Genomic DNA, 1,153,433 nt, shown 5'->3' with positions numbered 1-1,153,433 from the left:
CAAAACCCATCCATTGTCAAGAATAGATCATTTATAGTCACTTATGCCTAAAAAAGCCTTATTACTCGGTTTAAATGCCTTTATAATCCCATTATTGAATTTATTTTCAATTTTTTTTACATTTTTTGATTAAAACATATTGTAATTGTTTGCTTGCCTCGGGAAACATGGAGCAAAACCCATCCATTGTCAAGAATAGATCATTTATAGTCACTTATGCCTAAAAAAGCCTTATTACTCGGTTTAAATGCCTTTATATTCCCATTATTGAATTTATTTTGAATTTTTTTTACATTTTTTGATTAAAACATATTGTAATTGATTGTTTGCCTCGGGAAACATGGAGCGAAAGCCATCCATTATCAAGAAAAGATCATTTATAGCCACTCATGCCTAGAAAAGCTTTATTACTCGGTTTAAATGCATTTATAATCCCATTATTGAATTTATTTTGAATTGTTTTTACATTTTTTGATTAAAACAGATTGTAATTGATTGTTTGCCTCGGGAAACATGGAGCGAAAGCCATCCATTGTCAAGAAAAGATCATTTATAGTCACTCATGCCTAGAAAAGCCTTATTACTCGGTTTAAATGCCTTTATAATCTCATTATTGAATTTATTTTGAATTTTTTTTACATTTTTTGATTAAAACATATTGTAATTGATTGTTTGCCTCGGGAAACATGGAGCAAAACCCATCCATTGTCAAGAATAGATCATTTATAGTCACTTATGCCTAGAAAAGCCTTATTACTCGGTTTAAATGCTTTTATAATCCCATTATTGAATTTTATTTTGAATTGTTTTTACATTTTTTGATTAAAACAGATCTTAATTGATTGTTTGGCTCGGGAAACATGGAGCGAAAGCCATCCATTGTCAAGAAAAGATCATTTATAGTCACTCATGCCTAGAAAAGCCTTATTACTCGGTTTAAATATCTTTATAATCCCATTATTGAATTTATTTTGAATTGTTTTTATATTTTTTGATTAAAACAGATTGTAATTGATTGTTTGCCTCGGGAAACATGGAGCGAAAGCCATCCATAGTCAAGAAAAGTTCATTTATAGTCACTTATGCCTAGCAAAGCCTTATTACTCGGTTTAAATGCCTTTATAATCCCATTATTGAATTTATTTTGAATTGTTTTTACATTTTTTGATTAAAACAGATTGTAATTGATTGTTTGCCTCGGGAAACATGGAGCGAAACCCATCCATTTTCAAGAAAAGATCATTTATAGTCACTCATGCCTAGAAAAGCCTCATTTCTCGGTTTAAATGCCTTTATAATCCCATTATTGAATTTATTTTCAATTTTTTTTACAGTTTTTGATTAAAACATATTGTAATTGTTTGTTTGCCTCGGGAAACATGGAGCAAAACCCATCCATTGTCAAGAATAGATCATTTATAGTCACTTATGCCTAAAAAAGCCTTATTACTCGGTTTAAATGCCTTTATAATCCCATTATTGAATTTATTTTGAATTTTTTTTACATTTTTTGATTAAAACATATTGTAATTGATTGTTTGCCTCGGGAAACATGGAGCGAAAGCCATCCATTGTCAAGAAAAGATCATTTATAGCCACTCATGCCTAGAAAAGCCTTATTACTCGGTTTAAATGCCTTTATAATCCCATTATTGAATTTATTTTGAATTGTTTTTATATTTTTTGATTAAAACAGATTGTAATTGATTGTTTGCCATGGGAAACATGGAGCGAAAGCCATCCATTGTCAAGAAAAGATCATTTATAGTCACTCATGCCTAGAAAAGCCTTATTACTCGGTTTAAATGCCTTTATAATCCCATTATTGAATTTATTTTGAATTTTTTTTACATTTTTGATTAAAACAGATTGTAATTGATTGCTTACCTTGGGAAACATGGAGCGAAAGCCATCCATAGTCAAGAAAAGTTCATTTATAGTCACTTATGCCTAGCAAAGCCTTATTACTCGGTTTAAATGCCTTTATAATCCCATTATTGAATTTATTTTGAATTTTTTTTACATTTTTTGATTAAAACAGATTGTAATTGATTGTTTGCCTCGGGAAACATGGAGCGAAATCCATCCATTGTCAAGAAAAGATCATTTATAGCCACTCATGCCTAGAAAAGGCTTATTACTTGGTTTAAATGCCTTTATAATCCCATTATTGAATTTATTTTGAATTGTTTTTACATTTTTTGATTAAAACAGATTGTAATTAATTGTTTGCCTCGGGAAACATGGAGCGAAAGCCATCCATAGTGAAGAAAAGTTCATTTATAGTCACTTATGCCTAGCAAAGCCTTATTACTCGGTTTAAATGCCTTTATAATCCCATTATTGAATTTATTTTGAATTTTTTTTACATTTTTTGATTAAAACAGATTGTAATTGATTGTTTGTCGTGGGAAACATGGAGCGAAAGCCATCCATTGTCAAGAAAAGATCATTTATAGTCACTCATGCCTTGAAAAGCCTTATTACTCGGTTTAAATGCCTTTATAATCCCATTATTGAATTTATTTTGAATTTTTTTTACATTTTTTGATTAAAACAGAGTGTAATTGATTGTTTACCTCGGGAAATATGGAGCGAAAGCCATCCATTGCCAAGAAAAGATCATTTATAGTCACTCATGCCTAGAAAAGCCTTATTACTCGGTTTAAATGCCTTTATAATCCCATTATTGAATTTATTTTGAATTGTTTTTACATTTTTTGATTAAAACAGATTGTAATTGATTATTTGCCTCGGGAAACATGGAGCGAAAGCCATCCATTGTCAAGAAAAGATCATTTATAGCCACTCATGCCTAGAAAAGCCTTATTACTCGGTTTAAATGCCTTTATAATCCCATTATTGAATTTATTTTGAATTGTTTTTATATTTTTTGATTAAAACAGATTGTAATTGATTGTTTGCCGTGGGAAACATGGAGCGAAAGCCATCCATTGTCAAGAAAAGATCATTTATAGTCACTCATGCCTAGAAAAGCCTTATTACTCGGTTTAAATGCCTTTATAATCCCATTATTGAATTTATTTTGAATTTTTTTTACATTTTTGATTAAAACAGATTGTAATTGATTGCTTACCTTGGGAAACATGGAGCGAAAGCCATCCATAGTCAAGAAAAGTTCATTTATAGTCACTTATGCCTAGCAAAGCCTTATTACTCGGTTTAAATGCCTTTATAATCCCATTATTGAATTTATTTTGAATTTTTTTTACATTTTTTGATTAAAACAGATTGTAATTGATTGTTTGCCTCGGGAAACATGGAGCGAAATCCATCCATTGTCAAGAAAAGATCATTTATAGCCACTCATGCCTAGAAAAGGCTTATTACTTGGTTTAAATGCCTTTATAATCCCATTATTGAATTTATTTTGAATTGTTTTTACATTTTTTGATTAAAACAGATTGTAATTAATTGTTTGCCTCGGGAAACATGGAGCGAAAGCCATCCATAGTGAAGAAAAGTTCATTTATAGTCACTTATGCCTAGCAAAGCCTTATTACTCGGTTTAAATGCCTTTATAATCCCATTATTGAATTTATTTTGAATTTTTTTTACATTTTTTGATTAAAACAGATTGTAATTGATTGTTTGCCTCGGGAAACATGGAGCGAAAGCCATCCATTGTCAAGAAAAGATCATTTATAGCCACTCATGCCTAGAAAAGCCTTATTACTCGGTTTAAATGCCTTTATAATCCCATTATTGAATTTATTTTGAATTGTTTTTATATTTTTTGGTTAAAACATATTGTAATTGATTGTTTGCCGTGGGAAACATGGAGCGAAAGCCATCCATTGTCAAGAAAAGATCATTTATAGTCACTCATGCCTAGAAAAGCCTTATTACTCGGTTTAAATGCCTTTATAATCCCATTATTGAATTTATTTTGAATTTTTTTTACATTTTTGATTAAAACAGATTGTAATTGATTGTTTACCTTTGGAAACATGGAGCGAAAGCCATCCGTAGTCAAGAAAAGTTCATTTATAGTCACTTATGCCTAGCAAAGCCTTATTACTCGGTTTAAATGCCTTTATAATCCCATTATTGAATTTATTTTGAATTTTTTTTACATTTTTTGATTAAAACATATTGTAATTGATTGTTTGCCTCGGGAAACATGGAGCAAAACCCATCCATTGTCAAGAATAAATCATTTATAGTCACTCATGCCTAGAAAAGACTTATTACTCGGTTTAAATGCTTTTATAATCCCATTATTGAATTTATTTTGAATTTTTTTTACATTTTTTGATTAAAACAGATTGTAATTGATTGTTTGCCTCGGGAAACATGGAGCGAAAGCCATCCATAGTCAAGAAAAGTTCATTTATAGTCACTTATACCTAGCAAAGCCTTATTACTCGATTTAAATGCCTTTATAATCCCATTATTGAATTTATTTTGAATTGTTTTTACATTTTTTGATTAAAACAGATTGTAATTGATTGTTTGCCTCGGGAAACATGGAGCGAAATCCATCCATTGTCAAGAAAAGATCATTTATAGCCACTCATGCCTAGAAAAGCCTTATTACTCGATTTAAATGCCTTTATAATCCCATTATTGAATTTATTTTGAATTGTTTTTACATTTTTTGATTAAAACAGATTGTAATTGATTGTTTGCCTCGGGAAACATGGAGCGAAAGCCATCCATAGCGAAGAAAAGTTCATTTATAGTCACTTATGCCTAGCAAAGCCTTATTACTCGGTTTAAATGCCTTTATAATCCCATTATGGAATTTATTTTGAATTGTTTTTACATTTTTTGATTAAAACAGATTGTAATTGATTGTTTGCCTCGGGAAACATGGAGTGAAAGCCATCCATTGTCAAGAAAAGATCATTTATAGTCACTCATGCCTAGAAAAGCCTTATTACTCGGTTTAAATGCCTTTATAATCCCATTATTGAATTTATTTTGAATTGTTTTTACATTTTTTGATTAAAACAGATTGTAATTGATTGTTTGCCTCGGGAAACATGGAGCGAAAGCCATCCATTTTCAAGAAAAGATCATTTATAGTCACTCATGCCTAGAAAAGCCTCATTTTTCGGTTTAAATGCCTTTATAATCCCATTATTGAATTTATTTTCAATTTTTTTTACATTTTTTGATTAAAACATATTGTAATTGTTTGTTTGCCTCGGGAAACATGGAGCAAAACCCATCCATTGTCAAGAATAGATCATTTATAGTCACTTATGCCTAAAAAAGCCTTATTACTCGGTTTAAATGCCTTTATAATCCCATTATTGAATTTATTTTCAATTTTTTTTACATTTTTTGATTAAAACATATTGTAATTGTTTGCTTGCCTCGGGAAACATGGAGCAAAACCCATCCATTGTCAAGAATAGATCATTTATAGTCACTTATGCCTAAAAAAGCCTTATTACTCGGTTTAAATGCCTTTATAATCCCATTATTGAATTTATTTTGAATTTTTTTTACATTTTTTGATTAAAACATATTGTAATTGATTGTTTGCCTCGGGAAACATGGAGCGAAAGCCATCCATTATCAAGAAAAGATCATTTATAGCCACTCATGCCTAGAAAAGCTTTATTACTCGGTTTAAATGCATTTATAATCCCATTATTGAATTTATTTTGAATTGTTTTTACATTTTTTGATTAAAACAGATTGTAATTGATTGTTTGCCTCGGGAAACATGGAGCGAAAGCCATCCATTGTCAAGAAAAGATCATTTATAGTCACTCATGCCTAGAAAAGCCTTATTACTCGGTTTAAATGCCTTTATAATCTCATTATTGAATTTATTTTGAATTTTTTTTACATTTTTTGATTAAAATATATTGTAATTGATTGTTTGCCTCGGGAAACATGGAGCAAAACCCATCCATTGTCAAGAATAGATCATTTATAGTCACTTATGCCTAGAAAAGCCTTATTACTCGGTTTAAATGCTTTTATAATCCCATTATTGAATTTTATTTTGAATTGTTTTTACATTTTTTGATTAAAATAGATCTTAATTGATTGTTTGCCTCGGGAAACATGGAGCGAAAGCCATCCATTGTCAAGAAAAGATCATTTATAGTCACTCATGCCTAGAAAAGCCTTATTACTCGGTTTAAATCTCTTTATAATCCCATTATTGAATTTATTTTGAATTGTTTTTATATTTTTTGATTAAAACAGATTGTAATTGATTGTTTGCCTCGGGAAACATGGAGCGAAAGCCATCCATAGTCAAGAAAAGTTCATTTATAGTCACTTATGCCTAGCAAAGCCTTATTACTCGGTTTAAATGCCTTTATAATCCCATTATTGAATTTATTTTGAATTGTTTTTACATTTTTTGATTAAAACAGATTGTAATTGATTGTTTGCCTCGGGAAACATGGAGCGAAACCCATCCATTTTCAAGAAAAGATCATTTATAGTCACTCATGCCTAGAAAAGCCTCATTTCTCGGTTTAAATGCCTTTATAATCCCATTATTGAATTTATTTTCAATTTTTTTTACAGTTTTTGATTAAAACATATTGTAATTGTTTGTTTGCCTCGGGAAACATGGAGCAAAACCCATCCATTGTCAAGAATAGATCATTTATAGTCACTTATGCCTAAAAAAGCCTTATTACTCGGTTTAAATGCCTTTATAATCCCATTATTGAATTTATTTTGAATTTTTTTTACATTTTTTGATTAAAACATATTGTAATTGATTGTTTGCCTCGGGAAACATGGAGCGAAAGCCATCCATTGTCAAGAAAAGATCATTTATAGCCACTCATGCCTAGAAAAGCCTTATTACTCGGTTTAAATGCCTTTATAATCCCATTATTGAATTTATTTTGAATTGTTTTTATATTTTTTGATTAAAACAGATTGTAATTGATTGTTTGCCGTGGGAAACATGGAGCGAAAGCCATCCATTGTCAAGAAAAGATCATTTATAGTCACTCATGCCTAGAAAAGCCTTATTACTCGGTTTAAATGCCTTTATAATCCCATTATTGAATTTATTTTGAATTTTTTTTACATTTTTGATTAAAACAGATTGTAATTGATTGCTTACCTTGGGAAACATGGAGCGAAAGCCATCCATAGTCAAGAAAAGTTCATTTATAGTCACTTATGCCTAGCAAAGCCTTATTACTCGGTTTAAATGCCTTTATAATCCCATTATTGAATTTATTTTGAATTTTTTTTACATTTTTTGATTAAAACAGATTGTAATTGATTGTTTGCCTCGGGAAACATGGAGCGAAATCCATCCATTGTCAAGAAAATATCATTTATAGCCACTCATGCCTAGAAAAGGCTTATTACTTGGTTTAAATGCCTTTATAATCCCATTATTGAATTTATTTTGAATTGTTTTTACATTTTTTGATTAAAACAGATTGTAATTAATTGTTTGCCTCGGGAAACATGGAGTGAAAGCCATCCATTGTCAAGAAAAGATCATTTATAGCCACTCATGCCTAGAAAAGCCTTATTACTCGGTTTAAATGCCTTTATAATCCCATTATTGAATTTATTTTGAATTGTTTTTATATTTTTTGATTAAAACAGATTGTAATTGATTGTTTGCCTCGGGAAACATGGAGCGAAAGCCATCCATAGCGAAGAAAAGTTCATTTATAGTCACTTATGCCTAGCAAAGCCTTATTACTCGGTTTAAATGCCTTTATAATCCCATTATGGAATTTATTTTGAATTGTTTTTACATTTTTTGATTAAAACAGATTGTAATTGATTGTTTGCCTCGGGAAACATGGAGTGAAAGCCATCCATTGTCAAGAAAAGATCATTTATAGTCACTCATGCCTAGAAAAGCCTTATTACTCGGTTTAAATGCCTTTATAATCCCATTATTGAATTTATTTTGAATTGTTTTTACATTTTTTGATTAAAACAGATTGTAATTGATTGTTTGCCTCGGGAAACATGGAGCGAAAGCCATCCATTTTCAAGAAAAGATCATTTATAGTCACTCATGCCTAGAAAAGCCTCATTTTTCGGTTTAAATGCCTTTATAATCCCATTATTGAATTTATTTTGAATTTTTTTTACATTTTTTGATTAAAACATATTGTAATTGTTTGTTTGCCTCGGGAAACATGGAGCAAAACCCATCCATTGTCAAGAATAGATCATTTATAGTCACTTATGCCTAAAAAAGCCTTATTACTCGGTTTAAATGCCTTTATAATCCCATTATTGAATTTATTTTCAATTTTTTTTACATTTTTTGATTAAAACATATTGTAATTGTTTGCTTGCCTCGGGAAACATGGAGCAAAACCCATCCATTGTCAAGAATAGATCATTTATAGTCACTTATGCCTAAAAAAGCCTTATTACTCGGTTTAAATGCCTTTATAATCCCATTATTGAATTTATTTTGAATTTTTTTTACATTTTTTGATTAAAACATATTGTAATTGATTGTTTGCCTCGGGAAACATGGAGCGAAAGCCATCCATTATCAAGAAAAGATCATTTATAGCCACTCATGCCTAGAAAAGCTTTATTACTCGGTTTAAATGCATTTATAATCCCATTATTGAATTTATTTTGAATTGTTTTTACATTTTTTGATTAAAACAGATTGTAATTGATTGTTTGCCTCGGGAAACATGGAGCGAAAGCCATCCATTGTCAAGAAAAGATCATTTATAGTCACTCATGCCTAGAAAAGCCTTATTACTCGGTTTAAATGCCTTTATAATCTCATTATTGAATTTATTTTGAATTTTTTTTACATTTTTTGATTAAAATATATTGTAATTGATTGTTTGCCTCGGGAAACATGGAGCAAAACCCATCCATTGTCAAGAATAGATCATTTATAGTCACTTATGCCTAGAAAAGCCTTATTACTCGGTTTAAATGCTTTTATAATCCCATTATTGAATTTTATTTTGAATTGTTTTTACATTTTTTGATTAAAATAGATCTTAATTGATTGTTTGCCTCGGGAAACATGGAGCGAAAGCCATCCATTGTCAAGAAAAGATCATTTATAGTCACTCATGCCTAGAAAAGCCTTATTACTCGGTTTAAATCTCTTTATAATCCCATTATTGAATTTATTTTGAATTGTTTTTATATTTTTTGATTAAAACAGATTGTAATTGATTGTTTGCCTCGGGAAACATGGAGCGAAAGCCATCCATAGTCAAGAAAAGTTCATTTATAGTCACTTATGCCTAGCAAAGCCTTATTACTCGGTTTAAATGCCTTTATAATCCCATTATTGAATTTATTTTGAATTGTTTTTACATTTTTTGATTAAAACAGATTGTAATTGATTGTTTGCCTCGGGAAACATGGAGCGAAACCCATCCATTTTCAAGAAAAGATCATTTATAGTCACTCATGCCTAGAAAAGCCTCATTTCTCGGTTTAAATGCCTTTATAATCCCATTATTGAATTTATTTTCAATTTTTTTTACAGTTTTTGATTAAAACATATTGTAATTGTTTGTTTGCCTCGGGAAACATGGAGCAAAACCCATCCATTGTCAAGAATAGATCATTTATAGTCACTTATGCCTAAAAAAGCCTTATTACTCGGTTTAAATGCCTTTATAATCCCATTATTGAATTTATTTTGAATTTTTTTTTCATTTTTTGATTAAAACATATTGTAATTGATTGTTTGCCTCGGGAAACATGGAGCGAAAGCCATCCATTGTCAAGAAAAGATCATTTATAGCCACTCATGCCTAGAAAAGCCTTATTACTCGGTTTAAATGCCTTTATAATCCCATTATTGAATTTATTTTGAATTGTTTTTATATTTTTTGATTAAAACAGATTGTAATTGATTGTTTGCCGTGGGAAACATGGAGCGAAAGCCATCCATTGTCAAGAAAAGATCATTTATAGTCACTCATGCCTAGAAAAGCCTTATTACTCGGTTTAAATGCCTTTATAATCCCATTATTGAATTTATTTTGAATTTTTTTTACATTTTTGATTAAAACAGATTGTAATTGATTGCTTACCTTGGGAAACATGGAGCGAAAGCCATCCATAGTCAAGAAAAGTTCATTTATAGTCACTTATGCCTAGCAAAGCCTTATTACTCGGTTTAAATGCCTTTATAATCCCATTATTGAATTTATTTTGAATTTTTTTTACATTTTTTGATTAAAACAGATTGTAATTGATTGTTTGCCTCGGGAAACATGGAGCGAAATCCATCCATTGTCAAGAAAATATCATTTATAGCCACTCATGCCTAGAAAAGGCTTATTACTTGGTTTAAATGCCTTTATAATCCCATTATTGAATTTATTTTGAATTGTTTTTACATTTTTTGATTAAAACAGATTGTAATTAATTGTTTGCCTCGGGAAACATGGAGCGAAAGCCATCCATAGTGAAGAAAAGTTCATTTATAGTCACTTATGCCTAGCAAAGCCTTATTACTCGGTTTAAATGCCTTTATAATCCCATTATTGAATTTATTTTGTATTTTTTTTACATTTTTTGATTAAAACAGATTGTAATTGATTGTTTGTCGTGGGAAACATGGAGCGAAAGCCATCCATTGTCAAGAAAAGATCATTTATAGTCACTCATGCCTAGAAAAGCCTTATTACTCGGTTTAAATGCCTTTATAATCCCATTATTGAATTTATTTTGAATTTTTTTTACATTTTTTGATTAAAACAGAGTGTAATTGATTGTTTACCTCGGGAAATATGGAGCGAAAGCCATCCATTGCCAAGAAAAGATCATTTATAGTCACTCATGCCTAGAAAAGCCTTATTACTCGGTTTAAATGCCTTTATAATCCCATTATTGAATTTATTTTGAATTGTTTTTACATTTTTTGATTAAAACAGATTGTAATTGATTATTTGCCTCGCGAAACATGGAGCGAAAGCCATCCATTGTCAAGAAAAGATCATTTATAGCCACTCATGCCTAGAAAAGCCTTATTACTCGGTTTAAATGCCTTTATAATCCCATTATTGAATTTATTTTGAATTGTTTTTATATTTTTTGATTAAAACAGATTGTAATTGATTGTTTGCCGTGGGAAACATGGAGCGAAAGCCATCCATTGTCAAGAAAAGATCATTTATAGTCACTCATGCCTAGAAAAGCCTTATTACTCGGTTTAAATGCCTTTATAATCCCATTATTGAATTTATTTTGAATTTTTTTTACATTTTTGATTAAAACAGATTGTAATTGATTGCTTACCTTGGGAAACATGGAGCGAAAGCCATCCATAGTCAAGAAAAGTTCATTTATAGTCACTTATGCCTAGCAAAGCCTTATTACTCGGTTTAAATGCCTTTATAATCCCATTATTGAATTTATTTTGAATTTTTTTTACATTTTTTGATTAAAACAGATTGTAATTGATTGTTTGTCGTGGGAAACATGGAGCGAAAGCCATCCATTGTCAAGAAAAGATCATTTATAGTCACTCATGCCTAGAAAAGCCTTATTACTCGGTTTAAATGCCTTTATAATCCCATTATTGAATTTATTTTGAATTGTTTTTACATTTTTTGATTAAAACAGATTGTAATTGATTATTTGCCTCGGGAAACATGGAGTGAAAGCCATCCATTGTCAAGAAAAGATCATTTATAGCCACTCATGCCTAGAAAAGCCTTATTACTCGGTTTAAATGCCTTTATAATCCCATTATTGAATTTATTTTGAATTGTTTTTATATTTTTTGATTAAAACAGATTGTAATTGATTGTTTGCCGTGGGAAACATGGAGCGAAAGCCATCCATTGTCAAGAAAAGATCATTTATAGTCACTCATGCCTAGAAAAGCCTTATTACTCGGTTTAAATGCCTTTATAATCCCATTATTGAATTTATTTTGAATTTTTTTTACATTTTTGATTAAAACAGATTGTAATTGATTGCTTACCTTGGGAAACATGGAGCGAAAGCCATCCATAGTCAAGAAAAGTTCATTTATAGTCACTTATGCCTAGCAAAGCCTTATTACTCGGTTTAAATGCCTTTATAATCCCATTATTGAATTTATTTTGAATTTTTTTTACATTTTTTGATTAAAACATATTGTAATTGATTGTTTGCCTCGGGAAACATGGAGCAAAACCCATCCATTGTCAAGAATAAATCATTTATAGTCACTCATGCCTAGAAAAGACTTATTACTCGGTTTAAATGCTTTTATAATCCCATTATTGAATTTATTTTGAATTTTTTTTACATTTTTTGATTAAAACAGATTGTAATTGATTGTTTGCCTCGGGAAACATGGAGCGAAAGCCATCCATAGTCAAGAAAAGTTCATTTATAGTCACTTATACCTAGCAAAGCCTTATTACTCGATTTAAATGCCTTTATAATCCCATTATTGAATTTATTTTGAATTGTTTTTACATTTTTTGATTAAAACAGATTGTAATTGATTGTTTGCCTCGGGAAACATGGAGCGAAATCCATCCATTGTCAAGAAAAGATCATTTATAGCCACTCATGCCTAGAAAAGCCTTATTACTCGGTTTAAATGCCTTTATAATCCCATTATTGAATTTATTTTGAATTGTTTTTACATTTTTTGATTAAAACAGATTGTAATTGATTGTTTGCCTCGGGAAACATGGAGCGAAAGCCATCCATAGCGAAGAAAAGTTCATTTATAGTCACTTATGCCTAGCAAAGCCTTATTACTCGGTTTAAATGCCTTTATAATCCCATTATGGAATTTATTTTGAATTGTTTTTACATTTTTTGATTAAAACAGATTGTAATTGATTGTTTGCCTCGGGAAACATGGAGTGAAAGCCATCCATTGTCAAGAAAAGATCATTTATAGTCACTCATGCCTAGAAAAGCCTTATTACTCGGTTTAAATGCCTTTATAATCCCATTATTGAATTTATTTTGAATTGTTTTTACATTTTTTGATTAAAATAGATTGTAATTGATTGTTTGCCTCGGGAAACATGGAGCGAAAGCCATCCATTTTCAAGAAAAGATCATTTATAGTCACTCATGCCTAGAAAAGCCTCATTTTTCGGTTTAAATGCCTTTATAATCCCATTATTGAATTTATTTTCAATTTTTTTTACATTTTTTGATTAAAACATATTGTAATTGTTTGTTTGCCTCGGGAAACATGGAGCAAAACCCATCCATTGTCAAGAATAGATCATTTATAGTCACTTATGCCTAAAAAAGCCTTATTACTCGGTTTAAATGCCTTTATAATCCCATTATTGAATTTATTTTCAATTTTTTTTACATTTTTTGATTAAAACATATTGTAATTGTTTGCTTGCCTCGGGAAACATGGAGCAAAACCCATCCATTGTCAAGAATAGATCATTTATAGTCACTTATGCCTAAAAAAGCCTTATTACTCGGTTTAAATGCCTTTATAATCCCATTATTGAATTTATTTTGAATTTTTTTTACATTTTTTGATTAAAACATATTGTAATTGATTGTTTGCCTCGGGAAACATGGAGCGAAAGCCATCCATTATCAAGAAAAGATCATTTATAGCCACTCATGCCTAGAAAAGCTTTATTACTCGGTTTAAATGCATTTATAATCCCATTATTGAATTTATTTTGAATTGTTTTTACATTTTTTGATTAAAACAGATTGTAATTGATTGTTTGCCTCGGGAAACATGGAGCGAAAGCCATCCATTGTCAAGAAAAGATCATTTATAGTCACTCATGCCTAGAAAAGCCTTATTACTCGGTTTAAATGCCTTTATAATCTCATTATTGAATTTATTTTGAATTTTTTTTACATTTTTTGATTAAAACATATTGTAATTGATTGTTTGCCTCGGGAAACATGGAGCAAAACCCATCCATTGTCAAGAATAGATCATTTATAGTCACTTATGCCTAGAAAAGCCTTATTACTCGGTTTAAATGCTTTTATAATCCCATTATTGAATTTTATTTTGAATTGTTTTTACATTTTTTGATTAAAACAGATCTTAATTGATTGTTTGCCTCGGGAAACATGGAGCGAAAGCCATCCATTGTCAAGAAAAGATCATTTATAGTCACTCATGCCTAGAAAAGCCTTATTACTCGGTTTAAATCTCTTTATAATCCCATTATTGAATTTATTTTGAATTGTTTTTATATTTTTTGATTAAAACAGATTGTAATTGATTGTTTGCCTCGGGAAACATGGAGCGAAAGCCATCCATAGTCAAGAAAAGTTCATTTATAGTCACTTATGCCTAGCAAAGCCTTATTACTCGGTTTAAATGCCTTTATAATCCCATTATTGAATTTATTTTGAATTGTTTTTACATTTTTTGATTAAAACAGATTGTAATTGATTGTTTGCCTCGGGAAACATGGAGCGAAACCCATCCATTTTCAAGAAAAGATCATTTATAGTCACTCATGCCTAGAAAAGCCTCATTTCTCGGTTTAAATGCCTTTATAATCCCATTATTGAATTTATTTTCAATTTTTTTTACAGTTTTTGATTAAAACAGATTGTAATTGATTGTTTGCCTCGGGAAACATGGAGCGAAAGCCATCCATAGTCAAGAAAAGTTCATTTATAGTCACTTATACCTAGCAAAGCCTTATTACTCGATTTAAATGCCTTTATAATCCCATTATTGAATTTATTTTGAATTGTTTTTACATTTTTTGATTAAAACAGATTGTAATTGATTGTTTGCCTCGGGAAACATGGAGCGAAATCCATCCATTGTCAAGAAAAGATCATTTATAGCCACTCATGCCTAGAAAAGCCTTATTACTCGGTTTAAATGCCTTTATAATCCCATTATTGAATTTATTTTGAATTGTTTTTACATTTTTTGATTAAAACAGATTGTAATTGATTGTTTGCCTCGGGAAACATGGAGCGAAAGCCATCCATAGCGAAGAAAAGTTCATTTATAGTCACTTATGCCTAGCAAAGCCTTATTACTCGGTTTAAATGCCTTTATAATCCCATTATGGAATTTATTTTGAATTGTTTTTACATTTTTTGATTAAAACAGATTGTAATTGATTGTTTGCCTCGGGAAACATGGAGTGAAAGCCATCCATTGTCAAGAAAAGATCATTTATAGTCACTCATGCCTAGAAAAGCCTTATTACTCGGTTTAAATGCCTTTATAATCCCATTATTGAATTTATTTTGAATTGTTTTTACATTTTTTGATTAAAACAGATTGTAATTGATTGTTTGCCTCGGGAAACATGGAGCGAAAGCCATCCATTTTCAAGAAAAGATCATTTATAGTCACTCATGCCTAGAAAAGCCTCATTTTTCGGTTTAAATGCCTTTATAATCCCATTATTGAATTTATTTTGAATTTTTTTTACATTTTTTGATTAAAACATATTGTAATTGTTTGTTTGCCTCGGGAAACATGGAGCAAAACCCATCCATTGTCAAGAATAGATCATTTATAGTCACTTATGCCTAAAAAAGCCTTATTACTCGGTTTAAATGCCTTTATAATCCCATTATTGAATTTATTTTCAATTTTTTTTACATTTTTTGATTAAAACATATTGTAATTGTTTGCTTGCCTCGGGAAACATGGAGCAAAACCCATCCATTGTCAAGAATAGATCATTTATAGTCACTTATGCCTAAAAAAGCCTTATTACTCGGTTTAAATGCCTTTATAATCCCATTATTGAATTTATTTTGAATTTTTTTTACATTTTTTGATTAAAACATATTGTAATTGATTGTTTGCCTCGGGAAACATGGAGCGAAAGCCATCCATTATCAAGAAAAGATCATTTATAGCCACTCATGCCTAGAAAAGCTTTATTACTCGGTTTAAATGCATTTATAATCCCATTATTGAATTTATTTTGAATTGTTTTTACATTTTTTGATTAAAACAGATTGTAATTGATTGTTTGCCTCGGGAAACATGGAGCGAAAGCCATCCATTGTCAAGAAAAGATCATTTATAGTCACTCATGCCTAGAAAAGCCTTATTACTCGGTTTAAATGCCTTTATAATCTCATTATTGAATTTATTGTGAATTTTTTTTACATTTTTTGATTAAAACATATTGTAATTGATTGTTTGCCTCGGGAAACATGGAGCAAAACCCATCCATTGTCAAGAATAGATCATTTATAGTCACTTATGCCTAGAAAAGCCTTATTACTCGGTTTAAATGCTTTTATAATCCCATTATTGAATTTTATTTTGAATTGTTTTTACATTTTTTGATTAAAATAGATCTTAATTGATTGTTTGCCTCGGGAAACATGGAGCGAAAGCCATCCATTGTCAAGAAAAGATCATTTATAGTCACTCATGCCTAGAAAAGCCTTATTACTCGGTTTAAATCTCTTTATAATCCCATTATTGAATTTATTTTGAATTGTTTTTATATTTTTTGATTAAAACAGATTGTAATTGATTGTTTGCCTCGGGAAACATGGAGCGAAAGCCATCCATAGTCAAGAAAAGTTCATTTATAGTCACTTATGCCTAGCAAAGCCTTATTACTCGGTTTAAATGCCTTTATAATCCCATTATTGAATTTATTTTGAATTGTTTTTACATTTTTTGATTAAAACAGATTGTAATTGATTGTTTGCCTCGGGAAACATGGAGCGAAACCCATCCATTTTCAAGAAAAGATCATTTATAGTCACTCATGCCTAGAAAAGCCTCATTTCTCGGTTTAAATGCCTTTATAATCCCATTATTGAATTTATTTTCAATTTTTTTTACAGTTTTTGATTAAAACATATTGTAATTGTTTGTTTGCCTCGGGAAACATGGAGCAAAACCCATCCATTGTCAAGAATAGATCATTTATAGTCACTTATGCCTAAAAAAGCCTTATTACTCGGTTTAAATGCCTTTATAATCCCATTATTGAATTTATTTTGAATTTTTTTTACATTTTTTGATTAAAACATATTGTAATTGATTGTTTGCCTCGGGAAACATGGAGCGAAAGCCATCCATTGTCAAGAAAAGATCATTTATAGCCACTCATGCCTAGAAAAGCCTTATTACTCGGTTTAAATGCCTTTATAATCCCATTATTGAATTTATTTTGAATTGTTTTTATATTTTTTGATTAAAACAGATTGTAATTGATTGTTTGCCGTGGGAAACATGGAGCGAAAGCCATCCATTGTCAAGAAAAGATCATTTATAGTCACTCATGCCTAGAAAAGCCTTATTACTCGGTTTAAATGCCTTTATAATCCCATTATTGAATTTATTTTGAATTTTTTTTACATTTTTGATTAAAACAGATTGTAATTGATTGCTTACCTTGGGAAACATGGAGCGAAAGCCATCCATAGTCAAGAAAAGTTCATTTATAGTCACTTATGCCTAGCAAAGCCTTATTACTCGGTTTAAATGCCTTTATAATCCCATTATTGAATTTATTTTGAATTTTTTTTACATTTTTTGATTAAAACAGATTGTAATTGATTGTTTGCCTCGGGAAACATGCAGCGAAATCCATCCATTGTCAAGAAAAGATCATTTATAGCCACTCATGCCTAGAAAAGGCTTATTACTTGGTTTAAATGCCTTTATAATCCTATTATTGAATTTATTTTGAATTGTTTTTACATTTTTTGATTAAAACAGATTGTAATTAATTGTTTGCCTCGGGAAACATGGAGCGAAAGCCATCCATAGTGAAGAAAAGTTCATTTATAGTCACTTATGCCTAGCAAAGCCTTATTACTCGGTTTAAATGCCTTTATAATCCCATTATTGAATTTATTTTGTATTTTTTTTACATTTTTTGATTAAAACAGATTGTAATTGATTGTTTGTCGTGGGAAACATGGAGCGAAAGCCATCCATTGTCAAGAAAAGATCATTTATAGTCACTCATGCCTAGAAAAGCCTTATTACTCGGTTTAAATGCCTTTATAATCCCATTATTGAATTTATTTTGAATTTTTTTTACATTTTTTGATTAAAACAGAGTGTAATTGATTGTTTACCTCGGGAAATATGGAGCGAAAGCCATCCATTGCCAAGAAAAGATCATTTATAGTCACTCATGCCTAGAAAAGCCTTATTACTCGGTTTAAATGCCTTTATAATCCCATTATTGAATTTATTTTGAATTGTTTTTACATTTTTTGATTAAAACAGATTGTAATTGATTATTTGCCTCGGGAAACATGGAGCGAAAGCCATCCATTGTCAAGAAAAGATCATTTATAGCCACTCATGCCTAGAAAAGCCTTATTACTCGGTTTAAATGCCTTTATAATCCCATTATTGAATTTATTTTGAATTGTTTTTATATTTTTTGATTAAAACAGATTGTAATTGATTGTTTGCCGTGGGAAACATGGAGCGAAAGCCATCCATTGTCAAGAAAAGATCATTTATAGTCACTCATGCCTAGAAAAGCCTTATTACTCGGTTTAAATGCCTTTATAATCCCATTATTGAATTTATTTTGAATTTTTTTTACATTTTTGATTAAAACAGATTGTAATTGATTGCTTACCTTGGGAAACATGGAGCGAAAGCCATCCATAGTCAAGAAAAGTTCATTTATAGTCACTTATGCCTAGCAAAGCCTTATTACTCGGTTTAAATGCCTTTATAATCCCATTATTGAATTTATTTTGAATTTTTTTTACATTTTTTGATTAAAACAGATTGTAATTGATTGTTTGTCGTGGGAAACATGGAGCGAAAGCCATCCATTGTCAAGAAAAGATCATTTATAGTCACTCATGCCTAGAAAAGCCTTATTACTCGGTTTAAATGCCTTTATAATCCCATTATTGAATTTATTTTGAATTGTTTTTACATTTTTTGATTAAAACAGATTGTAATTGATTATTTGCCTCGGGAAACATGGAGCGAAAGCCATCCATTGTCAAGAAAAGATCATTTATAGCCACTCATGCCTAGAAAAGCCTTATTACTCGGTTTAAATGCCTTTATAATCCCATTATTGAATTTATTTTGAATTGTTTTTATATTTTTTGATTAAAACAGATTGTAATTGATTGTTTGCCGTGGGAAACATGGAGCGAAAGCCATCCATTGTCAAGAAAAGATCATTTATAGTCACTCATGCCTAGAAAAGCCTTATTACTCGGTTTAAATGCCTTTATAATCCCATTATTGAATTTATTTTGAATTTTTTTTACATTTTTGATTAAAACAGATTGTAATTGATTGCTTACCTTGGGAAACATGGAGCGAAAGCCATCCATAGTCAAGAAAAGTTCATTTATAGTCACTTATGCCTAGCAAAGCCTTATTACTCGGTTTAAATGCCTTTATAATCCCATTATTGAATTTATTTTGAATTTTTTTTACATTTTTTGATTAAAACATATTGTAATTGATTGTTTGCCTCGGGAAACATGGAGCAAAACCCATCCATTGTCAAGAATAAATCATTTATAGTCACTCATGCCTAGAAAAGACTTATTACTCGGTTTAAATGCTTTTATAATCCCATTATTGAATTTATTTTGAATTTTTTTTACATTTTTTGATTAAAACAGATTGTAATTGATTGTTTGCCTCGGGAAACATGGAGCGAAAGCCATCCATAGTCAAGAAAAGTTCATTTATAGTCACTTATACCTAGCAAAGCCTTATTACTCGATTTAAATGCCTTTATAATCCCATTATTGAATTTATTTTGAATTGTTTTTACATTTTTTGATTAAAACAGATTGTAATTGATTGTTTGCCTCGGGAAACATGGAGCGAAATCCATCCATTGTCAAGAAAAGATCATTTATAGCCACTCATGCCTAGAAAAGCCTTATTACTCGGTTTAAATGCCTTTATAATCCCATTATTGAATTTATTTTGAATTGTTTTTACATTTTTTGATTAAAACAGATTGTAATTGATTGTTTGCCTCGGGAAACATGGAGCGAAAGCCATCCATAGCGAAGAAATGTTCATTTATAGTCACTTATGCCTAGCAAAGCCTTATTACTCGGTTTAAATGCCTTTATAATCCCATTATTGAATTTATTGTGAATTGTTTTTATATTTTTTGATTAAAACAGATTGTAATTGATTGTTTGCCGTGGGAAACATGGAGCGAAAGCCATCCATTGTCAAGAAAAGATCATTTATAGTCACTCATGCCTAGAAAAGCCTTATTACTCGGTTTAAATGCCTTTATAATCCCATTATTGAATTTATTTTGAATTTTTTTTACATTTTTGATTAAAACAGATTGTAATTGATTGCTTACCTTGGGAAACATGGAGCGAAAGCCATCCATAGTCAAGAAAAGTTCATTTATAGTCACTTATGCCTAGCAAAGCCTTATTACTCGGTTTAAATGCCTTTATAATCCCATTATTGAATTTATTTTGAATTTTTTTTACATTTTTTGATTAAAACATATTGTAATTGATTGTTTGCCTCGGGAAACATGGAGCAAAACCCATCCATTGTCAAGAATAAATCATTTATAGTCACTCATGCCTAGAAAAGACTTATTACTCGGTTTAAATGCTTTTATAATCCCATTATTGAATTTATTTTGAATTTTTTTTACATTTTTTGATTAAAACAGATTGTAATTGATTGTTTGCCTCGGGAAACATGGAGCGAAAGCCATCCATAGTCAAGAAAAGTTCATTTATAGTCACTTATACCTAGCAAAGCCTTATTACTCGATTTAAATGCCTTTATAATCCCATTATTGAATTTATTTTGAATTGTTTTTACATTTTTTGATTAAAACAGATTGTAATTGATTGTTTGCCTCGGGAAACATGGAGCGAAATCCATCCATTGTCAAGAAAAGATCATTTATAGCCACTCATGCCTAGAAAAGCCTTATTACTCGGTTTAAATGCCTTTATAATCCCATTATTGAATTTATTTTGAATTGTTTTTACATTTTTTGATTAAAACAGATTGTAATTGATTGTTTGCCTCGGGAAACATGGAGCGAAAGCCATCCATAGCGAAGAAAAGTTCATTTATAGTCACTCATGCCTAGCAAAGCCTTATTACTCGGTTTAAATGCCTTTATAATCCCATTATTGAATTTATTTTGAATTTTTTTTACATTTTTTGATTAAAACAGATTGTAATTGATTGTTTGCCTCGGGAAACATGGAGCGAAACCCATCCATTTTCAAGAAAAGATCATTTATAGTCACTCATGCCTAGAAAAGCCTCATTTCTCGGTTTAAATGCCTTTATAATCCCATTATTGAATTTATTTTCAATTTTTTTTACAGTTTTTGATTAAAACATATTGTAATTGTTTGTTTGCCTCGGGAAACATGGAGCAAAACCCATCCATTGTCAAGAATAGATCATTTATAGTCACTTATGCCAAAAAAAGCCTTATTACTCGGTTTAAATGCCTTTATAATCCCATTATTGAATTTATTTTGAATTTTTTTTACATTTTTTGATTAAAACATATTGTAATTGATTGTTTGCCTCGGGAAACCATGAGCGAAAGCCATCCATTGTCAAGAAAAGATCATTTATAGCCACTCATGCCTAGAAAAGCCTTTTTACTCGGTTTAAATGCCTTTATAATCCCATTATTGAATTTATTTTGAATTGTTTTTATATTTTTTGATTAAAACAGATTGTAATTGATTGTTTGCCGTGGGAAACATGGAGCGAAAGCCATCCATTGTCAAGAAAAGATCATTTATAGTCACTCATGCCTAGAAAAGCCTTATTACTCGGTTTAAATGCCTTTATAATCCCATTATTGAATTTATTTTGAATTTTTTTTACATTTTTGATTAAAACAGATTGTAATTGATTGCTTACCTTGGGAAACATGGAGCGAAAGCCATCCATAGTCAAGAAAAGTTCATTTATAGTCACTTATGCCTAGCAAAGCCTTATTACTCGGTTTAAATGCCTTTATAATCCCATTATTGAATTTATTTTGAATTTTTTTTACATTTTTTGATTAAAACAGATTGTAATTGATTGTTTGCCTCGGGAAACATGGAGCGAAATCCATCCATTGTCAAGAAAAGATCATTTATAGCCACTCATGCCTAGAAAAGGCTTATTACTTGGTTTAAATGCCTTTATAATCCCATTATTGAATTTATTTTGAATTGTTTTTACATTTTTTGATTAAAACAGATTGTAATTAATTGTTTGCCTCGGGAAACATGGAGCGAAAGCCATCCATAGTGAAGAAAAGTTCATTTATAGTCACTTATGCCTAGCAAAGCCTTATTACTCGGTTTAAATGCCTTTATAATCCCATTATTGAATTTATTTTGAATTTTTTTTACATTTTTTGATTAAAACAGATTGTAATTGATTGTTTGCCTCGGGAAACATGGAGCGAAAGCCATCCATTGTCAAGAAAAGATCATTTATAGCCACTCATGCCTAGAAAAGCCTTATTACTCGGTTTAAATGCCTTTATAATCCCATTATTGAATTTATTTTGAATTGTTTTTATATTTTTTGGTTAAAACATATTGTAATTGATTGTTTGCCGTGGGAAACATGGAGCGAAAGCCATCCATTGTCAAGAAAAGATCATTTATAGTCACTCATGCCTAGAAAAGCCTTATTACTCGGTTTAAATGCCTTTATAATCCCATTATTGAATTTATTTTGAATTTTTTTTACATTTTTGATTAAAACAGATTGTAATTGATTGTTTACCTTGGGAAACATGGAGCGAAGGCCATCCATAGTCAAGAAAAGTTCATTTATAGTCACTTATGCCTAGCAAAGCCTTATTACTCGGTTTAAATGCCTTTATAATCCCATTATTGAATTTATTTTGAATTTTTTTTACATTTTTTGATTAAAACATATTGTAATTGATTGTTTGCCTCGGGAAACATGGAGCAAAACCCATCCATTGTCAAGAATAGATCATTTATAGTCACTCATGCCTAGAAAAGACTTATTACTCGGTTTAAATGCTTTTATAATCCCATTATTGAATTTATTTTGAATTTTTTTTACATTTTTTGATTAAAACAGATTGTAATTGATTGTTTGCCTCGGGAAACATGGAGCGAAAGCCATCCATAGTCAAGAAAAGTTCATTTATAGTCACTTATACCTAGCAAAGCCTTATTACTCGATTTAAATGCCTTTATAATCCCATTATTGAATTTATTTTGAATTGTTTTTACATTTTTTGATTAAAACAGATTGTAATTGATTGTTTGCCTCGGGAAACATGGAGCGAAATCCATCCATTGTCAAGAAAAGATCATTTATAGCCACTCATGCCTAGAAAAGCCTTGTTACTCGGTTTAAATGCCTTTATAATCCCATTATTGAATTTATTTTGAATTGTTTTTACATTTTTTGATTAAAACAGATTGTAATTGATTGTTTGCCTCGGGAAACATGGAGCGAAAGCCATCCATTTTCAAGAAAAGATCATTTATAGTCACTCATGCCTAGAAAAGCCTCATTTTTCGGTTTAAATGCCTTTATAATCCCATTATTGAATTTATTTTCAATTTTTTTTACATTTTTTGATTAAAACATATTGTAATTGTTTGTTTGCCTCGGGAAACATGGAGCAAAACCCATCCATTGTCAAGAATAGATCATTTATAGTCACTTATGCCTAAAAAAGCCTTATTACTCGGTTTAAATGCCTTTATAATCCCATTATTGAATTTATTTTGAATTTTTTTTACATTTTTTGATTAAAACATATTGTAATTGTTTGCTTGCCTTGGGAAACATGGAGCAAAACCCATCCATTGTCAAGAATAGATCATTTATAGTCACTTATGCCTAAAGAAGCCTTATTACTCGGTTTAAATGCCTTTATAATCCCATTATTGAATTTATTTTGAATTTTTTTTACATTTTTTGATTAAAACATATTGTAATTGATTGTTTGCCTCGGGAAACATGGAGCGAAAGCCATCCATTGTCAAGAAAAGATCATTTATAGCCACTCATGCCTAGAAAAGCTTTATTACTCGGTTTAAATGCATTTATAATCCCATTATTGAATTTATTTTGAATTGTTTTTACATTTTTTGATTAAAACAGATTGTAATTGATTGTTTGCCTCGGGAAACATGGAGCGAAAGCCATCCATTGTCAAGAAAAGATCATTTATAGTCACTCATGCCTAGAAAAGCCTTATTACTCGGTTTAAATGCCTTTATAATCTCATTATTGAATTTATTTTGAATTTTTTTTACATTTTTTGATTAAAACATATTGTAATTGATTGTTTGCCTCGGGAAACATGGAGCAAAACCCATCCATTGTCAAGAATAGATCATTTATAGTCACTTATGCCTAGAAAAGCCTTATTACTTGGTTTAAATGCTTTTATAATCCCATTATTGAATTTTATTTTGAATTGTTTTTACATTTTTTGATTAAAACAGATCTTAATTGATTTTTTGCCTCGGGAAACATGGAGCGAAAGCCATCCATTGTCAAGAAAAGATCATTTATAGTCACTCATGCCTAGAAAAGCCTTATTACTCGGTTTAAATCTCTTTATAATCCCATTATTGAATTTATTTTGAATTGTTTTTACATTTTTTGATTAAAACAGATCTTAATTGATTTTTTGCCTCGGGAAACATGGAGCGAAAGCCATCCATTGTCAAGAAAAGATCATTTATAGTCACTCATGCCTAGAAAAGCCTTATTACTCGGTTTAAATCTCTTTATAATCCCATTATTGAATTTATTTTGAATTGTTTTTATATTTTTTGATTAAAACAGATTGTAATTGATTGTTTGCCTCGGGAAACCTGGAGCGAAAGCCATCCATAGTCAAGAAAAGTTCATTTATAGTCACTTATGCCTAGCAAAGCCTTATTACTCGGTTTAAATGCCTTTATAATCCCATTATTGAATTTATTTTGAATTGTTTTTACATTTTTTGATTAAAACAGATTGTAATTGATTGTTTGCCTCGGGAAACATGGAGCGAAACCCATCCATTTTCAAGAAAAGATCATTTATAGTCACTCATGCCTAGAAAAGCCTTATTACTCGGTTTAAATGCCTTTATAATCCCATTATTGAATTTATTTTGAATTCTTTTTACATTTTTTGATTAAAACATATTGTAATTGATTGTTTGCCTCGGGAAACATGGAGCGAAAGCCATCCATTGTCAAGAAAAGATCATTTATAGTCACTCATGCCTAGAAAAGCCTTATTACTCGGTTTAAATGCCTTTATAATCCCATTATTGAATTTATTTTGAATTTTTTTTACATTTTTTGATTAAAACAGATTGTAATTGATTGTTTGCCTCGGGAAACATGGAGCGAAACCCATCCATTGTCAAGAAAAGTTCATTTATAGTCACTTATGCCTAGCAAAGCCTTATTACTCGGTTTAAATGCCTTTATAATCCCATTATTGAATTTATTTTGAATTGTTTTTACATTTTTTGATTAAAACATATTGTAATTGATTGTTTGCCTCGGGAAACATGGAGCGAAACCCATCCATTGTCAAGAAAAGTTCATTTATAGTCACTTATGCCTAGCAAAGCCTTATTACTCGGTTTAAATGCCTTTATAATCCCATTATTGAATTTATTTTGAATTGTTTTTACATTTTTTGATTAAAACAGATTGTAATTGATTGTTTGCCTCGGGAAACATGGAGCGAAACCCATCCATTTTCAAGAAAAGATCATTTATAGTCACTCATGCCTAGAAAAGCCTCATTTCTCGGTTTAAATGCCTTTATAATCCCATTATTGAATTTATTTTCAATTTTTTTTACAGTTTTTGATTAAAACATATTGTAATTGTTTGTTTGCCTCGGGAAACATGGAGCAAAACCCATCCATTGTCAAGAATAGATCATTTATAGTCACTTATGCCTAAAAAAGGCTTATTACTCGGTTTAAATGCCTTTATAATCCCATTATTGAATTTATTTTGAATTTTTTTTACATTTTTTGATTAAAACATATTGTAATTGATTGTTTGCCTCGGGAAACATGGAGCGAAAGCCATCCATTGTCAAGAAAAGATCATTTATAGTCACTCATGCCTAGAAAAGCCTTATTACTCGGTTTAAATGCCTTTATAATCCCATTATTGAATTTATTTTGAATTTTTTTTACATTTTTTGATTAAAACAGATTGTAATTGATTGTTTGCCTCGGGAAACATGGAGCGAAAGCCATCCATAGTGAAGAAAAGATCATTTATAGTCACTTATGCCTAAAAAAGGCTTATTACTCGGTTTAAATGCCTTTATAATCCCATTATTGAATTTATTTTCAATTTTTTTTACAGTTTTTGATTAAAACATATTGTAATTGTTTGTTTGCCTCGGGAAACATGGAGCAAAACCCATCCATTGTCAAGAATAGATCATTTATAGTCACTTATGCCTAAAAAAGGCTTATTACTCGGTTTAAATGCCTTTATAATCCCATTATTGAATTTATTTTGAATTGTTTTTACATTTTTTGATTAAAACAGATTGTAATTGATATTTGCCTCGGGAAACATGGAGCGAAAGCAATCCATTGTCAAGAAAAGATCATTTATAGTCACTCATGCCTAGAAAAGCCTTATTACTCGGTTTAAATGCCTTTATAATCCCATTATTGAATTTATTTTGAATTGTTTTTATATTTTTTGATTAAAACAGATTGTAATTGATTGTTTGCCGTGGGAAACATGGAGCGAAAGCCATCCATTGTCAAGAAAAGATCATTTATAGTCACTCATCCCTAGAAAAGCCTTATTACTCGGTTTAAATGCCTTTATAATCCCATTATTGAATTTATTTTGAATTTTTTTTACATTTTTTGATTAAAACAGATTGTAATTGATTGTTTACCTCGGGAAATATGGAGCGAAAGCCATCCATTGCCAAGAAAAGATCATTTATAGTCACTCATGCCTAGAAAAGCCTTATTACTCGGTTTAAATGCCTTTATAATCCCATTATTGAATTTATTTTGAATTGTTTTTACATTTTTTGATTAAAACAGATTGTAATTGATTGTTTGCCTCGGGAAACATGGAGCGAAAGCCATCCATTGTCAAGAAAAGATCATTTATAGCCACTCATGCCTAGAAAACCCTATTACTCGGTTTAAATGCCTTTATAATCCCATTATTGAATTTATTTTGAATTGTTTTTATATTTTTTGATTAAAACATATTGTAATTGATTGTTTGCCGTGGGAAACATGGAGCGAAAGCCATCCATTGTCAAGAAAAGATCATTTATAGTCACTCATGCCTAGAAAAGCCTTATTACTCGGTTTAAATGCCTTTATAATCCCATTATTGAATTTATTTTGAATTTTTTTTACATTTTTTGATTAAAACAGATTGTATGTGATTGTTTACCTCGGGAAACATGGAGCGAAAGCCATCCATAGTCAAGAAAAGTTCATTTATAGTCACTTATGCCTAGCAAAGCCTTATTACTCGGTTTAAATGCCTTTATAATCCCATTATTGAATTTATTTTGAATTGTTTTTACATTTTTTGATTAAAACAGATTGTAATTGATTGTTTGCCTCGGGAAACATGGAGCGAAACCCATCCATTTTCAAGAAAAGATCATTTATAGTCACTCATGCCTAGAAAAGCCTTATTACTCGGTTTAAATGCCTTTATAATCCCATTATTGAATTTATTTTGAATTCTTTTTACATTTTTTGATTAAAACATATTGTAATTGATTGTTTGCCTCGGGAAACATGGAGCGAAAGCCATCCATTGTCAAGAAAAGATCATTTATAGTCACTCATGCCTAGAAAAGCCTTATTACTCGGTTTAAATGCCTTTATAATCCCATTATTGAATTTATTTTGAATTTTTTTTACATTTTTTGATTAAAACAGATTGTAATTGATTGTTTGCCTCGGGAAACATGGAGCGAAACCCATCCATTGTCAAGAAAAGTTCATTTATAGTCACTTATGCCTAGCAAAGCCTTATTACTCGGTTTAAATGCCTTTATAATCCCATTATTGAATTTATTTTGAATTGTTTTTACATTTTTTGATTAAAACATATTGTAATTGATTGTTTGCCTCGGGAAACATGGAGCGAAACCCATCCATTGTCAAGAAAAGTTCATTTATAGTCACTTATGCCTAGCAAAGCCTTATTACTCGGTTTAAATGCCTTTATAATCCCATTATTGAATTTATTTTGAATTGTTTTTACATTTTTTGATTAAAACAGATTGTAATTGATTGTTTGCCTCGGGAAACATGGAGCGAAACCCATCCATTTTCAAGAAAAGATCATTTATAGTCACTCATGCCTAGAAAAGCCTCATTTCTCGGTTTAAATGCCTTTATAATCCCATTATTGAATTTATTTTCAATTTTTTTTACAGTTTTTGATTAAAACATATTGTAATTGTTTGTTTGCCTCGGGAAACATGGAGCAAAACCCATCCATTGTCAAGAATAGATCATTTATAGTCACTTATGCCTAAAAAAGGCTTATTACTCGGTTTAAATGCCTTTATAATCCCATTATTGAATTTATTTTGAATTTTTTTTACATTTTTTGATTAAAACATATTGTAATTGATTGTTTGCCTCGGGAAACATGGAGCGAAAGCCATCCATTGTCAAGAAAAGATCATTTATAGTCACTCATGCCTAGAAAAGCCTTATTACTCGGTTTAAATGCCTTTATAATCCCATTATTGAATTTATTTTGAATTTTTTTTACATTTTTTGATTAAAACAGATTGTAATTGATTGTTTGCCTCGGGAAACATGGAGCGAAAGCCATCCATAGTGAAGAAAAGATCATTTATAGTCACTTATGCCTAAAAAAGGCTTATTACTCGGTTTAAATGCCTTTATAATCCCATTATTGAATTTATTTTCAATTTTTTTTACAGTTTTTGATTAAAACATATTGTAATTGTTTGTTTGCCTCGGGAAACATGGAGCAAAACCCATCCATTGTCAAGAATAGATCATTTATAGTCACTTATGCCTAAAAAAGGCTTATTACTCGGTTTAAATGCCTTTATAATCCCATTATTGAATTTATTTTGAATTGTTTTTACATTTTTTGATTAAAACAGATTGTAATTGATATTTGCCTCGGGAAACATGGAGCGAAAGCAATCCATTGTCAAGAAAAGATCATTTATAGTCACTCATGCCTAGAAAAGCCTTATTACTCGGTTTAAATGCCTTTATAATCCCATTATTGAATTTATTTTGAATTGTTTTTATATTTTTTGATTAAAACAGATTGTAATTGATTGTTTGCCGTGGGAAACATGGAGCGAAAGCCATCCATTGTCAAGAAAAGATCATTTATAGTCACTCATCCCTAGAAAAGCCTTATTACTCGGTTTAAATGCCTTTATAATCCCATTATTGAATTTATTTTGAATTTTTTTTACATTTTTTGATTAAAACAGATTGTAATTGATTGTTTACCTCGGGAAATATGGAGCGAAAGCCATCCATTGCCAAGAAAAGATCATTTATAGTCACTCATGCCTAGAAAAGCCTTATTACTCGGTTTAAATGCCTTTATAATCCCATTATTGAATTTATTTTGAATTGTTTTTACATTTTTTGATTAAAACAGATTGTAATTGATTGTTTGCCTCGGGAAACATGGAGCGAAAGCCATCCATTGTCAAGAAAAGATCATTTATAGCCACTCATGCCTAGAAAACCCTATTACTCGGTTTAAATGCCTTTATAATCCCATTATTGAATTTATTTTGAATTGTTTTTATATTTTTTGATTAAAACATATTGTAATTGATTGTTTGCCGTGGGAAACATGGAGCGAAAGCCATCCATTGTCAAGAAAAGATCATTTATAGTCACTCATGCCTAGAAAAGCCTTATTACTCGGTTTAAATGCCTTTATAATCCCATTATTGAATTTATTTTGAATTTTTTTTACATTTTTTGATTAAAACAGATTGTATGTGATTGTTTACCTCGGGAAACATGGAGCGAAAGCCATCCATAGTCAAGAAAAGTTCATTTATAGTCACTTATGCCTAGCAAAGCCTTATTACTCGGTTTAAATGCCTTTATAATCCCATTATTGATTTTATTTTGAATTTTTTTTACATTTTTTGATTAAAACATATTGTAATTGATTGTTTGCCTCGGGAAACATGGAGCAAAACCCATCCATTGTCAAGAATAGATCATTTATAGTCACTCATGCCTAGAAAAGCCTTATTACTCGGTTTAAATGCTTTTATAATCCCATTATTGAATTTATTTTGAATTTTTTTTACATTTGTTGATTAAAACAGATTGTAATTGATTGTTTGCCTCGGGAAACATGGAGCGAAAGCCATCCATAGTTAAGAAAAGTTCATTTATAGTCACTTATACCTAGCAAAGCCTTATTACTCGATTTAAATGCCTTTATAATCCCATTATTGAATTTATTTTGAATTGTTTTTACATTTTTTGATTAAAACAGATTGTAATTGATTGTTTGCCTCGGGAAACATGGAGCAAAATCCATCCATTGTCAAGAAAAGATCATTTATAGCCACTCATGCCTAGAAAAGCCTTATTACTCGGTTTAAATGCCTTTATAATCCCATTATTGAATTTATTTTGAATTGTTTTTACATTTTTTGATTAAAACAGATTGTAATTGATTGTTTGCCTCGGGAAACATGGAGCGAAAGCCATCCATAGTCAAGAAAAGTTCATTTATAGTCACTTATGCCTAGCAAAGCCTTATTACTCGATTTAAATGCCTTTATAATCCCATTATTGAATTTATTTTGAATTTTTTTTACATTTTTTGATTAAAACAGATTCTAATTGATTGTTTGCCTCGGGAAACATGGAGCGAAAGCCATCCATAGTCAAGAAAAGTTCATTTATAGTCACTTATGCCTAGCAAAGCCTTATTACTCGGTTTAAATGCCTTTATAATCCCATTATTGAATTTGTTTTGAATTGTTTTGACATTTTTTGATTAAAACAGATTGTAATTCGTTGTTTGCCTCGGGAAACATGGAGCGAAAGCCATCCATTGTCAAGAAAAGATCATTTATAGCCACTCATGCCTAGAAAAGCCTTATTACTCGGTTTAAATGCCTTTATAATCCCATTATTGAATTTATTTTGAATTGTTTTTATATTTTTTGATTAAAACAGATTGTAATTGATTGTTTGGAGTGGGAAACATGGAGCGAAAGCCATCCATTGTCAAGAAAAGATCATTTATAGTCACCCATGCCTAGAAAAGCCTTATTACTCGGTTTAAATGCCTTTATAATCCCATTATTGAATTTATTTTGAATTTTTTTTACATTTTTTGATTAAAACATATTGTAATTGTTTGTTTGCCTCGGGAAACATGGAGCAAAACCCATCCATTGTCAAGAATAGATCATTTATAGTCACTTATGCCTAAAAAAGCCTTATTACTCGGTTTAAATGCCTCTATAATCCCATTATTGAATTTATTTTGAATTTTTTTTACATTTTTTGATTAAAACAGATTGTAATTGATTGTTTGCCTCGGGAAACATGGAGCGAAAGCCATCCATTTTCAAGAAAAGATCATTTATAGTCACTCATGCCTAGAAAAGCCTCATTTCTCAGTTTAAATGCCTTTATAATCCCATTATTGAATTTATTTTCAATTTTTTTTACATTTTTTGATTAAAACATATTGTAATTGTTTGTTTGCCTCGGGAAACATGGAGCAAAACCCATCCATTGTCAAGAAAAGATCATTTATAGTCACTCATGCCTAGAAAAGCCTTATTACTCGGTTTAAATGCCTTTATAATCCCATTATTGAATTTATTTTGAATTTTTTTTACATTTTTTGATTAAAACAGATTGTAATTGATTGTTTACCTCGGGAAACATGGAGCGAAAGCCATCCATAGTCAAGAAAAGTTCATTTATAGTCACTTATGCCTAGCAAAGCCTTATTACTCGGTTTAAATGCAATTATAGTCCCATTATTGAATTTATTTTGAATTTTTTTTACATTTTTTGATTAAAACATATTGTAATTGATTGTTTGCCTCGGGAAACATGGAGGTAAACCCATCCATTGTCAAGAATAGATCATTTATAGTCACTCATGCCTAGAAAAGCCTTATTACTCGGTTTAAATGCTTTTATAATCCCATTATTGAATTTATTTTGAATTTTTTTTACATTTTTTGATTAAAACAGATTGTAATTGATTGTTTGCCTCGGGAAACATGGAGCGAAAGCCATCCATACTCAAGAAAAGTTCATTTATAGTCAGTTATACCTTGCAAAGCCTTATTACTCGATTTAAATGCCTTTATAATCCCATTATTGAATTTATTTTGAATTGTTTTTACATTTTTTGATTAAAACAGATTGTAATTGATTGTTTGCCTCGGGAAACATGGAGCGAAATCCATCCATTGTCAAGAAAAGATCATTTATAGCCACTCATGCCTAGAAAAGCCTTATTACTCGGTTTAAATGCCTTTATAATCCCATTATTGAATTTATTTTGAATTGTTTTTTCATTTTTTGATTAAAACATATTGTAATTGATTGTTTGCCTCGGGAAACATGGAGCGAAAGCCATCCATAGTCAAGAAAAGTTCATTTATAGTCACTTATGCCTAGCAAAGCCTTATTACTCGGTTTAAATGCCTTTATAATCCCATTATTGAATTTATTTTGAATTGTTTTTACATTTTTTGATTAAAAAAGATTGTAATTTGTTGTTTGCCTCGGGAAAATGGAGCGAAAGCCATCCATTGTCAAGAAAAGATCATTTATAGCCACTTATGCCTAGAAAAGCCTTATTACTCGGTTTAAATGCCTTTATAATCCCATTATTGAATTTATTTTGAATTGTTTTTATATTTTTTGATTAAAACAGATTGTAATTGATTGTTTGCCGTGGGAAACAAGGAGCGAAAGCCATCCATTGTCAAGAAAAGATCATTTATAGTCACTCATGCCTAGAAAAGCCTTATTACTCGGTTTAAATGCCTTTATAATCCAGTTATTGAATTTATTTTGAATTGTTTTTACATTTTTTGATTAAAACAGATTGTAATTGATTGTTTGCCGTGGGAAACATGGAGCGAAAGCCATCCATTGTCAAGAAAAGATCATTTATAGTCACTCATGCCTAGAAAAGCCTTATTACTCGGTTTAAATGCCTTTATAATCCCATTATTGAATTTATGTTGAATTTTTTTTACATTTTTTGATTAAAACAGATTGTAATTGATTGTTTACCTCGGGAAACATGGAGCGAAAGCCATCCATAGTCAAGAAAAGTTCATTTATAGTCACTTATGCCTAGCAAAGCCTTATTACTCGGTTTAAATGCCTTTATAATCCCAGTATTGAATTTATTTTGAATTTTTTTTACATTTTTTGATTAAAACATATTGTAATTGATTGTTTGCCTCGGGAAACATGGAGCAAAACCCATCCATTGTCAAGAATAGATCATTTATAGTCACTCATGCCTAGAAAAGCCTTATTACTCGGTTTAAATGCTTTTATAATCCCATTATTGAATTTATTTTGAATTTTTTTTACATTTTTTGATTAAAACAGATTGTAATTGATTGTTTGCCTCGGGAAACATGGAGCGAAAGCCATCCATAGTCAAGAAAAGTTCATTTATAGTCACTTATACCTAGCAAAGCCTTATTACTCGATTTAAATGCCTTTATAATCCCATTATTGAATTTATTTTGAATTGTTTTTACATTTTTTGATTAAAACAGATTGTAATTGATTGTTTGCCTCGGGAAACATGGAGCGAAATCCATCCACTGTCAAGAAAAGATCATTTATAGCCACTCCTGCCTAGAAAAGCCTTATTACTCGGTTTAAATGCCTTTATAATCCCATTATTGAATTTATTTTGAATTGTTTTTAAATTTTTTGATTAAAACAGATTGTAATTGATTGTTTGCCTCGGGAAACATGGAGCGAAAGCCATCCATAGTCAAGAAAAGTTCATTTATAGTCACTTATGCCTAGCAAAGCCTTATTACTCGGTTTAAATGCCTTTATAATCCCATTATTGAATTTATTTTGAATTTTTTTTACATTTTTTGATTAAAACAGATTGTAATTGATTGTTTGCCTCGGGAAACATGGAGCGAAAGCCATCCATAGTCAAGAAAAGTTCATTTATAGTCACTTATGCCTAGCAAAGCCTTATTACTCGGTTTAAATGCCTTTATAATCCCATTATTGATTTTATTTTGAATTGTTTTTACATTTTTTGATTAAAAGAGATTGTAATTTGTTGTTTGCCTAGGGAAACATGGAGCGAAAGCCATCCATTGTCAAGAAAAGATCATTTATAGCCACTCATGCCTAGAAAAGCCTTATTACTCGGTTTAAATGCCTTTATAATACCATTATTGAATTTATTTTGAATTGTTTTTATATTTTTTGATTAAAACAGATTGTAATTGATTGTTTGCCGTGGGAAACATGGAGCGAAAGCCATCCATTGTCAAGAAAAGATCATTTATAGTCACTCATGCCTAGAAAAGCCTTATTACTCGGTTTAAATGCCTTTATAATCCCATTATTGAATTTATTTTGAATTTTTTTTACATTTTTTGATTAAAACAGATTGTAATTGATTGTTTACCTCGGGAAACATGGAGCGAAAGCCATCCATAGTCAAGAAAAGTTCATTTATAGTCACTTATGCCTAGCAAAGCCTTATTACTCGGTTTAAATGCCATTATAGTCCCATTATTGAATTTATTTTGAATTTTTTTTACATTTTTTGATTAAAACATATTGTAATTGATTGTTTGCCTCGGGAAACATGGAGGTAAACCCATCCATTGTCAAGAATAGATCATTTATAGTCACTCATGCCTAGAAAAGCCTTATTACTCGGTTTAAATGCTTTTATAATCCCATTATTGAATTTATTTTGAATTTTTTTTACATTTGTTGATTAAAACAGATTGTAATTGATTGTTTGCCTCGGGAAACATGGAGCGAAAGCCATCCATAGTTAAGAAAAGTTCATTTATAGTCACTTATACCTAGCAAAGCCTTATTACTCGATTTAAATGCCTTTATAATCCCATTATTGAATTTATTTTGAATTGTTTTTACATTTTTTGATTAAAACAGATTGTAATTGATTGTTTGCCTCGGGAAACATGGAGCAAAATCCATCCATTGTCAAGAAAAGATCATTTATAGCCACTCATGCCTAGAAAAGCCTTATTACTCGGTTTAAATGCCTTTATAATCCCATTATTGAATTTATTTTGAATTGTTTTTACATTTTTTGATTAAAACAGATTGTAATTGATTGTTTGCCTCGGGAAACATGGAGCGAAAGCCATCCATAGTCAAGAAAAGTTCATTTATAGTCACTTATGCCTAGCAAAGCCTTATTACTCGATTTAAATGCCTTTATAATCCCATTATTGAATTTATTTTGAATTTTTTTTACATTTTTTGATTAAAACAGATTCTAATTGATTGTTTGCCTCGGGAAACATGGAGCGAAAGCCATCCATAGTCAAGAAAAGTTCATTTATAGTCACTTATGCCTAGCAAAGCCTTATTACTCGGTTTAAATGCCTTTATAATCCCATTATTGAATTTGTTTTGAATTGTTTTGACATTTTTTGATTAAAACAGATTGTAATTCGTTGTTTGCCTCGGGAAACATGGAGCGAAAGCCATCCATTGTCAAGAAAAGATCATTTATAGCCACTCATGCCTAGAAAAGCCTTATTACTCGGTTTAAATGCCTTTATAATCCCATTATTGAATTTATTTTGAATTGTTTTTATATTTTTTGATTAAAACAGATTGTAATTGATTGTTTGGAGTGGGAAACATGGAGCGAAAGCCATCCATTGTCAAGAAAAGATCATTTATAGTCACCCATGCCTAGAAAAGCCTTATTACTCGGTTTAAATGCCTTTATAATCCCATTATTGAATTTATTTTGAATTTTTTTTACATTTTTTGATTAAAACATATTGTAATTGTTTGTTTGCCTCGGGAAACATGGAGCAAAACCCATCCATTGTCAAGAATAGATCATTTATAGTCACTTATGCCTAAAAAAGCCTTATTACTCGGTTTAAATGCCTCTATAATCCCATTATTGAATTTATTTTGAATTTTTTTTACATTTTTTGATTAAAACAGATTGTAATTGATTGTTTGCCTCGGGAAACATGGAGCGAAAGCCATCCATTTTCAAGAAAAGATCATTTATAGTCACTCATGCCTAGAAAAGCCTCATTTCTCAGTTTAAATGCCTTTATAATCCCATTATTGAATTTATTTTCAATTTTTTTTACATTTTTTGATTAAAACATATTGTAATTGTTTGTTTGCCTCGGGAAACATGGAGCAAAACCCATCCATTGTCAAGAAAAGATCATTTATAGTCACTCATGCCTAGAAAAGCCTTATTACTCGGTTTAAATGCCTTTATAATCCCATTATTGAATTTATTTTGAATTTTTTTTACATTTTTTGATTAAAACAGATTGTAATTGATTGTTTACCTCGGGAAACATGGAGCGAAAGCCATCCATAGTCAAGAAAAGTTCATTTATAGTCACTTATGCCTAGCAAAGCCTTATTACTCGGTTTAAATGCAATTATAGTCCCATTATTGAATTTATTTTGAATTTTTTTTACATTTTTTGATTAAAACATATTGTAATTGATTGTTTGCCTCGGGAAACATGGAGGTAAACCCATCCATTGTCAAGAATAGATCATTTATAGTCACTCATGCCTAGAAAAGCCTTATTACTCGGTTTAAATGCTTTTATAATCCCATTATTGAATTTATTTTGAATTTTTTTTACATTTTTTGATTAAAACAGATTGTAATTGATTGTTTGCCTCGGGAAACATGGAGCGAAAGCCATCCATACTCAAGAAAAGTTCATTTATAGTCAGTTATACCTTGCAAAGCCTTATTACTCGATTTAAATGCCTTTATAATCCCATTATTGAATTTATTTTGAATTGTTTTTACATTTTTTGATTAAAACAGATTGTAATTGATTGTTTGCCTCGGGAAACATGGAGCGAAATCCATCCATTGTCAAGAAAAGATCATTTATAGCCACTCATGCCTAGAAAAGCCTTATTACTCGGTTTAAATGCCTTTATAATCCCATTATTGAATTTATTTTGAATTGTTTTTTCATTTTTTGATTAAAACATATTGTAATTGATTGTTTGCCTCGGGAAACATGGAGCGAAAGCCATCCATAGTCAAGAAAAGTTCATTTATAGTCACTTATGCCTAGCAAAGCCTTATTACTCGGTTTAAATGCCTTTATAATCCCATTATTGAATTTATTTTGAATTGTTTTTACATTTTTTGATTAAAAAAGATTGTAATTTGTTGTTTGCCTCGGGAAAATGGAGCGAAAGCCATCCATTGTCAAGAAAAGATCATTTATAGCCACTTATGCCTAGAAAAGCCTTATTACTCGGTTTAAATGCCTTTATAATCCCATTATTGAATTTATTTTGAATTGTTTTTATATTTTTTGATTAAAACAGATTGTAATTGATTGTTTGCCGTGGGAAACAAGGAGCGAAAGCCATCCATTGTCAAGAAAAGATCATTTATAGTCACTCATGCCTAGAAAAGCCTTATTACTCGGTTTAAATGCCTTTATAATCCAGTTATTGAATTTATTTTGAATTGTTTTTACATTTTTTGATTAAAACAGATTGTAATTGATTGTTTGCCGTGGGAAACATGGAGCGAAAGCCATCCATTGTCAAGAAAAGATCATTTATAGTCACTCATGCCTAGAAAAGCCTTATTACTCGGTTTAAATGCCTTTATAATCCCATTATTGAATTTATGTTGAATTTTTTTTACATTTTTTGATTAAAACAGATTGTAATTGATTGTTTACCTCGGGAAACATGGAGCGAAAGCCATCCATAGTCAAGAAAAGTTCATTTATAGTCACTTATGCCTAGCAAAGCCTTATTACTCGGTTTAAATGCCTTTATAATCCCAGTATTGAATTTATTTTGAATTTTTTTTACATTTTTTGATTAAAACATATTGTAATTGATTGTTTGCCTCGGGAAACATGGAGCAAAACCCATCCATTGTCAAGAATAGATCATTTATAGTCACTCATGCCTAGAAAAGCCTTATTACTCGGTTTAAATGCTTTTATAATCCCATTATTGAATTTATTTTGAATTTTTTTTACATTTTTTGATTAAAACAGATTGTAATTGATTGTTTGCCTCGGGAAACATGGAGCGAAAGCCATCCATAGTCAAGAAAAGTTCATTTATAGTCACTTATACCTAGCAAAGCCTTATTACTCGATTTAAATGCCTTTATAATCCCATTATTGAATTTATTTTGAATTGTTTTTACATTTTTTGATTAAAACAGATTGTAATTGATTGTTTGCCTCGGGAAACATGGAGCGAAATCCATCCATTGTCAAGAAAAGATCATTTATAGCCACTCCTGCCTAGAAAAGCCTTATTACTCGGTTTAAATGCCTTTATAATCCCATTATTGAATTTATTTTGAATTGTTTTTAAATTTTTTGATTAAAACAGATTGTAATTGATTGTTTGCCTCGGGAAACATGGAGCGAAAGCCATCCATAGTCAAGAAAAGTTCATTTATAGTCACTTATGCCTAGCAAAGCCTTATTACTCGGTTTAAATGCCTTTATAATCCCATTATTGAATTTATTTTGAATTTTTTTTACATTTTTTGATTAAAACAGATTGTAATTGATTGTTTGCCTCGGGAAACATGGAGCGAAAGCCATCCATAGTCAAGAAAAGTTCATTTATAGTCACTTATGCCTAGCAAAGCCTTATTACTCGGTTTAAATGCCTTTATAATCCCATTATTGATTTTATTTTGAATTGTTTTTACATTTTTTGATTAAAAGAGATTGTAATTTGTTGTTTGCCTAGGGAAACATGGAGCGAAAGCCATCCATTGTCAAGAAAAGATCATTTATAGCCACTCATGCCTAGAAAAGCCTTATTACTCGGTTTAAATGCCTTTATAATACCATTATTGAATTTATTTTGAATTGTTTTTATATTTTTTGATTAAAACAGATTGTAATTGATTGTTTGCCGTGGGAAACATGGAGCGAAAGCCATCCATTGTCAAGAAAAGATCATTTATAGTCACTCATGCCTAGAAAAGCCTTATTACTCGGTTTAAATGCCTTTATAATCCCATTATTGAATTTATTTTGAATTTTTTTTACATTTTTTGATTAAAACAGATTGTAATTGATTGTTTACCTCGGGAAACATGGAGCGAAAGCCATCCATAGTCAAGAAAAGTTCATTTATAGTCACTTATGCCTAGCAAAGCCTTATTACTCGGTTTAAATGCCATTATAGTCCCATTATTGAATTTATTTTGAATTTTTTTTACATTTTTTGATTAAAACATATTGTAATTGATTGTTTGCCTCGGGAAACATGGAGGTAAACCCATCCATTGTCAAGAATAGATCATTTATAGTCACTCATGCCTAGAAAAGCCTTATTACTCGGTTTAAATGCTTTTATAATCCCATTATTGAATTTATTTTGAATTTTTTTTACATTTTTTGATTAAAACAGATTGTAATTGATTGTTTGCCTCGGGAAACATGGATCGAAAGCCATCCATAGTCAAGAAAAGTTCATTTATAGTCAGTTATACCTTGCAAAGCCTTATTACTCGATTTAAATGCCTTTATAATCCCATTATTGAATTTATTTTGAATTGTTTTTACATTTTTTGATTAAAACAGATTGTAATTGATTGTTTGCCTCGGGAAACATGGAGCGAAATCCATCCATTGTCAAGAAAAGATCATTTATAGCCACTCATGCCTAGAAAAGCCTTATTACTCGGTTTAAATGCCTTTATAATCCCATTATTGAATTTATTTTGAATTGTTTTTTCATTTTTTGATTAAAACATATTGTAATTGATTGTTTGCCTCGGGAAACATGGAGCGAAAGCCATCCATAGTCAAGAAAAGTTCATTTATAGTCACTTATGCCTAGCAAAGCCTTATTACTCGGTTTAAATGCCTTTATAATCCCATTATTGAATTTATTTTGAATTGTTTTTACATTTTTTGATTAAAAAAGATTGTAATTTGTTGTTTGCCTCGGGAAAATGGAGCGAAAGCCATCCATTGTCAAGAAAAGATCATTTATAGCCACTTATGCCTAGAAAAGCCTTATTACTCGGTTTAAATGCCTTTATAATCCCATTATTGAATTTATTTTGAATTGTTTTTATATTTTTTGATTAAAACAGATTGTAATTGATTGTTTGCCGTGGGAAACAAGGAGCGAAAGCCATCCATTGTCAAGAAAAGATCATTTATAGTCACTCATGCCTAGAAAAGCCTTATTACTCGGTTTAAATGCCTTTATAATCCAGTTATTGAATTTATTTTGAATTGTTTTTACATTTTTTGATTAAAACAGATTGTAATTGATTGTTTGCCGTGGGAAACATGGAGCGAAAGCCATCCATTGTCAAGAAAAGATCATTTATAGTCACTCATGCCTAGAAAAGCCTTATTACTCGGTTTAAATGCCTTTATAATCCCATTATTGAATTTATGTTGAATTTTTTTTACATTTTTTGATTAAAACAGATTGTAATTGATTGTTTACCTCGGGAAACATGGAGCGAAAGCCATCCATAGTCAAGAAAAGTTCATTTATAGTCACTTATGCCTAGCAAAGCCTTATTACTCGGTTTAAATGCCTTTATAATCCCAGTATTGAATTTATTTTGAATTTTTTTTACATTTTTTGATTAAAACATATTGTAATTGATTGTTTGCCTCGGGAAACATGGAGCAAAACCCATCCATTGTCAAGAATAGATCATTTATAGTCACTCATGCCTAGAAAAGCCTTATTACTCGGTTTAAATGCTTTTATAATCCCATTATTGAATTTATTTTGAATTTTTTTTACATTTTTTTATTAAAACAGATTGTAATTGATTGTTTGCCTCGGGAAACATGGAGCGAAAGCCATCCATAGTCAAGAAAAGTTCATTTATAGTCACTTATACCTAGCAAAGCCTTATTACTCGATTTAAATGCCTTTATAATCCCATTATTGAATTTATTTTGAATTGTTTTTACATTTTTTGATTAAAACAGATTGTAATTGATTGTTTGCCTCGGGAAACATGGAGCGTAATCCATCCATTGTCAAGAAAAGATCATTTATAGCCACTCCTGCCTAGAAAAGCCTTATTACTCGGTTTAAATGCCTTTATAATCCCATTATTGAATTTATTTTGAATTGTTTTTAAATTTTTTGATTAAAACAGATTGTAATTGATTGTTTGCCTCGGGAAACATGGAGCGAAAGCCATCCATAGTCAAGAAAAGTTCATTTATAGTCACTTATGCCTAGCAAAGCCTTATTACTCGGTTTAAATGCCTTTATAATCCCATTATTGAATTTATTTTGAATTTTTTTTACATTTTTTGATTAAAACAGATTGTAATTGATTGTTTGCCTCGGGAAACATGGAGCGAAAGCCATCCATAGTCAAGAAAAGTTCATTTATAGTCACTTATGCCTAGCAAAGCCTTATTACTCGGTTTAAATGCCTTTATAATCCCATTATTGATTTTATTTTGAATTGTTTTTACATTTTTTGATTAAAAGAGATTGTAATTTGTTGTTTGCCTAGGGAAACATGGAGCGAAAGCCATCCATTGTCAAGAAAAGATCATTTATAGCCACTCATGCCTAGAAAAGCCTTATTACTCGGTTTAAATGCCTTTATAATCCCATTATTGAATTTATTTTGAATTGTTTTTATATTTTTTGATTAAAACAGATTGTAATTGATTGTTTGCCGTGGGAAACATGGAGCGAAAGCCATCCATTGTCAAGAAAAGATCATTTATAGTCACTCATGCCTAGAAAAGCCTTATTACTCGGTTTAAATGCCTTTATAATCCCATTATTGAATTTATTTTCAATTTTTTTTACATTTTTTGATTAAAACATATTGTAATTGTTTGTTTGCCTCGGGAAACATGGAGCAAAACCCATCCATTGTCAAGAATAGATCATTTATAGTCACTTATGCCTGAAAAAGCCTTATTACTCGGTTTAAATGCCTTTATAATCCCATTATTGAATTTATTTTGAATTCTTTTTACATTTTTTGATTAAAACAGATTGTAATTGATTGTTTGCCTCGGGAAACATGGAGCGAAAGCCATCCATTTTCAAGAAAAGATCATTTATAGTCATTCATGCCTAGAAAAGCCTCATTTCTCGGTTTAAATGCCTTTATAATCCCATTATTGAATTTATTTTCAAATTTTTTTAAATTTTTTGATTAAAACATATTGTAATTGTTTGTTTGCCTCGGGAAACATGGAGCAAAACCCATCCATTGTCAAGAATAGATCATTTATAGTCACTTATGCCTGAAAAAGCCTTATTACTCGGTTTAAATGCCTTTATAATCCCATTATTGAATTTATTTTGAATTTTTTTTACATTTTTTAATTAAAACAGATTGTAATTGATTGTTTGCCTCGGGAAACATGGAGTGAAAGCCATCCATTTTCAAGAAAAGATCATTTATAGTCACTCATGCCTAGAAAAGCCTCATTTCTCGGTTTAAATGCCTTTATAATCCCATTATTGAATTTATTTTCAATTTTTTTTACATTTTTTGATTAAAACATATTGTAATTGTTTGTTTGCCTCGGGAAACATGGAGCAAAACCCATCCATTGTCAAGAATAGATCATTTATAGTCACTTATGCCTAAAAAAGCCTTATTACTCGGTTTAAATGCCTTTATAATCCCATTATTGAATTTATTTTGAATTTTTTTTACATTTTTTGATTAAAACAGATTGTAATTGATTGTTTGCCTCGGGAAACATGGAGCGAAAGCCATCCATTTTCAAGAAAAGATCATTTATAGTCACTCATGCCTAGAAAAGCCTCATTTCTCGGTTTAAATGCCTTTATAATCCCATTATTGAATTTATTTTCAATTTTTTTTACATTTTTTGATTAAAACATATTGTAATTGATTGTTTGCCTCGGGAAACATGGAGCAAAACCCATCCATTGTCAAGAATAGATCATTTATAGTCACTCATGCCTAGAAAAGCCTTATTACTCGGTTTAAATGCTTTTATAATCCCATTATTGAATTTATTTTGAATTGTTTTTACATTTTTTGATTAAAACAGATCTTAATTGATTGTTTGCTTCGGGAAACATGGAGCGAAAGCCATCCATTGTCAAGAAAAGATCATTTATAGTCACTCATGCCTCGAAAAGCCTTATTACTTAGTTTAAATGCCTTTATAATCCCATTATTGAATTTATTTTGAATTGTTTTTACATTTTTTGATTAAAACAGATTGTAATTGATTGTATGCCTCGGGAAATATGGAGCGAAAGCCATCCATTGTCATGAAAAGATCATTTATAGTCACTCATGCCTAGAAAAGCCTTATTACTCGGTTTAAATGCCTTTATAATCCCATTATTGAATTTATTTTGAATTGTTTTTATATTTTTTGATTAAAACATATGGTAATTGATTGTTTGCCGTGGGAAACATGGAGCGAAAGCCATCCATTGTCAAGAAAAGATCATTTATAGTCACTCATGCCTAGAAAAGCCTTATTACTCGGTTTAAATGCCTTTATAATCCCATTATTGAATTTATTTTGAATTTTTTTTACATTTTTTGATTAAAACATATTGTAATTGATTGTTTGCCTCGGGAAACATGGAGCGAAAGCCGTCCATTGTCAAGAAAAGATCATTTATAGTCACTCATGCCTAGAAAAGCCTTATTACTCGGTTTAAATGCTTTGATAATCCCATTATTGAATTTATTTTGAATTTTTTTTACATTTTTTGATTAAAACATATTGTAATTGATTGTTTGCCTCGGGAAACAAGGAGCGAAAGCCATCCATAGTCAAGAAAAGTTCATTTATAGTCACTTATACCTAGCAAAGCCTTATTACTCGATTTAAATGCCTTTATAATCCCATTATTGAATTTATTTTGAATTGTTTTTACATTTTTTGATTAAAACATATTGTAATTGATTGTTTGCCTCGGGAAACATGGAGCGAAATCCATCCATTGTCAAGAAAAGATCATTTATAGTCACTCATGCCTAGAAAAGCCCCATTTCTCGGTTTAAATGCCTTTATAATCCCATTATTGAATTTATTTTCAATTTTTTTTACATTTTTTGATTAAAACATATTGTAATTGTTTGTTTGCCTCGGGAAACATGGAGCAAAACCCATCCATTGTCAAGAATAGATCATTTATAGTCACTTATGCCTAAAAAAGCCTTATTACTCGGTTTAAATGCCGTTATAATCACATTATTGAATTTATTTTGAATTGTTTTTACATTTTTTGATTAAAACAGATTGTAATTTGTTGTTTGCCTCGGGAAACACGGAGCGAAAGCCATCCATTGTCAAGAAAAGATCATTTATAGTCACTCATGCCCAGAAAAGCCTTATTACTCGGTTTAAATGCCTTTATAATCCCATTATTAAATTTATTTTGAATTTTTTTTACATTTTTTGATTAAAACAGATTGTAATTGATTGTTTACCTCGGGAAACATGGAGCGAAAGCCATCCATAGTCAAGAAAAGTTCATTTATAGTCACTTATGCCAAGCAAAGCCTTATTACTCGGTTTAAATGCCTTTATAATCCCATTATTGAATTTATTTTGAATTTTTTTTACATTTTTTGATTAAAACAGATTGTAATTGATTGTTTGCCTCGGGAAACATGGAGCAAAACCCATCCATTGTCAAGAATAGATCATTTATAGTCACTCATGCCTAGAAAAGCCTTATTACTCGGTTTAAATGCTTTTATAATCCCATTATTGAATTTATTTTGAATTGTTTTTAAATTTTATGATTAAAACAGATTGTAATTGATTGTTTGCCTAGGGAAACATGGAGCTAAAGCCATCCATTGTCAAGAAAAGATCATTTATAGTCACTCATGCCTAGAAGAGCCTTATTACTTAGTTTAAATGCCTTTATAATCCCATTATTGAATTTATTTTGAATTGTTTTTACATTTTTGATTAAAACAGATTGTAATTGATTGTTTTCCTCGGGAAATATGGAGCGAAAGCCATCCATTGTCAAGAAAAGATCATTTATAGGCACTCATGCCTAGAAAAGCCTTATTTCTCGGTTTAATGGCCTTCATAATCCCATTATTGAATTTATTTTGAATTGTTTTTACATTTTTTGATTAAAACAGATTGTAATTGATTGTTTGCCTCGAGAAACATGGAGCGAAAGCCATCCATTGTCAAGAAAAGATCATTTATAGCCACTCATGCCTAGAAAAGCGTTATTACTCGGTTTAAATGCCTTTATAATCCCATTATTGAATTTATTTTGAATTGTTTTTATATTTTTTGATTAAAACAGATTGTAATTGATTGTTTGCCGTGGGAAACATGGAGCGAAAGCCATCCATTGTCAAGAAAAGATCATTTATAGCCACTCATGCCTAGAAAAGCCTTATTACTCGGTTTAAATGCCTTTATAATCCCATTATTGAATTTATTTTGAATTGTTTTTATATTTTTTGATTAAAACAGATTGTAATTGATTGTTTGCCGTGGGAAACATGGAGCGAAAGCCATCCATTGTCAAGAAAAGATCATTTATAGCCACTCATGCCTAGAAAAGCCTTATTACTCGGTTTAAATGCCTTTATAATCCCATTATTGAATTTATTTTCAATTTTTTTTACATTTTTTGATTAAAACATATTGTAATTGTTTGTTTGCCTCGGGAAACATGGAGCGAAACCCATCCATTGTCAAGAATAGATCATTTATAGTCACTTATGCCTAAAAAAGCCTTATTACTCGGTTTAAATGCCTTTATAATCCCATTATTGAATTTATTTTGAATTTTTTTTACATTTTTTGATTAAAACATATTGTAATTGATTGTTTACCTCGGGAAACATGGAGCGAAAGCCATCCATTTTCAAGAAAAGATCATTTATAGTCACTCATGCCTAGAAAAGCCCCATTTCTCGGTTTAAATGCCTTTATAATCCCATTATTGAATTTATTTTCAATTTTTTTTACATTTTTTGATTAAAACATATTGTAATTGTTTGTTTGCCTCGGGAAACATGGAGCGAAACCCATCCATTGTCAAGAATAGATCATTTATAGTCACTTATGCCTAAAAAAGCCTTATTACTCGGTTTAAATGCCTTTATAATCCCATTATTGAATTTATTTTGAATTATTTTTACATTTTTTGATTAAAACATATTGTAATTGATTGTTTGCCTCGGGAAACATGGAGCGAAAGCCATCCATTGTCAAGAAAAGATCATTTATAGCCACTCACGCCTAGAAAAGCGTTATTACTCGGTTTAAATGCATTTATAATCCCATTATTGAATTTATTTTGCATTGTTTTTACATTTTTTGATTAAAACAGATTGTAATTGATTGTTTGCCTCGGGAAACATGGAGCGAAAGCCATCCATTGTCAAGAAAAGATCATTTATAGTCACTCATGCCTAGAAAAGCCTTATTACTCGGTTTAAATGCCTTTATAATCTCATTATTGAATTTATTTTGAATTTTTTTTACTTTTTTTGATTAAAACATATTGTAATTGATTGTTTGCCTCGGGAAATATGGAGCAAAACCCATCCATTGTCAAGAATAGATCATTTATAGTCACTTATGCCTAGAAAAGCCTTATTACTCGGTTTAAATGCTTTTATAATCCCATTATTGAATTTATTTTGAATTGTTTTTAAATTTTATGATTAAAACAGATTGTAATTGATTGTTTGCCCAGGGAAACATGGAGCTAAAGCCATCCATTGTCAAGAAAAGATCATTTATAGTCACTCATGCCTAGAAAAGCCTTATTACTTAGTTTAAATGCCTTTATAATCCCATTATTGAATTTATTTTGAATTGTTTTTATATTTTTTGATTAAAACAGATTGTAATTGATTGTTTGCCGTGGGAAACATGGAGCGAAAGCCATCCATTGTCAAGAAAACATCATTTATAGCCACTCATGCCTAGAAAAGCCTTATTACTCGGTTTAAATGCTTTTATAATCCCATTATTGAATTTATTTTCAATTTTTTTTACATTTTTTGATTAAAACATATTGTAATTGATTGTTTGCCTCGGGAAATATGGAGCAAAACCCATCCATTGTCAAGAATAGATCATTTATAGTCACTTATGCCTAGAAAAGCCTTATTACTCGATTTAAATGCTTTTATAATCCCATTATTGAATTTATTTTGAATTGTTTTTACATTTTTTGATTAAAACAGATCTTAATTGATTGTTTGCCTCGGGAAACATGGAGCGAAAGCCATCCATTGTCAAGAAAAGATCATTTATAGTCACTCATGCCTCGAAAAGCCTTATTACTTAGTTTAAATGCCTTTATAATCCCATTATTGAATTTATTTTGAATTGTTTTTATATTTTTTGATTAAAACAGATTGTAATTGATTGTTTGCCGTGGGAAACATGGAGCGAAAGCCATCCATTGTCAAGAAAAGATCATTTATAGCCACTCATGCCTAGAAAAGCCTTATTACTCGGTTTAAATGCCTTTATAATCCCATTATTGAATTCATTTTCAATTTTTTTTACATTTTTTGATTAAAACATATTGTAATTGTTTGTTTGCCTCGGGAAACATGGAGCAACACCCATCCATTGTCAAGAATAGATCATTTATAGTCACTTATGCCTAAAAAAGCCTTATTACTCGGTTTAAATGCCTTTATAATCCCATTATTGAATTTATTTTGAATTTTTTTTACATTTTTTGATTAAAACATATTGTAATTGATTGTTTACCTCGGGAAACATGGAGCGAAAGCCATCCATTTTCAAGAAAAGATCATTTATAGTCACTCATGCCTAGAAAAGCCCCATTTCTCGGTTTAAATGCCTTTATAATCCCATTATTGAATTTATTTTCAATTTTTTTTACATTTTTTGATTAAAACATATTGTAATTGTTTGTTTGCCTCGGGAAACATGGAGCAAAACCCATCCATTGTCAAGAATAGATCATTTATAGTCACTTATGCCTAAAAAAGCCTTATTACTCGGTTTAAATGCCTTTATAATCCCATTATTGAATTTATTTTGAATTTTTTTTACATTTTTTGATTAAAACATATTGTAATTGATTGTTTGCCTCGGGAAACATGGAGCGAAAGCCATCCATTGTCAAGAAAAGATCATTTATAGCCACTCACGCCTAGAAAAGCGTTATTACTCGGTTTAAATGCATTTATAATCCCATTATTGTATTTATTTTGAATTGTTTTTACATTTTTTGATTAAAACAGATTGTAATTGATTGTTTGCCTCGGGAAATATGGAGCAAAACCCATCCATTGTCAAGAATAGATCATTTATAGTCACTTATGCCTAGAAAAGCCTTATTACTCGGTTTAAATGCTTTTATAATCCCATTATTGAATTTATTTTGAATTGTTTTTACATTTTTTGATTAAAACAGATCTTAATTGATTGTTTGCCTCGGGAAACATGGAGCGAAAGCCATCCATTGTCAAGAAAAGATCATTTATAGTCACTCATGCCTCGAAAAGCCTTATTACTTAGTTTAAATGCCTTTATAATCCCATTATTGAATTTATTTTGAATTGTTTTTACATTTTTTGATTAAAACATATTGTAATTGATTGTTTGCCTCGGGAAATATGGAGCAAAACCCATCCATTGTCAAGAATAGATCATTTATAGTCACTTATGCCTAGAAAAGCCTTATTACTCGATTTAAATGCTTTTATAATCCCATTATTGAATTTATTTTGAATTGTTTTTACATTTTTTGATTAAAACAGATCTTAATTGATTGTTTGCCTCGGGAAACATGGAGCGAAAGCCATCCATTGTCAAGAAAAGATCATTTATAGTCACTCATGCCTCGAAAAGCCTTATTACTATGTTTAAATGCCTTTATAATCCCATTATTGAATTTATTTTGAATTGTTTTTATATTTTTTGATTAAAACAGATTGTAATTGATTGTTTGCCGTGGGAAACATGGAGCGAAAGCCATCCATTGTCAAGAAAAGATCATTTATAGCCACTCACGCCTAGAAAAGCGTTATTACTCGGTTTAAATGCATTTATAATCCCATTATTGTATTTATTTTGAATTGTTTTTACATTTTTTGATTAAAACAGATTGTAATTGATTGTTTGCCTCGGGAAACATGGAGCGAAAGCCATCCATTGTCAAGAAAAGATCATTTATAGTCACTCATGCCTAGAAAAGCCTTATTACTCGGTTTAAATGCCTTTATAATCTCATTATTGAATTTATTTTGAATTTTTTTTACATTTTTTGATTAAAACATATTGTAATTGATTGTTTGCCTCGGGAAATATGGAGCAAAACCCATCCATTGTCAAGAATAGATCATTTATAGTCACTTATGCCTAGAAAAGCCTTATTACTCGGTTTAAATGCTTTTATAATCCCATTATTGAATTTATTTTGAATTGTTTTTACATTTTTTGATTAAAACAGATCTTAATTGATTGTTTGCCTCGGGAAACATGGAGCGAAAGCCATCCATTGTCAAGAAAAGATCATTTATAGTCACTCATGCCTCGAAAAGCCTTATTACTTAGTTTAAATGCCTTTATAATCCCATTATTGAATTTATTTTGAATTGTTTTTATATTTTTTGATTAAAACAGATTGTAATTGATTGTTTGCCGTGGGAAACATGGAGCGAAAGCCATCCATTGTCAAGAAAAGATCATTTATAGCCACTCATGCCTAGAAAAGCCTTATTACTCGGTTTAAATGCCTTTATAATCCCATTATTGAATTTATTTTCAATTTTTTTTACATTTTTTGATTAAAACATATTGTAATTGTTTGTTTGCCTCGGGAAACATGGAGCAAAACCCATCCATTGTCAAGAATAGATCATTTATAGTCACTGATGCCTAAAAAAGCCTTATTACTCGGTTTAAATGCCTTTATAATCCCATTATTGAATTTATTTTGAATTTTTTTTACATTTTTTGATTAAAACATATTGTAATTGATTGTTTGCCTCGGGAAATATGGAGCAAAACCCATCCATTGTCAAGAATAGATCATTTATAGTCACTTATGCCTAGAAAAGCCTTATTACTCGATTTAAATGCTTTTATAATCCCATTATTGAATTTATTTTGAATTGTTTTTACATTTTTTGATTAAAACAGATCTTAATTGATTGTTTGCCTCGGGAAACATGGAGCGAAAGCCATCCATTGTCAAGAAAAGATCATTTATAGTCACTCATGCCTCGAAAAGCCTTATTACTATGTTTAAATGCCTTTATAATCCCATTATTGAATTTATTTTGAATTGTTTTTATATTTTTTGATTAAAACAGATTGTAATTGATTGTTTGCCGTGGGAAACATGGAGCGAAAGCCATCCATTGTCAAGAAAAGATCATTTATAGCCACTCATGCCTAGAAAAGCCTTATTACTCGGTTTAAATGCCTTTATAATCCCATTATTGAATTTATTTTCAATTTTTTTTACATTTTTTGATTAAAACATATTGTAATTGTTTGTTTGCCTCGGGAAACATGGAGCAAAACCCATCCATTGTCAAGAATAGATCATTTATAGTCACTGATGCCTAAAAAAGCCTTATTACTCGGTTTAAATGCCTTTATAATCCCATTATTGAATTTATTTTGAATTTTTTTTACATTTTTTGATTAAAACATATTGTAATTGATTGTTTACCGCGGGAAACATGGAGCGAAAGCCATCCATTTCCAAGAAAAGATCATTTACAGTCACTCATGCCTAGAAAAGCCCCATTTCTCGGTTTAAATGCCTTTATAATCCCATTATTGAATTTATTTTCAATTTTTTTTACATTTTTTGATTAAAACATATTGTAATTGTTTGTTTGCCTCGGGAAACATGGAGCAAAACCCATCCATTGTCAAGAATAGATCATTTATAGTCACTTATGCCTAGAAAAGCCTTATTACTCTGTTTAAATGCTTTTATAATCCCATTATTGAATTTATTTTGAATTGTTTTTACATTTTTTGATTAAAACAGATCTTAATTGATTGTTTGCCTCGGGAAACATGGAGCGAAAGCCATCCATTGTCAAGAAAAGATCATTTATAGTCACTCATGCCTCGAAAAGCCTTATTACTTAGTTTAAATGCCTTTATAATCCCATTATTGAATTTATTTTGAATTGTTTTTACATTTTTTGATTAAAACAGATCTTAATTGATTGTTTGCCTCGGGAAACATGGAGCGAAAGCCATCCATTGTCAAGAAAAGATCATTTATAGTCACTCATGCCTCGAAAAGCCTTATTACTTAATTTAAATGCCTTTATAATCCCATTATTGAATTTATTTTGAATTGTTTTTACATTTTTTGATTAAAACAGATTGTAATTGATTGTTTGCCTCGGGAAACATGGAGCGAAAGCCATCCATTGTCAAGAAAAGATCAATTATAGTCACTCATACCTAGCAAAGCCTTATTACTCGGTTTAAATGCCTTTATAATCCCATTATTGAATTTATTTTGAATTGTTTTTACATTTTTTGATTAAAACAGATTGTAATTGATTGTTTGCCTCGGGAAACATGGAGCGAAAGCCATCCATTGTCAAGAAAAGATCATTTATAGCCACTCATGCCTAGAAAAGCCTTATTACTCGGTTTAAATGCCTTTATAATCCCATTATTGAATTTATTTTGAATTGTTTTTATATTTTTTGATTAAAACAGATTGTAATTGATTGTTTGCCGTGGGAAACATGGAGCAAAAGCCATCCATTGTCAAGAAAACATCATTTATAGCCACTCATGCCTAGAAAAGCCTTATTACTCGGTTTAAATGCCTTTATAATCCCATTATTGAATTTATTTTGAATTTTTTTTACATTTTTTGATTAAAACATATTGTAATTGATTGTTTGCCTCAGGAAATATGGAGCAAAAGCCATCCATTGTCAAGAATAGATCATTTATAGTCACTCATGCCTAGAAAAGCCTTATTACTCGGTTTAAATGCTTTTATAATCCCATTATTGAATTTATTTTGAATTGTTATTACATTTTTTGATTAAAACAGATTGTAATTGATTGTTTGCCTCGGGAAACATGGAGCGAAAGCCATCCATTGTCAAGAAAAGTTCATTTATAGTCACTCATGCCTAGAAAAGCCTTATTACTCGGTTTAAATGCCTTTATAATCCCATTATTGAAGTTATTTTGAATTGTTTTTATATTTTTTGATTAAAACAGATCTTAATTGATTGTTTGCCTCGGGAAACATGGAGCAAAAGCCATCCATTGTCAAGAAAAGATCATTTATAGTCACTCATGCCTCGAAAAGCCTTATTACTTAGTTTAAATGCCTTTATAATCCCATTATTGAATTTATTTTGAATTGTTTTTACATTTTTTGATTAAAACAGATTGTAATTGATTGTTTGCCTCGGGAAACATGGAGCGAAAGCCATCCATTGTCAAGAAAAGATCATTTATAGTCACTCATGCCTAGAAAAGCCTTATTACTCGGTTTAAATGCCTTTATAATCTCATTATTGAATTTATTTTGAATTTTTTTTACATTTTTTGATTAAAACATATTGTAATTGATTGTTTGCCTCGGGAAACATGGAGCAAAACCCATCCATTGTCAAGAATAGATCATTTATAGTCACTTATGCCTAGAAAAGCCTTATTACTCTGTTTAAATGCTTTTATAATCCCATTATTGAATTTATTTTGAATTGTTTTTACATTTTTTGATTAAAACAGATCTTAATTGATTGTTTGCCTCGGGAAACATGGAGCGAAAGCCATCCATTGTCAAGAAAAGATCATTTATAGTCACTCATGCCTCGAAAAGCCTTATTACTTAGTTTAAATGCCTTTATAATCCCATTATTGAATTTATTTTGAATTGTTTTTACATTTTTTGATTAAAACAGATTGAAATTGATTGTTTGCCTCGGGAAATATGGAGCGAAAGCCATCCATTGTCAAGAAAAGATCATTTATAGTCACTCATGCCTAGAAAAGCCTTATTACTCGGTTTAAATGCCTTTATAATCCCATTATTGAATTTATTTTGAATTGTTTTTACATTTTTTGATTAAAACAGATTGTAATTGATTGTTTGCCTCGGGAAACATGGAGCGAAAGCCATCCATTGTCAAGAAAAGATCATTTATAGTCACTCATGCCTAGAAAAGCCTTATTACTCGGTTTAAATGCCTTTCTAATCCCATTATTGAATTTATTTTGAATTCTTTTTACATTTTTTGATTAAAACATATTGTAATTGATTGTTTGCCTCGGGAAACATGGAGCAAAACCCATCCATTGTCAGGAATAGATCATTTATAGTCACTTATGCGTAGAAAAGCCTTATTACTCGGTTTAAAAGCTTTTATAATCCCATTATTGAATTTATTTTGAAATGTTTTTAAATTTTATGATTAAAACAGATTGTAATTGATTGTTTGCCTCAGGAAACATGGAGCTAAAGCCATCCATTGTCAAGAAAAGATCATTTATAGTCACTCATGCCTCGAAAAGCCTTATTACTTAGTTTAAATGCCTTTATAATCCCATTATTGAATTTATTTTGAATTGTTTTTACATTTTTTGATTAAAACAGATTGTAATTGATTGTTTGCCTCGGGAAACATGGAGCGAAAGCCATCCATTGTCAAGAAAAGATCATTTATAGTCACTCATGCCTAGAAAAGCCTTATTACTCGGTTTAAATGCCTTTATAATCTCATTATTGAATTTATTTTGAATTTTTTTTACATTTTTTGATTAAAACATATTGTAATTGATTGTTTGCCTCGGGAAACATGGAGCAAAACCCATCCATTGTCAAGAATAGATCATTTATTGTCACTTATGCCTAGAAAAGCCTTATTACTCTGTTTAAATGCTTTTATAATCCCATTATTGAATTTATTTTGAATTGTTTTTACATTTTTTGATTAAAACAGATCTTAATTGATTGTTTGCCTCGGGAAACATGGAGCGAAAGCCATCCATTGTCAAGAAAAGATCATTTATAGTCACTCATGCCTAGAAAAGCCTTATTACTCGGTTTAAATGCCTTTATAATCCCATTATTGAATTTATTTTGAATTCTTTTTACATTTTTTGATTAAAACATATTGTAATTGATTGTTTGCCTCGGGAAACATGGAGCGAAAGCCATCCATTGTCAAGAAAAGATCATTTATAGTCACTCATGCCTAGAAAAGCCTTATTACTCGGTTTAAATGCCTTTATAATCTCATTATTGAATTTATTTTGAATTTTTTTTACATTTTTTGATTAAAACATACTGTAATTGATTGTTTGCCTCGGGAAACATGGAGCAAAACCCATCCATTGTCAAGAATAGATCATTTATAGTCACTTATGCCTAGAAAAGCCTTATTACTCTGTTTAAATGCTTTTATAATCCCATTATTGAATTTATTTTGAATTGTTTTTACATTTTTTGATTAAAACAGATCTTAATTGATTGTTTGCCTCGGGAAACATTGAGCGAAAGCCATCCATTGTCAAGAAAAGATCATTTATAGTCACTCATGCCTCGAAAAGCCTTATTACTTAGTTTAAATGCCTTTATAATCCCATTATTGAATTTATTTTGAATTGTTTTTACATTTTTTGATTAAAACAGATTGAAATTGATTGTTTGCCTCGGGAAATATGGAGCGAAAGCCATCCATTGTCAAGAAAAGATCATTTATAGTTACTCATGCCTAGAAAAGCCTTATTACTCGGTTTAAATGCCTTTATAATCCCATTATTGAATTTATTTTGAATTGTTTTTACATTTTTTGATTAAAACAGATTGTAATTGATTGTTTGCCTCGGGAAACATGGAGCGAAAGCCATCCATTGTCAAGAAAATATCATTTATAGTCACTCATGCCTAGAAAAGCCTTATTACTCGGTTTAAATGCCTTTATAATCTCATTATTGAATTTATTTTGAATTTTTTTTACATTTTTTGATTAAAACATATTGTAATTGATTGTTTGCCTCGGGAAACATGGAGCGAAAGCCATCCATTGTCAAGAAAAGATCATTTATAGTCACTCATGCATAGAAAAGCCTTATTACTCGGTTTAAATGCCTTTATAATCTCATTATTGAATTTATTTTGAATTTTTTTTTACATTTTTTGATTAAAACATATTGTAATTGATTGTTTGCCTCGGGAAATATGGAGCAAAACCCATCCATTGTCAAGAATAGATCATTTATAGTCACTTATGCCTAGAAAAGCCTTATTACTCGGTTTAAATGCTTTTATAATCCCATTATTGAGTTTATTTTGAATTGTTTTTACATTTTTTGATTAAAACAGATCTTAATTGATTGTTTGCCTCGGGAAAAATGGAGCGAAAGCCATCCATTGTCAAGAAAAGATCATTTATAGTCACTCATGCCTCGAAAAGCCTTATTACTTAGTTTAAATGCCTTTATAATCCCATTATTGAATTTATTTTGAATTGTTTTTACATTTTTTGATTAAAACAGATTGTAATTGATTGTTTGCCTCGGGAAACATGGAGCGAAAGCCATCCATTGTCAAGAAAAGATCATTTATAGTCACTCATGCCTAGAAAAGCCTTATTACTCGGTTTAAATGCCTTTATAATCTCATTATTGAATTTATTTTGAATTTTTTTTACATTTTTTGATTAAAACATATTGTAATTGATTGTTTGCCTCGGGAAATATGGAGCAAAACCCATCCATTGTCAAGAATAGATCATTTATAGTCACTTATGCGTAGAAAAGCCTTATTACTCGGTTTAAATGCTTTTATAATCCCATTATTGAATTTATTTTGAATTGTTTTTACATTTTTTGATTAAAACAGATCTTAATTGATTGTTTGCCTCGGGAAACATGGAGCGAAAGCCATCCATTGTCAAGAAAAGATCATTTATAGTCACTCATGCCTCGAAAAGCCTTATTACTTAGTTTAAATGCCTTTATAATCCCATTATTGAATTTATTTTGAATTGTTTTTATATTTTTTGATTAAAACAGATTGTAATTGATTGTTTGCCTCGGGAAACATGGAGCGAAAGCCATCCATTGTCAAGAAAAGATCATTTATAGCCACTCATGCCTAGAAAAGCCTTATTACTCGGTTTAAATGCCTTTATAATCCCATTATTGAATTTATTTTCAATTTTTTTTACATTTTTTGATTAAAACATATTGTATTTGTTTGTTTGCCTCGGGAAACATGGAGCAAAACCCATCCATTGTCAAGAATAGATCATTTATAGTCACTGATGCCTAAAAAAGCCTTATTACTCGGTTTAAATGCCTTTATAATCCCATTATTGAATTTATTTTGAATTTTTTTTACATTTTTTGATTAAAACATATTGTAATTGATTGTTTACCGCGGGAAACATGGAGCGAAAGCCATCCATTTCCAAGAAAAGATCATTTACAGTCACTCATGCCTAGAAAAGCCCCATTTCTCGGTTTAAATGCCTTTATAATCCCATTATTGAATTTATTTTCAATTTTTTTTACATTTTTTGATTAAAACATATTGTAATTGTTTGTTTGCCTCGGGAAACATGGAGCAAAACCCATCCATTGTCAAGAATAGATCATTTATAGTCACTTATGCCTAGAAAAGCCTTATTACTCTGTTTAAATGCTTTTATAATCCCATTATTGAATTTATTTTGAATTGTTTTTACATTTTTTGATTAAAACAGATCTTAATTGATTGTTTGCCTCGGGAAACATGGTGCGAAAGCCATCCATTGTCAAGAAAAGATCATTTATAGTCACTCATGCCTCGAAAAGCCTTATTACTTAGTTTAAATGCCTTTATAATCCCATTATTGAATTTATTTTGAATTGTTTTTACATTTTTTGATTAAAACAGATTGAAATTGATTGTTTGCCTCGGGAAATATGGAGCGAAAGCCATCCATTGTCAAGAAAAGATCATTTATAGTCACTCATGCCTAGAAAAGCCTTATTACTCGGTTTAAATGCCTTTATAATCCCATTATTGAAGTTATTTTGAATTGTTTTTATATTTTTTGATTAAAACAGATCTTAATTGATTGTTTTCCTCGGGAAACATGGAGCGAAAGCCATCCATTGTCAAGAAAAGATCATTTATAGTCACTCATGCCTCGAAAAGCCTTATTACTTAGTTTAAATGCCTTTATAATCCCATTATTGAATTTATTTTGAATTGTTTTTACATTTTTTGATTAAAACAGATTGTAATTGATTGTTTGCCTCGGGAAACATGGAGCGAAAGCCATCCATTGTCAAGAAAAGATCATTTATAGTCACTCATACCTAGCAAAGCCTTATTACTCGGTTTAAATGCCTTTATAATCCCATTATTGAATTTATTTTGAATTGTTTTTACATTTTTTGATTAAAACAGATTGTAATTGATTGTTTGCCTCGGGAAACATGGAGCGAAAGCCATCCATTGTCAAGAAAAGATCATTTATAGCCACTCATGCCTAGAAAAGCCTTATTACTCGGTTTAAATGCCTTTATAATCCCATTATTGAATTTATTTTGAATTGTTTTTATATTTTTTGATTAAAACAGATTGTAATTGATTGTTTGCCGTGGGAAACATGGAGCAAAAGCCATCCATTGTCAAGAAAACATCATTTATAGCCACTCATGCCTAGAAAAGCCTTATTACTCGGTTTAAATGCCTTTATAATCCCATTATTGAATTTATTTTGAATTTTTTTTACATTTTTTGATTAAAACATATTGTTATTGATTGTTTGCCTCAGGAAATATGGAGCAAAAGCCATCCATTGTCAAGAATAGATCATTTATAGTCACTCATGGCTAGAAAAGCCTTATTACTCGGTTTAAATGCTTTTATAATCCCATTATTGAATTTATTTTGAATTGTTATTACATTTTTTGATTAAAACAGATTGTAATTGATTGTTTGCCTCGGGAAACATGGAGCGAAAGCCATCCATTGTCAAGAAAAGTTCATTTATAGTCACTCATGCCTAGAAAAGCCTTATTACTCGGTTTAAATGCCTTTATAATCCCATTATTGAAGTTATTTTGAATTGTTTTTATATTTTTTGATTAAAACAGATCTTAATTGATTGTTTGCCTCGGGAAACATGGAGCAAAAGCCATCCATTGTCAAGAAAAGATCATTTATAGTCACTCATGCCTCGAAAAGCCTTATTACTTAGTTTAAATGCCTTTATAATCCCATTATTGAATTTATTTTGAATTGTTTTTACATTTTTTGATTAAAACAGATTGTAATTGATTGTTTGCCTCGGGAAACATGGAGCGAAAGCCATCCATTGTCAAGAAAAGATCATTTATAGTCACTCATGCCTAGAAAAGCCTTATTACTCGGTTTAAATGCCTTTATAATCTCATTATTGAATTTATTTTGAATTGTTTTTACATTTTTTGATTAAAACAGATTGTAATTGATTGTTTGCCTCGGGAAACATGGAGCGAAAGCCATCCATTGTCAAGAAAAGATCATTTATAGTCACTCATGCCTAGAAAAGCCTTATTACTCGGTTTAAATGCCTTTATAATCCCATTATTGAATTTATTTTGAATTCTTTTTACATTTTTTGATTAAAACATATTGTAATTGATTGTTTGCCTCGGGAAACATGGAGCAAAACCCATCCATTGTCAGGAATAGATCATTTATAGTCACTTATGCGTAGAAAAGCCTTATTACTCGGTTTAAAAGCTTTTATAATCCCATTATTGAATTTATTTTGAATTGTTTTTAAATTTTATGATTAAAACAGATTGTAATTGATTGTTTGCCTCAGGAAACATGGAGCTAAAGCCATCCATTGTCAAGAAAAGATCATTTATAGTCACTCATGCCTCGAAAAGCCTTATTACTTAGTTTAAATGCCTTTATAATCCCATTATTGAATTTATTTTGAATTGTTTTTACATTTTTTGATTAAAACAGATTGTAATTGATTGTTTGCCTCGGGAAACATGGAGCGAAAGCCATCCATTGTCAAGAAAAGATCATTTATAGTCACTCATGCCTAGAAAAGCCTTATTACTCGGTTTAAATGCCTTTATAATCTCATTATTGAATTTTTTTTGAATTTTTTTTACATTTTTTGATTAAAACATATTGTAATTGATTGTTTGCCTCGGGAAACATGGAGCAAAACCCATCCATTGTCAAGAATAGATCATTTATAGTCACTTATGCCTAGAAAAGCCTTATTACTCTGTTTAAATGCTTTTATAATCCCATTATTGAATTTATTTTGAATTGTTTTTACATTTTTTGATTAAAACAGATCTTAATTGATTGTTTGCCTCGGGAAACATGGAGCGAAAGCCATCCATTGTCAAGAAAAGATCATTTATAGTCACTCATGCCTCGAAAAGCCTTATTACTTAGTTTAAATGCCTTTATAATCCCATTATTGAATTTATTTTGAATTGTTTTTACATTTTTTGATTAAAACAGATTGAAATTGATTGTTTGCCTCGGGAAATATGGAGCGAAAGCCATCCATTGTCAAGAAAAGATCATTTATAGTTACTCATGCCTAGAAAAGCCTTATTACTCGGTTTAAATGCCTTTATAATCCCATTATTGAATTTATTTTGAATTGTTTTTACATTTTTTGATTAAAACAGATTGTAATTGATTGTTTGCCTCGGGAAACATGGAGCGAAAGCCATCCATTGTCAAGAAAAGATCATTTATAGTCACTCATGCCTAGAAAAGCCTTATTACTCGGTTTAAATGCCTTTATAATCCCATTATTGAATTTATTTTGAATTCTTTTTACATTTTTTGATTAAAACATATTGTAATTGATTGTTTGCCTCGGGAAACATGGAGCAAAACCCATCCATTGTCAGGAATAGATCATTTATAGTCACTTATGCGTAGAAAAGCCTTATTACTCGGTTTAAAAGCTTTTATAATCCCATTATTGAATTTATTTTGAATTGTTTTTAAATTTTATGATTAAAACAGATTGTAATTGATTGTTTGCCTCAGGAAACATGGAGCTAAAGCCATCCATTGTCAAGAAAAGATCATTTATAGTCACTCATGCCTCGAAAAGCCTTATTACTTAGTTTAAATGCCTTTATAATCCCATTATTGAATTTATTTTGAATTGTTTTTACATTTTTTGATTAAAACAGATTGTAATTGATTGTTTGCCTCGGGAAACATGGAGCGAAAGCCATCCATTGTCAAGAAAAGATCATTTATAGTCACTCATGCCTAGAAAAGCCTTATTACTCGGTTTAAATGCCTTTATAATCTCATTATTGAATTTATTTTGAATTTTTTTTACATTTTTTGATTAAAACATATTGTAATTGATTGTTTGCCTCGGGAAACATGGAGCGAAAGCCATCCATTGTCAAGAAAAGATCATTTATAGTCACTCATGCATAGAAAAGCCTTATTACTCGGTTTAAATGCCTTTATAATCTCATTATTGAATTTATTTTGAATTTTTTTTTACATTTTTTGATTAAAACATATTGTAATTGATTGTTTGCCTCGGGAAATATGGAGCAAAACCCATCCATTGTCAAGAATAGATCATTTATAGTCACTTATGCCTAGAAAAGCCTTATTACTCGGTTTAAATGCTTTTATAATCCCATTATTGAATTTATTTTGAATTGTTTTTACATTTTTTGATTAAAACAGATCTTAATTGATTGTTTGCCTCGGGAAAAATGGAGCGAAAGCCATCCATTGTCAAGAAAAGATCATTTATAGTCACTCATGCCTCGAAAAGCCTTATTACTTAGTTTAAATGCCTTTATAATCCCATTATTGAATTTATTTTGAATTGTTTTTACATTTTTTGATTAAAACAGATTGTAATTGATTGTTTGCCTCGGGAAACATGGAGCGAAAGCCATCCATTGTCAAGAAAAGATCATTTATAGTCACTCATGCCTAGAAAAGCCTTATTACTCGGTTTAAATGCCTTTATAATCTCATTATTGAATTTATTTTGAATTTTTTTTACATTTTTTGATTAAAACATATTGTAATTGATTGTTTGCCTCGGGAAACATGGAGCAAAACCCATCCATTGTCAAGAATAGATCATTTATAGTCACTTATGCATAGAAAAGCCTTATTACTCTGTTTAAATGCTTTTATAATCCCATTATTGAATTTATTTTGAATTGTTTTTACATTTTTTGATTAAAACAGATCTTAATTGATTGTTTGCCTTGGGAAACATGGAGCGAAAGCCATCCATTGTCAAGAAAAGATCATTTATAGTCACTCATGCCTCGAAAAGCCTTATTACTTAGTTTAAATGCCTTTATAATCCCATTATTGAATTTATTTTGAATTGTTTTTACATTTTTTGATTAAAACAGATTGAAATTGATTGTTTGCCTCGGGAAATATGGAGCGAAAGCCATCCATTGTCAAGAAAAGATCATTTATAGTCACTCATGCCTAGAAAAGCCTTATTACTCGGTTTAAATGCCTTTATAATCCCATTATTGAATTTATTTTGAATTGTTTTTCCATTTTTTGATTAAAACAGATTGTAATTGATTGTTTGCCTCGGGAAACATGGAGCGAAAGCCATCCATTGTCAAGAAAAGATCATTTATAGTCACTCATGCCTAGAAAAGCCTTATTACTCGGTTTAAATGCCTTTATAATCCCATTATTGAATTTATTTTGAATTCTTTTTACATTTTTTGATTAAAACATATTGTAATTGATTGTTTGCCTCGGGAAACATGGAGCAAAACCCATCCATTGTCAGGAATAGATCATTTATAGTCACTTATGCGTAGAAAAACCTTATTACTCGGTTTAACAGCTTTTATAATCCCATTATTGAATTTATTTTGAATTGTTTTTAAATTTTATGATTAAAACAGATTGTAATTGATTGTTTGCCTCAGGAAACATGGAGCTAAAGCCATCCATTGTCAAGAAAAGATCATTTATAGTCACTCATGCCTCGAAAAGCCTTATTACTTAGTTTAAATGCCTTTATAATCCCATTATTGAATTTATTTTGAATTGTTTTTACATTTTTTGATTAAAACAGATTGTAATTGATTGTTTGCCTCGGGAAACATGGAGCGAAAGCCATCCATTGTCAAGAAAAGATCATTTATAGTCACTCATGCCTAGAAAAGCCTTATTACTCGGTTTAAATGCCTTTATAATCTCATTATTGAATTTATTTTGAATTTTTTTTACATTTTTTGATTAAAACAGATTGTAATTGATTGTTTACCTCGGGAAACATGGAGCGAAAGCCATCCATAGTCAAGAAAAGTTCATTTATAGTCACTTATGCCTAGCAAAGCCTTATTACTCGGTTTAAATGCCTTTATAATCCCTTTATTGAATTTATTTTGAATTGTTTTTACATTTTTTGATTAAAACAGATTGTAATTGATTGTTTGCCTCGGGAAACATGGAGCGAAAGCCATCCATTTTCAAGAAAAGATCATTTATAGTCACTCATGCCTAGAAAAGCCTCATTTCTCGGTTTAAATGCCTTTATAATCCCATTATTGAATTTATTTTTAATTTTTTTTACATTTTTTGATTAAAACATATTGTAATTGTTTGTTTGCCTCGGGAAACATGGAGCAAAACCCATCCATTGTCAAGAATAGATCATTTATAGTCACTTATGCCTAAAAAAGCCTTATTACTCGGTTTAAATGCCTTTATAATCCCATTATTGAATTTATTTTGAATTTTTTTTACATTTTTTGATTAAAACATATTGTAATTGATTGTTTGCCTCGGGAAACATGGAACGAAAGCCATCCATTGTCAAGAAAAGATCATTTATAGTCACTCATGCCTAGAAAAGCCTTATTACTCGGTTTAAATGCCTTTATAATCCCATTATTGAATTTATTTTGAATTTTTTTTACATTTTTTGATTAAAACAGATTGTAATTGATTGTTTGCCTCGGGAAACATGGAGCGAAAGCCATCCATAGTGAAGAAAAGTTCATTTATAGTCACTCATGCCTAGCAAAGCCTTATTACTCGGTTTAAATGCCTTTATAATCCCATTATTGAATTTATTTTGAATTGTTTTTACATTTTTTGATTAAAACAGATTGTAATTGATTGTTTGCCTCGGGAAACATGGAGCGAAAGCCATCCATTGTCAAGAAAAGATCATTTATAGTCACTCATGCCTAGAAAAGCCTTATTACTCGGTTTAAATGCCTTTATAATCCCATTATTGAATTTATTTTGAATTGTTTTTATATTTTTTGATTAAAACAGATTGTAATTGATTGTTTGCCGTGGGAAACATGGAGCGAAAGCCATCCATTGTCAAGAAAAGATCATTTATAGTCACTCATGCCTAGAAAAGCCTTATTACTCGGTTTAAATGCCTTTATAATCCCATTATTGAATTTATTTTGAATTTTTTTTACATTTTTTGATTAAAACATATTGTAATTGATTGTTTGCCTCGGGAAACATGGAGCAAAACCCATCCATTGTCAAGAATAGATCATTTATAGTCACTTATGCCTAGAAAAGCCTTATTACTCTGTTTAAATGCTTTTATAATCCCATTATTGAATTTATTTTGAATTGTTTTTACATTTTTTGATTAAAACAGATCTTAATTGATTGTTTGCCTCGGGAAACATGGAGCGAAAGCCATCCATTGTCAAGAAAAGATCATTTATAGTCACTCATGCCTCGAAAAGCCTTATTACTTAGTTTAAATGCCTTTATAATCCCATTATTGAATTTATTTTGAATTCTTTTACATTTTTTGATTAAAACATATTGTAATTGATTGTTTGCCTCGGGAAACATGGAGCAAAACCCATCCATTGTCAGGAATAGATCATTTATAGTCACTTATGCGTAGAAAAGGCTTATTACTCGGTTTAAAAGCTTTTATAATCCCATTATTGAATTTATTTTGAATTGTTTTTAAATTTTATGATTAAAACAGATTGTAATTGATTGTTTGCCTCAGGAAACATGGAGCTAAAGCCATCCATTGTCAAGAAAAGATCATTTATAGTCACTCATGCCTCGAAAAGCCTTATTACTTAGTTTAAATGCCTTTATAATCCCATTATTGAATTTATTTTGAATTGTTTTTACATTTTTTGATTAAAACAGATTGTAATTGATTGTTTGCCTCGGGAAACATGGAGCGAAAGCCATCCATTGTCAAGAAAAGATCATTTATAGTCACTCATGCCTAGAAAAGCCTTATTACTCGGTTTAAATGCCTTTATAATCTCATTATTGAATTTATTTTGAATTTTTTTTACATTTTTTGATTAAAACATATTGTAATTGATTGTTTGCCTCGGGAAACATGGAGCAAAACCCATCCATTGTCAAGAATAGATCATTTATAGTCACTTATGCCTAGAAAAGCCTTATTACTCTGTTTAAATGCTTTTATAATCCCATTATTGAATTTATTTTGAATTGTTTTTACATTTTTTGATTAAAACAGATCTTAATTGATTGTTTGCCTCGGGAAACATGGAGCGAAAGCTATCCATTGTCAAGAAAAGATCATTTATAGTCACTCATGCCTCGAAAAGCCTTATTACTTAGTTTAAATGCCTTTATAATCCCATTATTGAATTTATTTTGAATTCTTTTTACATTTTTTGATTAAAACATATTGTAATTGATTGTTTGCCTCGGGAAACATGGAGCAAAACCCATCCATTGTCAGGAATAGATCATTTATAGTCACTTATGCGTAGAAAAGCCTTATTACTCGGTTTAAAAGCTTTTATAATCCCATTATTGAATTTATTTTGAATTGTTTTTAAATTTTATGATTAAAACAGATTGTAATTGATTGTTTGCCTCAGGAAACATGGAGCTAAAGCCATCCATTGTCAAGAAAAGATCATTTATAGTCACTCATGCCTCGAAAAGCCTTATTACTTAGTTTAAATGCCTTTATAATCCCATTATTGAATTTATTTTGAATTGTTTTTACATTTTTTGATTAAAACAGATTGTAATTGATTGTTTGCCTAGGGAAACATGGAGCGAAAGCCATCCATTGTCAAGAAAAGATCATTTATAGTCACTCATGCCTAGAAAAGCCTTATTACTCGGTTTAAATGCCTTTATAATCTCATTATTGAATTTATTTTGAATTTTTTTTACATTTTTTGATTAAAACATATTGTAATTGATTGTTTGCCTCAGGAAACATGGAGCAAAACCCATCCATTGTCAAGAATAGATCATTTATAGTCACTTATGCCTAGAAAAGCCTTATTACTCTGTTTAAATGCTTTTATAATCCCATTATTGAATTTATTTTGAATTGTTTTTACATTTTTTGATTAAAACAGATTGTAATTGATTGTTTGCCTCGGGAAACATGGAGCGAAAGCCATCCATTGTCAAGAAAAGATCATTTATAGTCACTCATACCTAGCAAAGCCTTATTACTCGGTTTAAATGCCTTTATAATCCCTTTATTGAATTTATTTTGAATTGTTTTTACATTTTTTGATTAAAACAGATTGTAATTGATTGTTTGCCTCGGGAAACATGGAGCGAAAGCCATCCATTGTCAAGAAAAGATCATTTATAGTCACTCATGCCTAGAAAAGCCTTATTACTCGGTTTAAATGCCTTTATAATCCCATTATTGAATTTATTTTGAATTGTTTTTATATTTTTTGATTAAAACAGATTGTAATTGATTGTTTGCCGTGGGAAACATGGAGCGAAAGCCATCCATTGTAAAGAAAAGATCATTTATAGTCACTCATGCCTAGAAAAGCCTTATTACTTAGTTTAAATGCCTTTATAATCCCATTATTGAATTTATTTTGAATTGTTTTTACATTTTTGAGTAAAACAGATTGTAATTGATTGTTTGCCTCGGGAAATATGGAGCGAAAGCCATCCATTGTCAAGAAAAGATCATTTATAGGCACTCATGCTTAGAAAAGCCTTATTTCTCGGTTTAATGGCCTTTGTAATCCCATTATTGAATTTATTTTGAATTGTTTTTACATTTTTTGATTAAAACAGATTGTAATTGATTGTTTGCCTCGGGAAACATGGAGCGAAAGCCATCCATTGTCAAGAAAAGATCATTTATAGCCACTCATGCCTAGAAAAGCCTTATTACTCGGTTTAAATGCCTTTATAATCCCATTATTGAATTTATTTTGAATTGTTTTTATATTTTTTGATTAAAACAGATTGTAATTGATTGTTTGCCGTGGGAAACATGGAGCAAAAGCCATCCATTGTCAAGAAAACAACATTTATAGCCACTCATGACTAGAAAAGCCTTATTACTCGGTTTAAATGCCTTTATAATCCCATTATTGAATTTATTTTGAATTTTTTTTACATTTTTTGATTAAAACATATTGTAATTGATTGTTTGCCTCAGGAAACATGGAGCAAAAGCCATCCATTGTCAAGAATAGATCATTTATAGTCACTCATGCCTAGAAAAGCCTTATTACTCGGTTTAAATGCTTTTATAATCCCATTATTGAATTTATTTTGAATTGTTATTACATTTTTTGATTAAAACAGATTGTAATTGATTGTTTGCCTCGGGAAACATGGAGCGAAAGCCATCCATTGTCAAGAAAAGTTCATTTATAGTCACTCATGCCTAGAAATGCCTTATTACTCGGTTTAAATGCCTTTATAATCCCATTATTGAAGTTATTTTGAATTGTTTTTATATTTTTTGATTAAAACAGATCTTAATTGATTGTTTGCCTCGGGAAACATGGAGCGAAAGCCATCCATTGTCAAGAAAAGATCATTTATAGTCACTCATGCCTCGAAAAGCCTTATTACTTAGTTTAAATGCCTTTATAATCCCATTATTGAATTTATTTTGAATTGTTTTTACATTTTTTGATTAAAACAGATTGTAATTGATTGTTTGCCTCGGGAAACATGGAGCGAAAGCCATCCATTGTCAAGAAAAGTTCATTTATAGTCACTCATGCCTAGAAAAGCCTTATTACTCGGTTTAAATGCCTTTATAATCCCATTATTGAAGTTATTTTGAATTGTTTTTATATTTTTTGATTAAAACAGATCTTAATTGATTGTTTGCCTCGGGAAACATGGAGCGAAAGCCATCCATTGTCAAGAAAAGATCATTTATAGTCACTCATGCCTCGAAAAGCCTTATTACTTAGTTTAAATGCCTTTATAATCCCATTATTGAATTTATTTTGAATTGTTTTTACATTTTTTGATTAAAACAGATTGTAATTGATTGTTTGCCTCGGGAAACATGGAGCGAAAGCCATCCATTGTCAAGAAAAGTTCATTTATAGTCACTCATGCCTAGAAATGCCTTATTACTCGGTTTAAATGCCTTTATAATCCCATTATTGAAGTTATTTTGAATTGTTTTTATATTTTTTGATTAAAACAGATCTTAATTGATTGTTTGCCTCGGGAAACATGGAGCGAAAGCCATCCATTGTCAAGAAAAGATCATTTATAGTCACTCATGCCTCGAAAAGCCTTATTACTTAGTTTAAATGCCTTTATAATCCCATTATTGAATTTATTTTGAATTGTTTTTACATTTTTTGATTAAAACAGATTGTAATTGATTGTTTGCCTCGGGAAACATGGAGCGAAAGCCATCCATTGTCAAGAAAAGTTCATTTATAGTCACTCATGCCTAGAAAAGCCTTATTACTCGGTTTAAATGCCTTTATAATCCCATTATTGAAGTTATTTTGAATTGTTTTTATATTTTTTGATTAAAACAGATCTTAATTGATTGTTTGCCTCGGGAAACATGGAGCGAAAGCCATCCATTGTCAAGAAAAGATCATTTATAGTCACTCATGCCTCGAAAAGCCTTATTACTTAGTTTAAATGCCTTTATAATCCCATTATTGAATTTATTTTGAATTGTTTTTACATTTTTTGATTAAAACAGATTGTAATTGATTGTTTGCCTCAGGAAACATGGAGCGAAAGCCATCCATTGTCAAGAAAAGATCATTTATAGTCACTCATGCCTAGAAAAGCCTTATTACTCGGTTTAAATGCCTTTATAATCCCATTATTGAATTTATTTTGAATTGTTTTTATATTTTTTGATTAAAACAGATTGTAATTGATTGTTTGCCGTGGGAAACATGGAGCGAAAGCCATCCATTGTCAAGAAAAGATCATTTATAGTCACTTATGCCTAGAAAAGCCTTATTACTCTGTTTAAATGCTTTTATAATCCCATTATTGAATTTATTTTGAATTTTTTTTACAATTTTTGATTAAAACATATTGTAATTGATTGTTTGCCTCGGGAAACATGGAGCAAAACCCATCCATTGTCAAGAATAGATCATTTATAGTCACTTATGCCTAGAAAAGCCTTATTACTCTGTTTAAATGCCTTTATAATCTCATTATTGAATTTATTTTGAATTGTTTTTACATTTTTTGATTAAAACAGATTGTAATTGATTGTTTGCCTCGGGAAACATGGAGCGAAAGCCATCCATTGTCAAGAAAAGATCATTTATAGTCACTCATGCCTAGAAAAGCCTTATTACTCGGTTTAAATGCCTTTATAATCCCATTATTGAATTTATTTTGAATTCTTTTTACATTTTTTGATTAAAACATATTGTAATTGATTGTTTGCCTCGGGAAACATGGAGCAAAACCCATCCATTGTCAGGAATAGATCATTTATAGTCACTTATGCGTAGAAAAGGCTTATTACTCGGTTTAAAAGCTTTTATAATCCCATTATTGAATTTATTTTGAATTGTTTTTAAATTTTATGATTAAAACAGATTGTAATTGATTGTTTGCCTCAGGAAACATGGAGCTAAAGCCATCCATTGTCAAGAAAAGATCATTTATAGTCACTCATGCCTCGAAAAGCCTTATTACTTAGTTTAAATGCCTTTATAATCCCATTATTGAATTTATTTTGAATTGTTTTTACATTTTTTGATTAAAACAGATTGTAATTGATTCTTTGCCTCGGGAAACATGGAGCGAAAGCCATCCATTGTCAAGAAAAGATCATTTATAGTCACTCATGCCTAGAAAAGCCTTATTACTCGGTTTAAATGCCTTTATAATCTCATTATTGAATTTATTTTGAATTTTTTTTACATTTTTTGATTAAAACATATTGTAATTGATTGTTTGCCTCAGGAAACATGGAGCAAAAGCCATCCATTGTCAAGAATAGATCATTTATAGTCACTCATGCCTAGAAAAGCCTTATTACTCGGTTTAAATGCTTTTATAATCCCATTATTGAATTTATTTTGAATTGTTATTACATTTTTTGATTAAAACAGATTGTAATTGATTGTTTACCTCGGGAAACATGGAGCGAAAGCCATCCATTGTCAAGAAAAGTTCATTTATAGTCACTCATGCCTAGAAAAGCCTTATTACTCGGTTTAAATGCCTTTATAATCCCATTATTGAATTTATTTTGAAATTTTTTTACATTTTTTGATTAAAACATATTGTAATTGATTGTTTGCCTCGGGAAACATGGAGCAAAACCCATCCATTGTCAAGAATAGATCATTTATAGTCACTTATGCCTAGAAAAGCCTTATTACTCTAATTAAATGCTTTTATAATCCCATTATTGAATTTATTTTGAATTGTTTTTACATTTTTTGATTAAAACAGATCTTAATTGATTGTTTGCCTCGGGAAACATGGAGCGAAAGCCATCCATTGTCAAGAAAAGATCATTTATAGTCACTCATGCCTCGAAAAGCCTTATTACTTAGTTTAAATGCCTTTATAATCCCATTATTGAATTTATTTTGAATTCTTTTACATTTTTTGATTAAAACATATTGTAATTGATTGTTTGCCTCGGGAAACATGGAGCAAAACCCATCCATTGTCAGGAATAGATCATTTATAGTCACTTATGCGTAGAAAAGGCTTATTACTCGGTTTAAAAGCTTTTATAATCCCATTATTGAATTTATTTTGAATTGTTTTTAAATTTTATGATTAAAACAGATTGTAATTGATTGTTTGCCTCAGGAAACATGGAGCTAAAGCCATCCATTGTCAAGAAAAGATCATTTATAGTCACTCATGCCTCGAAAAGCCTTATTACTTAGTTTAAATGCCTTTATAATCCCATTATTGAATTTATTTTGAATTGTTTTTACATTTTTTGATTAAAACAGATTGTAATTGATTGTTTGCCTCGGGAAACATGGAGCGAAAGCCATCCATTGTCAAGAAAAGATCATTTATAGTCACTCATGCCTAGAAAAGCCTTATTACTCGGTTTAAATGCCTTTATAATCTCATTATTGAATTTATTTTGAATTTTTTTTACATTTTTTGATTAAAACATATTGTAATTGATTGTTTGCCTCAGGAAACATGGAGCAAAACCCATCCATTGTCAAGAATAGATCATTTATAGTCACTCATGCCTAGAAAAGCCTTATTACTCGGTTTAAATGCTTTTATAATCCCATTATTGAATTTATTTTGAATTGTTATTACATTTTTTGATTAAAACAGATTGTAATTGATTGTTTGCCTTGGGAAACATGGAGCGAAAGCCATCCATTGTCAAGAAAAGTTCATTTATAGTCACTCATGCCTAGAAAAGCCTTATTACTCGGTTTAAATGCCTTTATAATCCCATTATTGAAGTTATTTTGAATTGTTTTTATATTTTTTGATTAAAACAGATCTTAATTGATTGTTTGCCTCGGGAAACATGGAGCGAAAGCCATCCATTGTCAAGAAAAGATCATTTATAGTCACTCATGCCTCGAAAAGCCTTATTACTTAGTTTAAATGCCTTTATAATCCCATTATTGAATTTATTTTGAATTGTTTTTACATTTTTTGATTAAAACAGATTGTAATTGATTGTTTGCCTCGGGAAACATGGAGCGAAAGCCATCCATTGTCAAGAAAAGATCATTTATAGTCACTCATGCCTAGAAAAGCCTTATTACTCGGTTTAAATGCCTTTATAATCCCATTATTGAATTTATTTTGAATTGTTTTTTTATTTTTTGATTAAAACAGATTGTAATTGATTGTTTGCCGTGGGAAACATGGAGCGAAAGCCATCCATTGTCAAGAAAAGATCATTTATAGTCACTCATGCCTAGAAAAGCCTTATTACTCGGTTTAAATGCCTTTATAATCCCATTATTGAATTTATTTTGAATTTTTTTTACATTTTTTGATTAAAACATATTGTAATTGATTCTTTGCCTCGGGAAACATGGAGCAAAACCCATCCATTGTCAAGAATAGATCATTTATAGTCACTTATGCCTAGAAAAGCCTTATTACTCTGTTTAAATGCTTTTATAATCCCATTATTGAATTTATTTTGAATTGTTTTTACATTTTTTGATTAAAACAGATCTTAATTGATTGTTTGCCTCGGGAAACATGGAGCGAAAGCCATCCATTGTCAAGAAAAGATCATTTATAGTCACTCATGCCTCGAAAAGCCTTATTACTTAGTTTAAATGCCTTTATAATCCCATTATTGAATTTATTTTGAATTCTTTTACATTTTTTGATTAAAACATATTGTAATTGATTGTTTGCCTCGGGAAACATGGAGCAAAACCCATCCATTGTCAGGAATAGATCATTTATAGTCACTTATGCGTAGAAAAGGCTTATTACTCGGTTTAAAAGCTTTTATAATCGCATTATTGAATTTATTTTGAATTGTTTTTAAATTTTATGATTAAAACAGATTGTAATTGATAGTTTGCCTCAGGAAACATGGAGCTAAAGCCATCCATTGTCAAGAAAAGATCATTTATAGTCACTCATGCCTCGAAAAGCCTTATTATTTAGTTTAAATGCCTTTATAATCCCATTATTGAATTTATTTTGAATTGTTTTTACATTTTTTGATTAAAACATATTGTAATTGATTGTTTGCCTCGGGAAACATGGAGCGAAAGCCATCCATTGTCAAGAAAAGATCATTTATAGTCACTCATGCCTAGAAAAGCCTTATTACTCGGTTTAAATGCCTTTATAATCTCATTATTGAATTTATTTTGAATTTTTTTTACATTTTTTGATTAAAACATATTGTAATTGATTGTTTGCCTCGGGAAACATGGAGCAAAACCCATCCATTGTCAAGAATAGATCATTTATAGTCACTTATGCCTAGAAAAGCCTTATTACTCTGTTTAAATGCTTTTATAATCCCATTATTGAATTTATTTTGAATTGTTTTTACATTTTTTGATTAAAACAGATCTTAATTGATTGTTTGCCTCGGGAAACATGGAGCGAAAGCTATCCATTGTCAAGAAAAGATCATTTATAGTCACTCAAGCCTCGAAAAGCCTTATTACTTAGTTTAAATGCCTTTATAATCCCATTATTGAATTTATTTTGAATTCTTTTTACATTTTTTGATTAAAACATATTGTAATTGATTGTTTGCCTCGGGAAACATGGAGCAAAACCCATCCATTGTCAGGAATAGATCATTTATAGTCACTTATGCGTAGAAAAGCCTTATTACTCGGTTTAAAAGCTTTTATAATCCCATTATTGAATTTATTTTGAATTGTTTTTAAATTTTATGATTAAAACAGATTGTAATTGATTGTTTGCCTCAGGAAACATGGAGCTAAAGCCATCCATTGTCAAGAAAAGATCATTTATAGTCACTCATGCCTCGAAAAGCCTTATTACTTAGTTTAAATGCCTTTATAATCCCATTATTGAATTTATTTTGAATTGTTTGTACATTTTTTGATTAAAACAGATTGTAATTGATTGTTTGCCTCGGGAAACATGGAGCGAAAGCCATCCATTGTCAAGAAAAGATCATTTATAGTCACTCATGCCTAGAAAAGCCTTATTACTCGGTTTAAATGCCTTTATAATCTCATTATTGAATTTATTTTGAATTTTTTTTACATTTTTTGATTAAAACATATTGTAATTGATTGTTTGCCTCAGGAAACATGGAGCAAAACCCATCCATTGTCAAGAATAGATCATTTATAGTCACTTATGCCTAGAAAAGCCTTATTACTCTGTTTAAATGCTTTTATAATCCCATTATTGAATTTATTTTGAATTGTTTTTACATTTTTTGATTAAAACAGATTGTAATTGATTGTTTGCCTCGGGAAACATGGAGCGAAAGCCATCCATTGTCAAGAAAAGATCATTTATAGTCACTCATACCTAGCAAAGCCTTATTACTCGGTTTAAATGCCTTTATAATCCCTTTATTGAATTTATTTTGAATTGTTTTTACATTTTTTGATTAAAACAGATTGTAATTGATTGTTTGCCTCGGGAAACATGGAGCGAAAGCCATCCATTGTCAAGAAAAGATCATTTATAGTCACTCATGCCTAGAAAAGCCTTATTACTCGGTTTAAATGCCTTTATAATCCCATTATTGAATTTATTTTGAATTGTTTTTATATTTTTTGATTAAAACAGATTGTAATTGATTGTTTGCCGTGGGAAACATGGAGCGAAAGCCATCCATTGTCAAGAAAAGATCATTTATAGTCACTCATGCCTAGAAAAGCCTTATTACTTAGTTTAAATGCCTTTATAATCCCATTATTGAATTTATTTTGAATTGTTTTTACATTTTTGAGTAAAACAGATTGTAATTGATTGTTTGCCTCGGGAAATATGGAGCGAAAGCCATCCATTGTCAAGAAAAGATCATTTATAGGCACTCATGCCTAGAAAAGCCTTATTTCTCGGTTTAATGGCCTTTGTAATCCCATTATTGAATTTATTTTGAATTGTTTTTACATTTTTTGATTAAAACAGATTGTAATTGATTGTTTGCCTCGGGAAACATGGAGCGAAAGCCATCCATTGTCAAGAAAAGATCATTTATAGCCACTCATGCCTAGAAAAGCCTTATTACTCGGTTTAAATGCCTTTATAATCCCATTATTGAATTTATTTTGAATTGTTTTTACATTTTTTGATTAAAACAGATTGTAATTGATTGTTTGCCGTGGGAAACATGGAGCAAAAGCCATCCATTGTCAAGAAAACATCATTTATAGCCACTCATGACTAGAAAAGCCTTATTACTCGGTTTAAATGCCTTTATAATCCCATTATTGAATTTATTTTGAATTTTTTTTACATTTTTTGATTAAAACATATTGTAATTGATTGTTTGCCTCAGGAAACATGGAGCAAAAGCCATCCATTGTCAAGAAAAGATCATTTATAGTCACTCATGCCTAGAAAAGCCTTATTACTCGGTTTAAATGCTTTTATAATCCCATTATTGAATTTATTTTGAATTGTTATTACATTTTTTGATTAAAACAGATTGTAATTGATTGTTTGCCTCGGGAAACATGGAGCGAAAGCCATCCATTGTCAAGAAAAGTTCATTTATAGTCACTCATGCCTAGAAAAGCCTTATTACTCGGTTTAAATGCCTTTATAATCCCATTATTGAAGTTATTTTGAATTGTTTTTATATTTTTTGATTAAAACAGATCTTAATTGATTGTTTGCCTCGGGAAACATGGAGCGAAAGCCATCCATTGTCAAGAAAAGATCATTTATAGTCACTCATGCCTCGAAAAGCCTTATTACTTAGTTTAAATGCCTTTATAATCCCATTATTGAATTTATTTTGAATTGTTTTTACATTTTTTGATTAAAACAGATTGTAATTGATTGTTTGCCTCGGGAAACATGGAGCGAAAGCCATCCATTGTCAAGAAAAGATCATTTATAGTCACTCATGCCTAGAAAAGCCTTATTACTCGGTTTAAATGCCTTTATAATCTCATTATTGAATTTATTTTGAATTTTTTTTACATTTTTTGATTAAAACATATTGTAATTGATTGTTTGCCTCGGGAAATATGGAGGAAAACCCATCCATTGTCAAGAATAGATCATTTATAGTCACTTATGCCTAGAAAAGCCTTATTACTCGGTTTAAATGCTTTTATAATCCCATTATTGAATTTATTTTGAATTGTTTTTACATTTTTTGATTAAAACAGATCTTAATTGATTGTTTGCCTCGGGAAACATGGAGCGAAAGCCATCCATTGTCAAGAAAAGATCATTTATAGTCACTCATGCCTCGAAAAGCCTTATTACTTAGTTTAAATGCCTTTATAATCCCATTATTGAATTTATTTTGAATTGTTTTTATATTTTTTGATTAAAACAGATTGTAATTGATTGTTTGCCGTGGGAAACATGGAGCGAAAGCCATCCATTGTCAAGAAAAGATCATTTATAGCCACTCATGCCTAGAAAAGCCTTATTACTCGGTTTAAATGCCTTTATAATCCCATTATTGAATTTATTTTCAATTTTTTTTACATTTTTTGATTAAAACATATTGTAATTGTTTGTTTGCCTCGGGAAACATGGAGCAAAACCCATCCATTGTCAAGAATAGATCATTTATAGTCACTGATGCCTAAAAAAGCCTTATTAGTCGGTTTAAATGCCTTTATAATCCCATTATTGAATTTATTTTGAATTTTTTTTACATTTTTTGATTAAAACATATTGTAATTGATTGTTTACCGCGGGAAACATGGAGCGAAAGCCATCCATTTCCAAGAAAAGATCATTTACAGTCACTCATGCCTAGAAAAGCCCCATTTCTCGGTTTAAATGCCTTTATAATCCCATTATTGAATTTATTTTCAATTTTTTTTACATTTTTTGATTAAAACATATTGTAATTGTTTGTTTGCCTCGGGAAACATGGAGCAAAACCCATCCATTGTCAAGAATAGATCATTTATAGTCACTTATGCCTAGAAAAGCCTTATTACTCTGTTTAAATGCTTTTATAATCCCATTATTGAATTTATTTTGAATTGTTTTTACATTTTTTGATTAAAACAGATCTTAATTGATTGTTTGCCTCGGGAAACATGGAGCGAAAGCCATCCATTGTCAAGAAAAGATCATTTATAGTCACTCATGCCTCGAAAAGCCTTATTACTTAGTTTAAATGCCTTTATAATCCCATTATTGAATTTATTTTGAATTGTTTTTACATTTTTTGATTAAAACAGATTGAAATTGATTGTTTGCCTCGGGAAATATGGAGCGAAAGCCATCCATTGTCAAGAAAAGATCATTTATAGTCACTCATGCCTAGAAAAGCCTTATTACTCGGTTTAAATGCCTTTATAATCCCATTATTGAATTTATTTTGAATTGTTTTTACATTTTTTGATTAAAACAGATTGTAATTGATTGTTTGCCTCGGGAAACATGGAGCGAAAGCCATCCATTGTCAAGAAAAGATCATTTATAGTCACTCATGCCTAGAAAAGCCTTATTACTCGGTTTAAATGCCTTTATAATCCCATTATTGAATTTATTTTGAATTCTTTTTACATTTTTTGATTAAAACATATTGTAATTGATTGTTTGCCTCGGGAAACATGGAGCAAAACCCATCCATTGTCAGGAATAGATCATTTATAGTCACTTATGCGTAGAAAAGCCTTATTACTCGGTTTAAAAGCTTTTATAATCCAATTATTGAATTTATTTTGAATTGTTTTTAAATTTTATGATTAAAACAGATTGTAATTGATTGTTTGCCTCAGGAAACATAGAGCTAAAGCCATCCATTGTCAAGAAAAGATCATTTATAGTCACTCATGCCTAGAAAAGCCTTATTACTCGGTTTAAATGCCTTTATAATCTCATTATTGAATTTATTTTGAATTTTTTTTACATTTTTTGATTAAAACATATTGTAATTGATTGTTTGCCTCGGGAAACATGGAGCAAAACCCATCCATTGTCAAGAATAGATCATTTATAGTCACTTATGCCTAGAAAAGCCTTATTACTCTGTTTAAATGCTTTTATAATCCCATTATTGAATTTATTTTGAATTGTTTTTACATTTTTTGATTAAAACAGATCTTAATTGATTGTTTGCCTCGGGAAACATGGAGCGAAAGCCATCCATTGTCAAGAAAAGATCATTTATAGTCACTCATGCCTCAAAAAGCCTTATTACTTAGTTTAAATGCCTTTATAATCCCATTATTGAATTTATTTTGAATTGTTTTTACATTTTTTGATTAAAACAGATTGAAATTGATTGTTTGCCTCGGGACATATGGAGCGAAAGCCATCCATTGTCAAGAAAAGATCATTTATAGTCACTCATGCCTAGAAAAGCCTTATTACTCGGTTTAAATGCCTTTATAATCCCATTATTGAAGTTATTTTGAATTGTTTTTATATTTTTTGATTAAAACAGATCTTAATTGATTGTTTGCCTTGGGAAACATGGAGCGAAAGCCATCCATTGTCAAGAAAAGATCATTTATAGTCACTCATGCCTCGAAAAGCCTTATTACTTAGTTTAAATGCCTTTATAATCCCATTATTGAATTTATTTTGAATTGTTTTTAAATTTTTTGATTAAAACAGATTGTAATTGATTGTTTGCCTCGGGAAACATGGAGCGAAAGCCATCCATTGTCAAGAAAAGGTCATTTATAGTCACTCATACCTAGCAAAGCCTTATTACTCGGTTTAAATGCCTTTATAATCCCTTTATTGAATTTATTTTGAATTGTTTTTACATTTTTTGATTAAAACATATTGTAATTGATTGTTTGCCTCGGGAAACATGGAGCGAAAGCCATCCATTGTCAAGAAAAGATCATTTATAGTCACTCATGCCTAGAAAAGCCTTATTACTCGGTTTAAATGCCTTTATACTCCCATTATTGAATTTATTTTGAATTGTTTTTATATTTTTTGATTAAAACAGATTGTAATTGATTGTTTGCCGTGGGAAACATGGAGCGAAAGCCATCCATTGTCAAGAAAAGATCATTTATAGTCACTCATGCCTAGAAAAGCCTTATTACTTAGTTTAAATGCCTTTATAATCCCATTATTGAATTTATTTTGAATTGTTTTTACATTTTTGAGTAAAAAAGATTGTAATTGATTGTTTGCCTCGGGAAATATGGAGCGAAAGCCATCCATTGTCAAGAAAAGATCATTTATAGGCACTCATGCCTAGAAAAGCCTTATTTCTCGGTTTAATGGCCTTTGTAATCCCATTATTGAATTTATTTTGAATTGTTTTTACATTTTTTGATTAAAACAGATTGTAATTGATTGTTTGCCTCGGGAAACATGGAGCGAAAGCCATCCATTGTCAAGAAAAGATCATTTATAGCCACTCATGCCTAGAAAAGCCTTATTACTCGGTTTAAATGCCTTTATAATCCCATTATTGAATTTATTTTGAATTGTTTTTATATTTTTTGATTAAAACAGATTGTAATTGATTGTTTGCCGTGGGAAACATGGAGCAAAACCCATCCATTGTCAAGAAAACATCATTTATAGCCACTCATGCCTAGAAAAGCCTTATTACTCGGTTTAAATGCCTTTATAATCCCATTATTGAATTTATTTTGAATTTTTTTTACATTTTTTGATTAAAACATATTGTAATTGATTGTTTGCCTCAGGAAACATGGAGCAAAAGCCATCCATTGTCAAGAATAGATCATTTATAGTCACTCATGCCTAGAAAAGCCTTATTACTCGGTTTAAATGCTTTTATAATCCCATTATTGAATTTATTTTGAATTGTTATTACATTTTTTGATTAAAACAGATTGTAATTGATTGTTTGCCTCGGGAAACATGGAGCGAAAGCCATCCATTGTCAAGAAAAGTTCATTTATAGTCACTCATGCCTAGAAAAGCCTTATTACTCGGTTTAAATGCCTTTATAATCCCATTATTGAAGTTATTTTGAATTGTTTTTATATTTTTTGATTAAAACAGATCTTAATTGATTGTTTGCCTCGGGAAACATGGAGCGAAAGCCATCCATTGTCAAGAAAAGATCATTTATAGTCACTCATGCCTCGAAAAGCCTTATTACTTAGTTTAAATGCCTTTATAATCCCATTATTGAATTTATTTTGAATTGTTTTTACATTTTTTGATTAAAACAGATTGTAATTGATTGTTTGCCTCGGGAAACATGGAGCGAAAGCCATCCATTGTCAAGAAAAGATCATTTATAGTCACTCATGCCTAGAAAAGCCTTATTACTCGGTTTAAATGCCTTTATAATCTCATTATTGAATTTATTTTGAATTTTTTTTACATTTTTTGATTAAAACATATTGTAATTGATTGTTTGCCTCGGGAAACATGGAGCAAAACCCATCCATTGTCAAGAATAGATCATTTATAGTCACTTATGCCTAGAAAAGCCTTATTACTCTGTTTAAATGCTTTTATAATCCCATTATTGAATTTATTTTGAATTGTTTTTACATTTTTTGATTAAAACAGATCTTAATTGATTGTTTGCCTCGGGAAACATGGAGCGAAAGCCATCCATTGTCAAGAAAAGATCATTTATAGTCACTCATGCCTCGAAAAGCCTTATTACTTAGTTTAAATGCCTTTATAATCCCATTATTGAATTTATTTTGAATTGTTTTTACATTTTTTGATTAAAACAGATTGAAATTGATTGTTTGCCTCGGGAAATATGGAGCGAAAGCCATCCATTGTCAAGAAAAGATCATTTATAGTCACTCATGCCTAGAAAAGCCTTATTACTCGGTTTAAATGCCTTTATAATCCCATTATTGAATTTATTTTGAATTGTTTTTACATTTTTTGATTAAAACAGATTGTAATTGATTGTTTGCCTCGGGAAACATGGAGCGAAAGCCATCCATTGTCAAGAAAAGATCATTTATAGTCACTCATGCCTAGAAAAGCCTTTTTACTCGGTTTAAATGCCTTTATAATCCCATTATTGAATTTATTTTGAATTCTTTTTACATTTTTTGATTAAAACATATTGTAATTGATTGTTTGCCTCGGGAAACATGGAGCAAAACTCATCCATTTTCAGGAATAGATCATTTATAGTCACTTATGCGTAAAAAAGCCTTATTACTCGGTTTAAAAGCTTTTATAATCCAATTATTGAATTTATTTTGAATTGTTTTTAAATTTTATGATTAAAACAGATTGTAATTGATTGTTTGCCTCAGGAAACATGGAGCTAAAGCCATCCATTGTCAAGAAAAGATCATTTATAGTCACTCATGCCTAGAAAAGCCTTATTACTCGGTTTAAATGCCTTTATAATCTCATTATTGAATTTATTTTGAATTTTTTTTACATTTTTTGATTAAAACATATTGTAATTGATTGTTTGCCTCGGGAAACATGGAGCAAAACCCATCCATTGTCAAGAATAGATCATTTATAGTCACTTATGCCTAGAAAAGCCTTATTACTCTGTTTAAATGCTTTTATAATCCCATTATTGAATTTCTTTTGAATTGTTTTTACATTTTTTGATTAAAACAGATCTTAATTGATTGTTTGCCTCGGGAAACATGGAGCGAAAGCCATCCATTGTCAAGAAAAGATCATTTATAGTCACTCATGCCTCGAAAAGCCTTATTACTTAGTTTAAATGCCTTTATAATCCCATTATTGAATTTATTTTGAATTGTTTTTACATTTTTTGATTAAAACAGATTGAAATTGATTGTTTGCCTCGGGAAATATGGAGCGAAAGCCATCCATTGTCAAGAAAAGATCATTTATAGTCACTCATGCCTAGAAAAGCCTTATTACTCGGTTTAAATGCCTTTATAATCCCATTATTGAATTTATTTTGAATTGTTTTTACATTTTTTGATTAAAACAGATTGTAATTGATTGTTTGCCTCGGGAAACATGGAGCGAAAGCCATCCATTGTCAAGAAAAGATCATTTATAGTCACTCATGCCTAGAAAAGCCTTATTACTCGGTTTAAATGCCTTTATAATCCCATTATTGAATTTATTTTGAATTCTTTTTACATTTTTTGATTAAAACATATTGTAATTGATTGTTTGCCTCGGGAAACATGGAGCAAAACTCATCCATTGTCAGGAATAGATCATTTATAGTCACTTATGCGTAAAAAAGCCTTATTACTCGGTTTAAAAGCTTTTATAATCCAATTATTGAATTTATTTTGAATTGTTTTTAAATTTTATGATTAAAACAGATTGTAATTGATTGTTTGCCTCAGGAAACATGGAGCTAAAGCCATCCATTGTCAAGAAAAGATCATTTATAGTCACTCATGCCTAGAAAAGCCTTATTACTCGGTTTAAATGCCTTTATAATCTCATTATTGAATTTATTTTGAATTTTTTTTACATTTTTTGATTAAAACATATTGTAATTGATTGTTTGCCTCGGGAAACATGGAGCAAAACCCATCCATTGTCAAGAATAGATCATTTATAGTCACTTATGCCTAGAAAAGCCTTATTACTCTGTTTAAATGCTTTTATAATCCCATTATTGAATTTCTTTTGAATTGTTTTTACATTTTTTGATTAAAACAGATCTTAATTGATTGTTTGCCTCGGGAAACATGGAGCGAAAGCCATCCATTGTCAAGAAAAGATCATTTATAGTCACTCATGCCTCGAAAAGCCTTATTACTTAGTTTAAATGCCTTTATAATCCCATTATTGAATTTATTTTGAATTGTTTTTACATTTTTTGATTAAAACAGATTGAAATTGATTGTTTGCCTCGGGAAATATGGAGCGAAAGCCATCCATTGTCAAGAAAAGATCATTTATAGTCACTCATGCCTAGAAAAGCCTTATTACTCGGTTTAAATGCCTTTATAATCCCATTATTGAATTTATTTTGAATTGTTTTTACATTTTTTGATTAAAACAGATTGTAATTGATTGTTTGCCTCGGGAAACATGGAGCGAAAGCCATCCATTGTCAAGAAAAGATCATTTATAGTCACTCATGCCTAGAAAAGCCTTTTTACTCGGTTTAAATGCCTTTATAATCCCATTATTGAATTTATTTTGAATTCTTTTTACATTTTTTGATTAAAACATATTGTAATTGATTGTTTGCCTCGGGAAACATGGAGCAAAACTCATCCATTTTCAGGAATAGATCATTTATAGTCACTTATGCGTAAAAAAGCCTTATTACTCGGTTTAAAAGCTTTTATAATCCAATTATTGAATTTATTTTGAATTGTTTTTAAATTTTATGATTAAAACAGATTGTAATTGATTGTTTGCCTCAGGAAACATGGAGCTAAAGCCATCCATTGTCAAGAAAAGATCATTTATAGTCACTCATGCCTAGAAAAGCCTTATTACTCGGTTTAAATGCCTTTATAATCTCATTATTGAATTTATTTTGAATTTTTTTTACATTTTTTGATTAAAACATATTGTAATTGATTGTTTGCCTCGGGAAACATGGAGCAAAACCCATCCATTGTCAAGAATAGATCATTTATAGTCACTTATGCCTAGAAAAGCCTTATTACTCTGTTTAAATGCTTTTATAATCCCATTATTGAATTTCTTTTGAATTGTTTTTACATTTTTTGATTAAAACAGATCTTAATTGATTGTTTGCCTCGGGAAACATGGAGCGAAAGCCATCCATTGTCAAGAAAAGATCATTTATAGTCACTCATGCCTCGAAAAGCCTTATTACTTAGTTTAAATGCCTTTATAATCCCATTATTGAATTTATTTTGAATTGTTTTTACATTTTTTGATTAAAACAGATTGAAATTGATTGTTTGCCTCGGGAAATATGGAGCGAAAGCCATCCATTGTCAAGAAAAGATCATTTATAGTCACTCATGCCTAGAAAAGCCTTATTACTCGGTTTAAATGCCTTTATAATCCCATTATTGAATTTATTTTGAATTGTTTTTACATTTTTTGATTAAAACAGATTGTAATTGATTGTTTGCCTCGGGAAACATGGAGCGAAAGCCATCCATTGTCAAGAAAAGATCATTTATAGTCACTCATGCCTAGAAAAGCCTTATTACTCGGTTTAAATGCCTTTATAATCCCATTATTGAATTTATTTTGAATTCTTTTTACATTTTTTGATTAAAACATATTGTAATTGATTGTTTGCCTCGGGAAACATGGAGCAAAACTCATCCATTGTCAGGAATAGATCATTTATAGTCACTTATGCGTAAAAAAGCCTTATTACTCGGTTTAAAAGCTTTTATAATCCAATTATTGAATTTATTTTGAATTGTTTTTAAATTTTATGATTAAAACAGATTGTAATTGATTGTTTGCCTCAGGAAACATGGAGCTAAAGCCATCCATTGTCAAGAAAAGATCATTTATAGTCACTCATGCCTAGAAAAGCCTTATTACTCGGTTTAAATGCCTTTATAATCTCATTATTGAATTTATTTTGAATTTTTTTTACATTTTTTGATTAAAACATATTGTAATTGATTGTTTGCCTCGGGAAACATGGAGCAAAACCCATCCATTGTCAAGAATAGATCATTTATAGTCACTTATGCCTAGAAAAGCCTTATTACTCTGTTTAAATGCTTTTATAATCCCATTATTGAATTTCTTTTGAATTGTTTTTACATTTTTTGATTAAAACAGATCTTAATTGATTGTTTGCCTCGGGAAACATGGAGCGAAAGCCATCCATTGTCAAGAAAAGATCATTTATAGACACTCATGCCTCGAAAAGCCTTATTACTTAGTTTAAATGCCTTTATAATCCCATTATTGAATTTATTTTGAATTGTTTTTACATTTTTTGATTAAAACAGATTGAAATTGATTGTTTGCCTCGGGAAATATGGAGCGAAAGCCATCCATTGTCAAGAAAAGATCATTTATAGTCACTCATGCCTAGAAAAGCCTTATTACTCGGTTTAAATGCCTTTATAATCCCATTATTGAATTTATTTTGAATTGTTTTTACATTTTTTGATTAAAACAGATTGTAATTGATTGTTTGCCTCGGGAAACATGGAGCGAAAGCCATCCATTGTCAAGAAAAGATCATTTATAGTCACTCATGCCTAGAAAAGCCTTATTACTCGGTTTAAATGCCTTTATAATCCCATTATTGAATTTATTTTGAATTCTTTTTACATTTTTTGATTAAAACATATTGTAATTGATTGTTTGCCTCGGGAAACATGGAGCAAAACTCATCCATTGTCAGGAATAGATCATTTATAGTCACTTATGCGTAAAAAAGCCTTATTACTCGGTTTAAAAGCTTTTATAATCCAATTATTGAATTTATTTTGAATTGTTTTTAAATTTTATGATTAAAACAGATTGTAATTGATTGTTTGCCTCAGGAAACATGGAGCTAAAGCCATCCATTGTCAAGAAAAGATCATTTATAGTCACTCATGCCTAGAAAAGCCTTATTACTCGGTTTAAATGCCTTTATAATCTCATTATTGAATTTATTTTGAATTTTTTTTACATTTTTTGATTAAAACATAATGTAATTGATTGTTTGCCTCGGGAAACATGGAGCAAAACCCATCCATTGTCAAGAATAGATCATTTATAGTCACTTATGCCTAGAAAAGCCTTATTACTCTGTTTAAATGCTTTTATAATCCCATTATTGAATTTCTTTTGAATTGTTTTTACATTTTTTGATTAAAACAGATCTTAATTGATTGTTTGCCTCGGGAAACATGGAGCGAAAGCCATCCATTGTCAAGAAAAGATCATTTATAGTCACTCATGCCTCGAAAAGCCTTATTACTTAGTTTAAATGCCTTTATAATCCCATTATTGAATTTATTTTGAATTGTTTTTACATTTTTTGATTAAAACAGATTGAAATTGATTGTTTGCCTCGGGAAATATGGAGCGAAAGCCATCCATTGTCAAGAAAAGATCATTTATAGTCACTCATGCCTAGAAAAGCCTTATTACTCGGTTTAAATGCCTTTATAATCCCATTATTGAATTTATTTTGAATTGTTTTTACATTTTTTGATTAAAACAGATTGTAATTGATTATTTGCCTCGGGAAACATGGAGCGAAAGCCATCCATTGTCAAGAAAAGATCATTTATAGTCACTCATGCCTAGAAAAGCCTTATTACTCGGTTTAAATGCCTTTATAATCCCATTATTGAATTTATTTTGAATTCTTTTTACATTTTTTGATTAAAACATATTGTAATTGATTGTTTGCCTCGGGAAACATGGAGCAAAACCCATCCATTGTCATGAATAGATCATTTATAGTCACTTATGCGTAGAAAAGCCTTATTACTCGGTTTAAAAGCTTTTATAATCCAATTATTGAATTTACTTTGAATTGTTTTTAAATTTTATGAATAAAACAGATTGTAATTGATTGTTTGCCTCAGGAAACATGGAGCTAAAGCCATCCATTGTCAAGAAAAGATCATTTATAGTCACTCATGCCTAGAAAAGCCTTATTACTTAGTTTAAATGCCTTTATAATCCCATTATTGAATTTATTTTGAATTGTTTTTACATTTTTGATTAAAACAGATTGTAATTGATTGTTTGTCTCGGGAAATATGGAGCGAAAGCCATCCATTGTCAAGAAAAGATCATTTATAGGCACTCATGCCTATAAAAGCCTTATTTCTCGGTTTAATGGCCTTTATAATCCCATTATTGAATTTATTTTGAATTGTTTTTATATTTTTTGATTAAAACAGATTGTAATTGATTGTTTGCCGTGGGAAACATGGAGCGAAAGCCATCCATTGTCAAGAAAAGATCATTTATAGTCACTCATGCCTAGAAAAGCCTTATTACTCGGTTTAAATGCCTTTATAATCCCATTATTGAATTTATTTTGAATTTTTTTTACATTTTTTGATTAAAACAGATTGTAATTGATTGTTTACCTCGGGAAACATGGAGCGAAAGCCATCCATAGTCAAGAAAAGTTCATTTATAGTCACTTATGCCTAGCAAAGCCTTATTACTCGGTTTAAATGCCTTTATAATCCCTTTATTGAATTTATTTTGAATTGTTTTTACATTTTTTGATTAAAACAGATTGTAATTGATTGTTTGCCTCGGGAAACATGGAGCGAAAGCCATCCATTTTCAAGAAAAGATCATTTATAGTCACTCATGCCTAGAAAAGCCTCATTTCTCGGTTTAAATGCCTTTATAATCCCATTATTGAATTTATTTTTAATTTTTTTTACATTTTTTGATTAAAACATATTGTAATTGTTTGTTTGCCTCGGGAAACATGGAGCAAAACCCATCCATTGTCAAGAATAGATCATTTATAGTCACTTATGCCTAAAAAAGCCTTATTACTCGGTTTAAATGCCTTTATAATCCTATTATTGAATTTATTTTGAATTTTTTTTACATTTTTTGATTAAAACATATTGTAATTGATTGTTTGCCTCGGGAAACATGGAGCGAAAGCCATCCATTGTCAAGAAAAGATCATTTATAGTCACTCATGCCTAGAAAAGCCTTATTACTCGGTTTAAATGCCTTTATAATCCCATTATTGAATTTATTTTGAATTGTTTTTATATTTTTTGATTAAAACAGATTGTAATTGATTGTTTGCCGTGGGAAACATGGAGCGAAAGCCATCCATTGTCAAGAAAAGATCATTTATAGTCACTCATGCCTAGAAAAGCCTTATTACTCGGTTTAAATGCCTTTATAATCCCATTATTGAATTTATTTTGAATTTTTTTTACATTTTTTGATTAAAACAGATTGTAATTGATTGTTTACCTCGGGAAACATGGAGCGAAAGCCATCCATTGTCAAGAAAAGATCATTTATAGTCACTCATGCCTAGAAAAGCCTTATTACTCGGTTTAAATGCCTTTATAATCCCATTATTGAATTTATTTTGAATTTGTTTTACATTTTTTGATTAAAACATATTGTAATTGATTGTTTGCCTCGGGAAACATGGAGCAAAACCCATCCATTGTCAAGAATAGATCATTTATAGTCACTCATGCCTAGAAAAGCCTTATTACTCGGTTTAAATGCCTTTATAATCCCATTATTGAATTTATTTTGAATTGTTTTTATATTTTTTGATTAAAACATATTGTAATTGATTGTTTGCCGTGGGAAACATGGAGCGAAAGCCATCCATTGTCAAGAAAAGATCATTTATAGTCACTCATGCCTACAAAAGCCTTATTACTCGGTTTAAATGCCTTTATAATCCCATTATTGAATTTATTTTGAATTTTTTTTACATTTTTTGATTAAAACAGATTGTAATTGATTGTTTACCTCGGGAAACATGGAGCGAAAGCCATCCATAGTCAAGAAAAGTTCATTTATAGTCACTTATGCCTAGCAAAGCCTTATTACTCGGTTTAAATGCCTTTATAATCCAATTATTGAATTTATTTTGAATTTTTTTTACATTTTTTGATTAAAACATATTGTAATTGATTGTTTGCCTCGGGAAACATGGAGCAAAACCCATCCATTGTCAAGAATAGATCATTTATAGTCACTCATGCCTAGAAAAGCCTTATTACTCGGTTTAAATGCTTTTATAATCCCATTATTGAATTTATTTTGAATTGTTATTACATTTTTTGATTAAAACAGATTGTAATTGATTGTTTGCCTCGGGAAACATGGAGCGAAAGCCATCCATTGTCAAGAAAAGTTCATTTATAGTCACTCATGCCTAGAAAAGCCTTATTACTCGGTTTAAATGCCTTTATAATCCCATTATTGAAGTTATTTTGAATTGTTTTTATATTTTTTGATTAAAACAGATCTTAATTGATTGTTTGCCTCGGGAAACATGGAGCGAAAGCCATCCATTGTCAAGAAAAGATCATTTATAGTCACTCATGCCTCGAAAAGCCTTATTACTTAGTTTAAATGCCTTTATAATCCCATTATTGAATTTATTTTGAATTGTTTTTACATTTTTTGATTAAAACAGATTGTAATTGATTGTTTGCCTCGGGAAACATGGAGCGAAAGCCATCCATTGTCAAGAAAAGATCATTTATAGTCACTCATGCCTAGAAAAGCCTTATTACTCGGTTTAAATGCCTTTATAATCTCATTATTGAATTTATTTTGAATTTTTTTTACATTTTTTGATTAAAACATATTGTAATTGATTGTTTGCCTCGGGAAACATGGAGCAAAACCCATCCATTGTCAAGAATAGATCATTTATAGTCACTTATGCCTAGAAAAGCCTTATTACTCTGTTTAAATGCTTTTATAATCCCATTATTGAATTTATTTTGAATTGTTTTTACATTTTTTGATTAAAACAGATCTTAATTGATTGTTTGCCTCGGGAAACATGGAGCGAAAGCCATCCATTGTCAAGAAAAGATCATTTATAGTCACTCATGCCTCGAAAAGCCTTATTACTTAGTTTAAATGCCTTTATAATCCCATTATTGAATTTATTTTGAATTGTTTTTACATTTTTTGATTAAAACAGATTGAAATTGATTGTTTGCCTCGGGAAATATGGAGCGAAAGCCATCCATTGTCAAGAAAAGATCATTTATAGTCACTCATGCCTAGAAAAGCCTTATTACTCGGTTTAAATGCCTTTATAATCCTATTATTGAATTTATTTTGAATTGTTTTTACATTTTTTGATTAAAACAGATTGTAATTGATTGTTTGCCTCGGGAAACATGGAGCGAAAGCCATCCATTGTCAAGAAAAGATCATTTATAGTCACTCATGCCTAGAAAAGCCTTTTTACTCGGTTTAAATGCCTTTATAATCCCATTATTGAATTTATTTTGAATTCTTTTTACATTTTTTGATTAAAACATATTGTAATTGATTGTTTGCCTCGGGAAACATGGAGCAAAACTCATCCATTGTCAGGAATAGATCATTTATAGTCACTTATGCGTAAAAAAGCCTTATTACTCGGTTTAAAAGCTTTTATAATCCAATTATTGAATTTATTTTGAATTGTTTTTAAATTTTATGATTAAAACAGATTGTAATTGATTGTTTGCCTCAGGAAACATGGAGCTAAAGCCATCCATTGTCAAGAAAAGATCATTTATAGTCACTCATGCCTAGAAAAGCCTTATTACTCGGTTTAAATGCCTTTATAATCTCATTATTGAATTTATTTTCAATTTTTTTTACATTTTTTGATTAAAACATATTGTAATTGATTGTTTGCCTCGGGAAACATGGAGCAAAACCCATCCATTGTCAAGAATAGATCATTTATAGTCACTTATGCCTAGAAAAGCCTTATTACTCTGTTTAAATGCTTTTATAATCCCATTATTGAATTTCTTTTGAATTGTTTTTACATTTTTTGATTAAAACAGATCTTAATTGATTGTTTGCCTCGGGAAACATGGAGCGAAAGCCATCCATTGTCAAGAAAAGATCATTTATAGTCACTCATGCCTCGAAAAGCCTTATTACTTAGTTTAAATGCCTTTATAATCCCATTATTGAATTTATTTTGAATTGTTTTTACATTTTTTGATTAAAACAGATTGAAATTGATTGTTTGCCTCGGGAAATATGGAGCGAAAGCCATCCATTGTCAAGAAAAGATCATTTATAGTCACTCATGCCTAGAAAAGCCTTATTACTCGGTTTAAATGCCTTTATAATCCCATTATTGAATTTATTTTGAATTGTTTTTACATTTTTTGATTAAAACAGATTGTAATTGATTGTTTGCCTCGGGAAACATGGAGCGAAAGCCATCCATTGTCAAGAAAAGATCATTTATAGTCACTCATGCCTAGAAAAGCCTTATTACTCGGTTTAAATGCCTTTATAATCCCATTATTGAATTTATTTTGAATTCTTTTTACATTTTTTGATTAAAACATATTGTAATTGATTGTTTGCCTCGGGAAACATGGAGCAAAACTCATCCATTGTCAGGAATAGATCATTTATAGTCACTTATGCGTAAAAAAGCCTTATTACTCGGTTTAAAAGCTTTTATAATCCAATTATTGAATTTATTTTGAATTGTTTTTAAATTTTATGATTAAAACAGATTGTAATTGATTGTTTGCCTCAGGAAACATGGAGCTAAAGCCATCCATTGTCAAGAAAAGATCATTTATAGTCACTCATGCCTAGAAAAGCCTTATTACTCGGTTTAAATGCCTTTATAATCTCATTATTGAATTTATTTTGAATTTTTTTTACATTTTTTGATTAAAACATATTGTAATTGATTGTTTGCCTCGGGAAACATGGAGCAAAACCCATCCATTGTCAAGAATAGATCATTTATAGTCACTTATGCCTAGAAAAGCCTTATTACTCTGTTTAAATGCTTTTATAATCCCATTATTGAATTTCTTTTGAATTGTTTTTACATTTTTTGATTAAAACAGATCTTAATTGATTGTTTGCCTCGGGAAACATGGAGCGAAAGCCATCCATTGTCAAGAAAAGATCATTTATAGTCACTCATGCCTCGAAAAGCCTTATTACTTAGTTTAAATGCCTTTATAATCCCATTATTGAATTTATTTTGAATTGTTTTTACATTTTTTGATTAAAACAGATTGAAATTGATTGTTTGCCTCGGGAAATATGGAGCGAAAGCCATCCATTGTCAAGAAAAGATCATTTATAGTCACTCATGCCTAGAAAAGCCTTATTACTCGGTTTAAATGCCTTTATAATCCCATTATTGAATTTATTTTGAATTGTTTTTACATTTTTTGATTAAAACAGATTGTAATTGATTGTTTGCCTCGGGAAACATGGAGCGAAAGCCATCCATTGTCAAGAAAAGATCATTTATAGTCACTCATGCCTAGAAAAGCCTTATTACTCGGTTTAAATGCCTTTATAATCCCATTATTGAATTTATTTTGAATTCTTTTTACATTTTTTGATTAAAACATATTGTAATTGATTGTTTGCCTCGGGAAACATGGAGCAAAACCCATCCATTGTCATGAATAGATCATTTATAGTCACTTATGCGTAGAAAAGCCTTATTACTCGGTTTAAAAGCTTTTATAATCCAATTATTGAATTTACTTTGAATTGTTTTTAAATTTTATGAATAAAACAGATTGTAATTGATTGTTTGCCTCAGGAAACATGGAGCTAAAGCCATCCATTGTCAAGAAAAGATCATTTATAGTCACTCATGCCTAGAAAAGCCTTATTACTTAGTTTAAATGCCTTTATAATCCCATTATTGAATTTATTTTGAATTGTTTTTACATTTTTGATTAAAACAGATTGTAATTGATTGTTTGTCTCGGGAAATATGGAGCGAAAGCCATCCATTGTCAAGAAAAGATCATTTATAGGCACTCATGCCTATAAAAGCCTTATTTCTCGGTTTAATGGCCTTTATAATCCCATTATTGAATTTATTTTGAATTGTTTTTATATTTTTTGATTAAAACAGATTGTAATTGATTGTTTTCCGTGGGAAACATGGAGCGAAAGCCATCCATTGTCAAGAAAAGATCATTTATAGTCACTCATGCCTAGAAAAGCCTTATTACTCGGTTTAAATGCCTTTATAATCCCATTATTGAATTTATTTTGAATTTTTTTTACATTTTTTGATTAAAACAGATTGTAATTGATTGTTTACCTCGGGAAACATGGAGCGAAAGCCATCCATAGTCAAGAAAAGTTCATTTATAGTCACTTATGCCTAGCAAAGCCTTATTACTCGGTTTAAATGCCTTTATAATCCCTTTATTGAATTTATTTTGAATTGTTTTTACATTTTTTGATTAAAACAGATTGTAATTGATTGTTTGCCTCGGGAAACATGGAGCGAAAGCCATCCATTTTCAAGAAAAGATCATTTATAGTCACTCATGCCTAGAAAAGCCTCATTTCTCGGTTTAAATGCCTTTATAATCGCATTATTGAATTTATTTTTAATTTTTTTTACATTTTTTGATTAAAACATATTGTAATTGTTTGTTTGCCTCGGGAAACATGGAGCAAAACCCATCCATTGTCAAGAATAGATCATTTATAGTCACTTATGCCTAAAAAAGCCTTATTACTCGGTTTAAATGCCTTTATAATCCTATTATTGAATTTATTTTGAATTTTTTTTACATTTTTTGATTAAAACATATTGTAATTGATTGTTTGCCTCGGGAAACATGGAGCGAAAGCCATCCATTGTCAAGAAAAGATCATTTATAGTCACTCATGCCTAGAAAAGCCTTATTACTCGGTTTAAATGCCTTTATAATCCCATTATTGAATTTATTTTGAATTGTTTTTATATTTTTTGATTAAAACAGATTGTAATTGATTGTTTGCCGTGGGAAACATGGAGCGAAAGCCATCCATTGTCAAGAAAAGATCATTTACAGTCACTCATGCCTAGAAAAGCCTTATTACTCGGTTTAAATGCCTTTATAATCCCATTATTGAATTTATTTTGAATTTTTTTTACATTTTTTGATTAAAACAGATTGTAATTTATTGTTTACCTCGGGAAACATGGAGCGAAAGCCATCCATTGTCAAGAAAAGATCATTTATAGTCACTCATGCCTAGAAAAGCCTTATTACTCGGTTTAAATGCCTTTATAATCCCATTATTGAATTTATTTTGAATTTGTTTTACATTTTTTGATTAAAACATATTGTAATTGATTGTTTGCCTCGGGAAACATGGAGCAAAACCCATCCATTGTCAAGAATAGATCATTTATAGTCACTCATGCCTAGAAAAGCCTTATTACTCGGTTTAAATGCCTTTATAATCCCATTATTGAATTTATTTTGAATTGTTTTTATATTTTTTGATTAAAACAGATTGTAATTGATTGTTTGCCGTGGGAAACATGGAGCGAAAGCCATCCATTGTCAAGAAAAGATCATTTATAGTCACTCATGCCTACAAAAGCCTTATTACTCGGTTTAAATGCCTTTATAATCCCATTATTGAATTTATTTTGAATTTTTTTTACATTTTTTGATTAAAACAGATTGTAATTGATTGTTTACCTCGGGAAACATGGAGCGAAAGCCATCCATAGTCAAGAAAAGTTCATTTATAGTCACTTATGCCTAGCAAAGCCTTATTACTCGGTTTAAATGCCTTTATAATCCAATTATTGAATTTATTTTGAATTTTTTTTACATTTTTTGATTAAAACATATTGTAATTGATTGTTTGCCTCGGGAAACATGGAGCAAAACCCATCCATTGTCAAGAATAGATCATTTATAGTCACTCATGCCTAGAAAAGCCTTATTACTCGGTTTAAATGCTTTTATAATCCCATTATTGAATTTATTTTGAATTTTTTTTACATTTTTTGATTAAAACAGATTGTAATTGATTGTTTGCCTCGGGAAACATGGAGCGGAAGCCATCCATAGTCAAGAAAAGTTCATTTATAGTCACTTATACCTAGCAAAGCCTTATTACTCGATTTAAATGCCTTTATAATCCCTTTATTGAATTTATTTTGAATTGTTTTTACATTTTTTGATTAAAACAGATTGTAATTGATTGTTTGCCTCGGGAAACATGGAGCGAAAGCCATCCATTGTCAAGAAAAGATCATTTATAGTCACTCATGCCTAGAAAAGCCTTATTACTCGGTTTAAATGCCTTTATAATCCCATTATTGAATTTATTTTGAATTGTTTTTATATTTTTTGATTAAAACAGATTGTAATTGATTGTTTGCCGTGGGAAACATGGAGCGAAAGCCATCCATTGTCAAGAAAAGATCATTTATAGTCACTCATGCCTAGAAAAGCCTTATTACTTAGTTTAAATGCCTTTATAATCCCATTATTGAATTTATTTTGAATTTGTTTTACATTTTTTGATTAAAACATATTGTAATTGATTGTTTGCCTCGGGAAACATGGAGCAAAACCCATCCATTGTCAAGAATAGATCATTTATAGTCACTCATGCCTAGAAAAGCCTTATTACTCGGTTTAAATGCCTTTATAATCCCATTATTGAATTTATTTTGAATTTTTTTTACATTTTTTGATTAAAACAGATTGTAATTGATTGTTTACCTCGGGAAACATGGAGCGAAAGCCATCCATTGTCAAGAAAAGATCATTTATAGTCACTCATGCCTAGAAAAGCCTTATTACTCGGTTTAAATGCCTTTATAATCCCATTATTGAATTTATTTTGAATTTTTTTTACATTTTTTGATTAAAACAGATTGTAATTGATTGTTTACCTCGGGAAACATGGAGCGAAAGCCATCCATTGTCAAGAAAAGATCATTTATAGTCACTCATGCCTAGAAAAGCCTTATTACTCGGTTTAAATGCCTTTATAATCCCATTATTGAATTTATTTTGAATTTGTTTTACATTTTTTGATTAAAACATATTGTAATTGATTGTTTGCCTCGGGAAACATGGAGCAAAACCCATCCATTGTCAAGAATAGATCATTTATAGTCACTCATGCCTAGAAAAGCCTTATTACTCGGTTTAAATGCCTTTATAATCCCATTATTGAATTTATTTTGAATTGTTTTTATATTTTTTGATTAAAACATATTGTAATTGATTGTTTGCCGTGGGAAACATGGAGCGAAAGCCATCCATTGTCAAGAAAAGATCATTTTTAGTCACTCATGCCTACAAAAGCCTTATTACTCGGTTTAAATGCCTTTATAATCCCATTATTGAATTTATTTTGAATTTTTTTTACATTTTTTGATTAAAACAGATTGTAATTGATTGTTTACCTCGGGAAACATGGAGCGAAAGCCATCCATAGTCAAGAAAAGTTCATTTATAGTCACTTATGCCTAGCAAAGCCTTATTACTCGGTTTAAATGCCTTTATAATCCAATTATTGAATTTATTTTGAATTTTTTTTACATTTTTTGATTAAAACATATTGTAATTGATTGTTTGCCTCGGGAAACATGGAGCAAAACCCATCCATTGTCAAGAATAGATCATTTATAGTCACTCATGCCTAGAAAAGCCTTATTACTCGGTTTAAATGCTTTTATAATCCCATTATTGAATTTATTTTGAATTGTTATTACATTTTTTGATTAAAACAGATTGTAATTGATTGTTTGCCTCGGGAAACATGGAGCGAAAGCCATCCATTGTCAAGAAAAGTTCATTTATAGTCACTCATGCCTAGAAAAGCCTTATTACTCGGTTTAAATGCCTTTATAATCCCATTATTGAAGTTATTTTGAATTGTTTTTATATTTTTTGATTAAAACAGATCTTAATTGATTGTTTGCCTCGGGAAACATGGAGCGAAAGCCATCCATTGTCAAGAAAAGATCATTTATAGTCACTCATGCCTCGAAAAGCCTTATTACTTAGTTTAAATGCCTTTATAATCCCATTATTGAATTTATTTTGAATTGTTTTTACATTTTTTGATTAAAACAGATTGTAATTGATTGTTTGCCTCGGGAAACATGGAGCGAAAGCCATCCATTGTCAAGAAAAGATCATTTATAGTCACTCATGCCTAGAAAAGCCTTATTACTCGGTTTAAATGCCTTTATAATCTCATTATTGAATTTATTTTGAATTTTTTTTACATTTTTTGATTAAAACATATTGTAATTGATTGTTTGCCTCGGGAAACATGGAGCAAAACCCATCCATTGTCAAGAATAGATCATTTATAGTCACTTATGCCTAGAAAAGCCTTATTACTCTGTTTAAATGCTTTTATAATCCCATTATTGAATTTCTTTTGAATTGTTTTTACATTTTTTGATTAAAACAGATCTTAATTGATTGTTTGCCTCGGGAAACATGGAGCGAAAGCCATCCATTGTCAAGAAAAGATCATTTATAGTCACTCATGCCTCGAAAAGCCTTATTACTTAGTTTAAATGCCTTTATAATCCCATTATTGAATTTATTTTGAATTGTTTTTACATTTTTTGATTAAAACAGATTGAAATTGATTGTTTGCCTCGGGAAATATGGAGCGAAAGCCATCCATTGTCAAGAAAAGATCATTTATAGTCACTCATGCCTAGAAAAGCCTTATTACTCGGTTTAAATGCCTTTATAATCCCATTATTGAATTTATTTTGAATTGTTTTTACATTTTTTGATTAAAACAGATTGTAATTGATTGTTTGCCTCGGGAAACATGGAGCGAAAGCCATCCATTGTCAAGAAAAGATCATTTATAGTCACTCATGCCTAGAAAAGCCTTTTTACTCGGTTTAAATGCCTTTATAATCCCATTATTGAATTTATTTTGAATTCTTTTTACATTTTTTGATTAAAACATATTGTAATTGATTGTTTGCCTCGGGAAACATGGAGCAAAACTCATCCATTGTCAGGAATAGATCATTTATAGTCACTTATGCGTAAAAAAGCCTTATTACTCGGTTTAAAAGCTTTTATAATCCAATTATTGAATTTATTTTGAATTGTTTTTAAATTTTATGATTAAAACAGATTGTAATTGATTGTTTGCCTCAGGAAACATGGAGCTAAAGCCATCCATTGTCAAGAAAAGATCATTTATAGTCACTCATGCCTAGAAAAGCCTTATTACTCGGTTTAAATGCCTTTATAATCTCATTATTGAATTTATTTTGAATTTTTTTTACATTTTTTGATTAAAACATATTGTAATTGATTGTTTGCCTCGGGAAACATGGAGCAAAACCCATCCATTGTCAAGAATAGATCATTTATAGTCACTTATGCCTAGAAAAGCCTTATTACTCTGTTTAAATGCTTTTATAATCCCATTATTGAATTTCTTTTGAATTGTTTTTACATTTTTTGATTAAAACAGATCTTAATTGATTGTTTGCCTCGGGAAACATGGAGCGAAAGCCATCCATTGTCAAGAAAAGATCATTTATAGTCACTCATGCCTAGAAAAGCCTTATTACTCGGTTTAAATGCCTTTATAATCCCATTATTGAATTTATTTTGAATTTTTTTTACATTTTTTGATTAAAACAGATTGTAATTGATTGTTTACCTCGGGAAACATGGAGCGAAAGCCATCCATTGTCAAGAAAAGATCATTTATAGTCACTCATGCCTAGAAAAGCCTTATTACTCGGTTTAAATGCCTTTATAATCCCATTATTGAATTTATTTTGAATTTGTTTTACATTTTTTGATTAAAACATATTGTAATTGATTGTTTGCCTCGGGAAACATGGAGCAAAACCCATCCATTGTCAAGAATAGATCATTTATAGTCACTCATGCCTAGAAAAGCCTTATTACTCGGTTTAAATGCCTTTATAATCCCATTATTGAATTTATTTTGAATTGTTTTTATATTTTTTGATTAAAACATATTGTAATTGATTGTTTGCCGTGGGAAACATGGAGCGAAAGCCATCCATTGTCAAGAAAAGATCATTTATAGTCACTCATGCCTACAAAAGCCTTATTACTCGGTTTAAATGCCTTTATAATCCCATTATTGAATTTATTTTGAATTTTTTTTACATTTTTTGATTAAAACAGATTGTAATTGATTGTTTACCTCGGGAAACATGGAGCGAAAGCCATCCATAGTCAAGAAAAGTTCATTTATAGTCACTTATGCCTAGCAAAGCCTTATTACTCGGTTTAAATGCCTTTATAATCCAATTATTGAATTTATTTTGAATTTTTTTTACATTTTTTGATTAAAACATATTGTAATTGATTGTTTGCCTCGGGAAACATGGAGCAAAACCCATCCATTGTCAAGAATAGATCATTTATAGTCACTCATGCCTAGAAAAGCCTTATTACTCGGTTTAAATGCTTTTATAATCCCATTATTGAATTTATTTTGAATTGTTATTACATTTTTTGATTAAAACAGATTGTAATTGATTGTTTGCCTCGGGAAATATGGAGCGAAAGCCATCCATTGTCAAGAAAAGTTCATTTATAGTCACTCATGCCTAGAAAAGCCTTATTACTCGGTTTAAATGCCTTTATAATCCCATTATTGAAGTTATTTTGAATTGTTTTTATATTTTTTGATTAAAACAGATCTTAATTGATTGTTTGCCTCGGGAAACATGGAGCGAAAGCCATCCATTGTCAAGAAAAGATCATTTATAGTCACTCATGCCTCGAAAAGCCTTATTACTTAGTTTAAATGCCTTTATAATCCCATTATTGAATTTATTTTGAATTGTTTTTACATTTTTTGATTAAAACAGATTGTAATTGATTGTTTGCCTCGGGAAACATGGAGCGAAAGCCATCCATTGTCAAGAAAAGATCATTTATAGTCACTCATGCCTAGAAAAGCCTTATTACTCGGTTTAAATGCCTTTATAATCTCATTATTGAATTTATTTTGAATTTTTTTTACATTTTTTGATTAAAACATATTGTAATTGATTGTTTGCCTCGGGAAACATGGAGCAAAACCCATCCATTGTCAAGAATAGATCATTTATAGTCACTTATGCCTAGAAAAGCCTTATTACTCTGTTTAAATGCTTTTATAATCCCATTATTGAATTTATTTTGAATTGTTTTTACATTTTTTGATTAAAACAGATCTTAATTGATTGTTTGCCTCGGGAAACATGGAGCGAAAGCCATCCATTGTCAAGAAAAGATCATTTATAGTCACTCATGCCTCGAAAAGCCTTATTACTTAGTTTAAATGCCTTTATAATCCCATTATTGAATTTATTTTGAATTGTTTTTACATTTTTTGATTAAAACAGATTGAAATTGATTGTTTGCCTCGGGAAATATGGAGCGAAAGCCATCCATTGTCAAGAAAAGATCATTTATAGTCACTCATGCCTAGAAAAGCCTTATTACTCGGTTTAAATGCCTTTATAATCCCATTATTGAATTTATTTTGAATTGTTTTTACATTTTTTGATTAAAACAGATTGTAATTGATTGTTTGCCTCGGGAAACATGGAGCGAAAGCCATCCATTGTCAAGAAAAGATCATTTATAGTCACTCATGCCTAGAAAAGCCTTTTTACTCGGTTTAAATGCCTTTATAATCCCATTATTGAATTTATTTTGAATTCTTTTTACATTTTTTGATTAAAACATATTGTAATTGATTGTTTGCCTCGGGAAACATGGAGCAAAACTCATCCATTGTCAGGAATAGATCATTTATAGTCACTTATGCGTAAAAAAGCCTTATTACTCGGTTTAAAAGCTTTTATAATCCAATTATTGAATTTATTTTGAATTGTTTTTAAATTTTATGATTAAAACAGATTGTAATTGATTGTTTGCCTCAGGAAACATGGAGCTAAAGCCATCCATTGTCAAGAAAAGATCATTTATAGTCACTCATGCCTAGAAAAGCCTTATTACTCGGTTTAAATGCCTTTATAATCTCATTATTGAATTTATTTTGAATTTTTTTTACATTTTTTGATTAAAACATATTGTAATTGATTGTTTGCCTCGGGAAACATGGAGCAAAACCCATCCATTGTCAAGAATAGATCATTTATAGTCACTTATGCCTAGAAAAGCCTTATTACTCTGTTTAAATGCTTTTATAATCCCATTATTGAATTTCTTTTGAATTGTTTTTACATTTTTTGATTAAAACAGATCTTAATTGATTGTTTGCCTCGGGAAACATGGAGCGAAAGCCATCCATTGTCAAGAAAAGATCATTTATAGTCACTCATGCCTCGAAAAGCCTTATTACTTAGTTTAAATGCCTTTATAATCCCATTATTGAATTTATTTTGAATTGTTTTTACATTTTTTGATTAAAACAGATTGAAATTGATTGTTTGCCTCGGGAAATATGGAGCGAAAGCCATCCATTGTCAAGAAAAGATCATTTATAGTCACTCATGCCTAGAAAAGCCTTATTACTCGGTTTAAATGCCTTTATAATCCCATTATTGAATTTATTTTGAATTGTTTTTACATTTTTTGATTAAAACAGATTGTAATTGATTGTTTGCCTCGGGAAACATGGAGCGAAAGCCATCCATTGTCAAGAAAAGATCATTTATAGTCACTCATGCCTAGAAAAGCCTTATTACTCGGTTTAAATGCCTTTATAATCCCATTATTGAATTTATTTTGAATTCTTTTTACATTTTTTGATTAAAACATATTGTAATTGATTGTTTGCCTCGGGAAACATGGAGCAAAACTCATCCATTGTCAGGAATAGATCATTTATAGTCACTTATGCGTAAAAAAGCCTTATTACTCGGTTTAAAAGCTTTTATAATCCAATTATTGAATTTATTTTGAATTGTTTTTAAATTTTATGATTAAAACAGATTGTAATTGATTGTTTGCCTCAGGAAACATGGAGCTAAAGCCATCCATTGTCAAGAAAAGATCATTTATAGTCACTCATGCCTAGAAAAGCCTTATTACTCGGTTTAAATGCCTTTATAATCTCATTATTGAATTTATTTTGAATTTTTTTTACATTTTTTGATTAAAACATATTGTAATTGATTGTTTGCCTCGGGAAACATGGAGCAAAACCCATCCATTGTCAAGAATAGATCATTTATAGTCACTTATGCCTAGAAAAGCCTTATTACTCTGTTTAAATGCTTTTATAATCCCATTATTGAATTTCTTTTGAATTGTTTTTACATTTTTTGATTAAAACAGATCTTAATTGATTGTTTGCCTCGGGAAACATGGAGCGAAAGCCATCCATTGTCAAGAAAAGATCATTTATAGTCACTCATGCCTCGAAAAGCCTTATTACTTAGTTTAAATGCCTTTATAATCCCATTATTGAATTTATTTTGAATTGTTTTTACATTTTTTGATTAAAACAGATTGAAATTGATTGTTTGCCTCGGGAAATATGGAGCGAAAGCCATCCATTGTCAAGAAAAGATCATTTATAGTCACTCATGCCTAGAAAAGCCTTATTACTCGGTTTAAATGCCTTTATAATCCCATTATTGAATTTATTTTGAATTGTTTTTACATTTTTTGATTAAAACAGATTGTAATTGATTGTTTGCCTCGGGAAACATGGAGCGAAAGCCATCCATTGTCAAGAAAAGATCATTTATAGTCACTCATGCCTAGAAAAGCCTTATTACTCGGTTTAAATGCCTTTATAATCCCATTATTGAATTTATTTTGAATTCTTTTTACATTTTTTGATTAAAACATATTGTAATTGATTGTTTGCCTCGGGAAACATGGAGCAAAACCCATCCATTGTCATGAATAGATCATTTATAGTCACTTATGCGTAGAAAAGCCTTATTACTCGGTTTAAAAGCTTTTATAATCCAATTATTGAATTTACTTTGAATTGTTTTTAAATTTTATGAATAAAACAGATTGTAATTGATTGTTTGCCTCAGGAAACATGGAGCTAAAGCCATCCATTGTCAAGAAAAGATCATTTATAGTCACTCATGCCTAGAAAAGCCTTATTACTTAGTTTAAATGCCTTTATAATCCCATTATTGAATTTATTTTGAATTGTTTTTACATTTTTGATTAAAACAGATTGTAATTGATTGTTTGTCTCGGGAAATATGGAGCGAAAGCCATCCATTGTCAAGAAAAGATCATTTATAGGCACTCATGCCTATAAAAGCCTTATTTCTCGGTTTAATGGCCTTTATAATCCCATTATTGAATTTATTTTGAATTGTTTTTATATTTTTTGATTAAAACAGATTGTAATTGATTGTTTTCCGTGGGAAACATGGAGCGAAAGCCATCCATTGTCAAGAAAAGATCATTTATAGTCACTCATGCCTAGAAAAGCCTTATTACTCGGTTTAAATGCCTTTATAATCCCATTATTGAATTTATTTTGAATTTTTTTTACATTTTTTGATTAAAACAGATTGTAATTGATTGTTTACCTCGGGAAACATGGAGCGAAAGCCATCCATAGTCAAGAAAAGTTCATTTATAGTCACTTATGCCTAGCAAAGCCTTATTACTCGGTTTAAATGCCTTTATAATCCCTTTATTGAATTTATTTTGAATTGTTTTTACATTTTTTGATTAAAACAGATTGTAATTGATTGTTTGCCTCGGGAAACATGGAGCGAAAGCCATCCATTTTCAAGAAAAGATCATTTATAGTCACTCATGCCTAGAAAAGCCTCATTTCTCGGTTTAAATGCCTTTATAATCCCATTATTGAATTTATTTTTAATTTTTTTTACATTTTTTGATTAAAACATATTGTAATTGTTTGTTTGCCTCGGGAAACATGGAGCAAAACCCATCCATTGTCAAGAATAGATCATTTATAGTCACTTATGCCTAAAAAAGCCTTATTACTCGGTTTAAATGCCTTTATAATCCTATTATTGAATTTATTTTGAATTTTTTTTACATTTTTTGATTAAAACATATTGTAATTGATTGTTTGCCTCGGGAAACATGGAGCGAAAGCCATCCATTGTCAAGAAAAGATCATTTATAGTCACTCATGCCTAGAAAAGCCTTATTACTCGGTTTAAATGCCTTTATAATCCCATTATTGAATTTATTTTGAATTGTTTTTATATTTTTTGATTAAAACAGATTGTAATTGATTGTTTGCCGTGGGAAACATGGAGCGAAAGCCATCCATTGTCAAGAAAAGATCATTTATAGTCACTCATGCCTAGAAAAGCCTTATTACTCGGTTTAAATGCCTTTATAATCCCATTATTGAATTTATTTTGAATTTTTTTTACATTTTTTGATTAAAACAGATTGTAATTGATTGTTTACCTCGGGAAACATGGAGCGAAAGCCATCCATTGTCAAGAAAAGATCATTTATAGTCACTCATGCCTAGAAAAGCCTTATTACTCGGTTTAAATGCCTTTATAATCCCATTATTGAATTTATTTTGAATTTGTTTTACATTTTTTGATTAAAACATATTGTAATTGATTGTTTGCCTCGGGAAACATGGAGCAAAACCCATCCATTGTCAAGAATAGATCATTTATAGTCACTCATGCCTAGAAAAGCCTTATTACTCGGTTTAAATGCCTTTATAATCCCATTATTGAATTTATTTTGAATTGTTTTTATATTTTTTGATTAAAACAGATTGTAATTGATTGTTTGCCGTGGGAAACATGGAGCGAAAGCCATCCATTGTCAAGAAAAGATCATTTATAGTCACTCATGCCTACAAAAGCCTTATTACTCGGTTTAAATGCCTTTATAATCCCATTATTGAATTTATTTTGAATTTTTTTTACATTTTTTGATTAAAACAGATTGTAATTGATTGTTTACCTCGGGAAACATGGAGCGAAAGCCATCCATAGTCAAGAAAAGTTCATTTATAGTCACTTATGCCTAGCAAAGCCTTATTACTCGGTTTAAATGCCTTTATAATCCAATTATTGAATTTATTTTGAATTTTTTTTACATTTTTTGATTAAAACATATTGTAATTGATTGTTTGCCTCGGGAAACATGGAGCAAAACCCATCCATTGTCAAGAATAGATCATTTATAGTCACTCATGCCTAGAAAAGCCTTATTACTCGGTTTAAATGCTTTTATAATCCCATTATTGAATTTATTTTGAATTTTTTTTACATTTTTTGATTAAAACAGATTGTAATTGATTGTTTACCTCGGGAAACATGGAGCGGAAGCCATCCATAGTCAAGAAAAGTTCATTTATAGTCACTTATACCTAGCAAAGCCTTATTACTCGATTTAAATGCCTTTATAATCCCTTTATTGAATTTATTTTGAATTGTTTTTACATTTTTTGATTAAAACAGATTGTAATTGATTGTTTGCCTCGGGAAACATGGAGCGAAAGCCATCCATTGTCAAGAAAAGATCATTTATAGTCACTCATGCCTAGAAAAGCCTTATTACTCGGTTTAAATGCCTTTATAATCCCATTATTGAATTTATTTTGAATTGTTTTTATATTTTTTGATTAAAACAGATTGTAATTGATTGTTTGCCGTGGGAAACATGGAGCGAAAGCCATCCATTGTCAAGAAAAGATCATTTATAGTCACTCATGCCTAGAAAAGCCTTATTACTTAGTTTAAATGCCTTTATAATCCCATTATTGAATTTATTTTGAATTGTTTTTACATTTTTGAGTAAAACAGATTGTAATTGATTGTTTGCCTCGGGAAATATGGAGCGAAAGCCATCCATTGTCAAGAAAAGATCATTTATAGGCACTCATGCCTAGAAAAGCCTTCTTTCTCGGTTTAATGGCCTTTATAATCCCATTATTGAATTTATTTTGAATTGTTTTTACATTTTTTGATTAAAACAGATTGTAATTGATTGTTTGCCTCGGGAAACATGGAGCGAAAGCCATCCATTGTCAAGAAAAGATCATTTATAGCCACTCATGCCTAGAAAAGCCTTATTACTCGGTTTAAATGCCTTTATAATCCCATTATTGAATTTATTTTGAATTGTTTTTATATTTTTTGATTAAAACAGATTGTAATTGATTGTTTGCCGTGGGAAACATGGAGCAAAAGCCATCCATTGTCAAGAAAACATCATTTATAGCCACTCATGCCTAGAAAAGCCTTATTACTCGGTTTAAATGCCTTTATAATCCCATTATTGAATTTATTTTGAATTTTTTTTACATTTTTTGATTAAAACATATTGTAATTGATTGTTTGCCTCAGGAAACATGGAGCAAAAGCCATCCATTGTCAAGAATAGATCATTTATAGTCACTCATGCCTAGAAAAGCCTTATTACTCGGTTTAAATGCTTTTATAATCCCATTATTGAATTTATTTTGAATTGTTATTACATTTTTTGATTAAAACAGATTGTAATTGATTGTTTGCCTCGGGAAACATGGAGCGAAAGCCATCCATTGTCAAGAAAAGTTCATTTATAGTCACTCATGCCTAGAAAAGCCTTATTACTCGGTTTAAATGCCTTTATAATCCCATTATTGAAGTTATTTTGAATTGTTTTTATATTTTTTGATTAAAACAGATTGTAATTGATTGTTTGCCTTGGGAAACATGGAGCGAAAGCCATCCATCGTCAAGAAAAGTTCATTTATAGTCTCTCATACCTAGAAAAGCCTTAATACTCGTTTTAAATACTTTTATAATCCCATAATTGAATTTAATTTTAATCTTTTTACATTTTTTGATTAAAACAGATTCTAATTGATTGTTTGCCTCGGGAAACGTGGAGTGAAAGCAATCCATTGTCAAGAAAAGATCATTTATAGTCACTCATGCCTAGAAAAGCCTTATTACTCGGTTTAAATGCCTTTATAATCCCATTATTGAATTTATTTTGAATTTTTTTTACATTTTTTGATTAAAACAGATTGTAATTGATTGTTTGCCTCGGGAAACATGGAGCGAAAGCCATCCATAGTGAAGAAAAGTTCATTTATAGTCACTTATGCCTAGCAAAGCCTTATTACTCGGTTTAAATGCCTTTATAATCCCATTATTGAAGTTATTTTGAATTGTTTTTATATTTTTTGATTAAAACAGATTGTAATTGATTGTTTGCCTTGGGAAACATGGAGCGAAAGCCATCCATCGTCAAGAAAAGTTCATTTATAGTCTCTCATACCTAGAAAAGCCTTATTACTCGGTTTAAATGCCTTTATAATCCCATTATTGAAGTTATTTTGAATTGTTTTTATATTTTTTGATTAAAACAGATTGTAATTGATTGTTTGCCTTGGGAAACATGGAGCGAAAGCCATCCATCGTCAAGAAAAGTTCATTTATAGTCTCTCATACCTAGAAAAGCCTTAATACTCGTTTTAAATACTTTTATAATCCCATAATTGAATTTAATTTTAATCTTTTTACATTTTTTGATTAAAACAGATTCTAATTGATTGTTTGCCTCGGGAAACGTGGAGTGAAAGCAATCCATTGTCAAGAAAAGATCATTTATAGTCACTCATGCCTAGAAAAGCCTTATTACTCGGTTTAAATGCCTTTATAATCCCATTATTGAATTTATTTTGAATTTTTTTTACATTTTTTGATTAAAACAGATCTTAATTGATTGTTTGCCTCAGGAAACATGGAGCGAAAGCCATCCATTGTCAAGAAAAGATCATTTATAGTCACTCATGCCTCGAAAAGCCTTATTACTTAGTTTAAATGCCTTTATAATCCCATTATTGAATTTATTTTGAATTGTTTTTACATTTTTTGATTAAAACAGATTGTAATTGATTGTTTGCCTCGTGAAACATGGAGCGAAAGCCATCCATTGTCAAGAAAAGATCATTTATAGTCACTCATGCCTAGAAAAGCCTTATTACTCGGTTTAAATGCCTTTATAATCCCATTATTGAATTTATTTTGAATTGTTTTTATATTTTTTGATTAAAACAGATTGTAATTGATTGTTTGCCGTGGGAAACATGGAGCGAAAGCCATCCATTGTCAAGAAAAGATCATTTATAGCCACTCATGCCTGGAAAAGCCTTATTACTCGGTTTAAATGCCTTTATAATCCCATTATTGAATTTATTTTGAATTTTTTTTACATTTTTTGATTAAAACAGATTGTAATTGATTGTTTACCTCGGGAAATATGGAGCGAAAGCCATCCATTGCCAAGAAAAGATCATTTATAGTCACTCATGCCTAGAAAAGCCTTATTACTCGGTTTAAATGCCTTTATAATCCCATTATTGAATTTATTTTGAATTGTTTTTACATTTTTTGATTAAAACAAATTGTAATTGATTGTTTGCCTCGGGAAACATGGAGCGAAAGCCATCCATTGTCAAGAAAAGATCATTTATAGCCACTTATGCCTAGAAAAGCCTTATTACTCGATTTAAATGCCTTTATAATCCCGTTATTGAATTTATTTTGAATTGTTTTTATATTTTTTTATTAAAACAGATTGTAATTGATTTTTTGCCGCGGGAAACATGGAGCGAAAGCCATCCATTGTCAAGAAAAGATCATTTATAGTCACTCATGCCTAGAAAAGCCTTATTACTCGGTTTAAATGCCTTTATAATCCCACTATTGAATTTATTTTGAATTTTTTTTACATTTTTTGATTAAAACAGATTGTAATTGATTGTTTGCCTCGAGAAACATGGAGCGAAAGCCATCCATTGTCAAGAAAAGATCATTTATAGCCACTCATGCCTAGAAAAGGCTTATTACTCGGTTTAAATGCCTTTATAATCCCATTATTGAATTTATTTTGAATTGTTTTTATATTTTTTTGATTAAAACAGATTGTAATTGATTGTTTGCCGTGGGAAACATGGAGCGAAAGCCATCCATTGTCAAGAAAAGATCATTTATAGCCACTCATGCCTAAAAAAGCCTTATTACTCGGTTTAAATGCCTTTATAATCCCATTATTGAATTTATTTTGAATTTTTTTTACATTTTTTGATTAAAACAGATTGTAATTGATTGTTTACCTCGGCAAATATGGAGCGAAAGCCATCCATTGCCAAGAAAAGATCATTTATAGTCACTCATGCCTAGAAAAGCCTTATTACTCGGTTTAAATGCCTTTATAATCCCATTATTGAATTTATTTTGAATTGTTTTTATATTTTTTGATTAAAACAGATTGTAATTGATTGTTTGCCGTGGGAAACATGGAGCGAAAGCCATCCATTGTCAAGAAAAGATCATATATAGTCACTCATGCCTAGAAAAGCCTTATTACTCGGTTTAAATGCCTTTATAGTCCCATTATTGAATTTATTTTGAATTTTTTTTACATTTTTTGATTAAAACAGATTGTAATTGATTGTTTGCCTCGAGAAACATGGAGCGAAAGCCATCCATTGTCAAGAAAAGATCATTTATAGCCACTCATGCCTAGAAAAGCCTTATTACTCGGTTTAAATGCCTTTATAATCCCATTATTGAATTTATTTTGAATTTTTTTTACATTTTTTGATTAAAACAGATTGTAATTGATTGTTTGCCTCGGGAAACATGGAGCGGAAGCCATCCATAGTCAAGAAAAGTTCATTTATAGTCACTTATACCTAGCAAAGCCTTATTACTCGATTTAAATGCCTTTATAATCCCTTTATTGAATTTATTTTGAATTGTTTTTACATTTTTTGATTAAAACAGATTGTAATTGATTGTTTGCCTCGGGAAACATGGAGCGAAAGCCATCCATTGTCAAGAAAAGATCATTTATAGTCACTCATGCCTAGAAAAGCCTTATTACTCGGTTTAAATGCCTTTATAATCCCATTATTGAATTTATTTTGAATTGTTTTTATATTTTTTGATTAAAACAGATTGTAATTGATTGTTTGCCGTGGGAAACATGGAGCGAAAGCCATCCATTGTCAAGAAAAGATCATTTATAGTCACTCATGCCTAGAAAAGCCTTATTACTTAGTTTAAATGCCTTTATAATCCAATTATTGAATTTATTTTGAATTGTTTTTACATTTTTGAGTAAAACAGATTGTAATTGATTGTTTGCCTCGGGAAATATGGAGCGAAAGCCATCCATTGTCAAGAAAAGATCATTTATAGGCACTCATGCCTAGAAAAGCCTTCTTTCTCGGTTTAATGGCCTTTATAATCCCATTATTGAATTTATTTTGAATTGTTTTTACATTTTTTGATTAAAACAGATTGTAATTGATTGTTTGCCTCGGGAAACATGGAGCGAAAGCCATCCATTGTCAAGAAAAGATCATTTATAGCCACTCATGCCTAGAAAAGCCTTATTACTCGGTTTAAATGCCTTTATAATCCCATTATTGAATTTATTTTGAATTGTTTTTATATTTTTTGATTAAAACAGATTGTAATTGATTGTTTGCCGTGGGAAACATGGAGCAAAAGCCATCCATTGTCAAGAAAATATCATTTATAGCCACTCATGCCTAGAAAAGCCTTATTACTCGGTTTAAATGCCTTTATAATCCCATTATTGAATTTATTTTGAATTTTTTTTACATTTTTTGATTAAAACATATTGTAATTGATTGTTTGCCTCAGGAAACATGGAGCAAAAGCCATCCATTGTCAAGAATAGATCATTTATAGTCACTCATGCCTAGAAAAGCCTTATTACTCGGTTTAAATGCTTTTATAATCCCATTATTGAATTTATTTTGAATTGTTATTACATTTTTTGATTAAAACAGATTGTAATTGATTGTTTGCCTCGGGAAACATGGAGCGAAAGCCATCCATTGTCAAGAAAAGTTCATTTATAGTCACTCATGCCTAGAAAAGCCTTATTACTCGGTTTAAATGCCTTTATAATCCCATTATTGAAGTTATTTTGAATTGTTTTTATATTTTTTGATTAAAACAGATTGTAATTGATTGTTTGCCTTGGGAAACATGGAGCGAAAGCCATCCATCGTCAAGAAAAGTTCATTTATAGTCTCTCATGCCTAGAAAAGCCTTAATACTCGTTTTAAATACTTTTATAATCCCATAATTGAATTTAATTTTAATCTTTTTACATTTTTTGATTAAAACAGATTCTAATTGATTGTTTGCCTCGGGAAACGTGGAGTGAAAGCAATCCATTGTCAAGAAAAGATCATTTATAGTCACTCATGCCTAGAAAAGCCTTATTACTCGGTTTAAATGCCTTTATAATCCCATTATTGAATTTATTTTGAATTTTTTTTACATTTTTTGATTAAAACAGATTGTAATTGATTGTTTGCCTCGGGAAACATGGAGCGAAAGCCATCCATAGTGAAGAAAAGTTCATTTATAGTCACTTATGCCTAGCAAAGCCTTATTACTCGGTTTAAATGCCTTTATAATCCCATTATTGAATTTATTTTGAATTGTTTTTACATTTTTTGATTAAAACAGATTGTAATTGATTGTTTGCCTCGTGAAACATGGAGCGAAAGCCATCCATTGTCAAGAAAAGATCATTTATAGTCACTCATGCCTAGAAAAGCCTTATTACTCGGTTTAAATGCCTTTATAATCCCATTATTGAATTTATTTTGAATTGTTTTTATATTTTTTGATTAAAACAGATTGTAATTGATTGTTTGCCGTGGGAAACATGGAGCGAAAGCCATCCATTGTCAAGAAAAGATCATTTATAGCCACTCATGCCTAGAAAAGCCTTATTACTCGGTTTAAATGCCTTTATAATCCCATTATTGAATTTATTTTGAATTTTTTTTACATTTTTTGATTAAAACAGATTGTAATTGATTGTTTACCTCGGGAAATATGGAGCGAAAGCCATCCATTGCCAAGAAAAGATCATTTATAGTCACTCATGCCTAGAAAAGCCTTATTACTCGGTTTAAATGCCTTTATAATCCCATTATTGAATTTATTTTGAATTGTTTTTACATTTTTTGATTAAAACAAATTGTAATTGATTGTTTGCCTCGGGAAACATGGAGCGAAAGCCATCCATTGTCAAGAAAAGATCATTTATAGCCACTTATGCCTAGAAAAGCCTTATTACTCGATTTAAATGCCTTTATAATCCCGTTATTGAATTTATTTTGAATTGTTTTTATATTTTTTTATTAAAACAGATTGTAATTGATTTTTTGCCGCGGGAAACATGGAGCGAAAGCCATCCATTGTCAAGAAAAGATCATTTATAGTCACTCATGCCTAGAAAAGCCTTATTACTCGGTTTAAATGCCTTTATAATCCCACTATTGAATTTATTTTGAATTTTTTTTACATTTTTTTATTAAAACAGATTGTAATTGATTGTTTGCCTCGAGAAACATGGAGCGAAAGCCATCCATTGTCAAGAAAAGATCATTTATAGCCACTCATGCCTAGAAAAGCCTTATTACTCGGTTTAAATGCCTTTATAATCCCATTATTGAATTTATTTTGAATTGTTTTTATATTTTTTGATTAAAACAGATTGTAATTGATTGTTTGCCGTGGGATACATGGAGCGAAAGCCATCCATTGTCAAGAAAAGATCATTTATAGCCACTCATGCCTAAAAAAGCCTTATTACTCGGTTTAAATGCCTTTATAATCCCATTATTGAATTTATTTTGAATTTTTCTTACATTTTTTGATTAAAACAGATTGTAATTGATTGTTTACCTCGGCAAATATGGAGCGAAAGCCATCCATTGCCAAGAAAAGATCATTTATAGTCACTCATGCCTAGAAAAGCCTTATTACTCGGTTTAAATGCCTTTATAATCCCATTATTGAATTTATTTTGAATTGTTTTTACATTTTTTGATTAAAACAGATTGTAATTGATTGTTTGCCGTGGGAAACATGGAGCGAAAGCCATCCATTGTCAAGAAAAGATCATTTATAGTCACTCATGCCTAGAAAAGCCTTATTACTCGGTTTAAATGCCTTTATAATCCCATTATTGAATTTATTTTGAATTTTTTTTACATTTTTTGATTAAAACAGATTGTAATTGATTGTTTGCCTCGAGAAACATGGAGCGAAAGCCATCCATTGTCAAGAAAAGATCATTTATAGCCACTCATGCCTAGAAAAGCATTATTACTCGGTTTAAATGCCTTTATAATCCCATTATTGAATTTATTTTGAATTTTTTTTTACATTTTTTGATTAAAACAGATTGTAATTGATTGTTTGCCGTGGGAAACATGGAGCGAAAGCCATCCATTGTCAAGAAAAGATCATTTATAGTCACTCATGCCTAGAAAAGCCTTATTACTCGGTTTAAATGCCTTTATAATCCCATTATTGAATTTATTTTGAATTGTTTTTATATTTTTTGATTAAAACAGATTGTAATTGATTGTTTGCCGTGGGAAAAATGGAGCAAAAGCCATCCATTGTCAAGAAAACATCATTTATAGCCACTCATGCCTAGAAAAGCCTTATTACTCGGTTTAAATGCCTTTATAATCCCATTATTGAATTTATTTTGAATTTTTTTTACATTTTTTGATTAAAACATATTGTAATTGATTGTTTGCCTCAGGAAACATGGAGCAAAAGCCATCCATTGTCAAGAATAGATCATTTATAGTCACTCATGCCTAGAAAAGCCTTATTACTCGGTTTAAATGCTTTTATAATCCCATTATTGAATTTATTTTGAATTGTTATTACATTTTTTGATTAAAACAGATTGTAATTGATTGTTTGCCTCGGGAAACATGGAGCGAAAGCCATCCATTGTCAAGAAAAGTTCATTTATAGTCACTCATGCCTAGAAAAGCCTTATTACTCGGTTTAAATGCCTTTATAATCCCATTATTGAAGTTATTTTGAATTGTTTTTATATTTTTTGATTAAAACAGATTGTAATTGATTGTTTGCCTTGGGAAACATGGAGCGAAAGCCATCCATCGTCAAGAAAAGTTCATTTATAGTCTCTCAGGCCTAGAAAAGCCTTAATACTCGTTTTAAATACTTTTATAATCCCATAATTGAATTTAATTTTAATCTTTTTACATTTTTTGATTAAAACAGATTCTAATTGATTGTTTGCCTCGGGAAACGTGGAGTGAAAGCAATCCATTGTCAAGAAAAGATCATTTATAGTCACTCATGCCTAGAAAAGCCTTATTACTCGGTTTAAATGCCTTTATAATCCCATTATTGAATTTATTTTGAATTTTTTTTTCATTTTTTGATTAAAACAGATTGTAATTGATTGTTTGCCTCGGGAAACATGGAGCGAAAGCCATCCATAGTGAAGAAAAGTTCATTTATAGTCACTTATGCCTAGCAAAGCCTTATTACTCGGTTTAAATGCCTTTATAATCCCATTATTGAATTTATTTTGAATTGTTTTTACATTTTTTGATTAAAACATATTGTAATTGATTGTTTGCCTCGGGAAACATGGAGCGAAAGCCATCCATTGTCAAGAAAAGATCATTTATAGTCACTCATGCCTAGAAAAGCCTTATTACTCGGTTTAAATGCCTTTATAATCCCATTATTGAATTTATTTTGAATTGTTTTTATATTTTTTGATTAAAACAGATTGTAATTGATTGTTTGCCGTGGGAAACATGGAGCGAAAGCCATCCATTGTCAAGAAAAGATCATTTATAGCCACTCATGCCTAGAAAAGCCTTATTACTCGGTTTAAATGCCTTTATAATCCCATTATTGAATTTATTTTGAATTTTTTTTACATTTTTTGATTAAAACAGATTGTAATTGATTGTTTACCTCGGGAAATATGGAGCGAAAGCCATCCATTGCCAAGAAAAGATCATTTATAGTCACTCATGCCTAGAAAAGCCTTATTACTCGGTTTAAATGCCTTTATAATCCCATTATTGAATTTATTTTGAATTGTTTTTACATTTTTTGATTAAAACAAATTGTAATTGATTGTTTGCCTCGGGAAACATGGAGCGAAAGCCATCCATTGCCAAGAAAAGATCATTTATAGCCACGTATGCCTAGAAAAGCCTTATTACTCGATTTAAATGCCTTTATAATCCCGTTATTGACTTTATTTTGAATTGTTTTTATATTTTTTTATTAAAACAGATTGTAATTGATTTTTTGCCGCGGGAAACATGGAGCGAAAGCCATCCATTGTCAAGAAAAGATCATTTATAGTCACTCATGCCTAGAAAAGCCTTATTACTCGGTTTAAATGCCTTTATAATCCCACTATTGAATTTATTTTGAATTTTTTTTACATTTTTTAATTAAAACAGATTGTAATTGATTGTTTGCCTCGAGAAACATGGAGCGAAAGCCATCCATTGTCAAGAAAAGATCATTTATAGCCACTCATGCCTAGAAAAGCCTTATTACTCGGTTTAAATGCCTTTATAATCCCATTATTGAATTTATTTTGAATTGTTTTTATATTTTTTGATTAAAACAGATTGTAATTGATTGTTTGCCGTGGGAAACATGGAGCGAAAGCCATCCATTGTCAAGAAAAGATCATTTATAGCCACTCATGCCTAAAAAAGCCTTATTACTCGGTTTAAATGCCTTTATAATCCCATTATTGAATTTATTTTGAATTTTTTTTACATTTTTTGATTAAAACAGATTGTAATTGATTGTTTACCTCGGCAAATATGGAGCGAAAGCCATCCATTGCCAAGAAAAGATCATTTATAGTCACTCATGCCTAGAAAAGCCTTATTACTCGGTTTAAATGCCTTTATAATCCCATTATTGAATTTATTTTGAATTGTTTTTACATTTTTTGATTAAAACAGATTGTAATTGATTGTTTGCCTCGAGAAACATGGAGCGAAAGCCATCCATTGTCAAGAAAAGATCATTTATAGTCACTCATGCCTAGAAAAGCCTTATTACTCGGTTTAAATGCCTTTATAATCCCATTATTGAATTTATTTTGAATTGTTTTTATATTTTTTGATTAAAACAGATTGTAAATGATTGTTTGCCGTGGGAAACATGGAGCGAAAGCCATCCATTGTCAAGAAAAGATCATTTATAGCCACTCATGCCTAGAAAAGCCTTATTACTCGGTTTAAATGCCTTTATAATCCCATTATTGAATTTATTTTGAATTTTTTTTACATTTTTTGATTAAAACAGATTGTAATTGATTGTTTGCCGTGGGAAACATGGAGCGAAAGCCATCCATTGTCAAGAAAAGATCATTTATAGTCACTCATGCCTAGAAAAGCCTTATTACTCGGTTTAAATGCCTTTATAATCCCATTATTGAATTTATTTTGAATTTTTTTTACATTTTTTGATTAAAACAGATTGTAATTGATTGTTTGCCTCGAGAAACATGGAGCGAAAGCCATCCATTGTCAAGAAAAGATCATTTATAGCCACTCATGCCTAGAAAAGCCTTATTACTCGGTTTAAATGCCTTTATAATCCCATTATTGAATTTATTTTGAATTTTTTTTTACATTTTTTGATTAAAACAGATTGTAATTGATTGTTTGCCGTGGGAAACATGGAGCGAAAGCCATCCATTGTCAAGAAAAGATCATTTATAGTCACTCATGCCTAGAAAAGCCTTATTACTCGGTTTAAATGCCTTTATAATCCCATTATTGAATTTATTTTGAATTTTTTTTACATTTTTTGATTAAAACAGATTGTAATTGATTGTTTGCCTCGAGAAACATGGAGTGAAAGCCATCCATTGTCAAGAAAAGATCATTTATAGCCACTCATGCCTAGAAAAGCCTTATTACTCGGTTTAAATGCCTTTATAATCCCATTATTGAATTTATTTTGAATTATTTTTATATTTTTTGATTAAAACAGATTGTAATTGATTGTTTGCCGTGGGAAACATGGAGCGAAAGCCATCCATTGTCAAGAAAAGATCATTTATAGCCACTCATGCCTAGAAAAGCCTTATTACTCGGTTTAAATGCCTTTATAATCCCATTATTGAATTTATTTTGAATTTTTTTTACATTTTTTGATTAAAACAGATCGTAATTGATTGTTTACCTCGGCAAATATGGAGCGAAAGCCATCCATTGCCAAGAAAAGATCATTTATAGTCACTCATGCCTAGAAAAGCCTTATTACTCGGTTTAAATGCCTTTATAATCCCATTATTGAATTTATTTTGAATTGTTTTTACATTTTTTGATTAAAACAGATTGTAATTGATTGTTTGCCTCGAGAAACATGGAGCGAAAGCCATCCATTGTCAAGAAAAGATCATTTATAGTCACTCATGCCTAGAAAAGCCTTATTACTCGGTTTAAATGCCTTTATAATCCCATTATTGAATTTATTTTGAATTGTTTTTATATTTTTTGATTAAAACAGATTGTAATTGATTGTTTTCCGTGGGAAACATGGAGCGAAAGCCATCCATTGTCAAGAAAAGATCATTTATAGCCACTCATGCCTAGAAAAGCCTTATTACTCGGTTTAAATGCCTTTATAATCCCATTATTGAATTTATTTTGAATTTTTTTTACATTTTTTGATTAAAACAGATTGTAATTGATTGTTTACCTCGGCAAATATGGAGCGAAAGCCATCCATTGCCAAGAAAAGATCATTTATAGTCACTCATGCCTAGAAAAGCCTTATTACTCGGTTTAAATGCCTTTATAATCCCATTATTGAATTTATTTTGAATTGTTTTTACATTTTTTGATTAAAACAAATTGTAATTGATTGTTTGCCTCGGGAAACATGGAGCGAAAGCCATCCATTGTCAAGAAAAGATCATTTATAGCCACTCATGCCTAGAAAAGCCTTATTACTCGGTTTAAATGCCTTTATAATCCCGCTATTGAATTTATTTTGAATTGTTTTTATATTTTTTGATTAAAACAGATTGTAATTGATTGTTTGCCGTGGGAAACATGGAGCGAAAGCCATCCATTGTCAAGAAAAGATCATTTATATTCACTCATGCCTAGAAAAGCCTTATTACTCGGTTTAAATGCCTTTATAATCCCATTATTGAATTTATTTTGAATTTTTTTTACATTTTTTGATTAAAACAGATTGTAATTGATTGTTTGCCTCGAGAAACATGGAGCGAAAGCCATCCATTGTCAAGAAAAGATCATTTATAGCCACTCATGCCTAGAAAAGCCTTATTACTCGGTTTAAATGCCTTTATAATCCCATTATTGAATTTATTTTGAATTGTTTTTATATTTTTTGATTAAAACAGATTGTAATTGATTGTTTGCCGTGGGAAACATGGAGCGAAAGCCATCCATTGTCAAGAAAAGATCATTTATAGCCACTCATGCCTAGAAAAGCCTTATTACTCGGTTTAAATGCCTTTATAATCCCATTATTGAATTTATTTTGAATTGTTTTTATATTTTTTGATTAAAACAGATTGTAATTGATTGTTTGCCGTGGGAAACATGGAGCGAAAGCCATCCATTGTCAAGAAAAGATCATTTATAGCCACTCATGCCTAGAAAAGCCTTATTACTCGGTTTAAATGCCTTTATAATCCCATTATTGAATTTATTTTGAATTTTTTTTACATTTTTTGATTAAAACAGATTGTAATTGATTGTTTGCCTCGAGAAACATGGAGCGAAAGCCATCCATTGTCAAGAAAAGATCATTTATAGCCACTCATGCCTAGAAAAGCCTTATTACTCGGTTTAAATGCCTTTATAATCCCATTATTGAATTTATTTTGAATTGTTTTTATATTTTTTGATTAAAACAGATTGTAATTGATTGTTTGCCGTGGGAAACATGGAGCGAAAGCCATCCATTGTCAAGAAAAGATCATTTATAGCCACTCATGCCTAGAAAAGCCTTATTACTCGGTTTAAATGCCTTTATAATCCCATTATTGAATTTATTTTGAATTTTTTTTACATTTTTTGATTAAAACAGATTGTAATTGATTGTTTACCTCGGCAAATATGGAGCGAAAGCCATCCATTGCCAAGAAAAGATCATTTATAGTCACTCATGCCTAGAAAAGCCTTATTACTCGGTTTAAAAGCCTTTATAATCCCATTATTGAATTTATTTTGAATTGTTTTTACATTTTTTGATTAAAACAGATTGTAATTGATTTTTTGCCTCGAGAAACATGGAGCGAAAGCCATCCATTGTCAAGAAAAGATCATTTATAGTCACTCATGCCTAGAAAAGCCTTATTACTCGGTTTAAATGCCTTTATAATCCCATTATTGAATTTATTTTGAATTGTTTTTATATTTTTTGATTAAAACAGATTGTAATTGATTGTTTGCCGTGGGAAACATGGAGCGAAAGCCATCCATTGTCAAGAAAAGATCATTTATAGCCACTCATGCCTAGAAAAGCCTTATTACTCGGTTTAAATGCCTTTATAATCCCATTATTGAATTTATTTTGAATTTTTTTTACATTTTTTGATTAAAACAGATTGTAATTGATTGTTTGCCGTGGGAAACATGGAGCGAAAGCCATCCATTGTCAAGAAAAGATCATATATAGTCACTCATGCCTAGAAAAGCCTTATTACTCGGTTTAAATGCCTTTATAGTCCCATTATTGAATTTATTTTGAATTTTTTTTACATTTTTTGATTAAAACAGATTGTAATTGATTGTTTGCCTCGAGAAACATGGAGCGAAAGCCATCCATTGTCAAGAAAAGATCATTTATAGCCACTCATGCCTAGAAAAGCCTTATTACTCGGTTTAAATGCCTTTATAATCCCATTATTGAATTTATTTTTAATTTTTTTTACATTTTTTGATTAAAACAGATTGTAATTGATTGTTTGCCTTGGGAAACATGGAGCGAAAGCCATCCATTGCCAAGAAAAGATCATTTATAGCCACTCATGCCTAGAAAAGCCTTATTACTCGGTTTAAATGCCTTTATAATCCCATTATTGAATTTATTTTGAATTTTTTTTACATTTTTTGATTAAAACAGATTGTAATTGATTGTTTGCCTCGAGAAACATGGAGCGAAAGCCATCCATTGTCAAGAAAAGATCATTTATAGCCACTCATGCCTAGAAAAGCCTTATTACTCGGTTTAAATGCCTTTATAATCCCATTATTGAATTTATTTTGAATTGTTTTTATATTTTTTGATTAAAACAGATTGTAATTGATTGTTTGCCGTGGGAAACATGGAGCGAAAGCCATCCATTGTCAAGAAAAGATCATTTATAGCCACTCATGCCTAGAAAAGCCTTATTACTCGGTTTAAATGCCTTTATAATCCCATTATTGAATTTATTTTGAATTTTTTTTACATTTTTTGATTAAAACAGATTGTAATTGATTGTTTACCTCGGCAAATATGGAGCGAAAGCCATCCATTGCCAAGAAAAGATCATTTGTAGTCACTCATGCCTAGAAAAGCCTTATTACTCGGTTTAAATGCCTTTATAATCCCATTATTGAATTTATTTTGAATTGTTTTTATATTTTTTGATTAAAACAGATTGTAATTGATTGTTTGCCGTGGGAAACATGGAGCGAAAGCCATCCATTGTCAAGAAAAGATCATTTATAGCCACTCATGCCTAGAAAAGCCTTATTACTCGGTTTAAATGCCTTTATAATCCCATTATTGAATTTATTTTGAATTTTTTTTACATTTTTTGATTAAAACAGATTGTAATTGATTGTTTGCCATGGGAAACATGGAGCGAAAGCCATCCATTGTCAAGAAAAGATCATATATAGTCACTCATGCCTAGAAAAGCCTTATTACTCGGTTTAAATGCCTTTATAGTCCCATTATTGAATTTATTTTGAATTTTTTTTACATTTTTTGATTAAAACAGATTGTAATTGATTGTTTGCCTCGAGAAACATGGAGCGAAAGCCATCCATTGTCAAGAAAAGATCATTTATAGCCACTCATGCCTAGAAAAGCCTTATTACTCGGTTTAAATGCCTTTATAATCCCATTATTGAATTTATTTTTAATTTTTTTTACATTTTTTGATTAAAACAGATTGTAATTGATTGTTTGCCGTGGGAAACATGGAGCGAAAGCCATCCATTGTCAAGAAAAGATCATTTATAGTCACTCATGCCTAGAAAAGCCTTATTACTCGGTTTAAATGCCTTTATAATCCCATTATTGAATTTATTTTGAATTTTTTTTACATTTTTTGATTAAAACAGATTGTAATTGATTGTTTGCCTCGAGAAACATGGAGCGAAAGCCATCCATTGTCAAGAAAAGATCATTTATAGCCACTCATGCCTAGAAAAGCCTTATTACTCGGTTTAAATGCCTTTATAATCCCATTATTGAATTTATTTTGAATTGTTTTTATATTTTTTGATTAAAACAGATTGTAATTGATTGTTTGCCGTGGGAAACATGGAGCGAAAGCCATCCATTGTCAAGAAAAGATCATTTATAGCCACTCATGCCTAGAAAAGCCTTATTACTCGGTTTAAATGCCTTTATAATCCCATTATTGAATTTATTTTGAATTTTTTTTACATTTTTTGATTAAAACAGATTGTAATTGATTGTTTACCTCGGCAAATATGGAGCGAAAGCCATCCATTGCCAAGAAAAGATCATTTGTAGTCACTCATGCCTAGAAAAGCCTTATTACTCGGTTTAAATGCCTTTATAATCCCATTATTGAATTTATTTTGAATTGTTTTTATATTTTTTGATTAAAACAGATTGTAATTGATTGTTTGCCGTGGGAAACATGGAGCGAAAGCCATCCATTGTCAAGAAAAGATCATTTATAGCCACTCATGCCTAGAAAAGCCTTATTACTCGGTTTAAATGCCTTTATAATCCCATTATTGAATTTATTTTGAAATTTTTTTACATTTTTTGATTAAAACAGATTGTAATTGATTGTTTGCCGTGGGAAACATGGAGCGAAAGCCATCCATTGTCAAGAAAAGATCATATATAGTCACTCATGCCTAGAAAAGCCTTATTACTCGGTTTAAATGCCTTTATAGTCCCATTATTGAATTTATTTTGAATTTTTTTTACATTTTTTGATTAAAACAGATTGTAATTGATTCTTTGCCTCGAGAAACATGGAGCGAAAGCCATCCATTGTCAAGAAAAGATCATTTATAGCCACTCATGCCTAGAAAAGCCTTATTACTCGGTTTAAATGCCTTTATAATCCCATTATTGAATTTATTTTTAATTTTTTTTACATTTTTTGATTAAAACAGATTGTAATTGATTGTTTGCCGTGGGAAACATGGAGCGAAAGCCATCCATTGTCAAGAAAAGATCATTTATAGTCACTCATGCCTAGAAAAGCCTTATTACTCGGTTTAAATGCCTTTATAATCCCATTATTGAATTTATTTTTAATTTTTTTTACATTTTTTGATTAAAACAGATTGTAATTTATTGTTTGCCTCGAGAAACATGGAGCGAAAGCCATCCATTGTCAAGAAAAGATCATTTATAGCCACTCATGCCTAGAAAAGCCTTATTACTCGGTTTAAATGCCTTTATAATCCCATTATTGAATTTATTTTGAATTGTTTTTATATTTTTTGATTAAAACAGATTGTAATTGATTGTTTGCCGTGGGAAACATGGAGCAAAAGCCATCCATTGTCAAGAAAAGATCATTTATAGCCACTCATGCCTAGAAAAGCCTTATTACTCGGTTTAAATGCCTTTATAATCCCATTATTGAATTTATTTTGAATTTTTTTTACATTTTTTGATTAAAACAGATTGTAATTGATTGTTTACCTCGGCAAATATGGAGCGAAAGCCATCCATTGCCAAGAAAAGATCATTTGTAGTCACTCATGCCTAGAAAAGCCTTATTACTCGGTTTAAATGCCTTTATAATCCCATTATTGAATTTATTTTGAATTGTTTTTACATTTTTTGATTAAAACAGATTGTAATTGATTGTTTGCCTCGAGAAACATGGAGCGAAAGCCATCCATTGTCAAGACAAGATCATTTATAGTCACTCATGCCTAGAAAAGCCTTATTACTCGGTTTAAATGCCTTTATAATCCCATTATTGAATTTATTTTGAATTGTTTTTATATTTTTTGATTAAAACAGATTGTAATTGATTGTTTGCCGTGGGAAACATGGAGCGAAAGCCATCCATTGTCAAGAAAAGATCATTTATAGCCACTCATGCCTAGAAAAGCCTTATTACTCGGTTTAAATGCCTTTATAATCCCATTATTGAATTCATTTTGAATTTTTTTTACATTTTTTGATTAAAGCATATTGTAATTGATTGTTTACCTCGGGAACTATGGAGCGAAAGCCATCCATTGCCAAGAAAAGATCATTTATAGTCACTCATGCCTAGAAAAGCCTTATTACTCGGTTTAAATGCCTTTATAATCCCATTATTGAATTTATTTTGAATTGTTTTTACATTTTTTGTTTAAAACAAATTGTAATTGATTGTTTGCCTTGGGAAACATGGAGCGAAAGCCATCCATTGTCAAGAAAAGATCATTTATAGCCACTCATGCCTAGAAAAGCCTTATTACTCGGTTTAAATGCCTTTATAATCCCGTTATTGAATTTATTTTGAATTATTTTTATATTTTTTGGTTAAAACATATTGTAATTGATTGTTTGCCGTGGGAAACATGGAGCGAAAGCCATCCATTGTCAAGAAAAGATCATTTATAGTCACTCATGCCTAGAAAAGCCTTATTACTCGGTTTAAATGCCTTTATAATCCCATTATTGAATTTATTTTGAATTTTTTTTACATTTTTTGATTAAAACAGATTGTAATTGATTGTTTGCCTCGAGAAACATGGAGCGAAAGCCATCCATTGTCAAGAAAAGATCATTTATAGCCACTCATGCCTAGAAAAGCCTTATTACTCGGTTTAAATGCCTTTATAATCCCATTATTGAATTTATTTTGAATTGTTTTTATTTTTTTGATTAAAACAGATTGTAATTGATTGTTTGCCGTGGGAAACATGGAGCGAAAGCCATCCATTGTCAAGAAAAGATCATTTATAGCCACTCATGCCTAGAAAAGCCTTATTACTCGGTTTAAATGCCTTTATAATCCCATCATTGAATTTATTTTGAATTTTTTTTACATTTTTTGATTAAAACAGATTGTAATTGATTGTTTACCTCGGCAAATATGGAGCGAAAGCCATCCATTGCCAAGAAAAGATCATTTATAGTCACTCATGCCTAGAAAAGCCTTATTACTCGGTTTAAAAGCCTTTATAATCCCATTATTGAATTTATTTTGAATTGTTTTTACATTTTTTGATTAAAACAGATTGTAATTGATTTTTTGCCTCGAGAAACATGGAGCGAAAGCCATCCATTGTCAAGAAAAGATCATTTATAGTCACTCATGCCTAGAAAAGCCTTATTACTCGGTTTAAATGCCTTTATAATCCCATTATTGAATTTATTTTGAATTGTTTTTATATTTTTTGATTAAAACAGATTGTAATTGATTGTTTGCCGTGGGAAACATGGAGCGAAAGCCATCCATTGTCAAGAAAAGATCATTTATAGCCACTCATGCCTAGAAAAGCCTTATTACTCGGTTTAAATGCCTTTATAATCCCATTATTGAATTTATTTTGAATTTTTTTTACATTTTTTGATTAAAACAGATTGTAATTGATTGTTTGCCGTGGGAAACATGGAGCGAAAGCCATCCATTGTCAAGAAAAGATCATATATAGTCACTCATGCCTAGAAAAGCCTTATTACTCGGTTTAAATGCCTTTATAGTCCCATTATTGAATTTATTTTGAATTTTTTTTACATTTTTTGATTAAAACAGATTGTAATTGATTGTTTGCCTCGAGAAACATGGAGCGAAAGCCATCCATTGTCAAGAAAAGATCATTTATAGCCACTCATGCCTAGAAAAGCCTTATTACTCGGTTTAAATGCCTTTATAATCCCATTATTGAATTTATTTTTAATTTTTTTTACATTTTTTGATTAAAACAGATTGTAATTGATTGTTTGCCTTGGGAAACATGGAGCGAAAGCCATCCATTGCCAAGAAAAGATCATTTATAGCCACTCATGCCTAGAAAAGCCTTATTACTCGGTTTAAATGCCTTTATAATCCCATTATTGAATTTATTTTGAATTTTTTTTACATTTTTTGATTAAAACAGATTGTAATTGATTGTTTGCCTCGAGAAACATGGAGCGAAAGCCATCCATTGTCAAGAAAAGATCATTTATAGCCACTCATGCCTAGAAAAGCCTTATTACTCGGTTTAAATGCCTTTATAATCCCATTATTGAATTTATTTTGAATTGTTTTTATATTTTTTGATTAAAACAGATTGTAATTGATTGTTTGCCGTGGGAAACATGGAGCGAAAGCCATCCATTGTCAAGAAAAGATCATTTATAGCCACTCATGCCTAGAAAAGCCTTATTACTCGGTTTAAATGCCTTTATAATCCCATTATTGAATTTATTTTGAATTTTTTTTACATTTTTTGATTAAAACAGATTGTAATTGATTGTTTACCTCGGCAAATATGGAGCGAAAGCCATCCATTGCCAAGAAAAGATCATTTGTAGTCACTCATGCCTAGAAAAGCCTTATTACTCGGTTTAAATGCCTTTATAATCCCATTATTGAATTTATTTTGAATTGTTTTTATATTTTTTGATTAAAACAGATTGTAATTGATTGTTTGCCGTGGGAAACATGGAGCGAAAGCCATCCATTGTCAAGAAAAGATCATTTATAGCCACTCATGCCTAGAAAAGCCTTATTACTCGGTTTAAATGCCTTTATAATCCCATTATTGAATTTATTTTGAATTTTTTTTACATTTTTTGATTAAAACAGATTGTAATTGATTGTTTGCCGTGGGAAACATGGAGCGAAAGCCATCCATTGTCAAGAAAAGATCATATATAGTCACTCATGCCTAGAAAAGCCTTATTACTCGGTTTAAATGCCTTTATAGTCCCATTATTGAATTTATTTTGAATTTTTTTTACATTTTTTGATTAAAACAGATTGTAATTGATTCTTTGCCTCGAGAAACATGGAGCGAAAGCCATCCATTGTCAAGAAAAGATCATTTATAGCCACTCATGCCTAGAAAAGCCTTATTACTCGGTTTAAATGCCTTTATAATCCCATTATTGAATTTATTTTTAATTTTTTTTACATTTTTTGATTAAAACAGATTGTAATTGATTGTTTGCCGTGGGAAACATGGAGCGAAAGCCATCCATTGTCAAGAAAAGATCATTTATAGTCACTCATGCCTAGAAAAGCCTTATTACTCGGTTTAAATGCCTTTATAATCCCATTATTGAATTTATTTTGAATTTTTTTTACATTTTTTGATTAAAACAGATTGTAATTGATTGTTTGCCTCGAGAAACATGGAGCGAAAGCCATCCATTGTCAAGAAAAGATCATTTATAGCCACTCATGCCTAGAAAAGCCTTATTACTCGGTTTAAATGCCTTTATAATCCCATTATTGAATTTATTTTGAATTGTTTTTATATTTTTTGATTAAAACAGATTGTAATTGATTGTTTGCCGTGGGAAACATGGAGCGAAAGCCATCCATTGTCAAGAAAAGATCATTTATAGCCACTCATGCCTAGAAAAGCCTTATTACTCGGTTTAAATGCCTTTATAATCCCATTATTGAATTTATTTTGAATTTTTTTTACATTTTTTGATTAAAACAGATTGTAATTGATTGTTTACCTCGGCAAATATGGAGCGAAAGTCATCCATTGCCAAGAAAAGATCATTTGTAGTCACTCATGCCTAGAAAAGCCTTATTACTCGGTTTAAATGCCTTTATAATCCCATTATTGAATTTATTTTGAATTGTTTTTATATTTTTTGATTAAAACAGATTGTAATTGATTGTTTGCCGTGGGAAACATGGAGCGAAAGCCATCCATTGTCAAGAAAAGATCATTTATAGCCACTCATGCCTAGAAAAGCCTTATTACTCGGTTTAAATGCCTTTATAATCCCATTATTGAATTTATTTTGATTTTTTTTTACATTTTTTGATTAAAACAGATTGTAATTGATTGTTTGCCATGGGAAACATGGAGCGAAAGCCATCCATTGTCAAGAAAAGATCATATATAGTCACTCATGCCTAGAAAAGCCTTATTACTCGGTTTAAATGCCTTTATAGTCCCATTATTGAATTTATTTTGAATTTTTTTTACATTTTTTGATTAAAACAGATTGTAATTGATTGTTTGCCTCGAGAAACATGGAGCGAAAGCCATCCATTGTCAAGAAAAGATCATTTATAGCCACTCATGCCTAGAAAAGCCTTATTACTCGGTTTAAATGCCTTTATAATCCCATTATTGAATTTATTTTTAATTTTTTTTACATTTTTTGATTAAAACAGATTGTAATTGATTGTTTGCCGTGGGAAACATGGAGCGAAAGCCATCCATTGTCAAGAAAAGATCATTTATAGTCACTCATGCCTAGAAAAGCCTTATTACTCGGTTTAAATGCCTTTATAATCCCATTATTGAATTTATTTTGAATTTTTTTTACATTTTTTGATTAAAACAGATTGTAATTTATTGTTTGCCTCGAGAAACATGGAGCGAAAGCCATCCATTGTCAAGAAAAGATCATTTATAGCCACTCATGCCTAGAAAAGCCTTATTACTCGGTTTAAATGCCTTTATAATCCCATTATTGAATTTATTTTGAATTGTTTTTATATTTTTTGATTAAAACAGATTGTAATTGATTGTTTGCCGTGGGAAACATGGAGCGAAAGCCATCCATTGTCAAGAAAAGATCATTTATAGCCACTCATCCCTAGAAAAGCCTTATTACTCGGTTTAAATGCCTTTATAATCCCATTATTGAATTTATTTTGAATTTTTTTTACATTTTTTGATTAAAACAGATTGTAATTGATTGTTTACCTCGGCAAATATGGAGCGAAAGCCATCCATTGCCAAGAAAAGATCATTTGTAGTCACTCATGCCTAGAAAAGCCTTATTACTCGGTTTAAATGCCTTTATAATCCCATTATTGAATTTATTTTGAATTGTTTTTACATTTTTTGATGAAAACAGATTGTAATTGATTGTTTGCCTCGAGAAACATGGAGCGAAAGCCATCCATTGTCAAGACAAGATCATTTATAGTCACTCATGCCTAGAAAAGCCTTATTACTCGGTTTAAATGCCTTTATAATCCCATTATTGAATTTATTTTGAATTGTTTTTATATTTTTTGATTAAAACAGATTGTAATTGATTGTTTGCCATGGGAAACATGGAGTGAAAGCCATCCATAGTCAAGAAAAGTTCATTTATAGTCACTTATGCCTAGCAAAGCCTTATTACTCGGTTTAAATGCCTTTATAATCCCATTATTGAATTTATTTTGAATTGTTTTTATATTTTTTGATTAAAACAGATTGTAATTGATTGTTTGCCGTGGGAAACATGGAGCGAAAGCCATCCATTGTCAAGAAAAGATCATTTATAGCCACTCATGCCTAGAAAAGCCTTATTACTCGGTTTAAATGCCTTTATAATCCCATTATTGAATTTATTTTGAATTTTTTTTACATTTTTTGATTAAAACATATTGTAATTGATTGTTTACCTCGGGAAATATGGAGCGAAAGCCATCCATTGCCAAGAAAAGATCATTTATAGTCACTCATGCCTAGAAAAGCCTTATTACTCGGTTTAAATGCCTTTATAATCCCATTATTGAATTTATTTTGAATTGTTTTTACATTTTTTGATTAAAACAGATTGTAATTGATTGTTTGCCTCGAGAAACATGGAGCGAAAGCCATCCATTGTCAAGAAAAGATCATTTATAGCCACTCATGCCTAGAAAAGCCTTATTACTCGGTTTAAATGCCTTTATAATCCCATTATTGAATTTATTTTGAATTGTTTTTATATTTTTTGATTAAAAAAGATTGTAATTGATTGTTTGCCATGGGAAACATGGAGCGAAAGCCATCCATTGTCAAGAAAAGATCGTTTATAGTCACTCATGCCTAGAAAAGCCTTATTACTCGGTTTAAATGCCTTTATAATCCCGTTATTGAATTTATTTTGAATTGTTTTTATATTTTTTGATTAAAACAGATTGTAATTGATTGTTTGCCATGGGAAACATGGAGTGAAAGCCATCCATAGTCAAGAAAAGTTCATTTATAGTCACTTATGCCTAGCAAAGCCTTATTACTCGGTTTAAATGCCTTTATAATCCCATTATTGAATTTATTTTGAATTGTTTTTATATTTTTTGATTAAAACAGATTGTAATTGATTGTTTGCCGTGGGAAACATGGAGCGAAAGCCATCCATTGTCAAGAAAAGATCATTTATAGCCACTCATGCCTAGAAAAGCCTTATTACTCGGTTTAAATGCCTTTATAATCCCATTATTGAATTTATTTTGAATTTTTTTTACATTTTTTGATTAAAACAGATTGTAATTGATTGTTTGCCGTGGGAAACATGGAGCGAAAGCCATCCATTGTCAAGAAAAGATCATATATAGTCACTCATGCCTAGAAAAGCCTTATTACTCGGTTTAAATGCCTTTATAATCCCATTATTGAATTTATTTTGAATTTTTTTTACATTTTTTGATTAAAACAGATTGTAATTGATTGTTTGCCTCGAGAAACATGGAGCGAAAGCCATCCATTGTCAAGAAAAGATCATTTATAGCCACTCATGCCTAGAAAAGCCTTATTACTTGGTTTAAATGCCTTTATAATCCCATTATTGAATTTATTTTTAATTTTTTTTACATTTTTTGATTAAAACAGATTGTAATTGATTGTTTGCCGTGGGAAACATGGAGCGAAAGCCATCCATTGTCAAGAAAAGATCATTTATAGTCACTCATGCCTAGAAAAGCCTTATTACTCGGTTTAAATGCCTTTATAATCCCATTATTGAATTTATTTTGAATTTTTTTTACATTTTTTGATTAAAACAGATTGTAATTGATTGTTTGCCTCGAGAAACATGGAGCGAAAGCCATCCATTGTCAAGAAAAGATCATTTATAGCCACTCATGCCTAGAAAAGCCTTATTACTCGGTTTAAATGCCTTTATAATCCCATTATTGAATTTATTTTGAATTGTTTTTATATTTTTTGATTAAAACAGATTGTAATTGATTGTTTGCCGTGGGAAACATGGAGCGAAAGCCATCCATTGTCAAGAAAAGATCATTTATAGCCACTCATGCCTAGAAAAGCCTTATTACTCGGTTTAAATGCCTTTATAATCCCATTATTGAATTTATTTTGAATTTTTTTTACATTTTTTGATTAAAACAGATTGTAATTGATTGTTTACCTCGGCAAATATGGAGCGAAAGCCATCCATTGCCAAGAAAAGATCATTTGTAGTCACTCATGCCTAGAAAAGCCTTATTACTCGGTTTAAATGCCTTTATAATCCCATTATTGAATTTATTTTGAATTGTTTTTACATTTTTTGATTAAAACAGATTGTAATTGATTGTTTGCCTCGAGAAACATGGAGCGAAAGCCATCCATTGTCAAGAAAAGATCATTTATAGTCACTCATGCCTAGAAAAGCCTTATTAATCGGTTTAAATGCCTTTATAATCCCATTATTGAATTTATTTTGAATTGTTTTTATATTTTTTGATTAAAACAGTTTGTAATTGATTGTTTGCCGTGGGAAACATGGAGCGAAAGCCATCCATTGTCAAGAAAAGATCATTTATAGCCACTCATGCCTAGAAAAGCCTTATTACTCGGTTTAAATGCCTTTATAATCCCATTATTGAATTTATTTTGAATTTTTTTTACATTTTTTGATTAAAACAGATTGTAATTGATTGTTTACCTCGGGAAATATGGAGCGAAAGCCATCCATTGCCAAGAAAAGATCATTTATAGTCACTCATGCCTAGAAAAGCCTTATTACTCGGTTTAAATGCCTTTATAATCCCATTATTGAATTTATTTTGAATTGTTTTTACATTTTTTGATTAAAACAAATTGTAATTGATTGTTTGCCTCGGGAAACATGGAGCGAAAGCCATCCATTGTCAAGAAAAGATCATTTATAGCCACTCATGCCTAGAAAAGCCTTATTACTCGGTTTAAATGCCTTTATAATCCCGTTATTGAATTTATTTTGAATTATTTTTATATTTTTTGGTTAAAACAGATTGTAATTGATTGTTTGCCGTGGGAAACATGGAGCGAAAGCCATCCATTGTCAAGAAAAGATCATTTATAGTCACTCATGCCTAGAAAAGCCTTATTACTCGGTTAAAATGCCTTTATAATCCCATTATTGAATTTATTTTGAATTTTTTTTACATTTTTTGATTAAAACAGATTGTAATTGATTGTTTGCCTCGAGAAACATGGAGCGAAAGCCATCCATTGTCAAGAAAAGATCATTTATAGCCACTCATGCCTAGAAAAGCCTTATTACTCGGTTTAAATGCCTTTATAATCCCATTATTGAATTTATTTTGAATTGTTTTTATATTTTTTGATTAAAACAGATTGTAATTGATTGTTTGCCGTGGGAAACATGGAGCGAAAGCCACCCATTGTCAAGAAAAGATCATTTATAGCCACTCATGCCTAGAAAAGCCTTATTACTCGGTTTAAATGCCTTTATAATCCCATTATTGAATTTATTTTGAATTTTTTTTACATTTTTGATTAAAACAGATTGTAATTGATTGTTTACCTCGGGAAAGATGGAGCGAAAGCCATCCATTGCCAAGAAAAGATCATTTATAGTCACTCATGCCTAGAAAAGCCTTATTACTCGGTTTAAATGCCTTTATAATCCCATTATTGAATTTATTTTGAATTGTTTTTACATTTTTTGATTAAAACAGATTGTAATTGATTGTTTGCCTCGAGAAACATGGAGCGAAAGCCATCCATTGTCAAGAAAAGATCATTTATAGCCACTCATGCCTACAAAAGCCTTATTACTCGGTTTAAATGCCTTTATAATCCCATTATTGAATTTATTTTGAATTGTTTTTATATTTTTTGATTAAAACAGATTGTAATTGATTGTTTGCCATGGGAAACATGGAGCGAAAGCCATCCATTGTCAAGAAAAGATCATTTATAGTCACTCATGCCTAGAAAAGCCTTATTACTCGGTTTAAATGCCTTTATAATCCCATTATTGAATTTATTTTCAATTTTTTTTACATTTTTTGATTAAAACAGATTGTAATTGATTGTTTACCTCGGGAAACATGGAGCGAAATCCATCCATAGTCAAGAAAAGTTCATTTATAGTCACTTATGCCTAGCAAAGCCTTATTACTCGGTTTAAATGCCTTTATAATCCCATTATTGAATTTATTTTGAATTTTTTTTACATTTTTTGATTAAAACATATTGTAATTGATTGTTTGCCTCGGGAAACATGGAGCGAAATCCATCCATTGTCAAGAAAAGATCATTTATAGCCACTCATGCCTAGAAAAGCTTTATTACTCGGTTTAAATGCTTTTATAATCCCATTATTGAATTTATTTTGAATTGTTTTTACATTTTTTGATTAAAACAGATTGTAATTGATTGTTTGCCTCGGGAAACATGGAGCGAAAGCCATCCATAGTCAAGAAAAGTTCATTTATAGTCACTTATGCCTAGCAAAGCCTTATTACTCGGTTTAAATGCCTTTATAATCCCATTATTGAATTTATTTTGAATTTTTTTTACATTTTTTGATTAAAACAAATTGTAATTGATTGTTTGCCTTGGGAAACATGGAGCGAAAGCCATCCATTGTCAAGAAAAGATCATTTATAGCCACTCATGCCTAGAAAAGCCTTATTACTCGATTTAAATGCCTTTATAATCCCATTATTGAATTTATTTTGAATTGTTTTTACATTTTTTGATTAAAACAGATTGTAATTAATTGTTTGCCTCGGGAAACATGGAGCGAAAACCATCCATTGTCAAGAAAAGATCATTTATAGTCACTCATGCCTAGAAAAGCCTTATTACACGGTTTAAATTCTTTTATAATCCCATTATTGAATTTATTTTGAATTTTTTTTACATTTTTTGATTAAAACAGATTGTAATTGATTGTTTACCTCGGGAAACATGGAGCGAAAGCCATCCATAGTCAAGAAAAGTTCATTTATAGTCACTTATGCCTAGCAAAGCCTTATTACTCGGTTTAAATGCCTTTATAATCCCATTATTGAAATTATTTTGAATTGTTTTTATATTTTTTGATTAAAACAGATTGTAATTGATTGTTTGCCATGGGAAACATGGAGCGAAAGCCATCCATTGTCAAGAAAAGTTCATTTATAGTCACTTATGCCTAGAAAAGCCTTATTACTCGGTTTAAATGCCTTTATAATCCCATTATTGAAGTTATTTTGAATTGTTTTTATATTTTTTGATTAAAACAGATTGTAATTGATTGTTTGCCTTGGGAAACATGGAGCGAAAGCCATCCATCGTCAAGAAAAGTTCATTTATAGTCACTCATGCCTACAAAAGCCTTAATACTCGTTTTAAATGCTTTTATAACCCCATAATTGAATTTAAGTTGAATCTTTTTACATTTTTTGATTAAAACAGATTCTAATTGATTGTTTGACTCGGGAAACGTGGAGTGAAAGCCATCCATTGTCAAGAAAAGATCATTTATAGTCACTCATGCCTAGAAAAGCCTTATTACTCGGTTTAAATGCCTTTATAATCGCATTATTGAATTTATTTTGAATTTTTTTTACATTTTTCGATTAAAACAGATTGTAATTGATTGTTTGCCTCGGGAAACATGGAGCGAAAGCCATCCATAGTCAAGAAAAGTTCATTTATAGTCACTTATGCCTAGCAAAGCCTTATTACTCGGTTTAAATGCCTTTATAATCCCATTATTGAATTTATTTTGAATTGTTTTTACATTTTTTGATTAAAACAGATTGTAATTGATTGTTTGCCTCAGGAAACATGGAGTGAAAGCCATCCATTGGCAAGAAAAGATCATTAATAGCCACTCATGCCTAGAAAAGCCTTATTACTCGGTTTAAATGCCTTTATAATCCCATTATTGAATTTATTTTGAATTGTTTTTACATTTTTTATTAAAACAGATTGTAATTGATTGTTTGCCTCGGGAAAAATGGAGCGAAAACCATCCATTGTCAAGAAAAGATCATTTATAGTCACTCATGCCTAGAAAAGCCTTATTACTCGGTTTAAAAGCCTTTATAATCCCATTATTGATTTTATTTTGAATTTTTTTTACATTTTTTTATTAAAACAGATTGTAATTGATTGTTTACCTCGGGAAACATGGAGCGAAAGCCATCCATAGTCAAGAAAAGTTCATTTACAGTCACTTATACCTAGCAAAGCCTTATTACTCGGTTTAAATGCCTTTATAATCCCATTATTGAATTTATTTTGAATTTTTTTTACATTTTTTGATTAAAACATATTGTAATTGATTGTTTGCCTCGGGAAACATGGAGCAAAACCCATCCATTGTCAAGAATAGATCATTTATAGTCACTCATGCCTAGAAAAGCCTTATTACTCGGTTTAAATGCTTTTATAATCCCATTATTGAATTTATTTTGAATTGTTTTTACATTTTTTGATTAAAACAGATTGTAATTGATTGTTTGCCTCGGGAAACATGGAGCCAAACCCATCCATTGTCAAGAATAGATCATTTATAGTCACTTATGCCTAGAAAAGCCTTATTACTCGGTTTAAATGCTTTTATAATCCCATTATTGAATTTATTTTGAATTGTTTTTACATTTTTTGATTAAAACAGATCTTAATTGATTGTTTGCCTCGGGAAACATGGAGCGAAAGCCATCCATTGTCAAGAAAAGATCATTTATAGTCACTCATGCCTCGAAAAGCCTTATTACTTAGTTTAAATGCCTTTATAATCCCATTATTGAATTTATTTTGAATTGTTTTTACATTTTTTGATTAAAACAGATTGTAATTGATTGTTTGCCTCGGGAAATATGGAGCGAAAGCCATCCATTGTCAAGAAAAGATCATTTATAGTCACTCATGCCTAGAAAAGCCTTATTACTCGGTTTAAATGCCTTTATAATCCCATTATTGAATTTATTTTCAATTTTTTTTACATTTTTTGATTAAAACATATTGTAATTGTTTGTTTGCCTCGGGAAACGTGGAGCAAAACCCATCCATTGTCAAGAATAGATCATTTATAGTCACTGATGCCTAAAAAAGCCTTATTACTCGGTTTAAATGCCTTTATAATCCCATTATTGAATTTATTTTGAATTTTTTTTACATTTTTTGATTAAAACAGATTGTAATTGATTGTTTGCCTCGGGAAACATGGAGCGAAAGCCATCCATTTTCAAGAAAAGATCATTTATAGTCACTCATGCCTAGAAAAGCCTCATTTCTCGGTTTAAATGCCTTTATAATCCCATTATTGAATTTATTTTCAATTTTTTTTACATTTTTTGATTAAAACATATTGTAATTGTTTGTTTGCCTCAGGAAACATGGAGCAAAACCCATCCATTGTCAAGAATAGATCATTTATAGTCACTTATGCCTAAAAAAGCCTTATTACTCGGTTTAAATGCCTTTATAATCTCATTATTGAATTTTTTTTACATTTTTTGTTTAAAACATATTGTAATTGATTGTTTGCCTTGGGAAACATGGAGCAAATCCCATCCATTGTCAAGAATAGATCATTTATAGTCACTTATGCCTAGAAAAGCCTTATTACTCGGTTTAAAGGCTTTTATAATCCCATTATTGAATTTATTTTGAATTGTTTTTACATTTTTTGATTAAAACAGATCTTAATTGATTGTTTGCCTCGGGAAACATGGAGCTAAAGCCATCCATTGTCAAGAAAAGATCATTTATAGCCACTCATGCCTAGAAAAGCCTTATTACTCGGTTTAAATGCCTTTATAATCCCATTATTTAATTTATTTTGAATTGTTTTTATATTTTTTGATTAAAACAGGTTGTAATTTATTGTTTGCCGTGGGAAACATGGAGCGAAAGCCATCCATTGTCAAGAAAAGATCATTTATAGTCACTCATGCCTAGAAAAGCCTTATTACTCGGTTTAAATGCCTTTATAATCCCATTATTGAATTTATTTTGAATTTTTTTTAAATTTTTTGATTAAAACAGATTGTAATTGATTGTTTACCTCGGGAAACATGGAGCGAAAGCCATCCATAGTCAAGAAAAGTTCATTTATAGTCACTTATGCCTAGCAAAGCCTTATTACTCGGTTTAAATGCCTTTATAATCCCATTATTGAATTTATTTTGAATTTTTTTTACATTTTTTGATTAAAACATATTGTAATTGATTGTTTGCCTCGGGAAACATGGAGCAAAACCCATCCATTGTCAAGAATAGATCATTTATAGTCACTCATGCCTAGAAAAGCCTTATTACTCGGTTTAAATGCTTTTATAATCCCATTATTGAATTTATTTTGAATTTTTTTTACATTTTTTGATTAAAACAGATTGTAATTGATTGTTTGCCTCGGGAAACATGGAGCGAAAGCCATCCATAGTCAAGAAAAGTTCATTTATAGTCACTTATACCTAGCAAAGCCTTATTACTCGATTTACATGCCTTTATAATCCCATTATTGAATTTATTTTGAATTGTTTTTACATTTATTTATTAAAACAGATTGTAATTGATTGTTTGCCTCGGGAAACATGGAGCGAAAGCCATCCATTGTCAAGAAAAGATCATTTATAGTCACTCATGCCTAGAAAAGCCTCATTTCTCGGTTTAAATGCCTTTATAATCCCATTATTGAATTTATTTTCAATTTTTTTTACATTTTTTGATTAAAACATATTGTAATTGTTTGTTTGCCTCGGGAAACATGGAGCAAAACCCATCCATTGTCAAGAATAGATCATTTATAGTCACTTATGCCTAAAAAAGCCTTATTACTCGGTTTAAATGCCTTTATAATCCCATTATTGAATTTATTTTGAATTTGTTTTACATTTTCTGATTAAAACATATTGTAATTGATTGTTTGCATCGGGAAACATGAAGCGAAAGCCATCCATTGTCAAGAAAAGATCATTTATAGTCACTCATGCCTAGAAAAGCCTTATTACTCGGTTTAAATGCCTTTATAATCCCATTATTGAATTTATTTTGAATTTTTTTTACATTTTTTGATTAAAACAGATTGTAATTGATTGTTTGCCTTGGGAAACATGGAGCGAAAGCCATCCATAGTGAAGAAAAGTTCATTTATATTCACTTATGCCTAGCAAAGCCTTATTACTCGGTTTAAATGCCTTTATAATCCCATTATTGAATTTATTTTCAATTGTTTTTACATTTTTTGATTAAAACAGATTGTAATTGATTGTTTGCCTTAGGAAACATGGAGCGAAAGCCATCCATTGTCAAGAAAAGATCATTTATAGTCACTCATGCCTAGAAAAGCCTTATTACTCGGTTTAAATGCCTTTATAATCCCATTACTGAATTTATTTTGAATTGTTTTTATATTTTTTGATTAAAACAGATTGTAATTGATTGTTTGCCGTGGGAAACATCGAGCGAAAGCCATCCATTGTCAAGAAAAGATCATTTATAGTCACTCATGCCTAGAAAAGCCTTATTACTCGGTTTAAATGCCTTTATAATCCCATTATTGAATTTATTTTGAATTTTTTTTACATTTTTTGATTAAAACAGATTGTAATTGATTGTTTACCTCGGGAAATATGGAGCGAAAGCCATCCATTGTCAAGAAAAGATCATTTATAGTCACTCATGCCTAGAAAAGCCTTATTACTAGGTTTAAATGCCTTTATAATCCCATTATTGAATTTATTTTGAATTTTTTTTACATTTTTTGATTAAAACAGATTGTAATTGATTGTTGGCCTCGGGAAACATGGAGCGAAAGCCATCCATTGTCAAGAAAAGATCATTTATAGCCACTCATGCCTAGAAAAGCCTTATTACTCGGTTTAAATGCCTTTATAATCCCATTATTGAATTTATTTTGAATTGTTTTTATATTTTTTGATTAAAACAGATTGTAATTGATTGTTTGCCGTGGGCAACATGGAGCGAAAGCCATCCATTGTCAAGAAAAGATCATTTATAGTCACTCATGCCTAGAAAAGCCTTATTACTCGGTTTAAATGCCTTTATAATCTCATTATTGAATTTATTTTGAATTTTTTTTACATTTTTTGTTTAAAACATATTGTAATTGATTGTTTGCCTTGGGAAACATGGAGCAAATCCCATCCATTGTCAAGAATAGATCATTTATAGTCACTTATGCCTAGAAAAGCCTTATTACTCGGTTTAAATGCTTTTATAATCCCATTATTGAATTTATTTTGAATTGTTTTTACATTTTTTGATTAAAACAGATCTTAATTGATTGTTTGCCTCGGGAAACATGGAGCTAAAGCCATCCATTGTCAAGAAAAGATCATTTATAGCCACTCATGCCTAGAAAAGCCTTATTACTCGGTTTAAATGCCTTTATAATCCCATTATTTAATTTATTTTGAATTGTTTTTATATTTTTTGATTAAAACAGGTTGTAATTTATTGTTTGCCGTGGGAAACATGGAGCGAAAGCCATCCATTGTCAAGAAAAGATCATTTATAGTCACTCATGCCTAGAAAAGCCTTATTACTCGGTTTAAATGCCTTTATAATCCCATTATTGAATTTATTTTGAATTTTTTTTAAATTTTTTGATTAAAACAGATTGTAATTGATTGTTTACCTCGGGAAACATGGAGCGAAAGCCATCCATAGTCAAGAAAAGTTCATTTATAGTCACTTATGCCTAGCAAAGCCTTATTACTCGGTTTAAATGCCTTTATAATCCCATTATTGAATTTATTTTGAATTTTTTTTACATTTTTTGATTAAAACATATTGTAATTGATTGTTTGCCTCGGGAAACATGGAGCAAAACCCATCCATTGTCAAGAATAGATCATTTATAGTCACTCATGCCTAGAAAAGCCTTATTACTCGGTTTAAATGCTTTTATAATCCCATTATTGAATTTATTTTGAATTTTTTTTACATTTTTTGATTAAAACAGATTGTAATTGATTGTTTGCCTCGGGAAACATGGAGCGAAAGCCATCCATAGTCAAGAAAAGTTCATTTATAGTCACTTATACCTAGCAAAGCCTTATTACTCGATTTACATGCCTTTATAATCCCATTATTGAATTTATTTTGAATTGTTTTTACATTTATTTATTAAAACAGATTGTAATTGATTGTTTGCCTCGGGAAACATGGAGCGAAAGCCATCCATTGTCAAGAAAAGATCATTTATAGTCACTCATGCCTAGAAAAGCCTCATTTCTCGGTTTAAATGCCTTTATAATCCCATTATTGAATTTATTTTCAATTTTTTTTACATTTTTTGATTAAAACATATTGTAATTGTTTGTTTGCCTCGGGAAACATGGAGCAAAACCCATCCATTGTCAAGAATAGATCATTTATAGTCACTTATGCCTAAAAAAGCCTTATTACTCGGTTTAAATGCCTTTATAATCCCATTATTGAATTTATTTTGAATTTGTTTTACATTTTTTGATTAAAACATATTGTAATTGATTGTTTGCATCGGGAAACATGAAGCGAAAGCCATCCATTGTCAAGAAAAGATCATTTATAGTCACTCATGCCTAGAAAAGCCTTATTACTCGGTTTAAATGCCTTTATAATCCCATTATTGAATTTATTTTGAATTTTTTTTACATTTTTTGATTAAAACAGATTGTAATTGATTGTTTGCCTTGGGAAACATGGAGCGAAAGCCATCCATAGTGAAGAAAAGTTCATTTATATTCACTTATGCCTAGCAAAGCCTTATTACTCGGTTTAAATGCCTTTATAATCCCATTATTGAATTTATTTTGAATTGTTTTTACATTTTTTGATTAAAACAGATTGTAATTGATTGTTTGCCTCAGGAAACATGGAGCGAAAGCCATCCATTGTCAAGAAAAGATCATTTATAGTCACTCATGCCTAGAAAAGCCTTATTACTCGGTTTAAATGCCTTTATAATCCCATTACTGAATTTATTTTGAATTGTTTTTATATTTTTTGATTAAAACAGATTGTAATTGATTGTTTGCCGTGGGAAACATCGAGCGAAAGCCATCCATTGTCAAGAAAAGATCATTTATAGTCACTCATGCCTAGAAAAGCCTTATTACTCGGTTTAAGTGCCTTTATAATCCCATTATTGAATTTATTTTGAATTTTTTTTACATTTTTTGATTAAAACAGATTGTAATTGATTGTTTACCTCGGGAAATATGGAGCGAAAGCCATCCATTGTCAAGAAAAGATCATTTATAGTCACTCATGCCTAGAAAAGCCTTATTACTAGGTTTAAATGCCTTTATAATCCCATTATTGAATTTATTTTGAATTTTTTTTACATTTTTTGATTAAAACAGATTGTAATTAATTGTTGGCCTCGGGAAACATGGAGCGAAAGCCATCCATTGTCAAGAAAAGATCATTTATAGCCACTCATGCCTAGAAAAGCCTTATTACTCGGTTTAAATGCCTTTATAATCCCATTATTGAATTTATTTTGAATTGTTTTTATATTTTTTGATTAAAACAGATTGTAATTGATTGTTTGCCGTGGGCAACATGGAGCGAAAGCCATCCATTGTCAAGAAAAGATCATTTATAGTCACTCATGCCTAGAAAAGCCTTATTACTCGGTTTAAATGCCTTTATAATCTCATTATTGAATTTATTTTGAATTTTTTTTACATTTTTTGTTTAAAACATATTGTAATTGATTGTTTGCCTTGGGAAACATGGAGCAAATCCCATCCATTGTCAAGAATAGATCATTTATAGTCACTTATGCCTAGAAAAGCCTTATTACTCGGTTTAAATGCTTTTATAATCCCATTATTGAATTTATTTTGAATTGTTTTTACATTTTTTGATTAAAACAGATCTTAATTGATTGTTTGCCTCGGGAAACATGGAGCTAAATCCATCCATTGTCAAGAAAAGATCATTTATAGCCACTCATGCCTAGAAAAGCCTTATTACTCGGTTTAAATGCCTTTATAATCCCATTATTTAATTTATTTTGAATTGTTTTTATATTTTTTGATTAAAACAGGTTGTAATTTATTGTTTGTCGTGGGAAACATGGAGCGAAAGCCATCCATTGTCAAGAAAAGATCATTTATAGTCACTCATGCCTAGAAAAGCCTTATTACTCGGTTTAAATGCCTTTATAATCCCATTATTGAATTTATTTTGAATTTTTTTTAAATTTTTTGATTAAAACAGATTGTAATTGATTGTTTACCTCGGGAAACATGGAGCGAAAGCCATCCATAGTCAAGAAAAGTTCATTTATAGTCACTTATGCCTAGCAAAGCCTTATTACTCGGTTTAAATGCCTTTATAATCCCATTATTGAATTTATTTTGAATTTTTTTTACATTTTTTGATTAAAACATATTGTAATTGATTGTTTGCCTCGGGAAAGATGGAGCAAAACCCATCCATTGTCAAGAATAGATCATTTATAGTCACTCATGCCTAGAAAAGCCTTATTACTCGGTTTAAATGCTTTTATAATCCCATTATTGAATTTATTTTGAATTTTTTTTACATTTTTTGATTAAAACAGATTGTAATTGATTGTTTGCCTCGGGAAACATGGAGCGAAAGCCATCCATAGTCAAGAAAAGTTCATTTATAGTCACTTATACCTAGCAAAGCCTTATTACTCGATTTACATGCCTTTATAATCCCATTATTGAATTTATTTTGAATTGTTTTTACATTTTTTGATTAAAACAGATTGTAATTGATTGTTTGCCTTGGGAAACATGGAGCGAAATCCATCCATTGTCAAGAAAAGATCATTTATAGCCACTCATGCCTAGAAAAGCCTTATTACTCGGTTTAAATGCCTTTATAATCCCATTATTGAATTTATTTTGAATTGTTTTTACATTTATTTATTAAAACAGATTGTAATTGATTGTTTGCCTCGGGAAACATGGAGCGAAAGCCATCCATTGTCAAGAAAAGATCATTTATAGTCACTCATGCCTAGAAAAGCCTCATTTCTCGGTTTAAATGCCTTTATAATCCCATTATTGAATTTATTTTCAATTTTTTTTACATTTTTTGATTAAAACATATTGTAATTGTTTGTTTGCCTCGGGAAACATGGAGCAAAACCCATCCATTGTCAAGAATAGATCATTTATAGTCACTTATGCCTAAAAAAGCCTTATTACTCGGTTTAAATGCCTTTATAATCCCATTATTGAATTTATTTTGAATTGTTTTTACATTTTTTGATTAAAACAGATCTTAATTGATTGTTTGCCTCGGGAAACATGGAGCTAAAGCCATCCATTGTCAAGAAAAGATCATTTATAGCCACTCATGCCTAGAAAAGCCTTATTACTCGGTTTAAATGCCTTTATAATCCCATTATTTAATTTATTTTGAATTGTTTTTATATTTTTTGATTAAAACAGGTTGTAATTTATTGTTTGCCGTGGGAAACATGGAGCGAAAGCCATCCATTGTCAAGAAAAGATCATTTATAGTCACTCATGCCTAGAAAAGCCTTATTACTCGGTTTAAATGCCTTTATAATCCCATTATTGAATTTATTTTGAATTTTTTTTAAATTTTTTGATTAAAACAGATTGTAATTGATTGTTTACCTCGGGAAACATGGAGCGAAAGCCATCCATAGTCAAGAAAAGTTCATTTATAGTCACTTATGCCTAGCAAAGCCTTATTACTCGGTTTAAATGCCTTTATAATCCCATTATTGAATTTATTTTGAATTTTTTTTACATTTTTTGATTAAAACATATTGTAATTGATTGTTTGCCTCGGGAAACATGGAGCAAAACCCATCCATTGTCAAGAATAGATCATTTATAGTCACTCATGCCTAGAAAAGCCTTATTACTCGGTTTAAATGCTTTTATAATCCCATTATTGAATTTATTTTGAATTTTTTTTACATTTTTTGATTAAAACAGATTGTAATTGATTGTTTGCCTCGGGAAACATGGAGCGAAAGCCATCCATAGTCAAGAAAAGTTCATTTATAGTCACTTATACCTAGCAAAGCCTTATTACTCGATTTACATGCCTTTATAATCCCATTATTGAATTTATTTTGAATTGTTTTTACATTTATTTATTAAAACAGATTGTAATTGATTGTTTGCCTCGGGAAACATGGAGCGAAAGCCATCCATTGTCAAGAAAAGATCATTTATAGTCACTCATGCCTAGAAAAGCCTCATTTCTCGGTTTAAATGCCTTTATAATCCCATTATTGAATTTATTTTCAATTTTTTTTACATTTTTTGATTAAAACATATTGTAATTGTTTGTTTGCCTCGGGAAACATGGAGCAAAACCCATCCATTGTCAAGAATAGATCATTTATAGTCACTTATGCCTAAAAAAGCCTTATTACTCGGTTTAAATGCCTTTATAATCCCATTATTGAATTTATTTTGAATTTGTTTTACATTTTTTGATTAAAACATATTGTAATTGATTGTTTGCATCGGGAAACATGAAGCGAAAGCCATCCATTGTCAAGAAAAGATCATTTATAGTCACTCATGCCTAGAAAAGCCTTATTACTCGGTTTAAATGCCTTTATAATCCCATTATTGAATTTATTTTGAATTTTTTTTACATTTTTTGATTAAAACAGATTGTAATTGATTGTTTGCCTTGGGAAACATGGAGCGAAAGCCATCCATAGTGAAGAAAAGTTCATTTATATTCACTTATGCCTAGCAAAGCCTTATTACTCGGTTTAAATGCCTTTATAATCCCATTATTGAATTTATTTTGAATTGTTTTTACATTTTTTGATTAAAACAGATTGTAATTGATTGTTTGCCTCAGGAAACATGGAGCGAAAGCCATCCATTGTCAAGAAAAGATCATTTATAGTCACTCATGCCTAGAAAAGCCTTATTACTCGGTTTAAATGCCTTTATAATCCCATTACTGAATTTATTTTGAATTGTTTTTATATTTTTTGATTAAAACAGATTGTAATTGATTGTTTGCCGTGGGAAACATCGAGCGAAAGCCATCCATTGTCAAGAAAAGATCATTTATAGTCACTCATGCCTAGAAAAGCCTTATTACTCGGTTTAAATGCCTTTATAATCCCATTATTGAATTTATTTTGAATTTTTTTTACATTTTTTGATTAAAACAGATTGTAATTGATTGTTTACCTCGGGAAATATGGAGCGAAAGCCATCCATTGTCAAGAAAAGATCATTTATAGTCACTCATGCCTAGAAAAGCCTTATTACTAGGTTTAAATGCCTTTATAATCCCATTATTGAATTTATTTTGAATTTTTTTTACATTTTTTGATTAAAACAGATTGTAATTAATTGTTGGCCTCGGGAAACATGGAGCGAAAGCCATCCATTGTCAAGAAAAGATCATTTATAGCCACTCATGCCTAGAAAAGCCTTATTACTCGGTTTAAATGCCTTTATAATCCCATTATTGAATTTATTTTGAATTGTTTTTATATTTTTTGATTAAAACAGATTGTAATTGATTGTTTGCCGTGGGCAACATGGAGCGAAAGCCATCCATTGTCAAGAAAAGATCATTTATAGTCACTCATGCCTAGAAAAGCCTTATTACTCGGTTTAAATGCCTTTATAATCTCATTATTGAATTTATTTTGAATTTTTTTTACATTTTTTGTTTAAAACATATTGTAATTGATTGTTTGCCTTGGGAAACATGGAGCAAATCCCATCCATTGTCAAGAATAGATCATTTATAGTCACTTATGCCTAGAAAAGCCTTATTACTCGGTTTAAATGCTTTTATAATCCCATTATTGAATTTATTTTGAATTGTTTTTACATTTTTTGATTAAAACAGATCTTAATTGATTGTTTGCCTCGGGAAACATGGAGCTAAAGCCATCCATTGTCAAGAAAAGATCATTTATAGCCACTCATGCCTAGAAAAGCCTTATTACTCGGTTTAAATGCCTTTATAATCCCATTATTTAATTTATTTTGAATTGTTTTTATATTTTTTGATTAAAACAGGTTGTAATTTATTGTTTGCCGTGGGAAACATGGAGCGAAAGCCATCCATTGTCAAGAAAAGATCATTTATAGTCACTCATGCCTAGAAAAGCCTTATTACTCGGTTTAAATGCCTTTATAATCCCATTATTGAATTTATTTTGAATTTTTTTTAAATTTTTTGATTAAAACAGATTGTAATTGATTGTTTACCTCGGGAAACATGGAGCGAAAGCCATCCATAGTCAAGAAAAGTTCATTTATAGTCACTTATGCCTAGCAAAGCCTTATTACTCGGTTTAAATGCCTTTATAATCCCATTATTGAATTTATTTTGAATTTTTTTTACATTTTTTGATTAAAACATATTGTAATTGATTGTTTGCCTCGGGAAAGATGGAGCAAAACCCATCCATTGTCAAGAATAGATCATTTATAGTCACTCATGCCTAGAAAAGCCTTATTACTCGGTTTAAATGCTTTTATAATCCCATTATTGAATTTATTTTGAATTTTTTTTACATTTTTTGATTAAAACAGATTGTAATTGATTGTTTGCCTCGGGAAACATGGAGCGAAAGCCATCCATAGTCAAGAAAAGTTCATTTATAGTCACTTATACCTAGCAAAGCCTTATTACTCGATTTACATGCCTTTATAATCCCATTATTGAATTTATTTTGAATTGTTTTTACATTTTTTGATTAAAACAGATTGTAATTGATTGTTTGCCTTGGGAAACATGGAGCGAAATCCATCCATTGTCAAGAAAAGATCATTTATAGCCACTCATGCCTAGAAAAGCCTTATTACTCGGTTTAAATGCCTTTATAATCCCATTATTGAATTTATTTTGAATTGTTTTTACATTTATTTATTAAAACAGATTGTAATTGATTGTTTGCCTCGGGAAACATGGAGCGAAAGCCATCCATTGTCAAGAAAAGATCATTTATAGTCACTCATGCCTAGAAAAGCCTCATTTCTCGGTTTAAATGCCTTTATAATCCCATTATTGAATTTATTTTCAATTTTTTTTACATTTTTTGATTAAAACATATTGTAATTGTTTGTTTGCCTCGGGAAACATGGAGCAAAACCCATCCATTGTCAAGAATAGATCATTTATAGTCACTTATGCCTAAAAAAGCCTTATTACTCGGTTTAAATGCCTTTATAATCCCATTATTGAATTTATTTTGAATTTGTTTTACATTTTTTGATTAAAACATATTGTAATTGATTGTTTGCATCGGGAAACATGAAGCGAAAGCCATCCATTGTCAAGAAAAGATCATTTATAGTCACTCATGCCTAGAAAAGCCTTATTACTCGGTTTAAATGCCTTTATAATCCCATTATTGAATTTATTTTGAATTTTTTTTACATTTTTTGATTAAAACAGATTGTAATTGATTGTTTGCCTTGGGAAACATGGAGCGAAAGCCATCCATAGTGAAGAAAAGTTCATTTGTAGTCACTTATGCCTAGCAAAGCCTTATTGCTCGGTTTAAATGCCTTTATAATCCCATTATTGAATTTATTTTGAATTGTTTTTACATTTTTTGATTAAAACAGATTGTAATTGATTGTTTGCCTCAGGAAACATGGAGCGAAAGCCATCCATTGTCAAGAAAAGATCATTTATAGTCACTCATGCCTAGAAAAGCCTTATTACTCGGTTTAAATGCCTTTATAATCCCATTACTGAATTTATTTTGAATTGTTTTTATATTTTTTGATTAAAACAGATTGTAATTGATTGTTTGCTGTGGGAAACATCGAGCGAAAGCCATCCATTGTCAAGAAAAGATCATTTATAGTCACTCATGCCTAGAAAAGCCTTATTACTAGGTTTAAATGCCTTTATAATCCCATTATTGAATTTATTTTGAATTTTTTTTACATTTTTTGATTAAAACAGATTGTAATTGATTGTTTACCTCGGGAAATATGGAGCGAAAGCCATCCATTGTCAAGAAAAGATCATTTATAGTCACTCATGCCTAGAAAAGCCTTATTACTAGGTTTAAATGCCTTTATAATCCCATTATTGAATTTATTTTGAATTGTTTTTACATTTTTTGATTAAAACAGATTGTAATTGATTGTTGGCCTCGGGAAACATGGAGCGAAAGCCATCCATTGTCAAGAAAAGATCATTTATAGCCACTCATGCCTAGAAAAGCCTTATTACTCGGTTTAAATGCCTTTATAATCCCATTATTGAATTTATTTTGAATTGTTTTTACATTTTTTGATTAAAACAGATTGTAATTGATTGTTGGCCTCGGGAAACATGGAGCGAAAGCCATCCATTGTCAAGAAAAGATCATTTATAGCCACTCATGCCTAGAAAAGCCTTATTACTCGGTTTAAATGCCTTTATAATCCCAGTATTGAATTTATTTTGAATTGTTTTTATATTTTTTGATTAAAACAGATTGTAATTGATTGTTTGCCGTGGGCAACATGGAGCGAAAGCCATCCATTGTCAAGAAAAGTTCATTTATAGTCACTCATGCCTAGAAAAGCCTTATTACTCGGTTTAAATGCCTTTATAATCCCATTATTGAATTTATTTTGAATTTTTTTTACATTTTTTGATTAAAACAGATTGTAATTGATTGTTTGCCTCAGGAAATATGGAGCGAAAGCCATCCATTGTCAAGAAAAGATCATTTATAGTCACTCATGCCTAGAAAAGCCTTATTACTAGGTTTAAATGCCTTTATAATCCCATTATTGAATTTATTTTGAATTGTTTTTACATTTTTTGATTAAAACAGATTGTAATTGATTGTTGGCCTCGGGAAACATGGAGCGAAAGCCATCCATTGTCAAGAAAAGATCATTTATAGCCACTCATGCCTAGAAAAGCCTTATTACTCGGTTTAAATGCCTTTATAATCCCATTATTGAATTTATTTTGAATTGTTTTTACATTTTTTGATTAAAACAGATTGTAATTGATTGTTGGCCTCGGGAAACATGGTGCGAAAGCCATCCATTGTCAAGAAAAGATCATTTATAGCCACTCATGCCTAGAAAAGCCTTATTACTCGGTTTAAATGCCTTTATAATCCCATTATTGAATTTATTTTGAATTGTTTTTATATTTTTTGATTAAAACAGATTGTAATTGATTGTTTGCCGTGGGCAACATGGAGCGAAAGCCATCCATTGTCAAGAAAAGATCATTTATAGTCACTCATGCCTAGAAAAGCCTTATTACTCGGTTTAAAGGCCTTTATAATCCCATTATTGAATTTATTTTGAATTTTTTTTACATTTTTTGCTTAAAACAGATTGTAATTGATTGTTTACCTCGGGAAACATGGAGCGAAAGCCATCCATAGTCAAGAAAAGTTCATATATAGTCACTTATGCCTAGCAAAGCCTTATTACTCGGTTTAAATGCCTTTATAATCCCATTATTGAATTTATTTTGAATTTTTTTTACATTTTTTGATTAAAACATATTCTAATTGATTGTTTGCCTCGGGAAACATGGAGCAAAACCCATCCATTGTCAAGAATAGATCATTTATAGTCACTCATGCCTAGAAAAGCCTTATTAGTCGGTTTAAATGCTTTTATAATCCCATTATTGAATTTATTTTGAATTGTTTTTACATTTTTTGATTAAAACAGATTGTAATTGATTGTTTGCCTCGGGAAACATGGAGCGAAAGCCATCCATAGTCAAGAAAAGTTCATTTATAGTCACTTATACCTAGCAAAGCCTTATTACTCGATTTAAATGCCTTTATAATCCCATTATTGAATTTATTTTGAATTGTTTTTACATATTTTGATTAAAACAGATTGTAATTGATTGTTTGCCTCGGGAAACATGGAGCGAAATCCATCCATTGTCAAGAAAAGATCATTTAGAGCCACTCATGCCTAGAAAAGCCTTATTACTCGGTTTAAATGCCTTTATAATCCCATTATTGAATTTCTTTTGAATTGTTTTTACATTTTTTGATTAAAACGGATTGTAATTGATTGTTTGCCTCGTGAAACATGGAGCGAAAGCCATCCATAGTCAAGAAAAGTTCATTTATAGTCACTTATGCCTAGCAAAGCCTTATTACTCGGTTTAAATGCCTTTATAATCCCATTATTGAATTTATTTTGAATTTTTTTTACATTTTTTGATTAAAACAGATTGTAATTGATTGTTTGGCTCGGGAAACATGGAGCGAAAGCCATCCATAGTCAAGAAAAGTTCATTTATAGTCACTTATGCCTAGCAAAGCCTTATTACTCGGTTTAAATGCCTTTATAATCCCATTATTGAATTTATTTTGAATTGTTTTTATATTTTTTGATTAAAACAGATTGTAATTGATTGTTTGCCGTGGGAAACATGGAGCGAAAGCCATCCATTGTCAAGAAAACATCATTTATAGCCACTCATGCCTAGAAAAGCCTTATTACTTGGTTTAAATGCCTTTATAATCCCATTATTGAATTTATTTTGAATTTTTTTTACATTTTTTGATTAAAACATATTGTAATTGATTGTTTGCCTTGCGAAACATGGAGCAAAAGCCATCCATTGTCAAGAATAGATCATTTATAGTCACTCATGCCTAGAAAAACCTTATTACTCGGTTTAAATGCTTTTATAATCCCATTAGTGAATTTATTTAGAATTGTTATTACATTTTTTGATTAAAACAGATTGTAATTGATTGTTTGCCTCGGGAAACATGGAGCGAAAGCCATCCATTGTCAAGAAAAGTTCATTTATAGTCACTCATGCCTAGAAAAGCCTTATTACTCGGTTTAAATGCCTTTATAATCCCATTATTGAAGTTATTTTGAATTGTTTTTATATTTTTTGATTAAAACAGATTGTAATTGATTGTTTGCCTTGGGAAACATGGAGCGAAAGCCATCCATCGTCAAGAAAAGTTCATTTATAGTCTCTCATGCCTAGAAAAGCCTTAATACTCGTTTTAAATGCTTTTATAATCCCATAATTGAATTTAATTTTAATCTTTTTACATTTTTTGATTAAAACAGATTCTAATTGATTGTTTGACTCGGGAAACGTGGAGTGAAAGCCATCCATTGTCAAGAAAAGATCATTTATAGTCACTCATGCCTAGAAAAGCCTTATTACTCGGTTTAAATGCCTTTATAATCCCATTATTGAATTTATTTTGAATTTTTTTTACATTTTTTGATTAAAACATATTGTAATTGTTTGTTTGCCTCGGGAAACATGGAGCGAAAGCCATCCATTGTCAAGAAAAGATCATTTATAGCCACTCATGCCTAGAAAAGCCTTATTACTCGGTTTAAATGCCTTTATAATCCCATTATTGAATTTATTTTGAATTTTTTTTATATTTTTTGATTAAAACAGATTGTAATTGATTGTTTGCCGTGGGAAACATGGAGCGAAAGCCATCCATTGTCAAGAAAAGATCATTTGTAGTCACTCATGCCTAGAAAAGCCTTATTACTCGGTTTAAATGCCTTTATAATCCCATTATTGAATTTATTTTGAATTGTTTTTACATTTTTTGATTAAAACAGGTTGTAATTGATTGTTTGCCTCGGGAAACATGGAGCGAAAGCCACCATTTTCAAGAAAAGATCATTTATAGTCACTCATGCCTAGAAAAGCCTCATTTCTCGGTTTAAATGCCTTTATAATCCCATTATTGAATTTATTTTCAATTTTTTTTACATTTTTTGATTAAAACATGTTGTAATTGTTTGTTTGCCTTGGGAAACATGGAGCAAAACCCATCCATTGTCAAGAATAGATCATTTATAGTCACTTATGCCTAAAAAAGCCTTATTACTCGGTTTAAATGCCTTTATAATCCCATTATTGAATTTATTTTGAATTTTTTTTACATTTTTTGATTAAAACATATTGTAATTGATTGTTTGCCTCGAGAAACATGGAGCGAAAGCCATCCATTGTCAAGAAAAGATCATTTGTAGTCACTCATGCCTAGAAAAGCCTTATTACTCGGTTTAAATGCCTTTATAATCCCATTATTGAATTTATTTTGAATTGTTTTTACATTTTTTGATTAAAACATATTGTAATTGATTGTTTGCCTCGGGAAACATGGAGCGAAAGCCATCCATTGTCAAGAAAAGATCATTTATAGTAACTCATGCCTAGAAAAGCCTTATTACTCGGTTTAAATGCCTTTATAATCTCATTATTGAATTTATTTTGAATTTTTTTTACATTTTTTGATTAAAACATATTGTAATTGATTGTTTGCCTCGGGAAACATGGAGCAAAACCCATCCATTGTCAAGAATAGATCATTTATAGTCACTCATGCCTAGAAAAGCCTTATTACTCGGTTTAAATGCCTTTATAATCCCATTATTGAATTTATTTTGAATTGTTTTTAAATTTTATGATTAAAACAGATTGTAATTGATTGTTTGCCTCGGGAAACATGGAGCTAAAGCCATCCATTGTCAAGAAAAGATCATTTATAGTCACTCATGCCTAGAAAAGCCTTATTACTCGGTTTAAATGCTTTTATAATCCCATTATTGAATTTATTTTGAATTGTTTTTAAATTTTATGATTAAAACAGATTGTAATTGATTGTTTGCCTCGGGAAACATGGAGCTAAAGCCATCCATTGTCAAGAAAAGATCATTTATAGTCACTCATGCCTAGAAAAGCCTTATTACTTAGTTTAAATGCCTTTATAATCCCATTATTGAATTTATTTTGAATTGTTTTTACTTTTTGAGTAAAACAGAATGTAATTGATTGTTTGCCTCGGGAAATATGGAGCGAAAGCCACCCATTGTCAAGAAAAGATCATTTATAGGCACTCATGCATAGAAAAGCCTTATTTCTCGGTTTAATGGCCTTTATAATCCCATTATTGAATTTATTTTGAATTTTTTTTACATTTTTTGATTAAAACAGATTGTAATTGATTGTTTGCCTCGGGAAACATGGAGCGAAAGCCATCCATTGTCAAGAAAAGATCATTTGTAGCCACTCATGCCTAGAAAAGCCTTATTACTCGGTTTAAATGCATTTATAATCCCATTATTGAATTTATTTTGAATTGTTTTTATATTTTTTGATTAAAACAGATTGTAATTGATTGTTTGCCGTCGGAAACATGGAGCGAAAGCCATCCATTGTCAAGAAAAGATCATTTATAGTCACTCATGGCTAGAAAAGCCTTATTACTCGGTTTAAATGCCTTTATAATCCCATTATTGAATTTATGTTGAATTTTTTTAAAATTTTTTGATTAAAACAGATTATAATTTATTGTTTACCACGGGAAATATGGAGCGAAAGCCATCCATGGTCAAGAAAAGTTCATTTATAGTCACTTATGCCTAGCAAAGCCTTATTACTCGGTTTAAATGCCTTTATAATCCCATTATTGAATTTATTTTGAATTGTTTTTATATTTTTTGATTAAAACAGATTGTAATTGATTGTTTGCCGTGGGAAACATGGAGCGAAAGCCATCCAATTTCAAGAAAACATCATTTATAGCCACTCATGCCTAGAAAAGCCTTATTACTCGGTTTAAATGCCTTTATAATCCCATTATTGAATTTATTTTGAATTTTTTTTACATTTTTTGATTAAAACATATTGTAATTGATTGTTTGCCTCGGGAAACATGGAGCAAAAGCCATCCATTGTCAAGAAAAGATCATTTATAGTCACTCACGCCTAGAAAAGCCTTATTACTCGGTTTAAATGCTTTTATAATCCCATTATTGAATTTATTTAGAATTGTTATTACATTTTTTGATTAAAACAGATTGTAATTGATTGTTTGCCTCGGGAAACATGGAGCGAAAGCCATCCATTGTCAAGAAAAGTTCATTTATAGTCACTCATGCCTAGAAAAGCCTTATTACTCGGTTTAAATGCCTTTATAATCCCATTATTGAAGTTATTTCGAATTGTTTTTATATTTTTTTGATTAAAACAGATTGTAATTGCTTGTTTGCCTTGGGAAACATGGAGCGAAAGCCATCCATCGTCAAGAAAAGTTCATTTATAGTCTCTCATGCCTAGAAAAGCCTTAATACTCGTTTTAAATGCTTTTATAATCCCATAATTGAATTTAATTTTAATCTTTTTACATTTTTTGATTAAAACAGATTCTAATTGATTGTTTGACTCGGGAAACGTGGAGTGAAAGCCATCCATTGTCAAGAAAAGATCATTTATAGTCACTCATGCCTAGAAAAGCCTTATTACTCGATTTAAATGCCTTTGTAATCCCATTATTGAATTTATTTTCAATTTTTTTTACATTTTTTGATTAAAACATATTGTAATTGATTGTTTGCCTCGGGAAATATGGAGCGAAAGCCATCCATTGTCAAGAAAAGATCATATATAGTCACTCATGCCTAGAAAAGCCTTATTACTCGGTTTAAATGCCTTTATAATCCCATTATTGAATTTATTTTGAATTGTTTTTATATTTTTTGATTAAAACATATTGTAATTGATTGTTTGCCTCGGGAAACATGGAGCAAAAGCCATCCATTGTCAAGAAAAGATCATTTATAGTCACTCATGCCTAGAAAAGCCTTATTACTCGGTTTAAATGCTTTTATAATCCCATTATTGAATTTATTTTGAATTGTTTTTAAATTTTATGATTAAAACAGATTGTAATTGATTGTTTGCCTCGGGAAACATGGAGCTAAAGCCATCCATTGTCAAGAAAAGATCATTTATAGTCACTCATGCCTAGAAAAGCCTTATTACTTAGTTTAAATGCCTTTATAATCCCATTATTGAATTTATTTTGAATTGTTTTTACATTTTTGAGTAAAACAGATTGTAATTGATTGTTTGCCTCGGGAAATATGGAGCGAAAGCCACCCATTGTCAAGAAAAGATCATTTATAGGCACTCATGCCTAGAAAAGCCTTATTTCTCGGTTTAATGGCCTTTATAATCCCATTATTGAATTTATTTTGAATTGTTTTTACATTTTTTGATTAAAACAGATTGTAATTGATTGTTTGCCTCGGGAAACATGGAGCGAAAGCCATCCATTGTCAAGAAAAGATCATTTGTAGCCACTCATGCCTAGAAAAGCCTTATTACTCGGTTTAAATGCATTTATAATCCCATTATTGAATTTATTTTGAGATGTTTTTATATTTTTTGATTAAAACAGATTGTAATTGATTGTTTGCCGTGGGAAACATGGAGCGAAAGCCATCCATTGTTAAGAAAAGATCATTTATAGTCACTCATGCCTAGAAAAGCCTTATTACTCGGATTAAATGCCTTTATAATCCCATTATTGAATTTATGTTGAATTTTTTTTAAATTTTTTGATTAAAACAGATTATAATTTATTGTTTACCTCGGGAAATATGGAGCGAAAGCCATCCATAGTCAAGAAAAGTTCATTTATAGTCACTTATGCCTAGCAAAGCCTTATTACTCGGTTTAAATGCCTTTATAATCCCATTATTGAATTTATTTTGAATTGTTTTTATATTTTTTGATTAAAACAGATTGTAATTGATTGTTTGCCGTGGGAAACATGGAGCGAAAGCCATCCATTGTCAAGAAAACATCATTTATAGCCACTCATGCCTAGAAAAGCCTTATTACTAGGTTTAAATGCCTTTATAATCCCATTATTGAATTTATTTTGAATTTTTTTTTCATTTTTTGATTAAAACATATTGTAATTGATTGTTTGCCTCGGGAAACATGGAGCAAAACCCATCCATTGTCAAGAATAGATCATTTATAGTCACTCATGCCTAGAAAAGCCTTATTACTCGGTTTAAATGCTTTTATAATCCCATTATTAAATTTATTTTGAATTGTTATTCATTTTTTGATTAAAACAGATTGTAATTGATTGTTTGCCTCGGGAAACATGGAGCGAAAGCCATCCATTGTCAAGAAAAGATCATTTATAGTCACTTATGCCTAGCAAAGCCTTATTACTCGGTTTAAATGACTTTATAATCCCATTATTGAATTTATTTTGAATTGTTTTTACATTTTTTGATTAAAACAGATTGTAATTGATTGTTTGCCTCGGGAAATATGGAGCGAAAGCCATCCATTGTCAAGAAAAGATCATATATAGTCCCTCATGCCTAGAAAAGCCTTATTACTCGGTTTAAATGCCTTTATAATCCCATTATTGAATTTATTTTGAATTGTTTTTATATTTTTTGATTAAAACATATTGTAATTGATTGTTTGCCTCGGGAAACATGGAGCAAAAGCCATCCATTGTCAAGAATAGATCATTTATAGTCACTCATGCCTAGAAAAGCCTTATTACTCGGTTTAAACGCTTTTATAATCCCATTATTAAATTTATTTTGAATTGTTATTCATTTTTTGATTAAAACAGATTGTAATTGATTGTTTGCCTCGGGAAACATGGAGCGAAAGCCATCCATTGTCAAGAAAAGATCATTTATAGTCACTTATGCCTAGCAATGCCTTATTACTCGGTTTAAATGCCTTTATAATCCCATTATTGAATTTATTTTGAATTGTTTTTACATTTTTTGATTAAAACAGATTGTAATTGATTGTTTGCCTCGGGAAATATGGAGCGAAAGCCATCCATTGTCAAGAAAAGATCATATATAGTCACTCATGCCTAGAAAAGCCTTATTACTCGGTTTAAATGCCTTTATAATCCCATTATTGAATTTATTTTGAATTTTTTTTACATTTTTTGATTAAAACAGATTGTAATTGATTTTTTACCTCGGGAAATATGGAGCGAAAGCCATCCATTGCCAAGAAAAGATCATTTATAGTCACTCATGCCTAGAAAAGCCTTATTACTCGGTTTAAATGCCTTTATAATCCCATTATTGAATTTATTTTGAATTGTTTTTATATTTTTTGATTAAAACATATTGTAATTGATTGTTTGCCGTGGGAAACATAGAGCGAAAGGCATCCATTGTCAAGAAAAGATCATTTATAGCCACTCATGTCTAGAAAAGCCTTATTACTCGGTTTAAATGCCTTTATAATCCCATTATTGAATTTATTTTGAATTTTTTTTACATTTTTTGATTAAAACAGATTGTAATTGATTGTTTACCTCGGGAAATATGGAGCGAAAGCCATCCATTGTCAAGAAAAGATCATTTATAGTCACTCATGCCTAGAAAAGCCTTATTACTCGGTTTAAATGCCTTTATAATCCCATTATTGAATTTATTTTGAATTGTTTTTATATTTTTTGATTAAAACAGATTGTAATTGATTGTTTGCCGTGGGAAACATGGAGCGAAAGGCATCCATTGTCAAGAAAAGATCATTTATAGCCACTCATGCCTAGAAAAGCCTTATTACTCGGTTTAAATGCCTTTATAATCCCATTATTGAATTTATTTTGAATTTTTTTTACATTTTTTGATTAAAACAGATTGTAATTGATTGTTTACCTCGGGAAATATGGAGCGAAAGCCATCCATTGCCAAGAAAAGATCATTTATAGTCACTCATGCCTAGAAAAGCCTTATTACTCGGTTTAAATGCCTTTATAATCCCATTATTGAATTTATTTTGAATTGTTTTTACATTTTTTGATTAAAACAGATTGTAATTGATTGTTTGCCTCGGGAAACATGGAGCGAAATCCATCCATTGTCAAGAAAAGATCATTTATAGCCACTCATGCCTAGAAAAGCCTTATTACTCGGTTTAAATGCCTTTATAATCCCATTATTGAATTTATTTTGAATTTTTTTTACATTTTTTGATTAAAACAGATTGTAATTGATTGTTTGCCTCGGGAAACATGGAGCGAAAGCCATCCATAGTCAAGAAAAGTTCATTTATAGTCACTTATACCTAGCAAAGCCTTATTACTCGATTTAAATGCCTTTATAATCCCATTATTAAATTTATTTTGAATTGTTTATACATTTTTTGATTAAAACAGATTGTAATTGATTGTTTGCCTCGGGAAACATGGAGCGAAATCCATCCATTGTCAAGAAAAGATCATTTATAGCCACTCATGCCTAGAAAAGCCTTATTACTCGGTTTAAATGCCTTTATAATCCCATTATTGAATTTATTTTGAATTGTTTTTACATTTTTTGATTAAAACAGATTGTAATTGATTGTTTGCCTCGGGAAACATGGAGCGAAAGCCATCCATAGTCAAGAAAAGTTCATTTATAGTCACTTATGCCTAGCAAAGCCTTATTACTCGGTTTAAATGCCTTTATAATCCCATTATTGAATTTATTTTGAATTTTTTTTACATTTTTTGATTAAAACAGATTGTAATTGATTGTTTGCCTCGGGAAACATGGAGCGAAAGCCATCCATAGTCAAGAAAAGTTCATTTATAGTCACTTATGCCTAGCAAAGCCTTATTACTCATTTTAAATGCCTTTATAATCCCATTATTGAATTTATTTTGAATTGTTTTTACATTTTTGATTAAAACAGATTGTAATTGATTGTTTGCATCGGCAAACATGGAGCGAAAGCCATCCATTGTCAAGAAAAGATCATTTATAGCCACTCATGCGTAGAAAAGCCTTATTACTCGGTTTAAATGCCTTTATAATCCCATTATTGAATTTATTTTGAATTGCTTTTACATTTTTTGATTAAAACATATTGTAATTGATTGTTTGCCTCGGGAAACATGGAGCGAAAACCATCCATTGTCAAGAAAAGATCATTTATAGTCACTCATGCCTAGAAAAGCCTTATTACTCGGTTTAAATGCTTTTATAATCCCATTATTGAATTTATTTTGAATTGTTTTTACATTTTTTGATTAAAACAGATTGTAATTGATTGTTTGCCTCGGGAAACATGGAGTGAAAGCCATCCATTGTCAAGAAAAGTTCATTTATAGTCACTTATGCCTAGCAAAGCCTTATTACTCGGTTTAAATGCCTTTATAATCCCATTATTGAATTTATTTTGAATTGTTTTTACATTTTTTGATTAAAACAGATTGTAATTGATTGTTTGCCTCGGGAAAGAGGGAGCAAAATCCATCCATTGTCAAGAAAAGATCATTTATAGCCACTCATGCCTAGAAAAGCCTTATTACTCGGTTTAAATGCCTTTATAATCCCATTATTGAATTTATTTTGAATTCTTTTTACATTTTTTGATTAAAACAGATTGTAATTGATTGTTTGCCTCGAGAAACATGGAGCGAAAACCATCCATTGTCAAGAAAAGATCATTTATAGTCACTCATGCCTAGAAAAGCCTTATTACTCGGTTTAAATGTTTTTATAATCCCATTATTGAATTTATTTTGAATTTTTTTTACTTTTTTTGATTAAAACAGATTGTAATTGATTGTTTGCCATGGGAAACATGGAGCGAAAGCCATCCATTGTCAAGAAAAGATCATTTATAGCCACTCATACCTAGAAAAGCCTTATTACTCGGTTTAAATGCCTTTATAATCCCATTATTGAAGTTATTTTGAATTGTTTTTATATTTTTTGATTAAAACAGATTGTAATTGATTGTTTGCCTTGGGAAACATGGAGCGAAAGCCATCCATCGTCAAGAAAAGTTCATTTATAGTCACTCATGCCTACAAAAGCCTTAATACTCGTTTTAAATGCTTTTATAATCCCATAATTGAATTTACGTTGAATCTTTTTACATTTTTTGATTAAAACAGATTCTAATTGATTGTTTACCTCGGGAAACGTGGAGTGAAAACCATCCATTGTCAAGAAAAGATCATTTATAGTCACTCATGCCAAGAAAAGCCTTATTACTCGGTTTAAATGCCTTTATAATCGCATTATTGAATTTATTTTGAATTTTTTTTACACTTTTTGATTAAAACAGATTGTAATTGATTGTTTGCCTCGGGAAACATGGAGCGAAAGCCATCCATAGTCAAGAAAAGTTCATTTATAGTCACTTATGCCTAGCAAAGCCTTATTACTCGGTTTAAATGCCTTTATAATCCCATTATTGAATTTATTTTGAATTGTTTTTACATTTTTTTATTAAAACAGATTGTAATTGATTGTTTGCCTCGGGAAACATGGAGCGAAAACCATCCATTGTCAAGAAAAGATCATTTATAGTCACTCATGCCTAGAAAAGCCTTATTACTCGGTTTAAATGCCTTTATAATCCCATTATTGAATTTATTTTGAATTTTTTTTACATTTTTTGATTAAAACAGATTGTAATTGATTGTTTACCTCGGGAAACATAGAGCGAAAGCCATCCATAGTCAAGAAAAGTTCATTTACAGTCACTTATGCCTAGCAAAGCCTTATTACTCGGTTTAAATGCCTTTATAATCCCATTATTGAATTTATTTTGAATTTTTTTTACATTTTTTGATTAAAACATATTGTAAATGATTGTTTGTTTCGGGAAACGTGGACCAAAACCCATCCATTGTCAAGAATAGATCATTTATAGTCACTCATGCCTAGAAAAGCCTTATTAGTCAGTTTAAATGCTTTTATAATCCCATTATTGAATTTATTTTGAATTGTTTTTACATTTTTTGATTAAAACAGATTGTAATTGATTGTTTGCCTCGGGAAACATGGAGCGAAAGCCATCCATTGTCAAGAAAAGTTCATTTATAGTCAATCATGCCTAGAAAAGCCTTATTACTCGGTTTAAATGCCTTTATAATCCCATTATTGAAGTTATTTTGAATTGTTTTTATATTTTTTGATTAAAACAGATTGTAATTGATTGTTTGCATTGGGAAACATGGAGCGAAAGCCATCCATCATCAAGAAAAGTTCATTTATAGTCACTCATGCCTACAAAAGCCTTAATACTCGTTTTAAATGCTTTTATAATCCCATAATTGAATTTAATTTGAATCTTTTTACATTTTTTGATTAAAACAGATTCTAATTGATTGTTTGCCTCGGGAAACGTGGAGTGAAAGCCATCCATTGTCAAGAAAAGATCATTTATAGTCACTCATGCCTAGAAAAGCCTTATTACTCGGTTTAAATGCCTTTATAATCCCATTATTGAATTTATTTTGATTTTTTTTAAAATTTTTTGATTAAAACAGATTGTAATTGATTGTTTGCCTCCGGAAACATGGAGCGAAAGCAATCCATTGTCAAGAAAAGATCATTTATAGCCACTCATGCCTAGAAAAGCCTTATTACTCTGTTTAAATGCCTTTATAATCCCATTATTGAAGTTATTTTGAATTGTTTTTATATTTTTTGATTAAAACAGATTGTAATTGATTGTTTGCCATGGGAAACATGGAGCGAAAGCCATCCATTGTCAAGAAAAGTGCATTTATAGTCACTCATGCCTAGAAAAGCCTTATTACTCGGTTTAAATGCCTTTATAATCCCATTATTGAAGTTATTTTGAATTGTTTTTATATTTTTTGATTAAAACAGATTGTAATTGATTGTTTGCCTTGGGAAACATGGAGCGAAAGCCATCCATCGTCAAGAAAAGTTCATTTATAGTTACTCATGCCTACAAAAGCCTTAATACTCGTTTTAAATGCTTTTATAATCCCATAATTGAATTTCAGTTGAATCTTTTTACATTTTTTGATTAAAACAGATTGTAATTGATTGTTTGCCTCGGGAAACGTGGAGTGAAAGCCATCCATTGTCAAGAAAAGATCATTTATAGTCACTCATGCCTAGAAAAGCCTTATTACTCGGTTTAAATGCCTTTATAATCCCATTATTGAATTTATTTTGAATTGTTTTTATATTTTTTGATTAAAACAGATTGTAATTGATTGTTTGCCGTGGGAAACATGGAGCGAAAGGCATCCATTGTCAAGAAAAGATCATTTATAGCCACTCATGCCTAGAAAAGCCTTATTACTCGGTTTAAATGCCTTTATAATCCCATTATTGAATTTATTTTGAATTTTTTTTACATTTTTTGATTAAAACAGATTGTAATTGATTGTTTACCTCGGGAAATATGGAGCGAAAGCCATCCATTGCCAAGAAAAGATCATTTATAGTCACTCATGCCTAGAAAAGCCTTATTACTCGGTTTAAATGCCTTTATAATCCCATTATTGAATTTATTTTGAATTGTTTTTACATTTTTTGATTAAAACAGATTGTAATTGATTGTTTGCCTCGGGAAACATGGAGCGAAATCCATCCATTGTCAAGAAAAGATCATTTATAGCCACTCATGCCTAGAAAAGCCTTATTACTCGGTTTAAATGCCTTTATAATCCCATTATTGAATTTATTTTGAATTTTTTTTACATTTTTTGATTAAAACAGATTGTAATTGATTGTTTGCCTCGGGAAACATGGAGCGAAAGCCATCCATAGTCAAGAAAAGTTCATTTATAGTCACTTATACCTAGCAAAGCCTTATTACTCGATTTAAATGCCTTTATAATCCCATTATTAAATTTATTTTGAATTGTTTATACATTTTTTGATTAAAACAGATTGTAATTGATTGTTTGCCTCGGGAAACATGGAGCGAAATCCATCCATTGTCAAGAAAAGATCATTTATAGCCACTCATGCCTAGAAAAGCCTTATTACTCGGTTTAAATGCCTTTATAATCCCATTATTGAATTTATTTTGAATTGTTTTTACATTTTTTGATTAAAACAGATTGTAATTGATTGTTTGCCTCGGGAAACATGGAGCGAAAGCCATCCATAGTCAAGAAAAGTTCATTTATAGTCACTTATGCCTAGCAAAGCCTTATTACTCGGTTTAAATGCCTTTATAATCCCATTATTGAATTTATTTTGAATTTTTTTTACATTTTTTGATTAAAACAGATTGTAATTGATTGTTTGCCTCGGGAAACATGGAGCGAAAGCCATCCATAGTCAAGAAAAGTTCATTTATAGTCACTTATGCCTAGCAAAGCCTTATTACTCATTTTAAATGCCTTTATAATCCCATTATTGAATTTATTTTGAATTGTTTTTACATTTTTGATTAAAACAGATTGTAATTGATTGTTTGCATCGGCAAACATGGAGCGAAAGCCATCCATTGTCAAGAAAAGATCATTTATAGCCACTCATGCGTAGAAAAGCCTTATTACTTGGTTTAAATGCCTTTATAATCCCATTATTGAATTTATTTTGAATTGCTTTTACATTTTTTGATTAAAACAGATTGTAATTGATTGTTTGCCTCGGGAAACATGAAGCGAAAACCATCCATTGTCAAGAAAAGATCATTTATAGTCACTCATGCCTAGAAAAGCCTTATTACTCGGTTTAAATGCTTTTATAATCCCATTATTGAATTTATTTTGAATTGTTTTTACATTTTTTGATTAAAACAGATTGTAATTGATTGTTTGCCTCGGGAAACATGGAGTGAAAGCCATCCATTGTCAAGAAAAGTTCATTTATAGTCACTTATGCCTAGCAAAGCCTTATTACTCGGTTTAAATGCCTTTATAATCCCATTATTGAATTTATTTTGAATTGTTTTTACATTTTTTGATTAAAACAGATTGTAATTGATTGTTTGCCTCGGGAAAGAGGGAGCAAAATCCATCCATTGTCAAGAAAAGATCATTTATAGCCACTCATGCCTAGAAAAGCCTTATTACTCGGTTTAAATGCCTTTATAATCCCATTATTCAATTTATTTTGAATTCTTTTTACATTTTTTGATTAAAACAGATTGTAATTGATTGTTTGCCTCGAGAAACAAGGAGCGAAAACCATCCATTGTCAAGAAAAGATCATTTATAGTCACTCATGCCTAGAAAAGCCTTATTACTCGGTTTAAATGTTTTTATAATCCCATTATTGAATTTATTTTGAATTTTTTTTACTTTTTTTGATTAAAACAGATTGTAATTGATTGTTTGCCATGGGAAACATGGAGCGAAAGCCATCCATTGTCAAGAAAAGATCATTTATAGCCACTCATGCCTAGAAAAGCCTTATTACTCGGTTTAAATGCCTTTATAATCCCATTATTGAAGTTATTTTGAATTGTTTTTATATTTTTTGATTAAAACAGATTGTAATTGATTGTTTGCCTTGGGAAACATGGAGCGAAAGCCATCCATCGTCAAGAAAAGTTCATTTATAGTCACTCATGCCTACAAAAGCCTTAATACTCGTTTTAAATGCTTTTATAATCCCATAATTGAATTTACGTTGAATCTTTTTACATTTTTTGATTAAAACAGATTCTAATTGATTGTTTACCTCGGGAAACGTGGAGTGAAAGCCATCCATTGTCAAGAAAAGATCATTTATAGTCACTCATGCCAAGAAAAGCCTTATTACTCGGTTTAAATGCCTTTATAATCGCATTATTGAATTTATTTTGAATTTTTTTTACACTTTTTGATTAAAACAGATTGTAATTGATTGTTTGCCTCGGGAAACATGGAGCGAAAGCCATCCATAGTCAAGAAAAGTTCATTTATAGTCACTTATGCCTAGCAAAGCCTTATTACTCGGTTTAAATGCCTTTATAATCCCATTATTGAATTTATTTTGAATTGTTTTTACATTTTTTTATTAAAACAGATTGTAATTGATTGTTTACCTCGGGAAACATGGAGCGAAAACCATCCATTGTCAAGAAAAGATCATTTATAGTCACTCATGCCTAGAAAAGCCTTATTACTCGGTTTAAATGCCTTTATAATCCCATTATTGAATTTATTTTGAATTTTTTTTACATTTTTTGATTAAAACAGATTGTAATTGATTGTTTACCTCGGGAAACATAGAGCGAAAGCCATCCATAGTCAAGAAAAGTTCATTTACAGTCACTTATGCCTAGCAAAGCCTTATTACTCGGTTTAAATGCCTTTATAATCCCATTATTGAATTTATTTTGAATTTTTTTTACATTTTTTGATTAAAACATATTGTAAATGATTGTTTGTTTCGGGAAACATGGACCAAAACCCATCCATTGTCAAGAATAGATCATTTATAGTCACTCATGCCTAGAAAAGCCTTATTAGTCAGTTTAAATGCTTTTATAATCCCATTATTGAATTTATTTTGAATTGTTTTTACATTTTTTGATTAAAACAGATTGTAATTGATTGTTTGCCTCGGGAAACATGGAGCGAAAGCCATCCATTGTCAAGAAAAGTTCATTTATAGTCAATCATGCCTAGAAAAGCCTTATTACTCGGTTTAAATGCCTTTATAATCCCATTATTGAAGTTATTTTGAATTGTTTTTATATTTTTTGATTAAAACAGATTGTAATTGATTGTTTGCATTGGGAAACATGGAGCGAAAGCCATCCATCATCAAGAAAAGTTCATTTATAGTCACTCATGCCTACAAAAGCCTTAATACTCGTTTTAAATGCTTTTACAATCCCATAATTGAATTTAATTTGAATCTTTTTACATTTTTTGATTAAAACAGATTCTAATTGATTGTTTGCCTCGGGAAACGTGGAGTGAAAGCCATCCATTGTCAAGAAAAGATCATTTATAGTCACTCATGCCTAGAAAAGCCTTATTACTCGGTTTAAATGCCTTTATAATCCCATTATTGAATTTATTTTGATTTTTTTTAAAATTTTTTGATTAAAACAGATTGTAATTGATTGTTTGCCTCCGGAAACATGGAGCGAAAGCAATCCATTGTCAAGAAAAGATCATTTATAGCCACTCATGCCTAGAAAAGCCTTATTACTCTGTTTAAATGCCTTTATAATCCCATTATTGAAGTTATTTTGAATTGTTTTTATATTTTTTGATTAAAACAGATTGTAATTGATTGTTTGCCATGGGAAACATGGAGCGAAAGCCATCCATTCTCAAGAAAAGTGCATTTATAGTCACTCATGCCTAGAAAAGCCTTATTACTCGGTTTAAATGCCTTTATAATCCCATTATTGAAGTTATTTTGAATTGTTTTTATATTTTTTGATTAAAACAGATTGTAATTGATTGTTTGCCTTGGGAAACATGGAGCGAAAGCCATCCATCGTCAAGAAAAGTTCATTTATAGTTACTCATGCCTACAAAAGCCTTAATACTCGTTTTAAATGCTTTTATAATCCCATAATTGAATTTCAGTTGAATCTTTTTACATTTTTTGATTAAAACAGATTCTAATTGATTGTTTGCCTCGGGAAACGTGGAGTGAAAGCCATCCATTGTCAAGAAAAGATCATTTATAGTCACTCATGCCTAGAAAAGCCTTATTACTCGGTTTAAATGCCTTTATAATCCCATTATTAAATTTATTTTGAATTGTTTATACATTTTTTGATTAAAACAGATTGTAATTGATTGTTTGCCTCGGGAAACATGGAGCGAAATCCATCCATTGTCAAGAAAAGATCATTTATAGCCACTCATGCCTAGAAAAGCCTTATTACTCGGTTTAAATGCCTTTATAATCCCATTATTGAATTTATTTTGAATTGTTTTTACATTTTTTGATTAAAACAGATTGTAATTGATTGTTTGCCTCGGGAAACATGGAGCGAAAGCCATCCATAGTCAAGAAAAGTTCATTTATAGTCACTTATGCCTAGCAAAGCCTTATTACTCGGTTTAAATGCCTTTATAATCCCATTATTGAATTTATTTTGAATTTTTTTTACATTTTTTGATTAAAACAGATTGTAATTGATTGTTTGCCTCGGGAAACATGGAGCGAAAGCCATCCATAGTCAAGAAAAGTTCATTTATAGTCACTTATGCCTAGCAAAGCCTTATTACTCATTTTAAATGCCTTTATAATCCCATTATTGAATTTATTTTGAATTGTTTTTACATTTTTGATTAAAACAGATTGTAATTGATTGTTTGCATCGGCAAACATGGAGCGAAAGCCATCCATTGTCAAGAAAAGATCATTTATAGCCACTCATGCGTAGAAAAGCCTTATTACTCGGTTTAAATGCCTTTATAATCCCATTATTGAATTTATTTTGAATTGCTTTTACATTTTTTGATTAAAACATATTGTAATTGATTGTTTGCCTCGGGAAACATGGAGCGAAAACCATCCATTGTCAAGAAAAGATCATTTATAGTCACTCATGCCTAGAAAAGCCTTATTACTCGGTTTAAATGCTTTTATAATCCCATTATTGAATTTATTTTGAATTGTTTTTACATTTTTTGATTAAAACAGATTGTAATTGATTGTTTGCCTCGGGAAACATGGAGTGAAAGCCATCCATTGTCAAGAAAAGTTCATTTATAGTCACTTATGCCTAGCAAAGCCTTATTACTCGGTTTAAATGCCTTTATAATCCCATTATTGAATTTATTTTGAATTGTTTTTACATTTTTTGATTAAAACAGATTGTAATTGATTGTTTGCCTCGGGAAAGAGGGAGCAAAATCCATCCATTGTCAAGAAAAGATCATTTATAGCCACTCATGCCTAGAAAAGCCTTATTACTCGGTTTAAATGCCTTTATAATCCCATTATTGAATTTATTTTGAATTCTTTTTACATTTTTTGATTAAAACAGATTGTAATTGATTGTTTGCCTCGAGAAACATGGAGCGAAAACCATCCATTGTCAAGAAAAGATCATTTATAGTCACTCATGCCTAGAAAAGCCTTATTACTCGGTTTAAATGTTTTTATAATCCCATTATTGAATTTATTTTGAATTTTTTTTACTTTTTTTGATTAAAACAGATTGTAATTGATTGTTTGCCATGGGAAACATGGAGCGAAAGCCATCCATTGTCAAGAAAAGATCATTTATAGCCACTCATACCTAGAAAAGCCTTATTACTCGGTTTAAATGCCTTTATAATCCCATTATTGAAGTTATTTTGAATTGTTTTTATATTTTTTGATTAAAACAGATTGTAATTGATTGTTTGCCTTGGGAAACATGGAGCGAAAGCCATCCATCGTCAAGAAAAGTTCATTTATAGTCACTCATGCCTACAAAAGCCTTAATACTCGTTTTAAATGCTTTTATAATCCCATAATTGAATTTACGTTGAATCTTTTTACATTTTTTGATTAAAACAGATTCTAATTGATTGTTTACCTCGGGAAACGTGGAGTGAAAACCATCCATTGTCAAGAAAAGATCATTTATAGTCACTCATGCCAAGAAAAGCCTTATTACTCGGTTTAAATGCCTTTATAATCGCATTATTGAATTTATTTTGAATTTTTTTTACACTTTTTGATTAAAACAGATTGTAATTGATTGTTTGCCTCGGGAAACATGGAGCGAAAGCCATCCATAGTCAAGAAAAGTTCATTTATAGTCACTTATGCCTAGCAAAGCCTTATTACTCGGTTTAAATGCCTTTATAATCCCATTATTGAATTTATTTTGAATTGTTTTTACATTTTTTTATTAAAACAGATTGTAATTGATTGTTTGCCTCGGGAAACATGGAGCGAAAACCATCCATTGTCAAGAAAAGATCATTTATAGTCACTCATGCCTAGAAAAGCCTTATTACTCGGTTTAAATGCCTTTATAATCCCATTATTGAATTTATTTTGAATTTTTTTTACATTTTTTGATTAAAACAGATTGTAATTGATTGTTTACCTCGGGAAACATAGAGCGAAAGCCATCCATAGTCAAGAAAAGTTCATTTACAGTCACTTATGCCTAGCAAAGCCTTATTACTCGGTTTAAATGCCTTTATAATCCCATTATTGAATTTATTTTGAATTTTTTTTACATTTTTTGATTAAAACATATTGTAAATGATTGTTTGTTTCGGGAAACGTGGACCAAAACCCATCCATTGTCAAGAATAGATCATTTATAGTCACTCATGCCTAGAAAAGCCTTATTAGTCAGTTTAAATGCTTTTATAATCCCATTATTGAATTTATTTTGAATTGTTTTTACATTTTTTGATTAAAACAGATTGTAATTGATTGTTTGCCTCGGGAAACATGGAGCGAAAGCCATCCATTGTCAAGAAAAGTTCATTTATAGTCAATCATGCCTAGAAAAGCCTTATTACTCGGTTTAAATGCCTTTATAATCCCATTATTGAAGTTATTTTGAATTGTTTTTATATTTTTTGATTAAAACAGATTGTAATTGATTGTTTGCATTGGGAAACATGGAGCGAAAGCCATCCATCATCAAGAAAAGTTCATTTATAGTCACTCATGCCTACAAAAGCCTTAATACTCGTTTTAAATGCTTTTATAATCCCATAATTGAATTTAATTTGAATCTTTTTACATTTTTTGATTAAAACAGATTCTAATTGATTGTTTGCCTCGGGAAACGTGGAGTGAAAGCCATCCATTGTCAAGAAAAGATCATTTATAGTCACTCATGCCTAGAAAAGCCTTATTACTCGGTTTAAATGCCTTTATAATCCCATTATTGAATTTATTTTGATTTTTTTTAAAATTTTTTGATTAAAACAGATTGTAATTGATTGTTTGCCTCCGGAAACATGGAGCGAAAGCAATCCATTGTCAAGAAAAGATCATTTATAGCCACTCATGCCTAGAAAAGCCTTATTACTCTGTTTAAATGCCTTTATAATCCCATTATTGAAGTTATTTTGAATTGTTTTTATATTTTTTGATTAAAACAGATTGTAATTGATTGTTTGCCATGGGAAACATGGAGCGAAAGCCATCCATTGTCAAGAAAAGTGCATTTATAGTCACTCATGCCTAGAAAAGCCTTATTACTCGGTTTAAATGCCTTTATAATCCCATTATTGAAGTTATTTTGAATTGTTTTTATATTTTTTGATTAAAACAGATTGTAATTGATTGTTTGCCTTGGGAAACATGGAGCGAAAGCCATCCATCGTCAAGAAAAGTTCATTTATAGTTACTCATGCCTACAAAAGCCTTAATACTCGTTTTAAATGCTTTTATAATCCCATAATTGAATTTCAGTTGAATCTTTTTACATTTTTTGATTAAAACAGATTGTAATTGATTGTTTGCCTCGGGAAACGTGGAGTGAAAGCCATCCATTGTCAAGAAAAGATCATTTATAGTCACTCATGCCTAGAAAAGCCTTATTACTCGGTTTAAATGCCTTTATAATCCCATTATTGAATTTATTTTGAATTGTTTTTATATTTTTTGATTAAAACAGATTGTAATTGATTGTTTGCCGTGGGAAACATGGAGCGAAAGGCATCCATTGTCAAGAAAAGATCATTTATAGCCACTCATGCCTAGAAAAGCCTTATTACTCGGTTTAAATGCCTTTATAATCCCATTATTGAATTTATTTTGAATTTTTTTTACATTTTTTGATTAAAACAGATTGTAATTGATTGTTTACCTCGGGAAATATGGAGCGAAAGCCATCCATTGCCAAGAAAAGATCATTTATAGTCACTCATGCCTAGAAAAGCCTTATTACTCGGTTTAAATGCCTTTATAATCCCATTATTGAATTTATTTTGAATTGTTTTTACATTTTTTGATTAAAACAGATTGTAATTGATTGTTTGCCTCGGGAAACATGGAGCGAAATCCATCCATTGTCAAGAAAAGATCATTTATAGCCACTCATGCCTAGAAAAGCCTTATTACTCGGTTTAAATGCCTTTATAATCCCATTATTGAATTTATTTTGAATTTTTTTTACATTTTTTGATTAAAACAGATTGTAATTGATTGTTTGCCTCGGGAAACATGGAGCGAAAGCCATCCATAGTCAAGAAAAGTTCATTTATAGTCACTTATACCTAGCAAAGCCTTATTACTCGATTTAAATGCCTTTATAATCCCATTATTAAATTTATTTTGAATTGTTTATACATTTTTTGATTAAAACAGATTGTAATTGATTGTTTGCCTCGGGAAACATGGAGCGAAATCCATCCATTGTCAAGAAAAGATCATTTATAGCCACTCATGCCTAGAAAAGCCTTATTACTCGGTTTAAATGCCTTTATAATCCCATTATTGAATTTATTTTGAATTGTTTTTACATTTTTTGATTAAAACAGATTGTAATTGATTGTTTGCCTCGGGAAACATGGAGCGAAAGCCATCCATAGTCAAGAAAAGTTCATTTATAGTCACTTATGCCTAGCAAAGCCTTATTACTCGGTTTAAATGCCTTTATAATCCCATTATTGAATTTATTTTGAATTTTTTTTACATTTTTTGATTAAAACAGATTGTAATTGATTGTTTGCCTCGGGAAACATGGAGCGAAAGCCATCCATAGTCAAGAAAAGTTCATTTATAGTCACTTATGCCTAGCAAAGCCTTATTACTCATTTTAAATGCCTTTATAATCCCATTATTGAATTTATTTTGAATTGTTTTTACATTTTTGATTAAAACAGATTGTAATTGATTGTTTGCATCGGCAAACATGGAGCGAAAGCCATCCATTGTCAAGAAAAGATCATTTATAGCCACTCATGCGTAGAAAAGCCTTATTACTTGGTTTAAATGCCTTTATAATCCCATTATTGAATTTATTTTGAATTGCTTTTACATTTTTTGATTAAAACAGATTGTAATTGATTGTTTGCCTCGGGAAACATGAAGCGAAAACCATCCATTGTCAAGAAAAGATCATTTATAGTCACTCATGCCTAGAAAAGCCTTATTACTCGGTTTAAATGCTTTTATAATCCCATTATTGAATTTATTTTGAATTGTTTTTACATTTTTTGATTAAAACAGATTGTAATTGATTGTTTGCCTCGGGAAACATGGAGTGAAAGCCATCCATTGTCAAGAAAAGTTCATTTATAGTCACTTATGCCTAGCAAAGCCTTATTACTCGGTTTAAATGCCTTTATAATCCCATTATTGAATTTATTTTGAATTGTTTTTACATTTTTTGATTAAAACAGATTGTAATTGATTGTTTGCCTCGGGAAAGAGGGAGCAAAATCCATCCATTGTCAAGAAAAGATCATTTATAGCCACTCATGCCTAGAAAAGCCTTATTACTCGGTTTAAATGCCTTTATAATCCCATTATTCAATTTATTTTGAATTCTTTTTACATTTTTTGATTAAAACAGATTGTAATTGATTGTTTGCCTCGAGAAACAAGGAGCGAAAACCATCCATTGTCAAGAAAAGATCATTTATAGTCACTCATGCCTAGAAAAGCCTTATTACTCGGTTTAAATGTTTTTATAATCCCATTATTGAATTTATTTTGAATTTTTTTTACTTTTTTTGATTAAAACAGATTGTAATTGATTGTTTGCCATGGGAAACATGGAGCGAAAGCCATCCATTGTCAAGAAAAGATCATTTATAGCCACTCATGCCTAGAAAAGCCTTATTACTCGGTTTAAATGCCTTTATAATCCCATTATTGAAGTTATTTTGAATTGTTTTTATATTTTTTGATTAAAACAGATTGTAATTGATTGTTTGCCTTGGGAAACATGGAGCGAAAGCCATCCATCGTCAAGAAAAGTTCATTTATAGTCACTCATGCCTACAAAAGCCTTAATACTCGTTTTAAATGCTTTTATAATCCCATAATTGAATTTACGTTGAATCTTTTTACATTTTTTGATTAAAACAGATTCTAATTGATTGTTTACCTCGGGAAACGTGGAGTGAAAGCCATCCATTGTCAAGAAAAGATCATTTATAGTCACTCATGCCAAGAAAAGCCTTATTACTCGGTTTAAATGCCTTTATAATCGCATTATTGAATTTATTTTGAATTTTTTTTACACTTTTTGATTAAAACAGATTGTAATTGATTGTTTGCCTCGGGAAACATGGAGCGAAAGCCATCCATAGTCAAGAAAAGTTCATTTATAGTCACTTATGCCTAGCAAAGCCTTATTACTCGGTTTAAATGCCTTTATAATCCCATTATTGAATTTATTTTGAATTGTTTTTACATTTTTTTATTAAAACAGATTGTAATTGATTGTTTACCTCGGGAAACATGGAGCGAAAACCATCCATTGTCAAGAAAAGATCATTTATAGTCACTCATGCCTAGAAAAGCCTTATTACTCGGTTTAAATGCCTTTATAATCCCATTATTGAATTTATTTTGAATTTTTTTTACATTTTTTGATTAAAACAGATTGTAATTGATTGTTTACCTCGGGAAACATAGAGCGAAAGCCATCCATAGTCAAGAAAAGTTCATTTACAGTCACTTATGCCTAGCAAAGCCTTATTACTCGGTTTAAATGCCTTTATAATCCCATTATTGAATTTATTTTGAATTTTTTTTACATTTTTTGATTAAAACATATTGTAAATGATTGTTTGTTTCGGGAAACATGGACCAAAACCCATCCATTGTCAAGAATAGATCATTTATAGTCACTCATGCCTAGAAAAGCCTTATTAGTCAGTTTAAATGCTTTTATAATCCCATTATTGAATTTATTTTGAATTGTTTTTACATTTTTTGATTAAAACAGATTGTAATTGATTGTTTGCCTCGGGAAACATGGAGCGAAAGCCATCCATTGTCAAGAAAAGTTCATTTATAGTCAATCATGCCTAGAAAAGCCTTATTACTCGGTTTAAATGCCTTTATAATCCCATTATTGAAGTTATTTTGAATTGTTTTTATATTTTTTGATTAAAACAGATTGTAATTGATTGTTTGCATTGGGAAACATGGAGCGAAAGCCATCCATCATCAAGAAAAGTTCATTTATAGTCACTCATGCCTACAAAAGCCTTAATACTCGTTTTAAATGCTTTTACAATCCCATAATTGAATTTAATTTGAATCTTTTTACATTTTTTGATTAAAACAGATTCTAATTGATTGTTTGCCTCGGGAAACGTGGAGTGAAAGCCATCCATTGTCAAGAAAAGATCATTTATAGTCACTCATGCCTAGAAAAGCCTTATTACTCGGTTTAAATGCCTTTATAATCCCATTATTGAATTTATTTTGATTTTTTTTAAAATTTTTTGATTAAAACAGATTGTAATTGATTGTTTGCCTCCGGAAACATGGAGCGAAAGCAATCCATTGTCAAGAAAAGATCATTTATAGCCACTCATGCCTAGAAAAGCCTTATTACTCTGTTTAAATGCCTTTATAATCCCATTATTGAAGTTATTTTGAATTGTTTTTATATTTTTTGATTAAAACAGATTGTAATTGATTGTTTGCCATGGGAAACATGGAGCGAAAGCCATCCATTCTCAAGAAAAGTGCATTTATAGTCACTCATGCCTAGAAAAGCCTTATTACTCGGTTTAAATGCCTTTATAATCCCATTATTGAAGTTATTTTGAATTGTTTTTATATTTTTTGATTAAAACAGATTGTAATTGATTGTTTGCCTTGGGAAACATGGAGCGAAAGCCATCCATCGTCAAGAAAAGTTCATTTATAGTTACTCATGCCTACAAAAGCCTTAATACTCGTTTTAAATGCTTTTATAATCCCATAATTGAATTTCAGTTGAATCTTTTTACATTTTTTGATTAAAACAGATTCTAATTGATTGTTTGCCTCGGGAAACGTGGAGTGAAAGCCATCCATTGTCAAGAAAAGATCATTTATAGTCACTCATGCCTAGAAAAGCCTTATTACTCGGTTTAAATGCCTTTATAATCGCATTATTGAATTTATTTTGAATTTTTTTTACATTTTTTGATTAAAACAGATTGTAATTGATTGTTTGCCTCGGCAAACATGGAGCGAAAGCCATCCATAGTCAAGAAAAGTTCATTTATAGTCACTTATGCCTAGCAAAGCCTTATTACTCGGTTTAAATGCCTTTATAATCCCATTATTGAATTTATTTTGAATTGTTTTTACATTTTTTGATTAAAACAGATTGTAATTGATTGTTTGCCTCGGGAAACATGGAGCGAAAGCCATCCATTGTCAAGAAAAGATCATTAATAGCCACTCATGCGTATAAAAGGCTTATTACTCGGTTTAAATGCCTTTATAATCCCATTATTGAATTTATTTTGAATTGTTTTTACATTTTTTTATTAAAACAGATTGTAATTGATTGTTTTCCTCGGGAAACATGGAGCGAAAACCATCCATTGTCAAGAAAAGATCATTTATAGTCACTCATGCCTAGAAAAGCCTTATTACTCGGTTTAAATGCCTTTATAATCCCATTATTGAATTTATTTCGAATTTTTTTTACATTTTTTGATTAAAACAGATTGTAATTGATTGTTTACCTCGGGAAACATGGAGCGAAAGCCATCCATAGTCAAGAAAAGTTCATTTACAGTCACTTATGCCTAGCAAAGCCTTATTACTCAGTTTAAATGCCTTTATAATCCCATTATTGAATTTATTCTGAATTTTTTTTACATTTTTTGATTAAAACATATTGTAAATGATTGTTTGCCTCGGGAAACATGGAGCAAAACCCATCCATTGTCAAGAATAGATCATTTATAGTCACTCATGCCTAGAAAAGCCTTATTACTCGGTTTATATGCTTTTATAATCCCATTATTGAATTTATTTTGAATTGTTTTTACATTTTTTGATTAAAACAGATTGTAATTGATTGTTTCCCTCGGGAAACATGGAGCGAAAGCCATCCATTGTAAAGAAAAGTTCATTTATAGTCACTCATGCCTAGAAAAAGCTTATTACTCGGTTTAAATGCCTTTATAATCCCATTATTGAAGTTATTTTGAATTGTTTTTATTTTTTTTGATTAAAACAGATTGTAATTGATTGTTTGCCTTGGGAAACATGGAGCGAAAGCCATCCATCGTCAAGAAAAGTTCATTTATAGTCACTCATGCCTAGAAAAGCTTTAATACTCGTTTTAAATGCTTTTATAATCCCATAATTGAATTTAATTTGAATCTTTTTACATTTTTTGATTAAAACAGATTCTAATTGATCTTTTGCCTCGGGAAACGTGGAGTGAAAGCCATCCATTGTCAAGAAAAGATCATTTATAGTCACTCATGCCTAGAAAAGCCTTATTACTCGGTTTAAATGCCTTTATAATCCCATTATTGAATTTATTTTGATTTTTTTTTACATTTTTTGATTAAAACAGATTGTAATTGATTGTTTGCCTCGGGAAACATGGAGCGAAAGCCATCCATTGTCAAGAAAAGATCATTTATAGCCACTCATGCCTAGAAAAGCCTTATTACTCTGTTTAAATGCCTTTATAATCCCATTATTGAATTTATTTTGAATTGTTTTTACATTTTTTGATTAAAACAGATTGTAATTGATTGTTTGCCTCGGGAAACATGGAGCGAAAATCATCCATTGTCAAGAAAAGATCATTTATAGTCACTCATGCCTAGAAAAGCCTTATTACTTGGTTTAAATGCCTTTATAATCCGATTATTGAATTTATTTTGAATTTTTTTTACATTTTTTGATTAAAACAGATTGTAATTGATTGTTTACCTCGGGAAACATGGAGCGAAAGCCATCCATAGTCAAGAAAAGTTCATTTATAGTCACTTATGCCTAGCAAAGCCTTATTACTCGGTTTAAATGCCTTTATAATCCCATTATTGAATTTATTTTGAATTGTTTTTATATTTTTTGATTAAAACAGATTGTAATTGACTGTTTGCCGTGGGAAACATGGAGCGAAAGCCATCCATTGTCAAGAAAAGATCATTTATAGTCACTCATGCCTAGAAAAGCCTTATTACTTGGTTTAAATGCCTTTATAATCCCATTATTGAAGTTATTCTGAATTGTTGTTATATTTTTTGATTAAAACAGATTGTAATTGATTGTTTGCCTTGGGAAACATGGAGCGAAGGCCATCCATCGTGAAGAAAAGTACATTTATAGTCACTCATGCCTACAAAAGCCTTAATACTCGTTTTAAATGCTTTTATAATCCCATAATTGAATTTAAGTTGAATCTTTTTACATTTTTTGATTAAAACAGATTCTAATTGATTGTTTGCCCCGGGAAACGTGGAGTGAAAGCCATCCATTGTCAAGAAAATATCATTTATAGTCACTCATGCCTAGAAAAGCCTTATTACTCGGTTTAAATGCCTTTATAATCGCATTATTGAATTTATTTTGAATTTTTTTTACATTTTTTGATTAAAACATATTGTAATTGATTGTTTGCCTCGGGAAACATGGAGCGAAAGCCATCCATAGTCCAGAAAAGTTCATTTATTGTCACTTATGCCTAGCAAAGCCTTATTACTCGGTTTAAATGCCTTTATAATCCCATTATTGAATTTATTTTGAATTGTTTTTACATTTTTTGATTAAAACAGATTATAATTGATTGTTTGCCTCGGGAAACATGGAGCGAAAGCCATCCATAGTCCAGAAAAGTTCATTTATAGTCACTTATGCCTAGCAAAGCCTTATTACTCGGTTTAAATGCCTTTATAATCGCATTATTGAATTTATTTTGAATTTTTTTTACATTTTTTGATTAAAACAGATTGTAATTGATTGTTTGCCTCGGGAAACATGGAGCGAAAGCCATCCATAGTCCAGAAAAGTTCATTTATAGTCACTTATGCCTAGCAAAGCCTTATTACTCGATTTAAATGCCTTTATAATCCCATTATTGAATTTATTTTGAATTTTTTTTACATTTTTTGATTAAAACAGATTGTAATTGATTGTTTACCTCGGGAAACATGGAGCGAAAGCCATCCATAGTCAAGAAAAGTTCATTTATAGTCACTTATGCCTAGCAAAGCCTTATTACTCGGTTTAAATGCCTTTATAATCCCATTATTGAATTTATTTTGAATTGTTTTTATATTTTTTGATTAAAACATATTGTAATTGATTGTTTGCCATGGGAAACATGGAGCGAAAGCCATCCATTGTCAAGAAAAGTGCATTTATAGTCACTCATGCCTAGAAAAGCCTTATTACTCGGTTTAAATGCCTTTATAATCCCATTATTGAAGTTATTTTGAATTGTTTTTATATTTTTTGATTAAAACAGATTGTAATTGATTGTTTGCCTTGGGAAACATGGAGCGAAAGCCATCCATCGTCAAGAAAAGTTCATTTATAGTCACTCATGCCTACAAAAGCCTTAATACTCGTTTTAAATGCTTTTATAATCCCATAATTGAATTTCAGTTGAATCTTTTTACATTTTTTGATTAAAACAGATTCTAATTGATTGTTTGCCTCGGGAAACGTGGAGTGAAAGCCATCCATTGTCAAGAAAAGATCATTAATAGCCACTCATGCCTAGAAAAGCCTTATTACTCGGTTTAAATGCCTTTATAATCCCATTATTGAATTTATTTTGAATTGTTTTTACATTTTTTTATTAAAACAGATTGTAACTGATTGTTTGCCTCGGGAAACATGGAGCGAAAACCATCCATTGTCAAGAAAAGATCATTTATAGTCACTCATGCCTAGAAAAGCCTTATTACTCGGTTTAAATGCCTTTATAATCCCATTATTGAATTTATTTTGAACTTTTTTTACATTTTTTGATTAAAACAGATTGTAATTGGTTGTTTGCCTCGGCAAACATGGAGCGAAAGCCATCCATAGTCAAGAAAAGTTCATTTATAGTCACTTATGCCTAGCAAAGCCTTATTACTCGGTTTAAATGCCTTTATAATCCCATTATTGAATTTATTTTGAATTGTTTTTACATTTTTTGATTAAAACAGATTGTAATTGATTGTTTGACTCGGGAAACATGGAGCGAAAGCCATCCATTGTCAAGAAAAGATCATTTATAGCCACTCATGCCTAGAAAAGCCTTATTACTCGGTTTAAATGCCTTTATAATCCCATTATTGAATTTATTTTGAATTGTTTTTACATTTTTTTATTAAAACAGATTGTAATTGATTGTTTGCCTCGGGAAACATGGAGCGAAAACCATCCATTGTCAAGAAAAGATCATTTATAGTCACTCATGCCTAGAAAAGCCTTATTACTCGGTTTAAATGCCTTTATAATCCCATTATTGAATTTATTTTGAATTTTTTTTACATTTTTTGATTAAAACAGATTGTAATTGATTGTTTACCTCGGGAAACATAGAGCGAAAGCCATCCATAGTCAAGAAAAGTTCATTTACAGTCACTTATGCCTAGCAAAGCCTTATTACTCGGTTTAAATGCCTTTATAATCCCATTATTGAATTTATTTTGAATTTTTTTTACATTTTTTGATTAAAACATATTGTAAATGATTGTTTGTTTTGGGAAACATGGACCAAAACCCATCCATTGTCAAGAATAGATCATTTATAGTCACTCATGCCTAGAAAAGCCTTATTAGTCGGTTTAAATGCTTTTATAATCCCATTATTGAATTTATTTTGAATTGTTTTTACATTTTTTGATTAAAACAGATTGTAATTGATTGTTTGCCTCGGGAAACATGGAGCGAAAGCCATCCATTGTCAAGAAAAGTTCATTTATAGTCAATCATGCCTAGAAAAGCCTTATTACTCGGTTTAAATGCCTTTATAATCCCATTATTGAAGTTATTTTGAATTGTTTTTATATTTTTTGATTAAAACAGATTGTAATTGATTGTTTGCATTGGGAAACATGGAGCGAAAGCCATCCATCGTCAAGAAAAGTTCATTTATAGTCACTCATGCCTACAAAAGCCTTAATACTCGTTTTAAATGCTTTTATAATCCCATAATTGAATTTAATTTGAATCTTTTTACATTTTTTGAATAAAACAGATTCTAATTGATTGTTTGCCTCGGGAAACGTGGAGTGAAAGCCATCCATTGTCAAGAAAAGATCATTTATAGTCACTCATGCCTAGAAAAGCCTTATTACTCGGTTTAAATGCCTTTATAATCGCATTATTGAATTTATTTTGAAATTTTTTTACATTTTTTGACTGAAACAGATTGTAATTGATTGTTTGCCTCGGGAAACATGGAGCAAAAGCCATCCATAGTCAAGAAGAGTTCATTTATAGTCACTTATGCCTAGCAAAGCCTTATTACTCGGTTTAAATGCCTTTATAATCCCATTATTGAAGTTATTTTGAATTGTTTTTATATTTTTTGATTAAAACAGATTGTAATTGATGGTTTGCCTTGGGAAACATGGAGCGAAAGCCATCCATCGTGAAGAAAAGTTCATTTATAGTCACTCATGCCTAGAAAAGCCTTAATACTCGTTTTAAATGCTTTTATAATCCCATAATTGAATTTAATTTGAATCTTTTTACATTTTTTGATTAAAACAGATTCTAATTGATTGTTTGCCTCGGGAAACGTGGAGTGAAAGCCATCCATTGTCAAGAAAAGATCATTTATAGTCACTCATGCCTAGAAAAGCCTTATTACTCGGTTTAAATGCCTTTATAATCCCATTATTGAATTTATTTTGATTTTTTTTTAAATTTTTTGATTAAAACAGATTGTAATTGATTGTTTGCCTCCGGAAACATGGAGCGAAAGCCATCCATTGTCAAGAAAAGATCATTTATAGCCACTCATGCCTAGAAAAGCCTTATTACTCTGTTTAAATGCCTTTATAATCCCATTATTGAAGTTATTTTGAATTGTTTTTATATTTTTTGATGAAAACAGATTGTAATTGATTGTTTGCCATGGGAAACATGGAGCGAAAGCCATCCATTGTCAAGAAAAGTGCATTTATAGTCACTCATGCCTAGAAAAGCCTTATTACTCGGTTTAAATGCCTTTATAATCCCATTATTGAAGTTATTTTGAATTGTTTTTATATTTTTTGATTAAAACAGATTGTAATTGATTGTTTGCCTTGGGAAACATGGAGCGAAAGCCATCCATCGTCAAGAAAAGTTCATTTATAGTTACTCATGCCTACAAAAGCCTTAATACTCGTTTTAAATGCTTTTATAATCCCATAATTGAATTTCAGTTGAATCTTTTTACATTTTTTGATTAAAACAGATTCTAATTGATTGTTTGCCTCGGGAAACGTAGAGTGAAAGCCATCCATTGTCAAGAAAAGATCATTTATAGTCACTCATGCCTAGAAAAGCCTTATTACTCGGTTTAAATGCCTTTATAATCGCATTATTGAATTTATTTTGAATTTTTTTTACATTTTTTGATTAAAACAGATTGTAATTGATTGTTTGCCTCGGCAAACATGGAGCGAAAGCCATCCATAGTCAAGAAAAGTTCATTTATAGTCACTTATGCCTAGCAAAGCCTTATTACTCGGTTTAAATGCCTTTATAATCCCATTATTGAATTTATTTTGAATTGTTTTTACATTTTTTGATTAAAACAGATTGTAATTGATTGTTTGCCTCAGGAAACATGGAGCGAAAGCCATCCATTGTCAAGAAAAGATCATTAATAGCCACTCATGCCTAGAAAAGCCTTATTACTCGGTTTAAATGCCTTTATAATCCCATTATTGAATTTATTTTGAATTGTTTTTACATTTTTTTATTAAAACAGATTGTAATTGATTGTTTGCCTCGGGAAACATGGAGCGAAAACCATCCATTGTCAAGAAAAGATCATTTATAGTCACTCATGCCTAGAAAAGCCTTATTACTCGGTTTAAATGCCTTTATAATCCCATTATTGAATTTATTTCGAATTTTTTTTACTTTTTTTGATTAAAACAGATTGTAATTGATTGTTTCCCTCGGGAAACATGGAGCGAAAGCCATCCATTGTCAAGAAAAGTTCATTTATAGTCACTCATGCCTAGAAAAAGCTTATTACTCGGTTTAAATGCCTTTATAATCCCATTATTGAAGTTATTTTAAATTGTTTTTATATTTTTTGATTAAAACAGATTGTAATTGATTGTTTGCCTTGGGAAACATGGAGCAAAAGCCATCCATCGTCAAGAAAAGTTCATTTAGAGTCACTCATGCCTAGAAAAGCTTTAATACTCGTTTTAAAGGCTTTTATAATCCCATAATTGAATTTAATTTGAATCTTTTTACATTTTTTGATTAAAATAGATTCTAATTGATCTTTTGCCTCGGGAAACGTGGAGTGAAAGCCATCCATTGTCAAGAAAAGATCATTTATAGTCACTCATGCCTAGAAAAGCCTTATTACTCGGTTTAAATGCCTTTATAATCCCATTATTGAATTTATTTTGAATTGTTTTTACATTTTTTGATTAAAACAGATTGTAATTGATTGTTTGCCTCGGGAAACATGGAGCAAAAACCATCCATTGTCAAGAAAAGATCATTTATAGTCACTCATGCCTAGAAAAGCCTTATTACTTGGTTTAAATGCCTTTATAATCCGATTATTGAATTTATTTTGAATTTTTTTTACATTTTTTGATTAAAACAGATTGTAATTGATTGTTTACCTTGGGAAACATGGAGCGAAAGCCATCCATAGTCAAGAGAAGTTCATTTATAGTCACTTATGCCTAGCAAAGCCTTATTACTCGGTTTAAATGCCTTTATAATCCCATTATTGAATTTATTTTGAATTGTTTTTATATTTTTTGATTAAAACAGATTGTAATTGACTGTTTGCCGTGGGAAACATGGAGCGAAAGCCATCCATTGTCAAGAAAAGATCATTTATAGTCACTCATGCCTAGAAAAGCCTTATTACTTGGTTTAAATGCCTTTATAATCCCATTATTGAAGTTATTCTGAATTGTTGTTATATTTTTTGATTAAAACAGATTGTAATTGATTGTTTGCCTTGGGAAACATGGAGCGAAGGCCATCCATCGTCAAGAAAAGTTCATTTATAGTCACTCATGCCTACAAAAGCCTTAATACTCGTTTTAAATGCTTTTATAATCCCATAATTGAATTTAAGTTGAATCTTTTTACATTTTTTGATTAAAACAGATTCTAATTGATTGTTTGCCCCGGGAAACGTGGAGTGAAAGCCATCCATTGTCAAGAAAATATCATTTATAGTCACTCATGCCTAGAAAAGCCTTATTACTCGGTTTAAATGCCTTTATAATCGCATTATTGAATTTATTTTGAATTTTTTTTACATTTTTTGATTAAAACAGAATGTAATTGATTGTTTGCCTCGGGAAACATGGAGCGAAAGCCATCCATAGTCCAGAAAAGTTCATTTATTGTCACTTATGCCTAGCAAAGCCTTAATACTCGGTTTAAATACCTTTATAATCCCATTATTGAATTTATTTTGAATTGTTTTTACATTTTTTGATTAAAACAGATTGTAATTGATTGTTTGCCTCGGGAAACATGGAGCGAAAGCCATCCATAGTCCAGAAAAGTTCATTTATAGTCACTTATGCCTAGCAAAGCCTTATTACTCGGTTTAAATGCCTTTATAATCGCATTATTGAATTTATTTTGAATTTTTTTTACATTTTTTGATTAAAACAGATTGTAATTGATTGTTTGCCTCGGGAAACATGGAGCGAAAGCCATCCATAGTCCAGAAAAGTTCATTTATAGTCACTTATGCCTAGCAAAGCCTTATTACTCGATTTAAATGCCTTTATAATCCCATTATTGAATTTATTTTGAATTTTTTTTACATTTTTTGATTAAAACAGATTGTAATTGATTGTTTACCTCGGGAAACATGGAGCGAAAGCCATCCATAGTCAAGAAAAGTTCATTTATAGTCACTTATGCCTAGCAAAGCCTTATTACTCGGTTTAAATGCCTTTATAATCCCATTATTGAATTTATTTTGAATTGTTTTTATATTTTTTGATTAAAACAGATTGTATTTGATTGTTTGCCATGGGAAACATGGAGCGAAAGCCATCCATTGTCAAGAAAAGTGCATTTATAGTCACTCATGCCTAGAAAAGCCTTATTACTCGGTTTAAATGCCTTTATAATCCCATTATTGAAGTTATTTTGAATTGGTTTTATATTTTTTGATTAAAACAGATTGTAATTGATTGTTTGCCTTGGGAAACGTGGAGCGAAAGCCATCCATCGTCAAGAAAAGTTCATTTATAGTCACTCATGCCTACAAAAGCCTTAATACTCGTTTTAAATGCTTTTATAATCCCATAATTGAATTTCAGTTGAATCTTTTTCCATTTTTTGATTAAAACAGATTCTAATTGATTGTTTGCCTCGGGAAACGTGGAGTGAAAGCCATCCATTGTCAAGAAAATATCATTTATAGTCACTCATGCCTAGAAAAGCCTTATTACTCGGTTTAAATGCCTTTATAATCGCATTATTGAATTTATTTTGAATTTTTTTTACATTTTTTGATTAAAACAGATTGTAATTGATTGTTTGCCTCGGCAAACATGGAGCGAAAGCCATCCATAGTCAAGAAAAGTTCATTTATAGTCACTTATGCCTAGCAAAGCCTTATTACTCGGTTTAAATGCCTTTATAATCCCATTATTGAATTTATTTTGAATTGTTTTTACATTTTTTGATTAAAACAGATTGTAATTGATTGTTTGCCTCGGGAAACATGGAGCGAAAGCCATCCATTGTCAAGAAAAGATCATTAATAGCCACTCATGCCTAGAAAAGCCTTATTACTCGGTTTAAATGCCTTTATAATCCCATTATTGAATTTATTTTGAATTGTTTTTACATTTTTTTATTAAAACAGATTGTAATTGATTGTTTGCCTCGGGAAACATGGAGCGAAAACCATCCATTGTCAAGAAAAGATCATTTATAGTCACTCATGCCTAGAAAAGCCTTATTACTCGGTTTAAATGCCTTTATAATCCCATTATTGAATTTATTTTGAATTTTTTTTTACATTTTTTGATTAAAACAGAATGTAATTGATTGTTTACCTCGGGAAACATGGAGCGAAAGCCATCCATAGTCAAGAAAAGTTCATTTACAGTCACTTATGCCTAGCAAAGCCTTATTATTCGGTTTAAATGCCTTTATAATCCCATTATTGAATTTATTTTGAATTTTTTTTACATTTTTTGATTAAAACAGATTGTAATTGATTGTTTGCCTCGGGAAACATGGAGCGAAAGCCATCCATAGTCAAGAAAAGTTCATTTACAGTCACTTATGCCTAGCAAAGCCTTATTACTCTGTTTAAATGTCTTTATAATCCCATAATTGAATTTATTTTGAATTTTTTTTACATTTTTTGATTAAAACATATTGTAATTGATTGTTTGCCTCGGGAAACATGGAGCGAAAGCCATCCATAGTCAAGAAAAGTTCATTTACAGTCACTTATGCCTAGCAAAGCCTTATTACTCGGTTTAAATGCCTTTATAATCCCATTATTGAATTTATTTTGAATTTTTTTTACATTTTTTGATTAAAACAGATTGTAATTGATTGTTTGCCTCGGGAAACATGGAGCGAAAGCCATCCATAGTCAAGAAAAGTTCATTTACAGTCACTTATGCCTAGCAAAGCCTTATTACTCTGTTTAAATGTCTTTATAATCCCATTATTGAATTTATTTTGAATTTTTTTTACATTTTTTGATTAAAACATATTGTAATTGATTGTTTGCCTCGGGAAACGTGGAGTGAAAGCCATCCATTGTCAAGAAAAGATCATTTATAGTCACTCATGCCTAGAAAAGCCTTATTACTCGGTTTAAATGCCTTTATAATCCCATTATTGAATTTATTTTGATTTTTTTTTACATTTTTTGATTAAAACAGATTGTAATTGATTGTTTGCCTCGGGAAACGTGGAGCGAAAGCCATCCATTGTCAAGAAAAGATCATTTATAGCCACTCATGCCTAGAAAAGCCTTATTACTCGGTTTAAATGCCTTTATAATCCCATTATTGAATTTATTTTGAATTGTTTTTACATTTTTTGATTAAAACAGATTGTAATTGATTGTTTGGCTCGGGAAACATGGAGCGAAAACCATCCATTGTCAAGAAAAGATCATTTATAGTCACTCATGCCTAGAAAAGCCTTATTACTTGGTTTAAATGCCTTTATAATCCGATTATTGAATTTATTTTGAATTTTTTTTACATTTTTTGATTAAAACAGATTGTAATTGATTGTTTACCTCGGGAAACATGGAGCGAAAGCCATCCATAGTCAAGAAAAGTTCATTTATAGTCACTTATGCCTAGCAAAGCCTTATTACTCGGTTTAAATGCCTTTATAATCCCATTATTGAATTTATTTTGAATTGTTTTTATATTTTTTGATTAAAACAGATTGTAATTGACTGTTTGCCGTGGGAAACATGGAGCGAAAGCCATCCATTGTCAAGAAAAGATCATTTATAGTCACTCATGCCTAGAAAAGCCTTATTACTTGGTTTAAATGCCTTTATAATCCCATTATTGAAGTTATTCTGAATTGTTGTTATATTTTTTGATTAAAACAGATTGTAATTGATTGTTTGCCTTGGGAAACATGGAGCGAAGGCCATCCATCGTCAAGAAAAGTTCATTTATAGTCACTCATGCCTACAAAAGCCTTAATACTCGTTTTAAATGCTTTTATAATCCCATAATTGAATTTAAGTTGAATCTTTTTACATTTTTTGATTAAAACAGATTCTAATTGATTGTTTGCCCCGGGAAACGTGGAGTGAAAGCCATCCATTGTCAAGAAAATATCATTTATAGTCACTCATGCCTAGAAAAGCCTTATTACTCGGTTTAAATGCCTTTATAATCGCATTATTGAATTTATTTTGAATTTTTTTTACATTTTTTGATTAAAACAGATTGTAATTGATTGTTTGCCTCGGGAAACATGGAGCGAAAGCCATCCATAGTCCAGAAAAGTTCATTTATTGTCACTTATGCCTAGCAAAGCCTTATTACTCGGTTTAAATGCCTTTATAATCCCATTATTGAATTTATTTTGAATTGTTTTTACATTTTTTGATTAAAACAGATTGTAATTGATTGTTTGCCTCGGGAAACATGGAGCGAAAGCCATCCATAGTCCAGAAAAGTTCATTTATAGTCACTTATGCCTAGCAAAGCCTTATTACTCGGTTTAAATGCCTTTATAATCGCATTATTGAATTTATTTTTTTTACATTTTTTGATTAAAACAGATTGTAATTGATTGTTTGCCTCGGGAAACATGGAGCGAAAGCCATCCATAGTCCAGAAAAGTTCATTTATAGTCACTTATGCCTAGCAAAGCCTTATTACTCGATTTAAATGCCTTTATAATCCCATTATTGAATTTCTTTTGAATTTTTTTTACATTTTTTGATTAAAACAGATTGTAATTGATTGTTTACCTCGGGAAACATGGAGAGAAAGCCATCCATAGTCAAGAAAAGTTCATTTATAGTCACTTATGCCTAGCAAAGCCTTATTACTCGGTTTAAACGCCTTTATAATCCCATTATTGAATTTATTTTGAATTGTTTTTACATTTTTTGATTAAAACAGATTGTAATTGATTGTTTGCCTCGGGAAATATGGAGCGAAAGCTATCTATTGTCAAGAAAAGATCATTTATAGCCACTCATGCCTAGAAAAGCCTTATTACTCGGTTTAAATGCCTTTATAATCCCATTATTGAATTTATTTTGAATTTTTTTTACATTTTTTGATTAAAACAGATTGTAATTGATTGTTTGCCTCGGGAAACATGGAGCGAAAGCCATCCATAGTCCAGAAAAGTTCATTTATAGTCACTTATGCCTAGCAAAGCCTTATTACTCGGTTTAAATGCCTTTATAATCCCATTATTGAATTTATTTTGAATTGTTTTTACATTTTTTGATTAAAACAGATTGTAATTGATTGTTTGCCTCGGGAAACATGGAGCGAAAGCCATCCATTGTCAAGAAAAGATCATTTATAGCCACTCATGCCTAGAAAAGCCTTATTACTCGGTTTAAATGCCTTTATAATCCCATTATTGAATTTATTTTGAATTGTTTTTACATTTTTTTATTAAAACAGATTGTAATTGATTGTTTGCCTCGGGAAACATGGAGCGAAAGCCATCCATAGTCCAGAAAAGTTCATTTATAGTCACTTATGCCTAGCAAAGCCTTATTACTCGGTTTAAATGCCTTTATAATCGCATTATTGAATTTATTTTTTTTACATTTTTTGATTAAAACAGATTGTAATTGATTGTTTGCCTCGGGAAACATGGAGCGAAAGCCATCCATAGTCCAGAAAAGTTCATTTATAGTCACTTATGCCTAGCAAAGCCTTATTACTCGATTTAAATGCCTTTATAATCCCATTATTGAATTTCTTTTGAATTTTTTTTACATTTTTTGATTAAAACAGATTGTAATTGATTGTTTACCTCGGGAAACATGGAGAGAAAGCCATCCATAGTCAAGAAAAGTTCATTTATAGTCACTTATGCCTAGCAAAGCCTTATTACTCGGTTTAAACGCCTTTATAATCCCATTATTGAATTTATTTTGAATTGTTTTTACATTTTTTGATTAAAACAGATTGTAATTGATTGTTTGCCTCGGGAAATATGGAGCGAAAGCTATCTATTGTCAAGAAAAGATCATTTATAGCCACTCATGCCTAGAAAAGCCTTATTACTCGGTTTAAATGCTTTTATAATCCCATTATTGAATTTATTTTGAATTGTTTTTACATTTTTTGATTAAAACAGATTGTAATTGATTGTTTGCCTCGGGAAACATGGAGCGAAAGCCATCCATTGTCAAGAAAAGTTCATTTATAGTCACTTATGCCTAGCAAAGCCTTATTACTCGGTTTAAATGCCTGTATAATCCCATTATTGAATTTATTTTGAATTGTTTTTACATTTTTTGATTAAAACAGATTGTAATTGATTGTTTGCCTCGGGAAACATGGAGCGAAACCCATCCATTGTCAAGAATAGATCATTTATAGTCACTCATGCCTAGAAAAGCCTTATTACTCGGTTTAAATGCTTTTATAATCCCATTATTGAATTTATTTTGAATTTTTTTTACATTTTTTTAATAAAACAGATTGTAATTGATTGTTTGCCTCGGGAAACATGGAGCGAAAGCCATCCATAGTCAAGAAAAGTTCATTTACAGTCACTTATGCCTAGCAAAGCCTTATTACTCTGTTTAAATGTCTTTATAATCCCATTATTGAATTTATTTTGAATTTTTTTTACATTTTTTGATTAAAACATATTGTAATTGATTGTTTGCCTCGGGAAACATGGAGCGAAAGCCATCCATAGTCAAGAAAAGTTCATTTACAGTCACTTATGCCTAGCAAAGCCTTATTACTCGGTTTAAATGCCTTTATAATCCCATTATTGAATTTATTTTGAATTTTTTTTACATTTTTTGATTAAAACAGATTGTAATTGATTGTTTGCCTCGGGAAACATGGAGCGAAAGCCATCCATAGTCAAGAAAAGTTCATTTACAGTCACTTATGCCTAGCAAAGCCTTATTACTCTGTTTAAATGCCTTTATAATCCCATTATTGAATTTATTTTGAATTTTTTTAACATTTTTTGATTAAAACATATTGTAATTGATTGTTTGCCTCGGGAAACATGGAGCAAAACCCATCCATTGTCAAGAATAGATCATTTATAGTCACTCATGCCTAGAAAAGCCTTATTACTCGGTTTAAATGCTTTTATAATCCCATTATTGAATTTATTTTGAATTGTTTTTACATTTTTTGATTAAAACAGATTGTAATTGATTGTTTGCCTCGGGAAACATGGAGCGAAAGCCATCCATTGTCAAGAAAAGATCATTTATAGCCACTCATGCCTAGAAAAGCCTTATTACTCGGTTTAAATGCCTTTATAATCCCATTATTGAATTTATTTTGAATTGTTTTTACATTTTTTTATTAAAACAGATTGTAATTGATTGTTTGCCTCGGGAAACATGGAGCGAAAGCCATCCATTGTCAAGAATAGATCATTTATAGTCACTCATGCCTAGAAAAGCCTTATTAGTCGGTTTAAATGCTTTTATAATCCCATTATTGAATTTATTTTGAATTGTTTTTACATTTTTTGATTAAAACAGATTGTAATTGATTGTTTGCCTCGGGAAACATGGAGCGAAAGCCATCCATTGTCAAGAAAAGTTCATTTATAGTCACTTATGCCTAGCAAAGCCTTATTACTCGGTTTAAATGCCTTTATAATCCCATTATTGAATTTATTTTGAATTGTTTTTACATTTTTTGATTAAAACAGATTGTAATTGATTGTTTGCCTCGGGAAACATGGAGCGAAACCCATCCATTGTCAAGAATAGATCATTTATAGTCACTCATGCCTAGAAAAGCCTTATTACTCGGTTTAAATGCTTTTATAATCCCATTATTGAATTTATTTTGAATTTTTTTTACATTTTTTTAATAAAACAGATTGTAATTGATTGTTTGCCTCGGGAAACATGGAGCGAAAGCCATCCATAGTCAAGAAAAGTTCATTTACAGTCACTTATGCCTAGCAAAGCCTTATTACTCGGTTTAAATGCCTTTATAATCCCATTATTGAATTTATTTTGAATTTTTTTTACATTTTTTGATTAAAACAGATTGTAATTGATTGTTTGCCTCGGGAAACATGGAGCGAAAGCCATCCATAGTCAAGAAAAGTTCATTTACAGTCACTTATGCCTAGCAAAGCCTTATTACTCTGTTTAAATGTCTTTATAATCCCATTATTGAATTTATTTTGAATTTTTTTTACATTTTTTGATTAAAACATATTGTAATTGATTGTTTGCCTCGGGAAACATGGAGCGAAAGCCATCCATAGTCAAGAAAAGTTCATTTACAGTCACTTATGCCTAGCAAAGCCTTATTACTCGGTTTAAATGCCTTTATAATCCCATTATTGAATTTATTTTGAATTTTTTTTACATTTTTTGATTAAAACAGATTGTAATTGATTGTTTGCCTCGGGAAACATGGAGCGAAAGCCATCCATAGTCAAGAAAAGTTCATTTACAGTCACTTATGCCTAGCAAAGCCTTATTACTCTGTTTAAATGCCTTTATAATCCCATTATTGAATTTATTTTGAATTTTTTTAACATTTTTTGATTAAAACATATTGTAATTGATTGTTTGCCTCGGGAAACATGGAGCAAAACCCATCCATTGTCAAGAATAGATCATTTATAGTCACTCATGCCTAGAAAAGCCTTATTACTCGGTTTAAATGCTTTTATAATCCCATTATTGAATTTATTTTGAATTGTTTTTACAGTTTTTGATTAAAACAGATTGTAATTGATTGTTTGCCTCGGGAAACATGGAGCGAAAGCCATCCATTGTCAAGAAAAGTTCATTTATAGTCACTCATGCCTAGAAAAGCCTTATTACTCGGTTTAAATGCCTTTATAATCCCATTATTGAAGTTATTTTGAATTGTTTTTATATTTTTTGATTAAAACAGATTGTAATTGATGGTTTGCCTTGGGAAACATGGAGCGAAAGCCATCCATCGTGAAGAAAAGTTCATTTATAGTCACTCATGCCTAGAAAAGCCTTAATACTCGTTTTAAATGCTTTTATAATCCCATAATTGAATTTAATTTGAATCTTTTTACATTTTTTGATTAAAACAGATTCTAATTGATTGGTTGCCTCGGGAAACGTGGAGTGAAAGCCATCCATTGTCAAGAAAAGATCATTTATCGTCACTCATGCCTAGAAAAGCCTTAGTACTCGGTTTAAATGCCTTTATAATCCCATTATTGAATTTATTTTGAATTTTTTTTACATTTTTTGATTAAAACAGATTGTAATTGATTGTTTGCCTCGGGAAACATGGAGCGAAAGCCATCCATTGTCAAGAAAAGATCATTTATAGCCACTCATGCCTAGAAAAGCCTTATTACTCTGTTTAAATGCCTTTATAATCCCATTATTGAATTTATTTTGAATTGTTTTTACATTTTTTTAATTAAAACAGATTGTAATTGATTGTTTGCCTCGGGAAACATGGAGCGAAAACCATCCATTGTTAAGAAAAGATCATTTATAGTCACCCATGCCTAGAAAAGCCTTATTACTCGGTTTAAATGCCTTTATAATCCCATTATTGAATTTATTTTGAATTTTTTTTAGATTTTTTGATTAAAATAGATTGTAATTGATTGTTTACCTCGGGAAACATGGAGCGAAAGCCATCCATAGTCAAGAAAAGTTCATTTATAGTCACTTATGCCTAGCAAAGCCTTATTACTCGGTTTAAATGCCTTTATAATCCCATTATTGAATTTATTTTGAATTGTTTTTATATTTTTTGATTAAAACAGATTGTAATTGACTGTTTGCCGTGGGAAACATGGACCGAAAGCCATCCATTGTTAAGAAAAGTTCATTTATAGTCACTCATGCCTAGAAAAGCCTTATTACTCGGTTTAAATGCCTTTATAATCCCATTATTGAAGTTATTTTGAATTGTTGTTATATTTTTTGATTAAAACAGATTGTAATTGATTGTTTGCCTTGGGAAACATGGAGCGAAAGCCATCCATCGTCAAGAAAAGTTCATTTATAGTCACTCATGCCTACAAAAGCCTTAATACTCGTTTTAAATGCTTTTATAATCCCATAATTGAATTTAAGTTGAATCTTTTTCCATTTTTTGATTAAAACAGATTCTAATTGATTGTTTACCTCGGGAAACGTGGAGTGAAAGCCATCCATTGTCAAGAAAAGATCATTTATAGTCACTCATGCCTAGAAAAGCCTTATTACTCGGTTTAAATGCCTTTATAATCGCATTATTGAATTTATTTTGAAATTTTTTTACATTTTTTGACTGAAACAGATTGTAATTGATTGTTTGCCTCGGGAAACATGGAGCGAAAGCCATCCATAGTCAAGAAAAGTTCATTTACAGTCACTTATGCCTAGCAAAGCCTTATTACTCTGTTTAAATGCCTTTATAATCCCATTATTGAATTTATTTTGAATTTTTTTTACATTTTTTGATTAAAACATATTGTAATTGATTGTTTGCCTCGGGAAACATGGAGCGAAAGCCATCCATAGTCAAGAAAAGTTCATTTACAGTCACTTATGCCTAGCAAAGCCTTATTACTCGGTTTAAATGCCTTTATAATCCCATTATTGAATTTATTTTGAATTTTTTTTACATTTTTTGATTAAAACAGATTGTAATTGATTGTTTGCCTCGGGAAACATGGAGCGAAAGCCATCCATAGTCAAGAAAAGTTCATTTACAGTCACTTATGCCTAGCAAAGCTTTATTACTCTGTTTAAATGCCTTTATAATCCCATTATTGAATTTATTTTGAATTTTTTTTACATTTTTTGATTAAAACATATTGTAATTGATTGTTTGCCTCGGGAAACATGGAGCAAAACCCATCCATTGTCAAGAATAGATCATTTATAGTCACTCATGCCTAGAAAAGCCTTATTACTCGGTTTAAATGCTTTTATAATCCCATTATTGAATTTATTTTGAATTGTTTTTACATTTTTTGATTAAAACAGATTGTAATTGATTGTTTGCCTCGGGAAACATGGAGCGAAAGCCATCCATTGTCAAGAAAAGTTCATTTATAGTCACTCAAGCCTAGAAAAGCCTTATTACTCGGTTTAAATGCCTTTATAATCCCATTATTGAAGTTATTTTGAATTGTTTTTATATTTTTTGATTAAAACAGATTGTAATTGATGGTTTGCCTTGGGAAACATGGAGCGAAAGCCATCCATCGTGAAGAAAAGTTCATTTATAGTCACTCATGCCTAGAAAAGCCTTAATACTCGTTTTAAATGCTTTTATAATCCCATAATTGAATTTCATTTGAATCTTTTTACATTTTTTGATTAAAACAGATTCTAATTGATTGGTTGCCTCGGGAAACATGGAGTGAAAGCCATCCATTGTCAAGAAAAGATCATTTATAGTCACTCATGCCTAGAAAAGCCTTAGTACTCGGTTTAAATGCCTTTATAATCCCATTATTGAATTTATTTTGAATTTTTTTTACATTTTTTGATTAAAACAGATTGTAATTGATTGTTTGTCTCGGGAAACATGGAGCGAAAGCCATCCATTGTCAAGAAAAGATCATTTATAGCCACTCATGCCTAGAAAAGCCTTATTACTCTGTTTAAATGCCTTTATAATCCCATTATTGAATTTATTTTGAATTGTTTTTACATTTTTTTAATTAAAACATATTGTAATTGATTGTTTGCCTCGGGAAACATGGAGCGAAAACCATCCATTGTTAAGAAAAGATCATTTATAGTCACCCATGCCTAGAAAAGCCTTATTACTCGGTTTAAATGCCTTGATAATCCCATTATTGAATTTATTTTGAATTTTTTTTAGATTTTTTGATTAAAACAGATTGTAATTGATTGTTTACCTCGGGAAACATGGAGCGAAAGCCATCCATAGTCAAGAAAAGTTCATTTATAGTCACTTATGCCTAGCAAAGCCTTATTACTCGGTTTAAATGCCTTTATAATCCCATTATTGAATTTATTTTGAATTGTTTTTATATTTTTTGATTAAAACAGATTGTAATTGACTGTTTGCCGTGGGAAACATGGACCGAAAGCCATCCATTGTCAAGAAAAGTTCATTTATAGTCACTCATGCCTAGAAAAGCCTTATTACTCGGTTTAAATGCCTTTATAATCCCATTATTGAAGTTATTTTGAATTGTTGTTATATTTTTTAATTAAAACAGATTGTAATTGATTGTTTGCCTTGGGAAACATGGAGCGAAAGCCATCCATCGTCAAGAAAAGTTCATTTATAGTCACTCATGCCTACAAAAGCCTTAATACTCGTTTTAAATGCTTTTATAATCCCATAATTGAATTTAAGTTGAATCTTTTTACATTTTTTGATTAAAACAGATTCTAATTGATTGTTTGCCTCGGGAAACGTGGAGTGAAAGCCATCCATTGTCAAGAAAAGATCATTTATAGTCACTCATGCCTAGAAAAGCCTTATTACTCGGTTTAAATGCCTTTATAATCGCATTATTGAATTTATTTTGAAATTTTTTTACATTTTTTGACTGAAACAGATTGTAATTGATTGTTTGCCTCGGGAAACATGGAGCGAAAGCCATCCATAGTCAAGAAGAGTTCATTTATAGTCACTTATGCCTAGCAAAGCCTTATTACTCGGTTTAAATGCCTTTATAATCCCATTATTGAATTTATTTTGATTTGTTTTTATATTTTTTGATTAAAACAGATTGTAATTGACTGTTTGCCTCGGGAAACATGGAGCGAAAGCCATCCATTGTCAAGAAAAGATCATTTATAGCCACTCATGCCTAGAAAAGCCTTATTACTCGGTTTAAATGCCTTTATAATCCCGTTTTTGAATTTATTTTGAATTGTTTTTACATTTTTTGATTAAAACAGATTGTAATTGATTGTTTGCCTCGGGAAACATGGAGCGAAAACCATCCATTGTCAAGAAAAGATCATTTATAGTCACTCATGCCTAGAAAAGCCTTATTACTCGGTTTAAATGCCTTTATAATCCCATTATTGAATTTATTTTGAATTTTTTTTACATTTTTTGATTAAAACAGATTGCAATTGATTGTCTACCTCGGGAAACATGGAGCGAAAGCCATCCATAGTCAAGAAAACTTCATTTACAGTCACTTATGCCTAGCAAAGCCTTATTACTCGGTTTAAATGCCTTTATAATCCCATTATTGAATTTATTTTGAATTTTTTTTACATTTTTTGATTAAAACATATTGTAATTGATTGTTTGCCTCGGGAAACATGGAGCAAAACCCATCCATTGTCAAGAATAGATCATTTATAGTCACTCATGCCTAGAAAAGCCTTATCACTCGGTTTAAATGCTTTTATAATCCCATTATTGAATTTATTTTGAATTTTTTTTACATTTTTTTAATAAAACAGACTGTAATTGATTGTTTGCCTCGGGAAACATGGAGCGAAAGCCATCCATAGTCAAGAAAAGTTCATTTATAGTCACTTATGCCTAGCAAAGCCTTATTACTCGGTTTAAATGCCTTTATAATCCCATTATTGAATTTATTTTGAATTGTTTTTACATTTTTTGATTAAAACAGATTGTAATTGATTGTTTGCCTCGGGAAACATGGAGCGAAAGCCATCCATTGTCAAGAAAAGATCATTTATAGCCACTCATGCCTAGAAAAGCCTTATTACTCGGTTTAAATGCCTTTATAATCCCATTATTGAATTTATTTTGAATTGTTTTTACATTTTTTGATTAAAACAGATTGTAATTGATTGTTTGCCTCTGGAAACATGGAGCGAAAACCATCCATTGTCAAGAAAAGATCATTTATAGTCACTCATGCCTAGAAAAGCCTTATTACACGGTTTAAATGCCTTTATAATCCCATTATTGAATTAATCTTGAATTTTTTTTACATTTTTTGATTAAAACAGATTGTAATTGATTGTTTACCTCGGGAAACATGGAGCGAAAGCCATCCATAGTCAAGAAAAGTTCATTTATAGTCACTTATGCCTAGCAAAGCCTTATTACTCGGTTTAAATGCCTTTATAATCCCATTATTGAATTTATTTTGAATTGTTTTTACATTTTTTGATTAAAACAGATTGTAATTGATTGTTTGCCTCGGCAAACATGGAGCGAAAGCCATCCATAGTCAAGAAAAGTTCATTTATAGTCACTTATGCCTAGCAAAGCCTTATTACTCGGTTTAAATGCTTTTATAATCCCATTATTGAATTTATTTTGAATTGTTTTTATATTTTTTGATTAAAACAGATTGTAATTGACTGTTTGCCGTGGGAAACATGGACCGAAAGCCATCCATTGTCAAGAAAAGATCATTTATAGTCACTCATGCCTAGAAAAGCCTTATTACTCGGTTTAAATGCCTTTATAATCCCATTATTGAAGTTATTTTGAATTGTTTTTATATTTTTTGATTAAAACATATTGTAATTGATTGTTTGCCTTGGGAAACATGGAGCGAAAGCCATCCATCGTCAAGAAAAGTTCATTTATAGTTACTCATGCCTACAAAAGCCTTAATACTCGTTTTAAATGCTTTTATAATCCCATAATTGAATTTCACTTGAATCTTTTTACATTTTTTGATTAAAACAGATTCTAATTGATTGTTTGCCTCGGGAAACGTGGAGTGAAAGCCATCCATTGTCAAGAAAAGATCATTTATAGTCACTCATGCCTAGAAAAGCCTTATTACTCGGTTTAAATGCCTTTATAATCGCATTATTGAATTTATTTTAAATTTTTTTTACATTTTTTGATAAAAACAGATTGTAATTGATTGTTTGCCTCGGCAAACATGGAGCGAAAGCCATCCATAGTCAAGAAAAGTTCATTTATAGTCACTTATGCCTAGCAAAGCCTTATTACTCGGTTTAAATGCCTTTATAATCCCATTATTGAATTTATTTTGAATTGTTTTTACATTTTTTGATTAAAACAGATTGTAATTGATTGTTTGCCTCGGGAAACATGGAGCGAAAGCCATCCATTGTCAAGAAAAGATCATTAATAGCCACTCATGCCTAGAAAAGCCTTATTACTCGGTTTAAATGCCTTTATAATCCCATTATTGAATTTATTTTGAATTGTTTTTACATTTTTTTATTAAAACAGATTGTAATTGATTGTTTGCCTCGGGAAACATGGAGCGAAAACCATCCATTGTCAAGAAAAGATCATTTATAGTCACTCATGCCTAGAAAAGCCTTATTACTCGGTTTAAATGCCTTTATAATCCCATTATTGAATTTATTTTGAATTTTTTTTACATTTTTTGATTAAAACAGATTGCAATTGATTGTCTACCTCGGGAAACATGGAGCGAAAGCCATCCATAGTCAAGAAAACTTCATTTACAGTCACTTATGCCTAGCAAAGCCTTATTACTCGGTTTAAATGCCTTTATAATCCCATTATTGAATTTATTTTGAATTTTTTTTATATTTTTTGATTAAAACATATTGTAATTGATTGTTTGCCTCGGGAAACATGGAGCAAAACCCATCCATTGTCAAGAATAGATCATTTATAGTCACTCATGCCTAGAAAAGCCTTATCACTCGGTTTAAATGCTTTTATAATCCCATTATTGAATTTATTTTGAATTTTTTTTACATTTTTTTAATAAAACAGACTGTAATTGATTGTTTGCCTCGGGAAACATGGAGCGAAAGCCATCCATAGTCAAGAAAAGTTCATTTATAGTCACTTATGCCTAGCAAAGCCTTATTACTCGGTTTAAATGCCTTTATAATCCCATTATTGAATTTATTTTGAATTGTTTTTACATTTTTTGATTAAAACAGATTGTAATTGATTGTTTGCCTCGGGAAACATGGAGCGAAAGCCATCCATTGTCAAGAAAAGATCATTTATAGCCACTCATGCCTAGAAAAGCCTTATTACTCGGTTTAAATGCCTTTATAATCCCATTATTGAATTTATTTTGAATTGTTTTTACATTTTTTGATTAAAACAGATTGTAATTGATTGTTTGCCTCTGGAAACATGGAGCGAAAACCATCCATTGTCAAGAAAAGATCATTTATAGTCACTCATGCCTAGAAAAGCCTTATTACACGGTTTAAATGCCTTTATAATCCCATTATTGAATTTATCTTGAATTTTTTTTACATTTTTTGATTAAAACAGATTGTAATTGATTGTTTACCTCGGGAAACATGGAGCGAAAGCCATCCATAGTCAAGAAAAGTTCATTTATAGTCACTTATGCCTAGCAAAGCCTTATTACTCGGTTTAAATGCCTTTATAATCCCATTATTGAATTTATTTTGAATTGTTTTTACATTTTTTGATTAAAACAGATTGTAATTGATTGTTTGCCTCGGCAAACATGGAGCGAAAGCCATCCATAGTCAAGAAAAGTTCATTTATAGTCACTTATGCCTAGCAAAGCCTTATTACTCGGTTTAAATGCTTTTATAATCCCATTATTGAATTTATTTTGAATTGTTTTTATATTTTTTGATTAAAACAGATTGTAATTGACTGTTTGCCGTGGGAAACATGGACCGAAAGCCATCCATTGTCAAGAAAAGATCATTTATAGTCACTCATGCCTAGAAAAGCCTTATTACTCGGTTTAAATGCCTTTATAATCCCATTATTGAAGTTATTTTGAATTGTTTTTATATTTTTTGATTAAAACATATTGTAATTGATTGTTTGCCTCGGGAAACATGGAGCGAAAGCCATCCATTGTCAAGAAAAGATCATTTATAGCCACTCATGCCTAGAAAAGCCTTATTACTCGGTTTAAATGCCTTTATAATCCCATTATTGAATTTATTTTGAATTGTTTTTACATTTTTTGATTAAAACAGATTCTAATTGATTGTTTGCCTCGGGAAACGTGGAGTGAAAGCCATCCATTGTCAAGAAAAGATCATTTATAGTCACTCATGCCTAGAAAAGCCTTATTACTCGGTTTAAATGCCTTTATAATCGCATTATTGAATTTATTTTAAATTTTTTTTACATTTTTTGATAAAAACAGATTGTAATTGATTGTTTGCCTCGGCAAACATGGAGCGAAAGCCATCCATAGTCAAGAAAAGTTCATTTATAGTCACTTATGCCTAGCAAAGCCTTATTACTCGGTTTAAATGCCTTTATAATCCCATTATTGAATTTATTTTGAATTGTTTTTACATTTTTTGATTAAAACAGATTGTAATTGATTGTTTGCCTCGGGAAACATGGAGCGAAAGCCATCCATTGTCAAGAAAAGATCATTAATAGCCACTCATGCCTAGCAAAGCCTTATTACTCGGTTTAAATGCCTTTATAATCCCATTATTGAATTTATTTTGAATTGTTTTTACATTTTTTTATTAAAACAGATTGTAATTGATTGTTTGCCTCGGGAAACATGGAGCGAAAACCATCCATTGTCAAGAAAAGATCATTTATAGTCACTCATGCCTAGAAAAGCCTTATTACTCGGTTTAAATGCCTTTATAATCCCATTATTGAATTTATTTTGAATTTTTTTTACATTTTTTGATTAAAACAGATTGTAATTGATTGTTTACCTCGGGAAACATGGAGCGAAAGCCATCCATAGTCAAGAAAAGTTCATTTACAGTCACTTATGCCTAGCAAAGCCTTATTACTCGGTTTAAATGCCTTTATAATCCCATTATTGAATTTATTTTGAATTTTTTTTACATTTTTTGATTAAAACATATTGTAAATGATTGTTTGCCTTGGGAAACATGGAGCAAAACCCATCCATTGTCAAGAATAGATCATTTATAGTCACTCATGCCTAGAAAAGCCTTATTACTCGGTTTAAATGCTTTTATAATCCCATTATTGAATTTATTTTGAATTGTTTTTACATTTTTTGATTAAAACAGATTGTAATTGATTGTTTGCCTCGGGAAACATGGAGCGAAAGCCATCCATTGTCAAGAAAAGTTCATTTATAGTCACTCATGCCTAGAAAAGCCTTATTACTCGGTTTAAATGCCTTTATAATCCCATTATTGAAGTTATTTTGAATTGTTTTTATATTTTTTGATTAAAACAGATTGTAATTGATTGTTTGCCTTCGGAAACATGGAGCGAAAGCCATCCATCGTCAAGAAAAGTTCATTTATAGTCACTCATGCCTAGAAAAGCCTTAATACTCGTTTTAAATGCTTTTATAATCCCATAATTGAATTTAATTTGAATCTTTTTACATTTTTTGATTAAAACAGATTCTAATTGATTGTTTGCCTCGGGAAACGTGGAGTGAAAGCCATCCATTGTCAAGAAAAGATCATTTATAGTCACTCATGCCTAGAAAAGCCTTATTACTCGGTTTAAATGCCTTTATAATCCCATTATTGAATTTATTTTGATTTTTTTTTACATTTTTTGATTAAAACAGATTGTAATTGATTGTTTGCCTCGGGAAACATGGAGCGAAAGCCATCCATTGTCAAGAAAAGATCATTTATAGCCACTCATGCCTAGAAAAGCCTTATTACTCTGTTTAAATGCCTTTATAATCCCATTATTGAATTTATTTTGAATTGTTTTTACAATTTTTGATTAAAACAGATTGTAATTGATTGTTTGCCTCGGGAAACATGGAGCGAAAACCATCCATTGTCAAGAAAAGATCATTTATAGTCACTCATGCCTAGAAAAGCCTTATTACTCGGATTAAATGCTTTTATAATCCCATTATTGAATTTATTTTGAATTGTTTTTAAATTTTTTGATTAAAACAGATTGTAATTGATTGTTTGCCTCGGGAAACATGGAGCGAAAGCCATCCATTGTCAAGAAAAGTTCATTTATAGTCACTTATGCCTAGCAAAGCCTTATTACTCGGTTTAAATGCCTTTATAATCCCATTATTGAATTTATTTTGAATTGTTTTTACATTTTTTGATTAAAACAGATTGTAATTGATTGTTTGCCTCGGGAAACATGGAGCGAAATCCATCCATTGTCAAGAAAAGATCATTTATAGCCACTCATGCCTAGAAAAGCCTTATTACTCGGTTCAAATGCCTTTATAATCCCATTATTGAATTTATTTTGAATTGTTTTTACATTTTTTGATTAAAACAGATTGTAATTGATTGTTTGCCTCGAAAAACATGGAGCGAAAACTATCCATTGTCAAGAAAAGATCATTTATAGTCACTCATGCCTAGAAAAGCCTTATTACTCGGTTTAAATGTTTTTATAATCCCATTATTGAATTTATTTTGAATTTTTTTTACTTTTTTTGATTAAAACAGATTGTAATTGATTGTTTACCTCGGGAAACATGGAGCGAAAGCCATCCAAAGTCAAGAAAAGTTCATTTATAGTCACTTATGCCTAGCAAAGCCTTATTACTCGGTTTAAATGCCTTTATAATCCCATTATTGAATTTATTTTGAATTTTTTTTACATTTTTTGATTAAAACATATTGTAATTGATTGTTTGCCTCGGGAAACATGGAGCAAAACCCATCCATTGTCAAGAATAGATCATTTATAGTCACTCATGCCTAGAAAAGCCTTATTACTCGGTTTAAATGCTTTTATAATCCCATTATTGAATTTATTTTGAATTGTTTTTAAATTTTTGATTAAAACAGATTGTAATTGATTGTTTGCCTCGGGAAACATGGAGCGAAAGCCATCCATTGTCAAGAAAAGATCATTTATAGTCACTCATGCCTAGAAAAGCCTTATTACTCGGTTTAAATGCCTTTATAATCCCATTATTGAAGTTATTTTGAATTGTTTTTATATTTTTTGATTAAAACAGATTGTAATTGATTGTTTGCCTTGGGAAACATGGAGCGAAAGCCATCCATCGTCAAGAAAAGTTCATTTATAGTTACTCATGCCTACAAAAGCCTTAATACTCGTTTTAAATGCTTTTATAATCCCATAATTGAATTTCAGTTGAATCTTTTTACATTTTTTGATTAAAACAGATTCTAATTGATTGTTTGCCTCGGGAAACGTGGAGTGAAAGCCATCCATTGTCAAGAAAAGATCATTTATAGTCACTCATGCCTAGAAAAGCCTTATTACTCGGTTTAAATGCCTTTATAATCGCATTATTGAATTTATTTTAAATTTTTTTTACATTTTTTGATAAAAACAGATTGTAATTGATTGTTTGCCTCGGCAAACATGGAGCGAAAGCCATCCATAGTCAAGAAAAGTTCATTTATAGTCACTTATGCCTAGCAAAGCCTTATTACTCGGTTTAAATGCCTTTATAATCCCATTATTGAATTTATTTTGAATTGTTTTTACATTTTTTGATTAAAACAGATTGTAATTGATTGTTTGCCTCGGGAAACATGGAGCGAAAGCCATCCATTGTCAAGAAAAGATCATTAATAGCCACTCATGCCTAGAAAAGCCTTATTACTCGGTTTAAATGCCTTTATAATCCCATTATTGAATTTATTTTGAATTGTTTTTACATTTTTTTATTAAAACAGATTGTAATTGATTGTTTGCCTCGGGAAACATGGAGCGAAAACCATCCATTGTCAAGAAAAGATCATTTATAGTCACTCATGCCTAGAAAAGCCTTATTACTCGGTTTAAATGCCTTTATAATCCCATTATTGAATTTATTTTGAATTTTTTTTACATTTTTTGATTAAAACAGATTGTAATTGATTGTTTACCTCGGGAAACATGGAGCGAAAGCCATCCATAGTCAAGAAAAGTTCATTTACAGTCACTTATGCCTAGCAAAGCCTTATTACTCGGTTTAAATGCCTTTATAATCCCATTATTGAATTTATTTTGAATTTTTTTTACATTTTTTGATTAAAACATATTGTAAATGATTGTTTGCCTTGGGAAACATGGAGCAAAACCCATCCATTGTCAAGAATAGATCATTTATAGTCACTCATGCCTAGAAAAGCCTTATTACTCGGTTTAAATGCTTTTATAATCCCATTATTGAATTTATTTTGAATTGTTTTTACATTTTTTGATTAAAACAGATTGTAATTGATTGTTTGCCTCGGGAAACATGGAGCGAAAGCCATCCATTGTCAAGAAAAGTTCATTTATAGTCACTCATGCCTAGAAAAGCCTTATTACTCGGTTTAAATGCCTTTATAATCCCATTATTGAAGTTATTTTGAATTGTTTTTATATTTTTTGATTAAAACAGATTGTAATTGATTGTTTGCCTTCGGAAACATGGAGCGAAAGCCATCCATCGTCAAGAAAAGTTCATTTATAGTCACTCATGCCTAGAAAAGCCTTAATACTCGTTTTAAATGCTTTTATAATCCCATAATTGAATTTAATTTGAATCTTTTTACATTTTTTGATTAAAACAGATTCTAATTGATTGTTTGCCTCGGGAAACGTGGAGTGAAAGCCATCCATTGTCAAGAAAAGATCATTTATAGTCACTCATGCCTAGAAAAGCCTTATTACTCGGTTTAAATGCCTTTATAATCCCATTATTGAATTTATTTTGATTTTTTTTTACATTTTTTGATTAAAACAGATTGTAATTGATTGTTTGCCTCGGGAAACATGGAGCGAAAGCCATCCATTGTCAAGAAAAGATCATTTATAGCCACTCATGCCTAGAAAAGCCTTATTACTCTGTTTAAATGCCTTTATAATCCCATTATTGAATTTATTTTGAATTGTTTTTACAATTTTTGATTAAAACAGATTGTAATTGATTGTTTGCCTCGGGAAACATGGAGCGAAAACCATCCATTGTCAAGAAAAGATCATTTATAGTCACTCATGCCTAGAAAAGCCTTATTACTCGGATTAAATGCTTTTATAATCCCATTATTGAATTTATTTTGAATTGTTTTTAAATTTTTTGATTAAAACAGATTGTAATTGATTGTTTGCCTCGGGAAACATGGAGCGAAAGCCATCCATTGTCAAGAAAAGTTCATTTATAGTCACTTATGCCTAGCAAAGCCTTATTACTCGGTTTAAATGCCTTTATAATCCCATTATTGAATTTATTTTGAATTGTTTTTACATTTTTTGATTAAAACAGATTGTAATTGATTGTTTGCCTCGGGAAACATGGAGCGAAATCCATCCATTGTCAAGAAAAGATCATTTATAGCCACTCATGCCTAGAAAAGCCTTATTACTCGGTTCAAATGCCTTTATAATCCCATTATTGAATTTATTTTGAATTGTTTTTACATTTTTTGATTAAAACAGATTGTAATTGATTGTTTGCCTCGAAAAACATGGAGCGAAAACTATCCATTGTCAAGAAAAGATCATTTATAGTCACTCATGCCTAGAAAAGCCTTATTACTCGGTTTAAATGTTTTTATAATCCCATTATTGAATTTATTTTGAATTTTTTTTACTTTTTTTGATTAAAACAGATTGTAATTGATTGTTTACCTCGGGAAACATGGAGCGAAAGCCATCCAAAGTCAAGAAAAGTTCATTTATAGTCACTTATGCCTAGCAAAGCCTTATTACTCGGTTTAAATGCCTTTATAATCCCATTATTGAATTTATTTTGAATTTTTTTTACATTTTTTGATTAAAACATATTGTAATTGATTGTTTGCCTCGGGAAACATGGAGCAAAACCCATCCATTGTCAAGAATAGATCATTTATAGTCACTCATGCCTAGAAAAGCCTTATTACTCGGTTTAAATGCTTTTATAATCCCATTATTGAATTTATTTTGAATTGTTTTTAAATTTTTGATTAAAACAGATTGTAATTGATTGTTTGCCTCGGGAAACATGGAGCGAAAGCCATCCATTGTCAAGAAAAGATCATTTATAGTCACTCATGCCTAGAAAAGCCTTATTACTCGGTTTAAATGCCTTTATAATCCCATTATTGAAGTTATTTTGAATTGTTTTTATATTTTTTGATTAAAACAGATTGTAATTGATTGTTTGCCTTGGGAAACATGGAGCGAAAGCCATCCATCGTCAAGAAAAGTTCATTTATAGTTACTCATGCCTACAAAAGCCTTAATACTCGTTTTAAATGCTTTTATAATCCCATAATTGAATTTCAGTTGAATCTTTTTACATTTTTTGATTAAAACAGATTCTAATTGATTGTTTGCCTCGGGAAACGTGGAGTGAAAGCCATCCATTGTCAAGAAAAGATCATTTATAGTCACTCATGCCTAGAAAAGCCTTATTACTCGGTTTAAATGCCTTTATAATCGCATTATTGAATTTATTTTAAATTTTTTTTACATTTTTTGATAAAAACAGATTGTAATTGATTGTTTGCCTCGGCAAACATGGAGCGAAAGCCATCCATAGTCAAGAAAAGTTCATTTATAGTCACTTATGCCTAGCAAAGCCTTATTACTCGGTTTAAATGCCTTTATAATCCCATTATTGAATTTATTTTGAATTGTTTTTACATTTTTTGATTAAAACAGATTGTAATTGATTGTTTGCCTCGGGAAACATGGAGCGAAAGCCATCCATTGTCAAGAAAAGATCATTAATAGCCACTCATGCCTAGAAAAGCCTTATTACTCGGTTTAAATGCCTTTATAATCCCATTATTGAATTTATTTTGAATTGTTTTTACATTTTTTTATTAAAACAGATTGTAATTGATTGTTTGCCTCGGGAAACATGGAGCGAAAACCATCCATTGTCAAGAAAAGATCATTTATAGTCACTCATGCCTAGAAAAGCCTTATTACTCGGTTTAAATGCCTTTATAATCCCATTATTGAATTTATTTTGAATTTTTTTTACATTTTTTGATTAAAACAGATTGTAATTGATTGTTTACCTCGGGAAACATGGAGCGAAAGCCATCCATAGTCAAGAAAAGTTCATTTACAGTCACTTATGCCTAGCAAAGCCTTATTACTCGGTTTAAATGCCTTTATAATCCCATTATTGAATTTATTTTGAATTTTTTTTACATTTTTTGATTAAAACATATTGTAAATGATTGTTTGCCTCGGGAAACATGGAGCAAAACCCATCCATTGTCAAGAATAGATCATTTATAGTCACTCATGCCTAGAAAAGCCTTATTACTCGGTTTAAATGCTTTTATAATCCCATTATTGAATTTATTTTGAATTGTTTTTACATTTTTTGATTAAAACAGATTGTAATTGATTGTTTGCCTCGGGAAACATGGAGCGAAAGCCATCCATTGTCAAGAAAAGTTCATTTATAGTCACTCATGCCTAGAAAAGCCTTATTACTCGGTTTAAATGCCTTTATAATCCCATTATTGAAGTTATTTTGAATTGTTTTTATATTTTTTGATTAAAACAGATTGTACTTGATTGTTTGCCTTCGGAAACATGGAGCGAAAGCCATCCATCGTCAAGAAAAGTTCATTTATAGTCACTCATGCCTAGAAAAGCCTTAATACTCGTTTTAAATGCTTTTATAATCCCATAATTGAATTTAATTTGAATCTTTTTACATTTTTTGATTAAAACAGATTCTAATTGATTGTTTGCCTCGGGAAACGTGGAGTGAAAGCCATCCATTGTCAAGAAAAGATCATTTATAGTCACTCATGCCTAGAAAAGCCTTATTACTCGGTTTAAATGCCTTTATAATCCCATTATTGAATTTATTTTGATTTTTTTTTACATTTTTTGATTAAAACAGATTGTAATTGATTGTTTGCCTCGGGAAACATGGAGCGAAAGCCATCCATTGTCAAGAAAAGATCATTTATAGCCACTCATGCCTAGAAAAGCCTTATTACTCTGTTTAAATGCCTTTATAATCCCATTATTGAATTTATTTTGAATTGTTTTTACAATTTTTGATTAAAACAGATTGTAATTGATTGTTTGCCTCGGGAAACATGGAGCGAAAACCATCCATTGTCAAGAAAAGATCATTTATAGTCACTCATGCCTAGAAAAGCCTTATTACTCGGATTAAATGCTTTTATAATCCCATTATTGAATTTATTTTGAATTGTTTTTACATTTTTTGATTAAAACAGATTGTAATTGATTGTTTGCCTCGGGAAACATGGAGCGAAAGCCATCCATTGTCAAGAAAAGTTCATTTATAGTCACTTATGCCTAGCAAAGCCTTATTACTCGGTTTAAATGCCTTTATAATCCCATTATTGAATTTATTTTGAATTGTTTTTACATTTTTTGATTAAAACAGATTGTAATTGATTGTTTGCCTCGGGAAACATGGAGCGAAATCCATCCATTGTCAAGAAAAGATCATTTATAGCCACTCATGCCTAGAAAAGCCTTATTACTCGGTTCAAATGCCTTTATAATCCCATTATTGAATTTATTTTGAATTGTTTTTACATTTTTTGATTAAAACAGATTGTAATTGATTGTTTGCCTCGAAAAACATGGAGCGAAAACTATCCATTGTCAAGAAAAGATCATTTATAGTCACTCATGCCTAGAAAAGCCTTATTACTCGGTTTAAATGTTTTTATAATCCCATTATTGAATTTATTTTGAATTTTTTTTACTTTTTTTGATTAAAACAGATTGTAATTGATTGTTTACCTCGGGAAACATGGAGCGAAAGCCATCCAAAGTCAAGAAAAGTTCATTTATAGTCACTTATGCCTAGCAAAGCCTTATTACTCGGTTTAAATGCCTTTATAATCCCATTATTGAATTTATTTTGAATTTTTTTTACATTTTTTGATTAAAACATATTGTAATTGATTGTTTGCCTCGGGAAACATGGAGCAAAACCCATCCATTGTCAAGAATAGATCATTTATAGTCACTCATGCCTAGAAAAGCCTTATTACTCGGTTTAAATGCTTTTATAATCCCAATATTGAATTTATTTTGAATTTTTTTTACATTTTTTTAATAAAACAGATTGTAATTGATTGTTTGCCTCGGGAAACATGGATCGAAAGCCATCCATAGTCAAGAAAAGTTCATTTACAGTCACTTATGCCTAGCAAAGCCTTATTACTCGGTTTAAATGCCTTTATAATCCCATTATTGAATTTATTTTGAATTTTTTTTACATTTTTAGATTAAAACAGATTGCAATTGATTGTTTACCTCGGGAAACATGGAGCGAAAGCCATCCATAGTCAAGAAAAGTTCATTTACAGTCACTTATGCCTAGCAAAGCCTTATTACTCGGTTTAAATGCCTTTATAATCCCATTATTGAATTTATTTTGAATTTTTTTTACATTTTTTGATTAAAACATATTGTAATTGATTGTTTGCCTCGGGAAACATGGAGCAAAACCCATCCATTGTCAAGAATAGATCATTTATAGTCACTCATGCCTAGAAAAGCCTTATCACTCGGTTTAAATGCTTTTATAATCCCATTATTGAATTTATTTTGAATTTTTTTTACATTTTTTTAATAAAACAGACTGTAATTGATTGTTTGCCTCAGGAAACATGGAGCGAAAGCCATCCATAGTCAAGAAAAGTTCATTTATAGTCACTTATGCCTAGCAAAGCCTTATAACTCGGTTTAAATGCCTTTATAATCCCATTATTGAATTTATTTTGAATTGTTTTTACATTTTTTGATTAAAACAGATTGTAATTGATTGTTTGCCTCGGGAAACATGGAGCGAAAGCCATCCATTGTCAAGAAAAGATCATTTATAGCCACTCATGCCTAGAAAAGCCTTATTACTCGGTTTAAATGCCTTTATAATCCCATTATTGAATTTATTTTGAATTGTTTTTACATTTTTTGATTAAAACAGATTGTAATTGATTGTTTGCCTCTGGAAACATGGAGCGAAAACCATCCATTGTCAAGAAAATATCATTTATAGTCACTCATGCCTAGAAAAGCCTTATTACACGGTTTAAATGCCTTTATAATCCCATTATTGAATTTATCTTGAATTGTTTTTACATTTTTTGATTAAAACAGATTGTAATTGATTGTTTACCTCGGGAAACATGGAGCGAAAGCCATCCATAGTCAAGAAAAGTTCATTTATAGTCACTTATGCCTAGCAAAGCCTTATTACTCGGTTTAAATGCCTTTATAATCCCATTATTGAATTTATTTTGAATTGTTTTTACATTTTTTGATTAAAACAGATTGTAATTGATTGTTTGCCTCGGCAAACATGGAGCGAAAGCCATCCATAGTCAAGAAAAGTTCATTTATAGTCACTTATGCCTAGCAAAGCCTTATTACTCGGTTTAAATGCTTTTATAATCCCATTATTGAATTTATTTTGAATTGTTTTTATATTTTTTGATTAAAACAGATTGTAATTGACTGTTTGCCATGGGAAACATGGACCGAAAGCCATCCATTGTCAAGAAAAGATCATTTATAGTCACTCATGCCTAGAAAAGCCTTATTACTCGGTTTAAATGCCTTTATAATCCCATTATTGAAGTTATTTTGAATTGTTTTTATATTTTTTGATTAAAACAGATTGTAATTTATTGTTTGCCTTGGGAAACATGGAGCGAAAGCCATCCATCGTCAAGAAAAGTTCATTTATAGTTACTCATGCCTACAAAAGCCTTAATACTCGTTTTAAATGCTTTTATAATCCCATAATTGAATTTCAGTTGAATCTTTTTACATTTTTTGATTAAAACAGATTGTAATTGATTGTTTGCCTCTGGAAACATGGAGCGAAAACCATCCATTGTCAAGAAAATATCATTTATAGTCACTCATGCCTAGAAAAGCCTTATTACACGGTTTAAATGCCTTTATAATCCCATTATTGAATTTATTTTGAATTGTTTTTACATTTTTTGATTAAAACAGATTGTAATTGATTGTTTGCCTCGGGAAACATGGAGCGAAAGCCATCCATTGTCAAGAAAAGATCATTAATAGCCACTCATGCCTAGAAAAGCCTTATTACTCGGTTTAAATGCCTTTATAATCCCATTATTGAATTTATTTTGAATTGTTTTTACATTTTTTTATTAAAACAGATTGTAATTGATTGTTTGCCTCGGGAAACATGGAGCGAAAACCATCCATTGTCAAGAAAAGATCATTTATAGTCACTCATGCCTAGAAAAGCCTTATTACTCGGTTTAAATGCCTTTATAATCCCATTATTGAATTTATTTTGAATTTTTTTTACATTTTTTGATTAAAACAGATTGTAATTGATTGTTTACCTCGGGAAACATGGAGCGAAAGCCATCCATAGTCAAGAAAAGTTCATTTACAGTCACTTATGCCTAGCAAAGCCTTATTACTCGGTTTAAATGCCTTTATAATCCCATTATTGAATTTATTTTGAATTTTTTTTACATTTTTTGATTAAAACATATTGTAAATGATTGTTTGCCTCGGGAAACATGGAGCAAAACCCATCCATTGTCAAGAATAGATCATTTATAGTCACTCATGCCTAGAAAAGCCTTATTACTCGGTTTAAATGCTTTTATAATCCCATTATTGAATTTATTTTGAATTGTTTTTACATTTTTTGATTAAAACAGATTGTAATTGATTGTTTGCCTCGGGAAACATGGAGCGAAAGCCATCCATTGTCAAGAAAAGTTCATTTATAGTCACTCATGCCTAGAAAAGCCTTATTACTCGGTTTAAATGCCTTTATAATCCCATTATTGAAGTTATTTTGAATTGTTTTTATATTTTTTGATTAAAACAGATTGTACTTGATTGTTTGCCTTCGGAAACATGGAGCGAAAGCCATCCATCGTCAAGAAAAGTTCATTTATAGTCACTCATGCCTAGAAAAGCCTTAATACTCGTTTTAAATGCTTTTATAATCCCATAATTGAATTTAATTTGAATCTTTTTACATTTTTTGATTAAAACAGATTCTAATTGATTGTTTGCCTCGGGAAACGTGGAGTGAAAGCCATCCATTGTCAAGAAAAGATCATTTATAGTCACTCATGCCTAGAAAAGCCTTATTACTCGGTTTAAATGCCTTTATAATCCCATTATTGAATTTATTTTGATTTTTTTTTACATTTTTTGATTAAAACAGATTGTAATTGATTGTTTGCCTCGGGAAACATGGAGCGAAAGCCATCCATTGTCAAGAAAAGATCATTTATAGCCACTCATGCCTAGAAAAGCCTTATTACTCTGTTTAAATGCCTTTATAATCCCATTATTGAATTTATTTTGAATTGTTTTTACAATTTTTGATTAAAACAGATTGTAATTGATTGTTTGCCTCGGGAAACATGGAGCGAAAACCATCCATTGTCAAGAAAAGATCATTTATAGTCACTCATGCCTAGAAAAGCCTTATTACTCGGATTAAATGCTTTTATAATCCCATTATTGAATTTATTTTGAATTGTTTTTACATTTTTTGATTAAAACAGATTGTAATTGATTGTTTGCCTCGGGAAACATGGAGCGAAAGCCATCCATTGTCAAGAAAAGTTCATTTATAGTCACTTATGCCTAGCAAAGCCTTATTACTCGGTTTAAATGCCTTTATAATCCCATTATTGAATTTATTTTGAATTGTTTTTACATTTTTTGATTAAAACAGATTGTAATTGATTGTTTGCCTCGGGAAACATGGAGCGAAATCCATCCATTGTCAAGAAAAGATCATTTATAGCCACTCATGCCTAGAAAAGCCTTATTACTCGGTTCAAATGCCTTTATAATCCCATTATTGAATTTATTTTGAATTGTTTTTACATTTTTTGATTAAAACAGATTGTAATTGATTGTTTGCCTCGAAAAACATGGAGCGAAAACTATCCATTGTCAAGAAAAGATCATTTATAGTCACTCATGCCTAGAAAAGCCTTATTACTCGGTTTAAATGTTTTTATAATCCCATTATTGAATTTATTTTGAATTTTTTTTACTTTTTTTGATTAAAACAGATTGTAATTGATTGTTTACCTCGGGAAACATGGAGCGAAAGCCATCCAAAGTCACGAAAAGTTCATTTATAGTCACTTATGCCTAGCAAAGCCTTATTACTCGGTTTAAATGCCTTTATAATCCCATTATTGAATTTATTTTGAATTTTTTTTACATTTTTTGATTAAAACATATTGTAATTGATTGTTTGCCTCGGGAAACATGGAGCAAAACCCATCCATTGTCAAGAATAGATCATTTATAGTCACTCATGCCTAGAAAAGCCTTATTACTCGGTTTAAATGCTTTTATAATCCCAATATTGAATTTATTTTGAATTTTTTTTACATTTTTTTAATAAAACAGATTGTAATTGATTGTTTGCCTCGGGAAACATGGATCGAAAGCCATCCATAGTCAAGAAAAGTTCATTTACAGTCACTTATGCCTAGCAAAGCCTTATTACTCGGTTTAAATGCCTTTATAATCCCATTATTGAATTTATTTTGAATTTTTTTTACATTTTTAGATTAAAACAGATTGCAATTGATTGTTTACCTCGGGAAACATGGAGCGAAAGCCATCCATAGTCAAGAAAAGTTCATTTACAGTCACTTATGCCTAGCAAAGCCTTATTACTCGGTTTAAATGCCTTTATAATCCCATTATTGAATTTATTTTGAATTTTTTTTACATTTTTTGATTAAAACATATTGTAATTGATTGTTTGCCTCGGGAAACATGGAGCAAAACCCATCCATTGTCAAGAATAGATCATTTATAGTCACTCATGCCTAGAAAAGCCTTATCACTCGGTTTAAATGCTTTTATAATCCCATTATTGAATTTATTTTGAATTTTTTTACATTTTTTTAATAAAACAGACTGTAATTGATTGTTTGCCTCAGGAAACATGGAGCGAAAGCCATCCATAGTCAAGAAAAGTTCATTTATAGTCACTTATGCCTAGCAAAGCCTTATAACTCGGTTTAAATGCCTTTATAATCCCATTATTGAATTTATTTTGAATTGTTTTTACATTTTTTGATTAAAACAGATTGTAATTGATTGTTTGCCTCGAGAAACATGGAGCGAAAGCCATCCATTGTCAAGAAAAGATCATTTATAGCCACTCATGCCTAGAAAAGCCTTATTACTCGGTTTAAATGCCTTTATAATCCCATTATTGAATTTATTTTGAATTGTTTTTACATTTTTTGATTAAAACAGATTGTAATTGATTGTTTGCCTCTGGAAACATGGAGCGAAAACCATCCATTGTCAAGAAAATATCATTTATAGTCACTCATGCCTAGAAAAGCCTTATTACACGGTTTAAATGCCTTTATAATCCCATTATTGAATTTATCTTGAATTGTTTTTACATTTTTTGATTAAAACAGATTGTAATTGATTGTTTACCTCGGGAAACATGGAGCGAAAGCCATCCATAGTCAAGAAAAGTTCATTTATAGTCACTTATGCCTAGCAAAGCCTTATTACTCGGTTTAAATGCCTTTATAATCCCATTATTGAATTTATTTTGAATTGTTTTTACATTTTTTGATTAAAACAGATTGTAATTGATTGTTTGCCTCGGCAAACATGGAGCGAAAGCCATCCATAGTCAAGAAAAGTTCATTTATAGTCACTTATGCCTAGCAAAGCCTTATTACTCGGTTTAAATGCTTTTATAATCCCATTATTGAATTTATTTTGAATTGTTTTTATATTTTTTGATTAAAACAGATTGTAATTGACTGTTTGCCGTGGGAAACATGGACCGAAAGCCATCCATTGTCAAGAAAAGATCATTTATAGTCACTCATGCCTAGAAAAGCCTTATTACTCGGTTTAAATGCCTTTATAATCCCATTATTGAAGTTATTTTGAATTGTTTTTATATTTTTTGATTAAAACAGATTGTAATTTATTGTTTGCCTTGGGAAACATGGAGCGAAAGCCATCCATCGTCAAGAAAAGTTCATTTATAGTTACTCATGCCTACAAAAGCCTTAATACTCGTTTTAAATGCTTTTATAATCCCATAATTGAATTTCAGTTGAATCTTTTTACATTTTTTGATTAAAACAGATTCTAATTGATTGTTTGCCTCGGGAAACGTGGAGTGAAAGCCATCCATTGTCAAGAAAAGATCATTTATAGTCACTCATGCCTAGAAAAGCCTTATTACTCGGTTTAAATGCCTTTATAATCGCATTATTGAATTTATTTTAAATTTTTTTTACATTTTTTGATTAAAACAGATTGTAATTGATTGTTTGCCTCGGCAAACATGGAGCGAAAGCCATCCATAGTCAAGAAAAGTTCATTTATAGTCACTTATGCCTAGCAAAGCCTTATTACTCGGTTTAAATGCCTTTATAATCCCATTATTGAATTTATTTTGAATTGTTTTTACATTTTTTGATTAAAACAGATTGTAATTGATTGTTTGCCTCGGGAAACATGGAGCGAAAGCCATCCATTGTCAAGAAAAGATCATTAATAGCCACTCATGCCTAGAAAAGCCTTATTACTCGGTTTAAATGCCTTTATAATCCCATTATTGAATTTATTTTGAATTGTTTTTACATTTTTTGATTAAAACATATTGTAAATGATTGTTTGCCTCGGGAAACATGGAGCAAAACCCATCCATTGTCAAGAATAGATCATTTATAGTCACTCATGCCTAGAAAAGCCTTATTACTCGGTTTAAATGCTTTTATAATCCCATTATTGAATTTATTTTGAATTGTTCTTACATTTTTTGATTAAAACAGATTGTAATTGATTGTTTGCCTCGGGAAACATGGAGCGAAAGCCATCCATTGTCAAGAAAAGTTCATTTATAGTCACTCATGCCTAGAAAAGCCTTATTACTCGGTTTAAATGCCTTTATAATCCCATTATTGAAGTTATTTTGAATTGTTTTTATATTTTTTGATTAAAACAGATTGTAATTGATTGTTTGCCTTGGGAAACATGGAGCGAAAGCCATCCATCGTCAAGAAAAGTTCATTTGTAGTCACTCATGCCTAGAAAAGCCTTAATACTCGTTTTAAATGCTTTTATAATCCCATAATTGAATTTAATTTGAATCTTTTTACATTTTTTGATTAAAACAGATTCTAATTGATTGTTTGCCTCGGGAAACGTGGAGTGAAAGCCATCCATTGTCAAGAAAAGATCATTTATAGTCACTCATGCCTAGAAAAGCCTTATTACTCGGTGTAAATGCCTTTATAATCCCATTATTGAATTTATTTTGATTTTTTTTACATTTTTTGATTAAAACAGATTGTAATTGATTGTTTGCCTCGGGAAACATGGAGCGAAAGCCATCCATTGTCAAGAAAAGATCATTTATAGCCACTCATGCCTAGAAAAGCCTTATTACTCGGTTTAAATGCCTTTATAATCCCATTATTGAATTTATTTTGAATTGTTTTTACATTTTTTGATTAAAACAGATTGTAATTGATTGTTTGCCTCGGGAAACATGGAGCGAAAACCATCCATTGTCAAGAAAAGATCATTTATAGTCACTCATGCCTAGAAAAGCCTTATTACTCGGATTAAATGCTTTTATAATCCCATTATTGAATTTATTTTGAATTGTTTTTACATTTTTTGATTAAAACAGACTGTAATTGATTGTTTGCCTCGGGAAACATGGAGCGAAAGCCATCCATTGTCAAGAAAAGTTCATTTATAGTCACTTATGCCTAGCAAAGCCTTATTACTCGGTTTAAATGCCTTTATAATCCCATTATTGAATTTATTTTGAATTGTTTTTACATTTTTTGATTAAAACAGATTGTAATTGATTGTTTGCCTCGGGAAACATGGAGCGAAATCCGTCCATTGTCAAGAAAAGATCATTTATAGCCACTCATGCCTAGAAAAGCCTTATTACTCGGTTCAAATGCCTTTATAATCCCATTATTGAATTTATTTTGAATTGTTTTTACATTTTTTGATTAAAACAGATTGTAATTGATTGTTTGCCTCGAAAAACATGGAGCGAAAACTATCCATTGTCAAGAAAAGATCATTTATAGTCACTCATGCCTAGAAAAGCCTTATTACTCGGTTTAAATGTTTTTATAATCCCATTATTGAATTTATTTTGAAATTTTTTTACTTTTTTTGATTAAAACAGATTGTAATTGATTGTTTACCTCGGGAAACATGGAGCGAAAGCCATCCATAGTCAAGAAAAGTTCATTTATAGTCACTTATGCCTAGCAAAGCCTTATTACTCGGTTTAAATGCCTTTATAATCCCATTATTGAATTTATTTTGAATTTTTTTTACATTTTTTGAGTAAAACATATTGTAATTGATTGTTTGCCTCGGGAAACATGGAGCAAAACCCATCCATTGTCAAGAATAGATCATTTATAGTCACTCATGCCTAGAAAAGCCTTATTACTCGGTTTAAATGCTTTTATAATCCCATTATTGAATTTATTTTGAATTTTTTTTACATTTTTTTAATAAAACAGATTGTAATTGATTGTTTGCCTCGGGAAACATGGAGCGAAAGCCATCCATAGTCAAGAAAAGTTCATTTACAGTCACTTATGCCTAGCAAAGCCTTATTACTCGGTTTAAATGCCTTTATAATCCCATTATTGAATTTATTTTGAATTGTTTTTACATTTTTTGATTAAAACAGATTGTAATTGATTGTTTGCCTCGGGAAACATGGAGCGAAAGCTATCCATTGCCAAGAAAAGATCATTTATAGCCACTCATGCTTAGAAAAGCCTTATTACTCGGTTTAAATGCCTTTATAATCCCATTATTGAATTTATTTTGAGTTTTTTTTACATTTTTTGATTAAAACAGATTGTAATTGATTGTTTGCCTCGGGAAACATGGAGCGAAAGCCATCCATAGTCAAGAAAAGTTCATTTACAGTCACTTATGCCTAGCAAAGCCTTATTACTCGGTTTAAATGCCTTTATAATCCCATTATTGAATTTATTTTGAATTTTTTTTACATTTTTTGATTAAAACAGATTGTAATTGATTGTTTGCCTCAGGAAACATGGAGCGAAAGCCATCCATAGTCAAGAAAAGTTCATTTACAGTCACTTATGCCTAGCAAAGCCTTATTACTCTGTTTAAATGCCTTTATAATCCCATTATTGAATTTATTTTGAATTTTTTTTACATTTTTTGATTAAAACATATTGTAATTGATTGTTTGCCTCGGGAAACATGGAGCAAAACCCATCCATTGTCAAGAATAGATCATTTATAGTCACTCATGCCTAGAAAAGCCTTATTACTCGGATTAAATGCTTTTATAATCCCATTATTGAATTTATTTTGAATTGTTTTTACATTTTTTGATTAAAACAGACTGTAATTGATTGTTTGCCTCGGGAAACATGGAGCGAAAGCCATCCATTGTCAAGAAAAGTTCATTTATAGTCACTTATGCCTAGCAAAGCCTTATTACTCGGTTTAAATGCCTTTATAATCCCATTATTGAATTTATTTTGAATTGTTTTTACATTTTTTGATTAAAACAGATTGTAATTGATTGTTTGCCTCGGGAAACATGGAGCGAAATCCATCCATTCTCAAGAAAAGATCATTTATAGCCACTCATGCCTAGAAAAGCCTTATTACTCGGTTCAAATGCCTTTATAATCCCATTATTGAATTTATTTTGAATTGTTTTTACATTTTTTGATTAAAACAGATTGTAATTGATTGTTTGCCTCGGGAAACATGGAGCGAAAGCCATCCATTGTCAAGAAAAGATCATTTATAGTCACTCATGCCTAGAAAAGCCTTATTACTCGGTTTAAATGCCTTTATAATCCCATTATTGAAGTTATTTTGAATTATTTTTATATTTTTTGATTAAAACAGATTGTAATTGATTGTTTGCCTTGGGAAACATGGAGCGAAAGCCATCCATCGTCAAGAAAAGTTCATTTATAGTTACTCATGCCTACAAAAGCCTTAATACTCGTTTTAAATGCTTTTATAATCCCATAATTGAATTTCAGTTGAATCTTTTTACATTTTTTGATTAAAACAGATTCTAATTGATTGTTTGCCTCGGGAAACGTGGAGTGAAAGCCATCCATTGTCAAGAAAAGTTCATTTATAGTCACTCATGCCTAGAAAAGCCTTATTACTCGGTTTAAATGCCTTTATAATCCCATTATTGAAGTTATTTTGAATTGTTTTTATATTTTTTGATTAAAACAGATTGTAATTGATTGTTTGCCTTGGGAAACATGGAGCGAAAGCCATCCATCGTCAAGAAAAGTTCATTTATAGTCACTCATGCCTAGAAAAGCCTTAATACTCGTTTTAAATGCTTTTATAATCCCATAATTGAATTTAATTTGAATCTTTTTACATTTTTTGATTAAAACAGATTCTAATTGATTGTTTGCCTCGGGAAACGTGGAGTGAAAGCCATCCATTGTCAAGAAAAGATCATTTATAGTCACTCATGCCTAGAAAAGCCTTATTACTCGGTTTAAATGCCTTTATAATCCCATTATTGAATTTATTTTGATTTTTTTTTGCATTTTTTGATTAAAACAGATTGTAATTGATTGTTTGCCTCGGGAAACATGGAGCGAAAGCCATCCATTGTCAAGAAAAGATCATTTATAGCCACACATGCCTAGAAAAGCCTTATTACTCGGTTTAAATGCCTTTATAATCCCATTATTGAATTTATTTTGAATTGTTTTTACATTTTTTGATTAAAACAGATTGTAATTGATTGTTTGCCTCGGGAAACATGGAGCGAAAACCATCCATTGTCAAGAAAAGATCATTTATAGTCACTCATGCCTAGAAAAGCCTTATTACTCGGATTAAATGCTTTTATAATCCCATTATTGAATTTATTTTGAATTGTTTTTACATTTTTTGATTAAAACAGATTGTAATTGATTGTTTGCCTCGGGAAACATGGAGCGAAAGCCATCCATTGTCAAGAAAAGTTCATTTATAGTCACTTATGCCTAGCAAAGCCTTATTACTCGGTTTAAATGCCTTTATAATCCCATTATTGAATTTATTTTGAATTGTTTTTACATTTTTTGATTAAAACAGATTGTAATTGATTGTTTGCCTCGGGAAACATGGAGCGAAATCCATCCATTGTCAAGAAAAGATCATTTATAGCCACTCATGCCTAGAAAAGCCTTATTACTCGGTTCAAATGCCTTTATAATCCCATTATTGAATTTATTTTGAATTGTTTTTACATTTTTTGATTAAAACAAAATGTAATTGATTGTTTGCCTCGAAAAACATGGAGCGAAAACTATCCATTGTCAAGAAAAGATCATTTATAGTCACTCATGCCTAGAAAAGCCTTATTACTCGGTTTAAATGTTTTTATAATCCCATTATTGAATTTATTTTGAATTTTTTTTACTTTTTTTGATTAAAACAGATTGTAATTGATTGTTTACCTCGGGAAACATGGAGCGAAAGCCATCCATAGTCAAGAAAAGTTCATTTATAGTCACTTATGCCTAGCAAAGCCTTATTACTCGGTTTAAATGCCTTTATAATCCCATTATTGAATTTATTTTAAATTTTTTTTACATTTTTTGATTAAAACATATTGTAATTGATTGTTTGCCTCGGGAAACATGGAGCAAAACCCATCCATTGTCAAGAATAGATCATTTATAGTCACTCATGCCTAGAAAAGCCTTATTACTCGGTTTAAATGCTTTTATAATCCCATTATTGAATTTATTTTGAATTTTTTTTACATTTTTTTAATAAAACAGATTGTAATTGATTGTTTGCCTCGGGAAACATGGAGCGAAAGCCATCCATAGTCAAGAAAAGTTCATTTACAGTCACTTATGCCTAGCAAAGCCTTATTACTCGGTTTAAATGCCTTTATAATCCCATTATTGAATTTATTTTGAATTGTTTTTACATTTTTTGATTAAAACAGATTGTAATTGATTGTTTGCCTCGGGAAACATGGAGCGAAAGCTATCCATTGTCAAGAAAAGATCATTTATAGCCACTCATGCCTAGAAAAGCCTTATTACTCGGTTTAAATGCCTTTATAATCCCATTATTGAATTTATTTTGAATTTTTTTTACATTTTTTGATTAAAACAGATTGTAATTGATTGTTTGCCTCGGGAAACATGGAGCGAAAGCCATCCATAGTCAAGAAAAGTTCATTTACAGTCACTTATGCCTAGCAAAGCCTTATTACTCGGTTTAAATGCCTTTATAATCCCATTATTGAATTTATTTTGAATTTTTTTTACATTTTTTGATTAAAACAGATTGTAATTGATTGTTTGCCTCAGGAAACATGGAGCGAAAGCCATCCATAGTCAAGAAAAGTTCATTTACAGTCACTTATGCCTAGCAAAGCCTTATTACTCTGTTTAAATGCCTTTATAATCCCATTATTGAATTTATTTTGAATTTTTTTTACATTTTTTGATTAAAACATATTGTAATTGATTGTTTGCCTCGGGAAACATGGAGCAAAACCCATCCATTGTCAAGAATAGATCATTTATAGTCACTCATGCCTAGAAAAGCCTTATTACTCGGTTTAAATGCTTTTATAATCCCATTATTGAATTTATTTTGAATTGTTTTTACATTTTTTGATTAAAACAGATTGTAATTGATTGTTTGCCTCGGGAAACATGGAGCGAAAGCCATCCATTGTCAAGAAAAGATCATTTATAGTCACTCATGCCTAGAAAAGCCTTATTACTCGGTTTAAATGCCTTTATAATCCCATTATTGAAGTTATTTTGAATTGTTTTCATATTTTTTGATTAAAACAGATTGTAATTGATTGTTTGCCTTGGGAAACATGGAGCGAAAGCCATCCATCGTCAAGAAAAGTTCATTTATAGTTACTCATGCCTACAAAAGCCTTAATACTCGTTTTAAATGCTTTTATAATCCCACAATTGAATTTCAGATGAATCTTTTTACATTTTTTGATTAAAACAGATTCTAATTGATTGTTTGCCTCGGGAAACGTGGAGTGAAAGCCATCCATTGTCAAGAAAAGATCATTTATAGTCACTCATGCCTAGAAAAGCCTTATTACTCGGTTTAAATGCCTTTATAATCGCATTATTGAATTTATTTTAAATTTTTTTTACATTTTTTGATTAAAACATATTGTAACTGATTGTTTGCCTCGGGAAACATGGAGCGAAAGCCATCCATTGTCAAGAAAAGATCATTTATAGCCACTCATGCCTAGAAAAGCCTTATTACTCGGATTAAATGCTTTTATAATCCCATTATTGAATTTATTTTGAATTGTTTTTACATTTTTTGATTAAAACAGATTGTAATTGATTGTTTGCCTCGGGAAACATGGAGCGAAAGCCATCCATTGTCAAGAAAAGTTCATTTATAGTCACTTATGCCTAGCAAAGCCTTATTACTCGGTTTAAATGCCTTTATAATCCCATTATTGAATTTATTTTGAATTGTTTTTACATTTTTTGATTAAAACAGATTGTAATTGATTGTTTGCCTCGGGAAACATGGAGCGAAATCCATCCATTGTCAAGAAAAGATCATTTATAGCCACTCATGCCTAGAAAAGCCTTATTACTCGGTTCAAATGCCTTTATAATCCCATTATTGAATTTATTTTGAATTGTTTTTACATTTTTTGATTAAAACAGATTGTAATTGATTGTTTGCCTCGAAAAACATGGAGCGAAAACTATCCATTGTCAAGAAAAGATCATTTATAGTCACTCATGCCTAGAAAAGCCTTATTACTTGGTTTAAATGTTTTTATAATCCCATTATTGAATTTATTTTGAATTTTTTTTACTTTTTTTGATTAAAACATATTGTAATTGATTGTTTACCTCGGGAAACATGGAGCGAAAGCCATCCATAGTCAAGAAAAGTTCATTTATAGTCACTTATGCCTAGCAAAGCCTTATTACTCGGTTTAAATGCCTTTATAATCCCATTATTGAATTTATTTTGAATTTTTTTTACATTTTTTGATTAAAACATATTGTAATTGATTGTTTGCCTCGGGAAACATGGAGCAAAACCCATCCATTGTCAAGAATAGATCATTTATAGTCACTCATGCCTAGAAAAGCCTTATTACTCGGTTTAAATGCTTTTATAATCCCATTATTGAATTTATTTTGAATTTTTTTTTACATTTTTATAATAAAACAGATTGTAATTGATTGTTTGCCTCGGGAAACATGGAGCGAAAGCCATCCATAGTCAAGAAAAGTTCATTTACAGTCACTTATGCCTAGCAAAGCCTTATTACTCGGTTTAAATGCCTTTATAATCCCATTATTGAATTTATTTTGAATTGTTTTTACATTTTTTGATTAAAACAGATTGTAATTGATTGTTTGCCTCGGGAAACATGGAGCGAAAGCTATCCATTGTCAAGAAAAGATCATTTATAGCCACTCATGCCTAGAAAAGCCTTATTACTCGGTTTAAATGCCTTTATAATCCCATTATTGAATTTATTTTGAATTTTTTTTACATTTTTTGATTAAAACATATTGTAATTGATTGTTTGCCTCGGGAAACATGGAGCGAAAGCCATCCATAGTCAAGAAAAGTTCATTTACAGTCACTTATGCCTAGCAAAGCCTTATTACTCGGTTTAAATGCATTTATAATCCCATTATTGAATTTATTTTGAATTTTTTTTACATTTTTTGATTAAAACAGATTGTAATTGATTGTTTGCCTCGGGAAACATGGAGCGAAAGCCATCCATAGTCAAGAAAAGTTCATTTACAGTCACTTATGCCTAGCAAAGCCTTATTACTCGGTTTAAATGCCTTTATAATCCCATTATTGAATTTATTTTGAATTTTTTTTACATTTTTTGATTAAAACATATTGTAATTGATTGTTTACCTCGGGAAACATGGAGCGAAAGCCATCCATTGTCAAGAAAAGATCATTAATAGCCACTCATGCCTAGAAAAGCCTTATTACTCGGTTTAAATGCCTTGATAATCCCATTATTGAATTTATTTTGAATTGTTTTTACATTTTTTTATTAAAACAGATTGGAATTGATTGTTTGCCTCGGGAAACATGGAGCGAAAACCATCCATTGTCAAGAAAAGATCATTTATAGTCACTCATGCCTAGAAAAGCCTTATTACTCGGTTTAAATGCCTTTATAATCCCATTATTGAATTTATTTTGAATTTTTTTTACATTTTTTAATTAAAACAGATTGTAATTGATTGTTTACCTCGGGAAACATGGAGCGAAAGCCATCCATAGTCAAGAAAAGTTCATTTACAGTCACTTATGCCTAGCAAAGCCTTATTACTCGGTTTAAATGCCTTTATAATCCCATTATTGAATTTATTTTGAATTTTTTTTACATTTTTTGATTAAAACATATTGTAAATGATTGTTTGCCTCGGGAAACATGGAGCAAAACCCATCCATTGTCAAGAATAGATCATTTATAGTCACTCATGCCTAGAAAAGCCTTATTACTCGGTTTAAATGCTTTTATAATCCCATTATTGAATTTATTTTGAATTGTTTTTACATTTTTTGATTAAAACAGATTGTAATTGATTGTTTGCCTCGGGAAACATGGAGCGAAAGCCATCCATTGTCAAGAAAAGTTCATTTATAGTCACTCATGCCTAGAAAAGCCTTATTACTCGGTTTAAATGCCTTTATAATCCCATTATTGAAGTTATTTTGAATTGTTTTTATATTTTTTGATTAAAACAGATTGTAATTGATGGTTTGCCTTGGGAAACATGGAGCGAAAGCCATCCATCGTGAAGAAAAGTTCATTTATAGTCACTCATGCCTAGAAAAGCCTTAATACTCGTTTTAAATGCTTTTATAATCCCATAATTGAATTTAATTTGAATCTTTTTACATTTTTTGATTAAAAGAGATTCTAATTGATTGGTTGCCTCGGGAAACGTGGAGTGAAAGCCATCCATTGTCAAGAAAAGATCATTTATAGTCACTCATGCCTAGAAAAGCCTTAGTACTCGGTTTAAATGCCTTTATAATCCCATTATTGAATTTATTTTGAATTTTTTTTACATTTTTTGATTAAAACAGATTGTAATTGATTGTTTGCCTCGGGAAACATGGAGCGAAAGCCATCCATTGTCAAGAAAAGATCATTTATAGCCACTCATGCCTAGAAAAGCCTTATTACTCTGTTTAAATGCCTTTATAATCCCATTATTGAATTTATTTTGAATTGTTTTTACATTTTTTTAATTAAAACAGATTGTAATTGATTGTTTGCCTCGGGAAACATGGAGCGAAAACCATCCATTGTTAAGAAAAGATCATTTATAGTCACCCATGCCTAGAAAAGCCTTATTACTCGGTTTAAATGCCTTTATAATCCCATTATTGAATTTATTTTGAATTTTTTTTAGATTTTTTGATTAAAACAGATTGTAATTGATTGTTTACCTCGGGAAACATGGAGCGAAAGCCATCCATAGTCAAGAAAAGTTCATTTATAGTCACTTATGCCTAGCAAAGCCTTATTACTCGGTTTAAATGCCTTTATAATCCCATTATTGAATTTATTTTGAATTGTTTTTATATTTTTTGATTAAAACAGATTGTAATTGACTGTTTGCCGTGGGAAACATGGACCGAAAGCCATCCATTGTCCAGAAAAGTTCATTTACAGTCACTCATGCCTAGAAAAGCCTTATTACTCGGTTTAAATGCCTTTATAAACCCATTATTGAAGTTATTTTGAATTGTTGTTATATTTTTTGATTAAAACAGATTGTAATTGATTGTTTGCCTTGGGAAACATGGAGCGAAAGCCATCCATCGTCAAGAAAAGTTCATTTATAGTCACTCATGCCTACAAAAGCCTTAATACTCGTTTTAAATGCTTTTATAATCCCATAATTGAATTTAAGTTGAATCTTTTTCCATTTTTTGATTAAAACAGATTCTAATTGATTGTTTGCCTCGGGACACGTGGAGTGAAAGCCATCCATTGTCAAGAAAAGATCATTTATAGTCACTCATGCCTAGAAAAGCCTTATTACTCGGTTTAAATGCCTTTATAATCGCATTATTGAATTTATTTTGAAATTTTTTTACATTTTTTGACTGAAACAGATTGTAATTGATTGTTTGCCTCGGGAAACATGGAGCGAAAGCCATCCATAGTCAAGAAGAGTTCATTTATAGTCACTTATGCCTAGCAAAGCCTTATTACTCGGTTTAAATGCCTTTATAATCCCATTATTGAATTTATTTTGAATTGTTTTTATATTTTTTGATTAAAACAGATTGTAATTGACTGTTTGCCTCGGGAAACATGGAGCGAAAGCCATCCATTGTCAAGAAAAGATCATTTATAGCCACTCATGCCTAGAAAAGCCTTATTACTCGGTTTAAATGCCTTTATAATCCCGTTTTTGAATTTATTTTGAATTGTTTTTACATTTTTTGATTAAAACAGATTGTAATTGATTGTTTGACTCGGGAAACATGGAGCGAAAACCATCCATTGTCAAGAAAAGATCATTTATAGTCACTCATGCCTAGAAAAGCCTTATTACTCGGTTTAAATGCCTTTATAATCCCATTATTGAATTTATTTTGAATTTTTTTTACATTTTTTGATTAAAACAGATTGCAATTGATTGTTTACCTCGGGAAACATGGAGCGAAAGCCATCCATAGTCAAGAAAAGTTCATTTACAGTCACTTATGCCTAGCAAAGCCTTATTACTCGGTTTAAATGCCTTTATAATCCCATTATTGAATTTATTTTGAATTTTTTTTACATTTTTTGATTAAAACAGATTGTAATTGATTGTTTGCCTCGGGAAACATGGAGCGAAAGCCATCCATAGTCAAGAAAAGTTCATTTATAGTCACTTATGCCTAGCAAAGCCTTATTACTCGGTTTAAATGCCTTTATAATCCCATTATTGAATTTATTTTGAATTGTTTTTACATTTTTTGATTAAAACAGATTGTAATTGATTGTTTGCCTCGGGAAACATGGAGCGAAATCCATCCATTGTCAAGAAAAGATCATTTATAGCCACTCATGCCTAGAAAAGCCTTATTACTCGGTTCAAATGCCTTTATAATCCCATTATTGAATTTATTTTGAATTGTTTTTACATTTTTTGATTAAAACAGATTGTAATTGATTGTTTGCCTCGAAAAACATGGAGCGAAAACTATCCATTGTCAAGAAAAGATCATTTATAGTCACTCATGCCTAGAAAAGCCTTATTACTCGGTTTAAATGTTTTTATAATCCCATTATTGAATTTATTTTGAATTTTTTTTACTTTTTTTGATTAAAACATATTGTAATTGATTGTTTACCTCGGGAAACATGGAGCGAAAGCCATCCATAGTCAAGAAAAGTTCATTTATAGTCACTTATGCCTAGCAAAGCCTTATTACTCGGTTTAAATGCCTTTATAATCCCATTATTGAATTTATTTTGAATTTTTTTTACATTTTTTGATTAAAACATATTGTAATTGATTGTTTGCCTCGGGAAACATGGAGCAAAACCCATCCATTGTCAAGAATATATCATTTATAGTCACTCATGCCTAGAAAAGCCTTATTACTCGGTTTAAATGCTTTTATAATCCCATTATTGAATTTATTTTGAATTTTTTTTACATTTTTTTAATAAAACAGATTGTAATTGATTGTTTGCCTCGGGAAACATGGAGCGAAAGCCATCCATAGTCAAGAAAAGTTCATTTACAGTCACTTATGTCTAGCAAAGCCTTATTACTCGGTTTAAATGCCTTTATAATCCCATTATTGAATTTATTTTGAATTGTTTTTACATTTTTTGATTAAAACAGATTGTAATTGATTGTTTGCCTCGGGAAACATGGAGCGAAAGCTATCCATTGTCAAGAAAAGATCATTTATAGCCACTCATGCCTAGAAAAGCCTTATTACTCGGTTTAAATGCCTTTATAATCCCATTATTGAATTTATTTTGAATTGTTTTTACATTTTTTTAATTAAAACAGATTGTAATTGATTGTTTGCCTCGGGAAACATGGAGCGAAAACCATCCATTGTTAAGAAAAGATCATTTATAGTCACCCATGCCTAGAAAAGCCTTATTACTCGGTTTAAATGCCTTTATAATCCCATTATTGAATTTATTTTGAATTTTTTTTAGATTTTTTGATTAAAACAGATTGTAATTGATTGTTTACCTCGGGAAACATGGAGCGAAAGCCATCCATAGTCAAGAAAAGTTCATTTATAGTCACTTATGCCTAGCAAAGCCTTATTACTCGGTTTAAATGCCTTTATAATCCCATTATTGAATTTATTTTGAATTGTTTTTATATTTTTTGATTAAAACAGATTGTAATTGACTGTTTGCCGTGGGAAACATGGACCGAAAGCCATCCATTGTCAAGAAAAGTTCATTTATAGTCACTCATGCCTAGAAAAGCCTTATTACTCGGTTTAAATGCCTTTATAATCCCATTATTGAAGTTATTTTGAATTGTTGTTATATTTTTTGATTAAAACAGATTGTAATTGATTGTTTGCCTTGGGAAACATGGAGCGAAAGCCATCCATCGTCAAGAAAAGTTCATTTATAGTCACTCATGCCTACAAAAGCCTTAATACTCGTTTTAAATGCTTTTATAATCCCATAATTGAATTTAAGTTGAATCTTTTTCCATTTTTTGATTAAAACAGATTCTAATTAATTGTTTGCCTCGGGAAACGTGGAGTGAAAGCCATCCATTGTCAAGAAAAGATCATTTATAATCACTCATGCCTAGAAAAGCCTTATTACTCGGTTTAAATGCCTTTATCATCGCATTATTGAATTTATTTTGAAATTTTTTTACATTTTTTGACTGAAACAGATTGTAATTGATTGTTTGCCTCGGGAAACATGGAGCGAAAGCCATCCATAGTCAAGAAGAGTTCATTTATAGTCACTTATGCCTAGCAAAGCCTTATTACTCGGTTTAAATGCCTTTATAATCCCATTATTGAATTTATTTTGAATTCTTTTTATATTTTTTGATTAAAACAGATTGTAATTGACTGTTTGCCTCGGGAAACATGGAGCGAAAGCCATCCATTGTCAAGAAAAGATCATTTATAGCCACTCATGCCTAGAAAAGCCTTATTACTCGGTTTAAATGCCTTTATAATCCCGTTTTTGAATTTATTTTGAATTGTTTTTACATTTTTTGATTAAAACAGATTGTAATTGATTGTTTGCCTCGGGAAACATGGAGCGAAAACCATCCATTGTCAAGAAAAGATCATTTATAGTCACTCATGCCTAGAAAAGCCTTATTACTCGGTTTAAATGCCTTTATAATCCCATTATTGAATTTATTTTGAATTTTTTTTACATTTTTTGATTAAAACAGATTGCAATTGATTGTTTACCTCGGGAAACATGGAGCGAAAGCCATCCATAGTCAAGAAAAGTTCATTTACAGTCACTTATGCCTAGCAAAGCCTTATTACTCGGTTTAAATGCCTTTATAATCCCATTATTGAATTTATTTTGAATTTTTTTTACATTTTTTGATTAAAACAGATTGTAATTGATTGTTTGCCTCGGGAAACATGGAGCGAAAGCCATCCATAGTCAAGAAAAGTTCATTTATAGTCACTTATGCCTAGCAAAGCCTTATTGCTCGGTTTAAATGCCTTTATAATCCCATTATTGAATTTATTTTGAATTGTTTTTACATTTTTTGATTAAAACAGATTGTAATTGATTGTTTGCCTCGGGAAACATGGAGCGAAATCCATCCATTGTCAAGAAAAGATCATTTATAGCCACTCATGCCTAGAAAAGCCTTATTACTCGGTTCAAATGCCTTTATAATCCCATTATTGAATTTATTTTGAATTGTTTTTACATTTTTTGATTAAAACAGATTGTAATTGATTGTTTGCCTCGAAAAACATGGAGCGAAAACTATCCATTGTCAAGAAAAGATCATTTATAGTCACTCATGCCTAGAAAAGCCTTATTACTCGGTTTAAATGTTTTTATAATCCCATTATTGAATTTATTTTGAATTTTTTTTACTTTTTTTGATTAAAACAGATTGTAATTGATTGTTTACCTCGGGAAACATGGAGCGAAAGCCATCCATAGTCAACAAAAGTTCATTTATAGTCACTTATGCCTAGCAAAGCCTTATTACTCGGTTTAAATGCCTTTATAATCCCATTATTGAATTTATTTTGAATTTTTTTTACATTTTTTGATTAAAACATATTGTAATTGATTGTTTGCCTCGGGAAACATGGAGCAAAACCCATCCATTGTCAAGAATAGATCATTTATAGTCACTCATGCCTAGAAAAGCCTTATTACTCGGTTTAAATGCTTTTATAATCCCATTATTGAATTTATTTTGAATTTTTTTTACATTTTTTTAATAAAACAGATTGTAATTGATTGTTTGCCTCGGGAAACATGGAGCGAAAGCCATCCATAGTCAAGAAAAGTTCATTTACAGTCACTTATGCCTAGCAAAGCCTTATTACTCGGTTTAAATGCCTTTATAATCCCATTATTGAATTTATTTTGAATTGTTTTTACATTTTTTGATTAAAACAGATTGTAATTGATTGTTTGCCTCGGGAAACATGGAGCGAAAGCTATCCATTGTCAAGAAAAGATCATTTATAGCCACTCATGCCTAGAAAAGCCTTATTACTCGGTTTAAATGCCTTTATAATCCCATTATTGAATTTATTTTGAATTTTTTTTACATTTTTTGATTAAAACAGATTGTAATTGATTGTTTGCCTCGGGAAACATGGAGCGAAAGCCATCCATAGTCAAGAAAAGTTCATTTACAGTCACTTATGCCTAGCAAAGCCTTATTACTCGGTTTAAATGCCTTTATAATCCCATTATTGAATTTATTTTGAATTTTTTTTACATTTTTTGATTAAAACAGATTGTAATTGATTGTTTGCCTCAGGAAACATGGAGCGAAAGCCATCCATAGTCAAGAAAAGTTCATTTACAGTCACTTATGCCTAGCAAAGCCTTATTACTCTGTTTAAATGCCTTTATAATCCCATTATTGAATTTATTTTGAATTTTTTTTACATTTTTTGATTAAAACATATTGTAATTGATTGTTTGCCTCGGGAAACATGGAGAAAAACCCATCCATTGTCAAGAATAGATCATTTATAGTCACTCATGCCTAGAAAAGCCTTATTACTCGGTTTAAATGCTTTTATAATCCCATTATTGAATTTATTTTGAATTGTTTTTACATTTTTTGATTAAAACAGATTGTAATTGATTGTTTGCCTCGGGAAACAAGGAGCGAAAGCCATCCATTGTCAAGAAAAATTCATTTATAGTCACTCATGCCTAGAAAAGCCTTATTACTCGGTTTAAATGCCTTTATAATCCCATTATTGAAGTTATTTTGAATTGTTTTTATATTTTTTGATTAAAACAGATTGTAATTGATTGTTTGCCTTGGGAAACATGGAGCGAAAGCCATCCATCGTCAAGAAAAGTTCATTTATAGTTACTCATGCCTACAAAAGCCTTAATACTCGTTTTAAATGCTTTTATAATCCCATAATTGAATTTCAGTTGAATCTTTTTACATTTTTTGAATAAAACAGATTCTAATTGATTGTTTGCCTCGGGAAACGTGGAGTGAAAGCCATCCATTGTCAAGAAAAGATCATTTATAGTCACTCATGCCTAGAAAAGCCTTATTACTCGGTTTAAATGCCTTTATAATCGCATTATTGAATTTATTTTAAATTTTTTTTACATTTTTTGATTAAAACAGATTGTAATTGATTGTTTGCCTCGGCAAACATGGAGCGAAAGCCATCCATAGTCAAGAAAAGTTCATTTATAGTCACTTATGCCTAGCAAAGCCTTATTACTCGGTTTAAATGCTTTTATAATCCCATTATTGAATTTATTTTGAATTGTTTTTACATTTTTTGATTAAAACAGATTGTAATTGATTGTTTACCTCGGGAAACATGGAGCGAAAGCCATCCATTGTCAAGAAAAGATCATTAATAGCCACTCATGCCTAGAAAAGCCTTATTACTCGGTTTAAATGCCTTGATAATCCCATTATTGAATTTATTTTGAATTGTTTTTACATTTTTTTATTAAAACAGATTGGAATTGATTGTTTGCCTCGGGAAACATGGAGCGAAAACCATCCATTGTCAAGAAAAGATCATTTATAGTCACTCATGCCTAGAAAAGCCTTATTACTCGGTTTAAATGCCTTTATAATCCCATTATTGAATTTATTTTGAATTTTTTTTACATTTTTTAATTAAAACAGATTGTAATTGATTGTTTACCTCGGGAAACATGGAGCGAAAGCCATCCATAGTCAAGAAAAGTTCATTTACAGTCACTTATGCCTAGCAAAGCCTTATTACTCGGTTTAAATGCCTTTATAATCCCATTATTGAATTTATTTTGAATTTTTTTTACATTTTTTGATTAAAACATATTGTAAATGATTGTTTGCCTCGGGAAACATGGAGCAAAACCCATCCATTGTCAAGAATAGATCATTTATAGTCACTCATGCCTAGAAAAGCCTTATTACTCGGTTTAAATGCTTTTATAATCCCATTATTGAATTTATTTTGAATTGTTTTTACATTTTTTGATTAAAACAGATTGTAATTGATTGTTTGCCTCGGGAAACATGGAGCGAAAGCCATCCATTGTCAAGAAAAGTTCATTTATAGTCACTCATGCCTAGAAAAGCCTTATTACTCGGTTTAAATGCCTTTATAATCCCATTATTGAAGTTATTTTGAATTGTTTTTATATTTTTTGATTAAAACAGATTGTAATTGATGGTTTGCCTTGGGAAACATGGAGCGAAAGCCATCCATCGTGAAGAAAAGTTCATTTATAGTCACTCATGCCTAGAAAAGCCTTAATACTCGTTTTAAATGCTTTTATAATCCCATAATTGAATTTAATTTGAATCTTTTTACATTTTTTGATTAAAAGAGATTCTAATTGATTGGTTGCCTCGGGAAACGTGGAGTGAAAGCCATCCATTGTCAAGAAAAGATCATTTATAGTCACTCATGCCTAGAAAAGCCTTAGTACTCGGTTTAAATGCCTTTATAATCCCATTATTGAATTTATTTTGAATTTTTTTTACATTTTTTGATTAAAACAGATTGTAATTGATTGTTTGCCTCGGGAAACATGGAGCGAAAGCCATCCATTGTCAAGAAAAGATCATTTATAGCCACTCATGCCTAGAAAAGCCTTATTACTCTGTTTAAATGCCTTTATAATCCCATTATTGAATTTATTTTGAATTGTTTTTACATTTTTTTAATTAAAACAGATTGTAAATGATTGTTTGCCTCGGGAAACATGGAGCGAAAACCATCCATTGTTAAGAAAAGATCATTTATAGTCACCCATGCCTAGAAAAGCCTTATTACTCGGTTTAAATGCCTTTATAATCCCATTATTGAATTTATTTTGAATTTTTTTTAGATTTTTTGATTAAAACAGATTGTAATTGATTGTTTACCTCGGGAAACATGGAGCGAAAGCCATCCATAGTCAAGAAAAGTTCATTTATAGTCACTTATGCCTAGCAAAGCCTTATTACTCGGTTTAAATGCCTTTATAATCCCATTATTGAATTTATTTTGAATTGTTTTTATATTTTTTGATTAAAACAGATTGTAATTGACTGTTTGCCGTGGGAAACATGGACCGAAAGCCATCCATTGTCCAGAAAAGTTCATTTACAGTCACTCATGCCTAGAAAAGCCTTATTACTCGGTTTAAATGCCTTTATAAACCCATTATTGAAGTTATTTTGAATTGTTGTTATATTTTTTGATTAAAACAGATTGTAATTGATTGTTTGCCTTGGGAAACATGGAGCGAAAGCCATCCATCGTCAAGAAAAGTTCATTTATAGTCACTCATGCCTACAAAAGCCTTAATACTCGTTTTAAATGCTTTTATAATCCCATAATTGAATTTAAGTTGAATCTTTTTCCATTTTTTGATTAAAACAGATTCTAATTGATTGTTTGCCTCGGGACACGTGGAGTGAAAGCCATCCATTGTCAAGAAAAGATCATTTATAGTCACTCATGCCTAGAAAAGCCTTATTACTCGGTTTAAATGCCTTTATAATCGCATTATTGAAATTATTTTGAAATTTTTTTACATTTTTTGACTGAAACAGATTGTAATTGATTGTTTGCCTCGGGAAACATGGAGCGAAAGCCATCCATAGTCAAGAAGAGTTCATTTATAGTCACTTATGCCTAGCAAAGCCTTATTACTCGGTTTAAATGCCTTTATAATCCCATTATTGAATTTATTTTGAATTGTTTTTATATTTTTTGATTAAAACAGATTGTAATTGACTGTTTGCCTCGGGAAACATGGAGCGAAAGCCATCCATTGTCAAGAAAAGATCATTTATAGCCACTCATGCCTAGAAAAGCCTTATTACTCGGTTTAAATGCCTTTATAATCCCGTTTTTGAATTTATTTTGAATTGTTTTTACATTTTTTGATTAAAACAGATTGTAATTGATTGTTTGACTCGGGAAACATGGAGCGAAAACCATCCATTGTCAAGAAAAGATCATTTATAGTCACTCATGCCTAGAAAAGCCTTATTACTCGGTTTAAATGCCTTTATAATCCCATTATTGAATTTATTTTGAATTTTTTTTACATTTTTTGATTAAAACAGATTGCAATTGATTGTTTACCTCGGGAAACATGGAGCGAAAGCCATCCATAGTCAAGAAAAGTTCATTTACAGTCACTTATGCCTAGCAAAGCCTTATTACTCGGTTTAAATGCCTTTATAATCCCATTATTGAATTTATTTTGAATTTTTTTTACATTTTTTGATTAAAACAGATTGTAATTGATTGTTTGCCTCGGGAAACATGGAGCGAAAGCCATCCATAGTCAAGAAAAGTTCATTTATAGTCACTTATGCCTAGCAAAGCCTTATTACTCGGTTTAAATGCCTTTATAATCCCATTATTGAATTTATTTTGAATTGTTTTTACATTTTTTGATTAAAACAGATTGTAATTGATTGTTTGCCTCGGGAAACATGGAGCGAAATCCATCCATTGTCAAGAAAAGATCATTTATAGCCACTCATGCCTAGAAAAGCCTTATTACTCGGTTCAAATGCCTTTATAATCCCATTATTGAATTTATTTTGAATTGTTTTTACATTTTTTGATTAAAACAGATTGTAATTGATTGTTTGCCTCGAAAAACATGGAGCGAAAACTATCCATTGTCAAGAAAAGATCATTTATAGTCACTCATGCCTAGAAAAGCCTTATTACTCGGTTTAAATGTTTTTATAATCCCATTATTGAATTTATTTTGAATTTTTTTTACTTTTTTTGATTAAAACATATTGTAATTGATTGTTTACCTCGGGAAACATGGAGCGAAAGCCATCCATAGTCAAGAAAAGTTCATTTATAGTCACTTATGCCTAGCAAAGCCTTATTACTCGGTTTAAATGCCTTTATAATCCCATTATTGAATTTATTTTGAATTTTTTTTACATTTTTTGATTAAAACATATTGTAATTGATTGTTTGCCTCGGGAAACATGGAGCAAAACCCATCCATTGTCAAGAATATATCATTTATAGTCACTCATGCCTAGAAAAGCCTTATTACTTGGTTTAAATGCTTTTATAATCCCATTATTGAATTTATTTTGAATTTTTTTTACATTTTTTTAATAAAACAGATTGTAATTGATTGTTTGCCTCGGGAAACATGGAGCGAAAGCCATCCATAGTCAAGAAAAGTTCATTTACAGTCACTTATGCCTAGCAAAGCCTTATTACTCGGTTTAAATGCCTTTATAATCCCATTATTGAATTTATTTTGAATTGTTTTTACATTTTTTGATTAAAACAGATTGTAATTGATTGTTTGCCTCGGGAAACATGGAGCGAAAGCTATCCATTGTCAAGAAAAGATCATTTATAGCCACTCATGCCTAGAAAAGCCTTATTACTCGGTTTAAATGCCTTTATAATCCCATTATTGAATTTATTTTGAATTGTTTTTACATTTTTTTAATTAAAACATATTGTAATTGATTGTTTGCCTCGGGAAACATGGAGCGAAAACCATCCATTGTTAAGAAAAGATCATTTATAGTCACCCATGCCTAGAAAAGCCTTATTACTCGGTTTAAATGCCTTTATAATCCCATTATTGAATTTATTTTGAATTTTTTTTAGATTTTTTGATTAAAACAGATTGTAATTGATTGTTTACCTCGGGAAACATGGAGCGAAAGCCATCCATAGTCAAGAAAAGTTCATTTATAGTCACTTATGCCTAGCAAAGCCTTATTACTCGGTTTAAATGCCTTTATAATCCCATTATTGAATTTATTTTGAATTGTTTTTATATTTTTTGATTAAAACAGATTGTAATTGACTGTTTGCCGTGGGAAACATGGACCGAAAGCCATCCATTGTCAAGAAAAGTTCATTTATAGTCACTCATGCCTAGAAAAGCCTTATTACTCGGTTTAAATGCCTTTATAATCCCATTATTGAAGTTATTTTGAATTGTTGTTATATTTTTTGATTAAAACAGATTGTAATTGATTGTTTGCCTTGGGAAACATGGAGCGAAAGCCATCCATCGTCAAGAAAAGTTCATTTATAGTCACTCATGCCTACAAAAGCCTTAATACTCGTTTTAAATGCTTTTATAATCCCATAATTGAATTTAAGTTGAATCTTTTTCCATTTTTTGATTAAAACAGATTCTAATTAATTGTTTGCCTCGGGAAACGTGGAGTGAAAGCCATCCATTGTCAAGAAAAGATCATTTATAATCACTCATGCCTAGAAAAGCCTTATTACTCGGTTTAAATGCCTTTATCATCGCATTATTGAATTTATTTTGAAATTTTTTTACATTTTTTGACTGAAACAGATTGTAATTGATTGTTTGCCTCGGGAAACATGGAGCGAAAGCCATCCATAGTCAAGAAGAGTTCATTTATAGTCACTTATGCCTAGCGAAGCCTTATTACTCGGTTTAAATGCCTTTATAATCCCATTATTGAATTTATTTTGAATTCTTTTTATATTTTTTGATTAAAACAGATTGTAATTGACTGTTTGCCTCGGGAAACATGGAGCGAAAGCCATCCATTGTCAAGAAAAGATCATTTATAGCCACTCATGCCTAGAAAAGCCTTATTACTCGGTTTAAATGCCTTTATAATCCCGTTTTTGAATTTATTTTGAATTGTTTTTACATTTTTTGATTAAAACAGATTGTAATTGATTGTTTGCCTCGGGAAACATGGAGCGAAAACCATCCATTGTCAAGAAAAGATCATTTATAGTCACTCATGCCTAGAAAAGCCTTATTACTCGGTTTAAATGCCTTTATAATCCCATTATTGAATTTATTTTGAATTTTTTTTACATTTTTTGATTAAAACAGATTGCAATTGATTGTTTACCTCGGGAAACATGGAGCGAAAGCCATCCATAGTCAAGAAAAGTTCATTTACAGTCACTTATGCCTAGCAAAGCCTTATTACTCGGTTTAAATGCCTTTATAATCCCATTATTGAATTTATTTTGAATTTTTTTTACATTTTTTGATTAAAACAGATTGTAATTGATTGTTTGCCTCGGGAAACATGGAGCGAAAGCCATCCATAGTCAAGAAAAGTTCATTTATAGTCACTTATGCCTAGCAAAGCCTTATTACTCGGTTTAAATGCCTTTATAATCCCATTATTGAATTTATTTTGAATTGTTTTTACATTTTTTGATTAAAACAGATTGTAATTGATTGTTTGCCTCGGGAAACATGGAGCGAAATCCATCCATTGTCAAGAAAAGATCATTTATAGCCACTCATGCCTAGAAAAGCCTTATTACTCGGTTCAAATGCCTTTATAATCCCATTATTGAATTTATTTTGAATTGTTTTTACATTTTTTGATTAAAACAGATTGTAATTTATTGTTTGCCTCGAAAAACATGGAGCGAAAACTATCCATTGTCAAGAAAAGATCATTTATAGTCACTCATGCCTAGAAAAGCCTTATTACTCGGTTTAAATGTTTTTATAATCCCATTATTGAATTTATTTTGAATTTTTTTTACTTTTTTTGATTAAAACAGATTGTAATTGATTGTTTACCTCGGGAAACATGGAGCGAAAGCCATCCATAGTCAACAAAAGTTCATTTATAGTCACTTATGCCTAGCAAAGCCTTATTACTCGGTTTAAATGCCTTTATAATCCCATTATTGAATTTATTTTGAATTTTTTTTACATTTTTTGATTAAAACATATTGTAATTGATTGTTTGCCTCGGGAAACATGGAGCAAAACCCATCCATTGTCAAGAATATATCATTTATAGTCACTCATGCCTAGAAAAGCCTTATTACTCGGTTTAAATGCTTTTATAATCCCATTATTGAATTTATTTTGAATTTTTTTTACATTTTTTTAATAAAACAGATTGTAATTGATTGTTTGCCTCGGGAAACATGGAGCGAAAGCCATCCATAGTCAAGAAAAGTTCATTTACAGTCACTTATGCCTAGAAAAGCCTTATTACTCGGTTTAAATGCCTTTATAATCCCATTATTGAATTTATTTTGAATTGTTTTTACATTTTTTGATTAAAACAGATTGTAATTGATTGTTTGCCTCGGGAAACATGGAGCGAAAGCTATCCATTGTCAAGAAAAGATCATTTATAGCCACTCATGCCTAGAAAAGCCTTATTACTCGGTTTAAATGCCTTTATAATCCCATTATTGAATTTATTTTGAATTGTTTTTACATTTTTTTAATTAAAACATATTGTAATTGATTGTTTGCCTCGGGAAACATGGAGCGAAAACCATCCATTGTTAAGAAAAGATCATTTATAGTCACCCATGCCTAGAAAAGCCTTATTACTCGGTTTAAATGCCTTTATAATCCCATTATTGAATTTATTTTGAATTTTTTTTAGATTTTTTGATTAAAACAGATTGTAATTGATTGTTTACCTCGGGAAACATGGAGCGAAAGCCATCCATAGTCAAGAAAAGTTCATTTATAGTCACTTATGCCTAGCAAAGCCTTATTACTCGGTTTAAATGCCTTTATAATCCCATTATTGAATTTATTTTGAATTGTTTTTATATTTTTTGATTAAAACAGATTGTAATTGACTGTTTGCCGTGGGAAACATGGACCGAAAGCCATCCATTGTCAAGAAAAGTTCATTTATAGTCACTCATGCCTAGAAAAGCCTTATTACTCGGTTTAAATGCCTTTATAATCCCATTATTGAAGTTATTTTGAATTGTTGTTATATTTTTTGATTAAAACAGATTGTAATTGATTGTTTGCCTTGGGAAACATGGAGCGAAAGCCATCCATCGTCAAGAAAAGTTCATTTATAGTCACTCATGCCTACAAAAGCCTTAATACTCGTTTTAAATGCTTTTATAATCCCATAATTGAATTTAAGTTGAATCTTTTTCCATTTTTTGATTAAAACAGATTCTAATTAATTGTTTGCCTCGGGAAACGTGGAGTGAAAGCCATCCATTGTCAAGAAAAGATCATTTATAATCACTCATGCCTAGAAAAGCCTTATTACTCGGTTTAAATGCCTTTATCATCGCATTATTGAATTTATTTTGAAATTTTTTTACATTTTTTGACTGAAACAGATTGTAATTGATTGTTTGCCTCGGGAAACATGGAGCGAAAGCCATCCATAGTCAAGAAGAGTTCATTTATAGTCACTTATGCCTAGCAAAGCCTTATTACTCGGTTTAAATGCCTTTATAATCCCATTATTGAATTTATTTTGAATTCTTTTTATATTTTTTGATTAAAACAGATTGTAATTGACTGTTTGCCTCGGGAAACATGGAGCGAAAGCCATCCATTGTCAAGAAAAGATCATTTATAGCCACTCATGCCTAGAAAAGCCTTATTACTCGGTTTAAATGCCTTTATAATCCCGTTTTTGAATTTATTTTGAATTGTTTTTACATTTTTTGATTAAAACAGATTGTAATTGATTGTTTGCCTCGGGAAACATGGAGCGAAAACCATCCATTGTCAAGAAAAGATCATTTATAGTCACTCATGCCTAGAAAAGCCTTATTACTCGGTTTAAATGCCTTTATAATCCCATTATTGAATTTATTTTGAATTTTTTTTACATTTTTTGATTAAAACAGATTGCAATTGATTGTTTACCTCGGGAAACATGGAGCGAAAGCCATCCATAGTCAAGAAAAGTTCATTTACAGTCACTTATGCCTAGCAAAGCCTTATTACTCGGTTTAAATGCCTTTATAATCCCATTATTGAATTTATTTTGAATTTTTTTTACATTTTTTGATTAAAACAGATTGTAATTGATTGTTTGCCTCGGGAAACATGGAGCGAAAGCCATCCATAGTCAAGAAAAGTTCATTTATAGTCACTTATGCCTAGCAAAGCCTTATTACTCGGTTTAAATGCCTTTATAATCCCATTATTGAATTTATTTTGAATTGTTTTTACATTTTTTGATTAAAACAGATTGTAATTGATTGTTTGCCTCGGGAAACATGGAGCGAAATCCATCCATTGTCAAGAAAAGATCATTTATAGCCACTCATGCCTAGAAAAGCCTTATTACTCGGTTCAAATGCCTTTATAATCCCATTATTGAATTTATTTTGAATTGTTTTTACATTTTTTGATTAAAACAGATTGTAATTGATTGTTTGCCTCGAAAAACATGGAGCGAAAACTATCCATTGTCAAGAAAAGATCATTTATAGTCACTCATGCCTAGAAAAGCCTTATTACTCGGTTTAAATGTTTTTATAATCCCATTATTGAATTTATTTTGAATTTTTTTTACTTTTTTTGATTAAAACAGATTGTAATTGATTGTTTACCTCGGGAAACATGGAGCGAAAGCCATCCATAGTCAACAAAAGTTCATTTATAGTCACTTATGCCTAGCAAAGCCTTATTACTCGGTTTAAATGCCTTTATAATCCCATTATTGAATTTATTTTGAATTTTTTTTACATTTTTTGATTAAAACATATTGTAATTGATTGTTTGCCTCGGGAAACATGGAGCAAAACCCATCCATTGTCAAGAATAGATCATTTATAGTCACTCATGCCTAGAAAAGCCTTATTACTCGGTTTAAATGCTTTTATAATCCCATTATTGAATTTATTTTGAATTTTTTTTACATTTTTTTAATAAAACAGATTGTAATTGATTGTTTGCCTCGGGAAACATGGAGCGAAAGCCATCCATAGTCAAGAAAAGTTCATTTACAGTCACTTATGCCTAGCAAAGCCTTATTACTCGGTTTAAATGCCTTTATAATCCCATTATTGAATTTATTTTGAATTGTTTTTACATTTTTTGATTAAAACAGATTGTAATTGATTGTTTGCCTCGGGAAACATGGAGCGAAAGCTATCCATTGTCAAGAAAAGATCATTTATAGCCACTCATGCCTAGAAAAGCCTTATTACTCGGTTTAAATGCCTTTATAATCCCATTATTGAATTTATTTTGAATTTTTTTTACATTTTTTGATTAAAACAGATTGTAATTGATTGTTTGCCTCGGGAAACATGGAGCGAAAGCCATCCATAGTCAAGAAAAGTTCATTTACAGTCACTTATGCCTAGCAAAGCCTTATTACTCGGTTTAAATGCCTTTATAATCCCATTATTGAATTTATTTTGAATTTTTTTTACATTTTTTGATTAAAACAGATTGTAATTGATTGTTTGCCTCAGGAAACATGGAGCGAAAGCCATCCATAGTCAAGAAAAGTTCATTTACAGTCACTTATGCCTAGCAAAGCCTTATTACTCTGTTTAAATGCCTTTATAATCCCATTATTGAATTTATTTTGAATTTTTTTTACATTTTTTGATTAAAACATATTGTAATTGATTTTTTGCCTCGGGAAACATGGAGCAAAACCCATCCATTGTCAAGAATAGATCATTTATAGTCACTCATGCCTAGAAAAGCCTTATTACTCGGTTTAAATGCTTTTATAATCCCATTATTGAATTTATTTTGAATTGTTTTTACATTTTTTGATTAAAACAGATTGTAATTGATTGTTTGCCTCGGGAAACATGGAGCGAAAGCCATCCATTGTCAAGAAAAGATCATTTATAGTCACTCATGCCTAGAAAAGCCTTATTACTCGGTTTAAATGCCTTTATAATCCCATTATTGAAGTTATTTTGAATTGTTTTTATATTTTTTGATTAAAACAGATTGTAATTGATTGTTTGCCTTGGGAAACATGGAGCGAAAGCCATCCATCGTCAAGAAAAGTTCATTTATAGTTACTCATGCCTACAAAAGCCTTAATACTCGTTTTAAATGCTTTTATAATCCCATAATTGAATTTCAGTTGAATCTTTTTACATTTTTTTATTAAAACAGATTCTAATTGATTGTTTGCCTCGGGAAACGTGGAGTGAAAGCCATCCATTGTCAAGAAAAGATCATTTATAGTCACTCATGCCTAGAAAAGCCTTATTACTCGGTTTAAATGCCTTTATAATCGCATTATTGAATTTATTTTAAATTTTTTTTACATTTTTTGATTAAAACAGATTGTAATTGATTGTTTGCCTCGGCAAACATGGAGCGAAAGCCATCCATAGTCAAGAAAAGTTCATTTATAGTCACTTATGCCTAGCAAAGCCTTATTACTCGGTTTAAATGCCTTTATAATCCCATTATTGAATTTATTTTGAATTGTTTTTACATTTTTTGATTAAAACAGATTGTAATTGATTGTTTGCCTTGGGAAACATGGAGCGAAAGCCATCCATCGTCAAGAAAAGTTCATTTATAGTCACTCATGCCTAGAAAAGCCTTAATACTCGTTTTAAATGCTTTTATAATCCCATAATTGAATTTAATTTGAATCTTTTTACATTTTTTGATTAAAACAGATTCTAATTGATTGTTTGCCTCGGGAAACGTGGAGTGAAAGCCATCCATTGTCAAGAAAAGATCATTTATAGTCACTCATGCCTAGAAAAGCCTTATTACTCGGTTTAAATGCCTTTATAATCCCATTATTGAATTTATTTTGATTTTTTTTTACATTTTTTGATTAAAACAGATTGTAATTGATTGTTTGCCTAGGGAAACATGGAGCGAAAGCCATCCATTGTCAAGAAAAGATCATTTATAGCCACTCATGCCTAGAAAAGCCTTATTACTCGGTTTAAATGCCTTTATAATCCCATTATTGAATTTATTTTGAATTGTTTTTACATTTTTTGATTAAAACAGATTGTAATTGATTGTTTGCCTCGGGAAACATGGAGCGAAAACCATCCATTGTCAAGAAAAGATCATTTATAGTCACTCATGCCTAGAAAAGCCTTATTACTCGGATTAAATGCTTTTATAATCCCATTATTGAATTTATTTTGAATTGTTTTTACATTTTTTGATTAAAACAGATTGTAATTGATTGTTTGCCTCGGGAAACATGGAGCGAAAGCCATCCATTGTCAAGAAAAGTTCATTTATAGTCACTTATGCCTAGCAAAGCCTTATTACTCGGTTTAAATGCCTTTATAATCCCATTATTGAATTTATTTTGAATTGTTTTTACATTTTTTGATTAAAACAGATTGTAATTGATTGTTTGCCTCGGGAAACATGGAGCGAAAGCCATCCATTGTCAAGAAAAGATCATTAATAGCCACTCATGCCTAGAAAAGCCTTATTACTCGGTTTAAATGCCTTTATAATCCCATTATTGAATTTATTTTGAATTGTTTTTACATTTTTTTATTAAAACAGATTGTAATTGATTGTTTGCCTCGGGAAACATGGAGCGAAAACCATCCATTGTCAAGAAAAGATCATTTATAGTCACTCATGCCTAGAAAAGCCTTATTACTCGGTTTAAATGCCTTTATAATCCCATTATTGAATTTATTTTGAATTTTTTTTACATTTTTTGATTAAAACATATTGTAATTGATTGTTTACCTCGGGAAACATGGAGCGAAAGCCATCCATAGTCAAGAAAAGTTCATTTACAGTCACTTATGCCTAGCAAAGCCTTATTACTCGGTTTAAATGCCTTTATAATCCCATTATTGAATTTATTTTGAATTTTTTTTACATTTTTTGATTAAAACATATTGTAAATGATTGTTTGCCTCGGGAAACATGGAGCAAAACCCATCCATTGTCAAGAATAGATCATTTATAGTCACTCATGCCTAGAAAAGCCTTATTACTCGGTTTAAATGCTTTTATAATCCCATTATTGAATTTATTTTGAATTGTTTTTACATTTTTTGATTAAAACAGATTGTAATTGATTGTTTGCCTCGGGAAACATGGAGCGAAAGCCATCCATTGTCAAGAAAAGTTCATTTATAGTCACTCATGCCTAGAAAAGCCTTATTACTCGGTTTAAATGCCTTTATAATCCCATTATTGAAGTTATTTTGAATTGTTTTTATATTTTTTGATTAAAACAGATTGTAATTGATTGTTTGCCTTGGGAAACATGGAGCGAAAGCCATCCATCGTCAAGAAAAGTTCATTTATAGTCACTCATGCCTAGAAAAGCCTTAATACTCGTTTTAAATGCTTTTATAATCCCATAATTGAATTTAATTTGAATCTTTTTACATTTTTTGATTAAAACAGATTCTAATTGATTGTTTGCCTCGGGAAACGTGGAGTGAAAGCCATCCATTGTCAAGAAAAGATCATTTATAGTCACTCATGCCTAGAAAAGCCTTATTACTCGGTTTAAATGCCTTTATAATCCCATTATTGAATTTATTTTGATTTTTTTTTACATTTTTTGATTAAAACAGATTGTAATTGATTGTTTGCCTCGGGAAACATGGAGCGAAAGCCATCCATTGTCAAGAAAAGATCATTTATAGCCACTCATGCCTAGAAAAGCCTTATTACTCGGTTTAAATGCCTTTATAATCGCATTATTGAATTTATTTTAAATTTTTTTTACATTTTTTGATTAAAACAGATTGTAATTGATTGTCACTTATGCCTAGCAAAGCCTTATTACTCGGTTTAAATGCCTTTATAATCCCATTATTGAATTTATTTTGAATTGTTTTTACATTTTTTGATTAAAACAGATTGTAATTGATTGTTTGCCTCGGGAAACATGGAGCGAAAGCCATCCATTGTCAAGAAAAGATCATTAATAGCCACTCATGCCTAGAAAAGCCTTATTACTCGGTTTAAATGCCTTTATAATCCCATTATTGAATTTATTTTGAATTTTTTTACATTTTTTTATTAAAACAGATTGTAATTGATTGTTTGCCTCGGGAAACATGGAGCGAAAACCATCCATTGTCAAGAAAAGATCATTTATAGTCACTCATGCCTAGAAAAGCCTTATTACTCGGTTTAAATGCCTTTATAATCCCATTATTGAATTTATTTTGAATTTTTTTTACATTTTTTGATTAAAACAGATTGTAATTGATTGTTTACCTCGGGAAACATGGAGCGAAAGCCATCCATAGTCAAGAAAAGTTCATTTACAGTCACTTATGCCTAGCAAAGCCTTATTACTCGGTTTAAATGCCTTTATAATCCCATTATTGAATTTATTTTGAATTTTTTTTACATTTTTTGATTAAAACATATTGTAAATGATTGTTTGCCTCGGGAAACATGGAGCAAAACCCATCCATTGTCAAGAATAGATCATTTATAGTCACTCATGCCTAGAAAAGCCTTATTACTCGTTTTAAATGCTTTTATAATCCCATTATTGAATTTATTTTGAATTGTTTTTACATTTTTTGATTAAAACAGATTGTAATTGATTGTTTGCCTCGGGAAACATGGAGCGAAAGCCATCCATTGTCAAGAAAAGTTCATTTATAGTCACTCATGCCTAGAAAAGCCTTATTACTCGGTTTAAATGCCTTTATAATCCCATTATTGAAGTTATTTTGAATTGTTTTTATATTTTTTGATTAAAACAGATTGTAATTGATTGTTTGCCTTGGGAAACATGGAGCGAAAGCCATCCATCGTCAAGAAAAGTTCATTTATAGTCACTCATGCCTAGAAAAGCCTTAATACTCGTTTTAAATGCTTTTATAATCCCACAATAGAATTTAATTTGAATCTTTTTACATTTTTTGATTAAAACAGATTGTAATTGATTGTTTGCCTCGGGAAACGTGGAGTGAAAGCCATCCATTGTCAAGAAAAGATCATTTATAGTCACTCATGCCTAGAAAAGCCTTATTACTCGGTTTAAATGCCTTTATAATCCCATTATTGAATTTATTTTGATTTTTTTTTACATTTTTTGATTAAAACAGATTGTAATTGATTGTTTGCCTCGGGAAACATGGAGCGAAAGCCATCCATTGTCAAGAAAAGATCATTTATAGCCACTCATGCCTAGAAAAGCCTTATTACTCGGTTTAAATGCCTTTATAATCCCATTATTGAATTTATTTTGAATTGTTTTTACATTTTTTGATTAAAACAGATTGTAATTGATTGTTTGCCTCGGGAAACATGGAGCGAAAACCATCCATTGTCAAGAAAAGATCATTTATAGTCACTCATGCCTAGAAAAGCCTTATTACTCGGATTAAATGCTTTTATAATCCCATTATTGAATTTATTTTGAATTGTTTTTACATTTTTTGATTAAAACAGATTGTAATTGATTGTTTGCCTCGGGAAACATGGAGCGAAAGCCATCCATTGTCAAGAAAAGTTCATTTACAGTCACTTATGCCTAGCAAAGCCTTATTACTCGGTTTAAATGCCTTTATAATCCCATTATTGAATTTATTTTGAATTGTTTTTACATTTTTTGATTAAAACAGATTGTAATTGATTGTTTGCCTCGGGAAACATGGAGCGAAATCCATCCATTGTCAAGAAAAGATCATTTATAGCCACTCATGCCTAGAAAAGCCTTATTACTCGGTTCAAATGCCTTTATAATCCCATTATTGAATTTATTTTGAATTGTTTTTACATTTTTTGATTAAAACAGATTGTAATTGATTGTTTGCCTCGAAAAACATGGAGCGAAAACTATCCATTGTCAAGAAAAGATCATTTATAGTCACTCATGCCTAGAAAAGCCTTATTACTCGGTTTAAATGTTTTTATAATCCCATTATTGAATTTATTTTGAATTTTTTTTACTTTTTTTGATTAAAACAGATTGTAATTGATTGTTTACCTCGGGAAACATGGAGCGAAAGCCATCGATAGTCTAGAAAAGTTCATTTATAGTCACTTATGCCTAGCAAAGCCTTATTACTCGGTTTAAATGCCTTTATAATCCCATTATTGAATTTATTTTGAATTTTTTTTACATTTTTTGATTAAAACATATTGTAATTGATTGTTTGCCTCGGGAAACATGGAGCAAAACCCATCCATTGTCAAGAATAGATCATTTATAGTCACTCATGCCTAGAAAAGCCTTATTACTCGGTTTAAATGCTTTTATAATCCCATTATTGAAGTTATTTTGAATTGTTTTTATATTTTTTGATTAAAACAGATTGTAATTGATTGTTTGCCTTGGGAAACATGGAGCGAAAGCCATCCATCGTCAAGAAAAGTTCATTTATAGTCACTCATGCCTAGAAAAGCCTTAATACTCGTTTTAAATGCTTTTATAATCCCATAATTGAATTTAATTTGAATCTTTTTACATTTTTTGATTAAAACAGATTCTAATTGATTGTTTGCCTCGGGAAACGTGGAGTGAAAGCCATCCATTGTCAAGAAAAGATCATTTATAGTCACTCATGCCTAGAAAAGCCTTATTACTCGGTTTAAATGCCTTTATAATCCCATTATTGAATTTATTTTGATTTTTTTTTACATTTTTTGATTAAAACAGATTGTAATTGATTGTTTGCCTCGGGAAACATGGAGCGAATGCCATCCATTGTCAAGAAAAGTTCATTTACAGTCACTTATGCCTAGCAAAGCCTTATTACTCTGTTTAAATGTCTTTATAATCCCATTATTGAATTTATTTTGAATTTTTTTTACATTTTTTGATTAAAACATATTGTAATTGATTGTTTGCCTCGGGAAACATGGAGCGAAAGCCATCCATAGTCAAGAAAAGTTCATTTACAGTCACTTATGCCTAGCAAAGCCTTATTACTCGGTTTAAATGCCTTTATAATCCCATTATTGAATTTATTTTGAATTTTTTTTACATTTTTTGATTAAAACAGATTGTAATTGATTGTTTGCCTCGGGAAACATGGAGCGAAAGCCATCCATAGTCAAGAAAAGTTCATTTACAGTCACTTATGCCTAGCAAAGCCTTATTACTCTGTTTAAATGCCTTTACAATCCCATTATTGAATTTATTTTGAATTTTTTTTACATTTTTTGATTAAAACATATTGTAATTGATTGTTTGCCTCGGGAAACATGGAGCAAAACCCATCCATTGTCAAGAATAGATCATTTATAGTCACTCATGCCTAGAAAAGCCTTATTACTCGGTTTAAATGCTTTTATAATCCCATTATTGAATTTATTTTGAATTGTTTTTACATTTTTTGATTAAAACAGATTGTAATTGATTGTTTTCCTTGGGAAACATGGAGCGAAAGCCATCCATTGTCAAGAAAAGTTCATTTATAGTCACTCATGCCTAGAAAAGCCTTATTACTCGGTTTAAATGCCTTTATAATCCCATTATTGAAGTTATTTTGAATTGTTTTTATATTTTTTGATTAAAACAGATTGTAATTGATGGTTTGCCTTGGGAAACATGGAGCGAAAGCCATCCATCGTGAAGAAAAGTTCATTTATAGTCACTCATGCCTAGAAAAGCCTTAATACTCGTTTTAAATGCTTTTATAATCCCATAATTGAATTTAATTTGAATCTTTTTACATTTTTTGATTAAAACAGATTCTAATTGATTGGTTGCCTAGGGAAACGTGGAGTGAAAGCCATCCATTGTCAAGAAAAGATCATTTATAGTCACTCATGCCTAGAAAAGCCTTAGTACTCGGTTTAAATGCCTTTATAATCCCATTATTGAATTTATTTTGAATTTTTTTTACATTTTTTGATTAAAACAGATTGTAATTGATTGTTTGCCTCGGGAAACATGGAGCGAAAGCCATCCATTGTCAAGAAAAGATCATTTATAGCCACTCATGCCTAGAAAAGCCTTATTACTCTGTTTAAATGCCTTTATAATCCCATTATTGAATTTATTTTGAATTGTTTTTACATTTTTTTAATTAAAACAGATTGTAATTGATTGTTTGCCTCGGGAAACATGGAGCGAAAACCATCCATTGTTAAGAAAAGATCATTTATAGTCACCCATGCCTAGAAAAGCCTTATTACTCGGTTTAAATGCCTTTATAATCCCATTATTGAATTTATTTTGAATTTTTTTTAGATTTTTTGATTAAAACAGATTGTAATTGGTTGTTTCCCTCGGGAAACATGGAGCGAAAGCCATCCATAGTCAAGAAAAGTTCATTTATAGTCACTTATGCCTAGCAAAGCCTTATTACTCGGTTTAAATGCCTTTATAATCCCATTATTGAATTTATTTTGAATTGTTTTTATATTTTTTGATTAAAACAGATTGTAATTGACTGTTTGCCGTGGGAAACATGGACCGAAAGCCATCCATTGTCAAGAAAAGTTCATTTATAGTCACTCATGCCTAGAAAAGCCTTATTACTCGGTTTAAATGCCTTTATAATCCCGTTATTGAAGTTATTTTGAATTGTTGTTATATTTTTTGATTAAAACATATTGTAATTAATTGTTTGCCTTGGGAAACATGGAGCGAAAGCCATCCATCGTCAAGAAAAGATCATTTATAGTCACTCATGCCTAGAAAAGCCTTATTACTCGGTTTAAAAGCCTTTATAATCGCATTATTGAATTTATTTTGAAATTTTTTTACATTTTTTGACTGAAACAGATTGTAATTGATTGTTTGCCTCGGGAAACATGGAGCGAAAGCCATCCATAGTCAAGAAGAGTTCATTTATAGTCACTTATGCCTAGCAAAGCCTTATTACTCGGTTTAAATGCCTTTATAATCCCATTATTGAATTTATTTTGAATTGTTTTTATATTTTTTGATTAAAACAGATTGTAATTGACTGTTTGCCTCGGGAAACATGGAGCGAAAGCCATCCATTGTCAAGAAAAGATCATTTATAGCCACTCATGCCTAGAAAAGCCTTATTACTCGGTTTAAATGCCTTTATAATCCCGTTTTTGAATTTATTTTGAATTGTTTTTACATTTTTTGATTAAAACAGATTGTAATTGATTGTTTGCCTCGGGAAACATGGAGCGAAAGCCATCCATTGTCAAGAAAAGTTCATTTATAGTCACTCATGCCTAGAAAAGCCTTATTACTCGGTTTAAATGCCTTTATAATCCCATTATTGAAGTTATTTTGAATTGTTTTTATATTTTTTGATTAAAACAGATTGTAATTGATTGTTTGCCTTGGGAAACATGGAGCGAAAGCCATCCATCGTCAAGAAAAGTTCATTTATAGTCACTCATGCCTAGAAAAGCCTTAATACTCGTTTTAAATGCTTTTATAATCCCATAATTGAATTTAATTTGAATCTTTTTACATTTTTTGATTAAAACAGATTCTAATTGATTGTTTGCCTCGGGAAACGTGGAGTGAAAGCCATCCATTGTCAAGAAAAGATCATTTATAGTCACTCATGCCTAGAAAAGCCTTATTACTCGGTTTAAATGCCTTTATAATCCCATTATTGAATTTATTTTGATTTTTTTTTACATTTTTTGATTAAAACAGATTGTAATTGATTGTTTGCCTCGGGAAACATGGAGCGAAAGCCATCCATTGTCAAGAAAAGATCATTTATAGCCACTCATGCCTAGAAAAGCCTTATTACTCGGTTTAAATGCCTTTATAATCGCATTATTGAATTTATTTTAAATTTTTTTTACATTTTTTGATTAAAACAGATTGTAATTGATTGTCACTTATGCCTAGCAAAGCCTTATTACTCGGTTTAAATGCCTTTATAATCCCATTATTGAATTTATTTTGAATTGTTTTTACATTTTTTGATTAAAACAGATTGTAATTGATTGTTTGCCTCGGGAAACATGGAGCGAAAGCCATCCATTGTCAAGAAAAGATCATTAATAGCCACTCATGCCTAGAAAAGCCTTATTACTCGGTTTAAATGCCTTTATAATCCCATTATTGAATTTATTTTGAATTTTTTTACATTTTTTTATTAAAACAGATTGTAATTGATTGTTTGCCTCGGGAAACATGGAGCGAAAACCATCCATTGTCAAGAAAAGATCATTTATAGTCACTCATGCCTAGAAAAGCCTTATTACTCGGTTTAAATGCCTTTATAATCCCATTATTGAATTTATTTTGAATTTTTTTTACATTTTTTGATTAAAACAGATTGTAATTGATTGTTTACCTCGGGAAACATGGAGCGAAAGCCATCCATAGTCAAGAAAAGTTCATTTACAGTCACTTATGCCTAGCAAAGCCTTATTACTCGGTTTAAATGCCTTTATAATCCCATTATTGAATTTATTTTGAATTTTTTTTACATTTTTTGATTAAAACATATTGTAAATGATTGTTTGCCTCGGGAAACATGGAGCAAAACCCATCCATTGTCAAGAATAGATCATTTATAGTCACTCATGCCTAGAAAAGCCTTATTACTCGTTTTAAATGCTTTTATAATCCCATTATTGAATTTATTTTGAATTGTTTTTACATTTTTTGATTAAAACAGATTGTAATTGATTGTTTGCCTCGGGAAACATGGAGCGAAAGCCATCCATTGTCAAGAAAAGTTCATTTATAGTCACTCATGCCTAGAAAAGCCTTATTACTCGGTTTAAATGCCTTTATAATCCCATTATTGAAGTTATTTTGAATTGTTTTTATATTTTTTGATTAAAACAGATTGTAATTGATTGTTTGCCTTGGGAAACATGGAGCGAAAGCCATCCATCGTCAAGAAAAGTTCATTTATAGTCACTCATGCCTAGAAAAGCCTTAATACTCGTTTTAAATGCTTTTATAATCCCACAATAGAATTTAATTTGAATCTTTTTACATTTTTTGATTAAAACAGATTGTAATTGATTGTTTACCTCGGGAAACGTGGAGTGAAAGCCATCCATTGTCAAGAAAAGATCATTTATAGTCACTCATGCCTAGAAAAGCCTTATTACTCGGTTTAAATGCCTTTATAATCCCATTATTGAATTTATTTTGATTTTTTTTTACATTTTTTGATTAAAACAGATTGTAATTGATTGTTTGCCTCGGGAAACATGGAGCGAAAGCCATCCATTGTCAAGAAAAGATCATTTATAGCCACTCATGCCTAGAAAAGCCTTATTACTCGGTTTAAATGCCTTTATAATCCCATTATTGAATTTATTTTGAATTGTTTTTACATTTTTTGATTAAAACAGATTGTAATTGATTGTTTGCCTCGGGAAACATGGAGCGAAAACCATCCATTGTCAAGAAAAGATCATTTATAGTCACTCATGCCTAGAAAAGCCTTATTACTCGGATTAAATGCTTTTATAATCCCATTATTGAATTTATTTTGAATTGTTTTTACATTTTTTGATTAAAACAGATTGTAATTGATTGTTTGCCTCGGGAAACATGGAGCGAAAGCCATCCATTGTCAAGAAAAGTTCATTTACAGTCACTTATGCCTAGCAAAGCCTTATTACTCGGTTTAAATGCCTTTATAATCCCATTATTGAATTTATTTTGAATTGTTTTTACATTTTTTGATTAAAACAGATTGTAATTGATTGTTTGCCTCGGGAAACATGGAGCGAAATCCATCCATTGTCAAGAAAAGATCATTTATAGCCACTCATGCCTAGAAAAGCCTTATTACTCGGTTCAAATGCCTTTATAATCCCATTATTGAATTTATTTTGAATTGTTTTTACATTTTTTGATTAAAACAGATTGTAATTGATTGTTTGCCTCGAAAAACATGGAGCGAAAACTATCCATTGTCAAGAAAAGATCATTTATAGTCACTCATGCCTAGAAAAGCCTTATTACTCGGTTTAAATGTTTTTATAATCCCATTATTGAATTTATTTTGAATTTTTTTTACTTTTTTTGATTAAAACAGATTGTAATTGATTGTTTACCTCGGGAAACATGGAGCGAAAGCCATCGATAGTCTAGAAAAGTTCATTTATAGTCACTTATGCCTAGCAAAGCCTTATTACTCGGTTTAAATGCCTTTATAATCCCATTATTGAATTTATTTTGAATTTTTTTTACATTTTTTGATTAAAACATATTGTAATTGATTGTTTGCCTCGGGAAACATGGAGCAAAACCCATCCATTGTCAAGAATAGATCATTTATAGTCACTCATGCCTAGAAAAGCCTTATTACTCGGTTTAAATGCTTTTATAATCCCATTATTGAAGTTATTTTGAATTGTTTTTATATTTTTTGATTAAAACATATTGTAATTGATTGTTTGCCTTGGGAAACATGGAGCGAAAGCCATCCATCGTCAAGAAAAGTTCATTTATAGTCACTCATGCCTAGAAAAGCCTTAATACTCGTTTTAAATGCTTTTATAATCCCATAATTGAATTTAATTTGAATCTTTTTACATTTTTTGATTAAAACAGATTCTAATTGATTGTTTGCCTCGGGAAACGTGGAGTGAAAGCCATCCATTGTCAAGAAAAGATCATTTATAGTCACTCATGCCTAGAAAAGCCTTATTACTCGGTTTAAATGCCTTTATAATCCCATTATTGAATTTATTTTGATTTTTTTTTACATTTTTTGATTAAAACAAATTGTAATTGATTGTTTGCCTCGGGAAACATGGAGCGAATGCCATCCATTGTCAAGAAAAGTTCATTTACAGTCACTTATGCCTAGCAAAGCCTTATTACTCTGTTTAAATGTCTTTATAATCCCATTATTGAATTTATTTTGAATTTTTTTTACATTTTTTGATTAAAACATATTGTAATTGATTGTTTGCCTCGGGAAACATGGAGCGAAAGCCATCCATAGTCAAGAAAAGTTCATTTACAGTCACTTATGCCTAGCAAAGCCTTATTACTCGGTTTAAATGCCTTTATAATCCCATTATTGAATTTATTTTGAATTTTTTTTACATTTTTTGATTAAAACAGATTGTAATTGATTGTTTGCCTCGGGAAACATGGAGCGAAAGCCATCCATAGTCAAGAAAAGTTCATTTACAGTCACTTATGCCTAGCAAAGCCTTATTACTCTGTTTAAATGCCTTTACAATCCCATTATTGAATTTATTTTGAATTTTTTTTACATTTTTTGATTAAAACATATTGTAATTGATTGTTTGCCTCGGGAAACATGGAGCAAAACCCATCCATTGTCAAGAATAGATCATTTATAGTCACTCATGCCTAGAAAAGCCTTATTACTCGGTTTAAATGCTTTTATAATCCCATTATTGAATTTATTTTGAATTGTTTTTACATTTTTTGATTAAAACAGATTGTAATTGATTGTTTTCCTTGGGAAACATGGAGCGAAAGCCATCCATTGTCAAGAAAAGTTCATTTATAGTCACTCATGCCTAGAAAAGCCTTATTACTCGGTTTAAATGCCTTTATAATCCCATTATTGAAGTTATTTTGAATTGTTTTTATATTTTTTGATTAAAACAGATTGTAATTGATGGTTTGCCTTGGGAAACATGGAGCGAAAGCCATCCATCGTGAAGAAAAGTTCATTTATAGTCACTCATGCCTAGAAAAGCCTTAATACTCGTTTTAAATGCTTTTATAATCCCATAATTGAATTTAATTTGAATCTTTTTACATTTTTTGATTAAAACAGATTCTAATTGATTGGTTGCCTAGGGAAACGTGGAGTGAAAGCCATCCATTGTCAAGAAAAGATCATTTATAGTCACTCATGCCTAGAAAAGCCTTAGTACTCGGTTTAAATGCCTTTATAATCCCATTATTGAATTTATTTTGAATTTTTTTTACATTTTTTGATTAAAACAGATTGTAATTGATTGTTTGCCTCGGGAAACATGGAGCGAAAGCCATCCATTGTCAAGAAAAGATCATTTATAGCCACTCATGCCTAGAAAAGCCTTATTACTCTGTTTAAATGCCTTTATAATCCCATTATTGAATTTATTTTGAATTGTTTTTACATTTTTTTAATTAAAACAGATTGTAATTGATTGTTTGCCTCGGGAAACATGGAGCGAAAACCATCCATTGTTAAGAAAAGATCATTTATAGTCACCCATGCCTAGAAAAGCCTTATTACTCGGTTTAAATGCCTTTATAATCCCATTATTGAATTTATTTTGAATTTTTTTTAGATTTTTTGATTAAAACAGATTGTAATTGGTTGTTTCCCTCGGGAAACATGGAGCGAAAGCCATCCATAGTCAAGAAAAGTTCATTTATAGTCACTTATGCCTAGCAAAGCCTTATTACTCGGTTTAAATGCCTTTATAATCCCATTATTGAATTTATTTTGAATTGTTTTTATATTTTTTGATTAAAACAGATTGTAATTGACTGTTTGCCGTGGGAAACATGGACCGAAAGCCATCCATTGTCAAGAAAAGTTCATTTATAGTCACTCATGCCTAGAAAAGCCTTATTACTCGGTTTAAATGCCTTTATAATCCCGTTATTGAAGTTATTTTGAATTGTTGTTATATTTTTTGATTAAAACATATTGTAATTAATTGTTTGCCTTGGGAAACATGGAGCGAAAGCCATCCATCGTCAAGAAAAGATCATTTATAGTCACTCATGCCTAGAAAAGCCTTATTACTCGATTTAAAAGCCTTTATAATCGCATTATTGAATTTATTTTGAAATTTTTTTACATTTTTTGACTGAAACAGATTGTAATTGATTGTTTGCCTCGGGAAACATGGAGCGAAAGCCATCCATAGTCAAGAAGAGTTCATTTATAGTCACTTATGCCTAGCAAAGCCTTATTACTCGGTTTAAATGCCTTTATAATCCCATTATTGAATTTATTTTGAATTGTTTTTATATTTTTTGATTAAAACAGATTGTAATTGACTGTTTGCCTCGGGAAACATGGAGCGAAAGCCATCCATTGTCAAGAAAAGATCATTTATAGCCACTCATGCCTAGAAAAGCCTTATTACTCGGTTTAAATGCCTTTATAATCCCGTTTTTGAATTTATTTTGAATTGTTTTTACATTTTTTGATTAAAACAGATTGTAATTGATTGTTTGCCTCGGGAAACATGGAGCGAAAACCATCCATTGTCAAGAAAAGATCATTTATAGTCACTCATGCCTAGAAAAGCCTTATTACTCGGTTTAAATGCCTTTATAATCCCATTATTGAATTTATTTTGAATTTTTTTTACATTTTTTGATTAAAACAGATTGCAATTGATTGTTGACCTCGGGAAACATGGAGCGAAAGCCATCCATAGTCAAGAAAAGTTCATTTACAGTCACTTATGCCTAGCAAAGCCTTATTACTCGATTTAAATGCCTTTATAATCCCATTATTGAATTTATTTTGAATTTTTTTTACATTTTTTGATTAAAACATATTGTAATTGATTGTTTGCCTCGGGAAACATGGAGCAAAACCCATCCATTGTCAAGAATAGATCATTTATAGTCACTCATGCCTAGAAAAGCCTTATCACTCGGTTTAAATGCTTTTATAATCCCATTATTGAATTTATTTTGAATTTTTTTTACATTTTTTTAATAAAACAGACTGTAATTGATTGTTTGCCTCGGGAAACATGGAGCGAAAGCCATCCATAGTCAAGAAAAGTTCATTTATAGTCACTTATGCCTAGCAAAGCCTTATTACTCGGTTTAAATGCCTTTATAATCCCATTATTGAATTTATTTTGAATTGTTTTTACATTTTTTGATTAAAACAGATTGTAATTGATTGTTTGCCTCGGGAAACATGGAGCGAAAGCCATCCATTGTTAAGAAAAGATCATTTATAGCCACTCATGCCTAGAAAAGCCTTATTACTCGGTTTAAATGCCTTTATAATCCCATTATTGAATTTATTTTGAATTGTTTTTACATTTTTTGATTAAAACAGATTGTAATTGATTGTTTGCCTCTGGGAACATGGAGCGAAAACCATCCATTGTCAAGAAAAGATCATTTATAGTCACTCATGCCTAGAAAAGCCTTATTACACGGTTTAAATGCCTTTATAATCCCATTATTGAATTTATCTTGAATTTTTTTTACATTTTTTGATTAAAACAGATTGTAATTGATTGTTTACCTCGGGAAACATGGAGCGAAAGCCATCCATAGTCAAGAAAAGTTCATTTATAGTCACTTATGCCTAGCAAAGCCTTATTACTCGGTTTAAATGCCTTTATAATCCCATTATTGAATTTATTTTGAATTGTTTTTACATTTTTTGATTAAAACAGATTGTAATTGATTGTTTGCCTCGGCAAACATGGAGCGAAAGCCATCCATAGTCAAGAAAAGTTCATTTATAGTCACTTATGCCTAGCAAAGCCTTATTACTCGGTTTAAATGCTTTTATAATCCCATTATTGAATTTATTTTAAATTGTTTTTATATTTTTTGATTAAAACATATTGTAATTGACTGTTTGCCATGGGAAACATGGACCGAAAGCCATCCATTGTCAAGAAAAGATCATTTATAGTCACTCATGCCTAGAAAAGCCTTATTACTCGGTTTAAATGCCTTTATAATCCCATTATTGAAGTTATTTTGAATTGTTTTTATATTTTTTGATTAAAACAGATTGTAATTGATTGTTTGCCTTGGGAAACATGGAGCGAAAGCCATCCATCGTCAAGAAAAGTTCATTTATAGTTACTCATGCCTACAAAAGCCTTAATACTCGTTTTAAATGCTTTTATAATCCCATAATTGAATTTCAGTTGAATCTTTTTACATTTTTTGATTAAAACAGATTCTAATTGATTGTTTGCCTCGGGAAACGTGGAGTGAAAGCCATCCATTGTCAAGAAAAGATCATTTATAGTCACTCATGCCTAGAAAAGCCTTATTACTCGGTTTAAATGCCTTTATAATCGCATTATTGAATTTATTTTAAATTTTTTTTACATTTTTTGATTAAAACAGATTGTAATTGATTGTTTTTCTCGGCAAACATGGAGCGAAAGCCATCCATAGTCAAGAAAAGTTCATTTATAGTCACTTATGCCTAGCAAAGCCTTATTACTCGGTTTAAATGCCTTTATAATCCCATTATTGAATTTATTTTGAATTGTTTTTACATTTTTTGATTAAAACAGATTGTAATTGATTGTTTGCCTCGGGAAACATGGAGCGAAAGCCATCCATTGTCAAGAAAAGATCATTAATAGCCACTCATGCCTAGAAAAGCCTTGTTACTCGGTTTAAATGCCTTTATAATCCCATTATTGAATTTATTTTGAATTGTTTTTACATTTTTTTATTAAAACAGATTGTAATTGATTGTTTGCCTCGGGAAACATGGAGCGAAAACCATCCATTGTCAAGAAAAGATCATTTATAGTCACTCATGCCTAGAAAAGCCTTATTACTCGGTTTAAATGCCTTTATAATCCCATTATTGAATTTATTTTGAATTTTTTTTACATTTTTTGATTAAAACAGATTGTAATTTATTGTTTACCTCGGGAAACATGGAGCGAAAGCCATCCATAGTCAAGAAAAGTTCATTTACAGTCACTTATGCCTAGCAAAGCCTTATTACTCGGTTTAAATGCCTTTATAATCCCATTATTGAATTTATTTTGAATTTTTTTTACATTTTTTGATTAAAACATATTGTAAATGATTGTTTGCCTCGGGAAACATGGAGCAAAACCCATCCATTGTCAAGAATAGATCATTTATAGTCACTCATGCCTAGAAAAGCCTTATTACTCGGTTTAAATGCTTTTATAATCCCATTATTGAATTTATTTTGAATTGTTTTTACATTTTTTGATTAAAACAGATTGTAATTGATTGTTTGCCTCGGGAAACATGGAGCGAAAGCCATCCATTGTCAAGAAAAGTTCATTTATAGTCACTCATGCCTAGAAAAGCCTTATTACTCGGTTTAAATGCCTTTATAATCCCATTATTGAAGTTATTTTGAATTGTTTTTATATTTTTTGATTAAAACAGATTGTAATTGATTGTTTGCCTTGGGAAACATGGAGCGAAAGCCATCCATCGTCAAGAAAAGTTCATTTATAGTCACTCATGCCTAGAAAAGCCTTAATACTCGTTTTAAATGCTTTTATAATCCCATAATTGAATTTAATTTGAATCTTTTTACATTTTTTGATTAAAACAGATTCTAATTGATTGTTTGCCTCGGAAAACGTGGAGTGAAAGCCATCCATTGTCAAGAAAAGATCATTTATAGTCACTCATGCCTAGAAAAGCCTTATTACTCGATTTAAATGCCTTTATAATCCCATTATTGAATTTATTTTGATTTTTTTTTACATTTTTTGATTAAAACAGATTGTAATTGATTGTTTGCCTCGGGAAACATGGAGCGAAAGCCATCCATTGTCAAGAAAAGATCATTTATAGCCACTCATGCCTAGAAAAGCCTTATTACTCGGTTTAATGCCTTTATAATCCTATTATTGAATTTATTTTGAATTGTTTTTACATTTTTTGATTAAAACAGATTGTAATTGATTGTTTGCCTTGGGAAACATGGAGCGAAAACCATCCATTGTCAAGAAAAGATCATTTATAGTCACTCATGCCTAGAAAAGCCTTATTACTCGGATTAAATGCTTTTATAATCCCATTATTGAATTTATTTTGAATTGTTTTTACATTTTTTGATTAAAACAGATTGTAATTGATTGTTTGCCTCGGGAAACATGGAGCGAAAGCCATCCATTGTCAAGAAAAGTTCATTTATAGTCACTTATGCCTAGCAAAGCCTTATTACTCGGTTTAAATGCCTTTATAATCCCATTATTGAATTTATTTTGAATTGTTTTTACATTTTTTGATTAAAACAGATTGTAATTGATTGTTTGCCTCGGCAAACATGGAGCGAAAGCCATCCATAGTCAAGAAAAGTTCATTTATAGTCACTTATGCCTAGCAAAGCCTTATTACTCGGTTTAAATGCTTTTATAATCCCATTATTGAATTTATTTTGAATTGTTTTTATATTTTTTGATTAAAACATATTGTAATTGACTGTTTGCCATGGGAAACATGGACCGAAAGCCATCCATTGTCAAGAAAAGATCATTTATAGTCACTCATGCCTAGAAAAGCCTTATTACTCGGTTTAAATGCCTTTATAATCCCATTATTGAAGTTATTTTGAATTGTTTTTATATTTTTTGATTAAAACAGATTGTAATTGATTGTTTGCCTTGGGAAACATGGAGCGAAAGCCATCCATCGTCAAGAAAAGTTCATTTATAGTTACTCATGCCTACAAAAGCCTTAATACTCGTTTTAAATGCTTTTATAATCCCATAATTGAATTTCAGTTGAATCTTTTTACATTTTTTGATTAAAACAGATTCTAATTGATTGTTTGCCTCGGGAAACGTGGAGTGAAAGCCATCCATTGTCAAGAAAAGATCATTTATAGTCACTCATGCCTAGAAAAGCCTTATTACTCGGTTTAAATGCCTTTATAATCGCATTATTGAATTTATTTTAAATTTTTTTTACATTTTTTGATTAAAACAGATTGTAATTGATTGTTTTTCTCGGCAAACATGGAGCGAAAGCCATCCATAGTCAAGAAAAGTTCATTTATAGTCACTTATGCCTAGCAAAGCCTTATTACTCGGTTTAAATGCCTTTATAATCCCATTATTGAATTTATTTTGAATTGTTTTTACATTTTTTGATTAAAACAGATTGTAATTGATTGTTTGCCTCGGGAAACATGGAGCGAAAGCCATCCATTGTCAAGAAAAGATCATTAATAGCCACTCATGCCTAGAAAAGCCTTGTTACTCGGTTTAAATGCCTTTATAATCCCATTATTGAATTTATTTTGAATTGTTTTTACATTTTTTTATTAAAACAGATTGTAATTGATTGTTTGCCTCGGGAAACATGGAGCGAAAACCATCCATTGTCAAGAAAAGATCATTTATAGTCACTCATGCCTAGAAAAGCCTTATTACTCGGTTTAAATGCCTTTATAATCCCATTATTGAATTTATTTTGAATTTTTTTTACATTTTTTGATTAAAACAGATTGTAATTTATTGTTTACCTCGGGAAACATGGAGCGAAAGCCATCCATAGTCAAGAAAAGTTCATTTACAGTCACTTATGCCTAGCAAAGCCTTATTACTCGGTTTAAATGCCTTTATAATCCCATTATTGAATTTATTTTGAATTTTTTTTACATTTTTTGATTAAAACATATTGTAAATGATTGTTTGCCTCGGGAAACATGGAGCAAAACCCATCCATTGTCAAGAATAGATCATTTATAGTCACTCATGCCTAGAAAAGCCTTATTACTCGGTTTAAATGCTTTTATAATCCCATTATTGAATTTATTTTGAATTGTTTTTACATTTTTTGATTAAAACAGATTGTAATTGATTGTTTGCCTCGGGAAACATGGAGCGAAAGCCATCCATTGTCAAGAAAAGTTCATTTATAGTCACTCATGCCTAGAAAAGCCTTATTACTCGGTTTAAATGCCTTTATAATCCCATTATTGAAGTTATTTTGAATTGTTTTTATATTTTTTGATTAAAACAGATTGTAATTGATTGTTTGCCTTGGGAAACATGGAGCGAAAGCCATCCATCGTCAAGAAAAGTTCATTTATAGTCACTCATGCCTAGAAAAGCCTTAATACTCGTTTTAAATGCTTTTATAATCCCATAATTGAATTTAATTTGAATCTTTTTACATTTTTTGATTAAAACAGATTCTAATTGATTGTTTGCCTCGGAAAACGTGGAGTGAAAGCCATCCATTGTCAAGAAAAGATCATTTATAGTCACTCATGCCTAGAAAAGCCTTATTACTCGATTTAAATGCCTTTATAATCCCATTATTGAATTTATTTTGATTTTTTTTTACATTTTTTGATTAAAACAGATTGTAATTGATTGTTTGCCTTGGCAAACATGGAGCGAAAGCCATCCATAGTCAAGAAAAGTTCATTTATAGTCACTTATGCCTAGCAAAGCCTTATTACTCGGTTTAAATGCCTTTATAATCCCATTATTGAATTTATTTTGAATTGTTTTTACATTTTTTGATTAAAACAGATTGTAATTGATTGTTTGCCTCGGGAAACATGGAGCGAAAGCCATCCATTGTCAAGAAAAGATCATTAATAGCCACTCATGCCTAGAAAAGCCTTGTTACTCGGTTTAAATGCCTTTATAATCCCATTATTGAATTTATTTTGAATTGTTTTTACATTTTTTTATTAAAACAGATTGTAATTGATTGTTTGCCTCGGGAAACATGGAGCGAAAACCATCCATTGTCAAGAAAAGATCATTTATAGTCACTCATGCCTAGAAAAGCCTTATTACTCGGTTTAAATGCCTTTATAATCCCATTATTGAATTTATTTTGAATTTTTTTTACATTTTTTGATTAAAACAGATTGTAATTTATTGTTTACCTCGGGAAACATGGAGCGAAAGCCATCCATAGTCAAGAAAAGTTCATTTACAGTCACTTATGCCTAGCAAAGCCTTATTACTCGGTTTAAATGCCTTTATAATCCCATTATTGAATTTATTTTGAATTTTTTTTACATTTTTTGATTAAAACATATTGTAAATGATTGTTTGCCTCGGGAAACATGGAGCAAAACCCATCCATTGTCAAGAATAGATCATTTATAGTCACTCATGCCTAGAAAAGCCTTATTACTCGGTTTAAATGCTTTTATAATCCCATTATTGAATTTATTTTGAATTGTTTTTACATTTTTTGATTAAAACAGATTGTAATTGATTGTTTGCCTCGGGAAACATGGAGCGAAAGCCATCCATTGTCAAGAAAAGTTCATTTATAGTCACTCATGCCTAGAAAAGCCTTATTACTCGGTTTAAATGCCTTTATAATCCCATTATTGAAGTTATTTTGAATTGTTTTTATATTTTTTGATTAAAACAGATTGTAATTGATTGTTTGCCTTGGGAAACATGGAGCGAAAGCCATCCATCGTCAAGAAAAGTTCATTTATAGTCACTCATGCCTAGAAAAGCCTTAATACTCGTTTTAAATGCTTTTATAATCCCATAATTGAATTTAATTTGAATCTTTTTACATTTTTTGATTAAAACAGATTCTAATTGATTGTTTGCCTCGGAAAACGTGGAGTGAAAGCCATCCATTGTCAAGAAAAGATCATTTATAGTCACTCATGCCTAGAAAAGCCTTATTACTCGATTTAAATGCCTTTATAATCCCATTATTGAATTTATTTTGATTTTTTTTTACATTTTTTGATTAAAACAGATTGTAATTGATTGTTTGCCTCGGGAAACATGGAGCGAAAGCCATCCATTGTCAAGAAAAGATCATTTATAGCCACTCATGCCTAGAAAAGCCTTACTACTCGGTTTAAATGCCTTTATAATCCCATTATTGAATTTATTTTGAATTTTTTTTACATTTTTTGATTAAAACAGATTGTAATTGATTGTTTGCCTTGGGAAGCATGGAGCGAAAGCCATCCATCGTCAAGAAAAGTTCATTTATAGTTACTCATGCCTACAAAAGCCTTAATACTCGTTTTAAATGCTTTTATAATCCCATAATTGAATTTCAGTTGAATCTTTTTACATTTTTTGATTAAAACAGATTCTAATTGATTGTTTGCCTCGGGAAACGTGGAGTGAAAGCCATCCATTGTCAAGAAAAGATCATTTATAGTCACTCATGCCTAGAAAAGCCTTATTACTCGGTTTAAATGCCTTTATATTCGCATTATTGAATTTATTTTAAATTTTTTTTACATTTTTTGATTAAAACAGATTGTAATTGATTGTTTGCCTTGGCAAACATGGAGCGAAAGCCATCCATAGTCAAGAAAAGTTCATTTATAGTCACTTATGCCTAGCAAAGCCTTATTACTCGGTTTAAATGCCTTTATAATCCCATTATTGAATTTATTTTGAATTGTTTTTACATTTTTTGATTAAAACAGATTGTAATTGATTGTTTGCCTCGGGAAACATGGAGCGAAAGCCATCCATTGTCAAGAAAAGATCATTTATAGCCACTCATGCCTAGAAAAGCCTTATTACTCGGTTTAATGCCTTTATAATCCCATTATTGAATTTATTTTGAATTGTTTTTACATTTTTTGATTAAAACAGATTGTAATTGATTGTTTGCCTTGGGAAACATGGAGCGAAAACCATCCATTGTCAAGAAAAGATCATTTATAGTCACTCATGCCTAGAAAAGCCTTATTACTCGGATTAAATGCTTTTATAATCCCATTATTGAATTTATTTTGAATTGTTTTTACATTTTTTGATTAAAACAGATTGTAATTGATTGTTTGCCTCGGGAAACATGGAGCGAAAGCCATCCATTGTCAAGAAAAGTTCATTTATAGTCACTTATGCCTAGCAAAGCCTTATTACTCGGTTTAAATGCCTTTATAATCCCATTATTGAATTTATTTTGAATTGTTTTTACATTTTTTGATTAAAACAGATTGTAATTGATTGTTTGCCTCGGGAAACATGGAGCGAAATCCATCCATTGTCAAGAAAAGATCATTTATAGCCACTCATGCCTAGAAAAGCCTTATTACTCGGTTCAAATGCCTTTATAATCCCATTATTGAATTTATTTTGAATTGTTTTTACATTTTTTGATTAAAACAGATTGTAATTGATTGTTTGCCTCGAAAAACATGGAGCGAAAACTATCCATTGTCAAGAAAAGATCATTTATAGTCACTCATGCCTAGAAAAGCCTTATTACTCGGTTTAAATGTTTTTATAATCCCATTATTGAATTTATTTTGAATTTTTTTTACTTTTTTTGATTAAAACAGATTGTAATTGATTGTTTACCTCGGGAAACATGGAGCGAAAGCCATCCATAGTCAAGAAAAGTTCATTTATAGTCACTTATGCCTAGCAAAGCCTTATTACTCGGTTTAAATGCCTTTATAATCCCATTATTGAATTTATTTTGAATTTTTTTTACATTTTTTGATTAAAACATATTGTAATTGATTGTTTGCCTCGGGAAACATGGAGCAAAAGCCATCCATAGTCAAGAAAAGTTCATTTACAGTCACTTATGCCTAGGAAAGCCTTATTACTCGGTTTAAATGCCTTTATAATCCCATTATTGAATTTATTTTGAATTGTTTTTACATTTTTTGATTAAAACAGATTGTAATTGATTGTTTGCCTCGGGAAACATGGAGCGAAAGCTATCCATTGTCAAGAAAAGATCATTTATAGCCACTCATGCCTAGAAAAGCCTTATTACTCGGTTTAAATGCCTTTATAATCCCATTATTGAATTTATTTTGAATTTTTTTTACATTTTTTGATTAAAACAGATTGTAATTGATTGTTTGCCTCGGGAAACATGGGGCGAAAGCCATCCATAGTCAAGTAAAGTTCATTTACAGTCACTTATGCCTAGCAAAGCCTTATTACTCGGTTTAAATGCCTTTATAATCCCATTATTGAATTTATTTTGAATTTTTTTTACATTTTTTGATTAAAACAGATTGTAATTGATTGTTTGCCTCGGGAAACATGGAGCGAAAGCCATCCATAGTCAAGAAAAGTTCATTTACAGTCACTTATGCCTAGCAAAGCCTTATTACTCTGTTTAAATGCCTTTATATTCCCATTATTGAATTTATTTTGAATTTTTTTTACATTTTTTGATTAAAACATATTGTAATTGATTGTTTGCCTCGGGAAACATGGAGCAAAACCCATCCATTGTCAAGAATAGATCATTTATAGTCACTCATGCCTAGAAAAGCCTTATTACTCGGTTTAAATGCTTTTATAATCCCATTATTGAATTTATTTTGAATTGTTTTTACATTTTTTGATTAAAACAGATTGTAATTGATTATTTGCCTCGGGAAACATGGAGCGAAAGCCATCCATTGTCAAGAAAAGATCATTTATAGTCACTCATGCCTAGAAAAGCCTTATTACTCGGTTTAAATGCCTTTATAATCCCATTATTGAAGTTATTTTGAATTGTTTTTATATTTTTTGATTAAAACAGATTGTAATTGATTGTTTGCCTTGGGAAGCATGGAGCGAAAGCCATCCATCGTCAAGAAAAGTTCATTTATAGTTACTCATGCCTACAAAAGCCTTAATACTCGTTTTAAATGCTTTTATAATCCCATAATTGAATTTCAGTTGAATCTTTTTACATTTTTTGATTAAAACAGATTCTAATTGATTGTTTGCCTCGGGAAACGTGGAGTGAAAGCCATCCATTGTCAAGAAAAGATCATTTATAGTCACTCATGCCTAGAAAAGCCTTATTACTCGGTTTAAATGCCTTTATAATCGCATTATTGAATTTATTTTAAATTTTTTTTACATTTTTTGATTAAAACAGATTGTAATTGATTGTTTGCCTCGGCAAACATGGAGCGAAAGCCATCCATAGTCAAGAAAAGTTCATTTATAGTCACTTATGCCTAGCAAAGCCTTATTACTCGGTTTAAATGCCTTTATAATCCCATTATTGAATTTATTTTGAATTGTTTTTACATTTTTTGATTAAAACAGATTGTAATTGATTGTTTGCCTCGGGAAACATGAAGCGAAAGCCATCCATTGTCAAGAAAAGATCATTAATAGCCACTCATGCCTAGAAAAGCCTTATTACTCGGTTTAAATGCCTTTATAATCCCATTATTGAATTTATTTTGAATTGTTTTTACATTTTTTTATTAAAACAGATTGTAATTGATTGTTTGCCTCGGGAAACATGGAGCGAAAACCATCCATTGTCAAGAAAAGATCATTTATAGTCACTCATGCCTAGAAAAGCCTTATTACTCGGTTTAAATGCCTTTATAATCGCATTATTGAATTTATTTTGAATTTTTTTTACATTTTTTGATTAAAACAGATTGTAATTGATTGTTTGCCTCGGCAAACATGGAGCGAAAGCCATCCATAGTCAAGAAAAGTTCATTTATAGTCACTTATGCCTAGCAAAGCCTTATTACTCGGTTTAAATGCCTTTATAATCCCATTATTGAATTTATTTTGAATTGTTTTTACATTTTTTGATTAAAACAGATTGTAATTGATTGTTTGCCTCGGGAAACATGAAGCGAAAGCCATCCATTGTCAAGAAAGATCATTAATAGCCACTCATGCCTAGAAAAGCCTTATTACTCGGTTTAAATGCCTTTATAATCCCATTATTGAATTTATTTTGAATTGTTTTTACATTTTTTTATTAAAACATATTGTAATTGATTGTTTGCCTCGGGAAACATGGAGCGAAAACCATCCATTGTCAAGAAAAGATCATTTATAGTCACTCATGCCTAGAAAAGCCTTATTACTCGGTTTAAATGCCTTTATAATCCCATTATTGAATTTATTTTGAATTTTTTTTACATTTTTTGATTAAAACAGATTGTAATTGATTGTTTACCTCGGGAAACATGGAGCGAAAGCCATCCATAGTCAAGAAAAGTTCATTTACAGTCACTTATGCCTAGCAAAGCCTTATTACTCGGTTTAAATGCCTTTATAATCCCATTATTGAATTTATTTTGAATTTTTTTTACATTTTTTGATTAAAACATATTGTAAATGATTGTTTGCCTCGGGAAACATGGAGCAAAACCCATCCATTGTCAAGAATAGATCATTTATAGTCACCCATGCCTAGAAAAGCCTTATTACTCGGTTTAAATGCTTTTATAATCCCATTATTGAATTTATTTTGAATTGTTTTTACATTTTTTGATTAAAACAGATTGTAATTGATTGTTTGCCTCGGGAAACATGGAGCGAAAGCCATCCATTGTCAAGAAAAGTTCATTTATAGTCACTCATGCCTAGAAAAGCCTTATTACTCGGTTTAAATGCCTTTATAATCCCATTATTGAAGTTATTTTGAATTGTTTTTATATTTTTTGATTAAAACAGATTGTAATTGATTGTTTGCCTTGGGAAACATGGAGCGAAAGCCATCCATCGTCAAGAAAAGTTCATTTATAGTCACTCATGCCTAGAAAAGCCTTAATACTCGTTTTAAATGCTTTTATAATCCCATAATTGAATTTAATTTGAATCTTTTTACATTTTTTGATTAAAACAGATTCTAATTGATTGTTTGCCTCGGGAAATGTGGAGTGAAAGCCATCCATAGTCAAGAAAAGTTCATTTACAGTCACTTATGCCTAGCAAAGCCTTATTACTCGGTTTAAATGCCTTTATAATCCCATTATTGAATTTATTTTGAATTGTTTTTACATTTTTTGATTAAAACAGATTGTAATTGATTGTTTGCCTCGGCAAACATGGAGCGAAAGCCATCCATAGTCAAGAAAAGTTCATTTATAGTCACTTATGCCTAGCAAAGCCTTATTACTCGGTTTAAATGCTTTTATAATCCCATTATTGAATTTATTTTGAATTGTTTTTATATTTTTTGATTAAAACATATTGTAATTGACTGTTTGCCATGGGAAACATGGACCGAAAGCCATCCATTGTCAAGAAAAGATCATTTATAGTCACTCATGCCTAGAAAAGCCTTATTACTCGGTTTAAATGCCTTTATAATCCCATTATTGAAGTTATTTTGAATTGTTTTTATATTTTTTGATTAAAACAGATTGTAATTGATTGTTTGCCTTGGGAAACATGGAGCGAAAGCCATCCATCGTCAAGAAAAGTTCATTTATAGTTACTCATGCCTACAAAAGCCTTAATACTCGTTTTAAATGCTTTTATAATCCCATAATTGAATTTCAGTTGAATCTTTTTACATTTTTTGATTAAAACAGATTCTAATTGATTGTTTGCCTCGGGAAACGTGGAGTGAAAGCCATCCATTGTCAAGAAAAGATCATTTATAGTCACTCATGCCTAGAAAAGCCTTATTACTCGGTTTAAATGCCTTTATAATCGCATTATTGAATTTATTTTAAATTTTTTTTACATTTTTTGATTAAAACAGATTGTAATTGATTGTTTTTCTCGGCAAACATGGAGCGAAAGCCATCCATAGTCAAGAAAAGTTCATTTATAGTCACTTATGCCTAGCAAAGCCTTATTACTCGGTTTAAATGCCTTTATAATCCCATTATTGAATTTATTTTGAATTGTTTTTACATTTTTTGATTAAAACAGATTGTAATTGATTGTTTGCCTCGGGAAACATGGAGCGAAAGCCATCCATTGTCAAGAAAAGATCATTAATAGCCACTCATGCCTAGAAAAGCCTTGTTACTCGGTTTAAATGCCTTTATAATCCCATTATTGAATTTATTTTGAATTGTTTTTACATTTTTTTATTAAAACAGATTGTAATTGATTGTTTGCCTCGGGAAACATGGAGCGAAAACCATCCATTGTCAAGAAAAGATCATTTATAGTCACTCATGCCTAGAAAAGCCTTATTACTCGGTTTAAATGCCTTTATAATCCCATTATTGAATTTATTTTGAATTTTTTTTACATTTTTTGATTAAAACAGATTGTAATTTATTGTTTACCTCGGGAAACATGGAGCGAAAGCCATCCATAGTCAAGAAAAGTTCATTTACAGTCACTTATGCCTAGCAAAGCCTTATTACTCGGTTTAAATGCCTTTATAATCCCATTATTGAATTTATTTTGAATTTTTTTTACATTTTTTGATTAAAACATATTGTAAATGATTGTTTGCCTCGGGAAACATGGAGCAAAACCCATCCATTGTCAAGAATAGATCATTTATAGTCACTCATGCCTAGAAAAGCCTTATTACTCGGTTTAAATGCTTTTATAATCCCATTATTGAATTTATTTTGAATTGTTTTTACATTTTTTGATTAAAACAGATTGTAATTGATTGTTTGCCTCGGGAAACATGGAGCGAAAGCCATCCATTGTCAAGAAAAGTTCATTTATAGTCACTCATGCCTAGAAAAGCCTTATTACTCGGTTTAAATGCCTTTATAATCCCATTATTGAAGTTATTTTGAATTGTTTTTATATTTTTTGATTAAAACAGATTGTAATTGATTGTTTGCCTTGGGAAACATGGAGCGAAAGCCATCCATCGTCAAGAAAAGTTCATTTATAGTCACTCATGCCTAGAAAAGCCTTAATACTCGTTTTAGATGCTTTTATAATCCCATAATTGAATTTAATTTGAATCTTTTTACATTTTTTGATTAAAACAGATTCTAATTGATTGTTTGCCTCGGAAAACGTGGAGTGAAAGCCATCCATTGTCAAGAAAAGATCATTTATAGTCACTCATGCCTAGAAAAGCCTTATTACTCGATTTAAATGCCTTTATAATCCCATTATTGAATTTATTTTGATTTTTTTTTACATTTTTTGATTAAAACAGATTGTAATTGATTGTTTGCCTCGGGAAACATGGAGCGAAAGCCATCCATTGTCAAGAAAAGATCATTTATAGCCACTCATGCCTAGAAAAGCCTTATTACTCGGTTTAATGCCTTTATAATCCCATTATTGAATTTATTTTGAATTGTTTTTACATTTTTTGATTAAAACAGATTGTAATTGATTGTTTGCCTTGGGAAACATGGAGCGAAAACCATCCATTGTCAAGAAAAGATCATTTATAGTCACTCATGCCTAGAAAAGCCTTATTACTCGGATTAAATGCTTTTATAATCCCATTATTGAATTTATTTTGAATTGTTTTTACATTTTTTGATTAAAACAGATTGTAATTGATTGTTTGCCTCGGGAAACATGGAGCGAAATCCATCCATTGTCAAGAAAAGATCATTTATAGCCACTCATGCCTAGAAAAGCCTTATTACTCGGTTCAAATGCCTTTATAATCCCATTATTGAATTTATTTTGAATTGTTTTTACATTTTTTGATTAAAACAGATTGTAATTGATTGTTTGCCTCGAAAAACATGGAGCGAAAACTATCCATTGTCAAGAAAAGATCATTTATAGTCACTCATGCCTAGAAAAGCCTTATTACTCGGTTTAAATGTTTTTATAATCCCATTATTGAATTTATTTTGAATTTTTTTTACTTTTTTTGATTAAAACAGATTGTAATTGATTGTTTACCTCGGGAAACATGGAGCGAAAGCCATCCATAGTCAAGAAAAGTTCATTTATAGTCACTTATGCCTAGCAAAGCCTTATTACTCGGTTTAAATGCCTTTATAATCCCATTATTGAATTTATTTTGAATTTTTTTTACATTTTTTGATTAAAACATATTGTAATTGATTGTTTGCCTCGGGAAACATGGAGCAAAAGCCATCCATAGTCAAGAAAAGTTCATTTACAGTCACTTATGCCTAGGAAAGCCTTATTACTCGGTTTAAATGCCTTTATAATCCCATTATTGAATTTATTTTGAATTGTTTTTACATTTTTTGATTAAAACAGATTGTAATTGATTGTTTGCCTCGGAAAACGTGGAGTGAAAGCCATCCATTGTCAAGAAAAGATCATTTATAGTCACTCATGCCTAGAAAAGCCTTATTACTCGATTTAAATGCCTTTATAATCCCATTATTGAATTTATTTTGATTTTTTTTTACATTTTTTGATTAAAACAGATTGTAATTGATTGTTTGCCTCGGGAAACATGGAGCGAAAGCCATCCATTGTCAAGAAAAGATCATTTATAGCCACTCATGCCTAGAAAAGCCTTATTACTCGGTTTAATGCCTTTATAATCCCATTATTGAATTTATTTTGAATTGTTTTTACATTTTTTGATTAAAACAGATTGTAATTGATTGTTTGCCTCGGGAAACATGGAGCGAAATCCATCCATTGTCAAGAAAAGATCATTTATAGCCACTCATGCCTAGAAAAGCCTTATTACTCGGTTCAAATGCCTTTATAATCCCATTATTGAATTTATTTTGAATTGTTTTTACATTTTTTGATTAAAACAGATTGTAATTGATTGTTTGCCTCGAAAAACATGGAGCGAAAACTATCCATTGTCAAGAAAAGATCATTTATAGTCACTCATGCCTAGAAAAGCCTTATTACTCGGTTTAAATGTTTTTATAATCCCATTATTGAATTTATTTTGAATTTTTTTTACTTTTTTTGATTAAAACAGATTGTAATTGATTGTTTACCTCGGGAAACATGGAGCGAAAGCCATCCATAGTCAAGAAAAGTTCATTTATAGTCACTTATGCCTAGCAAAGCCTTATTACTCGGTTTAAATGCCTTTATAATCCCATTATTGAATTTATTTTGAATTTTTTTTACATTTTTTGATTAAAACATATTGTAATTGATTGTTTGCCTCGGGAAACATGGAGCAAAAGCCATCCATAGTCAAGAAAAGTTCATTTACAGTCACTTATGCCTAGGAAAGCCTTATTACTCGGTTTAAATGCCTTTATAATCCCATTATTGAATTTATTTTGAATTGTTTTTACATTTTTTGATTAAAACAGATTGTAATTGATTGTTTGCCTCGGGAAACATGGAGCGAAAGCTATCCATTGTCAAGAAAAGATCATTTATAGCCACTCATGCCTAGAAAAGCCTTATTACTCGGTTTAAATGCCTTTATAATCCCATTATTGAATTTATTTTGAATTTTTTTTACATTTTTTGATTAAAACAGATTGTAATTGATTGTTTGCCTCGGGAAACATGGGGCGAAAGCCATCCATAGTAAAGTAAAGTTCATTTACAGTCACTTATGCCTAGCAAAGCCTTATTACTCGGTTTAAATGCCTTTATAATCCCATTATTGAATTTATTTTGAATTTTTTTTACATTTTTTGATTAAAACAGATTGTAATTGATTGTTTGCCTCGGGAAACATGGAGCGAAAGCCATCCATAGTCAAGAAAAGTTCATTTACAGTCACTTATGCCTAGCAAAGCCTTATTACTCTGTTTAAATGCCTTTATATTCCCATTATTGAATTTATTTTGAATTTTTTTTACATTTTTTGATTAAAACATATTGTAATTGATTGTTTGCCTCGGGAAACATGGAGCAAAACCCATCCATTGTCAAGAATAGATCATTTATAGTCACTCATGCCTAGAAAAGCCTTATTACTCGGTTTAAATGCTTTTATAATCCCATTATTGAATTTATTTTGAATTGTTTTTACATTTTTTGATTAAAACAGATTGTAATTGATTATTTGCCTCGGGAAACATGGAGCGAAAGCCATCCATTGTCAAGAAAAGATCATTTATAGTCACTCATGCCTAGAAAAGCCTTATTACTCGGTTTAAATGCCTTTATAATCCCATTATTGAAGTTATTTTGAATTGTTTTTATATTTTTTGATTAAAACAGATTGTAATTGATTGTTTGCCTTGGGAAGCATGGAGCGAAAGCCATCCATCGTCAAGAAAAGTTCATTTATAGTTACTCATGCCTACAAAAGCCTTAATACTCGTTTTAAATGCTTTTATAATCCCATAATTGAATTTCAGTTGAATCTTTTTACATTTTTTGATTAAAACAGATTCTAATTGATTGTTTGCCTCGGGAAACGTGGAGTGAAAGCCATCCATTGTCAAGAAAAGATCATTTATAGTCACTCATGCCTAGAAAAGCCTTATTACTCGGTTTAAATGCCTTTATATTCGCATTATTGAATTTATTTTAAATTTTTTTTACATTTTTTGATTAAAACAGATTGTAATTGATTGTTTGCCTCGGCAAACATGGAGCGAAAGCCATCCATAGTCAAGAAAAGTTCATTTATAGTCACTTATGCCTAGCAAAGCCTTATTACTCGGTTTAAATGCCTTTATAATCCCATTATTGAATTTATTTTGAATTGTTTTTACATTTTTTGATTAAAACAGATTGTAATTGATTGTTTGCCTCGGGAAACATGAAGCGAAAGCCATCCATTGTCAAGAAAAGATCATTAATAGCCACTCATGCCTAGAAAAGCCTTATTACTCGGTTTAAATGCCTTTATAATCCCATTATTGAATTTATTTTGAATTGTTTTTACATTTTTTTATTAAAACAGATTGTAATTGATTGTTTGCCTCGGGAAACATGGAGCGAAAACCATCCATTGTCAAGAAAAGATCATTTATAGTCACTCATGCCTAGAAAAGCCTTATTACTCGGTTTAAATGCCTTTATAATCCCATTATTGAATTTATTTTGAATTTTTTTTACATTTTTTGATTAAAACAGATTGTAATTGATTGTTTACCTCGGGAAACATGGAGCGAAAGCCATCCATAGTCAAGAAAAGTTCATTTACAGTCACTTATGCCTAGCAAAGCCTTATTACTCGGTTTAAATGCCTTTATAATCCCATTATTGAATTTATTTTGAATTTTTTTTACATTTTTTGATTAAAACATATTGTAAATGATTGTTTGCCTCGGGAAACATGGAGCAAAACCCATCCATTGTCAAGAATAGATCATTTATAGTCACTCATGCCTAGAAAAGCCTTATTACTCGGTTTAAATGCTTTTATAATCCCATTATTGAATTTATTTTGAATTGTTTTTACATTTTTTGATTAAAACAGATTGTAATTGATTGTTTGCCTCGGGAAACATGGAGCGAAAGCCATCCATTGTCAAGAAAAGTTCATTTATAGTCACTCATGCCTAGAAAAGCCTTATTACTCGGTTTAAATGCCTTTATAATCCCATTATTGAAGTTATTTTGAATTGTTTTTATATTTTTTGATTAAAACAGATTGTAATTGATTGTTTGCCTTGGGAAACATGGAGCGAAAGCCATCCATCGTCAAGAAAAGTTCATTTATAGTCACTCATGCCTAGAAAAGCCTTAATACTCGTTTTAAATGCTTTTATAATCCCATAATTGAATTTAATTTGAATCTTTTTACATTTTTTGATTAAAACAGATTCTAATTGATTGTTTGCCTCGGGAAATGTGGAGTGAAAGCCATCCATAGTCAAGAAAAGTTCATTTACAGTCACTTATGCCTAGCAAAGCCTTATTACTCTGTTTAAATGCCTTTATAATCCCATTATTGAATTTATTTTGAATTTTTTTTACATTTTTTGATTAAAACATATTGTAAATGATTGTTTGCCTCGGGAAACATGGAGCAAAACCCATCCATTGTCAAGAATAGATCATTTATAGTCACTCATGCCTAGAAAAGCCTTATTACTCGGTTTAAATGCTTTTATAATCCCATTATTGAATTTATTTTGATTTGTTTTTACATTTTTTGATTAAAACAGATTGTAATTGATTGTTTGCCTCGGGAAACATGGAGCGAAAGCCATCCATTGTCAAGAAAAGTTCATTTATAGTCACTCATGCCTAGAAAAGCCTTATTACTCGGTTTAAATGCCTTTATAATCCCATTATTGAAGTTATTTTGAATTGTTTTTATATTTTTTGATTAAAACAGATTGTAATTGATTGTTTGCCTTGGGAAACATGGAGCGAAAGCCATCCATCGTCAAGAAAAGTTCATTTATAGTCACTCATACCTAGAAAAGCCTTAATACTCGTTTTAAATGCTTTTATAATCCCATAATTGAATTTAATTTGAATCTTTTTACATTTTTTGATTAAAACAGATTCTAATTGATTGTTTGCCTCGGGAAATGTTGAGTGAAAGCCATCCATTGTCAAGAAAAGATCATTTATAGTCACTCATGCCTAGAAAAGCCTTATTACTCGGTTTAAATGCCTTTATAATCCCATTATTGAATTTATTTTGATTTTTTTTTACATTTTTTGATTAAAACAGATTGTAATTGATTGTTTGCCTCGGGAAACATGGAGCGAAAGCCATCCATTGTCAAGAAAAGATCATTTATAGCCACTCATGCCTAGAAAAGCCTTATTACTCGGTTTAAATGCCTTTATAATCCCATTATTGAATTTATTTTGAATTGTTTTTACATTTTTTGATTAAAACAGATTGTAATTGATTGTTTGCCTCGGGAAACATGGAGCGAAAACCATCCATTGTCAAGAAAAGATCATTTATAGTCACTCATGCCTAGAAAAGCCTTATTACTCGGATTAAATGCTTTTATAATCCCATTATTGAATTTATTTTGAATTGTTTTTACATTTTTTGATTAAAACAGATTGTAATTGATTGTTTGCCTCGGGAAACATGGAGCGAAAGCCATCCATTGTCAAGAAAAGTTCATTTAGAGTCACTTATGCCTAGCAAAGCCTTATTACTCGGTTTAAATGCCTTTATAATCCCATTATTGAATTTATTTTGAATTGTTTTTACATTTTTTGATTAAAACAGATTGAAATTGATTGTTTGCCTCGGGAAACATGGAGCGAAATCCATCCATTGTCAAGAAAAGATCATTTATAGCCACTCATGCCTAGAAAAGCCTTATTACTCGGTTTAAATGCTTTTATAATCCCATTATTGAATTTATTTTGATTTGTTTTTACATTTTTTGATTAAAACAGATTGTAATTGATTGTTTGCCTCGGGAAACATGGAGCGAAAGCCATCCATTGTCAAGAAAAGTTCATTTATAGTCACTCATGCCTAGAAAAGCCTTATTACTCGGTTTAAATGCCTTTATAATCCCATTATTGAAGTTATTTTGAATTGTTTTTATATTTTTTGATTAAAACAGATTGTAATTGATTGTTTGCCTTGGGAAACATGGAGCGAAAGCCATCCATCGTCAAGAAAAGTTCATTTATAGTCACTCATACCTAGAAAAGCCTTAATACTCGTTTTAAATGCTTTTATAATCCCATAATTGAATTTAATTTGAATCTTTTTACATTTTTTGATTAAAACAGATTCTAATTGATTGTTTGCCTCGGGAAATGTGGAGTGAAAGCCATCCATTGTCAAGAAAAGATCATTTATAGTCACTCATGCCTAGAAAAGCCTTATTACTCGGTTTAAATGCCTTTATAATCCCATTATTGAATTTATTTTGATTTTTTTTTACATTTTTTGATTAAAACAGATTGTAATTGATTGTTTGCCTCGGGAAACATGGAGCGAAAGCCATCCATTGTCAAGAAAAGATCATTTATAGCCACTCATGCCTAGAAAAGCCTTATTACTCGGTTTAAATGCCTTTATAATCCCATTATTGAATTTATTTTGAATTGTTTTTACATTTTTTGATTAAAACAGATTGTAATTGATTGTTTGCCTCGGGAAACATGGAGCGAAAACCATCCATTGTCAAGAAAAGATCATTTATAGTCACTCATGCCTAGAAAAGCCTTATTACTCGGATTAAATGCTTTTATAATCCCATTATTGAATTTATTTTGAATTGTTTTTACATTTTTTGATTAAAACAGATTGTAATTGATTGTTTGCCTCGGGAAACATGGAGCGAAAGCCATCCATTGTCAAGAAAAGTTCATTTATAGTCACTTATGCCTAGCAAAGCCTTATTACTCGGTTTAAATGCCTTTATAATCCCATTATTGAATTTATTTTGAATTGTTTTTACATTTTTTGATTAAAACAGATTGAAATTGATTGTTTGCCTCGGGAAACATGGAGCGAAATCCATCCATTGTCAAGAAAAGATCATTTATAGCCACTCATGCCTAGAAAAGCCTTATTACTCGGTTCAAATGCCTTTATAATCCCATTATTGAATTTATTTTGAATTGTTTTTACATTTTTTGATTAAAACAGATTGTAATTGATTGTTTGCCTCGAAAAACATGGAGCGAAAACTATCCATTGTCAAGAAAAGATCATTTATAGTCACTCATGCCTAGAAAAGCCTTATTACTCGGTTTAAATGTTTTTATAATCCCATTATTGAATTTATTTTGAATTTTTTTTACTTTTTTTGATTAAAACAGATTGTAATTGATTGTTTACCTCGGGAAACATGGAGCGAAAGCCATCCATAGTCAAGAAAAGTTCATTTATAGTCACTTATGCCTAGCAAAGCCTTATTACTCGGTTTAAATGCCTTTATAATCCCATTATTGAATTTATTTTGAATTTTTTTTACATTTTTTGATTAAAACATATTGTAATTGATTGTTTGCCTCGGGAAACATGGAGCAAAACCCATCCATTGTCAAGAATAGAGCATTTATAGTCACTCATGCCTAGAAAAGCCTTATTACTCGGTTTAAATGGTTTTATAATCCCATTATTGAATTTATTTTGAATTTTTTTTACATTTTTTTAATAAAACAGATTGTAATTGATTGTTTGCCTCGGGAAACATGGAGCGAAAGCCATCCATAGTCAAGGAAAGTTCATTTACAGTCACTTATGCCTAGCAAAGCCTTATTACTCGGTTTAAATGCCTTTATAATCCCATTATTGAATTTATTTTGAATTGTTTTTACATTTTTTGATTAAAACAGATTGTAATTGATTGTTTGCCTCGGGAAACATGGAGCGAAAGCTATCCATTGTCAAGAAAAGATCATTTATAGCCACTCATGCCTAGAAAAGCCTTATTACTCGGTTTAAATGCCTTTATAATCCCATTATTGAATTTATTTTGAATTTTTTTTACATTTTTTGATTAAAACAGATTGTAATTGATTGTTTGCCCCGGGAAACATGGAGCGAAAGCCATCCATAGTCAAGAAAAGTTCATTTACAGTCACTTATGCCTAGCAAAGCCTTATTACTTGGTTTAAAAGCCTTTATAATCCCATTATTGAATTTATTTTGAATTTTTTTTACATTTTTTGATTAAAACAGATTGTAATTGATTGTTTGCCTCGGGAAACATGGAGCGAAAGCCATCCATAGTCAAGAAAAGTTCATTTACAGTCACTTATGCCTAGCAAAGCCTTATTACTCTGTTTAAATGCCTTTATAATCCCATTATTGAATTTATTTTGAATTTTTTTTACATTTTTTGATTAAAACAGATTGTAATTGATTGTTTGCCTCGGGAAACATGGAGCGAAAGCCATCCATAGTCAAGAAAAGTTCATTTACAGTCACTTATGCCTAGAAAAGCCTTATTACTCTGTTTAAATGCCTTTATAATCCCATTATTGAATTTATTTTGAATTTTTTTTACATTTTTTGATTAAAACATATTGTAATTGATTGTTTGCCTCGGGAAACATGGAGCAAAACCCATCCATTGTCAAGAATAGATCATTTATAGTCACTCATGCCTAGAAAAGCCTTATTACTCGGTTTAAATGGTTTTATAATCCCATTATTGAATTTATTTTGAATTTTTTTTACATTTTTTTAATAAAACAGATTGTAATTGATTGTTTGCCTCGGGAAACATGGAGCGAAAGCCATCCATAGTCAAGAAAAGTTCATTTACAGTCACTTATGCCTAGCAAAGCCTTATTACTCGGTTTAAATGCCTTTATAATCCCATTATTGAATTTATTTTGAATTGTTTTTACATTTTTTGATTAAAACAGATTGTAATTGATTGTTTGCCTCGGGAAACATGGAGCGAAAGCTATCCATTGTCAAGAAAAGATCATTTATAGCCACTCATGCCTAGAAAAGCCTTATTACTCGGTTTAAATGCCTTTATAATCCCATTATTGAATTTATTTTGAATTTTTTTTACATTTTTTGATTAAAACAGATTGTAATTGATTGTTTGCCTCGGGAAACATGGAGCGAAAGCCATCCATAGTCAAGAAAAGTTCATTTACAGTCACTTATGCCTAGCAAAGCCTTATTACTTGGTTTAAATGCCTTTATAATCCCATTATTGAATTTATTTTGAATTTTTTTTACATTTTTTGATTAAAACAGATTGTAATTGATTGTTTGCCTCGGGAAACATGGAGCGAAAGCCATCCATAGTCAAGAAAAGTTCATTTACAGTCACTTATGCCTAGCAAAGCCTTATTACTCTGTTTAAATGCCTTTATAATCCCATTATTGAATTTATTTTGAATTTTTTTTACATTTTTTGATTAAAACATATTGTAATTGATTGTTTGCCTCGGGAAACATGGAGCAAAACCCATCCATTGTCAAGAATAGATCATTTATAGTCACTCATGCCTAGAAAAGCCTTATTACTCGGTTTAAATGCTTTTATAATCCCATTATTGAATTTATTTTGAATTGTTTTTACATTTTTTGATGAAAACAGATTGTAATTGATTGTTTGCCTCGGGAAACATGGAGCGAAAGCCATCCATTGTCAAGAAAAGTTCATTTATAGTCACTCATGCCTAGAAAAGCCTTATTACTCGGTTTAAATGCCTTTATAATCCCATTATTGAAGTTATTTTGAATTGTTTTTATATTTTTTGATTAAAACAGATTGTAATTGATGGTTTGCCTTGGGAAACATGGAGCGAAAGCCATCCATCGTGAAGAAAAGTTCATTTATAGTCACTCATGCCTAGAAAAGCCTTAATACTCGTTTTAAATGCTTTTATAATCCCATAATTGAATTTAATTTGAATCTTTTTACATTTTTTGATTAAAACAGATTCTAATTGATTGGTTGCCTCGGGAAACGTGGAGTGAAAGCCATCCATTGTCAAGAAAAGATCATTTATAGTCACTCATGCCTAGAAAAGCCTTAGTACTCGGTTTAAATGCCTTTATAATCCCATTATTGAATTTATTTTGATTTTTTTTTACATTTTTTGATTAAAACAGATTGTAATTGATTGTTTGCCTCGGGAAAGATGGAGCGAAAGCCATCCATTGTCAAGAAAAGATCATTTATAGCCACTCATGCCTAGAAAAGCCTTATTACTCGGTTTAAATGCCTTTATAATCCCATTATTTAATTTATTTTGAATTGTTTTTACATTTTTTGATTAAAACAGATTGTAATTGATTGTTTGCCTCGGGAAACATGGAGCGAAAACCATCCATTGTCAAGAAAAGATCATTTATAGTCACTCATGCCTAGAAAAGCCTTATTACTCGGATTAAATGCTTTTATAATCCCATTATTGAATTTATTTTGAATTGTTTTTACATTTTTTGATTAAAACAGATTGTAATTGATTGTTTGCCTCGGGAAACATGGAGCGAAAGCCATCCATTGTCAAGAAAAGTTCATTTATAGTCACTTATGCCTAGCAAAGCCTTATTACTCGGTTTAAATGCCTTTATAATCCCATTATTGAATTTATTTTGAATTGTTTTTACATTTTTTGATTAAAACAGATTGTAATTGATTGTTTGCCTCGGGAAACATGGAGCGAAAGCCATCCATTGTGAAGAAAAGTTCATTTATAGTCACTTATGCCTAGCAAAGCCTTATTACTCGGTTTAAATGCCTTTATAATCCCATTATTGAATTTATTTTGAATTTTTTTTACATTTTTTGATTAAAACAGATTGTAATTGATTGTTTGCCTCGGGAAACATGGAGCGAAAGCCATCCATTGTCAAGAAAAGTTCATTTATAGTCACTTATGCCTAGCAAAGCCTTATTACTCGGTTTAAATGCCTTTATAATCCCATTATTGAATTTATTTTGAATTTTTTTTACATTTTTTGATTAAAACATATTGTAATTGATTGTTTGCCTCGGGAAACATGGAGCAAAACCCATCCATTGTCAAGAATAGATCATTTATAGTCACTCATGCCTAGAAAAGCCTTATTACTCGGTTTAAATGCTTTTATAATCCCATTATTGAATTTATTTAGAATTTTTTTTACATTTTTTTAATAAAACAGATTGTAATTGATTGTTTGCCTCGGGAAACATGGAGCGAAAGCCATCCATAGTCAAGAAAAGTTCATTTACAGTCACTTATGCCTAGCAAAGCCTTATTACTCGGTTTAAATGCCTTTATAATCCCATTATTGAATTTATTTTGAATTGTTTTTACATTTTTTGATTAAAACAGATTGTAATTGATTGTTTGCCTCGGGAAACATGGAGCGAAAGCTATCCATTGTCAAGAAAAGATCATTTATAGCCACTCATGCCTAGAAAAGCCTTATTACTCGGTTTAAATGCCTTTATAATCCCATTATTGAATTTATTTTGAATTTTTTTTACATTTTTTGATTAAAACAGATTGTAATTGATTGTTTGCCTCGGGAAAAATGGAGCGAAAGCCATCCATAGTCAAGAAAAGTTCATTTACGGTCACTTATGCCTAGCAAAGCCTTATTACTCGGTTTAAATGCCTTTATAATCCCATTATTGAATTTATTTTGAATTTTTTTTACATTTTTTGATTAAAACAGATTGTAATTGATTGTTTGCCTCGGGAAACATGGAGCGAAAGCCATCCATAGTCAAGAAAAGTTCATTTACAGTCACTTATGCCTAGCAAAGCCTTATTACTCTGTTTAAATGCCTTTATAATCCCATTATTGAATTTATTTTGAATTTTTTTTACATTTTTTGATTAAAACATATTGTAATTGATTGTTTGCCTCGGGAAACATGGAGCAAAACCCATCCATTTTGAAGAATAGATCATTTATAGTCACTCATGCCTAGAAAAGCCTTATTACTCGGTTTAAATGCTTTTATAATCCCATTATTGAATTTATTTTGAATTGTTTTTACATTTTTTGATTAAAACAGATTGTAATTGATTGTTTGCCTCGGGAAACATGGAGCGAAAGCCATCCATTGTCAAGAAAAGTTCATTTATAGTCACTCATGCTTAGAAAAGCCTTATTACTCGGTTTAAATGCCTTTATAATCCCATTATTGAAGTTATTTTGAATTGTTTTTATATTTTTTGATTAAAACAGATTGTAATTGATGGTTTGCCTTGGGAAACATGGAGCGAAAGCCATCCATCGTGAAGAAAAGTTCATTTATAGTCACTCATGCCTAGAAAAGCCTTAATACTCGTTTTACATGCTTTTATAATCCCATAATTGAATTTAACTTGAATCTTTTTGCATTTTTTGATTAAAACAGATTCTAATTGATTGGTTGCCTCGGGAAACGTGGAGTGAAAGCCATCCATTGTCAAGAAAAGATCATTTATAGTCACTCATGCCTAGAAAAGCCTTAGTACTCGGTTTAAATGCCTTTATAATCCCATTATTGAATTTATTTTGAATTTTTTTTACATTTTTTGCTTAAAACAGATTGTAATTGATTGTTTACCTCGGGAAACATGCAGCGAAAGCCATCCATTGCCAAGAAAAGATCATTTATAGCCACTCATGCCTAGAAAAGCCTTATTACTCTGTTTAAATGCCTTTATAATCCCATTATTGAATTTATTTTGAATTGTTTTTACATTTTTTTAATTAAAACAGATTGTAATTGATTGTTTGCCTCGGAAAACATGGAGCGAAAACCATCCATTGTCAAGAAAAGATCATTTATAGTCACTCATGCCTAGAAAAGCCTTATTACTCGGTTTAAATGCCTTTATAATCCCATTATTGAATTTATTTTGAATTTTTTTTACATTTTTTGATTAAAACAGATTGTAATTGATTGTTTACCTCGGGAAACATGGAGCGAAAGCCATCCATAGTCAAGAAAAGTTCATTTATTGTCACTTATGCCTAGCAAAGCCTTATTACTCGGTTTAAATGCCTTTATAATCCCATTATTGAATTTATTTTGAATTGTTTTTATATTTTTTGATTAAAACAGATTGTAATTGACTGTTTGCCGTGGGAAACATGGACCGAAAGCCATCCATTGTCAAGAAAATATCATTTATAGTCACTCATGCCTAGAAAAGCCTTATTACTCGGTTTAAATGCCTTTATAATCCCATTATTGAAGTTATTTTGAATTGTTGTTATATTTTTTGATTAAAACAGATTGTAATTGATTGTTTGCCTTGGGAAACATGGAGCGAAAGCCATCCATCGTCAAGAAAAGTTCATTTATAGTCACTCATGCCTACAAAAGCCTTAATACTCGTTTTAAATGCTTTTATAATCCCATAATTGAATTTAAGTTGAATCTTTTTACATTTTTTGATTAAAACAGATTCTAATTGATTGTTTGCCTCGGGAAACGTGGAGTGAAAGCCATCCATTGTCAAGAAAAGATCATTTATAGTCACTCATGCCTAGAAAAGCCTTATTACTCGGTTTAAATGCCTTTATAATCGCATTATTGAATTTATTTTGAAATTTTTTTACATTTTTTGATTGAAACAGATTGTAATTGATTGTTTGCCTCGGGAAACATGGAGCGAAAGCCATCCATAGTCAAGAAGAGTTCATTTAAAGTCACTCATGCCTAGAAAAGCCTTATTACTCGGTTTAAATGCCTTTATAATCCCATTATTGAATTTATTTTGAATTTTTTTTACATTTTTTGATTAAAACAGATTGTAATTGATTGTTTACCTCGGGAAACATGGAGCGAAAGCCATCCATAGTCAAGAAAAGTTCATTTACAGTCACTTATGCCTAGCAAAGCCTTATTACCCGGTTTAAATGCCTTTATAATCCCATTATTGAATTTATTTTGAATTTTTTTTACATTTTTTGATTAAAACATATTGTAATTGATTGTTTGCCTCAGGAAACATGGAGCAAAACCCATCCATTGTCAAGAATAGATCATTTACAGTCACTCATGCCTAGAAAAGCCTTATCACTCGGTTTAAATGCTTTTATAATTCCATTATTGAATTTATTTTGAATTTTTTTTACATTTTTTTAATAAAACAGATTGTAATTGATTGTTTGCCTCGGGAAACATGGAGCGAAAGCCATCCATAGTCAAGAAAAGTTCATTTATAGTCACTTATGCCTAGCAAAGCCTTATTACTCGGTTTAAATGCCTTTATAATCCCATTATTGAATTTATTTTGAATTGTTTTTACATTTTTTGATTAAAACAGATTGTACTTGATTGTTTGCCTCGGGAAACATGGAGCGAAAGCCATCCATTGTCAAGAAAAGATCATTTATAGCAACTCATGCCTAGAAAAGCCTTATTACTCGGTTTAAATGCCTTTATAATCCCATTATTGAATTTATTTTGAATTGTTTTTACATTTTTTGATTAAAACAGATTGTAATTGATTGTTTGCCTCGGGAAACATGGAGCGAAAGCCATCCACTGTCAAGAAAAGATCATTTATAGCAACTCATGCCTAGAAAAGCCTTATTACTCGGTTTAAATGCCTTTATAATCCCATTATTGAATTTATTTTGAATTGTTTTTACATTTTTTGATTAAAACAGATTGTAATAGATTGTTTGCCTCTGGAAACATGGAGCGAAAACCATCCATTGTCAAGAAAAGATCATTTATAGTCACTCATGCCTAGAAAAGACTTATTACACGGTTTAAATGCCTTTATAATCCCATTATTGAATTTATCTTGAATTTTTTTTACATTTTTTGATTAAAACATATTGTAATTGATTGTTTGCCTCGGGAAACATGGAGCGAAAGCCATCCATAGTCCAGAAAAGTTCATTTATAGTCACTTATGCCTAGCAAAGCCTTATTACTCTGTTTAAATGCCTTTATAATCCCATTATTGAATTTATTTTGAATTGTTTTTACATTTTTTGATTAAAACAGATTGTAATTGATTGTTTGCCTCGGGAAACATGGAGCGAAAGCCATCCATTGTCAAGAAAAGATCATTTATAGCCACTCATGCCTAGAAAAGCCTTATTACTCGGTTTAAATGCCTTTATAATCCCATTATTGAATTTATTTTGAATTGTTTTTACATTTTTTTATTAAAACATATTGTAATTGATTGTTTGCCTCGGGAAACATGGAGCGAAAACCATCCATTGTCAACAAAAGATCATTTATAGTCACTCATGCCTAGAAAAGCCTTATTACTCGGTTTAAATGCCTTTATAATCCCATTATTGAATTTATTTTGAAATTTTTTTAGATTTTTTGATTAAAACAGATTGTAATTGATTGTTTGCCTCAGGAAACATGGAGCGAAAGCCATCCATTGTCAAGAAAAGATCATTTATAGCCACTCATGCCTAGAAAAGCCTTATTACTCGGTTTAAATGCCTTTATAATCCCATTATTGAATTTATTTTGAATTTTTTTTACATTTTTTGATTAAAACAGATTGTAATTGATTGTTTACCTCGGGAAACATGGAGCGAAAGCCATCCATAGTCAAGAAAAGTTCATTTACAGTCACTTATGCCTAGCAAAGCCTTATTACTCGGTTTAAATGCCTTTATAATCCCATTATTGAATTTATTTTGAATTTTTTTTACATTTTTTGATTAAAACATATTGTAATTGATTGTTTGCCTCAGGAAACATGGAGCAAAACCCATCCATTGTCAAGAATAGATCATTTACAGTCACTCATGCCTAGAAAAGCCTTATCACTCGGTTTAAATGCTTTTATAATTCCATTATTGAATTTATTTTGAATTTTTTTTACATTTTTTTAATAAAACAGATTGTAATTGATTGTTTGCCTCGGGAAACATGGAGCGAAAGCCATCCATAGTCAAGAAAAGTTCATTTATAGTCACTTATGCCTAGCAAAGCCTTATTACTCGGTTTAAATGCCTTTATAATCCCATTATTGAATTTATTTTGAATTGTTTTTACATTTTTTGATTAAAACAGATTGTAATTGATTGTTTGCCTCGGGAAACATGGAGCGAAAGCCATCCATTGTCAAGAAAAGATCATTTATAGCAACTCATGCCTAGAAAAGCCTTATTACTCGGTTTAAATGCCTTTATAATCCCATTATTGAATTTATTTTGAATTGTTTTTACATTTTTTGATTAAAACAGATTGTAATTGATTGTTTGCCTCGGGAAACATGGAGCGAAAGCCATCCACTGTCAAGAAAAGATCATTTATAGCAACTCATGCCTAGAAAAGCCTTATTACTCGGTTTAAATGCCTTTATAATCCCATTATTGAATTTATTTTGAATTGTTTTTACATTTTTTGATTAAAACAGATTGTAATTGATTGTTTGCCTCTGGAAACATGGAGCGAAAACCATCCATTGTCAAGAAAAGATCATTTATAGTCACTCATGCCTAGAAAAGCCTTATTACACGGTTTAAATGCCTTTATAATCCCATTATTGAATTTATCTTGAATTTTTTTTACATTTTTTGATTAAAACAGATTGTAATTGATTGTTTGCCTCGGGAAACATGGAGCGAAAGCCATCCATAGTCCAGAAAAGTTCATTTATAGTCACTTATGCCTAGCAAAGCCTTATTACTCTGTTTAAATGCCTTTATAATCCCATTATTGAATTTATTTTGAATTGTTTTTACATTTTTTGATTAAAACAGATTGTAATTGATTGTTTGCCTCGGGAAACATGGAGCGAAAGCCATCCATTGTCAAGAAAAGATCATTTATAGCCACTCATGCCTAGAAAAGCCTTATTACTCGGTTTAAATGCCTTTATAATCCCATTATTGAATTTATTTTGAATTGTTTTTACATTTTTTTATTAAAACATATTGTAATTGATTGTTTGCCTCGGGAAACATGGAGCGAAAACCATCCATTGTCAACAAAAGATCATTTATAGTCACTCATGCCTAGAAAAGCCTTATTACTCGGTTTAAATGCCTTTATAATCCCATTATTGAATTTATTTTGAAATTTTTTTAGATTTTTTGATTAAAACAGATTGTAATTGATTGTTTGCCTCGGGAAACATGGAGCGAAAGCCATCCATTGTCAAGAAAAGATCATTTATAGCCACTCATGCCTAGAAAAGCCTTATTACTCGGTTTAAATGCCTTTATAATCCCATTATTGAATTTATTTTGAATTGTTTTTACATTTTTTGATTAAAACAGATTGTAACTGATTGTTTGCCTCGGGAAACATGGAGCGAAAACCATCCATTGTCAAGAAAAGATCATTTATAATCACTCATGCCTAGAAAAGCCTTATTACTCGGATTAAATGCTTTTATAATCCCATTATTGAATTTATTTTGAATTGTTTTTACATTTTTTGATTAAAACAGATTGTAATTGATTGTTTGCCTCGGGAAACATGGAGCGAAAGCCATCCATTGTCAAGAAAAGTTCATTTATAGTCACTCATGCCTAGAAAAGCCTTATTACTCGGTTTAAATGCCTTTATAATCCCATTATTGAAGTTATTTTGAATTGTTTTTATATTTTTTGATTAAAACAGATTGTAATTGATTGTTTGCCTTGGGAAACATGGAGCGAAAGCCATGCATCGTCAAGAAAAGTTCATTTATAGTCACTCATGCCTAGAAAAGCCTTAATACTCGTTTTAAATGCTTTTATAATCCCATAATTGAATTTAATTTGAATCTTTTTACATTTTTTGATTAAAACAGATTCTAATTGATTGTTTGCCTCGGGAAATGTGGAGTGAAAGCCATCCATAGTCAAGAAAAGTTCATTTACAGTCACTTATGCCTAGCAAAGCCTTATTACTCGGTTTAAATGCCTTTATAATCCCATTATTGAATTTATTTTGAATTTTTTTTACATTTTTTGATTAAAACATATTGTAAATGATTGTTTGCCTCGGGAAACATGGAGCAAAACCCATCCATTGTCAAGAATAGATCATTTATAGTCACTCATGCCTAGAAAAGCCTTATTACTCGGTTTAAATGCTTTTATAATCCCATTATTGAATTTATTTTGATTTGTTTTTACATTTTTTGATTAAAACAGATTGTAATTGATTGTTTGCCTCGGGAAACATGGAGCGAAAGCCATCCATTGTCAAGAAAAGTTCATTTATAGTCACTCATGCCTAGAAAAGCCTTATTACTCGGTTTAAATGCCTTTATAATCCCATTATTGAAGTTATTTTGAATTGTTTTTATATTTTTTGATTAAAACAGATTGTAATTGATTGTTTGCCTTGGGAAACATGGAGCGAAAGCCATCCATCGTCAAGAAAAGTTCATTTATAGTCACTCATACCTAGAAAAGCCTTAATACTCGTTTTAAATGCTTTTATAATCCCATAATTGAATTTAATTTGAATCTTTTTACATTTTTTGATTAAAACAGATTCTAATTGATTGTTTGCCTCGGGAAATGTGGAGTGAAAGCCATCCATTGTCAAGAAAAGATCATTTATAGTCACTCATGCCTAGAAAAGCCTTATTACTCGGTTTAAATGCCTTTATAATCCCATTATTGAATTTATTTTGATTTTTTTTTACATTTTTTGATTAAAACAGATTGTAATTGATTGTTTGCCTCGGGAAACATGGAGCGAAAGCCATCCATTGTCAAGAAAAGATCATTTATAGCCACTCATGCCTAGAAAAGCCTTATTACTCGGTTTAAATGCCTTTATAATCCCATTATTGAATTTATTTTGAATTGTTTTTACATTTTTTGATTAAAACAGATTGTAATTGATTGTTTGCCTCGGGAAACATGGAGCGAAAACCATCCATTGTCAAGAAAAGATCATTTATAGTCACTCATGCCTAGAAAAGCCTTATTACTCGGATTAAATGCTTTTATAATCCCATTATTGAATTTATTTTGAATTGTTTTTACATTTTTTGATTAAAACAGATTGTAATTGATTGTTTGCCTCGGGAAACATGGAGCGAAAGCCATCCATTGTCAAGAAAAGTTCATTTATAGTCACTTATGCCTAGCAAAGCCTTATTACTCGGTTTAAATGCCTTTATAATCCCATTATTGAATTTATTTTGAATTGTTTTTACATTTTTTGATTAAAACAGATTGAAATTGATTGTTTGCCTCGGGAAACATGGAGCGAAATCCATCCATTGTCAAGAAAATATCATTTATAGCCACTCATGCCTAGAAAAGCCTTATTACTCGGTTCAAATGCCTTTATAATCCCATTATTGAATTTATTTTGAATTGTTTTTACATTTTTTGATTAAAACAGATTGTAATTGATTGTTTGCCTCGAAAAACATGGAGCGAAAACTATCCATTGTCAAGAAAAGATCATTTATAGTCACTCATGCCTAGAAAAGCCTTATTACTCGGTTTAAATGTTTTTATAATCCCATTATTGAATTTATTTTGAATTTTTTTTACTTTTTTTGATTAAAACAGATTGTAATTGATTGTTTACCTCGGGAAACATGGAGCGAAAGCCATCCATAGTCAAGAAAAGTTCATTTATAGTCACTTATGCCTAGCAAAGCCTTATTACTCGGTTTAAATGCCTTTATAATCCCATTATTGAATTTATTTTGAATTTTTTTTACATTTTTTGATTAAAACATATTGTAATTGATTGTTTGCCTCGGGAAACATGGAGCAAAACCCATCCATTGTCAAGAATAGATCATTTATAGTCACTCATGCCTAGAAAAGCCTTATTACTCGGTTTAAATGGTTTTATAATCCCATTATTGAATTTATTTTGAATTTTTTTTACATTTTTTTAATAAAACAGATTGTAATTGATTGTTTGCCTCGGGAAACATGGAGCGAAAGCCATCCATAGTCAAGAAAAGTTCATTTACAGTCACTTATGCCTAGCAAAGCCTTATTACTCGGTTTAAATGCCTTTATAATCCCATTATTGAATTTATTTTGAATTGTTTTTACATTTTTTGATTAAAACAGATTGTAATTGATTGTTTGCCTCGGGAAACATGGAGCGAAAGCTATCCATTGTCAAGAAAAGATCATTTATAGCCACTCATGCCTAGAAAAGCCTTATTACTCGGTTTAAATGCCTTTATAATCCCATTATTGAATTTATTTTGAATTTTTTTTACATTTTTTGATTAAAACAGATTGTAATTGATTGTTTGCCCCGGGAAACATGGAGCGAAAGCCATCCATAGTCAAGAAAAGTTCATTTACAGTCACTTATGCCTAGCAAAGCCTTATTACTTGGTTTAAATGCCTTTATAATCCCATTATTGAATTTATTTTGAATTTTTTTTACATTTTTTGATTAAAACAGATTGTAATTGATTGTTTGCCTCGGGAAACATGGAGCGAAAGCCATCCATAGTCAAGAAAAGTTCATTTACAGTTACTTATGCCTAGCAAAGCCTTATTACTCTGTTTAAATGCCTTTATAATCCCATTATTGAATTTATTTTGAATTTTTTTTACATTTTTTGATTAAAACAGATTGTAATTGATTGTTTGCCTCGGGAAACATGGAGCGAAAGCCATCCATAGTCAAGAAAAGTTCATTTACAGTCACTTATGCCTAGAAAAGCCTTATTACTCTGTTTAAATGCCTTTATAATCCCATTATTGAATTTATTTTGAATTTTTTTTAGATTTTTTGATTAAAACATATTGTAATTGATTGTTTGCCTCGGGAAACATGGAGCAAAACCCATCCATTGTCAAGAATAGATCATTTATAGTCACTCATGCCTAGAAAAGCCTTATTACTCGGTTTAAATGGTTTTATAATCCCATTATTGAATTTATTTTGAATTTTTTTTACATTTTTTTAATAAAACAGATTGTAATTGATTGTTTGCCTCGGGAAACATGGAGCGAAAGCCATCCATAGTCAAGAAAAGTTCATTTACAGTCACTTATGCCTAGCAAAGCCTTATTACTCGGTTTAAATGCCTTTATAATCCCATTATTGAATTTATTTTGAATTGTTTTTACATTTTTTGATTAAAACAGATTGTAATTGATTGTTTGCCTCAGGAAACATGGAGCGAAAGCTATCCATTGTCAAGAAAAGATCATTTATAGCCACTCATGCCTAGAAAAGCCTTATTACTCGGTTTAAATGCCTTTATAATCCCATTATTGAATTTATTTTGAATTTTTTTTACATTTTTTGATTAAAACAGATTGTAATTGATTGTTTGCCTCGGGAAACATGGAGCGAAAGCCATCCATAGTCAAGAAAAGTTCATTTACAGTCACTTATGCCTAGCAAAGCCTTATTACTGGGTTTAAATGCCTTTATAATCCCATTATTGAATTTATTTTGAATTTTTTTTACATTTTTTGATTAAAACAGATTGTAATTGATTGTTTGCCTCGGGAAACATGGAGCGAAGGCCATCCATAGTCAAGAAAAGTTCATTTACAGTCACTTATGCCTAGCAAAGCCTTATTACTCTGTTTAAATGCCTTTATAATCCCATTATTGAATTTATTTTGAATTTTTTTTACATTTTTTGATTAAAACATATTGTAATTGATTGTTTGCCTCGGGAAACATGGAGCAAAACCCATCCATTGTCAAGAATAGATCATTTATAGTCACTCATGCCTAGAAAAGCCTTATTACTCGGTTTAAATGCTTTTATAATCCCATTATTGAATTTATTTTGAATTGTTTTTACATTTTTTGATGAAAACAGATTGTAATTGATTGTTTGCCTCGGGAAACATGGAGCGAAAGCCATCCATAGTCAAGAAAAGTTCATTTATAGCCACTCATGCCTAGAAAAGCCTTATTACTCGGTTTAAATGCCTTTATAATCCCATTATTTAATTTATTTTGAATTGTTTTTACATTTTTTGATTAAAACAGATTGTAATTGATTGTTTGCCTCGGGAAACATGGAGCGAAAACCATCCATTGTCAAGAAAAGATCATTTATAGTCACTCATGCCTAGAAAAGCCTTATTACTCGGATTAAATGCTTTTATAATCCCATTATTGAATTTATTTTGAATTGTTTTTACATTTTTTGATTAAAACAGATTGTAATTGATTGTTTGCCTCGGGAAACATGGAGCGAAAGCCATCCATTGTCAAGAAAAGTTCATTTATAGTCACTTATGCCTAGCAAAGCCTTATTACTCGGTTTAAATGCCTTTATAATCCCATTATTGAATTTATTTTGAATTGTTTTTACATTTTTTGATTAAAACAGATTGTAATTGATTGTTTGCCTCGGGAAACATGGAGCGAAAGCCATCCATTGTGAAGAAAAGTTCATTTATAGTCACTTATGCCTAGCAAAGCCTTATTACTCGGTTTAAATGCCTTTATAATCCCATTATTGAATTTATTTTGAATTTTTTTTACATTTTTTGATTAAAACAGATTGTAATTGATTGTTTGCCTCGGGAAACATGGAGCGAAAGCCATCCATTGTCAAGAAAAGTTCATTTATAGTCACTTATGCCTAGCAAAGCCTTATTACTCGGTTTAAATGCCTTTATAATCCCATTATTGAATTTATTTTGAATTTTTTTTACGTTTTTTGATTAAAACATATTGTAATTGATTGTTTGCCTCGGGAAACATGGAGCAAAACCCATCCATTGTCAAGAATAGATCATTTATAGTCACTCATGCCTAGAAAAGCCTTATTACTCGGTTTAAATGCTTTTATAATCCCATTATTGAATTTATTTAGAATTTTTTTTACATTTTTTTAATAAAACAGATTGTAATTGATTGTTTGCCTCGGGAAACATGGAGCGAAAGCCATCCATAGTCAAGAAAAGTTCATTGACAGTCACTTATGCCTAGCAAAGCCTTATTACTCGGTTTAAATGCCTTTATAATCCCATTATTGAATTTATTTTGAATTGTTTTTACATTTTTTGATTAAAACAGATTGTAATTGATTGTTTGCCTCGGGAAACATGGAGCGAAAGCTATCCATTGTCAAGAAAAGATCATTTATAGCCACTCATGCCTAGAAAAGCCTTAATACTCGTTTTAAAAGCTTTTATAATCCCATAATTGAATTTAATTTGAATCTTTTTACATTTTTTGATTAAAACAGATTCTAATTGATTGGTTGCCTCGGGAAACGTGGAGTGAAAGCCATCCATTGTCAAGAAAAGATCATTTATAGTCACTCATGCCTAGAAAAGCCTTAGTACTCGGTTTAAATGCCTTTATAATCCCATTATTGAATTTATTTTGATTTTTTTTTACATTTTTTGATTAAAACAGATTGTAATTGATTGTTTGCCTCGGGAAAGATGGAGCGAAAGCCATCCATTGTCAAGAAAAGATCATTTATAGCCACTCATGCCTAGAAAAGCCTTATTACTCGGTTTAAATGCCTTTATAATCCCATTATTTAATTTATTTTGAATTGTTTTTACATTTTTTGATTAAAACAGATTGTAATTGATTGTTTGCCTCGGGAAACATGGAGCGAAAACCATCCATTGTCAAGAAAAGATCATTTATAGTCACTCATGCCTAGAAAAGCCTTATTACTCGGATTAAATGCTTTTATAATCCCATTATTGAATTTATTTTGAATTGTTTTTACATTTTTTGATTAAAACAGATTGTAATTGATTGTTTGCCTCGGGAAACATGGAGCGAAAGCCATCCATTGTCAAGAAAAGTTCATTTATAGTCACTTATGCCTAGCAAAGCCTTATTACTCGGTTTAAATGCCTTTATAATCCCATTATTGAATTTATTTTGAATTGTTTTTACATTTTTTGATTAAAACAGATTGTAATTGATTGTTTGCCTCGGGAAACATGGAGCGAAAGCCATCCATTGTGAAGAAAAGTTCATTTATAGTCACTTATGCCTAGCAAAGCCTTATTACTCGGTTTAAATGCCTTTATAATCCCATTATTGAATTTATTTTGAATTTTTTTTACATTTTTTGATTAAAACAGATTGTAATTGATTGTTTGCCTCGGGAAACATGGAGCGAAAGCCATCCATTGTCAAGAAAAGTTCATTTATAGTCACTTATGCCTAGCAAAGCCTTATTACTCGGTTTAAATGCCTTTATAATCCCATTATTGAATTTATTTTGAATTTTTTTTACGTTTTTTGATTAAAACATATTGTAATTGATTGTTTGCCTCGGGAAACATGGAGCAAAACCCATCCATTGTCAAGAATAGATCATTTATAGTCACTCATGCCTAGAAAAGCCTTATTACTCGGTTTAAATGCTTTTATAATCCCATTATTGAATTTATTTAGAATTTTTTTTACATTTTTTTAATAAAACAGATTGTAATTGATTGTTTGCCTCGGGAAACATGGAGCGAAAGCCATCCATAGTCAAGAAAAGTTCATTGACAGTCACTTATGCCTAGCAAAGCCTTATTACTCGGTTTAAATGCCTTTATAATCCCATTATTGAATTTATTTTGAATTGTTTTTACATTTTTTGATTAAAACAGATTGTAATTGATTGTTTGCCTCGGGAAACATGGAGCGAAAGCTATCCATTGTCAAGAAAAGATCATTTATAGCCACTCATGCCTAGAAAAGCCTTAATACTCGTTTTAAAAGCTTTTATAATCCCATAATTGAATTTAATTTGAATCTTTTTACATTTTTTGATTAAAACAGATTCTAATTGATTGGTTGCCTCGGGAAACGTGGAGTGAAAGCCATCCATTGTCAAGAAAAGATCATTTATAGTCACTCATGCCTAGAAAAGCCTTAGTACTCGGTTTAAATGCCTTTATAATCCCATTATTGAATTTATTTTGATTTTTTTTTACATTTTTTGATTAAAACAGATTGTAATTGATTGTTTGCCTCGGGAAAGATGGAGCGAAAGCCATCCATTGTCAAGAAAAGATCATTTATAGCCACTCATGCCTAGAAAAGCCTTATTACTCGGTTTAAATGCCTTTATAATCCCATTATTTAATTTATTTTGAATTGTTTTTACATTTTTTGATTAAAACAGATTGTAATTGATTGTTTGCCTCGGGAAACATGGAGCGAAAACCATCCATTGTCAAGAAAAGATCATTTATAGTCACTCATGCCTAGAAAAGCCTTATTACTCGGATTAAATGCTTTTATAATCCCATTATTGAATTTATTTTGAATTGTTTTTACATTTTTTGATTAAAACAGATTGTAATTGATTGTTTGCCTCGGGAAACATGGAGCGAAAGCCATCCATTGTCAAGAAAAGTTCATTTATAGTCACTTATGCCTAGCAAAGCCTTATTACTCGGTTTAAATGCCTTTATAATCCCATTATTGAATTTATTTTGAATTGTTTTTACATTTTTTGATTAAAACAGATTGTAATTGATTGTTTGCCTCGGGAAACATGGAGCGAAAGCCATCCATTGTGAAGAAAAGTTCATTTATAGTCACTTATGCCTAGCAAAGCCTTATTACTCGGTTTAAATGCCTTTATAATCCCATTATTGAATTTATTTTGAATTTTTTTTACATTTTTTGATTAAAACAGATTGTAATTGATTGTTTGCCTCGGGAAACATGGAGCGAAAGCCATCCATTGTCAAGAAAAGTTCATTTATAGTCACTTATGCCTAGCAAAGCCTTATTACTCGGTTTAAATGCCTTTATAATCCCATTATTGAATTTATTTTGAATTTTTTTTACGTTTTTTGATTAAAACATATTGTAATTGATTGTTTGCCTCGGGAAACATGGAGCAAAACCCATCCATTGTCAAGAATAGATCATTTATAGTCACTCATGCCTAGAAAAGCCTTATTACTCGGTTTAAATGCTTTTATAATCCCATTATTGAATTTATTTAGAATTTTTTTTACATTTTTTTAATAAAACAGATTGTAATTGATTGTTTGCCTCGGGAAACATGGAGCGAAAGCCATCCATAGTCAAGAAAAGTTCATTTACAGTCACTTATGCCTAGCAAAGCCTTATTACTCGGTTTAAATGCCTTTATAATCCCATTGTTGAATTTATTTTGAATTGTTTTTACATTTTTTGATTAAAACAGATTGTAATTGATTGTTTGCCTCGGGAAACATGGAGCGAAAGCTATCCATTGTCAAGAAAAGATCATTTATAGCCACTCATGCCTAGAAAAGCCTTATTACTCGGTTTAAATGCCTTTATAATCCCATTATTGAATTTATTTTGAATTTTTTTTACATTTTTTGATTAAAACAGATTGTAATTGATTGTTTGCCTCGCGAAAAATGGAGCGAAAGCCATCCATAGTCAAGAAAAGTTCATTTACGGTCACTTATGCCTAGCAAAGCCTTATTACTCGGTTTAAATGCCTTTATAATCCCATTATTGAATTTATTTTGAATTTTTTTTACATTTTTTGATTAAAACAGATTGTAATTGATTGTTTGCCTCGGGAAACATGGAGCGAAAGCCATCCATAGTCAAGAAAAGTTCATTTACAGTCACTTATGCCTAGCAAAGCCTTATTACTCTGTTTAAATGCCTTTATAATCCCATTATTGAATTTATTTTGAATTTTTTTTACATTTTTTGATTAAAACATATTGTAATTGATTGTTTGCCTCGGGAAACATGGAGCAAAACCCATCCATTGTCAAGAATAGATCATTTATAGTCACTCATGCCTAGAAAAGCCTTATTACTCGGTTTAAATGCTTTTATAATCCCATTATTGAATTTATTTTGAATTGTTTTTACATTTTTTGATTAAAACAGATTGTAATTGATTGTTTGCCTCGGGAAACATGGAGCGAAAGCCATCCATTGTCAAGAAAAGTTCATTTATAGTCACTCATGCCTAGAAAAGCCTTATTACTCGGTTTAAATGCCTTTATAATCCCATTATTGAAGTTATTTTGAATTGTTTTTATATTTTTTGATTAAAACAGATTGTAATTGATGGTTTGCCTTGGGAAACATGGAGCGAAAGCCATCAATCGTGAAGAAAAGTTCATTTATAGTCACTCATGCCTAGAAAAGCCTTAATACTCGTTTTACATGCTTTTATAATCCCATAATTGAATTTAACTTGAATCTTTTTACATTTTTTGATTAAAACAGATTCTAATTGATTGGTTGCCTCGGGAAACGTGGAGTGAAAGCCATCCATTGTCAAGAAAAGATCATTTATAGTCACTCATTCCTAGAAAAGCCTTAGTACTCGGTTTAAATGCCTTTATAATCCCATTATTGAATTTATTTTGAATTTTTTTTACATTTTTTGATTAAAACAGATTGTAATTGATTGTTTACCTCGGGAAACATGGAGCGAAAGCCATCCATTGCCAAGAAAAGATCATTTATAGCCACTCATGCCTAGAAAAGCCTTATTACTCTGTTTAAATGCCTTTATAATCCCATTATTGAATTTATTTTGAATTGTTTTTACATTTTTTTAATTAAAACAGATTGTAATTGATTGTTTGCCTCGGAAAACATGGAGCGAAAACCATCCATTGTCAAGAAAAGATCATTTATAGTCACTCATGCCTAGAAAAGCCTTATTACTCGGTTTAAATGCCTTTATAATCCCATTATTGAATTTATTTTGAATTTTTTTTACATTTTTTGATTAAAACAGATTGTAATTGATTGTTTACCTCGGGAAACATGGAGCGAAAGCCATCCATAGTCAAGAAAAGTTCATTTATTGTCACTTATGCCTAGCAAAGCCTTATTACTCGGTTTAAATGCCTTTATAATCCCATTATTGAATTTATTTTGAATTGTTTTTATATTTTTTGATTAAAACAGATTGTAATTGACTGTTTGCCGTGGGAAACATGGACCGAAAGCCATCCATTGTCAAGAAAAGATCATTTATAGTCACTCATGCCTAGAAAAGCCTTATTACTCGGTTTAAATGCCTTTATAATCCCATTATTGAAGTTATTTTGAATTGTTGTTATATTTTTTGATTAAAACAGATTGTAATTGATTGTTTGCCTTGGGAAACATGGAGCGAAAGCCATCCATCGTCAAGAAAAGTTCATTTATAGTCACTCATGCCTACAAAAGCCTTAATACTCGTTTTAAATGCTTTTATAATCCCATAATTGAATTTAAGTTGAATCTTTTTACATTTTTTGATTAAAACAGATTCTAATTGATTGTTTGCCTCGGGAAACGTGGAGTGAAAGCCATCCATTGTCAAGAAAAGATCATTTATAGTCACTCATGCCTAGAAAAGCCTTATTACTCGGTTTAAATGCCTTTATAATCGCATTATTGAATTTATTTTGAAATTTTTTTACATTTTTTGATTGAAACAGATTGTAATTGATTGTTTGCCTCGGGAAACATGGAGCGAAAGCCATCCATAGTCAAGAAGAGTTCATTTAAAGTCACTCATGCCTAGAAAAGCCTTATTACTCGGTTTAAATGCCTTTATAATCCCATTATTGAATTTATTTTGAATTTTTTTTACATTTTTTGATTAAAACAGATTGTAATTGATTGTTTACCTCGGGAAACATGGAGCGAAAGCCATCCATAGTCAAGAAAAGTTCATTTACAGTCACTTATGCCTAGCAAAGCCTTATTACCCGGTTTAAATGCCTTTATAATCCCATTATTGAATTTATTTTGAATTTTTTTTACATTTTTTGATTAAAACATATTGTAATTGATTGTTTGCCTCAGGAAACATGGAGCAAAACCCATCCATTGTCAAGAATAGATCATTTACAGTCACTCATGCCTAGAAAAGCCTTATCACTCGGTTTAAATGCTTTTATAATTCCATTATTGAATTTATTTTGAATTTTTTTTACATTTTTTTAATAAAACAGATTGTAATTGATTGTTTGCCTCGGGAAACATGGAGCGAAAGCCATCCATAGTCAAGAAAAGTTCATTTATAGTCACTTATGCCTAGCAAAGCCTTATTACTCGGTTTAAATGCCTTTATAATCCCATTATTGAATTTATTTTGAATTGTTTTTACATTTTTTGATTAAAACAGATTGTAATTGATTGTTTGCCTCGGGAAACATGGAGCGAAAGCCATCCATTGTCAAGAAAAGATCATTTATAGCAACTCATGCCTAGAAAAGCCTTATTACTCGGTTTAAATGCCTTTATAATCCCATTATTGAATTTATTTTGAATTGTTTTTACATTTTTTGATTAAAACAGATTGTAATTGATTGTTTGCCTCGGGAAACATGGAGCGAAAGCCATCCACTGTCAAGAAAAGATCATTTATAGCAACTCATGCCTAGAAAAGCCTTATTACTCGGTTTAAATGCCTTTATAATCCCATTATTGAATTTATTTTGAATTGTTTTTACATTTTTTGATTAAAACAGATTGTAATTGATTGTTTGCCTCTGGAAACATGGAGCGAAAACCATCCATTGTCAAGAAAAGATCATTTATAGTCACTCATGCCTAGAAAAGACTTATTACACGGTTTAAATGCCTTTATAATCCCATTATTGAATTTATCTTGAATTTTTTTTACATTTTTTGATTAAAACAGATTGTAATTGATTGTTTGCCTCGGGAAACATGGAGCGAAAGCCATCCATAGTCCAGAAAAGTTCATTTATAGTCACTTATGCCTAGCAAAGCCTTATTACTCTGTTTAAATGCCTTTATAATCCCATTATTGAATTTATTTTGAATTGTTTTTACATTTTTTGATTAAAACAGATTGTAATTGATTGTTTGCCTCGGGAAACATGGAGCGAAAGCCATCCATTGTCAAGAAAAGATCATTTATAGCCACTCATGCCTAGAAAAGCCTTATTACTCGGTTTAAATGCCTTTATAATCCCATTATTGAATTTATTTTGAATTGTTTTTACATTTTTTTATTAAAACATATTGTAATTGATTGTTTGCCTCGGGAAACATGGAGCGAAAACCATCCATTGTCAACAAAAGATCATTTATAGTCACTCATGCCTAGAAAAGCCTTATTACTCGGTTTAAATGCCTTTATAATCCCATTATTGAATTTATTTTGAAATTTTTTTAGATTTTTTGATTAAAACAGATTGTAATTGATTGTTTGCCTCGGGAAACATGGAGCGAAAGCCATCCATTGTCAAGAAAAGATCATTTATAGCCACTCATGCCTAGAAAAGCCTTATTACTCGGTTTAAATGCCTTTATAATCCCATTATTGAATTTATTTTGAATTGTTTTTACATTTTTTGATTAAAACAGATTGTAATTGATTGTTTGCCTCGGGAAACATGGAGCGAAAACCATCCATTGTCAAGAAAAGATCATTTATAATCACTCATGCCTAGAAAAGCCTTATTACTCGGATTAAATGCTTTTATAATCCCATTATTGAATTTATTTTGAATTGTTTTTACATTTTTTGATTAAAACAGATTGTAATTGATTGTTTGCCTCGAAAAACATGGAGCGAAAGCCATCCATTGTCAAGAAAAGTTCATTTATAGTCACTTATGCCTAGCAAAGCCTTATTACTCGGTTTAAATGCCTTTATAATCCCATTATTGAATTTATTTTGAATTGTTTTTACATTTTTTGATTAAAACAGATTGTAATTGATTGTTTGCCTCGGGAAACATGGAGCGAAATCCATCCATTGTCAAGAAAAGATCATTTATAGCCACTCATGCCTAGAAAAGCCTTATTACTCGGTTTAAATGCCTTTATAATCCCATTATTGAATTTATTTTGAATTGTTTTTACATTTTTTGATTAAAACAGATTGTAATTGATTGTTTGCCTCGAGAAACATGGAGCGAAAACTATCCATTGTCAAGAAAAGATCATTTATAGTCACTCATGCCTAGAAAAGCCTTATTACTCGGTTTAAATGTTTTTATAATCCCATTATTGAATTTATTTTGAATTTTTTTTACTTTTTTTGATTAAAACAGATTGTAATTGATTGTTTACCTCGGGAAACATGGAGCGAAAGCCATCCATAGTCAAGAAAAGTTCATTTAAAGTCACTTATGCCTAGCAAAGCCTTATTACTCGGTTTACATGCCTTTATAATCCCATTATTGAATTTATTTTGAATTTTTTTTACATTTTTTGATTAAAACATATTGTAATTGATTGTTTGCCTCGGGAAACATGGAGCAAAACCCATCCATTGTCAAGAATAGATCATTTATAGTCACTTATGCCTAGAAAAGCCTTATTACTCCGTTTAAATGCCTTTATAATCCCATTATTGAATTTATTTTGAATTTTTTTTACATTTTTTGATTAAAACAGATTGTAATTGATTGTTTGCCTCGGGAAACATGGAGCGAAAGCCAACCATTGTCAAGAAAAGTTCATTTATAGTCACTCATGCCTAGAAAAGCCTTATTACTCGGTTTAAATGCCTTTATAATCCCATTATTGAAGTTATTTTGAATTGTTTTTATATTTTTTGATTAAAACAGATTGTAATTGATGGTTTGCCATGGGAAACATGGAGCGAAAGCCATCCATCGTCAAGAAAAGTTCATTTATAGCCACTCATGCCTAGAAAAGCCTTATTACTCGGTTTAAATGCCTTTATAATCCCATTATTGAAGTTATTTTGAATTGTTGTTATATTTTTTGATTAAAACAGATTGTAATTGATTGTTTGCCTTGGGAAACATGGAGCGAAAGCCATCCATCGTCAAGAAAAGTTCATTTATAGTCACTCATGCCTACAAAAGCCTTAATACTCGTTTTAAATGCTTTTATAATCCCATAATTGAATTTAAGTTGAATCTTTTTACATTTTTTGATTAAAACAGATTCTAATTGATTGTTTGCCTCGGGAAACGTGGAGTGAAAGCCATCCATTGTCAACAAAAGATCATTTATAGTCACTCATGCCTAGAAAAGCCTTATTACTCGGTTTAAATGCCTTTATAATCCCATTATTGAATTTATTTTGAATTGTTTTTATATTTTTTGATTAAAACAGATTGTAATTGATTGTTTGCCGTGGGAAACATGGAGCGAAAGCCATCCATTGTCAAGAAAAGTTCATTTATAGTCACTCATGCCTAGAAAAGCCTCATTACTCGGTTTAAATGCCTTTATAATCCCATTATTGAAGTTATTTTGAATTGTTTTTATATTTTTTGATTAAAACAGATTGTAATTGATTGTTTGCCGTGGGAATCATGGAGCGAAAGCCATCCATTGTCAAGAAAAGTTCATTTATAGTCACTCATGCCTAGAAAAGCCTTATTACTCGGTTTAAATGCCTTTATAATCCCATTACTGAAGTTATTTTGAATTGTTTTTATATTTTTTGATTAAAACAGATTGTAATTGATTGTTTGCCGTGGGAAACATGGAGCGAAAGCCATCCATAGTCAAGAAAAGTTCATTTATAGTCACTTATGCCTAGCAAAGCCTTATTACTCGGTTTAAATGCCTTTATAATCCCATTATTGAATTTATCTTGAATTTTTTTTACATTTTTTGATTAAAACAGATTGTAATTGATTGTTTACCTCGGGAAACATGGAGCGAAAGCCATCCATAGTCAAGAAAAGTTCATTTATAGTCACTTATGCCTAGCAAAGCCTTATTACTCGGTTTAAATGCCTTTATAATCCCATTATTGAATTTATTTTGAATTGTTTTTATATTTTTTGATTAAAACAGATTGTAATTGATTGTTTGCCGTGGGAAACATGGAGCGAAAGCCATCCATTGTCAAGAAAAGTTCATTTATAGTCACTCATGCCTAGAAAAGCCTTATTACTCGGTTTAAATGCCTTTATAATCCCATTATTGAATTTATCTTGAATTTTTTTTACATTTTTTAATTAAAACAGATTGTAATTGATTGTTTACCTCGGGAAACATGGAGCGAAAGCCATCCATAGTCAAGAAAAGTTCATTTATAGTCACTTATGCCTAGCAAAGCCTTATTATTCGGTTTAAATGCCTTTATAATCCCATTATTGAATTTATTTTGAATTGTTTTTATATTTTTTGATTAAAACAGATTGTAATTGATTGTTTGCCTCGGGAAACATGGAGCGAAAGCCATCCATTGTCAAGAAAAGATCATTTATAGCCACTCATGCCTAGAAAAGCCTTATTACTCGGTTTAAATGCCTTTATAGTCCCATTATTGAATTTATTTTGAATTTTTTTTACATTTTTTGATTAAAACATATTGTAATTGATTGTTTGCCTCAGGAAACATGGAGCAAAACCCATCCATTGTCAAGAATAGATCATTTATAGTCACTCATGCCTAGAAAAGCCTTATCACTCGGTTTAAATGCTTTTATAATTCCATTATTGAATTTATTTTGAATTTTTTTTACATTTTTTTAATAAAACAGATTGTAATTGATTGTTTGCCTCGGGAAACATGGAGCGAAAGCCATCCATAGTCAAGAAAAGTTCATTTATAGTCACTTATGCCTAGCAAAGCCTTATTACTCGGTTTAAATGCCTTTATAATCCCATTATTGAATTTATTTTGAATTGTTTTTACAATTTTTGAATAAAACAGATTGTAATTGATTGTTTGCCTCGGGAAACATGGAGCGAAAGCCATCCACTTTCAAGAAAAGATCATTTATAGCAACTCATGCCTAGAAAAGCCTTATTACTCGGTTTAAATGCCTTTATAATCCCATTATTGAATTTATTTTGAATTGTTTTTACATTTTTTGATTAAAACAGATTGTAATTGATTGTTTGCCTCTGGAAACATGGAGCGAAAACCATCCATTGTCAAGAAAAGATCATTTATAGTCACTCATGCCTAGAAAAGCCTTATTACACGGTTTAAATGCCTTTATAATCCCATTATTGAATTTATCTTGAATTTTTTTTACATTTTTTGATTAAAACAGATTGTAATTGATTGTTTGCCTCGGGAAACATGGAGCGAAAGCCATCCATAGTCCAGAAAAGTTCATTTATAGTCACTTATGCCTAGCAAAGCCTTATTACTCTGTTTAAATGCCTTTATAATCGCATTATTGAATTTATTTTGAATTGTTTTTACATTTTTTGATTAAAACAGATTGTAATTGATTGTTTGCCTCGGGAAACATGGAGCGAAAGCCATCCATTGTCAAGAAAAGATCATTTATAGCCACTCATGCCTAGAAAAGCCTTATTACTCGGTTTAAATGCCTTTATAATCCCATTATTGAATTTATTTTGAATTGTTTTTACATTTTTTTATTAAAACAGATTGTAATTGATTGTTTGCCTCGGGAAACATGGAGCGAAAACCATCCATTGTCAACAAAAGATCATTTATAGTCACTCATGCCTAGAAAAGCCTTATTACTCGGTTTAAATGCCTTTATAATCCCATTATTGAATTTATTTTGAAATTTTTTTAGATTTTTTGATTAAAACAGATTGTAATTGATTGTTTGCCTCGGGAAACATGGAGCGAAAGCCATCCATTGTCAAGAAAAGATCATTTATAGCCACTCATGCCTAGAAAAGCCTTATTACTCGGTTTAAATGCCTTTATAATCCCATTATTGAATTTATTTTGAATTGTTTTTACATTTTTTGATTAAAACAGATTGTAATTGATTGTTTGCCTCGGGAAACATGGAGCGAAAACCATCCATTGTCAAGAAAAGATCATTTATAGTCACTCATGCCTAGAAAAGCCTTATTACTCGGATTAAATGCTTTTATAATCCCATTATTGAATTTATTTTGAATTGTTTTTACATTTTTTGATTAAAACAGATTGTAATTGATTGTTTGCCTCGGGAAACATGGAGCGAAAGCCATCCATTGTCAAGAAAAGTTCATTTATAGTCACTTATGCCTAGCAAAGCCTTATTACTCGGTTTAAATGCCTTTATAATCCCATTATTGAATTTATTTTGAATTGTTTTTACATTTTTTGATTAAAACAGATTGTAATTGATTGTTTGCCTCGGGAAACATGGAGCGAAATCCATCCATTGTCAAGAAAAGATCATTTATAGCCACTCATGCCTAGAAAAGCCTTATTACTCGGTTTAAATGCCTTTATAATCCCATTATTGAATTTATTTTGAATTGTTTTTACATTTTTTGATTAAAACAGATTGTAATTGATTGTTTGCCTCGAGAAACATGGAGCGAAAACTATCCATTGTCAAGAAAAGATCATTTATAGTCACTCATGCCTAGAAAAGCCTTATTACTCGGTTTAAATGTTTTTATAATCCCATTATTGAATTTATTTTGAATTTTTTTTACTTTTTTTGATTAAAACAGATTGTAATTGATTGTTTACCTCGGGAAACATGGAGCGAAAGCCATCCATAGTCAAGAAAAGTTCATTTAAAGTCACTTATGCCTAGCAAAGCCTTATTACTCGGTTTACATGCCTTTACAATCCCATTATTGAATTTATTTTGAATTTTTTTTACATTTTTTGATTAAAACATATTGTAATTGATTGTTTGCCTCGGGAAACATGGAGCAAAACCCATCCATTGTCAAGAATAGATCATTTATAGTCACTTATGCCTAGAAAAGCCTTATTACTCCGTTTAAATGCCTTTATAATCCCATTATTGAATTTATTTTGAATTTTTTTTAGATTTTTTGATTAAAACAGATTGTAATTGATTGTTTGCCTCGGGAAACATGGAGCGAAAGCCAACCATTGTCAAGAAAAGTTCATTTATAGTCACTCATGCCTAGAAAAGCCTTATTACTCGGTTTAAATGCCTTTATAATCCCATTATTGAAGTTATTTTGAATTGTTTTTATATTTTTTGATTAAAACAGATTGTAATTGATGGTTTGCCATGGGAAACATGGAGCGAAAGCCATCCATCGTCAAGAAAAGTTCATTTATAGCCACTCATGCCTAGAAAAGCCTTATTACTCGGTTTAAATGCCTTTATAATCCCATTATTGAAGTTATTTTGAATTGTTGTTATATTTTTTGATTAAAACAGATTGTAATTGATTGTTTGCCTTGGGAAACATGGAGCGAAAGCCATCCATCGTCAAGAAAAGTTCATTTATAGTCACTTATGCCTAGCAAAGCCTTATTATTCGGTTTAAATGCCTTTATAATCCCATTATTGAATTTATTTTGAATTGTTTTTATATTTTTTGATTAAAACAGATTGTAATTGATTGTTTGCCTCGGGAAACATGGAGCGAAAGCCATCCATTGTCAAGAAAAGATCATTTATAGCCACTCATGCCTAGAAAAGCCTTATTACTCGGTTTAAATGCCTTTATAGTCCCATTATTGAATTTATTTTGAATTTTTTTTACATTTTTTGATTAAAACATATTGTAATTGATTGTTTGCCTCAGGAAACATGGAGCAAAACCCATCCATTGTCAAGAATAGATCATTTATAGTCACTCATGCCTAGAAAAGCCTTATCACTCGGTTTAAATGCTTTTATAATTCCATTATTGAATTTATTTTGAATTTTTTTTACATTTTTTTAATAAAACAGATTGTAATTGATTGTTTGCCTCGGGAAACATGGAGCGAAAGCCATCCATAGTCAAGAAAAGTTCATTTATAGTCACTTATGCCTAGCAAAGCCTTATTACTCGGTTTAAATGCCTTTATAATCCCATTATTGAATTTATTTTGAATTGTTTTTACAATTTTTGAATAAAACAGATTGTAATTGATTGTTTGCCTCGGGAAACATGGAGCGAAAGCCATCCACTGTCAAGAAAAGATCATTTATAGCAACTCATGCCTAGAAAAGCCTTATTACTCGGTTTAAATGCCTTTATAATCCCATTATTGAATTTATTTTGAATTGTTTTTACATTTTTTGATTAAAACAGATTGTAATTGATTGTTTGCCTCTGGAAACATGGAGCGAAAACCATCCATTGTCAAGAAAAGATCATTTATAGTCACTCATGCCTAGAAAAGCCTTATTACACGGTTTAAATGCCTTTATAATCCCATTATTGAATTTATCTTGAATTTTTTTTACATTTTTTGATTAAAACAGATTGTAATTGATTGTTTGCCTCGGGAAACATGGAGCGAAAGCCATCCATAGTCAAGAAAAGTTCATTTATAGTCACTTATGCCTAGCAAAGCCTTATTACTCGGTTTAAATGCCTTTATAATCCCATTATTGAATTTATTTTGAATTGTTTTTATATTTTTTGATTAAAACAGATTGTAATTGATTGTTTGCCGTGGGAAACATGGAGCGAAAGCCATCCATTGTCAAGAAAAGTTCATTTATAGTCACTCATGCCTAGAAAAGCCTTATTACTCGGTTTAAATGCCTTTATAATCCCATTATTGAATTTATCTTGAATTTTTTTTCCATTTTTTGATTAAAACAGATTGTAATTGATTGTTTACCTCGGGAAACATGGAGCGAAAGCCATCCATAGTCAAGAAAAGTTCATTTATAGTCACTTATGCCTAGCAAAGCCTTATTATTCGGTTTAAATGCCTTTATAATCCCATTATTGAATTTATTTTGAATTGTTTTTATATTTTTTGATTAAAACAGATTGTAATTGATTGTTTGCCTCGGGAAACATGGAGCGAAAGCCATCCATTGTCAAGAAAAGATCATTTATAGCCACTCATGCCTAGAAAAGCCTTATCACTCGGTTTAAATGCTTTTATAATTCCATTATTGAATTTATTTTGAATTTTTTTTACATTTTTTTAATAAAACAGATTGTAATTGATTGTTTGCCTCGGGAAACATGGAGCGAAAGCCATCCATGGAAACATGGAGCGAAAGCCATCCATCGTCAATAAAAGTTCATTTATAGTCACTCATGCCTAGAAAAGCCTTAATACTCATTTTAAATGCTTTTATAATCCCATAATTGAATTTAATTTGAATCTTTTTTACATTTTTTGATTAAAACAGATTGTACTTGATTGTTTACCTCGGGAAACATGGGGCGAAAGCCATCCATAGTCAAGAAAAGTTCATTTATAGTCACTCATGCCTAGAAAAGCCTTATTACTCGGTTTAAATGCCTTTATAATCCCATTAGTGAAGTTATTTTGAATTGTTTTTATATTTTTTGATTAAAACAGATTGTAATTGATTGTTTGCCTTGGGAAACATGGAGCGAAAGCCATCCATAGTCAAGAAAAGTTCATTTATAGTCACTCATGCCTAGAAAAGCCTTATTACTCGGTTTAAATGCCTTTATAATCCCATTATTGAATTTATTTTGAATTGTTTTTATATTTTTTGATTAAAACAGATTGTAATTGATTGTTTGCCGTGGGAAACATGGAGCGAAAGCCATCCATTGTCAAGAAAAGATCATTTATAGTCACTCATGCCTAGAAAAGCCTTATTACTCGGTTTAAATGCCTTTATAATCCCATTATTGAATTTATTTTGAATTTTTTTTACATTTTTTGATTAAATTAGATTGTAATTGATTGTTTGCCTCGGGAAATATGGAGCGAAAGCCATCCATTGTCAAGAAAAGATCATTTATAGTCACTCATGCCTAGAAAAGGCTTATTACTCGGTTTAAATGCCTTTATAATCCCTTTATTGAATTTATTTTGAATTGTTTTTATATTTTTTGATTAAAACAGATTGTAATTGATTGTTTGCCTTGGGAAACATGGAGCGAAAGCCATCCATCGTCAAGAAAAGTTCATTTATAGTCACTCATGCCTAGAAAAGCCTTAATACTCGTTTTAAATGCTTTTATAATCCCATAATTGAATTTAATTTGAATCTTTTTACATTTTTTCATTAAAACAGATTCTAATTGATTGTTTGGCTCGGGAAACGTGGATTGAAAGCCATCCATTGTCAAGAAAAGATCATTTATAGTCACTCATGCCTAGAAAAGCCTTATTACTCGGTTTAAATGCCTTTATAATCCCATTATTGAAGTTATTTTGAATAGTTTTTATATTTTTTGATTAAAACAGATTGTAATTGATTGTTTGCCTTGGGAAACATGGAGCGAAAGCCATCCATCGTCAAGAAAAGTTCATTTATAGTCACTCATGCCTAGAAAAGCCTTAATACTCGTTTTAAATGCTTTTATAATCCCATTATTGAATTTATTTTGAATTTTTTTTACATTTTTTGATTAAAACAGATTGTAATTGATTGTTTACCTCGGGAAACATGGAGCGAAAGCCATCCATAGTCAAGAAAAGTTCATTTATAGTCACTCATGCCAAGAAAAGCCTTATTACTCGGTTTAAATGCCTTTATAATCCCATTAGTGAAGTTATTTTGAATTGTTTTTATATTTTTTGATTAAAACAGATTGTAATTGATTGTTTGCCTTGGGAAACATGGAGCGAAAGCCATCCATCGTCAAGAAAAGTTCATTTATAGTCACTCATGCCTAGAAAAGCCTTAATACTCGTTTTAAATGCTTTTATAATCCCATAATTGAATTTAATTTGAATCTTTTTACATTTTTTCATTAAAACAGATTCTAATTGATTGTTTGGCTCGGGAAACGTGGAGTGAAAGCCATCCATTGTCAAGAAAAGATCATTTATAGTCACTCATGCCTAGAAAAGCCTTATTACTCGGTTTAAATGCCTTTATAATCCCATTATTGAATTTATTTTGAATTTTTTTTACATTTTTTGATTAAAACATATTGTAATTGACTGTTTGCCTCGGGAAACTTGGAGCGAAAGCCATCCATAGTCAAGAAAAGTTCATTTATAGTCACTTATGCCTAGCAAAGCCTTATTACTCGGTTTAAATGCCTTTATAATCCCATTATTGAATTTATTTTGAATTGTTTTTACATTTTTTGATTATAACAGATTGTAATTGATTGTTTGCCTCGGGAAACATGGAGCGAAAGCCATCCATTATCAAGAAAAGATCATTTATAGCCACTCATGCCTAGAAAAGCCTTATTACTCGGTTTAAACGCCTTTATAATCCCATTATTGAATTTATTTTGAATTATTTTTACATTTTTTGATTAAAACAGATTGTAATTGATTGTTTGCCTCGGGAAACATGAAGCCAAAACCATCCATTGTCAAGAAAAGATCATTTATAGTCACTCATGCCTAGAAAAGCCTTATTACTCGGTTTAAATGCCTTTATAATCCCATTATTGAATTTATTTTGAATTTTTTTTACATTTTTTGATTAAAACAGACTGTAATTGATTGTTTTCCTCGGGAAACATGGAGCGAAAGCCATCCATAGTCAAGAAAAGATCATTTATAGTCACTCATGCCTAGAAAAGCCTTATTACTCGGTTAAAATGCCTTTATAATCCCATTATTGAATTTATTTTGAATTTTTTTTTACATTTTTGATTAAAACAGATTGTAATTGATTGTTTACCTCGGGAAATATGGAGCGAAAACTATCCATTGTCAAGAAAAGATCATTTATAGACACTCATGCCTAGAAAAGCCTTATTACTCGGTTTAAATGCCTTTATAATCCCATTATTGAATTTATTTTGATTTTTTTTTACATTTTTTGATTAAAACAGATTGTAATTGATTGTTTACCTCGGGAAACATGGAGCGAAAGCCATCCATTGTCAAGAAAAGTTCATTTATAGTCACTCATGCCTAGAAAAGCCTTATTACTCGGTTTAAATGCCTTTATAATCCCATTATTGAAGTTATTTTGAATTGTTTTTATATTTTTTGATTAAAACAGATTGTAATTGATTGTTTGCCACGGGAAACATGGAGAGAAAGCCATCCATTGTCAAGAAAAGATCATTTATAGCCACTCATGCCTAGAAAAGCCTTATTACTCGGTTTAAATGCCTTTATAATCCCATTATTGAATTTATTTTGAATTGTTTTTACATTTTTTGATTAAAACAGGTTGTAATTGATTGTTTGCCTCGGGAAACATGGAGCGAAAACCATCCATTGTCAAGAAAAGATCATTTATAGTCACTCATGCCTAGAAAAGCCTTATTACTCGGTTTAAATGCCTTTATAATCCCATTATTGAATTTATTTTGATTTTTTTTTACATTTTTTGATTAAAACAGATTGTAATTGATTGTTTACCTCGGGAAACATGGAGCGAAAGCCATCCATTGTCAAGAAAAGTTCATTTATAGTCACTCATGCCTAGAAAAGCCTTATTACTCGGTTTAAATGCCTTTATAATCCCATTATTGAAGTTATTTTGAATTGTTTTTATATTTTTTGATTAAAACAGAATGTAATTGATTGTTTGCCTTGGGAAACATGGAGCGAAAGCCATCCATCGTCAAGAAAAGTTCATTTATAGTCACTCATGCCTAGAAAAGCCTTAATACTCGTTTTAAATGCTTTTATAATCCCATTATTGAATTTATTTTAAATTTTTTTACATTTTTTGATTAAAACAGATTGTAATTGATTGTTTGCCTCGGGAAACATGGAGCGAAAGCCATCCATTGTCAAAAAAAGTTCAATTATAGTCACTCATGCCTAGAAAAGCCTTATTACTCGGTTTAAATGCCTTTATAATCCCATTATTGAATTTCTTTTGAATTTTTTTTACATTTTTTGATTAAAACAGATTGTAATTGATTGTTTGCCTCGAGAAACATGGAGCGAAAACCATCCATTGTCAAGAAAAGATCATTTATAGTCACTCATGCCTAGAAAAGCCTTATTACTCGGTTTAAATGCCTTTATAATCCCATTATTGAATTTATTTTAAATTTTTTTACATTTTTTGATTAAAACAGATTGTAATTGATTGTTTCCCTCGGGGAACATGGAGCGAAAGCCATCCATTGTCAAAAAAAGTTCAATTATAGTCACTCATGCCTAGAAAAGCCTTATTACTCGGTTTAAATGCCTTTATAATCCCATTATTGAATTTATTTTGAATTTTTTTTACATTTTTTTATTAAAACAGATTGTAATTGATTGTTTACCTCGGGAAACATGGAGCGAAAGCCATCCATAGTCAAGAAAAGATCATTTATAGTCACTCATGCCTAGAAAAGCCTTATTACTCGGTTTAAATGCCTTTATAATCCCATTATTGAATTTATTTTGAATTTTTTTTTACATTTTTGATTAAAACAGTTTGTAATTGATTGTTTACCTCGGGAAACTTGGAGCGAAAACCATCCATTGTCAAGAAAAGATCATTTATAGACACTCATGCCTAGAAAAGCCTTGTTACTCGGTTTAAATGCCTTTATAATCCCATTATTGAATTTCTTTTGAATTTTTTTAACATTTTTTGATTAAAACAGATTGTAATTGATTGTTTGCCACGGGAAACATGGAGAGAAAGCCATCCATTGTCAAGAAAAGATCATTTATAGCCACTCATGCCTAGAAAAGCCTTATTACTCGGTTTAAATGCCTTTATAATCCCATTATTGAATTTATTTTGAATTGTTTTTACATTTTTTGATCAAAACAGGTTGTAATTCATTGTTTGCCTCGGGAAACATGGAGCGAAAACCATCCATTGTCAAGAAAAGATCATTTATAGTCACTCATGCCTAGAAAAGCCTTATTACTCGGTTTAAATGCCTTTATAATCCCATTATTGAATTTATTTTGAATTTTTTTTGCATTTTTTGATTAAAACAGATTGTAATTGATTGTTTACCTCGGGAAACATGGAGCGAAAGCCATCCATTGTCAAGAAAAGTTCATTTATAGTCACTCATGCCTAGAAAAGCCTTATTACTCGGTTTAAATGCCTTTATAATCCCATTATTGAAGTTTTTTTGAATTGTTTTTATATTTTTTGATTAAAACAGATTGTAATTGATTGTTTGCCTTGGTAAACATGGAGCGAAAGCCATCCATCGTCAAGAAAAGTTCATTTATAGTCACTCATGCCTAGAAAAGCTTTAATACTCGTTTTAAATGCTTTTATAATCCCATAATTGAATTTATTTTGAATTTTTTTTACATTTTTTGATTAAAACAGATTGTAATTGATCTTTTACCTCGGGAAACATGGAGCTAAAGCCATCCATAGTCAAGAAAAGTTCATTTATAGTCACTCATGCCTAGAAAAGCCTTATTACTCGGTTTAAATGCCTTTATAATCCCATTATTGAAGTTATTTTGAATTGTTTTTATATTTTTTGATTAAAACAGATTGTAATTGATTGTTTGCCTTGGGAAACATGGAGCGAAAGCCATCCATCGTCAAGAAAAGTTCATTGATAGTCACTCATGCCTAGAAAAGCCTTAATACTCGTTTTAAATGCTTTTATAATCCCATAATTGAATTTAATTTGAATCTTTTTACATTTTTTCATTAAAACAGATTCTAATTGATTGTTTGGCTCGGGAAACGTGGAGTGAATGCCATCCATTGTCAAGAAAAGATCATTTATAGTCACTCATGCCTAGAAAAGCCTTATTACTCAGTTTAAATGCCTTTATAATCCCATTATTGAATTTATTTTAATTTTTTTTTACATTTTTTGATTAAAACAGATTGTAATTGATTGTTTGCCTCGGGAAACATGGAGCGAAAGCCATCCATTGTCAAGAAAAGATCATTTATAGCCACTCATGCCTAGAAAAGCCTTATTACTCGGTTTAAATGCCTTTATAATCCCATTATTGAATTTATTTTGAATTGTTTTTACATTTTTTGATTAAAACAGATTGTTATTGATTGTTTGCCTCGGGAAACATGGAGCGAAAACCATCCATTGTCAAGAAAAGATCATTTATAGTCACTCATGCCTAGAAAAGCCTTATTACTCGGTTTAAATGCCTTTATAATCCCATTATTGAATTTATTTTAAATTTTTTTACATTTTTTGATTAAAACAGATTGTAATTGATTGTTTGCCTCGGGAAACATGAAGCGAAAGCCATCCATTGTCAAGAAAAGATCATTTATAGCCACTCATGCCTAGAAAAACCTTATTACTCGGTTTAAATGCCTTTATAATCCCATTATTGAATTTATTTTGATTTGTTTTTACATTTTTTGATTAAAACAGATTGAAATTGATTGTTTGCCTCGGGAAACATGGAGCGAAAGCCATCCATTGTCAAGAAAAGATCATTTATAGTCACTCATGCCTAGAGAAGCCTTATTTCTCGGTTTAAATGCCTTTATAATCCCATTATTGAATTTATTTTGAATTTTTTTTACATTTTTTGACTAAAACAGATTGTAATTGATTGTTTACCTCGGGAAACATGGAGCGAAAGCCATCCATAGTCAAGAAAAGTTCATTTATAGTTACTTATGCCTAGCAAAGCCTTATTACTCGGTTTAAATGCCTTTATAATCCCATTATTGAATTTATTTTGAATTGTTTTTATATTTTTTTATTAAAACAGATTGTAATTGATTGTTTGCCGTGGGAAACATGGAGCGAAAGCCATCCATTGTCAAGAAAAGATCATTTATAGCAACTCATGCCTACAAAAGCCTTATTACTCGGTTTAAATGCCTTTATAATCCCATTATTGAATTTATTTTGAATTGTTTTTATATTTTTTGATTAAAACAGATTGTAATTGATTGTTTGCCGTGGGAAACATGGAGCGAAAGCCATCCATTGTCAAGAAAAGATCATTTATAGTCACTCATGAGTAGAAAAGCCTTATTACTCGGTTTAAATGCCTTTATAATCCCATTATTGAATTTATTTTGAATTTTTTTTACATTTTTTGATTAAAACAGATTGTAATTGATTGTTTGCCTCGGGAAATATGGAGCGAAAGCCATCCATTGTCAAGAAAAGATCATTTATAGTCACTCATGCCTAGAAAAGCTTTATTACTCGGTTTAAATGCCTTTATAATCCCATTATTGAATTTATTTTGAATTTTTTTTTACATTTTTGATTAAAACAGATTGTAATTGATTGTTTACCTCGGGAAACATGGAGCGAAAACCATCCATTGTCAAGAAAAGATCATTTATAGCCACTCATGCCTAGAAAAGCCTTATTACTCGGTTTAAATGCCTTTATAATCCAATTATTGAATTTATTTTGAATTGTTTTTACATTTTTTGATTAAAACAGATTGTAATTGATTGTTTGCCTCGGGAAACATGAAGCGAAAACCATCCATTGTCAAGAAAAGATCATTTATAGTCACTCATGCCTAGAAAAGCCTTATTACTCGGTTTAAATGCCTTTATAATCCCATTATTGAATTTATTTTGAATTGTTTTTACATTTTTTGATTAAAACAGATTGTAATTGATTGTTTGCCTCAGGAAACATGGAGCGAAAGCCATCCATTGTCAAGAAAAGATCATTTATAGTCACTCATGCCTAGAAAAGCCTTATTACTCGGTTTAAATGCCTTTATAATCCCATTATTGAATTTATTTTGAATTTTTTTTACATTTTTTGATTAAAACAGATTGTAATTGATTGTTTACCTCAGGAAACATGGAGCGAAAGCCATCCATAGTCAAGAAAAGATCATTTATAGTCACTCATGCCTAGAAAAGCCTTATTACGCGGTTCAAATGCCTTTATAATCCCATTATTGAATTTATTTTGAATTTTTTTTACATTTTTTGATTAAAACAGATTGTAATTGATTGTTTGCCACGGGAAACATGGAGAGAAAGCCATCCATTGTCAAGAAAAGATCATTTATAGCCACTCATGCCTAGAAAAGCCTTATTACTCGGTTCAAATGCCTTTATAATCCCATTATTGAATTTATTTTGAATTGTTTTTACATTTTTTGATTAAAACAGGTTGTAATTGATTGTTTGCCTCGGGAAACATGGAGCGAAAACCATCAATTGTCAAGAAAAGATCATTTATAGTCACTCATGCCTAGAAAAGCCTTATTACTCGTTTTAAATGCCTTTATAATCCCATTATTGAATTTATTTTGAATTTTTTTTACATTTCTTGATTAAAACAGATTGTAATTGATTGTTTACCTCGGGAAACATGGAGCGAAAGCCATCCATTGTCAAGAAAAGTTCATTTATAGTCACTCATGCCTAGAAAAGCCTTATTACTCGGTTTAAATGCCTTTATAATCCCATTATTGAAGTTATTTTGAATTGTTTTTATATTTTTTGATTAAAACAGATTGTAATTGATTGTTTGCCTTGGTAAACATGGAGCGAAAGCCATCCATCGTCAAGAAAAGTTCATTTATAGTCACTCATGCCTAGAAAAGCCTTAATACTCGTTTTAAATGCTTTTATAATCCCATAATTGAATTTTTTTTGAATTTTTTTTACATTTTTTTATTAAAACAGATTGTAATTGATATTTTACCTCGGGAAACATGGAGCGAAAGCCATCCATAGTCAAGAAAAGTTCATTTATAGTCACTCATGCCTAGAAAAGCCTTATTACTCGGTTTAAATGCCTTTATAATCCCATTATTGAAGTTATTTTGAATTGTTTTTATATTTTTTGATTAAAACAGATTGTAATTGATTGTTTGCCTTGGGAAACATGGAGCGAAAGCCATCCATCGTCAAGAAAAGTTCATTTATAGTCACTCATGCCTAGAAAAGCCTTAATACTCGTTTTAAATGCTTTTATAATCCCATAATTTAATTTAATTTGAATCTTTTTACATTTTTTCATTAAAACAGATTCTAATTGATTGTTTGGCTCGGGAAACATGGAGTGAAAGCCATCCATTGTCAAGAAAAGATCATTTATAGTCACTCATGCCTAGAAAAGCCTTATTACTCGGTTTAAATGCCTTTATAACCCCATTATTGAATTTATTTTGAATTTTTTTACATTTTTTGATTAAAACAGATTGTAATTGATTGTTTGCCTCGGGAAACATGGAGCGAAAGCCATCCATTGTCAAGAAAAGATCATTTATAGCCACTCATGCCTAGAAAAGCCTTATTACTCGGTTTAAATGCCTTTATAATCCCATTATTGAATTTATTTTGAATTGTTTTTACATTTTTTGATTAAAACAGATTGTAATTGATTGTTTGCCTCGGGAAACATGGAGCGAAAACCATCCATTGTCAAGAAAAGATCATTTATAGTCACTCATGCCTAGAAAAGCCTTATTACTCGGTTTAAATGCCTTTATAATCCCATTATTGAATTTATTTTAAATTTTTTTACATTTTTTGATTAAAACAGATTGTAATTGATTGTTTGCCTCGGGAAACATGAAGCGAAAGCCATCCATTGTCAAGAAAAGATCATTTATAGCCACTCATGCCTAGAAAAGCCTTATTACTCGGTTTAAATGCCTTTATAATCCCATTATTGAATTTATTTTGAATTGTTTTTACATTTCTTGATTAAAACAGATTGTAATTGATTGTTTGCCTCGGGAAACATGGAGCGAAAGCCATCCATTGTCAAGAAAAGATCATTTATAGTCACTCATGCCTAGAAAAGACTTATTACTCGGTTTAAATGCCTTTATAATCCCATTATTGAATTTATTTTGAATTGTTTTTACATTTTTTGATTAAAACAGATTGTAATTGATTGTTTGCCTTCGGAAACACGGAGCGAAAGCCGTCCATTGTCAAGAAAAGATCATTTATAGTCACTCATGCCTAGAAAAGCCTTATTACTCGGTTTAAATGCCTTTATAATCCCATTATTGAATTTATTTTGAATTTTTTTTACATTTTTTGACTAAAACAGATTGTAATTGATTGTTTACCTCGGGAAACATGGAGCGAAAGCCATCCATAGTCAAGAAAAGTTCATTTATAGTTACTTATGCCTAGAAAAGCCTTATTACGCGGTTCAAATGCCTTTATAATCCCATTATTGAATTTATTTTGAATTTTTTTTACATTTTTTGATTAAAACAGATTGTAATTGATTGTTTGCCACGGGAAACATGGAGCGAAAGCCATCCATTGTCAAGAAAAGATCATTTATAGCCACTCATGCCTAGAAAAGCCTTATTACTCGGTTCAAATGCCTTTATAATCCCATTATTGAATTTATTTTGAATTGTTTTTACATTTTTTGATTAAAACAGGTTGTAATTGATTGTTTGCCTCGGGAAACATGGAGCGAAAACCATCAATTGTCAAGAAAAGATCATTTATAGTCACTCATGCCTAGAAAAGCCTTATTACTCGTTTTAAATGCCTTTATAATCCCATTATTGAATTTATTTTGAATTTTTTTTACATTTCTTGATTAAAACAGATTGTAATTGATTGTTTACCTCGGGAAACATGGAGCGAAAGCCATCCATTGTCAAGAAAAGTTCATTTATAGTCACTCATGCCTAGAAAAGCCTTATTACTCGGTTTAAATGCCTTTATAATCCCATTATTGAAGTTATTTTGAATTGTTTTTATATTTTTTGATTAAAACAGATTGTAATTGATTGTTTGCCTTGGTAAACATGGAGCGAAAGCCATCCATCGTCAAGAAAAGTTCATTTATAGTCACTCATGCCTAGAAAAGCCTTAATACTCGTTTTAAATGCTTTTATAATCCCATAATTGAATTTTTTTTGAATTTTTTTTACATTTTTTTATTAAAACAGATTGTAATTGATATTTTACCTCGGGAAACATGGAGCGAAAGCCATCCATAGTCAAGAAAAGTTCATTTATAGTCACTCATGCCTAGAAAAGCCTTATTACTCGGTTTAAATGCCTTTATAATCCCATTATTGAAGTTATTTTGAATTGTTTTTATATTTTTTGATTAAAACAGATTGTAATTGATTGTTTGCCTTGGGAAACATGGAGCGAAAGCCATCCATCGTCAAGAAAAGTTCATTTATAGTCACTCATGCCTAGAAAAGCCTTAATACTCGTTTTAAATGCTTTTATAATCCCATAATTTAATTTAATTTGAATCTTTTTACATTTTTTCATTAAAACAGATTCTAATTGATTGTTTGGCTCGGGAAACATGGAGTGAAAGCCATCCATTGTCAAGAAAAGATCATTTATAGTCACTCATGCCTAGAAAAGCCTTATTACTCGGTTTAAATGCCTTTATAACCCCATTATTGAATTTATTTTGAATTTTTTTACATTTTTTGATTAAAACAGATTGTAATTGATTGTTTGCCTCGGGAAACATGGAGCGAAAGCCATCCATTGTCAAGAAAAGATCATTTATAGCCACTCATGCCTAGAAAAGCCTTATTACTCGGTTTAAATGCCTTTATAATCCCATTATTGAATTTATTTTGAATTGTTTTTACATTTTTTGATTAAAACAGATTGTAATTGATTGTTTGCCTCGGGAAACATGGAGCGAAAACCATCCATTGTCAAGAAAAGATCATTTATAGTCACTCATGCCTAGAAAAGCCTTATTACTCGGTTTAAATGCCTTTATAATCCCATTATTGAATTTATTTTAAATTTTTTTACATTTTTTGATTAAAACAGATTGTAATTGATTGTTTGCCTCGGGAAACATGAAGCGAAAGCCATCCATTGTCAAGAAAAGATCATTTATAGCCACTCATGCCTAGAAAAGCCTTATTACTCGGTTTAAATGCCTTTATAATCCCATTATTGAATTTATTTTGAATTGTTTTTACATTTCTTGATTAAAACAGATTGTAATTGATTGTTTGCCTCGGGAAACATGGAGCGAAAGCCATCCATTGTCAAGAAAAGATCATTTATAGTCACTCATGCCTAGAAAAGACTTATTACTCGGTTTAAATGCCTTTATAATCCCATTATTGAATTTATTTTGAATTGTTTTTACATTTTTTGATTAAAACAGATTGTAATTGATTGTTTGCCTTCGGAAACACGGAGCGAAAGCCGTCCATTGTCAAGAAAAGATCATTTATAGTCACTCATGCCTAGAAAAGCCTTATTACTCGGTTTAAATGCCTTTATAATCCCATTATTGAATTTATTTTGAATTTTTTTTACATTTTTTGACTAAAACAGATTGTAATTGATTGTTTACCTCGGGAAACATGGAGCGAAAGCCATCCATAGTCAAGAAAAGTTCATTTATAGTTACTTATGCCTAGCAAAGCCTTATTACTCGGTTTAAATGCCTTTATAATCCCATTATTGAATTTATTTTGAATTGTTTTTATATTTTTTGATTAAAACAGATTGTAATTGATTGTTTGCCTCGGGAAACATGGAGCGAAAGCCATCCATTGTCAAGAAAAGATCATTTACAGCCACTCATGCCTAGAAAAGCCTTATTACTCGGTTTAAATGCCTTTATAATCCCATTATTGAATTTATTTTGAATTGTTTTTTCATTTTTTGATTAAAACAGATTGTAATTGATTGTTTGCCTCAGGAAACATGGAGCGAAAGCCATCCATTGTCAAGAAAAGATCATTTGTAGCCACTCATGCCTAGAAAAGCCTTATTACTAGGGTTTAAATGCCTTTATAATCCCATTATTGAATTTATTTTGAATTGTTTTTATATTTTTTGATTAAAACAGATTGTAATTGATTGTTTGCCGTGGGAAACATGGAGCGAAAGCCATCCATTGTCAAGAAAAGATCATTTATAGTCACTCATGCCTAGAAAAGCCTTATTACTCGGTTTAAATGCCTTTATAATCCCATTATTGAAGTTATTTTGAATTGTTTTTACATTTTTTGATTAAAACAGATTGTAATTGATTGTTTGCCTCGGGAAACATGGAGCGAAAGCCATCCATTGTCAAGAAAAAGTTCATTTATAGTCAATCATGCCTAGAAAAGCCTTATTACTCGGTTTAAATGCCTTTATAATCCCATTATTGAATTTATTTTGAATTGTTTTTACATTTTTTGATTAAAACAGACTGTAATTGATTGTTTGCCTCGGGAAACATGGAGCGAAAACTATCCATTGTCAAGAAAAGATCATTTATAGTCACTCATGCCTAGAAAAGCCTTATTACTCGGTTTAAATGCCTTTATAATCCCATTATTGAATTTATTTTGAATTGTTTTTACATTTTTTGATTAAAACAGATTGTAATTGATTGTTTGCCTCGGGAAACATGGAGCGAAAGCCATCCATTGTCAAGAAAAGGTCATTTATAGCCACTCATGCCTAGAAAAGCCTTATTACTAGGGTTTAAATGCCTTTATAATCCCATTATTGAATTTATTTTGAATTGTTTTTATATTTTTTGATTAAAACAGATTGTAATTGATTGTTTGTCGTGGGAAACATGGAGCGAAAGCCATCCATTGTCAAGAAAAGATCATTTATAGTCACTCATGCCTAGAAAAGCCTTATTACTCGGTTTAAATGCCTTTATAATCCCATTATTGAAGTTATTTTGAATTGTTTTTATATTTTTTGATTAAAACAGATTGTAATTGATTGTTTGCCTCGGGAAACATGGAGCGAAAGCCATCCATTGTCAAGAAAAGATCATTTATAGTCACTCATGCCTAGAAAAGCCTTATTACTCGGTTTAAATGTCTTTATAATCCCATTATTGAATTTATTTTGAATTGTTTTTACATTTTTTGATTAAAACATATTGTAATTGATTGTTTGCCTCGGGAAACATGGAGCGAAAGCCATCCATTGTCAAGAAAAGATCATTTATAGCCACTCATGCCTAGAAAAGCCTTATTACTAGGGTTTAAATGCCTTTATAATCCCATTATTGAATTTATTTTGAATTGTTTTTATATTTTTTGATTAAAACATATTGTAATTGATTGTTTGCCGTGGGAAACATGGAGCGAAAGCCATCCATTGTCAAGAAAAGATCATTTATAGTCACTCATGCCTAGAAAAGCCTTATTACTCGGTTTAAATGCCTTTATAATCCCATTATTTAAGTTATTTTGAATTTTTTTTATATTTTTTGATTAAAACAGATTGTAATTGATTGTTTGCCTCGGAAAACATGGAGCGAAAGCCATCCATTGTCAAGAAAAGATCATTTATAGCCACTCATGCCTAGAAAAGCCTTATTACTCGGTTTAAATGCCTTTATAATCCCATTATTGAAGTTATTTTGAATTGTTTTTATATTTTTTGATTAAAACAGATTGTAATTGATTGTTTGCCTCGGGAAATATGGAGCGAAAGCCATCCATTGTCAAGAAAAGATCATTTATAGTCACTCATGCCTAGAAAAGCCTTATTACTCGGTTTAAATGCCTTTATAATCCCATTATTCAATTTATTTTGAATTGTTTTTACATTTTATGATTAAAGCAGATTGTAATTGATTGTTTGCCTCGGGAAACATGGAGCGAAAGCCATCCATTGTCAAGAAAAGATCATTTATAGTCACTCATGCCTAGAAAAGCCTTATTACTTAATTTAAATGCCTTTATAATCCCATTATTGAATTTATTTTGAATTGTTTTTACATTTTTGATTAAAACAGATTATAATTGATTGTTTGCCTCGTGAAATATGGAGCGAAAGCCATCCATTGTCAAGAAAAGATCATTTATAGTCCCGCATGCCTAGAAAAGCCTTATTACTCGGTTTAAATGCCTTTATAATCCCATTATTGAATTTATTTTGAATTTTTTTTACATTTTTTGATTAAAACAGATTGTAATTGATTGTTTACCTCGGGAAACATGGAGCGAAAGCCATCCATAGTCAAGAAAAGTTCATTTATAGTCACTTATGCCTAGCAAAGCCTTATTACTCGGTTTAAATGCCTTTATAATCCCATTATTGAGTTTATTTTGAATTTTTTTTACATTTTTTGATTAAAACATAGTTTAATTGATTGTTTGCCTCGGGAAATATGGAGCAAAACCCATCCATTGTGAAGAATAGATCATTTATAGTCACTCATGCCTAGAAAAGCCTTATTACTAGGTTTAAAAGCTTTTATAATCCCATTATTGAAGTTATTTTGAATTGTTTTTACATTTTATGATTAAAGCAGATTGTAATTGATTGTTTGCCTCGGGAAACATGGAGCGAAAGCCATCCATTGTCAAGAAAAGATCATTTATAGTCACTCATGCCTAGAAAAGCCTTATTACTTAATTTAAATGCCTTTATAATCCCATTATTGAATTTATTTTGAATTGTTTTTACATTTTTGATTAAAACAGATTATAATTGATTGTTTGCCTCGTGAAATATGGAGCGAAAGCCATCCATTGTCAAGAAAAGATCATTTATAGTCCCGCATGCCTAGAAAAGCCTTATTACTCGGTTTAAATGCCTTTATAATCCCATTATTGAATTTTTTTTGAATTTTTTTTACATTTTTTGATTAAAACAGATTGTAATTGATTGTTTACCTCGGGAAACATGGAGCGAAAGCCATCCATAGTCAAGAAAAGATCATTTACAGTCACTCATGCCTAGAAAAGCCTTATTACTCGGTTTAAATGCCTTTATAATCCCATTATTGAATTTGTTTTGAATTTTTTTTACATTTTTTGATTAAAACATAGTTTAATTGATTGTTTGCCTCGGGAAACATGGAGCAAAACCCATCCATTGTGAAGAATAGATCATTTATAGTCACTCATGCCTAGAAAAGCCTTATTACTAGGTTTAAAAGCTTTTATAATCCCATTATTGAAGTTATTTTGAATTGTTTTTACATTTTATGATTAAAGCAGATTGTAATTGATTGTTTGTCTCGGGAAACATGGAGCGAAAGCCATCCATTGTCAAGAAAAGATCATTTATAGTCACTCATGCCTAGAAAAGCCTTATTACTTAATTTAAATGCCTTTATAATCCCATTATTGAATTTATTTTGAGTTGTTTTTACATTTTTGATTAAAACAGATTATAATTGATTGTTTGCCTCGTGAAATATGGAGCGAAAGCCATCCATTGTCAAGAAAAGATCATTTATAGTCCCGCATGCGTAGAAAAGCCTTATTACTCGGTTTAAATGCCTTTATAATCTCATTATTGAATTTATTTTGAATTGTTTTTACATTTTTTGATTAAAACAGATTGTAATTGATTGTTTGCCTCGGGAAACATGGAGCGAAAGCCATCCATTGTCAAGAAAAGATCATTTATAGCCACTCATGCCTAGAAAAGCCTTATTACTCGGTTTAAATGCCTTTATAATCCCATTATTGAATTTATTTTGAATTGTTTTTACATTTTTTGATTAAAACAGATTGTAATTGATTGTTTGCCTCGGGAAACATGGAGCGAAAGCCATCCATTGTCAAGAAAAGATCATTTATAGCCACTCATGCCTAGAAAAGCCTTATTACTAGGGTTTAAATGCCTTTATAATCCCATTATTGAATTTATTTTGAATTGTTTTTACATTTTTGATTAAAACAGATTATAATTGATTGTTTGCCTCGTGAAATATGGAGCGAAAGCCATCCATTGTCAAGAAAAGATCATTTATAGTCCCGCATGCCTAGAAAAGCCTTATTACTCGGTTTAAATGCCTTTATAATCCCATTATTGAATTTTTTTTGAATTTTTTTTACATTTTTTGATTAAAACAGATTGTATTTGATTGTTTACCTCGGGAAACATGGAGCGAAAGCCATCCATAGTCAAGAAAAGATCATTTACAGTCACTCATGCCTAGAAAAGCCTTATTACTCGGTTTAAATGCCTTTATAATCCCATTATTGAATTTGTTTTGAATTTTTTTTACATTTTTTGATTAAAACATAGTTTAATTGATTGTTTGCCTCGGGAAACATGGAGCAAAACCCATCCATTGTGAAGAATAGATCATTTATAGTCACTCATGCCTAGAAAAGCCTTATTACTAGGTTTAAAAGCTTTTATAATCCCATTATTGAAGTTATTTTGAATTGTTTTTACATTTTATGATTAAAGCAGATTGTAATTGATTGTTTGTCTCGGGAAACATGGAGCGAAAGCCATCCATTGTCAAGAAAAGATCATTTATAGTCACTCATGCCTAGAAAAGCCTTATTACTTAATTTAAATGCCTTTATAATCCCATTATTGAATTTATTTTGAGTTGTTTTTACATTTTTGATTAAAACAGATTATAATTGATTGTTTGCCTCGTGAAATATGGAGCGAAAGCCATCCATTGTCAAGAAAAGATCATTTATAGTCCCGCATGCGTAGAAAAGCCTTATTACTCGGTTTAAATGCCTTTATAATCTCATTATTGAATTTATTTTGAATTGTTTTTACATTTTTTGATTAAAACAGATTGTAATTGATTGTTTGCCTCGGGAAACATGGAGCGAAAGCCATCCATTGTCAAGAAAAGATCATTTATAGTCACTCATGCCTAGAAAAGCCTTATTACTCGGTTTAAATGCCTTTATATTCCCATTATTGAATTTATTTTGAATTTTTTTTACATTTTTTGATTAAAACATATTGTAATTGATTGTTTACCTCGGGAAACATGGAGCGAAAGCCATCCATAGTCAAGAAAAGTTCATTTATAGTCACTTACGCCTAGCAAAGCCTTATTACTCGGTTTAAATGCCTTTATAATCCCATTATTGAATTTATTTTGAATTGTTTTTACTTTTTTGATTAAAACAGATTATAATTGATTGTTTGCCTCGTGAAATATGGAGCGAAAGCCATCCATTGTCAAGAAAAGATCATTTATAGTCCCGCATGCGTAGAAAAGCCTTATTACTCGGTTTAAATGCCTTTATAATCTCATTATTGAATTTATTTTGAATTGTTTTTACATTTTTTGATTAAAACAGATTGTAATTGATTGTTTGCCTCGGGAAACATGGAGCGAAAGCCATCCATTGTCAAGAAAATATCATTTATAGCCACTCATGCCTAGAAAAGCCTTATTACTCGGTTTAAATGCCTTTATAATCCCATTATTGAATTTATTTTGAATTGTTTTTACATTTTTTTATTAAAACATATTGTAATTGATTGTTTGCCTCGGGAAACATGGAGCGAAAGCCATCCATTGTCAAGAAAAGATCATTTATAGCCACTCATGCCTAGAAAAGCCTTATTACTAGGGTTTAAATGCCTTTATAATCCCATTATTGAATTTATTTTGAATTGTTTTTATATTTTTTGATTAAAACAGATTGTAATTGATTGTTTGCCGTGGGAAACATGGAGCGAAAGCCATCCATTGTCAAGAAAAGATCATTTATAGTCACTCATGCCTAGAAAAGCCTTATTACTCGGTTTAAATGCCTTTATAATCCCATTATTGAATTTATTTTGAATTTTTTTTACATTTTTTGATTAAAACAGATTGTAATTGATTGTTTACCTCGGGAAACATGGATCGAAAGCCATCCATAGTCAAGAAAAGTTCATTTATAGTCACTTATGCCTAGCAAAGCCTTATTACTCGGTTTAAATGCCTTTATAATCCCATTATTGAATTTATTTTGAATTGTTTTTACATTTTTGATTAAAACAGATTATAATTGATTGTTTGCCTCGTGAAATATGGAGCGAAAGCCATCCATTGTCAAGAAAAGATCATTTATAGTCCCGCATGCCTAGAAAAGCCTTATTACTCGGTTTAAATGCCTTTATAATCTCATTATTGAATTTATTTTGAATTGTTTTTACATTTTTTGATTAAAACAGATTGTAATTGATTGTTTGCCTCGGGAAACATGGAGCGAAAGCCATCCATTGTCAAGAAAAGATCATTTATAGCCACTCATGCCTAGAAAAGCCTTATTACTCGGTTTAAATGCCTTTATAATCCCATTATTGAATTTATTTTGAATTGTTTTTACATTTTTTGATTAAAACAGATTGTAATTGATTGTTTGCCTCGGGAAACATGGAGCGAAAACCATCCATTATCAAGAAAAGATTATTTATAGTCACTCATGCCTAGAAAAGCCTTATTACTCGGTTTAAATGCCTTTATAATCCCATTATTGAATATATTTTGAATTCTTTTTACATTTTTTGATTAAAACAGATTGTAATTGATTGTTTGCCTCGGGAAACATGGAGCGAAAGCCATCCATTGTCAAGAAAAAGTTCATTTATAGTCACTCATGCCTAGAAAAGCCTTATTACTCGGTTTAAATGCCTTTATAATCCCATTATTGAATTTGTTTTGAATTTTTTTTACATTTTTTGATTAAAGCATAGTTTAATTGATTGTTTGCCTCGGGAAACATGGAGCGAAAGCCATCCATTGTCAAGAAAAGATCATTTATAGCCACTCATGCCTAGAAAAGCCTTATTACTCGGTTTAAATGCCTTTATAATCTCATTATTGAATTTATTTTGAATTGTTTTTACATTTTTTGATTAAAACAGATTGTAATTGATTGTTTGCCTCGGGAAACGTGGAGCGAAAACCATCCATTGCCAAGAAAAGATCATTTATAGTCACTCATGCCTAGAAAAGCCTTATTACTCGGTTTAAATGCCTTTATAATCCCATTATTGAACTTATTTTGAATTCTTTTTACATTTTTTGATTAAAACATATTGTAATTGATTGTTTACCTCGGGAAACATGGAGCGAAAGCCATCCATTGTCAAGAAAAGATCATTTATAGCCACTCATGCCTAGAAAAGCCTTATTACTAGGGTTTAAATGCCTTTATAATCCCATTATTGAATTTATTTTGAATTGTTTTTACATTTTTTGATTAAAACAGATTGTGATTGATTGTTTGCCTCGGGAAACATGGAGCGAAAACAATCCATTGTCAAGAAAAGATCATTTATAGTCACTCATGCCTAGAAAAGCCTTATTACTCGGTTTAAATGCCTTTATAATCCCATTATTGAATTTATTTTGAATTGTTTTTACATTTTTTGATTAAAACAGATTGTAATTGATTGTTTGCCTCAGGAAACATGGAGCGAAAGCCATCCATTGTCAAGAAAAGATCATTTATAGCCACTCATGCCTAGAAAAGCCTTATTACTAGGGTTTAAATGCCTTTATAATCCCATTATTGAATTTATTTTGAATTGTTTTTACATTTTTTGATTAAAACAGATTGTGATTGATTGTTTGCCTCGGGAAACATGGAGCGAAAACAATCCATTGTCAAGAAAAGATCATTTATAGTCACTCATGCCTAGAAAAGCCTTATTACTCGGTTTAAATGCCTTTATAATCCCATTATTGAATTTATTTTGAATTGTTTTTACATTTTTTGATTAAAACAGATTGTAATTGATTGTTTGCCTCAGGAAACATGGAGCGAAAGCCATCCATTGTCAAGAAAAGATCATTTATAGTCACTGATGCCTAGAAAAGCCTTATTACTCGGTTTAAATGCCTTTATAATCCCATTATTGAATTTATTTTGAATTGTTTTTACATTTTTTGATTAAAACAGATTGTAATTGATTGTTTGCCTCGGGAAACATGGAGCGAAAGCCATCCATTGTCAAGAAAAGATCATTTATAGTCACTCATGCCTAGAAAAGCCTTATTACTCGATTTAAAAGCCTTTATAATCCCATTATTGAAGTTATTTTGAATTGTTTTTATATTTTTTGATTAAAACAGATTGTAATTGATTGATTTCCTTGGGAAACATGGAGCGAAAGCCATCCATCGTAAAGAAAAGTTCATTTATAGTCACTCATGCCTAGAAAAGCCTTAATACTCGTTTTAAATGCTTTTATAATCCCATAATTGAATTTAATTTGAATCTTTTTACATTTTTTGATTAAAACAGATTCTAATTGATTGTTTGCCTCGGGAAACGTGGAGTGAAAGCCATCCATTGTCAAGAAATGATCATTTATAGTCACTCATGCCTAGAAAAGCCTTATTACTCGGTTTAAATGCCTTTATAATCCCATTATTGAATTTGTTTTGAATTTTTTTTACATTTTTTGATTAAAACATAGTTTAATCGATTGTTTGCCTCAGGAAACATGGAGAAAAACCCATCCATTGTCAAGAATAGATCATTTATAGTCACTTATGCCTAGAAAAGCCTTATTACTAGGTTTACAAGCTTTTATAATCCCATTATTGAAGTTATTTTGAATTGTTTTTACATTTTATGATTAATACAGATTGTAATTGATTGTTTGCCTCGGGAAACATGGAGCGAAAGCCATCCATTGTCAAGAAAAGATCATTTATAGCCACTCATGCCTAGAAAAGCCTTATTACTAGGGTTTAAATGCCTTTATAATCCCATTATTGAATTTATTTTGAATTGTTTTTATATTTTTTGATTAAAACAGATTGTAATTGATTGTTTGCCTCGGGAAACATGGAGCGAAAGCCATCCATTGTCAAGAAAAGATCATTTATAGCCACTCATGCCTAGAAAAGCCTTATTACTCGGTTTAAATGCCTTTAAAATCCCATTATTGAATTTATTTTGAATTGTTTTTACATTTTTTGATTAAAACAGATTGTAATTGATTGTTTGCCTCGGGAAACATGGAGCGAAAACCATCCATTGTCAAGAAAAGATCATTTATAGTCACTCATGCCTAGAAAAGCCTTATTACTCGGTTTAAATGCCTTTATAATCCCATTATTGAATTTATTTTGAATTGTTTTTACATTTTTTGATTACAACAGATTGTAATTGATTGTTTGCCTCGGGAAACATGGAGCGAAAGCCATCCATTGTCAAGAAAAGATCATTTATAGCCACTCATGCCTAGAAAAGCCTTATTACTAGGGTTTAAATGCCTTTATAATCCCATTATTGAATTTATTTTGAACTGTTTTTATATTTTTTGATTAAAACAGATTGTAATTGATTGTTTGCCTCGGGAAACATGGAGCGATAGCCATCCATTGTCAAGAAAAGATCATTTATAGCCACTCATGCCTAGAAAAGCCTTATTACTCGGTTTAAATGCCTTTATAATCCCATTTTTGAATTTATTTTGAATTGTTTTTACATTTTTTGATTAAAACAGATTGTAATTGATTGTTTGCCTCGGGAAACATGGAGCGAAAACCATCCATTGTCAAGAAAAGATCATTTATAGTCACTCATGCCTAGAAAAGCCTTATTACTCGGTTTAAATGCCTTTATAATCCCATTATTGAATTTATTTTGAATTTTTTTTACATTTTTTGATTAAAACAGATTGTAATTGATTGTTTGCCTCGGGAAATATGGAGCGAAAGCCATCCATTGTCAAGAAAAGATCATTTATAGTCACTCATGCCTAGAAAAGCCTTATTACTCGGTTTAAATGCCTTTATAATCCCATTATTCAATTTATTTTGAATTGTTTTTACATTTTTTGGTTAAAACATATTGTAATTGATTGTTTGCCTCGGGAAACATGGAGCGAAAGCCATCCATTGTCAAGAAAAGATCATTTACAGTCACCCATGCCTAGAAAAGCCTTATTACTCGGTTTAAATGCCTTTATAATCCCATTATTGAATTTGTTTTGAATTTTTTTTACATTTTTTGATTAAAACATAGTTTAATTGATTGTTTGCCTCGGGAAACATGGAGCAAAACCCATCCATTGTGAAGAATAGATCATTTATAGTCACTCATGCCTAGAAAAGTCTTATTACTAGGTTTAATAGCTTTTATAATCCCATTATTGAAGTTATTTTGAATTGTTTTTACATTTTATGATTAAAGCAGATTGTAATTGATTGTTTGCCTCGGGAAACATGGTGCGAAAGCCATCCATTGTCAAGAAAAGATCATTTATAGTCACTCATGCCGAGAAAAGCCTTATTACTTAATTTAAATGCCTTTATAATCCCATTATTGAATTTATTTTGAATTCTTTTTACATTTTTTGATTAAAACAGATTGTAATTGATTGTTTACCTCGGGAAACATGGAGCGAAAGCCATCCATTGTCAAGAAAAGATCATTTATAGCCACTCATGCCTAGAAAAGCCTTATTACTAGGGTTTAAATGCCTTTATAATCCCATTATTGAATTTATTTTGAATTGTTTTTACATTTTTTGATTAAAACAGATTGTGATTGATTGTTTGCCTCGGGAAACATGGAGCGAAAACAATCCATTGTCAAGAAAAGATCATTTATAGTCACTCATGCCTAGAAAAGCCTTATTACTCGGTTTAAATGCCTTTATAATCCCATTATTGAATTTATTTTGAATTGTTTTTACATTTTTTGATTAAAACAGATTGTAATTGATTGTTTGCCTCAGGAAACATGGAGCGAAAGCCATCCATTGTCAAGAAAAGATCATTTATAGCCACTCATGCCTAGAAAAGCCTTATTACTAGGGTTTAAATGCCTTTATAATCCCATTATTGAATTTATTTTGAATTGTTTTTACATTTTTTGATTAAAACAGATTGTGATTGATTGTTTGCCTCGGGAAACATGGAGCGAAAACAATCCATTGTCAAGAAAAGATCATTTATAGTCACTCATGCCTAGAAAAGCCTTATTACTCGGTTTAAATGCCTTTATAATCCCATTATTGAATTTATTTTGAATTTTTTTTACATTTTTTGATTAAAACAGATTGTAATTGATTGTTTACCTCGGGAAACATGGAGCGAAAGCCATCCATAGTCAAGAAAAGTTCATTTATAGTCACTTATGCCTAGCAAAGCCTTATTACTCGGTTTAAATGCCTTTATAATCCCATTATTGAGTTTATTTTGAATTTTTTTTACATTTTTTGATTAAAACATAGTTTAATTGATTGTTTGCCTCGGGAAATATGGAGCAAAACCCATCCATTGTGAAGAATAGATCATTTATAGTCACTCATGCCTAGAAAAGCCTTATTACTAGGTTTAAAAGCTTTTATAATCCCATTATTGAAGTTATTTTGAATTGTTTTTACATTTTATGATTAAAGCAGATTGTAATTGATTGTTTGCCTCGGGAAACATGGAGCGAAAGCCATCCATTGTCAAGAAAAGATCATTTATAGTCACTCATGCCTAGAAAAGCCTTATTACTTAATTTAAATGCCTTTATAATCCCATTATTGAATTTATTTTGAATTGTTTTTACATTTTTGATTAAAACAGATTATAATTGATTGTTTGCCTCGTGAAATATGGAGCGAAAGCCATCCATTGTCAAGAAAAGATCATTTATAGTCCCGCATGCCTAGAAAAGCCTTATTACTCGGTTTAAATGCCTTTATAATCCCATTATTGAATTTTTTTTGAATTTTTTTTACATTTTTTGATTAAAACAGATTGTAATTGATTGTTTACCTCGGGAAACATGGAGCGAAAGCCATCCATAGTCAAGAAAAGATCATTTACAGTCACTCATGCCTAGAAAAGCCTTATTACTCGGTTTAAATGCCTTTATAATCCCATTATTGAATTTGTTTTGAATTTTTTTTACATTTTTTGATTAAAACATAGTTTAATTGATTGTTTGCCTCGGGAAACATGGAGCAAAACCCATCCATTGTGAAGAATAGATCATTTATAGTCACTCATGCCTAGAAAAGCCTTATTACTAGGTTTAAAAGCTTTTATAATCCCATTATTGAAGTTATTTTGAATTGTTTTTACATTTTATGATTAAAGCAGATTGTAATTGATTGTTTGTCTCGGGAAACATGGAGCGAAAGCCATCCATTGTCAAGAAAAGATCATTTATAGTCACTCATGCCTAGAAAAGCCTTATTACTTAATTTAAATGCCTTTATAATCCCATTATTGAATTTATTTTGAGTTGTTTTTACATTTTTGATTAAAACAGATTATAATTGATTGTTTGCCTCGTGAAATATGGAGCGAAAGCCATCCATTGTCAAGAAAAGATCATTTATAGTCCCGCATGCGTAGAAAAGCCTTATTACTCGGTTTAAATGCCTTTATAATCTCATTATTGAATTTATTTTGAATTGTTTTTACATTTTTTGATTAAAACAGATTGTAATTGATTGTTTGCCTCGGGAAACATGGAGCGAAAGCCATCCATTGTCAAGAAAAGATCATTTATAGCCACTCATGCCTAGAAAAGCCTTATTACTCGGTTTAAATGCCTTTATAATCCCATTATTGAATTTATTTTGAATTGTTTTTACATTTTTTGATTAAAACAGATTGTAATTGATTGTTTGCCTCGGGAAACATGGAGCGAAAGCCATCCATTGTCAAGAAAAGATCATTTATAGCCACTCATGCCTAGAAAAGCCTTATTACTAGGGTTTAAATGCCTTTATAATCCCATTATTGAATTTATTTTGAATTGTTTTTACATTTTTGATTAAAACAGATTATAATTGATTGTTTGCCTCGTGAAATATGGAGCGAAAGCCATCCATTGTCAAGAAAAGATCATTTATAGTCCCGCATGCCTAGAAAAGCCTTATTACTCGGTTTAAATGCCTTTATAATCCCATTATTGAATTTTTTTTGAATTTTTTTTACATTTTTTGATTAAAACAGATTGTATTTGATTGTTTACCTCGGGAAACATGGAGCGAAAGCCATCCATAGTCAAGAAAAGATCATTTACAGTCACTCATGCCTAGAAAAGCCTTATTACTCGGTTTAAATGCCTTTATAATCCCATTATTGAATTTGTTTTGAATTTTTTTTACATTTTTTGATTAAAACATAGTTTAATTGATTGTTTGCCTCGGGAAACATGGAGCAAAACCCATCCATTGTGAAGAATAGATCATTTATAGTCACTCATGCCTAGAAAAGCCTTATTACTAGGTTTAAAAGCTTTTATAATCCCATTATTGAAGTTATTTTGAATTGTTTTTACATTTTATGATTAAAGCAGATTGTAATTGATTGTTTGTCTCGGGAAACATGGAGCGAAAGCCATCCATTGTCAAGAAAAGATCATTTATAGTCACTCATGCCTAGAAAAGCCTTATTACTTAATTTAAATGCCTTTATAATCCCATTATTGAATTTATTTTGAGTTGTTTTTACATTTTTGATTAAAACAGATTATAATTGATTGTTTGCCTCGTGAAATATGGAGCGAAAGCCATCCATTGTCAAGAAAAGATCATTTATAGTCCCGCATGCGTAGAAAAGCCTTATTACTCGGTTTAAATGCCTTTATAATCTCATTATTGAATTTATTTTGAATTGTTTTTACATTTTTTGATTAAAACAGATTGTAATTGATTGTTTGCCTCGGGAAACATGGAGCGAAAGCCATCCATTGTCAAGAAAAGATCATTTATAGTCACTCATGCCTAGAAAAGCCTTATTACTCGGTTTAAATGCCTTTATATTCCCATTATTGAATTTATTTTGAATTTTTTTTACATTTTTTGATTAAAACAGATTGTAATTGATTGTTTACCTCGGGAAACATGGAGCGAAAGCCATCCATAGTCAAGAAAAGTTCATTTATAGTCACTTACGCCTAGCAAAGCCTTATTACTCGGTTTAAATGCCTTTATAATCCCATTATTGAATTTATTTTGAATTGTTTTTACTTTTTTGATTAAAACAGATTATAATTGATTGTTTGCCTCGTGAAATATGGAGCGAAAGCCATCCATTGTCAAGAAAAGATCATTTATAGTCCCGCATGCGTAGAAAAGCCTTATTACTCGGTTTAAATGCCTTTATAATCTCATTATTGAATTTATTTTGAATTGTTTTTACATTTTTTGATTAAAACAGATTGTAATTGATTGTTTGCCTCGGGAAACATGGAGCGAAAGCCATCCATTGTCAAGAAAATATCATTTATAGCCACTCATGCCTAGAAAAGCCTTATTACTCGGTTTAAATGCCTTTATAATCCCATTATTGAATTTATTTTGAATTGTTTTTACATTTTTTTATTAAAACATATTGTAATTGATTGTTTGCCTCGGGAAACATGGAGCGAAAGCCATCCATTGTCAAGAAAAGATCATTTATAGCCACTCATGCCTAGAAAAGCCTTATTACTAGGGTTTAAATGCCTTTATAATCCCATTATTGAATTTATTTTGAATTGTTTTTATATTTTTTGATTAAAACAGATTGTAATTGATTGTTTGCCGTGGGAAACATGGAGCGAAAGCCATCCATTGTCAAGAAAAGATCATTTATAGTCACTCATGCCTAGAAAAGCCTTATTACTCGGTTTAAATGCCTTTATAATCCCATTATTGAATTTATTTTGAATTTTTTTTACATTTTTTGATTAAAACAGATTGTAATTGATTGTTTACCTCGGGAAACATGGATCGAAAGCCATCCATAGTTAAGAAAAGTTCATTTATAGTCACTTATGCCTAGCAAAGCCTTATTACTCGGTTTAAATGCCTTTATAATCCCATTATTGAATTTATTTTGAATTGTTTTTACATTTTTGATTAAAACAGATTATAATTGATTGTTTGCCTCGTGAAATATGGAGCGAAAGCCATCCATTGTCAAGAAAAGATCATTTATAGTCCCGCATGCCTAGAAAAGCCTTATTACTCGGTTTAAATGCCTTTATAATCTCATTATTGAATTTATTTTGAATTGTTTTTACATTTTTTGATTAAAACAGATTGTAATTGATTGTTTGCCTCGGGAAACATGGAGCGAAAGCCATCCATTGTCAAGAAAAGATCATTTATAGCCACTCATGCCTAGAAAAGCCTTATTACTCGGTTTAAATGCCTTTATAATCCCATTATTGAATTTATTTTGAATTGTTTTTACATTTTTTGATTAAAACAGATTGTAATTGATTGTTTGCCTCGGGAAACATGGAGCGAAAACCATCCATTATCAAGAAAAGATTATTTATAGTCACTCATGCCTAGAAAAGCCTTATTACTCGGTTTAAATGCCTTTATAATCCCATTATTGAATATATTTTGAATTCTTTTTACATTTTTTGATTAAAACAGATTGTAATTGATTGTTTGCCTCGGGAAACATGGAGCGAAAGCCATCCATTGTCAAGAAAAAGTTCATTTATAGTCACTCATGCCTAGAAAAGCCTTATTACTCGGTTTAAATGCCTTTATAATCCCATTATTGAATTTGTTTTGAATTTTTTTTACATTTTTTGATTAAAGCATAGTTTAATTGATTGTTTGCCTCGGGAAACATGGAGCGAAAGCCATCCATTGTCAAGAAAAGATCATTTATAGCCACTCATGCCTAGAAAAGCCTTATTACTCGGTTTAAATGCCTTTATAATCTCATTATTGAATTTATTTTGAATTGTTTTTACATTTTTTGATTAAAACAGATTGTAATTGATTGTTTGCCTCGGGAAACGTGGAGCGAAAACCATCCATTGCCAAGAAAAGATCATTTATAGTCACTCATGCCTAGAAAAGCCTTATTACTCGGTTTAAATGCCTTTATAATCCCATTATTGAACTTATTTTGAATTCTTTTTACATTTTTTGATTAAAACAGATTGTAATTGATTGTTTACCTCGGGAAACATGGAGCGAAAGCCATCCATTGTCAAGAAAAGATCATTTATAGCCACTCATGCCTAGAAAAGCCTTATTACTAGGGTTTAAATGCCTTTATAATCCCATTATTGAATTTATTTTGAATTGTTTTTACATTTTTTGATTAAAACAGATTGTGATTGATTGTTTGCCTCGGGAAACATGGAGCGAAAACAATCCATTGTCAAGAAAAGATCATTTATAGTCACTCATGCCTAGAAAAGCCTTATTACTCGGTTTAAATGCCTTTATAATCCCATTATTGAATTTATTTTGAATTGTTTTTACATTTTTTGATTAAAACAGATTGTAATTGATTGTTTGCCTCAGGAAACATGGAGCGAAAGCCATCCATTGTCAAGAAAAGATCATTTATAGCCACTCATGCCTAGAAAAGCCTTATTACTAGGGTTTAAATGCCTTTATAATCCCATTATTGAATTTATTTTGAATTGTTTTTACATTTTTTGATTAAAACAGATTGTGATTGATTGTTTGCCTCGGGAAACATGGAGCGAAAACAATCCATTGTCAAGAAAAGATCATTTATAGTCACTCATGCCTAGAAAAGCCTTATTACTCGGTTTAAATGCCTTTATAATCCCATTATTGAATTTATTTTGAATTGTTTTTACATTTTTTGATTAAAACAGATTGTAATTGATTGTTTGCCTCAGGAAACATGGAGCGAAAGCCATCCATTGTCAAGAAAAGATCATTTATAGTCACTGATGCCTAGAAAAGCCTTATTACTCGGTTTAAATGCCTTTATAATCCCATTATTGAATTTATTTTGAATTGTTTTTACATTTTTTGATTAAAACAGATTGTAATTGATTGTTTGCCTCGGGAAACATGGAGCGAAAGCCATCCATTGTCAAGAAAAGATCATTTATAGTCACTCATGCCTAGAAAAGCCTTATTACTCGATTTAAAAGCCTTTATAATCCCATTATTGAAGTTATTTTGAATTGTTTTTATATTTTTTGATTAAAACAGATTGTAATTGATTGATTTCCTTGGGAAACATGGAGCGAAAGCCATCCATCGTAAAGAAAAGTTCATTTATAGTCACTCATGCCTAGAAAAGCCTTAATACTCGTTTTAAATGCTTTTATAATCCCATAATTGAATTTAATTTGAATCTTTTTACATTTTTTGATTAAAACAGATTCTAATTGATTGTTTGCCTCGGGAAACGTGGAGTGAAAGCCATCCATTGTCAAGAAATGATCATTTATAGTCACTCATGCCTAGAAAAGCCTTATTACTCGGTTTAAATGCCTTTATAATCCCATTATTGAATTTGTTTTGAATTTTTTTTACATTTTTTGATTAAAACATAGTTTAATCGATTGTTTGCCTCAGGAAACATGGAGAAAAACCCATCCATTGTCAAGAATAGATCATTTATAGTCACTTATGCCTAGAAAAGCCTTATTACTAGGTTTACAAGCTTTTATAATCCCATTATTGAAGTTATTTTGAATTGTTTTTACATTTTATGATTAATACAGATTGTAATTGATTGTTTGCCTCGGGAAACATGGAGCGAAAGCCATCCATTGTCAAGAAAAGATCATTTATAGCCACTCATGCCTAGAAAAGCCTTATTACTAGGGTTTAAATGCCTTTATAATCCCATTATTGAATTTATTTTGAATTGTTTTTATATTTTTTGATTAAAACAGATTGTAATTGATTGTTTGCCTCGGGAAACATGGAGCGAAAGCCATCCATTGTCAAGAAAAGATCATTTATAGCCACTCATGCCTAGAAAAGCCTTATTACTCGGTTTAAATGCCTTTAAAATCCCATTATTGAATTTATTTTGAATTGTTTTTACATTTTTTGATTAAAACAGATTGTAATTGATTGTTTGCCTCGGGAAACATGGAGCGAAAACCATCCATTGTCAAGAAAAGATCATTTATAGTCACTCATGCCTAGAAAAGCCTTATTACTCGGTTTAAATGCCTTTATAATCCCATTATTGAATTTATTTTGAATTGTTTTTACATTTTTTGATTACAACAGATTGTAATTGATTGTTTGCCTCGGGAAACATGGAGCGAAAGCCATCCATTGTCAAGAAAAGATCATTTATAGCCACTCATGCCTAGAAAAGCCTTATTACTAGGGTTTAAATGCCTTTATAATCCCATTATTGAATTTATTTTGAACTGTTTTTAAATTTTTTGATTAAAACAGATTGTAATTGATTGTTTGCCTCGGGAAACATGGAGCGATAGCCATCCATTGTCAAGAAAAGATCATTTATAGCCACTCATGCCTAGAAAAGCCTTATTACTCGGTTTAAATGCCTTTATAATCCCATTTTTGAATTTATTTTGAATTGTTTTTACATTTTTTGATTAAAACAGATTGTAATTGATTGTTTGCCTCGGGAAACATGGAGCGAAAACCATCCATTGTCAAGAAAAGATCATTTATAGTCACTCATGCCTAGAAAAGCCTTATTACTCGGTTTAAATGCCTTTATAATCCCATTATTGAATTTATTTTGAATTTTTTTTACATTTTTTGATTAAAACAGATTGTAATTGATTGTTTGCCTCGGGAAATATGGAGCGAAAGCCATCCATTGTCAAGAAAAGATCATTTATAGTCACTCATGCCTAGAAAAGCCTTATTACTCGGTTTAAATGCCTTTATAATCCCATTATTCAATTTATTTTGAATTGTTTTTACATTTTTTGGTTAAAACATATTGTAATTGATTGTTTGCCTCGGGAAACATGGAGCGAAAGCCATCCATTGTCAAGAAAAGATCATTTACAGTCACCCATGCCTAGAAAAGCCTTATTACTCGGTTTAAATGCCTTTATAATCCCATTATTGAATTTGTTTTGAATTTTTTTTACATTTTTTGATTAAAACATAGTTTAATTGATTGTTTGCCTCGGGAAACATGGAGCAAAACCCATCCATTGTGAAGAATAGATCATTTATAGTCACTCATGCCTAGAAAAGTCTTATTACTAGGTTTAATAGCTTTTATAATCCCATTATTGAAGTTATTTTGAATTGTTTTTACATTTTATGATTAAAGCAGATTGTAATTGATTGTTTGCCTCGGGAAACATGGTGCGAAAGCCATCCATTGTCAAGAAAAGATCATTTATAGTCACTCATGCCGAGAAAAGCCTTATTACTTAATTTAAATGCCTTTATAATCCCATTATTGAATTTATTTTGAATTCTTTTTACATTTTTTGATTAAAACAGATTGTAATTGATTGTTTACCTCGGGAAACATGGAGCGAAAGCCATCCATTGTCAAGAAAAGATCATTTATAGCCACTCATGCCTAGAAAAGCCTTATTACTAGGGTTTAAATGCCTTTATAATCCCATTATTGAATTTATTTTGAATTGTTTTTACATTTTTTGATTAAAACAGATTGTGATTGATTGTTTGCCTCGGGAAACATGGAGCGAAAACAATCCATTGTCAAGAAAAGATCATTTATAGTCACTCATGCCTAGAAAAGCCTTATTACTCGGTTTAAATGCCTTTATAATCCCATTATTGAATTTATTTTGAATTGTTTTTACATTTTTTGATTAAAACAGATTGTAATTGATTGTTTGCCTCAGGAAACATGGAGCGAAAGCCATCCATTGTCAAGAAAAGATCATTTATAGCCACTCATGCCTAGAAAAGCGTTATTACTAGGGTTTAAATGCCTTTATAATCCCATTATTGAATTTATTTTGAATTGTTTTTACATTTTTTGATTAAAACAGATTGTGATTGATTGTTTGCCTCGGGAAACATGGAGCGAAAACAATCCATTGTCAAGAAAAGATCATTTATAGTCACTCATGCCTAGAAAAGCCTTATTACTCGGTTTAAATGCCTTTATAATCCCATTATTGAATTTATTTTGAATTGTTTTTACATTTTTTGATTAAAACAGATTGTAATTGATTGTTTGCCTCAGGAAACATGGAGCGAAAGCCATCCATTGTCAAGAAAAGATCATTTATAGTCACTGATGCCTAGAAAAGCCTTATTACTCGGTTTAAATGCCTTTATAATCCCATTATTGAATTTATTTTGAATTGTTTTTACATTTTTTGATTAAAACAGATTGTAATTGATTGTTTGCCTCGGGAAACATGGAGCGAAAGCCATCCATTGTCAAGAAAAGATCATTTATAGTCACTCATGCCTAGAAAAGCCTTATTACTCGATTTAAAAGCCTTTATAATCCCATTATTGAAGTTATTTTGAATTGTTTTTATATTTTTTGATTAAAACAGATTGTAATTGATTGATTTCCTTGGGAAACATGGAGCGAAAGCCATCCATCGTAAAGAAAAGTTCATTTATAGTCACTCATGCCTAGAAAAGCCTTAATACTCGTTTTAAATGCTTTTATAATCCCATAATTGAATTTAATTTGAATCTTTTTACATTTTTTGATTAAAACAGATTCTAATTGATTGTTTGCCTCGGGAAACGTGGAGTGAAAGCCATCCATTGTCAAGAAATGATCATTTATAGTCACTCATGCCTAGAAAAGCCTTATTACTCGGTTTAAATGCCTTTATAATCCCATTATTGAATTTGTTTTGAATTTTTTTTACATTTTTTGATTAAAACATAGTTTAATCGATTGTTTGCCTCAGGAAACATGGAGAAAAACCCATCCATTGTCAAGAATAGATCATTTATAGTCACTTATGCCTAGAAAAGCCTTATTACTAGGTTTACAAGCTTTTATAATCCCATTATTGAAGTTATTTTGAATTGTTTTTACATTTTATGATTAATACAGATTGTAATTGATTGTTTGCCTCGGGAAACATGGAGCGAAAGCCATCCATTGTCAAGAAAAGATCATTTATAGCCACTCATGCCTAGAAAAGCCTTATTACTAGGGTTTAAATGCCTTTATAATCCCATTATTGAATTTATTTTGAATTGTTTTTATATTTTTTGATTAAAACAGATTGTAATTGATTGTTTGCCTCGGGAAACATGGAGCGAAAGCCATCCATTGTCAAGAAAAGATCATTTATAGCCACTCATGCCTAGAAAAGCCTTATTACTCGGTTTAAATGCCTTTAAAATCCCATTATTGAATTTATTTTGAATTGTTTTTACATTTTTTGATTAAAACAGATTGTAATTGATTGTTTGCCTCGGGAAACATGGAGCGAAAACCATCCATTGTCAAGAAAAGATCATTTATAGTCACTCATGCCTAGAAAAGCCTTATTACTCGGTTTAAATGCCTTTATAATCCCATTATTGAATTTATTTTGAATTGTTTTTACATTTTTTGATTACAACAGATTGTAATTGATTGTTTGCCTCGGGAAACATGGAGCGAAAGCCATCCATTGTCAAGAAAAGATCATTTATAGCCACTCATGCCTAGAAAAGCCTTATTACTAGGGTTTAAATGCCTTTATAATCCCATTATTGAATTTATTTTGAACTGTTTTTATATTTTTTGATTAAAACAGATTGTAATTGATTGTTTGCCTCGGGAAACATGGAGCGATAGCCATCCATTGTCAAGAAAAGATCATTTATAGCCACTCATGCCTAGAAAAGCCTTATTACTCGGTTTAAATGCCTTTATAATCCCATTTTTGAATTTATTTTGAATTGTTTTTACATTTTTTGATTAAAACAGATTGTAATTGATTGTTTGCCTCGGGAAACATGGAGCGAAAACCATCCATTGTCAAGAAAAGATCATTTATAGTCACTCATGCCTAGAAAAGCCTTATTACTCGGTTTAAATGCCTTTATAATCCCATTATTGAATTTATTTTGAATTTTTTTTACATTTTTTGATTAAAACAGATTGTAATTGATTGTTTGCCTCGGGAAATATGGAGCGAAAGCCATCCATTGTCAAGAAAAGATCATTTATAGTCACTCATGCCTAGAAAAGCCTTATTACTCGGTTTAAATGCCTTTATAATCCCATTATTCAATTTATTTTGAATCGTTTTTACATTTTTTGGTTAAAACATATTGTAATTGATTGTTTGCCTCGGGAAACATGGAGCGAAAGCCATCCATTGTCAAGAAAAGATCATTTACAGTCACCCATGCCTAGAAAAGCCTTATTACTCGGTTTAAATGCCTTTATAATCCCATTATTGAATTTGTTTTGAATTTTTTTTACATTTTTTGATTAAAACATAGTTTAATTGATTGTTTGCCTCGGGAAACATGGAGCAAAACCCATCCATTGTGAAGAATAGATCATTTATAGTCACTCATGCCTAGAAAAGTCTTATTACTAGGTTTAATAGCTTTTATAATCCCATTATTGAAGTTATTTTGAATTGTTTTTACATTTTATGATTAAAGCAGATTGTAATTGATTGTTTGCCTCGGGAAACATGGTGCGAAAGCCATCCATTGTCAAGAAAAGATCATTTATAGTCACTCATGCCGAGAAAAGCCTTATTACTTAATTTAAATGCCTTTATAATCCCATTATTGAATTTATTTTGAATTGTTTTTACATTTTTGATTAAAACAGATTATAATTGATTGTTTGCCTCGTGAAATATGGAGCGAAAGCCATCCATTGTCAAGAAAAGATCATTTATAGTCCCGCATGCCTAGAAAAGCCTTATTACTCTGTTTAAATGCCTTTATAATCGCATTATTGAATTTATTTTGAATTGTTTTTACATTTTTTGATTAAAACAGATTGTAATTGATTGTTTGCCTCGGGAAACATGGAGCGAAAGCCATCCATTGTCAAGAAAAGATCATTTATAGCCACTCATGCCTAGAAAAGCCTTATTACTCGGTTTAAATGCCTTTATAATCCCATTATTGAATTTTTTTTGAATTGTTTTTACATTTTTTGATTAAAACAGATTGTAATTGATTGTTTGCCTCGGGAAACATGGAGCGAAAGCCATCCATTGTCAAGAAAAGATCATTTATAGCCACTCATGTCTAGAAAAGCCTTATTACTAGGGTTTAAATGCCTTTATAATCCCATTATTGAATTTATTTTGAATTGTTTTTATATTTTTTGATTAAAACAGATTGTAATTGATTGTTTGCCGTGGGAAACATGGAGCGAAAGCCATCCATTGTCAAGAAAAGATCATTTATAGTCACTCATGCCTAGAAAAGCCTTATTACTCGGTTTAAATGCCTTTATAATCCCATTATTTAATTTATTTTGAATTTTTTTTACATTTTTTGATTAAAACAGATTGTAATTGATTGTTTACCTCGGGAAACATGGAGCGAAAGCCATCCATAGTCAAGAAAAGTTCATTTATAGTCACTTATGCCTAGCAAAGCCTTATTACTCGGTTTAAATGCCTTTATAATCCCATTATTGAATTTATTTTGAATTGTTTTTACATTTTTGATTAAAACAGATTATAATTGATTGTTTGCCTCGTGAAATATGGAGCGAAAGCCATCCATTGTCAAGAAAAGATCATTTATAGTCCCGCATGCCTAGAAAAGCCTTATTACTCGGTTTAAATGCCTTTATAATCTCATTATTGAATTTATTTTGAATTGTTTTTACATTTTTTGATTAGAACAGATTGTAATTGATTGTTTGCCTCGGGAAACATGGAGCGAAAGCCATCCATTGTCAAGAAAAGATCATTTATAGCCACTCATGCCTAGAAAAGCGTTATTACTCGGTTTAAATGCCTTTATAATCCCATTATTGAATTTATTTTGAATTGTTTTTACATTTTTTGATTAAAACAGATTGTAATTGATTGTTTGCCTCGGGAAACATGGAGCGAAAACCATCCATTGTCAAGAAAAGATTATTTATAGTCACTCATGCCTAGAAAAGCCTTATTACTCGGTTTAAATGCCTTTATAATCCCATTACTGAATATATTTTGAATTCTTTTTACATTTTTTGATTAAAACAGATTGTAATTGATTGTTTGCCTCGGGAAACATGGAGCGAAAGCCATCCATTGTCAAGAAAAGATCATTTATAGCCATTCATGCCTAGAAAAACCTTATTACTCGGTTTAAATGCCTTTATAATCCCAGTATTGAATTTATTTTGAATTGTTTTTATATTTTTTGATTAAAACAGATTGTAATTGATTGTTTGCCGTCGGAAACATGGAGCGAAAGCCATCAATTGTCAAGAAAAGATCATTTATACTCACTCATGCCTAGAAAAGCCTTATTACTCGGTTTAAATGCCTTTATAATCCCATTATTGAAGTTATTTTGAATTGTTTTTATATTTTTTGATTAAAACAGATTGTAATTGATTGTTTGCCTTGGGAAACATGGAGCGAAAGCCATCCATCGTCAAGAAAAGTTCATTTATAGTCACTCATGCCTAGAAAAGCCTTAATACTCGTTTTAAATGCTTATATAATCCCATAATTGAATTTAATTTGAATCTTTTTACATTTTTTGATTAAAACAGATTCTAATTGATTGTTTGCCTCGGGAAACGTGGAGTGAAAGCCATCCATTGTCAAGAAAAGATCATTTATAGTCACTCATGCCTAGAAAAGCCTTATTACTCGGTTTAAATGCGTTTATAATCCCATTATTGAATTTATTTTGAATTGTTTTTACTTTTTTTGATTAAACCAGATTGTAATTGATTGTTTGCCTCGGGAAACATGGAGCAAAAGCCATCCATTGTCAAGAAAAGATCATTTATAGTCACTCATGCCTAGAAAAGCCTTATTACTCGGTTTAAATGCCTTTATAATCCCATTATTGAATTTGTTTTGAATTTTTTTTACATTTTTTGATTAAAACATAGTTTAATTGATTGTTTGCCTCGGGAAACATGGAGCAAAACCCATCCATTGTCAAGAATAGATCATTTATAGTCACTCATGCCTAGAAAAGCCTTATTACTAGGTTTAAAAGCTTTTATAATCCCATTATTGAAGTTATTTTGAATTGTTTTTAAATTTTATGATTAAAGCAGATTGTAAATGATTGTTTGCCTCGGGACACATGGAGCGAAAGCCATCCATTGTCAAGAAAAGATCATTTATAGTCACTCATGCCTAGAAAAGCCTTATTACTTAGTTTAAATGCCTTTATAATCCCATTATTGAATTTATTTTGAATTGTTTTTATATTTTTGATTAAAACAGATTATAATTGATTGTTTGCCTCGTGAAATATGGAGCGAAAGCCATCCATTGTTAAGAAAAGATCATTTATAGTCCCTCATGCCTAGAAAAGCCTTATTACTCGGTTTAAATGCCTTTATAATCTCATTATTGAATTTCTTTTGAATTGTTTTTACATTTTTTTATTAAAACATATTGTAAATGATTGTTTGCCTCAGGAAACATGGAGCGAAAGCCATCCATTGTCAAGAAAAGATCATTTATAGCCACTCATGCCTAGAAAAGCCTTATTACTCGGTTTAAATGCCTTTATAATCCCATTATTGAATTTATTTTGAATTGTTTTTACATTTTTTGATTAAAACAGATTGTAATTGATTGTTTGCCTCGGGAAACATGGAGCGAAAACCATCCATTGTCAAGAAAAGATCATTTATAGTCACTCATGCCTAGAAAAGCCTTATTACTCGGTTTAAATGCCTTTATAATCCCATTATTGAATTTATTTTGAATTGTTTTTACATTTTTTGATTAAAACAGATTGTAATTGATTGTTTGCCTCGGGAAACATGGAGCGAAAGCCATCCATTGTCAAGAAAAGATCATTTATAGCCACTCATACCTAGAAAAGCCTTATTACTAGGGTTTAAATGCCTTTATAATCCCATTATTGAATTTATTTTGAATTTTTTTTACATTTTTTGATTAAAACATAGTTTAATCGATTGTTTGCCTCGGGAAACATGGAGAAAAACCCATCCATTGTCAAGAATAGATCATTTATAGTCACTTATGCCTAGAAAAGCCTTATTACTAGGTTTAAAAGCTTTTATAATCCCATTATTGAAGTTATTTTGAATTGTTTTTACATTTTATGATTAAAGCAGATTGTAATTGATTGTTTGCCTCGGGAAACATGGAGCGAAAGCCATCCATTGTCAAGAAAAGATCATTTATAGCCTCTCATGCCTAGAAAAACCTTATTACTCGGTTTAAATGCCTTTATAATCCCGTTATTGAATTTATTTTGAATTTTTTTTACTTTTTTTGATTAAAACATATTGTAATTAATTGTTTGCCTAGGGAAACATGGAGCAAAACCCATCCATTGTCAAGAATAGATCATTTATAGTCACTCATGCCTAGAAAAGCCTTATTACTCGGTTTAAATGCTTTTATAATCCCATTATTGAGTTTATTTTGAATTGTTTTTACATTTTTTGATTAAAACAGATTGTAATTGATTGTTTGCCTCGGGAAACATGGAGCGAAAGCCATCCATTGTCAAGAAAAAGTTCATTTATAGTCACTCAAGCCTAGAAAAGCCTTATTACTCGGTTTAAATGCCTTTATAATCCCATTATTGAATTTGTTTTGAATTTTTTTTACATTTTTTGATTAAAGCATAGTTTAATTGATTGTTTGCCTCGGGAAACATGGAGCGAAAGCCATCCATTGTCAAGAAAAGATCATTTATAGCCACTCATGCCTAGAAAAGCCTTATTACTCGGTTTAAATGCCTTTATAATCTCATTATTGAATTTATTTTGAATTGTTTTTACATTTTTTCATTAAAACAGATTGTAATTGATTGTTTGCCTCGGGAAACATGGAGCGAAAACCATCCATTGTCGAGAAAAGATCATTTATAGTCACTCATGCCTAGAAAAGCCTTATTACTCGGTTTAAATGCCTTTATAATCCCATTATTGAATTTATTTTGAATTCTTTTTACATTTTTTGATTAAAACAGATTGTAATTGATTGTTTGCCTCGGGAAACATGGAGCGAAAGCCATCCATTGTCAAGAAAAGATCATTTATAGCCACTCATGCCTAGAAAAGCCTTATTACTCGGTTTAAATGCCTTTATAATCCCATTATTGAAGTTATTTTGAATTGTTTTTACATTTTTTGATTAAAACAGATTGTAATTGATTGTTTGCCTCGGGAAACATGGAGCAAAAGCCATCCATTGTCAAGAAAAGATCATTTATAGTCACTCATGCCTAGAAAAGCCTTATTACTCGGTTTAAATGCCTTTATAATCCCATTATTGAATTTGTTTTGAATTTTTTTTACATTTTTTGATTAAAACATAGTTTAATTGATTGTTTGCCTCGGGAAACATGGAGCAAAACCCATCCATTGTCAAGAATAGATCATTTATAGTCACTCATGCCTAGAAAAGCCTTATTACTAGGTTTAAAAGCTTTTATAATCCCATTATTGAAGTTATTTTGAATTGTTTTTAAATTTTATGATTAAAGCAGATTGTAAATGATTGTTTGCCTCGGGAAACATGGAGCGAAAGCCATCCATTGTCAAGAAAAGATCATTTATAGTCACTCATGCCTAGAAAAGCCTTATTACTTAGTTTAAATGCCTTTATAATCCCATTATTGAATTTATTTTGAATTGTTTTTACATTTTTGATTAAAACAGATTATAATTGATTGTTTGCCTCGTGAAATATGGAGCGAAAGCCATCCATTGTTAAGAAAAGATCATTTATAGTCCCTCATGCCTAGAAAAGCCTTATTACTCGGTTTAAATGCCTTTATAATCTCATTATTGAATTTCTTTTGAATTGTTTTTACATTTTTTGATTAAAACATATTGTAAATGATTGTTTGCCTCAGGAAACATGGAGCGAAAGCCATCCATTGTCAAGAAAAGATCATTTATAGCCACTCATGCCTAGAAAAGCCTTATTACTCGGTTTAAATGCCTTTATAATCCCATTATTGAATTTATTTTGAATTGTTTTTACATTTTTTGATTAAAACAGATTGTAATTGATTGTTTGCCTCGGGAAACATGGAGCGAAAACCATCCATTGTCAAGAAAAGATCATTTATAGTCACTCATGCCTAGAAAAGCCTTATTACTCGGTTTAAATGCCTTTATAATCCCATTATTGAATTTATTTTGAATTGTTTTTACATTTTTTGATTAAAACAGATTGTAATTGTTTGTTTGCCTCGGGAAACATGGAGCGAAAGCCATCCATTGTCAAGAAAAGATCATTTATAGCCACTCATACCTAGAAAAGCCTTATTACTAGGGTTTAAATGCCTTTATAATCCCATTATTGAATTTATTTTGAATTTTTTTTACATTTTTTGATTAAAACATAGTTTAATCGATTGTTTGCCTCGGGAAACATGGAGAAAAACCCATCCATTGTCAAGAATAGATCATTTATAGTCACTTATGCCTAGAAAAGCCTTATTACTAGGTTTAAAAGCTTTTATAATCCCATTATTGAAGTTATTTTGAATTGTTTTTACATTTTATGATTAAAGCAGATTGTAATTGATTGTTTGCCTCGGGAAACATGGAGCGAAAGCCATCCATTGTCAAGAAAAGATCATTTATAGCCTCTCATGCCTAGAAAAACCTTATTACTCGGTTTAAATGCCTTTATAATCCCGTTATTGAATTTATTTTGAATTTTTTTTACTTTTTTTGATTAAAACATATTGTAATTAATTGTTTGCCTAGGGAAACATGGAGCAAAACCCATCCATTGTCAAGAATAGATCATTTATAGTCACTCATGCCTAGAAAAGCCTTATTACTCGGTTTAAATGCTTTTATAATCCCATTATTGAGTTTATTTTGAATTGTTTTTACATTTTTTGATTAAAACAGATTGTAATTGATTGTTTGCCTCGGGAAACATGGAGCGAAAGCCATCCATTGTCAAGAAAAAGTTCATTTATAGTCACTCATGCCTAGAAAAGCCTTATTACTCGGTTTAAATGCCTTTATAATCCCATTATTGAATTTGTTTTGAATTTTTTTTATATTTTTTGATTAAAACAGATTGTAATTGATTGTTTGCCGTGGGAAACATGGAGCGAAAGCCATCCATTGTCAAGAAAAAGTTCATTTATAGTCACTCATGCCTAGAAAAGCCTTATTACTCGGTTTAAATGCCTTTATAATCCCATTATTGAATTTATTTTGAATTGTTTTTATATTTTTTGATTAAAACAGATTGTAATTGATTGTTTGCCGTGGGAAACATGGAGCGAAAGCCATCCATTGTCAAGAAAAGATCATTTATAGTCACTCATGCCTAGAAAAGCCTTATTACTCGGTTTAAATGCCTTTATAATCCCATTATTGAATTTATTTTGAATTGTTTTTACATTTTTTGATTAAAACAGATTGTAATTGATTGTTTGCCTCGGGAAACATGGAGCGAAAGCCATCCATTGTCAAGAAAAGATCATTTATAGTCACTCATGCCTAGAAAAGCCTTATTACTCGATTTAAATGTATTTATAATCCCATTATTGAAGTTATTTTGAATTGTTTTTATATTTTTTGATTAAAACAGATTGTAATTGATTGATTTCCTTGGGAAACATGGAGCGAAAGCCATCCATCGTCAAGAAAAGTTCATTTATAGTCACTCATGCCTAGAAAAGCCTTAATACTCGTTTTAAATGCTTTTATAATCCCATAATTGAATTTATTTTGAATCTTTTTACATTTTTTGATTAAAACAGATTCTAATTGATTGTTTGCCTCGGGAAACGTGGAGTGAAAGTGTGAGACCCTGTCAAGGTCGATTAAAAGACGGTATTGTATCGAGTGGTACAACTAAGTTAAATCGAGCCTTGAACTAGTTCAAATAGAAATTCTAAGAGGAATTTGAAAATTTTAAAACCAACAGAATGTCTTAGAATAGTGATTTGGAGTTCAAGGTCCAGTTTGGAGTCCATCAGAAAATTGACCGATTAGGGACAAAACGGTCATTTTACCATTTGATGATAAAATGGAGATTTTTAGCCAAGATTTGATCACATTTGACCAAGAATAATTATATGAAATATAATTATGATTATTGGAGTATAAAATGATGTTTAGTAGTGAAAAATTTTGATTCTCGGTATTTATAGAGCACAAGGGCAAAATGGTAATTTTGCCACTAGTGGACTAAACGAAAATTTTTTTAAACAATTTTTGCCCCATTTAGTTAATATTGATCAATATTAGTGTTATTTTAGGTTGAAAAGTAGAAATAATGAGATTCCGGTACATTTCGGAGTATAAGGGCAAAATCGTAATTTTTTTGTCCCGGGGGCAAATCAGTAAAATTTTCGGCCCAGCACTTGTCAAGACCAAGGGATTTTAATTGTGGTAGGATTGGATAAATACCAGAATATTTGTGGTGGAAAATTAAGAAGAAAAAGTCAAAAAGTTAAAAATTTGGCCAATAAGCATGTGACACATGGCATGCTTGATTATTTTATTATTTTCTATAGAAATCAGCCCATTAAATCCCCAATTCCCTCACCATATTCGGCCTAGACATCCAGCAACCAGAAAAAAAGGAAGAACAAAAGGAAAAACAAGAAAACCTAGGTGGAAATTCAAAGAAAAAGTGAAGAAATCAAGGAAACAAGCTAGGTAAGTTAAAATTTCTTTAATTCTCCTTGATACCTAGCTTACCCATGCTTTTGTTCTTGATTTCCATGGTTGAATATTGAGTTATCATGATGAATTCAATTCTGAAAAATGGGTATGGAAGAGGAATTGTTGTTGGAATAATTTGATTTTAGACTATGTTAGTGTTTAGGGATAGTTAAGCATGGTTATGAACAAAAACACAAAAGAAATATTCAATTTCTCTAGGGTTCCTTGTTGGCTGAACCATGAGGGCTGAATATCAATGGGGTATTGTTTTTATTTCAAGGAAAATGGCATGGAAAATGATGAAGTAAGGTGAAACGGTTATGTAGAAAAAGATTCGATGCTAGTACACCAAATGACCAAATTTTTTTCTATAAGGAATTGTGAGGGTTCTAATGCTGAATTTGGCTTTATTTAAATGTATGTGGTAAATTAAGGTATTAGAGGAGAAATGAATTAATTTGGAGGTGATTTGGACACAATCGCCGATTAATCGGGTGATCGGTCAAATTTAATCGATATCGTGATTAAGTGGTAATCGGGTATATTTGTGCATTTACATATCAAGCATTAATAGTTTAAATTAATTTATATCAATTTAGGGACAATATAGTAAATTCCTCAACTTTGTTATTTGTCAAGGTGGTGAGACATCCGGAAAAGGCAAAGGAATTGCGCCTGAGGACTATTAGTCAGAGTTCACCCGAAATCCGGATTTTTCGATACCTGTGAGTGGACTGCCTATCAAAATTGTTTTGGGAATATGACTATTTTGAACAAAGTGTTTGAATGATTTTATGAAATTTTTCATGAAAATGAATGCCTTGGGAACAAGCTTTTGAGAAAAGGTTTATGTTATGAAATGTGGTTATTATGGATTTCTATGTGGCTGCATTATGTTGATATACATATATGCTTGAATATAATGTTGTGTAATTATGTTGACTCGGCTATGTGCGAGTAGGGAGTGTGCATAAGCCGAGGATGACCCGGTTATGTGCGAGTAGGGAGTGCGCATAATCCGGTGATGACCCAGCCATGTGCGAGTAGGGAGTGCGCATGAGCTGGTGATGATGATGATGATGAGCTGGTGATGATGATGATGGGTTGATGAGATGATGATGATGGGTATATACGTATATATATATATACATATGTAAATGTGTGTGATATAGCAAATTGATGGACAATGATTTATGGTTGTAATGTACGTAAAATTTGACACATTATACTTTGAGAATTTTCATGAATGTTAGGTTGATTTTATTAGTTTAGCAGGATGGCTATTGTTGAGTGAGGAAAAATGTTTCTCTTGTTGCTTTGTTTTCACTGCATCGAAATTCATGCTCGCTGTAGCGAAAAACTCTGGGGTTTGGAGGGGTTTTAAATAGGAATGAACTAAATTGCATTGTTTGAAACAAGTGCATCATGATTTTAAATTTTTCCTAATTGTTGCTTGTTCCCTTCCTTGTTCACTCACTGGGTTTATACTCACCATTTTCAAATTCATGTTTTCAGATCACGAGGTAGCCGATAATTAGGACGAGGTGTCCTTGTAGATCTGTGTACATCTTCTGGTAGGTGTCTCGGCATTCGGTAGCTGTATATCCATCCGAGTCACTCCGCTGGAGGTCGAGTATTATTTTGTTATGTATAGATGAACTTAAATGTAAATTTTAAAAGAGTAATGCCAGTACGAGTTGGCAATGTGTATCACTATTTTGACTCAAAGTCATGAAATACGACTTAGTGATAATAAATAGAATCATAAGTAAAATAAATAATAGGCTTGCTTGGGTTTAGTGGATTACGTCCATTGGACCCATGCGCCGGTCATGACCCGGAATTTGGGTCGTGACAGTATTGGTATCAGAGCCCTAGGTTTGTCTAGGTCCTAGAACTTCCTTTTGTTAGTCCAGCGGAGAGTCGGGTCTTTATGTGGGAACTTCAGTTGTAAAGTGTGAACCGCGGCACATTTTACAACCAAATGACCGCATAGATTCCCTATCTTAGAAATCACCTGTTGCTTTAAGTATGATTATAATATGTGTTTAATAACAGGCGTTTGCTTTTGTCTAGGTAAGAATGCCGCCTAAGACACGAGCCGCCTCAAGACGGGCAGGGGAGCAAGATGTTCCCATTGAGATGGCAGATAGACCACGGGCATCCACCCAGAGAGGCCGAGGTAGACGTGGCAGGGTCACTAGGCCGGTGGGGTTGGATACGCCTGTGAGTAGGCAAGAAGAGGGACAGTCCTCAGGTGATGTAGATAGACACCCAGCTAGGGGTATTACTATTGAGGATTTGGCGGCAGGCCTACAGGGAGTTAACCGGGTTGTAGAGATGATGGCGACCCGCATGGAAGATATACAAAGGGTGGTAGAGGGGAGACCTACAGTACAAGAATCCCCTAGCTCCCAAGGACAGGCCGATCACCAACATCATGAGGAGGAGAGGGGACATCTAGATATTTCTCTTCCTGACTTTCTCAAGCTTAAGCCTCCAACATTTTCAGGGTCTGATGCATCGGAGAAACCCCAGGTTTTCTTGGATAAGATGGAGAAAATTTGTAAAGCCTTGGGATGTTCTAGTGTTCGGTCAGTTGAGCTAGCCGCCTTCCAATTAGAGGATGTGGCGCAGGAATGGTATAGCTCTTTATGTAGAGGCAGACCGACTAATGCAACACCGTTGGCCTGGAGTGAGTTTAGTGTAGCCTTCTTAGATCGATTCTTACCACTCAGTGTGCGTAATGCTAGAGCTAGAGAGTTTGAGACTTTGGTACAGACTTCAAGCATGACGGTGTCTGAGTATGACATCAAGTTCACGCAGCTAGCTCGTTATGCGCCCTATCTCGTTTCTACTGAGGAGATGAAGATTCAGAGGTTTGTGGATGGGTTAGTGGAGCCATTATTTAGGGCTGTGGCATCCCGAGATTTCACTACCTATTCTGCAGCAGTGGATCGTGCTCAACGCATCGAGATGAGGACCAGTGAGAGTAGGGCTGCGAGAGATAGAGCAAAAAGGGGCAAGACAGAGGGTTATCAGGGCCGTAGAGATTTCAGCAGTGGTGGTTCATCTTCTAGCCGTCAAGGTCCACAGAGGGACTCACGGTTACCTCAGCAGGGGAGTGACGCACCTGGTGCTAATATTAGGGTGGGACAGAGAACCTTCAGTTCTAGGAGGCAGCAAGATTCTAGACAGAGTAGTCAAGTCATTCGCTCTTGTGATACTTGTGGGAGACGACATAGTGGACGGTGCTTCCTTACTACAAAAACTTGTTACGGGTGCGGTCAACCTGGGCATATTAGGAGGGATTGTCCGATGGCACATCAATCACCAGATTCTGCTCGTGGTTCCACCCAGCCATCTTCATCTGCTCCGTCAGTTGCCGTCTCATCTGGCCGGGAGGTTAGTGGATCGAGAGGTAGAGGTGCGGGTACTTCCTCTCAAGGCAGACCATCTGGGTCCGGACATCAAAGTTCTATTGGTAGAGGCCAAGCGAGGGTGTTTGCTTTAACACAGCAGGAGGCTCAAACATCCAATGCCGTGGTCTCAGGTATTCTCTCCGTTTGTAATATGAATGCTCGAGTACTATTTGATCCTGGTGCTACCCATTCTTTTATCTCTCCATGTTTTGCATCTCGGTTGGGTAGAGGTCGTGTTAGGAGAGAGGAACAATTAGTGGTGTCTACTCCTTTAAAGGAGATATTTGTGGCCGAGTGGGAATATGAGTCTTGTGTAGTGCGAGTCAAGGACAAAGACACTTCGGTGAATCTAGTGGTGCTAGACACCTTAGACTTTGATGTAATCTTGGGGATGAATTGGTTATCACCCTGTCATGCTAGTGTGGACTGCTATCATAAATTGGTTAGATTTGATTTCCCCGGTGAACCATCATTTAGTATTCAGGGGGATAGGAGTAATGCTCCAACCAATTTGATATCGGTCATATCTGCCAGAAGATTATTACGACAGGGTTGTATAGGTTACTTGGCTGTTGTAAAGGATAGTCAGGCAAAGATTAGAGATGTAACTCAAGTGTCGGTGGTGAAGGAGTTCGTGGATGTATTTCCTGAGGAGCTACCAGGTTTGCCTCCTGAACGGGAGGTTGAGTTTTGCATAGATTTGATTCCCGACACTAGACCTATATCCATACCCCCATATAGAATGGCACCTGCAGAGCTTAAAGAGCTTAAGGATCAGTTGGAGGATTTGTTGGATAAAGGCTTCATACGACCTAGTGTATCCCCATGGGGAGCACCAGTGTTATTTGTGAAGAAGAAAGATGGGTCACTTAGGCTGTGCATTGATTATCGACAGCTTAATAAAGTGACGGTGAAGAATAAATATCCTCTCCCAAGGATAGATGATTTATTTGATCAACTACAAGGAGCACAATGTTTTTCTAAGATAGATCTGCGATCTGGGTACCATCAGTTGAGAATCCGGAACGAAGATATACCCAAGACCGCATTTCGAACAAGATATGGGCACTATGAGTTCTTAGTGATGTCATTTGGGCTCACGAATGCTCCTGCAGCCTTTATGGATTTGATGAACCGAGTGTTCAAACCTTATTTGGATAAGTTTGTAGTGGTGTTTATTGATGATATTTTGATATATTCAAAGAGTCGAGAGGAGCATGAGCAGCATCTTAAGATAGTGCTCCAAATTTTGAGAGAACATCGATTGTATGCTAAGTTCTCCAAGTGTGAGTTTTGGCTCGAAAGTGTTGCATTCTTGGGGCATGTGGTATCTAAGGAAGGGATACGAGTTGATACAAAGAAAATTGAAGCAGTGGAAAAATGGCCAAGGCCAACATCAGTTACGGAGATTAGAAGCTTTGTGGGTTTAGCTGGCTATTATCGTCGCTTTGTGAAAGACTTCTCCAAAATAGTTGCCCCTTTGACTAAGCTGACACGTAAAGATACAAAATTTGAGTGGTCTGATGCTTGTGAGAATAGTTTTGAGAAGCTTAAGGCATGTCTCACCACAGCTCCAGTGTTAAGCCTGCCGCAAGGCACAGGGGGTTACACGGTGTTTTGTGATGCATCGGGGGTTGGTTTAGGATGTGTATTGATGCAACATGGGAAGGTGATTGCGTATGCATCTAGGCAACTTAAAAGGCATGAGCAAAATTACCCCATACACGATTTGGAAATGGCAGCAATCGTGTTTGCCTTAAAGATTTGGAGACATTACTTGTATGGTGAGACTTGCGAGATATACACGGACCACAAAAGTCTGAAGTATATATTTCAGCAGAGGGATCTTAACTTACGGCAACGTAGATGGATGGAGTTGCTAAAGGATTATGATTGTACTATTCTTTATCATCCCGGTAAGGCCAATGTAGTGGCGGATGCTTTGAGTCGAAAATCAATGGGAAGCTTGGCACATATTTCCATTGGTAGGAGATCTTTGGTTAGAGAGATCCATAGCTTGGGAGACATAGGTGTGCGTTTGGAAGTTGCGGAGACAAATGCTTTGCTAGCACACTTTAGAGTGAGGCCTATCTTAATGGACAGGATTAAAGAAGCACAAAGTAAAGATGAGTTTGTGATTAAGGCCTTAGAGGATCCTCAGGGTAGGAAAGGAAAAATGTTTACTAAAGGCACAGATGGAGTGTTAAGGTATGGAACCAGACTTTATGTGCCTGATGGTGACGGGTTGAGGAGAGAAATATTGGAGGAAGCTCACATGGCAGCTTATGTGATACATCCAGGGGCTACAAAGATGTATCAAGATTTGAAAGAGGTGTATTGGTGGGAAGGACTTAAGAGAGATGTAGCTGAGTTTGTCTCCAAGTGCCTGGTTTGTCAGCAGGTTAAGGCCGAGCATCAAAAGCCTGCAGGGCTACTACAGCCATTACCAGTACCCGAGTGGAAGTGGGAACATATTGCTATGGACTTTGTAACGGGTTTGCCTCGAACCAGTGGGGGATATGATTCAATTTGGATAGTAGTGGACCGGTTAACAAAGTCAGCTCATTTTCTTTCGGTTAAGACTACTTATGGGGCTGCCCAATATGCTCGAGTTTATGTGGATGAGATAGTGCGACTACATGGTATTCCCATTTCTATAGTATCTGACAGAGGAGCTCAGTTTACTAGTAGGTTTTGGGGAAAGTTGCAAGAAGCATTGGGCACTAAGTTGGATTTTAGCACAGCTTTCCACCCTCAGACTGATGGACAATCTGAACGGACCATACAGACATTGGAGGATATGTTGAGGGCTTGTGTGATAGACCTTGGTGTCAGGTGGGAACAATATCTACCCTTAGTGGAATTTGCCTACAACAACAGTTTCCAAACTAGCATCCAAATGGCACCATATGAGGCCTTATATGGACGAAGATGTAGGTCACCCATTGGATGGCTAGAGGTGGGAGAAAGGAAACTTTTGGGGCCTGAATTGGTGCAGGATGCAACCGAGAAAATACACATGATCCGTCAAAGGATGTTAACAGCACAAAGTAGACAGAAATCATATGCTGATAACCGACGGAGAGACTTGGAGTTCCAAGTAGGAGATCATGTATTTTTGAAAGTTTCACCAACTAAAGGGGTAATGAGGTTTGGCAAGAAAGGGAAGTTAAGTCCTCGGTATATAGGGCCATTTGAGATCTTAGAAAAGATTGGAGCGGTGGCTTATCGTTTGGCATTACCGCCAGACCTTTCTAATATTCATCCCGTGTTTCATGTGTCCATGCTTAGGAAGTACAACCCAGATCCATCACATGTAATACGGTATGAAACTATTCAGTTGCAAGATGATCTAACCTATGAGGAACAACCGGTAGCTATCCTTGATAGGCAAGTTAAAAAGCTCCGTTCAAAGGATGTAGCCTCAGTGAAAGTGTTGTGGCGGAATCACACTAGCGAGGAGGTAACGTGGGAAGCTGAGGATGAGATGCGGACAAAGCATCCACACCTTTTCGATATGTAAAGGTAAGCCACTCTACATTGAATTTAAATTCGGGGACCGAATTTTTATTAGTGGGGGAGAATGTGAGACCCTGTCAAGGTCGATTAAAAGACGGTATTGTATCGAGTGGTACAACTAAGTTAAATCGAGCCTTGAACTAGTTCAAATAGAAATTCTAAGAGGAATTTGAAAATTTTAAAACCAACAGAATGTCTTAGAATAGTGATTTGGAGTTCAAGGTCCAGTTTGGAGTCCATCAGAAAATTTACCGATTAGGGACAAAACGGTCATTTTACCATTTGATGATAAAATGGAGATTTTTAGCCAAGATTTGATCACATTTGACCAAGAATAATTATATGAAATATAATTATGATTATTGGAGTATAAAATGATGTTTAGTAGTGAAAAATTTTGATTCTCGGTATTTATAGAGCACAAGGGCAAAATGGTAATTTTGCCACTAGTGGACTAAACGAAAATTTTTTTAAACAATTTTTGCCCCATTTAGTTAATATTGATCAATATTAGTGTTATTTTAGGTTGAAAAGTAGAAATAATGAGATTCCGGTACATTTCGGAGTATAAGGGCAAAATCGTAATTTTTTTGTCCCGGGGGCAAATCAGTAAAATTTTCGGCCCAGCACTTGTCAAGACCAAGGGATTTTAATTGTGGTAGGATTGGATAAATACCAGAATATTTGTGGTGGAAAATTAAGAAGAAAAAGTCAAAAAGTTAAAAATTTGGCCAATAAGCATGTGACACATGGCATGCTTGATTATTTTATTATTTTCTATAGAAATCAGCCCATTAAATCCCCAATTCCCTCACCATATTCGGCCTAGACATCCAGCAACCAGAAAAAAAGGAAGAACAAAAGGAAAAACAAGAAAACCTAGGTGGAAATTCAAAGAAAAAGTGAAGAAATCAAGGAAACAAGCTAGGTAAGTTAAAATTTCTTTAATTCTCCTTGATACCTAGCTTACCCATGCTTTTGTTCTTGATTTCCATGGTTGAATATTGAGTTATCATGATGAATTCAATTCTGAAAAATGGGTATGGAAGAGGAATTGTTGTTGGAATAATTTGATTTTAGACTATGTTAGTGTTTAGGGATAGTTAAGCATGGTTATGAACAAAAACACAAAAGAAATATTCAATTTCTCTAGGGTTCCTTGTTGGCTGAACCATGAGGGCTGAATATCAATGGGGTATTGTTTTTATTTCAAGGAAAATGGCATGGAAAATGATGAAGTAAGGTGAAACGGTTATGTAGAAAAAGATTCGATGCTAGTACACCAAATGACCAAATTTTTTTCTATAAGGAATTGTGAGGGTTCTAATGCTGAATTTGGCTTTATTTAAATGTATGTGGTAAATTAAGGTATTAGAGGAGAAATGAATTAATTTGGAGGTGATTTGGACACAATCGCCGATTAATCGGGTGATCGGTCAAATTTAATCGATATCGTGATTAAGTGGTAATCGGGTATATTTGTGCATTTACATATCAAGCATTAATAGTTTAAATTAATTTATATCAATTTAGGGACAATATAGTAAATTCCTCAACTTTGTTATTTGTCAAGGTGGTGAGACATCCGGAAAAGGCAAAGGAATTGCGCCTGAGGACTATTAGTCAGAGTTCACCCGAAATCCGGATTTTTCGATACCTGTGAGTGGACTGCCTATCAAAATTGTTTTGGGAATATGACTATTTTGAACAAAGTGTTTGAATGATTTTATGAAATTTTTCATGAAAATGAATGCCTTGGGAACAAGCTTTTGAGAAAAGGTTTATGTTATGAAATGTGGTTATTATGGATTTCTATGTGGCTGCATTATGTTGATATACATATATGCTTGAATATAATGTTGTGTAATTATGTTGACTCGGCTATGTGCGAGTAGGGAGTGTGCATAAGCCGAGGATGACCCGGTTATGTGCGAGTAGGGAGTGCGCATAATCCGGTGATGACCCAGCCATGTGCGAGTAGGGAGTGCGCATGAGCTGGTGATGATGATGATGATGAGCTGGTGATGATGATGATGGGTTGATGAGATGATGATGATGGGTATATACGTATATATATATATACATATGTAAATGTGTGTGATATAGCAAATTGATGGACAATGATTTATGGTTGTAATGTACGTAAAATTTGACACATTATACTTTGAGAATTTTCATGAATGTTAGGTTGATTTTATTAGTTTAGCAGGATGGCTATTGTTGAGTGAGGAAAAATGTTTCTCTTGTTGCTTTGTTTTCACTGCATCGAAATTCATGCTCGCTGTAGCGAAAAACTCTGGGGTTTGGAGGGGTTTTAAATAGGAATGAACTAAATTGCATTGTTTGAAACAAGTGCATCATGATTTTAAATTTTTCCTAATTGTTGCTTGTTCCCTTCCTTGTTCACTCACTGGGTTTATACTCACCATTTTCAAATTCATGTTTTCAGATCACGAGGTAGCCGATAATTAGGACGAGGTGTCCTTGTAGATCTGTGTACATCTTCTGGTAGGTGTCTCGGCATTCGGTAGCTGTATATCCATCCGAGTCACTCCGCTGGAGGTCGAGTATTATTTTGTTATGTATAGATGAACTTAAATGTAAATTTTAAAAGAGTAATGCCAGTACGAGTTGGCAATGTGTATCACTATTTTGACTCAAAGTCATGAAATACGACTTAGTGATAATAAATAGAATCATAAGTAAAATAAATAATAGGCTTGCTTGGGTTTAGTGGATTACGTCCATTGGACCCATGCGCCGGTCATGACCCGGAATTTGGGTCGTGACAGAAAGCCATCCATTGTCAAGAAAAGATCATTTATAGTCACTCATGCCTAGAAAAGCCTTATTACTCGGTTTAAATGCCTTTATAATCCCATTATTGAATTTGTTTTGAATTTTTTTTACATTTTTTGATTAAAACATAGTTTAATCGATTGTTTGCCTCGGGAAACATGGAGAAAAACCCATCCATTGTCAAGAATAGATCATTTATAGTCACTTATGCCTAGAAAAGCCTTATTACTAGGTTTACAAGCTTTTATAATCCCATTATTGAAGTTATTTTGAATTGTTTTTACATTTTATGATTAAAACAGATTGTAATTGATTGTTTGCCTCGGGAAACATGGAGCGAAAGCCAGCCATTGTCAAGAAAAGATCATTTATAGTCACTCATGCCTAGAAAAGCCTTATTACTTAGTTTAAATGCCTTTATAATCCCATTATTGAATTTATTTTGAATTGTTTTTACATTTTTGATTAAAACAGATTATAATTGATTGTTTACCTCGTGAAATATGGAGCGAAAGCCATCCATTGTCAAGAAAAGATCATTTATAGTCCCTCATGCCTAGAAAAGCCTTATTACTCGGTTTAAATGCCTTTATAATCTCATTATTGAATTTATTTTGAATTGTTTTTACATTTTTTGACTAAAACAGATTGTAATTGATTGTTTGCCTCGGGAAACATGGAGCGAAAGCCATCCATTGTCAAGAAAAGATCATTTATAGCCACTCATGCCTAGAAAAGCCTTATTACTCGGTTTAAATGCCTTTATAATCCCATTATTGAATTTATTTTGAATTGTTTTTATATTTTTTGATTAAAACAGATTGTAATTGATTGTTTGCCGTGGGAAACATGGAGCGAAAGCCATCCATTGTCAAGAAAAGATCATTTATAGTCACTCATGCCTAGAAAAGCCGTATTACTCGGTTTAAATGCCTTTATAATCCCATTATTGAATTTATTTTGAATTGTTTTTACATTTTTTGATTAAAACAGATTGTAATTGATTGTTTGCCTCGGGAAACATGGAGCGAAAGCCATCCATTGTCAAGAAAAGATCATTTATAGCCACTCATGCCTAGAAAAGCCTTATTACTCGGTTTAAATGCCTTTATAATCCCATTATTGAATTTATTTTGAATTGTTTTTATATTTTTTGATTAAAACAGATTGTAATTGATTGTTTGCCGTGGGAAACATGGAGTGGAAGCCATCCATTGTCAAGAAAAGATCATTTATCGTCACTCATGCCGAGAAAAGCCTTATTACTCGGTTTAAATGCCTTTATAATCCCATTATTGAATTTATTTTGAATTTTTTTTACATTTTTTGATTAAAACAGATTGTAATTGATTGTTTACCTCGGGAAACATGGAGCGAAAGCCATCCATAGTCAAGAGAAGTTCATTTATAGTCACTTATGCCTAGCAAAGCCTTATTACTCGGTTTAAATGCCTTTATAATCCCATTATTGAATTTATTTTGAATTTTTTTTACATTTTTTGATTAAAACATATTGTAATTGATTGTTTGCCTAGGGAAACATGGAGCAAAACCCATCCATTGTCAAGAATAGATCATTTATAGTCACTAGTGCCTAGAAAAGCCTTATTACTCGGTTTAAATGCTTTTATAATCCCATTATTGAATATATTTTGAATTGTTTTTACATTTTTTGATTAAAACAGGTTGTAACTGATTGTTTGCCTCGGGAAACATGGAGCGAAAGCCATCCATTGTCAGAATAGTTCATTTATAGTCACTCATGCCTAGAAAAGCCTTATTACTCGGTTTAAATGCCTTTATAATCCCATTATTGAAGTTATTTTGAATTGTTTTTATATTTTTTGATTAAAACAGATTGTAATTGATTGTTTTCCTTGGGAAACATGGAGCGAAAGCCATCCATTGTCAAGAAAAGTTCATTTATAGTCACTCATGCCTAGAAAAGCCTTAATACTCGTTTTAAATGCTTTTATAATCCCATAATTGAATTTAATTTGAATCTTTTTTACATTTTTTGATTAAAACAGATTCTAATTGATTGTTTGCCTCGGGAAACGTGGAGTGAAAGCCATCCATTGTCAAGAAAAGATCATTTATAGTCACTCATGCCTAGAAAAGCCTTATTACTCGGTTTAAATGCCTTTATAATCCCATTATTGAATTATTTTTGAATTTTTTTAACATTTTTTGATTAAAACATAGTTTAATTGATTGTTTGCCTCGGGAAACATGGAGCAAAACCCATCCATTGTCAAGAATAGATCATTTATAGTCACTCATGCCTAGAAAAGCCTTATTACTAGGTTTAAAAGCTTTTATAATCCCATTATTGAAGTTATTTTGAATTGTTTTTACATTTTATGATGAAAGCAGATTGTAATTGATTGTTTGCCTCGGGAAACATGGAGCGAAAGCCATCCATTGTCAAGAAAAGATCTTTTATAGTCACTCATGCCTAGAAAAGCCTTATTACTTAGTTTAAATGCCTTTATAATCCCATTATTGAATTTATTTTGAATTGTTTTTACATTTTTGATTAAAACAGATTATAATTGATTGTTTGCCTCGTGAAATATGGAGCGAAAGCCATCCATTGTCAAGAAAAGATCATTTATAGTCCCTCATGCCTAGAAAAGCCTTATTACTCGGTTTAAATGCCTTTATAATCTCATTATTGAATTTATTCTGAATTGTTTTTACATTTTTTGATTAAAACAGATTGTAATATATTGTTTGCCTCGGGAAACATGGAGCGAAAGCCATCCATTGTCAAGAAAAGATCATTTATAGCCACTCATGCCTAGAAAAGCCTTATTACTCGGTTTAAATGCCTTTATAATCCCATTATTGAATTTATTTTGAATTGTTTTTACATTTTTTGATTAAAACATATTGTAATTGATTGTTTGCCTCGGGAAACATGGAGCGAAAACCATCCATTGTCAAGAAAAGATCATTTATAGTCACTCATGCCTAGAAAAGCCTTATTACTCGGTTTAAATGCCTTTATAATCCCATTATTGAATTTATTTTGAATTCTTTTTACATTTTTTGATTAAAACAGATTGTAATTGATTGTTTGCCTCGGGAAACATGGAGCAAAACCCATCCATTGTCAAGAATAGATCATTTATAGTCACTAGTGCCTAGAAAAGCCTTATTACTCGGTTTAAATGCTTTTATAATCCCATTATTGAATTTATTTTGAATTGTTTTTACATTTTTTGATTAAAACAGGTTGTAACTGATTGTTTGCCTCGGGAAACATGGAGCGAAAGCCATCCATTGTCAGAATAGTTCATTTATAGTCACTCATGCCTAGAAAAGCCTTATTACTCGGTTTAAATGCCTTTATAATCCCATTATTGAATTTATTTTGAATTGTTTTTATATTTTTTGATTAAAACAGATTGTAATTGATTGTTTGCCGTGGGAAACATGGAGTGGAAGCCATCCATTGTCAAGAAAAGATCATTTATCGTCACTCATGCCGAGAAAAGCCTTATTACTCGGTTTAAATGCCTTTATAATCCCATTATTGAATTTATTTTGAATTTTTTTTACATTTTTTGATTAAAACATATTGTAATTGATTGTTTACCTCGGGAAACATGGAGCGAAAGCCATCCATAGTCAAGAGAAGTTCATTTATAGTCACTTATGCCTAGCAAAGCCTTATTACTCGGTTTAAATGCCTTTATAATCCCATTATTGAATTTATTTTGAATTTTTTTTACATTTTTTGATTAAAACATATTGTAATTGATTGTTTGCCTAGGGAAACATGGAGCAAAACCCATCCATTGTCAAGAATAGATCATTTATAGTCACTAGTGCCTAGAAAAGCCTTATTACTCGGTTTAAATGCTTTTATAATCCCATTATTGAATTTATTTTGAATTGTTTTTACATTTTTTGATTAAAACAGGTTGTAACTGATTGTTTGCCTCGGGAAACATGGAGCGAAAGCCATCCATTGTCAGAATAGTTCATTTATAGTCACTCATGCCTAGAAAAGCCTTATTACTCGGTTTAAATGCCTTTATAATCCCATTATTGAAGTTATTTTGAATTGTTTTTATATTTTTTGATTAAAACAGAATGTAATTGATTGTTTTCCTTGGGAAACATGGAGCGAAAGCCATCCATTTTCAAGAAAAGTTCATTTATAGTCACTCATACCTAGAAAAGCCTTAATACTCGTTTTAAATGCTTTTATAATCCCATAATTGAATTTAATTTGAATCTTTTTACATTTTTTGATTAAAACAGATTCTAATTGATTGTTTGCCTCGGGAAACGTGGAGTGAAAGCCATCCATTGTCAAGAAAAGATCATTTATAGTCACTCATGCCTAGAAAAGCCTTATTACTCGGTTTAAATGCCTTTATAATCCCATTATTGAATTATTTTTGAATTTTTTTAACATTTTTTCATTAAAACATAGTTTAATTGATTGTTTGCCTCGGGAAACATGGAGCAAAACCCATCCATTGTCAAGAATAGATCATTTATAGTCACTCATGCCTAGAAAAGCCTTATTACTAGGTTTAAAAGCTTTTATAATCCCATTATTGAAGTTATTTTGAATTGTTTTTACATTTTATGATTAAAGCAGATTGTAATTGATTGTTTGCCTCGGGAAACATGGAGCGAAAGCCATCCATTGTCAAGAAAAGATCTTTTATAGTCACTCATGCCTAGAAAAGCCTTATTACTTAGTTTAAATGCCTTTATAATCCCATTATTGAATTTATTTTGAATTGTTTTTACATTTTTGATTAAAACAGATTATAATTGATTGTTTGCCTTGTGAAATATGGAGCGAAAGCCATCCATTGTCAAGAAAAGATCATTTATAGTCCCTCATGCCGAGAAAAGCCTTATTACTCGGTTTAAATGCCTTTATAATCTCATTATTGAATTTATTCTGAATTGTTTTTACATTTTTTGATTAAAACAGATTGTAATATATTGTTTGCCTCGGGAAACATGGAGCGAAAGCCATCCATTGTCAAGAAAAGATCATTTATAGCCACTCATGCCTAGAAAAGCCTTATTACTCGGTTTAAATGCCTTTATAATCCCATTATTGAATTTATTTTGAATTGTTTTTACATTTTTTGATTAAAACATATTGTAATTGATTGTTTGCCTCGGGAAACATGGAGCGAAAACCATCCATTGTCAAGAAAAGATCATTTATAGTCACCCATGCCTAGAAAAGCCTTATTACTCGGTTTAAATGCCTTTATAATCCCATTATTGAATTTATTTTGAATTCTTTTTACATTTTTTGATTAAAACAGATTGTAATTGATTGTTTGCCTCGGGAAACATGGAGCGAAAGCCATCCATTGTCAGGAAAAGATCATTTATAGCCACTCATGCCTAGAAAAACCTTATTACTCGGTTTAAATGCCTTTATAATCCCATTATTGAAGTTATTTTGAATTGTTTTTATATTTTTTGATTAATACATATTGTAATTGATTGTTTGCCTTGGGCAACATGGAGGGAAAGCCATCCATCGTCAAGAAAAGTTCATTTATAGTCACTCATGCCTAGAAAAGCCTTAATACTCGTTTTAAATGCCTTTATAATCCCATAATTGAATTTAATTTGAATCTTTTTACATTTTTTGATTAAAACAGATTCTAATTGATTGTTTGCCTCGGGAAACGTGGAGTGAAAGCCATCCATTGTCAAGAAAAGATCATTTATAGTCACTCATGCCTAGAAAAGCCTTATTACTCGGTTTAAATGCCTTTATAATCCCATTATTGAATTATTTTTGAATTTTTTTAACATTTTTTCATTAAAACATAGTTTAATTGATTGTTTGCCTCGGGAAACATGGAGCAAAACCCATCCATTGTCAAGAATAGATCATTTATAGTCACTCATGCCTAGAAAAGCCTTATTACTAGGTTTAAAAGCTTTTATAATCCCATTATTGAAGTTATTTTGAATTGTTTTTACATTTTATGATTAAAGCAGATTGTAATTGATTGTTTGCCTCGGGAAACATGGAGCGAAAGCCATCCATTGTCAAGAAAAGATCTTTTATAGTCACTCATGCCTAGAAAAGCCTTATTACTTAGTTTAAATGCCTTTATAATCCCATTATTGAATTTATTTTGAATTGTTTTTACATTTTTGATTAAAACAGATTATAATTGATTGTTTGCCTTGTGAAATATGGAGCGAAAGCCATCCATTGTCAAGAAAAGATCATTTATAGTCCCTCATGCCGAGAAAAGCCTTATTACTCGGTTTAAATGCCTTTATAATCTCATTATTGAATTTATTCTGAATTGTTTTTACATTTTTTGATTAAAACAGATTGTAATATATTGTTTGCCTCGGGAAACATGGAGCGAAAGCCATCCATTGTCAAGAAAAGATCATTTATAGCCACTCATGCCTAGAAAAGCCTTATTACTCGGTTTAAATGCCTTTATAATCCCATTATTGAATTTATTTTGAATTGTTTTTACATTTTTTGATTAAAACATATTGTAATTGATTGTTTGCCTCGGGAAACATGGAGCGAAAACCATCCATTGTCAAGAAAAGATCATTTATAGTCACTCATGCCTAGAAAAGCCTTATTACTCGGTTTAAATGCCTTTATAATCCCATTATTGAATTTATTTTGAATTCTTTTTACATTTTTTGATTAAAACAGATTGTAATTGATTGTTTGCCTCGGGAAACATGGAGCGAAAGCCATCCATTGTCAAGAAAAGATCATTTATAGCCACTCATGCCTAGAAAAACCTTATTACTCGGTTTAAATGCCTTTATAATCCCATTATTGAAGTTATTTTGAATTGTTTTTATATTTTTTGATTAATACATATTGTAATTGATTGTTTGCCTTGGGCAACATGGAGGGAAAGCCATCCATCGTCAAGAAAAGTTCATTTATAGTCACTCATGCCTAGAAAAGCCTTAATACTCGTTTTAAATGCCTTTATAATCCCATAATTGAATTTAATTTGAATCTTTTTACATTTTTTGATTAAAACAGATTCTAATTGATTGTTTGCCTCGGGAAACGTGGAGTGAAAGCCATCCGTTGTCAAGAAAAGATCATTTATAGTCACTCATGCCTAGAAAAGCCTTAATACTCGTTTTAAATGCTTTTATAATCCCATAATTGAATTTAATTTGAATCTTTTGACATTTTTTGATTAAAACAGATTCTAATTGATTGTTTGCCTCGGGAAACGTGGAGTGAAAGCCATCCATTGTCAAGAAAAGATCATTTATAGTCACTCATGCCTAGAAAAGCCTTATTACTCGGTTTAAATGCCTTTATAATCCCATTATTGAATTTGTTTTGAATTTTTTTTACATTTTTTGATTAAAACATAGTTTAATCGATTGTTTGCCTCGGGAAACATGGAGAAAAACCCATCCATTCTCAATAATAGATCATTTATAGTCACTTATGCCTAGAAAAGCCTTATTACTAGGTTTAAAACCTTTTATAATCCCATTATTGAAGTTATTTTGAATTGTTTTTACATTTTATGATTAAAGCAGATTGTAATTGATTGTTTGCCTCGGGAAACATGGAGCGAAAGCCATCCATTGTCAAGAAAAGATCATTTATAGTCACTCATGCCTAGAAAAGCCTTATTACTTAGTTTAAATGCCTTTATAATCCCATTATTGAATTTATTTTGAATTGTTTTTACATTTTTGATTAAAACAGATTATAATTGATTGTTTGCCTCGTGAAATATGGAGCGAAAGCCATCCATTGTAAAGAAAAGATCATTTATAGTCCCTCATGCCTAGAAAACCCTTATTACTCGGTTTAAATGCCTTTATAATCTCATTATTAAATTTATTCAGAATTGTTTTTACATTTTTTGATTAAAACAGATAGTAATTGATTGTTTGCCTCGGGAAACATGGAGCGAAAGCCATCCATTGTCAAGAAAAGATCATTTATAGCCACTCAAGCCTAGAAAAGCCTTAATACTCGTTTTAAATGCCTTTATAATCCCATTATTGAATTTATTTTGAATTGTTTTTACATTTTTTGATTAAAACAGATTGTAATTGATTGTTTGCCTCGGGAAACATGGAGCGAAAACCATCCATTGTCAAGAAAAGATCATTTATAGTCACTCATGCCTAGAAAAGCCGTATTACTCGGTTTAAATGCCTTTATAATCCCATTATTGAATTTATTTTGAATTGTTTTTACATTTTTTAATTAAAACATATTGTAATTGATTGTTTGCCTCGGGAAACATGGAGCGAAAGCCATCCATTGTCAAGAAAAGATCATTTATAGCCACTCATGCCTAGAAAAACCTTATTACTCGGTTTAAATGCCTTTATAATCCCATTATTGAATTTATTTTGAGTTGTTTTTATATTTTTTGATTAAAACAGATTATAATTGATTGTTTGCCTCGGGAAACATGGAGCGAAAACCATCCATTGTCAAGAAAAGATCATTTGTAGTCACTCATGCCTAGAAAAGCCGTATTACTCGGTTTAAATGCCTTTATAATCCCATTATTGAATTTATTTTGAGTTGTTTTTACATTTTTTGATTAAAACAGATTGTAATTGATTGTTTGCCTCAGGAAACATGGAGCGAAAGCCATCCATTGTCAAGAAAAGATCATTTATCGTCACTCATGCCGAGAAAAGCCTTATTACTCGGTTTAAATGCTTTTATAATCCCATTATTGAATTTATTTTCAATTTTTTTTACATTTTTTGATTAAAACAGATTGTAATTGATTGTTTACCTCGGGAAACATGGAGCGAAAGCCATCCATAGTCAAGAGAAGTTCATTTATAGTCACTTATGCGTAGCAAAGCCTTATCACTCGGTTTAACTGCCTTTATAATCCCATTATTGAATTTATTTTGAATTTTTTTTACATTTTTTGATTAAGACATATTGTAATTGATTGTTTGCCTAGGGAAACATGGAGCAAAACCCATCCATTGTCAAGAATAGATCATTTATAGTCACTCATGCCAAGAAAAGCCTTATTACTCGGTTTAAATGCTTTTATAATCCCATTATTGAATTTATTTTGAATTGTTTTTACATTTTTTGATAAAAACAGATTGTAACTGATTGTTTGCCTCGGGAAACATGGAGCGAAAGCCATCCATTGTCAAGAATAGTTCCTTTATAGTCACTCATGCCTAGAAAAGCCTTATTAATCGGTTTAAATGCTTTTATAATCCCATTATTGAAGTTATTTTGAATTGTTTTTATCTTTTTTGATTAAAACAGATTGTAATTGACTGTTTTCCTTGGGAAACATGGAGCGAAAACCATCCATTGTCAAGAAAAGATCATTTATAGTCACTCATGCCTAGAAAAGCCTTATTACTCGGTTTAAATGCCTTTATAATCCCATTATTGAATTTATTTTGAATTCTTTTTACATTTTTTGATTAAAACAGATTGTAATTGATTTTTTGCCTCGGGAAACATTGAGCGAAAGCCATCCATTGTCAAGAAAATATCATTTATAGCCACTCATGCCTAGAAAAACCTTATTACTCGGTTTAAATGCCTTTATAATCCCATTATTAAAGTTATTTTGAATTGTTTTTATATTTTTTGATTAAAACAGATTGTAATTGAATGATTTCCTTGGGAAACATGGAGCGAAAGCCATCCATCGTCAAGAAAAGTTCATTTATAGTCACTCATGCCTAGAAAAGCCTTAATACTCGTTTTAAATGCTTTTATAATCCCATAATTGAATTTAATTTGAATCTTTTTAAATTTTTTGATAAAAACAGATTCTAATTGATTGTTTGCCTCGGGAAACGTGGAGTGAAAGCCATCCATTGTCAAGAACAGATCATTTATAGTCACTCATGCCTAGAAAAGCCTTATTACTCGGTTTAAATGCCTTTATAATCCCATTATTGAATTTGTTTTGAATTTTTTTTACATTTTTTGATTAAAACATAGTTTAATCGATTGTTTGCCTCGGGAAACATGGAGAAAAACCCATCCATTGTCAAGAATAGATTATTTATAGTCACTTATGCCTAGAAAAGCCTTATTACTTAGTTTAAATGCCTTTATAATCCCATTATTGAATTTATTTTGAATTGTTTTTACATTTTTGATTAAAACAGATTATAATTGATTGTTTGCCTCGTGAAATATGGAGCGAAAGCCATCCATTGTCAAGAACAGATCATTTATAGTCCCTCATGCCTAGAAAAGCCTTATTACTCGGTTTAAATGCCTTTATAATCTCATTATTGAATTTATTTTGAATTGTTTTTACATTTTTTGATTAAAACAGATTGTAATTGATTGTTTGCCTCGGGAAACATGGAGCGAAAGCCATCCATTGTCAAGAAAAGATCATTTATAGCCACTCATGCCTAGAAAAGCCTTATTACTCGGTTTAAATGCCTTTATAATCCCATTATTGAATTTATTTTGAATTGTTTTTACATTTTTTGATTAAAACAGATTGTAATTGATTGTTTGCCTCGGGAAACATGGAGCGAAAGCCATCCATTGTCAAGAAAAGATCATTTATAGCCACTCATGCCTAGAAAAGCCTTATTACTCGGTTTAAATGCCTTTATAATCCCATTATTGAATTTATTTTGAATTGTTTTTATATTTTTTGATTAAAACAGATTGTAATTGATTGTTTGCCGTGGGAAACATGGAGCGAAAGCCATCAATTGTCAAGAAAAGATCATTTATCGTCACTCATGCCGAGAAAAGCCTTATTACTCGGTTTAAATGCCTTTATAATCCCATTATTGAATATATTTTGAATTTTTTTTACATTTTTTGATTAAAACAGATTGTAATTGATTGTTTACCTCGGGAAACATGGAGCGAAAGCCAGCCATAGTCAAGAGAAGTTCATTTATAGTCACTTATGCCTAGCAAAGCCTTATCACTCGGTTTAAATGCCTTTATAATCCCATTATTGAATTTATTTTGAATTTTTTTTACATTTTTTGATTAAAACATATTGTAATTGATTGTTTGCCTAGGGAAACATGGAGCAAAACCCATCCATTGTCAAGAATAGATCATTTATAGTCACTAATGCCTAGAAAAGCCTTATTACTCGGTTTAAATGCTTTTATAATCCCATTATTGAATTTATTTTGAATTGTTTTTACATTTTTTGATTAAAACAGGTTGTAACTGATTGTTTGCCTCGGGAAACATGGAGCGAAAGCCATCCATTGTCAGAATAGTTCATTTATAGTCACTCATGCCTAGAAAAGCCTTATTACTCGGTTTAAATGCCTTTATAATCCCATTATTGAAGTTATTTTGAATTGTTTTTATATTTTTTGATTAAAACAGATTGTAATTGATTGTTTTCCTTGGGAAACATGGAGCGAAAGCCATCCATTGTCAAGAAAAGTTCATTTATAGTCACTCATGCCTAGAAAAGCCTTAATACTCGTTTTAAATGCTTTTATAATCCCATAATTGAATTTAATTTGAATCTTTTTACATTTTTTGATTAAAACAGATTCTAATTGATTGTTTGCCTCGGGAAACGTGGAGTGAAAGCCATCCATTGTCAAGAAAAGATCATTTATAGTCACTCATGCCTAGAAAAGCCTTATTACTCGGTTTAAATGCCTTTATAATCCCATTATTGAATTATTTTTGAATTTTTTTTACATTTTTTGATTAAAACATAGTTTAATTGATTGTTTGCCTCGGGAAACATGGAGCAAAACCCATCCATTGTCAAGAATAGATCATTTATAGTCACTCATGCCTAGAAAAGCCTTATTACTAGGTTTAAAAGCTTTTATAATCCCATTATTGAAGTTATTTTGAATTGTTTTTACATTTTATGATTAAAGCAGATTGTAATTGATTGTTTGCCTCGGGAAACAATGAGCAAAAGCCATCCATTGTCAAGAAAAGATCTTTTATAGTCACTCATGCCTAGAAAAGCCTTATTACTTAGTTTAAATGCCTTTATAATCCCATTATTGAATTTATTTTGAATTGTTTTTACATTTTTGATTAAAACAGATTATAATTGATTGTTTGCCTCGTGAAATATGGAGCGAAAGCCATCCATTGTCAAGAAAAGATCATTTATAGTCACTCATGCCTAGAAAAGCCGTATTACTCGGTTTAAATGCCTTTATAATCCCATTATTGAATTTATTTTGAATTGTTTTTACATTTTTTGACTAAAACAGATTGTAATTGATTGTTTGCCTCGGGAAACATGGAGCGAAAGCCATCCATTGTCAAGAAAAGATCATTTATAGCCACTCATGCCTAGAAAAGCCGTATTACTCGGTTTAAATGCCTTTATAATCCCATTATTGAATTTATTTTGAATTGTTTTTACATTTTTTGATTAAAACAGATTGTAATTGATTGTTTGCCTCGGGAAACATGGAGCGAAAGCCATCCATTGTCAAGAAAAGATCATTTATCGTCACTCATGCCGAGAAAAGCCTTATTTCTCGGTTTAAATGCTTTTATAATCCCATTATTGAATTTATTTTCAATTTTTTTTACATTTTTTGATTAAAACAGATTGTAATTGATTGTTTACCTCGGGAAACATGGAGCGAAAGCCATCCATAGTCAAGAGAAGTTCATTTATAGTCACTTATGCCTAGCAAAGCCTTATCACTCGGTTTAAATGCCTTTATAATCCCATTATTGAATTTATTTTGAATTTTTTTTACATTTTTTGATTAAGACATATTGTAATTGATTGTTTGCCTAGGGAAACATGGAGCAAAACCCATCCATTGTCAAGAAAAGATCATTTATAGTCACTCATGCCTAGAAAAGCCTTATTACTCGGTTTAAATGCCTTTATAATCCCATTATTGAATTTATTTTGAATTCTTTTTACATTTTTTGATTAAAACAGATTGTAATTGATTGTTTGCCTCGGGAAACATGGAGCGAAAGCCATCCATTGTCAAGAAAAGATCATTTATAGCCACTCATGCCTAGAAAAACCTTATTACTCGGTTTAAATGCCTTTATAATCCCATTATTGAAGTTATTTTGAATTGTTTTTATATTTTTTGATTCAAACAGATTGAAATTGATTGTTTGCCTTGGGCAACATGGAGAGAAAGCCATCCATCGTCAAGAAAAGTTCATTTATAGTCACTCATGCCTAGAAAAGCCTTAATAGTCGTTTTAAATGCTTTTATAATCCCATAATTAAATTTAATTTGAATCTTTTTACATTTTTTGATTAAAACAGATTCTAATTGATTGTTTGCCTCGGGAAACGTGGAGTGAAAGCCATCCATTGTCAAGAAAGATCATTTATAGTCACTCATGCCTAGAAAAGCCTTAATACTCGTTTTAAATGCTTTTATAATCCCATAATTGAATTTAATTTGAATCTTTTTACATTTTTTGATTAAAACAGATTCTAATTGATTGTTTGCCTCGGGAAACGTGGAGTGAAAGCCATCCATTGTCAAGAAAAGATCATTTATAGTCACTCATGCCTAGAAAAGCCTTATTACTCGGTTTAAATGCCTTTATAATCCCATTATTGAATTTGTTTTGAATTTTTTTTACATTTTTTGATTAAAACATAGTTTAATCGATTGTTTGCCTCGGGAAACATGGAGAAAAACCCATCCATTCTCAATAATAGATCATTTATAGTCACTTATGCCTAGAAAAGCCTTATTACTAGGTTTAAAACCTTTTATAATCCCATTATTGAAGTTATTTTGAATTGTTTTTACATTTTATGATTAAAGCAGATTGTAATTGATTGTTTGCCTCGGGAAACATGGAGCGAAAGCCATCCATTGTCAAGAAAAGATCATTTATAGTCACCATGCCTAGAAAAGCCTTATTACTTAGTTTAAATGCCTTTATAATCCCATTATTGAATTTATTTTGAATTGTTTTTACATTTTTGATTAAAACAGATTATAATTGATTGTTTGCCTCGTGAAATATGGAGCGAAAGCCATCCATTGTCAAGAAAAGATCATTTATAGTCACTCATGCCTAGAAAAGCCTTATTACCCGGTTTAAATGCCTTTATAATCCCATTATCAAATTTATTTTGAATTTTTTTTACATTTTTTGATTAAAACAGATTGTAATTGATTGTTTGCCTCGTGAAATATGGAGCGAAAGCCATCCATTGTCAAGAAAAGATCATTTATAGTCCCTCATGCCTAGAAAAGCCTTATTACTCGGTTTAAATGCCTTTATAATCTCATTATTGAATTTATTTTGAATTGTTTTTACATTTTTTGATTAAAACATATTGTAATTGATTGTTTGCCTTGGGAAACATAGAGCGAAAGCCATCCATTGTCAAGAAAAGATCATTTATAGCCACTCATGCCTAGAAAAGCCTTATCACTCGGTTTAACTGCCTTTATAATCCCATTATTGAATTTATTTTGAATTTTTTTTACATTTTTTGATTAAAACATATTGTAATTGATTGTTTGCCTAGGGAAACATGGAGCGAAAGCCATCCATTGTCAAGAAAAGATCATTTATAGTCACTCATGCCTAGAAACGCCTTATTACTCGGTTTAAATGCTTTTATAATCCCATTATTGAATTTATTTTGAATTGTTTTTACATTTTTTTGATAAAAACAGATTGTAACTGATTGTTTGCCTCGGGAAACATGGAGCGAAAGCCATCCATTGTCAAGAATAGTTCATTTATAGTCACTCATGCCTAGAAAAGCCTTATTACTCGGTTTAAATGCCTTTATAATCCCATTATTGAAGTTATTTTGAATTGTTTTTATCTTTTTTGATTAAAACAGATTGTAATTGATGGTTTTCCTTGGGAAACATGGAGCGAAAGCCATCCATTGTCAAGAAAAGTTCATTTATAGTCACTCATGCCTAGAAAAGCCTTAATACTCGTTTTAAATGCTTTTATAATCCCATAATTGAATTTAATTTGAATCTTTTTACATTTTTTGATTAAAACAGATTCTAATTGATTGTTTGCCTCGGGAAACGTGGAGTGAAAGCCATCCACTGTCAAGAAAAGATCATTTATAGTCACTCATGCCTAGAAAAGCCTTATTACTCGGTTTAAATGCCTTTATAATCCCATTATTGAATTTATTTTGAATTTTTTTTACATTTTTTGATTAAAACATACTGTAATTGATTGTTTGCCTTGGGAAACATGAGCAAAAGACATCCATTGTCAAGAATAGATCATTTATAGTCACTTATGCCTAGAAAAGCCTTATTACTCGGTTTAAATGCTTTTATAATCCCATTATTGAATTTATTTTGAATTGTTTTTACATTTTTTGATTAAAATAGATTGTAATTGATTGTTTGCCTCGGGAAACATGGAGCGAAAGCCTTCCATTGTCAAGAAAAGATCATTTATAGTCACTCATGCCTAGAAAAGCCTTATTACTTAGTTTAAATGCCTTTATAATCCCATTATTTAATTTATTTTGAATTGTTTTTACATTTTTTGATTAAAACAGATTGTAATTGATTGTTTGCCTCGGGAAATATGGAGCGAAACCCATCCATTGTCAAGAAAAGATCATTTATAGTCACTCATGCCTAGAAAAGCCTTATTACTCGGTTTAAATGCCTTTATAATCCCATTATTGAATTTAATTTGAATTGTTTTTACATTTCTTGATTAAAACAGATTGTAATTGATTGTTTGCCTCGGGAAACATGGAGCGAAAGCCATCCATTGTCAATAAAAGATCATTTATAGTCACTCATGCCTAGAAAAGCCTTATTACTCGGTTTAAATGCCTTTATAATCCCATTATTGAATTTGTTTTGAATTTTTTTTACATTTTTTGATTAAAACATAGTTTAATCGATTGTTTGCCTCGGGAAACATGGAGAAAAACCCATCCATTCTCAATAATAGATCATTTATAGTCACTTATGCCTAGAAAAGCCTTATTACTAGGTTTAAAACCTTTTATAATCCCATTATTGAAGTTATTTTGAATTGTTTTTACATTTTATGATTAAAGCAGATTGTAATTGATTGTTTGCCTCGGGAAACATGGAGCGAAAGCCATCCATTGTCAAGAAAAGATCTTTTATAGTCACTCATGCCTAGAAAAGCCTTATTACTTAGTTTAAATGCCTTTATAATCCCATTATTGAATTTATTTTGAATTGTTTTTACATTTTTGATTAAAACAGATTATAATTGATTGTTTGCCTCGTGAAATATGGAGCGAAAGCCATCCATTGTAAAGAAAAGATCATTTATAGTCACTCATGCCTAGAAAAGCCTTATTACCCGGTTTAAATGCCTTTATAATCCCATTATCAAATTTATTTTGATTTTTTTTTACATTTTTTGATTAAAACAGATTGTAATTGATTGTTTGCCTCGTGAAATATGGAGCGAAAGCCATCCATTGTCAAGAAAAGATCATTTATAGTCCCTCATGCCTAGAAAAGCCTTATTACTCGGTTTAAATGCCTTTATAATCTCATTATTGAATTTATTTTGAATTGTTTTTACATTTTTTGATTAAAACATATTGTAATTGATTGTTTGCCTCGGGAAACATAGAGCGAAAGCCATCCATTGTCAAGAAAAGATCATTTATAGCCACTCATGCCTAGAAAAGCCTTATTACTCGGTTTAAATGCCTTTATAATCCCATTATTGAATTTATTTTGAATTGTTTTTACATTTTTTGATTAAAACAGATTGTAATTGATTGTTTGCCTCGGGAAACATGGAGCGAAAACCATCCATTGTCAAGAAAAGATCATTTATAGTCACTTATGCCTAGAAAAGCCGTATTACTCGGTTTAAATGCCTTTATAATCCCATTATTGAATTTATTTTGAATTGTTTTTACATTTTTTGATTAAAACAGATTCTAATTGATTGTTTGCCTCGGGAAACGTGGAGTGAAAGCCATCCATTGTCAAGAAAGATCATTTATAGTCACTCATGCCTAGAAAAGCCTTAATACTCGTTTTAAATGCTTTTATAATCCCATAATTGAATTTAATTTGAATCTTTTTACATTTTTTGATTAAAACAGATTCTAATTGATTGTTTGCCTCGGGAAACGTGGAGTGAAAGCCATCCATTGTCAAGAAAAGATCATTTATAGTCACTCATGCCTAGAAAAGCCTTATTACTCGGTTTAAATGCCTTTATAATCCCATTATTGAATTTGTTTTGAATTTTTTTTACATTTTTTGATTAAAACATAGTTTAATCGATTGTTTGCCTCGGGAAACATGGAGAAAAACCCATCCATTCTCAATAATAGATCATTTATAGTCACTTATGCCTAGAAAAGCCTTATTACTAGGTTTAAAACCTTTTATAATCCCATTATTGAAGTTATTTTGAATTGTTTTTACATTTTATGATTAAAGCAGATTGTAATTGATTGTTTGCCTCGGGAAACATGGAGCGAAAGCCATCCATTGTCAAGAAAAGATCATTTATAGTCACTCATGCCTAGAAAAGCCTTATTACTTAGTTTAAATGCCTTTATAATCCCATTATTGAATTTATTTTGAATTGTTTTTACATTTTTGATTAAAACAGATTATAATTGATTGTTTGCCTCGTGAAATATGGAGCGAAAGCCATCCATTGTCAAGAAAAGATCATTTATAGTCACTCATGCCTAGAAAAGCCTTATTACCCGGTTTAAATGCCTTTATAATCCCATTATCAAATTTATTTTGAATTTTTTTTACATTTTTTGATTAAAACAGATTGTAATTGATTGTTTGCCTCGTGAAATATGGAGCGAAAGCCATCCATTGTCAAGAAAAGATCATTTATAGTCCCTCATGCCTAGAAAAGCCTTATTACTCGGTTTAAATGCCTTTATAATCTCATTATTGAATTTATTTTGAATTGTTTTTACATTTTTTGATTAAAACATATTGTAATTGATTGTTTGCCTCGGGAAACATAGAGCGAAAGCCATCCATTGTCAAGAAAAGATCATTTATAGCCACTCATGCCTAGAAAAGCCTTATTACTCGGTTTAAATGCCTTTATAATCCCATTATTGAATTTATTTTGAATTGTTTTTACATTTTTTGATTAAAACAGATTGTAATTGATTGTTTGCCTCGGGAAACATGGAGCGAAAACCATCCATTGTCAAGAAAAGATCATTTATAGTCACTCATGCCTAGAAAAGCCGTATTACTCGGTTTAAATGCCTTTATAATCCCATTATTGAATTTATTTTGAATTGTTTTTACATTTTTTGATTAAAACAGATTCTAATTGATTGTTTGCCTCGGGAAACATGGAGCGAAAGCCATCCATTGTCAAGAAAAGATCATTTATAGCCACTCATGCCTAGAAAAGCCTTATTACTCGGTTTAAATGCCTTTATAATCCCATTATTGAATTTATTTTGAATTGTTTTTATATTTTTTGATTAAAACAGATTGTAATTGATTGTTTGCCGTGGGAAACATGGAGCGAAAGCCATCCATTGTCAAGAAAAGATCATTTATCGTCACTCATGCCGAGAAAAGCCATATTACTCGGTTTAAATGCCTTTATAATCCCATTATTGAATTTATTTTCAATTTTTTTTTACATTTTTTGATTAAAACAGATTGTAATTGATTGTTTGCCTCGGGAAACATGGAGCGAAAGCCATCCATAGTCAAGAGAAGTTCATTTATAGTCACTTATGCCTAGCAAAGCCTTATCACTCGGTTTAACTGCCTTTATAATCCCATTATTGAATTTATTTTGAATTTTTTTTACATTTTTTGATTAAAACATATTGTAATTGATTGTTTGCCTAGGGAAACATGGAGCGAAAGCCATCCATTGTCAAGAATAGTTCATTTATAGTCACTCATGCCTAGAAAAGCCTTATTACTCGGTTTAAATGCCTTTATAATCCCATTATTGAAGTTATTTTGAATTGTTTTTATCTTTTTTGATTAAAACAGATTGTAATTGATTGTTTTCCTTGGGAAACATGGAGCGAAAGCCATCCATTGTCAAGAAAAGTTCATTTATAGTCACTCATGCCTAGAAAAGCCTTAATACTCGTTTTAAATGCTTTTATAATCCCATAATTGAATTTAATTTGAATCTTTTTACATTTTTTGATTAAAACAGATTCTAATTGATTGTTTGCCTCGGGAAACGTGGAGTGAAAGCCATCCACTGTCAAGAAAAGATCATTTATAGTCACTCATGCCTAGAAAAGCCTTATTACTCGGTTTAAATGCCTTTATAATCCCATTATTGAATTTATTTTGAATTTTTTTTACATTTTTTGATTAAAACATACTGTAATTGATTGTTTGCCTTGGGAAACATGAGCAAAAGACATCCATTGTCAAGAATAGATCATTTATAGTCACTTACGCCTAGAAAAGCCTTATTACTCGGTTTAAATGCTTTTATAATCCCATTATTGAATTTATTTTGAATTGTTTTTACATTTTTTGATTAAAATAGATTGTAATTGATTGTTTGCCTCGGGAAACATGGAGCGAAAGCCTTCCATTGTCAAGAAAAGATCATTTATAGTCACTCATGCCTAGAAAAGCCTTATTACTTAGTTTAAATGCCTTTATAATCCCATTATTTAATTTATTTTGAATTGTTTTTACATTTTTTGATTAAAACAGATTGTAATTGATTGTTTGCCTCGGGAAATATGGAGCGAAACCCATCCATTGTCAAGAAAAGATCATTTATAGTCACTGATGCCTAGAAAAGCCTTATTACTCGGTTTAAATGCCTTTATAATCCCATTATTGAATTTAATTTGAATTGTTTTTACATTTCTTGATTAAAACAGATTGTAATTGATTGTTTGCCTCGGGAAACATGGAGCGAAAGCCATCCATTGTCAATAAAAGATCATTTATAGTCACTCATGCCTAGAAAAGCCTTATTACTCGGTTTAAATGCCTTTATAATCCCATTATTGAATTTGTTTTGAATTTTTTTTACATTTTTTGATTAAAACATAGTTTAATCGATTGTTTGCCTCGGGAAACATGGAGAAAAACCCATCCATTCTCAATAATAGATCATTTATAGTCACTTATGCCTAGAAAAGCCTTATTACTAGGTTTAAAACCTTTTATAATCCCATTATTGAAGTTATTTTGAATTGTTTTTACATTTTATGATTAAAGCAGATTGTAATTGATTGTTTGCCTCGGGAAACATGGAGCGAAAGCCATCCATTGTCAAGAAAAGATCATTTATAGTCACTCATGCCTAGAAAAGCCTTATTACTTAGTTTAAATGCCTTTATAATCCCATTATTGAATTTATTTTGAATTGTTTTTACATTTTTGATTAAAACAGATTATAATTGATTGTTTGCCTCGTGAAATATGGAGCGAAAGCCATCCATTGTCAAGAAAAGATCATTTATAGTCACTCATGCCTAGAAAAGCCTTATTACCCGGTTTAAATGCCTTTATAATCCCATTTTCAAATTTATTTTGAATTTTTTTTACATTTTTTGATTAAAACAGATTGTAATTGATTGTTTGCCTCGTGAAATATGGAGCGAAAGCCATCCATTGTCAAGAAAAGATCATTTATAGTCCCTCATGCCTAGAAAAGCCTTATTACTCGGTTTAAATGCCTTTATAATCTCATTATTGAATTTATTTTGAATTGTTTTTACATTTTTTGATTAAAACATATTGTAATTGATTGTTTGCCTCGGGAAACATAGAGCGAAAGCCATCCATTGTCAAGAAAAGATCATTTATAGCCACTCATGCCTAGAAAAGCCTTATTACTCGGTTTAAATGCCTTTATAATCCCATTATTGAATTTATTTTGAATTGTTTTTACATTTTTTGATTAAAACAGATTGTAATTGATTGTTTGCCTCGGGAAACATGGAGCGAAAACCATCCATTGTCAAGAAAAGATCATTTATAGTCACTCATGCCTAGAAAAGCCGTATTACTCGGTTTAAATGCCTTTATAATCCCATTATTGAATTTATTTTGAATTGTTTTTACATTTTTTGATTAAAACAGATTCTAATTGATTGTTTGCCTCGGGAAACATGGAGCGAAAGCCATCCATTGTCAAGAAAAGATCATTTATAGCCACTCATGCCTAGAAAAGCCTTATTACTCGGTTTAAATGCCTTTATAATCCCATTATTGAATTTATTTTGAATTGTTTTTATATTTTTTGATTAAAACAGATTGTAATTGATTGTTTGCCGTGGGAAACATGGAGCGAAAGCCATCCATTGTCAAGAAAAGATCATTTATCGTCACTCATGCCGAGAAAAGCCTTATTACTCGGTTTAAATGCCTTTATAATCCCATTATTGAATTTATTTTCAATTTTTTTTTACATTTTTTGATTAAAACAGATTGTAATTGATTGTTTGCCTCGGGAAACATGGAGCGAAAGCCATCCATAGTCAAGAGAAGTTCATTTATAGTCACTTATGCCTAGCAAAGCCTTATCACTCGGTTTAACTGCCTTTATAATCCCATTATTGAATTTATTTTGAATTTTTTTTACATTTTTTGATTAAAACATATTGTAATTGATTGTTTGCCTAGGGAAACATGGAGCGAAACCCATCCATTGTCAAGAATAGATCATTTATAGTCACTCATGCCTAGAAACGCCTTATTACTCGGTTTAAATGCTTTTATAATCCCATTATTGAATTTATTTTGAATTGTTTTTACATTTTTTGATAAAAACAGATTGTAACTGATTGTTTGCCTCGGGAAACATGGAGCGAAAGCCATCCATTGTCAAGAATAGTTCATTTATAGTCACTCATGCCTAGAAAAGCCTTATTACTCGGTTTAAATGCCTTTATAATCCCATTATTGAAGTTATTTTGAATTGTTTTTATCTTTTTTGATTAAAACAGATTGTAATTGATTGTTTTCCTTGGGAAACATGGAGCGAAAGCCATCCATTGTCAAGAAAAGTTCATTTATAGTCACTCATGCCTAGAAAAGCCTTAATACTCGTTTTAAATGCTTTTATAATCCCATAATTGAATTTAATTTGAATCTTTTTACATTTTTTGATTAAAACAGATTCTAATTGATTGTTTGCCTCGGGAAACGTGGAGTGAAAGCCATCCACTGTCAAGAAAAGATCATTTATAGTCACTCATGCCTAGAAAAGCCTTATTACTCGGTTTAAATGCCTTTATAATCCCATTATTGAATTTATTTTGAATTTTTTTTACATTTTTTGATTAAAACATACTGTAATTGATTGTTTGCCTTGGGAAACATGAGCAAAAGACATCCATTGTCAAGAATAGATCATTTATAGTCACTTATGCCTAGAAAAGCCTTATTACTCGGTTTAAATGCTTTTATAATCCCATTATTGAATTTATTTTGAATTGTTTTTACATTTTTTGATTAAAATAGATTGTAATTGATTGTTTGCCTCGGGAAACATGGAGCGAAAGCCTTCCATTGTCAAGAAAAGATCATTTATAGTCACTCATGCTTAGAAAAGCCTTATTACTTAGTTTAAATGCCTTTATAATCCCATTATTTAATTTATTTTGAATTGTTTTTACATTTTTTGATTAAAACAGATTGTAATTGATTGTTTGCCTCGGGAAATATGGAGCGAAACCCATCCATTGTCAAGAAAAGATCATTTACAGTCACTCATGCCTAGAAAAGCCTTATTACTCGGTTTAAATGCCTTTATAATCCCATTATTGAATTTAATTTGAATTGTTTTTACATTTCTTGATTAAAACAGATTGTAATTGATTGTTTGCCTCGGGAAACATGGAGCGAAAGCCATCCATTGTCAATAAAAGATCATTTATAGTCACTCATGCCTAGAAAAGCCTTAATTCTCGCTTTAAATGCTTTTATAATCTCATAATTGAATTTAATTTGAATCTTTTTAAATTTTTTGATTAAAATAGATTCTAATTGATTGTTTGCCTCGAGAAACGTGGAGTGAAAGCCATCCATTGTCAAGAAAAGATCATTTATAGTCACTCATGCCTAGAAAAGCCTTATTACTAGGTTTAAATGCCTTTATAATCCCATTATCAAATTTATTTTGAATTTTTTTTACAATTTTCGATTAAAACAGATTGTAATTGATTGTTTGCCTCGGGAAACATGGAGCGAAAGCCATCCATTGTCAAGAAAAGATCATTTATAGCCACTCATGCCTAGAAAAGCCTTATTACTCGGTTTAAATGCCTTTATAATCCCATTATTGAATTTATTTTGAATTGTTTTTACATTTTTTGATTAAAACAGATTGTAATTGATTGTTTGCCTCGGGAAACATGGAGCGAAAACCATCCATTGTCAAGAAAAGATCATTTATAGTCACTCATGCCTAGAAAAGCCGTATTACTCGGTTTAAATGCCTTTATAATCCCATTATTGAATTTATTTTGAATTGTTTTTACATTTTTTGATTAAAATAGATTCTAATTGATTGTTTGCCTCGGGAAACGTGGAGGGAAAGCCAACCATTGTCAAGAAAAGATCATTTACAGTCACTCATGCCTAGAAAAGCCTTATTACTCGGTTTAAATGCTTTTATAATCCCATTATTGAATTTATTTTGAATTTTTTTTACATTTTTTGATTAAAACAGATTGTAATTGATTGTTTGCCGTGGGAAATATGGAGCGAAAGCCATCCATTGTCAAGAAAAGATCATTTATAGTCACTCATGCCTAGAAAAGCCTTATTACTCGGTTTAAATGCCTTTATAATCCCATTATTGAATTTATTTTGAATTGTTTTTACATTTCTTGTTTAAAACAGATTGTAATTGATTGTTTGCCTCGGAAAACATGGAGCGAAAGCCATCCATTGTCAAGAAAAGATCATTTATAGTCACTCATGCCTAGAAAAGCCTTATTACTCGGTTTAAATGCCCTTATAATCTCATTATTGAATTTATTTTGAATTTTTTTTACATTTTTTGATTAAAACAGATTGTAATTGATTGTTTGCCTCGGGAAATATGGAGCGAAAGCCATCCATTATCAAGAAAAGATCATTTATAGTCACTCATGCCTAGAAAAGCCTTATTACTCGGTTTAAATGCCTTTATAATCCCATTATCAAATTTATTTTGAATTTTTTTTACACTTTTTGATTAAAACAGATTCTAATTGATTGTTTGCCTCGGGAAACGTGGAGTGAAAGCCATCCATTGTCAAGAAAAGATCATTTATAGTCACTCATGCCTAGAAAAGCCTTATTACTCGGTTTAAATGCTTTTATAATCCCATTATTGAATTTATTTTGAATTTATTTTACATTTTTTGATTAAAACAGATTGTAATTGATTGTTTGCCTCGGGAAACATGGAGCGAAAGCCATCCATTGTCAAGAAAAGATCATTTATAGTCACTCATGCCTAAAAAAGCCTCATTACTCGGTTTAAATGCCTTTATAATCCCATTATTGAAGTTATTTTAAATTGTTTTTATATTTTTTGATTAAAACAGATTGTAATTGATTGTTTGCCTCGGGAAACATGGAGCGAAAGCCATCCATTGTCAAGAAAAGATCATTTATAGTCACTCATGCCTAGAAAAGCCTTATTACTCGGTTTAAATGCCTTTATAATCCCATTATTGAATTTATTTTGAATTGTTTTTACATTTTTTGATTAAAACATATTGTAATTGATTGTTTGCCTCAGGAAACATAGAGCGAAAGCCATCCATTGTCAAGAAAAGATCATTTATAGTCACTCATGCCTTGAAAAGCCTTTTTACTCGGTTTAAATGCCTTTATAATCCCATTATCGAATTTATTTTAAATTGTTTTTACATTTTTTGATTAAAACATATAGTAATTGATTGTTTGCGTCGGAAAACATGGAGCCAAACCCATCCATTGTCAAGAATAGATCATTTATAGTCACTTATGCATAGAAAAGCCTTATTACTCGGTTTAAATGCTTTTATAATCCCATTACTGAATTTATTTTGAATTGTTTTTACATTTTTTGATTAAAACAGATTGTAATTGATTGTTTGCCTCGGGAAACATGGAGCGAAAACCATCCATTGTCAAGAAAAGATCATTTATAGTCACTCATGCCTAGAAAAGCCGTATTACTCTGTTTAAATGCCTTTATAATCCCATTATTGAATTTATTTTGAATTGTTTTTACATTTTTTGATTAAAATAGATTCTAATTGATTGTTTGCCTCGGGAAACGTGGAGGGAAAGCCAACCATTGTCAAGAAAAGATCATTTACAGTCACTCATGCCTAGAAAAGCCTTATTACTCGGTTTAAATGCTTTTATAATCCCATTATTGAATTTATTTTGAATTTTTTTTACATTTTTTGATTAAAACAGATTGTAATTGATTGTTTGCCGTGGGAAATATGGAGCGAAAGCCATCCATTGTCAAGAAAAGATCATTTATAGTCACTCATGCCTAGAAAAGCCTTATTACTCGGTTTAAATGCCTTTATAATCCCATTATTGAATTTATTTTGAATTGTTTTTACATTTCTTGTTTAAAACAGATTGTAATTGATTGTTTGCCTCGGAAAACATGGAGCGAAAGCCATCCATTGTCAAGAAAAGATCATTTATAGTCACTCATGCCTAGAAAAGCCTTATTACTCGGTTTAAATGCCTTTATAATCTCATTATTGAATTTATTTTGAATTTTTTTTACATTTTTTGATTAAAACAGATTGTAATTGATTGTTTGCCTCGGGAAATATGGAGCGAAAGCCATCCATTATCAAGAAAAGATCATTTATAGTCACTCATGCCTAGAAAAGCCTTATTACTCGGTTTAAATGCCTTTATAATCCCATTATCAAATTTATTTTGAATTTTTTTTACACTTTTTGATTAAAACAGATTCTAATTGATTGTTTGCCTCGGGAAACGTGGAGTGAAAGCCATCCATTGTCAAGAAAAGATCATTTATAGTCACTCATGCCTAGAAAAGCCTTATTACTCGGTTTAAATGCTTTTATAATCCCATTATTGAATTTATTTTGAATTTTTTTTACATTTTTTGATTAAAACAGATTGTAATTGATTGTTTGCCTCGGGAAACATGGAGCGAATGCCATCCATTGTCAAGAAAAGATCATTTATAGTCACTCATGCCTAAAAAAGCCTCATTACTCGGTTTAAATGCCTTTATAATCCCATTATTGAAGTTATTTTAAATTGTTTTTATATTTTTTGATTAAAACAGATTGTAATTGATTGTTTGCCTCGGGAAACATGGAGCGAAAGCCATCCATTGTCAAGAAAAGATCATTTATAGTCACTCATGCCTAGAAAAGCCTTATTACTCGGTTTAAATGCCTTTATAATCCCATTATTGAATTTATTTTGAATTGTTTTTACATTTTTTGATTAAAACATATTGTAATTGATTGTTTGCCTCAGGAAACATGGAGCGAAAGCCATCCATTGTCAAGAAAAGATCATTTATAGTCACTCATGCCTTGAAAAGCCTTTTTACTCGGTTTAAATGCCTTTATAATCCCATTATCGAATTTATTTTAAATTGTTTTTACATTTTTTGATTAAAACATATAGTAATTGATTGTTTGCGTCGGAAAACATGGAGCCAAACCCATCCATTGTCAAGAATAGATTATTTATAGTCACTTATGCCTAGAAAAGCCTTATTACTCGGTTTAAATGCTTTTATAATCCCATTACTGAATTTATTTTGAATTGTTTTTACATTTTTTTGATTAAAACATATTGTAATTGATTGTTTGCCTCTGGAAATATGGAGGGAAAGCCATCCATTGTCAAGAAAAGATCATTTATAGTCACTCATGCCTAGAAAAGCCTTATTACTCGGTTTAAATGCCTTTATAATCCCATTATTGAATTTGTTTTGAATTTTTTTTTAAATTTTTTGATTAAAACATATTGTAATTGATTGTTTGCCTCGGGAAACATGGAGCAAAACCCATCCATTGTCAAGAATAGATCATTTATAGTCACTTATGCCTAGAAAAGCCTTATTACTCAATTAAATGCTTTTATAATCCCATTATTGAAGTTATTTTGAATTGTTTTTACATTTTATGATTAAAAGAGATTGTAATTGATTGTTTGCCTCGGGAAATATGGGGCGAAAGCCATCCATTGTCAAGAAAAGATCATTTATATTCACTCATGCCTAGAAAAGCCTTATTACTCGGTTTAAATGCCTTTATAATCCCATTATTGAATTTCTTTTGAATTGTTTTTACATTTTTTGATTAAAACAGATTGTAATTGATTGTTTGCCTCGGGAAACATGGAGCGAAAGCCATCCATTGTCAAGAAAAGATCATTTATAGTCACTCATGCCTAGAAAAGCCTTATTACTCGGTTTAAATGCCTTTATAATCCCATTATTGAATTTGTTTTGAATTTTTTTTACATTTTTTGATTAAAACAGATTGTAATTGATTGTTTGCCTCGGGAAACATGGAGCGAAAGCCATCCATTGTCAAGAAAAGATCATTTATAGTCACTCATGCCTAGAAAAGCCTTATTACTCGGTTTAAATGCCTTTATAATCCCATTATTGAATTTGTTTTGAATTTTTTTTTAAATTTTTTGATTAAAACATATTGTAATTGATTGTTTGCCTCGGGAAACATGGAGCAAAACCCATCCATTGTCAAGAATAGATCATTTATAGTCACTTATGCCTAGAAAAGCCTTATTTCTCGGTTTAAATGCTTTTATAATCCCATTATTGAAGTTATTATGAATTGTTTTTACATTTTATGATTAAAACAGATTGTAATTGATTGTTTGCCTCGGGAAACATGGAGCGAAAGCCATCAATTGTCAAGAAAAGATCATTTATAGTCACTCATGCCTAGAAAAGCCTTATTACTTAGTTTAAATGCGTTTATAATCCCATTATTGAATTTATTTTGAATTGTTTTTACATTTTATGATTAAAACAGATTGTAATTGATTGTTTGCCTCGGGAAATATGGGGCGAAAGCCATCCATTGTCAAGAAAAGATCATTTATAGTCACTCATGCCTAGAAAAGCCTTATTACTCGGTTTAAATGCCTTTATAATCCCATTATTGAATTTATTTTGAATTGTTTTTACATTTTTTTGATTAAAACATATTGTAATTGATTGTTTGCCTCCGGAAATATGGAGGGAAAGCCATCCATTGTCAAGAAAAGATCATTTATAGTCACTCATGCCTAGAAAAGCCTTATTACTCGGTTTAAATGCCTTTATAATCCCATTATTGAATTTATTTTGAATTGTTTTTACATTTTTTGATTAAAACAGATTGTAATTGATTGTTTGCCTCGGGAAACATGGAGCGAAAGCCATCCATTGTCAAGAAAAGATCATTTATAGTCACTCATGCCTAGAAAAGCCTTATTACTCGGTTTAAATGCCTTTATAATCCCATTATTGAATTTGTTTTGAATTTTTTTTTAAATTTTTTGATTAAAACATATTGTAATTGATTGTTTGCCTCGGGAAATATGGAGCAAAACCCATCCATTGTCAATAATAGATCATTTATAGTCACTTATGCCTAGAAAAGCCTTATTACTCGGTTTAAATGCTTTTATAATCCCATTATTGAAGTTATTTTGAATTGTTTTTACATTTTATGATTAAAACAGATTGTAATTGATTGTTTGCCTCGGGAAACATGGAGATAAAGCCATTCATTATCAAGAAAAGATCATTTATAGTCACTCATGCCTAGAAAAGCCTTATTACTTAGTTTAAATGCGTTTATAATCCCATTATTGAATTTATTTTGAATTGTTTTTACATTTTTTGATTAAAACAGATTGTAATTGATTGTTTGCCTCTTGAAACATGGAGCGAAAGCCATCCATTGTCAAGAAAAGATCATTTATAGTCACTCATGCCTAGAAAAGCCTTATTACTCGGTTTAAATGCCTTTATAATCCCATTATTGAATTTGTTTTGAATTTTTTTTTAAATTTTTTGATTAAAACATATTGTAATTGATTGTTTGCTCGGGAAACATGGAGCGAAAGCCATCCATTGTCAAGAAAAGATCATTTACAGTCACTCATGCCTAGAAAAGCCTTATTACTCGGTTTAAATGCCTTTATAATCCCATTATTGAATTTGTTTTGAATTTTTTTTTAAATTTTTTGATTAAAACATATTGTAATTGACTGTTTGCCTCGGGAAATATGGGGCGAAAGCCATCCATTGTCAAAAAAAGATCATTTATAGTCACTCATGCCTAGAAAAGCCTTATTACTCGGTTTAAATCCCTTTATAATCCCATTATTGAATTTATTTTGAAATTTTTTTACATTTTTTGATTAAAACATATTGTAATTGATTGTTTGCCTCGGGAAATATGGGGCGAAAGCCATCCATTGTCAAGAAAAGATCATTTATAGTCACTCATGCCTAGAAAAGCCTTATTACTCGGTTTAAATGCCTTTATAATTCCATTATTGAATTTATTTTGAATTTTTTTTACATTTTTTGATTAAAACATATTGTAATTGATCGTTTACCTCGGGAAACATGGAGCGAAAGCCATCCATTGTCAAGAAAAGATTATTTATAGTCACTCATGCCTAGAAAAGCCGTATTACTCGGTTTAAATGCCTTTATAATCCCATTATTGAATTTGTTTAGAATTTTTTTTACATTTTTTGATTAAAACATATTGTAATTGTTTGTTTGCCTTGGGAAACATGGAGCAAACCCCATCCATTGTCAAGAATAGATCATTTATAGTCACTTATGCCTAAAAAAGCCTTATTACTCGGTTTAAATGCCTTTATAATTCCATTATTGAATTTATTTTGAATTTTTTTTACATTTTTTGATTAAAACATTTTGTAATTGATTGTTTGCCTTCGGAAATATGGGGCGAAGGCCATCCATTGTGAAGAAAAGATCATTTATAGTCACTCATGCCTAGAAAAGCCTTATTACTCGGTTTAAATGCCTTTATAATCCCATTATTGAATTTATTTTGAATTGTTTTTACATTTTTTTGTTAAAACAGATTATAATTGATTGTTTACCTCGGGAAACATGGAGCGAAAGCCATCCATTGTCAAGAAAAGGTCATTTATAGTCACTCATGCCTAGAAAAGCCTTATTACTCGGTTTAAATGCCTTTATAATCCCATTATTGAATTTGTTTTGAATTTTTTTTACATTTTTAGATTAAAACATATTGTAATTGTTTGTTTGCCTCGGGAAACATAGAGCAAACCCCATCCATTGTCAAGAATAGATCATTTATAGTCACTTATGCCTAAAAAAGCCTTATTACTCGGTTTAAATGCCTTTATAATTCCATTATTGAATTTATTTTGAATTTTTTTTACATTTTTTGATTAAAACATATTGTAATTCATTGTTTGCCTCGGGAAATATGGGGCGAAAGCCATCCATTGTCAAGAAAAGATCATTTATAGTCACTCATGCCTAGAAAAGCCTTATTACTCGGTTTAAATGCCTTTATAATCCCATTATTGAATTTATTTTGAATTGTTTTTACATTTTTTCATTAAAACAGATTGTAATTGATTGTTTGCCTCGGGAAACATGGAGCTAAAGCCATCCATTGTCAAGAAAAGATCATTTATAGTCACTCATGCCTAGAAAAGCCTTATTACTCAGTTTAAATGACTTTATAATCCCATTATTGAATTTATTTTGAATTGTTTTTACATTTTTTGATTAAAACATATTGTAATTGATTGTTTGCCTCAGGAAACATGGAGCAAAAGCCATCCATTGTCAAGAAAAGATCATTTATAGTCACTCATGCCTAGAAAAGCCTTATTACTCGGTTTAAATGCCTTTATAATCCCATTATCGAATTTATTTTAAATTGTTTTTACATTTTTTCATTAAAACATATTGTAATTGATTGTTTGCCTCGGGAAACATGGAGCCAAACCCATCCATTGTCAAGAATAGATCATTTATAGTAACTTATGCCTAGAAAAGCCTTATTACTCGGTTTAAATGCTTTTATAATCCCATTACTGAATTTATTTTGAATTGTTTTTACATTTTTTGATTAAAACAGATTGTAATTGATTGTTTGCCTCGGGAAACATGGAGCGAAAGCCATCCATTGTCAAGAAAAGATTATTTATAGTCACTCATGCCTAGAAAAGCCTTATTACTTAGTTTAAATGCCATTATAATCCCATTATTGAATTTATTTTGAATTGTTTTTACATTTTTTGATTCAAACAGATTGTAATTGATTGTTTGCCTCGGGAAACATGGAGCGAAAGCCATCCATTGTCAAGAAAAGATCATTTATAGTCACTCATGGCTAGAAAAGCCTTATTACTCGGTTTAAATGCATTTATAATCCCATTATTGAATTTATTTTGAATTGTTTTTACATTTTTTTGATTAAAACATATTGGAATTGATTGTTTGCCTCCGGAAATATGGAGGGAAAGCCATCCATTGTCAAGAAAAGATCATTTATAGTCACTCATGCCTAGAAAAGCCTTATTACTCGGTTTAAATGCCTTTATAATCCCATTATTGAATTTCTTTTGAATTGTTTTTACATTTTTTGATTAAAACAGATTGTAATTGATTGTTTGCCTCGGGAAACATGGAGCGAAAGCCATCCATTGTCAAGAAAAGATCATTTATAGTCACTCATGCCTAGAAAAGCCTTATTACTCGGTTTAAATGCCTTTATAATCCCATTATTGAATTTGTTTTGAATTTTTTTTTAAATTTTTTGATTAAAACATATTGTAATTGATTGTTTGCCTCGGGAAACATGGAGCAAAACCCATCCATTGTCAAGAATAGATCATTTATAGTCACTTATGCCTAGAAAAGCCTTATTACTCGGTTTAAATGCTTTTATAATCCCATTATTGAAGTAATTTTGAATTGATTTTACATTTTATGATTAAAAAAGATTGTAATTGATTGTTTGCCTCGGGAAATATGGGGCGAAAGCCATCCATTGTCAAGAAAAGATCATTTATATTCACTCATGCCTAGAAAAACCTTATTACTCGGTTTAAATGCCTTTATAATCCCATTATTGAATTTCTTTTGAATTGTTTTTACATTTTTTGATTAAAACAGATTGTAATTGATTGTTTGCCTCGGGAAAGATGGAGCGAAAGCCATCCATTGTCAAGAAAAGATCATTTATAGTCACTCATGCCTAGAAAAGCCTTATTACTCGGTTTAAATGCCTTTATAATCCCATTATTGAATTTGTTTTGATTTTTTTTTAAATTTTTTGATTAAAACATATTGTAATTGATTGTTTGCCTCGGGAAACATGGAGCAAAACCCATCCATTGTCTAGAATTGATCATTTATAGTCACTTATGCCTAGAAAAGCCTTATTACTCGGTTTAAATGCTTTTATAATCCCATTACTGAATTTATTTTGAATTGTTTTTACATTTTTTGATTAAAACAGATTGTAATTGATTGTTTGCCTCGGGAAACATGGAGCGAAAGCCATCCATTGTCAAGAAAAGATTATTTATAGTCACTCATGCCTAGAAAAGCCTTATTACTTAGTTTAAATGCCTTTATAATCCCATTATTGAATTTATTTTGAATTGTTTTTACATTTTTTGATTAAAACAGATTGTAATTGATTGTTTGCCTCGGGAAACATGGAGCGAAAGCCATCCATTGTCAAGAAAAGATCATTTATAGTCACTCATGGCTAGAAAAGCCTTATTACTCGGTTTAAATGCATTTATAATCCCATTATTGAATTTATTTTGAATTGTTTTTACATTTTTTTGATTAAAACATATTGGAATTGATTGTTTGCCTCCGGAAATATGGAGGGAAAGCCATCCATTGTCAAGAAAAGATCATTTATAGTCACTCATGCCTAGAAAAGCCTTATTACTCGGTTTAAATGCCTTTATAATCCCATTATTGAATTTATTTTGAATTGTTTTTACATTTTTTGATTAAAACAGATTGTAATTGATTGTTTGCCTCGGGAAACATGGAGCGAAAGCCATCCATTGTCAAGAAAAGATCATTTATAGTCACTCATGCCTAGAAAAGCCTTATTACTCGGTTTAAATGCCTTTATAATCCCATTATTGAATTTGTTTTGAATTTTTTTTTAAATTTTTTCATTAAAACATATTGTAATTGATTGTTTGCCTCGGGAAACATGGAGCAAAACCCATCCATTGTCAAGAATAGATCATTTATAGTCACTTATGCCTAGAAAAGCCTTATTACTCGGTTTAAATGCTTTTATAATCCCATTATTGAAGTTATTTTGAATTGATTTTACATTTTATGATTAAAAAAGATTGTAATTGATTGTTTGCCTCGGGAAATATGGGGCGAAAGCCATCCATTGTCAAGAAAAGATCATTTATATTCACTCATGCCTAGAAAAGCCTTATTACTCGGTTTAAATGCCTTTATAATCCCATTATTGAATTTCTTTTGAATTCTTTTTACATTTTTTGATTAAAACAGATTGTAATTGATTGTTTCCCTCGGGAAACATGGAGCGAAAGCCATCCATTGTCAAGAAAAGATCATTTATAGTCACTCATGCCTAGAAAAGCCTTATTACTCGGTTTAAATGCCTTTATAATCCCATTATTGAATTTGTTTTGATTTTTTTTTAAATTTTTTGATTAAAACATATTGTAATTGATTGTTTGCCTCGGGAAACATGGAGCAAAACCCATCCATTGTCAAGAATTGATCATTTATAGTCACTTATGCCTAGAAAAGCCTTATTACTCGGTTTAAATGCTTTTATAATCCCATTATTGAAGTTATTTTGAATTGTTTTTACATTTTATGATTAAAACAGATTGTAATTGATTGTTTGCCTCGGGAAACATGGAGAGAAAGCCATTCATTATCAAGAAAAGATCATTTATAGTCACTCATGCCTAGAAAAGCCTTATTACTTAGTTTAAATGCGTTTATAATCCGATTATTGAATTTATTTTGAATTGTTTTTACATTTTATGATTAAAAAAGATTGTAATTGATTGTTTGCCTCGGGAAATATGGGGCGAAAGCCATCCATTGTCAAGAAAAGATCATTTATAGTCACTCATGCCTAGAAAAGCCTTATTACTCGGTTTAAATGCCTTTATAATCCCATTATTGAATTTATTTTGAATTGTTTTTACATTTTTTGATTAAAACATATTGTAATTGATTGTTTGGCTCCGGAAATATGGAGGGAAAGCCATCCATTGTCAAGAAAAGATCATTTATAGTCACTCATGCCTAGAAAAGCCTTATTACTCGGTTTAAATGCCTTTATAATCCCATTATTGAATTTATTTTGAATTGTTTTTACATTTTTTGATTAAAACATACTGTAATTGATTGTTTGCCTCCGAAAATATGGAGGGAAAGCCATCCATTGTCAAGAAAAGATCATTTATAGTCACTCATGCCCCCCCCCCCCCCCCCCCCCCCCCCCCCCCCCCCCCCCCCCCTAGAAAACCCCCCCCCCCCCCCCCCCCCCCCCCCCCCCCCCCCCCCCCCCCCCCCCCCCCCCCCCCCCCCCCCCCCCCCCCCCCCCCCCCCCCCCCCCCCCCCCCCCCCCCCCCCACCCCCCCCCCCCCCCCCCCCCCCCCCCCACCCCCCCCCCCCCCCCCCCCCCCCCACCCCCCCACCCCCCTCCCACCCCCCCCCCCCCCTCACCCCCACCCCCCCCCCCCCCCCCCCCCCCCCCCCCCACCTCCCCCCCCCCCCCCCCCCCCCCTCCCCCCCCCCCCCCCCCCCCCCCCCCCCCCCCCCCCCCCCCCCCCCCCCCCCCCCCCCCCCCCCCCCCCCCCCCCCCCCCCCCCCCCCCCCCCCCCCCCCCCCCCCCCCCCCCCCCCCCCCCCCCCCCCCCCCCCCCCCCCCCCCCCCCCCCCCCCCCCCCCCCCCCCCCCCCCCCCCCCCCCCCCCCCCCCCCCCCCCCCCCCCCCCCCCCCCCCCCCCCCCCCCCCCCCCCCCCCCCCCCCCCCCCCCCCCCCCCCCCCCCCCCCCCCCCCCCCCCCCCCCCCCCCCCTAGCCTTATTACTCGGTTTAAATGCCTTTATAATCCCATTATTGAATTTATTTTGAATTGTTTTTACATTTTTTGATTAAAACAGATTGTAATTGATTGTTTGCCTCGGGAAACATGAAGCGAAAGCCATCCATTGTCAAGAAAAGATCATTTATAGTCACTCATGCCTAGAAAAGCCTTATTACTCGGTTTAAATGCCTTTATAATCCCATTATTGAATTTGTTTTGAATTTTTTTTTAAATTTTTTGATTAAAACATATTGTAATTGATTGTTTGCCTCGGGAAACATGGAGCAAAACCCATCCATTGTCAAGAATAGATCATTTATAGTCACTTATGCCTAGAAAAGCCTTATTACTCGGTTTAAATGCTTTTATAATCCCATTATTGAAGTTATTTTGAATTGTTTTTACATTTTATGATTAAAACAGATTGTAATTGATTGTTTGCCTCGGGAAACATGGAGAGAAAGCCATTCATTATCATGAAAAGATCATTTATAGTCACTCATGCCTAGAAAAGCCTTATTACTTAGTTTAAATGCGTTTATAATCCCATTATTGAATTTATTTTGAATTGTTTTTACATTTTTTGATTAAAACAGATTGTAATTGATTGTTTGCCTCGGGAAACATGGAGCGAAAGCCATCCATTGTCAAGAAAAGATCATTTATAGTCACTCATGCCTAGAAAAGCCTTATTACTCGGTTTAAATGCCTTTATAATCCCATTATTGAATTTATTATGAATTTTTTTTACATTTTTTGATTAAAACAGATTGTAATTGTTTGTGTGCCTCGGGAAACATGGAGCAAAACCCATCCATTGTCAAGAATAGATCATTTGTAGTCACTTATGCCTAAAAAAGCCTTATTACTCGGTTTAAATCCCTTTATAATCCCATTATTGAATTTATTTTGAATTTTTTTTACATTTTTTGATTAAAACATATTGTAATTGATTGTTTGCCTCGGGAAATATGGAGCGAAAGCCATCCATTGTCAAGAAAAGATCATTTATAGTCACTCATGCCTAGAAAAGCCTTATTACTCGGTTTAAATGCCTTTATAATCCCATTATTGAATTTATTTTGAATTGTTTTTACATTTTTTGATTAAAATAGATTGTAATTGATTGTTTGCCTCGGGAAACATGGAGCGAAAGCCATCCATTGTCAAGAAAAGATCATTTATAGTCACTCATGCCTAGAAAAGCCTTATTACTCGGTTTAAATGCATTTATAATCCCATTATTGAATTTATTTTGAATTGTTTTTACATTTTTTTGATTAAAACATATTGGAATTGATTGTTTGCCTCCGAAAATATGGAGGGAAAGCCATCCATTGTCAAGAAAAGATCATTTATAGTCACTCATGCCTAGAAAAGCCTTATTACTCGGTTTAAATGCCTTTATAATCCCATTATCGAATTTATTTTAAATTGTTTTTACATTTTTTGATTAAAACATATTGTAATTGATTGTTTGCCTCGGGAAACATGGAGCCAAACCCATCCATTGTCAAGAATAGATCATTTATAGTAACTTATGCCTAGAAAAGCCTTATTACTCGGTTTAAATGCTTTTATAATCCCATTACTGAATTTATTTTGAATTGTTTTTACATTTTTTGATTAAAACAGATTGTAATTGATTGTTTGCCTCGGGAAACATGGAGCGAAAGCCATCCATTGTCAAGAAAAGATCATTTATAGTCACTCATGCCTAGAAAAGCCTTATTACTCGGTTTAAATGCCTTTATAATCCCATTATTGAATTTGTTTAGAATTTTTTTTACATTTTTTGATTAAAACAGATTGTAATTGTTTGTTTGCCTCGGGAAACATGGAGCAAACCCCATCCATTGTCAAGAATAGATCATTTATAGTCACTTATGCCTAAAAAAGCCTTATTACTCGGTTTAAATGCCTTTATAATTCCATTATTGAATTTATTTTGAATTTTTTTTACATTTTTTGATTAAAACATATTGTAATTGATTGTTTGCCTTCGGAAATATGGGGCGAAGGCCATCCATTGTCAAGAAAAGATCATTTATAGTCACTCATGCCTAGAAAAGCCTTATTACTCGGTTTAAATGCCTTTATAATCCCATTATTGAATTTATTTTGAATTGTTTTTACATTTTTTGGTTAAAACAGATTATAATTGATTGTTTACCTCGGGAAACATGGAGCGAAAGCCATCCATTGTCAAGAAAAGGTCATTTATAGTCACTCATGCCTAGAAAAGCCTTATTACTCGGTTTAAATGCCTTTATAATCCCATTATTGAATTTGTTTTGAATTTTTTTTACATTTTTTGATTAAAACATATTGTAATTGTTTGTTTGCCTCGGGAAACATAGAGCAAACCCCATCCATTGTCAAGAATAGATCATTTATAGTCACTTATGCCTAAAAAAGCCTTATTACTCGGTTTAAATGCCTTTATAATTCCATTATTGAATTTATTTTGAATTTTTTTTACATTTTTTGATTAAAACATATTGTAATTCATTGTTTGCCTCGGGAAATATGGGGCGAAAGCCATCCATTGTCAAGAAAAGATCATTTATAGTCACTCATGCCTAGAAAAGCCTTATTACTCGGTTTAAATGCCTTTATAATCCCATTATTGAATTTATTTTGAATTGTTTTTACATTTTTTCATTAAAACAGATTGTAATTGATTGTTTGCCTCGGGAAACATGGAGCTAAAGCCATCCATTGTCAAGAAAAGATCATTTATAGTCACTCATGCCTAGAAAAGCCTTATTACTCAGTTTAAATGACTTTATAATCCCATTATTGAATTTATTTTGAATTGTTTTTACATTTTTTGATTAAAACATATTGTAATTGATTGTTTGCCTCAGGAAACATGGAGCAAAAGCCATCCATTGTCAAGAAAAGATCATTTATAGTCACTCATGCCTAGAAAAGCCTTATTACTCGGTTTAAATGCCTTTATAATCCCATTATCGAATTTATTTTAAATTGTTTTTACATTTTTTCATTAAAACATATTGTAATTGATTGTTTGCCTCGGGAAACATGGAGCCAAACCCATCCATTGTCAAGAATAGATCATTTATAGTAACTTATGCCTAGAAAAGCCTTATTACTCGGTTTAAATGCTTTTATAATCCCATTACTGAATTTATTTTGAATTGTTTTTACATTTTTTGATTAAAACAGATTGTAATTGATTGTTTGCCTCGGGAAACATGGAGCGAAAGCCATCCATTGTCAAGAAAAGATTATTTATAGTCACTCATGCCTAGAAAAGCCTTATTACTTAGTTTAAATGCCTTTATAATCCCATTATTGAATTTATTTTGAATTGTTTTTACATTTTTTGATTAAAACAGATTGTAATTGATTGTTTGCCTCGGGAAACATGGAGCGAAAGCCATCCATTGTCAAGAAAAGATCATTTATAGTCACTCATGGCTAGAAAAGCCTTATTACTCGGTTTAAATGCATTTATAATCCCATTATTGAATTTATTTTGAATTGTTTTTACATTTTTTTGATTAAAACATATTGGAATTGATTGTTTGCCTCCGGAAATATGGAGGGAAAGCCATCCATTGTCAAGAAAAGATCATTTATAGTCACTCATGCCTAGAAAAGCCTTATTACTCGGTTTAAATGCCTTTATAATCCCTTTATTGAATTTCTTTTGAATTGTTTTTACATTTTTTGATTAAAACAGATTGTAATTGATTGTTTGCCTCGGGAAACATGGAGCGAAAGCCATCCATTGTCAAGAAAAGATCATTTATAGTCACTCATGGCTAGAAAAGCCTTATTACTCGGTTTAAATGCATTTATAATCCCATTATTGAATTTATTTTGAATTGTTTTTACATTTTTTTGATTAAAACATATTGGAATTGATTGTTTGCCTCCGGAAATATGGAGGGAAAGCCATCCATTGTCAAGAAAAGATCATTTATAGTCACTCATGCCTAGAAAAGCCTTATTACTCGGTTTAAATGCCTTTATAATCCCATTATTGAATTTATTTTGAATTGTTTTTACATTTTTTGATTAAAACAGATTGTAATTGATTGTTTGCCTCGGGAAACATGGAGCGAAAGCCATCCATTGTCAAGAAAAGATCATTTATAGTCACTCATGCCTAGAAAAGCCTTATTACTCGGTTTAAATGCCTTTATAATCCCATTATTGAATTTGTTTTGAATTTTTTTTTAAATTTTTTGATTAAAACATATTGTAATTGATTGTTTGCCTCGGGAAACATGGAGCAAAACCCATCCATTGTCAAGAATAGATCATTTATAGTCACTTATGCCTAGAAAAGCCTTATTACTCGGTTTAAATGCTTTTATAATCCCATTATTGAAGTTATTTTGAATTGATTTTACATTTTATGATTAAAAAAGATTGTAATTGATTGTTTGCCTCGGGAAATATGGGGCGAAAGCCATCCATTGTCAAGAAAAGATCATTTATATTCACTCATGCCTAGAAAAGCCTTATTACTCGGTTTAAATGCCTTTATAATCCCATTATTGAATTTCTTTTGAATTGTTTTTACATTTTTTGATTAAAACAGATTGTAATTGATTGTTTGCCTCGGGAAACATGGAGCGAAAGCCATCCATTGTCAAGAAAAGATCATTTATAGTCACTCATGGCTAGAAAAGCCTTATTACTCGGTTTAAATGCATTTATAATCCCATTATTGAATTTATTTTGAATTGTTTTTACATTTTTTTGATTAAAACATATTGGAATTGATTGTTTGCCTCCGGAAATATGGAGGGAAAGCCATCCATTGTCAAGAAAAGATCATTTATAGTCACTCATGCCTAGAAAAGCCTTATTACTCGGTTTAAATGCCTTTATAATCCCATTATTGAATTTATTTTGAATTGTTTTTACATTTTTTGATTAAAACAGATTGTAATTGATTGTTTGCCTCGGGAAACATGGAGCGAAAGCCATCCATTGTCAAGAAAAGATCATTTATAGTCACTCATGCCTAGAAAAGCCTTATTACTCGGTTTAAATGCCTTTATAATCCCATTATTGAATTTGTTTTGAATTTTTTTTTAAATTTTTTGATTAAAACATATTGTAATTGATTGTTTGCCTCGGGAAACATGGAGCAAAACCCATCCATTGTCAAGAATAGATCATTTATAGTCACTTATGCCTAGAAAAGCCTTATTACTCGGTTTAAATGCTTTTATAATCCCATTATTGAAGTTATTTTGAATTGATTTTACATTTTATGATTAAAAAAGATTGTAATTGATTGTTTGCCTCGGGAAATATGGGGCGAAAGCCATCCATTGTCAAGAAAAGATCATTTATATTCACTCATGCCTAGAAAAGCCTTATTACTCGGTTTAAATGCCTTTATAATCCCATTATTGAATTTCTTTTGAATTCTTTTTACATTTTTTGATTAAAACAGATTGTAATTGATTGTTTCCCTCGGGAAACATGGAGCGAAAGCCATCCATTGTCAAGAAAAGATCATTTATAGTCACTCATGCCTAGAAAAGCCTTATTACTCGGTTTAAATGCCTTTATAATCCCATTATTGAATTTGTTTTGATTTTTTTTTAAATTTTTTGATTAAAACATATTGTAATTGATTGTTTGCCTCGGGAAACATGGAGCAAAACCCATCCATTGTCAAGAATTGATCATTTATAGTCACTTATGCCTAGAAAAGCCTTATTACTCGGTTTAAATGCTTTTATAATCCCATTATTGAAGTTATTTTGAATTGTTTTTACATTTTATGATTAAAACAGATTGTAATTGATTGTTTGCCTCGGGAAACATGGAGAGAAAGCCATTCATTATCAAGAAAAGATCATTTATAGTCACTCATGCCTAGAAAAGCCTTATTACTTAGTTTAAATGCGTTTATAATCCGATTATTGAATTTATTTTGAATTGTTTTTACATTTTATGATTAAAAAAGATTGTAATTGATTGTTTGCCTCGGGAAATATGGGGCGAAAGCCATCCATTGTCAAGAAAAGATCATTTATAGTCACTCATGCCTAGAAAAGCCTTATTACTCGGTTTAAATGCCTTTATAATCCCATTATTGAATTTATTTTGAATTGTTTTTACATTTTTTGATTAAAACATATTGTAATTGATTGTTTGCCTCCGGAAATATGGAGGGAAAGCCATCCATTGTCAAGAAAAGATCATTTATAGTCACTCATGCCTAGAAAAGCCTTATTACTCGGTTTAAATGCCTTTATAATCCCATTATTGAATTTATTTTGAATTGTTTTTACATTTTTTGATTAAAACAGATTGTAATTGATTGTTTGCCCCGGGAAACATGGAGCGAAAGCCATCCATTGTCAAGAAAAGATCATTTATAGTCACTCATGCCTAGAAAAGCCTTATTACTCGGTTTAAATGCCTTTATAATCCCATTATTGAATTTGTTTTGAATTTTTTTTTAAATTTTTTGATTAAAACATATTGTAATTGATTGTTTGCCTCGGGAAACATGGAGCAAAACCCATCCATTGTCAAGAATAGATCATTTATAGTCACTTATGCCTAGAAAAGCCTTATTACTCGGTTTAAATGCTTTTATAATCCCATTATTGAAGTTATTTTGAATTGTTTTTACATTTTATGATTAAAACAGATTGTAATTGATTGTTTGCCTCGGGAAACATGGAGAGAAAGCCATTCATTATCATGAAAAGATCATTTATAGTCACTCATGCCTAGAAAAGCCTTATTACTTAGTTTAAATGCGTTTATAATCCCATTATTGAATTTATTTTGAATTGTTTTTACATTTTTTGATTAAAACAGATTGTAATTGATTGTTTGCCTCGGGAAACATGGAGCGAAAGCCATCCATTGTCAAGAAAAGATCATTTATAGTCACTCATGCCTAGAAAAGCCTTATTACTCGGTTTAAATGCCTTTATAATCCCATTATTGAATTTATTATGAATTTTTTTTACATTTTTTGATTAAAACAGATTGTAATTGTTTGTGTGCCTCGGGAAACATGGAGCAAAACCCATCCATTGTCAAGAATAGATCATTTGTAGTCACTTATGCCTAAAAAAGCCTTATTACTCGGTTTAAATCCCTTTATAATCCCATTATTGAATTTATTTTGAATTTTTTTTACATTTTTTGATTAAAACATATTGTAATTGATTGTTTGCCTCGGGAAATATGGAGCGAAAGCCATCCATTGTCAAGAAAAGATCATTTATAGTCACTCATGCCTAGAAAAGCCTTATTACTCGGTTTAAATGCATTTATAATCCCATTATTGAATTTATTTTGAATTGTTTTTACATTTTTTTGATTAAAACATATTGGAATTGATTGTTTGCCTCCGGAAATATGGAGGGAAAGCCATCCATTGTCAAGAAAAGATCATTTATAGTCACTCATGCCTAGAAAAGCCTTATTACTCGGTTTAAATGCCTTTATAATCCCATTATCGAATTTATTTTAAATTGTTTTTACATTTTTTGATTAAAACATATTGTAATTGATTGTTTGCCTCGGGAAACATGGAGCCAAACCCATCCATTGTCAAGAATAGATCATTTATAGTAACTTATGCCTAGAAAAGCCTTATTACTCGGTTTAAATGCTTTTATAATCCCATTACTGAATTTATTTTGAATTGTTTTTACATTTTTTGATTAAAACAGATTGTAATTGATTGTTTGCCTTGGGAAACATGGAGCGAAAGCCATCCATTGTCAAGAAAAGATCATTTATAGTCACTCATGCCTAGAAAAGCCTTATTACTCGGTTTAAATGCCTTTATAATCCCATTATTGAATTTGTTTAGAATTTTTTTTACATTTTTTGATTAAAACAGATTGTAATTGTTTGTTTGCCTCGGGAAACATGGAGCAAACCCCATCCATTGTCAAGAATAGATCATTTATAGTCACTTATGCCTAAAAAAGCCTTATTACTCGGTTTAAATGCCTTTATAATTCCATTATTGAATTTATTTTGAATTTTTTTTACATTTTTTGATTAAAACATATTGTAATTGATTGTTTGCCTTCGGAAATATGGGGCGAAGGCCATCCATTGTCAAGAAAAGATCATTTATAGTCACTCATGCCTAGAAAAGCCTTATTACTCGGTTTAAATGCCTTTATAATCCCATTATTGAATTTATTTTGAATTGTTTTTACATTTTTTGGTTAAAACAGATTATAATTGATTGTTTACCTCGGGAAACATGGAGCGAAAGCCATCCATTGTCAAGAAAAGGTCATTTATAGTCACTCATTCCTAGAAAAGCCTTATTACTCGGTTTAAATGCCTTTATAATCCCATTATTGAATTTGTTTTGAATTTTTTTTACATTTTTTGATTAAAACATATTGTAATTGATTGTTTGCCTCGGGAAACATGGAGCAAAACCCATCCATTGTCAAGAATTGATCATTTATAGTCACTTATGCCTAGAAAAGCCTTATTACTCGGTTTAAATGCTTTTATAATCCCATTATTGAAGTTATTTTGAATTGTTTTTACATTTTATGATTAAAACAGATTGTAATTGATTGTTTGCCTCGGGAAACATGGAGAGAAAGCCATTCATTATCAAGAAAAGATCATTTATAGTCACTCATGCCTAGAAAAGCCTTATTACTTAGTTTAAATGCGTTTATAATCCGATTATTGAATTTATTTTGAATTGTTTTTACATTTTATGATTAAAAAAGATTGTAATTGATTGTTTGCCTCGGGAAATATGGGGCGAAAGCCATCCATTGTCAAGAAAAGATCATTTATAGTCACTCATGCCTAGAAAAGCCTTATTACTCGGTTTAAATGCCTTTATAATCCCATTATTGAATTTATTTTGAATTGTTTTTACATTTTTTGATTAAAACATATTGTAATTGATTGTTTGCCTCCGGAAATATGGAGGGAAAGCCATCCATTGTCAAGAAAAGATCATTTATAGTCACTCATGCCTAGAAAAGCCTTATTACTCGGTTTAAATGCCTTTATAATCCCATTATTGAATTTATTTTGAATTTTTTTTACATTTTTTGATTAAAACAGATTGTAATTGTTTGTTTGCCTCGGGAAACATGGAGCAAACCCCATCCATTGTCAAGAATAGATCATTTATAGTCACTTATGCCTAAAAAAGCCTTATTACTCGGTGTAAATGCCTTTATAATTCCATTATTGAATTTATTTTGAATTTTTTTTACATTTTTTGATTAAAACATATTGTAATTGATTGTTTGCCTCCGGAAATATGGAGGGAAAGCCATCCATTGTCAAGAAAAGATCATTTATAGTCACTCATGCCTAGAAAACCCTTATTACTCGGTTTAAATGCCTTTATAATCCCATTATTGAATTTGTTTTGAATTTTTTTTACATTTTTTGATTAAAACAGATTGTAATTGTTTGTTTGCCTCGGGAAACATGGAGCAAACCCCATCCATTGTCAAGAATAGATCATTTATAGTCACTTATGCCTAAAAAAGCCTTATTACTCGGTGTAAATGCCTTTATAATCCCATTATTGAATTTGTTTTGAATTTTTTTTTAAATTTTTTGATTAAAACATATTGTAATTGATTGTTTGCCTCGGGAAACATGGAGCAAAACCCATCCATTGTCAAGAATAGATCATTTATAGTCACTTATGCCTAGAAAAGCCTTATTACTCGGTTTAAATGCTTTTATAATCCCATTATTGAAGTAATTTTGAATTGATTTTACATTTTATGATTAAAAAAGATTGTAATTGATTGTTTGCCTCGGGAAATATGGGGCGAAAGCCATCCATTGTCAAGAAAAGATCATTTATATTCACTCATGCCTAGAAAAGCCTTATTACTCGGTTTAAATGCCTTTATAATCCCATTATTGAATTTCTTTTGAATTGTTTTTACATTTTTTGATTAAAACAGATTGTAATTGATTGTTTGCCTCGGGAAAGATGGAGCGAAAGCCATCCATTGTCAAGAAAAGATCATTTATAGTCACTCATGCCTAGAAAAGCCTTATTACTCGGTTTAAATGCCTTTATAATCCCATTATTGAATTTGTTTTGATTTTTTTTTAAATTTTTTGATTAAAACATATTGTAATTGATTGTTTGCCTCGGGAAACATGGAGCTAAAGCCATCCATTGTCAAGAAAAGATCATTTATAGTCACTCATGCCTAGAAAAGCCTTATTACTCGGTTTAAATGCCTTTATAATCCCATTATTGAATTTCTTTTGAATTGTTTTTACATTTTTTGATTAAAACAGATTGTAATTGATTGTTTGCCTCGGGAAACATGGAGCGAAAGCCATCCATTGTCAAGAAAAGATCATTTATAGTCACTCATGCCTAGAAAAGCCTTATTACTCGGTTTAAATGCCTTTATAATCCCATTATTGAATTTGTTTTGAATTTTTTTTTAAATTTTTTGATTAAAACATATTGTAATTGATTGTTTGCCTCGGGAAACATGGAGCAAAAGCCATCCATTGTCAAGAAAAGATCATTTATAGTCACTCATGGCTAGAAAAGCCTTATTACTCGGTTTAAATGCATTTATAATCCCATTATTGAATTTATTTTGAATTGTTTTTACATTTTTTTGATTAAAACATATTGGAATTGATTGTTTGCCTCCGGAAATATGGAGGGAAAGCCATGCATTGTCAAGAAAAGATCATTTATAGTCACTCATGCCTAGAAAAGCCTTATTACTCGGTTTAAATGCCTTTATAATCCCATTATTGAATTTATTTTGAATTGTTTTTACATTTTTTGATTAAAACAGATTGTAATTGATTGTTTGCCTCGGGAAACATGGAGCGAAAGCCATCCATTGTCAAGAAAAGATCATTTATAGTCACTCATGGCTAGAAAAGCCTTATTACTCGGTTTAAATGCATTTATAATCCCATTATTGAATTTATTTTGAATTGTTTTTACATTTTTTTGATTAAAACATATTGGAATTGATTGTTTGCCTCCGGAAATATGGAGGGAAAGCCATCCATTGTCAAGAAAAGATCATTTATAGTCACTCATGCCTAGAAAAGCCTTATTGCTCGGTTTAAATGCCTTTATAATCCCATTATTGAATTTCTTTTGAATTGTTTTTACATTTTTTGATTAAAACAGATTGTAATTGATTGTTTGCCTCGGGAAACATGGCGCGAAAGCCATCCATTGTCAAGAAAAGATCATTTATAGTCACTCATGCCTAGAAAAGCCTTATTACTCGGTTTAAATGCCTTTATAATCCCATTATTGAATTTGTTTTGAATTTTTTTTTAAATTTTTTGATTAAAACATATTGTAATTGATTGTTTGCCTCGGGAAACATGGAGCAAAACCCATCCATTGTCAAGAATAGATCATTTATAGTCACTTATGCCTAGAAAAGCCTTATTACTCGGTTTAAATGCTTTTATAATCCCATTATTGAAGTAATTTTGAATTGATTTTACATTTTATGATTAAAAAAGATTGTAATTGATTGTTTGCCTCGGGAAACATGGAGCTAAAGCCATCCATTGTCAAGAAAAGATCATTTATAGTCACTCATGCCTAGAAAAGCCTTATTACTCAGTTTAAATGACTTTATAATCCCATTATTGAATTTATTTTGAATTGTTTTTACATTTTTTGATTAAAACATATTGTAATTGATTGTTTGCCTCAGGAAACATGGAGCAAAAGCCATCCATTGTCAAGAAAAGATCATTTATAGTCACTCATGCCTAGAAAAGCCTTATTACTCGGTTTAAATGCCTTTATAATCCCATTATCGAATTTATTTTAAATTGTTTTTACATTTTTTCATTAAAACATATTGTAATTAATTGTTTGCCTCGGGAAACATGGAGCCAAACCCATCCATTGTCAAGAATAGATCATTTATAGTAACTTATGCCTAGAAAAGCTTTATTACTCGGTTTAAATGCTTTTATAATCCCATTACTGAATTTATTTTGAATTGTTTTTACATTTTTTGATTAAAACAGATTGTAATTGATTGTTTGCCTCGGGAAACATGGAGCGAAAGCCATCCATTGTCAAGAAAAGATTATTTATAGTCACTCATGCCTAGAAAAGCCTTATTACTTAGTTTAAATGCCTTTATAATCCCATTATTGAATTTATTTTGAATTGTTTTTACAGTTTTTGATTAAAACAGATTGTAATTGATTGTTTGCCTCGGGAAACATGGAGCGAAAGCCATCCATTGTCAAGAAAAGATCATTTATAGTCACTCATGGCTAGAAAAGCCTTATTACTCGGTTTAAATGCATTTATAATCCCATTATTGAATTTATTTTGAATTGTTTTTACATTTTTTTGATTAAAACATATTGGAATTGATTGTTTGCCTCCGGAAATATGGAGGGAAAGCCATCCATTGTCAAGAAAAGATCATTTATAGTCACTCATGCCTAGAAAAGCCTTATTACTCGGTTTAAATGCCTTTATAATCCCATTATTGAATTTCTTTTGAATTGTTTTTACATTTTTTGATTAAAACAGATTGTAATTGATTGTTTGCCTCGGGAAACATGGAGCGAAAGCCATCCATTGTCAAGAAAAGATCATTTATAGTCACTCATGGCTAGAAAAGCCTTATTACTCGGTTTAAATGCATTTATAATCCCATTATTGAATTTATTTTGAATTGTTTTTACATTTTTTTGATTAAAACATATTGTAATTGATTGTTTGCCTCCGGAAATATGGAGGGAAAGCCATCCATTGTCAAGAAAAGATCATTTATAGTCACTCATGCCTAGAAAACCCTTATTACTCGGTTTAAATGCCTTTATAATCCCATTATTGAATTTGTTTTGAATTTTTTTTACATTTTTTGATTAAAACAGATTGTAATTGTTTGTTTGCCTCGGGAAACATGGAGCAAACCCCATCCATTGTCAAGAATAGATCATTTATAGTCACTTATGCCTAAAAAAGCCTTATTACTCGGTGTAAATGCCTTTATAATCCCATTATTGAATTTGTTTTGAATTTTTTTTTAAATTTTTTGATTAAAACATATTGTAATTGATTGTTTGCCTCGGGAAACATGGAGCAAAACCCATCCATTGTCAAGAATAGATCATTTATAGTCACTTATGCCTAGAAAAGCCTTATTACTCGGTTTAAATGCTTTTATAATCCCATTATTGAAGTAATTTTGAATTGATTTTACATTTTATGATTAAAAAAGATTGTAATTGATTGTTTGCCTCGGGAAATATGGGGCGAAAGCCATCCATTGTCAAGAAAAGATCATTTATATTCACTCATGCCTAGAAAAGCCTTATTACTCGGTTTAAATGCCTTTATAATCCCATTATTGAATTTCTTTTGAATTGTTTTTACATTTTTTGATTAAAACAGATTGTAATTGATTGTTTGCCTCGGGAAAGATGGAGCGAAAGCCATCCATTGTCAAGAAAAGATCATTTATAGTCACTCATGCCTAGAAAAGCCTTATTACTCGGTTTAAATGCCTTTATAATCCCATTATTGAATTTGTTTTGATTTTTTTTTAAATTTTTTGATTAAAACATATTGTAATTGATTGTTTGCCTCGGGAAACATGGAGCAAAACCCATCCATTGTCAAGAATAGATCATTTATAGTCACTTATGCCTAGAAAAGCCTTATTACTCGGTTTAAATGCTTTTATAATCCCATTACTGAATTTATTTTGAATTGTTTTTACATTTTTTGATTAAAACAGATTGTAATTGATTGTTTGCCTCGGGAAACATGGAGCGAAAGCCATCCATTGTCAAGAAAAGATTATTTATAGTCACTCATGCCTAGAAAAGCCTTATTACTTAGTTTAAATGCCTTTATAATCCCATTATTGAATTTATTTTGAATTGTTTTTACATTTTTTGATTAAAACAGATTGTAATTGATTGTTTGCCTCGGGAAACATGGAGCGAAAGCCATCCATTGTCAAGAAAAGATCATTTATAGTCACTCATGCCTAGAAAAGCCTTATTACTCGGTTTAAATGCATTTATAATCCCATTATTGAATTTATTTTGAATTGTTTTTACATTTTTTTGATTAAAACATATTGGAATTGATTGTTTGCCTCCGGAAATATGGAGGGAAAGCCATCCATTGTCAAGAAAAGATCATTTATAGTCACTCATGCCTAGAAAAGCCTTATTACTCGGTTTAAATGCCTTTATAATCCCATTATTGAATTTATTTTGAATTGTTTTTACATTTTTTGATTAAAACAGATTGTAATTGATTGTTTGCCTCGGGAAACATGGAGCGAAAGCCATCCATTGTCAAGAAAAGATCATTTATAGTCACTCATGCCTAGAAAAGCCTTATTACTCGGTTTAAATGCCTTTATAATCCCATTATTGAATTTGTTTTGAATTTTTTTTTAAATTTTTTGATTAAAACAGATTGTAATTGATTGTTTGCCTCGGGAAACATGGAGCAAAACCCATCCATTGTCAAGAATAGATCATTTATAGTCACTTATGCCTAGAAAAGCCTTATTACTCGGTTTAAATGCTTTTATAATCCCATTATTGAAGTTATTTTGAATTGATTTTACATTTTATGATTAAAAAAGATTGTAATTGATTGTTTGCCTCGGGAAATATGGGGCGAAAGCCATCCATTGTCAAGAAAAGATCATTTATATTCACTCATGCCTAGAAAAGCCTTATTACTCGGTTTAAATGCCTTTATAATCCCATTATTGAATTTCTTTTGAATTGTTTTTACATTTTTTGATTAAAACAGATTGTAATTGATTGTTTCCCTCGGGAAAGATGGAGCGAAAGCCATCCATTGTCAAGAAAAGATCATTTATAGTCACTCATGCCTAGAAAAGCCTTATTACTCGGTTTAAATGCCTTTATAATCCCATTATTGAATTTGTTTTGATTTTTTTTTAAATTTTTTGATTAAAACATATTGTAATTGATTGTTTGCCTCGGGAAACATGGAGCAAAACCCATCCATTGTCAAGAATTGATCATTTATAGTCACTTATGCCTAGAAAAGCCTTATTACTCGGTTTAAATGCTTTTATAATCCCATTATTGAAGTTATTTTGAATTGTTTTTACATTTTATGATTAAAACAGATTGTAATTGATTGTTTGCCTCGGGAAACATGGAGAGAAAGCCATTCATTATCAAGAAAAGATCATTTATAGTCACTCATGCCTAGAAAAGCCTTATTACTTAGTTTAAATGCGTTTATAATCCGATTATTGAATTTATTTTGAATTGTTTTTACATTTTATGATTAAAAAAGATTGTAATTGATTGTTTGCCTCGGGAAATATGGGGCGAAAGCCATCCATTGTCAAGAAAAGATCATTTATAGTCACTCATGCCTAGAAAAGCCTTATTACTCGGTTTAAATGCCTTTATAATCCCATTATTGAATTTATTTTGAATTGTTTTTACATTTTTTGATTAAAACATATTGTAATTGATTGTTTGCCTCCGGAAATATGGAGGGAAAGCCATCCATTGTCAAGAAAAGATCATTTATAGTCACTCATGCCTAGAAAAGCCTTATTACTCGGTTTAAATGCCTTTATAATCCCATTATTGAATTTATTTTGAATTGTTTTTACATTTTTTGATTAAAACATATTGTAATTGATTGTTTGCCCCGGGAAACATGGAGCGAAAGCCATCCATTGTCAAGAAAAGATCATTTATAGTCACTCATGCCTAGAAAAGCCTTATTACTCGGTTTAAATGCCTTTATAATCCCATTATTGAATTTATTTTGAATTGTTTTTACATTTTTTGATTAAAACAGATTGTAATTGATTGTTTGCCTCGGCAAACATGGAGCGAAAGCCATCCATTGTCAAGAAAAGATCATTTATAGTCACTCATGCCTAGAAAAGCCTTATTACTCGGTTTAAATGCCTTTATAATCCCATTATTGAATTTGTTTTGAATTTTTTTTTAAATTTTTTGATTAAAACATATTGTAATTGATTGTTTGCCTCGGGAAACATGGAGCAAAACCCATCCATTGTCAAGAATAGATCATTTATAGTCACTTATGCCTAGAAAAGCCTTATTACTCGGTTTAAATGCTTTTATAATCCCATTATTGAAGTTATTTTGAATTGTTTTTACATTTTATGATTAAAACAGATTGTAATTGATTGTTTGCCTCGGGAAACATGGAGAGAAAGCCATTCATTATCATGAAAAGATCATTTATAGTCACTCATGCCTAGAAAAGCCTTATTACTTAGTTTAAATGCGTTTATAATCCCATTATTGAATTTATTTTGAATTGTTTTTACATTTTTTGATTAAAACAGATTGTAATTGATTGTTTGCCTCGGGAAACATGGAGCGAAAGCCATCCATTGTCAAGAAAAGATCATTTATAGTCACTCATGCCTAGAAAAGCCTTATTACTCGGTTTAAATGCCTTTATAATCCCATTATTGAATTTATTATGAATTTTTTTTACATTTTTTGATTAAAACAGATTGTAATTGTTTGTGTGCCTCGGGAAACATGGAGCAAAACCCATCCATTGTCAAGAATAGATCATTTGTAGTCACTTATGCCTAAAAAAGCCTTATTACTCGGTTTAAATCCCTTTATAATCCCATTATTGAATTTATTTTGAATTTTTTTTACATTTTTTGATTAAAACATATTGTAATTGATTGTTTGCCTCGGGAAATATGGAGCGAAAGCCATCCATTGTCAAGAAAAGATCATTTATAGTCACTCATGCCTAGAAAAGCCTTATTACTCGGTTTAAATGCCTTTATAATCCCATTATTGAATTTATTTTGAATTGTTTTTACATTTTTTGATTAAAATAGATTGTAATTGATTGTTTGCCTCGGGAAACATGGAGCGAAAGCCATCCATTGTCAAGAAAAGATCATTTATAGTCACTCATGCCTAGAAAAGCCTTATTACTCGGTTTAAATGCATTTATAATCCCATTATTGAATTTATTTTGAATTGTTTTTACATTTTTTTGATTAAAACATATTGGAATTGATTGTTTGCCTCCGGAAATATGGAGGGAAAGCCATCCATTGTCAAGAAAAGATCATTTATAGTCACTCATGCCTAGAAAAGCCTTATTACTCTGTTTAAATGCCTTTATAATCCCATTATCGAATTTATTTTAAATTGTTTTTACATTTTTTAATTAAAACATATTGTAATTGATTGTTTGCCTCGGGAAACATGGAGCCAAACCCATCCATTGTCAAGAATAGATCATTTATAGTAACTTATGCCTAGAAAAGCCTTATTACTCGGTTTAAATGCTTTTATAATCCCATTACTGAATTTATTTTGAATTGTTTTTACATTTTTTGATTAAAACAGATTGTAATTGATTGTTTGCCTCGGGAAACATGGAGCGAAAGCCATCCATTGTCAAGAAAAGATCATTTATAGTCACTCATGGCTAGAAAAGCCTTATTACTCGGTTTAAATGCATTTATAATCCCATTATTGAATTTATTTTGAATTGTTTTTACATTTTTTTGATTAAAACATATTGGAATTGATTGTTTGCCTCCGGAAATATGGAGGGAAAGCCATCCATTGTCAAGAAAAGATCATTTATAGTCACTCATGCCTAGAAAAGCCTTATTACTCGGTTTAAATGCCTTTATAATCCCATTATTGAATTTATTTTGAATTGTTTTTACATTTTTGATTAAAACAGATTGTAATTGATTGTTTGCCTCGGGAAACATGGAGCGAAAGCCATCCATTGTCAAGAAAAGATCATTTATAGTCACTCATGCCTAGAAAAGCCTTATTACTCGGTTTAAATGCCTTTATAATCCCATTATTGAATTTGTTTTGAATTTTTTTTAAAATTTTTTGATTAAAACAGATTGTAATTGATTGTTTGCCTCGGGAAACATGGAGCAAAACCCATCCATTGTCAAGAATAGATCATTTATAGTCACTTATGCCTAGAAAAGCCTTATTACTCGGTTTAAATGCTTTTATAATCCCATTATTGAAGTTATTTTGAATTGATTTTACATTTTATGATTAAAAAAGATTGTAATTGATTGTTTGCCTCGGGAAATATGGGGCGAAAGCCATCCATTGTCAAGAAAAGATCATTTATATTCACTCATGCCTAGAAAAGCCTTATTACTCGGTTTAAATGCCTTTATAATCCCATTATTGAATTTCTTTTGAATTGTTTTTACATTTTTTGATTAAAACAGATTGTAATTGATTGTTTCCCTCGGGAAAGATGGAGCGAAAGCCATCCATTGTCAAGAAAAGATCATTTATAGTCACTCATACCTAGAAAAGCCTTATTACTCGGTTTAAATGCCTTTATAATCCCATTATTGAATTTGTTTTGATTTTTTTTTAAATTTTTTGATTAAAACATATTGTAATTGATTGTTTGCCTCGGGAAACATGGAGCAAAACCCATCCATTGTCAAGAATTGATCATTTATAGTCACTTATGCCTAGAAAAGCCTTATTACTCGGTTTAAATGCTTTTATAATCCCATTATTGAAGTTATTTTGAATTGTTTTTACATTTTATGATTAAAACAGATTGTAATTGATTGTTTGCCTCGGGAAACATGGAGAGAAAGCCATTCATTATCAAGAAAAGATCATTTATAGTCACTCATGCCTAGAAAAGCCTTATTACTTAGTTTAAATGCGTTTATAATCCGATTATTGAATTTATTTTGAATTGTTTTTACATTTTATGATTAAAAAAGATTGTAATTGATTGTTTGCCTCGGGAAATATGGGGCGAAAGCCATCCATTGTCAAGAAAAGATCATTTATAGTCACTCATGCCTAGAAAAGCCTTATTACTCGGTTTAAATGCCTTTATAATCCCATTATTGAATTTATTTTGAATTGTTTTTACATTTTTTGATTAAAACATATTGTAATTGATTGTTTGCCTCCGGAAATATGGAGGGAAAGCCATCCATTGTCAAGAAAAGATCATTTATAGTCACTCATGCCTAGAAAAGCCTTATTACTCGGTTTAAATGCCTTTATAATCCCATTATTGAATTTATTTTGAATTTTTTTTACATTTTTTGATTAAAACAGATTGTAATTGTTTGTTTGCCTCGGGAAACATGGAGCAAACCCCATCCATTGTCAAGAATAGATCATTTATAGTCACTTATGCCTAAAAAAGCCTTATTACTCGGTGTAAATGCCTTTATAATTCCATTATTGAATTTATTTTGAATTTTTTTTACATTTTTTGATTAAAACATATTGTAATTGATTGTTTGCCTCCGGAAATATGGAGGGAAAGCCATCCATTGTCAAGAAAAGATCATTTATAGTCACTCATGCCTAGAAAACCCTTATTACTCGGTTTAAATGCCTTTATAATCCCATTATTGAATTTGTTTTGAATTTTTTTTACATTTTTTGATTAAAACAGATTGTAATTGTTTGTTTGCCTCGGGAAACATGGAGCAAACCCCATCCATTGTCAAGAATAGATCATTTATAGTCACTTATGCCTAAAAAAGCCTTATTACTCGGTGTAAATGCCTTTATAATTCCATTATTGAATTTATTTTGAATTTTTTTTACATTTTTTGATTAAAACATATTGTAATTGATTGTTTGCCTCCGGAAATATGGAGGGAAAGCCATCCATTGTCAAGAAAAGATCATTTATAGTCACTCATGCCTAGAAAACCCTTATTACTCGGTTTAAATGCCTTTATAATTCCATTATTGAATTTATTTTGAATTTTTTTTACATTTTTTGATTAAAACATATTGTAATTGATTGTTTGCCTCGGGGAACATGGAGCGAAAGCCATCCATGGTCAAGAAAAGTTCATTTATAGCCACTCATGCCTAGAAAAGTCTTATTACTCGGTTTAAATGCGTTTATAATCCCATTATCAAATTTATTTTGAATTTTTTTTACATTTTTTGATTAAAACAGATTGTAATTGATTGTTTGCCTCGGGAAACATGGAGCGAAAGCCATCCATTGTCAAGAAAAGATCATTTATTGTCACTCATGCCTAGAAAAGCCTTATTACTCGGTTTAAATGCCTTTATAATCCCATTATTGAATTTGTTTTGAATTTTTTTTACATTTTTTGATTAAAACAGATTGTAATTGTTTGTTTGCCTCGGGAAACATGGAGCAAACCCCATCCATTGTCAAGAATAGATCATTTATAGTCACTTATGCCTAAAAAAGCCTTATTACTCGGTTTAAATGCCTTTATAATTCCATTATTGAATTTATTTTGAATTTTTTTTACATTTTTTGATTAAAACATATTGTAATTGATTGTTTGCCTTCGGAAATATGGGGCGAAAGCCATCCATTGTCAAGAAAAGATCATTTATAGTCACTCATGCCTAGAAAAGCCTTATTACTAGGTTTAAATGCCTTTATAATCCCATTATTGAATTTATTTTGAATTGTTTTTACATTTTTTGATTAAAACAGATTGTAATTGATTGTTTGCCTCGGGAAACATGGAGCGAAAGCCATCCATTGTCAAGAAAAGATCATTTATAGTCACTCATGCCTAGAAAAGCCTTATTACTCGGTTTAAATGCCTTTATAATCCCATTATTGAATTTGTTTTGAATTTTTTTTACATTTTTTGATTAAAACAGATTGTAATTGTTTGTTTGCCTCGGGAAACATGGAGCAAACCCCATCCATTGTCAAGAATAGATCATTTATAGTCACTTATGCCTAAAAAAGCCTTATTACTCGGTTTAAATGCCTTTATAATTCCATTATTGAATTTATTTTGAATTTTTTTTACATTTTTTGATTAAAACATATTGTAATTGATTGTTTGCCTCCGGAAATATGGGGCGAAAGCCATCCATTGTCAAGAAAAGATCATTTATAGTCACTCATGCCTAGAAAAGCCTTATTACTCGGTTTAAATGCCTTTATAATCCCATTATTGAATTTATTTTGAATTGTTTTTACATTTTTTGGTTAAAACAGATTGTAATTGATTGTTTGCCTCGGGAAACATGGAGCGAAAGCCATCCATTGTCAAGAAAAGATCATTTATAGTCACTCATGCCAAGAAAAGCCTTATTACTCTGTTTAAATGCCTTTATAATCCTATTATTGAATTTGTTTTGAATTTTTTTTACATTTTTTGATTAAAATAGATTGTAATTGATTGTTTGCCTCGGGAAACATGGAGCGAAAGCCATCCATTGTCAAGAAAAGATCATTTATAGTCACTCATGCCTAGAAAAGCCTTATTACTCGGTTTAAATGCCTTTATAATCCCATTATTGAATTTGTTTTGAATTTTTTTTACATTTTTTGATTAAAACAGATTGTAATTGTTTGTTTGCCTCGGGAAACATGGAGCAAACCCCATCCATTGTCAAGAATAGATCATTTATAGTCACTTATGCCTAAAAAAGCCTTATTACTCGGTGTAAATGCCTTTATAATTCCATTATTGAATTTATTTTGAATTTTTTTTACATTTTTTGATTAAAACATATTGTAATTGATTGTTTGCCTCGGGGAACATGGAGCGAAAGCCATCCATGGTCAAGAAAAGTTCATTTATAGCCACTCATGCCTAGAAAAGTCTTATTACTCGGTTTAAATGCGTTTATAATCCCATTATCAAATTTATTTTGAATTTTTTTTACATTTTTTGATTAAAACAGATTGTAATTGATTGTTTGCCTCGGGAAACATGGAGCGAAAGCCATCCATTGTCAAGAAAAGATCATTTATTGTCACTCATGCCTAGAAAAGCCTTATTACTCGGTTTAAATGCCTTTATAATCCCATTATTGAATTTGTTTTGAATTTTTTTTACATTTTTTGATTAAAACAGATTGTAATTGTTTGTTTGCCTCGGGAAACATGGAGCAAACCCCATCCATTGTCAAGAATAGATCATTTATAGTCACTTATGCCTAAAAAAGCCTTATTACTCGGTTTAAATGCCTTTATAATTCCATTATTGAATTTATTTTGAATTTTTTTTACATTTTTTGATTAAAACATATTGTAATTGATTGTTTGCCTTCGGAAATATGGGGCGAAAGCCATCCATTGTCAAGAAAAGATCATTTATAGTCACTCATGCCTAGAAAAGCCTTATTACTAGGTTTAAATGCCTTTATAATCCCATTATTGAATTTATTTTGAATTGTTTTTACATTTTTTGATTAAAACAGATTGTAATTGATTGTTTGCCTCGGGAAACATGGAGCGAAAGCCATCCATTGTCAAGAAAAGATCATTTATAGTCACTCATGCCTAGAAAAGCCTTATTACTCGGTTTAAATGCCTTTATAATCCCATTATTGAATTTGTTTTGATTTTTTTTTACATTTTTTGATTAAAACAGATTGTAATTGTTTGTTTGCCTCGGGAAACATGGAGCAAACCCCATCCATTGTCAAGAATAGATCATTTATAGTCACTTATGCCTAAAAAAGCCTTATTACTCGGTTTAAATGCCTTTATAATTCCATTATTGAATTTATTTTGAATTTTTTTTACATTTTTTGATTAAAACATATTGTAATTGATTGTTTGCCTCCGGAAATATGGGGCGAAAGCCATCCATTGTCAAGAAAAGATCATTTATAGTCACTCATGCCTAGAAAAGCCTTATTACTCGGTTTAAATGCCTTTATAATCCCATTATTGAATTTATTTTGAATTGTTTTTACATTTTTTGGTTAAAACAGATTGTAATTGATTGTTTGCCTCGGGAAACATGGAGCGAAAGCCATCCATTGTCAAGAAAAGATCATTTATAGTCACTCATGCCAAGAAAAGCCTTATTACTCTGTTTAAATGCCTTTATAATCCTATTATTGAATTTGTTTTGAATTTTTTTTACATTTTTTGATTAAAACAGATTGTAATTGATTGTTTGCCTCGGGAAATACGGGGCGAAAGCCATCCATTGTCAAGAAAAGATCATTTATAGTCACTCATGCCTAGAAAAGCCTTATTACTCGGTTTAAATCCCTTTATAATCCCATTATTGAATTTATTTTGAAATTTTTTTACATTTTTTGATTAAAACATATTGTAATTGATTGTTTGCCTCGGGAAATATGGGGCGAAAGCCATCCATTGTCAAGAAAAGATCATTTATAGTCACTCATGCCTAGAAAAGCCTTATTACTCGGTTTAAATGCCTTTATAATCCCATTATCGAATTTATTTTAAATTGTTTTTACATTTTTTGATTAAAACATATTGTAATTGATTGTTTGCCTCGAGAAACATGGAGCCAAACCCATCCATTGTCAAGAATAGATCATTTATAGTAACTTATGCCTAGAAAAGCCTTATTACTCGATTTAAATGCTTTTATAATCCCATTACTGAATTTATTTTGAATTGTTTTTACATTTTTTGATTAAAACAGATTGTAATTGATTGTTTGCCTCGGGAAACATGGAGCGAAAGCCATCCATTGTCAAGAAAAGATTATTTATAGTCACTCATGCCTAGAAAAGGCTTATTACTTAGTTTAAATGCGTTTATAATCCCATTATTGAATTTATTTTGAATTGTTTTTACATTTTTGATTAAAACATATTGTAATTGATTGTTTGCCTCGGGAAATATGGGGCGAAAGCCATCCATTGTCAAGAAAAGATCATTTATAGTCACTCATGCCTAGAAAAGCCTTATTACTCGTTTTAATTCCCTTTATAATCCCATTATTGAATTTATTTTGAATTGTTTTTACATTTTTTGATTAAAACATATTGTAATTGATTGTTTGCCTCCGGAAATATGGAGGGAAAGCCATCCATTGTCAAGAAAAGATCATTTATAGTCACTCATGCCTAGAAAAGCCTTATTACTCGGTTTAAATGCCTTTATAATCCCATTATTGAATTTATTTTGAATTGTTTTTACATTTTTTGATTAAAACAGATTGTAATTGATTGTTTGCCTCGGGAAACATGGAGCGAAAGCCATCCATTGTCAAGAAAAGATCATTTATAGTCACTCATGCCTAGAAAAGCCTTATTACTCGGTTTAAATGCCTTTATAATCCCATTATTGAATTTGTTTTGAATTTTTTTTTTAATTTTTTGATTAAAACATATTGTAATTGATTGTTTGCCTCGGGAAACATGGAGCAAAACCCATCCATTGTCAAGAATAGATCATTTATAGTCACTTATGCCTAGAAAAGCCTTATTACTCGGTTTAAATGCTTTTATAATCCCATTATTGAAGTTATTTTGAATTGTTTTTACATTTTATGATTAAAACAGATTGTAATTGATTGTTTGCCTCGGGAAACATGGAGAGAAAGCCATTCATTATCAAGAAAAGATCATTTATAGTCACTCATGCCTAGAAAAGCCTTATTACTTAGTTTAAATGCGTTTATAATCCGATTATTGAATTTATTTTGAATTGTTTTTACATTTTTTGATTAAAACAGATTGTAATTGATTGTTTGCCTCGGGAAATATGGGGCGAAAGCCATCCATTGTCAAGAAAAGATCATTTATAGTCACTCATGCCTAGAAAAGCCTTATTACTCGGTTTAAATGCCTTTATAATCCCATTATTGAATTTATTTTGAATTGTTTTTACATTTTTTCATTAAAACATATTGTAATTGATTGTTTGCCTCCGGAAATATGGAGGGAAAGCCATCCATTGTCAAGAAAAGATCATTTATAGTCACTCATGCCTAGAAAAGCCTTATTACTCGGTTTAAATGCCTTTATAATCCCATTATTGAATTTATTTTGAATTGTTTTTACATTTTTTGATTAAAACAGATTGTAATTGATTGTTTGCCTCGGCAAACATGGAGCGAAAGCCATCCATTGTCAAGAAAAGATCATTTATAGTCACTCATGCCTAGAAAAGCCTTATTACTCGGTTTAAATGCCTTTATAATCCCATTATTGAATTTGTTTTGAATTTTTTTTTAAATTTTTTGATTAAAACATATTGTAATTGATTGTTTGCCTCGGGAAACATGGAGCAAAACCCATCCATTGTCAAGAATAGATCATTTATAGTCACTTATGCCTAGAAAAGCCTTATTACTCGGTTTAAATGCTTTTATAATCCCATTATTGAAGTTATTTTGAATTGTTTTTACATTTTATGATTAAAACAGATTGTAATTGATTGTTTGCCTCGGGAAACATGGAGAGAAAGCCATTCATTATCAAGAAAAGATCATTTATAGTCACTCATGCCTAGAAAAGCCTTATTACTTAGTTTAAATGCGTTTATAATCCCATTATTGAATTTATTTTGAATTGTTTTTACATTTTTGATTAAAACAGATTGTAATTGATTGTTTGCCTCGGGAAATATGGGGCGAAAGCCATCCATTGTCAAGAAAAGATCATTTATAGTCACTCATGCCTAGAAAAGCCTTATTACTCGGTTTAAATGCCTTTATAATCCCATTATTGAATTTATTTTGAATTGTTTTTACATTTTTTGATTAAAACATACTGTAATTGATTGTTTGCCTCCGAAAATATGGAGGGAAAGCCATCCATTGTCAAGAAAAGATCATTTATAGTCACTCATGCCTAGAAAAGCCTTATTACTCGGTTTAAATGCCTTTATAATCCCATTATTGAATTTATTTTGAATTGTTTTTACATTTTTTGATTAAAACAGATTGTAATTGATTGTTTGCCTCGGGAAACATGGAGCGAAAGCCATCCATTGTCAAGAAAAGATCATTTATAGTCACTCATGCCTAGAAAAGCCTTATTACTCGGTTTAAATGCCTTTATAATCCCATTATTGAATTTGTTTTGAATTTTTTTTTAAATTTTTTGATTAAAACATATTGTAATTGATTGTTTGCCTCGGGAAACATGGAGCAAAACCCATCCATTGTCAAGAATAGATCATTTATAGTCACTTATGCCTAGAAAAGCCTTATTACTCGGTTTAAATGCTTTTATAATCCCATTATTGAAGTTATTTTGAATTGTTTTTACATTTTATGATTAAAACAGATTGTAATTGATTGTTTGCCTCGGGAAACATGGAGAGAAAGCCATTCATTATCAAGAAAAGATCATTTATAGTCACTCATGCCTAGAAAAGCCTTATTACTTAGTTTAAATGCGTTTATAATCCCATTATTGAATTTATTTTGAATTGTTTTTACATTTTTTGATTAAAACAGATTGTAATTGTTTGTTTGCCTCGGGAAATATGGGGCGAAAGCCATCCATTGTCAAGAAAAGATCATTTATAGTCCATCATGCCTAGAAAAGCCTTATTACTCGGTTTAAATGCCTTTATAATCCCATTATTGAATTTATTATGAATTTTTTTTACATTTTTTGATTAAAACAGATTGTAATTGTTTGTGTGCCTCGGGAAACATGGAGCAAAACCCATCCATTGTCAAGAATAGATCATTTGTAGTCACTTATGCCTAAAAAAGCCTTATTTCTCGGTTTAAATCCCTTTATAATCCCATTATTGAATTTATTTTGAATTTTTTTTACATTTTTTGATTAAAACATATTGTAATTGATTGTTTGCCTCGGGAAATATGGAGCGAAAGCCATCCATTGTCAAGAAAAGATCATTTATAGTCACTCATGCCTAGAAAAGCCTTATTACTCGGTTTAAATGCCTTTATAATCCCATTATTGAATTTATTTTGAATTGTTTTTACATTTTTTGATTAAAACAGATTGTAATTGATTGTTTGCCTCGGGAAACATGGAGCGAAAGCCATCCATTGTCAAGAAAAGATCATTTATAGTCACTCATGCCTAGAAAAGCCTTATTACTCGGTTTAAATGCCTTTATAATCCCATTATCGAATTTATTTTGAATTTTTTTTACATTTTTTGATTAAAACATATTGTAATTGATTGTTTGCCTTGGGAAATATGGGGCGAAAGCCATCCATTGTCAAGAAAAGATCATTTATAGTCACTCATGCCTAGAAAAGCCTTATTACTCGGTTTAAATCCCTTTATAATCCCATTATTGAATTTATTTTGAATTTTTTTTACATTTTTTGATTAAAACATATTGTAATTGATTGTTTGCCTTGGGAAATATGGGGCGAAAGCCATCCATTGTCAAGAAAAGATCATTTATAGTCACTCATGCCTAGAAAAGCCTTATTACTCGGTTTAAATGCTTTTATAATCCCATTATCGAATTTATTTTAAATTGTTTTTACATTTTTTTATTAAAACATATTGTAATTGATTGTTTGCCTCGGGAAACATGGAGCCAAACCCATCCATTGTCAAGAATAGATCATTTATAGTAACTTATGCCTAGAAAAGCCTTATTACTCGGTTTAAATGCTTTTATAATCCCATTACTGAATTTATTTTGAATTGTTTTTACATTTTTTGATTAAAACAGATTGTAATTGATTGTTTGCCTCGGGAAACATGGAGCGAAAGCCATCCATTGTCAAGAAAAGATTATTTATAGTCACTCATGCCTAGAAAAGGCTTATTACTTAGTTTAAATGCGTTTATAATCCCATTATTGAATTTATTTTGAATTGTTTTTACATTTTTGATTAAAACAGATTGTAATTGATTGTTTGCCTCGGGAAATATGGGGCGAAAGCCATCCATTGTCAAGAAAAGATCATTTATAGTCACTCATGCCTAGAAAAGCCTTATTACTCGGTTTAAATGCCTTTATAATCCCATTATTGAATTTATTTTGAATTGTTTTTACATTTTTTCATTAAAACATATTGTAATTGATTGTTTGCCTCCGGAAATATGGAGGGAAAGCCATCCATTGTCAAGAAAAGATCATTTATAGTCACTCATGCCTAGAAAAGCCTTATTACTCGGTTTAAATGCCTTTATAATCCCATTATTGAATTTATTTTGAATTGTTTTTACATTTTTTGATTAAAACAGATTGTAATTGATTGTTTGCCTCGGGAAACATGGAGCGAAAGCCATCCATTGTCAAGAAAAGATCATTTATAGTCACTCATGCCTAGAAAAGCCTTATTACTCGGTTTAAATGCCTTTATAATCCCATTATTGAATTTGTTTTGAATTTTTTTTTAAATTTTTTGATTAAAACATATTGTAATTGATTGTTTGCCTCGGGAAACATGGAGCAAAACCCATCCATTGTCAAGAATAGATCATTTATAGTCACTTATGCCTAGAAAAGCCTTATTACTCGGTTTAAATGCTTTTATAATCCCATTATTGAAGTTATTTTGAATTGTTTTTACATTTTATGATTAAAACAGATTGTAATTGATTGTTTGCCTCGGGAAACATGGAGAGAAAGCCATTCATTATCAAGAAAAGATCATTTATAGTCACTCATGCCTAGAAAAGCCTTATTACTTAGTTTAAATGCGTTTATAATCCCATTATTGAATTTATTTTGAATTGTTTTTACATTTTTTGATTAAAACAGATTGTAATTGATTGTTTGCCTCGGGAAACATGGAGCGAAAGCCATCCATTGTCAAGAAAAGATCATTTATAGTCACTCATGCCTAGAAAAGCCTTATTACTCGGTTTAAATGCCTTTATAATCCCATTATCGAATTTATTTTGAATTTTTTTTACATTTTTTGATTAAAACATATTGTAATTGATTGTTTGCCTTGGGAAATATGGGGCGAAAGCCATCCATTGTCAAGAAAAGATCATTTATAGTCACTCATGCCTAGAAAAGCCTTATTACTCGGTTTAAATCCCTTTATAATCCCATTATTGAATTTTTTTTGAATTTTTTTTACATTTTTTGATTAAAACATATTGTAATTGATTGTTTGCCTCGGGAAATATGGGGCGAAAGCCATCCATTGTCAAGAAAAGATCATTTATAGTCACTCATGCCTAGAAAAGCCTTATTACTCGGTTTAAATGCCTTTATAATCCCATTATTGAATTTATTTTGAATTGTTTTTACATTTTTTGATTAAAACATATTGTAATTGATTGTTTGCCTCCGGAAATATGGAGGGAAAGCCATCCATTGTCAAGAAAAGATCATTTATAGTCACTCATGCCTAGAAAAGCCTTATTACTCGGTTTAAATGCCTTTATAATCCCATTATTGAATTTATTTTGAATTGTTTTTACATTTTTTGATTAAAACAGATTGTAATTGATTGTTTGCCTCGGCAAACATGGAGCGAAAGCCATCCATTGTCAAGAAAAGATCATTTATAGTCACTCATGCCTAGAAAAGCCTTATTACTCGGTTTAAATGCCTTTATAATCCAATTATTGAATTTGTTTTGAATTTTTTTTTAAATTTTTTGATTAAAACATATTGTAATTGATTGTTTGCCTCGGGAAACATGGAGCAAAACCCATCCATTGTCAAGAATAGATCATTTATAGTCACTTATGCCTAGAAAAGCCTTATTACTCGGTTTAAATGCTTTTATAATCCCATTATTGAAGTTATTTTGAATTGTTTTTACATTTTATGATTAAAACAGATTGTAATTGATTGTTTGCCTCGGGAAACATGGAGAGAAAGCCATTCATTATCAAGAAAAGATCATTTATAGTCACTCATGCCTAGAAAAGCCTTATTACTTAGTTTAAATGCGTTTATAATCCCATTATTGAATTTATTTTGAATTGTTTTTACATTTTTTGATTAAAACAGATTGTAATTGATTGTTTGCCTCGGGAAACATGGAGCGAAAGCCATCCATTGTCAAGAAAAGATCATTTATAGTCACTCATGCCTAGAAAAGCCTTATTACTCGGTTTAAATGCCTTTATAATCCCATTATCGAATTTATTTTGAATTTTTTTTACATTTTTTGATTAAAACATATTGTAATTGATTGTTTGCCTTGGGAAATATGGGGCGAAAGCCATCCATTGTCAAGAAAAGATCATTTATAGTCACTCATGCCTAGAAAAGCCTTATTACTCGGTTTAAATCCCTTTATAATCCCATTATTGAATTTTTTTTGAATTTTTTTTACATTTTTTGATTAAAACATATTGTAATTGATTGTTTGCCTCGGGAAATATGGGGCGAAAGCCATCCATTGTCAAGAAAAGATCATTTATAGTCACTCATGCCTAGAAAAGCCTTATTACTCGGTTTAAATGCCTTTATAATCCCATTATTGAATTTATTTTGAATTGTTTTTACATTTTTTGATTAAAACATATTGTAATTGATTGTTTGCCTCCGGAAATATGGAGGGAAAGCCATCCATTGTCAAGAAAAGATCATTTATAGTCACTCATGCCTAGAAAAGCCTTATTACTCGGTTTAAATGCCTTTATAATCCCATTATTGAATTTATTTTGAATTGTTTTTACATTTTTTGATTAAAACAGATTGTAATTGATTGTTTGCCTCGGCAAACATGGAGCGAAAGCCATCCATTGTCAAGAAAAGATCATTTATAGTCACTCATGCCTAGAAAAGCCTTATTACTTAGTTTAAATGCGTTTATAATCCCATTATCGAATTTATTTTGAATTTTTTTTACATTTTTTGATTAAAACAGATTGTAATTGTTTGTGTGCCTCGGGAAACATGGAGCAAAACCCATCCATTGTCAAGAATAGATCATTTGTAGTCACTTATGCCTAAAAAAGCCTTATTTCTCGGTTTAAATCCCTTTATAATCCCATTATTGAATTTATTTTGAATTTTTTTTACATTTTTTGATTAAAACATATTGTAATTGATTGTTTGCCTCGGGAAATATGGAGCGAAAGCCATCCATTGTCAAGAAAAGATCATTTATAGTCACTCATGCCTAGAAAAGCCTTATTACTCGGTTTAAATGCCTTTATAATCCCATTATTGAATTTATTTTGAATTGTTTTTACATTTTTTGATTAAAACAGATTGTAATTGATTGTTTGCCTCGGGAAACATGGAGCGAAAGCCATCCATTGTCAAGAAAAGATCATTTATAGTCACTCATGCCTAGAAAAGCCTTATTACTCGGTTTAAATGCCTTTATAATCCCATTATCGAATTTATTTTGAATTTTTTTTACATTTTTTGATTAAAACATATTGTAATTGATTGTTTGCCTTGGGAAATATGGGGCGAAAGCCATCCATTGTCAAGAAAAGATCATTTATAGTCACTCATGCCTAGAAAAGCCTTATTACTCGGTTTAAATCCCTTTATAATCCCATTATTGAATTTATTTTGAATTTTTTTTACATTTTTTGATTAAAACATATTGTAATTGATTGTTTGCCTTGGGAAATATGGGGCGAAAGCCATCCATTGTCAAGAAAAGATCATTTATAGTCACTCATGCCTAGAAAAGCCTTATTACTCGGTTTAAATGCTTTTATAATCCCATTATCGAATTTATTTTAAATTGTTTTTACATTTTTTTATTAAAACATATTGTAATTGATTGTTTGCCTCGGGAAACATGGAGCCAAACCCATCCATTGTCAAGAATAGATCATTTATAGTAACTTATGCCTAGAAAAGCCTTATTACTCGGTTTAAATGCTTTTATAATCCCATTACTGAATTTATTTTGAATTGTTTTTACATTTTTTGATTAAAACAGATTGTAATTGATTGTTTGCCTCGGGAAACATGGAGCGAAAGCCATCCATTGTCAAGAAAAGATTATTTATAGTCACTCATGCCTAGAAAAGGCTTATTACTTAGTTTAAATGCGTTTATAATCCCATTATTGAATTTATTTTGAATTGTTTTTACATTTTTGATTAAAACAGATTGTAATTGATTGTTTGCCTCGGGAAATATGGGGCGAAAGCCATCCATTGTCAAGAAAAGATCATTTATAGTCACTCATGCCTAGAAAAGCCTTATTACTCGGTTTAAATGCCTTTATAATCCCATTATTGAATTTATTTTGAATTGTTTTTACATTTTTTCATTAAAACATATTGTAATTGATTGTTTGCCTCCGGAAATATGGAGGGAAAGCCATCCATTGTCAAGAAAAGATCATTTATAGTCACTCATGCCTAGAAAAGCCTTATTACTCGGTTTAAATGCCTTTATAATCCCATTATTGAATTTATTTTGAATTGTTTTTACATTTTTTGATTAAAACAGATTGTAATTGATTGTTTGCCTCGGGAAACATGGAGCGAAAGCCATCCATTGTCAAGAAAAGATCATTTATAGTCACTCATGCCTAGAAAAGCCTTATTACTCGGTTTAAATGCCTTTATAATCCCATTATTGAATTTGTTTTGAATTTTTTTTTAAATTTTTTGATTAAAACATATTGTAATTGATTGTTTGCCTCGGGAAACATGGAGCAAAACCCATCCATTGTCAAGAATAGATCATTTATAGTCACTTATGCCTAGAAAAGCCTTATTACTCGGTTTAAATGCTTTTATAATCCCATTATTGAAGTTATTTTGAATTGTTTTTACATTTTATGATTAAAACAGATTGTAATTGATTGTTTGCCTCGGGAAACATGGAGAGAAAGCCATTCATTATCAAGAAAAGATCATTTATAGTCACTCATGCCTAGAAAAGCCTTATTACTTAGTTTAAATGCGTTTATAATCCCATTATTGAATTTATTTTGAATTGTTTTTACATTTTTTGATTAAAACAGATTGTAATTGATTGTTTGCCTCGGGAAACATGGAGCGAAAGCCATCCATTGTCAAGAAAAGATCATTTATAGTCACTCATGCCTAGAAAAGCCTTATTACTCGGTTTAAATGCCTTTATAATCCCATTATCGAATTTATTTTGAATTTTTTTTACATTTTTTGATTAAAACATATTGTAATTGATTGTTTGCCTTGGGAAATATGGGGCGAAAGCCATCCATTGTCAAGAAAAGATCATTTATAGTCACTCATGCCTAGAAAAGCCTTATTACTCGGTTTAAATCCCTTTATAATCCCATTATTGAATTTTTTTTGAATTTTTTTTACATTTTTTGATTAAAACATATTGTAATTGATTGTTTGCCTCGGGAAATATGGGGCGAAAGCCATCCATTGTCAAGAAAAGATCATTTATAGTCACTCATGCCTAGAAAAGCCTTATTACTCGGTTTAAATGCCTTTATAATCCCATTATTGAATTTATTTTGAATTGTTTTTACATTTTTTGATTAAAACATATTGTAATTGATTGTTTGCCTCCGGAAATATGGAGGGAAAGCCATCCATTGTCAAGAAAAGATCATTTATAGTCACTCATGCCTAGAAAAGCCTTATTACTCGGTTTAAATGCCTTTATAATCCCATTATTGAATTTATTTTGAATTGTTTTTACATTTTTTGATTAAAACAGATTGTAATTGATTGTTTGCCTCGGCAAACATGGAGCGAAAGCCATCCATTGTCAAGAAAAGATCATTTATAGTCACTCATGCCTAGAAAAGCCTTATTACTCGGTTTAAATGCCTTTATAATCCAATTATTGAATTTGTTTTGAATTTTTTTTTAAATTTTTTGATTAAAACATATTGTAATTGATTGTTTGCCTCGGGAAACATGGAGCAAAACCCATCCATTGTCAAGAATAGATCATTTATAGTCACTTATGCCTAGAAAAGCCTTATTACTCGGTTTAAATGCTTTTATAATCCCATTATTGAAGTTATTTTGAATTGTTTTTACATTTTATGATTAAAACAGATTGTAATTGATTGTTTGCCTCGGGAAACATGGAGAGAAAGCCATTCATTATCAAGAAAAGATCATTTATAGTCACTCATGCCTAGAAAAGCCTTATTACTTAGTTTAAATGCGTTTATAATCCCATTATTGAATTTATTTTGAATTGTTTTTACATTTTTGATTAAAACAGATTGTAATTGATTGTTTGCCTCGGGAAATATGGGGCGAAAGCCATCCATTGTCAAGAAAAGATCATTTATAGTCACTCATGCCTAGAAAAGCCTTATTACTCGGTTTAAATGCCTTTATAATCCCATTATTGAATTTATTTTGAATTGTTTTTACATTTTTTGATTAAAACATACTGTAATTGATTGTTTGCCTCCGGAAATATGGAGGGAAAGCCATCCATTGTCAAGAAAAGATCATTTATAGTCACTCATGCCTAGAAAAGCCTTATTACTCGGTTTAAATGCCTTTATAATCCCATTATTGAATTTATTTTGAATTGTTTTTATATTTTTTGATTAAAACAGATTGTAATTGATTGTTTGCCTCGGGAAACATGGAGCGAAAGCCATCCATTGTCAAGAAAAGATCATTTATAGTCACTCATGCCTAGAAAAGCCTTATTACTCGGTTTAAATGCCTTTATAATCCCATTATTGAATTTGTTTTGAATTTTTTTTTAAATTTTTTGATTAAAACATATTGTAATTGATTGTTTGCCTCGGGAAACATGGAGCAAAACCCATCCATTGTCAAGAATAGATCATTTATAGTCACTTATGCCTAGAAAAGCCTTATTACTCGGTTTAAATGCTTTTATAATCCCATTATTGAAGTTATTTTGAATTGTTTTTACATTTTATGATTAAAACAGATTGTAATTGACTGTTTGCCTCGGGAAACATGGAGAGAAAGCCATTCATTATCAAGAAAAGATCATTTATAGTCACTCATGCCTAGAAAAGCCTTATTACTTAGTTTAAATGCGTTTATAATCCCATTATTGAATTTATTTTGAATTGTTTTTACATTTTTTGATTAAAACAGATTGTAATTGATTGTTTGCCTCGGGAAACATGGAGCAAAAGCCATCCATTGTCAAGAAAAGATCATTTATAGTCCATCATGCCTAGAAAAGCCTTATTACTCGGTTTAAATGCCTTTATAATCCCATTATTGAATTTATTATGAATTTTTTTTACATTTTTTGATTAAAACAGATTGTAATTGTTTGTGTGCCTCGGGAAACATGGAGCAAAACCCATCCATTGTCAAGAATAGATCATTTGTAGTCACTTATGCCTAAAAAAGCCTTATTTCTCGGTTTAAATCCCTTTATAATCCCATTATTGAATTTATTTTGAATTTTTTTTACATTTTTTGATTAAAACATATTGTAATTGATTATTTGCCTCGGGAAATATGGAGCGAAAGCCATCCATTGTCAAGAAAAGATCATTTATAGTCACTCATGCCTAGAAAAGCCTTATTACTCGGTTTAAATGCCTTTATAATCCCATTATTGAATTTATTTTGAATTGTTTTTACATTTTTTGATTAAAACAGATTGTAATTGATTGTTTGCCTCGGGAAACATGGAGCGAAAGCCATCCATTGTCAAGAAAAGATCATTTATAGTCACTCATGCCTAGAAAAGCCTTATTACTCGGTTTAAATGCCTTTATAATCCCATTATCGAATTTATTTTGAATTTTTTTTACATTTTTTGATTAAAACATATTGTAATTGATTGTTTGCCTTGGGAAATATGGGGCGACAGCCATCCATTGTCAAGAAAAGATCATTTATAGTCACTCATGCCTAGAAAAGCCTTATTACTCGGTTTAAATCCCTTTATAATCCCATTATTGAATTTATTTTGAATTTTTTTTACATTTTTTGATTAAAACATATTGTAATTGATTGTTTGCATCGGGAAATATGGGGCGAAAGCCATCCATTGTCAAGAAAAGATCATTTATAGTCACTCATGCCTAGAAAAGCCTTATTACTCGGTTTAAATGCTTTTATAATCCCATTATCGAATTTATTTTAAATTGTTTGTACATTTTTTTATTAAAACATATTGTAATTGATTGTTTGCCTCGGGAAACATGGAGCCAAACCCATCCATTGTCAAGAATAGATCATTTATAGTAACTTATGCCTAGAAAAGCCTTATTACTCGGTTTAAATGCTTTTATAATCCCATTACTGAATTTATTTTGAATTGTTTTTACATTTTTTGATTAAAACAGATTGTAATTGATTGTTTGCCTCGGGAAACATGGAGCGAAAGCCATCCATTGTCAAGAAAAGATTATTTATAGTCACTCATGCCTAGAAAAGGCTTATTACTTAGTTTAAATGCGTTTATAATCCCATTATTGAATTTATTTTGAATTGTTTTTACATTTTTGATTAAAACAGATTGTAATTGATTGTTTGCCTCGGGAAATATGGGGCGAAAGCCATCCATTGTCAAGAAAAGATCATTTATAGTCACTCATGCCTAGAAAAGCCTTATTACTCGGTTTAAATGCCTTTATAATCCCATTATTGAATTTATTTTGAATTGTTTTTACATTTTTTCATTAAAACATATTGTAATTGATTGTTTGCCTCCGGAAATATGGAGGGAAAGCCATCCATTGTCAAGAAAAGATCATTTATAGTCACTCATGCCTAGAAAAGCCTTATTACTCGGTTTAAATGCCTTTATAATCCCATTATTGAATTTATTTTGAATTGTTTTTACATTTTTTGATTAAAACAGATTGTAATTGATTGTTTGCCTCGGGAAACATGGAGCGAAAGCCATCCATTGTCAAGAAAAGATCATTTATAGTCACTCATGCCTAGAAAAGCCTTATTACTCGGTTTAAATGCCTTTATAATCCCATTATTGAATTTGTTTTGAATTTTTTTTTAAATTTTTTGATTAAAACATATTGTATTTGATTGTTTGCCTCGGGAAACATGGAGCAAAACCCATCCATTGTCAAGAATAGATCATTTATAGTCACTTATGCCTAGAAAAGCCTTATTACTCGGTTTAAATGCTTTTATAATCCCATTATTGAAGTTATTTTGAATTGTTTTTACATTTTATGATTAAAACAGATTGTAATTGATTGTTTGCCTCGGGAAACATGGAGAGAAAGCCATTCATTATCAAGAAAAGATCATTTATAGTCACTCATGCCTAGAAAAGCCTTATTACTTAGTTTAAATGCGTTTATAATCCCATTATTGAATTTATTTTGAATTATTTTTACATTTTTTGATTAAAACATATTGTAATTGATTGTTTGCCTCGAGAAACATGGAGCGAAAGCTATCCATTGTCAAGAAAAGATCATTTATAGTCACTCATGCCTAGAAAAGCCTTATTACTCGGTTTAAATGCCTTTATAATCCAATTATTGAATTTGTTTTGAATTTTTTTTACATTTTTTGATTAAAACAGATTGTAATTGTTTGTTTGCCTCGGGAAACATGGAGCAAACCCCATCCATTGTCAAGAATAGATCATTTATAGTCACTTATGCCTAAAAAAGCCTTATTACTCGGTTTAAATGCCTTTATAATTCCATTATTGAATTTTTTTTGAATTTTTTTTACATTTTTTGATTAAAACATATTGTAATTGATTGTTTGCCTTCGGAAATATGGGGCGAAAGCCATCCATTGTCAAGAAAAGATCATTTATAGTCACTCATGCCTAGAAAAGCCTTATTACTCGGTTTAAATGCCTTTATAATCCCATTATTGAATTTATTTGGAATTGTTTTTACATTTTTTGATTAAAACAGATTGTAATTGATTGTTTGCCTCGGGAAACATGAAGCGAAAGCCATCCATTGTCAAGAAAAGATCATTTATAGTCACTCATGCCTAGAAAAGCCTTATTACTCGGTTTAAATGCCTTTATAATCCCATTATTGAATTTGTTTTGAATTTTTTTTACATTTTTTGATTAAAACAGATTGTAATTGTTTGTTTGCCTCGGGAAACATGGAGCAAACCCCATCCATTGTCAAGAATAGATCATTTATAGTCACTTATGCCTAAAAAAGCCTTATTACTCGGTTTAAATGCCTTTATAATTCCATTATTGAATTTATTTTGAATTGTTTTTACATTTTTTCGTTAAAACATATTGTAATTGATTGTTTGCCTCGGGAAACATGGAGAGAAAGCCATTCATTATCAAGAAAAGATCATTTATAGTCACTCATGCCTAGAAAAGCCTTATTACTTAGTTTAAATGCGTTTATAATCCGATTATTGAATTTATTTTGAATTGTTTTTACATTTTTTGATTAAAACAGATTGTAATTGATTGTTTGCCTCGGGAAATATGGGGCGAAAGCCATCCATTGTCAAGAAAAGATCATTTATAGTCACTCATGCCTAGAAAAGCCTTATTACTCGGTTTAAATGCCTTTATAATCCCATTATTGAATTTATTTTGAATTGTTTTTACATTTTTTGATTAAAACATATTGTAATTGATTGTTTGCCTCCGGAAATATGGAGGGAAAGCCATCCATTGTCAAGAAAAGATCATTTATAGTCACTCATGCCTAGAAAAGCCTTATTACTCGGTTTAAATGCCTTTATAATCCCATTATTGAATTTATTTTGAATTGTTTTTACATTTTTTGATTAAAACAGATTGTAATTGATTGTTTGCCTCAGGAAACATGGAGCGAAAGCCATCCATTGTCAAGAAAAGATCATTTATAGTCACTCATGCCTAGAAAAGCCTTATTACTCGGTTTAAATGCCTTTATAATCCCATTATTGAATTTGTTTTGAATTTTTTTTTAAATTTTTTGATTAAAACATATTGTAATTGATTGTTTGCCTCGGGAAACATGGAGCAAAACCCATCCATTGTCAAGAATAGATCATTTATAGCCACTTATGCCTAGAAAAGCCTTATTACTCGGTTTAAATGCTTTTATAATCCCATTATTGAAGTTATTTTGAATTGTTTTTACATTTTATGATTAAAACAGATTGTAATTGATTGTTTGCCTCGGGAAACATGGAGAGAAAGCCATTCATTATCAAGAAAAGATCATTTATAGTCACTCATGCCTAGAAAAGCCTTATTACTTAGTTTAAATGCGTTTATAATCCCATTATTGAATTTATTTTGAATGGTTTTTATATTTTTGATTAAAACAGATTGTAATTGATTGTTTGCCTCGGGAAATATGGGGCGAAAGCCATCCATTGTCAAGAAAAGATCATTTATAGTCACTCATGCCTAGAAAAGCCTTATTACTCGGTTTAAATGCCTTTATAATCCCATTATTGAATTTATTTTGATTTGTTTTTACATTTTTTGATTAAAACATATTGTAATTGATTGTTTGCCTCCGGAAATATGGAGGGAAAGCCATCCATTGTCAAGAAAAGATCATTTATAGTCACTCATGCCTAGAAAAGCCTTATTACTCGGTTTAAATGCCTTTATAATCCCATTATTGAATTTATTTTGAATTGTTTTTACATTTTTTGATTAAAACAGATTGTATTTGATTGTTTGCCTCGGGAAACATGGAGCGAAAGCCATCCATTGTCAAGAAAAGATCATTTATAGTCACTCATGCCTAGAAAAGCCTTATTACTCGGTTTAAATGCCTTTATAATCCCATTATTGAATTTGTTTTGAATTTTTTTTTAAATTTTTTGATTAAAACATATTGTAATTGATTGTTTGCCTCGGGAAACATGGAGCAAAACCCATCCATTGTCAAGAATAGATCATTTGTAGTCACTTATGCCTAAAAAAGCCTTATTACTCGGTTTAAATCCCTTTATAATCCCATTATTGAATTTATTTTGAATTTTTTTTACATTTTTTGATTAAAACATATTGTAATTGATTGTTTGCCTCGGGAAATATGGAGCGAAAGCCATCCATTGTCAAGAAAAGATCATTTATAGTCACTCATGCCTAGAAAAGCCTTATTACTCGGTTTAAATGCCTTTATAATCCCATTATTGAATTTATTTTGAATTGTTTTTACATTTTTTGATTAAAACAGATTGTAATTGATTGTTTGCCTCGGGAAACATGGAGCGAAAGCCATCCATTGTCAAGAAAAGATCATTTATAGTCACTCATGCCTAGAAAAGCCTTATTACTCGGTTTAAATGCCTTTATAATCCCATTATCGAATTTATTTTGAATTTTTTTTACATTTTTTGATTAAAACATATTGTAATTGATTGTTTGCCTTGGGAAATATGGGGCGAAAGCCATCCATTGTCAAGAAAAGATCATTTATAGTCACTCATGCCTAGAAAAGCCTTATTACTCGGTTTAAATCCCTTTATAATCCCATTATTGAATTTATTTTGAATTTTTTTTACATTTTTTGATTAAAACATATTGTAATTGATTGTTTGCCTCGGGAAATATGGGGCGAAAGCCATCCATTGTCAAGAAAAGATCATTTATAGTCACTCATGCCTAGAAAAGCCTTATTACTCGGTTTAAATGCTTTTATAATCCCATTATCGAATTTATTTTAAATTGTTTTTACATTTTTTTATTAAAACATATTGTAATTGATTGTTTGCCTCGGGAAACATGGAGCCAAACCCATCCATTGTCAAGAATAGATCATTTATAGTAACTTATGCCTAGAAAAGCCTTATTACTCGGTTTAAATGCTTTTATAATCCCATTACTGAATTTATTTTGAATTGTTTTTACATTTTTTGATTAAAACAGATTGTAATTGATTGTTTGCCTCGGGAAACATGGAGCGAAAGCCATCCATTGTCAAGAAAAGATTATTTATAGTCACTCATGCCTAGAAAAGGCTTATTACTTAGTTTAAATGCGTTTATAATCCCATTATTGAATTTATTTTGAATTGTTTTTACATTTTTGATTAAAACAGATTGTAATTGATTGTTTGCCTCGGGAAATATGGGGCGAAAGCCATCCATTGTCAAGAAAAGATCATTTATAGTCACTCATGCCTAGAAAAGGCTTATTACTCGGTTTAAATGCCTTTATAATCCCATTATTGAATTTATTTTGAATTGTTTTTACATTTTTTCATTAAAACATATTGTAATTGATTGTTTGCCTCCGGAAATATGGAGGGAAAGCCATCCATTGTCAAGAAAAGATCATTTATAGTCACTCATGCCTAGAAAAGCCTTATTACTCGGTTTAAATGCCTTTATAATCCCATTATTGAATTTATTTTGAATTGTTTTTACATTTTTTGATTAAAACAGATTGTAATTGATTGTTTGCCTCGGGAAACATGGAGCGAAAGCCATCCATTGTCAAGAAAAGATCATTTATAGTCACTCATGCCTAGAAAAGCCTTATTACTCGGTTTAAATGCCTTTATAATCCCATTATTGAATTTGTTTTGAATTTTTTTTTAAATTTTTTGATTAAAACATATTGTAATTGATTGTTTGCCTCGGGAAACATGGAGCAAAACCCATCCATTGTCAAGAATAGATCATTTATAGTCACTTATGCCTAGAAAAGCCTTATTACTCGGTTTAAATGCTTTTATAATCCCATTATTGAAGTTATTTTGAATTGTTTCTCCATTTTATGATTAAAACAGATTGTAATTGATTGTTTGCCTCGGGAAACATGGAGAGAAAGCCATTCATTATCAAGAAAAGATCATTTATAGTCACTCATGCCTAGAAAAGCCTTATTACTTAGTTTAAATGCGTTTATAATCCCATTATTGAATTTATTTTGAATTGTTTTTACATTTTTTGATTAAAACAGATTGTAATTGATTGTTTGCCTCGGGAAACATGGAGCGAAAGCCATCCATTGTCAAGAAAAGATCATTTATAGTCACTCATGCCTAGAAAAGCCTTATTACTCGGTTTAAATGCCTTTATAATCCCATTATTGAATTTGTTTTGAATTTTTTTTACATTTTTTGATTAAAACAGATTGTAATTGTTTGTTTGCCTCGGGAAACATGGAGCAAACCCCATCCATTGTCAAGAATAGATCATTTATAGTCACTTATGCCTAAAAAAGCCTTATTACTCGGTTTAAATGCCTTTATAATTCCATTATTGAATTTTTTTTGAATTTTTTTTACATTTTTTGATTAAAACATATTGTAATTGATTGTTTGCCTTCGGAAATATGGGGCGAAAGCCATCCATTGTCAAGAAAAGATCATTTATAGTCACTCATGCCTAGAAAAGCCTTATTACTCGGTTTAAATGCCTTTATAATCCCATTATTGAATTTATTTTGAATTGTTTTTACATTTTTTGATTAAAACAGATTGTAATTGATTGTTTGCCTCGGGAAACATGAAGCGAAAGCCATCCATTGTCAAGAAAAGATCATTTATAGTCACTCATGCCTAGAAAAGCCTTATTACTCGGTTTAAATGCCTTTATAATCCCATTATCGAATTTGTTTTGAATTTTTTTTACATTTTTTGATTAAAACAGATTGTAATTGTTTGTTTGCCTCGGGAAACATGGAGCAAACCCCATCCATTGTCAAGAATAGATCATTTATAGTCACTTATGCCTAAAAAAGCCTTATTACTCGGTTTAAATGCCTTTATAATTCCATTATTGAATTTATTTTGAATTGTTTTTACATTTTTTCGTTAAAACATATTGTAATTGATTGTTTGCCTCGGGAAACATGGAGAGAAAGCCATTCATTATCAAGAAAAGATCATTTATAGTCACTCATGCCTAGAAAAGCCTTATTACTTAGTTTAAATGCGTTTATAATCCGATTATTGAATTTATTTTGAATTGTTTTTACATTTTTTGATTAAAACAGATTGTAATTGATTGTTTGCCTCGGGAAATATGGGGCGAAAGCCATCCATTGTCAAGAAAAGATCATTTATAGTCACTCATGCCTAGAAAAGCCTTATTACTCGGTTTAAATGCCTTTATAATCCCATTATTGAATTTATTTTGAATTGTTTTTACATTTTTTGATTAAAACATATTGTAATTGATTGTTTGCCTCGGGAAACATGGAGCAAAACCCATCCATTGTCAAGAATAGATCATTTATAGCCACTTATGCCTAGAAAAGCCTTATTACTCGGTTTAAATGCTTTTATAATCCCATTATTGAAGTTATTTTGAATTGTTTTTACATTTTATGATTAAAACAGATTGTAATTGATTGTTTGCCTCGGGAAACATGGAGAGAAAGCCATTCATTATCAAGAAAAGATCATTTATAGTCACTCATGCCTAGAAAAGCCTTATTACTTAGTTTAAATGCGTTTATAATCCCATTATTGAATTTATTTTGAATGGTTTTTATATTTTTGATTAAAACAGATTGTAATTGATTGTTTGCCTCGGGAAATATGGGGCGAAAGCCATCCATTGTCAAGAAAAGATCATTTATAGTCACTCATGCCTAGAAAAGCCTTATTACTCGGTTTAAATGCCTTTATAATCCCATTATTGAATTTATTTTGATTTGTTTTTACATTTTTTGATTAAAACATATTGTAATTGATTGTTTGCCTCCGGAAATATGGAGGGAAAGCCATCCATTGTCAAGAAAAGATCATTTATAGTCACTCATGCCTAGAAAAGCCTTATTACTCGGTTTAAATGCCTTTATAATCCCATTATTGAATTTATTTTGAATTGTTTTTACATTTTTTGATTAAAACAGATTGTAATTGATTGTTTGCCTCGGGAAACATGGAGCGAAAGCCATCCATTGTCAAGAAAAGATCATTTATAGTCACTCATGCCTAGAAAAGCCTTATTACTCGGTTTAAATGCCTTTATAATCCCATTATTGAATTTGTTTTGAATTTTTTTTTAAATTTTTTGATTAAAACATATTGTAATTGATTGTTTGCCTCGGGAAACATGGAGCAAAACCCATCCATTGTCAAGAATAGATCATTTATAGTCACTTATGCCTAGAAAAGCCTTATTACTCGGTTTAAATGCTTTTATAATCCCATTATTGAAGTTATTTTGAATTGTTTTTACATTTTATGATTAAAACAGATTGTAATTGATTGTTTGCCTCGGGAAACATGGAGAGAAAGCCATTCATTATCAAGAAAAGATCATTTATAGTCACTCATGCCTAGAAAAGCCTTATTACTTAGTTTAAATGCGTTTATAATCCCATTATTGAATTTATTTTGAATTGTTTTTACATTTTTTGATTAAAACAGATTGTAAGTGATTGTTTGCCTCAGGAAACATGGAGCGAAAGCCATCCATTGTCAAGAAAAGATCATTTATAGTCACTCATGCCTAGAAAAGCCTTATTACTCGGTTTAAATGCCTTTATAATCCCATTATTGAATTTATTATGAATTTTTTTTACATTTTTTGATTAAAACAGATTGTAATTGTTTGTGTGCCTCGGGAAACATGGAGCAAAACCCCTCCATTGTCAAGAATAGATCATTTGTAGTCACTTATGCCTAAAAAAGCCTTATTACTCGGTTTAAATCCCTTTATAATCCCATTATTGAATTTATTTTAAATTTTTTTTACATTTTTTGATTAAAACATATTGTAATTGATTGTTTGCCTCGGGAAATATGGAGCGAAAGCCATCCATTGTCAAGAAAAGATCATTTATAGTCACTCATGCCTAGAAAAGCCTTATTACTCGGTTTAAATGCCTTTATAATCCCATTATTGAATTTATTTTGAATTGTTTTTACATTTTTTGATTAAAACATATTGTAATTGATTGTTTGCCTCGGGAAACATGGAGCGAAAGCCATCCATTGTCAAGAAAAGATCATTTATAGTCACTCATGCCTAGAAAAGCCTTATTACTCGGTTTAATTGCCTTTATAATCCCATTATTGAATTTGTTTTGAATTTTTTTTACATTTTTTGATTAAAACAGATTGTAATTGTTTGTTTGCCTCGGGAAACATGGAGCAAACCCCATCCATTGTCAAGAATAGATCATTTATAGTCACTTATGCCTAAAAAAGCCTTATTACTCGGTTTAAATGCCTTTATAATTCCATTATTCAATTTATTTTGAATTTTTTTTACATTTTTTGATTAAAACATATTGTAATTGATTGTTTGCCTCGGGAAATATTGGGCGAAAGCCATCCATTGTCAAGAAAATATCATATATAGTCACTCATGCCTAGAAAAGCCTTCTTACTCGGTTTAAATGCCTTTATAATCCCATTATTGAATTTATTTTGAATTGTTTTTACATTTTTTGATTAAAACAGATTGTAATTGATTGTTTGCCTCGGGAAACATGGAGCGAAAGCCATCCATTGTCAAGAAAAGATCATTTATAGTCACTCATTCCTAGAAAAGCCTTATTACTCGGTTTAAATGCCTTTATAATCCCATTATTGAATTTGTTTTGAATTTTTTTTACATTTTTTGATTAAAACAGATTGTAATTGTTTGTTTGCCTCGGGAAACATGGAGCAAACCCCATCCATTGTCAAGAATAGATCATTTATAGTCACTTATGCCTAAAAAAACCTTATTACTCGGTTTAAATGCCTTTATAATTCCATTATTGAATTTATTTTGAATTTTTTTTACATTTTTTGATTAAAACATATTGTAATTGATTGTTTGCCTTCGGAAATTTGGGGCGAAAGCCATCCATTGTCAAGAAAAGATCATTTATAGTCACTCATGCCTAGAAAAGCCTTATTACTCGGTTTAAATGCCTTTATAATCCCATTATTGAATTTATTTTGAATTGTTTTTACATTTTTTGGTTAAAACAGATTGTAATTGATTGTTTGCCTCGGGAAACATGGAGCGAAAGCCATCCATTGTCAAGAAAAGATCATTTATAGTCACTCATGCCTAGAAAAGCCTTATTACTCGGTTTAAATGCCTTTATAATCCCATTATTGAATTTGTTTTGAATTTTTTTTACATTTTTTGATTAAAACAGATTGTAATTGATTGTTTGCCTCGGGAAACATGGAGCAAAACCCATCCATTGTCGAGTATAGATCATTTATAGTTACTTATGCCTAGAAAAGCCTTCTTACTCGGTTTAAATGCTTTTATAATCCCATTATTGAATTTATTTTGAATTGTTTTTACATTTTTTGATTAAAACAGATTGTAATTGATTGTTTGCCTCGGGAAACATGGAGCGAAAGCCATCCATTGTCAAGAAAAGATTATTTATAGTCACTCATGCCTAGAAAAACCTTATTACTTAGTTTAAATGCTTTTATAATCCCATTATTGAATTTATTTTGAATTCTTTTTACATTTTTTGATTAAAACAGATTGTAATTGATTGTTTGCCTCGGGAAACATGAAGCGAAAGCCATCCATCGTCAAGAAAAGCTCATTTATAGTCACTCATACCTAGAAAATCCTTAATACTCGTTTTAAATGCTTTTATAATCCCATAATTGAATTTAATTTGAATCTTTTTAAATTTTTTGATTAAAACAGATTCTAATTGATTGTTTGCCTCGGGAAACGTGGAGTGATAGCCATCCATTGTCAAGAAAAGATCATTTATAGTCACTCATGCCTAGAAAAGCCTTATTACTCGGTTTAAATGCCTTTATAATCCCATTATTGAATTTATTTTGAAATGTTTTTACATTTTTTGATTAAAACAGATTGTAATTGATTGTTTGCCTCGGGAAACATGGAGCGAAAGCCATCCATTGTCAAGAATAGATCATTTATAGTCAGTTATGCCTAGAAAAGCCTTATTACTCGGTTTAAATGCTTTTATAATCCCATTATTGAATTTATTTTGAATTGTTTTTACATTTTTTGATTAAAATAGATTGTAATTGATTGTTTGCCTCATGAAATATGGAGCGAAAGCCATCCATTGTCAAGAAAAGATCATTTATAGTCCCTCATGCCTAGAAAAGCCTTATTACTCGGTTTAAATGCCTTTATAATCCCATTATTGAATTTATTTTGAATTGTTTTTACATTTTTTGATTAAAACAGATTGTAATTGATTGTTTGCCTCGGGAAACATGGAGCGAAAGCCATCCATTGTCAAGAAAAGATCATTTATAGCCACTCATGCCTAGAAAAGCCTTATTACTCGGTTTAAATGCCTTTATAATCCCATTATTGAAAGTATTTTGAATTGTTTTTAGATTTTTTGATTAAAACAGATTGTAATTGATTGTTTGCCTCGGGAAACATGGAGTGAAAACCATCCATTGTCAAGAAAAGATCATTTATAGTCACTCATGCCTAGAAAAGCCTTATTACTCGGTTTAAATGCCTTTATAATCCCATTATTGAATTTATTTTGAATTGTTTTTACATTTTTTGATTAAAACATATTGTAATTGATTGTTTGCCTCCGGAAATATGGAGCGAAAGCCATCCATTGTCAAGAAAAGATCATTTATAGTCACTCATGCATAGAAAAGCCTTATTACTCGGTTTAAATGCATTTATAATCCCATTATTGAATTTATTTTGAATTGTTTTTACATTTTTTGATTAAAACAGATTGTAATTGATTGTTTGCCTCGGGAAACATGGAGCGAAAGCCATCCATTGTCAAGAAAAGATCATTTATAGTCACTCATGCCTAGAAAAGCCTTATTACTTAGTTTAAATGCCTTTATAATCCCATTATTGAATTTATTTTAAATTGTTTTTACATTTTTTGATTAAAACAGATTGTAATTGATTGTTTGCCTCGGGAAGCATGGAGCGAAAGCCAGCCATTGTCAAGAAAAGATCATTTATAGTCACTCATGCCTAGAAAAGCCTTATTACTCGGTTTGAATGCCTTTATAATCCCATTATTGAATTTATTTTGAATTGTTTTTACATTTTTTTGATTAAAACATATTGTAATTGATTGTTTGCCTCCGGAAATATGGATGGAAAGCCATCCATTGTCAAGAAAAGATCATTTATAGTCACTCATGCCTAGAAAAGCCTTATTACTCGGTTTAAATGCCTTTATAATCCCATTATTGAATTTATTTTGAATTGTTTTTACATTTTTTGATTAAAACAGATTGTAATTGATACTTTGCCTCGGGAAACATGGAGCGAAAGCCATCCATTGTCAAGAAAAGATCATTTATAGTCACTCATGCCTAGAAAAGCCTTATTACTCGGTTTAAATGCCTTTATAATCCCATTATTGAATTTGTTTTGAATTTTTTTTTAAATTTTTTGATTAAAACATATTGTAATTGATTGTTTGCCTCGGGAAACATGGAGCGAAAGCCATCCATTGTCAAGAAAAGATCATTTATAGTCACTCATGCCTAGAAAAGCCTTATTACTCGGTTTAAATGCCTTTATAATCCCATTATTGAATTTGTTTTGAATTTTTTTTTAAATTTTTTGATTAAAACATATTGTAATTGATTGTTTGCCTCGGGAAACATGGAGCAAAACCCATCCATTGTCAAAAATAGATCATTTATAGTCACTTATGCCTAGAAAAGCATTATTACTCGGTTTAAATGCTTTTATAATCCCATTATTGAAGTTAATTTGAATTGTTTTTACATTTTATGATTAAAACAGATTGTAATTGATTGTTTGCCTCGGGAAACATGGAGCCAAAGCCATCCATTGTCAAGAAAAGATCATTTATAGTCACTCATGCCTAGAAAAGCCTTATTACTCGGTTTCAATGCCTTTATAATCCCATTATTGAATTTATTTTGAATTGTTTTTACATTTTTTGATTAAAACATATTGTAATTGATTGTTTGCCTCAGGAAACATGGAGTGAAAGCCATCCATTGTCATGAAAAGATCATGTATAGTCACTCATGCCTAGAAAAGCCTTATTACTCGGTTTAAATGCCTTTATAATCCAATTATCGAATTTATATTAAATTGTTTTTACATTTTTTGATTAAAATATATTGTAATTGATTGTTTGCCTCGGGAAACATGGAGCCAAACCCATCCATTGTCAAGAATAGATCATTTATAGTCACTTATGCCTAGAAAAGCCTTATTACTCGGTTTAAATGCTTTTATAATCCCATTATTGAATTTATTTTCAATTTTTTTTACATTTTATGATTAAAACAGATTGTAATTGATTGTTTGCCTCGGGAAATATGGGGCGAAAGCCATCCATTGTCAAGAAAAGATCATTTATAGTCACTCATGCCTAGAAAAGCCTTATTACTCGGTTTAAATGCCTTTATAATCCCATTATTGAATTTATTTTGAATTGTTTTTACATTTTTTGATTAAAACAGATTGTAATTGATTGTTTGCCTCCGGAAACATGGAGCGAAAGCCATCCATTGTCAAGAAAAGATCATTTATAGTCACTCATGCCTAGAAAAGCCTTATTACTCGGTTTAAATGCCTTTATAATCCCATTATTCAATTTGTTTTGAATTTTTTTTAAATTTTTTGATTAAAACATATTGTAATTGATTGTTTGCCTCGGGAAACATGGAGCAAAACCCATCCATGTCAAGAATAGATCATTTATAGTCACTTATGCCTAGAAAAGCCTTATTACTCGGTTTAAATGCTTTTATAATCCCATTATTGAAGTTATTTTGAATTGTTTTTACATTTTACGATTAAAACAGATTGTAATTGATTGTTGACCTCGGGAAACATGGAGCGAAAGCCATCCATAGTCAAGAAAAGTTCATTGATAGTCACTTATGCCTAGCAAAGCCTTATTACTCGGTTTAAATGCCTTTATAATCCCATTATTGAATTTATTTTGAATTGTTTTTACATTTTTTGATTAAAACAGATTGTAATTGATTGTTTTCCTCGGGAAATATGGAGCGAAAGCCATCCATTGTCAAGAAAAGATCATTTATAGTCACTCATGCCTAGAAAAGCCTTATTACTCGGTTTAAATGCCTTTATAATCCCATTATTGAATTTATTTTGAATTGTTTTTACATTTTTTGATTAAAACATATTGTAATTGATTGTTTGCCTCAGGAAACATGGAGTGAAAGCCATCCATTGTCAAGAAAAGATCATTTATAGTCACTCATGCCTAGAAAAGTCTTATTACTCGGTTTAAATGCCTTTATAATCCCATTATCGAATTTATATTAAATTGTTTTTACATTTTTTGATTAAAACATATTGTAATTGATTGTTTGCCTCGGGAAACATGGAGCCAAACCCATCCATTGTCAAGAATAGATCATTTATAGTCACTTATGCCTAGAAAAGCCTTATTACTCGGTTTAAATGCTTTTATAATGCCATTACTGAATTTATTTTGAATTGTTTTTACATTTTTTTGATTAAAACATATTGTAATTGATTGTTTGCCTCCGGAAATATGGAGGGAAAGCCATCCATTGTCAAGAAAAGATCATTTATAGTCACTCATGCCTAGAAAAGCCTTATTACTCGGTTTAAATGCCTTTATAAATCCATTATTGAATTTATTTTGAATTGTTTTTACATTTTTTGATTAAAACAGATTGTAATTGATTGTTTGCCTCGGGAAACATGGAGCGAAAGCCATCCATTGTCATGAAAAGATCATTTATAGTCACTCATTCCAAGAAAAGCCTTATTACTCGGTTTAAATACCTTTATAATCCCATTATTGAATTTGTTTTGAATTTTTTTTTAAATTTTTTGATTAAAACATATTGTAATTGATTTTTTTCCTCGGGAAACATGGAGCAAAACCCATCCATTGTCAAGAATAGATCATTTATAGTCACTTATGCCTAGAAAAGCCTTATTACTCGGTTTAAATGCTTTTATAATCCCATTATTGAAGTTATTTTGAATTGTTTTTACATTTTATGATTAAAACAGATTGTAATTGATTGTTTGCCTCGGGAAACATGGAGAGAAAGCCATTCATTATCAAGAAAAGATCATTTATAGTCACTCATGCCAAGAAAAGCCTTATTACTCGGTTTAAATGCCTTTATAATCCCATTATTGAATTTATTATGAATTTTTTTTACATTTTTTGATTAAAACAGATTGTAATTGTTTGTGTGCCTCGGGAAACATGGAGCAAAACCCATCCATTGTCAAGAATAGATCATTTGTAGTCACTTATGCCTAGAAAAGCCTTATTACTCGGTTTAAATGCCTTTCTAATCCCATTATTGAATTTATTATGAATTTTTTTTACATTTTTTGATTAAAACAGATTGTAATTGTTTGTGTGCCTCGGGAAACATGGAGCAAAACCCATCCATTGTCAAGAATAGATCATTTGTAGTCACTTATGCCTAAAAAAGCCTTATTACTCGGTTTAAATCCCTTTATAATCCCATTATTGAATTTATTTTGAATTTTTTTTACATTTTTTGATTAAAACATATTGTAATTGATTGTTTGCCTCGGGAAATATGGAGCGAAAGCCATCCATTGTCAAGAAAAGATCATTTATAGTCACTCATGCCTAGAAAAGCCTTATTACTCGATTTAAATGCCTTTATAATCCCATTATTGAATTTATTTTGAATTGTTTTTACATTTTTTGATTAAAACAGATTGTAATTGATTGTTTGCCTCGGGAAACATGGAGCGAAAGCCATCCATTGTCAAGAAAAGATCATTTATAGTCACTCATGCCTAGAAAAGCCTTATTACTCGGTTTAAATGCCTTTATAATCCCATTATTGAATTTGTTTTGAATTTTTTTTACATTTTTTGATTAAAACAGATTGTAATTGTTTGTTTGCCTCGGGAAACATGGAGCAAACCCCATCCATTGTCAAGAATAGATCATTTATAGTCACTTATGCCTAAAAAAGCCTTATTACTCGGTTTAAATGCCTTTATAATTCCATTATTGAATTTATTTAGAATTTTTTTTACATTTTTTGATTAAAACATATTGTAATTGATTGTTTGCCTCGGGAAATATGGGGCGAAAGCCATCCATTGTCAAGAAAAGATCATTTATAGTCACTCATGCCTAGAAAAGCCTTATTACTCGGTTTAAATGCCTTTATAATCCCATTATTGAATTTATTTTGAATTGTTTTTACATTTTTTGATTAAAACAGATTGTAATTGATTGTTTGCCTCGGGAAACATGGAACGAAAGCCATCCATTGTCAAGAAAAGATCATTTATAGTCACTCATGCCTAGAAAAGCCTTATTACTCGGTTTAAATGCCTTTATAATCCCATTATTGAATTTGTTTTGAATTTTTTTTGCATTTTTTGATTAAAACAGATTGTAATTGTTTGTTTGCCTCGGGAAACATGGAGCAAACCCCATCCATTGTCAAGAATAGATCATTTATAGTCACTTATGCCTAAAAAAGCCTTATTACTCGGTTTAAATGCCTTTATAATTCCATTATTGAATTTATTTTGAATTTTTTTTACATTTTTTGATTAAAACATATTGTAATTGATTGTTTGCCTCCGGAAATATGGGGCGAAAGCCATCCATTGTCAAGAAAAGATCATTTATAGTCACTCATGCCTAGAAAAGCCTTATTACTCAGTTTAAATGCCTTTATAATCCCATTATTGAATTTATTTTGAATTGTTTTTACATTTTTTGGTTAAAACAGATTGTAAATGATTGTTAGCCTCGGGAAACATGGAGCGAAAGCCATCCATTGTCAAGAAAAGATCATTTATAGTCACTCATGCCTAGAAAAGCCTTATTACTCGGTTTAAATGCCTTTATAATCCCATTATTGAATTTGTTTTGAATTTTTTTTACATTTTTTGATTAAAACATATTATAATTGTTTGTTTGCCTCGGGAAACATGGAGCAAACCCCATCCATTGTCAAGAATAGATCATTTATAGTCACTTATGCCTAAAAAAGCCTTATTACTCGGTTTAAATGCCTTTATAATTCCATTATTGAATTTATTTTGAATTTTTTTTACATTTTTTGATTAAAACATATTGTAATTGATTGTTTGCCTCGGGAAATATGGGGCGAAAGCCATCCATTGTCAAGAAAAGATCATTTATAGTCACTCATGCCTAGAAAAGCCTTATTACTCGGTTTAAATGCCTTTATAATCCCATTATTGAATTTATTTTGAATTGTTTTTACATTTTTTTGATTAAAACATATTGTAATTGATTGTTTGCCTCCGGAAATATGGAGGGAAAGCCATCCATTGTCAAGAAAAGATCATTTATAGTCACTCATGCCTAGAAAAGCCTTATTACTCGGTTTAAATGCCTTTATAATCCCATTATTGAATTTATTTTGAATTGTTTTTACATTTTTTGATTAAAACAGATTGTAATTGATTGTTTGCCTCGGGAAACATGGAGCGAAAGCCATCCATTGTCAAGAAAAGATCATTTATAGTCACTCATGCCTAGAAAAGCCTTATTACTCGGTTTAAATGCTTTTATAATCCCATTATTGAATTTATTTTGAATTGTTTTTACATTTTTTGATTAAAACATATTGTAATTGATTGTTTGCCTCGGGAAACATGGAGCGAAAGCCATCCATTGTCAAGAAAAGATTATTTATAGTCACTCATGCCTAGAAAAGCCTTATTACTTAGTTTAAATGCTTTTATAATCCCATTATTGAATTTATTTTGAATTTTTTTTACATTTTTTGATTAAAACAGATTGTAATTGATTGTTTGCCTCGGGAAACATGGAGCGAAAGCCATCCATCGTCATGAAAAGTTAATTTATAGTCACTCATGCCTAGAAAATCCTTAATATTCGTTTTAAATGCTTTTATAATCCCATAATTGAATTTAATTTGAATCTTTTTAAATTTTTTGATTAAAACAGATTCTAATTGATTGTTTGCCTCGGGAAACGTGGAGTGATAGCCATCCATTGTCAAGAAAAGATCATTTATAGTCACTCATGCCTAGAAAAGCCTTATTACTCGGTTTAAATGCCTTTATAATCCCATTATTGAATTTATTTTGAATTGTTTTTAGATTTTTTGATTAAAACAGATTGTAATTGATTGTTTTCCTCGGGAAACATGGAGCGAAAGCCATCCATTGTCAAGAAAAGATCATTTATAGTCACTCATGCCTAGAAAAGCCTAATTACTCGGTTTAAATGCCTTTATAATCCCATTATTGAATTTATTTTGAATTGTTTTTACATTTTTTGATTAAAACATATTGTAATTGATTGTTTGCCTCGGGAAACATGGAGTGAAAACCATCCATTGTCAAGAAAAGATCATTTATAGTCACTCATGCGTAGAAAAGCCTTATTACTCGGTTTAAATGCCTTTATAATCCCATTATTGAATTTATTTTGAATTTTTTTTACATTTTTTGATTAAAACATATTGTAATTGATTGTTTGCCTCTGGAAATATGGAGCGAAAGCCATCCATTGTCAAGAAAAGATCATTTATAGTCACTCATGCCTAGAAAGCCTTATTACTCGGTTTAAATGCTTTTATAATCCCATTATTGAATTTATTTTGAATTGTTTTTACATTTTTTGATTAAAACAGATTGTAATTGATTGTTTGCCTCGGGAAACATGGAGCGAAAGCCATCCATTGTCAAGAAAACATCATTTATAGTCACTCATGCCTAGAAAAGCCTTATTACTCGGTTTAAATGCCTTTATAATCCCATTATTGAATTTGTTTTGAATTTTTTTTAAATTTTTTGATTAAAACATATTGTAATTGATTGTTTGCCTCGGGAAACATGGAGCAAAACCCATCCATGTCAAGAATAGATCATTTATAGTCACTGATGCCTAGAAAAGCCTTATTACTCGGTTTAAATGCCTTTATAATCCCATTATTGAATGTATTTTGAATTGTTTTTAGATTTTTTAATTAAAACAGATTGTAATTGATTGTTTGCCTCGGGAAACATGGAGTGAAAACCATCCATTGTCAAGAAAAGATCATTTATAGTCACTCATGCCTAGAAAAGCCTTATTACTCGGTTTAAATGCCTTTATAATCCCATTATTGAATTTATTTTGAATTTTTTTTACATTTTTTGATTAAAACATATTGTAATTGATTGTTTGCCTCCGGAAATATGGAGCGAAAGCCATCCATTGTCAAGAAAAGATCATTTATAGTCACTCATGCCTAGAAAAGCCTTATTACTCGGTTTAAATGCTTTTATAATCCCATTATTGAATTTATTTTGAATTGTTTTTACATTTTTTGATTAAAACAGATTGTAATTGATTGTTTGCCTCGGGAAACATGGAGCGAAAGCCATCCATTGTCAAGAAAAGATCATTTATAGTCACTCATGCCTAGAAAAGCCTTATTACTCGGTTTAAATGCCTTTATAATCCCATTATTGAATTTGTTTTGAATTTTTTTTAAATTTTTTGATTAAAACATATTGTAATTGATTGTTTGCCTCGGGAAACATGGAGCAAAACCCATCCATGTCAAGAATAGATCATTTATAGTCACTTATGCCTAGAAAAGCCTTATTACTCGGTTTAAATGCTTTTATAATCCCATTATTGAAGTTATTTTGAATTGTTTTTACATTTTACGATTAAAACAGATTGTAATTGATTGTTGACCTCGGGAAACATGGAGCGAAAGCCATCCATAGTCAAGAAAAGTTCATTGATAGTCACTTATGCCTAGCAAAGCCTTATTACTCGGTTTAAATGCCTTTATAATCCCATTATTGAATTTATTTTGAATTGTTTTTACATTTTTTGATTAAAACAGATTGTAATTGATTGTTTTCCTCGGGAAACACGGAGCGAAAGCCATCCATTGTCAAGAAAAGATCATTTATAGTCACTCATGCCTAGAAAAGCCTTATTACTCGGTTTAAATGCCTTTATAATCCCATTATTGAATTTGTTTTGAATTTTTTTTAAATTTTTTGTTTAAAACATATTGTAATTGATTGTTTGCCTCGGAAAACATGGAGCAAAACCCATCCATTGTCAAGAATAGATCATTTATAGTCACTTATGCCTAGAAAAGCCTTATTACTCGGTTTAAATGCTTTTATAATCCCATTATTGAAGTTATTTTGAATTGTTTTTACATTTTATGATTAAAACAGATTGTAATTGATTGTTTGCCTCGAGAAACATGGAGTGAAAGCAATTCATTGTCAAGAAAAGATCTTTTATAGTCTCTCATGCCTAGAAAAGCCTTATTACTTAATTTAAATGCTTTTATAATCCCATTATTGAATTTATTTTGAATTGTTTTTACATTTTTGATTAAAACAGATTGTAATTGATTGTTTGCCTCGTGAAAAATGGAGCGAAAGCCATCCATTGTCAAGAAAAGATCATTTATAGTCCCTCATGCCTAGAAAAGCCTTATTACTCGGTTTAAATGCCTTTATAATCCCATTATTGAATTTATTTTGAATTGTTTTTAAATTTTTTGATTAAAACAGATTGTAATTGATTGTTTGCCTCGGGAAACATGGAGCGAAAGCCATCCATTGTCAAGAAAAGATCATTTATAGCCACTCATGCCTAGAAAAGCCTTATTACTCGGTTTAAATGCCTTTATAATCCCATTATTGAATGTATTTTGAATTGTTTTTACATTTTTTGATTAAAACAGATTGTAATTGATTGTTTGCCTCGGGAAACATGTAGCGAAAACCATCCATTGTCAAGAAAAGATCATTTATAGTCACTCATGCCTAGAAAAGCCTTATTACTCGGTTTAAATGCCTTTATAATCCCATTATTGAATTTTTTTTGAATTTTTTTTACATTTTTTGATTAAAACAGATTGTAATTGATTGTTTACCTCGGGAAACATGGAGCGAAAGCCATCCATAGTCAAGAAAAGTTCATTTATAGTCACTTATGCCTAGCAAAGCCTTAATACTCGGTTTAAATGCCTTTATAATCCCATTATTGAATTTATTTTGAATTTTTTTTACATTTTTTGATTAAAACATAATGTTATTGATTGTTTGCCTCGGGAAACTTGGAGCGAAAGCCACCCATTGTCAAGAAAAGTTCATTTATAGTCACTTATGCCTAGCAAAGCCTTATTACTCGGTTTAAATGCCTTTATAATCCCATTATTGAATTTATTTTGAATTCTTTTTACATTTTTTCATTAAAACAGATTCTAAATGATTGTTTGCCTTGGGAAACTTGGAGCGAAAGCCCTCCATTGTCAAGAAAAGATCATTTATAGTCACTCATGCTGAGAAAAGCCTTATTACTCGGTTTAAATGCCTTTATAATCCCATTATTGAATTTATTTTGAATTGTTTTTACATTTTTTGATTAAAACAGATTGTAATTGATTGTTTGCCTCGGAAACATGGAGCGAAAACCATCCATTGTCAAGAAAAGATCATTTATAGTCACTCATGCCTAGCAAAGCCTTATTACTCGGTTTAAATGCCTTTATAATCCCATTATTGAAGTTATTTTGAATTGTTTTTACATTTTATGATTAAAACAGATTGTAATTGATTGTTTACCTCGGGAAACATGGAGCGAAAGCCATCCATAGTGAAGAAAAGTTCATTTATAGTCACTTATGCCTAGCAAAGCCTTATTACTCGGTTTAAATGCCTTTATAATCCCATTATTGAATTTATTTTGAATTGTTTTTACATTTTTTGATTAAAACAGATTGTAATTGATTGTTTGCCTTGGGAATCATGGAGCGAAAGCCATCCATAGTGAAGAAAAGTTCATTTATAGTCACTTACGCCTAGGAAAGCCTTATTACTCGGTTTAAATGCCTTTATAATCCCATTATTGAATTTATTTTGAATTGTTTTTACATTTTTTGATTAAAACAGATTGTAATTGATTGTTTGCCTCGGGAAACATGGAGCGAAAGCCATCCATTGTGAAGAAAAGATCATTTATAGTCACTTATGCCTAGCAAAGCCTTATTACTCGGTTTAAATGCCTTTATAATCCCATTATTGAATTTATTTTGAATTTTTTTTACATTTTTTGATTAAAACAGATTGTAATTGATTGTTTGCCTCGGGAAACATGGAGCGAAAGCCATCCATTGTCAAGAAAAGATCATTTATAGTCACTCATGCCTAGAAAAGCCTTATTACTCGGTTTAAATGCTTTTTAAATCCCATTATTGAATTTATTTTGAATTGTTTTTAGATTTTTTGATTAAAACAGATTGTAATTGATTGTTTGCCTCGGGAAACATGGAGCGAAAGCCATCCATTGTCAAGAAAGGATCATTTACAGTCACTCATGCCTAGAAAAGCCTTATTACATAGTTTAAATGCCTTTATAATCCCATTATTGAGTTTATTTTGAATTGTTTTTACATTTTTTGTTTAAAACAGATTGTAATTGATTGTTTGCCTCGGGAAATATGGAGCGAAAGCCATCCATTGTCAAGAAAAGATCATTTATAGTCACTCATGCCTAGATAAGCCTTATTACTCGGTTTAAATGCCTTTATAATCCCATTATTGAAGTTATTTTGAATTGTTTTTACATTTTATGATTAAAACAGATTGTAATTGATTGTTTGCCTCAGGAAATATGGAGCGAAAGCCATCCATTGTCAAGAAAAGATCATTTATAGTCACTCATGCCTAGAAAAGCCTTATTACTTAGTTTAAATGCCTTTATAATCCCATTATTGAATTTATTTTGAATTCTTTTTACATTTTTGATTAAAACAGATTGTAATTGATTGTTTGCCTTGTGAAATATGGAGCGAAAGCCATCCATTGTCAAGAAAAGATCATTTATAGTCCCTCATGCCTAGAAAAGCCTTATTACTCGGTTTAAATGCCTTTATAATCCCATTATTGAATTTATTTTGAATTGTTTTTACATTTTTTGATTAAAACAAATTGTAATTGATTGTTTGCCTCGGGAAACATGGAGCGAAAGCCATCCATTGTCAAGAAAAGATCATTTATAGTCACTTATGCCTAGCAAAGCCTTATTACTCGGTTTAAATGCCTTTATAATCCCATTATTGAATTTATTTTGAATTTTTTTTACATTTTTTGATTAAAACAGATTGTAATTGATTGTTTGCCTCGGGAAACATGGAGCGAAAGCCATCCATTGTCAAGAAAAGATCATTTATAGTCACTCATGCCTAGAAAAGCCTTATTACTCGGTTTAAATGCCTTTATAATCCCATTATTGAAGTTATTTTGAATTGTTCTTATATTTTTTGATTAAAACAGATTGTAATTGATTGTTTGCCTTAGGAAACTTGGAGCGAAAGCCATCCATCGTCAAGAAAAGTTCATTTATAGTCACTTATGCCTAGCAAAGCCTTATTACTCGGTTTAAATGCCTTTATAATCCCATTATTGAATTTATTTTGAATTTTTTTTACATTTTTTGATTAAAACAGATTGTAATTGATTGTTTGCCTTGGGAATCATGGAGCGAAAGCCATCCATAGTGAAGAAAAGTTCATTTATAGTCACTTACGCCTAGCAAAGCCTTATTACTCGGTTTAAATGCCTTTATAATCCCATTATTGAATTTATTTTGAATTGTTTTTACATTTTTTGATTAAAACAGATTGTAATTGATTGTTTGCCTCGGGAAACATGGAGCGAAAGCCATCCATTGTCAAGAAAAGATCATTTATAGTCACTTATGCCTAGCAAAGCCTTATTACTCGGTTTAAATGCCTTTATAATCCCATTATTGAATTTATTTTGAATTTTTTTTACATTTTTTGATTAAAACAAATTGTAATTGATTGTTTGCCTCGGGAAACATGGAGCGAAAGCCATCCATTGTCAAGAAAAGATCATTTATAGTCACTTATGCCTAGCAAAGCCTTATTACTCGGTTTAAATGCCTTTATAATCCCATTATTGAATTTATTTTGAATTTTTTTTACATTTTTTGATTAAAACAGATTGTAATTGATTGTTTGCCTCGGGAAACATGGAGCGAAAGCCATCCATTGTCAAGAAAAGATCATTTATAGTCACTCATGCCTAGAAAAGCCTTATTACTCGGTTTAAATGCCTTTATAATCCCATTATTGAAGTTATTTTGAATTGTTCTTATATTTTTTGATTAAAACAGATTGTAATTGATTGTTTGCCTTAGGAAACTTGGAGCGAAAGCCATCCATCGTCAAGAAAAGTTCATTTATAGTCACTTATGCCTAGCAAAGCCTTATTACTCGGTTTAAATGCCTTTATAATCCCATTATTGAATTTATTTTGAATTTTTTTTACATTTTTTGATTAAAACAGATTGTAATTGATTGTTTGCCTTGGGAATCATGGAGCGAAAGCCATCCATAGTGAAGAAAAGTTCATTTATAGTCACTTACGCCTAGCAAAGCCTTATTACTCGGTTTAAATGCCTTTATAATCCCATTATTGAATTTATTTTGAATTGTTTTTACATTTTTTGATTAAAACAGATTGTAATTGATTGTTTGCCTCGGGAAACATGGAGCGAAAGCCATCCATTGTCAAGAAAAGATCATTTATAGTCACTTATGCCTAGCAAAGCCTTATTACTCGGTTTAAATGCCTTTATAATCCCATTATTGAATTTATTTTGAATTTTTTTTACATTTTTTGATTAAAACAGATTGTAATTGATTGTTTGCCTCGGGAAACATGGAGCGAAAGCCATCCATTGTCAAGAAAAGATCATTTATAGTCACTCATGCCTAGAAAAGCCTTATTACTCGGTTTAAATGCTTTTTAAATCCCATTATTGAATTTATTTTGAATTGTTTTTAGATTTTTTGATTAAAACAGATTGTAATTGATTGTTTACCTCGGGAAACATGGAGCGAAATCCATCCATTGTCAAGAAAGGATCATTTACAGTCACTCATGCCTAGAAAAGCCTTTTTACATAGTTTAAATGCCTTTATAATCCCATTATTGAATTTATTTTGAATTGTTTTTACATTTTTTGATTAAAACAGATTGTAATTGATTGTTTGCCTCGGGAAACATGGAGCGAAAGCCATCCATTGTCAAGAAAAGATCATTTATAGTCACTTATGCCTAGCAAAGCCTTATTACTCGGTTTAAATGCCTTTATAATCCCATTATTGAATTTATTTTGAATTTTTTTTACATTTTTTGATTAAAACAAATTGTAATTGATTGTTTGCCTCGGGAAACATGGAGCGAAAGCCATCCATTGTCAAGAAAAGATCATTTATAGTCACTTATGCCTAGCAAAGCCTTATTACTCGGTTTAAATGCCTTTATAATCCCATTATTGAATTTGTTTTGAATTTTTTTTAAATTTTTTGTTTAAAACATATTGTAATTGATTGTTTGCCTCGGAAAACATGGAGCAAAACCCATCCATTGTCAAGAATAGATCATTTATAGTCACTTATGCCTAGAAAAGCCTTATTACTCGGTTTAAATGCTTTTATAATCCCATTATTGAAGTTATTTTGAATTGTTTTTACATTTTATGATTAAAACAGATTGTAATTGATTGTTTGCCTCGAGAAACATGGAGTGAAAGCAATTCATTGTCAAGAAAAGATCTTTTATAGTCTCTCATGCCTAGAAAAGCCTTATTACTTAATTTAAATGCTTTTATAATCCCATTATTGAATTTATTTTGAATTGTTTTTACATTTTTGATTAAAACAGATTGTAATTGATTGTTTGCCTCGTGAAAAATGGAGCGAAAGCCATCCATTGTCAAGAAAAGATCATTTATAGTCCCTCATGCCTAGAAAAGCCTTATTACTCGGTTTAAATGCCTTTATAATCCCATTATTGAATTTATTTTGAATTGTTTTTAAATTTTTTGATTAAAACAGATTGTAATTGATTGTTTGCCTCGGGAAACATGGAGCGAAAGCCATCCATTGTCAAGAAAAGATCATTTATAGCCACTCATGCCTAGAAAAGCCTTATTACTCGGTTTAAATGCCTTTATAATCCCATTATTGAATGTATTTTGAATTGTTTTTACATTTTTTGATTAAAACAGATTGTAATTGATTGTTTGCCTCGGGAAACATGTAGCGAAAACCATCCATTGTCAAGAAAAGATCATTTATAGTCACTCATGCCTAGAAAAGCCTTATTACTCGGTTTAAATGCCTTTATAATCCCATTATTGAATTTTTTTTGAATTTTTTTTACATTTTTTGATTAAAACAGATTGTAATTGATTGTTTACCTCGGGAAACATGGAGCGAAAGCCATCCATAGTCAAGAAAAGTTCATTTATAGTCACTTATGCCTAGCAAAGCCTTAATACTCGGTTTAAATGCCTTTATAATCCCATTATTGAATTTATTTTGAATTTTTTTTACATTTTTTGATTAAAACATAATGTTATTGATTGTTTGCCTCGGGAAACTTGGAGCGAAAGCCACCCATTGTCAAGAAAAGTTCATTTATAGTCACTTATGCCTAGCAAAGCCTTATTACTCGGTTTAAATGCCTTTATAATCCCATTATTGAATTTATTTTGAATTCTTTTTACATTTTTTCATTAAAACAGATTCTAAATGATTGTTTGCCTTGGGAAACTTGGAGCGAAAGCCCTCCATTGTCAAGAAAAGATCATTTATAGTCACTCATGCTGAGAAAAGCCTTATTACTCGGTTTAAATGCCTTTATAATCCCATTATTGAATTTATTTTGAATTGTTTTTACATTTTTTGATTAAAACAGATTGTAATTGATTGTTTGCCTCGGAAACATGGAGCGAAAACCATCCATTGTCAAGAAAAGATCATTTATAGTCACTCATGCCTAGCAAAGCCTTATTACTCGGTTTAAATGCCTTTATAATCCCATTATTGAAGTTATTTTGAATTGTTTTTACATTTTATGATTAAAACAGATTGTAATTGATTGTTTACCTCGGGAAACATGGAGCGAAAGCCATCCATAGTGAAGAAAAGTTCATTTATAGTCACTTATGCCTAGCAAAGCCTTATTACTCGGTTTAAATGCCTTTATAATCCCATTATTGAATTTATTTTGAATTGTTTTTACATTTTTTGATTAAAACAGATTGTAATTGATTGTTTGCCTTGGGAATCATGGAGCGAAAGCCATCCATAGTGAAGAAAAGTTCATTTATAGTCACTTACGCCTAGGAAAGCCTTATTACTCGGTTTAAATGCCTTTATAATCCCATTATTGAATTTATTTTGAATTGTTTTTACATTTTTTGATTAAAACATATTGTAATTGATTGTTTGCCTCGGGAAACATGGAGCGAAAGCCATCCATTGTGAAGAAAAGATCATTTATAGTCACTTATGCCTAGCAAAGCCTTATTACTCGGTTTAAATGCCTTTATAATCCCATTATTGAATTTATTTTGAATTTTTTTTACATTTTTTGATTAAAACAGATTGTAATTGATTGTTTGCCTCGGGAAACATGGAGCGAAAGCCATCCATTGTCAAGAAAAGATCATTTATAGTCACTCATGCCTAGAAAAGCCTTATTACTCGGTTTAAATGCTTTTTAAATCCCATTATTGAATTTATTTTGAATTGTTTTTAGATTTTTTGATTAAAACAGATTGTAATTGATTGTTTGCCTCGGGAAACATGGAGCGAAAGCCATCCATTGTCAAGAAAGGATCATTTACAGTCACTCATGCCTAGAAAAGCCTTATTACATAGTTTAAATGCCTTTATAATCCCATTATTGAGTTTATTTTGAATTGTTTTTACATTTTTTGTTTAAAACAGATTGTAATTGATTGTTTGCCTCGGGAAATATGGAGCGAAAGCCATCCATTGTCAAGAAAAGATCATTTATAGTCACTCATGCCTAGATAAGCCTTATTACTCGGTTTAAATGCTTTTTAAATCCCATTATTGAATTTATTTTGAATTGTTTTTAGATTTTTTGATTAAAACAGATTGTAATTGATTGTTTGCCTCGGGAAACATAGAGCGAAAGCCATCCATTGTCAAGAAAGGATCATTTACAGTCACTCATGCCTAGAAAAGCCTTATTACATAGTTTAAATGCCTTTATAATCCCATTATTGAGTTTATTTTGAATTGTTTTTACATTTTTTGTTTAAAACAGATTGTAATTGATTGTTTGCCTCGGGAAATATGGAGCGAAAGCCATCCATTGTCAAGAAAAGATCATTTATAGTCACTCATGCCTAGATAAGCCTTATTACTCGGTTTAAATGCCTTTATAATCCCATTATTGAAGTTATTTTGAATTGTTTTTACATTTTATGATTAAAACATATTGTAATTGATTGTTTGCCTCAGGAAACATGGAGCGAAAGCCATCCATTGTCAAGAAAAGATCATTTATAGTCACTCATGCCTAGAAAAGCCTTATTACTTAGTTTAAATGCCTTTATAATCCCATTATTGAATTTATTTTGAATTCTTTTTACATTTTTGATTAAAACAGATTGTAATTGATTGTTTGCCTTGTGAAATATGGAGCGAAAGCCATCCATTGTCAAGAAAAGATCATTTATAGTCCCTCATGCCTAGAAAAGCCTTATTACTCGGTTTAAATGCCTTTATAATCCCATTATTGAATTTATTTTGAATTGTTTTTACATTTTTTGATTAAAACAAATTGTAATTGATTGTTTGCCTCGGGAAACATGGAGCGAAAGCCATCCATTGTCAAGAAAAGATCATTTATAGTCACTTATGCCTAGCAAAGCCTTATTACTCGGTTTAAATGCCTTTATAATCCCATTATTGAATTTATTTTGAATTTTTTTTACATTTTTTGATTAAACCAGATTGTAATTGATTGTTTGCCTCGGGAAACATGGAGCGAAAGCCATCCATTGTCAAGAAAAGATCATTTATAGTCACTCATGCCTAGAAAAGCCTTATTACTCGGTTTAAATGCCTTTATAATCCCATTATTGAAGTTATTTTGAATTGTTCTTATATTTTTTGATTAAAACAGATTGTAATTGATTGTTTGCCTTAGGAAACTTGGAGCGAAAGCCATCCATCGTCAAGAAAAGTTCATTTATAGTCACTTATGCCTAGCAAAGCCTTATTACTCGGTTTAAATGCCTTTATAATCCCATTATTGAATTTATTTTGAATTTTTTTTACATTTTTTGATTAAAACAGATTGTAATTGATTGTTTGCCTTGGGAATCATGGAGCGAAAGCCATCCATAGTGAAGAAAAGTTCATTTATAGTCACTTACGCCTAGCAAAGCCTTATTACTCGGTTTAAATGCCTTTATAATCCCATTATTGAATTTATTTTGAATTGTTTTTACATTTTTTGATTAAAACAGATTGTAATTGATTGTTTGCCTCGGGAAACATGGAGCGAAAGCCATCCATTGTCAAGAAAAGATCATTTATAGTCACTTATGCCTAGCAAAGCCTTATTACTCGGTTTAAATGCCTTTATAATCCCATTATTGAATTTATTTTGAATTTTTTTTACATTTTTTGATTAAAACAAATTGTAATTGATTGTTTGCCTCGGGAAACATGGAGCGAAAGCCATCCATTGTCAAGAAAAGATCATTTATAGTCACTTATGCCTAGCAAAGCCTTATTACTCGGTTTAAATGCCTTTATAATCCCATTATTGAATTTATTTTGAATTTTTTTTACATTTTTTGATTAAAACAGATTGTAATTGATTGTTTGCCTCGGGAAACATGGAGCGAAAGCCATCCATTGTCAAGAAAAGATCATTTATAGTCACTCATGCCTAGAAAAGCCTTATTACTCGGTTTAAATGCCTTTATAATCCCATTATTGAAGTTATTTTGAATTGTTCTTATATTTTTTGATTAAAACAGATTGTAATTGATTGTTTGCCTTAGGAAACTTGGAGCGAAAGCCATCCATCGTCAAGAAAAGTTCATTTATAGTCACTTATGTCTAGCAAAGCCTTATTACTCGGTTTAAATGCCTTTATAATCCCATTATTGAATTTATTTTGAATTTTTTTTACATTTTTTGATTAAAACAGATTGTAATTGATTGTTTGCCTTGGGAATCATGGAGCGAAAGCCATCCATAGTGAAGAAAAGTTCATTTATAGTCACTTACGCCTAGCAAAGCCTTATTACTCGGTTTAAATGCCTTTATAATCCCATTATTGAATTTATTTTGAATTGTTTTTACATTTTTTGATTAAAACAGATTGTAATTGATTGTTTGCCTCGGGAAACATGGAGCGAAAGCCATCCATTGTCAAGAAAAGATCATTTATAGTCACTTATGCCTAGCAAAGCCTTATTACTCGGTTTAAATGCCTTTATAATCCCATTATTGAATTTATTTTGAATTTTTTTTACATTTTTTGATTAAAACAGATTGTAATTGATTGTTTGCCTCGGGAAACATGGAGCGAAAGCCATCCATTGTCAAGAAAAGATCATTTATAGTCACTCATGCCTAGAAAAGCCTTATTACTCGGTTTAAATGCTTTTTAAATCCCATTATTGAATTTATTTTGAATTGTTTTTAGATTTTTTGATTAAAACAGATTGTAATTGATTGTTTACCTCGGGAAACATGGAGCGAAATCCATCCATTGTCAAGAAAGGATCATTTACAGTCACTCATGCCTAGAAAAGCCTTTTTACATAGTTTAAATGCCTTTATAATCCCATTATTGAATTTATTTTGAATTGTTTTTACATTTTTTGATTAAAACAGATTGTAATTGATTGTTTGCCTCGGGAAACATGGAGCGAAAGCCATCCATTGTCAAGAAAAGATCATTTATAGTCACTTATGCCTAGCAAAGCCTTATTACTCGGTTTAAATGCCTTTATAATCCCATTATTGAATTTATTTTGAATTTTTTTTACATTTTTTGATTAAAACAAATTGTAATTGATTGTTTGCCTCGGGAAACATGGAGCGAAAGCCATCCATTGTCAAGAAAAGATCATTTATAGTCACTTATGCCTAGCAAAGCCTTATTACTCGGTTTAAATGCCTTTATAATCCCATTATTGAATTTATTTTGAATTTTTTTTACATTTTTTGATTAAAACAGATTGTAATTGATTGTTTGCCTCGGGAAACATGGAGCGAAAGCCATCCATTGTCAAGAAAAGATCATTTATAGTCACTCATGCCTAGAAAAGCCTTATTACTCGGTTTAAATGCCTTTATAATCCCATTATTGAAGTTATTTTGAATTGTTCTTATATTTTTTGATTAAAACAGATTGTAATTGATTGTTTGCCTTAGGAAACTTGGAGCGAAAGCCATCCATCGTCAAGAAAAGTTCATTTATAGTCACTTATGCCTAGCAAAGCCTTATTACTCGGTTTAAATGCCTTTATAATCCCATTATTGAATTTATTTTGAATTTTTTTTACATTTTTTGATTAAAACAGATTGTAATTGATTGTTTGCCTTGGGAATCATGGAGCGAAAGCCATCCATAGTGAAGAAAAGTTCATTTATAGTCACTTACGCCTAGCAAAGCCTTATTACTCGGTTTAAATGCCTTTATAATCCCATTATTGAATTTATTTTGAATTGTTTTTACATTTTTTGATTAAAACAGATTGTAATTGATTGTTTGCCTCGGGAAATATGGAGCGAATGCCATCCATTGTCAAGAAAAGATCATTTATAGTCACTCATGCCTAGATAAGCCTTATTACTCGGTTTAAATGCCTTTATAATCCCATTATTGAAGTTATTTTGAATTGTTTTTACATTTTATGATTAAAACAGATTGTAATTGATTGTTTGCCTCAGGAAACATGGAGCGAAAGCCATCCATTGTCAAGAAAAGATCATTTATAGTCACTCATGCCTAGAAAAGCCTTATTACTTAATTTAAATGCCTTTATAATCCCATTATTGAATTTATTTTGAATTCTTTTTACATTTTTGATTAAAACATATTGTAATTGATTGTTTGCCTTGTGAAATATGGAGCGAAAGCCATCCATTGTCAAGAAAAGATCATTTATAGTCCCTCATGCCTAGAAAAGCCTTATTACTCGGTTTAAATGCCTCTATAATCCCATTATTGAATTTATTTTGAATTTTTTTTACATTTTTTGATTAAAACAGATTGTAATTGATTGTTTTCCTTGGGAAATATGGAGCGAAAGCCATCCATTGTCAAGAAAAGATCATTTATAGTCACTCATGCCTAGATAAGCCTTATTACTCGGTTTAAATGCCTTTATAATCCCATTATTGAATTTATTTTGAATTGTTTTTACATTTTTTGATTAAAACAGATTGTAATTGATTGTTTGCCTCGGGAAACATGGAGCGAAAGCCATCCATTGTCAAGAAAAGATCATTTATAGCCACTCATGCCTAGAAAAGCCTTATTACTCGGTTTAAATGCCTTTATAATCCCATTATTGAATTTATTTTGAATTGTTTTTACATTTTTTGATTAAAACAGATTGTAATTAATTGTTTGCCTCGGGAAACATGGAGCGAAAACCATCCATTGTCAATAAAAGATCATTTATAGTCACTCATGCCTAGCAAAGCCTTATTACTCGGTTTAAATGCCTTTATAATCCCATTATTGAATTTATTTTGATTTTTTTTTACATTTTTTGATTAAAACAGATTGTAATTGATTGTTTACCTCGGGAAACATGGAGCGAAAGCCATCCATAGTCAAGAAAAGTTCATTTATAGTCACTTATGCCTAGCAAAGCCTTATTACTCGGTTGAAATGCCTTTATAATCCCATTATTGAATTTATTTTGAATTTTTATTACATTTTTTTATTAAAACATATTTTAGTTGATTGTTTGCCTCGGGAAACATGGAGCAAAACCCATCCATTGTCAAGAATAGATCATTTATAGTCACTCATGCCTAGAAAAGCCTTATTAGTCGGTTTAAATGCTTTTATAATCCCATTATCGAATTTATTTTGAATTGTTTTTACATTTTTTGATTAAAATAGATTGTAATTGATTGTTTGCCTCGGGAAACATGGAGCGAAAGCCATCCATTGTCAAGAAAAGATCATTTATAGTCACTCATGCCTAGAAAAGCCTTATTACTCGGTTTAAATGCCTTTATAATCCCATTATTGAAGTTATTTTGAATTGTTCTTATATTTTTTGATTAAAACAGATTGTAATTGATTGTTTGCCTTAGGAAACTTGGAGCGAAAGCCATCCATCGTCAAGAAAAGTTCATTTATAGTCACTCATGCCTAGAAAAGCCTTAATACTCGCTTTAAATGCTTTTATAATCCCATAATTGAATTTAATTTGAATCTTTTTACATTTTTTGATTAAAACAGATTCTAATTGATTGTTTGCCTCGGGAAACGTGGAGTGAAAGCCGTCCATTGTCAAGAACAGATCATTTATAGTCACTCATGCCTAGAAAAGCCTTATTACTCGGTTTAAATGCCTTTATAATCCCATTATCAAATTTATTTTGAATTGTTTTTACATTTTCTGATTAAAACAGATTGTAATTGATTGTTTGCCTTGGGAAACTTGGAGCTAAAGCCATCCATTATCAAGAAAAGATCGTTTATAGTCACTCATGCCTAGAAAACCTTATTACTCGGTTTAAATGCCTTTATAATCCCATTATCAAATTTATTTTGAATTTTTTTACATTTTTTGATTAAAACATATTGTAATTGATTGTTTGCCTCGGGAAACTTGGAGCGAAAACCACCCATTGTCAAGAAAAGTTCATTTATAGTCACTTATGCCTAGCAAAGCCTTATTACTCGGTTTAAATGCCTTTATAATCCCATTATTGAATTTATTTTGAATTGTTTTTACATTTTTTGATTAAAACAGATTGTAATTGATTGTTTGCCTCGGGAAACATGGAGCGAAAGCCATCCATTGTCAAGAAAAGATCATTTATAGTCACTCATGCCTAGAAAAGCCTTATTACTTAGTTTAAATGCCTTTATAATCCCATTATTGAATTTATTTTGAATTGTTTTTACATTTTTTGATTAAAACAGATTGTAATTGATTGTTTGGCTCGGGAAATATGGAGCGAAAGCCATCCATTGTGAAGAAAAAATCATTTGTAGTCACTCATGCCTAGAAAAGCCTTATTACTCGGTTTAAATGCCTTTATAATCCCATTATTGAATTTATTTTGAATTGTTTTTACATTTTTTGATTAAAACAGATTGTAATTGATTGTTTGCCTCGGGAAACATGGAGCGAAACCCATCCATTGTCAAGAAAAGATCATTTATAGTAACTCATGCCTAGAAAAGCCTTATTACTCGGTTTAAATGCCTTTATAATCCCATTATTGAATTTATTTTGAATTTTTTTTACATTTTTTGATTAAAACAGATTGTAATTGGTTGTTTGCCTCGGGAAACATGGAGCGAAAGCCACCCATTGTCAAGAAAAGTTCATTTATAGTCACTTATGCCTAGCAAAGCCTTATTACTCGGTTTAAATGCCTTTATAATCCCATTATTGAATTTATTTTGAATTTTTTTTACATTTTTTGATTAAAACAGATTGTAATTGATTGTTTGCCTCGGGAAACATGGAGCGAAACCCATCCATTGTCAAGAAAAGATCATTTATAGTAACTCATGCCTAGAAAAGCCTTATTACTCGGTTTAAATGCCTTTATAATCCCATTATTGAATTTATTTTGAATTTTTTTTACATTTTTTGATTAAAACAGATTGTAATTGGTTGTTTGCCTCGGGAAACATGGAGCGAAAGCCACCCATTGTCAAGAAAAGTTCATTTATAGTCACTTATGCCTAGCAAAGCCTTATTACTCGGTTTAAATGCCTTTATAATCCCATTATTGAATTTATTTTGAATTTTTTTTACATTTTTTGATTAAAACATATTGTAATTGATTGTTTCCCTCGGTAAACATGGAGCAAAACCCATCCATTGTCAAGAATAGATCATTTATAGTCACTTATGCCTAAAAAAGCCTTATTACTCGGTTTAAATGCTTTTTAAATCCAATTATTGAATTTATTTTGAATTGTTTTTACATTTTTTGATTAAAACAGATTGTAATTGATTGCTTGCCTCGGGAAACATGGAGCGAAAGCCATCCATTGTCAAGAAAAGATCATTTACAGTCACTCATGCCTAGAAAAGCCTTATTACTTAGTTTAAATGCCTTTATAATCCCATTATTGAGTTTATTTTGAATTGTTTTTACATTTTTTGATTAAAACAGATTGTAATTGATTGTTTGCCTCGGGAAATATGGAGCGAAAGCCATCCATAGTCAAGAAAAGTTCATTTATAGTCACTCATGCCTAGAAAAGCCTTATTACTCGGTTTAAATGCCTTTATAATCCCATTATTGAATTTATTTTGAATTTTTTTTACATTTTTTGATTAAAACAGATTGTAATTGATTGTTTACCTCGGGAAACATGGAACGAAAGCCATCCATAGTCAAGAAAAGTTCATTTATAGTCACTTATGCCTAGCAAAGCCTTATTACTCGGTTTAAATGCCTTTATAATCCCGTTATTGAATTTATTTTGAATTGTTTTTATATTTTTTGATTAAAACAGATTGTAATTGATTGTTTGCCGTGGGAAACATGGAGCGAAAGCCATCCATTGTCAAGAAAAGATCATTTATAGTCACTCATGCCTAGAAAAGCCTTATTACTCGGTTTAAATGCCTTTATAATCCGATTGTTGAAGTTATTTTGAATTGTTGTTATATTTTTTGATTAAAACAGATTGTAATTGATTGTTTGCCTTGGGAAACATGGAGCGAAAGCCATCCATCGTCAAGAAAAGTTCATTTATAGTCACTCATGCCTAGAAAAGCCTTAATACTCGTTTTAAATGCTTTTATAATCCCATAATTGAATTTAATTTGAATCTTTTTACATTTTTTGATTAAAACAGATTCTAATTGATTGTTTGCCTCGGGAAACGTGGAGTGAAAGCCATCCATTGTCAAGAAAAGATCATTTATAGTCAGTCATGCCTAGAAAAGCCTTATTACTCGGTTTAAATGCCTTTATAATCCCATTATTGAATTTATTTTGAAATTTTTTTACATTTTTTGATTAAAACAGATTGTAATTGGTTGTTTGCCTCGGGAAACAGGGAGTGAAAGCCATCCATAGTCAAGAAAAGTTCATTTATAGTCACTTATGCCTAGCAAAGCCTTATTACTCGGTTTAAATGCCTTTATAATCCCGTTATTGAATTTATTTTGAATTGTTTTTATATTTTTTGATTAAAACAGATTGTAATTGATTGTTTGCCGTGGGAAACATGGAGCGAAAGCCATCCATTGTCAAGAAAAGATCATTTATAGTCACTCATGCCTAGAAAAGCCTTATTACTCGGTTTAAATGCCTTTATAATCCCATTATTGAAGTTATTTTGAATTGTTCTTATATTTTTTGATTAAAACAGATTGTAATTGATTGTTTGCCTTGGGAAACATGGAGCGAAAGCCATCCATCGTCAAGAAAAGTTCATTTATAGTCACTCATGCCTAGAAAAGCCTTAATACTCGCTTTAAATGCTTTTATAATCCCATAATTGAATTTAATTTGAATCTTTTTACATTTTTTGATTAAAACAGATTCTAATTGATTGTTTGCCTCGGGAAACGTGGAGTGAAAGCCGTCCATTGTCAGGAACAGATCATTTATAGTCACTCATGCCTAGAAAAGCCTTATTACTCGGTTTAAATGCCTTTATAATCCCATTATCAAATTTATTTTGAATTGTTTTTACATTTTCTGATTAAAACAGATTGTAATTGATTGTTTGCCTTGGGAAACTTGGAGCTAAAGCCATCCATTGTCAAGAAAAGATCGTTTATAGTCACTCATGCCTAGAAAACCTTATTACTCGGTTTAAATGCCTTTATAATCCCATTATCAAATTTATTTTGAATTTTTTTACATTTTTTGATTAAAACATATTGTAATTGATTGTTTGCCTCGGGAAACTTGGAGCGAAAGCCACCCATTGTCAAGAAAAGTTCATTTATAGTCACTTATGCCTAGCAAAGCCTTATTACTCGGTTTAAATGCCTTTATAATCCCATTATTGAATGTATTTTGAATTGTTTTTAGATTTTTTAATTAAAACAGATTGTAATTGATTGTTTGCCTCGGGAAACATGGAGTGAAAACCATCCATTGTCCAGAAAAGATCATTTATAGTCACTCATGCCTAGAAAAGCCTTATTACTCGGTTTAAATGCCTTTATAATCCCATTATTGAATTTATTTTGAATTGTTTTTACATTTTTTGATTAAAACAGATTGTAATTGATTGTTTGCCTCGGGAAACATGGAGCGAAAGCCATCCATTGTCAAGAAAAGATCATTTATAGTCACTCATGCCTAGAAAAGCCTTATTACTTACTTTAAATGCCTTTATAATCCCATTATTGAATTTATTTTGAATTGTTTTTACATTTTTTGATTAAAACAGATTGTAATTGATTGTTTGCCTCGGGAAATATGGAGCGAAAGCCATCCATAGTGAAGAAAAAATCATTTGTAGTCACTCATGCTTAGAAAAGCATTATTACTCGGTTTAAATGCCTTTATAAACCCATTATTGAATTTATTTTGAATTATTTTTACATTTTTTGATTAAAACAGATTGTAATTGATTGTTTGCCTCGGGAAACATGGAGCGAAAACCATCCATTGTCAAGAAAAGATCATTTATAGTCACTCATGCCTAGAAAAGCCTTATTACTCGGTTTAAATGCCTTTATAATCCCATTATTGAATTTATTTTGAATTGTTTTTACATTTTTTGATTAAAACAGATTGTAATTGATTGTTTGCCTCGGGAAATATGGAGCGAAAGCCATCCATTGTCAAGAAAAGATCATTTATAGTCACTCATGCCTAGATAAGCCTTATTACTCGGTTTAAATGCCTTTATAATCCCATTATTGAATTTATTTTGAATTGTTTTTACATTTTTTGATTAAAACAGATTGTAATTGACTGTTTGCCTCGGGAAATATGGAGCGAAAGCCATCCATTGTCAAGAAAAGATCATTTATAGTCACTCATGCCTAGATAAGCCTTATTACTCGGTTTAAATGCCTTTATAATCCCATTATTGAATTTATTTTGAATTGTTTTTACATTTTTTGATTAAAACAGATTGTAATTGATTGTTTGCCTCGGGAAACATGGAGCGAAAACCATCCATTGTCAAGAAAAGATCATTTATAGTCACTCATGCCTAGAAAAGCCTTATTACTCGGTTTAAATGCCTTTATAATCCCATTATTGAATTTATTTTGAATTTTTTTTACATTTTTTGATTACAACAGATTGTAATTGATTGTTTGCCTCGGGAAACATGGAGCGAAAGCCATCCATTGTCAAGAAAAGATCATTTATAGCCACTCATGCCTAGAAAAGCCTTATTACTCGGTTTAAATGCCTTTATAATCCCATTATTGAATTTATTTTGAATTGTTTTTACATTTTTTGATTAAAACAGATTGTAATTGATTGTTTGCCTCGGGAAACATGGAGCGAAAACCATCCATTGTCAAGAAAAGATCATTTATAGTCACTCATGCCTAGAAAAGCCTTATTACTCGGTTTAAATGTTTTTATAATCCCATTATTGAATTTATTTTGAAATTTTTTTACCTTTTTTGATTAAAACAGAGTGTAATTGATTGTTTACCTCGGGAAACATGGAGCGAAAGCCATCCATAGTCAAGAAAAGTTCATTTATAGTCACTTATGCCTAGCAAAGCCTTATTACTCGGTTTAAATGCCTTTATAATCCCATTATTGAATTTATTTTGAATTTTTTTTTACATTTTTTGATTAAAACATATTGTAATTGATTGTTTGCCTCGGGAAACATGGAGCAAAACCCATCCATTGTCAAGAATAGATCATTTATAGTCACTCATGCCTAGAAAAGCCTTATTACTCGGTTTAAATGCTTTTATAATCCCATTATTGAATTTATTTTGAATTTTTTTTACATTTTTTGATTAAAACAGATTGTAATTGATTGTTTGCCTCGGGAAACATGGAGCGAAAGCCATCCATAGTCAAGAAAAGATCATTTATAGTCACTCATGCCTAGAAAAGCCTTATTACTCGGTTTAAATGCTTTTATAATCCCATTATTGAATTTATTTTGAATTTTTTTTACATTTTTTGATTAAAACAGATTGTAATTGATTGTTTGCCTCGGGAAACATGGAGCGAAAGCCATCCATTGTCAAGAAAAGATCATCTATAGTCACTCATGCCTAGAAAAGCCTTATTACTTAGTTTAAATGCCTTTATAATCCCATTATTGAATTTATTTTGAATTGTTTTTACATTTTTTGATTAAAACAGATTGTAATTGATTGTTTGCCTCGGGAAATATGGAGCGAAAGCCATCCATAGTGAAGAAAAAATCATTTGTAGTCACTCATGCTTAGAAAAGCCTTATTACTCGGTTTAAATGCCTTTATAATCCCATTATTGAATTTATTTTGAATTGTTTTTACATTTTTTGATTAAAACAGATTGTAATTGATTGTTTGCCTCGGGAAACATGGAGCGAAAACCATCCATTGTCAAGAAAAGATCATTTATAGTCACTCATGCCTAGAAAAGCCTTATTACTCGGTTTAAATGCCTTTATAATCCCATTATTGAATTTATTTTGAATTGTTTTTACATTTTTTGATTAAAACAGATTGTAATTCATTGTTTGCCTCGGGAAATATGGAGCGAAAGCCATCCATTGTCAAGAAAAGATCATTTATAGTCACTCATGCCTAGATAAGCCTTATTACTCGGTTTAAATGCCTTTATAATCCCATTATTGAATTTATTTTGAATTGTTTTTACATTTTTTGATTAAAACAGATTGTAATTGATTGTTTGCCTCGGGAAATATGGAGCGAAAGCCATCCATTGTCAAGAAAAGATCATTTATAGTCACTCATGCCTAGATAAGCCTTATTACTCGGTTTAAATGCCTTTATAATCCCATTATTGAATTTATTTTGAATTGTTTTTACATTTTTTGATTAAAACAGATTGTAATTGATTGTTTGCCTCGGGAAACATGGAGCGAAAACCATCCATTGTCAAGAAAAGATCATTTATAGTCACTCATGCCTAGAAAAGCCTTATTACTCGGTTTAAATGCCTTTATAATCCCATTATTGAATTTATTTTGAATTTTTTTTACATTTTTTGATTACAACAGATTGTAATTGATTGTTTGCCTCGGGAAACATGGAGCGAAAGCCATCCATTGTCAAGAAAAGATCATTTATAGCCACTCATGCCTAGAAAAGCCTTATTACTCGGTTTAAATGCCTTTATAATCCCATTATTGAATTTATTTTGAATTATTTTTACATTTTTTGATTAAAACAGATTGTAATTGATTGTTTGCCTCGGGAAACATGGAGCGAAAACCATCCATTGTCAAGAAAAGATCATTTATAGTCACTCATGCCTAGAAAAGCCTTATTACTCGGTTTAAATGTTTTTATAATCCCATTATTGAATTTATTTTGAAATTTTTTTACTTTTTTTGATTAAAACAGATTGTAATTGATTGTTTACCTCGGGAAACATGGAGCAAAAGCCATCCATAGTCAAGAAAAGTTCATTTATAGTCACTTATGCCTAGGAAAGCCTTATTACTCGGTTTAAATGCCTTTATAATCCCATTATTGAATTTATTTTGAATTTTTTTTACATTTTTTGATTAAAACATATTGTAATTGATTGTTTGCCTCGGGAAACATGGAGCAAAACCTATCCATTGTCAAGAATAGATCATTTATAGTCACTCATGCCTAGAAAAGCCTTATTACTCGGTTTAAATGCTTTTATAATCCCATTATTGAATTTATTTTGAATTTTTTTTACATTTTTTGATTAAAACAGATTGTAATTGATTGTTTGCCTCGGGAAATATGGAGCGAAAGCCATCCATTGTCAAGAAAAGATCATTTATAGTCACTCATGCCTAGATAAGCCTTATTACTCGGTTTAAATGCCTTGATAATCCCATTATTGAATTTATTTTGAATTGTTTTTACATTTTTTGATTAAAACAGATTGTAATTGATTGTTTGCCTCGGGAAACATGGAGCGAAAACCATCCATTGTCAAGAAAAGATCATTTATAGTCACTCATGCCTAGAAAAGCCTCATTACTCGGTTTAAATGCCTTTATAATCTCATTGTTGAATTTATTTTGAATTTTTTTTACATTTTTTGATTACAACAGATTGTAATTGATTGTTTGCCTCGGGAAACATGGAGCGAAAGCCATCCATTGTCAAGAAAAGATCATTTATAGCCACTCATGCCTAGAAAAGCCTTATTACTCGGTTTAAATGCCTTTATAATCCCATTATTGAATTTATTTTGAATTGTTTTTACATTTTTTGATTAAAACAGATTGTAATTGATTGTTTGCCTCGGGAAACATGGAGCGAAAACCATCCTTTGTCAAGAAAAGATCATTTATAGTCACTCATGCCTAGAAAAGGCTTATTACTCGGTTTAAATGTTTTTATAATCCCATTATTGAATTTATTTTGAAATTTTTTTACTTTTTTTGATTAAAACAGATTGTAATTGATTGTTTACCTCGGGAAACATGGAGCGAAAGCCATCCATAGTCAAGTAAAGTTCATTTATAGTCACTTATGCCTAGCAAAGCCTTATTACTCGGTTTAAATGCCTTTATAATCCCATTATTGAATTTATTTTGATTTTTTTTTTACATTTTTTGATTAAAACATATTGTAATTGATTGTTTGCCTCGGGAAACATGGAGCAAAACCCATCCATTGTCAAGAATAGATCATTTATAGTCACTCATGCCTAGAAAAGCCTTATTACTCGGTTTAAATGCTTTTATAATCCCATTATTGAATTTATTTTGAATTTTTTTTACATTTTTTGATTAAAACAGATTGTAATTGATTGTTTGCCTCGGGAAACATGGAGCAAAACCCATCCATTGTCAATAATAGATCATTTATAGTCACTTATGCCTAAAAAAGCCTTATTACTCGGTTTAAATGCTTTTTAAATCCCATTATTGAATTTATTTTGAATTGTTTTTACATTTTTTGATTAAAACAGATTGTAATTGATTGTTTGCCTCGGGAAACATGGAGCGAAAGCCATCCATTGTCAAGAAAAGATCATTTACAGTCACTCATGCCTAGAAAAGCCTTATTACTTAGTTTAAATGCCTTTATAATCCCATTATTGAGTTTATTTTGAATTGTTTTTACATTTTTTGATTAAAACAGATTGTAATTGATTGTTTGCCTCGGGAAATATGGAGCGAAAGCCATCCATTGTCAAGAAAAGATCATTTATAGTCACTCATGCCTAGATAAGCCTTATTACTCGGTTTAAATGCCTTTATAATCCCATTATTGAATTTATTTTGAATTGTTTTTACATTTTTTTATTAAAACAGATTGTATTTGATTGTTTGCCTCGGGAAACATGGAGCGAAAGCCATCCATTGTCAAGAAAAGATCATTCATAGTCACTCATGCCTAGAAAAGCCTTATTACTCTGTTGAAATGCCTTTATAATCCCATTATTGAATTTATTTTGAATTGTTTTTATATTTTTTGATTAAAACAGATTGTAATTGATTGTTTGCCGTGGGAAAGATGGAGCGAAAGCCATCCATTGTCAAGAAAAGATCATTTATAGTCACTCATGCCTAGAAAAGCCTTATTTCTCGGTTTAAATGCCTTTATAATCCCATTATTGAATTTATTTTGAATTTTTTTTACATTTTTTGATTAAAACATATTGTAATTGTTTGTTTGCCTCGGGAAACATGGAGCAAAACCCATCCATTGTCAATAATAGATCATTTATAGTCACTTATGCCTAAAAAAGCCTTATTACTCGGTTTAAATGCTTTTTAAATCCCATTATTGAATTTATTTTGAATTGTTTTTACATTTTTTGATTAAAACAGATTGTAATTGATTGTTTGCCTCGGGAAACATGGAGCGAAAGCCATCCATTGTCAAGAAAAGATCATTTACAGTCACTCATGCCTAGAAAAGCCTTATTACTTAGTTTAAATGCCTTTATAATCCCATTATTGAGTTTATTTTGAATTGTTTTTACATTTTTTGATTAAAACAGATTGTAATTGATTGTTTGCCTCGGGAAATATGGAGCGAAAGCCATCCATTGTCAAGAAAAGATCATTTATAGTCACTCATGCCTAGATAAGCCTTATTACTCGGTTTAAATGCCTTTATAATCCCATTATTGAATTTATTTTGAATTGTTTTTACATTTTTTGATTAAAACAGATTGTAATTGATTGTGTGCCTCGGGAAACATGGAGCGAAAGCCATCCATTTTCAAGAAAAGATCATTTATAGTCACTCATGCCTAGAAAAAGACTTATTTCTCGGTTTAAATGCCTTTATAATCCCATTATTGAATTTATTTTGAATTGTTTTTACATTTTTTGATTAAAACATATTGTAATTGATTGTTTGCCTCAGGAAACATGGAGGGAAAGCCATCCATTGTCAAGAAAAGATCATTTATAGTCACTCATGCCTAGAAAAGCCTTATTACTCGGTTTAAATGCCTTTATAATCCCATTATTGAATTTATTTTGAATTGTTTTTATATTTTTTGATTAAAAGAGATTGTAATTGATTGTTTACCGTGGGAAACATGGAGCGAAAGCCATCCATTGTCAAGAAAAGATCATATATAGTCACTCTTGCCTAGAAAAGCCTTATTACTCGGTTTAAATGCCTTTATAATCCCATTATTGAATTTATTTTGAAATTTTTATACATTTTTTGACTAAAACAGATTGTAATTTATTGTTTACCTCAGGAAACATGGAGCGAAAACCATCCATAGTCAAGAAAAGTTCATTTATAGTCACTTATGCCTAGCAAAGCCTTATTACTCGGTTTAAATCCCTTTATAATCCCATTATTGAATTTATTTTGAATTGTTTTTATATTTTTTGATTAAAACAGATTGTAATTGATTGTTTGCCGTGGGAAACATGGAGCGAAAGCCATCCATTGTCAAGAAAAGATCATTTATAGCCACTCATGCCTAGAAAAGCCTTATTACTCGGTTTAAATGCCTTTATAATCCCATTATTGAATTTATTTTGAATTTTGTTAACATTTTTTGATTAAAACATATTGTAATTGATTGTTTGCCTCGGTAAACATGGAGCAAAACCCATCCATTGTCAAGAATAGATCATTTATAGTCACTTATGCCTAAAAAAGCCTTATTACTCGATTTAAATGCTTTTTAAATCCCATTATTGAATTTATTTTGAATTGTTTTTACATTTTTTGATTAAAACAGATTGTAATTGATTGTTTGCCTCGGGAAACACGGAGCGAAAGCCATCGACTGTCAGGAAAAGATCATTTACAGTCACTCATGCCTAGAAAAGCCTTATTACTTAGTTTAAATGCCTTTATAATCCCATTATTGAGTTTATTTTGAATTGTTTTTACATTTTTTGATTAAAACAGATTGTAATTGATTGTTTGCCTCGGGCAATATGGAGCGAAAGCCATCCATTGTCAAGAAAAGATCATTTATAGTCACTCATGCCTAGATAAGCCTTATTACTCGATTTAAATGCCTTTATAATCCCATTATTGAATTTATTTTGAATTGTTTTTAAATTTTTTGATTAAAACAGATTGTTTCCCTTGGGAAACATGGAGCGAAAGCCATCCATTGTCAAGAAAAGATCATTTATAGTCACTCATGCCTAGAAAAGCCTTATTACTCGGTTTAAATGCCTTTATAATCCCATTATTGAATTTATTTTGAATTTTTTTTACATTTTTTGATTAAAACATATTGTAATTGATTGTTTCCCTCGGTAAACATGGAGCAAAACCCATCCATTGTCAAGAATAGATCATTTATAGTCACTTATGCCTAAAAAAGCCTTATTACTCGGTTTAAATGCTTTTTAAATCCCATTATTGAATTTATTTTGAATTGTTTTTACATTTTTTGATTAAAACAGATTGTAATTGATTGTTTGCCTCGGGAAACATGGAGCGAAAGCCATCCATTGTCAAGAAAAGATCATTTACAGTCACTCATGCCTTGAAAAGCCTTATTACTTAGTTTAAATGCCTTTATAATCCCATTATTGAGTTTATTTTGAATTGTTTTTACATTTTTTGATTAAAACAGATTGTAATTGATTGTTTGCCTCGGGAAATATGGAGCGAAAGCCATCCATTGTCAAGAAAAGATCATTTATAGTCACTCATGCCTAGATAAGCCTTATTACTCGGTTTAAATGCCTTTATAATCCCATTATTGAATTTATTTTGAATTGTTTTTACATTTTTTGATTAAAACAGATTGTAATTGATTGTTTGCCTCGGGAAACATGGAGCGAAAGCCATCCATTGTCAAGAAAAGATCATTTACAGTCACTCATGCCTAGAAAAGCCTTATTACTTAGTTTAAATGCCTTTATAATCCCATTATTGAGTTTATTTTGAATTGTTTTTACATTTTTTGATTAAAACAGATTGTAATTGATTGTTTTCCTTGGGAAATATGGAGCGAAAGCCATCCATTGTCAAGAAAAGATCATTTATAGTCACTCATGCCTAGATAAGCCTTATTACTCGGTTTAAATGCCTTTATAATCCCATTATTGAATTTATTTTAAATTGTTTTTACATTTTTTGATTAAAACAGATTGTAATTGATTGTTTGCCTCGGGAAACATGGAGCGAAAGCCATCCATTTTCAAGAAAAGATCATTTATAGTCACTCATGCCTAGAAAAGCCTTATTTCTCGGTTTAAATGCCTTTATAATCCCATTATTGAATTTATTTTGAATTTTTTTTACATTTTTTGATTAAAACATATTGTAATTGTTTGTTTGCCTCGGGAAACATGGAGCAAAACCCATCCATTGTCAATAATAGATCATTTATAGTCACTTATGCCTAAAAAAGCCTTATTACTCGGTTTAAATGCTTTTTAAATCCCATTATTGAATTTATTTTGAATTGTTTTTACATTTTTTGATTAAAACAGATTGTAATTGATTGTTTGCCTCGGGAAACATGGAGCGAAAGCCATCCATTGTCAAGAAAAGATCATTTACAGTCACTCATGCCTAGAAAAGCCTTATTACTTAGTTTAAATGCCTTTATAATCCCATTATTGAGTTTATTTTGAATTGTTTTTACATTTTTTGATTAAAACAGATTGTAATTGATTGTTTGCCTCGGGAAATATGGAGCGAAAGCCATCCATTGTCAAGAAAAGATCATTTATAGTCACTCATGCCTAGATAAGCCTTATTACTCGGTTTAAATGCCTTTATAATCCCATTATTGAATTTATTTTGAATTGTTTTTACATTTTTTGATTAAAACAGATTGTAATTGATTGTGTGCCTCGGGAAACATGGAGCGAAAGCCATCCATTTTCAAGAAAAGATCATTTATAGTCACTCATGCCTAGAAAAAGACTTATTTCTCGGTTTAAATGCCTTTATAATCCCATTATTGAATTTATTTTGAATTGTTTTTACATTTTTTGATTAAAACATATTGTAATTGATTGTTTGCCTCAGGAAACATGGAGGGAAAGCCATCCATTGTCAAGAAAAGATCATTTATAGTCACTCATGCCTAGAAAAGCCTTATTACTCGGTTTAAATGCCTTTATAATCCCATTATTGAATTTATTTTGAATTGTTTTTATATTTTTTGATTAAAAGAGATTGTAATTGATTGTTTACCGTGGGAAACATGGAGCGAAAGCCATCCATTGTCAAGAAAAGATCATATATAGTCACTCTTGCCTAGAAAAGCCTTATTACTCGGTTTAAATGCCTTTATAATCCCATTATTGAATTTATTTTGAAATTTTTATACATTTTTTGACTAAAACAGATTGTAATTTATTGTTTACCTCAGGAAACATGGAGCGAAAACCATCCATAGTCAAGAAAAGTTCATTTATAGTCACTTATGCCTAGCAAAGCCTTATTACTCGGTTTAAATCCCTTTATAATCCCATTATTGAATTTATTTTGAATTGTTTTTATATTTTTTGATTAAAACAGATTGTAATTGATTGTTTGCCGTGGGAAACATGGAGCGAAAGCCATCCATTGTCAAGAAAAGATCATTTATAGCCACTCATGCCTAGAAAAGCCTTATTACTCGGTTTAAATGCCTTTATAATCCCATTATTGAATTTATTTTGAATTTTGTTAACATTTTTTGATTAAAACATATTGTAATTGATTGTTTGCCTCGGTAAACATGGAGCAAAACCCATCCATTGTCAAGAATAGATCATTTATAGTCACTTATGCCTAAAAAAGCCTTATTACTCGATTTAAATGCTTTTTAAATCCCATTATTGAATTTATTTTGAATTGTTTTTACATTTTTTGATTAAAACAGATTGTAATTGATTGTTTGCCTCGGGAAACACGGAGCGAAAGCCATCGACTGTCAGGAAAAGATCATTTACAGTCACTCATGCCTAGAAAAGCCTTATTACTTAGTTTAAATGCCTTTATAATCCCATTATTGAGTTTATTTTGAATTGTTTTTACATTTTTTGATTAAAACAGATTGTAATTGATTGTTTGCCTCGGGCAATATGGAGCGAAAGCCATCCATTGTCAAGAAAAGATCATTTATAGTCACTCATGCCTAGATAAGCCTTATTACTCGATTTAAATGCCTTTATAATCCCATTATTGAATTTATTTTGAATTGTTTTTAAATTTTTTGATTAAAACAGATTGTTTCCCTTGGGAAACATGGAGCGAAAGCCATCCATTGTCAAGAAAAGATCATTTATAGTCACTCATGCCTAGAAAAGCCTTATTACTCGGTTTAAATGCCTTTATAATCCCATTATTGAATTTATTTTGAATTTTTTTTACATTTTTTGATTAAAACATATTGTAATTGATTGTTTCCCTCGGTAAACATGGAGCAAAACCCATCCATTGTCAAGAATAGATCATTTATAGTCACTTATGCCTAAAAAAGCCTTATTACTCGGTTTAAATGCTTTTTAAATCCCATTATTGAATTTATTTTGAATTGTTTTTACATTTTTTGATTAAAACAGATTGTAATTGATTGTTTGCCTCGGGAAACATGGAGCGAAAGCCATCCATTGTCAAGAAAAGATCATTTACAGTCACTCATGCCTTGAAAAGCCTTATTACTTAGTTTAAATGCCTTTATAATCCCATTATTGAGTTTATTTTGAATTGTTTTTACATTTTTTGATTAAAACAGATTGTAATTGATTGTTTGCCTCGGGAAATATGGAGCGAAAGCCATCCATTGTCAAGAAAAGATCATTTATAGTCACTCATGCCTAGATAAGCCTTATTACTCGGTTTAAATGCCTTTATAATCCCATTATTGAATTTATTTTGAATTGTTTTTACATTTTTTGATTAAAACAGATTGTAATTGATTGTTTGCCTCGGGAAACATGGAGCGAAAGCCATCCATTGTCAAGAAAAGATCATTTACAGTCACTCATGCCTAGAAAAGCCTTATTACTTAGTTTAAATGCCTTTATAATCCCATTATTGAGTTTATTTTGAATTGTTTTTACATTTTTTGATTAAAACAGATTGTAATTGATTGTTTTCCTTGGGAAATATGGAGCGAAAGCCATCCATTGTCAAGAAAAGATCATTTATAGTCACTCATGCCTAGATAAGCCTTATTACTCGGTTTAAATGCCTTTATAATCCCATTATTGAATTTATTTTAAATTGTTTTTACATTTTTTGATTAAAACAGATTGTAATTGATTGTTTGCCTCGGGAAACATGGAGCGAAAGCCATCCATTTTCAAGAAAAGATCATTTATAGTCACTCATGCCTAGAAAAGCCTTATTTCTCGGTTTAAATGCCTTTATAATCCCATTATTGAATTTATTTTGAATTTTTTTTACATTTTTTGATTAAAACATATTGTAATTGTTTGTTTGCCTCGGGAAACATGGAGCAAAACCCATCCATTGTCAATAATAGATCATTTATAGTCACTTATGCCTAAAAAAGCCTTATTACTCGGTTTAAATGCTTTTTAAATCCCATTATTGAATTTATTTTGAATTGTTTTTACATTTTTTGATTAAAACAGATTGTAATTGATTGTTTGCCTCGGGAAACATGGAGCGAAAGCCATCCATTGTCAAGAAAAGATCATTTACAGTCACTCATGCCTAGAAAAGCCTTATTACTTAGTTTAAATGCCTTTATAATCCCATTATTGAGTTTATTTTGAATTGTTTTTACATTTTTTGATTAAAACAGATTGTAATTGATTGTTTGCCTCGGGAAATATGGAGCGAAAGCCATCCATTGTCAAGAAAAGATCATTTATAGTCACTCATGCCTAGATAAGCCTTATTACTCGGTTTAAATGCCTTTATAATCCCATTATTGAATTTATTTTGAATTGTTTTTACATTTTTTGATTAAAACAGATTGTAATTGATTGTGTGCCTCGGGAAACATGGAGCGAAAGCCATCCATTTTCAAGAAAAGATCATTTATAGTCACTCATGCCTAGAAAAAGACTTATTTCTCGGTTTAAATGCCTTTATAATCCCATTATTGAATTTATTTTGAATTGTTTTTACATTTTTTGATTAAAACATATTGTAATTGATTGTTTGCCTCAGGAAACATGGAGGGAAAGCCATCCATTGTCAAGAAAAGATCATTTATAGTCACTCATGCCTAGAAAAGCCTTATTACTCGGTTTAAATGCCTTTATAATCCCATTATTGAATTTATTTTGAATTGTTTTTATATTTTTTGATTAAAAGAGATTGTAATTGATTGTTTACCGTGGGAAACATGGAGCGAAAGCCATCCATTGTCAAGAAAAGATCATATATAGTCACTCTTGCCTAGAAAAGCCTTATTACTCGGTTTAAATGCCTTTATAATCCCATTATTGAATTTATTTTGAAATTTTTATACATTTTTTGACTAAAACAGATTGTAATTTATTGTTTACCTCAGGAAACATGGAGCGAAAACCATCCATAGTCAAGAAAAGTTCATTTATAGTCACTTATGCCTAGCAAAGCCTTATTACTCGGTTTAAATCCCTTTATAATCCCATTATTGAATTTATTTTGAATTGTTTTTATATTTTTTGATTAAAACAGATTGTAATTGATTGTTTGCCGTGGGAAACATGGAGCGAAAGCCATCCATTGTCAAGAAAAGATCATTTATAGCCACTCATGCCTAGAAAAGCCTTATTACTCGGTTTAAATGCCTTTATAATCCCATTATTGAATTTATTTTGAATTTTGTTAACATTTTTTGATTAAAACATATTGTAATTGATTGTTTGCCTCGGTAAACATGGAGCAAAACCCATCCATTGTCAAGAATAGATCATTTATAGTCACTTATGCCTAAAAAAGCCTTATTACTCGATTTAAATGCTTTTTAAATCCCATTATTGAATTTATTTTGAATTGTTTTTACATTTTTTGATTAAAACAGATTGTAATTGATTGTTTGCCTCGGGAAACACGGAGCGAAAGCCATCGACTGTCAGGAAAAGATCATTTACAGTCACTCATGCCTAGAAAAGCCTTATTACTTAGTTTAAATGCCTTTATAATCCCATTATTGAGTTTATTTTGAATTGTTTTTACATTTTTTGATTAAAACAGATTGTAATTGATTGTTTGCCTCGGGCAATATGGAGCGAAAGCCATCCATTGTCAAGAAAAGATCATTTATAGTCACTCATGCCTAGATAAGCCTTATTACTCGATTTAAATGCCTTTATAATCCCATTATTGAATTTATTTTGAATTGTTTTTAAATTTTTTGATTAAAACAGATTGTTTCCCTTGGGAAACATGGAGCGAAAGCCATCCATTGTCAAGAAAAGATCATTTATAGTCACTCATGCCTAGAAAAGCCTTATTACTCGGTTTAAATGCCTTTATAATCCCATTATTGAATTTATTTTGAATTTTTTTTACATTTTTTGATTAAAACATATTGTAATTGATTGTTTCCCTCGGTAAACATGGAGCAAAACCCATCCATTGTCAAGAATAGATCATTTATAGTCACTTATGCCTAAAAAAGCCTTATTACTCGGTTTAAATGCTTTTTAAATCCCATTATTGAATTTATTTTGAATTGTTTTTACATTTTTTGATTAAAACAGATTGTAATTGATTGTTTGCCTCGGGAAACATGGAGCGAAAGCCATCCATTGTCAAGAAAAGATCATTTACAGTCACTCATGCCTTGAAAAGCCTTATTACTTAGTTTAAATGCCTTTATAATCCCATTATTGAGTTTATTTTGAATTGTTTTTACATTTTTTGATTAAAACAGATTGTAATTGATTGTTTGCCTCGGGAAATATGGAGCGAAAGCCATCCATTGTCAAGAAAAGATCATTTATAGTCACTCATGCCTAGATAAGCCTTATTACTCGGTTTAAATGCCTTTATAATCCCATTATTGAATTTATTTTGAATTGTTTTTACATTTTTTGATTAAAACAGATTGTAATTGATTGTTTGCCTCGGGAAACATGGAGCGAAAGCCATCCATTGTCAAGAAAAGATCATTTACAGTCACTCATGCCTAGAAAAGCCTTATTACTTAGTTTAAATGCCTTTATAATCCCATTATTGAGTTTATTTTGAATTGTTTTTACATTTTTTGATTAAAACAGATTGTAATTGATTGTTTTCCTTGGGAAATATGGAGCGAAAGCCATCCATTGTCAAGAAAAGATCATTTATAGTCACTCATGCCTAGATAAGCCTTATTACTCGGTTTAAATGCCTTTATAATCCCATTATTGAATTTATTTTAAATTGTTTTTACATTTTTTGATTAAAACAGATTGTAATTGATTGTTTGCCTCGGGAAACATGGAGCGAAAGCCATCCATTTTCAAGAAAAGATCATTTATAGTCACTCATGCCTAGAAAAGCCTTATTTCTCGGTTTAAATGCCTTTATAATCCCATTATTGAATTTATTTTGAATTTTTTTTACATTTTTTGATTAAAACATATTGTAATTGTTTGTTTGCCTCGGGAAACATGGAGCAAAACCCATCCATTGTCAATAATAGATCATTTATAGTCACTTATGCCTAAAAAAGCCTTATTACTCGGTTTAAATGCTTTTTAAATCCCATTATTGAATTTATTTTGAATTGTTTTTACATTTTTTGATTAAAACAGATTGTAATTGATTGTTTGCCTCGGGAAACATGGAGCGAAAGCCATCCATTGTCAAGAAAAGATCATTTACAGTCACTCATGCCTAGAAAAGCCTTATTACTTAGTTTAAATGCCTTTATAATCCCATTATTGAGTTTATTTTGAATTGTTTTTACATTTTTTGATTAAAACAGATTGTAATTGATTGTTTGCCTCGGGAAATATGGAGCGAAAGCCATCCATTGTCAAGAAAAGATCATTTATAGTCACTCATGCCTAGATAAGCCTTATTACTCGGTTTAAATGCCTTTATAATCCCATTATTGAATTTATTTTGAATTGTTTTTACATTTTTTGATTAAAACAGATTGTAATTGATTGTGTGCCTCGGGAAACATGGAGCGAAAGCCATCCATTTTCAAGAAAAGATCATTTATAGTCACTCATGCCTAGAAAAAGACTTATTTCTCGGTTTAAATGCCTTTATAATCCCATTATTGAATTTATTTTGAATTGTTTTTACATTTTTTGATTAAAACATATTGTAATTGATTGTTTGCCTCAGGAAACATGGAGGGAAAGCCATCCATTGTCAAGAAAAGATCATTTATAGTCACTCATGCCTAGAAAAGCCTTATTACTCGGTTTAAATGCCTTTATAATCCCATTATTGAATTTATTTTGAATTGTTTTTATATTTTTTGATTAAAAGAGATTGTAATTGATTGTTTACCGTGGGAAACATGGAGCGAAAGCCATCCATTGTCAAGAAAAGATCATATATAGTCACTCTTGCCTAGAAAAGCCTTATTACTCGGTTTAAATGCCTTTATAATCCCATTATTGAATTTATTTTGAAATTTTTATACATTTTTTGACTAAAACAGATTGTAATTTATTGTTTACCTCAGGAAACATGGAGCGAAAACCATCCATAGTCAAGAAAAGTTCATTTATAGTCACTTATGCCTAGCAAAGCCTTATTACTCGGTTTAAATCCCTTTATAATCCCATTATTGAATTTATTTTGAATTGTTTTTATATTTTTTGATTAAAACAGATTGTAATTGATTGTTTGCCGTGGGAAACATGGAGCGAAAGCCATCCATTGTCAAGAAAAGATCATTTATAGCCACTCATGCCTAGAAAAGCCTTATTACTCGGTTTAAATGCCTTTATAATCCCATTATTGAATTTATTTTGAATTTTGTTAACATTTTTTGATTAAAACATATTGTAATTGATTGTTTGCCTCGGTAAACATGGAGCAAAACCCATCCATTGTCAAGAATAGATCATTTATAGTCACTTATGCCTAAAAAAGCCTTATTACTCGATTTAAATGCTTTTTAAATCCCATTATTGAATTTATTTTGAATTGTTTTTACATTTTTTGATTAAAACAGATTGTAATTGATTGTTTGCCTCGGGAAACACGGAGCGAAAGCCATCGACTGTCAGGAAAAGATCATTTACAGTCACTCATGCCTAGAAAAGCCTTATTACTTAGTTTAAATGCCTTTATAATCCCATTATTGAGTTTATTTTGAATTGTTTTTACATTTTTTGATTAAAACAGATTGTAATTGATTGTTTGCCTCGGGCAATATGGAGCGAAAGCCATCCATTGTCAAGAAAAGATCATTTATAGTCACTCATGCCTAGATAAGCCTTATTACTCGATTTAAATGCCTTTATAATCCCATTATTGAATTTATTTTGAATTGTTTTTAAATTTTTTGATTAAAACAGATTGTTTCCCTTGGGAAACATGGAGCGAAAGCCATCCATTGTCAAGAAAAGATCATTTATAGTCACTCATGCCTAGAAAAGCCTTATTACTCGGTTTAAATGCCTTTATAATCCCATTATTGAATTTATTTTGAATTTTTTTTACATTTTTTGATTAAAACATATTGTAATTGATTGTTTCCCTCGGTAAACATGGAGCAAAACCCATCCATTGTCAAGAATAGATCATTTATAGTCACTTATGCCTAAAAAAGCCTTATTACTCGGTTTAAATGCTTTTTAAATCCCATTATTGAATTTATTTTGAATTGTTTTTACATTTTTTGATTAAAACAGATTGTAATTGATTGTTTGCCTCGGGAAACATGGAGCGAAAGCCATCCATTGTCAAGAAAAGATCATTTACAGTCACTCATGCCTTGAAAAGCCTTATTACTTAGTTTAAATGCCTTTATAATCCCATTATTGAGTTTATTTTGAATTGTTTTTACATTTTTTGATTAAAACAGATTGTAATTGATTGTTTGCCTCGGGAAATATGGAGCGAAAGCCATCCATTGTCAAGAAAAGATCATTTATAGTCACTCATGCCTAGATAAGCCTTATTACTCGGTTTAAATGCCTTTATAATCCCATTATTGAATTTATTTTGAATTGTTTTTACATTTTTTGATTAAAACAGATTGTAATTGATTGTTTGCCTCGGGAAACATGGAGCGAAAGCCATCCATTGTCAAGAAAAGATCATTTACAGTCACTCATGCCTAGAAAAGCCTTATTACTTAGTTTAAATGCCTTTATAATCCCATTATTGAGTTTATTTTGAATTGTTTTTACATTTTTTGATTAAAACAGATTGTAATTGATTGTTTTCCTTGGGAAATATGGAGCGAAAGCCATCCATTGTCAAGAAAAGATCATTTATAGTCACTCATGCCTAGATAAGCCTTATTACTCGGTTTAAATGCCTTTATAATCCCATTATTGAATTTATTTTAAATTGTTTTTACATTTTTTGATTAAAACAGATTGTAATTGATTGTTTGCCTCGGGAAACATGGAGCGAAAGCCATCCATTTTCAAGAAAAGATCATTTATAGTCACTCATGCCTAGAAAAGCCTTATTTCTCGGTTTAAATGCCTTTATAATCCCATTATTGAATTTATTTTGAATTTTTTTTACATTTTTTGATTAAAACATATTGTAATTGTTTGTTTGCCTCGGGAAACATGGAGCAAAACCCATCCATTGTCAATAATAGATCATTTATAGTCACTTATGCCTAAAAAAGCCTTATTACTCGGTTTAAATGCTTTTTAAATCCCATTATTGAATTTATTTTGAATTGTTTTTACATTTTTTGATTAAAACAGATTGTAATTGATTGTTTGCCTCGGGAAACATGGAGCGAAAGCCATCCATTGTCAAGAAAAGATCATTTACAGTCACTCATGCCTAGAAAAGCCTTATTACTTAGTTTAAATGCCTTTATAATCCCATTATTGAGTTTATTTTGAATTGTTTTTACATTTTTTGATTAAAACAGATTGTAATTGATTGTTTGCCTCGGGAAATATGGAGCGAAAGCCATCCATTGTCAAGAAAAGATCATTTATAGTCACTCATGCCTAGATAAGCCTTATTACTCGGTTTAAATGCCTTTATAATCCCATTATTGAATTTATTTTGAATTGTTTTTACATTTTTTGATTAAAACAGATTGTAATTGATTGTGTGCCTCGGGAAACATGGAGCGAAAGCCATCCATTTTCAAGAAAAGATCATTTATAGTCACTCATGCCTAGAAAAAGACTTATTTCTCGGTTTAAATGCCTTTATAATCCCATTATTGAATTTATTTTAATTGTTTTTACATTTTTTGATTAAAATAGATTGTAATTGATTGTTTGCCTCGGGAAATATGGAGCGAAAGCCATCCATTGTCAAGAAAAGATCATTTATAGTCACTCATGCCTAGATAAGCCTTATTACTCGGTTTAAATGCCTTTATAATCCCATTATTGAATTTATTTTGAATTGTTTTTACATTTTTTGATTAAAACAGATTGTAATTGATTGTGTGCCTCGGGAAACATGGAGCGAAAGCCATCCATTTTCAAGAAAAGATCATTTATAGTCACTCATGCCTAGAAAAAGACTTATTTCTCGGTTTAAATGCCTTTATAATCCCATTATTGAATTTATTTTGAATTGTTTTTACATTTTTTGATTAAAACATATTGTAATTGATTGTTTGCCTCAGGAAACATGGAGGGAAAGCCATCCATTGTCAAGAAAATATCATTTATAGTCACTCATGCCTAGAAAAGCCTTATTACTCGGTTTAAATGCCTTTATAATCCCATTATTGAATTTATTTTGAATTGTTTTTATATTTTTTGATTAAAAGAGATTGTAATTGATTGTTTACCGTGGGAAACATGGAGCGAAAGCCATCCATTGTCAAGAAAAGATCATATATAGTCACTCTTGCCTAGAAAAGCCTTATTACTCGGTTTAAATGCCTTTATAATCCCATTATTGAATTTATTTTGAAATTTTTATACATTTTTTGACTAAAACAGATTGTAATTTATTGTTTACCTCAGGAAACATGGAGCGAAAACCATCCATAGTCAAGAAAAGTTCATTTATAGTCACTTATGCCTAGCAAAGCCTTATTACTCGGTTTAAATCCCTTTATAATCCCATTATTGAATTTATTTTGAATTGTTTTTATATTTTTTGTTTAAAACAGATTGTAATTGATTGTTTGCCGTGGGAAACATGGAGCGAAAGCCATCCATTGTCAAGAAAAGATCATTTATAGCCACTCATGCCTAGAAAAGCCTTATTACTCGGTTTAAATGCCTTTATAATCCCATTATTGAATTTATTTTGAATTTTGTTAACATTTTTTGATTAAAACATATTGTAATTGATTGTTTGCCTCGGTAAACATGGAGCAAAACCCATCCATTGTCAAGAATAGATCATTTATAGTCACTTATGCCTAAAAAAGCCTTATTACTCGATTTAAATGCTTTTTAAATCCCATTATTGAATTTATTTTGAATTGTTTTTACATTTTTTGATTAAAACAGATTGTAATTGATTGTTTGCCTCGGGAAACACGGAGCGAAAGCCATCGACTGTCAGGAAAAGATCATTTACAGTCACTCATGCCTAGAAAAGCCTTATTACTTAGTTTAAATGCCTTTATAATCCCATTATTGAGTTTATTTTGAATTGTTTTTACATTTTTTGATTAAAACAGATTGTAATTGATTGTTCGCCTCGGGCAATATGGAGCGAAAGCCATCCATTGTCAAGAAAAGATCATTTATAGTCACTCATGCCTAGATAAGCCTTATTACTCGATTTAAATGCCTTTATAATCCCATTATTGAATTTATTTTGAATTGTTTTTAAATTTTTTGATTAAAACAGATTGTTTCCCTTGGGAAACATGGAGCGAAAGCCATCCATTGTCAAGAAAAGATCATTTATAGTCACTCATGCCTAGAAAAGCCTTATTACTCGGTTTAAATGCCTTTATAATCCCATTATTGAATTTATTTTGAATTTTTTTTACATTTTTTGATTAAAACATATTGTAATTGATTGTTTCCCTCGGTAAACATGGAGCAAAACCCATCCATTGTCAAGAATAGATCATTTATAGTCACTTATGCCTAAAAAAGCCTTATTACTCGGTTTAAATGCTTTTTAAATCCCATTATTGAATTTATTTTGAATTGTTTTTACATTTTTTGATTAAAACAGATTGTAATTGATTGTTTGCCTCGGGAAACATGGAGCGAAAGCCATCCATTGTCAAGAAAAGATCATTTACAGTCACTCATGCCTTGAAAAGCCTTATTACTTAGTTTAAATGCCTTTATAATCCCATTATTGAGTTTATTTTGAATTGTTTTTACATTTTTTGATTAAAACATATTGTAATTGATTGTTTGCCTCGGGAAATATGGAGCGAAAGCCATCCATTGTCAAGAAAAGATCATTTATAGTCACTCATGCCTAGATAAGCCTTATTACTCGGTTTAAATGCCTTTATAATCCCATTATTGAATTTATTTTGAATTGTTTTTACATTTTTTGATTAAAACAGATTGTAATTGATTGTTTGCCTCGGGAAACATGGAGCGAAAGCCATCCATTGTCAAGAAAAGATCATTTACAGTCACTCATGCCTAGAAAAGCCTTATTACTTAGTTTAAATGCCTTTATAATCCCATTATTGAGTTTATTTTGAATTGTTTTTAAATTTTTTGATTAAAACAGATTTTAATTGATTGTTTTCCTCGGGAAATATGGAGCGAAAGCCATCCATTGTCAAGAAAAGATCATTTATAGTCACTCATGCCTAGATAAGCCTTATTACTCGGTTTAAATGCCTTTATAATCCCATTATTGAATTTATTTTAAATTGTTTTTACATTTTTTGATTAAAACAGATTGTAATTGATTGTTTGCCTCGGGAAACATGGAGCGAAAGCCATCCATTTTCAAGAAAAGATCATTTATAGTCACTCATGCCTAGACAAGCCTTATTTCTCGGTTTAAATGCCTTTATAATCCCATTATTGAATTTATTTTGAATTTTTTTTACATTTTTTGATTAAAACATAATGTAATTGTTTGTTTGCCTCAGGAAACATGGAGCAAAACCCATCCATTGTCAATAATAGATCATTTATAGTCACTTATGCCTAAAAAAGCCTTATTACTCGGTTTAAATGCTTTTTAAATCCCATTATTGAATTTATTTTGAATTGTTTTTACATTTTTTGATTAAAACAGATTGTAATTGATTGTTTGCCTCGGGAAACATGGAGCGAAAGCCATCCATTGTCAAGAAAAGATCATTTACAGTCACTCATGCCTAGAAAAGCCTTATTACTTAGTTTAAATGCCTTTATAATCCCATTATTGAGTTTATTTTGAATTGTTTTTACATTTTTTGATTAAAACAGATTGTAATTGATTGTTTGCCTCGGGAAATATGGAGCGAAAGCCATCCATTGTCAAGAAAAGATCATTTATAGTCACTCATGCCTAGATAAGCCTTATTACTCGGTTTAAATGCCTTTATAATCCCATTATTGAATTTATTTTGAATTGTTTTTACATTTTTTGATTAAAACAGATTGTAATTGATTGTGTGCCTCGGGAAACATGGAGCGAAAGCCATCCATTTTCAAGAAAAGATCATTTATAGTCACTCATGCCTAGAAAAAGACTTATTTCTCGGTTTAAATGCCTTTATAATCCCATTATTGAATTTATTTTGAATTGTTTTTACATTTTTTGATTAAAACATATTGTAATTGATTGTTTGCCTCAGGAAACATGGAGGGAAAGCCATCCATTGTCAAGAAAAGATCATTTATAGTCACTCATGCCTAGAAAAGCCTTATTACTCGGTTTAAATGCCTTTATAATCTCAATATTGAATTTATTTTGAATTTTTTTCACATTTTTTGATTAAAACATATTGTAATTGATTGTTTGCCTCGGGAAACATGGAGCAAAACCCATCCATTGTCAAGAATAGATCATTTATAGTCACTTATGCCTACAAAAGCCTTATTACTCGGTTTAAATGCTTTTATAATCCCATTATTGAATTTATTTTGAATTGTTTTTACATTTTTTGATTAAAACAGATCTTAATTGATTGTTTGCCTCGGGGAACATGGAGCGAAAGCCATCCATTGTCAAGAAAAGATCATTTATAGTCACTCATGCCTCGAAAAGCCTTATTACTTAGTTTAAATGCCTTTATAATCCCATTATTGAATTTATTTTGAATTATTTTTACATTTTTTTATTAAAACAGATTGTAATTGATTGTTTGCCTCGGGAAACATGGAGCGAAAGCCATCCATTGTCAAGAAAAGATCATTTACAGTCACTCATGCCTAGAAAAGCCTTATTACTTAGTTTAAATGCCTTTATAATCCCATTATTGAGTTTATTTTGAATTGTTTTTACATTTTTTGATTAAAACAGATTGTAATTGATTGTTTGCCTCGGGAAATATGGAGCGAAAGCCATCCATTGTCAAGAAAAGATCATTTATAGTCACTCATGCCTAGATAAGCCTTATTACTCGGTTTAAATGCCTTTATGATCCCATTATTGAATTTATTTTGAATTGTTTTTACATTTTTTGATTAAAAAAGATTGTAATTGATTGTTTGCCTCGGGAAACATGGAGCGAAAGCCATCCATTTTCAAGAAAAGATCATTTATAGTCACTCATGCCTAGAAAAGCCTTATTTCTCGGTTTAAATGCCTTTATCATCCCATTATTGAATTTGTTTTGAATTTTTTTTACATTTTTTGATTAAAACATATTGTAATTGTTTGCTTGCCTCGGGAAACATGGAGTAAAACCCATCCATTGTCAAGAATAGATCATTTATAGTCACTTATGCCTAAAAAAGCCTTATTACTCGGTTTCAATGCCTTTATAATCCCATTATTGAATTTATTTTGAATTCTTTTTACATTTTTTGATTAAAACATATTGTAATTGATTGTTTGCCTCGGGAAACATGGAGCGAAAGCCATCCATTGTCAAGAAAAGATCATTTATAGTCACTCATGCCTAGAAAAGCCTTATTACTCGGTTTAAATGCCTTGATAATCCCATTATTGAATTTATTTTGAATTGTTTTTACATTTATTGATTAAAACAGATTGTAATAGATTGTTTGCCTCGGGAAATATGGAGCGAAAGCAATCCATTGTCAAGAAAAGATCATTTACAGTCACTCATGCCTAGAAAAGCCTTATTACTTAGTTTAAATGCCTTTATAATCCCATTATTGAGTTTATTTTGAATTGTTTTTACATTTTTTGATTAAAACAGATTGTAATTGATTGTTTGCCTCGGGAAATATGGAGCGAAAGCCATCCATTGTCAAGAAAAGATCATTTATAGTCACTCATGCCTAGATAAGCCTTATTACTCGGTTTAAATGCCTTTATAATCCCATTATTGAATTTATTCTGAATTGTTTTTACATTTTTTGATTAAAACATATTGTAATTGATTGTTTGCCTCGGGAAACATGGAGCGAAAGCCATCCATTTTCAAGAAAAGATCATTTATAGTCACTCATGCCTAGAAAAGCCTTATTACTCGGTTTAAAAGCCTTTATAATCCCATTATTGAATTTATTTTGAATTTTTTTTACATTTTTTGATTAAAACTTATTGTAATTGATTGTTTGCCTTGGGAAACATGGAGCAAAACCAATCCATTGTCAAGAATAGATCATTTATAGTCACTTATGCCTAGAAAAGCCTTATTACTCGGTTTAAATGCTTTTATAATCCCATTATTGAATTTATTTTCAATTGTTTTTACATTTTTTTATTAAAACAGATTGTAATTGATTGTTTGCCTCAGGAAACATGGAGCGAAAGCCATCCATTGTCAAGAAAAGATCATTTATAGTCACTCATGCCTAGAAAAGCCTTATTACTTAGTTTAAATGCCTTTATAATCCCATTATTGAATTTATTTTGAATTGTTTTTACATTTTTGATTAAAACAGATTGTAATTGATTGTTTGGCTAGGGAAATATGGAGCGAAAGCCATCCATTGTCAAGAAAAGATCATTTATAGTCACTCATGCCTAGAAAAGCCTTATTACTCGGTTTAAATGCCTTTATAATCCCATTATTGAATTTATTTTGAATTGTTTTTACATTTTTTGATTAAAACATATTGTAATTGATTGTTTGCCTCGGGAAACATGGAGCGAAAGCCATCCATTGTCAAGAAAAGATCATTTATAGTCACTTATGCCTAGCAAAGCCTTATTACTCGGTTTAAATGCCTTTATAATCCCATTATTGAATTTATTTTGAATTTTTTTTACATTTTTTGATTAAAACAGATTGTAATTGATTGTTTGCCTTGGGAATCATGGAGCGAAAGCCATCCATAGTGAAGAAAGGTTCATTTATAGTCACTTACGCCTAGCAAAGCCTTATTACTCGGTTTAAATGCCTTTATAATCCCATTATTGAATTTATTTTGAATTGTTTTTACATTTTTTGATTAAAACAAATTGTAATTGATTGTTTGCCTCGGGAAACATGGAGCGAAAGCCATCCATTGTCAAGAAAATATCATTTATAGTCACTTATGCCTAGCAAAGCCTTATTACTCGGTTTAAATGCCTTTATAATCCCATTATTGAATTTATTTTGAATTTTTTTTACATTTTTTGATTAAAACAGATTGTAATTGATTGTTTGCCTCGGGAAACATGGAGCGAAAGCCATCCATTGTCAAGAAAAGATCATTTATAGTCACTCATGCCTAGAAAAGCCTTATTACTCGGTTTAAATGCCTTTATAATCCCATTATTGAAGTTATTTTGAATTGTTCTTATATTTTTTGATTAAAACAGATTGTAATTGATTGTTTGCCTTAGGAAACTTGGAGCGAAAGCCATCCATCGTCAAGAAAAGTTCATTTATAGTCACTTATGCCTAGCAAAGCCTTATTACTCGGTTTAAATGCCTTTATAATCCCATTATTGAATTTATTTTGAATTTTTTTTACATTTTTTGATTAAAACATATTGTAATTGATTGTTTGCCTTGGGAATCATGGAGCGAAAGCCATCCATAGTGAAGAAAAGTTCATTTATAGTCACTTACGCCTAGCAAAGCCTTATTACTCGGTTTAAATGCCTTTATAATCCCATTATTGAATTTATTTTGAATTGTTTTTACATTTTTTGATTAAAACAGATTGTAATTGATTGTTTGCCTCGGGAAACATGGAGCGAAAGCCATCCATTGTCAAGAAAAGATCATTTATAGTCACTTATGCCTAGCAAAGCCTTATTACTCGGTTTAAATGCCTTTATAATCCCATTATTGAATTTATTTTGAATTTTTTTTACATTTTTTGATTAAAACAGATTGTAATTGATTGTTTGCCTCGGGAAACATGGAGCGAAAGCCATCCATTGTCAAGAAAAGATCATTTATAGTCACTCATGCCTAGAAAAGCCTTATTACTCGGTTTAAATGCTTTTTAAATCCCATTATTGAATTTATTTTGAATTGTTTTTAGATTTCTTGATTAAAACAGATTGTAATTGATTGTTTGCCTCGGGAAACATGGAGCGAAATCCATCCATTGTCAAGAAAGGATCATTTACAGTCACTCATGCCTAGAAAAGCCTTTTTACATAGTTTAAATGCCTTTATAATCCCATTATTGAGTTTATTTTGAATTGTTTTTACATTTTTTGATTAAAACAGATTGTAATTGATTGTTTGCCTCGGGAAATATGGAGCGAAAGCCATCCATTGTCAAGAAAAGATCATTTATAGTCACTCATGCCTAGATAAGCCTTATTACTCGGTTTAAATGCCTTTATAATCCCATTATTGAAGTTATTTTGAATTGTTTTTACATTTTATGATTAAAACAGATTGTAATTGATTGTTTGCCTCAGGAAACATGGAGCGAAAGCCATCCATTGTCAAGAAAAGATCATTTATAGTCACTCATGCCTAGAAAAGCCTTATTACTTAGTTTAAATGCCTTTATAATCCCATTATTGAATTTATTTTGAATTCTTTTTACATTTTTGATTAAAACAGATTGTAATTGATTGTTTGCCTTGTGAAATATGGAGCGAAAGCCATCCATTGTCAAGAAAAGATCATTTATAGTCCCTCATGCCTAGAAAAGCGTTATTACTCGGTTTAAATGCCTCTATAATCCCATTATTGAATTTATTTTGAATTTTTTTTACATTTTTTGATTAAAACAGATTGTAATTGATTGTTTGCCTCGGGAAACATGGAGCGAAAGCCATCCATTGTCAAGAAAAGATCATTTATAGCCACTCATGCCTAGAAAAGCCTTATTACTCGGTTTAAATGCCTTTATAATCCCATTATTGAATTTATTTTGAATTGTTTTTACATTTTTTGATTAAAACAGATTGTAATTAATTGTTTGCCTCGGGAAACATGGAGCGAAAACCATCCATTGTCAATAAAAGATCATTTATAGTCACTCATGCCTAGCAAAGCCTTATTACTCGGTTTAAATGCCTTTATAATCCCATTATTGAATTTATTTTGATTTTTTTTTACATTTTTTGATTAAAACAGATTGTAATTGATTGTTTACCTCGGGAAACATGGAGCGAAAGCCATCCATAGTCAAGAAAAGTTCATTTATAGTCACTTATGCCTAGCAAAGCCTTATTACTCGGTTGAAATGCCTTTATAATCCCATTATTGAATTTATTTTGAATTTTTATTACATTTTTTTATTAAAACATATTTTAGTTGATTGTTTGCCTCGGGAAACATGGAGCAAAACCCATCCATTGTCAAGAATAGATCATTTATAGTCACTCATGCCTAGAAAAGCCTTATTAGTCGGTTTAAATGCTTTTATAATCCCATTATCGAATTTATTTTGAATTGTTTTTACATTTTTTGATTAAAATAGATTGTAATTGATTGTTTGCCTCGGGAAACATGGAGCGAAAGCCATCCATTGTCAAGAAAAGATCATTTATAGTCACTCATGCCTAGAAAAGCCTTATTACTCGGTTTAAATGCCTTTATAATCCCATTATCAAATTTATTTTGAATTGTTTTTACATTTTCTGATTAAAACAGATTGTAATTGATTGTTTGCCTTGGGAAACTTGGAGCTAAAGCCATCCATTGTCAAGAAAAGATCGTTTATAGCCACTCATGCCTAGAAAACCTTATTACTCGGTTTAAATGCCTTTATAATCCCATTATCAAATTTATTTTGAATTTTTTTACATTTTTTGATTAAAACATATTGTAATTGATTGTTTGCCTCGGGAAACTTGGAGCGAAAGCCACCCATTGTCAAGAAAAGTTCATTTATAGTCACTTATGCCTAGCAAAGCCTTATTACTTAGTTTAAATGCCTTTATAATCCCATTATTGAATTTATTTTGAATTGTTTTTACATTTTTGATTAAAACAGATTGTAATTGATTGTTTGGCTAGGGAAATATGGAGCGAAAGCCATCCATTGTCAAGAAAAGATCATTTATAGTCACTCATGCCTAGAAAAGCCTTATTACTCGGTTTAAATGCCTTTATAATCCCATTATTGAATTTATTTTGAATTTTTTTACATTTTTTGATTAAAACATATTGTAATTGATTGTTTGCCTCGGGAAACATGGAGCGAAAGCCATCCATTGTCAAGAAAAGATCATTTATAGTCACTTATGCCTAGCAAAGCCTTATTACTCGGTTTAAATGCCTTTATAATCCCATTATTGAATTTATTTTGAATTTTTTTTACATTTTTTGATTAAAACAGATTGTAATTGATTGTTTGCCTTGGGAATCATGGAGCGAAAGCCATCCATAGTGAAGAAAGGTTCATTTATAGTCACTTACGCCTAGCAAAGCCTTATTACTCGGTTTAAATGCCTTTATAATCCCATTATTGAATTTATTTTGAATTGTTTTTACATTTTTTGATTAAAACAAATTGTAATTGATTGTTTGCCTCGGGAAACATGGAGCGAAAGCCATCCATTGTCAAGAAAAGATCATTTATAGTCACTTATGCCTAGCAAAGCCTTATTACTCGGTTTAAATGCCTTTATAATCCCATTATTGAATTTATTTTGAATTTTTTTTATATTTTTTGATTAAAACAGATTGTAATTGATTGTTTGCCTCGGGAAACATGGAGCGAAAGCCATCCATTGTCAAGAAAAGTTCATTTATAGTCACTCATGCCTAGAAAAGCCTTATTACTCGGTTTAAATGCCTTTATAATCCCATTATTGAATTTATTTTGAATTGTTTTTACATTTTTTGATTAAAACATATTGTAATTGATTGTTTGCCTCGGGAAATATGGAGCGAAAGCCATCCATTGTCAAGAAAAGATCATTTATAGTCACTCATGCCTAGATAAGCCTTATTACTCGGTTTAAATGCCTTTATAATCCCATTATTGAATTTATTTTGAATTTTTTTACATTTTTTGATTAAAACATATTGTAATTGATTGTTTGCCTCGGGAAACTTGGAGCGAAAGCCACCCATTGTCAAGAAAAGTTCATTTATAGTCACTTATGCCTAGCAAAGCCTTATTACTCGGTTTAAATGCCTTTATAATCCCATTATTGAATTTATTTTGAATTGTTTTTACATTTTTTGATTAAAACATATTGTAATTGATTGTTTGCCTCGGGAAATATGGAGCGAAAGCCATCCATTGTGAAGAAAAAATCATTTGTAGTCACTCATGCCTAGAAAAGCCTTATTACTCGGTTTAAATGCCTTTATAATCCCATTATTGAATTTATTTTGAATTGTTTTTACATTTTTTGATTAAAACAGATTGTAATTGATTGTTTGCCTCGGGAAACATGGAGCGAAAACCATCCATTGTCAATAAAAGATCATTTATAGTCACTCATGCCTAGCAAAGCCTTATTACTCGGTTTAAATGCCTTTATAATCCCATTATTGAATTTATTTTGATTTTTTTTTACATTTTTTGATTAAAACAGATTGTAATTGATTGTTTACCTCGGGAAACATGGAGCGAAAGCCATCCATAGTCAAGAAAAGTTCATTTATAGTCACTTATGCCTAGCAAAGCCTTATTACTCGGTTGAAATGCCTTTATAATCCCATTATTGAATTTATTTTGAATTTTTATTACATTTTTTTATTAAAACATATTTTAGTTGATTGTTTGCCTCGGGAAACATGGAGCAAAACCCATCCATTGTCAAGAATAGATCATTTATAGTCACTCATGCCTAGAAAAGCCTTATTAGTCGGTTTAAATGCTTTTATAATCCCATTATCGAATTTATTTTGAATTGTTTTTACATTTTTTGATTAAAATAGATTGTAATTGATTGTTTGCCTCGGGAAACATGGAGCGAAAGCCATCCATTGTCAAGAAAAGATCATTTATAGTCACTCATGCCTAGAAAAGCCTTATTACTCGGTTTAAATGCCTTTATAATCCCATTATCAAATTTATTTTGAATTGTTTTTACATTTTCTGATTAAAACAGATTGTAATTGATTGTTTGCCTTGGGAAACTTGGAGCTAAAGCCATCCATTGTCAAGAAAAGATCGTTTATAGCCACTCATGCCTAGAAAACCTTATTACTCGGTTTAAATGCCTTTATAATCCCATTATCAAATTTATTTTGAATTTTTTTACATTTTTTGATTAAAACATATTGTAATTGATTGTTTGCCTCGGGAAACTTGGAGCGAAAGCCACCCATTGTCAAGAAAAGTTCATTTATAGTCACTTATGCCTAGCAAAGCCTTATTACTTAGTTTAAATGCCTTTATAATCCCATTATTGAATTTATTTTGAATTGTTTTTACATTTTTGATTAAAACAGATTGTAATTGATTGTTTGGCTAGGGAAATATGGAGCGAAAGCCATCCATTGTCAAGAAAAGATCATTTATAGTCACTCATGCCTAGAAAAGCCTTATTACTCGGTTTAAATGCCTTTATAATCCCATTATTGAATTTATTTTGAATTTTTTTACATTTTTTGATTAAAACATATTGTAATTGATTGTTTGCCTCGGGAAACATGGAGCGAAAGCCATCCATTGTCAAGAAAAGATCATTTATAGTCACTTATGCCTAGCAAAGCCTTATTACTCGGTTTAAATGCCTTTATAATCCCATTATTGAATTTATTTTGAATTTTTTTTACATTTTTTGATTAAAACAGATTGTAATTGATTGTTTGCCTTGGGAATCATGGAGCGAAAGCCATCCATAGTGAAGAAAGGTTCATTTATAGTCACTTACGCCTAGCAAAGCCTTATTACTCGGTTTAAATGCCTTTATAATCCCATTATTGAATTTATTTTGAATTGTTTTTACATTTTTTGATTAAAACAAATTGTAATTGATTGTTTGCCTCGGGAAACATGGAGCGAAAGCCATCCATTGTCAAGAAAAGATCATTTATAGTCACTTATGCCTAGCAAAGCCTTATTACTCGGTTTAAATGCCTTTATAATCCCATTATTGAATTTATTTTGAATTTTTTTTATATTTTTTGATTAAAACAGATTGTAATTGATTGTTTGCCTCGGGAAACATGGAGCGAAAGCCATCCATTGTCAAGAAAAGTTCATTTATAGTCACTCATGCCTAGAAAAGCCTTATTACTCGGTTTAAATGCCTTTATAATCCCATTATTGAATTTATTTTGAATTGTTTTTACATTTTTTGATTAAAACATATTGTAATTGATTGTTTGCCTCGGGAAATATGGAGCGAAAGCCATCCATTGTCAAGAAAAGATCATTTATAGTCACTCATGCCTAGATAAGCCTTATTACTCGGTTTAAATGCCTTTATAATCCCATTATTGAATTTATTTTGAATTTTTTTACATTTTTTGATTAAAACATATTGTAATTGATTGTTTGCCTCGGGAAACTTGGAGCGAAAGCCACCCATTGTCAAGAAAAGTTCATTTATAGTCACTTATGCCTAGCAAAGCCTTATTACTCGGTTTAAATGCCTTTATAATCCCATTATTGAATTTATTTTGAATTGTTTTTACATTTTTTGATTAAAACATATTGTAATTGATTGTTTGCCTCGGGAAATATGGAGCGAAAGCCATCCATTGTGAAGAAAAAATCATTTGTAGTCACTCATGCCTAGAAAAGCCTTATTACTCGGTTTAAATGCCTTTATAATCCCATTATTGAATTTATTTTGAATTGTTTTTACATTTTTTGATTAAAACAGATTGTAATTGATTGTTTGCCTCGGGAAACATGGAGCGAAAACCATCCATTGTCAATAAAAGATCATTTATAGTCACTCATGCCTAGCAAAGCCTTATTACTCGGTTTAAATGCCTTTATAATCCCATTATTGAATTTATTTTGATTTTTTTTTACATTTTTTGATTAAAACAGATTGTAATTGATTGTTTACCTCGGGAAACATGGAGCGAAAGCCATCCATAGTCAAGAAAAGTTCATTTATAGTCACTTATGCCTAGCAAAGCCTTATTACTCGGTTGAAATGCCTTTATAATCCCATTATTGAATTTATTTTGAATTTTTATTACATTTTTTTATTAAAACATATTTTAGTTGATTGTTTGCCTCGGGAAACATGGAGCAAAACCCATCCATTGTCAAGAATAGATCATTTATAGTCACTCATGCCTAGAAAAGCCTTATTAGTCGGTTTAAATGCTTTTATAATCCCATTATCGAATTTATTTTGAATTGTTTTTACATTTTTTGATTAAAATAGATTGTAATTGATTGTTTGCCTCGGGAAACATGGAGCGAAAGCCATCCATTGTCAAGAAAAGATCATTTATAGTCACTCATGCCTAGAAAAGCCTTATTACTCGGTTTAAATGCCTTTATAATCCCATTATCAAATTTATTTTGAATTGTTTTTACATTTTCTGATTAAAACAGATTGTAATTGATTGTTTGCCTTGGGAAACTTGGAGCTAAAGCCATCCATTGTCAAGAAAAGATCGTTTATAGCCACTCATGCCTAGAAAACCTTATTACTCGGTTTAAATGCCTTTATAATCCCATTATCAAATTTATTTTGAATTTTTTTACATTTTTTGATTAAAACATATTGTAATTGATTGTTTGCCTCGGGAAACTTGGAGCGAAAGCCACCCATTGTCAAGAAAAGTTCATTTATAGTCACTTATGCCTAGCAAAGCCTTATTACTTAGTTTAAATGCCTTTATAATCCCATTATTGAATTTATTTTGAATTGTTTTTACATTTTTGATTAAAACAGATTGTAATTGATTGTTTGGCTAGGGAAATATGGAGCGAAAGCCATCCATTGTCAAGAAAAGATCATTTATAGTCACTCATGCCTAGAAAAGCCTTATTACTCGGTTTAAATGCCTTTATAATCCCATTATTGAATTTATTTTGAATTTTTTTACATTTTTTGATTAAAACATATTGTAATTGATTGTTTGCCTCGGGAAACATGGAGCGAAAGCCATCCATTGTCAAGAAAAGATCATTTATAGTCACTTATGCCTAGCAAAGCCTTATTACTCGGTTTAAATGCCTTTATAATCCCATTATTGAATTTATTTTGAATTTTTTTTACATTTTTTGATTAAAACAGATTGTAATTGATTGTTTGCCTTGGGAATCATGGAGCGAAAGCCATCCATAGTGAAGAAAGGTTCATTTATAGTCACTTACGCCTAGCAAAGCCTTATTACTCGGTTTAAATGCCTTTATAATCCCATTATTGAATTTATTTTGAATTGTTTTTACATTTTTTGATTAAAACAAATTGTAATTGATTGTTTGCCTCGGGAAACATGGAGCGAAAGCCATCCATTGTCAAGAAAAGATCATTTATAGTCACTTATGCCTAGCAAAGCCTTATTACTCGGTTTAAATGCCTTTATAATCCCATTATTGAATTTATTTTGAATTTTTTTTATATTTTTTGATTAAAACAGATTGTAATTGATTGTTTGCCTCGGGAAACATGGAGCGAAAGCCATCCATTGTCAAGAAAAGTTCATTTATAGTCACTCATGCCTAGAAAAGCCTTATTACTCGGTTTAAATGCCTTTATAATCCCATTATTGAATTTATTTTGAATTGTTTTTACATTTTTTGATTAAAACATATTGTAATTGATTGTTTGCCTCGGGAAATATGGAGCGAAAGCCATCCATTGTCAAGAAAAGATCATTTATAGTCACTCATGCCTAGATAAGCCTTATTACTCGGTTTAAATGCCTTTATAATCCCATTATTGAATTTATTTTGAATTTTTTTACATTTTTTGATTAAAACATATTGTAATTGATTGTTTGCCTCGGGAAACTTGGAGCGAAAGCCACCCATTGTCAAGAAAAGTTCATTTATAGTCACTTATGCCTAGCAAAGCCTTATTACTCGGTTTAAATGCCTTTATAATCCCATTATTGAATTTATTTTGAATTGTTTTTACATTTTTTGATTAAAACATATTGTAATTGATTGTTTGCCTCGGGAAATATGGAGCGAAAGCCATCCATTGTGAAGAAAAAATCATTTGTAGTCACTCATGCCTAGAAAAGCCTTATTACTCGGTTTAAATGCCTTTATAATCCCATTATTGAATTTATTTTGAATTGTTTTTACATTTTTTGATTAAAACAGATTGTAATTGATTGTTTGCCTCGGGAAACATGGAGCGAAACCCATCCATTGTCAAGAAAAAATCATTTATAGTAACTCATGCCTAGAAAAGCCTTATTACTCGGTTTAAATGCCTTTATAATCCCATTATTGAATTTATTTTGAATTTTTTTTACATTTTTTGATTAAAACAGATTGTAATTGGTTGTTTGCCTCGGGAAACATGGAGCGAAAGCCACCCATTGTCAAGAAAAGTTCATTTATAGTCACTTATGCCTAGCAAAGCCTTATTACTCGGTTTAAATGCCTTTATAATCCCATTATTGAATTTATTTTGAATTTTTTTTACATTTTTTGATTAAAACAGATTGTAATTGATTGTTTGCCTCGGGAAACATGGAGCGAAAGCCATCCATTGTCAAGAAAAGTTCATTTATAGTAACTCATGCCTAGAAAAGCCTTATTACTCGGTTTAAATGCCTTTATAATCCCATTATTGAATTTATTTTGAATTTTTTTTACATTTTTTGATTAAAACATAATGTAATTGATTGTTTCCCTCGGTAAACATGGAGCAAAACCCATCCATTGTCAAGAATAGATCATTTATAGTCACTTATGCCTAAAAAAGCCTTATTACTCGGTTTAAATGCTTTTTAAATCCAATTATTGAATTTATTTTGAATTGTTTTTACATTTTTTGATTAAAACAGATTGTAATTGATTGCTTGCCTCGGGAAACATGGAGCGAAAGCCATCCATTGTTAAGAAAAGATCATTTACAGTCACTCATGCCTAGGAAAGCCTTATTACTTAGTTTAAATGCCTTTATAATCCCATTATTGAGTTTATTTTGAATTGTTTTTACATTTTTTGATTAAAACAGATTGTAATTGACTGTTTGCCTCGGGAAATATGGAGCGAAAGCCATCCATTGTCAAGAAAAGATCATTTATAGTCACTCATGCCTAGATAAGCCTTATTACTCGGTTTAAATGCCTTTATAATCCCATTATTGAATTTATTTTGAATTGTTTTTACATTTTTTGATTAAAACAGATTGTAATTGATTGTTTGCCTCGGGAAACATGGAGCGAAAACCATCCATTGTGAAGAAAAGATCATTTATAGTCACTCATGCCTAGAAAAGCCTTATTACTCGGTTTAAATGCCTTTATAATCCCATTATTGAATTTATTTTGAATTTTTTTTACACTTTCTGATTAAAACAGATTGTAATTGATTGTTTGCCTCGGGAAACATGGAGCGAAAGCCATCCATTGTCAAGAAAAGATCATTTATAGCCACTCATGACTAGAAAAGCCTTATTACTCGGTTTAAATGCCTTTATAATCCCATTATTGAATTTATTTTGAATTGTTTTTACATTTTTTGATTAAAACAGATTGTAATTGATTGTTTGCCTCAGGAAACATGGAGCGAAAACCATCCATTGTCAAGAAAAGATCATTTATAGTCACTCATGCCTAGAAAAGCCTTATTACTCGGTTTAAATGCCTTTATAATCCCATTATTGAATTTATTTTGAATTTTTTTTACATTTTTTGATTAAAACAGATTGTAATTGATTGTTTACCTCGGGAAACATGGAGCGAAAGCCATCCATAGTCAAGAAAAGATCATTTATAGTCACTCATGCCTAGAAAAGCCTTATTACTCGGTTTAAATACCTTTATAATCCCATTGTTGAAGTTATTTTGAATTGTTGTTATATTTTTTGATTAAAACAGATTGTAATTGATTGTTTGCCTTGGGAAACATGGAGCGAAAGCCATCCATCGTCAAGAAAAGTTCATTTATAGTCACTCATGCCTAGAAAAGCCTTAATACTCGTTTTAAATGCTTTTATAATCCCATAATTGAATTTAATTTGAATCTTTTTACATTTTTTGATTAAAACAGATTCTAATTGATTGTTTGCCTCGGGAAACGTGGAGTGAAAGCTATCCATTGTCAAGAAAAGATCATTTATAGTCACTCATGCCTAGAAAAGCCTTATTACTCGGTTTAAATGCCTTTATAATCCCATTATTGAATTTATTTTGAAATTTTTTTACATTTTTTGATTAAAACAGATTGTAATTGGTTGTTTGCCTCGGGAAACATGGAGCGAAAGCCACCCATTGTCAAGAAAAGTTCATTTATAGTCACTTATGCCTAGCAAAGCCTTATTACTCAGTTTAAATGCCTTTATAATCCCATTATTGAATTTATTTTGAATTGTTTTTACATTTTTTGATTAAAACAGATTGTAATTGATTGTTTGCCTCGGGAAACATGGAGCAAAAGCCATCCATTGTCAAGAAAAGATCATTTATAGCCACTCATGCCTAGAAAAGCCTTATTACTCGGTTTAAATGCCTTTATAATCCCATTATTGAATTTATTTTGAATTGTTTTTACATTTTTTGATTAAAACAGATTGTAATTGATTGTTTGCCTCGGGAAACAATGAGCGAAAACCATCCATTGTCAAGAAAAGATCATTTATAGTCACTCATGCCTAGAAAAGCCTTAGTACTCGGTTTAAATGCCTTTATAATCCCATTATTGAATTTATTTTGAATTTTTTTTTACATTTTTTGATTAAAACAGATTGTAATTGATTGTTTACCTCGGGAAACATGGAGCGAAAGCCATCCATAGTCAAGAAAAGTTCATTTATAGTCACTTATGCCTAGGAAAGCCTTATTACTCGATTTAAATGCCTTTATAATCCCATTATTGAATTTATTTTGAATTGTTTTTATATTTTTTGATTAAAACAGATTGTAATTGATTGTTTGCCGTGGGAAACATGGAGCGAAAGCCATCCATTGTCAAGAAAAGATCATTTATAGTAACTCATGCCTAGAAAAGCCTTATTACTCGGTTTAAATGCCTTTATAATCCCATTATTGAATTTATTTTGAATTGTTTTTACATTTTTTGATTAAAACATAATGTAATTGATTGTTTCCCTCGGTAAACATGGAGCAAAACCCATCCATTGTCAAGAATAGATCATTTATAGTCACTTATGCCTAAAAAAGCCTTATTACTCGGTTTAAATGCTTTTTAAATCCAATTATTGAATTTATTTTGAATTGTTTTTACATTTTTTGATTAAAACAGATTGTAATTGATTGCTTGCCTCGGGAAACATGGAGCGAAAGCCATCCATTGTCAAGAAAAGATCATTTACAGTCACTCATGCCTAGAAAAGCGTTATTACTTAGTTTAAATGCCTTTATAATCCCATTATTGAGTTTATTTTGAATTGTTTTTACATTTTTTGATTAAAACAGATTGTAATTGATTGTTTGCCTCGGGAAATATGGAGCGAAAGCCATCCATTGTCAAGAAAAGATCATTTATAGTCACTCATGCCTAGATAAGCCTTATTACTCGGTTTAAATGCCTTTATAATCCCATTATTGAATTTATTTTGAATTGTTTTTACATTTTTTGATTAAAACAGATTGTAATTGATTGTTTGCCTCGGGAAACATGGAGCGAAAACCATCCATTGTGAAGAAAAGATCATTTATAGTCACTCATGCCTAGAAAAGCCTTATTACTCGGTTTAAATGCCTTTATAATCCCATTATTGAATTTATTTTGAATTTTTTTTACACTTTTTGATTAAAACAGATTGTAATTGATTGTTTGCCTCGGGAAACATGGAGCGAAAACCATCCATTGTGAAGAAAAGATCATTTATAGTCACTCATGCCTAGAAAAGCCTTATTACTCGGTTTAAATGCCTTTATAATCCCATTATTGAATTTATTTTGAATTTTTTTTACACTTTTTGATTAAAACAGATTGTAATTGCTTGTTTGCCTCGGGAAACATGGAGCGAAAGCCATCCATTGTCAAGAAAAGATCATTTATAGCCACTCATGCCTAGAAAAGCCTTATTACTCGGTTTAAATGCCTTTATAATCCCATTATTGAATTTATTTTGAATTGTTTTTACATTTTTTGATTAAAACAGATTGTAATTGATTGTTTGCCTCGGGAAACATGGAGCGAAAACCATCCATTGTGAAGAAAAGATCATTTATAGTCACTCATGCCTAGAAAAGCCTTATTACTCGGTTTAAATGCCTTTATAATCCCATTATTGAATTTATTTTGAATTTTTTTTACACTTTTTGATTAAAACAGATTGTAATTGATTGTTTACCTCGGGAAACATGGAGCGAAAGCCATCCATTGTCAGGAAAAGATCATTTATAGCCACTCATGCCTAGAAAAGCCTTATTACTCGGTTTAAATGCCTTTATAATCCCATTATTGAATTTATTTTGAATTGTTTTTACATTTTTTGATTAAAACAGATTGTAATTGATTATTTGCCTCAGGAAACATGGAGCGAAAACCATCCATTGTCAAGAAAAGATCATTTATAGTCACTCATGCCTAGAAAAGCCTTATTACTCGGTTTAAATGCCTTTATAATCCCATTATTGAATTTATTTTGAATTTTTTTTACATTTTTTGATTAAAACAGATTGTAATTGATTGTTTACCTCGGGAAACATGGAACGAAAGCCATCCATAGTCAAGAAAAGTTCATTTATAGTCACTTATGCCTAGCAAAGCCTTATTACTCGGTTTAAATGCCTTTATAATCCCGTTATTGAATTTATTTTGAATTGTTTTTATATTTTTTGATTAAAACAGATTGTAATTGATTGTTTGCCGTGGGAAACATGGAGCGAAAGCCATCCATTGTCAAGAAAAGATCATTTATAGTCACTCATGCCTAGAAAAGCCTTATTACTCGGTTTAAATGCCTTTATAATCCGATTGTTGAAGTTATTTTGAATTGTTGTTATATTTTTTGATTAAAACAGATTGTAATTGATTGTTTGCCTTGGGAAACATGGAGCGAAAGCCATCCATCGTCAAGAAAACTTCATTTATAGTCACTCATGCCTAGAAAAGCCTTAATACTCGTTTTAAATGCTTTTATAATCCCATAATTGAATTTAATTTGAATCTTTTTACATTTTTTGATTAAAGCAGATTCTAATAGATTGTTTACCTCGGGAAACGTGGAGTGAAAGCCATCCATTGTCAAGAAAAGATCATTTATAGTCAGTCATGCCTAGAAAAGCCTTATTACTCGGTTTAAATGCCTTTATAATCCCATTATTGAATTTATTTTGAAATTTTTTTACATTTTTTGATTAAAACAGATTGTAATTGGTTGTTTGCCTCGGGAAACATGGAGCGAAAGCCACCCATTGTCAAGAAAAGTTCATTTATAGTCACTTATGCCTAGCAAAGCCTTATTACTCGGTTTAAATGCCTTTATAATCCCATTATTGAATGTATTTTGAATTGTTTTTAGATTTTTTAATTAAAACAGATTGTAATTGATTGTTTGCCTCGGGAAACATGGAGTGAAAACCATCCATTGTCAAGAAAAGATCATTTATAGTCACTCATGCCTAGAAAAGCCTTATTACTCGGTTTGAATGCCTTTATAATCCCATTATTGAATTTATTTTGAATTGTTTTTACATTTTTTGATTAAAACAGATTGTAATTGATTGTTTGCCTCGGGAAACATGGAGCGAAAGCCATCCATTGTCAAGAAAAGATCATTTATAGTCACTCATGCCTAGAAAAGCCTTATTACTTAGTTTAAATGCCTTTATAATCCCACTATTGAATTTATTTTGAATTGTTTTTACATTTTTTGATTAAAACAGATTGTAATTGATTCTTTGCCTCGGGAAATATGGAGCGAAAGCCATCCATAGTGAAGAAAAAATCATTTGTAGTCACTCATGCTTAGAAAAGCCTTATTACTCGGTTTAAATGCCTTTATAAACCCATTATTGAATTTATTTTGAATTGTTTTTACATTTTTTGATTAAAACAGATTGTAATTGATTGTTTGCCTCGGGAAACATGGAGCGAAAACCATCCATTGTCAAGAAAAGATCATTTATAGTCACTCATGCCTAGAAAAGCCTTATTACTCGGTTTAAATGCCTTTATAATCCCATTATTGAATTTATTTTGAATTGTTTTTACATTTTTTGATTAAAACAGATTGTAATTGATTGTTTGCCTCGGGAAATATGGAGCGAAAGCCATCCATTGTCAAGAAAAGATCATTTATAGTCACTCATGCCTAGATAAGCCTTATTACTCGGTTTAAATGCCTTTATAATCCCATTATTGAATTTATTTTGAATTGTTTTTACCTTTTTTGATTAAAACAGATTGTAATTGATTGTTTGCCTCGGGAAATATGGAGCGAAAGCCATCCATTGTCAAGAAAAGATCATTTATAGTCACTCATGCCTAGATAAGCCTTATTACTCGGTTTAAATGCCTTTATAATCCCATTATTGAATTTATTTTGAATTGTTTTTACATTTTTTGATTAAAACAGATTGTAATTGATTGTTTGCCTCGGGAAACATGGAGCAAAAACCATCCATTGTCAAGAAAAGATCATTTATAGTCACTCATGCCTAGAAAAGCCTTATTACTCGGTTTAAATGCCTTTATAATCCCATTATTGAATTTATTTTGAATTTTTTTTACATTTTTTGATTACAACAGATTGTAATTGATTGTTTGCCTCGGGAAACATGGAGCGAAAGCCATCCATTGTCAAGAAAAGATCATTTATAGCCACTCATGCCTAGAAAAGCCTTATTACTCGGTTTAAATGCCTTTATAATCCCATTATTGAATTTATTTTGAATTGTTTTTACATTTTTTGATTAAAACAGATTGTAATTGATTGTTTGCCTCGGGAAACATGGAGCGAAAACCATCCATTGTCAAGAAAAGATCATTTATAGTCACTCATGCCTAGAAAAGCCTTATTACTCGGTTTAAATGTTTTTATAATCCCATTATTGAATTTATTTTGAAATTTTTTTACTTTTTTTGATTAAAACAGATTGTAATTGATTGTTTACCTCGGGAAACATGGAGCGAAAGCCATCCATAGTCAAGAAAAGTTCATTTATAGTCACTTATGCCTAGCAAAGCCTTATTACTCGGTTTAAATGCCTTTATAATCCCATTATTGAATGTATTTTGAATTGTTTTTAGATTTTTTAATTAAAACATATTGTAATTGATTGTTTGCCTCGGGAAATATGGAGCGAAAGCCATCGATAGTGAAGAAAAAATCATTTGTAGTCACTCATGCTTAGAAAAGCCTTATTACTCGGTTTAAATGCCTTTATAATCCCATTATTGAATTTATTTTGAATTGTTTTTACATTTTTTGATTAAAACATATTGTAATTGATTGTTTGCCTCGGGAAACATGGAGCGAAAACCATCCATTGTCAAGAAAAGATCATTTATAGTCACTCATGCCTAGAAAAGCCTTATTACTCGGTTTAAATGCCTTTATAATCCCATTATTGAATTTATTTTGAATTGTTTTTACATTTTTTGATTAAAACAGATTGTAATTGATTGTTTGCCTCGGGAAATATGGAGCGAAAGCCATCCATTGTCAAGAAAAGATCATTTATAGTCACTCATGCCTAGATAAGCCTTATTACTCGGTTTAAATGCCTTTATAATCCCATTATTGAATTTATTTTGAATTGTTTTTACATTTTTTGATTAAAACAGATTGTAATTGATTGTTTGCCTCGGGAAATATGGAGCGAAAGCCATCCATTGTCAAGAGAAGATCATTTATAGTCACTCATGCCTAGATAAGCCTTATTACTCGGTTTAAATGCCTTTATAATCCCATTATTGAATTTATTTTGAATTGTTTTTACATTTTTTGATTAAAACAGATTGTAATTGATTGTTTGCCTCGGGAAACATGGAGCAAAAACCATCCATTGTCAAGAAAAGATCATTTATAGTCACTCATGCCTAGAAAAGCCTTATTACTCGGTTTAAATGCCTTTATAATCCGATTGTTGAAGTTATTTTGAATTGTTGTTATATTTTTTGATTAAAACAGATTGTAATTGATTGTTTGCCTTGGGAAACATGGAGCGAAAGCCATCCATCGTCAAGAAAACTTCATTTATAGTCACTCATGCCTAGAAAAGCCTTAATACTCGTTTTAAATGCTTTTATAATCCCATAATTGAATTTAATTTGAATCTTTTTACATTTTTTGATTAAAACAGATTCTAATTGATTGTTTGCCTCGGGAAACGTGGAGTGAAAGCCATCCATTGTCAAGAAAAGATCATTTATAGTCAGTCATGCCTAGAAAAGCCTTATTACTCGGTTTAAATGCCTTTATAATCCCATTATTGAATTTATTTTGAAATTTTTTTACATTTTTTGATTAAAACAGATTGTAATTGGTTGTTTGCCTCGGGAAACATGGAGCGAAAGCCACCCATTGTCAAGAAAAGTTCATTTATAGTCACTTATGCCTAGCAAAGCCTTATTACTCGGTTTAAATGCCTTTATAATCCCATTATTGAATTTATTTTGAATTGTTTTTACATTTTTTGATTAAAACAGATTGTAATTGATTGTTTGCCTCGGGAAACATGGAGCGAAAGCCATCCATTGTCAAGAAAAGATCATTTATAGTCACTCATGCCTAGAAAAGCCTTATTACTTAGTTTAAATGCCTTTATAATCCCATTATTGAATTTATTTTGAATTGTTTTTACATTTTTTGATTAAAACAGATTGTAATTGATTGTTTGCCTCGGGAAATATGGAGCGAAAGCCATCCATAGTGAAGAAAAAATCATTTGTAGTCACTCATGCTTAGAAAAGCCTTATTACTCGGTTTAAATGCCTTTATAAACCCATTATTGAATTTATTTTGAATTGTTTTTACATTTTTTGATTAAAACAGATTGTAATTGATTGTTTGCCTCGGGAAACATGGAGCGAAAACCATCCATTGTCAAGAAAAGATCATTTATAGTCACTCATGCCTAGAAAAGCCTTATTACTCGGTTTAAATGCCTTTATAATCCCATTATTGAATTTATTTTGAATTGTTTTTACATTTTTTGATTAAAACAGATTGTAATTGATTGTTTGCCTCGGGAAATATGGAGCGAAAGCCATCCATTGTGAAGAAAAGATCATTTATAGTCACTCATGCCTAGATAAGCCTTATTACTCGGTTTAAATGCCTTTATAATCCCATTATTGAATTTATTTTGAATTGTTTTTACATTTTTTGATTAAAACAGATTGTAATTGATTGTTTGCCTCGGGAAATATTTAGCGAAAGCCATCCATTGTCAAGAAAAGATCATTTATAGTCACTCATGCCTAGATAAGCCTTATTACTCGGTTTAAATGCCTTTATAATCCCATTATTGAATTTATTTTGAATTGTTTTTACATTTTTTGATTAAAACAGATTGTAATTGATTGTTTGCCTCGGGAAACATGGAGCCAAAACCATCCATTGTCAAGAAAAGATCATTTATAGTCACTCATGCCTAAAAAAGCCTTATTACTCGGTTTAAATGCCTTTATAATCCCATTATTGAATTTATTTTGAATTTTTTTTACATTTTTTGATTACAACAGATTGTAATTGATTGTTTGCCTCGGGAAACATGGAGCGAAAGCCATCCATTGTCAAGAAAAGATCATTTATAGCCACTCATGCCTAGAAAAGCCTTATTACTCGGTTTAAATGCCTTTATAATCCCATTATTGAATTTATTTTGAATTGTTTTTACATTTTTTGATTAAAACAGATTGTAATTGATTGTTTGCCTCGGGAAACATGGAGCGAAAACCATCCATTGTCAAGAAAAGATCATTTATAGTCACTCGTGCCTAGAAAAGCCTTATTACTCGGTTTAAATTTTTTTATAATCCCATTATTGAATTTATTTTGAAATTTTTTTACTTTTTTTGATTAAAACAGATTGTAATTGATTGTTTACCTCGGGAAACATGGAGCGAAAGCCATCCATAGTCAAGAAAAGTTCATTTATAGTCACTTATGCCTAGCAAAGCCTTATTACTCGGTTTAAATGCCTTTATAATCCCATTATTGAATGTATTTTGAATTGTTTTTAGATTTTTTAATTAAAACAGATTGTAATTGATTGTTTGCCTCGGGAAATATGGAGCGAAAGCCATCGATAGTGAAGAAAAAATCATTTGTAGTCACTCATGCTTAGAAAAGCCTTATTACTCGGTTTAAATGCCTTTATAATCCCATTATTTAATTTATTTTGAATTGTTTTTACATTTTTTGATTAAAACATATTGTAATTGATTGTTTGCCTCGGGAAACATGGAGCGAAAACCATCCATTGTCAAGAAAAGATCATTTATAGTCACTCATGCCTAGAAAAGCCTTATTACTCGGTTTAAATGCCTTTATAATCCCATTATTGAATTTATTTTGAATTGTTTTTACATTTTTTGATTAAAACAGATTGTAATTGATTGTTTGCCTCGGGAAATATGGAGCGAAAGCCATCCATTGTCAAGAAAAGATCATTTATAGTCACTCATGCCTAGATAAGCCTTATTACTCGGTTTAAATGCCTTTATAATCCCATTATTGAATTTATTTTGAATTGTTTTTACATTTTTTGATTAAAACAGATTGTAATTGATTGTTTGCCTCGGGAAACATGGAGCGAAAGCCATCCATTGTCAAGAAAAGATCATTTATAGTCACTCATGCCTAGAAAAGCCTTATTACTTAGTTTAAATGCCTTTATAATCCCACTATTGAATTTATTTTGAATTGTTTTTACATTTTTTGATTAAAACAGATTGTAATTGATTCTTTGCCTCGGGAAATATGGAGCGAAAGCCATCCATAGTGAAGAAAAAATCATTTGTAGTCACTCATGCTTAGAAAAGCCTTATTACTCGGTTTAAATGCCTTTATAAACCCATTATTGAATTTATTTTGAATTGTTTTTACATTTTTTGATTAAAACAGATTGTAATTGATTGTTTGCCTCGGGAAACATGGAGCGAAAACCATCCATTGTCAAGAAAAGATCATTTATAGTCACTCATGCCTAGAAAAGCCTTATTACTCGGTTTAAATGCCTTTATAATCCCATTATTGAATTTATTTTGAATTGTTTTTACATTTTTTGATTAAAACAGATTGTAATTGATTGTTTGCCTCGGGAAATATGGAGCGAAAGCCATCCATTGTCAAGAAAAGATCATTTATAGTCACTCATGCCTAGATAAGCCTTATTACTCGGTTTAAATGCCTTTATAATCCCATTATTGAATTTATTTTGAATTGTTTTTACCTTTTTTGATTAAAACAGATTGTAATTGATTGTTTGCCTCGGGAAATATGGAGCGAAAGCCATCCATTGTCAAGAAAAGATCATTTATAGTCACTCATGCCTAGATAAGCCTTATTACTCGGTTTAAATGCCTTTATAATCCCATTATTGAATTTATTTTGAATTGTTTTTACATTTTTTGATTAAAACAGATTGTAATTGATTGTTTGCCTCGGGAAACATGGAGCAAAAACCATCCATTGTCAAGAAAAGATCATTTATAGTCACTCATGCCTAGAAAAGCCTTATTACTCGGTTTAAATGCCTTTATAATCCCATTATTGAATTTATTTTGAATTTTTTTTACATTTTTTGATTACAACAGATTGTAATTGATTGTTTGCCTCGGGAAACATGGAGCGAAAGCCATCCATTGTCAAGAAAAGATCATTTATAGCCACTCATGCCTAGAAAAGCCTTATTACTCGGTTTAAATGCCTTTATAATCCCATTATTGAATTTATTTTGAATTGTTTTTACATTTTTTGATTAAAACAGATTGTAATTGATTGTTTGCCTCGGGAAACATGGAGCGAAAACCATCCATTGTCAAGAAAAGATCATTTATAGTCACTCATGCCTAGAAAAGCCTTATTACTCGGTTTAAATGTTTTTATAATCCCATTATTGAATTTATTTTGAAATTTTTTTACTTTTTTTGATTAAAACAGATTGTAATTGATTGTTTACCTCGGGAAACATGGAGCGAAAGCCATCCATAGTCAAGAAAAGTTCATTTATAGTCACTTATGCCTAGCAAAGCCTTATTACTCGGTTTAAATGCCTTTATAATCCCATTATTGAATGTATTTTGAATTGTTTTTAGATTTTTTAATTAAAACATATTGTAATTGATTGTTTGCCTCGGGAAATATGGAGCGAAAGCCATCGATAGTGAAGAAAAAATCATTTGTAGTCACTCATGCTTAGAAAAGCCTTATTACTCGGTTTAAATGCCTTTATAATCCCATTATTGAATTTATTTTGAATTGTTTTTACATTTTTTGATTAAAACATATTGTAATTGATTGTTTGCCTCGGGAAACATGGAGCGAAAACCATCCATTGTCAAGAAAAGATCATTTATAGTCACTCATGCCTAGAAAAGCCTTATTACTCGGTTTAAATGCCTTTATAATCCCATTATTGAATTTATTTTGAATTGTTTTTACATTTTTTGATTAAAACAGATTGTAATTGATTGTTTGCCTCGGGAAATATGGAGCGAAAGCCATCCATTGTCAAGAAAAGATCATTTATAGTCACTCATGCCTAGATAAGCCTTATTACTCGGTTTAAATGCCTTTATAATCCCATTATTGAATTTATTTTGAATTGTTTTTAAATTTTTTGATTAAAACAGATTGTAATTGATTGTTTGCCTCGGGAAATATGGAGCGAAAGCCATCCATTGTCAAGAGAAGATCATTTATAGTCACTCATGCCTAGATAAGCCTTATTACTCGGTTTAAATGCCTTTATAATCCCATTATTGAATTTATTTTGAATTGTTTTTACATTTTTTGATTAAAACAGATTGTAATTGATTGTTTGCCTCGGGAAACATGGAGCAAAAACCATCCATTGTCAAGAAAAGATCATTTATAGTCACTCATGCCTAGAAAAGCCTTATTACTCGGTTTAAATGCCTTTATAATCCGATTGTTGAAGTTATTTTGAATTGTTGTTATATTTTTTGATTAAAACAGATTGTAATTGATTGTTTGCCTTGGGAAACATGGAGCGAAAGCCATCCATCGTCAAGAAAACTTCATTTATAGTCACTCATGCCTAGAAAAGCCTTAATACTCGTTTTAAATGCTTTTATAATCCCATAATTGAATTTAATTTGAATCTTTTTACATTTTTTGATTAAAACAGATTCTAATTGATTGTTTGCCTCGGGAAACGTGGAGTGAAAGCCATCCATTGTCAAGAAAAGATCATTTATAGTCAGTCATGCCTAGAAAAGCCTTATTACTCGGTTTAAATGCCTTTATAATCCCATTATTGAATTTATTTTGAAATTTTTTTACATTTTTTGATTAAAACAGATTGTAATTGGTTGTTTGCCTCGGGAAACATGGAGCGAAAGCCACCCATTGTCAAGAAAAGTTCATTTATAGTCACTTATGCCTAGCAAAGCCTTATTACTCGGTTTAAATGCCTTTATAATCCCATTATTGAATTTATTTTGAATTGTTTTTACATTTTTTGATTAAAACAGATTGTAATTGATTGTTTGCCTCGGGAAACATGGAGCGAAAGCCATCCATTGTCAAGAAAAGATCATTTATAGTCACTCATGCCTAGAAAAGCCTTATTACTTAGTTTAAATGCCTTTATAATCCCATTATTGAATTTATTTTGAATTGTTTTTACATTTTTTGATTAAAACAGATTGTAATTGATTGTTTGCCTCGGGAAATATGGAGCGAAAGCCATCCATAGTGAAGAAAAAATCATTTGTAGTCACTCATGCTTAGAAAAGCCTTATTACTCGGTTTAAATGCCTTTATAAACCCATTATTGAATTTATTTTGAATTGTTTTTACATTTTTTGATTAAAACAGATTGTAATTGATTGTTTGCCTCGGGAAACATGGAGCGAAAACCATCCATTGTCAAGAAAAGATCATTTATAGTCACTCATGCCTAGAAAAGCCTTATTACTCGGTTTAAATGCCTTTATAATCCCATTATTGAATTTATTTTGAATTGTTTTTACATTTTTTGATTAAAACAGATTGTAATTGATTGTTTGCCTCGGGAAATATGGAGCGAAAGCCATCCATTGTGAAGAAAAGATCATTTATAGTCACTCATGCCTAGATAAGCCTTATTACTCGGTTTAAATGCCTTTATAATCCCATTATTGAATTTATTTTGAATTGTTTTTACATTTTTTGATTAAAACAGATTGTAATTGATTGTTTGCCTCGGGAAATATTTAGCGAAAGCCATCCATTGTCAAGAAAAGATCATTTATAGTCACTCATGCCTAGATAAGCCTTATTACTCGGTTTAAATGCCTTTATAATCCCATTATTGAATTTATTTTGAATTGTTTTTACATTTTTTGATTAAAACAGATTGTAATTGATTGTTTGCCTCGGGAAACATGGAGCCAAAACCATCCATTGTCAAGAAAAGATCATTTATAGTCACTCATGCCTAAAAAAGCCTTATTACTCGGTTTAAATGCCTTTATAATCCCATTATTGAATTTATTTTGAATTTTTTTTACATTTTTTGATTACAACAGATTGTAATTGATTGTTTGCCTCGGGAAACATGGAGCGAAAGCCATCCATTGTCAAGAAAAGATCATTTATAGCCACTCATGCCTAGAAAAGCCTTATTACTCGGTTTAAATGCCTTTATAATCCCATTATTGAATTTATTTTGAATTGTTTTTACATTTTTTGATTAAAACAGATTGTAATTGATTGTTTGCCTCGGGAAACATGGAGCGAAAACCATCCATTGTCAAGAAAAGATCATTTATAGTCACTCGTGCCTAGAAAAGCCTTATTACTCGGTTTAAATTTTTTTATAATCCCATTATTGAATTTATTTTGAAATTTTTTTACTTTTTTTGATTAAAACAGATTGTAATTGATTGTTTACCTCGGGAAACATGGAGCGAAAGCCATCCATAGTCAAGAAAAGTTCATTTATAGTCACTTATGCCTAGCAAAGCCTTATTACTCGGTTTAAATGCCTTTATAATCCCATTATTGAATGTATTTTGAATTGTTTTTAGATTTTTTAATTAAAACAGATTGTAATTGATTGTTTGCCTCGGGAAATATGGAGCGAAAGCCATCGATAGTGAAGAAAAAATCATTTGTAGTCACTCATGCTTAGAAAAGCCTTATTACTCGGTTTAAATGCCTTTATAATCCCATTATTTAATTTATTTTGAATTGTTTTTACATTTTTTGATTAAAACATATTGTAATTGATTGTTTGCCTCGGGAAACATGGAGCGAAAACCATCCATTGTCAAGAAAAGATCATTTATAGTCACTCATGCCTAGAAAAGCCTTATTACTCGGTTTAAATGCCTTTATAATCCCATTATTGAATTTATTTTGAATTGTTTTTACATTTTTTGATTAAAACAGATTGTAATTGATTGTTTGCCTCGGGAAATATGGAGCGAAAGCCATCCATTGTCAAGAAAAGATCATTTATAGTCACTCATGCCTAGATAAGCCTTATTACTCGGTTTAAATGCCTTTATAATCCCATTATTGAATTTATTTTGAATTGTTTTTACATTTTTTGATTAAAACAGATTGTAATTGATTGTTTGCCTCGGGAAATATGGAGCGAAAGCCATCCATTGTCAAGAAAAGATCATTTATAGTCACTCATGCCTAGATAAGCCTTATTACTCGGTTTAAATGCCTTTATAATCCCATTATTGAATTTATTTTGAATTGTTTTTACATTTTTTGATTAAAACAGATTGTAATTGATTGTTTGCCTCGGGAAACATGGAGCAAAAACCATCCATTGTCAAGAAAAGATCATTTATAGTCACTCATGCCTAGAAAAGCCTTATTACTCGGTTTAAATGCCTTTATAATCCGATTGTTGAAGTTATTTTGAATTGTTGTTATATTTTTTGATTAAAACAGATTGTAATTGATTGTTTGCCTTGGGAAACATGGAGCGAAAGCCATCCATCGTCAAGAAAACTTCATTTATAGTCACTCATGCCTAGAAAAGCCTTAATACTCGTTTTAAATGCTTTTATAATCCCATAATTGAATTTAATTTGAATCTTTTTACATTTTTTGATTAAAACAGATTCTAATTGATTGTTTGCCTCGGGAAACGTGGAGTGAAAGCCATCCATTGTCAAGAAAAGATCATTTATAGTCAGTCATGCCTAGAAAAGCCTTATTACTCGGTTTAAATGCCTTTATAATCCCATTATTGAATTTATTTTGAAATTTTTTTACATTTTTTGATTAAAACAGTTTGTAATTGGTTGTTTGCCTCGGGAAACATGGAGCGAAAGCCACCCATTGTCAAGAAAAGTTCATTTATAGTCACTTATGCCTAGCAAAGCCTTATTACTCGGTTTAAATGCCTTTATAATCCCATTATTGAATTTATTTTGAATTGTTTTTACATTTTTTGATTAAAACAGATTGTAATTGATTGTTTGCCTCGAGAAACATGGAGCGAAAGCCATCCATTGTCAAGAAAAGATCATTTATAGTCACTCATGCCTAGAAAAGCCTTATTACTTAGTTTAAATGCCTTTATAATCCCATTATTGAATTTATTTTGAATTGTTTTTACATTTTTTGATTAAAACAGATTGTAATTGATTGTTTGCCTCGGGAAATATGGAGCGAAAGCCATCCATAGTGAAGAAAAAATCATTTGTAGTCACTCATGCTTAGAAAAGCCTTATTACTCGGTTTAAATGCCTTTATAAACCCATTATTGAATTTATTTTGAATTGTTTTTACATTTTTTGATTAAAACAGATTGTAATTGATTGTTTGCCTCGGGAAACATGGAGCGAAAACCATCCATTGTCAAGAAAAGATCATTTATAGTCACTCATGCCTAGAAAAGCCTTATTACTCGGTTTAAATGCCTTTATAATCCCATTATTGAATTTATTTTGAATTGTTTTTACATTTTTTGATTAAAACAGATTGTAATTGATTGTTTGCCTCAGGAAATATGGAGCGAAAGCCATCCATTGTGAAGAAAAGATCATTTATAGTCACTCATGCCTAGATAAGCCTTATTACTCGGTTTAAATGCCTTTATAATCCCATTATTGAATTTATTTTGAATTGTTTTTACATTTTTTGATTAAAACAGATTGTAATTGATTGTTTGCCTCGGGAAATATGGAGCGAAAGCCATCCATTGTCAAGAAAAGATCATTTATAGTCACTCATGCCTAGATAAGCCTTATTACTCGGTTTAAATGCCTTTATAATCCCATTATTGAATTTATTTTGAATTGTTTTTACATTTTTTGATTAAAACAGATTGTAATTGATTGTTTGCCTCGGGAAACATGGAGCAAAAACCATCCATTGTCAAGAAAAGATCATTTATAGTCACTCATGCCTAGAAAAGCCTTATTACTCGGTTTAAATGCCTTTATAATCCCATTATTGAATTTATTTTGAATTTTTTTTACATTTTTTGATTACAACAGATTGTAATTGATTGTTTGCCTCGGGAAACATGGAGCGAAAGCCATCCATTGTCAAGAAAAGATCATTTATAGCCACTCATGCCTAGAAAAGCCTTATTACTCGGTTTAAATGCCTTTATAATCCCATTATTGAATTTATTTTGAATTGTTTTTACATTTTTTGATTAAAACAGATTGTAATTGATTGTTTGCCTCGGGAAACATGGAGCGAAAACCATCCATTGTCAAGAAAAGATCATTTATAGTCACTCGTGCCTAGAAAAGCCTTATTACTCGGTTTAAATTTTTTTATAATCCCATTATTGAATTTATTTTGAAATTTTTTTACTTTTTTTGATTAAAACAGATTGTAATTGATTGTTTACCTCGGGAAACATGGAGCGAAAGCCATCCATAGTCAAGAAAAGTTCATTTATAGTCACTTATGCCTAGCAAAGCCTTATTACTCGGTTTAAATGCCTTTATAATCCCATTATTGAATTTATTTTGAATTTTTTTTACATTTTTTGATTAAAACATATTGTAATTGATTGTTTGCCTCGGGAAACATGGAGCAAAACCCATCCATTGTCAAGAAAAGATCATTTATAGTCAGTCATGCCTAGAAAAGCCTTATTACTCGGTTTAAATGCCTTTATAATCCCATTATTGAATTTATTTTGAAATTTTTTTACATTTTTTGATTAAAACAGATTGTAATTGGTTGTTTGCCTCGGGAAACATGGAGCGAAAGCCACCCATTGTCAAGAAAAGTTCATTTATAGTCACTTATGCCTAGCAAAGCCTTATTACTCGGTTTAAATGCCTTTATAATCCCATTATTGAATTTATTTTGAATTGTTTTTACATTTTTTGATTAAAACAGATTGTAATTGATTGTTTGCCTCGGGAAACATGGAGCGAAAGCCATCCATTGTCAAGAAAAGATCATTTATAGTCACTCATGCCTAGAAAAGCCTTATTACTTAGTTTAAATGCCTTTATAATCCCATTATTGAATTTATTTTGAATTGTTTTTACATTTTTTGATTAAAACAGATTGTAATTGATTGTTTGCCTCGGGAAATATGGAGCGAAAGCCATCCATAGTGAAGAAAAAATCATTTGTAGTCACTCATGCTTAGAAAAGCCTTATTACTCGGTTTAAATGCCTTTATAAACCCATTATTGAATTTATTTTGAATTGTTTTTACATTTTTTGATTAAAACAGATTGTAATTGATTGTTTGCCTCGGGAAACATGGAGCGAAAACCATCCATTGTCAAGAAAAGATCATTTATAGTCACTCATGCCTAGAAAAGCCTTATTACTCGGTTTAAATGCCTTTATAATCCCATTATTGAATTTATTTTGAATTGTTTTTACATTTTTTGATTAAAACAGATTGTAATTGATTGTTTGCCTCAGGAAATATGGAGCGAAAGCCATCCATTGTGAAGAAAAGATCATTTATAGTCACTCATGCCTAGATAAGCCTTATTACTCGGTTTAAATGCCTTTATAATCCCATTATTGAATTTATTTTGAATTGTTTTTACATTTTTTGATTAAAACAGATTGTAATTGATTGTTTGCCTCGGGAAATATGGAGCGAAAGCCATCCATTGTCAAGAAAAGATCATTTATAGTCACTCATGCCTAGATAAGCCTTATTACTCGGTTTAAATGCCTTTATAATCCCATTATTGAATTTATTTTGAATTGTTTTTACATTTTTTGATTAAAACAGATTGTAATTGATTGTTTGCCTCGGGAAATATGGAGCGAAAGCCATCCATAGTGAAGAAAAAATCATTTGTAGTCACTCATGCTTAGAAAAGCCTTATTACTCGGTTTAAATGCCTTTATAAACCCATTATTGAATTTATTTTGAATTGTTTTTACATTTTTTGATTAAAACAGATTGTAATTGATTGTTTGCCTCGGGAAACATGGAGCGAAAACCATCCATTGTCAAGAAAAGATCATTTATAGTCACTCATGCCTAGAAAAGCCTTATTACTCGGTTTAAATGCCTTTATAATCCCATTATTGAATTTATTTTGAATTGTTTTTACATTTTTTGATTAAAACAGATTGTAATTGATTGTTTGCCTCGGGAAATATGGAGCGAAAGCCATCCATTGTGAAGAAAAGATCATTTATAGTCACTCATGCCTAGATAAGCCTTATTACTCGGTTTAAATGCCTTTATAATCCCATTATTGAATTTATTTTGAATTGTTTTTACATTTTTTGATTAAAACAGATTGTAATTGATTGTTTGCCTCGGGAAATATGGAGCGAAAGCCATCCATTGTCAAGAAAAGATCATTTATAGTCACTCATGCCTAGATAAGCCTTATTACTCGGTTTAAATGCCTTTATAATCCCATTATTGAATTTATTTTGAATTGTTTTTACATTTTTTGATTAAAACAGATTGTAATTGATTGTTTGCCTCGGGAAACATGGAGCAAAAACCATCCATTGTCAAGAAAAGATCATTTATAGTCACTCATGCCTAGAAAAGCCTTATTACTCGGTTTAAATGCCTTTATAATCCCATTATTGAATTTATTTTGAATTTTTTTTACATTTTTTGATTACAACAGATTGTAATTGATTGTTTGCCTCGGGAAACATGGAGCGAAAGCCATCCATTGTCAAGAAAAGATCATTTATAGCCACTCATGCCTAGAAAAGCCTTATTACTCGGTTTAAATGCCTTTATAATCCCATTATTGAATTTATTTTGAATTGTTTTTACATTTTTTGATTAAAACAGATTGTAATTGATTGTTTGCCTCGGGAAACATGGAGCGAAAATCATCCATTGTCAAGAAAAGATCATTTATAGTCACTCGTGCCTAGAAAAGCCTTATTACTCGGTTTAAATTTTTTTATAATCCCATTATTGAATTTATTTTGAAATTTTTTTACTTTTTTTGATTAAAACAGATTGTAATTGATTGTTTACCTCGGGAAACATGGAGCGAAAGCCATCCATAGTCTAGAAAAGTTCATTTATAGTCACTTATGCCTAGCAAAGCCTTATTACTCGGTTTAAATGCCTTTATAATCCCATTATTGAATTTATTTTGAATTTTTTTTTACATTTTTTGATTAAAACATATTGTAATTGATTGTTTGCCTCGGGAAACATGGAGCAAAACCCATCCATTGTCAAGAATAGATCATTTATAGTCACTCATGCCTAGAAAAGCCTTATTACTCGGTTTAAATGCTTTTATAATCCCATTATTGAATTTATTTTGAATTTTTTTTACATTTTTTGATTAAAACAGATTGTAATTGATTGTTTCCCTCGGGAAACATGGAGCGAAAGCCATCCATAGTCAAGAAAAGATCATTTATAGTCACTCATGCCTAGAAAAGCCTTATTACTCGGTTTAAATGCTTTTATAATCCCATTATTGAATTTATTTTGAATTTTTTTTACATTTTTTGATTAAAACAGATTGTAATTGATTGTTTGCCTCGGGAAACATGGAGCGAAAGCCATCCATTGTCAAGAAAAGATCATCTATAGTCACTCATGCCTAGAAAAGCCTTATTACTCAGTTTAAATGCCTTTATAATCCCATTATTGAATTTATTTTGAATTGTTTTTACATTTTTTGATTAAAACAGATTGTAATTGATTGTTTGCCTCGGGAAATATGGAGCGAAAGCCATCCATAGTGAAGAAAAAATCATTTGTAGTCACTCATGCTTAGAAAAGCCTTATTACTCGGTTTAAATGCCTTTATAATCCCATTATTGAATTTATTTTGAATTGTTTTTACATTTTTTGATTAAAACATATTGTAATTGATTGTTTCCCTCGGGAAACATGGAGCGAAAACCATCCATTGTCAAGAAAAGATCATTTATAGTCACTCATGCCTAGAAAAGCCTTATTACTCGGTTTAAATGCCTTTATAATCCCATTATTGAATTTATTTTGAATTGTTTTTACATTTTTTGATTAAAACAGATTGTAATTGATTGTTTGCCTCGGGAAATATGGAGCGAAACCCATCCATTGTCAAGAAAAGATCATTTATAGTCACTCATGCCTAGATAAGCCTTATTACTCGGTTTAAATGCCTTTATAATCCCATTATTGAATTTATTTTGAATTGTTTTTACATTTTTTGATTAAAACAGATTGTAATTGATTGTTTGCCTCGGGAAATATGGAGAGAAAGCCATCCATTGTCAAGAAAAGATCATTTATAGTCACTCATGCCTAGATAAGCCTTATTACTCGGTTTAAATGCCTTTATAATCCCATTATTGAATTTATTTTGAATTGTTTTTACATTTTTTGATTAAAACAGATTGTAATTGATTGTTTGCCTCGGGAAACATGGAGCAAAAACCATCCATTGTCAAGAAAAGATCATTTATAGTCACTCATGCCTAGAAAAGCCTTATTACTCGGTTTAAATGCCTTTATAATCCCATTATTGAATTTATTTTGAATTTTTTTTACATTTTTTGATTACAACAGATTGTAATTGATTGTTTGCCTCGGGAAACATGGAGCGAAAGCCATCCATTGTCAAGAAAAGATCATTTATAGCCACTCATGCCTAGAAAAGCCTTATTACTCGGTTTAAATGCCATTATAATCCCATTATTGAATTTATTTTGAATTGTTTTTACATTTTTTGATTAAAACAGATTGTAATTGATTGTTTGCCTCGGGAAACATGGAGCGAAAACCATCCATTGTCAAGAAAAGATCATTTATAGTCACTCATGCCTAGAAAAGCCTTATTACTCGGTTTAAATGTTTTTATAATCCCATTATTGAATTTATTTTGAAATTTTTTTACTTTTTTTGATTAAAACAGATTGTAATTGATTGTTTACCTCGGGAAACATGGAGCGAAAGCCATCCATAGTCAAGAAAAGTTCATTTATAGTCACTTATGCCTAGCAAAGCCTTATTACTCGGTTTAAATGCCTTTATAATCCCATTATTGAATTTATTTTGAATTTTTTTTACATTTTTTGATTAAAACATATTGTAATTGATTGTTTGCCTCGGGAAACATGGAGCAAAACCCATCCATTGTCAAGAATAGATCATTTATAGTCACTCATGCCTAGAAAAGCCTTATTACTCGGTTTAAATGCTTTTATAATCCCATTATTGAATTTATTTTGAATTTTTTTTACATTTTTTGATTAAAACAGATTGTAATTGATTGTTTGCCTCGGGAAATATGGAGCGAAAGCCATCCATTGTCAAGAAAAGATCATTTATAGTCACTCATGCCTAGATAAGCCTTATTACTCGGTTTAAATGCCTTGATAATCCCATTATTGAATTTATTTTGAATTGTTTTTACATTTTTTGATTAAAACATATTGTAATTGATTGTTTGCCTCGGGAAACATGGAGCGAAAACCATCCATTGTCAAGAAAAGATCATTTATAGTCACTCATGCCTAGAAAAGCCTTATTACTCGGTTTAAATGCCTTTATAATCCCATTATTGAATTTATTTTGAATTTTTTTTACATTTTTTGATTACAACAGATTGTAATTGATTGTTTGCCTCGGGAAACATGGAGCGAAAGCCATCCATTGTCAAGAAAAGATCATTTATAGCCACTCATGCCTAGAAAAGCCTTATTACTCGGTTTAAATGCCTTTATAATCCCATTATTGAATTTATTTTGAATTGTTTTTACATTTTTTGATTAAAACATATTGTAATTGATTGTTTGCCTCGGGAAACATGGAGCGAAAACCATCCATTGTCATGAAAAGATCATTTATAGTCACTCATGCCTAGAAAAGCCTTATTACTCGGTTTAAATGTTTTTATAATCCCATTATTGAATTTATTTTGAAATTTTTTTACTTTTTTTGATTAAAACAGATTGTAATTGATTGTTTACCTCGGGAAACATGGAGCGAAAGCCATCCATAGTCAAGTAAAGTTCATTTATAGTCACTTATGCCTAGCAAAGCCTTATTACTCGGTTTAAATGCCTTTATAATCCCATTATTGAATTTATTTTGAATTTTTTTTTACATTTTTTGATTAAAACATATTGTAATTGATTGTTTGCCTCGGGAAACATGGAGCAAAACCCATCCATTGTCAAGAATAGATCATTTATAGTCACTCATGCCTAGAAAAGCCTTATTACTCGGTTTAAATGCTTTTATAATCCCATTATTGAATTTATTTTGAATTTTTTTTACATTTTTTGATTAAAACAGATTGTAATTGATTGTTTGCCTCGGGAAACATGGAGTGAAAGCCATCCATAGTCAAGAAAAGTTCATTTATAGTCACTTATGCCTAGCAAAGCCTTATTACTCGGTTTAAATGCCTTTATAATCCCATTATTGAATTTATTTTGAATTGTTTTTACATTTTTTGATTAAAACAGATTGTAATTGATTGTTTGCCTCGGGAAACATGGAGCGAAAGCCATCCATTGTCAAGAAAAGATCATTTATAGCCACTCATGCCTAGAAAAGCCTTATTACTCGGTTTAAATGCCTTTATTATCCCATTATTGAATTTATTTTGAATTGTTTTTGCATTTTCTGATTAAAACAGATTGTAATTGATTGTTTGCCTCGGGAAACATGGAGCGAAAACCATCCATTGTCAAGAAAAGATCATTTATAGTCACTCATGCCTAGAAAAGCCTTATTACTCGGTTTAAATGCCTTTATAATCCCATTATTGAATTTATTTTGAATTTTTTTTACATTTTTTGATTAAAACAGATTGTAATTGATTGTTTACCTCGGGAAACATGGAGCGAAAGCCATCCATAGTCAAGAAAAGCTCATTTATAGTCACTTATGCCTAGCAAAGCCTTATTACTCGGTTTAAATGCCTTTATAATCCCATTATTGAATTTATTTTGAATTGTTTTTATATTTTTTGATTAAAACAGATTGTAATTGATTGTTTGCCGTGGGAAACATGGAGCGAAAGCCATCCATTGTCAAGAAAAGATCATTTATAGTCACTCATGCCTAGAAAAGCCTTATTACTCGGTTTAAATGCCTTTATAATCCCATTATTGAAGTTATTTTGAATTGTTGTTATATTTTTTGATTAAAACAGATTGTAATTGATTGTTTGCCTTGGGAAACATGGAGCGAAAGCCATCCATCGTCAAGAAAAGTTCATTTATAGTCACTCATGCCTAGAAAAGCCTTAATACTCGTTTTAAATGCTTTTATAATCCCATAATTGAATTTAATTTGAATCTTTTTACATTTTTTGATTAAAACAGATTCTAATTGATTGTTTGCCGCGGGAAACGTGGAGGGAAAGCCATCCATTGTCAAGAAAAGATCATTTATAGTCACTCATGCCTAGAAAAGCCTTATTACTCGGTTTAAATGCCTTTATAATCCCATTATTGAATTTATTTTGAATTTTTTTTACATTTTTTGATTAAAACAGATTGTAATTGGTTGTTTACCTCGGGAAACATGGAGCGAAAGCCATCCATTGTCAAGAAAAGATCATTTATAGTTACTCATGCCTAGAAAAGCCTTATTAAATGCCTTTATAATCCCATTATTGAATTTATTTTGAATTTTTTTTACATTTTTTGATTAAAACATATTGTAATTGATTGTTTCCCTCGGTAAACATGGAGCAAAACCCATCCATTGTCAAGAATAGATCATTTATAGTCACTTATGCCTAAAAAAGCCTTATTACTCGGTTTAAATGCTTTTTAAATCCTATTATTGAATTTATTTTGAATTGTTTTTACATTTTTTTATTAAAACAGATTGTAATTGATTGTTTGCCTCGGGAAACATGGAGCGAAAGGCATCCATTGTCAAGAAAAGATCATTTACAGTCACTCATGCCTAGAAAAGCCTTATTACTTAGTTTAAATGCCTTTATAATCCCATTATTGAATTTATTTTGAATTGTTTTTACATTTTTTGATTAAAACAGATTGTAATTGATTGTTTGCCTCGGGAAATATGGAGCGAAAGCCATCCATTGTCAAGAAAAGATCATTTATAGTCACTCATGCCTAGATAAGCCTTATTACTCGGTTTAAATGCCTTTATAATCCCATTATTGAATTTATTTTGAATTGTTTTTACATTTTTTGATTAAAACATATTGTATTTGATTGTTTCCCTCGGTAAACATGGAGAAAAACCCATCCATTGTCAAGAATAGATCATTTATAGTCACCTATGCCTGAAAAAGCCTTATTACTCGGTTTAAATGCTTTTTAAATCCAATTATTGAATTTATTTTGAATTGTTTTTACATTTTTTGATTAAAACAGATTGTAATTGATTGTTTGCCTCGGGAAACATGGAGCGAAAGCCATCCATTGTCAAGAAACGATCATTTACAGTCACTCATGCCTAGAAAAGCCTTATTACTTAGTTTAAATGCCTTTATAATCCCATTATTGAGTTTATTTTGAATTGTTTTTACATTTTTTGATTAAAACAGATTGTAATTGATTGTTTGCCTCTAGAAATATGGAGCGAAAGCCATCCATTGTCAAGAAAAGATCATTTATAGCCACTCATGCCTAGATAAGCCTTATTACTCGGTTTAAATGCCTTTATAATCCCATTATTGAATTTATTTTGAATTGTTTTTACATTTTTTGATTAAAACAGATTGTAATTGATTGTTTGCCTTGGGAAACATGGAGCGAAAGCCATCCATTGTCAAGAAAAGATCATTTATAGTCACTCATGCCTAGAAAAGCCTTATTACTCGGTTTAAATGCCTTTATAATACCATTATTGAATTTATTTTGAATTTTTTTTACATTTTTTGATTAAAACATATTGTAATTGATTGTTTCCCTCGGTAAACATGGAGCAAAACCCATCCATTGTCAAGAATAGATCATTTATAGCCACTCATGCCTAGAAAAGCCTTATTACTCGGTTTAAATGCCTTTATAATCCCATTATTGAATTTATTTTGAATTATTTTTATATTTTTTGATTAAAAGGGATTGTAATTGATTGTTTACCGTGGGAAACATGGAGCGAAAGCCATCCATTGTCAAGAAAAGATCATATATAGTCACTCTTGCCTAGAAAAGCCTTATTACTCGGTTTAAATGCCTTTATAATCCCATTATTGAATTTATTTTGAAATTTTTATACATTTTTTGACTAAAACAGATTGTAATTTATTGTTTACCTCAGGAAACATGGAGCGAAAACCATCCATAGTCAAGAAAAGTTCATTTATTGTCACTTATGCCTAGCAAAGCCTTATTACTCGGTTTAAATCCCTTTATAATCCCATTATTGAATTTATTTTGAATTGTTTTCATATTTTTTGATTAAAACAGATTGTAATTGATTGTTTGCCGTGGGAAACATGGAGCGAAAGCCATCCATTGTCAAGAAAAGATCATTTATAGCCACTCATGCCTAGAAAAGCCTTATTACTCGGTTTAAATGCCTTTATAATCCCATTATTGAATTTATTTTGAATTTTTTTTACATTTTTTAATTAAAACATATTGTAATTGATTGTTTGCCTCGGTAAACATGGAGCAAAACCCATCCATTGTCAAGAATAGATCATTTATAGTCACTTATGCCTAAAAAAGCCTTATTACTCGATTTAAATGCTTTTTAAATCCCATTATTGAATTTATTTTGAATTGTTTTTACATTTTTTGATTAAAACAGATTGTAATTGATTGTTTGCCTCGGGAAACACGAAGCGAAAGCCATCGACTGTCAGGAAAAGATCATTTACAGTCACTCATGCCTAGAAAAGCCTTATTACTTAGTTTAAATGCCTTTATAATCCCATTATTGAGTTTATTTTGAATTGTTTTTACATTTTTTGATTAAAACAGATTGTAATTGATTGTTTGCCTCGGGCAATATGGAGCGAAAGCCATCCATTGTCAAGAAAAGATCATTTATAGTCACTCATGCCCAGATAAGCCTTATTACTCGATTTAAATGCCTTTATAATCCCATTATTGAATTTATTTTGAATTGTTTTTAAATTTTTTGATTAAAACAGATTGTTTCCCTTGGGAAACATGGAGCGAAAGCCATCCATTGTCAAGAAAAGATCATTTATAGTCACTCATGCCTAGAAAAGCCTTATTACTCGGTTTAAATGCCTTTATAATCCCATTATTGAATTTATTTTGAATTTTTTTTACATTTTTTGATTAAAACATATTGTAATTGATTGTTTCCCTCGGTAAACATGGAGCAAAACCCATCCATTGTCAAGAATAGATCATTTATAGTCACTTATGCCTAAAAAAGCCTTATTACTCGGTTTAAATGCTTTTTAAATCCCATTATTGAATTTATTTTGAATTGTTTTTACATTTTTTGATTAAAACAGATTGTAATTGATTGTTTGCCTCGGGAAACATGGAGCGAAAGCCATCCATTGTCAAGAAAAGATCATTTACAGTCACTCATGCCTTGAAAAGCCTTATTACTTAGTTTAAATGCCTTTATAATCCCATTATTGAGTTTATTTTGAATTTTTTTTACATTTTTTGATTAAAACAGATTGTAATTGATTGTTTGCCTCGGGAAATATGGAGCGAAAGCCATCCATTGTCAAGAAAAGATCATTTATAGTCACTCATGCCTAGATAAGCCTTATTACTCGGTTTAAATGCCTTTATAATCCCATTATTGAATTTATTTTGAATTGTTTTTACATTTTTTGATTAAAACAGATTGTAATTGATTGTTTGCCTCGGGAAACATGGAGCGAAAGCCATCCATTGTCAAGAAAAGATCATTTACAGTCACTCATGCCTAGAAAAGCCTTATTACTTAGTTTAAATGCCTTTATAATCCCATTATTGAGTTTATTTTGAATTGTTTTTACATTTTTTGATTAAAACAGATTGTAATTGATTGTTTTCCTCGGGAAATATGGAGCGAAAGCCATCCATTGTCAAGAAAAGATCATTTATAGTCACTCATGCCTAGAAAAGGCTTATTACTCGGTTTAAATGCCTTTATAATCCCATTATTGAATTTATTTTAAATTGTTTTTACATTTTTTGATTAAAACAGATTGTAATTGATTGTTTGCCTCGGGAAACATGGAGCGAAAGCCATCCATTTTCAAGAAAAGATCATTTATAGTCACTCATGCCTAGAAAAGCCTTATTTCTCGGTTTAAATGCCTTTATAATCCCATTATTGACTTTATTTTGAATTTTTTTTACATTTTTTGATTAAAACATATTGTAATTGTTTGTTTGCCTCGGGAAACATGGAGCAAAACCCATCCATTGTCAATAATAGATCATTTATAGTCACTTATGCCTAAAAAAGCCTTATTACTCGGTTTAAATGCTTTTTAAATCCCATTATTGAATTTATTTTGAATTGTTTTTACATTTTTTGATTAAAACAGATTGTAATTGATTGTTTGCCTCGGGAAACATGGAGCGAAAGCCATCCATTGTCAAGAAAAGATCATTTACAGTCACTCATGCCTAGAAAAGCCTTATTACTTAGTTTAAATGCCTTTATAATCCCATTATTGAGTTTATTTTGAATTGTTTTTACATTTTTTGATTAAAACAGATTGTAATTGATTGTTTGCCTCGGGAAATATGGAGCGAAAGCCATCCATTGTCAAGAAAAGATCATTTATAGTCACTCATGCCTAGATAAGCCTTATTACTCGGTTTAAATGCCTTTATAATCCCATTATTGAATTTATTTTGAATTGTTTTTACATTTTTTGATTAAAACATATTGTAATTGATTGTGTGCCTCGGGAAACATGGAGCGAAAGCCATCTATTTTCAAGAAAAGATCATTTATAGTCACTCATGCCTAGAAAAAGACTTATTTCTCGGTTTAAATGCCTTTATAATCCCATTATTGAATTTATTTTGAATTGTTTTTACATTTTTTGATTAAAACATATTGTAATTGATTGTTTGCCTCAGGAAACATGGAGGGAAAGCCATCCATTGTCAAGAAAAGATCATTTATAGTCACTCATGCCTAGAAAAGCCTTATTACTCGGTTTAAATGCCTTTATAATCTCAATATTGAATTTATTTTGAATTTTTTTTACATTTTTTGATTAAAACATATTGTAATTGATTGTTTGCCTCGGGAAACATGGAGCAAAACCCATCCATTGTCAAGAATAGATCATTTATAGTCACTTATGCCTACAAAAGCCTTATTACTCGGTTTAAATGCTTTTATAATCCCATTATTGAATTTATTTTGAATTGTTTTTACATTTTTTGATTAAAACAGATCTTAATTGATTGTTTGCCTCGGGAAACATGGAACGAAAGCCATCCATTGTGAAGAAAAGATCATTTATAGTCACTCATGCCTCGAAAAGCCTTATTACTTAGTTTAAATGCCTTTATAATCCCATTATTGAATTTATTTTGAATTATTTTTACATTTTTTGATTAAAACAGATTGTAATTGATTGTTTGCCTCGGGAAACATGGAGCGAAAGCCATCCATTGTCAAGAAAAGATCATTTACAGTCACTCATGCCTAGAAAAGCCTTATTACTTAGTTTAAATGCCTTTATAATCCCATTATTGAGTTTATTTTGAATTGTTTTTACATTTTTTGATTAAAACAGATTGTAATTGATTGTTTGCCTCGGGAAATATGGAGCGAAAGCCATCCATTGTCAAGAAAAGATCATTTATAGTCACTCATGCCTAGATAAGCCTTATTACTCGGTTTAAATGCCTTTATGATCCCATTATTGAATTTATTTTGAATTGTTTTTACATTTTTTGATTAAAACAGATTGTAATTGATTGTTTGCCTCGGGAAACATGGAGCGAAAGCCATCCATTTTCAAGAAAAGATCATTTATAGTCAGTCATGCCTAGAAAAGCCTTATTTCTCGGTTTAAATGCCTTTATCATCCCATTATTGAATTTGTTTTGAATTTTTTTTACATTTTTTGATTAAAACATATTGTAATTGTTTGCTTGCCTCGGGAAACATGGAGTAAAACCCATCCATTGTCCAGAATAGATCATTTATAGTCACTTATACCTAAAAAAGCCTTATTACTCGGTTTCAATGCCTTTATAATCCCATTATTGAATTTATTTTGAAATCTTTTTACATTTTTTGATTAAAACATATTGTAATTGATTGTTTGCCTCGGGAAACATGGAGCGAAAGCCATCCATTGTCAAGAAAAGATCATTTATAGTCACTCATGCCTAGAAAAGCCTTATTACTCGGTTTAAATGCCTTGATAATCCCATTATTGAATTTATTTTGAATTGTTTTTACATTTATTGATTAAAACAGATTGTAATTGATTGTTTGCCTCGGGAAATATGGAGCGAAAGTAATCCATTGTCAAGAAAAGATCATTTACAGTCACTCATGCCTAGAAAAGCCTTATTACTTAGTTTAAATGCCTTTATAATCCCATTATTGAGTTTATTTTGAATTGTTTTTACATTTTTTGATTAAAACAGATTGTAATTGATTGTTTGCCTCGGGAAATATGGAGCGAAAGCCATCCATTGTCAAGAAAAGATCATTTATAGTCACTCATGCCTAGATAAGCCTTATTACTCGGTTTAAATGCCTTTATAATCCCATTATTGAATTTATTCTGAATTGTTTTTACATTTTTTGATTAAAACATATTGTAATTGATTGTTTGCCTCGGGAAACATGGAGCGAAAGCCATCCATTTTCAAGAAAAGATCATTTATAGTCACTCATGCCTAGAAAAGCCTTATTACTCGGTTTAAAAGCCTTTATAATCCCATTATTGAATTTATTTTGAATTTTTTTTACATTTTTTGATTAAAACTTATTGTAATTGATTGTTTGCCTTGGGAAACATGGAGCAAAACCAATCCATTGTCAAGAATAGATCATTTATAGTCACTTATGCCTAGAAAAGCCTTATTACTCGGTTTAAATGCTTTTATAATCCCATTATTGAATTTATTTTGAATTGTTTTTACATTTTTTTATTAAAACAGATTGTAATTGATTGTTTGCCTCAGGAAACATGGAGCGAAAGCCATCCATTGTCAAGAAAAGATCATTTATAGTCACTCATGCCTAGAAAAGCCTTATTACTTAGTTTAAATGCCTTTATAATCCCATTATTGAATTTATTTTGAATTGTTTTTACATTTTTGATTAAAACAGATTGTAATTGATTGTTTGGCTAGGGAAATATGGAGCGAAAGCCATCCATTGTCAAGAAAAGATCATTTATAGTCACTCATGCCTAGAAAAGCCTTATTACTCGGTTTAAATGCCTTTATAATCCCATTATTGAATTTATTTTGAATTGTTTTTACATTTTTTGATTAAAATAGATTGTAATTGATTGTTTGCCTCGGGAAACATGGAGCGAAAACCATCCATTGTCAAGAAAAGATCATTTATAGTCACTCATGCCTAGAAAAGCCTTATTACTTAGTTTAAATGCCTTTATAATCCCATTATTGAATTTATTTTGAATTGTTTTTACATTTTTGATTAAAACAGATTGTAATTGATTGTTTGGCTCGGGAAATATGGAGCGAAAGCCATCCATTGTCAAGAAAAGATCATTTATAGTCACTCATGCCTAGAAAAGCCTTGTTACTCTGTTTAAATGCCTTTATAATCCCATTATTGAATTTATTTTGAATTGTTTTTACATTTTTTGATTAAAACAGATTGTAATTGATTGTTTGCCTCAGGAAACATGGAGCGAAAGCCATCCATTGTCAAGAAAAGATCATTTATAGTCACTCATGCCTAGAAAAGCCTTATTACTTAGTTTAAATGCCTTTATAATCCCATTATTGAATTTATTTTCAATTGTTTTTACATTTTTGATTAAAACAGATTGTAATTGATTGTTTGGCTCGGGAAATATGGAGCGAAAGCCATCCATTGTCAAGAAAAGATCATTTATAGTCACTCATGCCTACAAAAGCCTTATTACTCGGTTTAAATGCCTTTATAATCCCATTATTGAATTTATTTTGAATTGTTTTTACATTTTTTGATTAAAACAGATTGTAATTGATTGTTTGCCTCGGGAAACATGGAGCGAAAACCATCCATTGTCAAGAAAAGATCATTTATAGTCACTCATGCCTAGAAAAGCCTTATTACTCGGTTTAAATGCCTTTATAATCCCATTATTGAATTTATTTTGAATTGTTTTTACATTTTTTGATTAAAACAGATTGTAATTGATTGTTTGCCTCGGGAAACATGGAGCGAAAGCCATCCATTGTCAAGAAAAGATCATTTATAGTCACTCATGCCTAGAAAAGCCTTATTACTCGGTTTAAATGCCTTTATAATCCCATTATTGAATTTATTTTGAATTTTTTTTTCATTTTTTGATTAAAACAGATTGTAATTGATTGTTTACCTCGGGAAACATGGAGCGAAAGCCATCCATAGTCAAGAAAAGTTCATTTATAGTCACTTATGCCTAGCAAAGCCTTATTACTCGGTTTAAATGCCTTTATAATCCCATTATTGAATTTATTTTGAATTTTTTTTACATTTTTTGATTAAAACATATTGTAATTGATTGTTTGCCTCGGGAAACATGGAGCGAAAGCCATCCATTGTCAAGAAAAGATCATTTATAGTCACTCATGCCTAGAAAAGCCTTATTACTCGGTTTAAATGCCTTTATAATCTCATTATTGCATTTATTTTGAATTTTTTTTACATTTTTTGATTAAAACATATTGTAATTGATTGTTTGCCTCGGGAAACATGGAGCAAAACCCATCCATTGTCAAGAATAGATCATTTATAGTCACTTATGCCTAAAAAAGCCTTATTACTCGGTTTAAATGCTTTTATAATCCCATTATTGAATTTATTTTGAATTGTTTTTACATTTTTTGATTAAAACAGATTGTAATTGATTGTTTGCCTCGGGAAACATGGAGCGAAAACCATCCATTGTCAAGAAAAGATCATTTATAGTCACTCATGCCTAGAAAAGCCTTATTACTCGGTTTAAATGCCTTTATAATCCCATTATTGAATTTATTTTGAATTGTTTTTACATTTTTTGGTTAAAACAGATTGTAATTGATTGTTTGCCTCGGGAAACATGGAGCGAAAACCATCCATTGTCAAGAAAAGATCATTTATAGTCACTCATGCCTAGAAAAGCCTTATTACTCGGTTTAAATGCCTTTATAATCCCATTATTGAATTTATTTTGAATTGTTTTTACATTTTTTGATTAAAACAGATTGTAATTGATTGTTTGCCTCGGGAAACATGGAGCGAAAGCCATCCATTGTCAAGAAAAGATCATTTATAGTCACTCATGCCTAGAAAAGCCTTATTACTCGGTTTAAATGCCTTTATAATCCCATTATTGAATTTATTTTGAATTTTTTTTACATTTTTTGATTAAAACAGATTGTAATTGATTGTTTACCTCGGGAAACATGGAGCGAAAGCCATCCATAGTCAAGAAAAGTTCATTTATAGTCACTTATGCCTAGCAAAGCCTTACTACTCGGTTTAAATGCCTTTATAATCCCATTATTGAATTTATTTTGAATTTTTTTTACATTTTTTGATTAAAACATATTGTAATTGATTGTTTGCCTCGGGAAACTTGGAGCGAAAGCCACCCATTGTCAAGAAAAGTTCATTTATAGTCACTTATGCCTAGCAAAGCCTTATTACTCGGTTTAAATGCCTTTATAATCCCATTATTGAATTTATTTTTAATTGTTTTTATATTTTTTGATTAAAACAGATTGTAATTGATTGTTTGCCGTGGGAAACATGGAGCGAAAGCCATCCATTGTCAAGAAAAGATCATTTATAGCCACTCATGCCTAGAAAAGCCTTATTACTCGGTTTAAATGCCTTTATAATCCCATTATTGAATTTATTTTGAATTTTTTTTACATTTTTTGATTAAAACATATTGTAATTGATTGTTTGCCTCGGGAACATGGAGCAAAACCCATCCATTGTCAAGAATAGATCATTTATAGTCACTTATGCCTAGCAAAGCCTTATTACTCGGTTTAAATGCCTTTATAATTCCATTATTGAATTTATTTTGAATTTTTTTTACATTTTTTTATTAAAACATATTGTAATTGATTGTTTGCCTCCGGAAACTTGGAGCGAAAGCCATCCATAGTCAAGAAAAGTTCATTTATAGTCACTTATGCCTAGCAAAGCCTTATTACTCGGTTTAAATGCCTTTATAATCCCATTATTGAATTTATTTTGAATTTTTTTTACATTTTTTGATTAAAACATATTGTAATTGATTGTTTGCCTCGGGAAACATGGAGCGAAAGCCATCCATTGTCAAGAAAAGATCATTTATAGTCACTCATGCCTAGAAAAGCCTTATTACTCGGTTTAAATGCCTTTATAATCCCATTATTGAATTTATTTTGAATTTTTTTTACATTTTTTGATTAAAACAGATTGTAATTGATTGTTTACCTCGGGAAACATGGAGCGAAAGCCATCCATAGTCAAGAAAAGTTCATTTATAGTCACTTATGCCTAGCAAAGCCTTACTACTCGGTTTAAATGCCTTTATAATCCCATTATTGAATTTATTTTGAATTTTTTTTACATTTTTTGATTAAAACATATTGTAATTGATTGTTTGCCTCGGGAAACTTGGAGCGAAAGCCACCCATTGTCAAGAAAAGTTCATTTATAGTCACTTATGCCTAGCAAAGCCTTATTACTCGGTTTAAATGCCTTTATAATCCCATTATTGAATTTATTTTTAATTGTTTTTATATTTTTTGATTAAAACAGATTGTAATTGATTGTTTGCCGTGGGAAACATGGAGCGAAAGCCATCCATTGTCAAGAAAAGATCATTTATAGCCACTCATGCCTAGAAAAGCCTTATTACTCGGTTTAAATGCCTTTATAATCCCATTATTGAATTTATTTTGAATTTTTTTTACATTTTTTGATTAAAACATATTGTAATTGATTGTTTGCCTCGGGAACATGGAGCAAAACCCATCCATTGTCAAGAATAGATCATTTATAGTCACTTATGCCTAGCAAAGCCTTATTACTCGGTTTAAATGCCTTTATAATTCCATTATTGAATTTATTTTGAATTTTTTTTACATTTTTTTATTAAAACATATTGTAATTGATTGTTTGCCTCCGGAAACTTGGAGCGAAAGCCATCCATAGTCAAGAAAAGTTCATTTATAGTCACTTATGCCTAGCAAAGCCTTACTACTCGGTTTAAATGCCTTTATAATCCCATTATTGAATTTATTTTGAATTGTTTTTATATTTTTTGATTAAAACAGATTGTAATTGATTGTTTGCCGTGGGAAACATGGAGCGAAAGCCATCCATTGTCAAGAAAAGATCATTTATAGCCACTCATGCCTAGAAAAGCCTTATTACTCGGTTTAAATGCCTTTATAATCCCATTATTGAATTTATTTTGAATTTTTTTTACATTTTTTGATTAAAACATATTGTAATTGATTGTTTGCCTCGGGAAACATGGAGCAAAACCCATCCATTGTCAAGAATAGATCATTTATAGTCACTTATGCCTAAAAAAGCCTTATTACTCGGTTTAAATGCTTTTATAATCCCATTATTGAATTTATTTTGAATTGTTTTTACATTTTTTGATTAAAACAGATCTTAATTGATTGTTTGCCTCGGGAAACATGGAGCGAAAGCCATCCATTGTCAAGAAAAGATCATTTATAGTCACTCATGCCTCGAAAAGCCTTATTACTTAGTTTAAATGCCTTTGTAATCCCATTATTGAATTTATTTTGAATTGTTTTTACATTTTTTGATTAAAACAGATTGTAATTGATTGGTTGCCTCGGGAAACATGGAGCGAAAGCCATCCATTGTCAAGAAAAGATCATTTACAGTCACTCATGGCTAGAAAAGCCTTATTACTTAGTTTAAATGCCTTTATAATCACATTATTGAGTTTATTTTAAATTGTTTTTACATTTTTTGATTAAAACAGATTGTAATTGATTGTTTGCCTCGGGAAATATGGAGCGAAAGCCATCCATTGTCAAGAAAAGATCATTTATAGTCACTCATGCCTAGATAAGCCTTATTACTCGGTTTAAATGCCTTTATAATCCCATTATTGAATTTATTTTGAATTGTTTTTACATTTTTTGATTAAAACAGATTGTAATTGATTGTTTGCCTCGTGAAACATGGAGCGAAAGCCATCCATTTTCAAGAAAAGATCATTTATAGTCACTCATGCCTAGAAAAGCCTTATTTCATGGTTTAAATGCCTTTATCATCCCATTATTGAATTTGTTTTGAATTTTTTTTACATTTTTTGATTAAAACATATTGTAATTGTTTGCTTGCCTCGGGAAACGTGGAGCAAAACCCATCCATTGTCAAGAATAGATCATTTATAGTCACTTGTGCCTAAAAAAGCCTTATTACTCGGTTTAAATGCCTTTATACTCCCATTATTGAATTTATTTTGAATTTTTTTTACATTTTTTGATTAAAACATATTGTAATTGATTGTTTGCCTCGGGAAACATGGAGCGAAAGCCATCCATTGTCAAGAAAAGGTCATTTATAGTCACTCATGCCTAGAAAAGCCTTATTACTCGGTTTAAATGCCTTTATAATCCCATTATTGAATTTATTTTGAATTGTTTTTACATTTTTTGATTAAAACAGATTGTAATTGATTGTTTGCCTTCGGAAACACGGAGCGAAAGCCATCCATTGTCAAGAAAAGATCATTTATAGTCACTCATGCCTAGAAAAGCCTTACTACTCGGTTTAAATGCCTTTATAATCCCATTATTGAATTTATTTTGAATTGTTTTTACATTTTTTGATTAAAACATATTGTAATTGATTGTTTGCCTCGGGAAACATGGAGTGAAAGCCATCCATTGTCAAGAAAAGATCATTTATAGTCACTCATGCCTAGAAAAGCCTTATTACTCGGTTTAAATGCCTTTATAATCTCATTATTGAATTTATTTTGAATTTTTTTTACATTTTTTGATTAAAACATATTGTAATTGATTGTTTGCCTCGGGAAACATGGAGCAAAACCCATCCATTGTAAAGAATAGATCATTTACAGTCACTTATGCCTAGAAAAGCCTTATTACTCGGTTTAAAGGCATTTATAATCCCATTATTGAATTTATTTTGATTTGTTTTTACATTTTTTGATTAAAACAGATCTTAATTGATTGTTTGCCTCGGGAAACATAGAGCGAAAGCCATCCATTGTCAAGAAAAGATCATTTATAGTCACTCATGCCTCGAAAAGCCTTATTACTTAGTTTAAATGCCTTTGTAATCCCATTATTGAATTTATTTTGAATTGTTTTTACATTTTTTGATTAAAACAGATTGTAATTGATTGTTTGCCTCGGGAAACATGGAGCGAAAGCCATCCATTGTCAAGAAAAGATCATTTACAGTCACTCATGCCTAGAAAAGCCTTATTACTTAGTTTAAATGCCTTTATAATCCCATTATTGAGTTTATTTTGAATTGTTTTTACATTTTTTGATTAAAACAGATTGTAATTGATTGTTTGCCTCGGGAAATATGGAGCGAAAGCCATCCATTGTCAAGAAAAGATCATTTATAGTCACTCATGCCTAGATAAGCCTTATTACTCGGTTTAAATGCCTTTATAATCCCATTATTGAATTTATTTTGAATTGTTTTTACATTTTTTGATTAAAACAGATTGTAATTGATTGTTTGCCTCGGGAAACATGGAGCGAAAGCCATCCATTTTAAAGAAAAGATCATTTATAGTCACTCATGCCTAGAAAAGCCTTATTTCATGGTTTAAATGCCTTTATCATCCCATTATTGAATTTGTTTTGAATTTTTTTTACATTTTTTGAATAAAACATATTGTAATTGTTTGCTTGCCTCGGGAAACGTGGAGCAAAACCCATCCATTGTCAAGAATAGATCATTTATAGTCACTTGTGCCTAAAAAAGCCTTATTACTCGGTTTAAATGCCTTTATAATTCCATTATTGAATTTATTTTGAATTTTTTTTTACATTTTTTGATTAAAACATATTGTAATTGATTGTTTGCCTCGGGAAACATGGAGCGAAAGCCATCCATTGTCAAGAAAAGATCATTTATAGTCACTCATGCCTAGAAAAGCCTTATTACTCGGTTTAAATGCCTTTATAATCCCATTATTGAATTTATTTTGAATTGTTTTTACATTTTTTGATTAAAACAGATTGTAATTGATTGTTTGCCTCGGGAAACATGGAGCGAAAGCCAGCCATTGTCAAGAAAAGATCATTTATAGTCACTCATGCCTAGAAAAGCCTTATTACTCGGTTTAAATGCCTTTATAATCTCATTATTGAATTTATTTTGAATTTTTTTTACATTTTTTGATTAAAACATATTGTAATTGATTGTTTGCCTCGGGAAACATGCAGCAAAACCCATCCATTGTCAAGAATAGATCATTTATAGTCACTTATGCCTAGAAAAGCCTTATTACTCGGTTTAAATGCTTTTATAATCCCATTATTGAATTTATTTTGAATTGTTTTTACATTTTTTGATTAAAACAGATCTTAATTGATTGTTTGCCTCTGGAAACATGGAGCGAAAGCCATCCATTGTCAAGAAATGATCGTTTATAGTCACTCATGCCTCGAAAAGCCTTATTACTTAATTTAAATGCCTTTATAATCCCATTATTGAATTTATTTTGAATTGTTTTTACATTTTTTGATTAAAACAGATTGTAATTGATTGTTTGCTTCGGGAAATATGGAGCGAAAGCCATCCATTGTCAAGAAAAGATCATTTATAGTCACTCATGCCTAGAAAAGCCTTATTACTCGGTTTAAATGCCTTTATAATCCCATTATTGAATTTATTTTGAATTGTTTTTACATTTTTTGATTAAAACAGATTGTAATTGATTGTTTGCCTCGGGAAACACGGAGCGAAAGCCATCCATTGTCAAGAAAAGATCATTTATAGTCACTCATGCCTAGAAAAGCTTTATTACTCAGTTTAAATGCCTTTATAATCCCATTATTGAATTTATTTTGAATTTTTTTTACATTTTTTGATCAAAACATATTGTGATTGATTGTTTGCCTCGGGAAACATGGAGCGAAAACCATCCATTGTGAAGAAAATATAATTTATAGTCACTCATGCCTAGAAAAGCCTTATTACTTAGTTTAAATGCCTTTATAATCGCATTATTGAATTTATTTTGAATTGTTTTTACATTTTTGATTAAAACATATTGTAATTGATTGTTTGCCTCGGGAAATATGGAGCGAAAGCCATCCATTGTCAAGAAAAGATCATTTATAGCCACTCATGCCTAGAAAAGCCTTATTACTCGGTTTAAATGCCTTTATAATCCCATTATTGAATTTATTTTGAATTATTTTTACATTTTTTGATTAAAACAGATTGTAATTGATTGTTTGCCTCGGGAAACATGGAGCGAAAACCATCGATTGTCAAGAAAAGATCATTTATAGTCACTCATGCCTAGAAAAGCCTTATTACTCGGTTTAAATGCCTTTATAATCCCATTATTGAATTTATTTTGAATTGTTTTTACATTTTTTGATTAAAACAGATTGTAATTGATTGTTTGCCTCGGGAAACATGGAGCGAAAACCATCCATTGTCAAGAAAAGATCATTTATAGTCACTCATGCCTAGAAAAGCCTTATTACTCGGTTTAAATGCCTTTATAATCCCATTATTGAATTTATTTTGAATTGTTTTTACATTTTTTGATTAAAACAGATTGTAATTGATTGTTTGCCTCGGGAAACATGGAGCGAAAGCCATCCATTGTCAAGAAAAGATCATTTATAGTCACTCATGCCTAGAAAAGCCTTATTACTCGGTTTAAATGCCTTTATAATCCCATTATTGAATTTATTTTGAATTGTTTTTACATTTTTTGATTAAAACAGATTGTAATTGATTGTTTGCCTCGGGAAACATGGAGCGAAAGCCATCCATTGTCAAGAAAAGATCATTTATAGTCACTCATGCCTAGAAAAGCCTTATTACTCGGTTTAAATGCCTTTATAATCTCATTATTGAATTTATTTTGATTTTTTTTTACATTTTTTGATTAAAACATATTGTAATTGATTGTTTGCCTCGGGAAACATGGAGCAAAACCCATCCATTGTCAAGAATAGATCATTTATAGTCACTTATGCCTAGAAAAGCCTTATTACTAGGTTTAAATGCTTTTATAATCCCATTATTGAATTTATTTTGAATTGTTTTTACATTTTTTGATTAAAACAGATTGTAATTGATTGTTTGCCGCGAGAAACATGGAGCGAAAGTCATCCATTGTCAAGAAAAGATCATTTATAGTCACTCATGCCTAGAAAAGCCTTATTACTCGGTTTAAATGCCTTTATAATCCCATTATTGAATTTATTTTGAATTGTTTTTACATTTTTTGATTAAAACAGATTGTAATTGATTGTTTGCCTCGGGAAACATGGAGCAAAAGTCATCCATTTTCAAGAAAAGATCATTTATAGTCACTCATGCCTAGAAAAGCCTTATTTCTCGGTTTAAATGCCTTTATAATCCCATTATTGAATTTATTTAGAATTTTTTTTACATTTTTTGATTAAAACATATTGTAATTGTTTGTTTGCCTCGGGAAACATGGAGCAAAACCCATCCATTGTCAAGAATAGATCATTTATAGTCACTTATGCCTAAAAAAGCCTTACTACTCGGTTTAAATGCCTTTATAATCCCATTATTGAATTTATTTTGAATTTTTTTACATTTTTTGATTAAAACATATTGTAATTGATTCTTTGCCTCGGGAAACATGGAGCGAAAGCCATCCATTGTCAAGAAAAGATCATTTATAGTCACTCATGCCTAGAAAAGCCTTATTACTAGGTTTAAATGCCTTTATAATCTCATTATTGAATTTATTTTGAATTTTTTTTACATTTTTTGATTAAAACATATTGTAATTGATTGTTTGCCTCGGGAAACATGGAGCAAAACCCATCCATTGTCAAGAAAAGATCATTTATAGTCACTCATGCCTCGAAAAGCCTTATTACTTAGTTTAAATGCCTTTGTAATCCCATTATTGAATTTATTTTGAATTGTTTTTACATTTTTTGATTAAAACAGATTGTAATTGATTGTTTGCCTCGGGAAACATGGAGCGAAAGCCATCCATTGTCAAGAAAAGATCATTTACAGTCACTCATGCCTAGAAAAGCCTTATTACTTAGTTTAAATGCCTTTATAATCCCATTATTGAATTTATTTTGAATTGTTTTTACATTTTATGATTAAAACAGATTGTAATAGATTGTTTGCCTCGGGAAACATGGAGCGAAAGCCATCCATTGTCAAGAAAAGATCATTTATAGTCACTCATGCCTAGAAAAGCCTTATTACTTAGTTTAAATGCCTTTATAATCCCATTATTGAATTTATTTTGAATTGTTTTTACATTTTTGATTAAAACAGATTGTAATTGATTGTTTGCCTCGGGAAATATGGAGCGAAAGCCATCCATTGTCAAGAAAAGATCATTTATAGGCACTCATGCATAGAAAAGCCTTATTTCTCGGTTTAATGGCCTTTATAATCCCTTTATTGAATTTATTTTGAATTGTTTTTACATTTTTTGATTAAAACAGATTGTAATTGATTGTTTGCCTCGGGAAACATGGAGCGAAAGCCATCCATTGTCAAGAAAAGATCATTTATAGCCACTCATGCCTAGAAAAGTCTTATTACTCGGTTTAAATGCCTTTATAATCCCATTATTGAATTTATTTTGAATTGTTTTTATATTTATTGATTAAAAGAGATTGTAATTGATTGTTTGCCGTGGGAAACATGGAGCGAAAGCCATCCATTGTCAAGAAAAGATCATTTATAGTCACTCATGCCTAGAAAAGCCTTATTACTCGGTTTAAATGCCTTTATAATCCCATTATTGAATTTATTTTGAAATTTTTATACATTTTTTGATTAAAACAGATTGTAATTTATTGTTTACCTCGGGAAACATGGAGCGAAAGCCATCCATAGTCAAGAAAAGTTCATTTATAGTCACCTATGCCTAGCAAAGCCTTATTACTCGGTTTAAATGCCTTTATAATCCCATTATTGAATTTCTTTTGAATTTTTTTTATATTTTTTGATTAAAACAGATTGTAATTGATTGTTTGCCGTGGGAAACATGGAGCGAAAGCCATCCATTGTCAAGAAAAGATCATTTATAGCCACTCATGCCTAGAAAAGCCTTATTACTCGGTTTAAATGCCTTTATAATCCCATTATTGAATTTATTTTGAATTTTTTTTACATTTTTTGATTAAAACATATTGTAATTGATTGTTTGCCTCGGTAAACATGGAGCAAAACCCATCCATTGTCAAGAATAGATCATTTATAGTCACTTATGCCTAAAAAAGCCTTATTACTCGATTTAAATGCTTTTTAAATCCCATTATTGAATTTATTTTGAATTGTTTTTACATTTTTTGATTAAAACAGATTGTAATTGATTGTTTGCCTCGGGAAACATGGAGCGAAAGCCATCCACTGTCAGGAAAAGATCATTTACAGTCACTCATGCCTAGAAAAGCCTTATTACTTAGTTTAAATGCCTTTATAATCCCATTATTGAGTTTATTTTCAATTGTTTTTACATTTTTTGATTAAAACAGATTGTAATTGATTGTTTGCCTCGGGAAATATGGAGCGAAAGCCATCCATTGTCAAGAAAAGATCATTTATAGTCACTCATGCCTAGATAAGCCTTATTACTCGGTTTAAATGCCTTTATAATCCCTTTATTGAATTTATTTTGAATTGTTTTTAAATTTTTTGATTAAAACAGATTGTAATTGATTGTTTGCCTCGGGAAACATGGAGCGAAAGCCATCCATTGTCAAGAAAAGATCATTTATAGTCACTCATGCCTAGAAAAGCCTTATTACTCGGTTTAAATGCCTTTATAATCCCATTATTGAATTTATTTTGAATTTTTTTTACATTTTTTGATTAAAACATATTGTAATTGATTGTTTCCCTCGGTAAACATGGAGCAAAACCCATCCATTGTCAAGAATAGATCATTTATAGTCACTTATGGAAAAAAAAGACTTATTACTCGGTTTTAATGCTTTTTAAATCCCATTATTGAATTTATTTTGAATTGTTTTTACATTTTTTGATTAAAACAGATCTTAATTGATTGTTTGCCTCGGGAAACATGGAGCGAAAGCCATCCATTGTCAAGAAAAGATCATTTACAGTCACTCATGCCTAGAAAAGCCTTGTTACTTAGTTTAAATGCCTTTATAATCCCATTATTGAGTTTATTTTGAATTGTTTTTACATTTTTTGATTAAAACAGATTGTAATTGATTGTTTGCCTCGGGAAATATGGAGCGAAAGCCATCCATTGTCAAGAAAAGATCATTTATAGTCACTCATGCCTAGATAAGCCTTATTACTCGGTTTAAATGCCTTTATAATCCCATTATTGAATTTATTTTGAATTGTTTTTACATTTTTTGATTAAAACAGATTGTAATTGATTGTTTGCCTCGGGAAACATGGAGCGAAAGCCATCCATTGTCAAGAAAAGATCATTTACAGTCACTCATGCCTAGAAAAGCCTTATTACTTAGTTTAAATGCCTTTATAATCCCATTATTGAGTTTATTTTGAATTGTTTTTACATTTTTTGATTAAAACATATTGTAATTGATTGTTTGCCTCGGGAAACACGGAGCGAAAGCCATCCATTGTCAAGAAAAGATCATTTATAGTCACTCATGCCTAGAAAAGCCTTATTACTCGGTTTAAATGCCTTTATAATCCCATTATTGAATTTATTTTGAATTTTTTTTACATTTTTTGATTAAAACATATTGTAATTGATTGTTTGCCTCGGGAAACATGGAGCAAAACCCATCCATTGTCAAGAATAGATCATTTATAGTCACTTATGCCTAGACAAGCCTTATTACTCGGTTTAAATGCTTTTATAATCCCATTATTGAATTTATTTTGAATTGTTTTTACATTTTTTGATTAAAACATATTGTAATTGATTGTTTGCCTCGGGAAACATGGAGCGAAAGCCATCCATTTTCAAGAAAAGATCATTTATAGTCACTCATGCCTAGAAAAGCCTTATTTCTCGGTTTAAATGCCTTTATAATCCCATTATTGAATTTATTTTGAATTTTTTTTACATTTTTTGATTAAAAGATATTGTAATTGTTTGTTTGCCTCGGGAAACATGGAGCAAAACCCATCCATTGTCAAGAATAGATCATTTATAGTCACTTATGCCTAAAAAAGCCTTATTACTCGGTTTAAACGCTTTTTAAATCCCATTATTGAATTTATTTTGAATTGTTTTTACATTTTTTGATTAAAACAGATTGTAATTGATTGTATGCCTCGGGAAACATGGAGCGAAAGCCATCCATTGTCAAGAAAAGATCATTTATAGTCACTCATGCCTAGAAAAGCCTTATTACTCGATTTAAATGCCTTTATAATCCCATTATTGAATTTATTTTGAATTGTTTTTACATTTTTTGATTAAAACAGATTGTAATTAATTGTTTGCCTCGGGAAATATGGAGCGAAAGCCATCCATTGTCAAGAAAAGATCATTTATAGCCACTCATGCCTAGAAAAGCCTTATTACTCGGTTTAAATGCCTTTATAATCCCATTATTGAATTTATTTTGAATTGTTTTTACATTTTTTGATTAAAACATATTGTAATTGATTGTTTGCCTCGGGAAACACGGAGCGAAAGCCATCCATTGTCAAGAAAAGATCATTTATAGTCACTCATGCCTAGAAAAGCCTTATTACTCGGTTTAAATGCCTTTATAATCCCATTATTGAATTTATTTTGAATTTTTTTTACATTTTTTGATTAAAACATATTGTAATTGATTGTTTGCCTCGGGAAACATGGAGCAAAACCCATCCATTGTCAAGAATAGATCATTTATAGTCACTTATGCCTAGACAAGCCTTATTACTCGGTTTAAATGCTTTTATAATCCCATTATTGAATTTATTTTGTATTGTTTTTACATTTTTTGATTAAAACAGATTGTAATTGATTGTTTGCCTCAGGAAACATGGAGCGAAAGCCATCCATTGTCAAGAAAAGATCATTTATAGTCACTCATGCCTAGAAAAGCCTTATTACTCGGTTTAAATGCCTTTATAATCCCATTATTGAATTTATTTTGAATTGTTTTTACATTTTTTGATTAAAACAGATTGTAATTGATTGTTTGCCTCGGGAAACATGGAGCGAAAGCCATCCATTTTCAAGAAAAGATCATTTATAGTCACTCATGCCTAGAAAAGCCTTATTACTCGGTTTAAATGCCTTTATAATCCCATTATTGAATTTATTGTGAATTGTTTTTACATTTTTTGATTAAAACATATTGTAATTGATTGTTTCCCTCGGTAAACATGGAGCAAAACCCATCCATTGTCAAGAATAGATCATTTATAGTCACTTATGCCTAAAAAAGACTTATTACTCGGTTTTAATGCTTTTTAAATCCCATTATTGAATTTATTTTGAATTGTTTTTACATTTTTTGATTAAAACAGATCTTAATTGATTGTTTGCCTCGGGAAACATGGAGCGAAAGCCATCCATTGTCAAGAAAAGATCATTTACAGTCACTCATGCCTAGAAAAGCCTTATTACTTAGTTTAAATGCCTTTATAATCCCATTATTGAGTTTATTTTGAATTGTTTTTACATTTTTTGATTAAAACAGATTGTAATTGATTGTTTGCCTCGGGAAATATGGAGCGAAAGCCATCCATTGTCAAGAAAAGATCATTTATAGTCACTCATGCCTAGATAGGCCTTATTACTCGGTTTAAATGCCTTTATAATCCCATTATTGAATTTATTTTGAATTGTTTTTACATTTTTTGATTAAAACAGATTGTAATTGATTGTTTGCCTCGGGAAACATGGAGCGAAAGCCATCCATTTTCAAGAAAAGATCATTTATAGTCACTCATGCCTAGAAAAGCCTTATTACTCGGTTTAAATGCCTTTATAATCCCATTATTGAATTTATTGTGAATTGTTTTTACATTTTTTGATTAAAACATATTGTAATTGATTGTTTCCCTCGGTAAACATGGAGCAAAACCCATCCATTGTCAAGAATAGATCATTTATAGTCACTTATGCCTAAAAAAGACTTATTACTCGGTTTTAATGCTTTTTAAATCCCATTATTGAATTTATTTTGAATTGTTTTTACATTTTTTGATTAAAACAGATCTTAATTGATTGTTTGCCTCGGGAAACATGGAGCGAAAGCCATCCATTGTCAAGAAAAGATCATTTACAGTCACTCATGCCTAGAAAAGCCTTATTACTTAGTTTAAATGCCTTTATAATCCCATTATTGAGTTTATTTTGAATTGTTTTTACATTTTTTGATTAAAACAGATTGTAATTGATTGTTTGCCTCGGGAAATATGGAGCGAAAGCCATCCATTGTCAAGAAAAGATCATTTATAGTCACTCATGCCTAGATAAGCCTTATTACTCGGTTTAAATGCCTTTATAATCCCATTATTGAATTTATTTTGAATTGTTTTTACATTTTTTGATTAAAACAGATTGTAATTGATTGTTTGCCTCGGGAAACATGGAGCGAAAGCCATCCATTTTCAAGAAAAGATCATTTATAGTCACTCATGCCTAGAAAAGCCTTATTACTCGGTTTAAATGCCTTTATAATCCCATTATTGAATTTATTGTGAATTGTTTTTACATTTTTTGATTAAAACATATTGTAATTGATTGTTTCCCTCGGTAAACATGGAGCAAAACCCATCCATTGTCAAGAATAGATCATTTATAGTCACTTATGCCTAAAAAAGACTTATTACTCGGTTTTAATGCTTTTTAAATCCCATTATTGAATTTATTTTGAATTGTTTTTACATTTTTTGATTAAAACAGATCTTAATTGATTGTTTGCCTCGGGAAACATGGAGCGAAAGCCATCCATTGTCAAGAAAAGATCATTTACAGTCACTCATGCCTAGAAAAGCCTTATTACTTAGTTTAAATGCCTTTATAATCCCATTATTGAGTTTATTTTGAATTGTTTTTACATTTTTTGATTAAAACAGATTGTAATTGATTGTTTGCCTCGGGAAATATGGAGCGAAAGCCATCCATTGTCAAGAAAAGATCATTTATAGTCACTCATGCCTAGATAAGCCTTATTACTCGGTTTAAATGCCTTTATAATCCCATTATTGAATTTATTTTGAATTGTTTTTACATTTTTTGATTAAAACAGATTGTAATTGATTGTTTGCCTCGGGAAACATGGAGCGAAAGCCATCCATTGTCAACAAAAGATCATTTACAGTCACTCATGCCTAGAAAAGCCTTATTACTTAGTTTAAATGCCTTTATAATCCCATTATTGAGTTTATTTTGAATTGTTTTTACATTTTTTGATTAAAACAGATTGTAATTGATTGTTTGCCTCGGGAAATATGGAGCAAAAGCCATCCATTGTCAAGAAAAGATCATTTATAGTCACTCATGCCTAGATAGGCCTTATTACTCGGTTTAAATGCCTTTATAATCCCGTTATTGAATTTATTTTGAATTGTTTTTACATTTTTTGATTAAAACAGATTGTAATTGATTGTTTGCCTCGGGAAACATGGAGCGAAAGCCATCCATTTTCAAGAAAAGATCATTTATAGTCACTCATGCCTAGAAAAGCCTTATTTCTCGGTTTAAATGCCTTTATAATCCCATTATTGAATTTATTTTGAATTTTTTTTACATTTTTTGATTAAAACATATTGTAATTGTTTGTTTGCCTCGGGAAACATGGAGCAAAACCCATCCATTGTCAAGAATAGATCATTTATAGTCACTTATGCCTAAAAAAGCCTTATTACTCGGTTTAAATGCTTTTTAAATCCCATTATTGAATTTATTTTGAATTGTTTTTACATTTTTTGATTAAAACAGATTGTAATTGATTGTATGCCTCGGGAAACATGGAGCGAAAGCCATCCATTGTCAAGAAAAGATCATTTATAGTCACTCATGCCTAGAAAAGCCTTATTACTTAGTTTAAATGCCTTTATAATCCCATTATTGAATTTATTTTGAATTGTTTTTACATTTTTTGATTAAAACAGATTGTAATTGATTCTTTGCCTCGGGAAATATGGAGCGAAAGCCATCCATAGTGAAGAAAAAATCATTTGTAGTCACTCATGCTTAGAAAAGCCTTATTACTCGGTTTAAATGCCTTAATAAACCCATTATTGAATTTATTTTGAATTGTTTTTACATTTTTTGATTAAAACAGATTGTAATTGATTGTTTGCCTCGGGAAACATGGAGCGAAAGCCATCCATTGTCAAGAAAAGATCATTTATAGCCACTCATGCCTAGAAAAGTCTTATTACTCGGTTTAAATGCCTTTATAATCCCATTATTGAATTTATTTTGAATTGTTTTTATATTTATTGATTAAAAGAGATTGTAATTGATTGTTTGCCGTGGGAAACATGGAGCGAAAGCCATCCATTGTCAAGAAAAGATCATTTATAGTCACTCATGCCTAGAAAAGCCTTATTACTCGGTTTAAATGCCTTTATAATCCCATTATTGAATTTATTTTGAAATTTTTATACATTTTTTGATTAAAACAGATTGTAATTTATTGTTTACCTCGGGAAACATGGAGCGAAAGCCATCCATAGTCAAGAAAAGTTCATTTATAGTCACCTATGCCTAGCAAAGCCTTATTACTCGGTTTAAATGCCTTTATAATCCCATTATTGAATTTCTTTTGAATTTTTTTTATATTTTTTGATTAAAACAGATTGTAATTGATTGTTTGCCGTGGGAAACATGGAGCGAAAGCCATCCATTGTCAAGAAAAGATCATTTATAGCCACTCATGCCTAGAAAAGCCTTATTACTCGGTTTAAATGCCTTTATAATCCCATTATTGAATTTATTTTGAATTTTTTTTACATTTTTTGATTAAAACATATTGTAATTGATTGTTTGCCTCGGTAAACATGGAGCAAAACCCATCCATTGTCAAGAATAGATCATTTATAGTCACTTATGCCTAAAAAAGCCTTATTACTCGATTTAAATGCTTTTTAAATCCCATTATTGAATTTATTTTGAATTGTTTTTACATTTTTTGATTAAAACAGATTGTAATTGATTGTTTGCCTCGGGAAACATGGAGCGAAAGCCATCCACTGTCAGGAAAAGATCATTTACAGTCACTCATGCCTAGAGAAGCCTTATTACTTAGTTTAAATGCCTTTATAATCCCATTATTGAGTTTATTTTCAATTGTTTTTACATTTTTTGATTAAAACAGATTGTAATTGATTGTTTGCCTCGGGAAATATGGAGCGAAAGCCATCCATTGTCAAGAAAAGATCATTTATAGTCACTCATGCCTAGATAAGCCTTATTACTCGGTTTAAATGCCTTTATAATCCCTTTATTGAATTTATTTTGAATTGTTTTTAAATTTTTTGATTAAAACAGATTGTAATTGATTGTTTGCCTCGGGAAACATGGAGCGAAAGCCATCCATTGTCAAGAAAAGATCATTTATAGTCACTCATGCCTAGAAAAGCCTTATTACTCGGTTTAAATGCCTTTATAACCCCATTATTGAATTTATTTTGAATTTTTTTTACATTTTTTGATTAAAACATATTGTAATTGATTGTTTCCCTCGGTAAACATGGAGCAAAACCCATCCATTGTCAAGAATAGATCATTTATAGTCACTTATGCCTAAAAAAGACTTATTACTCGGTTTTAATGCTTTTTAAATCCCATTATTGAATTTATTTTGAATTGTTTTTACATTTTTTGATTAAAACAGATCTTAATTGATTGTTTGCCTCGGGAAACATGGAGCGAAAGCCATCCATTGTCAAGAAAAGATCATTTACAGTCACTCATGCCTAGAAAAGCCTTATTACTTAGTTTAAATGCCTTTATAATCCCCTTATTGAGTTTATTTTGAATTGTTTTTACATTTTTTGATTAAAACAGATTGTAATTGATTGTTTGCCTCGGGAAATATGGAGCGAAAGCCATCCATTGTCAAGAAAAGATCATTTATAGTCACTCATGCCTAGATAAGCCTTATTACTCGGTTTAAATGCCTTTATAATCCCATTATTGAATTTATTTTGAATTGTTTTTACATTTTTTGATTAAAACAGATTGTAATTGATTGTTTGCCTCGGGAAACATGGAGCGAAAGCCATCCATTGTCAAGAAAAGATCATTTACAGTCACTCATGCCTAGAAAAGCCTTATTACTTAGTTTAAATGCCTTTATAATCCCATTATTGAGTTTATTTTGAATTGTTTTTACATTTTTTGATTAAAACATATTGTAATTGATTGTTTGCCTCGGGAAATATGGAGCGAAAGCCATCCATTGTCAAGAAAAGATCATTTATAGTCACTCATGCCTAGATAGGCCTTATTACTCGGTTTAAATGCCTTTATAATCCCATTATTGAATTTATTTTGAATTGTTTTTACATTTTTTGATTAAAACAGATTGTAATTGATTGTTTGCCTCGGGAAACATGGAGCGAAAGCCATCCATTTTCAAGAAAAGATCATTTATAGTCACTCATGCCTAGAAAAGCCTTATTTCTCGTTTTAAATGCCTTTATAATCCCATTATTGAATTTATTTTGAATTTTTTTTACATTTTTTGATTAAAACATATTGTAATTGTTTGTTTGCCTCGGGAAACATGGAGCAAAACCCATCCATTGTCAAGAATAGATCATTTATAGTCACTTATGCCTAAAAAAGCCTTATTACTCGGTTTAAACGCTTTTTAAATCCCATTATTGAATTTATTTTGAATTGTTTTTACATTTTTTGATTAAAACAGATTGTAATTGATTGTATGCCTCGGGAAACATGGAGCGAAAGCCATCCATTGTCAAGAAAAGATCATTTATAGTCACTCATGCCTAGAAAAGCCTTATTACTCGATTTAAATGCCTTTATAATCCCATTATTGAATTTATTTTGAATTGTTTTTACATTTTTTGATTAAAACAGATTGTAATTAATTGTTTGGCTCGGGAAATATGGAGCGAAAGCCATCCATTGTCAAGAAAAGATCATTTATAGTCACTCATGCCTAGAAAAGCCTTATTACTTAGTTTAAATGGCTTTATAATCCCATTATTGAATTTATTTTGAATTGTTTTTACATTTTTTGATTAAAACATATTGTAATTGATTGTTTGCCTCGGGAAACACGGAGCGAAAGCCATCCATTGTCAAGAAAAGATCATTTATAGTCACTCATGCCTAGAAAAGCCTTATTACTCGGTTTAAATGCCTTTATAATCCCATTATTGAATTTATTTTGAATTTTTTTTACATTTTTTGATTAAAACATATTGTAATTGATTGTTTGCCTCGGGAAACATGGAGCAAAACCCATCCATTGTCAAGAATAGATCATTTATAGTCACTTATGCCTAGACAAGCCTTATTACTCGGTTTAAATGCTTTTATAATCCCATTATTGAATTTATTTTGAATTGTTTTTACATTTTTTGATTAAAACAGATTGTAATTGATTGTTTGCCTCAGGAAACATGGAGCGAAAGCCATCCATTGTCAAGAAAAGATCATTTATAGTCACTCATGCCTAGAAAAGCCTTATTACTCGGTTTAAATGCCTTTATAATCCCATTATTGAATTTATTTTGAATTGTTTTTACATTTTTTGATTAAAACAGATTGTAATTGATTGTTTGCCTCGGGAAACATGGAGCGAAAACCATCCATTGTCAAGAAAAGATCATTTATAGTCACTCATGCCTAGAAAAGCCTTATTACTTAGTTTAAATGCCTTTATAATCCCATTATTGAATTTATTTTGAATTGTTTTTACATTTTTGATTAAAACAGATTGTAATTGATTGTTTGCCTCGGGAAATATGGAGCGAAAGCCATCCATTGTCAAGAAAAGATCATTTATAGTCACTCATGCCTAGATAGGCCTTATTACTCGGTTTAAATGCCTTTATAATCCCATTATTGAATTTATTTTGAATTGTTTTTACATTTTTTGATTAAAACAGATTGTAATTGATTGTTTGCCTCGGGAAACATGGAGCGAAAGCCATCCATTTTCAAGAAAAGATCATTTATAGTCACTCATGCCTAGAAAAGCCTTATTACTCGGTTTAAATGCCTTTATAATCCCATTATTGAATTTATTTTGAATTGTTTTTACATTTTTTGATTAAAACATATTGTAATTGATTGTTTCCCTCGGTAAACATGGAGCAAAACCCATCCATTGTCAAGAATAGATCATTTATAGTCACTTATGCCTAAAAAAGACTTATTACTCGGTTTTAATGCTTTTTAAATCCCATTACTGAATTTATTTTGAATTGTTTTTACATTTTTTGATTAAAACAGATCTTAATTGATTGTTTGCCTCGGGAAACATGGAGCGAAAGCCATCCATTGTCAAGAAAAGATCATTTATAGTCACTCATGCCTAGAAAAGCCTTATTACTTAGTTTAAATGCCTTTATAATCCCATTATTGAGTTTATTTTGAATTGTTTTTACATTTTTTGATTAAAACAGATTGTAATTGATTGTTTGCCTCGGGAAATATGGAGCGAAAGCCATCCATTGTCAAGAAAAGATCATTTATAGTCACTCATGCCTAGATAAGCCTTATTACTCGGTTTAAATGCCTTTATAATCCCATTATTGAATTTATTTTGAATTGTTTTTACATTTTTTGATTAAAACAGATTGTAATTGATTGTTTGCCTCGGGAAACATGGAGCGAAAGCCATCCATTGTCAACAAAAGATCATTTACAGTCACTCATGCCTAGAAAAGCCTTATTACTTAGTTTAAATGCCTTTATAATCCCATTATTGAGTTTATTTTGTATTGTTTTTACATTTTTTGATTAAAACAGATTGTAATTGATTGTTTGCCTCGGGAAATATGGAGCGAAAGCCATCCATTGTCAAGAAAAGATCATTTATAGTCACTCATGCCTAGATAGGCCTTATTACTCGGTTTAAATGCCTTTATAATCCCATTATTGAATTTATTTTGAATTGTTTTTACATTTTTTGATTAAAACAGATTGTAATTGATTGTTTGCCTCGGGAAACATGGAGCGAAAGCCATCCATTTTCAAGAAAAGATCATTTATAGTCACTCATGCCTAGAAAAGCCTTATTTCTCGGTTTAAATGCCTTTATAATCCCATTATTGAATTTATTTTGAATTTTTTTTACATTTTTTGATTAAAACATATTGTAATTGTTTGTTTGCCTCGGGAAACATGGAGCAAAACCCATCCATTGTCAAGAATAGATCATTTATAGTCACTTATGCCTAAAAAAGCCTTATTACTCGGTTTAAATGCTTTTTAAATCCCATTATTGAATTTATTTTGAATTGTTTTTACATTTTTTGATTAAAACAGATTGTAATTGATTGTATGCCTCGGGAAACATGGAGCGAAAGCCATCCATTGTCAAGAAAAGATCATTTATAGTCACTCATGCCTAGAAAAGCCTTATTACTCGATTTAAATGCCTTTATAATCCCATTATTGAATTTATTTTGAATTGTTTTTACATTTTTTGATTAAAACAGATTGTAATTAATTGTTTGGCTCGGGAAATATGGAGCGAAAGCCATCCATTGTCAAGAAAAGATCATTTATAGTCACTCATGCCTAGAAAAGCCTTATTACTTAGTTTAAATGGCTTTATAATCCCATTATTGAATTTATTTTGAATTGTTTTTACATTTTTTGATTAAAACATATTGTAATTGATTGTTTGCCTCGGGAAACACGGAGCGAAAGCCATCCATTGTCAAGAAAAGATCATTTATAGTCACTCATGCCTAGAAAAGCCTTATTACTCGGTTTAAATGCCTTTATAATCCCATTATTGAATTTATTTTGAATTTTTTTTACATTTTTTGATTAAAACATATTGTAATTGATTGTTTGCCTCGGGAAACATGGAGCGAAAACCATCCATTGTCAAGAAAAGATCATTTATAGTCACTCATGCCTAGAAAAGCCTTATTACTTAGTTTAAATGCCTTTATAATCCCATTATTGAATTTATTTTGAATTGTTTTTACATTTTTGATTAAAACAGATTGTAATTGATTGTTTGCCTCGGGAAATATGGAGCGAAAGCCATCCATTGTCAAGAAAAGATAATTTATAGTCACTCATGCCTAGAAAAGCCTTATTACTCGGTTTAAATGCCTTTATAATCCCATTATTGAATTTATTTTGAATTGTTTTTACATTTTTTGATTAAAACAGATTGTAATTGATTGTTAGCCTCGGGAAACATGGAGCGAAAGCCATCCATTGTCAAGAAAAGATCATTTATAGTCACTCATGCCTAGAAAAGCCTTATTACTTAGTTTAAATGCCTTTATAATCCCATTATTGAATTTATTTTGAATTGTTTTTACATTTTTGATTAAAACAGATTGTAATTAATTGTTTGGCTCGGGAAATATGGAGCGAAAGCCATCCATTGTCAAGAAAAGATCATTTATAGACACTCATGCCTAGAAAAGCCTTATTACTCGGTTTAAATGCCTTTATAATCCCATTATTGAATTTATTTTGAATTGTTTTTACATTTTTTGATTAAAACAGATTGTAATTGATTGTTTGCCTCGGGAAACATGGAGCGAAAACCATCCATTGTCAAGAAAAGATCATTTATAGTCACTCATGCCTAGAAAAGCCTTATTACTCGGTTTAAATGCCTTTATAATCCCATTATTGAATTTATTTTGTATTGTTTTTACATTTTTTGATTAAAACAGATTGTAATTGATTGTTTGCCTCGGGAAACATGGAGCGAAAACCATCCATTGTCAAGAAAAGATCATTTATAGTCACTCATGCCTAGAAAAGCCTTATTACTCGGTTTAAATGCCTTTATAATCCCATTATTGAATTTATTTTGAATTGTTTTTACATTTTTTGATTAAAACAGATTGTAATTGATTGTTTGCCTCGGGAAACATGGAGCGAAAGCCATCCATTGTCAAGAAAAGATCATTTATAGTCACTCATGCCTAGAAAAGCCTTATTACTCGGTTTAAATGCCTTTATAATCCCATTATTGAATTTATTTTGAATTTTTTTTACATTTTTTGATTAAAACAGATTGTAATTGATTGTTTACCTCGGGAAACATGGAGCGAAAGCCATCCATAGTCAAGAAAAGTTCATTTATAGTCACTTGTGCCTAGCAAAGCCTTATTACTCGGTTTAAATGCCTTTATAATCCCATTATTGAATTTATTTTGAATTTTTTTTACATTTTTTGATTAAAACATATTGTAATTGATTGTTTGCCTCGGGAAACTTGGAGCGAAAGCCACCCATTGTCAAGAAAAGTTCATTTATAGTCACTTATGCCTAGCAAAGCCTTATTACTCGGTTTAAATGCCTTTATAATCCCATTATTGAATTTATTTTGAATTGTTTTTATATTTTTTGATTAAAACAGATTGTAATTGATTGTTTTCCATGGGAAACATGGAGCGAAAGCCATCCATTGTCAAGAAAAGATCATTTATAGCCACTCATGCCTAGAAAAGCCTTATTACTCGGTTTAAATGCCTTTATAATCCCATTATTGAATTTATTTTGAATTTTTTTTACATTTTTTGATTAAAACATATTGTAATTGATTGTTTGCCTCGGGAAACATGGAGCAAAACCCATCCATTGTCAAGAATAGATCATTTATAGTCACTTATGCCTAGCAAAGCCTTATTACTAGGTTTAAATGCCTTTATAATTCCATTATTGAATTTATTTTGAATTATTTTTACATTTTTTGATTAAAACAGATTGTAATTGATTGTTTGCCTCGGGAAATATGGAGCGAAAGCCATCCATTGTCAAGAAAAGATCATTTATAGTCACTCATGCCTAGATAAGCCTTATTACTCGGTTTAAATGCCTTTATAATCCCATTATTGAATTTATTTTGAATTTTTTTTACATTTTTTGATTAAAACAGATTGTAATTGATTGCTTACCTCGGGAAACATGGAGCGAAAGCCATCCATAGTCAAGAAAAGTTCATTTATAGTCACTTATGCCTAGCAAAGCCTTACAACTCGGTTTAAATGCCTTTATAATTCCATTATTGAATTTATTTTGAATTTTTTTTACATTTTTTGATTAAAACATATTGTAATTGATTGTTTGCCTCGGGAAACTTGGAGCGAAAGCCATCCATAGTCAAGAAAAGTTCATTTATAGTCACTTATGCCTAGCAAAGCCTTATTACTCGGTTTAAATGCCTTTATAATCCCATTATTGAATTTATTTTGAATTTTTTTTACATTTTTTGATTAAAACATATTGTAATTGATTGTTTGCCTCGGGAAACTTGGAGCGAAAGCCACCCATTGTCAAGAAAAGTTCATTTATAGTCACTTATGCCTAGCAAAGCCTTATTACTCGGTTTAAATGCCTTTATAATCCCATTATTGAATTTATTTTGAATTGTTTTTATATTTTTTGATTAAAACAGATTGTAATTGATTGTTTGCCGTGGAAAACATGGAGCGAAAGCCATCCATTGTCAAGAAAAGATCATTTATAGCCACTCATGCCTAGAAAAGCCTTATTACTCGGTTTAAATGCCTTTATAATCCCATTATTGAATTTATTTTGAATTTTTTTGACATTTTTTGATTAAAACATATTGTAATTGATTGTTTGCCTCGGGAAACATGGAGCAAAACCCATCCATTGTCAAGAATAGATCATTTATAGTCACTTATGCCTAGCAAAGCCTTATTACTAGGTTTAAATGCCTTTATAATTCCATTATTGAATTTATTTTGAATTGTTTTTACATTTTTTGATTAAAACAGATTGTAATTGATTGTTTGCCTCGGGAAATATGGAGCGAAAGCCATCCATTGTCAAGAAAAGATCATTTATAGTCACTCATGCCTAGATAAGCCTTATTACTCGGTTTAAATGCCTTTATAATCCCATTATTGAATTTATTTTGAATTGTTTTTAAATTTTTTGATTAAAACAGATTGTAATTGTTTGTTTGCCTCGGGAAACATGGAGCAAAACCCATCCATTGTCAAGAATAGATCATTTATTGTCACTTATGCCTAAAAAAGCCTTATTACTCGGTTTAAATGCCTTTATAATCCCATTATTGAATTTATTTTGAATTTTTTTACATTTTTTGATTAAAACATATTGTAATTGATTGTTTGCCTCGGGAAACATGGAGCGAAAGCCATCCATTGTCAAGAAAATATCATTTATAGTCACTCATGCCTAGAAAAGCCTTATTACTCGGTTTAAATGCCTTTATAATCTCATTATTGAATTTATTTTGAATTTTTTTTACATTTTTTGATTAAAACATATTGTAATTGATTGTTTGCCTCGGGAAACATGGAGCAAAACCCATCCATTGTCAAGAATAGATCATTTATAGTCACTTATGCCTAGAAAAGCCTTATTACTCGGTTTAAATGCTTTTATAATCCCATTATTGAATTTATTTTGAATTGTTTTTACATTTTTTGATTAAAACAGATTGTAATTGATTGTTTGCCTCGCGAAACATGGAGCGAAAGCCATCCATTGTCAAGAAAAGATCATTTACAGTCACTCATGCCTAGAAAAGCCTTATTACTTAGTTTAAATGCCTTTATAATCCCATTATTGAGTTTATTTTGAATTGTTTTTACATTTTTTGATTAAAACAGATTGTAATTGATTGTTTGCCTCGGGAAACATGGAGCGAAAGCTATCCATTGTCAAGAAAAGATCATTTACAGTCACTCATGCCTAGAAAAGCCTTATTACTTAGTTTAAATGCCTCTATAATCCCATTATTGAGTTAATTTTGAATTGTTTTTACATTTTTTGATTAAAACAGATTGTAATTGATTGTTTGCCTCGGGAAATATGGAGCGAAAGCCATCCATTGTCAAGAAAAGATCATTTATAGTCACTCATGCCTAGATAAGCCTTATTACTCGGTTTAAATGCCTTTATAATCCCATTGTTGAATTTATTTTGAATTGTTTTTACATTTTTTGATTAAAACATATTGTAATTGATTGTTTGCCTCGGGAAACATGGAGCTAAAGCCATCCATTGTCAAGAAAAGATCATTTATAGTCACTTATGCCTAGCAAAGCCTTATTACTCGATATAAATGCCTTTATAATTCCATTATTGAATTTATTTTGAATTTTTTTTACATTTTTTGATTAAAACAGATTGTAATTGATTGTTTACCTCGGGAAACATGGAGCGAAAGCCATCCATAGTCAAGAAAAGTTCATTTACAGTCACTTATGCCAACCAAAGCCTTATTACTCGGTTTAAATGCCTTTATAATTCCATTATTGAATTTATTTTGAATTTTTTTTACATTTTTTGATTAAAACATATTGTAATTGATTGTTTGCCTCGGGAAACTTGAAGCGAAAGCCATCCATAGTCAAGAAAAGTTCATTTATAGTCACTTATGCCTAGCAAAGCCTTATTACTCGGTTTAAATGCCTTTATAATTCCATTATTGAATTTATTTTGAATTTTTTTTACATTTTTTGATTAAAACAGATTGTAATTGATTGTTTACCTCGGGAAACATGGAGCGAAAGCCATCCATAGTCAAGAAAAGTTCATTTATAGTCACTTATGCCTAGCAAAGCCTTATTACTCGGTTTAAATGCCTTTATAATCCCATTATTGAATTTATTTTGAATTTTTTTTACATTTTTTGATTAAAACATATTGTAATTGATTGTTTGCCTCGGGAAACTTGGAGCGAAAGCCACCCATTGTCAAGAAAAGTTCATTTATAGTCACTTATGCCTAGCAAAGCCTTATTACTCGGTTTAAATGCCTTTATAATCCCATTATTGAATTTATTTTGAATTGTTTTTATATTTTTTGATTAAAACAGATTGTAATTGATTGTTTTCCATGGGAAACATGGAGCGAAAGCCATCCATTGTCAAGAAAAGATCATTTATAGCCACTCATGCCTAGAAAAGCCTTATTACTCGGTTTAAATGCCTTTATAATTCCATTATTGAATTTATTTTGAATTTTTTTTACATTTTTTGATTAAAACAGATTGTAATTGATTGTTTACCTCGGGAAACATGGAGCGAAAGCCATCCATAGTCAAGAAAAGTTCATTTATAGTCACTTATGCCTAGCAAAGCCTTATTACTCGGTTTAAATGCCTTTATAATTCCATTATTGAATTTATTTTGAATTTTTTTTACATTTTTTGATTAAAACATATTGTAATTGATTGTTTGCCTCGGGAAACTTGGAGCGAAAGCCATCCATAGTCAAGAAAAGTTCATTTATAGTCACTTATGCCTAGCAAAGCCTTATTACTCGGTTTAAATGCCTTTATAATCCCATTATTGAATTTATTTTAAATTTTTTTTACATTTTTTGATTAAAACATATTGTAATTGATTGTTTGCCTCGGGAAACTTGGAGCGAAAGCCACCCATTGTCAAGAAAAGTTCATTTATAGTCACTTATGCCTAGCAAAGCCTTATTACTCGGTTTAATTGCCTTTATAATCCCATTATTGAATTTATTTTGAATTGTTTTTATATTTTTTGATTAAAACAGATTGTAATTGATCGTTTGCCGTGGAAAACATGGAGCGAAAGCCATCCATTGTCAAGAAAAGATCATTTATAGCCACTCATGCCTAGAAAAGCCTTATTACTCGGTTTAAATGCCTTTATAATCCCATTATTGAATTTATTTTGAATTGTTTTTACATTTTTTGATTAAAACAGATTGTAATTGATTGTTTGCCTTGGGAAACATGGAGCAAAAGCCATCCATTGTCAAGAAAAGATCATTTATAGCCACTCATGCCTAGAAAAGCCTTATTACTCGGTTTAAATGCCTTTATAATCCCATTATTGAATTTATTTTGAATTGTTTTTACATTTTTTGATTAAAACAGATTGTAATTGATTGTTTGCCTCGGGAAACTTGAAGCGAAAGCCATCCATAGTCAAGAAAAGTTCATTTATAGTCACTTATGCCTAGCAAAGCCTTATTACTCGGTTTAAATGCCTTTATAATTCCATTATTGAATTTATTTTGAATTTTTTTTACATTTTTTGATTAAAACATATTGTAATTGATTGTTTACCTCGGGAAACATGGAGCGAAAGCCATCCATAGTCAAGAAAAGTTCATTTATAGTCACTTATGCCTAGCAAAGCCTTATTACTCGGTTTAAATGCCTTTATAATCCCATTATTGAATTTATTTTGAATTTTTTTTACATTTTTTGATTAAAACATATTGTAATTGATTGTTTGCCTCGGGAAACTTGGAGCGAAAGCCATCCATAGTCAAGAAAAGTTCATTTATAGTCACTTATGCCTAGCAAAGCCTTATTACTCGGTTTAAATGCCTTTATAATTCCATTATTGAATTTATTTTGAATTTTTTTTACATTTTTTGATTAAAACAGATTGTAGTTGATTGTTTGCCTCGGGAAACATGGAGCGAAAGCCATCCATTGTCAAGAAAAGATCATTTACAGTCACTCATGCCTAGAAAAGCCTTATTACTCGGTTTAAATGCCTTTATAATCCCATTATTGAATTTATTTTGAATTTTTTTACATTTTTTGATTAAAACATATTGTAATTGATTGTTTGCCTCGGGAAACATGGAGCGAAAGCCATCCATTGTCAAGAAAAGATCACTTATAGTCACTCATGCCTAGAAAAGCCTTATTACTCGGTTTAAATGCTTTTATAATCCCATTATTGAATTTATTTTGAATTTTTTTACATTTTTTGATTAAAACATATTGTAATTGATTGTTTGCCTCGGGAAACATGGAGCGAAAGCCATCCATTGTCAAGAAAAGATCACTTATAGTCACTCATGCCTAGAAAAGCCTTATTACTCGGTTTAAATGCCTTTATAATCTCATTATTGAATTTATTTTGAATTTTTTTTACATTTTTTGATTAAAACATATTGTAATTGATTGTTTGCCTCGGGAAACATGGAGCAAAACCTATCCATTGTCAAGAATAGATCATTTATAGCCACTCATGCCTAGAAAAGCCTTATTACTCGGTTTAAATGCCTTTATAATCCCATTATTGAATTTATTTTGAATTGTTTTTACATTTTTTGATTAAAACAGATTGTAATTGATTGTTTGCCTTGGGAAACATGGAGCAAAAGCCATCCATTTTCAAGAAAAGATCATTTATAGTCACTCATGCCTAGAAAAGCCTTATTTCTCGGTTTAAATGCCTTTATAATCCCATTATTGAATTTATTTTGAATTGTTTTTATATTTTTTGATTAAAACAGATTGTAATTGATTGTTTTCCATGGGAAACATGGAGCGAAAGCCATCCATTGTCAAGAAAAGATCATTTATAGCCACTCATGCCTAGAAAAGCCTTATTACTCGGTTTAAATGCCTTTATAATTCCATTATTGAATTTATTTTGAATTTTTTTTACATTTTTTGATTAAAACATATTGTAATTGATTGTTTGCCTCGGGAAACTTGGAGCGAAAGCCATCCATAGTCAAGAAAAGTTCATTTATAGTCACTTATGCCTAGCAAAGCCTTATTACTCGGTTTAAATGCCTTTATAATCCCATTATTGAATTTATTTTAAATTTTTTTTACATTTTTTGATTAAAACATATTGTAATTGATTGTTTGCCTCGGGAAACTTGGAGCGAAAGCCACCCATTGTCAAGAAAAGTTCATTTATAGTCACTTATGCCTAGCAAAGCCTTATTACTCGGTTTAATTGCCTTTATAATCCCATTATTGAATTTATTTTGAATTGTTTTTATATTTTTTGATTAAAACAGATTGTAATTGATCGTTTGCCGTGGAAAACATGGAGCGAAAGCCATCCATTGTCAAGAAAAGATCATTTATAGCCACTCATGCCTAGAAAAGCCTTATTACTCGGTTTAAATGCCTTTATAATCCCATTATTGAATTTATTTTGAATTGTTTTTACATTTTTTGATTAAAACAGATTGTAATTGATTGTTTGCCTCGGGAAACTTGAAGCGAAAGCCATCCATAGTCAAGAAAAGTTCATTTATAGTCACTTATGCCTAGCAAAGCCTTATTACTCGGTTTAAATGCCTTTATAATTCCATTATTGAATTTATTTTGAATTTTTTTTACATTTTTTGATTAAAACATATTGTAATTGATTGTTTACCTCGGGAAACATGGAGCGAAAGCCATCCATAGTCAAGAAAAGTTCATTTATAGTCACTTATGCCTAGCAAAGCCTTATTACTCGGTTTAAATGCCTTTATAATCCCATTATTGAATTTATTTTGAATTTTTTTTACATTTTTTGATTAAAACATATTGTAATTGATTGTTTGCCTCGGGAAACTTGGAGCGAAAGCCATCCATAGTCAAGAAAAGTTCATTTATAGTCACTTATGCCTAGCAAAGCCTTATTACTCGGTTTAAATGCCTTTATAATTCCATTATTGAATTTATTTTGAATTTTTTTTACATTTTTTGATTAAAACAGATTGTAGTTGATTGTTTGCCTCGGGAAACATGGAGCGAAAGCCATCCATTGTCAAGAAAAGATCATTTACAGTCACTCATGCCTAGAAAAGCCTTATTACTTAGTTTAAATGCCTTTATAATCCCATTATTGAGTTTATTTTGAATTGTTTTTACATTTTTTGATTAAAACAGATTGTAATTGATTGTTTGCCTCGGGAAATATGGAGCGAAAGCCATCCATTGTCAAGAAAAGATCATTTATAGTCACTCATGCCTAGATAAGCCTTATTACTCGGTTTAAATGCCTTTATAATCCCATTATTGAATTTATTTTGAATTGTTTTTACATTTTTTGATTAAAACATATTGTAATTGATTGTTTGCCTTGGGAAACATGGAGCAAAAGCCATCCATTTTCAAGAAAAGATCATTTATAGTCACTCATGCCTAGAAAAGCCTTATTTCTCGGTTTAAATGCCTTTATAATCCCATTATTGAATTTATTTTGAATTTTTTTTACATTTTTTGATTAAAACATATTGTAATAGTTTGTTTGCCTCGGGAAACATGGAGCAAAACCCATCCATTGTCAAGAATAGATCATTTATTGTCACTTATGCCTAAAAAAGCCTTATTACTCGGTTTAAATGCCTTTATAATCCCATTATTGAATTTATTTTGAATTTTTTTACATTTTTTGATTAAAACATATTGTAATTGATTGTTTACCTCGGGAAACATGGAGCGAAAGCCATCCATTGTCAAGAAAAGATCACTTATAGTCACTCATGCCTAGAAAAGCCTTATTACTCGGTTTAAATGCCTTTATAATCTCATTATTGAATTTATTTTGAATTTTTTTTACATTTTTTGATTAAAACATATTGTAATTGATTGTTTGCCTCGGGAAACATGGAGCAAAACCTATCCATTGTCAAGAATAGATCATTTATAGTCACTTATGCCTAGAAAAGCCTTATTACTCGGTTTAAATGCTTTTATAATCCCATTATTGAATTTATTTTGAATTGTTTTTACATTTTTTGATTAAAACAGATCTTAATTGATTGTTTGCCTCGGGAAACATGGAGCGAAAGCCATCCATTGTCAAGAAAAGATCATTTATAGTCACTCATGCCTCGAAAAGCCTTATTACTTAGTTTAAATGCCTTCGTAATCGCATTATTGAATTTATTTTGAATTGTTTTTACATTTTTTGATTAAAACAGATTGTAATTGATTGTTTGCCTCGGGAAACATGGAGCGAAAGCCATCCATTGTCAAGAAAAGATCATTTACAGTCACTCATGCCTAGAAAAGCCTTATTACTTAGTTTAAATGCCTTTATAATCCCATTATTGAGTTTATTTTGAATTGTTTTTACATTTTTTGATTAAAACAGATTGTAATTGATTGTTTGCCTCGGGAAATATGGAGCGAAAGCCATCCATAGTCAAGAAAAGTTCATTTATAGTCACTTATGCCTAGCAAAGACTTATTACTCGGTTTAAATGCCTTTATAATCCCATTATTGAATTTATTTTGAATTTTTTTTACATTTTTTGATTAAAACATATTGTAATTGATTGTTTACCTCGGGAAACATGGAGCGAAAGCCATCCATAGTCAAGAAAAGTTCATTTATAGTCACTTATGCCTAGCAAAGCCTTATTACTCGGTTTAAATGCCTTTATAATTCCATTATTGAATTTATTTTGAATTTTTTTTACATTTTTTGATTAAAACATATTGTAATTGATTTTTTGCCTCGGGAAACTTGAAGCGAAAGCCATCCATAGTCAAGAAAAGTTCATTTATAGTCACTTATGCCTAGCAAAGCCTTATTACTCGGTTTAAATGCCTTTATAATTCCATTATTGAATTTATTTTGAATTTTTTTTACATTTTTTGATTAAAACATATTGTAATTGATTGTTTACCTCGGGAAACATGGAGCGAAAGCCATCCATAGTCAAGAAAAGTTCATTTATAGTCACTTATGCCTAGCAAAGACTTATTACTCGGTTTAAATGCCTTTATAATCCTATTATTGAATTTATTTTGAATTTTTTTTACATTTTTTGATTAAAACATATTGTAATTGATTGTTTGCCTCGGGAAACTTGGAGCGAAAGCCACCCATGTCAAGAAAAGTTCATTTATAGTCACTTATGCCTAGCAAAGCCTTATTACTCGGTTTAAATGCCTTTATAATCCCATTATTGAATTTATTTTGAATTGTTTTTATATTTTTTGATTAAAACAGATTGTAATTGATTGTTTTCCATGGGAAACATGGAGCGAAAGCCATCCATTGTCAAGAAAAGATCATTTATAGCCACTCATGCCTAGAAAAGCCTTATTACTCGGTTTAAATGCCTTTATAATCCCATTATTGAATTTATTTTGAATTTTTTTTACATTTTTTGATTAAAACATATTGTACTTGATTGTTTGCCTCGGGAAACATGGAGCAAAACCCATCCATTGTCAAGAATAGATCATTTATAGTCACTTATGCCTAGAAAAGCGTTATTACTCGGTTTAAATGCTTTTATAATCCCATTATTGAATTTATTTTGAATTGTTTTTTCATTTTTTGATTAAAACAGATTGTAATTGATTGTTTGCCTCGGGAAACATGGAGCGAAAGCCATCCATTGTCAAGAAAAGATCATTTATAGTCACTTATGCCTAGGAAAGCGTTATTACTCGGTTTAAATGCCTTTATAATTCCATTATTGAATTTATTTTGAATTGTTTTTACATTTTTTGATTAAAACAGATTGTAATTGATTGTTTGCCTCGGGAAATATGGAGCGAAAGCCATCCATTGTCAAGAAAAGATCATTTATAGTCACTCATGCCTAGATAAGCCTTATTATTCGGTTTAAATGCCTTTATAATCCCATTATTGAATTTATTTTGAATTGTTTTTAAATTTTTTGATTAAAACAGATTGTAATTGATTGTTTGCCTCGGGAAACATGGAGCGAAAGTCATCCATTGTCAAGAAAAGATCATTTATAGTCACTCATGCCTAGAAAAGCCTTATTACTGGGTTTAAATGCCTTTATAATCCCATTATTGAATTTATTTTGAATTTTTTTTACATTTTTTGATTAAAACATATTGTAATTGATTGTTTGCCTCGGGAAACATGGAGCAAAACCCATCCATTGTCAAGAATAGATCATTTATAGTCACTTATGCCTAGAAAAGCCTTATTACTCAGTCTAAATGCTTTTATAATCCTATTATTGAATTTATTTTGAATTGTTTTTACATTTTTTGACTAAAACAGATCTTAATTGATTGTTTGCCTCGGGAAACATGGAGCGAAAGTCATCCATTGTCAAGAAAAGATCATTTATAGTCACTCATGCATAGAAAAGCCTTATTACTTAGCTTAAATGCCTTTGTAATCCCATTATTGAATTTATTTTGAATTGTTTTTACATTTTTTGATTAAAACAGATTGTAATTGATTGTTTGCCTCGGGAAACATGGAGCGAAAGCCATCCATTGTCAAGAAAAGATCATTTACAGTCACTCATGCCTAGAAAAGCCTTATTACTTAGTTTAAATGCCTTTATAATCCCATTATTGAGTTTATTTTGAATTGTTTTTACATTTTTTGATTAAAACAGATTGTAATTGATTGTTTGCCTCGGGAAATATGGAGCGAAAGCCATCCATTCTCAAGAAAAGATCATTTATAGTCACTCATGCCTAGATAAGCCTTATTACTCGGTTTAAATGCCTTTATAATCCCATTATTGAATTTATTTTGAATTGTTTTTAAATTTTTTGATTAAAACAGATTGTAATTGATTGTTTGCCTCGGGAAACATGGAGCGAAAGTCATCCATTGTCAAGAAAAGATCATTTATAGTCACTCATGCATAGAAAAGCCTTATTACTCGGTTTAAATGCCTTTATAATTCCATTATTGAATTTATTTTGAATTTTTTTTACATTTTTTGATTAAAACAGATTGTAATTGATTGTTTACCTCGGGAAACATGGAGCGAAAGCCATCCATAGTCAAGAAAAGTTCATTTATAGTCACTTATGCCTAGCAAAGCCTTATTACTCGGTTTAAATGCCTTTATAATTCCATTATTGAATTTATTTTGAATTTTTTTTACATTTTTTGATTAAAACATATTGTAATTGATTGTTTGCCTCGGCAAACTTGGAGCGAAAGCCATCCATAGTCAAGAAAAGTTCATTTATAGTCACTTATGCCTAGCAAAGCCTTATTACTCGGTTTAAATGCCTTTATAATCCCATTATTGAATTTATTTTGAATTTTTTTTACATTTTTTGATTAAAACATATTGTAATTGATTGTTTGCCTCGGGAAACTTGGAGCGAAAGCCACCCATTGTCAAGAAAAGTTCATTTATAGTCACTTATGCCTAGCAAAGCCTTATTACTCGGTTTAAATGCCTTTATAATCCCATTATTGAATTTATTTTGAATTGTTTTTATATTTTTTGATTAAAACAGATTGTAATTGATTGTTTTCCGTGGGAAACATGGAGCGAAAGCCATCCATTGTCAAGAAAAGATCATTTATAGCCACTCATGCCTAGAAAAGCCTTATTACTCGGTTTAAATGCCTTTATAATCCCATTATTGAATTTATTTTGAATTTTTTTTACATTTTTTGATTAAAACATATTGTAATTGATTGTTTGCCTCGGGAAACATGGAGCAAAACCCATCCATTGTCAAGAATAGATCATTTATAGTCACCTATGCCTAGAAAAGCCTTATTACTCGGTTTAAATGCTTTTATAATCCCATTATTGAATTTATTTTGAATTGTTTTTTCATTTTTTGATTAAAACAGATTGTAATTGATTGTTTGCCTCGGGAAACATGGAGCTAAAGCCATCCATTGTCAAGAAAAGATCATTTATAGTCACTTATGCCTAGCAAAGCCTTATTACTCGGTTTAAATGCCTTTATAATTCCATTATTGAATTTATTTTGAATTTTTTTTACATTTTTTGATTAAAACATATTGTAATTGATTGTTTACCTCGGGAAACATGGAGCGAAAGCCATCCATAGTCAATAAAAGTTCATTTATAGTCACTTATGCCTAGCAAAGCCTTATTACTCGGTTTAAATGCCTTTATAATTCCATTATTGAATTTATTTTGAATTTTTTTTACATTTTTTGATTAAAACATATTGTAATTGATTGTTTGCCTCGGGAAACTTGGAGCGAAAGCCATCCATAGTCAAGAAAAGTTCATTTATAGTCACTTATGCCAAGCAAAGCCTTATTACTCGGTTTAAATGCCTTTATAATCCCATTATTGAATTTATTTTGAATTTTTTTTACATTTTTTGATTAAAACATATTGTAATTGATTGTTTGCCTCGGGAAACTTGGAGCGAAAGCCACCCATTGTCAAGAAAAGTTCATTTATAGTCACTTATGCCTAGCAAAGCCTTATTACTCGGTTGAAATGCCTTTATAATCCCATTATTGAATTTATTTTGAATTGTTTTTATATTTTTTGATTAAAACAGATTGTAATTGATTGTTTGCCGTGGGAAACATGGAGCGAAAGCCATCCATTGTCAAGAAAAGATCATTTATAGCCACTCATGCCTAGAAAAGCCTTATTACTGGGTTTAAATGCCTTTATAATCCCATTATTGAATTTATTTTGAATTTTTTTTACATTTTTTGATTAAAACATATTGTAATTGATTGTTTGCCTCGGGAAATATGGAGCGAAAGCCATCCATTGTCAAGAAAAGATCATTTATAGTCACTCATGCCTAGATAAGCCTTATTACTCGGTTTAAATGCCTTTATAATCCCATTATTGAATTTATTTTGAATTGTTTTTAAATTTTTTGATTAAAACAGATTGTAATTGATTGTTTGCCTCGGGAAACATGGAGCGAAAGTCATCCATTGTCAAGAAACGATCATTTATAGTCACTCATGCATAGAAAAGCCTTATTACTCGGTTTAAATGCCTTTATAATCCCATTATTGAATTTATTTTGAATTTTTTTTACATTTTTTGATTAAAACATATTGTAATTGATTGTTTCCCTCGGTAAACATGGAGCAAAACCCATCCATTGTCAAGAATAGATCATTTATAGTCACTTATGCTTAAAAAAGCCTTATTACTCGGTTTAAATGCTTTTTAAATCCCATTATTGAATTTATTTTGAATTGTTTTTACATTTTTTGATTAAAACAGATTGTAATTGATTGTTTGCCTCGGGAAACTTGGAGCGAAAGCCACCCATTGTCAAGAAAAGTTCATTTATAGTCACTTATGCCTAGCAAAGCCTTATTACTCGGTTGAAATGCCTTTATAATCCCATTATTGAATTTATTTTGAATTGTTTTTATATTTTTTGATTAAAACAGATTGTAATTGATTGTTTGCCGTGGGAAACATGGAGCGAAAGCCATCCATTGTCAAGAAAAGATCATTTATAGCCACTCATGCCTAGAAAAGCCTTATTACTGGGTTTAAATGCCTTTATAATCCCATTATTGAATTTATTTTGAATTTTTTTTACATTTTTTGATTAAAACATATTGTAATTGATTGTTTGCCTCGGGAAACATGGAGCAAAACCCATCCATTGTCAAGAATAGATCATTTATAGTCACTTATGCCTAGGAAAGCCTTATTACTCGGTTTAAATGCCTTTATAATTCCATTATTGAATTTATTTTGAATTGTTTTTACATTTTTTGATTAAAACAGATTGTAATTGATTGTTTGCCTCGGGAAATATGGAGCGAAAGCCATCCATTGTCAAGAAAAGATCATTTAGAGTCACTCATGCCTAGATAAGCCTTATTACTCGGTTTAAATGCCTTTATAATCCCATTATTGAATTTATTTTGAATTGTTTTTAAATTTTTTGATTAAAACAGATTGTAATTGATTGTTTGCCTCGGGAAACATGGAGCGAAAGTCATCCATTGTCAAGAAAAGATCATTTATAGTCACTCATGCATAGAAAAGCCTTATTACTCGGTTTAAATGCCTTTATAATCCCATTATTGAATTTATTTTGAATTTTTTTTACATTTTTTGATTAAAACATATTGTAATTGATTGTTTCCCTCGGTAAACATGGAGCAAAACCCATCCATTGTCAAGAATAGATCATTTATAGTCACTTATGCTTAAAAAAGCCTTATTACTCGGTTTAAATGCTTTTTAAATCCCATTATTGAATTTATTTTGAATTGTTTTTACATTTTTTGATTAAAACAGATTGTAATTGATTGTTTGCCTCGGGAAATTTGGAGCGAAAGCCATCCATTGTCAAGAAAATATCATTTATAGTCACTCATGCCTAGATAAGCCTTATTACTCGGTTTAAATGCCTTTATAATCCCATTATTGAATTTATTTTGAATTGTTTTTACATTTTTTGATTAAAACAGATTGTAATTGATTGTTTGCCTCGGGAAACATGGAGCAAAAGCCATCCATTTTCAAGAAAAGATCATTTATAGTCACTCATGCCTAGAAAAGCCTTATTTCTCGGTTTAAATGCCTTTATAATCCCATTATTGAATTTATTTTGAATTTTTTTTACATTTTTTGATTAAAACATATTGTAATTGATTGTTTGCCTCGGGAAACATGGAGCAAAACCCATCCATTGTCAAGAATAGATCATTTATAGTCACTTATGCCTAGAAAAGCCTTATTACTCGGTTTAAATGCTTTTATAATCCCATTATTGAATTTATTTTGAATTGTTTTTACATTTTTTGATTAAAACAGATCTTAACTGATTGTTTGCCTCGGGAAACATGGAGCGAAAGCCATCCATTGTCAAGAAAAGATCATTTATAGTCACTCATGCCTCGAAAAGCCTTATTACTTAGTTTAAATGCCTTTGTAATCCCATTATTGAGTTTATTTTGAATTGTTTTTAAATTTTTTGATTTAAACAGATTGTAATTGATTGTTTGCCTCGGGAAATATGGAGCGAAAGCCATCCATTGTCAAGAAAAGATCATTTACAGTCACTCATGCCTAGAAAAGCCTTATTACTTAGTTTAAATGCCTTTATAATCCCATTATTGAGTTTATTTTGAATTGTTTTTGCATTTTTTGATTAAAACAGATTGTAATTGATTGTTTGCCTCGAGAAACACGGAGCGAAAGCCATCCATTGTCAAGAAAAGATCATTTATAGTCACTCATGCCTAGATAAGCCTTATTACTCGAATTAAATGCCTTTATAATCCCATTATTGAATTTATTTTGAATTGTTTTTACATTTTTTGATTAAAACAGATTGTAATTGATTGTTTGCCTCGGGAAACATGGAGCGAAAGCCATCCATTTTCAAGAAAAGATCATTTATAGTCACTCATGCCTAGAAAAGCCTTATTTCTTGGTTTAAATGCCTTTATCATCCCATTATTGAATTTGTTTTGAATTTTTTTTACATTTTTTGATTAAAACATATTGTAATTGATTGTTTGCCTCGGGAAACATGGAGCAAAACCCATCCATTGTCAAGAATAGATCATTTATAGTCACTTATGCCTAGAAAAGCCTTATTACTCGGTTTAAATGCTTTTATAATCCCATTATTGAATTTATTTTGAATTGTTTTTTCATTTTTTGATTAAAACAGATCTTAATTGATTGTTTGCCTCGGGAAACATGGAGCGAAAGCCATCCATTGTCAAGAAAAGATCATTTATAGTCACTCAGGCCTCGAAAAGCCTTATTACTTAGTTTAAATGCCTTTGTAATCCCATTATTGAATTTATTTTGAATTGTTTTTACATTTTTTGATTAAAACAGATTGTAATTGATTGTTTGCCGTGGGAAATATGGAGCGAAAGCCATCCATTGTCAAGAAAAGATCATTTACAGTCACTCATGCCTAGAAAAGCCTTATTATTTAGTTTAAATGCCTTTATAATCCCATTATTGAGTTTAGTTTGAATTGTTTTTACATTTTTTGATTAAAACAGATTGTAATTGATTGTTTGCCTCGGGAAACATGGAGCGAAAGCCATCCATTGTCAAGAAAAGATCATTTATAGTCACTCATGCCTAGATAAGCCTTATTACTCGGTTTAAATGCCTTTATAATCCCATTATTGAATTTATTTTGAATTGTTTTTACATTTTTTGATTAAAACAGATTGTAATTGATTGTTTGCCTCGGGAAACAGGGAGCTAAAGCCATCCATTGTCAAGAAAATATCATTTATAGTCACTTATGCCTAGCAAAGCCTTATTACTCGATATAAATGCCTTTATAATTCCATTATTGAATTTATTTTGAATTTTTTTTACATTTTTTGATTAAAACAGATTGTAATTGATTGTTTACCTCGGGAAACATGGAGCGAAAGCCATCCATAGTCAAGAAAAGTTCATTTATAGTCACTTATGCCTAGCAAAGCCTTATTACTCGGTTTAAATGCCTTTATAATTCCATTATTGAATTTATTTTGAATTTTTTTTTACATTTTTTGATTAAAACATATTGTAATTGATTGTTTGCCTCGGGAAACTTGGAGCGAAAGCCATCCATAGTCAAGAAAAGTTCATTTATAGTCACTTATGCCTAGCAAAGCCTTATTACTCGGTTTAAATGCCTTTATAATCCCATTATTGAATTTATTTTGAATTTTTTTTACATTTTTTGATTAAAACATATTGTAATTGATTGTTTGCCTCGGGAAACATGGAGCGAAAGCCACCCATTGTCAAGAAAAGTTCATTTATAGTCACTTATGCCTAGCAAAGCCTTATTACTCGGTTTAAATGCCTTTATAATCCCATTATTGAATTTATTTTGAATTGTTTTTATATTTTTTGATTAAAACAGATTGTAATTGATTGTTTTCCGTGGGAAACATGGAGCGACAGCCATCCATTGTCAAGAAAAGATCATTTATAGCCACTCATGCCTAGAAAAGCCTTATTACTCGGTTTAAATGCCTTTATAATCCCATTATTGAATTTATTTTGAATTTTTTTTACATTTTTTGATTAAAACATATTGTAATTGATTGTTTGCCTCGGGAAACATGGAGCAAAACCCATCCATTGTCAAGAATAGATCATTTATAGTCACTTATGCCTAGAAAAGCCTTATTACTCGGTTTAAATGCTTTTATAATCCCATTATTGAATTTATTTTGAATTGTTTTTTCATTTTTTGATTAAAACAGATTGTAATTGATTGTTTGCCTCGGGTAACATGGAGCTAAAGCCATCCATTGTCAAGAAAAGATCATTTATAGTCACTTATGCCTAGCAAAGCCTTATTACTCGGTTTAAATGCCTTTATAATTCCATTATTGAATTTATTTTGAATTTTTTTTACATTTGTTGATTAAAACAGATTGTAATTGATTGTTTGCCTCGGGAAACTTGGAGCGAAAGCCATCCATAGTCAAGAAAAGTTCATTTATAGTCACTTATGCCAAGCAAAGCCTTATTACTCGGTTTAAATGCCTTTATAATCCCATTATTGAATTTATTTTGAATTTTTTTTACATTTTTTGATTAAAACATATTGTAATTGATTGTTTGCCTCGGGAAACTTGGAGCGAAAGCCACCCATTGTCAAGAAAAGTTCATTTATAGTCACTTATGCCTAGCAAAGCCTTATTACTCGGTTGAAATGCCTTTATAATCCCATTATTGAATTTATTTTGAATTGTTTTTATATTTTTTGATTAAAACAGATTGTAATTGATTGTTTGCCGTGGGAAACATGGAGCGAAAGCCATCCATTGTCAAGAAAAGATCATTTATAGCCACTCATGCCTAGAAAAGCCTTATTACTGGGTTTAAATGCCTTTATAATCCCATTATTGAATTTATTTTGAATTTTTTTTACATTTTTTGATTAAAACATATTGTAATTGATTGTTTGCCTCGGGAAACATGGAGCAAAACCCATCCATTGTCAAGAATAGATCATTTATAGTCACTTATGCCTAGGAAAGCCTTACTACTCGGTTTAAATGCCTTTATAATTCCATTATTGAATTTATTTTGAATTGTTTTTACATTTTTTGATTAAAACAGATTGTAATTGATTGTTTGCCTCGGGAAATATGGAGCAAAACCCATCCATTGTCAAGAATAGATCATTTATAGTCACTTATGCCTAGAAAAGCCTTATTACTCGGTTTAAATGCTTTTATAATCCCATTATTGAATTTATTTTGAATTGTTTTTTCATTTTTTGATTAAAACAGATTGTAATTGATTGTTTGCCTCGGGTAACATGGAGCTAAAGCCATCCATTGTCAAGAAAAGATCATTTATAGTCACTTATGCCTAGCAAAGCCTTATTACTCGGTTTAAATGCCTTTATAATTCCATTATTGAATTTATTTTGAATTTTTTTTACATTTGTTGATTAAAACAGATTGTAATTGATTGTTTGCCTCGGGAAACTTGGAGCGAAAGCCATCCATAGTCAAGAAAAGTTCATTTATAGTCACTTATGCCAAGCAAAGCCTTATTACTCGGTTTAAATGCCTTTATAATCCCATTATTGAATTTATTTTGAATTTTTTTTACATTTTTTGATTAAAACATATTGTAATTGATTGTTTGCCTCGGGAAACTTGGAGCGAAAGCCACCCATTGTCAAGAAAAGTTCATTTATAGTCACTTATGCCTAGCAAAGCCTTATTACTCGGTTGAAATGCCTTTATAATCCCATTATTGAATTTATTTTGAATTGTTTTTATATTTTTTGATTAAAACAGATTGTAATTGATTGTTTGCCGTGGGAAACATGGAGCGAAAGCCATCCATTGTCAAGAAAAGATCATTTATAGCCACTCATGCCTAGAAAAGCCTTATTACTGGGTTTAAATGCCTTTATAATCCCATTATTGAATTTATTTTGAATTTTTTTTACATTTTTTGATTAAAACATATTGTAATTGATTGTTTGCCTCGGGAAACATGGAGCAAAACCCATCCATTGTCAAGAATAGATCATTTATAGTCACTTATGCCTAGGAAAGCCTTACTACTCGGTTTAAATGCCTTTATAATTCCATTATTGAATTTATTTTGAATTGTTTTTACATTTTTTGATTAAAACAGATTGTAATTGATTGTTTGCCTCGGGAAATATGGAGCGAAAGCCATCCATTGTCAAGAAAAGATCATTTATAGTCACTCATGCCTAGATAAGCCTTATTACTCGGTTTAAATGCCTTTATAATCCCATTATTGAATTTATTTTGAATTGTTTTTAAATTTTTTGATTAAAACAGATTGTAATTGATTGTTTGCCTCGGGAAACATGGAGCGAAAGTCATCCATTGTCAAGAAAAGATCATTTATAGTCACTCATGCATAGAAAAGCCTTATTACTCGGTTTAAATGCCTTTATAATCCCATTATTGAATTTATTTTGAATTTTTTTTACATTTTTTGATTAAAACATATTGTAATTGATTGTTTCCCTCGGTAAACATGGAGCAAAACCCATCCATTGTCAAGAATAGATCATTTATAGTCACTTATGCTTAAAAAAGCCTTATTACTCGGTTTAAATGCTTTTTAAATCCCATTATTGAATTTATTTTGAATTGTTTTTATATTTTTTGATTAAAACAGATTGTAATTGATTGTTTGCCTCGGGAAATTTGGAGCGAAAGCCATCCATTGTCAAGAAAATATCATTTATAGTCACTCATGCCTAGATAAGCCTTATTACTCGGTTTAAATGCCTTTATAATCCCATTATTGAATTTATTTTGAATTGTTTTTACATTTTTTGATTAAAACAGATTGTAATTGATTGTTTGCCTCGGGAAACATGGAGCAAAAGCCATCCATTTTCAAGAAAAGATCATTTATAGTCACTCATGCCTAGAAAAGCCTTATTTCTCGGTTTAAATGCCTTTATAATCCCATTATTGAATTTATTTTGAATTTTTTTTACATTTTTTGATTAAAACATATTGTAATTGATTGTTTGCCTCGGGAAACATGGAGCAAAACCCATCCATTGTCAAGAATAGATCATTTATAGTCACTTATGCCTAGAAAAGCCTTATTACTCGGTTTAAATGCTTTTATAATCCCATTATTGAATTTATTTTGAATTGTTTTTACATTTTTTGATTAAAACAGATCTTAACTGATTGTTTGCCTCGGGAAACATGGAGCGAAAGCCATCCATTGTCAAGAAAAGATCATTTATAGTCACTCATGCCTCGAAAAGCCTTATTACTTAGTTTAAATGCCTTTGTAATCCCATTATTGAGTTTATTTTGAATTGTTTTTAAATTTTTTGATTTAAACAGATTGTAATTGATTGTTTGCCTCGGGAAATATGGAGCGAAAGCCATCCATTGTCAAGAAAAGATCATTTACAGTCACTCATGCCTAGAAAAGCCTTATTACTTAGTTTAAATGCCTTTATAATCCCATTATTGAGTTTATTTTGAATTGTTTTTGCATTTTTTGATTAAAACAGATAGTAATTGATTGTTTGCCTCGAGAAACACGGAGCGAAAGCCATCCATTGTCAAGAAAAGATCATTTATAGTCACTCATGCCTAGATAAGCCTTATTACTCGAATTAAATGCCTTTATAATCCCATTATTGAATTTATTTTGAATTGTTTTTACATTTTTTGATTAAAACAGATTGTAATTGATTGTTTGCCTCGGGAAACATGGAGCGAAAGCCATCCATTTTCAAGAAAAGATCATTTATAGTCACTCATGCCTAGAAAAGCCTTATTTCTTGGTTTAAATGCCTTTATCATCCCATTATTGAATTTGTTTTGAATTTTTTTTACATTTTTTGATTAAAACATATTGTAATTGATTGTTTGCCTCGGGAAACATGGAGCAAAACCCATCCATTGTCAAGAATAGATCATTTATAGTCACTTATGCCTAGAAAAGCCTTATTACTCGGTTTAAATGCTTTTATAATCCCATTATTGAATTTATTTTGAATTGTTTTTTCATTTTTTGATTAAAACAGATCTTAATTGATTGTTTGCCTCGGGAAACATGGAGCGAAAGCCATCCATTGTCAAGAAAAGATCATTTATAGTCACTCAGGCCTCGAAAAGCCTTATTACTTAGTTTAAATGCCTTTGTAATCCCATTATTGAATTTATTTTGAATTGTTTTTACATTTTTTGATTAAAACAGATTGTAATTGATTGTTTGCCGTGGGAAACATGGAGCGAAAGCCATCCATTGTCAAGAAAAGATCATTTACAGTCACTCATGCCTAGAAAAGCCTTATTATTTAGTTTAAATGCCTTTATAATCCCATTATTGAGTTTAGTTTGAATTGTTTTTACATTTTTTGATTAAAACAGATTGTAATTGATTGTTTGCCTCGGGAAACATGGAGCGAAAGCCATCCATTGTCAAGAAAAGATCATTTATAGTCACTCATGCCTAGATAAGCCTTATTACTCGGTTTAAATGCCTTTATAATCCCATTATTGAATTTATTTTGAATTGTTTTTACATTTTTTGATTAAAACAGATTGTAATTGATTGTTTGCCTCGGGAAACAGGGAGCTAAAGCCATCCATTGTCAAGAAAATATCATTTATAGTCACTTATGCCTAGCAAAGCCTTATTACTCGATATAAATGCCTTTATAATTCCATTATTGAATTTATTTTGAATTTTTTTTACATTTTTTGATTAAAACAGATTGTAATTGATTGTTTACCTCGGGAAACATGGAGCGAAAGCCATCCATAGTCAAGAAAAGTTCATTTATAGTCACTTATGCCTAGCAAAGCCTTATTACTCGGTTTAAATGCCTTTATAATTCCATTATTGAATTTATTTTGAATTTTTTTTTACATTTTTTGATTAAAACATATTGTAATTGATTGTTTGCCTCGGGAAACTTGGAGCGAAAGCCATCCATAGTCAAGAAAAGTTCATTTATAGTCACTTATGCCTAGCAAAGCCTTATTACTCGGTTTAAATGCCTTTATAATCCCATTATTGAATTTATTTTGAATTTTTTTTACATTTTTTGATTAAAACATATTGTAATTGATTGTTTGCCTCGGGAAACATGGAGCGAAAGCCACCCATTGTCAAGAAAAGTTCATTTATAGTCACTTATGCCTAGCAAAGCCTTATTACTCGGTTTAAATGCCTTTATAATCCCATTATTGAATTTATTTTGAATTGTTTTTATATTTTTTGATTAAAACAGATTGTAATTTATTGTTTTCCGTGGGAAACATGGAGCGACAGCCATCCATTGTCAAGAAAAGATCATTTATAGCCACTCATGCCTAGAAAAGCCTTATTACTCGGTTTAAATGCCTTTATAATCCCATTATTGAATTTATTTTGAATTTTTTTTACATTTTTTGATTAAAACATATTGTAATTGATTGTTTGCCTCGGGAAACATGGAGCAAAACCCATCCATTGTCAAGAATAGATCATTTATAGTCACTTATGCCTAGAAAAGCCTTATTACTCGGTTTAAATGCTTTTATAATCCCATTATTGAATTTATTTTGAATTGTTTTTTCATTTTTTGATTAAAACAGATTGTAATTGATTGTTTGCCTCGGGTAACATGGAGCTAAAGCCATCCATTGTCAAGAAAAGATCATTTATAGTCACTTATGCCTAGCAAAGCCTTATTACTCGGTTTAAATGCCTTTATAATTCCATTATTGAATTTATTTTGAATTTTTTTTACATTTGTTGATTAAAACAGATTGTAATTGATTGTTTACCTCGGGAAACATGGAGCGAAAGCCATCCATAGTCAAGAAAAGTTCATTTATAGTCACTTATGCCTAGCAAAGCCTTATTACTCGGTTTAAATGCCTTTATAATTCCATTATTGAATTTATTTTGAATTTTTTTTACATTTTTGGATTAAAACATATTGTAATTGATTGTTTGCCTCGGGAAACTTGGAGCGAAAGCCATCCATAGTCAAGAAAAGTCCATTTATAGTCACTTATGCCTAGCAAAGCCTTATTACTCGGTTTAAATGCCTTTATAATCCCATTATTGAATTTATTTTGAATTTTTTTTACATTTTTTGATTAAAACATATTGTAATTGATTGTTTGCCTCGGGAAACATGGAGCGAAAGCCACCCATTGTCAAGAAAAGTTCATTTATAGTCACTTATGCCTAGCAAAGCCTTATTACTCGGTTTAAATGCCTTTATAATCCCATTATTGAATTTATTTTGAATTGTTTTTATATTTTTTGATTAAAACAGATTGTAATTGATTGTTTGCCGTGGGAAACATGGAGCGAAAGCCATCCATTGTCAAGAAAAGATCATTTATAGCCACTCATGCCTAGAAAAGCCTTATTACTCGGTTTAAATGCCTTTATAATCCCATTATTGAATTTATTTTGAATTTTTTTTACATTTTTTGATTAAAACATATCGTAATTGATTGTTTGCCTCGGGAAACATGGAGCAAAACCCATCCATTGTCAAGAATAGATCATTTATAGTAACTTATGCCTAGCAAAGCCTTATTACTCGGTTTAAATACCTTTATAATTCCATTATTGAATTTATTTTGAATTGTTTTTACATTTTTTGATTAAAACAGATTGTAATTGATTGTTTGCCTCGGGAAATATGGAGCGAAAGCTATCCATTGTCAAGAAAAGATCATTTATAGTCACTCATGCCTAGATAAGCCTTATTACTCGGTTTAAATGCCTTTATAATCCCATTATTGAATTTATTTTGAATTGTTTTTAAATTTTTTGATTAAAACAGATTGTAATTGATTGTTTGCCTCGGGAAACATGGAGCGAAAGTCATCCATTGTCAAGAAAAGATCATTTATAGTCACTCATGCCTAGAAAAGCCTTATTACTGGGTTTAAATGCCTTTATAATCCCATTATTGAATTTATTTTGAATTGTTTTTACATTTTTTGATTAAAACAGATTGTAATTGATTGTTTGCCTCGGGAAATATGGAGCGAAAGCCATCCATTGTCAAGAAAAGATCATTTATAGTCACTCATGCCTAGAAAAGCCTTATTACTCGGTTTAAATGCCTTTATAATCCCATTATTGAATTTATTTTGAATTGTTTTTACATTTTTTGATTAAAACAGATTGTAATTGATTGTTTGCCTCGGGAAACACGGAGCGAAAGCCATCCATTGTCAAGAAAAGATCATTTATAGTCACTCATGCCTAGAAAAGCCTTATTACTCGGTTAAAATGCCTTTATAATCCCGTTATTGAATTTATTTTGAATTTTTTTTACATTTTTTGATCAAAACATATTGTAATTGATTGTTTGCCTAGGGAAACATGGAGCGAAAACCATCCATTGTCAAGAAAAGATCATTTATAGTCACTCATGCCTAGAAAAGCCTTATTACTTAGTTTAAATGCCTTTATAATCCCATTATTGAATTTATTTTGAATTGTTTTTACATTTTTGATTAAAACAGATTGTAATTGATTGTTTGCCTCGGGAAATATGGAGCGAAAGCCATCCATTGTCAAGAAAAGATCATTTATAGTAACTCATGCCTAGAAAAGCCTTATTACTCGGTTTAAATGCCTTTATAATCCCATTATTGAATTTATTTTGAATTGTTTTTACATTTTTTCATTAAAACATATTGTAATTGATTGTTTGCCTCGGGAAACATGGAGCGAAAACCATCCATTGTCAAGAAAAGATCATTTATAGTCACTCATGCCTAGAAAAGCCTTATTACTCGGTTTTAATGCCTTTATAATCCCATTATTGAATTTATTTTGAATTTTTTTTACATTTTTTGATTAAAACATATTGTAATTGATTGTTTGCCTTGGGAAACTTGGAGCGAAAGCCACCCATTGTCAACAAAAGTTCATTTGTAGTCACTTATGCCTAGCAAAGCCTTATTACTCGGTTTAAATGCCTTTATAATCCCATTATTGAATTTATTTTGAATTGTTTTTATATTTTTTGATTACAACAGATTGTAATTTATTGTTTGCCGTGGGAAACATGGAGCGAAAGCCATCCATTGTCAAGAAAAGATCATTTATAGCCACTCATGCCTAGAAAAGCCTTATTACTCGGTTTAAATGCGTTAATAATACCATAATTGAATTTATTTTGAATTTTTTTTACATTTTTTGATTAAAACATATTGTAATTGATTGTTTGCCTCGGGAAACATGGAGCAAAAGCCATCCATTGTCAAGAATAGATCATTTATAGTCACTTATGCCTAGCAAAGCCTTATTACTCGGTTTAAATGCCTTTATAATTCCATTATTGAATTTATTTTGAATTTTTTTTACATTTTTTGATTAAAACATATTGTAATTGATTGTTTGCCTCGGGAAACATGGAGCGAAAACCATCCATTGTCAAGAAAAGATCATTTATAGTCACTCATGCCTAGAAAAGCCTTATTACTCGGTTTAAATGCCTTTATAATCCCATTATTGAATTTATTTTGAATTTTTTTTTAACATTTTTTGATTAAAACAGATTGTAATTGATTGTTTACCTCGGGAAACATGGAGCGAAAGCCATCCATAGTCAAGAAAAGTTCATTTATAGTCACTTATGCCTAGCAAAGCCTAATTACTCGGTTTAAATGCCTTTATAATTCCATTATTGAATTTATTTTGAATTTTTTTTACATTTTTTGATGAAAACATATTGTAATTGATTGTTTGCCTCGGGAAACTTGGAGCGAAAGCCATCCATAGTCAAGAAAAGTTCATTTATAGTCACTTATGCCTAGCAAAGCCTTATTACTCGGTTTAAATGCCTTTATAATCCCATTATTGAATTTATTTTGAATTTTTTTTGCATTTTTTGATTAAAACATATTGTAATTGATTGTTTGCCTCGGGAAACTTGGAGCGAAAGCCACCCATTGTCAACAAAAGTTCATTTGTAGTCACTTATGCCTAGCAAAGCCTTATTACTCGGTTTAAATGCCTTTATAATCCCATTATTGAATTTATTTTGAATTGTTTTTAAATTTTTTGATTAAAACAGATTGTAATTGATTGTTTGCCTCGGGAAACATGGAGCGAAAGCCATCCATTGTCAAGAAAAGATCATTTATTGTCACTCATGCCTAGAAAAGCCTTATTACTCGGTTTAAATGCCTTTATAATCCCATTATTGAATTTATTTTGAATTTTTTTTACATTTTTTGATTAAAACATATTGTAATTGACTGTTTCCCTCGGTAAACATGGAGCAAAACCCATCCATTGTCAAGAATAGATCATTTATAGTCACTTATGCCTAAAAAAGCCTTATTGCTCGGTTTAAATGCTTTTTAAATCCCATTATTCAATTTATTTTGAATTGTTTTTACATTTTTTGATCAAAACAGATTGTAATTGATTGTTTGCCTAGGGAACCATGGAGCGAAAGCCATCCATTGTCAAGAAATGATCATTTACAGTCACTCATGCCTAGAAAAGCCTTATTACTTAGTTTAAATGCCTTTATAATCCCATTATTGAGTTTATTTTGAATTGTTTTTACATTTTTTGATTAAAACAGATTGTAATTGATTGTTTGCCTCGGGAAATATGGAGCGAAAGCCATCCATTGTCAAGAAAAGATCATTTATAGTCACTCATGCTTAGATAAGCCTTATTACTTAGTTTAAATGCCTTTATAATCCCATTATTGAGTTTATTTTGAATTGTTTTTACATTTTTTGATTAAAACAGATTGTAATTGATTGTTTGCCTCGGGAAATATGGAGCGAAAGCCATCCATTGTCAAGAAAAGATCATTTCTAGTCACTCATGCCTAGATAAGCGTTATTACTCGGTTTAAATGCCTTTATAATCCCATTATTGAATTTATTTTGAATTGTTTTTACATTTTTTGATTAAAACAGATTGTAATTGATTGTTTGCCTCGGGAAACATGGAGCGGAAGCCATCCATTTTCAAGAAAAGATCATTTATAGTCACTCATGCCTAGAAAAGCCTTATTACTCGGTTTAAATGCTTTTATAATCCCATTATTGAATTTATTTGGAATTGTTTTTACATTTTTTGATTAAAACAGATCTTAATTGATTGTTTGCCTCGGGAAACATGGAGCGAAAGCCATCCATTGTCAAGAAAAGATCATTTATAGTCACTCATGCCTCGAAAAGTCTTATTACTTAGTTTAAATGCCTTTATAATCCCATTATTGAATTTATTTTGAATTGTTTTTACATTGTTTGATTAAAACAGATTGTAATTGATTGTTTGCCTCGGGAAATATGGAGCGAAAGCCATCCATTGTCAAGAAAAGATCATTTATAGTCACTCATGCCTAGAAAAGCCTTATTACTCGGTTTAAATGCCTTTATAATCCCATTATTGAATTTATTTTGAATTGTTTTTACATTTTTTGATTAAAACAGATTGTAATTGATTGTTTGCCTCGGGAAACATGGAGCGGAAGCCATCCATTTTCAAGAAAAGATCATTTATAGTCACTCATGCCTAGAAAAGCCTTATTACTCGGTTTAAATGCTTTTATAATCCCATTATTGAATTTATTTGGAATTGTTTTTACATTTTTTGATTAAAACAGATCTTAATTGATTGTTTGCCTCGGGAAACATGGAGCGAAAGCCATCCATTGTCAAGAAAAGATCATTTATAGTCACTCATGCCTCGAAAAGTCTTATTACTTAGTTTAAATGCCTTTATAATCCCATTATTGAATTTATTTTGAATTGTTTTTACATTGTTTGATTAAAACAGATTGTAATTGATTGTTTGCCTCGGGAAATATGGAGCGAAAGCCATCCATTGTCAAGAAAAGATCATTTATAGTCACTCATGCCTAGAAAAGCCTTATTACTCGGTTTAAATGCCTTTATAATCCCATTATTGAATTTATTTTGAATTGTTTTTACATTTTTTGATTAAAACAGATTGTAATTGATTGTTTGCCTCGGGAAACATGGAGCGGAAGCCATCCATTTTCAAGAAAAGATCATTTATAGTCACTCATGCCTAGAAAAGCCTTATTACTCGGTTTAAATGCTTTTATAATCCCATTATTGAATTTATTTGGAATTGTTTTTACATTTTTTGATTAAAACAGATCTTAATTGATTGTTTGCCTCGGGAAACATGGAGCGAAAGCCATCCATTGTCAAGAAAAGATCATTTATAGTCACTCATGCCTCGAAAAGTCTTATTACTTAGTTTAAATGCCTTTATAATCCCATTATTGAATTTATTTTGAATTGTTTTTACATTGTTTGATTAAAACAGATTGTAATTGATTGTTTGCCTCGGGAAATATGGAGCGAAAGCCATCCATTGTCAAGAAAAGATCATTTATAGTCACTCATGCCTAGATAAGCCTTATTACTCGGTTTAATGGCCTTTATAATCCCATTATTGAATTTATTTTGAATTGTTTTTACATTTTTTTATTAAAACAGATTGTAATTGATTGTTTGCCTCGGGAAACATGGAGCGAAAGCCATCCATTTTCAAGAAAAGATCATTTATAGTCACTCATGCCTAGATAAGCCTTATTACTCGGTTTAATGGCCTTTATAATCCCATTATTGAATTTATTTTGAATTGTTTTTACATTTTTTGATTAAAACAGATTGTAATTGATTGTTTGCCTCGGGAAACATGGAGCGAAAGCCATCCATTTTCAAGAAAAGATCATTTATAGTCACTCATGCCTAGAAAAGCCTTATTTCTCGGTTTAAATGCCTTTATAATCCCATTATTGAATTTATTTTGAATTTTTTTTACATTTTTTGATTAAAACATATTGTAATTGTTTGTTTGCCTCGGGAAACATGGAGCAAAACCCATCCATCGTCAAGAAAAGATCATTTATAGTCACTCATGCCTAGATAAGCCTTATTACTCGGTTTAATGGCCTTTATAATCCCATTATTGAATTTATTTTGAATTGTTTTTACATTTTTTTATTAAAACAGATTGTAATTGATTGTTTGCCTCGGGAAACATGGAGCGAAAGCCATCCATTTTCAAGAAAAGATCATTTATAGGCACTCATGCCTAGAAAAGCCTTATTTCTAGGTTTAATGGCCTTCATAATCCCATTATTGAATTTATTTTGAATTGTTTTTATATTTTTTGATTAAAACAAATTGTAATTGATTGTTTGCTGTAGGAAAAATGGAGCGAAAGCCATCCATTGTCAAGAAAAGATCATTTATAGTCACTCATGCCTAGAAAAGCCTTATTACTCGGTTTAAATGCCTTTATAATCCCATTATTGAATTTATTTTGAATTGTTTTTACATTTTTTGATTAAAACATATTGTAATTGATTGTTTGCCTCGGGAAACATGGAGCGAAAGCCATCCATTTTCAAGAAAAGATCATTTATAGTCACTCATGCCTAGAAAAGCCTCATTTCTCGGTTTAAATGCCTTTATAATCCCAATATTGAATTTATTTTCAATTTTTTTTACATTTTTTGACTAAAACAAATTGTAATTGTTTGTTTGCTTCGGGAAACATGGAGCAAAACCCATCCATTGTCAAGAATAGATCATTTATAGTCACTTATGCCTAAAAAAGCCTTATTACTCGGTTTAAATGCCTTTATAATCCCATTGTTGAATTTATTTTGAATTTTTTTTACATTTTTTGATTAAAACATATTGTAATTGATTGTTTGCCTTGGGAAACTTGGAGCGAAAGCCACCCATTGTCAACAAAAGTTCATTTGTACTCACTTATGCCTAGCAAAGCCTTATTACTCGGTTTAAATGCCTTTATAATCCCATTATTGAATTTATTTTGAATTTTTTTTACATTTTTTGGTTAAAACATATTGTAATTGATTGTTTGCCTCGGGAAACATGGAACGAAAGCCATCCATTATCAAGAAAAGATCATTTATAGTCACTCATGCCTAGAAAAGCCTCATTTCTCGGTTTAAATGCCTTTATAATCCCATTATTGAATTTATTTTGAATTTTTTTTACATTTTTTGATTAAAACATATTGTAATTGATTGTTTGCCTCGGGAAACATGGAGCAAAACCCATCCATTGTCAAGAATAGATCATTTATAGTCACTTATGCCTAGAAAAGCCTTATTACTCGGTTTAAATGCATTTATAATCCCATTATTGAATTTATTTGGAATTGTTTTTACATTTTTTGATTAAAACAGATCGTAATTGATTGTTTGCCTCGGGAAACATGGAGCGAAAGCCATCCATTGTCAAGAAAAGATCATTTATAGTCACTCATGCCTCGAAAAGCCTTATTACTTAGTTTAAATGCCTTTATAATCCCATTATTGAATTTATTTTGAATTGTTTTTACATTTTTTGATTAAAACAGATTGTAATTGATTGTTTGCCTCGGGAAATATGGAGCGAAAGCCATCCATTGTCAAGAAAAGATCATTTATAGTCACTCATGCCTAGAAAAGCCTTATTACTCGGTTTAAATGCCTTTATAATCCCATTATTGAATTTATTTTGAATTGTTTTTACATTTTTGATTAAAACAGATTGTAATTGATTGTTTGCCTCGGGAAACATGGAGCGAAAGCCATCCATTGTCAAGAAAAGATCATTTATAGTCACTCATGCCTAGAAAAGCCTTATTACTCGGTTTAAATGCCTTTATAATCCCATTATTGAATTTATTTTGAATTTTTTTTACATTTTTTGAATAAAACATATTGTAATTGGTTGTTTGCCTCGGGAAACATGGAGCAAAACCCATCCATTGTCAAGAAATGATCATTTACAGTCACTCATGCCTAGAAAAGCCTTATTACTTAGTTTAAATGCCTTTATAATCCCATTATTGAGTTTATTTTGAATTGTTTTTACATTTTTTGATTAAAACAGATTGTAATTGATTGTTTGCCTTGGGAAACTTGGAGCGAAAGCCACCCATTGTCAACAAAAGTTCATTTGTAGTCACTTATGCCTAGCAAAGCCTTATTACTCAGTTTAAATGCCTTTATAATCCCATTATTGAATTTATTTTGAATTGTTTTTACATTTTTTGATTAAAACAGATTGTAATTGATTGTTTGCCTCGGGAAACATGGAGCGAAAGCCATCCATTGTCAAGAAAAGATCATTTATAGTCACTCATGCCTAGAAAAGCCTTATTACTCGGTTTAAATGCCTTTATAATCCCATTATTGAATTTATTTTGAATTTTTTTTACATTTTTTGGTTAAAACATGTTGTAATTGATTGTTTGCCTCGGGAAACATGGAACGAAAGCCATCCATTGTCAAGAAAAGATCATTTCTAGTCACTCATGCCTAGAAAAGCCTCATTTCTCGGTTTAAATGCCTTTATAATCCCATTATTGAATTTATTTTGAATTGTTTTTACATTTTTTGATTAAAACATATTGTAATTGATTGTTTGCCTCGGGAAACATGGAACGAAAGCCATCCATTGTCAAGAAAAGATCATTTATAGTCACTCATGCCTAGAAAAGCCTCATTTCTCGGTGTAAATGCCTTTATAATCCCATTATTGAATTTATTTTGAATTTTTTTTACATTTTTTGATTAAAACATATTGTAATTGATTGTTTGCCTCGGGAAACATGGAGCAAAACCCATCCATTGTCAAGAATAGATCATTTATAGTCACTTATGCCTAGAAAAGCCTTATTACTCGGTTTAAATGCATTTATAATCCCATTATTGAATCTATTTGGAATTGTTTTTACATTTTTTGATTAAAACAGATCTTAATTGATTGTTTGCCTCGGGAAACATGGAGCGAAAGCCATCCATTGTCAAGAAAACATCATTTATAGTCACTCATGCCTCGAAAAGCCTTATTACTTAGTTTAAATGCCTTTATAATCCCATTATTGAAATTATTTTGAATTGTTTTTACATTTTTTGATTAAAACAGATTGTAATTGATTGTTTGCCTCGGGAAATATGGAGCGAAAGCCATCCATTGTCAAGAAAAGATCATTTATAGTCACTCATGCCTAGAAAAGCCTTATTACTCGGTTTAAATGCCTTTATAATCCAATTATTGAATTTATTTTGAATTGTTTTTACATTGTTGATTAAAACAGATTGTAATTGATTGTTTGCCTCGGGAAACATGGAGCGAAAGCCATCCATTGTCAAGAAAAGATCATTTATAGTCACTCATGCCTAGAAAAGCCTTATTACTCGGTTTAAATGCCTTTATAATCCCATTATTGAATTTATTTTGAATTTTTTTTACATTTTTTGAATAAAACATATTGTAATTGGTTGTTTGCCTCGGGAAACATGGAGCAAAACCCATCCATTGTCAAGAAATGATCATTTACAGTCACTCATGCCTAGAAAAGCCTTATTACTTAGTTTAAATGCCTTTATAATCCCATTATTGAGTTTATTTTGAATTGTTTTTACATTTTTTGATTAAAACAGATTGTAATTGATTGTTTGCCTTGGGAAACTTGGAGCGAAAGCCACCCATTGTCAACAAAAGTTCATTTGTAGTCACTTATGCCTAGCAAAGCCTTATTACTCGGTTTAAATGCCTTTATAATCCCATTATTGAATTTATTTTGAATTGTTTTTACATTTTTTGATTAAAACAGATTGTAATTGATTGTTTGCCTCGGGAAACATGGAGCGAAAGCCATCCATTGTCAAGAAAAGATCATTTATAGTCACTCATGCCTAGAAAAGCCTTATTACTCGGTTGAAATGCCTTTATAATCCCATTATTGAATTTATTTTGAATTTTTTTTACATTTTTTGGTTAAAACATATTGTAATTGATTGTTTGCCTCGGGAAACATGGAACGAATGCCATCCATTGTCAAGAAAAGATCATTTCTAGTCACTCATGCCTAGAAAAGCCTCATTTCTCGGTTTAAATGCCTTTATAATCCCATTATTGAATTTATTTTGAAATTTTTTTACATTTTTTGATTAAAACATATTGTAATTGATTGTTCGCCTCGGGAAACATAGAGCAAAACCCATCCATTGTCAAGAAAAGATCATTTATAGGCACTCATGCCTAGAAAAGCCTTATTTCTAGGTTTAATGGCCTTCATAATCCCATTATTGAATTTATTTTGAATTGTTTTTATATTTTTTGATTAAAACAAATTGTAATTGATTGTTTGCTGTAGGAAAAATGGAGCGAAAGCCATCCATTGTCAAGAAAAGATCATTTATAGTCACTCATGCCTAGAAAAGCCTTATTACTCGGTTTAAATGCCTTTATAATCCCATTATTGAATTTATTTTGAATTGTTTTTACATTTTTTGATTAAAACATATTGTAATTGATTGTTTGCCTCGGGAAACATGGAGCGAAAGCCATCCATTTTCAAGAAAAGATCATTTATAGTCACTCATGCCTAGAAAAGCCTCATTTCTCGGTTTAAATGCCTTTATAATCCCAATATTGAATTTATTTTCAATTTTTTTTACATTTTTTGACTAAAACAAATTGTAATTGTTTGTTTGCTTCGGGAAACATGGAGCAAAACCCATCCATTGTCAAGAATAGATCATTTATAGTCACTTATGCCTAAAAAAGCCTTATTACTCGGTTTAAATGCCTTTATAATCCCATTGTTGAATTTATTTTGAATTTTTTTTACATTTTTTGATTAAAACATATTGTAATTGATTGTTTGCCTTGGGAAACTTGGAGCGAAAGCCACCCATTGTCAACAAAAGTTCATTTGTACTCACTTATGCCTAGCAAAGCCTTATTACTCGGTTTAAATGCCTTTATAATCCCATTATTGAATTTATTTTGAATTTTTTTTACATTTTTTGGTTAAAACATATTGTAATTGATTGTTTGCCTCGGGAAACATGGAACGAAAGCCATCCATTATCAAGAAAAGATCATTTATAGTCACTCATGCCTAGAAAAGCCTCATTTCTCGGTTTAAATGCCTTTATAATCCCATTATTGAATTTATTTTGAATTTTTTTTACATTTTTTGATTAAAACATATTGTAATTGATTGTTTGCCTCGGGAAACATGGAGCAAAACCCATCCATTGTCAAGAATAGATCATTTATAGTCACTTATGCCTAGAAAAGCCTTATTACTCGGTTTAAATGCATTTATAATCCCATTATTGAATTTATTTGGAATTGTTTTTACATTTTTTGATTAAAACAGATCGTAATTGATTGTTTGCCTCGGGAAACATGGAGCGAAAGCCATCCATTGTCAAGAAAAGATCATTTATAGTCACTCATGCCTCGAAAAGCCTTATTACTTAGTTTAAATGCCTTTATAATCCCATTATTGAATTTATTTTGAATTGTTTTTACATTTTTTGATTAAAACAGATTGTAATTGATTGTTTGCCTCGGGAAATATGGAGCGAAAGCCATCCATTGTCAAGAAAAGATCATTTATAGTCACTCATGCCTAGAAAAGCCTTATTACTCGGTTTAAATGCCTTTATAATCCCATTATTGAATTTATTTTGAATTGTTTTTACATTTTTGATTAAAACAGATTGTAATTGATTGTTTGCCTCGGGAAACATGGAGCGAAAGCCATCCATTGTCAAGAAAAGATCATTTATAGTCACTCATGCCTAGAAAAGCCTTATTACTCGGTTTAAATGCCTTTATAATCCCATTATTGAATTTATTTTGAATTTTTTTTACATTTTTTGAATAAAACATATTGTAATTGGTTGTTTGCCTCGGGAAACATGGAGCAAAACCCATCCATTGTCAAGAAATGATCATTTACAGTCACTCATGCCTAGAAAAGCCTTATTACTTAGTTTAAATGCCTTTATAATCCCATTATTGAGTTTATTTTGAATTGTTTTTACATTTTTTGATTAAAACAGATTGTAATTGATTGTTTGCCTTGGGAAACTTGGAGCGAAAGCCACCCATTGTCAACAAAAGTTCATTTGTAGTCACTTATGCCTAGCAAAGCCTTATTACTCAGTTTAAATGCCTTTATAATCCCATTATTGAATTTATTTTGAATTGTTTTTACATTTTTTGATTAAAACAGATTGTAATTGATTGTTTGCCTCGGGAAACATGGAGCGAAAGCCATCCATTGTCAAGAAAAGATCATTTATAGTCACTCATGCCTAGAAAAGCCTTATTACTCGGTTTAAATGCCTTTATAATCCCATTATTGAATTTATTTTGAATTTTTTTTACATTTTTTGGTTAAAACATGTTGTAATTGATTGTTTGCCTCGGGAAACATGGAACGAAAGCCATCCATTGTCAAGAAAAGATCATTTCTAGTCACTCATGCCTAGAAAAGCCTCATTTCTCGGTTTAAATGCCTTTATAATCCCATTATTGAATTTATTTTGAATTGTTTTTACATTTTTTGATTAAAACATATTGTAATTGATTGTTTGCCTCGGGAAACATGGAACGAAAGCCATCCATTGTCAAGAAAAGATCATTTATAGTCACTCATGCCTAGAAAAGCCTCATTTCTCGGTGTAAATGCCTTTATAATCCCATTATTGAATTTATTTTGAATTTTTTTTACATTTTTTGATTAAAACATATTGTAATTGATTGTTTGCCTCGGGAAACATGGAGCAAAACCCATCCATTGTCAAGAATAGATCATTTATAGTCACTTATGCCTAGAAAAGCCTTATTACTCGGTTTAAATGCATTTATAATCCCATTATTGAATCTATTTGGAATTGTTTTTACATTTTTTGATTAAAACAGATCTTAATTGATTGTTTGCCTCGGGAAACATGGAGCGAAAGCCATCCATTGTCAAGAAAACATCATTTATAGTCACTCATGCCTCGAAAAGCCTTATTACTTAGTTTAAATGCCTTTATAATCCCATTATTGAAATTATTTTGAATTGTTTTTACATTTTTTGATTAAAACAGATTGTAATTGATTGTTTGCCTCGGGAAATATGGAGCGAAAGCCATCCATTGTCAAGAAAAGATCATTTATAGTCACTCATGCCTAGAAAAGCCTTATTACTCGGTTTAAATGCCTTTATAATCCAATTATTGAATTTATTTTGAATTGTTTTTACATTGTTGATTAAAACAGATTGTAATTGATTGTTTGCCTCGGGAAACATGGAGCGAAAGCCATCCATTGTCAAGAAAAGATCATTTATAGTCACTCATGCCTAGAAAAGCCTTATTACTCGGTTTAAATGCCTTTATAATCCCATTATTGAATTTATTTTGAATTTTTTTTACATTTTTTGAATAAAACATATTGTAATTGGTTGTTTGCCTCGGGAAACATGGAGCAAAACCCATCCATTGTCAAGAAATGATCATTTACAGTCACTCATGCCTAGAAAAGCCTTATTACTTAGTTTAAATGCCTTTATAATCCCATTATTGAGTTTATTTTGAATTGTTTTTACATTTTTTGATTAAAACAGATTGTAATTGATTGTTTGCCTTGGGAAACTTGGAGCGAAAGCCACCCATTGTCAACAAAAGTTCATTTGTAGTCACTTATGCCTAGCAAAGCCTTATTACTCGGTTTAAATGCCTTTATAATCCCATTATTGAATTTATTTTGAATTGTTTTTACATTTTTTGATTAAAACAGATTGTAATTGATTGTTTGCCTCGGGAAACATGGAGCGAAAGCCATCCATTGTCAAGAAAAGATCATTTATAGTCACTCATGCCTAGAAAAGCCTTATTACTCGGTTGAAATGCCTTTATAATCCCATTATTGAATTTATTTTGAATTTTTTTTACATTTTTTGGTTAAAACATATTGTAATTGATTGTTTGCCTCGGGAAACATGGAACAAAAGCCATCCATTGTCAAGAAAAGATCATTTCTAGTCACTCATGCCTAGAAAAGCCTCATTTCTCGGTTTAAATGCCTTTATAATCCCATTATTGAATTTATTTTGAATTTTTTTTACATTTTTTGATTAAAACATATTGTAATTGATTGTTCGCCTCGGGAAACATAGAGCAAAACCCATCCATTGTCAAGAATAGATCATTTATAGTCACTTATGCCTAGAAAAGCCTTATTACTCGGTTTAAATGCTTTTATAATCCCATTATTGAATTTATTTGGAATTGTTTTTACATTTTTTGATTAAAACAGATCTTAATTGATTGTTTGCCTCGGGAAACATGGAGCGAAAGCCATCCATTGTCAAGAAAAGATCATTTATAGTCACTCATGCCTCGAAAAGCCTTATTACTTAGTTTAAATGCCTTTATAATCCCATTATTGAATTTATTTTGAATTGTTTTTACATTTTTTGATTAAAACAGATTGTAATTGATTGTTTGCCTCGGGAAATATGGAGCGAAAGCCATCCATTGTCAAGAAAAGATCATTTATAGTCACTCATGCCTAGAAAAGCCTTATTACTCGGTTTAAATGCCTTTATAATCCCATTATTGAATTTATTTTGAATTGTTTTTACATTTTTGATTAAAACAGATTGTAATTGATTGTTTGCCTCGGGAAACATGGAGCGAAAGCCATCCATTGTCAAGAAAAGATCATTTATAGTCACTCATGCCTAGAAAAGCCTTATTACTCGGTTTAAATGCCTTTATAATCCCATTATTGAATTTATTTTGAATTTTTTTTACATTTTTTGAATAAAACATATTGTAATTGGTTGTTTGCCTCGGGAAACATGGAGCAAAACCCATCCATTGTCAAGAAATGATCATTTACAGTCACTCATGCCTAGAAAAGCCTTATTACTTAGTTTAAATGCCTTTATAATCCCATTATTGAGTTTATTTTGAATTGTTTTTACATTTTTTGATTAAAACAGATTGTAATTGATTGTTTGCCTCGGGAAATATGGAGCGAAAGCCATCCATTGTCAAGAAAAGATCATTTATAGTCACTCATGCCTAGATAAGCGTTATTACTCGGTTTAAATGCCTTTATAATCCCATTATTGAATTTATTTTGAATTGTTTTTACATTTTTTGATTAAAACAGATTGTAATTGATTGTTTGCCTCTGGAAACATGGAGCGAAAGCCATCCATTTTCAAGAAAAGATCATTTATAGTCACTCATGCCTAGAAAAGCCTTATTTCTCGGTTTAATGGCCTTTATAATCCCATTATTGAATTTATTTTGAATTGTTTTTACATTTTTTGATTAAAACAGATTGTAATTGATTGTTTGCCTCGGGAAACATGGAGCGAAAGCCATCCATTGTCAAGAAAAGATCATTTATAGTCACTCATGCCTAGAAAAGCCTTATTACTTAGTTTAAATGCCTTTATAATCCCATTATTGAATTTATTTTGAATTGTTTTTACACTTTTGATTAAAACAGATTGTAATTGATTGTTTGCCTCGGGAAATACGGAGCGAAAGCCATCCATTATTAAGAAAAGATCATTTATAGGCACTCATGCCTAGAAAAGCCTTATTACTCGGTTTAAATGCTTTTATAATCCCATTATTGAATTTATTTGGAATTGTTTTTACATTTTTTGATTAAAACAGATCTTAATTGATTGTTTGCCTCAGGAAACATGGAGCGAAAGCCATCCATTGTCAAGAAAAGATCATTTATAGTCACTCATGCCTCGAAAAGCCTTATTACTTAGTTTAAATGCCTTTATAATCCCATTATTGAATTTATTTTGAATTGTTTTTACATTTTTTGATTAAAACAGATTGTAATTGATTGTTTGCCTCGGGAAATATAGAGCGAAAGCCATCCATTGTCAAGAAAAGATCATTTATAGTCACTCATGCCTAGAAAAGCCTTATTACTCGGTTTAAATGCCTTTATAATCCCATTATTGAATTTATTTTGAATTGTTTTTCCATTTTTTGATTAAAACATATTGTAATTGATTGTTTGCCTCGGGAAACATGGAGCGAAAGCCATCCATTGTCAAGAAAAGATCATTTATAGTCACTCATGCCTAGAAAAGCCTTATTACTCGGTTTAAATGCCTTTATAATCCCATTATTGAATTTATTTTGATTTGTTTTTACATTTTTGATTAAAACAGATTGTAATTGATTGTTTGCCTCGGGAAACATGGAGCGAAAGCCATCCATTGTCAAGAAAAGATCATTTATAGTCACTCATGCCTAGAAAAGCCTTATTACTCGGTTTAAATGCCTTTATAATCCCATTATTGAATTTATTTTGAATTTTTTTTACATTTTTTGAATAAAACATATTGTAATTGGTTGTTTGCCTCGGGAAACATGGAGCAAAACCCATCCATTGTCAAGAAATGATCATTTACAGTCACTCATGCCTAGAAAAGCCTTATTACTTAGTTTAAATGCCTTTATAATCCCATTATTGAGTTTATTTTGAATTGTTTTTACATTTTTTGATTAAAACAGATTGTAATTGATTGTTTGCCTTGGGAAACTTGGAGCGAAAGCCACCCATTGTCAACAAAAGTTCATTTGTAGTCACTTATGCCTAGCAAAGCCTTATTACTCGGTTTAAATGCCTTTATAATCCCATTATTGAATTTATTTTGAATTGTTTTTACATTTTTTGATTAAAACAGATTGTAATTGATTGTTTGCCTCGGGAAACATGGAGCGAAAGCCATCCATTGTCAAGAAAAGATCATTTATAGTCACTCATGCCTAGAAAAGCCTTATTACTCGGTTGAAATGCCTTTATAATCCCATTATTGAATTTATTTTGAATTTTTTTTACATTTTTTGGTTAAAACATATTGTAATTGATTGTTTGCCTCGGGAAACATGGAACGAAAGCCATCCATTGTCAAGAAAAGATCATTTCTAGTCACTCATGCCTAGAAAAGCCTCATTTCTCGGTTTAAATGCCTTTATAATCCCATTATTGAATTTATTTTGAAATTTTTTTACATTTTTTGATTAAAACATATTGTAATTGATTGTTCGCCTCGGGAAACATAGAGCAAAACCCATCCATTGTCAAGAATAGATCATTTATAGTCACTTATGCCTAGAAAAGCCTTATTACTCGGTTTAAATGCTTTTATAATCCCATTATTGAATTTATTTGGAATTGTTTTTACATTTTTTGATTAAAACAGATCTTAATTGATTGTTTGCCTCGGGAAACATGGAGCGAAAGCCATCCATTGTCAAGAAAAGATCATTTATAGTCACTCATGCCTCGAAAAGCCTTATTACTTAGTTTAAATGCCTTTATAATCCCATTATTGAATTTATTTTGAATTGTTTTTACATTTTTTGATTAAAACAGATTGTAATTGATTGTTTGCCTCGGGAAATATGGAGCGAAAGCCATCCATTGTCAAGAAAAGATCATTTATAGTCACTCATGCCTAGAAAAGCCTTATTACTCGGTTTAAATGCCTTTATAATCCCATTATTGAATTTATTTTGAATTGTTTTTACATTTTTGATTTAAACAGATTGTAATTGATTGTTTGCCTCGGGAAACATGGAGCGAAAGCCATCCATTGTCAAGAAAAGATCATTTATAGTCACTCATGCCTAGAAAAGCCTTATTACTCGGTTTAAATGCCTTTATAATCCCATTATTGAATTTATTTTGAATTTTTTTTACATTTTTTGAATAAAACATATTGTAATTGGTTGTTTGCCTCGGGAAACATGGAGCAAAACCCATCCATTGTCAAGAAATGATCATTTACAGTCACTCATGCCTAGAAAAGCCTTATTACTTAGTTTAAATGCCTTTATAATCCCATTATTGAGTTTATTTTGAATTGTTTTTACATTTTTTGATTAAAACAGATTGTAATTGATTGTTTGCCTTGGGAAACTTGGAGCGAAAGCCACCCATTGTCAACAAAAGTTCATTTGTAGTCACTTATGCCTAGCAAAGCCTTATTACTCAGTTTAAATGCCTTTATAATCCCATTATTGAATTTATTTTGAATTGTTTTTACATTTTTTGATTAAAACAGATTGTAATTGATTGTTTGCCTCGGGAAACATGGAGCGAAAGCCATCCATTGTCAAGAAAAGATCATTTATAGTCACTCATGCCTAGAAAAGCCTTATTACTCGGTTTAAATGCCTTTATAATCCCATTATTGAATTTATTTTGAATTTTTTTTACATTTTTTGGTTAAAACATGTTGTAATTGATTGTTTGCCTCGGGAAACATGGAACGAAAGCCATCCATTGTCAAGAAAAGATCATTTCTAGTCACTCATGCCTAGAAAAGCCTCATTTCTCGGTTTAAATGCCTTTATAATCCCATTATTGAATTTATTTTGAATTGTTTTTACATTTTTTGATTAAAACATATTGTAATTGATTGTTTGCCTCGGGAAACATGGAACGAAAGCCATCCATTGTCAAGAAAAGATCATTTATAGTCACTCATGCCTAGAAAAGCCTCATTTCTCGGTGTAAATGCCTTTATAATCCCATTATTGAATTTATTTTGAATTTTTTTTACATTTTTTGATTAAAACATATTGTAATTGATTGTTTGCCTCGGGAAACATGGAGCAAAACCCATCCATTGTCAAGAATAGATCATTTATAGTCACTTATGCCTAGAAAAGCCTTATTACTCGGTTTAAATGCATTTATAATCCCATTATTGAATTTATTTGGAATTGTTTTTACATTTTTTGATTAAAACAGATCTTAATTGATTGTTTGCCTCGGGAAACATGGAGCGAAAGCCATCCATTGTCAAGAAAACATCATTTATAGTCACTCATGCCTCGAAAAGCCTTATTACTTAGTTTAAATGCCTTTATAATCCCATTATTGAATTTATTTTGAATTGTTTTTACATTTTTTGATTAAAACAGATTGTAATTGATTGTTTGCCTCGGGAAATATGGAGCGAAAGCCATCCATTGTCAAGAAAAGATCATTTATAGTCACTCATGCCTAGAAAAGCCTTATTACTCGGTTTAAATGCCTTTATAATCCCATTATTGAATTTATTTTGAATTGTTTTTACATTGTTGATTAAAACAGATTGTAATTGATTGTTTGCCTCGGGAAACATGGAGCGAAAGCCATCCATTGTCAAGAAAAGATCATTTATAGTCACTCATGCCTAGAAAAGCCTTATTACTCGGTTTAAATGCCTTTATAATCCCATTATTGAATTTATTTTGAATTTTTTTTACATTTTTTGAATAAAACATATTGTAATTGGTTGTTTGCCTCGGGAAACATGGAGCAAAACCCATCCATTGTCAAGAAATGATCATTTACAGTCACTCATGCCTAGAAAAGCCTTATTACTTAGTTTAAATGCCTTTATAATCCCATTATTGAGTTTATTTTGAATTGTTTTTACATTTTTTGATTAAAACAGATTGTAATTGATTGTTTGCCTTGGGAAACTTGGAGCGAAAGCCACCCATTGTCAACAAAAGTTCATTTGTAGTCACTTATGCCTAGCAAAGCCTTATTACTCGGTTTAAATGCCTTTATAATCCCATTATTGAATTTATTTTGAATTGTTTTTACATTTTTTGATTAAAACAGATTGTAATTGATTGTTTGCCTCGGGAAACATGGAGCGAAAGCCATCCATTGTCAAGAAAAGATCATTTATAGTCACTCATGCCTAGAAAAGCCTTATTACTCGGTTGAAATGCCTTTATAATCCCATTATTGAATTTATTTTGAATTTTTTTTACATTTTTTGGTTAAAACATATTGTAATTGATTGTTTGCCTCGGGAAACATGGAACGAATGCCATCCATTGTCAAGAAAAGATCATTTCTAGTCACTCATGCCTAGAAAAGCCTCATTTCTCGGTTTAAATGCCTTTATAATCCCATTATTGAATTTATTTTGAATTTTTTTTACATTTTTTGATTAAAACATATTGTAATTGATTGTTCGCCTCGGGAAACATAGAGCAAAACCCATCCATTGTCAAGAATAGATCATTTATAGTCACTTATGCCTAGAAAAGCCTTATTACTCGGTTTAAATGCTTTTATAATCCCATTATTGAATTTATTTGGAATTGTTTTTACATTTTTTGATTAAAACAGATCTTAATTGATTGTTTGCCTCGGGAAACATGGAGCGAAAGCCATCCATTGTCAAGAAAAGATCATTTATAGTCACTCATGCCTCGAAAAGCCTTATTACTTAGTTTAAATGCCTTTATAATCCCATTATTGAATTTATTTTGAATTGTTTTTACATTTTTTGATTAAAACAGATTGTAATTGATTGTTTGCCTCGGGAAATATGGAGCGAAAGCCATCCATTGTCAAGAAAAGATCATTTATAGTCACTCATGCCTAGAAAAGCCTTATTACTCGGTTTAAATGCCTTTATAATCCCATTAATGAATTTATTTTGAATTGTTTTTACATTTTTGATTAAAACAGATTGTAATTGATTGATTGCCTCGGGAAACATGGAGCGAAAGCCATCCATTGTCAAGAAAAGATCATTTATAGTCACTCATGCCTAGAAAAGCCTTATTACTCGGTTTAAATGCCTTTATAATCCCATTATTGAATTTATTTTGAATTTTTTTTACATTTTTTGAATAAAACATATTGTAATTGGTTGTTTGCCTCGGGAAACATGGAGCAAAACCCATCCATTGTCAAGAAAAGATCATTTATAGTCACTCATGCCTAGATAAGCCTTATTACTCGGTTTAAATGCCTTTATAATCCCATTGTTGAATTTATTTTGAATTGTTTTTAAATTTTTTGATTAAAACAGATTGTAATTGATTGTTTGCCTCGGGAAACATGGAGCGAAAGCCATCCATTGTCAAGAAAAGATCATTTATAGTCACTCATGCCTAGAAAAGCCTTATTACTCGGTTTAAATGCCTTTATAATCCCATTATTGAATTTATTTTGAATTTTTTTTACATTTTTTGGTTAAAACATATTGTAATTGATTGTTTGCCTCGGGAAACATGGAACGAAAGCCATCCATTGTAAAGAATAGATCATTTATAGTCACTTATGCCTAGAAAAGCCTTATTACTCGGTTTAAATGCTTTTATAATCCCATTATTGAATTTATTTGGAATTGTTTTTACATTTTTTGATTAAAACAGATCTTAATTGATTGTTTGCCTCGGGAAACATGGAGCGAAAGCCATCCATTGTCAAGAAAAGATCATTTATAGTCACCCATGCCTCGAAAAGCCTTATTACTTAGTTTAAATGCCTTTATAATCCCATTATTGAATTTATTTTGAATTGTTTTTACATTTTTTGATTAAAACAGATTGTAATTGATTGTTTGCCTCGGGAAATATGGAGCGAAAGCCATCCATTGTCAAGAAAAGATCATTTATAGTCACTCATGCCTAGAAAAGCCTTATTACTCGGTTTAAATGCCTTTATAATCCCATTATTGAATTTATTTTGAATTGTTTTTACATTTTTGATTAAAACAGATTGTAATTGATTGTTTGCCTCGGGAAATACGGAGCGAAAGCCATCCATTGTCAAGAAAAGATCATTTATAGGCACTCATGCCTAGAAAAGCCTTATTTCTCGGTTTAAATGCTTTTATAATCCCATTATTGAATTTATTTTGAATTGTTTTTACATTTTTTGATTAAAACAGATTGTAATTGATTGTTTGCCTCGGAAAACATGGAGCGAAAGCCATCCATTGCCAAGAAAAGATCATTTATAGCCACTCATGCCTAGAAAAGCCTTATTACTCGGTTTAAATGCCTTTATAATCCCATTATTGAATTTATTTTGAATTGTTTTTATATTTTTTGATTAAAACAGATTGTAATTGATTGTTTGCCGTGGGAAACATGGAGCGAAAGCCATCCATTGTCAAGAAAAGATCATTTATAGTCACTCATGCCTAGAAAAGCCTTATTACTCGGTTTAAATGCCTTTATAATCCCATTATTGAATTTATTTTGAATTGTTTTTAAATTTTTTGATTAAAACAGATTGTAATTGATTGTTTGCCTCGGGAAACATGGAGCGAAAGCCATCCATTGTCAAGAAAAGATCATTTATAGTCACTCATGCCTAGAAAAGCCTTATTACTCGGTTTAAATGCCTTTATAATCCCATTATTGAATTTATTTTGAATTTTTTTTACATTTTTTGATTAGAACATATTGTAATTGATTGTTTGCCTTGGGAAACTTGGAGCGAAAGCCACCCATTGTCAACAAAAGTTCATTTGTAGTCACTTATGCCTAGCAAAGCCTTATTACTCGGTTTAAATGCCTTTATAATCCCATTATTGAATTTATTTTGAATTGTTTTTACATTTTTTGATTAAAACAGATTGTAATTGATTGTTTGCCTCGGGAAACATGGAGCGAAAGCCATCCATTGTCAAGAAAAGATCATTTATAGTCACTCATGCCTAGAAAAGCCTTATTACTCGGTTGAAATGCCTTTATAATCCCATTATTGAATTTATTTTGAATTTTTTTTACATTTTTTGGTTAAAACATATTGTAATTGATTGTTTGCCTCGGGAAACATGGAACGAAAGCCATCCATTGTCAAGAAAAGATCATTTCTAGTCACTCATGCGTAGAAAAGCCTCATTTCTCGGTTTAAATGCCTTCATAATCCCATTATTGATTTTATTTTGAATTTTTTTTACATTTTTTGATTAAAACATATTGTAATTGATTGTTTGCCTCGGGAAACATAGAGCAAAACCCATCCATTGTCAAGAATAGATCATTTATAGTCACTTATGCCTAGAAAAGCCTTATTACTCGGTTTAAATGCTTTTATAATCCCATTATTGAATTTATTTGGAATTGTTTTTACATTTTTTGATTAAAACAGATCTTAATTGATTGTTTGCCTCGGGAAACATGGAGCGAAAGCCATCCATTGTCAAGAAAAGATCATTTATAGTCACTCATGCCTCGAAAAGCCTTATTACTTAGTTTAAATGCCTTTATAATCCCATTATTGAATTTATTTTGAATTGTTTTTACATTTTTTTATTAAAACAGATTGTAATTGATTGTTTGCCTCGGGAAATATGGAGCGAAAGCCATCCATTGTCAAGAAAAGATCATTTATAGTCACTCATGCCTAGAAAAGCCTTATTACTCGATTTAAATGCCTTTATAATCCCATTATTGAATTTATTTTGAATTGTTTTTACATTTTTGATAAAAACAGATTGTAATTGATTGTTTGCCTCGGAAAACATGGAGCGAAAGCCATCCATTGTCAAGAAAAGATCATTTATAGTCACTCATGCCTAGAAAAGCCTTATTACTCGGTTTAAATGCCTTTATAATCCCATTATTGAATTTATTTTGAATTGTTTTTACATTTTTGATTAAAACAGATTGTAATTGATTGTTTGCCTCGGGACATACGGAGCGAAAGCCATCCATTGTCAAGAAAAGATCATTTATAGGCACTCATGCCTAGAAAAGCCTTATTTCTCGGTTTAAATGCTTTTATAATCCCATTATTGAATTTATTTTGAATTGTTTTTACATTTTTTGATTAAAACAGATTGTAATTGATTGTTTGCCTCGGGAAACATGGAGCGAAAGCCATCCATTGTCAAGAAAAGATCATTTATAGCCACTCATGCCTAGAAAAGCCTTATTACTCGGTTTAAATGCCTTTATAATCCCATTATTGAATTTATTTTGAATTGTTTTTATATTTTTTGATTAAAACAGATTGTAATTGATTGTTTGCCGTGGGAAACATGGAGCGAAAGCCATCCATTGTCAAGAAAAGATCATTTATAGTCACTCATGCCTAGATAAGCCTTATTACTCGGTTTAAATGCCTTTATAATCCCATTATTGAATTTATTTTGAATTGTTTTTAAATTTTTTGATTAAAACAGATTGTAATTGATTGTTTGCCTTGGGAAACATGGAGCGAAAGCCATCCATTGTCAAGAAAAGATCATTTATAGTCACTCATGCCTAGAAAAGCCTCATTTCTCGGTTTAAATGCCTTTATAATCCCATTATTGAATTTATTTTGAATTTTTTTTACATTTTTTGATTAAAACATATTGTAATTGATTGTTTGCCTTGGGAAACATGGAGCAAAACCCATCCATTGTCAAGAATAGATCATTTATAGTCACTTATGCCTAGAAAAGCCTTATTACTCGGTTTAAATGCTTCTATAATCCCATTATTGAATTTATTTGGAATTGTTTTTACATTTTTTGATTAAAACAGATCTTAATTGATTGTTTGCCTCGGGAAACATGGAGCGAAAGCCATCCATTGTCAAGAAAAGATCATTTATAGTCACTCATGCCTCGAAAAGCCTTATTACTTAGTTTAAATGCCTTTATAATCCCATTATTGAATTTATTTTGAATTGTTTTTACATTTTTTGATTAAAACAGATTGTAATTGATTGTTTGCCCCGGGAAATATGGAGCGAAAGCCATCCATTGTCAAGAAAAGATCATTTATAGTCACTCATGCCTAGAAAAGCCTTATTACTCGGTTTAAATGCCTTTATAATCCCATTATTGAATTTATTTTGAATTGTTTTTACAATTTTGATTAAAACAGATTGTAATTGATTGTTTGCCTCGGGAAACATGGAGCGAAAGCCATCCATTGTCAAGAAAAGATCATTTATAATCACTCATGCCTAGAAAAGCCTTATTACTCGGTTTAAATGCCTTTATAATCCCATTATTGAATTTATTTTGAATTTTTTTTACATTTTTTGAATAAAACATATTGTAATTGGTTGTTTGCCTCGGGAAACATGGAGCAAAACCCATCCATTGTCAAGAATAGATCATTTATAGTCACTTATGCCTAGAAAAGCCTTATTACTCGGTTTAAATGCTTTTATAATCCCATTATTGAATTTATTTTGAATTGTTTTTCAATTTTATGTATAAAACAAATTGTAATTGATTGTTTGCCTCGGGAAACATGGAGCTAAAGCCATCCATTGTCAAGAAAAGATCATTTATAGTCACTCATGCCTAGAAAAGCCTGATTACTTAGTTTAAATGCCTTTATAATCCCATTATTGAATTTATTTTGAATTGTTTTTACATTTTTGATTAAAACAGATTGTAATTGATTGTTTGCCTCGGGAAATACGGAGCGAAAGCCATCCATTGTCAAGAAAAGATCATTTATAGGCACTCATGCCTAGAAAAGCCTTATTTCTCGGTTTAAATGCTTTTATAATCCCATTATTTAATTTATTTTGAATTGTTTTTACATTTTTTGATTAAAACAGATTGTAATTGATTGTTTGCCTCGGGAAACATGGAGCGAAAGCCATCCATTGTCAAGAAAAGATCATTTATAGCCACTCATGCCTAGAAAAGCCTTATTACTCGGTTTAAATGCCTTTATAATCCCATTATTGAATTTATTTTGAATTGTTTTTATATTTTTTGATTAAAACAGATTGTAATTGATTGTTTGCCGTGGGAAACATGGAGCGAAAGCCATCCATTGTCAAGAAAAGATCATTTATAGTCACTCATGCCTAGATAAGCCTTATTACTCGGTTTAAATGCCTTTATAATCCCATTATTGAATTTATTTTGTATTGTTTTTAAATTTTTTGATTAAAACAGATTGTAATTGATTGTTTGCCTCGGGAAACATGGAGCGAAAGCCATCCATTGTCAAGAAAAGATCATTTATAGTCACTCATGCCTAGAAAAGCCTTATTACTCGGTTTTAATGCCTTTATAATCCCATTATTGAATTTATTTTGAATTTTTTTTACATTTTTTGATTAAAACATATTGTAATTGATTGTTTGCCTTGGGAAACTTGGAGCGAAAGCCACCCATTGTCAACAAAAGTTCATTTGTAGTCACTTATGCCTAGCAAAGCCTTATTACTCGGTTTAAATGCCTTTATAATCCCATTATTGAATTTATTTTGAATTGTTTTTAAATTTTTTGATTAAAACAGATTGTAATTGATTGTTTGCCTCGGGAAACATGGAGCAAAAGCCATCCATTGTCAAGAAAAGATCATTTATAGTCACTCATGCCTAGAAAAGCCTTATTACTCGGTTTAAATGCCTTTATAATCCCATTATTGAATTTATTTTGAATTTTTTTTACATTTTTTGGTTAAAACATATTGTAATTGATTGTTTCCCTCGGTAAACATGGAGCAAAACCCATCCATTGTCAAGAATAGATCATTTATAGTCACTTATGCCTAAAAAAGCCTTATTACTCGGTTTAAATGCTTTTTAAATCCCATTATTCAATTTATTTTGAATTGTTTTTATATTTTTTGATTAAAACAGATTGTAATTGATTGTTTGCCTCGGGAAACATGGAGCGAAAGCCATCCATTGTCAAGAAATGATCATTTACAGTCACTCATGCCTAGAAAAGCCTTATTACTTAGTTTAAATGCCTTTATAATCCCATTATTGAGTTTATTTTGAATTGTTTTTACATTTTTTGATTAAAACAGATTGTAATTGATTGTTTGCCTCGGGAAATATGGAGCGAAAGCCATCCATTGTCAAGAAAAGATCATTTATAGTCACTCATGCCTAGATAAGCGTTATTACTCGGTTTAAATGCCTTTATAATCCCATTATTGAATTTATTTTGAATTGTTTTTACATTTTTTGATTAAAACAGATTGTAATTGATTGTTTGCCTCTGGAAACATGGAGCGAAAGCCATCCATTTTCAAGAAAAGATCATTTATAGTCACTCATGCCTAGAAAAGCCTTATTTCTCGGTTTAATGGCCTTTATAATCCCATTATTGAATTTATTTTGAATTGTTTTTATATTTTTTGATTAAAACAGATTGTAATTGATTGTTTGCCTCGGGAAACATGGAGCGAAAGCCATCCATTGTCAAGAAAAGATCATTTATAGTCACTCATGCCTAGAAAAGCCTTATTACTTAGTTTAAATGCCTTTATAATCCCATTATTGAATTTATTTTGAATTGTTTTTACACTTTTGATTAAAACAGATTGTAATTGATTGTATGCCTCGGGAAATACGGAGCGAAAGCCATCCATTGTTAAGAAAAGATCATTTATAGGCACTCATGCCTAGAAAAGCCTTATTACTCGGTTTAAATGCTTTTATAATCCCATTATTGAATTTATTTGGAATTGTTTTTACATTTTTTGATTAAAACAGATCTTAATTGATTGTTTGCCTCAGGAAACATGGAGCGAAAGCCATCCATTGTCAAGAAAAGATCATTTATAGTCACTCATGCCTCGAAAAGCCTTATTACTTAGTTTAAATGCCTTTATAATCCCATTATTGAATTTATTTTGAATTGTTTTTACATTTTTTGATTAAAACAGATTGTAATTGATTGTTTGCCTCGGGAAATATAGAGCGAAAGCCATCCATTGTCAAGAAAAGATCATTTATAGTCACTCATGCCTAGAAAAGCCTTATTACTCGGTTTAAATGCCTTTATAATCCCATTATTGAATTTATTTTGAATTGTTTTTCCATTTTTTGATTAAAACATATTGTAATTGATTGTTTGCCTCGGGAAACATGGAGCGAAAGCCATCCATTGTCAAGAAAAGATCATTTATAGTCACTCATGCCTAGAAAAGCCTTATTACTCGGTTTAAATGCCTTTATAATCCCATTATTGAATTTATTTTGATTTGTTTTTACATTTTTGATTAAAACAGATTGTAATTGATTGTTTGCCTCGGGAAACATGGAGCGAAAGCCATCCATTGTCAAGAAAAGATCATTTATAGTCACTCATGCCTAGAAAAGCCTTATTACTCGGTTTAAATGCCTTTATAATCCCATTATTGAATTTATTTTGAATTTTTTTTACATTTTTTGAATAAAACATATTGTAATTGGTTGTTTGCCTCGGGAAACATGGAGCAAAACCCATCCATTGTCAAGAATAGATCATTTATAGTCACTTATGCCTAGAAAAGCCTTATTACTCGGTTTAAATGCTTTTATAATCCCATTATTGAATTTATTTGGAATTGTTTTTACATTTTTTGATTAAAACAGATCTTAATTGATTGTTTGCCTCAGGAAACATGGAGCGAAAGCCATCCATTGTCAAGAAAAGATCATTTATAGTCACTCATGCCTCGAAAAGCCTTATTACTTAGTTTAAATGCCTTTATAATCCCATTATTGAATTTATTTTGAATTGTTTTTACATTTTTTGATTAAAACAGATTGTAATTGATTGTTTGCCTCGGGAAATATAGAGCGAAAGCCATCCATTGTCAAGAAAAGATCATTTATAGTCACTCATTCCTAGAAAAGCCTTATTACTCGGTTTAAATGCCTTTATAATCCCATTATTGAATTTATTTTGAATTGTTTTTCCATTTTTTGATTAAAACATATTGTAATTGATTGTTTGCCTCGGGAAACATGGAGCGAAAGCCATCCATTGTCAAGAAAAGATCATTTATAGTCACTCATGCCTAGAAAAGCCTTATTACTCGGTTTAAATGCCTTTATAATCCCATTATTGAATTTATTTTGAATTGTTTTTACATTTTTGATTAAAACAGATTGTAATTGATTGTTTGCCTCGAGAAACATGGAGCGAAAGCCATCCATTGTCAAGAAAAGATCATTTATAGTCACTCATGCCTAGAAAAGCCTTATTACTCGGTTTAAATGCCTTTATAATCCCATTATTGAATTTATTTTGAATTTTTTTTACATTTTTTGAATAAAACATATTGTAATTGGTTGTTTGCCCCGGGAAACATGGAGCAAAACCCATCCATTGTCAAGAATAGATCATTTATAGTCACTTATGCCTAGAAAAGCCTTATTACTCGGTTTAAATGCTTTTATAATCCCATTATTGAATTTATTTTGAATTGTTTTTCAATTTTATGATTAAAACAAATTGTAATTGATTGTTTGCCTCGGGAAACATGGAGCTAAAGGCATCCATTGTCAAGAAAAGATCATTTACAGTCACTCATGCCTAGAAAAGCCTTATTACTTAGTTTAAATGCCTTTATAATCCCATTATTGAATTTATTTTGAATTGTTTTTACATTTTTGATTAAAACAGATTGTAATTGATTGTTTGCCTCGGGAAATACGGAGCGAAAGCCATCCATTGTTAAGAAAAGATCATTTATAGGCACTCATGCCTAGAAAAGCCTTATTTCTCGGTTTAAATGCTTTTATAATCCCATTATTGAATTTATTTTGAATTGTTTTTACATTTTTTGATTAAAACATATTGTAATTGATTGTTTGCCTCGGGAAACATGGAGCGAAAGCCATCCATTGTCAAGAAAAGATCATTTATAGTCACTCATGCCTAGAAAAGCCTTATTACTCGGTTTAAATGCCTTTATAATCCCATTATTGAATTTATTTTGAATTTTGTTTACATTTTTTGATTAAAACATATTGTAATTGATTGTTTCCCTCGGTAAACATGGAGCAAAACCCATCCATTGTCAAGAATAGATCATTTATAGTCACTTATGCCTAGAAAAGCCTTATTACTCGGTTTAAATGCTTTTATAATCCCATTATTGAATTTATTTGGAATTGTTTTTACATTTTTTGATTAAAACAGATCTTAATTGATTGTTTGCCTCAGGAAACATGGAGCGAAAGCCATCCATTGTCAAGAAAAGATCATTTATAGTCACTCATGCCTCGAAAAGCCTTATTACTTAGTTTAAATGCCTTTATAATCCCATTATTGAATTTATTTTGAATTGTTTTTACATTTTTTGATTAAAACAGATTGTAATTGATTGTTTGCCTCGGGAAATATAGAGCGAAAGCCATCCATTGTCAAGAAAAGATCATTTATAGTCACTCATGCCTAGAAAAGCCTTATTACTCGGTTTAAATGCCTTTATAATCCCATTATTGAATTTATTTTGAATTGTTTTTCCATTTTTTGATTAAAACATATTGTAATTGATTGTTTGCCTCGGGAAATATGGAGCGAAAGCCATCCATTGTCAAGAAAAGATCATTTATAGCCACTCATGCCTAGAAAAGCCTTATTTCTCGGTTTAAATGCTTTTATAATCCCATTATTGAATTTATTTTGAATTGTTTTTACAGTTTTTGATTAAAACAGATTGTATTTGATTGTTTGCCTCGGGAAACATGGAGCGAAAGCCATCCATTGTCAAGAAAAGATCATTTATAGTCACTTATGCCTAGAAAAGCCTTATTACTCGGTTTAAATGCTTTTATAATCCCATTATTGAATTTATTTGGAATTGTTTTTACATTTTTTGATTAAAACAGATCCTAATTGATTGTTTGCCTCGGTAAACATGGAGCGAAAGCCATCCATTGTCAAGAAAAGATCATTTATAGTCACTCATGCCTCGAAAAGCCTTATTACTTAGTTTAAATGCCTTTATAATCCCATTATTGAATTTATTTTGAATTGTTTTTACATTTTTTGATTAAAACAGATTGTAATTGATTGTTTGCCTCGGGAAATATGGAGCGAAAGCCATCCATTGTCAAGAAAAGATCATTTATAGTCACTCATGCCTAGAAAAGCCTTATTACTCGGTTTAAATGCCTTTATAATCCCATTATTGAATTTATTTTGAATTGTTTTCACATTTTTGATTAAAACAGATTGTAATTGATTGTTTGCCTCGGGAAACATGGAGCGAAAGCCATCCATTGTCAAGAAAAGATCATTTATAGCCAGTCATGCCTAGAAAAGCCTTATTACTCGGTTTAAATGCCTTTATAATCCCATTATTGAATTTATTTTGAATTGTTTTTATATTTTTTGATTAAAACAGATTGTAATTGATTGTTTGCCGTGGGAAACATGGAGCGAAAGCCATCCATTGTCAAGAAAAGATCATTTATAGTCACTCATGCCTAGATAAGCCTTATTACTTAGTTTAAATGCCTTTATAATCCCATTATTGAATTTATTTTGAATTGTTTTTACATTTTTGATTAAAACAGATTGTAATTGATTGTTTGCCTCGGGAAATATGGAGCGAAAGCCATCCATTGTCAAGAAAAGATCATTTATAGCCACTCATGCCTAGAAAAGCCTTATTTCTCGGTTTAAATGCTTTTATAATCCCATTATTGAATTTATTTTGAATTGTTTTTACAGTTTTTGATTAAAACAGATTGTAATTGATTGTTTGCCTCGGGAAACATGGAGCGAAAGCCATCCATTGTCAAGAAAAGATCATTTATAGCCACTCATGCCTAGAAAAGCCTTATTACTCGGTTTAAATGCCTTTATAATCCCATTATTGAATTTATTTTGAATTGTTTTTATATTTTTTGATTAAAACAGATTGTAATTGATTGTTTGCCATGGGAAACATGGAGCGAAAGCCATCCATTGTCAAGAAAAGATCATTTATAGTCACTCATGCCTAGAAAAGCCTTATTACTAGGTTTAAATGCCTTTATAATCCCATTATTGAATTTATTTTGAATTGTTTTTACATTTTTTGATTAAAACATATTGTAATTGATTGTTTGCCTCGGGAAACATGGAGCGAAAGCCATCCATTTTCAAGAAAAGATCATTTATAGTCACTCATGCCTAGAAAAGACTCATTTCTCAGTTTAAATGCCTTTATAATCCCATTATTGAATTTATTTTGAATTTTGTTTACATTTTTTGATTAAAACATATTGTAATTGTTTGTTTGCCTCGGGAAACATGGAGCAAAACCCATCCATTGTCAAGAATAGATCATTTGTAGTCACTTATGCCTAAAAAAGCCTTATTACTCGTTTTAAATGCCTTTATAATCCCATTATTGAATTTATTTTGAATTTTTTTTACATTTTTTGATTAAAACATATTGTAATTGATTGTTTGCCTCGGGAAACATGGAGCGAAAGCCATCCATTGTCAAGAAAAGATCATTTATAGTCACTCATGCCTAGAAAAGCCTTATTACTCGGTTTAAATGCCTTTATAATCCCATTATTGAATTTATTTTGAATAGTTTTTACATTTTTTGATTAAAACAGATTGTAATTGATTGTTTGCCTCGGGAAACATGGAGCGAAAGCCATCCATTGTCAAGAAAAGATCATTTATAGTCACTCATGCCTAGAAAAGCCTTATTACTCGGTTTAAATGCCTTTATAATCTCATTATTGAATTTATTTTGAATTTTTTTACATTTTTTGATTAAAACATATTGTAATTGATTGTTTGCCTCGGGAAACATGGAGCAAAACCCATCCATTGTCAAGAATAGATCATTTATAGTCACTTATGCCTAGAAAAGCCTTATTACTCGGTTTAAATGCTTTTATAATCCCATTATTGAATTTATTTGGAATTGTTTTTACATTTTTTGATTAAAACAGATCCTAATTGATTGTTTGCCTCGGGAAACATGGAGCGAAAGCCATCCATTGTCAAGAAAAGATCATTTATAGTCACTCATGCCTCGAAAAGCCTTATTACTTAGTTTAAATGCCTTTATAATCCCATTATTGAATTTATTTTGAATTGTTTTTACATTTTTTGATTAAAACAGATTGTAATTGATTGTTTGCCTCGGGAAACACGGAGCAAAACCCATCCATTGTCAAGAATAGATCATTTATAGTCACTTATGCCTAGAAAAGCCTTAATACTCGGTTTAAATGCTTTTATAATCCCATTATTGAATTTATTTTGAATTGTTTTTCAATTTTATGATTAAAACAAATTGTAATTGATTGTTTGCCTCGGGAAACATGGAGCTAAAGGCATCCATTGTCAAGAAAAGATCATTTATAGTCACTGATGCCTAGAAAAGCCTTATTACTTAGTTTAAATGCCTTTATAATCCCATTATTGAATTTATTTTGAATTGTTTTTACATTTTTGATTAAAACAGATTGTAATTGATTGTTTGCCTCGGGAAATACGGAGCGAAAGCCATCCATTGTTAAGAAAAGATCATTTATAGGCACTCATGCCTAGAAAAGCCTTATTTCTCGGTTTAAATGCTTTTATAATCCCATTATTGAATTTATTTTGAATTGTTTTTACATTTTTTGATTAAAACATATTGTAATTGATTGTTTGCCTCGGGAAACATGGAGCGAAAGCCATCCATTGTCAAGAAAAGATCATTTATAGTCACTCATGCCTAGAAAAGCCTTATTACTCGGTTTAAATGCCTTTATAATCCCATTATTGAATTTATTTTGAATTTTGTTTACATTTTTTGATTAAAACATATTGTAATTGATTGTTTCCCTCGGTAAACATGGAGCAAAACCCATCCATTGTCAAGAATAGATCATTTATAGTCACTTATGCCTAGAAAAGCCTTATTACTCGGTTTAAATGCTTTTATAATCCCATTATTGAATTTATTTGGAATTGTTTTTACATTTTTTGATTAAAACAGATCTTAATTGATTGTTTGCCTCAGGAAACATGGAGCGAAAGCCATCCATTGTGAAGAAAAGATCATTTATAGTCACTCATGCCTAGAAAAGCCTTATTACTCGGTTTAAATGCCTTTATAATCTCATTATTGAATTTATTTTGAATTGTTTTTACATTTTTTGATTAAAACATATTGTAATTGATTGTTTGCCTCGGGAAACATGGAGCAAAACCCATCCATTGTCAAGAATAGATCATTTACAGTCACTCATGCCTAGAAAAGCCTTATTACTTAGTTTAAATGCCTTTATAATCCCATTATTGAGTTTATTTTGAATTGTTTTTACATTTTTTGATTAAAACAGATTGTAATTGATTGTTTGCCTCGGGAAATATGGAGCGAAAGCCATCCATTGTCAAGAAAAGATCATTTATAGTCACTCATGCCTAGATAAGCCTTATTACTCGGTTTAAATGCCTTTATATCCCATTATTGAATTTATTTTGTATTGTTTTTAAATTTTTTGATTAAAACAGATTGTAATTGATTGTTTGCCTCGGGAAACATGGAGCGAAAGCCATCCATTGTCAAGAAAAGATCATTTATAGTCACTCATGCCTAGAAAAGCCTTATTACTCGGTTTAAATGCCTTTATAATCCCATTATTGAATTTAATTTGAATTTTGTTTACATTTTTTGATTAAAACATATTGTAATTGATTGTTTCCCTCGGTAAACATGGAGCAAAACCCATCCATTGTCAAGAATAGATCATTTATAGTCACTTATGCCTAGAAAAGCCTTATTACTCGGTTTAAATGCTTTTATAATCCCATTATTGAATTTATTTGGAATTGTTTTTACATTTTTTGATTAAAACAGATCTTAATTGATTGTTTGCCTCAGGAAACATGGAGCGAAAGCCATCCATTGTCAAGAAAAGATCATTTATAGTCACTCATGCCTCGAAAAGCCTTATTACTTAGTTTAAATGCCTTTATAATCCCATTATTGAATTTATTTTGAATTGTTTTTACATTTTTTGATTAAAACAGATTGTAATTGATTGTTTGCCTCGGGAAACATGGAGCGAAAGCCATCCATTTTCAAGAAAAGATCATTTATAGCCAGTCATGCCTAGAAAAGCCTTATTACTCGGTTTAAATGCCTTTATAATCCCATTATTGAATTTATTTTGAATTGTTTTTATATTTTTTGATTAAAACATATTGTAATTGATTGTTTGCCGTGGGAAACATGGAGCGAAAGCCATCCATTGTCAAGAAAAGATCATTTATAGTCACTCATGCCTAGATAAGCCTTATTACTCGGTTTAAATGCCTTTATAATCCCATTATTGAATTTATTTTGAATTGTTTTTAAATTTTTTGATTAAAACAGATTGTAATTGATTGTTTGCCTTGGGAAACATGGAGCGAAAGCCATCCATTGTCAAGAAAAGATCATTTATAGTCACTCATGCCTAGAAAAGCCTTATTACTCGGTTTAAATGCCTTTATAATCCCATTATTGAATTTATTTTGAATTTTTTTTACATTTTTTGATTAAAACATATTGTAATTGTTTGTTTGCCTTGGGAAACATGGAGCAAAACCCATCCATTGTCAAGAATAGATCATTTATAGTCACTCATGCCTAGAAAAGCATTATTACTCGGTTTAAATGCCTTTATAATCCCATTATTGAATTTATTTTGAATTTTTTTTACATTTTTTGATTAAAACATATTGTAATTGATTGTTTGCCTCGGGAAACATGGAGCGAAAGCCATCCATTTTCAAGAAAAGATCATTTATAGTCACTCATGCCTAGAAAAGCCTCATTTCTCAGTTTAAATGCCTTTATAATCCCATTATTGAATTTATTTTCAATTTTTTTTACATTTTTTGATTAAAACATATTGTAATTGTTTGTTTGCCTCGGGAAACATGGAGCAAAACCCATCCATTGTCAAGAATAGATCATTTATAGTCACTTATGCCTAAAAAAGCCTTATTACTCGGTTTAAATGCCTTTATAATCCCATTATTGAATTTATTTTGAATTTTTTTTACATTTTTTGATTAAAACATATTGTAATTGATTGTTTGCCACGGGAAACATGGAGCGAAAGCCATCCATTGTCAAGAAAAGATCATTTATAGTCACTCATGCCGAGAAAAGCTTTATTACTCGGTTTAAATGCCTTTATAATCCCATTATTGAATTTATTTTGAATTGTTTTTACATTTTTTGATTAAAACAGATTGTAATTGATTGTTTGCCTCGGGAAACATGGAGCGAAAGCCATCCATTGTCAAGAAAAGATCATTTATAGTCACTCATGCCTAGAAAAGCCTTATTACTCGGTTTAAATGCCTTTATAATCTCATTATTGAATTTATTTTGAATTTTTTTACATTTTTTGATTAAAACATATTGTAATTGATTGTTTGCCTCGGGAAACATGGAGCAAAACCCATCCATTGTCAAGAATAGATCATTTATAGTCACTTATGCCTAGAAAAGCCTTATTTCTCGGTTTAAATGCTTTTATAATCCCATTATTGAATTTATTTGGAATTGTTTTTACATTTTTTGATTAAAACAGATCCTAATTGATTGTTTGCCTCGGGAAACATGGAGCGAAAGCCATCCATTGTCAAGAAAAGATCATTTATAGTCACTCATGCCTCGAAAAGCCTTATTACTTAGTTTAAATGCCTTTATAATCCCATTATTGAATTTATTTTGAATTGTTTTTACATTTTTTGATTAAAACAGATTGTAATTGATTGTTTGCCTCGGGAAATATGGAGCGAAAGCCATCCATTGTCAAGAAAAGATCATTTATAGTCACTCATGCCTAGAAAAGCCTTATTACTCGGTTTAAATGCCTTTATAATCCCATTATTGAATTTATTTTGAATTGTTTTTGCATTTTTGATTAAAACAGATTGTAATTGATTGTTTGCCTCGGGAAACATGGAGCGAAAGCCATCCATTGTCAAGAAAAGATCATTTATAGCCAGTCATGCCTAGAAAAGCCTTATTACTCGGTTTAAATGCCTTTATAATCCCATTATTGAATTTATTTTGAATTGTTTTTATATTTTTTGATTAAAACAGATTGTAATTGATTGTTTGCCGTGGGAAACATGGAGCGAAAGCCATCCATTGTCAAGAAAAGATCATTTATAGTCACTCATGCCTAGATAAGCCTTATTACTCGGTTTAAATGCCTTTATAATCCCATTATTGAATTTATTTTGAATTGTTTTTAAATTTTTTGATTAAAACAGATTGTAATTGATTGTTTGCCTTGGGAAACATGGAGCGAAAGCCATCCATTGTCAAGAAAAGATCATTTATAGTCACTCATGCCTAGAAAAGCCTTATTACTCGGTTTAAATGCCTTTATAATCCCATTATTGAATTTATTTTGAATTTTTTTTACATTTTTTGATTAAAACATATTGTAATTGTTTGTTTGCCTCGGGAAATATGGAGCAAAACCCATCCATTGTCAAGAATAGATCATTTATAGTCACTTATGCCTAAAAAAGCCTTATTACTCGGTTTAAATGCCTTTATAATCCCATTATTGAATTTATTTTGAATTTTTTTTTACATTTTTTGATTAAAACATATTGTAATTGATTGTTTGCCTCGGGAAACATGGAGCGAAAGCCATCCATTGTCAAGAAAAGATCATTTATAGTCACTCATGCCTAGAAAAGCCTTATTACTCGGTTTAAATGCCTTTATAATCTCATTATTGAATTTATTTTGAATTTTTTTTACATTTTTTGATTAAAACATATTGTAATTGATTGTTTGCCTCGGGAAACATGGAGCAAAACCCATCCATTGTCAAGAATAGATCATTTACAGTCACTCATGCCTAGAAAAGCCTTATTACTTAGTTTAAATGCCTTTATAATCCCATTATTGAGTTTATTTTGAATTGTTTTTACATTTTTTGATTAAAACAGATTGTAATTGATTGTTTGCCTCGGGAAATATGGAGCGAAAGCCATCCATTGTCAAGAAAAGATCATTTATAGTCACTCATGCCTAGATAAGCCTTATTACTCGGTTTAAATGCCTTTATATCCCATTATTGAATTTATTTTGTATTGTTTTTAAATTTTTTGATTAAAACAGATTGTAATTGATTGTTTGCCTCGGGAAACATGGAGCGAAAGCCATCCATTGTCAAGAAAAGATCATTTATAGTCACTCATGCCTAGAAAAGCCTTATTACTCGGTTTAAATGCCTTTATAATCCCATTATTGAATTTAATTTGAATTTTGTTTACATTTTTTGATTAAAACATATTGTAATTGATTGTTTCCCTCGGTAAACATGGAGCAAAACCCATCCATTGTCAAGAATAGATCATTTATAGTCACTTATGCCTAGAAAAGCCTTATTACTCGGTTTAAATGCTTTTATAATCCCATTATTGAATTTATTTGGAATTGTTTTTACATTTTTTGATTAAAACAGATCTTAATTGATTGTTTGCCTCAGGAAACATGGAGCGAAAGCCATCCATTGTCAAGACAAGATCATTTATAGTCACTCATGCCTCGAAAAGCCTTATTACTTAGTTTAAATGCCTTTATAATCCCATTATTGAATTTATTTTGAATTGTTTTTACATTTTTTGATTAAAACGGATTGTAATTGATTGTTTGCCTCGGGAAATATGGAGCGAAAGCCATCCGTTGTCAAGAAAAGATCATTTATAGTCACTCATGCCTACAAAAGCCTTATTACTCGGTTTAAATGCCTTTATAATCCCATTATTGAATTTATTTTGAATTGTTTTTCCATTTTTTGATTAAAACATATTGTAATTGATTGTTTGCCTCGGGAAACATGGAGCGAAAGCCATCCATTGTCAAGAAAAGATCATTTATAGTCACTCATGCCTAGAAAAGCCTTATTACTCGGTTTAAATGCCTTTATAATCCCATTATTGAATTTATTTTGAATTTTTTTTAAATTTTTTGAATAAAACATATTGTAATTGATTGTTTGCCTCGGGAAACATGGAGCAAAACCCATCCATTGTCAAGAATAGATCATTTATAGTCACTTATGCCTAGAAAAGCCTTATTACTCGGTTTAAATGCTTTTATAATCCCATTATTGAAATTATTTTGAATTGTTTTTCAATTTTATGATTAAAACAAAATGTAATTGATTGTTTGCCTCGGGAAACATGGAGCAAAAGCCATCCATTGTCAAGAAAAGATCATTTATAGTCACTCATGCCTAGAAAAGCCTTATTACTTAGTTTAAATGCCTTTATAATCCCATTATTGAATTTATTTTGAATTGTTTTTACATTTTTGATTAAAACAGATTGTAATTGATTGTTTGCCTCGGGAAATATGGAGCGAAAGCCATCCATTGTCAAGAAAAGATCATTTATAGGCACTCATGCCTAGAAAAGCCTTATTTCTCGGTTTAAATGCTTTTATAATCCCATTATTGAATTTATTTTGAATTGTTTTTACAGTTTTTGATTAAAACAGATTGTAATTGATTGTTTGCCTCGGGAAACATGGAGCGAAAGCCATCCATTGTCAAGAAAAGATCATTTATAGCCACTCATGCCTAGAAAAGCCTTATTACTCGGTTTAAATGCCTTTATAATCCCATTATTGAATTTATTTTGAATTGTTTTTATATTTTTTGATTAAAACAGATTGTAATTGATTGTTTGCCGTGGGAAACATGGAGCGAAAGCCATCCATTGTCAAGAAAAGATCATTTATAGTCACTCATGCCTAGAAAAGCCTTATTACTCGGTTTAAATGCCTTTATAATCCCATTATTGAATTTATTTTGAATTGTTTTTACATTTTTTGATTAAAACATATTGTAATTGATTGTTTGCCTCGGGAAACATGGAGCGAAAGCCATCCATTTTCAAGAAAAGATCATTTATAGTCACTCATGCCTAGAAAAGACTCATTTCTCAGTTTAAATGCCTTTATAATCCCATTATTGAATTTATTTTCAATTTTTTTTACATTTTTTGATTAAAACATATTGTAATTGTTTGTTTGCCTCGGGAAACATGGAGCAAAACCCATCCATTGTCAAGAATAGATCATTTGTAGTCACTTATGCCTAAAAAAGCCTTATTACTCGTTTTAAATGCCTTTATAATCCCATTATTGAATTTATTTTGAATTTTTTTTACATTTTTTGATTAAAACATATTGTAATTGATTGTTTGCCTCGGGAAACATGGAGCGAAAGCCATCCATTGTCAAGAAAAGATCATTTATAGTCACTCATGCCTAGAAAAGCCTTATTACTCGGTTTAAATGCCTTTATAATCCCATTATTGAATTTATTTTGAATTGTTTTTACATTTTTTGATTAAAACAGATTGTAATTGATTGTTTGCCTCGGGAAACATGGAGCGAAAGCCATCCATTGTCAAGAAAAGATCATTTATAGTCACTCATGCCTAGAAAAGCCTTATTACTCGGTTTAAATGCCTTTATAATCTCATTATTGAATTTATTTTGAATTTTTTTACATTTTTTGATTAAAACATATTGTAATTGATTGTTTGCCTCGGGAAACATGGAGCAAAACCCATCCATTGTCAAGAATAGATCATTTATAGTCACTTATGCCTAGAAAAGCCTTATTACTCGGTTTAAATGCTTTTATAATCCCTTTATTGAATTTATTTGGAATTGTTTTTACATTTTTTGATTAAAACAGATCCTAATTGATTGTTTGCCTCGGGAAACATGGAGCGAAAGCCATCCATTGTCAAGAAAAGATCATTTATAGTCACTCATGCCTCGAAAAGCCTTATTACTTAGTTTAAATGCCTTTATAATCCCATTATTGAATTTATTTTGAATTGTTTTTACATTTTTTGATTAAAACAGATTGTAATTGATTGTTTGCCTCGGGAAATATGGAGCGAAAGCCATCCATTGTCAAGAAAAGATCATTTATAGTCACTCATGCCTAGAAAAGCCTTATTACTCGGTTTAAATGCCTTTATAATCCCATTATTGAATTTATTTTGAATTGTTTTTACATTTTTGATTAAAACAGATTGTAATTGATTGTTTGCCTCGGGAAACATGGAGCGAAAGCCATCCATTGTCAAGAAAAGATCATTTATAGCCAGTCATGCCTAGAAAAGCCTTATTACTCGGTTTAAATGCCTTTATAATCCCATTATTGAATTTATTTTGAATTGTTTTTATATTTTTTGATTAAAAGATATTGTAATTGATTGTTTGCCGTGGGAAACATGGAGCGAAAGCCATCCATTGTCAAGAAAAGATCATTTATAGTCACTCATGCCTAGATAAGCCTTATTACTCGGTTTAAATGCCTTTATAATCCCATTATTGAATTTATTTTGAATTGTTTTTAAATTTTTTGATTAAAACAGATTGTAATTGATTGTTTGCCTCGGGAAACATGGAGCGAAAGCCATCCATTGTCAAGAAAAGATCATTTATAGTCACTCATGCCTAGAAAAGCCTTATTACTCGGTTTAAATGCCTTTATAATCCCATTATTGAATTTATTTTGAATTTTTTTTACATTTTTTGATTAAAACATATCGTAATTGATTGTTTCCCTCGGTAAACATGGAGCAAAACCCATCCATTGTCAAGAATAGATCATTTATAGTCACTTATGCCTAAAAAAGCCTTATTACTCGGTTTAAATGCTTTTTAAATCCCATTATTCAATTTATTTTGAATTGTTTTTACATTTTTTGATTAAAACAGATTGTAATTGATTGTTTGCCTCGGGAAACATGGAGCGAAAGCCACCCATTGTCAAGAAATGATCATTTACAGTCACTCATGCCTAGAAAAGCCTTATTACTTAGTTTAAATGCCTTTATAATCCCATTATTGAGTTTATTTTGAATTGTTTTTACATTTTTTGATTAAAACAGATTGTAATTGATTGTTTGCCTCGGGAAATATGGAGCGAAATCCATCCATTGTCAAGAAAAGATCATTTAGAGTCACTCATGCCTAGATAAGCCTTATTACTTAGTTTAAATGCCTTTATAATCCCATTATTGAGTTTATTTTGAATTGTTTTTACATTTTTTGATTAAAACAGATTGTAACTGATTGTTTGCCTCGGGAAATATGGAGCGAAAGCCATGCATTGTCAAGAAAAGATCATTTATAGTCACTCATGCCTAGATAAGCGTTATTACTCGGTTTAAATGCCTTTATAATCCCATTATTGAATTTATTTTGAATTGTTTTTACATTTTTTGATTAAAACATATTGTAATTGGTTGTTTGCCTCGGGAAACATGGAGCGAAAGCCATCCATTTTCAAGAAAAGATCATTTATAGTCACTCATGCCTAGAAAAGCCTTATTTCTCGGTTTAAATGCCTTTATCATCCCAATATTGAATTTGTTTTGAATTTTTTTTACATTTTTTGATTAAAACATATTGTAATTGTTTGTTTGCCTCGGGAAACATGGAGCAAAACCCATCCATTGTCAAGAATAGATCATTTATAGTCACTTATGCCTAAAAAAGCCTTATTACTCGGTTTAAATGCCTTTATAATCCCATTATTGAATTTATTTTGAATTTTTTTTACATTTTTTGATTAAAACATATTGTAATTGATTGTTTGCCTCGGGAAACATGGAGCGAAAGCCATCCATTGTCAAGAAAAGATCATTTATAGTCACTCATGCCTAGAAAAGCCTTATTACTCGGTTTAAATGCCTTTATAATCTCATTATTGAATTTATTTTCAATTTTTTTTACATTTTTTGAATAAAACAAATTGTAATTGATTGTTTGCCTCGGGAAACATGGAGCCAAAGCCATCCATTGTCAAGAATAGATCATTTACAGTCACTCATGCCTAGAAAAGCCTTATTACTTAGTTTAAATGCCTTTATAATCCCATTATTGAGTTTATTTTGAATTGTTTTTACATTTTTTGATTAAAACAGATTGTAATTGATTGTTTGCCTCGGGAAATATGGAGCGAAAGCCATCCATTGTCAAGAAAAGATCATTTATAGTCACTCATGCCTAGATAAGCCTTATTACTCGGTTTAAATGCCTTTATATCCCATTACTGAATTTATTTTGTATTGTTTTTAAATTTTTTGATTAAAACAGATTGTAATTGATTGTTTGCCTCGGGAAACATGGAGCGAAAGCCATCCATTGTCAAGAAAAGATCATTTATAGTCACTCATGCCTAGAAAAGCCTTATTACTCGGTTTAAATGCCTTTATAATCCCATTATTGAATTTATTTTGAATTTTGTTTACATTTTTTGATTAAAACATATTGTAATTGATTGTTTCCCTCGGTAAACATGGAGCAAAACCCATCCATTGTCAAGAATAGATCATTTATAGTCACTTATGCCTGGAAAAGCCTTATTAGTCGGTTTAAATGCTTTTATAATCCCTTTATTGAATTTATTTGGAATTGTTTTTACATTTTTTGATTAAAACAGATCTTAATTGATTGTTTGCCTCAGGAAACATGGAGCGAAAGCCATCCATTGTCAAGAAAAGGTCATTTATAGTCACTCATGCCTCGAAAAGCCTTATTACTTAGTTTAAATGCCTTTATAATCCCATTATTGAATTTATTTTGAATTGTTTTTACATTTTTTGATTAAAACAGATTGTAATTGATTGTTTGCCTCGGGAAATATGGAGCGAAAGCCATCCATTGTCAAGAAAAGATCATTTATAGTCACTCATGCCTAGAAAAGCCTTATTACTCGGTTTAAATGCCTTTATAATCCCATTATTGAATTTATTTTGAATTGTTTTTACATTTTTTGATTAAAACATATTGTAATTGATTGTTTGCCTCGGGAAACATGGAGCGAAAGCCATCCATTGTCAAGAAAAGATCATTTATAGTCACTCATGCCTAGAAAAGCCTTATTACTCGGTTTAAATGCCTTTATAATCCCATTATTGAATTTATTTTGAATTTTTTTTTACATTTTTTGAATAAAACATATTGTAATTGATTGTTTGCCTCGGGAAACATGGAGCAAAACCAATCCATTGTCAAGAATAGATCATTTATAGTCACTTATGCCTAGATAAGCCTTATTACTCGGTTTAAATGCCTTTATAATCCCATTATTGAATTTATTTTGAATTGTTTTTAAATTTTTTGATTAAAACAGATTGTAATTGATTGTTTGCCTCGGGAAACATGGAGCGAAAGCCATCCATTGTCAAGAAAAGATCATTTATAGTCACTCATGCCTAGAAAAGCCTTATTACTCGGTTTAAATGCCTTTATAATCCCATTATTGAATTTATTTTGAATTTTTTTTACATTTTTTGATTAAAACATATTGTAATTGATTGTTTCCCTCGGTAAACATGGAGCAAAACCCATCCATTGTCAAGAATAGATCATTTATAGTCACTTATGCCTAAAAAAGCCTTATTACTCGGTTTAAATGCTTTTTAAATCCCATTATTCAATTTATTTTGAATTGTTTTTACATTTTTTGATTAAAACAGATTGTAATTGATTGTTTGCCTCGGGAAACATGGAGCGAAAGCCATCCATTGTCAAGAAATGATCATTTACAGTCACTCATGCCTAGAAAAGCCTTATTACTTAGTTTAAATGCCTTTATAATCCCATTATTGAGTTTATTTTGAATTGTTTTTACATTTTTTGATTAAAACAGATTGTAATTGATTGTTTGCCTCGGGAAATATGGAGCGAAAGCCATCCATTGTCAAGAAAAGATCATTTATAGTCACTCATGCCTAGATAAGCCTTATTACTTAGTTTAAATGCCTTTATAATCCCATTATTGAGTTTATTTTGAATTGTTTTTACATTTTTTGATTAAAACAGACTGTAATTGATTGTTTGCCTCGGGAAATATGGAGCGAAAGCCATCCATTGTCAAGAAAAGATCATTTATAGTCACTCATGCCTAGATAAGCGTTATTACTCGGTTTAAATGCCTTTATAATCCCATTATTGAATTTATTTTGAATTGTTTTTACATTTTTTGTTTAAAACAGATTGTAATTGATTGTTTGCCTCGGGAAACATGGAGCGAAAGCCATCCATTTTCAAGAAAAGATCATTTATAGTCACTCATGCCTAGAAAAGCCTTATTTCTCGATTTAAATGCCTTTATCATCCCAATATTGAATTTGTTTTGAATTTTTTTTACATTTTTTGATTAAAACATATTGTAATTGTTTGTTTGCCTCGGGAAACATGGAGCAAAACCCATCCATTTTCAAGAATAGATCATTTATAGTCACTTATGCCTAAAAAACCCTTATTACTCGGTTTAAATGCCTTTATAATCCCATTATTGAATTTATTTTGAATTTTTTTTACATTTTTTGATTAAAACATATTGTAATTGATTGTTTGCCTCGGGAAACATGGAGCGAAAGCCATCCATTGTCAAGAAAAGATCATTTATAGTCACTCATTCCTAGAAAAGCCTTATTACTCGGTTTAAATGCCTTTATAATCTCATTATTGAATTTATTTTGAATTTTTTTTACATTTTTTGATTAAAACATATTGTAATTGATTGTTTGCCTCGGGAAACATGGAGCAAAACCCATCCATTGTCAAGAATAGATCATTTACAGTCACTCATGCCTAGAAAAGCCTTATTACTTAGTTTAAATGCCTTTATAATCCAATTATTGAGTTTATTTTGAATTGTTTTTACATTTTTTGATTAAAACAGATTGTAATTGATTGTTTGCCTCGGGAAATATGGAGCGAAAGCCATCCATTGTCAAGAAAAGATCATTTATAGTCACTCATGCCTAGATAAGCCTTATTACTCGGTTTAAATGCCTTTATATCCCATTATTGAATTTATTTTGTATTGTTTTTAAATTTTTTGATTAAAACAGATTGTAATTGATTGTTTGCCTCGGGAAACATGGAGCGAAAGCCATCCATTGTCAAGAAAAGATCATTTATAGTCACTCATGCCTAGAAAAGCCTTATTACTCGGTTTAAATGCCTTTATAATCCCATTATTGAATTTATTTTGAATTTTGTTTACATTTTTTGATTAAAACATATTGTAATTGATTGTTTCCCTCGGTAAACATGGAGCAAAACCCATCCATTGTCAAGAATAGATCATTTATAGTCACTTATGCCTAAAAAAGCCTTATTACTCGGTTTAAATGCTTTTTAAATCCCATGATTGAATTTATTTTTAATTGTTTTTACATTTTTTGATTAAAACAGATTGTAATTGATTGTTTGCCTCGGGAAACATGGAGCGAAAGCCATCCATTGTCAAGAAAAGATCATTTACAGTCACTCATGCCTAGAAACGCCTTATTACTTAGTTTAAATGCCTTTATAATCCCATTATTGAGTTTATTTTGAATTGTTTTTACATTTTTTGATTAAAATAGATTGTAATTGATTGTTTGCCTCGGGAAATATGGAGCGAAAGCCATCCATTGTCAAGAAAAGATCATTTATAGTCACTCATGCCTAGATAAGCCTTATTACTCGGTTTAAATGCCTTTATACTCCCATTATTTAATTTATTTTGAATTGTTTTTACATTTTTTGATTAAAACAGATTGTAATTGATTGTTTGCCTCGGGAAACATGGAGCGAAAGCCATCCATTTTCAAGAAAAGATCATTTGTAGTCACTCATGCCTAGAAAAGCCTTATTTCTCGGTTTAAATGCCTTTATAATCCCATTATTGAATTTATTTTGAATTTTTTTTACATTTTTTGATTAAAACATATTGTAATTGTTTGTTTGCCTCGGGAAACATGGAGCAAAAACCATCCATTGTCAAGAAAAGATCATTTATAGTCACTCATGCCTAGATAAGCCTTATTACTCGGTTTAATGGCCTTTATAATCCCATTATTGAATTTATTTTGAATTGTTTTTACATTTTTTGATTAAAACAGATTGTAATTGATTGTTTGCCTCGGGAAACATGGAGCGAAAGCCATCCATTTTTAAGAAAAGATCATTTATAGGCACTCATGCCTAGAAAAGCCTTATTTTTCGGTTTAATGGCCTTTATAATCCCATTATTGAATTTATTTTGAATTGTTTTTACATTTTTTGATTAAAACAGATTGTAATTGATTGTTTGCCTTGGGAAACATGGAGCGAAAGCCATCCATTTTCAAGAAAAGATCATTTATAGTCACTCATGCCTAGAAAAGCCTTATTTCTCGATTTAAATGCCTTTATCATCCCAATATTGAATTTGTTTTGAATTTTTTTTACATTTTTTGATTAAAACATATTGTAATTGTTTGTTTGCCTCGGGAAACGTGGAGCAAAACCCATCCATTGTCAAGAATAGATCATTTATAGTCACTTATGCCTAAAAAACCCTTATTACTCGGTTTAAATGCCTTTATAATCCCATTATTGAATTTATTTTGAATTTTTTTTACATTTTTTGATTAAAACATATTGTAATTGATTGTTTGCCTCGGGAAACATGGAGCGAAAGCCATCCATTGTCAAGAAAAGATCATTTATAGTCACTCATGCCTAGAAAAGCCTTATTACTCGGTTTAAATGCCTTTATAATCTCATTATTGAATTTATTTTGAATTTTTTTTACATTTTTTGATTAAAACATATTGTAATTGATTGTTTGCCTCGGGAAACATGGAGCAAAACCCATCCATTGTCAAGAATAGATCATTTACAGTCACTCATGCCTAGAAAAGCCTTATTACTTAGTTTAAATGCCTTTATAATCCAATTATTGAGTTTATTTTGAATTGTTTTTACATTTTTTGATTAAAACAGATTGTAATTGATTGTTTGCCTCGGGAAATATGGAGCGAAAGCCATCCATTGTCAAGAAAAGATCATTTATAGTCACTCATGCCTAGATAAGCCTTATTACTCGGTTTAAATGCCTTTATATCCCATTATTGAATTTATTTTGTATTGTTTTTAAATTTTTTTATTAAAACAGATTGTAATTGATTGTTTGCCTCGGGAAACATGGAGCGAAAGCCATCCATTGTCAAGAAAAGATCATTTATAGTCACTCATGCCTAGAAAAGCCTTATTACTCGGTTTAAATGCCTTTATAATCCCATTATTGAATTTATTTTGAATTTTGTTTACATTTTTTGATTAAAACATATTGTAATTGATTGTTTCCCTCGGTAAACATGGAGCAAAACCCATCCATTGTCAAGAATAGATCATTTATAGTCACTTATGCCTAAAAAAGCCTTATTACTCGATTTAAATGCTTTTTAAATCCCATAATTGAATTTATTTTGAATTGTTTTTACATTTTTTGATTAAAACAGATTGTAATTGATTGTTTGCCTCGGGAAACATGGAGCGAAAGCCATCCATTGTCAAGAAAAGATCATTTACAGTCACTCATGCCTAGAAACGCCTTATTACTTAGTTTAAATGCCTTTATAATCCCATTATTGAGTTTATTTTGAATTGTTTTTACATTTTTTGATTAAAATAGATTGTAATTGATTGTTTGCCTCGGGAAATATGGAGCGAAAGCCATCCATTGTCAAGAAAAGATCATTTATAGTCACTCATGCCTAGATAAGCCTTATTACTCGGTTTAAATGCCTTTATAATCCCATTATTTAATTTATTTTGAATTGTTTTTACATTTTTTGATTAAAACAGATTGTAATTGATTGTTTGCCTCGGGAAACATGGAGCGAAAGCCATCCATTTTTAAGAAAAGATCATTTATAGGCACTCATGCCTAGAAAAGCCTTATTTTTCGGTTTAATGGCCTTTATAATCCCATTATTGAATTTATTTTGAATTGTTTTTACATTTTTTGATTAAAACAGATTGTAATTGATTGTTTGCCTCGGGAAACATGGAGCGAAAGCCATCCATTGTCAAGAAAAGATCATTTATAGCCACTCATGCCTAGAAAAGCCTTATTACTCGGTTTAAATGCCTTTATAATCCCATTATTGAATTTATTTTGAATTGTTTTTATATTTTTTGATTAAAACAGATTGTAATTGATTGTTTGCCGTGGGAAACATGGAGCGAAAGCCATCCATTGTCAAGAAAAGATCATTTATAGTCACTCATGCCTAGAAAAGCCTTATTACTCAGTTTAAATGCCTTTATAATCCCATTATTGAATTTACCTTGAATTTTTTTTAAATTTTTTGATTAAAACAGATTGTAATTTATTATTTACCTCGGGAAACATGGAGCGAAAGCCATCCATAGTCAAGAAAAGTTCATTTATTGTCACTTACGCCTAGCAAAGCCTTATTACTCGGTTTAAAGGCCTTTATAATCCCATTATTGAATTTATTTTGAATTGTTTTTATATTTTTATATTAAAACAGATTGTAATTGATTGTTTGCCATGGGAAACATGGAGCGAAAGCCATCCATTGTCAATAAAACATCATTTATAGCCACTCATGCCTAGAAAAGCGTTATTACTCGGTTTAAATGCCTTTATAACCCCATTATTGAATTTATTTTGAATTTTTTTTACATTTTTTGATTAAAACATATTGTAATTGATTGTTTGCCTCGGGAAACGTGGAGCAAAAGCCATCCATTGTCAAGAATAGATCATTTATAGTCACTCATACCTAGAAAAGCCTTATTACTCGGTTTAAATGCTTTTATAATCCCATTATTGAATTTATTTTGAATTGTTACTACATTTTTTGATTAAAACAGATTGTAATTGATTGTTTGCCTCGGGAAACAAGGAGCGAAAGCCATCCATTGTCAAGAAAAGTTCATTTATGGTCACTCATGCCTAGAAAAGCCTTATTACTCGGTTTAAATGCCTTTATAATCCCATTAATGAAGTTATTTTGAATTGTTTTTATATTTTTTGATTAAAACTGATTGTAATTGATTGTTTACCTTGGGAAACATGGAGCGAAAGCCATCCATCGTCAAGAAAAGTTCATTTATAGTCTCTCATGCCTAGAAAAGCCTTAATACTCGTTTTAAATGCTTTTATAATCCCATAATTGAATTTAATTTTAATATTTTTACATTTTTTGATTAAAACAGATTCTAATTGATTGTTTGTATCGGGAAACGTTGAGTGAAAGCCGTCCATTGTCAAGAAAAGATCATTTATAGTCACTCATGCCTAGAAAAGCCTTATTACTCGGTTTAAATGCCTTTATAATCCCATTATTGAATTTATTTTGAATTTTTTTTACATTTTTTGAGTAAAACGGATTGTAATTGATTGTTTGCCTCGGGAAACATGGAGCGAAAGCCATCCATAGTGAAGAAAAGTTCATTTATAGTCACTTATGCCTAGCAAAGCCTTATTACTCGGTTTAAATGCCTTTACAATCCCATTATTGAATTTATTTTGAATTGTTTTTACATTTTTTGATTAAAACAGATTGTAATTGATTGTTTGCCTCGGGAAACATGGAGCGAAACCCATCCATTGTCAAGAAAAGATCATTTATAGTCACTCATGCCTAGAAAAGCCTTATTACTCGGTTTAAATGCCTTTATAATCCCATTATTGAATTTATTTTGAATTGTTTTTATATTTTTTGATTAGAACAGATTGTAATTGATTGTTTGCCTCGGGAAACATGGAGCGAAAGCCATCCATAGTCAAGAAAAGTTCATTTATAGTAACTCATGCCTAGCAAAGCCTTATTACTCGGTTTAAATGCCTTTATAATCCCATTATTGAATTTATTTTGAATTTTTTTTACATTTTTTGATTAAAACATATTGTAATTGATTGTTTGCCTCGGGAAACATGGAGCGAAAGCCATCCATTGTCAAGAAAAGATCATTTATAGCCACTCATGCCTAGAAAAGCCTTATTACTCGGTTTAAATGCCTTTATAATCCCATTATTGAATTTATTTTGAATTTTTTTTACATTTTTTGAGTAAAACAGATTGTAATTGATTGTTTGCCTCGGGAAACATGGAGCGAAAGCCATCCATAGTGAAGAAAAGTTCATTTATAGTCACTTATGCCTAGCAAAGCCTTATTACTCGGTTTAAATGCCTTTACAATCCCATTATTGAATTTATTTTGAATTGTTTTTACATTTTTTGATTAAAACAGATTGTAATTGATTGTTTGCCTCGGGAAACATGGAGCGAAAGCCATCCATAGTGAAGAAAAGTTCATTTATAGTCACTTATGCCTAGCAAAGCCTTATTACTCGGTTTAAATGCCTTTATAATCCCATTATTGAATTTATTTTGAATTGTTTTTATATTTTTTGATTAAAACAGATTGTAATTGATTGTTTGCCGTGGGAAACATGGAGCGAAAGCCATCCATTGTCAAGAAAAGATCAATTATAGTCACTCATGCCTAGAAAAGCCTTATTACTCGGTTTAAATGCCTTTATAATCCCATTATTGAATTTATTTTGAATTTTTTTTACATTTTTTGATTAAAACATATTGTAATTGATTGTTTGCCTCGGGAAACATGGAGCGAAACCCTTCCATTTTCAAGAAAAGATCATTTATAGTCACTCATACCTAGAAAAGCCTCATTTCTCGGTTTAAATGCCTTTATAATCCCATTATTGAATTTATTTTCAATTTTTTTTTCATTTTTTGATTAAAACACATTGTAATTGTTTGTTTGCCTCGGGAAACATGGAGCAAAACCCATCCATTGTCAAGAATAGATCCTTTATAGTCACTTATGCCTAAAAAAGCCTTATTACTCGGTTTAAATGCCTTTATAATCCCATTATTGAATTTATTTTGAATTTTTTTTACATTTTTTGATTAAAACATATTGTAATTGATTGTTTGCCTCGGGAAACATGGAGCGAAAGCCATCCATTGTCAAGAAAAGATCATTTATAGTCACTCATGCCTAGAAAAGCCTTATTACTCGGTTTAAATGCCTTTATAATCCCATTATTGAATTTATTTTGAATTATTTTTACATTTTTTGATTACAACAGTTTGTAATTGATTGTTTGCCTCGGGAAACATGGAGCGAAAGCCATCCATTGTCAAGAAAAGATCATTTATAGTCACTCATGCCTAGAAAAGCCTTATTACTCGGTTTAAATGCCTTTATAATCTCATTATTGAATTTATTTTGAATTGTTTTTACATTTTTTGATTAAAACAGATTGTAATTGATTGTTTGCCTCGGGAAACATGGAGCGAAAGCCATCCATTGTCAAGAAAAGATCATTTACAGTCACTCATGCCTAGAAACGCCTTATTACTTAGTTTAAATGCCTTTATAATCCCATTATTGAGTTTATTTTGAATTGTTTTTACATTTTTTGATTAAAATAGATTGTAATTGATTGTTTGCCTCGGGAAATATGGAGCGAAAGCCATCCATTGTCAAGAAAAGATCATTTATAGTCACTCATGCCTCGAAAAGCCTTATTACTTAGTTTAAATGCCTTTATAATCCCATTATTGAATTTATTTTGAATTGTTTTTACATTTTTTGATTAAAACAGATTGTAATTGATTGTTTGCCTCGGGAAACATGGAGCGAAAGCCATCCATTTTCAAGAAAAGATCATTTGTAGTCACTCATGCCTAGAAAAGCCTTATTTCTCGGTTTAAATGCCTTTATAATCCCATTATTGAATTTATTTTGAATTTTTTTTACATTTTTTGATTAAAACATATTGTAATTGTTTGTTTGCCTCGGGAAACATGGAGCAAAAACCATCCATTGTCAAGAAAAGATCATTTATAGTCACTCATGCCTAGATAAGCCTTATTACTCGGTTTAATGGCCTTTATAATCCCATTATTGAATTTATTTTGAATTGTTTTTACATTTTTTGATTAAAACAGATTGTAATTGATTGTTTGCCTCGGGAAACATGGAGCGAAAGCCATCCATTTTTAAGAAAAGATCATTTATAGGCACTCATGCCTAGAAAAGCCTTATTTTTCGGTTTAATGGCCTTTATAATCCCATTATTGAATTTATTTTGAATTGTTTTTATATTTTTTGATTAAAACATATTGTAATTGTTTGTTTGCCTCGGGAAACATGGAGCAAAACCCATCCATTGTCAAGAATAGATCATTTATAGTCACTTATGCCTAAAAAAGCCTTATTACTCGGTTTAAATGCCTTTATAATCCCATTATTGAATTTATTTTGAATTGTTTTTATATTTTTTGATTAAAACAGATTGTAATTGATTGTTTGCCGTGGGAAACATGGAGCGAAAGCCATCCATTGTCAAGAAAAGATCATTTATAGTCACTCATGCCTAGAAAAGCCTTATTACTCAGTTTAAATGCCTTTATAATCCCATTATTGAATTTATGTTGAATTTTTTTTAAATTTTTTGATTAAAACAGATTGTAATTTATTATTTACCTCGGGAAACATGGAGCGAAAGCCATCCATAGTCAAGAAAAGTTCATTTATTGTCACTTACGCCTAGCAAAGCCTTATTACTCGGTTTAAAGGCCTTTATAATCCCATTATTGAATTTATTTTGAATTGTTTTTATATTTTTATATTAAAACAGATTGTAATTGATTGTTTGCCATGGGAAACATGGAGCGAAAGCCATCCATTGTCAATAAAACATCATTTATAGCCACTCATGCCTAGAAAAGCGTTATTACTCGGTTTAAATGCCTTTATAACCCCATTATTGAATTTATTTTGAATTTTTTTTACATTTTTTGATTAAAACATATTGTAATTGATTGTTTGCCTCGGGAAACGTGGAGCAAAAGCCATCCATTGTCAAGAATAGATCATTTATAGTCACTCATACCTAGAAAAGCCTTATTACTCGGTTTAAATGCTTTTATAATCCCATTATTGAATTTATTTTGAATTGTTACTACATTTTTTGATTAAAACAGATTGTAATTGATTGTTTGCCTCGGGAAACAAGGAGCGAAAGCCATCCATTGTCAAGAAAAGTTCATTTATGGTCACTCATGCCTAGAAAAGCCTTATTACTCGGTTTAAATGCCTTTATAATCCCATTAATGAAGTTATTTTGAATTGTTTTTATATTTTTTGATTAAAACTGATTGTAATTGATTGTTTGCCTTGGGAAACATGGAGCGAAAGCCATCCATCGTCAAGAAAAGTTCATTTATAGTCTCTCATGCCTAGAAAAGCCTTAATACTCGTTTTAAATGCTTTTATAATCCCATAATTGAATTTAATTTTAATATTTTTACATTTTTTGATTAAAACAGATTCTAATTGATTGTTTGTATCGGGAAACGTTGAGTGAAAGCCGTCCATTGTCAAGAAAAGATCATTTATAGTCACTCATGCCTAGAAAAGCCTTATTACTCGGTTTAAATGCCTTTATAATCCCATTATTGAATTTATTTTGAATTTTTTTTACATTTTTTGAGTAAAACGGATTGTAATTGATTGTTTGCCTCGGGAAACATGGAGCGAAAGCCATCCATAGTGAAGAAAAGTTCATTTATAGTCACTTATGCCTAGCAAAGCCTTATTACTCGGTTTAAATGCCTTTACAATCCCATTATTGAATTTATTTTGAATTGTTTTTACATTTTTTGATTAAAACAGATTGTAATTGATTGTTTGCCTCGGGAAACATGGAGCGAAACCCATCCATTGTCAAGAAAAGATCATTTATAGTCACTCATGCCTAGAAAAGCCTTATTACTCGGTTTAAATGCCTTTATAATCCCATTATTGAATTTATTTTGAATTGTTTTTATATTTTTTGATTAGAACAGATTGTAATTGATTGTTTGCCTCGGGAAACATGGAGCGAAAGCCATCCATAGTCAAGAAAAGTTCATTTATAGTAACTCATGCCTAGCAAAGCCTTATTACTCGGTTTAAATGCCTTTATAATCCCATTATTGAATTTATTTTGAATTTTTTTTACATTTTTTGATTAAAACATATTGTAATTGATTGTTTGCCTCGGGAAACATGGAGCGAAAGCCATCCATTGTCAAGAAAAGATCATTTATAGCCACTCATGCCTAGAAAAGCCTTATTACTCGGTTTAAATGCCTTTATAATCCCATTATTGAATTTATTTTGAATTTTTTTTACATTTTTTGAGTAAAACAGATTGTAATTGATTGTTTGCCTCGGGAAACATGGAGCGAAAGCCATCCATAGTGAAGAAAAGTTCATTTATAGTCACTTATGCCTAGCAAAGCCTTATTACTCGGTTTAAATGCCTTTACAATCCCATTATTGAATTTATTTTGAATTGTTTTTACATTTTTTGATTAAAACAGATTGTAATTGATTGTTTGCCTCGGGAAACATGGAGCGAAAGCCATCCATAGTGAAGAAAAGTTCATTTATAGTCACTTATGCCTAGCAAAGCCTTATTACTCGGTTTAAATGCCTTTATAATCCCATTATTGAATTTATTTTGAATTGTTTTTATATTTTTTGATTAAAACAGATTGTAATTGATTGTTTGCCGTGGGAAACATGGAGCGAAAGCCATCCATTGTCAAGAAAAGATCAATTATAGTCACTCATGCCTAGAAAAGCCTTATTACTCGGTTTAAATGCCTTTATAATCCCATTATTGAATTTATTTTGAATTGTTTTTACATTTTTTGATTAAAACATATTGTAATTGATTGTTTGCCTCGGGAAACATGGAGCGAAACCCTTCCATTTTCAAGAAAAGATCATTTATAGTCACTCATACCTAGAAAAGCCTCATTTCTCGGTTTAAATGCCTTTATAATCCCATTATTGAATTTATTTTCAATTTTTTTTTCATTTTTTGATTAAAACACATTGTAATTGTTTGTTTGCCTCGGGAAACATGGAGCAAAACCCATCCATTGTCAAGAATAGATCCTTTATAGTCACTTATGCCTAAAAAAGCCTTATTACTCGGTTTAAATGCCTTTATAATCCCATTATTGAATTTATTTTGAATTTTTTTTACATTTTTTGATTAAAACATATTGTAATTGATTGTTTGCCTCGGGAAACATGGAGCGAAAGCCATCCATTGTCAAGAAAAGATCATTTATAGTCACTCATGCCTAGAAAAGCCTTATTACTCGGTTTAAATGCCTTTATAATCCCATTATTGAATTTATTTTGAATTATTTTTACATTTTTTGATTACAACAGTTTGTAATTGATTGTTTGCCTCGGGAAACATGGAGCGAAAGCCATCCATTGTCAAGAAAAGATCATTTATAGTCACTCATGCCTAGAAAAGCCTTATTACTCGGTTTAAATGCCTTTATAATCTCATTATTGAATTTATTTTGAATTGTTTTTACATTTTTTGATTAAAACAGATTGTAATTGATTGTTTGCCTCGGGAAACATGGAGCGAAAGCCATCCATTGTCAAGAAAAGATCATTTACAGTCACTCATGCCTAGAAACGCCTTATTACTTAGTTTAAATGCCTTTATAATCCAATTATTGAGTTTATTTTGAATTGTTTTTACATTTTTTGATTAAAATAGATTGTAATTGATTGTTTGCCTCGGGAAATATGGAGCGAAAGCCATCCATTGTCAAGAAAAGATCATTTATAGTCACTCATGCCTAGATAAGCCTTATTACTCGGTTTAAATGCCTTTATAATCCCATTATTTAATTTATTTTGAATTGTTTTTACATTTTTTGATTAAAACAGATTGTAATTGATTGTTTGCCTCGGGAAACATGGAGCGAAAGCCATCCATTTTTAAGAAAAGATCATTTATAGGCACTCATGCCTAGAAAAGCCTTATTTTTCGGTTTAATGGCCTTTATAATCCCATTATTGAATTTATTTTGAATTGTTTTTACATTTTTTGATTAAAACAGATTGTAATTGATTGTTTGCCTCGGGAAACATGGAGCGAAAGCCATCCATTGTCAAGAAAAGATCATTTATAGCCACTCATGCCTAGAAAAGCCTTATTACTCGGTTTAAATGCCTTTATAATCCCATTATTGAATTTATTTTGAATTGTTTTTATATTTTTTGATTAAAACAGATTGTAATTGATTGTTTGCCGTGGGAAACATGGAGCGAAAGCCATCCATTGTCAAGAAAAGATCATTTATAGTCACTCATGCCTAGAAAAGCCTTATTACTCAGTTTAAATGCCTTTATAATCCCATTATTGAATTTATGTTGAATTTTTTTTAAATTTTTTGATTAAAACAGATTGTAATTTATTATTTACCTCGGGAAACATGGAGCGAAAGCCATCCATAGTCAAGAAAAGTTCATTTATTGTCACTTACGCCTAGCAAAGCCTTATTACTCGGTTTAAAGGCCTTTATAATCCCATTATTGAATTTATTTTGAATTGTTTTTATATTTTTATATTAAAACAGATTGTAATTGATTGTTTGCCATGGGAAACATGGAGCGAAAGCCATCCATTGTCAATAAAACATCATTTATAGCCACTCATGCCTAGAAAAGCGTTATTACTCGGTTTAAATGCCTTTATAACCCCATTATTGAATTTATTTTGAATTTTTTTTACATTTTTTGATTAAAACATATTGTAATTGATTGTTTGCCTCGGGAAACGTGGAGCAAAAGCCATCCATTGTCAAGAATAGATCATTTATAGTCACTCATACCTAGAAAAGCCTTATTACTCGGTTTAAATGCTTTTATAATCCCATTATTGAATTTATTTTGAATTGTTACTACATTTTTTGATTAAAACAGATTGTAATTGATTGTTTGCCTCGGGAAACAAGGAGCGAAAGCCATCCATTGTCAAGAAAAGTTCATTTATAGTCACTCATGCCTAGAAAAGCCTTATTACTCGGTTTAAATGCCTTTATAATCCCATTAATGAAGTTATTTTGAATTGTTTTTATATTTTTTGATTAAAACTGATTGTAATTGATTGTTTGCCTTGGGAAACATGGAGCGAAAGCCATCCATCGTCAAGAAAAGTTCATTTATAGTCTCTCATGCCTAGAAAAGCCTTAATACTCGTTTTAAATGCTTTTATAATCCCATAATTGAATTTAATTTTAATATTTTTACATTTTTTGATTAAAACAGATTCTAATTGATTGTTTGTATCGGGAAACGTGGAGTGAAAGCCGTCCATTGTCAAGAAAAGATCATTTATAGTCACTCATGCCTAGAAAAGCCTTATTACTCGGTTTAAATGCCTTTATAATCCCATTATTGAATTTATTTTGAATTTTTTTTACATTTTTTGAGTAAAACAGATTGTAATTGATTGTTTGCCTCGGGAAACATGGAGCGAAAGCCATCCATAGTGAAGAAAAGTTCATTTATAGTCACTTATGCCTAGCAAAGCCTTATTACTCGGTTTAAATGCCTTTACAATCCCATTATTGAATTTATTTTGAATTGTTTTTACATTTTTTGATTAAAACAGATTGTAATTGATTGTTTGCCTCGGGAAACATGGAGCGAAACCCATCCATTGTCAAGAAAAGATCATTTATAGTCACTCATGCCTAGAAAAGCCTTATTACTCGGTTTAAATGCCTTTATAATCCCATTATTGAATTTATTTTGAATTGTTTTTATATTTTTTGATTAGAACAGATTGTAATTGATTGTTTGCCTCGGGAAACATGGAGCGAAAGCCATCCATAGTCAAGAAAAGTTCATTTATAGTAACTCATGCCTAGCAAAGCCTTATTACTCGGTTTAAATGCCTTTATAATCCCATTATTGAATTTATTTTGAATTTTTTTTACATTTTTTGATTAAAACATATTGTAATTGATTGTTTGCCTCGGGAAACATGGAGCGAAAGCCATCCATTGTCAAGAAAAGATCATTTATAGCCACTCATGCCTAGAAAAGCCTTATTACTCGGTTTAAATGCCTTTATAATCCCATTATTGAATTTATTTTGAATTTTTTTTACATTTTTTGAGTAAAACAGATTGTAATTGATTGTTTGCCTCGGGAAACATGGAGCGAAAGCCATCCATAGTGAAGAAAAGTTCATTTATAGTCACTTATGCCTAGCAAAGCCTTATTACTCGGTTTAAATGCCTTTACAATCCCATTATTGAATTTATTTTGAATTGTTTTTACATTTTTTGATTAAAACAGATTGTAATTGATTGTTTGCCTCGGGAAACATGGAGCGAAAGCCATCCATAGTGAAGAAAAGTTCATTTATAGTCACTTATGCCTAGCAAAGCCTTATTACTCGGTTTAAATGCCTTTATAATCCCATTATTGAATTTATTTTGAATTGTTTTTATATTTTTTGATTAAAACAGATTGTAATTGATTGTTTGCCGTGGGAAACATGGAGCGAAAGCCATCCATTGTCAAGAAAAGATCAATTATAGTCACTCATGCCTAGAAAAGCCTTATTACTCGGTTTAAATGCCTTTATAATCCCATTATTGAATTTATTTTGAATTGTTTTTACATTTTTTGATTAAAACATATTGTAATTGATTGTTTGCCTCGGGAAACATGGAGCGAAACCCTTCCATTTTCAAGAAAAGATCATTTATAGTCACTCATACCTAGAAAAGCCTCATTTCTCGGTTTAAATGCCTTTATAATCCCATTATTGAATTTATTTTCAATTTTTTTTCATTTTTTGATTAAAACACATTGTAATTGTTTGTTTGCCTCGGGAAACATGGAGCAAAACCCATCCATTGTCAAGAATAGATCCTTTATAGTCACTTATGCCTAAAAAAGCCTTATTACTCGGTTTAAATGCCTTTATAATCCCATTATTGAATTTATTTTGAATTTTTTTTACATTTTTTGATTAAAACATATTGTAATTGATTGTTTGCCTCGGGAAACATGGAGCGAAAGCCATCCATTGTCAAGAAAAGATCATTTATAGTCACTCATGCCTAGAAAAGCCTTATTACTCGGTTTAAATGCCTTTATAATCCCATTATTGAATTTATTTTGAATTATTTTTACATTTTTTGATTACAACAGTTTGTAATTGATTGTTTGCCTCGGGAAACATGGAGCGAAAGCCATCCATTGTCAAGAAAAGATCATTTATAGTCACTCATGCCTAGAAAAGCCTTATTACTCGGTTTAAATGCTTTTTAAATCCCATGATTGAATTTATTTTGAATTGTTTTTACATTTTTTGATTAAAACAGATTGTAATTGATTGTTTGCCTCGGGAAACATGGAGCGAAAGCCATCCATTGTCAAGAAAAGATCATTTACAGTCACTCATGCCTAGAAACGCCTTATTACTTAGTTTAAATGCCTTTATAATCCCATTATTGAGTTTATTTTGAATTGTTTTTACATTTTTTGATTAAAATAGATTGTAATTGATTGTTTGCCTCGGGAAATATGGAGCGAAAGCCATCCATTGTCAAGAAAAGATCATTTATAGTCACTCATGCCTAGATAAGCCTTATTACTCGGTTTAAATGCCTTTATAATCCCATTATTTAATTTATTTTGAATTGTTTTTACATTTTTTGATTAAAACAGATTGTAATTGATTGTTTGCCTCGGGAAACATGGAGCGAAAGCCATCCATTTTCAAGAAAAGATCATTTGTAGTCACTCATGCCTAGAAAAGCCTTATTTCTCGGTTTAAATGCCTTTATAATCCCATTATTGAATTTATTTTGAATTTTTTTTACATTTTTTGATTAAAACATATTGTAATTGTTTGTTTGCCTCGGGAAACATGGAGCAAAAACCATCCATTGTCAAGAAAAGATCATTTATAGTCACTCATGCCTAGATAAGCCTTATTACTCGGTTTAATGGCCTTTATAATCCCATTATTGAATTTATTTTGAATTGTTTTTACATTTTTTGATTAAAACAGATTGTAATTGATTGTTTGCCTCGGGAAACATGGAGCGAAAGCCATCCATTTTTAAGAAAAGATCATTTATAGGCACTCATGCCTAGAAAAGCCTTATTTTTCGGTTTAATGGCCTTTATAATCCCATTATTGAATTTATTTTGAATTGTTTTTACATTTTTTGATTAAAACAGATTGTAATTGATTGTTTGCCTCGGGAAACATGGAGCGAAAGCCATCCATTGCCAAGAAAAGATCATTTATAGCCACTCATGCCTAGAAAAGCCTTATTACTCGGTTTAAATGCCTTTATAATCCCATTATTGAATTTATTTTGAATTGTTTTTATATTTTTTGATTAAAACAGATTGTAATTGATTGTTTGCCGTGGGAAACATGGAGCGAAAGCCATCCATTGTCAAGAAAAGATCATTTATAGTCACTCATGCCTAGAAAAGCCTTATTACTCAGTTTAAATGCCTTTATAATCCCATTATTGAATTTATGTTGAATTTTTTTTAAATTTTTTGATTAAAACAGATTGTAATTTATTATTTACCTCGGGAAACATGGAGCGAAAGCCATCCATAGTCAAGAAAAGTTCATTTATTGTCACTTACGCCTAGCAAAGCCTTATTACTCGGTTTAAAGGCCTTTATAATCCCATTATTGAATTTATTTTGAATTGTTTTTATATTTTTATATTAAAACAGATTGTAATTGATTGTTTGCCATGGGAAACATGGAGCGAAAGCCATCCATTGTCAATAAAACATCATTTATAGCCACTCATGCCTAGAAAAGCGTTATTACTCGGTTTAAATGCCTTTATAACCCCATTATTGAATTTATTTTGAATTTTTTTTACATTTTTTGATTAAAACATATTGTAATTGATTGTTTGCCTCGGGAAACGTGGAGCAAAAGCCATCCATTGTCAAGAATAGATCATTTATAGTCACTCATACCTAGAAAAGCCTTATTACTCGGTTTAAATGCTTTTATAATCCCATTATTGAATTTATTTTGAATTGTTACTACATTTTTTGATTAAAACAGATTGTAATTGATTGTTTGCCTCGGGAAACAAGGAGCGAAAGCCATCCATTGTCAAGAAAAGTTCATTTATAGTCACTCATGCCTAGAAAAGCCTTATTACTCGGTTTAAATGCCTTTATAATCCCATTAATGAAGTTATTTTGAATTGTTTTTATATTTTTTGATTAAAACTGATTGTAATTGATTGTTTGCCTTGGGAAACATGGAGCGAAAGCCATCCATCGTCAAGAAAAGTTCATTTATAGTCTCTCATGCCTAGAAAAGCCTTAATACTCGTTTTAAATGCTTTTATAATCCCATAATTGAATTTAATTTTAATATTTTTACATTTTTTGATTAAAACAGATTCTAATTGATTGTTTGTATCGGGAAACGTGGAGTGAAAGCCGTCCATTGTCAAGAAAAGATCATTTATAGTCACTCATGCCTAGAAAAGCCTTATTACTCGGTTTAAATGCCTTTATAATCCCATTATTGAATTTATTTTGAATTTTTTTTACATTTTTTGAGTAAAACAGATTGTAATTGATTGTTTGCCTCGGGAAACATGGAGCGAAAGCCATCCATAGTGAAGAAAAGTTCATTTATAGTCACTTATGCCTAGCAAAGCCTTATTACTCGGTTTAAATGCCTTTATAATCCCATTATTGAATTTATTTTGAATTGTTTTTATATTTTTTGATTAAAACAGATTGTAATTGATTGTTTGCCGTGGGAAACATGGAGCGAAAGCCATCCATTGTCAAGAAAAGATCAATTATAGTCACTCATGCCTAGAAAAGCCTTATTACTCGGTTTAAATGCCTTTATAATCCCATTATTGAATTTATTTTGAATTGTTTTTACATTTTTTGATTAAAACATATTGTAATTGATTGTTTGCCTCGGGAAACATGGAGCGAAACCCTTCCATTTTCAAGAAAAGATCATTTATAGTCACTCATACCTAGAAAAGCCTCATTTCTCGGTTTAAATGCCTTTATAATCCCATTATTGAATTTATTTTCAATTTTTTTTTCATTTTTTGATTAAAACACATTGTAATTGTTTGTTTGCCTCGGGAAACATGGAGCAAAACCCATCCATTGTCAAGAATAGATCCTTTATAGTCACTTATGCCTAAAAAAGCCTTATTACTCGGTTTAAATGCCTTTATAATCCCATTATTGAATTTATTTTGAATTTTTTTTACATTTTTTGATTAAAACATATTGTAATTGATTGTTTGCCTCGGGAAACATGGAGCGAAAGCCATCCATTGTCAAGAAAAGATCATTTATAGTCACTCATGCCTAGAAAAGCCTTATTACTCGGTTTAAATGCCTTTATAATCCCATTATTGAATTTATTTTGAATTATTTTTACATTTTTTGATTACAACAGTTTGTAATTGATTGTTTGTATCGGGAAACGTGGAGTGAAAGCCGTCCATTGTCAAGAAAAGATCATTTATAGTCACTCATGCCTAGAAAAGCCTTATTACTCGGTTTAAATGCCTTTATAATCCCATTATTGAATTTATTTTGAATTTTTTTTACATTTTTTGAGTAAAACAGATTGTAATTGATTGTTTGCCTCGGGAAACATGGAGCGAAAGCCATCCATAGTGAAGAAAAGTTCATTTATAGTCACTTATGCCTAGCAAAGCCTTATTACTCGGTTTAAATGCCTTTACAATCCCATTATTGAATTTATTTTGAATTGTTTTTACATTTTTTGATTAAAACAGATTGTAATTGATTGTTTGCCTCGGGAAACATGGAGCGAAACCCATCCATTGTCAAGAAAAGATCATTTATAGTCACTCATGCCTAGAAAAGCCTTATTACTCGGTTTAAATGCCTTTATAATCCCATTATTGAATTTATTTTGAATTGTTTTTATATTTTTTGATTAGAACAGATTGTAATTGATTGTTTGCCTCGGGAAACATGGAGCGAAAGCCATCCATAGTCAAGAAAAGTTCATTTATAGTAACTCATGCCTAGCAAAGCCTTATTACTCGGTTTAAATGCCTTTATAATCCCATTATTGAATTTATTTTGAATTGTTTTTACATTTTTTGATTAAAACAGATTGTAATTGATTGTTTGCCTCGGGAAACATGGAGCGAAACCCATCCATTGTCAAGAAAAGATCATTTATAGTCACTCATGCCTAGAAAAGCCTTATTACTCGGTTTAAATGCCTTTATAATCCCATTATTGAATTTATTTTGAATTTTTTTTACATTTTTTGAGTAAAACAGATTGTAATTGATTGTTTGCCTCGGGAAACATGGAGCGAAAGCCATCCATAGTGAAGAAAAGTTCATTTATAGTCACTTATGCCTAGCAAAGCCTTATTACTCGGTTTAAATGCCTTTACAATCCCATTATTGAATTTATTTTGAATTGTTTTTACATTTTTTGATTAAAACAGATTGTAATTGATTGTTTGCCTCGGGAAACATGGAGCGAAAGCCATCCATAGTGAAGAAAAGTTCATTTATAGTCACTTATGCCTAGCAAAGCCTTATTACTCGGTTTAAATGCCTTTATAATCCCATTATTGAATTTATTTTGAATTGTTTTTATATTTTTTGATTAAAACAGATTGTAATTGATTGTTTGCCGTGGGAAACATGGAGCGAAAGCCATCCATTGTCAAGAAAAGATCAATTATAGTCACTCATGCCTAGAAAAGCCTTATTACTCGGTTTAAATGCCTTTATAATCCCATTATTGAATTTATTTTGAATTGTTTTTACATTTTTTGATTAAAACATATTGTAATTGATTGTTTGCCTCGGGAAACATGGAGCGAAACCCTTCCATTTTCAAGAAAAGATCATTTATAGTCACTCATACCTAGAAAAGCCTCATTTCTCGGTTTAAATGCCTTTATAATCCTATTATTGAATTTATTTTCAATTTTTTTTTCATTTTTTGATTAAAACACATTGTAATTGTTTGTTTGCCTCGGGAAACATGGAGCAAAACCCATCCATTGTCAAGAATAGATCCTTTATAGTCACTTATGCCTAAAAAAGCCTTATTACTCGGTTTAAATGCCTTTATAATCCCATTATTGAATTTATTTTGAATTTTTTTTACATTTTTTGATTAAAACATATTGTAATTGATTGTTTGCCTCGGGAAACATGGAGCGAAAGCCATCCATTGTCAAGAAAAGATCATTTATAGTCACTCATGCCTAGAAAAGCCTTATTACTCGGTTTAAATGCCTTTATAATCCCATTATTGAATTTATTTTGAATTATTTTTACATTTTTTGATTACAACAGTTTGTAATTGATTGTTTGCCTCGGGAAACATGGAGCGAAAGCCATCCATTGTCAAGAAAAGATCATTTATAGTCACTCATGCCTAGAAAAGCCTTATTACTCGGTTTAAATGCCTTTATAATCTCATTATTGAATTTATTTTGAATTTTTTTACATTTTTTGATTAAAACATATTGTAATTGATTGTTTGCCTCGGGAAACATGGAGCAAAAGCCATCCATTGTCAAGAAAAGATCATTTATAGTCACTCATGCCTAGAAAAGCCTTACTACTTAGATTAAATGCTTTATAATCCCATTATTGAATTTATTTTGAATTGTTTTTACATTTTTGATTAAAACAGATTGTAATTGATTGTTTGCCTCGGGAAACATTGAGCGAAAGCCATCCATTGTCAAGAAAAGATCATTTATAGTCACTCATGCCTAGAAAAGCCTTATTACTCGGTTTAAATGCCTTTATAATCTCATTATTGAATTTATTTTGAATTTTTTTACATTTTTTGATTAAAACATATTGTAATTGATTGTTTGCCTCGGGAAACATGGAGCAAAAGCCATCCATTGTCAAGAAAAGATCATTTATAGTCACTCATGCCTAGAAAAGCCTTACTACTTAGATTAAATGCTTTATAATCCCATTATTGAATTTATTTTGAATTGTTTTTACATTTTTGATTAAAACAGATTGTAATTGATTGTTTGCCTCGGGAAACATTGAGCGAAAGCCATCCATTGTCAAGAAAAGATCATTTATAGTCACTCATGCCTAGAAAAGCCTTATTACTCGGTTTAAATGCCTTTATAATCCCATTATTGAATTTATTTTGAATTTTTTTTACATTTTTTGAATAAAACATATTGTAATTGATTGTTTGCCTCGGGAAACATGGAGCAAAACCCATCCATTGTCAAGAATAGATCATTTATAGTCACTTATGCCTAAAAAAGCCTTATTACTCGGTTTAAATGCTTTTATAATCCCATCATTGAATTTATTTTGAATTGTTTTTCAATTTTATGATTAAAACAAATTGTAATTGATTGTTTGCCTCAGGAAATATGGAGCTAAAGCCATCCATTGTCAAGAAAAGATCATTTATAGTCACTCATGCCTAGAAAAGCCTTATTACTTAGTTTAAATGCCTTTATAATCCCATTATTGAATTTATTTTGAATTTTTTTTACATTTTTTGAATAAAACATATTGTAATTGATTGTTTGCCTCGGGAAACATGGAGCAAAACCCATCCATTGTCAAGAATAGATCATTTATAGTCACTTATGCCTAAAAAAGCCTTATTACTCGGTTTAAATGCTTTTATAATCCCATCATTGAATTTATTTTGAATTGTTTTTCAATTTTATGATTAAAACAAATTGTAATTGATTGTTTGCCTCGGGAAACATGGAGCTAAAGCCATCCATTGTCAAGAAAAGATCATTTATAGTCACTCATGCCTAGAAAAGCCTTATTACTTAGTTTAAATGCTTTATAATCCCATTATTGAATTTATTTTGAATTGTTTTTACATTTTTGATTAAAACAGATTGTAATTGATTGTTTGCCTCGGGAAACATGGAGCGAAAGCCATCCATTGTCAAGAAAAGATCATTTATAGTCACTCATGCCTAGAAAAGCCTTATTACTCGGTTTAAATGCCTTTATAATCCCATTATTGAATTTATTTTGAATTTTTTTTACATTTTTTGAATAAAACATATTGTAATTGATTGTTTGCCTCGGGAAACATGGAGCGAAAGCCATCCATTGTCAAGAAAAGATCATTTATAGTCACTCATGCCTAGAAAAGCCTTATTACTCGGTTTAAATGCCTTTATAATCCCATTATTGAATTTATTTTGAATTATTTTTACATTTTTTGATTACAACAGTTTGTAATTGATTGTTTGCCTCGGGAAACATGGAGCGAAAGCCATCCATTGTCAAGAAAAGATCATTTATAGTCACTCATGCCTAGAAAAGCCTTATTACTCGGTTTAAATGCCTTTATAATCTCATTATTGAATTTATTTTGAATTGTTTTTACATTTTTTGATTAAAACAGATTGTAATTGATTGTTTGCCTCGGGAAACATGGAGCGAAAGCCATCCATTGTCAAGAAAAGATCATTTACAGTCACTCATGCCTAGAAACGCCTTATTACTTAGTTTAAATGCCTTTATAATCCCATTATTGAGTTTATTTTGAATTGTTTTTACATTTTTTGATTAAAATAGATTGTAATTGATTGTTTGCCTCGGGAAATATGGAGCGAAAGCCATCCATTGTCAAGAAAAGATCATTTATAGTCACTCATGCCTAGATAAGCCTTATTACTCGGTTTAAATGCCTTTATAATCCCATTATTTAATTTATTTTGAATTGTTTTTACATTTTTTGATTAAAACAGATTGTAATTGATTGTTTGCCTCGGGAAACATGGAGCGAAAGCCATCCATTTTCAAGAAAAGATCATTTGTAGTCACTCATGCCTAGAAAAGCCTTATTTCTCGGTTTAAATGCCTTTATAATCCCATTATTGAATTTATTTTGAATTTTTTTTACATTTTTTGATTAAAACATATTGTAATTGTTTGTTTGCCTCGGGAAACATGGAGCAAAAACCATCCATTGTCAAGAAAAGATCATTTATAGTCACTCATGCCTAGATAAGCCTTATTACTCGGTTTAATGGCCTTTATAATCCCATTATTGAATTTATTTTGAATTGTTTTTACATTTTTTGATTAAAACAGATTGTAATTGATTGTTTGCCTCGGGAAACATGGAGCGAAAGCCATCCATTTTTAAGAAAAGATCATTTATAGGCACTCATGCCTAGAAAAGCCTTATTTTTCGGTTTAATGGCCTTTATAATCCCATTATTGAATTTATTTTGAATTGTTTTTACATTTTTTGATTAAAACAGATTGTAATTGATTGTTTGCCTCGGGAAACATGGAGCGAAAGCCATCCATTGTCAAGAAAAGATCATTTATAGCCACTCATGCCTAGAAAAGCCTTATTACTCGGTTTAAATGCCTTTATAATCCCATTATTGAATTTATTTTGAATTGTTTTTATATTTTTTGATTAAAACAGATTGTAATTGATTGTTTGCCGTGGGAAACATGGAGCGAAAGCCATCCATTGTCAAGAAAAGATCATTTATAGTCACTCATGCCTAGAAAAGCCTTATTACTCAGTTTAAATGCCTTTATAATCCCATTATTGAATTTATGTTGAATTTTTTTTAAATTTTTTGATTAAAACAGATTGTAATTTATTATTTACCTCGGGAAACATGGAGCGAAAGCCATCCATAGTCAAGAAAAGTTCATTTATTGTCACTTACGCCTAGCAAAGCCTTATTACTCGGTTTAAAGGCCTTTATAATCCCATTATTGAATTTATTTTGAATTGTTTTTATATTTTTATATTAAAACAGATTGTAATTGATTGTTTGCCATGGGAAACATGGAGCGAAAGCCATCCATTGTCAATAAAACATCATTTATAGCCACTCATGCCTAGAAAAGCGTTATTACTCGGTTTAAATGCCTTTATAACCCCATTATTGAATTTATTTTGAATTTTTTTTACATTTTTTGATTAAAACATATTGTAATTGATTGTTTGCCTCGGGAAACGTGGAGCAAAAGCCATCCATTGTCAAGAATAGATCATTTATAGTCACTCATACCTAGAAAAGCCTTATTACTCGGTTTAAATGCTTTTATAATCCCATTATTGAATTTATTTTGAATTGTTACTACATTTTTTGATTAAAACAGATTGTAATTGATTGTTTGCCTCGGGAAACAAGGAGCGAAAGCCATCCATTGTCAAGAAAAGTTCATTTATAGTCACTCATGCCTAGAAAAGCCTTATTACTCGGTTTAAATGCCTTTATAATCCCATTAATGAAGTTATTTTGAATTGTTTTTATATTTTTTGATTAAAACTGATTGTAATTGATTGTTTGCCTTGGGAAACATGGAGCGAAAGCCATCCATCGTCAAGAAAAGTTCATTTATAGTCTCTCATGCCTAGAAAAGCCTTAATACTCGTTTTAAATGCTTTTATAATCCCATAATTGAATTTAATTTTAATATTTTTACATTTTTTGATTAAAACAGATTCTAATTGATTGTTTGTATCGGGAAACGTGGAGTGAAAGCCGTCCATTGTCAAGAAAAGATCATTTATAGTCACTCATGCCTAGAAAAGCCTTATTACTCGGTTTAAATGCCTTTATAATCCCATTATTGAATTTATTTTGAATTTTTTTTACATTTTTTGAGTAAAACAGATTGTAATTGATTGTTTGCCTCGGGAAACATGGAGCGAAAGCCATCCATAGTGAAGAAAAGTTCATTTATAGTCACTTATGCCTAGCAAAGCCTTATTACTCGGTTTAAATGCCTTTACAATCCCATTATTGAATTTATTTTGAATTGTTTTTACATTTTTTGATTAAAACAGATTGTAATTGATTGTTTGCCTCGGGAAACATGGAGCGAAACCCATCCATTGTCAAGAAAAGATCATTTATAGTCACTCATGCCTAGAAAAGCCTTATTACTCGGTTTAAATGCCTTTATAATCCCATTATTGAATTTATTTTGAATTGTTTTTATATTTTTTGATTAGAACAGATTGTAATTGATTGTTTGCCTCGGGAAACATGGAGCGAAAGCCATCCATAGTCAAGAAAAGTTCATTTATAGTAACTCATGCCTAGCAAAGCCTTATTACTCGGTTTAAATGCCTTTATAATCCCATTATTGAATTTATTTTGAATTTTTTTTACATTTTTTGATTAAAACATATTGTAATTGATTGTTTGCCTCGGGAAACATGGAGCGAAAGCCATCCATTGTCAAGAAAAGATCATTTATAGCCACTCATGCCTAGAAAAGCCTTATTACTCGGTTTAAATGCCTTTATAATCCCATTATTGAATTTATTTTGAATTTTTTTTACATTTTTTGAGTAAAACAGATTGTAATTGATTGTTTGCCTCGGGAAACATGGAGCGAAAGCCATCCATAGTGAAGAAAAGTTCATTTATAGTCACTTATGCCTAGCAAAGCCTTATTACTCGGTTTAAATGCCTTTACAATCCCATTATTGAATTTATTTTGAATTGTTTTTACATTTTTTGATTAAAACAGATTGTAATTGATTGTTTGCCTCGGGAAACATGGAGCGAAAGCCATCCATAGTGAAGAAAAGTTCATTTATAGTCACTTATGCCTAGCAAAGCCTTATTACTCGGTTTAAATGCCTTTATAATCCCATTATTGAATTTATTTTGAATTGTTTTTATATTTTTTGATTAAAACAGATTGTAATTGATTGTTTGCCGTGGGAAACATGGAGCGAAAGCCATCCATTGTCAAGAAAAGATCAATTATAGTCACTCATGCCTAGAAAAGCCTTATTACTCGGTTTAAATGCCTTTATAATCCCATTATTGAATTTATTTTGAATTGTTTTTACATTTTTTGATTAAAACATATTGTAATTGATTGTTTGCCTCGGGAAACATGGAGCGAAACCCTTCCATTTTCAAGAAAAGATCATTTATAGTCACTCATACCTAGAAAAGCCTCATTTCTCGGTTTAAATGCCTTTATAATCCCATTATTGAATTTATTTTCAATTTTTTTTCATTTTTTGATTAAAACACATTGTAATTGTTTGTTTGCCTCGGGAAACATGGAGCAAAACCCATCCATTGTCAAGAATAGATCCTTTATAGTCACTTATGCCTAAAAAAGCCTTATTACTCGGTTTAAATGCCTTTATAATCCCATTATTGAATTTATTTTGAATTTTTTTTACATTTTTTGATTAAAACATATTGTAATTGATTGTTTGCCTCGGGAAACATGGAGCGAAAGCCATCCATTGTCAAGAAAAGATCATTTATAGTCACTCATGCCTAGAAAAGCCTTATTACTCGGTTTAAATGCCTTTATAATCCCATTATTGAATTTATTTTGAATTATTTTTACATTTTTTGATTACAACAGTTTGTAATTGATTGTTTGCCTCGGGAAACATGGAGCGAAAGCCATCCATTGTCAAGAAAAGATCATTTATAGTCACTCATGCCTAGAAAAGCCTTATTACTCGGTTTAAATGCTTTTTAAATCCCATGATTGAATTTATTTTGAATTGTTTTTACATTTTTTGATTAAAACAGATTGTAATTGATTGTTTGCCTCGGGAAACATGGAGCGAAAGCCATCCATTGTCAAGAAAAGATCATTTACAGTCACTCATGCCTAGAAACGCCTTATTACTTAGTTTAAATGCCTTTATAATCCCATTATTGAGTTTATTTTGAATTGTTTTTACATTTTTTGATTAAAATAGATTGTAATTGATTGTTTGCCTCGGGAAATATGGAGCGAAAGCCATCCATTGTCAAGAAAAGATCATTTATAGTCACTCATGCCTAGATAAGCCTTATTACTCGGTTTAAATGCCTTTATAATCCCATTATTTAATTTATTTTGAATTGTTTTTACATTTTTTGATTAAAACAGATTGTAATTGATTGTTTGCCTCGGGAAACATGGAGCGAAAGCCATCCATTTTCAAGAAAAGATCATTTGTAGTCACTCATGCCTAGAAAAGCCTTATTTCTCGGTTTAAATGCCTTTATAATCCCATTATTGAATTTATTTTGAATTTTTTTTACATTTTTTGATTAAAACATATTGTAATTGTTTGTTTGCCTCGGGAAACATGGAGCAAAAACCATCCATTGTCAAGAAAAGATCATTTATAGTCACTCATGCCTAGATAAGCCTTATTACTCGGTTTAATGGCCTTTATAATCCCATTATTGAATTTATTTTGAATTGTTTTTACATTTTTTGATTAAAACAGATTGTAATTGATTGTTTGCCTCGGGAAACATGGAGCGAAAGCCATCCATTTTTAAGAAAAGATCATTTATAGGCACTCATGCCTAGAAAAGCCTTATTTTTCGGTTTAATGGCCTTTATAATCCCATTATTGAATTTATTTTGAATTGTTTTTACATTTTTTGATTAAAACAGATTGTAATTGATTGTTTGCCTCGGGAAACATGGAGCGAAAGCCATCCATTGCCAAGAAAAGATCATTTATAGCCACTCATGCCTAGAAAAGCCTTATTACTCGGTTTAAATGCCTTTATAATCCCATTATTGAATTTATTTTGAATTGTTTTTATATTTTTTGATTAAAACAGATTGTAATTGATTGTTTGCCGTGGGAAACATGGAGCGAAAGCCATCCATTGTCAAGAAAAGATCATTTATAGTCACTCATGCCTAGAAAAGCCTTATTACTCAGTTTAAATGCCTTTATAATCCCATTATTGAATTTATGTTGAATTTTTTTTAAATTTTTTGATTAAAACAGATTGTAATTTATTATTTACCTCGGGAAACATGGAGCGAAAGCCATCCATAGTCAAGAAAAGTTCATTTATTGTCACTTACGCCTAGCAAAGCCTTATTACTCGGTTTAAAGGCCTTTATAATCCCATTATTGAATTTATTTTGAATTGTTTTTATATTTTTATATTAAAACAGATTGTAATTGATTGTTTGCCATGGGAAACATGGAGCGAAAGCCATCCATTGTCAATAAAACATCATTTATAGCCACTCATGCCTAGAAAAGCGTTATTACTCGGTTTAAATGCCTTTATAACCCCATTATTGAATTTATTTTGAATTTTTTTTACATTTTTTGATTAAAACATATTGTAATTGATTGTTTGCCTCGGGAAACGTGGAGCAAAAGCCATCCATTGTCAAGAATAGATCATTTATAGTCACTCATACCTAGAAAAGCCTTATTACTCGGTTTAAATGCTTTTATAATCCCATTATTGAATTTATTTTGAATTGTTACTACATTTTTTGATTAAAACAGATTGTAATTGATTGTTTGCCTCGGGAAACAAGGAGCGAAAGCCATCCATTGTCAAGAAAAGTTCATTTATAGTCACTCATGCCTAGAAAAGCCTTATTACTCGGTTTAAATGCCTTTATAATCCCATTAATGAAGTTATTTTGAATTGTTTTTATATTTTTTGATTAAAACTGATTGTAATTGATTGTTTGCCTTGGGAAACATGGAGCGAAAGCCATCCATCGTCAAGAAAAGTTCATTTATAGTCTCTCATGCCTAGAAAAGCCTTAATACTCGTTTTAAATGCTTTTATAATCCCATAATTGAATTTAATTTTAATATTTTTACATTTTTTGATTAAAACAGATTCTAATTGATTGTTTGTATCGGGAAACGTGGAGTGAAAGCCGTCCATTGTCAAGAAAAGATCATTTATAGTCACTCATGCCTAGAAAAGCCTTATTACTCGGTTTAAATGCCTTTATAATCCCATTATTGAATTTATTTTGAATTTTTTTTACATTTTTTGAGTAAAACAGATTGTAATTGATTGTTTGCCTCGGGAAACATGGAGCGAAAGCCATCCATAGTGAAGAAAAGTTCATTTATAGTCACTTATGCCTAGCAAAGCCTTATTACTCGGTTTAAATGCCTTTATAATCCCATTATTGAATTTATTTTGAATTGTTTTTATATTTTTTGATTAAAACAGATTGTAATTGATTGTTTGCCGTGGGAAACATGGAGCGAAAGCCATCCATTGTCAAGAAAAGATCAATTATAGTCACTCATGCCTAGAAAAGCCTTATTACTCGGTTTAAATGCCTTTATAATCCCATTATTGAATTTATTTTGAATTGTTTTTACATTTTTTGATTAAAACATATTGTAATTGATTGTTTGCCTCGGGAAACATGGAGCGAAACCCTTCCATTTTCAAGAAAAGATCATTTATAGTCACTCATACCTAGAAAAGCCTCATTTCTCGATTTAAATGCCTTTATAATCCCATTATTGAATTTATTTTCAATTTTTTTTTCATTTTTTGATTAAAACACATTGTAATTGTTTGTTTGCCTCGGGAAACATGGAGCAAAACCCATCCATTGTCAAGAATAGATCCTTTATAGTCACTTATGCCTAAAAAAGCCTTATTACTCGGTTTAAATGCCTTTATAATCCCATTATTGAATTTATTTTGAATTTTTTTTACATTTTTTGATTAAAACATATTGTAATTGATTGTTTGCCTCGGGAAACATGGAGCGAAAGCCATCCATTGTCAAGAAAAGATCATTTATAGTCACTCATGCCTAGAAAAGCCTTATTACTCGGTTTAAATGCCTTTATAATCCCATTATTGAATTTATTTTGAATTATTTTTACATTTTTTGATTACAACAGTTTGTAATTGATTGTTTGTATCGGGAAACGTGGAGTGAAAGCCGTCCATTGTCAAGAAAAGATCATTTATAGTCACTCATGCCTAGAAAAGCCTTATTACTCGGTTTAAATGCCTTTATAATCCCATTATTGAATTTATTTTGAATTTTTTTTACATTTTTTGAGTAAAACAGATTGTAATTGATTGTTTGCCTCGGGAAACATGGAGCGAAAGCCATCCATAGTGAAGAAAAGTTCATTTATAGTCACTTATGCCTAGCAAAGCCTTATTACTCGGTTTAAATGCCTTTACAATCCCATTATTGAATTTATTTTGAATTGTTTTTACATTTTTTGATTAAAACAGATTGTAATTGATTGTTTGCCTCGGGAAACATGGAGCGAAACCCATCCATTGTCAAGAAAAGATCATTTATAGTCACTCATGCCTAGAAAAGCCTTATTACTCGGTTTAAATGCCTTTATAATCCCATTATTGAATTTATTTTGAATTGTTTTTATATTTTTTGATTAGAACAGATTGTAATTGATTGTTTGCCTCGGGAAACATGGAGCGAAAGCCATCCATAGTCAAGAAAAGTTCATTTATAGTAACTCATGCCTAGCAAAGCCTTATTACTCGGTTTAAATGCCTTTATAATCCCATTATTGAATTTATTTTGAATTGTTTTTACATTTTTTGATTAAAACAGATTGTAATTGATTGTTTGCCTCGGGAAACATGGAGCGAAACCCATCCATTGTCAAGAAAAGATCATTTATAGTCACTCATGCCTAGAAAAGCCTTATTACTCGGTTTAAATGCCTTTATAATCCCATTATTGAATTTATTTTGAATTTTTTTTACATTTTTTGAGTAAAACAGATTGTAATTGATTGTTTGCCTCGGGAAACATGGAGCGAAAGCCATCCATAGTGAAGAAAAGTTCATTTATAGTCACTTATGCCTAGCAAAGCCTTATTACTCGGTTTAAATGCCTTTACAATCCCATTATTGAATTTATTTTGAATTGTTTTTACATTTTTTGATTAAAACAGATTGTAATTGATTGTTTGCCTCGGGAAACATGGAGCGAAAGCCATCCATAGTGAAGAAAAGTTCATTTATAGTCACTTATGCCTAGCAAAGCCTTATTACTCGGTTTAAATGCCTTTATAATCCCATTATTGAATTTATTTTGAATTGTTTTTATATTTTTTGATTAAAACAGATTGTAATTGATTGTTTGCCGTGGGAAACATGGAGCGAAAGCCATCCATTGTCAAGAAAAGATCAATTATAGTCACTCATGCCTAGAAAAGCCTTATTACTCGGTTTAAATGCCTTTATAATCCCATTATTGAATTTATTTTGAATTGTTTTTACATTTTTTGATTAAAACATATTGTAATTGATTGTTTGCCTCGGGAAACATGGAGCGAAACCCTTCCATTTTCAAGAAAAGATCATTTATAGTCACTCATACCTAGAAAAGCCTCATTTCTCGGTTTAAATGCCTTTATAATCCTATTATTGAATTTATTTTCAATTTTTTTTTCATTTTTTGATTAAAACACATTGTAATTGTTTGTTTGCCTCGGGAAACATGGAGCAAAACCCATCCATTGTCAAGAATAGATCCTTTATAGTCACTTATGCCTAAAAAAGCCTTATTACTCGGTTTAAATGCCTTTATAATCCCATTATTGAATTTATTTTGAATTTTTTTTACATTTTTTGATTAAAACATATTGTAATTGATTGTTTGCCTCGGGAAACATGGAGCGAAAGCCATCCATTGTCAAGAAAAGATCATTTATAGTCACTCATGCCTAGAAAAGCCTTATTACTCGGTTTAAATGCCTTTATAATCCCATTATTGAATTTATTTTGAATTATTTTTACATTTTTTGATTACAACAGTTTGTAATTGATTGTTTGCCTCGGGAAACATGGAGCGAAAGCCATCCATTGTCAAGAAAAGATCATTTATAGTCACTCATGCCTAGAAAAGCCTTATTACTCGGTTTAAATGCCTTTATAATCTCATTATTGAATTTATTTTGAATTTTTTTACATTTTTTGATTAAAACATATTGTAATTGATTGTTTGCCTCGGGAAACATGGAGCAAAAGCCATCCATTGTCAAGAAAAGATCATTTATAGTCACTCATGCCTAGAAAAGCCTTACTACTTAGATTAAATGCTTTATAATCCCATTATTGAATTTATTTTGAATTGTTTTTACATTTTTGATTAAAACAGATTGTAATTGATTGTTTGCCTCGGGAAACATTGAGCGAAAGCCATCCATTGTCAAGAAAAGATCATTTATAGTCACTCATGCCTAGAAAAGCCTTATTACTCGGTTTAAATGCCTTTATAATCCCATTATTGAATTTATTTTGAATTTTTTTTACATTTTTTGAATAAAACATATTGTAATTGATTGTTTGCCTCGGGAAACATGGAGCAAAACCCATCCATTGTCAAGAATAGATCATTTATAGTCACTTATGCCTAAAAAAGCCTTATTACTCGGTTTAAATGCTTTTATAATCCCATCATTGAATTTATTTTGAATTGTTTTTCAATTTTATGATTAAAACAAATTGTAATTGATTGTTTGCCTCAGGAAATATGGAGCTAAAGCCATCCATTGTCAAGAAAAGATCATTTATAGTCACTCATGCCTAGAAAAGCCTTATTACTTAGTTTAAATGCCTTTATAATCCCATTATTGAATTTATTTTGAATTTTTTTTACATTTTTTGAATAAAACATATTGTAATTGATTGTTTGCCTCGGGAAACATGGAGCAAAACCCATCCATTGTCAAGAATAGATCATTTATAGTCACTTATGCCTAAAAAAGCCTTATTACTCGGTTTAAATGCTTTTATAATCCCATCATTGAATTTATTTTGAATTGTTTTTCAATTTTATGATTAAAACAAATTGTAATTGATTGTTTGCCTCGGGAAACATGGAGCTAAAGCCATCCATTGTCAAGAAAAGATCATTTATAGTCACTCATGCCTAGAAAAGCCTTATTACTTAGTTTAAATGCTTTATAATCCCATTATTGAATTTATTTTGAATTGTTTTTACATTTTTGATTAAAACAGATTGTAATTGATTGTTTGCCTCGGGAAACATGGAGCGAAAGCCATCAATTGTCAAGAAAAGATCATTTATAGTCACTCATGCCTAGAAAAGCCTTATTACTCGGTTTAAATGCCTTTATAATCCCATTATTGAATTTATTTTGAATTTTTTTTACATTTTTTGAATAAAACATATTGTAATTGATTGTTTGCCTCGGGAAACATGGAGCAAAACCCATCCATTGTCAAGAATAGATCATTTATAGTCACTTATGCCTAAAAAAGCCTTATTACTCGGTTTAAATGCTTTTATAATCCCATCATTGAATTTATTTTGAATTGTTTTTCAATTTTATGATTAAAACAAATTGTAATTGATTGTTTGCCTCGGGAAACATGGAGCTAAAGCCATCCATTGTCAAGAAAAGATCATTTATAGTCACTCATGCCTAGAAAAGCCTTATTACTTAGTTTAAATGCCTTTATAATCCCATTATTGAATTTATTTTGAATTGTTTTTACATTTTTTATTAAAACAGATTGTAATTGATTGTTTGCCTCGGGAAATATGGAGCGAAAGCCATCCATTGTCAAGAAAAGATCATTTATAGGCACTCATTCCTAGAAAAGCCTTATTTCTCGGTTTAAATGCTTTTATAATCCCATTATTGAATTTATTTTGAATTGTTTTTACATTTTTTGATTAAAACAGATTGTAATTGATTGTTTGCCTCGGGAAACATGGAGCGAAAGCCATCCATTGTCAAGAAAAGATCATTTATAGCCACTCATGCCTAGAAAAGCCTTATTACTCGGTTTAAATGCCTTTATAATCCCATTATTGAATTTATTTTGAATTGTTTTTATATTTTTTGATTAAAACAGATTGTAATTGATTGTTTGCCGTGGGAAACATGGAGCGAAAGCCATCCATTGTCAAGAAAAGATCATTTATAGTCACTCATGCCTAGAAAAGCCTTATTACTCAGTTTAAATGCCTTTATAATCCCATTATTGAATTTATGTTGAATTTTTTTTAAATTTTTTGATTAAAACAGATTGTAATTTATTATTTACCTCGGGAAACATGGAGCGAAAGCCATCCATAGTCAAGAAAAGTTCATTTATTGTCACTTACGCCTAGCAAAGCCTTATTACTCGGTTTAAAGGCCTTTATAATCCCATTATTGAATTTATTTTGAATTGTTTTTATATTTTTATATTAAAACAGATTGTAATTGATTGTTTGCCATGGGAAACATGGAGCGAAAGCCATCCATTGTCAATAAAACATCATTTATAGCCACTCATGCCTAGAAAAGCGTTATTACTCGGTTTAAATGCCTTTATAACCCCATTATTGAATTTATTTTGAATTTTTTTTACATTTTTTGATTAAAACATATTGTAATTGATTGTTTGCCTCGGGAAACGTGGAGCAAAAGCCATCCATTGTCAAGAATAGATCATTTATAGTCACTCATACCTAGAAAAGCCTTATTACTCGGTTTAAATGCTTTTATAATCCCATTATTGAATTTATTTTGAATTGTTACTACATTTTTTGATTAAAACAGATTGTAATTGATTGTTTGCCTCGGGAAACAAGGAGCGAAAGCCATCCATTGTCAAGAAAAGTTCATTTATAGTCACTCATGCCTAGAAAAGCCTTATTACTCGGTTTAAATGCCTTTATAATCCCATTAATGAAGTTATTTTGAATTGTTTTTATATTTTTTGATTAAAACTGATTGTAATTGATTGTTTGCCTTGGGAAACATGGAGCGAAAGCCATCCATCGTCAAGAAAAGTTCATTTATAGTCTCTCATGCCTAGAAAAGCCTTAATACTCGTTTTAAATGCTTTTATAATCCCATAATTGAATTTAATTTTAATATTTTTACATTTTTTGATTAAAACAGATTCTAATTGATTGTTTGTATCGGGAAACGTGGAGTGAAAGCCGTCCATTGTCAAGAAAAGATCATTTATAGTCACTCATGCCTAGAAAAGCCTTATTACTCGGTTTAAATGCCTTTATAATCCCATTATTGAATTTATTTTGAATTTTTTTTACATTTTTTGAGTAAAACAGATTGTAATTGATTGTTTGCCTCGGGAAACATGGAGCGAAAGCCATCCATAGTGAAGAAAAGTTCATTTATAGTCACTTATGCCTAGCAAAGCCTTATTACTCGGTTTAAATGCCTTTACAATCCCATTATTGAATTTATTTTGAATTGTTTTTACATTTTTTGATTAAAACAGATTGTAATTGATTGTTTGCCTCGGGAAACATGGAGCGAAACCCATCCATTGTCAAGAAAAGATCATTTATAGTCACTCATGCCTAGAAAAGCCTTATTACTCGGTTTAAATGCCTTTATAATCCCATTATTGAATTTATTTTGAATTGTTTTTATATTTTTTGATTAGAACAGATTGTAATTGATTGTTTGCCTCGGGAAACATGGAGCGAAAGCCATCCATAGTCAAGAAAAGTTCATTTATAGTAACTCATGCCTAGCAAAGCCTTATTACTCGGTTTAAATGCCTTTATAATCCCATTATTGAATTTATTTTGAATTTTTTTTACATTTTTTGATTAAAACATATTGTAATTGATTGTTTGCCTCGGGAAACATGGAGCGAAAGCCATCCATTGTCAAGAAAAGATCATTTATAGCCACTCATGCCTAGAAAAGCCTTATTACTCGGTTTAAATGCCTTTATAATCCCATTATTGAATTTATTTTGAATTTTTTTTACATTTTTTGAGTAAAACAGATTGTAATTGATTGTTTGCCTCGGGAAACATGGAGCGAAAGCCATCCATAGTGAAGAAAAGTTCATTTATAGTCACTTATGCCTAGCAAAGCCTTATTACTCGGTTTAAATGCCTTTACAATCCCATTATTGAATTTATTTTGAATTGTTTTTACATTTTTTGATTAAAACAGATTGTAATTGATTGTTTGCCTCGGGAAACATGGAGCGAAAGCCATCCATAGTGAAGAAAAGTTCATTTATAGTCACTTATGCCTAGCAAAGCCTTATTACTCGGTTTAAATGCCTTTATAATCCCATTATTGAATTTATTTTGAATTGTTTTTACATTTTTTGATTAAAACAGATTGTAATTGATTGTTTGCCTAGGGAAACATGGAGCGAAAGCCATCCATTGTCAAGAAAAGATCATTTATAGTCACTCATGCCTAGAAAAGCCTTATTACTCGGTTTAAATGCCTTTATAATCCCATTATTGAATTTATTTTGAATTGTTTTTATATTTTTTGATTAGAACAGATTGTAATTGATTGTTTGCCTCGGGAAACATGGAGCGAAAGCCATCCATAGTGAAGAAAAGTTCATTTATAGTCACTTATGCCTAGCAAAGCCTTATTACTCGGTTTAAATGCCTTTATAATCCCATTATTGAATTTATTTTGAATTGTTTTTACATTTTTTGATTAAAACAGATTGTAATTGATTGTTTGCCTCGGGAAACATGGAGCGAAAGCCATCCATTTTCAAGAAAAGATCATTTATAGTCACTCATTCCTAGAAAAGCCTCATTTCTCGGTTTTAATGCCGTTATAATCCCATTATTGAATTTATTTTCAATTTTTTTTACATTTTTTGATTAAAACAGATTGTAATTGATTGTTTGCCTCGGGAAACATGGAGCGAAAGCCATCCATAGTGAAGAAAAGTTCATATATAGTCACTTATGCCTAGCAAAGCTTTATTACTCGGTTTAAATGCCTTTATAATCCCATTATTGAATTTATTTTGAATTGTTTTTACATTTTTTGATTAAAACAGATTGTAATTGATTGTTTGCCTCGGGAAACATGGAGCGAAAGCCATCCATTGTCAAGAAAAGATCATTTATAGTCACTCATGCCTAGAAAAGCCTTATTACTCGGTTTAAATGCCTTTATAATCCCATTATTGAATTTATTTTGAATTGTTTTTATATTTTTTGATTAGAACAGATTGTAATTGATTGTTTGCCTCGGGAAACATGGAGCGAAAGCCATCCATAGTCAAGAAAAGTTCATTTATAGTAACTCATGCCTAGCAAAGCCTTATTACTCGGTTTAAATGCCTTTATAATCCCATTATTGAATTTATTTTGAATTTTTTTTACATTTTTTGATTAAAACAGATTGTAATTGATTGTTTGCCTCGGGAAACATGGAGCGAAAGCCATCCATAGTGAAGAAAAGTTCATTTATAGTCACTTATGCCTAGCAAAGCCTTATTACTCGGTTTAAATGCCTTTATAATCCCATTATTGAATTTATTTTGAATTGTTTTTACATTTTTTGATTAAAACAGATTGTAATTGATTGTTTGCCTCGGGAAACATGGAGCGAAAGCCATCCATTTTCAAGAAAAGATCATTTATAGTCACTCATGCCTAGAAAAGCCTCATTTCTCGGTTTTAATGCCTTTATAATCCCATTATTGAATTTATTTTCATTTTTTTTTACATTTTTTGATTAAAACAGATTGTAATTGATTGTTTGCCTCGGGAAACATGGAGCGAAAGCCATCCATAGTGAAGAAAAGTTCATTTATAGTCACTTATGCCTAGCAAAGCCTTATTACTCGGTTTAAATGCCTTTATAATCCCATTATTGAATTTATTTTGAATTGTTTTTACATTTTTTGATTAAAACAGATTGTAATTGATTGTTTGCCTCGGGAAACATGGAGCGAAAGCCATCCATTTTCAAGAAAAGATCATGTATAGTCACTCATGCCTAGAAAAGCCTCATTTCTCGGTTTTAATGCCTTTATAATCCCATTATTGAATTTATTTTCATTTTTTTTTACATTTTTTGATTAAAACAGATTGTAATTGATTGTTTGCCTCGGGAAACATGGAGCGAAAGCCATCCATAGTGAAGAAAAGTTCATTTATAGTCACTTATGCCTAGCAAAGCCTTATTACTCGGTTTAAATGCCTTTATAATCCCATTATTGAATTTATTTTGAATTGTTTTTACATTTTTTGATTAAAACAGATTGTAATTGATTGTTTGCCTCGGGAAACATGGAGCGAAAGCCATCCATTTTCAAGAAAAGATCATGTATAGTCACTTATGCCTAGAAAAGCCTCATTTCTCGGTTTTAATGCCTTTATAATCCCATTATTGAATTTATTTTCAATTTTTTTTACATTTTTTGATTAAAACATATTGTAATTGTTCGTTTGCCTCGGGAAACATGGAGCAAAACCCATCCATTGTCAAGAATAGATCATTTATAGTCACTTATGCCTAAAAAAGCCTTATTACTCGGTTTAAATGCCTTTATAATCCCATTATTGAATTTATTTTGAATTTTTTTTACATTTTTTGATTAAAACATATTGTAATTGATTGTTTGCCTCGGGAAACATGGAGCGAAAGCCATCCATTGTCAAGAAAAGATCATTTATAGTCACTCATGCCTAGAAAAGCCTTATTACTCGGTTTAAATGCCTTTATAATCCCATTATTGAATTTATTTTGAATTGTTTTTACATTTTTTGATTAAAACAGATTGTAATTGATTGTTTGCCGTGGGAAACATGGAGCGAAAGCCATCCATTGTCAAGAAAAGATCATTTATAGTCACTCATGCCTAGCAAAGCCTTATTACTCGGTTTAAATGCCTTTATAATCCCATTATTGAATTTATTTTGAATTTTTTTTACATTTTTTGATTAAAAAAGATTGTAATTGATTGTTTACCTCGGGAAATATGGAGCGAAAGCCATCCATTGCCAAGAAAAGATCATTTATAGTCACTCATGCCTAGAAAAGCCTTATTACTCGGTTTAAATGCCTTTATAATCCCATTATTGAATTTATTTTGAATTGTTTTTATATTTTTTGATTAGAACAGATTGTAATTGATTGTTTGCCTCGGGAAACATGGAGCGAAAGCCATCCATAGTCAAGAAAAGTTCATTTATAGTCACTAATGCCTAGCAAAGCCTTATTACTCGGTTTAAATGCCTTTATAATCCCATTATTGAATTTATTTTGAATTGTTTTTATATTTTTTGATTAAAACAGATTGTAATTGATTGTTTGCCGTGGGAAAGATGGAGCGAAAGCCATCCATTGTCAAGAAAAGATCATTTATAGTCACTCATGCCTAGAAAAGCCTTATTACTCGGTTTAAATGCCTTTATAATCCCATTATTGAATTTATTTTGAATTGTTTTTACATTTTTTGATTAAAACAGATTGTAATTGATTGTTTGCCTCGGGAAACATGGAGCGAAAGCCATCCATTTTCAAGAAAAGATCATTTATAGTAACTCATGCCTAGAAAAGCCTCATTTCTCGGTTTTAATGCCTTTATAATCCCATTATTGAATTTATTTTCAATTTTTTTTACATTTTTTGATTAAAACATATTGTAATTGTTTGTTTGCCTCGGGAAACATGGAGCAAAACCCATCCATTGTCAAGAATAGATCATTTATAGTCACTTATGCCTAAAAAAGCCTTATTACTCGGTTTAAATGCCTTTATAATCCCATTATTGAATTTATTTTGAATTTTTTTTACATTTTTTGATTAAAACATATTGTAATTGATTGTTTGCCTTGGGAAACATGGAGCGAAAGCCATCCATTGTCAAGAAAAGATCATTTATAGTCACTCATTCCTAGAAAAGCCTTATTACTCGGTTTAAATGCCTTTATAATCCCATTATTGAATTTATTTTGAATTTTTTTTACATTTTTTGATTAAAACAGATTGTAATTGATTGTTTGCCTCGGGAAACATGGAGCGATAGCCATCCATAGTGAAGAAAAGTTCATTTATAGTCACTTATGCCTAGCAAAGCCTTATTACTCGGTTTAAATGCCTTTATAATCCCATTATTGAATTTATTTTGAATTGTTTTTACATTTTTTGATTAAAACAGATTGTAATTGATTGTTTGCCTCGGGAAACATGGAGCGAAAGCCATCCATTGTCAAGAAAAGATCATTTATAGTCACTCATGCCTAGAAAAGCCTTATTACTCGGTTTAAATGCCTTTATAATCCCATTATTGAATTCATTTTGAATTGTTTTTATATTTTTTGATTAGAACAGATTGTAATTGATTGTTTGCCTCGGGAAACATGGAGCGAAAGCCATCCATAGTCAAGAAAAGTTCATTTATAGTAACTCATGCCTAGCAAAGCCTTATTACTCGGTTTAAATGCCTTTATAATCCCATTATTGAATTTATTTTGAATTGTTTTTATATTTTTTGATTAAAACAGATTGTAATTGATTGTTTGCCGTGGGAAAGATGGAGCGAAAGCCATCCATTGTCAAGAAAAGATCATTTATAGTCACTCATGCCTAGAAAAGCCTTATTACTCGGTTTAAATGCCTTTATAATCCCATTATTGAATTTATTTTGAATTGTTTTTATATTTTTTGATTAAAACAGATTGCAATTGATTGTTTGCCGTGGGAAACATGGAGCGAAAGCCATCCATTGTCAAGAAAAGATCATTTATAGTCACTCATGCCTAGAAAAGCCTTATTACTCGGTTTAAATGCCTTTATAATCCCATTATTGAATTTATTTTGAATTTTTTTTACATTTTTTGATTAAAAAAGATTGTAATTGATTGTTTACCTCGGGAAATATGGAGCGAAAGCCATCCATTGCCAAGAAAAGATCATTTATAGTCACTCATGCCTAGAAAAGCCTTATTACTCGGTTTAAATGCCTTTATAATCCCATTATTGAATTTATTTTGAATTGTTTTTATATTTTTTGATTAGAACAGATTGTAATTGATTGTTTGCCTCGGGAAACATGGAGCGAAAGCCATCCATTGTCAAGAAAAGATCATTTATAGCCACTCATGCCTAGAAAAGCTTTATTACTCGGTTTAAATGCCTTTATAATCCCATTATTGAATTTATTTTGAATTGTTTTTATATTTTTTGATTAAAACAGATTGCAATTGATTGTTTGCCGTGGGAAACATGGAGCGAAAGCCATCCATTGTCAAGAAAAGATCATTTATAGTCACTCATGCCTAGAAAAGCCTTATTACTCGGTTTAAATGCCTTTATAATCCCATTATTGAATTTTTTTTGAATTGTTTTTACATTTTTTGGTTAAAACAGATTGTAATTGATTGTTTTCCTCGGGAAACATGGAGCGAAAGCCATCCATAGTCAAAAAAGGTTCATTTATAGTCACTTATGCCTAGCAAAGCCTTATTACTCGGTTTAAATGCCTTTATAATCCCATTATTGAATTTATTTTGAATTTTTTTTACATTTTTTGATTAAAACATATTGTAATTGATTGTTTGCCTTGGGAAACATGGAGCGAAAGCCATCCATTGTCAAGAAAAGATCATTTATAGTCACTCATGCCTAGAAAAGCCTTATTACTCGGTTTAAATGCCTTTATAATCCCATTATTGAATTTATTTTGAATTTTTTTTACATTTTTTGATTAAAACAGATTGTAATTGATTGTTTGCCTCGGGAAACATGGAGCGATAGCCATCCATAGTGAAGAAAAGTTCATTTATAGTCACTTATGCCTAGCAAAGCCTTATTACTCGGTTTAAATGCCTTTATAATCCCATTATTGAATTTATTTTGAATTGTTTTTACATTTTTTGATTAAAACAGATTGTAATTGATTGTTTGCCTCGTGAAACATGGAGCGAAAGCCATCCATTGTCAAGAAAAGATCATTTATAGTCACTCATGCCTAGAAAAGCCTTATTACTCGGTTTAAATGCCTTTATAATCCCATTATTGAATTCATTTTGAATTGTTTTTATATTTTTTGATTAGAACAGATTGTAATTGATTGTTTGCCTCGGGAAACATGGAGCGAAAGCCATCCATAGTCAAGAAAAGTTCATTTATAGTAACTCATGCCTAGCAAAGCCTTATTACTCGGTTTAAATGCCTTTATAATCCCATTATTGAATTTATTTTGAATTGTTTTTATATTTTTTGATTAAAACAGATTGTAATTGATTGTTTGCCGTGGGAAAGATGGAGCGAAAGCCATCCATTGTCAAGAAAAGATCATTTATAGTCACTCATGCCTAGAAAAGCCTTATTACTCGGTTTAAATGCCTTTATAATCCCATTATTGAATTTATTTTGAATTTTTTTTACATTTTTTGATTAAAAAAGATTGTAATTGATTGTTTACCTCGGGAAATATAGAGCGAAAGCCATCCATTGCCAAGAAAAGATCATTTATAGTCACTCATGCCTAGAAAAGCCTTATTACTCGGTTTAAATGCCTTTATAATCCCATTATTGAATTTATTTTGAATTTTTTTTACATTTTTTGATTAAAACATATTGTAATTGATTGTTTGCCTCGGGAAACATGGAGCAAAACCCATCCATTGTCAAGAATAGATCATTTATAGTCACTCATGCCTAGAAAAGCCTTATTACTCGGTTTAAATGCTTTTATAATCCCTTTATTGAATTTATTTTGAATTTTTTTTACATTTTTTGATTAAAACAGATTGTAATTGATTGTTTGCCTCGGGAAACATGGAGCGAAAGCCATCCATAGTCAAGAAAAGTTCATTTATAGTCACTTATACCTAGCAAAGCCTTATTACTCGATTTAAATGCCTTTATAATCCCATTATTGAATTTATTTTGAATTGTTTTTACATTTTTTGATTAAAACAGATTGTAATTGATTGTTTGCCTCGGGAAACATGGAGCGAAAGCCATCCATAGTCAAGAAAAGTTCATTTATAGTCACTTATACCTAGCAAAGCCTTATTACTCGATTTAAATGCCTTTATAATCCCATTATTGAATTTATTTTGAATTGTTTTTACATTTTTTGATTAAAACAGATTGTAATTGATTGTTTTCCTCGGGAAACATGGAGCGAAAGCCATCCATAGTCAAAAAAGGTTCATTTATAGTCACTTATGCCTAGCAAAGCCTTATTACTCGGTTTAAATGCCTTTATAATCCCATTATTGAATTTATTTTGAATTTTTTTTACATTTTTTGATTAAAACATATTGTAATTGATTGTTTGCCTCGGGAAACATGGAGCAAAACCCATCCATTGTCAAGAATAGATCATTTATAGTCACTCATGCCTAGAAAAGCCTTATTACTCGGTTAAAATGCTTTTATAATCCCATTATTGAATTTATTTTGAATTTTTTTTACATTTTTTGATTAAAACAGATTGTAATTGATTGTTTGCCTCGGGAAACATGGAGCGAAAGCCATCCATAGTCAAGAAAAGTTCATTTATAGTCACTTATACCTGGCAAAGCCTTATTACTCGATTTAAATGCCTTTATAATCCCATTATTGAATTTATTTTGAATTGTTTTTACATTTTTTGATTAAAACAGATTGTAATTGATTGTTTGCCTCGGGAAACATGGAGCGAAATCCATCCATTGTCAAGAAAAGATCATTTATAGCCACTCATGCGTAGAAAAGCCTTATTACTCGGTTTAAATGCCTTTATAATCCCATTATTGAATTTATTTTGAATTGTTTTTACATTTTTTGATTAAAACAGATTGTAATTGATTGTTTGCCGTGGGAAACATGGAGCGAAAGCCATCCATTGTCAAGAAAAGATCATTTATAGTCACTCATGCCTAGAAAAGCCTTATTACTCGGTTTAAATGCCTTTATAATCCCATTATTGAATTTATTTTGAATTGTTTTTACATTTTTTGATTAAAACAGATTGTAATTGATTGTTTGCCTCGGGAAACATGGAGCGAAAGCCATCCATTTTCAAGAAAAGATCATTTATAGTCACTCATGCCTAGAAAAGCGTCATTTCTCGGTTTAAATGCCTTTATAATCCCATTATTGAATTTATTTTGAATTTTTTTTACATTTTTTGATTAAAACATGTTGTAATTGATTGTTTGCCTCGGGAAACATGGAGCAAAACCCATCCATTGTCAAGAATAGATCATTTATAGTCACTCATGCCTAGAAAAGCCTTATTACTCGGTTTAAATTCTTTTATAATCCCATTATTGAATTTATTTTGAATTTTTTTTACATTTTTTGATTAAAACAGATTGTAATTGATTGTTTGCCTCGGGAAACATGGAGCGAAAGCCATCCATAGTCAAGAAAAGTTCAGTTATAGTCACTTATACCTAGCAAAGCCTTATTACTCGATTTAAATTCCTTTATAATCCCATTATTGAATTTATTTTGAATTGTTTTTACATTTTTTGATTAAAACAGATTGTAATTGATTGTTTGCCTCGGGAAACATGGAGCGAAATCCATCCATTGTCAAGAAAAGATCATTTATAGCCACTCATGCCTAGAAAAGCCTTATTACTCGGTTTAAATGCCTTTATAATCCCATTATTGAATTTATTTTGAATTGTTTTTACATTTTTTGATTAAAACAGATTGTAATTGATTGTTTGCCGTGGGAAACATGGAGCGAAAGCCATCCATTGTCAAGAAAAGATCATTTATAGTCACTCATGCCTAGAAAAGCCTTATTACTCGGTTTAAATGCCTTTATAATCCCATTATTGAATTTATTTTGAATTGTTTTTACATTTTTTGATTAAAACAGATTGTAATTGATTGTTTGCCTCGGGAAACATGGAGCGAAAACCATCCATTGTCAAGAAAAGATCATTTATAGTCACTTATGCCTAAAAAAGCCTTATTACTCGGTTTAAATGCCTTTATAATCCCATTATTGAATTTATTTTGAATTTTTTTTACATTTTTTGATTAAAACAGATTGTAATTGATTGTTTGCCTCGGGAAACATGGAGCGAAAGCCATCCATTGTCAAGAAAAGATCATTTATAGTCACTCATGCCTAGAAAAGCCTTATTACTCGGTTTAAATGCCTTTATAATCCCATTATTGAATTTATTTTGAATTGTTTTTATATTTTTTGATTAAAACAGATTGTAATTGATTGTTTGCCGTGGGAAACATGGAGCGAAAGCCATCCATTGTCAAGAAAAGATCATTTATAGTCACTCATGCCTAGAAAAGCCTTATTACTCGGTTTAAATGCCTTTATAATCCCATTATTGAATTTATTTTGGATTTTTTTTACATTTTTTGATTAAAACAGATTGTAATTGATTGTTTACCTCGGGAAACATGGAGCGAAAGCCATCCATAGTCAAAAAAGGTTCATTTATAGTCACTCATGCCTAGAAAAGCCTTATTACTCGGTTTAAATGCCTTTATAATCCCATTATTGAATTTATTTTGAATTGTTTTTACATTTTTTGATTAAAACAGATTGTAATTGATTGTTTGCCTCGAGAAACATGGAGCGAAAGCCATCCATTGTCAAGAAAAGATCATTTATAGCCACTCATGCCTAGAAAAGCCTTATTACTAGGGTTTAAATGCCTTTATAATCCCATTATTGAATTTATTTTGAATTGTTTTTATATTTTTTGATTAAAACAGATTGTAATTGATTGTTTACCTCGGGAAACATGGAGCGAAATCCATCCATTGTCAAGAAAAGATCATTTATAGCCACTCATGCGTAGAAAAGCCTTATTACTCGGTTTAAATGGCTTTATAATCCCATTATTGAATTTATTTTGAATTGTTTTTACATTTTTTGATTAAAACAGATTGTAATTGATTGTTTGCCGTGGGAAACATGGAGCGAAAGCCATCCATTGTCAAGAAAAGATCATTTATAGTCACTCATGCCTAGAAAAGCCTTATTACTCGGTTTAAATGCCTTTATAATCCCATTATTGAATTTATTTTGAATTGTTTTTACATTTTTTGATTAAAACAGATTGTAATTGATTGTTTGCCTCGGGAAACATGGAGCGAAAGCCATCCATTTTCAAGAAAAGATCATTTATAGTAACTCATGCCTAGAAAAGCCTCATTTCTCGGTTTTAATGCCTTTATAATCCCATTATTGAATTTATTTTCAATTTTTTTTACATTTTTTGATTAAAACATATTGTAATTGTTTGTTTGCCTCGGGAAACATGGAGCAAAACCCATCCATTGTCAAGAAAAGATCATTTATAGTCACTTATGCCTAAAAAAGCCTTCTTACTCGGTTTAAATGCCTTTATAATCCCATTATTGAATTTATTTTGAATTTTTTTTACATTTTTTGATTAAAACATATTGTAATTGATTGTTTGCCTTGGGAAACATGGAGCGAAAGCCATCCATTGTCAAGAAAAGATCATTTATAGTAACTCATGCCTAGAAAAGCCTTATTACTCGGTTTAAATGCCTTTATAATCCCATTATTGAATTTATTTTGAATTGTTTTTATATTTTTTGATTAAAACAGATTGTAATTGATTGTTTGCCGTGGGAAACATGGAGCGAAAGCCATCCATTGTCAAGAAAAGATCATTTATAGTCACTCATGCCTAGAAAAGCCTTATTACTCGGTTTAAATGCCTTTATAATCCCATTATAGAATTTATTTTGAATTTTTTTTACATTTTTTGATTAAAACAGATTGTAATTGATTGTTTACCTCGGGAAACATGGAGCGAAAGCCATCCATAGTCAAAAAAGGTTCATTTATAGTCACTCATGCCTAGAAAAGCCTTATTACTCGGTTTAAATGCCTTTATAATCCCATTATTGAATTTATTTTGAATTGTTTTTACATTTTTTGATTAAAACAGTTTGTAATTGATTGTTTGCCTCGGGAAACATGGAGCGAAAACCATCCATTGTCAAGAAAAGATCATTTATAGTCACTTATGCCTAAAAAAGCCTTATTACTCGGTTTAAATGCCTTTATAATCCCATTATTGAATTTATTTTGAATTGTTTTTACATTTTTTGATTAAAACAGATTGTAATTGATTGTTTACCTCGGGAAACATGGAGCGAAATCCATCCATTGTCAAGAAAAGATCATTTATAGCCACTCATGCGTAGAAAAGCCTTATTACTCGGTTTAAATGGCTTTATAATCCCATTATTGAATTTATTTTGAATTGTTTTTACATTTTTTGATTAAAACAGATTGTAATTGATTGTTTGCCGTGGGAAACATGGAGCGAAAGCCATCCATTGTCAAGAAAAGATCATTTATAGTCACTCATGCCTAGAAAAGCCTTATTACTCGGTTTAAATGCCTTTATAATCCCATTATTGAATTTATTTTGAATTGTTTTTACATTTTTTGATTAAAACAGATTGTAATTGATTGTTTGCCTCGGGAAACATGGAGCGAAAGCCATCCATTTTCAAGAAAAGATCATTTATAGTAACTCATGCCTAGAAAAGCCTCATTTCTCGGTTTTAATGCCTTTATAATCCCATTATTGAATTTATTTTGAATTGTTTTTACATTTTTTGATTAAAACAGATTGTAATTGATTGTTTGCCTCGGGAAACATGGAGCGATATCCATCCATTGTCAAGAAAAGATCATTTATAGCCACTCATGCCTAGAAAAGCCTTATTACTCGGTTTAAATGCCTTTATAATCCCATTATTGAATTTATTTTGAATTGTTTTTACATTTTTTGATTAAAACAGATTGTAATTGATTGTTTGCCGTGGGAAACATGGAGCGAAAGCCATCCATTGTCAAGAAAAGATCATTTATAGTCACTCATGCCTAGAAAAGCCTTATTACTCGGTTTAAATGCCTTTATAATCCCATTATTGAATTTATTTTGAATTGTTTTTACATTTTTTGATTAAAACAGATTGTAATTGATTGTTTGCCTCGGGAAACATGGAGCGAAAACCATCCATTGTCAAGAAAAGATCATTTATAGTCACTTATGCCTAAAAAAGCCTTATTACTCGGTTTAAATGCCTTTATAATCCCATTATTGAATTTATTTTGAATTTTTTTTACATTTTTTGATTAAAACAGATTGTAATTGATTGTTTGCCTCGGGAAACATGGAGCGAAAGCCATCCATTGTCAAGAAAAGATCATTTATAGTCACTCATGCCTAGAAAAGCCTTATTACTCGGTTTAAATGCCTTTATAATCCCATTATTGAATTTATTTTGAATTGTTTTTATATTTTTTGATTAAAACAGATTGTAATTGATTGTTTGCCGTGGGAAACATGGAGCGAAAGCCATCCATTGTCAAGAAAAGATCATTTATAGTCACTCATGCCTAGAAAAGCCTTATTACTCGGTTTAAATGCCTTTATAATCCCATTATTGAATTTATTTTGGATTTTTTTTACATTTTTTGATTAAAACAGATTGTAATTGATTGTTTACCTCGGGAAACATGGAGCGAAAGCCATCCATAGTCAAAAAAGGTTCATTTATAGTCACTCATGCCTAGAAAAGCCTTATTACTCGGTTTAAATGCCTTTATAATCCCATTATTGAATTTATTTTGAATTGTTTTTACATTTTTTGATTAAAACAGATTGTAATTGATTGTTTGCCTCGAGAAACATGGAGCGAAAGCCATCCATTGTCAAGAAAAGATCATTTATAGCCACTCATGCCTAGAAAAGCCTTATTACTAGGGTTTAAATGCCTTTATAATCCCATTATTGAATTTATTTTGAATTGTTTTTATATTTTTTGATTAAAACAGATTGTAATTGATTGTTTACCTCGGGAAACATGGAGCGAAATCCATCCATTGTCAAGAAAAGATCATTTATAGCCACTCATGCGTAGAAAAGCCTTATTACTCGGTTTAAATGGCTTTATAATCCCATTATTGAATTTATTTTGAATTGTTTTTACATTTTTTGATTAAAACAGATTGTAATTGATTGTTTGCCGTGGGAAACATGGAGCGAAAGCCATCCATTGTCAAGAAAAGATCATTTATAGTCACTCATGCCTAGAAAAGCCTTATTACTCGGTTTAAATGCCTTTATAATCCCATTATTGAATTTATTTTGAATTGTTTTTACATTTTTTGATTAAAACAGATTGTAATTGATTGTTTGCCTCGGGAAACATGGAGCGAAAGCCATCCATTTTCAAGAAAAGATCATTTATAGTAACTCATGCCTAGAAAAGCCTCATTTCTCGGTTTTAATGCCTTTATAATCCCATTATTGAATTTATTTTCAATTTTTTTTACATTTTTTGATTAAAACATATTGTAATTGTTTGTTTGCCTCGGGAAACATGGAGCAAAACCCATCCATTGTCAAGAAAAGATCATTTATAGTCACTTATGCCTAAAAAAGCCTTCTTACTCGGTTTAAATGCCTTTATAATCCCATTATTGAATTTATTTTGAATTTTTTTTACATTTTTTGATTAAAACATATTGTAATTGATTGTTTGCCTTGGGAAACATGGAGCGAAAGCCATCCATTGTCAAGAAAAGATCATTTATAGTAACTCATGCCTAGAAAAGCCTTATTACTCGGTTTAAATGCCTTTATAATCCCATTATTGAATTTATTTTGAATTGTTTTTATATTTTTTGATTAAAACAGATTGTAATTGATTGTTTGCCGTGGGAAACATGGAGCGAAAGCCATCCATTGTCAAGAAAAGATCATTTATAGTCACTCATGCCTAGAAAAGCCTTATTACTCGGTTTAAATGCCTTTATAATCCCATTATAGAATTTATTTTGAATTTTTTTTACATTTTTTGATTAAAACAGATTGTAATTGATTGTTTACCTCGGGAAACATGGAGCGAAAGCCATCCATAGTCAAAAAAGGTTCATTTATAGTCACTCATGCCTAGAAAAGCCTTATTACTCGGTTTAAATGCCTTTATAATCCCATTATTGAATTTATTTTGAATTGTTTTTACATTTTTTGATTAAAACAGTTTGTAATTGATTGTTTGCCTCGGGAAACATGGAGCGAAAACCATCCATTGTCAAGAAAAGATCATTTATAGTCACTTATGCCTAAAAAAGCCTTATTACTCGGTTTAAATGCCTTTATAATCCCATTATTGAATTTATTTTGAATTGTTTTTACATTTTTTGATTAAAACAGATTGTAATTGATTGTTTACCTCGGGAAACATGGAGCGAAATCCATCCATTGTCAAGAAAAGATCATTTATAGCCACTCATGCGTAGAAAAGCCTTATTACTCGGTTTAAATGGCTTTATAATCCCATTATTGAATTTATTTTGAATTGTTTTTACATTTTTTGATTAAAACAGATTGTAATTGATTGTTTGCCGTGGGAAACATGGAGCGAAAGCCATCCATTGTCAAGAAAAGATCATTTATAGTCACTCATGCCTAGAAAAGCCTTATTACTCGGTTTAAATGCCTTTATAATCCCATTATTGAATTTATTTTGAATTGTTTTTACATTTTTTGATTAAAACAGATTGTAATTGATTGTTTGCCTCGGGAAACATGGAGCGAAAGCCATCCATTTTCAAGAAAAGATCATTTATAGTAACTCATGCCTAGAAAAGCCTCATTTCTCGGTTTTAATGCCTTTATAATCCCATTATTGAATTTATTTTCAATTTTTTTTACATTTTTTGATTAAAACATATTGTAATTGTTTGTTTGCCTCGGGAAACATGGAGCAAAACCCATCCATTGTCAAGAAAAGATCATTTATAGCCACTCATGCGTAGAAAAGCCTTATTACTCGGTTTAAATGGCTTTATAATCCCATTATTGAATTTATTTTGAATTGTTTTTACATTTTTTGATTAAAACAGATTGTAATTGATTGTTTGCCGTGGGAAACATGGAGCGAAAGCCATCCATTGTCAAGAAAAGATCATTTATAGTCACTCATGCCTAGAAAAGCCTTATTACTCGGTTTAAATGCCTTTATAATCCCATTATTGAATTTATTTTGAATTGTTTTTATATTTTTTGATTAAAACAGATTGTAATTGATTGTTTACCTCGGGAAATATTGTGCGAAAGCCATCCATTGCCAAGAAAAGATCATTTATAGTCACTCATGCCTAGAAAAGCCTTATTACTCGGTTTAAATGCCTTTATAATCCCATTATTGAATTTATTTTGAATTTTTTTTACATTTTTTGATTAAAACAGATTGTAATTGATTGTTTGCCTCGGGAAACATGGAGCGATAGCCATCCATAGTGAAGAAAAGTTCATTTATAGTCACTTATGCCTAGCAAAGCCTTATTACTCGGTTTAAATGCCTTTATAATCCCATTATTGAATTTTTTTTGAATTGTTTTTACATTTTTTGGTTAAAACAGATTGTAATTGATTGTTTTCCTCGGGAAACATGGAGCGAAAGCCATCCATAGTCAAAAAAGGTTCATTTATAGTCACTTATGCCTAGCAAAGCCTTATTACTCGGTTTAAATGCCTTTATAATCCCATTATTGAATTTATTTTGAATTTTTTTTACATTTTTTGATTAAAACATATTGTAATTGATTGTTTGCCTTGGGAAACATGGAGCGAAAGCCATCCATTGTCAAGAAAAGATCATTTATAGTCACTCATGCCTAGAAAAGCCTTATTACTCGGTTTAAATGCCTTTATAATCCCATTATTGAATTTATTTTGAATTTTTTTTACATTTTTTGATTAAAACAGATTGTAATTGATTGTTTGCCTCGGGAAACATGGAGCGATAGCCATCCATAGTGAAGAAAAGTTCATTTATAGTCACTTATGCCTAGCAAAGCCTTATTACTCGGTTTAAATGCCTTTATAATCCCATTATTGAATTTATTTTGAATTGTTTTTACATTTTTTGATTAAAACAGATTGTAATTGATTGTTTGCCTCGTGAAACATGGAGCGAAAGCCATCCATTGTCAAGAAAAGATCATTTATAGTCACTCATGCCTAGAAAAGCCTTATTACTCGGTTTAAATGCCTTTATAATCCCATTATTGAATTCATTTTGAATTGTTTTTATATTTTTTGATTAGAACAGATTGTAATTGATTGTTTGCCTCGGGAAACATGGAGCGAAAGCCATCCATAGTCAAGAAAAGTTCATTTATAGTAACTCATGCCTAGCAAAGCCTTATTACTCGGTTTAAATGCCTTTATAATCCCATTATTGAATTTATTTTGAATTGTTTTTATATTTTTTGATTAAAACAGATTGTAATTGATTGTTTGCCGTGGGAAAGATGGAGCGAAAGCCATCCATTGTCAAGAAAAGATCATTTATAGTCACTCATGCCTAGAAAAGCCTTATTACTCGGTTTAAATGCCTTTATAATCCCATTATTGAATTTATTTTGAATTTTTTTTACATTTTTTGATTAAAAAAGATTGTAATTGATTGTTTACCTCGGGAAATATAGAGCGAAAGCCATCCATTGCCAAGAAAAGATCATTTATAGTCACTCATGCCTAGAAAAGCCTTATTACTCGGTTTAAATGCCTTTATAATCCCATTATTGAATTTATTTTGAATTTTTTTTACATTTTTTGATTAAAACATATTGTAATTGATTGTTTGCCTCGGGAAACATGGAGCAAAACCCATCCATTGTCAAGAATAGATCATTTATAGTCACTCATGCCTAGAAAAGCCTTATTACTCGGTTTAAATGCTTTTATAATCCCTTTATTGAATTTATTTTGAATTTTTTTTACATTTTTTGATTAAAACAGATTGTAATTGATTGTTTGCCTCGGGAAACATGGAGCGAAAGCCATCCATAGTCAAGAAAAGTTCATTTATAGTCACTTATACCTAGCAAAGCCTTATTACTCGATTTAAATGCCTTTATAATCCCATTATTGAATTTATTTTGAATTGTTTTTACATTTTTTGATTAAAACAGATTGTAATTGATTGTTTGCCTCGGGAAACATGGAGCGAAAGCCATCCATAGTCAAGAAAAGTTCATTTATAGTCACTTATACCTAGCAAAGCCTTATTACTCGATTTAAATGCCTTTATAATCCCATTATTGAATTTATTTTGAATTGTTTTTACATTTTTTGATTAAAACAGATTGTAATTGATTGTTTTCCTCGGGAAACATGGAGCGAAAGCCATCCATAGTCAAAAAAGGTTCATTTATAGTCACTTATGCCTAGCAAAGCCTTATTACTCGGTTTAAATGCCTTTATAATCCCATTATTGAATTTATTTTGAATTTTTTTTACATTTTTTGATTAAAACATATTGTAATTGATTGTTTGCCTCGGGAAACATGGAGCAAAACCCATCCATTGTCAAGAATAGATCATTTATAGTCACTCATGCCTAGAAAAGCCTTATTACTCGGTTAAAATGCTTTTATAATCCCATTATTGAATTTATTTTGAATTTTTTTTACATTTTTTGATTAAAACAGATTGTAATTGATTGTTTGCCTCGGGAAACATGGAGCGAAAGCCATCCATAGTCAAGAAAAGTTCATTTATAGTCACTTATACCTGGCAAAGCCTTATTACTCGATTTAAATGCCTTTATAATCCCATTATTGAATTTATTTTGAATTGTTTTTACATTTTTTGATTAAAACAGATTGTAATTGATTGTTTGCCTCGGGAAACATGGAGCGAAATCCATCCATTGTCAAGAAAAGATCATTTATAGCCACTCATGCGTAGAAAAGCCTTATTACTCGGTTTAAATGCCTTTATAATCCCATTATTGAATTTATTTTGAATTGTTTTTACATTTTTTGATTAAAACAGATTGTAATTGATTGTTTGCCGTGGGAAACATGGAGCGAAAGCCATCCATTGTCAAGAAAAGATCATTTATAGTCACTCATGCCTAGAAAAGCCTTATTACTCGGTTTAAATGCCTTTATAATCCCATTATTGAATTTATTTTGAATTGTTTTTACATTTTTTGATTAAAACAGATTGTAATTGATTGTTTGCCTCGGGAAACATGGAGCGAAAGCCATCCATTTTCAAGAAAAGATCATTTATAGTCACTCATGCCTAGAAAAGCGTCATTTCTCGGTTTAAATGCCTTTATAATCCCATTATTGAATTTATTTTGAATTTTTTTTACATTTTTTGATTAAAACATGTTGTAATTGATTGTTTGCCTCGGGAAACATGGAGCAAAACCCATCCATTGTCAAGAATAGATCATTTATAGTCACTCATGCCTAGAAAAGCCTTATTACTCGGTTTAAATTCTTTTATAATCCCATTATTGAATTTATTTTGAATTTTTTTTACATTTTTTGATTAAAACAGATTGTAATTGATTGTTTGCCTCGGGAAACATGGAGCGAAAGCCATCCATAGTCAAGAAAAGTTCAGTTATAGTCACTTATACCTAGCAAAGCCTTATTACTCGATTTAAATTCCTTTATAATCCCATTATTGAATTTATTTTGAATTGTTTTTACATTTTTTGATTAAAACAGATTGTAATTGATTGTTTGCCTCGGGAAACATGGAGCGAAATCCATCCATTGTCAAGAAAAGATCATTTATAGCCACTCATGCCTAGAAAAGCCTTATTACTCGGTTTAAATGCCTTTATAATCCCATTATTGAATTTATTTTGAATTGTTTTTACATTTTTTGATTAAAACAGATTGTAATTGATTGTTTGCCGTGGGAAACATGGAGCGAAAGCCATCCATTGTCAAGAAAAGATCATTTATAGTCACTCATGCCTAGAAAAGCCTTATTACTCGGTTTAAATGCCTTTATAATCCCATTATTGAATTTATTTTGAATTGTTTTTACATTTTTTGATTAAAACAGATTGTAATTGATTGTTTGCCTCGGGAAACATGGAGCGAAAACCATCCATTGTCAAGAAAAGATCATTTATAGTCACTTATGCCTAAAAAAGCCTTATTACTCGGTTTAAATGCCTTTATAATCCCATTATTGAATTTATTTTGAATTTTTTTTACATTTTTTGATTAAAACAGATTGTAATTGATTGTTTGCCTCGGGAAACATGGAGCGAAAGCCATCCATTGTCAAGAAAAGATCATTTATAGTCACTCATGCCTAGAAAAGCCTTATTACTCGGTTTAAATGCCTTTATAATCCCATTATTGAATTTATTTTGAATTGTTTTTATATTTTTTGATTAAAACAGATTGTAATTGATTGTTTGCCGTGGGAAACATGGAGCGAAAGCCATCCATTGTCAAGAAAAGATCATTTATAGTCACTCATGCCTAGAAAAGCCTTATTACTCGGTTTAAATGCCTTTATAATCCCATTATTGAATTTATTTTGGATTTTTTTTACATTTTTTGATTAAAACAGATTGTAATTGATTGTTTACCTCGGGAAACATGGAGCGAAAGCCATCCATAGTCAAAAAAGGTTCATTTATAGTCACTCATGCCTAGAAAAGCCTTATTACTCGGTTTAAATGCCTTTATAATCCCATTATTGAATTTATTTTGAATTGTTTTTACATTTTTTGATTAAAACAGATTGTAATTGATTGTTTGCCTCGAGAAACATGGAGCGAAAGCCATCCATTGTCAAGAAAAGATCATTTATAGCCACTCATGCCTAGAAAAGCCTTATTACTAGGGTTTAAATGCCTTTATAATCCCATTATTGAATTTATTTTGAATTGTTTTTATATTTTTTGATTAAAACAGATTGTAATTGATTGTTTACCTCGGGAAACATGGAGCGAAATCCATCCATTGTCAAGAAAAGATCATTTATAGCCACTCATGCGTAGAAAAGCCTTATTACTCGGTTTAAATGGCTTTATAATCCCATTATTGAATTTATTTTGAATTGTTTTTACATTTTTTGATTAAAACAGATTGTAATTGATTGTTTGCCGTGGGAAACATGGAGCGAAAGCCATCCATTGTCAAGAAAAGATCATTTATAGTCACTCATGCCTAGAAAAGCCTTATTACTCGGTTTAAATGCCTTTATAATCCCATTATTGAATTTATTTTGAATTGTTTTTACATTTTTTGATTAAAACAGATTGTAATTGATTGTTTGCCTCGGGAAACATGGAGCGAAAGCCATCCATTTTCAAGAAAAGATCATTTATAGTAACTCATGCCTAGAAAAGCCTCATTTCTCGGTTTTAATGCCTTTATAATCCCATTATTGAATTTATTTTCAATTTTTTTTACATTTTTTGATTAAAACATATTGTAATTGTTTGTTTGCCTCGGGAAACATGGAGCAAAACCCATCCATTGTCAAGAAAAGATCATTTATAGTCACTTATGCCTAAAAAAGCCTTCTTACTCGGTTTAAATGCCTTTATAATCCCATTATTGAATTTATTTTGAATTTTTTTTACATTTTTTGATTAAAACATATTGTAATTGATTGTTTGCCTTGGGAAACATGGAGCGAAAGCCATCCATTGTCAAGAAAAGATCATTTATAGTAACTCATGCCTAGAAAAGCCTTATTACTCGGTTTAAATGCCTTTATAATCCCATTATTGAATTTATTTTGAATTGTTTTTATATTTTTTGATTAAAACAGATTGTAATTGATTGTTTGCCGTGGGAAACATGGAGCGAAAGCCATCCATTGTCAAGAAAAGATCATTTATAGTCACTCATGCCTAGAAAAGCCTTATTACTCGGTTTAAATGCCTTTATAATCCCATTATAGAATTTATTTTGAATTTTTTTTACATTTTTTGATTAAAACAGATTGTAATTGATTGTTTACCTCGGGAAACATGGAGCGAAAGCCATCCATAGTCAAAAAAGGTTCATTTATAGTCACTCATGCCTAGAAAAGCCTTATTACTCGGTTTAAATGCCTTTATAATCCCATTATTGAATTTATTTTGAATTGTTTTTACATTTTTTGATTAAAACAGTTTGTAATTGATTGTTTGCCTCGGGAAACATGGAGCGAAAACCATCCATTGTCAAGAAAAGATCATTTATAGTCACTTATGCCTAAAAAAGCCTTATTACTCGGTTTAAATGCCTTTATAATCCCATTATTGAATTTATTTTGAATTGTTTTTACATTTTTTGATTAAAACAGATTGTAATTGATTGTTTACCTCGGGAAACATGGAGCGAAATCCATCCATTGTCAAGAAAAGATCATTTATAGCCACTCATGCGTAGAAAAGCCTTATTACTCGGTTTAAATGGCTTTATAATCCCATTATTGAATTTATTTTGAATTGTTTTTACATTTTTTGATTAAAACAGATTGTAATTGATTGTTTGCCGTGGGAAACATGGAGCGAAAGCCATCCATTGTCAAGAAAAGATCATTTATAGTCACTCATGCCTAGAAAAGCCTTATTACTCGGTTTAAATGCCTTTATAATCCCATTATTGAATTTATTTTGAATTGTTTTTACATTTTTTGATTAAAACAGATTGTAATTGATTGTTTGCCTCGGGAAACATGGAGCGAAAGCCATCCATTTTCAAGAAAAGATCATTTATAGTAACTCATGCCTAGAAAAGCCTCATTTCTCGGTTTTAATGCCTTTATAATCCCATTATTGAATTTATTTTCAATTTTTTTTACATTTTTTGATTAAAACATATTGTAATTGTTTGTTTGCCTCGGGAAACATGGAGCAAAACCCATCCATTGTCAAGAAAAGATCATTTATAGTCACTTATGCCTAAAAAAGCCTTCTTACTCGGTTTAAATGCCTTTATAATCCCATTATTGAATTTATTTTGAATTTTTTTTACATTTTTTGATTAAAACATATTGTAATTGATTGTTTGCCTTGGGAAACATGGAGCGAAAGCCATCCATTGTCAAGAAAAGATCATTTATAGTCACTCATGCCTAGAAAAGCCTTATTACTCGGTTTAAATGCCTTTATAATCCCATTATTGAATTTATTTTGAATTTTTTTTACATTTTTTGATTAAAACATATTGTAATTGATTGTTTGCCTCGGGAAACATGGAGCGAAAGCCATCCATAGTCAAGAAAAGTTCATTTATAGTAACTCATGCCTAGCAAAGCCTTATTACTCGGTTTAAATGCCTTTATAATCCCATTATTGAATTTATTTTGAATTGTTTTTATATTTTTTGATTAAAACAGATTGTAATTGATTGTTTGCCGTGGGAAAGATGGAGCGAAAGCCATCCATTGTCAAGAAAAGATCATTTATAGTCACTCATGCCTAGAAAAGCCTTATTACTCGGTTTAAATGCCTTTATAATCCCATTATTGAATTTATTTTGAATTGTTTTTACATTTTTTGATTAAAACAGATTGTAATTGATTGTTTGCCTCGGGAAACATGGAGCGAAAGCCATCCATTTTCAAGAAAAGATCATTTATAGTAACTCATGCCTAGAAAAGCCTCATTTCTCGGTTTTAATGCCTTTATAATCCCATTATTGAATTTATTTTCAATTTTTTTTACATTTTTTGATTAAAACATATTGTAATTGATTGTTTGCCTCGGGAAACATGGAGCGAAAGCCATCCATAGTCAAAAAAGGTTCATTTATAGTCACTTATGCCTAGCAAAGCCTTATTACTCGGTTTAAATGCCTTTATAATCCCATTATTGAATTTATTTTGAATTTTTTTTACATTTTTTGATTAAAACATATTGTAATTGATTGTTTGCCTCGGGAAACATGGAGCGAAAGCCATCCATTGTCAAGAAAAGATCATTTATAGTCACTCATGCCTAGAAAAGCCTTATTACTCGGTTTAAATGCCTTTATAATCCCATTATTGAATTTATTTTGAATTTTTTTTACATTTTTTGATTAAAACAGATTGTAATTGATTGTTTGCCTGGGGAAACATGGAGCGAAAGCTATCCATTTTCAAGAAAAGATCATTTACAGTCACTCATGCCTAGAAAAGCCTCAATTCTCGGTTTAAATGCCTTTATAATCCCATTATTGAAATTATTTTCAATTTTTTTTTACATTTTTTGATTAAAACATATTGTAATTGTTTGTTTGCCTCGGGAAATATGGAGCAAAACCCATCCATTGTCAAGAATAGATCATTTATAGTCACTTATGCCTAAAAAAGCCTTATTACTCGGTTTAAATGCCTTTATAATCCCATTATTGAATTTATTTTGAATTTTTTTTACATTTTTTGATTAAAACATATTGTAATTGATTGTTTGCCTCGGGAAACATGGAGCGAAAGCCATCCATTGTCAAGTAAAGATCATTTATAGTCACTCATGCCTAGAAAAGCCTTATTACTCGGTTTAAATGCCTTTATAATCCCATTATTGAATTTATTTTGAATTTTTTTTACATTTTTTGTTTAAAACAGATTGTAATTGATTGTTTACCTCGGGAAACATGGAGCGAAAGCCATCCATAGTCAAAAAAGGTTCATTTATAGTCACTTATGCCTAGCAAAGCCTTATTACTCGGTTTAAATGCCTTTATAATCCCATTATTGAATTTATTTTGAATTTTTTTTACATTTTTTGATTAAAACATATTGTAATTGATTGTTTGCCTCGGGAAACATGGAGCAAAACCCATCCATTGTCAAGAATAGATCATTTATAGTCACTCATGCCTAGAAAAGCCTTGTTACTCGGTTTAAATGCTTTTATAATCCCATTATTGAATTTATTTTGAATTGTTTTTACATTTTTTGATTAAAACAGATTGTAATTGATTGTTTGCCGTGGGAAACATGGAGCGACAGCCATCCATTGTCAAGAAAAGATCATTTATAGTCACTCATGCCTAGAAAAGCCTTATTACTCGGTTTAAATGCCTTTATAATCCCATTATTGAATTTATTTTGAATTGTTTTTACATTTTTTGATTAAAACAGATTGTAATTGATTGTTTGCCTCGGGAAACATGGAGCGAAAACCATCCATTGTCAAGAAAAGATCATTTATAGTCACTTATGCCTAAAAAAGCCTTATTACTCGGTTTAAATGCCTTTATAATCCCATTATTGAATTTATTTTGAATTTTTTTTACATTTTTTGATTAAAACAGATTGTAATTGATTGTTTACCTCGGGAAACATGGAGCGAAAGCCATCCATAGTCAAAAAAGGTTCATTTATAGTCACTTATGCCTAGCAAAGCCTTATTACTCGGTTTAAATGCCTTTATAATCCCATTATTGAATTTATTTTGAATTGTTTTTACATTTTTTGATTAAAACAGATTGTAATTGATTGTTTGCCGTGGGAAACATGGAGCGAAAGCCATCCATTGTCAAGAAAAGATCATTTATAGTCACTCATGCCTAGAAAAGCCTTATTACTCGGTTTAAATGCCTTTATAATCCCATTATTGAATTTATTTTGAATTTTTTTTATATTTTTTGATTAAAACAGATTGTAATTGATTGTTTGCCTCGGGAAACATGGAGCGAAATCCATCCATTGTCAAGAAAAGATCATTTATAGCCACCCATGCCTAGAAAAGCCTTATTACTCGGTTTAAATGCCTTTATAATCCCATTATTGAATTTATTTTGAATTGTTTTTACATTTTTTGATTAAAACAGATTGTAATTGATTGTTTGCCTCGGGAAACATGGAGCGAAATCCATCCATTGTCAAGAAAAGATCATTTATAGCCACTCATGCCTAGAAAAGCCTTATTACTCGGTTTAAATGCCTTTATAATCCCATTATTGAATTTATTTTGAATTGTTTTTACATTTTTTGATTAAAACAGATTGTAATTGATTGTTTGCCGTGGGAAACATGGAGCGAAAGCCATCCATTGTCAAGAAAAGATCATTTATAGTCACTCATGCCTAGAAAAGCCTTATTACTCGGTTTAAATGCCTTTATAATCCCATTATTGAATTTATTTTGAATTTTTTTTACATTTTTTGATTAAAACAGATTGTAATTGATTGTTTACCTCGGGAAACATGGAGCGAAAGCCATCCATAGTCAAAAAAGGTTCATTTATAGTCACTTATGCCTAGCAAAGCCTTATTACTCGGTTTAAATGCCTTTATAATCCCATTATTGAATTTATTTTGAATTTTTTTTACATTTTTTGATTAAAACATATTGTAATTGATTGTTTGCCTCGGGAAACATGGAGCGAAAGCCATCCATTGTCAAGAAAAGATCATTTATAGTCACTCATGCCTAGAAAAGCCTTATTACTCGGTTTAAATGCCTTTATAATCCCATTATTGAATTTATTTTGAATTTTTTTTACATTTTTTGATTAAAACAGATTGTAATTGATTGTTTGCCTCGGGAAACATGGAGCGAAAGCCATCCATAGTCAAGAAAAGTTCATTTATAGTCACTTATACCTAGCAAAGCCTTATTACTCGATTTAAATGCCTTTATAATCCCATTATTGAATTTATTTTGAATTGTTTTTACATTTTTTGATTAAAACAGATTGTAATTGATTGTTTGCCTCGGGAAACATGGAGCGAAATCCATCCATTGTCAAGAAAAGATCATTTATAGCCACTCATGCCTAGAAAAGCCTTATTACTCGGTTTAAATGCCTTTATAATCCCATTATTGAATTTATTTTGAATTGTTTTTACATTTTTTGATTAAAACAGATTGTAATTGATTGTTTGCCGTGGGAAACATGGAGCGAAAGCCATCCATTGTCATGAAAATATCATTTATAGTCACTCATGCCTAGAAAAGCCTTATTACTCGGTTTAAATGCCTTTATAATCCCATTATTGAATTTATTTTGAATTGTTTTTACATTTTTTGATTAAAACAGATTGTAATTGATTGTTTGCCTCGGGAAACATGGAGCGAAAGCCATCCATTTTCAAGAAAAGATCATTTATAGTCACTCATGCCTAGAAAAGCCTCATTTCTCGGTTTAAATGCCTTTATAATCCCATTATTGAATTTATTTTCAATTTTTTTTAAATTTTTTGATTAAAACATATTGTAATTGTTTGTTTGCCTCGGGAAACATGGAACAAACCCATCCATTGTCAAGAATAGATCATTTATAGTCACTTATGCCTAAAAAAGCCTTATTACTCGGTTTAAATGCCTTTATAATCCCATTATTGAATTTATTTTGAATTTTTTTTACATTTTTTGATTAAAACATATTGTAATTGATTGTTTGCCTCGGGAAACATGGAGCGAAAGCCATCCATTGTCAAGAAAAGATCATTTATAGTCACTCATGCCTAGAAAAGCCTTATTACTCGGTTTAAATGCCTTTATAATCCCATTATTGAATTTATTTTGAATTTTTTTTACATTTTTTGATTAAAACATATTGTAATTGATTGTGTGCCTCGGGAAACATGGAGCGAAAGCCATCCGTAGTGAAGAAAAGTTCATTTATAGTCACTTATGCCTAGCAAAGCCTTATTACTCGGTTTAAATCCCTTTATAATCCCATTATTGAATTTATTTTGAACTATTTTTATATTTTTTGATTAAAACAGATTGTAATTGATTGTTTGCCTCGGGAAACATGGAGCGAAAGCCATCCGTAGTGAAGAAAAGTTCATTTATAGTCACTTATGCCTAGCAAAGCCTTATTACTCGGTTTAAATCCCTTTATAATCCCATTATTGAATTTATTTTGAACTATTTTTATATTTTTTGATTAAAACAGATTGTAATTGATTGTTTGCCTCGGGAAACATGGAGCGAAAGCCATCCGTAGTCAAGAAAAGTTCATTTATAGTCACTTATGCCTAGCAAAGCCTTATTACTCGGTTTAAATGCCTTTATAATCCCATTATTGAATTTATTTTGAATTATTTTTACATTTTTTGATTAAAACAGATTGTAATTGATTGTTTGCCTCGGGAAACATGGAGCGAAAGCCATCCATAGTCAAGAAAAGTTCATTTATAGTCACTTATGCCTAGCAAAGCCTTATTACTCGGTTTAAATGCCTTTATAATCCCATTATTGAATTTATTTTGAATTTTTTTTACATTTTTTGATTAAAACAGATTGTAATTGATTGTTTGCCTCGGGAAACATGGAGCGAAAGCCATCCATTGTCAAGAAAAGATCATTTATAGCCACTCATGCCTAGAAAAGCTTTATTACTCGGTTTAAATGCCTTTATAATCCCATTATTGAATTTATTTTGAATTGTTTTTATATTTTTTGATTAAAACAGATTGCAATTGATTGTTTGCCGTGGGAAACATGGAGCGAAAGCCATCCATTGTCAAGAAAAGATCATTTATAGTCACTCATGCCTAGAAAAGCCTTATTACTCGGTTTAAATGCCTTTATAATCCCATTATTGAAATTATTTTCAATTTTTTTTTACATTTTTTGATTAAAACATATTGTAATTGTTTGTTTGCCTCGGGAAATATGGAGCAAAACCCATCCATTGTCAAGAATAGATCATTTATAGTCACTTATGCCTAAAAAAGCCTTATTACTCGGTTTAAATGCCTTTATAATCCCATTATTGAATTTATTTTGAATTGTTTTTACATTTTTTGATTAAAACATATTGTAATTGATTGTTTGCCTCGGGAAACATGGAGCAAAACCCATCCATTGTCAAGAATAGATCATTTATAGTCACTCATGCCTAGAAAAGCCTTATTACTCGGTTTAAATGCTTTTATAATCCCATTATTGAATTTATTTTGAATTGTTTTTACATTTTTTGATTAAAACAGATTGTAATTGATTGTTTGCCTCGGGAAACATGGAGCGAAAGCCATCCATAGTCAAGAAAAGTTCATTTATAGTCACTTATGCCTAGCAAAGCCTTATTACTCGGTTTAAATGCCTTTATAATCCCATTATTGAATTTATTTTGAATTGTTTTTACATTTTTTGATTAAAACAGATTGTAATTGATTGTTTTCCTCGGGAAACATGGAGCGAAAGCCATCCATAGTGAAGAAAAGTTCATTTATAGTCACTTATGCCTAGCAAAGCCTTATTACTCGGTTTAAATGCCTTTATAATCCCATTATTGAATTTATTTTGAATTGTTTTTACATTTTTTGATTAAAACAGATTGTAATTGATTGTTTGCCTCCGGAAACATGGAGTGAAAGCCATCCATAGTGAAGAAAAGTTCATTTATAGTCACTTATGCCTAGCAAAGCCTTATTACTCGGTTTAAATGCCTTTATAATCCCATTATTGAATTTATTTTGAATTGTTTTTATATTTTTTGATTAAAACAGATTGTAATTGATTGTTTGCCTCGGGAAACATGGAGCGAAAGCCATCCATTGTCAAGAAAAGATCATTTATAGTCACTCATGCCTAGAAAAGCCTTATTACTCGGTTTAAATGCCTTTATAATCCCATTATTGAATTTATTTTGAATTTTTTTTACATTTTTTGATTAAAACAGATTGTAATTGATTGTTTGCCTCGGGAAACATGGAGCGAAAGCCATCCATAGTGAAGAAAAGTTCATTTATAGTCACTTATGCCTAGCATAGCCTTATTACTCGGTTTAAATGCCTTTATAATCGCATTATTGAAATTATTTTGAATTGTTTTTACATTTTTTGATTAAAACAGATTGTAATTGATTGTTTGCCTCGGGAAACATGGAGCGAAAGCCATCCATTGTCAAGAAAAGATCATTTATAGTCACTCATGCCTAGAAAAGCCTTATTACTCGGTTTAAATGCCTTTATAATCCCATTATTGAATTTATTTTGAATTGTTTTTATATTTTTTGATTAAAACAGATTGTAATTGATTGTTTACCGTGGGAAACATGGAGCGAAAGCCATCCATTGTCAAGAAAAGATCATTTATAGTCACTCATGCCTAGAAAAGCCTTATTACTCGGTTTAAATGCCTTTATAATCCCATTATTGAATTTATTTTGAATTTTTTTTTACATTTTTTGATTAAAACAGATTGTAATTGATTGTTTACCTCGGGAAATATGGTGCGAAAGCCATCCATTGCCAAGAAAAGATCATTTATAGTCACTCATGCCTAGAAAAGCCTTATTACTCGGTTTAAATCCCTTTATAATCCCATTATTGAATTTATTTTGAACTGTTTTTATATTTTTTTATTAAAACAGATTGTAATTGATTGTTTGCCTCGGGAAACATGGAGCAAAAGCCATCTATAGTCAAGAAAAGTTCATTTATAGTCACTTATGCCTAGCAAAGCCTTATTACTCGGTTTAAATGCCTTTATAATCCCATTATTGAATTTGTTTTGAATTATTTTTACATTTTTTGATTAAAACAGATTGTAATTGATTGTTTGCCTCGGGAAACATGGAGCGAAAGCCATCCATTGTCAAGAAAAGATCATTTATAGCCACTCATGCCTAGAAAAGCTTTATTACTCGGTTTAAATGCCTTTATAATCCCATTATTGAATTTATTTTGAATTATTTTTACATTTTTTGATTAAAACATATTGTAATTGTTTGTTTGCCTCGGGAAACATGGAGCAAAACCCATCCATTGTCAAGAATAGATCATTTATAGCACTTATGCCTAAAAAAGCCTTATTACTCGGTTTAAATGCCTTTATAATCCCATTATTGAATTTATTTTGAATTTTTTTTACATTTTTTGATTAAAACATATTGTAATTGATTGTTTGCCTCGGGAAACATGGAGCGAAAGCCATCCATTATCAAGAAAAGATCATTTATAGTCACTTATGCCTAGCAAAGCCTTATTACTCGGTTTAAATGCCTTTATAATCCCATTATTGAATTTATTTTGAATTTTTTTTACATTTTTTGATTAAAACAGATTGTAATTGATTGTTTGCCTCGGGAAACATGGAGCGAAAGCCATCCATTGTCAAGAAAGGATCATTTATAGTCACTTATGCCTAGCAAAGCCTTATTACTCGGTTTAAATGCCTTTATAATCCCATTATTGAATTTATTTTGAATTTTTTTTACATTTTTTGATTAAAACATATTGTAATTGATTGTTTGCCTCGGGAAACATGGAGCGAAAGCCATCCATTGTCAAGAAAAGATCATTTATAGCCACTCATGCCTAGAAAAGCCTTATTACTCGGTTTAAATGCCTTTATAATCCCATTATTGAATTTATTTTGAATTTTTTTTACATTTTTTGATTAAAACAGATTGTAATTTATTGTTTACCTCGGGAAACATGGAGCGAAAGCCATCCATAGTCAAGAAAAGTTCATTTATAGTCACTTATGCCTAGCTAAGATTTATTACTCGGTTTAAATGCCTTTATAATCCCATTATTTAATTTATTTTCAATTTTTTTTACATTTTTTTATTAAAACATATTGTAATTGTTTGTTTGCCTCGGGAAACATGGAGCAAAACCCATCCATTGTCAAGAATAGATCATTTATAGCACTTATGCCTAAAAAAGCCTTATTACTCGGTTTAAATGCCTTTATAATCCCATTATTGAATTTATTTTGAATTTTTTTTACATTTTTTGATTAAAACATATTGTAATTGATTGTTTGCCTCGGGAAACATGGAGCGAAAGCCATCCATTGTCAAGAAAAGATCATTTATAGTCACTCATGCCTAGAAAAGCCTTATTACTCGGTTTAAATGCCTTTATAATCCCATTATTGAATTTATTTTGAATTTTTTTTACATTTTTTGATTAAAACATATTGTAATTGATTGTGTGCCTCGGGAAACATGGAGCGAAAGCCATCCGTAGTGAAGAAAAGTTCATTTATAGTCACTTATGCCAAGCTAAGATTTATTACTCGGTTTAAATGCCTTTATAATCCCATTATTTAATTTATTTTCAATTTTTTTTACATTTTTTTATTAAAACATATTGTAATTGTTTGTTTGCCTCGGGAAACATGGAGCAAAACCCATCCATTGTCAAGAATAGATCATTTATAGCACTTATGCCTAAAAAAGCCTTATTACTCGGTTTAAATGCCTTTATAATCCCATTATTGAATTTATTTTGAATTTTTTTTACATTTTTTGATTAAAACATATTGTAATTGATTGTTTGCCTCGGGAAACATGGAGCAAAACCCATCCATTGTCAAGAATAGATCATTTATAGTCACTCATGCCTAGAAAAGCCTTATTACTCGGTTTAAATGCCTTTTTAATCCCATTATTGAATTTATTTTGAATTTTTTTTACATTTTTTGATTAAAACAGATTGTAATTGATTGTTTACCTCGGGAAACATGGAGCGAAAGCCATCCATAGTCAAGAAAAGTTCATTTATAGTCACTTATGCCTAGCAAAGATTTATTACTCGGTTTAAATGCCTTTATAATCCCATTATTTAATTTATTTTGAATTTTTTTTACATTTTTTGATTAAAACAGATTGTAATTGATTGTTTACCTCGGGAAACATGGAGCGAAAGCCATCCATTGTCAAGAAAAGATCATTTATAGTCACTCATGCCTAGAAAAGCCTTATTACTCGGTTTAAATGCCTTTATAATCCCATTATTGAATTTATTTTGAATTCTTTTTACATTTTTTGATTAAAACAGATTGTAATTGATTGTTTGCCTCGGGAAACATGGAGCGAAAGCCATCCATTTTCAAGAAAAGATCATTTATAGTCACTCATGCCTAGAAAAGCCTCATTTCTCGGTTTAAATGCCTTTATAATCCCATTATTGAATTTATTTTCATTTTTTTTTACATTTTTTTATTAAAACATATTGTAATTGTTTGTTTGCCTCGGGAAACATGGAGCAAAACCCATCCATTGTCAAGAATAGATCATTTATAGCACTTATGCCTAAAAAAGCCTTATTACTCGGTTTAAATGCCTTTATAATCCCATTATTGAATTTATTTTGAATTTTTTTTACATTTTTTGATTAAAACAGATTGTAATTGATTGTTTACCTCGGGAAACATGGAGCGAAAGCCATCCATTGTCAAGAAAAGATCATTTATAGTCACTCATGCCTAGAAAAGCCTTATTACTCGGTTTAAATGCCTTTATAATCCCATTATTGAATTTATTTTGAATTCTTTTTACATTTTTTGATTAAAACAGATTGTAATTGATTGTTTGCCTCGGGAAACATGGAGCGAAAGCCATCCATTTTCAAGAAAAGATCATTTATAGTCACTCATGCCTAGAAAAGCCTCATTTCTCGGTTTAAATGCCTTTATAATCCCATTATTGAATTTATTTTCAATTTTTTTTACATTTTTTTATTAAAACATATTGTAATTGTTTGTTTGCCTCGGGAAACATGGAGCAAAACCCATCCATTGTCAAGAATAGATCATTTATAGCACTTATGCCTAAAAAAGCCTTATTACTCGGTTTAAATGCCTTTATAATCCCATTATTGAATTTATTTTGAATTTTTTTTACATTTTTTGATTAAAACATATTGTAATTGATTGTTTGCCTCGGGAAACATGGAGCGAAAGCCATCCATTGTCAAGAAAAGATCATTTATAGTCACTCATGCCTAGAAAAGCCTTATTACTCGGTTTAAATGCCTTTATAATCCCATTATTGAATTTATTTTGAATTTTTTTTACATTTTTTGATTAAAACATATTGTAATTGATTGTGTGCCTCGGGAAACATGGAGCGAAAGCCATCCGTAGTGAAGAAAAGTTCATTTATAGTCACTTATGCCTAGCTAAGATTTATTACTCGGTTTAAATGCCTTTATAATCCCATTATTTAATTTATTTTCAATTTTTTTTACATTTTTTTATTAAAACATATTGTAATTGTTTGTTTGCCTCGGGAAACATGGAGCAAAACCCATCCATTGTCAAGAATAGATCATTTATAGCACTTATGCCTAAAAAAGCCTTATTACTCGGTTTAAATGCCTTTATAATCCCATTATTGAATTTATTTTGAATTTTTTTTACATTTTTTGATTAAAACATATTGTAATTGATTGTTTGCCTCGGGAAACATGGAGCAAAACCCATCCATTGTCAAGAATAGATCATTTATAGTCACTCATGCCTAGAAAAGCCTTATTACTCGGTTTAAATGCCTTTTTAATCCCATTATTGAATTTATTTTGAATTTTTTTTACATTTTTTGATTAAAACAGATTGTAATTGATTGTTTACCTCGGGAAACATGGAGCGAAAGCCATCCATAGTCAAGAAAAGTTCATTTATAGTCACTTATGCCTAGCAAAGATTTATTACTCGGTTTAAATGCCTTTATAATCCCATTATTTAATTTATTTTGAATTTTTTTTACATTTTTTGATTAAAACAGATTGTAATTGATTGTTTACCTCGGGAAACATGGAGCGAAAGCCATCCATTGTCAAGAAAAGATCATTTATAGTCACTCATGCCTAGAAAAGCCTTATTACTCGGTTTAAATGCCTTTATAATCCCATTATTGAATTTATTTTGAATTCTTTTTACATTTTTTGATTAAAACAGATTGTAATTGATTGTTTGCCTCGGGAAACATGGAGCGAAAGCCATCCATTTTCAAGAAAAGATCATTTATAGTCACTCATGCCTAGAAAAGCCTCATTTCTCGGTTTAAATGCCTTTATAATCCCATTATTGAATTTATTTTCAATTTTTTTTACATTTTTTTATTAAAACATATTGTAATTGTTTGTTTGCCTCGGGAAACATGGAGCAAAACCCATCCATTGTCAAGAATAGATCATTTATAGCACTTATGCCTAAAAAAGCCTTATTACTCGGTTTAAATGCCTTTATAATCCCATTATTGAATTTATTTTGAATTTTTTTTACATTTTTTGATTAAAACATATTGTAATTGATTGTTTGCCTCGGGAAACATGGAGCGAAAGCCATCCATTGTCAAGAAAAGATCATTTATAGTCACTCATGCCTAGAAAAGCCTTATTACTCGGTTTAAATGCCTTTATAATCCCATTATTGAATTTATTTTGAATTTTTTTTACATTTTTTGATTAAAACATATTGTAATTGATTGTGTGCCTCGGGAAACATGGAGCGAAAGCCATCCGTAGTGAAGAAAAGTTCATTTATAGTCACTTATGCCTAGCTAAGATTTATTACTCGGTTTAAATGCCTTTATAATCCCATTATTTAATTTATTTTCAATTTTTTTTACATTTTTTTATTAAAACATATTGTAATTGTTTGTTTGCCTCGGGAAACATGGAGCAAAACCCATCCATTGTCAAGAATAGATCATTTATAGCACTTATGCCTAAAAAAGCCTTATTACTCGGTTTAAATGCCTTTATAATCCCATTATTGAATTTATTTTGAATTTTTTTTACATTTTTTGATTAAAACATATTGTAATTGATTGTGTGCCTCGGGAAACATGGAGCGAAAGCCATCCGTAGTGAAGAAAAGTTCATTTATAGTCACTTATGCCTAGCTAAGATTTATTACTCGGTTTAAATGCCTTTATAATCCCATTATTTAATTTATTTTCAATTTTTTTTACATTTTTTTATTAAAACATATTGTAATTGTTTGTTTGCCTCGGGAAACATGGAGCAAAACCCATCCATTGTCAAGAATAGATCATTTATAGCACTTATGCCTAAAAAAGCCTTATTACTCGGTTTAAATGCCTTTATAATCCCATTATTGAATTTATTTTGAATTTTTTTTACATTTTTTGATTAAAACAGATTGTAATTGATTGTTTGCCTCGGGAAACATGGAGCGAAAGCCATCCATAGTGAAGAAAAGTTCATTTATAGTCACTTATGCCTAGCATAGCCTTATTACTCGGTTTAAATGCCTTTATAATCGCATTATTGAAATTATTTTGAATTGTTTTTACATTTTTTGATTAAAACAGATTGTAATTGATTGTTTGCCTCGGGAAACATGGAGCGAAAGCCATCCATTGTCAAGAAAAGATCATTTATAGTCACTCATGCCTAGAAAAGCCTTATTACTCGGTTTAAATGCCTTTATAATCCCATTATTGAATTTATTTTGAATTGTTTTTATATTTTTTGATTAAAACAGATTGTAATTGATTGTTTACCGTGGGAAACATGGAGCGAAAGCCATCCATTGTCAAGAAAAGATCATTTATAGTCACTCATGCCTAGAAAAGCCTTATTACTCGGTTTAAATGCCTTTATAATCCCATTATTGAATTTATTTTGAATTTTTTTTTACATTTTTTGATTAAAACAGATTGTAATTGATTGTTTACCTCGGGAAATATTGTGCGAAAGCCATCCATTGCCAAGAAAAGATCATTTATAGTCACTCATGCCTAGAAAAGCCTTATTACTCGGTTTAAATCCCTTTATAATCCCATTATTGAATTTATTTTGAACTGTTTTTATATTTTTTTATTAAAACAGATTGTAATTGATTGTTTGCCTCGGGAAACATGGAGCAAAAGCCATCTATAGTCAAGAAAAGTTCATTTATAGTCACTTATGCCTAGCAAAGCCTTATTACTCGGTTTAAATGCCTTTATAATCCCATTATTGAATTTGTTTTGAATTATTTTTACATTTTTTGATTAAAACAGATTGTAATTGATTGTTTGCCTCGGGAAACATGGAGCGAAAGCCATCCATTGTCAAGAAAAGATCATTTATAGCCACTCATGCCTAGAAAAGCTTTATTACTCGGTTTAAATGCCTTTATAATCCCATTATTGAATTTATTTTGAATTATTTTTACATTTTTTGATTAAAACATATTGTAATTGTTTGTTTGCCTCGGGAAACATGGAGCAAAACCCATCCATTGTCAAGAATAGATCATTTATAGCACTTATGCCTAAAAAAGCCTTATTACTCGGTTTAAATGCCTTTATAATCCCATTATTGAATTTATTTTGAATTTTTTTTACATTTTTTGATTAAAACATATTGTAATTGATTGTTTGCCTCGGGAAACATGGAGCGAAAGCCATCCATTATCAAGAAAAGATCATTTATAGTCACTTATGCCTAGCAAAGCCTTATTACTCGGTTTAAATGCCTTTATAATCCCATTATTGAATTTATTTTGAATTTTTTTTACATTTTTTGATTAAAACAGATTGTAATTGATTGTTTGCCTCGGGAAACATGGAGCGAAAGCCATCCATTGTCAAGAAAGGATCATTTATAGTCACTTATGCCTAGCAAAGCCTTATTACTCGGTTTAAATGCCTTTATAATCCCATTATTGAATTTATTTTGAATTTTTTTTACATTTTTTGATTAAAACATATTGTAATTGATTGTTTGCCTCGGGAAACATGGAGCGAAAGCCATCCATTGTCAAGAAAAGATCATTTATAGCCACTCATGCCTAGAAAAGCCTTATTACTCGGTTTAAATGCCTTTATAATCCCATTATTGAATTTATTTTGAATTTTTTTTACATTTTTTGATTAAAACAGATTGTAATTTATTGTTTACCTCGGGAAACATGGAGCGAAAGCCATCCATAGTCAAGAAAAGTTCATTTATAGTCACTTATGCCTAGCTAAGATTTATTACTCGGTTTAAATGCCTTTATAATCCCATTATTTAATTTATTTTCAATTTTTTTTACATTTTTTTATTAAAACATATTGTAATTGTTTGTTTGCCTCGGGAAACATGGAGCAAAACCCATCCATTGTCAAGAATAGATCATTTATAGCACTTATGCCTAAAAAAGCCTTATTACTCGGTTTAAATGCCTTTATAATCCCATTATTGAATTTATTTTGAATTTTTTTTACATTTTTTGATTAAAACATATTGTAATTGATTGTTTGCCTCGGGAAACATGGAGCGAAAGCCATCCATTGTCAAGAAAAGATCATTTATAGTCACTCATGCCTAGAAAAGCCTTATTACTCGGTTTAAATGCCTTTATAATCCCATTATTGAATTTATTTTGAATTTTTTTTACATTTTTTGATTAAAACATATTGTAATTGATTGTGTGCCTCGGGAAACATGGAGCGAAAGCCATCCGTAGTGAAGAAAAGTTCATTTATAGTCACTTATGCCTAGCTAAGATTTATTACTCGGTTTAAATGCCTTTATAATCCCATTATTTAATTTATTTTCAATTTTTTTTACATTTTTTTATTAAAACATATTGTAATTGTTTGTTTGCCTCGGGAAACATGGAGCAAAACCCATCCATTGTCAAGAATAGATCATTTATAGCACTTATGCCTAAAAAAGCCTTATTACTCGGTTTAAATGCCTTTATAATCCCATTATTGAATTTATTTTGAATTTTTTTTACATTTTTTGATTAAAACATATTGTAATTGATTGTTTGCCTCGGGAAACATGGAGCAAAACCCATCCATTGTCAAGAATAGATCATTTATAGTCACTCATGCCTAGAAAAGCCTTATTACTCGGTTTAAATGCCTTTTTAATCCCATTATTGAATTTATTTTGAATTTTTTTTACATTTTTTGATTAAAACAGATTGTAATTGATTGTTTACCTCGGGAAACATGGAGCGAAAGCCATCCATAGTCAAGAAAAGTTCATTTATAGTCACTTATGCCTAGCAAAGATTTATTACTCGGTTTAAATGCCTTTATAATCCCATTATTTAATTTATTTTGAATTTTTTTTACATTTTTTGATTAAAACAGATTGTAATTGATTGTTTACCTCGGGAAACATGGAGCGAAAGCCATCCATTGTCAAGAAAAGATCATTTATAGTCACTCATGCCTAGAAAAGCCTTATTACTCGGTTTAAATGCCTTTATAATCCCATTATTGAATTTATTTTGAATTCTTTTTACATTTTTTGATTAAAACAGATTGTAATTGATTGTTTGCCTCGGGAAACATGGAGCGAAAGCCATCCATTTTCAAGAAAAGATCATTTATAGTCACTCATGCCTAGAAAAGCCTCATTTCTCGGTTTAAATGCCTTTATAATCCCATTATTGAATTTATTTTCAATTTTTTTTACATTTTTTTATTAAAACATATTGTAATTGTTTGTTTGCCTCGGGAAACATGGAGCAAAACCCATCCATTGTCAAGAATAGATCATTTATAGCACTTATGCCTAAAAAAGCCTTATTACTCGGTTTAAATGCCTTTATAATCCCATTATTGAATTTATTTTGAATTTTTTTTACATTTTTTGATTAAAACATATTGTAATTGATTGTTTGCCTCGGGAAACATGGAGCGAAAGCCATCCATTGTCAAGAAAAGATCATTTATAGTCACTCATGCCTAGAAAAGCCTTATTACTCGGTTTAAATGCCTTTATAATCCCATTATTGAATTTATTTTGAATTTTTTTTACATTTTTTGATTAAAACATATTGTAATTGATTGTGTGCCTCGGGAAACATGGAGCGAAAGCCATCCGTAGTGAAGAAAAGTTCATTTATAGTCACTTATGCCTAGCTAAGATTTATTACTCGGTTTAAATGCCTTTATAATCCCATTATTTAATTTATTTTCAATTTTTTTTACATTTTTTTATTAAAACATATTGTAATTGTTTGTTTGCCTCGGGAAACATGGAGCAAAACCCATCCATTGTCAAGAATAGATCATTTATAGCACTTATGCCTAAAAAAGCCTTATTACTCGGTTTAAATGCCTTTATAATCCCATTATTGAATTTATTTTGAATTTTTTTTACATTTTTTGATTAAAACATATTGTAATTGATTGTTTGCCTCGGGAAACATGGAGCAAAACCCATCCATTGTCAAGAATAGATCATTTATAGTCACTCATGCCTAGAAAAGCCTTATTACTCGGTTTAAATGCCTTTTTAATCCCATTATTGAATTTATTTTGAATTTTTTTTACATTTTTTGATTAAAACAGATTGTAATTGATTGTTTACCTCGGGAAACATGGAGCGAAAGCCATCCATAGTCAAGAAAAGTTCATTTATAGTCACTTATGCCTAGCAAAGATTTATTACTCGGTTTAAATGCCTTTATAATCCCATTATTTAATTTATTTTGAATTTTTTTTACATTTTTTGATTAAAACAGATTGTAATTGATTGTTTACCTCGGGAAACATGGAGCGAAAGCCATCCATTGTCAAGAAAAGATCATTTATAGTCACTCATGCCTAGAAAAGCCTTATTACTCGGTTTAAATGCCTTTATAATCCCATTATTGAATTTATTTTGAATTCTTTTTACATTTTTTGATTAAAACAGATTGTAATTGATTGTTTGCCTCGGGAAACATGGAGCGAAAGCCATCCATTTTCAAGAAAAGATCATTTATAGTCACTCATGCCTAGAAAAGCCTCATTTCTCGGTTTAAATGCCTTTATAATCCCATTATTGAATTTATTTTCAATTTTTTTTACATTTTTTTATTAAAACATATTGTAATTGTTTGTTTGCCTCGGGAAACATGGAGCAAAACCCATCCATTGTCAAGAATAGATCATTTATAGCACTTATGCCTAAAAAAGCCTTATTACTCGGTTTAAATGCCTTTATAATCCCATTATTGAATTTATTTTGAATTTTTTTTACATTTTTTGATTAAAACATATTGTAATTGATTGTTTGCCTCGGGAAACATGGAGCGAAAGCCATCCATTGTCAAGAAAAGATCATTTATAGTCACTCATGCCTAGAAAAGCCTTATTACTCGGTTTAAATGCCTTTATAATCCCATTATTGAATTTATTTTGAATTATTTTTACATTTTTTGATTAAAACAGATTGTAATTGATTGTTTGCCTCGGGAAACATGGAGCAAAAGCCATCCATTGTCAAGAAAAGATCATTTATAGCCACTCATGCCTAGAAAAGCCTTATTACTCGGTTTAAATGCCTTTATAATCCCATTATTGAATTTATTTTGAATTGTTTTTATATTTTTTTATTAAAACAGATTGTAATTGATTGTTTACCTCGAAAAACATGGAGCGAAAGCCATCCATAGTCAAAAAAGGTTCATTTATAGTCACTTATGCCTAGCAAAGCCTTATTACTCGGTTTAAATGCCTTTATAATCCCATTATTGAATTTATTTTGAATTTTTTTTACATTTTTTGATTAAAACATATTGTAATTGATTGTTTGCCTCGGGAAACAAGGAGCAAAACCCATCCATTGTCAAGAATAGATCATTTATAGTCACTCATGCCTAGAAAAGCCTTATTACTCGGTTTAAATGCTTTTATAATCCCATTATTGAATTTATTTTGAATTTTTTTTACATTTTTTGATTAAAACAGATTGTAATTGATTGTTTGCCTTGGGAAACATGGAGTGAAAGCCATCCATAGTCAAGAAAAGTTCATTTATAGTCACTTATACCTAGCAAAGCCTTATTACTCGATTTAAATGCCTTTATAATCCCATTATTGACTTTATTTTGAATTGTTTTTACATTTTTTGATTAAAACTTATTGTAATTGATTGTTTGCCTCGGGAAATATGGAGCGAAAGCCATCCATTGTCAAGAAAAGATCATTTATAGGCACTCATGCCTAGAAAAGCCTTATTTCTCGGTTTAAATGCCTTTATAATCCCATTATTGAATTTATTTTGAATTTTTTTTACATTTTTTGATTAAAACAGATTGTAATTGATTGTTTGCCTCGGGAAACATGGAGCGAAAGCCATCCATAGCGAAAAAAAGTTCATTTATAGTCACTTATGCCTAGCAAAGCCTTATTACTCGGTTTAAATGCCTTTATAATCCCATTATTGAATTTATTTTGAATTGTTTTTACATTTTTTGATTAAAACATATTGTAATTGATTGTTTGCCTCGGGAAACATGGAGCGAAAGCCATCCATTGTCAAGAAAAGATCATTTATAGTCACTCATGCCTAGAAAAGCCTTATTACTCGGTTTAAATGCCTTTATAATCCCATTATTGAATTTATTTTGAATTTTTTTTTACATTTTTTGATTAAAACATATTGTAATTGATTGTTTGCCTCGGGAAACATGGAGCGAAAGCCATCCATTTTCAAGAAAAGATCATTTATAGTCACTCATGCCTAGAAAAGCCTCATTTCTCGGTTTAAATGCCTTTATAATCCCATTATTGAAATTATTTTCAATTTTTTTTTACATTTTTTGATTAAAACATATTGTAATTGTTTGTTTGCCTCGGGAAGCATGGAGCAAAACCCATCCATTGTCAAGAATAGATCATTTATAGTCACTTATGCCTAAAAAAGCCTTATTACTCGGTTTAAATGCCTTTATAATCCCATTATTGAATTTATTTTGAATTTTTTTTACATTTTTTGATTAAAACATATTGTAATTGATTGTTTGCCTCGGGAAACATGGAGCGAAAGCCATCCATTGTCAAGAAAAGATCATTTATAGTCACTCATGCCTAGAAAAGCCTTATTACTCGGTTTAAATGCCTTTATAATCCCATTATTGAATTTATTTTGAATTTTTTTTACATTTTTTGATTAAAACATATTGTAATTGATTGTTTTCCTCGGGAAACATGGAGCGAAAGCCATCCATTGTCAAGAAAAGATCATTTATAGTCACTCATGCCTAGAAAAGCCTTATTACTCGGTTTAAATGCCTTTATAATCCCATTATTGAATTTATTTTGAATTTTTTTTACATTTTTTGATTAAAACATATTGTAATTGATTGTTTGCCTCGGGAAACATGGAGCGAAAGCCATCCATTGTCAAGAAAAGATCATTTATAATCACTTATGCCTAGCAAAGCCTTATTACTCGGTTTAAATGCCTTTATAATCCCATTATTGAATTTATTTTGAATTTTTTTTACATTTTTTGATTAAAACATATTGTAATTGATTGTTTGCCTCGGGAAACATGGAGCAAAACCCATCCATTGTCAAGAATAGATCATTTATAGTCACTTATGCCTAGAAAAGCCTTATTACTCGGTTTAAATGCTTTTATAATCCCATTATTGAATTTATTTTGAATTGTTTTTAAATTTTATGATTGAAACAAATTGTAATTGATTGTTTGCCTCAGGAAACATGGAGCTAAAGCGATCCATTGTCAAGAAAAGATCATTTATAGTCACTCATGCCTAGAAAAGCCTTATTACTCGGTTTAAATGCCTTTATAATCCCATTATTGAATTTATTTTGAATTGTTTTTATATTTTTTGATTAAAACAGATTGTAATTGATTGTTTGCCGTGGGAAACATGGAGCGAAAGCCATCCATTGTCAAGAAAAGATCATTTATAGTCACTCATGCCTAGAAAAGCCTTATTGCTCGGTTTAAATGCCTTTATAATCCCATTATTGAATTTATTTTGAATTTTTTTTACATTTTTTGATTAAAACAGATTGTAATTGATTGTTTACCTCGGGAAATATGGAGCGAAAGCCATCCATTGCAAAGAGCAGATCATTTATAGTCACTCATGCCTAGAAAAGCCTTATTACTCGGTTTAAATGCCTTTATAATCCCATTATTGAATTTATTTTGAATTTTTTTTACATTTTTTGATTAAAACAGATTGTAATTGATTGTTTGCCTCGGGAAACATGGAGCGAAAGCCATCCATAGCGAAGAAAAGTTCATTGATAGTCACTTATGCCTAGCAAAGCCTTATTACTCGGTTTAAATGCCTTTATAATCCCATTATTGAATTTATTTTGAATTGTTTTTACATTTTTTGATTAAAACAGATTGTAATTGATTGTTTGCCTCGGGAAACATGGAGCGAAAGCCATCCATTGTCAAGAAAAGATCATTTATAGTCAGTCATGCCTAGAAAAGCCTTATTACTCGGTTTAAATGCCTTTATAATCCCATTATTGAATTTATTTTGAATTGTTTTTATTTTTTTTGATTAAAACAGATTGTAATTGATTGTTTGCCGTGGGAAACATGGAGCGAAAGCCATCCATTGTCAAGAAAAGATCATTTATAGTCACTCATGCCTAGAAAAGCCTTATTGCTCGGTTTAAATGCCTTTATAATCCCATTATTGAATTTATTTTGAATTTTTTTTACATTTTTTGATTAAAACAGATTGTAATTGATTGTTTACCTCGGGAAATATGGAGCGAAAGCCATCCATTGCCAAGAGCAGATCATTTATAGTCACTCATGCCTAGAAAAGCCTTATTACTCGGTTTAAATGCCTTTATAATCCCATTATTGAATTTATTTTGAATTGTTTTTACATTTTTTGACTAAAACAGACTGTAATTGATTGTTTGCCTCGGGAAACATGGAGCGAAAGCCATCCTTTGTCAAGAAAAGATCATTTATAGCCACTCATGCCTAGAAAAGCCTTATTACTCGGTTTAAATGCCTTTATAATCCCATTATTGAATTTATTTTGAATTGTTTTTATATTTTTTGATTAAAACAGATTGTAATTGATTGTTTGCCTCGGGAAACATGGAGCGAAAGCCATCCATAGTCAAGAAAAGTTCATTTATAGTCACTCATGCCTAGAAAAGCCTTATTACTCGGTTTAAATGCCTTTATAATCCCATTATTGAATTTATTTTGAATTATTTTTACATTTTTTGATTAAAACATATTGTAATTGATTGTTTGCCTCGGGAAACATGGAGCGAAAGCCATCCATAGTCAAGAAAAGTTCATTTATAGTCACTTATGCCTAGCAAAGCCTTATTACTCGGTTTAAATGCCTTTATAATCCCATTATTGAATTTATTTTGAATTGTTTTTACATTTTTTGATTAAAACAGATTGTAATTGATTGTTTGCCTCGGGAAACATGGAGCGAAAGCCATCCATTGTCAAGAAAAGATCATTTATAGGCACTCATGCCTAGAAAAGCCTTATTTCTCGGTTTAATGGCCTTTATAATCCCATTATTGAATTTATTTTGATTTTTTTTTACATTTTTTGATTAAAACAGATTGTAATTGATTGTTTACCTCGGGAAACATGGAGCGAAAGCCATCCATAGTCAAGAAAAGTTCATTTATAGTCACTTATGCCTAGCAAAGATTTATTACTCGGTTTAAATGCCTTTATAATCCCATTATTTAATTTATTTTGAATTGTTTTTACATTTTTTGATTAAAACAGATTGTAATTGATTGTTTGCCTCGGGAAACATGGAGCGAAAGCCATCCATTTTCAAGTAAAGATCATTTATAGTCACTCATGCCTAGAAAAGCCTCATTTCTCGGTTTAAATGCCTTTATAATCCCATTATTGAAATTATTTTTAATTTTTTTTTACATTTTTTGATTAAAACATATTGTAATTGTTTGTTTGCCTCGGGAAACATGGAGCAAAACCCATCCATTGTCAAGAATAGATCATTTATAGTCACTTATGCCTAAAAAAGCCTTATTACTCGGTTTAAATGCCTTTATAATCCCATTATTGAATTTATTTTGAATTTTTTTTACATTTTTTGATTAAAAGATATTGTAATTGATTGTTTACCTCGGGAAATATGGAGCGAAAGCCATCCATTGCCAAGAGCAGATCATTTATAGTCACTCATGCCTAGAAAAGCCTTATTACTCGGTTTAAATGCCTTTATAATCCCATTATTGAATTTATTTTGAATTGTTTTTACATTTTTTGACTAAAACAGACTGTAATTGATTGTTTGCCTCGGGAAACATGGAGCGAAAGCCATCCATTGTCAAGAAAAGATCATTTATAGCCACTCATGCCTAGAAAAGCCTTATTACTCGGTTTAAATGCCTTTATAATCCCATTATTGAATTTATTTTGAATTGTTTTTATATTTTTTGATTAAAACAGATTGTAATTGATTGTTTGCCTCGGGAAACATGGAGCGAAAGCCATCCATAGTCAAGAAAAGTTCATTTATAGTCACTCATGCCTAGAAAAGCCTTATTACTCGGTTTAAATGCCTTTATAATCCCATTATTGAATTTATTTTGAATTATTTTTACATTTTTTGATTAAAACAGATTGTAATTGATTGTTTGCCTCGGGAAACATGGAGCGAAAGCCATCCATAGTCAAGAAAAGTTCATTTATAGTCACTTATGCCTAGCAAAGCCTTATTACTCGGTTTAAATGCCTTTATAATCCCATTATTGAATTTATTTTGAATTGTTTTTACATTTTTTGATTAAAACAGATTGTAATTGATTGTTTGCCTCGGGAAACATGGAGCGAAAGCCATCCATTTTCAAGAAAAGATCATTTATAGTCACTCATGCCTAGAAAAGCCTCATTTCTCGGTTTAAATGCCTTTATAATCCCATTATTGAATTTATTTTCAATTTTTTTTACATTTTTTGATTAAAACATATTCTAATTGTTTGTTTGCCTCGGGAAACATGGAGCAAAACCCATCCATTGTCAAGAATAGATCATTTATAGTCACTTATGCCTAAAAAAGCCTTATTACTCGGTTTAAATGCCTTTATAATCCCATTATTGAATTTATTTTGAATTTTTTTTACATTTTTTGATTAAAACATATTGTAATTGATTGTTTGCCTCGGGAAACATGGAGCGAAAGCCATCCATTGTCAAGAAAAGATCATTTATAGTCACTCATGCCTAGAAAAGCCTTATTACTCGGTTTAAATGCCTTTATAATCCCATTATTGAATTTATTTTGAATTTTTTTTACATTTTTTGATTAAAACAGATTGTAATTGATTGTTTACCTCGGGAAACATGGAGCGAAAGCCATCTATAGTCAAGAAAAGTTCATTTATAGTCACTTATGCCTAGCAAAGCCTTATTACTCGGTTTAAATGCCTTTATAATCCCATTATTGAATTTATTTTGAATTTTTTTTACATTTTTTGATTAAAACATATTGTAATTGATTGTTTGCCTCGGGAAACATGGAGCAAAACCCATCCATTGTCAAGAACAGATCATTTATAGTCACTCATGCCTAGAAAAGCCTTATTACTCGGTTTAAATGCTTTTATAATCCCATTATTGAATTTATTTTGAATTTTTTTTACATTTTTTGATTAAAACAGATTGTAATTGATTGTTTGCCTCGGGAAACATGGAGCGAAAGCCATCCATAGTCAAGAAAAGTTCATTTATAGTCACTTATACCTAGCAAAGCCTTATTACTCGATTTAAATGCCTTTATAATCCCATTATTGAATTTATTTTGAATTGTTTTTACATTTTCTGATTAAAACAGATTGTAATTGATTGTTTGCCTCGGGAAACATGGAGCGAAATCCATCCATTGTCAAGAAAAGATCATTTATAGCCACTCATGCCTAGAAAAGCCTTATTACTCGGTTTAAATGCCTTTATAATCCCATTATTGAATTTATTTTGAATTGTTTTTACATTTTTTGATTAAAACAGATTGTAATTGATTGTTTGCCTCGGGAAACATGGAGCGAAAGCCATCCATAGTCAAGAAAAGTTCATTTATAGTCACTTATGCCTAGCAAAGCCTTATTACTCGGTTTAAATGCCTTTATAATCCCATTATTGAATTTATTTTGAATTTTTTTTACATTTTTTGATTAAAACAGATTGTAATTGATTGTTTGCCTCGGGAAACATGGAGCGAAAGCCATCCATAGTCAAGAAAAGTTCATTTATAGTCACTTATGCCTAGCAAAGCCTTATTACTCGGTTTAAATGCCTTTATAATCCCATTATTGAATTTATTTTGAATTGTTTTTACATTTTTTGATTAAAACATATTGTAATTTGTTGTTTGCCTCGGGAAACATGGAGCGAAAGCCATCCATTGTCAAGAAAAGATCATTTATAGCCACTCATGCCTAGAAAAGCCTTATTACTCGGTTTAAATGCCTTTATAATCCCATTATTGAATTTATTTTGAATTGTTTTTATATTTTTTGATTAAAACAGATTGTAATTGATTGTTTGCCGTGGGAAACATGGAGCGAAAGCCATCCATTGTTAAGAAAAGATCATTTATAGTCACTCATGCCTAGAAAAGCCTTATTACTCGGTTTAAATGCCTTTATAATCCCATTATTGAATTTATTTTGAATTGTTTTTACATTTTTTGATTAAAACAGATTGTAATTGATTGTTTGCCTCGGGAAACATGGAGCGAAAGCCATCCATAGTCAAGAATAGTTCATTTATAGTCACTTATGCCTAGCAAAGCCTAATTACTCGGTTTAAATGCCTTTATAATCCCATTATTGAATTTATTTTGAATTGTTTTTACATTTTTTGATTAAAACAGATTGTAATTGATTGTTTGCCTTGGGAAACATGGAGCAAAAGCCATCCATTTTCAAGAAAAGATCATTTATAGTCACTCATGCCTAGAAAAGCCTCATTTCTCGGTTTAAATGCCTTTATAATCCCATTATTGAATTTATTTTCAATTTTTTTTACATTTTTTCATTAAAACATATTCTAATTGTTTGTTTGCCTCGGGAAACATGGAGCAAAACCCATCCATTGTCAAGAATAGATCATTTATAGTCACTTATGCCTAAAAAAGCCTTATTACTCGGTTTAAATGCCTTTATAATTCCATTATTGTATTTATTTTGAATTTTTTTTACATTTTTTTATTAAAACATATTGTAATTGATTGTTTGCCTCGGGAAACATGGAGCGAAAGCCATCCATTGTCAAGAAAAGATCATTTATAGTCACTCATGCCTAGAAAAGCCTTATTACTCGGTTTAAATGCCTTTATAATCCCATTATTGAATTTATTTTGAATTTTTTTTACATTTTTTGATTAAAACAGATTGTAATTGATTGTTTACCTCGGGAAACATGGAGCGAAAGCCATCCATAGTCAAGAAAAGTTCATTTATAGTCACTTATGCCTAGCAAAGCCTTATTACTCGGTTTAAATGCCTTTATAATCCCATTATTGAATTTATTTTGAATTTTTTTTACATTTTTTGATTAAAACATATTGTAATTGATTGTTTGCCTCGGGAAACATGGAGCAAAACCCATCCATTGTCAAGAATAGATCATTTATAGTCACTCATGCCTAGAAAAGCCTTATTACTCGGTTTAAATGCTTTTATAATCCCATTATTGAATTTATTTTGAATTTTTTTTACATTTTTTGATTAAAACAGGTAGTAATTGATTGTTTGCCTCGGGAAACATGGAGCGAAAGCCATCCATAGTCAAGAAAAGTTCATTTATAGTCACTTATACCTAGCAAAGCCTTATTACTCGATTTAAATGCCTTTATAATCCCATTATTGAATTTATTTTGAATTGTTTTTACATTTTCGGATTAAAACAGATTGTAATTGATTGTTTGCCTCGGGAAACATGGAGCAAAATCCATCCATTGTCAAGAAAAGATCATTTATAGCCACTCATGCCTAGAAAACCCTTATTACTCGGTTTAAATGCCTTTATAATCCCATTATTGAATTTATTTTGAATTGTTTTTACATTTTTTGATTAAAACAGATTGTAATTGATTGTTTGCCTCGGGAAACATGGAGCGTAAGCCATCCATAGTCAAGAAAAGTTCATTTATAGTCACTTATGCCTAGCAAAGCCTTATTACTCGGTTTAAATGCCTTTATAATCCCATTATTGAATTTATTTTGAATTGTTTTTACATTTTCTGATTAAAACAGATTGTAATTGATTGTTTGCCTCGGGAAACACGGAGCGAAATCCATCCATTGTCAAGAAAAGATCATTTATAGCCACTCATGCCTAGAAAAGCCTTATTACTCGGTTTAAAAGCCTTTATAATCCCATTATTGAATTTATTTTGAACTGTTTTTACATTTTTTGATTAAAACAGATTGTAATTGATTGTTTGCCTCGGGAAACATGGAGCGAAAGCCATCCATAGTCAAGAAAAGTTCATTTATAGTCACTTATGCCTAGCAAAGCCTTATTACTCGGTTTAAATGCCTTTATAATCCCATTATTGAATTTATTTTGAATTGTTTTTACATTTTCTGATTAAAACAGATTGTAATTGATTGTTTGCCTCGGGAAACACGGAGCGAAATCCATCCATTGTCAAGAAAAGATCATTTATAGCCACTCATGCCTAGAAAAGCCTTATTACTCGGTTTAAATGCCTTTATAATCCCATTATTGAATTTATTTTGAATTGTTTTTACATTTTTTGATTAAAACAGATTGTAATTGATTGTTTGCCTCGGGAAACATGGAGCGAAAGCCATCCATAGTCAAGAAAAGTTCATTTATAGTCACTTATGCCTAGCAAAGCCTTATTACTCGGTTTAAATGCCTTTATAATCCCATTATTGAATTTATTTTGAATTGTTTTTACATTTTTTGATTAAAACAGATTGTAATTGATTGTTTGCCTCGGGAAACATGGAGCGAAAGCCATCCATTTTCAAGAAAAGATCATTTATAGTCACTCATGCCTAGAAAAGCCTCATTTCTCGGTTTAAATGCCTTTATAATCCCATTATTGAATTTATTTTCAATTTTTTTTACATTTTTTGATTAAAACATATTGTAATTGATTGTTTGCCTCGGGAAACATGGAGCAAAACCCATCCATTGTCAAGAATAGATCATTTATAGTCACTCATGCCTAGAAAAGCCTTATTACTCGGTTTAAATGCTTTTATAATCCCATTATTGAATTTATTTTGAATTTTTTTTACATTTTTTAATTAAAACATATTGTAATTGATTGTTTGCCTCGGGAAACATAGAGCGAAAGCCATCCATAGTCAAGAAAAGTTCATTTATAGTCACTTATACCTAGCAAAGCCTTATTACTCGATTTAAATGCCTTTATAATCCCATTATTGAATTTATTTTGAATTGTTTTTACATTTTCTGATTAAAACAGATTGTAATTGATTGTTTGCCTCGGGAAACACGGAGCGAAATCCATCCATTGTCAAGAAAAGATCATTTATAGCCACTCATGCCTAGAAAAGCCTTATTACTCGGTTTAAAAGCCTTTATAATCCCATTATTGAATTTATTTTGAACTGTTTTTACATTTTTTGATTAAAACAGATTGTAATTGATTGTTTGCCTCGGGAAACATGGAGCGAAAGCCATCCATAGTCAAGAAAAGTTCATTTATAGTCACTTATGCCTAGCAAAGCCTTATTACTCGGTTTAAATGCCTTTATAATCCCATTATTGAATTTATTTTGAATTGTTTTTACATTTTCTGATTAAAACAGATTGTAATTGATTGTTTGCCTCGGGAAACACGGAGCGAAATCCATCCATTGTCAAGAAAAGATCATTTATAGCCACTCATGCCTAGAAAAGCCTTATTACTCGGTTTAAATGCCTTTATAATCCCATTATTGAATTTATTTTGAATTGTTTTTACATTTTTTGATTAAAACAGATTGTAATTGATTGTTTGCCTCGGGAAACATGGAGCGAAAGCCATCCATAGTCAAGAAAAGTTCATTTATAGTCACTTATGCCTAGCAAAGCCTTATTACTCGGTTTAAATGCCTTTATAATCCCATTATTGAATTTATTTTGAATTGTTTTTACATTTTTTGATTAAAACAGATTGTAATTGATTGTTTGCCTCGGGAAACATGGAGCGAAAGCCATCCATTTTCAAGAAAAGATCATTTATAGTCACTCATGCCTAGAAAAGCCTCATTTCTCGGTTTAAATGCCTTTATAATCCCATTATTGAATTTATTTTCAATTTTTTTTACATTTTTTGATTAAAACATATTGTAATTGATTGTTTGCCTCGGGAAACATGGAGCAAAACCCATCCATTGTCAAGAATAGATCATTTATAGTCACTCATGCCTAGAAAAGCCTTATTACTCGGTTTAAATGCTTTTATAATCCCATTATTGAATTTATTTTGAATTTTTTTTACATTTTTTAATTAAAACATATTGTAATTGATTGTTTGCCTCGGGAAACATAGAGCGAAAGCCATCCATAGTCAAGAAAAGTTCATTTATAGTCACTTATACCTAGCAAAGCCTTATTACTCGATTTAAATGCCTTTATAATCCCATTATTGAATTTATTTTGAATTGTTTTTACATTTTCTGATTAAAACAGATTGTAATTGATTGTTTGCCTCGGGAAACACGGAGCGAAATCCATCCATTGTCAAGAAAAGATCATTTATAGCCACTCATGCCTAGAAAAGCCTTATTACTCGGTTTAAAAGCCTTTATAATCCCATTATTGAATTTATTTTGAACTGTTTTTACTTTTTTTGATTAAAACAGATTGTAATTGATTGTTTGCCTCGGGAAACATGGAGCGAAAGCCATCCATAGTCAAGAAAAGTTCATTTATAGTCACTTATGCCTAGCAAAGCCTTATTACTCGGTTTAAATGCCTTTATAATCCCATTATTGAATTTATTTTGAATTGTTTTTACATTTTCTGATTAAAACAGATTGTAATTGATTGTTTGCCTCGGGAAACACGGAGCGAAATCCATCCATTGTCAAGAAAAGATCATTTATAGCCACTCATGCCTAGAAAAGCCTTATTACTCGGTTTAAATGCCTTTATAATCCCATTATTGAATTTATTTTGAATTGTTTTTACATTTTTTGATTAAAACAGATTGTAATTGATTGTTTGCCTCGGGAAACATGGAGCGAAAGCCATCCATAGTCAAGAAAAGTTCATTTATAGTCACTTATGCCTAGCAAAGCCTTATTACTCGGTTTAAATGCCTTTATAATCCCATTATTGAATTTATTTTGAATTGTTTTTACATTTTTTGATTAAAACAGATTGTAATTGATTGTTTGCCTCGGGAAACATGGAGCGAAAGCCATCCATTTTCAAGAAAAGATCATTTATAGTCACTCATGCCTAGAAAAGCCTCATTTCTCGGTTTAAATGCCTTTATAATCCCATTATTGAATTTATTTTCAATTTTTTTTACATTTTTTGATTAAAACATATTGTAATTGATTGTTTGCCTCGGGAAACATGGAGCAAAACCCATCCATTGTCAAGAATAGATCATTTATAGTCACTCATGCCTAGAAAAGCCTTATTACTCGGTTTAAATGCTTTTATAATCCCATTATTGAATTTATTTTGAATTTTTTTTACATTTTTTAATTAAAACATATTGTAATTGATTGTTTGCCTCGGGAAACATAGAGCGAAAGCCATCCATAGTCAAGAAAAGTTCATTTATAGTCACTTATACCTAGCAAAGCCTTATTACTCGATTTAAATGCCTTTATAATCCCATTATTGAATTTATTTTGAATTGTTTTTACATTTTCTGATTAAAACAGATTGTAATTGATTGTTTGCCTCGGGAAACACGGAGCGAAATCCATCCATTGTCAAGAAAAGATCATTTATAGCCACTCATGCCTAGAAAAGCCTTATTACTCGGTTTAAAAGCCTTTATAATCCCATTATTGAATTTATTTTGAACTGTTTTTACATTTTTTGATTAAAACAGATTGTAATTGATTGTTTGCCTCGGGAAACATGGAGCGAAAGCCATCCATAGTCAAGAAAAGTTCATTTATAGTCACTTATGCCTAGCAAAGCCTTATTACTCGGTTTAAATGCCTTTATAATCCCATTATTGAATTTATTTTGAATTGTTTTTACATTTTCTGATTAAAACAGATTGTAATTGATTGTTTGCCTCGGGAAACACGGAGCGAAATCCATCCATTGTCAAGAAAAGATCATTTATAGCCACTCATGCCTAGAAAAGCCTTATTACTCGGTTTAAATGCCTTTATAATCCCATTATTGAATTTATTTTGAATTGTTTTTACATTTTTTGATTAAAACAGATTGTAATTGATTGTTTGCCTCGGGAAACATGGAGCGAAAGCCATCCATAGTCAAGAAAAGTTCATTTATAGTCACTTATGCCTAGCAAAGCCTTATTACTCGGTTTAAATGCCTTTATAATCCCATTATTGAATTTATTTTGAATTGTTTTTACATTTTTTGATTAAAACAGATTGTAATTGATTGTTTGCCTCGGGAAACATGGAGCGAAAGCCATCCATTTTCAAGAAAAGATCATTTATAGTCACTCATGCCTAGAAAAGCCTCATTTCTCGGTTTAAATGCCTTTATAATCCCATTATTGAATTTATTTTCAATTTTTTTTACATTTTTTGATTAAAACATATTGTAATTGATTGTTTGCCTCGGGAAACATGGAGCAAAACCCATCCATTGTCAAGAATAGATCATTTATAGTCACTCATGCCTAGAAAAGCCTTATTACTCGGTTTAAATGCTTTTATAATCCCATTATTGAATTTATTTTGAATTTTTTTTACATTTTTTAATTAAAACATATTGTAATTGATTGTTTGCCTCGGGAAACATAGAGCGAAAGCCATCCATAGTCAAGAAAAGTTCATTTATAGTCACTTATACCTAGCAAAGCCTTATTACTCGATTTAAATGCCTTTATAATCCCATTATTGAATTTATTTTGAATTGTTTTTACATTTTCTGATTAAAACAGATTGTAATTGATTGTTTGCCTCGGGAAACACGGAGCGAAATCCATCCATTGTCAAGAAAAGATCATTTATAGCCACTCATGCCTAGAAAAGCCTTATTACTCGGTTTAAAAGCCTTTATAATCCCATTATTGAATTTATTTTGAACTGTTTTTACATTTTTTGATTAAAACAGATTGTAATTGATTGTTTGCCTCGGGAAACATGGAGCGAAAGCCATCCATAGTCAAGAAAAGTTCATTTATAGTCACTTATGCCTAGCAAAGCCTTATTACTCGGTTTAAATGCCTTTATAATCCCATTATTGAATTTATTTTGAATTGTTTTTACATTTTCTGATTAAAACAGATTGTAATTGATTGTTTGCCTCGGGAAACACGGAGCGAAATCCATCCATTGTCAAGAAAAGATCATTTATAGCCACTCATGCCTAGAAAAGCCTTATTACTCGGTTTAAATGCCTTTATAATCCCATTATTGAATTTATTTTGAATTGTTTTTACATTTTTTGATTAAAACAGATTGTAATTGATTGTTTGCCTCGGGAAACATGGAGCGAAAGCCATCCATAGTCAAGAAAAGTTCATTTATAGTCACTTATGCCTAGCAAAGCCTTATTACTCGGTTTAAATGCCTTTATAATCCCATTATTGAATTTATTTTGAATTGTTTTTACATTTTTTGATTAAAACAGATTGTAATTGATTGTTTGCCTCGGGAAACATGGAGCGAAAGCCATCCATTTTCAAGAAAAGATCATTTATAGTCACTCATGCCTAGAAAAGCCTCATTTCTCGGTTTAAATGCCTTTATAATCCCATTATTGAATTTATTTTCAATTTTTTTTACATTTTTTGATTAAAACATATTGTAATTGATTGTTTGCCTCGGGAAACATGGAGCAAAACCCATCCATTGTCAAGAATAGATCATTTATAGTCACTCATGCCTAGAAAAGCCTTATTACTCGGTTTAAATGCTTTTATAATCCCATTATTGAATTTATTTTGAATTTTTTTTACATTTTTTAATTAAAACATATTGTAATTGATTGTTTGCCTCGGGAAACATAGAGCGAAAGCCATCCATAGTCAAGAAAAGTTCATTTATAGTCACTTATACCTAGCAAAGCCTTATTACTCGATTTAAATGCCTTTATAATCCCATTATTGAATTTATTTTGAATTGTTTTTACATTTTCTGATTAAAACAGATTGTAATTGATTGTTTGCCTCGGGAAACACGGAGCGAAATCCATCCATTGTCAAGAAAAGATCATTTATAGCCACTCATGCCTAGAAAAGCCTTATTACTCGGTTTAAATGCCTTTATAATCCCATTATTGAATTTATTTTGAACTGTTTTTACATTTTTTGATTAAAACAGATTGTAATTGATTGTTTGCCTCGGGAAACATGGAGCGAAAGCCATCCATAGTCAAGAAAAGTTCATTTATAGTCACTTATGCCTAGCAAAGCCTTATTACTCGGTTTAAATGCCTTTATAATCCCATTATTGAATTTATTTTGAATTGTTTTTACATTTTCTGATTAAAACAGATTGTAATTGATTGTTTGCCTCGGGAAACACGGAGCGAAATCCATCCATTGTCAAGAAAAGATCATTTATAGCCACTCATGCCTAGAAAAGCCTTATTACTCGGTTTAAATGCCTTTATAATCCCATTATTGAATTTATTTTGAACTGTTTTTACATTTTTTGATTAAAACAGATTGTAATTGATTGTTTGCCTCGGGAAACATGGAGCGAAAGCCATCCATAGTCAAGAAAAGTTCATTTATAGTCACTTATGCCTAGCAAAGCCTTATTACTCGGTTTAAATGCCTTTATAATCCCATTATTGAATTTATTTTGAATTGTTTTTACATTTTTTGATTAAAACAGATTGTAATTGATTGTTTGCCTCGGGAAACATGGAGCGAAAGCCATCCATTTTCAAGAAAAGATCATTTATAGTCACTCATGCCTAGAAAAGCCTCATTTCTCGGTTTAAATGCCTTTATAATCCCATTATTGAATTTATTTTCAATTTTTTTTACATTTTTTGATTAAAACATATTGTAATTGATTGTTTGCCTCGGGAAACATGGAGCAAAACCCATCCATTGTCAAGAATAGATCATTTATAGTCACTCATGCCTAGAAAAGCCTTATTACTCGGTTTAAATGCTTTTATAATCCCATTATTGAATTTATTTTCAATTTTTTTTACATTTTTTGATTAAAACATATTGTAATTGATTGTTTGCCTCGGGAAACATGGAGCAAAACCCATCCATTGTCAAGAATAGATCATTTATAGTCACTCATGCCTAGAAAAGCCTTATTACTCGGTTTAAATGCTTTTATAATCCCATTATTGAATTTATTTTGAATTGTTTTTACATTTTTTGATTAAAACAGATTGTAATTGATTGTTTGCCTTGGGAAACATGGAGCAAAAGCCATCCATTTTCAAGAAAAGATCATTTATAGTCACTCATGCCTAGAAAAGCCTCATTTCTCGGTTTAAATGCCTTTATAATCCCATTATTGAATTTATTTTCAATTTTTTTTACATTTTTTCATTAAAACATATTCTAATTGTTTGTTTGCCTCGGGAAACATGGAGCAAAACCCATCCATTGTCAAGAATAGATCATTTATAGTCACTTATGCCTAAAAAAGCCTTATTACTCGGTTTAAATGCCTTTATAATTCCATTATTGTATTTATTTTGAATTTTTTTTACATTTTTTTATTAAAACATATTGTAATTGATTGTTTGCCTCGGGAAACATGGAGCGAAAGCCATCCATTGTCAAGAAAAGATCATTTATAGTCACTCATGCCTAGAAAAGCCTTATTACTCGGTTTAAATGCCTTTATAATCCCATTATTGAATTTATTTTGAATTTTTTTTACATTTTTTGATTAAAACAGATTGTAATTGATTGTTTACCTCGGGAAACATGGAGCGAAAGCCATCCATAGTCAAGAAAAGTTCATTTATAGTCACTTATGCCTAGCAAAGCCTTATTACTCGGTTTAAATGCCTTTATAATCCCATTATTGAATTTATTTTGAATTTTTTTTACATTTTTTGATTAAAACATATTGTAATTGATTGTTTGCCTCGGGAAACATGGAGCAAAACCCATCCATTGTCAAGAATAGATCATTTATAGTCACTCATGCCTAGAAAAGCCTTATTACTCGGTTTAAATGCTTTTATAATCCCATTATTGAATTTATTTTGAATTTTTTTTACATTTTTTGATTAAAACAGGTAGTAATTGATTGTTTGCCTCGGGAAACATGGAGCGAAAGCCATCCATAGTCAAGAAAAGTTCATTTATAGTCACTTATACCTAGCAAAGCCTTATTACTCGATTTAAATGCCTTTATAATCCCATTATTGAATTTATTTTGAATTGTTTTTACATTTTCGGATTAAAACAGATTGTAATTGATTGTTTGCCTCGGGAAACATGGAGCAAAATCCATCCATTGTCAAGAAAAGATCATTTATAGCCACTCATGCCTAGAAAACCCTTATTACTCGGTTTAAATGCCTTTATAATCCCATTATTGAATTTATTTTGAATTGTTTTTACATTTTTTGATTAAAACAGATTGTAATTGATTGTTTGCCTCGGGAAACATGGAGCGTAAGCCATCCATAGTCAAGAAAAGTTCATTTATAGTCACTTATGCCTAGCAAAGCCTTATTACTCGGTTTAAATGCCTTTATAATCCCATTATTGAATTTATTTTGAATTGTTTTTACATTTTCTGATTAAAACAGATTGTAATTGATTGTTTGCCTCGGGAAACACGGAGCGAAATCCATCCATTGTCAAGAAAAGATCATTTATAGCCACTCATGCCTAGAAAAGCCTTATTACTCGGTTTAAAAGCCTTTATAATCCCATTATTGAATTTATTTTGAACTGTTTTTACATTTTTTGATTAAAACAGATTGTAATTGATTGTTTGCCTCGGGAAACATGGAGCGAAAGCCATCCATAGTCAAGAAAAGTTCATTTATAGTCACTTATGCCTAGCAAAGCCTTATTACTCGGTTTAAATGCCTTTATAATCCCATTATTGAATTTATTTTGAATTGTTTTTACATTTTCTGATTAAAACAGATTGTAATTGATTGTTTGCCTCGGGAAACACGGAGCGAAATCCATCCATTGTCAAGAAAAGATCATTTATAGCCACTCATGCCTAGAAAAGCCTTATTACTCGGTTTAAATGCCTTTATAATCCCATTATTGAATTTATTTTGAATTGTTTTTACATTTTTTGATTAAAACAGATTGTAATTGATTGTTTGCCTCGGGAAACATGGAGCGAAAGCCATCCATAGTCAAGAAAAGTTCATTTATAGTCACTTATGCCTAGCAAAGCCTTATTACTCGGTTTAAATGCCTTTATAATCCCATTATTGAATTTATTTTGAATTGTTTTTACATTTTTTGATTAAAACAGATTGTAATTGATTGTTTGCCTCGGGAAACATGGAGCGAAAGCCATCCATTTTCAAGAAAAGATCATTTATAGTCACTCATGCCTAGAAAAGCCTCATTTCTCGGTTTAAATGCCTTTATAATCCCATTATTGAATTTATTTTCAATTTTTTTTACATTTTTTGATTAAAACATATTGTAATTGATTGTTTGCCTCGGGAAACATGGAGCAAAACCCATCCATTGTCAAGAATAGATCATTTATAGTCACTCATGCCTAGAAAAGCCTTATTACTCGGTTTAAATGCTTTTATAATCCCATTATTGAATTTATTTTGAATTTTTTTTACATTTTTTAATTAAAACATATTGTAATTGATTGTTTGCCTCGGGAAACATAGAGCGAAAGCCATCCATAGTCAAGAAAAGTTCATTTATAGTCACTTATACCTAGCAAAGCCTTATTACTCGATTTAAATGCCTTTATAATCCCATTATTGAATTTATTTTGAATTGTTTTTACATTTTCTGATTAAAACAGATTGTAATTGATTGTTTGCCTCGGGAAACACGGAGCGAAATCCATCCATTGTCAAGAAAAGATCATTTATAGCCACTCATGCCTAGAAAAGCCTTATTACTCGGTTTAAAAGCCTTTATAATCCCATTATTGAATTTATTTTGAACTGTTTTTACATTTTTTGATTAAAACAGATTGTAATTGATTGTTTGCCTCGGGAAACATGGAGCGAAAGCCATCCATAGTCAAGAAAAGTTCATTTATAGTCACTTATGCCTAGCAAAGCCTTATTACTCGGTTTAAATGCCTTTATAATCCCATTATTGAATTTATTTTGAATTGTTTTTACATTTTCTGATTAAAACAGATTGTAATTGATTGTTTGCCTCGGGAAACACGGAGCGAAATCCATCCATTGTCAAGAAAAGATCATTTATAGCCACTCATGCCTAGAAAAGCCTTATTACTCGGTTTAAATGCCTTTATAATCCCATTATTGAATTTATTTTGAATTGTTTTTACATTTTTTGATTAAAACAGATTGTAATTGATTGTTTGCCTCGGGAAACATGGAGCGAAAGCCATCCATAGTCAAGAAAAGTTCATTTATAGTCACTTATGCCTAGCAAAGCCTTATTACTCGGTTTAAATGCCTTTATAATCCCATTATTGAATTTATTTTGAATTGTTTTTACATTTTTTGATTAAAACAGATTGTAATTGATTGTTTGCCTCGGGAAACATGGAGCGAAAGCCATCCATTTTCAAGAAAAGATCATTTATAGTCACTCATGCCTAGAAAAGCCTCATTTCTCGGTTTAAATGCCTTTATAATCCCATTATTGAATTTATTTTCAATTTTTTTTACATTTTTTGATTAAAACATATTGTAATTGATTGTTTGCCTCGGGAAACATGGAGCAAAACCCATCCATTGTCAAGAATAGATCATTTATAGTCACTCATGCCTAGAAAAGCCTTATTACTCGGTTTAAATGCTTTTATAATCCCATTATTGAATTTATTTTGAATTTTTTTTACATTTTTTAATTAAAACATATTGTAATTGATTGTTTGCCTCGGGAAACATAGAGCGAAAGCCATCCATAGTCAAGAAAAGTTCATTTATAGTCACTTATACCTAGCAAAGCCTTATTACTCGATTTAAATGCCTTTATAATCCCATTATTGAATTTATTTTGAATTGTTTTTACATTTTCTGATTAAAACAGATTGTAATTGATTGTTTGCCTCGGGAAACACGGAGCGAAATCCATCCATTGTCAAGAAAAGATCATTTATAGCCACTCATGCCTAGAAAAGCCTTATTACTCGGTTTAAAAGCCTTTATAATCCCATTATTGAATTTATTTTGAACTGTTTTTACTTTTTTTGATTAAAACAGATTGTAATTGATTGTTTGCCTCGGGAAACATGGAGCGAAAGCCATCCATAGTCAAGAAAAGTTCATTTATAGTCACTTATGCCTAGCAAAGCCTTATTACTCGGTTTAAATGCCTTTATAATCCCATTATTGAATTTATTTTGAATTGTTTTTACATTTTCTGATTAAAACAGATTGTAATTGATTGTTTGCCTCGGGAAACACGGAGCGAAATCCATCCATTGTCAAGAAAAGATCATTTATAGCCACTCATGCCTAGAAAAGCCTTATTACTCGGTTTAAATGCCTTTATAATCCCATTATTGAATTTATTTTGAATTGTTTTTACATTTTTTGATTAAAACAGATTGTAATTGATTGTTTGCCTCGGGAAACATGGAGCGAAAGCCATCCATAGTCAAGAAAAGTTCATTTATAGTCACTTATGCCTAGCAAAGCCTTATTACTCGGTTTAAATGCCTTTATAATCCCATTATTGAATTTATTTTGAATTGTTTTTACATTTTTTGATTAAAACAGATTGTAATTGATTGTTTGCCTCGGGAAACATGGAGCGAAAGCCATCCATTTTCAAGAAAAGATCATTTATAGTCACTCATGCCTAGAAAAGCCTCATTTCTCGGTTTAAATGCCTTTATAATCCCATTATTGAATTTATTTTCAATTTTTTTTACATTTTTTGATTAAAACATATTGTAATTGATTGTTTGCCTCGGGAAACATGGAGCAAAACCCATCCATTGTCAAGAATAGATCATTTATAGTCACTCATGCCTAGAAAAGCCTTATTACTCGGTTTAAATGCTTTTATAATCCCATTATTGAATTTATTTTGAATTTTTTTTACATTTTTTAATTAAAACATATTGTAATTGATTGTTTGCCTCGGGAAACATAGAGCGAAAGCCATCCATAGTCAAGAAAAGTTCATTTATAGTCACTTATACCTAGCAAAGCCTTATTACTCGATTTAAATGCCTTTATAATCCCATTATTGAATTTATTTTGAATTGTTTTTACATTTTCTGATTAAAACAGATTGTAATTGATTGTTTGCCTCGGGAAACACGGAGCGAAATCCATCCATTGTCAAGAAAAGATCATTTATAGCCACTCATGCCTAGAAAAGCCTTATTACTCGGTTTAAATGCCTTTATAATCCCATTATTGAATTTATTTTGAACTGTTTTTACATTTTTTGATTAAAACAGATTGTAATTGATTGTTTGCCTCGGGAAACATGGAGCGAAAGCCATCCATAGTCAAGAAAAGTTCATTTATAGTCACTTATGCCTAGCAAAGCCTTATTACTCGGTTTAAATGCCTTTATAATCCCATTATTGAATTTATTTTGAATTGTTTTTACATTTTCTGATTAAAACAGATTGTAATTGATTGTTTGCCTCGGGAAACACGGAGCGAAATCCATCCATTGTCAAGAAAAGATCATTTATAGCCACTCATGCCTAGAAAAGCCTTATTACTCGGTTTAAATGCCTTTATAATCCCATTATTGAATTTATTTTGAACTGTTTTTACATTTTTTGATTAAAACAGATTGTAATTGATTGTTTGCCTCGGGAAACATGGAGCGAAAGCCATCCATAGTCAAGAAAAGTTCATTTATAGTCACTTATGCCTAGCAAAGCCTTATTACTCGGTTTAAATGCCTTTATAATCCCATTATTGAATTTATTTTGAATTTTTTTTACATTTTTTGATTAAAACAGATTGTAATTGATTGTTTGCCTCGGGAAACATGGAGCGAAAGCCATCCATAGTCAAGAAAAGTTCATTTATAGTCACTTATGCCTAGCAAAGCCTTATTACTCGGTTTAAATGCCTTTATAATCCCATTATTGAATTTATTTTGAATTTTTTTTACATTTTTTGATTAAAACATATTGTAATTGATTGTTTGCCTCGGGAAACATGGAGCGAAAGCCATCCATTGTCAAGAAAAGATCATTTATAGTCACTCTTGCCTAGAAAAGCCTTATTACTCGGTTTAAATGCCTTTATATTCCCATTATTGAATTTATTTTGAATTTTTTTTACATTTTTTGATTAAAACAGATTGTAATTGATTGTTTACCTAGGGAAACATGGAGCGAAAGCCATCCATAGTCAAGAAAAGTTCATTTATAGTCACTTATGCCTAGCAAAGCCTTATTACTCGGTTTAAATGCCTTTATAATCCCATTATTGAATTTATTTTGAATTTTTTTTACATTTTTTGATTAGAAAATATTGTAATTGATTGTTTGCCTCGGAAAACATGGAGCAAAACCCATCCATTGTCAAGAATAGATCATTTATAGTCACTCATGCCTAGAAAAGCCTTATTACTCGGTTTAAATGCTTTTATAATCCCATTATTGAATTTATTTTGAATTTTTTCTACATTTTTTGATTAAAACATATTGTAATTGTTTGTTTGCCTCGGGAAACATGGAGCAAAACCCATCCATTGTCAAGAATAGATCATTTATAGTCACTTATGCCTAAAAAAGCTTTATTACTCGGTTTAAATGCCTTTATAATCCCATTATTGAATTTATTTTGAATTTTTTTTACATTTTTTGATTAAAACATATTGTAATTGATTGTTTGCCTCGGGAAACATGGAGCGAAAGCCATCCATTGTCAAGAAAAGATCATTTATAGTCACTCATGCCTAGAAAAGCCTTTTTACTCGGTTTAAATGCCTTTATAATCCCATTATTGAATTTATTTTGAATTTTTTTTACATTTTTTGATTAAAACAGATTGTAATTGATTGTTTGCCTCGGGAAACATGGAGCGAAAGCCATCCATAGTGAAGAAAAGTTCATTTATAGTCACTTATGCCTAGCAAAGCCTTATTACTCGGTTTAAATGCCTTTATAATTCCATTATTGAATTTATTTTGAATTGTTTTTACATTTTTTGATTAAAACATATTGTAATTGATTGTTTGCCTCGGGAAACATGGAGCGAAAGCCGTCCATTGTCAAGAAAAGATCATTTATAGTCACTCATGCCTAGAAAAGCCTTATTACTCGGTTTAAATGCTTTTATAATCCCATTATTGAATTTATTTTGAATTGTTTTTAAATTTTATGATTAAAACAGATTGTAATTGATTGTTTGCCTCGGGAAACATGGAGCTAAAGCCATCCATTGTCAAGAAAAGATCATTTATAGTCACTCATGCCTAGAAAAGCCTTATTACTTAGTTTAAATGCCTTTATAATCCCATTATTGAATTTATTTTGAATTGTTTTTACATTTTTGATTAAAACAGATTGTAATTGATTGTTTGCCTCGGGAAATATGGAGCGAAAGCCATCCATTGTCAAGAAAAGATCATTTATAGGCACTCATGCCTAGAAAAGCCTTATTTCTCGGTTTAATGGCCTTTATAATCCCATTATTGAATTTATTTTGAATTGTTTTTACATTTTTTGATTAAAACAGATTGTAATTGATTGTTTGCCTCGGGAAACATGGAGCGAAAGCCATCCATTGTCAAGAAAAGATCATTTATAGCCACTCATGCCTAGAAAAGCCTTATTACTCGGTTTAAATGCCTTTATAATCCCATTATTGAATTTATTTTGAATTGTTTTTATATTTTTTGATTAAAACAGATTGTAATTGATTGTTTGCCGTGGGAAACATGGAGCGAAAGCCATCCATTGTTAAGAAAAGATCATTTATAGTCACTCATGCCTAGAAAAGCCTTATTACTCGGTTTAAATGCCTTTATAATCCCATTATTGAATTTATTTTGAATTTTTTTTACATTTTTTGATTAAAACAGATTGTAATTGATTGTTTACCTTGGGAAACATGGAGCGAAAGCCATCCATAGTCAAGAATAGATCATTTATAGTCACTCATGCCTAGAAAAGCCTTATTACTCGGTTTAAATGCTTTTATAATCCCATTATTGAATTTATTTTGAATTTTTTTTACATTTTTTGATTAAAACATATTGTAATTGATTGTTTGCCTCGGGAAACATGGAGCGAAAGCCATCCATAGTCAAGAAAAGTTCATTTATAGTCACTTATACCTAGCAAAGCCTTATTACTCGATTTAAATGCCTTTATAATCCCATTATAGAATTTATTTTGAATTGTTTTTACATTTTTTGATTAAAACAGATTGTAATTGATTGTTTGCCTCGGGAAACATGGAGCGGAAGCCATCCATAGTCAAGAAAAGTTCATTTATAGTCACTTATGCCTAGCAAAGCCTTATTACTCGGTTTAAATGCATTTATAATCCCATTATTGAATTTATTTTGAATTTTTTTTACATTTTTTGATTAAAACATATTGTAATTGATTGTTTGCCTCGGGAAACATGGAGCGAAAGCCATCCATTATCAAGAAAAGATCATTTATAGTCACTCATGCCTAGAAAAGCCTTATTACTCGGTTTAAATGCCTTTATAATCCCATTATTGAATTTATTTTGAATTTTTTTTACATTTTTTTATTAAAACAGATTGTAATTGATTGTTTGCCTCGGGAAACATGGAGCGAAAGCCATCCATAGTCAAGAAAAGTTCATTTATAGTCACTTATGCCTAGCAAAGCCTTATTACTCGGTTTAAATGCCTTTATAATCCCATTATTGAATTTATTTTGAATTGTTTTTACATTTTTTGATTAAAATAGATTGTAATTGATTGTTTACCTCGGGAAACATGGAGCGAAAGCCATCCATTTTCAAGAAAAGATCATTTATAGTCACTCATGCCTAGAAAAGCCTCATTTCTCGGTTTAAATGCCTTTATAATCCCATTATTGAATTTATTTTCAATTTTTTTTACAGTTTTTGATTAAAACATATTGTAATTGTTCGTTTGCCTCGGGAAACATGGAGGAAAACCCATCCATTGTCAAGAATAGATCATTTATAGTCACTTATGCCTAAAAAAGCTTTATTACTCGGTTTAAATGCCTTTATAATCCCATTATTGAATTTATTTTGAATTTTTTTTACATTTTTTGATTAAAACATATTGTAATTGATTGTTTGCCTCGGGAAACATGGAGCGAAAGCCATCCATTGTCAAGAAAATATCATTTATAGTCACTCATGCCTAGAAAAGCCTTATTACTCGGTTTAAATGCCTTTATAATCCCATTATTGAATTTATTTTGAATTTTTTTTACATTTTTTGATTAAAACATATTGTAATTGATTGTTTGCCTCGGGAAACATGGAGCGAAAGCCATCCATAGTGAAGAAAAGTTCATTTATAGTCACTTATGCCTAGCAAAGCCTTATTACTCGGTTTAAATGCCTTTATAATACCATTATTGAATTTATTTTGAATTGTTTTTACATTTTTTTATTGAAACATATTGTAATTGATTGTTTGCCTCGGGAAACGTGGAGCGAAAGCCGTCCATTGTCAAGAAAAGATCATTTATAGTCACTCATGCCTAGAAAAGCCTTATTACTCGGTTTAAATGCCTTTATAATCCCATTATTGAATTTATTTTGAATTGTTTTTATATTTTTTGATTAAAACAGATTGTAATTGATTGTTTGCCGTGGGAAACATGGAGCGAAAGCCATCCATTGTCAAGAAAAGATCATTTATAGTCACTCATGCCTAGAAAAGCCTTATTACTCGGTTTAAATGCCTTTATAATCCCATTATTGAATTTATTTTGAATTTTTTTTACATTTTTTGATTAAAACAGATTGTAATTGATTGTTTACCTCGGGAAATATGGAGCGAAAGCCATCCATTGCCAAGAAAAGATCATTTATAGTCTTTCATGCCTAGAAAAGCCTTATTACTCGGTTTAAATGCCTTTATAATCCCATTATTGAATTTATTTTGAATTGTTTTTATATTTTTTGATTCAAACAGATTGTAATTGATTGTTTGCCTCGGGAAACATGGAGCGAAAGACATCCATTGTCAAGAAAAGATCATTTATAGCCACTCATGCCTAGAAAAGCCTTATTACTCGGTTTAAATGCCTTTATAATCCCATTATTGAATTTATTTTGAATTGTTTTTATATTTTTTGATTAAAACAGATTGTAATTGATTGTTTGCCGTGGGAAACATGGAGCGAAAGCCATCCATTGTTAAGAAAAGATCATTTATAGTCACTCATGCCTAGAAAAGCCTTATTACTCGGTTTAAATGCCTTTATAATCCCATTATTGAATTTATTTTGAATTTTTTTTATATTTTTTGATTAAAACAGATTGTAATTGATTGTTTACCTTGGGAAACATGGAGCGAAAGCCATCCATAGTCAAGAAAAGTTCATTTATAGTCACTTATGCCTAGCAAAGCCTTATTACTCGGTTTAAATGCCTTTATAATCCTATTATTGAATTTATTTTGAATTTTTTTTACATTTTTTGATTAAAATATATTGTAATTGATTGTTTGCCTCGGGAAACATGGAGCAAAACCCATCCATTGTCAAGAATAGATCATTTATAGTCACTCATGCCTAGAAAAGCCTTATTACTCGGTTTAAATGCTTTTATAATCCCATTATTGAATTTATTTTGAATTTTTTTTACATTTTTTGATTAAAACATATTGTAATTGATTGTTTGCCTCGGGAAACATGGAGCGAAAGCCATCCATAGTCAAGAAAAGTTCATTTATAGTCGCTTATACCTAGCAAAGCCTTATTACTCGATTTAAATGCCTTTATAATCCCATTATTTAATTTATTTTGAATTGTTTTTACATTTTTTGATTAAAACAGATTGTAATTGATTGTTTGCCTCGGGAAACATGGAGCGAAATCCATCCATTGTCAAGAAAAGATCATTTATAGCCACTTATACCTAGCAAAGCCTTATTACTCGGTTTAAATGCCTTTATAATCCCATTACTGAATTTATTTTGAATTAATTTTACATTTTTTGATTAAAACAGATTGTAATTGATTGTTTGCCTCGGGAAACATGGAGCGAAAGCCATCCATAGTGAAGAAAAGTTCATTTATAGTCACTTATGCCTAGCAAAGCCTTATTACTCGGTTTAAATGCCTTTATAATCCCATTATTGAATTTATTTTGAATTTTTTTTACATTTTTTGATTAAAACAGATTGTAATTGATTGTTTGCCTCGGGAAACATGGAGCGAAAGCCATCCATAGTCAAGAAAAGTTCATTTATAGTCACTTATGCCTAGCAAAGCCTTATTACTCGGTTTAAATGCCTTTATAATCCCATTATTGAATTTATTTTGAATTGTTTTTATATTTTTTGATTAAAACAGATTGTAATTGATTGTTTGCCGTGGGAAACATGGAGCGAAAGCCATCCATTGTTAAGAAAAGATCATTTATAGTCACTCATGCCTAGAAAAGCCTTATTACTCGGTTTAAATGCCTTTATAATCCCATTATTGAATTTATTTTGAATTTTTTTTATATTTTTTGATTAAAACAGATTGTAATTGATTGTTTGCCTCGGGAAACATGGAGCAAAAGCCATCCATTGTCAAGAAAAGATCATTTATAGTCACTCATGCCTAGAAAAGCCTTATTACTCGGTTTAAATGCCTTTATAATTCCATTATTGAATTTATTTTCAATTTTTTTTACATTTTCTGATTAAAACATATTGTAATTGTTTGTTTGCCTCGGGAAACATGGAGCAAAACCCATCCATTGTCAAGAATAGATCATTTATAGTCACTTATGCCTAAAAAAGCCTTATTACTCGGTTTAAATGCCTTTATAATCCCATTTTTGAATTTATTTTGATTTTTTTTTCATTTTTTGATTAAAACAGATTGTAATTGATTGTTTGCCTCGGGAAACATGGAGCGAAAGCCATCCATTTTCAAGAAAAGATCATTTATAGTCACTCATGCCTAGAAAAGCCTCATTTCTCGGTTTAAATGCCTTTATAATCCCATTATTGAATTTATTTTTAATTTTTTTTGCATTTTTTGATTAAAACATATTGTAATTGTTTGTTTGCCTCGGGAAACATGGAGCAAAACCCATCCATTGTCAAGAATAGATCATTTATAGTCACTTATGCCTAAAAAAGCCTTATTACTCGGTTTAAATGCCTTTATAATCCCATTATTGAATTTATTTTGAATTTTGTTTACATTTTTTGATTAAAACAGATTGTAATTGATTGTTTGCCTCGGGAAACATGGAGCGAAAGCCATCCATTTTCAACAAAATATCACTTATAGTCACTCATGCCCAGAAAAGCCTCATTTCTCGGTTTAAATGCCTTTATAATCCCATTATTGACTTTATTTTCAATTTTTTTTACATTTTTTGATTAAAACATATTGTAATTGTTTGTTTGCCTCGGGAAACATGGAGCAAAACCCATCCATTCTCAAGAATAGATCATTTATAATCACTTATGCCAAAAAAAGCCTTATTACTCGGTTTTTATGCCTTTATAATCCCATTATTGAATTTATTTTGAATTTTTTTTACATTTTTTGATTAAAACATACTATAATTGATTGTTTGCCTCGGGAAACATGGAGCGAAAGCCATCCATTGTCAAGAAAAGATCATTTATAGCCACTCATGCCTAGAAAAGCCTTATTACTCGGTTTAAATGCATTTATAATCCCATTATTGAATTTATTTTGATTTTTTTTTTCATTTTTTGATTAAAACAGATTGTAATTGATTGTTTGCCTCGAGAAACATGGAGCGAAAGCCATCCATTTTCAAGAAAAGATCATTTATAGTCACTCATGCCTAGAAAAGCCTCATTTCTCGGTTTAAATGTCTTTATAATCCCATTATTGAATTTATTTTCAATTTTTTTTACAGTTTTTGATTAAAACATATTGTAATTGTTTGTTTGCCTCGGGAAACATGGAGCGAAAGCCATCCATTGTCAAGAAAAGATCATTTATAGTCACTCATGCCTCGAAAAGCCTTATTACTTAGTTTAAATGCCTTTATAATCCCATTATTGAATTTATTTTGAATTGTTTTTACATTTTTTGATTAAAACAGATTGTAATTGATTGTTTGCCTCGGGAAACATGGAGCGAAAGCCATCCACTGTCAAGAAAAGATCATTTATAGTCACTCATGCCTAGAAAAGCCTTTTTACTCGGTTTAAATGCCTTTATAATCTCATTATTGAATTTATTTTGAATTTTTTTTACATTTTTTGATTAAAACATATTGTAATTGATTGTTTGCCTAGGGAAACATGGAGCAAAACCCATCCATTGTCAAGAATAGATCATTTATAGTCACTCATGCCTAGAAAAGCCTTATTACTCGGTTTAAATGCTTTTATAATCCCATTATTGAATTTATTTTGAATTTTTTTTACATTTTTTGATTAAAACATATTGTAATTGATTGTTTGCCTCGGGAAACATGGAGCGAAAGCCATCCATAGTCAAGAAAAGTTCATTTATAGTCACTTATACCTAGCAAAGCCTTATTACTCGATTTAAATGCCTTTATAATCCCATTATTTAATTTATTTTGAATTGTTTTTACATTTTTTGATTAAAACAGATTGTAATTGATTGTTTGCCTCGGGAAACATGGAGCGAAATCCATCCATTGTCAAGAAAAGATCATTTATAGCCACTTATACCTAGCAAAGCCTTATTACTCGGTTTAAATACCTTTATAATCCCATTACTGAATTTATTTTGAATTAATTTTACATTTTTTGATTAAAACAGATTGTAATTGATTGTTTGCCTCGGGAAACATGGAGCGAAAGCCATCCATAGTGAAGAAAAGTTCATTTATAGTCACTTATGCCTAGCAAAGCCTTATTGCTCGGTTTAAATGCCTTTATAATCCCATTATTGAATTTATTTTGAATTGTTTTTACATTTTTTGATTAAAACATATTGTAATTGATTGTTTGCCTCGGGAAACATGGAGCGAAAGCCATCCATAGTCAAGAAAAGTTCATTTATAGTCACTTATGCCTAGCAAAGCCTTATTACTCGGTTTAAATGCCTTTATAATCCCATTATTGAATTTATTTTGAATTGTTTTTACATTTTTTGATTAAAACAGATTGTAATTGATTGTTTGCCTCGGGAAACATGGAGCGAAAGCCATCCATTGTCAAGAAAAGATCATTTATAGCCACTCATGCCTAGAAAAGCCTTATTACTCGGTTTAAATGCCTTTATAATCCCATTATTGAATTTATTTTGAATTGTTTTTATATTTGTTGATTAAAACATATTGTAATTGATTGTTTGCCGTGGGAAACATGGAGCGAAAGCCATCCATTGTCAAGAAAAGATCATTTATAGTCACTCATGCCTAGAAAAGCCTTATTACTCGGTTTAAATGCCTTTATAATTCCATTATTGAATTTATTTTCAATTTTTTTTACATTTTCTGATTAAAACATATTGTAATTGTTTGTTTGCCTCGGGAAACATGGAGCAAAACCCATCCATTGTCAAGAATAGATCATTTATAGTCACTTATGCCTAAAAAAGCCTTATTACTCGGTTTAAATGCCTTTACAATCCCATTATTGAATTTATTTTGATTTTTTTTTTCATTTTTTGATTAAAACAGATTGTAATTGATTGTTTGCCTCGGGAAACATGGAGCGAAAGCCATCCATTTTCAAGAAAAGATCATTTATAGTCACTCATGCCTAGAAAAGCCTCATTTCTCGGTTTAAATGCCTTTATAATCCCATTATTGAATTTATTTTTAATTTTTTTTGCATTTTTTGATTAAAACATATTGTAATTGTTTGTTTGCCTCGGGAAACATGGAGCAAAACCCATCCATTGTCAAGAATAGATCATTTATAGTCACTTATGCCTAAAAAAGCCTTATTACTCGGTTTAAATGCCTTTATAATCCCATTATTGAATTTATTTTGAATTTTTTTTACATTTTTTGATGAAAACAGATTGTAATTGATTATTTGCCTCGGGAAACATGGATCGAAAGCCATCCATTTTCAAGAAAATATCATTTATAGTCACTCATGCCCAGAAAAGCCTCATTTCTCGGTTTAAATGCCTTTATAATCCCATTATTGAATTTATTTTCAATTTTTTTTACATTTTTTGATTAAAACATATTGTAATTGTTTGTTTGCCTCGGGAAACATGGAGCAAAACCCATCCATTGTCAAGAATAGATCATTTATAATCACTTATGCCAAAAATAGCCTTATTACTCGGTTTTAATGCCTTTATAATCCCATTATTGAATTTATTTTGAATTGTTTTTACATTTTTTGATTAAAACAGATTGTAATTGATTGTTTTCCTCGGGAAACATGGAGCGAAAGCCATCCACTGTCAAGAAAAGATCATTTATACTCACTCATGCCTAGAAAAGCCTTATTACTCGGTTTAAATGCCTTTATAATCTCATTATTGAATTTATTTTGAATTTTTTTTACATTTTTTTGATTAAAACAGATTGTAATTGATTGTTTGCCTCGGGAAATATGGAGCGAAAGCCATCCATTGTCAAGAAAAGATCATTTATAGTCACTCATGCCTAGAAAAGCCTTATTACTCGGTTTAAATGCCTTTATAATCCCATTATTGAATTTATTTTGAATTGTTTTTACATTTTTTGATTAAAACAGATTGTAATTGATTGTTTGCCTCGGGAAACATGGAGCGAAAGCCATCCATTTTCAAGAAAAGATCATTTATAGTCACTAATGCCTAGAAAAGCCTCATTTCTCGGTTTAAATGCCTTTATAATCCCATTATTGAATTTATTTTCAATTTTTTTTACATTTTTTGATTAAAACATATTGTAATTGTTTGTTTGCCTCGGGAAACATGGAGCAAAACCCATCCATTGTCAAGAATAGATCATTTATAGTCACTTATGCCAAAAAAAGCCTTATTACTCGGTTTTAATGCCTTTATAATCCCATTATTGAATTTATTTTGAATTTTTTTTACATTTTTTGATTAAAACATATTATAATTGATTGTTTGCCTCGGGAAACATGGAGCGAAAGCCATCCATTGTCAAGAAAAGATCATTTATAGCCACTCATGCCTAGAAAAGCCTTATTACTCGGTTTAAATGCCTTAATAATCTCATTATTGAATTTATTTTGAATTTTTTTTACATTTTTTGATTAAAACATATTGTAATTGATTGTTTGCCTCGGGAAACATGGAGCAAAACCCATCCATTGTCAAGAATAGATCATTTATAGTCACTTATGCCTAGAAAAGCCTTATTACTCGGTTTAAATGCTTTTATAATCCCATTATTGAATTTATTTTGATTTTTTTTTTCATTTTTTGATTAAAACAGATTGTAATTGATTGTTTGCCTCGGGAAACATGGAGCGAAAGCCATCCATTTTCAAGAAAAGATCATTTATAGTCACTCATGCCTAGAAAAGCCTCATTTCTCGGTTTAAATGCCTTTATAATCCCATTATTGAATTTATTTTCAATTTTTTTTACAGTTTTTGATTAAAACATATTGTAATTGTTTGTTTGCCTCGGGAAACATGGAGCGAGAGCCATCCATTGTCAAGAAAAGATCATTTATAGTCACTCATGCCTCGAAAAGCCTTATTACTTAGTTTAAATGCCTTTATAATCCCATTATTGAATTTATTTTGAATTGTTTTTACATTTTTTGATTAAAACAGATTGTAATTGATTGTTTGCCTCGGGAAACATGGAGCGAAAGCCATCCATTGTCAAGAAAAGATCATTTATAGTCACTCATGCCTAGAAAAGCCTTATTACTCGGTTTAAATGCCTTTATAATCTCATTATTGAATTTATTTTGAATTGTTTTTACATTTTTTGATTAAAACATATTGTAATTGATTGTGTGCCTCGGGAAACATGGAGCAAAACCCATCCATTGTCAAGAATAGATCATTTATAGTCACTTATGCCTAGAAAAGCCTTATTACTCGGTTTAAATGCTTTTATAATCCCATTATTGAATTTATTTTGAATTGTTTTTACATTTTTTGATTAAAACAGATCTTAATTGATTGTTTGCCTCGGGAAACATGGAGCGAAAGCCATCCATTGTCAAGAAAAGATCATTTATAGTCACTCATGCCTCGAAAAGCCTTATTACTTAGTTTAAATGCCTTTATAATCCCATTATTGAATTTATTTTGAATTGTTTTTACGTTTTTTGATTAAAACAGATTGTAATTGATTGTTTGCCTCGGGAAATATGGAGCGAAAGCCATCCATTGTCAAGAAAAGATCATTTATAGTCACTCATGCCTAGAAAAGCCTTATTACTCGGTTTAAATGCCTTTATAATCCCATTATTGAATTTATGTTGAATTGTTTTTACATTTTTTGATTAAAACAGATTGTAATTGATTGTTTGCCTCGGGAAACATGGAGCGAAAGCCATCCATTTTCAAGAAAAGATCATTTATAGCCACTCATGCCTAGAAAAGCCTTATTACTCGGTTTAAATGCATTTATAATCCCATTATTGAATTTATTTTGATTTTTTTTTTCATTTTTTGATTAAAACAGATTGTAATTGATTGTTTGCCTCGGGAAACATGGAGCGAAAGCCATCCATTTTCAAGAAAAGATCATTTATAGTCACTCATGCCTAGAAAAGCCTCATTTCTCGGTTTAAATGCCTTTATAATCCCATTATTGAATTTATTTTCAATTTTTTTTATAGTTTTTGATTAAAACATATTGTAATTGTTTTTTTGCCTCGGGAAACATGGAGCGAAAGCCATCCATTGTCAAGAAAAGATCATTTATAGTCACTCATGCCTCGAAAAGCCTTATTACTTAGTTTAAATGCCTTTATAATCCCATTATTGAATTTATTTTGAATTGTTTTTACATTTTTTGATTAAAACAGATTGTAATTGATTGTTTGCCTCGGGAAACATGGAGCGAAAGCCATCCATTGTCAAGAAAAGATCATTTATAGTCACTCATGCCTAGAAAAGCCTTATTACTCGGTTTAAATGCGTTTATAATCTCATTATTGAATTTATTTTGAATTTTTTTTACATTTTTTGATTAAAACATATTGTAATTGATTGTGTGCCTCGGGAAACATGGAGCAAAACCCATCCATTGTCAAGAATAGATCATTTATAGTCACTTATGCCTAGAAAAGCCTTATTACTCGGTTTAAATGCTTTTATAATCCCATTATTGAATTTATTTTGAATTGTTTTTACATTTTTTGATTAAAACAGATCTTAATTGATTGTTTGCCTCGGGAAACATGGAGCGAAAGCCATCCATTGTCAAGAAAAGATCATTTATAGTCACTCATGCCTCAAAAAGCCTTATTACTTAGTTTAAATGCCTTTATAATCCCATTATTGAATTTATTTTGAATTGTTTTTACATTTTTTGATTAAAACAGATTGTAATTGATTGTTTGCCTCGGGAAACATGGAGCGAAAGCCATCCATTTTCAAGAAAAGATCATTTATAGTCACTAATGCCTAGAAAAGCCTCATTTCTCGGTTTAAATGCCTTTATAATCCCATTATTGAATTTATTTTCAATTTTTTTTACATTTTTTGATTAAAACATATTGTAATTGTTTGTTTGCCTCGGGAAACATGGAGCAAAACCCATCCATTGTCAAGAATAGATCATTTATAGTCACTTATGCCAAAAAAAGCCTTATTACTCGGTTTTAATGCCTTTATAATCCCATTATTGAATTTATTTTGAATTTTTTTTACATTTTTTGATTAAAACATATTATAATTGATTGTTTGCCTCGGGAAACATGGAGCGAAAGCCATCCATTGTCAAGAAAAGATCATTTATAGCCACTCATGCCTAGAAAAGCCTTATTACTCGGTTTAAATGCATTTATAATCCCATTATTGAATTTATTTTGAATTGTTTTTACATTTTTTGATTAAAACATATTGTAATTGATTGTTTGCCTCGGGAAACATGGAGCGAAAGACATCCATTGTCAAGAAAAGATCATTTATAGTCACTCATGCCTAGAAAAGCCTTATTACTCGGTTTAAATGCCTTAATAATCTCATTATTGAATTTATTTTGAATTTTTTTTACATTTTTTGATTAAAACATATTGTAATTGATTGTTTGCCTCGGGAAACATGGAGCAAAACCCATCCATTGTCAAGAATAGATCATTTATAGTCACTTATGCCTAGAAAAGCCTTATTACTCGGTTTAAATGCTTTTATAATCCCATTATTGAATTTATTTTGATTTTTTTTTTCATTTTTTGATTAAAACAGATTGTAATTGATTGTTTGCCTCGGGAAACATGGAGCGAAAGCCATCCATTTTCAAGAAAAGATCATTTATAGTCACTCATGCCTAGAAAAGCCTCATTTCTCGGTTTAAATGCCTTTATAATCCCATTATTGAATTTATTTTCAATTTTTTTTACAGTTTTTGATTAAAACATATTGTAATTGTTTGTTTGCCTCGGGAAACATGGAGCGAGAGCCATCCATTGTCAAGAAAAGATCATTTATAGTCACTCATGCCTCGAAAAGCCTTATTACTTAGTTTAAATGCCTTTATAATCCCATTATTGAATTTATTTTGAATTGTTTTTACATTTTTTGATTAAAACAGATTGTAATTGATTGTTTGCCTCGGGAAACATGGAGCGAAAGCCATCCATTGTCAAGAAAAGATCATTTATAGTCACTCATGCCTAGAAAAGCCTTATTACTCGGTTTAAATGCCTTTATAATCTCATTATTGAATTTATTTTGAATTGTTTTTACATTTTTTGATTAAAACATATTGTAATTGATTGTGTGCCTCGGGAAACATGGAGCAAAACCCATCCATTGTCAAGAATAGATCATTTATAGTCACTTATGCCTAGAAAAGCCTTATTACTCGGTTTAAATGCTTTTATAATCCCATTATTGAATTTATTTTGAATTGTTTTTACATTTTTTGATTAAAACAGATCTTAATTGATTGTTTGCCTCGGGAAACATGGAGCGAAAGCCATCCATTGTCAAGAAAAGATCATTTATAGTCACTCATGCCTCGAAAAGCCTTATTACTTAGTTTAAATGCCTTTATAATCCCATTATTGAATTTATTTTGAATTGTTTTTACGTTTTTTGATTAAAACAGATTGTAATTGATTGTTTGCCTCGGGAAATATGGAGCGAAAGCCATCCATTGTCAAGAAAAGATCATTTATAGTCACTCATGCCTAGAAAAGCCTTATTACTCGGTTTAAATGCCTTTATAATCCCATTATTGAATTTATGTTGAATTGTTTTTACATTTTTTGATTAAAACAGATTGTAATTGATTGTTTGCCTCGGGAAACATGGAGCGAAAGCCATCCATTTTCAAGAAAAGATCATTTATAGCCACTCATGCCTAGAAAAGCCTTATTACTCGGTTTAAATGCATTTATAATCCCATTATTGAATTTATTTTGATTTTTTTTTTCATTTTTTGATTAAAACAGATTGTAATTGATTGTTTGCCTCGGGAAACATGGAGCGAAAGCCATCCATTTTCAAGAAAAGATCATTTATAGCCACTCATGCCTAGAAAAGCCTCATTTCTCGGTTTAAATGCCTTTATAATCCCATTATTGAATTTATTTTCAATTTTTTTTATAGTTTTTGATTAAAACATATTGTAATTGTTTTTTTGCCTCGGGAAACATGGAGCGAAAGCCATCCATTGTCAAGAAAAGATCATTTATAGTCACTCATGCCTCGAAAAGCCTTATTACTTAGTTTAAATGCCTTTATAATCCCATTATTGAATTTATTTTGAATTGTTTTTACATTTTTTGATTAAAACAGATTGTAATTGATTGTTTGCCTCGGGAAACATGGAGCGAAAGCCATCCATTGTCAAGAAAAGATCATTTATAGTCACTCATGCCTAGAAAAGCCTTATTACTCGGTTTAAATGCGTTTATAATCTCATTATTGAATTTATTTTGAATTTTTTTTACATTTTTTGATTAAAACATATTGTAATTGATTGTGTGCCTCGGGAAACATGGAGCAAAACCCATCCATTGTCAAGAATAGATCATTTATAGTCACTTATGCCTAGAAAAGCCTTATTACTCGGTTTAAATGTTTTTATAATCCCATTATTGAATTTATTTTGAATTGTTTTTACATTTTTTGATTAAAACAGATCTTAATTGATTGTTTGCCTCGGGAAACATGGAGCGAAAGCCATCCATTGTCAAGAAAAGATCATTTATAGTCACTCATGCCTCAAAAAGCCTTATTACTTAGTTTAAATGCCTTTATAATCTCATTATTGAATTTATTTTGAATTGTTTTTACATTTTTTGATTAAAACAGATTGTAATTGATTGTTTGCCTCGGGAAACATGGAGCGAAAGCCATCCATTTTCAAGAAAAGATCATTTATAGTCACTCATGCCTAGAAAAGCCTCATTTCTCGGTTTAAATGCCTTTATAATCCCATTATTGAATTTATTTTCAATTTTTTTTATAGTTTTTGATTAAAACATATTGTAATTGTTTTTTTGCCTCGGGAAACATGGAGCGAAAGCCATCCATTGTCAAGAAAAGATCATTTATAGTCACTCATGCCTCGAAAAGCCTTATTACTTAGTTTAAATGCCTTTATAATCCCATTATTGAATTTATTTTGAATTGTTTTTACATTTTTTGATTAAAACAGATTGTAATTGATTGTTTGCCTCGGGAAACATGGAGCGAAAGCCATCCATTGTCAAGAAAAGATCATTTATAGTCACTCATGCCTAGAAAAGCCTTATTACTCGGTTTAAATGCGTTTATAATCTCATTATTGAATTTATTTTGAATTTTTTTTACATTTTTTGATTAAAACATATTGTAATTGATTGTGTGCCTCGGGAAACATGGAGCAAAACCCATCCATTGTCAAGAATAGATCATTTATAGTCACTTATGCCTAGAAAAGCCTTATTACTCGGTTTAAATGCTTTTATAATCCCATTATTGAATTTATTTTGAATTGTTTTTACATTTTTTGATTAAAACAGATCTTAATTGATTGTTTGCCTCGGGAAACATGGAGCGAAAGCCATCCATTGTCAAGAAAAGATCATTTATAGTCACTCATGCCTCAAAAAGCCTTATTACTTAGTTTAAATGCCTTTATAATCCCATTATTGAATTTATTTTGAATTGTTTTTACATTTTTTGATTAAAACAGATTGTAATTGATTGTTTGCCTCGGGAAATATGGAGCGAAAGCCATCCATTGTCAAGAAAAGATCATTTATAGTCACTCATGCCTAGAAAAGCCTTATTACTCGGTTTAAATGCCTTTATAATCCCATTATTGAATTTATTTTGAATTGTTTTTACATTTTTTGATTAAAACAGATTGTAATTGATTGTTTGCCTCGGGAAACATGGAGCGAAAGCCATCCATTTTCAAGAAAAGATCATTTATAGTCACTCATGCCTAGAAAAGCCTCATTTCTCGGTTTAAATGCCTTTATAATCCCATTATTGAATTTATTTTCAATTTTTTTTACATTTTTTGATTAAAACATATTGTAATTGTTTGTTTGCCTCGGGAAACATGGAGCAAAACCCATCCATTGTCAAGAATAGATCATTTATAGTCACTTATGCCAAAAAAAGCCTTATTACTCGGTTTTAATGCCTTTATAATCCCATTATTGAATTTATTTTGAATTTTTTTTACATTTTTTGATTAAAACATATTATAATTGATTGTTTGCCTCGGGAAACATGGAGCGAAAGCCATCCATTGTCAAGAAAAGATCATTTATAGCCACTCATGCCTAGAAAAGCCTTATTACTCGGTTTAAATGCATTTATAATCCCATTATTGAATTTATTTTGAATTGTTTTTACATTTTTTGATTAAAACAGATTGTAATTGATTGTTTGCCTCGGGAAACATGGAGCGAAAGGCATCCATTGTCAAGAAAAGATCATTTATAGTCACTCATGCCTAGAAAAGCCTTATTACTCGGTTTAAATGCCTTTATAATCTCATTATTGAATTTATTTTGAATTTTTTTTACATTTTTTGATTAAAACATATTGTAATTGATTGTTTGCCTCGGGAAACATGGAGCAAAACCCTTCCATTGTCAAGAATAGATCATTTATAGTCACTTATGCCTAGAAAAGCCCTATTACTCGGTTTAAATGCTTTTATAATCCCATTATTGAATTTATTTTGAATTGTTTTTACATTTTTTGATTCAAACAGATCTTAATTGATTGTTTGCCTCGGGAAACATGGAGCGAAACCCATCCATTGTCAAGAAAAGTTCATTTATAGTCACTCATGCCTCGAAAAGCCTTATTACTTAGTTTAAATGCCTTTATAATCCCATTATTGAATTTATTTTGAATTGTTTTTACATTTTTTGATTAAAACCGATTGTAATTGATTGTTTGCCTCGGGAAATATGGAGCGAAAGCCATCCATTGTCAAGAAAAGATCATTTATAGTCACTCATGCCTAGAAAAGCCTTATTACTCGGTTTAAATGCCTTTATAATCCCATTATTGAATTTATTTTCAATTTTTTTTACATTTTTTGATTAAAACACATTGTAATTGTTTGTTTGCCTCGGGAAACATGGAGCGAAACCCATCCATTGTCAAGAATAGATCATTTATAGTCACTTATGCCTAAAAAAGCTTTATTACTCGGTTTAAATGCCTTTATAATCCCATTATTGAATTTATTTTGAATTTTTTTTACATTTTTTGATTAAAACATTTTGTAATTGATTGTTTGCCTCGGGAAACATGGAGCGAAAGCCATCCATTGTCAAGAAAATATCATTTATAGTCACTCATGCCTAGAAAAGCCTTATTACTCGGTTTAAATGCCTTTATAATCCCATTATTGAATTTATTTTGAATTTTTTTTACATTTTTTGATTAAAACAGATTGTAATTGATTGTTTGCCTCGGGAAACGTGGAGCGAAAGCCATCCATAGTGAAGAAAAGTTCATTTATAGTCACTTATTCCTAGCAAAGCCTTATTACTCGGTTTAAATGCCTTTATAATCCCATTATTGAATTTATTTTGAATTGTTTTTACATTTTTTGATTAAAACAGATTGTAATTGATTGTTTGCCTCGGGAAACATGGAGCGAAAGCCATCCATTGTCAAGAAAAGATCATTTATAGTCACTCATGCCTAGAAAAGCCTTATTACTCGGTTTAAATGCCTTTATAATCCCATTATTGAATTTATTTTGAATTGTTTTTATATTTTTTGATTAAAACAGATTGTAATTGATTGTTTGCCGTGGGAAACATGGAGCGAAAGCCATCCATTGTCAAGAAAAGATCATTTATAGTCACTCATGCCTAGAAAAGCCTTATTACTCGGTTTAAATGCCTTTATAATCCCATTATTGAATTTATTTTGAATTTTTTTTACATTTTTTGATTAAAACAGAGTGTAATTGATTGTTTACCTCGGGAAATATGGAGCGAAAGCCATCCATTGCCAAGAAAAGATCATTTATAGTCACTCATGCCTAGAAAAGCCTTATTACTCGGTTTAAATGCCTTTATAATCCCATTATTGAATTTATTTTGAATTTTTTTTACATTTTTGATTAAAACAGATTGTAATTGATTGCTTACCTTGGGAAACATGGAGCGAAAGCCATCCATAGTCAAGAAAAGTTCATTTATAGTCACTTATGCCTAGCAAAGCCTTATTACTCGGTTTAAATGCCTTTATAATCCCATTATTGAATTTATTTTGAATTTTTTTTACATTTTTTGATTAAAACAGATTGTAATTGATTGTTTGCCTCGGGAAACATGGAGCGAAATCCATCCATTGTCAAGAAAAGATCATTTATAGCCACTCATGCCTAGAAAAGGCTTATTACTTGGTTTAAATGCCTTTATAATCCCATTATTGAATTTATTTTGAATTGTTTTTACATTTTTTGATTAAAACAGATTGTAATTAATTGTTTGCCTCGGGAAACATGGAGCGAAAGCCATCCATAGTGAAGAAAAGTTCATTTATAGTCACTTATGCCTCGCAAAGCCTTATTACTCGGTTTAAATGCCTTTATAATCCCATTATTGAATTTATTTTGAATTTTTTTTACATTTTTGATTAAAACAGATTGTAATTGATTGCTTACCTTGGGAAACATGGAGCGAAAGCCATCCATAGTCAAGAAAAGTTCATTTATAGTCACTTATGCCTAGCAAAGCCTTATTACTCGGTTTAAATGCCTTTATAATCCCATTATTGAATTTATTTTGAATTTTTTTTACATTTTTTGATTAAAACAGATTGTAATTGATTGTTTGCCTCGGGAAACATGGAGCGAAATCCATCCATTGTCAAGAAAAGATCATTTATAGCCACTCATGCCTAGAAAAGGCTTATTACTTGGTTTAAATGCCTTTATAATCCCATTATTGAATTTATTTTGAATTGTTTTTACATTTTTTGATTAAAACAGATTGTAATTAATTGTTTGCCTCGGGAAACATGGAGCGAAAGCCATCCATAGTGAAGAAAAGTTCATTTATAGTCACTTATGCCTCGCAAAGCCTTATTACTCGGTTTAAATGCCTTTATAATCCCATTATTGAATTTATTTTGAATTTTTTTTACATTTTTTGATTAAAACAGATTGTAATTGATTGTTTGCCTCGGGAAACATGGAGCGAAAGCCATCCATTGTCAAGAAAAGATCATTTATAGCCACTCATGCCTAGAAAAGCCTTATTACTCGGTTTAAATGCGTTTATAATCCCATTATTGAATTTATTTTGAATTGTTTTTATATTTTTTGGTTAAAACATATTGTAATTGATTGTTTGCCGTGGGAAACATGGAGCGAAAGCCATCCATTGTCAAGAAAAGATCATTTATAGTCACTCATGCCTAGAAAAGCCTTATTACTCGGTTTAAATGCCTTTATAATCCCATTATTGAATTTATTTTGAATTTTTTTTACATTTTTGATTAAATCAGATTGTAATTGATTGTTTACCTTGGGAAACATGGAGCGAAAGCCATCAATAGTCAAGAAAAGTTCATTTATAGTCACTTATGCCTAGCAAAGCCTTATTACTCGGTTTAAATGCCTTTATAATCCCATTATTGAATTTATTTTGAATTTTTTTTACATTTTTTGATTAAAACATATTGAAATTGATTGTTTGCCTCGGGAAACATGGAGCAAAACCCATCCATTGTCAAGAATAAATCATTTATAGTCACTCATGCCTAGAAAAGACTTATTACTCGGTTTAAATGCTTTTATAATCCCATTATTGAATTTATTTTTAATTTTGTTTACATTTTTTGATTAAAACAGATTGTAATTGATTGTTTGCCTCGGGAAACATGGAGCGAAAGCCATCCATAGTCAAGAAAAGTTCATTTATAGTCACTTATACCTAGCAAAGCCTTATTACTCGATTTAAATGCCTTTATAATCCCATTATTGAATTTATTTTGAATTGTTTTTACATTTTTTGATTAAAACAGATTGTAATTGATTGTTTGCCTCGGGAAACATGGAGCGAAATCCATCCATTGTCAAGAAAAGATCATTTATAGCCACTCATGCCTAGAAAAGCCTTATTACTCGGTTTAAATGCCTTTATAATCCCATTATTGAATTTATTTTGAATTGTTTTTACATTTTTTGATTAAAACAGATTGTAATTAATTGTTTGCCTCGGGAAACATGGAGCGAAAGCCATCCATAGTGAAGAAAAGTTCATTTATAGTCACTTATGCCTAGCAAAGCCTTATTACTCGGTTTAAATGCCTTTATAATCCCATTATTGAATTTATTTTGAATTTTTTTTACATTTTTTGATTAAAACAGATTGTAATTGATTGTTTGCCTCGGGAAACATGGAGCGAAAGCCATCCATTGTCAAGAAAAGATCATTTATAGCCACTCATGCCTAGAAAAGCCTTATTACTCGGTTTAAATGCCTTTATAATCCCATTATTGAATTTATTTTGAATTGTTTTTATATTTTTTGGTTAAAACATATTGTAATTGATTGTTTGCCGTGGGAAACATGGAGCGAAAGCCATCCATTGTCAAGAAAAGATCATTTATAGTCACTCATGCCTAGAAAAGCCTTATTACTCGGTTTAAATGCCTTTATAATCCCATTATTGAATTTATTTTGAATTTTTTTTACATTTTTGATTAAAACAGATTGTAATTGATTGTTTACCTTGGGAAACATGGAGCGAAAGCCATCCATAGTCAAGAAAAGTTCATTTATAGTCACTTATGCCTAGCAAAGCCTTATTACTCGGTTTAAATGCCTTTATAATCCCATTATTGAATTTATTTTGAATTTTTTTTACATTTTTTGATTAAAACATATTGTAATTGATTGTTTGCCTCGGGAAACATGGAGCAAAACCCATCCATTGTCAAGAATAAATCATTTATAGTCACTCATGCCTAGAAAAGACTTATTACTCGGTTTAAATGCTTTTATAATCCCATTATTGAATTTATTTTGAATTTTTTTTACATTTTTTGATTAAAACAGATTGTAATTGATTGTTTGCCTCGGGAAACATGGAGCGAAAGCCATCCATAGTCAAGAAAAGTTCATTTATAGTCACTTATACCTAGCAAAGCCTTATTACTCGATTTAAATGCCTTTATAATCCCATTATTGAATTTATTTTGAATTGTTTTTACATTTTTTGATTAAAACAGATTGTAATTGATTGTTTGCCTCGGGAAACATGGAGCGAAATCCATCCATTGTCAAGAAAAGATCATTTATAGCCACTCATGCCTAGAAAAGCCTTATTACTCGGTTTAAATGCCTTTATAATCCCATTATTGAATTTATTTTGAATTGTTTTTACATTTTTTGATTAAAACAGATTGTAATTGATTGTTTGCCTCGGGAAACATGGAGCGAAAGCCATCCATAGCGAAGAAAAGTTCATTTATAGTCACTTATGCCTAGCAAAGCCTTATTACTCGGTTTAAATGCCTTTATAATCCCATTATGGAATTTATTTTGAATTGTTTTTACATTTTTTGATTAAAACAGATTGTAATTGATTGTTTGCCTCGGGAAACATGGAGTGAAAGCCATCCATTGTCAAGAAAAGATCATTTATAGTCACTCATGCCTAGAAAAGCCTTATTACTCGGTTTAAATGCCTTTATAATCCCATTATTGAATTTATTTTGAATTTTTTTTACATTTTTTGATTAAAACATATTGTAATTGATTGTTTGCCTCGGGAAACATGGAGCGAAAGCCATCCATTGTCAAGAAAAGATCATTTATAGCCACTCATGCCTAGAAAAGCTTTATTACTCGGTTTAAATGCATTTATAATCCCATTATTGAATTTATTTTGAATTGTTTTTACATTTTTTGATTAAAACAGATTGTAATTGATTGTTTGCCTCGGGAAACATGGAGCGAAAGCCATCCATTGTCAAGAAAAGATCATTTATAGTCACTCATGCCTAGAAAAGCCTTATTACTCGGTTTAAATGCCTTTATAATCTCATTATTGAATTTATTTTGAATTTTTTTTACATTTTTTGATTAAAACATATTGTAATTGATTGTTTGCCTCGGGAAACATGGAGCAAAACCCATCCATTGTCAAGAATAGATCATTTATAGTCACTTATGCCTAGAAAAGCCTTATTACTCGGTTTAAATGGTTTTATAATCCCATTATTGAATTTTATTTTGAATTGTTTTTACATTTTTTGATTAAAACAGATCTTAATTGATTTTTTGCCTCGGGAAACATGGAGCGAAAGCCATCCATTGTCAAGAAAAGATCATTTATAGTCACTCATGCCTAGAAAAGCCTTATTACTCGGTTTAAATCTCTTTATAATCCCATTATTGAATTTATTTTGAATTGTTTTTATATTTTTTGATTAAAACAGATTGTAATTGATTGTTTGCCTCGGGAAACATGGAGCGAAAGCCATCCATAGTCAAGAAAAGTTCATTTATAGTCACTTATGCCTAGCAAAGCCTTATTACTCGGTTTAAATGCCTTTATAATCCCATTATTGAATTTATTTTGAATTGTTTTTACATTTTTTGATTAAAACAGATTGTAATTGATTGTTTGCCTCGGGAAACATGGAGCGAAACCCATCCATTTTCAAGAAAAGATCATTTATAGTCACTCATGCCTAGAAAAGCCTTATTACTCGGTTTAAATGCCTTTATAATCCCATTATTGAATTTATTTTGAATTCTTTTTACATTTTTTGATTAAAACATATTGTAATTGATTGTTTGCCTCGGGAAACATGGAGCGAAAGCCATCCATTGTCAAGAAAAGATCATTTATAGTCACTCATGCCTAGAAAAGCCTTATTACTCGGTTTAAATGCCTTTATAATCCCATTATTGAATTTATTTTGAATTTTTTTTACATTTTTTGATTAAAACAGATTGTAATTGATTGTGTGCCTCGGGAAACATGGAGCGAAACCCATCCATTGTCAAGAAAAGTTCATTTATAGTCACTTATGCCTAGCAAAGCCTTATTACTCGGTTTAAATGCCTTTATAATCCCATTATTGAATTTATTTTGAATTGTTTTTACATTTTTTGATTAAAACAGATTGTAATTGATTGTTTGCCTCGGGAAACATGGAGCGAAACCCATCCATTGTCAAGAAAAGTTCATTTATAGTCACTTATGCCTAGCAAAGCCTTATTACTCGGTTTAAATGCCTTTATAATCCCATTATTGAATTTATTTTGAATTGTTTTTACATTTTTTGATTAAAACAGATTGTAATTGATTGTTTGCCTCGGGAAACATGGAGCGAAACCCATCCATTTTCAAGAAAAGATCATTTATAGTCACTCATGCCTAGAAAAGCCTCATTTCTCGGTTTAAATGCCTTTATAATCCCATTATTGAATTTATTTTCAATTTTTTTTACTGTTTTTGATTAAAACATATTGTAATTGTTTGTTTGCCTCGGGAAACATGGAGCAAAACCCATCCATTGTCAAGAATAGATCATTTATAGTCACTTATGCCTAAAAAAGGCTTATTACTCGGTTTAAATGCCTTTATAATCCCATTATTGAATTTATTTTGAATTTTTTTTACATTTTTTGATTAAAACATATTGTAATTGATTGTTTGCCTCGGGAAACATGGAGCGAAAGCCATCCATTGTCAAGAAAAGATCATTTATAGTCACTCATGCCTAGAAAAGCCTTATTACTCGGTTTAAATGCCTTTATAATCCCATTATTGAATTTATTTTGAATTTTTTTTACATTTTTTGATTAAAACAGATTGTAATTGATTGTTTGCCTCGGGAAACATGGAGCGAAAGCCATCCATAGTGAAGAAAAGATCATTTATAGTCACTTATGCCTAAAAAAGGCTTATTACTCGGTTTAAATGCCTTTATAATCCCATTATTGAATTTATTTTCAATTTTTTTTACAGTTTTGATTAAAACATATTGTAATTGTTTGTTTGCCTCGGGAAACATGGAGCAAAACCCATCCATTGTCAAGAATAGATCATTTATAGTCACTTATGCCTAAAAAAGGCTTATTACTCGGTTTAAATGCCTTTATAATCCCATTATTGAATTTATTTTGAATTGTTTTTACATTTTTTGATTAAAACAGATTGTAATTGATATTTGCCTCGGGAAACATGGAGCGAAAGCAATCCATTGTCAAGAAAAGATCATTTATAGTCACTCATGCCTAGAAAAGCCTTATTACTCGGTTTAAATGCCTTTATAATCCCATTATTGAATTTATTTTGAATTGTTTTTATATTTTTTGATTAAAACAGATTGTAATTGATTGTTTGCCGTGGGAAACATGGAGCGAAAGCCATCCATTGTCAAGAAAAGATCATTTATAGTCACTCATCCCTAGAAAAGCCTTATTACTCGGTTTAAATGCCTTTATAATCCCATTATTGAATTTATTTTGAATTTTTTTTACATTTTTTGATTAAAACAGATTGTAATTGATTGTTTACCTCGGGAAATATGGAGCGAAAGCCATCCATTGCCAAGAAAAGATCATTTATAGTCACTCATGCCTAGAAAAGCCTTATTACTCGGTTTAAATGCCTTTATAATCCCATTATTGAATTTATTTTGAATTGTTTTTACATTTTTTGATTAAAACAGATTGTAATTGATTGTTTGCCTCGGGAAACATGGAGCGAAAGCCATCCATTGTCAAGAAAAGATCATTTATAGCCACTCATGCCTAGAAAACCCTTATTACTCGGTTTAAATGCCTTTATAATCCCATTATTGAATTTATTTTGAATTGTTTTTATATTTTTTGATTAAAACAGATTGTAATTGATTGTTTGCCGTGGGAAACATGGAGCGAAAGCCATCCATTGTCAAGAAAAGATCATTTATAGTCACTCATGCCTAGAAAAGCCTTATTACTCGGTTTAAATGCCTTTATAATCCCATTATTGAATTTATTTTGAATTTTTTTTACATTTTTTGATTAAAACAGATTGTATGTGATTGTTTACCTCGGGAAACATGGAGCGAAAGCCATCCATAGTCAAGAAAAGTTCATTTATAGTCACTTATGCCTAGCAAAGCCTTATTACTCGGTTTAAATGCCTTTATAATCCCATTATTGATTTTATTTTGAATTTTTTTTACATTTTTTCATTAAAACATATTGTAATTGATTGTTTGCCTCGGGAAACATGGAGCAAAACCCATCCATTGTCAAGAATAGATCATTTATAGTCACTCATGCCTAGAAAAGCCTTATTACTTAGTTTAAATGCCTTTATAATCCCATTATTGAATTTATTTTGAATTGTTTTTATATTTTTTGATTAAAACAGATTGTAATTGATTGTTTGCCGTGGGAAACATGGAGCGAAAGCCATCCATTGTCAAGAAAAGATCATTTATAGTCACTCATGCCTAGAAAAGCCTTATTACTCGGTTTAAATGCCTTTATAATCCCATTATTGAATTTATTTTGAATTGTTTTTATATTTTTTGATTAAAACAGATTGTAATTGATTGTTTGCCTCGGGAAACATGGAGCGAAAGCCATCCATAGTCAAGAAAAGTTCATTTATAGTCACTTATGCCTAGCAAAGCCTTATTACTCGATTTAAATGCCTTTATAATCCCATTATTGAATTTATTTTGAATTTTTTTTACATTTTTTGATTAAAACAGATTCTAATTGATTGTTTGCCTCGGGAAACATGGAGCGAAAGCCATCCATAGTCAAGAAAAGTTCATTTATAGTCACTTATGCCTAGCAAAGCCTTATTACTCGGTTTAAATGCCTTTATAATCCCATTATTGAATTTGTTTTGAATTGTTTTGACATTTTTTGATTAAAACAGATTGTAATTCGTTGTTTGCCTCGGGAAACATGGAGCGAAAGCCATCCATTGTCAAGAAAAGATCATTTATAGCCACTCATGCCTAGAAAAGCCTTATTACTCGGTTTAAATGCCTTTATAATCCCATTATTGAATTTATTTTGAATTGTTTTTATATTTTTTGATTAAAACAGATTGTAATTGATTGTATGGAGTGGGAAACATGGAGCGAAAGCCATCCATTGTCAAGAAAAGATCATTTATAGTCACCCATGCCTAGAAAAGCCTTATTACTCGGTTTAAATGCCTTTATAATCCCATTATTGAATTTATTTTGAATTTTTTTTACATTTTTTGATTAAAACATATTGTAATTGTTTGTTTGCCTCGGGAAACATGGAGCAAAACCCATCCATTGTCAAGAATAGATCATTTATAGTCACTTATGCCTAAAAAAGCCTTATTACTCGGTTTAAATGCCTCTATAATCCCATTATTGAATTTATTTTGAATTTTTTTTACATTTTTTGATTAAAACAGATTGTAATTGATTGTTTGCCTCGGGAAACATGGAGCGAAAGCCATCCATTTTCAAGAAAAGATCATTTATAGTCACTCATGCCTAGAAAAGCCTCATTTCTCAGTTTAAATGCCTTTATAATCCCATTATTGAATTTATTTTCAATTTTTTTTACATTTTTTGATTAAAACATATTGTAATTGTTTGTTTGCCTCGGGAAACATGGAGCAAAACCCATCCATTGTCAAGAAAAGATCATTTATAGTCACTCATGCCTAGAAAAGCCTTATTACTCGGTTTAAATGCCTTTATAATCCCATTATTGAATTTTTTTTGAATTTTTTTTACATTTTTTGATTAAAACAGATTGTAATTGATTGTTTACCTCGGGAAACATGGAGCGAAAGCCATCCATAGTCAAGAAAAGTTCATTTATAGTCACTTATGCCTAGCAAAGCCTTATTACTCGGTTTAAATGCCATTATAGTCCCATTATTGAATTTATTTTGAATTTTTTTTACATTTTTTGATTAAAACATATTGTAATTGATTGTTTGCCTCGGGAAACATGGAGGTAAACCCATCCATTGTCAAGAATAGATCATTTATAGTCACTCATGCCTAGAAAAGCCTTATTACTCGGTTTAAATGCTTTTATAATCCCATTATTGAATTTATTTTGAATTTTTTTTACATTTTTTGATTAAAACAGATTGTAATTGATTGTTTGCCTCGGGAAACATGGAGCGAAAGCCATCCATACTCAAGAAAAGTTCATTTATAGTCAGTTATACCTTGCAAAGCCTTATTACTCGATTTAAATGCCTTTATAATCCCATTATTGAATTTATTTTGAATTGTTTTTACATTTTTTGATTAAAACAGATTGTAATTGATTGTTTGCCTCGGGAAACATGGAGCGAAATCCATCCATTGTCAAGAAAAGATCATTTATAGCCACTCATGCCTAGAAAAGCCTTATTACTCGGTTTAAATGCCTTTATAATCCCATTATTGAATTTATTTTGAATTGTTTTTTCATTTTTTGATTAAAACATATTGTAATTGATTGTTTGCCTCGGGAAACATGGAGCGAAAGCCATCCATAGTCAAGAAAAGTTCATTTATAGTCACTTATGCCTAGCAAAGCCTTATTACTCGGTTTAAATGCCTTTATAATCCCATTATTGAATTTATTTTGAATTGTTTTTACATTTTTTGATTAAAAAAGATTGTAATTTGTTGTTTGCCTCGGGAAAATGGAGCGAAAGCCATCCATTGTCAAGAAAAGATCATTTATAGCCACTTATGCCTAGAAAAGCCTTATTACTCGGTTTAAATGCCTTTATAATCCCATTATTGAATTTATTTTGAATTGTTTTTATATTTTTTGATTAAAACAGATTGTAATTGATTGTTTGCCGTGGGAAACAAGGAGCGAAAGCCATCCATTGTCAAGAAAAGATCATTTATAGTCACTCATGCCTAGAAAAGCCTTATTACTCGGTTTAAATGCCTTTATAATCCAGTTATTGAATTTATTTTGAATTGTTTTTACATTTTTTGATTAAAACAGATTGTAATTGATTGTTTGCCGTGGGAAACATGGAGCGAAAGCCATCCATTGTCAAGAAAAGATCATTTATACTCACTCATGCCTAGAAAAGCCTTATTACTCGGTTTAAATGCCTTTATAATCCCATTATTGAATTTATGTTGAATTTTTTTTACATTTTTTGATTAAAACAGATTGTAATTGATTGTTTACCTCGGGAAACATGGAGCGAAAGCCATCCATAGTCAAGAAAAGTTCATTTATAGTCACTTATGCCTAGCAAAGCCTTATTACTCGGTTTAAATGCCTTTATAATCCCAGTATTGAATTTATTTTGAATTTTTTTTACATTTTTTGATTAAAACATATTGTAATTGATTGTTTGCCTCGGGAAACATGGAGCAAAACCCATCCATTGTCAAGAATAGATCATTTATAGTCACTCATGCCTAGAAAAGCCTTATTACTCGGTTTAAATGCTTTTATAATCCCATTATTGAATTTATTTTGAATTTTTTTTACATTTTTTGATTAAAACATATTGTAATTGATTGTTTGCCTCGGGAAACATGGAGCGAAAGCCATCCATAGTCAAGAAAAGTTCATTTATAGTCACTTATACCTAGCAAAGCCTTATTACTCGATTTAAATGCCTTTATAATCCCATTATTGAATTTATTTTGAATTGTTTTTACATTTTTTGATTAAAACAGATTGTAATTGATTGTTTGCCTCGGGAAACATGGAGCGAAATCCATCCATTGTCAAGAAAAGATCATTTATAGCCACTCCTGCCTAGAAAAGCCTTATTACTCGGTTTAAATGCCTTTATAATCCCATTATTGAATTTATTTTGAATTGTTTTTAAATTTTTTGATTAAAACAGATTGTAATTGATTGTTTGCCTCGGGAAACATGGAGCGAAAGCCATCCATAGTCAAGAAAAGTTCATTTATAGTCACTTATGCCTAGCAAAGCCTTATTACTCGGTTTAAATGCCTTTATAATCCCATTATTGAATTTATTTTGAATTTTTTTTACATTTTTTGATTAAAACAGATTGTAATTGATTGTTTGCCTCGGGAAACATGGAGCGAAAGCCATCCATAGTCAAGAAAAGTTCATTTATAGTCACTTATGCCTAGCAAAGCCTTATTACTCGGTTTAAATGCCTTTATAATCCCATTATTGAATTTATTTTGAATTTTTTTTACATTTTTTGATTAAAACAGATTGTAATTGATTGTTTACCTCGGGAAATATGGAGCGAAAGCCATCCATTGCCAAGAAAAGATCATTTATAGTCACTCATGCCTAGAAAAGCCTTATTACTCGGTTTAAATGCCTTTATAATCCCATTATTGAATTTATTTTGAATTGTTTTTACATTTTTTGATTAAAACAGATTGTAATTGATTGTTTGCCTCGGGAAACATGGAGCGAAAGCCATCCATTGTCAAGAAAAGATCATTTATAGCCACTCATGCCTAGAAAACCCTTATTACTCGGTTTAAATGCCTTTATAATCCCATTATTGAATTTATTTTGAATTGTTTTTATATTTTTTGATTAAAACAGATTGTAATTGATTGTTTGCCGTGGGAAACATGGAGCGAAAGCCATCCATTGTCAAGAAAAGATCATTTATACTCACTCATGCCTAGAAAAGCCTTATTACTCGGTTTAAATGCCTTTATAATCCCATTATTGAATTTATTTTGAATTTTTTTTACATTTTTTGATTAAAACAGATTGTATGTGATTGTTTACCTCGGGAAACATGGAGCGAAAGCCATCCATAGTCAAGAAAAGTTCATTTATAGTCACTTATGCCTAGCAAAGCCTTATTACTCGGTTTAAATGCCTTTATAATCCCATTATTGATTTTATTTTGAATTTTTTTTACATTTTTTGATTAAAACATATTGTAATTGATTGTTTGCCTCGGGAAACATGGAGCAAAACCCATCCATTGTCAAGAATAGATCATTTATAGTCACTCATGCCTAGAAAAGCCTTATTACTTAGTTTAAATGCCTTTATAATCCCATTATTGAATTTATTTTGAATTGTTTTTATATTTTTTGATTAAAACAGATTGTAATTGATTGTTTGCCGTGGGAAACATGGAGCGAAAGCCATCCATTGTCAAGAAAAGATCATTTATAGTCACTCATGCCTAGAAAAGCCTTATTACTCGGTTTAAATGCCTTTATAATCCCATTATTGAATTTATTTTGAATTGTTTTTACATTTTTTGATTAAAACAGATTGTAATTGATATTTGCCTCGGGAAACATGGAGCGAAAGCAATCCATTGTCAAGAAAAGATCATTTATAGTCACTCATGCCTAGAAAAGCCTTATTACTCGGTTTAAATGCCTTTATAATCCCATTATTGAATTTATTTTGAATTGTTTTTATATTTTTTGATTAAAACAGATTGTAATTGATTGTTTGCCGTGGGAAACATGGAGCGAAAGCCATCCATAGTCAAGAAAAGTTCATTTATAGTCACTTATGCCTAGAAAAGCCTTATTACTCGGTTTAAATGCCTTTATAATCCCATTATTGAATTTATTTTGAATTTTTTTTACATTTTTTGATTAAAACAGATTGTAATTGATTGTTTACCTCGGGAAATATGGAGCGAAAGCCATCCATTGCCAAGAAAAGATCATTTATAGTCACTCATGCCTAGAAAAGCCTTATTACTCGGTTTAAATGCCTTTATAATCCCATTATTGAATTTATTTTGAATTGTTTTTACATTTTTTGATTAAAACAGATTGTAATTGATTGTTTGCCTCGGGAAACATGGAGCGAAAGCCATCCATTGTCAAGAAAAGATCATTTATAGCCACTCATGCCTAGAAAACCCTTATTACTCGGTTTAAATGCCTTTATAATCCCATTATTGAATTTATTTTGAATTGTTTTTATATTTTTTGATTAAAACAGATTGTAATTGATTGTTTGCCGTGGGAAACATGGAGCGAAAGCCATCCATTGTCAAGAAAAGATCATTTATAGTCACTCATGCCTAGAAAAGCCTTATTACTCGGTTTAAATGCCTTTATAATCCCATTATTGAATTTATTTTGAATTTTTTTTACATTTTTTGATTAAAACAGATTGTATGTGATTGTTTACCTCGGGAAACATGGAGCGAAAGCCATCCATAGTCAAGAAAAGTTCATTTATAGTCACTTATGCCTAGCAAAGCCTTATTACTCGGTTTAAATGCCTTTATAATCCCATTATTGATTTTATTTTGAATTTTTTTTACATTTTTTGATTAAAACATATTGTAATTGATTGTTTGCCTCGGGAAACATGGAGCAAAACCCATCCATTGTCAAGAATAGATCATTTATAGTCACTCATGCCTAGAAAAGCCTTATTACTTAGTTTAAATGCCTTTATAATCCCATTATTGAATTTATTTTGAATTGTTTTTATATTTTTTGATTAAAACCGATTGTAATTGATTGTTTGCCGTGGGAAACATGGAGCGAAAGCCATCCATTGTCAAGAAAAGATCATTTATAGTCACTCATGCCTAGAAAAGCCTTATTACTCGGTTTAAATGCCTTTATAATCCCATTATTGAATTTATTTTGAATTGTTTTTACATTTTTTGATTAAAACAGATTGTAATTGATTGTTTGCCTCGGGAAACATGGAGCGAAAGCCATCCATAGTCAAGAAAAGTTCATTTATAGTCACTTATGCCTAGCAAAGCCTTATTACTCGATTTAAATGCCTTTATAATCCCATTATTGAATTTATTTTGAATTTTTTTTACATTTTTTGATTAAAACAGATTCTAATTGATTGTTTGCCTCGGGAAACATGGAGCGAAAGCCATCCATAGTCAAGAAAAGTTCATTTATAGTCACTTATGCCTAGCAAAGCCTTATTACTCGGTTTAAATGCCTTTATAATCCCATTATTGAATTTGTTTTGAATTGTTTTGACATTTTTTGATTAAAACAGATTGTAATTCGTTGTTTGCCTCGGGAAACATGGAGCGAAAGCCATCCATTGTCAAGAAAAGATCATTTATAGCCACTCATGCCTAGAAAAGCCTTATTACTCGGTTTAAATGCCTTTATAATCCCATTATTGAATTTATTTTGAATTGTTTTTATATTTTTTGATTAAAACAGATTGTAATTGATTGTTTGGAGTGGGAAACATGGAGCGAAAGCCATCCATTGTCAAGAAAAGATCATTTATAGTCACCCATGCCTAGAAAAGCCTTATTACTCGGTTTAAATGCCTTTATAATCCCATTATTGAATTTATTTTGAATTTTTTTTACATTTTTTGATTAAAACATATTGTAATTGTTTGTTTGCCTCGGGAAACATGGAGCAAAACCCATCCATTGTCAAGAATAGATCATTTATAGTCACTTATGCCTAAAAAAGCCTTATTACTCGGTTTAAATGCCTCTATAATCCCATTATTGAATTTATTTTGAATTTTTTTTACATTTTTTGATTAAAACAGATTGTAATTGATTGTTTGCCTCGGGAAACATGGAGCGAAAGCCATCCATTTTCAAGAAAAGATCATTTATAGTCACTCATGCCTAGAAAAGCCTCATTTCTCAGTTTAAATGCCTTTATAATCCCATTATTGAATTTATTTTCAATTTTTTTTACATTTTTTGATTAAAACATATTGTAATTGTTTGTTTGCCTCGGGAAACATGGAGCAAAACCCATCCATTGTCAAGAAAAGATCATTTATAGTCACTCATGCCTAGAAAAGCCTTATTACTCGGTTTAAATGCCTTTATAATCCCATTATTGAATTTATTTTGAATTTTTTTTACATTTTTTGATTAAAACAGATTGTAATTGATTGTTTACCTCGGGAAACATGGAGCGAAAGCCATCCATAGTCAAGAAAAGTTCATTTATAGTCACTTATGCCTAGCAAAGCCTTATTACTCGGTTTAAATGCCATTATAGTCCCATTATTGAATTTATTTTGAATTTTTTTTACATTTTTTGATTAAAACATATTGTAATTGATTGTTTGCCTCGGGAAACATGGAGGTAAACCCATCCATTGTCAAGAATAGATCATTTATAGTCACTCATGCCTAGAAAAGCCTTATTACTCGGTTTAAATGCTTTTATAATCCCATTATTGAATTTATTTTGAATTTTTTTTACATTTTTTGATTAAAACAGATTGTAATTGATTGTTTGCCTCGGGAAACATGGAGCGAAAGCCATCCATACTCAAGAAAAGTTCATTTATAGTCAGTTATACCTTGCAAAGCCTTATTACTCGATTTAAATGCCTTTATAATCCCATTATTGAATTTATTTTGAATTGTTTTTACATTTTTTGATTAAAACAGATTGTAATTGATTGTTTGCCTCGGGAAACATGGAGCGAAATCCATCCATTGTCAAGAAAAGATCATTTATAGCCACTCATGCCTAGAAAAGCCTTATTACTCGGTTTAAATGCCTTTATAATCCCATTATTGAATTTATTTTGAATTGTTTTTTCATTTTTTGATTAAAACATATTGTAATTGATTGTTTGCCTCGGGAAACATGGAGCGAAAGCCATCCATAGTCAAGAAAAGTTCATTTATAGTCACTTATGCCTAGCAAAGCCTTATTACTCGGTTTAAATGCCTTTATAATCCCATTATTGAATTTATTTTGAATTGTTTTTACATTTTTTGATTAAAACAGATTGTAATTGATTGTTTGCCTCGGGAAACATGGAGCGAAAGCCATCCATTGTCAAGAAAAGATCATTTATAGCCACTCATGCCTAGAAAACCCTTATTACTCGGTTTAAATGCCTTTATAATCCCATTATTGAATTTATTTTGAATTGTTTTTATATTTTTTGATTAAAACAGATTGTAATTGATTGTTTGCCGTGGGAAACATGGAGCGAAAGCCATCCATTGTCAAGAAAAGATCATTTATAGTCACTCATGCCTAGAAAAGCCTTATTACTCGGTTTAAATGCCTTTATAATCCCATTATTGAATTTATTTTGAATTTTTTTTACATTTTTTGATTAAAACAGATTGTATGTGATTGTTTACCTCGGGAAACATGGAGCGAAAGCCATCCATAGTCAAGAAAAGTTCATTTATAGTCACTTATGCCTAGCAAAGCCTTATTACTCGGTTTAAATGCCTTTATAATCCCATTATTGATTTTATTTTGAATTTTTTTTACATTTTTTGATTAAAACATATTGTAATTGATTGTTTGCCTCGGGAAACATGGAGCAAAACCCATCCATTGTCAAGAATAGATCATTTATAGTCACTCATGCCTAGAAAAGCCTTATTACTTAGTTTAAATGCCTTTATAATCCCATTATTGAATTTATTTTGAATTGTTTTTATATTTTTTGATTAAAACCGATTGTAATTGATTGTTTGCCGTGGGAAACATGGAGCGAAAGCCATCCATTGTCAAGAAAAGATCATTTATAGTCACTCATGCCTAGAAAAGCCTTATTACTCGGTTTAAATGCCTTTATAATCCCATTATTGAATTTATTTTGAATTGTTTTTACATTTTTTGATTAAAACAGATTGTAATTGATTGTTTGCCTCGGGAAACATGGAGCGAAAGCCATCCATAGTCAAGAAAAGTTCATTTATAGTCACTTATGCCTAGCAAAGCCTTATTACTCGATTTAAATGCCTTTATAATCCCAGTATTGAATTTATTTTGAATTTTTTTTACATTTTTTGATTAAAACATATTGTAATTGATTGTTTGCCTCGGGAAACATGGAGCAAAACCCATCCATTGTCAAGAATAGATCATTTATAGTCACTCATGCCTAGAAAAGCCTTATTACTCGGTTTAAATGCTTTTATAATCCCATTATTGAATTTATTTTGAATTTTTTTTACATTTTTTGATTAAAACAGATTGTAATTGATTGTTTGCCTCGGGAAACATGGAGCGAAAGCCATCCATAGTCAAGAAAAGTTCATTTATAGTCACTTATACCTAGCAAAGCCTTATTACTCGATTTAAATGCCTTTATAATCCCATTATTGAATTTATTTTGAATTGTTTTTACATTTTTTGATTAAAACAGATTGTAATTGATTGTTTGCCTCGGGAAACATGGAGCGAAATCCATCCATTGTCAAGAAAAGATCATTTATAGCCACTCCTGCCTAGAAAAGCCTTATTACTCGGTTTAAATGCCTTTATAATCCCATTATTGAATTTATTTTGAATTGTTTTTAAATTTTTTGATTAAAACAGATTGTAATTGATTGTTTGCCTCGGGAAACATGGAGCGAAAGCCATCCATAGTCAAGAAAAGTTCATTTATAGTCACTTATGCCTAGCAAAGCCTTATTACTCGGTTTAAATGCCTTTATAATCCCATTATTGAATTTATTTTGAATTTTTTTTACATTTTTTGATTAAAACAGATTGTAATTGATTGTTTGCCTCGGGAAACATGGAGCGAAAGCCATCCATAGTCAAGAAAAGTTCATTTATAGTCACTTATGCCTAGCAAAGCCTTATTACTCGGTTTAAATGCCTTTATAATCCCATTATTGAATTTATTTTGAATTTTTTTTACATTTTTTGATTAAAACAGATTGTAATTGATTGTTTACCTCGGGAAATATGGAGCGAAAGCCATCCATTGCCAAGAAAAGATCATTTATAGTCACTCATGCCTAGAAAAGCCTTATTACTCGGTTTAAATGCCTTTATAATCCCATTATTGAATTTATTTTGAATTGTTTTTACATTTTTTGATTAAAACAGATTGTAATTGATTGTTTGCCTCGGGAAACATGGAGCGAAAGCCATCCATTGTCAAGAAAAGATCATTTATAGCCACTCATGCCTAGAAAACCCTTATTACTCGGTTTAAATGCCTTTATAATCCCATTATTGAATTTATTTTGAATTGTTTTTATATTTTTTGATTAAAACAGATTGTAATTGATTGTTTGCCGTGGGAAACATGGAGCGAAAGCCATCCATTGTCAAGAAAAGATCATTTATAGTCACTCATGCCTAGAAAAGCCTTATTACTCGGTTTAAATGCCTTTATAATCCCATTATTGAATTTATTTTGAATTTTTTTTACATTTTTTGATTAAAACAGATTGTATGTGATTGTTTACCTCGGGAAACATGGAGCGAAAGCCATCCATAGTCAAGAAAAGTTCATTTATAGTCACTTATGCCTAGCAAAGCCTTATTACTCGGTTTAAATGCCTTTATAATCCCATTATTGATTTTATTTTGAATTTTTTTTACATTTTTTGATTAAAACATATTGTAATTGATTGTTTGCCTCGGGAAACATGGAGCAAAACCCATCCATTGTCAAGAATAGATCATTTATAGTCACTCATGCCTAGAAAAGCCTTATTACTTAGTTTAAATGCCTTTATAATCCCATTATTGAATTTATTTTGAATTGTTTTTATATTTTTTGATTAAAACAGATTGTAATTGATTGTTTGCCGTGGGAAACATGGAGCGAAAGCCATCCATTGTCAAGAAAAGATCATTTATAGTCACTCATGCCTAGAAAAGCCTTATTACTCGGTTTAAATGCCTTTATAATCCCATTATTGAATTTATTTTGAATTGTTTTTACATTTTTTGATTAAAACAGATTGTAATTGATATTTGCCTCGGGAAACATGGAGCGAAAGCAATCCATTGTCAAGAAAAGATCATTTATAGTCACTCATGCCTAGAAAAGCCTTATTACTCGGTTTAAATGCCTTTATAATCCCATTATTGAATTTATTTTGAATTGTTTTTATATTTTTTGATTAAAACAGATTGTAATTGATTGTTTGCCGTGGGAAACATGGAGCGAAAGCCATCCATAGTCAAGAAAAGTTCATTTATAGTCACTTATGCCTAGAAAAGCCTTATTACTCGGTTTAAATGCCTTTATAATCCCATTATTGAATTTATTTTGAATTTTTTTTACATTTTTTGATTAAAACAGATTGTAATTGATTGTTTACCTCGGGAAATATGGAGCGAAAGCCATCCATTGCCAAGAAAAGATCATTTATAGTCACTCATGCCTAGAAAAGCCTTATTACTCGGTTTAAATGCCTTTATAATCCCATTATTGAATTTATTTTGAATTGTTTTTACATTTTTTGATTAAAACAGATTGTAATTGATTGTTTGCCTCGGGAAACATGGAGCGAAAGCCATCCATTGTCAAGAAAAGATCATTTATAGCCACTCATGCCTAGAAAACCCTTATTACTCGGTTTAAATGCATTTATAATCCCATTATTGAATTTATTTTGAATTGTTTTTATATTTTTTGATTAAAACAGATTGTAATTGATTGTTTGCCGTGGGAAACATGGAGCGAAAGCCATCCATTGTCAAGAAAAGATCATTTATAGTCACTCATGCCTAGAAAAGCCTTATTACTCGGTTTAAATGCCTTTATAATCCCATTATTGAATTTATTTTGAATTTTTTTTACATTTTTTGATTAAAACAGATTGTATGTGATTGTTTACCTCGGGAAACATGGAGCGAAAGCCATCCATAGTCAAGAAAAGTTCATTTATAGTCACTTATGCCTAGCAAAGCCTTATTACTCGGTTTAAATGCCTTTATAATCCCATTATTGAATTTATTTTGAATTTTTTTTACATTTTTTGATTAAAACAGATTGTATGTGATTGTTTACCTCGGGAAACATGGAGCGAAAGCCATCCATAGTCAAGAAAAGTTCATTTATAGTCACTTATGCCTAGCAAAGCCTTATTACTCGGTTTAAATGCCTTTATAATCCCATTATTGATTTTATTTTGAATTTTTTTTACATTTTTTGATTAAAACAGATTGTAATTGATTGTTTGCCTCGGGAAACATGGAGCGAAATCCATCCATTGTCAAGAAAAGATCATTTATAGCCACTCCTGCCTAGAAAAGCCTTATTACTCGGTTTAAATGCCTTTATAATCCCATTATTGAATTTATTTTGAATTGTTTTTAAATTTTTTGATTAAAACAGATTGTAATTGATTGTTTGCCTCGGGAAACATGGAGCGAAAGCCATCCATAGTCAAGAAAAGTTCATTTATAGTCACTTATGCCTAGCAAAGCCTTATTACTCGGTTTAAATGCCTTTATAATCCCATTATTGAATTTATTTTGAATTTTTTTTACATTTTTTGATTAAAACAGATTGTAATTGATTGTTTGCCTCGGGAAACATGGAGCGAAAGCCATCCATAGTCAAGAAAAGTTCATTTATAGTCACTTATGCCTAGCAAAGCCTTATTACTCGGTTTAAATGCCTTTATAATCCCATTATTGAATTTATTTTGAATTTTTTTTACATTTTTTGATTAAAACAGATTGTAATTGATTGTTTACCTCGGGAAATATGGAGCGAAAGCCATCCATTGCCAAGAAAAGATCATTTATAGTCACTCATGCCTAGAAAAGCCTTATTACTCGGTTTAAATGCCTTTATAATCCCATTATTGAATTTATTTTGAATTGTTTTTACATTTTTTGATTAAAACAGATTGTAATTGATTGTTTGCCTCGGGAAACATGGAGCGAAAGCCATCCATTGTCAAGAAAAGATCATTTATAGCCACTCATGCCTAGAAAACCCTTATTACTCGGTTTAAATGCCTTTATAATCCCATTATTGAATTTATTTTGAATTGTTTTTATATTTTTTGATTAAAACAGATTGTAATTGATTGTTTGCCGTGGGAAACATGGAGCGAAAGCCATCCATTGTCAAGAAAAGATCATTTATAGTCACTCATGCCTAGAAAAGCCTTATTACTCGGTTTAAATGCCTTTATAATCCCATTATTGAATTTATTTTGAATTTTTTTTACATTTTTTGATTAAAACAGATTGTATGTGATTGTTTACCTCGGGAAACATGGAGCGAAAGCCATCCATAGTCAAGAAAAGTTCATTTATAGTCACTTATGCCTAGCAAAGCCTTATTACTCGGTTTAAATGCCTTTATAATCCCATTATTGATTTTATTTTGAATTTTTTTTACATTTTTTGATTAAAACATATTGTAATTGATTGTTTGCCTCGGGAAACATGGAGCAAAACCCATCCATTGTCAAGAATAGATCATTTATAGTCACTCATGCCTAGAAAAGCCTTATTACTTAGTTTAAATGCCTTTATAATCCCATTATTGAATTTATTTTGAATTGTTTTTATATTTTTTGATTAAAACCGATTGTAATTGATTGTTTGCCGTGGGAAACATGGAGCGAAAGCCATCCATTGTCAAGAAAAGATCATTTATAGTCACTCATGCCTAGAAAAGCCTTATTACTCGGTTTAAATGCCTTTATAATCCCATTATTGAATTTATTTTGAATTGTTTTTACATTTTTTGATTAAAACAGATTGTAATTGATTGTTTGCCTCGGGAAACATGGAGCGAAAGCCATCCATAGTCAAGAAAAGTTCATTTATAGTCACTTATGCCTAGCAAAGCCTTATTACTCGATTTAAATGCCTTTATAATCCCATTATTGAATTTATTTTGAATTTTTTTTACATTTTTTGATTAAAACAGATTCTAATTGATTGTTTGCCTCGGGAAACATGGAGCGAAAGCCATCCATAGTCAAGAAAAGTTCATTTATAGTCACTTATGCCTAGCAAAGCCTTATTACTCGGTTTAAATGCCTTTATAATCCCATTATTGAATTTGTTTTGAATTGTTTTGACATTTTTTGATTAAAACAGATTGTAATTCGTTGTTTGCCTCGGGAAACATGGAGCGAAAGCCATCCATTGTCAAGAAAAGATCATTTATAGCCACTCATGCCTAGAAAAGCCTTATTACTCGGTTTAAATGCCTTTATAATCCCATTATTGAATTTATTTTGAATTGTTTTTATATTTTTTGATTAAAACAGATTGTAATTGATTGTTTGGAGTGGGAAACATGGAGCGAAAGCCATCCATTGTCAAGAAAAGATCATTTATAGTCACCCATGCCTAGAAAAGCCTTATTACTCGGTTTAAATGCCTTTATAATCCCATTATTGAATTTATTTTGAATTTTTTTTACATTTTTTGATTAAAACATATTGTAATTGTTTGTTTGCCTCGGGAAACATGGAGCAAAACCCATCCATTGTCAAGAATAGATCATTTATAGTCACTTATGCCTAAAAAAGCCTTATTACTCGGTTTAAATGCCTCTATAATCCCATTATTGAATTTATTTTGAATTTTTTTTACATTTTTTGATTAAAACAGATTGTAATTGATTGTTTGCCTCGGGAAACATGGAGCGAAAGCCATCCATTTTCAAGAAAAGATCATTTATAGTCACTCATGCCTAGAAAAGCCTCATTTCTCAGTTTAAATGCCTTTATAATCCCATTATTGAATTTATTTTCAATTTTTTTTACATTTTTTGATTAAAACATATTGTAATTGTTTGTTTGCCTCGGGAAACATGGAGCAAAACCCATCCATTGTCAAGAAAAGATCATTTATAGTCACTCATGCCTAGAAAAGCCTTATTACTCGGTTTAAATGCCTTTATAATCCCATTATTGAATTTATTTTGAATTTTTTTTACATTTTTTGATTAAAACAGATTGTAATTGATTGTTTACCTCGGGAAACATGGAGCGAAAGCCATCCATAGTCAAGAAAAGTTCATTTATAGTCACTTATGCCTAGCAAAGCCTTATTACTCGGTTTAAATGCCATTATAGTCCCATTATTGAATTTATTTTGAATTTTTTTTACATTTTTTGATTAAAACATATTGTAATTGATTGTTTGCCTCGGGAAACATGGAGGTAAACCCATCCATTGTCAAGAATAGATCATTTATAGTCACTCATGCCTAGAAAAGCCTTATTACTCGGTTTAAATGCTTTTATAATCCCATTATTGAATTTATTTTGAATTTTTTTTACATTTTTTGATTAAAACAGATTGTAATTGATTGTTTGCCTCGGGAAACATGGAGCGAAAGCCATCCATACTCAAGAAAAGTTCATTTATAGTCAGTTATACCTTGCAAAGCCTTATTACTCGATTTAAATGCCTTTATAATCCCATTATTGAATTTATTTTGAATTGTTTTTACATTTTTTGATTAAAACAGATTGTAATTGATTGTTTGCCTCGGGAAACATGGAGCGAAATCCATCCATTGTCAAGAAAAGATCATTTATAGCCACTCATGCCTAGAAAAGCCTTATTACTCGGTTTAAATGCCTTTATAATCCCATTATTGAATTTATTTTGAATTGTTTTTTCATTTTTTGATTAAAACATATTGTAATTGATTGTTTGCCTCGGGAAACATGGAGCGAAAGCCATCCATAGTCAAGAAAAGTTCATTTATAGTCACTTATGCCTAGCAAAGCCTTATTACTCGGTTTAAATGCCTTTATAATCCCATTATTGAATTTATTTTGAATTGTTTTTACATTTTTTGATTAAAACAGATTGTAATTGATTGTTTGCCTCGGGAAACATGGAGCGAAAGCCATCCATTGTCAAGAAAAGATCATTTATAGCCACTCATGCCTAGAAAACCCTTATTACTCGGTTTAAATGCCTTTATAATCCCATTATTGAATTTATTTTGAATTGTTTTTATATTTTTTGATTAAAACAGATTGTAATTGATTGTTTGGAGTGGGAAACATGGAGCGAAAGCCATCCATTGTCAAGAAAAGATCATTTATAGTCACCCATGCCTAGAAAAGCCTTATTACTCGGTTTAAATGCCTTTATAATCCCATTATTGAATTTATTTTGAATTTTTTTTACATTTTTTGATTAAAACATATTGTAATTGTTTGTTTGCCTCGGGAAACATGGAGCAAAACCCATCCATTGTCAAGAATAGATCATTTATAGTCACTTATGCCTAAAAAAGCCTTATTACTCGGTTTAAATGCCTTTATAATCCCATTATTGAATTTATTTTGAATTGTTTTTATATTTTTTGATTAAAACAGATTGTAATTGATTGTTTGCCGTGGGAAACAAGGAGCGAAAGCCATCCATTGTCAAGAAAAGATCATTTATAGTCACTCATGCCTAGAAAAGCCTTATTACTCGGTTTAAATGCCTTTATAATCCAGTTATTGAATTTATTTTGAATTGTTTTTACATTTTTTGATTAAAACAGATTGTAATTGATTGTTTGCCGTGGGAAACATGGAGCGAAAGCCATCCATTGTCAAGAAAAGATCATTTATAGTCACTCATGCCTAGAAAAGCCTTATTACTCGGTTTAAATGCCTTTATAATCCCATTATTGAATTTATGTTGAATTTTTTTTACATTTTTTGATTAAAACAGATTGTAATTGATTGTTTACCTCGGGAAACATGGAGCGAAAGCCATCCATAGTCAAGAAAAGTTCATTTATAGTCACTTATGCCTAGCAAAGCCTTATTACTCGGTTTAAATGCCTTTATAATCCCAGTATTGAATTTATTTTGAATTTTTTTTACATTTTTTGATTAAAACATATTGTAATTGATTGTTTGCCTCGGGAAACATGGAGCAAAACCCATCCATTGTCAAGAATAGATCATTTATAGTCACTCATGCCTAGAAAAGCCTTATTACTCGGTTTAAATGCTTTTATAATACCATTATTGAATTTATTTTGAATTGTTTTTATATTTTTTGATTAAAACAGATTGTAATTGATTGTTTACCTCGGGAAACATGGAGCGAAAGCCATCCATAGTCAAGAAAAGTTCATTTATAGTCACTTATGCCTAGCAAAGCCTTATTACTCGGTTTAAATGCCTTTATAATCCCATTATTGATTTTATTTTGAATTGTTTTTACATTTTTTGATTAAAAGAGATTGTAATTTGTTGTTTGCCTAGGGAAACATGGAGCGAAAGCCATCCATTGTCAAGAAAAGATCATTTATAGCCACTCATGCCTAGAAAAGCCTTATTACTCGGTTTAAATGCCTTTATAATCCCATTATTGAATTTATTTTGAATTGTTTTTATATTTTTTGATTAAAACAGATTGTAATTGATTGTTTGCCGTGGGAAACATGGAGCGAAAGCCATCCATTGTCAAGAAAAGATCATTTATAGTCACTCATGCCTAGAAAAGCCTTATTACTCGGTTTAAATGCCTTTATAATCCCATTATTGAATTTATGTTGAATTTTTTTTACATTTTTTGATTAAAACAGATTGTAATTGATTGTTTACCTCGGGAAACATGGAGCGAAAGCCATCCATAGTCAAGAAAAGTTCATTTATAGTCACTTATGCCTAGCAAAGCCTTATTACTCGGTTTAAATGCCTTTATAATCCCAGTATTGAATTTATTTTGAATTTTTTTTACATTTTTTGATTAAAACATATTGTAATTGATTGTTTGCCTCGGGAAACATGGAGCAAAACCCATCCATTGTCAAGAATAGATCATTTATAGTCACTCATGCCTAGAAAAGCCTTATTACTCGGTTTAAATGCTTTTATAATACCATTATTGAATTTATTTTGAATTGTTTTTATATTTTTTGATTAAAACAGATTGTAATTGATTGTTTACCTCGGGAAACATGGAGCGAAAGCCATCCATAGTCAAGAAAAGTTCATTTATAGTCACTTATGCCTAGCAAAGCCTTATTACTCGGTTTAAATGCCTTTATAATCCCATTATTGATTTTATTTTGAATTGTTTTTACATTTTTTGATTAAAAGAGATTGTAATTTGTTGTTTGCCTAGGGAAACATGGAGCGAAAGCCATCCATTGTCAAGAAAAGATCATTTATAGCCACTCATGCCTAGAAAAGCCTTATTACTCGGTTTAAATGCCTTTATAATCCCATTATTGAATTTATTTTGAATTGTTTTTATATTTTTTGATTAAAACAGATTGTAATTGATTGTTTGCCGTGGGAAACATGGAGCGAAAGCCATCCATTGTCAAGAAAAGATCATTTATAGTCACTCATGCCTAGAAAAGCCTTATTACTCGGTTTAAATGCCTTTATAATCCCATTATTGAATTTATTTTGAATTTTTTTTACATTTTTTGATTAAAACAGATTGTAATTGATTGTTTACCTCGGGAAACATGGAGCGAAAGCCATCCATAGTCAAGAAAAGTTCATTTATAGTCACTTATGCCTAGCAAAGCCTTATTACTCGGTTTAAATGCCATTATAGTCCCATTATTGAATTTATTTTGAATTTTTTTTACATTTTTTGATTAAAACATATTGTAATTGATTGTTTGCCTCGGGAAACATGGAGGTAAACCCATCCATTGTCAAGAATAGATCATTTATAGTCACTCATGCCTAGAAAAGCCTTATTACTCGGTTTAAATGCTTTTATAATCCCATTATTGAATTTATTTTGAATTTTTTTTACATTTTTTGATTAAAACAGATTGTAATTGATTGTTTGCCTCGGGAAACATGGAGCGAAAGCCATCCATAGTCAAGAAAAGTTCATTTATAGTCAGTTATACCTTGCAAAGCCTTATTACTCGATTTAAATGCCTTTATAATCCCATTATTGAATTTATTTTGAATTGTTTTTACATTTTTTGATTAAAACAGATTGTAATTGATTGTTTGCCTCGGGAAACATGGAGCGAAATCCATCCATTGTCAAGAAAAGATCATTTATAGCCACTCATGCCTAGAAAAGCCTTATTACTCGGTTTAAATGCCTTTATAATCCCATTATTGAATTTATTTTGAATTGTTTTTTCATTTTTTGATTAAAACATATTGTAATTGATTGTTTGCCTCGGGAAACATGGAGCGAAAGCCATCCATAGTCAAGAAAAGTTCATTTATAGTCACTTATGCCTAGCAAAGCCTTATTACTCGGTTTAAATGCCTTTATAATCCCATTATTGAATTTATTTTGAATTGTTTTTACATTTTTTGATTAAAAAAGATTGTAATTTGTTGTTTGCCTCGGGAAAATGGAGCGAAAGCCATCCATTGTCAAGAAAAGATCATTTATAGCCACTCATGCCTAGAAAAGCCTTATTACTCGGTTTAAATGCCTTTATAATCCCATTATTGAATTTATTTTGAATTGTTTTTATATTTTTTGATTAAAACAGATTGTAATTGATTGTTTGCCGTGGGAAACATGGAGCAAAACCCATCCATTGTCAAGAATAGATCATTTATAGTCACTTATGCCTGAAAAAGCCTTATTACTCGGTTTAAATGCCTTTATAATCCCATTATTGAATTTATTTTGAATTTTTTTTACATTTTTTAATTAAAACAGATTGTAATTGATTGTTTGCCTCGGGAAACATGGAGCGAAAGCCATCCATAGTTAAGAAAAGTTCATTTATAGTCACTTATACCTAGCAAAGCCTTATTACTCGATTTAAATGCCTTTATAATCCCATTATTGAATTTATTTTGAATTTTTTTTACATTTTTTGATTAAAACAGATTGTATGTGATTGTTTACCTCGGGAAACATGGAGCGAAAGCCATCCATAGTCAAGAAAAGTTCATTTATAGTCACTTATGCCTAGCAAAGCCTTATTACTCGGTTTAAATGCCTTTATAATCCCATTATTGATTTTATTTTGAATTTTTTTTACATTTTTTGATTAAAACAGATTGTAATTGATTGTTTGCCTCGGGAAACATGGAGCGAAAGCCATCCATAGTCAAGAAAAGTTCATTTATAGTCACTTATGCCTAGCAAAGCCTTATTACTCGGTTTAAATGCCTTTATAATCCCATTATTGATTTTATTTTGAATTGTTTTTACATTTTTTGATTAAAAGAGATTGTAATTTGTTGTTTGCCTAGGGAAACATGGAGCGAAAGCCATCCATTGTCAAGAAAAGATCATTTATAGCCACTCATGCCTAGAAAAGCCTTATTACTCGGTTTAAATGCCTTTATAATCCCATTATTGAATTTATTTTGAATTGTTTTTACATTTTTTGATTAAAACAGATTGTAATTGATTGTTTGCCTCGGGAAACATGGAGCGAAAGCCATCCATAGTCAAGAAAAGTTCATTTATAGTCACTTATGCCTAGCAAAGCCTTATTACTCGATTTAAATGCCTTTATAATCCCATTATTGAATTTATTTTGAATTTTTTTTACATTTTTTGATTAAAACAGATTGTAATTGATTGTTTGCCTCGGGAAACATGGAGCGAAAGCCATCCATAGTCAAGAAAAGTTCATTTATAGTCACTTATGCCTAGCAAAGCCTTATTACTCGGTTTAAATGCCTTTATAATCCCATTATTGATTTTATTTTGAATTGTTTTTACATTTTTTGATTAAAAGAGATTGTAATTTGTTGTTTGCCTAGGGAAACATGGAGCGAAAGCCATCCATTGTCAAGAAAAGATCATTTATAGCCACTCATGCCTAGAAAAGCCTTATTACTCGGTTTAAATGCCTTTATAATCCCATTATTGAATTTATTTTGAATTGTTTTTATATTTTTTGATTAAAACAGATTGTAATTGATTGTTTGCCGTGGGAAACATGGAGCAAAACCCATCCATTGTCAAGAATAGATCATTTATAGTCACTTATGCCTGAAAAAGCCTTATTACTCGGTTTAAATGCCTTTATAATCCCATTATTGAATTTATTTTGAATTTTTTTTACATTTTTTAATTAAAACAGATTGTAATTGATTGTTTGCCTCGGGAAACATGGAGCGAAAGCCATCCATAGTTAAGAAAAGTTCATTTATAGTCACTTATACCTAGCAAAGCCTTATTACTCGATTTAAATGCCTTTATAATCCCATTATTGAATTTATTTTGAATTTTTTTTACATTTTTTGATTAAAACAGATTGTATGTGATTGTTTACCTCGGGAAACATGGAGCGAAAGCCATCCATAGTCAAGAAAAGTTCATTTATAGTCACTTATGCCTAGCAAAGCCTTATTACTCGGTTTAAATGCCTTTATAATCCCATTATTGATTTTATTTTGAATTTTTTTTACATTTTTTGATTAAAACATATTGTAATTGATTGTTTGCCTCGGGAAACATGGAGCAAAACCCATCCATTGTCAAGAATAGATCATTTATAGTCACTCATGCCTAGAAAAGCCTTATTACTCGGTTTAAATGCTTTTATAATCCCATTATTGAATTTATTTTGAATTTTTTTTACATTTTTTGATTAAAACAGATTGTAATTGATTGTTTGCCTCGGGAAACATGGAGCGAAAGCCATCCATAGTTAAGAAAAGTTCATTTATAGTCACTTATACCTAGCAAAGCCTTATTACTCGATTTAAATGCCTTTATAATCCCATTATTGAATTTATTTTGAATTGTTTTTACATTTTTTGATTAAAACAGATTGTAATTGATTGTTTGCCTCGGGAAACATGGAGCGAAATCCATCCATTGTCAAGAGAAGATCATTTATAGCCACTCATGCCTAGAAAAGCCTTATTACTCGGTTTAAATGCCTTTATAATCCCATTATTGAATTTATTTTGAATTGTTTTTACATTTTTTGATTAAAACAGATTGTAATTGATTGTTTGCCTCGGGAAACATGGAGCGAAAGCCATCCATAGTCAAGAAAAGTTCATTTATAGTCACTTATGCCTAGCAAAGCCTTATTACTCGATTTAAATGTCTTTATAATCCCATTATTGAATTTATTTTGAATTTTTTTTACATTTTTTGATTAAAACAGATTCTAATTGATTGTTTGCCTCGGGAAACATGGAGCGAAAGCCATCCATAGTCAAGAAAAGTTCATTTATAGTCACTTATGCCTAGCAAAGCCTTATTACTCGGTTTAAATGCCTTTATAATCCCATTATTGAATTTGTTTTGAATTGTTTTGACATTTTTTGATTAAAACATATTGTAATTCGTTGTTTGCCTCGGGAAACATGGAGCGAAAGCCATCCATTGTCAAGAAAAGATCATTTATAGCCACTCATGCCTAGAAAAGCCTTATTACTCGGTTTAAATGCCTTTATAATCCCATTATTGAATTTATTTTGAATTATTTTTATATTTTTTGATTAAAACAGATTGTAATTGATTGTTTGGAGTGGGAAACATGGAGCGAAAGCCATCCATTGTCAAGAAAAGATCATTTATAGTCACCCATGCCTAGAAAAGCCTTATTACTCGGTTTAAATGCCTTTATAATCCCATTATTGAATTTATTTTGAATTTTTTTTACATTTTTTGATTAAAACATATTGTAATTGTTTGTTTGCCTCGGGAAACATGGAGCAAAACCCATCCATTGTCAAGAATAGATCATTTATAGTCACTTATGCCTAAAAAAGCCTTATTACTCGGTTTAAATGCCTCTATAATCCCATTATTGAATTTATTTTGAATTTTTTTTACATTTTTTGATTAAAACAGATTGTAATTGATTGTTTGCCTCGGGAAACATGGAGCGAAAGCCATCCATTTTCAAGAAAAGATCATTTATAGTCACTCATGCCTAGAAAAGCCTCATTTCTCAATTTAAATGCCTTTATAATCCCATTATTGAATTTATTTTCAATTTTTTTTACATTTTTTGATTAAAACATATTGTAATTGTTTGTTTGCCTCGGGAAACATGGAGCAAAACCCATCCATTGTCAAGAAAAGATCATTTATAGTCACTCATGCCTAGAAAAGCCTTATTACTCGGTTTAAATGCCTTTATAATCCCATTATTGAATTTATTTTGAATTTTTTTTACATTTTTTGATTAAAACAGATTGTAATTGATTGTTTACCTCGGGAAACATGGAGCGAAAGCCATCCATAGTCAAGAAAAGTTCATTTATAGTCACTTATGCCTAGCAAAGCCTTATTACTCGGTTTAAATGCCATTATAGTCCCATTATTGAATTTATTTTGAATTTTTTTTACATTTTTTGATTAAAACATATTGTAATTGATTGTTTGCCTCGGGAAACATGGAGGTAAACCCATCCATTGTCAAGAATAGATCATTTATAGTCACTCATGCCTAGAAAAGCCTTATTACTCGGTTTAAATGCTTTTATAATCCCATTATTGAATTTATTTTGAATTTTTTTTACATTTTTTGATTAAAACAGATTGTAATTGATTGTTTGCCTCGGGAAACATGGAGCGAAAGCCATCCATACTCAAGAAAAGTTCATTTATAGTCAGTTATACCTTGCAAAGCCTTATTACTCGATTTAAATGCCTTTATAATCCCATTATTGAATTTATTTTGAATTGTTTTTACATTTTTTGATTAAAACAGATTGTAATTGATTGTTTGCCTCGGGAAACATGGAGCGAAATCCATCCATTGTCAAGAAAAGATCATTTATAGCCACTCATGCCTAGAAAAGCCTTATTACTCGGTTTAAATGCCTTTATAATCCCATTATTGAATTTATTTTGAATTGTTTTTTCATTTTTTGATTAAAACATATTGTAATTGATTGTTTGCCTCGGGAAACATGGAGCGAAAGCCATCCATAGTCAAGAAAAGTTCATTTATAGTCACTTATAACTAGCAAAGCCTTATTACTCGGTTTAAATGCCTTTATAATCCCATTATTGAATTTATTTTGAATTGTTTTTACATTTTTTGATTAAAAAAGATTGTAATTTGTTGTTTGCCTCGGGAAAATGGAGCGAAAGCCATCCATTGTCAAGAAAAGATCATTTATAGCCACTTATGCCTAGAAAAGCCTTATTACTCGGTTTAAATGCCTTTATAATCCCATTATTGAATTTATTTTGAATTGTTTTTATATTTTTTGATTAAAACAGATTGTAATTGATTGTTTGCCGTGGGAAACAAGGAGCGAAAGCCATCCATTGTCAAGAAAAGATCATTTATAGTCACTCATGCCTAGAAAAGCCTTATTACTCGGTTTAAATGCCTTTATAATCCAGTTATTGAATTTATTTTGAATTGTTTTTACATTTTTTGATTAAAACAGATTGTAATTGATTGTTTTCCGTGGGAAACATGGAGCGAAAGCCATCCATTGTCAAGAAAAGATCATTTATAGTCACTCATGCCTAGAAAAGCCTTATTACTCGGTTTAAATGCCTTTATAATCCCATTATTGAATTTATGTTGAATTTTTTTTACATTTTTTGATTAAAACAGATTGTAATTGATTGTTTACCTCGGGAAACATGGAGCGAAAGCCATCCATAGTCAAGAAAAGTTCATTTATAGTCACTTATGCCTAGCAAAGCCTTATTACTCGGTTTAAATGCCTTTATAATCCCAGTATTGAATTTATTTTGAATTTTTTTTACATTTTTTGATTAAAACATATTGTAATTGATTGTTTGCCTCGGGAAACATGGAGCAAAACCCATCCATTGTCAAGAATAGATCATTTATAGTCACTCATGCCTAGAAAAGCCTTATTACTCGGTTTAAATGCTTTTATAATCCCATTATTGAATTTATTTTGAATTTTTTTTACATTTTTTGATTAAAACAGATTGTAATTGATTGTTTGCCTCGGGAAACATGGAGCGAAAGCCATCCATAGTCAAGAAAAGTTCATTTATAGTCACTTATACCTAGCAAAGCCTTATTACTCGATTTAAATGCCTTTATAATCCCATTATTGAATTTATTTTGAATTGTTTTTACATTTTTTGATTAAAACAGATTGTAATTGATTGTTTGAATCGGGAAACATGGAGCGAAATCCATCCATTGTCAAGAAAAGATCATTTATAGCCACTCCTGCCTAGAAAAGCCTTATTACTCGGTTTAAATGCCTTTATAATCCCATTATTGAATTTATTTTGAATTGTTTTTAAATTTTTTGATTAAAACAGATTGTAATTGATTGTTTGCCTCGGGAAACATGGAGCGAAAGCCATCCATAGTCAAGAAAAGTTCATTTATAGTCACTTATGCCTAGCAAAGCCTTATTACTCGGTTTAAATGCCTTTATAATCCCATTATTGAATTTATTTTGAATTTTTTTTACATTTTTTGATTAAAACAGATTCTAATTGATTGTTTGCCTCGGGAAACATGGAGCGAAAGCCATCCATAGTCAAGAAAAGTTCATTTATAGTCACTTATGCCTAGCAAAGCCTTATTACTCGGTTTAAATGCCTTTATAATCCCATTATTGATTTTATTTTGAATTGTTTTTACATTTTTTGATTAAAAGAGATTGTAATTTGTTGTTTGCCTAGGGAAACATGGAGCGAAAGCCATCCATTGTCAAGAAAAGATCATTTATAGCCACTCATGCCTAGAAAAGCCTTATTACTCGGTTTAAATGCCTTTATAATCCCATTATTGAATTTATTTTGAATTGTTTTTATATTTTTTGATTAAAACAGATTGTAATTGATTGTTTGCCGTGGGAAACATGGAGCGAAAGCCATCCATTGTCAAGAAAAGATCATTTATAGTAACTCATGCCTAGAAAAGCCTTATTACTCGGTTTAAATGCCTTTATAATCCCATTATTGAATTTATTTTGAATTTTTTTTACATTTTTTGATTAAAACAGATTGTAATTGATTGTTTACCTCGGGAAATATGGAGCGAAAGCCATCCATAGTCAAGAAAAGTTCATTTATAGTCACTTATGCCTAGCAAAGCCTTATTACTCGGTTTAAATGCCATTATAGTCCCATTATTGAATTTATTTTGAATTTTTTTTACATTTTTTGATTAAAACATATTGTAATTGATTGTTTGCCTCGGGAAACATGGAGGTAAACCCATCCATTGTCAAGAATAGATCATTTATAGTCACTCATGCCTAGAAAAGCCTTATTACTCGGTTTAAATGCTTTTATAATCCCATTATTGAATTTATTTTGAATTTTTTTTACATTTTTTGATTAAAACAGATTGTAATTGATTGTTTGCCTCGGGAAACATGGAGCGAAAGCCATCCATAGTCAAGAAAAGTTCATTTATAGTCAGTTATACCTTGCAAAGCCTTATTACTCGATTTAAATGCCTTTATAATCCCATTATTGAATTTATTTTGAATTGTTTTTACATTTTTTGATTAAAACAGATTGTAATTGATTGTTTGCCTCGGGAAACATGGAGCGAAATCCATCCATTGTCAAGAAAAGATCATTTATAGCCACTCATGCCTAGAAAAGCCTTATTACTCGGTTTAAATGCCTTTATAATCCCATTATTGAATTTATTTTGAATTGTTTTTTCATTTTTTGATTAAAACATATTGTAATTGATTGTTTGCCTCGGGAAACATGGAGCGAAAGCCATCCATAGTCAAGAAAAGTTCATTTATAGTCACTTATGCCTAGCAAAGCCTTATTACTCGGTTTAAATGCCTTTATAATCCCATTATTGAATTTATTTTGAATTGTTTTTACATTTTTTGATTAAAAAAGATTGTAATTTGTTGTTTGCCTCGGGAAAATGGAGCGAAAGCCATCCATTGTCAAGAAAAGATCATTTATAGCCACTTATGCCTAGAAAAGCCTTATTACTCGGTTTAAATGCCTTTATAATCCCATTATTGAATTTATTTTGAATTGTTTTTATATTTTTTGATTAAAACAGATTGTAATTGATTGTTTGCCGTGGGAAACAAGGAGCGAAAGCCATCCATTGTCAAGAAAAGATCATTTATAGTCACTCATGCCTAGAAAAGCCTTATTACTCGGTTTAAATGCCTTTATAATCCAGTTATTGAATTTATTTTGAATTGTTTTTACATTTTTTGATTAAAACAGATTGTAATTGATTGTTTGCCGTGGGAAACATGGAGCGAAAGCCATCCATTGTCAAGAAAAGATCATTTATAGTCACTCATGCCTAGAAAAGCCTTATTACTCGGTTTAAATGCCTTTATAATCCCATTATTGAATTTATGTTGAATTTTTTTTACATTTTTTGATTAAAACAGATTGTAATTGATTGTTTACCTCGGGAAACATGGAGCGAAAGCCATCCATAGTCAAGAAAAGTTCATTTATAGTCACTTATGCCTAGCAAAGCCTTATTACTCGGTTTAAATGCCTTTATAATCCCAGTATTGAATTTATTTTGAATTTCTTTTACATTTTTTGATTAAAACATATTGTAATTGATTGTTTGCCTCGGGAAACATAGAGCAAAACCCATCCATTGTCAAGAATAGATCATTTATAGTCACTCATGCCTAGAAAAGCCTTATTACTCGGTTTAAATGCTTTTATAATCCCATTATTGAATTTATTTTGAATTTTTTTTACATTTTTTGATTAAAACAGATTGTAATTGATTGTTTGCCTCGGGAAACATGGAGCGAAAGCCATCCATAGTCAAGAAAAGTTCATGTATAGTCACTTATACCTAGCAAAGCCTTATTACTCGATTTAAATGCCTTTATAATCCCATTATTGAATTTATTTTGAATTGTTTTTACATTTTTTGATTAAAACAGATTGTAATTGATTGTTTGCCTCGGGAAACATGGAGCGAAATCCATCCATTGTCAAGAAAAGATCATTTATAGCCACTCCTGCCTAGAAAAGCCTTATTACTCGGTTTAAATGCCTTTATAATCCCATTATTGAATTTATTTTGAATTGTTTTTAAATTTTTTGATTAAAACAGATTGTAATTGATTGTTTGCCTCGGGAAACATGGAGCGAAAGCCATCCATAGTCAAGAAAAGTTCATTTATAGTCACTTATGCCTAGCAAAGCCTTATTACTCGGTTTAAATGCCTTTATAATCCCATTATTGAATTTATTTTGAATTTTTTTTACATTTTTTGATTAAAACAGATTGTAATTGATTGTTTGCCTCGGGAAACATGGAGCGAAAGCCATCCATAGTCAAGAAAAGTTCATTTATAGTCACTTATGCCTAGCAAAGCCTTATTACTCGGTTTAAATGCCTTTATAATCCCATTATTGATTTTATTTTGAATTGTTTTTACATTTTTTGATTAAAAGAGATTGTAATTTGTTGTTTGCCTAGGGAAACATGGAGCGAAAGCCATCCATTGTCAAGAAAAGATCATTTATAGCCACTCATGCCTAGAAAAGCCTTATTACTCGGTTTAAATGCCTTTATAATCCCATTATTGAATTTATTTTGAATTGTTTTTATATTTTTTGATTAAAACAGATTGTAATTGATTGTTTGCCGTGGGAAACATGGAGCGAAAGCCATCCATTGTCAAGAAAAGATCATTTATAGTCACTCATGCCTAGAAAAGCCTTATTACTCGGTTTAAATGCCTTTATAATCCCATTATTGAATTTATTTTCAATTTTTTTTACATTTTTTGATTAAAACATATTGTAATTGTTTGTTTGCCTCGGGAAACATGGAGCAAAACCCATCCATTGTCAAGAATAGATCATTTATAGTCACTTATGCCTGAAAAAGCCTTATTACTCGGTTTAAATGCCTTTATAATCCCATTATTGAATTTATTTTGAATTCTTTTTACATTTTTTGATTAAAACAGATTGTAATTGATTGTTTGCCTCGGGAAACATGGAGCGAAAGCCATCCATTTTCAAGAAAAGATCATTTATAGTCACTCATGCCTAGAAAAGCCTCATTTCTCGGTTTAAATGCCTTTATAATCCCATTATTGAATTTATTTTCAAATTTTTTTACATTTTTTGATTAAAACATATTGTAATTGTTTGTTTGCCTCGGGAAACATGGAGCAAAACCCATCCATTGTCAAGAATAGATCATTTATAGTCACTTATGCCTGAAAAAGCCTTATTACCCGGTTTAAATGCCTTTATAATCCCATTATTGAATTTATTTTGAATTTTTTTTACATTTTTTAATTAAAACAGATTGTAATTGATTGTTTGCCTCGGGAAACATGGAGTGAAAGCCATCCATTTTCAAGAAAAGATCATTTATAGTCACTCATGCCTAGAAAAGCCTCATTTCTCGGTTTAAATGCCTTTATAATCCCATTATTGAATTTATTTTCAATTTTTTTTACATTTTTTGATTAAAACATATTGTAATTGATTGTTTGCCTCGGGAAACATGGAGCAAAACCCATCCATTGTCAAGAATAGATCATTTATAGTCACTCATGCCTAGAAAAGCCTTATTACTCGGTTTAAATGCTTTTATAATCCCATTATTGAATTTATTTTGAATTGTTTTTACATTTTTTGATTAAAACAGATCTTAATTGATTGTTTGCCTCGGGAAACATGGAGCGAAAGCCATCCATTGTCAAGAAAAGATCATTTATAGTCACTCATGCCTCGAAAAGCCTTATTACTTAGTTTAAATGCCTTTATAATCCCATTATTGAATTTATTTTGAATTGTTTTTACATTTTTTGATTAAAACAGATTGTAATTGATTGTATGCCTCGGGAAATATGGAGCGAAAGCCATCCATTGTCATGAAAAGATCATTTATAGTCACTCATGCCTAGAAAAGCCTTATTACTCGGTTTAAATGCCTTTATAATCCCATTATTGAATTTATTTTGAATTGTTTTTATATTTTTTGATTAAAACATATGGTAATTGATTGTTTGCCGTGGGAAACATGGAGCGAAAGCCATCCATTGTCAAGAAAAGATCATTTATAGTCACTCATGCCTAGAAAAGCCTTATTACTCGGTTTAAATGCCTTTATAATCCCATTATTGAATTTATTTTGAATTTTTTTTACATTTTTTGATTAAAACATATTGTAATTGATTGTTTGCCTCGGGAAACATGGAGCGAAAGCCGTCCATTGTCAAGAAAAGATCATTTATAGTCACTCATGCCTAGAAAAGCCTTATTACTCGGTTTAAATGCTTTGATAATCCCATTATTGAATTTATTTTGAATTTTTTTTACATTTTTTGATTAAAACATATTGTAATTGATTGTTTGCCTCGGGAAACAAGGAGCGAAAGCCATCCATAGTCAAGAAAAGTTCATTTATAGTCACTTATACCTAGCAAAGCCTTATTACTCGATTTAAATGCCTTTATAATCCCATTATTGAATTTATTTTGAATTGTTTTTACATTTTTTGATTAAAACATATTGTAATTGATTGTTTGCCTCGGGAAACATGGAGCGAAATCCATCCATTGTCAAGAAAAGATCATTTATAGTCACTCATGCCTAGAAAAGCCCCATTTCTCGGTTTAAATGCCTTTATAATCCCATTATTGAATTTATTTTCAATTTTTTTTACATTTTTTGATTAAAACATATTGTAATTGTTTGTTTGCCTCGGGAAACATGGAGCAAAACCCATCCATTGTCAAGAATAGATCATTTATAGTCACTTATGCCTAAAAAAGCCTTATTACTCGGTTTAAATGCCGTTATAATCACATTATTGAATCTATTTTGAATTGTTTTTACATTTTTTGATTAAAACAGATTGTAATTTGTTGTTTGCCTCGGGAAACACGGAGCGAAAGCCATCCATTGTCAAGAAAAGATCATTTATAGTCACTCATGCCCAGAAAAGCCTTATTACTCGGTTTAAATGCCTTTATAATCCCATTATTAAATTTATTTTGAATTTTTTTTACATTTTTTGATTAAAACAGATTGTAATTGATTGTTTACCTCGGGAAACATGGAGCGAAAGCCATCCATAGTCAAGAAAAGTTCATTTATAGTCACTTATGCCTAGCAAAGCCTTATTACTCGGTTTAAATGCCTTTATAATCCCATTATTGAATTTATTTTGAATTTTTTTTACATTTTTTGATTAAAACAGATTGTAATTGATTGTTTGCCTCGGGAAACATGGAGCAAAACCCATCCATTGTCAAGAATAGATCATTTATAGTCACTCATGCCTAGAAAAGCCTTATTACTCGGTTCAAATGCTTTTATAATCCCATTATTGAATTTATTTTGAATTGTTTTTAAATTTTATGATTAAAACAGATTGTAATTGATTGTTTGCCTAGGAAAACATGGAGCTAAAGCCATCCATTGTCAAGAAAAGATCATTTATAGTCACTCATGCCTAGAAGAGCCTTATTACTTAGTTTAAATGCCTTTATAATCCCATTATTGAATTTATTTTGAATTGTTTTTACATTTTTGATTAAAACAGATTGTAATTGATTGTTTTCCTCGGGAAATATGGAGCGAAAGCCATCCATTGTCAAGAAAAGATCATTTATAGGCACTCATGCCTAGAAAAGCCTTATTTCTCGGTTTAATGGCCTTCATAATCCCATTATTGAATTTATTTTGAATTGTTTTTACATTTTTTGATTAAAACAGATTGTAATTGATTGTTTGCCTCGGGAAACATGGAGCGAAATCCATCCATTGTCAAGAAAAGATCATTTATAGCCACTCATGCCTAGAAAAGCCTTATTACTCGGTTTAAATGCCTTTATAATCCCATTATTGAATTTATTTTGAATTGTTTTTATATTTTTTGATTAAAACAGATTGTAATTGATTGTTTGCCGTGGGAAACATGGAGCGAAAGCCATCCATTGTCAAGAAAAGATCATTTATAGTAACTCATGCCTAGAAAAGCCTTATTACTCGGTTTAAATGCCTTTATAATCCCATTATTGAATTTATTTTGAATTTTTTTTACATTTTTTGATTAAAACAGATTGTAATTGATTGTTTACCTCGGGAAATATGGAGCGAAAGCCATCCATAGTCAAGAAAAGTTCATTTATAGTCACTTATGCCTAGCAAAGCCTTATTACTCGGTTTAAATGCCATTATAGTCCCATTATTGAATTTATTTTGAATTTTTTTTACATTTTTTGATTAAAACATATTGTAATTGATTGTTTGCCTCGGGAAACATGGAGGTAAACCCATCCATTGTCAAGAATAGATCATTTATAGTCACTCATGCCTAGAAAAGCCTTATTACTCGGTTTAAATGCTTTTATAATCCCATTATTGAATTTATTTTGAATTTTTTTTACATTTTTTGATTAAAACAGATTGTAATTGATTGTTTGCCTCGGGAAACATGGAGCGAAAGCCATCCATAGTCAAGAAAAGTTCATTTATAGTCAGTTATACCTTGCAAAGCCTTATTACTCGATTTAAATGCCTTTATAATCCCATTATTGAATTTATTTTGAATTGTTTTTACATTTTTTGATTAAAACAGATTGTAATTGATTGTTTGCCTCGGGAAACATGGAGCGAAATCCATCCATTGTCAAGAAAAGATCATTTATAGCCACTCATGCCTAGAAAAGCCTTATTACTCGGTTTAAATGCCTTTATAATCCCATTATTGAATTTATTTTGAATTGTTTTTTCATTTTTTGATTAAAACATATTGTAATTGATTGTTTGCCTCGGGAAACATGGAGCGAAAGCCATCCATAGTCAAGAAAAGTTCATTTATAGTCACTTATGCCTAGCAAAGCCTTATTACTCGGTTTAAATGCCTTTATAATCCCATTATTGAATTTATTTTGAATTGTTTTTACATTTTTTGATTAAAAAAGATTGTAATTTGTTGTTTGCCTCGGGAAAATGGAGCGAAAGCCATCCATTGTCAAGAAAAGATCATTTATAGCCACTTATGCCTAGAAAAGCCTTATTACTCGGTTTAAATGCCTTTATAATCCCATTATTGAATTTATTTTGAATTGTTTTTATATTTTTTGATTAAAACAGATTGTAATTGATTGTTTGCCGTGGGAAACAAGGAGCGAAAGCCATCCATTGTCAAGAAAAGATCATTTATAGTCACTCATGCCTAGAAAAGCCTTATTACTCGGTTTAAATGCCTTTATAATCCAGTTATTGAATTTATTTTGAATTGTTTTTACATTTTTTGATTAAAACAGATTGTAATTGATTGTTTGCCGTGGGAAACATGGAGCGAAAGCCATCCATTGTCAAGAAAAGATCATTTATAGTCACTCATGCCTAGAAAAGCCTTATTACTCGGTTTAAATGCCTTTATAATCCCATTATTGAATTTATGTTGAATTTTTTTTACATTTTTTGATTAAAACAGATTGTAATTGATTGTTTACCTCGGGAAACATGGAGCGAAAGCCATCCATAGTCAAGAAAAGTTCATTTATAGTCACTTATGCCTAGCAAAGCCTTATTACTCGGTTTAAATGCCTTTATAATCCCAGTATTGAATTTATTTTGAATTTCTTTTACATTTTTTGATTAAAACATATTGTAATTGATTGTTTGCCTCGGGAAACATAGAGCAAAACCCATCCATTGTCAAGAATAGATCATTTATAGTCACTCATGCCTAGAAAAGCCTTATTACTCGGTTTAAATGCTTTTATAATCCCATTATTGAATTTATTTTGAATTTTTTTTACATTTTTTGATTAAAACAGATTGTAATTGATTGTTTGCCTCGGGAAACATGGAGCGAAAGCCATCCATAGTCAAGAAAAGTTCATGTATAGTCACTTATACCTAGCAAAGCCTTATTACTCGATTTAAATGCCTTTATAATCCCATTATTGAATTTATTTTGAATTGTTTTTACATTTTTTGATTAAAACAGATTGTAATTGATTGTTTGCCTCGGGAAACATGGAGCGAAATCCATCCATTGTCAAGAAAAGATCATTTATAGCCACTCCTGCCTAGAAAAGCCTTATTACTCGGTTTAAATGCCTTTATAATCCCATTATTGAATTTATTTTGAATTGTTTTTAAATTTTTTGATTAAAACAGATTGTAATTGATTGTTTGCCTCGGGAAACATGGAGCGAAAGCCATCCATAGTCAAGAAAAGTTCATTTATAGTCACTTATGCCTAGCAAAGCCTTATTACTCGGTTTAAATGCCTTTATAATCCCATTATTGAATTTATTTTGAATTTTTTTTACATTTTTTGATTAAAACAGATTGTAATTGATTGTTTGCCTCGGGAAACATGGAGCGAAAGCCATCCATAGTCAAGAAAAGTTCATTTATAGTCACTTATGCCTAGCAAAGCCTTATTACTCGGTTTAAATGCCTTTATAATCCCATTATTGATTTTATTTTGAATTGTTTTTACATTTTTTGATTAAAAGAGATTGTAATTTGTTGTTTGCCTAGGGAAACATGGAGCGAAAGCCATCCATTGTCAAGAAAAGATCATTTATAGCCACTCATGCCTAGAAAAGCCTTATTACTCGGTTTAAATGCCTTTATAATCCCATTATTGAATTTATTTTGAATTGTTTTTATATTTTTTGATTAAAACAGATTGTAATTGATTGTTTGCCGTGGGAAACATGGAGCGAAAGCCATCCATTGTCAAGAAAAGATCATTTATAGTCACTCATGCCTAGAAAAGCCTTATTACTCGGTTTAAATGCCTTTATAATCCCATTATTGAATTTATTTTCAATTTTTTTTACATTTTTTGATTAAAACATATTGTAATTGTTTGTTTGCCTCGGGAAACATGGAGCAAAACCCATCCATTGTCAAGAATAGATCATTTATAGTCACTTATGCCTGAAAAAGCCTTATTACTCGGTTTAAATGCCTTTATAATCCCATTATTGAATTTATTTTGAATTCTTTTTACATTTTTTGATTAAAACAGATTGTAATTGATTGTTTGCCTCGGGAAACATGGAGCGAAAGCCATCCATTTTCAAGAAAAGATCATTTATAGTCACTCATGCCTAGAAAAGCCTCATTTCTCGGTTTAAATGCCTTTATAATCCCATTATTGAATTTATTTTCAAATTTTTTTACATTTTTTGATTAAAACATATTGTAATTGTTTGTTTGCCTCGGGAAACATGGAGCAAAACCCATCCATTGTCAAGAATAGATCATTTATAGTCACTTATGCCTGAAAAAGCCTTATTACTCGGTTTAAATGCCTTTATAATCCCATTATTGAATTTATTTTGAATTTTTTTTACATTTTTTAATTAAAACAGATTGTAATTGATTGTTTGCCTCGGGAAACATGGAGTGAAAGCCATCCATTTTCAAGAAAAGATCATTTATAGTCACTCATGCCTAGAAAAGCCTCATTTCTCGGTTTAAATGCCTTTATAATCCCATTATTGAATTTATTTTCAATTTTTTTTACATTTTTTGATTAAAACATATTGTAATTGATTGTTTGCCTCGGGAAACATGGAGCAAAACCCATCCATTGTCAAGAATAGATCATTTATAGTCACTCATGCCTAGAAAAGCCTTATTACTCGGTTTAAATGCTTTTATAATCCCATTATTGAATTTATTTTGAATTGTTTTTACATTTTTTGATTAAAACAGATCTTAATTGATTGTTTGCCTCGGGAAACATGGAGCGAAAGCCATCCATTGTCAAGAAAAGATCATTTATAGTCACTCATGCCTCGAAAAGCCTTATTACTTAGTTTAAATGCCTTTATAATCCCATTATTGAATTTATTTTGAATTGTTTTTACATTTTTTGATTAAAACAGATTGTAATTGATTGTATGCCTCGGGAAATATGGAGCGAAAGCCATCCATTGTCATGAAAAGATCATTTATAGTCACTCATGCCTAGAAAAGCCTTATTACTCGGTTTAAATGCCTTTATAATCCCATTATTGAATTTATTTTGAATTGTTTTTATATTTTTTGATTAAAACATATGGTAATTGATTGTTTGCCGTGGGAAACATGGAGCGAAAGCCATCCATTGTCAAGAAAAGATCATTTATAGTCACTCATGCCTAGAAAAGCCTTATTACTCGGTTTAAATGCCTTTATAATCCCATTATTGAATTTATTTTGAATTTTTTTTACATTTTTTGATTAAAACATATTGTAATTGATTGTTTGCCTCGGGAAACATGGAGCGAAAGCCGTCCATTGTCAAGAAAAGATCATTTATAGTCACTCATGCCTAGAAAAGCCTTATTACTCGGTTTAAATGCTTTGATAATCCCATTATTGAATTTATTTTGAATTTTTTTTACATTTTTTGATTAAAACATATTGTAATTGATTGTTTGCCTCGGGAAACAAGGAGCGAAAGCCATCCATAGTCAAGAAAAGTTCATTTATAGTCACTTATACCTAGCAAAGCCTTATTACTCGATTTAAATGCCTTTATAATCCCATTATTGAATTTATTTTGAATTGTTTTTACATTTTTTGATTAAAACATATTGTAATTGATTGTTTGCCTCGGGAAACATGGAGCGAAATCCATCCATTGTCAAGAAAAGATCATTTATAGTCACTCATGCCTAGAAAAGCCCCATTTCTCGGTTTAAATGCCTTTATAATCCCATTATTGAATTTATTTTCAATTTTTTTTACATTTTTTGATTAAAACATATTGTAATTGTTTGTTTGCCTCGGGAAACATGGAGCAAAACCCATCCATTGTCAAGAATAGATCATTTATAGTCACTTATGCCTAAAAAAGCCTTATTACTCGGTTTAAATGCCGTTATAATCACATTATTGAATTTATTTTGAATTGTTTTTACATTTTTTGATTAAAACAGATTGTAATTTGTTGTTTGCCTCGGGAAACACGGAGCGAAAGCCATCCATTGTCAAGAAAAGATCATTTATAGTCACTCATGCCCAGAAAAGCCTTATTACTCGGTTTAAATGCCTTTATAATCCCATTATTAAATTTATTTTGAATTTTTTTTACATTTTTTGATTAAAACAGATTGTAATTGATTGTTTACCTCGGGAAACATGGAGCGAAAGCCATCCATAGTCAAGAAAAGTTCATTTATAGTCACTTATGCCTAGCAAAGCCTTATTACTCGGTTTAAATGCCTTTATAATCCCATTATTGAATTTATTTTGAATTTTTTTTACATTTTTTGATTAAAACAGATTGTAATTGATTGTTTGCCTCGGGAAACATGGAGCAAAACCCATCCATTGTCAAGAATAGATCATTTATAGTCACTCATGCCTAGAAAAGCCTTATTACTCGGTTCAAATGCTTTTATAATCCCATTATTGAATTTATTTTGAATTGTTTTTAAATTTTATGATTAAAACAGATTGTAATTGATTGTTTGCCTAGGAAAACATGGAGCTAAAGCCATCCATTGTCAAGAAAAGATCATTTATAGTCACTCATGCCTAGAAGAGCCTTATTACTTAGTTTAAATGCCTTTATAATCCCATTATTGAATTTATTTTGAATTGTTTTTACATTTTTGATTAAAACAGATTGTAATTGATTGTTTTCCTCGGGAAATATGGAGCGAAAGCCATCCATTGTCAAGAAAAGATCATTTATAGCCACTCATGCCTAGAAAAGCGTTATTACTCGGTTTAAATGCCTTTATAATCCCATTATTGAATTTATTTTGAATTGTTTTTATATTTTTTGATTAAAACAGATTGTAATTGATTTTTTGCCGTGGGAAACATGGAGCGAAAGCCATCCATTGTCAAGAAAAGATCATTTATAGCCACTCATGCCTAGAAAAGCCTTATTACTCGGTTTAAATGCCTTTATAATCCCATTATTGAATTTATTTTGAATTGTTTTTATATTTTTTGATTAAAACAGATTGTAATTGATTGTTTGCCGTGGGAAACATGGAGCGAAAGCCATCCATTGTCAAGAAAAGATCATTTATAGCCACTCATGCCTAGAAAAGCCTTATTACTTGGTTTAAATGCCTTTATAATCCCATTATTGAATTTATTTTCAATTTTTTTTACATTTTTTGATTAAAACATATTGTAATTGTTTGTTTGCCTCGGGAAACATGGAGCGAAACCCATCCATTGTCAAGAATAGATCATTTATAGTCACTTATGCCTAAAAAAGCCTTATTACTCGGTTTAAATGCCTTTATAATCCCATTATTGAATTTATTTTGAATTATTTTTACATTTTTTGATTAAAACATATTGTAATTGATTGTTTGCCTCGGGAAACATGGAGCGAAAGCCATCCATTGTCAAGAAAAGATCATTTATAGCCACTCACGCCTAGAAAAGCGTTATTACTCGGTTTAAATGCATTTATAATCCCATTATTGAATTTATTTTGCATTGTTTTTACATTTTTTGATTAAAACAGATTGTAATTGATTGTTTGCCTCGGGAAACATGGAGCGAAAGCCATCCATTGTCAAGAAAAGATCATTTATAGTCACTCATGCCTAGAAAAGCCTTATTACTCGGTTTAAATGCCTTTATAATCTCATTATTGAATTTATTTTGAATTTTTTTTACATTTTTTGATTAAAACATATTGTAATTGATTGTTTGCCTCGGGAAATATGGAGCAAAACCCATCCATTGTCAAGAATAGATCATTTATAGTCACTTATGCCTAGAAAAGCCTTATTACTCGGTTTAAATGCTTTTATAATCCCATTATTGAATTTATTTTGAATTGTTTTTAAATTTTATGATTAAAACAGATTGTAATTGATTGTTTGCCCAGGGAAACATGGAGCTAAAGCCATCCATTGTCAAGAAAAGATCATTTATAGTCACTCATGCCTAGAAAAGCCTTATTACTTAGTTTAAATGCCTTTATAATCCCATTATTGAATTTATTTTGAATTGTTTTTATATTTTTTGATTAAAACAGATTGTAATTGATTGTTTGTCGTGGGAAACATGGAGCGAAAGCCATCCATTGTCAAGAAAAGATCATTTATAGCCACTCATGCCTAGAAAAGCCTTATTACTCGGTTTAAATGCTTTTATAATCCCATTATTGAATTTATTTTCAATTTTTTTTACATTTTTTGATTAAAACATATTGTAATTGATTGTTTGCCTCGGGAAATATGGAGCAAAACCCATCCATTGTCAAGAATAGATCATTTATAGTCACTTATGCCTAGAAAAGCCTTATTACTCGATTTAAATGCTTTTATAATCCCATTATTGAATTTATTTTGAATAGTTTTTACATTTTTTGATTAAAACAGATCTTAATTGATTGTTTGCCTCGGGAAACATGGAGCGAAAGCCATCCATTGTCAAGAAAAGATCATTTATAGTCACTCATGCCTCGAAAAGCCTTATTACTTAGTTTAAATGCCTTTATAATCCCATTATTGAATTTATTTTGAATTGTTTTTATATTTTTTGATTAAAACATATTGTAATTGATTGTTTGCCGTGGGAAACATGGAGCGAAAGCCATCCATTGTCAAGAAAAGATCATTTATAGCCACTCATGCCTAGAAAAGCCTTATTACTCGGTTTAAATGCCTTTATAATCCCATTATTGAATTTATTTTCAATTTTTTTTACATTTTTTGATTAAAACATATTGTAATTGTTTGTTTGCCTCGGGAAACATGGAGCAACACCCATCCATTGTCAAGAATAGATCATTTATAGTCACTTATGCCTAAAAAAGCCTTATTACTCGGTTTAAATGCCTTTATAATCCCATTATTGAATTTATTTTGAATTTTTTTTACATTTTTTGATTAAAACATATTGTAATTGATTGTTTACCTCGGGAAACATGGAGCGAAAGCCATCCATTTTCAAGAAAAGATCATTTATAGTCACTCATGCCTAGAAAAGCCCCATTTCTCGGTTTAAATGCCTTTATAATCCCATTATTGAATTTATTTTCAATTTTTTTTACATTTTTTGATTAAAACATATTGTAATTGTTTGTTTGCCTCGGGAAACATGGAGCAAAACCCATCCATTGTCAAGAATAGATCATTTATAGTCACTTATGCCTAAAAAAGCCTTATTACTCGGTTTAAATGCCTTTATAATCCCATTATTGAATTTATTTTGAATTTTTTTTACATTTTTTGATTAAAACATATTGTAATTGATTGTTTGCCTCGGGAAACATGGAGCGAAAGCCATCCATTGTCAAGAAAAGATCATTTATAGCCACTCATGCCTAGAAAAGCGTTATTACTCGGTTTAAATGCATTTATAATCCCATTATTGTATTTATTTTGAATTGTTTTTACATTTTTTGATTAAAACAGATTGTAATTGATTGTTTGCCTCGGGAAACATGGAGCGAAAGCCATCCATTGTCAAGAAAAGATCATTTATAGTCACTCATGCCTAGAAAAGCCTTATTACTCGGTTTAAATGCCTTTATAATCTCATTATTGAATTTATTTTGAATTTTTTTTACATTTTTTGATTAAAACATATTGTAATTGATTGTTTGCCTCAGGAAATATGGAGCAAAACCCATCCATTGTCAAGAATAGATCATTTATAGTCACTTATGCCTAGAAAAGCCTTATTACTCGGTTTAAATGCTTTTATAATCCCATTATTGAATTTATTTTGAATTGTTTTTACATTTTTTGATTAAAACAGATCTTAATTGATTGTTTGCCTCGGGAAACATGGAGCGAAAGCCATCCATTGTCAAGAAAAGATCATTTATAGTCACTCATGCCTCGAAAAGCCTTATTACTTAGTTTAAATGCCTTTATAATCCCATTATTGAATTTATTTTGAATTGTTTTTATATTTTTTGATTAAAACAGATTGTAATTGATTGTTTGCCGTGGGAAACATGGAGCGAAAGCCATCCATTGTCAAGAAAAGATCATTTATAGCCACTCATGCCTAGAAAAGCCTTATTACTCGGTTTAAATGCCTTTATAATCCCATTATTGAATTTATTTTCAATTTTTTTTACATTTTTTGATTAAAACATATTGTAATTGTTTGTTTGCCTCGGGAAACATGGAGCAAAACCCATCCATTGTCAAGAATAGATCATTTATAGTCACTGATGCCTAAAAAAGCCTTATTACTCGGTTTAAATGCCTTTATAATCCCATTATTGAATTTATTTTGAATTTTTTTTACATTTTTTGATTAAAACATATTGTAATTGATTGTTTGCCTCGGGAAATATGGAGCAAAACCCATCCATTGTCAAGAATAGATCATTTATAGTCACTTATGCCTAGAAAAGCCTTATTACTCGATTTAAATGCTTTTATAATCCCATTATTGAATTTATTTTAAAATGTTTTTACATTTTTTGATTAAAACAGATCTTAATTGATTGTTTGCCTCGGGAAACATGGAGCGAAAGCCATCCATTGTCAAGAAAAGATCATTTATAGTCACTCATGCCTCGAAAAGCCTTATTACTATGTTTAAATGCCTTTATAATCCCATTATTGAATTTATTTTGAATTGTTTTTATATTTTTTGATTAAAACAGATTGTAATTGATTGTTTGCCGTGGGAAACATGGAGCGAAAGCCATCCATTGTCAAGAAAAGATCATTTATAGCCACTCATGCCTAGAAAAGCCTTATTACTCGGTTTAAATGCCTTTATAATCCCATTATTGAATTTATTTTCAATTTTTTTTACATTTTTTGATTAAAACATATTGTAATTGTTTGTTTGCCTCGGGAAACATGGAGCAAAACCCATCCATTGTCAAGAATAGATCATTTATAGTCACTGATGCCTAAAAAAGCCTTATTACTCGGTTTAAATGCCTTTATAATCCCATTATTGAATTTATTTTGAATTTTTTTTACATTTTTTGATTAAAACATATTGTAATTGATTGTTTACCGCGGGAAACATGGAGCGAAAGCCATCCATTTCCAAGAAAAGATCATTTACAGTCACTCATGCCTAGAAAAGCCCCATTTCTCGGTTTAAATGCCTTTATAATCCCATTATTGAATTTATTTTCAATTTTTTTTACATTTTTTGATTAAAACATATTGTAATTGTTTGTTTGCCTCGGGAAACATGGAGCAAAACCCATCCATTGTCAAGAATAGATCATTTATAGTCACTTATGCCTAGAAAAGCCTTATTACTCTGTTTAAATGCTTTTATAATCCCATTATTGAATTTATTTTGAATTGTTTTTACATTTTTTGATTAAAACAGATCTTAATTGATTGTTTGCCTCGGGAAACATGGAGCGAAAGCCATCCATTGTCAAGAAAAGATCATTTATAGTCACTCATGCCTCGAAAAGCCTTATTACTTAGTTTAAATGCCTTTATAATCCCATTATTGAATTTATTTTGAATTGTTTTTACATTTTTTGATTAAAACAGATTGAAATTGATTGTTTGCCTCGGGAAATATGGAGCGAAAGCCATCCATTGTCAAGAAAAGATCATTTATAGTCACTCATGCCTAGAAAAGCCTTATTACTCGGTTTAAATGCCTTTATAATCCCATTATTGAAGTTATTTTGAATTGTTTTTATATTTTTTGATTAAAACAGATCTTAATTGATTGTTTGCCTCGGGAAACATGGAGCGAAAGCCATCCATTGTCAAGAAAAGATCATTTATAGTCACTCATGCCTCAAAAAGCCTTATTACTTAGTTTAAATGCCTTTATAATCCCATTATTGAATTTATTTTGAATTGTTTTTACATTTTTTGATTAAAACAGATTGTAATTGATTGTTTGCCTCGGGAAACATGGAGCGAAAGCCATCCATTGTCAAGAAAAGATCATTTATAGTCACTTATACCTAGCAAAGCCTTATTACTCGGTTTAAATGCCTTTATAATCCCATTATTGAATTTATTTTGAATTGTTTTTACATTTTTTGATTAAAACAGATTGTAATTGATTGTTTGCCTCGGGAAACATGGAGCGAAAGCCATCCATTGTCAAGAAAAGATCATTTATAGCCACTCATGCCTAGAAAAGCCTTATTACTCGGTTTAAATGCCTTTATAATCCCATTATTGAATTTATTTTGAATTGTTTTTATATTTTTTGATTAAAACAGATTGTAATTGATTGTTTGCCGTGGGAAACATGGAGCAAAAGCCATCCATTGTCAAGAAAACATCATTTATAGCCACTCATGCCTAGAAAAGCCTTATTACTCGGTTTAAATGCCTTTATAATCCCATTATTGAATTTATTTTGAATTTTTTTTACATTTTTTGATTAAAACATATTGTAATTGATTGTTTGCCTCAGGAAATATGGAGCAAAAGCCATCCATTGTCAAGAATAGATCATTTATAGTCACTCATGCCTAGAAAAGCCTTATTACTCGGTTTAAATGCTTTTATAATCCCATTATTGAATTTATTTTGAATTGTTATTACATTTTTTGATTAAAACAGATTGTAATTGATTGTTTGCCTCGGGAAACATGGAGCGAAAGCCATCCATTGTCAAGAAAAGTTCATTTATAGTCACTCATGCCTAGAAAAGCCTTATTACTCGGTTTAAATGCCTTTATAATCCCATTATTGAAGTTATTTTGAATTGTTTTTATATTTTTTGATTAAAACAGATCTTAATTGATTGTTTGCCTCGGGAAACATGGAGCAAAAGCCATCCATTGTCAAGAAAAGATCATTTATAGTCACTCATGCCTCGAAAAGCCTTATTACTTAGTTTAAATGCCTTTATAATCCCATTATTGAATTTATTTTGAATTGTTTTTACATTTTTTGATTAAAACAGATTGTAATTGATTGTTTGCCTCGGGAAACATGGAGCGAAAGCCATCCATTGTCAAGAAAAGATCATTTATAGTCACTCATGCCTCGAAAAGCCTTATTACTTAGTTTAAATGCCTTTATAATCCCATTATTGAATTTATTTTGAATTGTTTTTACATTTTTTGATTAAAACAGATTGTAATTGATTGTTTGCCTCGGGAAACATGGAGCGAAAGCCATCCATTGTCAAGAAAAGATCATTTATAGTCACTCATACCTAGCAAAGCCTTATTACTCGGTTTAAATGCCTTTATAATCCCATTATTGAATTTATTTTGAATTGTTTTTACATTTTTTGATTAAAACAGATCTTAATTGATTGTTTGCCTCGGGAAACATGGAGCGAAAGCCATCCATTGTCAAGAAAAGATCATTTATAGTCACTCATGCCTCGAAAAGCCTTATTACTTAGTTTAAATGCCTTTATAATCCCATTATTGAATTTATTTTGAATTGTTTTTACATTTTTTGATTAAAACAGATTGAAATTGATTGTTTGCCTCGGGAAATATGGAGCGAAAGCCATCCATTGTCAAGAAAAGATCATTTATAGTTACTCATGCCTAGAAAAGCCTTATTACTCGGTTTAAATGCCTTTATAATCCCATTATTGAATTTATTTTGAATTGTTTTTACATTTTTTGATTAAAACAGATTGAAATTGATTGTTTGCCTCGGGAAATATGGAGCGAAAGCCATCCATTGTCAAGAAAAGATCATTTATAGTTACTCATGCCTAGAAAAGCCTTATTACTCGGTTTAAATGCCTTTATAATCCCATTATTGAATTTATTTTGAATTGTTTTTACATTTTTTGATTAAAACAGATTGTAATTGATTGTTTGCCTCGGGAAACATGGAGCGAAAGCCATCCATTGTCAAGAAAAGATCATTTATAGTCACTCATGCCTAGAAAAGCCTTATTACTCGGTTTAAATGCCTTTCTAATCCCATTATTGAATTTATTTTGAATTCTTTTTACATTTTTTGATTAAAACATATTGTAATTGATTGTTTGCCTCGGGAAACATGGAGCAAAACCCATCCATTGTCAGGAATAGATCATTTATAGTCACTTATGCGTAGAAAAGCCTTATTACTCGGTTTAAAAGCTTTTATAATCCCATTATTGAATTTATTTTGAAATGTTTTTAAATTTTATGATTAAAACAGATTGTAATTGATTGTTTGCCTCAGGAAACATGGAGCTAAAGCCATCCATTGTCAAGAAAAGATCATTTATAGTCACTCATGCCTCGAAAAGCCTTATTACTTAGTTTAAATGCCTTTATAATCCCATTATTGAATTTATTTTGAATTGTTTTTACATTTTTTGATTAAAACAGATTGTAATTGATTGTTTGCCTCGGGAAACATGGAGCGAAAGCCATCCATTGTCAAGAAAAGATCATTTATAGTCACTCATGCCTAGAAAAGCCTTATTACTCGGTTTAAATGCCTTTATAATCTCATTATTGAATTTATTTTGAATTTTTTTTACATTTTTTGATTAAAACATATTGTAATTGATTGTTTGCCTCGGGAAACATGGAGCAAAACCCATCCATTGTCAAGAATAGATCATTTATAGTCACTTATGCCTAGAAAAGCCTTATTACTCTGTTTAAATGCTTTTATAATCCCATTATTGAATTTATTTTGAATTGTTTTTACATTTTTTGATTAAAACAGATCTTAATTGATTGTTTGCCTCGGGAAACATGGAGCGAAAGCCATCCATTGTCAAGAAAAGATCATTTATAGTCACTCATGCCTCGAAAAGCCTTATTACTTAGTTTAAATGCCTTTATAATCCCATTATTGAATTTATTTTGAATTGTTTTTACATTTTTTGATTAAAACAGATTGAAATTGATTGTTTGCCTCGGGAAATATGGAGCGAAAGCCATCCATTGTCAAGAAAAGATCATTTATAGTTACTCATGCCTAGAAAAGCCTTATTACTCGGTTTAAATGCCTTTATAATCCCATTATTGAATTTATTTTGAATTGTTTTTACATTTTTTGATTAAAACAGATTGTAATTGATTGTTTGCCTCGGGAAACATGGAGCGAAAGCCATCCATTGTCAAGAAAAGATCATTTATAGTCACTCATGCCTAGAAAAGCCTTATTACTCGGTTTAAATGCCTTTATAATCCCATTATTGAATTTATTTTGAATTCTTTTTACATTTTTTGATTAAAACATATTGTAATTGATTGTTTGCCTCGGGAAACATGGAGCGAAAGCCATCCATTGTCAAGAAAAGATCATTTATAGTCACTCATGCCTAGAAAAGCCTTATTACTCGGTTTAAATGCCTTTATAATCTCATTATTGAATTTATTTTGAATTTTTTTTACATTTTTTGATTAAAACATATTGTAATTGATTGTTTGCCTCGGGAAACATGGAGCAAAACCCATCCATTGTCAAGAATAGATCATTTATAGTCACTTATGCCTAGAAAAGCCTTATTACTCTGTTTAAATGCTTTTATAATCCCATTATTGAATTTATTTTGAATTGTTTTTACATTTTTTGATTAAAACAGATCTTAATTGATTGTTTGCCTCGGGAAACATTGAGCGAAAGCCATCCATTGTCAAGAAAAGATCATTTATAGTCACTCATGCCTCGAAAAGCCTTATTACTTAGTTTAAATGCCTTTATAATCCCATTATTGAATTTATTTTGAATTGTTTTTACATTTTTTGATTAAAACAGATTGAAATTGATTGTTTGCCTCGGGAAATATGGAGCGAAAGCCATCCATTGTCAAGAAAAGATCATTTATAGTTACTCATGCCTAGAAAAGCCTTATTACTCGGTTTAAATGCCTTTATAATCCCATTATTGAATTTATTTTGATTTGTTTTTACATTTTTTGATTAAAACAGATTGTAATTGATTGTTTGCCTCGGGAAACATGGAGCGAAAGCCATCCATTGTCAAGAAAAGATCATTTATAGTCACTCATGCCTAGAAAAGCCTTATTACTCGGTTTAAATGCCTTTATAATCTCATTATTGAATTTATTTTGAATTTTTTTTACATTTTTTGATTAAAACATATTGTAATTGATTGTTTGCCTCGGGAAACATGGAGCGAAAGCCATTCATTGTCAAGAAAAGATCATTTATAGTCACTCATGCATAGAAAAGCCTTATTACTCGGTTTAAATGCCTTTATAATCTCATTATTGAATTTATTTTGAATTTTTTTTTACATTTTTTGATTAAAACATATTGTAATTGATTGTTTGCCTCGGGAAATATGGAGCAAAACCCATCCATTGTCAAGAATAGATCATTTATAGTCACTTATGCCTAGAAAAGCCTTATTACTCGGTTTAAATGCTTTTATAATCCCATTATTGAATTTATTTTGAATTGTTTTTACATTTTTTGATTAAAACAGATCTTAATTGACTGTTTGCCTCGGGAAAAATGGAGCGAAAGCCATCCATTGTCAAGAAAAGATCATTTATAGTCACTCATGACTCGAAAAGCCTTATTACTTAGTTTAAATGCCTTTATAATCCCATTATTGAATTTATTTTGAATTGTTTTTACATTTTTTGATTAAAACAGATTGTAATTGATTGTTTGCCTCGGGAAACATGGAGCGAAAGCCATCCATTGTCAAGAAAAGATCATTTATAGTCACTCATGCCTAGAAAAGCCTTATTACTCGGTTTAAATGCCTTTATAATCTCATTATTGAATTTATTTTGAATTTTTTTTACATTTTTTGATTAAAACATATTGTAATTGATTGTTTGCCTCGGGAAATATGGAGCAAAACCCATCCATTGTCAAGAATAGATCATTTATAGTCACTTATGCCTAGAAAAGCCTTATTACTCGGTTTAAATGCTTTTATAATCCCATTATTGAATTTATTTTGAATTGTTTTTACATTTTTTGATTAAAACAGATCTTAATTGATTGTTTGCCTCGGGAAACATGGAGCGAAAGCCATCCATTGTCAAGAAAAGATCATTTATAGTCACTCATGCCTCGAAAAGCCTTATTACTTAGTTTAAATGCCTTTATAATCCCATTATTGAATTTATTTTGAATTGTTTTTATATTTTTTGATTAAAACAGATTGTAATGGATTGTTTGCCGTGGGAAACATGGAGCGAAAGCCATCCATTGTCAAGAAAAGATCATTTATAGCCACTCATGCCTAGAAAAGCCTTATTACTCGGTTTAAATGCCTTTATAATCCCATTATTGAATTTATTTTCAATTTTTTTTACATTTTTTGATTAAAACATATTGTATTTGTTTGTTTGCCTCGGGAAACATGGAGCAAAACCCATCCATTGTCAAGAATAGATCATTTATAGTCACTGATGCCTAAAAAAGCCTTATTACTCGGTTTAAATGCCTTTATAATCCCATTATTGAATTTATTTTGAATTTTTTTTACATTTTTTGATTAAAACATATTGTAATTGATTGTTTACCGCGGGAAACATGGAGCGAAAGCCATCCATTTCCAAGAAAAGATCATTTACAGTCACTCATGCCTAGAAAAGCCCCATTTCTCGGTTTAAATGCCTTTATAATCCCATTATTGAATTTATTTTCAATTTTTTTTACATTTTTTGATTAAAACATATTGTAATTGTTTGTTTGCCTCGGGAAACATGGAGCAAAACCCATCCATTGTCAAGAATAGATCATATATAGTCACTTATGCCTAGAAAAGCCTTATTACTCTGTTTAAATGCTTTTATAATCCCATTATTGAATTTATTTTGAATTGTTTTTACATTTTTTGATTAAAACAGATCTTAATTGATTGTTTGCCTCGGGAAACATGGTGCGAAAGCCATCCATTGTGAAGAAAAGATCATTTATAGTCACTCATGCCTCGAAAAGCCTTATTACTTAGTTTAAATGCCTTTATAATCCCATTATTGAATTTATTTTGAATTGTTTTTACATTTTTTGATTAAAACAGATTGAAATTGATTGTTTGCCTCGGGAAATATGGAGCGAAAGCCATCCATTGTCAAGAAAAGATCATTTATAGTCACTCATGCCTAGAAAAGCCTTATTACTCGGTTTAAATGCCTTTATAATCCCATTATTGAAGTTATTTTGAATTGTTTTTATATTTTTTGATTAAAACAGATCTTAATTGATTGTTTTCCTCGGGAAACATGGAGCGAAAGCCATCCATTGTCAAGAAAAGATCATTTATAGTCACTCATGCCTCGAAAAGCCTTATTACTTAGTTTAAATGCCTTTATAATCCCATTATTGAATTTATTTTGAATTGTTTTTACATTTTTTGATTAAAACAGATTGTAATTGATTGTTTGCCTCGGGAAACATGGAGCGAAAGCCATCCATTGTCAAGAAAAGATCATTTATAGTCACTCATACCTAGCAAAGCCTTATTACTCGGTTTAAATGCCTTTATAATCCCATTATTGAATTTATTTTGAATTGTTTTTACATTTTTTGATTAAAACAGATTGTAATTGATTGTTTGCCTCGGGAAACATGGAGCGAAAGCCATCCATTGTCAAGAAAAGATCATTTATAGCCACTCATGCCTAGAAAAGCCTTATTACTCGGTTTAAATGCCTTTATAATCCCATTATTGAATTTATTTTGAATTGTTTTTATATTTTTTGATTAAAACAGATTGTAATTGATTGTTTGCCGTGGGAAACATGGAGCAAAAGCCATCCATTGTCAAGAAAACATCATTTATAGCCACTCATGCCTAGAAAAGCCTTATTACTCGGTTTAAATGCCTTTATAATCCCATTATTGAATTTATTTTGAATTTTTTTTACATTTTTTGATTAAAACATATTGTTATTGATTGTTTGCCTCAGGAAATATGGAGCAAAAGCCATCCATTGTCAAGAATAGATCATTTATAGTCACTCATGGCTAGAAAAGCCTTATTACTCGGTTTAAATGCTTTTATAATCCCATTATTGAATTTATTTTGAATTGTTATTACATTTTTTGATTAAAACAGATTGTAATTGATTGTTTGCCTCGGGAAACATGGAGCGAAAGCCATCCATTGTCAAGAAAAGTTCATTTATAGTCACTCATGCCTAGAAAAGCCTTATTACTCGGTTTAAATGCCTTTATAATCCCATTATTGAAGTTATTTTGAATTGTTTTTATATTTTTTGATTAAAACAGATCTTAATTGATTGTTTGCCTCGGGAAACATGGAGCAAAAGCCATCCATTGTCAAGAAAAGATCATTTATAGTCACTCATGCCTCGAAAAGCCTTATTACTTAGTTTAAATGCCTTTATAATCCCATTATTGAATTTATTTTGAATTGTTTTTACATTTTTTGATTAAAACAGATTGTAATTGATTGTTTGCCTCGGGAAACATGGAGCGAAAGCCATCCATTGTCAAGAAAAGATCATTTATAGTCACTCATGCCTAGAAAAGCCTTATTACTCGGTTTAAATGCCTTTATAATCTCATTATTGAATTTATTTTGAATTTTTTTTACATTTTTTGATTAAAACATATTGTAATTGATTGTTTGCCTCGGGAAACATGGAGCAAAACCCATCCATTGTCAGGAATAGATCATTTATAGTCACTTATGCCTAGAAAAGCCTTATTACTCGGTTTAAAAGCTTTTATAATCCCATTATTGAATTTATTTTGAATTGTTTTTAAATTTTATGATTAAAACAGATTGTAATTGATTGTTTGCCTCAGGAAACATGGAGCTAAAGCCATCCATTGTCAAGAAAAGATCATTTATAGTCACTCATGCCTCGAAAAGCCTTATTACTTAGTTTAAATGCCTTTATAATCCCATTATTGAATTTATTTTGAATTGTTTTTACATTTTTTGATTAAAACAGATTGTAATTGATTGTTTGCCTCGGGAAACGTGGAGCGAAAGCCATCCATTGTCAAGAAAAGATCATTTATAGTCACTCATGCCTAGAAAAGCCTTATTACTCGGTTTAAATGCCTTTATAATCACATTATTGAATTTATTTTGAATTTTTTTTACATTTTTTGATTAAAACATATTGTAATTGATTGTTTGCCTCGGGAAACATGGAGCGAAAGCCATCCATTGTCAAGAAAAGATCATTTATAGTCACTCATGCCTCGAAAAGCCTTATTACTTAGTTTAAATGCCTTTATAATCCCATTATTGAATTTATTTTGAATTGTTTTTACATTTTTTGATTAAAACATATTGTAATTGATTGTTTGCCGTGGGAAACATGGAGCGAAAGCCATCCATTGTCAAGAAAAGATCATTTATAGTCACTCATGCCTAGAAAAGCCTTATTACTCGGTTTAAATGCCTTTATAATCCCATTATTGAATTTATTTTGAATTTTTTTTACATTTTTTGATTAAAACATATTGTAATTGATTGTTTGCCTCGGGAAACATGGAGCGAAAGCCATCCATTGTCAAGAAAAGATCATTTATAGTCACTCATGCCTAGAAAAGCCTTATTACTTAGTTTAAATGCCTTTATAATCCCATTATTGAATTTATTTTGAATTCTTTTTACATTTTTTGATTAAAACATATTGTAATTGATTGTTTGCCGTGGGAAACATGGAGCAAAAGCCATCCATTGTCAAGAAAACATCATTTATAGCCACTCATGACTAGAAAAGCCTTATTACTCGGTTTAAATGCCTTTATAATCCCATTATTGAATTTATTTTGAATTTTTTTTACATTTTTTGATTAAAACATATTGTAATTGATTGTTTGCCTCAGGAAACATGGAGCAAAAGCCATCCATTGTCAAGAATAGATCATTTATAGTCACTCATGCCTAGAAAAGCCTTATTACTCGGTTTAAATGCCTTTATAATCCCATTATTGAAGTTATTTTGAATTGTTTTTATATTTTTTGATTAAAACAGATCTTAATTGATTGTTTTCCTCGGGAAACATGGAGCGAAAGCCATCCATTGTCAAGAAAAGATCATTTATAGTCACTCATGCCTCGAAAAGCCTTATTACTTAGTTTAAATGCCTTTATAATCCCATTATTGAATTTATTTTGAATTGTTTTTACATTTTTTGATTAAAACAGATTGTAATTGATTGTTTGCCTCAGGAAACATGGAGCGAAAGCCATCCATTGTCAAGAAAAGATCATTTATAGTCACTCATGCCTAGAAAAGCCTTATTACTCGGTTTAAATGCCTTTATAATCCCATTATTGAATTTATTTTGAATTGTTTTTATATTTTTTGATTAAAACAGATTGTAATTGATTGTTTGCCGTGGGAAACATGGAGCGAAAGCCATCCATTGTCAAGAAAAGATCATTTATAGTCACTCATGCCTAGAAAAGCCTTATTACTCGGTTTAAATGCCTTTATAATCCCATTATTGAATTTATTTTGAAATTTTTTTACATTTTTTGATTAAAACATATTGTAATTGATTGTTTGCCTCGGGAAACATGGAGCAAAACCCATCCATTGTCAGGAATAGATCATTTATAGTCACTTATGCGTAGAAAAGCCTTATTACTCGGTTTAAAAGCTTTTATAATCCCATTATTGAATTTATTTTGAATTGTTTTTAAATTTTATGATTAAAACAGATTGTAATTGATTGTTTGCCTCAGGAAACATGGAGCTAAAGCCATCCATTGTCAAGAAAAGATCATTTATAGTCACTCATGCCTCGAAAAGCCTTATTACTTAGTTTAAATGCCTTTATAATCCCATTATTGAATTTATTTTGAATTGTTTTTACATTTTTTGATTAAAACAGATTGTAATTGATTGTTTGCCTCGGGAAACGTGGAGCGAAAGCCATCCATTGTCAAGAAAAGATCATTTATAGTCACTCATGCCTAGAAAAGCCTTATTACTCGGTTTAAATGCCTTTATAATCTCATTATTGAATTTATTTTGAATTTTTTTTACATTTTTTGATTAAAACATATTGTAATTGATTGTTTGCCTCGGGAAACATGGAGCGAAAGCCATCCATTGTCAAGAAAAGATCATTTATAGTCACTCATGCCTCGAAAAGCCTTATTACTTAGTTTAAATGCCTTTATAATCCCATTATTGAATTTATTTTGAATTGTTTTTACATTTTTTGATTAAAACAGATTGTAATTGATTGTTTGCCTAGGGAAACATGGAGCGAAAGCCATCCATTGTCAAGAAAAGATCATTTATAGTCACTCATGCCTCGAAAAGCCTTATTACTTAGTTTAAATGCCTTTATAATCCCATTATTGAATTTATTTTGAATTCTTTTTACATTTTTTGATTAAAACATATTGTAATTGATTGTTTGCCTCGGGAAACATGGAGCGAAAGCCATCCATTGTCAAGAAAAGATCATTTATAGTCACTCATGCCTCGAAAAGCCTTATTACTTAGTTTAAATGCCTTTATAATCCCATTATTGAATTTATTTTGAATTGTTTTTACATTTTTTGATTAAAACAGATTGTAATTGATTGTTTGCCTCAGGAAACATGGAGCGAAAGCCATCCATTGTCAAGAAAAGATCATTTATAGTCACTCATGCCTAGAAAAGCCTTATTACTCGGTTTAAATGCCTTTATAATCCCATTATTGAATTTATTTTGAATTGTTTTTATATTTTTTGATTAAAACAGATTGTAATTGATTGTTTGCCGTGGGAAACATGGAGCGAAAGCCATCCATTGTCAAGAAAAGATCATTTATAGTCACTCATGCCTAGAAAAGCCTTATTACTCGGTTTAAATGCCTTTATAATCCCATTATTGAATTTATTTTGAATTTTTTTTACATTTTTTGATTAAAACAGATCTTAATTGATTGTTTGCCTCGGGAAACATGGAGCGAAAGCGATCCATTGTCAAGAAAAGATCATTTATAGTCACTCATGCCTCGAAAAGCCTTATTACTTAGTTTAAATGCCTTTATAATCCCATTATTGAATTTATTTTGAATTCTTTTTACATTTTTTGATTAAAACATATTGTAATTGATTGTTTGCCTCGGGAAACATGGAGCAAAACCCATCCATTGTCAGGAATAGATCATTTATAGTCACTTATGCGTAGAAAAGCCTTATTACTCGGTTTAAAAGCTTTTATAATCCCATTATTGAATTTATTTTGAATTGTTTTTAAATTTTATGATTAAAACAGATTGTAATTGATTGTTTGCCTCAGGAAACATGGAGCTAAAGCCATCCATTGTCAAGAAAAGATCATTTATAGTCACTCATGCCTCGAAAAGCCTTATTACTTAGTTTAAATGCCTTTATAATCCCATTATTGAATTTATTTTGAATTGTTTTTACATTTTTTGATTAAAACAGATTGTAATTGATTGTTTGCCTAGGGAAACATGGAGCGAAAGCCATCCATTGTCAAGAAAAGATCATTTATAGTCACTCATGCCTAGAAAAGCCTTATTACTCGGTTTAAATGCCTTTATAATCTCATTATTGAATTTATTTTGAATTTTTTTTACATTTTTTGATTAAAACATATTGTAATTGATTGTTTGCCTCAGGAAACATGGAGCAAAACCCATCCATTGTCAAGAATAGATCATTTATAGTCACTTATGCCTAGAAAAGCCTTATTACTCTGTTTAAATGCTTTTATAATCCCATTATTGAATTTATTTTGAATTGTTTTTACATTTTTTGATTAAAACAGATTGTAATTGATTGTTTGCCTCGGGAAACATGGAGCGAAAGCCATCCATTGTCAAGAAAATATCATTTATAGTCACTCATACCTAGCAAAGCCTTATTACTCGGTTTAAATGCCTTTATAATCCCTTTATTGAATTTATTTTGAATTGTTTTTACATTTTTTGATTAAAACAGATTGTAATTGATTGTTTGCCTCGGGAAACATGGAGCGAAAGCCATCCATTGTCAAGAAAAGATCATTTATAGTCACTCATGCCTAGAAAAGCCTTATTACTCGGTTTAAATGCCTTTATAATCCCATTATTGAATTTATTTTGAATTGTTTTTATATTTTTTGATTAAAACAGATTGTAATTGATTGTTTGCCGTGGGAAACATGGAGCGAAAGCCATCCATTGTCAAGAAAAGATCATTTATAGTCACTCATGCCTAGAAAAGCCTTATTACTTAGTTTAAATGCCTTTATAATCCCATTATTGAATTTATTTTGAATTGTTTTTACATTTTTGAGTAAAACAGATTGTAATTGATTGTTTGCCTCGGGAAATATGGAGCGAAAGCCATCCATTGTCAAGAAAAGATCATTTATAGGCACTCATGCCTAGAAAAGCCTTATTTCTCGGTTTAATGGCCTTTGTAATCCCATTATTGAATTTATTTTGAATTGTTTTTACATTTTTTGATTAAAACAGATTGTAATTGATTGTTTGCCTCGGGAAACATGGAGCGAAAGCCATCCATTGTCAAGAAAAGATCATTTATAGCCACTCATGCCTAGAAAAGCCTTATTACTCGGTTTAAATGCCTTTATAATCCCATTATTGAATTTATTTTGAATTGTTTTTATATTTTTTGATTAAAACAGATTGTAATTGATTGTTTGCCGTGGGAAACATGGAGCAAAAGCCATCCATTGTCAAGAAAACATCATTTATAGCCACTCATGACTAGAAAAGCCTTATTACTCGGTTTAAATGCCTTTATAATCCCATTATTGAATTTATTTTGAATTGTTTTTACATTTTTTGATTAAAACATATTGTAATTGATTGTTTGCCTCAGGAAACATGGAGCAAAAGCCATCCATTGTCAAGAATAGATCATTTATAGTCACTCATGCCTAGAAAAGCCTTATTACTCGGTTTAAATGCTTTTATAATCCCATTATTGAATTTATTTTGAATTGTTATTACATTTTTTGATTAAAACAGATTGTAATTGATTGTTTGCCTCGGGAAACATGGAGCGAAAACCATCCATTGTCAAGAAAAGTTCATTTATAGTCACTCATGCCTAGAAAAGCCTTATTACTCGGTTTAAATGCCTTTATAATCCCATTATTGAAGTTATTTTGAATTGTTTTTATATTTTTTGATTAAAACAGATCTTAATTGATTGTTTGCCTCGGGAAACATGGAGCGAAAGCCATCCATTGTCAAGAAAAGATCATTTATAGTCACTCATGCCTCGAAAAGCCTTATTACTTAGTTTAAATGCCTTTATAATCCCATTATTGAATTTATTTTGAATTGTTTTTACATTTTTTGATTAAAACAGATTGTAATTGATTGTTTGCCTCGGGAAACATGGAGCGAAAGCCATCCATTGTCAAGAAAAGATCATTTATAGTCACTCATGCCTAGAAAAGCCTTATTACTTAGTTTAAATGCCTTTATAATCCCATTATTGAATTTATTTTGAATTGTTTTTATATTTTTTGATTAAAACAGATTGTAATTGATTGTTTGCCGTGGGAAACATGGAGCGAAAGCCATCCATTGTCAAGAAAAGATCATTTATAGTCACTCATGCCTAGAAAAGCCTTATTACTCGGTTTAAATGCCTTTATAATCCCATTATTGAATTTATTTTGAATTTTTTTTACATTTTTTGATTAAAACATATTGTAATTGATTGTTTGCCTCGGGAAACATGGAGCAAAACCCATCCATTGTCAAGAATAGATCATTTATAGTCACTTATGCCTAGAAAAGCCTTATTACTCTGTTTAAATGCTTTTATAATCCCATTATTGAATTTATTTTGAATTGTTTTTACATTTTTTGATTAAAACAGATCTTAATTGATTGTTTGCCTCGGGAAACATGGAGCGAAAGCCATCCATTGTCAAGAAAAGATCATTTATAGTCACTCATGCCTCGAAAAGCCTTATTACTTAGTTTAAATGCCTTTATAATCCCATTATTGAATTTATTTTGAATTCTTTTACATTTTTTGATTAAAACATATTGTAATTGATTGTTTGCCTCGGGAAACATGGAGCAAAACCCATCCATTGTCAGGAATAGATCATTTATAGTCACTTATGCGTAGAAAAGGCTTATTACTCGGTTTAAAAGCTTTTATAATCCCATTATTGAATTTATTTTGAATTGTTTTTAAATTTTATGATTAAAACAGATTGTAATTGATTGTTTGCCTCAGGAAACATGGAGCTAAAGCCATCCATTGTCAAGAAAAGATCATTTATAGTCACTCATGCCTCGAAAAGCCTTATTACTTAGTTTAAATGCCTTTATAATCCCATTATTGAATTTATTTTGAATTGTTTTTACATTTTTTGATTAAAACAGATTGTAATTGATTGTTTGCCTCGGGAAACATGTAGCGAAAGCCATCCATTGTCAAGAAAAGATCATTTATAGTCACTCATGCCTAGAAAAGCCTTATTACTCGGTTTAAATGCCTTTATAATCTCATTATTGAATTTATTTTGAATTTTTTTTACATTTTTTGATTAAAACATATTGTAATTGATTGTTTGCCTCAGGAAACATGGAGCAAAAGCCACCCATTGTCAAGAATAGATCATTTATAGTCACTCATGCCTAGAAAAGCCTTATTACTCGGTTTAAATGCTTTTATAATCCCATTATTGAATTTATTTTGAATTGTTATTACATTTTTTGATTAAAACAGATTGTAATTGATTGTTTGCCTCGGGAAACATGGAGCGAAAGCCATCCATTGTCAAGAAAAGTTCATTTATAGTCACTCATGCCTAGAAAAGCCTTATTACTCGGTTTAAATGCCTTTATAATCCCATTATTGAAGTTATTTTGAATTGTTTTTATATTTTTTGATTAAAACAGATCTTAATTGATTGTTTGCCTCGGGAAACATGGAGCGAAAGCCATCCATTGTCAAGAAAAGATCATTTATAGTCACTCATGCCTCGAAAAGCCTTATTACTTAGTTTAAATGCCTTTATAATCCCATTATTGAATTTATTTTGAATTGTTTTTACATTTTTTGATTAAAACAGATTGTAATTGATTGTTTGCCTCGGGAAACATGGAGCGAAAGCCATCCATTGTCAAGAAAAGATCATTTATAGTCACTCATGCCTAGAAAAGCCTTATTACTCGGTTTAAATGCCTTTATAATCCCATTATTGAATTTATTTTGAATTGTTTTTATATTTTTTGATTAAAACAGATTGTAATTGATTGTTTGCCGTGGGAAACATGGAGCGAAAGCCATCCATTGTCAAGAAAAGATCATTTATAGTCACTCATGCCTAGAAAAGCCTTATTACTCGGTTTAAATGCCTTTATAATCCCATTATTGAATTTATTTTGAATTTTTTTTACATTTTTTGATTAAAACATATTGTAATTGATTGTTTGCCTCGGGAAACATGGAGCAAAACCCATCCATTGTCAAGAATAGATCATTTATAGTCACTTATGCCTAGAAAAGCCTTATTACTCTGTTTAAATGCTTTTATAATCCCATTATTGAATTTATTTTGAATTGTTTTTACATTTTTTGATTAAAACAGATCTTAATTGATTGTTTGCCTCGGGAAACATGGAGCGAAAGCCATCCATTGTCAAGAAAAGATCATTTATAGTCACTCATGCCTCGAAAAGCCTTATTACTTAGTTTAAATGCCTTTATAATCCCATTATTGAATTTATTTTGAATTCTTTTACATTTTTTGATTAAAACATATTGTAATTGATTGTTTGCCTCGGGAAACATGGAGCAAAACCCATCCATTGTCAGGAATAGATCATTTATAGTCACTTATGCGTAGAAAAGGCTTATTACTCGGTTTAAAAGCTTTTATAATCGCATTATTGAATTTATTTTGAATTGTTTTTAAATTTTATGATTAAAACAGATTGTAATTGATAGTTTGCCTCAGGAAACATGGAGCTAAAGCCATCCATTGTCAAGAAAAGATCAGTTATAGTCACTCATGCCTCGAAAAGCCTTATTACTTAGTTTAAATGCCTTTATAATCCCATTATTGAATTTATTTTGAATTGTTTTTACATTTTTTGATTAAAACATATTGTAATTGATTATTTGCCTCGGGAAACATGGAGCGAAAGCCATCCATTGTCAAGAAAAGATCATTTATAGTCACTCATGCCTAGAAAAGCCTTATTACTCGGTTTAAATGCCTTTATAATCTCATTATTGAATTTATTTTGAATTTTTTTTACATTTTTTGATTAAAACATATTGTAATTGATTGTTTGCCTCGGGAAACATGGAGCAAAACCCATCCATTGTCAAGAATAGATCATTTATAGTCACTTATGCCTAGAAAAGCCTTATTACTCTGTTTAAATGCTTTTATAATCCCATTATTGAATTTATTTTGAATTGTTTTTACATTTTTTGATTAAAACAGATCTTAATTGATTGTTTGCCTCGGGAAACATGGAGCGAAAGCTATCCATTGTCAAGAAAAGATCATTTATAGTCACTCAAGCCTCGAAAAGCCTTATTACTTAGTTTAAATGCCTTTATAATCCCATTATTGAATTTATTTTGAATTCTTTTTACATTTTTTGATTAAAACATATTGTAATTGATTGTTTGCCTCGGGAAACATGGAGCAAAACCCATCCATTGTCAGGAATAGATCATTTATAGTCACTTATGCGTAGAAAAGCCTTATTACTCGGTTTAAAAGCTTTTATAATCCCATTATTGAATTTATTTTGAATTGTTTTTAAATTTTATGATTAAAACAGATTGTAATTGATTGTTTGCCTCAGGAAACATGGAGCTAAAGCCATCCATTGTCAAGAAAAGATCATTTATAGTCACTCATGCCTCGAAAAGCCTTATTACTTAGTTTAAATGCCTTTATAATCCCATTATTGAATTTATTTTGAATTGTTTTTACATTTTTTGATTAAAACAGATTGTAATTGATTGTTTGCCTCGGGAAACATGGAGCGAAAGCCATCCATTGTCAAGAAAAGATCATTTATAGTCACTGATGCCTAGAAAAGCCTTATTACTCGGTTTAAATGCCTTTATAATCTCATTATTGAATTTATTTTGAATTTTTTTTACATTTTTTGATTAAAACATATTGTAATTGATTGTTTGCCTCAGGAAACATGGAGCAAAACCCATCCATTGTCAAGAATAGATCATTTATAGTCACTTATGCCTAGAAAAGCCTTATTACTCTGTTTAAATGCTTTTATAATCCCATTATTGAATTTATTTTGAATTGTTTTTACATTTTTTGATTAAAACAGATTGTAATTGATTGTTTGCCTCGGGAAACATGGAGCGAAAGCCATCCATTGTCAAGAAAAGATCATTTATAGTCACTCATACCTAGCAAAGCCTTATTACTCGGTTTAAATGCCTTTATAATCCCTTTATTGAATTTATTTTGAATTGTTTTTACATTTTTTGATTAAAACAGATTGTAATTGATTGTTTGCCTCGGGAAACATGGAGCGAAAGCCATCCATTGTCAAGAAAAGATCATTTATAGTCACTCATGCCTAGAAAAGCCTTATTACTCGGTTTAAATGCCTTTATAATCCCATTATTGAATTTATTTTGAATTGTTTTTATATTTTTTGATTAAAACAGATTGTAATTGATTGTTTGCCGTGGGAAACATGGAGCGAAAGCCATCCATTGTCAAGAAACGATCATTTATAGTCACTCATGCCTAGAAAAGCCTTATTACTTAGTTTAAATGCCTTTATAATCCCATTATTGAATTTATTTTGAATTGTTTTTACATTTTTGAGTAAAACAGATTGTAATTGATTGTTTGCCTCGGGAAATATGGAGCGAAAGCCATCCATTGTCAAGAAAAGATCATTTATAGGCACTCATGCCTAGAAAAGCCTTATTTCTCGGTTTAATGGCCTTTGTAATCCCATTATTGAATTTATTTTGAATTGTTTTTACATTTTTTGATTAAAACAGATTGTAATTGATTGTTTGCCTCGGGAAACATGGAGCGAAAGCCATCCATTGTCAAGAAAAGATCATTTATAGCCACTCATGCCTAGAAAAGCCTTATTACTCGGTTTAAATGCCTTTATAATCCCATTATTGAATTTATTTTGAATTGTTTTTATATTTTTTGATTAAAACAGATTGTAATTGATTGTTTGCCGTGGGAAACATGGAGCAAAAGCCATCCATTGTCAAGAAAACATCATTTATAGCCACTCATGACTAGAAAAGCCTTATTACTCGGTTTAAATGCCTTTATAATCCCATTATTGAATTTATTTTGAATTGTTTTTACATTTTTTGATTAAAACATATTGTAATTGATTGTTTGCCTCAGGAAACATGGAGCAAAAGCCATCCATTGTCAAGAATAGATCATTTATAGTCACTCATGCCTAGAAAAGCCTTATTACTCGGTTTAAATGCTTTTATAATCCCATTATTGAATTTATTTTGAATTGTTATTACATTTTTTGATTAAAACAGATTGTAATTGATTGTTTGCCTCGGGAAACATGGAGCGAAAGCCATCCATTGTCAAGAAAAGTTCATTTATAGTCACTCATGCCTAGAAAAGCCTTATTACTCGGTTTAAATGCCTTTATAATCCCATTATTGAAGTTATTTTGAATTGTTTTTATATTTTTTGATTAAAACAGATCTTAATTGATTGTTTGCCTCGGGAAACATGGAGCGAAAGCCATCCATTGTCAAGAAAAGATCATTTATAGTCACTCATGCCTCGAAAAGCCTTATTACTTAGTTTAAATGCCTTTATAATCCCATTATTGAATTTATTTTGAATTGTTTTTACATTTTTTGATTAAAACAGATTGTAATTGATTGTTTGCCTCGGGAAACATGGAGCGAAAGCCATCCATTGTCAAGAAAAGATCATTTATAGTCACTCATGCCTAGAAAAGCCTTATTACTCGGTTTAAATGCCTTTATAATCCCATTATTGAATTTATTTTGAATTGTTTTTATATTTTTTGATTAAAACAGATTGTAATTGATTGTTTGCCGTGGGAAACATGGAGCGAAAGCCATCCATTGTCAAGAAAAGATCATTTATAGTCACTCATGCCTAGAAAAGCCTTATTACTCGGTTTAAATGCCTTTATAATCCCATTATTGAATTTATTTTGAATTTTTTTTACATTTTTTGATTAAAACATATTGTAATTGATTGTTTGCCTCGGGAAACATGGAGCAAAACCCATCCATTGTCAAGAATAGATCATTTATAGTCACTTATGCCTAGAAAAGCCTTATTACTCTGTTTAAATGCTTTTATAATCCCATTATTGAATTTATTTTGAATTGTTTTTACATTTTTTGATTAAAACAGATCTTAATTGATTGTTTGCCTCGGGAAACATGGAGCGAAAGCCATCCATTGTCAAGAAAAGATCATTTATAGTCACTCATGCCTCGAAAAGCCTTATTACTTAGTTTAAATGCCTTTATAATCCCATTATTGAATTTATTTTGAATTCTTTTACATTTTTTGATTAAAACATATTGTAATTGATTGTTTGCCTCGGGAAACATGGAGCAAAACCCATCCATTGTCAGGAATAGATCATTTATAGTTACTTATGCGTAGAAAAGGCTTATTACTCGGTTTAAAAGCTTTTATAATCCCATTATTGAATTTATTTTGAATTGTTTTTAAATTTTATGATTAAAACAGATTGTAATTGATTGTTTGCCTCAGGAAACATGGAGCTAAAGCCATCCATTGTCAAGAAAAGATCATTTATAGTCACTCATGCCTCGAAAAGCCTTATTACTTAGTTTAAATGCCTTTATAATCCCATTATTGAATTTATTTTGAATTGTTTTTACATTTTTTGATTAAAACAGATTGTAATTGATTGTTTGCCTCGGGAAACATGTAGCGAAAGCCATCCATTGTCAAGAAAAGATCATTTATAGTCACTCATGCCTAGAAAAGCCTTATTACTCGGTTTAAATGCCTTTATAATCTCATTATTGAATTTATTTTGAATTTTTTTTACATTTTTTGATTAAAACATATTGTAATTGATTGTTTGCCTCAGGAAACATGGAGCAAAAGCCATCCATTGTCAAGAATAGATCATTTATAGTCACTCATGCCTAGAAAAGCCTTATTACTCGGTTTAAATGCTTTTATAATCCCATTATTGAATTTATTTTGAATTGTTATTACATTTTTTGATTAAAACAGATTGTAATTGATTGTTTGCCTCGGGAAACATGGAGCGAAAGCCATCCATTGTCAAGAAAAGTTCATTTATAGTCACTCATGCCTAGAAAAGCCTTATTACTCGGTTTAAATGCCTTTATAATCCCATTATTGAAGTTATTTTGAATTGTTTTTATATTTTTTGATTAAAACAGATCTTAATTGATTGTTTGCCTCGGGAAACATGGAGCGAAAGCCATCCATTGTCAAGAAAAGATCATTTATAGTCACTCATGCCTCGAAAAGCCTTATTACTTAGTTTAAATGCCTTTATAATCCCATTATTGAATTTATTTTGAATTGTTTTTACATTTTTTGATTAAAACAGATTGTAATTGATTGTTTGCCTCGGGAAACATGGAGCGAAAGCCATCCATTGTCAAGAAAAGATCATTTATAGTCACTCATGCCTAGAAAAGCCTTATTACTCGGTTTAAATGCCTTTATAATCCCATTATTGAATTTATTTTGAATTGTTTTTATATTTTTTGATTAAAACAGATTGTAATTGATTGTTTGCCGTGGGAAACATGGAGCGAAAGCCATCCATTGTCAAGAAAAGATCATTTATAGTCACTCATGCCTAGAAAAGCCTTATTACTCGGTTTAAATGCCTTTATAATCCCATTATTGAATTTATTTTGAATTTTTTTTACATTTTTTGATTAAAACATATTGTAATTGATTGTTTGCCTCGGGAAACATGGAGCAAAACCCATCCATTGTCAAGAATAGATCATTTATAGTCACTTATGCCTAGAAAAGCCTTATTACTCTGTTTAAATGCTTTTATAATCCCATTATTGAATTTATTTTGAATTGTTTTTACATTTTTTGATTAAAACAGATCTTAATTGATTGTTTGCCTCGGGAAACATGGAGCGAAAGCCACCCATTGTCAAGAAAAGATCATTTATAGTCACTCATGCCTCGAAAAGCCTTATTACTTAGTTTAAATGCCTTTATAATCCCATTATTGAATTTATTTTGAATTCTTTTACATTTTTTGATTAAAACATATTGTAATTGATTGTTTGCCTCGGGAAACATGGAGCAAAACCCATCCATTGTCAGGAATAGATCATTTATAGTCACTTATGCGTAGAAAAGGCTTATTACTCGGTTTAAAAGCTTTTATAATCGCATTATTGAATTTATTTTGAATTGTTTTTAAATTTTATGATTAAAACAGATTGTAATTGATAGTTTGCCTCAGGAAACATGGAGCTAAAGCCATCCATTGTCAAGAAAAGATCAGTTATAGTCACTCATGCCTCGAAAAGCCTTATTACTTAGTTTAAATGCCTTTATAATCCCATTATTGAATTTATTTTGAATTGTTTTTACATTTTTTGATTAAAACATATTGTAATTGATTGTTTGCCTCGGGAAACATGGAGCGAAAGCCATCCATTGTCAAGAAAAGATCATTTATAGTCACTCATGCCTAGAAAAGCCTTATTACTCGGTTTAAATGCCTTTATAATCTCATTATTGAATTTATTTTGAATTTTTTATACATTTTTTGATTAAAACATATTGTAATTGATTGTTTGCCTCGGGAAACATGGAGCAAAACCCATCCATTGTCAAGAATAGATCATTTATAGTCACTTATGCCTAGAAAAGCCTTATTACTCTGTTTAAATGCTTTTATAATCCCATTATTGAATTTATTTTGAATTGTTTTTACATTTTTTGATTAAAACAGATCTTAATTGATTGTTTGCCTCGGGAAACATGGAGCGAAAGCTATCCATTGTCAAGAAAAGATCATTTATAGTCACTCAAGCCTCGAAAAGCCTTATTACTTAGTTTAAATGCCTTTATAATCCCATTATTGAATTTATTTTGAATTCTTTTTACATTTTTTGATTAAAACATATTGTAATTGATTGTTTGCCTCGGGAAACATGGAGCAAAACCCATCCATTGTCAAGAATAGATCATTTATAGTCACTTATGCCTAGAAAAGCCTTATTACTCTGTTTAAATGCTTTTATAATCCCATTATTGAATTTATTTTGAATTGTTTTTACATTTTTTGATTAAAACAGATCTTAATTGATTGTTTGCCTCGGGAAACATGGAGCGAAAGCCATCCATTGTCAAGAAAAGATCATTTATAGTCACTCATGCCTCGAAAAGCCTTATTACTTAGTTTAAATGCCTTTATAATCCCATTATTGAATTTATTTTGAATTCTTTTACATTTTTTGATTAAAACATATTGTAATTGATTGTTTGCCTCGGGAAACATGGAGCAAAACCCATCCATTGTCAGGAATAGATCATTTATAGTTACTTATGCGTAGAAAAGGCTTATTACTCGGTTTAAAAGCTTTTATAATCCCATTATTGAATTTATTTTGAATTGTTTTTAAATTTTATGATTAAAACAGATTGTAATTGATTGTTTGCCTCAGGAAACATGGAGCTAAAGCCATCCATTGTCAAGAAAAGATCATTTATAGTCACTCATGCCTCGAAAAGCCTTATTACTTAGTTTAAATGCCTTTATAATCCCATTATTGAATTTATTTTGAATTGTTTTTACATTTTTTGATTAAAACAGATTGTAATTGATTGTTTGCCTCGGGAAACATGTAGCGAAAGCCATCCATTGTCAAGAAAAGATCATTTATAGTCACTCATGCCTAGAAAAGCCTTATTACTCGGTTTAAATGCCTTTATAATCTCATTATTGAATTTATTTTGAATTTTTTTTACATTTTTTGATTAAAACATATTGTAATTGATTGTTTGCCTCAGGAAACATGGAGCAAAAGCCATCCATTGTCAAGAATAGATCATTTATAGTCACTCATGCCTAGAAAAGCCTTATTACTCGGTTTAAATGCTTTTATAATCCCATTATTGAATTTATTTTGAATTGTTATTACATTTTTTGATTAAAACAGATTGTAATTGATTGTTTGCCTCGGGAAACATGGAGCGAAAGCCATCCATTGTCAAGAAAAGTTCATTTATAGTCACTCATGCCTAGAAAAGCCTTATTACTCGGTTTAAATGCCTTTATAATCCCATTATTGAAGTTATTTTGAATTGTTTTTATATTTTTTGATTAAAACAGATCTTAATTGATTGTTTGCCTCGGGAAACATGGAGCGAAAGCCATCCATTGTCAAGAAAAGATCATTTATAGTCACTCATGCCTCGAAAAGCCTTATTACTTAGTTTAAATGCCTTTATAATCCCATTATTGAATTTATTTTGAATTGTTTTTACATTTTTTGATTAAAACAGATTGTAATTGATTGTTTGCCTCGGGAAACATGGAGCGAAAGCCATCCATTGTCAAGAAAAGATCATTTATAGTCACTCATGCCTAGAAAAGCCTTATTACTCGGTTTAAATGCCTTTATAATCCCATTATTGAATTTATTTTGAATTGTTTTTATATTTTTTGATTAAAACAGATTGTAATTGATTGTTTGCCGTGGGAAACATGGAGCGAAAGCCATCCATTGTCAAGAAAAGATCATTTATAGTCACTCATGCCTAGAAAAGCCTTATTACTCGGTTTAAATGCCTTTATAATCCCATTATTGAATTTATTTTGAATTGTTTTTACATTTTTTGATTAAAACATATTGTAATTGATTGTTTGCCTCGGGAAACATGGAGCGAAAGCCATCCATTGTCAAGAAAAGATCATTTATAGTCACTCAAGCCTCGAAAAGCCTTATTACTTAGTTTAAATGCCTTTATAATCCCATTATTGAATTTATTTTGAATTCTTTTTACATTTTTTGATTAAAACATATTGTAATTGATTGTTTGCCTCGGGAAACATGGAGCAAAACCCATCCATTGTCAGGAATAGATCATTTATAGTCACTTATGCGTAGAAAAGCCTTATTACTCGGTTTAAAAGCTTTTATAATCCCATTATTGAATTTATTTTGAATTGTTTTTAAATTTTATGATTAAAACAGATTGTAATTGATTGTTTGCCTCAGGAAACATGGAGCTAAAGCCATCCATTGTCAAGAAAAGATCATTTATAGTCACTCATGCCTCGAAAAGCCTTATTACTTAGTTTAAATGCCTTTATAATCCCATTATTGAATTTATTTTGAATTGTTTTTACATTTTTTGATTAAAACAGATTGTAATTGATTGTTTGCCTCGGGAAACATGGAGCGAAAGCCATCCATTGTCAAGAAAAGATCATTTATAGTCACTCATGCCTAGAAAAGCCTTATTACTCGGTTTAAATGCCTTTATAATCTCATTATTGAATTTATTTTGAATTTTTTTTACATTTTTTGATTAAAACATATTGTAATTGATTGTTTGCCTCAGGAAACATGGAGCAAAACCCATCCATTGTCAAGAATAGATCATTTATAGTCACTTATGCCTAGAAAAGCCTTATTACTCTGTTTAAATGCTTTTATAATCCCATTATTGAATTTATTTTGAATTGTTTTTACATTTTTTGATTAAAACAGATTGTAATTGATTGTTTGCCTCGGGAAACATGGAGCGAAAGCCATCCATTGTCAAGAAAAGATCATTTATAGTCACTCATACCTAGCAAAGCCTTATTACTCGGTTTAAATGCCTTTATAATCCCTTTATTGAATTTATTTTGAATTGTTTTTACATTTTTTGATTAAAACAGATTGTAATTGATTGTTTGCCTCGGGAAACATGGAGCGAAAGCCATCCATTGTCAAGAAAAGATCATTTATAGCCACTCATGCCTAGAAAAGCCTTATTACTCGGTTTAAATGCCTTTATAATCCCATTATTGAATTTATTTTGAATTGTTTTTATATTTTTTGATTAAAACAGATTGTAATTGATTGTTTGCCGTGGGAAACATGGAGCAAAAGCCATCCATTGTCAAGAAAACATCATTTATAGCCACTCATGACTAGAAAAGCCTTATTACTCGGTTTAAATGCCTTTATAATCCCATTATTGAATTTATTTTGAATTGTTTTTACATTTTTTGATTAAAACATATTGTAATTGATTGTTTGCCTCAGGAAACATGGAGCAAAAGCCATCCATTGTCAAGAATAGATCATTTATAGTCACTCATGCCTAGAAAAGCCTTATTACTCGGTTTAAATGCTTTTATAATCCCATTATTGAATTTATTTTGAATTGTTATTACATTTTTTGATTAAAACAGATTGTAATTGATTGTTTGCCTCGGGAAACATGGAGCGAAAGCCATCCATTGTCAAGAAAAGTTCATTTATAGTCACTCATGCCTAGAAAAGCCTTATTACTCGGTTTAAATGCCTTTATAATCCCATTATTGAAGTTATTTTGAATTGTTTTTATATTTTTTGATTAAAACAGATCTTAATTGATTGTTTGCCTCGGGAAACATGGAGCGAAAGCCATCCATTGTCAAGAAAAGATCATTTATAGTCACTCATGCCTCGAAAAGCCTTATTACTTAGTTTAAATGCCTTTATAATCCCATTATTGAATTTATTTTGAATTGTTTTTACATTTTTGAGTAAAACAGATTGTAATTGATTGTTTGCCTCGGGAAATATGGAGCGAAAGCCATCCATTGTCAAGAAAAGATCATTTATAGGCACTCATGCCTAGAAAAGCCTTATTTCTCGGTTTAATGGCCTTTGTAATCCCATTATTGAATTTATTTTGAATTGTTTTTACATTTTTTGATTAAAACAGATTGTAATTGATTGTTTGCCTCGGGAAACATGGAGCGAAAGCCATCCATTGTCAAGAAAAGATCATTTATAGCCACTCATGCCTAGAAAAGCCTTATTACTCGGTTTAAATGCCTTTATAATCCCATTATTGAATTTATTTTGAATTGTTTTTATATTTTTTGATTAAAACAGATTGTAATTGATTGTTTGCCGTGGGAAACATGGAGCAAAAGCCATCCATTGTCAAGAAAACATCATTTATAGCCACTCATGACTAGAAAAGCCTTATTACTCGGTTTAAATGCCTTTATAATCCCATTATTGAATTTATTTTGAATTTTTTTTACATTTTTTGATTAAAACATATTGTAATTGATTGTTTGCCTCAGGAAACATGGAGCAAAAGCCATCCATTGTCAAGAATAGATCATTTATAGTCACTCATGCCTAGAAAAGCCTTATTACTCGGTTTAAATGCTTTTATAATCCCATTATTGAATTTATTTTGAATTGTTATTACATTTTTTGATTAAAACAGATTGTAATTGATTGTTTGCCTCGGGAAACATGGAGCGAAAGCCATCCATTGTCAAGAAAAGTTCATTTATAGTCACTCATGCCTAGAAAAGCCTTATTACTCGGTTTAAATGCCTTTATAATCCCATTATTGAAGTTATTTTGAATTGCTTTTATATTTTTTGATTAAAACAGATCTTAATTGATTGTTTGCCTCGGGAAACATGGAGCGAAAGCCATCCATTGTCAAGAAAATATCATTTATAGTCACTCATGCCTCGAAAAGCCTTATTACTTAGTTTAAATGCCTTTATAATCCCATTATTGAATTTATTTTGAATTGTTTTTACATTTTTTGATTAAAACAGATTGTAATTGATTGTTTGCCTCGGGAAACATGGAGCGAAAGCCATCCATTGTCAAGAAAAGATCATTTATAGTCACTCATGCCTAGAAAAGCCTTATTACTCGGTTTAAATGCCTTTATAATCTCATTATTGAATTTATTTTGAATTTTTTTTACATTTTTTGATTAAAACATATTGTAATTGATTGTTTGCCTCGGGAAATATGGAGCAAAACCCATCCATTGTCAAGAATAGATCATTTATAGTCACTTATGCCTAGAAAAGCCTTATTACTCGGTTTAAATGCTTTTATAATCCCATTATTGAATTTATTTTGAATTGTTTTTACATTTTTTGATTAAAACAGATCTTAATTGATTGTTTGCCTCGGGAAACATGGAGCGAAAGCCATCCATTGTCAAGAAAAGATCATTTATAGTCACTCATGCCTCGAAAAGCCTTATTACTTAGTTTAAATGCCTTTATAATCCCATTATTGAATTTATTTTGAATTATTTTTATATTTTTTGATTAAAACAGATTGTAATTGATTGTTTGCCGTGGGAAACATGGAGCGAAAGCCATCCATTGTCAAGAAAAGATCATTTATAGCCACTCATGCCTAGAAAAGCCTTATTACTCGGTTTAAATGCCTTTATAATCCCATTATTGAATTTATTTTCAATTTTTTTTACATTTTTTGATTAAAACATATTGTAATTGTTTGTTTGCCTCGGGAAACATGGAGCAAAACCCATCCATTGTCAAGAATAGATCATTTATAGTCACTGATGCCTAAAAAAGCCTTATTACTCGGTTTAAATGCCTTTATAATCCCATTATTGAATTTATTTTGAATTTTTTTTACATTTTTTGATTAAAACATATTGTAATTGATTGTTTACCGCGGGAAACATGGAGCGAAAGCCATCCATTTCCAAGAAAAGATCATTTACAGTCACTCATGCCTAGAAAAGCCCCATTTCTCGGTTTAAATGCCTTTATAATCCCATTATTGAATTTATTTTCAATTTTTTTTACATTTTTTGATTAAAACATATTGTAATTGTTTGTTTGCCTCGGGAAACATGGAGCAAAACCCATCCATTGTCAAGAATAGATCATTTATAGTCACTTATGCCTAGAAAAGCCTCATTACTCTGTTTAAATGCTTTTATAATCCCATTATTGAATTTATTTTGAATTGTTTTTACATTTTTTGATTAAAACAGATCTTAATTGATTGTTTGCCTCGGGAAACATGGAGCGAAAGCCATCCATTGTCAAGAAAAGATCATTTATAGTCACTCATGCCTCGAAAAGCCTTATTACTTAGTTTAAATGCCTTTATAATCCCATTATTGAATTTATTTTGAATTGTTTTTACATTTTTTGATTAAAACAGATTGAAATTGATTGTTTGCCTCGGGAAATATGGAGCGAAAGCCATCCATTGTCAAGAAAAGATCATTTATAGTCACTCATGCCTAGAAAAGCCTTATTACTCGGTTTAAATGCCTTTATAATCCCATTATTGAATTTATTTTGAATTGTTTTTACATTTTTTGATTAAAACAGATTGTAATTGATTGTTTGCCTCGGGAAACATGGAGCGAAAGCCATCCATTGTCAAGAAAAGATCATTTATAGTCACTCATGCCTAGAAAAGCCTTATTACTCGGTTTAAATGCCTTTATAATCCCATTATTGAATTTATTTTGAATTCTTTTTACATTTTGTGATTAAAACATATTGTAATTGATTGTTTGCCTCGGGAAACATGGAGCAAAACCCATCCATTGTCAGGAATAGATCATTTATAGTCACTTATGCGTAGAAAAGCCTTATTACTCGGTTTAAAAGCTTTTATAATCCAATTATTGAATTTATTTTGAATTGTTTTTAAATTTTATGATTAAAACAGAATGTAATTGATTGTTTGCCTCAGGAAACATGGAGCTAAAGCCATCCATTGTCAAGAAAAGATCATTTATAGTCACTCATGCCTAGAAAAGCCTTATTACTCGGTTTAAATGCCTTTATAATCTCATTATTGAATTTATTTTGAATTTTTTTTACATTTTTTGATTAAAACATATTGTAATTGATTGTTTGCCTCGGGAAACATGGAGCAAAACCCATCCATTGTCAAGAATAGATCATTTATAGTCACTTATGCCTAGAAAAGCCTTATTACTCTGTTTAAATGCTTTTATAATCCCATTATTGAATTTATTTTGAATTGTTTTTACATTTTTTGATTAAAACAGATCTTAATTGATTGTTTGCCTCGGGAAACATGGAGCGAAAGCCATCCATTGTCAAGAAAAGATCATTTATACTCACTCATGCCTCGAAAAGCCTTATTACTTAGTTTAAATGCCTTTATAATCCCATTATTGAATTTATTTTGAATTGTTTTTACATTTTTTGATTAAAACAGATTGAAATTGATTGTTTGCCTCGGGACGTATGGAGCGAAAGCCATCCATTGTCAAGAAAAGATCATTTATAGTCACTCATGCCTAGAAAAGCCTTATTACTCGGTTTAAATGCCTTTATAATCCCATTATTGAAGTTATTTTGAATTGTTTTTATATTTTTTGATTAAAACAGATCTTAATTGATTGTTTGCCTTGGGAAACATGGAGCGAAAGCCATCCATTGTCAAGAAAAGATCATTTATAGTCACTCATGCCTCGAAAAGCCTTATTACTTAGTTTAAATGCCTTTATAATCCCATTATTGAATTTATTTTGAATTGTTTTTACATTTTTTGATTAAAACAGATTGTAATTGATTGTTTGCCTCGGGAAACATGGAGCGAAAGCCATCCATTGTCAAGAAAAGGTCATTTATAGTCACTCATACCTAGCAAAGCCTTATTACTCGGTTTAAATGCCTTTATAATCCCTTTATTGAATTTATTTTGAATTGTTTTTACATTTTTTGATTAAAACATATTGTAATTGATTGTTTGCCTCGGGAAACATGGAGCGAAAGCCATCCATTGTCAAGAAAAGATCATTTATAGTCACTCATGCCTAGAAAAGCCTTATTACTCGGTTTAAATGCCTTTATACTCCCATTATTGAATTTATTTTGAATTGTTTTTATATTTTTTGATTAAAACAGATTGTAATTGATTGTTTGCCGTGGGAAACATGGAGCGAAAGCCATCCATTGTCAAGAAAAGATCATTTATAGTCACTCATGCCTAGAAAAGCCTTATTACTTAGTTTAAATGCCTTTATAATCCCATTATTGAATTTATTTTGAATTGTTTTTACATTTTTGAGTAAAAAAGATTGTAATTGATTGTTTGCCTCGGGAAATATGGAGCGAAAGCCATCCATTGTCAAGAAAAGATCATTTATAGGCACTCATGCCTAGAAAAGCCTTATTTCTCGGTTTAATGGCCTTTGTAATCCCATTATTGAATTTATTTTGAATTGTTTTTACATTTTTTGATTAAAACAGATTGTAATTGATTGTTTGCCTCGGGAAACATGGAGCGAAAGCCATCCATTGTCAAGAAAAGATCATTTATAGCCACTCATGCCTAGAAAAGCCTTATTACTCGGTTTAAATGCCTTTATAATCCCATTATTGAATTTATTTTGAATTGTTTTTATATTTTTTGATTAAAACAGATTGTAATTGATTGTTTGCCGTGGGAAACATGGAGCAAAAGCCATCCATTGTCAAGAAAACATCATTTATAGCCACTCATGCCTAGAAAAGCCTTATTACTCGGTTTAAATGCCTTTATAATCCCATTATTGAATTTATTTTGAATTTTTTTTACATTTTTTGATTAAAACATATTGTAATTGATTGTTTGCCTCAGGAAACATGGAGCAAAAGCCATCCATTGTCAAGAATAGATCATTTATAGTCACTCATGCCTAGAAAAGCCTTATTACTCGGTTTAAATGCTTTTATAATCCCATTATTGAATTTATTTTGAATTGTTATTACATTTTTTGATTAAAACAGATTGTAATTGATTGTTTGCCTCGGGAAACATGGAGCGAAAGCCATCCATTGTCAAGAAAAGTTCATTTATAGTCACTCATGCCTAGAAAAGCCTTATTACTCGGTTTAAATGCCTTTATAATCCCATTATTGAAGTTATTTTGAATTGTTTTTATATTTTTTGATTAAAACAGATCTTAATTGATTGTTTGCCTCGGGAAACATGGAGCGAAAGCCATCCATTGTCAAGAAAAGATCATTTATAGTCACTCATGCCTCGAAAAGCCTTATTACTTAGTTTAAATGCCTTTATAATCCCATTATTGAATTTATTTTGAATTGTTTTTACATTTTTTGATTAAAACAGATTGTAATTGATTGTTTGCCTCGGGAAACATGGAGCGAAAGCCATCCATTGTCAAGAAAAGATCATTTATAGTCACTCATGCCTAGAAAAGCCTTATTACTCGGTTTAAATGCCTTTATAATCTCATTATTGAATTTATTTTGAATTTTTTTTACATTTTTTGATTAAAACATATTGTAATTGATTGTTTGCCTCGGGAAACATGGAGCAAAACCCATCCATTGTCAAGAATAGATCATTTATAGTCACTTATGCCTAGAAAAGCCTTATTACTCTGTTTAAATGCTTTTATAATCCCATTATTGAATTTATTTTGAATTGTTTTTACATTTTTTGATTAAAACAGATCTTAATTGATTGTTTGCCTCGGGAAACATGGAGCGAAAGCCATCCATTGTCAAGAAAAGATCATTTATAGTCACTCATGCCTCGAAAAGCCTTATTACTTAGTTTAAATGCCTTTATAATCCCATTATTGAATTTATTTTGAATTGTTTTTACATTTTTTGATTAAAACAGATTGAAATTGATTGTTTGCCTCGGGAAATATGGAGCGAAAGCCATCCATTGTCAAGAAAAGATCATTTATAGTCACTCATGCCTAGAAAAGCCTTATTACTCGGTTTAAATGCCTTTATAATCCCATTATTGAATTTATTTTGAATTGTTTTTACATTTTTTGATTAAAACATATTGTAATTGATTGTTTGCCTCGGGAAACATGGAGCGAAAGCCATCCATTGTCAAGAAAAGATCATTTATAGTCACTCATGCCTAGAAAAGCCTTATTACTCGGTTTAAATGCCTTTATAATCCCATTATTGAATTTATTTTGAATTCTTTTTACATTTTTTGATTAAAACATATTGTAATTGATTGTTTGCCTCGGGAAACATGGAGCAAAACTCATCCATTGTCAGGAATAGATCATTTATAGTCACTTATGCGTAAAAAAGCCTTATTACTCGGTTTAAAAGCTTTTATAATCCAATTATTGAATTTATTTTGAATTGTTTTTAAATTTTATGATTAAAACAGATTGTAATTGATTGTTTGCCTCAGGAAACATGGAGCTAAAGCCATCCATTGTCAAGAAAAGATCATTTATAGTCACTCATGCCTAGAAAAGCCTTATTACTCGGTTTAAATGCCTTTATAATCTCATTATTGAATTTATTTTGAATTTTTTTTACATTTTTTGATTAAAACATATTGTAATTGATTGTTTGCCTCGGGAAACATGGAGCAAAACCCATCCATTGTCAAGAATAGATCATTTATAGTCACTTATGCCTAGAAAAGCCTTATTACTCTGTTTAAATGCTTTTATAATCCCATTATTGAATTTATTTTGAATTGTTTTTACATTTTTTGATTAAAACAGATCTTAATTGATTGTTTGCCTCGGGAAACATGGAGCGAAAGCCATCCATTGTCAAGAAAAGATCATTTATAGTCACTCATGCCTCGAAAAGCCTTATTACTTAGTTTAAATGCCTTTATAATCCCATTATTGAATTTATTTTGAATTGTTTTTACATTTTTTGATTAAAACAGATTGAAATTGATTGTTTGCCTCGGGAAATATGGAGCGAAAGCCATCCATTGTCAAGAAAAGATCATTTATAGTCACTCATGCCTAGAAAAGCCTTATTACTCGGTTTAAATGCCTTTATAATCCCATTATTGAATTTATTTTGAATTGTTTTTACATTTTTTGATTAAAACAGATTGTAATTGATTCTTTGCCTCGGGAAACATGGAGCGAAAGCCATCCATTGTCAAGAAAAGATCATTTATAGTCACTCATGCCTAGAAAAGCCTTATTACTCGGTTTAAATGCCTTTATAATCCCATTATTGAATTTATTTTGAATTCTTTTTACATTTTTTGATTAAAACATATTGTAATTGATTGTTTGCCTCGGGAAACATGGAGCAAAACTCATCCATTGTCAGGAATAGATCATTTATAGTCACTTATGCGTAAAAAAGCCTTATTACTCGGTTTAAAAGCTTTTATAATCCAATTATTGAATTTATTTTGAATTGTTTTTAAATTTTATGATTAAAACAGATTGTAATTGATTGTTTGCCTCAGGAAACATGGAGCTAAAGCCATCCATTGTCAAGAAAAGATCATTTATAGTCACTCATGCCTAGAAAAGCCTTATTACTCGGTTTAAATGCCTTTATAATCTCATTATTGAATTTATTTTGAATTTTTTTTACATTTTTTGATTAAAACATATTGTAATTGATTGTTTGCCTCGGGAAATATGGAGCGAAAGCCATCCATTGTCAAGAAAAGATCATTTATAGTCACTCATGCCTAGAAAAGCCTTATTACTCGGTTTAAATGCCATTATAATCCCATTATTGAATTTATTTTGAATTGTTTTTACATTTTTTGATTAAAACAGATTGTAATTGATTGTTTGCCTCGGGAAACATGGAGCGAAAGCCATCCATTGTCAAGAAAAGATCATTTATAGTCACTCATGCCTAGAAAAGCCTTATTACTCGGTTTAAATGCCTTTATAATCCCATTATTGAATTTATTTTGAATTCTTTTTACATTTTTTGATTAAAACATATTGTAATTGATTGTTTGCCTCGGGAAACATGGAGCAAAACCCATCCATTGTCATGAATAGATCATTTATAGTCACTTATGCGTAGAAAAGCCTTATTACTCGGTTTAAAAGCTTTTATAATCCAATTATTGAATTTACTTTGAATTGTTTTTAAATTTTATGAATAAAACAGATTGTAATTGATTGTTTGCCTCAGGAAACATGGAGCTAAAGCCATCCATTGTCAAGAAAAGATCATTTATAGTCACTCATGCCTAGAAAAGCCTTATTACTTAGTTTAAATGCCTTTATAATCCCATTATTGAATTTATTTTGAATTGTTTTTACATTTTTGATTAAAACAGATTGTAATTGATTGTTTGTCTCGGGAAATATGGAGCGAAAGCCATCCATTGTCAAGAAAAGATCATTTATAGGCACTCATGCCTATAAAAGCCTTATTTCTCGGTTTAATGGCCTTTATAATCCCATTATTGAATTTATTTTGAATTGTTTTTATATTTTTTGATTAAAACAGATTGTAATTGATTGTTTGCCGTGGGAAACATGGAGCGAAAGCCATCCATTGTCAAGAAAAGATCATTTATAGTCACTCATGCCTAGAAAAGCCTTATTACTCGGTTTAAATGCCTTTATAATCCCATTATTGAATTTATTTTGAATTTTTTTTACATTTTTTGATTAAAACAGATTGTAATTGATTGTTTACCTCGGGAAACATGGAGCGAAAGCCATCCATAGTCAAGAAAAGTTCATTTATAGTCACTTATGCCTAGCAAAGCCTTATTACTCGGTTTAAATGCCTTTATAATCCCTTTATTGAATTTATTTTGAATTGTTTTTACATTTTTTGATTAAAACAGATTGTAATTGATTGTTTGCCTCGGGAAACATGGAGCGAAAGCCATCCATTTTCAAGAAAAGATCATTTATAGTCACTCATGCCTAGAAAAGCCTCATTTCTCGGTTTAAATGCCTTTATAATCCCATTATTGAATTTATTTTTAATTTTTTTTACATTTTTTGATTAAAACATATTGTAATTGTTTGTTTGCCTCGGGAAACATGGAGCAAAACCCATCCATTGTCAAGAATAGATCATTTATAGTCACTTATGCCTAAAAAAGCCTTATTACTCGGTTTAAATGCCTTTATAATCCTATTATTGAATTTATTTTGAATTTTTTTTACATTTTTTGATTAAAACATATTGTAATTGATTGTTTGCCTCGGGAAACATGGAGCGAAAGCCATCCATTGTCAAGAAAAGATCATTTATAGTCACTCATGCCTAGAAAAGCCTTATTACTCGGTTTAAATGCCTTTATAATCCCATTATTGAATTTATTTTGAATTGTTTTTATATTTTTTGATTAAAACAGATTGTAATTGATTGTTTGCCGTGGGAAACATGGAGCGAAAGCCATCCATTGTCAAGAAAAGATCATTTATAGTCACTCATGCCTAGAAAAGCCTTATTACTCGGTTTAAATGCCTTTATAATCCCATTATTGAATTTATTTTGAATTTTTTTTACATTTTTTGATTAAAACAGATTGTAATTGATTGTTTACCTCGGGAAACATGGAGCGAAAGCGATCCATTGTCAAGAAAAGATCATTTATAGTCACTCATGCCTAGAAAAGCCTTATTACTCGGTTTAAATGCCTTTATAATCCCATTATTGAATTTATTTTGAATTTGTTTTACATTTTTTGATTAAAACATATTGTAATTGATTGTTTGCCTCGGGAAACATGGAGCAAAACCCATCCATTGTCAAGAATAGATCATTTATAGTCACTCATGCCTAGAAAAGCCTTATTACTCGGTTTAAATGCCTTTATAATCCCATTATTGAATTTATTTTGAATTGTTTTTATATTTTTTGATTAAAACAGATTGTAATTGATTGTTTGCCGTGGGAAACATGGAGCGAAAGCCATCCATTGTCAAGAAAAGATCATTTATAGTCACTCATGCCTACAAAAGCCTTATTACTCGGTTTAAATGCCTTTATAATCCCATTATTGAATTTATTTTGAATTTTTTTTACATTTTTTGATTAAAACAGATTGTAATTGATTGTTTACCTCGGGAAACATGGAGCGAAAGCCATCCATAGTCAAGAAAAGTTCATTTATAGTCACTTATGCCTAGCAAAGCCTTATTACTCGGTTTAAATGCCTTTATAATCCAATTATTGAATTTATTTTGAATTTTTTTTACATTTTTTGATTAAAACATATTGTAATTGATTGTTTGCCTCGGGAAACATGGAGCAAAACCCATCCATTGTCAAGAATAGATCATTTATAGTCACTCATGCCTAGAAAAGCCTTATTACTCGGTTTAAATGCTTTTATAATCCCATTATTGAATTTATTTTGAATTTTTTTTACATTTTTTGATTAAAACAGATTGTAATTGATTGTTTGCCTCGGGAAACATGGAGCGGAAGCCATCCATAGTCAAGAAAAGTTCATTTATAGTCACTTATACCTAGCAAAGCCTTATTACTCGATTTAAATGCCTTTATAATCCCTTTATTGAATTTATTTTGAATTGTTTTTACATTTTTTGATTAAAACAGATTGTAATTGATTGTTTGCCTCGGGAAACATGGAGCGAAAGCCATCCATTGTCAAGAAAAGATCATTTATAGTCACTCATGCCTAGAAAAGCCTTATTACTCGGTTTAAATGCCTTTATAATCCCATTATTGAATTTATTTTGAATTGTTTTTATATTTTTTGATTAAAACAGATTGTAATTGATTGTTTGCCGTGGGAAACATGGAGCGAAAGCCATCCATTGTCAAGAAAAGATCATTTATAGTCACTCATGCCTAGAAAAGCCTTATTACTCGGTTTAAATGCCTTTATAATCCCATTATTGAATTTATTTTGAATTGTTTTTACATTTTTTGATTAAAACAGATTGTAATTGATTGTTTGCCTCGGGAAATATGGAGCGAAAGCCATCCATTGTCAAGAAAAGATCATTTATAGTCACTCATGCCTAGAAAAGCCTTATTACTCGGTTTAAATGCCTTTATAATCCCACTATTGAATTTATTTTGAATTTTTTTTACATTTTTTGATTAAAACAGATTGTAATTGATTGTTTGCCTCGAGAAACATGGAGCGAAAGCCATCCATTGTCAAGAAAAGATCATTTATAGCCACTCATGCCTAGAAAAGCCTTATTACTCGGTTTAAATGCCTTTATAATCCCATTATTGAATTTATTTTGAATTGTTTTTATATTTTTTGATTAAAACAGATTGTAATTGATTGTTTGCCGTGGGAAACATGGAGCGAAAGCCATCCATTGTCAAGAAAAGATCATTTATAGCCACTCATGCCTAAAAAAGCCTTATTACTCGGTTTAAATGCCTTTATAATCCCATTATTGAATTTATTTTGAATTTTTTTTACATTTTTTGATTAAAACAGATTGTAATTGATTGTTTACCTCGGCAAATATGGAGCGAAAGCCATCCATTGCCAAGAAAAGATCATTTATAGTCACTCATGCCTAGAAAAGCCTTATTACTCGGTTTAAATGCCTTTATAATCCCATTATTGAATTTATTTTGAATTGTTTTTATATTTTTTGATTAAAACAGATTGTAATTGATTGTTTGCCGTGGGAAACATGGAGCGAAAGCCATCCATTGTCAAGAAAAGATCATATATAGTCACTCATGCCTAGAAAAGCCTTATTACTCGGTTTAAATGCCTTTATAGTCCCATTATTGAATTTATTTTGAATTTTTTTTACATTTTTTGATTAAAACAGATTGTAATTGATTGTTTGCCTCGAGAAACATGGAGCGAAAGCCATCCATTGTCAAGAAAAGATCATTTATAGCCACTCATGCCTAGAAAAGCCTTATTACTCGGTTTAAATGCCTTTATAATCCCATTATTGAATTTATTTTGAATTTTTTTTACATTTTTTGATTAAAACAGATTGTAATTGATTGTTTGCCTCGGGAAACATGGAGCGGAAGCCATCCATAGTCAAGAAAAGTTCATTTATAGTCACTTATACCTAGCAAAGCCTTATTACTCGATTTAAATGCCTTTATAATCCCTTTATTGAATTTATTTTGAATTGTTTTTACATTTTTTGATTAAAACAGATTGTAATTGATTGTTTGCCTCGGGAAACATGGAGCGAAAGCCATCCATTGTCAAGAAAAGATCATTTATAGTCACTCATGCCTAGAAAAGCCTTATTACTCGGTTTAAATGCCTTTATAATCCCATTATTGAATTTATTTTGAATTGTTTTTATATTTTTTGATTAAAACAGATTGTAATTGATTGTTTGCCGTGGGAAACATGGAGCGAAAGCCATCCATTGTCAAGAAAAGATCATTTATAGTCACTCATGCCTAGAAAAGCCTTATTACTTAGTTTAAATGCCTTTATAATCCCATTATTGAATTTATTTTGAATTGTTTTTACATTTTTGAGTAAAACAGATTGTAATTGATTGTTTGCCTCGGGAAATATGGAGCGAAAGCCATCCATTGTCAAGAAAAGATCATTTATAGGCACTCATGCCTAGAAAAGCCTTCTTTCTCGGTTTAATGGCCTTTATAATCCCATTATTGAATTTATTTTGAATTGTTTTTACATTTTTTGATTAAAACAGATTGTAATTGATTGTTTGCCTCGGGAAACATGGAGCGAAAGCCATCCATTGTCAAGAAAAGATCATTTATAGCCACTCATGCCTAGAAAAGCCTTATTACTCGGTTTAAATGCCTTTATAATCCCATTATTGAATTTATTTTGAATTGTTTTTATATTTTTTGATTAAAACAGATTGTAATTGATTGTTTGCCGTGGGAAACATGGAGCAAAAGCCATCCATTGTCAAGAAAACATCATTTATAGCCACTCATGCCTAGAAAAGCCTTATTACTCGGTTTAAATGCCTTTATAATCCCATTATTGAATTTATTTTGAATTTTTTTTACATTTTTTGATTAAAACATATTGTAATTGATTGTTTGCCTCAGGAAACATGGAGCAAAAGCCATCCATTGTCAAGAATAGATCATTTATAGTCACTCATGCCTAGAAAAGCCTTATTACTCGGTTTAAATGCTTTTATAATCCCATTATTGAATTTATTTTGAATTGTTATTACATTTTTTGATTAAAACAGATTGTAATTGATTGTTTGCCTCGGGAAACATGGAGCGAAAGCCATCCATTGTCAAGAAAAGTTCATTTATAGTCACTCATGCCTAGAAAAGCCTTATTACTCGGTTTAAATGCCTTTATAATCCCATTATTGAAGTTATTTTGAATTGTTTTTATATTTTTTGATTAAAACAGATTGTAATTGATTGTTTGCCTTGGGAAACATGGAGCGAAAGCCATCCATCGTCAAGAAAAGTTCATTTATAGTCTCTCATGCCTAGAAAAGCCTTAATACTCGTTTTAAATACTTTTATAATCCCATAATTGAATTTAATTTTAATCTTTTTACATTTTTTGATTAAAACAGATTCTAATTGATTGTTTGCCTCGGGAAACGTGGAGTGAAAGCAATCCATTGTCAAGAAAAGATCATTTATAGTCACTCATGCCTAGAAAAGCCTTATTACTCGGTTTAAATGCCTTTATAATCCCATTATTGAATTTATTTTGAATTTTTTTTACATTTTTTGATTAAAACAGATTGTAATTGATTGTTTGCCTCGGGAAACATGGAGCGAAAGCCATCCATAGTGAAGAAAAGTTCATTTATAGTCACTTATGCCTAGCAAAGCCTTATTACTCGGTTTAAATGCCTTTATAATCCCATTATTGAATTTATTTTGAATTGTTTTTACATTTTTTGATTAAAACAGATTGTAATTGATTGTTTGCCTCGGGAAACATGGAGCGAAAGCCATCCATTGTCAAGAAAAGATCATTTATAGTCACTCATGCCTAGAAAAGCCTTATTGCTCGGTTTAAATGCCTTTATAATCCCATTATTGAATTTATTTTGAATTGTTTTTATATTTTTTGATTAAAACAGATTGTAATTGATTGTTTGCCGTGGGAAACATGGAGCGAAAGCCATCCATTGTCAAGAAAAGATCATTTATAGCCACTCATGCCTAGAAAAGCCTTATTACTCGGTTTAAATGCCTTTATAATCCCATTATTGAATTTATTTTGAATTTTTTTTACATTTTTTGATTAAAACAGATTGTAATTGATTGTTTACCTCGGGAAATATGGAGCGAAAGCCATCCATTGCCAAGAAAAGATCATTTATAGTCACTCATGCCTAGAAAAGCCTTATTACTCGGTTTAAATGCCTTTATAATCCCATTATTGAATTTATTTTGAATTGTTTTTACATTTTTTGATTAAAACAAATTGTAATTGATTGTTTGCCTCGGGAAACATGGAGCGAAAGCCATCCATTGCCAAGAAAAGATCATTTATAGCCACGTATGCCTAGAAAAGCCTTATTACTCGATTTAAATGCCTTTATAATCCCGTTATTGACTTTATTTTGAATTGTTTTTATATTTTTTTATTAAAACAGATTGTAATTGATTTTTTGCCGCGGGAAACATGGAGCGAAAGCCATCCATTGTCAAGAAAAGATCATTTATAGTCACTCATGCCTAGAAAAGCCTTATTACTCGGTTTAAATGCCTTTATAATCCCACTATTGAATTTATTTTGAATTTTTTTTACATTTTTTGATTAAAACAGATTGTAATTGATTGTTTGCCTCGAGAAACATGGAGCGAAAGCCATCCATTGTCAAGAAAAGATCATTTATAGCCACTCATGCCTAGAAAAGCCTTAATACTCGGTTTAAATGCCTTTATAATCCCATTATTGAATTTATTTTGAATTGTTTTTATATTTTTTGATTAAAACAGATTGTAATTGATTGTTTGCCGTGGGAAACATGGAGCGAAAGCCATCCATTGTCAAGAAAAGATCATTTATAGCCACTCATGCCTAAAAAAGCCTTATTACTCGGTTTAAATGCCTTTATAATCCCATTATTGAATTTATTTTGAATTTTTTTTACATTTTTTGATTAAAACAGATTGTAATTGATTGTTTACCTCGGCAAATATGGAGCGAAAGCCATCCATTGCCAAGAAAAGATCATTTATAGTCACTCATGCCTAGAAAAGCCTTATTACTCGGTTTAAATGCCTTTATAATCCCATTATTGAATTTATTTTGAATTGTTTTTACATTTTTTGATTAAAACAGATTGTAATTGATTGTTTGCCTCGAGAAACATGGAGCGAAAGCCATCCATTGTCAAGAAAAGATCATTTATAGTCACTCATGCCTAGAAAAGCCTTATTACTCGGTTTAAATGCCTTTATAATCCCATTATTGAATTTATTTTGAATTGTTTTTATATTTTTTGATTAAAACAGATTGTAAATGATTGTTTGCCGTGGGAAACATGGAGCGAAAGCCATCCATTGTCAAGAAAAGATCATTTATAGCCACTCATGCCTAGAAAAGCCTTATTACTCGGTTTAAATGCCTTTATAATCCCATTATTGAATTTATTTTGAATTTTTTTTACATTTTTTGATTAAAACAGATTGTAATTGATTGTTTGCCGTGGGAAACATGGAGCGAAAGCCATCCATTGTCAAGAAAAGATCATTTATAGTCACTCATGCCTAGAAAAGCCTTATTACTCGGTTTAAATGCCTTTATAATCCCATTATTGAATTTATTTTGAATTTTTTTTACATTTTTTGATTAAAACAGATTGTAATTGATTGTTTGCCTCGAGAAACATGGAGCGAAAGCCATCCATTGTCAAGAAAAGATCATTTATAGCCACTCATGCCTAGAAAAGCCTTATTACTCGGTTTAAATGCCTTTATAATCCCATTATTGAATTTATTTTGAATTTTTTTTTACATTTTTTGATTAAAACAGATTGTAATTGATTGTTTGCCGTGGGAAACATGGAGCGAAAGCCATCCATTGTCAAGAAAAGATCATTTATAGTCACTCATGCCTAGAAAAGCCTTATTACTCGGTTTAAATGCCTTTATAATCCCATTATTGAATTTATTTTGAATTTTTTTTACATTTTTTGATTAAAACAGATTGTAATTGATTGTTTGCCTCGAGAAACATGGAGTGAAAGCCATCCATTGTCAAGAAAAGATCATTTATAGCCACTCATGCCTAGAAAAGCCTTATTACTCGGTTTAAATGCCTTTATAATCCCATTATTGAATTTATTTTGAATTATTTTTATATTTTTTGATTAAAACAGATTGTAATTGATTGTTTGCCGTGGGAAACATGGAGCGAAAGCCATCCATTGTCAAGAAAAGATCATTTATAGCCACTCATGCCTAGAAAAGCCTTATTACTCGGTTTAAATGCCTTTATAATCCCATTATTGAATTTATTTTGAATTTTTTTTACATTTTTTGATTAAAACAGATCGTAATTGATTGTTTACCTCGGCAAATATGGAGCGAAAGCCATCCATTGCCAAGAAAAGATCATTTATAGTCACTCATGCCTAGAAAAGCCTTATTACTCGGTTTAAATGCCTTTATAATCCCATTATTGAATTTATTTTGAATTGTTTTTACATTTTTTGATTAAAACAGATTGTAATTGATTGTTTGCCTCGAGAAACATGGAGCGAAAGCCATCCATTGTCAAGAAAAGATCATTTATAGCCACTCATGCCTAGAAAAGCCTTATTACTCGGTTTAAATGCCTTTATAATCCCATTATTGAATTTATTTTGAATTGTTTTTATATTTTTTGATTAAAACAGATTGTAATTGATTGTTTGCCGTGGGAAACATGGAGCGAAAGCCATCCATTGTCAAGAAAAGATCATTTATAGCCACTCATGCCTAGAAAAGCCTTATTACTCGGTTTAAATGCCTTTATAATCCCATTATTGAATTTATTTTGAATTGTTTTTACATTTTTTGATTAAAACAAATTGTAATTGATTGTTTGCCTCGGGAAACATGGAGCGAAAGCCATCCATTGTCAAGAAAAGATCATTTATAGCCACTCATGCCTAGAAAAGCCTTATTACTCGGTTTAAATGCCTTTATAATCCCATTATTGAATTTATTTTGAATTTTTTTTACATTTTTTGATTAAAACAGATTGTAATTGATTGTTTACCTCGGCAAATATGGAGCGAAAGCCATCCATTGCCAAGAAAAGATCATTTATAGTCACTCATGCCTAGAAAAGCCTTATTACTCGGTTTAAATGCCTTTATAATCCCATTATTGAATTTATTTTGAATTGTTTTTACATTTTTTGATTAAAACAAATTGTAATTGATTGTTTGCCTCGGGAAACATGGAGCGAAAGCCATCCATTGTCAAGAAAAGATCATTTATAGCCACTCATGCCTAGAAAAGCCTTATTACTCGGTTTAAATGCCTTTATAATCCCGCTATTGAATTTATTTTGAATTTTTTTTATATTTTTTGATTAAAACAGATTGTAATTGATTGTTTGCCGTGGGAAACATGGAGCGAAAGCCATCCATTGTCAAGAAAAGATCATTTATAGTCACTCATGCCTAGAAAAGCCTTATTACTCGGTTTAAATGCCTTTATAATCCCATTATTGAATTTATTTTGAATTTTTTTTACATTTTTTGATTAAAACAGATTGTAATTGATTGTTTGCCTCGAGAAACATGGAGCGAAAGCCATCCATTGTCAATAAAAGATCATTTATAGCCACTCATGCCTAGAAAAGCCTTATTACTCGGTTTAAATGCCTTTATAATCCCATTATTGAATTTATTTTGAATTGTTTTTATATTTTTTGATTAAAACAGATTGTAATTGATTGTTTGCCGTGGGAAACATGGAGCGAAAGCCATCCATTGTCAAGAAAAGATCATTTATAGCCACTCATGCCTAGAAAAGCCTTATTACTCGGTTTAAATGCCTTTATAATCCAATTATTGAATTTATTTTGAATTTTTTTTACATTTTTTGATTAAAACATATTGTAATTGATTGTTTACCTCGGCAAATATGGAGCGAAAGCCATCCATTGCCAAGAAAAGATCATTTATAGTCACTCATGCCTAGAAAAGCCTTATTACTCGGTTTAAAAGCCTTTATAATCCCATTATTGAATTTATTTTGAATTGTTTTTACATTTTTTGATTAAAACAGATTGTAATTGATTTTTTGCCTCGAGAAACATGGAGCGAAAGCCATCCATTGTCAAGAAAAGATCATTTATAGTCACTCATGCCTAGAAAAGCCTTATTACTCGATTTAAATGCCTTTATAATCCCATTATTGAATTTATTTTGAATTGTTTTTATATTTTTTGATTAAAACAGATTGTAATTGATTGTTTGCCGTGGGAAACATGGAGCGAAAGCCATCCATTGTCAAGAAAAGATCATTTATAGCCACTCATGCCTAGAAAAGCCTTATTACTCGGTTTAAATGCCTTTATAATCCCATTATTGAATTTATTTTGAATTTTTTTTACATTTTTTGATTAAAACAGATTGTAATTGATTGTTTGCCGTGGGAAACATGGAGCGAAAGCCATCCATTGTCAAGAAAAGATCATATATAGTCACTCATGCCTAGAAAAGCCTTATTACTCGGTTTAAATGCCTTTATAGTCCCATTATTGAATTTATTTTGAATTTTTTTTACATTTTTTGATTAAAACAGATTGTATTTGATTGTTTGCCTCGAGAAACATGGAGCGAAAGCCATCCATTGTCAAGAAAAGATCATTTATAGCCACTCATGCCTAGAAAAGCCTTATTACTCGGTTTAAATGCCTTTATAATCCCATTATTGAATTTATTTTTAATTTTTTTTACATTTTTTGATTAAAACAGATTGTAATTGATTGTTTGCCTTGGGAAACATGGAGCGAAAGCCATCCATTGCCAAGAAAAGATCATTTATAGCCACTCATGCCTAGAAAAGCCTTATTACTCGGTTTAAATGCCTTTATAATCCCATTATTGAATTTATTTTGAATTTTTTTTACATTTTTTGATTAAAACAGATTGTAATTGATTGTTTGCCTCGAGAAACATGGAGCGAAAGCCATCCATTGTCAAGAAAAGATCATTTATAGCCACTCATGCCTAGAAAAGCCTTATTACTCGGTTTAAATGCCTTTATAATCCCATTATTGAATTTATTTTGAATTGTTTTTATATTTTTTGATTAAAACAGATTGTAATTGATTGTTTGCCGTGGGAAACATGGAGCGAAAGCCATCCATTGTCAAGAAAAGATCATTTATAGCCACTCATGCCTAGAAAAGCCTTATTACTCGGTTTAAATGCCTTTATAATCCCATTATTGAATTTATTTTGAATTTTTTTTACATTTTTTGATTAAAACAGATTGTAATTGATTGTTTACCTCGGCAAATATGGAGCGAAAGCCATCCATTGCCAAGAAAAGATCATTTGTAGTCACTCATGCCTAGAAAAGCCTTATTACTCGGTTTAAATGCCTTTATAATCCCATTATTGAATTTATTTTGAATTGTTTTTATATTTTTTGATTAAAACAGATTGTAATTGATTGTTTGCCGTGGGAAACATGGAGCGAAAGCCATCCATTGTCAAGAAAAGATCATTTATAGCCACTCATGCCTAGAAAAGCCTTATTACTCGGTTTAAATGCCTTTATAATCCCATTATTGAATTTATTTTGAATTTTTTTTACATTTTTTGATTAAAACAGATTGTAATTGATTGTTTGCCGTGGGAAACATGGAGCGAAAGCCATCCATTGTCAAGAAAAGATCATATATAGTCACTCATGCCTAGAAAAGCCTTATTACTCGGTTTAAATGCCTTTATAGTCCCATTATTGAATTTATTTTGAATTTTTTTTACATTTTTTGATTAAAACAGATTGTAATTGATTGTTTGCCTCGAGAAACATGGAGCGAAAGCCATCCATTGTCAAGAAAAGATCATTTATAGCCACTCATGCCTAGAAAAGCCTTATTACTCGGTTTAAATGCCTTTATAATCCCATTATTGAATTTATTTTTAATTTTTTTTACATTTTTTGATTAAAACAGATTGTAATTGATTGTTTGCCGTGGGAAACATGGAGCGAAAGCCATCCATTGTCAAGAAAAGATCATTTATAGTCACTCATGCCTAGAAAAGCCTTATTACTCGGTTTAAATGCCTTTATAATCCCATTATTGAATTTATTTTGAATTTTTTTTACATTTTTTGATTAAAACAGATTGTAATTGATTGTTTGCCTCGAGAAACATGGAGCGAAAGCCATCCATTGTCAAGAAAAGATCATTTATAGCCACTCATGCCTAGAAAAGCCTTATTACTCGGTTTAAATGCCTTTATAATCCCATTATTGAATTTATTTTGAATTGTTTTTATATTTTTTGATTAAAACAGATTGTAATTGATTGTTTGCCGTGGGACACATGGAGCGAAAGCCATCCATTGTCAAGAAAAGATCATTTATAGCCACTCATGCCTAGAAAAGCCTTATTACTCGGTTTAAATGCCTTTATAATCCCATTATTGAATTTATTTTGAATTTTTTTTACATTTTTTGATTAAAACAGATTGTAATTGATTGTTTACCTCGGCAAATATGGAGCGAAAGCCATCCATTGCCAAGAAAAGATCATTTGTAGTCACTCATGCCTAGAAAAGCCTTATTACTCGGTTTAAATGCCTTTATAATCCCATTATTGAATTTATTTTGAATTGTTTTTATATTTTTTGATTAAAACAGATTGTAATTGATTGTTTGCCGTGGGAAACATGGAGCGAAAGCCATCCATTGTCAAGAAAAGATCATTTATAGCCACTCATGCCTAGAAAAGCCTTATTACTCGGTTTAAATGCCTTTATAATCCCATTATTGAATTTATTTTGAAATTTTTTTACATTTTTTGATTAAAACAGATTGTAATTGATTGTTTGCCGTGGGAAACATGGAGCGAAAGCCATCCATTGTCAAGAAAAGATCATATATAGTCACTCATGCCTAGAAAAGCCTTATTACTCGGTTTAAATGCCTTTATAGTCCCATTATTGAATTTATTTTGAATTTTTTTTACATTTTTTGATTAAAACAGATTGTAATTGATTGTTTGCCTCGAGAAACATGGAGCGAAAGCCATCCATTGTCAAGAAAAGATCATTTATAGCCACTCATGCCTAGAAAAGCCTTATTACTCGGTTTAAATGCCTTTATAATCCCATTATTGAATTTATTTTTAATTTTTTTTACATTTTTTGATTAAAACAGATTGTAATTGATTGTTTGCCGTGGGAAACATGGAGCGAAAGCCATCCATTGTCAAGAAAAGATCATTTATAGTCACTCATGCCTAGAAAAGCCTTATTACTCGGTTTAAATGCCTTTATAATCCCATTATTGAATTTATTTTGAATTTTTTTTACATTTTTTGATTAAAACAGATTGTAATTTATTGTTTGCCTCGAGAAACATGGAGCGAAAGCCATCCATTGTCAAGAAAAGATCATTTATAGCCACTCATGCCTAGAAAAGCCTTATTACTCGGTTTAAATGCCTTTATAATCCCATTATTGAATTTATTTTGAATTGTTTTTATATTTTTTGATTAAAACAGATTGTAATTGATTGTTTGCCGTGGGAAACATGGAGCGAAAGCCATCCATTGTCAAGAAAATGATCATTTATAGCCACTCATGCCTAGAAAAGCCTTATTACTCGGTTTAAATGCCTTTATAATCCCATTATTGAATTTATTTTGAATTTTTTTTACATTTTTTGATTAAAACAGATTGTAATTGATTGTTTACCTCGGCAAATATGGAGCGAAAGCCATCCATTGCCAAGAAAAGATCATTTGTAGTCACTCATGCCTAGAAAAGCCTTATTACTCGGTTTAAATGCCTTTATAATCCCATTATTGAATTTATTTTGAATTGTTTTTACATTTTTTGATTAAAACAGATTGTAATTGATTGTTTGCCTCGAGAAACATGGAGCGAAAGCCATCCATTGTCAAGACAAGATCATTTATAGTCACTCATGCCTAGAAAAGCCTTATTACTCGGTTTAAATGCCTTTATAATCCCATTATTGAATTTATTTTGAATTGTTTTTATATTTTTTGATTAAAACAGATTGTAATTGATTGTTTGCCGTGGGAAACATGAGCGAAAGCCATCCATTGTCAAGAAAAGATCATTTATAGCCACTCATGCCTAGAAAAGCCTTATTACTCGGTTTAAATGCCTTTATAATCCCATTATTGAATTTATTTTGAATTTTTTTTACATTTTTTGATTAAAGCATATTGTAATTGATTGTTTACCTCGGGAACTATGGAGCGAAAGCCATCCATTGCCAAGAAAAGATCATTTATAGTCACTCATGCCTAGAAAAGCCTTATTACTCGGTTTAAATGCCTTTATAATCCCATTATTGAATTTATTTTGAATTGTTTTTACATTTTTTGTTTAAAACAAATTGTAATTGATTGTTTGCCTCGGGAAACATGGAGCGAAAGCCATCCATTGTCAAGAAAAGATCATTTATAGCCACTCATGCCTAGAAAAGCCTTATTACTCGGTTTAAATGCCTTTATAATCCCGTTATTGAATTTATTTTGAATTATTTTTATATTTTTTGGTTAAAACATATTGTAATTGATTGTTTGCCGTGGGAAACATGGAGCGAAAGCCATCCATTGTCAAGAAAAGATCATTTATAGTCACTCATGCCTAGAAAAGCCTTATTACTCGGTTTAAATGCCTTTATAATCCCATTATTGAATTTATTTTGAATTTTTTTTATATTTTTTTATTAAAACAGATTGTAATTGATTGTTTGCCTCGAGAAACATGGAGCGAAAGCCATCCATTGTCAAGAAAAGATCATTTATAGCCACTCATGCCTAGAAAAGCCTTATTACTCGGTTTAAATGCCTTTATAATCCCATTATTGAATTTATTTTGAATTGTTTTTATTTTTTTGATTAAAACAGATTGTAATTGATTGTTTGCCGTGGGAAACATGGAGCGAAAGCCATCCATTGTCAAGAAAAGATCATTTATAGCCACTCATGCCTAGAAAAGCCTTATTACTCGGTTTAAATGCCTTTATAATCCCATTATTGAATTTATTTTGAATTTTTTTTACATTTTTTGATTAAAACAGATTGTAATTGATTGTTTACCTCGGCAAATATGGAGCGAAAGCCATCCATTGCCAAGAAAAGATCATTTATAGTCACTCATGCCTAGAAAAGCCTTATTACTCGGTTTAAAAGCCTTTATAATCCCATTATTGAATTTATTTTGAATTGTTTTTACATTTTTTGATTAAAACAGATTGTAATTGATTTTTTGCCTCGAGAAACATGGAGCGAAAGCCATCCATTGTCAAGAAAAGATCATTTATAGTCACTCATGCCTAGAAAAGCCTTATTACTCGGTTTAAATGCCTTTATAATCCCATTATTGAATTTATTTTGAATTGTTTTTATATTTTTTGATTAAAACAGATTGTAATTGATTGTTTGCCGTGGGAAACATGGAGCAAAAGCCATCCATTGTCAAGAAAAGATCATTTATAGCCACTCATGCCTAGAAAAGCCTTATTACTCGGTTTAAATGCCTTTATAATCCCATTATTGAATTTATTTTGAATTTTTTTTACATTTTTTGATTAAAACAGATTGTAATTGATTGTTTGCCGTGGGAAACATGGAGCGAAAGCCATCCATTGTCAAGAAAAGATCATATATAGTCACTCATGCCTAGAAAAGCCTTATTACTCGGTTTAAATGCCTTTATAGTCCCATTATTGAATTTATTTTGAATTTTTTTTACATTTTTTGATTAAAACAGATTGTAATTGATTGTTTGCCTCGAGAAACATGGAGCGAAAGCCATCCATTGTCAAGAAAAGATCATTTATAGCCACTCATGCCTAGAAAAGCCTTATTACTCGGTTTAAATGCCTTTATAATCCCGTTATTGAATTTATTTTGAATTATTTTTATATTTTTTGGTTAAAACATATTGTAATTGATTGTTTGCCGTGGGAAACATGGAGCGAAAGCCATCCATTGTCAAGAAAAGATCATTTATAGTCACTCATGCCTAGAAAAGCCTTATTACTCGGTTTAAATGCCTTTATAATCCCATTATTGAATTTATTTTGAATTTTTTTTACATTTTTTGATTAAAACAGATTGTAATTGATTGTTTGCCTCGAGAAACATGGAGCGAAAGCCATCCATTGTCAAGAAAAGATCATTTATAGCCACTCATGCCTAGAAAAGCCTTATTACTCGGTTTAAATGCCTTTATAATCCCATTATTGAATTTATTTTGAATTGTTTTTATTTTTTTGATTAAAACAGATTGTAATTGATTGTTTGCCGTGGGAAACATGGAGCGAAAGCCATCCATTGTCAAGAAAAGATCATTTATAGCCACTCATGCCTAGAAAAGCCTTATTACTCGGTTTAAATGCCTTTATAATCCCATTATTGAATTTATTTTGAATTTTTTTTACATTTTTTGATTAAAACAGATTGTAATTGATTGTTTACCTCGGGAAATATGGAGCGAAAGCCATCCATTGCCAAGAAAAGATCATTTATAGTCACTCATGCCTAGAAAAGCCTTATTACTCGGTTTAAATGCCTTTATAATCCCATTATTGAATTTATTTTGAATTGTTTTTACATTTTTTGATTAAAACAGATTGTAATTGATTGTTTGCCTCGAGAAACATGGAGCGAAAGCCATCCATTGTCAAGAAAAGATCATTTATAGCCACTCATGCCTAGAAAAGCCTTATTACTCGGTTTAAATGCCTTTATAATCCCATTATTGAATTTATTTTGAATTGTTTTTATATTTTTTGATTAAAAAAGATTGTAATTGATTGTTTGCCATGGGAAACATGGAGCGAAAGCCATCCATTGTCAAGAAAAGATCGTTTATAGTCACTCATGCCTAGAAAAGCCTTATTACTCGGTTTAAAAGCCTTTATAATCCCGTTATTGAATTTATTTTGAATTGTTTTTATATTTTTTGATTAAAACAGATTGTAATTGATTGTTTGCCATGGGAAACATGGAGTGAAAGCCATCCATAGTCAAGAAAAGTTCATTTATAGTCACTTATGCCTAGCAAAGCCTTATTACTCGGTTTAAATGCCTTTATAATCCCATTATTGAATTTATTTTGAATTGTTTTTATATTTTTTGATTAAAACAGACTGTAATTGATTGTTTGCCGTGGGAAACATGGAGCGAAAGCCATCCATTGTCAAGAAAAGATCATTTATAGCCACTCATGCCTAGAAAAGCCTTATTACTCGGTGTAAATGCCTTTATAATCCCATTATTGAATTTATTTTGAATTTTTTTTACATTTTTTGATTAAAACAGATTGTAATTGATTGTTTGCCGTGGGAAACATGGAGCGAAAGCCATCCATTGTTAAGAAAAGATCATATATAGTCACTCATGCCTAGAAAAGCCTTATTACTCGGTTTAAATGCCTTTATAATCCCATTATTGAATTTATTTTGAATTTTTTTTACATTTTTTGATTAAAACAGATTGTAATTGATTGTTTGCCTCGAGAAACATGGAGCGAAAGCCATCCATTGTCAAGAAAAGATCATTTATAGCCACTCATGCCTAGAAAAGCCTTATTACTCGGTTTAAATGCCTTTATAATCCCATTATTGAATTTATTTTTAATTTTTTTTACATTTTTTGATTAAAACAGATTGTAATTGATTGTTTGCCGTGGGAAACATGGAGCGAAAGCCATCCATTGTCAAGAAAAGATCATTTATAGTCACTCATGCCTAGAAAAGCCTTATTACTCGGTTTAAATGCCTTTATAATCCCATTATTGAATTTATTTTGAATTTTTTTTACATTTTTTGATTAAAACAGATTGTAATTGATTGTTTGCCTCGAGAAACATGGAGCGAAAGCCATCCATTGTCAAGAAAAGATCATTTATAGCCACTCATGCCTAGAAAAGCCTTATTACTCGGTTTAAATGCCTTTATAATCCCATTATTGAATTTATTTTGAATTGTTTTTATATTTTTTGATTAAAACAGATTGTAATTGATTGTTTGCCGTGGGAAACATGGAGCGAAAGCCATCCATTGTCAAGAAAAGATCATTTATAGCCACTCATGCCTAGAAAAGCCTTATTACTCGGTTTAAATGCCTTTATAATCCCATTATTGAATTTATTTTGAATTTTTTTTACATTTTTTGATTAAAACAGATTGTAATTGATTGTTTACCTCGGGAAAGATGGAGCGAAAGCCATCCATTGCCAAGAAAAGATCATTTATAGTCACTCATGCCTAGAAAAGCCTTATTACTCGGTTTAAATGCCTTTATAATCCCATTATTGAATTTATTTTGAATTGTTTTTACATTTTTTGATTAAAACAGATTGTAATTGATTGTTTGCCTCGAGAAACATGGAGCGAAAGCCATCCATTGTCAAGAAAAGATCATTTATAGCCACTCATGCCTAGAAAAGCCTTATTACTCGGTTTAAATGCCTTTATAATCCCATTATTGAATTTATTTTGAATTGTTTTTATATTTTTTGATTAAAACAGATTGTAATTGATTGTTTGCCATGGGAAACATGGAGCGAAAGCCATCCATTGTCAAGAAAAGATCATTTATAGTCACTCATGCCTAGAAAAGCCTTATTACTCGGTTTAAATGCCTTTATAATCCCATTATTGAATTTATTTTCAATTTTTTTTACATTTTTTCATTAAAACAGATTGTAATTGATTGTTTACCTCGGGAAACATGGAGCGAAAGCCATCCATAGTCAAGAAAAGTTCATTTATAGTCACTTATGCCTAGCAAAGCCTTATTACTCGGTTTAAATGCCTTTATAATCCCATTATTGAATTTATTTTGAATTTTTTTTACATTTTTTGATTAAAACATATTGTAATTGATTGTTTGCCTCGGGAAACATGGAGCGAAATCCATCCATTGTCAAGAAAAGATCATTTATAGCCACTCATGCCTAGAAAAGCTTTATTACTCGGTTTAAATGCTTTTATAATCCCATTATTGAATTTATTTTGAATTGTTTTTACATTTTTTGATTAAAACATATTGTAATTGATTGTTTGCCTCGGGAAACATGGAGCGAAAGCCATCCATAGTCAAGAAAAGTTCATTTATAGTCACTTATGCCTAGCAAAGCCTTATTACTCGGTTTAAATGCCTTTATAATCCCATTATTGAAATTATTTTGAATTGTTTTTATATTTTTTGATTAAAACAGATTGTAATTGATTGTTTGCCATGGGAAACATGGAGCGAAAGCCATCCATTGTCAAGAAAAGTTCATTTATAGTCACTTATGCCTAGAAAAGCCTTATTACTCGGTTTAAATGCCTTTATAATCCCATTATTGAAGTTATTTTGAATTGTTTTTATATTTTTTGATTAAAACAGATTGTAATTGATTGTTTGCCTTGGGAAACATGGAGCGAAAGCCATCCATCGTCAAGAAAAGTTCATTTATAGTCACTCATGCCTACAAAAGCCTTAATACTCGTTTTAAATGCTTTTATAACCCCATAATTGAATTTAAGTTGAATCTTTTTACATTTTTTGATTAAAACAGATTCTAATTGATTGTTTGGCTCGGGAAACGTGGAGTGAAAGCCATCCATTGTCAAGAAAAGATCATTTATAGTCACTCATGCCTAGAAAAGCCTTATTACTCGGTTTAAATGCCTTTATAATCGCATTATTGAATTTATTTTGAATTTTTTTTACATTTTTTGATTAAAACAGATTGTAATTGATTGTTTGCCTCGGGAAACATGGAGCGAAAGCCATCCATAGTCAAGAAAAGTTCATTTATAGTCACTTATGCCTAGCAAAGCCTTATTACTCGGTTTAAATGCCTTTATAATCCCATTATTGAATTTATTTTGAATTGTTTTTACATTTTTTGATTAAAACAGATTGTAATTGATTGTTTGCCTCAGGAAACATGGAGTGAAAGCCATCCATTGGCAAGAAAAGATCATTAATAGCCACTCATGCCTAGAAAAGCCTTATTACTCGGTTTAAATGCCTTTATAATCCCATTATTGAATTTATTTTGAATTGTTTTTACATATTTTATTAAAACAGATTGTAATTGATTGTTTGCCTCGGGAAAAATGGAGCGAAAACCATCCATTGTCAAGAAAAGATCATTTATAGTCACTCATGCCTAGAAAAGCCTTATTACTCGGTTTAAATGCCTTTATAATCCCATTATTGATTTTATTTTGAATTTTTTTTACATTTTTTTATTAAAACAGATTGTAATTGATTGTTTACCTCGGGAAACATGGAGCGAAAGCCATCCATAGTCAAGAAAAGTTCATTTACAGTCACTTATACCTAGCAAAGCCTTATTACTCGGTTTAAATGCCTTTATAATCCCATTATTGAATTTATTTTGAATTTTTTTTACATTTTTTGATTAAAACATATTGTAATTGATTGTTTGCCTCGGGAAACATGGAGCAAAACCCATCCATTGTCAAGAATAGATCATTTATAGTCACTCATGCCTAGAAAAGCCTTATTACTCGGTTTAAATGCTTTTATAATCCCATTATTGAATTTATTTTGAATTGTTTTTACATTTTTTGATTAAAACAGATTGTAATTGATTGTTTGCCTCGGGAAACATGGAGCCAAACCCATCCATTGTCAAGAATAGATCATTTATAGTCACTTATGCCTAGAAAAGCCTTATTACTCGGTTTAAATGCTTTTATAATCCCATTATTGAATTTATTTTGAATTGTTTTTACATTTTTTGATTAAAACAGATCTTAATTGATTGTTTGCCTCGGGAAACATGGAGCGAAAGCCATCCATTGTCAAGAAAAGATCATTTATAGTCACTCATGCCTCGAAAAGCCTTATTACTTAGTTTAAATGCCTTTATAATCCCATTATTGAATTTATTTTGAATTGTTTTTACATTTTTTGATTAAAACAGATTGTAATTGATTGTTTGCCTCGGGAAATATGGAGCGAAAGCCATCCATTGTCAAGAAAAGATCATTTATAGTCACTCATGCCTAGAAAAGCCTTATTACTCGGTTTAAATGCCTTTATAATCCCATTATTGAATTTATTTTCAATTTTTTTTACATTTTTTGATTAAAACATATTGTAATTGTTTGTTTGCCTCGGGAAACGTGGAGCAAAACCCATCCATTGTCAAGAATAGATCATTTATAGTCACTGATGCCTAAAAAAGCCTTATTACTCGGTTTAAATGCCTTTATAATCCCATTATTGAATTTATTTTGAATTTTTTTTACATTTTTTGATTAAAACAGATTGTAATTGATTGTTTGCCTCGGGAAACATGGAGCGAAAGCCATCCATTTTCAAGAAAAGATCATTTATAGTCACTCATGCCTAGAAAAGCCTCATTTCTCGGTTTAAATGCCTTTATAATCCCATTATTGAATTTATTTTCAATTTTTTTTACATTTTTTGATTAAAACATATTGTAATTGTTTGTTTGCCTCAGGAAACATGGAGCAAAACCCATCCATTGTCAAGAATAGATCATTTATAGTCACTTATGCCTAAAAAAGCCTTATTACTCGGTTTAAATGCCTTTATAATCTCATTATTGAATTTATTTTGAATTTTTTTTACATTTTTTGTTTAAAACATATTGTAATTGATTGTTTGCCTTGGGAAACATGGAGCAAATCCCATCCATTGTCAAGAATAGATCATTTATAGTCACTTATGCCTAGAAAAGCCTTATTACTCGGTTTAAATGCTTTTATAATCCCATTATTGAATTTATTTTGAATTGTTTTTACATTTTTTGATTAAAACAGATCTTAATTGATTGTTTGCCTCGGGAAACATGGAGCTAAAGCCATCCATTGTCAAGAAAAGATCATTTATAGCCACTCATGCCTAGAAAAGCCTTATTACTCGGTTTAAATGCCTTTATAATCCCATTATTTAATTTATTTTGAATTGTTTTTATATTTTTTGATTAAAACAGGTTGTAATTTATTGTTTGCCGTGGGAAACATGGAGCGAAAGCCATCCATTGTCAAGAAAAGATCATTTATAGTCACTCATGCCTAGAAAAGCCTTATTACTCGGTTTAAATGCCTTTATAATCCCATTATTGAATTTATTTTGAATTTTTTTTAAATTTTTTGATTAAAACAGATTGTAATTGATTGTTTACCTCGGGAAACATGGAGCGAAAGCCATCCATAGTCAAGAAAAGTTCATTTATAGTCACTTATGCCTAGCAAAGCCTTATTACTCGGTTTAAATGCCTTTATAATCCCATTATTGAATTTATTTTGAATTTTTTTTACATTTTTTGATTAAAACATATTGTAATTGATTGTTTGCCTCGGGAAACATGGAGCAAAACCCATCCATTGTCAAGAATAGATCATTTATAGTCACTCATGCCTAGAAAAGCCTTATTACTCGGTTTAAATGCTTTTATAATCCCATTATTGAATTTATTTTGAATTTTTTTTACATTTTTTGATTAAAACAGATTGTAATTGATTGTTTGCCTCGGGAAACATGGAGCGAAAGCCATCCATAGTCAAGAAAAGTTCATTTATAGTCACTTATACCTAGCAAAGCCTTATTACTCGATTTACATGCCTTTATAATCCCATTATTGAATTTATTTTGAATTGTTTTTACATTTTTTGATTAAAACAGATTGTAATTGACTGTTTGCCTCGGGAAACATGGAGCGAAATCCATCCATTGTCAAGAAAAGATCATTTATAGCCAGTCATGCCTAGAAAAGCCTTATTACTCGGTTTAAATGCCTTTATAATCCCATTATTGAATTTATTTTGAATTGTTTTTACATTTATTTATTAAAACAGATTGTAATTGATTGTTTGCCTCGGGAAACATGGAGCGAAAGCCATCCATTGTCAAGAAAAGATCATTTATAGTCACTCATGCCTAGAAAAGCCTCATTTCTCGGTTTAAATGCCTTTATAATCCCATTATTGAATTTATTTTCAATTTTTTTTACATTTTTTGATTAAAACATATTGTAATTGTTTGTTTGCCTCGGGAAACATGGAGCAAAACCCATCCATTGTCAAGAATAGATCATTTATAGTCACTTATGCCTAAAAAAGCCTTATTACTCGGTTTAAATGCCTTTATAATCCCATTATTGAATTTATTTTGAATTTGTTTTACATTTTTTGATTAAAACATATTGTAATTGATTGTTTGCATCGGGAAACATGAAGCGAAAGCCATCCATTGTCAAGAAAAGATCATTTATAGTCACTCATGCCTAGAAAAGCCTTATTACTCGGTTTAAATGCCTTTATAATCCCATTATTGAATTTATTTTGAATTTTTTTTACATTTTTTGATTAAAACAGATTGTAATTGATTGTTTGCCTTGGGAAACATGGAGCGAAAGCCATCCATAGTGAAGAAAAGTTCATTTATATTCACTTATGCCTAGCAAAGCCTTATTACTCGGTTTAAATGCCTTTATAATCCCATTATTGAATTTATTTTGAATTGTTTTTACATTTTTTGATTAAAACAGATTGTAATTGATTGTTTGCCTCAGGAAACATGGAGCGAAAGCCATCCATTGTCAAGAAAAGATCATTTATAGTCACTCATGCCTAGAAAAGCCTTATTACTCGGTTTAAATGCCTTTCTAATCCCATTACTGAATTTATTTTGAATTGTTTTTATATTTTTTGATTAAAACAGATTGTAATTGATTGTTTGCCGTGGGAAACATCGAGCGAAAGCCATCCATTGTCAAGAAAAGATCATTTATAGTCACTCATGCCTAGAAAAGCCTTATTACTCGGTTTAAATGCCTTTATAATCCCATTATTGAATTTATTTTGAATTTTTTTTACATTTTTTGATTAAAACAGATTGTAATTGATTGTTTACCTCGGGAAATATGGAGCGAAAGCCATCCATTGTCAAGAAAAGATCATTTATAGTCACTCATGCCTAGAAAAGCCTTATTACTCGGTTTAAATGCCTTTATAATCCCATTATTGAATTTATTTTGAATTCTTTTTACATTTTTTGATTAAAACAGATTGTAATTGATTGTTGGCCTCGGGAAACATGGAGCGAAAGCCATCCATTGTCAAGAAAAGATCATTTATAGCCACTCATGCCTAGAAAAGCCTTATTACTCGGTTTAAATGCCTTTATAATCCCATTATTGAATTTATTTTGAATTGTTTTTATATTTTTTGATTAAAACAGATTGTAATTGATTGTTTGCCGTGGGCAACATGGAGCGAAAGCCATCCATTGTCAAGAAAAGATCATTTATAGTCACTCATGCCTAGAAAAGCCTTATTACTCGGTTTAAATGCCTTTATAATCTCATTATTGAATTTATTTTGAATTTTTTTTACATTTTTTGTTTAAAACATATTGTAATTGATTGTTTGCCTTGGGAAACATGGAGCAAATCCCATCCATTGTCAAGAATAGATCATTTATAGTCACTTATGCCTAGAAAAGCCTTATTACTCGGTTTAAATGCTTTTATAATCCCATTATTGAATTTATTTTGAATTGTTTTTACATTTTTTGATTAAAACAGATCTTAATTGATTGTTTGCCTCGGGAAACATGGAGCTAAAGCCATCCATTGTCAAGAAAAGATCATTTATAGCCACTCATGCCTAGAAAAGCCTTATTACTCGGTTTAAATGCCTTTATAATCCCATTATTTAATTTATTTTGAATTGTTTTTATATTTTTTGATTAAAACAGGTTGTAATTTATTGTTTGCCGTGGGAAACATGGAGCGAAAGCCATCCATTGTCAAGAAAAGATCATTTATAGTCACTCATGCCTAGAAAAGCCTTATTACTCGGTTTAAATGCCTTTATAATCCCATTATTGAATTTATTTTGAATTTTTTTTAAATTTTTTGATTAAAACAGATTGTAATTGATTGTTTACCTCGGGAAACATGGAGCGAAAGCCATCCATAGTCAAGAAAAGTTCATTTATAGTCACTTATGCCTAGCAAAGCCTTATTACTCGGTTTAAATGCCTTTATAATCCCATTATTGAATTTATTTTGAATTTTTTTTACATTTTTTGATTAAAACATATTGTAATTGATTGTTTGCCTCGGGAAACATGGAGCAAAACCCATCCATTGTCAAGAATAGATCATTTATAGTCACTCATGCCTAGAAAAGCCTTATTACTCGGTTTAAATGCTTTTATAATCCCATTATTGAATTTATTTTGAATTTTTTTTACATTTTTTGATTAAAACAGATTGTAATTGATTGTTTGCCTCGGGAAACATGGAGCGAAAGCCATCCATAGTCAAGAAAAGTTCATTTATAGTCACTTATACCTAGCAAAGCCTTATTACTCGATTTACATGCCTTTATAATCCCATTATTGAATTTATTTTGAATTGTTTTTACATTTTTTGATTAAAACAGATTGTAATTGATTGTTTGCCTTGGGAAACATGGAGCGAAATCCATCCATTGTCAAGAAAAGATCATTTATAGCCACTCATGCCTAGAAAAGCCTTATTACTCGGTTTAAATGCCTTTATAATCCCATTATTGAATTTATTTTGAATTGTTTTTACATTTATTTATTAAAACAGATTGTAATTGATTGTTTGCCTCGGGAAACATGGAGCGAAAGCCATCCATTGTCAAGAAAAGATCATTTATAGTCACTCATGCCTAGAAAAGCCTCATTTCTCGGTTTAAATGCCTTTATAATCCCATTATTGAATTTATTTTCAATTTTTTTTACATTTTTTGATTAAAACATATTGTAATTGTTTGTTTGCCTCGGGAAACATGGAGCAAAACCCATCCATTGTCAAGAATAGATCATTTATAGTCACTTATGCCTAAAAAAGCCTTATTACTCGGTTTAAATGCCTTTATAATCCCATTATTGAATTTATTTTGAATTTGTTTTACATTTTTTGATTAAAACATATTGTAATTGATTGTTTGCATCGGGAAACATGAAGCGAAAGCCATCCATTGTCAAGAAAAGATCATTTATAGTCACTCATGCCTAGAAAAGCCTTATTACTCGGTTTAAATGCCTTTATAATCCCATTATTGAATTTATTTTGAATTTTTTTTACATTTTTTGATTAAAACAGATTGTAATTGATTGTTTGCCTTGGGAAACATGGAGCGAAAGCCATCCATAGTGAAGAAAAGTTCAATTATAGTCACTTATGCCTAGCAAAGCCTTATTGCTCGGTTTAAATGCCTTTATAATCCCATTATTGAATTTATTTTGAATTGTTTTTACATTTTTTGATTAAAACAGATTGTAATTGATTGTTTGCCTCAGGAAACATGGAGCGAAAGCCATCCATTGTCAAGAAAAGATCATTTATAGTCACTCATGCCTAGAAAAGCCTTATTACTCGGTTTAAATGCCTTTCTAATCCCATTACTGAATTTATTTTGAATTGTTTTTATATTTTTTGATTAAAACAGATTGTAATTGATTGTTTGCCGTGGGAAACATCGAGCGAAAGCCATCCATTGTCAAGAAAAGATCATTTATAGTCACTCATGCCTAGAAAAGCCTTATTACTCGGTTTAAATGCCTTTATAATCCCATTATTGAATTTATTTTGAATTTTTTTTACATTTTTTGATTAAAACAGATTGTAATTGATTGTTTACCTCGGGAAATATGGAGCGAAAGCCATCCATTGTCAAGAAAAGATCATTTATAGTCACTCATGCCTAGAAAAGCCTTATTACTCGGTTTAAATGCCTTTATAATCCCATTATTGAATTTATTTTGAATTCTTTTTACATTTTTTGATTAAAACAGATTATAATTGATTGTTGGCCTCGGGAAACATGGAGCGAAAGCCATCCATTGTCAAGAAAAGATCATTTATAGCCACTCATGCCTAGAAAAGCCTTATTACTCGGTTTAAATGCCTTTATAATCCCATTATTGAATTTATTTTGAATTGTTTTTATATTTTTTGATTAAAACAGATTGTAATTGATTGTTTGCCGTGGGCAACATGGAGCGAAAGCCATCCATTGTCAAGAAAAGATCATTTATAGTCACTCATGCCTAGAAAAGCCTTATTACTCGGTTTAAATGCCTTTATAATCTCATTATTGAATTTATTTTGAATTTTTTTTACATTTTTTGTTTAAAACATATTGTAATTGATTGTTTGCCTTGGGAAACATGGAGCAAATCCCATCCATTGTCAAGAATAGATCATTTATAGTCACTTATGCCTAGAAAAGCCTTATTACTCGGTTTAAATGCTTTTATAATCCCATTATTGAATTTATTTTGAATTGTTTTTACATTTTTTGATTAAAACAGATCTTAATTGATTGTTTGCCTCGGGAAACATGGAGCTAAAGCCATCCATTGTCAAGAAAAGATCATTTATAGCCACTCATGCCTAGAAAAGCCTTATTACTCGGTTTAAATGCCTTTATAATCCCATTATTTAATTTATTTTGAATTGTTTTTATATTTTTTGATTAAAACAGGTTGTAATTTATTGTTTGCCGTGGGAAACATGGAGCGAAAGCCATCCATTGTCAAGAAAAGATCATTTATAGTCACTCATGCCTAGAAAAGCCTTATTACTCGGTTTAAATGCCTTTATAATCCCATTATTGAATTTATTTTGAATTTTTTTTAAATTTTTTGATTAAAACAGATTGTAATTGATTGTTTACCTCGGGAAACATGGAGCGAAAGCCATCCATAGTCAAGAAAAGTTCATTTATAGTCACTTATGCCTAGCAAAGCCTTATTACTCGGTTTAAATGCCTTTATAATCCCATTATTGAATTTATTTTGAATTTTTTTTACATTTTTTGATTAAAACATATTGTAATTGATTGTTTGCCTCGGGAAACATGGAGCAAAACCCATCCATTGTCAAGAATAGATCATTTATAGTCACTCATGCCTAGAAAAGCCTTATTACTCGGTTTAAATGCTTTTATAATCCCATTATTGAATTTATTTTGAATTTTTTTTACATTTTTTGATTAAAACAGATTGTAATTGATTGTTTGCCTCGGGAAACATGGAGCGAAAGCCATCCATAGTCAAGAAAAGTTCATTTATAGTCACTTATACCTAGCAAAGCCTTATTACTCGATTTACATGCCTTTATAATCCCATTATTGAATTTATTTTGAATTGTTTTTACATTTTTTGATTAAAACAGATTGTAATTGATTGTTTGCCTTGGGAAACATGGAGCGAAATCCATCCATTGTCAAGAAAAGATCATTTATAGCCACTCATGCCTAGAAAAGCCTTATTACTCGGTTTAAATGCCTTTATAATCCCATTATTGAATTTATTTTGAATTGTTTTTACATTTATTTATTAAAACAGATTGTAATTGATTGTTTGCCTCGGGAAACATGGAGCGAAAGCCATCCATTGTCAAGAAAAGATCATTTATAGTCACTCATGCCTAGAAAAGCCTCATTTCTCGGTTTAAATGCCTTTATAATCCCATTATTGAATTTATTTTCAATTTTTTTTACATTTTTTGATTAAAACATATTGTAATTGTTTGTTTGCCTCGGGAAACATGGAGCAAAACCCATCCATTGTCAAGAATAGATCATTTATAGTCACTTATGCCTAAAAAAGCCTTATTACTCGGTTTAAATGCCTTTATAATCCCATTATTGAATTTATTTTGAATTTGTTTTACATTTTTTGATTAAAACATATTGTAATTGATTGTTTGCATCGGGAAACATGAAGCGAAAGCCATCCATTGTCAAGAAAAGATCATTTATAGTCACTCATGCCTAGAAAAGCCTTATTACTCGGTTTAAATGCCTTTATAATCCCATTATTGAATTTATTTTGAATTTTTTTTACATTTTTTGATTAAAACAGATTGTAATTGATTGTTTGCCTTGGGAAACATGGAGCGAAAGCCATCCATAGTGAAGAAAAGTTCAATTATAGTCACTTATGCCTAGCAAAGCCTTATTGCTCGGTTTAAATGCCTTTATAATCCCATTATTGAATTTATTTTGAATTGTTTTTACATTTTTTGATTAAAACAGATTGTAATTGATTGTTTGCCTCAGGAAACATGGAGCGAAAGCCATCCATTGTCAAGAAAAGATCATTTATAGTCACTCATGCCTAGAAAAGCCTTATTACTCGGTTTAAATGCCTTTATAATCCCATTACTGAATTTATTTTGAATTGTTTTTATATTTTTTGATTAAAACATATTGTAATTGATTGTTTGCCGTGGGAAACATCGAGCGAAAGCCATCCATTGTCAAGAAAAGATCATTTATAGTCACTCATGCCTAGAAAAGCCTTATTACTCGGTTTAAATGCCTTTATAATCCCATTATTGAATTTATTTTGAATTTTTTTTACATTTTTTGATTAAAACATATTGTAATTGATTGTTTACTTCGGGAAATATGGAGCGAAAGCCATCCATTGTCAAGAAAAGATCATTTATAGTCACTCATGCCTAGAAAAGCCTTATTACTAGGTTTAAATGCCTTTATAATCCCATTATTGAATTTATTTTGAATTTTTTTTACATTTTTTGATTAAAACAGATTGTAATTGATTGTTGGCCTCGGGAAACATGGAGCGAAAGCCATCCATTGTCAAGAAAAGATCATTTGTAGCCACTCATGCCTAGAAAAGCCTTATTACTCGGTTTAAATGCCTTTATAATCCCATTATTGAATTTATTTTGAATTGTTTTTATATTTTTTGATTAAAACAGATTGTAATTGATTGTTTGCCGTGGGCAACATGGAGCGAAAGCCATCCATTGTCAAGAAAAGATCATTTATAGTCACTCATGCCTAGAAAAGCCTTATTACTCGGTTTAAATGCCTTTATAATCTCATTATTGAATTTATTTTGAATTTTTTTTACATTTTTTGTTTAAAACATATTGTAATTGATTGTTTGCCTTGGGAAACATGGAGCAAATCCCATCCATTGTCAAGAATAGATCATTTATAGTCACTTATGCCTAGAAAAGCCTTATTACTCGGTTTAAATGCTTTTATAATCCCATTATTGAATTTATTTTGAATTGTTTTTACATTTTTTGATTAAAACAGATCCTAATTGATTGTTTGCCTCGGGAAACATGGAGCTAAAGCCATCCATTGTCAAGAAAAGATCATTTATAGCCACTCATGCCTAGAAAAGCCTTATTACTCGGTTTAAATGCCTTTATAATCCCATTATTTAATTTATTTTGAATTGTTTTTATATTTTTTGATTAAAACAGGTTGTAATTTATTGTTTGCCGTGGGAAACATGGAGCGAAAGCCATCCATTGTCAAGAAAAGATCATTTATAGTCACTCATGCCTAGAAAAGCCTTATTACTCGGTTTAAATGCCTTTATAATCCCATTATTGAATTTATTTTGAATTTTTTTTAAATTTTTTGATTAAAACAGATTGTAATTGATTGTTTACCTCGGGAAACATGGAGCGAAAGCCATCCATAGTCAAGAAAAGTTCATTTATAGTCACTTATGCCTAGCAAAGCCTTATTACTCGGTTTAAATGCCTTTATAATCCCATTATTGAATTTATTTTGAATTGTTTTTACATTTTTTGATTAAAACATATTGTAATTGATTGTTTGCCTCGGGAAACATGGAGCAAAACCCATCCATTGTCAAGAATAGATCATTTATAGTCACTCATGCCTAGAAAAGCCTTATTACTCGGTTTAAATGCTTTTATAATCCCATTATTGAATTTATTTTGAATTTTTTTTACATTTTTTGATTAAAACAGATTGTAATTGATTGTTTGCCTCGGGAAACATGGAGCGAAAGCCATCCATAGTCAAGAAAAGTTCATTTATAGTCACTTATACCTAGCAAAGCCTTATTACTCGATTTACATGCCTTTATAATCCCATTATTGAATTTATTTTGAATTGTTTTTACATTTTTTGATTAAAACAGATTGTAATTGATTGTTTGCCTTGGGAAACATGGAGCGAAATCCATCCATTGTCAAGAAAAGATCATTTATAGCCACTCATGCCTAGAAAAGCCTTATTACTCGGTTTAAATGCCTTTATAATCCCATTATTGAATTTATTTTGAATTGTTTTTACATTTATTTATTAAAACAGATTGTAATTGATTGTTTGCCTCGGGAAACATGGAGCGAAAGCCATCCATTGTCAAGAAAAGATCATTTATAGTCACTCATGCCTAGAAAAGCCTCATTTCTCGGTTTAAATGCCTTTATAATCCCATTATTGAATTTATTTTCAATTTTTTTTACATTTTTTGATTAAAACATATTGTAATTGTTTGTTTGCCTCGGGAAACATGGAGCAAAACCCATCCATTGTCAAGAATAGATCATTTATAGTCACTTATGCCTAAAAAAGCCTTATTACTCGGTTTAAATGCCTTTATAATCCCATTATTGAATTTATTTTGAATTTGTTTTACATTTTTTGATTAAAACATATTGTAATTGATTGTTTGCATCGGGAAACATGAAGCGAAAGCCATCCATTGTCAAGAAAAGATCATTTATAGTCACTCATGCCTAGAAAAGCCTTATTACTCGGTTTAAATGCCTTTATAATCCCATTATTGAATTTATTTTGAATTTTTTTTACATTTTTTGATTAAAACAGATTGTAATTGATTGTTTGCCTTGGGAAACATGGAGCGAAAGCCATCCATAGTGAAGAAAAGTTCATTTATAGTCACTTATGCCTAGCAAAGCCTTATTGCTCGGTTTAAATGCCTTTATAATCCCATTATTGAATTTATTTTGAATTGTTTTTACATTTTTTGATTAAAACAGATTGTAATTGATTGTTTGCCTCAGGAAACATGGAGCGAAAGCCATCCATTGTCAAGAAAAGATCATTTATAGTCACTCATGCCTAGAAAAGCCTTATTACTCGGTTTAAATGCCTTTATAATCCCATTACTGAATTTATTTTGAATTGTTTTTATATTTTTTGATTAAAACAGATTGTAATTGATTGTTTGCTGTGGGAAACATCGAGCGAAAGCCATCCATTGTCAAGAAAAGATCATTTATAGTCACTCATGCCTAGAAAAGCCTCATTACTCGGTTTAAATGCCTTTATAATCCCATTATTGAATTTATTTTGAATTTTTTTTACATTTTTTGATTAAAACAGATTGTAATTGATTGTTTACCTCGAGAAATATGGAGCGAAAGCCATCCATTGTCAAGAAAAGATCATTTATAGTCACTCATGCCTAGAAAAGCCTTATTACTAGGTTTAAATGCCTTTATAATCCCATTATTGAATTTATTTTGAATTGTTTTTATATTTTTTGATTAAAACAGATTGTAATTGATTGTTGGCCTCGGGAAACATGGAGCGAAAGCCATCCATTGTCAAGAAAAGATCATTTATAGCCACTCATGCCTAGAAAAGCCTTATTACTCGGTTTAAATGCCTTTATAATCCCATTATTGAATTTATTTTGAATTGTTTTTACATTTTTTGATTAAAACAGATTGTAATTGATTGTTGGCCTCGGGAAACATGGAGCGAAAGCCATCCATTGTCAAGAAAAGATCATTTATAGCCACTCATGCCTAGAAAAGCCTTATTACTCGGTTTAAATGCCTTTATAATCCCATTATTGAATTTATTTTGAATTGTTTTTATATTTTTTGATTAAAACAGATTGTAATTGATTGTTTGCCGTGGGCAACATGGAGCGAAAGCCATCCATTGTCAAGAAAAGTTCATTTATAGTCACTCATGCCTAGAAAAGCCTTATTACTCGGTTTAAATGCCTTTATGATCCCATTATTGAATTTATTTTGAATTTTTTTTACATTTTTTGATTAAAACAGATTGTAATTGATTGTTTGCCTCAGGAAATATGGAGCGAAAGCCATCCATTGTCAAGAAAAGATCATTTATAGTCACTCATGCCTAGAAAAGCCTTATTACTAGGTTTAAATGCCTTTATAATCCCATTATTGAATTTATTTTGAATTGTTTTTACATTTTTTGATTAAAACAGATTGTAATTGATTGTTGGCCTCGGGAAACATGGAGCGAAAGCCATCCATTGTCAAGAAAAGATCATTTATAGCCACTCATGCCTAGAAAATTCTTATTACTCGGTTTAAATGCCTTTATAATCCCATTATTGAATTTATTTTGAATTGTTTTTACATTTTTTGATTAAAACAGATTGTAATTGATTGTTGGCCTCGGGAAACATGGTGCGAAAGCCATCCATTGTCAAGAAAAGATCATTTATAGCCACTCATGCCTAGAAAAGCCTTATTACTCGGTTTAAATGCCTTTATAATCCCATTATTGAATTTATTTTGAATTATTTTTATATTTTTTGATTAAAACAGATTGTAATTGATTGTTTGCCTCGGGAAACATGGAGCGAAAGCCATCCATTGTGAAGAAAAGTTCATTTATAGTCACTCATGCCTAGAAAAGCCTTATTACTCGGTTTAAATGCCTTTATAATCCCATTATTGAAGTTATTTCGAATTGTTTTTATATTTTTTTGATTAAAACAGATTGTAATTGCTTGTTTGCCTTGGGAAACATGGAGCGAAAGCCATCCATCGTCAAGAAAAGTTCATTTATAGTCTCTCATGCCTAGAAAAGCCTTAATACTCGTTTTAAATGCTTTTATAATCCCATAATTGAATTTAATTTTAATCTTTTTACATTTTTTGATTAAAACAGATTCTAATTGATTGTTTGACTCGGGAAACGTGGAGTGAAAGCCATCCATTGTCAAGAAAAGATCATTTATAGTCACTCATGCCTAGAAAAGCCTTATTACTCGATTTAAATGCCTTTGTAATCCCATTATTGAATTTATTTTCAATTTTTTTTACATTTTTGGATTAAAACATATTGTAATTGATTGTTTGCCTCGGGAAATATGGAGCGAAAGCCATCCATTGTCAAGAAAAGATCATATATAGTCACTCATGCCTAGAAAAGCCTTATTACTCGGTTTAAATGCCTTTATAATCCCATTATTGAATTTATTTTGAATTGTTTTTATATTTTTTGATTAAAACATATTGTAATTGATTGTTTGCCTCGGGAAACATGGAGCAAAAGCCATCCATTGTCAAGAAAAGATCATTTATAGTCACTCATGCCTAGAAAAGCCTTATTACTCGGTTTAAATGCTTTTATAATCCCATTATTGAATTTATTTTGAATTGTTTTTAAATTTTATGATTAAAACAGATTGTAATTGATTGTTTGCCTCGGGAAACATGGAGCTAAAGCCATCCATTGTCAAGAAAAGATCATTTATAGTCACTCATGCCTAGAAAAGCCTTATTACTTAGTTTAAATGCCTTTATAATCCCATTATTGAATTTATTTTGAATTATTTTTACATTTTTGAGTAAAACAGATTGTAATTGATTGTTTGCCTCGGGAAATATGGAGCGAAAGCCACCCATTGTCAAGAAAAGATCATTTATAGGCACTCATGCCTAGAAAAGCCTTATTTCTCGGTTTAATGGCCTTTATAATCCCATTATTGAATTTATTTTGAATTGTTTTTACATTTTTTGATTAAAACAGATTGTAATTGATTGTTTGCCTCGGGAAACATGGAGCGAAAGCCATCCATTGTCAAGAAAAGATCATTTGTAGCCACTCATGCCTAGAAAAGCCTTATTACTCGGTTTAAATGCATTTATAATCCCATTATTGAATTTATTTTGAGATGTTTTTATATTTTTTGATTAAAACAGATTGTAATTGATTGTTTACCGTGGGAAACATGGAGCGAAAGCCATCCATTGTTAAGAAAAGATCATTTATAGTCACTCATGCCTAGAAAAGCCTTATTACTCGGATTAAATGCCTTTATAATCCCATTATTGAATTTATGTTGAATTTTTTTTAAATTTTTTGATTAAAACAGATTATAATTTATTGTTTACCTCGGGAAATATGGAGCGAAAGCCATCCATAGTCAAGAAAAGTTCATTTATAGTCACTTATGCCTAGCAAAGCCTTATTACTCGGTTTAAATGCCTTTATAATCCCATTATTGAATTTATTTTGAATTGTTTTTATATTTTTTGATTAAAACAGATTGTAATTGAGTGTTTGCCGTGGGAAACATGGAGCGAAAGCCATCCATTGTCAAGAAAACATCATTTATAGCCACTCATGCCTAGAAAAGCCTTATTACTCGGTTTAAATGCCTTTATAATCCCATTATTGAATTTATTTTGAATTTTTTTTTCATTTTTTGATTAAAACATATTGTAATTGATTGTTTGCCTCGGGAAACATGGAGCAAAAGCCATCCATTGTCAAGAATAGATCATTTATAGTCACTCATGCCTAGAAAAGCCTTATTACTCGGTTTAAATGCTTTTATAATCCCATTATTAAATTTATTTTGAATTGTTATTCATTTTTTGATTAAAACAGATTGTAATTGATTGTTTGCCTCGGGAAACATGGAGCGAAAGCCATCCATTGTCAAGAAAAGATCATTTATAGTCACTTATGCCTAGCAAAGCCTTATTACTCGGTTTAAATGCCTTTATAATCCCATTATTGAATTTATTTTGAATTGTTTTTACATTTTTTGATTAAAACAGATTGTAATTGATTGTTTGCCTCGGGAAATATGGAGCGAAAGCCATCCATTGTCAAGAAAAGATCATATATAGTCGCTCATGCCTAGAAAAGCCTTATTACTCGGTTTAAATGCCTTTATAATCCCATTATTGAATTTATTTTGAATTGTTTTTATATTTTTTGATTAAAACATATTGTAATTGATTGTTTGCCTCGGGAAACATGGAGCAAAAGCCATCCATTGTCAAGAATAGATCATTTATAGTCACTCATGCCTAGAAAAGCCTTATTACTCGGTTTAAATGCTTTTATAATCCCATTATTAAATTTATTTTGAATTGTTATTCATTTTTTGATTAAAACAGATTGTAATTGATTGTTTGCCTCGGGAAACATGGAGCGAAAGCCATCCATTGTCAAGAAAAGATCATTTATAGTCACTTATGCCTAGCAAAGCCTTATTACTCGGTTTAAATGCCTTTATAATCCCATTATTGAATTTATTTTGAATTGTTTTTACATTTTTTGATTAAAACAGATTGTAATTGATTGTTTGCCTCGGGAAATATGGAGCGAAAGCCATCCATTGTCAAGAAAAGATCATATATAGTCACTCATGCCTAGAAAAGCCTTATTACTCGGTTTAAATGCCTTTATAATCCCATTATTGAATTTATTTTGAATTTTTTTTACATTTTTTGATTAAAACAGATTGTAATTGATTGTTTACCTCGGGAAATATGGAGCGAAAGCCATCCATTGCCAAGAAAAGATCATTTATAGTCACTCATGCCTAGAAAAGCCTTATTACTCGGTTTAAATTCCTTTATAATCCCAATATTGAATTTATGTTGAATTTTTTTTAAATTTTTTGATTAAAACATATTATAATTTATTGTTTACCTCGGGAAATATGGAGCGAAAGCCATCCATAGTCAAGAAAAGTTCATTTATAGTCACTTATGCCTAGCAAAGCCTTATTACTCGGTTTAAATGCCTTTATAATCCCATTATTGAATTTATTTTGAATTGTTTTTATATTTTTTGATTAAAACAGATTGTAATTGATTGTTTGCCGTGGGAAACATGGAGCAAAAGCCATCCATTGTCAAGAAAACATCATTTATAGCCACTCATGCCTAGAAAAGCCTTATTACTCGGTTTAAATGCCTTTATAATCCCATTATTGAATTTATTTTGAATTTTTTTTTCATTTTTTGATTAAAACATATTGTAATTGATTGTTTGCCTCGGGAAACATGGAGCAAAAGCCATCCATTGTCAAGAATAGATCATTTATAGTCACTCATGCCTAGAAAAGCCTTATTACTCGGTTTAAATGCTTTTATAATCCCATTATTAAATTTATTTTGAATTGTTATTCATTTTTTGATTAAAACAGATTGTAATTGATTGTTTGCCTCGGGAAACATGGAGCGAAAGCCATCCATTGTCAAGAAAAGATCATTTATAGTCACTTATGCCTAGCAAAGCCTTATTACTCGGTTTAAATGACTTTATAATCCCATTATTGAATTTATTTTGAATTGTTTTTACATTTTTTGATTAAAACAGATTGTAATTGATTGTTTGCCTCGGGAAATATGGAGCGAAAGCCATCCATTGTCAAGAAAAGATCATATATAGTCCCTCATGCCTAGAAAAGCCTTATTACTCGGTTTAAACGCTTTTATAATCCCATTATTAAATTTATTTTGAATTGTTATTCATTTTTTGATTAAAACAGATTGTAATTGATTGTTTGCCTCGGGAAACATGGAGCGAAAGCCATCCATTGTCAAGAAAAGATCATTTATAGTCACTTATGCCTAGCAAAGCCTTATTACTCGGTTTAAATGCCTTTATAATCCCATTATTGAATTTATTTTGAATTGTTTTTACATTTTTTGATTAAAACAGATTGTAATTGATTGTTTGCCTCGGGAAATATGGAGCGAAAGCCATCCATTGTCAAGAAAAGATCATATATAGTCACTCATGCCTAGAAAAGCCTTATTACTCGGTTTAAATGCCTTTATAATCCCATTATTGAATTTATTTTGAATTTTTTTTACATTTTTTGATTAAAACAGATTGTAATTGATTGTTTACCTCGGGAAATATGGAGCGAAAGCCATCCATTGCCAAGAAAAGATCATTTATAGTCACTCATGCCTAGAAAAGCCTTATTACTCGGTTTAAATTCCTTTATAATCCCATTATTGAATTTATTTTGAATTGTTTTTACATTTTTTGATTAAAACAGATTGTAATTGATTGTTTGCCTCGGGAAACATGGAGCGAAAGCCATCCATTGTCAAGAAAAGATCATTTATAGCCACTCATGCCTAGAAAAGCCTTATTACTCGGTTTAAATGCCTTTATAATCCCATTATTGAATTTATTTTGAATTTTTTTTACATTTTTTGATTAAAACATATTGTAAATGATTGTTTGTTTCGGGAAACATGGACCAAAACCCATCCATTGTCAAGAATAGATCATTTATAGTCACTCATGCCTAGAAAAGCCTTATTATTCGGTTTAAATGTTTTTATAATCCCATTATTGAATTTATTTTGAATTTTTTTTACTTTTTTTGATTAAAACAGATTGTAATTGATTGTTTGCCATGGGAAACATGGAGCGAAAGCCATCCATTGTCAAGAAAAGATCATTTATAGCCACTCATGCCTAGAAAAGCCTTCTTACTCGGTTTAAATGCCTTTATAATCCCATTATTGAAGTTATTTTGAATTGTTTTTATATTTTTTGATTAAAACAGATTGTAATTGATTGTTTGCCTTGGGAAACATGGAGCGAAAGCCATCCATCGTCAAGAAAAGTTCATTTATAGTCACTCATGCCTACAAAAGCCTTAATACTCGTTTTAAATGCTTTTATAATCCCATAATTGAATTTACGTTGAATCTTTTTACATTTTTTGATTAAAACAGATTCTAATTGATTGTTTACCTCGGGAAACGTGGAGTGAAAGCCATCCATTGTCAAGAAAAGATCATTTATAGTCACTCATGCCAAGAAAAGCCTTATTACTCGGTTTAAATGCCTTTATAATCCCATTATTGAATTTATTTTGAATTTTTTTTACATTTTTTGATTAAAACAGATTGTAATTGATTGTTTACCTCGGGAAATATGGAGCGAAAGCCATCCATTGCCAAGAAAAGATCATTTATAGTCACTCATGCCTAGAAAAGCCTTATTACTCGGTTTAAATGCCTTTATAATCCCATTATTGAATTTATTTTGAATTGTTTTTACATTTTTTGATTAAAACAGATTGTAATTGATTGTTTGCCTCGGGAAACATGGAGCGAAATCCATCCATTGTCAAGAAAAGATCATTTATAGCCACTCATGCCTAGAAAAGCCTTATTACTCGGTTTAAATGCCTTTATAATCCCATTATTGAATTTATTTTGAATTTTTTTTACATTTTTTGATTAAAACAGATTGTAATTGATTGTTTACCTCGGGAAATATGGAGCGAAAGCCATCCATTGCCAAGAAAAGATCATTTATAGTCACTCATGCCTAGAAAAGCCTTATTACTCGGTTTAAATGCCTTTATAATCCCATTATTGAATTTATTTTGAATTGTTTTTACATTTTTTGATTAAAACAGATTGTAATTGATTGTTTGCCTCGGGAAACATGGAGCGAAATCCATCCATTGTCAAGAAAAGATCATTTATAGCCACTCATGCCTAGAAAAGCCTTATTACTCGGTTTAAATGCCTTTATAATCCCATTATTGAATTTATTTTGAATTTTTTTTACATTTTTTGATTAAAACAGATTGTAATTGATTGTTTGCCTCGGGAAACATGGAGCGAAAGCCATCCATAGTCAAGAAAAGTTCATTTATAGTCACTTATACCTAGCAAAGCCTTATTACTCGATTTAAATGCCTTTATAATCCCATTATTAAATTTATTTTGAATTGTTTATACATTTTTTGATTAAAACAGATTGTAATTGATTGTTTGCCTCGGGAAACATGGAGCGAAATCCATCCATTGTCAAGAAAAGATCATTTATAGCCACTCATGCCTAGAAAAGCCTTATTACTCGGTTTAAATGCCTTTATAATCCCATTATTGAATTTATTTTGAATTGTTTTTACATTTTTTGATTAAAACATATTGTAATTGATTGTTTGCCTCGGGAAACATGGAGCGAAAGCCATCCATAGTCAAGAAAAGTTCATTTATAGTCACTTATGCCTAGCAAAGCCTTATTACTCGGTTTAAATGCCTTTATAATCCCATTATTGAATTTATTTTGAATTTTTTTTACATTTTTTGATTAAAACAGATTGTAATTGATTGTTTGCCTCGGGAAACATGGAGCGAAAGCCATCCATAGTCAAGAAAAGTTCATTTATAGTCACTTATGCCTAGCAAAGCCTTATTACTCATTTTAAATGCCTTTATAATCCCATTATTGAATTTATTTTGAATTGTTTTTACATTTTTGATTAAAACAGATTGTAATTGATTGTTTGCATCGGCAAACATGGAGCGAAAGCCATCCATTGTCAAGAAAAGATCATTTATAGCCACTCATGCGTAGAAAAGCCTTATTACTCAGTTTAAATGCCTTTATAATCCCATTATTGAATTTATTTTGAATTGCTTTTACATTTTTTGATTAAAACAGATTGTAATTGATTGTTTGCCTCGGGAAACATGGAGCGAAAACCATCCATTGTCAAGAAAAGATCATTTATAGTCACTCATTCCTAGAAAAGCCTTATTACTCGGTTTAAATGCTTTTATAATCCCATTATTGAATTTATTTTGAATTGTTTTTACATTTTTTGATTAAAACAGATTGTAATTGATTGTTTGCCTCGGGAAACATGGAGTGAAAGCCATCCATTGTCAAGAAAAGTTCATTTATAGTCACTTATGCCTAGCAAAGCCTTATTACTCGGTTTAAATGCCTTTATAATCCCATTATTGAATTTATTTTGAATTGTTTTTACATTTTTTGATTAAAACAGATTGTAATTGATTGTTTGCCTCGGGAAAGAGGGAGCAAAATCCATCCATTGTCAAGAAAAGATCATTTATAGCCACTCATGCCTAGAAAAGCCTTATTACTCGGTTTAAATGCCTTTATAATCCCATTATTGAATTTATTTTGAATTCTTTTTACATTTTTTGATTAAAACAGATTGTAATTGATTGTTTGCCTCGAGAAACATGGAGCGAAAACCATCCATTGTCAAGAAAAGATCATTTATAGTCACTCATGCCTAGAAAAGCCTTATTATTCGGTTTAAATGTTTTTATAATCCCATTATTGAATTTATTTTGAATTTTTTTTACTTTTTTTGATTAAAACAGATTGTAATTGATTGTTTGCCATGGGAAACATGGAGCGAAAGCCATCCATTGTCAAGAAAAGATCATTTATAGCCACTCATGCCTAGAAAAGCCTTCTTACTCGGTTTAAATGCCTTTATAATCCCATTATTGAATTTATTTTGAATTGTTTTTACATTTTTTGATTAAAACAGATTGTAATTGATTGTTTGCCTCGGGAAACATGGAGCGAAAACCATCCATTGTCAAGAAAAGATCATTTATAGTCACTCATGCCTAGAAAAGCCTTATTACACGGTTTAAATGCTTTTATAATCCCATTATTGAATTTATTTTGAATTTTTTTTACATTTTTTGATTAAAACAGATTGTAATTGATTGTTTACCTCGGGAAACATGGAGCGAAAGCCATCCATAGTCAAGAAAAGTTCATTTATAGTCACTTATGCCTAGCAAAGCCTTATTACTCGGTTTAAATGCCTTTATAATCCCATTATTGAATTTATTTTGAATTATTTTTATATTTTTTGATTAAAACAGATTGTAATTGATTGTTTGCCATGGGAAACATAGAGCGAAAGCCATCCATTGTCAAGAAAAGTTCATTTATAGTCACTCATGCCTAGAAAAGCCTTATTACTCGGTTTAAATGCCTTTATAATCCCATTATTGAAGTTATTTTGAATTGTTTTTATATTTTTTGATTAAAACAGATTGTAATTGATTGTTTGCCTTGGGAAACATGGAGCGAAAGCCATCCATCGTCAAGAAAAGTTCATTTATAGTCACTCATGCCTACAAAAGCCTTAATACTCGTTTTAAATGCTTTTATAATCCCATAATTGAATTTACGTTGAATCTTTTTACATTTTTTGATTAAAACAGATTCTAATTGATTGTTTACCTCGGGAAACGTGGAGTGAAAGCCATCCATTGTCAAGAAAAGATCATTTATAGTCACTCATGCCAAGAAAAGCCTTATTACTCGGTTTAAATGCCTTTATAATCGCATTATTGAATTTATTTTGAATTTTTTTTACACTTTTTGATTAAAACAGATTGTAATTGATTGTTTGCCTCGGGAAACATGGAGCGAAAGCCATCCATAGTCAAGAAAAGTTCATTTATAGTCACTTATGCCTAGCAAAGCCTTATTACTCGGTTTAAATGCCTTTATAATCCCATTATTGAATTTATTTTGAATTGTTTTTACATTTTTTGAGTAAAACAGATTGTAATTGATTGTTTGCCTCGGGAAACATGGAGCGAAAGCCATCCATTGTCAAGAAAAGTTCATTTATAGTCACTTATGCCTAGCAAAGCCTTATTACTCGGTTTAAATGCCTTTATAATCCCATTATTGAATTTATTTTGAATTGTTTTTACATTTTTTGATTAAAACAGATTGTAATTGATTGTTTGCCTCGGGAAACATGGAGCGAAAGCCATCCATTGTCAAGAAAAGATCATTAATAGCCACTCATGCCTAGCAAAGCCTTATTACTCGGTTTAAATGCCTTTATAATCCCATTATTGAAGTTATTTTGAATTGTTTTTATATTTTTTGATTAAAACAGATTGTAATTGATTGTTTGCCTTGGGAAACATGGAGCGAAAGCCATCCATCGTCAAGAAAAGTTCATTTATAGTCACTCATGCCTACAAAAGCCTTAATACTCGTTTTAAATGCTTTTATAATCCCATAATTGAATTTACGTTGAATCTTTTTACATTTTTTGATTAAAACAGATTCTAATTGATTGTTTACCTCGGGAAACGTGGAGTGAAAGCCATCCATTGTCAAGAAAAGATCATTTATAGTCACTCATGCCAAGAAAAGCCTTATTACTCGGTTTAAATGCCTTTATAATCCCATTATTGAATTTATTTTGAATTGTTTTTACATTTTTTGATTAAAACAGATTGTAATTGATTGTTTGCCTCGGGAAACATGGAGCGAAAGCCATCCATTGTCAAGAAAAGATCATTAATAGCCACTCATGCCTAGAAAAGCCTTATTACTCGGTTTAAATGCCTTTATAATCCCATTATTGAATTTATTTTGAATTGTTTTTACATTTTTTTATTAAAACAGATTGTAATTGATTGTTTGCCTCGGGAAACATGGAGCGAAAACCATCCATTGTCAAGAAAAGATCATTTATAGTCACTCATGCCTAGAAAAGCCTTATTACTCGGTTTAAATGCCTTTATAATCCCATTATTGAATTTATTTTGAATTGTTTTTACATTTTTTGATTAAAACAGATTGTAATTGATTGTTTACCTCGGGAAACATAGAGCGAAAGCCATCCATAGTCAAGAAAAGTTCATTTACAGTCACTTATGCCTAGCAAAGCCTTATTACTCGGTTTAAATGCCTTTATAATCCCATTATTGAATTTATTTTGAATTTTTTTTACATTTTTTGATTAAAACATATTGTAAATGATTGTTTGTTTCGGGAAACATGGACCAAAACCCATCCATTGTCAAGAATAGATCATTTATAGTCACTCATGCCTAGAAAAGCCTTATTATTCGGTTTAAATGTTTTTATAATCCCATTATTGAATTTATTTTGAATTTTTTTTACTTTTTTTGATTAAAACAGATTGTAATTGATTGTTTGCCATGGGAAACATGGAGCGAAAGCCATCCATTGTCAAGAAAAGATCATTTATAGCCACTCATGCCTAGAAAAGCCTTCTTACTCGGTTTAAATGCCTTTATAATCCCATTATTGAAGTTATTTTGAATTGTTTTTATATTTTTTGATTAAAACAGATTGTAATTGATTGTTTGCATTGGGAAACATGGAGCGAAAGCCATCCATCATCAAGAAAAGTTCATTTATAGTCACTCATGCCTACAAAAGCCTTAATACTCGTTTTAAATGCTTTTATAATCCCATAATTGAATTTAATTTGAATCTTTTTACATTTTTTGATTAAAACAGATTCTAATTGATTGTTTGCCTCGGGAAACGTGGAGTGAAAGCCATCCATTGTCAAGAAAAGATCATTTATAGTCACTCATGCCTAGAAAAGCCTTATTACTCGGTTTAAATGCCTTTATAATCCCATTATTGAATTTATTTTGATTTTTTTTAAAATTTTTTGATTAAAACAGATTGTAATTGATTGTTTGCCTCCGGAAACATGGAGCGAAAGCAATCCATTGTCAAGAAAAGATCATTTATAGCCACTCATGCCTAGAAAAGCCTTATTACTCTGTTTAAATGCCTTTATAATCCCATTATTGAAGTTATTTTGAATTGTTTTTATATTTTTTGATTAAAACAGATTGTAATTGATTGTTTGCCATGGGAAACATGGAGCGAAAGCCATCCATTGTCAAGAAAAGTGCATTTAAAGTCACTCATGCCTAGAAAAGCCTTATTACTCGGTTTAAATGCCTTTATAATCCCATTATTGAAGTTATTTTGAATTGTTTTTATATTTTTTGATTAAAACAGATTGTAATTGATTGTTTGCCTTGGGAAACATGGAGCGAAAGCCATCCATCGTCAAGAAAAGTTCATTTATAGTTACTCATGCCTACAAAAGCCTTAATACTCGTTTTAAATACTTTTATAATCCCATAATTGAATTTCAGTTGAATCTTTTTACATTTTTTGATTAAAACAGATTCTAATTGATTGTTTGCCTCGGGAAACGTGGAGTGAAAGCCATCCATTGTCAAGAAAAGATCATTTATAGTCACTCATGCCTAGAAAAGCCTTATTACTCGGTTTAAATGCCTTTATAATCGCATTATTGAATTTATTTTGAATTTTTTTTACATTTTTTGATTAAAACAGATTGTAATTGATTGTTTGCCTCGGCAAACATGGAGCGAAAGCCATCCATAGTCAAGAAAAGTTCATTTATAGTCACTTATGCCTAGCAAAGCCTTATTACTCGGTTTAAATGCCTTTATAATCCCATTATTGAATTTATTTTGAATTGTTTTTACATTTTTTGATTAAAACAGATTGTAATTGATTGTTTGCCTCGGGAAACATGGAGCGAAAGCCATCCATTGTCAAGAAAAGATCATTAATAGCCACTCATGCGTAGAAAAGCCTTATTACTCGGTTTAAATGCCTTTATAATCCCATTATTGAATTTATTTTGAATTGTTTTTACATTTTTTTATTAAAACAGATTGTAATTGATTGTTTGCCTCGGGAAACATGGAGCGAAAACCATCCATTGTCAAGAAAAGATCATTTATAGTCACTCATGCCTAGAAAAGCCTTATTACTCGGTTTAAATGCCTTTATAATCCCATTATTGAATTTATTTCGAATTTTTTTTACATTTTTTGATTAAAACAGATTGTAATTGATTGTTTACCTCGGGAAACATGGAGCGAAAGCCATCCATAGTCAAGAAAAGTTCATTTACAGTCACTTATGCCTAGCAAAGCCTTATTACTCAGTTTAAATGCCTTTATAATCCCATTATTGAATTTATTTTGAATTTTTTTTACATTTTTTGATTAAAACATATTGTAAATGATTGTTTGCCTCGGGAAACATGGAGCAAAACCCATCCATTGTCAAGAATAGATCATTTATAGTCACTCATGCCTAGAAAAGCCTTATTACTCGGTTTATATGCTTTTATAATCCCATTATTGAATTTATTTTGAATTGTTTTTACATTTTTTGATTAAAACAGATTGTAATTGATTGTTTCCCTCGGGAAACATGGAGCGAAAGCCATCCATTGTAAAGAAAAGTTCATTTATAGTCACTCATGCCTAGAAAAAGCTTATTACTCGGTTTAAATGCCTTTATAATCCCATTATTGAAGTTATTTTGAATTGTTTTTATTTTTTTTGATTAAAACAGATTGTAATTGATTGTTTGCCTTGGGAAACATGGAGCGAAAGCCATCCATCGTCAAGAAAAGTTCATTTATAGTCACTCATGCCTAGAAAAGCTTTAATACTCGTTTTAAATGCTTTTATAATCCCATAATTGAATTTAATTTGAATCTTTTTACATTTTTTGATTAAAACAGATTCTAATTGATCTTTTGCCTCGGGAAACGTGGAGTGAAAGCCATCCATTGTCAAGAAAAGATCATTTATAGTCACTCATGCCTAGAAAAGCCTTATTACTCGGTTTAAATGCCTTTATAATCCCATTATTGAATTTATTTTGATTTTTTTTTACATTTTTTGATTAAAACAGATTGTAATTGATTGTTTGCCTCGGGAAACATGGAGCGAAAGCCATCCATTGTCAAGAAAAGATCATTTATAGCCACTCATGCCTAGAAAAGCCTTATTACTCTGTTTAAATGCCTTTATAATCCCATTATTGAATTTATTTTGAATTGTTTTTACATTTTTTGATTAAAACAGATTGTAATTGATTGTTTGCCTCGGGAAACATGGAGCGAAAATCATCCATTGTCAAGAAAAGATCATTTATAGTCACTCATGCCTAGAAAAGCCTTATTACTTGGTTTAAATGCCTTTATAATCCGATTATTGAATTTATTTTGAATTTTTTTTACATTTTTTGATTAAAACAGATTGTAATTGATTGTTTACCTCGGGAAACATGGAGCGAAAGCCATCCATAGTCAAGAAAAGTTCATTTATAGTCACTTATGCCTAGCAAAGCCTTATTACTCGGTTTAAATGCCTTTATAATCCCATTATTGAATTTATTTTGAATTATTTTTATATTTTTTGATTAAAACAGATTGTAATTGACTGTTTGCCGTGGGAAACATGGAGCGAAAGCCATCCATTGTCAAGAAAAGATCATTTATAGTCACTCATGCCTAGAAAAGCCTTATTACTTGGTTTAAATGCCTTTATAATCCCATTATTGAAGTTATTCTGAATTGTTGTTATATTTTTTGATTAAAACAGATTGTAATTGATTGTTTGCCTTGGGAAACATGGAGCGAAGGCCATCCATCGTCAAGAAAAGTACATTTATAGTCACTCATGCCTACAAAAGCCTTAATACTCGTTTTAAATGCTTTTATAATCCCATAATTGAATTTAAGTTGAATCTTTTTACATTTTTTGATTAAAACAGATTCTAATTGATTGTTTGCCCCGGGAAACGTGGAGTGAAAGCCATCCATTGTCAAGAAAATATCATTTATAGTCACTCATGCCTAGAAAAGCCTTATTACTCGGTTTAAATGCCTTTATAATCGCATTATTGAATTTATTTTGAATTTTTTTTACATTTTTTGATTAAAACATATTGTAATTGATTGTTTGCCTCGGGAAACATGGAGCGAAGGCCATCCATAGTCCAGAAAAGTTCATTTATTGTCACTTATGCCTAGCAAAGCCTTATTACTCGGTTTAAATGCCTTTATAATCCCATTATTGAATTTATTTTGAATTGTTTTTACATTTTTTGATTAAAACAGATTGTAATTGATTGTTTGCCTCGGGAAACATGGAGCGAAAGCCATCCATAGTCCAGAAAAGTTCATTTATAGTCACTTATGCCTAGCAAAGCCTTATTACTCGGTTTAAATGCCTTTATAATCGCATTATTGAATTTATTTTGAATTTTTTTTACATTTTTTGATTAAAACAGATTGTAATTGATTGTTTGGCTCGGGAAACATGGAGCGAAAGCCATCCATAGTCCAGAAAAGTTCATTTATAGTCACTTATGCCTAGCAAAGCCTTATTACTCGATTTAAATGCCTTTATAATCCCATTATTGAATTTATTTTGAATTTTTTTTACATTTTTTGATTAAAACAGATTGTAATTGATTGTTTACCTCGGGAAACATGGAGCGAAAGCCATCCATAGTCAAGAAAAGTTCATTTATAGTCACTTATGCCTAGCAAAGCCTTATTACTCGGTTTAAATGCCTTTATAATCCCATTATTGAATTTATTTTGAATTGTTTTTATATTTTTTGATTAAAACATATTGTAATTGATTGTTTGCCATGGGAAACATGGAGCGAAAGCCATCCATTGTCAAGAAAAGTGCATTTATAGTCACTCATGCCTAGAAAAGCCTTATTACTCGGTTTAAATGCCTTTATAATCCCATTATTGAAGTTATTTTGAATTGTTTTTATATTTTTTGATTAAAACAGATTGTAATTGATTGTTTGCCTTGGGAAACATGGAGCGAAAGCCATCCATCGTCAAGAAAAGTTCATTTATAGTCACTCATGCCTACAAAAGCCTTAATACTCGTTTTAAATGCTTTTATAATCCCATAATTGAATATCAGTTGAATCTTTTTACATTTTTTGATTAAAACAGATTCTAATTGATTGTTTGCCTCGGGAAACGTGGAGTGAAAGCCATCCATTGTCAAGAAAAGATCATTTATAGTCACTCATGCCTAGAAAAGCCTTATTACTCGGTTTAAATGCCTTTATAATCGCATTATTGAATTTATTTTGAATTTTTTTTACATTTTTTGATTAAAACAGATTGTAATTGATTGTTTACCTCGGGAAACATAGAGCGAAAGCCATCCATAGTCAAGAAAAGTTCATTTACAGTCACTTATGCCTAGCAAAGCCTTATTACTCAGTTTAAATGCCTTTATAATCCCATTATTGAATTTATTTTGAATTTTTTTTACATTTTTTGATTAAAACATATTGTAAATGATTGTTTGCCTCGGGAAACATGGAGCAAAACCCATCCATTGTCAAGAATAGATCATTTATAGTCACTCATGCCTAGAAAAGCCTTATTACTCGGTTTATATGCTTTTATAATCCCATTATTGAATTTATTTTGAATTGTTTTTACATTTTTTGATTAAAACAGATTGTAATTGATTGTTTCCCTCGGGAAACATGGAGCGAAAGCCATCCATTGTAAAGAAAAGTTCATTTATAGTCACTCATGCCTAGAAAAAGCTTATTACTCGGTTTAAATGCCTTTATAATCCCATTATTGAAGTTATTTTGAATTGTTTTTATTTTTTTTGATTAAAACAGATTGTAATTGATTGTTTGCCTTGGGAAACATGGAGCGAAAGCCATCCATCGTCAAGAAAAGTTCATTTATAGTCACTCATGCCTAGAAAAGCTTTAATACTCGTTTTAAATGCTTTTATAATCCCATAATTGAATTTAATTTGAATCTTTTTACATTTTTTGATTAAAACAGATTCTAATTGATCTTTTGCCTCGGGAAACGTGGAGTGAGAGCCATCCATTGTCAAGAAAAGATCATTTATAGTCACTCATGCCTAGAAAAGCCTTATTACTCGGTTTAAATGCCTTTATAATCCCATTATTGAATTTATTTTGATTTTTTTTTACATTTTTTGATTAAAACAGATTGTAATTGATTGTTTGCCTCGGGAAACATGGAGCGAAAGCCATCCATTGTCAAGAAAAGATCATTTATAGCCACTCATGCCTAGAAAAGCCTTATTACTCTGTTTAAATGCCTTTATAATCCCATTATTGAATTTATTTTGAATTGTTTTTACATTTTTTGATTAAAACAGATTGTAATTGATTGTTTGCCTCGGGAAACATGGAGCGAAAATCATCCATTGTCAAGAAAAGATCATTTATAGTCACTCATGCCTAGAAAAGCCTTATTACTTGGTTTAAATGCCTTTATAATCCGATTATTGAATTTATTTTGAATTTTTTTTACATTTTTTGATTAAAACAGATTGTAATTGATTGTTTACCTCGGGAAACATGGAGCGAAAGCCATCCATAGTCAAGAAAAGTTCATTTATAGTCACTTATGCCTAGCAAAGCCTTATTACTCGGTTTAAATGCCTTTATAATCCCATTATTGAATTTATTTTGAATTGTTTTTATATTTTTTGATTAAAACAGATTGTAATTGACTGTTTGCCGTGGGAAACATGGAGCGAAAGCCATCCATTGTCAAGAAAAGATCATTTATAGTCACTCATGCCTAGAAAAGCCTTATTACTTGGTTTAAATGCCTTTATAATCCCATTATTGAAGTTATTCTGAATTGTTGTTATATTTTTTGATTAAAACAGATTGTAATTGATTGTTTGCCTTGGGAAACATGGAGCGAAGGCCATCCATCGTCAAGAAAAGTTCATTTATAGTCACTCATGCCTACAAAAGCCTTAATACTCGTTTTAAATGCTTTTATAATCCCATAATTGAATTTAAGTTGAATCTTTTTACATTTTTTGATTAAAACAGATTCTAATTGATTGTTTGCCCCGGGAAACGTGGAGTGAAAGCCATCCATTGTCAAGAAAATATCATTTATAGTCACTCATGCCTAGAAAAGCCTTATTACTCGGTTTAAATGCCTTTATAATCGCATTATTGAATTTATTTTGAATTTTTTTTACATTTTTTGATTAAAACATATTGTAATTGATTGTTTGCCTCGGGAAACATGGAGCGAAAGCCATCCATAGTCCAGAAAAGTTCATTTATTGTCACTTATGCCTAGCAAAGCCTTATTACTCGGTTTAAATGCCTTTATAATCCCATTATTGAATTTATTTTGAATTGTTTTTACATTTTTTGATTAAAACAGATTGTAATTGATTGTTTGCCTCGGGAAACATGGAGCGAAAGCCATCCATAGTCCAGAAAAGTTCATTTATAGTCACTTATGCCTAGCAAAGCCTTATTACTCGGTTTAAATGCCTTTATAATCGCATTATTGAATTTATTTTGAATTTTTTTTACATTTTTTGATTAAAACAGATTGTAATTGATTGTTTGCCTCGGGAAACATGGAGCGAAAGCCATCCATAGTCCAGAAAAGTTCATTTATAGTCACTTATGCCTAGCAAAGCCTTATTACTCGATTTAAATGCCTTTATAATCCCATTATTGAATTTATTTTGAATTTTTTTTACATTTTTTGATTAAAACAGATTGTAATTGATTGTTTACCTCGGGAAACATGGAGCGAAAGCCATCCATAGTCAAGAAAAGTTCATTTATAGTCACTTATGCCTAGCAAAGCCTTATTACTCGGTTTAAATGCCTTTATAATCCCATTATTGAATTTATTTTGAATTGTTTTTATATTTTTTGATTAAAACATATTGTAATTGATTGTTTGCCATGGGAAACATGGAGCGAAAGCCATCCATTGTCAAGAAAAGTGCATTTATAGTCACTCATGCCTAGAAAAGCCTTATTACTCGGTTTAAATGCCTTTATAATCCCATTATTGAAGTTATTTTGAATTGTTTTTATATTTTTTGATTAAAACAGATTGTAATTGATTGTTTGCCTTGGGAAACATGGAGCGAAAGCCATCCATCGTCAAGAAAAGTTCATTTATAGTCACTCATGCCTACAAAAGCCTTAATACTCGTTTTAAATGCTTTTATAATCCCATAATTGAATTTCAGTTGAATCTTTTGACATTTTTTGATTAAAACAGATTCTAATTGATTGTTCGCCTCGGGAAACGTGGAGTGAAAGCCATCCATTGTCAAGAAAAGATCATTTATAGTCACTCATGCCTAGAAAAGCCTTATTACTCGGTTTAAATGCCTTTATAATCGCATTATTGAATTTATTTTGAATTTTTTTTACATTTTTTGATTAAAACAGATTGTAATTGATTGTTTGCCTCGGCAAACATGGAGCGAAAGCCATCCATAGTCAAGAAAAGTTCATTTATAGTCACTTATGCCTAGCAAAGCCTTATTACTCGGTTTAAATGCCTTTATAATCCCATTATTGAATTTATTTTGAATTGTTTTTACATTTTTTGATTAAAACAGATTGTAATTGATTGTTTGCCTCGGGAAACATGGAGCGAAAGCCATCCATTGTCAAGAAAAGATCATTAATAGCCACTCATGCCTAGAAAAGCCTTATTACTCGGTTTAAATGCCTTTATAATCCCATTATTGAATTTATTTTGAATTGTTTTTACATTTTTTTATTAAAACATATTGTAATTGATTGTTTGCCTCGGGAAACATGGAGCGAAAACCATCCATTGTCAAGAAAAGATCATTTATAGTCACTCATGCCTAGAAAAGCCTTATTACTCGGTTTAAATGCCTTTATAATCCCATTATTGAATTTATTTCGAATTTTTTTTACTTTTTTTGATTAAAACAGATTGTAATTGATTGTTTCCCTCGGGAAACATGGAGCGAAAGCCATCCATTGTCAAGAAAAGTTCATTTATAGTCACTCATGCCTAGAAAAAGCTTATTACTCGGTTTAAATGCCTTTATAATCCCATTATTGAAGTTATTTTAAATTGTTTTTATATTTTTTGATTAAAACAGATTGTAATTGATTGTTTGCCTTGGGAAACATTTAGCAAAAGCCATCCATCGTCAAGAAAAGTTCATTTAGAGTCACTCATGCCTAGAAAAGCTTTAATACTCGTTTTAAAGGCTTTTATAATCCCATAATTGAATTTAATTTGAATCTTTTTACATTTTTTGATTAAAACAGATTCTAATTGATCTTTTGCCTCGGGAAACGTGGAGTGAAAGCCATCCATTGTCAAGAAAAGATCATTTATAGTCACTCATGCCTAGAAAAGCCTTATTACTCGGTTTAAATGCCTTTATAATCCCATTATTGAATTTATTTTGAATTGTTTTTACATTTTTTGATTAAAACAGATTGTAATTGATTGTTTGCCTCGGGAAACATGGAGCAAAAACCATCCATTGTCAAGAAAAGATCATTTATAGTCACTCATGCCTAGAAAAGCCTTATTACTTGGTTTAAATGCCTTTATAATCCGATTATTGAATTTATTTTGAATTTTTTTTACATTTTTTGATTAAAACAGATTGTAATTGATTGTTTACCTCGGGAAACATGGAGCGAAAGCCATCCATAGTCAAGAGAAGTTCATTTATAGTCACTTATGCCTAGCAAAGCCTTATTACTCGGTTTAAATGCCTTTATAATCCCATTATTGAATTTATTTTGAATTATTTTTATATTTTTTGATTAAAACAGATTGTAATTGACTGTTTGCCGTGGGAAACATGGAGCGAAAGCCATCCATTGTCAAGAAAAGATCATTTATAGTCACTCATGCCTAGAAAAGCCTTATTACTTGGTTTAAATGCCTTTATAATCCCATTATTGAAGTTATTCTGAATTGTTGTTATATTTTTTGATTAAAACAGATTGTAATTGATTGTTTGCCTTGGGAAACATGGAGCGAAGGCCATCCATCGTCAAGAAAAGTTCATTTATAGTCACTCATGCCTACAAAAGCCTTAATACTCGTTTTAAATGCTTTTATAATCCCATAATTGAATTTAAGTTGAATCTTTTTACATTTTTTGATTAAAACAGATTCTAATCGATTGTTTGCCCCGGGAAACGTGGAGTGAAAGCCATCCATTGTCAAGAAAATATCATTTATAGTCACTCATGCCTAGAAAAGCCTTATTACTCGGTTTAAATGCCTTTATAATCGCATTATTGAATTTATTTTGAATTTTTTTTACATTTTTTGATTAAAACATATTGTAATTGATTGTTTGCCTCGGGAAACATGGAGCGAAGGCCATCCATAGTCCAGAAAAGTTCATTTATTGTCACTTATGCCTAGCAAAGCCTTATTACTCGGTTTAAATGCCTTTATAATCCCATTATTGAATTTATTTTGAATTATTTTTATATTTTTTGATTAAAACAGATTGTAATTGACTGTTTGCCGTGGGAAACATGGAGCGAAAGCCATCCATTGTCAAGAAAAGATCATTTATAGTCACTCATGCCTAGAAAAGCCTTATTACTTGGTTTAAATGCCTTTATAATCCCATTATTGAAGTTATTCTGAATTGTTGTTATATTTTTTGATTAAAACAGATTGTAATTGATTGTTTGCCTTGGGAAACATGGAGCGAAGGCCATCCATCGTCAAGAAAAGTACATTTATAGTCACTCATGCCTACAAAAGCCTTAATACTCGTTTTAAATGCTTTTATAATCCCATAATTGAATTTAAGTTGAATCTTTTTACATTTTTTGATTAAAACAGATTCTAATTGATTGTTTGCCCCGGGAAACGTGGAGTGAAAGCCATCCATTGTCAAGAAAATATCATTTATAGTCACTCATGCCTAGAAAAGCCTTATTACTCGGTTTAAATGCCTTTATAATCGCATTATTGAATTTATTTTGAATTTTTTTTACATTTTTTGATTAAAACATATTGTAATTGATTGTTTGCCTCGGGAAACATGGAGCGAAGGCCATCCATAGTCCAGAAAAGTTCATTTATTGTCACTTATGCCTAGCAAAGCCTTATTACTCGGTTTAAATGCCTTTATAATCCCATTATTGAATTTATTTTGAATTGTTTTTACATTTTTTGATTAAAACAGATTGTAATTGATTGTTTGCCTCGGGAAACATGGAGCGAAAGCCATCCATAGTCCAGAAAAGTTCATTTATAGTCACTTATGCCTAGCAAAGCCTTATTACTCGGTTTAAATGCCTTTATAATCGCATTATTGAATTTATTTTGAATTTTTTTTACATTTTTTGATTAAAACAGATTGTAATTGATTGTTTGCCTCGGGAAACATGGAGCGAAAGCCATCCATAGTCCAGAAAAGTTCATTTATAGTCACTTATGCCTAGCAAAGCCTTATTACTCGATTTAAATGCCTTTATAATCCCATTATTGAATTTATTTTGAATTTTTTTTACATTTTTTGATTAAAACAGATTGTAATTGATTGTTTACCTCGGGAAACATGGAGCGAAAGCCATCCATAGTCAAGAAAAGTTCATTTATAGTCACTTATGCCTAGCAAAGCCTTATTACTCGGTTTAAATGCCTTTATAATCCCATTATTGAATTTATTTTGAATTGTTTTTATATTTTTTGATTAAAACATATTGTAATTGATTGTTTGCCATGGGAAACATGGAGCGAAAGCCATCCATTGTCAAGAAAAGTGCATTTATAGTCACTCATGCCTAGAAAAGCCTTATTACTCGGTTTAAATGCCTTTATAATCCCATTATTGAAGTTATTTTGAATTGTTTTTATATTTTTTGATTAAAACAGATTGTAATTGATTGTTTGCCTTGGGAAACATGGAGCGAAAGCCATCCATCGTCAAGAAAAGTTCATTTATAGTCACTCATGCCTACAAAAGCCTTAATACTCGTTTTAAATGCTTTTATAATCCCATAATTGAATTTCAGTTGAATCTTTTTACATTTTTTGATTAAAACAGATTCTAATTGATTGTTTGCCTCGGGAAACGTGGAGTGAAAGCCATCCATTGTCAAGAAAAGATCATTTATAGTCACTCATGCCTAGAAAAGCCTTATTACTCGGTTTAAATGCCTTTATAATCGCATTATTGAATTTATTTTGAATTTTTTTTACATTTTTTGATTAAAACAGATTGTAATTGATTGTTTACCTCGGGAAACATGGAGCGAAAGCCATCCATAGTCAAGAAAAGTTCATTTACAGTCACTTATGCCTAGCAAAGCCTTATTACTCAGTTTAAATGCCTTTATAATCCCATTATTGAATTTATTTTGAATTTTTTTTACATTTTTTGATTAAAACATATTGTAAATGATTGTTTGCCTCGGGAAACATGGAGCAAAACCCATCCATTGTCAAGAATAGATCATTTATAGTCACTCATGCCTAGAAAAGCCTTATTACTCGGTTTATATGCTTTTATAATCCCATTATTGAATTTATTTTGAATTGTTTTTACATTTTTTGATTAAAACAGATTGTAATTGATTGTTTCCCTCGGGAAACATGGAGCGAAAGCCATCCATTGTAAAGAAAAGTTCATTTATAGTCACTCATGCCTAGAAAAAGCTTATTACTCGGTTTAAATGCCTTTATAATCCCATTATTGAAGTTATTTTGAATTGTTTTTATTTTTTTTGATTAAAACAGATTGTAATTGATTGTTTGCCTTGGGAAACATGGAGCGAAAGCCATCCATCGTCAAGAAAAGTTCATTTATAGTCACTCATGCCTAGAAAAGCTTTAATACTCGTTTTAAATGCTTTTATAATCCCATAATTGAATTTAATTTGAATCTTTTTACATTTTTTGATTAAAACAGATTCTAATTGATCTTTTGCCTCGGGAAACGTGGAGTGAAAGCCATCCATTGTCAAGAAAACATCATTTATAGTCACTCATGCCTAGAAAAGCCTTATTACTCGGTTTAAATGCCTTTATAATCCCATTATTGAATTTATTTTGATTTTTTTTTACATTTTTTGATTAAAACAGATTGTAATTGATTGTTTGCCTCGGGAAACATGGAGCGAAAGCCATCCATTGTCAAGAAAAGATCATTTATAGCCACTCATGCCTAGAAAAGCCTTATTACTCTGTTTAAATGCCTTTATAATCCCATTATTGAATTTATTTTGAATTGTTTTTACATTTTTTGATTAAAACAGATTGTAATTGATTGTTTGCCTCGGGAAACATGGAGCGAAAATCATCCATTGTCAAGAAAAGATCATTTATAGTCACTCATGCCTAGAAAAGCCTTATTACTTGGTTTAAATGCCTTTATAATCCGATTATTGAATTTATTTTGAATTTTTTTTACATTTTTTGATTAAAACAGATTGTAATTGATTGTTTACCTCGGGAAACATGGAGCGAAAGCCATCCATAGTCAAGAAAAGTTCATTTATAGTCACTTATGCCTAGCAAAGCCTTATTACTCGGTTTAAATGCCTTTATAATCCCATTATTGAATTTATTTTGAATTGTTTTTATATTTTTTGATTAAAACAGATTGTAATTGACTGTTTGCCGTGGGAAACATGGAGCGAAAGCCATCCATTGTCAAGAAAATATCATTTATAGTCACTCATGCCTAGAAAAGCCTTATTACTCGGTTTAAATGCCTTTATAATCGCATTATTGAATTTATTCTGAATTGTTTTTACATTTTTTGATTAAAACATATTGTAATTGATTGTTTGCCTCGGGAAACATGGAGCGAAAGCCATCCATAGTCCAGAAAAGTTCATTTATTGTCACTTATGCCTAGCAAAGCCTTATTATTCGGTTTAAATGCCTTTATAATCCCATTATTGAATTTATTTTGAATTGTTTTTACATTTTTTGATTAAAACAGATTGTAATTGATTGTTTGCCTCGGGAAACATGGAGCGAAAGCCATCCATAGTCCAGAAAAGTTCATTTATAGTCACTTATGCCTAGCAAAGCCTTATTACTCGGTTTAAATGCCTTTATAATCGCATTATTGAATTTATTTTGAATTTTTTTTACATTTTTTGATTAAAACAGATTGTAATTGATTGTTTGCCTCGGGAAACATGGAGCGAAAGCCATCCATAGTCCAGAAAAGTTCATTTATAGTCACTTATGCCTAGCAAAGCCTTATTACTCGATTTAAATGCCTTTATAATCCCATTATTGAATTTATTTTGAATTTTTTTTACATTTTTTGATTAAAACAGATTGTAATTGATTGTTTACCTCGGGAAACATGGAGCGAAAGCCATCCATAGTCAAGAAAAGTTCATTTATAGTCACTTATGCCTAGCAAAGCCTTATTACTCGGTTTAAATGCCTTTATAATCCCATTATTGAATTTATTTTGAATTGTTTTTATATTTTTTGATTAAAACATATTGTAATTGATTGTTTGCCATGGGAAACATGGAGCGAAAGCCATCCATTGTCAAGAAAAGTGCATTTATAGTCACTCATGCCTAGAAAAGCCTTATTACTCGGTTTAAATGCCTTTATAATCCCATTATTGAAGTTATTTTGAATTGTTTTTATATTTTTTGATTAAAACAGATTGTAATTGATTGTTTGCCTTGGGAAACATGGAGCGAAAGCCATCCATCGTCAAGAAAAGTTCATTTATAGTCACTCATGCCTACAAAACCCTTAATACTCGTTTTAAATGCTTTTATAATCCCATAATTGAATTTCAGTTGAATCTTTTTACATTTTTTGATTAAAACAGATTCTAATTGATTGTTTGCCTCGGGAAACATGGAGTGAAAGCCATCCATTGTCAAGAAAAGATCATTTATAGTCACTCATGCCTAGAAAAGCCTTATTACTCGGTTTAAATGCCTTTATAATCGCATTATTGAATTTATTTTGAATTTTTTTTACATTTTTTGATTAAAACAGATTGTAATTGATTGTTTGCCTCGACAAACATGGAGCGAAAGCCATCCATAGTCAAGAAAAGTTCATTTATAGTCACTTATTCCTAGCAAAGCCTTATTACTCGGTTTAAATGCCTTTATAATCCCATTATTGAATTTATTTTGAATTGTTTTTACATTTTTTGATTAAAACAGATTGTAATTGATTGTTTGCCTCGGGAAACATGGAGCGAAAGCCATCCATTGTCAAGAAAAGATCATTAATAGCCACTCATGCCTAGAAAAGCCTTATTACTCGGTTTAAATGCCTTTATAATCCCATTATTGAATTTATTTTGAATTGTTTTTACATTTTTTTATTAAAACAGATTGTAATTGATTGTTTGCCTCGGGAAACATGGAGCGAAAACCATCCATTGTCAAGAAAAGATCATTTATAGTCACTCATGCCTAGAAAAGCCTTATTACTCGGTTTAAATGCCTTTATAATCCCATTATTGAATTTATTTTGAACTTTTTTTACATTTTTTGATTAAAACAGATTGTAATTGGTTGTTTGCCTCGGCAAACATGGAGCGAAAGCCATCCATAGTCAAGAAAAGTTCATTTATAGTCACTTATGCCTAGCAAAGCCTTATTACTCGGTTTAAATGCCTTTATAATCCCATTATTGAATTTATTTTGAATTGTTTTTACATTTTTTGATTAAAACAGATTGTAATTGATTGTTTGGCTCGGGAAACATGGAGCGAAAGCCATCCATTGTCAAGAAAAGATCATTTATAGCCACTCATGCCTAGAAAAGCCTTATTACTCGGTTTAAATGCCTTTATAATCCCATTATTGAATTTATTTTGAATTGTTTTTACATTTTTTTATTAAAACAGATTGTAATTGATTGTTTGCCTCGGGAAACATGGAGCGAAAACCATCCATTGTCAAGAAAAGATCATTTATAGTCACTCATGCCTAGAAAAGCCTTATTACTCGGTTTAAATGCCTTTATAATCCCATTATTGAATTTATTTTGAATTTTTTTTACATTTTTTGATTAAAACAGATTGTAATTGATTGTTTACCTCGGGAAACATAGAGCGAAAGCCATCCATAGTCAAGAAAAGTTCATTTACAGTCACTTATGCCTAGCAAAGCCTTATTACTCGGTTTAAATGCCTTTATAATCCCATTATTGAATTTATTTTGAATTTTTTTTACATTTTTTGATTAAAACATATTGTAAATGATTGTTTGTTTCGGGAAACATGGACCAAAACCCATCCATTGTCAAGAATAGATCATTTATAGTCACTCATGCCTAGAAAAGCCTTATTAGTCGGTTTAAATGCTTTTATAATCCCATTATTGAATTTATTTTGAATTGTTTTTACATTTTTTGATTAAAACAGATTGTAATTGATTGTTTGCCTCGGGAAACATGGAGCGAAAGCCATCCATTGTCAAGAAAAGTTCATTTATAGTCAATCATGCCTAGAAAAGCCTTATTACTCGGTTTAAATGCCTTTATAATCCCATTATTGAAGTTATTTTGAATTGTTTTTATATTTTTTGATTAAAACAGATTGTAATTGATTGTTTGCATTGGGAAACATGGAGCGAAAGCCATCCATCGTCAAGAAAAGTTCATTTATAGTCACTCATGCCTACAAAAGCCTTAATACTCGTTTTAAATGCTTTTATAATCCCATAATTGAATTTAATTTGAATCTTTTGACATTTTTTGATTAAAACAGATTCTAATTGATTGTTCGCCTCGGGAAACGTGGAGTGAAAGCCATCCATTGTCAAGAAAAGATAATTTATAGTCACTCATGCCTAGAAAAGCCTTATTACTCGGTTTAAATGCCTTTATAATCGCATTATTGAATTTATTTTGAATTTTTTTTACATTTTTTGATTAAAACAGATTGTAATTGATTGTTTGCCTCGGCAAACATGGAGCGAAAGCCATCCATAGTCAAGAAAAGTTCATTTATAGTCACTTATGCCTAGCAAAGCCTTATTACTCGGTTTAAATGCCTTTATAATCCCATTATTGAATTTATTTTGAATTGTTTTTACATTTTTTGATTAAAACAGATTGTAATTGATTGTTTGCCTCGGGAAACATGGAGCGAAAGCCATCCATTGTCAAGAAAAGATCATTAATAGCCACTCATGCCTAGAAAAGCCTTATTACTCGGTTTAAATGCCTTTATAATCCCATTATTGAATTTATTTTGAATTGTTTTTACATTTTTTTATTAAAACATATTGTAATTGATTGTTTGCCTCGGGAAACATGGAGCGAAAACCATCCATTGTCAAGAAAAGATCATTTATAGTCACTCATGCCTAGAAAAGCCTTATTACTCGGTTTAAATGCCTTTATAATCCCATTATTGAATTTATTTCGAATTTTTTTTACTTTTTTTGATTAAAACAGATTGTAATTGATTGTTTCCCTCGGGAAACATGGAGCGAAAGCCATCCATTGTCAAGAAAAGTTCATTTATAGTCACTCATGCCTAGAAAAAGCTTATTACTCGGTTTAAATGCCTTTATAATCCCATTATTGAAGTTATTTTAAATTGTTTTTATATTTTTTGATTAAAACAGATTGTAATTGATTGTTTGCCTTGGGAAACATTTAGCAAAAGCCATCCATCGTCAAGAAAAGTTCATTTAGAGTCACTCATGCCTAGAAAAGCTTTAATACTCGTTTTAAAGGCTTTTATAATCCCATAATTGAATTTAATTTGAATCTTTTTACATTTTTTGATTAAAACAGATTCTAATTGATCTTTTGCCTCGGGAAACGTGGAGTGAAAGCCATCCATTGTCAAGAAAAGATCATTTATAGTCACTCATGCCTAGAAAAGCCTTATTACTCGGTTTAAATGCCTTTATAATCCCATTATTGAATTTATTTTGAATTGTTTTTACATTTTTTGATTAAAACAGATTGTAATTGATTGTTTGCCTCGGGAAACATGGAGCAAAAACCATCCATTGTCAAGAAAAGATCATTTATAGTCACTCATGCCTAGAAAAGCCTTATTACTTGGTTTAAATGCCTTTATAATCCGATTATTGAATTTATTTTGAATTTTTTTTACATTTTTTGATTAAAACAGATTGTAATTGATTGTTTACCTCGGGAAACATGGAGCGAAAGCCATCCATAGTCAAGAGAAGTTCATTTATAGTCACTTATGCCTAGCAAAGCCTTATTACTCGGTTTAAATGCCTTTATAATCCCATTATTGAATTTATTTTGAATTATTTTTATATTTTTTGATTAAAACAGATTGTAATTGACTGTTTGCCGTGGGAAACATGGAGCGAAAGCCATCCATTGTCAAGAAAAGATCATTTATAGTCACTCATGCCTAGAAAAGCCTTATTACTTGGTTTAAATGCCTTTATAATCCCATTATTGAAGTTATTCTGAATTGTTGTTATATTTTTTGATTAAAACAGATTGTAATTGATTGTTTGCCTTGGGAAACATGGAGCGAAGGCCATCCATCGTCAAGAAAAGTTCATTTATAGTCACTCATGCCTACAAAAGCCTTAATACTCGTTTTAAATGCTTTTATAATCCCATAATTGAATTTAAGTTGAATCTTTTTACATTTTTTGATTAAAACAGATTCTAATTGATTGTTTGCCCCGGGAAACGTGGAGTGAAAGCCATCCATTGTCAAGAAAATATCATTTATAGTCACTCATGCCTAGAAAAGCCTTATTACTCGGTTTAAATGCCTTTATAATCGCATTATTGAATTTATTTTGAATTTTTTTTACATTTTTTGATTAAAACAGAATGTAATTGATTGTTTGCCTCGGGAAACATGGACCGAAAGCCATCCATAGTCCAGAAAAGTTCATTTATTGTCACTTATGCCTAGCAAAGCCTTATTACTCGGTTTAAATACCTTTATAATCCCATTATTGAATTTATTTTGAATTGTTTTTACATTTTTTGATTAAAACAGATTGTAATTGATTGTTTGCCTCGGGAAACATGGAGCGAAAGCCACCCATAGTCCAGAAAAGTTCATTTATAGTCACTTATGCCTAGCAAAGCCTTATTACTCGGTTTAAATGCCTTTATAATCGCATTATTGAATTTATTTTGAATTTTTTTTACATTTTTTGATTAAAACAGATTGTAATTGATTGTTTGCCTCGGGAAACATGGAGCGAAAGCCATCCATAGTCCAGAAAAGTTCATTTATAGTCACTTATGCCTAGCAAAGCCTTATTACTCGATTTAAATGCCTTTATAATCCCATTATTGAATTTATTTTGAATTTTTTTTACATTTTTTGATTAAAACAGATTGTAATTGATTGTTTACCTCGGGAAACATGGAGCGAAAGCCATCCATAGTCAAGAAAAGTTCATTTATAGTCACTTATGCCTAGCAAAGCCTTATTACTCGGTTTAAATGCCTTTATAATCCCATTATTGAATTTATTTTGAATTATTTTTATATTTTTTGATTAAAACAGATTGTAATTGATTGTTTGCCATGGGAAACATGGAGCGAAAGCCATCCATTGTCAAGAAAAGTGCATTTATAGTCACTCATGCCTAGAAAAGCCTTATTACTCGGTTTAAATGCCTTTATAATCCCATTATTGAAGTTATTTTGAATTGGTTTTATATTTTTTGATTAAAACAGATTGTAATTGATTGTTTGCCTTGGGAAACATGGAGCGAAAGCCATCCATCGTCAAGAAAAGTTCATTTATAGTCACTCATGCCTACAAAAGCCTTAATACTCGTTTTAAATGCTTTTATAATCCCATAATTGAATTTCAGTTGAATCTTTTTACATTTTTTGATTAAAACAGATTCTAATTGATTGTTTGCCTCGGGAAACGTGGAGTGAAAGACATCCATTGTCAAGAAAATATCATTTATAGTCACTCATGCCTAGAAAAGCCTTATTACTCGGTTTAAATGCCTTTATAATCGCATTATTGAATTTATTTTGAATTTTTTTTACATTTTTTGATTAAAACAGATTGTAATTGATTGTTTGCCTCGGCAAACATGGAGCGAAAGCCATCCATAGTCAAGAAAAGTTCATTTATAGTCACTTATGCCTAGCAAAGCCTTATTACTCGGTTTAAATGCCTTTATAATCCCATTATTGAATTTATTTTGAATTGTTTTTACATTTTTTGATTAAAACAGATTGTAATTGATTGTTTGCCTCGGGAAACATGGAGCGAAAGCCATCCATTGTCAAGAAAAGATCATTAATAGCCACTCATGCCTAGAAAAGCCTTATTACTCGGTTTAAATGCCTTTATAATCCCATTATTGAATTTATTTTGAATTGTTTTTACATTTTTTTATTAAAACAGATTGTAATTGATTGTTTGCCTCGGGAAACATGGAGCGAAAACCATCCATTGTCAAGAAAAGATCATTTATAGTCACTCATGCCTAGAAAAGCCTTATTACTCGGTTTAAATGCCTTTATAATCCCATTATTGAATTTATTTTGAATTTTTTTTACATTTTTTGATTAAAACAGAATGTAATTGATTGTTTACCTCGGGAAACATGGAGCGAAAGCCATCCATAGTCAAGAAAAGTTCATTTACAGTCACTTATGCCTAGCAAAGCCTTATTACTCGGTTTAAATGCCTTTATAATCCCATTATTGAATTTATTTTGAATTTTTTTTACATTTTTTGATTAAAACAGATTGTAATTGATTGTTTGCCTCGGGAAACATGGAGCGAAAGCCATCCATAGTCAAGAAAAGTTCATTTACAGTCACTTATGCCTAGCAAAGCCTTATTACTCTGTTTAAATGTCTTTATAATCCCATTATTGAATTTATTTTGAATTTTTTTTACATTTTTTGATTAAAACATATTGTAATTGATTGTTTGCCTCGGGAAACATGGAGCGAAAGCCATCCATAGTCAAGAAAAGTTCATTTACAGTCACTTATGCCTAGCAAAGCCTTATTACTCGGTTTAAATGCCTTTATAATCCCATTATTGAATTTATTTTGAATTTTTTTTACATTTTTTGATTAAAACAGATTGTAATTGATTGTTTGCCTCGGGAAACATGGAGCGAAAGCCATCCATAGTCAAGAAAAGTTCATTTACAGTCACTTATGCCTAGCAAAGCCTTATTACTCTGTTTAAATGTCTTTATAATCCCATTATTGAATTTATTTTGAATTTTTTTTACATTTTTTGATTAAAACATATTGTAATTGATTGTTTGCCTCGGGAAACGTGGAGTGAAAGCCATCCATTGTCAAGAAAAGATCATTTATAGTCACTCATGCCTAGAAAAGCCTTATTACTCGGTTTAAATGCCTTTATAATCCCATTATTGAATTTATTTTGATTTTTTTTTACATTTTTTGATTAAAACAGATTGTAATTGATTGTTTGCCTCGGGAAACGTGGAGCGAAAGCCATCCATTGTCAAGAAAAGATCATTTATAGCCACTCATGCCTAGAAAAGCCTTATTACTCGGTTTAAATGCCTTTATAATCCCATTATTGAATTTATTTTGAATTGTTTTTACATTTTTTGATTAAAACAGATTGTAATTGATTGTTTGGCTCGGGAAACATGGAGCGAAAACCATCCATTGTCAAGAAAAGATCATTTATAGTCACTCATGCCTAGAAAAGCCTTATTACTTGGTTTAAATGCCTTTATAATCCGATTATTGAATTTATTTTGAATTTTTTTTACATTTTTTGATTAAAACAGATTGTAATTGATTGTTTACCTCGGGAAACATGGAGCGAAAGCCATCCATAGTCAAGAAAAGTTCATTTATAGTCACTTATGCCTAGCAAAGCCTTATTACTCGGTTTAAATGCCTTTATAATCCCATTATTGAATTTATTTTGAATTGTTTTTATATTTTTTGATTAAAACAGATTGTAATTGACTGTTTGCCGTGGGAAACATGGAGCGAAAGCCATCCATTGTCAAGAAAAGATCATTTATAGTCACTCATGCCTAGAAAAGCCTTATTACTTGGTTTAAATGCCTTTATAATCCCATTATTGAAGTTATTCTGAATTGTTGTTATATTTTTTGATTAAAACAGATTGTAATTGATTGTTTGCCTTGGGAAACATGGAGCGAAGGCCATCCATCGTCAAGAAAAGTTCATTTATAGTCACTCATGCCTAAAAAAGCCTTAATACTCGTTTTAAATGCTTTTATAATCCCATAATTGAATTTAAGTTGAATCTTTTTACATTTTTTGATTAAAACAGATTCTAATTGATTGTTTGCCCCGGGAAACGTGGAGTGAAAGCCATCCATTGTCAAGAAAATATCATTTATAGTCACTCATGCCTAGAAAAGCCTTATTACTCGGTTTAAATGCCTTTATAATCGCATTATTGAATTTATTTTGAATTTTTTTTACATTTTTTGATTAAAACAGATTGTAATTGATTGTTTGCCTCGGGAAACATGGAGCGAAAGCCATCCATAGTCCAGAAAAGTTCATTTATTGTCACTTATGCCTAGCAAAGCCTTATTACTCGGTTTAAATGCCTTTATAATCCCATTATTGAATTTATTTTGAATTGTTTTTACATTTTTTGATTAAAACAGATTGTAATTGATTGTTTGCCTCGGGAAACATGGAGCGAAAGCCATCCATAGTCCAGAAAAGTTCATTTATAGTCACTTATGCCTAGCAAAGCCTTATTACTCGGTTTAAATGCCTTTATAATCGCATTATTGAATTTATTTTTTTTACATTTTTTGATTAAAACAGATTGTAATTGATTGTTTGCCTCGGGAAACATGGAGCGAAAGCCATCCATAGTCCAGAAAAGTTCATTTATAGTCACTTATGCCTAGCAAAGCCTTATTACTCGATTTAAATGCCTTTATAATCCCATTATTGAATTTCTTTTGAATTTTTTTTACATTTTTTGATTAAAACAGATTGTAATTGATTGTTTACCTCGGGAAACATGGAGAGAAAGCCATCCATAGTCAAGAAAAGTTCATTTATAGTCACTTATGCCTAGCAAAGCCTTATTACTCGGTTTAAACGCCTTTATAATCCCATTATTGAATTTATTTTGAATTGTTTTTACATTTTTTGATTAAAACAGATTGTAATTGATTGTTTGCCTCGGGAAATATGGAGCGAAAGCTATCTATTGTCAAGAAAAGATCATTTATAGCCACTCATGCCTAGAAAAGCCTTATTACTCGGTTTAAATGCCTTTATAATCCCATTATTGAATTTATTTTGAATTTTTTTTACATTTTTTGATTAAAACAGATTGTAATTGATTGTTTGCCTCGGGAAACATGGAGCGAAAGCCATCCATAGTCCAGAAAAGTTCATTTATAGTCACTTATGCCTAGCAAAGCCTTATTACTCGGTTTAAATGCCTTTATAATCCCATTATTGAATTTATTTTGAATTGTTTTTACATTTTTTGATTAAAACAGATTGTAATTGATTGTTTGCCTCGGGAAACATGGAGCGAAAGCCATCCATTGTCAAGAAAAGATCATTTATAGCCACTCATGCCTAGAAAAGCCTTATTACTCGGTTTAAATGCCTTTATAATCCCATTATTGAATTTATTTTGAATTGTTTTTACATTTTTTTATTAAAACAGATTGTAATTGATTGTTTGCCTCGGGAAACATGGAGCGAAAACCATCCATTGTCAAGAAAAGATCATTTATAGTCACTCATGCCTAGAAAAGCCTTATTACTCGGTTTAAATGCCTTTATAATCCCATTATTGAATTTATTTTGAATTTTTTTTAGATTTTTTGATTAAAACAGATTGTAATTGATTGTTTGCCTCGGGAAACATAGAGCGAAAGCCATCCATTGTCAAGAAAAGATCATTTATAGCCACTCATGCCTAGAAAAGCCTTATTACTCGGTTTAAATGCCTTTATAATCCCATTATTGAATTTATTTTGAATTGTTTTTACATTTTTTGATTAAAACAGATTGTAATTGATTGTTTGCCTCGGGAAACATGGAGCGAAAACCATCCATTGTCAAGAAAAGATCATTTATAGTCACTCATGCCTAGAAAAGCCTTATTACTCGGATTAAATGCTTTGATAATCCCATTATTGAATTTATTTTGAATTGTTTTTACATTTTTTGATTAAAACAGATTGTAATTGATTGTTTGCCTCGGGAAACATGGAGCGAAAGCCATCCATTGTCAAGAAAAGATCATTTATAGCCACTCATGCCTAGAAAAGCCTTATTACTCGGTTTAAATGCCTTTATAATCCCATTATTGAATTTATTTTGAATTGTTTTTACATTTTTTTATTAAAACAGATTGTAATTGATTGTTTGCCTCGGGAAACATGGAGCGAAAGCCATCCATTGTCAAGAATAGATCATTTATAGTCACTCATGCCTAGAAAAGCCTTATTAGTCGGTTTAAATGCTTTTATAATCCCATTATTGAATTTATTTTGAATTGTTTTTACATTTTTTGATTAAAACAGATTGTAATTGATTGTTTGCCTCGGGAAACATGGAGCGAAAGCCATCCATTGTCAAGAAAAGTTCATTTATAGTCACTTATGCCTAGCAAAGCCTTATTACTCGGTTTAAATGCCTTTATAATCCCATTATTGAATTTATTTTGAATTGTTTTTACATTTTTTGATTAAAACAGATTGTAATTGATTGTTTGCCTCGGGAAACATGGAGCGAAACCCATCCATTGTCAAGAATAGATCATTTATAGTCACTCATGCCTAGAAAAGCCTTATTACTCGGTTTAAATGCTTTTATAATCCCATTATTGAATTTATTTTGAATTTTTTTTACATTTTTTTAATAAAACAGATTGTAATTGATTGTTTGCCTCGGAAACATGGAGCGAAAGCCATCCATAGTCAAGAAAAGTTCATTTACAGTCACTTATGCCTAGCAAAGCCTTATTACTCGGTTTAAATGCCTTTATAATCCCATTATTGAATTTATTTTGAATTTTTTTTACATTTTTTGATTAAAACAGATTGTAATTGATTGTTTGCCTCGGGAAACATGGAGCGAAAGCCATCCATAGTCAAGAAAAGTTCATTTACAGTCACTTATGCCTAGCAAAGCCTTATTACTCTGTTTAAATGTCTTTATAATCCCATTATTGAATTTATTTTGAATTTTTTTTACATTTTTTGATTAAAACATATTGTAATTGATTGTTTGCCTCGGGAAACATGGAGCGAAAGCCATCCATAGTCAAGAAAAGTTCATTTACAGTCACTTATGCCTAGCAAAGCCTTATTACTCGGTTTAAATGCCTTTATAATCCCATTATTGAATTTATTTTGAATTTTTTTTACATTTTTTGATTAAAACAGATTGTAATTGATTGTTTGCCTCGGGAAACATGGAGCGAAAGCCATCCATTGTCAAGAATAGATCATTTATAGTCACTCATGCCTAGAAAAGCCTTATTAGTCGGTTTAAATGCTTTTATAATCCCATTATTGAATTTATTTTGAATTGTTTTTACATTTTTTGATTAAAACAGATTGTAATTGATTGTTTGCCTCGGGAAACATGGAGCGAAAGCCATCCATTGTCAAGAAAAGATCATTTATAGCCACTCATGCCTAGAAAAGCCTTATTACTCGGTTTAAATGCCTTTATAATCCCATTATTGAATTTATTTTGAATTGTTTTTACATTTTTTTATTAAAACAGATTGTAATTGATTGTTTGCCTCGGGAAACATGGAGCGAAAGCCATCCATTGTCAAGAATAGATCATTTATAGTCACTCATGCCTAGAAAAGCCTTATTAGTCGGTTTAAATGCTTTTATAATCCCATTATTGAATTTATTTTGAATTGTTTTTACATTTTTTGATTAAAACAGATTGTAATTGATTGTTTGCCTCGGGAAACATGGAGCGAAAGCCATCCATTGTCAAGAAAAGTTCATTTATAGTCACTTATGCCTAGCAAAGCCTTATTACTCGGTTTAAATGCCTTTATAATCCCATTATTGAATTTATTTTGAATTGTTTTTACATTTTTTGATTAAAACAGATTGTAATTGATTGTTTGCCTCGGGAAACATGGAGCGAAACCCATCCATTGTCAAGAATAGATCATTTATAGTCACTCATGCCTAGAAAAGCCTTATTACTCTGTTTAAATGCCTTTATAATCCCATTATTGAATTTATTTTGAATTGTTTTTACATTTTTTTAATTAAAACAGATTGTAATTGATTGTTTGCCTCGGGAAACATGGAGCGAAAACCATCCATTGTTAAGAAAAGATCATTTATAGTCACCCATGCCTAGAAAAGCCTTATTACTCGGTTTAAATGCCTTTATAATCCCATTATTGAATTTCTTTTGAATTTTTTTTAGATTTTTTGATTAAAATAGATTGTAATTGATTGTTTACCTCGGGAAACATGGAGCGAAAGCCATCCATAGTCAAGAAAAGTTCATTTATAGTCACTTATGCCTAGCAAAGCCTTATTACTCGGTTTAAATGCCTTTATAATCCCATTATTGAGTTTATTTTGAATTGTTTTTATATTTTTTGATTAAAACAGATTGTAATTGACTGTTTGCCGTGGGAAACATGGACCGAAAGCCATCCATTGTTAAGAAAAGTTCATTTATAGTCACTCATGCCTAGAAAAGCCTTATTACTCGGTTTAAATGCCTTTATAATCCCATTATTGAAGTTATTTTGAATTGTTGTTATATTTTTTGATTAAAACAGATTGTAATTGATTGTTTGCCTTGGGAAACATGGAGCGAAAGCCATCCATCGTCAAGAAAAGTTCATTTATAGTCACTCATGCCTACAAAAGCCTTAATACTCGTTTTAAATGCTTTTATAATCCCATAATTGAATTTAAGTTGAATCTTTTTCCATTTTTTGATTAAAACAGATTCTAATTGATTGTTTACCTCGGGAAACGTGGAGTGAAAGCCATCCATTGTCAAGAAAAGATCATTTATAGTCACTCATGCCTAGAAAAGCCTTATTACTCGGTTTAAATGCCTTTATAATCGCATTATTGAATTTATTTTGAAATTTTTTTACATTTTTTGACTGAAACAGATTGTAATTGATTGTTTGCCTCGGGAAACATGGAGCGAAAGCCATCCATAGTCAAGAAGAGTTCATTTATAGTCACTTATGCCTAGCAAAGCCTTATTACTCGGTTTAAATGCCTTTATAATCCCATTATTGAATTTATTTTGAATTGTTTTTATATTTTTTGATTAAAACAGATTGTAATTGACTGTTTGCCTCGGGAAACATGGAGCGAAAGCCATCCATTGTCAAGAAAAGATCATTTATAGCCACTCATGCCTAGAAAAGCCTTATTACTCGGTTTAAATGCCTTTATAATCTCGTTTTTGAATTTATTTTGAATTGTTTTTATATTTTTTGATTAAAACAGATTGTAATTGATTGTTTGCCTCGGGAAACATGGAGCGAAAACCATCCATTGTCAAGAAAAGATCATTTATAGTCACTCATGCCTAGAAAAGCCTTATTACTCGGTTTAAATGCCTTTATAATCCCATTATTGAATTTATTTTGAATTTTTTTTACATTTTTTGATTAAAACAGATTGCAATTGATTGTTTACCTCGGGAAACATGGAGCGAAAGCCATCCATAGTCAAGAAAAGTTCATTTACAGTCACTTATGCCTAGCAAAGCCTTATTACTCGGTTTAAATGCCTTTATAATCCCATTATTGAATTTATTTTGAATTTTTTTTACATTTTTTGATTAAAACAGATTGTAATTGATTGTTTGCCTCGGGAAACATGGAGCGAAAGCCATCCATAGTCAAGAAAAGTTCATTTACAGTCACTTATGCCTAGCAAAGCCTTATTACTCTGTTTAAATGCCTTTATAATCCCATTATTGAATTTATTTTGAATTTTTTTTACATTTTTTGATTAAAACATATTGTAATTGATTGTTTGCCTCGGGAAACATGGAGCGAAAGCCATCCATAGTCAAGAAAAGTTCATTTACAGTCACTTATGCCTAGCAAAGCCTTATTACTCGGTTTAAATGCCTTTATAATCCCATTATTGAATTTATTTTGAATTTTTTTTACATTTTTTGATTAAAACAGATTGTAATTGATTGTTTGCCTCGGGAAACATGGAGCGAAAGCCATCCATAGTCAAGAAAACTTCATTTACAGTCACTTATGCCTAGCAAAGCTTTATTACTCTGTTTAAATGCCTTTATAATCCCATTATTGAATTTATTTTGAATTTTTTTTACATTTTTTGATTAAAACATATTGTAATTGATTGTTTGCCTCGGGAAACATGGAGCAAAACCCATCCATTGTCAAGAATAGATCATTTATAGTCACTCATGCCTAGAAAAGCCTTATTACTCGGTTTAAATGCTTTTATAATCCCATTATTGAATTTATTTTGAATTGTTTTTACATTTTTTGATTAAAACAGATTGTAATTGATTGTTTGCCTCGGGAAACATGGAGCGAAAGCCATCCATTGTCAAGAAAAGTTCATTTATAGTCACTCAAGCCTAGAAAAGCCTTATTACTCGGTTTAAATGCCTTTATAATCCCATTATTGAAGTTATTTTGAATTGTTTTTATATTTTTTGATTAAAACAGATTGTAATTGATGGTTTGCCTTGGGAAACATGGAGCGAAAGCCATCCATCGTGAAGAAAAGTTCATTTATAGTCACTCATGCCTAGAAAAGCCTTAATACTCGTTTTAAATGCTTTTATAATCCCATAATTGAATTTCATTTGAATCTTTTTACATTTTTTGATTAAAACAGATTCTAATTGATTGGTTGCCTCGGGAAACGTGGAGTGAAAGCCATCCATTGTCAAGAAAAGATCATTTATAGTCACTCATGCCTAGAAAAGCCTTAGTACTCGGTTTAAATGCCTTTATAATCCCATTATTGAATTTATTTTGAATTTTTTTTACATTTTTTGATTAAAACAGATTGTAATTGATTGTTTGCCTCGGGAAACATGGAGCGAAAGCCATCCATTGTCAAGAAAAGATCATTTATAGCCACTCATGCCTAGAAAAGCCTTATTACTCTGTTTAAATGCCTTTATAATCCCATTATTGAATTTATTTTGAATTGTTTTTACATTTTTTTAATTAAAACATATTGTAATTGATTGTTTGCCTCGGGAAACATGGAGCGAAAACCATCCATTGTTAAGAAAAGATCATTTATAGTCACCCATGCCTATAAAAGCCTTATTACTCGGTGTAAATGCCTTGATAATCCCATTATTGAATTTATTTTGAATTTTTTTTAGATTTTTTGATTAAAACAGATTGTAATTGATTGTTTACCTCGGGAAACATGGAGCGAAAGCCATCCATAGTCAAGAAAAGTTCATTTATAGTCACTTATGCCTAGCAAAGCCTTATTACTCGGTTTAAATGCCTTTATAATCCCATTATTGAATTTATTTTGAATTGTTTTTATATTTTTTGATTAAAACAGATTGTAATTGACTGTTTGCCGTGGGAAACATGGACCGAAAGCCATCCATTGTCAAGAAAAGTTCATTTATAGTCACTCATGCCTAGAAAAGCCTTATTACTCGGTTTAAATGCCTTTATAATCCCATTATTGAAGTTATTTTGAATTGTTGTTATATTTTTTAATTAAAACAGATTGTAATTGATTGGTTGCCTTGGGAAACATGGAGCGAAAGCCATCCATCGTCAAGAAAAGTTCATTTATAGTTACTCATGCCTACAAAAGCCTTAATACTCGTTTTAAATGCTTTTATAATCCCATAATTGAATTTCAGTTGAATCTTTTTACATTTTTTGATTAAAACAGATTCTAATTGATTGTTTGCCTCGGGAAACGTGGAGTGAAAGCCATCCATTGTCAAGAAAAGTTCATTTATAGTCACTCATGCCTAGAAAAGCCTTATTACTCGGTTTAAATGCCTTTATAATCCCATTATTGAAGTTATTTTGAATTGTTTTTATATTTTTTGATTAAAACAGATTGTAATTGATTGTTTGCCTTGGGAAACATGGAGCGAAAGCCATCCATCGTCAAGAAAAGTTCATTTATAGTCACTCATGCCTAGAAAAGCCTTAATACTCGTTTTAAATGCTTTTATAATCCCATAATTGAATTTAATTTGAATCTTTTTACATTTTTTGATTAAAACAGATTCTAATTGATTGTTTGCCTCGGGAAACGTGGAGTGAAAGCCATCCATTGTCAAGAAAAGATCATTTATAGTCACTCATGCCTAGAAAAGCCTTATTACTCGGTTTAAATGCCTTTATAATCCCATTATTGAATTTATTTTGATTTTTTTTTGCATTTTTTGATTAAAACAGATTGTAATTGATTGTTTGCCTCGGGAAACATGGAGCGAAAGCCATCCATTGTCAAGAAAAGATCATTTATAGCCACACATGCCTAGAAAAGCCTTATTACTCGGTTTAAATGCCTTTATAATCCCATTATTGAATTTATTTTGAATTGTTTTTACATTTTTTGATTAAAACAGATTGTAATTGATTGTTTGCCTCGGGAAACATGGAGCGAAAACCATCCATTGTCAAGAAAAGATCATTTATAGTCACTCATGCCTAGAAAAGCCTTATTACTCGGATTAAATGCTTTTATAATCCCATTATTGAATTTATTTTGAATTGTTTTTACATTTTTTGATTAAAACAGATTGTAATTGATTGTTTGCCTCGGGAAACATGGAGCGAAAGCCATCCATTGTCAAGAAAAGTTCATTTATAGTCACTTATGCCTAGCAAAGCCTTATTACTCGGTTTAAATGCCTTTATAATCCCATTATTGAATTTATTTTGAATTGTTTTTACATTTTTTGATTAAAACAGATTGTAATTGATTGTTTGCCTCGGGAAACATGGAGCGAAATCCATCCATTGTCAAGAAAAGATCATTTATAGCCACTCATGCCTAGAAAAGCCTTATTACTCGGTTCAAATGCCTTTATAATCCCATTATTGAATTTATTTTGAATTGTTTTTACATTTTTTGATTAAAACAAAATGTAATTGATTGTTTGCCTCGAAAAACATGGAGCGAAAACTATCCATTGTCAAGAAAAGATCATTTATAGTCACTCATGCCTAGAAAAGCCTTATTACTCGGTTTAAATGTTTTTATAATCCCATTATTGAATTTATTTTGAATTTTTTTTACTTTTTTTGATTAAAACAGATTGTAATTGATTGTTTACCTCGGGAAACATGGAGCGAAAGCCATCCATAGTCAAGAAAAGTTCATTTATAGTCACTTATGCCTAGCAAAGCCTTATTACTCGGTTTAAATGCCTTTATAATCCCATTATTGAATTTATTTTGAATTTTTTTTGACATTTTTTGATTAAAACATATTGTAATTGATTGTTTGCCTCGGGAAACATGGAGCAAAACCCATCCATTGTCAAGAATAGATCATTTATAGTCACTCATGCCTAGAAAAGCCTTATTACTCGGTTTAAATGCTTTTATAATCCCATTATTGAATTTATTTTGAATTTTTTTTACATTTTTTTAATAAAACAGATTGTAATTGATTGTTTGCCTCGGGAAACATGGAGCGAAAGCCATCCATAGTCAAGAAAAGTTCATTTACAGTCACTTATGCCTAGCAAAGCCTTATTACTCGGTTTAAATGCCTTTATAATCCCATTATTGAATTTATTTTGAATTGTTTTTACATTTTTTGATTAAAACAGATTGTAATTGATTGTTTGCCTCGGGAAACATGGAGCGAAAGCTATCCATTGTCAAGAAAAGATCATTTATAGCCACTCATGCCTAGAAAAGCCTTATTACTCGGTTTAAATGCCTTTATAATCCCATTATTGAATTTATTTTGAATTTTTTTTACATTTTTTGATTAAAACAGATTGTAATTGATTGTTTGCCTCGGGAAACATGGAGCGAAAGCCATCCATAGTCAAGAAAAGTTCATTTACAGTCACTTATGCCTAGCAAAGCCTTATTACTCGGTTTAAATGCCTTTATAATCCCATTATTGAATTTATTTTGAATTTTTTTTACATTTTTTGATTAAAACAGATTGTAATTGATTGTTTGCCTCAGGAAACATGGAGCGAAAGCCATCCATAGTCAAGAAAAGTTCATTTACAGTCACTTATGCCTAGCAAAGCCTTATTACTCTGTTTAAATGCCTTTATAATCCCATTATTGAATTTATTTTGAATTTTTTTTACATTTTTTGATTAAAACATATTGTAATTGATTGTTTGCCTCGGGAAACATGGAGCAAAACCCATCCATTGTCAAGAATAGATCATTTATAGTCACTCATGCCTAGAAAAGCCTTATTACTCGGTTTAAATGCTTTTATAATCCCATTATTGAATTTATTTTGAATTGTTTTTACATTTTTTGATTAAAACAGATTGTAATTGATTGTTTGCCTCGGGAAACATGGAGCGAAAGCCATCCATTGTCAAGAAAAGATCATTTATAGTCACTCATGCCTAGAAAAGCCTTATTACTCGGTTTAAATGCCTTTATAATCCCATTATTGAAGTTATTTTGAATTGTTTTTATATTTTTTGATTAAAACAGATTGTAATTGATTGTTTGCCTTGGGAAATATGGAGCGAAAGCCATCCATCGTCAAGAAAAGTTCATTTATAGTTACTCATGCCTACAAAAGCCTTAATACTCGTTTTAAATGCTTTTATAATCCCACAATTGAATTTCAGATGAATCTTTTTACATTTTTTGATTAAAACAGATTCTAATTGATTGTTTGCCTCGGGAAACGTGGAGTGAAAGCCATCCATTGTCAAGAAAAGATCATTTATAGTCACTCATGCCTAGAAAAGCCTTATTACTCGGTTTAAATGCCTTTATAATCGCATTATTGAATTTATTTTAAATTTTTTTTACATTTTTTGATTAAAACATATTGTAACTGATTGTTTGCCTCGGGAAACATGGAGCGAAAGCCATCCATTGTCAAGAAAAGATCATTTATAGCCACTCATGCCTAGAAAAGCCTTATTACTCGGTTTAAATGCCTTTATAATCCCATTATTGAATTTATTTTGAATTGTTTTTACATTTTTTGATTAAAACAGATTGTAATTGATTGTTTGCCTCGGGAAACATGGAGCAAAAACCATCCATTGTCAAGAAAAGATCATTTATAGTCACTCATGCCTAGAAAAGCCTTATTACTCGGATTAAATGCTTTTATAATCCCATTATTGAATTTATTTTGAATTGTTTTTACATTTTTTGATTAAAACAGATTGTAATTGATTGTTTGCCTCGGGAAACATGGAGCGAAAGCCATCCATTGTCAAGAAAAGTTCATTTATAGTCACTTATGCCTAGCAAAGCCTTATTACTCGGTTTAAATGCCTTTATAATCCCATTATTGAATTTATTTTGAATTGTTTTTACATTTTTTGATTAAAACAGATTGTAATTGATTGTTTGCCTCGGGAAACATGGAGCGAAATCCATCCATTGTCAAGAAAAGATCATTTATAGCCACTCATGCCTAGAAAAGCCTTATTACTCGGTTCAAATGCCTTTATAATCCCATTATTGAATTTATTTTGAATTGTTTTTACATTTTTTGGTTAAAACAGATTGTAATTGATTGTTTGCCTCGAAAAACATGGAGCGAAAACTATCCATTGTCAAGAAAAGATCATTTATAGTCACTCATGCCTAGAAAAGCCTTATTACTCGGTTTAAATGTTTTTATAATCCCATTATTGAATTTATTTTGAATTTTTTTTACTTTTTTTGATTAAAACATATTGTAATTGATTGTTTACCTCGGGAAACATGGAGCGAAAGCCATCCATAGTCAAGAAAAGTTCATTTATAGTCACTTATGCCTAGCAAAGCCTTATTACTCGGTTTAAATGCCTTTATAATCCCATTATTGAATTTATTTTGAATTGTTTTTACATTTTTTGATTAAAACAGATTGTAATTGATTGTTTGCCTCGGGAAACATGGAGCGAAAACCATCCATTGTCAAGAAAAGATCATTTATAGTCACTCATGCCTAGAAAAGCCTTATTACTCGGATTAAATGCTTTTATAATCCCATTATTGAATTTATTTTGAATTGTTTTTACATTTTTTGATTAAAACAGATTGTAATTGATTGTTTGCCTCGGGAAACATGGAGCGAAAGCCATCCATTGTCAAGAAAAGTTCATTTATAGTCACTCATGCCTAGAAAAGCCTTATTACTCGGTTTAAATGCCTTTATAATCCCATTATTGAAGTTATTTTGAATTGTTTTTATATTTTTTGATTAAAACAGATTGTAATTGATTGTTTGCCTTGGGAAACATGGAGCGAAAGCCATCCATCGTCAAGAAAAGTTCATTTATAGTTACTCATGCCTACAAAAGCCTTAATACTCGTTTTAAATGCTTTTATAATCCCACAATTGAATTTCAGATGAATCTTTTTACATTTTTTGATTAAAACAGATTCTAATTGATTGTTTGCCTCGGGAAACGTGGAGTGAAAGCCATCCATTGTCAAGAAAAGATCATTTATAGTCACTCATGCCTAGAAAAGCCTTATTACTCGGTTTAAATGTTTTTATAATCCCATTATTGAATTTATTTTGAATTGTTTTTACATTTTTTGATTAAAACAGATTGTAATTGATTGTTTGCCTCGGGAAACATGGAGCGAAAGCCATCCATTGTCAAGAAAAGTTCATTTATAGTCACTTATGCCTAGCAAAGCCTTATTACTCGGTTTAAATGCCTTTATAATCCCATTATTGAATTTATTTTGAATTGTTTTTACATTTTTTGATTAAAACAGATTGTAATTGATTGTTTGCCTCGGGAAACATGGAGCGAAAACCATCCATTGTCAAGAAAAGATCATTTATAGTCACTCATGCCTAGAAAAGCCTTATTACTCGGATTAAATGCTTTTATAATCCCATTATTGAATTTATTTTGAATTGTTTTTACATTTTTTGATTAAAACAGATTGTAATTGATTGTTTGCCTCGGGAAACATGGAGCGAAAGCCATCCATTGTCAAGAAAAGTTCATTTATAGTCACTTATGCCTAGCAAAGCCTTATTACTCGGTTTAAATGCCTTTATAATCCCATTATTGAATTTATTTTGAATTGTTTTTACATTTTTTGATTAAAACAGATTGTAATTGATTGTTTGCCTCGGGAAACATGGAGCGAAAGCCATCCATTGTCAAGAAAAGATCATTAATAGCCACTCATGCCTAGAAAAGCCTTATTACTCGGTTTAAATGCCTTTATAATCCCATTATTGAATTTATTTTGAATTGTTTTTACATTTTTTTATTAAAACAGATTGTAATTGATTGTTTGCCTCGGGAAACATGGAGCGAAAACCATCCATTGTCAAGAAAAGATCATTTATAGTCACTCATGCCTAGAAAAGCCTTATTACTCGGTTTAAATGCCTTTATAATCCCATTATTGAATTTATTTTGAATTTTTTTTACATTTTTTGATTAAAACATATTGTAATTGATTGTTTACCTCGGGAAACATGGAGCGAAAGCCATCCATAGTCAAGAAAAGTTCATTTACAGTCACTTATGCCTAGCAAAGCCTTATTACTCGGTTTAAATGCCTTTATAATCCCATTATTGAATTTATTTTGAATTTTTTTTACATTTTTTGATTAAAACATATTGTAAATGATTGTTTGCCTCGGGAAACATGGAGCAAAACCCATCCATTGTCAAGAATAGATCATTTATAGTCACTCATGCCTAGAAAAGCCTTATTACTCGGTTTAAATGCTTTTATAATCCCATTATTGAATTTATTTTGAATTGTTTTTACATTTTTTGATTAAAACAGATTGTAATTGATTGTTTGCCTCGGGAAACATGGAGCGAAAGCCATCCATTGTCAAGAAAAGTTCATTTATAGTCACTCATGCCTAGAAAAGCCTTATTACTCGGTTTAAATGCCTTTATAATCCCATTATTGAAGTTATTTTGAATTGTTTTTATATTTTTTGATTAAAACAGATTGTAATTGATTGTTTGCCTTGGGAAACATGGAGCGAAAGCCATCCATCGTCAAGAAAAGTTCATTTATAGTCACTCATGCCTAGAAAAGCCTTAATACTCGTTTTAAATGCTTTTATAATCCCATAATTGAATTTAATTTGAATCTTTTTACATTTTTTGATTAAAACAGATTCTAATTGATTGTTTGCCTCGGGAAACGTGGAGTGAAAGCCATCCATTGTCAAGAAAAGATCATTTATAGTCACTCATGCCTAGAAAAGCCTTATTACTCGGTTTAAATGCCTTTATAATCCCATTATTGAATTTATTTTGATTTTTTTTTACATTTTTTGATTAAAACAGATTGTAATTGATTGTTTGCCTAGGGAAACATGGAGCGAAAGCCATCCATTGTCAAGAAAAGATCATTTATAGCCACTCATGCCTAGAAAAGCCTTATTACTCGGTTTAAATGCCTTTATAATCCCATTATTGAATTTATTTTGAATTGTTTTTACATTTTTTGATTAAAACAGATTGTAATTGATTGTTTGCCTCGGGAAACATGGAGCGAAAACCATCCATTGTCAAGAAAAGATCATTTATAGTCACTCATGCCTAGAAAAGCCTTATTACTCGGATTAAATGCTTTTATAATCCCATTATTGAATTTATTTTGAATTGTTTTTACATTTTTTGATTAAAACAGATTGTAATTGATTGTTTGCCTCGGGAAACATGGAGCGAAAGCCATCCATTGTCAAGAAAAGTTCATTTATAGTCACTTATGCCTAGCAAAGCCTTATTACTCGGTTTAAATGCCTTTATAATCCCATTATTGAATTTATTTTGAATTGTTTTTACATTTTTTGATTAAAACAGATTGTAATTGATTGTTTGCCTCGGGAAACATGGAGCGAAAGCCATCCATTGTCAAGAAAAGATCATTAATAGCCACTCATGCCTAGAAAAGCCTTATTACTCGGTTTAAATGCCTTTATAATCCCATTATTGAATTTATTTTGAATTGTTTTTACATTTTTTTATTAAAACAGATTGTAATTGATTGTTTGCCTCGGGAAACATGGAGCGAAAACCATCCATTGTCAAGAAAAGATCATTTATAGTCACTCATGCCTAGAAAAGCCTTATTACTCGGTTTAAATGCCTTTATAATCCCATTATTGAATTTATTTTGAATTTTTTTTACATTTTTTGATTAAAACATATTGTAATTGATTGTTTACCTCGGGAAACATGGAGCGAAAGCCATCCATAGTCAAGAAAAGTTCATTTACAGTCACTTATGCCTAGCAAAGCCTTATTACTCGGTTTAAATGCCTTTTTAATCCCATTATTGAATTTATTTTGAATTTTTTTTACATTTTTTGATTAAAACATATTGTAAATGATTGTTTGCCTCGGGAAACATGGAGCAAAACCCATCCATTGTCAAGAATAGATCATTTATAGTCACTCATGCCTAGAAAAGCCTTATTACTCGGTTTAAATGCTTTTATAATCCCATTATTGAATTTATTTTGAATTGTTTTTACATTTTTTGATTAAAACAGATTGTAATTGATTGTTTGCCTCGGGAAACATGGAGCGAAAGCCATCCATTGTCAAGAAAAGTTCATTTATAGTCACTCATGCCTAGAAAAGCCTTATTACTCGGTTTAAATGCCTTTATAATCCCATTATTGAAGTTATTTTGAATTGTTTTTATATTTTTTGATTAAAACAGATTGTAATTGATTGTTTGCCTTGGGAAACATGGAGCGAAAGCCATCCATCGTCAAGAAAAGTTCATTTATAGTCACTCATGCCTAGAAAAGCCTTAATACTCGTTTTAAATGCTTTTATAATCCCATAATTGAATTTAATTTGAATCTTTTTACATTTTTTGATTAAAACAGATTCTAATTGATTGTTTGCCTCGGGAAACGTGGAGTGAAAGCCATCCATTGTCAAGAAAAGATCATTTATAGTCACTCATGCCTAGAAAAGCCTTATTACTCGGTTTAAATGCCTTTATAATCCCATTATTGAATTTATTTTGATTTTTTTTTACATTTTTTGATTAAAACAGATTGTAATTGATTGTTTGCCTCGGGAAACATGGAGCGAAAGCCATCCATTGTCAAGAAAAGATCATTTATAGCCACTCATGCCTAGAAAAGCCTTATTACTCGGTTTAAATGCCTTTATAATCGCATTATTGAATTTATTTTAAATTTTTTTTACATTTTTTGATTAAAACAGATTGTAATTGATTGTCACTTATGCCTAGCAAAGCCTTATTACTCGGTTTAAATGCCTTTATAATCCCATTATTGAATTTATTTTGAATTGTTTTTACATTTTTTGATTAAAACAGATTGTAATTGATTGTTTGCCTCGGGAAACATGGAGCGAAAGCCATCCATTGTCAAGAAAAGATCATTAATAGCCACTCATGCCTAGAAAAGCCTTATTACTCGGTTTAAATGCCTTTATAATCCCATTATTGAATTTATTTTGAATTGTTTTTACATTTTTTTATTAAAACATATTGTAATTGATTGTTTGCCTCGGGAAACATGGAGCGAAAACCATCCATTGTCAAGAAAAGATCATTTATAGTCACTCATGCCTAGAAAAGCCTTATTACTCGGTTTAAATGCCTTTATAATCCCATTATTGAATTTATTTTGAATTTTTTTTACATTTTTTGATTAAAACAGATTGTAATTGATTGTTTACCTCGGGAAACATGGAGCGAAAGCCATCCATAGTCAAGAAAAGTTCATTTACAGTCACTTATGCCTAGCAAAGCCTTATTACTCGGTTTAAATGCCTTTATAATCCCATTATTGAATTTATTTTGAATTTTTTTTACATTTTTTGATTAAAACATATTGTAAATGATTGTTTGCCTCGGGAAACATGGAGCAAAACCCATCCATTGTCAAGAATAGATCATTTATTGTCACTCATGCCTAGAAAAGCCTTATTACTCGTTTTAAATGCTTTTATAATCCCATTATTGAATTTATTTTGAATTGTTTTTACATTTTTTGATTAAAACAGATTGTAATTGATTGTTTGCCTCGGGAAACATGGAGCGAAAGCCATCCATTGTCAAGAAAAGTTCATTTATAGTCACTCATGCCTAGAAAAGCCTTATTACTCGGTTTAAATGCCTTTATAATCCCATTATTGAAGTTATTTTGAATTGTTTTTATATTTTTTGATTAAAACAGATTGTAATTGATTGTTTGCCTTGGGAAACATGGAGCGAAAGCCATCCATCGTCAAGAAAAGTTCATTTATAGTCACTCATGCCTAGAAAAGCCTTAATACTCGTTTTAAATGCTTTTATAATCCCATAATTGAATTTAATTTGAATCTTTTTACATTTTTTGATTAAAACAGATTCTAATTGATTGTTTGCCTCGGGAAACGTGGAGTGAAAGCCATCCATTGTCAAGAAAAGATCATTTATAGTCACTCATGCCTAGAAAAGCCTTATTACTCGGTTTAAATGCCTTTATAATCCCATTATTGAATTTATTTTGATTTTTTTTTACATTGTTTGATTAAAACAGATTGTAATTGATTGTTTGCCTTGGGAAACATGGAGCGAAAGCCATCCATTGTCAAGAAAAGATCATTTATAGCCACTCATGCCTAGAAAAGCCTTATTACTCGGTTTAAATGCCTTTATAATCCCATTATTGAATTTATTTTGAATTGTTTTTACATTTTTTGATTAAAACAGATTGTAATTGATTGTTTGCCTCGGGAAACATGGAGCGAAAACCATCCATTGTCAAGAAAAGATCATTTATAGTCACTCATGCCTAGAAAAGCCTTATTACTCGGATTAAATGCTTTTATAATCCCATTATTGATTTTATTTTGAATTGTTTTTACATTTTTTGATTAAAACAGATTGTAATTGATTGTTTGCCTCGGGAAACTTGGAGCGAAAGCCATCCATTGTCAAGAAAAGTTCATTTATAGTCACTTATACCTAGCAAAGCCTTATTACTCGGTTTAAATGCCTTTATAATCCCATTATTGAATTTATTTTGAATTGTTTTTACATTTTTTGATTAAAACAGATTGTAATTGATTGTTTGCCTCGGGAAACATGGAGCGAAAGCCATCCATTGTCAAGAAAAGATCATTAATAGCCACTCATGCCTAGAAAAGCCTTATTACTCGGTTTAAATGCCTTTATAATCCCATTATTGAATTTATTTTGAATTGTTTTTACATTTTTTGATTAAAACAGATTGTAATTGATTGTTTGCCTCGGGAAACATGGAGCGAAAACCATCCATTGTCAAGAAAAGATCATTTATAGTCACTCATGCCTAGAAAAGCCTTATTACTCGGTTTAAATGCCTTTATAATCCCATTATTGAATTTATTTTGAATTTTTTTTACATTTTTTGATTAAAACAGATTGTAATTGATTGTTTACCTCGGGAAACATGGAGCGAAAGCCATCCATAGTCAAGAAAAGTTCATTTACAGTCACTTATGCCTAGCAAAGCCTTATTACTCGGTTTAAATGCCTTTATAATCCCATTATTGAATTTATTTTGAATTTTTTTTACATTTTTTGATTAAAACATATTGTAAATGATTGTTTGCCTCGGGAAACATGGAGCAAAACCCATCCATTGTCAAGAATAGATCATTTATAGTCACTCATGCCTAGAAAAGCCTTATTACTCGGTTTAAATGCTTTTATAATCCCATTATTGAATTTATTTTGAATTGTTTTTACATTTTTTGATTAAAACAGATTGTAATTGATTGTTTGCCTCGGGAAACATGGAGCGAAAGCCATCCATTGTCAAGAAAAGTTCATTTATAGTCACTCATGCCTAGAAAAGCCTTATTACTCGGTTTAAATGCCTTTATAATCCCATTATTGAAGTTATTTTGAATTGTTTTTATATTTTTTGATTAAAACAGATTGTAATTGATTGTTTGCCTTGGGAAACATGGAGCGAAAGCCATCCATCGTCAAGAAAAGTTCATTTATAGTCACTCATGCCTAGAAAAGCCTTAATACTCGTTTTAAATGCTTTTATAATCCCATAATTGAATTTAATTTGAATCTTTTTACATTTTTTGATTAAAACAGATTCTAATTGATTGTTTGCCTCGGGAAACGTGGAGTGAAAGCCATCCATTGTCAAGAAAAGATCATTTATAGTCACTCATGCCTAGAAAAGCCTTATTAACCGGTTTAAATGCCTTTATAATCCCATTATTGAATTTATTTTGATTTTTTTTTACATTTTTTGATTAAAACATATTGTAATTGATTGTTTGCCTTGGGAAACATGGAGCGAAAGCCATCCATTGTCAAGAAAAGATCATTTATAGCCACTCATGCCTAGAAAAGCCTTATTACTCGGTTTAAATGCCTTTATAATCCCATTATTGAATTTATTTTGAATTGTTTTTACATTTTTTGATTAAAACATATTGTAATTGATTGTTTGCCTCGGGAAACATGGAGCGAAAACCATCCATTGTCAAGAAAAGATCATTTATAGTCACTCATGCCTAGAAAAGCCTTATTACTCGGATTAAATGCTTTTATAATCCCATTATTGAATTTATTTTGAATTGTTTTTACATTTTTTGATTAAAACAGATTGTAATTGATTGTTTGCCTCGGGAAACATGGAGCGAAAGCCATCCATTGTCAAGAAAAGTTCATTTATAGTCACTTATGCCTAGGAAAGCCTTATTACTCGGTTTAAATGCCTTTATAATCCCATTATTGAATTTATTTTGAATTGTTTTTACATTTTTTGATTAAAACAGATTGTAATTGATTGTTTGCCTCGGGAAACATGGAGCGAAAGCCATCCATTGTCAAGAAAAGATCATTAATAGCCACTCATGCCTAGAAAAGCCTTATTACTCGGTTTAAATGCCTTTATAATCCCATTATTGAATTTATTTTGAATTGTTTTTACATTTTTTTATTAAAACAGATTGTAATTGATTGTTTGCCTCGGGAAACATGGAGCGAAAACCATCCATTGTCAAGAAAAGATCATTTATAGTCACTCATGCCTAGAAAAGCCTTATTACTCGGTTTAAATGCCTTTATAATCCCATTATTGAATTTATTTTGAATTTTTTTTACATTTTTTGATTAAAACATATTGTAATTGATTGTTTACCTCGGGAAACATGGAGCGAAAGCCATCCATAGTCAAGAAAAGTTCATTTACAGTCACTTATGCCTAGCAAAGCCTTATTACTCGGTTTAAATGCCTTTATAATCCCATTATTGAATTTATTTTGAATTTTTTTTACATTTTTTGATTAAAACATATTGTAAATGATTGTTTGCCTCGGGAAACATGGAGCAAAACCCATCCATTGTCAAGAATAGATCATTTATAGTCACTCATGCCTAGAAAAGCCTTATTACTCGGTTTAAATGCTTTTATAATCCCATTATTGAATTTATTTTGAATTGTTTTTACATTTTTTGATTAAAACAGATTGTAATTGATTGTTTGCCTCGGGAAACATGGAGCGAAAGCCATCCATTGTCAAGAAAAGTTCATTTATAGTCACTCATGCCTAGAAAAGCCTTATTACTCGGTTTAAATGCCTTTATAATCCCATTATTGAAGTTATTTTGAATTGTTTTTATATTTTTTGATTAAAACAGATTGTAATTGATTGTTTGCCTTGGGAAACATGGAGCGAAAGCCATCCATCGTCAAGAAAAGTTCATTTATAGTCACTCATGCCTAGAAAAGCCTTAATACTCGTTTTAAATGCTTTTATAATCCCATAATTGAATTTAATTTGAATCTTTTTACATTTTTTGATTAAAACAGATTCTAATTGATTGTTTGCCTCGGGAAACGTGGAGTGAAAGCCATCCATTGTCAAGAAAAGACCATTTATAGTCACTCATGCCTAGAAAAGCCTTATTACTCGGTTTAAATGCCTTTATAATCCCATTATTGAATTTATTTTGATTTTTTTTTACATTTTTTGATTAAAACAGATTGTAATTGATTGTTTGCCTTGGGAAACATGGAGCGAAAGCCATCCATTGTCAAGAAAAGATCATTTATAGCCACTCATGCCTAGAAAAGCCTTATTACTCGGTTTAAATGCCTTTATAATCCCATTATTGAATTTATTTTGAATTGTTTTTACATTTTTTGATTAAAACAGATTGTAATTGATTGTTTGCCTCGGGAAACATGGAGCGAAAACCATCCATTGTCAAGAAAAGATCATTTATAGTCACTCATGCCTAGAAAAGCCTTATTACTCGGATTAAATGCTTTTATAATCCCATTATTGAATTTATTTTGAATTGTTTTTACATTTTTTGATTAAAACAGATTGTAATTGATTGTTTGCCTCGGGAAACATGGAGCGAAAGCCATCCATTGTTAAGAAAAGATATTTATAGCCACTCATGCCTAGAAAAGCCTTATTACTCGGTTTAAATGCCTTTATAATCCCATTATTGAGTTTATTTTGAATTGTTTTTACATTTTTTGATTAAAACAGATTGTAATTGATTGTTTGCCTCTGGAAACAGGGAGCGAAAACCATCCATTGTCAAGAAAAGATCATTTATAGTCACTCATGCCTAGAAAAGCCTTATTACACGGTTTAAATGCCTTTATAATCCCATTATTGAATTTATCTTGAATTTTTTTTACATTTTTTGATTAAAACAGATTGTAATTGATTGTTTACCTCGGGAAACATGGAGCGAAAGCCATCCATAGTCAAGAAAAGTTCATTTATAGTCACTTATGCCTAGCAAAGCCTTATTACTCGGTTTAAATGCCTTTATAATCCCATTATTGAATTTATTTTGAATTGTTTTTACATTTTTTGATTAAAACAGATTGTAATTGATTGTTTGCCTCGGCAAACATGGAGCGAAAGCCATCCATAGTCAAGAAAAGTTCATTTATAGTCACTTATGCCTAGCAAAGCCTTATTACTCGGTTTAAATGCTTTTATAATCCCATTATTGAATTTATTTTGAATTGTTTTTATATTTTTTTATTAAAACAGATTGTAATTGACTGTTTGCCATGGGAAACATGGACCGAAAGCCATCCATTGTCAAGAAAAGATCATTTATAGTCACTCATGCCTAGAAAAGCCTTATTACTCGGTTTAAATGCCTTTATAATCCCATTATTGAAGTTATTTTGAATTGTTTTTATATTTTTTGATTAAAACAGATTGTAATTGATTGTTTGCCTTGGGAAACATGGAGCGAAAGCCATCCATCGTCAAGAAAAGTTCATTTATAGTTACTCATGCCTACAAAAGCCTTAATACTCGTTTTAAATGCTTTTATAATCCCATAATTGAATTTCAGTTGAATCTTTTTACAATTTTTTATTAAAACAGATTCTAATTGATTGTTTGCCTCGGGAAACGTGGAGTGAAAGCCATCCATTGTCAAGAAAAGATCATTTATAGTCACTCATGCCTAGAAAAGCCTTATTACTCGGTTTAAATGCCTTTATAATCGCATTATTGAATTTATTTTAAATTTTTTTTACATTTTTTGATTAAAACAGATTGTAATTGATTGTTTGCCTCGGCAAACATGGAGCGAAAGCCATCCATAGTCAAGAAAAGTTCATTTATAGTCACTTATGCCTAGCAAAGCCTTATTACTCGGTTTAAATGCCTTTATAATCCCATTATTGAATTTATTTTGAATTGCTTTTACATTTTTTGATTAAAACAGATTGTAATTGATTGTTTGCCTCGGGAAACATGGAGCGAAAGCCATCCATTGTCAAGAAAAGATCATTAATAGCCACTCATGCCTAGAAAAGCCTTATTACTCGGTTTAAATGCCTTTATAATCCCATTATTGAATTTATTTTGAATTGTTTTTACATTTTTTTATTAAAACAGATTGTAATTGATTGTTTGCCTCGGGAAACATGGAGCGAAAACCATCCATTGTCAAGAAAAGATCATTTATAGTCACTCATGCCTAGAAAAGCCTTATTACTCGGTTTAAATGCCTTTATAATCCCATTATTGAATTTATTTTGAATTTTTTTTACATTTTTTGATTAAAACAGATTGTAATTGATTGTTTACCTCGGGAAACATGGAGCGAAAGCCATCCATACTCAAGAAAAGTTCATTTACAGTCACTTATGCCTAGCAAAGCCTTATTACTCGGTTTAAATGCTTTTATAATCCCATTATTGAATTTATTTTGAATTGTTTTTATATTTTTTGATTAAAACAGATTGTAATTGATTGTTTGCCTCGGGAAACATGGAGCGAAAGCCATCCATTGTCAAGAAAAGTTCATTTATAGTCACTCATGCCTAGAAAAGCCTTATTACTCGGTTTAAATGCCTTTATAATCCCATTATTGAAGTTATTTTGAATTGTTTTTATATTTTTTGATTAAAACAGATTGTAATTGATTGTTTGCCTTGGGAAACATGGAGCGAAAGCCATCCATCGTCAAGAAAAGTTCATTTATAGTCACTCATGCCTAGAAAAGCCTTAATACTCGTTTTAAATGCTTTTATAATCCCATAATTGAATTTAATTTGAATCTTTTTACATTTTTTGATTAAAACAGATTCTAATTGATTGTTTGCCTCGGGAAACGTGGAGTGAAAGCCATCCATTGTCAAGAAAAGATCATTTATAGTCACTCATGCCTAGAAAAGCCTTATTACTCGGTTTAAATGCCTTTATAATCCCATTATTGAATTTATTTTGATTTTTTTTTACATTTTTTGATTAAAACAGATTGTAATTGATTGTTTGCCTTGGGAAACATGGAGCGAAAGCCATCCATTGTCAAGAAAAGATCATTTATAGCCACTCATGCCTAGAAAAGCCTTATTACTCGGTTTAAATGCCTTTATAATCCCATTATTGAATTTATTTTGAATTGTTTTTACATTTTTTGATTAAAACAGATTGTAATTGATTGTTTGCCTCGGGAAACATGGAGCGAAAACCATCCATTGTCAAGAAAAGATCATTTATAGTCACTCATGCCTAGAAAAGCCTTATTACTCGGATTAAATGCTTTTATAATCCCATTATTGAATTTATTTTGAATTGTTTTTACATTTTTTGATTAAAACAGATTGTAATTGATTGTTTGCCTCGAGAAACATGGAGCGAAAGCCATCCATTGTTAAGAAAAGATATTTATAGCCACTCATGCCTAGAAAAGCCTTATTACTCGGTTTAAATGCCTTTATAATCCCATTATTGAGTTTATTTTGAATTGTTTTTACATTTTTTGATTAAAACAGATTGTAATTGATTGTTTGCCTCTGGAAACATGGAGCGAAAACCATCCATTGTCAAGAAAAGATCATTTATAGTCACTCATGCCTAGAAAAGCCTTATTACACGGTTTAAATGCCTTTATAATCCCATTATTGAATTTATCTTGAATTTTTTTTACATTTTTTGATTAAAACAGATTGTAATTGATTGTTTACCTCGGGAAACATGGAGCGAAAGCCATCCATAGTCAAGAAAAGTTCATTTATAGTCACTTATGCCTAGCAAAGCCTTATTACTCGGTTTAAATGCCTTTATAATCCCATTATTGAATTTATTTTGAATTGTTTTTACATTTTTTGATTAAAACAGATTGTAATTGATTGTTTGCCTCGGCAAACATGGAGCGAAAGCCATCCATAGTCAAGAAAAGTTCATTTATAGTCACTTATGCCTAGCAAAGCCTTATTACTCGGTTTAAATGCTTTTATAATCCCATTATTGAATTTATTTTGAATTGTTTTTATATTTTTTGATTAAAACAGATTGTAATTGACTGTTTGCCATGGGAAACATGGACCGAAAGCCATCCATTGTCAAGAAAAGATCATTTATAGTCACTCATGCCTAGAAAAGCCTTATTACTCGGTTTAAATGCCTTTATAATCCCATTATTGAAGTTATTTTGAATTGTTTTTATATTTTTTGATGAAAACAGATTGTAATTGATTGTTTGCCTTGGGAAACATGGAGCGAAAGCCATCCATCGTCAAGAAAAGTTCATTTATAGTTACTCATGCCTACAAAAGCCTTAATACTCGTTTTAAATGCTTTTATAATCCCATAATTGAATTTCAGTTGAATCTTTTTACATTTTTTTATTAAAACAGATTCTAATTGATTGTTTGCCTCGGGAAACGTGGAGTGAAAGCCATCCATTGTCAAGAAAAGATCATTTATAGTCACTCATGCCTAGAAAAGCCTTATTACTCGGTTTAAATGCCTTTTTAATCGCATTATTGAATTTATTTTAAATTTTTTTTACATTTTTTGATTAAAACAGATTGTAATTGATTGTTTGCCTCGGCAAACATGGAGCGAAAGCCATCCATAGTCAAGAAAAGTTCATTTATAGTCACTTATGCCTAGCAAAGCCTTATTACTCGGTTTAAATGCCTTTATAATCCCATTATTGAATTTATTTTGAATTGCTTTTACATTTTTTGATTAAAACAGATTGTAATTGATTGTTTGCCTCGGGAAACATGGAGCGAAAGCCATCCATTGTCAAGAAAAGATCATTAATAGCCACTCATGCCTAGAAAAGCCTTATTACTCGGTTTAAATGCCTTTATAATCCCATTATTGAATTTATTTTGAATTGTTTTTACATTTTTTTATTAAAACAGATTGTAATTGATTGTTTGCCTCGGGAAACATGGAGCGAAAACCATCCATTGTCAAGAAAAGATCATTTATAGTCACTCATGCCTAGAAAAGCCTTATTACTCGGTTTAAATGCCTTTATAATCCCATTATTGAATTTATTTTGAATTTTTTTTACATTTTTTGATTAAAACAGATTGTAATTGATTGTTTACCTCGGGAAACATGGAGCGAAAGCCATCCATACTCAAGAAAAGTTCATTTACAGTCACTTATGCCTAGCAAAGCCTTATTACTCGGTTTAAATGCTTTTATAATCCCATTATTGAATTTATTTTGAATTGTTTTTATATTTTTTGATTAAAACAGATTGTAATTGATTGTTTGCCTCGGGAAACATGGAGCGAAAGCCATCCATTGTCAAGAAAAGTTCATTTATAGTCACTCATGCCTAGAAAAGCCTTATTACTCGGTTTAAATGCCTTTATAATCCCATTATTGAAGTTATTTTGAATTGTTTTTATATTTTTTGATTAAAACAGATTGTAATTGATTGTTTGCCTTGGGAAACATGGAGCGAAAGCCATCCATCGTCAAGAAAAGTTCATTTATAGTCACTCATGCCTAGAAAAGCCTTAATACTCGTTTTAAATGCTTTTATAATCCCATAATTGAATTTAATTTGAATCTTTTTACATTTTTTGATTAAAACAGATTCTAATTGATTGTTTGCCTCGGGAAACGTGGAGTGAAAGCCATCCATTGTCAAGAAAAGATCATTTATAGTCACTCATGCCTAGAAAAGCCTTATTACTCGGTTTAAATGCCTTTATAATCCCATTATTGAATTTATTTTGATTTTTTTTTTCATTTTTTGATTAAAACAGATTGTAATTGATTGTTTGCCTTGGGAAACATGGAGCGAAAGCCATCCATTGTCAAGAAAAGATCATTTATAGCCACTCATGCCTAGAAAAGCCTTATTACTCGGTTTAAATGCCTTTATAATCCCATTATTGAATTTATTTTGAATTGTTTTTACATTTTTTGATTAAAACAGATTGTAATTGATTGTTTGCCTCGGGAAACATGGAGCGAAAACCATCCATTGTCAAGAAAAGATCATTTATAGTCACTCATGCCTAGAAAAGCCTTATTACTCGGATTAAATGCTTTTATAATCCCATTATTGAATTTATTTTGAATTGTTTTTACATTTTTTGATTAAAACAGATTGTAATTGATTGTTTGCCTCGAGAAACATGGAGCGAAAGCCATCCATTGTTAAGAAAAGATATTTATAGCCACTCATGCCTAGAAAAGCCTTATTACTCGGTTTAAATGCCTTTATAATCCCATTATTGAGTTTATTTTGAATTGTTTTTACATTTTTTGATTAAAACAGATTGTAATTGATTGTTTGCCTCTGGAAACATGGAGCGAAAACCATCCATTGTCAAGAAAAGATCATTTATAGTCACTCATGCCTAGAAAAGCCTTATTACACGGTTTAAATGCCTTTATAATCCCATTATTGAATTTATTTTGAATTATTTTTATATTTTTTGATTAAAACAGATTGTAATTGACTGTTTGCCATGGGAAACATGGACCGAAAGCCATCCATTGTCAACAAAAGATCATTTATAGTCACTCATGCCTAGAAAAGCCTTATTACTCGGTTTAAATGCCTTTAGAATCCCATTATTGAAGTTATTTTGAATTGTTTTTATATTTTTTGATTAAAACAGATTGTAATTGATTGTTTGCCTTGGGAAACATGGAGCGAAAGCCATCCATCGTCAAGAAAAGTTCATTTATAGTTACTCATGCCTACAAAAGCCTTAATACTCGTTTTAAATGCTTTTATAATCCCATAATTGAATTTCAGTTGAATCTTTTTACATTTTTTTATTAAAACAGATTCTAATTGATTGTTTGCCTCGGGAAACGTGGAGTGAAAGCCATCCATTGTCAAGAAAAGATCATTTATAGTCACTCATGCCTAGAAAAGCCTTATTACTCGGTTTAAATGCCTTTTTAATCGCATTATTGAATTTATTTTAAATTTTTTTTACATTTTTTGATTAAAACAGATTGTAATTGATTGTTTGCCTCGGCAAACATGGAGCGAAAGCCATCCATAGTCAAGAAAAGTTCATTTATAGTCACTTATGCCTAGCAAAGCCTTATTACTCGGTTTAAATGCCTTTATAATCCCATTATTGAATTTATTTTGAATTGCTTTTACATTTTTTGATTAAAACAGATTGTAATTGATTGTTTGCCTCGGGAAACATGGAGCGAAAGCCATCCATTGTCAAGAAAAGATCATTAATAGCCACTCATGCCTAGAAAAGCCTTATTACTCGGTTTAAATGCCTTTATAATCCCATTATTGAATTTATTTTGAATTGTTTTTACATTTTTTTATTAAAACAGATTGTAATTGATTGTTTGCCTCGGGAAACATGGAGCGAAAACCATCCATTGTCAAGAAAAGATCATTTATAGTCACTCATGCCTAGAAAAGCCTTATTACTCGGTTTAAATGCCTTTATAATCCCATTATTGAATTTATTTTGAATTTTTTTTACATTTTTTGATTAAAACAGATTGTAATTGATTGTTTACCTCGGGAAACATGGAGCGAAAGCCATCCATACTCAAGAAAAGTTCATTTACAGTCACTTATGCCTAGCAAAGCCTTATTACTCGGTTTAAATGCCTTTATAATCCCATTATTGAATTTATTTTGAATTTTTTTTACATTTTTTGATTAAAACATATTGTAAATGATTGTTTGCCTCGGGAAACATGGAGCAAAACCCATCCATTGTCAAGAATAGATCATTTATAGTCACTCATGCCTAGAAAAGCCTTATTACTCGGTTTAAATGCTTTTATAATCCCATTATTGAATTTATTTTGAATTGTTTTTACATTTTTTGATTAAAACAGATTGTAATTGATTGTTTGCCTCGGGAAACATGGAGCGAAAGCCATCCATTGTCAAGAAAAGTTCATTTATAGTCACTCATGCCTAGAAAAGCCTTATTACTCGGTTTAAATGCCTTTATAATCCCATTATTGAAGTTATTTTGAATTGTTTTTATATTTTTTGATTAAAACAGATTGTAATTGATTGTTTGCCTTGGGAAACATGGAGCGAAAGCCATCCATCGTCAAGAAAAGTTCATTTATAGTCACTCATGCCTAGAAAAGCCTTAATACTCGTTTTAAATGCTTTTATAATCCCACAATTGAATTTAATTTGAATCTTTTTACATTTTTTGATTAAAACAGATTGTAATTGATTGTTTGCCTCGGGAAACGTGGAGTGAAAGCCATCCATTGTCAAGAAAAGATCATTTATAGTCACTCATGCCTAGAAAAGCCTTATTACTCGGTTTAAATGCCTTTATAATCCCATTATTGAATTTATTTTGATTTTTTTTTACATTTTTTGATTAAAACAGATTGTAATTGATTGTTTGCCTCGGGAAACATGGAGCGAAAGCCATCCATTGTCAAGAAAAGATCATTTATAGCCACTCATGCCTAGAAAAGCCTTATTACTCGGTTTAAATGCCTTTATAATCCCATTATTGAATTTATTTTGAATTGTTTTTACATTTTTTGATTAAAACAGATTGTAATTGATTGTTTGCCTCGGGAAACATGGAGCGAAAACCATCCATTGTCAAGAAAAGATCATTTATAGTCACTCATGCCTAGAAAAGCCTTATTACTCGGATTAAATGCTTTTATAATCCCATTATTGAATTTATTTTGAATTGTTTTTACATTTTTTGATTAAAACAGATTGTAATTGATTGTTTGCCTCGGGAAACATGGAGCGAAAGCCATCCATTGTCAAGAAAAGTTCATTTACAGTCACTTATGCCTAGCAAAGCCTTATTACTCGGTTTAAATGCCTTTATAATCCCATTATTGAATTTATTTTGAATTGTTTTTACATTTTTTGATTAAAACAGATTGTAATTGATTGTTTGCCTCGGGAAACATGGAGCGAAATCCATCCATTGTCAAGAAAAGATCATTTATAGCCACTCATGCCTAGAAAAGCCTTATTACTCGGTTCAAATGCCTTTATAATCCCATTATTGAATTTATTTTGAATTGTTTTTACATTTTTTGATTAAAACAGATTGTAATTGATTGTTTGCCTCGAAAAACATGGAGCGAAAACTATCCATTGTCAAGAAAAGATCATTTATAGTCACTCATGCCTAGAAAAGCCTTATTACTCAGTTTAAATGTTTTTATAATCCCATTATTGAATTTATTTTGAATTTTTTTTACTTTTTTTGATTAAAACAGATTGTAATTGATTGTTTACCTCGGGAAACATGGAGCGAAAGCCATCCATAGTCTAGAAAAGTTCATTTATAGTCACTTATGCCTAGCAAAGCCTTATTACTCGGTTTAAATGCCTTTATAATCCCATTATTGAATTTATTTTGAATTTTTTTTACATTTTTTGATTAAAACATATTGTAATTGATTGTTTGCCTCGGGAAACATGGAGCAAAACCCATCCATTGTCAAGAATAGATCATTTATAGTCACTCATGCCTAGAAAAGCCTTATTACTCGGTTTAAATGCTTTTATAATCCCATTATTGAAGTTATTTTGAATTGTTTTTATATTTTTTGATTAAAACAGATTGTAATTGATTGTTTGCCTTGGGAAACATGGAGCGAAAGCCATCCATCGTCAAGAAAAGTTCATTTATAGTCACTCATGCCTAGAAAAGCCTTAATACTCGTTTTAAATGCTTTTATAATCCCATAATTGAATTTAATTTGAATCTTTTTACATTTTTTGATTAAAACAGATTCTAATTGATTGTTTGCCTCGGGAAACGTGGAGTGAAAGCCATCCATTGTCAAGAAAAGATCATTTATAGTCACTCATGCCTAGAAAAGCCTTATTACTCGGTTTAAATGCCTTTATAATCCCATTATTGAATTTATTTTGATTTTTTTTTACATTTTTTGATTAAAACAGATTGTAATTGATTGTTTGCCTCAGGAAACATGGAGCGAATGCCATCCATTGTCAAGAAAAGTTCATTTACAGTCACTTATGCCTAGCAAAGCCTTATTACTCTGTTTAAATGTCTTTATAATCCCATTATTGAATTTATTTTGAATTTTTTTTACATTTTTTGATTAAAACATATTGTAATTGATTGTTTGCCTCGGGAAACATGGAGCGAAAGCCATCCATAGTCAAGAAAAGTTCATTTACAGTCACTTATGCCTAGCAAAGCCTTATTACTCGGTTTAAATGCCTTTATAATCCCATTATTGAATTTATTTTGAATTTTTTTTACATTTTTTGATTAAAACAGATTGTAATTGATTGTTTGCCTCGGGAAACATGGAGCGAAAGCCATCCATAGTCAAGAAAAGTTCATTTACAGTCACTTATGCCTAGCAAAGCCTTATTACTCTGTTTAAATGCCTTTACAATCCCATTATTGAATTTATTTTGAATTTTTTTTACATTTTTTGATTAAAACATATTGTAATTGATTGTTTGCCTCGGGAAACATGGAGCAAAACCCATCCATTGTCAAGAATAGATCATTTATAGTCACTCATGCCTAGAAAAGCCTTATTACTCGGTTTAAATGCTTTTATAATCCCATTATTGAATTTATTTTGAATTGTTTTTACATTTTTTGATTAAAACATATTGTAATTGATTGTTTGCCTTGGGAAACATGGAGCGAAAGCCATCCATTGTCAAGAAAAGTTCATTTATAGTCACTCATGCCTAGAAAAGTCTTATTACTCGGTTTAAATGCCTTTATAATCCTATTATTGAAGTTATTTTGAATTGTTTTTATATTTTTTGATTAAAACAGATTGTAATTGATGGTTTGCCTTGGGAAACATGGAGCGAAAGCCATCCATCGTGAAGAAAAGTTCATTTATAGTCACTCATGCCTAGAAAAGCCTTAATACTCGTTTTAAATGCTTTTATAATCCCATAATTGAATTTAATTTGAATCTTTTTACATTTTTTGATTAAAACAGATTCTAATTGATTGGTTGCCTAGGGAAACTTGGAGTGAAAGCCATCCATTGTCAAGAAAAGATCATTTATAGTCACTCATGCCTAGAAAAGCCTTAGTACTCGGTTTAAATGCCTTTATAATCCCATTATTGAATTTATTTTGAATTTTTTTTACATTTTTTGATTAAAACAGATTGTAATTGATTGTTTGCCTCGGGAAACATGGAGCGAAAGCCATCCATTGTCAAGAAAAGATCATTTATAGCCACTCATGCCTAGAAAAGCCTTATTACTCTGTTTAAATGCCTTTATAATCCCATTATTGAATTTATTTTGAATTGTTTTTACATTTTTTTAATTAAAACAGATTGTAATTGATTGTTTGCCTCGGGAAACATGGAGCGAAAACCATCCATTGTTAAGAAAAGATCATTTATAGTCACCCATGCCTAGAAAAGCCTTATTACTCGGTTTAAATGCCTTTATAATCCCATTATTGAATTTATTTTGAATTTTTTTTAGATTTTTTGATTAAAACAGATTGTAATTGGTTGTTTCCCTCGGGAAACATGGAGCGAAAGCCATCCATAGTCAAGAAAAGTTCATTTATAGTGACTTATGCCTAGCAAAGCCTTATTACTCGGTTTAAATGCCTTTATAATCCCATTATTGAATTTATTTTGAATTGTTTTTATATTTTTTGATTAAAACAGATTGTAATTGACTGTTTGCCGTGGGAAACATGGACCGAAAGCCATCCATTGTCAAGAAAAGTTCATTTATAGTCACTCATGCCTAGAAAAGCCTTATTACTCGGTTTAAATGCCTTTATAATCCCGTTATTGAAGTTATTTTGAATTGTTGTTATATTTTTTGATTAAAACAGATTGTAATTAATTGTTTGCCTTGGGAAACATGGAGCGAAAGCCATCCATCGTCAAGAAAAGATCATTTATAGTCACTCATGCCTAGAAAAGCCTTATTACTCGGTTTAAATGCCTTTATAATCGCATTATTGAATTTATTTTGAAATTTTTTTACTTTTTTTGACTGAAACAGATTGTAATTGATTGTTTGCCTCGGGAAACATGGAGCGAAAGCCATCCATAGTCAAGAAGAGTTCATTTATAGTCACTTATGCCTAGCAAAGCCTTATTACTCGGTTTAAATGCCTTTATAATCCCATTATTGAATTTATTTTGAATTGTTTTTATATTTTTTGATTAAAACAGATTGTAATTGACTGTTTGCCTCGGGAAACATGGAGCGAAAGCCATCCATTGTCAAGAAAAGATCATTTATAGCCACTCATGCCTAGAAAAGCCTTATTACTCGGTTTAAATGCCTTTATAATCCCGTTTTTGAATTTATTTTGAATTGTTTTTACATTTTTTGATTAAAACAGATTGTAATTGATTGTTTGCCTCGGGAAACATGGAGCGAAAACCATCCATTGTCAAGAAAAGATCATTTATAGTCACTCATGCCTAGAAAAGCCTTATTACTCGGTTTAAATGCCTTTATAATCCCATTATTGAATTTATTTTGAATTTTTTTTACATTTTTTGATTAAAACAGATTGCAATTGATTGTTTACCTCGGGAAACATGGAGCGAAAGCCATCCATAGTCAAGAAAAGTTCATTTACAGTCACTTATGCCTAGCAAAGCCTTATTACTCGATTTAAATGCCTTTATAATCCCATTATTGAATTTATTTTGAATTTTTTTTACATTTTTTGATTAAAACATATTGTAATTGATTGTTTGCCTCGGGAAACATGGAGCAAAACCCATCCATTGTCAAGAATAGATCATTTATAGTCACTCATGCCTAGAAAAGCCTTATCACTCGGTTTAAATGCTTTTATAATCCCATTATTGAATTTATTTTGAATTTTTTTTACATTTTTTTAATAAAACAGACTGTAATTGATTGTTTGCCTCGGGAAACATGGAGCGAAAGCCATCCATAGTCAAGAAAAGTTCATTTATAGTCACTTATGCCTAGCAAAGCCTTATTACTCGGTTTAAATGCCTTTATAATCCCATTATTGAATTTATTTTGAATTGTTTTTACATTTTTTGATTAAAACAGATTGTAATTGATTGTTTGCCTCGGGAAACATGGAGCGAAAGCCATCCATTGTTAAGAAAAGATCATTTATAGCCACTCATGCCTAGAAAAGCCTTATTACTCGGTTTAAATGCCTTTATAATCCCATTATTGAATTTATTTTGAATTGTTTTTACATTTTTTGATTAAAACAGATTGTAATTGATTGTTTGCCTCGGGAAACATGGAGCGAAAACCATCCATTGTCAAGAAAAGATCATTTATAGTCACTCATGCCTTGAAAAGCCTTATTACACGGTTTAAATGCCTTTATAATCCCATTATTGAATTTATCTTGAATTTTTTTTACATTTTTTGATTAAAACAGATTGTAATTGATTGTTTACCTCGGGAAACATGGAGCGAAAGCCATCCATAGTCAAGAAAAGTTCATTTATAGTCACTTATGCCTAGCAAAGCCTTATTACTCGGTTTAAATGCCTTTATAATCCCATTATTGAATTTATTTTGAATTGTTTTTACATTTTTTGATTAAAACAGATTGTAATTGATTGTTTGGCTCGGCAAACATGGAGCGAAAGCCATCCATAGTCAAGAAAAGTTCATTTATAGTCACTTATGCCTAGCAAAGCCTTATTACTCGGTTTAAATGCTTTTATAATCCCATTATTGAATTTATTTTGAATTGTTTTTATATTTTTTGATTAAAACAGATTGTAATTGACTGTTTGCCATGGGAAACATGGACCGAAAGCCATCCATTGTCAAGAAAAGATCATTTATAGTCACTCATGCCTAGAAAAGCCTTATTACTCGGTTTAAATGCCTTTATAATCCCATTATTGAAGTTATTTTGAATTGTTTTTATATTTTTTGATTAAAACAGATTGTAATTGATTGTTTGCCTTGGGAAACATGGAGCGAAAGCCATCCATCGTCAAGAAATGTTCATTTATAGTTACTCATGCCTACAAAAGCCTTAATACTCGTTTTAAATGCTTTTATAATCCCATAATTGAATTTCAGTTGAATCTTTTTACATTTTTTCATTAAAACAGATTCTAATTGATTGTTTGCCTCGGGAAACGTGGAGTGAAAGCAATCCATTGTCAAGAAAAGATCATTTATAGTCACTCATGCCTAGAAAAGCCTTATCACTCGGTTTAAATGCTTTTATAATCCCATTATTGAATTTATTTTGAATTTTTTTTACATTTTTTTAATAAAACAGACTGTAATTGATTGTTTGCCTCGGGAAACATGGAGCGAAAGCCATCCATAGTCAAGAAAAGTTCATTTATAGTCACTTATGCCTAGCAAAGCCTTATTACTCGGTTTAAATGCCTTTATAATCCCATTATTGAATTTATTTTGAATTGTTTTTACATTTTTTGATTAAAACAGATTGTAATTGATTGTTTGCCTCGGGAAACATGGAGCGAAAGCCATCCATTGTTAAGAAAAGATCATTTATAGCCACTCATGCCTAGAAAAGCCTTATTACTCGGTTTAAATGCCTTTATAATCCCATTATTGAATTTATTTTGAATTGTTTTTACATTTTTTGATTAAAACAGATTGTAATTGATTGTTTGCCTCTGGAAACATGGAGCGAAAACCATCCATTGTCAAGAAAAGATCATTTATAGTCACTCATGCCTAGAAAAGCCTTATTACACGGTTTAAATGCCTTTATAATCCCATTATTGAATTTATCTTGAATTTTTTTTACATTTTTTGATTAAAACAGATTGTAATTGATTGTTTACCTCGGGAAACATGGAGCGAAAGCCATCCATAGTCAAGAAAAGTTCATTTATAGTCACTTATGCCTAGCAAAGCCTTATTACTCGGTTTAAATGCCTTTATAATCCCATTATTGAATTTATTTTGAATTGTTTTTACATTTTTTGATTAAAACAGATTGTAATTGATTGTTTGCCTCGGCAAACATGGAGCGAAAGCCATCCATAGTCAAGAAAAGTTCATTTATAGTCACTTATGCCTAGCAAAGCCTTATTACTCGGTTTAAATGCTTTTATAATCCCATTATTGAATTTATTTTGAATTGTTTTTATATTTTTTGATTAAAACAGATTGTAATTGACTGTTTGCCATGGGAAACATGGACCGAAAGCCATCCATTGTCAAGAAAAGATCATTTATAGTCACTCATGCCTAGAAAAGCCTTATTACTCGGTTTAAATGCCTTTATAATCCCATTATTGAAGTTATTTTGAATTGTTTTTATATTTTTTGATTAAAACAGATTGTAATTGATTGTTTGCCTTGGGAAACATGGAGCGAAAGCCATCCATCGTCAAGAAATGTTCATTTATAGTTACTCATGCCTACAAAAGCCTTAATACTCGTTTTAAATGCTTTTATAATCCCATAATTGAATTTCAGTTGAATCTTTTTACATTTTTTGATTAAAACAGATTCTAATTGATTGTTTGCCTCGGGAAACGTGGAGGGAAAGCAATCCATTGTCAAGAAAAGATCATTTATAGTCACTCATGCCTAGAAAAGCCTTATTACTCGGTTTAAATGCCTTTATAATCGCATTATTGAATTTATTTTAAATTTTTTTTACATTTTTTGATTAAAACAGATTGTAATTGATTGTTTTTCTCGGCAAACATGGAGCGAAAGCCATCCATAGTCAAGAAAAGTTCATTTATAGTCACTTATGCCTAGCAAAGCCTTATTACTCGGTTTAAATGCCTTTATAATCCCATTATTGAATTTATTTTGAATTGTTTTTACATTTTTTGATTAAAACAGATTGTAATTGATTGTTTGCCTCGGGAAACATGGAGCGAAAGCCATCCATTGTCAAGAAAAGATCATTAATAGCCACTCATGCCTAGAAAAGCCTTGTTACTCGGTTTAAATGCCTTTATAATCCCATTATTGAATTTATTTTGAATTGTTTTTACATTTTTTTAATTAAAACAGATTGTAATTGATTGTTTGCCTCGGGAAACATGGAGCGAAAACCATCCATTGTTAAGAAAAGATCATTTATAGTCACCCATGCCTAGAAAAGCCTTATTACTCGGTTTAAATGCCTTTATAATCCCATTATTGAATTTATTTTGAATTTTTTTTAGATTTTTTGATTAAAACAGATTGTAATTGGTTGTTTCCCTCGGGAAACATGGAGCGAAAGCCATCCATAGTCAAGAAAAGTTCATTTATAGTGACTTATGCCTAGCAAAGCCTTATTACTCGGTTTAAATGCCTTTATAATCCCATTATTGAATTTATTTTGAATTGTTTTTATATTTTTTGATTAAAACAGATTGTAATTGACTGTTTGCCGTGGGAAACATGGACCGAAAGCCATCCATTGTCAAGAAAAGTTCATTTATAGTCACTCATGCCTAGAAAAGCCTTATTACTCGGTTTAAATGCCTTTATAATCCCGTTATTGAAGTTATTTTGAATTGTTGTTATATTTTTTGATTAAAACAGATTGTAATTAATTGTTTGCCTTGGGAAACATGGAGCGAAAGCCATCCATCGTCAAGAAAAGATCATTTATAGTCACTCATGCCTAGAAAAGCCTTATTACTCGGTTTAAATGCCTTTATAATCGCATTATTGAATTTATTTTGAAATTTTTTTACTTTTTTTGACTGAAACAGATTGTAATTGATTGTTTGCCTCGGGAAACATGGAGCGAAAGCCATCCATAGTCAAGAAGAGTTCATTTATAGTCACTTATGCCTAGCAAAGCCTTATTACTCGGTTTAAATGCCTTTATAATCCCATTATTGAATTTATTTTGAATTGTTTTTATATTTTTTGATTAAAACAGATTGTAATTGACTGTTTGCCTCGGGAAACATGGAGCGAAAGCCATCCATTGTCAAGAAAAGATCATTTATAGCCACTCATGCCTAGAAAAGCCTTATTACTCGGTTTAAATGCCTTTATAATCCCGTTTTTGAATTTATTTTGAATTGTTTTTACATTTTTTGATTAAAACAGATTGTAATTGATTGTTTGCCTCGGGAAACATGGAGCGAAAACCATCCATTGTCAAGAAAAGATCATTTATAGTCACTCATGCCTAGAAAAGCCTTATTACTCGGTTTAAATGCCTTTATAATCCCATTATTGAATTTATTTTGAATTTTTTTTACATTTTTTGATTAAAACAGATTGCAATTGATTGTTTACCTCGGGAAACATGGAGCGAAAGCCATCCATAGTCAAGAAAAGTTCATTTACAGTCACTTATGCCTAGCAAAGCCTTATTACTCGATTTAAATGCCTTTATAATCCCATTATTGAATTTATTTTGAATTTTTTTTACATTTTTTGATTAAAACATATTGTAATTGATTGTTTGCCTCGGGAAACATGGAGCAAAACCCATCCATTGTCAAGAATAGATCATTTATAGTCACTCATGCCTAGAAAAGCCTTATCACTCGGTTTAAATGCTTTTATAATCCCATTATTGAATTTATTTTGAATTTTTTTTACATTTTTTTAATAAAACAGACTGTAATTGATTGTTTGCCTCGGGAAACATGGAGCGAAAGCCATCCATAGTCAAGAAAAGTTCATTTATAGTCACTTATGCCTAGCAAAGCCTTATTACTCGGTTTAAATGCCTTTATAATCCCATTATTGAATTTATTTTGAATTGTTTTTACATTTTTTGATTAAAACAGATTGTAATTGATTGTTTGCCTCGGGAAACATGGAGCGAAAGCCATCCATTGTTAAGAAAAGATCATTTATAGCCACTCATGCCTAGAAAAGCCTTATTACTCGGTTTAAATGCCTTTATAATCCCATTATTGAATTTATTTTGAATTGTTTTTACATTTTTTGATTACAACATATTGTAATTGATTGTTTGCCTCTGGAAACATGGAGCGAAAACCATCCATTGTCAAGAAAAGATCATTTATAGTCACTCATGCCTAGAAAAGCCTTATTACACGGTTTAAATGCCTTTATAATCCCATTATTGAATTTATCTTGAATTTTTTTTACATTTTTTGATTAAAACAGATTGTAATTGATTGTTTACCTCGGGAAACATGGAGCGAAAGCCATCCATAGTCAAGAAAAGTTCATTTATAGTCACTTATGCCTAGCAAAGCCTTATTACTCGGTTTAAATGCCTTTATAATCCCATTATTGAATTTATTTTGAATTGTTTTTACATTTTTTGATTAAAACAGATTGTAATTGATTGTTTGCCTCGGCAAACATGGAGCGAAAGCCATCCATAGTCAAGAAAAGTTCATTTATAGTCACTTATGCCTAGCAAAGCCTTATTACTCGGTTTAAATGCTTTTATAATCCCATTATTGAATTTATTTTGAATTGTTTTTATATTTTTTGATTAAAACAGATTGTAATTGACTGTTTGCCATGGGAAACATGGACCGAAAGCCATCCATTGTCAAGAAAAGATCATTTATAGTCACTCATGCCTAGAAAAGCCTTATTACTCGGTTTAAATGCCTTTATAATCCCATTATTGAAGTTATTTTGAATTGTTTTTATATTTTTTGATTAAAACAGATTGTAATTGATTGTTTGCCTTGGGAAACATGGAGCGAAAGCCATCCATCGGCAAGAAATGTTCATTTATAGTTACTCATGCCTACAAAAGCCTTAATACTCGTTTTAAATGCTTTTATAATCCCATAATTGAATTTCAGTTGAATCTTTTTACATTTTTTGATTAAAACAGATTCTAATTGATTGTTTGCCTCGGGAAACGTGGAGTGAAAGCAATCCATTGTCAAGAAAAGATCATTTATAGTCACTCATGCCTAGAAAAGCCTTATTACTCGGTTTAAATGCCTTTATAATCGCATTATTGAATTTATTTTAAATTTTTTTTACATTTTTTGATTAAAACAGATTGTAATTGATTGTTTTTCTCGGCAAACATGGAGCGAAAGCCATCCATAGTCAAGAAAAGTTCATTTATAGTCACTTATGCCTAGCAAAGCCTTATTACTCGGTTTAAATGCCTTTATAATCCCATTATTGAATTTATTTTGAATTGTTTTTACATTTTTTGATTAAAACAGATTGTAATTGATTGTTTGCCTCGGGAAACATGGAGCGAAAGCCATCCATTGTCAAGAAAAGATCATTAATAGCCACTCATGCCTAGAAAAGCCTTGTTACTCGGTTTAAATGCCTTTATAATCCCATTATTGAATTTATTTTGAATTGTTTTTACATTTTTTTATTAAAACAGATTGTAATTGATTGTTTGCCTCGGGAAACATGGAGCGAAAACCATCCATTGTCAAGAAAAGATCATTTATAGTCACTCATGCCTAGAAAAGCCTTATTACTCGGTTTAAATGCCTTTATAATCCCATTATTGAATTTATTTTGAATTTTTTTTACATTTTTTGATTAAAACAGATTGTAATTGATTGTTTACCTCGGGAAACATGGAGCGAAAGCCATCCATAGTCAAGAAAAGTTCATTTACAGTCACTTATGCCTAGCAAAGCCTTATTACTCGGTTTAAATGCCTTTATAATCCCATTATTGAATTTATTTTGAATTTTTTTTACATTTTTTGATTAAAACATATTGTAAATGATTGTTTGCCTCGGGAAACATGGAGCAAAACCCATCCATTGTCAAGAATAGATCATTTATAGTCACTCATGCCTAGAAAAGCCTTATTACTCGGTTTAAATGCTTTTATAATCCCATTATTGAATTTATTTTGAATTGTTTTTACATTTTTTGATTAAAACAGATTGTAATTGATTGTTTGCCTCGGGAAACATGGAGCGAAAGCCATCCATTGTCAAGAAAAGTTCATTTATAGTCACTCATGCCTAGAAAAGCCTTATTACTCGGTTTAAATGCCTTTATAATCCCATTATTGAAGTTATTTTGAATTGTTTTTATATTTTTTGATTAAAACAGATTGTAATTGATTGTTTGCCTTGGGAAACATGGAGCGAAAGCCATCCATCGTCAAGAAAAGTTCATTTATAGTCACTCATGCCTAGAAAAGCCTTAATACTCGTTTTAAATGCTTTTATAATCCCATAATTGAATTTAATTTGAATCTTTTTACATTTTTTGATTAAAACAGATTCTAATTGATTGTTTGCCTCGGAAAACGTGGAGTGAAAGCCATCCATTGTCAAGAAAAGATCATTTATAGTCACTCATGCCTAGAAAAGCCTTATTACTCGGTTTAAATGCCTTTATAATCCCATTATTGAATTTATTTTGATTTTTTTTTACATTTTTTGATTAAAACAGATTGTAATTGATTGTTTGCCTCGGGAAACATGGAGCGAAAGCCATCCATTGTCAAGAAAAGATCATTTATAGCCACTCATGCCTAGAAAAGCCTTATTACTCGGTTTAATGCCTTTATAATCCCATTATTGAATTTATTTTGAATTGTTTTTACATTTTTTGATTAAAACAGATTGTAATTGATTGTTTGCCTTGGGAAACATGGAGCGAAAACCATCCATTGTCAAGAAAAGATCATTTATAGTCACTCATGCCCAGAAAAGCCTTATTACTCGGATTAAATGCTTTTATAATCCCATTATTGAATTTATTTTGAATTGTTTTTACATTTTTTGATTAAAACAGATTGTAATTGATTGTTTGCCTCGGGAAACATGGAGCGAAAGCCATCCATTGTCAAGAAAAGTTCATTTATAGTCACTTATGCCTAGCAAAGCCTTATTACTCGGTTTAAATGCCTTTATAATCCCATTATTGAAGTTATTTTGAATTGTTTTTATATTTTTTGATTAAAACAGATTGTAATTGATTGTTTGCCTTGGGAAACATGGAGCGAAAGCCATCCATCGGCAAGAAATGTTCATTTATAGTTACTCATGCCTACAAAAGCCTTAATACTCGTTTTAAATGCTTTTATAATCCCATAATTGAATTTCAGTTGAATCTTTTTACATTTTTTGATTAAAACAGATTCTAATTGATTGTTTGCCTCGGGAAACGTGGAGTGAAAGCAATCCATTGTCAAGAAAAGATCATTTATAGTCACTCATGCCTAGAAAAGCCTTATTACTCGGTTTAAATGCCTTTATAATCGCATTATTGAATTTATTTTAAATTTTTTTTACATTTTTTGATTAAAACAGATTGTAATTGATTGTTTTTCTCGGCAAACATGGAGCGAAAGCCATCCATAGTCAAGAAAAGTTCATTTATAGTCACTTATGCCTAGCAAAGCCTTATTACTCGGTTTAAATGCCTTTATAATCCCATTATTGAATTTATTTTGAATTGTTTTTACATTTTTTGATTAAAACAGATTGTAATTGATTGTTTGCCTCGGGAAACATGGAGCGAAAGCCATCCATTGTCAAGAAAAGATCATTAATAGCCACTCATGCCTAGAAAAGCCTTGTTACTCGGTTTAAATGCCTTTATAATCCCATTATTGAATTTATTTTGAATTGTTTTTACATTTTTTTATTAAAACAGATTGTAATTGATTGTTTGCCTCGGGAAACATGGAGCGAAAACCATCCATTGTCAAGAAAAGATCATTTATAGTCACTCATGCCTAGAAAAGACTTATTACTCGGTTTAAATGCCTTTATAATCCCATTATTGAATTTATTTTGAATTTTTTTTACATTTTTTGATTAAAACAGATTGTAATTGATTGTTTACCTCGGGAAACATGGAGCGAAAGCCATCCATAGTCAAGAAAAGTTCATTTACAGTCACTTATGCCTAGCAAAGCCTTATTACTCGGTTTAAATGCCTTTATAATCCCATTATTGAATTTATTTTGAATTTTTTTTACATTTTTTGATTAAAACATATTGTAAATGATTGTTTGCCACGGGAAACATGGAGCAAAACCCATCCATTGTCAAGAATAGATCATTTATAGTCACTCATGCCTAGAAAAGCCTTATTACTCGGTTTAAATGCTTTTATAATCCCATTATTGAATTTATTTTGAATTGTTTTTACATTTTTTGATTAAAACAGATTGTAATTGATTGTTTGCCTCGGGAAACATGGAGCGAAAGCCATCCATTGTCAAGAAAAGTTCATTTATAGTCACTCATGCCTAGAAAAGCCTTATTACTCGGTTTAAATGCCTTTATAATCCCATTATTGAAGTTATTTTGAATTGTTTTTATATTTTTTGATTAAAACAGATTGTAATTGATTGTTTGCCTTGGGAAACATGGAGCGAAAGCCATCCATCGTCAAGAAAAGTTCATTTATAGTCACTCATGCCTAGAAAAGCCTTAATACTCGTTTTAAATGCTTTTATAATCCCATAATTGAATTTAATTTGAATCTTTTTACATTTTTTGATTAAAACAGATTCTAATTGATTGTTTGCCTCGGAAAACGTGGAGTGAAAGCCATCCATTGTCAAGAAAAGATCATTTATAGTCACTCATGCCTAGAAAAGCCTTATTACTCGGTTTAAATGCCTTTATAATCCCATTATTGAATTTATTTTGATTTTTTTTTACATTTTTTGATTAAAACAGATTGTAATTGATTGTTTGCCTCGGGAAACATGGAGCGAAAGCCATCCATTGTCAAGAAAAGATCATTTATAGCCACTCATGCCTAGAAAAGCCTTATTACTCGGTTTAATGCCTTTATAATCCCATTATTGAATTTATTTTGAATTGTTTTTACATTTTTTGATTAAAACAGATTGTAATTGATTGTTTGCCTTGGGAAACATGGAGCGAAAACCATCCATTGTCAAGAAAAGATCATTTATAGTCACTCATGCCCAGAAAAGCCTTATTACACGGATTAAATGCTTTTATAATCCCATTATTGAATTTATTTTGAATTGTTTTTACATTTTTTGATTAAAACAGATTGTAATTGATTGTTTGCCTCGGGAAACATGGAGCGAAAGCCATCCATTGTCAAGAAAAGTTCATTTATAGTCACTTATGCCTAGCAAAGCCTTATTACTCGGTTTAAATGCCTTTATAATCCCATTATTGAATTTATTTTGAATTGTTTTTACATTTTTTGATTAAAACAGATTATAATTGATTGTTTGCCTCGGGAAACATGGAGCGAAAGCTATCCATTGTCAAGAAAAGATCATTTATAGCCACTCATGCCTAGAAAAGCCTTATTACTCGGTTTAAATGCCTTTATAATCCCATTATTGAATTTATTTTGAATTTTTTTTACATTTTTTGATTAAAACATATTGTAATTGATTGTTTGCCTCGGGAAACATGGAGCAAAAGCCATCCATAGTCAAGAAAAGTTCATTTACAGTCACTTATGCCTAGGAAAGCCTTATTACTCGGTTTAAATGCCTTTATAATCCCATTATTGAATTTATTTTGAATTGTTTTTACATTTTTTGATTAAAACAGATTATAATTGATTGTTTGCCTCGGGAAACATGGAGCGAAAGCTATCCATTGTCAAGAAAAGATCATTTATAGCCACTCATGCCTAGAAAAGCCTTATTACTCGGTTTAAATGCCTTTATAATCCCATTATTGAATTTATTTTGAATTTTTTTTACATTTTTTGATTAAAACAGATTGTAATTGATTGTTTGCCTCGGGAAACATGGGGCGAAAGCCATCCATAGTCAAGTAAAGTTCATTTACAGTCACTTATGCCTAGCAAAGCCTTATTACTCGGTTTAAATGCCTTTATAATCCCATTATTGAATTTATTTTGAATTTTTTTTACATTTTTTGATTAAAACAGATTGTAATTGATTGTTTGCCTCGGGAAACATGGAGCGAAAGCCATCCATAGTCAAGAAAAGTTCATTTACAGTCACTTATGCCTAGCAAAGCCTTATTACTCTGTTTAAATGCCTTTATATTCCCATTATTGAATTTATTTTGAATTTTTTTTACATTTTTTGATTAAAACATATTGTAATTGATTGTTTGCCTCGGGAAACATGGAGCAAAACCCATCCATTGTCAAGAATAGATCATTTATAGTCACTCATGCCTAGAAAAGCCTTATTACTCGGTTTAAATGCTTTTATAATCCCATTATTGAATTTATTTTGAATTGTTTTTACATTTTTTGATTAAAACAGATTGTAATTGATTATTTGCCTCGGGAAACATGGAGCGAAAGCCATCCATTGTCAAGAAAAGATCATTTATAGTCACTCATGCCTAGAAAAGCCTTATTACTCGGTTTAAATGCCTTTATAATCCCATTATTGAATTTATTTTGAATTTTTTTTACATTTTTTGATTAAAACAGATTATAATTGATTGTTTGCCTCGGGAAACATGGAGCGAAAGCTATCCATTGTCAAGAAAAGATCATTTATAGCCACTCATGCCTAGAAAAGCCTTATTACTCGGTTTAAATGCCTTTATAATCCCATTATTGAATTTATTTTGAATTTTTTTTACATTTTTTGATTAAAACATATTGTAATTGATTGTTTGCCTCGGGAAACATGGAGCAAAAGCCATCCATAGTCAAGAAAAGTTCATTTACAGTCACTTATGCCTAGGAAAGCCTTATTACTCGGTTTAAATGCCTTTATAATCCCATTATTGAATTTATTTTGAATTGTTTTTACATTTTTTGATTAAAACAGATTATAATTGATTGTTTGCCTCGGGAAACATGGAGCGAAAGCTATCCATTGTCAAGAAAAGATCATTTATAGCCACTCATGCCTAGAAAAGCCTTATTACTCGGTTTAAATGCCTTTATAATCCCATTATTGAATTTATTTTGAATTTTTTTTACATTTTTTGATTAAAACAGATTGTAATTGATTGTTTGCCTCGGGAAACATGGGGCGAAAGCCATCCATAGTCAAGTAAAGTTCATTTACAGTCACTTATGCCTAGCAAAGCCTTATTACTCGGTTTAAATGCCTTTATAATCCCATTATTGAATTTATTTTGAATTTTTTTTACATTTTTTGATTAAAACAGATTGTAATTGATTGTTTGCCTCGGGAAACATGGAGCGAAAGCCATCCATAGTCAAGAAAAGTTCATTTACAGTCACTTATGCCTAGCAAAGCCTTATTACTCTGTTTAAATGCCTTTATATTCCCATTATTGAATTTATTTTGAATTTTTTTTACATTTTTTGATTAAAACATATTGTAATTGATTGTTTGCCTCGGGAAACATGGAGCAAAACCCATCCATTGTCAAGAATAGATCATTTATAGTCACTCATGCCTAGAAAAGCCTTATTACTCGGTTTAAATGCTTTTATAATCCCATTATTGAATTTATTTTGAATTGTTTTTACATTTTTTGATTAAAACAGATTGTAATTGATTGTTTGCCTCGGGAAACATGGAGCGAAAGCCATCCATTGTCAAGAAAAGTTCATTTATAGTCACTCATGCCTAGAAAAGCCTTATTACTCGGTTTAAATGCCTTTATAATCCCATTATTGAAGTTATTTTGAATTGTTTTTATATTTTTTGATTAAAACAGATTGTAATTGATTGTTTGCCTTGGGAAACATGGAGCGAAAGCCATCCATCGTCAAGAAAAGTTCATTTATAGTCACTCATGCCTAGAAAAGCCTTAATACTCGTTTTAAATGCTTTTATAATCCCATAATTGAATTTAATTTGAATCTTTTTACATTTTTTGATTAAAACAGATTCTAATTGATTGTTTGCCTCGGAAAACGTGGAGTGAAAGCCATCCATTGTCAAGAAAAGATCATTTATAGTCACTCATGCCTAGAAAAGCCTTATTACTCGGTTTAAATGCCTTTATAATCCCATTATTGAATTTATTTTGATTTTTTTTTACATTTTTTGATTAAAACAGATTGTAATTGATTGTTTGCCTCGGGAAACATGGAGCGAAAGCCATCCATTGTCAAGAAAAGATCATTTATAGCCACTCATGCCTAGAAAAGCCTTATTACTCGGTTTAATGCCTTTATAATCCCATTATTGAATTTATTTTGAATTGTTTTTACATTTTTTGATTAAAACAGATTGTAATTGATTGTTTGCCTTGGGAAACATGGAGCGAAAACCATCCATTGTCAAGAAAAGATCATTTATAGTCACTCATGCCCAGAAAAGCCTTATTACACGGATTAAATGCTTTTATAATCCCATTATTGAATTTATTTTGAATTGTTTTTACATTTTTTGATTAAAACAGATTGTAATTGATTGTTTGCCTCGGGAAACATGGAGCGAAAGCCATCCATTGTCAAGAAAAGTTCATTTATAGTCACTTATGCCTAGCAAAGCCTTATTACTCGGTTTAAATGCCTTTATAATCCCATTATTGAATTTATTTTGAATTGTTTTTACATTTTTTGATTAAAACAGATTATAATTGATTGTTTGCCTCGGGAAACATGGAGCGAAAGCTATCCATTGTCAAGAAAAGATCATTTATAGCCACTCATGCCTAGAAAAGCCTTATTACTCGGTTTAAATGCCTTTATAATCCCATTATTGAATTTATTTTGAATTTTTTTTACATTTTTTGATTAAAACATATTGTAATTGATTGTTTGCCTCGGGAAACATGGAGCAAAAGCCATCCATAGTCAAGAAAAGTTCATTTACAGTCACTTATGCCTAGGAAAGCCTTATTACTCGGTTTAAATGCCTTTATAATCCCATTATTGAATTTATTTTGAATTGTTTTTACATTTTTTGATTAAAACAGATTATAATTGATTGTTTGCCTCGGGAAACATGGAGCGAAAGCTATCCATTGTCAAGAAAAGATCATTTATAGCCACTCATGCCTAGAAAAGCCTTATTACTCGGTTTAAATGCCTTTATAATCCCATTATTGAATTTATTTTGAATTTTTTTTACATTTTTTGATTAAAACAGATTGTAATTGATTGTTTGCCTCGGGAAACATGGGGCGAAAGCCATCCATAGTCAAGTAAAGTTCATTTACAGTCACTTATGCCTAGCAAAGCCTTATTACTCGGTTTAAATGCCTTTATAATCCCATTATTGAATTTATTTTGAATTTTTTTTACATTTTTTGATTAAAACAGATTGTAATTGATTGTTTGCCTCGGGAAACATGGAGCGAAAGCCATCCATAGTCAAGAAAAGTTCATTTACAGTCACTTATGCCTAGCAAAGCCTTATTACTCTGTTTAAATGCCTTTATATTCCCATTATTGAATTTATTTTGAATTTTTTTTACATTTTTTGATTAAAACATATTGTAATTGATTGTTTGCCTCGGGAAACATGGAGCAAAACCCATCCATTGTCAAGAATAGATCATTTATAGTCACTCATGCCTAGAAAAGCCTTATTACTCGGTTTAAATGCTTTTATAATCCCATTATTGAATTTATTTTGAATTGTTTTTACATTTTTTGATTAAAACAGATTGTAATTGATTATTTGCCTCGGGAAACATGGAGCGAAAGCCATCCATTGTCAAGAAAAGATCATTTATAGTCACTCATGCCTAGAAAAGCCTTATTACTCGGTTTAAATGCCTTTATAATCCCATTATTGAAGTTATTTTGAATTGTTTTTATATTTTTTGATTAAAACAGATTGTAATTGATTGTTTGCCTTGGGAAGCATGGAGCGAAAGCCATCCATCGTCAAGAAAAGTTCATTTATAGTTACTCATGCCTACAAAAGCCTTAATACTCGTTTTAAATGCTTTTATAATCCCATAATTGAATTTCAGTTGAATCTTTTTACATTTTTTGATTAAAACAGATTCTAATTGATTGTTTGCCTCGGGAAACGTGGAGTGAAAGCCATCCATTGTCAAGAAAAGATCATTTATAGTCACTCATGCCTAGAAAAGCCTTATTACTCGGTTTAAATGCCTTTATAATCGCATTATTGAATTTATTTTAAATTTTTTTTACATTTTTTGATTAAAACAGATTGTAATTGATTGTTTGCCTCGGCAAACATGGAGCGAAAGCCATCCATAGTCAAGAAAAGTTCATTTATAGTCACTTATGCCTAGCAAAGCCTTATTACTCGGTTTAAATGCCTTTATATTCCCATTATTGAATTTATTTTGAATTGTTTTTACATTTTTTGATTAAAACAGATTGTAATTGATTGTTTGCCTCGGGAAACATGAAGCGAAAGCCATCCATTGTCAAGAAAAGATCATTAATAGCCACTCATGCCTAGAAAAGCCTTATTACTCGGTTTAAATGCCTTTATAATCCCATTATTGAATTTATTTTGAATTGTTTTTACATTTTTTTATTAAAACAGATTGTAATTGATTGTTTGCCTCGGGAAACATGGAGCGAAAACCATCCATTGTCAAGAAAAGATCATTTATAGTCACTCATGCCTAGAAAAGCCTTATTACTCGGTTTAAATGCCTTTATAATCCCATTATTGAATTTATTTTGAATTTTTTTTACATTTTTTGATTAAAACAGATTGTAATTGATTGTTTACCTCGGGAAACATGGAGCGAAAGCCATCCATAGTCAAGAAAAGTTCATTTACAGTCACTTATGCCTAGCAAAGCCTTATTACTCGGTTTAAATGCCTTTATAATCCCATTATTGAATTTATTTTGAATTTTTTTTACATTTTTTGATTAAAACATATTGTAAATGATTGTTTGCCTCGGGAAACATGGAGCAAAACCCATCCATTGTCAAGAATAGATCATTTATAGTCACTCATGCCTAGAAAAGCCTTATTACTCGGTTTAAATGCTTTTATAATCCCATTATTGAATTTATTTTGAATTGTTTTTACATTTTTTGATTAAAACAGATTGTAATTGATTGTTTGCCTCGGGAAACATGGAGCGAAAGCCATCCATTGTCAAGAAAAGTTCATTTATAGTCACTCATGCCTAGAAAAGCCTTATTACTCGGTTTAAATGCCTTTATAATCCCATTATTGAAGTTATTTTGAATTGTTTTTATATTTTTTGATTAAAACAGATTGTAATTGATTGTTTGCCTTGGGAAACATGGAGCGAAAGCCATCCATCGTCAAGAAAAGTTCATTTATAGTCACTCATGCCTAGAAAAGCCTTAATACTCGTTTTAAATGCTTTTATAATCCCATAATTGAATTTAATTTGAACCTTTTTACATTTTTTGATTAAAACAGATTCTAATTGATTGTTTGCCTCGGGAAATGTGGAGTGAAAGCCATCCATAGTCAAGAAAAGTTCATTTACAGTCACTTATGCCTAGCAAAGCCTTATTACTCGGTTTAAATGCCTTTATAATCCCATTATTGAATTTATTTTGAATTTTTTTTACATTTTTTGATTAAAACATATTGTAAATGATTGTTTGCCTCGGGAAACATGGAGCAAAACCCATCCATTGTCAAGAATAGATCATTTATAGTCACTCATGCCTAGAAAAGCCTTATTACTCGGTTTAAATGCTTTTATAATCCCATTATTGAATTTATTTTGATTTGTTTTTACATTTTTTGATTAAAACAGATTGTAATTGATTGTTTGCCTCGGGAAACATGGAGCGAAAGCCATCCATTGTCAAGAAAAGTTCATTTATAGTCACTCATGCCTAGAAAAGCCTTATTACTCGGTTTAAATGCCTTTATAATCCCATTATTGAAGTTATTTTGAATTGTTTTTATATTTTTTGATTAAAACAGATTGTAATTGATTGTTTGCCTTGGGAAACATGGAGCGAAAGCCATCCATCGTCAAGAAAAGTTCATTTATAGTCACTCATACCTAGAAAAGCCTTAATACTCGTTTTAAATGCTTTTATAATCCCATAATTGAATTTAATTTGAATCTTTTTACATTTTTTGATTAAAACAGATTCTAATTGATTGTTTGCCTCGGGAAATGTGGAGTGAAAGCCATCCATTGTCAAGAAAAGATCATTTATAGTCACTCATGCCTAGAAAAGCCTTATTACTCGGTTTAAATGCCTTTATAATCCCATTATTGAATTTATTTTGATTTTTTTTTACATTTTTTGATTAAAACAGATTGTAATTGATTGTTTGCCTCGGGAAACATGGAGCGAAAGCCATCCATTGTCAAGAAAAGATCATTTATAGCCACTCATGCCTAAAAAAGCCTTATTACTCGGTTTAAATGCCTTTATAATCCCATTATTGAATTTATTTTGAATTGTTTTTACATTTTTTGATTAAAACAGATTGTAATTGATTGTTTGCCTCGGGAAACATGGAGCGAAAACCATCCATTGTCAAGAAAAGATCATTTATAGTCACTCATGCCTAGAAAAGCCTTATTACTCGGATTAAATGCTTTTATAATCCCATTATTGAATTTATTTTGAATTGTTTTTACATTTTTTGATTAAAACAGATTGTAATTGATTGTTTGCCTCGGGAAACATGGAGCGAAAGCCATCCATTGTCAAGAAAAGTTCATTTATAGTCACTTATGCCTAGCAAAGCCTTATTACTCGGTTTAAATGCCTTTATAATCCCATTATTGAATTTATTTTGAATTGTTTTTACATTTTTTGATTAAAACAGATTGAAATTGATTGTTTGCCTCGGGAAACATGGAGCGAAATCCATCCATTGTCAAGAAAAGATCATTTATAGCCACTCATGCCTAGAAAAGCCTTATTACTCGGTTCAAATGCCTTTATAATCCCATTATTGAATTTATTTTGAATTGTTTTTACATTTTTTGATTAAAACAGATTGTAATTGATTGTTTGCCTCGAAAAACATGGAGCGAAAACTATCCATTGTCAAGAAAAGATCATTTATAGTCACTCATGCCTAGAAAAGCCTTATTACTCGGTTTAAATGTTTTTATAATCCCATTATTGAATTTATTTTGAATTTTTTTTACTTTTTTTGATTAAAACAGATTGTAATTGATTGTTTACCTCGGGAAACATGGAGCGAAAGCCATCCATAGTCAAGAAAAGTTCATTTATAGTCACTTATGCCTAGCAAAGCCTTATTACTCGGTTTAAATGCCTTTATAATCCCATTATTGAATTTATTTTGAATTTTTTTTACATTTTTTGATTAAAACATATTGTAATTGATTGTTTGCCTCGGGAAACATGGAGCAAAACCCATCCATTGTCAAGAATAGATCATTTATAGTCACTCATGCCTAGAAAAGCCTTATTACTCGGTTTAAATGGTTTTATAATCCCATTATTGAATTTATTTTGAATTTTTTTTACATTTTTTTAATAAAACAGATTGTAATTGATTGTTTGCCTCGGGAAACATGGAGCGAAAGCCATCCATAGTCAAGAAAAGTTCATTTACAGTCACTTATGCCTAGCAAAGCCTTATTACTCGGTTTAAATGCCTTTATAATCCCATTATTGAATTTATTTTGAATTGTTTTTACATTTTTTGATTAAAACAGATTGTAATTGATTGTTTGCCTCGGGAAACATGGAGCGAAAGCTATCCATTGTCAAGAAAATATCATTTATAGCCACTCATGCCTAGAAAAGCCTTATTACTCGGTTTAAATGCCTTTATAATCCCATTATTGAATTTATTTTGAATTTTTTTTACATTTTTTGATTAAAACAGATTGTAATTGATTGTTTGCCCCGGGAAACATGGAGCGAAAGCCATCCATAGTCAAGAAAAGTTCATTTACAGTCACTTATGCCTAGCAAAGCCTTATTACTTGGTTTAAATGCCTTTATAATCCCATTATTGAATTTATTTTGAATTTTTTTTACATTTTTTGATTAAAACAGATTGTAATTGATTGTTTGCCTCGGGAAACATGGAGCGAAAGCCATCCATAGTCAAGAAAAGTTCATTTACAGTCACTTATGCCTAGCAAAGCCTTATTACTCTGTTTAAATGCCTTTATAATCCCATTATTGAATTTATTTTGAATTTTTTTTACATTTTTTGATTAAAACAGATTGTAATTGATTGTTTGCCTCGGGAAACATGGAGCGAAAGCCATCCATAGTCAAGAAAAGTTCATTTACAGTCACTTATGCCTAGAAAAGCCTTATTACTCTGTTTAAATGCCTTTATAATCCCATTATTGAATTTATTTTGAATTTTTTTTACATTTTTTGATTAAAACATATTGTAATTGATTGTTTGCCTCGGGAAACATGGAGCAAAACCCATCCATTGTCAAGAATAGATCATTTATAGTCACTCATGCCTAGAAAAGCCTTATTACTCGGTTTAAATGGTTTTATAATCCCATTATTGAATTTATTTTGAATTTTTTTTACATTTTTTTAATAAAACAGATTGTAATTGATTGTTTGCCTCGGGAAACATGGAGCGAAAGCCATCCATAGTCAAGAAAAGTTCATTTACAGTCACTTATGCCTAGCAAAGCCTTATTACTCGGTTTAAATGCCTTTATAATCCCATTATTGAATTTATTTTGAATTGTTTTTACATTTTTTGATTAAAACAGATTGTAATTGATTGTTTGCCTCGGGAAACATGGAGCGAAAGCTATCCATTGTCAAGAAAAGATCATTTATAGCCACTCATGCCTAGAAAAGCCTTATTACTCGGTTTAAATGCCTTTATAATCCCATTATTGAATTTATTTTGAATTTTTTTTACATTTTTTGATTAAAACAGATTGTAATTGATTGTTTGCCTCGGGAAACATGGAGCGAAAGCCATCCATAGTCAAGAAAAGTTCATTTACAGTCACTTATGCCTAGCAAAGCCTTATTACTTGGTTTAAATGCCTTTATAATCCCATTATTGAATTTATTTTGAATTTTTTTTACATTTTTTGATTAAAACAGATTGTAATTGATTGTTTGCCTCGGGAAACATGGAGCGAAAGCCATCCATAGTCAAGAAAAGTTCATTTACAGTCACTTATGCCTAGCAAAGCCTTATTACTCTGTTTAAATGCCTTTATAATCCCATTATTGAATTTATTTTGAATTTTTTTTACATTTTTTGATTAAAACATATTGTAATTGATTGTTTGCCTCGGGAAACATGGAGCAAAACCCATCCATTGTCAAGAATAGATCATTTATAGTCACTCATGCCTAGAAAAGCCTTATTACTCGGTTTAAATGCTTTTATAATCCCATTATTGAATTTATTTTGAATTGTTTTTACATTTTTTGATTAAAACAGATTGTAATTGATTGTTTGCCTCGGGAAACATGGAGCGAAAGCCATCCATTGTCAAGAAAAGTTCATTTATAGTCACTCATGCCTAGAAAAGCCTTATTACTCGGTTTAAATGCCTTTATAATCCCATTATTGAAGTTATTTTGAATTGTTTTTATATTTTTTGATTAAAACAGATTGTAATTGATGGTTTGCCTTGGGAAACATGGAGCGAAAGCCATCCATCGTGAAGAAAAGTTCATTTATAGTCACTCATGCCTAGAAAAGCCTTAATACTCGTTTTAAATGCTTTTATAATCCCATAATTGAATTTAATTTGAATCTTTTTACATTTTTTGATTAAAACAGATTCTAATTGATTGGTTGCCTCGGGAAACGTGGAGTGAAAGCCATCCATTGTCAAGAAAAGATCATTTATAGTCACTCATGCCTAGAAAAGCCTTAGTACTCGGTTTAAATGCCTTTATAATCCCATTATTGAATTTATTTTGATTTTTTTTTACATTTTTTGATTAAAACAGATTGTAATTGATTGTTTGCCTCGGGAAAGATGGAGCGAAAGCCATCCATTGCCAAGAAAAGATCATTTATAGCCACTCATGCCTAGAAAAGCCTTATTACTCGGTTTAAATGCCTTTATAATCCCATTATTTAATTTATTTTGAATTGTTTTTACATTTTTTGATTAAAACAGATTGTAATTGATTGTTTGCCTCGGGAAACATGGAGCGAAAACCATCCATTGTCAAGAAAAGATCATTTATAGTCACTCATGCCTAGAAAAGCCTTATTACTCGGATTAAATGCTTTTATAATCCCATTATTGAATTTATTTTGAATTGTTTTTACATTTTTTGATTAAAACAGATTGTAATTGATTGTTTGCCTCGGGAAACATGGAGCGAAAGCCATCCATTGTCAAGAAAAGTTCATTTATAGTCACTTATGCCTAGCAAAGCCTTATTACTCGGTTTAAATGCCTTTATAATCCCATTATTGAATTTATTTTGAATTGTTTTTACATTTTTTGATTAAAACAGATTATAATTGATTGTTTGCCTCGGGAAACATGGAGCGAAAGCCATCCATTGTCAAGAAAAGTTCATTTATAGTCACTTATGCCTAGCAAAGCCTTATTACTCGGTTTAAATGCCTTTATAATCCCATTATTGAATTTATTTTGAATTTTTTTTACATTTTTTGATTAAAACAGATTGTAATTGATTGTTTGCCTCGGGAAACATGGAGCGAAAGCCATCCATTGTCAAGAAAAGTTCATTTATAGTCACTTATGCCTAGCAAAGCCTTATTACTCGGTTTAAATGCCTTTATAATCCCATTATTGAATTTATTTTGAATTTTTTTTACATTTTTTGATTAAAACATATTGTAATTGATTGTTTGCCTCGGGAAACATGGAGCAAAACCCATCCATTGTCAAGAATAGATCATTTATAGTCACTCATGCCTAGAAAAGCCTTATTACTCGGTTTAAATGCTTTTATAATCCCATTATTGAATTTATTTTGAATTTTTTTTACATTTTTTTAATAAAACAGATTGTAATTGATTGTTTGCCTCGGGAAACATGGAGCGAAAGCCATCCATAGTCAAGAAAAGTTCATTTACAGTCACTTATGCCTAGCAAAGCCTTATTACTCGGTTTAAATGCCTTTATAATCCCATTATTGAATTTATTTTGAATTGTTTTTACATTTTTTGATTAAAACAGATTGTAATTGATTGTTTGCCTCGGGAAACATGGAGCGAAAGCTATCCATTGTCAAGAAAAGATCATTTATAGCCACTCATGCCTAGAAAAGCCTTATTACTCGGTTTAAATGCCTTTATAATCCCATTATTGAATTTATTTTGAATTTTTTTTACATTTTTTGATTAAAACAGATTGTAATTGATTGTTTGCCTCGGGAAAAATGGAGCGAAAGCCATCCATAGTCAAGAAAAGTTCATTTACGGTCACTTATGCCTAGCAAAGCCTTATTACTCGGTTTAAATGCCTTTATAATCCCATTATTGAATTTATTTTGAATTTTTTTTACATTTTTTGATTAAAACAGATTGTAATTGATTGTTTGCCTCGGGAAACATGGAGCGAAAGCCATCCATAGTCAAGAAAAGTTCATTTACAGTCACTTATGCCTAGCAAAGCCTTATTACTCTGTTTAAATGCCTTTATAATCCCATTATTGAATTTATTTTGAATTTTTTTTACATTTTTTGATTAAAACATATTGTAATTGATTGTTTGCCTCGGGAAACATGGAGCAAAACCCATCCATTGTCAAGAATAGATCATTTATAGTCACTCATGCCTAGAAAAGCCTTATTACTCGGTTTAAATGCTTTTATAATCCCATTATTGAATTTATTTTGAATTGTTTTTACATTTTTTGATTAAAACAGATTGTAATTGATTGTTTGCCTCGGGAAACATGGAGCGAAAGCCATCCATTGTCAAGAAAAGTTCATTTATAGTCACTCATGCCTAGAAAAGCCTTATTACTCGGTTTAAATGCCTTTATAATCCCATTATTGAAGTTATTTTGAATTGTTTTTATATTTTTTGATTAAAACAGATTGTAATTGATGGTTTGCCTTGGGAAACATGGAGCGAAAGCCATCCATCGTGAAGAAAAGTTCATTTATAGTCACTCATGCCTAGAAAAGCCTTAATACTCGTTTTACATGCTTTTATAATCCCATAATTGAATTTAACTTGAATCTTTTTACATTTTTTGATTAAAACAGATTCTAATTGATTGGTTGCCTCGGGAAACGTGGAGTGAAAGCCATCCATTGTCAAGAAAAGATCATTTATAGTCACTCATGCCTAGAAAAGCCTTAGTACTCGGTTTAAATGCCTTTATAATCCCATTATTGAATTTATTTTGAATTTTTTTTACATTTTTTGATTAAAACAGATTGTAATTGATTGTTTACCTCGGGAAACATGGAGCGAAAGCCATCCATAGTCAAGAAAAGTTCATTTATTGTCACTTATGCCTAGCAAAGCCTTATTACTCGGTTTAAATGCCTTTATAATCCCATTATTGAATTTATTTTGAATTGTTTTTATATTTTTTGATTAAAACAGATTGTAATTGACTGTTTGCCGTGGGAAACATGGACCGAAAGCCATCCATTGTCAAGAAAAGATCATTTATAGTCACTCATGCCTAGAAAAGCCTTATTACTCGGTTTAAATGCCTTTATAATCCCATTATTGAAGTTATTTTGAATTGTTGTTATATTTTTTGATTAAAACAGATTGTAATTGATTGTTTGCCTTGGGAAACATGGAGCGAAAGCCATCCATCGTCAAGAAAAGTTCATTTATAGTCACTCATGCCTACAAAAGCCTTAATACTCGTTTTAAATGCTTTTATAATCCCATAATTGAATTTAAGTTGAATCTTTTTACATTTTTTGATTAAAACAGATTCTAATTGATTGTTTGCCTCGGGAAACGTGGAGTGAAAGCCATCCATTGTCAAGAAAAGATCATTTATAGTCACTCATGCCTAGAAAAGCCTTATTACTCGGTTTAAATGCCTTTATAATCGCATTATTGAATTTATTTTGAAATTTTTTTACATTTTTTGATTGAAACAGATTGTAATTGATTGTTTGCCTCGGGAAACATGGAGCGAAAGCCATCCATAGTCAAGAAGAGTTCATTTACAGTCACTTATGCCTAGCAAAGCCTTATTACCCGGTTTAAATGCCTTTATAATCCCATTACTGAATTTATTTTGAATTTTTTTTACATTTTTTGATTAAAACATATTGTAATTGATTGTTTGCCTCAGGAAACATGGAGCAAAACCCATCCATTGTCAAGAATAGATCATTTACAGTCACTCATGCCTAGAAAAGCCTTATCACTCGGTTTAAATGCTTTTATAATTCCATTATTGAATTTATTTTGAATTTTTTTTACATTTTTTTAATAAAACAGATTGTAATTGATTGTTTGCCTCGGGAAACATGGAGCGAAAGCCATCCATAGTCAAGAAAAGTTCATTTATAGTCACTTATGCCTAGCAAAGCCTTATTACTCGGTTTAAATGCCTTTATAATCCCATTATTGAATTTATTTTGAATTGTTTTTACATTTTTTGATTAAAACAGATTGTAATTGATTGTTTGCCTCGGGAAACATGGAGCGAAAGCCATCCATTGTCAAGAAAAGATCATTTATAGCAACTCATGCCTAGAAAAGCCTTATTACTCGGTTTAAATGCCTTTATAATCCCATTATTGAATTTATTTTGAATTGTTTTTACATTTTTTGATTAAAACAGATTGTAATTGATTGTTTGCCTCGGGAAACATGGAGCGAAAGCCATCCACTGTCAAGAAAAGATCATTTATAGCAACTCATGCTTAGAAAAGCCTTATTACTCGGTTTAAATGCCTTTATAATCCCATTATTGAATTTATTTTGAATTGTTTTTACATTTTTTGATTAAAACAGATTGTAATTGATTGTTTGCCTCTGGAAACATGGATCGAAAACCATCCATTGTCAAGAAAAGATCATTTATAGTCACTCATGCCTAGAAAAGCCTTATTACACGGTTTAAATGCCTTTATAATCCCATTATTGAATTTATCTTGAATTTTTTTTACATTTTTTGATTAAAACCGATTGTAATTGATTGTTTGCCTCGGGAAACATGGAGCGAAAGCCATCCATAGTCCAGAAAAGTTCATTTATAGTCACTTATGCCTAGCAAAGCCTTATTACTCTGTTTAAATGCCTTTATAATCCCATTATTGAATTTATTTTGAATTGTTTTTACATTTTTTGATTAAAACAGATTGTAATTGATTGTTTGCCTCGGGAAACATGGAGCGAAAGCCATCCATTGTCAAGAAAAGATCATTTATAGCCACTCATGCCTAGAAAAGCCTTATTACTCGGTTTAAATGCCTTTATAATCCCATTATTGAATTTATTTTGAATTGTTTTTACATTTTTTTATTAAAACATATTGTAATTGATTGTTTGCCTCGGGAAACATGGAGCGAAAACCATCCATTGCCAACAAAAGATCATTTATAGTCACTCATGCCTAGAAAAGCCTTATTACTCGGTTTAAATGCCTTTATAATCCCATTATTGAATTTATTTTGAAATTTTTTTAGGTTTTTTGATTAAAACAGATTGTAATTGATTGTTTGCCTCGGGAAACATGGAGCGAAAGCCATCCATTGTCAAGAAAAGATCATTTATAGCCACTCATGCCTAGAAAAGCCTTATTACTCGGTTTAAATGCCTTTATAATCCCATTATTGAATTTATTTTGAATTTTTTTTACATTTTTTGATTAAAACAGATTGTAATTGATTGTTTACCTCGGGAAACATGGAGCGAAAGCCATCCATAGTCAAGAAAAGTTCATTTACAGTCACTTATGCCTAGCAAAGCCTTATTACTCGGTTTAAATGCCTTTATAATCCCATTATTGAATTTATTTTGAATTTTTTTTACATTTTTTGATTAAAACATATTGTAATTGATTGTTTGCCTCAGGAAACATGGAGCAAAACCCATCCATTGTCAAGAATAGATCATTTACAGTCACTCATGCCTAGAAAAGCCTTATCACTCGGTTTAAATGCTTTTATAATTCCATTATTGAATTTATTTTGAATTTTTTTTACATTTTTTTAATAAAACAGATTGTAATTGATTGTTTGCCTCGGGAAACATGGAGCGAAAGCCATCCATAGTCAAGAAAAGTTCATTTATAGTCACTTATGCCTAGCAAAGCCTTATTACTCGGTTTAAATGCCTTTATAATCCCATTATTGAATTTATTTTGAATTGTTTTTACATTTTTTGATTAAAACAGATTGTAATTGATTGTTTGCCTCGGGAAACATGGAGCGAAAGCCATCCATTGTCAAGAAAAGATCATTTATAGCAACTCATGCCTAGAAAAGCCTTATTACTCGGTTTAAATGCCTTTATAATCCCATTATTGAATTTATTTTGAATTGTTTTTACATTTTTTGATTAAAACAGATTGTAATTGATTGTTTGCCTCGGGAAACATGGAGCGAAAGCCATCCACTGTCAAGAAAAGATCATTTATAGCAACTCATGCCTAGAAAAGCCTTATTACTCGGTTTAAATGCCTTTATAATCCCATTATTGAATTTATTTTGAATTGTTTTTACATTTTTTGATTAAAACAGATTGTAATTGATTGTTTGCCTCTGGAAACATGGAGCGAAAACCATCCATTGTCAAGAAAAGATCATTTATAGTCACTCATGCCTAGAAAAGCCTTATTACACGGTTTAAATGCCTTTATAATCCCATTATTGAATTTATTTTGAATTTTTTTTACATTTTTTGATTAAAACAGATTGTAATTGATTGTTTGCCTCGGGAAACATGGAGCGAAAGCCATCCATAGTCCAGAAAAGTTCATTTATAGTCACTTATGCCTAGCAAAGCCTTATTACTCTGTTTAAATGCCTTTATAATCCCATTATTGAATTTATTTTGAATTGTTTTTACATTTTTTGATTAAAACAGATTGTAATTGATTGTTTGCCTCGGGAAACATGGAGCGAAAGCCATCCATTGTCAAGAAAAGATCATTTATAGCCACTCATGCCTAGAAAAGCCTTATTACTCGGTTTAAATGCCTTTATAATCCCATTATTGAATTTATTTTGAATTGTTTTTACATTTTTTTATTAAAACATATTGTAATTGATTGTTTGCCTCGGGAAACATGGAGCGAAAACCATCCATTGTCAACAAAAGATCATTTATAGTCACTCATGCCTAGAAAAGCCTTATTACTCGGTTTAAATGCCTTTATAATCCCATTATTGAATTTATTTTGAAATTTTTTTAGATTTTTTGATTAAAACAGATTGTAATTGATTGTTTGCCTCGGGAAACATGGAGCGAAAGCCATCCATTGTCAAGAAAAGATCATTTATAGCCACTCATGCCTAGAAAAGCCTTATTACTCGGTTTAAATGCCTTTATAATCCCATTATTGAATTTATTTTGAATTGTTTTTACATTTTTTGATTAAAACAGATTGTAATTGATTGTTTGCCTCGGGAAACATGGAGCGAAAACCATCCATTGTCAAGAAAAGATCATTTATAATCACTCATGCCTAGAAAAGCCTTATTACTCGGATTAAATGCTTTTATAATCCCATTATTGAATTTATTTTGAATTGTTTTTACATTTTTTGATTAAAACAGATTGTAATTGATTGTTTGCCTCGGGAAACATGGAGCGAAAGCCATCCATTGTCAAGAAAAGTTCATTTATAGTCACTTATGCCTAGCAAAGCCTTATTACTCGGTTTAAATGCCTTTATAATCCCATTATTGAATTTATTTTGAATTGTTTTTACATTTTTTGATTAAAACAGATTGTAATTGATTGTTTGCCTCGGGAAACATGGAGCGAAATCCATCCATTGTCAAGAAAAGATCATTTATAGCCACTCATGCCTAGAAAAGCCTTATTACTCGGTTTAAATGCCTTTATAATCCCATTATTGAATTTATTTTGAATTGTTTTTACATTTTTTGATTAAAACATATTGTAATTGATTGTTTGCCTCGAGAAACATGGAGCGAAAACTATCCATTGTCAAGAAAAGATCATTTATAGTCACTCATGCCTAGAAAAGCCTTATTACTCGGTTTAAATGTTTTTATAATCCCATTATTGAATTTATTTTGAATTTTTTTTACTTTTTTTGATTAAAACAGATTGTAATTGATTGTTTACCTCGGGAAACATGGAGCGAAAGCCATCCATAGTCAAGAAAAGTTCATTTAAAGTCACTTATGCCTAGCAAAGCCTTATTACTCGGTTTAAATGCCTTTATAATCCCATTATTGAATTTATTTTGAATTGTTTTTATATTTTTTGATTAAAACAGATTGTAATTGACTGTTTGCCGTGGGAAACATGGACCGAAAGCCATCCATTGTCAAGAAAAGATCATTTATAGTCACTCATGCCTAGAAAAGCCTTATTACTCGGTTTAAATGCCTTTATAATCCCATTATTGAAGTTATTTTGAATTGTTGTTATATTTTTTGATTAAAACAGATTGTAATTGATTGTTTGCCTTGGGAAACATGGAGCGAAAGCCATCCATCGTCAAGAAAAGTTCATTTATAGTCACTCATGCCTACAAAAGCCTTAATACTCGTTTTAAATGCTTTTATAATCCCATAATTGAATTTAAGTTGAATCTTTTTACATTTTTTGATTAAAACAGATTCTAATTGATTGTTTGCCTCGGGAAACGTGGAGTGAAAGCCATCCATTGTCAAGAAAAGATCATTTATAGTCACTCATGCCTAGAAAAGCCTTATTACTCGGTTTAAATGCCTTTATAATCGCATTATTGAATTTATTTTGAAATTTTTTTACATTTTTTGATTGAAACAGATTGTAATTGATTGTTTGCCTCGGGAAACATGGAGCGAAAGCCATCCATAGTCAAGAAGAGTTCATTTACAGTCACTTATGCCTAGCAAAGCCTTATTACCCGGTTTAAATGCCTTTATAATCCCATTACTGAATTTATTTTGAATTTTTTTTACATTTTTTGATTAAAACATATTGTAATTGATTGTTTGCCTCAGGAAACATGGAGCAAAACCCATCCATTGTCAAGAATAGATCATTTACAGTCACTCATGCCTAGAAAAGCCTTATCACTCGGTTTAAATGCTTTTATAATTCCATTATTGAATTTATTTTGAATTTTTTTTACATTTTTTTAATAAAACAGATTGTAATTGATTGTTTGCCTCGGGAAACATGGAGCGAAAGCCATCCATAGTCAAGAAAAGTTCATTTATAGTCACTTATGCCTAGCAAAGCCTTATTACTCGGTTTAAATGCCTTTATAATCCCATTATTGAATTTATTTTGAATTGTTTTTACATTTTTTGATTAAAACAGATTGTAATTGATTGTTTGCCTCGGGAAACATGGAGCGAAAGCCATCCATTGTCAAGAAAAGATCATTTATAGCAACTCATGCCTAGAAAAGCCTTATTACTCGGTTTAAATGCCTTTATAATCCCATTATTGAATTTATTTTGAATTGTTTTTACATTTTTTGATTAAAACAGATTGTAATTGATTGTTTGCCTCGGGAAACATGGAGCGAAAGCCATCCACTGTCAAGAAAAGATCATTTATAGCAACTCATGCTTAGAAAAGCCTTATTACTCGGTTTAAATGCCTTTATAATCCCATTATTGAATTTATTTTGAATTGTTTTTACATTTTTTGATTAAAACAGATTGTAATTGATTGTTTGCCTCTGGAAACATGGATCGAAAACCATCCATTGTCAAGAAAAGATCATTTATAGTCACTCATGCCTAGAAAAGCCTTATTACACGGTTTAAATGCCTTTATAATCCCATTATTGAATTTATCTTGAATTTTTTTTACATTTTTTGATTAAAACCGATTGTAATTGATTGTTTGCCTCGGGAAACATGGAGCGAAAGCCATCCATAGTCCAGAAAAGTTCATTTATAGTCACTTATGCCTAGCAAAGCCTTATTACTCTGTTTAAATGCCTTTATAATCCCATTATTGAATTTATTTTGAATTGTTTTTACATTTTTTGATTAAAACAGATTGTAATTGATTGTTTGCCTCGGGAAACATGGAGCGAAAGCCATCCATTGTCAAGAAAAGATCATTTATAGCCACTCATGCCTAGAAAAGCCTTATTACTCGGTTTAAATGCCTTTATAATCCCATTATTGAATTTATTTTGAATTGTTTTTACATTTTTTTATTAAAACATATTGTAATTGATTGTTTGCCTCGGGAAACATGGAGCGAAAACCATCCATTGCCAACAAAAGATCATTTATAGTCACTCATGCCTAGAAAAGCCTTATTACTCGGTTTAAATGCCTTTATAATCCCATTATTGAATTTATTTTGAAATTTTTTTAGGTTTTTTGATTAAAACAGATTGTAATTGATTGTTTGCCTCGGGAAACATGGAGCGAAAGCCATCCATTGTCAAGAAAAGATCATTTATAGCCACTCATGCCTAGAAAAGCCTTATTACTCGGTTTAAATGCCTTTATAATCCCATTATTGAATTTATTTTGAATTTTTTTTACATTTTTTGATTAAAACAGATTGTAATTGATTGTTTACCTCGGGAAACATGGAGCGAAAGCCATCCATAGTCAAGAAAAGTTCATTTACAGTCACTTATGCCTAGCAAAGCCTTATTACTCGGTTTAAATGCCTTTATAATCCCATTATTGAATTTATTTTGAATTTTTTTTACATTTTTTGATTAAAACATATTGTAATTGATTGTTTGCCTCAGGAAACATGGAGCAAAACCCATCCATTGTCAAGAATAGATCATTTACAGTCACTCATGCCTAGAAAAGCCTTATCACTCGGTTTAAATGCTTTTATAATTCCATTATTGAATTTATTTTGAATTTTTTTTACATTTTTTTAATAAAACAGATTGTAATTGATTGTTTGCCTCGGGAAACATGGAGCGAAAGCCATCCATAGTCAAGAAAAGTTCATTTATAGTCACTTATGCCTAGCAAAGCCTTATTACTCGGTTTAAATGCCTTTATAATCCCATTATTGAATTTATTTTGAATTGTTTTTACATTTTTTGATTAAAACAGATTGTAATTGATTGTTTGCCTCGGGAAACATGGAGCGAAAGCCATCCATTGTCAAGAAAAGATCATTTATAGCAACTCATGCCTAGAAAAGCCTTATTACTCGGTTTAAATGCCTTTATAATCCCATTATTGAATTTATTTTGAATTGTTTTTACATTTTTTGATTAAAACAGATTGTAATTGATTGTTTGCCTCGGGAAACATGGAGCGAAAGCCATCCACTGTCAAGAAAAGATCATTTATAGCAACTCATGCCTAGAAAAGCCTTATTACTCGGTTTAAATGCCTTTATAATCCCATTATTGAATTTATTTTGAATTGTTTTTACATTTTTTGATTAAAACAGATTGTAATTGATTGTTTGCCTCTGGAAACATGGAGCGAAAACCATCCATTGTCAAGAAAAGATCATTTATAGTCACTCATGCCTAGAAAAGCCTTATTACACGGTTTAAATGCCTTTATAATCCCATTATTGAATTTATTTTGAATTTTTTTTACATTTTTTGATTAAAACAGATTGTAATTGATTGTTTGCCTCGGGAAACATGGAGCGAAAGCCATCCATAGTCCAGAAAAGTTCATTTATAGTCACTTATGCCTAGCAAAGCCTTATTACTCTGTTTAAATGCCTTTATAATCCCATTATTGAATTTATTTTGAATTGTTTTTACATTTTTTGATTAAAACAGATTGTAATTGATTGTTTGCCTCGGGAAACATGGAGCGAAAGCCATCCATTGTCAAGAAAAGATCATTTATAGCCACTCATGCCTAGAAAAGCCTTATTACTCGGTTTAAATGCCTTTATAATCCCATTATTGAATTTATTTTGAATTGTTTTTACATTTTTTTATTAAAACATATTGTAATTGATTGTTTGCCTCGGGAAACATGGAGCGAAAACCATCCATTGTCAACAAAAGATCATTTATAGTCACTCATGCCTAGAAAAGCCTTATTACTCGGTTTAAATGCCTTTATAATCCCATTATTGAATTTATTTTGAAATTTTTTTAGATTTTTTGATTAAAACAGATTGTAATTGATTGTTTGCCTCGGGAAACATGGAGCGAAAGCCATCCATTGTCAAGAAAAGATCATTTATAGCCACTCATGCCTAGAAAAGCCTTATTACTCGGTTTAAATGCCTTTATAATCCCATTATTGAATTTATTTTGAATTGTTTTTACATTTTTTGATTAAAACAGATTGTAATTGATTGTTTGCCTCGGGAAACATGGAGCGAAAACCATCCATTGTCAAGAAAAGATCATTTATAATCACTCATGCCTAGAAAAGCCTTATTACTCGGATTAAATGCTTTTATAATCCCATTATTGAATTTATTTTGAATTGTTTTTACATTTTTTGATTAAAACAGATTGTAATTGATTGTTTGCCTCGGGAAACATGGAGCGAAAGCCATCCATTGTCAAGAAAAGTTCATTTATAGTCACTTATGCCTAGCAAAGCCTTATTACTCGGTTTAAATGCCTTTATAATCCCATTATTGAATTTATTTTGAATTGTTTTTACATTTTTTGATTAAAACAGATTGTAATTGATTGTTTGCCTCGGGAAACATGGAGCGAAATCCATCCATTGTCAAGAAAAGATCATTTATAGCCACTCATGCCTAGAAAAGCCTTATTACTCGGTTTAAATGCCTTTATAATCCCATTATTGAATTTATTTTGAATTGTTTTTACATTTTTTGATTAAAACATATTGTAATTGATTGTTTGCCTCGAGAAACATGGAGCGAAAACTATCCATTGTCAAGAAAAGATCATTTATAGTCACTCATGCCTAGAAAAGCCTTATTACTCGGTTTAAATGTTTTTATAATCCCATTATTGAATTTATTTTGAATTTTTTTTACTTTTTTTGATTAAAACAGATTGTAATTGATTGTTTACCTCGGGAAACATGGAGCGAAAGCCATCCATAGTCAAGAAAAGTTCATTTAAAGTCACTTATGCCTAGCAAAGCCTTATTACTCGGTTTACATGCCTTTATAATCCCATTATTGAATTTATTTTGAATTTTTTTTACATTTTTTGATTAAAACATATTGTAATTGATTGTTTGCCTCGGGAAACATGGAGCAAAACCCATCCATTGTCAAGAATAGATCATTTATAGTCACTTATGCCTAGAAAAGCCTTATTACTCCGTTTAAATGCCTTTATAATCCCATTATTGAATTTATTTTGAATTTTTTTTACATTTTTTGATTAAAACAGATTGTAATTGATTGTTTGCCTCGGGAAACATTGAGCGAAAGCCAACCATTGTCAAGAAAAGTTCATTTATAGTCACTCATGCCTAGAAAAGCCTTATTACTCGGTTTAAATGCCTTTATAATCCCATTATTGAAGTTATTTTGAATTGTTTTTATATTTTTTGATTAAAACAGATTGTAATTGATGGTTTGCCATGGGAAACATGGAGCGAAAGCCATCCATCGTCAAGAAAAGTTCATTTATAGCCACTCATGCCTAGAAAAGCCTTATTACTCGGTTTAAATGCCTTTATAATCCCATTATTGAAGTTATTTTGAATTGTTGTTATATTTTTTGATTAAAACAGATTGTAATTGATTGTTTGCCTTGGGAAACATGGAGCGAAAGCCATCCATCGTCAAGAAAAGTTCATTTATAGTCACTCATGCCTACAAAAGCCTTAATACTCGTTTTAAATGCTTTTATAATCCCATAATTGAATTTAAGTTGAATCTTTTTACATTTTTTGATTAAAACAGATTCTAATTGATTGTTTGCCTCGGGAAACGTGGAGTGAAAGCCATCCATTGTCAACAAAAGATCATTTATAGTCACTCATGCCTAGAAAAGCCTTATTACTCGGTTTAAATGCCTTTATAATCCCATTATTGAATTTATTTTGAATTGTTTTTATATTTTTTGATTAAAACAGATTGTAATTGATTGTTTGCCGTCGGAAACATGGAGCGAAAGCCATCCATTGTCAAGAAAAGTTCATTTATAGTCACTCATGCCTAGAAAAGCCTTATTACTCGGTTTAAATGCCTTTATAATCCCATTATTGAAGTTATTTTGAATTGTTTTTATATTTTTTGATTAAAACAGATTGTAATTGATTGTTTGCCGTGGGAATCATGGAGCGAAAGCCATCCATTGTCAAGAAAAGTTCATTTATAGTCACTCATGCCTAGAAAAGCCTTATTACTCGGTTTAAATGCCTTTATAATCCCATTATTGAAGTTATTTCGAATTGTTTTTAGATTTTTTGATTAAAACAGATTGTAATTGATTGTTTGCCGTGGGAAACATGGAGCGAAAGCCATCCATAGTCAAGAAAAGTTCATTTATAGTCACTTATGCCTAGCAAAGCCTTATTACTCGGTTTAAATGCCTTTATAATCCCATTATTGAATTTATCTTGAATTTTTTTTACATTTTTTGATTAAAACAGATTGTAATTGATTGTTTACCTCGGGAAACATGGAGCGAAAGCCATCCATAGTCAAGAAAAGTTCATTTATAGTCACTTATGCCTAGCAAAGCCTTATTACTCGGTTTAAATGCCTTTATAATCCCATTATTGAATTTATTTTGAATTGTTTTTATATTTTTTGATTAAAACAGATTGTAATTGATTGTTTGCCATGGGAAACATGGAGCGAAAGCCATCCATTGTCAAGAAAAGTTCATTTATAGTCACTCATGCCTAGAAAAGCCTTATTACTCGGTTTAAATGCCTTTATAATCCCATTATTGAATTTATCTTGAATTTTTTTTACATTTTTTGATTAAAACAGATTGTAATTGATTGTTTACCTCGGGAAACATGGAGCGAAAGCCATCCATAGTCAAGAAAAGTTCATTTATAGTCACTTATGCCTAGCAAAGCCTTATTATTCGGTTTAAATGCCTTTATAATCCCATTATTGAATTTATTTTGAATTGTTTTTATATTTTTTGATTAAAACAGATTGTAATTGATTGTTTGCCTCGGGAAACATGGAGCGAAAGCCATCCATTGTCAAGAAAAGATCATTTATAGCCACTCATGCCTAGAAAAGCCTTATTACTCGGTTTAAATGCCTTTATAGTCCCATTATTGAATTTATTTTGAATTTTTTTTACATTTTTTGATTAAAACATATTGTAATTGATTGTTTGCCTCAGGAAACATGGAGCAAAACCCATCCATTGTCAAGAATAGATCATTTATAGTCACTCATGCCTAGAAAAGCCTTATCACTCGGTTTAAATGCTTTTATAATTCCATTATTGAATTTATTTTGAATTTTTTTTACATTTTTTTAATAAAACAGATTGTAATTGATTGTTTGCCTCGGGAAACATGGAGCGAAAGCCATCCATAGTCAAGAAAAGTTCATTTATAGTCACTTATGCCTAGCAAAGCCTTATTACTCGGTTTAAATGCCTTTATAATCCCATTATTGAATTTATTTTGAATTGTTTTTACAATTTTTGAATAAAACAGATTGTAATTGATTGTTTGCCTCGGGAAACATGGAGCGAAAGCCATCCACTGTCAAGAAAAGATCATTTATAGCAACTCATGCCTAGAAAAGCCTTATTACTCGGTTTAAATGCCTTTATAATCCCATTATTGAATTTATTTTGAATTGTTTTTACATTTTTTGATTAAAACAGATTGTAATTGATTGTTTGCCTCTGGAAACATGGAGCGAAAACCATCCATTGTCAAGAAAAGATCATTTATAGTCACTCATGCCTAGAAAAGCCTTATTACACGGTTTAAATGCCTTTATAATCCCATTATTGAATTTATCTTGAATTTTTTTTACATTTTTTGATTAAAACAGATTGTAATTGATTGTTTGCCTCGGGAAACATGGAGCGAAAGCCATCCATAGTCCAGAAAAGTTCATTTATAGTCACTTATGCCTAGCAAAGCCTTATTACTCTGTTTAAATGCCTTTATAATCCCATTATTGAATTTATTTTGAATTGTTTTTACATTTTTTGATTAAAACAGATTGTAATTGATTGTTTGCCTCGGGAAACATGGAGCGAAAGCCATCCATTGTCAAGAAAAGATCATTTATAGCCACTCATGCCTAGAAAAGCCTTATTACTCGGTTTAAATGCCTTTATAATCCCATTATTGAATTTATTTTGAATTGTTTTTACATTTTTTTATTAAAACAGATTGTAATTGATTGTTTGCCTCGGGAAACATGGAGCGAAAACCATCCATTGTCAACAAAAGATCATTTATAGTCACTCATGCCTAGAAAAGCCTTATTACTCGGTTTAAATGCCTTTATAATCCCATTATTGAATTTATTTTGAAATTTTTTTAGATTTTTTGATTAAAACAGATTGTAATTGATTGTTTGCCTCGGGAAACATGGAGCGAAAGCCATCCATTGTCAAGAAAAGATCATTTATAGCCACTCATGCCTAGAAAAGCCTTATTACTCGGTTTAAATGCCTTTATAATCACATTATTGAATTTATTTTGAATTGTTTTTACATTTTTTGATTAAAACAGATTGTAATTGATTGTTTGCCTCGGGAAACATGGAGCGAAAACCATCCATTGTCAAGAAAAGATCATTTATAGTCACTCATGCCTAGAAAAGCCTTATTACTCGGATTAAATGCTTTTATAATCCCATTATTGAATTTATTTTGAATTGTTTTTACATTTTTTGATTAAAACAGATTGTAATTGATTGTTTGCCTCGGGAAACATGGAGCGAAAGCCATCCATTGTCAAGAAAAGTTCATTTATAGTCACTTATGCCTAGCAAAGCCTTATTACTCGGTTTAAATGCCTTTATAATCCCATTATTGAATTTATTTTGAATTGTTTTTACATTTTTTGATTAAAACAGATTGTAATTGATTGTTTGCCTCGGGAAACATGGAGCGAAATCCATCCATTGTCAAGAAAAGATCATTTATAGCCACTCATGCCTAGAAAAGCCTTATTACTCGGTTTAAATGCCTTTATAATCCCATTATTGAATTTATTTTGAATTGTTTTTACATTTTTTGATTAAAACAGATTGTAATTGATTGTTTGCCTCGAGAAACATGGAGCGAAAACTATCCATTGTCAAGAAAAGATCATTTATAGTCACTCATGCCTAGAAAAGCCTTATTACTCGGTTTAAATGTTTTTATAATCCCATTATTGAATTTATTTTGAATTTTTTTTACTTTTTTTGATTAAAACAGATTGTAATTGATTGTTTACCTCGGGAAACATGGAGCGAAAGCCATCCATAGTCAAGAAAAGTTCATTTAAAGTCACTTATGCCTAGCAAAGCCTTATTACTCGGTTTACATGCCTTTATAATCCCATTATTGAATTTATTTTGAATTTTTTTTACATTTTTTGATTAAAACATATTGTAATTGATTGTTTGCCTCGGGAAACATGGAGCAAAACCCATCCATTGTCAAGAATAGATCATTTATAGTCACTTATGCCTAGAAAAGCCTTATTACTCCGTTTAAATGCCTTTATAATCCCATTATTGAATTTATTTTGAATTTTTTTTAGATTTTTTGATTAAAACAGATTGTAATTGATTGTTTGCCTCGGGAAACATGGAGCGAAAGCCAACCATTGTCAAGAAAAGTTCATTTATAGTCACTCATGCCTAGAAAAGCCTTATTACTCGGTTTAAATGCCTTTATAATCCCATTATTGAAGTTATTTTGAATTGTTTTTATATTTTTTGATTAAAACAGATTGTAATTGATGGTTTGCCATGGGAAACATGGAGCGAAAGCCATCCATCGTCAAGAAAAGTTCATTTATAGCCACTCATGCCTAGAAAAGCCTTATTACTCGGTTTAAATGCCTTTATAATCCCATTATTGAAGTTATTTTGAATTGTTGTTATATTTTTTGATTAAAACAGATTGTAATTGATTGTTTGCCTTGGGAAACATGGAGCGAAAGCCATCCATCGTCAAGAAAAGTTCATTTATAGTCACTCATGCCTACAAAAGCCTTAATACTCGTTTTAAATGCTTTTATAATCCCATAATTGAATTTAAGTTGAATCTTTTTACATTTTTTGATTAAAACAGATTCTAATTGATTGTTTGCCTCGGGAAACGTGGAGTGAAAGCCATCCATTGTCAACAAAAGATCATTTATAGTCACTCATGCCTAGAAAAGCCTTATTACTCGGTTTAAATGCCTTTATAATCCCATTATTGAATTTATTTTGAATTGTTTTTATATTTTTTGATTAAAACAGATTGTAATTGATTGTTTGCCGTGGGAAACATGGAGCGAAAGCCATCCATTGTCAAGAAAAGTTCATTTATAGTCACTCATGCCTAGAAAAGCCTTATTACTCGGTTTAAATGCCTTTATAATCCCATTATTGAAGTTATTTTGAATTGTTTTTATATTTTTTGATTAAAACAGATTGTAATTGATTGTTTGCCGTGGGAAACATGGAGCGAAAGCCATCCATAGTCAAGAAAAGTTCATTTATAGTCACTTATGCCTAGCAAAGCCTTATTACTCGGTTTAAATGCCTTTATAATCCCATTATTGAATTTATCTTGAATTTTTTTTACATTTTTTGATTAAAACAGATTGTAATTGATTGTTTACCTCGGGAAACATGGAGCGAAAGCCATCCATAGTCAAGAAAAGTTCATTTATAGTCACTTATGCCTAGCAAAGCCTTATTACTCGGTTTAAATGCCTTTATAATCCCATTATTGAATTTATTTTGAATTGTTTTTATATTTTTTGATTAAAACAGATTGTAATTGATTGTTTGCCGTGGGAAACATGGAGCGAAAGCCATCCATAGTCAAGAAAAGTTCATTTATAGTCACTTATGCCTAGCAAAGCCTTATTACTCGGTTTAAATGCCTTTATAATCCCATTATTGAATTTATTTTGAATTGTTTTTATATTTTTTGATTAAAACAGATTGTAATTGATTGTTTGCCGTGGGAAACATGGAGCGAAAGCCATCCATTGTCAAGAAAAGTTCATTTATAGTCACTCATGCCTAGAAAAGCCTTATTACTCGGTTTAAATGCCTTTATAATCCCATTATTGAATTTATCTTGAATTTTTTTTACATTTTTTGATTAAAACAGATTGTAATTGATTGTTTACCTCGGGAAACATGGAGCGAAAGCCATCCATAGTCAAGAAAAGTTCATTTATAGTCACTTATGCCTAGCAAAGCCTTATTATTCGGTTTAAATGCCTTTATAATCCCATTATTGAATTTATTTTGAATTGTTTTTATATTTTTTGATTAAAACAGATTGTAATTGATTGTTTGCCTCGGGAAACATGGAGCGAAAGCCATCCATTGTCAAGAAAAGATCATTTATAGCCACTCATGCCTAGAAAAGCCTTATTACTCGGTTTAAATGCCTTTATAGTCCCATTATTGAATTTATTTTGAATTTTTTTTACATTTTTTGATTAAAACATATTGTAATTGATTGTTTGCCTCAGGAAACATGGAGCAAAACCCATCCATTGTCAAGAATAGATCATTTATAGTCACTCATGCCTAGAAAAGCCTTATCACTCGGTTTAAATGCTTTTATAATTCCATTATTGAATTTATTTTGAATTTTTTTTACATTTTTTTAATAAAACAGATTGTAATTGATTGTTTGCCTCGGGAAACATGGAGCGAAAGCCATCCATAGTCAAGAAAAGTTCATTTATAGTCACTTATGCCTAGCAAAGCCTTATTACTCGGTTTAAATGCCTTTATAATCCCATTATTGAATTTATTTTGAATTGTTTTTACAATTTTTGAATAAAACAGATTGTAATTGATTGTTTGCCTCGGGAAACATGGAGCGAAAGCCATCCACTGTCAAGAAAAGATCATTTATAGCAACTCATGCCTAGAAAAGCCTTATTACTCGGTTTAAATGCCTTTATAATCCCATTATTGAATGTATTTTGAATTGTTTTTACATTTTTTGATTAAAACAGATTGTAATTGATTGTTTGCCTCTGGAAACATGGAGCGAAAACCATCCATTGTCAAGAAAAGATCATTTATAGTCACTCATGCCTAGAAAAGCCTTATTACACGGTTTAAATGCCTTTATAATCCCATTATTGAATTTATCTTGAATTTTTTTTACATTTTTTGATTAAAACAGATTGTAATTGATTGTTTGCCTCGGGAAACATGGAGCGAAAGCCATCCATAGTCCAGAAAAGTTCATTTATAGTCACTTATGCCTAGCAAAGCCTTATTACTCTGTTTAAATGCCTTTATAATCCCATTATTGAATTTATTTTGAATTGTTTTTACATTTTTTGATTAAAACAGATTGTAATTGATTGTTTGCCTCGGGAAACATGGAGCGAAAGCCATCCATTGTCAAGAAAAGATCATTTATAGCCACTCATGCCTAGAAAAGCCTTATTACTCGGTTTAAATGCCTTTATAATCCCATTATTGAATTTATTTTGAATTGTTTTTACATTTTTTTATTAAAACAGATTGTAATTGATTGTTTGCCTCGGGAAACATGGAGCGAAAACCATCCATTGTCAACAAAAGATCATTTATAGTCACTCATGCCTAGAAAAGCCTTATTACTCGGTTTAAATGCCTTTATAATCCCATTATTGAATTTATTTTGAAATTTTTTTAGATTTTTTGATTAAAACAGATTGTAATTGATTGTTTGCCTCGGGAAACATGGAGCGAAAGCCATCCATTGTCAAGAAAAGATCATTTATAGCCACTCATGCCTAGAAAAGCCTTATTACTCGGTTTAAATGCCTTTATAATCCCATTATTGAATTTATTTTGAATTGTTTTTACATTTTTTGATTAAAACAGATTGTAATTGATTGTTTGCCTCGGGAAACATGGAGCGAAAACCATCCATTGTCAAGAAAAGATCATTTATAGTCACTCATGCCTAGAAAAGCCTTATTACTCGGATTAAATGCTTTTATAATCCCATTATTGAATTTATTTTGAATTGTTTTTACATTTTTTGATTAAAACAGATTGTAATTGATTGTTTGCCTCGGGAAACATGGAGCGAAAGCCATCCATTGTCAAGAAAAGTTCATTTATAGTCACTTATGCCTAGCAAAGCCTTATTACTCGGTTTAAATGCCTTTATAATCCCATTATTGAATTTATTTTGAATTGTTTTTGCATTTTTTGATTAAAACAGATTGTAATTGATTGTTTGCCTCGAGAAACATGGAGCGAAAACTATCCATTGTCAAGAAAAGATCATTTATAGTCACTCATGCCTAGAAAAGCCTTATTACTCGGTTTAAATGTTTTTATAATCCCATTATTGAATTTATTTTGAATTTTTTTTACTTTTTTTGATTAAAACAGATTGTAATTGATTGTTTACCTCGGGAAACATGGAGCGAAAGCCATCCATAGTCAAGAAAAGTTCATTTAAAGTCACTTATGCCTAGCAAAGCCTTATTACTCGGTTTACATGCCTTTATAATCCCATTATTGAATTTATTTTGAATTTTTTTTACATTTTTTGATTAAAACATATTGTAATTGATTGTTTGCCTCGGGAAACATGGAGCAAAACCCATCCATTGTCAAGAATAGATCATTTATAGTCACTTATGCCTAGAAAAGCCTTATTACTCCGTTTAAATGCCTTTATAATCCCATTATTGAATTTATTTTGAATTTTTTTTAGATTTTTTGATTAAAACAGATTGTAATTGATTGTTTGCCTCGGGAAACATGGAGCGAAAGCCAACCATTGTCAAGAAAAGTTCATTTATAGTCACTCATGCCTAGAAAAGCCTTATTACTCGGTTTAAATGCCTTTATAATCCCATTATTGAAGTTATTTTGAATTGTTTTTATATTTTTTGATTAAAACAGATTGTAATTGATGGTTTGCCATGGGAAACATGGAGCGAAAGCCATCCATCGTCAAGAAAAGTTCATTTATAGCCACTCATGCCTAGAAAAGCCTTATTACTCGGTTTAAATGCCTTTATAATCCCATTATTGAAGTTATTTTGAATTGTTGTTATATTTTTTGATTAAAACAGATTGTAATTGATTGTTTGCCTTGGGAAACATGGAGCGAAAGCCATCCATCGTCAAGAAAAGTTCATTTATAGTCACTCATGCCTACAAAAGCCTTAATACTCGTTTTAAATGCTTTTATAATCCCATAATTGAATTTAAGTTGAATCTTTTTACATTTTTTGATTAAAACAGATTCTAATTGATTGTTTGCCTCGGGAAACGTGGAGTGAAAGCCATCCATTGTCAACAAAAGATCATTTATAGTCACTCATGCCTAGAAAAGCCTTATTACTCGGTTTAAATGCCTTTATAATCCCATTATTGAATTTATTTTGAATTGTTTTTATATTTTTTGATTAAAACAGATTGTAATTGATTGTTTGCCGTGGGAAACATGGAGCGAAAGCCATCCATTGTCAAGAAAAGTTCATTTATAGTCACTCATGCCTAGAAAAGCCTTATTACTCGGTTTAAATGCCTTTATAATCCCATTATTGAAGTTATTTTGAATTGTTTTTATATTTTTTGATTAAAACAGATTGTAATTGATTGTTTGCCGTGGGAAACATGGAGCGAAAGCCATCCATAGTGAAGAAAAGTTCATTTATAGTCACTTATGCCTAGCAAAGCCTTATTACTCGGTTTAAATGCCTTTATAATCCCATTATTGAATTTATCTTGAATTTTTTTTACTTTTTTTGATTAAAACAGATTGTAATTGATTGTTTACCTCGGGAAACATGGAGCGAAAGCCATCCATAGTCAAGAAAAGTTCATTTATAGTCACTTATGCCTAGCAAAGCCTTATTACTCGGTTTAAATGCCTTTATAATCCCATTATTGAATTTATTTTGAATTGTTTTTATATTTTTTGATTAAAACAGATTGTAATTGATTGTTTGCCGTGGGAAACATGGAGCGAAAGCCATCCATTGTCAAGAAAAGTTCATTTATAGTCACTCATGCCTAGAAAAGCCTTATTACTCGGTTTAAATGCCTTTATAATCCCATTATTGAATTTATCTTGAATTTTTTTTACATTTTTTGATTAAAACATATTGTAATTGATTGTTTACCTCGGGAAACATGGAGCGAAAGCCATCCATAGTCAAGAAAAGTTCATTTATAGTCACTTATGCCTAGCAAAGCCTTATTACTCGGTTTAAATGCCTTTATAATCCCATTATTGAATTTATTTTGAATTGTTTTTATATTTTTTGATTAAAACAGATTGTAATTGATTGTTTGCCGTGGGAAACATGGAGCGAAAGCCATCCATTGTCAAGAAAAGTTCATTTATAGTCACTCATGCCTAGAAAAGCCTTATTACTCGGTTTAAATGCCTTTATAATCCCACTATTGAAGTTATTTTGAATTGTTTTTATATTTTTTGATTAAAACAGATTGTAATTGATTGTTTGCCTTGGGAAACATGGAGCGAAAGCCATCCATCGTCAAGAAAAGTTCATTTATAGTCACTAATGCCTACAAAAGCCTTAATACTCGTTTTAAATGCCTTTATAATCCCATTATTGAAGTTATTTTGAATTGTTTTTATATTTTTTGATTAAAACAGATTCTAATTGATTGTTTGCCTCGGGAAACGTGGAGTGAAAGCCATCCATTGTCAAGAAAAGATCATTTATAGTCACTCATGCCTAGAAAAGCCTTATTACTCGGTTTAAATGCCTTTATAATCCCATTATTGAAGTTATTTTGAATTGTTTTTATATTTTTTGATTAAAACAGATTCTAATTGATTGTTTGCCTCGGGAAACGTGGAGTGAAAGCCATCCATTGTCAAGAAAAGATCATTTATAGTCACTCATGCCTAGAAAAGCCTTATTACTCGGTTTAAATTCCTTTATAATCGCATTATTGAATTTATTTTGAATTTTTTTTACATTTTTTGATTAAAACAGATTGTAATTGATTGTTTGCCTCGGGAAACATGGAGCGAAAGCCATCCATAGTCAAGAAAAGTTCATTTATAGTCACTTATGCCTAGCAAAGCCTTATTACTCGGTTTAAATGCCTTTATAATCCCATTATTGAATTTATTTTGAATTGTTTTTACAATTTTTGAATAAAACAGATTGTAATTGATTGTTTGCCTCGGGAAACATGGAGCGAAAGCCATCCATTGTCAAGAAAAGATCATTTATAGCCACTCATGCCTAGAAAAGCCTTATTACTCGGTTTAAATGCCTTTATAATCCCATTATTGAATTTATTTTGAATTGTTTTTACATTTTTTAATTAAAACAGATTGTAATTGATTGTTTACCTCGGGAAACATGGAGCGAAAGCCATCCATAGTCAAGAAAAGTTCATTTACAGTCACTTATGCCTAGCAAAGCCTTATTACTCGGTTTAAATGCTTTTATAATCGCATTATTGAATTTATTTTGAAATTTTTTTACATTTTTTGATTGAAACAGATTGTAATTGATTGTTTGCCTCGGGAAACATGGAGCGAAAGCCATCCATAGTCAAGAAGAGTTCATTTACAGTCACTTATGCCTAGCAAGGCCTTATTACTCGGTTTAAATGCCTTTATAATCCCATTATTGAATTTATTTTGAATTGTTTTTATATTTTTTGATTAAAACAGATTGTAATTGACTGTTTGCCTCGGGAAACATGGAGCGAAAGCCATCCATTGACAAGAAAAGATCATTTATAGCCACTCATGCCTAGAAAAGCCTTATTACTCGGTTTAAATGCCTTTATAATCCCGTTATTGAATTTATTTTGAATTGTTTTTACATTTTTTGATTAAAACAGATTGTAATTGATTGTTTGCCTCGGGAAACATGGAGCGAAAACCATCCATTGTCAAGAAAAGATCATTTATAGTCACTCATGCCTAGAAAAGCCTTATTACTCGGTTTAAATGCCTTTATAATCCCATTATTGAATTTATTTTGAATTTTTTTTACATTTTTTGATTAAAACAGATTGTAATTGATTGTTTACCTCGGGAAACATGGAGCGAAAGCCATCCATAGTCAAGAAAAGTTCATTTACAGTCACTTATGCCTAGCAAAGCCTTATTACTCGGTTTAAATGCCTTTATAATCCCATTATTGAATTTATTTTGAATTTTTTTTACATTTTTTGATTAAAACATATTGTAATTGATTGTTTGCCTCGAGAAACATGGAGCAAAACCCATCCATTGTCAAGAATAGATCATTTATAGTCACTCATGCCTAGAAAAGCCTTATCACTCGGTTTAAATGCTTTTATAATCCCATTATTGAATTTATTTTGAATTTTTTTTACATTTTTTTAATAAAACAGATTGTAATTGATTGTTTGCCTCGGGAAACATGGAGCGAAAGCCATCCATAGTCAAGAAAAGTTCATTTATAGTCACTTATGCCTAGCAAAGCCTTATTACTCGGTTTAAATGCCTTTATAATCCCATTATTGAATTTATTTTGAATTGTTTTTATATTTTTTGATTAAAACAGATTGTAATTGATTGTTTGCCGTGGGAAACATGGAGCGAAAGCCATCCATTGTCAAGAAAAGTTCATTTATAGTCACTCATGCCTAGAAAAGCCTTATTACTCGGTTTAAATGCCTTTATAATCCCATTATTGAAGTTATTTTGAATTGTTTTTATATTTTTAGATTAAAACAGATTGTAATTGATTGTTTGCCGTGGGAAACATGGAGCGAAAGCCATCCATTTTCAAGAAAAGTTCATTTATAGCCACTCATGCCTAGAAAAGCCTTATTACTCGGTTTAAATGTCTTTATAATCCCATTATTGAAGTTATTTTGAATTGTTTTTATATTTTTTGATTAAAACAGATTGTAATTGATTGTTTGCCGTGGGAAACATGGAGCGAAAGCCATTCATAGTCAAGAAAAGTTCATTTATAGTCACTTATGCCTAGCAAAGCCTTATTACTCGGTTTAAATGCCTTTATAATCCCATTATTGAATTTATTTTGAATTGTTTTTACATTTTTTGATTAAAACAGATTGTAATTGATTGTTTGCCTCGGGAAACATGGAGCGAAAGCCATCCATTGTCAAGAAAAGATCATTTATAGCCACTCATGCCTAGAAAAGCCTTATTACTCGGTTTAAATGCCTTTATAATCTCATTATTTAATTTCTTTTGAATTGTTTTTACATTTTTTGATTAAAACAGATTGTAATTGATTGTTTGCCTCGGGAAACATGGAGCGAAAGCCATCCATTGTCAAGAAAAGATCATTTATAGCCACTCATGCCTAGAAAAGCCTTATTACTCTGTTTAAATGCCTTTATAATCCCATTATTGAATTTATTTTGAATTGTTTTTACATTTTTTTAATTAAAACATATTGTAATTGATTGTTTGCCTCGGGAAACATGGAGCGAAAACCATCCATTGTCAAGAAAAGACCATTTATAGTCACTCATGCCTAGAAAAGCCTTATTACTCGGTTTAAATGCCTTTATAATCCCATTATTGAATTTATTTTGAATTTTTTTTAGATTTTTTGATTAAAACAGATTGTAATTGATTGTTTACCTCGGGAAACATGGAGCGAAAGCCATCCATAGTCAAGAAAAGTTCATTTATAGTCACTTATGCCTAGCAAAGCCTTATTACTCGGTTTAAATGCCTTTATAATCCCATTATTGAATTTATTTTGAATTGTTTTTATATTTTTTGATTAAAACAGATTGTAATTGACTGTTTGCCGTGGGAAACATGGACCGAAAGCCATCCATTGTCAAGAAAAGATCATTTATAGTCACTCATGCCTAGAAAAGCCTTATTACTCGGTTTAAATGCCTTTATAATCCCATTATTGAAGTTATTTTGAATTGTTGTTATATTTTTTGATTAAAACAGATTGTAATTGATTGTTTGCCTTGGGAAACATGGAGCGAAAGCCATCCATCGTCAAGAAAAGTTCATTTATAGTCACTCATGCCTACAAAAGCCTTAATACTCGTTTTAAATGCTTTTATAATCCCATAATTGAATTTAAGTTGAATCTTTTTACATTTTTTGATTAAAACAGATTCTAATTGATTGTTTGCCTCGGGAAACGTGGAGTGAAAGCCATCCATTGTCAACAAAAGATCATTTATAGTCACTCATGCCTAGAAAAGCCTTATTACTCGGATTAAATGCCTTTATAATCCCATTATTGAATTTATTTTGAATTGTTTTTATATTTTTTGATTAAAACAGATTGTAATTGATTGTTTGCCGTGGGAAACATGGAGCGAAAGCCATCCATTGTCAAGAAAAGTTCATTTATAGTCACTCATGCCTAGAAAAGCCTTATTACTCGGTTTAAATGCCTTTATAATCCCATTATTGAAGTTATTTTGAATTGTTTTTATATTTTTTGATTAAAACAGATTGTAATTGATTGTTTGCCGTGGGAAACATGGAGCGAAATCCATCCATTGTCAAGAAAAGTTCATTTATAGTCACTCATGCCTAGAAAAGCCTTATTACTCGGTTTAAATGCCTTTATAATCCCATTATTGAAGTTATTTTGAATTGTTTTTATATTTTTTGATTAAAACAGATTGTAATTGATTGTTTGCCGTGGGAAACATGGAGCGAAAGCCATCCATAGTCAAGAAAAGTTCATTTATAGTCACTTATGCCTAGCAAAGCCTTATTACTCGGTTTAAATGCCTTTATAATCCCATTATTGAATTTATTTTGAATTGTTTTTACATTTTTTGATTAAAACAGATTGTAATTGATTGTTTGCCTCGGGAAACATGGAGCGAAAGCCATCCATTGTCAAGAAAAGATCATTTATAGCCACTCATGCCTAGAAAAGCCTTATTACTCGGTTTAAATGCCTTTATAATCTCATTATTGAATTTATTTTGAATTGTTTTTACATTTTTTGATTAAAACAGATTGTAATTGATTGTTTGCCTCTGGAAACATGGAGAGAAAACCATCCATTGTCAAGAAAAGATCATTTATAGTCACTCATGCCTAGAAAAGCCTTATTACACGGTTTAAATGCCTTTATAATCCCATTATTGAATTTATCTTGAATTTTTTTTACATTTTTTGATTAAAACAGATTGTAATTGATTGTTTACCTCGGGAAACATGGAGCGAAAGCCATCCATAGTCAAGAAAAGTTCATTTATAGTCACTTATGCCTAGCAAAGCCTTATTACTCGGTTTAAATGCCTTTATAATCCCATTATTGAATTTATTTTGAATTGTTTTTATATTTTTTGATTAAAACAGATTGTAATTGATTGTTTGCCGTGGGAAACATGGAGCGAAAGCCATCCATTGTCAAGAAAAGTTCATTTATAGTCACTCATGCCTAGAAAAGCCTTATTACTCGGTTTAAATGCCTTTATAATCCCATTATTGAAGTTATTTTGAATTGTTTTTATATTTTTTGATTAAAACAGATTGTAATTGATTGTTTGCCTTGGGAAACATGGAGCAAAAGCCATCCATCGTCAAGAAAAGTTCATTTATAGTCACTAATGCCTACAAAAGCCTTAATACTCGTTTTAAATGCCTTTATAATCCCATTATTGAAGTTATTTTGAATTGTTTTTATATTTTTTGATTAAAACAGATTCTAATTGATTGTTTGCCTCGGGAAACGTGGAGTGAAAGCCATCTATTGTCAAGAAACGATCATTTATAGTCACTCATGCCTAGAAAAGCCTTATTACTCGGTTTAAATGCCTTTATAATCCCATTATTGAAGTTATTTTGAATTGTTTTTATATTTTTTGATTAAAACAGATTCTAATTGATTGTTTGCCTCGAGAAACGTGGAGTGAAAGCCATCCATTGTCAAGAAAAGTTCATTTATAGTCACTCATGCCTAGAAAAGCCTTATTACTCGGTTTAAATGCCTTTATAATCCCATTATTGAATTTATTTTGAATTGTTTTTAAATTTTTTGATTAAAACAGATTGTAATTGATTGTTTGCCGTGGGAAACATGGAGCGAAAGCCATCCATTGTCAAGAAAAGTTCATTTATAGTCACTCATGCCTAGAAAAGCCTTATTACTCGGTTTAAATGCCTTTATAATCCCATTATTGAAGTTATTTTGAATTGTTTTTATATTTTTTGGATAAAACAGATTGTAATTGATTGTTTGCCGTGGGAAACATGGAGCGAAAGCCATCCATTGTCAAGAAAAGTTCATTTATAGTCACTCATGCCTAGAAAAGCCTTATTACTCGGTTTAAATGCCTTTATAATCCCATTATTGAAGTTATTTTGAATTGTTTTTATATTTTTTGATTAAAACAGATTGTAATTGATTGTTTGCCGTGGGAAACATGGAGCGAAAGCCATCCATTGTCAAGAAAAGATCATTTATAGTCACTCATGCCTAGAAAAGCCTTATTACTCGGTTTAAATGCCTTTATAATCCCATTATTGAAATTATTTTGAATTGTTTTTATATTTTTTGATTAAAACAGATTCTAATTGATTGTTTGCCTCGGGAAACGTGGAGTGAAAGCCATCCACTGTCAAGAAAAGATCATTTATAGTCACTCATGCCTAGAAAAGCCTTATTACTCGGTTTAAATGCCTTTATAATCCCATTATTGAAGTTATTTTGAATTGTTGTTATATTTTTTGATTAAAACAGATTGTAATTGATTGTTTGCCTTGGGAAACATGGAGCCAAAGCCATCCATCGTCAAGAAAAGTTCATTTATAGTCACTCATGCCTACAAAAGCCTTAATACTCGTTTTAAATGCTTTTATAATCCCATAATTGAATTTAAGTTGAATCTTTTTACATTTTTTGATTAAAACAGATTCTAATTGATTGTTTGCCTCGGGAAACGTGGAGTGAAAGCCATCCATTGTCAACAAAAGATCATTTATAGTCACTCATGCCTAGAAAAGCCTTATTACTCGGTTTAAATGCCTTTATAATCCCATTATTGAATTTATTTTGAATTGTTTTTATATTTTTTGATTAAAACAGATTGTAATTGATTGTTTGCCGTGGGAAACATGGAGCGAAAGCCATCCATTGTCAAGAAAAGTTCATTTATAGTCACTCATGCCTAGAAAAGCCTTATTACTCGGTTTAAATGCCTTTATAATCCCATTATTGAAGTTATTTTGAATTGTTTTTATATTTTTTGATTAAAACAGATTGTAATTGATTGTTTGCCGTGGGAAACATGGAGCGAAAGCCATCCATAGTGAAGAAAAGTTCATTTATAGTCACTTATGCCTAGCAAAGCCTTATTACTCGGTTTAAATGCCTTTATAATCCCATTATTGAATTTATTTTGAATTGTTTTTACATTTTTTGATTAAAACAGATTGTAATTGATTGTTTGCCTCGGGAAACATGGAGCGAAAGCCATCCATTGTCAAGAAAAGATCATTTATAGCCACTCATGCCTAGAAAAGCCTTATTACTCGGTTTAAATGCCTTTATAATCTCATTATTGAATTTCTTTTGAATTGTTTTTACATTTTTTGATTAAAACAGATTGTAATTGATTGTTTGCCTCGGGAAACATGGAGCGAAAGCCATCCATTGTCAAGAAAAGATCATTTATAGCCACTCATGCCTAGAAAAGCCTTATTACACTGTTTAAATGCCTTTATAATCCCATTATTGAATTTATTTTGAATTGTTTTTACATTTTTTTAATTAAAACAGATTGTAATTGATTGTTTGCCTCGGGAAACATGGAGCGAAAACCATCCATTGTCAAGAAAAGATCATTTATAGTCACTCATGCCTAGAAAAGCCTTATTACTCGGTTTAAATGCCTTTATAATCCCATTATTGAATTTATTTTGAATTTTTTTTAGATTTTTTGATTAAAACAGATTGTAATTGATTGTTTACCTCGGGAAACATGGAGCGAAAGCCATCCATAGTCAAGAAAAGTTCATTTATAGTCACTTATGCCTAGCAAAGCCTTATTACTCGGTTTAAATGCCTTTATAATCCAATTATTGAATTTATTTTGAATTGTTTTTATATTTTTTGATTAAAACAGATTGTAATTGACTGTTTGCCGTGGGAAACATGGACCGAAAGCCATCCATTGTCAAGAAAAGATCATTTATAGTCACTCATGCCTAGAAAAGCCTTATTACTCGGTTTAAATGCCTTTATAATCCCATTATTGAAGTTATTTTGAATTGTTGTTATATTTTTTGATTAAAACAGATTGTAATTGATTGTTTGCCTTGGGAAACATGGAGCCAAAGCCATCCATCGTCAAGAAAAGTTCATTTATAGTCACTCATGCCTACAAAAGCCTTAATACTCGTTTTAAATGCTTTTATAATCCCATAATTGAATTTAAGTTGAATCTTTTTACATTTTTTGATTAAAACAGATTCTAATTGATTGTTTGCCTCGGGAAACGTGGAGTGAAAGCCATCCATTGTCAACAAAAGATCATTTATAGTCACTCATGCCTAGAAAAGCCTTATTACTCGGTTTAAATGCCTTTATAATCCCATTATTGAATTTATTTTGAATTGTTTTTATATTTTTTGATTAAAACAGATTGTAATTGATTGTTTGCCGTGGGAAACATGGAGCGAAAGCCATCCATTGTCAAGAAAAGTTCATTTATAGTCACTCATGCCTAGAAAAGCCTTATTACTCGGTTTAAATGCCTTTATAATCCCATTATTGAAGTTATTTTGAATTGTTTTTATATTTTTTGATTAAAACAGATTGTAATTGATTGTTTGCCGTGGGAAACATGGAGCGAAAGCCATCCATAGTCAAGAAAAGTTCATTTATAGTCACTTATGCCTAGCAAAGCCTTATTACTCGGTTTAAATGCCTTTATAATCCCATTATTGAATTTATTTTGAATTGTTTTTACATTTTTTGATTAAAACAGATTGTAATTGATTGTTTACCTCGGGAAACATGGAGCGAAAGCCATCCATTGTCAAGAAAAGATCATTTATAGCCACTCATGCCTAGAAAAGCCTTATTACTCGGTTTAAATGCCTTTATAATCTCATTATTGAATTTCTTTTGAATTGTTTTTACATTTTTTGATTAAAACAGATTGTAATTGATTGTTTGCCTCGGGAAACATGGAGCGAAAGCCATCCATTGTCAACAAAAGATCATTTATAGTCACTCATGCCTAGAAAAGCCTTATTACTCGGTTTAAATGCCTTTATAATCCCATTATTGAATTTATTTTGAATTGTTTTTATATTTTTTGATTAAAACAGATTGTAATTGATTGTTTGCCGTGGGAAACATGGAGCGAAAGCCATCCATTGTCAAGAAAAGTTCATTTATAGTCACTCATGCCTAGAAAAGCCTTATTACTCGGTTTAAATGCCTTTATAATCCCATTATTGAAGTTATTTTGAATTGTTTTTATATTTTTTGATTAAAACAGATTGTAATTGATTGTTTGCCGTGGGAAACATGGAGCGAAATCCATCCATTGTCAAGAAAAGTTCATTTATAATCACTCATGCCTAGAAAAGCCTTATTACTCGGTTTAAATGCCTTTATAATCCCATTATTGAAGTTATTTTGAATTGTTTTTATATTTTTTGATTAAAACAGATTGTAATTGATTGTTTGCCGTGGGAAACATGGAGCGAAAGCCATCCATAGTCAAGAAAAGTTCATTTATAGTCACTTATGCCTAGCAAAGCCTTATTACTCGGTTTAAATGCCTTTATAATCCCATTATTGAATTTATTTTGAATTGTTTTTACATTTTTTGATTAAAACAGATTGTAATTGATTGTTTGCCTCTGGAAACATGGAGAGAAAACCATCCATTGTCAAGAAAAGATCATTTATAGTCACTCATGCCTAGAAAAGCCTTATTACACGGTTTAAATGCCTTTATAATCCCATTATTGAATTTATCTTGAATTTTTTTTACATTTTTTGATTAAAACAGATTGTAATTGATTGTTTACCTCGGGAAACATGGAGCGAAAGCCATCCATAGTCAAGAAAAGTTCATTTATAGTCACTTATGCCTAGCAAAGCCTTATTACTCGGTTTAAATGCCTTTATAATCCCATTATTGAATTTATTTTGAATTGTTTTTATATTTTTTGATTAAAACAGATTGTAATTGATTGTTTGCCGTGGGAAACATGGAGCGAAAGCCATCCATTGTCAAGAAAAGTTCATTTATAGTCACTCATGCCTAGAAAAGCCTTATTACTCGATTTAAATGCCTTTATAATCCCATTATTGAAGTTATTTCGAATTGTTTTTATATTTTTTGATTAAAACAGATTGTAATTGATTGTTTGCCTTGGGAAACATGGAGCGAAAGCCATCCATCGTCAAGAAAAGTTCATTTATAGTCACTAATGCCTACAAAAGCCTTAATACTCGTTTTAAATGCCTTTATAATCCCATTATTGAAGTTATTTTGAATTGTTTTTATATTTTTTGATTAAAACAGATTCTAATTGATTGTTTGCCTCGGGAAACGTGGAGTGAAACCCATCCATTGTCAAGAAAAGATCATTTATAGTCACTCATGCCTAGAAAAGCCTTATTACTCGGTTTAAATGCCTTTATAATCCCATTATTGAAGTTATTTTGAATTGTTTTTATATTTTTTGATTAAAACAGATTCTAATTGATTGTTTGCCTCGGGAAACGTGGAGTGAAAGCCATCCATTGTCAAGAAAAGATCATTTATAGTCACTCATGCCTAGAAAAGCCTTATTACTCGGTTTAAATGCCTTTATAATCCCATTATTGAAGTTATTTTGAATTGTTTTTATATTTTTTGATTAAAACAGATTCTAATTGATTGTTTGCCTCGGGAAACGTGGAGTGAAAGCCATCCATTGTCAGGAAAAGATCATTTATAGTCACTCATGCCTAGAAAAGCCTTATTACTCGGTTTAAATTCCTTTATAATCGCATTATTGAATTTATTTTGAATTGTTTTTATATTTTTAGATTAAAACAGATTGTAATTGATTGTTTGCCGTGGGAAACATGGAGCGAAAGCCATCCATTTTCAAGAAAAGTTCATTTATAGCCACTCATGCCTAGAAAAGCCTTATTACTCGGTTTAAATGCCTTTATAATCCCATTATTGAAGTTATTTTGAATTGTTTTTATATTTTTTGATTAAAACAGATTGTAATTGATTGTTTGCCGTGGGAAACATGGAGCGAAAGCCATCCATAGTCACTTATGCCTAGAAAAGCCTTATTACTCGGTTTAAATGCCTTTATAATCTCATTATTGAATTTATTTTGAATTGTTTTTACATTTTTTGATTAAAACAGATTGTAATTGATTGTTTGCCTCTGGAAACATGGAGAGAAAACCATCCATTGTCAAGAAAAGATCATTTATAGTCACTCATGCCTAGAAAAGCCTTATTACACGGTTTAAATGCCTTTATAATCCCATTATTGAATTTATCTTGAATTTTTTTTACATTTTTTGATTAAAACAGATTGTAATTGATTGTTTACCTAGGGAAACATGGAGCGAAAGCCATCCATAGTCAAGAAAAGTTCATTTATAGTCACTTATGCCTAGCAAAGCCTTATTACTCGGTTTAAATGCCTTTATAATCCCATTATTGAATTTATTTTGAATTGTTTTTATATTTTTTGATTAAAACAGATTGTAATTGATTGTTTGCCGTGGGAAACATGGAGCGAAAGCCATCCATTGTCAAGAAAAGTTCATTTATAGTCACTCATGCCTAGAAAAGCCTTATTACTCGGTTTAAATGCCTTTATAATCCCATTATTGAAGTTATTTTGAATTGTTTTTATATTTTTTGATTAAAACATATTGTAATTGATTGTTTGCCTTGGGAAACATGGAGCGAAAGCCATCCATCGTCAAGAAAAGTTCATTTATAGTCACTAATGCCTACAAAAGCCTTAATACTCGTTTTAAATGCCTTTATAATCCCATTATTGAAGTTATTTTGAATTGTTTTTATATTTTTTGATTAAAACAGATTCTAATTGATTGTTTGCCTCGGGAAACGTGGAGTGAAAGCCATCCATTGTCAGGAAAAGATCATTTATAGTCACTCATGCCTAGAAAAGCCTTATTACTCGGTTTAAATTCCTTTCTAATCGCATTATTGAATTTATTTTGAATTTTTTTTACATTTTTTGATTAAAACAGATTGTAATTGATTGTTTGCCTCGGGAAACATGGAGCGAAAGCCATCCATAGTCAATAAAAGTTCATTTATAGTCACTTATGCCTAGCAAAGCCTTATTACTCGGTTTAAATGCCTTTATAATCCCATTATTGAATTTATTTTGAATTGTTTTTACAATTTTTGAATAAAACAGATTGTAATTGATTGTTTGCCTCGGGAAACATGGAGCGAAAGCCATCCATTGTCAAGAAAATATCATTTATAGCCACTCATGCCTAGAAAAGCCTTATTACTCGGTTTAAATGCCTTTATAATCCCATTATTGAATTTATTTTGAATTGTTTTTACATTTTTTGATTAAAACAGATTGTAATTGATTGTTTACCTCGGGAAACATGGAGCGAAAGCCATCCATAGTCAAGAAAAGTTCATTTACAGTTACTTATGCCTAGCAAAGCCTTATTACTCGGTTTAAATGCTTTTATAATCGCATTATTGAATTTATTTTGAAATTTTTTTACATTTTTTGATTGAAACAGATTGTAATTGATTGTTTGCCTCGGGAAACATGGAGCGAAAGCCATCCATAGTCAAGAAGAGTTCATTTACAGTCACTAATGCCTAGCAAAGCCTTATTACTCGGTTTAAATGCCTTTATAATCCCATTATTGAATTTATTTTGAATTGTTTTTATATTTTTTGATTAAAACAGATTGTACTTGACTGTTTGCCTCGGGAAACATGGAGCGAAAGCCATCCATTGTAAAGAAAAGATCATTTATAGCCACTCATGCCTAGAAAAGCCTTATTACTCGGTTTAAATGCCTTTATAATCCCGTTATTGAATTTATTTTGAATTGTTTTTACATTTTCTGATTAAAACAGATTGTAATTGATTGTTTGCCTTGGGAAACATGGAGCGAAAACCATCCATTGTCAAGAAAAGATCATTTATAGTCACTCATGCCTAGAAAAGCCTTATTACTCGGTTTAAATGCTTTTATAATCCCATTATTGAATTTATTTTGAATTTTTTTTACATTTTTTGATTAAAACAGATTGTAATTGATTGTTTACCTCGGGAAACATGGAGCGAAAGCCATCCATAGTCAAGAAAAGTTCATTTACAGTCACTTATGCCTAGCAAAGCCTTATTACTCGGTTTAAATGCCTTTATAATCCCATTATTGAATTTATTTTGAATTTTTTTTACATTTTTTGATTAAAACATATTGTAATTGATTGTTTGCCTCGGGAAACATGGAGCAAAACCCATCCATTGTCAAGAATAGATCATTTATAGTCACTCATGCCTAGAAAAGCCTTATCACTCGGTTTAAATGCTTTTATAATCCCATTATTGAATTTATTTTGAATTTTTTTTACATTTTTTTAATAAAACAGATTGTAATTGATTGTTTGCCTCGGGAAACATGGAGCGAAAGCCATCCATAGTCAAGAAAAGTTCATTTATAGTCACTTATGCCTAGCAAAGCCTTATTACTCGGTTTAAATGCCTTTATAATCCCATTATTGAATTTATTTTGAATTGTTTTTATATTTTTTGATTAAAACAGATTGTAATTGATTGTTTGCCATGGGAAACATGGAGCGAAAGCCATCCATTGTCAAGAAAAGTTCATTTATAGTCACTCATGCCTAGAAAAGCCTTATTACTCGGTTTAAATGCCTTTATAATCCCATTATTGAAGTTATTTTGAATTGTTTTTATATTTTTAGATTAAAACAGATTGTAATTGATTGTTTGCCGTGGGAAACATGGAGCGAAAGCCATCCATAGTCACTTATGCCTAGAAAAGCCTTATTACTCGGTTTAAATGCCTTTATAATCTCATTATTGAATTTATTTTGAATTGTTTTTACATTTTTTGATTAAAACAGATTGTAATAGATTGTTTGCCTCTGGAAACATGGAGAGAAAACCATCCATTGTCAAGAAAAGATCATTTATAGTCACTCATGCCTAGAAAAGCCTTATTACACGGTTTAAATGCCTTTATAATCCCATTATTGAATTTATCTTGAATTTTTTTTACATTTTTTGATTAAAACAGATTGTATTTGATTGTTTACCTCGGGAAACATGGAGCGAAAGCCATCCATAGTCAAGAAAAGTTCATTTATAGTCACTTATGCCTAGCAAAGCCTTATTACTCGGTTTAAATGCCTTTATAATCCCATTATTGAATTTATTTTGAATTGTTTTTATATTTTTTGATTAAAACAGATTGTAATTGATTGTTTGCCGTGGGAAACATGGAGCGAAAGCCATCCATTGTCAAGAAAAGTTCATTTATAGTCACTCATGCCTAGAAAAGCCTTATTACTCGGTTTAAATGCCTTTATAATCCCATTATTGAAGTTATTTTGAATTGTTTTTATATTTTTTGATTAAAACAGATTGTAATTGATTGTTTGCCTTAGGAAACATGGAGCGAAAGCCATCCATCGTCAAGAAAAGTTCATTTATAGTCACTAATGCCTACAAAAGCCTTAATACTCGTTTTAAATGCCTTTATAATCCCATTATTGAAGTTATTTTGAATTGTTTTTATATTTTTTGATTAAAACAGATTCTAATTGATTGTTTGCCTCGGGAAACGTGGAGTGAAAGCCATCCATTGTCAAGAAAAGATCATTTATAGTCACTCATGCCTAGAAAAGCCTTATTACTCGGTTTAAATGCCTTTATAATCCCATTATTGAAGTGATTTTGAATTGTTTTTATATTTTTTGATTAAAACAGATTCTAATTGATTGTTTGCCTCGGGAAACGTGGAGTGAAAGCCATCCATTGTCAAGAAAAGATTATTTATAGTCACTCATGCCTAGAAAAGCCTTATTACTCGGTTTAAATTCCTTTATAATCGCATTATTGAATTTATTTTGAATTTTTTTTACATTTTTTGATTAAAACAGATTGTAATTGATTGTTTGCCTCGGGAAACATGGAGCGAAAGCCATCCATAGTCAAGAAAAGTTCATTTATAGTCACTTATGCCTAGCAAAGCCTTATTACTCGGTTTAAATGCCTTTATAATCCCATTATTGAATTTATTTTGAATTGTTTTTACAATTTTTGAATAAAACAGAATGTAATTGATTGTTTGCCTCGGGAAACATGGAGCGAAAGCCATCCATTGTCAAGAAAAGATCATTTATAGCCACTCATGCCTAGAAAAGCCTTATTACTCGGTTTAAATGCCTTTATAATCCCATTATTGAATTTATTTTGAATTGTTTTTACATTTTTTGATTAAAACAGATTGTAATTGATTGTTTACCTCGGGAAACATGGAGCGAAAGCCATCCATAGTCAAGAAAAGTTCATTTACAGTCACTTATGCCTAGCAAAGCCTTATTACTCGGTTTAAATGCTTTTATAATCGCATTATTGAATTTATTTTGAAATTTTTTTACATTTTTTGATTGAAACAGATTGTAATTGATTGTTTGCCTCGGGAAACATGGAGCGAAAGCCATCCATAGTCAAGAAGAGTTCATTTACAGTCACTTATGCCTAGCAAAGCCTTATTACTCGGTTTAAATGCCTTTATAATCCCATTATTGAATTTATTTTGAATTGTTTTTATATTTTTTGATTAAAACATATTGTAATTGACTGTTTGCCTCGGGAAACATGGAGCGAAAGCCATCCATTGTCAAGAAAAGATCATTTATAGCCACTCATGCCTAGAAAAGCCTTATTACTCGGTTTAAATGCCTTTATAATCCCGTTATTGAATTTATTTTGAATTGTTTTTACATTTTTTGATTAAAACAGATTGTAATTGATTGTTTACCTCGGGAAACATGGAGCGAAAACCATCCATTGTCAAGAAAAGATCATTTATAGTCACTCATGCCTAGAAAAGCCTTATTACTCGGTTTAAATGCCTTTATAATCCCATTATTGAATTTATTTTGAATTTTTTTTACATTTTTTGATTAAAACAGATTGTAATTGATTGTTTACCTCGGGAAACATGGAGCGAAAGCCATCCATAGTCAAGAAAAGTTCATTTACAGTCACTTATGCCTAGCAAAGCCTTATTACTCGGTTTAAATGCCTTTATAATCCCATTATTGAATTTATTTTGAATTTTTTTTACATTTTTTGATTAAAACATATTGTAATTGATTGTTTGCCTCGGGAAACATGGAGCAAAACCCATCCATTGTCAAGAATAGATCATTTATAGTCACTCATGCCTAGAAAAGCCTTATCACTCGGTTTAAATGCTTTTATAATCCCATTATTGATTTTATTTTGAATTTTTTTTACATTTTTTTAATAAAACAGATTGTAATTGATTGTTTGCCTCGGGAAACATGGAGCGAAAGCCATCCATAGTCAAGAAAAGTTCATTTATAGTCACTTATGCCTAGCAAAGCCTTATTACTCGGTTTAAATGCCTTGATAATCCCATTATTGAATTTATTTTGAATTGTTTTTACAATTTTTGAATAAAACAGATTGTAATTGATTGTTTGCCTCGGGAAACATGGAGCGAAAGCCATCCATTGTCAAGAAAAGATCATTTATAGCCACTCATGCCTAGAAAAGCCTTATTACTCGGTTTAAATGCCTTTATAATCCCATTATTGAATTTATTTTGAATTGTTTTTACATTTTTTGATTAAAACAGATTGTAATTGATTGTTTACCTCGGGAAACATGGAGCGAAAGCCATCCATAGTCAAGAAAAGTTCATTTACAGTCACTTATGCCTAGCAAAGCCTTATTACTCGGTTTAAATGCTTTTATAATCGCATTATTGAATTTATTTTGAATTTTTTTTACATTTTTTGATTAAAACATATTGTAATTGATTGTTTGCCTCGGGAAACATGGAGCAAAACCCATCCATTGTCAAGAATAGATCATTTATAGTCACTCATGCCTAGAAAAGCCTTATCACTCGGTTTAAATGCTTTTATAATCCCATTATTGAATTTATTTTGAATTTTTTTTACATTTTTTTAATAAAACAGATTGTAATTGATTGTTTGCCTCGGGAAACATGGAGCGAAAGCCATCCATAGTCAAGAAAAGTTCATTTATAGTCACTTATGCCTAGCAAAGCCTTATTACTCGGTTTAAATGCCTTTATAATCCCATTATTGAATTTATTTTGAATTGTTTTTACAATTTTTGAATAAAACAGATTGTAATTGATTGTTTGCCTCGGGAAACATGGAGCGAAAGCCATCCATTGTCAAGAAAAGATCATTTATAGCCACTCATGCCTAGAAAAGCCTTATTACTCGGTTTAAATGCCTTTATAATCCCATTATTGAATTTATTTTGAATTGTTTTTACATTTTTTGATTAAAACAGATTGTAATTGATTGTTTACCTCGGGAAACATGGAGCGAAAGCCATCCATAGTCAAGAAAAGTTCATTTACAGTCACTTATGCCTAGCAAAGCCTTATTACTCGGTTTAAATGCTTTTATAATCGCATTATTGAATTTATTTTGAAATTTTTTTACATTTTTTGATTGAAACAGATTGTAATTGATTGTTTACCTCGGGAAACATGGAGCGAAAGCCATCCATAGTCAAGAAAAGTTCATTTACAGTCACTTATGCCTAGCAAAGCCTTATTACTCGGTTTAAATGCTTTTATAATCGCATTATTGAATTTATTTTGAAATTTTTTTACATTTTTTGATTGAAACAGATTGTAATTGATTGTTTGCCTCGGGAAACATGGAGCGAAAGCCATCCATAGTCAAGAAAAGTTCATTTACAGTCACTTATGCCTAGCAAAGCCTTATTACTCGGTTTAAATGCCTTTATAATCCCATTATTGAATTTATCTTGAATTTTTTTTACATTTTTTGATTAAAACATATTGTAATTGATTGTTTGCCTCGGGAAACATGGAGCAAAACCCATCCATTGTCAAGAATAGATCATTTATAGTCACTCATGCCTAGAAAAGCCTTATCACTCGGTTTAAATGCTTTTATAATCCCATTATTGAATTTATTTTGAATTTTTTTTACATTTTTTTAATAAAACAGATTGTAATTGATTGTTTGCCTCGGGAAACATGGAGCGAAAGCCATCCATTGTCAAGAAAAGATCATTTATAGCCACTCATGCCTAGAAAAGCCTTATTACTCGGTTTAAATGCCTTTATAATCCCATTATTGAATTTATTTTGAATTGTTTTTACATTTTTCGATTAAAACAGATTGTAATTGATTGTTTGCCTCTGGAAACATGGAGCGAAAACCATCCATTGTCAAGAAAAGATCATTTATAGTCACTCATGCCTAGAAAAGCCTTATTACACGGTTTAAATGCCTTTACAATCCCATTATTGAATTTATCTTGAATTTTTTTTACATTTTTTGATTAAAACAGATTGTAATTGATTGTTTACCTCGGGAAACATGGAGCGAAAGCCATCCATAGTCAAGAAAAGTTCATTTACAGTCACTTATGCCTAGCAAAGCCTTATTACTCAGTTTAAATGCCTTTATAATCCCATTATTGAATTTATTTTGAATTGTTTTTATATTTTTTGATTAAAACAGATTGTAATTGATTGTTTGCCGTGGGAAACATGGAGCGAAAGCCATCCATTGTCAAGAAAAGTTCATTTATAGTCACTCAGGCCTAGAAAAGCCTTATTACTCGGTTTAAATGCCTTTATAATCCCATTGTTGAAGTTATTTTGAATTGTTTTTATATTTTTTGATTAAAACAGATTGTAATTGATTGTTTGCCGTGGGAAACATGGAGCGAAAGCCATCCATTGTCAAGAAAAGTTCATTTATAGTCACTCATGCCTAGAAAAGCCTTATTACTCGGTTTAAATGCCTTTATAATCCCATTATTGAAGTTATTTTGAATTGTTTTTATATTTTTTGATTAAAACAGATTGTAATTGATTGTTTGCCGTGGGAAACATGGAGCGAAAGCCATCCATAGTTAAGAAAAGTTCATTTATAGTCACTTATGCCTAGCAAAGCCTTATTACTCGGTTTAAATGCCTTTATAATCCCATTATTGAATTTATTTTGAATTGTTTTTACATTTTTTGATTAAAACAGATTGTAATTGATTGTTTGCCTCGGGAAACATGGAGCGAAAGCCATCCATTGTCAAGAAAAGATCATTTATAGCCACTCATGCCTAGAAAAGCCTTATTACACGGTTTAAATGCCTTTATAATCCCATTATTGAATTTATCTTGAATTTTTTTTACATTTTTTGATTAAAACAGATTGTAATTGATTGTTTACCTCGGGAAACATGGAGCGAAAGCCATCCATAGTCAAGAAAAGTTCATTTATAGTCACTCATGCCTAGAAAAGCCTTATTACTCGGTTTAAATGCCTTTATAATCCCATTATTGAAGTTATTTTGAATTGTTTTTATATTTTTTGATTAAAACAAATTCTAATTGATTGTTTGCCTCGGGAAACGTGGAGTGAAAGCCATCCATTGTCAAGAAAAGATCATTTATAGTCACTCATGCCTAGAAAAGCCTTATTACTCGGTTTAAATTCCTTTATAATCGCATTATTGAATTTATTTTGAATTGTTTTTACATTTTTTGATTAAAACAGATTGTAATTGATTGTTTGCCTCGGGAAACATGGAGCGAAAGCCATCCATAGTCAAGAAAAGTTCATTTATAGTCACTTATGCCTAGCAAAGCCTTATTACTCGGTTTAAATGCCTTTATAATCCCATTATTGAATTTATTTTGAATTGTTTTTACAATTTTTGAATAAAACAGATTGTAATTGATTGTTTGCCTAGGGAAACATGGAGCGAAAGCCATCCATTGTCAAGAAAAGATCATTTATAGCCACTCATGCCGAGAAAAGCCTTATTACTCGGTTTAAATGCCTTTATAATCCCATTATTGAATTTATTTTGAATTGTTTTTACATTTTTTGATTAAAACAGATTGTAATTGATTGTTTACCTCGGGAAACATGGAGCGAAAGCCATCCATAGTCAAGAAAAGTTCATTTACAGTCACTTATGCCTAGCAAAGCCTTATTACTCGGTTTAAATGCCTTTATAATCCCATTATTGAATTTATTTTGAATTTTTTTTACATTTTTTGATTAAAACATATTGTAATTGATTGTTTGCCTCGGGAAACATGGAGCAAAACCCATCCATTGTCAAGAATAGATTATTTATAGTCACTCATGCCTAGAAAAGCCTTATTACTCGGTTTAAATGCTTTTATAATCCCATTATTGAATTTATTTTGAATTGTTTTTACATTTTTTGATTAAAACAGATTGTAATTGATTGTTTGCCTCGGGAAACATGGAGCGAAAGCCATCCATTGTCAAGAAAAGTTCATTTATAGTCACTCATGCCTAGAAAAGCCTTATTACTCGGTTTAAATGCCTTTATAATCCCATTATTGAAGTTATTTTGAATTGTTTTTATATTTTTTGATTAAAACAGATTGTAATTGATGGTTTGCCTTGGGAAACATGGAGCGAAAGCCATCCATCGTCAAGAAAAGTTCATTTATAGTCACTCATGCCTAGAAAAGCCTTAATACTCGTTTTAAATGCTTTTATAATCCCATAATTGAATTTAATTTGAATCTTTTTACATTTTTTGATTAAAACAGATTCTAATTGATTGGTTGCCTCGGGAAACGTGGAGTGAGAGCCATCCATTGTCAAGAAAAGATCATTTATAGTCACTCATGCCTAGAAAAGCCTTATTACTCGGTTTAAATACCTTTATAATCGCATTATTGAATTTATTTTGAAATTTTTTTACATTTTTTGATTGAAACAGATTGTAATTGATTGTTTGCCTCGGGAAACATGGAGCGAAAGCCATCCATAGTCAAGAAAAGTTCATTTACAGTCACTTATGCCTAGCAAAGCCTTATTACTCGGTTTAAATGCCTTTATAATCCCATTATTGAATTTATTTTGAATTTTTTTTACATTTTTTGATTAAAACATATTGTAATTGATTGTTTGCCTCGGGAAACATGGAGCAAAACCCATCCATTGTCAAGAATAGATCATTTATAGTCACTCATGCCTAGAAAAGCCTTATCACTCGGTTTAAATGCTTTTATAATCCCATTATTGAATTTATTTTGAATTTTTTTTACATTTTTTTAATAAAACAGATTGTAATTGATTGTTTGCCTCGGGAAACATGGAGCGAAAGCCATCCATAGTCAAGAAAAGTTCATTTATAGTCACTTATGCCTAGCAAAGCCTTATTACTCGGTTTAAATGCCTTTATAATCCCATTATTGAATTTATTTTGAATTGTTTTTACAATTTTTGAATAAAACAGATTGTAATTGATTGTTTGCCTCGGGAAACATGGAGCGAAAGCCATCCATTGTCAAGAAAAGATCATTTATAGCCACTCATGCCTAGAAAAGCCTTATTACTCGGTTTAAATGCCTTTATAATCCCATTATTGAATTTATTTTGAATTGTTTTTACATTTTTTGATTAAAACAGATTGTAATTGATTGTTTACCTCGGGAAACATGGAGCGAAAGCCATCCATAGTCAAGAAAAGTTCATTTACAGTCACTTATGCCTAGCAAAGCCTTATTACTCGGTTTAAATGCTTTTATAATCGCATTATTGAATTTATTTTGAAATTTTTTTACATTTTTTGATTAAAACAGATTGTAATTGATTGTTTACCTCGGGAAACATGGAGCGAAAGCCATCCATAGTCAAGAAAAGTTCATTTACAGTCACTTATGCCTAGCAAAGCCTTATTACTCGGTTTAAATGCTTTTATAATCGCATTATTGAATTTATTTTGAAATTTTTTTACATTTTTTGATTGAAACAGATTGTAATTGATTGTTTGCCTCGGGAAACTTGGAGCGAAAGCCATCCATAGTCAAGAAAAGTTCATTTACAGTCACTTATGCCTAGCAAAGCCTTATTACTCGGTTTAAATGCCTTTATAATCCCATTATTGAATTTATTTTGAATTTTTTTTACATTTTTTGATTAAAACATATTGTAATTGATTGTTTGCCTCGGGAAACATGGAGCAAAACCCATCCATTGTCAAGAATAGATCATTTATAGTCACTCATGCCTAGAAAAGCCTTATCACTCGGTTTAAATGCTTTTATAATCCCATTATTGAATTTATTTTGAATTTTTTTTACATTTTTTTAATAAAACAGATTGTAATTGATTGTTTGCCTCGGGAAACATGGAGCGAAAGCCATCCATAGTCAAGAAAAGTTCATTTATAGTCACTTATGCCTAGCAAAGCCTTATTACTCGGTTTAAATGCCTTTATAATCCCATTATTGAATTTATTTTGAATTGTTTTTACAATTTTTGAATAAAACAGATTGTAATTGATTGTTTGCCTCGGGAAACATGGAGCGAAAGCCATCCATTGTCAAGAAAATATCATTTATAGCCACTCATGCCTAGAAAAGCCTTATTACTCGGTTTAATTGCCTTTATAATCCCATTATTGAATTTATTTTGAATTGTTTTTACATTTTTTTATTAAAACAGATTGTAATTGATTGTTTACCTCGGGAAACATGGAGCGAAAGCCATCCATAGTCAAGAAAAGTTCATTTACAGTCACTTATGCCTAGCAAAGCCTTATTACTCGGTTTAAATGCCTTTATAATCCCATTATTGAATTTATTTTGAATTTTTTTTACATTTTTTGATTAAAACATATTGTAATTGATTGTTTGCCTCGGGAAACATGGAGCAAAACCCATCCATTGTCAAGAATAGATCATTTATAGTCACTCATGCCTAGAAAAGCCTTATCACTCGGTTTAAATGCTTTTATAATCCCATTATTGAATTTATTTTGAATTTTTTTTATATTTTTTTAATAAAACAGATTGTAATTGATTGTTTGCCTTGGGAAACATGGAGCGAAAGCCATCCATAGTCAAGAAAAGTTCATTTATAGTCACTTATGCCTAGCAAAGCCTTATTACTCGGTTTAAATGCCTTTATAATCCCATTATTGAATTTATTTTGAATTGTTTTTACATTTTTTGATTAAAACAGATTGTAATTGATTGTTTGCCTCGGGAAACATGGAGCGAAAGCCATCCATTGTAAAGAAAAGATCATTTATAGCCACTCATGCCTAGAAAAGCCTTATTACTCGGTTTAAATGCCTTTATAATCCCATTATTGAATTTATTTTGAATTGTTTTTACATTTTTCGATTAAAACAGATTGTAATTGATTGTTTGCCTCTGGAAACATGGAGCGAAAACCATCCATTGTCAAGAAAAGATCATTTATAGTCACTCATGTCTAGAAAAGCCATATTACACGGTTTAAATGCCTTTATAATCCCATTATTGAATTTATCTTGAATTTTTTTTACATTTTTTGATTAAAACAGATTGTAATTGATTGTTTACCTCGGGAAACATGGAGCGAAAGCCATCCATAGTCAAGAAAAGTTCATTTATAGTCACTTATGCCTAGCAAAGCCTTATTACTCGGTTTAAATGCCTTTATAATCCCATTATTGAATTTATTTTGAATTGTTTTTATATTTTTTGATTAAAACAGATTGTAATTGATTGTTTGCCGTGGGAAACATGGAGCGAAAGCCATCCATTGTCAAGAAAAGTTCATTTATAGTCACTCAGGCCTAGAAAAGCCTTATTACTCGGTTTAAATGCCTTTATAATCCCATTATTGAAGTTATTTTGAATTGTTTTTATATTTTTTGATTAAAACAGATTGTAATTGATTGTTTGCCGTGGGAAACATGGAGCGAAAGCCATCCATTGTCAAGAAAAGTTCATTTATAGTCACTCATGCCTAGAAAAGCCTTATTACTCGGTTTAAATGCCTTTATAATCCCATTATTGAAGTTATTTTGAATTGTTTTTATATTTTTTGATTAAAACAGATTGTAATTGATTGTTTGCCGTGGGAAACATGGAGCGAAAGCCATCCATAGTTAAGAAAAGTTCATTTATAGTCACTTATGCCTAGCAAAGCCTTATTACTCGGTTTAAATGCCTTTATAATCCCATTATTGAATTTATTTTGAATTGTTTTTACATTTTTTGATTAAAACAGATTGTAATTGATTGTTTGCCTCGGGAAACATGGAGCGAAAGCCATCCATTGTCAAGAAAAGATCATTTATAGCCACTCATGCCTAGAAAAGCCTTATTACACGGTTTAAATGCCTTTATAATCCCATTATTGAATTTATCTTGAATTTTTTTTACATTTTTTGATTAAAACAGATTGTAATTGATTGTTTACCTCGGGAAACATGGAGCGAAAGCCATCCATAGTCAAGAAAAGTTCATTTATAGTCACTCATGCCTAGAAAAGCCTTATTACTCGGTTTAAATGCCTTTATAATCCCATTATTGAAGTTATTTTGAATTGTTTTTATATTTTTTGATTAAAACAGATTCTAATTGATTGTTTGCCTCGGGAAACGTGGTGTGAAAGCCATCCATTGTCAAGAAAAGATCATTTATAGTCACTCATGCCTAGAAAAGCCTTATTACTCGGTTTAAATTCCTTTATAATCGCATTATTGAAGTTATTTTGAATTGTTTTTATATTTTTTGATTAAAACAGATTCTAATTGATTGTTTGCCTTGGGAAACGTGGAGTGAAAGCCATCCATTGTCAAGAAAAGATCATTTATAGTCACTCATGCCTAGAAAAGCCTTATTACTCGGTTTAAATTCCTTTATAATCGCATTATTGAATTTATTTTGAATTGTTTTTACATTTTTTGATTAAAACAGATTGTAATTGATTGTTTGCCTCGGGAAACATGGAGCGAAAGCCATCCATAGTCAAGAAAAGTTCATTTATAGTCACTTATGCCTAGCAAAGCCTTATTACTCGGTTTAAATGCCTTTATAATCCTATTATTGAATTTATTTTGAATTGTTTTTACATTTTTTGATTAAAACAGATTTTAATTGATTGTTTGCCTCGGGAAACATGGAGCGAAAGCCATCCATTGTCAAGAAAAGATCATTTATAGCCACTCATGCCTAGAAAAGCCTTATTACTCGGTTTAAATGCCTTTATAATCCCATTATTGAATTTATTTTGAATTGTTTTTACATTTTTTGATTAAAACAGATTGTAATTGATTGTTTACCTCGGGAAACATGGAGCGAAAGCCATCCATAGTCAAGAAAAGTTCATTTACAGTCACTTATGCCTAGCAAAGCCTTATTACTCGGTTTAAATGCCTTTATAATCCCATTATTGAATTTATTTTGAATTTTTTTTACATTTTTTGATTAAAACATATTGTAATTGATTGTTTGCCTCGGGAAACATGGAGCAAAACCCATCCATTGTCAAGAATAGATTATTTATAGTCACTCATGCCTAGAAAAGCCTTATTACTCGGTTTAAATGCTTTTATAATCCCATTATTGAAGTTATTTTGAATTGTTTTTATATTTTTTGATTAAAACAGATTGTAATTGATGGTTTGCCTTGGGAAACATGGAGCGAAAGCCATCCATCGTCAAGAAAAGTTCATTTATAGTCACTCATGCCTAGAAAAGCCTTAATACTCGTTTTAAATGCTTTTATAATCCCATAATTGAATTTAATTTGAATCTTTTTACATTTTTTGATTAAAACAGATTCTAATTGATTGGTTGCCTCGGGAAACGTGGAGTGAGAGCCATCCATTGTCAAGAAAAGATCATTTATAGTCACTCATGCCTAGAAAAGCCTTATTACTCGGTTTAAATACCTTTATAATCGCATTATTGAATTTATTTTGAAATTTTTTTACATTTTTTGATTGAAACAGATTGTAATTGATTGTTTGCCTCGGGAAACATGGAGCGAAAGCCATCCATTGTCAAGAAGAGTTCATTTATAGTCACTTATGCCTAGCAAAGCCTTATTACTCGGTTTAAATGCCTTTATAATCCCATTATTGAATTTATTTTGAATTGTTTTTATATTTTTTGATTAAAACAGATTGTAATTGACTGTTTGCCTCGGGAAACATGGAGCGAAAGCCATCCATTGTCAAGAAAAGATCATTTATAGCCACTCATGCCTAGAAAAGCCTTATTACTCGGTTTAAATGCCTTTATAATCCCGTTATTGAATTTATTTTGAATTGTTTTTATATTTTTTGATTAAAACAGATTGTAATTGATTGTTTGCCTCGGGAAACATGGAGCGAAAACCATCCATTGTCAAGAAAAGATCATTTATAGTCACTCATGCCTAGAAAAGCTTTATTACTCGGTTTAAATGCCTTTATAATCCCATTATTGAATTTATTTTGAATTTTTTTTACATTTTTTGATTAAAACAGATTGTAATTGATTGTTTACCTCGGGAAACATGGAGCGAAAGCCATCCATAGTCAAGAAAAGTTCATTTACAGTCACTTATGCCTAGCAAAGCCTTATTACTCGGTTTAAATGCCTTTATAATCCCATTATTGAATTTATTTTGAATTGTTTTTACATTTTTTGATTAAAACATATTGTAATTGATTGTTTGCCTCGGGAAACATGGAGCAAAACCCATCCATTGTCAAGAATAGATCATTTATAGTCACTCATGCCTAGAAAAGCCTTATCACTCGGTTTAAATGCTTTTATAATCCCATTATTGAATTTATTTTGAATTTTTTTTACATTTTTTTAATAAAACAGATTGTAATTGATTGTTTGCCTCGGGAAACATGGAGCGAAAGCCATCCATAGTCAAGAAAAGTTCATTTATAGTCACTTATGCCTAGCAAAGCCTTATTACTCGGTTTAAATGCCTTTATAATCCCATTATTGAATTTATTTTGAATTGTTTTTATATTTTTTGATTAAAACAGATTGTAATTGATTGTTTGCCGTGGGAAAATGGAGCGAAAGCCATCCATTGTCAAGAAAAGTTCATTTATAGTCACTCATGCCTAGAAAAGCCTTATTACTCGGTTTAAATGCCTTTATAATCCCATTATTGAAGTTATTTTGAATTGTTTTTATATTTTTTGATTAAAACAGATTGTAATTGATTGTTTGCCTTGGGAAACATGGAGCGAAACCCATCCATCGTCAAGAAAAGTTCATTTATAGTCACTCATGCCTACAAAAGCCTTAATACTCGTTTTAAATGCCTTTATAATCCCATTATTGAAGTTATTTTGAATTGTTTTTATATTTTTTGATTAAAACAGATTGTAATTGATTGTTTGCCGTGGGAAACATGGAGCGAAAGCCATCCATTGTCAAGAAAAGTTCATTTATAGTCACTCAGGCCTAGAAAAGCCTTATTACTCGGTTTAAATGCCTTTATAATCCCATTATTGAATTTATTTTGAATTTTTTTTACATTTTTTGATTAAAACATATTGTAATTGATTGTTTGCCTCGGGAAACATGGAGCAAAACCCATCCATTGTCAAGAATAGATTATTTATAGTCACTCATGCCTAGAAAAGCCTTATTACTCGGTTTAAATGCTTTTATAATCCCATTATTGAAGTTATTTTGAATTGTTTTTATATTTTTTGATTAAAACAGATTGTAATTGATGGTTTGCCTTGGGAAACATGGAGCGAAAGCCATCCATCGTCAAGAAAAGTTCATTTATAGTCACTCATGCCTAGAAAAGCCTTAATACTCGTTTTAAATGCTTTTATAATCCCATAATTGAATTTAATTTGAATCTTTTTACATTTTTTGATTAAAACAGATTCTAATTGATTGGTTGCCTCGGGAAACGTGGAGTGAGAGCCATCCATTGTCAAGAAAAGATCATTTATAGTCACTCATGCCTAGAAAAGCCTTATTACTCGGTTTAAATACCTTTATAATCGCATTATTGAATTTATTTTGAAATTTTTTTACATTTTTTGATTGAAACAGATTGTAATTGATTGTTTGCCTCGGGAAACATGGAGCGAAAGCCATCCATTGTCAAGAAGAGTTCATTTATAGTCACTTATGCCTAGCAAAGCCTTATTACTCGGTTTAAATGCCTTTATAATCCCATTATTGAATTTATTTTGAATTGTTTTTATATTTTTTGATTAAAACAGATTGTAATTGACTGTTTGCCTCGGGAAACATGGAGCGAAAGCCATCCATTGTCAAGAAAAGATCATTTATAGCCACTCATGCCTAGAAAAGCCTTATTACTCGGTTTAAATGCCTTTATAATCCCGTTATTGAATTTATTTTGAATTGTTTTTATATTTTTTGATTAAAACAGATTGTAATTGATTGTTTGCCTCGGGAAACATGGAGCGAAAACCATCCATTGTCAAGAAAAGATCATTTATAGTCACTCATGCCTAGAAAAGCTTTATTACTCGGTTTAAATGCCTTTATAATCCCATTATTGAATTTATTTTGAATTTTTTTTACATTTTTTGATTAAAACAGATTGTAATTGATTGTTTACCTCGGGAAACATGGAGCGAAAGCCATCCATAGTCAAGAAAAGTTCATTTACAGTCACTTATGCCTAGCAAAGCCTTATTACTCGGTTTAAATGCCTTTATAATCCCATTATTGAATTTATTTTGAATTGTTTTTACATTTTTTGATTAAAACATATTGTAATTGATTGTTTGCCTCGGGAAACATGGAGCAAAACCCATCCATTGTCAAGAATAGATCATTTATAGTCACTCATGCCTAGAAAAGCCTTATCACTCGGTTTAAATGCTTTTATAATCCCATTATTGAATTTATTTTGAATTTTTTTTACATTTTTTTAATAAAACAGATTGTAATTGATTGTTTGCCTCGGGAAACATGGAGCGAAAGCCATCCATAGTCAAGAAAAGTTCATTTATAGTCACTTATGCCTAGCAAAGCCTTATTACTCGGTTTAAATGCCTTTATAATCCCATTATTGAATTTATTTTGAATTGTTTTTATATTTTTTGATTAAAACAGATTGTAATTGATTGTTTGCCGTGGGAAAATGGAGCGAAAGCCATCCATTGTCAAGAAAAGTTCATTTATAGTCACTCATGCCTAGAAAAGCCTTATTACTCGGTTTAAATGCCTTTATAATCCCATTATTGAAGTTATTTTGAATTGTTTTTATATTTTTTGATTAAAACAGATTGTAATTGATTGTTTGCCTTGGGAAACATGGAGCGAAACCCATCCATCGTCAAGAAAAGTTCATTTATAGTCACTCATGCCTACAAAAGCCTTAATACTCGTTTTAAATGCCTTTATAATCCCATTATTGAAGTTATTTTGAATTGTTTTTATATTTTTTGATTAAAACAGATTGTAATTGATTGTTTGCCGTGGGAAACATGGAGCGAAAGCCATCCATTGTCAAGAAAAGTTCATTTATAGTCACTCATGCCTAGAAAAGCCTTATTACTCGGTTTAAATGCCTTTATAATCCCATTATTGAAGTTATTTTGAATTGTTTTTATATTTTTAGATTAAAACAGATTGTAATTGATTGTTTGCCGTGGGAAACATGGAGCGAAAGCCATCCATTGTCAAGAAAAGTTCATTTATAGCCACTCATGCCTAGAAAAGCCTTATTACTCGGTTTAAATGCCTTTATAATCCCATTATTGACGTTATTTTGAATTGTTTTTATATTTTTTGATTAAAACAGATTGTAATTGATTGTTTGCCGTGGGAAACATGGAGCGAAAGCCATCCATAGTCAAGAAAAGTTCATTTATAGTCACTTATGCCTAGCAAAGCCTTATTACTCGGTTTAAATGCCTTTATAATCCCATTATTGAATTTATTTTGAATTGTTTTTATATTTTTTTGATTAAAACAGATTGTAATTGATTGTTTGCCTCGGGAAACATGGAGCGAAAGCCATCCATTGTCAAGAAAAGATCATTTATAGCCACTCATGCCTAGAAAAGCCTTATTACTCGGTTTAAATGCCTTTATAATCTGATTATTGAATTTCTTTTGAATTGTTTTTACATTTTTTGATTAAAACAGATTGTAATTGATTGTTTGCCTCTGGAAACATGGAGCGAAAACCATCCATTGTCAAGAAAAGATCATTTATAGTCACTCATGCCTAGAAAAGCCTTATTACACGGTTTAAATGCCTTTATAATCCCATTATTGAATTTATCTTGAATTTTTTTTACATTTTTTGATTAAAACAGATTGTAATTGATTGTTTACCTCGGGAAACATGGAGCGAAAGCCATCCATAGTCAAGAAAAGTTCATTTATAGTCACTTATGCCTAGCAAAATCTTATTACTCGGGTTAAATGCCTTTATAATCCCATTATTGAATTTATTTTGAATTGTTTTTATATTTTTTGATTAAAACATATTGTAATTGATTGTTTGCCGTGGGAAACATGGAGCGAAAGCCATCCATTGTCAAGAAAAGTTCATTTATAGTCACTCATGCCTAGAAAAGCCTTATTACTCGGTTTAAATGCCTTTATAATCCCATTATTGAAGTTATTTTGAATTGTTTTTATATTTTTTGATTAAAACAGATTGTAATTGATTGTTTGCCGTGGGAAACATGGAGCGAAAGCCATCCATTGTCAAGAAAAGTTCATTTATAGTCACTCAGGCCTAGAAAAGCCTTATTACTCGGTTTAAATGCCTTTATAATCCCATTATTGAAGTTATTTTGAATTGTTTTTATATTTTTTGATTAAAACAGATTGTAATTGATTGTTTGCCGTGGGAAACATGGAGCGAAAGCCATCCATTGTCAAGAAAAGTTCATTTATAGTCACTCATGCCTAGAAAAGCCTTATTACTCGGTTTAAATGCCTTTATAATCCCATTATTGAAGTTATTTTGAATTGTTTTTATATTTTTTGATTAAAACAGATTGTAATTGATTGTTTGCCGTGGGAAACATGGAGCGAAAGCCATCCATAGTTAAGAAAAGTTCATTTATAGTCACTTATGCCTAGCAAAGCCTTATTACTCGTTTTAAATGCCTCTATAATCCCATTATTGAATTTATTTTGAATTGTTTTTACATTTTTTGATTAAAACAGATTGTAATTGATTGTTTGCCTCGGGAAACATGGAGCGAAAGCCATCCATTGTCAAGAAAAGATCATTTATAGCCACTCATGCCTAGAAAAGCCTTATTACACGGTTTAAATGCCTTTATAATCCCATTATTGAATTTATCTTGAATTTTTTTTACATTTTTTGATTAAAACAGATTGTAATTGATTGTTTACCTCGGGAAACATGGAGCGAAAGCCATCCATAGTCAAGAAAAGTTCATTTATAGTCACTCATGCCTAGAAAAGCCTTATTACTCGGTTTAAATGCCTTTATAATCCCATTATTGAAGTTATTTTGAATTGTTTTTATATTTTTTGATTAAAACAGATTCTAATTGATTGTTTGCCTCGGGAAACGTGGAGTGAAAGCCATCCATTGTCAAGAAAAGATCATTTATAGTCACTCATGCCTAGAAAAGCCTTATTACTCGGTTTAAATTCCTTTATAATCGCATTATTGAAGTTATTTTGAATTGTTTTTATATTTTTTGATTAAAACAGATTCTAATTGATTGTTTGCCTCGGGAAACGTGGAGTGAAAGCCATCCATTGTCAAGAAAAGATCATTTATAGTCACTCATGCCTAGAAAAGCCTTATTACTCGGTTTAAATTCCTTTATAATCGCATTATTGAATTTATTTTGAATTGTTTTTACATTTTTTGATTAAAACAGATTGTAATTGATTGTTTGCCTCGGGAAACATGGAGCGAAAGCCATCCATAGTCAAGAAAAGTTCATTTATAGTCACTTATGCCTAGCAAAGCCTTATTACTCGGTTTAAATGCCTTTATAATCCTATTATTGAATTTATTTTGAATTGTTTTTACATTTTTTGATTAAAACATATTGTAATTGATTGTTTGCCTCGGGAAACATGGAGCGAAAGCCATCCATTGTCAAGAAAAGATCATTTATAGCCACTCATGCCTAGAAAAGCCTTATTACTCGGTTTAAATGCCTTTATAATCCCATTATTGAATTTATTTTGAATTGTTTTTACATTTTTTGATTAAAACAGATTGTAATTGATTGTTTACCTCGGGAAACATGGAGCGAAAGCCATCCATAGTCAAGAAAAGTTCATTTACAGTCACTTATGCCTAGCAAAGCCTTATTACTCGGTTTAAATGCCTTTATAATCCCATTATTGAATTTATTTTGAATTTTTTTTACATTTTTTGATTAAAACATATTGTAATTGATTGTTTGCCTCGGGAAACATGGAGCAAAACCCATCCATTGTCAAGAATAGATTATTTATAGTCACTCATGCCTAGAAAAGCCTTATTACTCGGTTTAAATGCTTTTATAATCCCATTATTGAATTTATTTTGAATTGTTTTTACATTTTTTGATTAAAACAGATTGTAATTGATTGTTTGCCTCGGGAAACATGGAGCGAAAGCCATCCATTGTCAAGAAAAGTTCATTTATAGTCACTCATGCCTAGAAAAGCCTTATTACTCGGTTTAAATGCCTTTATAATCCCATTATTGAAGTTATTTTGAATTGTTTTTATATTTTTTGATTAAAACAGATTGTAATTGATGGTTTGCCTTGGGAAACATGGAGCGAAAGCCATCCATCGTCAAGAAAAGTTCATTTATAGTCACTCATGCCTAGAAAAGCCTTAATACTCGTTTTAAATGCTTTTATAATCCCATAATTGAATTTAATTTGAATCTTTTTACATTTTTTGATTAAAACAGATTCTAATTGATTGGTTGCCTCGGGAAACGTGGAGTGAGAGCCATCCATTGTCAAGAAAAGATCATTTATAGTCACTCATGCCTAGACAAGCCTTATTACTCGGTTTAAATACCTTTATAATCGCATTATTGAATTTATTTTGAAATTTTTTTACATTTTTTGATTGAAACAGATTGTAATTGATTGTTTGCCTCGGGAAACATGGAGCGAAAGCCATCCATTGTCAAGAAGAGTTCATTTATAGTCACTTATGCCTAGCAAAGCCTTATTACTCGGTTTAAATGCCTTTATAATCCCATTATTGAATTTATTTTGAATTGTTTTTATATTTTTTGATTAAAACAGATTGTAATTGACTGTTTGCCTCGGGAAACATGGAGCGAAAGCCATCCATTGTCAAGAAAAGATCATTTATAGCCACTCATGCCTAGAAAAGCCTTATTACTCGGTTTAAATGCCTTTATAATCCCGTTATTGAATTTATTTTGAATTGTTTTTACATTTTTTGATTAAAACAGATTGTAATTGATTGTTTGCCTCGGGAAACATGGAGCGAAAACCATCCATTGTCAAGAAAAGATCATTTATAGTCACTCATGCCTAGAAAAGCTTTATTACTCGGTTTAAATGCCTTTATAATCCCATTATTGAATTTATTTTGAATTTTTTTTACATTTTTTGATTAAAACAGATTGTAATTGATTGTTTACCTCGGGAAACATGGAGCGAAAGCCATCCATAGTGAAGAAAAGTTCATTTATAGACACTTATGCCTAGCAAAGCCTTATTACTCGGTTTAAATGGCTTTATAATCCCATTATTGAATTTATTTTGAATTGTTTTTATATTTCTTGATTAAAACAGATTGTAATTGATTGTTTGCCTCGGGAAACATGGAGCGAAAGCCATCCATAGTCAAGAAAAGTTCATTTATAGTCACTTATGCCTAGCAAAGCCTTATTACTCGGTTTAAATGCCTTTATAATCCCATTATTGAATTTATTTTGAATTTTTTTTACATTTTTTGATTAAAACAGATTGTAATTGATTGTTTACCTCGGGAAACATGGAGCGAAAGCCATCCATAGTGAAGAAAAGTTCATTTATAGACACTTATGCCTAGAAAAGCCTTATTACTCGGTTTAAATGCCTTTATAATCCCGTTATTGAATTTATTTTGAATTGTTTTTACATTTTTTGATTAAAACAGATTGTAATTGATTGTTTGCCTCGGGAAACATGGAGCGAAAGCCATCCATAGTCAAGAAAAGTTCATTTATAGTCACTTATGCCTAGCAAAGCCTTATTACTCGGTTTAAATGCCTTTATAATCCCATTATTGAATTTATTTTGAATTGTTTTTATATTTTTTGATTAAAACAGATTGTAATTGATTGTTTGCCGTGGGAAACATGGAGCGAAAGCCATCCATTGTCAAGAAAAGTTCATTTATAGTCACTCATGCCTAGAAAAGCCTTATTACTCGGTTTAAATGCCTTTATAATCCCATTATTGAAGTTATTTTGAATTGTTTTTATATTTTTTGATTAAAACAGATTGTAATTGATTGTTTGCCGTGGGAAACATGGAGCGAAAGCCATCCATTGTCAAGAAAAGTTCATTTATAGTCACTCAGGCCTAGAAAAGCCTTATTACTCGGTTTAAATGCCTTTATAATCCCATTATTGAAGTTATTTTGAATTGTTTTTATATTTTTAGATTAAAACAGATTGTAATTGATTGTTTGCCGTGGGAAACATGGAGCGAAAGCCATCCATTGTCAAGAAAAGTTCATTTATAGCCACTCATGCCTAGAAAAGCCTTATTACTCGGTTTAAATGCCTTTATAATCCCATTATTGAAGTTATTTTGAATTGTTTTTATATTTTTAGATTAAAACAGATTGTAATTGATTGTTTGCCGTGGGAAACATGGAGCGAAAGCCATCCATTGTCAAGAAAAGTTCATTTATAGCCACTCATGCCTAGAAAAGCCTTATTACTCGGTTTAAATGCCTTTATAATCCCATTATTGACGTTATTTTGAATTGTTTTTATATTTTTTGATTAAAACAGATTGTAATTGATTGTTTGCCGTGGGAAACATGGAGCGAAAGCCATCCATAGTCAAGAAAAGTTCATTTATAGTCACTTATGCCTAGCAAAGCCTTATTACTCGGTTTAAATGCCTTTATAATCCCATTATTGAATTTATTTTGAATTGTTTTTATATTTTTTTGATTAAAACAGATTGTAATTGATTGTTTGCCTCGGGAAACATGGAGCGAAAGCCATCCATTGTCAAGAAAAGATCATTTATAGCCACTCATGCCTAGAAAAGCCTTATTACTCGGTTTAAATGCCTTTATAATCTGATTATTGAATTTCTTTTGAATTGTTTTTACATTTTTTGATTAAAACAGATTGTAATTGATTGTTTGCCTCTGGAAACATGGAGCGAAAACCATCCATTGTCAAGAAAAGATCATTTATAGTCACTCATGCCTAGAAAAGCCTTATTACACGGTTTAAATGCCTTTATAATCCCATTATTGAATTTATCTTGAATTTTTTTTACATTTTTTGATTAAAATAGATTGTAATTGATTGTTTACCTCGGGAAACATGGAGCGAAAGCCATCCATAGTGAAGAAAAGTTCATTTATAGACAATTATGCCTAGCAAAGCCTTATTACTCGGTTTAAATGGCTTTATAATCCCATTATTGAATTTATTTTGAATTGTTTTTATATTTCTTGATTAAAACAGATTGTAATTGATTGTTTGCCGTGGGAAACATGGAGCGAAAGCCATCCATTGTCAAGAAAAGTTCATTTATAGTCACTCTTGCCTACAAAAGCCTTAATACTCGTTTTAAATGCCTTTATAATCCCATTATTGAAGTTATTTTGAATTGTTTTTATATTTTTTGATTAAAACAGATTCTAATTGATTGTTTGCCTCGGGAAACGTGGAGCGAAAACCATCCATTGTCAAGAAAAGATCATTTATAGTCACTCATGCCTAGAAAAGCTTTATTACTCGGTTTAAATGCCTTTATAATCCCATTATTGAATTTATTTTGAATTTTTTTTACATTTTTTGATTAAAACAGATTGTAATTGATTGTTTACCTCGGGAAACATGGAGCGAAAGCCATCCATAGTGAAGAAAAGTTCATTTATAGACACTTATGCCTAGAAAAGCCTTATTACTCGGTTTAAATGCCTTTATAATCCCGTTATTGAATTTATTTTGAATTGTTTTTACATTTTTTGATTAAAACAGATTGTAATTGATTGTTTGCCTCGGGAAACATGGAGCGAAAGCCATCCATAGTCAAGAAAAGTTCATTTATAGTCACTTATGCCTAGCAAAGCCTTATTACTCGGTTTAAATGCCTTTATAATCCCATTATTGAATTTATTTTGAATTGTTTTTATATTTTTTGATTAAAACAGATTGTAATTGATTGTTTGCCGTGGGAAACATGGAGCGAAAGCCATCCATTGTCAAGAAAAGTTCATTTATAGTCACTCATGCCTAGAAAAGCCTTATTACTCGGTTTAAATGCCTTTATAATCCCATTATTGAAGTTATTTTGAATTGTTTTTATATTTTTAGATTAAAACAGATTGTAATTGATTGTTTGCCGTGGGAAACATGGAGCGAAAGCCATCCATTGTCAAGAAAAGTTCATTTATAGCCACTCATGCCTAGAAAAGCCTTATTACTCGGTTTAAATGCCTTTATAATCCCATTATTGACGTTATTTTGAATTGTTTTTATATTTTTTGATTAAAACAGATTGTAATTGATTGTTTGTCGTGGGAAACATGGAGCGAAAGCCATCCATAGTCAAGAAAAGTTCATTTATAGTCACTTATGCCTAGCAAAGCCTTATTACTCGGTTTAAATGCCTTTATAATCCCATTATTGAATTTATTTTGAATTGTTTTTATATTTTTTTGATTAAAACAGATTGTAATTGATTGTTTGCCTCGGGAAACATGGAGCGAAAGCCATCCATTGTCAAGAAAAGATCATTTATAGCCACTCATGCCTAGAAAAGCCTTATTACTCGGTTTAAATGCCTTTATAATCTGATTATTGAATTTCTTTTGAATTGTTTTTACATTTTTTGATTAAAACAGATTGTAATTGATTGTTTGCCTCTGGAAACATGGAGCGAAAACCATCCATTGTCAAGAAAAGATCATTTATAGTCACTCATGCCTAGAAAAGCCTTATTACACGGTTTAAATGCCTTTATAATCCCATTATTGAATTTATCTTGAATTTTTTTTACATTTTTTGATTAAAATAGATTGTAATTGATTGTTTACCTCGGGAAACATGGAGCGAAAGCCATCCATAGTGAAGAAAAGTTCATTTATAGACACTTATGCCTAGCAAAGCCTTATTACTCGGTTTAAATGGCTTTATAATCCCATTATTGAATTTATTTTGAATTGTTTTTATATTTCTTGATTAAAACAGATTGTAATTGATTGTTTGCCGTGGGAAACATGGAGCGAAAGCCATCCATTGTCAAGAAAAGTTCATTTATAGTCACTCTTGCCTACAAAAGCCTTAATACTCGTTTTAAATGCCTTTATAATCCCATTATTGAAGTTATTTTGAATTGTTTTTATATTTTTTGATTAAAACAGATTCTAATTGATTGTTTGCCTCGGGAAACGTGGAGTGAAAGCCATCCATTGTCAAGAAAAGATCATTTATAGTCACTCATGCCTAGAAAAGCCTTATTACTCGGTTTAAATGCCTTTATAATCCCATTATTGAAGTTATTTTGAATTGTTTTTATATTTTTTGATTAAAACAGATTCTAATTGATTGTTTGCCTCGGGAAACGTGGAGTGAAAGCCATCCATTGTCAAGAAAAGATCATTTATAGTCACTCATGCCTAGAAAAGCCTTATTACTCGGTTTACATTCCTTTATAATCGCATTATTGAATTTATTTTGAATTTTTTTTGCATTTTTTGATTAAAACAGATTGTAATTGATTGTTTGCCTCGGGAAACATGGAGCGAAAGCCATCCATAGTCAGGAAAAGTTCATTTATAGTCACTTATGCCTAGCAAAGCCTTATTACTCGGTTTAAATGCCTTTAGAATCCCATTATTGAATTTATTTTGAATTATTTTTACATTTTTTGATTAAAACAGATTGTAATTGACTGTTTGCCTCGGGAAACATGGAGCGAAAGCCATCTATTGTCAAGAAAAGATCATTTATAGCCACTCATGCCTAGAAAAGCCTTATTACTCGGTTTAAATGCCTTTATAATCCCATTATTGAATTTATTTTGAATTGTTTTTAAATTTTTTTATTAAAACAGATTGTAATTGATTGTTTGCCTCGGGAAACATGGAGCGAAAACCATCCATTGTCAAGAAAAGATCATTTATAGTCACTCATGCCTAGAAAAGCCTTATTACTCGGTTTAAATGCCTTTATAATCCCATTATTGAATTTATTTTGAATTGTTTTTACATTTTTTGATTAAAACAGATTGTAATTGATTGTTTACCTTGGGAAACATGGAGCGAAAGCCATCCATAGTCAAGAAAAGTTCATTTACAGTCACTTATGCCTAGCAAAGCCTTATTACTCGGTTTAAATGCCTTTATAATCCCATTATTGAATTTATTTTGAATTTTTTTTACATTTTTTGATTAAAACATATTGTAATTGATTGTTTGCCTCGGGAAACATGGAGCAAAACCCATCCATTGTCAAGAATAGATCATTTATAGTCACTCAAGCCTAGAAAAGCCTTATTACTCGGTTTAAATGCTTTTATAATCCCATTATTGAATTTATTTTGAATTGTTTTTACATTTTTTGATTAAAACAGATTGTAATTGATTGTTTGCCTCGGGAAACATGGAGCGAAAGCCATCCATTGTCCAGAAAAGTTCATTTATAGTCACTCATGCCTAGAAAAGCCTTATTACTCGGTTTAAATGCCTTTATAATCCCATTATTGAAGTTATTTTGAATTGTTTTTATATTTTTTGATTAAAACAGATTGTAATTGATTGTTTGCCTTGGGAAACATGGAGCGAAAGCCATCCATCGTCAAGAAAAGTTCATTTATAGTCACTCATGCCTAGAAAAGCCTTAATACTCGTTTTAAATGCTTTTATAATCCCATAATTGAATTTAATTTGTATCTTTTTACATTTTTTGATTAAAACAGATTCTAATTGATTGTTTGCCTCGGGAAACGTGGAGTGAAAGCCATCCATTGTCAAGAAAAGATCATTTATAGTCACTCATGCCTAGAAAAGCCTTATTACTCGGTTTAAATGCCTTTATAATCCCATTATTGAATTTATTTTGAATTTTTTTTACATTTTTTGATTAAAACATATTGTAATTGATTGTTTGCCTCGGGAAACATGGAGCGAAAGCCATCCATTGTCAAGAAAAGATCATTTATAGCCACTCATGCCTAGAAAAGCCTTATTACTCGGTTTAAATGCCTTTATAATCCCATTATTGACGTTATTTTGAATTGTTTTTATATTTTTTGATTAAAACAGATTGTAATTGATTGTTTGCCGTGGGAAACATGGAGCGAAAGCCATCCATAGTCAAGAAAAGTTCATTTATAGTCACTTATGCCTAGCAAAGCCTTATTACTCGGTTTAAATGCCTTTATAATCCCATTATTGAATTTATTTTGAATTGTTTTTATATTTTTTTGATTAAAACAGATTGTAATTGATTGTTTGCCTCGGGAAACATGGAGCGAAAGCCATCCATTGTCAAGAAAAGATCATTTATAGCCACTCATGCCTAGAAAAGCCTTATTACTCGGTTTAAATGCCTTTATAATCTGATTATTGAATTTCTTTTGAATTGTTTTTACATTTTTTGATTAAAACAGATTGTAATTGATTGTTTGCCTCTGGAAACATGGAGCGAAAACCATCCATTGTCAAGAAAAGATCATTTATAGTCACTCATGCCTAGAAAAGCCTTATTACACGGTTTAAATGCCTTTATAATCCCATTATTGAATTTATCTTGAATTTTTTTTACATTTTTTGATTAAAACAGATTGTAATTGATTGTTTACCTCGGGAAACATGGAGCGAAAGCCATCCATAGTCAAGAAAAGTTCATTTATAGTCACTTATGCCTAGCAAAATCTTATTACTCGGGTTAAATGCCTTTATAATCCCATTATTGAATTTATTTTGAATTGTTTTTATATTTTTTGATTAAAACATATTGTAATTGATTGTTTGCCGTGGGAAACATGGAGCGAAAGCCATCCATTGTCAAGAAAAGTTCATTTATAGTCACTCATGCCTAGAAAAGCCTTATTACTCGGTTTAAATGCCTTTATAATCCCATTATTGAAGTTATTTTGAATTGTTTTTATATTTTTTGATTAAAACAGATTGTAATTGATTGTTTGCCGTGGGAAACATGGAGCGAAAGCCATCCATTGTCAAGAAAAGTTCATTTATAGTCACTCAGGCCTAGAAAAGCCTTATTACTCGGTTTAAATGCCTTTATAATCCCATTATTGAAGTTATTTTGAATTGTTTTTATATTTTTTGATTAAAACAGATTGTAATTGATTGTTTGCCGTGGGAAACATGGAGCGAAAGCCATCCATTGTCAAGAAAAGTTCATTTATAGTCACTCATGCCTAGAAAAGCCTTATTACTCGGTTTAAATGCCTTTATAATCCCATTATTGAAGTTATTTTGAATTGTTTTTATATTTTTTGATTAAAACAGATTGTAATTGATTGTTTGCCGTGGGAAACATGGAGCGAAAGCCATCCATAGTTAAGAAAAGTTCATTTATAGTCACTTATGCCTAGCAAAGCCTTATTACTCGTTTTAAATGCCTCTATAATCCCATTATTGAATTTATTTTGAATTGTTTTTACATTTTTTGATTAAAACAGATTGTAATTGATTGTTTGCCTCGGGAAACATGGAGCGAAAGCCATCCATTGTCAAGAAAAGATCATTTATAGCCACTCATGCCTAGAAAAGCCTTATTACACGGTTTAAATGCCTTTATAATCCCATTATTGAATTTATCTTGAATTTTTTTTACATTTTTTGATTAAAACAGATTGTAATTGATTGTTTACCTCGGGAAACATGGAGCGAAAGCCATCCATAGTCAAGAAAAGTTCATTTATAGTCACTCATGCCTAGAAAAGCCTTATTACTCGGTTTAAATGCCTTTATAATCCCATTATTGAAGTTATTTTGAATTGTTTTTATATTTTTTGATTAAAACAGATTCTAATTGATTGTTTGCCTCGGGAAACGTGGAGTGAAAGCCATCCATTGTCAAGAAAAGATCATTTATAGTCACTCATGCCTAGAAAAGCCTTATTACTCGGTTTAAATTCCTTTATAATCGCATTATTGAAGTTATTTTGAATTGTTTTTATATTTTTTGATTAAAACAGATTCTAATTGATTGTTTGCCTCGGGAAACGTGGAGTGAAAGCCATCCATTGTCAAGAAAAGATCATTTATAGTCACTCATGCCTAGAAAAGCCTTATTACTCGGTTTAAATTCCTTTATAATCGCATTATTGAATTTATTTTGAATTGTTTTTACATTTTTTGATTAAAACAGATTGTAATTGATTGTTTGCCTCGGGAAACATGGAGCGAAAGCCATCCATAGTCAAGAAAAGTTCATTTATAGTCACTTATGCCTAGCAAAGCCTTATTACTCGGTTTAAATGCCTTTATAATCCTATTATTGAATTTATTTTGAATTGTTTTTACATTTTTTGATTAAAACATATTGTAATTGATTGTTTGCCTCGGGAAACATGGAGCGAAAGCCATCCATTGTCAAGAAAAGATCATTTATAGCCACTCATGCCTAGAAAAGCCTTATTACTCGGTTTAAATGCCTTTATAATCCCATTATTGAATTTATTTTGAATTGTTTTTACATTTTTTGATTAAAACAGATTGTAATTGATTGTTTACCTCGGGAAACATGGAGCGAAAGCCATCCATAGTCAAGAAAAGTTCATTTACAGTCACTTATGCCTAGCAAAGCCTTATTACTCGGTTTAAATGCCTTTATAATCCCATTATTGAATTTATTTTGAATTTTTTTTACATTTTTTGATTAAAACATATTGTAATTGATTGTTTGCCTCGGGAAACATGGAGCAAAACCCATCCATTGTCAAGAATAGATTATTTATAGTCACTCATGCCTAGAAAAGCCTTATTACTCGGTTTAAATGCTTTTATAATCCCATTATTGAATTTATTTTGAATTGTTTTTACATTTTTTGATTAAAACAGATTGTAATTGATTGTTTGCCTCGGGAAACATGGAGCGAAAGCCATCCATTGTCAAGAAAAGTTCATTTATAGTCACTCATGCCTAGAAAAGCCTTATTACTCGGTTTAAATGCCTTTATAATCCCATTATTGAAGTTATTTTGAATTGTTTTTATATTTTTTGATTAAAACAGATTGTAATTGATGGTTTGCCTTGGGAAACATGGAGCGAAAGCCATCCATCGTCAAGAAAAGTTCATTTATAGTCACTCATGCCTAGAAAAGCCTTAATACTCGTTTTAAATGCTTTTATAATCCCATAATTGAATTTAATTTGAATCTTTTTACATTTTTTGATTAAAACAGATTCTAATTGATTGGTTGCCTCGGGAAACGTGGAGTGAGAGCCATCCATTGTCAAGAAAAGATCATTTATAGTCACTCATGCCTAGACAAGCCTTATTACTCGGTTTAAATACCTTTATAATCGCATTATTGAATTTATTTTGAAATTTTTTTACATTTTTTGATTGAAACAGATTGTAATTGATTGTTTGCCTCGGGAAACATGGAGCGAAAGCCATCCATTGTCAAGAAGAGTTCATTTATAGTCACTTATGCCTAGCAAAGCCTTATTACTCGGTTTAAATGCCTTTATAATCCCATTATTGAATTTATTTTGAATTGTTTTTATATTTTTTGATTAAAACAGATTGTAATTGACTGTTTGCCTCGGGAAACATGGAGCGAAAGCCATCCATTGTCAAGAAAAGATCATTTATAGCCACTCATGCCTAGAAAAGCCTTATTACTCGGTTTAAATGCCTTTATAATCCCGTTATTGAATTTATTTTGAATTGTTTTTACATTTTTTGATTAAAACAGATTGTAATTGATTGTTTGCCTCGGGAAACATGGAGCGAAAACCATCCATTGTCAAGAAAAGATCATTTATAGTCACTCATGCCTAGAAAAGCTTTATTACTCGGTTTAAATGCCTTTATAATCCCATTATTGAATTTATTTTGAATTTTTTTTACATTTTTTGATTAAAACAGATTGTAATTGATTGTTTACCTCGGGAAACATGGAGCGAAAGCCATCCATAGTGAAGAAAAGTTCATTTATAGACACTTATGCCTAGCAAAGCCTTATTACTCGGTTTAAATGGCTTTATAATCCCATTATTGAATTTATTTTGAATTGTTTTTATATTTCTTGATTAAAACAGATTGTAATTGATTGTTTGCCTCGGGAAACATGGAGCGAAAGCCATCCATAGTCAAGAAAAGTTCATTTATAGTCACTTATGCCTAGCAAAGCCTTATTACTCGGTTTAAATGCCTTTATAATCCCATTATTGAATTTATTTTGAATTTTTTTTACATTTTTTGATTAAAACAGATTGTAATTGATTGTTTACCTCGGGAAACATGGAGCGAAAGCCATCCATAGTGAAGAAAAGTTCATTTATAGACACTTATGCCTAGAAAAGCCTTATTACTCGGTTTAAATGCCTTTATAATCCCGTTATTGAATTTATTTTGAATTGTTTTTACATTTTTTGATTAAAACAGATTGTAATTGATTGTTTGCCTCGGGAAACATGGAGCGAAAGCCATCCATAGTCAAGAAAAGTTCATTTATAGTCACTTATGCCTAGCAAAGCCTTATTACTCGGTTTAAATGCCTTTATAATCCCATTATTGAATTTATTTTGAATTGTTTTTATATTTTTTGATTAAAACAGATTGTAATTGATTGTTTGCCGTGGGAAACATGGAGCGAAAGCCATCCATTGTCAAGAAAAGTTCATTTATAGTCACTCATGCCTAGAAAAGCCTTATTACTCGGTTTAAATGCCTTTATAATCCCATTATTGAAGTTATTTTGAATTGTTTTTATATTTTTTGATTAAAACAGATTGTAATTGATTGTTTGCCGTGGGAAACATGGAGCGAAAGCCATCCATTGTCAAGAAAAGTTCATTTATAGTCACTCAGGCCTAGAAAAGCCTTATTACTCGGTTTAAATGCCTTTATAATCCCATTATTGAAGTTATTTTGAATTGTTTTTATATTTTTAGATTAAAACAGATTGTAATTGATTGTTTGCCGTGGGAAACATGGAGCGAAAGCCATCCATTGTCAAGAAAAGTTCATTTATAGCCACTCATGCCTAGAAAAGCCTTATTACTCGGTTTAAATGCCTTTATAATCCCATTATTGAAGTTATTTTGAATTGTTTTTATATTTTTAGATTAAAACAGATTGTAATTGATTGTTTGCCGTGGGAAACATGGAGCGAAAGCCATCCATTGTCAAGAAAAGTTCATTTATAGCCACTCATGCCTAGAAAAGCCTTATTACTCGGTTTAAATGCCTTTATAATCCCATTATTGACGTTATTTTGAATTGTTTTTATATTTTTTGATTAAAACAGATTGTAATTGATTGTTTGCCGTGGGAAACATGGAGCGAAAGCCATCCATAGTCAAGAAAAGTTCATTTATAGTCACTTATGCCTAGCAAAGCCTTATTACTCGGTTTAAATGCCTTTATAATCCCATTATTGAATTTATTTTGAATTGTTTTTATATTTTTTTGATTAAAACAGATTGTAATTGATTGTTTGCCTCGGGAAACATGGAGCGAAAGCCATCCATTGTCAAGAAAAGATCATTTATAGCCACTCATGCCTAGAAAAGCCTTATTACTCGGTTTAAATGCCTTTATAATCTGATTATTGAATTTCTTTTGAATTGTTTTTACATTTTTTGATTAAAACAGATTGTAATTGATTGTTTGCCTCTGGAAACATGGAGCGAAAACCATCCATTGTCAAGAAAAGATCATTTATAGTCACTCATGCCTAGAAAAGCCTTATTACACGGTTTAAATGCCTTTATAATCCCATTATTGAATTTATCTTGAATTTTTTTTACATTTTTTGATTAAAATAGATTGTAATTGATTGTTTACCTCGGGAAACATGGAGCGAAAGCCATCCATAGTGAAGAAAAGTTCATTTATAGACAATTATGCCTAGCAAAGCCTTATTACTCGGTTTAAATGGCTTTATAATCCCATTATTGAATTTATTTTGAATTGTTTTTATATTTCTTGATTAAAACAGATTGTAATTGATTGTTTGCCGTGGGAAACATGGAGCGAAAGCCATCCATTGTCAAGAAAAGTTCATTTATAGTCACTCTTGCCTACAAAAGCCTTAATACTCGTTTTAAATGCCTTTATAATCCCATTATTGAAGTTATTTTGAATTGTTTTTATATTTTTTGATTAAAACAGATTCTAATTGATTGTTTGCCTCGGGAAACGTGGAGCGAAAACCATCCATTGTCAAGAAAAGATCATTTATAGTCACTCATGCCTAGAAAAGCTTTATTACTCGGTTTAAATGCCTTTATAATCCCATTATTGAATTTATTTTGAATTTTTTTTACATTTTTTGATTAAAACAGATTGTAATTGATTGTTTACCTCGGGAAACATGGAGCGAAAGCCATCCATAGTGAAGAAAAGTTCATTTATAGACACTTATGCCTAGAAAAGCCTTATTACTCGGTTTAAATGCCTTTATAATCCCGTTATTGAATTTATTTTGAATTGTTTTTACATTTTTTGATTAAAACAGATTGTAATTGATTGTTTGCCTCGGGAAACATGGAGCGAAAGCCATCCATAGTCAAGAAAAGTTCATTTATAGTCACTTATGCCTAGCAAAGCCTTATTACTCGGTTTAAATGCCTTTATAATCCCATTATTGAATTTATTTTGAATTGTTTTTATATTTTTTGATTAAAACAGATTGTAATTGATTGTTTGCCGTGGGAAACATGGAGCGAAAGCCATCCATTGTCAAGAAAAGTTCATTTATAGTCACTCATGCCTAGAAAAGCCTTATTACTCGGTTTAAATGCCTTTATAATCCCATTATTGAAGTTATTTTGAATTGTTTTTATATTTTTAGATTAAAACAGATTGTAATTGATTGTTTGCCGTGGGAAACATGGAGCGAAAGCCATCCATTGTCAAGAAAAGTTCATTTATAGCCACTCATGCCTAGAAAAGCCTTATTACTCGGTTTAAATGCCTTTATAATCCCATTATTGACGTTATTTTGAATTGTTTTTATATTTTTTGATTAAAACAGATTGTAATTGATTGTTTGTCGTGGGAAACATGGAGCGAAAGCCATCCATAGTCAAGAAAAGTTCATTTATAGTCACTTATGCCTAGCAAAGCCTTATTACTCGGTTTAAATGCCTTTATAATCCCATTATTGAATTTATTTTGAATTGTTTTTATATTTTTTTGATTAAAACAGATTGTAATTGATTGTTTGCCTCGGGAAACATGGAGCGAAAGCCATCCATTGTCAAGAAAAGATCATTTATAGCCACTCATGCCTAGAAAAGCCTTATTACTCGGTTTAAATGCCTTTATAATCTGATTATTGAATTTCTTTTGAATTGTTTTTACATTTTTTGATTAAAACAGATTGTAATTGATTGTTTGCCTCTGGAAACATGGAGCGAAAACCATCCATTGTCAAGAAAAGATCATTTATAGTCACTCATGCCTAGAAAAGCCTTATTACACGGTTTAAATGCCTTTATAATCCCATTATTGAATTTATCTTGAATTTTTTTTACATTTTTTGATTAAAATAGATTGTAATTGATTGTTTACCTCGGGAAACATGGAGCGAAAGCCATCCATAGTGAAGAAAAGTTCATTTATAGACACTTATGCCTAGCAAAGCCTTATTACTCGGTTTAAATGGCTTTATAATCCCATTATTGAATTTATTTTGAATTGTTTTTATATTTCTTGATTAAAACAGATTGTAATTGATTGTTTGCCGTGGGAAACATGGAGCGAAAGCCATCCATTGTCAAGAAAAGTTCATTTATAGTCACTCTTGCCTACAAAAGCCTTAATACTCGTTTTAAATGCCTTTATAATCCCATTATTGAAGTTATTTTGAATTGTTTTTATATTTTTTGATTAAAACAGATTCTAATTGATTGTTTGCCTCGGGAAACGTGGAGTGAAAGCCATCCATTGTCAAGAAAAGATCATTTATAGTCACTCATGCCTAGAAAAGCCTTATTACTCGGTTTAAATGCCTTTATAATCCCATTATTGAAGTTATTTTGAATTGTTTTTATATTTTTTGATTAAAACAGATTCTAATTGATTGTTTGCCTCGGGAAACGTGGAGTGAAAGCCATCCATTGTCAAGAAAAGATCATTTATAGTCACTCATGCCTAGAAAAGCCTTATTACTCGGTTTAAATGCCTTTATAATCCCATTATTGAAGTTATTTTGAATTGTTTTTATATTTTTTGATTAAAACAGATTCTAATTGATTGTTTGCCTCGGGAAACGTGGAGTGAAAGCCATCCATTGTCAAGAAAAGATCATTTATAGTCACTCATGCCTAGAAAAGCCTTATTACTCGGTTTACATTCCTTTATAATCGCATTATTGAATTTATTTTGAATTTTTTTTGCATTTTTTGATTAAAACAGATTGTAATTGATTGTTTGCCTCGGGAAACATGGAGCGAAAGCCATCCATAGTCAGGAAAAGTTCATTTATAGTCACTTATGCCTAGCAAAGCCTTATTACTCGGTTTAAATGCCTTTAGAATCCCATTATTGAATTTATTTTGAATTATTTTTACATTTTTTGATTAAAACAGATTGTAATTGACTGTTTGCCTCGGGAAACATGGAGCGAAAGCCATCTATTGTCAAGAAAAGATCATTTATAGCCACTCATGCCTAGAAAAGCCTTATTACTCGGTTTAAATGCCTTTATAATCCCATTATTGAATTTATTTTGAATTGTTTTTAAATTTTTTTATTAAAACAGATTGTAATTGATTGTTTGCCTCGGGAAACATGGAGCGAAAACCATCCATTGTCAAGAAAAGATCATTTATAGTCACTCATGCCTAGAAAAGCCTTATTACTCGGTTTAAATGCCTTTATAATCCCATTATTGAATTTATTTTGAATTGTTTTTACATTTTTTGATTAAAACAGATTGTAATTGATTGTTTACCTTGGGAAACATGGAGCGAAAGCCATCCATAGTCAAGAAAAGTTCATTTACAGTCACTTATGCCTAGCAAAGCCTTATTACTCGGTTTAAATGCCTTTATAATCCCATTATTGAATTTATTTTGAATTTTTTTTACATTTTTTGATTAAAACATATTGTAATTGATTGTTTGCCTCGGGAAACATGGAGCAAAACCCATCCATTGTCAAGAATAGATCATTTATAGTCACTCAAGCCTAGAAAAGCCTTATTACTCGGTTTAAATGCTTTTATAATCCCATTATTGAATTTATTTTGAATTGTTTTTACATTTTTTGATTAAAACAGATTGTAATTGATTGTTTGCCTCGGGAAACATGGAGCGAAAGCCATCCATTGTCCAGAAAAGTTCATTTATAGTCACTCATGCCTAGAAAAGCCTTATTACTCGGTTTAAATGCCTTTATAATCCCATTATTGAAGTTATTTTGAATTGTTTTTATATTTTTTGATTAAAACAGATTGTAATTGATTGTTTGCCTTGGGAAACATGGAGCGAAAGCCATCCATCGTCAAGAAAAGTTCATTTATAGTCACTCATGCCTAGAAAAGCCTTAATACTCGTTTTAAATGCTTTTATAATCCCATAATTGAATTTAATTTGTATCTTTTTACATTTTTTGATTAAAACAGATTCTAATTGATTGTTTGCCTCGGGAAACGTGGAGTGAAAGCCATCCATTGTCAAGAAAAGATCATTTATAGTCACTCATGCCTAGAAAAGCCTTATTACTCGGTTTAAATGCCTTTATAATCCCATTATTGAATTTATTTTGAATTTTTTTTACATTTTTTGATTAAAACATATTGTAATTGATTGTTTGCCTCGGGAAACATGGAGCGAAAGCCATCCATTGTCAAGAAAAGATCATTTATAGCCACTCATGCCTAGAAAAGCCTTATTACTCGGTTTAAATGCCTTTATAATCCCATTATTGAATTTATTTTGAATTTTTTTTAAATTTTTTGATTAAAACATATTGTAATTGATTGTTTGCCTCGGGAAACATGGAGCGAAAGCCATCCATTGTCAAGAAAAGATCATTTATAGCCACTCATGCCTAGAAAAGCCTTATTACTCGGTTTAAATGCCTTTATAATCCCATTATTGAATTTATTTTGAATTGTTTTTAAATTTTTTTATTAAAACAGATTGTAATTGATTGTTTGCCTCGGGAAACATGGAGCGAAAACCATCCATTGTCAAGAAAAGATCATTTATAGTCACTCATGCCTAGAAAAGCCTTATTACTCGGTTTAAATGCCTTTATAATCCCATTATTGAATTTATTTTGAATTTTTTTTACATTTTTTGATTAAAACATATTGTAATTGATTGTTTGCCTCGGGAAACATGGAGCGAAAGCCATCCATTGTCAAGAAAAGTTCATTTATAGTCACTCATGCCTAGAAAAGCCTTATTACTCGGTTTAAATGCCTTTATAATCCCATTATTGAAGTTATTTTGAATTGTTTTTATATTTTTTGATTAAAACAGATTGTAATTGATTGTTTGCCTTGGGAAACATGGAGCGAAAGCCATCCATCATCAAGAAAAGTTCATTTATAGTCACTCATGCCTAGAAAAGCCTTAATACTCGTTTTAAATGCTTTTATAATCCCATAATTGAATTTAATTTGAATCTTTTTACATTTTTTGATTAAAACAGATTCTAATTGATTGTTTGCCTCGGGAAACGTGGAGTGAAAGCCATCCATTGTCAAGAAAAGATCATTTATAGTCACTCATGCCTAGAAAAGCCTTATTACTCGGTTTAAATGCCTTTATAATCCCATTATTGAATTTATTTTGAATTTTTTTTAAATTTTTTGATTAAAAAATATTGTAATTGATTGTTTGCCTCGGGAAACATGGAGCGAAAGCCATCCATTTTCAAGAAAAGATCATTTATAGCCACTCATGCCTAGAAAAGCCTTATTACTCGGTTTAAATGCCTTTATAATCCCATTATTGAATTTATTTTGAATTTTTTTTTACATTTTTTGATTAAAACAAATTGTAATTGATTGTTTGCCTCGGGAAACATGGAGCAAAACCCATCCATTGTCAAGAATAGATCATTTATAGTCACTCAAGCCTAGAAAAACCTTATTACTCGGTTTAAATGCTTTTACAATCCCATTATTGAATTTATTTTGAATTGTTTTTACATTTTTTGATTAAAACAGATTGTAATTGATTGTTTGCCTCGGGAAACATGGAGCGAAAGCCATCCATTGTCAAGAAAAGTTCATTTACAGTCACTCATGCCTAGAAAAGCCTTATTACTCGGTTTAAATGCCTTTATAATCCCATTATTGAAGTTATTTTGAATTGTTTTTATATTTTTTGATTAAAACAGATTGTAATTGATTGTTTGCCTTGGGAAACATGGAGCGAAAGCCATCCATCGTCAAGAAAAGTTCATTTATAGTCACTCATGCCTAGAAAAGCCTTAATACTCGTTTTAAATGCTTTTATAATCCCATAATTGAATTTAATTTGAATCTTTTTACATTTTTTGATTAAAACAGATTCTAATTGATTGTTTGCCTCGGGAAACGTGGAGTGAAAGCCATCCATTGTCAAGAAAAGATCATTTATAGTCACTCATGCCTAGAAAAGCCTTATTACTCGGTTTAAATGCCTTTATAATCCCATTATTGAATTTATTTTGAATTGTTTTTACATTTTTTGATTAAAAGAGATTGTAATTGATTGTTTGCCTCGGGAAACATGGAGCGAAATCCATCCATTGTCAAGAAAAGATCATTTATAGCCACTCATGCCTAGAAAAGCCTTACTACTCGGTTTAAATGCCTTTATAATCCCATTATTGAATTTATTTGGAATTGTTTTTACATTTTTTGATTAAAACAGATTGTAATTGATTGTTTGCCTCTGGAAACATGGAGCGAAAACCATCCATTGTCAAGAAAAGATCATTTATAGTCACTCATGCCTAGAAAAGCCTTATTACACGGTTTAAATGCCTTTATAATCCCATTATTGAATTTATCTTGAATTTTTTTTACATTTTTTGATTAAAACAGATTGTAATTGATTGTTTACCTCGGGAAACATGGAGCGAAAGCCATCCATAGTCAAGAAAAGTTCATTGATAGTCACTTATGCCTAGCAAAGCCTTATTACTCGGTTTAAATGCCTTTATAATCCCATTATTGAATTTATTTTGAATTGTTTTTATATTTTTTGATTAAAACAGATTGTAATTAATTGTTTGCCGTGGGAAACATGGAGCGAAAGCCATCCATTGTCAAGAAAAGTTCATTTATAGTCACTCATGCCTAGAAAAGCCTTATTACTCGGTTTAAATGCCTTTATAATCCCATTGTTGAAGTTATTTTGAATTGTTTTTATATTTTTTGATTAAAACATATTGTAATTGATTGTTTGCCGTGGGAAACATGGAGCGAAAGCCATCCATTGTCAAGAAAAGATCATTTATAGTCACTCATGCCTAGAAAAGCCTTATTACTCGGTTTAAATGCCTTTATAATCCCATTATTGAAGTTATTTTGAATTGTTTTTATATTTTTTGATTAAAACAGATTGTAATTGATTGTTTGCCGTGGGAAACATGGAGCGAAAGCCATCCATAGTCAAGAAAAGTTCATTTATAGTCACTTATGCCTAGCAAAGCCTTATTACTCGGTTTAAATGCCTTTATAATCCCATTATTGAATTTATTTTGAATTGTTTTTACATTTTTTGATTAAAACAGATTGTAATTGATTGTTTGCCTCGGGAAACATGGAGCGAAAGCCATCCATTGTCAAGAAAAGATCATTTATAGCCACTCATGCCTAGAAAAGCCTTATTACTCGGTTTAAATGCCTTTATAATCTCATTATTGAATTTATTTTGAATTGCTTTTACATTTTTTGATTAAAACATATTGTAATTGATTATTTGCCTCTGGAAACATGGAGTGAAAACCATCCATTGTCAAGAAAAGATCATTTATAGTCACTCATGCCTAGAAAAGCCTTATTACTCGGTTTAAATGCCTTTATAATCCCATTATTGAATTTATTTTGAATTTTTTTTACATTTTTTGATTAAAACATATTGTAATTGATTGTTTGCCTCGGGAAACATGGAGCGAAAGCCATCCATTGTCAAGAAAAGTTCATTTATAGCCACTCATGCCTAGAAAAGCCTTATTACTCGGTTTAAATGCCTTTATAATCCCATTATTGAATTTATTTTGAATTTTTTTTAAATTTTTTGATTAAAACATATTGTAATTGATTGTTTGCCTCGGGAAACATGGAGCGAAAGCCATCCATTGTCAAGAAAAGATCATTTATAGCCACTCATGCCTAGAAAAGCCTTATTACTCGGTTTAAATGCCTTTATAATCCCATTATTGAATTTATTTTGAATTGTTTTTAAATTTTTTTATTAAAACAGATTGTAATTGATTGTTTGCCTCGGGAAACATGGAGCGAAAACCATCCATTGTCAAGAAAAGATCATTTATAGTCACTCATGCCTAGAAAAGCCTTATTACTCGGTTTAAATGCCTTTATAATCCCATTATTGAATTTATTTTGAATTTTTTTTACATTTTTTGATTAAAACATATTGTAATTGATTGTTTGCCTCGGGAAACATGGAGCGAAAGCCATCCATTGTCAAGAAAAGTTCATTTATAGTCACTCATGCCTAGAAAAGCCTTATTACTCGGTTTAAATGCCTTTATAATCCCATTATTGAAGTTATTTTGAATTGTTTTTATATTTTTTGATTAAAACAGATTGTAATTGATTGTTTGCCTTGGGAAACATGGAGCGAAAGCCATCCATCATCAAGAAAAGTTCATTTATAGTCACTCATGCCTAGAAAAGCCTTAATACTCGTTTTAAATGCTTTTATAATCCCATAATTGAATTTAATTTGAATCTTTTTACATTTTTTGATTAAAACAGATTCTAATTGATTGTTTGCCTCGGGAAACGTGGAGTGAAAGCCATCCATTGTCAAGAAAAGATCATTTATAGTCACTCATGCCTAGAAAAGCCTTATTACTCGGTTTAAATGCCTTTATAATCCCATTATTGAATTTATTTTGAATTTTTTTTAAATTTTTTGATTAAAAAATATTGTAATTGATTGTTTGCCTCGGGAAACATGGAGCGAAAGCCATCCATTTTCAAGAAAAGATCATTTATAGCCACTCATGCCTAGAAAAGCCTTATTACTCGGTTTAAATGCCTTTATAATCCCATTATTGAATTTATTTTGAATTTTTTTTTACATTTTTTGATTAAAACAAATTGTAATTGATTGTTTGCCTCGGGAAACATGGAGCAAAACCCATCCATTGTCAAGAATAGATCATTTATAGTCACTCAAGCCTAGAAAAACCTTATTACTCGGTTTAAATGCTTTTACAATCCCATTATTGAATTTATTTTGAATTGTTTTTACATTTTTTGATTAAAACAGATTGTAATTGATTGTTTGCCTCGGGAAACATGGAGCGAAAGCCATCCATTGTCAAGAAAAGTTCATTTACAGTCACTCATGCCTAGAAAAGCCTTATTACTCGGTTTAAATGCCTTTATAATCCCATTATTGAAGTTATTTTGAATTGTTTTTATATTTTTTGATTAACACAGATTGTAATTGATTGTTTGCCTTGGGAAACATGGAGCGAAAGCCATCCATCGTCAAGAAAAGTTCATTTATAGTCACTCATGCCTAGAAAAGCCTTAATACTCGTTTTAAATGCTTTTATAATCCCATAATTGAATTTAATTTGAATCTTTTTACATTTTTTGATTAAAACAGATTCTAATTGATTGTTTGCCTCGGGAAACGTGGAGTGAAAGCCATCCATTGTCAAGAAAAGATCATTTATAGTCACTCATGCCTAGAAAAGCCTTATTACTCGGTTTAAATGCCTTTATAATCCCATTATTGAATTTATTTTGAATTGTTTTTACATTTTTTGATTAAAAGAGATTGTAATTGATTGTTTGCCTCGGGAAACATGGAGCGAAATCCATCCATTGTCAAGAAAAGATCATTTATAGCCACTCATGCCTAGAAAAGCCTTACTACTCGGTTTAAATGCCTTTATAATCCCATTATTGAATTTATTTGGAATTGTTTTTACATTTTTTGATTAAAACAGATTGTAATTGATTGTTTGCCTCTGGAAACATGGAGCGAAAACCATCCATTGTCAAGAAAAGATCATTTATAGTCACTCATGCCTAGAAAAGCCTTATTACACGGTTTAAATGCCTTTATAATCCCATTATTGAATTTATCTTGAATTTTTTTTACATTTTTTGATTAAAACAGATTGTAATTGATTGTTTACCTCGGGAAACATGGAGCGAAAGCCATCCATAGTCAAGAAAAGTTCATTGATAGTCACTTATGCCTAGCAAAGCCTTATTACTCGGTTTAAATGCCTTTATAATCCCATTATTGAATTTATTTTGAATTGTTTTTATATTTTTTGATTAAAACAGATTGTAATTAATTGTTTGCCGTGGGAAACATGGAGCGAAAGCCATCCATTGTCAAGAAAAGTTCATTTATAGTCACTCATGCCTAGAAAAGCCTTATTACTCGGTTTAAATGCCTTTATAATCCCATTGTTGAAGTTATTTTGAATTGTTTTTATATTTTTTGATTAAAACATATTGTAATTGATTGTTTGCCGTGGGAAACATGGAGCGAAAGCCATCCATTGTCAAGAAAAGATCATTTATAGTCACTCATGCCTAGAAAAGCCTTATTACTCGGTTTAAATGCCTTTATAATCCCATTATTGAAGTTATTTTGAATTGTTTTTATATTTTTTGATTAAAACAGATTGTAATTGATTGTTTGCCGTGGGAAACATGGAGCGAAAGCCATCCATAGTCAAGAAAAGTTCATTTATAGTCACTTATGCCTAGCAAAGCCTTATTACTCGGTTTAAATGCCTTTATAATCCCATTATTGAATTTATTTTGAATTGTTTTTACATTTTTTGATTAAAACAGATTGTAATTGATTGTTTGCCTCGGGAAACATGGAGCGAAAGCCATCCATTGTCAAGAAAAGATCATTTATAGCCACTCATGCCTAGAAAAGCCTTATTACTCGGTTTAAATGCCTTTATAATCTCATTATTGAATTTATTTTGAATTGCTTTTACATTTTTTGATTAAAACATATTGTAATTGATTATTTGCCTCTGGAAACATGGAGTGAAAACCATCCATTGTCAAGAAAAGATCATTTATAGTCACTCATGCCTAGAAAAGCCTTATTACTCGGTTTAAATGCCTTTATAATCCCATTATTGAATTTATTTTGAATTTTTTTTACATTTTTTGATTAAAACATATTGTAATTGATTGTTTGCCTCGGGAAACATGGAGCGAAAGCCATCCATTGTCAAGAAAAGTTCATTTATAGCCACTCATGCCTAGAAAAGCCTTATTACTCGGTTTAAATGCCTTTATAATCCCATTATTGAATTTATTTTGAATTTTTTTTAAATTTTTTGATTAAAACATATTGTAATTGATTGTTTGCCTCGGGAAACATGGAGCGAAAGCCATCCATTGTCAAGAAAAGATCATTTATAGCCACTCATGCCTAGAAAAGCCTTATTACTCGGTTTAAATGCCTTTATAATCCCATTATTGAATTTATTTTGAATTGTTTTTAAATTTTTTTATTAAAACAGATTGTAATTGATTGTTTGCCTCGGGAAACATGGAGCGAAAACCATCCATTGTCAAGAAAAGATCATTTATAGTCACTCATGCCTAGAAAAGCCTTATTACTCGGTTTAAATGCCTTTATAATCCCATTATTGAATTTATTTTGAATTTTTTTTACATTTTTTGATTAAAACATATTGTAATTGATTGTTTGCCTCGGGAAACATGGAGCGAAAGCCATCCATTGTCAAGAAAAGTTCATTTATAGTCACTCATGCCTAGAAAAGCCTTATTACTCGGTTTAAATGCCTTTATAATCCCATTATTGAAGTTATTTTGAATTGTTTTTATATTTTTTGATTAAAACAGATTGTAATTGATTGTTTGCCTTGGGAAACATGGAGCGAAAGCCATCCATCATCAAGAAAAGTTCATTTATAGTCACTCATGCCTAGAAAAGCCTTAATACTCGTTTTAAATGCTTTTATAATCCCATAATTGAATTTAATTTGAATCTTTTTACATTTTTTGATTAAAACAGATTCTAATTGATTGTTTGCCTCGGGAAACGTGGAGTGAAAGCCATCCATTGTCAAGAAAAGATCATTTATAGTCACTCATGCCTAGAAAAGCCTTATTACTCGGTTTAAATGCCTTTATAATCCCATTATTGAATTTATTTTGAATTTTTTTTAAATTTTTTGATTAAAAAATATTGTAATTGATTGTTTGCCTCGGGAAACATGGAGCGAAAGCCATCCATTTTCAAGAAAAGATCATTTATAGCCACTCATGCCTAGAAAAGCCTTATTACTCGGTTTAAATGCCTTTATAATCCCATTATTGAATTTATTTTGAATTTTTTTTTACATTTTTTGATTAAAACAAATTGTAATTGATTGTTTGCCTCGGGAAACATGGAGCAAAACCCATCCATTGTCAAGAATAGATCATTTATAGTCACTCAAGCCTAGAAAAACCTTATTACTCGGTTTAAATGCTTTTACAATCCCATTATTGAATTTATTTTGAATTGTTTTTACATTTTTTGATTAAAACAGATTGTAATTGATTGTTTGCCTCGGGAAACATGGAGCGAAAGCCATCCATTGTCAAGAAAAGTTCATTTACAGTCACTCATGCCTAGAAAAGCCTTATTACTCGGTTTAAATGCCTTTATAATCCCATTATTGAAGTTATTTTGAATTGTTTTTATATTTTTTGATTAAAACAGATTGTAATTGATTGTTTGCCTTGGGAAACATGGAGCGAAAGCCATCCATCGTCAAGAAAAGTTCATTTATAGTCACTCATGCCTAGAAAAGCCTTAATACTCGTTTTAAATGCTTTTATAATCCCATAATTGAATTTAATTTGAATCTTTTTACATTTTTTGATTAAAACAGAATCTAATTGATTGTTTGCCTCGGGAAACGTGGAGTGAAAGCCATCCATTGTCAAGAAAAGATCATTTATAGTCACTCATGCCTAGAAAAGCCTTATTACTCGGTTTAAATGCCTTTATAATCCCATTATTGAATTTATTTTGAATTGTTTTTACATTTTTTGATTAAAAGAGATTGTAATTGATTGTTTGCCTCGGGAAACATGGAGCGAAATCCATCCATTGTCAAGAAAAGATCATTTATAGCCACTCATGCCTAGAAAAGCCTTACTACTCGGTTTAAATGCCTTTATAATCCCATTATTGAATTTATTTGGAATTGTTTTTACATTTTTTGATTAAAACAGATTGTAATTGATTGTTTGCCTCTGGAAACATGGAGCGAAAACCATCCATTGTCAAGAAAAGATCATTTATAGTCACTCATGCCTAGAAAAGCCTTATTACACGGTTTAAATGCCTTTATAATCCCATTATTGAATTTATCTTGAATTTTTTTTACATTTTTTGATTAAAACAGATTGTAATTGATTGTTTACCTCGGGAAACATGGAGCGAAAGCCATCCATAGTCAAGAAAAGTTCATTGATAGTCACTTATGCCTAGCAAAGCCTTATTACTCGGTTTAAATGCCTTTATAATCCCATTATTGAATTTATTTTGAATTGTTTTTATATTTTTTGATTAAAACAGATTGTAATTAATTGTTTGCCGTGGGAAACATGGAGCGAAAGCCATCCATTGTCAAGAAAAGTTCATTTATAGTCACTCATGCCTAGAAAAGCCTTATTACTCGGTTTAAATGCCTTTATAATCCCATTGTTGAAGTTATTTTGAATTGTTTTTATATTTTTTGATTAAAACATATTGTAATTGATTGTTTGCCGTGGGAAACATGGAGCGAAAGCCATCCATTGTCAAGAAAAGATCATTTATAGTCACTCATGCCTAGAAAAGCCTTATTACTTGGTTTAAATGCCTTTATAATCCCATTATTGAAGTTATTTTGAATTGTTTTTATATTTTTTGATTAAAACAGATTGTAATTGATTGTTTGCCGTGGGAAACATGGAGCGAAAGCCATCCATAGTCAAGAAAAGTTCATTTATAGTCACTTATGCCTAGCAAAGCCTTATTACTCGGTTTAAATGCCTTTATAATCCCATTATTGAATTTATTTTGAATTGTTTTTACATTTTTTGATTAAAACAGATTGTAATTGATTGTTTGCCTCGGGAAACATGGAGCGAAAGCCATCCATTGTCAAGAAAAGATCATTTATAGCCACTCATGCCTAGAAAAGCCTTATTACTCGGTTTAAATGCCTTTATAATCTCATTATTGAATTTATTTTGAATTGCTTTTACATTTTTTGATTAAAACATATTGTAATTGATTATTTGCCTCTGGAAACATGGAGTGAAAACCATCCATTGTCAAGAAAAGATCATTTATAGTCACTCATGCCTAGAAAAGCCTTATTACTCGGTTTAAATGCCTTTATAATCCCATTATTGAATTTATTTTGAATTTTTTTTACATTTTTTGATTAAAACATATTGTAATTGATTGTTTGCCTCGGGAAACATGGAGCGAAAGCCATCCATTGTCAAGAAAAGTTCATTTATAGTCACTCATGCCTAGAAAAGCCTTATTACTCGGTTTAAATGCCTTTATAATCCCATTATTGAAGTTATTTTGAATTGTTTTTATATTTTTTGATTAAAACAGATTGTAATTGATTGTTTGCCTTGGGAAACATGGAGCGAAAGCCATCCATCATCAAGAAAAGTTCATTTATAGTCACTCATGCCTAGAAAAGCCTTAATACTCGTTTTAAATGCTTTTATAATCCCATAATTGAATTTAATTTGAATCTTTTTACATTTTTTGATTAAAACAGATTCTAATTGATTGTTTGCCTCGGGAAACGTGGAGTGAAAGCCATCCATTGTCAAGAAAAGATCATTTATAGTCACTCATGCCTAGAAAAGCCTTATTACTCGGTTTAAATGCCTTTATAATCCCATTATTGAATTTATTTTGAATTTTTTTTATATTTTTTGATTAAAAAATATTGTAATTGATTGTTTGCCTCGGGAAACATGGAGCGAAAGCCATCCATTTTCAAGAAAAGATCATTTATAGCCACTCATGCCTAGAAAAGCCTTATTACTCGGTTTAAATGCCTTTATAATCCCATTATTGAATTTATTTTGAATTTTTTTTTACATTTTTTGATTAAAACAAATTGTAATTGATTGTTTGCCTCGGGAAACATGGAGCAAAACCCATCCATTGTCAAGAATAGATCATTTATAGTCACTCAAGCCTAGAAAAACCTTATTACTCGGTTTAAATGCTTTTACAATCCCATTATTGAATTTATTTTGAATTGTTTTTACATTTTTTGATTAAAACAGATTGTAATTGATTGTTTGCCTCGGGAAACATGGAGCGAAAGCCATCCATTGTCAAGAAAAGTTCATTTACAGTCACTCATGCCTAGAAAAGCCTTATTACTCGGTTTAAATGCCTTTATAATCCCATTATTGAAGTTATTTTGAATTGTTTTTATATTTTTTGATTAAAACAGATTGTAATTGATTGTTTGCCTTGGGAAACATGGAGCGAAAGCCATCCATCGTCAAGAAAAGTTCATTTATAGTCACTCATGCCTAGAAAAGCCTTAATACTCGTTTTAAATGCTTTTATAATCCCATAATTGAATTTAATTTGAATCTTTTTACATTTTTTGATTAAAACAGAATCTAATTGATTGTTTGCCTCGGGAAACGTGGAGTGAAAGCCATCCATTGTCAAGAAAAGATCATTTATAGTCACTCATGCCTAGAAAAGCCTTATTACTCGGTTTAAATGCCTTTATAATCCCATTATTGAATTTATTTTGAATTGTTTTTACATTTTTTGATTAAAAGAGATTGTAATTGATTGTTTGCCTCGGGAAACATGGAGCGAAATCCATCCATTGTCAAGAAAAGATCATTTATAGCCACTCATGCCTAGAAAAGCCTTACTACTCGGTTTAAATGCCTTTATAATCCCATTATTGAATTTATTTGGAATTGTTTTTACATTTTTTGATTAAAACAGATTGTAATTGATTGTTTGCCTCTGGAAACATGGAGCGAAAACCATCCATTGTCAAGAAAAGATCATTTATAGTCACTCATGCCTAGAAAAGCCTTATTACACGGTTTAAATGCCTTTATAATCCCATTATTGAATTTATCTTGAATTTTTTTTACATTTTTTGATTAAAACAGATTGTAATTGATTGTTTACCTCGGGAAACATGGAGCGAAAGCCATCCATAGTCAAGAAAAGTTCATTGATAGTCACTTATGCCTAGCAAAGCCTTATTACTCGGTTTAAATGCCTTTATAATCCCATTATTGAATTTATTTTGAATTGTTTTTATATTTTTTGATTAAAACAGATTGTAATTAATTGTTTGCCGTGGGAAACATGGAGCGAAAGCCATCCATTGTCAAGAAAAGTTCATTTATAGTCACTCATGCCTAGAAAAGCCTTATTACTCGGTTTAAATGCCTTTATAATCCCATTGTTGAAGTTATTTTGAATTGTTTTTATATTTTTTGATTAAAACATATTGTAATTGATTGTTTGCCGTGGGAAACATGGAGCGAAAGCCATCCATTGTCAAGAAAAGATCATTTATAGTCACTCATGCCTAGAAAAGCCTTATTACTTGGTTTAAATGCCTTTATAATCCCATTATTGAAGTTATTTTGAATTGTTTTTATATTTTTTGATTAAAACAGATTGTAATTGATTGTTTGCCGTGGGAAACATGGAGCGAAAGCCATCCATAGTCAAGAAAAGTTCATTTATAGTCACTTATGCCTAGCAAAGCCTTATTACTCGGTTTAAATGCCTTTATAATCCCATTATTGAATTTATTTTGAATTGTTTTTACATTTTTTGATTAAAACAGATTGTAATTGATTGTTTGCCTCGGGAAACATGGAGCGAAAGCCATCCATTGTCATGAAAAGATCATTTATAGCCACTCATGCCTAGAAAAGCCTTATTACTCGGTTTAAATGCCTTTATAATCTCATTATTGAATTTATTTTGAATTGCTTTTACATTTTTTGATTAAAACATATTGTAATTGATTATTTGCCTCTGGAAACATGGAGTGAAAACCATCCATTGTCAAGAAAAGATCATTTATAGTCACTCATGCCTAGAAAAGCCTTATTACTCGGTTTAAATGCCTTTATCATCCCATTATTGAATTTATTTTGAATTTTTTTTACATTTTTTGATTAAAACATATTGTAATTGATTGTTTGCCTCGGGAAACATGGAGCGAAAGCCATCCATTGTCAAGAAAAGTTCATTTATAGTCACTCATGCCTAGAAAAGCCTTATTACTCGGTTTAAATGCCTTTATAATCCCATTATTGAAGTTATTTTGAATTGTTTTTATATTTTTTGATTAAAACAGATTGTAATTGATTGTTTGCCTTGGGAAACATGGAGCGAAAGCCATCCATCATCAAGAAAAGTTCATTTATAGTCACTCATGCCTAGAAAAGCCTTAATACTCGTTTTAAATGCTTTTATAATCCCATAATTGAATTTAATTTGAATCTTTTTACATTTTTTGATTAAAACAGATTCTAATTGATTGTTTGCCTCGGGAAACGTGGAGTGAAAGCCATCCATTGTCAAGAAAAGATCATTTATAGTCACTCATGCCTAGAAAAGCCTTATTACTCGGTTTAAATGCCTTTATAATCCCATTATTGAATTTATTTTGAATTTTTTTTAAATTTTTTGATTAAAAAATATTGTAATTGATTGTTTGCCTCGGGAAACATGGAGCGAAAGCCATCCATTTTCAAGAAAAGATCATTTATAGCCACTCATGCCTAGAAAAGCCTTATTACTCGGTTTAAATGCCTTTATAATCCCATTATTGAATTTATTTTGAATTTTTTTTTACATTTTTTGATTAAAACAAATTGTAATTGATTGTTTGCCTCGGGAAACATGGAGCAAAACCCATCCATTGTCAAGAATAGATCATTTATAGTCACTCAAGCCTAGAAAAACCTTATTACTCGGTTTAAATGCTTTTACAATCCCATTATTGAATTTATTTTGAATTGTTTTTACATTTTTTGATTAAAACAGATTGTAATTGATTGTTTGCCTCGGGAAACATGGAGCGAAAGCCATCCATTGTCAAGAAAAGTTCATTTACAGTCACTCATGCCTAGAAAAGCCTTATTACTCGGTTTAAATGCCTTTATAATCCCATTATTGAAGTTATTTTGAATTGTTTTTATATTTTTTGATTAAAACAGATTGTAATTGATTGTTTGCCTTGGGAAACATGGAGCGAAAGCCATCCATCGTCAAGAAAAGTTCATTTATAGTCACTCATGCCTAGAAAAGCCTTAATACTCGTTTTAAATGCTTTTATAATCCCATAATTGAATTTAATTTGAATCTTTTTACATTTTTTGATTAAAACAGATTCTAATTGATTGTTTGCCTCGGGAAACGTGGAGTGAAAGCCATCCATTGTCAAGAAAAGATCATTTATAGTCACTCATGCCTAGAAAAGCCTTATTACTCGGTTTAAATGCCTTTATAATCCCATTATTGAATTTATTTTGAATTGTTTTTACATTTTTTGATTAAAAGAGATTGTAATTGATTGTTTGCCTCGGGAAACATGGAGCGAAATCCATCCATTGTCAAGAAAAGATCATTTATAGCCACTCATGCCTAGAAAAGCCTTACTACTCGGTTTAAATGCCTTTATAATCCCATTATTGAATTTATTTTGAATTGTTTTTACATTTTTTGATTAAAACAGATTGTAATTGATTGTTTGCCTCTGGAAACATGGAGCGAAAACCATCCATTGTCAAGAAAAGATCATTTATAGTCACTCATGCCTAGAAAAGCCTTATTACACGGTTTAAATGCCTTTATAATCCCATTATTGAATTTATCTTGAATTTTTTTTACATTTTTTGATTAAAACAGATTGTAATTGATTGTTTACATCGGGAAACATGGAGCGAAAGCCATCCATAGTCAAGAAAAGTTCATTGATAGTCACTTATGCCTAGCAAAGCCTTATTACTCGGTTTAAATGCCTTTATAATCCCATTATTGAATTTATTTTGAATTGTTTTTATATTTTTTGATTAAAACAGATTGTAATTAATTGTTTGCCGTGGGAAACATGGAGCGAAAGCCATCCATTGTCAAGAAAAGTTCATTTATAGTCACTCATGCCTAGAAAAGCCTTATTACTCGGTTTAAATGCCTTTATAATCCCATTGTTGAAGTTATTTTGAATTGTTTTTATATTTTTTGATTAAAACATATTGTAATTGATTGTTTGCCGTGGGAAACATGGAGCGAAAGCCATCCATTGTCAAGAAAAGATCATTTATAGTCACTCATGCCTAGAAAAGCCTTATTACTCGGTTTAAATGCCTTTATAATCCCATTATTGAAGTTATTTTGAATTGTTTTTATATTTTTTGATTAAAACAGATTGTAATTGATTGTTTGCCGTGGGAAACATGGAGCGAAAGCCATCCATAGTCAAGAAAAGTTCATTTATAGTCACTTATGCCTAGCAAAGCCTTATTACTCGGTTTAAATGCCTTTATAATCCCATTATTGAATTTATTTTGAATTGTTTTTACATTTTTTGATTAAAACAGATTGTAATTGATTGTTTGCCTCGGGAAACATGGAGCGAAAGCCATCCATTGTCAAGAAAAGATCATTTATAGCCACTCATGCCTAGAAAAGCCTTATTACTCGGTTTAAATGCCTTTATAATCTCATTATTGAATTTATTTTGAATTGCTTTTACATTTTTTGATTAAAACAGATTGTAATTGATTATTTGCCTCTGGAAACATGGAGCGAAAACCATCCATTGTCAAGAAAAGATCATTTATAGTCACTCATGCATAGAAAAGCCTTATTACACGGTTTAAATGCCTTTATAATCCCATTATTGAATTTATCTTGAATTTTTTTTACATTTTTTGATTAAAACAGATTGTAATTGATTGTTTACCTCGGGAAACATGGAGCGAAAGCCATCCATAGTCAAGAAAAGTTCATTTATAGCCACTTATGCCTAGCAAAGCCTTATTACTCGGTTTAAATGCCTTTATAATCCCATTATTGAATTTATTTTCAATTGTTTTTACATTTTTTGATTAAAACATGTTGTAATTGATTGTTTGCCTCGGGAAACATGGAGCGAAAGCCATCCATTGTCAAGAAAAGTTCATTTATAGTCACTTATGCCTAGCAAAGCCTTATTACTCGGTTTAAATGCCTTTATAATCCCATTATTGAATTTGTTTTGAATTGTTTTTACATTTTTTGATTAAAACAGATTGTAATTGATTGTTTGCCTCGGGAAACATGGAGCGAAAGCCATCCATTGTCAAGAAAAGTTCATTTATAGTCACTCATGCCTAGAAAAGCCTTATTACTCGGTTTAAATGCCTTTATAATCCCATTGTTGAAGTTATTTTGAATTTTTTTTTATATTTTTTGATTAAAACAGATTGTAATTGATTGTTTGCCTTGGGAAACATGGAGCGAAGGCCATCCATCGTCAAGAAAAGTTCATTTATAGTCACTCATGCCTAGAAAAGCCTTAATACTCGTTTTAAATGCTTTTATAATCCCATAATTGAATTTAATTTGAATCTTTTTACATTTTTTGATTAAAACAGATTCTAATTGATTGTTTGCCTCGGGAAACGTGGAGTGAAAGCCATCCATTGTCAAGAAAAGATCATTTATAGTCACTCATGCCTAGAAAAGCCTTATTACTCGGTTTAAATGCCTTTATAATCCCATTATTGAATTTATTTTGAATTGTTTTTACATTTTTTGATTAAAACAGATTGTAATTGATTGTTTGCCTCGGGAAACATGGAGCGAAAGCCATCCATTGTCAAGAAAAGTTCATTTATAGCCACTCATGCCTAGAAAAGCCTTATTACTCGGTTTAAATGCCTTTATAATCCCATTATTGAATTTATTTTGAATTGTTTTTACATTTTTTGATTAAAACAGATTGTAATTGATTGTTTGCCACTGGAAACATGGAGCGAAAACCATCCATTGTAAAGAAAAGATCATTTATAGTCACTCATGCCTAGAAAAGCCTTATTACACGGTTTAAATGCCTTTATAATCCCATTATTGAATTTATCTTGAATTTTTTTTACATTTTTTGATTAAAACAGATTGTAATTGATTGTTTACCTCGGGAAACATGGAGCGAAAGCCATCCATAGTCAAGAAAAGTTCATTTATAGTCACTTATGCCTAGCAAAATCTAATTACTCGGGTTAAATGCCTTTATAATCCCATTATTGAATTTATTTTGAATTGTTTTTATATTTTTTGATTAAAACATATTGTAATTGATTGTTTGCCGTGGGAAACATGGAGCGAAAGCCATCCATTGTCAAGAAAAGTTCATTTATAGTCACTCATGCCTAGAAAAGCCTTATTACTCGGTTTAAATGCCTTTATAATCCCATTGTTGAAGTTATTTTGAATTGTTTTTATATTTTTTGATTAAAACAGATTGTAATTGATTGTTTGCCGTGGGAAACATGGAGCGAAAGCCATCCATTGTCAAGAAAAGATCATTTATATTCACTCATGCCTAGAAAAGCCTTATTACTCGGTTTAAATGCCTTTATAATCCCATTATTGAAGTTATTTTGAATTGTTTTTATATTTTTTGATTAAAACAGATTGTAATTGATTGTTTGCCGTGGGAAACATGGAGCGAAAGCCATCCATAGTCAAGAAAAGTTCATTTATAGTCACTTATGCCTAGCAAAGCCTTATTACTTAGTTTAAATGCCTTTATAATCCCATTATTGAATTTATTTTGAATTGTTTTTACATTTTTTGATTAAAACAGATTGTAATTGATTGTTTGCCTCTGGAAACATGGAGCGAAAACCATCCATTGTCAAGAAAAGATCATTTATAGTCACTCATGCCTAGAAAAGCCTTATTACACGGTTTAAATGCCTTTATAATCCCATTATTGAATTTATCTTGAATTTTTTTTATATTTTTTGATTAAAACAGATTGAAATTGATTGTTTACCTCGGGAAACATGGAGCGAAAGCCATCCATAGTCAAGAAAAGTTCATTTATAGTCACTTATGCCTAGCAAAGCCTTATTACTCGGTTTAAATGCCTTTATAATCCCATTATTGAATTTATTTTGAATTGTTTTTATATTTTTTGATTAAAACAGATTGTAATTGATTGTTTGCCGTGGGAAAATGGAGCGAAAGCCATCCATTGTCAAGAAAAGTTCATTTATAGTCCCTCATGCCTAGAAAAGCCTTATTACTCGGTTTAAATGCCTTTATAATCCCATTATTGAAGTTATTTTGAATTGTTTTTATATTTTTTGATTAAAACAGATTGTAATTGATTGTTTGCCTTGGGAAACATGGAGTGAAACCCATCCATCGTCAAGAAAAGTTCATTTATAGTCACTCATGCCTACAAAAGCCTTAATACTCGTTTTAAATGCCTTTATAATCCCATTATTGAAGTTATTTTGAATTGTTTTTATATTTTTTGATTAAAACAGATTCTAATTGATTGTTTGCCACGGGAAACGTGGAGTGAAAGCCATCCATTGTCAAGAAAAGATCATTTATAGTCACTCATGCCTAGAAAAGCCTTATTACTCGGTTTAAATGCTTTTATAATCCCATTATTGAATTTATTTTGAATTTTTTTTACATTTTTTGATTAAAACAGATTGTAATTGATTGTTTGCCTCGGGAAACATGGAGCGAAAGCCATCCATTGTCAAGAAAAGATCATTTATAGTCACTCATGCCTAGAAAAGCCTTATTACTCGGTTTAAATGCCTTTATAATCCCATTATTGAATTTATTTTGAATTTTTTTTTACATTTTTTGATTAAAACATATTGTAATTGATTGTTTGCCTCGGGAAATATGGAGCGAAACCCATCCATTTTCAAGAAAAGATCATTTATAGTCACTCATGCCTAGTAAGGCCTTATTACTCGGTTTAAATGCCTTTATAATCCCATTATTGAATTTATTTTGAATTGTTTTTACATTTTTTGATTAAAACAGATTGTAATTGATTGTTTGCCTCGGGAAACATGGAGCAAAAGCCATCCATTGTCAAGAAAAGTTCATTTATAGTCACTCATGCCTAGAAAAGCCTTATTACTCGGTTTAAATGCCTTTATAATCCCATTATTGAAGTTATTTTGAATTGTTTTTATATTTTTTGATTAAAACAGATTGTAATTGATTGTTTGCCTTGGGAAACATGGAGCGAAAGCCATCCATCGTCAAGAAAAGTTCATTTATAGTCACTCATGCCTAGAAAAGCCTTAATACTCGTTTTAAATGCTTTTATAATCCCATAATTGAATTTAATTTGAATCTTTTTACATTTTTTGATTAAAACAGATTCTAATTGATTGTTGGCCTCGGGAAACGTGGAGTGAAAGCCATCCATTGTCAAGAAAAGATCATTTATAGTCACTCATGCCTAGAAAAGCCTTATTACTCGGTTTAAATGCCTTTATAATCCCATTATTGAATTTATTTTGAATTTTTTTTAAATTTTTTGATTAAAACATATTGTAATTGATTGTTTGCCTCGGGAAACATGGAGCGAAAGCCATCCATTGTCAAGAAAAGTTCATTTATAGCCACTCATGCCTAGAAAAGCCTTATTACTCGGTTTAAATGCCTTTATAATCCCATTATTGAATTTATTTTGAATTTTTTTTACATTTTTTGATGAAAACATATTGTAATTGATTGTTTGCCTCGGGAAACATGGAGCGAAAGCCATCCATTGTCAAGAAAAGATCATTTATAGCCACTCATGCCTAGAAAAGCCTTATTACTCGGTTTAAATGCCTTTATAATCCCATTATTGAATTTATTTTGAATTGTTTTTAAATTTTTTGATTAAAACAGATTGTAATTGATTGTTTGCCTCGGGAAACATGGAGCGAAAACCATCCATTGTCAAGAAAAGATCATTTATAGTCACTCATGCCTAGAAAAGCCTTATTACTCGGTTTAAATGCCTTTATAATCCCATTATTGAATTTATTTTGAATTTTTTTTACATTTTTTGATTAAAACATATTGTAATTGATTGTTTGCCTCGGGAAACATGGAGCGAAAGCCATCCATTGTCAAGAAAAGTTCATTTATAGTCACTCATGCCTAGAAAAGCCTTATTACTCGGTTTAAATGCCTTTATAATCCCATTATTGAAGTTATTTTGAATTGTTTTTATATTTTTTGATTAAAACAGATTGTAATTGATTGTTTGCCTTGGGAAACATGGAGCGAAAGCCATCCATCATCAAGAAAAGTTCATTTATAGTCACTCATGCCTAGAAAAGCCTTAATACTCGTTTTAAATGCTTTTATAATCCCATAATTGAATTTAATTTGAATCTTTTTACATTTTTTGATTAAAACAGATTCTAATTGATTGTTTGCCTCGGGAAACGTGGAGTGAAAGCCATCCATTGTTAAGAAAAGATCATTTATAGTCACTCATGCCTAGAAAAGCCTTATTACTCGGTTTAAATGCCTTTATAATCCCATTATTGAATTTATTTTGAATTTTTTTTAAATTTTTTGATTAAAACATATTGTAATTGATTGTTTGCCTCGGGAAACATGGAGCGAAAGCCATCCATTTTCAAGAAAAGATCATTTATAGCCACTCATGCCTAGAAAAGCCTTATTACTCGGTTTAAATGCCTTTATAATCCCATTATTGAATTTATTTTGAATTTTTTTTACATTTTTTGATTAAAACATATTGTAATTGATTGTTTGCCTCGGGAAACATGGAGCGAAAGCCATCCACTGTCAAGAAAAGATCATTTATAGCCACTCATGCCTAGAAAAGCCTTATTACTCGGTTTAAATGCCTTTATAATCCCATTATTGAATTTATTTTGAATTGTTTTTACATTTTTTGATTAAAACAGATTGTAATTGATTGTTTGCCTTGGGAAACATGGAGCGAAAACCATCCATTGTCAAGAAAAGATCATTTATAGTCACTCATGCCTAGAAAAGCCTTATTACTCGGTTTAAATGCCTTTATAAGCCCATTATTGAATTTATTTTGAATTTTTTTTACATTTTTTGATTAAAACATATTGTAATTTATTGTTTACCTCGGGAAACATGGAGCGAAAGCCATCCATAGTCAAGAAAAGTTCATTTATAGTCACTTATGCCTAGCAAAGCCTTATTACTCGGTTTAAATGCCTTTATAATCCCTTTATTGAATTTATTTTGAATTTTTTTTACATTTTTTGATTAAAACAAATTGTAATTGATTGTTTGCCTCGGGAAACATGGAGCAAAACCCATCCATTGTCAAGAATAGATCATTTATAGTCACTCAAGCCTAGAAAAACCTTATTACTCGGTTTAAATGCTTTTACAATCCCATTATTGAATTTATTTTGAATTGTTTTTACATTTTTTGATTAAAACAGATTGTAATTGATTGTTTGCCTCGGGAAACATAGAGCGAAAGCCATCCATTGTCAAGAAAAGTTCATTTACAGTCACTCATGCCTAGAAAAGCCTTATTACTCGGTTTAAATGCCTTTATAATCCCATTATTGAAGTTATTTTGAATTGTTTTTATATTTTTTGATTAAAACAGATTGTAATTGATTGTTTGCCTTGGGAAACATGGAGCGAAAGCCATCCATCGTCAAGAAAAGTTCATTTATAGTCACTCATGCCTAGAAAAGCCTTAATACTCGTTTTAAATGCTTTTATAATCCCATAATTGAATTTAATTTGAATCTTTTTACATTTTTTGATTAAAACAGATTCTAATTGATTGTTGGCCTCGGGAAACGTGGAGTGAAAGCCATCCATTGTCAAGAAAAGATCATTTATAGTCACTCATGCCTAGAAAAGCCTTATTACTCGGTTTAAATGCCTTTATAATCCCATTATTGAATTTATTTTGAATTTTTTTTAAATTTTTTGATTAAAACATATTGTAATTGATTGTTTGCCTCGGGAAACATGGAGCGAAAGCCATCCATTGTCAAGAAAAGTTCATTTATAGCCACTCATGCCTAGAAAAGCCTTATTACTCGGTTTAAATGCCTTTATAATCCCATTATTGAATTTATTTTGAATTTTTTTTACATTTTTTGATGAAAACATATTGTAATTGATTGTTTGCCTCGGGAAACATGGAGCGAAAGCCATCCATTGTCAAGAAAAGATCATTTATAGCCACTCATGCCTAGAAAAGCCTTATTACTCGGTTTAAATGCCTTTATAATCCCATTATTGAATTTATTTTGAATTGTTTTTAAATTTTTTGATTAAAACAGATTGTAATTGATTGTTTGCCTCGGGAAACATGGAGCGAAAACCATCCATTGTCAAGAAAAGATCATTTATAGTCACTCATGCCTAGAAAAGCCTTATTACTCGGTTTAAATGCCTTTATAATCCCATTATTGAATTTATTTTGAATTTTTTTTACATTTTTTGATTAAAACATATTGTAATTGATTGTTTGCCTCGGGAAACATGGAGCGAAAGCCATCCATTGTCAAGAAAAGTTCATTTATAGTCACTCATGCCTAGAAAAGCCTTATTACTCGGTTTAAATGCCTTTATAATCCCATTATTGAAGTTATTTTGAATTGTTTTTATATTTTTTGATTAAAACAGATTGTAATTGATTGTTTGCCTTGGGAAACATGGAGCGAAAGCCATCCATCATCAAGAAAAGTTCATTTATAGTCACTCATGCCTAGAAAAGCCTTAATACTCGTTTTAAATGCTTTTATAATCCCATAATTGAATTTAATTTGAATCTTTTTACATTTTTTGATTAAAACAGATTCTAATTGATTGTTTGCCTCGGGAAACGTGGAGTGAAAGCCATCCATTGTTAAGAAAAGATCATTTATAGTCACTCATGCCTAGAAAAGCCTTATTACTCGGTTTAAATGCCTTTATAATCCCATTATTGAATTTATTTTGAATTTTTTTTAAATTTTTTGATTAAAACATATTGTAATTGATTGTTTGCCTCGGGAAACATGGAGCGAAAGCCATCCATTTTCAAGAAAAGATCATTTATAGCCACTCATGCCTAGAAAAGCCTTATTACTCGGTTTAAATGCCTTTATAATCCCATTATTGAATTTATTTTGAATTTTTTTTACATTTTTTGATTAAAACATATTGTAATTGATTGTTTGCCTCGGGAAACATGGAGCGAAAGCCATCCACTGTCAAGAAAAGATCATTTATAGCCACTCATGCCTAGAAAAGCCTTATTACTCGGTTTAAATGCCTTTATAATCCCATTATTGAATTTATTTTGAATTGTTTTTACATTTTTTGATTAAAACAGATTGTAATTGATTGTTTGCCTTGGGAAACATGGAGCGAAAACCATCCATTGTCAAGAAAAGATCATTTATAGTCACTCATGCCTAGAAAAGCCTTATTACTCGGTTTAAATGCCTTTATAAGCCCATTATTGAATTTATTTTGAATTTTTTTTACATTTTTTGATTAAAACATATTGTAATTTATTGTTTACCTCGGGAAACATGGAGCGAAAGCCATCCATAGTCAAGAAAAGTTCATTTATAGTCACTTATGCCTAGCAAAGCCTTATTACTCGGTTTAAATGCCTTTATAATCCCTTTATTGAATTTATTTTGAATTTTTTTTACATTTTTTGATTAAAACAAATTGTAATTGATTGTTTGCCTCGGGAAACACGGAGCAAAACCCATCCATTGTCAAGAATAGATCATTTATAGTCACTCAAGCCTAGAAAAACCTTATTACTCGGTTTAAATGCTTTTACAATCCCATTATTGAATTTATTTTGAATTGTTTTTACATTTTTTGATTAAAACAGATTGTAATTGATTGTTTGCCTCGGGAAACATAGAGCGAAAGCCATCCATTGTCAAGAAAAGTTCATTTACAGTCACTCATGCCTAGAAAAGCCTTATTACTCGGTTTAAATGCCTTTATAATCCCATTATTGAAGTTATTTTGAATTGTTTTTATATTTTTTGATTAAAACAGATTGTAATTGATTGTTTGCCTTGGGAAACATGGAGCGAAAGCCATCCATCGTCAAGAAAAGTTCATTTATAGTCACTCATGCCTAGAAAAGCCTTAATACTCGTTTTAAATGCTTTTATAATCCCATAATTGAATTTAATTTGAATCTTTTTACATTTTTTGATTAAAACAGATTCTAATTGATTGTTTGCCTCGGGAAACGTGGAGTGAAAGCCATCCATTGTCAAGAAAAGATCATTTATAGTCACTCATGCCTAGAAAAGCCTTATTACTCAGTTTAAATGCCTTTATAATCCCATTATTGAATTTATTTTGAATTGTTTTTACATTTTTTGATTAAAACAGATTGTAATTGATTGTTTGCCTCGGGAAACATGGAGCGAAAACCATCCATTGTCAAGAAAAGATCATTTATAGCCACTCATGCCTAGAAAAGCCTTATTACTCGGTTTAAATGCCTTTATAATCCCATTATTGAATTTATTTTGAATTGTTTTTACATTTTTTGATTAAAACAGATTGTAATTGATTGTTTGCCTCGGGAAACATGGAGCGAAACCCATCCATTGTCAAGAAAAGTTCATTTATAGTCACTCATGCCTAGAAAAGCCTTAATACTCGGTTTAAATGCCTTTATAATCCCATTATTGAAGTTATTTTGAATTGTTTTTATATTTTTTGATTAAAACAGATTGTAATTGATTGTTTGCCTTGGGAAACATGGAGCGAAAGCCATCCATCGTCAAGAAAAGATCATTTATAGTCACTCATGCCTAGAAAAGCCTTATTACTCGGTTTAAATGCCTTTATAATCCCATTATTGAAGTTATTTTGAATTGTTTTTATATTTTTTGATTAAAACAGATTGTAATTGATTGTTTGCCTTGGGAAACATGGAGCGAAAGCCATCCATCGTCAAGAAAAGTTCATTTATAGTCACTCATGCCTAGAAAAGCCTTAATACTCGTTTTAAATGCTTTTATAATCCCATAATTGAATTTAATTTGAATCTTTTTACATTTTTTGATTAAAACAGATTCTAATTGATTGTTGGCCTCGGGAAACGTGGAGTGAAAGCCATCCATTGTCAAGAAAAGATCATTTATAGTCACTCATGCCTAGAAAAGCCTTATTACTCGGTTTAAATGCCTTTATAATCCCATTATTGAATTTATTTTGAATTTTTTTTAAATTTTTTGATTAAAACATATTGTAATTGATTGTTTGCCTCGGGAAACATGGAGCGAAAGCCATCCATTGTCAAGAAAAGTTCATTTATAGCCACTCATGCCTAGAAAAGCCTTATTACTCGGTTTAAATGCCTTTATAATCCCATTATTGAATTTATTTTGAATTTTTTTTACATTTTTTGATGAAAACATATTGTAATTGATTGTTTGCCTCGGGAAACATGGAGCGAAAGCCATCCATTGTCAAGAAAAGATCATTTATAGCCACTCATGCCTAGAAAAGCCTTATTACTCGGTTTAAATGCCTTTATAATCCCATTATTGAATTTATTTTGAATTGTTTTTAAATTTTTTGATTAAAACAGATTGTAATTGATTGTTTGCCTCGGGAAACATGGAGCGAAAACCATCCATTGTCAAGAAAAGATCATTTATAGTCACTCATGCCTAGAAAAGCCTTATTACTCGGTTTAAATGCCTTTATAATCCCATTATTGAATTTATTTTGAATTTTTTTTACATTTTTTGATTAAAACATATTGTAATTGATTGTTTGCCTCGGGAAACATGGAGCGAAAGCCATCCATTGTCAAGAAAAGTTCATTTATAGTCACTCATGCCTAGAAAAGCCTTATTACTCGGTTTAAATGCCTTTATAATCCCATTATTGAAGTTATTTTGAATTGTTTTTATATTTTTTGATTAAAACAGATTGTAATTGATTGTTTGCCTTGGGAAACATGGAGCGAAAGCCATCCATCATCAAGAAAAGTTCATTTATAGTCACTCATGCCTAGAAAAGCCTTAATACTCGTTTTAAATGCTTTTATAATCCCATAATTGAATTTAATTTGAATCTTTTTACATTTTTTGATTAAAACAGATTCTAATTGATTGTTTGCCTCGGGAAACGTGGAGTGAAAGCCATCCATTGTTAAGAAAAGATCATTTATAGTCACTCATGCCTAGAAAAGCCTTATTACTCGGTTTAAATGCCTTTATAATCCCATTATTGAATTTATTTTGAATTTTTTTTAAATTTTTTGATTAAAACATATTGTAATTGATTGTTTGCCTCGGGAAACATGGAGCGAAAGCCATCCATTTTCAAGAAAAGATCATTTATAGCCACTCATGCCTAGAAAAGCCTTATTACTCGGTTTAAATGCCTTTATAATCCCATTATTGAATTTATTTTGAATTTTTTTTACATTTTTTGATTAAAACATATTGTAATTGATTGTTTGCCTCGGGAAACATGGAGCGAAAGCCATCCACTGTCAAGAAAAGATCATTTATAGCCACTCATGCCTAGAAAAGCCTTATTACTCGGTTTAAATGCCTTTATAATCCCATTATTGAATTTATTTTGAATTGTTTTTACATTTTTTGATTAAAACAGATTGTAATTGATTGTTTGCCTTGGGAAACATGGAGCGAAAACCATCCATTGTCAAGAAAAGATCATTTATAGTCACTCATGCCTAGAAAAGCCTTATTACTCGGTTTAAATGCCTTTATAAGCCCATTATTGAATTTATTTTGAATTTTTTTTACATTTTTTGATTAAAACATATTGTAATTTATTGTTTACCTCGGGAAACATGGAGCGAAAGCCATCCATAGTCAAGAAAAGTTCATTTATAGTCACTTATGCCTAGCAAAGCCTTATTACTCGGTTTAAATGCCTTTATAATCCCTTTATTGAATTTATTTTGAATTTTTTTTACATTTTTTGATTAAAACAAATTGTAATTGATTGTTTGCCTCGGGAAACACGGAGCAAAACCCATCCATTGTCAAGAATAGATCATTTATAGTCACTCAAGCCTAGAAAAACCTTATTACTCGGTTTAAATGCTTTTACAATCCCATTATTGAATTTATTTTGAATTGTTTTTACATTTTTTGATTAAAACAGATTGTAATTGATTGTTTGCCTCGGGAAACATAGAGCGAAAGCCATCCATTGTCAAGAAAAGTTCATTTACAGTCACTCATGCCTAGAAAAGCCTTATTACTCGGTTTAAATGCCTTTATAATCCCATTATTGAAGTTATTTTGAATTGTTTTTATATTTTTTGATTAAAACAGATTGTAATTGATTGTTTGCCTTGGGAAACATGGAGCGAAAGCCATCCATCGTCAAGAAAAGTTCATTTATAGTCACTCATGCCTAGAAAAGCCTTAATACTCGTTTTAAATGCTTTTATAATCCCATAATTGAATTTAATTTGAATCTTTTTACATTTTTTGATTAAAACAGATTCTAATTGATTGTTTGCCTCGGGAAACGTGGAGTGAAAGCCATCCATTGTCAAGAAAAGATCATTTATAGTCACTCATGCCTAGAAAAGCCTTATTACTCGGTTTAAATGCCTTTATAATCCCATTATTGAATTTATTTTGAATTGTTTTTACATTTTTTGATTAAAACAGATTGTAATTGATTGTTTGCCTCGGGAAACATGGAGCGAAAACCATCCATTGTCAAGAAAAGATCATTTATAGCCACTCATGCCTAGAAAAGCCTTATTACTCGGTTTAAATGCCTTTATAATCCCATTATTGAATTTATTTTGAATTGTTTTTACATTTTTTGATTAAAACAGATTGTAATTGATTGTTTGCCTCTGGAAACATGGAGCGAAAACCATCCATTGTCAAGAAAAGATCATTTATAGTCACTCATGCCTAGAAAAGCCTTATTACTCGGTTTAAATGCCTTTATAATCCCATTATTGAATTTATTTTGAATTTTTTTTACATTTTTTGATTAAAACATATTGTAATTGATTGTTTGCCTCGGGAAACATGGAGCGAAAGCCATCCATTGTCAAGAAAAGTTCATTTATAGTCACTCATGCCTAGAAAAGCCTTATTACTCGGTTTAAATGCCTTTATAATCCCATTATTGAAGTTATTTTGAATTGTTTTTATATTTTTTGATTAAAACAGATTGTAATTGATTGTTTGCCTTGGGAAACATGGAGCGAAAGCCATCCATCATCAAGAAAAGTTCATTTATAGTCACTCATGCCTAGAAAAGCCTTAATACTCGTTTTAAATGCTTTTATAATCCCATAATTGAATTTAATTTGAATCTTTTTACATTTTTTGATTAAAACAGATTCTAATTGATTGTTTGCCTCGGGAAACGTGGAGTGAAAGCCATCCATTGTCAAGAAAAGATCATTTATAGTCACTCATGCCTAGAAAAGCCTTATTACTCGGTTTAAATGCCTTTATAATCCCATTATTGAATTTATTTTGATTTTTTTTAAAATTTTTTGATTAAAACATATTGTAATTGATTGTTTGCCTCGGGAAACATGGAGCGAAAGCCATCCATTGTCAAGAAAAGATCATTTATAGCCACTCATGCCTAGAAAAGCCTTATTACTCGGTTTAAATGCCTTTATAATCCCATTATTGAATTTATTTTGAATTGTTTTTACATTTTTTGATTAAAACAGATTGTAATTGATTGTTTGCCTTGGGAAACATGGAGCGAAAACCATCCATTGTCAAGAAAAGATCATTTATAGTCACTCATGCCTAGAAAAGCCTTATTACTCGGTTTAAATGCCTTTATAAGCCCATTATTGAATTTATTTTGAATTTTTTTTACATTTTTTGATTAAAACATATTGTAATTTATTGTTTACCTCGGGAAACATGGAGCGAAAGCCATCCATAGTCAAGAAAAGTTCATTTATAGTCACTTATGCCTAGCAAAGCCTTATTACTCGGTTTAAATGCCTTTATAATCCCATTATTGAATTTATTTTGAATTTTTTTTACATTTTTTGATTAAAACATATTGTAATTGATTGTTTGCCTCGGGAAACATGGAGCAAAACCCATCCATTGTCAAGAATAGATCATTTATAGTCACTCAAGCCTAGAAAAGCCTTATTACTCGGTTTAAATGCTTTTATAATCCCATTATTGAATTTATTTTGAATTGTTTTTACATTTTTTGATTAAAACATATTGTAATTGATTGTTTGCCTCGGGAAACATGGAGCGAAAGCCATCCATTGTCAAGAAAAGTTCATTTATAGTCACTCATGCCTAGAAAAGCCTTATTACTCGGTTTAAATGCCTTTATAATCCCATTATTGAAGTTATTTTGAATTGTTTTTATATTTTTTGATTAAAACAGATTGTAATTGATTGTTTGCCTTGGGAAACATGGAGCGAAAGCCATCCATCGTCAAGAAAAGTTCATTTATAGTCACTCATGCCTAGAAAAGCCTTAATACTCGTTTTAAATGCTTTTATAATCCCATAATTGAATTTAATTTGAATCTTTTTACATTTTTTGATTAAAACAGATTCTAATTGATTGTTGGCCTCGGGAAACGTGGAGTGAAAGCCATCCATTGTCAAGAAAAGATCATTTATAGTCACTCATGCCTAGAAAAGCCTTATTACTCGGTTTAAATGCCTTTATAATCCCATTATTGAATTTATTTTGAATTTTTTTTAAATTTTTTGATTAAAACATATTGTAATTGATTGTTTGCCTCGGGAAACATGGAGCGAAAGCCATCCATTGTCAAGAAAAGTTCATTTATAGCCACTCATGCCTAGAAAAGCCTTATTACTCGGTTTAAATGCCTTTATAATCCCATTATTGAATTTATTTTGAATTTTTTTTACATTTTTTGATGAAAACATATTGTAATTGATTGTTTGCCTCGGGAAACATGGAGCGAAAGCCATCCATTGTCAAGAAAAGATCATTTATAGCCACTCATGCCTAGAAAAGCCTTATTACTCGGTTTAAATGCCTTTATAATCCCATTATTGAATTTATTTTGAATTGTTTTTAAATTTTTTGATTAAAACAGATTGTAATTGATTGTTTGCCTCGGGAAACATGGAGCGAAAACCATCCATTGTCAAGAAAAGATCATTTATAGTCACTCATGCCTAGAAAAGCCTTATTACTCGGTTTAAATGCCTTTATAATCCCATTATTGAATTTATTTTGAATTTTTTTTACATTTTTTGATTAAAACATATTGTAATTGATTGTTTGCCTCGGGAAACATGGAGCGAAAGCCATCCATTGTCAAGAAAAGTTCATTTATAGTCACTCATGCCTAGAAAAGCCTTATTACTCGGTTTAAATGCCTTTATAATCCCATTATTGAAGTTATTTTGAATTGTTTTTATATTTTTTGATTAAAACAGATTGTAATTGATTGTTTGCCTTGGGAAACATGGAGCGAAAGCCATCCATCATCAAGAAAAGTTCATTTATAGTCACTCATGCCTAGAAAAGCCTTAATACTCGTTTTAAATGCTTTTATAATCCCATAATTGAATTTAATTTGAATCTTTTTACATTTTTTGATTAAAACAGATTCTAATTGATTGTTTGCCTCGGGAAACGTGGAGTGAAAGCCATCCATTGTTAAGAAAAGATCATTTATAGTCACTCATGCCTAGAAAAGCCTTATTACTCGGTTTAAATGCCTTTATAATCCCATTATTGAATTTATTTTGAATTTTTTTTAAATTTTTTGATTAAAACATATTGTAATTGATTGTTTGCCTCGGGAAACATGGAGCGAAAGCCATCCATTTTCAAGAAAAGATCATTTATAGCCACTCATGCCTAGAAAAGCCTTATTACTCGGTTTAAATGCCTTTATAATCCCATTATTGAATTTATTTTGAATTTTTTTTACATTTTTTGATTAAAACATATTGTAATTGATTGTTTGCCTCGGGAAACATGGAGCGAAAGCCATCCACTGTCAAGAAAAGATCATTTATAGCCACTCATGCCTAGAAAAGCCTTATTACTCGGTTTAAATGCCTTTATAATCCCATTATTGAATTTATTTTGAATTGTTTTTACATTTTTTGATTAAAACAGATTGTAATTGATTGTTTGCCTTGGGAAACATGGAGCGAAAACCATCCATTGTCAAGAAAAGATCATTTATAGTCACTCATGCCTAGAAAAGCCTTATTACTCGGTTTAAATGCCTTTATAAGCCCATTATTGAATTTATTTTGAATTTTTTTTACATTTTTTGATTAAAACATATTGTAATTTATTGTTTACCTCGGGAAACATGGAGCGAAAGCCATCCATAGTCAAGAAAAGTTCATTTATAGTCACTTATGCCTAGCAAAGCCTTATTACTCGGTTTAAATGCCTTTATAATCCCTTTATTGAATTTATTTTGAATTTTTTTTACATTTTTTGATTAAAACAAATTGTAATTGATTGTTTGCCTCGGGAAACACGGAGCAAAACCCATCCATTGTCAAGAATAGATCATTTATAGTCACTCAAGCCTAGAAAAACCTTATTACTCGGTTTAAATGCTTTTACAATCCCATTATTGAATTTATTTTGAATTGTTTTTACATTTTTTGATTAAAACAGATTGTAATTGATTGTTTGCCTCGGGAAACATAGAGCGAAAGCCATCCATTGTCAAGAAAAGTTCATTTACAGTCACTCATGCCTAGAAAAGCCTTATTACTCGGTTTAAATGCCTTTATAATCCCATTATTGAAGTTATTTTGAATTGTTTTTATATTTTTTGATTAAAACAGATTGTAATTGATTGTTTGCCTTGGGAAACATGGAGCGAAAGCCATCCATCGTCAAGAAAAGTTCATTTATAGTCACTCATGCCTAGAAAAGCCTTAATACTCGTTTTAAATGCTTTTATAATCCCATAATTGAATTTAATTTGAATCTTTTTACATTTTTTGATTAAAACAGATTCTAATTGATTGTTTGCCTCGGGAAACGTGGAGTGAAAGCCATCCATTGTCAAGAAAAGATCATTTATAGTCACTCATGCCTAGAAAAGCCTTATTACTCGGTTTAAATGCCTTTATAATCCCATTATTGAATTTATTTTGAATTGTTTTTACATTTTTTGATTAAAACAGATTGTAATTGATTGTTTGCCTCGGGAAACATGGAGCGAAAACCATCCATTGTCAAGAAAAGATCATTTATAGCCACTCATGCCTAGAAAAGCCTTATTACTCGGTTTAAATGCCTTTATAATCCCATTATTGAATTTATTTTGAATTGTTTTTACATTTTTTGATTAAAACAGATTGTAATTGATTGTTTGCCTCTGGAAACATGGAGCGAAAACCATCCATTGTCAAGAAAAGATCATTTATAGTCACTCATGCCTAGAAAAGCCTTATTACTCGGTTTAAATGCCTTTATAATCCCATTATTGAATTTATTTTGAATTTTTTTTACATTTTTTGATTAAAACATATTGTAATTGATTGTTTGCCTCGGGAAACATGGAGCGAAAGCCATCCATTGTCAAGAAAAGTTCATTTATAGTCACTCATGCCTAGAAAAGCCTTATTACTCGGTTTAAATGCCTTTATAATCCCATTATTGAAGTTATTTTGAATTGTTTTTATATTTTTTGATTAAAACAGATTGTAATTGATTGTTTGCCTTGGGAAACATGGAGCGAAAGCCATCCATCATCAAGAAAAGTTCATTTATAGTCACTCATGCCTAGAAAAGCCTTAATACTCGTTTTAAATGCTTTTATAATCCCATAATTGAATTTAATTTGAATCTTTTTACATTTTTTGATTAAAACAGATTCTAATTGATTGTTTGCCTCGGGAAACGTGGAGTGAAAGCCATCCATTGTCAAGAAAAGATCATTTATAGTCACTCATGCCTAGAAAAGCCTTATTACTCGGTTTAAATGCCTTTATAATCCCATTATTGAATTTATTTTGATTTTTTTTAAAATTTTTTGATTAAAACATATTGTAATTGATTGTTTGCCTCGGGAAACATGGAGCGAAAGCCATCCATTGTCAAGAAAAGATCATTTATAGCCACTCATGCCTAGAAAAGCCTTATTACTCGGTTTAAATGCCTTTATAATCCCATTATTGAATTTATTTTGAATTGTTTTTACATTTTTTGATTAAAACAGATTGTAATTGATTGTTTGCCTTGGGAAACATGGAGCGAAAACCATCCATTGTCAAGAAAAGATCATTTATAGTCACTCATGCCTAGAAAAGCCTTATTACTCGGTTTAAATGCCTTTATAAGCCCATTATTGAATTTATTTTGAATTTTTTTTACATTTTTTGATTAAAACATATTGTAATTTATTGTTTACCTCGGGAAACATGGAGCGAAAGCCATCCATAGTCAAGAAAAGTTCATTTATAGTCACTTATGCCTAGCAAAGCCTTATTACTCGGTTTAAATGCCTTTATAATCCCATTATTGAATTTATTTTGAATTTTTTTTACATTTTTTGATTAAAACATATTGTAATTGATTGTTTGCCTCGGGAAACATGGAGCAAAACCCATCCATTGTCAAGAATAGATCATTTATAGTCACTCAAGCCTAGAAAAGCCTTATTACTCGGTTTAAATGCTTTTATAATCCCATTATTGAATTTATTTTGAATTGTTTTTACATTTTTTGATTAAAACATATTGTAATTGATTGTTTGCCTCGGGAAACATGGAGCGAAAGCCATCCATTGTCAAGAAAAGTTCATTTATAGTCACTCATGCCTAGAAAAGCCTTATTACTCGGTTTAAATGCCTTTATAATCCCATTATTGAAGTTATTTTGAATTGTTTTTATATTTTTTGATTAAAACAGATTGTAATTGATTGTTTGCCTTGGGAAACATGGAGCGAAAGCCATCCATCGTCAAGAAAAGTTCATTTATAGTCACTCATGCCTAGAAAAGCCTTAATACTCGTTTTAAATGCTTTTATAATCCCATAATTGAATTTAATTTGAATCTTTTTACATTTTTTGATTAAAACAGATTCTAATTGATTGTTTGCCTCGGGAAACGTGGAGTGAAAGCCATCCATTGTCAAGAAAAGATCATTTATAGTCACTCATTCCTAGAAAAGCCTTATTACTCGGTTTAAATGCCTTTATAATCCCATTATTGAATTTATTTTGAATTGTTTTTACATTTTTTGATTAAAACAGATTGTAATTGATTGTTTGCCTCGGGAAACATGGAGCGAAAGCCATCCATTCTCAAGAAAAGTTCATTTATAGCCACTCATGCCTAGAAAAGCCTTATTACTCGGTTTAAATGCCTTTATAATCCCATTATTGAATTTATTTTGAATTGTTTTTACATTTTTTGATTAAAACAGATTGTAATTGATTGTTTGCCTCTGGAAACATGGAGCGAAAACCATCCATTGTAAAGAAAAGATCATTTATAGTCACTCATGCCTAGAAAAGCCTTATTACACGGTTTAAATGCCTTTATAATCCCATTATTCAATTTATCTTGAATTTTTTTTACATTTTTTGATTAAAACAGATTGTAATTGATTGTTTACCTCGGGAAACATGGAGCGAAAGCCATCCATAGCCAAGAAAAGTTCATTTATAGTCACTTATGCCTAGCAAAATCTTATTACTCGGGTTAAATGCCTTTATAATCCCATTATTGAATTTATTTTGAATTGTTTTTATATTTTTTGATTAAAACAGATTGTAATTGATTGTTTGCCGTGGGAAACATGGAGCGAAAGCCATCCATTGTCAAGAAAAGTTCATTTATAGTCACTCATGCCTAGAAAAGCCTTATTACTCGGTTTAAATGCCTTTATAATCCCATTATTGAAGTTATTTTGAATTGTTTTTATATTTTTTGATTAAAACAGATTGTAATTGATTGTTTGCCGCGGGAAACATGGAGCGAAAGCCATCCATTGTCAAGAAAAGATCATTTATAGTCACTTATGCCTAGAAAAGCCTTATTACTCGGTTTAAATGCCTTTATAATCCCATTATTGAAGTTATTTTGAATTGTTTTTATATTTTTTGATTAAAACAGATTGTAATTGATTGTTTGCCGTGGGAAACATGGAGCGAAAGCCATCCATAGTCAAGAAAAGTTCATTTATAGTCACTTATGCCTAGCAAAGCCTTATTACTCGGTTTAAATGCCTTTATAATCCCATTATTGAATTTATTTTGAATTGTTTTTACATTTTTTGATTAAAACAGATTGTAATTGATTGTTTGCCTCGGGAAACATGGAGCGAAAGCCATCCATTGTCAAGAAAAGATCATTTATAGTCACTCATGCCTAGAAAAGCCTTATTACTCGGTTTAAATGCTTTTATAATCCCATTATTGAATTTATTTTGAATTTTTTTTACATTTTTTGATTAAAACAGATTGTAATTCATTGTTTGCCTCGGGAAACATGGAGCGAAAGCCATCCATTGTCAAGAAAAGATCATTTATAGTCACTCATGCCTAGAAAAGCCTTATTACTTAGTTTAAATGCCTTTATAATCCCATTATTGAATTTATTTTGAATTCTTTTTACATTTTTTGATTAAAACAGATTGTAATTGATTGTTTGCCTCGGGAAACATGGAGCGAAAGCCATCCATTGTCAAGAAAAGATCATTTATAGTCACTCATGCCTAGAAAAGCCTTATTACTCGGTTTAAATGCCTTTATAATCCCATTATTGAATTTATTTTGAATTTTTTTTTACATTTTTTGATTAAAACATATTGTAATTGATTGTTTGCCTCGGGAAATATGGAGCGAAACCCATCCATTTTCAAGAAAAGATCATTTATAGTCACTCATGCCTAGAAAAGCCTTATTACTCGGTTTAAATGCCTTTATAATCCCATTATTGAATTTATTTTGAATTGTTTTTACATTTTTTGATTAAAACAGATTGTAATTGATTGTTTGCCTCGGGAAACATGGAGCGAAACCCATCCATTGTCAAGAAAAGTTCATTTATAGTCACTCATGCCTAGAAAAGCCTTAATACTCGGTTTAAATGCCTTTATAATCCCATTATTGAAGTTATTTTGAATTGTTTTTATATTTTTTGATTAAAACAGATTGTAATTGATTGTTTGCCTTGGGAAACATGGAGCGAAAGCCATCCATCGTCAAGAAAAGATCATTTATAGTCACTCATGCCTAGAAAAGCCTTATTACTCGGTTTAAATGCCTTTATAATCTCATTATTGAATTTATTTTGAATTGTTTTTACATTTTTTGATTAAAACAGATTGTAATTGATTGTTTGCCTCTGGAAACATGGAGCGAAAACCATCCATTGTCAAGAAAAGATCATTTATAGTCACTCATGCCTAGAAAAGCCTTATTACACGGTTTAAATGCCTTTATAATCCCATTATTGAATTTATCTTGAATTTTTTTTACATTTTTTGATTAAAACAGATTGCAATTGATTGTTTGCCTCGGGAAACATGGAGCGAAAGCCATCCATTGTCAAGAAAAGATCATTTATAGCCACTCATGCCTAGAAAAGCCTTACTACTCGGTTTAAATGCCTTTATAATCCCATTATTGAATTTATTTTGAATTGTTTTTACATTTTTTGATTAAAACATATTGTAATTGATTGTTTGCCTCTGGAAACATGGAGCGAAAACCATCCATTGTCAAGAAAAGATCATTTATAGTCACTCATGCCTAGAAAAGCCTTATTACACGGTTTAAATGCCTTTATAATCCCATTATTGAATTTATCTTGAATTGTTTTTACATTTTTTGATTAAAACAGATTGTAATTGATTGTTTGCCTCTGGAAACATGGAGCGAAAACCATCCATTGTCAAGAAAAGATCATTTATAGTCACTCATGCCTAGAAAAGCCTTATTACACGGTTTAAATGCCTTTACAATCCCATTATTGAATTTATCTTGAATTTTTTTTACATTTTTTGATTAAAACAGATTGTAATTGATTGTTTACCTCGGGAAACATGGAGCGAAAGCCATCCATAGTCAAGAAAAGTTCATTTATAGTCACTTATGCCTAGCAAAGCCTTATTACTCGGTTTAAATGCCTTTATAATCCCATTATTGAAATTATTTTGAATTGTTTTTATATGTTTTGATTAAAACAGATTGTAATTGATTGTTTGCCGTGGGAAACATGGAGCGAAAGCCATCCATTGTCAAGAAAAGTTCATTTATAGTCACTCATGCCTAGAAAAGCCTTATTACTCGGTTTAAATGCCTTTATAATCCCATTATTGAAGTTATTTTGAATTGTTTTTATATTTTTTCATTAAAACATATTGTAATTGATTGTTTGCCGTGGGAAACATGGAGCGAAAGCCATCCATTGTCAAGAAAAGATCATTTATAGTCACTCATGCCTAGAAAAGCCTTATTACTCGGTTTAAATGCCTTTATAATCCCATTATTGAAGTTATTTTGAATTGTTTTTACATTTTTTGATTAAAACATATTGTAATTGATTGTTTGCCGTGGGAAACATGGAGCGAAAGCCATCCATAGTCAAGAAAAGTTCATTTATAGTCACTTATGCCTAGCAAAGCCTTATTACTCGGTTTAAATGCCTTTATAATCCCATTATTGAATTTATTTTGAATTGTTTTTACATTTTTTGATTAAAACAGATTGTAATTGATTGTTTGCCTCGGGAAACATGGAGCGAAAGCCATCCATTGTCAAGAAAAGATCATTTATAGCCACTCATGCCTAGAAAAGCCTTATTACTCGGTTTAAATGCCTTTATAATCTCATTATTGAATTTATTTTGAATTGTTTTTACATTTTTTGATTAAAACAGATTGTAATTGATTGTTTGCCTCTGGAAACGTGGAGCGAAAGCCATCCATAGTCAAGAAAAGTTCATTTATAGTCACTTATGCCTAGCAAAGCCTTATTACTCGGTTTAAATGCCTTTATAATCCCATTATTGAATTTATTTTGAATTGTTTTTATATTTTTTGATTAAAACAGATTGTAATTGATTGTTTGCCGTGGGAAAATGGAGCGAAAGCCATCCATTGTCAAGAAAAGTTCATTTATAGTCACTCATGCCTAGAAAAGCCTTATTACTCGGTTTAAATGCCTTTATAATTCCATTATTGAAGTTATTTTGAATTGTTTTTATATTTTTTGATTAAAACAGATTGTAATTGATTGTTTGCCTTGGGAAACATAGAGCGAAAGCCATCCATCGTCAAGAAAAGTTCATTTATAGTCACTCATGCCTACAAAAGCCTTAATACTCGTTTTAAATGCCTTTATAATCCCATTATTGAAGTTATTTTGAATTGTTTTTATATTTTTTGATTAAAACAGATTCTAATTGATTGTTTGCCTCGGGAAACGTGGAGTGAAAGCCATCCATTGTCAAGAAAAGATCATTTATAGTCACTCATGCCTAGAAAAGCCTTATTATTCGGTTTAAATGCCTTTATAATCCCATTATTGAAGTTATTTTGAATTGTTTTTATATTTTTTGATTAAAACAGATTCTAATTGATTGTTTGCCTCGGGAAACATGGAGCGAAAGCCATCCATCGTCAAGAAAAGTTCATTTATAGTCACTCATGCCTAGAAAAGCCTTAATACTCGTTTTAAATGCTTTTCTAATCCCATAATTGAATTTAACTTGAATCTTTTTACATTTTTTGATTAAAACAGATTCTAATTGATTGTTTGCCTCGGGAAACGTGGAGTGAAAGCCATCCATTGTCAAGAAAAGATCATTTATAGTCACTCATGCCTAGAAAAGCCTTATTACTCGGTTTAAATGCTTTTATAATCCCATAATTGAATTTAACTTGAATCTTTTTACATTTTTTGATTAAAACAGATTCTAATTGATTGTTTGCCTCGGGAAACATGGAGCGAAAGACATCCATTGTCAAGAAAAGTTCATTTATAGTCACTCATGCCTAGAAAAGGCTTATTACTCGGTTTAAATGCCTTTATAATCCCATTATTGAATTTATTTTGAATTGTTTTTATATTTTTTGATTAAAACAGATTGTAATTGATTGTTTGCCTTGGGAAACATGGAGCGAAAGCCATCCATCGTCAAGAAAAGTTCATTTATAGTCACTCATGCCTAGAAAAGCCTTAATACTCGTTTTAAATGCTTTTATAATCCCATAATTGAATTTAATTTGTATCTTTTTACATTTTTTGATTAAAACAGATTCTAATTGATTGTTTGCCTCGGGAAACGTGGAGTGAAAGCCATCCATTGTCAAGAAAAGATCATTTATAGTCACTCATTCCTAGAAAAGCCTTATTACTCGGTTTAAATGCCTTTATAATCCCATTATTGAATTTATTTTGAATTGTTTTTACATTTTTTGATTAAAACAGATTGTAATTGATTGTTTGCCTCGGGAAACATGGAGCGAAAGCCATCCATTGTCAAGAAAAGTTCATTTATAGCCACTCATGCCTAGAAAAGCCTTATTACTCGGTTTAAATGCCTTTATAATCCCATTATTGAATTTATTTTGAATTTTTTTTACATTTTTTGATTAAAAAATATTGTAATTGATTGTTTGCCTCGGGAAACATGGAGCGAAAGCCATCCATTGTCAAGAAAAGATCATTTATAGCCACTCATGCCTAGAAAAGCCTTATTACTCGGTTTAAATGCCTTTATAATCCCATTATTGAATTTATTTTGAATTTTTTTTACATTTTTTGATTAAAACATATTGTAATTGATTGTTTGCCTCGGGAAACATGGAGCGAAAGCCATCCATTGTCAAGAAAAGATCATTTATAGCCACTCATGCCTAGAAAAGCCTTATTACTCGGTTTAAATGCCTTTATAATCCCATTATTGAATTTATTTTGAATTGTTTTTAAATTTTTTTATTAAAACAGATTGTAATTGATTGTTTGCCTCGGGAAATATGGAGCGAAAACCATCCATTGTCAAGAAAAGATCATTTATAGTCACTCATGCCTAGAAAAGCCTTATTACTCGGTTTACATGCCTTTATAATCCCATTATTGAATTTATTTTCAATTGTTTTTACATTTTTTGATTAAAACAAATTGTAATTGATTGTTTACCTTGGGAAACATGGAGCGAAAGCCATCCATAGTCAAGAAAAGTTCATTTACAGTCACTTATGCCTAGCAAAGCCTTATTACTCGGTTTAAATGCCTTTATAATCCCATTATTGAATTTATTTTGAATTTTTTTTACATTTTTTGATTAAAACAGATTGTAATTGATTGTTTGCCTCGGGAAACATGGAGCAAAACCCATCCATTGTCAAGAATAGATCATTTATAGTCACTCATGCCTAGAAAAGCCTTATTACTCTGTTTAAAAACTTTTATAATCCCATTATTGAATTTATTTTGAATTGTTTTTACATTTTTTGATTAAAACAGATTGTAATTGATTGTTTGCCTCGGGAAACATGGAGCGAAAGCCATCCATTGTCAAGAAAAGTTCATTTACAGTCACTCATGCCTAGAAAAGCCTTATTACTCGGTTTAAATGCCTTTATAATCCCTTTATTGAAGTTATTTTGAATTGTTTTTATATTTTTTGATTAAAACAGATTGTAATTGATTGTTTGCCTTGGGAAACATGGAGCGAAAGCCATCCATCGTCAAGAAAAGTTCATTTATAGTCACTCATGCCTAGAAAAGCCTTAATACTCGTTTTAAATGCTTTTATAATCCCATAATTGAATTTAATTTGAATCTTTTTACATTTTTTGATTAAAACAGATTCTAATTGATTGTTTGCCTCGGGAAACGTGGAGTGAAAGCCATCCATTGTCAAGAAAAGATCATTTATAGTCACTCATTCCTAGAAAAGCCTTATTACTCGGTTTAAATGCCTTTATAATCCCATTATTGAATTTATTTTGAATTGTTTTTACATTTTTTGATTAAAACAGATTGTAATTGATTGTTTGCCTCGGGAAACATGGAGCGAAAGCCATCCATTGTCAAGAAAAGTTCATTTATAGCCACTCATGCCTAGAAAAGCCTTATTACTCGGTTTAAATGCCTTTATAATCCCATTATTGAATTTATTTTGAATTGTTTTTATATTTTTTGATTAAAACAGATTGTAATTGATTGTTTGCCTCGGGAAACATGGAGCGAAAGCCATCCATTGTCAAGAAAAGTTCATTTACAGTCACTCATGCCTAGAAAAGCCTTATTACTCGGTTTAAATGCCTTTATAATCCCTTTATTGAAGTTATTTTGAATTGTTTTTATATTTTTTGATTAAAACAGATTGTAATTGATTGTTTGCCTTGGGAAACATGGAGCGAAAGCCATCCATCGTCAAGAAAAGTTCATTTATAGTCACTCATGCCTAGAAAAGCCTTAATACTCGTTTTAAATGCTTTTATAATCCCATAATTGAATTTAATTTGAATCTTTTTACATTTTTTGATTAAAACAGATTCTAATTGATTGTTTGCCTCGGGAAACGTGGAGTGAAAGCCATCCATTGTCAAGAAAAGATCATTTATAGTCACTCATGCCTAGAAAAGCCTTATTACTCGGTTTAAATGCCTTTATAATCCCATTATTGAATTTATTTTGAATTGTTTTTACATTTTTTGATTAAAACATATTGTAATTGATTGTTTGCCTCGGGAAACATGGAGCGAAAGCCATCCATTGTCAAGAAAAGATCATTTATAGCCACTCATGCCTAGAAAAGCCTTATTACTCGGTTTAAATGCCTTTATAATCCCATTATTGAATTTATTTTGAATTGTTTTTAAATTTTTTTATTAAAACAGATTGTAATTGATTGTTTGCCTCGGGAAATATGGAGCGAAAACCATCCATTGTCAAGAAAAGATCATTTATAGTCACTCATTCCTAGAAAAGCCTTATTACTCGGTTTAAATGCCTTTATAATCCCATTATTGAATTTATTTTGAATTGTTTTTACATTTTTTGATTAAAAAATATTGTAATTGATTGTTTGCCTCGGGAAACATGGAGCGAAAGCCATCCATTGTCAAGAAAAGATCATTTATAGCCACTCATGCCTAGAAAAGCCTTATTACTCGGTTTAAATGCCTTTATAATCCCATTATTGAATTTATTTTGAATTTTTTTTACATTTTTTGATTAAAACATATTGTAATTGATTGTTTGCCTCGGGAAACATGGAGCGAAAGCCATCCATTGTCAAGAAAAGATCATTTATAGCCACTCATGCCTAGAAAAGCCTTATTACTCGGTTTAAATGCCTTTATAATCCCATTATTGAATTTATTTTGAATTGTTTTTAAATTTTTTTATTAAAACAGATTGTAATTGATTGTTTGCCTCGGGAAATATGGAGCGAAAACCATCCATTGTCAAGAAAAGATCATTTATAGTCACTCATGCCTAGAAAAGCCTTATTACTCGGTTTACATGCCTTTATAATCCCATTATTGAATTTATTTTCAATTGTTTTTACATTTTTTGATTAAAACAAATTGTAATTGATTGTTTACCTTGGGAAACATGGAGCGAAAGCCATCCATAGTCAAGAAAAGTTCATTTACAGTCACTTATGCCTAGCAAAGCCTTATTACTCGGTTTAAATGCCTTTATAATCCCATTATTGAATTTATTTTGAATTTTTTTTACATTTTTTGATTAAAACAGATTGTAATTGATTGTTTGCCTCGGGAAACATGGAGCAAAACCCATCCATTGTCAAGAATAGATCATTTATAGTCACTCATGCCTAGAAAAGCCTTATTACTCTGTTTAAATGCTTTTATAATCCCATTATTGAATTTATTTTGAATTGTTTTTACATTTTTTGATTAAAACAGATTGTAATTGATTGTTTGCCTCGGGAAACATGGAGCGAAAGCCATCCATTGTCAAGAAAAGTTCATTTACAGTCACTCATGCCTAGAAAAGCCTTATTACTCGGTTTAAATGCCTTTATAATCCCTTTATTGAAGTTATTTTGAATTGTTTTTATATTTTTTGATTAAAACAGATTGTAATTGATTGTTTGCCTTGGGAAACATGGAGCGAAAGCCATCCATCGTCAAGAAAAGTTCATTTATAGTCACTCATGCCTAGAAAAGCCTTAATACTCGTTTTAAATGCTTTTATAATCCCATAATTGAATTTAATTTGAATCTTTTTACATTTTTTGATTAAAACAGATTCTAATTGATTGTTTGCCTCGGGAAACGTGGAGTGAAAGCCATCCATTGTCAAGAAAAGATCATTTATAGTCACTCATGCCTAGAAAAGCCTTATTACTCGGTTTAAATGCCTTTATAATCCCATTATTGAATTTATTTTGAATTGTTTTTACATTTTTTGATTAAAACATATTGTAATTGATTGTTTTCCTCGGGAAACATGGAGCGAAAGCCATCCATAGTCAAGAAAAGTTCATTTATAGTCACTTATGCCTAGCAAAGCCTTATTACTCGGTTTAAATGCCTTTATAATCCCATTATTGAATTTATTTTGAATTGTTTTTATATTTTTTGATTAAAACAGATTGTAATTGATTGTTTGCCGTGGGAAAATGGAGCGAAAGCCATCCATTGTCAAGAAAAGTTCATTTATAGTCACTCATGCCTAGAAAAGCCTTATTACTCGGTTTAAATGCCTTTATAATCCCATTATTGAAGTTATTTTGAATTGTTTTTATATTTTTTGATTAAAACAGATTGTAATTGATTGTTTGCCTTGGGAAACATGGAGCGAAAGCCATCCATCGTCAAGAAAAGTTCATTTATAGTCACTCATGCCTACAAAAGCCTTAATACTCGTTTTAAATGCCTTTATAATCCCATTATTGAAGTTATTTTGAATTGTTTTTATATTTTTTGATTAAAACAGATTCTCATTGATTGTTTGCCTCGGGAAACGTGGAGTGAAAGCCATCCATTGTCAAGAAATGATCATTTATAGTCACTCATGCCTAGAAAAGCCTTATTACTCGGTTTAAATGCCTTTATAATCCCATTATTGAAGTTATTTTGAATTGTTTTTATATTTTTTGATTAAAACAGATTCTAATTGATTGTTTGTCTCGGGAAACGTGGAGTGAAAGCCATCCATTGTCAAGAAAAGATCATTTATAGTCACTCATGCCTAGAAAAGCCTTATTACTCGGTTTAAATTCCTTTATAATCGCATTATTGAATTTATTTTGAATTTTTTTTACATTTTTTGATTAAAACAGATTGTAATTGATTGTTTGCCTCGGGAAACATGGAGCGAAAGCCATCCATAGTCAAGAAAAGTTCATTTATAGTCACTTATGCCTAGCAAAGCCTTATTACTCGGTTTAAATGCCTTTATAATCCCATTATCGAATTTATTTTGAATTTTTTTTACATTTTTTGATTAAAACAGGTTGTAATTGATTGTTTGCCTCGGGAAACATGGAGCGAAAACCATCCATTGTCAAGAAAAGATAATTTATAGTCACTCATGCCTAGCAAAGCCTTATTACTCGGTTTAAATGCCTTTATAATCCCATTATTGAATTTATTTTGGATTGTTTTTTATATTTTTTGATTAAAACAGATTGTAATTGATTGTTTGCCGTGGGAAACATGGAGCAAAAGCCATCCATTGTCAAGAAAAGATCATTTATAGTCACTCATGCCTAGAAAAGCCTTATTACTCGGTTTAAATGCCTTTATAATCCCATTATTGAATTTATTTTGAATTTTTTTTACATTTTTTGATTAAAACAGATTGTAATTGATTGTTTGCCTCGGGAAACATGGAGCGAAAGCCATCCATTGTCAAGAAAAGATCATTTATAGCCACTCATTCCTAGGAAAGCCTTATTACTCGGTTTAAATGCCTTTATAATCCCATTATTGAATTTATTTTGAATTGTTTTTAAATTTTTTTATTAAAACAGATTGTATTGATTGTTTGCCTCGGGAAACATGGAGCGAAAACCATCCATTGTCAAGAAAAGATCATTTATGGTCACTCATGCCTAGAAAAGCCTTATTACTCGGTTTAAATGCCTTTATAATCCCATTATTGAATTTATTTTGAATTGTTTTTACATTTTTTGATTAAAATAAATTGTAATTGATTGTTTACCTCGGGAAACATGGAGCGAAAGCCATCCATAGTCAAGAAAAGTTCATTTACAGTCACTTATGCCTAGCAAAGCCTTATTACTCGATTTCAATGCCTTTATAATCCCATTATTGAATTTATTTTGAATTTTTTTTACATTTTTTGATTAAAACAAACTGTAATTGATTTTTTGCCTCGGGAAACATGGAGCAAAACCCATCCATTGTCAAGAATAGATCATTTATAGTCACTCATGCCTAGAAAAGCCTTATTACTCGGTTTAAATGCTTTTATAATCCCATTATTGAATTTATTTTGAATTGTTTTTACATTTTTTGATTAAAACAGATTGTAATTGATTGTTTGCCTCGGGAAACATGGAGCGAAAGCCATCCATTGTCAAGAAAAGTTCATTTACAGTCACTCATGCCTAGAAAAGCCTTATTACTCGGTTTAAATGCCTTTATAATCCCTTTATTGAAGTTATTTTGAATTGTTTTTATATTTTTTGATTAAAACAGATTGTAATTGATTGTTTGCCTTGGGAAACATGGAGCGAAAGCCATCCATCGTCAAGAAAAGTTCATTTATAGTCACTCATGCCTAGAAAAGCCTTAATACTCGTTTTAAATGCTTTTATAATCCCATAATTGAATTTAATTTGAATCTTTTTACATTTTTTGATTAAAACAGATTCTAATTGATTGTTTGCCTCGGGAAACGTGGAGTGAAAGCCATCCATTGTCAAGAAAAGATCATTTATAGTCACTCATGCCTAGAAAAGCCTTATTACTCGGTTTAAATGCCTTTATAATCCCATTATTGAATTTATTTTGAATTGTTTTTACATTTTTTGATTAAAACATATTGTAATTGATTGTTTTCCTCGGGAAACATGGAGCGAAAGCCATCCATAGTCAAGAAAAGTTCATTTATAGTCACTTATGCCTAGCAAAGCCTTATTACTCGGTTTAAATGCCTTTATAATCCCATTATTGAATTTATTTTGAATTGTTTTTATATTTTTTGATTAAAACAGATTGTAATTGATTGTTTGTCGTGGGAAAATGGAGCGAAAGCCATCCATTGTCAAGAAAAGTTCATTTATAGTCACTCATGCCTAGAAAAGCCTTATTACTCGGTTTAAATGCCTTTATAATCCCATTATTGAAGTTATTTTGAATTGTTTTTATATTTTTTGATTAAAACAGATTGTAATTGATTGTTTGCCTTGGGAAACATGGAGCGAAAGCCATCCATCGTCAAGAAAAGTTCATTTATAGTCACTCATGCCTACAAAAGCCTTAATACTCGTTTTAAATGCCTTTATAATCCCATTATTGAAGTTATTTTGAATTGTTTTTATATTTTTTGATTAAAACAGATTCTAATTGATTGTTTGCCTCGGGAAACGTGGAGTGAAAGCCATCCATTGTCAAGAAATGATCATTTATAGTCACTCATGCCTAGAAAAGCCTTATTACTCGGTTTAAATGCCTTTATAATCCCATTATTGAAGTTATTTTGAATTGTTTTTATATTTTTTGATTAAAACAGATTCTAATTGATTGTTTGCCTCGGGAAACGTGGAGTGAAAGCCATCCATTGTCAAGAAAAGATCATTTATAGTCACTCATGCCTAGAAAAGCCTTATTACTCGGTTTAAATTCCTTTATAATCGCATTATTGAATTTATTTTGAATTTTTTTTACATTTTTTGATTAAAACATATTGTAATTGATTGTTTGCCTCGGTAAACATGGAGCGAAAGCCATCCATAGTCAAGAAAAGTTCATTTATAGTCACTTATGCCTAGCAAAGCCTTATTACTCGGTTTAAATGCCTTTATAATCCCATTATTGAATTTATTTTGAATTGTTTTTACATTTTTTGATTAAAACATATTGTAATTGATTGTTTGCCGCAAGAAACATGGAGCGAAAGCCATCCATTGTCAAGAAAAGATCATTTATAGCCACTCATGCCTAGAAAAGCCTTATTACTCGGTTTAAATGCCTTTATAATCCCATTATTGAATTTATTTTGAATTGTTTTTAAATTTTTTTATTAAAACAGATTGTATTGATTGTTTGCCTCGGGAAACATGGAGCGAAAACCATCCATTGTCAAGAAAAGATCATTTATAGTCACTCATGCCTAGAAAAGCCTTATTACTCGGTTTAAATGCCTTTATAATCCCATTATTGAATTTATTTTGAATTGTTTTTACATTTTTTGATTAAAATAAATTGTAATTGATTGTTTACCTCGGGAAACATGGAGCGAAAGCCATCCATAGTCAAGAAAAGTTCATTTACAGTCACTTATGCCTAGCAAAGCCTTATTACTCGATTTCAATGCCTTTATAATCCCATTATTGAATTTATTTTGAATTTTTTTTACATTTTTTTATTAAAACAAACTGTAATTGATTTTTTGCCTCGGGAAACATGGAGCAAAACCCATCCATTGTCAAGAATAGATCATTTATAGTCACTCATGCCTAGAAAAGCCTTATTACTCGGTTTAAATGCTTTTATAATCCCATTATTGAATTTATTTTGAATTGTTTTTACATTTTTTGATTAAAACAGATTGTAATTGATTGTTTGCCTCGGGAAACATGGAGCGAAAGCCATCCATTGTCAAGAAAAGTTCATTTACAGTCACTCATGCCTAGAAAAGCCTTATTACTCGGTTTAAATGCCTTTATAATCCCTTTATTGAAGTTATTTTGAATTGTTTTTATATTTTTTGATTAAAACAGATTGTAATTGATTGTTTGCCTTGGGAAACATGGAGCGAAAGCCATCCATCGTCAAGAAAAGTTCATTTATAGTCACTCATGCCTAGAAAAGCCTTAATACTCGTTTTAAATGCTTTTATAATCCCATAATTGAATTTAATTTGAATCTTTTTACATTTTTTGATTAAAACAGATTCTAATTGATTGTTTGCCTCGGGAAACGTGGAGTGAAAGCCATCCATTGTCAAGAAAAGATCATTTATAGTCACTCATGCCTAGAAAAGCCTTATTACTCGGTTTAAATGCTTTTATAATCCCATTATTGAATTTATTTTGAATTGTTTTTACATTTTTTGATTAAAACATATTGTAATTGATTGTTTTCCTCGGGAAACATGGAGCGAAAGCCATCCATAGTCAAGAAAAGTTCATTTATAGTCACTTATGCCTAGCAAAGCCTTATTACTCGGTTTAAATGCCTTTATAATCCCATTATTGAATTTATTTTGAATTGTTTTTATATTTTTTGATTAAAACAGATTGTAATTGATTGTTTGTCGTGGGAAAATGGAGCGAAAGCCATCCATTGTCAAGAAAAGTTCATTTATAGTCACTCATGCCTAGAAAAGCCTTATTACTCGGTTTAAATGCCTTTATAATCCCATTATTGAAGTTATTTTGAATTGTTTTTATATTTTTTGATTAAAACAGATTGTAATTGATTGTTTGCCTTGGGAAACATGGAGCGAAAGCCATCCATCGTCAAGAAAAGTTCATTTATAGTCACTCATGCCTACAAAAGCCTTAATACTCGTTTTAAATGCCTTTATAATCCCATTATTGAAGTTATTTTGAATTGTTTTTATATTTTTTGATTAAAACAGATTCTAATTGATTGTTTGCCTCGGGAAACGTGGAGTGAAAGCCATCCATTGTCAAGAAATGATCATTTATAGTCACTCATGCCTAGAAAAGCCTTATTACTCGGTTTAAATGCCTTTATAATCCCATTATTGAAGTTATTTTGAATTGTTTTTATATTTTTTGATTAAAACAGATTCTAATTGATTGTTTGCCTCGGGAAACGTGGAGTGAAAGCCATCCATTGTCAAGAAAAGATCATTTATAGTCACTCATGCCTAGAAAAGCCTTATTACTCGGTTTAAATTCCTTTATAATCGCATTATTGAATTTATTTTGAATTTTTTTTACATTTTTTGATTAAAACATATTGTAATTGATTGTTTGCCTCGGTAAACATGGAGCGAAAGCCATCCATAGTCAAGAAAAGTTCATTTATAGTCACTTATGCCTAGCAAAGCCTTATTACTCGGTTTAAATGCCTTTATAATCCCATTATTGAATTTATTTTGAATTGTTTTTACATTTTTTGATTAAAACATATTGTAATTGATTGTTTGCCGCAAGAAACATGGAGCGAAAGCCATCCATTGTCAAGAAAAGATCATTTATAGCCACTCATGCCTAGAAAAGCCTTATTACTCGGTTTAAATGCCTTTATAATCCCATTATTGAATTTATTTTGAATTGTTTTTAAATTTTTTTATTAAAACAGATTGTAATTGATTGTTTGCCTCGGGAAACATGGAGCGAAAACCATCCATTGTCAAGAAAAGATCATTTATAGTCACTCATGCCTAGAAAAGCCTTATTACTCGGTTTAAATGCCTTTATAATCCCATTATTGAATTTATTTTGAATTGTTTTTACATTTTTTGATTAAAACAGATTGTAATTGATTGTTTACCTCGGGAAACATGGAGCGAAAGCCATCCATAGTCAAGAAAAGTTCATTTACAGTCACTTATGCCTAGCAAAGCCTTATTACTCGGTTTAAATGCCTTTATAATCCCATTATTGAATTTATTTTGAATTTTTTTTACATTTTTTGATTAAAACATATTGTAATTGATTGTTTGCCTCAGGAAACATGGAGCAAAACCCATCCATTGTCAAGAATAGATCATTTATAGTCACTCAAGCCTAGAAAAGCCTTATTACTCGGTTTAAATGCTTTTATAATCCCATTATTGAATTTATTTTGAATTGTTTTTACATTTTTTGATTAAAACAGATTGTAATTGATTGTTTGCCTCGGGAAACATGGAGCGAAAGCCATCAATTGTCAAGAAAAGTTCATTTATAGTCACTCATGCCTAGAAAAGCCTTATTACTCGGTTTAAATGCCTTTATAATCCCATTAGTGAAGTTATTTTGAATTGTTTTTATATTTTTTTATTAAAACAGATTGTAATTGATTGTTTGCCTTGGGAAACATGGAGCGAAAGCCATCCATCGTCAAGAAAAGTTCATTTATAGTCACTCATGCCTAGAAAAGCCTTAATACTCGTTTTAAATGCTTTTATAATCCCATAATTGAATTTAATTTGAATCTTTTTACATTTTTTGATTAAAACAGATTCTAATTGATTGTTTGCCTCGGGAAACGTGGAGTGAAAGCCATCCATTGTCAAGAAAAGATCATTTATAGTCACTCATGCCTAGAAAAGCCTTATTACTCGGTTTAAATGCCTTTATAATCCCATTATTGAATTTATTTTGAATTTTTTTTACATTTTTTGATTAAAACATATTGTAATTGATTGTTTGCCTCGGGAAACATGGAGCGAAAGCCATCCATTGTCAAGAAAAGATCATTTATAGCCACTCATGCCTAGAAAAGCCTTATTACTCGGTTTAAATGCCTTTATAATCCCATTATTGAATTTATTTTGAATTTTTTTTACATTTTTTGATTAAAACATATTGTAATTGATTGTTTGCCTCGGGAAACATGGAGCGAAAGCCATCCATTGTCAAGAAAAGATCATTTATAGCCACTCATGCCTAGAAAAGCCTTATTACTCGGTTTAAATGCCTTTATAATCCCATTATTGAATTTATTTTGAATTGTTTTTAAATTTTTTTATTAAAACAGATTGTAATTGATTGTTTGCCTCGGGAAACATGGAGCGAAAACCATCCATTGTCAAGAAAAGATCATTTATAGTCACTCATGCCTAGAAAAGCCTTATTACTCGGTTTAAATGCCTTTATAATCCCATTATTGAATTTATTTTCAATTGTTTTTACATTTTTTGATTAAAACAAATTGTAATTGATTGTTTACCTTGGGAAACATGGAGCGAAAGCCATCCATAGTCAAGAAAAGTTCATTTACAGTCACTTATGCCTAGCAAAGCCTTATTACTCGGTTTAAATGCCTTTATAATCCCATTATTGAATTTATTTTGAATTTTTTTTACATTTTTTGATTAAAACATATTGTAATTGATTGTTTGCCTCGGGAAACATGGAGCAAAACCCATCCATTGTCAAGAATAGATCATTTATAGTCACTCATGCCTAGAAAAGCCTTATTACTCGGTTTAAATGCTTTTATAATCCCATTATTGAATTTATTTTGAATTGTTTTTACATTTTTTGATTAAAACAGATTGTAATTTATTGTTTGCCTCGGGAAACATGGAGCGAAAGCCATCCATTGTCAAGAAAAGTTCATTTAGAGTCACTCATGCCTAGAAAAGCCTTATTACTCGGTTTAAATGCCTTTATAATCCCATTATTGAATTTATTTTGAATTTTTTTTACATTTTTTGAGTAAAACAGATTGTAATTGATTGTTTGCCTTGGGAAACATGGAGCGAAAGCCATCCATCGTCAAGAAAAGTTCATTTATAGTCACTCATGCCTAGAAAAGCCTTATTACTCGTTTTAAATGCTTTTATAATCCCATAATTGAATTTAATTTGAATCTTTTTACATTTTTTGATTAAAACAGATTCTAATTGATTGTTTGCCTCGGGAAACGTGGAGTGAAAGCCATCCATTGTCAAGAAAAGATCATTTATAGTCACTCATGCCTAGAAAAGCCTTATTACTCGGTTTAAATGCATTTATAATCCCATTATTGAAGTTATTTTGAATTGTTTTTATATTTTTTGATTAAAACAGATTGTAATTGATTGTTTGCCTTGGGAAACATGGAGCGAAAGCCATCCATCGTCAAGAAAAGTTCATTTATAGTCACTCATGCCTAGAAAAGCCTTATTACTCGGTTTAAATGCCTTTATAATCCCTTTATTGAAGTTATTTTGAATTGTTTTTATATTTTTTGATTAAAACAGATTGTAATTGATTGTTTGCCTTGGGAAACATGGAGCGAAAGCCATCCATTGTCAAGAAATGATCATTTATAGTCACTCATGCCTAGAAAAGCCTTATTACTCGGTTTAAATGCCTTTATAATCCCATTATTGAAGTTATTTTGAATTGTTTTTATATTTTTTGATTAAAACATATTGTAATTGATTGTTTGCCGTGGGAAACATGGAGCGAAAGCCATCCATAGTCAAGAAAAGTTCATTTATAGTCACTTATGCCTAGCAAAGCCTTATTACTCGGTTTAAATGCCTTTATAATCCCATTATTGAATTTATTTTGAATTGTTTTTACATTTTTTGATTAAAACAGATTGTAATTGATTGTTTGCCTCGGGAAACATGGAGCGAAAGCCATCCATTGTCAAGAAAAGATCATTTATAGCCACTCATGCCTAGAAAAGCCTTATTACTCGGTTTAAATGCCTTTATAATCTCATTATTGAATTTATTTTGAATTGTTTTTACATTTTTTGATTAAAACAGATTGTAATTGATCGTTTGCCTCTGGAAACATGGAGCGAAAACCATCCATTGTCAAGAAAAGATCATTTATAGTCACTCATGCCTAGAAAAGCCTTATTACACGGTTTAAATGCCTTTATAATCCCATTATTGAATTTATCTTGAATTTTTTTTTAATTTTTTGATTAAAACAGATTGAAATTGATTGTTTACCTCGGGAAACATGGAGCGAAAGCCATCCATAGTCAAGAAAAGTTCATTTATAGTCACTTATGCCTAGCAAAGCCTTATTACTCGGTTTAAATGCCTTTATAATCCCATTATTGAATTTATTTTGAATTGTTTTTATATTTTTTGATTAAAACAGATTGTAATTGATTGTTTGCCGTGGGAAAATGGAGCGAAAGCCATCCATTGTCAAGAAAAGTTCGTTTATAGTCACTCATGCCTAGAAAAGCCTTATTACTCGGTTTAAATGCCTTTATAATCCCATTATTGAAGTTATTTTGAATTGTTTTTATATTTTTTGATTAAAACAGATTGTAATTGATTGTTTGCCTTGGGAAACATGGAGCGAAACCCATCCATCGTCAAGAAAAGTTCATTTATAGTCACTCATGCCTACAAAAGCCTTAATACTCGGTTTAAATGCCTTTATAATCCCATTATTGAAGTTATTTTGAATTGTTTTTATATTTTTTGATTAAAACAGATTCTAATTGATTGTTTGCCACGGGAAACGTGGAGTGAAAGCCATCCATTGTCAAGAAAAGATCATTTATAGTCACTCATGCCTAGAAAAGCCTTATTACTCGGTTTAAATGCTTTTATAATCCCATTATTGAATTTATTTTGAATTTTTTTTACATTTTTTGATTAAAACAGATTGTAATTGATTGTTTGCCTCGGGAAACATGGAGCGAAAGCCATCCATTGTCAAGAAAAGATCATTTATAGTCACTCATGCCTAGAAAAGCCTTATTACTTAGTTTAAATGCCTTTATAATCCCATTATTGAATTTATTTTGAATTCTTTTTACATTTTTTGATTAAAACAGATTGTAATTGATTGTTTGCCTCGGGAAACATGGAGCGAAAGCCATCCATTGTCAAGAAAAGATCATTTATAGTCACTCATGCCTAGAAAAGCCTTATTACTCAGTTTAAATGCCTTTATAATCCCATTATAGAATTTATTTTGAATTTTTTTTTACATTTTTTGATTAAAACATATTGTAATTGATTGTTTGCCTCGGGAAATATGGAGCGAAACCCATCCATTTTCAAGAAAAGATCATTTATAGTCACTCATGCCTAGAAAAGCCTTATTACTCGGTTTAAATGCCTTTATAATCCCATTATTGAATTTATTTTGAATTGTTTTTACATTTTTTGATTAAAACAGATTGTAATTGATTGTTTGCCTCGGGAAACATGGAGCGAAAGCCATCCATTGTCAAGAAAAGTTCATTTATAGTCACTCATGCCTAGAAAAGCCTTAATACTCGGTTTAAATGCCTTTATAATCCCATTATTGAAGTTATTTTGAATTGTTTTTATATTTTTTGATTAAAACAGATTGTAATTGATTGTTTGCCTTGGGAAACATGGAGCGAAAGCCATCCATCGTCAAGAAAAGTTCATTTATAGTCACTCATGCCTAGAAAAGCCTTAATACTCGTTTTAAATGCTTTTATAATCCCATAATTGAATTTAATTTGAATCTTTTTACATTTTTTGATTAAAACAGATTCTAATTGATTGTTTGCCTCGGGAAACGTGGAGTGAAAGCCATCCATTGTCAAGAAAAGATCATTTATAGTCACTCATGCCTAGTAAAGCCTTATTACTCGGTTTAAATGCCTTTATAATCCCATTATTGAATTTATTTTGAATTTTTTTTACATTTTTTGATTAAAACATATTGTAATTTATTGTTTGCCTCGGGAAACATGGAACGAAAACCATCCATTGTCAAGAAAAGATCATTTATAGTCACTCATGCCTAGAAAAGCCTTATTACACTGTTTAAATGCCTTTATAATCCCATTATTGAATTTATTTTGAATTGTTTTTATATTTTTTGATTAAAACAGATTGTAATTGATTGTTTGCCGTGGGAAACATGGAGCGAAAGCCATCCATTGTCAAGAAAAGTTCATTTATAGTCACTCATGCCTAGAAAAGCCTTATTACTCGGTTTAAATGCCTTTATAATCCCATTATTGAAGTTATTTTGAATTGTTTTTATATTTTTTGATTAAAACAGATTGTAATTGATTGTTTGCCGTGGGAAACATGGAGCGAAAGCCATCCATTGTCAAGAAAAGATCATTTATAGTCACTCATGCCTAGAAAAGCCTTATTACTCGGTTTAAATGCCTTTATAATCCCATTATTGAAGTTATTTTGAATTGTTTTTATATTTTTTGATTAAAACAGATTGTAATTGATTGTTTGCCGTGGTAAACATGGAGCGAAAGCCATCCATAGTCAAGAAAAGTTCATTTATAGTCACTTATGCCTAGCAAAGCCTTATTACTCGGTTTAAATGCCTTTATAATCCCATTATTGAATTTATTTTGAATTGTTTTTACATTTTTTGATTAAAACAGATTGTAATTGATTGTTTGCCTCGGGAAACATGGAGCGAAAGCCATCCATTGTCAAGAAAAGATCATTTATAGCCACTCATGCCTAGAAAAGCCTTATTACTCGGTTTAAATGCCTTTATAATCTCATTATTGAATTTATTTTGAATTGTTTTTACATTTTTTGGTTAAAACATATTGTAATTGATTGTTTGCCTCTGTAAACATGGAGCGAAAACCATCCATTGTCAAGAAAAGATCATTTATAGTCACTCATGCCTAGAAAAGCCTTATTACTCGGTTTAAATGCCCTTATAATCCCATTATTGAATTTATTTTGAATTGTTTTTATATTTTTTGATTAAAACAGATTGTAATTGATTGTTTGCCTCTGGAAACATGGAGCGAAAACCATCCATTGTCAAGAAAAGATCATTTATAGTCACTCATGCCTAGAAAAGCCTTATTACACGGTTTAAATGCCTTTACAATCCCATTATTGAATTTATCTTGAATTTTTTTTACATTTTTTGATTAAAACATATTGTAATTGATTGTTTACCTCGGGAAACATGGAGCGAAAGCCATCCATAGTCAAGAAAAGTTCATTTATAGTCACTTATGCCTAGCAAAGCCTTATTACTCGGTTTAAATGCCTTTATAATCCCATTATTGAAATTATTTTGAATTGTTTTTATATGTTTTGATTAAAACAGATTGTAATTGATTGTTTGCCGTGGGAAACATGGAGCGAAAGCCATCCATTGTCAAGAAAAGTTCATTTATAGTCACTCATGCCTAGAAAAGCCTTATTACTCGGTTTAAATGCCTTTATAATCCCATTATTGAAGTTATTTTGAATTGTTTTTATATTTTTTCATTAAAACATATTGTAATTGATTGTTTGCCGTGGGAAACATGGAGCGAAAGCCATCCATTGTCAAGAAAAGATCATTTATAGTCACTCATGCCTAGAAAAGCCTTATTACTCGGTTTAAATGCCTTTATAATCCCATTATTGAAGTTATTTTGAATTGTTTTTACATTTTTTGATTAAAACATATTGTAATTGATTGTTTGCCGTGGGAAACATGGAGCGAAAGCCATCCATAGTCAAGAAAAGTTCATTTATAGTCACTTATGCCTAGCAAAGCCTTATTACTCGGTTTAAATGCCTTTATAATCCCATTATTGAATTTATTTTGAATTGTTTTTACATTTTTTGATTAAAACAGATTGTAATTGATTGTTTGCCTCGGGAAACATGGAGCGAAAGCCATCCATTGTCAAGAAAAGATCATTTATAGCCACTCATGCCTAGAAAAGCCTTATTACTCGGTTTAAATGCCTTTATAATCTCATTATTGAATTTATTTTGAATTGTTTTTACATTTTTTGATTAAAACAGATTGTAATTGATTGTTTGCCTTTGGAAACATGGAGCGAAAGCCATCCATAGTAAAGAAAAGTTCATTTATAGTCACTTATGCCTAGAAAAGCCTTATTACTCGGTTTAAATGCCTTTATAATCCCATTATTGAATTTATTTTGAATTGTTTTTATATTTTTTGATTAAAACAGATTGTAATTGATTGTTTGCCGTGGGAAAATGGAGCGAAAGCCATCCATTCTCAAGAAAAGTTCATTTATAGTCACTCATGCCTAGAAAAGCCTTATTACTCGGTTTAAATGCCTTTATAATTCCATTATTGAAATTATTTTGAATTGTTTTTATATTTTTTGATTAAAACAGATTGTAATTGATTGTTTGCCTTGGGAAACATGGAGCGAAAGCCATCCATCGTCAAGAAAAGTTCATTTATAGTCACTCATGCCTACAAAAGCCTTAATACTCGTTTTAAATGCCTTTATAATCCCATTATTGAAGTTATTTTGAATTGTTTTTATATTTTTTGATTAAAACAGATTCTAATTAATTGTTTGCCTCGGGAAACGTGGAGTGAAAGCCATCCATTGTCAAGAAAAGATCATTTATAGTCACTCATGCCTAGAAAAGCCTTATTACTCGGTTTAAATGCCTTTATAATCCCATTATTGAATTTATTTTGAATTTTTTTTACATTTTTTGATTAAAAAATATTGTAATTGATTGTTTGCCTCGGGAAACATGGAGCGAAAGCCATCCATTGTCAAGAAAAGATCATTTATAGCCACTCATGCCTAGAAAAGCCTTATTACTCGGTTTAAATGCCTTTATAATCCCATTTTTGAATTTATTTTGAATTTTTTTTACATTTTTTGATTAAAATAAATTGTAATTGATTGTTTACCTCGGGAAACAAGGAGCGAAAGCCATCCATTGTCAAGAAAAGATCATTTATAGCCACTCATGCCTAGAAAAGCCTTATTACTCGGTTTAAATGCCTTTATAATCCCATTATTGAATTTATTTTGAATTGTTTTTAAATTTTTTTATTAAAACAGATTGTAATTGATTGTTTGCCTCGGGAAATATGGAGCGAAAACCATCCATTGTCAAGAAAAGATCATTTATAGTCACTCATGCCTAGAAAAGCCTTATTACTCGGTTTAAATGCCTTTATAATCCCATTATTGAATTTATTTTCAATTGTTTTTACATTTTTTTATTAAAACAAATTGTAATTGATTGTTTACCTTGGGAAACATGGAGCGAAAGCCATCCATAGTCAAGAAAAGTTCATTTACAGTCACTTATGCCTAGCAAAGCCTTATTACTCGGTTTAAATGCCTTTATAATCCCATTATTGAATTTATTTTGAATTTTTTTTACATTTTTTGATTAAAACATATTGTAATTGATTGTTTGCCTCGGGAAACATGGAGCAAAACCCATCCATTGTCAAGAATAGATCATTTATAGTCACTCATGCCTAGAAAAGCCTTATTACTCGGTTTAAATGCTTTTATAATCCCATTATTGAATTTATTTTGAATTGTTTTTACATTTTTTGATTAAAACAGATTGTAATTGATTGTTTGCCTCGGGAAACATGGAGCGAAAGCCATCCATTGTCAAGAAAAGTTCATTTACAGTCACTCATGCCTAGAAAAGCCTTATTACTCGGTTTAAATGCCTTTATAATCCCTTTATTGAAGTTATTTTGAATTGTTTTTATATTTTTTGATTAAAACAGATTGTAATTGATTGTTTGCCTTGGGAAACATGGAGCGAAAGCCATCCATCGTCAAGAAAAGTTCATTTATAGTCACTCATGCCTAGAAAAGCCTTAATACTCGTTTTAAATGCTTTTATAATCCCATAATTGAATTTAATTTGAATCTTTTTACATTTTTTGATTAAAACAGATTCTAATTGATTGTTTGCCTCGGGAAACGTGGAGTGAAAGCCATCCATTGTCAAGAAAAGATCATTTATAGTCACTCATGCCTAGAAAAGCCTTATTACTCGGTTTAAATGCCTTTATAATCCCATTATTGAATTTATTTTGAATTGTTTTTACATTTTTTGATTAAAACAAATTGTAATTGATTGTTTTCCTCGGGAAACATGGAGCGAAAGCCATCCATAGTCAAGAAAAGTTCATTTATAGTCACTTATGCCTAGCAAAGCCTTATTACTCGGTTTAAATGCCTTTATAATCCCATTATTGAATTTATTTTGAATTGTTTTTATATTTTTTGATTAAAACAGATTGTAATTGATTGTTTGCCGTGGGAAAATGGAGCGAAAGCCATCCATTGTCAAGAAAAGTTCATTTATAGTCACTCATGCCTAGAAAAGCCTTATTACTCGGTTTAAATGCCTTTATAATCCCATTATTGAAGTTATTTTGAATTGTTTTTATATTTTTTGATTAAAACAGATTGTAATTGATTGTTTGCCTTGGGAAACATGGAGCGAAAGCCATCCATCGTCAAGAAAAGTTCATTTATAGTCACTCATGCCTACAAAAGCCTTAATACTCGTTTTAAATGCCTTTATAATCCCATTATTGAAGTTATTTTGAATTGTTTTTATATTTTTTGATTAAAACAGATTCTCATTGATTGTTTGCCTCGGGAAACGTGGAGTGAAAGCCATCCATTGTCAAGAAATGATCATTTATAGTCACTCATGCCTAGAAAAGCCTTATTACTCGGTTTAAATGCCTTTATAATCCCATTATTGAAGTTATTTTGAATTGTTTTTATATTTTTTGATTAAAACAGATTCTAATTGATTGTTTGCCTCGGGAAACGTGGAGTGAAAGCCATCCATTGTCAAGAAAAGATCATTTATAGTCACTCATGCCTAGAAAAGCCTTATTACTCGGTTTAAATTCCTTTATAATCGCATTATTGAATTTATTTTGAATTTTTTTTACATTTTTTGATTAAAACAGATTGTAATTGATTGTTTGCCTCGGGAAACATGGAGCGAAAGCCATCCATAGTCAAGAAAAGTTCATTTATAGTCACTTATGCCTAGCAAAGCCTTATTACTCGGTTTAAATGCCTTTATAATCCCATTATCGAATTTATTTTGAATTTTTTTTACATTTTTTGATTAAAACAGGATGTAATTGATTGTTTGCCTCGGGAAACATGGAGCGAAAACCATCCATTGTCAAGAAAAGATAATTTATAGTCACTCATGCCTAGCAAAGCCTTATTACTCGGTTTAAATGCCTTTATAATCCCATTATTGAATTTATTTTGGATTGTTTTTTATATTTTTTGATTAAAACAGATTGTAATTGATTGTTTGCCGTGGGAAACATGGAGCAAAAGCAATCCATTGTCAAGAAAAGATCATTTATAGTCACTCATGCCTAGAAAAGCCTTATTACTCGGTTTAAATGCCTTTATAATCCCATTATTGAATTTATTTTGAATTTTTTTTACATTTTTTGATTAAAACAGATTGTAATTGATTGTTTGCCTCGGGAAACATGGAGCGAAAGCCATCCATTGTCAAGAAAAGATCATTTATAGCCACTCATTCCTAGAAAAGCCTTATTACTCGGTTTAAATGCCTTTATAATCCCATTATTGAATTTATTTTGAATTGTTTTTAAATTTTTTTATTAAAACAGATTGTATTGATTGTTTGCCTCGGGAAACATGGAGCGAAAACCATCCATTGGCAAGAAAAGATCATTTATAGTCACTCATGCCTAGAAAAGCCTTATTACTCGGTTTAAATGCCTTTATAATCCCATTATTGAATTTATTTTGAATTGTTTTTACATTTTTTGATTAAAATAAATTGTAATTGATTGTTTACCTCGGGAAACATGGAGCGAAAGCCATCCATAGTCAAGAAAAGTTCATTTACAGTCATTTATGCCTAGCAAAGCCTTATTACTCGATTTCAATGCCTTTATAATCCCATTATTGAATTTATTTTGAATTTTTTTTACATTTTTTGATTAAAACAAACTGTAATTGATTTTTTGCCTCGGGAAACATGGAGCAAAACCCATCCATTGTCAAGAATAGATCATTTATAGTCACTCATGCCTAGAAAAGCCTTATTACTCGGTTTAAATGCTTTTATAATCCCATTATTGAATTTATTTTGAATTGTTTTTACATTTTTTGATTAAAACAGATTGTAATTGATTGTTTGCCTCGAGAAACATGGAGCGAAAGCCATCCATTGTCAAGAAAAGATCATTTATAGCCACTCATTCCTAGAAAAGCCTTATTACTCGGTTTAAATGCCTTTATAATCCCATTATTGAATTTATTTTGAATTGTTTTTAAATTTTTTTATTAAAACAGATTGTATTGATTGTTTGCCTCGGGAAACATGGAGCGAAAACCATCCATTGGCAAGAAAAGATCATTTATAGTCACTCATGCCTAGAAAAGCCTTATTACTCGGTTTAAATGCCTTTATAATCCCATTATTGAATTTATTTTGAATTGTTTTTACATTTTTTGATTAAAATAAATTGTAATTGATTGTTTACCTCGGGAAACATGGAGCGAAAGCCATCCATAGTCAAGAAAAGTTCATTTACAGTCACTTATGCCTAGCAAAGCCTTATTACTCGATTTCAATGCCTTTATAATCCCATTATTGAATTTATTTTGAATTTTTTTTACATTTTTTGATTAAAACAAACTGTAATTGATTTTTTGCCTCGGGAAACATGGAGCAAAACCCATCCATTGTCAAGAATAGATCATTTATAGTCACTCATGCCTAGAAAAGCCTTATTACTCGGTTTAAATGCTTTTATAATCCCATTATTGAATTTATTTTGAATTGTTTTTACATTTTTTGATTAAAACAGATTGTAATTGATTGTTTGCCTCGGGAAACATGGAGCGAAAGCCATCCATTGTCAAGAAAAGTTCATTTACAGTCACTCATGCCTAGAAAAGCCTTATTACTCGGTTTAAATGCCTTTATAATCCCTTTATTGAAGTTATTTTGAATTGTTTTTATATTTTTTGATTAAAACAGATTGTAATTGATTGTTTGCCTTGGGAAACATGGAGCGAAAGCCATCCATCGTCAAGAAAAGTTCATTTATAGTCACTCATGCCTAGAAAAGCCTTAATACTCGTTTTAAATGCTTTTATAATCCCATAATTGAATTTAATTTGAATCTTTTTACATTTTTTGATTAAAACAGATTCTAATTGATTGTTTGCCTCGGGAAACGTGGAGTGAAAGCCATCCATTGTCAAGAAAAGATCATTTATAGTCACTCATGCCTAGAAAAGCCTTATTACTCGGTTTAAATGCCTTTATAATCCCATTATTGAATTTATTTTGAATTGTTTTTACATTTTTTGATTAAAACATATTGTAATTGATTGTTTTCCTCGGGAAACATGGAGCGAAAGCCATCCATAGTCAAGAAAAGTTCATTTATAGTCACTTATGCCTAGCAAAGCCTTATTACTCGGTTTAAATGCCTTTATAATCCCATTATTGAATTTATTTTGAATTGTTTTTATATTTTTTGATTAAAACAGATTGTAATTGATTGTTTGTCGTGGGAAAATGGAGCGAAAGCCATCCATTGTCAAGAAAAGTTCATTTATAGTCACTCATGCCTAGAAAAGCCTTATTACTCGGTTTAAATGCCTTTATAATCCCATTATTGAAGTTATTTTGAATTGTTTTTATATTTTTTGATTAAAACAGATTGTAATTGATTGTTTGCCTTGGGAAACATGGAGCGAAAGCCATCCATCGTCAAGAAAAGTTCATTTATAGTCACTCATGCCTACAAAAGCCTTAATACTCGTTTTAAATGCCTTTATAATCCCATTATTGAAGTTATTTTGAATTGTTTTTATATTTTTTGATTAAAACAGATTCTAATTGATTGTTTGCCTCGGGAAACGTGGAGTGAAAGCCATCCATTGTCAAGAAATGATCATTTATAGTCACTCATGCCTAGAAAAGCCTTATTACTCGGTTTAAATGCCTTTATAATCCCATTATTGAAGTTATTTTGAATTGTTTTTATATTTTTTGATTAAAACAGATTCTAATTGATTGTTTGCCTCGGGAAACGTGGAGTGAAAGCCATCCATTGTCAAGAAAAGATCATTTATAGTCACTCATGCCTAGAAAAGCCTTATTACTCGGTTTAAATTCCTTTATAATCGCATTATTGAATTTATTTTGAATTTTTTTTACATTTTTTGATTAAAACAGATTGTAATTGATTGTTTGCCTCGGTAAACATGGAGCGAAAGCCATCCATAGTCAAGAAAAGTTCATTTATAGTCACTTATGCCTAGCAAAGCCTTATTACTCGGTTTAAATGCCTTTATAATCCCATTATTGAATTTATTTTGAATTGTTTTTACATTTTTTGATTAAAACATATTGTAATTGATTGTTTGCCGCAAGAAACATGGAGCGAAAGCCATCCATTGTCAAGAAAAGATCATTTATAGCCACTCATGCCTAGAAAAGCCTTATTACTCGGTTTAAATGCCTTTATAATCCCATTATTGAATTTATTTTGAATTGTTTTTAAATTTTTTTATTAAAACAGATTGTAATTGATTGTTTGCCTCGGGAAACATGGAGCGAAAACCATCCATTGTCAAGAAAAGATCATTTATAGTCACTCATGCCTAGAAAAGCCTTATTACTCGGTTTAAATGCCTTTATAATCCCATTATTGAATTTATTTTGAATTGTTTTTACATTTTTTGATTAAAACAGATTGTAATTGATTGTTTACCTCGGGAAACATGGAGCGAAATCCATCCATAGTCAAGAAAAGTTCATTTACAGTCACTTATGCCTAGCAAAGCCTTATTACTCGGTTTAAATGCCTTTATAATCCCATTATTGAATTTATTTTGAATTTTTTTTACATTTTTTGATTAAAACATATTGTAATTGATTGTTTGCCTCAGGAAACATGGGGCAAAACCCATCCATTGTCAAGAATAGATCATTTATAGTCACTCAAGCCTAGAAAAGCCTTATTACTCGGTTTAAATGCTTTTATAATCCCATTATTGAATTTATTTTGAATTGTTTTTACATTTTTTGATTAAAACAGATTGTAATTGATTGTTTGCCTCGGGAAACATGGAGCGAAAGCCATCAATTGTCAAGAAAAGTTCATTTATAGTCACTCATGCCTAGAAAAGCCTTATTACTCGGTTTAAATGCCTTTATAATCCCATTAGTGAAGTTATTTTGAATTGTTTTTATATTTTTTGATTAAAACAGATTGTAATTGATTGTTTGCCTTGGGAAACATGGAGCGAAAGCCATCCATCGTCAAGAAAAGTTCATTTATAGTCACTCATGCCTAGAAAAGCCTTAATACTCGTTTTAAATGCTTTTATAATCCCATAATTGAATTTAATTTGAATCTTTTTACATTTTTTGATTAAAACAGATTCTAATTGATTGTTTGCCTCGGGAAACGTGGAGTGAAAGCCATCCATTGTCAAGAAAAGATCATTTATAGTCACACATGCCTAGAAAAGCCTTATTACTCGGTTTAAATGCCTTTATAATCCCATTATTGAATTTATTTTGAATTTTTTTTACATTTTTTGAGTAAAACAGATTGTAATTGATTGTTTGCCTTGGGAAACATGGAGCGAAAGCCATCCATCGTCAAGAAAAGTTCATTTATAGTCACTCATGCCTAGAAAAGCCTTATTACTCGTTTTAAATGCTTTTATAATCCCATAATTGAATTTAATTTGAATCTTTTTACATTTTTTGATTAAAACAGATTCTAATTGATTGTTTGCCTCGGGAAACGTGGAGTGAAAGCCATCCATTGTCAAGAAAAGATCATTTATAGTCACTCATGCCTAGAAAAGCCTTATTACTCGGTTTAAATGCCTTTATAATCCCATTATTGAAGTTATTTCGAATTGTTTTTATATTTTTTGATTAAAACAGATTGTAATTGATTGTTTGCCTTGGGAAACATGGAGCGAAAGCCATCCATCGTCAAGAAAAGTTCATTTATAGTCACTCATGCCTAGAAAAGCCTTAATACTCGTTTTAAATGCTTTTATAATCCCATAATTGAATTTAACTTGAATCTTTTTACATTTTTTGATTAAAACAGATTCTAATTGATTGTTTGCCTCGGGAAACGTGGAGTGAAAGCCATCCATTGTCAAGAAAAGATCATTTATAGTCACTCATGCCTAGAAAAGCCTTATTACTCGGTTTAAATGCTTTTATAATCCCATAATTGAATTTAACTTGAATCTTTTTACATTTTTTGAAAAAAACAGATTCTAATTGATTGTTTGCCTCGGGAAACGTGGAGTGAAAGCCATCCATTGTCAAGAAAAGATCATTTATAGTCACTCATGCCTAGAAAAGCCTTATTACTCGGTTTAAATGCCTTTATAATCCCATTATTGAATTTATTTTGGATTGTTTTTTATATTTTTTGATTAAAACAGATTGTAATTGATTGTTTGCCGTGGGAAACATGGAGCAAAAGCCATCCATTGTCAAGAAAAGATCATTTATAGTCACTCATGCCTAGAAAAGCCTTATTACTCGGTTTAAATGCCTTTATAATCCCATTATTGAATTTATTTTGAATTTTTTTTACATTTTTTGATTAAAACAGATTGTAATTGATTGTTTGCCTCGGGAAACATGGAGCGAAAGCCATCCATTGTCAAGAAAAGATCATTTATAGCCACTCATTCCTAGAAAAGCCTTATTACTCGGTTTAAATGCCTTTATAATCCCATTATTGAATTTATTTTGAATTGTTTTTAAATTTTTTTATTAAAACAGATTGTAATTGATTGTTTGCCTCGGGAAACATGGAGCGAAAACCATCCATTGTCAAGAAAAGATCATTTATAGTCACTCATGCCTAGAAAAGCCTTATTACTCGGTTTAAATGCCTTTATAATCCCATTATTGAATTTATTTTTAATTGTTTTTACATTTTTTGATTAAAATAAATTGTAATTGATTGTTTACCTCGGGAAACATGGAGCGAAAGCCATCCATAGTCAAGAAAAGTTCATTTACAGTCACTTATGCCTAGAAAAGCCTTATTACTCGGTTTCAATGCCTTTATAATCCCATCATTGAATTTACTTTGAATTTTTTTTACATTTTTTGATTAAAACAAACTGTAATTGATCGTTTGCCTCGGGAAACATGGGGCAAAACCCATCCATTGTCAAGAATAGATCATTTATAGTCACTCATGCCTAGAAAAGCCTCATTACTCGGTTTAAATGCTTTTATAATCCCATTATTGAATTTATTTTGAATTGTTTTTACATTTTTTGATTAAAACAGATTGTAATTGATTGTTTGCCTCGGGAAAGATGGAGCGAAAGCCATCTATTGTGAAGAAAAGTTCATTTACCGTCACTCATGCCTAGAAAAGCCTTATTACTCGGTTTAAATGCCTTTATAATCCCTTTATTGAAGTTATTTTGAATTGTTTTTATATTTTTTGATTAAAACAGATTGTAATTGATTGTTTGCCTTGGGAAACATGGAGCGAAAGCCATCCATCGTCAAGAAAAGTTCATTTATAGTCACTCATGCCTAGAAAAGCCTTAATACTCGTTTTAAATGCTTTTATAATCCCATAATTGAATTTAATTTGAATCTTTTTACATTTTTTGATTAAAACAGAATTTAATTGATTGTTTGCCTCGGGAAACGTGGAGTGAAAGCCATGCATTGTCAAGAAAAGATCATTTATAGTCACTCATGCCTAGAAAAGCCTTATTACTCGGTTTAAATGCCTTTATAATCCCATTATTGAATTTATTTTGAATTGTTTTTATATTTTTTGATTAAAACAGATTGTAATTGATTGTTTTCCTCGGGAAACATGGAGCGAAAGCCATCCATAGTCAAGAAAAGTTCATTTATAGTCACTTATGCCTAGCAAAGCCTTATTACTCGGTTTAAATGCCTTTATAATCCCATTATCGAATTTATTTTGAATTGTTTTTACATTTTTTGATTAAAACAGATTGTAATTGATTGTTTGCCTCGGGAAACATGGAGCGAAAGCCATCCATTGTCAAGAAAAGATCATTTATAGCCACTCATGCCTAGAAAAGCCTTATTACTCGGTTTAAATGCCTTTATAATCCCATTATTGAATTTATTTTGAATTGTTTTTACATTTTTTGATTAAAACAGGTTGTAATTGATTGTTTGCCTCGGGAAACATGGAGCGAAAACCATCCATTGTCAAGAAAAGATCATTTATAGTCACTCATGCCTAGCAAAGCCTTATTACTCGGTTTAAATGCCTTTATAATCCCATTATTGAATTTATTTTGGATTGTTTTTTATATTTTTTGATTAAAACAGATTGTAATTGATTGTTTGCCATGGGAAACATGGAGCAAAAGCCATCCATTGTCAAGAAAAGATCATTTATAGTCACTCATGCCTAGAAAAGCCTTATTACTCGGTTTAAATGCCTTTATAATCCCATTATTGAATTTATTTTGAATTTTTTTTACATTTTTTGAGTAAAACAGATTGTAATTGATTGTTTACCTTGGGAAATATGGAGCGAAAGCCATCCATTGTCAAGAAAAGATCATTTATAGTCACTCATGCCTAGAAAAGCCTTATTACTCGGTTTAAATGCCTTTATAATCCCATTATTGAATTTATTTTGAATTGTTTTTACATTTTTTGATTAAAACATATTGTAATTGATTGTTTTCCTCGGGAAACATGGAGCGAAAGCCATCCATAGTCAAGAAAAGTTCATTTATAGTCACTTATGCCTAGCAAAGCCTTATTACTCGGTTTAAATGCCTTTATAATCCCATTATTGAATTTATTTTGAATTGTTTTTATATTTTTTGATTAAAACAGATTGTAATTGATTGTTTGTCGTGGGAAAATGGAGCGAAAGCCATCCATTGTCAAGAAAAGTTCATTTATAGTCACTCATGCCTAGAAAAGCCTTATTACTCGGTTTAAATGCCTTTATAATCCCATTATTGAAGTTATTTTGAATTGTTTTTATATTTTTTGATTAAAACAGATTGTAATTGATTGTTTGCCTTGGGAAACATGGAGCGAAAGCCATCCATCGTCAAGAAAAGTTCATTTATAGTCACTCATGCCTACAAAAGCCTTAATACTCGTTTTAAATGCCTTTATAATCCCATTATTGAAGTTATTTTGAATTGTTTTTATATTTTTTGATTAAAACAGATTCTAATTGATTGTTTGCCTCGGGAAACGTGGAGTGAAAGCCATCCATTGTCAAGAAATGATCATTTATAGTCACTCATGCCTAGAAAAGCCTTATTACTCGGTTTAAATGCCTTTATAATCCCATTATTGAATTTATTTTGGATTGTTTTTTATATTTTTTGATTAAAACAGATTGTAATTGATTGTTTGCCGTGGGAAACATGGAGCAAAAGCCATCCATTGTCAAGAAAAGATCATTTATAGTCACTCATGCCTAGAAAAGCCTTATTACTCGGTTTAAATGCCTTTATAATCCCATTATTGAATTTATTTTGAATTTTTTTTACATTTTTTGATTAAAACAGATTGTAATTGATTGTTTGCCTCGGGAAACATGGAGCGAAAGCCATCCATTGTCAAGAAAAGATCATTTATAGCCACTCATTCCTAGAAAAGCCTTATTACTCGGTTTAAATGCCTTTATAATCCCATTATTGAATTTATTTTGAATTGTTTTTAAATTTTTTTATTAAAACAGATTGTAATTGATTGTTTGCCTCGGGAAACATGGAGCGAAAACCATCCATTGTCAAGAAAAGATCATTTATAGTCACTCATGCCTAGAAAAGCCTTATTACTCGGTTTAAATGCCTTTATAATCCCATTATTGAATTTATTTTGAATTGTTTTTACATTTTTTGATTAAAATAAATTGTAATTGATTGTTTACCTCGGGAAACATGGAGCGAAAGCCATCCATAGTCAAGAAAAGTTCATTTACAGTCACTTATGCCTAGCAAAGCCTTATTACTCGGTTTCAATGCCTTTATAATCCCATCATTGAATTTATTTTGAATTTTTTTTACATTTTTTGATTAAAACAAACTGTAATTGATCGTTTGCCTCGGGAAACATGGGGCAAAACCCATCCATTGTCAAGAATAGATCATTTATAGTCACTCATGCCTAGAAAAGCCTCATTACTCGGTTTAAATGCTTTTATAATCCCATTATTGAATTTATTTTGAATTGTTTTTACATTTTTTGATTAAAACAGATTGTAATTGATTGTTTGCCTCGGGAAAGATGGAGCGAAAGCCATCTATTGTGAAGAAAAGTTCATTTACCGTCACTCATGCCTAGAAAAGCCTTATTACTCGGTTTAAATGCCTTTATAATCCCTTTATTGAAGTTATTTTGAATTGTTTTTATATTTTTTGATTAAAACAGATTGTAATTGATTGTTTGCCTTGGGAAACATGGAGCGAAAGCCATCCATCGTCAAGAAAAGTTCATTTATAGTCACTCATGCCTAGAAAAGCCTTAATACTCGTTTTAAATGCTTTTATAATCCCATAATTGAATTTAATTTGAATCTTTTTACATTTTTTGATTAAAACAGAATTTAATTGATTGTTTGCCTCGGGAAACGTGGAGTGAAAGCCATGCATTGTCAAGAAAAGATCATTTATAGTCACTCATGCCTAGAAAAGCCTTATTACTCGGTTTAAATGCCTTTATAATCCCATTATTGAATTTATTTTGAATTGTTTTTATATTTTTTGATTAAAACAGATTGTAATTGATTGTTTTCCTCGGGAAACATGGAGCGAAAGCCATCCATAGTCAAGAAAAGTTCATTTATAGTCACTTATGCCTAGCAAAGCCTTATTACTCGGTTTAAATGCCTTTATAATCCCATTATCGAATTTATTTTGAATTGTTTTTACATTTTTTGATTAAAACAGATTGTAATTGATTGTTTGCCTCGGGAAACATGGAGCGAAAGCCATCCATTGTCAAGAAAAGATCATTTATAGCCACTCATGCCTAGAAAAGCCTTATTACTCGGTTTAAATGCCTTTATAATCCCATTATTGAATTTATTTTGAATTGTTTTTACATTTTTTGATTAAAACAGGTTGTAATTGATTGTTTGCCTCGGGAAACATGGAGCGAAAACCATCCATTGTCAAGAAAAGATCATTTATAGTCACTCATGCCTAGCAAAGCCTTATTACTCGGTTTAAATGCCTTTATAATCCCATTATTGAATTTATTTTGGATTGTTTTTTATATTTTTTGATTAAAACAGATTGTAATTGATTGTTTGCCATGGGAAACATGGAGCAAAAGCCATCCATTGTCAAGAAAAGATCATTTATAGTCACTCATGCCTAGAAAAGCCTTATTACTCGGTTTAAATGCCTTTATAATCCCATTATTGAATTTATTTTGAATTTTTTTTACATTTTTTGAGTAAAACAGATTGTAATTGATTGTTTACCTTGGGAAATATGGAGCGAAAGCCATCCATTGTCAAGAAAAGATCATTTATAGTCACTCATGCCTAGAAAAGCCTTATTACTCGGTTTAAATGCCTTTATAATCCCATTATTGAATTTATTTTGAATTGTTTTTACATTTTTTGATTAAAACATATTGTAATTGATTGTTTTCCTCGGGAAACATGGAGCGAAAGCCATCCATAGTCAAGAAAAGTTCATTTATAGTCACTTATGCCTAGCAAAGCCTTATTACTCGGTTTAAATGCCTTTATAATCCCATTATTGAATTTATTTTGAATTGTTTTTATATTTTTTGATTAAAACAGATTGTAATTGATTGTTTGTCGTGGGAAAATGGAGCGAAAGCCATCCATTGTCAAGAAAAGTTCATTTATAGTCACTCATGCCTAGAAAAGCCTTATTACTCGGTTTAAATGCCTTTATAATCCCATTATTGAAGTTATTTTGAATTGTTTTTATATTTTTTGATTAAAACAGATTGTAATTGATTGTTTGCCTTGGGAAACATGGAGCGAAAGCCATCCATCGTCAAGAAAAGTTCATTTATAGTCACTCATGCCTACAAAAGCCTTAATACTCGTTTTAAATGCCTTTATAATCCCATTATTGAAGTTATTTTGAATTGTTTTTATATTTTTTGATTAAAACAGATTCTAATTGATTGTTTGCCTCGGGAAACGTGGAGTGAAAGCCATCCATTGTCAAGAAATGATCATTTATAGTCACTCATGCCTAGAAAAGCCTTATTACTCGGTTTAAATGCCTTTATAATCCCATTATTGAATTTATTTTGGATTGTTTTTTATATTTTTTGATTAAAACAGATTGTAATTGATTGTTTGCCGTGGGAAACATGGAGCAAAAGCCATCCATTGTCAAGAAAAGATCATTTATAGTCACTCATGCCTAGAAAAGCCTTATTACTCGGTTTAAATGCCTTTATAATCCCATTATTGAATTTATTTTGAATTTTTTTTACATTTTTTGATTAAAACAGATTGTAATTGATTGTTTGCCTCGGGAAACATGGAGCGAAAGCCATCCATTGTCAAGAAAAGATCATTTATAGCCACTCATTCCTAGAAAAGCCTTATTACTCGGTTTAAATGCCTTTATAATCCCATTATTGAATTTATTTTGAATTGTTTTTAAATTTTTTTATTAAAACAGATTGTAATTGATTGTTTGCCTCGGGAAACATGGAGCGAAAACCATCCATTGTCAAGAAAAGATCATTTATAGTCACTCATGCCTAGAAAAGCCTTATTACTCGGTTTAAATGCCTTTATAATCCCATTATTGAATTTATTTTGAATTGTTTTTACATTTTTTGATTAAAATAAATTGTAATTGATTGTTTACCTCGGGAAACATGGAGCGAAAGCCATCCATAGTCAAGAAAAGTTCATTTACAGTCACTTATGCCTAGCAAAGCCTTATTACTCGGTTTCAATGCCTTTATAATCCCATCATTGAATTTATTTTGAATTTTTTTTACATTTTTTGATTAAAACAAACTGTAATTGATCGTTTGCCTCGGGAAACATGGGGCAAAACCCATCCATTGTCAAGAATAGATCATTTATAGTCACTCATGCCTAGAAAAGCCTCATTACTCGGTTTAAATGCTTTTATAATCCCATTATTGAATTTATTTTGAATTGTTTTTACATTTTTTGATTAAAACAGATTGTAATTGATTGTTTGCCTCGGGAAAGATGGAGCGAAAGCCATCTATTGTGAAGAAAAGTTCATTTACCGTCACTCATGCCTAGAAAAGCCTTATTACTCGGTTTAAATGCCTTTATAATCCCTTTATTGAAGTTATTTTGAATTGTTTTTATATTTTTTGATTAAAACAGATTGTAATTGATTGTTTGCCTTGGGAAACATGGAGCGAAAGCCATCCATCGTCAAGAAAAGTTCATTTATAGTCACTCATGCCTAGAAAAGCCTTAATACTCGTTTTAAATGCTTTTATAATCCCATAATTGAATTTAATTTGAATCTTTTTACATTTTTTGATTAAAACAGAATTTAATTGATTGTTTGCCTCGGGAAACGTGGAGTGAAAGCCATGCATTGTCAAGAAAAGATCATTTATAGTCACTCATGCCTAGAAAAGCCTTATTACTCGGTTTAAATGCCTTTATAATCCCATTATTGAATTTATTTTGAATTGTTTTTATATTTTTTGATTAAAACAGATTGTAATTGATTGTTTTCCTCGGGAAACATGGAGCGAAAGCCATCCATAGTCAAGAAAAGTTCATTTATAGTCACTTATGCCTAGCAAAGCCTTATTACTCGGTTTAAATGCCTTTATAATCCCATTATCGAATTTATTTTGAATTGTTTTTACATTTTTTGATTAAAACAGATTGTAATTGATTGTTTGCCTCGGGAAACATGGAGCGAAAGCCATCCATTGTCAAGAAAAGATCATTTATAGCCACTCATGCCTAGAAAAGCCTTATTACTCGGTTTAAATGCCTTTATAATCCCATTATTGAATTTATTTTGAATTGTTTTTACATTTTTTGATTAAAACAGGTTGTAATTGATTGTTTGCCTCGGGAAACATGGAGCGAAAACCATCCATTGTCAAGAAAAGATCATTTATAGTCACTCATGCCTAGCAAAGCCTTATTACTCGGTTTAAATGCCTTTATAATCCCATTATTGAATTTATTTTGGATTGTTTTTTATATTTTTTGATTAAAACAGATTGTAATTGATTGTTTGCCATGGGAAACATGGAGCAAAAGCCATCCATTGTCAAGAAAAGATCATTTATAGTCACTCATGCCTAGAAAAGCCTTATTACTCGGTTTAAATGCCTTTATAATCCCATTATTGAATTTATTTTGAATTTTTTTTACATTTTTTGAGTAAAACAGATTGTAATTGATTGTTTACCTTGGGAAATATGGAGCGAAAGCCATCCATTGTCAAGAAAAGATCATTTATAGTCACTCATGCCTAGAAAAGCCTTATTACTCGGTTTAAATGCCTTTATAATCCCATTATTGAATTTATTTTGAATTGTTTTTACATTTTTTGATTAAAACATATTGTAATTGATTGTTTTCCTCGGGAAACATGGAGCGAAAGCCATCCATAGTCAAGAAAAGTTCATTTATAGTCACTTATGCCTAGCAAAGCCTTATTACTCGGTTTAAATGCCTTTATAATCCCATTATTGAATTTATTTTGAATTGTTTTTATATTTTTTGATTAAAACAGATTGTAATTGATTGTTTGTCGTGGGAAAATGGAGCGAAAGCCATCCATTGTCAAGAAAAGTTCATTTATAGTCACTCATGCCTAGAAAAGCCTTATTACTCGGTTTAAATGCCTTTATAATCCCATTATTGAAGTTATTTTGAATTGTTTTTATATTTTTTGATTAAAACAGATTGTAATTGATTGTTTGCCTTGGGAAACATGGAGCGAAAGCCATCCATCGTCAAGAAAAGTTCATTTATAGTCACTCATGCCTACAAAAGCCTTAATACTCGTTTTAAATGCCTTTATAATCCCATTATTGAAGTTATTTTGAATTGTTTTTATATTTTTTGATTAAAACAGATTCTAATTGATTGTTTGCCTCGGGAAACGTGGAGTGAAAGCCATCCATTGTCAAGAAATGATCATTTATAGTCACTCATGCCTAGAAAAGCCTTATTACTCGGTTTAAATGCCTTTATAATCCCATTATTGAAGTTATTTTGAATTGTTTTTATATTTTTTGATTAAAACAGATTCTAATTGATTGTTTGCCTCGGGAAACGTGGAGTGAAAGCCATCCATTGTCAAGAAAAGATCATTTATAGTCACTCATGCCTAGAAAAGCCTTATTACTCGGTTTAAATTCCTTTATAATCGCATTATTGAATTTATTTTGAATTTTTTTTACATTTTTTGATTAAAACAGATTGTAATTGATTGTTTGCCTCGGTAAACATGGAGCGAAAGCCATCCATAGTCAAGAAAAGTTCATTTATAGTCACTTATGCCTAGCAAAGCCTTATTACTCGGTTTAAATGCCTTTATAATCCCATTATTGAATTTATTTTGAATTGTTTTTACATTTTTTGATTAAAACATATTGTAATTGATTGTTTGCCGCAAGAAACATGGAGCGAAAGCCATCCATTGTCAAGAAAAGATCATTTATAGCCACTCATGCCTAGAAAAGCCTTATTACTCGGTTTAAATGCCTTTATAATCCCATTATTGAATTTATTTTGAATTGTTTTTAAATTTTTTTATTAAAACAGATTGTAATTGATTGTTTGCCTCGGGAAACATGGAGCGAAAACCATCCATTGTCAAGAAAAGATCATTTATAGTCACTCATGCCTAGAAAAGCCTTATTACTCGGTTTAAATGCCTTTATAATCCCATTATTGAATTTATTTTGAATTGTTTTTACATTTTTTGATTAAAACAGATTGTAATTGATTGTTTACCTCGGGAAACATGGAGCGAAATCCATCCATAGTCAAGAAAAGTTCATTTACAGTCACTTATGCCTAGCAAAGCCTTATTACTCGGTTTAAATGCCTTTATAATCCCATTATTGAATTTATTTTGAATTTTTTTTACATTTTTTGATTAAAACATATTGTAATTGATTGTTTGCCTCAGGAAACATGGGGCAAAACCCATCCATTGTCAAGAATAGATCATTTATAGTCACTCAAGCCTAGAAAAGCCTTATTACTCGGTTTAAATGCTTTTATAATCCCATTATTGAATTTATTTTGAATTGTTTTTACATTTTTTGATTAAAACAGATTGTAATTGATTGTTTGCCTCGGGAAACATGGAGCGAAAGCCATCAATTGTCAAGAAAAGTTCATTTATAGTCACTCATGCCTAGAAAAGCCTTATTACTCGGTTTAAATGCCTTTATAATCCCATTAGTGAAGTTATTTTGAATTGTTTTTATATTTTTTGATTAAAACAGATTGTAATTGATTGTTTGCCTTGGGAAACATGGAGCGAAAGCCATCCATCGTCAAGAAAAGTTCATTTATAGTCACTCATGCCTAGAAAAGCCTTAATACTCGTTTTAAATGCTTTTATAATCCCATAATTGAATTTAATTTGAATCTTTTTACATTTTTTGATTAAAACAGATTCTAATTGATTGTTTGCCTCGGGAAACGTGGAGTGAAAGCCATCCATTGTCAAGAAAAGATCATTTATAGTCACACATGCCTAGAAAAGCCTTATTACTCGGTTTAAATGCCTTTATAATCCCATTATTGAATTTATTTTGAATTTTTTTTACATTTTTTGATTAAAACATATTGTAATTGATTGTTTGCCTCGGGAAACATGGAGCGAAAGCCATCCATTGTCAAGAAAAGATCATTTATAGCCACTCATGCCTAGAAAAGCCTTATTACTCGGTTTAAATGCCTTTATAATCCCATTATTGAATTCATTTTGAATTTTTTTTACATTTTTTGATTAAAACATATTGTAATTGATTGTTTGCCTCGGGAAACATGGAGCGAAATCCATCCATAGTCAAGAAAAGTTCATTTACAGTCACTTATGCCTAGCAAAGCCTTATTACTCGGTTTAAATGCCTTTATAATCCCATTATTGAATTTATTTTGAATTTTTTTTACATTTTTTGATTAAAACATATTGTAATTGATTGTTTGCCTCAGGAAACATGGGGCAAAACCCATCCATTGTCAAGAATAGATCATTTATAGTCACTCAAGCCTAGAAAAGCCTTATTACTCGGTTTAAATGCTTTTATAATCCCATTATTGAATTTATTTTGAATTGTTTTTACATTTTTTGATTAAAACAGATTGTAATTGATTGTTTGCCTCGGGAAACATGGAGCGAAAGCCATCAATTGTCAAGAAAAGTTCATTTATAGTCACTCATGCCTAGAAAAGCCTTATTACTCGGTTTAAATGCCTTTATAATCCCATTAGTGAAGTTATTTTGAATTGTTTTTATATTTTTTGATTAAAACAGATTGTAATTGATTGTTTGCCTTGGGAAACATGGAGCGAAAGCCATCCATCGTCAAGAAAAGTTCATTTATAGTCACTCATGCCTAGAAAAGCCTTAATACTCGTTTTAAATGCTTTTATAATCCCATAATTGAATTTAATTTGAATCTTTTTACATTTTTTGATTAAAACAGATTCTAATTGATTGTTTGCCTCGGGAAACGTGGAGTGAAAGCCATCCATTGTCAAGAAAAGATCATTTATAGTCACACATGCCTAGAAAAGCCTTATTACTCGGTTTAAATGCCTTTATAATCCCATTATTGAATTTATTTTGAATTTTTTTTACATTTTTTGATTAAAACATATTGTAATTGATTGTTTGCCTCGGGAAACATGGAGCGAAAGCCATCCATTGTCAAGAAAAGATCATTTATAGCCACTCATGCCTAGAAAAGCCTTATTACTCGGTTTAAATGCCTTTATAATCCCATTATTGAATTCATTTTGAATTTTTTTTACATTTTTTGATTAAAACATATTGTAATTGATTGTTTGCCTCGGGAAACATGGAGCGAAAGCCATCCATTGTCAAGAAAAGATCATTTATAGCCACTCATGCCTAGAAAAGCTTTATTACTCGGTTTAAATGCCTTTATAATCCCATTATTGAATTTATTTTGAATTGTTTTTAAATTTTTTTATTAAAACAGATTGTAATTGATTGTTTGCCTCGGGAAACATGGAGCGAAAACCATCCATTGTCAAGAAAAGATCATTTATAGTCACTCATGCCTAGAAAAGCCTTATTACTCGGTTTAAATGCCTTTATAATCCCATTATTGAATTTATTTTCAATTGTTTTTACATTTTTTGATTAAAACAAATTGTAATTGATTGTTTACCTCGGGAAACATGGAGCGAAAGCCATCCATAGTCAAGAAAAGTTCATTTACAGTCACTTATGCCTAGCAAAGCCTTATTACTCGGTTTAAATGCCTTTATAATCCCATTATTGAATTTATTTTGAATTTTTTTTACATTTTTTGATTAAAACATATTGTAATTGATTGTTTGCCTCGGGAAACATGGAGCAAAACCCATCCATTGTCAAGAATAGATCATTTATAGTCACTCATGCCTAGAAAAGCCTTATTACTCGGTTTAAATGCTTTTATAATCCCATTATTGAATTTATTTTGAATTGTTTTTACATTTTTCGATTAAAACAGATTGTAATTGATTGTTTGCCTCGGGAAACATGCAGCGAAAGCCATCCATTGTCAAGAAAAGTTCATTTATAGTCACTCATGCCTAGAAAAGCCTTATTACTCGGTTTAAATGCCTTTATAATCCCATTATTGAATTTATTTTGAATTTTTTTTACATTTTTTGAGTAAAACAGATTGTAATTGATTGTTTGCCTTGGGAAACATGGAGCGAAAGCCATCCATCGTCAAGAAAAGTTCATTTATAGTCACTCATGCCTAGAAAAGCCTTATTACTCGTTTTAAATGCTTTTATAATCCCATAATTGAATTTAATTTGAATCTTTTTACATTTTTTGATTAAAACAGATTCTAATTGATTGTTTGCCTCGGGAAACGTGGAGTGAAAGCCATCCATTGTCAAGAAAAGATCATTTATAGTCACTCATGCCTAGAAAAGCCTTATTACTCGGTTTAAATGCCTTTATAATCCCATTATTGAAGTTATTTCGAATTGTTTTTATATTTTTTGATTAAAACAGATTGTAATTGATTGTTTGCCTTGGGAAACATGGAGCGAAAGCCATCCATCGTCAAGAAAAGTTCATTTATAGTCACTCATGCCTAGAAAAGCCTTAATACTCGTTTTAAATGCTTTTATAATCCCATAATTGAATTTAACTTGAATCTTTTTACATTTTTTGATTAAAACAGATTCTAATTGATTGTTTGCCTCGGGAAACGTGGAGTGAAAGCCATCCATTGTCAAGAAAAGATCATTTATAGTCACTCATGCCTAGAAAAGCCTTATTACTCGGTTTAAATGCTTTTATAATCCCATAATTGAATTTAACTTGAATCTTTTTACATTTTTTGAAAAAAACAGATTCTAATTGATTGTTTGCCTCGGGAAACGTGGAGTGAAAGCCATCCATTGTCAAGAAAAGATCATTTATAGTCACTCATGCCTAGAAAAGCCTTATTACTCGGTTTAAATGCCTTTATAATCCCATTATTGAATTTATTTTGGATTGTTTTTTATATTTTTTGATTAAAACAGATTGTAATTGATTGTTTGCCGTGGGAAACATGGAGCAAAAGCCATCCATTGTCAAGAAAAGATCATTTATAGTCACTCATGCCTAGAAAAGCCTTATTACTCGGTTTAAATGCCTTTATAATCCCATTATTGAATTTATTTTGAATTTTTTTTACATTTTTTGATTAAAACAGATTGTAATTCATTGTTTGCCTCGGGAAACATGGAGCGAAAGCCATCCATTGTCAAGAAAAGATCATTTATAGCCACTCATTCCTAGAAAAGCCTTATTACTCGGTTTAAATGCCTTTATAATCCCATTATTGAATTTATTTTGAATTGTTTTTAAATTTTTTTATTAAAACAGATTGTAATTGATTGTTTGCCTCGGGAAACATGGAGCGAAAACCATCCATTGTCAAGAAAAGATCATTTATAGTCACTCATGCCTAGAAAAGCCTTATTACTCGGTTTAAATGCCTTTATAATCCCATTATTGAATTTATTTTGAATTGTTTTTACATTTTTTGATTAAAATAAATTGTAATTGATTGTTTACCTCGGGAAACATGGAGCGAAAGCCATCCATAGTCAAGAAAAGTTCATTTACAGTCACTTATGCCTAGCAAAGCCTTATTACTCGGTTTCAATGCCTTTATAATCCCATCATTGAATTTATTTTGAATTTTTTTTACATTTTTTGATTAAAACAAACTGTAATTGATCGTTTGCCTCGGGAAACATGGGGCAAAACCCATCCATTGTCAAGAATAGATCATTTATAGTCACTCATGCCTAGAAAAGCCTCATTACTCGGTTTAAATGCTTTTATAATCCCATTATTGAATTTATTTTGAATTGTTTTTACATTTTTTGATTAAAACAGATTGTAATTGATTGTTTGCCTCGGGAAAGATGGAGCGAAAGCCATCTATTGTGAAGAAAAGTTCATTTACCGTCACTCATGCCTAGAAAAGCCTTATTACTCGGTTTAAATGCCTTTATAATCCCTTTATTGAAGTTATTTTGAATTGTTTTTATATTTTTTGATTAAAACAGATTGTAATTGATTGTTTGCCTTGGGAAACATGGAGCGAAAGCCATCCATCGTCAAGAAAAGTTCATTTATAGTCACTCATGCCTAGAAAAGCCTTAATACTCGTTTTAAATGCTTTTATAATCCCATAATTGAATTTAATTTGAATCTTTTTACATTTTTTGATTAAAACAGAATTTAATTGATTGTTTGCCTCGGGAAACGTGGAGTGAAAGCCATGCATTGTCAAGAAAAGATCATTTATAGTCACTCATGCCTAGAAAAGCCTTATTACTCGGTTTAAATGCCTTTATAATCCCATTATTGAATTTATTTTGAATTGTTTTTATATTTTTTGATTAAAACAGATTGTAATTGATTGTTTTCCTCGGGAAACATGGAGCGAAAGCCATCCATAGTCAAGAAAAGTTCATTTATAGTCACTCATGCCTAGAAAAGCCTTATTACTCGGTTTAAATGCCTTTATAATCCCATTAGTGAAGTTATTTTGAATTGTTTTTATATTTTTTGATTAAAACAGATTGTAATTGATTGTTTGCCTTGGGAAACATGGAGCGAAAGCCATCCATCGTCAAGAAAAGTTCATTTATAGTCACTCATGCCTAGAAAAGCCTTAATACTCGTTTTAAATGCTTTTATAATCCCATAATTGAATTTAATTTGAATCTTTTTACATTTTTTGATTAAAACAGATTCTAATTGATTGTTTGCCTCGGGAAACGTGGAGTGAAAGCCATCCATTGTCAAGAAAAGATCATTTATAGTCACACATGCCTAGAAAAGCCTTATTACTCGGTTTAAATGCCTTTATAATCCCATTATTGAATTTATTTTGAATTTTTTTTACATTTTTTGATTAAAACATATTGTAATTGATTGTTTGCCTCGGGAAACATGGAGCGAAAGCCATCCATTGTCAAGAAAAGATCATTTATAGCCACTCATGCCTAGAAAAGCCTTATTACTCGGTTTAAATGCCTTTATAATCCCATTATTGAATTCATTTTGAATTTTTTTTACATTTTTTGATTAAAACATATTGTAATTGATTGTTTGCCTCGGGAAACATGGAGCGAAATCCATCCATAGTCAAGAAAAGTTCATTTACAGTCACTTATGCCTAGCAAAGCCTTATTACTCGGTTTAAATGCCTTTATAATCCCATTATTGAATTTATTTTGAATTTTTTTTACATTTTTTGATTAAAACATATTGTAATTGATTGTTTGCCTCAGGAAACATGGGGCAAAACCCATCCATTGTCAAGAATAGATCATTTATAGTCACTCAAGCCTAGAAAAGCCTTATTACTCGGTTTAAATGCTTTTATAATCCCATTATTGAATTTATTTTGAATTGTTTTTACATTTTTTGATTAAAACAGATTGTAATTGATTGTTTGCCTCGGGAAACATGGAGCGAAAGCCATCAATTGTCAAGAAAAGTTCATTTATAGTCACTCATGCCTAGAAAAGCCTTATTACTCGGTTTAAATGCCTTTATAATCCCATTAGTGAAGTTATTTTGAATTGTTTTTATATTTTTTGATTAAAACAGATTGTAATTGATTGTTTGCCTTGGGAAACATGGAGCGAAAGCCATCCATCGTCAAGAAAAGTTCATTTATAGTCACTCATGCCTAGAAAAGCCTTAATACTCGTTTTAAATGCTTTTATAATCCCATAATTGAATTTAATTTGAATCTTTTTACATTTTTTGATTAAAACAGATTCTAATTGATTGTTTGCCTCGGGAAACGTGGAGTGAAAGCCATCCATTGTCAAGAAAAGATCATTTATAGTCACACATGCCTAGAAAAGCCTTATTACTCGGTTTAAATGCCTTTATAATCCCATTATTGAATTTATTTTGAATTTTTTTTACATTTTTTGATTAAAACATATTGTAATTGATTGTTTGCCTCGGGAAACATGGAGCGAAAGCCATCCATTGTCAAGAAAAGATCATTTATAGCCACTCATGCCTAGAAAAGCCTTATTACTCGGTTTAAATGCCTTTATAATCCCATTATTGAATTCATTTTGAATTTTTTTTACATTTTTTGATTAAAACATATTGTAATTGATTGTTTGCCTCGGGAAACATGGAGCGAAAGCCATCCATTGTCAAGAAAAGATCATTTATAGCCACTCATGCCTAGAAAAGCTTTATTACTCGGTTTAAATGCCTTTATAATCCCATTATTGAATTTATTTTGAATTGTTTTTAAATTTTTTTATTAAAACAGATTGTAATTGATTGTTTGCCTCGGGAAACATGGAGCGAAAACCATCCATTGTCAAGAAAAGATCATTTATAGTCACTCATGCCTAGAAAAGCCTTATTACTCGGTTTAAATGCCTTTATAATCCCATTATTGAATTTATTTTCAATTGTTTTTACATTTTTTGATTAAAACAAATTGTAATTGATTGTTTACCTCGGGAAACATGGAGCGAAAGCCATCCATAGTCAAGAAAAGTTCATTTACAGTCACTTATGCCTAGCAAAGCCTTATTACTCGGTTTAAATGCCTTTATAATCCCATTATTGAATTTATTTTGAATTTTTTTTACATTTTTTGATTAAAACATATTGTAATTGATTGTTTGCCTCGGGAAACATGGAGCAAAACCCATCCATTGTCAAGAATAGATCATTTATAGTCACTCATGCCTAGAAAAGCCTTATTACTCGGTTTAAATGCCTTTATAATCCCATTATTGAATTTATTTTGAATTTTTTTTACATTTTTTGATTAAAACATATTGTAATTGATTGTTTGCCTCGGGAAACATGGAGCGAAAGCCATCCATTGTCAAGAAAAGATCATTTATAGTCACTCATGCCTAGAAAAGCCTTATTACTCGGTTTAAATGCCTTTATAATCCCATTATTGAATTTATTTTGAATTTTTTTTACATTTTTTGATTAAAACAGATTGTAATTGATTGTTTGCCTCGGGAAACATGGAGCGAAAGCCATCCATTGTCAAGAAAAGATCATTTATAGCCACTCATTCCTAGAAAAGCCTTATTACTCGGTTTAAATGCCTTTATAATCCCATTATTGAATTTATTTTGAATTGTTTTTAAATTTTTTTATTAAAACAGATTGTAATTGATTGTTTGCCTCGGGAAACATGGAGCGAAAACCATCCATTGTCAAGAAAAGATCATTTATAGTCACTCATGCCTAGAAAAGCCTTATTACTCGGTTTAAATGCCTTTATAATCCCATTATTGAATTTATTTTGAATTGTTTTTACATTTTTTGATTAAAATAAATTGTAATTGATTGTTTACCTCGGGAAACATGGAGCGAAAGCCATCCATAGTCAAGAAAAGTTCATTTACAGTCACTTATGCCTAGCAAAGCCTTATTACTCGGTTTCAATGCCTTTATAATCCCATCATTGAATTTATTTTGAATTTTTTTTACATTTTTTGATTAAAACAAACTGTAATTGATCGTTTGCCTCGGGAAACATGGGGCAAAACCCATCCATTGTCAAGAATAGATCATTTATAGTCACTCATGCCTAGAAAAGCCTCATTACTCGGTTTAAATGCTTTTATAATCCCATTATTGAATTTATTTTGAATTGTTTTTACATTTTTTGATTAAAACAGATTGTAATTGATTGTTTGCCTCGGGAAAGATGGAGCGAAAGCCATCTATTGTGAAGAAAAGTTCATTTACCGTCACTCATGCCTAGAAAAGCCTTATTACTCGGTTTAAATGCCTTTATAATCCCTTTATTGAAGTTATTTTGAATTGTTTTTATATTTTTTGATTAAAACAGATTGTAATTGATTGTTTGCCTTGGGAAACATGGAGCGAAAGCCATCCATCGTCAAGAAAAGTTCATTTATAGTCACTCATGCCTAGAAAAGCCTTAATACTCGTTTTAAATGCTTTTATAATCCCATAATTGAATTTAATTTGAATCTTTTTACATTTTTTGATTAAAACAGAATTTAATTGATTGTTTGCCTCGGGAAACGTGGAGTGAAAGCCATGCATTGTCAAGAAAAGATCATTTATAGTCACTCATGCCTAGAAAAGCCTTATTACTCGGTTTAAATGCCTTTATAATCCCATTATTGAATTTATTTTGAATTGTTTTTATATTTTTTGATTAAAACAGATTGTAATTGATTGTTTTCCTCGGGAAACATGGAGCGAAAGCCATCCATAGTCAAGAAAAGTTCATTTATAGTCACTCATGCCTAGAAAAGCCTTATTACTCGGTTTAAATGCCTTTATAATCCCATTAGTGAAGTTATTTTGAATTGTTTTTATATTTTTTGATTAAAACAGATTGTAATTGATTGTTTGCCTTGGGAAACATGGAGCGAAAGCCATCCATCGTCAAGAAAAGTTCATTTATAGTCACTCATGCCTAGAAAAGCCTTAATACTCGTTTTAAATGCTTTTATAATCCCATAATTGAATTTAATTTGAATCTTTTTACATTTTTTGATTAAAACAGATTCTAATTGATTGTTTGCCTCGGGAAACGTGGAGTGAAAGCCATCCATTGTCAAGAAAAGATCATTTATAGTCACACATGCCTAGAAAAGCCTTATTACTCGGTTTAAATGCCTTTATAATCCCATTATTGAATTTATTTTGAATTTTTTTTACATTTTTTGATTAAAACATATTGTAATTGATTGTTTGCCTCGGGAAACATGGAGCGAAAGCCATCCATTGTCAAGAAAAGATCATTTATAGCCACTCATGCCTAGAAAAGCCTTATTACTCGGTTTAAATGCCTTTATAATCCCATTATTGAATTCATTTTGAATTTTTTTTACATTTTTTGATTAAAACATATTGTAATTGATTGTTTGCCTCGGGAAACATGGAGCGAAATCCATCCATAGTCAAGAAAAGTTCATTTACAGTCACTTATGCCTAGCAAAGCCTTATTACTCGGTTTAAATGCCTTTATAATCCCATTATTGAATTTATTTTGAATTTTTTTTACATTTTTTGATTAAAACATATTGTAATTGATTGTTTGCCTCAGGAAACATGGGGCAAAACCCATCCATTGTCAAGAATAGATCATTTATAGTCACTCAAGCCTAGAAAAGCCTTATTACTCGGTTTAAATGCTTTTATAATCCCATTATTGAATTTATTTTGAATTGTTTTTACATTTTTTGATTAAAACAGATTGTAATTGATTGTTTGCCTCGGGAAACATGGAGCGAAAGCCATCAATTGTCAAGAAAAGTTCATTTATAGTCACTCATGCCTAGAAAAGCCTTATTACTCGGTTTAAATGCCTTTATAATCCCATTAGTGAAGTTATTTTGAATTGTTTTTATATTTTTTGATTAAAACAGATTGTAATTGATTGTTTGCCTTGGGAAACATGGAGCGAAAGCCATCCATCGTCAAGAAAAGTTCATTTATAGTCACTCATGCCTAGAAAAGCCTTAATACTCGTTTTAAATGCTTTTATAATCCCATAATTGAATTTAATTTGAATCTTTTTACATTTTTTGATTAAAACAGATTCTAATTGATTGTTTGCCTCGGGAAACGTGGAGTGAAAGCCATCCATTGTCAAGAAAAGATCATTTATAGTCACACATGCCTAGAAAAGCCTTATTACTCGGTTTAAATGCCTTTATAATCCCATTATTGAATTTATTTTGAATTTTTTTTACATTTTTTGATTAAAACATATTGTAATTGATTGTTTGCCTCGGGAAACATGGAGCGAAAGCCATCCATTGTCAAGAAAAGATCATTTATAGCCACTCATGCCTAGAAAAGCCTTATTACTCGGTTTAAATGCCTTTATAATCCCATTATTGAATTCATTTTGAATTTTTTTTACATTTTTTGATTAAAACATATTGTAATTGATTGTTTGCCTCGGGAAACATGGAGCGAAAGCCATCCATTGTCAAGAAAAGATCATTTATAGCCACTCATGCCTAGAAAAGCTTTATTACTCGGTTTAAATGCCTTTATAATCCCATTATTGAATTTATTTTGAATTGTTTTTAAATTTTTTTATTAAAACAGATTGTAATTGATTGTTTGCCTCGGGAAACATGGAGCGAAAACCATCCATTGTCAAGAAAAGATCATTTATAGTCACTCATGCCTAGAAAAGCCTTATTACTCGGTTTAAATGCCTTTATAATCCCATTATTGAATTTATTTTCAATTGTTTTTACATTTTTTGATTAAAACAAATTGTAATTGATTGTTTACCTCGGGAAACATGGAGCGAAAGCCATCCATAGTCAAGAAAAGTTCATTTACAGTCACTTATGCCTAGCAAAGCCTTATTACTCGGTTTAAATGCCTTTATAATCCCATTATTGAATTTATTTTGAATTTTTTTTACATTTTTTGATTAAAACATATTGTAATTGATTGTTTGCCTCGGGAAACATGGAGCAAAACCCATCCATTGTCAAGAATAGATCATTTATAGTCACTCATGCCTAGAAAAGCCTTATTACTCGGTTTAAATGCTTTTATAATCCCATTATTGAATTTATTTTGAATTGTTTTTACATTTTTCGATTAAAACAGATTGTAATTGATTGTTTGCCTCGGGAAACATGCAGCGAAAGCCATCCATTGTCAAGAAAAGTTCATTTATAGTCACTCATGCCTAGAAAAGCCTTATTACTCGGTTTAAATGCCTTTATAATCCCATTATTGAATTTATTTTGAATTTTTTTTACATTTTTTGAGTAAAACAGATTGTAATTGATTGTTTGCCTTGGGAAACATGGAGCGAAAGCCATCCATCGTCAAGAAAAGTTCATTTATAGTCACTCATGCCTAGAAAAGCCTTATTACTCGTTTTAAATGCTTTTATAATCCCATAATTGAATTTAATTTGAATCTTTTTACATTTTTTGATTAAAACAGATTCTAATTGATTGTTTGCCTCGGGAAACGTGGAGTGAAAGCCATCCATTGTCAAGAAAAGATCATTTATAGTCACTCATGCCTAGAAAAGCCTTATTACTCGGTTTAAATGCCTTTATAATCCCATTATTGAAGTTATTTCGAATTGTTTTTATATTTTTTGATTAAAACAGATTGTAATTGATTGTTTGCCTTGGGAAACATGGAGCGAAAGCCATCCATCGTCAAGAAAAGTTCATTTATAGTCACTCATGCCTAGAAAAGCCTTAATACTCGTTTTAAATGCTTTTATAATCCCATAATTGAATTTAACTTGAATCTTTTTACATTTTTTGATTAAAACAGATTCTAATTGATTGTTTGCCTCGGGAAACGTGGAGTGAATGCCATCCATTGTCAAGAAAAGATCATTTATAGTCACTCATGCCTAGAAAAGCCTTATTACTCGGTTTAAATGCTTTTATAATCCCATAATTGAATTTAACTTGAATCTTTTTACATTTTTTGAAAAAAACAGATTCTAATTGATTGTTTGCCTCGGGAAACGTGGAGTGAAAGCCATCCATTGTCAAGAAAAGATCATTTATAGTCACTCATGCCTAGAAAAGCCTTATTACTCGGTTTAAATGCCTTTATAATCCCATTATTGAATTTATTTTGGATTGTTTTTTATATTTTTTGATTAAAACAGATTGTAATTGATTGTTTGCCGTGGGAAACATGGAGCAAAAGCCATCCATTGTCAAGAAAAGATCATTTATAGTCACTCATGCCTAGAAAAGCCTTATTACTCGGTTTAAATGCCTTTATAATCCCATTATTGAATTTATTTTGAATTTTTTTTACATTTTTTGATTAAAACAGATTGTAATTGATTGTTTGCCTCGGGAAACATGGAGCGAAAGCCATCCATTGTCAAGAAAAGATCATTTATAGCCACTCATTCCTAGAAAAGCCTTATTACTCGGTTTAAATGCCTTTATAATCCCATTATTGAATTTATTTTGAATTGTTTTTAAATTTTTTTATTAAAACAGATTGTAATTGATTGTTTGCCTCGGGAAACATGGAGCGAAAACCATCCATTGTCAAGAAAAGATCATTTATAGTCACTCATGCCTAGAAAAGCCTTATTACTCGGTTTAAATGCCTTTATAATCCCATTATTGAATTTATTTTGAATTGTTTTTACATTTTTTGATTAAAATAAATTGTAATTGATTGTTTACCTCGGGAAACATGGAGCGAAAGCCATCCATAGTCAAGAAAAGTTCATTTACAGTCACTTATGCCTAGCAAAGCCTTATTACTCGGTTTCAATGCCTTTATAATCCCATCATTGAATTTATTTTGAATTTTTTTTACATTTTTTGATTAAAACAAACTGTAATTGATCGTTTGCCTCGGGAAACATGGGGCAAAACCCATCCATTGTCAAGAATAGATCATTTATAGTCACTCATGCCTAGAAAAGCCTCATTACTCGGTTTAAATGCTTTTATAATCCCATTATTGAATTTATTTTGAATTGTTTTTACATTTTTTGATTAAAACAGATTGTAATTGATTGTTTGCCTCGGGAAAGATGGAGCGAAAGCCATCTATTGTGAAGAAAAGTTCATTTACCGTCACTCATGCCTAGAAAAGCCTTATTACTCGGTTTAAATGCCTTTATAATCCCTTTATTGAAGTTATTTTGAATTGTTTTTATATTTTTTGATTAAAACAGATTGTAATTGATTGTTTGCCTTGGGAAACATGGAGCGAAAGCCATCCATCGTCAAGAAAAGTTCATTTATAGTCACTCATGCCTAGAAAAGCCTTAATACTCGTTTTAAATGCTTTTATAATCCCATAATTGAATTTAATTTGAATCTTTTTACATTTTTTGATTAAAACAGAATTTAATTGATTGTTTGCCTCGGGAAACGTGGAGTGAAAGCCATGCATTGTCAAGAAAAGATCATTTATAGTCACTCATGCCTAGAAAAGCCTTATTACTCGGTTTAAATGCCTTTATAATCCCATTATTGAATTTATTTTGAATTGTTTTTATATTTTTTGATTAAAACAGATTGTAATTGATTGTTTTCCTCGGGAAACATGGAGCGAAAGCCATCCATAGTCAAGAAAAGTTCATTTATAGTCACTTATGCCTAGCAAAGCCTTATTACTCGGTTTAAATGCCTTTATAATCCCATTATCGAATTTATTTTGAATTGTTTTTACATTTTTTGATTAAAACAGATTGTAATTGATTGTTTGCCTCGGGAAACATGGAGCGAAAGCCATCCATTGTCAAGAAAAGATCATTTATAGCCACTCATGCCTAGCAAAGCCTTATTACTCGGTTTAAATGCCTTTATAATCCCATTATTGAATTTATTTTGGATTGTTTTTTATATTTTTTGATTAAAACAGGTTGTAATTGATTGTTTGCCATGGGAAACATGGAGCAAAAGCCATCCATTGTCAAGAAAAGATCATTTATAGTCACTCATGCCTAGAAAAGCCTTATTACTCGGTTTAAATGCCTTTATAATCCCATTATTGAATTTATTTTGAATTTTTTTTACATTTTTTGAGTAAAACAGATTGTAATTGATTGTTTACCTTGGGAAATATGGAGCGAAAGCCATCCATTGTCAAGAAAAGATCATTTATAGTCACTCATGCCTAGAAAAGCCTTATTACTCGGTTTAAATGCCTTTATAATCCCATTATTGAATTTATTTTGAATTGTTTTTACATTTTTTGAATAAAACAGATTGTAATTGATTGTTTGCCTCGGGAAACATGGAGCGAAAGCCATCCATTGTCAAGAAAAGATCATTTATAGCCACTCATGCCTAGAAAAGCCTTATTACTCGGTTTAAATGCCTTTATAATCCCAGTATTGAATTTATTTTGAATTGTTTTTATATTTTTTGATTAAAACAGATTGTAATTGATTGTTTGCCGTGGGAAACATGGAGCGAAAGCGATCCATTGTCAAGAAAAGATCATTTATAGCCACTCATGCCTAGAAAAGCCTTATTACTCGGTTTAAATGCCTTTATAATCCCATTATTGAATTTATTTTGAATTGTTTTTACATGTTTTGATTAAAACAGGTTGTAATTGATTGTTTGCCTCGGGAAACATGGAGCGAAAGCCATCCATTGTCAAGAAAAGATCATTTATAGCCACTCATACCTAGAAAAGCCTTATTACTCGGTTTAAATGCCTTTATAATCCCATTATTGAATTTATTTTGAATTGTTTTTACATTTTTTGATTAAAACAGGTTGTAATTGATTGTTTGCCTCGGGAAACATGGAGCGAAAACCATCCATTGTCAAGAAAAGATCATTTATAGTCACTCATGCCTAGAAAAGCCTTATTACTCGGTTTAAATGTTTTTATAATCCCATTATTGAATTCATTTTGAATTTTTTTTACATTTTTTGATTAAAACAGATTGTAATTGATTGTTTACCTCGGGAAACATGGAGCGAAAGCCATCTATAGTCAAGAAAAGTTGATTTATAGTCACTTATGCCTAGCAAAGCCTTATTACTCGGTTTAAATGACTTTATAATCCCATTATTGAATTTATTTTGAATTGTTTTTATATTTTTTGATTAAAACAGATTGTAATTGATTGTTTGCCGTGGAAAACATGGAGCGAAAGCCATCCATTGTCAAGAAAAGATCATTTATAGTCACTCATGCCTAGAAAAGCCTTATTACTCGGTTTAAATGCCTTTATAATCCCATTATTGAATTTATTTTGAATTTTTTTTACATTTTTTGAGTAAAACAGATTGTAATTGATTGTTTGCCTTGGGAAACATGGAGCGAAAGCCATCCATCGTCGAGAAAAGTTCATTTATAGTCACTCATGCCTAGAAAAGCCTTAATACTCGTTTTAAATGCTTTTATAATCCCATAATTGAATTTAACTTGAATCTTTTTACATTTTTTGATTAAAACAGATTCTAATTGATTGTTTGCCTCGGGAAACGTGGAGTGAAAGCCATCCATTGTCAAGAAAAGATCATTTATAGCCACTCATGCCTAGAAAAGCCTTATTACTCGGTTTAAATGCCTTTATAATCCAATTATTGAATTTATTTTGAATTGTTTTTACATTTTTTGATTAAAACAGATTGTAATTGATTGTTTGCCTCGGGAAACATGGAGCGAAAGCCATCCATTGTCAAGAAAAGATCATTTATAGTCACTCATGCCTAGAAAAGCCTTATTACTCGGTTTAAATGCCTTTATAATCCCATTATTGAATTTATTTTGAATTGTTTTTACATTTTTTGATTAAAACAGATTGTAATTGATTGTTTGCCTCGGGAAACATGGAGCGAAAGCCATCCATAGTCAAGAAAAGTTCATTTACAGTCACTTATGCCTAGCAAAGCCTTATTACTCGGTTTCAATGCCTTTATAATCCCATTATTGAATTTATTTTGAATTTTTTTTACATTTTTTGATTAAAACAAACTGTAATTGATTGTTTGCCTCGGGAAACATGGAGCAAAACCCATCCATTGTCAAGAATAGATCATTTATAGTCACTCATGCCTAGAAAAGCCTTATTACTCGGTTTAAATGCTTTTATAATCCCATTATTGAATTTATTTTGAATTGTTTTTACATTTTTTGATTAAAACAGATTGTAATTGATTGTTTGCCTCGGGAAACATGGAGCGAAAGCCATCTATTGTCAAGAAAAGTTCATTTACAGTCACTCATGCCTAGAAAAGCCTTATTACTCGGTTTAAATGCCTTTATAATCCCTTTATTGAAGTTATTTTGAATTGTTTTTATATTTTTTGATTAAAACAGATTGTAATTGATTGTTTGCCTTGGGAAACATGGAGCGAAAGCCATCCATCGTCAAGAAAAGTTCATTTATAGTCACTCATGCCTAGAAAAGCCTTAATACTCATTTTAAATGCTTTTATAATCCCATAATTGAATTTAATTTGAATCTTTTTACATTTTTTGATTAAAACAGAATTTAATTGATTGTTTGCCTCGGGAAACGTGGAGTGAAAGCCATGCATTGTCAAGAAAAGATCATTTATAGTCACTCATGCCTAGAAAAGCCTTATTACTCGGTTTAAATGCCTTTATAATCCCATTATTGAATTTATTTTGAATTGTTTTTATATTTTTTGATTAAAACAGATTGTAATTGATTGTTTTCCTCGGGAAACATGGAGCGAAAGCCATCCATAGTCAAGAAAAGTTCATTTATAGTCACTTATGCCTAGCAAAGCCTTATTACTCGGTTTAAATGCCTTTATAATCCCATTATCGAATTTATTTTGAATTGTTTTTACATTTTTTTGATTAAAACAGATTGTAATTGATTGTTTGCCTCGGGAAACATGGAGCGAAAGCCATCCATTGTCAAGAAAAGATCATTTATAGCCACTCATGCCTAGAAAAGCCTTATTACTCGGTTTAAATGCCTTTATAATCCCATTATTGAATTTATTTTGAATTGTTTTTACATTTTTTGATTAAAACAGGTTGTAATTGATTGTTTGCCTCGGGAAACATGGAGCGAAAACCATCCATTGTCAAGAAAAGATCATTTATAGTCACTCATGCCTAGCAAAGCCTTATTACTCGGTTTAAATGCCTTTATAATCCCATTATTGAATTTATTTTGGATTGTTTTTTATATTTTTTGATTAAAACAGATTGTAATTGATTGTTTGCCATGGGAAACATGGAGCAAAAGCCATCCATTGTCAAGAAAAGATCATTTATAGTCACTCATGCCTAGAAAAGCCTTATTACTCGTTTTAAATGCCTTTATAATCCCATTATTGAATTTATTTTGAATTTTTTTTACATTTTTTGAGTAAAACAGATTGTAATTGATTGTTTACCTTGGGAAATATGGAGCGAAAGCCATCCATTGTCAAGAAAAGATCATTTATAGTCACTCATGCCTAGAAAAGCCTTATTACTCGGTTTAAATGCCTTTATAATCCCATTATTGAATTTATTTTGAATTGTTTTTACATTTTTTGAATAAAACAGATTGTAATTGATTGTTTGCCTCGGGAAACATGGAGCGAAAGCCATCCATTGTCAAGAAAAGATCATTTATAGCCACTCATGCCTAGAAAAGCCTTATTACTCGGTTTAAATGCCTTTATAATCCCAGTATTGAATTTATTTTGAATTGTTTTTATATTTTTTGATTAAAACAGATTGTAATTGATTGTTTGCCGTGGGAAACATGGAGCGAAAGCGATCCATTGTCAAGAAAAGATCATTTATAGCCACTCATGCCTAGAAAAGCCTTATTACTCGGTTTAAATGCCTTTATAATCCCATTATTGAATTTATTTTGAATTGTTTTTACATGTTTTGATTAAAACAGGTTGTAATTGATTGTTTGCCTCGGGAAACATGGAGCGAAAGCCATCCATTGTCAAGAAAAGATCATTTATAGCCACTCATACCTAGAAAAGCCTTATTACTCGGTTTAAATGCCTTTATAATCCCATTATTGAATTTATTTTGAATTGTTTTTACATTTTTTGATTAAAACAGGTTGTAATTGATTGTTTGCCTCGGGAAACATGGAGCGAAAACCATCCATTGTCAAGAAAAGATCATTTATAGTCACTCATGCCTAGAAAAGCCTTATTACTCGGTTTAAATGTTTTTATAATCCCATTATTGAATTCATTTTGAATTTTTTTTACATTTTTTGATTAAAACAGATTGTAATTGATTGTTTACCTCGGGAAACATGGAGCGAAAGCCATCTATAGTCAAGAAAAGTTCATTTATAGTCACTTATGCCTAGCAAAGCCTTATTACTCGGTTTAAATGACTTTATAATCCCATTATTGAATTTATTTTGAATTGTTTTTATATTTTTTGATTAAAACAGATTGTAATTGATTGTTTGCCGTGGAAAACATGGAGCGAAAGCCATCCATTGTCAAGAAAAGATCATTTATAGTCACTCATGCCTAGAAAAGCCTTATTACTCGGTTTAAATGCCTTTATAATCCCATTATTGAATTTATTTTGAATTTTTTTTACATTTTTTGAGTAAAACAGATTGTAATTGATTGTTTGCCTTGGGAAACATGGAGCGAAAGCCATCCATCGTCAAGAAAAGTTCATTTATAGTCACTCATGCCTAGAAAAGCCTTAATACTCGTTTTAAATGCTTTTATAATCCCATAATTGAATTTAACTTGAATCTTTTTACATTTTTTGATTAAAACAGATTCTAATTGATTGTTTGCCTCGGGAAACGTGGAGTGAAAGCCATCCATTGTCAAGAAAAGATCATTTATAGCCACTCATGCCTAGAAAAGCCTTATTACTCGGTTTAAATGCCTTTATAATCCCATTATTGAATTTATTTTGAATTGTTTTTACATTTTTTGATTAAAACAGATTGTAATTGATTGTTTGCCTCGGGAAACATGGAGCGAAAGCCATCCATTGTCAAGAAAAGATCATTTATAGTCACTCATGCCTAGAAAAGCCTTATTACTCGGTTTAAATGCCTTTATAATCCCATTATTGAATTTATTTTGAATTGTTTTTACATTTTTTGATTAAAACAGATTGTAATTGATTGTTTGCCTCGGGAAACATGGAGCGAAAGCCATCCATAGTCAAGAAAAGTTCATTTACAGTCACTTATGCCTAGCAAAGCCTTATTACTCGGTTTCAATGCCTTTATAATCCCATTATTGAATTTATTTTGAATTTTTTTTACATTTTTTGATTAAAACAAACTGTAATTGATTGTTTGCCTCGGGAAACATGGAGCAAAACCCATCCATTGTCAAGAATAGATCATTTATAGTCACTCATGCCTAGAAAAGCCTTATTACTCGGTTTAAATGCTTTTATAATCCCATTATTGAATTTATTTTGAATTGTTTTTACATTTTTTGATTAAAACAGATTGTAATTGATTGTTTGCCTCGGGAAACATGGAGCGAAAGCCATCTATTGTCAAGAAAAGTTCATTTACAGTCACTCATGCCTAGAAAAGCCTTATTACTCGGTTTAAATGCCTTTATAATCCCTTTATTGAAGTTATTTTGAATTGTTTTTATATTTTTTGATTAAAACAGATTGTAATTGATTGTTTGCCTTGGGAAACATGGAGCGAAAGCCATCCATCGTCAAGAAAAGTTCATTTATAGTCACTCATGCCTAGAAAAGCCTTAATACTCGTTTTAAATGCTTTTATAATCCCATAATTGAATTTAATTTGAATCTTTTTACATTTTTTGATTAAAACAGATTCTAATTGATTGTTTGCCTCGGGAAACGTGGAGTGAAAGCCATCCATTGTCAGGAAAAGATCATTTATAGTCACTCATGCCTAGAAAAGCCTTATTACTCGGTTTAAATGCCTTTATAATCCCATTATTGAATTTATTTTGAATTGTTTTTATATTTTTTGATTAAAACAGATTGTAATTGATTGTTTTCCTCGGGAAACATGGAGCGAAAGCCATCCATAGTCAAGAAAAGTTCATCTATAGTCACTTATGCCTAGCAAAGCCTTATTACTCGGTTTAAATGCCTTTATAATCCCATTATCGAATTTATTTTGAATTGTTTTTACATTTTTTGATTAAAACAGATTGTAATTGATTGTTTGCCTCGGGAAACATGGAGCGAAAGCCATCCATTGTCAAGAAAAGATCATTTATAGCCACTCATGCCTAGAAAAGCCTTATTACTCGGTTTAAATGCCTTTATAATCCCATTATTGAATTTATTTTGAATTGTTTTTACATTTTTTGATTAAAACAGGTTGTAATTGATTGTTTGCCTCGGGAAACATGGAGCGAAAACCATCCATTGTCAAGAAAAGATCATTTATAGTCACTCATGCCTAGCAAAGCCTTATTACTCGGTTTAAATGCCTTTATAATCCCATTATTGAATTTATTTTGGATTGTTTTTTATATTTTTTGATTAAAACAGATTGTAATTGATTGTTTGCCATGGGAAACATGGAGCAAAAGCCATCCATTGTCAAGAAAAGATCATTTATAGTCACTCATGCCTAGAAAAGCCTTATTACTCGGTTTAAATGCCTTTATAATCCCATTATTGAATTTATTTTGAATTTTTTTTACATTTTTTGAGTAAAACAGATTGTAATTGATTGTTTACCTTGGGAAATATGGAGCGAAAGCCATCCATTGTCAAGAAAAGATCATTTATAGTCACTCATGCCTAGAAAAGCCTTATTACTCGGTTTAAATGCCTTTATAATCCCATTATTGAATTTATTTTGAATTGTTTTTATTTTTTTGAATAAAACAGATTGTAATTGATTGTTTGCCTCGGGAAACATGGAGCGAAAGCCATCCATTGTCAAGAAAAGATCATTTATAGCCACTCATGCCTAGAAAAGCCTTATTACTCGGTTTAAATGCCTTTATAATCCCATTATTGAATTTATTTTGAATTGTTTTTATATTTTTTGATTAAAACAGATTGTAATTGATTGTTTGCCGTGGGAAACATGGAGCGAAAGCGATCCATTGTCAAGAAAAGATCATTTATAGCCACTCATGCCTAGAAAAGCCTTATTACTCGGTTTAAATGCCTTTATAATCCCATTATTGAATTTATTTTGAATTGTTTTTACATGTTTTGATTAAAACATGTTGTAATTGATTGTTTTCCTCGGGAAACATGGAGCGAAAGCCATCCATTGTCAAGAAAAGATCATTTATAGCCACTCATACCTAGAAAAGCCTTATTACTCGGTTTAAATGCCTTTATAATCCCATTATTGAATTTATTTTGAATTGTTTTTACATTTTTTGATTAAAACAGGTTGTAATTGGTTGTTTGCCTCGGGAAACATGGAGCGAAAACCATCCATTGTCAAGAAAAGATCATTTATAGTCACTCATGCCTAGAAAAGCCTTATTACTCGGTTTAAATGTTTTTATAATCCCATTATTGAATTCATTTTGAATTTTTTTTACATTTTTTGATTAAAACAGATTGTAATTGATTGTTTACCTCGGGAAACATGGAGCGAAAGCCATCTATAGTCAAGAAAAGTTCATTTATAGTCACTTATGCCTAGCAAAGCCTTATTACTCGGTTTAAATGACTTTATAATCCCATTATTGAATTTATTTTGAATTGTTTTTATATTTTTTGATTAAAACAGATTGTAATTGATTGTTTGCCGTGGAAAACATGGAGCGAAAGCCATCCATTGTCAAGAAAAGATCATTTATAGTCACTCATGCCTAGAAAAGCCTTATTACTCGGTTTAAATGCCTTTATAATCCCATTATTGAATTTATTTTGAATTTTTTTTACATTTTTTGAGTAAAACAGATTGTAATTGATTGTTTGCCTTGGGAAACATGGAGCGAAAGCCATCCATCGTCAAGAAAAGTTCATTTATAGTCACTCATGCCTAGAAAAGCCTTAATACTCGTTTTAAATGCTTTTATAATCCCATAATTGAATTTAACTTGAATCTTTTTACATTTTTTGATTAAAACAGATTCTAATTGATTGTTTGCCTCGGGAAACGTGGAGTGAAAGCCATCCATTGTCAAGAAAAGATCATTTATAGCCACTCATGCCTAGAAAAGCCTTATTACTCAGTTTAAATGCCTTTATAATCCCATTATTGAATTTATTTTGAATTGTTTTTACATTTTTTGATTAAAACAGATTGTAATTGATTGTTTGCCTCGGGAAACATGGAGCGAAAGCCATCCATTGTCAAGAAAAGATCATTTATAGTCACTCATGCCTAGAAAAGCCTTATTACTCGGTTTAAATGCCTTTATAATCCCATTATTGAATTTATTTTGAATTGTTTTTACATTTTTTGATTAAAACAAATTGTAATTGATTGTTTGCCTCGGGAAACATGGAGCGAAAGCCATCCATTGTCAAGAAAAGATCATTTATAGTCACTCATGCCTAGAAAATCCTTATTACTCGGTTTAAATGCCTTTATAATCCCATTATTGAATTTATTTTGAATTGTTTTTACATTTTTTGATTAAAATAAATTGTAATTGATTGTTTACCTCGGGCAACATGGAGCGAAAGCCATCCATAGTCAAGAAAAGTTCATTTACAGTCACTTATGCATAGCAAAGCCTTATTACTCGGTTTCAATGCCTTTATAATCCCATTATTGAATTTATTTTGAATTTTTTTTACATTTTTTGATTAAAACAAACTGTAATTGATTGTTTGCCTCGGGAAACATAGAGCAAAACCCATCCATTGTCAAGAATAGATCATTTATAGTCACTCATGCCTAGAAAAGCCTTATTACTCGGTTTAAATGCTTTTATAATCCCATTATTGAATTTATTTTGAATTGTTTTTACATTTTTTGATTAAAACAGATTGTAATTGATTGTTTGCCTCGGGAAACATGGAGCGAAAGCCATCCATTGTCAAGAAAAGTTCATTTACAGTCACTCATGCCTAGAAAAGCCTTATTACTCGGTTTAAATGCCTTTATAATCCCTTTATTGAAGTTATTTTGAATTGTTTTTATATTTTTTGATTAAAACAGATTGTAATTGATTGTTTGCCTTGGGAAACATGGAGCGAAAGCCATCCATCGTCAAGAAAAGTTCATTTATAGTCACTCATGCCTAGAAAAGCCTTAATACTCGTTTTAAATGCTTTTATAATCCCATAATTGAATTTAATTTGAATCTTTTTACATTTTTAGATTAAAACAGATTCTAATTGATTGTTTGCCTCGGGAAACGTGGAGTGAAAGCCATCCATTGTCAAGAAAAGATCATTTATAGTCACTCATGCCTAGAAAAGCCTTATTACTCTGTTTAAATGCCTTTATAATCCCATTATTGAATTTATTTTGAATTATTTTTATATTTTTTGATTAAAACAGATTGTAATTGATTGTTTTCCTCGGGAAACATGGAGCGAAAGCCATCCATAGTCAAGAAAAGTTCATTTATAGTCACTTATGCCTAGCAAAGCCTTATTACTCGGTTTAAATGCCTTTATAATCCCATTATCGAATTTATTTTGAATTGTTTTTACATTTTTTGATTAAAACAGATTGTAATTGATTGTTTGCCTCGGGAAACATGGAGCGAAAGCCATCCATTGTCAAGAAAAGATCATTTATAGCCACTCATGCCTAGAAAAGCCTTATTACTCGGTTTAAATGCCTTTATAATCCCATTATTGAATTTATTTTGAATTGTTTTTACATTTTTTGATTAAAACAGGTTGTAATTGATTGTTTGCCTTGGGAAACATGGAGCGAAAACCATCCATTGTCAAGAAAAGATCATTTATAGTCACTCATGCCTAGAAAAGCCTTATTACTCGGTTTAAATGCCTTTACAATCCCATTATTGAATTTATTTTGAATTTTTTTTACATTTTTTTATTAAAACAGATTGTAATTGATTGTTTACCTCGGGAAACATGGAGCGAAAGCCATCCATTGTCAAGAAAAGTTCATTTATAGTCACTCATGCCTAGAAAAGCCTTATTACTCGGTTTACATGCCTTTATAATCCCATTATTGAATTTATTTTGAATTGTTTTTATATTTTTTGATTAAAACAGATTGTAATTGATTGTTTGCCGTGGGAAACATGGAGCGAAAGCCATCCATTGTCAAGAAAAGATCATTTATAGTCACTCATGCCTAGAAAAGCCTTATTACTCGGTTTAAATGCCTTTATAATCCCATTATTGAATTTATTTTGAATTTTTTTTACATTTTTTGATTAAAACAGATTGTAATTGATTGTTTGCCTCGGGAAACATGGAGCGAAAGCCATCCATTGTCAAGAAAAGATCATTTATAGCCACTCATGCCTAGAAAAGCCTTATTACTCGGTTTAAATGCGTTTATAATCCCATTATTGAATTTATTTTGAATTGTTTTTACATGTTTTGATTAAAACTGATTGTAATTGATTGTTTGCCTCGGGAAATATGGAGCGAAAGCCATCCATTATCAAGAAAAGATCATTTATAGACACTCTTGCCTAGAAAAGCCTTATTACTCGGTCTAAATGCCTTTATAATCGCATTATTGAATTTCTTTTGAATTTTGTTTACATTTTTTGATTAAAACATATTGTAATTGATTGTTTGCCGTGGGAAACATGGAGAGAAAGCCATCCATTGTCAAGAAAAGATCATTTATTACCACTCATGCCTAGAAAAGCCTTATTACTCGGTTTAAATGCCTTTATAATCCCATTATTGAATTTATTTTGAATTGTTTTTACATTTTTTGATTAAAACAGGTTGTAATTGATTGTTTGCCTTGGGAAACATGGAGCGAAAACCATCCATTGTCAAGAAAAGATCATTTATAGTCACTCATGCCTAGAAAAGCCTTATTACTCGGTTTAAATGCCTTTACAATCCCATTATTGAATTTATTTTGAATTTTTTGTACATTTTTTTATTAAAACATATTGTAATTGATTGTTTACCTCGGGAAACATGGAGCGAAAGCCATCCATTGTCAAGAAAAGTTCATTTATAGTCACTCATGCCTAGAAAAGCCTTATTACTCGGTTTACATGCCTTTATAATCCCATTATTGAATTCATTTTGAATTTTTTTTACATTTTTTGATTAAAACAGATTGTAATTGATTGTTTACCTCGGGAAACATGGAGCGAAAGCCATCTATAGTCAAGAAAAGTTCATTTATAGTCACTTATGCCTAGCAAAGCCTTATTACTCGGTTTAAATGCCTTTATAATCCCATTATTGAATTTATTTTGAATTGTTTTTATATTTTTTGATTAAAACAGATTGTAATTGATTGTTTGCCGTGGGAAACATGGAGCGAAAGCCATCCATTGTCAAGAAAAGATCATTTATAGTCACTCATGCCTAGAAAAGCCTTATTACTCGGTTTAAATGCCTTTATAATCCCATTATTGAATTTATTTTGAATTTTTTTTACATTTTTTGATTAAAACAGATTGTAATTGATTGTTTGCCTCGGGAAACATGGAGCGAAAGCCATCCATTGTCAAGAAAAGATCATTTATAGCCACTCATGCCTAGAAAAGCCTTATTACTCGGTTTAAATGCCTTTATAATCCCATTATTGAATTTATTTTGAATTTTTTTTACATTTTTTGATTAAAACAGATTGTAATTGATTGTTTGCCTCGGGAAACATGGAGCGAAAGCCATCCATTGTCAAGAAAAGATCATTTATAGCCACTCATGCCTAGAAAAGCCTTATTACTCGGTTTAAATGCCTTTATAATCCCATTATTGAATTTATTTTGAATTGTTTTTATATTTTTTGATTAAAACAGATTGTAATTGATTGTTTGCCGTGGAAAACATGGAGCGAAAGCCATCCATTGTCAAGAAAAGATCATTTATAGTCACTCATGCCTAGAAAAGCCTTATTACTCGGTTTAAATGCCTTTATAATCCCATTATTGAATTTATTTTGAATTTTTTTTACATTTTTTGAGTAAAACAGATTGTAATTGATTGTTTACCTTGGGAAACATGGAGCGAAAGCCATCCATCGTCAAGAAAAGTTCATTTATAGTCACTCATGCCTAGAAAAGCCTTAATACTCGTTTTAAATGCTTTTATAATCCCATAATTGAATTTAACTTGAATCTTTTTACATTTTTTGATTAAAACAGATTCTAATTGATTGTTTGCCTCGGGAAACGTGGAGTGAAAGCCATCCATTGTCAAGAAAAGATCATTTATAGCCACTCATGCCTAGAAAAGCCTTATTACTCGGTTTAAATGCCTTTATAATCCCATTATTGAATTTATTTTGAATTGTTTTTACATTTTTTGATTAAAACAGATTGTAATTGATTGTTTGCCTCGGGAAACATGGAGCGAAAGCCATCCATTGTCAAGAAAAGATCATTTATAGTCACTCATGCCTAGAAAAGCCTTATTACTCGGTTTAAATGCCTTTATAATCCCATTATTGAATTTATTTTGAATTGTTTTTACATTTTTTGATTAAAACAGATTGTAATTGATTGTTTGCCTCGGGAAACATGGAGCGAAAGCCATCCATAGTCAAGAAATGTTCATTTACAGTCACTTATGCCTAGCAAAGCCTTATTACTCGGTTTCAATGCCTTTATAATCCCATTATTGAATTTATTTTGAATTTTTTTTACATTTTTTGATTAAAACAAACTGTAATTGATTGTTTGCCTCGGGAAACATGGAGCAAAACCCATCCATTGTCAAGAATAGATCATTTATAGTCACTCATGCCTAGAAAAGCCTTATTACTCGGTTTAAATGCTTTTATAATCCCATTATTGAATTTATTTTGAATTGTTTTTACATTTTTTGATTAAAACAGATTGTAATTGATTGTTTGCCTCGGGAAACATGGAGCGAAAGCCATCTATTGTCAAGAAAAGTTCATTTACAGTCACTCATGCCTAGAAAAGCCTTATTACTCGGTTTAAATGCCTTTATAATCCCTTTATTGAAGTTATTTTGAATTGTTTTTATATTTTTTGATTAAAACAGATTGTAATTGATTGTTTGCCTTGGGAAACATGGAGCGAAAGCCATCCATCGTCAAGAAAAGTTCATTTATAGTCACTCATGCCTAGAAAAGCCTTAATACTCGTTTTAAATGCTTTTATAATCCCATAATTGAATTTAATTTGAATCTTTTTACATTTTTTGATTAAAACAGATTCTAATTGATTGTTTGCCTCGGGAAACGTGGAGTGAAAGCCATCCATTGTCAGGAAAAGATCATTTATAGTCACTCATGCCTAGAAAAGCCTTATTACTCGGTTTAAATGCCTTTATAATCCCATTATTGAATTTATTTTGAATTGTTTTTATATTTTTTGATTAAAACAGATTGTAATTGATTGTTTTCCTCGGGAAACATGGAGCGAAAGCCATCCATAGTCAAGAAAAGTTCATCTATAGTCACTTATGCCTAGCAAAGCCTTATTACTCGGTTTAAATGCCTTTATAATCCCATTATCGAATTTATTTTGAATTGTTTTTACATTTTTTGATTAAAACAGATTGTAATTGATTGTTTGCCTCGGGAAACATGGAGCGAAAGCCATCCATTGTCAAGAAAAGATCATTTATAGCCACTCATGCCTAGAAAAGCCTTATTACTCGGTTTAAATGCCTTTATAATCCCATTATTGAATTTATTTTGAATTGTTTTTACATTTTTTGATTAAAACAGGTTGTAATTGATTGTTTGCCTCGGGAAACATGGAGCGAAAACCATCCATTGTCAAGAAAAGATCATTTATAGTCACTCATGCCTAGCAAAGCCTTATTACTCGGTTTAAATGCCTTTATAATCCCATTATTGAATTTATTTTGGATTGTTTTTTATATTTTTTGATTAAAACAGATTGTAATTGATTGTTTGCCATGGGAAACATGGAGCAAAAGCCATCCATTGTCAAGAAAAGATCATTTATAGTCACTCATGCCTAGAAAAGCCTTATTACTCGGTTTAAATGCCTTTATAATCCCATTATTGAATTTATTTTGAATTTTTTTTACATTTTTTGAGTAAAACAGATTGTAATTGATTGTTTACCTTGGGAAATATGGAGCGAAAGCCATCCATTGTCAAGAAAAGATCATTTATAGTCACTCATGCCTAGAAAAGCCTTATTACTCGGTTTAAATGCCTTTATAATCCCATTATTGAATTTATTTTGAATTGTTTTTATTTTTTTGAATAAAACAGATTGTAATTGATTGTTTGCCTCGGGAAACATGGAGCGAAAGCCATCCATTGTCAAGAAAAGATCATTTATAGCCACTCATGCCTAGAAAAGCCTTATTACTCGGTTTAAATGCCTTTATAATCCCATTATTGAATTTATTTTGAATTGTTTTTATATTTTTTGATTAAAACAGATTGTAATTGATTGTTTGCCGTGGGAAACATGGAGCGAAAGCGATCCATTGTCAAGAAAAGATCATTTATAGCCACTCATGCCTAGAAAAGCCTTATTACTCGGTTTAAATGCCTTTATAATCCCATTATTGAATTTATTTTGAATTGTTTTTACATGTTTTGATTAAAACATGTTGTAATTGATTGTTTTCCTCGGGAAACATGGAGCGAAAGCCATCCATTGTCAAGAAAAGATCATTTATAGCCACTCATACCTAGAAAAGCCTTATTACTCGGTTTAAATGCCTTTATAATCCCATTATTGAATTTATTTTGAATTGTTTTTACATTTTTTGATTAAAACAGGTTGTAATTGGTTGTTTGCCTCGGGAAACATGGAGCGAAAACCATCCATTGTCAAGAAAAGATCATTTATAGTCACTCATGCCTAGAAAAGCCTTATTACTCGGTTTAAATGTTTTTATAATCCCATTATTGAATTCATTTTGAATTTTTTTTACATTTTTTGATTAAAACAGATTGTAATTGATTGTTTACCTCGGGAAACATGGAGCGAAAGCCATCTATAGTCAAGAAAAGTTCATTTATAGTCACTTATGCCTAGCAAAGCCTTATTACTCGGTTTAAATGACTTTATAATCCCATTATTGAATTTATTTTGAATTGTTTTTATATTTTTTGATTAAAACAGATTGTAATTGATTGTTTGCCGTGGAAAACATGGAGCGAAAGCCATCCATTGTCAAGAAAAGATCATTTATAGTCACTCATGCCTAGAAAAGCCTTATTACTCGGTTTAAATGCCTTTATAATCCCATTATTGAATTTATTTTGAATTTTTTTTACATTTTTTGAGTAAAACAGATTGTAATTGATTGTTTGCCTTGGGAAACATGGAGCGAAAGCCATCCATCGTCAAGAAAAGTTCATTTATAGTCACTCATGCCTAGAAAAGCCTTAATACTCGTTTTAAATGCTTTTATAATCCCATAATTGAATTTAACTTGAATCTTTTTACATTTTTTGATTAAAACAGATTCTAATTGATTGTTTGCCTCGGGAAACGTGGAGTGAAAGCCATCCATTGTCAAGAAAAGATCATTTATAGCCACTCATGCCTAGAAAAGCCTTATTACTCGGTTTAAATGCCTTTATAATCCCATTATTGAATTTATTTTGAATTGTTTTTACATTTTTTGATTAAAACAGATTGTAATTGATTGTTTGCCTCGGGAAACATGGAGCGAAAGCCATCCATTGTCAAGAAAAGATCATTTATAGTCACTCATGCCTAGAAAAGCCTTATTACTCGGTTTAAATGCCTTTATAATCCCATTATTGAATTTATTTTGAATTGTTTTTACATTTTTTGATTAAAACAAATTGTAATTGATTGTTTGCCTCGGGAAACATGGAGCGAAAGCCATCCATTGTCAAGAAAAGATCATTTATAGTCACTCATGCCTAGAAAAGCCTTATTACTCGGTTTAAATGCCTTTATAATCCCATTATTGAATTTATTTTGAATTGTTTTTACATTTTTTGATTAAAATAAATTGTAATTGATTGTTTACCTCGGGCAACATGGAGCGAAAGCCATCCATAGTCAAGAAAAGTTCATTTACAGTCACTTATGCATAGCAAAGCCTTATTACTCGGTTTCAATGCCTTTATAATCCCATTATTGAATTTATTTTGAATTTTTTTTACATTTTTTGATTAAAACAAACTGTAATTGATTGTTTGCCTCGGGAAACATAGAGCAAAACCCATCCATTGTCAAGAATAGATCATTTATAGTCACTCATGCCTAGAAAAGCCTTATTACTCGGTTTAAATGCTTTTATAATCCCATTATTGAATTTATTTTGAATTGTTTTTACATTTTTTGATTAAAACAGATTGTAATTGATTGTTTGCCTCGGGAAACATGGAGCGAAAGCCATCCATTGTCAAGAAAAGTTCATTTACAGTCACTCATGCCTAGAAAAGCCTTATTACTCGGTTTAAATGCCTTTATAATCCCTTTATTGAAGTTATTTTGAATTGTTTTTATATTTTTTGATTAAAACAGATTGTAATTGATTGTTTGCCTTGGGAAACATGGAGCGAAAGCCATCCATCGTCAAGAAAAGTTCATTTATAGTCACTCATGCCTAGAAAAGCCTTAATACTCGTTTTAAATGCTTTTATAATCCCATAATTGAATTTAATTTGAATCTTTTTACATTTTTAGATTAAAACAGATTCTAATTGATTGTTTGCCTCGGGAAACGTGGAGTGAAAGCCATCCATTGTCAAGAAAAGATCATTTATAGTCACTCATGCCTAGAAAAGCCTTATTACTCTGTTTAAATGCCTTTATAATCCCATTATTGAATTTATTTTGAATTATTTTTATATTTTTTGATTAAAACAGATTGTAATTGATTGTTTTCCTCGGGAAACATGGAGCGAAAGCCATCCATAGTCAAGAAAAGTTCATTTATAGTCACTTATGCCTAGCAAAGCCTTATTACTCGGTTTAAATGCCTTTATAATCCCATTATCGAATTTATTTTGAATTGTTTTTACATTTTTTGATTAAAACAGATTGTAATTGATTGTTTGCCTCGGGAAACATGGAGCGAAAGCCATCCATTGTCAAGAAAAGATCATTTATAGCCACTCATGCCTAGAAAAGCCTTATTACTCGGTTTAAATGCCTTTATAATCCCATTATTGAATTTATTTTGAATTGTTTTTACATTTTTTGATTAAAACAGGTTGTAATTGATTGTTTGCCTTGGGAAACATGGAGCGAAAACCATCCATTGTCAAGAAAAGATCATTTATAGTCACTCATGCCTAGAAAAGCCTTATTACTCGGTTTAAATGCCTTTACAATCCCATTATTGAATTTATTTTGAATTTTTTTTACATTTTTTTATTAAAACAGATTGTAATTGATTGTTTACCTCGGGAAACATGGAGCGAAAGCCATCCATTGTCAAGAAAAGTTCATTTATAGTCACTCATGCCTAGAAAAGCCTTATTACTCGGTTTACATGCCTTTATAATCCCATTATTGAATTTATTTTGAATTGTTTTTATATTTTTTGATTAAAACAGATTGTAATTGATTGTTTGCCGTGGGAAACATGGAGCGAAAGCCATCCATTGTCAAGAAAAGATCATTTATAGTCACTCATGCCTAGAAAAGCCTTATTACTCGGTTTAAATGCCTTTATAATCCCATTATTGAATTTATTTTGAATTTTTTTTACATTTTTTGATTAAAACAGATTGTAATTGATTGTTTGCCTCGGGAAACATGGAGCGAAAGCCATCCATTGTCAAGAAAAGATCATTTATAGCCACTCATGCCTAGAAAAGCCTTATTACTCGGTTTAAATGCCTTTATAATCCCATTATTGAATTTATTTTGAATTGTTTTTACATGTTTTGATTAAAACTGATTGTAATTGATTGTTTGCCTCGGGAAATATGGAGCGAAAGCCATCCATTATCAAGAAAAGATCATTTATAGACACTCTTGCCTAGAAAAGCCTTATTACTCGGTCTAAATGCCTTTATAATCGCATTATTGAATTTCTTTTGAATTTTGTTTACATTTTTTGATTAAAACATATTGTAATTGATTGTTTGCCGTGGGAAACATGGAGAGAAAGCCATCCATTGTCAAGAAAAGATCATTTATTGCCACTCATGCCTAGAAAAGCCTTATTACTCGGTTTAAATGCCTTTATAATCCCATTATTGAATTTATTTTGAATTGTTTTTACATTTTTTGATTAAAACAGGTTGTAATTGATTGTTTGCCTTGGGAAACATGGAGCGAAAACCATCCATTGTCAAGAAAAGATCATTTATAGTCACTCATGCCTAGAAAAGCCTTATTACTCGGTTTAAATGCCTTTACAATCCCATTATTGAATTTATTTTGAATTTTTTGTACATTTTTTTATTAAAACATATTGTAATTGATTGTTTACCTCGGGAAACATGGAGCGAAAGCCATCCATTGTCAAGAAAAGTTCATTTATAGTCACTCATGCCTAGAAAAGCCTTATTACTCGGTTTAAATGCCTTTATAATCCCATTATTGAATTTATTTTGAATTGTTTTTACATTTTTTGATTAAAACAGGTTGTAATTGATTGTTTGCCTTGGGAAACATGGAGCGAAAACCATCCATTGTCAAGAAAAGATCATTTATAGTCACTCATGCCTAGAAAAGCCTTATTACTCGGTTTAAATGCCTTTATAATCCCATTATTGAATTTATTTTGAATTTTTTTTACATTTTTTGAGTAAAACAGATTGTAATTGATTGTTTACCTTGGGAAATATGGAGCGAAAGCCATCCATTGTCAAGAAAAGATCATTTATAGTCACTCATGCCTAGAAAAGCCTTATTACTCGGTTTAAATGCCTTTATAATCCCATTATTGAATTTATTTTGAATTGTTTTTATTTTTTTGAATAAAACAGATTGTAATTGATTGTTTGCCTCGGGAAACATGGAGCGAAAGCCATCCATTGTCAAGAAAAGATCATTTATAGCCACTCATGCCTAGAAAAGCCTTATTACTCGGTTTAAATGCCTTTATAATCCCATTATTGAATTTATTTTGAATTGTTTTTATATTTTTTGATTAAAACAGATTGTAATTGATTGTTTGCCGTGGGAAACATGGAGCGAAAGCGATCCATTGTCAAGAAAAGATCATTTATAGCCACTCATGCCTAGAAAAGCCTTATTACTCGGTTTAAATGCCTTTATAATCCCATTATTGAATTTATTTTGAATTGTTTTTACATGTTTTGATTAAAACATGTTGTAATTGATTGTTTTCCTCGGGAAACATGGAGCGAAAGCCATCCATTGTCAAGAAAAGATCATTTATAGCCACTCATACCTAGAAAAGCCTTATTACTCGGTTTAAATGCCTTTATAATCCCATTATTGAATTTATTTTGAATTGTTTTTACATTTTTTGATTAAAACAGGTTGTAATTGATTGTTTGCCTTGGGAAACATGGAGCGAAAACCATCCATTGTCAAGAAAAGATCATTTATAGTCACTCATGCCTAGAAAAGCCTTATTACTCGGTTTAAATGCCTTTATAATCCCATTATTGAATTTATTTTGAATTTTTTTTACATTTTTTGAGTAAAACAGATTGTAATTGATTGTTTACCTTGGGAAATATGGAGCGAAAGCCATCCATTGTCAAGAAAAGATCATTTATAGTCACTCATGCCTAGAAAAGCCTTATTACTCGGTTTAAATGCCTTTATAATCCCATTATTGAATTTATTTTGAATTGTTTTTATTTTTTTGAATAAAACAGATTGTAATTGATTGTTTGCCTCGGGAAACATGGAGCGAAAGCCATCCATTGTCAAGAAAAGATCATTTATAGCCACTCATGCCTAGAAAAGCCTTATTACTCGGTTTAAATGCCTTTATAATCCCATTATTGAATTTATTTTGAATTGTTTTTACATTTTTTGATTAAAACAGGTTGTAATTGATTGTTTGCCTTGGGAAACATGGAGCGAAAACCATCCATTGTCAAGAAAAGATCATTTATAGTCACTCATGCCTAGAAAAGCCTTATTACTCGGTTTAAATGCCTTTATAATCCCATTATTGAATTTATTTTGAATTTTTTTTACATTTTTTGAGTAAAACAGATTGTAATTGATTGTTTACCTTGGGAAATATGGAGCGAAAGCCATCCATTGTCAAGAAAAGATCATTTATAGTCACTCATGCCTAGAAAAGCCTTATTACTCGGTTTAAATGCCTTTATAATCCCATTATTGAATTTATTTTGAATTGTTTTTATTTTTTTGAATAAAACAGATTGTAATTGATTGTTTGCCTCGGGAAACATGGAGCGAAAGCCATCCATTGTCAAGAAAAGATCATTTATAGCCACTCATGCCTAGAAAAGCCTTATTACTCGGTTTAAATGCCTTTATAATCCCATTATTGAATTTATTTTGAATTGTTTTTATATTTTTTGATTAAAACAGATTGTAATTGATTGTTTGCCGTGGGAAACATGGAGCGAAAGCGATCCATTGTCAAGAAAAGATCATTTATAGCCACTCATGCCTAGAAAAGCCTTATTACTCGGTTTAAATGCCTTTATAATCCCATTATTGAATTTATTTTGAATTGTTTTTACATGTTTTGATTAAAACATGTTGTAATTGATTGTTTTCCTCGGGAAACATGGAGCGAAAGCCATCCATTGTCAAGAAAAGATCATTTATAGCCACTCATACCTAGAAAAGCCTTATTACTCGGTTTAAATGCCTTTATAATCCCATTATTGAATTTATTTTGAATTGTTTTTACATTTTTTGATTAAAACAGGTTGTAATTGGTTGTTTGCCTCGGGAAACATGGAGCGAAAACCATCCATTGTCAAGAAAAGATCATTTATAGTCACTCATGCCTAGAAAAGCCTTATTACTCGGTTTAAATGTTTTTATAATCCCATTATTGAATTCATTTTGAATTTTTTTTACATTTTTTGATTAAAACAGATTGTAATTGATTGTTTACCTCGGGAAACATGGAGCGAAAGCCATCTATAGTCAAGAAAAGTTCATTTATAGTCACTTATGCCTAGCAAAGCCTTATTACTCGGTTTAAATGACTTTATAATCCCATTATTGAATTTATTTTGAATTGTTTTTATATTTTTTGATTAAAACAGATTGTAATTGATTGTTTGCCGTGGAAAACATGGAGCGAAAGCCATCCATTGTCAAGAAAAGATCATTTATAGTCACTCATGCCTAGAAAAGCCTTATTACTCGGTTTAAATGCCTTTATAATCCCATTATTGAATTTATTTTGAATTTTTTTTACATTTTTTGAGTAAAACAGATTGTAATTGATTGTTTGCCTTGGGAAACATGGAGCGAAAGCCATCCATCGTCAAGAAAAGTTCATTTATAGTCACTCATGCCTAGAAAAGCCTTAATACTCGTTTTAAATGCTTTTATAATCCCATAATTGAATTTAACTTGAATCTTTTTACATTTTTTGATTAAAACAGATTCTAATTGATTGTTTGCCTCGGGAAACGTGGAGTGAAAGCCATCCATTGTCAAGAAAAGATCATTTATAGCCACTCATGCCTAGAAAAGCCTTATTACTCGGTTTAAATGCCTTTATAATCCCATTATTGAATTTATTTTGAATTATTTTTACATTTTTTGATTAAAACAGATTGTAATTGATTGTTTGCCTCGGGAAACATGGAGCGAAAGCCATCCATTGTCAAGAAAAGATCATTTATAGTCACTCATGCCTAGAAAAGCCTTATTACTCGGTTTAAATGCCTTTATAATCCCATTATTGAATTTATTTTGAATTGTTTTTACATTTTTTGATTAAAACAAATTGTAATTGATTGTTTGCCTCGGGAAACATGGAGCGAAAGCCATCCATTGTCAAGAAAAGATCATTTATAGTCACTCATGCCTAGAAAAGCCTTATTACTCGGTTTAAATGCCTTTATAATCCCATTATTGAATTTATTTTGAATTGTTTTTACATTTTTTGATTAAAATAAATTGTAATTGATTGTTTACCTCGGGCAACATGGAGCGAAAGCCATCCATAGTCAAGAAAAGTTCATTTACAGTCACTTATGCATAGCAAAGCCTTATTACTCGGTTTCAATGCCTTTATAATCCCATTATTGAATTTATTTTGAATTTTTTTTACATTTTTTGATTAAAACAAACTGTAATTGATTGTTTGCCTCGGGAAACATAGAGCAAAACCCATCCATTGTCAAGAATAGATCATTTATAGTCACTCATGCCTAGAAAAGCCTTATTACTCGGTTTAAATGCTTTTATAATCCCATTATTGAATTTATTTTGAATTGTTTTTACATTTTTTGATTAAAACAGATTGTAATTGATTGTTTGCCTCGGGAAACATGGAGCGAAAGCCATCCATTGTCAAGAAAAGTTCATTTACAGTCACTCATGCCTAGAAAAGCCTTATTACTCGGTTTAAATGCCTTTATAATCCCTTTATTGAAGTTATTTTGAATTGTTTTTATATTTTTTGATTAAAACAGATTGTAATTGATTGTTTGCCTTGGGAAACATGGAGCGAAAGCCATCCATCGTCAAGAAAAGTTCATTTATAGTCACTCATGCCTAGAAAAGCCTTAATACTCGTTTTAAATGCTTTTATAATCCCATAATTGAATTTAATTTGAATCTTTTTACATTTTTAGATTAAAACAGATTCTAATTGATTGTTTGCCTCGGGAAACGTGGAGTGAAAGCCATCCATTGTCAAGAAAAGATCATTTATAGTCACTCATGCCTAGAAAAGCCTTATTACTCTGTTTAAATGCCTTTATAATCCCATTATTGAATTTATTTTGAATTATTTTTATATTTTTTGATTAAAACAGATTGTAATTGATTGTTTTCCTCGGGAAACATGGAGCGAAAGCCATCCATAGTCAAGAAAAGTTCATTTATAGTCACTTATGCCTAGCAAAGCCTTATTACTCGGTTTAAATGCCTTTATAATCCCATTATCGAATTTATTTTGAATTGTTTTTACATTTTTTGATTAAAACAGATTGTAATTGATTGTTTGCCTCGGGAAACATGGAGCGAAAGCCATCCATTGTCAAGAAAAGATCATTTATAGCCACTCATGCCTAGAAAAGCCTTATTACTCGGTTTAAATGCCTTTATAATCCCATTATTGAATTTATTTTGAATTGTTTTTACATTTTTTGATTAAAACAGGTTGTAATTGATTGTTTGCCTTGGGAAACATGGAGCGAAAACCATCCATTGTCAAGAAAAGATCATTTATAGTCACTCATGCCTAGAAAAGCCTTATTACTCGGTTTAAATGCCTTTACAATCCCATTATTGAATTTATTTTGAATTTTTTTTACATTTTTTTATTAAAACAGATTGTAATTGATTGTTTACCTCGGGAAACATGGAGCGAAAGCCATCCATTGTCAAGAAAAGTTCATTTATAGTCACTCATGCCTAGAAAAGCCTTATTACTCGGTTTACATGCCTTTATAATCCCATTATTGAATTTATTTTGAATTGTTTTTATATTTTTTGATTAAAACAGATTGTAATTGATTGTTTGCCGTGGGAAACATGGAGCGAAAGCCATCCATTGTCAAGAAAAGATCATTTATAGTCACTCATGCCTAGAAAAGCCTTATTACTCGGTTTAAATGCCTTTATAATCCCATTATTGAATTTATTTTGAATTTTTTTTACATTTTTTGATTAAAACAGATTGTAATTGATTGTTTGCCTCGGGAAACATGGAGCGAAAGCCATCCATTGTCAAGAAAAGATCATTTATAGCCACTCATGCCTAGAAAAGCCTTATTACTCGGTTTAAATGCCTTTATAATCCCATTATTGAATTTATTTTGAATTGTTTTTACATGTTTTGATTAAAACTGATTGTAATTGATTGTTTGCCTCGGGAAATATGGAGCGAAAGCCATCCATTATCAAGAAAAGATCATTTATAGACACTCTTGCCTAGAAAAGCCTTATTACTCGGTCTAAATGCCTTTATAATCGCATTATTGAATTTCTTTTGAATTTTGTTTACATTTTTTGATTAAAACATATTGTAATTGATTGTTTGCCGTGGGAAACATGGAGAGAAAGCCATCCATTGTCAAGAAAAGATCATTTATTGCCACTCATGCCTAGAAAAGCCTTATTACTCGGTTTAAATGCCTTTATAATCCCATTATTGAATTTATTTTGAATTGTTTTTACATTTTTTGATTAAAACAGGTTGTAATTGATTGTTTGCCTTGGGAAACATGGAGCGAAAACCATCCATTGTCAAGAAAAGATCATTTATAGTCACTCATGCCTAGAAAAGCCTTATTACTCGGTTTAAATGCCTTTACAATCCCATTATTGAATTTATTTTGAATTTTTTGTACATTTTTTTATTAAAACATATTGTAATTGATTGTTTACCTCGGGAAACATGGAGCGAAAGCCATCCATTGTCAAGAAAAGTTCATTTATAGTCACTCATGCCTAGAAAAGCCTTATTACTCGGTTTACATGCCTTTATAATCCCATTATTGAATTCATTTTGAATTTTTTTTACATTTTTTGATTAAAACAGATTGTAATTGATTGTTTACCTCGGGAAACATGGAGCGAAAGCCATCTATAGTCAAGAAAAGTTCATTTATAGTCACTTATGCCTAGCAAAGCCTTATTACTCGGTTTAAATGCCTTTATAATCCCATTATTGAATTTATTTTGAATTGTTTTTATATTTTTTGATTAAAACAGATTGTAATTGATTGTTTGCCGTGGGAAACATGGAGCGAAAGCCATCCATTGTCAAGAAAAGATCATTTATAGTCACTCATGCCTAGAAAAGCCTTATTACTCGGTTTAAATGCCTTTATAATCCCATTATTGAATTTATTTTGAATTTTTTTTACATTTTTTGATTAAAACAGATTGTAATTGATTGTTTGCCTCGGGAAACATGGAGCGAAAGCCATCCATTGTCAAGAAAAGATCATTTATAGCCACTCATGCCTAGAAAAGCCTTATTACTCGGTTTAAATGCCTTTATAATCCCATTATTGAATTTATTTTGAATTGTTTTTACATGTTTTGATTAAAACTGATTGTAATTGATTGTTTGCCTCGGGAAATATGGAGCGAAAGCCATCCATTGTCAAGAAAAGATCATTTATAGACACTCTTGCCTAGAAAAGCCTTATTACTCGGTCTAAATGCCTTTATAATCGCATTATTGAATTTCTTTTGAATTTTGTTTACATTTTTTGATTAAAACATATTGTAATTGATTGTTTGCCATGGGAAACATGGAGAGAAAGCCATCCATTGTCAAGAAAAGATCATTTATTGCCACTCATGCCTAGAAAAGCCTTATTACTCGGTTTAAATGCCTTTATAATCCCATTATTGAATTTATTTTGAATTGTCTTTACATTTTTTGATTAAAACAGGTTGTAATTGATTGTTTGCCTTGGGAAACATGGAGCGAAAACCATCCATTGTCAAGAAAAGATCATTTATAGTCACTCATGCCTAGAAAAGCCTTATTACTCGGTTTAAATGCCTTTACCATCCCATTATTGAATTTATTTTGAATTTTTTTTACATTTTTTTATTAAAACAGATTGTAATTGATTGTTTACCTCGGGAAACATGGAGCGAAAGCCATCCATTGTCAAGAAAAGTTCATTTATAGTCACTCATGCCTAGAAAAGCCTTATTACTCGGTTTACATGCCTTTATAATCCCATTATTGAATTCATTTTGAATTTTTTTTACATTTTTTGATTAAAACAGATTGTAATTGATTGTTTACCTCGGGAAACATGGAGCGAAAGCCATCTATAGTCAAGAAAAGTTCATTTATAGTCACTTATGCCTAGCAAAGCCTTATTACTCGGTTTAAATGCCTTTATAATCCCATTATTGAATTTATTTTGAATTGTTTTTATATTTTTTGATTAAAACAGATTGTAATTGATTGTTTGCCGTGGGAAACATGGAGCGAAAGCCATCCATTGTCAAGAAAAGATCATTTATAGTCACTCATGCCTAGAAAAGCCTTATTACTCGGTTTAAATGCCTTTATAATCCCATTATTGAATTTATTTTGAATTTTTTTTACATTTTTTGATTAAAACAGATTGTAATTGATTGTTTGCCTCGGGAAACATGGAGCGAAAGCCATCCATTGTCAAGAAAAGATCATTTATAGCCACTCATGCCTAGAAAAGCCTTATTACTCGGTTTAAATGCCTTTATAATGCCATTATTGAATTTATTTTGAATTGTTTTTACATTTTTTGATTAAAACAGATTGTAATTGATTGTTTACCTTAGGAAACATGGAGCGAAAGCCATCCATTGTCAAGAAAAGATCATTTATAGTCACTCATGCCTAGAAAAGCCTTATTACTCGGTTTAAATGCCTTTATAATCCCATTATTGAATTTATTTTGAATTTTTTTTTACATTTTTGATTAAAACAGATTGTAATTGATTGTTTGCCTCGGGAAACATGGAGCGAAAACCATCCATTGTCAAGAAAAGATCATTTATAGTCACTCATGCCTAGAAAAGCCTTATTACTCGGTTTAAATGCCTTTACAATCCCATTATTGAATTTATTTTGAATTTTTTTTACATTTTTTGATTAAAACAGATTGTAATTGATTGTTTGCCATGGGAAACATGGAGAGAAAGCCATCCATTGTCAAGAAAAGATCATTTATAGCCACTCATGCCTAGAAAAGCCTTATCACTCGGTTTAAATGCCTTTATAATCCCATTATTGAATTTATTTTGAATTGTTTTTACATTTTTTGATTAAAACAGGTTGTAATTGATTGTTTGCCTCGGGAAACATGGAGCGAAAACCATCCATTGTCAAGAAAAGATCATTTATAGTCACTCATGCCTAGAAAAGCCTTATTACTCGGTTTAAATGCCTTTACAATCCCATTATTGAATTTATTTTGAATTTTTTTTACATTTTTTGATTAAAACAGATTGTAATTGATTGTTTGCCATGGGAAACATGGAGAGAAAGCCATCCATTGTCAAGAAAAGATCATTTATAGCCACTCATGCCTAGAAAAGCCTTATCACTCGGTTTAAATGCCTTTATAATCCCATTATTGAATTTATTTTGAATTGTTTTTACATTTTTTGATTAAAACAGGTTGTAATTGATTGTTTGCCTCGGGAAACATGGAGCGAAAACCATCCATTGTCAAGAAAAGATCATTTATAGTCACTCATGCCTAGAAAAGCCTTATTACTCGGTTTAAATGCCTTTACAATCCCATTATTGAATTTATTTTGAATTTTTTTTACATTTTTTGATTAAAACAGATTGTAATTGATTGTTTACCTCGGGAAACATGGAGCGAAAGCCATCCATTGTCAAGAAAAGTTCATTTATAGTCACTCATGCCTAGAAAAGCCTTATTGCTCGGTTTAAATGCCTTTATAAACCCATTATTGAAGTTATTTTGAATTGTTTTTATATTTTTTGATTAAAACAGTTTGTAATTGATTGTTTGCCTTGGTAAAAATTGAGCGAAAGCCATCCATCGTCAAGAAAAGTTCATTTATAGTCACTCATGCCTAGAAAAGCCTTAATACTCGTTTTAAATGCTTTTACAATCCCATAATTGAGTTTAATTTGAATTTTTTTTACATTTTTTGATTAAAACAGATTGTAATTGATTGTTTACCTCGGGAAACATGGAGCGAAAGCCATCCATAGTCAAGAAAAGTTCATTTATAGTCACTCATGCCTAGAAAAGCCTTATTACTCGGTTTAAATGCCTTTATAATCCCATTATTGAAGTTATTTTGAATTGTTTTTATATTTTTTGATTAAAACAGATTGTAATTGATTGTTTGCCTCGGGAAACGTGGAGCGAAAGCCATCCATTGTCAAGAAAAGATCATTTATAGTCACTCATGCCTAGAAAAGCCTTATTACTCGGTTTAAATGCCTTTATAATCCCATTATTGAATTTATTTTGAATTTTTTTTACATTTTTTGATTAAAACAGATTGTAATTGATTGTTTGCCTCGGGAAACATGGAGCGAAAGCCATCCATTGTCAAGAAAAGTTCATTTACAGTCACTCATGCCTAGAAAAGCCTTATTACTCGGTTTAAATGCCTTTATAATCCCATTATTGAAGTTATTTTGAATTGTTTTTATATTTTTTGATTAAAACAGATTGTAATTGATTGTTTGCCTTGGGAAACATGGAGCGAAAGCCATCCATCGTCAAGAAAAGTTCATTTATAGTCACTCATGCCTAGAAAAGCCTTAATACTCGGTTTAAATGCCTTTATAATCCCATTATTGAATTTATTTTGAATTTTTTTTACATTTTTTGATTAAACCAGATTGTAATTGATTGTTTGCCTCGGGAAACATGGAGCGAAAGCCATCCATAGTAAAGAAAAGATCATTTATAGTCACTTATGCCTAGCAAAGCCTTATTACTCGGTTTAAATGCCTTTATAATCCCATTATTGAATTTATTTTGAATTGTTTTTACATTTTTTGATTAAAACTGATTGTAATTGATTGTTTGCCTCGGGAAACATGGAGCGAAAGCCATCCATTGTCAAGAAAAGATCATTTATAGTCACTCATGCCTAGAAAAGCCTTATTACTCGGTTTAAATGCCTTTATAATCCCATTATTGAAGTTATTTTGAATTGTTTTTATATTTTTTGATTAAAACAGATTGTAATTGATTGTTTGCCTCGGGAAACGTGGAGCGAAAGCCATCCATTGTCAAGAAAAGATCATTTATAGTCACTCATGCCTAGAAAAGCCTTATTACTCGGTTTAAATGCCTTTATAATCCCATTATTGAATTTATTTTGAATTTTTTTTACATTTTTTGATTAAAACAGATTGTAATTGATTGTTTGCCTCGGGAAACATGGAGCGAAAGCCATCCATTGTCAGGAAAAGATCATTTATAGCCACTCATGCCTAGAAAAGCCTTATTACTCGGTTTAAATGCCTTTATAATCCCATTATTGAATTTATTTTGAATTGTTTTTACATGTTTTGATTAAAACTGATTGTAATTGATTGTTTGCCTCGGGAAACATGGAGCGAAAGCCATCCATTGTCAAGAAAAGATCATTTATATTCACTCATGTCTAGAAAAGCCTTATTACTCGGTTTAAATGCCTTTATAATCCCATTATTGAGTTTATTTTGAATTGTTTTTACATTTTTTGATTAAAACAGATTGTAATTAATTGTTTGCCTCAGGAAACATGGAGCGAAAGCCATCCATTGTCAAGAAAAGATCATTTATAGTCACTCATGCCTAGAAAAGCCTTATTACTCGGTTTAAATGCCTTTATAATCCCATTATTGAATTTATTTTGAATTGTTTTTACATGTTTTGATTAAAACTGATTGTAATTGATTGTTTGCCTCGGGAAACATGGAGCGAAAGCCATCCATTGTCAAGAAAAGATCATTTATAGACACTCATGCCTAGAAAAGCCTTATTACTCGGTCTAAATGCCTTTATAATCGCATTATTGAATTTCTTTTGAATTTTGTTTACATTTTTTGATTAAAACATATTGTAAAGTATTGTTTGCCACGGGAAACATGGAGAGAAAGCCATCCATTGTCAAGAAAAGATCATTTATAGCCACTCATGCCTAGAAAAGCCTTATTACTCGGTTTAAATGCCTTTATAATCCCATTATTGAATTTTTTTTGAATTGTTTTTAAATTTTTTGATTAAAACAGGTTGTAATTGATTGTTTGCCTCGGGAAACATGGAGCGAAAACCATCCATTGTCAAGAAAAGATCATTTATAGTCACTCATGCCTAGAAAAGCCTTATTACTCGGTTTAAATGCCTTTACAATCCCATTATTGAATTTATTTTGAATTTTTTTTACATTTTTTGATTAAAACAGATTGTAATTGATTGTTTACCTCGGGAAACATGGAGCGAAAGCCATCCATTGCCAAGAAAAGTTCATTTATAGTCACTCATGCCTAGAAAAGCCTTATTACTCAGTTTAAATGCCTTTATAAACCCATTATTGAAGTTATTTTGAATTGTTTTTATATTTTTTGATTAAAACTGATTGTAATTGATTGTTTGCCTTGGTAAACCTGGAGCGAAAGCCATCCATCGTCAAGAAAAGTTCATTTATAGTCACTCATGCCTAGAAAAGCCTTAATACTCGTTTTAAATGCTTTTATAATCCCATAATTGAATTTAATTTGAATTTTTTTTACATTTTTTGATTAAAACAGATTGTAATTGATTGTTTACCTCGGGAAACATGGAGCGAAAGCCATCCATAGTCAAGAAAAGTTCATTTATAGTCACTCATGCCTAGAAAATCCTTATTACTCGGTTTAAATGCCTTTATAATCCCATTATTGAAGTTATTTTGAATTGTTTTTATATTTTTTGATTAAAACAGATTGTAATTGATTGTTTGCCTTGGGAAACATGGAGCGAAAGCCATCCATCGTCAAGAAAAGTTCATTTATAGTCACTCATGCCTAGAAAAGCCTTAATACTCGTTTTAAATGCTTTTATAATCCCATAATTGAATTTAATTTGAATCTTTTTACATTTTTTGATTAAAACAGATTCTAATTGATTGTTTACCTTGGGAAACGTGGGGTGAAAGCCATCCATTGTCAAGAAAAGATCATTTATAGCCACTCATGCCTAGAAAAGCCTTATTACTCGGTTTAAATGCCTTTATAATCCCATTATTGAATTTATTTTGAATTGTTTTTATATTTTTTGATTAAAACATATTGTAATTGATTGTTTGCCTTGGGAAACATGGAGCGAAAGCCATCCATCGTCAAGAAAAGTTCATTTATAGTCACTCATGCCTAGAAAAGCCTTAATACTCAGTTTAAATGCCTTTATAATCCCATTATTGAATTTATTTTGAATTTTTTTTACATTTTTTGATTAAACCAGATTGTAATTGATTGTTTGCCTCGGGAAACATGGAGCGAAAGCCATCCATAGTAAAGAAAAGTTCATTTATAGTCACTTATGCCTAGCAAAGCCTTATTACTCGGTTTAAATGCCTTTATAATCCCATTATTGAATTTATTTTGAATTGTTTTTACATTTTTTGATTAAAACTGATTGTAATTGATTGTTTGCGTCGGGAAACATGGACCGAAAGCCATCCATTGTCAAGAAAAGATCATTTATAGTCACTCATGCCTAGAAAAGCCTTATTACTCGGTTTAAATGCCTTTATAATCCCAATATTGAAGTTATTTTGAATTGTTTTTATATTTTTTGATTAAAACAGATTGTAATTGATTGTTTGCCTCGGGAAACGTGGAGCGAAAGCCATCCATTGTCAAGAAAAGATCATTTATAGTCACTCATGCCTAGAAAAGCCTTATTACTCGGTTTAAATGCCTTTATAATCCCATTATTGAATTTATTTTGAATTTTTTTTACATTTTTTGATTAAAACAGATTGTAATTGACTGTTTGCCTCGGGAAACATGGAGCGAAAGCCATCCATTGTCAAGAAAAGTTCATTTACAGTCACTCATGCCTAGAAAAGCCTTATTACTCGGTTTAAATGCCTTTATAATCCCATTATTGAAGTTATTTTGAATTGTTTTTATATTTTTTGATTAAAACATATTGTAATTGATTGTTTGCCTTTGGAAATATGGAGCGAAAGCCATCCATCGCCAAGAAAAGTTCATTTATAGTCACTCATGCCTAGAAAAGCCTTAATACTCGGTTTAAATGCCTTTATAATCCCATTATTGAATTTATTTTGAATTTTTTTTACATTTTTTGATTAAACCAGATTGTAATTGATTGTTTGCCTCGGGAAACATGGAGCGAAAGCCATCCATAGTAAAGAAAAGTTCATTTATAGTCACTTATGCCTAGCAAAGCCTTATTACTCGGTTTAAATGCCTTTATAATCCCATTATTGAATTTATTTTGAATTGTTTTTACATTTTTTGATTAAAACTGATTGTAATTGATTGTTTGCCTCGGGAAACATGGAGCGAAAGCCATCCATTGTCAAGAAAAGATCATTTATAGTCACTCATGCCTAGAAAAGCCTTATTACTCGGTTTAAATGCCTTTATAATCCCATTATTGAAGTTATTTTGAATTGTTTTTATATTTTTTGATTAAAACAGATTGTAATTGATTGTTTGCCTCGGGAAACGTGGAGCGAAAGCCATCCATTGTCAAGAAAAGATCATTTATAGTCACTCATGCCTAGAAAAGCCTTATTACTCGGTTTAAATGCCTTTATAATCCCATTATTGAATTTATTTTGAATTTTTTTTACGTTTTTTGATTAAAACAGATTGTAATTGATTGTTTGCCTCGGGAAACATGGAGCGAAAGCCATCCATTGTCAAGAAAAGATCATTTATAGCCACTCATGCCTAGAAAAGCCTTATTACTCGGTTTAAATGCCTTTATAATCCCATTATTGAATTTATTTTGAATTGTTTTTACATGTTTTGATTAAAACTGATTGTAATTGATTGTTTGCCTCGGGAAATATGGAGCGAAAGCCATCCATTGTCAAGAAAAGATCATTTATAGACACTCTTGCCTAGAAAAGCCTTATTACTCGGTCTAAATGCCTTTATAATCGCATTATTGAATTTCTTTTGAATTTTGTTTACATTTTTCGATTAAAACATATTGTAATTGATTGTTTGCCACGGGAAACATGGAGAGAAAGCCATCCATTGTCAAGAAAAGATCATTTATTGCCACTCATGCCTAGAAAAGCCTTATTACTCGGTTTAAATGCCTTTATAATCCCATTATTGAATTTATTTTGAATTGTTTTTACATTTTTTGATTAAAACAGGTTGTAATTGATTGTTTGCCTTGGGAAACATGGAGCGAAAACCATCCATTGTCAAGAAAAGATCATTTATAGTCACTCATGCCTAGAAAAGCCTTATTACTCGGTTTAAATGCCTTTACAATCCCATTATTGAATTTATTTTGAATTTTTTTTACATTTTTTTATTAAAACATATTGTAATTGATTGTTTACCTCGGGAAACATGGAGCGAAAGCCATCCATTGTCAAGAAAAGTTCATTTATAGTCACTCATGCCTAGAAAAGCCTTATTACTCGGTTTACATGCCTTTATAATCCCATTATTGAATTTATTTTGAATTGTTTTTATATTTTTTGATTAAAACAGATTGTAATTGATTGTTTGCCGTTGGAAACATGGAGCGAAAGCCATCCATTGTCAAGAAAAGATCATTTATAGTCACTCATGCCTAGAAAAGCCTTATTACTCGGTTTAAATGCCTTTATAATCCCATTATTGAATTTATTTTGAATTTTTTTTACATTTTTTGATTAAAACAGATTGTAATTGATTGTTTGCCTCGGGAAACATGGAGCGAAAGCCATCCATTGTCAAGAAAAGACCATTTATAGCCACTCATGCCTAGAAAAGCCTTATTACTCGGTTTAAATGCCTTTATAATCCCATTATTGAATTTATTTTGAATTGTTTTTACATGTTTTGATTAAAACTGATTGTAATTGATTGTTTGCCTCGGGAAATATGGAGCGAAAGCCATCCATTGTCAAGAAAAGATCATTTATAGACACTCTTGCCTAGAAAAGCCTTATTACTCGGTCTAAATGCCTTTATAATCGCATTATTGAATTTCTTTTGAATTTTGTTTACATTTTTTGATTAAAACATATTGTAATTGATTGTTTGCCATGGGAAACATGGAGAGAAAGCCATCCACTGTCAAGAAAAGATCATTTATTGCCACTCATGCCTAGAAAAGCCTTATTACTCGGTTTAAATGCCTTTATAATCCCATTATTGAATTTATTTTGAATTGTTTTTACATTTTTTGATTAAAACAGGTTGTAATTGATTGTTTGCCTTGGGAAACATGGAGCGAAAGCCATCCATTGTCAAGAAAAGATCATTTATAGACACTCATGCCTAGAAAAGCCTTATTACTCGGTCTAAATGCCTTTATAATCGCATTATTGAATTTCTTTTGAATTTTGTTTACATTTTTTGATTAAAACATATTGTAATTGATTGTTTGCCACGGGAAACATGGAGAGAAAGCCATCCATTGTCAAGAAAAGATCATTTATAGCCACTCATGCCTAGAAAAGCCTTATTACTCGGTTTAAATGCCTTTATAATCCCATTATTGAATTTATTTTGAATTGTTTTTAAATTTTTTGATTAAAACAGGTTGTAATTGATTGTTTGCCTCGGGAAACATGGTGCGAAAACCATCCATTGTCAAGAAAAGATCATTTATAGTCACTCATGCCTAGAAAAGCCTTATTACTCGGTTTAAATGCCTTTACAATCCCATTATTGAATTTATTTTGAATTTTTTTTACATTTTTTGATTAAAACAGATTGTAATTGATTGTTTACCTCGGGAAACATGGAGCGAAAGCCATCCATTGTCAAGAAAAGTTCATTTATAGTCACTCATGCCTAGAAAAGCCTTATTACTCAGTTTAAATGCCTTTATAAACCCATTATTGAAGTTATTTTGAATTGTTTTTATATTTTTTGATTAAAACTGATTGTAATTGATTGTTTGCCTTGGTAAACCTGGAGCGAAAGCCATCCATCGTCAAGAAAAGTTCATTTATAGTCACTCATGCCTAGAAAAGCCTTAATACTCGTTTTAAATGCTTTTATAATCCCATAATTGAATTTAATTTGAATTTTTTTTACATTTTTTGATTAAAACAGATTGTAATTGATTGTTTACCTCGGGAAACATGGAGCGAAAGCCATCCATAGTCAAGAAAAGTTCATTTATATTCACTCATGCCTAGAAAATCCTTATTACTCGGTTTAAATGCCTTTATAATCCCATTATTGAAGTTATTTTGAATTGTTTTTATATTTTTTGATTAAAACAGATTGTAATTGATTGTTTGCCTTGGGAAACATGGAGCGAAAGCCATCCATCGTCAAGAAAAGTTCATTTATAGTCACTCATGCCTAGAAAAGCCTTAATACTCGTTTTAAATGCTTTTATAATCCCATAATTGAATTTAATTTGAATCTTTTTACATTTTTTGATTAAAACAGATTGTAATTGATTGTTTGCCTCGGGAAACATGGAGCGAAAGCCATCCATTGTCAAGAAAAGATCATTTATAGCCACTCATGCCTAGAAAAGCCTTATTACTCGGTTTAAATGCCTTTATAATCCCATTATTGAATTTATTTTGAATTTTTTTTATATTTTTTGATTAAAACAGATTGTAATTGATTGTTTACCTTGGGAAACATGGAGCGAAAGCCATCCATAGTGAAGAAAAGTTCATTTATAGTCACTTATGCCTAGCAAAGCCTTATTACTCGGTTTAAATGCCTTTATAATCCTATTATTGAATTTATTTTGAATTTTTTTTACATTTTTTGATTAAAATATATTGTAATTGATTGTTTGCCTCGGGAAACATGGAGCAAAACCCATCCATTGTCAAGAATAGATCATTTATAGTCACTCATGCCTAGAAAAGCCTTATTACTCGGTTTAAATGCTTTTATAATCCCATTATTGAATTTATTTTGAATTTTTTTTACATTTTTTGATTAAAACATATTGTAATTGATTGTTTGCCTCGGGAAACATGGAGCGAAAGCCATCCATAGTCAAGAAAAGTTCATTTATAGTCGCTTATACCTAGCAAAGCCTTATTACTCGATTTAAATGCCTTTATAATCCCATTATTTAATTTATTTTGAATTGTTTTTACATTTTTTGATTAAAACAGATTGTAATTGATTGTTTGCCTCGGGAAACATGGAGCGAAATCCATCCATTGTCAAGAAAAGATCATTTATAGCCACTTATACCTAGCAAAGCCTTATTACTCGGTTTAAATGCCTTTATAATCCCATTACTGAATTTATTTTGAATTAATTTTACATTTTTTGATTAAAACAGATTGTAATTGATTGTTTGCCTCGGGAAACATGGAGCGAAAGCCATCCATAGTGAAGAAAAGTTCATTTATAGTCACTTATGCCTAGCAAAGCCTTATTACTCGGTTTAAATGCCTTTATAATCCCATTATTGAATTTATTTTGAATTTTTTTTACATTTTTTGATTAAAACAGATTGTAATTGATTGTTTGCCTCGGGAAACATGGAGCGAAAGCCATCCATAGTCAAGAAAAGTTCATTTATAGTCACTTATGCCTAGCAAAGCCTTATTACTCGGTTTAAATGCCTTTATAATCCCATTATTGAATTTATTTTGAATTGTTTTTACATTTTTTGATTAAAACAGATTGTAATTTGTTGTTTGCCTCGGGAAACATGGAGCGAAAGCCATCCATTGTCAAGAAAAGATCATTTATAGCCACTCATGCCTAGAAAAGCCTTATTACTCGGTTTAAATGCCTTTATAATCCCATTATTGAATTTATTTTGAATTGTTTTTATATTTTTTGATTAAAACAGATTGTAATTGATTGTTTGCAGTGGGAAACATGGACGAAAGCCATCCATTGTCAAGAAAAGATCATTTATAATCACTCATGCCTAGAAAAGCCTTATTACTCGGTTTAAATGCCTTTATAATTCCATTATTGAATTTATTTTCAATTTTTTTTACATTTTCTGATTAAAACATATTGTAATTGTTTGTTTGCCTCGGGAAACATGGAGCAAAACCCATCCATTGTCAAGAATAGATCATTTATAGTCACTTATGCCTAAAATAGCCTTATTACTCGGTTTAAATGCCTTTATAATCCCATTATTGAATTTATTTTGATTTTTTTTTACATTTTTTGATTAAAACAGATTGTAATTGATTGTTTGCCTCGGGAAACATGGAGCGAAAGCCATCCATTTTCAAGAAAAGATCATTTATAGTCACTCATGCCTAGAAAAGCCTCATTTCTCGGTTTAAATGCCTTTATAATCCCATTGTTGAATTTATTTTCAATTTTTTTTACATTTTTTGATTGAAACATATTGTAATTGTTTGTTTGCCTCGGGAAACATGGAGCAAAACCCATCCATTGTCAAGAATAGATCATTTATAGTCACTTATGCCTAAAAAAGCCTTATTACTCGGTTTAAATGCCTTTATAATCCCATTATTGAATTTATTTTGAATTTTTTTTACATTTTTTGATTAAAACATATTGTAATTGTTTGTTTGCCTCGGGAAACATGGAGCAAAACCCAACCATTGTCAAGAATAGATCATTTATAGTCACTTATGCCAAAAAAAGCCTTATTACTCGGTTTTAATGCCTTTATAATCCCATTATTGAATTTATTTTGAATTTTTTTTACATTTTTTCATTAAAACATATTATAATTGATTGTTTGCCTCGGGAAACATGGAGCAAAAGCCATCCATTGTCAAGAAAAGATAATTTATAGCCACTCATGCCTAGAAAAGCCTTATTACTCGGTTTAAATGCATTTATAATCCCATTATTGAATTTATTTTGAATTGTTTTTACATTTTTTGATTAAAACAGATTGTAATTGATTGTTTGCCTCGGGAAACATGGAGCGAAAGCCATCCATTGTCAAGAAAAGATCATTTATAGTAACTCATGCCTAGAAAAGCCTTATTACTCGGTTTAAATGCCTTTATAATCTCATTATTGAATTTATTTTGAATTTTTTTTGCATTTTTTGATTAAAACATATTGTAATTGATTGTTTGCCTCGGGAAACATGGAGCAAAACCCATCCATTGTCAAGAATAGAACATTTATAGTCACTTATGCCTAGAAAAGCCTTATTACTCGGTTTAAATGCTTTTATAATCCCATTATTGAATTTATTTTGAATTGTTTTTACATTTTTTGATTAAAACAGATCTTAATTGATTGTTTGCCTCGGGAAACATGGAGCGAAAGCCATCCATTGTCAAGAAAAGATCATTTATAGTCACTCATGCCTCGAAAAGCCTTATTACTTAGTTTAAATGCCTTTATAATCCCATTATTGAATTTATTTTGAATTGTTTTTACATTTTTTGATTAAAACAGATTGTAATTGATTGTTTGCCTCGGGAAATATGGAGCGAAAGCCATCCATTGTCAAGAAAAGATCATTTATAGTCACTCATGCCTAGAAAAGCCTTATTACTTAGTTTAAATGCCTTTATAATCCCATTATTGAATTTATTTTGAATTGTTTTTACATTTTTGATTAAAACAGATTGTAATTGATTGTTTGCCTCGGGAAATATAGAGCGAAAGCAATCCATTGTCAAGAAAAGATCATTTATAGGCACTCATGCCTAGAAAAGCCTTATTTCTCGGTTTAATGGCCTTTATAATACCATTATTGAATTTATTTTGAATTGTTTTTACATTTTTTGATTAAAACAGATTGTAATTGATTGTTTGCCTCGGGAAACATGGAGCGAAAGCCATCCATTGTCAAGAAAAGATCATTTATAGCCACTCATGCCTAGAAAAACGTTATTACTCGGTTTAAATGCCTTTATAATCCCATTATTGAATTTATTTTGAATTGTTTTTATATTTTTTGATTAAAACATATTGTAATTGATTGTTTGCCGTGGGAAAGATGGAGCGAAAGCCATCCATTGTCAAGAAAAGATCATTTATAGTCACTCATGCCTAGAAAAGCCTTATTACTCGGTTTAAATGCCTTTATAATCCCATTATTGAATTTATTTTGAATTTTTTTTACATTTTTTGATTAAAACAGATTATAATTGATTGTTTACCTCGGGAAACATGGAGCGAAAGCCATCCATAATCAAGAAAAGTTCATTTATAGTCACTTATGCCTAGCAAAGCCTTATTACTCGGTTTAAATGCCTTTATAATCCCATTATTGAATTTATTTTGAATTGTTTTTACATTTTTTGATTAAAATAGATTGTAAGTGATTGTTTGCCTCGGGAAACATGGAGCGAAAGCCATCCATTTTCAAGAAAAGATCATTTATAGTCACTCATGCCTAGAAAAGCCTCATTTCTTGGTTTAAATGCCTTTATAATCCCATTATTGAATTTATTTTTAATTTTTTTTATAGTTTTTGATTAAAACATATTGTAATTGTTTGTTTGCCTCGGGAAACATGGAGCAAAACCCATCCATTGTCAAGAATAGATCATTTATAGTCACTTATGCCTAAAAAAGCTTTATTACTCGGTTTAAATGCCTTTATAATCCCATTATTGAATTTATTTTGAATTTTTTTTACATTTTTTGATTAAAACATATTGTAATTGATTGTTTGCCTCGGGAAACATGGAGCGAAAGCCATCCATTGTCAAGAAAATATCATTTATAGTCACTCATGCCTAGAAAAGCCTTATTACTCGGTTTAAATGCCTTTATAATCCCATTATTGAATTTATTTTGAATTGTTTTTACATTTTTTGATTAAAACAGATTGTAATTGATTGTTTGCCTCGGGAAACATGGAGTGAAATCCATCCATTGTCAAGAAAAGATCATTTATAGCCACTCATGCCTAGAAAAGCCTTATTACTCGGTTTAAATGCCTTTATAATCCCATTATTGAATTTATTTTGAATTGTTTTTATATTTTTTGATTAAAACAGATTGTAATTGATTGTTTGCCGTGGGAAACATGGAGCGAAAGCCATCCATTGTCAAGAAAAGATCATTTATAGTCACTCATGCCTAGAAAAGCCTTATTACTCGGTTTAAATGCCTTTATAATCCCATTATTGAATTTATTTTGAATTTTTTTTACATTTTTGATTAAAACAGATTGTAATTGATTGTTTACCTTGGGAAACATGGAGCGAAAGCCATCCATAGTCAAGAAAAGTTCATTTATAGTCACTTATGCCTAGCAAAGCCTTATTACTCGGTTTAAATGCCTTTATAATCCCATTATTGAATTTATTTTGAATTTTTTTTACATTTTTTGATTAAAACAGATTGTAATTGATTGTTTGCCTCGGGAAACATGGAGCGAAATCCATCCATTGTCAAGAAAAGATCATTTATAGCCACTCATGCCTAGAAAAGGCTTATTACTCGGTTTAAATGCCTTTATAATCCCATTATTGAATTTATTTTGAATTGTTTTTACATTTTTTCATTAAAACAGATTGTAATTGATTGTTTGCCTCGGGAAACATGAAGCGAAAGCCATCCATAGTGAAGAAAAGTTCATTTATAGTCACTTATGCCTAGCAAAGCCTTATTACTCGGTTTAAATGCCTTTATAATCCCATTATTGAATTTATTTTGAATTTTTTTTACATTTTTTGATTAAAACAGATTGTAATTGATTGTTTGCCTCGGGAAACATGGAGCGAAAGACATCCATTGTCAAGAAAAGATCATTTATAGCCACTCATGCCTAGAAAAGCCTTATTACTCGGTTTAAATGCCTTTATAATCCCATTATTGAATTTATTTTGAATTGTTTTTATATTTTTTGATTAAAACAGATTGTAATTGATTGTTTGCCTTGGGAAACATGGAGCGAAAGCCATCCATCGTCAAGAAAAGTTCATTTATAGTCACTCATGCCTAGAAAAGCCTTAATACTCAGTTTAAATGCCTTTATAATCCCATTATTGAATTTATTTTGAATTTTTTTTACATTTTTTGATTAAACCAGATTGTAATTGATTGTTTGCCTCGGGAAACATGGAGCGAAAGCCATCCATAGTAAAGAAAAGTTCATTTATAGTCACTTATGCCTAGCAAAGCCTTATTACTCGGTTTAAATGCCTTTATAATCCCATTATTGAATTTATTTTGAATTGTTTTTACATTTTTTGATTAAAACTGATTGTAATTGATTGTTTGCGTCGGGAAACATGGACTGAAAGCCATCCATTGTCAAGAAAAGATCATTTATAGTCACTCATGCCTAGAAAAGCCTTATTACTCGGTTTAAATGCCTTTATAATCCCATTATTGAAGTTATTTTGAATTGTTTTTATATTTTTTGATTAAAACAGATTGTAATTGATTGTTTGCCTTGGGAAACATGGAGCGAAAGCCATCCATCGTCAAGAAAAGTTCATTTATAGTCACTCATGCCTAGAAAAGCCTTAATACTCGTTTTAAATGCTTTTATAATCCCATAATTGAATTTAATTTGAATCTTTTTACATTTTTTGATTAAAACAGATTCTAATTGATTGTTTACCTTGGGAAACGTGGGGTGAAAGCCATCCATTGTCAAGAAAAGATCATTTATAGCCACTCATGCCTAGAAAAGCCTTATTACTCGGTTTAAATGCCTTTATAATCCCATTATTGAATTTATTTTGAATTGTTTTTATATTTTTTGATTAAAACAGATTGTAATTGATTGTTTGCCTCGGGAAACGTGGAGCGAAAGCCATCCATTGTCAAGAAAAGATCATTTATAGTCACTCATGCCTAGAAAAGCCTTATTACTCGGTTTAAATGCCTTTATAATCCCATTATTGAATTTATTTTGAATTTTTTTTACATTTTTTGATTAAAACAGATTGTAATTGATTGTTTACCTCGGGAAACATGGAGCGAAAGCCATCCATTGTCAAGAAAAGTTCATTTACAGTCACTCATGCCTAGAAAAGCCTTATTACTCGGTTTAAATGCCTTTATAATCCCATTATTGAAGTTATTTTGAATTGTTTTTATATTTTTTGATTAAAACATATTGTAATTGATTGTTTGCCTTTGGAAATATGGAGCGAAAGCCATCCATCGCCAAGAAAAGTTCATTTATAGTCACTCATGCCTAGAAAAGCCTTAATACTCGGTTTAAATGCCTTTATAATCCCATTATTGAATTTATTTTGAATTTTTTTTACATTTTTTGATTAAACCAGATTGTAATTGATTGTTTGCCTCGGGAAACATGGAGCGAAAGCCATCCATAGTAAAGAAAAGTTCATTTATAGTCACTTATGCCTAGCAAAGCCTTATTACTCGGTTTAAATGCCTTTATAATCCCATTATTGAATTTATTTTGAATTGTTTTTACATTTTTTGATTAAAACTGATTGTAATTGATTGTTTGCCTCGGGAAACATGGAGCGAAAGCCATCCATTGTCAAGAAAAGATCATTTATAGTCACTCATGCCTAGAAAAGCCTTATTACTCGGTTTAAATGCCTTTATAATCCCATTATTGAAGTTATTTTGAATTGTTTTTATATTTTTTGATTAAAACAGATTGTAATTGATTGTTTGCCTCGGGAAACGTGGAGCGAAAGCCATCCATTGTCAAGAAAAGATCATTTATAGTCACTCATGCCTAGAAAAGCCTTATTACTCGGTTTAAATGCCTTTATAATCCCATTATTGAATTTATTTTGAATTTTTTTTACGTTTTTTGATTAAAACAGATTGTAATTGATTGTTTGCCTCGGGAAACATGGAGCGAAAGCCATCCATTGTCAAGAAAAGATCATTTATAGCCACTCATGCCTAGAAAAGCCTTATTACTCGGTTTAAATGCCTTTATAATCCCATTATTGAATTTATTTTGAATTGTTTTTACATGTTTTGATTAAAACTGATTGTAATTGATTGTTTGCCTCGGGAAATATGGAGCGAAAGCCAACCATTGTCAAGAAAAGATCATTTATAGACACTCTTGCCTAGAAAAGCCTTATTACTCGGTCTAAATGCCTTTATAATCGCATTATTGAATTTCTTTTGAATTTTGTTTACATTTTTTGATTAAAACATATTGTAATTGATTGTTTGCCATGGGAAACATGGAGAGAAAGCCATCCTTTGTCAAGAAAAGATCATTTATTGCCACTCATGCCTAGAAAAGCCTTATTACTCGGTTTAAATGCCTTTATAATCCCATTATTGAATTTATTTTGAATTGTTTTTACATTTTTTGATTAAAACAGGTTGTAATTGATTGTTTGCCTTGGGAAACATGGAGCGAAAACCATCCATTGTCAAGAAAAGATCATTTATAGTCACTCATGCCTAGAAAAGCCTTATTACTCGGTTTAAATGCCTTTACAATCCCATTATTGAATTTATTTTGAATTTTTTTTACATTTTTTTATTAAAACATATTGTAATTGATTGTTTACCTCGGGAAACATGGAGCGAAAGCCATCCATTGTCAAGAAAAGTTCATTTATAGTCACTCATGCCTAGAAAAGCCTTATTACTCGGTTTACATGCCTTTATAATCCCATTATTGAATTTATTTTGAATTGTTTTTATATTTTTTGATTAAAACAGATTGTAATTGATTGTTTGCCTCGGGAAACGTGGAGCGAAAGCCATCCATTGTCAAGAAAAGATCATTTATAGTCACTCATGCCTAGAAAAGCCTTATTACTCGGTTTAAATGCCTTTACAATCCCATTATTGAATTTATTTTGAATTTTTTTTACATTTTTTTATTAAAACAGATTGTAATTGATTGTTTACCTCGGGAAACATGGAGCGAAAGCCATCCATTGTCAAGAAAAGTTCATTTATAGTCACTCATGCCTAGAAAAGCCTTAATACTCGTTTTAAATGCTTTTATAATCCCATAATTGAATTTGTTTTGAATTTTTTTTACATTTTTTGATTAAAACAGATTGTAATTGATTGTTTGCCGTGGGAAACATGGAGCGAAAGCCATCCATTGTAAAGAAAAGATCATTTATAGTCACTCATGCCTAGAAAAGCCTTATTACTCGGTTTAAATGCCTTTACAATCCCATTATTGAATTTATTTTGAATTTTTTTTACATTTTTTTATTAAAACAGATTGTAATTGATTGTTTACCTCGGGAAACATGGAGCGAAAGCCATCCATTGTCAAGAAAAGTTCATTTATAGTCACTCATGCCTAGAAAAGCCTTATTACTCGGTTTACATGCCTTTATAATCCCATTATTGAATTTATTTTGAATTGTTTTTATATTTTTTGATTAAAACAGATTGTAATTGATTGTTTGCCGTGGGAAACATGGAGCGAAAGCCATCCATTGTAAAGAAAAGATCATTTATAGTCACTCATGCCTAGAAAAGCCTTATTACTCGGTTTAAATGCCTTTATAATCCCATTATTGAATTTATTTTGAATTTTTTTTACATTTTTTGATTAAAACAGATTGTAATTGATTGTTTGCCTCGGGAAACATGGAGCGAAAGCCATCCATTGTCAAGAAAAGATCATTTATTGCCACTCATGCCTAGAAAAGCCTTATTACTCGGTTTAAATGCCTTTATAATCCCATTATTGAATTTATTTTGAATTGTTTTTTCATTTTTTGATTAAAACAGGTTGTAATTGATTGTTTGCCTCGGGAAACATGGAGCGAAAGCCATCCATTGTCAAGAAAAGTTCATTTATAGTCACTCATGCCTAGAAAAGCCTTATTACTCGGTTTAAATGCCTTTACAATCCCATTATTGAATTTATTTTGAATTTTTTTTACATGTTTTGATTAAAACTGATTGTAATTGATTGTTTGCCTCGGGAAACATGGAGCGAAAGCCATCCATTGTCAAGAAAAGATCATTTATAGACACTCATGCCTAGAAAAGCCTTATTACTCGGTTTAAATGCCTTTATAATCCCATTATTGAAGTTATTTTGAATTGTTTTTATATTTTTTGATTAAAACAGATTGTAATTGATTGTTTGCCTTGGGAAACATGGAGCGAAAGCCATCCATCGTCAAGAAAAGTTCATTTATAGTCACTCATGCCTAGAAAAGCCTTAATACTCGTTTTAAATGCTTTTATAATCCCATAATTGAATTTAATTTGAATCTTTTTACATTTTTTGATTAAAACAGATTCTAATTGATTGTTTGCCTCGGGAAACGTGGGGTGAAAGCCATCCATTGTCAAGAAAAGATCATTTATAGCCACTCATGCCTAGAAAAGCCTTATTACTCGGTTTAAATGCCTTTATAATCCCATTATTGAATTTATTTTGAATTGTTTTTATATTTTTTGATTAAAACAGATTGTAATTGATTGTTTGCCTTGGGAAACATGGAGCGAAAGCCATCCATCGTCAAGAAAAGTTCATTTATAGTCACTCATGCCTAGAAAAGCCTTAATACTCGGTTTAAATGCCTTTATAATCCCATTATTGAAGTTATTTTGAATTGTTTTTATATTTTTTGATTAAAACAGATTGTAATTGATTGTTTGCCTCAGGAAACGTGGAGCGAAAGCCATCCATTGTCAAGAAAAGATCATTTATAGTCACTCATGCCTAGAAAAGCCTTATTACTCGGTTTAAATGCCTTTATAATCCCATTACTGAATTTATTTTGAATTTCTTTTACATTTTTTGATTAAAACAGATTGTAATTGATTGTTTGCCTCGGGAAACATGGAGCGAAAGCCATCCATTGTCAAGAAAAGATCATTTATAGCCACTCATGCCTAGAAAAGCCTTATTACTCGGTTTAAATGCCTTTATAATCCCATTATTGAATTTATTTTGAATTGTTTTTACATGTTTTGATTAAAACTGATTGTAATTGATTGTTTGCCTCGGGAAACATGGAGCGAAAGCCATCCATTGTCAAGAAAAGATCATTTATAGACACTCATGCCTAGAAAAGCCTTATTACTCGGTCTAAATGCCTTTATAATCGCATTATTGAATTTCTTTTGAATTTTGTTTACATTTTTTGATTAAAACATATTGTAATTGATTGTTTGCCACGGGAAACATGGAGAGAAAGCCATCCATTGTCAAGAAAAGATCATTTATAGCCACTCATGCCTAGAAAAGCCTTATTACTCGGTTTAAATGCCTTTATAATCCCATTATTGAATTTATTTTGAATTGTTTTTACATTTTTTGATTAAAACAGGTTGTAATTGATTGTTTGCCTCGGGAAACATGGAGCGAAAACCATCCATTGTCAAGAAAAGATCATTTATAGTCACTCATGCCTAGAAAAGCCTTATTACTCGGTTTAAATGCCTTTACAATCCCATTATTGAATTTATTTTGAATTTTTTTTACATTTTTTGATTAAAACAGATTGTAATTGATTGTTTACCTTGGGAAACATGGAGCGAAAGCCATCCATTGTCAAGAAAAGTTCATTTATAGTCACTCATGCCTAGAAAAGCCTTATTACTCGGTTTAAATGCCTTTATAAACCCATTATTGAAGTTATTTTGAATTGTTTTTATATTTTTTGATTAAAACAGTTTGTAATTGATTGTTTGCCTTGGTAAACCTGGAGCGAAAGCCATCCATCGTCAAGAAAAGTTCATTTATAGTCACTCATGCCTAGAAAAGCCTTAATACTCGTTTTAAATGCTTTTATAATCCCATAATTGAACTTAATTTGAATTTTTTTTACATTTTTTGATTAAAACAGATTGTAATTGATTGTTTACCTCGGGAAACATGGAGCGAAAGCCATCCATAGTCAAGAAAAGTTCATTTATAGTCACTCATGCCTAGAAAAGCCTTATTACTCGGTTTAAATGCCTTTATAATCCCATTATTGAAGTTATTTTGAATTGTTTTTATATTTTTTGATTAAAAAAGATTGTAATTGATTGTTTGCCTTGGGAAACATGGAGCGAAAGCCATCCATCGTCAAGAAAAGTTCATTTATAGTCACTCATGCCTAGAAACGCCTTAATACTCGTTTTAAATGCTTTTATAATCCCATAATTGAATTTATATTGAATCTTTTTACATTTTTTGATTAAAACAGATTCTAATTGATTGTTTGCCTCGGGAAACGTGGAGTGAAAGCCATCCATTGTCAAGAAAAGATCATTTATAGTCACTCATGCCTAGAAAAGCCTTATTACTCGGTTTAAATGCCTTTATAATCCCATTATTGAATTTATTTTGAATTGTTTTTACATTTTTTGATTAAAACATATTGTAATTGATTGTTTGCCTCGGGAAACATGAAGCGAAAACCATCCATTGTCAAGAAAAGATCATTTATAGTCACTCATGCCTAGAAAAGCCTTATTACTCGGTTTAAATGCCTTTATAATCCCCTTATTGAATTTATTTTGAATTGTTTTTATATTTTTTGATTAAAACAGATTGTAATTGATTGTTTACCTCGGGAAACGTGGAGCGAAAGCCATCCATAGTCAAGAAAAGTTCATTTATAGTCACTTATGCCTAGCAAAGCCTTATTACTCGGTTTAAATGCCTTTATAATCCCATTATTGAATATATTTTGAATTGTTTTTACATTTTTTGATTAAAACTGATTGTAATTGATTGTTTGCCTCGGGAAACATGGAGCGAAAGCCATCCATTGTCAAGAAAAGATCATTTATAGTCACTCATGCCTAGAAAAGCCTTATTACTCGGTTTAAATGCCTTTATAATCCCATTATTGAAGTTATTTTGAATTGTTTTTATATTTTTTGATTAAAACAGATTGTAATTGATTGTTTGCCTCGGGAAACGTGGAGCGAAAGCCATCCATTGTCAAGAAAAGATCATTTATAGTCACTCATGCCTAGAAAAGCCTTATTACTCGGTTTAAATACCTTTATAATCCCATTATTGAATTTATTTTGAATTTTTTTTACGTTTTTTGATTAAAACAGATTGTAATTGATTGTTTGCCTCGGGAAACATGGAGCGAAAGCCATCCATTGTCAAGAAAAGATCATTTATAGCCACTCATGCCTAGAAAAGCCTTATTACTCGGTTTAAATGCCTTTATAATCCCATTATTGAATTTATTTTGAATTGTTTTTACATGTTTTGATTAAAACTGATTGTAATTGATTGTTTGCCTCGGGAAATATGGAGCGAAAGCCAACCATTGTCAAGAAAAGATCATTTATAGACACTCTTGCCTAGAAAAGCCTTATTACTCGGTCTAAATGCCTTTATAATCGCATTATTGAATTTCTTTTGAATTTTGTTTACATTTTTTGATTAAAACATATTGTAATTGATTGTTTGCCATGGGAAACATGGAGAGAAAGCCATCCTTTGTCAAGAAAAGATCATTTATTGCCACTCATGCCTAGAAAAGCCTTATTACTCGGTTTAAATGCCTTTATAATCCCATTATTGAATTTATTTTGAATTGTTTTTACATTTTTTGATTAAAACAGGTTGTAATTGATTGTTTGCCTTGGGAAACATGGAGCGAAAACCATCCATTGTCAAGAAAAGATCATTTATAGTCACTCATGCCTAGAAAAGCCTTATTACTCGGTTTAAATGCCTTTACAATCCCATTATTGAATTTATTTTGAATTTTTTTTACATTTTTTTATTAAAACATATTGTAATTGATTGTTTACCTCGGGAAACATGGAGCGAAAGCCATCCATTGTCAAGAAAAGTTCATTTATAGTCACTCATGCCTAGAAAAGCCTTATTACTCGGTTTACATGCCTTTATAATCCCATTATTGAATTTATTTTGAATTGTTTTTATATTTTTTGATTAAAACAGATTGTAATTGATTGTTTGCCTCGGGAAACGTGGAGCGAAAGCCATCCATTGTCAAGAAAAGATCATTTATAGTCACTCATGCCTAGAAAAGCCTTATTACTCGGTTTAAATGCCTTTACAATCCCATTATTGAATTTATTTTGAATTTTTTTTACATTTTTTTATTAAAACAGATTGTAATTGATTGTTTACCTCGGGAAACATGGAGCGAAAGCCATCCATTGTCAAGAAAAGTTCATTTATAGTCACTCATGCCTAGAAAAGCCTTAATACTCGTTTTAAATGCTTTTATAATCCCATAATTGAATTTGTTTTGAATTTTTTTTACATTTTTTGATTAAAACAGATTGTAATTGATTGTTTGCCGTGGGAAACATGGAGCGAAAGCCATCCATTGTAAAGAAAAGATCATTTATAGTCACTCATGCCTAGAAAAGCCTTATTACTCGGTTTAAATGCCTTTACAATCCCATTATTGAATTTATTTTGAATTTTTTTTACATTTTTTTATTAAAACAGATTGTAATTGATTGTTTACCTCGGGAAACATGGAGCGAAAGCCATCCATTGTCAAGAAAAGTTCATTTATAGTCACTCATGCCTAGAAAAGCCTTATTACTCGGTTTACATGCCTTTATAATCCCATTATTGAATTTATTTTGAATTGTTTTTATATTTTTTGATTAAAACAGATTGTAATTGATTGTTTGCCGTGGGAAACATGGAGCGAAAGCCATCCATTGTAAAGAAAAGATCATTTATAGTCACTCATGCCTAGAAAAGCCTTATTACTCGGTTTAAATGCCTTTATAATCCCATTATTGAATTTATTTTGAATTTTTTTTACATTTTTTGATTAAAACAGATTGTAATTGATTGTTTGCCTCGGGAAACATGGAGCGAAAGCCATCCATTGTCAAGAAAAGATCATTTATTGCCACTCATGCCTAGAAAAGCCTTATTACTCGGTTTAAATGCCTTTATAATCCCATTATTGAATTTATTTTGAATTGTTTTTTCATTTTTTGATTAAAACAGGTTGTAATTGATTGTTTGCCTCGGGAAACATGGAGCGAAAGCCATCCATTGTCAAGAAAAGTTCATTTATAGTCACTCATGCCTAGAAAAGCCTTATTACTCGGTTTAAATGCCTTTACAATCCCATTATTGAATTTATTTTGAATTTTTTTTACATGTTTTGATTAAAACTGATTGTAATTGATTGTTTGCCTCGGGAAACATGGAGCGAAAGCCATCCATTGTCAAGAAAAGATCATTTATAGACACTCATGCCTAGAAAAGCCTTATTACTCGGTTTAAATGCCTTTATAATCCCATTATTGAAGTTATTTTGAATTGTTTTTATATTTTTTGATTAAAACAGATTGTAATTGATTGTTTGCCTTGGGAAACATGGAGCGAAAGCCATCCATCGTCAAGAAAAGTTCATTTATAGTCACTCATGCCTAGAAAAGCCTTAATACTCGTTTTAAATGCTTTTATAATCCCATAATTGAATTTAATTTGAATCTTTTTACATTTTTTGATTAAAACAGATTCTAATTGATTGTTTGCCTCGGGAAACGTGGGGTGAAAGCCATCCATTGTCAAGAAAAGATCATTTATAGCCACTCATGCCTAGAAAAGCCTTATTACTCGGTTTAAATGCCTTTATAATCCCATTATTGAATTTATTTTGAATTGTTTTTATATTTTTTGATTAAAACAGATTGTAATTGATTGTTTGCCTTGGGAAACATGGAGCGAAAGCCATCCATCGTCAAGAAAAGTTCATTTATAGTCACTCATGCCTAGAAAAGCCTTAATACTCGGTTTAAATGCCTTTATAATCCCATTATTGAAGTTATTTTGAATTGTTTTTATATTTTTTGATTAAAACAGATTGTAATTGATTGTTTGCCTCAGGAAACGTGGAGCGAAAGCCATCCATTGTCAAGAAAAGATCATTTATAGTCACTCATGCCTAGAAAAGCCTTATTACTCGGTTTAAATGCCTTTATAATCCCATTACTGAATTTATTTTGAATTTCTTTTACATTTTTTGATTAAAACAGATTGTAATTGATTGTTTGCCTCGGGAAACATGGAGCGAAAGCCATCCATTGTCAAGAAAAGATCATTTATAGCCACTCATGCCTAGAAAAGCCTTATTACTCGGTTTAAATGCCTTTATAATCCCATTATTGAATTTATTTTGAATTGTTTTTACATGTTTTGATTAAAACTGATTGTAATTGATTGTTTGCCTCGGGAAACATGGAGCGAAAGCCATCCATTGTCAAGAAAAGATCATTTATAGACACTCATGCCTAGAAAAGCCTTATTACTCGGTCTAAATGCCTTTATAATCGCATTATTGAATTTCTTTTGAATTTTGTTTACATTTTTTGATTAAAACATATTGTAATTGATTGTTTGCCACGGGAAACATGGAGAGAAAGCCATCCATTGTCAAGAAAAGATCATTTATAGCCACTCATGCCTAGAAAAGCCTTATTACTCGGTTTAAATGCCTTTATAATCCCATTATTGAATTTATTTTGAATTGTTTTTACATTTTTTGATTAAAACAGGTTGTAATTGATTGTTTGCCTCGGGAAACATGGAGCGAAAACCATCCATTGTCAAGAAAAGATCATTTATAGTCACTCATGCCTAGAAAAGCCTTATTACTCGGTTTAAATGCCTTTACAATCCCATTATTGAATTTATTTTGAATTTTTTTTACATTTTTTGATTAAAACAGATTGTAATTGATTGTTTACCTTGGGAAACATGGAGCGAAAGCCATCCATTGTCAAGAAAAGTTCATTTATAGTCACTCATGCCTAGAAAAGCCTTATTACTCGGTTTAAATG

Source organism: Theobroma cacao, chromosome 7 (genome assembly GCF_053813885.1).
Source record: "Theobroma cacao isolate CCN51 chromosome 7, ASM5381388v1, whole genome shotgun sequence".
Classification (NCBI taxonomy): Eukaryota; Viridiplantae; Streptophyta; class Magnoliopsida; order Malvales; family Malvaceae; genus Theobroma; species Theobroma cacao.
This window is presented reverse-complemented; position numbering follows the sequence as displayed.